The 890,000-nt window shown below is 41.1% G+C and overlaps 7 protein-coding genes across 25 annotated transcripts in view; 4 read left to right on the forward strand and 3 right to left on the reverse strand.

The window, feature by feature from the left end:
* LOC108704022 (protein Wnt-5a-like) overlaps positions 1-7,504 on the forward strand; it is a 21,836-nt gene extending 14,332 nt beyond the window's left edge. For both annotated transcript variants that reach the window (XM_018240387.2, XM_018240388.2), the window contains exon 5: positions 3,949-7,504. In XM_018240387.2, coding sequence (XP_018095876.1) covers positions 3,949-4,407 — 459 coding nt within the window. In that variant the 3' untranslated portion in view covers positions 4,408-7,504. The remainder of the gene's footprint in view (positions 1-3,948) is intronic.
* A 165,129-nt stretch (positions 7,505-172,633) lies between these two features.
* Positions 172,634-677,204, reverse strand: cacna2d3.L (calcium channel, voltage-dependent, alpha 2/delta subunit 3 L homeolog). 8 transcript variants are annotated; one of them, XM_041590966.1, is made up of 39 exons: positions 677,062-677,204; positions 667,462-667,543; positions 622,770-622,781; positions 560,484-560,600; positions 528,798-528,857; positions 508,678-508,840; positions 484,521-484,652; positions 483,747-483,807; positions 483,511-483,661; positions 478,722-478,796; positions 463,148-463,237; positions 453,873-453,986; positions 405,636-405,714; positions 389,013-389,146; positions 366,724-366,741; positions 355,477-355,548; positions 352,116-352,196; positions 348,960-349,034; positions 319,802-319,885; positions 316,445-316,516; positions 316,293-316,354; positions 314,783-314,850; positions 307,628-307,673; positions 306,743-306,840; positions 303,439-303,532; positions 300,864-300,959; positions 297,913-298,034; positions 284,092-284,172; positions 231,206-231,267; positions 230,227-230,271; positions 225,255-225,317; positions 216,877-216,947; positions 207,206-207,281; positions 207,034-207,086; positions 206,307-206,362; positions 205,525-205,636; positions 179,294-179,406; positions 174,956-175,038; positions 172,634-173,063 (listed from the first exon to the last, which is right to left on the reverse strand). In XM_041590966.1, the coding sequence occupies exons 1-39, from the start codon at positions 677,064-677,066 to the stop codon at positions 172,971-172,973; spliced, it is 3,171 nt and encodes a 1,056-aa protein (XP_041446900.1). In that variant the 5' UTR covers positions 677,067-677,204; the 3' UTR covers positions 172,634-172,970. The 8 variants fall into 8 exon arrangements, with proteins under 8 accessions (XP_041446900.1, XP_041446895.1, XP_041446901.1 ...); XM_041590961.1 differs by lacking the exon at positions 677,062-677,204 and adding an exon at positions 668,024-669,769; XM_041590967.1 differs by lacking the exon at positions 622,770-622,781.
* Positions 256,053-276,090, forward strand: lrtm1.L (leucine-rich repeats and transmembrane domains 1 L homeolog). Its single transcript, XM_018240389.2, has 3 exons — positions 256,053-256,494; positions 261,986-262,510; positions 274,042-276,090. Exons 1-3 carry the CDS (start codon positions 256,488-256,490, stop codon positions 274,491-274,493), a joined length of 984 nt encoding a protein of 327 aa, XP_018095878.1. The 5' UTR covers positions 256,053-256,487; the 3' UTR covers positions 274,494-276,090.
* A 60,829-nt stretch (positions 677,205-738,033) lies between the features above and the next one.
* LOC108704005 (parapinopsin) lies at positions 738,034-744,589 on the forward strand. Its single transcript, XM_018240365.2, has 4 exons — positions 738,034-738,589; positions 740,678-741,006; positions 742,719-742,961; positions 744,078-744,589. Exons 1-4 carry the CDS (start codon positions 738,280-738,282, stop codon positions 744,213-744,215), a joined length of 1,020 nt encoding a protein of 339 aa, XP_018095854.2. The 5' UTR covers positions 738,034-738,279; the 3' UTR covers positions 744,216-744,589.
* Positions 744,590-754,106: 9,517 nt separating this feature from the next.
* selenok.L (selenoprotein K L homeolog) lies at positions 754,107-763,911 on the reverse strand. Its single transcript, NM_001347932.1, has 5 exons — positions 763,840-763,911; positions 758,179-758,269; positions 757,814-757,897; positions 756,190-756,279; positions 754,107-754,570 (listed from the first exon to the last, which is right to left on the reverse strand). Exons 1-5 carry the CDS (start codon positions 763,856-763,858, stop codon positions 754,567-754,569), a joined length of 288 nt encoding a protein of 95 aa, NP_001334861.1. The 5' UTR covers positions 763,859-763,911; the 3' UTR covers positions 754,107-754,566.
* Positions 763,912-775,330: 11,419 nt separating this feature from the next.
* On the forward strand, positions 775,331-784,666 carry chdh.L (choline dehydrogenase L homeolog). The gene is made up of 8 exons (XM_018240390.2): positions 775,331-775,435; positions 777,034-777,837; positions 777,936-778,087; positions 780,624-780,753; positions 781,187-781,321; positions 782,231-782,373; positions 783,168-783,270; positions 784,171-784,666. The coding sequence occupies exons 2-8, from the start codon at positions 777,078-777,080 to the stop codon at positions 784,587-784,589; spliced, it is 1,842 nt and encodes a 613-aa protein (XP_018095879.1). The 5' UTR covers positions 775,331-775,435; positions 777,034-777,077; the 3' UTR covers positions 784,590-784,666.
* Positions 784,667-789,061: 4,395 nt separating this feature from the next.
* The window catches only part of cacna1d.L (calcium channel, voltage-dependent, L type, alpha 1D subunit L homeolog), a 162,318-nt gene continuing 61,379 nt past the window's right edge, over positions 789,062-890,000 (reverse strand). For 2 of the 11 annotated variants that reach the window (XM_041590973.1, XM_041590970.1), the window contains exons 6-49: positions 888,725-888,877; positions 888,316-888,512; positions 885,052-885,155; positions 875,832-876,001; positions 869,171-869,258; positions 868,563-868,589; positions 865,670-865,830; positions 865,310-865,535; positions 865,020-865,227; positions 863,439-863,559; positions 861,245-861,359; positions 860,989-861,055; positions 857,419-857,467; positions 857,209-857,332; positions 856,999-857,128; positions 852,795-852,854; positions 849,924-850,030; positions 849,600-849,687; positions 849,034-849,141; positions 847,605-847,657; positions 845,061-845,207; positions 844,144-844,345; positions 843,656-843,814; positions 840,880-840,990; positions 837,772-837,855; positions 828,358-828,390; positions 824,810-824,848; positions 824,287-824,415; positions 823,609-823,674; positions 821,982-822,073; positions 821,712-821,871; positions 820,567-820,694; positions 820,211-820,307; positions 819,142-819,244; positions 818,077-818,178; positions 814,547-814,677; positions 802,249-802,368; positions 801,459-801,820; positions 799,580-799,606; positions 797,627-797,773; positions 797,227-797,390; positions 795,393-795,514; positions 793,926-794,246; positions 789,062-791,011 (exon numbers count right to left, since the gene is read on the reverse strand). In XM_041590973.1, the coding sequence (XP_041446907.1) occupies positions 790,715-791,011; positions 793,926-794,246; positions 795,393-795,514; positions 797,227-797,390; positions 797,627-797,773; positions 799,580-799,606; positions 801,459-801,820; positions 802,249-802,368; positions 814,547-814,677; positions 818,077-818,178; positions 819,142-819,244; positions 820,211-820,307; positions 820,567-820,694; positions 821,712-821,871; positions 821,982-822,073; positions 823,609-823,674; positions 824,287-824,415; positions 824,810-824,848; positions 828,358-828,390; positions 837,772-837,855; positions 840,880-840,990; positions 843,656-843,814; positions 844,144-844,345; positions 845,061-845,207; positions 847,605-847,657; positions 849,034-849,141; positions 849,600-849,687; positions 849,924-850,030; positions 852,795-852,854; positions 856,999-857,128; positions 857,209-857,332; positions 857,419-857,467; positions 860,989-861,055; positions 861,245-861,359; positions 863,439-863,559; positions 865,020-865,227; positions 865,310-865,535; positions 865,670-865,830; positions 868,563-868,589; positions 869,171-869,258; positions 875,832-876,001; positions 885,052-885,155; positions 888,316-888,512; positions 888,725-888,877 (5,699 nt within the window). In that variant the 3' untranslated portion in view covers positions 789,062-790,714. Of the gene's footprint in view, positions 791,012-793,925; positions 794,247-795,392; positions 795,515-797,226; positions 797,391-797,626; positions 797,774-799,579; positions 799,607-801,458; positions 801,821-802,248; positions 802,369-814,546; positions 814,678-818,076; positions 818,179-819,141; positions 819,245-820,210; positions 820,308-820,566; positions 820,695-821,711; positions 821,872-821,981; positions 822,074-823,608; positions 823,675-824,286; positions 824,416-824,809; positions 824,849-828,357; positions 828,391-837,771; positions 837,856-840,879; positions 840,991-843,655; positions 843,815-844,143; positions 844,346-845,060; positions 845,208-847,604; positions 847,658-849,033; positions 849,142-849,599; positions 849,688-849,923; positions 850,031-852,663; positions 852,724-852,794; positions 852,855-856,998; positions 857,129-857,208; positions 857,333-857,418; positions 857,468-860,988; positions 861,056-861,244; positions 861,360-863,438; positions 863,560-865,019; positions 865,228-865,309; positions 865,536-865,669; positions 865,831-868,562; positions 868,590-869,170; positions 869,259-875,831; positions 876,002-884,608; positions 884,713-885,051; positions 885,156-888,315; positions 888,513-888,724; positions 888,878-890,000 lie in introns of all 11 variants that reach the window. The other 9 variants (XM_041590972.1, XM_041590971.1, XM_041590975.1 and 6 more) reach the window with 9 other exon arrangements.

Here is an 890,000-nt window from a genome sequence, read left to right on the forward strand (position 1 = left end):
CCAATACTGAGCCTTTTTGTAGTGCAATGCACACTAGTAGTGCAGACGTCAGTTTCTGGTCCCTGGTCAGTTGTGGGGAACCCCTAAATAATCACTGACTGGCAGGAAATCTGAGGGGCATTTCTATATGAGCTCAAGGCCTGAGCAGAATCGAAGGGTCACTATATAATGTTTCTTATTGAGCTACATGTGAATGTCACAGCACACAACAACACACACACACAGTTCTTCCTTCCACGCAGTTGCAAAAAACAGAAATAATGTCCCCCCATTGGCAGGTATACTGGGCTGTTCTGGGACTGTACCCCTGAGGTCAGGACAGTTCTGCTGGGTGTGGTCCGGTAGAATTTGCTGGTGCCCAGGGTATGTCTATGTTATTGTCCTGGGTTTGTTTCAGGTCTTTGGCAACATGTTCCTGTACTGTAGGCTTGTGCTGGAGGTGTATTGGTAGTGTTGGGTATTGTTGGGTAATGTTGGGTAATGTTGGGTAGTGTTGGGTATTGTTGGGTAATGTTGGATAATGTTGGGTAGTGTTGGGTAATGTTGGGTATTGTTGGGTAATATTAGAAGTAATGTTGGAAGTAATGTTGGATAGTGTTTGGAAGTGATGGGTGTGTCGGTAATACTGGGTGTTTGGCTTTACCTGTACTGTAGGCTGGTGCTATTGGTGTGCATTGGTTGTGTTGGTCTATAGTTTGTCTATAATGGTGTGTTTCTCTCAGGATGTGTGTGTATTTGTAATGTTGGGTTGTGCTATTAGTGTTGGGTGTTTGTCTGAGTGTGTGCATTGAGTTCCATTAATTTTGGATTGTGATGGTAGATCATAGCCTCTGACTATATTGCTGGGATGTACTGGTTCTAGGCTCTACGTACTAGTCTTTAGCAGACTCTTGTGTTTTGAAAAACCCTTACGGGTAGTGTTGGGTTGAACTGGGAGTTCTGTTTGTATCACCAGTACTGCTGTTATAAGTGCTTGGTGAGGTTGTTCTGTGCCAATGGTTTCCAGTTGTACTGGGAGTGCTGGAACTGTTGGTGCCAGTCTTTTGGAATGGTGCTGAGTATCATGAGGCTGTGCCAGTAGTATGCAGTTGTACTGGGAGTGTTGGAGCTGTTGGTGCCAGTCTTTGGGACTAGTGCTGGGTATGCTGGGGCTGTTCCAGTAGTATCCAGTTGTACTGGGAGTGCTGGAGCTGTTGGTGCCAGTCTTTGGGAATAGTGCTGAGTATGCTGGGGCTGTGCCAATGGTTTCCAGTTGTACTGGGAGTGCTGGAACTGTTGGTGCCAGTCTTTTGGAATAGTGCTTAGTATGATGGGGCTGTGCCAGTAGTATGCAGTTGTACTGGGAGTGCTGGAACTGTTGGTGCCAGTCTTTTGGAATAGTGCTGAGTATGATGGGGCTGTGCCAGTAGTATGCAGTTGTACTGGGAGTGCTGGAGCTGTTAGTGCCAGTCTTGCGGAATAGTGCTGGGTATGCTGGAGCTGTGCCAGTAGTGTTGGTGCCAATATTTGAGAGTAATAGTTGGTTACATTGGGGCTGGGGAGTGTCTGGACTGTGCATGGAGTTGGGTTGTGCAGTAAGTGCCACTTCTGAAGTGGAGCCAAGAGCTTGTAGTTGGAAGCAGAGGAAGCAGATCCTGCAGTTTTAGGGGGACCCAGGATGTATAGGGGGCCCCATGAGGCCCTAATTTATGAGTAATACATTGGTAAAACATGACAACCTCTGGATATTTTGGGGGCCCTCAAATTAATTTGTTGTGCGGCCCAGTAACATCTAGTTACGCCACTGCCCCAACTACTTGTGCCTCACCCCAGGCATCTCAAGCAGGGGCCTCCCTATGTGAAGAATCAGAACATTTCAGTTGAAAGAGTGAAGTCCAAATTGTCCAAATTGTCCACATATAAATGATCCCTTTAACCACAAGAACCAGTCTGGCAGCTCCTGCGTCCGGTCATCCGCTTGGCCTTTTCCAATCACTGTTTCCTAAAATGTATTTGAGAGGCTGAAACTAGAGCGAAAACACTGCGACAAGGGTGGGGGTACGGTCGGCTGCCTGGGTGCAAGGTGATGCTGGAGGAATGGAGCGGGTGGGGAAACTATTCAGCCATAGTAAATGTCACTCATGTCCACAGATTGAATTTTATTGCACACGTGGGGCATTTGTGACTGATACTCGGTATCACTGTATCACATTCACTCTAGTCAGCAGCAGCCGAGGTGGCGCGTTGCTTTATCTGCACATAAAGAGGAAAGGTTTTTATTTAGAGCAGGTTTTTTACCCCCCTGGTCATTGGGCTGGTGGTCCTGGTTTATTACAATGATCTGAACGATTTACAGGTAACATATAAATATTTATCTGCCGATATTCCTATAGAGAGTATTGAGAACTTCTGATTATGCAAGTAATGAGGCAGCTCCCTCTTCCCATATGTATAAATACAAATATACAGAGAAGGAATGTTCTGGGCATACAATAAGCTATACCCTCATACTGTACTGTCTAAGGGAATCAATATGGCACCTCCTCCCATATGTATAAATACAAATATACAGAGAAGGAATGTTCTGGGCACACAATAAGCTATACCCTCATCCTGTACTGTCTAAGGGAATCAATATGGCACCTCCTCCCATATGTATAAATATACAGAGAAGGAATGTTCTGGGCACACAATAAGCTATACCCTCATACTGTACTGTCTAAGGGAATCAATATGGCACCTCCTCCTCCCATATGTATAAATACAAATATACAGAGAAGGAATGTTCTGGGCACACAATAAGCTATACCCTCATCCTGTACTGTCTAAGGGAATCAATATGGCACCTCCTCCCATATGTATAAATACAAATATACAGAGAAGGAATGTTCTGGGCACACAATAAGCTATACCCTCATCCTGTACTGTCTAAGGGAATCAATATGGCACCTCCTCCCATATGTATAAATATACAGAGAAGGAATGTTCTGGGCACACAATAAGCTATACCCTCATACTGTACTGTCTAAGGGAATCAATATGGCACCTCCTCCTCCCATATGTATAAATACAAATATACAGAGAAGGAATGTTCTGGGCACACAATAAGCTATACCCTCATACTGTACTGTCTAAGGGAATCAATATGGCACCTCCCTCCTCCCATATGTATAAATACAAATATACAGAGAAAAGACAGTAATAACTTCTCAGCAGACAAACAAGCACAGAGAAACAGATTGCCGACCACTAATGACCCACTTCTATTATTTATGCCTTTTACTACTAGTAAGCCCACTAGGGGGCAGTATATGGCCTAAATCTTCTGAGACAGGTCTCTCTGCCCCCCTGTAGTTGAATCCTGGCAGAGCAGTGGACATTACCCAGGAGCCTTCCCCAAGTTCCTTGGGAGCCATTGAGGCCTATATATAAAAATCTACACCTACAAACATAAATTTGCCATTTAATACACAGAGCATTGTGCAAATTGTTGTGCAAATTGTTGTGCAAATTTTTACACCCATTTTTAAATGTAATTTATATTATGCTATATAAATGTTATAAATAGCCTAAAAGTGTTTCCATGATTTGAGCTACAGTATTTATTCTTTAGATCTCGGGAAATGAAATAAGGTCCCATGCAGGACAATAGGGAAGTTAATGGGAAGCTAATTAGAAGCTTTTGCCTTAGCTCCCTATATATACTTGGTCAGTTCCAAGTGGACCTTCTCTTTGTCACCAGGAGATGCCACCTTGAAATTAACACATATTGTAATAATTCTTCTTCTCCTGGGGGGGGGGGCAGTGATGAAGAGTAAGGTGGTGGTCAATAATAAAAACAAACACTCTATGGTGATTTGGGAAAAAGAGTTGTGACATTGGGCCTCTTCATTGATTGAGACCTGTACTAGTAAATTCCATTTTGGGAAGATTGCTAACCATTTTCTTTTTCTACATCTCTTCTTGCAGGCTGTAAGTACCTTGGCTGATGTCGCCTGCAAGTGCCATGGAGTCTCCGGTTCCTGTAGCCTTAAAACCTGTTGGCTCCAGCTGGCGGACTTCCGCAAGGTAGGGGATCTCTTAAAGGAGAAATACGACAGTGCGGCGGCCATGAAGCTGAACACCAGAGGGAAATTAGTGCAAGTCAACAACAAGTTTAACTCGCCCACCATGAACGATCTGGTTTACATCGACCCCAGCCCGGATTACTGTGTGCACAATGAAAGTACCGGATCCTTGGGGACCCAGGGCAGGCTATGCAATAAAACGTCCGAGGGGATGGACGGATGTGAGCTCATGTGCTGTGGAAGGGGCTACGACCAGTTCAAAACGGTACAGACTGAGAGGTGTCACTGCAAATTCCACTGGTGCTGCTACGTCAAATGCAAAAAATGCACCGAAGTCGTCGACCAGTTTGCATGCAAGTAGAACTCCAAGCACAGACCTTAGGACCTTTATCAAATATCAGCTTTTTTTTTTATTTATAGACGTCACACGGGAGTTGCAGAAAGAAAGGCTTCTGGGTCCACTTCTCCTCGGTATCAAACAACCAGCCTGGAATACAAAGAAACAAAAGGGAAAAAAAAATAAAATTAAACTGAGGATATTTATTTACAGAGATAAAGACTTTAATGCTGTATCATTGGAGAGACTTGGGCAAATTGCATGGGATCGAGGCCATAGTGTGTAAAGACAAAACTGGAGACTGGAGTTATCCACGAGGTCATCTGGACTTTTGGTGTTCTCTTCGCAGTGATCTAAAAAGCATGTTGGTTCCATTCTGTCTATAAATCATGACACAGAGCTTTCTTTTTTCTGGTTATATAGTGACATCATCCTAAAAGCTTATACCCTGTGAAAAAAGATACCCCCCCCCATTACAACATTCTAATGGTAAGGAATATAGTGCGTATAATGTCTTAGAGGTCCTCTAGAAAACATCTCTGATGATTGAGAAAGAACGTGTCTCTGGCGAAAGGCATTTATGGTAATCGGAGCTTATTTAGTCATGTCGGACCATTCTCGGTTCCTCCCTGACGTTTAAAGCAGTATCTCAGTCTGTGTTCCCATGGGATTTATGAAAGATAAAACGTAGCTCCCCGCTTGACATAAAAAGTCATTATTTTGCATATTAACACTTGAGGAGGCTCATAGACCATTAATGCAAGTTGGGGGGCCCTCTGATACCAAGGATTTTAGATTAAAATTCTGTAATTTATTTTTAAGACACTTAAAGACTATCAATACAAGTTGGGGGCTCCCCTGATCCCAAGACTTATCGATTAAGTTTCTATCATTCATTTTCCAGGTGCTTCTGGACCATCAGTACAAACTAGGGGCTCCCCTAATCCTAATAATGTTCAGATTGAAATTCATGTTTGGGTTGGCTCATAGACCATCAGTACAAGTTGGGGCTCCTTGATCCCAAGAGTTATCGATTAAGATACTAACATTCTTTTTTCGGGGTGCTTCTGGTCCATCAATACAAACTAGGGGCTCCCCTGATCCTAATAATGTTCAGATTGAAATTCATGTTTGGGTTGGCTCATAGACCATCAGTACAAGTTGGGGGCTCCCCTGATCCTGAGGATTATAGACTGATTATTATTGTCATTTATATTTGGAGGTGGCCTATAGACCATCAGTACAATTCTGGGTTTCCACTGATTACAAGAATTATCTATTGAGATTCTGTAATTAATTTTTGTGGAGCCCCTGAACCATCAATACAAACTGGGGACTTCCAATCCTAATGATTTTCAAATTGAAATTCTGTAAGATATGTTTGGGGTTCAATACAAATTGGGGGGTTCCCCTGATCCAGAGGATTGTAGAGGGGGAGCTCCTGGACCATCAATACAAATTGGGGGTTCCCCTGATCCAGAGGATTGTAGATTGATATTTTGTAATTAATATTTAGGGTGGTTTATAGACCATCAGTTCAAGTTAGGGGTTCCCCTGATCCCTGGAATTACCTATTGAGATTCCTCTCTGAGGCTTCCTCTGATTACAAGAATTATCAACTGAGAGTCTTTAATAAATTTTTGGGGAGCCCCTGGACTATCAATACAAACTGGGGGCACCCCTAATCCTAATGATTTTCAGATTGAAAAAACATATGTAATTAATGTTTGTGGGTGGTTCATAGACCATCAGTACAAATTGGGGGCCCCCCTGATCCCAAGAATTACAGATTGAGGTTCTATAATTCATTTTTGAGGAGCCCCTGGATTATCAAAACAAACTGGGGGCTCCCTTAATCCTAATGATTTTCAGATTGAAATTCTCTAATTAAAGTTTGGGGGTGGTTCATAGACCATCAATACAAGTTGGGGGCTCCCCTGAACCCAAGGATAATATATTATATTATTATAATATATATATATTATAAATTCTGTAATTAATTTTGGGGAGCCCATGGATCATCATTAATACAAAGTGGGGCTCCCAAGGATTACAGATTGAAATTCTATCATTTCTTTATGAGTAAAATACATTTTGCTTCCCAAAAATTCACAAATTTGCAAATTTTCAAGCAAAATCAAAACAGGACATTTATCTAATACACATTTATTTGAATATTCTAAAGCCATTTGAACAATACAGAGTGCAAAAAAAAAAAAATCACATATTCTGCACATTATTCGAAACGCCTAAAATACGAAGAGGTTACAATTTCTTGGAAATCGTGGTCTGCTGTTTTCTATTTCAAAGCTTTTTCTTTTTTATTTGTGACAATATGTATATAAATATATATATAAATATATTCTTTAATACTGCCAGTAATTAAAAATGTATTTATTTACACATTTAATTAGGGGATTTTTCTTTTCACATATAGACATTTTTAGGATTTTTATTTTAAAAAATCCTTCGACATTTTATGGAAACTTTTTTTTTTTTTTAGGATTTCTTATCATTTGGTGTCAGGTTTTCTTGGGGTTATTATAAATAATTTAAAGCACATAGTCATGGTTCATTGGGCAGTAGAATGGATCAAGCTACTCAGTGGGTTTCACACTATAATGCACTTGAAACAATTCTTTTCATCCCTGTTTCCATTCAAAAAAGGGCATTATTTAAAAAAACAAAAACAAAAACAAAAAAAGTCCAAACTGAATTCCCCAAAAATGACCCTTAATAAAAGGAAAAATATTGAATATCTCAACTTTATGAAGAATATTCATGACACAGCCGCACGTGCCTTCATGCCACAGCAAATATTTATATTTTTATTAGGATTTTTTTTTTTTTTTTTTTTTTTATAAAAAGAGATTTAATTTTTACCGATCCAGACTATACATTGGAATTATTTAATGTAAAATATTTTACTTGTCATCAAGAAATGTAAATCTATGTTCTTCTCTTTGTATCTTGTACATGTAATGTACATATTGTGTCGCCCTATTTGATTTGTATATTTTTACTGGCTTTAAAAAAATGCCACCGAGAGGTACATGGCTCCCGCCATCCTTGAAAGATAGACTATGAAATAATAATAAAAAAAAAATATTAAATTGGAAAAGTGTCTTGGATTTTGTTTGGCTTCTGATTTTCTGACAACAATTATAAAATATTGGTTTTATTTCTGCAAATAAAAAAAAAATACAAATGTAAGGCCCATTTATCAACATTCTCATTTTTGTGGTTTTTGAAACCACAAAAAAAGTAATTTTCTCTAAAGCCATGATATTTTTTTTTAAAGATCCAAATATAGAAAGTACCACAAGCTCAACGATCTGAAAAAAAAAATACAAATAATGTACCTCTAAATTAGTAGTACGAAAAAAATTCAGAAAACCTCTAAAAGTCTGAATGGCTAAAAAAAAGGTCCAATTGAATCCACGCAGCTCCCTTTGACTTTTATGGGACCTCAACTGTTTTTAATTACTTTTTGATGTTTTGTATTAGAGTTTTGCACACTTTATAAATCTCAAATTTTTTGAGTTTTAGAGAAATACAAAAACATGAATCTCTTAAAGCAGTGGTTCGCCTTTAAGTGAACTTTTAGTATGTCATAGAATGGCTAATTCTAAGTAAATTTTCAATTGGACTTATTTGCTGCCTCTTTCAAGCTTTCAAATGGGGGTCACTGACCCCATCTAAAAAACATCGAATATCGAAGTCGAAGGATTTTAGCGCAAATAGTGCGATCGAACGATTGAAGGAATATTCCCTCGATCGAACGATAAAATCCTTAGAATCGAACGATTCGAAGGATTTTAATCCAACGATCGAAGGAATATCCTTCGATCAAAAAAATTCAGGAAAGCCTATGGGGACCTTCCCCATAGGCTAACATTGACTTCGGTAGCTTTTAGATGGGGGGTCGAAGTTTTTTCTTAAAGAGACAGTACTTCGACTATCGAATGGTTGAATAGTCGAACGATTTTTAGTTCGAATCCTTCGATTTGAAGTTTTAGTCGAAGGTCGAAGTAGCCCATTCAATGGTCGAAGTAGCCCAAAAAACACTTCGAAATTCAATTTTTTTTTACTTCGAATCCTTCACTCGAAGTTAGTGAATCGGCCCTTTATTGTTATTGCTACTTTTTATTCCTCATCTTTCTATTCAGGCCTCTCCTATTCATATTCCAGTCTCTTATTTAAATCAATGCATGGTTGCTATGGGTATTGGGACCTTAGCAACCAGATATTGCAAACTGGAGAGCTGCTGAATAAAAAGCTAAATAACTCAAAACCCACAAATAATAAAAAATGAAAACCAATTGGAAATTGGCTCAGAATATAACATTTTACACCATAATAAGGTGTTATTTACTAAAACTCGAATTTATTTGGTCAGGCTTTTTGGGGCAAAACTCAAATTTTTCAAATGTTTTTTTTAAAATCTGTTACAGCCGATGCTGCAAAGATTTAGAATCGAAAATCCGCCATCTCAGACCTGTCGAGATTGTGTAGAAGTCAATGGCAGAGGTTCCAATTCTAATTGGAAGTTATCGTGGTCTGCGCTGGAATTAGCCTGAAAATCTGATCATTTCGAGCTTTTCAGGCAAAATCCCCCATAAAACGTATGACTGGGGAAAAAGCCAGAAAAAAATCGTACAATATGATTTTTTGTACAATTTTTTCGGGGTTTTGCCTGAACCAATTAATTAATAAATAAGGTCAAATCAGGTATGGGAGTTTGGTCATGTTTTTTTTAAAATTAAAATAATGAGATAAAATAGGATTTTAGTAAATAACCCCCTAATAGTTAATTTAAAGGTAAACAACTCCTTTAATTCCTATCCATCTGTCCCTCGATCCACTACCTGGTTGCTAGGGTAAATGTGACCCTAACGACCTGTAAACAGGGGGTTTAAATCCATCAAGTGAAATAAATTACTAACCTTTTACTCTGAGTTGATGCGCCTCTTCGATACCAAACAAACCAGCTTGGGGTACTTTAATGGGGGGCACTGAAGCTCCTAGATGTTCCTTGACTGGATTTGGGTTGGGCACATTCAGAGTACACTGTGAATTCCACAAATTACTATACAGGTACGGGACCTGTTATCCAGAATGCTCAGAACCTGGGGTTTTCCGGATAACGGATCTTTCTGTAATTTGGATCTTCATACCTTAAGTCTACTAGAAAATCATATAAACATTAAATAAAGCCAATAGGCTGGTTTTGCCTCCAATAAGGATTAATTATATCTTAGTTGGGATCAAGAACATGTATGGGACCTTTAATCCAGAATGCTCAGGACCTGGAGTTTTCTGGATAACAGATCTTTCTATAATTAGGATCTTCATACTTTAAGTCTACTAGAAAATCACATAAACATTAAATAAAGCCAATAGGCTGGTTTTGCTTCCAATAAGGATTAATTATATCTTAGTTGGGATCAAGTACAAGCGACTGTTTTATTATTACACAGAAAAAGGAAATCGTTTTTAAAAACTTATTTGGATAAAAGTCTATGAGAGGCGGCCTTTCCATCATTTAGGGTAGGGACACACTGGGCGATTTGGGGAGATTTAGTCGTCTGGCGACTAATCGCAGCGACTTTTCTTCCGGAATGCCTCCCCTCGCTCTGCGCCTGGCTAAAATGAAAAATCGCCTGCGCTAATCACACGCGGCGATTCGTTTTCCGAAGTCGCCCGAAGTTGCCTCACGAGGAAACTTCGGGCGACTTCGGAAAACGAATCGCCGCGTGTGATTAGCGCAGGCGATTTTTCATTTTAGCCAGGCGCAGAGCGAGGGGAGGCATTCGGGGAAGATTGGTCGTGGAAAGTCGCGGCGATTAGTCGCCAGGCGACTAAATCTCCCCAAATCGCCCAGTGTGGCCCTACCCTTAGAGATTTGTGGATAATTGATCTCGTACCTGTTCTGTGAATGTGTCCAGTCCAAACTCAAGAAGCACCTGGGCGCATAAGACAAATGGTGCCATTGTGCTCCCCACTGAAGTTCCTTGGGCTGATTCACAACAACAAAAATTGCACAGGGGGTTAAAACTTTCCTTGTCCTTAAAGGGTAACTATTGCGAAAATGAAAATGTAATTAAAGCTTCATCATACTGAAATAAGAAACTTTCTAAATATAATCAATTAAAAATTCTGCATGTAGAGAGACATGATGTCTGGTGAGTTTAATAGAGTGAGCTCTAATACATCTTCTAGGCAAATGGAGCCCCCCTATAAGATATATTGGATCTAACCAGGGCCGGAACTAGGGGTAGGCAGAGTAGGCATGTGCCTAGGGCGCAAAGCTGGGGGGGGGTGCCAGGCACGTACCTGCTCTGTCGCCTACCCCATGTCTGGTCCCATATTTTGTGCGTAAATGCGCTTCTGCAAATGCGCACAAGCCGTTTCGTGCATGCATGCTCAAGTGCAGTTCTGCGCATGCACACTCGATCGAGCACCGGCGCCGTGGCCAGCCAGGTTGTCTAGGATGCCTGGCGGGTTGGCCCGGCTCTGGATCTAACTGTCAATGAATATCTGACACCCAACTGCTGCAAGAAGAGAGAATGAAGAGAAACAGATGCTGAGAGAGGAATAGTGAAGATAAACTTGATTATTTCAGAAACGGTACAGAATATTTAATTGATTGTATTTAGAAAGTTTCTTATTTCAGTAGGACGAAACTTATATTACATTTTAAATTTTTGCGATAGTTCCCCTTTAATTAACTGGAAAGCTAAAACACCCCCTTTGAACGGTGACATTGAAATAAAAATGTAAAACTGCTAAATATTAGGGTCCATTGTACCATCATCTTGTATATTTCCTTTGTGTCCGTTTAATGAAATGATATTGTATAATGATGAAGTATTTGCAGCTTCAGACATTACTGGTTCCGCTTGCACTTTCACCCTTGCGTTACACTCCACTGTTCCCTTAAAGGGATCCTGTCATCGGAAAACATGTTTTTTTCAAAACACATCAGTTAATAGTGCTGCTCCAGCAGAATTCTGCACTGAAATCCATTTCTCAAAAGAGCAAACAGATTTTTTTTATATTCAATTTTGAAATCTGACATGGGGCTAGACATATTGTCAATTTCCCAGCTGCCCCCAGTCATGTGACTTGTGCTCTGATAAACTTCAATCACTCTTTACTGCTGTACTGCAAGTTGGAGTGATATCACCCCCTCCCTTTCCCCCCCAGCAGCCAAACAAAAGAACAATGGGAAGGTAACCAGATAACAGCTCCCTAACACAAGATAACAGCTGCCTGGTAGATCTAAGAACAACACTCAATAGTAAAATCCAGGTCCCACTGAGACACATTCAGTTACATTGAGAAGGAAAAACAGCAGCCTGCCAGAAAGCATTTCTCTCCTAAAGTGCAGGCACAAGTTACATGACCAGGGGCAGCTGGGAAACTGACAATATGTCTAGCCCCATGTCAGATTTCAAAATTGAATATAAAAAAATCAGTTTTCTCTTTTGAGAAATGGATTTCAGTGCAGAATTCTGCTGGAGTATCACTATTAACTGATGTGTTTTGAAAGAAACATGTTTTCCCATGACAGTATCCCTTTAAACTTTCCTTATCCCCCTGTTTGGAGTTTTAATCCTGTTACAAGTCCCTACGGATCTCTGATCACATTAGTGAATAGGGAATAATAAGAATACACGACAGTTTGATTAAAGTTTGTACAGAGAGTTATCAGAGAATCCTCAGGTTTGAACTGTAAATCCCCACATTAATCATCGGTGGGAAGGCGCCTATTGTCCCTGCGACGGCTGCAACTAAATACGGGAAAGTGACGCTTCCAATAACTTATTCGTAGAGGTGGGACGGTGTCAGCTGGAAATGATTTATATATTGTAGTCACAGCAGCTTCTGCAGGAAAACAAAGGCAGTTCTGGGTTAGTTCAAATGGAAAAGGGTGATCACGACTACACGTTGTTTCTATAACATCCCCGTGTGAATGAGAGTCTATATAAATATGTTTCTATTCCTGCCTTTTTCATTCCAATACCTTATTGCGCGTGCACCCCCAGTTTGACAGTCTTTAGCCCTAGTCCCCCACTTCTTTTTCTGTGGCGCTTCCCATTCCGTCCCATGTTGTTATATTCACTTCCGTGTCCCTTTTATCTCACTGTAGTGATGGGCGACTTTGTCAAATTGACAAAACTGAATTTGGAAAATGCATTGAAAGCAATGGGCGTCAAATCATTTTGAGGAGCGTCCATTTCGATGGGCGCGACAATTGTTATACGTGCACCGATTTTGCCCAAATGGATTAAAGTCAATGGGCGTCTGAATAATTTTGACACAATACAATATTTATGCGAGTGACTATTCTGACGCACGCCCAAATTTTTTCGACGCAGCAGATTTTTTGCAGACGAATTTTCTCGCTAGCGGCAAAACGAAGAAATTTGACGCAAATTTCCTGCCGAATTTATTCGTTCATCACTATTTTACTGTTCTTATTTTAAAACATTTCTAATTTCTTATGAATCTGATCCCTTTGCCTTCTGTCACCCCTCATCCAATGCGACTGTTGTTGTGTTATTTCATTTTCTGTTGCCATTTTTGCTATAGCATACCTCCCAACTGTCCTCTTTTTCACGGGACAGTCCCGATTTTGACAGTTTAACCCGAAGTCCCGGGTTTCTTACTGAAATGTCCCGACTTTCTCTTTGATCTCCTGCACTGAACAGCCAGAACAAGATACAAAGTTTCTAAAACTAAATCAGCTTTTGGCAGAGAGCCCAGAATACGTGGCAGGTGCACTTAGATACATTTGTAACTATTTAAGATAAGCAAAGAAATAATTGTAACAATTTAAGATAAGCAGGTCTCTTGGAAAACTGTGACTTGCAGCTTAAAGGGTAATTCGCCTTCATTAGCAAAACTGTATTAACACATAATAACCACAGAAATGTGTTCAAACTTTCATAACCTGACAAATTTTGTAAAATGAACATGGTAATTAGGGGGTGTGGCCACAAAAATGGGCGTGGTCAAAAACAATGTTCTGATCCGCACGGCAAATATTTTTTTCCCTCTTTCTATTTCCAAAATGTTGGGAGATATGTGTATGGCCTTGTTTCTGCTTTCTGCCATTCCTTTCCTCATACTTCATTAACATTGGATCACGGGGTCGTTTACAAAGACAAAAAACTAAAGAAAACCACCAGTAGCATAACTGGAGGGGGGGCGGGCCCGGGTGCATGATGCGCAGCCGGGCCCCGCCCCCTCCGTACTGCCCGCATTTGTTAGTGGCGCACGGGCGCTCGCACCCCCTGCTCCCCCGGTAGTTCTGCCACTGAAAACCACCCAAGATCCCAAGATGCACTCAAAAATCAAAAAATGGATTTATGTAACCCGAATGGGTGGGAGCATCCAAAGGACCCAAAAAAAAAGAAAGGAAAAGAAGAATCCTGAGTGATCTAAAATGGACCCAATGGGGAGCACTTATTTTTGCATTTCATTAAGATATTTGCACACTCTGGCACTAGCACCTGTTGCTATGCATCTTCTGATAAATGGGGCACAACTGCAGCTACTGACAATGAGGACCCTGGAACTACCTTCACCCTGGTCCTGGTGGTATCTCCAGGGTTCCCATTGATGTGTCCATAGGAGAACCAGATTCGGGTCCAGTGAATCTTATGCAACCTCCACTTTGAACACCCTAGATGCAATTCGCACCCAAGTTGCAATAAAACCCAAGCGCAATGGTATGCATTTTAACGCATAGGTTGCAATTGCTGACACTACTTAAAGCAGGGCCACAGTTATGATTTTATTATGTGGAAACCATTGCATTATGGGTAAAAATAAGTGGAGATTTGCACCCGAAATTGCACTTTGCACTTGTGTTCCTAAATGACCTCTTGTGTCAGCGATTGTCTGTGTGGATGGGGAGGTGGGAGTATAAAGAAAAAAAAACTGATGTCAATTCTGCTAAAAGGAGAAGGAACGTCAGTATTTACTTGGGGTGCCAAAAGTTAGGCACCCCTAAGTGATTGTATATAAAGTGATTGTATATAAAGTGATTGTATATAAAGTGATTAGTGATGGGCGAATTTGCGCCGTTTCGCTTCACCGAAAAATTTGCGAATTTCGCGCGAAATTCATGAAACGGCTAAAAATTTGCAAAATGGCGCCGGTGCCTGTTTTTGATGCCGGCGTCCGTTTTTCGAAAAAAAATTAGCCGCAAATTCGCCACAAATTTGCGCCTGGCGAATAAATTCGCCCATCACTAAAAGTGATTGTATATACTTACCTTACACCCTGGCTGGTTCTCCTATAAGCAGAAAGCTGCACCAGTCCGGAGTTATTCCACCGAGTACCACCGAGTATTTGGCTTCCCGGTTCTTCTTACTTCTCGTTGGTGCGTATGCGCAGAAAAGCCGAAAAGTGGCCTATTTCATTCTACTGCGCATGTGTCTGCCCCAGGAAATTTGAAGAAGAAGGAAGCCGATCGTTCCGTGGTGCTCGATGGAAGAACCCCCAGACCGGTGCAGGTAAGTATATATAATGGGGTGCCCCAAAGAAATATGCCTTTCCTTCTTCTTTTATACGTTATACACTTCATTACAGAGGTTGTTCCTCACTTTGGGAGGAGAGTATCCATGGCCAAAGGAAACTCTAGGATATGGACTTCTCCAATTTGCTTCAGTAATGAGATAATTCCCCATTAAGAACCCTCTTGTAGCAGAAATAAAGGAACCTTTCTCATAAAGCAACGTACGCGCAGAACGTGATCCAGACCCAGGCTGATTTCCTACATCACATCTGTTTTCAGTTTTGCTCCTGTATTCGTATTGATCAGGAGTTTTGGTTGCACAATGAGTTACAGATTCGGTGATCTTTTCTGCTAAGATGTTTCCCCTAAAGAGATGGACTTATTTACATGTTGGATGTAGTTTAAAATGCCCAATCAGTCTCCCCATTTCTGGGGTTTCTTTCTCTTCTCCTGTAATCACAGACTGATTGGTCTCACACAGTCCCAATGCCGAATCACGGGTACAGCTTGGGGTGTTTATTAGATATGTAAATTCCACCCAGGCCATTGCAGTTCCCAATTAGACTGATCTATAGATTAGAATGTTTTTATGGAACACATTGAAGCAGACGGTGTCTCTGAAAAACACAGGAGGTCCCATTTAGATTTTCAATTAAACTTTTATTAAGTTTTCTCAAACAAAAAGAAATCAGGGGTACAGAAGGAAAAAGGGGGGAAGGAAGTACATACAGTCAAAATTACAATCTCGAGAGTAAATCAGAGTAGCGAATCTGTTTTGCTTCGCCGAAAAATTCGCAAATTTCCTGCGAAACGCCAAAAAATTTGCGATACAGTGTTTTTTCACCAGCGGCGGCCGTTTTCGACGCCTTCCTCCGCTTTTTTCCAAAAAATTTTTGACGTGGGTGAATTTTCGCCAGCGAATTTTTGCAGGCGTTTCGCTGATTTTTTCACCGGCGGCGAATTGCGTAAATTTGCCGCGAATTTGCGCCTGACGAATAAATTCACCCATCACTAAATCAGAGTAAAGCTCCCCATAGACACAGAGATTCTTATTGCCGAACGACCAATTTTAGTGGAGCCTGACCAATCCTTCGAATTTATCGTGCGGTTAGTGGGATTCTAATGATCGTACATCTTACGATTTTTCGGCAGACATCTGTCAGGAAATTGATTGGCCAGGTTAATAAATCTTTGTCGGTCCCAGTGCAATGTATCTATGTTTGCAGGGCCAAGCAGGCAGCTCCCCTTTGTTTTCCTGGCAAATTGGTCTTTTTAGTTGATGGTCAATTCGTACGATCGTTCCCTGAAAATCGTGGTCTCACGATGAGGATCTAATCTTTTAAGAATCTCAACATCTATGGCCAGCTTAACTCTGAGAACTCTAACATAAGGATAACAAAAGGAATGGACAAGATACGAGAAGAAAGGGGGGAGATGCACAGCCAAGTTATTATCCAGAGGTCTGTTTATAATAATCTGATTCTTTAAAAGAGAACTATCTAAGCCATATCACGCTATACGTATCATGAGAATCAGTTGAAAAAAAGGGAAAGTTCCTCAAATATATGTAATTCTTCTACTTTTGAGTACCAGTCACGTATTGTGGGAGTTGTGGTTTGTTTCCATTTTAATGGTATTAACAGTTTGGCAGCGTTTAATAAATGAGGCTCAATTGTTGATGTAAAGACACCAAGTGGTTTGTCAATATGAAACAATAAGACATATGCCCCGTTTAGATTTTTCAACTGGTGGAAGGGTTTCATCCAAACTATGGAACTGTTATACATATGAATGAGCCGAAACTTCAAAGATGTATCTAGGTCAAAAAGAAGACTTCACCCCAAACTTGGCTCTTATTGATCTCCAAGATGGCCTTCAAGAGGAGCATCTTGGAGGCTAAATAGGCATTCAATTTGCCTCAGTTGATCCACAGAGCTTACAAACCAAACCTTATTCAAAGACTCCCATGAAACTTTGGCTAAATCTACACAAATCCCATCTCTAATGCTTTCTTAGCTCCACCACGTCTTCAATACAATGCCTCTCAGACCTATGATATTATTTTATATTGTTTTTAATGTATAATATTTTGTTGAGATCTACAATTGTAACTGATCAGTGGAAAGTCAATCAACTGCAAAAACGTTGCTAGTGCTTACTTGACACAAACCATTAGTTTCCAAGATGGCCTCGTTGGGTCAATCCAAAGCATCTCAGCACATAGCTTTATTGAATATCTGCATTTGGTCCCAAGGGCAGCTAACATGGTGATCAATATGAACTCAATCAACTGCAAAGGTTTAATACTTTATGGTGCCCAATATTTACCACAGATTACCTGTTTTGGGTAAGTCTAAAGCATCTCAGCTCATAGTTTTATTGGAATGAATGTTCTGATAATTGTTATCTGAGCTTGGTCCCACCTTATTGAGGTAGAAGCACCACTAAACCCCATCCCAGAACCCCATTCTACTTCTCAGGGAAAGTCACATAAACAGCTGCTCACACCAGGAGGTGACTGAACCACATTGACTTCATTGCTGCAAACCATAAATTCCCGCAGATGTTCTTTCAGAACCATGAAACTGCATTTTCTTGGTAAGGGAAGGAGTAAGCGCTGTACCTCCAAAGAGGGACCTCCAAGCTATCAAGAATAAAAGAATAAATGCAAAAGAGGGAAATAAAAGAAAATGCAAAATGATTCTACTCATGGCACAGACTCTTACAGGGGAGACTGAATACCTTTCTGTAGATGTTACCTTCTAAAGATGAATCGTTCAACCAATACCTTCACTATTCAAGGAGACAGATCCAGATATCAATGTGATAAGTCTGGGAAGTCTTTCAAATTTATTGTGGAAAAAAAAAATCACTGAAATATATTTGGTACTTGCGTCTTTTTCCTTTTTTTAATTTTTAACTGATGTTTGTCGGCCAGAGGAATAAATCAAGTCTCTTTTATGAGCGTTGCCAAGAAGGTGATCTGCAGCTTGTCAGCTTTAGCTTCTGACTGTTTTAAAGAACTTTCCTCCTTTTATTTTTTTCATCAATGACATTCCCAGATCCCAGCGGCCTGATGCAAAGTGCAAAAGAAGAACATTTTTTGGTGCTCGCCTCCAAACATTTCAGATGTTCTCCTTTTTTTTGGTTCCGTGTCTGCTTCCTTCCACCATAGAGTCCCACGATTGAGGCACATCTGGAAGGCAGACTCGTTCTCTGTAGAAGCAGTTGTTTCAGATGACCTGCTATGTTAAAAAAAATGCTGCTGAATTTAACAGAAATTATGATGTGACAATGCACCTAACGATCACAATTTTCTTTCAAGTATATTTGCAATGATGCTCTCTGAAGGGAGTATCAATTCTACTGTTCTTTATTTGAGGCTCAATCTCAAAAGCACCATCTTGGTTCGTAATACCCAGAAAGCTTTGGATTGTTACATTCTTACATTCCACGTCTACTTCTTCTCTGATTTACATCAAGAACTCAAGTAACATTGCCTTTCAGATGTTGAGGACCAAATAAATGACTAGGTAGCTCAACAACCATGGTCACCATGATGGTCTCCACATGAGCAACATTCTGCAAAGCCAAGAGCAAAAATTAAGCAATAATTGAAGTTGATGTGAATATAAGTGCTGAGGTCAAAGGAATTTGGTTCTCTGCAGCTATTGGTTGTTCCAAGCTCCATTTAAGCAGGTCCAGATCCTGCCAATTGCAATTTCCCACCAGACTAGGTTGCACTTATGGTCACTACAGCATCTATGATAATGGTTACTAAGAACCCATTTTTGGGATAATTATTATTGGGTAGATTTCCATTTTATTTCATGGAAATGATCCATCTGTGGAGACACAAGGGGTCATTTACTATCTACACAGAGATTTTGTTTTGCATGTTGGGCCTTGCCTTGTACATAGATGAAAACTGCAGAACTGTGCACCCATCATCCTCACCATGTTATCTTTGGCAAGGCCCATGGAGGGGTAGACCTTGATGTAGTCCACCACCTGGTGGTCTCAAGAGTGCCTCAGTGTGGTGTGCACCCCAGGATCTTTCATGATCCTTCAAGATGAAGGTCTAGAACAGTGATCCCCAACCAGTAGCTCGCGAGCAACATGTTGCTCTCCAACCCCTTGGATGTTGCTCCCAGTGGCTTCAAAGCAGGTGCTTATTTTTGAATTCCAGGCTTGGAGGCAAGTTTTAGTTGTATAAAAACCAGTTGTACTGCCAAACAGAGCCTCAATGTAGGTTGACAATCCACATAGGGGCTACTAAATGGCCAATCACAGCCCCTATTTGGCACCCCAGGAACATTTTTCATGCTAGTGTTGCTCCCCAACTCCTTTTACTTCTGAATGTTGCTCACGGGTTCTAAAGGTTGGGGATCCCTGGTCTAGAAGATCACATTAATCTAATTTTGAGGCTCTTCTTTTTGTTGCTTTGTTTGGTCAATATTTGTTTGGTGACCAGATCCACCAAAATGTTAGTCCAAAAGGCCACTGTCTCTACAGACTTTTTCTAACTCAATAAGATTGAGGGAATGGAAGGCTTTTAGGATATAGAACAATGGAGTTTTTGTGCAAGGCGCAGTCTGCCTTACTTAGGAAAAATAATTCTGCATTTATGCTGGGAGTTGCCTTTTACAAACCAATTATATTTGATGCTTTTCATCTATTTCCTGAAGTCATTTCAGAATTCTGCAGGGGCAATAAGGTGGGGCAAAGAGTGGAATCTGGGGCAGATCTGGTGGGGTTACGGCAGATCAGAGGTTGATTTGAATAGTTGCACAAAGGGCATTTTCCTGACTTTTTATAATGTCTTAGCCATTATTAAAATCCTTTCAACAGTTGCTCTTATATAATGCTGAGCTCCAGCGTTCCTTTCCTTAAACTCAGCCTCCTTGTCCAGTATATTTGGAATTCTTCCTTTATATAAGGTGATGTTAAACATCGGAGACTTCCGCACTTGTTTAATGGGAATGCAGATATTTGAAATCTCCCTGATGAATTCTGCTTCCCATTCGCCTTTCGTGACACATGTGTCGTAGGATTCCGTTACATTTATCCTGTGAAATTTCATTTCTCTTCTTTACTGGCTCCCTAAAGGGTCGTGTCTCACTTTTTTCGGCTGTCTAAGTATTCCATACATTTGTTATATTCCAGGAGGCAAATGTTTTTTCATTCACTGCCAAGGTATTTACATAATGTGAGGATGTTTTAAGGACTTGATTTATGAAGTGGCATTAATGTTAATAGGCCACAAATGCCTAGATTCTAGCTATCTGTATAACAGAACATTCTGTCCCAGTGGCTGCACAGATCCTATCTGATCCCCATTGTAAGCAGCAGTCCTGTCCTGCTTTATGGCAGCTGAGATTCTAGCTATCTGTATAACAGAGCATTCTGTCCCAGTGGCTGCACAGATCCTATCTGATCCCCATTGTAAGCAGCAGTCCTGTCCTGCTTTATGGCAGCTGAGATTCTAGCTATCTGTATAACAGAACATTCTGTCCCAGTGACTGCACAGATCCTATCTGATCCCCATTGTAAGCAGCAGTCCTGTCCTGCTTTATGGCAGCTGAGATTCTAGCTATCTGTATAACAGAACATTCTGTCCCAGTGGCTGCAAAGATCCTATCTGATCCCCATTGTAAGCAACAGTCCTGTCCTGCTTTATGGCAGCTGAGATTCTAGCTATCTGTATAACAGATCATTCTGTCCCAGTGGCTGCACAGATCCTATCTGATCCCCATTGTAAGCAGCAGTCCTGTCCTGCTTTATGGCAGCTGAGATTCTAGCTATCTGTATAACAGAACATTCTGTCCCAGTGGCTGCAAAGATCCTATCTGATCCCCATTGTAAGCAACAGTCCTGTCCTGCTTTATGGCAGCTGAGATTCTAGCTATCTGTATAACAGAACATTCTGTCCCAGTGACTGCACAGATCCTATCTGATCCCCATTGTAAGCAGCAGTCCTGTCCGGCTTTATGGCAGCTGAGATTCTAGCTATCTGTATAACAGAACATTCTGTCCCAGTGGCTGCAAAGATCCTATCTGATCCCCATTGTAAGCAGCAGTCCTGTCCTGCTTTATGGCAGCTGAGATTCTAGCTATCTGTATAACAGAACATTCTGTCCCAGTGACTGCACAGATCCTATCTGATCCCCATTGTAAGCAGCAGTCCTGTCCTGCTTTATGGCAGCTGAGATTCTAGCTATCTGTATAACAGAACATTCTGTCCCAGTGACTGCACAGATCCTATCTGATCCCCATTGTAAGCAGCAGTCCTGTCCTGCTTTATGGCAGCTGAGATTCTAGCTATCTGTATAACAGATCATTCTGTCCCAGTGGCTGCACAGATCCTATCTGATCCCCATTGTAAGCAGCAGTCCTGTCCTGCTTTATGGCAGCTGAGATTCTAGCTATCTGTATAACAGAACATTCTGTCCCAGTGACTGCACAGATCCTATCTGATCCCCATTGTAAGCAGCAGTCCTGTCCTGCTTTATGGCAGCTGAGATTCTAGCTATCTGTATAACAGAACATTCTGTCCCAGTGGCTGCAAAGATCCTATCTGATCCCCATTGTAAGCAACAGTCCTGTCCTGCTTTATGGCAGCTGAGATTCTAGCTATCTGTATAACAGAACATTCTGTCCCAGTGGCTGCACAGATCCTATCTGATCCCCATTGTAAGCAGCAGTCCTGTCCTGCTTTATGGCAGCTGAGATTCTAGCTATCTGTATAACAGAACATTCTGTCCCAGCAGTTGCACAGATCCTATCTGATCCCCATTGTAAGCAGCAGTCCTGTCCTGCTTTATGGCAGCTGAGATTCTAGCTATCTGTATAACAGAACATTCTGTCCCAGCAGCTGCACAGATCCGATCTGATCCCCATTGTAAGCAGCAGTCCTGTCCTGCTTTATGGCAGCTGAGATTCTAGCTATCTGTATAACAGAACATTCTGTCCCAGTGACTGCACAGATCCTATCTGATCCCCATTGTAAGCAGCAGTCCTGTCCTGCTTTATGGCAGCTGAGATTCTAGCTATCTGTATAACAGAACATTCTGTCCCAGTGGCTGCACAGATCCTATCTGATCCCCATTGTAAGCAACAGTCCTGTCCTGCTTTATGGCAGCCGAGATTCTAGCTATCTGTATAACAGAACATTCTGTCCCAGTGGCTGCACAGATCCTATCTGATCCCCATTGTAAGCAGCAGTCCTGTCCTGCTTTATGGCAGCTGAGATTCTAGCTATCTGTATAACAGAACATTCTGTCCCAGTGGCTGCACAGATCCTATCTGATCCCCATTGTAAGCAGCAGTCCTGTCCTGCTTTATGGCAGCTGAGATTCTAGCTATCTGTATAACAGAACATTCTGTCCCAGTGGCTGCACAGATCCTATCTGATCCCCATTGTAAGCAGCAGTCCTGTCCTGCTTTATGGCAGCTGAGATTCTAGCTATCTGTATAACAGAACATTCTGTCCCAGTGGCTGCACAGATCCTATCTGATCCCCATTGTAAGCAGCAGTCCTGTCCTGCTTTATGGCAGCTGAGATTCTAGCTATCTGTATAACAGAACATTCTGTCCCAGTGGCTGCACAGATCCTATCTGATCCCCATTGTAAGCAGCAGTCCTGTCCTGCTTTATGGCAGCTGAGATTCTAGCTATCTGTATAACAGAACATTCTGTCCCTGTGGCTGCACAGGGCAAAAAATATATTCTTTAATATAACATTATAAACGTTGCTTCTTGTAGAAAGGGTGGGAAATCTGTGGCTGGGCACCCACAGCAGGCCAGCTACATGTTAATGTGCAATTAAATAGTGATTTATGATCCATAATGCAACACAGATTATTCCTTGGCCAGAGGGAAAGTAGTTCATGACACTTTTTACTGGGCCCATATTCTATGTTCCTACATTCACTCGTCTTCAAAGGAAGAGAAGAAAATTCCTTAAATTTCTTATTTTAAGGCCTCGCTGTTTGAGCAATGAAAAAAGGGAACACGACTTTCCATCCATTTTATTTTGGAGCAGGGACCCATTGCAGATTTACAGCATCACATGGGAGTTTTCTGCGCTACATCCTCAGTTCTGAGGCAGAAAAAACCATGAAGATCCCCCCATCTGTGACACTCACATCAACTGCTCCATCTTTCTCAGCAGGGTGTTGGGGCTCCTCAATATCTTGTTGGTGGACATCATTTTGGAAGTCTCACAGGTTCCATGATCTGTTATCACTTATAAACATCAAAAGCTTTTATTGCAGAATCATAATTTGATTATATATTACCATTCTGCTATCTAAGGCAAGAGCGTAGTGTTGGGTTACTTTCTGCTCTCATTTCCCTACAGAACTATAAGTACCTCATATATAGGGACAGAGACAAGGGCTGGAAAGGGTTGTTTCATAAAAGTTCTGCCAGTGCTGAGCTCTCAGTTCTGAGTTATGGGATCTCTCTGTACAGACTATGAGCAAACTTAGGGACTGTTCCTGCTGAATTGTGCTTAGTACAGGGAATACCTATGTGCCATAGTTTTATGGGATCTCTCTGTACAGACTATGAGCAAACTTAGGGGCTGTTCCTGCTGAATTGTGCTTAGTACAGGGAATACCTATGCTGCCATAGTTTTATGGGATCTCTCTGTACAGACTATGAGCAAACTTAGGGGACTGTTCCTGCCAGGGCCGGAACTAGGGGTAGGCAGAAGAGGCACCTGCCTAGGGCGCAACGAAAGGGGGGCGCTGGGCAGGTACCTGACTTTTGCCTACCCCTAGTCCATGTTCGCTGCTCCTCCGACTCCTCCAGCGCTCATCCCCGCCTCCCTCCCCTCAAACGCTTTACCCCATCTCCCCAGTCACTTTCCCCGCCTCCCTCCCCTCCCCTGAGTCACTTTCCCCGCCTCTCACCACTCCCCTTGGTCGATTTGCTCTGCCTCCAGCGCTGTAAAACTCTCCTCTCCGGCTTTGTGCGCATGTGTGCGCACAATGGTTTCAGGAGCGCGCACGTCCGTGCGAGCGATTGCGGAGGGGAGCACGGAAGAGAGCATGGAGGGGAGCGGTGGCCACCCGGGTCGCCTAGAGCGCCCGGTTGGCTTGGCCCGCCACTGGTTCCTGCTGAATTGTGCTTAGTACAGGGAATACCTATGCTGCCATAGTTTTATGGGATCTCTCTGTACAGACTATGAGCAAACTTAGGGGACTGTTCCTGCTGAATTGTGCTTAGTACACGGGAATACCTATGCTGCCATAGTTTTATGGGATCTCTCTGTACAGACTATGAGCAAACTTAGGCAGGGCCGCTCCGGCCATGAGGCAAGGTGAGAATCTTGCCTCAGGCGGCACGGAGCGGCCAGTTACCAGGGGCAGCAAAAAGCCGCCTCTGGTAACTTTAAGAGTCGAATTTCCGTTTTTTAAAGCGGAAATTCGGCTCTTCTAGCGCAGCGAGCGCAATAGCGCTCACTGCACTAGCGATGCAGCCCCTCCTCCACCCGCTCCGACGCTGGTAGTTAGAAAAACGGAGCAGGAGGAGGGGCGGCATTGGGGCTGCAGCCCCTGAAACGTGCCTGAACTTAGGGACTGTTCCTGCTGAATTGTGCTTAGTACAGGGAATACCTATGCTGCCATAGTTTTATGGGATCTCTCTGTACAGACTATGAGCAAACTTAGGGGACTGTTCCTGTTGAATTGTGCTTAGTACAGGGAATACCTATGCTGCCATAGTTTTATAGGATTTCTGTGTACAGACTATGAGCAAACTTAGGGGACTGTTCCTGCTGAATTGTGCTTAGTACAGGGAATACCTATGCTGCCATAGTTTTATGGGATCTCTGTCTACAGACTATGAGCAAACTTAGGGACTGTTCCTGCTGAATTGTGCTTAGTACAGGGAATACCTATGCTGCCATAGTTTTATGGGATCTCTGTCTACAGACTATGAGCAAACTTAGGGACTGTTCCTGCTGAATTGTGCTTAGTACAGGGAATACCTATGCTGCCATAGTTTTATGGGATCTCTGTCTACAGACTATGAGCAAACTTAGGGACTGTTCCTGCTGAATTGTGCTTAGTACAGGGAATACCTATGCTGTCATAGTTTTATGGGATCTCTCTGTACAGACTATGAGCAAACTTAGGGGACTGTTCCTGCTGAATTGTGCTTAGTACAGGGAATCCCTATGCTGCCATAGTTTTATGGGATCTCTCTGTACAGACTATGAGCAAACTTAGGGGACTGTTCCTGCTGAATTGTGCTTAGTACAGGGAATACCTATGCTGCCATAGTTTTATGGGATCTCTCTGTACAGAATATGAGCAAACTTAGGGACTGTTCCTGCTGAATTGTGCTTAGTACAGAGGAATACCTATGCTGCCATAGTTTTATGGGATCTCTCTGTACAGACTATGAGCAAACTTAGGGGACTGTTCCTGCTGAATTGTGCTTAGTACAGGGAATACCTATGCTGCCATAGTTTTATGGGATCTCTCTGTACAGACTATGAGCAAACTTAGGGGACTGTTCCTGCTGAATTGTGCTTAGTACAGGGGAACCCTGTATAGTCTGTTCCCAATGATGTTAAACAACACCCTTTGGCTAAGAGCCCAAATCAGCTTCTTGTTTGTTGCTACACAATATAAGAATTTCTGTACTCGGGAGGCTGTGGGTGAAAGTAGTAAATAGGGGCCAGTGCCACTATCAAGGGGGGAGGGGTAGTCAGGACTCATGGGGGGCTCAAGTAGTGTTTGAGTGTTTGGATCAGGGACATTCTTATCTGGGAATATGGGGCTCGGCAATTCCTTCCATCAGTCTGTGTAGAGGTTAAGCTGCATGAGAGCCAATGGCACCCTAGACAAAGCTGAAACAGCAAGTGTAATACAGTAGCACATTGGGAAAATACAAATAATAAAAATCTAGGGGGGGTTGTGGAAGCACTCTTAAGGCTAATACAAAATATATTTAAGTATAAGGGAAGTGCTACTTACAATGCACTTCCCTGGGCCCCTGTCTCATAAGTAATTCAATATAAATGCAAATGCATACGTTTACCAAAATACAAATAATGACACTGTTTGCCCCACAGCAAATTAACACCCCCCCAAATCTAATCCCACTGATGGGGGGGGCAGCATTTCTGATATAATTAAATCTCATTGTCTCTATGGGAGTCGCTTCTGATTGCACCGTGTATGGGACCAATAGCGGGAATAAGATAAAGGAAACGGTTCCCAACACAAATTCTTCTCGTATGGAGGAGGAGTCACTCGTAGGAATGGGGAGAAATAGTTTTGGATCAGCAGAAAGGTGACCCTTAGATTAATGAGGAAAGAATTGTTTGTTTAAACCCAATAGATACACAGACTGTTTCTCTGGAAATGATTCACTGACTCGGGGTCTGTATAAAGCGGCAGGTGGGGGGTAATTCCACTCATCAGTTACATTTAATCCCCCCCCCCATTGCTCCTCTAGACTAAACACGGACAGTACGGCTAATCCCCCCCTGCAACGTTTCTCTGCCAATTCCCCAAAACATCCAGCCTGGAAGTGCAGTGATTATATATCTAATACACAAAGCCATGAATAGCCTGTAAATTATATCCTTATAAACGGTGAGTTCTGATGTCATCAGTTATAAACGGTGAGTTCTGATGTCATTTCTGTCACATGACTCACTGAAATTTGTGTATTATAATAAATAAAGTACCCCCAGTTGCAAAATATGAGGATATTAGGGGGCCCATTTACTTAGCTCGAGTGAAGGAATAGAAGAAAAAATACTTTGAATTTCGAATGGTCGAATATGGCTACTTCGACCATCGAATGGGCTACTTCGACCTTCGACTACTACTATGACTTCGAATCGAACGATTCGAACTAAAATTCGTTCGACTATTCGACCATTCGATAGTCGAAGTACTGTCTCTTTAAAAAATTCTTCGACTCCCCTACTTCGCCACCTAAAACCTACCGAGGCCAATGTTAGCCTATGGGGAAGGTCCCCATAGGCTTCCTAACAATTTTCTGATTGAAGGAAAATCCTTCCATTGATGGATTAAAATCCTTCGAATCGTTCAATCGTAGGAATAACGCTAAATCCTTTGACTTTGACATTCGAAGTCGAAGGATTTCAATTCGGCAGTCGAATATCGAGGGTTAATTAACCCTTGATATTCGACCCTAGGTAGATCTGCCCCTAGAAGTTACCTTCGGCCTCGTACTTTTATATGGTCATGAAACTCCTCAGTAAATAATATCCTTATATTTTACAAGAGGGGGTACTTTATTCACTATATATATATGTAGGAATATATAGGAAGTGGGCGGGGCTTCACAGGGCCACACAAGGGCCCCAGTCAGGACAAGGACAGGTATATAGAAAATACACTGGGATATTATTAGGGATGCACCGAATCCACTATTTTGGATTCGGCCGGACCCCCAAATCCTTTGCGAAAGATTCAGCCGAATACCGAACCAAATCAGAATCCTAATTTGCATACGGGGATGGGAAAACATTTTTACTTCCTTGTTTTTGGATTTCCCTCCCTGCCCCTAATTTGCATATGCAAATTAGTATTCGGATTCGGTTTGGCCAGGCAGAAGGATTCGCCGAAACCAAATCCTGCTGAAAAAGGCTGAATCCTGGCCGGATCCCGAACCAAATCCTGGATTCGGTGCATCCCTAAATATAGTGAGCTGGGTGGGGGGTGATGTCTCCTTCAAGCTAAGACAAGAGTTCCCCAATAGTAACGTGAGATCTACTTTTAGTAATGTTGTCCTATTGTGATCTACATCCATAATATCACTGTCAGCAGCATTCTGTTTCATTCAAACTATTACTTAAATATTATATTGATTTTTAAGAGAATTTATATTACTATTTTAAAAAAACAACAACTATTTCTGGTGTAATAAACATCTGAGTGAAAAGAATAACACAGGAGGGAGATATATCAAACATTGTCACAATTGGTGCACAATGCCAGTAATTGTAACATTATTAATCAAAAAAGGAGTGTCCAAGACAAATAATGAAAAGGGAAAAACATACTCACAGTTCACCCCAGTCCATGGGTGCAAAAATTTATTAGGACATACAGGTGACCCCTTTATGCATTTCGTGCCTACTGGAGCGTAGGCACGAAAACGCGTTAGGCGGTCACCTGTATGTCCTAATAAATCATTTGAGTTTTTAATCATTTTTGATTTCTACTTTTGGAAGAAAACTCACAACTTTTTCTATTTCAGGAGGGTGATATTGACAAGCTGTTTGTTGACATTGTCTACTGATCACCAACTAAAGGTCTACTGGTAGATCCCCATCTCCCTTTTGGACACCCCTGAGCTAAGCCTTTGGTTTATAGACTGGGGCAGTCTGTAGCCTTTGTATCCTTCAGGGGCATTAACCCCAATGTTGGGGTCTTTGCCTTGGTTGGTTGATACAACAAGTAAGCCCTTATCAATTTACCGCAGTGCACATTGGGTTTTCCAGGGGTTTTACACATAACCCCCTGAAGTCAAGTGTATCCCTTGTGATGTGTCCTAGACAGCAAAAGAAAGCACAGTATGTATTGCAGGTAATGGAGAATTGAGCCCATGGAGTGGAGGATCCACAGGAGAGCTCCCATGCCGGCAGTACAAAAGACTAGAATTAGGAAGGATTCCTAGAAAGTCACCAGTAAGGATGCAAAAGACAACCTTGAGCTCCTCCACCAGAGCCACTGGGATACCAGAAAAACCCTGGTGGTCCCTGCAGCCCCATGACCTAGGGTTGCCACCTTTTCTGGAAAAAAATACCGGCCTTCCCATATATTTATCTTTATTCCCTATTAATAACATTGGGATCACTGACCTTCCTATATATTTATCTTTATTCCCTATTAATAACATTGGGATCACTGACCTTCCCATATATTTATCTTTATTCCCTATTAATAACATTGGGATCATATCACTGACCTTCCTATATATTTATCTTTATTCCCTATTAATAACATTGGGATCACTGGCCTTCCTATATATTTATCTTTATTCCCTATTAATAACATTGGGATCACTGACCTTCCTATATATTTATCTTTATTCCCTATTAATAACATTGGGATCACTGACCTTCCTATATATTTATCTTTATTCCCTATTAATAACATTGGGATCACTGACCTTCCTATATATTTATCTTTATTCCCTATTAATAAAATTGGGATCACTGACCTTCCTATATATTTATCTTTATTCCCTATTAATAACATTGGGCTCAACCATAATTTTTACCGGCCAGGCCTGTAAAATACCGGCCAGGTGGTAACCCTACCATGACCCCAGGTCCATTTCTTCTGCTGAGACCTGCGGCCACTAATTGGGGGGCTCCCCTGTGGAATTGCATCTGCACGGTGTTAAGTTCATATATTTGCATAAGTTATGCGGGGGGGTTGGTGGTGTTTGTGAATGGGATGGGGGGCCCCCAGGTGGCAGTGCCAATGGGAACTGGACACCCCAATCAAGCACTGTGCCTATAAGGGTTTCAGTGGGTGGACAAAGACCCCATGCTGCACCAACATACACCAGTATCACCTCTGTTTTCTGATGAGCATCTCTCTGGCTCAGTGATTGGTATTGTTGACTTGCAGCAGTGGGGTCCTGAGTTCAATTCCAGGCAGAGATCTACAAGGGATGTGTATGTTCCCCTGTGTGTCCCTGGGATTCCTTCCAAACACACCCGGCAGGTTAACTGGAAGCTGATAAAACAGGGGCCTTGAATTATAAACTGGGGCACAGGGGCAAAGACTGAGATGCAGAATCTCAGTAATGTTGCAAGTAATGTCTTGCCATTATTTCATTGTTTTATGTGCTTCAAGCAGCAACAATCAATGGTTACACCACTTATCTGCTTGTGCTCCAATAACAAACCTGTGAACTGGGACCTGGTACAGAACATCACATGATCCATTGTATAATTGCGCCCCCTAGTGCCCATGCATGAAGCACCTCCCAGGGCCTGTACAGGCTGCTCTCTACCCCTTGTGCTGGATTTAGATGCATTGCTCTCAGCCTCAAGGGAACCCTGAATGATGCCCATGTTAGGGGGCGCTCTAGGGGCAGTTCTTGTGCCACCCACCTCTCTGGATGCAGCAGGGTGAAGTGCATTTTGAGAAGCTTGCGGGTGAAAACTGCAGGAGAAGGTGAAAAGTCCCCTTTATGCTGGTTTATTGCCTTTCCTTCTTGCTGGAGGTTTTATAAATGAGGTCTTTTCCCCTTTAAACTGCTAGTCAGGTGACCCTTATGCCCAATTGTGCCCAGTTTTCAGCTCTTTAGCCTGTAGTGCATTATATCCATGAATTCTTGCTAACCTTAACGTTGTCATTAGGTCCATAAATATGAAGATATCGCAATTCTCTCTTTAAGTATAATCAATAGGATACCTTTTCCTTCCTGCCCGCATTTTGCTGGGAGTTGTCGTGCACCCCATTTGTTCCCACAATTAAAGGAATCAGTCACCTTTAAATTAACCGTATGATGCAGATAGAGATATTCTGGGACAATTTGTAATTGGTTTTACTTTTTTATTATTTGTGGCTTTTGAGTTATTTAGCTTTTTATTCAGTAGCTCTCCAGTTTGCAATTTCAGCCATCTGGTTGCTAGGGTCTATATTACCCTGGCAACCACTCACTGATTTGAATAAGAGAATGGAATATGAGAGTTTCTAAAAACTCCCATAAACTCGAAATTTGAAGAAAAAAAAACGACCAATCGAAATTTATCTAAAAAATAGAGTTTTTTAAAAACAGGTGAATAGGATCGAGCTGCATAGTCGAATTCAATTCGAGGCTTTCCACCCAAAAAAAGATTTTTTTTTTCAAAAGTCCACCGAATGAATCCAAATTGATTGTAGAAGGTCCCCCATAGGCTAAAACACAAATTCAGCAGGTTTTAGATGGCGAATATTCGAATTATTAAAGGGACAGTACACAATAAATTTAGATTTTTTTTTTCAAATTCGGATCGAAATAACTCGAAATTCAAATTTTATAAATTCAAAAATTCACCTCGACTGTTGATAAATCTGCCCCTAAATGTGTAGCCTTACAGAGCATTTGCTTTTAGGTGGGGTTAGTGACCCCCATTTGAAAGCTGGAAAGAGTCAGAAGAAGAAGACAAATAATTCAAAAACTATAAAAAAAAGATAAAAACGAAGACCAGTTGAAAAGTTGCTTAGAATGGGTAATTTTATATCAAACTAAAAGTTAACTTAAAGGAGACGCACCCCATTACCAGCTCCCCTTCATTTAATCACAACGTCCCGTATACGAGGAGACGAGTGTTCAATTCTGGATTGGGACACCACCCGCCTTTCCATGATTATTCTCCAAAGTGTTTTTCCTGTTGTAGACAAGTTATTACGGTCCCAACTCCGGCCTGTAACCATGTTATGATATCATTTCATTCATATATTTTCACTCTCTTAACTAAACCTCTTGGATGTCAATGAGCGGGGAGTTAATGAGGTGCAGGGGAAATGGCTCAGGCATGCGCTGACTATTGTATTAAGCTTTGTGACTAACACTCGATTCCTTTCCCCTCGTTACCATGAAAAGTCTCATCCAATAAATGAAGAAAAAGTCTCTTCTGGTTGGGCTCAGGCCAGAGCTGTCAGCCTTATATATATGGAGCTGCCGTGTAAAATATATGAAGAGATAAGCAAACATATGCCATGTATTAGATGCTACTAGGTGTCCTCATTCATCAGCAGAATCAATGGAGCAGACCTGTTGGCTGACACGAGGGTCCCGGGGGTTTTATCCCCCTCGTTCAATAAGGGACCGATCTGGGGATAGGGTTGTGGGAATTGGGTTCTGAGGAGGGATTTTAGGTTCTAGAATAAAGATAAATAAATTGATGAGGGGGCTCTTGGTAGTGTCATAGGGATGAAATGAAGGATTAAAAGGGAAACTAATCATATTTCTGTTCAGTTTGGAGCCTATAACACCTCCTCCCTCCCCTGGGACAAATCAATATTAAAGAAAGTCTTTGAATGGATCCACCATGGTCCATGGACAAACACATTAATTTGTTAAAAAAGGTTCTGTGCCCAAACGCAATCCAGTCTCCTCCTAAGTAGTGCCCAATATCACAGCACTTGCTTGTGTTTCTCTACGTGGGGGGTGCAATCTAACTACTTAATGTTCCCCTTGGACAGTTGGACCAGTATTTCCAGTCTTCTGTACCATATCCTGGATACTGGGTTGGGGTTGACGCTACTGAGATACTAAAATAGGACAGAATTCTACTCAGTACCTCAGTAAACCAAAACAGAACCATCAACAACAGAGGGAACTACAGAGAACTGTCTAGGATTGGCCAATGGTACTTAATTTGCGTGTTGGCCACAGAGATCTCCGGGTCACTACACTACTAAAGGAAGTCCTCAAATGGATCCACCATGGTCTAAGGTCAAACAAATTCATTTCCAGTCTTCTGTAAAGTGCCATATCCTATATAATGGGTTCTGGGGTTGGCGCCACTGAAATACTAAAATGGGACAGAATTCTCAGTATCCCAGAAAACCAAAATGGAACCATCAACAACAGAAGAAACTACAGAGAAATGTCTTGGATTGGCCAATGGTACTTGATTTGCCTGTTGGCCATTGAGGTCTATATCACTGCAGTCCTGAGACCCTACACTATTAAAGGAAGTCCTCAAATGGATCCACCATGGTCTAAGGTCAAACAAATTAATTTGTTTAAAAGGTTCTGTGCCCAAACGCAATACAGTCTCCTTCTGAGTAGTGTCCAATATCATAACACTTGCTTGTGTTTCTCTATGAGGGGGCAGAGCAATATGACATTATGTATATCCAGTCTTCTGTTCCAAATCCTGGATACTGGGTTCTGGGTTTGGGGCTATTGAAATACTAATATGGGACAGAATTCTTCTTAGTACATCAGTAAACCAAAACAGAACCTTCAACATCAGACGCATCAGAGGAAACTACAGAGAACTGTCTAGGATTGGCCAATAGCACTTGATTTGCCTGTTGGCCGCTAAGATCCATTGGGCCGTACTCTATTAAAGGAAGTCCTCAAATAGATCCCCCATTGTCTAAGGTGAAACAAATTACTTTGTTAAAAAGGTTCAGTGCCCAAACTCAATCCAGTCTCCTCCTGAGTAGTCTCCAAAATCATAGCACTTGCTTTTGTTTCTCTATGGGGGTGGAGCAATCTAACTACCTAATGTTCTCCTTGGGCAGTTGGACCTGTATTTCCAGTCTTCTGTACCATATCCTGGATACTGGGTTAGGGTTGGCGCTACTGAAATACTAAAATGGGACAGAATTCTCAGTACCCGAGAAAACCAAAATGGAACCATCAACAACAAAAGAAACTACAGAGAAATGTCTTGGATTGGCCAATGGTACTTGATTTGCCTGTTGGCCATTGAGGTCGATATCACTGCAGTCCTGAGACCCTACACTATTAAAGGAAGTCCTCAAATGGATCCACCATGGTCTAAGGTCAAACAAATTCATTTGTTAAAAAGGTTCTGTGCCCAAACACTACCCAGTCTCCTCCTGAGTAGTGTCCAATACCATTGCACTTGCTTGTGTTTCTCTATGGGGCAAGGGGGCAACAGGCAGTGCCTGAGGAGCACCTTGTTGCTTCCACTATTAAAAAAAAGTCCTCAAATGGATCAATTACCATAGCACTTGTTTGTGGGGAGTGGGTTGGGTTGGGTAATATTTAGGATTTATTTCTTTTGTGCAAATGCAGTTAGTGTGTTTCTCTCTGTGTCTGTGAGTTGAACCCATGTCTGTTCTAAGGTGTGTAAATGTAGATGTATTATGCTTCCCCATTGATTCCACAGAACTCTGTCCCTGTACTGCAGATCTATATATATATATATATCAGTCAGGTACAAAAGACAAGAGGATATGGATCTCTAGCCCAAAGAACGTGCAATCTAAGGATAACACAAATGTCAGTGTTCCCATTCTTATAGTGTGTACCATATGGATTCTGAAGAACTGTAGTCTTTCTACAGCAAAATCTAATTATCTGTCTGGAAGGAAACCGGGTTAAAGAGCCGATGGGGGTCACATTCCATGGTGGGAGCAGCACATGATAAGATAAAAGGGTAAATCTTCCCCACTCTGCGTCCATCACCCAATACCTTATTAATAATACTGAGCCCACAGCACCTGGCTGCCGATTCTCCCGGCGAAAGAAAGAGAAATGAATGTCTAAATATATTTATTATACTTACACATTCTGTAATTATAGCTTAGGTTTATGTACTAAAGGGGTGTAATACATGGACCATATCTGCCTTCTTAAAAGGACACTGGGATCATAATATACAGTATCTGTCTGTAAACAATTTGTAATATTATATAAAATAAGAAATCTTGATATTTTTTCATAGAGTGGTGTATTTTCTTGTATTCATCTGTCTATCCCCTGGTACTCACCTGTCTGTCCCAAATACTCACCTGTCTGTCCCTTATGCTCTTCGTCTGCCTCTGGTGCTCACCTGTCTGTCCTGGGTACTCATCTGTCTGTACCTTATGCTCAACTGTCTGCCCCAAGTACTCACCTGTCTGTTCCACATACTCACCTGTCTGTCCTTGGTGCTCATCTGTCTGTCCAGGTACTCACCTTTCTGTCCCTTGTGCTAAACTGTCTGTCCCTGGTATTCACCTGTCGGTCCCAAGAACTCACCTGTCTGCCCCAAGTACTCACCTGTCTGTCCCTGGTGCTCTCCAGTCTGTCTCAGGTACTCACCTTTCTGTCTCTGGTGCTAACCTGTCTTTCCCTGGTCCTCACCTGTCTGTCCCAAGTACTCACCTGTCTGTTCCAAATACTCATGTGTCTGTCCCAAGTACTCATGTGTCTGTCCCTGGTACTCACCTATCTTTCCCTGGTACTCACCTGTCTGTCCCAAATACTCATGTGTCTGTCCCAAGTACTCATGTGTCTGTCCCTGGTACTCACCTGTCTGTCCCAAATACTCACCTGTCTGTCCCAAGTACTCACCTGTCTGTCCCAAATACTCACCTGTCTGTCCCATCTACCTGACCCTGGTGCTCACCTGTATCTTCCCTTCTGACAAAACACCCAGCAGAACTCACTTTATGGGAGGTTAAATAAACCCTCAGGACCAGAACTCAAACCATTTACAATGTGTGGGGCAAAAATCCCAAGTGACTCGGGTCTGGAGTTTTGCGGCACCTTGTGTCAGGGTTGGAAGGGGTGACACCGAAATGCCTCCCACTCCTCATGAATTCACCTCTGACCTGTGATTATTATTGTGCAAAGTGCAGGGCAGGCGCAAATGTGTAAAAGACGTGATTGTTTGAAATGTTTTTTTGCATCCAAAATTTTAATTTAAATCGCATAAATGCGAGAAAGCTGAAGATTTAATGCGGCTAAAAATAATGGAGCTTTATTTAAACTACTACTTGAGTGACAGCCTCCCTTATACAATAATATAAATCATATATAATAACTGACTGGAGACAGTGTGTAGCATTGAAGGCAAAAGAACTAATTTGGGAGGAAACAGTTTTGATGTTTCTCCTGAAATACAATCGGATACAAACCCAGAAACTATTTGCTACCGGGATGATTTGCTCTCACTTTCCCATTCCCATTAAATATCATCATAGGAACTTTGCATTATGGGCCCAGAACCAACAGCCCAAACCCCCAGAGTTCAGGACTGACATCATTGTGGGAAGGAACCAAGTGCCCAAAAATATTTCATTCTCTCAGCTTTGATGGTTACTGAGCTGTTTAATAACAATGTGCAGCAGCCAGAATATTATAGGTAGGAAAATAGGCTTACTTTACAGTTACTCTACTAACCCTTATTTCCCCTTAGTACTGACTATAAATATATCCTATCTGATCCCCATTGTAAGCAGCAGTCCTGTCCTGCTTTATGGCAGCTGAGATTCTAGCTATCTGTATAACAGAACATTCTGTCCCAGTGGCTGCACAGATCCTATCTGATCCCCATTGTAAGCAGCAGTCCTGTCCTGCTTTATGGCAGCTGAGATTCTAGCTATCTGTATAACAGAACATTCTGTCCCAGTGACTGCACAGATCCTATCTGATCCCCATTGTAAGCAACAGTCCTACCCTGCTTTATGGCAGCTGAGATTCTAGCTATCTGTATAACAGAACATTCTGTCCCAGTGGCTGCACAGATCCTATCTGATCCCCATTGTAAGCAGCAGTCCTGTCCTGCTTTATGGCAGCTGAGATTCTAGCTATCTGTATAACAGAACATTCTGTCCCAGTGACTGCACAGATCTTATCTGATCCCCATTGTAAGCAACAGTCCTACCCTGCTTTATGGCAGCTGAGATTCTAGCTATCTGTATAACAGAACATTCTGTCCCAGTGGCTGCACAGATCCTATCTGATCCCCATTGTAAGCAGCAGTCCTGTCCTGCTTTATGGCAGCTGAGATTCTAGCTATCTGTATAACAGAACATTCTGTCCCAGTGGCTGCACAGATCCTATCTGATCCCCATTGTAAGCAGCAGTCCTGTCCTGCTTTATGGCAGCTGAGATTCTAGCTATCTGTATAACAGAACATTCTGTCCCAGTGGCTGCACAGATCCTATCTGATCCCCATTGTAAGCAGCAGTCCTGTCCTGCTTTATGGCAGCTGAGATTCTAGCTATCTGTATAACAGAACATTCTGTCCCAGTGACTGCACAGATCCTATCTGATCCCCATTGTAAGCAACAGTCCTACCCTGCTTTATGGCAGCTGAGATTCTAGCTATCTGTATAACAGAACATTCTGTCCCAGTGGCTGCACAGATCCTATCTGATCCCCATTGTAAGCAGCAGTCCTGTCCTGCTTTATGGCAGCTGAGATTCTAGCTATCTGTATAACAGAACATTCTGTCCCAGTGACTGCACAGATCTTATCTGATCCCCATTGTAAGCAACAGTCCTACCCTGCTTTATGGCAGCTGAGATTCTAGCTATCTGTATAACAGAACATTCTGTCCCAGTGGCTGCACAGATCCTATCTGATCCCCATTGTAAGCAGCAGTCCTGTCCTGCTTTATGGCAGCTGAGATTCTAGCTATCTGTATAACAGAACATTCTGTCCCAGTGGCTGCACAGATCCTATCTGATCCCCATTGTAAGCAGCAGTCCTGTCCTGCTTTATGGCAGCTGAGATTCTAGCTATCTGTATAACAGAACATTCTGTCCCAGTGGCTGCACAGATCCTATCTGATCCCCATTGTAAGCAGTAGTCCTGTCCTACTTTATGGCAGCTGAGATTCTAGAAGTAGAGGTTGGAATTCCTCTTGGGAAGCAGAGCATTTCTTTAACATACGGCAGAGATGTTCATTCCATAGAGCACACGCAGGTTCCGCACACTATTCGCACGCAGGCAGAGGGCTGCAGTTAATCATGGTAGAATAACAGATCACGTTATTAGAAAACGTTTTTTTCTTGGTACATTTTTGTGGTCGTGGTTTGGGATTTAACCATAAAACACTGTGAAATGGTCACAATTTTCAGTCCGGCTCTCCCGGCACAGGAGATAGTGGCGTGATTAGTTTGTGATTATTTTGTGATTATTTTGGGATTATTTTGCCATTAGTGATCTTTCAGGTGGTTTCAGATGGGAAGGAACGATATACACTGGCCCTTTTCTCCGGGATATAAATGATTTAAAGTTCTCCGGTGAAATCTGGTAAATTGAAATAGTTTCGACCAATAGAGAAGCAATTTAAAAATGATGAAAAGGATTTAAACAATGTTAATGGATATAACACATTATTTTTAACATGGGTCAGAAAAGGAATGAGCACTGGTTTGTTTATAATAGTCCCATTGCCCAACTAATAAAAGTACTTGCAAGAGAGACGGCTCATTTCTGTCTGTACTTGATACAGTTACAAGTGGGAAACATTAAATGTATAAACCAGACCCACTTATTCCCACTTATTCCCACTTATTCCCACTTATTCCATGTAACATCACTGTGGAACAGGCTCGCTCTGGACAGGCGGCTTCAGTAAGGAATGAATAATCCTCACATACATTGTATTAGTTCAACTACACCAGTGCTCTGTGTGTCCAACAGTAGCTAGACATGTCCTCATGTGGAACACTCATTGCTCAGTCCCAAACTGTCTCTCAAGTATTGTCAGCACCAGAAACCATGTGTAGGGAATCCCATAACCTGACTGTCCTTACAGTAAAGAACCCCTTCCTATGCTGATGGTGAGATCTTCTTTCCTCCCCACCAATGAATCACTCATTCCCCTCTCTTGGTAGGGAATCCCATAACCTGACTGTCCTTACAGTAAAGAACCCCTTCCTATGCTGATGGTGAGATCTTCTTTCCTCCCCACCAATGAATCACTCATTCCCCTCTCTTGGTAGGGAATCCCATAACCTGACTGTCCTTACAGTAAAGAACCCCTTCCTATGCTGATGGTGAGATCTCCTTTCCTCCCCACCAATGAATCACTCATTCCCCCTCTCTTGGTAGGGAATCCCATAACCTGAGTGCCCTTACAATGAAGAACCCCTTCCTATGCTGATGGTGGGATTTCCTTTCCTCCCCATCAATGACTGCATGGCTGGTCACTGAGGGTCAGAAAATACAGCATTATGGGCAGGCATACATTCTCTCCCAGCTACAGAACCCCAGTGCACTGCTGGTTCTGACTCTTTAATCAATGAAGCAACATATTTCAAATTGCACAATAGACCCAATTTATTGGTACATTGGTACATTGCACTCAAGTGACGTTGCTGTTTACCAGGCATAATGTACCTGGTAAGTACATAAGGATTACACAAAGCAGCGATGATCACCTGTTACATCAAGAATACAGTATATCTATATAATGGACTTAGTGAGCATTATTCCTATTCATTGTTTTTTATTTAATAAAATTGTGAGGCTTTTTATGTACAGTATATACAGCACAGGATACAGTGTATATACAATATAAAAGGCACAATACAAAGCTTAAAGTGGACCTGTCACCCAGACACAAAAATCTGTATAATAAAAGTATTTTTCAAATTAAACATGAAATCCAATTTCTATTTTTTATTAAAGCGTTCATAGCTGTTGTAAACTCATTTAAACATCTCAGCTGTCAATCGTATATTGTCTGCCCCTCCTCCTTAGACAATTACTTTCACTTTCCATTCAGCACTCCCTACATGTCACTGCTCTCCCCACATTCCCCCGTTCTCTTCACCATTTAATTGTGTAGCCAGGACATGGGGATGGACATCAGGTCCCCCATTCTGGTGCACAAACAAGATTCTGAGATGATACAAGGAAACAAGATTCAAATAATTTATATAATGTAATTAAAGTTCATTTTGCTTGACTAATGTGATAAAATATATATATTTTTTTGGGTGATGGGTCCCCTTTAATAGTAATGGATTTAGATTAACGTGGCATGGCAGCATAGAAATCAGTGGCGTCTGCATCAGAATTAATTTATAATCAGTCCTGTAGCAATCGATCTGACCCCACTTTCTGCTTGATGATTTCTAAGCTTAGCTCCTCCCCAGCAGCCCAGAGCCCACTGAGCATGTGCAGTGTCACTGACACACAGACTGGCTCGGGCTGGGTTCTGGCAAATACCAGAGGGGCTGCTTTAAAGTGCCATAGAAAGTCAGTATTTAGTGGACTGGTGGGGTCTGTTTGGGCCTCTTTGTGAGCTGATTGGGCCTCTGTGTACCTGAAATACCAGGACCTATTTTAATTCTCAGTCCGGACCTAGATGTCAAGATCAGAAGATGGGGGGCTGCTGGGAATGACGGGATTGTTACTGTTATAGGGCTGCTGAACCTCTGGGCTGATACAGTGAGTAAAATATATATAATACAGAATTTCTGGCCTTATACATTTTTGGTTTTAGTTCTCCTTTAAACCAGTCTTGTCCAATGTAAAAACTCCCAACTTGTCCACAGTATAATGACATTCTAAAGCTGATAACATTTATGTGCCCCAGTGCTTCACCACTGATTAATAAAAGCTATATCTTGTTCTGTGTATGAATTGTCCAGTATCAAATGAATATTTAAATACAGTTGCAAATTAATTATATTTAATCAAGATTCAGGATCAATGATGGTGGATAAGGGCCGTGTATACGACTCACGTATCAGGATTTAAATCTGAACCCCCCGCCACTAACACGGCTGTAAAACGAATATATTTTGACTTCTCCGATTCGCTTCTCCCCTTGACAAAGATATTTTGGCAACATTGCGTTTTTGCAGTTTTTGAACAAAATATTGGGAAAACATTAAGATTGGGAAAACATTGAGATTGGGACATTTTTCTCTTGGAAGTGATTCGTAGCCTGGTATTGCTCAGTTAAATGAGATTTGGCAGCGATAGGAGCGGAGTCTGAGAAACAAAACAACAGCCGGAGCCTTTACATCCAACGCAAGAATTTCATTTGATTTCAGCCCTTGATTAAAGCGTCTCCACAAACGTTATTTCTCGTGTCCGGCTGGATATTCCCAGAGTCCAAGGCTGCACAGAACAAGGCATGAAACACTCTCTATGGAGACAAAGTCTAAATGTGGCCCAAATAATGACAACATTTAATAGGGGAGTTTAATCCATCCTATTCAAGGTTAATAATCATCTCATCTGCCCCCTGGGTTTCTCTACTGTTACTACAGTTCATGTTTTCTAAGGTCACATAAGGCTCTAAGCTCAGCGCCAATACAAACAGAAAAGCCAGTGGCATGAAAGGGCGATGGTAGATTGTCCCAAATTTCGATTAACGGGTAGCCAACTTTAATCATCATTATATCAGTTCAGAGATTGCTGAACTTTTCTATTAAGGCCTTCTATATACAGAAACATTGGGGTAACAGTCCCATGGGTAAAAGGCACAAATAAGCACTCACCCCAAATCTCCCCCTAACTGGCCTTCAGACTGGGCCCCCTTAGCTCATAACAAGGTTACAGATATATAGAAACATTGGGGTGTCACCCTGCTATAGTTCCAGGGGTACCCAGGGTATAAATAAGCACTCACCCCAAATCTCCCCCTAACTGGCCTTCAGACTGGGCCCCCTTAGCTCATAACAAGGTTACAGATATATAGAAACATTGGGGTGTCACCCTGCTATAGTTCCAGGGGTACCCAGGGTACAAATAATCACTCACCCCAAATCTCCCCCTAACTGACCTTCAGACTGGGCCCCCTTAGCTCATAACAAGGTTACAGATATATAGAAACATTGGGGTGTCACTCTGCTATAGTTCCAGGGGTACCAAGACACAAATAAGCACTCACCCCAAATCTCCCCCTAACTGACCTTCAGACTGGGCCCCCTTAGCTCATAACAAGGTTACAGATATATAGAAACATTGGGGTGTCACCCTGCTATAGTTCCAGGGGTACCAAGACACAAATAAGCACTCACCCCAAATCTCCCCCTAACTGACCTTCAGACTGGGCCCCCTTAGCTCATAACAAGGTTACAGATATATAGAAACATTGGGGTAACAGTCACCCTGCTATAGTTCCAGGGGTACCCAGGGTACAAATAAACACTCACCCCAAATCTCCCCCTAACTGTCCTTCAGGCTGGGCCCCCTTAGCTCATAACAAGGTTACAGATACATAGAAACATTGGGGTAACAGTCACCCTGCTATAGTTCCAGGGGTACCCAGGGCACAAATAAGCACTCACCCCAAATCTCCCCCTAACTGGCCTTCAGACTGGGCCCCTTAGCTCATAACAAGGTTACAGATATATAGAAACATTGGGGTGTCAGTCTGCTATAGTTCCAGGGGTACCAAGACACAAATAAGCACTCACCCCAAATCTCCCCCTAACTGACCTTCAGACTGGGCCCCTTAGCTCATAACAAGGTTACAGATATATAGAAACATTGGGGTGTCAGTCTGCTATAGTTCCAGGGGTACCAAGACACAAATAAGCACTCACCCCAAATCTCCCCCTAACTGACCTTCAGACTGGACCCCCTTAGCTCATAACAAGGTTACATATATAGAAACATTGGGGTGTCACCCTGCTATAGTTCCAGGGGTACCCAGGGCACAAATAAACACTCACCCCAAATCTCCCCCTAACTGACCTTCAGACTGGGCCCCCTTAGCTCATAACAAGGTTACAGATATATAGAAACATTGGGGTGTCACCCTGCTATAGTTCCAGGGGTACCCAGGGTACAAATAAGCACTCATCCCAAATCTCCCCCTAACTGACCTTCAGACTGGGCCCCCTTAGCTCATAACAAGGTTACAGATATATAGAAACATTGGGGTGTCACCCTGCTATAGTTCCAGGGGTACCCAGGGCACAAATAAGCACTCACTCCAAATCTTCCCTTAACTGGTGTCCAGTCTTAGCTCATAACAAGATGACAGAAAATATGGAAACCCTTAAAACAATAAAATGTTTTACTTACAGAAAAACCATATGATATGTAGAGAAATATATATATGTAAATATATGTTATAAAGTATAAGGAAATTCCAAGGTAAACCTCTAACTATTTTCATAATTTACAACAGAACAGGGGTTACATTATTTTTATAATACACAATTTTCAGTAAGTCGTGAGATACAAATGACATCACTAAACATCAAGTGTAACTGATGACATCACTGAGCACAATTCATAAGGATATTTTTTTACAGGATATTTCAGGATTTATATAATAACCAGAGTTGGGTCAACATAGATGGGCACCATAGGCAACCAGGAGGAGCAACCTGCCTCACCCCGTGTGTGTGTGTCTGTTTATGCAAAGTGACAGGGGTGTGTGTTTGTGTGTGTGGGGGGGTTGCTTTAATGGCAAACTTGGTGGTGGTTCTTAGATAATTCAGTTGCTAATATCCTGTAGAGAGTTCTGATCAAGTATCTGAGATACATTAAGTGCCACCATCCTGTTGGTCGTTCTCATCTGGTGCCGTATCTACATTGTGCTGCACCATCTTTCTAGTGGTCTGGATGAAGTATCTACGAGTGCCGCCATCATGTTGGTGGTTTTTATCTTGAACACTTGCCAGTTGTGTCCTGCCGCCATCTTGCTAATGGTTGTGATCAGGTACTTCAGACGGAATCATGTAGACAACAACCAATGCCACCGCAGTGTTCATCTAGAAATGGCCTAGAGAAATGTATTCTCACTTTATTTTGATTCTAACTTGGCAATATTAAGTGAGATTTATATCTAAATAATCTCAGTTCAGCCTTTGAGTGTGCACCTGACTGAGCCTTTGGTCCAAATACAAAATAACAAATCTGTTCTGTATCTCTCCTATAAATAACTATAATGTGGGTGGCTTAGCTCATAGCTGGAAAAAACATGCTTCATATTATCGGCTAACGTTTCTGGCAAGAAAAGACGTTCTTATCAGGAAACCTATCATCTATTAATCTTTCCAAGCTAAAGAATGTTACCTCTTAATGTCCTGAGGAGTCTAAACTAAATAGAGTATAACAGGACTGAAGTGAGTCACATGGGTAAAACAGAATGGGCTTGAGGCAGGTAACTCTCAAAAACTGCTCAAAAACATGTTATGCTGATGTTTTCCTCTAGTCACTGCAACAATCATTGGGCAAAGGGCATCCAGTGCCATTCAGTTATATGTTGGAGAAAGAAGCATTTCAATTGTTTGAAGACCTACTATGACTTACAGAGAAAGGGATGGCCTGGGCTCATCCCAATCAACCCAGTCTAAATATAAACTTTAATAAAGTCCTAGCACTTTAAGGATATTCCTAACTAAAAATGAGTCACATATACAGTAGGTTATTAATGGGCACCTTTGAAGGATTCCACTTCACCACTTGTCCAGTACACCCTTTACTAGATGTCTCCACTCTGCAACCCCCAGTCCATTTACAACTTCTCTAATGGGAGCCTCCTGAAAATTGGCATTATTTTAGAATGATTATTTTGGAACTTTCTCCAGGTCACAGGCATTTCAGGCATCCCTGAGCCAATGACTCTCCTTCAGAAGAAGTCTCTGGCTCTAGACCCTCCAGATGGCAGAAGCTTTTTGTTTCTGTACCTGTTCAATAGGCTTCTCTTGGAAGTTTGCCTTTTACTGTTCAACTTCAGTATGATTGGGTCCATTGCAACCAGGGCATCATTCAGACACCAGCAGAAGAACAATTAAATATGTTAAGGAAGGAGGCAACCACCTCATATTTCTGTAGGCTGTTGAAAAGGACAATTACCACATCTTGTATGCCAAAAAGTCTGAGCCCTTTCTAACTATTGTAGGAGAAGGATTACATAGCCAGTTGCCTACTAATGAGAGTCTGGGCATAATTATGAGAGTGCAGTAATATTTAACAGACAGGACCCGACCAACACAAGTAGAATACATAAGATAAAAAACAAGGAAAAGTTGTGCTCAACTCAATACAAAGGACTTTCAATGTCACTGGAATAGATTTTAAATTTGATAAAGAAATGATAGGGAAGTGGATTAACATTTGAGAGGGGGAAGACTGCTCTTGAGAGACCATGTAGAACTAGGGAATGGAAGGCCAGGCAGAAGAGTAGGTTCTGTTTTTGGAATGAGACTTGATGTGGCAGAAGTGTTTTGGTTGAACCTGGTGACATGTTAAACATACAGTTGGCTGGATAATTATAAAATGTGGAGTTGTAGCCATTGCAGAACCCAAGGATCACAGTTTTTTTTACATGTATTAGTTACATGTATTTACACATCCAGTATTGCTAGTCCAATTAGTATATCTTATATATGAAGTAGAATGTGGGGAACTGTACTGAAATCCAGCTGATTTCTTTATGACCAGCTCTTCAAGAGTTAAAGGTTCTGACCACACAGACCTCAGTGAAGACTATAGGGGTCAGATAAGCAATATCTTCCCCCCACAGGCTCCTGCAGGTCTGAGCACACCTACCTGAGAACAATAGGTACTTGCTGGGAGGTGGGGCTAGCTGGGGAATGTATAGAGCAGGGGCCTCAAACTTTTTCACTTGTGAGCAACATTCAGATGTAAAAAGAGTTGGGGAGTAACACAAGCATGAAAAATGTGGAGTTGCCAATTTAGGGTTGTGATTGACTATTGGTAGCCCCTATGTGGACTTCCTATGTGCTACAGGAGACTCTGTTTGGCAGTACATATGGTTTTTATGCAATTAAAACTTGCCTCCAGGCCTGTAATTCAAAAATAAGCACCTGCTCTGAGGCCACTGGGAGCAACATCCAAGGGTTTGGGGAGCAACATGTTACTCACAAGCTACTGGTTGAGGATCATTGGTATAGAGCATCTTCTTGGTGAGGTTTGTGCGCGAGATACATGGACTCCTGTGCTTCAGCCTATGGGCACGCTACCAATTCTTACTTGCCACAGGACATTCAGTACTTCTGAATGGTATTCGACTTTCGAGCAATTATTGTTATTGCCGGTGCATATTTGCATTTATGGAATAAATTGTTGTCCTTTTCTTGGCCAGACCTTAATGTTCACACTGAAGACTCCCATGTTTGCTCCTCAATAAGCCATGAAAGCCTTGAAAACTGAATAAAAGTTTGTTTCCATTGGTGCTGATCTGCCATTACTTTTCTACTGAGAAAGAGAGAGTTATCTGAAATCCATGGTCTTCTTCTGATAAGGTTGCAAATTGGAAATTAAGAGCATGTTCCAAAGGTTGGAACCATTAGAAAAAGTGGTTTTTGTAGATGAATTATATTCTCATTTTACACTATATAGTGTCTAGTAGCAGCTGGAGTTTTCACATGTTGTTCTGGGAATAGACAGCTTGCGGTCTTCAGCAGTCTCAGATGCTACAGAGTATCATGGAAGATGGAGGTTTTTTGTTTCCATCTAAAGACTTACACTCTACACGCTCATGAATCACAACAATGGCTGGAAGCTGAGCAAGCAAAGTCAGGGCAGACACGGGCTTAAGCCGTAATCCATAAGTAGAGCTTGATAACGCAGACCAGTTGTTCTTTTGCCAATCAGTCGCCTCTCTTCATTCTTGGAGGAAATGTGATTCCTTTTTAATTATCTCTTGATTAGCTCCTTCCAATGGCTCGGTTCCTGGCAAAATATTTACTAGACTTGGGGCAGACATAGAGGATCATTTATTTCCGACCGATTTATAAAACATGGGGCCTGACACATACACCCTCCGTTTAATGAGACTATGGCTTAAACAGGTGTTAGAATGGGTCTCACGGTCGTTATGTTGCAGTGGAAAAGAAAACCCAGAACAAATATTAAATGTAAATGACCAGACAGGTCAAATGATACCAATTAAAAAGCGATACGCAAACTAAATATTTCTTCGACTCTACACTGTCCTTGCACTGTATGGAGATATTTTTGTAACGTTCTTGACGTCTACACTGACTTCCTCTGCTCTTCAAGAAACGGAATCCTCTCAGCGTAAAGGAAGAAAGCTAATTTCTACACTTTGTCATTAACAGAATGTATACAATATTCTGAAATCTCCAGACGTACTCAGAAAAGTTCATAGATACAAAAATAAATACCCATGGAATTAATAGTTCTCCTCTCTATGTGCTGAGGTTGCCAGCTGAAACTCTAAGTAGCAAGGAAGACGCATGATTTCTCTTGACTCTTAACTCCAAAGTCGTTACCTATGAGCTTTAATTTGATACTTCTTTTCCTGCTGCAAACAACTCAATAATGTAGTTACAGTTTGTACCCCTTTTCCTGCTGCAAATAACTTAATAATGTGGCTCCAACTGCCCATGTACAAATGGCCATGGCCAACCAGATCCTATTGTTCAAACAACTCAGTGTCCCTACTCTTGACTCCAATGTTTGGAGGTCATTATAGTTATGAGCCTTAATTTGATACCCCTTTCCTGCTCCAACTGCCCATTTACAAATTTCCAAATTGGAAAGGTTAAAAATAAACAGCAGCCATGGCCAACCAGATCCTATTGTTCAAACAACTCGGTGTCCCTACTCTTGACTCCAATGTTTGGAGGGCATTATAGTTATGAGCCTTAATTTGATACCCCTTTTCCTGCTGCAAATAACTCAATAATGTGGCTTCAACTGCCCATTTACAAATTTCCAGATTGGAAAGGTTAAAAATGAACAGCAGCCATGGCCAACCAGATCCTGATCTAAAACTCAGTGTCCCTACCCTTGACTCCAAAGTTTGGAGGGGATTATAGTGATGAGCCTTAATTTGATACCTTTTTTCCTTCTGCAAATAACTCAATAATTTGGCTCCAACTGTCAAATTTCCAATTTTAAAAGTTACAAAGGAGCAGCAACCACGGCCAACAACTCTGCGTCCTTGCTCTTGACAATTATGGGGAAAGTCAACATAAAATATGTGGAACCTAGAAGGGTAACTTACCTAATGTATCTCTATCTCTTTTACCTCATTGCTTTATTGACAACAGCTGTGAGTCTACACTGGCTGTAGACTGGAGATTTTAATTATGTTTTTGTATCGGATTAGAGTTTTGATTTTGGGGCAAATCTATTACAATTCTAGATCATGTTTTATGTGATTCCAGAGAGTTACAGCAAACTCTCCCATGATCTTATTTTCTAGAATTCAAATGTGTCAAACTTGAATATCAATTAAAAATGCCTTGAAGATGCAACTGAAAAAAATCAGCAATGAGAGTTGAATTTTTCAACGATGACATTTTTTAAAAAGATAATTTTTTTGTTGTTAATGAATGGAACAATGTGATTTTTGTTGTGATGTGTTTTTCCCCGGCGACTTTCCACAAGACTCAAGACTTCTCTGCTAGCGACAGAGTAAAAATGAAGTTTTGAAAAATAGCTTAAATTAACAAAGTGATAGATCAGCCTCCCAGAGGGACATTTATAAAAGTCTGCAAAAACAAAATGCAAAAGTGCAATGTTCCGTGTTGCTTTTTACAGAGTGGAAACTACACATATTTCCTAGAGACTTGTGCTGGGTTCCACCTTTCCATTGCCAAGCCTATTGAAGTTTTTAAATTTGGTGTAAATTCCAGCATTATTCTGGCTTATACATTTTTATGAATTCTATAGCTCACCCAAAGTCCTTCCATAGGAAACTGAAGCAAAGGTCAGTGTTATAGTAAATCTATAGTAGTCCAATATCCCATATGTATGAGTCTAGAGCCAAACAAATAAAAGCTACTGATTGGTGTTGAGGTTGGAACGTTGGAGTAAGATGTATAATGCCCCAAGGGAACCTGATTTTGGGCATCAACTGACAGTTAGTGTTTGGGTTCCATTAGAAGTAAAACTATTGCATGAGATTCCATCCTTGCTGATGTCCGTTCATTGCCAAATACTTGAGCTTCATCTACATAAATATATCTGCTGCTTTCATAACAAAATCTGCAAGATAATATTTATTTCTCCCTTTAAGCGCACGCCCTCGTACACACACCAGGCAACTCCTGGATACTATTTTGTCTGAGCGCCTTCTCCCACCTCCAACTAAATCATTTCCATCGTGCGTTTTTGCTACATAGAAGGCCAGGATCTATGAACCGCTGCCAAGTTTGTCAAACTGAGCGTCTCAGCTCTTTGTCAGGCTTCTTTCTTGGCAACAGGCTTTTTTTCCATGTTGAATTTATTGCAAATATTAGGAAAATGCCTCCTGCATTTATTTATATTCCAGCATTGCTTTTAACACGACTGGCCTTAGACTTAGTATCCCCGTTCTCAGGTTCTGGTTGTGCATGGAGTGGGGGGGGCAGTACTTGCACTCGCCCCATGATTGCACTCAATACTCTGCCTAATGTCATGTCCTGAGGGGTCGGTGGGCAGGAGGAACTAGAGGGATCAGCTGGAGGAGAAGTAAAAAGCTTCTCCTATTTGTTGGCAAAATATATCAGATATTTATCACTGTGTGGCCAAAATGTGTAAATTTTAGGGTACAGTCAGTAATACTATGGGTATAATCCCGTCCTGAGTTGTTGGAACTGGTGTTGAGACTGGAACATTGGAGTAAGGTGTATAATGTCTCAAGGTTACCAAAGCCCTGATCTTGGACATCTCATCCTGCCAGTTAGTGTTTAGGAACCATTAGGGATCCTAGAGGTAGAACCGGTTATATTCTGGGGTATTTACACCAAGGACAACCAAGTCTAAGTGAGCAGGGGCGTAACTACAGAGGAAACAGACCCTGCAGCTGCAGGGGGCCCATGAGGCCCTAATTAATGAACAATTTCAATATGTATTGATAAAAAAGGACAACCTCTTGTTCTGTTGCGGGCCCTAAAATTAATTAGCTCTGGGGCCCAGTAACATCTAGTTATACCACTGTTAGTGAGGGTCCCACTAGCACTGCAGGAAGGGAATCCTTGCCATGCCGCCAATAGGAAGGAGTTTTTCCTCACAAGACCAGGCTCAGACTGGGGGCTGGTAGGGCTGTGGGGGGGGGGGCAGAGGAATGTTGTGTCTGGGACAGGGGGCTGGGGGTGATGAAGGAGTTGGGGCCCCGATGCTGCAGCCCCGGTTGGTCCGGACCCTCCTGAGAGGAGTTTTTGTTTGACTTCCTCTGGCTCAACTAGTAGACATTGGACTGGAGTATCAGGTGCCTTTCTAGCTCCACTGTTTTGTAGGGAAATGAAAGCCCATTAAAATGCTGAGTGTTAAAGTTCTGCCTGAGCTTTCCCCAGAGCCCGAGGCAGCCTTCCCCAGACACGAGTAGCAGTTAATGACCTTTAATATTATTTATCCAGTCTCTACATTCATTTGATGAAAAACATTCCTTTACATGTGACACTGATTCTGATTTATAATTATACGACCCCTACAGCATTAATGTTCTTTCCCAGCCACTATCCCACAGCCACATGTGGCCCCTCTCATTATCAAGCCGAGGCTCTTTGTGGGTGGTTTGTGAAACACTGACCAAAACTTCCCTAGTGTGGCACTGTATTCAACTGCAAGAACATGAACTATATTTATTAAAACAACCCTAAAGTTATAATCTATCCGGTTTGTGCAGCTGACTTACTTTGACTTAATTGAATGCTGTTAATATTTCAAGAAGCATCATAGTAGTGTTGTAGTTTTTATGCTCAGGTTGCCCTTTTGGTAACCCTCCACTAGTACTAAACACAATTCAGCAAGAACAGTCCCTAAGTTTGCTCATAGTCTGTACAGAGAGATCCCATAAACTATGGCAGCATAGGTATTCCCCTGTACTAAGCACAATTCAGCAGGAACAGTCCCTAAGTTTGCTCATAGTCTGTACAGAGAGATCCCATAAAACTATGGCAGCATAGGTATTCCCTGTACTAAGCACAATTCAGCAGGAACAGTCCCTAAATTTGCTCATAGTCTGTACAGAGAGATCCCATAAACTATGGCAGCATAGGTATTCCCTGTACTAAGCACAATTCAGCAGGAACAGTCCCTAAGTTTGCTCATAGTCTGTACAGAGAGATCCCATAAACTATGGCAGCATAGGTATTCCCCTGTACTAAGCACAATTCAGCAGGAACAGTCCCTAAGTTTGCTCATAGTCTGTACAGAGAGATCCCATAAAACTATGGCAGCATAGGTATTCCCTGTACTAAGCACAATTCAGCAGGAACAGTCCCTAAATTTGCTCATAGTCTGTACAGAGAGATCCCATAAAACTATGGCAGCATAGGTATTCCCTGTACTAAGCACAATTCAGCAGGAACAGTCCCTAAATTTGCTCATAGTCTGTACAGAGAGATCCCATAAAACTATGGCAGCATAGGTATTCCCTGTACTAAGCACAATTCAGCAGGAACAGTCCCCTAAGTTTGCTCATAGTCTGTACAGAGAGATTCCATAAAACTATGACAGCATAGGTATTCCCTGTACTAAGCACAATTCAGCAGGAACAGTCCCTAAGTTTGCTCATAGTCTGTACAGAGAGATCCCATAAAACTATGGCAGCATAGGTATTCCCTGTACTAAGCACAATTCAGCAGGAACTGCCTGTTCTAGTGCTTAGGGCAGCAGAATGAGGTTTAAACTGAGGGTCAAGCTCATGCCCTCTCCTTGATATGCAATTTCTTGTGTCCTACTTGCAACTGTGCTGGGCTCACCTGTATCTCGGCTGAACAGCTGCTCTGTGTTGGCTCCAGATGTTGCTCATTATTTGATCTTTCCTGCTGTATAAACCTTGTCCTGTCATTCAAACTGTGCCTCGTGTCAGGAGGTCATTACCTACATTCCTGCCTTACTCATTCCAGCACAGCCTGCATTTTAATTCCTGCCTCATGTTAGTGACTCTGATTGGATTTTATTGCTGCTCTCTGTATCTTTCCCCTGCTGGCCTGATCTTTGTCCTGCATTTGCTGCATGAGTTCCTGTTTAACTCTCTGTCCCTTTTGATTCTGTTCCACTGTTTCATTCCCAGTTGTTCTCAATCCTCCTACCTGGCAATTCCATATAATGACCTCTTTGCTGTTGTAGATCTGCCAGTTCCCTTGGTCCTTCTGGATTCTGGTTCTGTAAATACCTGTTGTACAGTAAGTGAAGCCTCTGTCTCTTCCTAATGATCAACAGATCCTACTCCTGTGCCTACCCTTGAACAACTGCTGGTCCTTCTTTTACTGTCCTTATTCTCCACCCCAGCTTTGCCCATGCTTTGTTTCTGTTCCCCAGACATCCCCACCTATACCTTAACTTTCTTCCTTCTCTGATCTTCTTCTTATCTTGCTCTGATGAAGAGCCAAGTCCTTCTCAACTTTCCTTTCCCTACCTTCTTCTTCAAAAAGATCTTCTCCTCTTTGTCTTGCCTTAGATACTCAACCCAGTTTTGTACTGCACCCCCTTTAGAAATATACCCATATACTAATTACTAATGTATGTGACCAGGAGGCACCCTAATTCCATCTACCTTACTTAAATAAACAAGGCCATTATTGGTGGGAAGGTACTTGGGTTATCAGCTCTCAGTGGGACCTTGAGTATGTTATTGGTGGTATTCCATAAAAGATCATCGCAAGTGATGAGACCACCAAGTACATCTGTCTCTGATTTGGCCATTTAAGATCCAACCCCAGCTAGATGTTGGTTGCTGTTGACTTGCTCAGAAGTGGCCTGTGTATAGTCAGCTCAAAATTAATTATTCAGGGAAAGCTTTGTAGAGCTGGTTGGGGAGTTTACAAGGGTCTTACTACACAGGTGTGGATGTTGTAAACCTACATGTATATATTTGCACTGCGAGAGGAAACACAAATGTGGAGAACACACAAACCCCTGCAGTTTGGATGCCCTTCCTTCTTCAAGCACAAACTCAACCTCAACATTTTTTAAAATTAAATTGAAGCAAATAAATTCTATCCGAGATAACTTGCTATGAAACATTACACATACACACTAAATGAATACACACCTCTGCTATGTAGGTGAAGTTACTCTAATGGTTTCTCCTGTGCTCTATATATTGTACCTCTTCCAAGTGTACTATCAATGTACAAAACATGTTGAGTAGTGATGGGCGAATTTTTCCCGCGTCAATTTGCATCACTTTTGACACCGGCGTTAAAGTCATTGGGCATCTGAATAGTGTTGACGCGTGATGGTTTTGACGCGTGCGACTTTTCCGGCATGCGTCCAAATTTTTTTGACTTCGAAATTTCGCTGGAGTTTCACAAATGTATTTGTTGGCGGTGAAACGAGGAAATTCGTTGCAAATTCGCACCTGGTGAATTTATTCGCCCATCGCTAGTGTCAACTTATGATGCAAGATCTGTTTAATTAAATTCTACCTGAATTAAAAAAAACAATACACATACACACTGGGGCACTTTTACTTAGTTCGAGTGAAGGAATAGAATATAAAAAACTTTGAATTTTGAATGATTTTTTTGGCTACTTCGACCATCGAATTGGCTACTTCAACCTTCGACTACGACTTCGAACGATTCGAACTAAAAATCGCTCGTCTATTTGACCATTCGATAGTCGAAGTACTGTCTCTTTAAATATAACTTCGACCCCCTAGTTTGCCAAGTAAAACCTACCGAACCTCAATGTTAGCCTAAGGGGGAAGGTCCCCATAGGCTTTCTAACAAATTTTTGGTCGAAGGAAAATTGTTCGAAAATCCTTCGAATCGAACGAATAGCGGTAAATCCTTCGACTTCGATATTCGAAGTCGAAGTATTTAACTTCGACAGTCGAATAGCGAGGGTTAATTAACCCTCAATATTCGACCCTATGTAAATGTGCCCCACCGTGTCACCAATAGACTACAATGGAAAATAATAATGTCCGGGAGTTTATTAGTGTCGCTGAGCCTTCAAAAATACCTATGAGCAATACTTACCCTTTAAACCGATGGGAGACTCCCGGGTTCCCACATTTTGTTTGCAGAGGGAAAGAAAACTCCGCTGCTCCCTGATAATTGGATCATTCAACACTCAGTGAATTTGATCCCGGTTATCAGTGTATGTAACAGTTACTGTTTATATTGAGATTAAGTCATTGTTTAATTACACAAGCATTCCTGGCCAAGGAGTAAGAACAAGGGAAAGCCAATCAAATGCTGCTCAGCGCCAGGAGAGTAACCAGACTCTGTGTTCCCAGCAGGTCTCTGAATTATTATTCTTTCTATGGCAAGGTCACCGGGGGGAGCCAAGGCTGTAGAACCCACCAATGGGAAGGAATACAGGTCCTTCTTGGCAAGCCAACATATACAAACCTGTATCATTCATAGATAATCCTTTGATCATATTAAAGTATAACTCCACCATGACTGATCACTGGAGGCTTTGAGGCTGAATGTGGCTCTGCAAGTGTGTTTTTGTTCCTATTATAGACCTTTATAAATTGCACCATCATTTTAAGATGACACAGCCCTGGCTAAGAGTTCCCTGTATAACTCAGCCTGCAGCCTTGTGCCTTTATATGGTCACAGAACAACCCCTCAGTGACTTCTAATATCCTTATCATTTACAGTAGGGGGTACATTATCCCTTATAATACATGAGTGATACTCAGAGTTCCCTGTATAACTCAGCCTGCAGCCTTGTGTCTTTATATGGTCACAGAACAACCCCTCAGTGACTTCTAATATCCTTATCATTTACAGTAGGGGGTACATTATCCCTTATAATACATGAGTGATACTCAGAGTTCCCTGTATAACTCAGCCTGCAGCCTTGTGCCTTTATATGGTCACAGAACAACCCCTCAGTGACTTCTAATATCCTTATCATTTACAGTAGGGGGTACATTATCCCTTATAATACATGAGTGATACTCAGAGTTCCCTGTATAACTCAGCCTGCAGCCTTGTGTCTTTATATGGTCACAGAACAACCCCTCAGTGACTTCTAATATCCTTATCATTTACAGTAGGGGGTACATTATCCCTTATAATACATGAGTGATACTCAGAGTTCCCTGTATAACTCAGCCTGCAGCCTTGTGCCTTTATATGGTCACAGAACAACCCCTCAGTGACTTCTAATATCCTTATCATTTACAGTAGGGGGTACATTATCCCTTATAATACATGAGTGATACTCAGAGTTCCCTGTATAACTCAGCCTGCAGCCTTGTGCCTTTATATGGTCACAGAACAACCCCTCAGTGACTTCTAATATCCTTATCATTTACAGTAGGGGGTACATTATCCCTTATAATACATGAGTGATACTCAGAGTTCCTGTATAACTCAGCCTGCAGCCTTGTGCCTTTATATGGTCACAGAACAACCCCTCAGTGACTTCTAATATCCTTATCATTTACAGTAGGGGGTACATTATCCCTTATAATACATGAGTGATACTCAGAGTTCCCTGTATAACTCAGCCTGCAGCCTTGTGCCTTTATATGGTCACAGAACAACCCCTCAGTGACGTCTAATATCCTTATCATTTACAGTAGGGGGCACATTATCCCTTATAATACATGAGTGATACTCAGAGTTCCCTGTATAACTCAGCCTGCAGCCTTGTGCCTTTATATGGTCACAACCCCTCAGTGACTTCTAATATCCTTATCATTTACAGTAGGGGGTACATTATCCCTTATAATACATGAGTGATACTCAGAGTTCCCTGTATAACTCAGCCTGCAGCCTTGTGTCTTTATATGGTCACAGAACAACCCCTCAGTGACTTCTAATATCCTTATCATTTACAGTAGGGGGTACATTATCCCTTATAATACATGAGTGATACTCAGAGTTCCCTGTATAACTCAGCCTGCAGCCTTGTGCCTTTATATGGTCACAGAACAACCCCTCAGTGACGTCTAATATCCTTATCATTTACAGTAGGGGGTACATTATCCCTTATAATACATGAGTGATACTCAGAGTTCCCTGTATAACTCAGCCTGCAGCCTTGTGCCTTTATATGGTCACAGAACAACCCCTCAGTGACTTCTAATATCCTTATCATTTACAGTAGGGGGTACATTATCCCTTATAATACATGAGTGATACTCAGAGTTCCCTGTATAACTCAGCCTGCAGCCTTGTGTCTTTATATGGTCACAGAACAACCCCTCAGTGACTTCTAATATCCTTATCATTTACAGTAGGGGGTACATTATCCCTTATAATACATGAGTGATACTCAGAGTTCCCTGTATAACTCAGCCTGCAGCCTTGTGCCTTTATATGGTCACAGAACAACCCCTCAGTGACTTCTAATATCCTTATCATTTACAGTAGGGGGTACATTATCCCTTATAATACATGAGTGATACTCAGAGTTCCCTGTATAACTCAGCCTGCAGCCTTGTGCCTTTATATGGTCACAGAACAACCCCTCAGTGACTTCTAATATCCTTATCATTTACAGTAGGGGGTACATTATCCCTTATAATACATGAGTGATACTCAGAGTTCCCTGTATAACTCAGCCTGCAGCCTTGTGCCTTTATATGGTCACAGAACAACCCCTCAGTGACTTCTAATATCCTTATCATTTACAGTAGGGGGGTACATTATCCCTTATAATACATGAGTGATACTCAGAGTTCCCTGTATAACTCAGCCTGCAGCCTTGTGTCTTTATATGGTCACAGAACAACCCCTCAGTGACTTCTAATATCCTTATCATTTACAGTAGGGGGTACATTATCCCTTATAATACATGAGTGATACTCAGAGTTCCCTGTATAACTCAGCCTGCAGCCTTGTGTCTTTATATGGTCACAGAACCCCTCGGAGACTGTATTTAGAATGGCCCCAGAAGACTGGAAACGTTTCCATTTGTTTTTCTACAAGAAGAGACTGTTTCTCAGCCCGACATACACAAGAACAGGTGGCTTGTATTTCCTGTAACCAAAATACCACCTTGCTGTGTTTATATGATCTCAGCGCAGAAGATAAAAAACGTAAAGCTGAAAATATATAAACAGTTTCCATATAGATTTAATTTCTTACTTAGATTTTATATCCCATTTAAGCTCACTGAGGAACCCGAACTGAAAAAACTAAGGATAAAAACCTGAAATAGTATCAGGGGCTCAAATGTGGGGAGTTTAGGACCTAAAAAAAGAATAAAAAACTCTGGATATAATATTCTTCCAACCACAAGGAGTGAAGCGATTATAGTCATGGGGGGGGGGGGCTTACAAATAGGGAACCCCAGTGAGTTGGGGTTAGTTTACCTTTAATCAGCAGAATACTGCATTCATTATAAAAAAGGGGCGTAGGGCAGAGGAGATTGAGAAAACCAGGGGTGCAGTGTTTATTGTGGGTCGAGATTTTTGGCTGCAGAAACTGGAAAGAGATGAGGTTTTTACACAAACTGCACTGATGTTGGCGCTTGTAGATAGGGATGCACTGAATCCACTATTTGGGATTCGGCCGAAATCCCCGAATCCTTGGTGAAAGATTTGGCCAAATACCGAACCGAATCCAAATCCTAATTTGCATTTGCAAATTAGGTGCAGGAAAGGAAAAAGTGGAAAAAAATCTTCTTTTGTGGTGAAAAGTCACATGATTTTCCTACCCGCTCCTAATTTACATATGCAAATTAGGATTCGATTTCGGCAAGGCACAAGGATTCGGCCGAATCCTGCTGAAAAAGGCTGAATCCTGGATTTGGTACATCCCTACTTGTAGATCAAATTATATTATATTACATAGCTCTGCTTTTGGATACAAAGCCTGGGTTTGGAGGTTTACAATCTAAAATGGATAATATACCCAAGTTTCAACATGAACTCAACATAAAGGGTTTGTGCTGGAACATACTATTTGCTTATCTTCCTGATTAAAAAAAACAAGAAAATGGAAACCACTTTCACTTTCCAACTGTCTAGTTTTACTGAGTCACTGTTTGGGGAGGAGTAGGTAGTAAAACAAATGGGCAGCTACAGACAGCGGTGTAACTCTAATACACAGCCATGGTGTCTGCTGGACCTTTAACGTTTTCTAAAACTTCTAAAGTTTAGCTTTAGAATATAGGTTTAATATTATATGGTGGGGGCTTGAGTTCAGCCCCATCCCCCACGCGAAAAAAAAAAATATTCTAGGGATGCACCGAATCCACTATTTTGGATTCGGCCGAACCCCCGAATCCTTCGCGAAAGATTCGGCCGAATACCGAACTGAATCCGAATCCTAATTTGCATATGCAAATTAGGGGTGGGAAGGGGGAAACATTGTTTTACTTCCTTGTTTTGTGACAAAAAGTCATGTGATTTCCCTCCTTGCCCCTTATTTGCATATACAAATTAGGATTTGGTTTGGCCGGGCAGAAGGATTCGGCCGAATCTGAATCCTGCTGAAAATGGCCGAATCCTGGATTTGGTGCATCCCTAATATATTCTAATAGAAACTATACTTAAAGGGGACCTGACACCCTAAGAAGTAATTCCAAATCCGTTTCTATTTTACACTATAGCAATTTAACCTTTGTCTTCTTCAGTCTCAGGTTTCAGAATTTTGTCGTGTTAAAGGGGTGGTTCACCTTTCAGTTAACTTTAGTAAAATGGCTCATTCTAAGCAACTTTTCAATTGGCCTTCATTTTTTTCTGTGCTATAGTTTGTAAACTATTTGCCTTCTTCTTCTGACTCTTTCAAGCTTTCAAATCGGGGTCACTGACCCCATCTACAAGAATAAATGCTCTGTAAAGCTACAAATGTATTGTTATTGCTACTTTTTATTCCTCATCTTTCTATTCAGGCCTCTCCTATTCATATTCCAGTCTCTTATTCAAATCAGTGCATGGTTGCTAGGGGAATTTGGACCCCAGCAACCAGATTGGTGAAATTGCAAACTGGAGAGCTGCTGAATAAGAAGCGAAATAAGTCAAAAACCACAAATAATAAAAAATGAAAACCAATTGCAAATTTGTCTCAGACTATCACTCTCTATATCACGCTAACAGTTAATTTAAAAGTGAAAAACGCCTTCCAGGCAAATTTCACCTCAAAATCTTTTGAATGTGCCAAAATTCGGGCATGGGATCCCTTTTAAGAATTAGATATTAAGTTCCGATCACCACATTAGGTGTGTTAAATTCTGCTGATGCAAAAAAGCAAAAATATGGAATATTTCTTTATTAATGGGTGGATTATCTGAACATACGTAACTGAACTGTAACCCTAACCGTTTTGTAGCACTAGTCATTTGCTAGTCATTTGTTGCCATGTATCCGTGACTCAGAGCGAGCCTGAATTCCAATGTTTCGCTCTTGTAGATCCGGCCGCGTCCCATAAAGCAAACAAGGAACCTGATGTAATGGGCTGCTGTGATGTAATGTTCTGTAACCCTCTTTATATTAGCGGCTGCCAGAGCCTCAGTCCTGCCCGGCACACGGCAAGGGGTCTTACTAAACAGTCCCTGGCACAATATCCCAGCCCTTAGCTCAAGGCTCGAGCCTCCACCATAAAGAATTTATAGCTGCGTTAATTGCATAAAAGCATTGTGATCCTTCCAAACGCCACAATTACGTTCATTTAGACGTTCCGAGACGGAATTGTATATATACTAATTGAGTTGCATAATGAACAGCACATGCCATAAAAAACCTTATCAAAACAAACACTGGGATCATTTGAACATTTCTAACAATTTAGAACTTCTAGGCCAGATTTTAATAGAGATACTCCAGCAGCCAGATTAGTCGCAGGAATTCATGACTAACTGTGGATTATTATTATTATTGTAGGGTTTTTCTTCTGAGTTGACAGGCCACCCTCACATAACAGTTGGCTAACCCCATCAAACATCAAAGTTACTGCTTGGCTACCAGCCTCAGACCATGACATAGTGGCACCAAGCCCATAAGCTGACAGCTTGGCTTCAGACCTTTCAGTCCTTCAGGTTCCTGCAAAGGTCTCAAGGAATCGGTTCTGGCAAGTTGCACAGCACCCTGGCTTAATGGGTTCATGTCTGTCATAGAAATGTGTGCACATAACCCTACTTCTCCTGTGGATTCATGAGGTCTCCACAATGGTGAGCTACATATTCTTATTGTATGGATTGATAAAATAGAGTGGTCTGTCCATCATTCTTTTCTGTTCAACCCTAATGCCCATATGTCCACTGCCATTGGTAGATGCTTCAAAGACAACCGAAGGGTCAAATATCTGGGTATATATTCTATTATCTGCCCCTATTCAGTTCTATGGTCTTCAAAGGCTCTTTTGAGTTAAGCATGGGTGGGAGAAGGTGGCGTCTACCTAGGTGTGTGAATGCCATGTGGTTGAGAATAAACATAGTTACAGGAAGGTCAGATGTTTATCACTGTAGAGGTATAAAAGACGTAGGAGTAGTCATGTCACTGGCCCTGCCTTAGGTATTGGAGGAGGATGGATGGTTCCAGGAGCTTGACTTAAGGAAGGGCTAGAATAGTCCCCATGAACATAGAAAACATAACTGTAGGTTGGATCTTGTATTTAACTTGGTCTAGGAATAAAAGATACAGTAGTTCAGGGTTATTTAGTAGAGCAATCTGAAGCTCCTATGAGAAGAGCAGAAGGTGAGTATATCATCTGCCAGTGCAGGGCCTTACTTGGGGTAGTGGAGACTCTCTTGGAGCTTGGAAGGCTGAATGCCCAAACTGAGTAATATGTCTGGTATTTAACATCAGTTAAAGGGGACTCAAAATCACATCATCTAAGTAACTTTCCAAAATACATTCATTAAACAATTTTAATTGTCTTTGTATACAGTGTCAGACTGGGATGCCAGGGGCCCACCAGAAAACCTTAGACCATTTACCCACTTTGCAAACTATTATTCCTCCTTTTCTCTTTATTCTCCTAGTCTTTTATATCTACTAACTATATTCTTCCATTATTATGGATTTTTTTCCATAACGAAATAGGGAATGACCGTGAAATAGGCCAAATGTTTAGAAGCAAGAGGGGCCACTGACACCTGGGCCCACCGGGAGTTTTCCTGGTATCCCGGTGGGCCAGTCTGACACTGTTTGTATATGTCGAAACGCGTTAGGCCGTTTACAGCAGTTTTCCCAATAAATAATATCCAGAAGTGCCGTCTGCCTGTGGAGTTCTTAATGTATTTACAGTGGGGACACTGTTGACTGAGCACCTGGTTAAAGGGAAGAGCGGCGAGCTGGAGCGTTCGTTTTTTTTCGGTTTTCCACTAACATTTATAAAAGAGCACCTATCTAGTCGTGCCTGTCATTAGATAAAAAGATACATGATCTGGGAGCTGACAGTCTAATCATGTAGGATTGACAGGGAATTTACAGCATGATCTGTTCTGAAATGTAAAGCCTTTCAATTCTCATGGCTGAAAGTACATTCAGATGAGTTGGCTTTGGATGCACACGTTTCCCTGTTTGCTCTACCCTTAGAAATAACAAGGTGACAGTTTGTCCTAATCCCTTAGTGAATAATCAGGGTGAGCAATCGTAACGAAATGGGATTAAGTTGAAACAGCCTGAGAATGGATATTAATGTATTAATAAGTGGGTGTCTCCCTGGCAGGAGTTTGGAACGGCTTGAGATTAAGCTGTAGTTACGCAACTGGGGAAGAGAAGTTCACATTATATTAGATAATAAAAAATGTCAGCTTGTATCGTTGTGTAAATCTCTCTCGGGAGCCAAACTTGGTTTTCTTCCCGGGATTCCCTCTGTTTTTAGTAGGACATCTTCATGCGGCATATAATAATTAGCAAAAAGATTGCATAGTTTTGTGTATACACAACTCTTACCCTAGTATTCTAAATTTGAGATGGGTTAAGCATAAGTCATGTATAAGCCATCGTTCACACAAGTTCTTCCATACCATTCCATGCACAAGGTTCATCTGAACCTAGATATGAGGAACACTTCATGCTTGTTACAGCCCCCACTTATCATTCTACAATATTTTATAATTCTAGGGCCTCCTAGAGAACCTAACATCCAGGATATGCTCTTGTAACAAACCAAACAAAAAAAATAGATGTACAGTATGGTGAATATAAAAAGGGTTAATGGGAAATTCCTTCCAGGGGCTACCTTGGGCCTAGGTTCACCAGGAGATCTCCAGTCCTCTGGCAGGACGATCTGCCTGGTCTAATACTGGACTTCCTAAGGCCTTCTAGAGAACCTGACATCCAGGCTATACTCTTGTAACAAACCAAATAAATGTAGGTGTATGGTGGCTATAAAAAGGGTTTATGGGAATTTTCCTACCAGGAGTAATCTTTGAACTAGGTCCACCAGGAGATCTCCGGTCCTCTGGCATGCTGTTCCGACCCTGTCTAATACTGGGCTTCCTAGAGCCTACAAAAGAACCTGACATCCAGGCTATACTCACGTAACAAACCAAATAAAAATAGGTATATGGTGGCTATAAAAAAAGGGTTTATGGAAATTCTCCTGCCAGGAGCAATCTTGGGCCTAGGTCCACCAGGACATCTTTGGTCCTCTGGCATGCTAGTCTGACCCTGTCTAATACTGGGCTTCCTACGGCCTACTAGAGAACCTGACATCCAGGCTATACTCTTGTGACAAACCAAATAAAAATAGGTATATGGTGCTTATTAAAAAAGGGTTTATAGTAATTTTCCTGCCAGGAGCAATCTTGGGCCTATGTCCACCAGGAGATCTCTAATTCCCTACCAGATCAGTCCGCACTGTCTAATACCTTGGAGCAAAGTGCCTTCATAGACTTCTGAAGGTCTGAATGTGACCTGAAAGAAAACAGAGAGGAGAAATACCTAGTTCTTGTTTTGGCAGACATGCTTCTGCAAGCCAAGACTACTCCTTCAAGGGCTCTTGAGAAAAATATGGGTTTTATATACATTCAAATGTATGGTTAAATGTGTAACTCTTACATAAAAATTATATTATGTTATGTTAACCCTATTTGTGGTGCTCTCCTGTAGAAAAAAGCCTAGTAAAGTACCATGTGTTGGCAGCGGATCCCAGCAGCCACGTCACTAAGCCCTCACAGAGCTAAATCATCAGATTAGATCTAAAATACACATTGTGGATGGACTGAAAAGGAAGCGAGAAACGAAAAACCCACACTCCTTCTACTGGAAAACTAAGTCCATATTTTATTATGTACTCCCTTCCGCCATTGTTATATTTAAGGCTGGGTGTTTTATTACACAGGGATCTCTGATGGTGTCGCTCCCAAGATTTGGAAGACTTTGCAGGAATTCTCCAGCTATTTTCCTAGTCATAATCACTTTTCTGATGAACGGCAGAATATTCTGTTCCCCACAAAGTTACTTCCAATTGCAGCAAGTGATAGAAACAGATGTGATCCGGGGTGACAGATTTGGTTGGATCTCGCGAATTCTCACCTCCAACAAGAGCATTAGGCCCAGAAGAGCGGAGATGGAGGCCAGTTGGCAGGGAGGACAGGAGAGCGGGAGGGTGAGGAACGGGAGGTTGGTTCCAGCAGGACTGCGCGCAGAATGTTTCATTTATCCAGAGTGCCGTGTTCTCTCCTACAAAATCCTTACACTTCTATTGATTTGGTTGCTAACACATTCACTATAGTATGTGTATATGTTTATACTTCACTATAAAATGGTATTTTTAGGAGAACTAAAGCTCGGTAGTGTATAAGGCCATATGTTTTGGGGTTCTATTCAAGCCCAAGGCCACCACAGCCTTTTAGTGGGGGAAGATCTGTGAATGCCCCCAATATCATGCACATGCTCATGCTCTGGGCTACTACCACTTGCCTGAGCTTAGACACTGATTCTCTTCTGCATTTGATTCTACATCAAATTTGATTTATAGTGGGCACTGTAGCATCACCTTCCATTGCAGATGTAACTTCACTCTGATACCTCCTAGGCTTGGCAGCCCAGATCACACTGAGCATGTGCAGTGCCACTGACTCTCAAAAGATGGCCTTGAAGATTTGAAGCATGGATCAATATTGTTATAGGACTGTGAACATCTGGACCAGTACAGTAAGTCCAGTAGTAAAGGATGGGTTGATAGTCTACCTACATGAAACCCTCTCCCTCCTAACCTAAATTGACCCACTGTGTCATCATCACTTATATTAGTGATCCCCAACCAGTTGCTCATGTTTAAATTTGACTTGTAGGCAAGTTTTGGAAGGCCAAAGAACTTGTGTACTGTGAAACAGAGCAGCCTCTAGTCTGTCAATCCACATTTAGCAACCAATCAACCAATCACAACCCATATTGGGCACCGATAGGAACTTTTTTCATGGCTTTGTTGCTCCCCAACTTTTTTTATATTTAAATGTTGCCCATGGGGAAAAAAGGCTGTGCGTCCCTACAGACCTGGCCCTCTATAATGTTACTAGAGAGGGTAGGGTGAACATCACCCACATATTACCCCACTAAAAGAGTTTTTAACTGGCCTGAACCCCAATGTGACCTGTCCAGTACATAAAATACAGCCACATTAATTTATGGCTCTAGTTCTTCATTAATGTCACACAGGGGCAATTTAATAAAAATTCGAATTCCAGGTTTTTAGGGAATTTGAGCAAATCGCTGTGAAAAAAACTAATTCTAATTGATTCTAATTCTAAGTTTTTTTTTTCAACATATTTAGATAAAACAAAATCTTGAAAATGTAATGGAAAAATTCACCAACTATAACCTGCCGAGCTTCTATTGCAGTCAACGGCAGATGTGTTGTCAACATTTAAGCTATTTTATTTTTCAAGTGTTTTCTAAATAGAATTATTTATAATTTAAAATAAATTTTTGGAAAATAAATTGAACAATGTCTATTGAGTTCTTTTCATGTGACTTAACATGATCTACTTTTTCTGATTTCAGCCTTTTTCATGTAAACGCAATCAACTTTGAGGGGAAAAAATCTATGAGAAATATAGACCATAAGAAGAATCTGGCATTCTGATTAATTCTGGGCAAGATGTTGATGCAATAACCCATTGGAACACCATTATTTTTTTCGTACCATCTTTGCAAGACTTGAGCGGCTCAGAGTCTGACTGTGAGATTTGGGTTCAATTCTTGGCGAGCCAACTTCAATGAGAATTTCTTCCATTTGTACAAAAATAAATCCCTTTCTCTCAACTGCTAGAAATTATATTTAAAGTGACAAGGCAACGGCTACAAATCCTCATGTTTTCCCATATTTACTTGATCATTTTTGAGACTCCCTGACATAAAGACTTAACTTAATTTTATGAAAATCCTACAAGATTTTATGAAGGTTGGCCTATTGAGCGCGACATCATTAAAGGAGAATTACCATAAAACTGAATTCACCAGCAGCATGAATCACATCCAATCTGGATTCAAATTAAAAACAAAAAAGAGGGAAAATATTTTACTTGGCTCTTCAAAATTTGCTCATAAACATATTTTATGAATTAACCTTAAATATATTGACTTGACTTAAAAAAAAAGTTCAAGGGTATGCTATTCTAAACGCAAGCTGAGTGGTATAATTAGTTTGTAAAAGACTTTGAATAAATAGTGGAAATGCTCTTCTGGTGTAAAGCTCCTAATGAAATTTGGGCCATAAATACACTGTAAACTGTGAATTCCCACAAAAAGGATTGAACGTTTAAGATGCCAAGCGTGTCCTCCAAATCAGCAGTTCTAAAGGCAACCATGTTTAAATATGAGCTTTATTTTGAACTCTTTCAACCTCCCTAAATGTTTCAGTAGATAATACTTTGATCTCCTTGGCTTTCTGTCAACCTGCTCCATCACTCCAGGCTTTGGTGATGCATCTTGGACAATATGAGTACAATTGGCCTGTCAATAGACCAACTGGTGGTATAAAATCCAAATAGGTTGTTTATGGTGACCAAGAAGTGCTGAACATAATCTGTAGGCAGCCGTAGGCAAGTAGGGTATAAGGGCTTCTCTCCCACGGTTGGTCCGAATTTCTCCCAACCTTTCTGCTTTCAAAATAACTCTTATACCGCACTTCTTTAGAGAAGCCCACCCTTACTCTGCTTATCTACCAAATGCAATACCACATACAGTACTACATCTCTCACTCACTTAATTCTGATCTTGCCCACTCCCACACCTTGTGTCTTATTCCTTTCCCTTTAGATTGTAAGCTCTTTTGCACCAGGCTAACAGGTTACAGATATATCAAAATGTTGCTCTTCCAGCCATTCAGAACATACATAGGGCAGTAAATGTGTTCTGACATCAAACAACACCTAATCAACCTTCAGCCTGGGCTTCCAGTACACCAGGGCATTTCTTAGGAGCAACAAAACAACAATTCGTTTTGATTGTTCTACCATAAAAAAGAAGAACAATAGAATCAAAGATCTGATTGGTTACAGGAAACTAGGGATGCCCCAAATCCAGGATTCGGTTAGGGATTCGGCCAGGATTCAGCCTTTTTCAGCAGGATTTGGATTCGGCCGAATCCTTCTGCCCGGCCGAACTGAATCCTAATTTGTATATGTAAATTAGGGGTGGGGAGTGAAAACGTGTGACTTTTTGTCACAAAACAAGGAAGTAAAATTTTTTTACCCATCCCTAATTTGCATATGCAAATTAGGGTTTGGATTCGGTTTCGGTATTCGGCCGAATCTTTCGCGAAGGATTCGGGTGTATGGCCGAATCCAAAATAGTAGATTCGTTGCATCCCTACAGGAAACTCACTGGTGCAATTGAGCAACTTTGTTAGTAAATGAACCCCTCTAGTATGCAGCATGTGATGGTCACTATTCTATATTTAATTAAAGGAACTGCACTTTTGGAGTATAATTGAAGATTATATATTAATGGAAGGAAAGCTGGTTAATGAGTGTTGGGTGTGTCTATTGCAAGAACATGTTTGGTTTTCTTAGAAATGTATATGTACTCCTCAGAAAAAAAGGAATACCTCTAATTTAATGGTTTATCTTATGAATATAAAACAATAGGTTTTGGGGTCCAATTTTTCAGTACAAATCTCAGATAAGAAGTAATTTAATAATTAGTAATTAATCAATGCAATAAAAGAACAGAATAAAAGAAGAAGATTGAGGAATAAAGGATCCTTTTGGATCTCATAAGATTGCGCATAGAAAGAACTATTCTGGAATAGTTAGAAAAATCTGGTCTGACAACATCTACCCCAAGTTCTTGGTAATTTAATCATATGAGCATAAAGTGACTACCCCCTGCTTTACTTTAGATAGACTTTTGAGTTCAGGTGCTACGAGAAAAGTCTTGTTCTATAGCCAAGGCTTTTCAAAGGAGGATTACTGAACTGTTGGCATTACAGAGTCCAATGTGCTCACCAGAACACAAAAAATTCTGATTCTTCAGAAGAAGACTGAGGCCTAAGGGACCTCCCAAGAAGTGAGCCTGGGCAGAATTAGTGTAAAAGAGTTAGGAGAACATGTACATTCTATTCTCAGGAGAAACCTGGCCATGCAAGGAACATTATGGTCAACACTTTGCTCCATGTGTTGACCAGTCTAAGAGACAGTTCTGATGTCTTGCAATCCTGTTGAATCCCATTCAGAGTCATCCTGGCCTATCTACAATTGGCGTCTGTGGTAATTCATCAGCTGACCATACAGTGACCTCTCATCTGTTCAACTTTAGATCCACCAATAAGTCCAGGAGCTATGGTGAATGTTCACTAAGGGAAAGAGCTTGTTCTCTAACCATGACTGATAGGAGACTGATAGAGTCTAGAATGTTCATCAGAAAGAAAATTGTTTCAGACAAGAGCAATGGAGACTTCTACAAAGCCGAATTAATAGGATCATCCATAGAGAAAAATAAATAAGGAAAAAATGTTTTTTTTTTCATATTTTCATTAGACAACAAAAATTGAGGTACAGTAAAGGTATAGTGACACTTTAAGGAAAACATGGCAACTTTCCAACCCCAGTTAGAGTATTCCTGATCCAGATGTGCCCTGTACAAGTATTTCTTCTGACTCCATGGTCATGGGGTGGAAAGCCTCAGGGTTTGATACTACACAGATGTATTGTCTAACAATAACCCTGAAGATTAATTTCAGTTCCTGGGCAATGCCTGAATCCTTTCATTTGCTAGACACGCACAAAATTAACTTTTATAAATGTATTCATTCCGCGAGGAGGGGAAATAATTCATCTGAAACCAAAGCCATTTTTCTCCCAACAAGAAACAAGAGTTTGCTGGAAACAAAATGAAAAATAATCTTGTGAAACTCCTGAAAAATCAGAAGATAAATGAGATAAGTGTATTTTTAATGGGAGTATTAATTTTGCAGCGATTTGTTTTCCACTGGTTTTTATAAAGAAGCTTATTTATCAGCAAGAGAATGCAGCACTAGGCATGGAATTTAAAAAAGAATTCCAAAGTAATGGACACCCAGCAGCAGTTTTTCATTTGACCTTTGTCATATAGAAAGAGTCTAAATATGATGGCACTCCCTAGAATTGACCTGTTTAGCTGTTACTGAACTATTGTTGTCTAAGCTTTACTTGTATGGTAAATACTTTATAGGAAAGTCTAGTGTCTCATTTGACAGATAGGGTCAGGTAACTTGGCCAATAGTATAGAGGACTGGGTGGAATTATGTTCAGTATTTTTGATCTCCATCAAGTGGAAGAGACAGTCTAGGTACAGTACTTTAGGGATAAGGACCCATTGACAAATACGCCAAGACTGGGTTCCTGGTGAATAGGTGCAGAGCTTAAACCACAGGGTCTATGCCAGTCAGGGGACCCTGGAAATGAGGAATAGTGAATGCTGTATTTCGCCCAACCTTTAGATACTACTCTAGTAGCACAAGGTATAGAGGCCCCACCTCTATAGCTCCATCAATGTAATTGGTGTTCCAACCCCAAATGAAACCCAGTAGCTTAGGAACCCAGCTGTTTAGATTGAGTATAAACGTACCCCCAGCAGTAGGCTTGAGAGTGTAGCTTGTAAGTACCGTAGGTTGCACAGAGGGTTCTACAACCCAAGCCTGTTTCTATTAAACTCAAATATTGAGTTATGCTGATTTCTAAAGGTGTATTTTCCATGCAGGATTGTGGTACTATATAGTATGTTGGGAATGGGTAATATCTTTGTGTGGCTTTCACTGTGCATGTTGATGGTGTTCATTGATGTATATGGACTACACTAGTAGTGCACACGTGGTCTTTATGGAGGACTAGGGTCAAGTGTTAGAACATCAAGGGCCCACAAAATTGCCACTTTAGAGCAGCACACACCTGTATCTAATGCAGGGCCCCCAACCTTTTTACTTGTGAGCCACATTCAAATCTAATAAAGAGTTGGAGAACAAGACGAGCATGAAAAAAGTTATTGCGGGTACCATATAGGGGTTATTATTTGGTAGCCCCTATGAAGACTGGCAGTCTACAAGAGGCTCTGTTTGGCAGCACATCTGGTTTTTATGCAACCAAAACTTGTCTGCAAGACTGAAATTCAAAAATAAGCACCTGCTTTGAGGCCTCTGGGAGCAACATCCAATGGGTTGGTGAGTAACATGTCACTTGCAAGCCCATGGTTGGGGATCACTGACCTATCACATCAAGTAGTCAGGTTTTGGCTCATGGCTGGCGCACGCACAAGGAAGCCTTCATATAGTATAGTATACAACATGACACCAGCATAGTTAATGTGCCCACTTGGTGCATTCAACCTGATGCCAAAGTTGGACATGCCATTGGATTCCCAAGTGCTGCCCATGTCGTGCCGCTCCTGTAAGCAGTGCTGCAGAGCACAACTCAATATCATTGAGGGCTTACTTTTTAGTTCAAGGAATTAAAAGTAGAGTCTATGGTGCCTGCTTAAAAATGCTATAGTGGCAACAATTTTTCTATATTTGCACTTTGCCGCACTTTTGTTTATATGGCAATGACCCTCCAAAGAGTTTAAGATTATCACCTATGGAAACAAAGATAATATACAGGGCACCCAAAAACATCATGGGAATGTAAATGTGCTTAAAATATCTCTGTGTGTGCAAATGACCAAGAACAAAAGTGTTTTTTTTTCCTTCACAATCCCTAATTTTTTTCAAGGCTGAAGAAATGCTGAAACATGTAGCCTGAAACAACGTTCACTACATCATATATCAGACCCCCCCGAATGATGTATTGGCCACTGAGCCTAATGGAAATATCCTCACAACATAAAACAGAGAAACAATAAACAAAGCCTGCGCTTAGCCTGGAAGCCCCCTCTCCTGTATTTATACAACCACACACACAAACGTGCAGCCTCACAATTCCACTGGTAACATTTCCGCACTGAAGAATTCAGACCTAGGTCACAGCTGAAGACACAAAATTGTACTTTCTTATAGAATGAGACCAAACTGGTTTATTCAGAGAATCCATGGATAGATCCTTAGGGTTAGACATCTCAAACATCTACAGGTTCCTCTCAAGAAACCAACAAGGTAGAGGTAAGAAATCCCCTTAAGGTTTTTTTCACTAAATAAATATCCTATTTCCTATGTTGTGTCTATATTGTTGTGTAAACTCAAGCAAATCCTTGCATACACCTGACAATGAAACCTTTTGAGATAGTCGTTGTCGTAGCCATTGTCTCGCCAGAGAAACCTTCTTAAGGACCATTTGACAAGTAGCCCAGGTCTTTCTAATTCTTGTAGACTCAACAGGAAGTAGGAAAGCAATTGTTAGCTCATTAGGCCTGTCCAATTTAATATAAACCTATTAATGGCAAGTAGCAAATAGTGAAATTAGAAAATCATTATCTAGGAAATAGAAATAGGAAACCAAGGGGGGAAAGAGTTTCAACAGGCTAAGTCTCTTCATTTTATTGTATGGTTCAACCTATCACTACAATATGTTTAGTGGTGAAAATTTAATGGCAGGTGAGACCATGTGATAAATGCCTTAATTATTGGATATATTGGACACAGTTTTGGACAATGTAGCTTCCTTCGCTAATGGGTAGTCATTGGACTGATGTGTACAACCTAATGTGGTGATACTAGGGGACAGCTGGAGTCTAGTCAAGTCAAAGAATAAAATTAAGTGGGAGTCTGAAAGTCACATCCATATATTGGACCAGAGGTCATGGTAGGAGGCAGCCAAAATCAAAATCCAGAAACGAGCCTGAAGTCAGAAAATTAACTAAAAATTAACTAATATAGGGAGTGGAAGGAAACGCACACTCAGGAACTCTGGGTTAGATCACAGAACTAACACTTAATGATCCAGCAAGAGGAACGAGAAGGGACACGCTTATATCTATATATATAAATTACACAAAAGCCATGAATATCGTGTAAATTATATCTTTATAAATGGTGAGTAGTGATGTCATCAATTATAAATGGTGAGTTGTGATGTCATTTCTGTCACATGATTCACTGTATTATAATAAATAAAGTACCCCCAGTTGCAAAATATGAGGATATTAGAAGCCTTGGGCCTCGTGTTTTAATATGGTCATATATATATTTATATATAGTGATCATATCCCCCTTATGATCACTATATATAAATATATAAGGGGATATGATCACTATATATAAATATATAAGGGGGATATGATCACTATATATAAATATATAAGGGGATATGATCACTATATATAAATATATAAGGGAGATATGATCACTATATATAAATATATATGGAGATATGATCACTATATATAAATATATATGGAGATATGATCACCATATATAAATATATAAGGGGGATATGATCACTATATATATATATATAAGGAGATATGATCACTATATATAAATATATAAGGGGATATGATCACTATATAAATATATAAGGGGGATATGATCACTATATATAAATATATAAGGGGATATGATCACTATATATAAATATATAAGGGGGATATGATCACTATATATAAATATATAAGGAGATATGATCACTATATATAAATATATAAGGGGGATATGATCACTATATATAAATATATAAGGGGATATTATCACTATATATAAATATATAAGGGGATATGATGACTATATATAAATATATAAGGGGGATATGATCACTATATATAAATATATAAGGGATATGATCACTATATAAATATATAAGGGGGATATGATCACTATATATAAATATATAAGGGGATATGATCACTATATATAAATATATAAGGGGGATATGATCACTATATATAAATATATAAGGGGATATGATCACTATATATAAATATATAAGGGGGATATGATCACTATATATAAATATATAAGGGGGGACAGTAATGAAATAAAGAAAGTATATACATGTATGAGATGACCATACAATACACTTTTATCTGAGGAGGACACAAGAACATTCCTGAAAACTTTTAAAAAAATGGGATTTTATCTTAAAGATCAGAAAAATTTTGTTACAGGAATAGCTGGGATGTTATGGGATTTTCTCCCTGAAATGGCTTTACTGGCAGATACATTAGATAGAATTGAGGAAGGGTTTGACACCTTTTTGGCAAGTGAGAAAATACAAAGCTCCTGCCATTTATCTTTGGACAATGTTGATCCAGGGACTATACCAATTACCATTTTGGCTTCAGGAGAGATTTCTTCTACTTCTGGTCTCCTTCCTCTGGTTATATGTCTGTTTCCAGCTCCTATGCCGGCTAAGTTAAAATAAGAAAGTTCTGGGTAAATTAGTTTCTAAAAGATGTTTTTATTTTTTTTATCACACAAGTTGCTTTTTTTCAGCTCTACTGACCCATTAATTAGGGCCCAATCGTTAACTTCCGAACGACTAAAGCGTTTCTCACACTCATTTTGCATGTTAGTGCATTTTCTTCTAATCTCCAAACCGTATTTCATGTTCGGAGCCAGACCCAATATTATTTGCAGATGTTTGTTGCGGAACAGAATCCCACATGAAACTCTTCTTCAGAGACAGAGAAGTAAAATAAAATTCCTCTTTAATCAGTAAATGGAAGCAATCAAAGGGAAGGAGGTCGGGTGAATTTGGGTGAAGGTGCCGAGGTGAAATGAGCCTTTATTGTTACTGAGGGAAAGTCTGGGGAGGCGAATGGGGCGGATGATGATGATGATGACGGCAGGTCTGCAGTCGCTCAGGAACGTGGACAGGGGATTCAGATGTATTAGAATTGCAATAAACCGGGAGAGAGGATGAGATTGTACAGGGACAGGCAAGGATTAAGGAAGGTGTGGAACTGGATCTGCAGGAAATGCCGCAGAATTGTACTGGGACCGATACAGAATAAAATTAAACAGCAAAGATAAAGGATCGCTAACTGCCAGTCTATGCACATGGAGGCATTTGGGCCCAAGAGCATACACTTAAATGATTTAATGTTGCCTCTTTCCTGCCCTTGGGCTTGATTTTTCTTTTTGGTGGGGAGAATGTTATAGATATGTAAAGCTATAAATAATGTTATAGATATGTTCAGCTATAGATAATGTTATATATATGTACAGTGGTTCCTCAGGCTAAAGCAATATAAGCAATGGGGCAAGGAGGACTTGTAATAGTGAGACTGGTGTCACAGGGTGCAGGGATGTCCAGCGTTGGACTGGACCACTGGGATATTGGAAACACCTGGTGGGCTAGCATGCTCCCGCATCCAGAATGGAGCCTCTCACCTGTCCGGATCTGATAGCAACAAATTAAGGAGAAGGTAAGTGGCGTGCGTGCAGTCTCAGTCCCAGTGGGCCCCAAACGGCCCACTCCATCCATTAAGGTGCCAGTCACAATGCAGCTTTGTACTAAATGTCTGCCTTAGGGAGTGGAAAAATAAAGGTCTTTCCGGGGCCTTGCAGCCCCCCATTGATCCCCGGCCTTTGCATCTAAATAAAGGACAAGCTAGTGGACATTCCAGAGGAAACCCTTGTGCCACCCACCCTTTGGATTCCAGGCTGCATTAGAGTGAGGTGCAACTCTTTTGCTCAATTCTTAAGGTGCAAGAAGCAGAGCACTGTGTAGTCAATTTAGGTCTGTTTTTTGTACTTTGCCCCAGTTTACATAATTGACTTTCCCCACAATAATGTAACCAGCTTATCAGTCAACTACACTGTTGGGCTTGGCTTTTGGAGGTGGGCAGATAAACCTCATAGTGTTTGGCCTTTAGTTGTGGGAAGTCTGACTCTATAGGGACACTAACACTGTCTTAATTTCCATCTACTCTCTTTATCTTGTCCCACTGTCTTGATATTATCCTACCAGCAACATCTTATTTTACTGTCTCCATTTTGCCCTACTGCCGCCATCTTGCCCCACTATCTCGTTTTCCCCTTCAATGTTAATGTTAATGTTGCAAGAAATACAAGAGCCAATGTCTATTTCTGGTAAGTGGTCAACTGGACATCAACAGATGAGAACTGTGTTTCCCTGATGGTGCTGACAGTTGGAGAAAGCCTTCTTGCAATGTTAACAACCTATTCCTAGGACCCTGGCTTCTCTTTCTATAATCATACCTCCAAGAGTTGGTAGCTCCTCAGAGGAGTAGACTCAGACACACCTTGAAAGAACTGCAAGTTATTCAATTCAATGTAAGAGGAGTATACTCTATATAGATACTCTATATACTCTATATAGATACTCTAAAAATGCTGCATATTATGTTGAAATAAGCACTCACCCCAAATCTCACTCTAACATTGGGGCAACAGTCACCTTGCTATAGTTCCAGGGGTACCCAGGGTACAAATAAACACTCACCCCAAATCTCCCCCTAACTGGCCTTCAGGCTGGGCCCCCTTAGCTCAGAACAAGGTTACAGATATATAGAAACATTGGGGTGTCACCCTGCTATAGTTCCAGGGCTACCGAGGGTACAAATAAGCACTCACCCCAAATCTCTCCCTAACTGACCTTCAGACTGAGCCCCCTTAGCTCATAACAAGGTTACAGATATATAGAAACATTGGGGTAACAGTCACCCTGCTATAGTTCCAGGGGTACCCAGGGTACAAATAAACACTCACCCCAAATCTCCCCCTAACTGACCTTCAGACTGGGCCCCCTTAGCTCATAACAAGGTTACACATATATAGAAACATTGGGGTAACAGTCACCCTGCTATAGTTCCAGGGGTACCCAGGGCACAAATAAGCACTCACCCCAAATCTCCCCCTAACTGGCCTTCAGGCTGGGCCCCCTTAGCTCATAACAAGGTTACAGATATATAGAAACATTGGGGTAACAGTCACCCTGCTATAGTTCCAGGGGTACCCAGGGTACAAATAAACACTCACCCCAAATCTCCCCCTAACTGACCTTCAGACTGGGCCCCTTAGCTCCTAACAAGGTTACAGATATATAGAAACATTGGGGTGTCACCCTGCTATAGTTCCAGGGGTACCCAGGGCTCAAATAAGCAGTCACTTACTCTAAGTGGCCATCCTAAATAACCAAGGTAAGGGGTGTGCCAGTGGTTGAGCTTATACATTTGCCCATATGTATCTGTACAAAGACTTGTGCCTATGGAATTCTGTATTAAGATCCATTATAGCTGATCCTTGAACTTTCTCCAGCTGCTTTTCATCTACCAGATAATCAAGGGTCTTTAAGGGGATATTGGTAGTTCAACAGAAACATAAGGGCAACAGGTTGAAAGCTCTTGTGCTAAATCTTAATGATGACTAAAGATGAAAGCATTCGGGTTATTACAATATTTTCCAAGCTTGAAACAGCCCAGTAGTGTCCACTGTTGTCTTTGCTTGGTACTCTCTATGGGAACACATTCAAGAGCTTTTTAGGATTTATCTAAATAAAACAAAAGGAAAAACAGCTCAGCATAGTGACACACTAAGGACTGGGAATGAGTGAATTGGATTAATCATTCTGCCCACTGGATGTCACCAGTGTCACCACAATACAATTAATAACACCTGCTATTTATCTTCTTTACATGGGATATTAAATGATATATAAAGAGATATGTGTAGTGTTAGAGCTACAAGAATTGGGATGAATAAATACTGGATGGGTGACATTAGCAATTATATCAAGTATCATTACCATATTTGACAAATAATTTCAAAAAGAATGACAGCAAATTTTATAAGAATGAAAATATCAATTCAATAACCAGTACAGTACAAGCAAATTCACAGGAAGGCACAAATCGGTTTTTATACACACACACATATATATATATATATATATATAGTACCAGCGAATAGGAACACACAACCATAAGTTCAAAGAAAACCAGGGTGACAGTGTGTAACAAAAATATCCCACCCCGTTGACAGCATTCCAAGGAAGATTCCAAATAGTCAAAAGGTCAAATTAAGTGAAGGCTTATTAAAGTCTATATATAGATACAGAGTGATATCCGTGGGGCTTCTAATTGTGCACAAGTCCAGCTTTGATAAACCACTTAAGGCATTATATATATATATATATATATATATATATATATATATATATATATATATATATATATATATATACACACACATCTTTTTTCAACCTGCAAAAAATTACACTGTATTCTGCTAATTCTATTAATTTAAAAATCCATATTTACTTTACCATGGATACCCAGGGCACAAATAAACACTCACCCCAAATCTCCCCCTAACTGGCCTCAGACTGGGCCCCCTTAGCTCATAACAAGGTTACAGAGATATAGAAACATTGGGGTAACAGTCACCCTGCTATAGTTCCAGGGGTACCCAGGGTACAAATAAACACTCACCCCAAATCTCCCCCTAACTGGTCTTCAGACTGGGCCCCCTTAGCTCATAACAAGGTTACAGATATATAGAAACATTGGGGTGTCACCCTGCAATAGTTCCAGGGGTACCCAGGGTACAAATAATCACTCACCCCAAATCTCCCCCTAACTGGCCTTCAGACTGGGCCCCCTTAGCTCATAACAAGGTTACAGATATATAGAAACATTGGGGTGTCACCCTGTTATAGTTCCAGGGGTACCCAGGGTACAAATAAGCACTCACCCCAAATCTCCCCCTAACTGACCTTCAGACAAGGCCCCCTTAGCTCATAACAAGGTTACAGATTTATAGAAACATTGGGGTGTCACCCTGCTATAGTTCCAGGGGTACCCAGGGCACAAATAAACACTCACCCCAAATCTCCCCCTAACTGACCTTCAGACTGGGCCCCCTTAGCTCATAACAAGGTTACAGATATATAGAAACATTGGGGTGTCACCCTGCTATAGTTCCAGGGGTACCCAGGGCACAAATAAACACTCACCCCAAATCTCCCCTAACTGACCTTCAGACTGGGCCCCCTTAGCTCATAACAAGGTTACAGATATATAGAAACATTGGGGTGTCACCCTGCTATAGTTCCAGGGGTACCCAGGGTACAAATAAACACTCACCCCAAATCTCCCCCTAACTGACCTTCAGACTGGGCCCCCTTAGCTCATAACAAGGTTACAGATATATAGAAACATTGGGGTGTCACCCTGCTATAGTTCCAGGGGTACCCAGGGTACAAATAAGCACTCACCCCAAATCTCCCCCTAACTGGCCTTCAGGCTGGGCCCTTTTATCTCATAACAAGTATAGAGATATATGGTAATATTGAGGTTTCCACCATATTTACAACAGCAGATACATAGTCACCACAAATGGCCTTCAAGTTGGGCTGTCAGGAGTATCTAGGAAAGCAAATCAGAATTCTCAATAATCCTATCAGAGTAACTACACAGAATCAACAGCTCTGTGAGTTTCTTCAGATGTCACCTCTCTGAAGAGTTACAATGTGCCATTGTAAATGGATTAGTGGAAGAGTTTATATACCGAGAACTTTCCACACCAGTCAGTTGAACTGAAGAAGCTGCTCGGATGAGTAGTGAAACGTCTTCATTGATTACTCAGCAAGTCCAGTTGTTTTTAGATTGACCTATACTAGATATACCATGACCTGGATGAATGAAAATCTTCATAGTCAGAATTCTCAATAGTTTTCCCTGTTACTGGTCAACAGGCCTCCCCCACCACAAAAGTACTGCTCTTTGATGTTCAAGGGGGGGACAAGCTGAACCAACCAAATTCTAAATAAGTAAAGTTCTCATCTGTGAGCCCCTTGAAATGCGCAGCATTTATATGGAATGTTGTGTATTTAATAGAATGTTTTGACAGATATTTAGAAGCAGAAGGAATGCAATGAGGCAAAACCTTTACAAACCTTTAAATTAACAAACGGGTCATTCAAAATGTTGCTTTCCCAGAAAGGAAAACTCTTGGGGCGCATGTGTGTTCACGTCGCACCTTTTCCCAAGTTCACAAAGAGTTCACATTCAGCACATTGGAAACTACGATCCACTTTGAAATGGTCCTACACATTTCCAGTTCTCCACACTTCAAGGCATGATTTAGAGCTAAATTTGAATTTTGGAAAACAAAAGTCCCACCAGTGCCAAAAAAATTGAATATTATATTCTGCCCTCATAAATAAGAAAGAGTGTGCCATAAAAAGATATCCATTAAAGTATATGAGCAGAACCTCTCTACAGATGAACTATTAAATGTAGATTTCAAAGGGTAAGCGCTGAAGCTATTTATAGATAAAAGATCAATGCCGCAAATTGTCATGATATAGGCCTTATTATTGTTGTTCTTTATAAATTGCCAACATATTACACAGCCCTTTATAGATTATACTCAGTGTTGCACCTGAAATGAAGCAGTGATCACTTTTACAGTATAAATTGTACAAAGTCCTTGCAATGGTTCCTGGTCACTAGAATCTTCTCACTTTTAAAGGAGGCCATACACTGGCTAATACTCTTTGGTATCTTGGAAGGATACTGTAGGAGTACATAGACGATGCTATGACCAGGTTTCCATTGTTCTGTTCATTTGGGCCAACTGAAAAAGAAAAAAAGGAAGAGTAGCCATGGCTCATATTCATGTCTTCATCTGCTGATGTCAACTGCTTGACATGGTCAACCATCAACATAACAACCAACACCCATGGTACTATTGATTGGAATTATCTGTCCATCATTGGTTCATTGTCACCTTAAGAGCAGAGATTGTGCTTCTGGCAGGGCAAGAACTAGGGGTAGGAAGAAGATGCACCTGCCTAGGGCGCAACACGGAGGAGTCCTACAATTCATGGCAAAAATATCAGAACTCATTTTTTCAACAGCTGGAGAAACAAGTATCCAAAGTGGAAACATTTGAGGCAGTTAAACTGTATATTTGGCATTAATGTCAGTCTAATGAGAATGCGCCCCACAAATAGATTTATTTTTGCACTCTTCAACCCTAAACTTATAGAAGCCCATTTATCAACATTCTCGTTTTAGCGGCTTTTGAGGTTTTTGAAACTACAAATAAACAAATTTTCTCTCAAACCATGAATGCCATGTAGGAATGCCATGTATAAAAAGTATGAATAAAAAAAAAAAACACTGAACAATGTGAAAAAAAGTGAAAACCTTTAAAAGTCCAATGGCTAAAAAAAAGGTCCAATAGGATCAGTGCAGCTCACTTTGTGCAGCTCACTTTGACTTCTAAGGGGCTTCATCTGCTTTTACTTGTCGAAGTTTTTCTTGGTTTACACTTTATAAAACTACAATATTTAGAGTTAAATAAAAATAAATGAAAAAAAGGTGAACCACCCCTTTTTGTTATTTATCAAGTGTGAAAACCAAAAAATGTTCGGCAACTAAAGCTGTCAAAGTCATGCAGAAGTCAATCAAGGTTCCCTTTCTTTTCCTGCAAAGATCAGTTTTTCATTTGTGGTTTTAAAGGTTTACTATTTTCATTTGTACTTTTTTTTTATTCAGTTCAAAAAAGTTCAGTTAACTATAGAGGGGGGCCTGAGGAAAAGGGGGCCCGGTCTGTTTCCTCTATAATGTTCCAATACCCCACCACTCTTTTTCTTCTTCTACTAATTGATGTGCTTGCTCCTGTTCAAGCTTGCAGTGGGGTTGCGAATGGGGGGCGTCTGTGCATGCCGGCCCTCTGAAAGTGTTCCTGGTGGGGGGGACCCCAGCATGCGCTCAGTCCTTTCAGACCCTACAATGCAGAGGAACAGGACAATCAATAGCTACAGAGGCTTCCAATTGGGGAAAGAGCCAACTTAATTATAAACTCTAGACAAACAGCACTCGGGTACAGTTGCTCAGCCTGGGTTGGTCTGTAAACTGGAAAAAAACCCAGTGGGCCCTGCCAGACCCTCTATCTCTGGCTTTCAGAGATAGATAGCTCCTTCCTGACCTCCCACCCCATCGTGTGAGCTAGCGGGGGGCTGAAGAGGGGATAAAGGAGGATCTGTGATGGGGGGCCCGGGAGGGTGACGGAGGAGAGGCTGATGCTGTACCTAGCATACATTACTGAAATATACACAGTAGCATAGTAAGTTAGTTTGATAAAAGAAACATGTCCATCAAGTTCAACCGTAGGTCTGTATAGAACCTGACTAACTGCCAGTTGATCCAGAGGAAGGCAAAAACCCCTTTTGATTGAAGCCTCTCCAATTTGCCTCAGAGAGGGGAAAAATTCCTTCCTGACTCCAAAATGGCAATGGGACCAGTCCCTGGATCAACGTGTACTATGAGCTATCTCCCATATCCCTGTATTCCCTCACTTGCTAAACACCATCCAACCCCTTCTTATACCTATCTAATGTATCAGCCTGTACCCCTGATTCACTTCCCAACTCTCCCTGTAACACCCCTTTCCCTCCTCTAATCTCATTGGCTCCCTCCTGTCTGCTGGGAGGAGCTACTGGTGAATAAAGCATCCGACCCTTCCTTATACCTATCTAATGTATCAGCCTGTACCCCTGATTCAGGGAGACAATTCCACATCTTCACAGCTCTCACTGTAACAAACCCCTTCCCAATATTTAGCTGGAACCTCTTTTCTTCTAATCGGAATGGGTGACCTTGTGTCAGCTGGAAAGACCTACTGGTAAATAAATCATTAGAGGGATTATTATATGATCCCCTTATATATTTATACATAGTTATAATATCACCCCTTAAGAGCCTCTTCTCCAGTGTGAACATCCCCAATTTGGCCAGTCTTTCCTCATAGCTAAGATTTCCCCTTTACCAGCTTAGTTGCCCTTCTCTGTAGCATCTCTAAATCTTCTTGGAAGTTTAATCTCTTCCAAACGACATCACTGATCTAACCTCATCCTCATCGTTCCTGGCTGACTTTTCCTTATGGTGGTAACCATGACATTTTAATGGACCATGAAGATCCATCTCTCCATATTTTGGCAAGTCTAGTGACAATTGGCTGTTCTTAAGGTCTTTACATTGAGTATTTAATTTGCCAAGCAGCAGCAAATGATACTGAATATTCTAAAGACAGAGTCATGGAAACAAGTCATGAGAAGTTTGTCAGCTTATTATGAGCTAGGAAAAAAGCACTATAATATATAGAAATGTCAACTCATGGAGCCAAGTACCATATCAGAAACTGATCCATGTCCTGGGGCTGGAGCTTCTGTTGATATTTAAGTGAAAAGAGCATTAGCATCGGGTTTGGGTATTAAATGATCTTCAAAAGGACTGAACTCACTTTCGTTATATACCAAATGGTCACTTTTTCATGAAAATATCTCTTTCTTTTTGCCGAGGAAAAAAAAAATCGAATACCTTCACGGGATTACTCTAAACCGCATATACCCACTTTTTTTAATAACCCAAGGTGCATGCACTCAGCTCTAATCGCCCTATCTATAAATTGAGCTTTAAGGGTAATCTTTCAGGATTGCTTTAAAGCTCAAAGAAAAATCTACTTCTCCTTCGGCAATTAGACCTCGGGGTCATGTGCTAATAGTTCGCCTGCGTGGTTAAAGCAGGCTTCACTGGGATTTGGAAAAATCCCATAAATAGAGTTTTATGGGTTTTTAAGAACAAGGTTATTTTGTGTTAATAATGGGCATACATTAGGCTTTAGATAATTGCTTTATGTAACTCTAAGCTTTCAGCTAAATAAACACAGTCTATGTTCACAGGTGTAACGCACTCCTGTTGCACGGCTGCTAGGGGCGGAGGGTGGAGGCCCTAATACTGATTCAGTGTATAATTTATTAGAAACAGGTGCTGGCTCATGATGGCCATAGGACGTAAAAGCAGACACGTGTTTAAACTACTATTTGAAAGTTCACCTTCATGGGGAGGAAGGGCCAAATTCTATAAGACGTGATGGGAAGCAACACACAAACCTGTTGCTGTTCCTTCTTAACCATTCCCAAGCAAGTTCCCAACAGCGAGTAGAAGGAATAGCAGAGACAGCAGACAAAGCGGCAGCTGGGATACTGAGGTCCCAATGAAGCTGACAGTTTCATAATTTCTAGGCCAGGACCTAAAAATGGTTCCTAATGTTGTTTCGGGTGGCTCCCCATGAGTAACATTTCCTCCTACACCAGAAAATAGTGATCAAAATGAGGAGCATAAATAATACATTTCTGAGTAAGTCAACAGATTGTTCTTATTAATTTGAGAAAGTGGTTCAGACTTGGTGGTTCAGGGCCCACCGGGGGCCCCCACACCACCCTGGGCCTCCCACCCGAGCTAAGAGGTCCACCTGGTGCCGGAACCCTCAGTATCTACCAGCACTTCTATCTTGACTCTCCCTTCCTTACTGAAAGAAAGGGTAACTACAACACATTGGGTGTCAAAGCTTTAGTCTTTATTCAGGTAACAACATCCACAGCATGAAATGCCTGAAGTGTTTCGGGCACTTTCCCTGCCCTACATCTGACACATCCACGTCACTGATGGTCTACTCCTGCCATTCTGCTGATTAAAGGGACCGTCTGGTCATTAAGATATAAAGCTTTGGGTAACGTTGTGTATTGATGAATTTTGCAAATAGGACAGTTACTTGTGGCTGGAGCCACTTTATGTTAGAATTGGAAGATGCACGTAGAAGTCATTATGAATCTCATTTTTTGTTATTGCTGAAAATTTCTCTGGATTCATGGGGGACCATAGGGACCCACCTTAAACAGCAGTGGGAATCATTTTGGGTTCTGGGCTAGAACAAATGTTAAGAAATCCAAGTTATAAAGGAAGACGGTAACCTTGGGTGGTTCTCAGTCAAACCCTCTTGGGTTCTATAGATGCCTGAAGACCTTTCTTGACCAGATAAGTTATGGGACTCAACAAACAATCTGGCTGAGGAACACAAGCAAACATAATCCATTTACCTGTCCAGTTGTTGCCCAAGGACTTCACATCCAGGGCAACCCAAAAATATGTAAAAATGTAGGTTAGATTATAGTAAAACTGAATTGAAATTGTAAAATGGGCCCCAGCCCTGGTTGGCCCCTCTGTTCCTGGACCTTTGTGAACCAATCTGTTCTGTGGGGCGGCAGGAGGGCAGAGAATTGCCTGGATGCGCCTGGAGGGGCCCACAACAGAGGTTCTCAGCAGCTGTGGCCTCATTGGAGGGAGCAGGGGGGCACTGGTTTTCAGATAGCCAGTTGGCCCACATACCCCAGTCTGACACTGAATTGATACTATTATTATTAATAAGCTCTGCACATTCCGGATACAGTTTTTAAATAAATTTGTTTCGAAAAAAAAAAGAACACAAAACGATTTTTTAAAATATTAATTCTGAATCTAAAGGCTCCTGTGAGGTTTCTTTGAATTCTCCCCCCTCCCGCAGATGATAAATATTTCCAAGAAGAGAACAACAGTTACTAATAGAAAAATCCTGATTAGACCCGTAACCCAATCCATATTTCTGAATAGTGTTACATGGCCCATTCCAACAGCAAAATAAACACTGTAAATCAAGAGAAGCCCCTAATTAATCCGATTATTTACTTAATAAGCCCTGTGACAACAGCCTCTAAATGAGAAGCAATTGAGTTTTAAATCGTTAGTGTTGCAATAACACGGCCATGGCCCTAATAAATGGGGAATTTCCCTTTATAGAAGCAAATTGCACAAGTCGTCAGTCCGTTAACGGCAACGAGGAATGTGCAAATCTCTTTGTTTAGTGATTAGAGAGTATCCTTTACCTTTAATTAGCAAAGCACATGATGTCATGGCATGAAATGTATCTCATCATTACTCATCCTCCTCCTGAAGAATCTAATGGTTCATTCTCTGGTGGGACATGACACTGGGTTGGGCAGAATGAACCACAGGATGAGTTGGGGGGTGTCTGAAGACTGAGGGTGCCCTGAAGAATGAAGCCCATGTTCAGCAGACACCAGTTATTCATGTCTTAGTATGTTATAGAATGGCTGACTCTAAGCAACTTTTCAATTGGTCTTCATTATTTCTTTTTTATAGTTTTTTTAAATTATTTTCTTTCTTCTTCTCTTTCCAGGTTTCAAATGGGGGTCACTGACCCAGGGTCAGACTGGAACCTTGGGGCCCCACCGGGGCAGAAAATGAAGGGCCATCGTGGCAGTCCCCAGGGGCCCCCTCCCGACCCTCAATTCCCAGGCCTGGCACATTCATGCGCAAACACATTGCGCCCCCGCTGCGCTGGTTCAGCTCTTTATGGGGCAGCCGAGGGAGCAGGTCTGGGCCAGTGGGGGCCCACCAGGTTTTTTCATGATGTCCCGCCGGCTCAGTCCAACCCTGTACTGACCCCATCTAAAAAAAAAAAATGCTCTGTAAGGCTACAAATGTATTGTTATTGCTACTTTTTATTCCTCATCTTTCTATTCAGGCTTCTCCTATTCATATTCCAGTCTCTTATTCAAATCAATGCATTTTTGCTAGGGGAATTTGGACCCTAGCAACCAGATTGCTGAAACTGCAAACTGGAGAGCTGCTGAATAAAAAGCGAAATAAGTCAAAAACCATAAATCATAAAAAATTAAAACCAATTGTCTCAGAATATCCCTCTCTACATCATACTAAAGGTTAACTCAAAGGCTAACAATCCCTTTAATATGGTTGTAGATTCTTCATTCAATTAATGTGTATTCCCCTAATTAATTTGCCATTATGGTAGCCTCATCAGTCCAGTCAATGGCCCATAAAGACTCCTAACTGACTACTGGTGTGTCTCTTGCAAAAAATTAGCACCCGATGGGTAATTTATGAAGACCCTGGACAGAAGTGCAAGATTGTGCCCTTAGTGCTCATGTAGGAGGTGCAAAGCTCAGCATTAGGTGCTGTTGCACTTGTGTCCACCACTTGGGTGTCTCAATGATGTGCAATAGAGATGATGGGCAGGGGACAGCTTGGGGTGCACCTACTTGCCTTCCTTCAGCCGCCCCTCATGAATACAACCTTGCCAAACACAGACACAGCTGTATTCATGGGAGCAACCACAGTTTTATCTGAATCAAAACAGAATGCAGGGCACAAAGTTTTAAAAGAAATGCTCAGTTGTGCCCATTGTTCCTTGCCTTCCACTGTGCCTGCCCAGCACTGAATGTATTATCTAATAGCTAATGGCAGTTTAGTCAGGCAATTGAACCCCAATGACTTTTCCCCATGGCAGTTGCTGGTTAGTGAACCCTCGGTGGCGCATCAGGGGTTACAGTCATTAACATTGATATTCCCAGCATCTGGCTTTCTGATCGCTCGCGTAAATAATGTGCCTTCTCCTTGTTTTCTCACAAATCCCCACCCGTTCACTCCCCTCCGGTCTTTTCTGGAATCAATTGCTTATATAGGAGTTAATGTCCTTTGATATAAGACTCTATTGTTACATTTAATGTTAAACAGACACGGGGCTGCCTCACGGATGTGCTAACGCATTCATTTTCGAGATGCGATTTACCCTTTGGTCATAAATCTGTATTTTGTTGAACGGTATAAACAGAACTGCATGGACTTTGCTCTTCTGTTCATTCCTTTCGTTTTGGGCTGGAGACTCTTGTACAAAAGAGGATTTGCAAAAAATGTCATTTTTTGGGTGATGAATAAAGATTAAAGACTCAGGCCCCTTTCCGGGCAGCTCGGTGACAGCTAGGGAGGGGGCACAAGTTGGACAATGATTTTTGGAGTTTCATAAGCATCAAGGGACCCCTGTGAAGCTCGTTCTGACCTGTCCTAACAATGGCCCTTTGACACCCACATATTCATATTGGGAAAGACTTAAAGGGACCCATATGCCTTGGAATATTTGTGTATCTCATTGAAAGATGCTGCTAGGCTTTTGTTTATTTGTTTTCCCTTAACAGAGGTCAACTCACCCCTATTTTTCTGGAGTCACCCTGATTTAAGTCCCCTCAACCGGTCACCCACAGCAACAGATCTATCACCTTCTGTCATTAATTTGCACCTGAATCCTAAATTACCCACAGAGGCATAACAACAAGGAATGTCATTGAACCTGAGCTCACACCCCCCATGGGGACTGTCACAGTCAGGGTGTTGTAAAGATGGAGGACAGAAGAAGAATCCGTGAAGATATTCATCCAGATGGTGAGGGGGTGCTTGGAGGGTGGAGGGGCCCAAGTTCAAATCTTGCACCCAGACCCATGTAATTAGTTATGCCACGGCTTACCCACATAGAATATTGCATGGAATGATCCCCCTAACTCTTCTTATATCCATCCAGTGGAGCATGGAAGGGGAAGGGGTTGGGCCAGAATTGGGGAGGGCAGCCATTGTATGGGAGACATGGCTTAGATGCACCTAAAACTCTTTTGGATAGGGATGCACCAAATCCAGTTTGTAATTCGGCCTTATTCAGCAGGATTCAGATTCAGCCGAACTGAATCCGAATCCTAATTTACATATGCAAATTAGGGGCGGGAGGGAAATCTCGTGACATTTTGTCACAAAACAAGGAAGTAAAAAATGTTTTCCACTTCCCACCCCAAATTTGCATATGCAAATTAGGATTCGGTTTGGTGTTCCGACTAATCCTTTGCGAAGGATTCGGGGGTTCGACTGAATCCAAAATAGTGGATTCGGTGCATCCTTACTTTTGAATCTGGATTGGAATATCTGCCTTAAACTTCATCTACAGAAACCTTGTTCCTCCTGTTTTTAATCAGGCTGCTGCCACTAATGTGGAGTTGCATACAGCCCATACACCCCATTAAACCCCTGAACAATGTATTCTACATAAGGGCAATGTTCATGTGTTTACCCACAACCTGGCAAACACCACTCCTCAGGAATTTAATGGATGGATTTGGGCTCTTGGCCCTGCATGGAGTGTTGTTTCAATGTAAGATACATTTGTAATGTTGCTTCCTCATCCCTTTAATAGCAGCCACTTATGAAACCCACATGTTGTATGAATGATGAAATCAGTTCCAATGCCGGTGTAGCCTTCAGCGTCATGCATCATCTCTGCTGATTACTCATTAGCCCTAGAGTATATATATATATGTCAATGTATGTGTATCATACCTGGGAATTATTAACAAGATCAGAGAGCAACCAGACATATGGATTTCTCTGCCCCCCCCTCCAACACATAATCCCATAATATGCTTTTCCATAATGTTTCCTCTTTCGCTGATCTGGTGTAACCTTACTCATATAAATGGTGCCCTTTCTAATGAATTCCCTTGGACTGGCCCACAGGTTGGAATGACTGGGGGAGAGGTCAAAGCTCTAGAAAGCACTTATTTCTGCTGGCAGCAGCCTGAACAAAACCAGGAGAAAGAGTTTGTGGCTTTAAAAAATCCAAAACACCCAGTAGGGCAGAGTATCAAAGAGCTACACGATGGGGCTTAATATTCACAAGCATCATGGTCACTTTAAGGCCTATTTATGCAGCGTCACGTTTCAGTGAATATTCTGTTCCTAATTAGCTCAGTGGAGGAAACACAAGAATTAGTGCTTATTAAAAATATAAACATTGCAAGTACAAGTTCTTTTGTTAATCACATAATAAATTAATTGCATTACAGCCGACTCACAGGGCACTGTTATACTGATTTCCTTAGTTATTTCCCCAAATACAATGATAACAAACAGTTCATGTGGAAAATCTCACCAGGTCTGAATATGGCCATGTACAGCCTTTTATTTAAAAGTAAAAAGTATTGTGGTGAAGTAAAACACTTGAAAAAAAAGTTTGGAAAAAGTAAGAAAGAAAGGAGGGAATGAAAGAAAAGAGAATAAGGAAAGAGAGAAAGAAAAAAGAAAGAAAGAAAAAGAAAGAAAGAAAAGGAAAGTAATAATGAAAAGAAACAATAAACAATTGGGGGAAAAGAGGAAAGAAAGAAACAAAAGAAAAAAAGAGAGAAAAAGAAACAAAGAATGAAAAGAGGCAAGAAAGAAAGAAAAGCAAAAGAAAGAAAGAGAAAAAGAAAGAAATAAGGAAAAAGAAGAAAAAAGGAAGAGGCCAGAATGAAAGAAAAAATAAATAAAGAAGGAAGGAAAAGAGAAAGAGGAAAGGAAAAGAGGCAAGAAAGAAAGAAAATGAAAGAATAAAAGAGAAAGAATAAGGAAAGAGAAAGAAAAAAAGAGGAAAGTTAGAATGAAAAGAGACAAGAAAGTAAAAGAGGGGAAAATAGAAAAGAAGAAAGAAACAAAGAAAAAGAAAAGAAAGAGAAATAGAAAAGGAAAGAATGAAAAGAGGCAAAAAAGAAAGAAGCACAGAAAGAAAGAATAAGAAAGAAAGAAACAAACAAACAAAGAAAACTGACAAGAAAGAAAAAATACGGAAAACAGAAAAGCAAGAAACAAACAGAAAAAGAAAAGGAAAGAAAGAAAGAATGAAAAGAGGCAAGAAAGACAGAAAGAAAGAAGGAAAGAAAGAATGAAAAGAGCAAAGAAACAATAAAAAAGAAAATTAAAGAACAAAAGAATGAAAATAGGCAAAAAAGAGAGAGATAAAAGGAAAGGAAAGAATGAAATAGGTACATACTATTACAATTTTTTTATTCATTAATCATAACAAACCTCAGTGGATAGAGAATTTGGGGAACATGATATATATTTTGGTGTCACCGGCAGTTCAAAAATTTCAATATATTTTTTCCAGCTTCAAACCTTTCTACTTAACCTGGAGCTGCGCCAAGGCAGAATATAAATATTGCAGATAACCCGAGATATAATCTGCCTATTATACTTATTCATATCAAACTGGCAACGGAGCCTCTGAAATTCCTGATCGATGCGTTCAAAATGCTAAACTATTTATTAGAAATGTTTAAATCTCTTGGCCAGAGCACTAAAAGATGACTTGCATGAGATATTCAGGTATTTTATTACTTTAGAGGCACTAAATCCACCTAGAAAGGAAAATTTGGGTTCAATCTTTCAATAAATAAATACATAAAAGAATAAAGGGAAACTTAAGACAAGTTATATTGATTTCTCCGAATCGATTATGGTACTTTATCAATTTAATGTAAATAAATTCTGAATCCTATTTGTCTCCGTGTGGATACATATATATCTCCATTTATGTAGGCTATCGTAACAGATTGTAGGTTGAAAGATATCCCTCAGAGGATTTAGCGGTAATTTTAGAATGATCAGCATGAGAATTCATACAAGGTTCAAATATCACCTTATAGGTGTGCCTCAAAACATACCCACCTATGTGCCAATATACTCAGGCATCAATATTTATGCTCAACTGGTGCATAAGGCATTACCATACAACTGCAAACAAGGCTAACCATCACCCATGTACAATACACAAACCTGATAGCTGCCATATTGCCCTACTGTGTCCATCTGCTCAACTGACTTCATCTTGTCCTACTGTCTCCCTCTTGCCCTACTGTCTCCATCTCGTCCTACCATCTCCCTCTTGCCCTACTGTCTCCATCTTGACATACAGTCTCCATCTTGCCCTACTGTCTCCATCTTGCCCAACTGTCTATATCTTGTCCAACTGACTTCATCATGTCATACATGCCTTCTTTTTGTCAGCATCTTAACCTACTGTATCCATCTTTATCTACTATTTCTACTAAATTCCACTGTTCTTATGTGCAGCCTCTACTCTATGGGGCTACGTTATGTTAAGGCTTAGAATATGAAAGTTCAATTAGGGGATTAGGTAGAGGCCCTGGCCTAGCCACTCACCAGTAATATACAATTTGAAAAAGATTGATGCCAATACTTTGTCTGCTGCAAATGGGGGTTCACAATCTTTATTCCATGGTGCTCTTGACACTTCACAGTGATCAAACGTTTCGGGACCGTTGGTCACTGAGTAAGGCTTAGAATAGACTGGTCCTCTTTGCACCTGTCAGGACGTTGTGTCTTTAAGGTTGAAGTCAGGACCAAGGAGGAAGCTGATATACCAGCTATACCAGCTTGGCAAGAATTAGTCTGATTTCTGATATCCAAGGGGTTAACAAAGTTTGTGGTCGTGTCCAGGCAAAAATTATGGAATGCAGTGGTCAAACATAATCAGAAGACAAAGCAGAAAGGTTAATAGAAAGAAAACAATCCAATAGGAATTATAATGTACCCAAGTTGAACCTGTCATCGGGCATTGAACCCAGGATGCTGGTGTCTCTTTGTTTAAAAAATTTCCCTCCAAACTGCAACACACTGTTGTGGTATGTTATGAAGTCATTCCCATGTGTGCCACTGTCTTGAGCGCAAAGGAGCACTCCCAACAGCACCTCTATAACAGCTCTGGAACCAATTGACTGTGCAGGGCAGGAGAAGACATTGAACACATGGTTCTATCATAGCTGCCATGCCACAATTCACCATCCTTGGCATAAACACCAAAATATCAAGACATTATTGTGTATAGGGCTTTGTGCAAATGGTGTGAAAGTCATTTTACAGAAACTAAATTTGATATGTTTATAGAATTCTCAGCCCCTACAAAATATACAGGCGCCTGGTAATGCTTAGTGTGTCCTGAACACCTGTGCTTATGAGGCCATTGCCATAAATCAGTGATAGTCTAAAAGAATAGAGATGTCGCGAACTGTTCGCCGGCGAACTTGTTCGCGCGAACATCGGGTGTTCGCGCTCGCCGGAAGTTCGCGAACGTCGCGCGACGTTCGCCATTTTGGGTTCGCCATTGTTGGCGCTTTTTTTTGCCCTCTCACCCCAGACCAGCAGGTACATGGCAGCCAATCAGGAAGCTCTCCCCTGGACCACTCCCCTTCCCTATAAAAACCGAAGCCCTGCAGCGTTTTTTCACTCTGCCTGTGTGTGCTGAAGAGATAGTGTAGGGAGAGAGCTGCTGCCTGTTAGTGATTTCAGGGACAGTTGAAAGTTTGCTGGCTAGTAATCGTTTTGATACTGCTCTGTTATTGGAGGGACAGAAGTCTGCAGGGGTTTGAGGGACATTTTAGCTTAGGTAGCTTTGCTGGCTAGTAATCTACCTTCTACTGCAGTGCTCTGTATGTAGCTGCAGTGGGCAGCTGTCCTGCTTCTGATCTCATCTGCTGACTGCTGCAATAACAGTAGTCCTTGTAAGGACTGCTTTTATTTATTTTTTTGTTGTTTTACTACTACTACTACTACTACTACTATAAGAGCCCAGTGCTATTAGTCTAGCAGTGTTGGGGAGTGGGACTGGTGTGCTAATCTGCTGCTCCTAGTAGTTCAGCAGCACCAACTTTAATTTTTTTTTTTTAATATTCATTTTTTTTTTATTTTACTTTTTTTTATTTTACTACCGCTGTAGTAGTGTATAAGTTGACCTTTTAGGCATTATTTGCCCTGTAGGCATTATTTGCACAGTGTTTTCTTCAACCCGCCATCTAGCTGTGTGACCTTGTTCACATTCTGTCTAAATATCCATAATATTACCGTCTCCAGAAAAAACACCGGAGTGACTTTTTTCAAGCAGCCATAATATATTTTACGTAATCCGTATCCACCGCTGTAGTAGTGTATACGTTGACCTTGTAGGCATTATTTGCACACTGTTTTCTTCAACCCGCCATCTAGCTGTGTGACCTTGTTCACATTCTGTCTAAATATCCATAATATTACCGTCTCCAGAAAAAACACCGGAGTGACTTTTTTCAAGCAGCCATAATATATTTTACGTAATCCGTATCCACCGCTGTAGTAGTGTATACGTTGACCTTGTAGGCATTATTTGCACACTGTTTTCTTCAACCCGCCATCTAGCTGTGTGACCTTGTTCACATTCTGTCTAAATATCCATAATATTACCGTCTCCAGAAAAAACACCGGAGTGACTTTTTTCAAGCAGCCATAATATATTTTACGTAATCCGTATCCACCGCTGTAGTAGTGTATACGTTGACCCTGTAGGCATTATTTGCACAGTGTTTTCTTCAACCCGCCATCTAGCTGTGTGACCTTGTTCACATTCTGTCTAAATATCCATAATATTACCGTCTCCAGAAAAAACACCGGAGTGACTTTTTTCAAGCAGCCATAATATATTTTACGTAATCCGTATCCACCGCTGTAGTAGTGTATACGTTGACCTTGTAGGCATTATTTGCACAGTGTTTTCTTCAACCCGCCATCTAGCTGTGTGACCTTGTTCACATTCTGTCTAAATATCCATAATATTACCGTCTCCAGAAAAAACACCGGAGTGACTTTTTTCAAGCAGCCATAATATATTTTACGTAATCCGTATCCACCGCTGTAGTAGTGTATACGTTGACCTTGTAGGCATTATTTGCACACTGTTTTCTTCAACCCGCCATCTAGCTGTGTGACCTTGTTCACATTCTGTCTAAATATCCATAATATTACCGTCTCCAGAAAAAACACCGGAGTGACTTTTTTCAAGCAGCCATAATATATTTTACGTAATCCGTATCCACCGCTGTAGTAGTGTATACGTTGACCTTGTAGGCATTATTTGCACACTGTTTTCTTCAACCCGCCATCTAGCTGTGTGACCTTGTTCACATTCTGTCTAAATATCCATAATATTACCGTCTCCAGAAAAAACACCGGAGTGACTTTTTTCAAGCAGCCATAATATATTTTACGTAATCCGTATCCACCGCTGTAGTAGTGTATACGTTGACCTTGTAGGCATTATTTGCACACTGTTTTCTTCAACCCGCCATCTAGCTGTGTGACCTTGTTAACATTCTGTCTAAATATCCATAATATTACCGTCTCCAGAAAAAACACCGGAGTGACTTTTTTCAAGCAGCCATAATATATTTTACGTAATCCGTATCCACCGCTGTAGTAGTGTATACGTTGACCTTGTAGGCATTATTTGCACACTGTTTTCTTCAACCCGCCATCTAGCTGTGTGACCTTGTTCACATTCTGTCTAAATATCCATAATATTACCGTCTCCAGAAAAAACACCGGAGTGACTTTTTTCAAGCAGCCATAATATATTTTACGTAATCCGTATCCACCGCTGTAGTAGTGTATACGTTGACCTTGTAGGCATTATTTGCACACTGTTTTCTTCAACCCGCCATCTAGCTGTGTGACCTTGTTCACATTCTGTCTAAATATCCATAATATTACCGTCTCCAGAAAAAACACCGGAGTGACTTTTTTCAAGCAGCCATAATATATTTTACGTAATCCGTATCCACCGCTGTAGTAGTGTATACGTTGACCTTGTAGGCATTATTTGCACACTGTTTTCTTCAACCCGCCATCTAGCTGTGTGACCTTGTTCACATTCTGTCTAAATATCCATAATATTACCGTCTCCAGAAAAAACACCGGAGTGACTTTTTTCAAGCAGCCATAATATATTTTACGTAATCCGTATCCACCGCTGTAGTAGTGTATACGTTGACCTTGTAGGCATTATTTGCACACTGTTTTCTTCAACCCGCCATCTAGCTGTGTGACCTTGTTCACATTCTGTCTAAATATCCATAATATTACCGTCTCCAGAAAAAACACCGGAGTGACTTTTTTCAAGCAGCCATAATATATTTTACGTAATCCGTATCCACCGCTGTAGTAGTGTATACGTTGACCTTGTAGGCATTATTTGCACACTGTTTTCTTCAACCCGCCATCTAGCTGTGTGACCTTGTTCACATTCTGTCTAAATATCCATAATATTACCGTCTCCAGAAAAAACACCGGAGTGACTTTTTTCAAGCAGCCATAATATATTTTACGTAATCCGTATCCACCGCTGTAGTAGTGTATACGTTGACCTTGTAGGCATTATTTGCACACTGTTTTCTTCAACCCGCCATCTAGCTGTGTGACCTTGTTCACATTCTGTCTAAATATCCATAATATTACCGTCTCCAGAAAAAACACCGGAGTGACTTTTTTCAAGCAGCCATAATATATTTTACGTAATCCGTATCCACCGCTGTAGTAGTGTATACGTTGACCTTGTAGGCATTATTTGCACACTGTTTTCTTCAACCCGCCATCTAGCTGTGTGACCTTGTTCACATTCTGTCTAAATATCCATAATATTACCGTCTCCAGAAAAAACACCGGAGTGACTTTTTTCAAGCAGCCATAATATATTTTACGTAATCCATATCCACCGCTGTAGTAGTGTATACGTTGACCTTGTAGGCATTATTTGCACACTGTTTTCTTCAACCTGCCATCTAGCTGTGTGACCTTGTTCACATTCTGTCTAAATATCCATAATATTACCGTCTCCAGAAAAAACACCGGAGTGACTTTTTTCAAGCAGCCATAATATATTTTACGTAATCCGTATCCACCGCTGTAGTAGTGTATACGTTGACCTTGTAGGCATTATTTGCACACTGTTTTCTTCAACCCGCCATCTAGCTGTGTGTATTATCGTTTCCAGAAAAACCAACTGAGTTTTTGTTGTTGTTGTTGTTTTTTAAAAAATAATGCCAGGCAAAGGCAGGCCGCCACGCAGAGGCCGTGCTAGGGGCCGTGCTGCTATGCAATCCTGTGGCCCTAGCAAATTGCCCAGTTTTAAAAAGCCAATGACCCTGAACTCCCAAAATGCTGAAGAGGTAGTTGACTGGCTTACACAGCACACCCCATCCTCTACCGTTTCTAACTTTACCACAACATCCTCCTCATCCTCCACTGCTATGGCCACCCCACGTAACACTTCCTCCACCACCGGTGCCCCTTCTTCACTGGGGTCAGAGGAGTTATTTTCCCATGAGTTTCTTGAACTGAGTAATGCGCAACCATTATTGCCAGAAGAAGATGAAGGAGATGAGGACCTTACACCAGATTTAATTCTGGCAGAGAACACGACAGAGATGGACATAATGAGTGATGAGGAGGAGGTCCCCGCTGCTGCTTCCTTCTGTGATGTGTCAGAAGAAATTGATGCATCTGAGGAGAATGATGATGAGGAGATTGATGTTTTGTGGGTGCCTAGTAGAAGAGAGCAAGAGGAGGGTAGTTCAGATGGAGAGACAGAGAGTCAGAGAGGCAGTAGGAGAATAAGACTTAGAAGAAGCAGGGAGGACAGCCCGCAGGGATCAGTAGGGCAACAACATGTATCGGCACCTGTGTTCAGCCGGCCAACGCACCCGCCATTGCCGCCAATGCCGCCAACTTCTACTGTTACCGCCAGATCGCACACTTCCAAAAAGTCAGCAGTGTGGGATTTTTTTAATGTGTGTGCCTCTGACAAAAGCATTGTAATTTGCAATGAGTGCAGTCAGAAACTGAGCCTTGGTAAGCCCAACAGCCACATAGGTACAACTTCTATGCGAAGGCACATGAGCGGCAAGCACAAAGCACTTTGGGAGCAACACCTCAAAGGCAACAGGCAAACTAAAAGCCACACTCCTTCTGGTCCAGCATCTTACTGCTCTACCTCTGCTCTCCTTGACCCATCTGAACCACCCTCCACTCCGCCTTCCACCTTGACCACCTGTTCCCATTCCCAGTCATCTGCCACCAGCCAAGTTTCTGTGAAGGCCATGTTTGAGCGTAAGAAGCCAATGTCTGACTGTCACCCCCTTGCCCGGCGTCTGACAGCTGGCTTGTCTGCACTCTTAGCCCGCCAGCTTTTACCATACCAGCTGGTGGACTCTGAGGCCTTCCGCAAATTTGTAGCAATTGGGACACCGCAGTGGAAGGTACCCAGCCGCAATTTTTTTTCTAAAAAGGGAATACCACACCTGTACCAACATGTGCAGAGCCAAGTTACCGCATCTCTGTCACTTAGTGTTGGGCCAAAGGTCCATATGACTACTGACGCATGGTCCTCCAAGCATGGTCAGGGCAGGTATGTCACCTACACTGCCCACTGGGTGAACTTGGTAATGGCTGGGAAGCAGGGAATGGGTAGCTCAACAACAACAGTGGAGTTGGTGTCACCGCCACGGATTGCACGCGGTTCTGCCACCACCTCTACTCCTCCATCGCTCTCTACCTCGTCTTCTTCTTCTTCTTACTCTGCTGCTGGGTCCTCCTTCTCCTCCTCCACACCTGTGCACCCCCAGCTCCCCCTAGGCTATTCGACGTGCCAGGTACGCCGTTGTCACGCTGTCTTGGGGATGACGTGCCTGGAAAGCAAAAACCATACCGGATCTGTACTCCTGTCATCTCTGCAGTCACAGGCCGATCGGTGGCTGACCCCACACCAACTGCAGATCGGAAAAGTGGTGTGTGACAATGGAAGCAATCTGTTGGCAGCGTTGAGACTAGGCAATTTAACACATGTGCCCTGCATGGCACATGTGTTAAATTTAATAGTCCAACGTTTTGTCTCCAAGTACCCAGGATTCCAGGACGTTCTCACCCAGTCCAGAAAGGTGTCGGCCCATTTCAGACGTTCCTACACAGCCATGGCACGCCTTGCTGACATTCAGCAGCGCTACAACATGCCAGTCAGGCGTTTGATTTCTGACAGCCAGACTCGCTGGAATTCAACGCTCCTTATGTTGGAACGTCTGCTGCAACAACAAAGGGCCGTCAACGAGTACCTTTTTGAACTGGGTGGTAGGACTGGATCTGCACAGCTGGGGATTTTTTTCCCCCGTTACTGGGTGCTTATGCGCGATGCCTGCAGGCTCATGCGACCTTTTGAAGAGGTGACAAATATGGTCAGTCGCACCGAAGGCACCATCAGCGACCTAATACCCTTCGCTTTATTCCTGGAGCGTGCCGTGCGACGAGTGACAGATGAGGCTGTAGACCAGCGTGACGAGGAGCTGGAAGCGCACGATTTCTGGTCGGAATCACCAGAACGAACCCAGGCACCTGCTGCAACGCAGGGAGAGGTGCCAGAAGTGGAGTCAGAGGAGGAAGGTGGCTTTGTGGAGGAGGAGGAGGAGGACCAACAGGAGCAGGCTTCCCAGGGGGCTAGTGGTGACCTTTTGGGGACCCCTGGTCTTGTACGTGGCTGGGGGGAGGAGACCGTGGATGATGCAGTCCTTGATAATGAGGAAGCGGAGATGGATAGCTCTGCATCCAACCTTGTGAGAATGGGGTCTTTCATGCTGTCATGCCTGTTGAAGGACCCCCGTATCAAGAGGCTTAAGGAGAAGGACCTGTACTGGGTCGCAACGCTACTAGACCCTCGGTACAAGCATAAAGTGTCAGAAATGTTACCAACATACCACAAGTCCGAAAAGATGCGGCATTTACAAACCAGCCTGCAAAACATGTTGTACAATGCTTTTAAGGGTGATGTCACTTCAGGAACTCATCAACATTCCAGGGGCAGAGGTGCCAGTAATCCTGCCACGAGCACACCTGCAAGGACAAAGCCCTTTGGCCAGTCTGTAACGTCAGACATGCAAATGTTTTTCTGTCCAAGGCAGCGCCACAACCCTTCTGGATCCACCCTCAAAGAACGCCTCGACCGGCAGGTAGCGGACTACCTGGCATTAACTGCAGATATCGACACTCTGAGGAGCGATGAACCCCTGGACTACTGGGTGCGCAGGCTTGATCTGTGGCCAGAGCTGTCACAATTTGCCATGAACCTCTTGTCTTGCCCAGCCTCAAGTGTGCTCTCAGAAAGGACCTTCAGTGCAGCAGGAGGGATTGTAACTGAGAAGAGAACTCGCCTAGGTCACAAAAGTGTCGATTACCTGACCTTTATTAAAATGAATGAGGGGTGGATCTCGGAGGGTTACTGCACGCCGGAAGACTTGTTCTGACTTCTATGCAGCTGTCCTTCTCTTCAAGCCTCATGACTCCACACACAGCTGTCCTTTAGCGTCCTCCTCCTCCCTCCGCCACCGTTACAAACTAGGGTGCAAACCCTACTGGTTTAATTTTTTCTGGCCTCTGTGCTTCAGTGGCTGCAACCAAAAAAACTGGGCAAACAATGTCTACAAGGTCAACGTATGGCAAAAAAATGACTATTTTCAGCATTTATATGGCATATTTTTTCTGGCAACTGTGCTTCAGTGGCTGCGTCCAAAAAAATGCATATTTTCTGCATTTATATGGCATAATTTTTCTGGCCTCTGTGCTTCAGTGGCTGCAACCAAAAAAATGCATATTTTCAGCATTTATATGGCATAATTTTTCTGGCCTCTGTGCTTCAGTGGCTGCAACCAAAAAAATGCATATTTTCAGCATTTATATGGCATATTTTTTCTGGCAACTGTGCTTCAGTGGCTGCGTCCAAAAAAACTGGGCAAACAATGCCTACAAGGTCAACGTATGGCAGTTGTTTAAAGAGAACAGTAGATTACTAGCCAGCAAAGCTACCTAAGCTAAAATGTCCCTCAAATCCCTGCAGACTTCTGTCCCTCCAATACAGAGCAGTATCAAGCAGATTACTAGCCAGCAAACTTACTATCATCTGTCCCTGAAATCACTAACAGCTCTCCCCCTACACTATCTCTTCCAAGCACACACAGGCAGATTTTTCAGATACATTTTTGCCCTTGATCCCCCTCTGGCATGCCACTGTCCAGGTCGTTGCACCCTTTAAACAACTTTAAAATCATTTTTCTGGCCAGAAATTTTTTTTTTAGATGTTAAAGTTCGCCTTCCCATTGAAGTCTATGGGGTTCGCGAACCGTTCGCGAACCGCTCGCGTTTTTGCGCAAGTTCGCGAATATGTTCGCGAACTTTTTTTCCGACGTTCGCTACATCCCTAACTAAGACTTGAAAGAGAGAAGAAGAATAACAAAGCTTAGAATACAGTACCTGAAAACCATAGACTAAGACTTGAAAGAGAGAACCTAAGAATCGGGCTTGGAAGACAGAATCTAAAATTGATGCTCGTAAGACTAAACCTAAGAACGAAGTTTAGAATGCAGTACCTGGAAGCCAAAGAGAAAGACTTGAAAAAGAGAACCTAAGAATCAGCCTTGGAAGACAGAATCTAAAATTGATGCTCGTAAGACAAAAATCTAAGAATAAAGCTTAGAATGCAGTACCTGAAAAGAGAGAACCTAAGAATGGAACTAAGTAGACAAATCATAAAAATGAGGCTTCAGAGGACAGAATTTAAGAGAAAGGCTTTAAAGGTATAATCTAAAAATGAGGCTTGGAAAACAGAACCTGAAGATGAAGCCAAGAAAACAGAACCTACTAATAAGACTTGGAAGTAAGAACCTAATAGAGAGGCTGGGAAGGCACTACTGTAAAATAAGGCCTGGAAAACAGAACCTTATTATAAGACTTGAAAGAAGAGCAGTACAGTTGGGGTTGCCAGTTGGTAAAGGAACCCAAGTGGCTTCTGCAACAAGTACTACATTTTACTGCTGCTTAATTCTCCATTATCAACTACAGCACAAGTTATAGAGATAGAATTATCTTACCTGTGTTACTGTATCTTGACCAGCTCCCCCTTCCATTCATTAGCTTGGCAGTGAGGGTAAAGAGCTTCCAATGAAATCAGAGACCACACAACAAATTCCTGAATTCTGATGAAATTTTTGCCCATTTGCACCAAACTATTGAAAATATTGAAACTGAAAATGTTCACTCGATTGTCCTAGAAAGTTGCTTTGATTTATAGTATGGGTCATTGTGATCCCCCTGATTAGAACCCTGTGTTCCACTGGGTGTTGTTGAACTATAATTGCACGGTCCTGTCCACCACTTCTGGAGAGACCTGTTTTCTGTGGCCGTTCGTGGCCAGCTCTCCTGCTTGAAGACATAGAAAATAACTTCCATAGACTCCAAAACCCCAAGTCTTTACAATTTGTGTATGTTGTTGTAACTAGACGTGGATAATAATGTAACCCGTGGCACCCAATGAAATGATCACTCAGCGTGTGGTGCGGCCCCTCCGTCTGTGGATGTATATCAATTGGAACTGATGAAATGCAGATGAAGTTCTGGGGTGATAGATGTAATTTAAAGAACCACTTAAAATATAACCTGCTCTACAACGTACAAACCTGTTCCCACATTCACAGGTTTGTACATTTCCATTAACAGACCACTGGGAATAGTCTGGATACAAGAAATAATTTGGCAGTGTTCCATGCCACAGACATTTCACCAGCTGGATATATATCAAACCCGCTCTCGATACCAACAGGACCAGGCGCTGCTTAGAACGTTATTTCTTTTGGAATAACATTGAGTTTGCCTGTGAGTCGCCCAGACCTTGGGATCTGCAGTATTACCCAGAATGCCTGGGACCTGAGGTTTTCCAAATAAGAGATCTCTCTCTAATAGGGAGCACCAGCCTTAATGGGCAAATTGCTGGCAGTGTTGGTACAGACCTCCTGTTCTGTGAGGTAGGTGGATTTAATACAAAATGCTACTTAATGCTATACATTTTTGTGGTTCACCACTGGCAAAACAATTCCCAAATTCTTGGCTAAAAGACCTCTACAAGCATGTTCCAACTTCCACAGAATGCTTCTTCCTCATTATACACTATGAATATCAGGGCCTGAACCAGAACCAGAACCATTTATAGGGAGTGTGATGTTCCGCATAGGTGGGATCATGAGACAGAGACAAGAGGAAAGTGTTGGAAGGGTTACTGTCTGCTCTCTCTCATTTCCCTACAGAAATAGGGATTGGTAGCACTAGATAGGTACCTAATATATAGAGACAAGAGGAAAGTGTTGGAAGGGTTACTGTCTGCTCTCTCTCATTTCCCTACAGAAATAGGGATTGGTAGCACTAGATAGGTACCTAATATATAGAGACAAGAGGAAAGTGTTGGAAGGGTTACTGTCTGCTCTCTCTCATTTCCCTACAGAAATAGGGATTGGTAACACTAGATAGGTACCTAATATATAGAGACAAGAGGAAAGTGTTGGAAGGGTTACTGTCTGCTCTCTCTCATTTCCCTACAGAAATAGGGATTGGTAACACTAGATAGGTACCTAATATATAGAGACTAGAGGAAAGTGTTGGAAGGGTTACTGTCTGCTCTCTCTCATTTCCCTACAGAAATAGGGATTGGTAACACTAGATAGGTACCTAATATATAGAGACAAGAGGAAAGTGTTGGAAGGGTTACTGTCTGCTCTCTCTCATTTCCCTACAGAAATAGGGATTGGTAGCACTAGATAGGTACCTAATATATAGAGACAAGAGGAAAGTGTTGGAAGGGTTACTGTCTGCTCTCTCTCATTTCCCTACAGAAATAGGGATTGGTAACACTAGATAGGTACCTAATATATAGAGACTAGAGGAAAGTGTTGGAAGGGTTACTGTCTGCTCTCTCTCATTTCCCTACAGAAATAGGGATTGGTAGCACTAGATAGGTACCTAATATATAGAGACAAGAGGAAAGTGTTGGAAGGGTTACTGTCTGCTCTCTCTCATTTCCCTACAGAAATAGGGATTGGTAACACTAGATAGGTACCTAATATATAGAGACAAGAGGAAAGTGTTGGAAGGGTTACTGTCTGCTCTCTCTCATTTCCCTACAGAAATAGGGATTGGTAACACTAGATAGGTACCTAATATATAGAGACAAGAGGAGAGTGTTGGAAGGGTTACTGTCTGCTCTCTCTCATTTCCCTACAGAAATAGGGATTGGTAACACTAGATAGGTACCTAATATATAGAGACAAGAGGAAAGTGATGGAAGGGTTACTGTCTGCTCTCTCTCATTTCCCTACAGAAATAGGGATTGGTAGCACTAGATAGGTACCTAATATATAGAGACAAGAGGAAAGTGTTGGAAGGGTTACTGTCTGCTCTCTCTCATTTCCCTACAGAAATAGGGATTGGTAGCACTAGATAGGTACCTAATATATAGAGACAAGAGGAAAGTGTTGGAAGGGTTACTGTCTGCTCTCTCTCATTTCCCTACAGAAATAGGGATTGGTAGCACTAGATAGGTGCAGAGACAATAAATATAATATGGGAAAACCATATGCTTTTTTTCTACTGATACCATGGTTGCAAAACAATTAAGAATACATTTCAATGAAAACTAAATGTATCAGACCAGATCAGGACCCTCCCTCCACACCCCAAGGCAGAGTTTCAGCATGTGTATATTGTGGCCACTTCCATCAGGGATTTGATCCATTATGACAAATTACAGTTCTACTAACCCGTTTCAGTGCACACCATCAGTATTACTTTTTTTTTTTTTGGGTTCGGATCTTGTTACATAACGATAATTTCCACTGAAATATTTCAACCAGTTTTATTTAGAAACATGCCAGCTTCCCCCTTATTTAAAAAACCGCCCCCAAAACCTCATCTTGTTGTCACAGCAATGAGTGTTTTTGTTCCGAGGGCTATTTGTTGGGGTTGGCATCACAATGGCCCCAGTTATTTGCTGAACAGGCGAATGTTATGTGGATAAATCCTCCCCGTGTTTATCCAGGGAACCGCCGCGTCCATGAAATGAGTATTGTTATAATCTGCGATACTATTGGTTTTATTGTAACTGGCTGCGGGAGCAAATCATAAAGTGTATGGATTCCTAAATATCGCTGGCACCTCTGCACCCCTAATAAATCACTGCCATTGGCTCTGCTCTTTCTGCGTTATTATTATTATTATTTGGGATTCTTGTAAAGAGAGGAATGTGCAGTTATTAATGGGCTTGGCGGTTAGACCCTAAACGTACCTGCGTTGGGGAAATTACTCCAATTTAGAAATATCATTTTTTCTTCCCGGTGAGCAGGATTCTAATGGGAAATAATTTCGAGTGATTATTTTTGCATTGGATTTACAGCAGTGTTAAATTAAATGCACAATTTTTATATGTTTGTTAAAGGGAAACCTTAGGATTGGAAATAAAGGAATCACACGAAGCAGCTGGTTTCCACCAGGAGACTCTGGGATTTATGGCATTTTCCTTTTTTTACAGAGGAACCCCCCTTTTTCTTAAGTCTAATTAATAACCCTAAAACCATCCAGAAAAATTCTAAACACCCCTGTGGGACACCCCAAATGCTAACCCTAAAACCAAGAACATTAACCCTAAAACTTTTATGGAAAGCCCTTAACACCAACCCTTAAACTCCCTGGAAACCATTTCCTAACAGAGCCAAAAGTGGGACCTGTTCCTTTCACTTCTTTAGAATTGCATCAAAACACCATTGAATCCATCCTGCTGGAATTGTGCACAAGCCTATCAATGCAAGGCACCCATATGACCCAATGATACCAAAAGAATCATTTGCCACTTGCCCTGTGTTCATAAATAACCCAAAGCCCTTTGATGGACTTTCAACCAAGACCCGGCCATGGCTTCCATTGAGGATTCCGAAGTGAAAATGTACCAGTCCTGATTCAAATGTGGAATTTAGCAGGAAGGGTAGTAAACAAAGCAGAGCTAGCTCCCCAACAAATCTGAAGGCAGGCAGCATGGATAACACCAAGAACGGTGGCAAGAGGGTCTGAGCTGCCTGAGAGTTGGCTTCCAGGTCAATACCAGCTAAAGAAGTCTGGGAACAGCTCTTACATGATCAAGGAACCCATTTAACCCATTTTCAGAAGAAAGATAACTAACAGCTGATGGCTGTGACATGAAGCCATATCCACCATGGAAAAGAGGAGCAAATGCCCAAATATAAAATATGGATCAGCAGTTGCCAGTATAAAAATAATTTCAGATGGAAAGAAGCCCATACTAACACATCATGTATGGGAGCATTTCAAGATCTGATTGGATCGCCACAAGACTCTGTCTTATGGACTGAATATTGCTTATACACCTATACTTCCTTAAGCCTTTATTATGGCCGGTAAATTATAAAGGAAAACTTCTGATGAACATTTACTTTCCCCACTTCCTTCCATACATTATCAGAGAAGCCATCCGTGGAAGTCAAAATTAGGATTTCAGACACACATCCAGTTTTATGGCAAATTAGCTAATCTACTGTTATACTGCAGTAGTTGGAGTGGCAACACTAGGCAAGATTGCAACAGTTGGGAATGATGATGATGATGATGATAGAGCAAGATGGCATCAGTAGAGACAGTAGGGTAAGATGGAAAGAGTAGATCAAAATTGAATCAGTAGGACAAGATGGAGACAGTAGGGCAAGATGGAGAAAGTAGGACAAGGTAAAGACAGTAGGACAAGATGGGGACAGTAGGACAAGATGGAGACAGTAGGGCAAGATGGAGACGTAGGGCAAGATGTAGACAGTAGGGAAAGATGGAGAATGTAGGACAAGGTAAAGACAGTAGGACAAGATGGAGACAGTAGGGCAAGATGGGGACAGTAGGGCAAGATGTAGACAGTAATGTTGGGGACATAATGGCCAGACCATGATAGCAGGGTAAGATGATGACAATAAGAGAAAGATGTTCCATAGTTCCATAGTTAGTTACATAGTTAAATCAGGTTGAAAAAAGACAAAGTCCATCAAGTCCAACCCCATTTAAATGAAAACCCAGCCCCATACACACACCCCTCCCTACTGTCACATAAATGATATATCCCCATATCTATACTAACTATAGAGTTTAGTATCACAATAGCCTTTGTATTATGTCTGTCCAAGAAATCATCCAAGTCCCTCTTATAGTCATTAACTGAATCATCACCCGGCAGTGCATTCCCCAACCTCACTGTCCTCACTGTGATGAACCCCCTACTCTGTTCCTTTAAATGAAACTTCTTTTCTTCTAGTCTGAAGGGGAGGCCTCTGGTACGTGATTCTCTTTATGGGTAAAAAGGTCCCCTGCTATTTGTCTATAATGTCCTCTAATGTACTTGTAAAGTCTAATCATGTCCCCTCACAAGCGCCTTTTTTCCAGAGAAAACAACCTGATAACAGGTCAAGATAGGAATGTAGGGAAATGATGGAGACAGAAAGAAAAGATTTTGACAGTAGTGCAAGATGGCGACAGAAAGAAAAAATGGAAATAGAGGGGCAAGATGATAAAAGTAGGGCAAGATATAGACAACAGGACAAGCTGGAGACAATAGGGAAAAGCATTTGCGTAGGCCAGTTCTTGGTTAATATCATGGCTAAAAAAGTATGAAAACATGTTGACACCAACACATTCCTAAGGTTGTACATAGCCTGTTGGCTGGGCCATCCCACTAACATTTCCACCTGTGAACCACCAGCCCCTATAGTTCTGAAACCATTGTGAAGGGGTTTTCACATTATTTTGAGTGGAACCCCAACAATTACTCATGGTCTCTGCTCTTAAATGTGTATTGCATGGATATGCGAGGAGAAAGGAAAATGGCTTACTTGTGCCAAAACAAGTCATGACACTGACACATCTCTATGTCCATGTGGCCCATACATATTACAATGTGTATAACATCAGCCTGAGGCTCTGAGTAACTGCATTTTTACACTTTGTCTGGAATTTTGGCACCTTTTGCGATTTCTAAGGGGAATATTTCACAGCATGTCTCTAATATAAATGATTTTTGGCCATGAAATGAGAGGAAATGCCTTTCCAAGAGTGTGCTGGAGTCAGCATGGACCAGAACAGAGGGGGGATCATGGGTACTGTTAAATAAATGGAATGGGATTTGGGGCTTTCAGTATCTGGTTGCAGATTATTATCCTCCCCTCCCAAATATTACTTTAGTTCTGGATAAATACACAGGAACATTTTACTGTAATTATTTAGAAAAAACAGTCCTTTGGGCAGCCTCACATTCCTATTGGCAGGACTGAATTGCTGCTAGTTCATGCTGGACCAAGTAAGAAATACATAAACCTTCATTGAGAATCAGTGCTGTCCATGCTTCATCTTCCAGTGTGCAGTGACCCCATGGGTAGTGGAGCAGCTAATAACCCCTCCTGCATTACATGACAACAGTGTTTCCAAAACTGTGGTCGGCCCCCCTGGGGAACCTAGAGCAGGTGCAGGGGTGGCTCATCTGATGACCTGTTATAATTGGGGAGAATGGCCATTTGGTCTCCTAAATACACCTGACAGCTCACCAAGAAGCTCAGCTAGGGTAATAATTGAGGAGAATGGCCATTTGGTTTCCTAGATACATCTGAAAACTCAGCCAGAAGCTCAATTAGTGTGAGAATTGAGGAGAATTGCCATTTGGTCCCCAAGATACACCTGAAAGCTCAGCCAAAAACTCAGTTAGGGTAAGAATTGGGGAGAATGACCATCTGTTCTCCTAGATACAACTGAAAGCTCAGCCAGAAACTTAGTTAGGATGAGAAATGAGGAGAATTGGAAAATGATCTCCTAGATACACCTGAAAGCTCACCAAGAAGCTCAGTTAAGGTGAAAATTGGTCAGAATGACCATTTGGTCTCCTAGATACACCTCACCTGAAAGCTCAGCCAGAAACTTAGTTAGGATGAGAATTGGGGAGAATTGCCAAATGGTCTCCTAGATACACCTGAAAGCTCACCAAGAAGTTCAGTTAGGGTGAAAATTGCAGAGAATGGGCATTTGTTATCATAGATACACCTGAAATCTCATCAAGAAGCTCAGTTAGGGTGAGAATTTGAGAGAATGATAATTTTGGTCTCCTAGATACACCTGAAAACTCACCAAGAAGTTCAGTTAGGGTGAAAATTGCAGAGAATGGGCATTTGTTCTCATAGATACACCTGAAATCTCATCAAGAAGCTCAGTTAGGGTGAGAATTGGAGAGAATGGCCATTTGGTCTCCTAGATACACCTGAAAGCTCAGTCAGAAACTCAGTTAGATTGGGATGAATATATATTTGCTGTCTTAAGAACTATGACTGATGACTGATACACCAGTGGTTTATTATATCTGTACCCATTTCACAAGCCATGGTGGAGGGCTCTAAACACAAGTTAGAACTTGAGGGCGGGCCTTGACCAAAGGTTGGACATCCAAGTACCAGTCATTGTCAGGCTGGCAGCAGGTCAGGCACCAAGAAGAAATTGTATAGCATAGTTCAAATGTGGATGTGGTTATGGGCTAGCAGGTTGTTTCCCTGGTCTCAACATTGGCTTTGTTACATCACATTCAATCTACTCACACCCTTGAATGGTGTCACCAGGGTTTATGATGGCAGCACCTCTGGTTTATGATGACGTCAATTCTGGTTTTACAGTAGAGGCTGTTTTAATTTTTTAAGGCCCAGAGAAATGATTTAACTCATTCAACTTGTCTGTGGGGGCAGTGAGGATGAGGAATTCTGGGCAAAAAATGGCGGCCAGCTGATCATAGCCAGCGCTGTGTTCGCATCATGAACCCAGAGAGTCTTAAGCACCAGACTTTCATTCTAAACAGAAATACTGAAATTGTTTCTGTGATTCATAATTCTCCCCCTCGAATGATTGGCTGAGCCCGGCAGGATTAATAGTAATGATAGTAAAGCCGAGGGGTTTAAGTATTGACTGTTTTATTTCTAAACCTTTATACATAATTGATGGTTGTAAATAGCCTTTTGTGCTCAGAACACTTTGCAGATTAAAGGGAAATTACAGCTAAAGTACACGCTGTTCTAACGTCAGCATGAAGCTTCATGTTCATATTAACTTGCTTACGAATGAGAAAACCCAGAGGTTTTACCCAGGCCATGTTTGATCTGGGTCATATTCACCCAGTGCACAGTGATTGTGTATGGGACTGTGTGAACCGCAGCTCTCTGCAAGCAAAGGAAACCTCCTTCTTATCTCTCACATTTTCACCTGTGTATTTATTGCTACAAATGTGACTCTCCCCTTCCTTTCTGGCAAATCAGCTGCAGTTCTGTCTTGCTTTACGGCAGTGCCCAAATTGTTATATGTGATCCACCAGTAGAGTAGAGCAGTAGATCACAGCGAGAGTAGAGTTGTTCTGAAGCACCTGTGTTAGATCACCCTTTGGGGGGAATACAATGGACACCTATGTTGGCATAGACTTATGAGATGCATGTGCAAAGTTCAAATTCGGGTGCAAATCACCATTTTTGCCCATAAAGCAGCATTTATTTTCCCACATTTTCAGCTATGCTCCAAGTTACACCAAGCTGTGTTGCAAGCATTTTCAGAATGGGGTTTGTTCAAATCACTTTTGGAATGCATGACCTACTGTCAGATCCAGGGTGCTAGAAGCTCCAGGGCTCCATAGCATTAATAGTTGTAGTTGGGCATCTTTCATCAGAAGAGACTAGATTGCCACATAGGCAAGCATCTGGAAGGAGCGTGAATTCAAATACCATAATAACTTGTCCCGCCCAACCGTGGTCAATCCACACACCACTAGTGGCCACAATAGAGCAGAATGTAGACAGTAGGGTAAGATGAAGACAATAGGACAAGATGGAGACAGTAGAACAAATAGAGACAGAAGGACAAAATGGAGACAGTAGGACAAGATGGAGACAATAGGACAAGATGGAGACAGTAGAACAAATAGAGACAGAAGGACAAAATGGAGACAGTAGGACAAGATGGAGACAATAGGGCAAGATGGAGACAGTAGGGCAAGATGGAGACAGAAGGGCAAGGTGGAGACAGTAGAACAAGATGGAGACAGTAGAACAAGATGGAGACAGTAGAACAAGATGGAGACAGTAGGGCAAGATGGAGACAGTAGAACAAGAAGGAGACAGTAGAACAAGATGGAGACAGTAGATCAAGAAGGAGATAGAAGGGCAAGATAAAGACAGTAGAACAAGATGGGGACAGTAGAACAAGATGGAGACAGTAGAACAAGATGGAGACAGTAGATCAAGAAGGAGATAGAAGGGCAAGATAAAGACAGTAGAACAAGATGGAGACAGTAGAACAAGATGGAGACAGTAGAATAAGATGGAGACAGAACGACAAGATGGAGACAGTAGAACAAGATGGAGACATTAGAACAAGATGGATACAGCAGAACAAGATGGAGACTGTACGGCAAGATGGAGACAGTAGGACAAGATGGAGACAGTAGGACAAGACGGAGACAGTAGAACAAGATGGAGACATTAGAACAAGATGGAGACAGTAGAACAAGAAGGAGACAGTAGGACAATATGACAACAGTAGAGGAAGATCTAGACAGTAGACAGTAATGTTGGAGACATTATGGCAAGATCATGAAGCAGGTTAAGATGATGACAATAGAGAAAGATGTTGATAATAGGTCAAGATAGAAGAGAAAAGAAGGATGGAGCAAAAAAAGAGTCGATTTTGACAGTAGTGCAAGGCGGCGACAGAAGAAAAAAATGGAAATAGAAGGGAAAGATGATACAAGTAGGGCAATATGTAGACTGAAGGGCAAGATGGAGACAATAGGGAGACGCATTTCCCCTCTGTTGTGTCTTTTTTGGAGAAGCTGTAAATGAGCCCTATGGCATTACAAGCTTTATGAATAGTGAGGGAGTTTCTGCCCACTTAATTGTAGCCTAGGGGCAATCCTGCCAGTAAGACAATTAGGGCAGTTGGCCAAGTACTAGTTTCACAACAACATGTGTAAATAAAGCAAATTCAGACTTCTTTGTCCCTTTAACATTATTTTACTGCTGTGAACTCAACTAACATGAAATAATATCTAATCTCTGGCTCATTATTTCTAATGGATTTGCACAGTTGCAAAATCTTCATCTTGAGTCGGGTTGAACTGAGAGGCAATTAACTCCAGCCCATTCATCATAACCATTCAGCTTCACATTACTAATTGAGGAATATGAGGGTACCTTGATAAACAGGGGGGCCCCCGGTGTATAAATGCCGACTGGGAGAAATGCTCTAACATTGATGCACAAATTGGCGCAACCTCCATGTGACTCGGTACCAGACATTCTGTATTTTGGCTGCAGTCGCCTGACCGGAAGGAGCCTGGGATGGAATTAGCTGCCAGTTTGGAGACACAAGCATTTTGGCTCACAGCAAACTTGGAATTTTCTAGGAAGTGGATTTTATTAGATTAAACTGGTCTTCTGGCAGCGGAACAGAGAGGGAGAAATTAAGGTGTTTCACAAAGGGAACGAGCAAGAGAAAAATTGGCATCGTTGATATTTCCTTCTTTTAGCAGCAAATAATACTTTGCCTTTTGTTCGTCCATATTTGTCTATGGTATAAGGAATTGCTCTATAGGGGTCATTTACAGCCTGCAGGGCCGGGTGCAAAGTGCAAACACTGGGTGCAATTCTGTAGGAAGCAGTTTCCAAGTACAGAGGCCTATTGCAAAATTAAAAAAGGGATTATTTACAAGTGCTGTGGGTTAAATGCAATCTCCAGCACAATTACGGTTTTTTTTACCCACAGGGCAGTGGGGTTTTTTTGTCCCATGATTCTGACATAATTGTGATTGGCAGGGAAGATGTACCAATGTGTCAAAGGGGTTGTTCACCTTTCAATCACTTTTTTCAGTTCAGTTGTTTTTAGATTGTTATCTTGAAATTAAGACGTTTTTCAATTGCTTTCCATGATTTCTTTTTTAACATTCTTTCAAAATTGAGGTATAAAGGGGTTGTTGACCTTTAAATTAAGGGGCAGATTTATCAAGGCTCGAATTGAAAATTCAAATTCGAAAATCTAATTTTTTAGTTTTTCATGGTCAAAACTGTCAAATTCTTATAGGGAGTTATTCAAATTTAATTCGATTAATTCAAATTTGATTTTCGAGATTTATCATGCTCTGGCCCTTTAAGAATTCGAATTTGACTATTCGCCACCTAAAACCTGCCGAATTGCTGTTTAAGTCAATGGTAGAGGTCCAGGGATCAATTTGGAGTTGTTTGTAGCCTTCCTGACATTATAGGATTCAAATTCGATTCAAGTTTTTGGGTCGATTATATTCACTTTTAAAATTTAAATTTTATAAATAAATTTTGATTGGTCGAATTTCGAGTTCATGGAAGTTTATGGGAGTTTTAAAAAACTCGCATGAATTCGAAATTCAACTGTTGGGGAGATTTACTAAGGTTCGAGTGAATTTTCGAAGTTCAAATTTCGAAGTAATTTTTTGGATACTTTGACCATCGAAAAGGCTACTATGACTTTGAATTCGATTTGAAGTAAAATTGTTCGAATATTTGACCATTTGATAATCAAAGTACTGTCTCTTTAAATAAACTTCGACTTCAATACTTAACCAAACAAATTAAAACTGCCGAAGTGCATTTTAGCCTATGGGGACCTTCTAGACCATTTTTCTAAGTCTTTACACATCAAAGTAAAATCGTTCGATTGTACGCTAAAATCGTTCGAATCATTCGATTTGAATGATTTAATCGATCAATCGAACAATTTTTACTTCGATCGCACTATGGCCAAATTCGGTGAAAAATACTTCGATATTCGAAGTCGAAGTATTTCAATTCGAGGGTCGAATTTCGAAGTATTTATCACTTTGAAATTCGACCCTTGATAAATCCACCCCTTGATAAATGTGCCTCTCACTGTTAGTGTGATTCTGAGACAATTTTCAATTTATTTTTATAATTTGTGGTTTTTGAGTTATTTAGCTTTTTATTCAGCAGCTCTCCAGTTTGCAGTTTCAGCCATCTGGTTGCTAGGATCCAAACTACCCTAGCAACTATGCCTTGATTTGTATGAGAGACTGGAATATGAATAGAATGATGAGGAATACAAATAACAATAAATGTGTAGCCTTACAGAGCATTTGATTTTAGATGGGGTCAGTGAAAAATGAAGACCAATTGAAAAATTGCTCAGAATTGGCCATTCTATATCATACTAAAAATGAATTTAAAGTTGAACCACCCCTTTACTGGTCAAACCTGCAGGAGGCTCTAGGGCACTGCTGGCACCTGTAGTTCAATGACTTAAAGAAATAGGTTGTATTGTTCTAATATACAGTGAGGGCAGTGCATTACATTGGCAGGGTCACCATAAGGGGGTGCATTTGTACCGGGCCCAAAATGAACGTGCTCGCGTCCATTTGTGCCCACCGAAACTTTGCTAGTGATCTTGCGTGCAGGTCAATTTGCATAGGGCGGGAAATTTAAAGTTGTATGGACGTCTTTATTATAAATGTTGCTGCAAATGGTTTAAAGGGGAAGTAAAGTCTAAAATAGAATAAGGCTAGACATGCTGTATTTTTTATACTAAACATAAATATGAACTTACTGCACAACAAGTCTAATCAAACAAATAATTTATGCTTTCAAAGTTGGCCACAGGGGGTCACCATCTTGTAATTTTGTTATACATCTTTGCAAGACCAAGACTGTGCACATGCTCAGTGTGATCTGGGCTGCTTAGGGATCGTCATAAATGATCAAAACAGCACAAGTCAAATAATATCTGCCAGAAGCCGATACAGCAAGACTGATTAATAATCAGAATATACAGACTGCACTGGGTCCTGTGTTGTCATGTAATCTAATGTGGATTTTATAGTTTTTGTATTGTTTAATATAAACTTTCTCCAACTCTGCAGAACCAGTGGCTGCAGCAAAATAATCCTCCAAATAGAATCCCAGTTTATCTGTTTATATCTGGCTCCATGATCTTTGTCCCTGCAGCTGGAGTTGGAAATAGTAAAGGGGATGTTAAGGCAAAAATAAAATCCAATACAAATCTCTACACAGTCGCCGACTGCTCTACAGGGAAACAAACAAAGCTGCTTGAGTTCTGCATGGCTGGGTAGTAAGGCGGGGGCATATGAGCAGGGACCAGGAGGCCCATAAAATTCTGTTGCATGGGACCCCGTGATTTCTGAAGGGGGCTCTGTACATGGGGAATCGCTGAAGATAATTGACTTTCCCTTTGATCCCAACTGCCGTTCCACTGGGCCCCAAGCAGCGGTTCCAGGGTTGGTGGCTCCCACTTGAACCCCCACCAAAGACAATTGTTGTTCCCTTTTAGTTTGAAATAGGAAATGGCAAAAGCAACTGTGATGTGACCCCAAACAGTTTCAAATTCAGTTCAATATTTATGTTTAAATAACTTAATTATATCAGTGGAATCTGCTCGGGACATTGTTACTACAGCTGTTTACCCCGCGCTTCCACTCGCCAACTCTTCCCAACATCTTCTGATCTCTGACCTCCCAATGTGGGTCAGTTATTATTTCTGGCACACGATGAGAATTTCTTTCCTCCTTTTTAATCTGTTGATTTTTTTTTCCTCTTCCCCCTTTTTTGGTGTAGAGCAATTTGACTCATTATCGCGGCAGATGCTCGGAGTGATTGCAGTAGCCGGAGCGCAGGCTTGACTCATACGCATAATAATCATAAATCCTTCTTGGCTCCGCTTCATTATTACATCCTCATGGTGTCCCGGAGGAGTCCTTTGTTTGTAAAAACAGTTAAATCATTATGTGTTATCTGTGCGTTTGCTGGAGGAAACGAGGGGGAAGAACAGAGAAAAAGGAGAATCAAATCACATGAAATGGACTGATTGTATCAATGTCGAAAGTTACAAATAATGACACAAACTGATTCAGACGCAGTCCCCTCCTCTCCCACAACTGTGTAGATTCTATTTGTGGAACGATACAGGCTGATGCTCATAAAAAACCCTCATTAGTCACCTGCACTTTGGCTGAAACACCATCTATTTTCTGTGCTTTTCTCTGGGCAGGCTCCATCTGTGGTTCCTCATTTTGTATCTACCCCTCACCTTCTCTCTGTCTGGGCAGGGTCCATCTGTGGTTCCTCATTCTGTATGTGCTCCTCACCTTCTCTCTGTCTGGGCAGGGTCCATCTGTGGTTCCTCATTCTGAATGTGCCCCTCACCTTCCCTTCTGTCTGGCTAGGGTCTATCTGTGGTTCCTCATTCTGTATGTACCACTCACCTTCTCTCTCTCTCTCTGGGCACGGTCCATCTGTGGTTCCTCATTCTGTATGTGCCCCTCACCTTCCCCTCTGTCTGGGCACGGTCCATCTGTGGTTCCTCATTCTGTATGTACCACTCACCTTCTCTCTCTCTCTGGGCACGGTCCATCTGTGGTTCCTCATTCTGTATGTGCCCCTCACCTTCCCCTCTGTCTGGGCAGGCTCCATCTGTGGTTCCTCATTCTGTATCTACCCCTCACCTTCCCCTCTGTCTGGGCACGGTCCATCTGTGGTTCCTCATTCTGAATGTGCCCCTCACCTTCCCCTCTGTCTGGGCAGGGTCCATCTGTGGTTCCTCATTCTGTATGTGCTCCTCACCTTCCCCTCTGTCTGGGCACGGTCCATCTGTGGTTCCTCATTCTGAATGTGCCCCTCACCTTCCCCTCTGTCTGGCTAGGGTCCATCTGTGGTTCCTCATTCTGTATGTACCACTCACCTTCTCTCTCTCTCTGTGCAGGCTCCATCTGTGGTTCCTCATTCTGTATGTGCCCCTCACCTTCCCCTCTGTCTGGGCAGGGTCCATCTGTGATTCCTCATTCTATATCTACCCCCTACCTTCTCTCTGTCTGTGCAGGGTCCATCTGTGGTTCCTCATTCTGCATGTGTTCCTCACCTTCCCCTCTGTCTGGGCAGGGACCATCTGCATTGTTTCATTTTATATGTGCCCCTCACCTTCCCCTCTTTCTGGGCAGGGTCCATCTGTGGATCCTCATTCTGTATCTACCCCCTACCTTCACTCTGTCTGGGCAGGGTACTTCTGTGCAGGGCAGGGTACTTCTGTGGTTCCTAATTCTGTATGTGTCTCTCACATTTTGTGATCACATTCAAAATTTTGTCCTAATGAATGGCATTATGAGCAACAATCAGCATGGCTTTATGAAGGATAGGTCATGTCAGACGAATTTGATTGCATTTTATGATGTGGTAAGTAAGATTTTGGATAGTGGGGGGGCAGTAGATGTGATCTATTTGGATTTTGCCAAAGCGTTTGATACTGTGCCCCACAAACGACTGCTTTCTAAACTAAGGTCTGTTGGGCTTAATGAAGTCGTTTGCACGTGGATAGGAAACTGGCTACAGGATCAGGTACAGAGGGTGGTTGTTAATGGGACATTCTCTACTTGGAGTAAGGTTCTTAGTGGGGTCCCCCAGGGCTCAGTATTGGGGCCACTTTTATTTAACTTGTTCATTAATGACTTAGGGGAGGGTGTTGTAAGTAATGTATCAGTGTTTGCAGATGAGACAAAATTATCAGCCCAATTAATTCCATCCAGGATGTGGCACTTGCAACAGGATCTTGACTAACTGGCAATCTGGGCAGCTAAGTGGCAAATGAGATTCAATGTTGATAAATGTAAAGTCCTGCACCTGAGATGTAACAATATCCACTTATACCCTTAATGGGACTGCACTAGGCAAATCCATTATGGAAAAGGACCTTGGAGTCCTTGTAGATAATAAACTTGTCTGTAGCAAGCAATGCCAGTCAGCAGCATCAAGGGCAAATAAGGTCTTGACTTGTATTAAATGGGGCAGAGAGTCACGGGAGGAGGGGGTCCCACTGTATAGAGCACTGGTAAGGCCCCATCTAGAATATGCCGTACAGTTTTGGTCTCCATCACTCAAACAGGACATTATTGTATTAGAGAGGGGACAGAGAAGGGCAACTAAGCTGGTAAAGGGAAAATCTTAGCTATGAGGAAAGACTGGCCAAATTGGAGATGTTCACGCTGGAGAAGAGGCGCTTAAGGGGTGATATGATAACTATGTATAAATATATAAGGGGATCATATAATAATCTCTCTAATGATTTATTTACCAGTAGGTCTTTCCAGCTGACACAAGGTCACCCATTCCGATTAGAAGAAAAGAGGTTCCAGCTAAATATTGGGAAGGGGTTTTTTACAGTGAGAGCTGTGAAGATGTGGAATTGTCTCCCTGAATCAGGGGTACAGGCTGATACATTAGATAGGTATAAGGAAGGGTCGGATGCTTTATTCACCAGTAGCTCCTCCCAGCAGACAGGAGGGAGCCAATGAGATTAGAGGAGGGAAAGGGGTGTTACAGGGAGAGCTGGGAAGTGAATCAGTGGTACAGGCTGATACATTAGATAGGTACAAGGAAGGGTCGGATGCTTTATTCACCAGTAGCTCCTCCCAGCAGACAGGAGGGAGCCAATGAGATTAGAGGAGGGAAAGGGGTGTTACAGGGAGAGCTGGGAAGTGAATCAGGGGTACAGGCTGATACATTAGATAGCTTTAAGAAGGGGTTGGATGGCTTTTTAGCAAGTGAGGGAATACAGGGTTATGGGAAATAGCTCATAGTCCAAGTTGATCCAGGGACTAGTCCGATTGCCATTTTGGAGTCAGGAAGGAATTTTTCCCCCTCTAAGGCAAATTGGAGAGGCTTCAGATGGGTTTTTTTTGCCTTCCTCTGGATCAACTGGCAGATAGGTAGTTAATAAACAAAAAAAAAAAAAAGGTTGAACTCGATGGACATGTGTCTTTTTTCAACCTTACTTACTATGTTACTATGTTACTATGTTACCTTCCCCTCTGTCTGGGCAGGGTCCATCTGTGGTTATTTGTTCTGTACAGGGCCGGAACTAGGGGTAGGCAGAGTAGGCACGTGCCTAGGGCGCAAAGCTTGGAGAGCTCCCAGCATGTATCTCTAACTGCTGCCTACCCCAGTCCGGCCTGAAGAATCCTGGGCTATGCACATTGTAAGAGCGCCTAGGTGAGGAAAGGGTGGTATGCGTGGCCTGACACGGACTGTCAGTGCACGCGCGCTCCAGAACGTGTGCGCTCCTGTACGTGTGCGTGTGCTGCCTTATGTACGCTGGGTTGGAGGAGGCAACGCGACTGGTCGTGTTGCCTGGGGTGCCCGGCTGATTTGGCCTGGCCCTGGTTCTGTATATAGTACTCACTTTCCCCTCCCCACCCGCTTTCCCCTGGAGAGGTTACATCTGGGCCTTCTGAATATAGCACTGCTGAATGTAGGCAGCTCCGTATTGGAGCTCAGAAACCTGTTACAGATTGCGCACTGTTTTTGCACTTTGCACCATGCCTTTGACATAGTAAATAACCCCCATTATAGCTTAAAAAGATGCATACGACTTTGTATATCAATTTAATAGCAAACCTGTGTTTCATTTAGTTGTTACCAATTTACGCCATAGTTAGTTAGTGTTAGTTAGTTAGTGATTTCACATCCTCAAGTTTTACTTTGAAAAGTGTTTTTGACATTAAATTTTATTGAGCTGAAACTGATTTTTATCATTGGAATTGTTGTGTAATAAGAGAGGAGAAAACACAGACAAATGGGCACAAGTGCAAGGGATTGTGAGAAGCCGGAGTGCATTTGACAGTTCTTGAGGGTTACTTTCCAAGATCCATTCATGCATTTTATTAAGAGGCAGATGGGCTTTGTACATGATGAGCAGATGGCAGTGCCAGAAGAATTGATCTGTCTGCAATTTGCTTTCATTTCCTCTGCAGAATTAGGAATTGGTAGCGACACACACTAACCTAATAATATAAAATAATAGAAATCCCACTGTTTTTTTGCCAACCTGGCAACATCTTAGGTTCATGGAGAGACAAGCTATTGCAGCAAAAATATCAATCCCTCATTCCAAAATAGGGGAATAACCAAAAATTAAGTCAACCCATTATCATCATGCAACTCATATTGTTGTTGGATCCACAGATCAGGCAGGGTTAGCAGCTCCACCTAACGAGGTGTAACATGAACATTTTGACTTGTGTAGAGTCCAGGGAAGGGCATCAAATAGCATTAAAATATAAAGTTGGAAACCTCATTAGGTGGAGCTGCTAACACTGACTGATCTGGGGACCCAACAACAATATGAGTTGTATGATGAGCTGACATGTTAATGGGTTGACATACATTTTGGTTATTCCCCTATTTTTTGAATGAAGAATTCATATTGTTGCTGCAATCATTTGTCTTATATCGTTGTTGGATCCCCAGATCAGGCAGGGTGTGAAGGGTATTGGGTTACCTGTGCGGCGGGGTCGCCCGCCGCGCCATCGGCGGGGACGGCCGTCGTATGGTCCTTGAGCCGGCGCTGGCGTTGGCGCCATCTTGGGTTCTAGGGCCTGCGCACCTCTTAAAGGCTATTTAAGGTTCATTCTGTGTTCAGCCCCATGCCCGTGATAGAACTTGTTCTAGTGGTTTTCCTGAGCCTTGTGCATTTATCTTGAAATTTCTGATCTGATTATCCGTGTTTGACCTTGCTTGTTCCTGACTACTCTCCAATCTGTATCCTGACCCTTGCCTGCCTATGACAACTCTCCTGCTTAACCCCTTGATTGACTACCTGGTTTTGACCCTTGCCTGCCTGATGATTCTGATATCCGCCTGCCTAGACCCAGCCTGTCTGACGATCCACTTGCCTAATCCTCTTGTACTGTGACCTTCGGCCCAAAAGACTCTGCTTCCAGCCGTGCCCCTTTGCCAGCCAGAACATCTCGCCTTGTACCCCTCGTTAAGTCCAGGTGGCACCCAAGTAAGCTGAGGGCTCCTCCCTAAGCCCAACAGTGGTCACACTACTGGTGAAGCCGAGCCGAGACCAGGGTGCTTGGCACTTGTTCTGGTATTGGGTGCCGGCCGTGACATTGGGTTAGCAACTCCACCTAAATGGGGCTTCAAACGTGATCATTGAGACTTGTGTAGAGTCCAGGGAAGGTCAACAAATAGAGTTAAAATATAAAAAGACTCACAAGACAATAGTCATTACATGGAACTCAAAATGGAATTGTAGATGCCCAAACTACAATTCATCTGCAAGGCCATTTTGAGTTCCATGAAATGACCAGTGTCTCTTAAGTCTCTTTATATTTTAACTCTATTTGATGACCTTCCCTGGACTCTACACAAGTTACAATGATCACGTTTGAAACATCATTAGGTGGAGCTGCTAACCCTGTGTGATCCGAGGACACAACAACAATATGAGTTGTATGATGAGCTGAAATGATAATGGGTTGACATACATTTTGGTAATTCCCCTATTTTTGAATGAGGAATTGATATTTCTGCTGCAATAGTTTGTCTCAAATTGTTGTTGGATCACCAGATCAGACAGGGTTAGCAGCTACACCTAATGATGTTTCCAACATGAACATTGTGACTTGTGTAGACTCCAGGGAAGGTCATCAAAAATAGTTACAAATAAAGAGACTCAAGAGAGAATTCTCATTACATGTATTGTAGATGGATTGTAGTTTGGGCATCTACAATTCCATTTTGCATTCCATGTAATGACCATTGTCTCTTGAGTTTCTTCAAATTGTAACTATTTTTGATGACCTTCCATGGAGTCTACACAAGTCACAATGTTCATGTTGGAAACATCATTAGGTGTAGCTGCTAACCCTGTCTGATCTGGGGACCCAACAACAATATGAGTTGCATGATGAGCTGACATGATAACGGGTTGACAGAAATTTTGGTAATTCTCCTATTTTTGAATGAGGAATTGATATTTTTGCTGCAATAATTTCTCTCATATTGTTGTTGGATCCCCAGATCTGGCAGGGTTCGCAACTCCACCTAATGAGGTTTCAAACGTGATCATTGTGACTTGTGTAGAGTCCAGGGAAGGGCATCAAATAGAGTTCAGATATAAAGAGACTCAAGAGACTATGGTCAATTCATGGAACTCATAATGGGATTGTAGATGCCCAAGAGAACTTGGCTGGAGTATCTAAATATATGAATATCTTTCCAATAAAGTAATCATATGCTAAACATATAATTTGAAACCAAGTGAGCCCAATTGTAGGGTCAACTTCAGTGCATCTCAAAGCGCAGGTCTTATGCATGCAGCTACTGTGCATTGGGTACAGGTCCTTGTCTATGATCTGTCCCTGCCCATTAGACCATTATATAAAAAAAGTTGAAATAAGAGGAGAAAATGACTGCGGTCGAACCAGCCTCCTTTAATATACACTTGGTTTCATGAGGCCACTTATCCTTTGGGACAACCAGACCATAACATTAAGTCAAAATTACTCAACTCAAGTCGTAACGTCTACTTGGTATTTTAATTGGCAAAAATAGAGGTGAAAGAATTGACATGTCAATGAAGGGCAAAATTCCATTTCCAAACGTTACCTTTCTGCTAAATTAGGCCACAATGAGTAGCAATATTATTAGTTTGAACTGAAAATTCTGCCAAAAGAAATATTTTCGTCTTCCATTTACAAACTTCACACCAACCCTTCTGATCCCTTATTAGTAAGGATCTTATAGTTAAGATTATACGACACTAAAATTATACATAATGACACGAGGAATGAGCAAATACATGTACAAGTCTCATGCCTGACCGCCAAATTCTGCCGTCTCCTGTTTCTCTACCCTGCACGGTCTTTCCTCATGCTGAGAAAATCATTTCTTTAATGACTGAGAGTGACCAGGAGGTGTTTGGAGAAGGAAGGAATGATTTAAGGTAAAGTAAGGAAGCTTGAAATATTACGGTGAGGGAAAACTAGTACAAGTTATCTTGCAGGATTTTTCATTTTAAGTTCTGATTACTTATAAAAGGGCTCAACCTCCTTTTATCAGGGTACCCAAATAAAGTCTGGGAGTCAACTTCAAGACCCAAGAATAGGTTTAGAAATAACTATACACCTTATTGTAGCTTATTGTAGCATCTGCATCTGTACAACCTAATAAAGCGTCAGTTCCACGGGCTTCCAATAATGACATCCGTGGAATTCCACATCTCTCCGTGCCATTAGACATTATAACCAAGAGGAGAGTGGAAAAACCGACTGCTCCAACAAGAATTTTTAGGGTCTCTTCACCTAAAAGGCTTTTCTTATGAATCTACTTGAACTTCTTTGGCTCTGCATATGTTGATAAGAAAACCCAACACTGAACTGATGAGACCCAATAAGGTTGAAACTGGTCTGATCAGCAGATGTGCTTTAAAACCGTGGGGCGAACTTTGGCCTATGGGGCAGTGACTGTCAACTTTTTTATAGGTCAAGCCCTTCTGAAAGTCTGAAAGTCCAACCTTTGATCAGGGACCCACAGGGCCAAACTTTGGTCAGGACCCCCCTAAGCTCAATGGGTACAGATATAGGAAGATATTGGTGTATTCGTCTTTCAGCCATTGTTCCAATAATATTTAAGACAGAATGTTCAACCCCAAATCAGTGGCGTAACTACATGTTACTGGGCCCACAGCAAATTCACTTTACGGCCCCCAATATATCCAGAAGTTGAGCTTTATATCAATATATGTTGAACTTGCTCAGTAATTAGGGCCTCTTGGGCCCCCTATACCTCCTGGGACTCCCTGAAGCTGCAGGGTCTTCTTCCTCTGTAGTTGCACCCTTAAATACTTTTCATAGGGATAATGTCAAATAGGGAAAGCTTGAAGGAGGAAGGATGGGAAAGGAGGAACATACAATCTGCTACTTGTCCTGGTTGGTATCAGCAGGGCACTTACCTACTATTACTCCTTAGAGGAGCTCAAGCTATTTGTCTATGCAAGCCTTTGTGCCTTAGGTTCCCTAAAGTCCTGCACTGGTTAATACTCTTAAATTGCATTCCCTTAGTATGAAACACTTGTGAGTATTGTAATAAAAGTAGCAAAGTATGAACCAATTAAAATATGTCATCTGTTCGAATCTGGTTGGTTACTGTGGATGAAAATGCAATCTCAGTCCTAAAAAGCAAGGGAAAGACAAATCCGAGTTGATTTTGTTAGATTTCTCCGGGTCTGAAAAAAGTGAATGTATCACTTCCAACTAGAGATGTGTGGGTCAGCCCGATCCCCGTGGGAGATCCATGGGTTTGCACGCCGGTCGGGTGGGTTCAGGCCGACCTCGAACCCCGGCTGTAGACTTCCTTTTTTATAGATGCGTGCCTGCTTGCCCTGCCCCTTTTGTGATGTCATCAGTGGGACAGTTCCGGTCTTTCCTCAACGCAGGATCTGGTGAGATCAGTCCATTATTGGGGGGGCACATGTAGCTGGAAAGAAAGGGGGTGAGGGGGATGCCCATTGTTACCCCTTTTTTTTACCTTCTCTACATATACTGTATCTCCAAACAATAAGCCTGATACCCCTTTGGGAAAATTACCTTTTACTTGATTACCAAATTGGAGAACTATAACTCACACCATAATATGTCCAAGTTGGAGAACTGTAACTCACACAAATTTTGCTCTACATAATTGTTGTTGCAAGACTGGAGGAATCATGAATGAAATACATGAATTTAATTCATGAAATACAACCTAGGAGATTTTGGAAACTTCCTATGATTGTGATTTTAAGTGACCACCTACCTAAATCATTTTTGAAAAATCTTTTTATGTATTTATATTGTTATTTGCTGGGTTCCTGTTAGGTTTTAAATGAAAACATTTCAAAGTAAAAGAAAATTTGTATACTTTCAGAGTAATGTGATCTCCAAATATACCTGTTTTGTTATTCTTAATAGGACCATGGAGATTTAAAGTATATTTCAGACCAATTGAAGAGACTTCTCCTTAATGCCACATTACCTTAATTAATTTTTTTGAGAGAGGAAAGGGGGAAAAGCACTATTAAAGGGGAAGTAAAGTCTAAAAGGCTAGAAATGCTGCATTTTGTATACTAAACATAAACATGAACTTACTGCACCACAAGTCTAATCAAACAAATGATTTATGCTTTCAAAGTTGGCCACAGGGGGTCACCATCTTGTAACTTTGTTATACATCTTTGCAAGACCAAGACTGTGCACATGCTCAGTGTGGTCTGGGCTGCTTAGGGATCGTCACAAATGATCAAAACAGCACAAGTCAAATAATATCTGCCAGAAGCCGATACAACAAGACTGATTAATAATCAGAATATACAGACTGCACTGGGTCCTGTGTTGTCATGTAATCTAATGTGGATTTTATAGTTTTTGTATTGTTTAATACAAACTTTGTCCAACTCTGCAGAACCAGTGGCTGCAGCAAAATAATCCTCCAAATAGAATCCCAGTTTATCTGTTTAAATCTGGCTCCATGATCTTTGTCCCTGCAGCTGCAATTGGAAACAGTAAAAGGGATGTAAAGGCAAAAATAAAATCCAATACAAATACCTATACAGTCGCCGACTGCTCTACTGGGAAACAAACAAAGCTGCTTGAGTTCTGCATGGCTGGGAAGTAAGGCGAGGGCTCCCCGTGCTGTTCATAAATATGATTGTTTCCCTGCAGAGCAGCTAGGGACCGTCTGACAATTCCTATCCAGAGCAGTAAATGAAGGGAGAATGTCACTGCATACAGTCAGGTTTCTTATAAAAACAGCACACATTTTTTAAGTAAAGTATTTTGGAGATAGGTTTCTTTTTCATTAAAGGAAGTAAAAATGGGATTTTATTTTTTTGCCTTTACATGCCCTTTATGATCTTTATAATGTCAGCTTAGTCATGTGTGGGAATGGAGGGATGGCAGAAACTGAGAAATCTGCCTCCCAATCTCTCCGAGTTATCTATAAAAAGAGAAAAGGAGGCCACCTTAATTAGATGACCGCAGTCTCCTGCTCCTGTGAGAATAAAGCTCATTTCCTCAGCAATTCTTCATCACTGAATTCTCCTGCAGCCGCACCACCACCACATCTCATGCTTTTGTCATCTGACACGTTGCAAGAGCTGCCGTCCCGCAGTCCCTCCTGTTCACTGAGGTTTCGGAGAGGGGAACGCGGCCGTAAAAAAAAGCAGCTGGCATTATAAAACATTAAAGCCCAGCGAGACGCGACTTCTTCGCTTGGCTCTCTTTGATCCACTTATGCTTCCAAAGCAGATTTGTTACATTCCCACAGTTTTAAATTTCCTTAAAATATCAGGAAAAGCTGCAATTTTGCGGTAAGGAAATGGAAAATAACAAACAAACGCCTTGGAGTTCAGCCTGTGCCGCATTTAGTATGTGTGCCCCCTTATTTGTAAATATTACCGATGGGTTTCAGCTCGGAGAGCGCAAATTATTCATTTCTTGGTCCTTGAGTTGTTGAAATATGGGGAATCAGTAAAAAAAACGCCCTGATAATTTCCTTGCAGATTTGCCCAAAATGGGGGCATTATACAAAAGCTGATGTCTGGAGAAAGACATGGAACCGGTGCTACACATATAGCCGAGGCCTGAGTCCAACTATATACATTATACAGGTCTTATTTAAAGGGGAAGGACAGAAACCAGCTAGGAGAATTTTAGGGCCACTATCCTCTCCCCAATCGTATTGCACGATGAAACACTAAGGTAAATGTAAGTATTTTCAAATACCTTTTTGAAACTGCTACTGACTTGTATTTGCAGTCTTCATTGTTTTCATGCTGGCAGCCCCTGCCTCCCCATCTTCTCCCATAGCCCCCTGTCAGATGGATTATCCCTTTGTAAGAAGCTGCAATGTACTTATTTTATTCTGGGTGTGTCAATCTGAAAGTGACTGATACTGGGACTTGCCAGGCATTTTAGTGCAAGGAAAAAAAACAGCCCCTAAGTTTGCTCTTAGTCTGTACAGAGAGATCTCATAAACTATGGAAGCATAGGTATTCCCCTGTACTAAGCACAATTCAGCAGGAACAGCCCCCTAAGTTTGCTCATAGTCTGTACAGAGAGATCCCATTAAACTATGGCAGCATAGGTATTCCCTGTACTAAGCACAATTCAGCATGAACAGCCCCCTAAGTTTGCTCATAGTCTGTACAGAGAGATCCCATAAAACTATGGCAGCATAGGTATTCCTCTGTACTAAGCACAATTCAGCAGGAACAGTCCCTAAGTTTGCTCATAGTCGGTGCAGAGAAATCCCATTAAACTATGGCAGCATAGGTATTCCCTGTACTAAGCACAATTCAGCAGGAACAGTCCCTAAGTTTGCTCATAGTCGGTGCAGAGAAATCCCATTAAACTATGGCAGCATAGGTATTCCCTGTACTAAGCACAATTCAGCAGGAACAGCCCCCTAAGTTTGCTCATAGTCTGTACAGAGAGATTTTATTCCCACAACTTCTCTGCTGCCTTGAGGTCAGGGTTATTTGGGCTATTGTAGGTGTTTGTTCTTGAGGCTTCAGTATTACTTTGGCCTTGTGTATGAGATCGTTGTATTGCTGAAAGATTATCTCTTGCCCATCTTTGCATCTGTATCAATAGAGGTTTGCAGACACAAAGTTGAATGTTCTACAATAGTCCGGTCATAGCCGTGGTTTCAATCCAACCGCCACTCTGGGGGGCCCAAGTGTTATCCAACAGACTTGAATAACCTGGGGCAGGTCTGCCTGGAAGAATGAGCCAAACCCCCTCAATTTTACAATAATACCATTGATTCCCGGTTATCAGAGATATGGCTGGGTCATTGTAGAGCATCCACCTTTTTTGTTCTTGTTCCAGCCACAGCCCTGGAATCAGTCTAACTGAGAAGCTGTGGAACTATTTGAAAACTTACCAAGGGACTACCTATGACAATCTGCCTGGAGGAATAGGTCAAAAACTTCAGTTTTTTAAGCAATACTACCTTTTCTGGGTTGGATTATGTCTTGGGTCATTGTAGGACATTCACTTGATTTGTTTGTGAGCCTCCAGTGTTACTTTGACCTTGTGTCTCATTGAAAGATGAACTTTTGGCCAAGCTTCCATATCACCAGAGGCCTATGGTCTATGTTCAACAATGACCGAAGGTCTATGTTCTACAATGACCCTATAATAAACATTGTTATGTAAGGTGCCCAAGTGTCTTCCAAACTACTTAAACTATCTGTGGAAATCTGCCTGGAAGAATGAGCCAAAACCCCCTCGATTTTCAAAGAGTGTTTTTTGGTTGGATATTCATCTTGGCCCGGGTTACAACGCTTATATCAATCCAACTGAGAAGCTCTGGGACTATTACAGCTGAGGTGAACAAGAGTCATCCAACCAATCTGAACAACCTGGGGCAAATCAGACTTGTATGGGCCAAAACCTTTCCCTAACAGTGTCCAAAGTTGGTATCTATATACCCCCAAAGATCAAAAACTTGTATTGCCGCAACAGTGGTTTTTGGATTAGATACCCATACATCCAGCATGTAAAATGTCTTCATTTTCTTTGAAATTTCTTCTCGAAATTCAAAATATCACAAAGGAAAAAAATATGTCCATAAATTATATTTATTCTTGGGGCACCCCCTCGGGCAAAATCCTGTGCAGTAGAGGGTCAAGCTTATATTGTTATGTAATTATAACTAAATTGTGAATTCATTCTGATCTTCCATCTCATTGCAATTCAGAGTTTTTATTTGAAAGACTCAAAGGCCAATGCTAATCTGGGTTTTAATTGGCTCTGATACACTCAATATGGAAACTGTTTACAGCAATATTTCATTCTCTGTTGCACGGCGAGGAAGGAGGCTGGAAGTCGGCATTGGACCTCTTCGTTTTCCTTGCTTGTAATAAGGAAACAGAAAGAGGAATTTCTGCCAATGTGTTAATGATAAGCACATATTTTCTTGTGTACCGTCTGGCTTTATGGAACCATTATTCAGATTATCATTGAGGCCAATATTAAGAGGTTTACTTTGAGTGTAATTTCAACCAAAATGTCCACTGTGTTATTAAAACCTCCCAGCACAGAGAGGCCAATATTCCTGTCTAGAACACAACAGTTCTTGATATCGAATTTCTGCTTGGAACTTGTTCTTGGATTCAGAATATTTGCTTCAAGTTCCCATTATAATTTGATCGCCACAAATGATGGATTAAACAACGAGGGTAGAGTAGAACTTATTCTTGGTCAAGGAATCTGACTACTCCAACTGTCCTTCACCAGAGCGTCTTTGGTGCCCTTTTGTGCTCAAAGCTGTTAAGGGAAGGAACATCATACAGGGGCCCAATCAATGATGTCATCAGCCAAACATCCAATCAGGGAGACTCTATGGACACAAGTTTGAATAAATGACAGTTTTCAAACCATCTCCTTGGGTTGGTCCAAATGGTTTTGTTACTATTTATTTTGGTTAAAAACAACAGTAATGCAAGTCGATCATTATCTCTTGTAACTTCATTGTAACCACAGGGAGAATTAAAAGAATGAATGGCCCATGTTTGTTTTATTGGTTTAATTCTCCTTTAAAGAGAAAATGCTAGCCTTGAGGGAAACAAATTGGATATTCAATGTGAAAACATTAGAACCAGCTGGAGTTCACTCACCCGTTGATTTATGGTGTTTTGTCGGGATTTTAACATCTTCCGATGTTCATTGTCTCTTTTCCCAGTCTTTTCTGAATGTGCCCTTTTAACTTTCCTCATACGGGATTAATAAATAACCCCCTGTATTCTTTCCTCAGGATTACATTCAATACCACTATTCTTAAACAACCATTCTTTTATATGTTGAATAAGTTGGTCTGTTCTTAAGGGGGGCCCATGTCCCCATTACTCACAGGGGAAAATACCCTGCTGGCATGTTTCATTTTTTAGACAGACCCTGGGACAGTATCTAAGGTTTCAGTTACATATTTAATTGGGACTTCTCTAAACATTTTCTTTTGCAAGTAAAAAATGACCAGAGTTGAATCGCAAAGTCCCAAGAAAAACCCACCTAAGGCTACATTTAAATCTGGTCTTTAACAAAACTAAAATCAACAAATTTCTAAAAATGTCATTTAAAAGAATTTTGGTTGGGGGCAATGCATCAAATTCAAGATGAACTGGAGACAGCAGTAGAGCTGTAGAAGAGAAATTTAGAAATATTATTCAAAACATTTGAGAAACTTGAGCTTGAAGCTCAATAAAAAAAATGATGACTGCAAATCCTAAACTATAGGGATGCCCCCATATCCAGAATCCAGTACAAAATTAGGTCAAAATCAGAATTTTTTGCAGGGTTATGGGCAAACCAAGGCGTATTTCTTAATGTCTGAGTTTTGGTTTTATTTTTCTGCACAAATCATGGCAAAAAGTTTTTTTTCTCAACTCTACCCATTTGAAGTTCTTGCAATTTGAGTTCTAGCAATCCAAATTTTCTAGAAATCTAGTTTCTAATTTGAAGTTTACTAAATCTGCTTTCGAGTGTTTAGCTGAACTGTATATGAACCATATTTTGCCTCAATTTTGAACCATTTTTTGTTCACAATTTAAACATTTTTTTCTTTTTTCTTAAATTTAAATTTTCAAGTTTGGAATTCAATAAAAAGTAGTGTCAATCATGGGCGTTACAGGTATGAGATCCATTATCTGAAATTAGTTAACCAGAATGCTCCAAATTATGTATTTTATATTAATATAACATTAACATTTTAAAGCACATTTCCTTTTTCTGTGTAATAATAATAAAACAGTCGCTTGTACTTGATCCCAACTAAGATATAATTAATCCTTATTGGAAGCAAAACCAGCCTATTGGGTTTATTTAATGTTTATATGATTTTCTAGTAGACACACTATGGAGATCCAAATTATGGAAAGATCCCTTATCCGGAAAACCCCAGGTCCTGAGTATTCTGGATAACAAGTCCCTACCTATATATTGCCACAATGTTATGATTACTTGGGCCAATTAATTGAACTAAAAGTGCTAATTTTCCCTCAATTACGTTTTATCTGTATTTTTAAGTATACCTTACAAAGAAGAAGATACATTTCAGTCTCATAAAATGTAAATGTATGTGATAGAGTACAGTGTATGCTGAAAAATAAAGCTGTGTTATTTTCAAGCTTGAATATTATTTAATATTGGGAGGGTTATTTACTAAAACCCAAATTTATCTCATTATTTAAATAAAAAAAAACCACGACCAAACTCTAATGCCCAATTTCCCCTTACTTATTAAAAAAAATGATTTAATTGAGTAAAAACTGGATGCGCTTTTTTTGGAGTTTTTTCTCAAATCGATTGATTTTTTGGGGCTTTTTCCCGAAAACCCCAGACATGTTGGCATTCCAGCGCAGACCACAGAAACTCCAAAATAAGATAGGGACCTTTGTCATTCACTTATAGACAACCTCAGCAAGTCTGAGATGGTGAATTTTCGGATTTGGGCTTTCTGCTGCATCGGTCTTTAATAAATCTTGAAAAATGTTTGATTTTTGCCCCAAAAAGCCCAAACAGAGTTTAGTAAATAAACCCCTAAAAGTTATTTAAATATTATTTATTTTATACAGTCTAAGCCTTCTGAGATGAGAGTAATACTCATACTTTGGCTGAAAACGCCAACTGGATGGTATTTGGAAATGTAAGTGTTCAGATACAAAACAAGCAAAGCCCACATTAATTACTGCTGAATTTCTCTGGCCAGTTTTGGAGAAACGTTAGGAAATAGATTTAATATTCATCCTGCGCTTTCTGTATAAAACTTTTATAGAAATTTTATAGCTTTAATAAATAAAAGGGCTTTCTGTTATTTCTGTTATTGCTCGCACACAAGGTGATATAACACAAATTTAATATTATAAATATACTGAATATCTGCTGCGGTTTGGGCCTGTGAGCTGATTTCCTTAATTATTTCTTCTCTGAATTCACACAGTAAAGCTTCAGGCCTCACCATTCCATGTCTACCTCACATATACGTTCCTGTCCAAAAATATTCTATATCCCAGTTGTCCCATAGCCGACTTTTTGTCCTGTAATTCTCTTTCATTGACTCTAATCTCTAGGCTTTCTGACCTTTTTGGTTAAAGTACCCCTTTGTGGTACTTTATGACTATATTTTAGGGGTCATTTTTAAAATTCTATAAGAATTAGAGGGTGAAGTGTGCTTGAAAGCATCCAAACTTGCTTTTGTGGATAACAGACTGTGCAACTCCAGGCAGTGTCATTCTGTGGCTACTAAAGCAAATAAAGTTCTTGTATAAAAAAGGGCATTAACTCAAGGGATGAAACATAATTGTGTCTCTTTATAGGTCCCTGGTGAGGCCTCATCTGGAGTATGGGGGCAGTTTTGGACTCCAGTCCTTAAGAGGGATATAAATGAGCTGGAGAGAGTGAAGAGACTAAGTGCAACTAAACTGGTTAGAGGGAGGGAAGAGTTAAATTATGAGGGGAGACTGACAAGGTTGGGGTTGTTTTCTCTGGGGAAAAAAGGTGCCTCAGAGGGGACATAATTATATTAAACTTGTAGAAGGACATAATGGACAGATGGGGGGATTTTTTTTTCTCTTAGAAAAGGTCAACAAACCAGAGGCCACCCCTTTAGACTGGAGCAACAAACAAACATTTTCAGTTCAGTTGCCTTTAGATTGTTCCCCAGAACTTTTTCAATTGCTTTCCATGTTTTCTTTTTGACAGTTTTTCCAAAATGGTTTTCCAAAATTAAGGTAGAAAGTTCCTCCTTGTGGTGTGGAAGTGTGAGAGCAGCAGCTTAGTGTTTCGGGTACAGATTCTGTTCCAATTGGCTGATCCATTAGTTAGTCCTTTAATGAAATACAGTAGCGATGTGCGGGCCGACCCGAAACCCAAAGGTCGGGACGGGTTTCGCGCCGACTCTGCACCAAATTGTCGGTTTGAGCTCTTATCTTTCTCTCCCTGCCTGTGACCTAGCACTTCCGGCGCCTAAATTTAAAGACTCCTATAAAGACTCCTTTATAGCCCAAAGGATAAACACGGGTTGTGAGAGATAAAAACGGAGCTCACCCTTCCTTGTGGCGTCTCGGCCGCAGCTCTCGCGATACTCCGGCAACTCCAAGCCGGCGTCTACAGGGCAAAATCTGTGTATCGCTATTCGGCGCTGGCCCGTCCACATCAAGACTCGCCACACTTGTTCTTTAAAAAAAGTGGCTTTATTCAACTTGCATAAGTGATAACAGGCAGTGGGTAAGTGGTGCGAACTAACGCGTTTCGTGCCCTCTCTATTGGCACTTTATAGCCCACCCCGCCCCTTTTTGTGATGTCACTGCGGGCGGGTGTGGTTCTATAAATAGGGGGGGGGAATAATGGGCCGGGCCGGATGCAAATTGGAAGAGGGCGGATTAGGATCAGGGAATCTGCTCAGCAGGTACAAACACAGGGATCAACTCATGGATCAATTTAGTTACAGGGTCGCTGACCCCCTCCCAGAGCTGCCTCAGAAAGAATTAAACCTTATTTCTATATTGGAAAAGTGGTCACAAATGGAAAAATAAAGTAATTGAAAAAAGTCCTTATTTCTGGTGAATAATCTGAAAACAACTGGACTGGAAAAAGTGTTGGAACAAGTGAAAAAGCCTTTTAAAGAGGATCCTTCAGGAACCATTGTATTTGGCACCATAGAAAAATGTGTAAACCTATTTTTTAGCCCCAGATCCTCATATAAACACAGACAGAGACATCTCCGCACAGGCACTCTAACACACAGGCCACCACACCGGTGCACCCTCCCGTACACAAACACATCATTGCTTTAAGGCCCACTATTCCCAACACCATGTGTAATGTTGTAGAGAAGCAGGAGGGGTAAAACCAGTGAGCTGTTTAGAAATATCATTTTCCTTTCCCAGAGCACAAGATACTTAAATGAATGTATTTGGTGCTGATGCAGGAACAGCTGCTCTAGGAGGTGCCATCTCCTGCTGGGAGCCCTTGGAAACATCACAGTAAGTCACACACTCCGAACATCGTGAGCACAACCCAACCAGCCAAATAGTGACGTTATTGCTCTTTTAATGATTTTGTATCCAAATTATAATGTCGGCCCATTAATAACATGGATGAGGTTGATTTTGTTGCACACGTGAGCGATCTGAAATGGAGCTTATAACTGGCAGGCAAATAGACCTCCTATTTGGATGGGAAGGCAGAGGCATTTGGCAGAGACCCGGTTGTGAAAGGGCTTGTTAAAAAACCTCTCCAAGACCCAAAAGCTCATGATACTCAAGTTAGACTGGAAGCCGTGCCAGAGAATCTCCCAACACTCGGCTACTGGGCAGGAGCAAATCCGTCAGCGTCCAGAGATGTTCTGCTAATGACTAATGGCTAATGGGTCCACGCATTTTGCTTTCTTCAGCTTATAATATAGGGATACTAATGATATACTGTGCTCAATACTGACACACATTCTATGGATGATGAACCCATTGCCCATTGAGCTTGCAGTCTTCATGTTGCACAAGGAACATTATTAAACTTTGTTCCATGGGATGAGATTAGAGATTCCGGTATATGGTCAGAGCAGTTTTGAGGTACAATTGTGAAGGTTTCAAAGAAATGTGGAACGGGTCTGGGCCGGCTGGGACCACGAGGGCTGCGGCCAACCCAGTTTTTCTCGGTATCTCGTCTGCCCAGTCTGACGCTGTCTGCATCCAACTTGGAGAAATTAAATTTTAAGAAAATGGAAGCAAAAAAGACTATAGGATAGACCATGTCAAGACCACCTTTGGCAGGTAAGTAATGCCCTTCTTAACCAAAGTGACCTTGTTACCCCAGAGCGCTACTTAATACCCTGATGAAAGCATGACAGGGGAAGGTCAGCGACTCAAGAAGTGGGTGGGACTAGAATACTCTTATGGAAGCTTACAGAGCGAGCAGCACAAATGAATAATAGTGCTAGAATGTCATTTAGCAAGTAATGGCCGTGATCCTTTAAAAGTGCATCTCAGACACAAGGATTTAGCAATTTAATAACATAATAAACCCAAGGGACTGGAGCCAGGAGGTATAAAAGGCTCATTAGTACAATAAGTTCTGAAAAAGGTTCCACTTTTTTTTTTTACATCTTAAATAATATAAATATACCCTAACGCTCATCCTCCCCTTGCCCAAGTTTTCCCACTTGTCGAATAACTAGAACTTCTGCTGCTGGTCCCTCACCCCTCACAGCTGGGCAGGGGCGCGCCATGATCCTGGAGGGGAAAAAAGTTCATTTTTGGAGGTTTAAATAAGATTTTTTATAGCAATGTAATTTTCACATTAGCAAATGTTTTCAATACTTTAGCAGCTCGGATGGGTGCGGCTTTCAACAATATCTTCTATTCTGCTGACAAAAATAGCAGTTTTCTGGTTAATTACCATTAGCCTGAGCATTTTAATTAGCTTCTTTCTAACGGCTCATAACATGGATTTTTATATTCCTCTCTATATTAATTTTTCCTTCTGCCGCCTGAGGGAAAGGGTTGGGGCTCCAGATGTCGAGCAGAGGAAAGTTGAGAAGTCCCCTAATCTCACAGCCAAGAGCAAGTCTTTCTTCTGTTGTGTTCTGACCCACTAGATGTAACCAGCCAGGATATTATAAGCTCCGCACACACAGAGGCAATGGGGTAGCAGCAACTTTCCCTAATGTCATTGTTAGTGACTGTCCCGTTCTCTTCATTAACTGCTGTTCTGACTATTGAAATGATGTAGCTCTCCTCCAGCCACTACTCCTTGCTTGTAGTTTCACAGTCACAGAATGTTAAACAAAGTAGATCAAGGGAAGACTGATGTGTTCATATTCTGTTTGATAACCAACTTCTTTCATTTCATTTCTTTACCTCATTTTGTGTTTCTTTGACTTTGAGTGCAGAGCAATGGAATTCCAACCTTCCCAATATTGTGTCCGATTTTTGCGAAGGAAACAAACAAGTGATTTTAGGACGTAAAAACTCCAGAGGATTTTTGAGAAGAGAAGATACAGGAGATGTTTGAGAATGGGAGATACATTGTGTTTTTAGGAGGAGAGCTACATGGCATGGTTGCTAAGGGAAGATACAGTGGAAGTTTAAGAAGGAATGGAAACATACAGGGAATATTGCAAAAGGAAATGTAAATGCTGTAGTTGCAAAGAAAAGATACAGGTAGTGATTTAGAGAGAAGATACAGGTAGTGGTTGAGAGGGAAGATACAGGGAGTTGCTGAGAGGGAAGATACAGGGAGTTGTTGAGAGGGAAGATACAGGGAGTGGTTGAGAGGGAAGATACAGGGAGTGGTTGAGAGGGAAGATACAGGGAGTTGTTAAGAGGAAGATACAGGGAGTGGTTGAGAGAGAGGATACAGGGAGTTGTTGAGATGGAAGATACAGTGAGTGGTTGAGAGGTAAGATACAGGGAGTTGTTGAGAGGGAAGATACAGGGAGTAGTTGAGAGGGAAGATACAGGGAGTTGTTGAGAGGAAGATACAGGGAGTGGTTGAGAGGGAAGATACAGGGAGTTGTTGAGAGGAAGATACAGGGAGCGGTTGAGAGGGAAGATACAGGGAGTGGTTGAGAGGGAAGATACAGGGAGTGGTTGAGAGGGAAGATACAGGGAGTGGTTGAGAGGAAGATACAGGGAGTTGCTGAGAGGAAGATACAGGGAGTTGTTGAGAGGAAGATACAGGGAGTGGTTGAGAGGAAGATACAGGGAGTTGCTGAGAGGAAGATACAGGGAGTTGTTGAGAGGAAGATACAGGGAGTGGTTGAGAGGGAAGATGCAGGGAGTTGCTGAGAGGAAGATACAGGGAGTTGCTGAGAAGGAAGATACAGGGAGTGGTTGAGAGGGAAGATACAGGGAGTGGTTGAGAGGAAGATACAGGGACATTTGATAGTGATACGACCCACATGGAGTGTCCAAACAGCCAATGAGTTAGAGCAGATATATTATATTATTATTATTATTATTATTATTATTATTATTGGGAGAAGTCACATCGAGGAAGATTTTGTCGGTATGGCATTTTGGTTCATACATATTTGTGTCTGTTTTTTGAGGTGCAGCTTTTTATTTTCCATCACAAGTCCAGGGCTCTGCCAGAGCTTTGCACCCACATGTGTTTTTATTTAAATGCTCCTTGCTGATTGGTTGCTATGGGTTACTAGGCCAGGTGTGAACATTGTCATATTTATTACCCCATTAGTATTGAGTTGCCCTATAAGGATTTACATTGGGGTCCCCTATGTTTGTTTGTGCCCCAGCAGTAGCCGCACAGCAGGTACTAAAATTTGCTTTTATCTCTTGAAATTCCCTTTTCTTTTCCTTCTTCGTCTGCGTCTGATCCTCGCCATTTGCAGCAGGCGCTCCGCTTGCCATTGTAATAACATTTTACAAAATCCCTGGTTTATTCCATCATCCAAAGATCTTATATCCACAATAAAACATAAAGGTCCCAGGCTAATCATTACAGAACCGCTGGGCAGCTCTTTGCTTGACAACGTTCCATTTCCCAGTTTTTCCGGTGAGTCGGCCAGTGCGCAGCTTTCTCCCCTCGCTTTATGGCACGGAAAATATAGTGACGCGGCGACTTCAGCAGAGAAATTCAGATTTATGCCCAAAATGATTTTTTATGATATTGGAATAATTAGGCGATGATCATTTCACGGGCCCCCGGGCTCTGAGATCATAAAAATATTCATTTCATTTGTATTTAGGGAACGAAATTACTGTTTCTGCTCCTTTTCTCTGGTTCTGACTCTGCAACATCGCAGGTCAGTTTAGTTTCTGCAACAGATTTTCAAGAGTCAGAAGCAGCAGTGCAGAGACTATATACAACATTGTATATTGGGCAGGAAAATCAGGTTTTTGGGTGGTGATCTCCTGTAATGTCATGAGAAGTCATTTTAGCAGAACCTTTAAAGGGGATGTTCACTCTAATATCAGTATGATGTAGAGAGGGATATTCTGAGACAATTTGCAATTGGTTTTCATTTTTTATTATTTCTGGTTTTCCAATTATTTAGCTTTTTATTCAGCAGCTCTACAGTTTGCATTTTCAGCAGTGTGGTTGCTAGGGTCCAAATTCCCCTAGCAACCATGCACTGATTTAACTAAGAGACTGGAATATAAATAGGAGAGGTCTAAATAGAAAGATGATTAAAAAAAAGTAGCAGTTACAATACATTTGTTTTTTAGATCGGGTCAGTGACCCCCATTTGAAAGCTGCAAAGAGTCAGAAGAGAAAGGCAAATAACTATAAAACTCTAAACAATGAAAAACAATTGAAAAGTTGCTTAGAATTTGGCCATTCTATAACATAATAAAAGTTACCTTAAAGTAGAGTCCTGCAACGGGTCGGGTACCCGAAAAAACCTGCAGTACCCTGCGGGTTGCGGGTAGAAGTTCCGGGTGCGGGTATAGACGTGGGTCGGCGGTTCTGTGGGTTTGCGGGTCGCAGGTCGGGCCGCGGGTCTTCTCAATAGTGATTTGTACTCCTTTTTTCTGATCACGTCTACTTCCGATGATGTCACTTCCGGTTTCCAATGACAACACTTCCTGATTCTTGTTGGTCAGCGGGTCGCGGTCCGGGTTGCGGATAAGGTACTTGCGGGTCGGGTAGCGGATCCAAGCGGGTAAGAATGCGGGTTGCTGGTTTCGGGTTGTGGATTGCAGGTTGCGGGTAGGGGTCGGGTACGAGTTCCAAAAAATGGACCCGCCGCTGGACTCGACCCTAAAGGTCAACCACCTTTTATTTCCAAACCTGAATCTGATTAATTTTTTTTTTGTTTTCTGCAACGGTACAAAAGACTTTATTTTTCGATCATTTAATGATGTTCTTCAAGTCCTTGACAACAGGCCGGAGGGGGTTCTCAGCGGAAGTGGTCGGTAACGACCCCGATATTCACTGTCTCCTCCTTAAGATCGGAAATATCGATTAAAAGATTCAAGATTCAGGCTGCGTTTTCATTTTTATTGACCAGCTGTGGGCTTTGGATCTGGGCCGGTCCCACCACCCAGTCTGACCTTGATAATTACTGTATATTTATTATCACAATTACTTCTATGAATTTTTGCATTTATGAATTTACAAACAGAAACTAGGGATGCAGCGAAGGATTCAGTTCGGGATTCAGCAAGGATTCGGCCTTTTTCAGCAGGATTCAGATTCGGACGAATCCTTCTGCTCGGGCGAACAGCGGGAAGGAAATCCCATGACTTTTTGTCACAAAACAAGGAAGTAAGTAATTTGCATATGCAAATTAGTGTTTGGATTTGGTTCGGTATTCGGCCAAAATTCCAAAAAATCCAAAAACAGAAACCTACAATTTTTTGTGTAAGACTCCATTAAAAAGGAATTTAAAGGACAATGTAGGCTCTCGCTAGGGTGAAAGAGAAGTGCATAAATCTTTAGATTGTATAAATTCAGCCTTCTTTATACATTTTTTATTCACAAATTCATATAAAAATTGCTTTTGTCAAGGATAATAAATCTAAAAGTAACTTATTTTTGCATTTATTCATTTGCTCACAGAAACGTATTAAATATTTCTTACAGGGTTTATAGACACAATCTGTGCTCTCCCTACGGTCCAAAAAAAAGAGACAATCAATCTTCATATTGTGTAAATTCCGCCTACTTTTTAGCGACGAATTCCTGCGAATCACCGGCGTAAAAAAAATGTACGCCGGCAGAAAATTCGCAAATTTTTCGGCCAATCGAAACGACCCAAATTCGCCCATCCTTTTTAATGTTTGCTTTTGATACAAAGAGATTAATGTAAAAGTTTCTTCTGTCGATAACTTTTGGGATTTTTGAGTTTAGAAATGTGCAGAAACCAAATTTTTGTTTTGTTTCGAATCTACTTGGCCTTTATAAGAAGGGCGTTGAGTCCCAGTTTGAGTTCTCCCCCTGGTGAAAGAGAAGTCCGTTATTCCTCAGCGCGCCACCTTGATATTTATTGTTTTTATACTTGTTTTGTTTTTTATAAATGTAAATTCTATTTTGTTTAAAGGATCAGAGACAGTAGAGGCACTAGATTTCGTTTTATTTGGCTTTTGTGCAAGCCCTCTCCTAGATGCCGGATGGGTTGCTAGGGTATATGATCACAGTAACCAGGGAGCAGTTTCGAATCCAAACTGAAATTCTGAAAGGTTTATGTAAAAAAAAAAAGTGAATGCGTATCAGTCTCCAACATCATTCAGAAAGTTCACCGTGAGTTGAACTTCCCCTTTAAGAAGTAAACTAAACGGCAGCAGTTGTGATTAGAGGATTTACCTGTAGCTGAGAGGGACAGGGGCACGAGGGTCATTTTTCAGCCTTGCCTTTCCCAGAGCTTTCATCTATTTTGTCTTTTTATTAGGATGAAATGTTTATTGAGGGAATCCCTGGGGGCTGAGCCCAGATGAAGACGGATAGGCAGAAGCTTTAAGACTATTTGTGCTTCGCTCTCTCTCCCAGACGCTCTTTTGAGCAAAGTCATTTGTGGTTAAAACAACGTCTCGTTTTGGCTTTTCTGTTCCACCATTCCCGTCCAATATTGCTTTTACGCTCACTCGAAGGTTCTTCATTCATATATCAGTGTTGGAGCCGTCGCTGCTGAGATGCAATAAGATAAATGGCACAAGAGGAGCGAATTAGGGAAAGGTCATCTCCCATATATGACTTTATTTTGTCCAAATAATCCACATTTTTAGAAATGATTTCCTTTTTCTGGGTAATAATAAAACAGTCGCTTGTACTTGATCCCAACTAAGATATAATTAATCCTTATTGGAGGCAAAACCAGCCTATTGGCTTTATTTCATGTTTGTATGATTATCTTGTAGACTTAAAGGGATACTGTCATGGGAAAATTTTTTTTTTTCAAAATGAATCAGTTAATAGTGCTGCTCCAGCAGAATTCTGCGCTGAAATCCATTTCTCAAAAATGACAGATTTTTTTATATTCAATTTTGAAATCTGACATGGGGCTAGACATTTTGTCAATTTCCCAGCTGCCCCCAGTCATGTGACTTGTGCCTGCACTTTAGGAGAGAAATGCTTTCTGACAGGCTGCTGTTTTCCTTCTCAATCTAACTGAATGTGTCTCAGTGGGACCTGGATTTTACTATTGAGTGTTGTTCTTAGATCTACCAGGCAGCTGTTATCTTGTGTTAGGGAGCTGTTATCTGGTTACCTTCCCATTGTTCTTTTGTTTGGCTGCTGGGGGGGGGGGAAAGGGAGGGGGTGATATAACTCCAACTTGCAGTACAGCAGTAAAGAGTGATTGAAGTTTATCAGAGCACAGGTCACATGACCAGGGGCAGCTGGGAAATTGACAAAATGTCTAGCCCCATGTCAGTCTTCAAAATTAAATATAAAAAAATCGGTTTGCTCTTTTGAGAAATGGATTTCAGTGCAGAATTCTGCTGGAGCAACACTATTAACTGATTCATTTTGAAAAATTTTTTTTCCCATGACAGTATCCCTTTAAGGTATGAAGATCCAAATTATGGAAATATCCATTATGCTGGATAACAGGTCCCATACCTGTAATCTATAGATACTAACAAATATTTAAATTTTTAGAGTTTTTTTCTTTACACTGGTTAATCATTAAAGAGTAGAAAATGGTTTGTTGAAAGGGTAATAGCCATTCTTCTACTTGTACACTTCCAGGCCCATCTACTTTCTTCCAGCCATTGTCTCCAGTTCAGTCTCATCCAAGGTGAGTAGAAGAGAGAGGATTGTCTCCCCAGGGAAAGGAACGTGGGCTAGACAGCCAGCAATTGAAGAAGGGAAGAACTAGACAGCCAGCAATAACACTTCTGCTTGTACTAGTCTTCACTGACACCCTTATGGGGCACCAGAACTTTTGGAGCGCTGTCACACACACCCTGAAACCTTGAGTAGAGCACAACAACACAGGGGACTTGGCTCAGGGCTCTAGGACATGGACACACCTAGAGGGACGCCTACAGCAGAGAGGAGATGGTGTTTGTGAACAGGAGCGGTGGAATTTAAGAAAACATGTTGGTTCCCCAGTTTACATAACAAAGACATTATGACAAGAGTTTAGGGAAATAATAAAAGGGGCGAGTAAAGAACATGACTTAGGGGAGGGTGTTGTAAGTAATGTATCAGTGTTTGCAGATGACACAAAACTATCAGCCCAATTAATTCCATCCAGGATGTGGCACTTGCAACAGGATCTTGACTAACTGGCAATCTGGGCAGCTAAGTGGCAAATGAGATTCAATGTTGATAAATGTAAAGTCCTGCACCTGGGATGTAACAATATCCACTTATACCCTTAAACATTTTTTGGAGAGTGGACCCAAGGTCTTTGGCTTTCTGGTCATCCCGGTGTGACACTGGCAGCGGTTTATAATTTTAAGGGGAAATAATTAACAAAATGAACTTGAGCTGAACCTGTTCAGCCTATTTCAACCTCAAATTTGTTTGGCTTGAACCCCTGATGCTTCACATTCTGGGCCTTGTTGGCCTTTCGCCACTTTATCAGCTTCATGTTCCAAGTTTGGACTCAGTGTGGGCTGTGTATGGTCTGCTAAACAGTAACTCTCTGATATTGTGCACACATAGAGATATTATGAGAAGTTTCAGTAAATATCACTTATTCACTAAATATCACTTATTCACTTAATATCACTAGGGGGCAGATTTATTAAAGGTCGAGGTGAATTTTCGAATGAAAAAAAATCTAATTTGGAGCTATTTTTTGTGTACTTTAACTAGGGAATAGTCCAAATTCGATTCGAATTTGAAAAAAAATTTGAAAATTTGAATATCGAAATTTATCATGTACTATATCTTTAAAAATTCGACTTCAACCATTCGCCATCTAAAACCTGCCGAATTGATGTTTTAGCCTATGGGGGACCTCATAGAACCTATTTGGAGTCAATTGGTGGGCTTTGAAAAATCTAAGGTTTTTTTGGGGAAAAACGTCTAATTGAATTCGATCAAATGCGCTATTTCTTCAATTCGAACGATTCAAATTCAGCCGAATACAGACCTATTTGACCGAAAACTGACCTATTGGACCATAAAAAAACTTAGACTTAATTTCAGTTGGTCTTTTTCAATTCGAATTTTGAAGTTTTTTCAATTCGAAATTCGACCCTTGATAAATATGCCCCTATATGTACCTGAATAAAGCCAAACCTTGATGTACTTAGTGATCTCCATAAAGTCTCTGGGTTAGCGCAATATCAAAGAGTTACTGTTTAGGATTCACAGTGGTGAGGTTCGGAGTTACCAAAGTCTTTCGCGAGCAGCTGCCTGCGCAAGACACACAGACTGGTGAGCTCCTCTGAGATTATTCCTTATTATTTATTATTGTATGAGTTTTATTAACTATGTTTGATCCAGAAGACCACCCTGGTGCCAATTTTGCACTTTTATCCTTATTTCTCCTAATTATTTGCCTTCTTCTGCTCAGAATTTAAAATGCCACTAGTTGCCAGGGTCGGTGACCCAAAGAGCCACAAAGCAAATTGTGAAAGTCATTTATTTGTGAATTACTTATGTGTCTTCCAACCTGTCTTTCTGTGTTCTTGACAACCGGAAAGTAATATAAAATAACTCACTCACTTATTTTAAGATGAACGTCCTCTTCTTTTTATAGAGTATTTTAGACAATTATCACTTTCCCTTGATATATTTCTCATAAAAGGAAACTCCCTTTGGCTAGAACACAGTTAGACATTCAATCTGCTGCTATCTTTCTCCATGTAAAGTCTTTGCATAGAGCAAGTTCCATCTCTGGATCTTCTGATTCTGCTCAGAAAGCCTCTGTGATTCCCCAAGGGTCTCTTCTTAAGCAAATACTTACGTTTATTGGCTGTTACTATGGGGATGTTTGAAAACTGTTATTTTATTTATTTTGGTTATCTAGGTTCTAGAACCCCCCAAATAAATCCAGAGGATGGGCTGCTAATCATTTATTTTTGTTTCAATGGCAACATCACAACACAGGTACTGATACTTTTAACCTTGGGTTCAACACTTCTCTCATCTCATCCCTATTAATCTTCTAGTTGACCCAGAGGAAGGGAATACCCATAAATGTTAAAAAAAATACTCCCAAAAAAAAGCTTGATTGAAACATTCCTTACAGGAAGAATAGATCCAGAATCAACAGACCCACCAGCTGTTTCCTGCTTGTTACATCACGTCCAGTTGACTTCATCTCATTTCTGGTTACGGCCATCGCCCAAGATGTAGAGTTGAAACAATTTGCAGTTAAACATTTGCAAAGTGGTTCATTTATCCAGTAATTGAAAAATTAGTCAAAATTGTTATCTGAACCATTGAGGGTTCCCCACTGGACAACCAATGGTGGTGCCTCTCTGCAGGTTGATGGGCTTCAAGAAGTGGTGGTTTTTAGGAAGTCACATCCAATACTGGTACATTTTTAAAAAGTTGCTCCCCTACCATAATATAATGGTGGCATCCTTTATAACCTGATTAATGTGAGTCTCTACTTATCAACAATTAATGGTTTTGCTTTCTCTGGAGATTATGACCATTAGAGGCTCATAAACCAATTTTACAATAGTGACAGTTGGATGCATCCCAGAAGTCCATGAGATCACCAGTGGAGCACTGTCCACACACAAAGTTGCTGTTTTTGGGTTGGAGAGAAGGTGAGTCTATAGTAGGGTTGGCTGAGGACTTTCAAGGACCTCTATACAAAATGGCAGAGGAGAAGCAGGGGCTAAATGACCTTTTGAGTACTAGAAAGACCACAGATAGACAACAGGTAACTGATGTATAGGAATATACATGGTTCATAGAGACAAAACTCATAGCTCATAGATGTAATTAGCATAAAGGTTAGGAATGACGCCCCACCTGGCATTCTTCTATTGCACAACCCATACCAATTATTACTGTGACTAAAATGTCTTTAACTCTTATCAACTTTACATGACAAGTCCCCGAATAAATGAACTCACTAATGTTCCATGGGAAGAAATACATGACTTTTATGAATTAATAAAGAACAAAAAAGGATTCTTGAATTTCTAATGAAGAAATAATTACATTTCTCTTAAAATCCTCTAACGGGAAGATCAATCAAAAATTGCGAAACATTTCCCACTTCTCCTCCTCACCCACTGATTGTGTTTCTCACGTTCTTCACTAGAGATTTCATCCCTCACATTTATTTACCAGTTTCCTTGACCGTAGAGTTGCTTGAGAAAAGAATTCTTGATCTGCATGTGGTTCCCAAAGCCCTCAATGGTAAAGCACCTCAAATTCTCCATTAAGCGGGTGATACAAATGTTCAAGTTCTAAAATGTTCAAAAATCTAGGTGAGAAAACTCAAGGTAGAAGGTAAAAGTTGAAACATCCAAAAGTCTGTACAAGAAGTCAAGATGGAGCTAAGGAGAAAGCCTGACAACTAAGGGTAATATTTTTCAATATGTGAATTTGATTTTCTATCACTTTTTTTGCATTAAAAGATTTCAACTGTTTTCAAACTCAGGTTTCAGAAACTCGAAAGTTTGCGATTTAAGCACAAAAAAAAAAACCTCTAAAAAAAATTGCCAGCCAAAACTGGTGCATTAATGTAAAAATCAATAGGAGGTGTATTTGGAAATTTAAAGCCATTTAAAAATTTAAGTTTTTGAGCTTAATTCAGAATTTTGCAGATTCATTAAAAATAAAAAGGTAGAATGTGATTTCACTGTGTTCAAATTATCTTTTCACCAATAAGTTTTCAAATTTTTTTGGCATTTTTCCTGATCATTTTCAAAAGCTTTGTGACATACATGCGCTATTGTTTTTCATTTGTTGTACCTGTTACATTTTTACTGATATTTTCTCCACCACAATGATAGGTCTGTACATGGAATTCATTTGGTGGAGTTAAATTTGATAAACTTTTGCCTTTTTTTAACCCAAATGTAACTATGTGACAAAGGTGGTTCCAATTTTGAATTTTTGCCACAAATCAAAAAAATGTTTGCACAAAAACTCACAAACTCGAATTATATTTTCAAAAACCCAAATGTTTGGTATTTATTAAGCAAAAAAAAAAACTTGAAACTTCTGCAACTTTCAACTTCATGTAGACGTGAACAGGAGTTGTCCATGACAAATTTCAAGCAACTTTTCAAATATGAGTTTTTTGAGCTTGTAAACTCACAAATTAAGGTTTTTATTTTTTTCCCCAATTGTATTCAATCAAGTAATTTTAAATTTGGATATTTTAATAAATATGCAAACATTCAAGATTTTTTTCAATTGTGAGTTTATTTAAAACTCTAAAAACCTCACAAATTAGATGTTGATCGCAAAACATTTGGTGGCCTATTTATTAAAGGTTGTATATCAGTGGTTTTAGAGGTTTTTTAAACTAGGAATTTTTAGAGATTCTTGGAAAAAAACAGAAATTCGATTGTTAGTTAGGCAACCCCATAGAGAAGAACTTTTGGAACACAAATGAGAATAACAAAAGGCTACAGTACAAGAAATCCCTAAAAATCAGTCATTGAATTGTTCTACGACACTTTTATAATGTCAGGAGCGCCCAATGGCGCTCCCGTCTCTGGTGGAGGCGTGTCCAAGATGGTGGTGCCCTTGATCCACATGGGCCGATGCTGGCACCTTGACACCGGCGCGATGACGTCACACTCCTGGCATGAAAATTGAAAGTAAAAGGACTTTCGATTATAGGAATTACTGACTTGTGTTCCTGGATTTCCTAAATTCCTAAATTGTTGTTTCCTGGATTCCTGACCCTCTACTAGACCCCGATTCTGATCCTTGCTGCCTGCCTTATTGAACTCTTGCCTGAACTTGACTATGCTTACGCCTAACGCAGGGCCGGAACTAGGGGTAGGCAGAAGAGGCACGTGCCTAGGGCGCAAATGTGGAGGGGCGCCAGGCACCGTACCTCTTCTGCTTCTGCCCCTAGTTCGGCCGCTTCTTTCCCCACCTGTAGCAGCAATCGATGTAATCCTAGGCGCGCACAGACGCGCACCCTTCCAAGACGCGCACTCTTCTGCGCCTGCTCGTGCGCACAATCGGCTTCTGCGCTTGATCGCCCGTGCGCGCGCCTGTGCGTGCGCGCACTTCAGAAGGGGGCAATGTAGTCGGTCGGGTTGCCTTGGGCGCCCGACAGACCTGGCCTGGCACTGGCCTAACGCTTTTGGTTACCGCGAACTTGGACTTAACCCCGTAGCTTCCTCCTTGGTCCAGACTTCTCCACTAGTAGCCGATAGGCCCCTGACATTTTAACTGAGCCTTGGACCCCACTGAGGAAGCTCCTCCGTTTGAAGTGGAAAGATCACTCTGCAGTTTGGCGACTCGCATAGAAGCTTGTGAAGCCCAACAGAAGCGCATAGGGCAAGTACAAGAGAATACAAGACTCTCCCACATGCCTTCTGCGCTGGAAATCCTCCCGCAGCAGTTGCTCCTCCTGCAGCAGTTCCACCTCGCTATACTCAGGCCTGAAGAGGTTTAGTTACTCAGTGTCTGATCCAGTTCGAGTTTCAACCCTCGCAGTACTCCAGTGAACGAGCCAAGGTGGGGTATGTGATGTCCCGCTTAGAGGGTAAACTGCTAGAGTGGGCAACACCTCTCTGGAAGAAGAATTCTCCTATGACCTTCGATGCCAAAGATTTCTCCAGTCTTTCCAAAACGTGTTTGATTCCCCCGGGTTGCGTCACTAAGGCCTCCTACTAATTCGGCAGGGAAATCGCAGTGCCAGTGAGTTTCTGCCTGCTCTGCCACCACTCTTTCAGATACTCCACCTAACTTCTGTTCCTGGGTTTCCTAAATTCCTAAATTGTTGTTTCCTGGATTCCTGACCCTCTACTAGACCCTGACTCTGATCCCTGCCGCCTGCCTTATTGAACTCTTGCCTGAACTTGACTACGCTTACACCTGACTCCATTGGATACCGCAAACTTGGACTTAACCCCTAAGCTTCCTCCTTGGTCTGGACTTCTCCGCTAGGAGCCAATAGGCCCATGACATAAATTGGTGAAATGACACTTTTAGAACTGGGTTCTAACTAACAACTTTGTGAACCCCCACCATATTATTCAAATCCTTTGGGAAATTAGAAGAGCTGGAGACATGACTATTAGTCCTCCCGTAGCTTGAGTTAGAATTTCACGAGAACCGATTATAATCTCTAATTGAATTCCAAACTCAAAGTGCCAAGTCCAACTAAAGTGGCTGAGGGAGCCTCAGAACGTTGCCTTCTATCCAAATTAGAATGGTCAGTGCTGACTCCCCTCACCCCCTTCTCTTTCCTTTCAATAAAATCTCTCGCAAATCTGAGACTGACCCAAATCAAAAGAAATTCAAAGATTTAAGTTTCAATCCAAAGAAAGCCCCAACTAATGAGCGATGGAGAAAGCTGATGACTGTAACTGTACGAATGTCTGAAATTTCAGTAGGTTCGGCTACAAAATTCCTTTTCCACTGATATAACCCCCCCCAATAACCTCCAATAAGTGAGAGTCTCTAGAAAGGCTGGAGAAAAAAAACCTGAAATGGCTAAAGTGCATTTTTGAACCATGAAATTCATATAACATGTGGCAGCGATTATGTGCTGTAAACTGCCCATCTTACAAGATTTTTTAACGGAGAAGAATTTAGCAGCTATATATTTAACATCGTTCCCAATAACAAACCACAGAAAACAAAGAGCCAAAACACGGGGTTTACAAGTTGTAGGGAATGGAAGTCTCAGGCAGATTTTAGCTCTTAATGATTGCACTTCTGGCCCTATCCCGTTTCATGCGTTTTATAAGGCACATGCTTCCTGTTTTATATAAAAGGCAAACCTCACGTAGAGTGCGACTACAATGCTCCTATTTAACCCCTTCCTCAGAGGAATAGAGTGAAAGGAATATTTTGAATTCAAGAGAAAAATCACTGTAAAACGGCATCAGGACCTTTGTGTTGCAAAAAATGTAAGAAATAAAGATACAAGGAGTTCCCTGTATAACTCAGCCTGCAGCCTTGTGCCTTTATATGGTCACAGAACAACCCCTCAGTGACTTCTAATATCCTTATCATTTACAGTAGGGGGTACATTATCCCTTATAATACATGAGTGATACTCAGAGTTCCCTGTATAACTCAGCCTGCAGCCTTGTGCCTTTATATGGTCACAGAACAACCCCTCAGTGACTTCTAATATCCTTATCATTTACAGTAGGGGGTACATTATCCCTTATAATACATGAGTGATACTCAGAGTTCCCTGTATAACTCAGCCTGCAGCCTTGTGCCTTTATATGGTCACAGAACAACCCCTCAGTGACTTCTAATATCCTTATCATTTACAGTAGGGGGTACATTATCCCTTATAATACATGAGTGATACTCAGAGTTCCCTGTATAACTCAGCCTGCAGCCTTGTGCCTTTATATGGTCACAGAACAACCCCTCAGTGACTTCTAATATCCTTATCATTTACAGTAGGGGGTACATTATCCCTTATAATACATGAGTGATACTCAGAGTTCCCTGTATAACTCAGCCTGCAGCCTTGTGCCTTTATATGGTCACAGAACAACCCCTCAGTGACTTCTAATATCCTTATCATTTACAGTAGGGGGTACATTATCCCTTATAATACATGAGTGATACTCAGAGTTCCCTGTATAACTCAGCCTGCAGCCTTGTGCCTTTATATGGTCACAGAACAACCCCTCAGTGACTTCTAATATCCTTATCATTTACAGTAGGGGGTACATTATCTCTTATAATACATGAGTGATATTTAGAGTTCCCTGTATAACTCAGCCTGCAGCCTTGTGCCTTTATATGGTCACAAAACAATCCCTCAGTGACTTCTAATATCCTTATCATTTACAGTAGGGGGTACATTATCCCTTATAATACATGAGTGATACTCAGAGTTCCCTGTATAACTCAGCCTGCAGCCTTGTGCCTTTATATGGTCACAGAACAACCCCTCAGTGACTTCTAATATCCTTATCATTTACAGTAGGGGGTACCTTATACAAGATTATGCAGGCAACTGTGAGCATCACTCATGTATTTAACTGACTTTTAGAGGGTTTTATATCCAATAAGTCCAAATTTATCTCAATATTTTCTGAAAAAACTCAGGCCAAATCCGCACAGGTTTTTTCGGCTTATTTATTAATACACTTTCCCGAAAATCTTGTTTGCGAGAAACAATACAAAAAAAATCACAAAAAATAAAAATTTTACTAATTTTTTGGAATTTCCACTTAAAACAAACTTTTGTCCGAAAACCCAGAAAACTTCGGATTCTGATTTTATACTAAAAAACAAAATTTTTTCATTTTTTTTTGGCATGTGGAGTTTAGGAAATAACCCTCTAAGTTCCACATTTAAAGGGAAGTACATTAACTGTGAATCTAGTAGGCACATGAAGGAATGAATCTACAGTGAGCGCTGAGTGTTAAAGCTGATTTGCCTTTGTGGTTACTGGGTGCAGTTAAAACCCCAATAAAAGGGAAATAGTGAACATGTAGGGACATCCCACTACCAAGTCCATGGGTGATAAAACTCTTGTACCTTGTGAATCTCAGATTTATGGTTTGTGTCTCTCTTGCTCCTGGTTACTGTGAGAACTGGAAGGTTTATTGGGCTTTTAGCTGTCTGACTTCTTATAATATCCAAAATGTATAATTTCTTGTAAATATTTTAATTTATAGGGGAAGTAAATTCTAAAATAGAATAAGGCTAGAAATGCTGTATTTTGTATACTAAACATAAACATGAACTTACTGCACCACAAGCCTAATCAAACAAATGATTTATGCTTTTAAAGTTGGCCACAGGGGGTCACCATCTTGTAACTTTGTTAAATATATTTGCAAGACCAAGACTGTGCACATGCTCAGTGTGGTCTGGGCTGCTTAGGGATCGTCATAAATTATCAAAACTGTTTAGATCTGGCTCCATGATCTTTGTCCCTGTAGCTGGAGTTGGAAACAGTAATGGGGATGTAAAGGTAAAAATAAAATCCAATACAATCTCTACACAGTCGCCGACTGCTCTACAGGGAAACAAACAAAGCTGCTTGAGTTCTGCATGGCTGGGAAGTAAGGCGGGGGCTCCCCCTGCTGTTCATAAGTAGGATTGTTTCCCTGCAGAGCAGTTAGGGACCGTCTGACAATTCCTATCCACAGCAATAAATGAATGGAGAATTTCACTGCATACAGTCAGGTTTCTTATAAAAACTGTACATATTTTTTAATTAAAGTATATTGGAGATAGAGAGTTTCTTTTTCAATACAAAAGTAAAAATGGGATTTTTTTTGCCTTTACATGCCCTTTAAACCCTCTGTAACACTGTCCCACCCTATACAGTATCTCTCTGACCAAAAACTTACAGATGCAAGAAATGTCACCAATTAAAATGTTGATTCCTGGTTTGGGACTGACCCACCTCCATACCAGGAAAACTTCACTGGGCCGAGGCATCAGTTTGCCCTCCTTCTCCTTTGACTTATTTTATTATTATTCATTATTTCTGTATGAGAACAAAGAGGATAAATAGATAAAAGGACAGACTGCAAAATGTAGAGAAAAGAGGATAAAAGAATAAAGTGAACAGTAAAAGAAAGAAGATACAAAGAATGGGCCTATTGTCTAAAGTTTTCTGGTGGGCCTCAGTCATCTTGGTCCTACACTGCTGCTTCCCAATAAACAGGGGAGAGAGACATAAATGGGCATAAAATACAATGTATCCTGCAATGAGGGTCTATCCAGCTAGAACTAGCACCAGATAATAATGTTAAAGAAACAGTTCCTTCTGGCATGGGAATTAAGATCAAGTTTCTGCTCAGCATCAAACTGGGCCGGCGGGATACCAGGAAAAAACCCAATGGCCCAGACCCCCTCCCCGCTTGCCCCGCCCACTTGCCCTGCCTGCTCTCTCGCTTGCATGAAGTAGGTATGCTCCGAGAGGGAACGGGAGAGGCAGAGGGTGCTTTGCTGGGGAGGGAGGACTATGACTGGGGAGGGGGGCCCTTGGGGGGTGTGGGGGCACTGATGTGGCAGCCTCGGTGGGCCCTGTTAAATAGACCAGTCCGACCCTGTTTCTCCTACTTCTCCTTGTTTCCTAGCCATCTCCTGGGTCTCAGTTCCTGCCCCCTGGACAGATGAATTGCTCTCTCCTTCTGGTGATGGAGCATGGGTGGAGCATCTTTTCTGACTTCCTAAATGTCCTCTTTTCTTCATAACTGTGATGCCCCACTGGTGGCCCTTCTATTATTGTAGAAACCCCTCATTTCTAGAGGGTCACATCAGGTCTAATATTGAACAGCCATAGAATATCCTCAAGTTGGATAATATTGTTATAGGGTGGTTACTCCAGCCATCCTGCTCTACATTTGGCCATATTGTCCTGCTATGTCCAGTCTGCCCTGTATGGCACCAATACCAGCATGGCTTCTTGGCCAACCTAAACACAATGTTGTATGTCAATCTGGAAATACATTGAAATACATTGGCAAAGAAAAAAACGTACCCTCAAATCCTGACCAACATTTGAGTCACCATAGACTGATCTGCTGGATCCTTGTCCCAATGCAAATGTTCTTGCTGTTTGCTAATAAAATATTCTGTTTGTTACACAAACATGTTCTGATTGTTACATTTCTGTCTTCTCCATATTCCTTCTTCTTAAGCGGGATTTGTATAAGTGGCTGCTTAATGAACCAGTAGAACTCGGATACATTGGGTATTTATTCTGCTTGATGTGGTCCAAATTTAGAAGGAGCCGCTAATCCATTAGGGCAAGTTTTCCAGTTGGTCATGCTGAGGAGCAGAGCAATTATTCCTATTATTTTCTTACTCTGAGGATGTTGGAATTAATAAGCAAAACATCTGTTTGGCAGACGCACTGATACAATGAACTCACAGGCTGGTTACTCTTATTTTCTTGTCCATTGACTGATCCAAGAGAATCCAGCAAACTGCCTGCTGGGAAATGTACTGCAGCGCTGACTATTTAAGCCCTTGAGTGTGATCTGTTAAATACCCCATGGGGTAATGGATTCTGTCATCAAAACAAAAACACTTGGTCATGCTTGAAAACAAAATGTAATGTTAAAGGGGAACTCCACCCAAAAGCATTTTCCTGATCATTCGGCCTCCATGCCGAGCTTTCAGTACAGTCACATACAGAGAATTACAGCCATTACCATACTATGCACCTAGTGCTTGTACCTACCTGTGCTCCCCTATACAATCCTGCTGCTCCAAGGTGCCAGTAATTCACTTGCCAGCAGGGGGAGCCCTGTACTTAACACCTGCTTTCACTCACTATTGTGTCTATTGTGTCTGAATAGTGAGGAGTATCAAGTGGACAGACACATTATGCCCCCATTATGCCATGCACATGGTCGTTAGTGGGTACAACTCTCACTCAAATGTGTGTTATTCATAAACTCCTTGCATCCCTGGCATCAAATATTTTATTGACTTAGATTATACAGCAAGTCTACCTTTAACTTTGCCTTGAAATAACCCCACTCCACAGACCTTCTGAATTTCCCATAGCACCATTTTTATTACTGGTTGGGGCTGCCCACTAGCTTATCTGTCTAGCAAGGAATTTTATAGCACAGGATGGAACTCATACTACCTATGCCTAATTTTGGTTAATTCTGGAACTTTGATCCCCAAGATTTTAACTAGGAGACACCTTAAAGAAAACCCTAAATAATAACTGGGCTCCCTCCGGAGCTCCTCCTCACCCAACCTGAACCACACCAATTAGGATTTCCTAAACACAAGCGGTTGGCTGCTGTCACCTCGTGCTCCTAAAGATCCTCTTCTCACAGATAGTCAACACTAAGCATGGGCAGTTGAAGCCAGGTCCATGTGGTCTCCGGGTCCATGTTGTGTTGCTGAGACGAGGTGAGATGGCACCAAACAAACCTTCTGTGCTGGGGGTGCAGTTTTTACTAAAGGTTTCGCTCTTCTTTAACCACCAGTTCCAGCAACATGCTTCTCCTGGAGATAGTCCCAGAGTCTACCCCATGTCTTCTCTTATTTACTCCTATATAAGTTGAGTGGTACCATGTGATTTTGAACCCCACTACATCAAGCTCTTCCTAGGGGACCCCATCACTCTGGTACCATCCTCCTCCTCACTCAACAGCAGGACCATCCTCTGCCTTAAAGCAGAATCTTCTATTATAACTGCTTTTATCTAGAGTAAAATATAGACGGTTGGCCACATTAGAATTATTTTTTCATTTTGCAATGGAATAAGAAGCTTGAAACCCCTGTCTGATGCCATTTTCAACCCGAAGGCAAGATCCCATTTCATACAATGTTACTTTCTCATTGCACTTGCTTTTCTCACAGGTACTTACAGTTCCATCTATCCCCAAAGACACAATCTCCCAGGCAATTCCACAGTCAGATTCTTGGCTGGCCTTCACATTAAATCGGATACTTGGACACAAATGGATATTGATTACATGAAAGCCTCCGGAGCTCGCCGAGCCTCCCAGTTTAAATCCATAGTGAAATGTAAAGGAATGGGCTGGAATTCTGCGAGATGGAGTGAAAGAATATCCGCACATTCCTTCCAATGCTCTAATCCTTCATCTATGCAAGAAATGGAAGCAGTGGCCTTGCCTGGGGATTCGTTAGATGAACATTATTTATATTACCTGACCCACTAATGACATGTTTAGAGTAGCAGTGGCACCTTGTACATGATTTCATTCTGCAGGGGATACATAGTATTGCAATGCAACTCAAATGAATGGATCTGCTGGATTCAGATGGGCTTTTTATCAGGGTGCAAGCTTCTATTTTAATAACTCTTTTTGTTCGTGTCATTTCTAAAGAGATATTAAAAGGCCAGGATGATCTAAACCACAACCAAAACATCCACAATTCTATGCTACATAGACAATCCGATCATTACAATGTTCTCAGAACTAAACCAACCCATAGTCAGCCGGAACATCAGAATTTTTACAGGACTAGACCAACTTAAAGCCAATCCGAGCATAACGATCTTCACAGAACTTGACCAAGTTGTGACCAATGGGGGCATTAAAATCTTCGTAGGAGTAGACCTACCTGCAGCTAGAGCATTACAATGTTTCAGGTCTAGACCAACCTTATCCAACTGGATCATTAAAATCTCAACAGAACTAGACCGCTCCATATCCAAATGCAACATTGAAATCTTCACAGGAGTAGGCCAACCTGTAGCCAATTTGAGCATAAGGGTCCAATTGGAGCATAATAGTTTTCATAGGAATAAACCTACCTGCAGTTAATGAGAGCATTACAATATTCCAGGCATAGACCAACCTGTATCTAACTGGAGCATTAGAATCTTCACAGAACAGAAAAGTAGGTAAACTATTAGCCAATCTGAGCATTAGAATCTTCACAGGACAGCCTATATCTGAACACAGAAGGTGAATAAGAAGAACAGACTGAAGAAGGACAGAGTGGGTGAAGAAGAAGAAGAACAGACTGAAGGAGGACAGAGTTGTTGAAGAAGAAGAAGACATTGGAGGAGGACAGAGTGGGTGAAGAAGAAGAACATACTGAAGGAGGACAGAGTGGGTGAAGAAGACACTGGAGGAGGACAGAGTGGGTTAAGAAGAAGAACAGACTGGAGGACATCAGAGTGGTGAAGAAGGAAGAAGAAGAAGAAGACACTGGAGGAGGACAGAGTGGGCGAAGAAGAAGAACAGACACAGACTGGAGAAGGACAGAGTGGGTGAAGAAGAACAGACTGAAGGAGGACAGAGTGGGTGAAGAAGAAGAACAGACTGAAGGATGACAGAGTGGATGAAGAAGAAGACACTGGAGGAGGACAGAGTGGGTGAAGAAGAAGAACAGACTGGAGAAGGACAGAGTGGGTGAAGAAGAAGACACTGGAGAAGCACAGAGTGGGCGAAGAAGAAGAACAACAGACTGAAGGAGGACAGAGTGGGTAAAGAAGAAGAAGACACTGGAGGATGACAGAGATAAAAGAAGCAAAACAGGCTGATTTAGGATGATGGGATTTGCATGATCCAGACTAGCTGGACTGGCATGGAGCCATCTAAAAAGCAGACTTAAGTCTCAACCTACCAAGTTCTTTATATGCTACAGTGACCTGCAACTGTTTCCTCAGATCAGTAGAACTTTCATTGTATTTAAATATATTTTACTTGAAGTGCTCCCACAACCCCACTCTTTTGCATACTTGTATTTTAGCAGAGTTATTCTGCTAGAAGTTTAGCAGTTATGCTGCAGGCCAAGCTTCCATGTGGTTATAGTACCCCACACCCCTCCCTTTAAATGGTGGTCCCATGCCTTTAAAAATAGGTTGGTTGGTCTGGACAGCCTCTCTCTCTTAAAAGCATCAAGTGAGGGAGGATTAAGCCTGTGAAACCAATGCTGTTGGTTTAGCAATCTCTCTTCTAAAAGCTAATGGTGGGGGAGGACTAAGCCCTCTGACTGAAACCAATGCCCAGGTCAGGAGACACTTATCCCAAGAAATGCCACATGCAGGGAGGTGCCACCTGTTGAATACTATGACCGGAGGTAAATAGTTAGGGGCCAGCACATGGGGGCAAATTCACTAAGATTCAAAGTTGCGCCAGGCGCAACTTCGCCGCACTTCGCCAGGCGTAGTTTCGCCAGCGCTCCGCAAATTCACTAAAAACCGAAGTTGCACTCAGGGGTAGCGTAAGGTTGCGAAGTTGTGCTAGCGTTGATTCGCTATGTAAAGTGAAGTTACGCTAGTGAAGGCTAATTTGCATACGGCGCCAAATTCAAATTTCAATGGAGGAATATGTATCAGCACTACAAATGCCTAGAAAACCTTCAAATCATCAAATAAAAATTTTATTTTGCCCTACACATGAGCCCACTGTCTAGGTAAGTTGCCATGAGTCAGGAAATGTAGGGGGGAAGGAGGGGAGCCCGAAAAAATGTTTCGATCTTTTTCAGCCTATCAGCCATAATGTAGAAAACACGCCAGCGTTTTTTGGGACTTAGAAAAATTTCTTGACTTTTTTTGAAACAATCCCTATCTACTCTATTGCGCTTCGCCAGGTCTGAGGTGGCGAAGGAAGTCTAGCGTAAAAGGTAGCGTTCAGTACATTGCGCAAGTTAGTGAATTTGCGTAGTTACGTCGCTAGCGAAAATTCGCCAGGCGTAAGGGTGCGAAGTAACACTAGCGAAACTACGCCAGCGTTCGTTAGTGAATTTGCGCAGTAACGAAAATGACAAACGCTAGCGAATTAACGCTAGCGTTCGGCGCTTCGGCGCTTAGTGAATTTGCCCCCATGGGGTTTACTATGACGTTTGTATGGTGACTTACCAATTTTCTGATCAGAACTTTGTAACTAAAAACCAGTTTTTGTAAATACATGCTCTTGCATAAACACAAGATTACTTATGAGACAGGGGACGAGGGAATGTGCATTGATCAATCCCTCAGCCAATTGTCCACAGGTGTCCCAAGCTCCTGTGTCTTGGGTTCCACTTATATTGTCACCACATGGGTTGGCCACTAATCATGGGGAATCCACAATAAACAGGTCAATAAACAGGTCGTACCACCAACGACCTTCTCTACAATAGTCCCTACCAGTTCCTGTTTCTTCTCAACCAGTTCCTGATTAAAGTTCAAACATCTGAAGTTCTGCAATTCTATAACTTTCCATAATGTGATTTACAATGGTTTCTGGAGAAACATCAAAGCCTCCAAAAATTGTTTCCAAAAATACATTAGTACCATATATAAGTTTTCCCTTTAAGTGTAGCTTCGCACCAACCACCCTTTGTTTTATTAAAATACAAAAATCTGTCTCCTTGATCTAAAACTGCCACGAAAAATGATACAAAGCAAATGTCCATTAAATTGGGGGCTATAAATATTCCGCCGATTGTATCCCTTTCATTAATACATGACGATGGTGGGACTTGTTGTCAGCAGAAGTTTAATTAAATTTCCAACGAGCATCAATCTCAGAGAGAGAAAGAATGGGGAGTAGATTTCACTCCCAGAACACGAGACACTGAGCTTTGTTTTCCTTTATATAATGATTAATGTCAAATATATTTCATGGAGACCCTTCCAGAGCAGGAGTAACGTCTCTGCCCCGAGTGCTGCATTTCCCTCAAGGGTAACCGATTAGTAGCCCCGTGTTCCCCCCCCTTGTGATCATTAACTGACTCAGCTGGGGGCATCTTCGCACAACAGGGGGCACAATTCATGGCTTATAAGCAGACAAGGAAACACCGGTGAGGGGCTCTCATACCATAATTGCTCTTGGTCTGTTTATCACCTTGCCCATAACATGGCACTTTGTGGTTATAGATGAAGCCAAAGAAGGCTGAGCACTGCCAATGATACTAATGGGCTTTTCCACTCAAAACACCCAACATTATATTATATATAAACTACATCTTCATTGGCTTTGTCTCTCCTAATACTGAGTTCCTTGGTTTCTGGTTCCATCTTTGCCTTAAATTTAAGTTTTTCCTTCTGACCTTCTTTATGTACTAGTCTTAGATTTCTGTTTGTTGTCCATCTTGACACTGCTGAACTCTTTGTATCTGAGAATCACTCATGGGATAATGTACCCCCTACTGCAAATGATAAGGATATTAGAAGTCACTGAGGGGTTGTTCTGTGACCATATAAAGACACAAGGCTGCAGGCTGAGTTATACAGGGAACTCTGAGTATCACTCATGTATTATAAGGGATAATGTACCCCCTACTGTAAATGATAAGGATATTAGAAGTCACTGAGGGGTTGTTCTGTGACCATATAAAGGCACAAGGCTGCAGGCTGAGTTATACAGGGAACTCTGAGTATCACTCATGTATTATAAGGGATAATGTACCCCCTACTGTAAATGATAAGGATATTAGAAGTCACTGAGGGGTTGTTCTGTGACCATATAAAGGCACAAGGCTGCAGGCTGAGTTATACAGGGAACTCTGAGTATCACTCATGTATTATGAGGGATAATGTACCCCCTACTGTAAATGATAAGGATATTAGAAGTCACTGAGGGGTTGTTCTGTGACCATATAAAGGCACAAGGCTGCAGGCTGAGTTATACAGGGAACTCTGAGTATCACTCATGTATTATAAGGGATAATGTACCCCCTACTGTAAATGATAAGGATATTAGAAGTCACTGAGGGGTTGTTCTGTGACCATATAAAGGCACAAGGCTGCAGGCTGAGTTATACAGGGAACTCTGAGTATCACTCATGTATTATAAGGGATAATGTACCCCCACTGGAAATTATAATTAGGATCTCACACAAGAGGTTAGGAGTTCTGAAACCAAGTAAAAGGGTATAAGGCTGTGCACCAAGTGCTTCAAATCAGGTCAAGTTTTGTTTGTATGTACAATATATATATATATATTTATATATATATAATTTTTGCAGGCAGAACTTTTGAAGAAGGCTAGAATAAGATTTGAATTTGTTGAAACCCGTACAACATGTGGTTCCTTTGTCAGTAGGGAGGACTAGAAGCTGTTTATGTTTTATTCTAAGATGTTGTTGCTTTTCAATGGTGGGAGATCATGAAAGACTCGGCTTCCAGGAAAAGTGACCACTAGGCAAATATTCTCCTTTTATAGATATAGACGTTTTCTTTTCAGTAAGAGAAGCATTTAAATGAGCACTTGTCCAGGAATCATAAAATCCAGGGGATTATTGACTCTGTAAATGTAGTTAAACTTGCACCGTGGTAGGTTCAGGTTAGCAGATTTTTGGCAGGTTTATTTACACGGTTGAAGGGTAATGTTTACAAATGAAGGCTTGTGGTTAATTGGTAGATTTAACCTGTTGCACTAAGTTCTTGGCTTTGGAATTGGATATCCAGCCTTGAATCTCACATAGATACATAGAGAAGGGCATCGGCCTTGATACATGTCTCTGTCCATGTCTCTTGTCCATCAGCCTGGGTCTTTGCTGACTCTTGTTTTACTAAAGAAATTTAGTAATTTAAAAACTACAAGCCTGTGGTGACAGAAGCTGCATTTAATCAATATAAACACTATAATAAATGTTGTAAAACAACAATCTGGGAGGCAAAGATTGGTAAAGAGGAGCGCATTGTGGCAGAGGTTAAGACTAACCCCCAAAATTATTTTTCAGTAAATTAGTTCAGTGTGTGGCTCCTTTAAATAATTGTGCTAAATCAGTTCATTTCTTCAGTTTATACAATAAATGAGTTCCCAGGCTCACTTCATAGCTGCACTAATGGCTCAGTTTAATCTAGTCAGTGGCTGACTCAGGATATGATTCATAAAGCTTTAATAACAATGAATGTAAACAAGGCTCCAGGGCCAGATGAAATACACCCTCTTAGCTTAGTTCAGTTTAAGACCGGCTGACATCTGTGGTGGGCAAATTATTTGAAGGCTTGTTAAGGGATCACATTTAAAATTGTGTCCTAGTGAATGGCATTATGAACAGCAATCAGCAGGCCTGGATTTGTGGCGAGGCCACATAGGCCCGGGTCTAGGGCGGCACATTTTGGGGGCGGCATGCCGAGCAGCCGCTCTGTGGGGAGCCTGTGCTCCCCAGTGCTCCGGCGCTCGCATGCTGGCGCTTTTGGGCCAGCGTGTGGTAGTGCAGGCGGGCGCTAGGACCACGCGGAGCGCATTGCTTGTCTGTAGCAAGCAATGCCAGTCATCAGCATCAAGGGCAAATAAGGTCTTGAGCTGTTTTAAAAGGGGCAGAGTGTCACGGGAGGAGGGGGTCCCACTGTATAGAGCACTGGTAAGGCCCCATCTAGAATATGCCCTACAGTTTTGTCTCCATCACTCAAACAGGACATTATTGTATTAGAGAGGGGACAGAGAAGGGCAACTAAGCTGGTAAAGGGAAAATCTTAGCTATGAGGAAAGACTGGCCAAATTGGGGATGTTCACGCTGGAGAAGAGGCGCTTAAGGGGTGATATGATAACTATGTATAAATATATAAGGGGATCATATAATAATCTCTCTAATGATTTATTTACCAGTAGGTCTTTCCAGCTGACACAAGGTCACCTATTCCCATTAGAAGAAAAGAGGTTCCAGCTAAATATTGGGAAGGGGTTTGTTACAGTGAGAGCTGTGAAGATGTGGAATTGTCTCCCTGAATCAGTGGTACAGGCTGATACATTAGATAGGTATAAGGAAGGGTCGGATGCTTTATTCACCAGTAGCTCCTCCCAGCAGACAGGAGGGAGCCAATGAGATTAGAGGAGGGAAAGGGGTGTTACAGGGAGAGCTGGGAAGTGAATCAGTTGTACAGGCTGATACATTAGATAGGTATAAGGAAGGGTCGGATGCTTTATTCGCCAGTAGCTCCTCCCAGCAGAGAGGAGGGAGCCAATGAGATTAGAGGAGGGAAAGGGGTGTTACAGGGAGAGCTGGGAAGTGAATCAGTGGTACAGGCTGATACATTAGATAGGTATAAGAAGGGGTTGGATGGTGTTTAGCAAGTGAGGGAATACAGGGATATGGGAGATAGCTCATAGTACAAGTTGATCCAGGGACTGGTCCCATTGCATCATGGAGTCCGGAAGGAATTTTTCCCCCTCTGAGGCAAATTGGAGAGGCTTCAAATGTTTTTTTGCCTTCCTCTGGATCAACTGGCAGTTAGGGGCAGGTTATATACATAGGCTATAAAGGTTGAATTTGATGGGCATGTACCTTTCTTCAACCTAGCTTACTATGTTACTATGTAGTTAGTGCAAAGAACAATGTTGTCCATTAGATAATATATTATATAGCGGCATTGGTTTTTGATCTTTTTGAACTTGATCTGCCCATTTATTAATAACTGCAGGAGCTGCCATACCACCACCACTCCCAAGGTAAAAATAAACAGTTAAACACCATTGACCAATCATCATCATTTATTTATATAGCGCTGTCAAGATACGCAATCAGTTTTTATTTCTTTTATCTTCTATCATGAAAATGTTGATGATGGAAGATTTGGCAGAAGAGGACTCAACTCAACCTCACTCAACGCTAGAACAATATTTTTGGGGCTTTTCCATATTCTGGAACATTCAAGCATAAAATACATGATCAAGAACTGAAAGCTCCGCTACATTTCTTGCACACCTCTAGAAAAAATTTTGTATTGGAAAAATATCAAGGAATTTTTTTAATTTGAAAAAATCTAGAAGAATATGGGGCTGATTCACAAAGAGTCGAATATCGAGGGTTAATTAACCCTTGATAATCGACTGGGAATTAAAATCCTTTGACTTCGAATATCGAAGTCGAAGGATTTTAGCGCAAATAGTGCGATCGAACGATCGAAGGATTATTCCTTTGGTCGAACGATAAAATCCTTCGAATCGAACGATTCGAAGGATTTTGATCCAACGATCGAAGGATTATCCTTCGATCAAAAAAACTTAGCCAAGCCTATGGGGACCTTGCCCATAGGCTAACATTGACTTCGGTAGCTTTTAGATGGCGAACTAGGGGGTCGAAGTTTTTTCTTAAGGAGACAGTACTTCGACTATCGAATGGTTTTTAGTTCGATTTGTTCGATTCGAAGTCGTAGTCGTAGTCGAAGGTCGTAGTAGCCCATTCGATGGTCGAAGTAGCCCAAAAAACACGTTGAAATTCGAAGTTTTTTTACTTCGAATCCTTCACTCGAAGTTAGTGAATGGCCCCTTACTGTTGTATCAGGAGTCTTTGCAGCAATGCCACAATCCAGTCCATTGTTTTGTGCTGTTAATATTTGTTGCTATGCTCCACTTGGACAGATTTGATCTATAAATAATAATACACAATATGCCCAGATATTTCTTGGCACCCCTGTGCCCACGGCTTGTTTTACACCTCTGCTCCATGGAGCGGTGCCCTAGAATTAGTTCCCTTTGTTACAGAGCCTTGCTTGGCACATTCTACTGTACGTTGCACATCTCGTTGTTGGCTCTCAATAAATACTAAATTCTAAAGATGCAGGTGAATTTGTTTGGAGCCAGCGTATAAACAAGGGTGGGGTGTGGAACACATGCCAGGCTGGAATAGAGGAAGGTGGAGTGAATGGCAGGCAGGGAGCGTGACACGGTAGATTATGGAGATGGCAGTGAGAGAGAAAGAATGAGTGGCTGTCATTGGGCCAAACGTTTCAACCCTGCAGTTCAGGTCAATGTTCAGAGGAGTCTCTCTCTCTCCCCTTGGCACACGGAATCTTACCTAACCCCAAAATGAACAATAAAAGAATATTTTATAATTTATGAACTGAAATCCAGGCTTGTGCTAGGCACTGGCACCTACTCTTGCCATAATATACATCAAACCTTCTCAAAGAGGTTGAATATCAGACTTTGTAGTGAGTCCCACCCTTTAAAGGAAAACCAAACCTTTAATTATAAAAACCCCTACCCTACATAGACCCTCCCTGCTCCCCCCAGCCGAGATGTTACCACCGGTAAATGGCCCTACCTCTCTACTTACCTCTCGGTGCAGATTCAGGGCATCGGAGTTTACGGGCGACATCTTCTTCTTCTTCGGTAATCTTCTGGAATAGAGCGGCATAACAGCGCATGCCCAGTTGGAGCACTCTTCTGGTTTCATGACAACTGCGAGAAGAAAATGGCGCCCGTGAACTTCGATGCCCTGATTCTGCACCGAGGGGTAAGTAAAGTAGGGCCAATTACCAGGGGTAACACCTAGGCTGGGGGGGAGCAGGGAGGGGGGTCTATGTAGTGAAGGGGGGAGGTTTTTATAATTACTGGTTTGGTTCTCTTTTAAGCGTCTCCATGTTATAGATTATATCCCTATATCCCATGACCACCCTCTTAAGTGTGATTTTCACGGCTTTGTCTCATTTCATTATGTTGCAAACCACAGAAATTCATTAAATTTTAAAAAAAATAAATTAAAAAAAAAAAAAATATATATATATATATATATATATATATATATATACATACTGTATATCTCCTCAGTTTAAAAATTTATTTTTTATAAAACCAGAAATGTTTTTATTGCAACAAAACACAGCAATGGGAATTTAACAAAGTCATAACCTGAATTCTGAAACCTCCAACTTCTTTCTCCCATCATCCATTGCAAAGCAACGGCCTGAGGACCCCACTTCAGCTATTCCTGCATAAAGCAATGTATCTGGAAGTATCCGGTTACGTCTCTAGGAGCTTTGATTTCACTGTAAGTCCGTTGGGCGTCCCCGATGGGAACCTGCCAACATTTCATTAAAATGTATCATATTCTGCGGATTAAAATGAACGCATTTCCATCTGCATGGGCTTAATGGAGGCAATTAGATTAAAATTTTTATCTCTCACAGATTGTTTTTTCATGAAAACTAAACCCAACATATTTTAAAGGAAGGTGAAAGACAGAGAGCCGAAATCCGTTGCAAAATGGGGGTTTTAGTTTAATGGATTTGTCCAATTTCCTCGCACCCCTCAGATTCCTTCCCAGTGAAATCATTGTTTCGTTAAGATAAAATCTCTTTTTGTATCAAATATAGACATTCGTTTTCTTACGGCGTCAGGAATGTCACGGAAATGAGAATGGAATTCACTGCTTATTTTACTCTTCACCATTCTTTTCATTTATTCACTAAGGGGCAGATTTATCAAGAGTCGAATTTCGATGATTAAAAAATCCTCGAATTCGACCCTCAAAATAAAATCCTTCTAATTCGAATATCGAATTCGAAGGATTTGAGCGCAAAAGCTTGAATAAAAATAGTTCAAAACAAACGATTCAAACGATTTTAAGCGATCGATTGAAGGATTTTTATTCGACCCAAAAAAACTTAGAAAAGTGCTGGGGAAGGTCCCCATAGGCTAACATTGGACTTCGGTAGGTTTAAAGTGGCGAATTATGAAGTCAAAGTTTTTTTTAAAGAGACAGTACTTCGATTATCGAATGGTCGTACGATTTTTACTTTGAATCGTTCTAATCATTCGATTCGATCGAATTCAATCAAATTTGACCAATTCGATGGTTGAAGTACCCAAAAAGTACTTCGGAAATTCGAATATTTTTTCATTCAAATTATTCACTCAAACTTAGTAAATCTGCCCCCAAGAGACACCCACAACCCATTTGGTCCCTTTCAATCTACTGTCCACATAAGTTTTTCTGGATCCTGATATCTCCTATAATAAATGTTATTCTCTTATATTCTGCCTTCCTAGAACTGGAAAGGTTCAAATAACTCAACACTGGCCATCAACATTCAGTTACTTCTTTACATAACAGTCACTATTTGTCCCACTATCTGTAATAGAAATTATTCAATAGAAATTAATTAGAAATATTAAGGGACAGATTTATCAAAATTAGAGAAAACTTCTTGCTTCATCTCATATTGGAGAAATCCTTGCATTTCTCACGAGCCACACAATTCTGAATATTCTGGCATGTACTATCCTTTTAAAAACCCACCAAGAACCTTTTTTTCACCAAACATTATTTATTTCACCTGTTTCAAATGTTTCATCCTAATTGCAACAATTTTGTTCATAGATTAAAAAAGTTTTTACCACCTTAGACCTGGCAAGAAAAAAAACTTGTGGAAAAAAAAGGAAAGTTGGAATTTGAAAAATATACTTAGCTTTTGCTGGTTATAAAAAAACTGTAAAAAAATTTACTTTTTTAATATCATAAAAGTCATATAAATTTAACGTGCTTGAAGAATGGTGGGAAAATGGGGAAGAAAATTTGACTTTTCATAAATCTGCCTCTAACAGATGAATGTAGTGTATCATAGTTATTTTTTGAAGATTTACTAATATATATACAGAGAGATTTACTAATGTATAACTGCTACTCTTAAAGGAAATGGATCTTTTAAAAAAAAATCTTGTCACCTAAAACCTGTCAAGATTAAATTAAAAAAAAAACAACTCTCCCCGTGATTTAGAGGCAAAAACTGGGAATGAGGATTTGTGATGTGAAAATCACATATGAATGCTTTTGTCCTGACAAAGGAGAAATCTACATTTATGGGTGTATTCCTCAAAAATCAAATTTGTAATGTTTAAGAAGTTTTTCATAGGTCGAATACCCTCACAATTGGAAAAAACTCAAATGTTTGCTTATTTATTAAAAAATCAGGTATTTAGTTTTTAATAATTTTATGCCATTGTATCAATTATAACTTGTCTTTCATCTGCATAAAATTTGCTGTCATACTGTTATCATTTGTTGAAAATCAAATCAAATATTTTCAAAATAAATAAATAAAAAATCAGGATATCAAAAAACTTGATTGAAAACAATTGTGGAGAAAACTTCAATACCTGAAATTAACAAGCTTAAAAATAACTTAAAAATCTCAAATTAAAAAAATGAATTGAATTTTGTCTAGAACATCTCCCACTGACATGAACTCACAAAGTTTTCTATTTCAGTTATTTGGGCTTAATAGATACCAGACTCACGTTTTTTGAAACATTAATCAGAATTTGTAAATTTTGGTGCAAAAAAAATTGAATTCAAATTCAAATGTTGATAAATCACCCCCTTAGACTTCTGATATCTTCATCACTTTGATCTTGGGCATAAGCAGAACATTTGTTGAAAAGACAAAAGTTCTAGCTCTTGATTCGCCGAAAAATTTGCGAATTTCGTGCGAAATTTTTGAAACAGCGAAAAATTCGTGAAACGCCGCCAGCATCTCATTTTTGACGCCGGCGCCTGTTTTTGACGCCGGCGTTGGTTTTTTCGAAAAAAATTTTTTTGCCGCCGGCGATTTTTTTCCACAAATTTTCGCGAATTTATTCGCTGGCGGCAAATCGCACAAATTCGCAGCGAATTCACGCCTGGCGAATAAATTCGCCCATCACTATTCAATATCCGTGGGCTGATCTCGAATTGCCAGAGATCTGAGAAGGGAGAGTGAAAACCCGAAGCACCAGGCACATTTTTAAGGGAAAATCTATCCTTGGGATTATCTCTTGGGAAGGGCAGTTGATTCACAATGATTGTACAGGCACTTGAGTAAATCTGATAAGAATTGTGAATTTCCAGTGACCTAAGAAACACCTCCTGTCTCCAAGATAAGAATACGGACAGAAAATGCCAATGTAACTTATTTTTGTTTCTATCGGACTCTTTACCATAAAAGCAGATTGAATTTCCTTTTAAACTTGATAAAGTGACCTCAAAAGTTTCATTACCCGAGATGATATTTTCCATCGAAGGGCTCATTTTAAATCTACAATTGAAACTGCTGAAATATTCACAATTATCCTAACTGCGAGCATTTGGGGCTCATAGCAAAAATATGTATTCATTAAAAGCAAAAAGAAAAACGACTAACCACATGAAAAGGAAGTGCATGTTTGATGGATAGGATTTGGTTTCAGGAGAGGCCTTTGATTAATCCCATTTTTCGGGAACCCTTTGAATTAAGGCATGTTTATTAATATGCACAAAAGCGCGATCTATTCTCTAATCAAAACAGATATGACAGAGCAGACAAGAAGACTTATAACTGGTTTAAAAAAAATTGGCCAAATTTCAGCTTTGGAAAATGTGACCCAACTTTTCAGACAAAATAGCTTCAGAAAAAAATGTCCATGCCAACAAACATAGAGGGAGTTGAAATAAAGTGCGATTGTAAAGTTCTGTTGGTTTGTTTGTGTTATACATCAAGTTCAGGAAGGTTTGTAGCACAAAGGCGTCGGCCAGTCAAGTCCTATTAAGATCTTTATATGAAGAACATTTGGTTTATGTGTAAGAACCTCCTGGTCATCTTTTATATATTTGACTAATCCAGATTCAATCCAAGTGCTTGTTCCCCCAAATCCAAATGGTCATTATTAACTCATTCCAGCCTATGGCAGACTGCCAGTCCCAGCTCCTTACTACTTGTTCAGCGCAAAATACACAATGATCAAATAGTAGAGTGCAAGCTATGTTGTCAAGATGTGACCCAGAAGGGACCATGTTGTTCTTATGCCCCAAACTCTTCTGATATGTAACTTTATATCTAGATTTACTGCTCATGAAAGTGACTAATCCCAATACAACCCAGTTATTCCCATTCCCAATGTGTAAAGTTTTAACGGATTTGTCCAATTTCCTCACTTAGGGGCCCATTCACAAAGGGTCGAATATCGAGGGTTAATTAACCCTCGATATTCGACTGGGAATTAAAGTCCTTCGACTTCGAATATCGAAGTCGAAGGATTTTAGCGCAAATAGTGCGATCGAACGATCGAAGGATTATTCCTTCGATCGAACGATAAAATCCTTCGAATTGAACGATTCGAAGGACTTTAATCCAACGATTGAAGGAATATCCTTCCCCATAGGCTAACATTGAGTTCGGTAGGTTTTAGATGGTGAACTAGGGGGTCGAAGTTTTTTCTTAAAGAGACAGTACTTCGACTATCGAATGGTCGAATAGTCGAACGATTTTTAGTTCGAATAGTTCGATTCGAAGTCGTAGTCGAAGGTCGTAGTAGCCCATTCGATGGTTGAAGTAGCCCAAAAAACACCCTTCGAAATTCGAAGTTTTTTTACTTCGAATCCTTCAGTCGAAATTAGTGAATCGGCCCCTTATTGTAGAATCGCACCCCTCGGATTCTTTCCCAGTGAAATCACTGTTTCGTTAAGATAAAATCTCCTTTTGTATCAAATATAGATGTGCGTTCCCTTACGGCATCAGGAATGTTACAGAAAAATCCCAGTACATCCCAGTTATTCCAATTCCCAATGTATAAAATTCTTTGGCACCAAAGTTCTGACCATGGCACTGGATGGGTTGTTCTCCACCATTTTTAAAGCAATAAACTCTCATTAGCTCCATAAAATGCATTGGGATTCTACGCTTTCTAATAAATACGGGGTGGGGGATTTAATTTTTTTAAAAACATTTAGGGGGTTATTAATCAAAGTCCGATTTTATCTTAACATTTTCTGCTGCAAACTCCGATCAAATCCGCTCTGTTTTTTTTTACGCTTATTTATTATTACATTTTCCCTATTATTTGCTTCAAATTCAGAATTTCACAATTTTTTCATATTTTCCAACCGGAAACTTAGATTTTTTCCGATTTTTCTCCCGAATGTTTATGTTTTTTGCCAAAAACTTTGCGGTATTGCACTAAACCCAGCGCACATCAAAAAATCATTGGGACTTCTCCCATTAACTTATATGCAACCTTGACAGGTCTGAGATTCCTGGATTTTCTGATTCAGATTTTCCATTCTCGGGGTTTAATAAATAAAGAAAAATTCATGATTTTTTAAAAGTCTGATTTTGTTAAAAAGAAAATCAGACATTTTGTGTGATTTTTGCATTCAGAATTTAGTAAATAACCCCCTTAGTTGCAGGGAATAAACTGTTCATTTTTTTCTTGATGGGTAGCAAATTTTTGAAAGACTCAGGGGCACATTCACTTAGCTCGAGTGAAGGAATAGAGGAAAATAGAGGAAAAAAACTTCTAATTTCGAATGTTTTTTTTGGCTACTTCGACCATCGAATGGGCTACTTTCGACCTTCCACTTCGACCTTCGAATCGAACGATTCGAACTAAAAATCGTTAGACTATTCGATAGTCGAAGTACTGTCTCTTTAAAAAAACTTCGACCCCCTACTTCGCCACCTAAAACCTACCGAGGCCAATGTTAGCCTATGGGGAAGGTCCCCATAGGCTTCCTAACAATTTTCTGATCGAAGGATAATCCTTCGATCGATGGATTAAAATCCTTTGAATCGTTCGAACGAATTGCGCTAAATCCTTCAACTTTGATATTCGAAGTTGAAGGATTTCAATTTGGCAGTCGAATATCGAGGGTTAAACCCTCGATATTCGACCCTAGGTAAATTTGCCCCTTGATCATGTAAAAATGCCATTGTTCCATTTATTTTTACAAATTCAATTCTTAAAAAAATTTAATCGGCTCTAATATTGAAAATACACTTCCATTGATAGAAGTTTCCCAGGTTTTGGATTTCCAAATTTTCAAGATTTTTTAAAATACTCTATAATAATGGCTCTAATAGCCAAACACGTGTAACCTGTGTTTGGGCTAAGGAGAAACTGGACAAAATATTGGACCATAAAGGGGGGCTTGAACTGAAAAAATCAGAAAAGATATAAGAGAAGGTTAAAGTCCATCTGTAGCTGCTATAGAGGTGAATCAGAAGGACACATTTTACTTGATGTTATTTACAAAGCTTTACTCGTTAGTTGGGCGAATTTTGCTGCTATTCCACCAACTTGTGATCTAGTTCTTTCGATTGAACATTCTCCTTTGAAGTGAATATTTTGCAGATGAATAAACTTAGAAATGTGTCTTTACATCGTTCCATAAATACATTCGTCCTCGCAGAGATTTCTTTGTAAATGAATCCGCTCGTACATCATAGACATTAGTGAGGCTGATCTCATAGAGTAGAAAATGTTTCAGGTGAATTGAACAGTAAACCTGCAAAGTTATGGGAACTAATTGTTTTCTTTACGAGGTCGGACAGCCGGTTACGCCTCTGTTTTGAGTGGAAATAAATCAATTATTGCCAAACAATTCAATGTATTTCTAGTGAGATCCCACACATTATGGCTACGGTTCAAATGACTCCGCCAGCCTAAACGCTGAAAAATTGCCCGACTTTTGCCTTTATAAATAAACGTTTTTTGAGTGTTTGAGGTTAATGGATTAAAGGCTGAGATTTATCAAGTGCTCCTCAAGCCAATGGCTTCTCCTGTAATCTGAAAAAGAACCAGCGGCTGCCAAACCGTCATATATCACCGATCAAGTGTCAGTTCTTATACATAAAAGGTGAGAACTTTAATCCCAGGACTTCATGTGCCCACGTAGTGAAGCCTCTTCCCAAATACTTGGATTAGAAATAAAGACTTTTGTTCGAGGTGAAAAATAAGGTATTAATAAGATTTTGTTTTTCTTTTCATCTTTCCAAAAAACTGACATTTAATGAGCTCAGCCTGTCAGCGCCGTTGCACAACAAGGAATTTGCTAATAAGCTCCACTCAATTGCACTTTCACTGATGCCTAAACATGAAGAGGAGTTGCCTCCCCCACTGTCATTTCCTAAATCCTCCAGCTCATCACCCAAACTCTGTACAGTCCAATGAGGGGGATGTAATAAGTGGTGCAAAGTTTGCCCATGTGTAGTATCACATAGGAAACAGATGACAAGTCAAGCCTACTTGTTGCACCATTTATTACTAGCGATGGGCGAATTTGACCCGTTTCCTTTCGGCAAAAATTTACCGCCGACGCCCATTAAAGTCTATGGGCGTCAAACAAATTGGTCGCGTGGCGAAATTTTATTGACGTGGTTTTTTTTTTTGAGGCACGACTCCATACACGTCTATGGGCGTCATTTTTGCGGTGAAACAAGGCAAAAAAATTATTAAATTATTATTACAATAACCCTAATGGTTTTACCAAGAACTAATAAAAAATGAGCATCTTTAGTAATTTTTAATTTGAGATTTTTGCCTCCGTTTGCAGCAAAATTCTGGCCTTGTTTTTTTTTTTCATTTGCTAATATGGGTTTGGAATGCTGTTTTTTTCCCATGCAATTGTTTTTTTTTTTTTCTGCAATAAAAGAAAAGCTAAAACCTTGGACATGTTTTAGGCACTAACAGAAATCGCCAATACCTGACAATAATTCTTCATATTCCCATTGTGCTCCAGCTATACATGATTCTAAAAGCTGTAGATTTTAAAGTAGGATCCCGGAGGCAGAACAGTTCCAAAATGACTGGCAATTTATTAACACCACGAGGGTCATTTATCAAGATTCAAATTCAAGTTTCTTTGAAGCAAAAATCGCGAAATTGAAATCATTGAGATTTCTAAAACACATACATTTATGTAGAAATCAATGGGGGTTGCATTAGAAACATTTAGGGGCACATTTACTAAGTTCGAGTGAAGGATTAGAATAAAAAATACTTAGAATTTCGAAGTTTTTTTTTTGGCTACTTCGACCATCGAATTGGCTACTTCGACTACAATTTCGAATCAAATTGCTTTGAACTAAAAATCGTTGACCATTCGATAGTCGAAGTACTGTCTCTTTAAAAAAAAATTTGACCACCTACTTCGCCACCTAAAACCTACCGAGCACCAATGTTAGTCTATGGGGAAGGCAATTTGGGATCGAAGGAAAATCGTTTGATCGATGGATTAAAATCCTTCGAATCGTCTGATTCGAAGGATTTAATCGTTTGATTGAACGATTTTTCCTACGATCGTTCGAAAGAATTGCGGTAAATCCTTCGACTTCAATATTCAAAGTCGAAGGATTTTACTTTGACGGCCAAATATTGAGGGTTAATTAACCCTTGATATTCGACCAATAGTAAATGTGCCCCTTTAAACTATTTTTCAATGAAAGTTTCAGGATTGGTTTGAAAATTGGCAGCCGTTGAAAACTACGCGTTTGAGTTGATTTTTCACATTTCTACAAGGTCCCATTTTGGAAATTTGAAGCACCCCGTCAAGTTTTCAAGCTTTTTTGAATTCTAAAAAAAAAAAATGTAAATTTTGATCTTTGATAAATCTGTCTCCCCATGTTTAGAATAAAACGAATAAAAATAATATGCAGTATCCCGAATCCTACTTTGTAGGATAGCGGTTTTAAGTACTGACATTTTTATTTGCAATATGGCGGCTACAAAATAAAAAAAGGATGATGGAGATTTTTTGCCAAGATCAGCGTCAAAATTGCATCTAGAAATGTTTTTAATTTGTACCTTTTATAAAAACACTTTGGAACAGTGTAGGCGACTGGTGTAATGGGCTGATGTACCGATGGGGTATAACCTCAATTTAAATAGTTATTTATATACCCCCTCTGTGTTTTACAAATTTTTGGATCCAGAAATCAGCCTGTAAGTTCCAGTGAAACATTCGCTCGGCTCCCTGTTGGCTCCTTCCCGGCCATGGGAATAAACATGAGACTAATATATTTCTGACCCATTTCCGGGCTCTACATGTGGGTTGTTAGTGGTTGGAGTCCATATATCAAGTTCTAATCCCGCTTTGTGACGTTCGGGTAACAAATTGAGCATCTAATGAAAGTTACTGAACACTGTTATCACGAAAGGCCATTCTCTTGCCAAAACAACTTTCTACACAACTAATTGTGGGATTTTGTTTCATTCCTTTGCAGTTGGTTCCAGTTATATATTTGTTTCCTATACAAAGGCCCCATCGCTAATGTAACCGCTATTTTTGTTACGACTGCAGAGCTGAGCTGGGAGAGAGATTGCAGAGATGCAGGAACGGCCCCTAATCATGTAAAACCCTTGGACTCCGGCATTTGCCAAACTCAGTTCTGTTTCAACAGGAAAGGAAAATGATTTCATATGTATTTAAAGGCAAAGACCGTGAAGCTGTAGCCCAGGGACGTTCATCTAGGAAAGAAAAGACTTGTCAGATATCTCAATTACTTGTAATCAGCAAAATCTGATCCCTCCCCTCCCTTAATGTGGGACCTGAATCCAGGATTGGGTTTGGGATTCCACCAAGATTCGGCCTTTTTGAGCAGGATTCAGATTCAGCTGAATCCAAGTGCCTGGCCAAACCGAATCCGAAAAATCATGTGACTTTTCGGGAGTTAAGTACTAAACCATGAATTTATCTGATGGGGCTTTTTGGGACAAAAGCTCAATTTCTTCATGGAAAAAAACTCAAATTATTTTGCTGCAAAAAGCCCAAATGCTAAAATCTGCCATCTCAGACCTGTCAAGGTCATATATAAGTCAATGGGAGAGGCACCTATCCAAATTTGAAGATATCTCAGTTGGGTTTTAGCCCAATAATCAATTTGGGGTTTTCGGGCAAAAATCTAGCGATTTGAGTTTTCACTCGATTTTACTCAAGTTTTTTCCCGATCCGATTAATTTGAGTATTTTAATGAATAAATAAGTACATATATTCCACAATTACAGGAAGTCTGAATCTGCTGCTCACGCCCCAGACCTTCAGCAAAGGGGAGCACGTCACCAAGATTCAATAATAGGCGGCAATCAATAAATAAGGTCAAATTGGGCATGGGAGTTTGGTTGTGGTTTTTTTAATGAAATAATGAGATACATTTAGGGGCTAATTCATTAACTTCGAGTGAAGGATTCAAAGTAAAAAAACTTTGAATTTCGAAGTGTTTTTTTGGCTACTTCGACCATCGAATGGGCTACTTCGACCTTCAACTTCGAATCGAATGATTTGAACTAAAAATCGTTCGACTATTCGACCATTCGATAGTCGAAGTACTGTCTCTTTAAGAAAAAACTTCGACCCCCTAGTTCGCCACCTAAAAGCTACCAAACCCAATGTTAGCCTATGGGGAAGGTCCCCATAGGCTTGGCTACGTTTTTTTGGTCGAAGGATAATCCTTTGATCGTTGGATTGAAATCCTTCAAATCGATCGAACGATTATTCCTTCGATCGTACGATCGCAGTATTTGCGCAAAATCCTTCGACTTCAATATTCGAAGTCGAAGGATTTTCATTCCCAGTTGAATATCGAGGGTTAATTAACCCTCGATATTTGACCCTTGATGAATTTGCCCCTTAGAGTTTAGTAAATAACCCCCTTCGTCACAAGACAACAAGGAAATCAAACATGTTTCACTCTTCACTTATCTTTCTTTACTAATTTCCCCCCTCATTTCCCTAATTTACATATGCAAAGCAGGGGTTGGATTCGTTATTCAGCCTAATCCTAAAATAGTGGATTCGGTGCATCCCTAAAAATATGGATCAAATAAAAAAGTGGAAAGATGTGAAAGAAAGAAGAGGTGGTTCTATTCTTATGGGAGGGGAAGGAGGAAGAAATTACACAAATGGATGGTTGAGACAAGGGCTCATGAGATGGCTGATTTACTATTTATCAAATTCCAGTTTCCTTCGACCTAATCCCAAGAAGTAATTATGGCATTTTTAGGGTGGTGAAGGGGCATAATTAAAACTATACAAATATTTAAACAGTATATGCAATGTTTTAAATGCGTTGAATGACCTTACCGATATGCATGGTGGGTGCACACGCCCCAGACCTTCAGCAAAGGGAGTAGACACCAGGAAACATCAAAAAAGTCTGGCACAAGCCGGGACCCACAAAATTGTAAAGCCGGAGTCAGATTTGTAAAAGGACAGCCTATGACTAAGTGTCTCTGGTAGACACGAAACGCGTCAGGCCTTGGTTCTTAATTATGGAGATTAAAATGTAAGCCTTTTTACCTTTTACAAATCTGACAAAGCTTTACAATTTTGTGGGTCCAGGCTTGTGCCAGCCTCTTTTGATGTTTCCAAGGGGCATAATTGCTAGTGATGGGCGAATTTGTCCCTTTTCGCTTCGCCGCAAAATTCGCGAAACGGAAAAAAAATCTAGAAAAATCGTGAAATACGAGAGTTCCCGAAAAAATCTAGAAATTCAAATGTTTTCACTCAAAAATCGTGAAATTCGAAGGTTTCCCTAAAAAATCTTGAAATTTGAAGGATTTCACTCAAAAATCGTGAAATGTTAAGGATTTCACTCAAAAATCGTGAAATTTGAAGGATTTCACTCAAAAATCATGAAATTTTAAGGATTTCACTCAAAAATCGTGAAATTTTAAGGTTTTCACTAAAAAATCTTGAAAATCTGACATTTTCACAAAAAAATCAATAAAAATCAGAAATTGGCAGAAATTTGTGCCAGGCGAATTTATTCGCCCATCACTAATAATTACCCTACTAAGAGTTTTGAAGTTTCAATTGTATGTCATGTTGGCATGAACAAAGATGAACAAAGCTTGCAAAATATGGTTTACTGAAATATGAATTTTCAAAACAAAAATATTGAAGGAGCCTCAAAATAGAGATTTAATATAATGTTGCCTCCCAAACCGTCAATTTTCCAGCTGTTGACATGGCCACTTCCACGTTGACTCCCCCCTTTACTCTAAATGTGGAGCTAATAAATAAAATTGAGATCCACATTTGTGAAACAATTAAAAAGCTCTGAAATGGGAAGATTTGGCTGAATTTCAACAATTCACAAATCAAATCGATAATTTCAACTGACATAAAGTGATCATGATTTTAATATACTTTATTTAAAAAGTACACCATTGTAACTCATCTGGATGGGGCAAAGCTGAAGAGAATGATCACCAGGTTCTGTTGTCCAGTGGAAATGAGGTGTGATGGCGAGATGACAAATTCACGTCTGCATGAATCGCAACGCAAGGAGGTGATCTTGGCTTTGTATCTTTGTACCTCTTTTTAGAGTTTTTTTTTTTGTTTGTTTCCAACAGTTTTAAAGTCATGAAATGCTGATGAGCCGACTAAATTTCTTTCTTCTATGCTGCGCCAACGGTCTCAGCTCCCGTTATGTCCATGTAATTAGCATGCCATGTGATCAGTCAAGGTCACCTTGAGACATATATCATTAGAAGACTTAGCAGCACCGTCATGGGCTGAGGGCTAATGCTGAAGGCACCACCACATTCTCTTGCATTTTCCTGAAAAAAAGAAAACAACAAAATTGTAATTTTCCAATTTATTTTTAAATCAATGTTGACAGAATTTTTTTTAACAAAGTGATTAAGGTAAACATTAAACAAGAAAGTTGTCGCCATATACAGTAGAGCACAAAGAACTTGAGCATTTATTTTGGATGAAAACACATTTTTTTTTAAATTTATTTTATATTTCTTTTTATTGTTAAATTGTTTATTCAACATATTTTAATTGCACTCTAGGGGGCCCATTTACTTAACTTGAGTGAAGGAATAGAGGAAAAATAGTTCGAATTTCGAAGTGTTTTTTTGGCTACTTCGACCATCGAATGGGCTACTTCGACCTTTGACTTCGACCTTCAAATTGAACGATTCGAACTAAAAATCGTTCGACTATTTGACCATTCGATAGTCGAAGTACTGTCTCTTTAAAAAAAAACTTTGACTCCCTAGTTAGCCACCTAAAACCTACTGAGGCCAATGTTATCTTATCCTTCGACCGATGGATTAAAATCCTTCGAATCGTTTGAATCGATATTCGAAGTCGAAGGATTTTAATTCGGCAGTGGAACATCGAGGGTTAATTAACCCTCGATATTCGACCCTAGGTAAATTTGCCCCTATCTGTATTGTTCATTGAATTGACATTTATTTGTTTCTTTTACTAAATTAAGGGACACATTTAATCTAATTTATGAGCAACAAAATGAGATTGTGACTTTTCTCACTTTTGCCATCATGTTTTTCATATTTTTTTAAAAAATTCTTGAATGGGGTAGATGTTGATTAGTGATGGGCGAATTTATTCGCCAGGCGCGTATTCGCGGCGAATTTGCGCGATTCGCGGCAGGCGAATAAATTCGCGAAACGCCCGCGAAAAATTCGTGAATTTTTCGGCGAAGCGAAACGACGCAAATTCGCCCATCACTAATGTTGATGCATTTTGTTGTCGCCAGCAATTGTACAAAAAACACTTTTTTATTGACTTTTATTGAATTTTATCTACATTTTTTTCAGATCATAATATGATATATTTCAAAAATTAGAGACTAATTTTTAAATTTTAAATTTTAACTTTAAAGGAAAAAATGTATTGCATTATTTTGCAACGATTTTCTCAATCTAGACATGTATTTTAATAAATCTTCCTGTTATTGTCATATCATTGCGAAAAACATTTGAAGCTATGACTGTTTTGAGGCACATGTAACTGTTGCTTGAGTGTCTGGGCTTGAGCAATTCACTATAAAAACTTCAACTCCTTCGCTCAATTTCTGTTGTCGACGGCTTCTGCTTAATGATTTTTTTAAAAAAAAAGCAAGCAAAAGGTTCAAAAGAATGAACTGTATTTACAAGCTATGAAAGAAGAACTGAATTCTTATTCAACAGAATTTTGACCAGGTTGAAGGAAATCAATTTCATTAGAATAAAAATGTAATTAAAATAGTACCCAAATGTCATCACGTTTATAACATTCCAATGACAAAATTATCAGTAGAAAAATTTAAATAAAGTTTTCTGTCATTTTGTCAAGTTTTTCGACCGCCAACAGAAATAAAGAGATTTTGCTAGTTCTCTGGAGTCCTGAGAAACATATTTTTACTTAAATTGTTATGGAAACAGGAATCCAAAAAAACACACGAAAATCTCATTTTTAGTCGAACGATTTTTACTTCGAATCGCTCGAATCATTCGATTCGATCGAATTCGATCGAGTTTGACCAATTCAACGGTCGAAGTACCCAAAAAAATACTTTGAATATTTTTGCATTTGAATTATTCACTCAAGCTTAGTAAATCTGCCCCTTCGAATCTTTTTCCTATTTTCCCATAATTAGCACGTTTACAATAAACCAAGGGACACCTTTATAAAGAAAAATCAGTTAGGAACTTACTTCTGGATGAAATCCATGGCAGGCTTCTGGTCGTCTTCTTATCTTCTGTGATTTTAACCGTTCACATTTGAGGGATTCATTATGTGCAAATGGGGTTAAGGAGAAATCATTCGGAGAGGAAAGGAGGCCTTGCAGATTGTAAGATGAATTCATTGACATACAAATAATTGTAAACAATCTGGGAATCCTGCAGAATTTCTGAATTTTTAAGAAACCGGAGTTTAGCAAATGTATTAACACTTGAATTTCATGAACTATGTCATTTATCAAACCATTTTCCCAACGAACCTTTTCTTTAAAAACTGTTTGCCAGCCGTAACCAGTCCAGTTGGATCACTGCAAGTCTTTTCTGGCCCAGAACGTTTTCTTTAACCCATTGATCCCCACATCCACTGCCCTTGCATCCCAACTTCAGGTACCAGGGGGGCTTATTTACTAAAATCTGAATTTATCTTATATTTTACTCCCGTGCCCAATTTTAGCTTATTTATTAATAAAAAAAACTTGACAAAATAATGCCAAAACTCGATTTGCTAAGATTTTTTGGGTTTTTTCCCAAATTGCTTTAATTTTTTGTGTTTTTGTCCAAAAACCCTGAAAAAGTTGGATTTTCAGGCTAAGCCCAATGAAGACCACAAAAACTTTAGACTTAAAATGAGATTGGTTCCATTGACTTATACAGGACCTCAAGAGGACTGAGATGGCGGATTTGGGCTTTTTGCAGCATCGGTATAATAAATCTCAAAAATTTTTAGTTTTTTTTCCTCTAAAAATTGGAGTTTTCTAGTGAAAAAAACTTTACATTTTTCAAGATTTTAACATTCAGATTTTAATACATAACCCCCTTAGATTATGATTTACAGGCTATTCAAGATACACATACATTTTCCCCATGTGCATTGGGAAACCTGCGTACAAATTTAAGTAACATTAAACTCATCATAAAAACTCCGATTTTGTTTAAAACATACACATGACCATGAAACTATTGTTTGGAGACTATGAAGATTTTCATTCATCCAGGTCATGGTATATCTAGTATAGGGTTTTTTTTTCTTTTTTTTTTAGATTGACCTATACTAGATATTGTTTGGAGAATATTTTGAAATATTTTGGAATTTTGCATGTGCTTCTTTTTATCGTGGAGGATTAAAACACCTGTCCCCTCCGTTAGGAAAAGCTGTAACCCTTACTTGCCCAATAGCCATTGCAAACTATGGGGTGTATTTATCAAAGAGTGAAGTTAGAGATCTCCACAGTCCTCTACAGCGAAATTCCAACACACTCCATTCATTTCTACGGGATTTTTAAGAGAGTATTTATCAATGGGTGAAAGTTCATCCCGTTGAAATGAATGGAGAGTGGTGGAATTTCGCTCTAGAGGACTGTGGAGATCTCTAACTTCACTCTTTGATAAATATGCCCCATTGTGTTCCCCTTTATGTTTCCATTCGCCACTGTAATGTGATTGGTCGGTTTCAGTCCAGAGACAACACTGAGCAAGATCTCGTTTCTCTCGTATCTGAATCACTCGGGATACTGTCGGTGGCACAGAAAGGGATGGGCTGGGGTTTACTTTGTGGGCAGAGAAATGATTCAATTTATTTTGAAATAAAAAATCAAACCCCAAATCCTAACGGAACATTTGGTTTTGAGCAGCGGCCATATTAAATAGGGAATAAAGTCAATAAAAAGATCTTTGTGGGTGTCCTGAGCTCCTCCTGCCGTATATGATGGTATTTGTGCCGGGAATAGTAACTCCCTGTTGCTCCCGGCAGTGACCTCCTCTGACCTTGTTGACAAGGCGCCGGCTGAATTGTGGGTTTGTGGTAGTGACACCTGTCTGATCAAATAAGGTCCCGAATATAACGGGGGGGGGAGGGGACAGCTGCAAATAAAAGCGACTCCTGAGCACTTTGTTATTAAGGACTGGGATTGGGCAGTTTAACCTCGGACATTCTCGGAAAGGGTTTCAGGCTGGAATGTGAAATGTTTTATTGTGGGAATCAGAACTGAAATAAAAACTGGGGGTCACACACTCACCCACCAACAAGGGGCACAGGGGGTACAAGGGTGATATTTATATAAATGTGAGACTGGGAGTTATAGGGACACAGTTAGGGGAAATCTTACATACAGTCATTGGGCTGATCCCTTCCCACTAATCAATTGTCACAAATAGCGAGTTAAACTGAAAACATAATTATCTCCATCACTTTCCACTTTTTTTGAAAGCTCCACAAACTGCTACAAATGAGAATAATCACCCCCCCCCCCGACAGGTATCAAACTCAATTTGAACCCCACCAATGAATCACTTATTTTCCCTCTCAGTATTGGAATCCCATAACCTGACTGCCCATACATTAAACAACTATGCTGTTGATGAAATCCCCTTTCCTCCCCAACATCAAATTAGGCATTCCCCTCTCTTGGTAGGGAATCCCATACACTGAAGAACCCCTTCCTATGCTGATGGTGAGATCTCCTCTCCTCCCCACCAATGAATCACTCATTCCCCTCTCTTGGTAGGGAATCCCATAACCTGACTGTCCTTACAGTAAAGAACCCCTTCCTAGGCTGATGGTGACATCTTCTTTCCTCTCCACCAATGAATCACTCATTCCCCTCTCTTGGTAGGGAATCCCATAACCTGACTGTCCTTACAGTAAAGAACCCCTTCCTATGCTGATGGTGAGATCTCCTTTCCTCCCCACCAATGAATCACTCATTCCCCTCTCTTGGTAGGGAATCCCATAACCTGACTGTCCTTACAGTAAAGAACCCCTTCCTAGGCTGATGGTGACATCTTCTTTCCTCTCCACCAATGAATCACTCATTCCCCTCTCTTGGTAGGGAATCCCATAACCTGACTGTCCTTACAGTAAAGAACCCCTTCCTATGCTGATGGTGAAATCTCCTTTCCTCCCCACCAATGAATCACTCATTCCCCCTCTCTTGGTAGGGAATCCCATAACCTGACTGTCCTTACAGTAAAGAACCCCTTCCTATGCTGATGGTGAGATCTCCTTTCCTCCCCACCAATGAATCACTCATTCCCCCTCTCTTGGTAGGGAATCCCATAACCTGACTGTCCTTACAGTAAAGAACCCCTTCCTATGCTGATGGTGAGATCTCCTTTCCTCCCCACCAATGAATCACTCATTCCCCCTCTCTTGGTAGGGAATCCCATCACCTGACTGTCCTTACAGTAAAGAACCCCTTCCTATGCTGATGGTGAGATCTCCTTTCCTCCCCACCAATGAATCACTCATTCCCCCTCTCTTGGTAGGGAATCCCATAACCTGACTGTCCTTACAGTAAAGAACCCCTTCCTATGCTGATGGTGAGATCTCCTTTCCTCCCCACCAATGAATCACTCATTCCCCCTCTCTTGGTAGGGAATCCCATAACCTGACTGTCCTTACAGTAAAGAACCCCTTCCTATGCTGATGGTGAGATCTCCTTTCCTCCCCACCAATGAATCACTCATTCCCCTCTCTTGGTAGGGAATCCCATAACCTGACTGTCCTTACAGTAAAGAACCCCTTCCTATGCTGATGGTGAGATCTCATTTCCTCCCCACCAATGATTCATTCATTCCCCCTCTCTTGGTAGGGAATCCCATCACCTGACTGTCCTTACAGTAAAGAACCCCTTCCTATGCTGATGGTGAGATCTCCTTTCCTCCCCACCAATGAATCACTCATTCCCCCTCTCTTGGTAGGGAATCCCATAACCTGACTGTCCTTACAGTAAAGAACCCCTTCCTATGCTGATGGTGAGATCTCCTTTCCTCCCCACCAATGAATCACTCATTCCCCCTCTCTTGGTAGGGAATCCCATCACCTGACTGCCCTTACAGTAAAAAACTCCTGCCTATGCTGATGGTGAAATCTCCTTTTTCACCTGCTTAATTCCAACTCATCACATGCACTAAAAGAAATATTCGAAGGCCTATTGTCTATATCTGTAAAACCAATGCAAATAAAGAGCTTGTAAAAGAATCAGAACAATTTATGGACCCGCTTTTCTATATGAATGACTTTCACCAGGGACGAAGAAGAACGAACTGCGCAGTAACAGAACCAGTAACAGAACCAGTAACAGAACCAGTAACACAGGCTCAAACGCACAATCCAAAACACAATAATTATATTGACTTAATTTGATAAAAAGGGGGGAGAGGAAACCTGCATTTGATCAAGTGACTGACTGTAAATCTATTTCAGCAAAGGCAGCCAAGTAGAAATGTGTTTCATTTTCATACAGGTCGGGTCATGTTTTCAATCAGAGAATAGTTTGTGAGGTTTCTGCAGCTTTCAAAATAAAGGATATACCTAATTTCAATAGGTGCCATAGTAATTGGGGTAAAAGAGTCACAACTGCAAACATTATCCACCACCACCATGAAGAGGTTACTGCTCGGGATCTGCTGGATGACAAACGACCTGACAAAAAAAAAAGAACAGTTCAGTTTGAATGTGGCGTGAAAGGGTTAACACCTGCTATTGTATTTATAAGAGATTAGAACAAACTGGAGAGAAGTTGCAATTAGTGCTCATTTGTATTTTGTTCTTCAAGTATTGAGCCAGTTGCTAGGGTCCCAGTCTGTAGCAACCTATAAAAAGTCTGTTTGGTAGTTTCAAATAATCTACTATCTTTGTATTCTTGTAACCTCGAATCTTGCAATTTCATCTTTATTTTTCACATTTAGAGGCACATTTATGAAAACTTTGAATTGTAATCGTTTTTTCACTTGATGAATATGAAATCACATTCTACTCTTCATTGTTCAATGAATCTGCCAAATTTTGGCTTCATCGCCAGAACTGGAATTGAAAAATAGCTTGAATTTCAAACACAGAACTGTAGTGCTGGGCAAATTTATTTGGTTTCGTGGAAAATTTCTGCACTTCGCCGACTGCGACGGTTGAATGCGAAACTGCTGCAAAATTTCACGTCAAAATTGATGCACATCAAAATTATTTTGACGCCCATTGACTTTAATGTGTTTCGCAAATTTTTCTTTGTTTCGTGAATTTTTCGGTGAAACGGGACTGATTTGCTCATCACTACAGAACTGCCATTGGCTGCTACATAAACTCGCTAACCTAGAGAGGCCAAATTTTTCAATTTGAGTTTTTTTGTGCTTGATAAATTGCAAATAATCAAGTTGGCAGACACCCAAACTCAGATTTTCTATTTTCGGTGCAAAAAACTTAAACTGGGATAGAAATTTGTTTTTAAATGTTGATGAATGTGTCCCTAAAGGTAATATCTAGTAGGAATGCACCAAATTTAGGATTCGGTTCAGGATTCAGACTTTTTCAGGAGGATTTGGATTCAGCTGAATCCTTGTGCCTGGCAAACCAAATCCAAATTTGCAAATTATGGGCAAGAAGGGAAATTATGTAACTTTTTGTCACAAAACAAGGAAGTAAAAAATGATTTTTCTACTTTTTTCCACTTGCATATGCAAATCAGGATTCGGATTTGGTTCACTATTCGTCCGAATCTTTCATGAAGGATTCAGGGATTCGGCTGAATCTCAAATAGTGGATTCAGTGCATCCCTAATATCTAGATATCGATTTCATTAAGAACACACAAGGATAATAAGATAAAGACCAATTGCAACACTATACAAATATTTCTAACATACTATGAGTTATATCTATTACTCTTTAGAAAAGGCACCTGTTTGTGAATTATAAGCCGTCCCTTTATAAACGATGGTTGGTCAGACAGTTGACTGTCTCCTACTGAGAGTGAGAGAGTGAGGGATTCTGCATCAGTTCCCTTGTTATTTACTCGGCAGCAATTAAAGTTGCTCAGGGTTCGTTGTTGCAAGTTAATGTGCTTATCTGCAGAACAATCTCCCGCTGTATGTACAGAAGGGACGGTTGGGAGAGCCGAGTACAATAAATTATCTCATCCCGACATTACGCTCTACACCTTGTCTCTTTGATGTCTCTTTGATGTCAAGCAGAGAAACATGTTCCAGGTTCAACATAAATGCACATTCTGACTGCACAATTAATGTACCAAACGTCTTGCTATGACAGACAGTCACAATTAGGCAACGTGTTCATCAACTTGCTGAGATTTCAGCACCGTCCCACACACAGAGATGATCCTTAAAGCCTTAAAGAAGCCACACACAGAGCGACTTTTGGGATGGATTGGCATTAATCTGATGGCTAGCTATGGGTGGTCCAGTTCATGGGTTATCGCCCCCACTAGGTTTGGGTGATCAACTCTGATGAGATCAGTCAAAACCAAGGAGCATAAACCATATACATATAAGAAGAGGTGGTCTCCTAATCTGGTCAGGAGCCAAGTTCCTCAGAGGTCTTCCCTATATAATCTCAATATCTTTGCTGGTGACATTGCTCATTGGCTGGAATAGGAACTTGTTCTTTGTATTGATGATTTCAAAACTTGCAATCCCAGGTGGTTTAGATAAAATATTAGAAAACAAAGAAAGGACAACAAAGGAGTGGAATCCTTTTTTTAAATTGCACAGTTCAGCTGTACATTTGAATGGTGCATAACTAGAGTTGAGCACAGATCTAGAGCTCCTCATGGGTTTGTCCCGTGTTTTGCAGAACCTCTGCTCATTGCCATTTGGCACAACATTTGGGCTTCTAAATGTAATTTTATGACTAGAACAGACTTTTAGGGTTTTGTTGGGCACTCAACCCAGGACCACTTACCTGCATTCTTGCCTCAAACACTTCCTACCTGAGCAGACCTAAATTACACATTCAATAGGGGTGCTCTTTTTTTAACCATTGGATTTTTTTAGGAAGCAGCAGCCCACTCAAAATCCTCTACAGGGTAACAGCAGACCATGTAAAGAGTCATGAGATCAGAGGTTCTCCATCAAAATTCAACCTGCTCTTAAACATGTCCTACCTGAGCTGACCTATGTAAATGAAATATACATTTTTTTCTTTTTTAAGTTTACTTTTTTAATGAAGATTTTCAAGATTGGGGGAGAACTCTTTTTTTAACTTTTGTTTTTTTATGGGCACCTGCAGCCCACCCAAAATCCTCTGCAGGATAGCAGTGGACCACCAAAGGATCATGAGAGATAGGGGTTCCAATTCAAAATTCTATTTACTCTGAAGGTATAACATGAGCACAGGACTCTAGCAAGTGTGCCTTGATCCAGGACCAGAGGTTCTTTTAGTGCATATGCAACTGATCATCAATCACCAAGATCCATGCTGGAAACACAAATCTCAGGACCAATAATGGCAGGTTTCAACACATTCTGCAATTCTAGCAGTGGCACAAGTGTCAGTGACATGGTTGGTGAAAAAGGGGCCTGTGTACTGGTGCCTAAACTAAAAATCTGTAGGACAGGCTTTACTTCCCCTTTAAGTTAAAGAGAAAGGTTCTTTGAAGCTCTTTAGAAATAGTGTGAAGTCTAATGCTAGCCACAGACAGCCATGTAAAGGCCATGTCCAACTGCCGTCCCATCAGATATCTGTCCAAGAAATTGAAAATCCCACTTGACGAGCACTGTATCAACACTCTTCCAATGTGGCCAAACACACCCGAGTCATGATCAGATCAGGGGTTGAATGATCAGATAAACCTGATTTGGCCCATCCCATAGGTGGTCTATGTGAATGGCCAGATTTAGGCTACAAACCACAGGCCACATTCATGTACTAATGGAAAATGACAAAACCCAGTTGAAGTCCTCCCAATTAAAGCAAGGGCCTTAAAAATAGGGAAGAGATTGTCTGAGGGCACTGCTCCCACAGTAACCACTGTCTTCCTTTATCTGTAAATTAAATAATAGTTTCTTTTTTTATTTTGAGGAGGGTTGGGGTGAAATTAGCTATTAGTGGGAGAAAAACATCAACAAACGTTGACAAAGCATAAAAATAGACAAATTCTGAGAACGTATTCTTCTTGTGACACCTTATTATTGGAAAGCATAATTAGAACTCGGAATTGGACCGGGACGGGCAGGGATTATACTTATAGATGCTACGTGTTCAGTCCATTTATGGCTCAATACTGAGAACTGTACTATATAAAAGCACCAGGAAAGAGCTGGGTCCTGGAGCGGAGCTGACATCATATAGCCTTGTATCATCTGTGGTTTTGCGGATTTCAGTGTGGGTGAGAGGAGGCCATTTCAAGGAAAGAAGCAAAATTCCTTCAAAAATAAAATAAAAGTTGCTTGAATATCTCACAATGTTATAAATAAATCAGCACGGGTTAGTCAGAAAATAAAAATAAAAAAATAAAGTAAAGCAAACCAAAATAAATAGAATAATAAATAAAATAGTTAAAAATACACAAAATAAATAAAATTATCAATAAAAATATAACAAACAGTAAATAAAATAATATAGATTAAATAAAAAAATTAAATGAATAAACAAATACATCAAATCAAAATCAATAAAATAATATGATAAACAATACATTAAACAAATAAAATAATAATAAAATAAAAATAATAAAAAAGTAACGAATTAAATCAAAATAAATACATCTCAATAAAATAATATAACAATACTTTAAGAGTAAAGTAAATAATAAATAGAATAATCAATAAAATAATGATAAACAATACATTAAACAAATAAAAATGAATAAAATAAAAAGTAATAAAAAAATAATGAAATAAATCAAAATAAATAAATCTCAATAAAATAATATAACAATACTTTAAGAATAAAGTAAATAATAAATAGAATAATCAATAAAAAATAATATGATGAAAAATACATTAAACAAAAAAAAATAATAAAATAAAAAAGTATTGAAATTAATTAAATACATCAAAATAAATAAAACTATCAATAAAATAATATAATAAATACTTTAACAAATAAATAATAAATAAAATAATATGATAAACAATACATGAAACAAATAAAACCATAACAAAATAAATAAAAAGTTAGGAAACAAATAAAATTATCCATCAAATAATAAATAATACATGAACCATTAAATAAATAATAAAATACTACATACAAAATAATGAAATAAATAATATAAATAAATATATACAATAAAATAAATGAATGCTTTTTAGAATGATTTTGCTTACAGCTGTTCTGCTTTATGGAAATCTGGATAAAAAACAGGTTTTTTTTAGCATAACTCCCCAAATTTGTGTTCATAACAAATATCAGTGGACTGCCCTATGGCAGATCTTACATCTAATTATCCCAAAGAAAATATGGCAACTGGCGAGGGAAGAAGAAAAGAGGAGAAGAGGAGAAGGCATGAATTCTGTTTGTTATTATTAAGGAGGTTTGGTGGCTTTTTGTACTTGTAGAGCTCAATGGCTTGTGCAGGGGAACATTGCCGCTGATTCCAAACACAACAAGCCCGTGACCTTCAATACCCTTTTGCTGTTTCAGTTTTGGCCTTGAATAAATACGATCCCTCCTGCCAAGCGATGTGGTGACTCTCTAACGTAGGCACATGTCCACTAAGGTCTGACTGAGACCAACAAATTCATATTCTATTAACCTAAGCTTGGATTTACTTGAACCCAAGTCTCCGGGGATGAAACTAGACTCGACTTCTAAGCTTGGATCATCCCACAATGTTAGAAGGTTTATAATTATAGGCTGTTATTTTAATGTCTGTGTTCAAGCCGATTGTACATTATTCCTGTTACTTTGCTCTTCCAGCCAGTACACTCTGCGGCAGGACAATGAGAACACCACCACCTCTTATTATTCTTTTTTCCATAAGCGCTAACAAATCTCACCGCACCTCGTATTTTTTTGGTTGTTCTAATATACTTGAGGGTGTAGTTGGCAGCCCAGCTGTGGGCCTTTTCCAAAGTCAGTAAGTTCTGCAGAAATAGCAACTATAATCCTTAAGGCAGATTTATTATTCAACGAGTGTATGTTGGGAATCACTGCATACTACGGATAGATATCCAACCTGAAAATTACATTTTTAAAAACTACAGGTGCACCTGTTTTTAATTTTCATGTTTAGAAGGTTCCTGTCTTCTACCTACACCTGGTTTTATTCTGAGCAAAGAGTGCTGGTCACACTTGGGTAGATTTAGCATATGACTTGTGTTGTCACCCAAGGGTCAACCATATAAACCAAGAATCCCCACAGCTCCGAGGAAAAGCAATAACAACACACAGAAGAAGAAGATCGGACCGGTCACATCCAACAAGAGCCATTGAAGACTGGATTTTCAGTCCTGCCACTTGATTGGATAAAAACTGACAGCCATCTCATAGAGGAGCGCACACAAAACAACGGTTGGGCAATGTCTCCATAGCTTTATAGATATTCTATTCTTTATCAAAAGTCAAGTGTTAGAGTTTTTTAAACGTCGAATGAACTCGAATGATATCTTATTTAAAAAAAACTCAAATGGAAAAAACTCAATTATGCGAGTTGCAAAACCAGAAAACTCAAATTATTCGAGTTTTCCACGGGAAAAAACTTGAATCACTCAAATTACTCGAGTTTTAACGCAAAACACTCCGAAAAAGCTGAAACATCATGCCGGCTGTTAACATCTTCAAATGGTTCAAGGCACCTCTGCCATTGACTCCTAAATGATATTGACAGGTTTTAGATGGTTTATTTTCAAGTTATTTCCAGTGTCGGGGTATAATAAAGCTAGAAAAATTTGAGTTTTTTTTTTAAAAAAAAAAGACAAAATTCAAGTTTTGACCAATAAAAATCAACTTGAAAACTCGATTTTTCGTGGAAAACACAACTGGAACACCTAAGAGTAGTAAATTCAGTAGCTCTGGTGGTCTATTTAGTTCCAAGTTTGGGGGATCAGGCCTATCTCGCAGTTGTGGTTCCAAATCATATCACAGGTCAACCCTGGCTTTGTACATGAGGGAATTATTGTACTGAAACTGGGCCTTCACCAAACTGTTCCAGAAAGTAGGAAGCATGGAATTGTCAGGAATGTCATTGTACCCTGTAGCCTCAAGTTTAGTACAGAGGAATACCTATGCTGCCATAGTTTTATGGGATCTCTCTGTACAGTCTATGAGCAAACTTAGGGACTGTTCCTGCTGAATTGTGCTTAGTACAGGGAATACCTATGCTGCCATAGTTTTATGGGATCTCTCTGTACAGACTATGAGCAAACTTAGGGACTGTTCCTGCTGAATTGTGCTTAGTACAGGGAATACCTATGCTGCCATAGTTTTATGGGATCTCTCTGTACAGACTATGAACAAACTTAGGGACTGTTCCTGCTGAATTGTGCTTAGTACAGGGAATACCTATGCTGCCATAGTTTTATGGGATCTCTCTGTACAGACTATGAGCAAACTTAGGGGACTGTTCCTGCTGAATTGTGCTTAGTACAGGGAATACCTATGCTGCCATAGTTTTATGGGATCTCTCTGTACAGACTATGAGCAAACTTAGGGGGCTGTTCCTGCTGAATTGTGCTTAGTACAGGGAATACCTATGCTGCCATAGTTTTATGGGATCTCTCTGAACAGACTATGGACAAACTTAGGGACTGTTCCTGCTGAATTGTGCTTAGTACAGGGAATACCTATGATGCCATTGTTTATGGGATCTCTCTGTACAGACTATGAGCAAACTTAGGGGACTGTTCCTGCTGAATTGTGCTTAGTACAGGGAACACCAATGCTGCCATAGTGTTATGGGATCTCTCTGAACAGGTTGTGAGCAAACCTGGGCAGTTGTTAGTACTAACTGTATAGCTGTAGTATTAAATTTCCAGTTACTTTTGTCTGAGCATGGCACCCAAGACCAAGCCCACTGCTGACCAGGTAAACAGACCATAGTAGTAAACTAAGTCTGTGGAAGGAAAATAGAATTAAAGTTGTGGCCAGACTTGGATACCAACAGAAATTGGCCAGGCATTGTCGAGAAGTAAACGTGTTTTCCTAAATGCGCATGTTCTTACTTTTCCTTCCATGAATATGGTTGTCTTCTATCAGTCTAAAATATAGAAATGTGTTCCTTTGTATTTGCCTTCCATGACACCCTAATACATCAAACACAACGCATGTAATATCCAAGCGTCCCAAGTTTGTGTCTCAGAGTTTGTAGGTAGAGTGCTACATTCAGCTCTGGTGGTCCTGGCAGAGCAGACACAATGTTAGGCTTGAACATGACTGTTGAGATAAGAAATACACTCTTCTGCCTGTAAAAGGTACAAAAAGCATGTTCTACTGTGAATGTGAGATTTATCCTTCCAGAGCTTATACACAGCAGAGATCCTTTCCTTCTCAAGATGTACGGCATTACAGGAATCAGCGAGGAACTTCTCATTGTGACAGCTCCACAGACAGACATGGAATCAGTGCCCAGAGAAAACAAATGAGAGAAGGAAAAATCATTATTCTGATAAGAACATATTCCCCCCGAGACAACGAATGTTTCATCTTAAAATTGCAGACACTGGGCCGGAGCCAGGAAGGATTGTTTCCTTTCAACTGCCAATTGGAGTCTGTTGCCTTTCCGAGAAACAGGTTGTAGGTCCAGGAGTAGTTGAACATGTCAGATGCGTGTCTACTGTCTATCTCAGTTACTGTGTTTCTATGCTATATTGTCATGTCAGGGCCCCCATCAGAAATCTTGGGGCCCATACAATTCATTTATCTTGGGGGCCCCCCAAGAGCACAAGCACATGGTGTTGAAAGTTTTGGCCAGGCCCCTTGTATGAGTCACACAAGTAGTAGGTAGGTCGGTTTTGCTAGGGCTAATTGTTGAACTTGATGGATGTGGGTTTTTGGTTTTAACCACAGCTACTGTGACACAAACTCTCCAATCATTTTACTCAAATGCAGGGGTGTAATTATAGAGGAAACTGACCCTGCAACTGCCTGGAGCCCAGGAACTATAGGGGGCCCAGTGGGACCTTAACTGATCAGCAGCTGCTAAATACGTTCCAAAGGTTTCTATGTAAGTTATGCAAGTTGAGTAAGTTTGAGCTCATGCCCAGGGTCCCCGTTGGGCCATAATCGCTAATCCTCAGAATAAGACCGTCACTACGGTAATTTAAGCGAGTTTCGGCACATGCGCAGTTGTTGCGAAACCGAAAATAGTTCCAACTGCGCATGCACCACCACGCCAGTTTTTATTCCGAAAATTTCCGAAGAGAAGAAGATGGCGGCTGTGAACTCCAATGCTTGAATCATCACCGAGGGGTAAGTAAAAAGTTAGGGGCATTTCCCCATGGAAACACTTAGGCTGGGGGGGGAGGAGAGAGGGGGGGTCTATGTAAGGTAAGGGGGTAGGGTTTTTTTTAATGTTAGGGTTGAATTCTCCTTTAAGCCACACCTTGAAGTTATGACCTGACACACCCCAAGCCCACCCAAAACTTCTCAAGAACTTCCCTTTTTGAGTTTTAGGTTATAGACTGTCCTGCAAAAAAGCTGCCAGCGGGAGGCATGCCACTGTCAGGCCTTTTCTGCAAATAAAAGGGGCCACTACTAGCCCCAAGTGCAATTTCAGAATCACCATGTTTAGGCAGCATTTTTTCCATTATTCCGGCATCATTGGGGTCACCCGGGGGAGCTGCACATGGGACAATTGTAGCTCAATTGCTCCAACTGTCATAATTTCTGCCGGTTGCTGAAAAACACCCGTGCCACCGATTCTTTAGGTGCAAGTCTTTCAGATGCTTCGCAAATACTGGTTGAACTACACAATACCCACAAGCATGTGCGAAGGTCTAGGAAACTATGGAGGCTGGTTGCTTTGGTGCCAAGGTGGCTGCCAGGATCCAGTGTAACACAAACACATTTATTATAAAGGCCCATTTAGCCATCTGCGAATTTAAAAAAAAAAAAGAGATTTGCTGAAATTTTTTTAATAACTTGATTTAATTCCGGGAAGAATGGCGACTTTCATTTCTGCCTCCCGTGCAAACCCTGGTCACTGTCAAACAGCGAGTCTGTCTCCTTGAATCCAGTCAAGTTCGCAGCCATATTGGCAATTAGGACGGTGGCAGTATTGGAATCTTGCCCAAAAACAAATATTGCAATTTCTGTCAAATTCCGATGTTTGCAAATGTAAGCTGAGTGTGACATGAAAATCTCTTTCAATTTTCAATCTTCCCCGCCTTCATTTACACTGACGGGGGGGGGGGAGTTTGGTGGAGAAGAAGGAAACTACAGGAGACAAAGTTTTCTGTGTTGGGCTTGTAGAACTCGTTCTGATGGCTCCAACTCTACATGGCGTACACTTCATTTGTATATATATATATATTATACACTGGACACTGCTGGACACGGAACATCTGTACAATAAGAATCAATTTAGGGATTCATTAAGGGGCTTCTCTATCATGGGTTACCATTATTTATATATAACAGGACCAGGAGGATATGTATCACTCTTCAGCTGTTGTTGAAGCTCCATTCCCAGTGCCCCAACAGCCTTATGTTGAGATTGGCTACACTGGAGAAGAGACAGTTAAGGGATATGATCACTATATATAAATATATAAGAGGGATATGATCACTTTATATAAATATATAAGGGGATATGATCACTATATATAAATATATAAGGGGGATATGATCACTAAATATAAATATATATAAGGGGGATATGATCACTATATATAAATATATAAGGGGATATGATCACTATATATAAATATATAAGGGGATATGATCACTATATATAAATATATAAGGGGATATGATCACTATATATAAATATATAAGGGGATATGATCACTATATATAAATATATAAGGGGGATATGATCACTATATATAAATATATAAGGGGATATGATCACTATATATAAATATATAAGGGGATATGATCACTATATATAAATATATAAGGGGGATATGATCACTATATATAAATATATAAGAGGGATATGATCACTTTATATAAATATATAAGGGGATATGATCACTATATATAAATATATAAGGGGGATATGATCACTATATATAAATATATAAGGGGGATATGATCACTATATATAAATATATAAGGGGATATGATCACTATATATAAATATATAAGGGATATGATCACTATATATAAATATATAAGGGGGATATGATCACTATATATAAATATATAAGGGGAATATGATCACTATATATAAATATATAAGGGGGATATCATCACTATATATAAATATATAAGGGGGATATGATCACTATATATAAATATATAAGGGATATGATCACTATATATATAAATATATAAGGGGATATGATCACTATATATAAATATAAAAGGGGATATGATCACTTTATATAAATATATAAGGGGGATATGATCACTATATATAAATATATAAGGGGATATGATCACTATATATAAATATATAAGGGGATAAGATCACTATATATAAATATATATGGGGGATATGATCACTATATATAAATATATAAGGGAGATATGATCACTATATATAAATATATAAGGGGGATATGATCACTATATCTAAATATATAAGGGGATATGATCACTATATATAAATATATAAGGGGGATATGATCACGATATATAAATATATAAGGGGTATGATCACTATATATAAGTATATAAGGGGGATACGATCACTATATATACAGTAAATATATAAGGTGGATATGATCACTATATATAAATATATAAGAGGGATATGATCACTATATATAAATATATAAGGGACAGTAATGAAATAGAGAAAGTACAGAGAAGAGAGACTAAGCTGATAAAGGGAATGGAAGGGATCAGTTATGGGGAAAGGCAAGTTGGGATTGGTTACACTGGAGAAGAGACAGTAAAGGGGGATATAATCACTATATATACAGTTATTATTAAATTTATTTATTTATATAAAAATGTATTCATACAAGATTCGCTTTGGTCTAGTATGGTGCCTATGGATTGGAGTCAAAAAGCTGATGCGATTTTAATATTTAAAAAGGGATTACGATCTCAGCCTGGCAATTATAGGCCAGTAAATCTGACATCTGTGGTGGGCAAATTATTTGAAGGCTTGTTAAGGGATCACATTCAACATTTTGTCCTAGTAAATGGCATTATGAGCAGCAATCAGCATGGTTTTATGAAGGATAGGTCATGTCAGACTAATTTGATTTTGTTTTTTATGATGAGGTAAGTAAGATGCTGGACAGTGGGGGGGCAGTAGATGTGATCTATTTGGATTTTGCCAAAGCATTTGATACTGTGCCCCACAAACGACTGCTTTCTAAACTAAGGTCTGTTGGGCTTAATGAAGTCGTTTGCACATGGATAGGAAACTGGCTACAGGATCGGGTACAGAGGGTGGTTGTTAATGGGTATGGATGGGCAAATTCACTGCGAATTTGTGCGATTCGCCGCCAGCGAATAAATTCGCGAAACGCCCACGAAAATTCGCTGCAAAAATTCGCCGGCGTCAAATTTTTTTTTACGAAAAAACGGACGCCGGTGTGAAAAAAACGTGCGCCGGCGTCAAAAAACGAGCGCCAGCGTAAAAAAAACGGGCGCTGGCGTCAAAAACGAGACGCCGGCGCCGTATTACGAATTTTTCGCCGTTTCGCTAATTTCGCAAATTTTCCGGCGAAGCGAAACGGCGCAAATTCGCCCATCACTATTAATGGGACATTCTCTACTTGGAGTGAGGTTCTTAGTGGGGTCCCCCAGGGCTCAGTATTGGGTCCACTTTTATTTAACTTGTTTATTAATGACTTAGGGGAGGGTATTGTTAGTAATGTATCAGTGTTTGCAGATGACACAAATCAATCCAGCCCAATTAATTCCATCCAGGATGTGGCACTTGCAACAGGATCTTGACAAACTGGCATTATTTACCAGTAGCTCCATCCAGCTGACACAAGGTCACCCATTCCGATTAGAAGAAAAGAGGTTCCAGCTAAATATTGGGAAGGGGTTTGTTACAGTGAGAGCTGTGAAGATGTGGAATTGTCTCCCTGAATCAGTGGTACAGGCTGATACATTAGATAGGTATAAGGAAGGGTCGGATGCTTTATTCACCAGTAGCTCCTCCCAGCAGACAGGAGGGAGCCAATGAGATTAGAGGAGGGAAAGGGGTGTTACAAGGAGAGCTGGGAAGTGAATCAGGGGTACAGGCTGATACATTAGATAGGTACAAGGAAGGGTCAGATGCTTTATTCACCTGTAGCTCCTCCCAGCAGACAGGAGGGAGCCAATGAGATTAGAGGAGGGAAAGGGGTGTTACAGGGAGAGCTGGGAAGTGAATCAGTGGTACAGGCTGATACATTAGATAGGTACAAGGAAGGGTCAGATGCTTTATTCACCTGTAGCTCCTCCCAGCAGACAGGAGGGAGCCAATGAGATTAGAGGAGGGAAAGGGGTGTTACAGGGAGAGCTGGGAAGTGAATCAGGGGTACAGGCTGATACATTAGATAGGTACAAAGAAGGGTCGGATGCTTTATTCACCAGTAGCTCCTCCCAGCAGACAGGAGGGAGCCAATGAGATTAGAGGAGGGACAGGGGTGTTACAGGGAGAGCTGGGAAGTGAATCAGGGGTACAGGCTGATACATTAGATAGGTATAAGAAGGGGTTGGATGGTGTTTAGCAAGTGAGGGAATACAGGGATATGGGAGATAGCTCATAGTACAAGTTGATCCAGGGACTGGTCCCATTGCATCTTGGAGTCAGGAAGGAATTTTTCCCCCTCTGAGGCAAATTGGAGAGGATTCAGATGGGTTTTTTGCCTTCCTCTGGATCAACTGGCAGTTAGGCAGGTTAAAAAAAAGTTAAAAGGTTGAACTTGATGGACGTGTGTCTTTTTTCAACCTAACTTACTATGTTACAATAAACTATTTGATGTTTTATTCACCAGGAAATCTGTCCAAAGGACACAAGGGCATCCACTGAGATTGCAACAAAGGAGGCTACATATTTCAGGGTGCAAATGGCAGTTCTGTTGCCAGAGGAGTAAGTATTGGGGTAGATGGTCCCAGAGGAAGGAAGAAAGTGCTGAGGGTTCACATTTGAGCTCTGCAGTTTGCTGTGATGTTGTGTTGCGATTGTAAAAACAATGTAATTATTGACCGTAGGGTTGTTGCAATTAGCACAGGCCGCCCGGGGGATTCTATACTGTAACACAGATCAGCTGCAACACATTATCCTACAGGCAGGTATTTGTATATTCTGTCACATATTTCCCTTCAACTAAATGTACACAACTCGGGCGACTGAACTTAAAGGAGAGTGATTTATTTATTTGTAACATTTGATGCAAAATATGGTACGAAAGCTGCACGCACCATGTAAAGGGTGGCGCGCGGTCTGCATAAAAAGCCATTCCAATGTTTTTGGAGCAAAAGCCAATAATTGAATTCCTTGCCTTGGATGGAGTTGGGTTTCTTGGTTCCATTTATAAGGGAGGCAATCAGCATCTGCATGACTAGTATTCAATTCTTAAGAGGCACTTAACATTAAAAGGATGATATCAGTCTTATCACATAAGATAAGTATCACAGAGGCTCTTCATTTGAAGCAAGAAGAGAGAGCCAGGTGTAATCATAGTAGGCAGGATTCTCATTGGATGATCTACTTGAACCACTTCAGTCATTGGCCCTTAAGAATTCATTCCTTTAGTTACTGGGTACAACTAGCAAATATTCTTACACTATTAGTTGCACTGGAGAGTAAAGACTAGCAGGAGTTGGAGTTGTAATGTTGACCAGCTTAGAGTTGAACCTTGACATGGTTCTGGAGTAAACCTGTAGCAGGAACTAGACTAGTGGAACACCAGCAAATCTAGAACCCTGCCAACCCTAACTTTGATTATTCCTCAGGGTTCAGTGTATTTGGAGGCAAACCATACAAGTTTCGTCTTACAAACCTTCAGAAGGGCTTAAAGGAAACCATCTTTTCTTCTAAGGTCTTGACCATCAACGTTTTATCAGAGAATTCAATAAGAAAGCAGAAGGAAGAGCACTGGAGCTAGAGGCCACCAGCAAAGACATGATACGCTGTATATTAGGGTGGAGAGAACATATTGAAGGAAAAATTTCTGAAATGGTAGGATCTTTTCTTACCATTCCGCTACTATTAGTACTATTAGTATGAATATTTATGGGGCCTTGCCTACTGTAGCTCAGCTTCTTGAACAGCTACATTCTGGAGGCGGGGTGCCCACCAGGTTCCGAACTTACAGGGCCCCTTTGCGTATGCAAGAATACTGGACTGGGCCCATCCAGGGCCCTCTGAGACTTGGACCAAGGGGTCCTCTTCCAGGTGCTCAGGGTCCAACCTGGTGGGCTCCGGCCCAGACCCGTTCCCTTAATCTGTTGAGCCCCAAAAAAACGATGAGCAGTGCGCGCCGGCATTCTCGCATACACACAGGGGCCCTGGAAGTTCAGAACCTGGTGGGCACCCTCGCCTCCAGTCCGACCCTGGTCCAACCTAAACCCCTATGCTATATTCTGGGCAGGACGGTGGGCTGAGTTGCCGGGGCCCACCAGGTTGTTCCATTGGCCCAATCTAAAATGGCTATGTTCTTTTCTGTATTCTAGAGGAAATCATAAATCCCAATGTCCATCATTTCTCTTGTTTGCAAAGATGAGGCCAGATTCAATTCAGAGAGAAAAAGGTTTATCACATGAAAAGTCATAGACGATTCAATTTGAGTTGCAATTACATTCAGAAAAACATCTCACGTTTTATCACATGAAAACTCTATTGAAGTCTATGGGAAAAAACTAGAGCTGATTTTGGAGATAAAATTTTCTCCTCAAATTGAATCCCGTCCATGAGTTTTCACGTGATAAACCAGGAGATAACCTTTTCTCACTGAACTGAATCTGGCCCATTAAATGAAAGGAAGCTGAGACAAGGCCAAAGAACAGAAAGTGAAACAATCCAGTTATTTTTATATTAATTGAACTCATTTTAGGACGCGCCGGTGCAATAAGCCGTCACTGTGCCCTTGATTATACCAAGAGGGTTGGCCAATAAACCGGCCGGATTACTGGACTATATACAAGGATGAAGGCAGCAGTTCAAAGACCTGTGCTTTTAAGTTACATATAATGCATGTGATATTCCAGCCAATGAGAAACCAGCCGGCTTAGGGAAACACCATGAAAACTTGTGAAAAAATAGAAGTCAGGCCAAGAAAATCATATAAAATCCAATAAACTCACACAAAGTCTACTATTATGTGAATTCTGGTTTTCTGTGAGTAAATTCTATTGCTAACGCCCCTGCTCTTCTCCACTGCCCCCAAGACAGGCCTTCCTACCTCAATAATGTAACTGTTTCGGTTGCGTCTTTCAAGCTCCCAGCATCCCCTGCTGCCAACAAAACTGACAGGTGAATGTTTAAGGTTGTAGTTCAGCAACCACAGCCCCCTGAGTTCTAGGCCTGAAACCCACGGTGGCCTTCTATCCAATAGACAATCAGGGCTGGAGTTGAACAGACTTGGGCTGAACCAGCAGAAAACTGCAACTATTAACAAATTTGATTAGATGTTTTTTAAAAAAAAAACTGAATTTCTGGCGAGTTTCCGGAATGTAAATCTGAGCTTTTCCACAATAAAAGGCAACTGTTATTTTTTTTTCTGTTGCAATGTTGGTGTTCTGCGAATTCATGAGCTCATGGCAATACATTAGCGGCGAAGGCAAGTGAAAAGCTCTTTGTTTGTCAGCGTGTTTGCTTTGCCTTGGTCTCGTTATTATGGAAGGAGACTATTATCTGCCCAGAAGAATATGATTTCAGTAACGGGATCCCCTAAAACCAGTTTTCTTGCGGTATCTGTATTATTCAGCAAAGCCTTGGGAACTATAATCACTATAATAATCAAGTTTCCCGGGATAATTAAAATAAGATGCCGTCGGGCAGGTTTCTGGGGCCGGCAGGTCTCACTCTCATTCAGTTCCCCAGATGAGACTCTGACGTTCTCTCTTCACAGAAACATATCAGTTTTAAGCTATAATCTAATTTCTGATGGTCAGATTCAATTTAAAGGCAAACTAAAGCTAAAACTGAATAGGATGGAAATATGACACATTGAGGTTTAGTTCTCCTTTAAATTCACTGCAAATCCATCAAAGTACAAAAACACTGACATGTATTTTAAGCTATTTATCAGGTTTTGGGATAAAATGTGAAATGTCTTTGTTTGAAAGAGAATACGCCGACTGTTAAAGGCCAAGCACAGTAGTTAAAAGCAGCGATTGTGTTCCTATTAGAGGTTTATCAGGGGTATATTTTATGGCTTCCTGTTGAAGAATTTGCAAAATAATGGACGCCTTGAGATCACTTTGGGTTCCACGCCGAAAGACACAAATGTTTTCTTTACAAATAAAAAAAGATCTTAGTCACCTTTAAATGCTATAATTTGTACTGGACTCTGTTTTCAGTGGATTGTGGAGCAGAAATCTGCAGCGTGTGGTTTTTCTGGAAAGATATTCGATGACCTAAGAATACCCTCAAACCCCAAGTCTTAAATCTTTACTTGACATATTGGATTGAGATATTTCTAGAGCCTGAAACACGTTTAATCAAAGGTAATTCAAATGGTACTAGTTAGTTTATTGCAGCCCTGCTACTACATTATGACTTAGAAAGTAGATGTAGAAACTTCCAAAAAAGTTCTAAGGAGCAGGATTGTGGTCAGCAGAAGATTGTTTGAAGGGCTCCATCTATAGTTATGGACCTTCATTTAACACAGTTTTCAAGACATTTTTATTGGAAGTTGTAGGGGATTGTTTCATATCCCGGAATAGTTTTTTTCCCCTTATAGTATAGTGGAGATGACAAGATCAGGATTATGGTCAAAAGACCTTTGTTTGAAGGGCTCCATCTATAGTTATGGACCTTCATTTAACACAGTTTTAAGGACATAGAATTTTTATTGGAGGTTGTAGGGGATTGTTTTATATCCAGGAATAGTTTTTCCCACTATAGTATAGTGGAGGTGACAAGAGCAGGATTATGGTCAAAAGACCTTTGTTTGAAGGGCTCCATCTATAGTTATGGACTTTCATTTAATAGTTTTCAGGGCATATAATTTTGCATTTATTGTAGGTTGGAAGGGATTGTTTAATATCCTGAAATTAATTTATTCCCCCTCATAGTATAGTGGAGGGGACAAGAGCAGGAATGCGGTCAGTAGACCTTTGTTTGAAGGGCTCCATCTATAGTTATGGAGCTCCATCCAAGACATAGAATTCAGCACTTATTGGAGGTTGGAGGGGATTGTTTTATATCCTGAAATAGATTTTCCCCCCTATAGTATAGTGGAGATAACAAGAGCAGAATTGTGGTAAGAAAATATTTGTTGGAAGGGCTCCATCTATAGTTATGGGCTTTCATTTGATTACATTTTCAAGACATAGAATTCGGCACTTATTGGAGGTTGGAGGGGATCATTTGATATCCTGAAATCGAATCTCTCCCTATAGTATGGAGGTATCAAGAGGGCTTCTATGGAGGCTGGAAGAAAGGAGATCTCACCTTCTCATTAGTTCCTTTATTGTCAGGGCTGTGGGGTTATTTTATTTCCTACCAAGAGTAGGATTAATAAGAAGTGATAGGCGAATTTAATCGGCAGGCGCAAATTCGCAATGAATTTCCGCATTTCGCCACCTGCGAATAAATTCTCGAAATTGCTTTCGATGCCAGCGACAATTAATAGACGCTCATTGACTTTAATGTGCGTCGGAGTTGTCTCTGGCATCAGAATTGTCGCCGGCGTCAAAATTCTCGTTTCCAGCAAAACGAAACGGGAGAAATTCGCCCATCACTATTAATAAATATTTTGCTTGTCAACTGGTGTAGCTTTCTAGCAAAACAGCATATATGTATAATATGTACCAGATTCAGGGAACCATTTGTGAGTCAGGAATAAAATATCTGCCCATTACGATGAACTGGCAGTTGGATTCATTTATGGGGTGGTTCCAAAGGGTTAACCCTAATTGTGTAACAACAGGAAGGGGGTCTAGTTGTAATAAGTATCAACATTTTAGTAATATGTCCAGCAAATTTAAATACCAAATACATTGCTGAAAATAGGTTAACGAACCCTCATATACAAATCAACTTAAATATTGTATGTGGATTCTGTCTGAAAAACTGGAATTACCGTATATAATCGAGTATAAGCCGAGGTACCTAATTTTACCTCCAAAAACTGGGAAAGCTTATTGACTCGAGTATAAGCCTAGGGTGAGAAATGCAGCAGCTTCTGGTAAGTTTCAATCAAAAAATTGAGGGTTTCTGCTCCCATTGGAGGTGCCAGCGTCTTGTTTTTGGATGCCGGCGACTATTCTTGGACGTTGGCGACTATTCTTTGACGCCGGCCACCGTTTTTGCGCTTGACCCGAGTATAAGCCGAGGTAGAGTTTTTCAACATATTTTTGGGGCTAAAAAACTCGGCTTATACTCGAGTATATACGGTATTGAATACGCATTAAAGGAAATGTAAATCTTTAAATGATTTTAAAAATCAGCAATTTGGATAATGGTCATATAATGAATTAGAAACAACAGCACCACCTGCTGGTCGGTTCTGATGACCGGACTGACAGTCGGGAGGAAATTTCAGAAGGAAACTCTTCTTCGGTGTTTAGGTCTTCTGTAAGCAGAGTTCCCTCTTCTTCTGAAATGTCCTCCTGACTGTCAGCCTGGTTGGAAGAACTGACCAGTAGGTGGCGCTGCTGTTTTTAATTTCTTTATATTACAAGTGTATAAATGGCTAATATCTTGAAAACTTGCAAACGTGCTCTGCAGGGCAATCTAAGAAATGTTATATTGATTATGTTTTGGTGAAAACTGGGATTAAAAGCACCAGGAGGGATTCTGTGCCCATTGTTAGTTGGGGGTGGAGCCTACAGAATAATGTTTATTAACCAATGCTGTGCGGTCTATACAGATAATAAGCGTCAAATCATTTAGAAGAGGGTGAAAGTAAACTGCTCTGGCATCACGGCCATCTGTTCTTATAAGAGCACAGAGTGAAACATTTTGGGAAAAAAATCCTTATCTGGGAGTATCTCCAACAACAACAAAACGTATTACCAGAAACCATGAAACGGCTGCTTGTAAACCAATATATTCTGCTTTGAAAAATCGAATAGTTCAAGTAAAAATAATACCGCTAACGAGCCTGGTTGTGTTCTAAAAAGGGCAATGGAGAGAAGGCTATACTTTATGAAACTTTGCTACAAATTATTCACAGTAAATGATTTGTGCCTTCATAATTGTTATTGCATATCTGTTATGCTAACGCAAGACATATCAAAGGTTCCCGGGTCCCATTTATTCGGGGTTGGAGTTGTATATTTACAGTGCCGGGTCAGAGTACTCAGCTTACGTGATTATGTAACGAGAGTTCATTTTTCAGGGAACCAAAAATATTTAACATCACACAAATGGTAAGAAATGTCTCAAGACAAACACGAGAAAGAATCCGGTCAGCAACACATGGAAAACAATGGTCCTTCAGCTGTTCTACACAACGTCCAGCATCTCAACGGCTCTCAAACTTTGGGCCAGGGCCCCTTGGGGTAGGGGGTCTGGAGCAGTGCCAGTGGGGTCTCAATCTGAAGGTCAATTAGGGTGTTATTTGGTTAAAATGTTGAATGTCCTTTTAGATGCCACTAAAGGTCAAAGGAGGAAGTAGTTTAGGGTATGATATGGGGTGAACATCTATTGGCTGTTCTATATATTCTGGTGAATATGGTGAATGGCTGAAACTCCAATATCCTTCAATAATACGCAAAAGCCATGAATATCCTGTAAATTATATCCTTATAAACGGTGACTAGTGATGTCATCAGTTATAAACGGCGAGTAGTGATGTCATTTATGTCACATGACTCACTAAAACTTGTGTATTATAATAAATAAAGTACACCTTGTTGGAAAAAATTAGAATATTTGAAGTATCCTCTGAGTTCCATGACCTGGAGGCTTCGGCCTCATACTTTTATATGGTCATGGAACTCCTCGTGACTTATAATATCCTTATATTGTACAATAGGGGCTACTTTATTCACTATATATTTGCAACCTTGCTATGAGCTAAAGCGGTCTCTAAAGAAAAGCTGGGCCTCCAAAAAGGGTGGCCTAAACCAAGAAAGTCCAACAACCACTGCTTTAAGCAATAATAATGCAATTTCAATGTCTCCGTCTTGTTGTTTTGTGGCTAATTTTCCAATACTCTTTCCTGGGTTTGACTGGACCTCTGGGACATGAGGAAATATCCAGATGGGACCCTGTTGGGCCCTGCCCCAAAAGTCAAGTGGTGGAGCAGGAACGGTTTTGGTTGCGGGCAAAGTGGAAGCAGTAGCTGGGTGGTTGGTCCATTAGTTGCTGGGCCCTTGAGTCAGGTACCTGGTGGTCCAAGAGTACTCAGTCTGACTCTGATTCTTTCTACTTTCAACTGCCACTTTGAAGGACCCCAAAACATGGGTGTCCACAGAAGGGGGAAAGAGGGGGCAGTTGCCCCACCCTGACATCTCCAGCTAGTTCCAAGATTTTGTTTATAAATTGAAATCCCAACAACAGATAAAAATTTTTATACTTCCCACCCCAAGGCACCCCAATTACTCTTCTGCTTTGTCATGAATAGGTTCATCTTCAGTGGGATACTACCCGATGTGAAATTTACTTATTTGCCGCTCCCCCTTTCAAAATTTTCTGCCGAAACCCATGCCCCAAAATGTTGTTGACCATATTTAAACCCCCCCCCCCAATGGCAGCTCTGGTGATATAACAAATAAAAGGCAGGAGAAGCAGGAGATTGACATGATGATTCGGGTATGGAATCCATTATCTGGAAACCCATTATCCAGAAATATCCTCCATTTTATCCAAATAATCCACATTTTTGAACATTATTTCCTTTTTCTGTGTAATAATAAAATAGTAGCTTGTACTTGATCCCAACTAAGATATAATTAATCCTTATTGGAAGCAAAACCAGCCTATTGGGTTTATTTCATGTTTATATGATTTTCTAGTAGACTTAAGGTATGGAGATCCAAAATAGGGAAACATCGATTATCCAAAAAAACCCATGTCCTGAACATTCTGGATAACAGGTTCCATACCTGTATAAGATTTCAATGACAAAGTCCCAGACAATATATATAATATGCGGCACAAATTCCCTCCTGGGTGTGTGGAAGTGTCAGCTGAAAACCCAAGACTTTGGTTGATTGTCCTTGTTGACTTGTTGTGTATGAATAAAGTGCAAGTAACACAACAAAGCCAACAAGGACATTAAAGACACAATCTTGGTTTTCAGCTGACACTTCAACACGCCCGGGAAGGAACATAAAGTCAGAGTTTTCAGTGAAACCCAATGCCGCTCCCTTTCACAAAGAGCAATAACATTTTCTGCCTGGAACTGTGACGAATCCCAGCAAAGCATCTTGGAGGCTAAGGGGAAGTGACAGTTTGGGTGGTAGTTTAAGTGAGGTTGCCAAGGGGTAGGGGGTTGTTTTCCTATTTCTGATACGTGCGGTGAATTCGGGTTTAATGAAATAAGTGGAAGGGGTGAGTTAAGGTCTTTCAACTCGGAAGGGGAACACAAACAGGCAATTGATCCCCAGGCCTCTGGGACTGGAACAGGCCAAGATCAATGTTTCAGCCCTAATAATGATATTTTGTATTTAATTCATCTCAAGGATTCTGTGAAGGCCTCACGCTGTCTGGACTTCTGAGCAAACATGTGAATCGTGGGAAGCCGTCGTCTGGTTGGTTATAATCGCTAGGAATTTCCTTTATATAAACGGCATGTGGGACGTCATCAATAGGACGGCATCGAATAATTGCCCCACCCACATCAGGTTTCTCTCTATTTACCTTCCATGTCCTGAAACGAGGGTGAAATGGGAATGAAACATGGAGGACAATAAGAGGAAAGCTGAAGGCAGTGGCGTAACTAGGCAATGGTAGGTCCCTGCTGCCCAAGGGGGTGTGATTGTGGCTTCATTTCAACAGTATTTCCCCAGGGCATCCTCAAGGGCTGGGCAACTGTCACGTAAGCCCCCATCTGTACAAGCCTGCTACCCAAAAATATCTGTTTGGGGAGGAATCCAAGTGTTTTTATATCATCTCACTACAAGCAGCTTGGCAGGAGTTTGGGAGAAAAGAAAAGTTTGTTGCACTCTGCTTGTGAAAGTTTGGGTGAGGCAAAGCTTTGAATCCATTTTCTGCAGTGATCTGACTGGTATGTCTGGGGTTAATGCCGTACTTATTATGCATTTTCTGTAGTGAACTTGCTGACATGTCTAGGGTTAAAGGGGTTGTTGGCCTTTTAGTATAATGTAGAGACTGATATTCTGAGACAATTCGCAATTGGTTTTCATTTTTTTTATAATTTGCAGTTTTTAAGTTATTTTGCGTGTTATTCAGCAGCTCTCCAGTTTGTAATTTCAGCAGTCTGGAAGCTAGGGTTAATATTCCCCTAGTAACCATGCCTTGAATAAGACTGGAATATGAAAGGCGAGTAATAAAAAGTAGATTAGATGGGGTCAGTGACCCCCATTTGAAAGCTGGAAAGAGTCAGAAGAAGAAGGCAAATAAGTCAGAAACTATAAAAAATAAATAATGAAGACCAATTAAAAAAGTTGATTAGAATTAGCCTTATTATAACATACTTAAAGTTAACTAATTATAACGCCAATTTATGCAGTGATCTTACTGACATATCTGTGGCTACTTAAATGCACGTTGTGTATTTTGTGCAGTGATTTGTATTTGTGCTCTGAATCAATTTTCTTTAGTCATCTTGCTGCATGTGTAGGGTTACTATAGTGCCTTTAGTCCAATACCTGCAGTTGTACCTGCTGTAAATGCAGTACTTTGTGGTTATAGAAAAGCTCATTATATATTTTGTGCAGTGATCTTTGATTAATGCTGTGTTCTAAATACATTTTCTGCAATGAACTTAGTGGCATGTCTGTGGTAAATGCAGTGCTCTGAATCTATTTTCTGCAGTGAACTTAGTAGCATGTCAGTGGTTAATGAAATGCTCTGAATCCATTTTCTGCAGTGAAGTTAGTGGCATGTCGGTGGTTAATGCAGTGCTCTGAATCTATTTTCTACAGTGAACTTAGTAGCATGTCAGTGGTTAATGCAGTGCTCTGGATCAATTTTCTACAGTGAATTTAGTAGCATGTTCATGGTTAATGCAGTGCTCTGAATCTATTTTCTACAGTGAATTTAGTAGCATGTCCGTGGTTAATGCAGTGGTCTGAATCTATTTTCTACAGTGAGTTTAGTAGCATGTCTGTGGTTAATGCAGTGCTCTGAATCTATTTTCGGCAGTGCACTTAGTAGCATGTCGGTGGTTAATGCAGTGCTCTGAATCTATTTTCTACAGTGAATTTAGTAGCATGTCAGTGGTTAATGCAGTGCTCTGAATCTATTCTCTACAGTGAATTTAGTAGCATGTCGGTGGTTAATGCAGTGCTCTGAATCCATTTTCTATAGTGAATTTAGTAGCATGTTGGTGGTTAATGCAGTGCTCTGAATCAATTTTCTGCAGTGAAGTTAGTGGCATGTTGGTGATTAATGCAGTGCTCTGAATCTATTTCTACAGTGAATTTAGTGGCATGTTGGTGGTAAATGCAGTGCTCTGAATCCATTTTCTGCAGTGAAGTTTGTAGCATGTCTGGGTCATTTTTAGCTAAAGTTAGTATTAAAGGCAGTGTGTTAAAGAGGGCTAAACTGTTGTTTTTTGGGGGGTTGGGTGAGTAAACAGTTGACTACTTCCATAAGGCCAAATACTTGGCATTTCCCAATAGAAGCTGAATGGTAGCTTGACATTATGCCTGGTTTTGTGAGGCCAAACTGTTTTATGATAAGAGCGGATCCCAAAGCCTGTTTAGATCCAGATGTCACCAACCCAGACAATATGAGGGATCATGGAATGAGCTGCAGCTTCAGAATTGGCCAAGGATTGTGTTTTCCAATGTGATTTTAGTGGCAGCAGAGAAAACAAGGTGAAGGGTTGAGTTAAGATCTTGGAGCAGACGGGCTCAGTATAAAGATATTCACCCCCATCTGCTTCCCGGCACTCGCCCTGTGCAATAACAAAGGTGCCAGGAGTTTATGAGATCAATGTTTTTTGCAGTTTCTTTTTTTACCAAAACCCAAATCAGAAGCAGAACCAACTGGAAAAAGCTTTGTGTGTGAAGCAGCCATGGACACGTATGTAAGACTTCCCTTGTCCTAAAGTGCCATCAACTTGTGTGTGACCTTGTTGTCTACTTCCCTGCACATTACTCTCCAGTTATTTGTCATTGTCTTTGAGAGTGCCCTAATATTCAATAATTATATATATTCTTACAATTATTAGAACGAGCCAAATCCCAGATCACTTTATATATACATTGGAATTCTGCAGGGAATCCCATAACCTGACTGTCCTTACAGTAAAGAACCCCTTCCTATGCTGATGGTGAAATCTCCTTTCCTCCCCACCAATGAATCACTCAATCCCCCTCTCTTGGTAGGAAATCCCATAACCTGACTGTCCTTACAGTAAGGAACCCCTTCCTATGCTGATGGTGAGATCTCCTTTCCTCCCCACCAATGAATCACTCATTCCCCTCTCTTGGTAGGGAATCCCATAACCTGAATGTCCTTACAGTAAAGAACCCCTTCCTATGCTGATGGTGAGATCTCCTTTCCTCCCCACCAATGAATCACTCATCCCCCTCTCTTGGTAGGGAATCCCATAACCTGACTGCCCTTACAGTAAAGTACCCCTTCCTATACTGATGGTGAGATCTCCTTTCCTCCCCTTCAATGAATCAATCATTCCCCCTCTCTTGGTAGGGAATCCCATAACCCGGCTGCCCTTACAGTAAAGAACCCCTTCCTATGCTGATGGTGAGATCTCCTTTCCTCCCCACCAATGAATCACTTATTCACCCTCTCTTGGTAGGGAATCCCATAACCTGACTGTCCTTACAGTAAAGAACCCCTTCCTATACTGATGGTTTAACCATATATTCAAGACAATTTGCAATTGGTTTTAATTTTTTATTTTTTGTGGTTTTTGAGTTATTTATCATTTTATTCAGCAGCTCTCCAGTTTGCAGTTTCAGCCATCTGGTTGCTATGGTCAAAATTCCCCTAGCAACCATGCACTGATTTGAATAAGAGACTGGAATATGAATAGGAGAGGCCTGACTAGACAGATGAGTAATAAAAATTAGCAATAACAATACATTTGTAGCCTTACAGAGCAAAGGTAAAGGTGTACCACCCCTTTAAAGGGGAAGATAAAGCCTCCCAGTAAGTTATTATGCATAAGGAATAGAGCTGCTCTACCCTGTTAGAGGTGCAGTCATGGGGCTGCAGTACATGGGAATCCATACAGAGGCTTTATACCCTGTAACAAGGTAATCCTCATACCCACTGGGCATCCTCAGTCACAAATGATGAACCAAGTCATATTTAAAAGGACAGGTTTTACTCTGGGTGTCTGTGCAGTGAGTGATGCCTTATCATATTTGTGGCTCAGTCACTAATAGGCAATGTTTCCTAAAGCAGAATGCAGGACATATCCCTCTGTACAGAAAGAAACACGTCATATAATGGAGGTCAATCAGAAACTCTTACTTGAAACAGTCGTCACAAGCCACTGATCCCATGGTCTCTTTTATTGTCCGCTCAGAGACAAAAGCTGGATATTCGGTATCGCAGGGCTCCAAAACCTGCTTTAGCCGTTGTGCTGCGGGAAAAAAAAAATAAACAATTTGTATAAATGTTATAAAATATTAATTATCTGCTAAACACTGAATATTAATTTAAACTATAAAGATTCTGCTGCTGCTGGAAAACATTTTTTTATTGTCTCTGCCACCGTGTGGCTGTCTGTGGTACTGCAATGTTTTCTATGCAAACGTTTTTCATGAAAATGTGTCGGAGAGTTGCTTTAGGGATTGAGTTCATGTGCCTTTTATATCCACCCTGAACATGGAAAAGGGATGTTTTCCCCCAATTAAGAATAGCTATTAAGTTCTTAAAGCACAAGCTACACCAACTGCTTTATACAATGTATAGAATGCCAGAGGGCTGCTGTGTTAACCATGTGTTATTGTGATGCTTTTTTAAATACAGCCAAGGAAAGGTTATATTGTTGTCGGCCAACGTTGGGCTGGAGGAGCTGGAGAATTTGAAGCCCCTAATGCTGTTACTGGACAAGGACATTGATGGCAAATACCTGTGCCCCAATAGGGTCAGGGCTGATGGTGGTTATGGTTCCAGATACCCCACAGTGAAGGCTGCAGTGGTATTCCCTATCCCACCCATAAGGCCTGTACCTTCTGCACCTCGTTCTGCTGAGAAGGAACCAGCACCCCAAGAGGCAACCAACAATGAAATGATATAAGATCTCGTACCTTTAACTGAGTGGCCTGAATTCCACCAATTGCATAGATTAAACTCAACCAGGAACCTGTATAAATAATAGGAAATATTAGGTGGTCCATTAGCTACAAAGATAACCTAAATAAACTCCGATCTACGTAGACCCTCCTCAGAAACCCTCACCCTCCTTCTACTCCCACTGGCAATGGCAGCATTGTGGGCGTTCAAACAAAGGATTCCTATTTAGGGCTTAAATGTTGGAACCCGCCCATGAACAGCCTAGATTGGCAGATATTATTACAAATATAGGGAGAAGGAAACTTCTGTGCAACAATAAGTGATGTCCTCATGTCGTACTTTCTACAGCTCCAATATAGAGATAATCGGGTGCTACCAATGAGACGGCCCTGACTTACTGACTGTAATAATGGGTGATAAGTAGGTGCCTGCAACTCAAATAAGACCCAGAATAACACTCTCCAATCAACAATAGAACATAGGACTCCCCCTGGCCTATTGATATCAGCTCATGTCAATTCACTAGATACTGTATGTCCTTTTGTCAGTCAATCAAATTCATCCTGATTTAGTGGCCTTTGATTGGTCTATTTTGAAATCACCAACCATTGACCTCAAGTGCAAGTGACTATTCACATAAACAACAGCTCACTGGGATTGTCCCAAATATTACATTAAAGGGGAACTAATGATTATAATTGATTTTTTTTATTTATTATATAAAATGCAATTTATACTTACAAGATCAGTTCAGTCATCATCCACTTTATGGCAGCAAATATGGCGCGATATGGCTACAAAGGCAACAGTTAACCCATTAGAGAGGTGAAACCATTGGGTCACTAATTACCCTTTATAATTAACTGTCTGCAATAAACAGCACCAAGATTGAAGGGATTGTGCCAATACTTACATCCAACAGGCTTTGGGCACTGTCACTGCTTTCTTTCGTTGTCCTACACATGGCTTGGTAATCATAGAGTGTAATTCTGTTGGGAGAGAGAGTCCTCATTCAGTGCAATACATGCCACAAAGGCAAACAAAATTCCTATCTGATCCCCATTGTAAGCAGCAGTCCTGTCCTGCTTTATGGCAGCTGAGATTCTAGCTATCTGTATAACAGAACATTCTGTCCCAGTGGCTGCACAGATCCTATCTGATCCCCATTGTAAGCAGCAGTCCTGTCCTGCTTTATGGCAGCTGAGATTCTAGCTATCTGTATAACAGAACATTCTGTCCCAGTGGCTGCACAGATCCTATCTGATCCCCATTGTAAGCAGCAGTCCTGCCCTGCTTTATGGCAGCTGAGATTCTAGCTATCTGTATAACAGAACATTCTGTCCCAGTGGCTGCACAGATCCTATCTGATCCCCATTGTAAGCAGCAGTCCTGTCCTGCTTTATGGCAGCTGAGATTCTAGCTATCTGTATAACAGAACATTCTGTCCCAGTGGCTGCACAGATCCCCATTTCACTTCTGTACAATTATTATATAGATCATTTTCTATTACCAATGCAGTGAGTTCCAGCTCATAAATCGTTAAGAGAATTTCTTTGGCAAATTTGGACAATCTTTTTATCAAAATGAAATCTCTGAATTTCTCTCTCTCTCCCCTGTAATGGGCGCTTTGTGGTGAGCTGTATCCTTCCCTGCTGATTATAGCCAAGGAACAGGGTAATTGCACGCTTTACTTTAGAACTAAATATAAAACCATTAAAGGGTGCCCGGCCCAAGACCGACGCTTGGTGGCACAGCTCTCGTCCCTGGCACTGCAGATAACAAGCCTGAGGCTCAATCACATCCCACCGTCTCATTCCAACCCACAGGCACCGTATCATCAGCATCTCTGCTCTTAAACACTTCATTTCCAGCAGATGAAAGAACTTCCTGACCTTCTGCAGTGATTATTTATTGGGAAGTTTAGAGAACAAACATTTGCACCATCAGCGGCTCCTTTGTGTATTTATTAGTCTATTTCATCAAGTTTGTCTATTCTGATGCCATTTTAGCTTAATGCCTTCACCTCTCCTGTCTGGGCTGAAACTTGGGCTCAGTGGTTATTCTAGAAATATTTGAAAAGTCTGTTTCTCCTAAAGAAATAGGGATTGGTAGCACTAGATAGGTACCTTATATATAGAGACAAGAGGAAAGTGTTGGAAGGGTTACTGTCTGCTCTCTCTCATTTCCCTACAGAAATAGGGATTGGTAACACTAGATAGGTACCTAATATATAGAGACAAGAGGAAAGTGTTGGAAGGGTTACTGTCTGCTCTCTCTCATTTCCCTACAGAAATAGGGATTGGTAACACTAGATAGGTACCTAATATATAGAGACAAGAGGAAAGTGTTGGAAGGGTTACTGTCTGCTCTCTCTCATTTCCCTACAGAAATAGGGTTTGGTAGCACTAGATAGGTACCTAATATATAGAGACAAGAGGAAAGTGTTGGAAGGGTTACTGTCTGCTCTCTCTCATTTCCCTACAGAAATAGGGATTAGTAACACTAGATAGGTACCTAATATATAGAGACAAGAGGAAAGTGTTGGAAGGGTTACTGTCTGCTCTCTCTCATTTCCCTACAGAAATAGGGATTGGTAACACTAGATAGGTACCTAATATATAGAGACAAGAGGAGAGTGTTGGAAGGGTTACTGTCTGCTCTCATTTCCCTACAGAAATAGGGATTGGTAACACTAGATAGGTACCTAATATATAGAGACAAGAGGAAAGTGTTGGAAGGGTTACTGTCTGCTCTCTCTCATTTCCCTACAGAAATAGGGATTGGTAACACTAGATAGGTACCTAATATATAGAGACAAGAGAGAAGTGTTGGAAGGGTTACTGTCTGCTCTCATTTCCCTACAGAAATAGGGATTGGTAACACTAGATAGGTACCTAATATATAGAGACAAGAGAGAAGTGTTGGAAGGGTTACTGTCTGCTCTCTCTCATTTCCCTACAGAAATAGGGATTAGTAACACTAGATAGGTACCTAATATATAGAGACAAGAGGAAAGTGTTGGAAGGGTTACTGTCTGCTCTCTCTCATTTCCCTACAGAAATAGGGATTGGTAGCACTAGATAGGTACCTAATATATAGAGACAAGAGGAAAGTGTTGGAAGGGTTACTGTCTGCTCTCTCTCATTTCCCTACAGAAATAGGGATTGGTAACACTAGATAGGTACCTAATATATAGAGAGACAAGAGGAGAGTGTTGGATTAGTAGCACTAGATAGGTATCTTATATAACGTATTCATTTCTAACCCTCCTTGTGTTGCAGCACAGCTCCCCGTGGGCAAATACCACTATAATGATGGTAAGTGCGGCCGTGTTATTATTTTATCTTTAAAAGAAATCAGCGAAAAGAAACTAAAAGAAAAAACAATTGCCAGGTAGAAATTCATGTCCCAAAGCAAAATATTTTTTACTCCATAAATCAGTGGCGGCAAGGGGCCCCCCAGTCAGATGATGTTTGCGTGGAATTTACATTCTGAATGGAATTAAGGTGTCAGTGGCCGTTTCACAGGTATAATAAAAGGTGCAATTACCCAACTACAAAGGATTTTTCTTACTTTTGATCTGGGCTTTATGTATTTATTTATTTTTATAATTGAGGAATGGGAAGAGTTTGAAAAAAACATCTGAATATTAGAGCATTCATCAAATTTTCGTCATTGACATTTTTGTTTGTGGGAACAAAGTCAGGATTAAAATTTAAAGACCGCCTGTGCCAATCTGACTCCATGTTCTTTGTTTCTGCAACTGGAACTGGAAGGGTTAAATTCGGTTTGTTAGAGACCAACCGCAATCTGTTAAATTCCAGAGTCATATCATGGTGCCAAAATGGTATAATAATCTCCCTATGTAAAATGCCATTGTACTGGAAAGCAGCATTCTCATTGGTAAGATTTCTTGCATGTGTAATTATGTTCTCTGGGAAGCAGCATTCTCATTGGTGAGATTTCTTGCATGTGTAATTATGTTCTCTGGGAAGCAGCATTGCCATTGGTGAGATCTCCTGCATGTGAAATTATGTTCTGTGGGAAGCAGCATTCTCATTGGTAAGATTTCTTGCATGTGTAATTATGTTCTCTGGGAAGCAGCATTCTTATTGGTGAGCTCTTTTGCATATTTAAATATTATGGATAGACTGAATCCAGGATTCGGTTAGGGATTTGGCCAAGATTCAGCCTTTTCCAGCAGGATTCAGCCGAATCCAAGTGCCTGGCAGAACCAAATCCGAATCCAAAAAATCATGTGACTTTTCATCACACAAACAAGGAAGACAACAATTATTTAAACTCGTGCCATGTGTGCGGTTATCTTTCCCCTTGTTTCCCTTAAGGTTTGGATTCGGCCAAATTTTTCAAATGGATTTAGGATTTGGCCAAATTGTAAAATAGTGGATTTGGTGCATCCCTATATGTTCTCTGGGAAGCAGCATTCTCATTGGTGAGATCTCTTGCATGTGTAATATGTTCTCTGGGAAGCAGCATTTTCATTGGTGAGATCTCTTGCATGTGTAATATGTTCTCTGGGAAGCAGCATTCTCATTGGTGAGAGCTTTTGCATCTGCAATATATTCTCTGGGAAGCAGAATTCTCATTGGTGAGATCTCTTGCATGTGTAATATGTTCTCTAGGAAGCAGCATTCTCATTGGTGAGATCTCTTGCATCTGCAATATATTCTCTGGGAAGCAGAATTCTCATTGGTGAGATCTCTTGCATGTGTAATATGTTCTGGGAAGTAGCATTCTCAAGGGTGAGATCTTTTGCATCTGCAATATATTCTCTAGGAAGCAGCATTCTCATTGGTGAGATCTTTTGCATCTGCAATATGTTCTCTAGGAAGCAGCATTCTCATTGGTGAGATCTTTTGCATCTGCAATATATTCTCTAGGAAGCAGCATTCTCATTGGTGAGATCTTTTGCATCTGCAATATATTCTCTGGGAAGCAGCATTCTCATTGGTGAGATCTCTTGCATGTGTAATATGTTCTCTAGGAAGCAGCATTCTCATTGGTGAGATCTCTTGCAAGTGTAATATATTCTCTGGGAAGTAGCATTCTCAAGGGTGAGATCTCTTGCATCTGTTTTGTGTAATCTTATTTAGAGAACTGGGGGTTGCTGTGGGACAGTTCTAATTAGGGTTAAGATCGTACCCCAAAAGAGCTTACATTCTAATTTCCCTTGCACAGCCATACAATGAATTCCCATACACTCACAGTTAAAGTAACCAGTGCAGCCAGAGGAAAATTCAAGGAATTTTCTCCATAGAAATAGGGATGGACATTGGCTTCTTGACTGTTGAGAATTTATTTGGGTCCCTTTGAACCAACACAGAGATCTGTGAATTTCTTGTCACCCCTCAGTCCCTTGTTATGATAAAACAGCCAAGGTAGTCATGTCAGCCAATCAGAACTAATATAACTAAGCTAATGCAATCTTATTGGTCAGGTATTAATGAACATTTTATTAATTGTTGCTACTACTTTTTCTTCTTGCCCCCAAAAAACATATTTTATTCTACTTCAAATTAGGCACACACTGAATCCATAAAGACTTAATCCTTATTTGCATATGTAAATGTAAGGAAAACAAACACACTAAATTGTCATGCAATTGTCCAGAGATTGAGGACCTGGATTGGGTCCTGCCAAACTGGAATCCTGCAAAAAGTGCTACATTTCAGACAAAACTGAATCAGCAGGAAGGGAGACAGGAACAAGGGCCCTAAACACAATCCTGGATCCCTCATTTATAGCCCTGCTGCCTGGGCAGATAAAACTATCCTTATATACACCTTATATACACCTTATATACACCTTATATACACCTTATATACACCTTATATACACCTTATATACACCTTATATACACCTTATATACACCTTATATACACCTTATATACACCTTACATACACTCATGCACATTTGTATTCACTAGGGAGGTGTCAAATCAAAACAAAATTTGGACAAATTTTTAGACCCAGATTTATCAAAATTTCAATTGGAGTATTTTTTTAGTTCATTTTTTAAATTGAGTAGTTGCCTTATTTATGAAAGAACTCCAAACAAACCAAAACAGTAACATCTTATTCTTCTCTTTGTTTTCGAGTCAATGAATTTCAATTTCAAACTTATTTTGAAAACTTGAACTTGATTTTAAACAACATACATTTTACAAAAAACCCCTCTTCCCACTGATTTCTCCAGAAACTTGCCAACTTTTAGTTTTCTGCACTTATTAAATCTCATTAGAGCACAGTCAATATTGTGATCCCAGTAAAGACTTGACCTTGAATGTTATTAAGGGGCCAATTTACTAACATTCAAATTTCTATTTCCCCCCGAATCCTATTTTTTCTCAAAAAATTTGTTTGTTTTTTCAAAAATTTGTCTAAAGCTCAAAAAGTTTGAGATTTATCAACACAAAAATTTGCCAAGTAAAAGCAGTTGAGGTCCTATAGAAGCCAATGGGAACTGCACTGATCCTATTGGACCTTTTTTAACCATTCAGACTTTTAGAGGCTTTCGGATATTTTTTTGCTAGTAATTGTCAGAAAAAAATATTTTTGTTTTATATTTTTTTTTCATTTGCAATTTATATATTCTGATCTTTTAATAAATTACATGATTTTAGAGAAAACGAGTTTATTCATTGTTTCAAAAACAAAATTGTTGCTAAATGGGCCTCCCAATCTGTCCCATTGTGTCCAGCCGAAATGTATCCCAACTAGGAATACACTGATTTCAGGATTTAGTTTGGGATTCGGCTTTTTTCAGCAGGATTTAGATTTGGCTGAACCGAATCAGAATACAAAAAAAAATCACGTGACTCTTCGTCAAACAAACAAGGAAGTCAAAAATGTCTAAACTACGAGCTCCTTGAGCGATTCTCTTTCCCCCTTAATTTACATACTGTATGCCAATAAGGGTTTGGATTTGGTTCAGGATTTGGCCGAAACTTTCACAAAGGATTTGGGATTCAGCCAAATCCTAAAATAGCGGATTCGGTGCATCCTTAATCCCAAGCCTTCAAGTCATTAGCTCTAAGCAATGGAATGGACCAATTCTTTGATCCCAATTGATGCACTTTTTTATTTTCCTTCAATTTGAAAACATAAATTAGGGTTCACACAAGCTTTCCTCATTGGCCCAGGGATTTTCCATGGATCCTAAGAGCAAATACACAAAGGATCTCACATGGTGCCAAAAAAGGATTTTTGAGACAAAGCAGAACTTTTTGCATATACAGGTATGGGATCCGTTATCCGGAAACCTGTTATCCAGAAAGTTCCGAATTACGGAAAGACCGTCTCCCATAGACTCCATTATAATCAAATAATCCACATTTTTAAAAATGATTTCCCTTTTCTCTGTTATAATAAAACAGTCGCTTGTACTTGACCCCAACTAAGATATAATTAATCCTTATTGGAAGCAAAACCAGCCTATTGGGTTTATTTCATGTTTACATGACTTTCTAGTAGATTTAAGGAGTGAGGATCCAAATTACGGTAAAACCCGTTATCCGGAGAGCCCCAGGTCCCGAGCATTCTGGATAATAGGTCCCATACCTGTAGTACTATTTTGATGATAATTAGTGATGGGTGAATTTCTCCCGTTTAGATTCGCCGAAAAAATCAGCGAAACTCAAATTTTGACGCCTGCGTCAATTCACGTCAATTTTGACGCCAGCGTTAAAGTCAATGGGCGTCCTAATAGTGTTGAGGCATGACGGTTTTGAAGCGAGCGACTTTTCCAACATGCGTCAAAATTAGTGATGAGCGAATTTATTCACCAGGCACGAATTTGATGTGAATTTCCGCGTTTCGCCATCAGTGAATACATTTCACCAGCATCAATTTTTCTTGACACTGGCAAAAATTTTGACGCCGGCAACAGTTCCGACCACATGTCACTGGCAAATTGTTGACGGTGTCGGAACTGTCGGCTCACAAAAATCACTTTCGTGGGAAAATAGCGAATTTCGCAGCAAAGCGAAAAGGGGGAAATTCGCCCATCTCTAGTAAAAAATGTTGACACTGCAAATTTATTTACAGGTGGCGCAACACAGAACTTCACAGCGAATTCGCACCTGCCTAATTTATTTGCCCATCACTAATGATAATTTTCCAGACGCGAATCTAACACTCAAGTCACTAAGACAAAAGCGGGAACATATAATAATTCGTCCGCACGACGGAGGAATCAGAGTGCAGCACTTGTGGGCTTGGGCCGCTTCCAGGACATCACTTGGGATATGAGAAGGATTTTCCCACATATAATAATTACGCTCTTCCCTCGGAGACTCCACACGCTGAATGACTATGCAACGCTTTATGGCTCCCACTGTTTTCTACTAAACTTTTCCTTTATTCTCTATATTCCATGGAAGAAATGGAAAAATCCAGAATTTTTATTGGCCCACATTATAGGTGACAGTTTCCTAATTATGAAACCAGGACGGTCCTTATGAAAAGCAGAAAAGCACTAGATGGACCTCCCTGATTTACGTTCAGATAATGGCCCTGCCTGTGCAGAGAACACACAGAAGCAAGTCATAAATCTGGATCTGGAAAAACATTTCTGTCAATTTCACTTGTCTGTTTTCTTAGGTAATTATCACTCTGGCGTCGTGTGATGTGGGACTTTAATAACGACTGTTCATTTCTACACATTATGGGAAACATTAGAGAACGGCAAGAAGAGCATTGAGGTTTCTATGACAGATGTTACAATTACATTAAATGAGTAAGAAGTGGGGAACCCCATAGTCCGACACGTGGAGTAAATGGTCAGGACCTCAAGGTCTTCATTATTGTAACATCAATGGAAGCTCTGCTGCTCTGGACAATGATGTTCTATTACAGGTTCTTCCATCTTCTCACCAATACGGCCATCGCCTGGGTACCCCAATGTTTCTATATATATCTGTAACCTTGTTATGAGCTAAGGGGGCCCAGTCTGAAGACCAGTTAGGGGGAGATTTGGGGTGAGTGCTTATTTGTGCCCTGGGTACCCCTGGAACTATAGCAGGGTGACTGTTACCCCAATGTTTCTATATATCTGTAACCTTGTTATGAGCTAAAGGGGCCCAGTCTGAAGGTCAGTTAGGGGGAGATTTGGGGTGAGTGTTTATTTGTACCCTGGGTACCCCTTGAACTATAGCAGGGTGACTGTTACCCCAATGTTTCTATATATCTGTAACCTTGTTATGAGCTAAGGGGGCCCAGTCTGAAGGTCAGTTAGGGGGAGATTAGGGGTGAGTGCTTATTTGTGCCCTGGGTACCCCTGGAACTATAGCAGGGTGACACCCCAATGTTTCTATATATCTGTAACCTTGTTATGAGCTAAGGGGGCCCAGTCTGAAGGCCAGTTAGGGGGAGATTTGGGGTGAGTGTTTATTTGTACCCTGTGTACCCCTGGAACTATAGCAGGGTGACACCCCAATGTTTCTATATATCTGTAACCTTGTTATGAGCTAAGGGGGCCCAGCCTGAAGGTCAGTAAGGGGGAGATTTGGGGTGAGTGATTATTTATGCCCTGGGTACCCCTAGAACTATAGCAGGGTGACACCCCAATGTTTCTATATATCTGTAACCTTGTTATGAGCTAAGGGGGACCAGTCTGAAGGTCAGTTAGGGGGAGATTTGGGGTGAGTGCTTATTTGTGCCCTGTGTACCCCTGGAACTATAGCAGGATGACACCCAAATGCTTCTATATTTTCTATATGTTTCTATCTTGTTATGAGCTAACTTTTCAACGTGGAAAGACTTTCTCCTTCTCTAGGTTTGGATCTCTCTAGGGCTGTACAAATGTAGGTGAATAAATTAAGTTTTTCTTTGAAACAGAGATGGAAAATCATTTTGAAATCCTTTGTATTTACAGTTTGCTTTGTACTGGATCCAGGGAAATTTGTTGCCGTAAATTCCACATGACACCTTTATTTGATCTTTCTTAATTATGTCGTCTTTGAAGTTCACAAAGCATGGTCGGAGTAACCGTGCAATCGTATGTACTCTTATCCATCTTCCTTTGATTCGGTTGTTTTATTACAAGCCATAGGGCTGCTGTACATGGGTCTCTAATAAAAGGAACTCAGGGGGAACAAGAAATCAGAATGGAAGTCATTATGGCAACAAATGTCAACTTCACTAAATGATTTATGTTTTAATGACACGTGTTTCAACATTTGGAACATACAACAGTCTCCCCATTGCCCAGTATATTCTCTATAGAAACCAATGCAACGGCGCCATCAGTTGGTCACAGCAATATAATGCTACACATATATGGATGGAAGGACACTATAGTAATAAGCAAAGGACCATAGCAGTACAGTATATGAACTAATAATCATTAATCATCTAATTAATAGGCAATAAACCTTTATTCTTCATAGGGTAATTATTGAAACAAGGAAACGGTCAGCTTTTTGGTTATAATCAGTTATTGGTTATTTTTGTATATAAATCTGTATGTCAGATATACACCATTTTTTTTGTACTTTTAAAATACATGTTAATAATAGTAATAATATAAATAATTGCCAAAAAAGGAAAGCTTCCAATTCTTACCGTTTAAAAGATCCCATATTTAGTAATTTGTTCATCACGGCTCCTTCCACTTCCCCAAAAAAGTTTCCAGTCTAGAGGGAAGAGCCCAAACAAGTAAAGGTTAGTGAGAGAGCAAATATATTGGTTCTGTCTCCAAGAGTCAATACCAGTGGCATCCAACCACCAGGGAACCACAGGCTTAAAATTGTTGTGTCTTATATCAGTATTATCAGCAGGTTTTCTCTACCCTCATACTATACTGTCTAAGGGAATCAATATGGCACCTCCTCCTCCCATATGTATAAATACAAATATACAGAGAAGGAATGTTCTGGGCACACAATAAGCTATACCCTCATACTGTACTGTCTAAGGGAATCAATATGGCACCTCCTCTTCCCATATGTATAAATACAAATATAGAGAGAAGGAATGTTCTGGGCACACAATAAGCTATACCTTCATACTGTACTGTCTAAGGGAATCAATATGGCACCTCCTCCTCCCATATGTATAAATACAAATATAGAGAGAAGGAATGTTCTGGGCACACAATAAGCTATACCCTCATACTGTACTGTCTAAGGGAATCAATATGGCACCTCCTCCTCCCATATGTATAAATACAAATATACAGAGAAGGAATGTTCTGGGCACACAATAAGCTATACCCTCATACTGTACTGTCTAAGGGAATCAATATGGCACCTCCCTCCTCCCATATGTATAAATACAAATATACAGAGAAGGAATGTTCTGGGCACACAATAAGCTATACCCTCATACTGTACTGTCTAAGGGAATCAATATGGCACCTCCTCCTCCCATATGTATAAATACAAATATACAGAGAAGGAATGTTCTGGGCACACAATAAGCTCTACCCTCATACTGTACTGTCTAAGGGAATCAATATGGCACCTCCCTCCTCCCATATGTATAAATACAAATATACAGAGAAGGAATGTTCTGGGCACACAATAAGCTATACCCTCATACTGTACTGTCTAAGGGAATCAATATGGCACCTCCTCCTCTCATATGTATAAATACAAATATACAGAGAAGGAATGTTCTGGGCACACAATAAGCTATACCCTCATACTGTACTGTCTAAGGGAATCAATATGGCACCTCCCTCCTCCCATATGTATAAATACAAATATACAGAGAAGGAATGTTCTGGGCACACAATAAGCTATACCCTCATACTGTACTGTCTAAGGGAATCAATATGGCACCTCCTCCTCCCATATGTATAAATACAAATATACAGAGAAGGAATGTTCTGGGCACACAATAAGCTATACCCTCATACTGTACTGTCTAAGGGAATCAATATGGCACCTCCTCCCATATGTATAAATACAAATATACAGAGAAGGAATGTTCTGGGCACACAATTAGCTATACCCTCATGAAACAAAATGCATATAATGCATTATATGAATATATTGGATCTTATTTACTGTATAAATGTTAGTAAATAATTGAAAGATATGAAATATAATATTTCCCTGCTGTGTATTTGTGAATCCAGGAGAGCAGTGCAGGGAGACTGATATCCGTATCACAACTAACAAGGTGACAGACACAAAAGCCCATGGGCTGAACTTTGCTGGAGACACTGGGGAATTCAAAGAGACATTGTTACATTTAACCACCCAAAAAAAAAAAGAAAAAGCTCTTAGAAGACTTTCCAGAACATGTGGGTGTGGGACAGGTTTGCTGAAAGCAAAGAAAATCTTCCTGTTTATGGGCATTTAAATGGTGCCTGTTGCTTCACTCCCAGAATTAGACTAATTGGGGATGAGAATGTCAGTCAGTGTTAATCAAGCCGAGACTCATCACTGTGATTTACTATGACATCTATAAGGGGCCAGTGACCAGGGACACTTTGGCTCAACCTCAGCTCCTGTCTGGGTCAGACCTGAGACTCCAGAGCTGGTTGGGGTCACAGCAAAGACTTGGGATTCACATGCACAAAGTGGTCCAAAGCAGTGGCCGTTGCACATTTTCAGCTCAAGTTCCCCTTGGTGTCCAAATTTTGGTCAGGGATCCCCACTTGGCTCATAACAAAGTCACAGACGAGATCAGTCCTTATAACCCAAGTTTAAAGAGCATCTGGTGATATCTTGGACATCACTTTCATACATTTGCATCTCACCCTAACTGAATTTCAAGCTGGGCATTCTGGGGTATCTAGCAGAGCAAGTAGACATTCTCCCCATATCTCTGCCTCGTTGAGCTTCAGACTGAGCCCCCATCTCCACCACTGTTCCACACCACAGTCAGGTCAGCCCTAAAGTTTGGGGAGCAGTGGTCAAGAACATCTGGACTCCATCCAAGGGCTCAGTAGAGCCAAAGCTCTTTATACCATCAAGGAAAGTCAACTGGATTTGTACCAGTTGGGAGGTCAAGGTGTATAGAGGATCCCAACTTCTACAAGTTAAACCCAATAGACACTTCATGAAGAGAGGGCATTGGTATTGAATTCTGTGAAAAGTTTAATGTAATTATGTTGCTGCACCACCCCAAAGCGCTACATTTTACTTTGATTTGATCAGGTTCCGATGAAGTCAGCGGGACACATCGGGACACCTACAAAAAAACTAACCCAGACCCACTCCCTTTACTGCTCCCTGACCTCCTCTAATGTCCTACTGGTGTGTCCTCAACAAGGAATAAAGGTTTGGGGCGGGTCCCAGGCAGCCAGTCTGACACTGCTCCCAATGAAACAATATGAAAATACTAAATAAATGTCACTTTCATTTGCAAAATATTTCAAAACATTATTCAAGAAATGGGCTTGATGTAGCCTCTTTTTACTATTCCATACTTTTATTGGGTTTAGAAAAATGCCCAACATGCCCAAAATAATAAGAGGAGAATATTATTGCACTCTCATTCTGCTTTCTGTTAAATGCGCCGGGAGATTGTATAGGGTTCTAGGTGTGTCTAGGGTTCTCCCGGCGTGTCTCTGAATGCGGGGGTGGATCCGGGGTTGACGTCGGGTGACGCCGGCGTCACATCGCCTGTGGTTTGGCACCTGCGTCATCACTCGGCGCAAACTCGAGACTTAAAAGGCCCATTCTCCATTTTGGAAGTGCCCAAACTGGTTCCAGTTTAACTGTTCCTGCCGAAGCGTTTGTTTGTGATTTGAATGGCTGGTTTTGACTTCTGTCCGACCCTTGACTACGATTTCTGCTGCCAGCCTTGAACTCTTGGCCTGACTTTGACTACGTCTTATCTAATTCCCTGCTGGTACCTCACTTATGGACTTGTTCCCACTTCCTTGTTGGCTTCCGCAGCAGAAAGCCTGGGACCCCAAAAGGGCGTCGGTGAACACCGGAAACCACAGGGTCCATCTGTGCGTCCAAAGGTAATATCACTGAACAAGGTTCCTGATAACGAGATCGTTACACTTTCCTTTATATTCTATAAAAGTTTTGAGGAGTCAACCTACAGTTTACCTCCAGCCCTGTCCTTACCCTCGTTATCTCCCCCTATTACTCTCCTCGTCCAATGTATTTGCCTTAGGCTGAGGATAAACAACGCATTTTGAACGCCATTAAGATCAGAAATGTTGCAAACTAATTTATATGCAAATCCTATTGTAAATAAATTAAGTGTCCACATTTTGTACAAAGATTTCTCCCATGATCCAGGGTCCGTCCCTTAACTCTCTGTCCAAGGAAATTCTCAGGTTTTCAGGTCTGACCATTATACGTTTTTTTTTAAGAATAGATATTTTAGGGGGTTATTTATTAAAGCCAGAATGCCAAAAACTTGAAAAAACTGAGTATATTTTACTATAAAATCCGAATTTTTTGTGGAAATTTTTCAGAATTTATTAAACCCCAAGGCTGTTAAAAGTCTGAATAAAAAAAGTATTCCAACTCAGACCTGCCGAGTTCATGTAGAAGTTCATTTATTTTTTAGAGTTTTTTCCCGCACAGGAAATTTTCAGAAAAATGCATTGGAGGGAAAAAACATGTGCTGATTTGGTCGGAGTAGCTTTCATAAAATAATGAGATATTTTCGAATTTTGATAAACCCCCCCCTCTAACACTCAACCTTTGATAAATAACCCCATAGTATGACATAGAGAGGGATATTCTGAGACAATATGTAATTGGTTTTCGTTTTTTATTATTTGTGGTTTTTGAGTTATTTAGCTTTTTATTCAGCAGCTCTCCAGTTTGTAATTTCAACCATCTTGTTGCTAGGGTCCAAATTCCCCTAGCAACCATGCACTGATTTGAATAAGAGACTGGAATATAAATAGGAGAGGCCTGAATAGAAAGAAGGAATAAAAAGTAACAATAACAATACATCTGTAGCCTTACAGAGCATTTGTTTTTTAGATGGGGTCAGTGACCCCCATTTCAAAGCTGAAAAGAGCCAGAAGGAAAAGGCAAATAATTCAGAAACTATAAAAAATAAAAAATAAAGGCCAATTGAAAAGTTGCTTAGAATTTGTCATTCTATAAACTACTAAAAGTTAACAGAAAGCTAAACAATCCTATGTCGTATGGGATCCATTATCCGGAAACCTGCTATCCAGAAAGCTCCAAATCACAGAAAGGCCGTCTCCCATAGACTCCATTTTATTGAAATAATCCACATTTCCTTTTTCTGTGTAATAATAAAACAGTCGCTTGTACTTGATCCCAACTAAGATATAATTAATCCTTATTGGAAGCAAAACCAGCCTATTGGGGTTATTTAATGTTTATATGATTTTCTAGTAGACATAAGGTATGAAGATCCAAATTACAGAAAGATCCATTATCCAAAAAACCCTAGGTCCCGAGCATTCTGGATAACAGGTCCCATACCTGTATATATGTTTATTTTAGTTTTACTAAAATAAAAACCTATGGCCAATTAACAATAAAATCAAAATACTGACTAGTAATGAGTGAATAAATTCGGCAGGGCTTTTACACCGCCAGAATAAATTCGTGAAACTGTGGCGAGAATTCTGAGGCAACAAAAAAAAATTTGTCGCACAGCAGAATAGTTGCACGCATAAAATTGCAGCGCATCAAAATTATTCAAACGCCCATTGACTTCAATGTGTTTCATGAATATTTCGCCTTTTTGCAAATTTTGTGTTAAATTCGCAAATTTTTCCGTGAAGTGAAACGCCACAGATTCGCTCATAACTAATACTGACACTTCATACATTTGGGTTTTTCTTACTTTTAGAGTAGATTTAGATTTAGATTATTTAATCCGAATTGTGGGTATATGAAGATATTTAGAAATATGATTATTATTATTATAATTCCTTGATACCCGGCTCATCCCGGAGCCCAAAGGATGACACAGAGTAGGACAAGTATAAAAATCAAACAATTGCCCAGTAATTCCGGGTAAAATCCGATCCCCCTAATGTTTTGTCAAACAGCAATTCTAATAAATACTTTGGCCTATCAGATTTCTGTTTTTTTCCAGGACAAGAATCAGGAATATTAAGAGCACCAGGTCGGGAGCAGTTTAGCCGGGACTGTAGGAGCGAGTGGCCTTTGGCAAGAGGAAATATCTCGGCAATAAATGGGGAGATTACTGTATATACTCGAGTATAAGCTGACCCGAGTATAAGCCGAGGTACCTAATTTTACCTAATTTTACGAAAACTGGGAAAACTTATTGACTCGAGTATAAGCCTAGACACAACTACAGCCCTGTCTCCCAGCAGCGCACATTCCGCCAAAGTGACCCCCCCCAGCGATCAACCGGACTTCTTTGCAAAGTTGATGGTGACAGAGAATTGCCAAACGGATTACTGTGTGCATTGTCCCACTGTCCCACTACCATGTGCAGTGCTATGTGATATTGCCATCACTGTTAATCCTTCATATAACCAACAGAGGGTGCTGAGTGATATTGCCATCACTGTTAATACTTCATATAACCAACAGATGGCGCTGTGTGATATTGCAGTCACTGTTATTCTTTCATATAACCAACAGAGGGCGCTGTGTGATATTGCAGTCACTGTTATTCTTTCATATAACCAACAGAGGGCGCTGTGTGATATTGCAGTCACTGTTATTCTTTCATATAACCAACAGAGGGCGCTGTGTGATATTGCAGTCACTGTTATTCTTTCATATAACCAACAGAGGGCGCACTGTTATTCTTTCATATAACCAACAGAGGGTGCTGTGTGATATTGCAGTCACTGTTATTCTTTCATATAACCAACAGAGGGCGCTGTGTGATATTGCAGTCACTGTTATTCTTTCATATAACCAACAGAGGGCGCTGTGTGATATTGCAGTCTCTCCCCAAGTGAAGTGTTGGTATAGGAATGATTAAAAGTGACTGCAATCTCAGCTACTGCCCACTGACCCGAGTATAAGCCGAGGTAGACTTTTTCAGCACATTTTGGATGCTGAAAAATTCGGCTTATACTCGAATATATACGGTATGTTTCCATTGGACCCGCCAGTCAATCCATTGTTATTGCACAATCACCAGCTCCTAAAGCAGCCAATGACTGGCCTTCCACTGGAATCAAATGCCCGGATTCTAGACATTGTCCCACAATCGACTCTTTCTCACGTGAAATAAGTTGTATTTACATTAGTACAGGAATGTCATTCCCAGACATTTTTTATCCACATTTCACATTCCCCACATGGAATTCCGAGGGTCTCACATCCCAGCTGAGAGGAATGATATTAATATCCAGGTTCCACTTATACTCACGTTCATTTTATTTTACTGTGGGGATCAGAATGGCTACAACAAATAGGAATAATGTCTAATGGCTGAAAATAGGAAAATCAACCTTAATCTAGAACATATTTCAATTTGGCCTTCAAAATCTGACTTTGATCCAGATCCATAACCCTGAAGCTTCATTTGCCTTTAAACTGACCCCCAATGAACCGAATAGTGATGGGCAAATCTGTGCCATTTCCCTTCGCCTAAATATTTAGAATTTACTAAAAAATCTGCGAAACAAATTGAAGTCAATGGTCGTCAAAATAATTTTGACGCACAACAATTTTTATATGCACGACTATTTTGTCCAAATGCATTAAAGTCAATGGGCGTCCGAATAATTTTGACGCACATCAATTTTATGCGCGCGACTATTCTGACGCAGTCTAATTTTTTTTTGGTGTGGTGGAATTTTCTGTTTCGCCAATTTAATCGCTGGTGGCGAAATTCACTGCAAATTTGTGCCTTGCGAATTAATCCGTGATCCAGTCTACTGCCCCATAACTTTGAGCCACTTGCCTCCTGGGTGGGTTCAAGATTAAAAGGGAGTTTCACTTTTCTATTGACCTTCATTTTTTATAGTTTTTAATTTTTGCCTTCTTCTGCTGACTCTTTCCAGATTTCAAATGAAACAAATGCTCTGTAAGGCTACAAATATATTGTTATTTCTACTCTTTATTACTCATCTTTCTATTCAGGCCTCTCCTATTCATATTCCAGTCTCTTATTCAAATCAATGCATGGTTACTAGGGGAATTTGGACCCTAGCAACCAGATTGCTGAATTTGCTGGAGAGCTGCTGAATAAAAAGCTAAATGAGTCAAAAACCACAAATAATAAAAAATGAAAACTAGTTGCAAATTGTCTCAGAATCTCCCTCTCTGCATCATACTAAGGGGCGAATATCGAGGGTTAATTAACCCTCGATATTCGACCATCGAAGTAAAATCCTTCGACTTCGAATATCGAAGTCAAAGGATTTACCGCAAAAAAAATTGTTCGACCGAACGATTAAATCCTTCGTTTGAAACGATTCGAAGGATTTTAATCCATCGATCGAACGATTTTTCTTCGATCAGAAATAGCTTAGAAAGCTTATGGGGTAGGTCCCCATAGCCTAACATTGATGCTTGGTAGGTTTAAAGTGGCGAAGTAGGTAATCGAAGTTTTTTTTAAAGACACAGTACTTCGACTATCGAATGGTCGAATAGTCGAATGATTTTTAGTTCGAATCGTTCGATTTGAAGTCGTAGTCGAAGGTCGAAGTAGCCAATTCGATGGTCAAAGTAGCCAAAAAACAACTTAGAAATTCTAAGTTTTTTTCATTCTAATCCTTCACTCGAGCTTAGTAAATGTGCACCTAACAGTTAATTTAAAGGTGAACAACCCTTTTTAAGAGGAACTTCGCTCCAGCATTGCTGATAGGTGTCCTATATACACAGGGCTTCCTATTGGTTTGAAAAATATATAATTGAATGTAACTTCCCAATACACATGATACATTTCCATTGGTTTTAGTCTGAATGGACGGCGATTGACTTCAATTCCGGTGTCGGAATTGTCGCCGGCGTCAAAATTTTCGTTTCAGAACAAATTCGCCCATCACTCATCCTGAGCCATATGAATATATAAATATAACCAGTGAAGTGAGATCTTACCTGTCTGTAGTCTTCCGACACCAAAATAAATCCGTTATTGTCGATCAGGTAACAATTAATCACCTAAGGAAGGAAAAGAAAAATCAATCAGTTATTTTAATGGCAACACAAACATTTTCATAAAGTTTAAACTTGAAAAAAAAACATTTAAAATGAAATTAATTAATTGACTGTGAACAGGTAAATCTAATTCCAACATTTCATTTACAAAATCAGACTTACATTTCGGAAAAAAAAGTCTAAATTCAACTACTGAAATATTCAAAGGGGCAGATTTATCAAGGGTCGAATTTTGAATTTGAAAAACTTCGAAATTCAAATTCAAAAAGACCAACCAAAATGAATTCAAAGGTTTTTATTTGGCCGAATAGGTCAGTATTTGAATAAATTCGGATCGAACTAATCAAAGTAATAGCGCATTTGAAAAGTGAGATTAGTTTTTCCCTTCGATTTTTCAAAGTCCACCAATTGACTCCAAATAGGTTCTAGGAGGTCTCCCATAGGCTAAAACAGCAATTCAGCAGGTTTTAGATGGCGAATGGTCGAAGTCGAATTCAAATCGAATTTGGACTATTCCCTAGTTGAAGTACACAAAAATTAACTCGAAATTCGAATTTTCACTTCGACCTTTGATAAATCTACCCTTTATATTAAAAAATTGGAATCCCTGTAATTAATAAGGTTCCTGTTATTAATCAATAGTCTTCATGTAGGAATTCCCCTAGCAACCATACATTGGTATTAATAATAGACTGGACTGGAGAGAATAGAAAGAGGAGTAATTAAAAACCATACAGAGCATTTGTTTTTTATAGGGGGTCAGTGACCCCCATTTGAAAGTTGGAAAGAGTCAGAAGAAGAAGGGAAATCATTTAAAAAAAAAAAACTATAATAAAGAAAAAATGAAGACTGATAAAAGTTGTTTAGGATTAGCCATTCTATAAACTACTAAAAAGATGAAGCACCCCTTTAGTTGCGGCAAATTATAAAAGAAATTGTAGCAAAAGTCAGAAAGAGAAGCAAATAAAGGGACAGTAATGAGCTGAGTTGTGTGTTTGTTGTAGATACACAAATTCCTGCGCAGGAATGTACACGTGCAGGGGGTTTGTTTAGTCGCTCGCTGGCAAATAATCGCACCGTGAGCGAGATGAATTCAGCGGTGAAATGGCGAGATGATGTGTAAGCAAAAAGAAATGTCTCCTTCTGGAATTTAATGGGATTCTAACGAGGACTTCACGTGGGGAGATCATTCTTACAGGAATATAAAATAAATTCTCCCCGGGAAGCTGGTGCATTTCATTATCCCAAAAAACATGAATCACGTTGTTTCCCAAACGCCGGAAAATCCAGAAACGGCTTCATGTTGTGCAGGGTCAGTGGCTGATTTGGGATTGAAGCAGTTAATGAGCATGAAAGACATTTGTATATTTAATTATTATAATAATCATTTAATTATTCGTTTTCTCATGTCATTACCCCCTTATTGTAACACGGGTTTATTAGACATATTCTCTGCCATGTCACAGGGGGTCACATTCAGGGGTGGAACTACAGAGGAAGCAGACCCTGCGGCTGCAGGGGGCCCGGGAGTAGTGATGGGCGAATTTATTCGCCAGGCGTGAATTCGCGGCGAATTTGCGCCGAGCGAATAAATTCGCGAAACGCCCGCGAAAATTCCCGATAAAAAAACAGGCGCCGGCGCCAAAAACGTTTCGCAAATTTTTCGCCGTTTCGCGAATTTTTCGGCGAAGCGAAACGGCGCAAATTCGCCCATCACTACCCGGGAGGTATAGGGGCCCTAATTCATATACAATTTCAATAAACATTGGTAAAACATGTCAACCCCTAGACATTTTGGGGGCCTGAAAAATAATTTGCTGTAGGGCCCGGTAATATCTACTTACACCACTGGTCACGTTTCCTACATTTATGATTTTTAAAAGATCTGCAGTTGTTTGTTCTGCCTTCCACTAAAATAGAAAAACGATTCTCCAGGTAGCAGCATAACCATTAATAAGTACTTACCTCAGGGGTGGGGCTTAATAGGGGTGGGGCTTAATAGGGTGGGGTTTAATAGGACGGGGCCTAATGGGGTGGAGTTTAATAGGGGTGGTGCCTAATAGAGGTGGGTTTTAATAGGGATGACGTTTGATAGGGGTGGAGTTTAACGGGGTTGGGGCTTAATAGGGGTGGGTTTAATAGGGTGGGGCCTAATGGGGTGGTGTTTAATATGGGTGGGGCCAAATAGAGGTGGGGTTTAATAGGGTGGGGCCTAATGGGGTGGGGTTTAATATGGATGGGGCCTAATAGACGTGGAGTCTAATAGGGATGAACCTTGATAGGGGTGGGGTTTGATAGGGGTGTGGCTTATATGGTGTGTTTGAGGAGTTCTAGGGTGTGGTCAAAAACCTCCATGAAACCAGTGTAGAAGGGGGTCACCTTCGGGTAACTGATACCATCCTAAAGGGCTGTCATCCCATCTAGATTATACAGTAGTCGCCTTGATTTATTTATAAGGTAGAGGCAGAGCTGAGGGATAAACTCAACAAAGAACTGGGCTAGAAATGTTGTACATGATGTTTTGTGCTTCTGTACCAGCCCAAGGCAACCACAGCCCTTTATCAGTAAAGATCTGTGTCTCCAAAGATGCCCCAGTAGCTCCCCATCTTTTCTACTGATTCACTGCACATGCTCTGTGCTGCTGTCACTTACTGAGCTTAGGGAGCCACTCACAATATACAGTACACATAGAATAGAAATGTCACAATATAAGGCTGATTAGTAATTAATACAGATAATTACTACATGGCAGCACAGAAACCAGTGCAATTAGCATCAGAATTGAATAATCAGCAAACCTGTAGCATCAGCTTATGTTACAGCCAGGGAAGCTCATTTTCTGCTGGATAATTAGTGACGAGCCCTAAGCTTAGCTTCTCAACAGCCAATCAGAGCCCACTGAGCATGTGCAGTGCCACTGACTCACAAGAGATGCCTAACAAGATCAGGAGATGGGGAGCTGCTGGGGAAGGGCTTGATCATTACTGTTATAGGGGGGCCAAACCCCTGGGCTGGTATAGTAAGTTCAGTATAAAAATACAGCATTTCTAGCCATGTTTATTTTTAGGCTTCAGTTGTCCTTTAAATGGGTTGAAGGAAAGATCTGCAGGATACAAGGAGAAGTTCACAGATGCCAATAAATATGGAGTTAGTTTAGTGGAATAATAATAACATGTAGCCTAGAGGAGATATATATATATATATATAGAGGTATGTTGGTATCAGCAGGGGGTGTCAGGGCTCAGTTGGGAAGAAAGTGCCGAATGAAATATGTGACTGTAACGTGAGCATTTCCATCACTGCCATTAATCTGAATGTAAGTTCTGCTGGCGCAGGAAAGCAGTGGCTCAGGCCCCGGGGAGTTGCAATGTAAAGGCCTCACATAGAAGAGATCTTTGTTTTGTAAGTGCTACAACGTTCTGAACCCCCCAGAGGAGCCGCAATCCGATATAATATCATAATAATATCAGCGTATTCTGTTCATGATACAGAGAAAATGCCCCGACTGTTCCCCCTCCAAATCTCCAGCTCATATCAAGGTCACTTACTGTCATCTCAACAGATTTCAACTGACAGATACGGATTAATTACACGTGATTATTGGTTCTAATCAAAAGTAGATGATATACGGGGAGGGGGGGGTGGAAAAGGGGTAACAGAACCACCGTAGAATCATATGAATTGCTATGGAATGGAATATACAGTATATTCTAGTACAGAGTGATATATTTGAGGTACATTTATAAAAAAGGCAGCAAATTAGCAATCACCCCAAATCAGCCCAGATATATAGACACATTGGGGTAACAGTCACCCTGCAATAGTTCCAGGGGCAACCAGGGTATAAATAAGGACTCACCCCAAATCTCCCCCTAACTGACCTTCAGACTGGGCCCCCTTAGCTCATAACAAGGTTACAGATATATAGAAACATTGGGGTAACAGTCACCCTGCAATAGTTCCAGGGGTACCCAGGGTACAAATAAGGACTCACCTCAAATCTCCCCCTAACTGACCTTCAGACTGGGCCCCCTTAGCTCATAACAAGGTTACAGATATATAGAAACATTGGGGTAACAGTCACCCTGCTATAGTTCCAGGGGTACCCAGGGCACAAATAATCACTCACCCCAAATCTCCCCCTAACTGACCTTCAGACTGGGCCCCCTTAGCTCATAACAAAGTTACAGATATATAGAAACATTGGGGTAACAGTCACCCTGCTATAGTTCCAGGGGTACCCAGGGCACAAATAAGCACTCACCCCAAATCTCCCCCTAACTGACCTTCAGACTGGGCCCCCTTAGCTCATAACAAGGTTACAGATATATAGAAACATTGGGGTGTCACCCTGCTATAGTTCCAGGGGTACCCAGGGTACAAATAAGCACTCACCCCAAATCTCCCCCTAACTGACCTTCAGACTGGGCCCCCTTAGCTCATAACAAGGTTACAGATATATAGAAACATTGGGGTAACAGTCACCCTGCTATAGTTCCAGGGGTACCCAGGGTACAAATAAACACTCACCCCAAATCTCCCCCTAACTGGCCTCCAGACTGGGCCCCCTTAGCTCATAACAAGGTTACAGATATATAGAAACATTGGGGTGTCACCCTGCTATAGTTCCAGGGGTACCCAGGGTACAAATAAGCACTCACCCCAAATCTCCCCCTAACTGACCTTCAGACTGGGCCCCCTTAGCTCATAACAAGGTTACAGATATATAGAAACATTGGGGTGTCACCCTGCTATAGTTCCAGGGGTACCCAGGGCACAAATAAGCTCTCACCCCAAATCTCCCCCTAACTGACCTTCAGGCTGGGCCCCCTTAGCTCATAACAAGGTTACAGATATATAGAAAGTATGGAAAGAGTGGGCCTCATAGACATCACAGACTTGCCAGACTTACTTCATCATCACAGCTTATGGGGCACTTTCCATCCAAGGTGGCACACTGGAAGAAAGGAAGGATGGTTAGTAAGTTGCAGGACAATAGGCTACACATATGAAGAATGTTGAGATGGATTTAAGAAGTACCAATGCTTAGTTCCAGTGTCAGGGAGGGAATGTACCACTGGGTTCTGTATCATAGGTTAGATGATCTGCTGCTCCCTAATTTGCACATCTGAATGACACACAGTTTAGGAAACAGGTGCGGGAATTTTTTACCCATTTTTTTGCACTTTTCTCCCTCCGCTGCACTTAGTTAGTGTCCTATGTACATGTTCTAGATTCATGGAACTGTGACTGAATGTTTTCGTTTATTTGCAGCTTCATTATGGGCTCAAGTGGGGCCTGGAACCAAATAAGTCCATTGCCATTGGCGGTTGATACTGAGCTGAAACTAGATCCTATAGGTAGAAGAAAGTAGATTGACCCAGAATTCCTTATTCAAACAGAATAAATTATCAATTTACCCACAGATGACTCTTCATTGTACTAAAATTTTCTAGTAGTGGGTGTGGCTTCTCATGATGCAATAAACGCCACCTACCAAAACAAAAGACCCCTCCCCAATCCAGCTAACCTTACACAATGTTAATCCCAGTTATGATTATCATGGTAATGAATAATAATGACAACAAAAGGTTCCTTAATGATGCAAGAATGACATCACCATAGCATGACATCATCATTGGAAGCATTTACCCCAGCATTAATGACCACCTGTGTTTGAATGTGAAATCTGACCCAACGGCTCCACATGAAGGAAAGTTGATTTGCGAAATGGAACGTAAGCTGTTGTGCTTTCCCGCTAATGAGATGATCGATCATTACGAGCCGATAATTATTCGCCACACGCTCCCATATTTCCAAGAACATAGTGTACAAGCGCAAATATAATGGGACTTATAATAAAAAAAAAACAACATCTGATTTTAACTTACCTGTCTGCTGGCAATCCAAAATTTTCTCTGGAAAAATTCGAGTTTCATTTGAATGCCGACAGCTGGAACGGATTTGAAATTAAAGCATTACTTCAGGAAGAATTAGGAGTGACCAAAAATGCATAAAGAATCATTTATCTACATCAACAAATGCAGAGAGGCCGCCATACATATTTATGTAGAGTGGGCAACGTGTCCTCGCAGCCACATGGAAACCTGCCCAGAATTAGCTCTTGGATCCATTATAATGGCAAAGGGCATTTTAATAAATGGTAAAAGAGTTTCTGTAGCAGCTGTGGCTCTTTTGTTACATTGATATTCCCAGAAAAATGGGCTCATTCACTAACCCAAGAGTTGAATAAGGTACGGGTGCCCTTGCCCTGAACCCTCTTCTTGTTACACCCTACATACAGCTTTAAATTAGGGTCACTCTCCTCTCTCCTAGGGGAAAGAGCCTACCAAAATAACACACTGCGGACACACACCTGACAGACCTTAAAGGATGTGGTTAAAATTCAACAAAACTTTATTTCACACATAGGCACCTCAAGCAAAACGTATCAGATGTCTAGATGTGAAATAAAGCTTTGTCGAATTTTAACCGCATCCGGAAAGTCTGCAAAGTGTGTGTCTACAGTTGTGCTGGGGTTCCCCTTGGTCAGTGGTCCCCAATATATTGGATTTGGATATACTAACTTCTCTTGGGACAATGCCCTAGGCACGTGCCTAATCCTAGTTTCGGGCCGTGCATGAAAATCAAATAGAGTGAGATTTGCGGTGAAAAATTATTTGACAACATAGATTTTCTTGGAACTGTGACTTTATGATTGCTACACCAACGTTTTCTTGTCTTTGTAACTTTTATGTGCTGTGGTGGCCATTGAACCAAGAGCACATGAAAATGACTGCTCTAGTGGCTTGTGTCCATCTTCATTAGCAAATTCTGGCACATCTGCTTTATGGGTAAAAAACATGGCAATTATTAAACTGTACATTAACACTTGAGCCCAAGTATTATTAAATATATATATATCTATAGCAACTTTTATTTTTGTATAGTGCCTTGTACCCAAGGGCAATCTCCTTCCTTCCAGTCAAGTGATTGTAGCTCAGCCTCACCCAATGAGAGTCAGTGGTCTGAAAACTTTTTGTTCCCTTCAACCATTGGCAGCTACATGGGTAAGTCATCTCATATTTATTTAAATATCATTCCTCTAAAGCAGTGATCCCCAACCAGTGGCTCATGAGCATCATGTTGCTCATCAACCCCTTGGATGTTGCTCCCAGAATTCTTGACTTGGAGGAAAGCTTTGGTTGCATAAAAACAGGTGTACTGCTCAAAGCCTCTTGTAGCCTGCCAGTCAACATAGAGGCTACTAAATGGCCAATCACAGCCTGTATTTGGTTCCCCCGGGAACTTTTTGCATGCTTATGTTGCGCTCCAACATTTTTTACATTTAAATGTGTCTCACTGGTGAAAAAAGATTGGGGACCCCTGCTCTAGAGTTTATCTGATCCCTTAAATGACTGTGCATGCATTTATGCCAAATTCAAAATGACCCCAATACATTGAGCCAAATGTAAAAATATAGATTTTTTTCCTCTAGAATAAACTCAAAATATAAATGATAAATTAAATGAAGCTGTTTGCCAAAGATTATTGAGATGGTAGCCCTAAACTTACAGAAGACAAGAGAAACTCTTGACTGGTTGACGACGCTCGTTGCGCAAATCAAGTTGTCAACATCCATGGTTTAGACAAGTTTTGGCAAATTGTGTGGGACAAGGCTCTTCTCCAGTTGGTTTTAGTTCCACATTGTTCTCTGGATGAAACGTTATTTTCAGATATATCATCCATCCTATTTGTAATTTTGGTGGTAAGGGCTGGCCATGATGAATATGTAAGACCTTCCGATTGCCACAAACATTTAGGAAATCAATTGGCCTATGAATGGATCTTATTTACAAGGCTAAAAAAGCCCATCAGCATGGATTGATTGGACTAGGAGTGTATCCACTCGTCATCAAAAGGCCCCTATGTTATGCCATTTTTGGTCTATTTGTCCAACCACCAGATCAGTTTAGACTCCAAATTAAGTGGCCATGTAAAGATGGTCTTGTTTGTCAACCGCTCCAAAGAGGCTGACTTTGGTAAAAAAAAAGGGTAAGAATCGCTAATATAGTTTGCCTTCTTTGACCCTATGAGTTCATCAAACTTCGCAAAGACCTTCTCATTTTAGGACTGATCGTTCCAGCGAGCTATGAGCTCACCCTAACCTCAGATAACACAATCTCCTGTAGCTTTTAATCAGGATTTTCTATAATCAGCGATTACTAAAAAAATAAGTTACAGCTGAAACAGCATTGGCTGCCGGGATGAAATCTCCCTTTCATGTGTTATAAGTAGTAACTGACATGTCCTACCCCTGACATTTCCATCAAATGCTCTATAATCTCCTCTGTGCTGCTCCAATATACGGTACCCAATGCTGTTATTCAAGTAATTATATTTAGGAAGGATATTTGGGCTCATTTGTTATTTAGGAAGGACATTCAAGGTATTAGGGCTTATTATCTATTATTAAGGAAGGACATCAAAATATTTGGGCTTGTTATCTACTGTATATAGGAAGGATATTCAAGATATTTGGGCTCTTTATCTATTATTTTGGGAGGACATTCGAGATTTAGGGCTCATTATCTATATAGTAAGGATAATCAAAATATTAGGGCTCATCTTATATTAAGGAAGGACATTTGAGATATTAGGGCTCATTATCTATATAGAAAGAATATTCAAGATATTGGGGCTCTTTATTATTTCAGGAGGACATTTGAGATATTAGGGATCATTATCTATAAAGGAAGGATATTCAAGATATTAGGGCACATTATTTATATAGGAATATTCAAGATATTAGGGCTCATCTTATATTAAGGAAGGACATTTGAAATATTAGGGCTCATTATCTATATAGGAAGAATATTCAAGATATTGGGCCTCTTTATCTATTATTTCAGGAGGACGTTTGAGATATTGGGGCTCATTATATATTAAGGATAGTTATTCAAGATATTGGGGCTCATTATCCATTATTATGGAACGACATCCAATATATTAGAGTTCATTATCTATATAGGAAAATATTCAAGATATTGGGGCTCTTTAGCTATTATTTCAGGAGGACATTTGATATATTAGGGTTCATTATCTAAGGAAGGATATTCAAGGTATTGGGGCTCTACTATTTTGAAAGGGCATTCGAGATATTATGGCTCATTATCTATTATTTTGGAAGGACATTTGAGATATTAGGGATCATTATCTATTATTTTGGAAGGACATTCGAGATATTAGGGATCATTATCTATTATTTCAGAAGGAACGTTTTTGATATTAGGGCTCATTGTCTATATAGGAAGAATATTTAAGATATTGGGGCTCATTTATTAAGGGGACAAATGCAAACAATGGGTAAAGAGTTCCATATTTCATACCCACAATGCAATTGTCCCCTTATGAGTTGCGCCTAATGCTGGAATGGAGCACAAAATCCTGCAGCTTCTAAAAACGTGGCAATGTTACGCCTTCTACAGTTGCATAAAAGAGGCAATTGCTATGTTTGCTTATAAGGTGTTATAATGATGAAGATAATGATAAATCACCTCTGCTGTAGCCCCACCTTTATCAAGGAGGCTGCGTTATTCCGGGAACTTGGGAGATCCGTGAAATGATGTTATTTTGCTTGCAATGGCATGCGAAACCTGAATTAACTCAATCTGCCGCCGCACACGTGATATCAAAATCAGGAATGTTTGCTTTTTGTGTGTAGATTAAAACATTTGTTTTTAACATGGAAAATGATTTTGTTCCACATTAAAAATGCACTTAAGTGGAAAAAGAAAAGTCCAAAGAAGGAATTTTTTTGTAAGACGCCGACTTTAAAATCAGATGAAGATGTGCGTTCAGTCCTTTCATCATTGCAATAACAGAAATGGGGAGGTTTGCTTACGAACATGAAGTTGTCACAGTCAAGCAACGAACTAACCCTGGCGGCTTCCCACGGTTTTCGTGAGGGTCGGAAATCAGAGACTCATTGATACAATGTGATGGTTCCCAATGCTATAGATATGGATATGTAAATATGTGCAAGAGAGTCAGCCAATGTTTAGAGAAACCTGTAGGAACCTCGTGCGGCTCCCAAATCAATGTATGGAATAATGAGTATGAATGTTATACATGTAACGTTCAGCTTTTGTACAACACTTTGGGGCAATGGGATAAAAGGGTAAAATTTGCCCATGTTTAATAACCATAACAACCAATAATGATAGCTGACCTGAAAATCGATTGCCTTTAGATGTTTGCTCCTCATATTAGATAAGCCCAAACATCTTTGTCAATACCCTTCCTTCATAAGGAGCACAGATTTGTTAAACAGATGATGCATTTTATCAGGTCTATTGGCTCCAAACTGTCTCACACTTATACCACAACTCTACTATGACCTGGAACTCCTCTCTTAATAACACTTTGCTCTGGACAGCCAAGTTCCTACTGGCTAGCAATGGAGGTGTGATGTGAATAAGTCATGTGATAGGGTGGAAGTGCCATTCACAATTAAGAAAAGGAGAGATGGAGCAGCCAGCTGAACACAGCGGTCTTGCAGGTCATTCGGCTGAACAAATCGGTCTTGCTGGTCATTCAACTGGACACAACGGTTTTGTTGGTCATTCAGCTGAGCACAGCAATTGTGTTGATCACTCAGCTGAAGACATTGGTATTGTTGGTCATTCAGATGAACACATTGGTCTTGCTGGTCATTCAGCTGAACACAGCGGCCTTGTTGGTCATTAGGCTGAACAAATTGGTCATGCTGGTCATTTGGCTGAACACAGTGGTCTTGTTGGCATTCAGCTGAATACAGTAGTCGTGTTGGTCATTCGACTGAAAACAGCGATTTTGTTGATGATTCAGCTGAACTAATTTGTCTTGTTAGTCATTTAGTTGAAGACATTGGTCTTATTAGTCATTCAGCTAAAGATATTGGTCTTGTTGATCATTTTGGTAAACACCGTGGTCTTGTTGGTCATTTGCCTGAAAACAGCAATTATGTTGATGATTAGGCTGAACACAGTCATCTTGTTAGTCATTCAGCTGAACACATTGGTCTTGTTGGTCATTCAGCTGAACACAGTGGCCTTGTTGGCCATTTTGCTGAACACAGTAGTCTTGTTGGTAACAAGTAGCACATTTATTTGAGCTGCTCATCCATGAACCATCTCCATGTCTTTCCCCTTCCTGTGTCAGGTAGTCTGCATCTGCCACGTAGAGTAATGGTGGGACTGCAGGGGGTTTGCAGTTAGCCTTGAATTTGGGCAACAAGGTGGACATTTTGAACATTATCTCATCTAAATATTTTAGTTACCAATCCAGAGCCCTTACACCAAGATTACTGCCCGAAACTCACATTTTCTGCAGGTAGTCGACACACACCAGGGTACTAATTCGGATGGTCATCACGATATGAGACACGATATCCAGTTTACAAAAAGAATCAATGGATTAGCACTTCAATATGTCAGCTAAAGGATAGGCTACAGACACCAAGGAAGGGGATGTTATTGGATGGTTCATGGAACAGGAAACCCTGTATCTGGAGATAAGATGAACTAATTAGCGGAAAGCAGAAATCATGAAGTGACTCCATTTACATTTCCGCTGACAGGAACAAGTGTTAACACGAGCAAAGCTTTCCAATCAGCTTCTCCCTTGCAGTTGATTCAGGCCTCTAATGTTTGGTTTAATCCTTCCTTTTATGGCTCTGAAAGCGGAAAATAATTGAAAGTAATCAAACGCATCATTTCTCCTTAATGGCCATTTGGTTGCTGCCACGGAGAGAGACAACTACACATCTCAAGTGTGAAAGAATCCGAGCGTGACCCTATTTGTATCCAAGATAAATACGCACGGCCCATTTTCCAATTCCTCGGCCAAATCATTTACCACATCAGAATAAGCTTGTAATGAAGCATCGCCCCATCTGTAAAACATTTCACATCGTGCTCTAACGACTTGCACAACGGCTGGAATGTCTGCACACTCAAATATTTAGATCTGTTTCTTTTTTTTCCTCATTGAGACAATGAGTGTGTATCACGGCAGGTAGGAAGCGCGGGAAGCCATTCCCTCAACCTGGCGGCTGCTACTTATTAGCTGTCAGCCAGAGACGGGGTGGGGGGGTAATGTATGTGCTGCTAATTTATTTCTTGGAGAACAATGTCCGTGTCAGGGGCAATACATTCACCTCAGTATCAGAGATAGAGAAATAAGGGTCCTGGACTGGAGTGAAAGGGCATATCAAATGTACAACTGGCACCAGCACCTCTAGAAGCCAAGGTGCAAATTAGATATCACAGAAGAAAGGCAAAAGTGAAACACTCATACACACTCTCACACACAAGCTCACCCACATTTACATTGACATACACTACCACCCATTGACCAAATGTGCAACTCTTTGAGCACCCAGAATGGAGTACAACCAGTGCAGAACAACAGGGGTGGCACATTGGCAAGAAGAGGGCATTTCCTTGCACTGCTGTGGGGTATTTGTATCACTTGGGGAAATACCCCATGGCATCCACAGACACCCCCTGGAGAGACACATGGCCAGGATACTTGTAACTCAGGCTCAGTATTAAGGATGTAGAAGGCAGGAGTGCCAGGTGAAGCAACATGCCATATAGTGATGAACGGGTCTGAAATGTTTAAACCCAAACCCAAACACAACCTGCTGATTCCCAACCCAGCCCAGAGTCTTATTCTACTTTATGACCCGATACCCAACCCATCTGATGACTCATATAGGAGTGGAATCGCCACTGCAGAAAAGGGGTCAGAACTATTATATCACCAACTGGGAGGGAGCCGACTTGAAGTTTGACCCAATAAACCAACACCTGGGGCTCATTTTTTTGCCCAAACTTGTCCAACCCATCAGTAAAGACATGGTTCCTTTGAGTTTTGGGGTCAACCTGCTAATTACTAGTTCCAAAGGCAGGCAAATTCCCTTGCACCCTGTGTGAGCTCCACTAGGGATGTAGCGAACTGCCGATTTGGTGTTCGCGAACACCGGCAAAAAATGCGAACGTTCGCGGACAGTTTGCGAACTTCGAACACCCGCTAAAATCGTTCGATTCGAACGATCGAAGGATTTTAATCATTCGATCGAAGGATTTTCATTCGAATCGAACGATCGAAGCCATTCAATCGAATGCTTTTCATTCGATCGAATGCTTACAATCGTTCGAACGAATGGAAATCGTTCGATTTTTAGCGGTCGAAGGAATTCGAATGGTCGAATGGTCGAACCACTTGTATTCGAATCGAACGCGAACTCAAAATGCGAACGTTCCCAAACGTTCGCGAACATTCGGCGGACGCGAACGGTCGAAGTTCGCGCAAACTAGTTCGCAGCAGAACAGTTCGCTACATCCCTAAGCTCCACTAAGCGCCTAGTTTGCACCCACTACACAGAGACGGTTTCTATACAGGCAATTCTGTATTCCTTGCATCTGTACCAAGGTAAATGAGTCCTGTACTGTACACAACGTTAGGAATGTTAGATTAACACCAACAAAAATAATTCTTATTTAAAAAGCCTTTATTAGTGCTTTAGGGCATTACAGCAACGTTTCAGGCCTTTTATTTAGCTTGATAAAAAGCCACATGGCCTGAGATGTTGCTGTAATGCCCTAAAGCACTAATAAAGGCTTTTTAAATAAGAACAATTGTTGGTGATGTTCTTACGTTCCTACTTGAGATGTCCGTGGAAAGTGGCCATTAAAGAACGTGCACTACCTTAACGAAGAAGTGATAATTGTTGTGCTGACCGCTTGTTTTCTAAACTTTACACACACACAGAAACACACAAAAGTAGCCCAGACTAATGAAATGACCAGATAATTCCAAGTATTTGGCTACTTATATGTTTTGCGGTTTGAGCTGCACCAGATTGAACTGCCATCTCCAAGGCTCTCGTGGTAATGACCTCTAGTAATTCATTGCACTGATGAAGACGACTCCCCAGTGGGGACAGTTGCAGAATATCCAGCTATTTAATTGCCCCTGTGAATGAGCTCTGTGTATGCGAGGGTCTCTCCAATTGATTTAAATAGGGAATAATCATGAAAATGAATTGGCTAATGGAGGAGGCATTAAAGTGCCTTTCCTGATGATTAGAGCGCGGAGCCTCCCAGCACAGGAAAGCTTCATTTCATATACAAAGAGTCTGACTTTACAAACAGTTTAGAATTTAATTAATAACATCTTGTTGGGGAGTCGCGGATACAAACGCTGCTCTGTACCGTATTGCTGAGCGGATGCGCAACATGGAAGTGCTTAAGTCTGCGCTTTGGGGGGGACACACCGTTTTTCAGACTTTAAGACGGAAAATGCATTTGGTTTGTTTTGTTAAAGAGCAGCAAAGGCTTCCCACAAATGTCCTATAGACAGTTTTCTTGGGTGGGAGGGAAGATTCTGGAATAGATTTCCCCTTGTTATTTCCATCTACTGTACTTCGTAGCTATCACTGCAGGTTACAGTAACAGAGATTTCAAGCAAATACATAAATGCCCCTCTCCCTCCTCCACCCACCACCATAATATTCATACAGATGCTGAACTATACAACACAACGCTCCATTGGCCAACAAACCTCGTCAGACATTGTTTTTCTTTAACTCTTCCATCATTATCTTTTTCCCAACCCCCTCTTCCTCCTGACTTGCCCTTCCCTTGTTGTTTCCCCTCTTCTCTATCTTTCTGTACCTCTAGGCCACTTTCTCTCTCTCATTCTCACACTTTTCCTTTTCAATAATTGGGGGAGGGTGGTGCTACATTTGAGAACTGAAGCCAACTGTTGGTCTGAAGGCTGTTCTGTCTATGGCCTTCGTCTCCCATGTATATAATTCTTGGCCTCATTGAGAACAGGACTCACTTGGATATGGACAAAGAACTGAGTTGAGTAATAAACCAACACTTTTTCAAACTCCAGATGAGGGACAACTGCTTCCCAGTGTAATATAAGGAGGGGGTTAATACCATATGTAGAAGGGTCCCCCCAATGAGATTGGTATATTCCACCCTACTGCTTTCATGTCACCATGCAGAGCCCAGTAGAACCCAGTGTGGCCTCTATCATGTGCCTGTTGGGTCTATGTCAGGAACCTGGTACTCATGATAAGCTACACCAGAACATCTTCACCCAGAATTCCATGGTATGAGCAAAGTATAAAGGATGAAAAGCTTCCCCAGGTCTAGTAACCCCAACCAGTAAGTGTTATCTGCAGATTATCTGCATTAGAGTAATCATGTAGAAGACTTTTTACCAAAGATATAGGTGGGTCCCTCCATGGGCCCTACTTCATCCCCATTACCAGACCCCAACCCCCAGCCCATTTTATTTTGATTCTATTGTTTTTTTGGAGAACGTTTGTGTAATTGATAAAGTACATAAACGACTACATCACGTAGGATAATATCTAATTATATAATGTAATATGTATAAAAATCCATTTGTCGGCTTATAGTGCGCTGCTGTAGGACACGTGTTTCTGGTCACGCTCCATATACACGTCCAGTAAGGAATGAAATAAACCAGTTACTATGACATTACTGAATACGTTGTTTTGTAAACATCTTATTCATAGGTTCCAGGTCGAAAAGAATGTTATTGGGGCCAAAATAGCCTTTTTTAATTGAGGTCAACATATTATTTTAGGAACACTATTTACACGTCTCTTTATAAGGCACAGTGATATTACTATATGTGGAACATTGCTCGAGGTTTAGAAATGATTTTGGGGGCAGGTTATATTTGGAGGCTGATAAACCCCAGTTAAGAGTAAACAGTGTGGTTTGGGAAAAATAAAATGCAGAACGGAAGTAAATCAGCAAACTCTTTGGTAAGAATCTGACCCTAAACAGGTCCCCTTCCAGCAATATTATATTTGTGTTCTGCTCATGTCTCAGGTAAACATATTTCAAGCTCATCAGTCTAATTTTTCTGTTTATTGTATTTTAAAAAGTCCAAGCAAACTAGAATCCACAATGGGACCTTTTTATTGTTTAAAAAGCTTGATTTTATCGGATTGGGGAAAAACTCTATAAAATCAAGCAAAAATCTGAATTGTATGGTTTTTTCAGTTTTTTTTCTCGAATTGCTTTATTTTTGGGCTTTTTCTCGAAAATCTTGCATTTTTCTGATATTTGCAAATAGGATAGGGACCTCTCCCATTGTCTTATATACAACCTCAGCAGGTCTGAGATGCTGGATTTTTGGAGACTTTTTGCAGCCTTGGGATATAATACATTTTTGAGGGTTTTTTTCCACTAAAAATTTGGATTTTTTTAGTAAAAAAAACCTTGAATTTTTCGAGTTTTTGGCATTCTAATTTAATAAATAACCCCTAAAAGTCCAACATTACAAGCATACTCTGCACCTTTAGGTGCCAATAATGACAATTTTAATGAAGATTTGGGGATGGGGGATTTTATTTACAGTTAAAAAGGATACTGTCACAGGAAAACGTGTTTTTTTTCAAAACGCATCAGTTAATAGTGCTGCTCCAGCAGAATTCTGCACTGAAATCCATTTCACAAAAGAGAAAAGAGATTTTTTTATATTTGATTTTGAAATCTGACATGGGGCTAGACATTTTGTCAATTCCCCAGCTGCCCCCAGTCATGTGACTTGTGCTCTGATAAACTTCAGTCTCTCTTTACTGCTGTACTGCAAGTTGGAGTGATATCACCTCCTCACCCCCCCCCCCAGCAGCCAAACAACAGAACAATGGGAAGGTAACCAGATAGCAGCTCCCTAACACAAGATAACAGCTCCACGGTAGATAAAAGAACAACTCTCAATAGTAAAATCCAGGTCCCACTGAGACACATTCAGTTACATTGAGTAGGAGAAACAACATCCTGCCAGAAAACAGTTCCATCCTAAAGTGCTGGCTCTTTCTAAAAGCACATGACCAGGCAAAATAACCTGAGATGCACCTACACCGATATTACAAATAAAAAATACACTTGCTGGTTCAGGAATGACATTTTATATTGTAGAGTGGATTATTTGCAGTGTAAATAGTAATTTAGAAATAAAAACTATAAATAAAAGTCATGACAGAATCCCTTTAAAGGAGGAGGAGCAGGAAGTCTGTGACTCAAGCAGTAGGTGGGACTAGATGGCATCTTACAGAAGAAGCAACAAAGAAATTGTAACTGAAGTAATGGGTTCTAAACATGATTGTAACCTGTAAAGAGAGACATCACAGAACTTTAAAACCCCAGAGATAATCTTTAGCAGGAAGAGCCCACTTAGTTTAAGAGTAATCTATACAAGACATGCCATAAATAGTCAAAAGTCATTTGCCCCTCTGTTTGTTGGAACCTTCTCCGAGATAAAATGACAAGGACATGCTGTAGGCAGTCATTTTCCCAATCCCACTTCACTAGAACACAGACAAAATAAAAACGATGTGGCTTGGAGACAATACAGTTCATGTTATAAATATAGTCTCATCTAATCCATCCTGAAGAAACCTGATTTCTTGGAGGACAGATGCTCCTAATGAACGAGGGAATAAATTACATTCCTTGGGTTGGTTTCTAATGGGCTCAGAGAGTTCTGTTTAGTGAAACATCAGCAGCTGGATGTTATGTACAATCAAAGTGTCTCCGACCGGCACGTAACCGCTCATTGAGCCGCGTTAAGTGATATTATACTCATTACAACCAAAAACAGATTTAGCAACATTGAAAACATGTCTATCGCTCAGCCTGTGCGGTAGGAAATTCTGCAAACGTCTAACTAGGGTTTCAGCTTCATTTATCCTCAGAAAAGCCTTATTATATGTGACTAAGGCAGTGGTGTGGTGTGTGCGGTGAAGGACACAGGCAAAGGGCTTTACCCACATTCTGAATTTCAGACTTTGGCTTCATCGAGACACTTTCAGTGAGCGGGATTAATCTAAACAACATGGTGGGCAGGTTAGAGGGAAAATCTGCTGAGAGTTATCTGCTGAAAATGATTCAAGATAAATGTGGGAGATTGCAGAGAAACAGCAGCTTGTATCTGTGGCGTAAATTGAGGATTGGGTCTGGAAGTGATCAGGTTGGAAATGTACAGGGTGCTGAGACTGTGGTTGCCTTAAACCTCTCCTGCCACTGTTATTGCACTGATCCAACTCACTTGTTTACTGCTCTCCACAGAATCAACAAGGTTTCTTCTCAGGACGTGGAGAATTGGGTTTAGGAAAATGGGGGAATTCTCATGATGAAATTGGTTTGATTTGTGGGGGAGAAAAGGGTGGAAATCTGTTCTCGTTTCAATAAGAATCTGTAGATTCAGGATTTGGTGCTGGTGAGAATTGGCAGGGTGGTAGAGGTGCTTCACCTGTAGGAAATAAACCTTTATGGAGTCTTGGAAAAGACAAATCTTGGAGAAGTTGTGTGGGTCCAGGAGGAGATGTACAGGTAGGAGATATCAGAACAGGTGCAGAGAAGTCTATGTATGTCTTTGTGGCTTTAGTTACCATATAGAAAAACATATGGGACATTCACCAGAGGGAAGGCAGTGTGCAAAGTGCAGAAAACAGTCGAAATTGTCATTTTTTGGGCACTTTGCAAATCTTTTGCTCAGGTTTGCAGAACAGAGACCTGCAGCCGTCCCAGAGATTACAGACCTGCCTCCCACTCCCTCTCCCCTCCCCAAACTCACTGAGATAGACAATTGGGCTGCTGTAGAGGATACAAGTTGGAACATTACCCTGGTCCTTCCCACTTGCCCTATGGTAGGTGGTAAGGATAGGACTGGCCAACGGTCACAAATCTTGCACTCTGAACCTCATACTGAAATTTTAATTTGACGTGAGGTAAAACCACCCCCCCCAGCCACGGCCAGAAGTGCTCCATCCATGCCAACCCTTGCGCCCCAAAGACTCTAGTACTTCTGTCTGGGGGCAGAAGAGAAAAGAAAATGCTGATGCTCAGGTCACGTCAAGTCCCTTCTGTTTGCGTCACGGTTCCGCTATTCTGCAACTATATCTACACTTAGTCAATACCTTTAGTGACATAGACTTGACTAGAATGTCTGGGTGCTTGACTTAGGGATCATTTATTAAATAATGAGATGAACATTTTAGAAACTTGCTTGTTCCTTCGAGCAGTATCAAGATTTGTAGATATTGATTTTGTTTTTCTGAGTCCTTTGATCAATGTTTTGGGGGAGAAACAATGAAAGAAGGAATTGTATGCAGTTGGTGGGAGAAATAGGTGCAACTCTAATGGCAGACTGATTCCCTACTTGGAAACTGAAGGATATCCACCCATCTTAGAAACAAACAAACAAGTAGCAGGTTGGATGGACTCATAACATGCATCATACTCGTGTATATAACATGGCTCCTGGAAACCCACGCTTGACAAAGGGGATCACCCCGAAACGTTGCATCACGCAAATAAAATACAGCAAGGGTTGTCCCTGCTTGCAACCAAGACCTGTGTGCCGGTGGAATTATTTACTCTGAAGTTTGTGGGTTTCCGAAGCCTTCTCGGCCGGGCACCGGGCAATATACGATTTGGAGGGCCAGGGTGTGCAAGCTGGTAACTATACCTGTTCCTGGAAACCCAGAGCAGCCCTATGATTATGTTATTTTTCAGCCTAAATATTTGAGGTTAAAAAGCTACGTTTTAAGGGTTTTTTTGCATTTTGGTGTAGGTTTTGCATTTTTTAAGGCTCAAAAGCTGTGACATATTGTTTTTGTTGTTTTCTCCATCTGCCCTAATATAAAACCCAGTACTGGACTGTGATTGAATCCTTGTGACTGTTGGGGATTTAACACTACATCATTATGGGCAGTTTCCCCTTCAAACATCATTAAGTCATGTTGGATTGATGTCATTTTATTGGCTATTGCTGTGATTGCCCAGATGGAGGTATTTTGTTTTGGTTTATTTGTTGCTCTGTACGCCTCTTTACATTTCATAAGGTTTCAGGACGAGTCCACAATGTCCCTGGTTATCACACAATAAACCGTTCAACAGTGTACATTGTGATATCACTTCAGTTACTGCAGGAAACCCTTGGGACTAATATGGCCCCTAATACCACTAAATTTATTATAGACTGAATATTTGGCTTTCTAAGAGATTATATACGGAAGGACGCGCATGTTGGATCCAGAATCCATTTAGAAACCAAGAAGTGTGTTGTTGTATATTTGTAACCACGAGAAAATGATTGCCAAAGTAATAACATCCCTAAATTATATCAAATCACAGGGAAGCTAAGAATGTTGGTCTGTTAACAAGGACAATAAAAAGTTTATTCAGAGAGACCCTGAGCACCCAAATTTAGTTTATGCATTAAAGGGATTGTTCACCTTTGATTTAAAGGGATCCTGTCATCGGAAAACATGTTTTTTTCAAAACCCATCAGTTAATAGTGCTACTCCAGCAGAATTCTGCACTGAAATCCATTTCTCAAAAGAGCAAACAGATTTTTTTAAATTAAATTTTGAAATCTGACATGGGGCTAGACATTTTGTCAATTTCCCAGCTGCCCCTGATCATGTGACTTGTGCCTGCACTTTAGGAGAGAAATGCTTTCTGGCAGGCTGCTGTTTTTCCTTCTCAATGTAACTGAATGTGTCTCAGTGGGACATGGGATTTTACTATTGAGTGTTGTTCTTAGATCTACCAGGCAGCTGTTATCTTGTGTTAGGAAGCTGCTATCTGTTTACCTTCCCATTGTTCTGTTGTTAGGCTGCTGGGGGGGAAAGGGAGGGGGTGATATCACTCCAACTTGCAGTACAGCAGTAAAGAGTGATTGAAGTTTATCAGAGCACAAGTCGCATGACTTGGGGCAGCTGGGAAATTGACAAAATGTCTAGCCCGAAGTCAGATTTCAAAATTGAATATAAAAAAATCTGTTTGCTCTTTTGAGAAATGGATTTCTGTGCAGAATTCTACTGGAGCAGCACTATTAACTGATTCATTTTGAAAAAGATTTTTTTTACCATGACAGTATCCCTTTTACTTTCAGTATGATGTACAGAGGGACATCCTGAGACAATTTGTAATTGGTTTTCATGTTTTATTATTTGTGTTTTTGACTTATTTAGCTTTTTATTCGGCAGCTCTCCAGTTTTGCAATTTCAGCAATATGGTTAATAGAGTTCAAATTCCCCTAGCAACCATGCATTGATTTGAATAAGAGGCTGGAATATGAATAGGAGAGGCCTGAATAGAAAGATGAGGAATAAAAAGTAACACTAACAATACATTTGTAGCCTTACAGGGCATTTATTTCTAGATGGGGTCAGTGACCCCTATTTGAAAGTTGGAAAGATTTAGAAGAAAATAGGGCAAATAGTTTAAAAAACTATAAAAGATAAATAATGAAGACCAATTGAAAAGTTTCATATTAAAAGTTAACTTAAAGGTGAACCACCCTTTAATATCTACATCGGGGCACTTACTGTTTTATTAATAGTCATTATTCTTTACAAAGGACAATATTTTATGTACAGGTATGAGACCTGTTATCCAGACTGCTTGAGGCTGGATAAGGGGTCTCTCTGTAATTTGGATCTTCATACCTTAAGTCCACTAGAAAATCATGTAAATATTAAATAAATCCAATAGGCTGGTTTTGCCTCCAATAAGGATTAATTATATCTTAGTTGGGATCAAGTACAAATTACTGTTTTATTATTACAGAGAAAAAGGAAATCATTTTTTAAATTTTGAATTATTTGATTAAAGTGGAGTCAATTAGAGACGGCCTTCCTGTAATTTGGAGCTTTCTGGATAATGGGTTTCCAGATAACAGATCCCATACCATTTTTGGCTAATTCATTGACTATCCCCAACAAATTGATCTTTTTTTAAGGAAGGTGAAGGTAAAATGTTGGGTAACAGATATGTCCATCTTACTTATCTAAACCATAACATTAATTGCTCTAATTGTGATCATAATTACCTGTCAACTCATTATAGGGGGCAGTCAGCAGCTTTTCCTCATTTTTAAGACAAGGAATCTGTCACTGTTTTGGATAAACCGTTTTATTTTTCCATCTTTGCATATACAGGTGTGGGACCTGTTATCCAGAATGCTAGTGACCCGGTGGTTTTCCGGTTAACGGATCTTTCTGTAATTTGGATCTCCATACCCTAAGTCTGCTAAAAAATCATATAAACATTAAATAAAGCCAATAGGCTGGTTTTGCCTCCAATAAGGATTAATTACATCGTAGTTGGGATCAAGTACAAGTTACTGTTTTATTATTACAGGGAAAAAGGAAATCAGTTTTAGAAATCTATGAGAAGAAGTCTATGGGAGACGGCCTTTCCTTAATTCGGAGCTTTCTGTATTAAAGGTTTCCGGTTGAAGGATCCCATACCTGTTACTAATATTACCTTTTCATTAGAAGGAGCAGTTCTTTTGAAGCAAATACAAAAGGAGGGTTTCTCTTTGTCTGAAGAGTAGTGTAGGGCTGATAACATTTGGCTAATAATGAGCGTCTGGATTGCAGCTTCTGGGATGTTCCAGCTGTGGATATCATCACTTGATAGAATGTCCGTATTTCTAAAACCTTGGAACGTTTATCCCATTTTCCTCAGAATCCCTCTTACTCTGCACCGCTGCCAGGTTACAAGTCTTCAGCCATCACATTGTAAATCACTGGCAGAAGCCTAGGAGAGCATGAAGAATGAATACAACATGCTGCAGACAATGTTCCTTCCTCTCTCTCTCTCCTTCTCTTTCCGTTCCCTTTATTTTAAAGTCATTTTTACCATGCGCTAGGGGTTAATTTGTAAGCTCCCCCGAAACAGGACCATTGGTCTGTTACTTCCATCTGCTCTCTTCTCATTGTGTCAAGTTAAATATATAGGCCTCAATGTCACCGGCAACAATGGAATAAATCAAGGTTGGGTCAGGTCCGTTCATCCTATAAAGCTACAGTGAAAGGCCAAGGTTTTCCAGGTCTGAGCTCAATATACAATTATACGGAAGGCGGACATTCCTCTTTACTGACTAACCCTAAGACTATGAGCTCATCTTGACACATTCATTGTCTTGAGAGATTCAAACGCCGTCATTATGGGAGCGTTTGGCCCACACTCCTCCATCGGTAATTTTACTGGCCAATCAGAACATTCTCCTACCGTGAGAAGGCCAGAAAGAAGGATTCGTTACAGAGAGGATTTTACTGGCCAATCAGAACATTCTCCTACCATGAGAAGGCCAGAAAGAAGGATTCATTACAGAGAAGATTTTACTGGCCAATCAGAACCTTCTCCTACCATGAGAAGGCCAGAAAGAAGGATTTGTTACAGAGAGGATTTTACTGGCCAATCAGAACCTTCTCCTACCGTGAGAAGGCCAGTAAGAAGGATTCGTTACAAAGAGGATTTTACTGGCCAATCAGAACCTTCTCCTACCGTGAGAAGGCCAGTAAGAAGGATTCGTTACAGAGAGGATTTTACTGGTCAATCAGAACCTTCTCCTACGTGAGAAGTTCAGAAACAAGAATTCGTTACAGAGAGGATTTTACTGGCCAATCAGAACCTTCTCCTACCATGAGAAGGCCAGAAAGAAGGATTCGTTACAGAGGGGATTTTACTGGCCAATCAGAACCTTCTCCTACAGTGAGAAGGCTAGAAAGAAGGATTTGTTGCATTGAGGATTTTACTGGCCAATCAGAACCTTCTCCTACTGTGAGAAGGCCAGAAAGAAGGATTACAGAGAGGATTTTACTGGCCAATCAGAACCTTCTGCTACCATGAGAAGGCCATAAAGAAGGATTCGTTACAGTGGAGATTTTACTGACCAATCAGAACCTTCTGCTACCGTGAGAAGGCCAGAAAGAAGGATTACAGAGAGGATTTTACTGACCAATCAGAACTTTCTCCTACTGTGAGAAGGCCAGAAAGAAGGATTTGTTACAGAGAGGATTTTACTGACCAATCAGAACCTTCTCCTACTGTGAGAAGGCCAGAAAGAAGGATTCGTTACAGAGAGGATTTTATTGGCCAATCAGAACCTTCTCCTACCGTGAGAAGGCCAGAAAGAAGGATTCGTTACAGAGAGGATTTTACTGGCCAATCAGAACCTTCTCCTACCGTGAGAAGGCCAGAAAGAAGGATTTGTTACAGAGGGGATTTTACTGGCCAATCAGAACCTTCTCCTGCCGTCAGAAGGAACGATTCATTACAGAGCGGAAGCTCCTCTCCGATCCTTTCAGTGTGAGGAAGGAAAAGGTTACAGATTCATTAAAGATAAACTCTCACTCTTTAAATCATTGTGTTTAGTGTTAGGGGTTTGGTTAATAATATAAATAAATAAATATATATATATATATACCACACATTATGGTGTTGGAAACAAGTCATCTGTTATTGCTGGAAGAGAAATACACATGTGGTTTAACTTTGCCTGACCTTGTACTCCCAAGTCTTTTCAATTTGTTCATTGCTAAAAATAATGCCATAGCAACTGCCGGGGATTAGGTGAGAGAAAGACTCAATTCAGACACTTTGATGCATCAGGATATCGTTCTTTTTATTATTATTATTATTATTATTAATAAGATGTGTGTCATGACAAAGAGGGATTAATAACCTGCAGTCTTAGAGTGTTATTTATCAAAGTCCGAATTTATCTCAATATTTTCAGAAAAAACCTCAGACCGGGTTTTTCACCTTATTTATTAATATACCCGAAAAAATCGTGAAAAAAACCGAATCATAGAAATTTTTTGGATTTTCCACCCGAAAATTTATTTATTTTCATATGTTTGCTCGAAAACCACAAAATTTTTGGACTATTGCATGAAACCCAGTGCTGATCAATATACTGTATCTTCTGGAACTTCTCCCATTTATTTATATGCAACCTCAGCAGGTCTGAGATGCCGGATTTGCGGATTCTGACTTTCAAGTTTTTTTTTATTAAAAATTCGTAATTTATACAAAAAAACACACATTTTTCAGGTTTTTGGCATTCAAAGTTTAGTAAATAATCCCCTTATTGTACCCTTTAAACTGAACTGAAATGAAAATGTTTCACTGCCCGTCCAAGTACAGGTCTGGCATCCATTATCCAGAAACCCATTATTTAGAAAACTCTGAATTACATAGGACTCCATTTTATCCAAATGTTTAAAAATGATTTCCTTTTTCTGTGTAATAATAAAACAGTATCTTGTACTTGATCCCAACTAAGATATAATTAATCCTTATTGGAGGCAAAACCAAAATATGTATTACAGGTATGGGACCTGTTATCCAGAATTCTCAGGACCTGAGGTAACAGATCTTTCTGTAATTTAGATCTTCATACCTTAAGTCTACTAGAAAATCATATAAACATGAAATAAACCCAATAGGCTGGTTTTGCCTCCAATAAGGATTAATTATATCTTAGTTCGGATCAAGTACAGGTATGGGGCCTGTTATCCAGAATGCTCGGGACCTGGGGATTTCTGGATAACAGACCTTTCTGTAGTTTGGATCTTCATACCTTAAGTCTACTAGAAAATCATATAAACATGAAATAAACCCAATAGGCTGGTTTTGCTTTCAATGAGGATTAATTATATCTTAGTTGGGATCAAGAGACTATTTTATTATTACACAGAAAAAAGAAATAATTTTTTGAAATTTGGATTATTTGGATAAAATGGTGTCTATGGGAGACGGCCTTTCTGTAATTCGGAGCTTTCTGGAACACAGGTTTCTGGGTAATGGATACCTGTATATAAAAATATTGTAGTTTGAATGGTGAATATTACCATCTTGGTTATTGCATAGAATCTCCACTGGTTTCATTCCAATTGTCAAGATCTTTTTTGTTTTGTTTTGTTTGATGAATATTAAAAATTCGAGCTCAATGTAGAATAACAGTAATGGTGAAATAAATTCACCATAAATGTGTTAAATTTACTAAATCAGCTTATGAAATGGCCACTGTCCACTGAATTGTTCCAGAATAAGACATGCGCCATATTGAATTTTCTTGGCATCTTTTAGGCAATAAACATTTCTTTCGTGGGAGATTTCTCATGATCTTGAGCTTTAATAAATCAGCCCATAAGGGTAAAACAATGCTGGAATTCTGGGAAAACACTGCATTGTGGGGGGAATAAAGGTGGTTTCCATTAACCCCCTGAAGTGTGCCAAGAGATGATACTCCTTGTGGTTCCACAATCCTCCCATCAGCCACTTGTATTTTTACTTCTATTTAATTAGTGTGAACTTTGCTACTGAGTATCCCGGTGTAACCTCAACAGCTGATCCATCCTTAGTTTATATTATACATGGATTGTGTACTGAGGCCAGGAAACGTATACAGGTATGGGACCTGTTATCCAGAATGCTCCGGACCTGAACTTTTCCGGATAAGGGATCTTTCCATTATTTGGATTTCCAAGGGAGTTATTTATTAAAATCCGAATGCTAAATTATACCTCGAGGCTACAAAAAGTCTGAATCAGAAAATCCGGCATCTCAGACCTGCCGAGGTTGTACATAAGTCAATGAGAGAGGTCCCTATCCTATAAGGAAGTTTCTGCTGTCTGTGCTGGAATTAGCCCAAATATCCAACTATTTTTGGCTTTTTGAGCAAAAATCCAAAAAATTTGGGCATTTCGAGAAAAAGCTTGAAAAAAATCGAGCAATTTCGGGAATCATACGATTCAGGTTTTTGCTCGATTTTATCAAGTTTTTTTCCCGTGCCGATTAAATTTATCTTTTTTAATAATACATAAGGTCAAATTGTGGATTCTAGTTTGGTCGGACTTTTTTAAATTAAATAATCAGAAAAATGTTCTACTTAAAATGTATTTAAACAATAAACTCAATAGGATTGTTTTTCCTTTAATATCTATAATTATATCTTAGTTGGGATCACGTACAAGCTACTGTTTTATTATTACACAGAAGAAGGAAATCATTTCTAAAATTTTGGAGTATAAAATGGAGTCGGCCTTCCTGTAATTCAGAGTTTTCTGGATAATGGGTTTCCATATTGATCTATATTAGGGGGCAGATTTTTCAACATTTGAGTTTGAGTTCTTAGCTTGAGCTTTTCATGGTAAGAATCACAAATTCAGACTTCTGAAAACTCAAATATTCAAGATTTATTGTATGCAAAAAAAAAAAAACCCTCAAATTCAAAAATCTGGCACCAAAGCTGGAGAGTTCATGTCAAAGGCAAAGGCAGTAGTATTTTAAAAATTTGAGCTATATTTCAATTTGAGTTTTCAAAATAAAAAGAAGGGTAAAATGGGATTTTACTGTTTGAGTTGTTTTTTTTTCAGGTTTTTACACACTTGTGTTCCGATTTTTTTTTCAAATCAAAATGCACAATGTCGTTATTTTTTTCAAATTAGTAAAAAAAAAAACAATTTTGATCAATTCGGCTTCCCATGTATAGGATTTATTTTCCATGCTACATGGGAACTGGAGTTTTTTGGAAATGTTTTTTTTCCGTAAGTGCAACTCTTGCTTTAAGACTATATTAAAGTTGGGGGGGGGCTGAGCGCAGTCCTTGGGTATTTGGAAGCCTGACTCCGATGAGTCCTTGATACAATCCAAAGAATGAGAAGCTCCCTGTAAGGACAAGGGACACTCACATTAGCAGATACGTAGGGGCAGCAGATCAAACACACAACAGCTGTCACAACAAACTGCTGCTTAAAATAGGGAGAGGGACATTTGATTTAATAGGAGATATAACCAGTAAGAGTTTGGTCTCAGACAAAGCTGCATTTGGGCCCCTCTAGGACTCAGAGCAGAAAGGCTTTGACTGGAGGAAGGGAGGTTTCAGCACTGGTATAGGAGGGGTTGCTTTACGGCAAGAGCAGTCGGATGTAGGAAGGAATTTATATTGACTATAAATTAGGGATGCACCGAATCAAGCATATGCAAATTAGGGACACACATATGCAAATGTAATTCCTTTTTGTCACAAAAAAGGAAGTAAAAAAAGATTTCCCCTTCCATATTCGGTTCGGTCGATTCCAGGGTTCGGCCGAATCCAAAATTGTATATTCGTTGCATCCCTACAAGAAATGGTTGGATGATATTAAGTACAGTCCATAGTGGCTGATTCCAGATCTTATAGTTCAGAGAAAAAATTCCTCTAGCCATGAAGTTAAACTGGCAGGTGGCCTGTTGGGATGGTTCTTCTGATCCAACATGGAGTGGGTTTTTGTATTGGCTGAATGTGATTGGCTTGTCTTTTTATCACCATCATTTCATTCTGTGACCGACTTGTGGTCATGGGAGAAACCTATAGAATCTAAGGAACATCCGAGGTTTAACAATATGAAAGAAAAACCCACCCACTGTGACCTGATCCAGCCCGTATATATATATATATATATATATATATATATATATATACAGTATATACATATATATATATATATATATATATATATATACTGAATATGAATAGATCTGCACAATATACAACTACATTACAAAAAAGAAGAATCCCTGCCCCTGACACCCACAGAGTGGCGCATCCTGATTTACAATTCTGCCCATTTTACAAGCCCCTTAATGTGGAGAAAACTGACAGTTGCCTAATAAATGCCCCCGTGGGAGACATTGGAATCTTACTCGTGTTTTTGGACAGGTGATGTTGGCTTGGGAATAAATTCCTTTAAAGTCACTACTTTAGTCGGGGGGCCTAAAGTGTGGGGGCACAATATTTGTAAAGATCATTAAAAATGAAGATATGAAAGCGGCAGATATAAGGGCCAAAGAGCAACTCGTATTATGTCGGCTCTGAACTTTATAAAAAATTGTCCTAAGGAATGTGGAATCCTTAAGATTCAGAGCCATAAATCCAAAGTGATGGTACAGGTATGGGACCTGTTATCCAGAATGCTCAGGACCTGGGTCTTTCCGGAGAACGGATCTTTCCATAATTTGGATCTTCATACCTTAAGTCTACTAGAAAATCATATAAACATTAAATAAAGCCAATAGGCTGGTTTTGCTTCCAATAAGGATTAATTATATCTTAGTTGGGATCAAGTACAAGCGACTGTTTTATTATTACACAGAAAAGGGAAAATCATTTTTAAAATTTGGATTATTTGATTATAATGGAGTCTATGGGAGATGGCCTTTCCGTAATTCGGAACTTTCTGGTTAATGGGTTTCCGGATCCCATACCTGTACTGAAGGAATAATTGGCTACAGGAACATAAAGAAATACTTTGCATGCTTCTTCCCTCCGACTTCATTAGCACCCCCTATTTGTAAACTGAGTGCAAGTTGAGTATCAATGGTTTGATGGGCCCCCCACATTATGAATTCTCGGGAATATGCAGCATTATGGGTAAAAACATGGAGTCTGTAAGTAATTACTGTAACTGAACAGTCGATCCCTCAAGCGACGAGACTTGGAAGGTTTCTTTGACCAAGGTCAAGAGAGTGAACCCTCCAGCTTTCCTCAAGAGCATGTGGCCTGTCACCAGCTTCACTCTCTCAAATAAATGCTCCAAGTTTCTTCCATGGGTGCTGTCTCCCCAGAGAGTGTCAGCCTGTATCTGGCTTATAAAGGAGACAAACTCCCTGCAGTGAGACCCTCACAGATCGTTTCACTCCTTATCCCACTGGAACAAAGGGAAGAGCAGCCATTGTTATGTGATACAGTACATGTATTTACTTCTAGAACTTCTCATCCATAGTTATAGCAACAGCTGATTTTGCCTTTAAAGGGCCGTGACTCACAGAATGTTTTCACCTTGTGCAACCGCTGCCCTCTGACTGCAAAGAGAAGCCACCCATGCAACACAATGGGACATTAGAGACTATGCTTGCAGCACCCACCACAGGCAGTAGGAAATGACCCACAATTTTTTGATACTGATCATCCGAATATCCGGCTACTGTATTCATATAGAATATCTGGTTTAATAAAAAGTGCTGCACTACAGCAATCAGGCTACATTTCCATTCAGTTTGGAGTTATCTAAAACAAAAGGATTGTTGCATCCATCGAAAAAGCACAGAATCAAATTCTTGCTATTGAGAGACCCTGCAATTCCCTTAATAAAGGCAAATCTTTCCTATGGTCTTAGGCAGCTGAATGACTGAGGATCATGGGATTTATAGCTCTACAGTAGCTGCTTACAACTGGCATAAAGCTGTTTAGACAACTGTTTATCAAGTGCTGGATTACAGATACTAAATAGCCCAAAGTGCCAAGATCAATAGCTTTATATGGTTCTATCTAGTAATACCAATCCCTATTTCTGTAGGGAAATGAGAGAGAGCAGACAGTAACCCTTCCAACACTTTCCTCTTGTCTCTATATATTAGGTACCTATCTAGTGTTACCAATCCCTATTTCTGTAGGGAAATGAGAGAGAGCAGACAGTAACCCTTCCAACACTTTCCTCTTGTCTCTATATATTAGGTACCTATCTAGTGCTACCAATCCCTATTTCTGTAGGGAAATGAGAGAGAGCAGACAGTAACGCTTCCAACATGTTCCTCATGGCTCTGTTCATAAGGGGTTTAGTTGTCACTGGGCTCTACACAAACTGTTTAATTGACACAAGTGCTTTGAAATATCATTTGTCAGACAAGCTTAGACAGATGCAAATGAGCAGCTTAGAATGGGCCCACTCCATATAATAAACATGACTGAGAGGAGTGCAAACAAGTGCATCACGTTCCCCTTGCAATGTCGCGCTCCAGTGCCTCTATTCATGGGCCACAACTCCCAAAATAAAGGCTGGGAGTCATCTGATCCAGCTGGGGCTGATAAGCATGACTAATATTTTAAAAGAATTCAGAAAAGGACACGGGATTAAAAAGGCAGCTTTATTGTGTGACCTGCTTTCCAGGCAGATTAAATAAGAGAAGGGGTTAGTACTAGGGATGGGATTTGCAGGCTACAGCTGTCCAACTTGATCTGAAAGTCACTCTGTGGCCTGTTGAGTGAGCGAAGGAGACACAATTACCCTCTCTCTCATGTGAAGGGGAAGAACCAGGCTGGAACATACAAGAATAAGCAGCTGAGCTTGTGATGGGCCTCTCAGTTTGGGAAACGGAGCAAAAGGAGCAGAGATTCTTCCATGAGGGTGACCTTGACAAGATGGACACATAACCACCTCTAGTCGGAACATTGCAACACTTTCCACCTTACTGGATTCTGGAGAACCTGCTCTCAGGGCAGTCAGCAATGAAAGGTGAGAACAGAAACATCTCTGACCCAATTTGTTAATAAAAATAATGTTCCTGAAATTTAGAAGATGCAAACGGCCTCCTTAGAGGTCCCAGCGAGCAGCACTCACATTCCATAAGAGTGTTCATTTGTACATGTATAACTGTCCAGGGTAGAAATGCTACTTCTCATGTATGTATTATATATATATGTCAAACATGGGGCACTATACAAGGTAAAATAATGGGAACAGCCCCTGTGTATTGGCCGTCTAACTTAGACCTCCTAGAATTATACATTAGATAGCTTCAAGAGGAGGTTGGATGGTGTTTAGCAAGTGAGGGAATACAGGGATATGGGAGATAGCTCATAGTACAAGTTGATCCAGGGACTGGTCCCATTGCCATTTTGGAGTCAGGAAGGAATTTTTCCCCCTCTGAGGCAAATTGGAGAGGCTTCAGATGGGTGTTTTGCCTTCCTCTGGATCAACTGACAGGCAGGTTATATATAGAGTTAAGGTTGGACTTGACTTTCTATGTTACTATGAAGAATGGGAAGAGCTGTGGATCTCTCTGAATAAATTAGAGCCTTTGTTGTTTACTAAGTCGATGGGTGTCCAGTGCCTCCTACATTGTGTGTCAGAGGACATCTCTTTTCTGCCTGTGCCAATGGAAATGGTTATACTCATAACTGACATAAAGTCCAAGGGGCATCTATTTACCCAGAAGCAAATGCTTTGTGCATGAGCATAATGCAACTGACCCTTTGTTCTCTTGCACTTACACCCAGGGCAATAAAGATGTGCCCCTAATGTTAAGGCGGAGTACCAATCCCTTGGCAAACAAATTTCTGCTAAAAATACAAATGAAATATTGTTACATTATTTAATAATTAGATGTATTTTCTTATATATTGGTGAGTTCAGGGGATACAGGGAATAGTTTGTGTGTGTGGCACAAATGTGAAGCTTCTACATAGTTACATAGTTAAATTGGGTTGAAAAAAGACAAAGTCCATCAAGTCCAACCCCTCCAAATGAAAACCCAGCCCCATACACACACCCCTCCCTACTGTCACATAAATTCTATATACCCATATCTATACTAACTATAGAGTTTAGTATCACAATAGCCTTTGATATTATGTCTGTCCAAAAAATCATCCAAGCCCCTCTTATAGTCATTAACTGAATCAGCATCACAACATCACCCGGCAGTGCATTCCCCAACCTCACTGTCCTCACTGTGAAGAACCCTCTAAGTTGCTTCAAATGAAAGTTCTTTTCTTCTAAAACATTTAAATAGGGGATTTACTGCTTTTTTTAAATGATCGCAAAGTATTTGGGCCTTTCCATGACTAAAACGTTCTCTGAGTTCTCTGGGCTTTAGGGTGTTGAGTGTTGGTACTAAAGCTGAGAGTTTAGCGCCACTGTGTCTCTTGTACAACTGCACAACAGCAGAACGGTACATTATTACAAGTATCTTTATATATTAAAAAATTGAGATTTTTGTAAGAGAAGGTCTGGGGAAGGTCCTTTCCTGTTTCAACACAATAATGTCCCCATGCACAGAGTCAGGTCCATACAGAATGAGTTTGCTGAGATGGGAAGAACCTGACTGCACATAGCCCTGTGGGATGAATTGGAATCCCTGACTGTGAGCCTTATCCCTAACATCAGTGCCCAACCTCACTAATGCTCTTGTGGCTGAACGGAAGCACACCCCTCCCCCCAAAAAAAGAAGTAGGGGCCGTTAAAGTAGGGCAAGATGGAGACAGTAGGACAGGATGGAGACAGTAGGACAGGATGGAGACAGTAGGGCAAGATGGAGACAGTAGGGCAAGATGGAGACAGTAGGATAAGATGGAGGCAGTAGGGCAAGATGGAGACAGTAGGACAAGATGGAGACAGTAGGGCAAGATGGAGACAGTAGGGCAAGATGGAGACAGTAGGATAAGATGGAGACAGTAGGGCAAGATGGAGACAGTAGGACAAGATGGAGACAGTAGGATAAGATGGAGACAGTAGGGCAAGATGGAGACAGTAGGACAAGATGGAGACAGTAGGGCAAGATGGAGACAGTAGGATAAGATGGAGACAGTAGGGCAAGATGGAGACAGTAGGGCAAGATGGAGACAGTAGGATAAGATGGAGACAGTAGGGCAAGATGGAGACAGTAGGATAAGATGGAGACAGTAGGATAAGATGGAGACAGTAGGGCAAGATGGAGACAGTAGGACAAGATGGAGACAGTAGGGCAAGATGGAGACAGTAGGGCAAGATGGAGACAGTAGGATAAGATGGAGACAGTAGGGCAAGATGGAGACAGTAGGACAAGATGGAGACAGTAGGGCAAGATGGAGACAGTAGGACAAGATGGAGACAGTAGGGCAAGATGGAGACAGTAGGGCAAGATGGAGACAGTAGGACAAGATGGAGACAGTAGGACAAGATGGAGACAGTAGGGCAAGATGGAGACAGTAGGACAAGATGGAGACAGTAGGGCAAGATGGAGACAGTAGGGCAAGATGGAGACAGTAGGATAAGATGGAGACAGTAGGATAAGATGGAGACAGTAGGGCAAGATGGAGACAGTAGGATAAGATGGAGACAGTAGGGCAAGATGGAGACAGTAGGACAAGATGGAGACAGTAGGGCAAGATGGAGACAGTAGGGCAAGATGGAGACAGTAGGATAAGATGGAGACAGTAGGGCAAGATGGAGACAGTAGGACAAGATGGAGACAGTAGGGCAAGATGGAGACAGCAGGGCAAGATGGAGACAGTAGGACAAGATGGAGACAGTAGGGCGAGAAGGAGACAGTAGGATAAGATGGAGACAGTAGGACAAGATGGAGACAGTAGGACAGGATGGAGACAGCAGGACAAGATGGAGACAGTAGGGCAAGATGGAGACAGTAGGGCAAGATGGAGACAGTAGGGCAAGATGGAGACAGTAGGGCAAGATGGAGACAGTAGGACAAGATGGAGACAGTAGGACAGGATGGAGACAGCAGGACAAGATGGAGACAGTAGGGCAAGATGGAGATAGTAGGGCAAGATGGAGACAGTAGGGCAAGATTGAGATGAAGAAGAACAAATTGATGACAGCAACCTGTGATCTCTCAGCTGTTGCAGTACAATTGCCTTCATGCTCCTGTATCCATAGGTGTGCTGAGATGTGCCATTGTTACTTTTTATAAATAAAGTGTTCAACAAAGTTTATTCTTCTCCAGGCCTTGCTGTAGGGAAAGTCAGCTCTGTCTCTACAAAAGATGTATTGCTTGCATTAAATCTCATTTTCTCTTCAACGTCCTTACAAATACATTAGCTCAAGAGTTGAGGGGGGAGCCAACCAAGGGATTTTTACCTACTGTGAGTTAAAGATCTTATTCACGGTCAGAGACCTTGAGTGGAGGTCACAACTTCATGTATGAAATATCCCATTGTGAGCTTGCGGCCTCATTTATCATTTTAACAATTTCACTTGACAAATGTATTCACAGTAGGTAACGGACAAGTTCAACCACTCAGAAAGCAAAGTTGGCTTTGGGATGAAAGGAGTGGCGGCTCTCAGTAATCAGGAGCGAGCACTTGCAAATTCCTTTGGAACAGAGAGGCTGGGGCTACAGCGCCGCTCACAATTAGAGATCCTCGCAGTGACGTTGCCAAGTTTTTGATAATATTTTAGAACTGAAAATTCCGAACCCCGACAATATTTGGTGCATAACAAGCATACACATAGTTCTTTATTCCCATAATAATCACATTAATAATTCAAAGAGACTTGAATACCTGCCACATCTCAAAAGCATTACAAACGCGGGCATTTAGTGACTGGTGTAAGTAGGGTCGTATGAATCGTGAGTATTATGGGCAATAAAAAGAGCAGTGTTATGTGGTATATAGGGAGGGCTTGGGTAAATACTGCGGCCCTGGGGTAACCGCATTGCTTCGGAGCTGCAGGTGATCAAACACTGACATATGGAACTTATAGAACTTGCTGTTAAGTCATTGCCCTTTTGGAGAAGGAACTCAGTTGATATGAACTATGACCCCCCAGGAATGCACTGACAATGGAGGGATTTAACCAGTATGTGGGGTTGCAAAGGCAAAGTACATATATATATCAAAATAGCCAACTGAAGTTGATATAATGGCACATTACAGTGGGAGGTGCAGGGAGTCTCTGGCAATAGGGATTAGAATACTCTGATGGCAACATAGAGGGGGTCGGCAGGGATCCTCAGCCAATGGGTGGGATTAAAATACTCTAATGGCAGCATAGAGGGGGTAGGCAGGCAACCTCAGGCAATGGGTATGATTAAAGTACTCTGATGGCAGCACACAGGGGGTAGACAGGGTGTTTTAGGCAATGGGTGAGAATAGAGAACTCTTGAGGCAGCACACAGAGGTAGGCAGGGATTCTCAGGCAATGGATGGGACTTGAGTACTCTGATAGAAGCATATAGGGAGTCTGTAAGTCAATCAGTAGGCTGACCTAGAATACCCTGAAAAAGCAGTGGCTTAACTTTGTAGTTCCCCCACCCTCCTATGCAAAGCCGTGGGAAACCCTTTCTGTTTGCAAAATGGCGGGTACTCTAATACTAAATAGGATGCATTTTCCTTTTAAAAACTTTCGAAGCTGATGAATGTCCCTCAGCGCGTTTGGAAACACATAAAACAGCAAGAAACGACTCCCTGAGCTTTTAAACCTGGCCTAATGCTTGTTGAGAAGAAACAGCGGCGACCTTATCTCAATGAACAGCCGCGCTTTAGATAACCATATCCCCCTACTTCCCCCTGCGGCCCATAATCATAGTTTTGAGATACAATATCAAGCTGGAAGTCGACGTGCATTAATATTAATAGTATTCGGAGACTTGGAACGTCGGAGGTTCAGTGACACGGCCTGGATGAGGTATGTGTTACAAGCCCATCAACTCGACGAAAAACCTCTTTATTTGGCTTCTCAATGACTCCCCGTAGAGAAACACTGCTGAAGGATCGGGTGATCTCCGGCGGCTAAACACGGCTATTAGATAACACAACTCTTGTGCTCGTAATCCCAACACAACATCCATAATTAAAATAGTTCTGAGTGCAGGCTTTCTCCCCAGTCGTTATGCCTCGTGGGTTTTTTTAATTTCAGTGGGAACGGTGGGAACGTCTGGCCGACATTGTTGCGTTCTAATGCCATTTGCTTTTGATTGTTCCTTATTGTTGGGAAATTACAAATTACAGAAACTCAAAAAGATCCCTGGGAAGTTGCACTGGGCACACGCCTGACACATTAAAAGTATGCTAATGGACTTCTAACACAATATACAGTAGTATACAGTACATTCATCTTTCAAATGATTTATTTTTTGGCAGTCGGATTTGAAATTCCCAGTTATCTAGAAATGATTAATATCATATGCCTCTTTGACTGTGAAACGTGCGTTGTAGGCCAAAACAGCGTACAATTACACATTTCTATAAATGAATGAATTTAATTTATTTTATATATTATTCAGGTGGACTTCTGTTGGCTTCAAGCGTCATTTTGGCTTTTCACGCGGCATGGGGGTGTCCGGACGTTTGCTCGTGCCAGTCATCTTCTCGGACAGTGGACTGCAGCTATCGAGGGCTTGTCGAGATCCCAGCGCAAGTGCCCCCTCATACCCAGACACTTTATTTACAGGGAAATCAGATTCAAAGCCTCAATCTAACGGCCTTCGCAAACATCTCTGGAATTCAGGTCTTAGACTTGTCCAATAATTCCATTTCAGCGATGTCTCCACGGGTTTTTGTGTCTCTTCACGATCTAAAAAAGCTGGATTTGTCCTATAACAGTCTCAACACTTTGCCGGAATCGTTGGGAGATCAGACATGGAACTTGACATATCTCGCAGTGAAACACAATCAGATACAACGGATCGACAGATCACTATTGGAATCACTTATACATCTGAAGGTTCTTCTTGTCAGATCCAATCCTTGGCAGTGCAACTGCCAGTCAATGGGCCTCAAACTCTGGCTGGAGAACTTTCTATATAAAGGTCAGTGGTTTTAATACTAAAGAGAGTTATTATTCTGTACCACCTTTAATTGAGAGGGGTGACAAAGGTAGGGATGAATCAAGTCCCTCATTCTTGAATTCAGCCAAGTATCTGTTTCATAGAAGATTTGGGTGAATACCAACCAAATGCAATCTGTTGAGTTTACATAATCAAATTTCAGATTTGCATCTGTAAGCAATTGCTGTGTTGCGTTGTCAAGAGCTAAACAATTTATGACATTATGGGGGTTATTTATTAAATAACTTGAAAAATTTGAGGTTTTAGTAGGAAAAAAATTTGAATTATATTATTATACCACGAGGATGGAAAAAGTCTGAATCTGAAGATCCGGCATCTCAGACCTGTCAAGGTTTTATATAAGCCTATGGGAGAGGTCCCTATCCTATTTGAAAGTTTCTGTGGTCTGCGCTGAAATTAGCTTGAAAATCCCACTATATCAGACTTTTCAGGCAAAAATCTGAAAAAATCTGGCTTTTAGGGAAAAGCTAGAAAAAATTTTAGCAATTCTGGAAAAAAACTCCAAAAAAATTGCATGGTTCGGGTTTATTGAGTTTGTCCCCGATGAAATTGTGCTTTTTAAATAATAAATAAGATCCAATTGTGAATTCTAGTCTGGTGGGACTTTTTTTAATTTAAGTACTCCAAAAAAATTGGGATTTTAATAAATAAGGCCCCTCCGAAATCCAAACCCTCTGAATCCACAGATAACGTGTGTATTGGACTCTTGGTTATCTAAAGTCATCGACATGGTCTAGGGATGTGCCAAATTCTAGAACTTTTAGATTCTAGATGACCAAGTAGATGACATCAGATAACCAACATGACACCGTCCTACCTATCTACCTCCCTTGGAGATGCATTTGGAGTTTTCTTCATTGGCAGCCTCAACACTTTGCCAGATTTGTTGGGCAATCAGACCAGAAACTTGACATATCTTGCAGTGAAGCACAATCAGATACAAAGAACCAACCAAGATCACTATTGGAATTACTTATACATCTGAAGGTTCTTCTAGTTAGATCCAATCCTTAGTAGTGTAACTGTCAGTCAATGTGGGACATTCTCTAAGATTCGTTATTGCGCCAGCGTCCACTTCGCCGCGCTTCGCCAGGCGTATTTTCGCCAGCGCTCCGCAAATTCACTCAAATCCGAAGTTCCGCTCAGGGGTAGCGTAAGGTTGGGAAGTTGCGCTAGCGTTGATTCGCCAAGCAAAGCGAAGTTACGCTAGCGATGGTTAATTTGCATACCGCGCCAAAGTCAAGTTACAATGGAAGTATATGTAGCAGCACTACACAAGCCTGGGAAACCTTCAAAACAGCAAATAAAATGTTTATTTTGCCCTACACATGTGCCCACTGTATAGTTAAGTTGCCATGAGTTAGGAAATGTAGGGGGGAAGGAGGGGAGCCCCAAAAAAATGTTCTATTCTATTGCACTTTGCCTGGTCTGAGGTGGCGAAGGAAGTCTGGCATAAAAGGTAGCGTTCAGAATCATTCGCGCGTTAGTGAATTTGCGTAGTTACGTCCATTGCGCAAATTCGCCTGGCGTAAAGGTGCAAAGTAACACTAGCGAATTTACGCCAGTGTACGTTAGTGAATTGGCGAATTAACAAAAAATACGAATTCACGCTAGCGTTAGGCGCTTCAGCGTTTAGTGAATTTGCCCCAATGGGTCTCAGTCTCTATCTGAAGAACTTTTTATATAAAGGTCAGTGGTTTTAATACCTGTAACTCCTTTAATTTAGAGAGGTGAAAAGGGATGAACAAAAAAATCCATCTTTTTTGGATTCAGCCAAGAATTAAATATTTCACAGAAGATTAAGCTGAATATCCTTCTCCAATTACCTTATGCAAAATATTAAAATTTGCAATTTGCATCTGTTAACAATTGTGCTGAGTTGTCCAGTTGCATGCCATTAAATCTTCTGAAATCCAAACCCTCTGAATCAACAGAGAATTTGTTCGTGGACACTTGATTATCTAAAGTCATCTACATGGTCTAGGGATGCACCAAACCCTTGAACTTTTTGCAGGATTTGGATTCAGTCAAATTCCAAACTAAATTCTAGATTAGAGTAGATAACTTCAGATAACCTACCTGTCTAACATATAAGTCCTTTGGAGATGCATTTGGAGTCTCCATCTCATTGGCAGCTCGTCAATAAAGAGCAAAGAGGCAACACATTAGTCAATTACCTTCTCATCTGCAAACTGGTTTCTCCATTGGGATCAGACAATCATGTGCCATTTGGCCCTATGAGACAAATGGAACCTGCTGAGATCTGCTTCCCCAGCCCATGAGCAGAATGAGTTGATCCCAAAGAAGTTGCCAAAGAATAAAGGCTTCTTCCATTAACAGGTGTGAAAATGACCCCCCCCCACCTCATTGAGAAATGGGAGTCACTGGCAGATTAGACACAGCTGATGGTCTGTCAGCACTGTAACCCAACCTCATTGCTTCATGTATGGGCTACAAGGTTCACAAGCAAGAGTTGGCCTGACATGCTCTAGGTGACATTTGTCATAGGGCCCATTGGTTTTACTTAGTTCTGTAATGACAGAAACTCATTTTGTGCAGTGCTCCTCTTTGCCTCATCAGCCATATTGCTTACATCTATTGCCATAACATCACAATATGATTATCAACATGAATATGTTCTTCCTTAGATTTCTGGTGAGTGAGGCTTAGTCGTGCAATTGGAAACTTCAATCCATCTGCAAGTTAAGCTAAACCCTCTGCTGGCTGAGAAAACAATATGCCAGCTGTACCTACTGTATACCCATATGTATAAATACAAATATACAGAGAAGGAATGTTCTGGGCACACAATAAGCTATACCCTCATACTGTACTGTCTAAGGGAATCAATATGGCACTTCCTCCTCCCATATGTATAAATACAAATATACAGAGAAGGAATGTTCTGGGCACACAATAAGCTATACCCTCATACTGTACTGTCTAAGGGAATCAATATGGCACCTCCCTCCTCCCATATGTATATATATACTGTACCTAATGAAGAATATTCTTTTCTTGCACAATAACATCATTATTGTGATCTTGCTACTTTTCTACGGCGTATTCCTATTGGTATGTGCAGAGGTATTTGCCTTTATAAGTGTTTTGTATTCCCCCTGCCTTTGTCCTACTTTCTCTTCCTTAAACTGTGACTCAGCAGGACCAGTTAAAAGTCATAAAGACAATACAAATAGAGGAGCTTTGGGAGCAAAATCTCATAGATAAAGGCATCAGACAGAACTGAAACACTTTGAAAATCCCCGATGTCGCTCTCTAGCTCATTATATTTGGCTACAGACATGTAATACAGGAATGGGATCTGATATCTGGAAACCCATTATCCAGAAAGCTCTGAATTACGGAAAGGCTGTCTCGCATGGACTCCATTTTATCTAAATAATCCAAAACTGATTCCCTTTTTCTGTGTAATAATAAAACAGTAACTTGTACTTGATCCCAACTAAGATCTAATTAATCCTTATTGGAAGCAAAACCAGTCTATTGGGTTTATTTCATGTTTATATGATTTTCTAGTAGACTTAAAGGGATCCTGTCATGGAAAAACATGTTTTTTTCAAAACGCATCAGTTAATAGAGCTGCTCCATCAGAATTCTGCACTGAAATCCATTTCTCAAAAGAGCAAACAGATTTTTTTTATATTCAATTTTGAAATCTGACATATGGGCTAGACATATTGTCAATTTCCCAGCTGCCCCAGGTCATGTGACTTGTGCCTGCATTTTAGGAGAGAAATGCTTTCTGGCAGGCTGCTGTTTTTCCTTCTCAGTGTAACTGAATGTGTCTCAGTGAGACCTGGATTTTACTATTGAGTGTTGTTCTTAGATCTACCAGGCAGCTGTTATCTTGTGTTAGGGAGCTGCTATTTAGTAACCTTCCCATTGTTCTGTTGTTAGGCTGCTGGGGGGAAAAGGGAGGGGGTGATATCACTGCAACTTGCAGTACAGCAGTAAAGAGTGATTGAAGTTTATCAGAGCACAAGTCACATGACTTGGGGCAGCTGGGAAATTGACAATATGTCTAGCCCCATGTCAGATTTCAAAATTGAATATAAAAAATTGTTCTTTTGAGAAATGGATTTCAGTGCAGAATTCTGCTGGAGCAGCACTATTAACTGATTCATTTTGAAAAAAATTTTTTTGCCCATGACAGTATCCCTTTAAAGTATGAAGATCTAAATTACAGAAAGATCCATTATCAGGAAAACTCCAAGTCCCAAGCATTCTGGATAACAGGTCCCATACCTGTGCTTAATTTACATAGTAATGAGATACTGGACCAAAAACTGGATCAAAAGCATCAGACCTAAATGCAGGTTGTTTACGCCTCTATATTCAGGGCGTATCATTTGCAACCCACATCAGCAAAACCAATGTTCTCCATCATGCATATATCTTTAGCACTTGGACCAGGGAAGGGGGCACAGAAGGGGCACATTTATCAATGACAAGGCAGGGTGCAAAAAAAACAACTAAAGGAAGCCACAGTGTTTTTCTCAATTTGCACCATGGAATTGCACCACTAAATAGTTAATTCTCAAGCACTAGTGCCATGTATTTCAGAGATAATTGCCTTCACCAAACTGTCCCATGTGCTTTCAATTCGACTTTAATAAAGGAATGATTTGAGTGCTTGGTCCGTAGCCTACTGGGCCAGAAATGAAACAAAATGCTCCATATCTCCCTGTGTCATTGTGTTTAATGTAACCAGATTTGCCAGAAACCTGTATTTCTATTTCATCAAATATAAAACATGGCTTATTATAACAAGGGCTGTGGTTTTGAGTTAACCATTACTGGTTCATGGGAAGCTACTAGGTCCAAAAGGGATAGGACAAGATCAGCTTCAGTGGGATCATTCTCACCTCTGTAACAGCCTAATTTGCTGAAGTAGCTCCTCACTGACTATGGGACTTGTATACAGCATGACCTCTAGTCAGTGAATGGGCATTCTGGACTGTTGATGGCCCTGTTTTTACCACGACTGTAAACCTAATGGTTAGTAAAGGACATATCTCTCCTGTCAGGCCTATCATGTTATCCTATAAACCTGTCCTATAATCATTGCTCCTACAACACAAAGCACATCACTGCAGTCACCAATGGGGGGCAATGTCTAGTGTGAGTGTTGTTTTTATCTTGAAAATTGACTATTTGGTATAAGAAAACTCTACTATTTGACTTCATCCTTGGAAATAGTCAAGGATTGTCCTTAGTTCTGACAATGGTGCTTAAACTAAGCTTAACTCTTATAAAAAGATCTACGATTATCCTGAAGGCAAGGTAAAGGGGAAAATTCACTAAAGCGCGAAGCACCTAACGCTAGCACAAAATCGCCAGCGTGACGTCATTTCCTTACTTCACTGATTTACTAACGGGCGCTGGCGTAAGTTCGCTAGCGAAGTGGACCTACTCTAGCGCAACTTTGCACTCTTACGCCAGGCAAAGTTGCGCTATGGCGAAGGGACGTAACTTACGTGAATTCACTAACTTGCACATTTTACTGAACGTTACCTCTAGCGCCAGACTTGCGTTCGCCACCTCAGACCAGGCGAAGTGCAATAGAGTAGATAGGGATTGCTTCAAAAAAGTTTAAATTTTTTCTAAGTCCCAAAAAACGCTGGTGTGTTTTCCTTTTTTAAGGGTGATAGGCTGAAAAAGATCGTAATTTTATTTTGGGGGTACCCTCCTTCCCCCCTACATTTCCTAACATATGGCACCTAAACTATACAGTGGGCACATGTAAAGGGCAAAATAACACCTCTATTTTATTTTATGAAGCTTTCCCAGGCTTGTGTAGTGTAATTTGCTGCTACATATACGTCCATTGTACTTTAACTTGATGCTGTATGCAAATTAGGCATCGCTAGCGTAACTTCGCTTTGCTTGACGAATTAATGCTAGCGCAATTTTGCTTCCGTTCGCCTCCCTGAGCGCAAATAAGAATTTTAATGAATTTGTGTAGCGCTGGCTAAACTACGCCTGACGAAGTGCGGAGAAGTTGTTGCTGGCGCAACTTCAGATCTTAGTGAATTTGTCCAAAGTGTTCTTCAACAATCTCAAAACATGTCAAGACTCTCTAGATTTGGACTGAACCAAGTCTTCCTTGATTTGGTCATGTGCATTATTTACTGCCTCATTTAACAAAAGAGTGCAAAAACATGGAAAAACACTTTGTATTTTGCACTTTGGAATTTGTAATTTAGCATCTATTGGTGCAGCTCTTTGAGCTCTCAAGGAGGGGTGTATAGATTTGCGGTGGGCGGCGTGGACATCCTATGTTACGTCCCTAGTTCAGAATGTATTGGGGGACACAGGGTACTAGGGAGCCCTACTAAAGCCCTACTGCCTCCCATTGCTGCATTCTGCCCCTACTTCGGCTTTTCATATGTGACCCCAATAGAGTTGAAACCATCGCAGCCTAATAGACTTTTCCTTTTCTTTGACTTTTCTTTTGACTGCTTTGGACATTACGACCTTGCGGAGATGTTGTCATTTGTCAGAAATCCGCATCTGCACAATGTCCAACTGTTTCCCATCTGCTTCAACTCGCAGTCAGTAATTTGACAAAATTATGGACTTGGGCTGTAAATAAAAGGATCTAATATTACTTGAACATGCCAAGATGGCAGCACGGGGGAGATTCTGACATCTCCGAGGAAGAATGATGTATTTTTTTTAAATCTCACTTGACACATGATATTCTGTTTTCAACTTAATTTTACTTGATTTACAGATTGGAAAGGATTAATAATAATTTCGTAGCAGAACTGCATATTTCATCTGGTTTCTTTATTTCCAATGGTGCTGAATATTCCAACCATAACTCATTTCAAAGCTCCTTGGAGAACCGTCCCTTCATCTGCCCCAAGTCTGTCCCCTGGCTGAGCCAGTTTCTAGTTCAGTTTTTGAAATAAAAAAAAAAAGTTGCCGGATTTGGACCGGATAAGAGAGGACACCCTACACAATTGGACAGGTCTATTCAAACTGGAAATATTTTTAATTTTGTCAGCTTGAATTCTCAAGGTGTATCTAGCAAAAAAAAAAACATCTTAAAAATTTGAAGGAAAAATGTGGCAACTAAAACTTGACGAGCTTCTATAGAGGCCAATGGGGATTTTTTGAAAAGTCACATTTTAAGATCTGGATTGAACAAAGAAATTTTCATTGAGATTTAGATTTTTTTATAAAACTTAATGTGATCAAGTTTTTCACAAATAACAAACTCACACAATTTTCCACTGTATTCTACTGATTATACAACCCTATGGAATCCAATTAATTTTATATGAATGAACCCTATGGGATACAATTAATTGTCTATTTGAACCCTACGAAATCCTGTTAATTGTACATAAACCCTATGGCATACTATTAATTGTCTATATGAACCCTACCGTTTGCTATTAATTGTATATAACCCCTACGAGAACCAATTTATTGTCTATATAAACCCTACAGGACCCAATTGATTGTATATAAACCCTACAGACTTCTTTTAATTGTCTATTTGAACCCTACGGTTTGCTATTAATTGTGTATGAAACCTACGGGATCATATTAATTGTCTATATGAACCCAACGAAATCCTGTTAATTTTATATAAACCCTACAGGACCCTATTAATTGTCTATATGAACCCTACGATTTGCTATTAATTGTATATAAACCCTATGGGATCCTATTAATTGTCTATATGAACCATACAGGACCCAATTGATTGTATATAAACACTACAAACTCCTTTAAATTATCTATATGAACCCTACGTTGTGTTATTAATTGTATATGAAACCTACGGGATTCTATTAATTGTCTATATGAACCCTACAAAATCCTGTTCATTTTTATATAAACCCTACGGGATCCTATTAATTGTCTATATGAACCCTATGGTTTGCTATAAATTGTAAATAAACCCTACAGGATCCAATTGATTGTATAAGAACCCTAAAGAATCCTTTTAATTGTCTATATGAACCCTACGAAATCCTGTTAATTTTATATAAACCCTGCGGGATCCTATTAATTCTCTATATAAACCTATTATCCTATTAATTGTCTATATAATACACAAGAGCCATGAATATCTTGTAAATTATATCCTTATAAATGGTGAGTTCTGATGTCATCAGTTATAAACAAATTCTGATGTCATTTCTGTCACATGACTCACTAAAACTTGTGTATTATAATAAATAAAGTACCCCCAGTTGCAAAATATGAGGATATTAGAAGTTACCTCGGAGTTCCATGACCTGTATAAAAACACTCAGCCTTCAGCCTCGTACTTTTACAGTATATGGTCATGAAACTCCTCGGTAACTTCTAATATCCTTATATTTTACAAGAGGGGGTACTTTATTCACTATATAAACCCTACAGTATCATATTAAAGGGGTTGCTCACCTTTAAATTAACTTTTAGAACACAGAAAGTGATATTCTGAGACAAGATGCATATGGTTTTCATTTTTTATTATTTGTGGTTTTTGAGTTATTTAGCTTTTTATTCAGCAGCTCTCCAGTTTGTAATTTCAGCAGTCTGGTTGCTGGGGTCCAAATTCCCCTAGCAACCATGCATTGATTTGAATAAGAGACTGGAATATGAATAGGAGAGGCCTGAATAGAAAGATGAGGAATAAAAAGCAACAATAACAATACATTTGTAGCCTTACAGAGCATTTGTTTTTTAGATGGGGTCAGTGACTCCCATTTGAAAACTGAAAAGGGTCAGTAGAAAAAGGCAAAAAAGTAAAAAAAAAAAACCTATAAAAATTAAATAATGAAGACCAATTGAAAAGTTGCTTAGAACTGGTCATTCTATAGCTTATTAATTTATTAGTGATCCCCATTTGAAAGCTGGAAAGAGTCAGAAGACGAAGGCAAATAATTCAAAAACTATAAAAAATAAATAATGAAGAGCAAATGAAAAGTTTCTGAGAATTGGCCATTCTATAACCTACTAAAAGTTAACTTAAAGGTGAACTACCCCTGTAATTGCCTATATGAATCCTATGGTATCCTATTTATTGAGTATTGTAGAAATGATCTCTCCGGCGCTCACACATTTCGTATGAAATTTCCCAAAACGATGTACATTCATCTAAAAAACAACCTCGGAATCAAATAGTGTCGAAAACGACTTCAGAAAAGAAGCACACACAGTATTCCGAATTTATGCAGTAAAACGGCTAATTTGCCTGATTTTTACTCTTGCAAGAATGGAGATTTTTGTGGTCCTGCTTATTTATTCAATAGAAAATATTTTGTAAGCATCGCAATCTGCAGCACAAATTCCCCTGAACGAAGCCAATTGCTTAAATATTTCTGGCAGCAGAGTTTTCCCCCCAGTGAATTAGATCTGAAATTAATTGCAAAACCAATTGATGTGAAAGTTATTTCAGTCTAAAATGCAGATAAAATGAGCAGCTGTGTGGGCAATAGGTTTTTACTCTTTCGTTGCCGTGTGCCTTTGATACGTCTTGGCCGACAGCGCATGGAATGCATTTGATCAAACGAGAACCCCAAAACACAAACATTTTACCATGCTGACAATCACCAGCAGCGAGGGGCGAAATTTGCGAAACGGCGAAAAATTCCTGAAACGTGAATTTCAAACGTGAAGTCAATGGGCGTCCAGATAATGTTGACGCGTGCCCAAATTTTTTGTTTTCGATGTTGTTTCACAAATTTATTTGCCGTCTGCGAAACGCAGAAATTCGCCGCAAATTTGCGCCTACCGAATTTATTCGCCCATCACTAATCATCAGCTTGCACCCCAACTTTAGTCAATGTAGTTTTTGTAGTTTAATGTAAATAAAAACCCATTATACAGAAAGCTCATCTCTTATAGACTCCATTGTATCCAAATACAGGTATGGGACCAATTATCCAGAAACCCGTTAACCAAAAAGTGGCGAATTACGAGAAGGCTGTCTCTCATAGACTCCATTTCTATGTAGGGGAGTGGGGTATGGGGTTTTTTTTAATAAGGGGTTGAATTCTCCTTTAAGGTATGAAGATCCAAATTACGTGTAAAAGTCGCTTGTGCTTGATCCCAACTAAGATATAATTAATCCTTATTGGAGGCAAAACCAGCCTATTGGGTTTATTTAATGTTTATATGATTTTCTAATAGACGTAAGGTATGAAGATCCAAATTATGGAAAGATCCATTATCCGGGAAACCCCAGGTCTTAAGCATTCTGGGTAACGGTTCCCATACCTGTATATCTAAAAATAAAAAATAAAAAAAAACAAGAATAAAGAGCAAAAGCTTGAAGAAGATTTTTTTTCTTTACCAAAATGACTGATTCTGACAGAATTTTTGCTTTCAAGGAGTAGCCATTAGGGCTCATTTACAATGAGAAAAAAAGGGTACAATGGTCCAACCCAGGGCCGGCCTTAGGCCAATTGGACCAATTGGGCCCAATAGGGCCCCGCACCTCTGGGGGCCCCGCACCACAGGGCAGCACAGATAATATTTCCCTCAGCACATGATGCTGCCTGGCCTGCCCCCAACTTTGAGAGTCCAGCCCATCCCCAAATCCATAGGTCCAGCCCACCCCCAACTCTGATAAGCCAGCCTATCCCCCAACTCCATAGGTCTAGCCTGCCCCCAACTCTCATAGGCCCAGCTTTCCTCCAACCTTGATAGGCCCTGCCTGCCCCCAATCCAACCAAGCCTGCTCCCAAGCTGAATCGGCCCAACCTGCCCCAAACTAATTGGCCCAGTCCACTCTCCTATTTCCTCCCTCTCTCTCTTACCCTGTGTGCCCCTATTATGTGCCCCTATTTCATCCCTCTCACTCTCTTACCTTGTCTGCCCCTTTCCTTTCTATTTTGTGCCTGTATGCCCTTATTTTCCTAAATACTTGGTGTGTCAGTAGCCAGCAACACTTTGTCTAGGGGCCCCGCCAACATGGTCCCAATTGGGCCCCACATTTGATAGGATCAGCCCTGGTCCAACCCATGCCATGCTGTCTGAATTGCCATTTAGGAGACCTTCGCTCAGTCCTATGAATACAGTGCTGCCCACATTCAACTGGTCGGCACCCAACAACTCAGCATCTCCACTTCAAATTGGATTTTTTATCCTTGAGTAAGGTGGAGATCGCAGCTCCATGCTTGAGCACTATAGGGTGCTCTTTTGCCAGGACATAGTAAATGCCCCCGACTATCTTATAAGCTCTCTGTAGACCCTATAACTGGAGAAGGTGGTACAAGTACAAACTATACCCAAACTTCTTCAGGCTGCACCACAACCCAAACCAAAGATACACGTGATGGTACACAGATCACTCTTGGTTGGCCAAACAAAACCCTACAGTTTTATTATCTGAGAGCAAGAAAAACCACAGGCTTTTGAACCTTTTATGAGATACAGTAGTCTATAGGTGTAAAAAGTAACTATTACGGATATTGACACAAACATTTACTATTAACTATAATTTTCCTTTGTTTGCTCAGGAGGGTTCATTGATGAGGTGATCTGCAACAGTCCAGAGAACAGAAAAGGAAAGGATCTGCTTAAAATACCCTTTGAGATGTATAGAAGTTGCCCTCCTGTGGCATCACCATTTCTCCTGGCTAATATGCATCACCGTAATTCAGACCCCAAAACCAATGGAAAGTATGGAAATCACATAGACAGCACTGATGGTGGAATCCAACCTGAATGTGAGCCCAAATCAAAACCCCGACCGGTCAGCTTACGGCACGCTATAGCTACCGTGGTAATAACCGGAGTCATTTGTGGAATCGTCTGCCTAATGATGTTGGCAGCTGCCATCTATGGTTGTGCCTACGCAGCAGTTATGGCAAAATACCAGCGGCAACTCAAGGAGGTGGAACGTTTGGCCCCAGTAGCTGAAAATGGGAGCCCAGAAGAGAAGGAACCACTTGATAGCTCTTTGGCTTGATCCATTCTTAACTTTGGTTTCTCTCGGATAAAAACCTCATACACATTGTAAGCTGGCGGAGGGAAGTCAAGACAAAACTGATTAACTTGTAACTTTCCACTTTGGGAAACAAGATATTTACAGAAATCTAAAAGAATGAGTATGGTTTTGATTTTGAGCTTGCGATATTGTAAACAAAGCACAGAAGGGCTTAGTTTGCAGATAGGGTCGGTTTTATCATAATTCATTTACACTACACTGGTAATTTTCATGTTCTTGTGGTTTATGCTGGTTAAGTAGTTCAATTTAAAAAAGATCTATTTAGGGACGGAGCAGCTGTTTCAGGCACTATGAGGCACATGATTTATAATTTGTACGAGCGAGAGGCTCCTGGGGATTCCCTCGTAAGGCCTTTTGCTTTGTTTATGCTAATTCTTCAGATGGACAATTATTTCAGATGCCCAAAAGTCATGCAAGGATTCTCGTTTTGTTTTCTACATTAAACTGGAACAGAAAAAAAAAGAAACGCAATGATAAATGAAGCGAGACAATGCGGAGAAACTGCACGGGCGAAGGAATGCTAAACACTGCTGACATTTCTACACTCGATCTCACTAACCTCAATGTGGGATCGTTTAGGAGAAAAGTATATCTTCTATGCAGTCGGCTGAAATATTGTATATGTAATGTATGTTTTGTGTTAATATAAAAGCAAATTAAATTTTGCTCAGCACAAAAGCATTGGAAAAGGCTGTGGAATGATGTTGCCCATAGTACAGGGCCGCCACCAAAAGGATTATATTTACTGTATCCCAGTTGGGTCTTCAAACAAAACCCTTAAATCCCCCTAAATCAGCACATTCCTCTCCAACAACAATTGTGAAAGTTCTTCTAGATTTTTCTCCCATGAGATATGTCCCCTAGCATTTTCTAAATGTGTTGTTTTTGGGTATTTACCAATTTTCATTTGATTCTAAACAAAGAAGTCCAAGGACATTATCCTCACAATCCACAAGGTTCCCATAGACTGGAGAATTCTTGGTAAGGAAGCACTGAATCCAATTTTACTTAAAGTTGCTCAAAACTCCCGATTTTTTCTACAGGAAGCTTGGAGATGGAGTCTTTTCAAATTCAGACTTTTAGCAGCCTCGGGGGATAATAAATCACCAAAAATTCTAGGTTTTTTTTTTTAACAAAAAATTTGGATATTATAGTAAAACAACCTTGAATTTCTCATGTTTTTGGAATTCGGGCTTTAATATATAACCCCCTTAGTGTACAAAAAAACACCAGATGGTCTAAAGTCACATGATTTAAGGGTTCTGATTCAGTTCAGGGGAGGCAAATTCTTCCAAATTCGAATGAATCACAAAGCAAATCCGTAATTCATTGCATTTCTAGAAACTGTAGTAATAAACTGTAGTAATAGAAAGTAATAGAAAGATTTCCATTTCATCAAATGCTGATGGGCCCATTGGTTGAGGTAGATCTTGGCAACCTTGAGGGCTTAAGTTTTGGCTTAAGTCTGAGAATATGCAAGAAAATTTGGTTTAAAAATTTTGATTTGCACGAGTGACACTTTTTTTTATGTCAAGAACAAAAATAAATCTTTGACTTAACCTTTGATAAATTGTTTCTTTAGACTTTCTGTAACAAGTATATTATCTACAGTAACGGCAGACATTCATGAAATTAAGGGTCACATTTATTACCTTTTGGGGTTCAGGTTTGAAAAACAAAAACAATCAATGTCAGACATTCGCATTGTTTGGCATCGATTAACTCAAACCCGACCCTTGACAGGTGATAAATCTGCCCCTAAATCAAAAAAAGTATCAAGAAAGACAGGAGGGGAAAAAAGCCCAGCAGTAAAGACCCAAGAAATGAAATATGTTACAACTCATGTCTAATCACAGTGCAGGGTTATGGCATCCCCATTACTACTAGAATGTTATGATATTACTGCAAAGGTCCCTCCAATGCCCTGTGTGGCAGGGATGAATTAAGGGGCCTAAAAGGGGGAAAACGGGTTGAAAGATGGGAAGAAGAAAGGGAATTAAAATAAGGAAGAAGAAGTGGAAGAGGAGAGATGAAATCATGTAGATAACAGAGACGAGAGACAACCTAAGAGGAGATTACAAGTATAGATGAATGTAGAGAGTAGATTGCTATTTAGTCCAGTTTTTACGTAGACCATTATCCAGTCCATTTCTGACTTTAAACACAGAACCAACAACTCAACAGACAAGGGACCAGCACATTAAAGTTAAAGTACTAACTTCTGGTAGTAAGGCTTCCTCTTGCTTCTTTAAGGAAGGAGGAGCAGAGCTATGCAAGCAATGTAATCACTTAATTGCAATTATTCGGACATCTTGATGCTGATTAATGATCACACAGAGCACTAGGAATCATGAGGACAATTCACTAATCTCCGACACGCTATTCTATACTGTACATACAACATAGTTTAGACCAGGGATCCCCCATCCTACATCCCTCCATCTGCTGTTAAACTACAAAACTTTGGAATGCAAGAAGGGTTACAAGACTTTTTTATTTAATGACTTCTCTTATCTTTCAGACTCTCTTCTATGCATCTTCCATCCTTTTTGGCAATCCAGTGGCTGGTTTCTGGGGTTCAGGTTAAGGATGCACAGAACCCACTATACTGGGATTTGGCCAAACCCCCAAATCCTTTGTGAAAGATTCACCACATACAGAACCGGATCTGAATCCTAATTTGCATTAGGAGCGGGAAGGGAAAACATTTTCACTTCCTTGTTTTGAAACAAAAAAGTCACATGATTTTAAGGATTATGATTTATTACGGCCAGGCACTAGGATTCGTCCAAATCCATATTGTGTTGAAAAAGGCTGAATACTGAACTGAATCCTGTATTCGGTGCATCCCTAGTTCAGGGGCCCTAGCAGCCAGAATGCAATTTTAAATGACAGATAGATAGATGCAACCTAGTGATGTGCGGGCCGCCCGATACCCGACCTTGCACCCCCCTTTCCTGGTCGCCCGCGACCTTACAATGCTGGCTTCCGACTTCCAGGTTCAACTTTTCAACTTTTATAGACACGTGCCTGCTTTCCCCGACGTCATCGGTGGGGCGGCACGGGTCTATAAAAGGAACAAGGAAGTTGGGCTCAGGCGGCCGCGGGTGGAGGGAGGGCGGATATCGGGCGGGTGTGGGTCGGGAAAAACCTGACCCGCACATCACTAATGCAACCAGATGCTAATATACTAATCCTCCCAAAATGTTATTTAAATCTGAAATGCAAACAATAGGAAGTAGCAATATTTTCAAAAGTTCTCTCCTTTGTCTAATCTGCTCAATTTATTATTTTCTCTCTCTCCTGGTCGTCCCAATCCCTCCCCTCATTCTTTTTCCTCTTCTGTTCTTCCTCTCAGCCTCCATGCAGCATCTTCTCTCAGTCCCCAGTAGACCTACCTACAGAAAGTCACTTGGGAGCCCCAGAAAGTCACTTGGGGGCCCTTAAGGTGTCCAGATATGAGGTTTGGTTTGATAATTTGTTTGCATTGTCGGACTGGCCCACAGGGATACCAGGAAAAGTCCCGGTGGGCCAAGGTGTCAGTGGCCCCTCATGCTGCTAAACGTTTTTGGCCTATTTCATGGCCATTCCCTATTTGTATCAGAACAAAGAGGCTAAATAGATGGAATAATAGATTATAGTATGTAAAGAAAAGAGACTAGGAGAATAGAGGTTGATTGTGGAGATGAAGAATAATAATAGTACTGAGAGTGGGACCCTGGTCTAAGGTTTTTGAGTGGGCCCTTGGTGTCCCAGTCCAACACTGTATATTATTGGACAGGTGACATTACTGTCAGCAATAACAATCTTATGAACGTTCTAGATGAAGAATTCCTCAACAAAATCTGACTCCTATCTTTGCATGTATGGTCTGTCTGCCAACCAAAGAGTCACTCAACTTCATCCTGAACCACTGGCCTTTATACTGAACATTAGGTTTATTCTATTATATATATGTGTGTGGTCAATCTTGGTAGAGCCAAGTCTCCCTAATAATCTGATTAGAAACCATCTCCTGTTGGACCTAATATAAGAGAGAGCCCTGGTAGAACATGACTATTCTAATAGAGAGTAAGGAGAGACAGACTGCCAGTGAACGCAGAGCTTGGGGCTATCTATAGTACAATATATATATATATATATATAGGAACATTCCGTGCCCCACATTCAAACAGCAGCTGCCGATCTGGGACCTGCTAACGTTACTCACACCGGCTCAGCTACAAACACTCACCCCAATGCCCTTCACCAACATTTGCTCCCTCTGAAATAATATTTTACAGCCTTAAAGGACAAGGAAACCCTGATTCCCTCGACACACCCAGTGAATTCAGCCAATCGCCTGGTGAAACAGGGGCTACTGGAATGCTGGTGGCTAATTCATCTGCTTAATTATTATTTGGCGTAAAAGGTAAAATATATCATGTGAAGTTTTTTTCTGAAAATATTCAGATGGACATATGAGCATAGATTACAGTATTCTACCCAGGAGATAGGAGAAGGTAGGAGGTGCCATACTAACGGTTCAATTGCCATGAAAAGGGAATAAAGCTTGTTTTACTTGTGAGCATGAAACTAAGCAATTATGGCATTTGTCTTGTTTTTTATTATATTTTCAGTGACAGAACTCATGGCTGGTGGGTAAAATGTCCATACTTAGTAGTTTCTGGGGTCTCTACCTGACCTTTGCTTCCCAATCATTATCTTGCTTAGCTCCAGATTGTAACCATGGAAGAACAATCTGAGATCAAATAGCAAATCCCTACATTGTGATTCTTGGCATGTTTCTTGGGATGTCTTATACAATTTCAGAAACTTCTTTTCACTGATATATTTGCATTTTATTTCAAGAGGGGACAGAGTCTTAAAAATGTCTAAACTTGCATGATTTGGGTTCAGAAGCCCCACCAACATTTCTTATTTCAATTGGGATCAGACCTAGCTCTGGGGTTCTTTTCAACCTTCAGGCCACCAACCCTGTTTTTATAGACAGTTCCTAAACCCACAGTATCCCCTCACTTTGCCACCTTCCTTGTACGGATCACTGGGAGCTAAAGGAGAAGAACAAAACCCGCAAACCCGCACCCGCAAAAATATGATTTATGAAAATTTTTTTATTAAAAGGACCCCTAAGAATGTAATTTCTATGGGACAGGACGACCACCTCCCTTCTGTGGCTCTAAGCAGAATTGCTTTAATATATATATTTGGATATTCAGGTATGGGATCCATTATCCGGAAAACCGTCATCCAGAAAGCTCCGAATTGCTGAAAGGTCATCTCCCATAGAAACAGGATTTCCTTTTTCTATGTAATAATAAAACAGTCGCTTGTACTTGATCCCAACTAAGATATAATTAATCCTTATTGGAGGCAAAACCAGTCTATTTGGTTTATTTAATGTTTATATGATTTTCTAGTAGAGTTAAGGTATGGAGATGCAAATTATGGAAAGGTCCTTTATCTGGAAAACCCCAGGTCCTAAGCATTCTGGATAACAGGTCCCACACCTGTATTATTATGTTTTATATATACATACTGTATACATTGCTCAGTCAATCATCTTGTGGATCTGGCACAGCAAGAATCACTGGAACATTTTCTTGGGACTTTAGGAATCGGATTAAACTGGGCGGTTAAACATTCTTGGTGTAACTGAAAACCAAAAGTTATGTTAAAGGGCAATGGCAGAGGACACGTGGCAATAGAGAGGTGGCGGCTGATACAGCATGAGATGACAGTGAGGAGGAGATGACAGTGAGGAGGAGATGACAGTGAGGAGGAGATGACAGTGAGGAGGAGATGACAGTGAGGAGGAGATGACAATGAGCATGTGACAGCTGCCAGGGTCGATACATGTTACACTAGCGTGAGGTCTCTTCCAGTAACTGGGCCAGTTGTTTAACAAGTACATATTATATCATGTATACAAGATAATCCCTACATTGAGGACCCCAATACCAGTGGAATGCAGCCCCCTGCTTCGGAACAGTGATGAAGTCATTTTTTAAACATTCCAAAAGATTAATAGTGAATTTTTAATTCCGGAATTATATGGTTTAGGGTAAAATGAACTGCGTCGTTTAGAGATGACAGGGTAAGACCAGAATTGGGCCCAAAATTATACACACTGCAAAATCTATTGAAATGCAGAAGAACAAAGTTGCCCAAGAGAAGTAAATTTGCACAGCAGCAACGTAGTAAGTAAAACTGTGTGTAAAGGCTACACAGATGTTTCTCTCTTATATTTACCAAATATTAAGGCTGGTGCCCCCCATCTTCTTCTCCTAGAGATCCTGACACATTTCATACATTTCTGTCTCTGGCCCTCAGAAGTTGTTACTCTCTGGAGTTTTTTTCTTCCAACCAAAAATCTACTAATCAGTGGTACAGCCACCGAAACTTCCAGCCTTGACTCACTTTTGATGACAAAGGGGTCTGACCCCGAAACGTTGCACATTTGCAGAATAAAATTCGCAAGGGTATAACACTGCATTTGCTTGCCTTGAGTGCCAGTGTTTTCTTGGATTGTTTGTTGAGGAGGGTGCCCATCCCTCCAACACCGTGCACTGAAGTTTCGAAGGCCAGGGTGTGCGAGCGGGCTACACTACTCAGCATCACTTTTGATGACCACACATTTGGGGTGCATCTTCACAACCTCTGTTAAGAAAGTTACATCTTAAAGTGTTGGTGGATGAGACAACAACATATTTGTTTATACAGATAGAAGTGTCCCCCACATGATGTTGGGTGCTGAGCATGGCAGGTGCACTTTATTATTATTCTTTATTGTATATAGTGTCAACATACTCCTATTTAGTTGCATGTATTCATAAACTTGATGCCCAACATCACATTGGTGATTTTGGGGATCAGGCTCACAGTCGGGGGTTCCAATTCATCCCACAGGGGTTCAGTTGGATTGAGGTCAGAGTTCTATACAGTCAGGTTCTTCACATCTCAGCAAACCCATTCTGTATGGACCTGGCTCTGTGCATGGGGCATTATTGTGCTGAAACAGGGAAGGACCTTCCCCAAACTGTTCCACAAAGTAGGGAGCACGGAATTGTCAGGAATATCATTGTACTTTTTATCCTTAAGGCTTTAGTTCCTCCTCCAGCCTTGAGGCTTTAATTATTCCTCTTCCAGCAAACATGACCATTGCCATTATACATTCAGGCTAGTGTTCTCCTGGCATCTGCCCAACCCAGACTTTCCCATCAGACTGCCAGATAGAAAGCTGACATTCATCCCTCCAGAGCACATACATCCACTGCTCCAGAGCCCAATGGTGGTACAGTTACGCCATTCTAACCAACGCTTGGCTTTGCACATAATGATGTTGGGTTTGTTCCCATAAAACCCCCACACTCCCTATGGATAGTTCCTTTTGCTGACATTGTGTCCAAAAGCAGTTTGGGACTCAGCAGTGAGGGTTCCTCCAGAGGACATGACCTTGTAGGCCAGTGCCCAGATATTTAGGCCATACGTAGAGTATTGGATTATAGGTTAATTTCCCTTTAAGTTGGAAGTTGAATATTGAGATTTAAGAACAGAAGGGGTTCTGTGATGCATTGATCTGCACAGCATCTATTTAATCATTGTTGGGACACTAAGTACTGAGGGTGAGGTTACCTTGCTGGAATGATAACCTGCTTGTGTGTTACAGCCGCCTGTCTAAGCGTAACGACTTGGCGCAGAGTCATTTCGCTCGTATCATTTGTTGCTTCCATTAAATACACTGGCAATAAAAGTAACTGGACATTCCTTGCAGAACAACGAAAAGAAGTGAGATACATGGAATTCTGCAGAAATGCTATTGGGCCAGGACATGGGCCGAGGGGGTAAAGTGGAAGTTTATAAAGGAAAAAGACACAGAGAAGGAATGAAGGTAAATTTCAGCATTAAGACACAGTTCCCGGGGATATTAGAAACCGGCTTAGGCCTCGCTCATGGGGACTTATTAACAACTGCTGAAAGGATTTCTGGGGCATTACAGTAGTTCAGTCCTTTCAGTGGGTTTAATGAACACATTAGCATTTTTCTCTCCATGGGGCCGATACCCAACTCTTTCCTTACGCTGGGAGCGACGTTCTGCCTCCGATCTGCTGACATGATCTATTAAGCTCAGGGAATTATTTTACATGACCAGCGGTCATCGGCTCTCATAATGGGCCTGGATTATAGAACATTTACACGCCGTGACATTAACCCTTTATGTGCGGCTGTATTTTTGGTTAGGGTTTTTTTGTTCCCTCAGCAAAACACCTTGGGACAAAAAAAAACATTGGAAAAGGACACATTATACCCTATGACAGTTTTTAGATTTCATAAGTATCCTAAGTTGTTTTAGAACTGTAACTCTCATCTGAAGTGTGTGTGCTTTCAGGTGACATTTGCCAGCAACGAGAAGCAATAGGGTCTATTTTAGCCAATTTATCAATGTATTATGTATAGGGTGCTTTAACCTTACACTAAGGATGGGACTTGAAAACACTTCAGAGGAGGAGCATTGTTGCACAGTGGGTGCAGTTTGACTATCCAAGGCCTTATTTGGGTTTCGTTGATGGGAATTCTTTCACTCTACCCCCATATCTCTCCACTTTGGTCCAATATCCCTAGGAACAGCTACAACATATATATCCAAGATAATATGCATTTCTCCAGTTGGGTTAAATCATCTTCAGAGGAAGCCACATACATTGCAGTTTTCCATGTCCAATGCAGTAGAACATGTCACATTTTACCCATGGGTCATAACAATTACAGCCCTGGGGGGAGTGCAGATTGAGAATAAACTGGAGAGATTATATGAAATAAAGAGCTAAAGAATGATACAGGGGTAAGGACACAAAGGTTTTCCCATAACTGGGTTGTTGGCTTACACATATTCACAAAATAATGAAACCACATGTGCCTCTCTTTTACTTAAGACACAAAACATTAGAACTTACCTTTATATATGGTATAAATAAGCCTTGTGATTAGTTAACAGGACAGGTATGACTTTGCTCACACTCTTGAACTCATGAACCTGAGTATTAAATGTGTATGAAACGGTCACACAGAAGTCACAATATCCCACTCAGCTGGAGATGACTATGTACCAATAAATTGTGGCACGCCTTGTTTTGTGGTTGGTGAACCGTATAATTTAAACAGTTCCATAACTTTCGGTTAGCTAATGTGAAATAGTGAGATGTCCCAGTAATTGTACGGTTCTCCACCACTGATGTATTAGCGTTATTATTGGATGAATCACTTGCAAACAGCCTAAATAAGATATTTGTTTTACCAAACCAGGACAAATGAGCGATTGTTTCCCAGCCGGGATCAAAGGATTTGCTCTATACGATGACAACATTTGAATGTCTATGATTTAGACCTTGTTCACGGGTGTTGGAATCTCTTGTGCATCTGATGCACTTGGCTCTACATCACACAAATCACACGGTACCTGGATCTTTCAGACTTGACATCATCATTATTCAAGAAGTGTCGTCGTTCGTCAAGAGAGACACAGACCAGAAAAAAGCACAAGTTTCAACAGATATTTTACCTGCCACTACGGGGGATTTTCTGTCGTCTAACAGCTGGATCGAGGTGCTGGCGGTGACGACGTTGCTTTTGTTTTCTGATCCTGAAACACATGAAAGAGAAATAAATTCATGAAGGAAACAGACGTGGGCGAAAACTTCTTCAAATACATGTTTAATGAAACTTGCTAATGCTCATCAATACTTTCCCCTTGCGTCATGTACCATTGCATTTGGCTGTCCCCCCCCCCCACCTTTAGACCTGATCCAAATTTTCATTTGCTTTATGGACATACTTGAAATGAAGATCACTATCCATGCGTATTCATAGCTGGAGCAACTGTTCTATACATATTTAGCTTTAGCTTTGAAGGCTCATCAATACACAACAGCCCATTTCAATCATCACACCTTTTCCCACTGGATTAAATGCTGTCCCAATTGATGCAGGAAACCCAGGAGCTACTGAGACCAACTGGTGGTAACTACAGGGTTCACTCTTCAGGCTTTACCAATGGATGCAGCAGACTTGCACCCAATGAATCTCAACAAAACATCATTATAACACCAAGTGGCGGAAATTATACAATCCCAACTTTGGAGGCCTGATTTGTCAAGACCCACAGCTACAATTTTGTTTGTTGACACATCGCATGCAGCTCAGCTATTGGCCCAGGTGTAATATCCTGCCTGGAGTTGAACCAGTGACATGAGGTTTTCATGCTGTCGGCATTGCCTCTACTCTATGGGGGTAAATTTATCAAAGAGTGAAGTTCCGCCACTAGAGTGAAGTTCCGCCACTAGAGTGAAATTCCGCACACTCTCAATTCATTTCTATGGGGTTTTGAAAGGCGTATTTATCAATGGGTGAAAGTGAAAGTTCACCCTTTGATAAATACGCCTATAAAAATCCCATAAATAGAGAGTGGCGGAATTTCACTCTAGTGGCGGAACTTCACTATTAACTTCACTCTTTGATAAATATACCCCTATATGACAAGACAGCTAAGGTCCTGGTTCACTGCTATTGATATCCTTGTAATTGCAAATGGGCCTGGCTTGTTTCACCTGTTGCTAATCTGGCCACCGGTGATCTATGTAAGGCTGTAAGCCATTAGGCTGGTTATATAACCCCCTGTTCTGCACTGGCTCATTGCCCAATGTAGGTCTATTCTGAGATAGTTTCTGGGTGCAATTTTGCCTGATTTACTGTCCTTGACCATTGCTGTTTTGCTGCCTGAACCAACCTTGCCTGATTACTGACTACTCTTCCAGATCCTGCACTGAAAATTTGGTTATTGATCCCAGCTTGTTCCATGACTACACTTATTCTTTCCCCGTTCCTCCTGTCACACGTTCCAGTTCCCTTGCCTGGAGCAAAGGGTTCCTCCCAACGTGAAAGGCAGCTGTTATAGGCAAAAGTGTGAGCACCTGATCTCGGTTTTGGGAAACCGAATGTGACACCAGGGATGTAGCTACAGAGGAAACAGTCCCAGGAGTGTAAATGAAGGGGCGCATGAGTGTAGGGGCACAGTAGGGTTCAAATTAAAGAGAAATATTAATATATCTTGGTACAATAGGTCAACCTTCCAATGTGGTTGCAGGGGGCCCAAATATGGGCCATGGATCCCAATAACATCTAGATTGGACTGGCCACTGGATTGGCCACAATGCTGAAATTGTTTGGGAAAATGCTACATTGTGGGTAAAAAGCTTGGCCAATTGAGGACAAAATTGCACTTGCATTCATAAATGATCCCTGTTATAGACTTTCCTACAGTTGATCCAAGATTGTGTGCCCTCTCCCTCAATAAGAACGTTAGACTCTCACTTATTATCCTATATAAAAGCCTGTTAGTTGGATGTTTTTTATTTGGGAAGTCTATGGTTCTAGCCGAGGCCAGTTCTGTAGGTGATAATTCTTCCACATTATGTTGATTACATTGTTATGAAATGTTTAGAAGCTAATCTATGTGAATTGTGGAATGAACTGTTTGATCAAAGGGTGTGCTTGTCATCGACGTCTCACATGAACTGCTGATCGCTATGAACCTGACCATTAAATACATTTCAGCAATGTTTCGTGAAGATCAAGTCAAGGGCAGCCTGGAAAATGTCAGAATAAGCAGTATTGTTACTGACATATGTGCGGCAATTTCCTGGGCATGTGAAATACTGAAAAATTAGCTCTGAGTCATTTATGTCAGCTCTATTGCTGTGATGTATAGATTTGTCTAAATACTGCAGGAAATTCCCTGGGAATCATCTCTTGCAAATCTCTACTAAGTGCAGGCGAAATCAGTGTAAACTGCATATAAAATACAAACCATGGTGAAACAGTCCATTCACATCTACAAAGTAGCCCTGTTTTGGAATGAGTTTCAGAAGTAACAGTATTATCTTCATTAGAAAAAAAGGGAGGGGGGACTTCTCACCCCCTATGGGTGGCATGTGTCTTGCTCAATCTGGGGTTCTCTACAAGAGGCCTGGCAATTTGAGGGTTCTGTGCAGTGTCGTGGCTGATCGTAGCACTGAGCTCTTCTGGACAGAGTTCTCTGATGTTGCTCCTGGAATCTGTTGGAGCCACTATACCAGGTTAGGAGTCATAGATTCGAGCACTTTTACCACCACTGGGACCATTTTAGCCTTTACTTTCCATCTAGTTTCTATCTAGTTTCTCTTTCAGGGCTTGCTAAACCAACTTTTATACTCCTTCTTCTTGATGTTTTTGCATTTGTCACTGCTACATCGATCACCTCCACTGTCCTTTGGTCCATGTCTACTAACACAATGTCTGGTTGACTGGCCAGTACCTGCCTGTCACCCTGTATCTAGAAGTCCCATAGGATCTTATCCCTACTATTTTCCATGACATTCTGTGGCATCTCACATCTGGATTTGGAAAGGTTTAGCCCATGGTTACTCTGTTCAGATGTTTCTGTACACAATTCCAGCAACTTTGATGTGCCGTTCGTATATGCTGTTTCTGCCTCTATCAACTTACACATGTTGGACTGTGAGGCCTCTCTGCACAGCTTGCACCTTGGGTCCCATATAATGTGGTAGATCCCTGTTTCTTTGGTTCTGATGCAAAGTGCCTGTTCTTGTGTTGCTATGATTAGTGCCTCAGTGCTGTCTTTGAGGAAAGCCCTTTAAAGCCACTAGCAGGATTTCCGTATGTCAGCCATCCAAGCCATCTGTTGATGTTACAAAACATGCTGGGTCTTGTTTTGTCCTGGCAGATCCTCTGCTTGAACTTCCTTCCATGTCTGCAGCTGGTGTAGGCATATGGTGTAGGCATACCCTTAGCAACTTATCTCTGGATGCCATCTTACCGATGTACTCCTGGATGCTCTGTGTTTCATCCAGGAACATGGCTTTGACATTCACCAGACCTCTTTCACACACTTCATGGCTGGTGTGTTGGTCTTGGGGTGGAAATCTATGTACATTGTGTGTATATAGCTCACTATATAAGTAGGGTATATGATGATAGGAGGTACGCATTGATGGTGTGGATCTTGTTCTTCCCAATGAAATGGCTTCAAGACCTGTCTTATACTTTCATAGTACTTGGGTTTTGAGATCTTCCTTGTCTGCTCATTATGGCTCCCATATGACTGTGGGATACCAAGGGACTTGTAGCTGGTCTGAATTTTCCTATGTGTCCTGCTGACAGTTTTACTCCATTGGTCTTAACCATCTTCTGTTTATTACCATCCGGCCACACTTCTCCAGTCCAATGACATCCTAATATCCTTATTGTAGTTCTAGTGTCAGATGGACACCTGTGAGCCCAAGGATCATACAATTTCATACTTGGGACTTTCTTAACCATATGATTTTTAAGTGGATGGTTTGACCTTGCTATTTGCTGATTTCTAAATGAAATGCACGATTAGTGATCTAATGTGGGAGCCCTTAATGTAATCAGGACCATGATGAACAAAATGCAATTCTCATCCAAACTTCAGCTCTATATCACTTCTTGGATGCAATGCCCAAAAAGACAATGAACAACAGAAGAGTCTCTTTATAACTGGCCTGGGTTAACTATACTCAAACTCATAACGGGTTACATATACATGCATCTTGTGAGGACTCGCTTGGGTACAACGCTGCTAGATGATACGAGTTGGAGAAGTAAATGATGCATAACATGAACCCATTATTATTTGATGCCCACATTCACAAACCATTCTCATAAGAAGGCAGTAATTGCCAAGTATGGACTGTACAACAACAAAAGACTTTGTTATGTGTATTAGTTGCCCCATCATATTTAAAAGACTTAAATTGGCAGAGTGTATTTCATTATACTAAATTATTCATAACCCTTCCAAAAACCTGCAAGTGGTTTCCTCCCAGAACTTTGTGATGTAGGTCACAGTTTGTGTAGCATCTGCAGCTTATAAAAGTGTGAACTTTGTTCATAATGTCTCCTTGCTGAAGGAATGTCAGGTCTTACTTTTCTAGTAAATACTGTGGTTTTGTACATATCAACTGCTTGAAAATGTCTGTCAAGACCACAACATTTTCATGCAAAGTCTGTCTTTTTTTTTTCCTGTTTCTTTCATGTTACTTGGGAAAAAAAAGTCAAAACAGGAGGAATTGTGTGCAAAACAAAGAATTTGCACATTTTCCAACCTGGAGGGTACTTCCAATGTTTATTCCATTACCCTGTAATGATAATATCTCATGCAAGGTTAAAGTGTCCCTACATGTTTGAGTTGCATTTGTGCTTTTTGACTCATGGAGACAGTTTGAGTCGCTAATGTAAATGTGAAGGATGAGATCTGAAGAATCGCCCCGAATGATCTCATCTCTGGGTTAAATAAACAAGTTGCTAATGACTGGGAAAAAAAAAACTTTACTGTTGACTTGAAAACCGAACGTGTTCTAGGTGTTGGGTTTTATTTATCTTATATGTCTTTTTCTAATTAACACCCTTGTAGAATAGGATGTATCCTTAGAAGAAAAGGGCATGTGATTTTTAGGTCCCCCCGGGGGATGGCACCAAATTGATTCAAGGACTGAGGGGACTTAGTCGGAACTGAAGGCTGGCATGGTCCTTGGAAAGTTTTCTGGATCGTTGTGCTTCTGCTTTATACTTGAGCCAACACACTACAAATAAACATGGAGTTAAAAGTTTTTGATTTTGTATTCTAACTAATGTCCTTTCATAGGATGACTGCTGCTCTGCTAATTAGTTACAACGGAATAACTAAAGATGCCCTTTTTCTGCAGAAATACGGTCACCTGATTCATTCCGAGCATCTCCTTTAAGCCCATAATGTGCATTATTTTTATCTATAGTAATTTTAAAGTGGACCTGTCACCCAGGCACAAAAATCTGTATAATAAAAGTCCTTTTCAAATTAAACATGAAATCCAATTTCTATTTTTTTATTAAAGCATTCATAGCTGTTGTAAGCTCATTTAAACATCTCAGCTGTCAATCAAATATTGTCTGCCCCTCCTCCTTAGGCAATTACTTTCACTTTCCATTCAGCACTTCCTACATGTCACTGCTCTCCCCACATTCCCCCCAATCTCTTCACCATTTAATTGTGTAGCCAGGACATGGGGATGGACATCAGGTCCCCCATTCTCTTCACCATTTAATTGTGTAGCCAGGACATGGGGATGGACATCAGGTCCCCCATTCTGGTGCACAAACAAGACTCTGAGATGATACAAGACTTGTCTTAATAACAGTGTCCACAAAATGGCTCCTGCCGGCTTGTTATAATTATGAATTCCCAGACTGAAGGAAACAAGATTCAAATAATTTATATAGTGTAATTAAAGTTCATTGTGCTTGACTAATGTGATAAAATAGGATTTTGAATGATTTTTTTTGGGTTACAGGTCCCCTTTAAATAAACACTTTTTGGGATAAATATTTCAGGAGAGTTCTTGTTTTATTATACCCTCTAAAGCTAATTAACCCCTAAGGATTCAGCTTAGAAAAGTCTGGGATATCCTGTGAAATCTTTTGTTAATAGATTCTGTACTCCATCAGTACAGAAGGGCTAGAGCTAGATTTAGGGGGTATTTACTAAAACAACTTTTTCTCACTTTTTCTTCTTGAAAAAGTCAGTGCCAAAAAAAGGCTCAACAAAAGCGTGTGTCAATTCTAATTGTGCAACTTTCTCAGATTTACTCGCTGAAAACATGACTTTATCGAATTGTTGCTGGGACAATTCAGATGTATCGGATTATCACGAGATCACAAAGTTAGGAGACATCTTTAGGGGCATCTGCCATTAACTTCTACTTGACCTTGACAGGAGTATTTTCGGTTTGTGATTTTTAGCAGCTTTGTGGTATTATAAATCTAAAAATGTGAGGTTTTTTTTCCTCTAAAAATTAGAATTTTCCCCTTTCAAAAATCAACCAGAGGTTTAATAAATAAGCCCTTTATTGTTTTTTTTTTGGCTCAGCACGGTTTATTATGACACTTTTTGCCACTGAGTTTGGGTTCTTGTGCAGCAGGTTCTGTAATGTTGACCCGTTATGCACAACCCATATGTTTTCCCCTTTAATTATTATTTCAGCAATTCTGGGTAAAATAAAGATATTTTACACGATCTTGATAACATTCTGCCCACGTGACTAGGGGTACAACGAAAGGATTGTTTTCCCATACAGACATTCCAAAATCAAATTCAGAAATAATATTATGTTCCCTTGCCTTAAACTTCACTTTTCTCTGATGTTTTTTTACATATTTTCAGTTCATATCGCTTTAGAACATTTTTCTCTTCTTTACCTAAATACCGACTGTATGTGCCGGGCTGGTAAAACCACATCTTGTTGAATGAAATGGAACTTGATGAAGAAACCTGTCACCGGAGCCGGCAGTCGCTCACCGAGTGTATTGCACAGATACATTATCTCAAGTTTTTATTATTTCCTTTTATAGCGATTTAAGGCAGGAATCCGCGTGGAAATTTCATATTGTTAATGTAATGCTATCCTTCTTCAGCCACAAACCCTTCTAAAATGTCTCATGAGAAATGATGTTTGAACTGAAATTAAAATGTAACGAATGAGTTGTAAGGCGACCCATCCTGGAGACACAGGTGGCGGCTTGAAATGCATTTTTTAAGCCAGATAATTTGCCGCCAAAGGAAAAAAAAAAACAATATTTTAAATAGATATTTAAAATACTTAAATAGTTTAAAATATAAACAAGTAATCTATTTTGAGATCTATTTTCAACTTTAAAAAACAATATTATCTATACAAACAACTGTGGCAGAACAACTAGATCAGTTTAGTAATACTCAAAATTCAGCAGAAAAGACAGGGAGGCGATTTTATTAAAAATCACATTTGTCTAATAAAAAAAAATCTCTTTTATAAAATAACTTGAATTTCAAAAATCCAATTCCTATCGACATCTACATGAATATGTCAACTTGTACATGGCAGATATTCGTCTTTAGTTATTTGCGCATCATAAATAAAAAAATTTACATTTTAGAGATCATGGGGCAGATTTATCAAGGGTCGAATTTCAAGGGTTAAAAAACCCTCGAATTCGACCCTCGAAGTAAAAATCCTTCGAATTCGAATGATGTTGCGTAAAAGCTTAGATCGAATAAAAATCGTTAGATTGAACAGTGAAATCATTTGATTTTAATCGATTGATCGAAGGATTTTTATTCGATCAAAAAAAATGTAGAAAAGTGCTGGGGAAGGTCCGGCTAACATTGCACCTCAGTAGATTTAAAGTGGCGAAGTATGGAGTCGAAGTATTTTTTAAAGAGACAGTACTTCGATTATCAAATGGTCGAATAGTCGAACGATTTTTACTTTGAATCATTCTAATCAATCGAATCGATCGAATTAGACCAATTCAATGGTCGAAGTACCCAAAAAATACTTCGAAATTCGAATATTTTTCCATTCGAATTATTCACTCGAGCTTAGTAAATCTGCCCCCATGAGTTTCAAATATAATATATATATATATATATATATATATATATATATATATATATATATATATATATATTCAGATGACAGCGCTCTCTCTCTCTCTCTCTCTCTCTCTCTCTCTCTCTCTCTCTCTCTCTCTCTCTCTCTCTCTATATATATATATATATATATATATATATATATATATATTAATCACATTTATGGTTGAATTATTTTTTGTGCATTTTTTTAAAATTTTGATATGAAACACTGTGGCGTTCGTTTTCCCAAAAAAAGTCAATTTTTTTTGTTTTTACGCCGGCAAACTTTCGCTGCCGAATTTTTGCGATTCGCCGCCACTGAATAAATTAGCGAAACAGCCACAAATTTGTGCATGGCAAATAAATTCACCCATCACTAATAGCTAGTGATGAGCGATGCCTGATGGCAAGCATGGAATTGCAGCAAAATTCTGCACAAATTTAGACTACATGCCCCTAGTGTATTTTGCATTAAAAATTTGCAGAAAAAAACACCAATTGACTTCAACGAGTTTGGTAAATATTTGCTATTTTGTGAATTTTGCCAAAATTTTGCAAATTTTTCAGCAAAGAGCAATGGAATGAATTTGTTCATGACTAGTCATAGCTTTTTAATTTAAAAAATGGGATCCAAAATAAATTACAGATCAGTTTGTCAGTCGAATTTTCCCCTACAAGAAAAGACACGATTTAGAGCTAATCATCTAATGATGAGCGAAAAATGTAGACTAAAATTTTGCATCATAAACCAAGGCACCCAGACGTAAGGGCCTATTGACTAACAATCAAATATCTATTTTTTTCATGAATCAAATTTATCCTTTAAAAAAAATGTTTAAAATTTTTTTTTGATTTCTCTAAAACTCAAGATATATGAAGTATAAAAACCACGGAAAGCTCTTATACAAGACTTTGGCAAGTAAAAGCATTTAAGGTTCTACAGATGTCAATGGGAGCTGCTCTGATCCTATTGGACCTTTTCTTTTAGCTATTTGGAATTTCAGAGGTTTTCGGATTATTTTTCGCTACAAATTGTCTGAAAAAAATTTTTTTTAGAGGTTTTACTATATTTATCGTGCATGCTTTCTATATCCGGATCTTTTAATAAATTATATGGCATTCGTGGTTTCGAGAAAATTAGTGACATGACTTGGGGCAGCTGGGAAATTGACAATATGTCTAGCCCCATGTCAGATTTCAAAATTGAATATAAAAAAATCTGTTTGCTATTTTGAGAAATGGATTTCAATGCAGAATTCTGCTGGAGCAGCACTATTAACCGATTCATTTTGAAAAAAAAAAAATTTTCCCATGACAGTATCCCTTTAATAGAGAGGTCTCATTGAATCTAAACACAAGCTGCAGAAAATGAGAAAGGACGGGAGTTGAATTTCTATTGGTGGACACAACCCGTAAAGACCACAAAAAAAATGTTTATAATCCACCTAATAATAAAGATAACAGTTTAAGCTTCCAAGGCACAAAACTCGTTTTCTAAAATTAGGAAGCGCTCGTTTGAAGGAAAGGAATGCTTTTAAAGAAGGAAAATAGCCGAGAAGGTGATTGATTTAACATTCTTAAAACGATGTGAATTTAGATCCCATCTGCTGATTCCACGTTCCCTTGGGCTCGGACCAGGACAATGTCATTTCACAGAGTCCCCTCGTTCGTTTTTTTTGCTTAATATAAAGGAATGTCATCAATCTGAATTAGCCGTTGCAACAATGCTGAAAATGCCCTTATTTATTGTAGCGCAGAGCCCGTAACTTACAAAGCGCTGTTTCATGTACAGTAGTAGCCTGAGAGTTTTTCTGGGAGTCGCTAACGAGACACGAGATTTTGGTTTGTGTTCATGTCTCCCAGCACAATGGCCTTTGGCTGAATCCTTCTCCTCCGCGTGATTTATATCATGAAGACTCTGCTCAGCCAAATTATGAAAACATTATATATATATATTTTTTTTTTTTTACAAGACCGTCCTCCCGATTATCTGGACTTTCTCAACCGGAGATCTCTTGGCTGCAGAATCAAAAGTTCATTAAAACCGAGAACATTGAAAATGGAGAGATTTGATGCTGTGGTTTGGAGAGAAAAAGACCCCCGAGCCAGAAACCCTCCCCCCCCCACCATCATTTCACTTCGCCAGATGTAAGATAATGAAATGTCCAGGGCATTAAAAATTGAAAATTAATAACTAATTTTCTGTATTTAACATTAAAGTTGAGTATTTTTAATGTCCTCCCATGAATATTGCGGATGAATATCCAAAACCATCTGTATTGGATTGGAGATCACAAAATAAAGCAAAATATCTTTTTTTTTTTCCCAGAGAAAAGTGAGCTTGTGTGATAACTCCGTATAATTTCTATTTTTATTGCATTTATTCCTATTTATTATTCAGTAATCCAGTCAACTGCCCACAAGGATTCACCTTCTCAGCGTCGTTCTTACTTCAGACTTCACTGTCTCCGGCACGTGGGGATTTGTGAGTTTTATAACTAAAATACACTGCCATAAAAAGGGCCAATTATTCATCTCGACAGATTTCATGCAATTTATCTATTTATTTGATTTTTTTCTAGTCGAGGGTAAAACTTTAATTTTTAGAGGGAAATTTTTTTCGAAATTCCAGATATGGAGAGGCATATTTTTTTTTAATTCAAATGAACGTGAATGACCTTAAAATTTCGAATCTTATGTAAGAAAAACAGGAACATCTAAAACTCGAACGAATATTACCGACCTGAAAACTTGAATCGAATTTGCATCAAATTTCGTCTAAACTCGAATTTTCTTGAATGTCAGGAAGGCTAGTAACATCTTCAAATGGGTCACTGGACCTTCTACATGAACTTTAGGTGGCGAACAGTCAAATTTGAGTTGTTCCCAGAGTCCAGGTATGATGAATTTGAATTTAAGTTTTGATTATTCCCAACATGAATTTGTGAGTTCAACTCGAAAATTTGAATTCGCAATTCTTACCTTAATAAAAATACCCCAATGCTGCTAAAAATCTAAATCCCAAAAAATATTCCAACTAAACCCGTGTAGAAGTCAAAGGCAGACATCCCTTTTACAACTTGAAGAGTTCGTCCTCAAACTATTTAAGAATGATTAAATAATTCTTTGGATAGACATTTATGAAAAGTGTAAAATTAGGTGAGCTTGTTGGCAGGTTTTCTCCAGATAATATTCACTTTGTATCCTCCATATATAAAAGGGAGAGCTTAGGTTTGGGATATGTTCTAGATACAAACTTCTCTGAAGTGCAGAGTTGTACTTTCTATATGAAGCTGAATTATGATATCCTTAATCCTTACCTAGAAATCTGGCCGATATTGTACTAAGGGTCTTATTTGCAGCTGAGTTACATCACATGGACGTGCGGAGGAGCTTATGAAACTGAGAATAATGGAGGCTGGTAGAGAGCCAAATAGGCAGTGGGTTGCTGGGAGTTGAAGTTGGTCCAGCCTGAGTATTTGGGCAGATAAGGCAGGAGGTGATGGACAGGAGACTTACACGACTAATGAAGAACGAGCAAGGTTAAACTTGTAGACTAGAGTCTTTCATCATTCACAACTGACGGCTTTGACCTGAAGATCATTTTTTCAGGAATTTCATTAATGAGTGGGAAGGGAAACCGTTATGTTTACTGAGCCGTTTAATCCTTCATTTCAGATCTGCATTAATGGGGCCATTAAAATTCTAGGCTGTATAGCGAGTGCATCGAAGGTCCTTAATCGAGAGAATGGAGATAAGGCGCAATATACAGTTCTTTGCTAAATTCACGTTCCCATCACAGTTAAAATGACCAAACGGAAAACCACCAGGGTTTTTTTTAACAAAAAAATGCAGCCGTCTGGCACTAAAGATGATACCGGCAATGAGATAATAAAGCCGATCTCTGCCCGATACCCCAAGGCGCTCTAGTCAATGACTTAACCACCAATAAAGCCTCTCTGTTTGATATCTGCTCCGAAGAGTCATGAACAAATGGTCCTGATTATTGTAGGGAATACTTTGCTTAAAGAGGCAAGAAATGTGAGTGGATGCTATGTGTAATGCTGAAATAATGCATATTATCTATAAATAAAAAATAAACACTTGTTTTTCCTGAATTGTTGGAGTGAATTTATCCAATTCCTTTTCTCCAAAAATAGAAGCTTAGTCATGAATTATGGCTGACAGTCTAGATCAAGAGTCCCCAACCTGCAGCGACCCATGTTAAAATGTAAAAAGAGCTGAGGAGTAACACGCACATGAAATAAAGACCTTGGGGGTTCCAAATAAGGGCTGTGATTGGCATACTGGTAGCCCCTATGTGGACTGGCAGCCTACAGGAGGTTCTGCTTGGCCGTAATCCTGGTTTTCATGCAACTAAAACTTGCCTCCAAGCCTGGAATTCAAAAATAAGCACTTGCTTTGAGGCCACTGGGAGCAACATCCAAGAGGTTGGTGAGCAACATGTTACTCGAAAGCTACTGGTTGGGGATCACTGCTCTAGATATTTGTATGCCAGGTAATACTACTGGTGGCTATTGCACCCAAATATGCTGCTTTTGGCTGCTCTCAAAGTAGTACATGAGTTACACTTGGCCCCTTACACCCAGACTGGGCACTTGTGAAAAATATGGTGGAACGGAACATAACAGTACAGTATGAAGCACCCCAGTAGGATATCATTTGAACTCTTTTCCGCTGTTCGTGGACCAACACTGGTGACTGGATTTGGGTCATGCATCAATACCCCTATGGCCTCTCTACAAAAGGACATACCTTCTGTTTTAGTCATTTTGTTGTACATTTCCATTGTGTGTTTGTATCACTGTTGAGCTGCATGACTCTCTTCACCTCACATGGGTTCACCCAGGCATTACCAGTGGCATTTGCTGGTACCATCTAAAATGTACTGTTTCCAATTGACTAGTGTGTCAGCATATACTGTATGTTTCAGCCATATCACTCCCTTAATAATTGCAGAAGCCCCCAAGAACTGTGACCACTTCAACAAATGTTTTTTTGGATAAACGCCTTATAGAGAGGATAGGGAGGGCAGAAGGCCACCGTATTTATTGACACTTTTTCATATATTTTGCTCCCAGGGACATTTGATACCCAAGTCTCACCTTCTTCATGTTTATGGAGCAAGTATCAAACAACTCTGATGTGCAGATTTTGGCTTCAATGACAGAGATGTAACATTTGATGAAGCTCTTTTGGTTATGGATCCTAATTAGTTGGACCATCATATTCAAGAGAAGGCATTTACACTTTTCTGTTTCGTGTATGTTTTCATCATAGAATAGACGCCTACAATAACTGTGTATACAATTACAGCAGCCCATCTAGCTAGAGTTTCTAAAAGGGTCCCCAGTTTGATCTGGTAATCTTAAGGTGGCCATACATGGGCAGATCTCCTCGTTTGGAGAGGTTGCCAAATGACCATATCTTGTAACGATATGCCCACCTTGAGTGGGTGACATTGGGCTGATCCGATCATGGACCCTAGGGCCCAATGATTGGATCATAAGGCCAGGAATGCAGGAGGCGGGATCAAGGACCGTATTAATGATCAATTTGCAGCTGGATATTGATTGGGGAAGCCCGTTGGAGGGCCCCATACACTGTCCAATAAACTGCCGACTTTGTCTGTCAGCATCTTTTATAGGCCCGTGTATGGCCACCTTTAATTTATTAAGATCTGGAGGGCTGGGGCCCCTTTTGTGTCTTTGTTTACAGAATAAAGGCTTTAGCCATATTGTAGTGGTTGAACCAAGTCTGATGCTCCAGTAGAATCTACAGTCACATAACGTCAGGAACAGATTATGGTAGACTCAAGCCTTGGCCTTTACTTGTAGAATTATACTCACTTACCTGTGCTGAATGGAATGGAGTAGACAAAGCTGCCAGGTATCTGCTCTGCTGCTCTCCGATACCATAACGGAAAGTGGTCGGCATTAAATATACTCTCTTTATCTTCAGATGTGAGGAAGTCTCTTGAAACAGATTGGGAAGAAAACAGATATTTTATAATGTACATTTACCTTGAGCCTACTGGATACAGAGTCTAGCCCCTGTCTTCCCATTATATAAGTCAAGTAACATCTCAGCGACTCCTATAGAACTGAATTTATACGTATCATATGGCAACATATCCCTGAGTGCCCCGCAAGCAACTTAATACAAAACTGCTGTTATACGATCTCAAAATCAGGCAAAATAAGTCGTGTTTGAGCTAAAACGGAGGAACGTTAAGAAAAGGAAACATCTTGGCTTTGAGCATCTTGGGTGGGGAAGAATCACAGAAGGGGGTTGTTTAACAGCTGAAAGCCCTAAAGCAACATGTTTTGGGATACTCATAGGGAAAATATGCAACACAATTCTACAGCGTATATTCAGAACTGCTGGGCTTTTAGTACTCATCTCTTTTAATATGGAGACAGTTTTAATAAGGCCTGATAAGCTTCATTTTAATAAATCAACCTTCTTTATAACCCCCATCCAACAGTCAAGTCATCGACACTTGAAACATTACTACTTTAAAGGCTTCAGTTGGACATATCAGTGGACATATCAGTGGACATATCAGTGCTGTAATGTCTACCTAACAAATTATGATGTCATCACGCTTGGAGCAAATTTCAAATATTTAAAAGGGCCGTGGCCAATTGTTCCTTGCCCAACGTACAGTAAGTCTAATCAGAGTTGGGCTGGCCCGCCGGGATACCAGGAAAAGTCCCATTGGGCCCAGGTGTCAGTGGCCCCTCATGCTACTAAACTTTTGGACTATTTATGGCCATTCCCTATTTCTATGAGAACAAAGAGGCTAAATAGGTGGAATAATTGATTATAGTATAAAGAAAACCGACTAGAAAAATCGAGGTTGATTGAGGACATGAAGAATAATAGTACTGAGAGTGGCCCCCTGGTCTAAGGTTTATGGGTGGGCCACTGGTCTAAGGTTTTTAGGGTGGGCCCCTGGTGTCTCAGTCTGACACTGGTCTATTTCCTGATAGTTACGGGGTGCGATTCAAGTCTGATTGTCTGTTCTTTGACCCTTGCCTGTCCCTGACTTCTGCTGGTTACTGGTATTGACCTCAGACTATGCTTCCTCTTTCCTCATCCTTCATGTCATACGTTACGGTTAGGGATGGGCGAATTTGACCAGTTTCGTTTTGCCAAAAATTAGGGTGTCAAAAAAAATTTGTCGCGCGCGAAATTTTTTTGACGCTCGTCTTTTTTTTTGATGCACGCCGCCATACAAGTCTATGGGCGTAATTTTTTCGGCGAAACGAGGCGAAAAAATTTGCCCATCCCTAGATACGGTTCCCTTGTCTGCCCAGAACTTTTGCCTTGGTTCTCTCACTTAAAACCTGGCGTCCAAGTAGCGGAGGGCTCCTCCCGAAGCGAAAGGTTGTTGTTATAGGCAGAACCGAGAACCTTGATGTTTGTTCTGGGTTTTGGGATACCAAAAGTGACAGTTGTACAGGGTTGGACTGGGCCGGCAGGACACCGGTAAAAAACCCGGCGGGTCAGCGGTTCTTGTGGGCGCCCGCAGGCCCAGATCCGCACCCTACACCTATTCCTCTCTTCCCTGCGTCTTCCTCCTTTTGGCGCTCATGGAAAAAACAGTGCACGAATTCGCGCATGTGCGCCACCTCTCCCTGGCCGGTTTCTCGCATGCGCACATGTGCGCCAGTGGGGGCCCTGAGGCAAAGCCCCGATGGGCCCCGGGCCCCCCAGTCCGACCCTGCAGTGATATCCCTGGGGCAGGACCCTAAGGTATAGTGCGATTAATTCTATTCTGTTGTAGGCGACCAATCGTTGCTGCCTGAAATGGTGATGTCACAGGATCACTGTGACTTCAAAGAAATTCGGAAAAGTGGGAGCAATAATGTAATGATACAATAATGATATTTCTATAATGCAGACAACTGTATGATGGGGTTACAAAGACGGGTATTAAACCATGTAGTACCATTGCCAATTACATGGTAGAAGTTCTATTCATTGTAAAGGGAATTTAAGTCTCTTTTAATAAAGGAATTGCTGTTACAGTTAAGTTTATTACCCACAAGTACCGAAGGCCTTTTTCTGTTAAGGACTCACCTGTTGTGGGCTCATTAAAGGAGTTGTTCCCCTTTAAATTAACTGTTAGTATGATGTAGAGAGTGATATTCTGAGACAATTTGCAACTGGTTTTTATTTTTTATTATTTGCGGTTTTTGAGTTATTTAGCTTTTTATTCAGCAGCTCTCCAGTTTGCAATTTCAGCCATCCGGTTGCTAGGGTACAAATTCCCCTAGCAACCATGCACTGATTTGAATAAGAGACTGGAATATGAATAGGAGAGGCCTGAATAGAAAGAGGAGTAATAAAAAGTAACAATAACAATACATTTGTAGCCTTACAGAGTATTTGTTTTTTAGATGGGGTCAGTGACCCCTTTTTGAAAGCTGAGAAGAGTCAGAAGAAGAAGGCAAAAAATTGAAAAAATAAACATAAAAATTAAATAATGATGGCCAATTGAAACATTGCTTAGAAATGTCTATTCTATAACATACTAAAAGCTAACTTAAAGGTGAACCGCCCCTCTAAGGCAGTGGTTGCTGGACCTTCCCTTGAACCTTCCCTAATCTTAAAAGAAGGTTTCAAATATAGGAAAATACTTGGGTATCAGTTGTTATTGAGGCCTTAATTCCAAGAATATTTAGGGCAATAAATGCATTTTCACTCTAAATCCCACCCTAACTGGCCCTACAAGGTGGACTTTCCCCTGTTACTAGGAGAACATATAGGCATTATATCCGTGGCCTATCACTTACTGATTAGTGAGCTGCTCAGCTCCCACAAACAGGTTAACGCGGGACAGACCTGTGCGAGTCCCAAGGAAGGCGACTTCGACTCCTTTGTCAGAATTTCTGTAAAAAAAAAAAAGAAACCCTTCAGCAATTAGATTTTTTCCCAATTTAAACATAAAAAAGAAGATATTTACCTGTTTTAGGCCTAAAAAAATACAGCCGCCCTATAACAGTAATGATCCAGCCCTTCCCCAGCAGCCCCCCATCTCCTGATCTTGTTAGACATCTCTTGTGAGTCAGTGGCACTGCACATGCTCAGTGGGCTCTGGGCTGCTGGGGAGGAGCTAAGCTTAATAATCAAGCAGAAAGTGGGGTCAGATCTGTCAAGCTGATGCTACAGGGCTGATTATGAATTTCAGCCATCTGGTTGCTAGGGTCCAAATTCCCCTAGCAACCATGCACTGATTTGAAAAAGAGACTGGAATATGAATAGGAGAGGCCTGAATAGAAAGATTAGTAATAAAAAGTAGCAATAACAATACAATTGTAGCAGAGCATTTGTTTTTTAGATGGGGTCAGTGACCCCTCGTTTGAAATCTGGAAAGAGTCAAAAACTATTACAAATAAATAAAGAAGACCAATTGAAAAGTTGCTTAAAATTAGCCATTTTATAACATACTAAAGTAACTTATACTAGTTAACTTAAAGCTGAACCACCCCTTTAAAGACACGTCATTTTTACGGCAATATATCCTCCTTTCCACAGCGATACTCTTTTTATTTTCACCAGTGATTATATTCGCTCTATATCTCAGGCTAAAATATAGTCTTCGCTTGATCCAACTCTATAAATTGTGCAATTTGTTTATATTGTATAATAAAGTATCTGCTTTGGGGAACGGCGCAGCCGGCAGAACTTTCTGGTGGGACTGGACTCAGCGCTGATAAATGGGTCTGCGGGGGAACGACTTCACTCCTATATTTTATCCCATGAAGATATTTTTATGAAGCCAGGAATGTCATAAAGCAGCAGAGTACTGAGAGAGCAGCGATTGAGGGAAGGATTCACGGCTTCTGTCCCTAATAGGCTGATGGCAGGGCGAGAGATAAAGTCATGTTTTATAGCGCAGAGAGAACAAGTTCTGCACCGCACAGCAGCTCAGTCCTGGCGGAGCATTAATGTTAAATGCAGACTCCTGTTATGGGGGAAAAGCTAATGAAAGAATCTCTCATCTTAATGGAGAAATATTAACTTTTACTTAACATTTGCCAAAAAAAAAAGGATTGAAGAGAAAATTCTGCCAAATAAAGGGACATTATTTAATACTTAATACGTTTGTATTAAGGTATAGAAAAACGCTTGAATAGGAGAGTTTATTTTTTGTTACTCATTTGCCAGTTTTTCCCTCATGCTTCGAAAAGCAGCAGTCCTGTCCTGCTTTATGGCAGCTGAGATTCTAGCTATCTGTATAACAGAACATTCTGTCCCAGTGGCTGCACAGATCCTATCTGATCCCCATTGTAAGCAGCAGTCCTGTCCTGCTTTATGGCAGCTGAGATTCTAGCTATCTGTATAACAGAACATTCTGTCCCAGTGGCTGCACAGATCCTATCTGATCCCCATTGTAAGCAGCAGTCCTGTCCTGCTTTATGGCAGCTGAGATTCTAGCTATCTGTATAACAGAACATTCTGTCCCAGTGGCTGCACAGATCCTATCTGATCCCCATTGTAAGCAGCAGTCCTGCCCTGCTTTATGGCAGCTGAGATTCTAGCTATCTGTATAACAGAACATTCTGTCCCAGTGGCTGCACAGATCCTATCTGATCCCCATTGTAAGCAGCAGTTCTGCCCTGCTTTATGGCAGCTGAGATTCTAGCTATCTGTATAACAGAGCATTCTGTCCCAGTGGCTGCACAGATCCTATCTGATCCCCATTGTAAGCAGCAGTCCTGTCCTGCTTTATGGCAGCTGAGATTCTAGCTATCTGTATAACAGAACATTCTGTCCCAGTGGCTGCACAGATCCTATCTGATCCCCATTGTAAGCAACAGTCCTGTCCTGCTTTATGGCAGCTGAGATTCTAGCTATCTGTATAACAGAACATTCTGTCCCAGTGGCTGCACAGATCCTGTCCTGCTTTATGGCTGAGATTCTAGCTGTAGGTCTTTTAAAGGAGAGATATTCCCAAAACAAATGCCCAATTTTAAAAGCATAGGATCACTACTAGTTTAGCTGTATGTCATTGCGTATGAGTAGGGAATTCCAGGGACAATGTAACTGGGGAAGTTGATGTCCATTCCAAGGCCTTGGAAAGTCACCTTGTGCCCCAGACATCTTTCTAAGCAGCTTTATACAGGGGCAGTAATTGGAAATAACCACAGTACCTTTCTCATTCATCACAAAGTAGGGAATTTGTTGAAATGGTTGGAAGCATACGAGTAACTTTGAGCTACCATGAGTTGGTTGTGACTCTGTAGCTGCAACGTCAAAGCTAAATACCAACATTGCTCAGTTTGAAGATTTTAACATTAATTTAATCGTTGATTTTCACACTTAAACCTTTGTATACAGAGAGAAAGCAAACTATCACGTACTTACTCTGATTTATTTAGTGCTAGGCTTGTCCAGTAGGCTTCTAGTGGTGCACTGACGACGGCATCAAACAGGACTTCTTGGATTAGTTCCTTGTCACCTATAAAGAAAAAGGCAAATTACAGTATATTTAGGGTTTCATTTTCAGCTCAGTGGTCTAATGAAACATTTCAGGTTAGAGTTGAACCATGAGCAAACCAGTTCATTCTTGATATATGACAAGTGGTTGCCATTGTTCGGCTCAATAAAGGTCAAGAAGAGAATCAGTAGAAACTGTCAAGATGCCAAGCAATCTAAATCCCTCGATACTCAATGCCGGTTAGTTGCATCTTTTTTAGGAGGAAGACAAAGGACGAATACAAGAAGGGTGGATAGTTTAACCAGAGGGCAAGACAACACTAAACCATGGGTTTTGGACCTGAATTCTAGTTATAGTCAAACCACAAGCCCTAGAATTCACAGTAGAATCCTCTAAGCTTGAATTGACTTGAGATTCTCTAGGAAATGGAACCGGTCTCTTCCACTACTGAATATGAAGGACACTTCACCCCTTTATAGAAGGACTGGGTGATTGGTGTGTTGCCTCCAATGCTTGAGGTTTGAAGCCTATTATGAGTTATTTCAATTTCCAGCCATTATCAAAATCAGCTGGCACAATACCACTGCCTTGATTAATGGGAAAGAGAATTCCAGTTGACTGCCAAATATTTCACTGGCTCCTTTTAGGTTTACAGATAAAAGGAATAGTCTGCTTTTGGTGATATACTGTACACTAGGAGAGACTATTTTACTCGGTGAACTAAAAGAGGGTTCGCTAGAGGTTTATGGAAAGAAAGCTAAGGAGATACTACATCCTCTGCAATATAAATTCATACTAAATGCACATTGGGGACTATTTTCTGTACATATTTTCCTTTTTCCTGAGGAGGACTGAATTTAAAGCAAAGCTACATGTGATCTCTGTGCTTGGATTTATTAAAACCATTGGGCAAATGAATTATTCCAGGGGGTCCTGTGATAACAAGAGGTGGGGCTTTAGAAATAGGCAGCAGTTTCCTTAGTATGATGTCATAGGAGAGTTTCAGGGTCATTTAGAAAATGGCAGGAGGAATGTATGTGTGTTGGGCTTGGCTGGTGGTCAACATCATGACCCCTGTAGGAATACTAGTAATACCTACTGCCCAGCTCAACTCAACAATATATTGTGGTCAATGGTGCAAAGACATACTAAAAAGATATGGTTGTACCCCAATACTCAAGTCTGTCAACCTTTCATTAGAAAAGTATGATGAAGACCCCTTTGAAATTAGATCCAGCAGAATTAGAAGCAGCTTCTCAAACCCAGACCAGAGAGAACCTTGATGCCCTATAGTGAGGGTTCCCAACCATTTTCACCTGTGTAAAAAAGAGTTGGTGAGCAACACAAACATGAAAAATGTTCCTGGGTGGTGCAAAATAAGGGCTGTGATTGGTTATTTGTTAGCCCCTATGTAGACTGGCAGACTACAGGAGGCTTTGTTTGGCACTACAACTGGATTTTATACAATCAAATTTGCCTCCAAGCCTGGAATTCAAAAATGGGTACCTGCTTTGAGGCCACTGGGGACAACATCTAAAGCTGGCCATAGACGCACAGATCCTATCGTACGAATCAAAGATTGGTACGATTTTCGGATTGTGTGTGGAGAGTGCTGACATCTTTCGTCTGGTGGAGATCGGTCGTTTGGTCGATTGGACAGGTTTGACTTTGACCCGACCGATCCCACCGGAGCCCATTGCGCATCGTAGTCAGATCGTTCGGCCATACGCCCGAATGTTCAGATTACCCCCGATATAGCCATGCTTGTTAATGGCATATCAGGGAAAGATCCGCTCGTTTGGCGATGTCGCCAAACGAGCAGATCTTTGCGTCTATGGCCACCTTAAGGGTTTGGTGAGTAACATGTAGTACCAGAGCCACTGGTTGGAGATCACTGGTCTATAGGCTCCTGAGGGAGCAACTGGCCTGTTGGGATGGTGCTTACATATTGTGTAACCAACATTGACTATTGTATGATTTTCCTTTATGTATAAGATGTGAGATGAGATGTGAGGTATAGATGTCCATACTACATATTTTGGTCCATCAGTATGGTTCAGGAAGTGCTTTGTCAAACAATAAAACAGTAGGAACGCTTACTATTTCCTGAATTTATCAGATGCATGAAGGTTTTTGGCTAGTGATGGGCTAAACTGTGCCGTTTCGCCGGAAAATTTGCGAATCTACTGAAAAATTTGCGAAACACATTAAATGTCAATGGGCGTCAAAATAATTTTGACGTGCGACAATTTTGACGAATTACTTTTATTAATTGCTTCTATTACGAATTAAATAGTGAATTCATTCGCCCGTCACTATTTATGGAGGTTTGTACATCTTAGTTTGTTACAATCATATAGGTAAGAAGGGTGTGGTACTTGAGGCACTATGTGAAGGCGAGAGGAAATTTACTTGGACCCATAAAGAATGTAATTAGGTTCTTATTCATATTTAGGTGTGTGAACATCAATTGTATACTTGTCCTTAATAGAGGCCACAGCCTATTCAAAGTTATTTGAATTGAAGATGAAGGGAAATTAGAAACACACATTCACATGGTTACCTCTGAATTAAGGGTGATTGTGACCTGTTCATAACAACCCTCTTATGGATGATTAATTCATTTATCGTTTCCTTCTTAATTTTATTGGCCATTTGGACTTCAGTTAATGCATGACCATCTTCAAAGACAAAGGGATTTAGCTACAATCCAATTAATGGCCACTTCTCAAAAGTGCATTCTGAAGGCCACCCATAGCCAGTTACGTCCATTGGGAATGACGGTCATCTCAAAAGATCACACAGAAGGGCACTGAGGTTCACTATTTATAATTCAGGCTGGCATGTAGCCCTGTCTCAAATGATAAGGATGAAGATTGAGCATATTTATAGATTATATGGTAATTAACACCAAACTAAAGTGATTTAACAATTGTGCACATGCTCAAAGTCATCTATCCCCATATGTAATATAAGGCACTAAGTTTGCCCAGGGGCAGTAACCCATACCAACTAGGGATGCACCAAATCCAGGATTCGGTTCGGTTCTGGAGTTTGACCAGGATTTGCCCTTTTTCAGCAGGATTTAGATTTGGCTGACTCTTCGTGCCTGGCTGAAATCGTAATTTACATATGCAAATGAAATGCATATGCAAATCAAGGGTGTGAAGGGAAACTGCATAACTGAAATATGGATCTAAAGAGAATAGAAGTTCCCTTCCCAATACTTACACTGCAACAATTGGTCCTTCCCTGTGAGGTAGATTTTGATGGCTTCCAGCTGAGTTAAGTGGCGATGTTCAGGGTGCAAATCTGTGTTGCAGTAGGACCTGCGCAATGGCAGACAGTTAGTGATAGGGTATAGGGCACATTTTAATTACCTTAAAGAAATTGTTCAAGGTAAAAATACAAACTGGGTAAATAGATAGGCTGTGCATAATAAATGATGTATCTAATATAGTTAGTTAGGCAAAAATGTAATGTATAAAGGCTGGAGTGACTGGATGTGTAACATAATAGCCAGAACACTACTTCCTGCTTTTCAGCTCTCTTGCTTTTCACTGATTGGTTACCAGGCAGTAACCAATCAGTGGCTTGAGGGAGGGGCACATGGGACATAACTGTTGCTTTTGAATCTGAACTGAATGCTGAGGATCAATTGCAAACTCTCTGAACAGTTATGTCCCTTGTTGGCCCCCTTATAGTCACTGACTAACTCAGAGTTAGAGAGCTGAAAAGCAGGAAGTAGTGTTCTGGCTATTATGTTACACATCCAGTCACTCCAGCCTTTATACATTACATTTTTGCCTAACTAACTATATTAGATACATTTTTTATTTTGCACAGCCTATCTATTTACCCACTTTTTATTTTTTTACACTGAACTGTTCCTTTAAAGTCACTGACTAACTCAGAGTTAGAGAGCTGAAAAGCAGGAAGTAATGTTCTGGCTATTATGTTACACATCCACTCACTCCAGTCTTTATACATTACATTTTTGGCTAACTAACTATATTAGATACATGTTTTACTTTGCATATACAACCTATTTACCCAGTTTTTATTGTTACACTGAACTGTTCCTTTAATGTTAATGGTTTGGGTTTCAGCTCTTACCATTCGTCAGCTAAAGAAACATCCGGGTGTTCGAGATCGTGCAGACCTGCATTTAGGGAACCACATTGAATGTTAATGCAACGGACCTTTCTAAAGGCTTCCTGGAATTAAAAGTACACAAATAAGTAGAATTGACACAATCCTTAACAATTTGTTGTGTGCAACGGCCTCAGAATTCATGTGCTTGTTACATATCCAGTGTTAGCAGGAACATTGGACATGTAAAGGCAGAATATTTAATTATTTCCATCATTTCACACTTCATCAGAAGATGTTTAATCTACCAGCCTGGAAGGAAATAGAAACACCCAGAGGAACCCCCCAAAACACAACAAATACCATTTCTATAATGTTCTGGTTGGAACTGACCCAAGACTCTATGGGGCAGATTTACTAAAGGATGAAGTAGCCATTGCTAGCGAAAATTCGCCCGAAATCCCATCCACAGGGACATTTTTACTAACAGAAATAGAGGACAATTCGCTGGGGAAAGAGACCGTCGCTAGCGCAGTTTCGCACCCTATAGTCATGCGAATTTTTCGCTAAGTCAGACAATCGTTACTCCACCAGAGTTTCCTTCACCATCTTAAGGAGGCCACAGACGTAACAATTACGATCTTTCTTGGAAAAGGTGTTTCCCAGAAAGATCGTTGGTTTCAATACACGTGTAGAGCTGAATGGTCAGATATACAAATAGAAACAATAGAACTCTACCTGTATCAGATGATTCAGCACTAACAATGGCCAATGTTTGGGTCCCTTCAAAGACACCCAATTAAAATTTTCTATCCAGCCCGATCGACGATCCGACCGATATCCAAGTCTTCTGCCGATATTGGTCGGCTCTTTTCCCACCATACACACACCAAATATCGTTATATCGATATTATCTGTGTGTCTATGGCCACCTTTAGACCTGGCGAACTGATAAGATGAAGCTTCATCTTCCTCAATCTTATGTCAGTGACATCACATCCCCACATAAAGTTCTAAAAAACACTGGTGTTTTTTTCATATCTTAAAGCGGGATTGACTTCAAAAGTTTTGACTATTAAAGATTTTTGTGTTAACATTTTTTTCCCAATCATTTGAGGGGCATGTCACATTTGTTTTAGGGTGGACTCATGACTAGGGCATTAGAGGGTCTCTTTTGTCTTTATTTTGCTTCTTCGGACATGTGTAATAATAAGTGGCCACTTCCAGCAATTTCACCAACATCTATAATAAAGACACATATATGATCTATAGCAGGGGTCCCCAACCTTTTTTACCTGTGAGCCACATTCAAATGTAAAAAGAGTTGGGGAGCAACACAAGCATAAAAAAGTCCCTTGGGGTGCAAAATAAGGGCTGTGATTGGCTATTTGGTAGCCCCTATGTGGACTGGTAGCCTACAGGAGGCTCTACTTGGCACTATACTTAGTTTTTATGCAACCCGAACTTGCTTTCAAGCTTGGAATTAAAAAACATAAGCACCTGCTTTAAGGAACCTGAGAGCAACATCCAAGGGGTTGGAGAGCAACATGTTGCTCGCGAGCTACTGGTTGGGGACCACTGATCTATAGTGATGGGCGAATTTCCAGCGAAATTCACAAAATGGCAAAAAAAATCGGGAAATGGTGCCGGCATCTTGTTTTTGACGCAGCCGTCTGTTTTTTTTGGATGCTGGTGAAGAAAACGGAATTTTCTCCATCAAATTTTCGTGCCCGTTTCGCTAAATTATTCACAGGCGGTGAATCACGCAAAATCACAGCGCATTCGCGCTTGGCGTATAAATTCTCCCATTACTAACGATCTACAGTATATGTACCTGCCCTATTCAAATTGACCTAAGTGTAAGAGTACTAATGAAGTTTCGCTAGGCAGAAACGAACGTAAGTGAAAGTTCGCTATAAAATGATCAAGCTGATTGACGCTAGTAAACTTCGCCAGCGTTTTGCATTTTAGTGAATTAGCTTAGTGGTGCCTGGTGAAGTAGATCAAAGTGTGGCGGAGCCTTGTTGGTGAAAATTTGCCCTTTAGTGAATTGCCCCTATATATCCTCTAAATCATAATTGTTACCCCCAATATTCCAGTCCATACGCCATTCCAAAATGACACACAGAATAAAGTTTGTATGAAGAACTTCTAAGACTTTGGGATATTTGGGTTTGATCCTACAGAAATTGTTATATAAATAATCCAAAATGGCTGCGTTTTATCTCCCATGAAGAGTCAACGGGACTGTATTTGCCGTTTATTTTATCGTCTAACACAGATTTATGAGAGATTCTGTCATCTTGGTTCTATATCATCATATTGTGAAACTTGTTACTTTCTTTCAAAATCATAAAAAAAGAGTCATTTGCAGAAATTGCTTCTCACGCGACCATTACAGTCTCATTTTTGACGCTGGCGTCTGTTTTTTCCAGGCTGTTTGCACTGGTTTTCGTTCAATAATCTGATAAATTCAAGTTGTCGCAACAATTCAATAAAGTCGAGTTTTCGGAGAGTCAATTTGGAAAAGTTGCATGGTTCAATTTGACGCGTAATTTTATTTCTCCATTATGTCACACCAATGAATCGTTGGTTAAGGGGAGTTTTTTTTATTAGCATAAGAAAAAGTTGAGTTTTAGTAAATATCGACTTTAGTCTACTGAAATATTATTAAACCCTCAATTAAAGCCAATAGGCTTGTTTTGCTTCCAATAAGGATTAATTATATCTTAGTTGGGATCAAGTACAAGCGACTGTTTTATTATTACACAGAAAAAAGGAAATCATTTTTTAAAATTTAATTCTTTGATTAAAATTGAGTCTATGGGAAATGGCCTTCCCATAATTCGGAGCTTTCAGGATAATAGGTTTCCAGATAACGAATTCCATACCGGTATATTTTTTTGTAAAGCACAAGGGGACTTATAATGAAGAATCCACTGCACTTGCCATAGGCCGGTTGTGGCGAAAGAATAGGGTAAATAGTGATGCCAATTGATCCCAATCAAAGTGCAAGCACAGTTGCACAAATTTGGTAATTTATTGGCCACAATTGTGGCAGGTGCATGTCCCCTGACAACTGGAACTACTATCTGTCATTTTGATATTTCAAATTCAAAGGGTTTTTCTTTCCATAAATCTTGACAAATCATGGGGAAAAAAGTTGAGTTTGTTTTTTTGCCATGGAACTTGATGAATTATTGGCTTTCAATAACTCCCACTTGGAAAGCCACCTATTGTGACATCAACCAATGATGGTGAGACTTTTCTGCAATACATGTGGTTGGGCTTCCCTGTGCAGGAATCCTGGGTAAGTGTTTGCTTTGTGCCATGGTGTGTGTGAAACAGGGTCGGACTGGGCTGGTGGGAGCCCGGGAAAAAAATGTGTGGGCCCCGGCCCAGACCCGGTCTTTGCCAGCTCTCCCCAAGGCCATAGATCTCCCTCCCCATATGCACTGATAGTACTTTTATAAATAGTAAATTTACGCCCGCTCAGGGGAGGAGGTAGGCGGGTGGCATCAGTCCTATAGGAGAGTGCGGGTGGTGCAGTGGGGGCCCCATGGGGGATGTGGGGTCCCCTGGTATGGCAGCCCTGGTGGGCCCTGCACCCACCAATCTGACCCTAGTGTGAAAGGTTTTCTGTGTTTTTGTAAGTTGTTAATTGTATTGAAGAGATTGGGTTTTTGTGGGGTGTATGATGGTGGGTACGTGCTGCCCTCCATGCTGGTTGGTATTTGCTGTGTTATAATTATGGTTGTTGGATCAGAACTTTCATGGCTGCTCCCTGCCCATATCCATGTCCTTATGGTTCAGACAGAGAAGTGTATGTTTTCTTAGTCTCTGAAACAAAAGAGATGGTTCCGAGTAGATCTCCAAGCTGAATATGAAAACCACGGGTTTCATGCATCATTTTTGCTTTTTTTAATCTTTACGTCCCCCTTCGTTGGCAACTTTCATTCAGCGATGCAAACTCTCTCCTGACATTCTGCTTCCCAAAGAAATGTTCTGTATTTTGTCTGCTCTTTGCTGGCAAATTGTTTTCCACATTTCATGCCGGAGAGGTTTCTGTCGGAAGGCTGAGAATCTCTTCATCTTGGGGACAAACAGACATCTGCCGGCACTTACACTCCATGTTGGATCAGCTTCAGGTGCCTGCTGGGAGATCTGTATACAATTACACACGCTTGTTCCAACAGGGGAGAAGAAAAGATCTTGTCCTCAGTGTGAGATGAATTGTACATGGACACCCAGTGCCGTGCCGGGAGGCCACAGGGAAGCAGCAAGCAGAGCCCTTGTGTAGTCATTAACCATGAGGAACACGAGGAGGAGATGGAGGGATAGAGATGAGACTACACAAAAGAGAAATGGTACCAGAGTGGGGCCAAATTGCAGCACCTTCTGAGCTCACACTGGCTCAACGGCAGAGCTTTTCAACCTGTCTATGTTCAAGCCCGTCCTGTAGTCTAAAATGTGTTTCGTTCTTGCTTAGATCATAAGTTGGGTTGATATCATGTCACAGTGAAGTGGTTTTAGTGAAGTGGGTTTCATCCCCACCAGGGCCGAGTCTGTGCATCGTCAGACTGGGGGGATCCGGGTCCACTGGGCCTGACACATCAGGGGAACGCACAGATCCCCATCCCAGCTGCAACCCCCTTCCAGCACATAACTTCTTATTAGTGATGGGCGAATTTGTGCCGTTTCGCTGAAAAATTCCCGAAATTCGCGAAACGGCGAAAAATTTGCACACGGCGCTGGCGTCTAGTTTTTGACGCCGGCGCCAGTCTTTTTTTACGCCGGCGCCCGTTTTTGACGCCGACGCCCGTTTTTTTCAGAAATTGTTTTTTTTCCGACGCCGCCGAATTTTTGCCGCAAATTTTTGCGGGCGTTTCGCGAATCGCGAAAATTCGCGCCTGGCGAATAAATTCGCCCATCATTACTTCTTATCTATTATATGACCATAAACAGGGCAAGGGGAGGAAGGGAGTAGTGATCCATGCTAATAGGAGCCAGGTGAACGTGGGGAGCAGGTCTGGGCCAGCAGCTCCAACCAGTTTTTTCCTAGTGTTCCTAGTGTATGCTTTGAGTGCCAGGACCTATTTTGACTCCCAGTCCAGACCTGTTGTAGTTTCACAAGCCCCTTTCCCTTCCTCCTCCATCTAGCGAGGGGCCATTGGGGTAAGAGAGTCCAGTGTGACCCATGTTCAACCCTCACTAACTTGACAAGATAGGGTTACCAGTTGTCCAGTGCAAAGCCTTCTATTTGCAGCCTCCCCAAATATAAATGTCACCCGTCTCCCCTGGTTTTGAGGAACCTTTCGTATTCATTAAAGAACTTGATTAAGCAGTTTGAATCCTAGGTGAGACGAGTGAAAGGCTGGGAAATAAAGTAAAGCTTTTCAGTAAGATATCAGCTCCAAACCTAAAGCAATAACACCGGCCAACATTCCTTTCCACTTAAATCAATCTGGATGGAGACGCGTGCCAAGGTAGAGCCGGATCAAGTGCCTCGGGCTACTGGCTGGGTTTCAGGAACTGATATAATGTATCACTAAATACTCACTCCCAACAATTAGAGATAAGGACAGAAAAGGGAAACCGAGATAATAGAAATGCAGCAAATCAGCAGCTACTATAAAATATGAACTCATTAAAGCTGAAGCACCAGAGTGATACTATACTGTGGCGTCGTACACGTATATATAAAGCAGCGGCGCTTGGTTATTGGGATTCAGAATCGGCTTGGATGGCATTCTGGCAAGAGAGGGCACATCAAATTATAATTTTGCTAAACAATCACAATTAAATAATCTGGGGAGTCGCCTGGATGCCATTTTGGGGTCAGGAAGGAATGTTTCCAGCTTTGTGGTTCCACTGACTGTTGGCAGCTTTGGCCTTTGTTTGCCTCCCACTCCCTCAGTAACTGGGAGAATCGCAGAAGAGTTGCCCTTAGTAGATCTGTGTCTCTGTCTAACCTCATAGAATTGAATACGAAGAAATTTCTTAATGGTTAATGATCAATCTCCATGTGGTCTCATCCCCTCTGTCTCTTTAGTGATCTGTATTTTCTTAGTCTCTGTCTAATCCTTATACAGTTGGACCAACTCTTGCCTTACACTGGAACTCGTTTATCAAATTTGCCAGTGGGCAGTTAATAGGGACGCACTGAATTCACTATTTTGGATTCGGCCAAATCCTCGAATCCTTTGTGAAAGATTCGGCCAAATACAGAACCGCATCCGAATCCTAATTTGCATATGCAAATTAGTGGAAAACCGTTTTTTTTTACTTCCTTGTTTTGTGATGAAAAGTCATGTGATTTTCTTTCCTGCCCTTTATTTGCATATGCAAATTAGGAGTCGGTTCAGCCAGACACAAGGAATCCGTAGCCGGCTGAAAAAGGCTGAATCCCAAACCGTATCCTGGATTCGGTGCATCCCTAGCAGTAACCCATAGCAACCAATCAGTGATTGCCTTTTTTTTTCCCCCAGCTGCAAGTTAAAACAACGAATGCAAAAATTTGACTGGTTGCCATGGGTTACTGCCCATGGGGAAATTTGCCCAGTGTTGATAGATGAGTCCCACTGTCTCTTATATTCGCCACCTCTTCTCTTCACCCTTGCTATCTCCTTACTTGTGCCTGCCCACTCCTTATATATCTCTCTCTACCTTCCACATATCTCTGTCTGTTTTATTTATCCCTGATCTCCTCTCTTATACCTGCCCAGTCTTCACCTATCCTTGTTTATTCTGACTTTATCCATGTACACTCCTTGTTTACCTCCACAGCCTACTAAGTACCCCCCTATTCTTATATCATCTCAAATATGAGCTAGAAAATTCAGTTCTTCAAGTAGCCTTTGAGGGATGAAGGGGCTGCTCACTGTTTAGATACTTAGGCAGAGTCTTTATATCCCGCACAACAATTAGATTGCAAGCTTTGCTGTTACTAGGATAGCCTAGAATTAGCAGCCTTGAGCAAGAATAGAATCACTTTAAGAAATAATGAACCCCCTAGCTTAAAATATAAGGATACCTATGTCTCAGTGAATCATGTGACACACAAATTATAAGGATATGAGGAAGCCCCAATCATAAGGATATATACTGTGAGTTATTCATGGATGTGTATTACAGTACAATAATGATTCGTTGAGGAAACACAATATAAGAATATCTTACCTTCCTCTATAGTTACATTCCCTCTGAAGAAATACTTGCCGTGTCCTCGGGAGAGGACGACACCCAAACTGTGGGATCAAAGTATGAGTGGGGAATTAATTCAGCCTTCATTAGAGGGAGGTTGCCCCCCTATAACCAGTCCCAATCTTCTTCTACAATATACAGTATGGTTAAATACCCCAGCTCTGTAAGTGCAGTTTTTTACTTCCATGTTGGAGAGTTTGGTACCTGCCAAAGTCTGTGGCACACAGCACCACAATCATTGTTTGCGAGTGCAACACATTTTTTGGATAATTTGTATTTCGTTCCGATAAACACCTGTGCACAGGTATGTGTCCATGATAGCATTGGCTCTTCAGTAGAAACTATTTGTACTGCATTTTAGGATGTACCACTTTGACAAGATGTTGGCTCAAGCTCTCCTTACTACTTGAATTAGGCTCTAACCCATGCTTTATGTGTAGTAATAAGTCAAATCAACTGGACTTGCTGTGTTTTTCTTAAAGACCTTTACTTCATGAGATCCTTGCTCCTTACAAGTTATTCTGAATTGAGAAAGCCAGAGACTGGTGAAACGTCTTCAAGATAAACACAGCAAATCCAGTTGACTTGACTTATTACTACAGATATACCTTGACCTGGATAAATGAGAATCTTCACTAACATACCCCATGCTTTCTTATTAAGTTTGCCCATAACTGATGAGCAGTGGAAGTGTAACTAATGAGCTATAATTGTATTTCATTCGTATCTCCTAGTGTCGGACTGGCCCACCAGGATACCAGGAGAGCTCTCGGTGGGCCCAGGTGTCAGAACAAAGATGAGAAATAAATGGAAGTGTAGTTTATAGTATTTAAAGAAAAGAGACTAGGAGATTAAAGAGGTTGAGTGGGGAAATGAGGGAAAATATAGTAGTTTGAAGAATGGGCCTATGGTCTATAGTTTTCTGCTGGACTTCTGGCATCCCAGTAGGACATTGTGACCCTCTGTTGTGTCATGTTGCCATGTTGTAGCCCCCACCCTTCCCAGACATAGTCAGGTGATCCCACTGGTGTCTAATAAAAGGGCAGCCAAGTTTGGGAGTTTTACTTTGAAAGCAGCTAGTAAATTGCAGGTAAAACTAAGTCCCTTTGTAAAATGTATAATGAACCAATAGAATTCTTAATGAATCAGATGGAAATTAAGCGTAGGACTGGCCAGATATGGGATGAGTGTGACGTAGTTGGCCATCTTAAATATATTGCAATATATGAACAAACAATCCCTGTGTTGTTTAAAGGGTAAGGCATTTTAGTAGCTGTATGCACAAAATGGCTCAATGTCTTAAATATATTAATAATGGGTTGAGTGAGGACCTCTTGTATGTGCCTCTCTTGTGTCAATCATCTGAGAGACCTCTTCTTTCAAAGAAATAATATATTATTTACTGTTTAGTCAATGTCCTTCTTGAACAAGTACATTCGGGAACATAAAAAAGGATAGAATTATATGTCCTTCAAACCCCACATACCTGAATGGCGTGCCCTTTATATCCGTGTAGTAATAGTCGTTTGTCATTACCAACACGCGTTTCTGGAAATATTCAAAACACAGGGAACATGTCATGGGATAGCGTCTCATCGCAAAATAAAATCTTCTCCATTTAAGGGTTACAATTCTTACCCCTTTGTCCACTGTCTTTTTGACTTCCATGGAAAACTTCTCGGTCTTCCTGTTTACCATTGCGTTCCGCAGCTGAAGGAAAACAAAGCAAAGCTTTGGCTCGTTTGTGGAACATGGAGGAAAGATTGGATCTATCAAGGATTTTTTTTCAACATGTCGGCCCTGTGAATTCATAGCCCCAGTCTTGTTTATATACAGTATAAGGATATTAAAGAGGTGGCTGCTGAGTGCCCAACATTTGGTAATAACATAAAAAGAATGAGGCCCTGCCTTACCCTGGAATCTCATTTTATTTTACTCATACAGACAAAATGTAGACCTTTATGGAGCCACATGTGACTGGTGTGGGGTGAAGTTTCAACAAACAAGAGAGAGAATGTAATAATGTGTGTGTTGGGGGGCATGCTAGGAGTTTTAGTTTAAGAACTACTGATAACTAAAGGGCATCTCCAAATGATGTAAATAACCTCACTTCCAGTTAGGGGGGGCACCAGTCTTATTGTCTCAGCAAAGATGATGAAGATGAATACCACAACCCTGGAAATGCCCATTACAAAAGCTGATGCTGTTTGTTGCTCATACAGAGCCCTTAGTGTTTCAAATTGTTTCAGAATTCCCATTAAATGCCCTTTAATTGCTCATTCTTCACTGCTCCATTAGAAGTCTTGCATTCCCCCACACCTATAATTTAGGGTCATAACATTTTATGTGCAAAACCTTAATTATGGATGCCGGCGCTGTCGTTAATCAGCATGGACATGTTTTTTTGGGCAGAATATTCTTTTTTTGTTAAATCATCAATTATAGACGTATTGTTTTCGGCCTTTCGGGGAACTGTATGAAGCAACATTTAAGGGAACAGTTAGGATTTGTCTGCTCACATGCAGAAGAAATCTTTTTAGCACAACCACAAGGAATTGTATTTCTTGAACCTCAACTTTCCTACGTGCAGAAAGTGTGCGAGGGGAGGGGGTTGTTCTGCTCTGATTTCTATATCGTATCCAATACTGTATCTCCTCAAAGATAATACCATAACATTCCTGAACCCTTGTCATTACTCATATTGACTATTGCAACCTCCTTTTCAATGAAATGTGGGACCACCTTCAGCCAGTTGCTACGACTGTTCTTGTTGTGGTAGGACATTGAATTCTGAAATTCCTGAAGGAGTCCTTACTTTTAGTGGTTGGAAGCCCAATACAATGGATTATTGTGCATGAATAAAGACTTTTTGAAATTAAAGTACATTCATTAAACTAAAAAACCAAGCTGATTGGATAAAGCAAATAGGAACAAGCAAAACCATTCAAAGGGAAGTGGCTGTGTTTAAAGGGATACTGTCGTGGGAAAACATGTTTTTTTCAAAATGCATCAGTTAATAGTGCTACTCCAGCAGAATTCTGCACTGAAATCAGTTTTTTAAAATAACAAACTGATTTTTTTATATTTCATTTTGAAATCTGACATGGGTTTAGACATATCGGCAGTTTCCCAGGTGCCCCCTGTCATGTGATTGTGCTCTTATAAACTTCAGTCACTCTTTACCGCTGCTCTGCAAGTTGGAGTGATATCACCTCCCCCCCCCCAGCAGTCTAACAACAGAACAATGGGAAGGTAACTAGATAACAGCTCCCTAACACAAGATAACAGCTGCCTGGTAGATCTAAGAACAGCACTCAATTGTAAAATCCAGGTCCCACTGCGACACATTCAGTTACATTGAGTAGGAGAAACAACAGCCTGCCAGAAAGCAGTTCCATCCTAAAGTGCTGGCTCTTTCTGAAATCACATGACCAGGCAAAATGACCTGAGATGCACCTACACACCAATATTACAACTAAAAAAATATAAACTTGTTGCGTTAGGAATTAAATTGCATATGGTAGAGTGAATTATTTACAGTGTAAACAGTGTCATTTAGAAATAAAACCTACACCATAAAATCATGAGAAGATCCCTTTAATAAACCAGTTGGCATAAGCACTGAATACTAGACATGTGGAACTCTAAAAATGCCCAAAATATTCTACTTCTACACACCACCTGTCTCTTTAGGAATCTAAGACTGTGTCTGGGCAGTCTGATTATTTGCTATGGATGAGTAACTATAAATCTGGCAGGAGGTCCTTGTAGGTAAGAAATGCTATATCGTGCAGTTTCTTTTAAAGGTTTAATAGTGGTTAAGGCATTCCATGTCCTGGTATTTGTTCCTCGGCCCCAAAATTCCACAAACGTTTAAGGAATTTACTCGATTACCAGCGTCCAAAATACTGCAAAACCCATACGTTTACCCAGAAGCAAGAGGGTAACAGGACACTGCCCAAATGCAAATGCAGAAGCAAAAAAGAGTGGATTGAATTTGGCTGCAGAACAACTGCCAGCAACTAAATGGCAGTGACAAGGGGGCTCAGCCTGAATGATAGATAGGGTGAGATTTGGGGACAATGCCTAGTTGCTCTTTTAGATACACCCGGAAGCCCAGCTTGTAGTTCAGTTGGGGTGAAATTTCTTGAAACTTAAACTGAATGACTAGTCTTTGTTATATCTTTAACCTTGTTATGAGCTACAGGGGGGCCCTGACCACAGGCAGGAACTCCAAGGGGGGCTTGAACTAAAAAAGACACTGGTCTAGAGAACGTTCACTTAGAATTTACTTGTGTTTTATATACTCCAATGGTTAGTCAGATTAATAGCACTTCTATATTTCTTCATTCTGCCAGTGATGTGTTCCCACAACTCTACTGTAGACTTGATACATGATACCTGGTGCTGATGCTCAACGTTCAGAAGAACAACAGCGCCACCCTGAAAAGTACAGGCCAAGAAATGTATTGCACCCACCGGCTATGTAGCTCGTTCTCCTTTATTATCTTATCCTTTAAAGGAGTTGATCACCTTTAATTTAACTTTTTTTATAGCTTAGAGAACGACATTCTGAGACAATTTTCTTTTGGTTTTCATTATTTATTATTTGCGGTTTTTGAGTTACTTTGCTTTTTATTCAGCAGCTCTCCAGTTTGCAATTTCAGCCATCTGGTTGCTAGGGTCCAAATTCCCCTAGCCACCATGCACTGATTTGAATAAGAGACTGGAATATGAATAGGAGAGGCCTGAATAGAAAGATGAGGAATAAAAAGTAACAATAACAATACATTTGTAGACTTACAGAGCATTTGTTTTTTAGATGGGGTCAGTGATCCCCATTAGAAAGTTGTACAGAGTTAGAAGAAGAAGGCAAATAAAAAAAATGAAGACCAATTGAAAAGATGGCCATTCCATAACATACTAAAAGTTATCTTAAAGGTGAAACCCCCTTTAATATTGTCACTGAAATGATGCGAAGCAGCAGCCCCTCACCACGTCATCGCGGTCTTCCCACTCGACCTCAGATAGATCCACACTGCTGTAATTTGGTTTTCTTCTCTTCTTCCCCTCTTCATACTAAAACAATCACAAGGCGAACACAATTAGAATTATGGAGAAGCAATTATAAAGCACCAACGTTAGACATGTGCATACATCAAACTTACAGAGTACATACATATAAGAGCAGTACAGGAGGAAAAGACGGTCCTGCCCATTAGAGCTTACAATCGAAAAGACATGCTGAAAAAGGAATTGTATATATAAAGGGGAGATAACACATTTTAAATTATTGAACACGTTTACAGATAATTTACAGGATTATTGATACATCGTATCCATATCAAACCCAACACTTTTTCTCTGATTCGTTGTTAAATGTATAAAGTGCACCTGTAAAGTACCGGTCCCAGTGAGGGGATCTTCCATATTGGTTGGACTGTGGTTAGTGTTGGATTGTGGGTAGTGATGGGCGAATCTCTCCTGTTTCGCAGAAAAATTCGCGAATTTCCCGCAAACTTCATGAAAAATTTGTGAAATTTTCACGCATTTTCACGCAAAATGAAGCAATTCGAACCTTTTCACTAAAAAATCCTGAATATCGAAAATTGCCGGAGGCTAATTTTCACCAGCGAATTTTATCGCAAGAGATTCACGAATTTATTCACTGGTGGCGAAACGCGGGAATTCTATGCAAATTTGTGCCTGGCGAATTTATTCGCCCATCACTAATTGTGGGTTGCAATTGCAAAGAGGAATTCTGCGTTTTTTGCAGCTGGTGTGGCGTGATACAGGTATAGGACCTGGTATCCAGAATGCTCGGGACTTGGGGTTTTTCCAGATATTGATCTTTCTATAATTTGGATCTTCATACCTTAAGTCTTATAGAAAATCATGTAAAAATTAAATAAAGCCAATAGGCTGGTTTTGCCTCCAATAAGGATTAATTATATCTTAGTTGGGATCAAGTACAAGCGACTGTTTTATTATTACACAGAAAAAATAAATAATTTAAAAAAAAATATTTGATTATAATGGAGCCTATGAGAGAATACCATTCCATAATTTGGATCTATCTGGAAAAAGGGTTTCTGGATAACAGATCCCATACCTGTATAACAGAATCAATGGCACCTAGCAGTGAGTGCAACAAGGCTGCAATTTATTAGGAAAACATAAAAAAAAAAAAACATTTGAGCGTTGTGTTGACTTTTGGGAACATTGCCCCATATGCAAATGAGCCTTTTATTTGACCTTGTTAGCCATGTTGGGATTTACCATCACTTAAATATTTGTTTTTCCTCTTTAAGAAATACATTTCAGAAAAGTGCAGGTTCCTAATTACAGATGAGCGATAGGTTTAGAAAAGTTTGGAATGAATTTTGATGGATCGCTGAACACAACATAAATTGAGAGTATACGGTTGAAGAAAATCTGTGTTTTGTTTAAAAAAAAAAAAAAAAACATTCAGCAGGACACTTCAAAAGGGGCCAAAACTCCAGAATGCAGCAGGAATACATCATGTGATCTCACTGGGCACCTCACCCCTCTGTGCCATTGCATACTGGGTATACTGGGTATAGGTTATAGGTAGTGATGGGCGAATTTGCGCCGTTTGGCTTCGGCATTCGCGAAACGGCAAAAAATTCGCGAAACGGTGCAGGCGTCTCATTTTTGACGCCGACGCCCGTTTTTTTAACGTCGGCGCCCGTTTTTGCTGTTTTTGGGCTAATTTTTGCGGCGAATTTTCGCGGGCGTTTCGCAAATTTATTCGCTGGCGGCGAATCGCACAAATTCGCCACAAATTCGTGCCTGGCAAATAAATTCGCCTATCACTAGTTATAGGATGTAGGAGAGGCATGTTTCTGGAGTTCCAACCACTGGAGAATTCCCAAACCAAAATTCTGCACTGAATTATCGTAATAATTAGAATATCAGTTGGACACAGTTTATTGACTGTAACTTGAAACAACGCTGATTATGATTAAGGAACCCCTGAGCTGATGATACAGGGCAAGTGGGATAAATAATAAATGCAGTGAGTACACAAACACAAGGAGACAACGGATCAATCCCCGAGGGCTTCCCAACCGTACAACATAGAGAGACCACACAGGCACGAAAGAACGGCACGCGGGCGGCGCTTATGTGCAGATTAGACTTATGGGATCTAATGGTCTCTGTGCTGCCAACTTCAAAGCAAATAAAGAACAATGCATTGCGGGTATTTATGTTTCCTAGAACAAACTGAAACCCACAGGTATAAACGATGCTCTGCCATGGCATCTGATTTGATTTTTAGGCCCATTTCTTGGTTGGAGAATATTTGGAGATTAGCAATTAGGGGATGAAAGGACAGACACAGGCACAAGAAGTAGGTTTAATGTTGACTTTGCTGACAATAGAGTTCTGCAGACAAGCAGTCAACTTGACAATATAATTCTACTGGTAAGTAGACAACCTGACAAAATAGTTGTACTGGTAAGTAGACAACCTGACAATAGATTTCTACTGGTAACTAGACAAACCTGACAAGAGAGTTCTAAGAACAAGCAGTCAAATTGACAATAGAATTCTACAGACAACCTGACAATAGAGTTTTACAGACAACTTGACAATAGAGTTTTACAGACAAGCAGTCAACTTGACAATATAATTCTACTGGTAAGCATACAACCTGACAATAGAGTTCTACTGGTAAGCATACAACCTGACAATAGAGTTCTACTGGTAAGCATACAACCTGACAATAGAATTCTACTGGCAAGTAGACAACCTGACAATAGAGTTCTATGGACAAGCAAACAACTTCACAATAGAGTTCTACTGGTGGGCATACAACCTAACAATAGAGTTCTACAGAAAAGCAGACTACGTGAAAATAGAGTACTGGTGAGTAGACAACCTGATGATAGAGTTCTACAGAAAAGCAAACAATCTGAAAACAGGGTTCTACAGAAAAATAGACAACCTGAAAAAAGAGTTCTACTGATAAGTAGACAACCTGACAAAATAGTTCTACAGACAAGCAGGCAACCTGATGTAACGCTAATCTGACTAGGCAGACCAAAAATGAGTTAATTTCCAGCTATTTGTTAGAGCATGGGTTACAAACACTTCAGGCTAGGGCCTTCGCTACATGGATGATTTCCCAGGTGGAGTAGTGTAACTACAACTCTCACGCTTTGCTACACCAAATAGAATTAATGGGCACCAGGATAAAGCAAACAAATAACTGTTTATTTGTACAAGAAGAGCCCATGGTACAAGGCATACATAATGCCACACAGCAGGCTGAAACAGGTTACAGCACACAGCAGAGATAGTGACTCCCATCAGGCAAGGTATTCAGGTAGTACATCCATTTTCTTCTGCAATATACCTCAGAGTGGTCTGGCTCCCACCCTGTGGAGTGGTCAGGGAGAACACCTTTCTAATCCTGACACCCTATCCACTGTGGCCCCTTCACTCTACTGCCTACTACAATCCTTGATGGAGCTCCAACTACTCTTACTATCTGTCCTCTCTACCTTACTCTCCTAGAGAGTCTATGACAGAACTAACCCTGTTTAGCTAACCTCATTCACGGGGTTCTCTGCACCCCGGCTTAGACACTAGAGGACCCGGTCCCTCTAGGCACATGGCTTTCTGGGCCTTATTGTACCCAGGCTCCCCTGGGCACACGCAGTCGGATCAGCATCCAGCAGTTAAAGAGGAAGATCCACCTTCTCACTCACTATACTAGAGTGTTACAGGATGTGGGCCCAGTGCCTCCTGGCCCATAGCATTGGATATGCAAATACTTAAACTAGAAATTAGATACATGAGCATTTCCCCAGTAACTAGGGAAAAGGAAGTTAGGGACTTAAAGACATAGAGGCCTTGTTAATTCAATGGGTCCCTACACTGACAATAGAGTTCTAATGAAAAGCAGACAACTTGACAATAGAGTTCTACAGAAAAGTAGACAACCTGACTATAGGGTTTTACATAAAACCAGACAACTTAACAAAAGAGTTCTACAAAAAGTACAATAGACAATAGAGTTCTAGTGGTAAGCAGACAACAATACAATAGAGTTCTACTGGTAAGTAGACAATCTGACAATAGAGTTCTACGTATAAGTAGACAACCTGACAATAGAGTTCTACTTGTAAGTAGACAACCTGACAATAGAGTTCTACAGACAAGCATACAACCTGACAAAAGAGATCTACTGGTAAGCTGACAACAGAGTTCTACAGAAAAGCATACAACCTGACAATAGAGTTCTATAGAAAAACATACAACCTGACAATAGAGTTCTAAAGACAAGAAGACAACCTGACAATAGAGTTCTACTGGTAAGCAGATGACCTGACAACGGAGTTCTACAGAAAAGCAGACAACCTGATAAAAGAGTTTGACAGTAAAGCAGTCAACATGACAATAGAGTTCTACTTGCAAGTAGACAACCTGACAATAGAGTTCTACAGAAAAGCAGACAACCTGAAAAGAGTTCTACTGGTAAGTAGACAACATGACAATAGAGTTCTACAGAAAGCAGACAACCTGACAATAGAGTTATATTGGTAAGTAGACAATAGAGTTCTACAGAAAAGTAGACAACCTGACAATAGAGCTCTACTGGTAAACAGACAACCTGACAAAAGAGTTCTACAGGCAAGCATACTTTAACTTGTCAAAATTACATTAAATTATTATTTTTCACAAGAATATTCTGCTTTACGTGACCCCCTGTGTTGTTTCCAGGCACAAATTGAAATGTTTCGCCTTGATGTCATTATCCCTTTCACTATCTTTCAACAAATGCACGCTTTCCCCGAATTCGCTTTTGTATATTTGGATTCTTTGTATGAAGATAAATGCAGCACACGTTGTTATTATTTTCAATTGGAATGTATTTATTTCTATTCCACCCACATACTGATTATTTGTTATGGTTTTTTTTTTTCCTTCCACAATTCCAATTTCTGTCACTTTGCAAAATCTTAATAAACATTAAAACAAAAGACAAGATTTAGCTCGTAAGGCTTAGGATTTCTTTTTATAATACTGGCAAAGCCACTAAAGTTTTAGCAATTAAACAACTTTATATTTCTGATAAATGCAATGGATACATCAAATAAAAACTAATTAGCACAGAGCATCATGTTCAGACAACACATTAAAAAAGGTTCATTTACACGCTATTCTACTTTGCCATAAAACAACAAATATTAACCCTTTGAATAGCACTATGTTTTTATTGTAAACTTTACAAGTTAATATTAATATGCCAGCTCTCATTTCCCTTCATAATTAGGGATTGGTAGCACTAGATAGGTACCTAATATATAGAGACAAGAGGAAAGTGTTGGAAGCGTTACTGTCTGCTCTCTCTCATTTCCCTACAGAAATAGGGATTGGTAACACTAGATAGGTACCTAATATATAGAGACAAGAGGAAAGTGTTGGAAGGGTTACTGTCTGCTCTCTCTCATTTCCCTACAGAAATAGGGATTGGTAGCACTAGATAGGTACCTAATATATAGAGACAAGAGGAAAGTGTTGGAAGGGTTACTGTCTGCTCTCTCTCATTTCCCTACAGAAATAGGGATTGGTAGCACTAGATAGGTACCTAATATATAGAGACAAGAGGAAAGTGTTGGAAGGGTTACTGTCTGCTCTCTCTCATTTCCCTACAGAAATAGGGATTGGTAACACTAGATAGGTACCTAATATATAGAGACAAGAGGAAAGTGTTGGAAGGGTTACTGTCTGCTCTCTCTCATTTCCCTACAGAAATAGGGATTGGTAACACTAGATAGGTACCTAATATATAGAGACAAGAGGAAAGTGTTGGAAGGGTTACTGTCTGCTCTCTCTCATTTCCCTACAGAAATAGGGATTGGTAACACTAGATAGGTACCTAATATATAGAGACAAGAGGAAAGTGTTGGAAGGGTTACTGTCTGCTCTCTCTCATTTCCCTACAGAAATAGGGATTGGTAACACTAGATAGGTACCTAATATATAGAGACAAGAGGAAAGTGTTGGAAGGGTTACCGTCTGCTCTCTCTCATTTCCCTACAGAAATAGTGGTTGGTGGCACTAGATAGGTACCTAATATATAGAGACAAGAGGAAAGTGTTGGAAGGGTTACTGTCTGCTCTCTCTCATTTCCCTACAGAAATAGGGATTGGTAGCACTAGATAGGTACCTAATATATAGAGACAAGAGGAGAGTGTTGGAAGGGTTACTGTCTGCTCTCTCTCATTTCCCTACAGAAATAGGGGTTGGTGGCACTAGATAGGTACCTAATATATAGAGACAAGAGGAAAGTGTTGGAAGGGTTACTGTCTGCTCTCTCTTATTTCCCTACAGAAATAGGGATTGGTAACACTAGATAGGTACCTAATATATAGAGACAAGATAGAAGTGTTGGAAGGGTTACTGTCTGCTCTCTCTCATTTCCCTACAGAAATAGGGATTGGTAGCACTAGATAGGTACCTAATATATAGAGACAAGAGGAAAGTGTTGGAAGGGTTACTGTCTGCTCTCTCTCATTTCCCTACAGAAATAGGGATTGGTAACACTAGATAGGTGCCTAATATATAGAGACAAGAGGAAAGTGTTGGAAGGGTTACTGTCTGCTCTCTCTCATTTCCCTACAGAAATAGGGATTGGTAGCACTAGATAGGTGCCTAATATATAGAGACAAGAGGAAAGTGTTGGAAGGGTTACTGTCTGCTCTCTCTCATTTCCCTACAGAAATAGGGGTTGGTGGCACTAGATAGGTACCTAATATATAGAGACAAGAGGAAAGTGTTGGAAGGGTTACTGTCTGCTCTCTCTTATTTCCCTACAGAAATAGGGATTGGTAACACTAGATAGGTACCTAATATATAGAGACAAGATAGAAGTGTTGGAAGGGTTACTGTCTGCTCTCTCTCATTTCCCTACAGAAATAGGGATTGGTAGCACTAGATAGGTACCTAATATATAGAGACAAGAGGAAAGTGTTGGAAGGGTTACTGTCTGCTCTCTCTCATTTCCCTACAGAAATAGGGGTTGGTGGCACTAGATAGGTACCTAATATATAGAGACAAGAGGAAAGTGTTGGAAGGGTTACTGTCTGCTCTCTCTTATTTCCCTACAGAAATAGGGATTGGTAACACTAGATAGGTACCTAATATATAGAGACAAGATAGAAGTGTTGGAAGGGTTACTGTCTGCTCTCTCTCATTTCCCTACAGAAATAGGGATTGGTAACACTAGATAGGTACCTTATATATAGAGACAAGAGGAAAGTGTTGGAAGGGTTACTGTCTGCTCTCTCTCATTTCCCTACAGAAATAGGGGTTGGTGGCACTAGATAGGTACCTAATATATAGAGACAAGAGGAAAGTGTTGGAAGGGTTACTGTCTGCTCTCTCTTATTTCCCTACAGAAATAGGGATTGGTAACACTAGATAGGTACCTAATATATAGAGACAAGATAGAAGTGTTGGAAGGGTTACTGTCTGCTCTCTCTCATTTCCCTACAGAAATAGGGATTGGTAGCACTAGATAGGTACCTAATATATAGAGACAAGAGGAAAGTGTTGGAAGGGTTACTGTCTGCTCTCTCTCATTTCCCTACAGAAATAGGGATTGGTAGCACTAGATAGGTACCTAATATATAGAGACAAGAGGAAAGTGTTGGAAGGGTTACTGTCTGCTCTCTCTCATTTCCCTACAGAAATAGGGGTTGGTAGCACTAGATAGGTACCTAATATATAGAGACAAGAGGAAAGTGTTGGAAGGGTTACTGTCTGCTCTGCACTCTCCCTACCTTATTTTACTTTGACTTAAATCTCATGGTAAAACAGACAGTCATACAAACCAGATTTAAAGGCAGATTTATCAAATCTTAATTTAAAACAATTTTAATAAACCTCTAAAAAATACTTGTATTTCTTCCACAGTTTGAGATTTCTAGATATTTACCAATTTTTACCAATTTTTTTTTTTTACAAAAAAATATGGGAGCTCAAAGCTCCAATCAAACCAATTGAGTACATCAATGTGCTCTGAAATTGAACATTTTCATTCATTGCGTTTTGAGAATTCTAACGGCATTTTCATGAATTCCCCAGTTGCTTTTCCATGCTTTATCTATGGGACGCACAAAACATTTTAAGAAATATTTTCTCAGGCATTTTGACAATTAAGAAAACAGAAATGACAAATAATTCATGCCCAAGAACAAAAAAAAAGAAGCACACAAGGTTCCAAGGTTTCTCCATAAATGTTTCTGGGTCGAAACCACAGTTATTAAAATACAAGCCTTCCTTCTTATATAAAATCCTACCTGGAATATGCCCAAAAAAGTCATTTTTTGATTCTTCATTCATAGTTCTCTCTTATATTTACTTTATGTTACTTTTCGTGTACAACAATCTAGTCCCCAGTAGAGGAGCCTAAGGATAACTGTAATAACGTTTGCTGTTGATAAAGTGTAACCCGACTATACCTTTCTGAAACCTCAATAAAAAGAATTTAAAAACTGTTCTTATGTCCATAAAATTCCTTATTTAGGTACCCCTTAGTGATGGGTGAATTTGCGCCGTTTCGCCAAAAAATTCCCAAATTTCCTGTGAAATTCGCAAAACTGCGAAAAATTTGCGAAACGGCGCCGAATTTTTGGCCGAATTTTCGCGGGCGTTTCGTGAATTTATTCGCTGATGGCGAATCACGCAAATTCGCCCCAAATTCGCGCCTGGTGAATAAATTCGGCCATCACTAGTACCCCTTGCAAATGCAGAAAAAGTCCAACATAAACATCTGAGCTCATCGATTCTCATAAGAAAAGCAGTAACTTTTTACCATGCTGAAGGCCACAAGGTTTCTACCCTTGATTCATTGCAAAGAAGTAATTTATCAATTTTCAAATTTGAGTTTTTTCTAAACTCAGCCATCAAAAAAAACTATTTCTGAATTCATGATTATGTAAATATGAATGATTATTTAAATATCCAAAATGCAAAAATTTATCAATTTTCAAATTTGAGTTTTTTCTAAACTCAGCCATCAAAAAAAACTATTTCTGAATTCATGATTATGTAAATATGAATGATTATTTAAATATCCAAAATGCAAAAATGTATCAATTTCCAAATTTGAGTTTTTTCTAAACTCAGCCATCAAAAAAAAACTATTTCTGAATTCATGATTATGTAAATATGAATGATTATTTAAATATCCAAAATGCAAAAATGTATCAATTTCCAAATTTGAGTTTTTTCTAAACTCAGCCATCAAAAAAAAACTATTTCTGGATTCATGATTATGTAAATATGAATGATTATTTAAATATCCAAAATGCAAAAATGTATCAATTTTCAAATTTGAGTTTTTTCTAAACTCAGCCATCAAAAAAAAAAACTATTTCTGAATTCATGATTATGTAACTATGAATGATTAAATATCCAAAATGCAAAAATTTTTCAATTTTCAAATTTGAGTTTTTTCTAAACTCAGCCATAAAAAAAAACCTATTTCTGAATTCGTGATTATGTAACTATGAATGATTCTTTAAATATCCAAAATGCAAAAATTTGCTCACTGTGGGAAAATGAAAATCTCTTTTGTTCCATTCATTTGTCTACATGTAACTGTTTAAAGAAACTAAAAATACTAAATTGCTTGAATGTTGAAAACACTCCTCCCAATGACTTCTATAAGCCATGTTTTAAATGCTGATTTTTTTTTTTCTTAATTAAAAATTACAAGATTTTTTTATTATTGTTAAATTGTGAAAATTCCAAGTTCAGAAAATTACTAACGTCTGAGACAACATTCTTTAGTGCGATTTTTTTCAAATTGTAAAGACAAAAATTTTAATAAACAAGCCCCCTAAATGTTTAAGTGTGTTGGGGGGGTGGTTAGAAAATGTCTCAAATCCAAAGCCCAGAGGAAGGTTTTAATAGCTTTGGCCACCCCTTGATGCACAGATGCGGCATGAGAAAGTCCAAAAGATTCATTGTTGGATCACTCTCCAAGACAAAAGCAGACATTGAAGGAAAACAGGAAATTCCTGGGATTTAATAGCCGATAATTAGGTTTATACGTGAATAGCCGGAATTCTAGGTTTTATAGGGGCCAGCAGAAGCACCTGGGCTGTTTATTGGAAGTCTGTAGTCCCAAAAGAGCCTGAGGACCCCTCAGCACGGCTTCAACTCTCATATCGAGGGAGCCAAATACTTTGGTAATTATTCTCTGTAGTGGGACTTACTGTATTAAGCAGAAGCTTCTCACCAACTTCAAAAGAACTTTCTATATCTGTGTAATGTTTTTATTGTTGCTGCCGGCAGTGGCTCTCATATCGTTTACAGGAATTATAATAAACGGACAAATTTACCTTCCTACGGCCATTTTTGTGGTTTAATTAGTTAAAGCTTCCAAATGTAGTCAGGGTATCGGGTATACTGGCTAATGGTCACAAAATCGACAAAAAATAGTTTCATCCATTTCTCTCCACCACCTTCATTTATAGAATTACACATTTGCCCCAATATTTTGTTCATCTCAAACTACAAATAATATCTGGGAGGGACATTCGGTGATTTGTCCATTAACACCACTGAAGGGTGAATATCTGGAGGCTCATTTATAAGGGTTGAATTTTAGCGGTTATTAGAGCTTTTGGAGACCACATTTAAACTCTATTTCTGTAAAACCACAAATGCCATGAAATTGATTAAAATCTGAACATAAAAAGTATGAACAAAATAAAAATGCAACAAACTGAATAAAAATATGGATATCTCTAAAACCTTTAAAATTTAAGCTTTTCGGACAATTACAAGCCAAAAAAAAAAATCACCAATAGGATCAGTGCAGCTCCCACTTAGGGGCAAATTCACTAAGCTGCGGAGTTGCGCTAGCGAACGCTTCACCACACTTCACCAGGGCGCCACTAATTCCCTAAAATCCGATGTTGCGCTCAGGGAAGCGAATGGTAGCGAAGTTGCACTTGCGTTATTTCATCAAGGAAAGCGAAGTTGCGCTAGCGATGCCTAATTTGCATATGTCGCCAAGTTAAAGGACAATGGACGTATATGTAGCAACAATACATTACACTACACAAGTCTGGAAAAGCTTCATAAAATAAAATAGTTGTTATATTGCCCTTTACATGTGCCCATTGTATAGTTTAGGTGCCATATGTTAGGAAATGTAGGGGGGAAGGAGGGTACCCCCAAAAAATGTACGATCTTTTTCAGCCTATTACCCTTAAAAAAGGAAAAGACGCCAGCGTTTTTTGGGACTTAGAAAAAATTTCAACTTTTTTTGAAGCAATCCCTATCTACTCTATTGCACATCGCCTGGTCTGAGGTGGCGAAGGCAAGTCTGGCGCAAGAGGTAACGTTCAGTAAAATGCGCAAGTTAGTGAATTAGCGTAGTTACGTCCCTTCGCCATAGCGTAACTTCACCTGGCGTAAGGGTGCAAAGTTGTGCTAGAGTAGGTCCACTTCGCTAGCGAATTTACGCCAGCACCCGTTAGTAAATCGGCGAAGTAACGAAATTACGTCACGCTGGCGAATTTGCGCTAGCGTTAGGCACTTCGCACTTTAGTGAATTTGCCCCTTAGACCCATTGACTTCTATGGGGCCTAAACTGCTTTTACTACTCAAATTTTTTAGAGTTTGGGAGAAATAAAACAAAACTAATTTTAGGGAGAAATAAAACAAAACTAATTTTAGAGAAAAAATACAATTTGTGAAAAAAAAGGAAATCCGAATGTTAGTAAATAAGCTCCTTACTGCTTACTTTACCCATTCAACAGGGAAAATGCAACTGCTGCTCTCTGACGTGTAAACCAGGAGCTCGCAGGTTTTAGAAATTAAAATAATATAATTTGGACTGTTTTCATCTTCCAGTTGGAGTACAGAGTCTACCCCACTGTGCACATCAACCAGAAAAACTGAGAGAATGAACCCTTAATATACAGGATGTGCGGCATGAAACGCGTTAAGTCAGCCATTAAGGACACAGAAACTTATTTGTATTTATTACAGGTATGGGACCTTTTATTTACCTTGGGTTTTCCAGCTAATGGATCTCTCTGTAATTTGGATCTTCATAGTTTAAGGGGCTGATTCACAAAGGGTCGAATATCGAGGGGTTAATTAACCCTCGATATTCGACTGGGAATTAAAATTCTTCGACTTCGAATATCGAAGTCGAAGGATTTTAGTGCAAATAGTGCGATCGAACGATCGAAGGATTATTCCTTCGATCGAACGATAAAATCCTTCGATCGAACGATAAAATCCTTCGAATCGAACGATAAAATCCTTCGAATCGAACGATTCGAAGGATTTTAATCCAACGATCGAAGGTATATCCTTCGATCAAAAAAATTTAGGAAAGCCTATGGGGACCTTCCCCATAGGCTAACATTGAGTTCGGTAGCTTTTAGGTGGCGAAGTAGGGGGTCGAAGTTTTTTCTTAAAGAGACAGTACTTTGACTATCGAATGGTCGAACTATTTTTAGTTCGAATAGTTCGATTCGAAGTCGTAGTCGAAGGTCGTAGTAGCCCATTCGATGGTCGAAGTAGCCCAAAAAACACTTCGAAATTGAAAGTTTTTTTACTTCGAATCCTTCACTCGAAGTTAGTGAATCGGCCTTAAAGTCTACTAGAAAATCATATAAACATTAAATAGAGCCAATAGGCTGGTTTTGCCTCCAATAAGGATTAATTATATCTTAGTTGGGATCAAGTACAAGCGACTGTTTTATTATTACACAAAATTGAGTCTATGGGAGATGGTCTTCCTGTAATTTAGGGTTCTGGATAACGGGTTCCTGATAACAAATCCCATACCCTACAGTAAATTGTACACATATCTTTCTGTATTAATTAGAAAACTCAAATAATTGCCTTTGCAATTATGGCTCATCCTGAGCACTCTGAGTATGTCATGATACATACAACACTGGGAGTTGTATTAAATCGGTTTAATTTCATTTCCTTTCATGTTTCTCATTTCATTTCCTTTCCAACAGGAAATTCAAAGAGATATGAGAAGAATAGGATACAGGAAGTAAAACGTATTGAGTTTAGACATATAAAAATATAAATATGTAACATATGCAAACCTCAAAAATCATATCGAAAGCGCTGCGCGAAATGCGTTGGATTTCCTTCAGGCAGCGTGTTATTATTATTTGTCTTTATTTTTCTTTAAATTGAAATGAATTGCAGATACATTCCTTTGACTGCTCATTATTTTAGAAAGATTCTCAGCCTGCAGCCATGCATGCAGCTCATTGGATGCAAAAGTTCAGAATTGTGATGGAAAATAAGTCAACAGCATTTCGGTTGGGCCGAGATATGGGCTGATTTCTATAGTGACGCATCCACGCTAGTGACGCGTCGAATTTGCGCGATTCGCCGCCAGCGAATAAATTCTTTTTTTTCGAAAAAAACGGATGCCGGCGTCAAAAACGGGCGCCGGCCTCGTTTTGCGATTTTTTCGCCGTTTCACGAAATTCGCAAATTTTTCGGCGAAGCGAAACGGCGCAAATTCGTGGATTAGTCCACGCTGAACTCTTACAACTGAAGGAATAACTAGATAACAAAATAGATGCTGGTATAGTGATGGGCGAATTTGCGCAATTCGCGAATTTCGCAATTCGCGAAACGGCAGAAAATTTTTTGACGCCGGCGCCCGTTTTTGACGCCGGCGCCCGTTTTTGACGCCAGCGTCCGTTTTTAAAAAATGTAAAGAATTTTCGTGGGCGTTTTGCGAATTTTTTCGCGGGCGTTTTGTGAATTTATTTGCTGGAGGCGAATCGCGCAAATTCGCCGCGAATTTGCGCCTGGCGAATAAATTAGCCCATCACTAGTCAGGTATAGTCGAGGCAGCTTATTGGGCGAGTTGAGATGGCTACACTTAAAGGTATACAGTAGAAGCACTTAAACCTTTCCTTTAACTGTTCAGTAAAAGCGTGGCTACTTGTGAGTGCTTTCAGTATGCGGCTACGAGGCACACGGAGCTCAGGCTTTTCTAATAGTGACATGAAATATATGGGGGATGTATGAAAACGGCAGAGCTAATAAGAAAATACCCACTGTACATGCCAAGTGCTTAAATGTTATAGTCGTAGTATTAGATGTAGCGTTGTCCAAGGATACGCCGGCTGCCAGAGCGTATTACACGCGCACGTTTGCTACAGAAAAGAGGCATTTTTTAGCAGTCGCCATTCCTCGTACCTTGCCATTAAGGATCAGGGGGAAGGAGCCGCAGCTGCTTTTAATTACGTCCAATTCAGGAAGAAATAGTGTAATGCAAACAATATGTTTGTTTTGAGAGCAACCAGCCTAAAATCCCGGCTCTCCTTCAGCGATGCTTCCAAAGGGGTCAAACAAAGAAAGAAGAATGTTTCATGGGCTGAAAATGGCTGTTTTGTTTTTTTTTTTACTTTTTTTTACTGATTTTAGTGATTCATTGTTCCTTATTTCAGTAGTTCACTAACCATCCGTTCTCTTTAAATGGATATAACCCTTTTTAAAGTTTGTGTTTATTGTTATTGCTGGGCACAACATTGTGTGGCCAAAGAGAAGGCCAGCCCTGCAGGGCTTACAATCTATTTTTGGTGCTACAGACACAAAGGCACTGGCAATAATGCAAGCTACAGCATTGAGTAGGTACAGTGTGGAAGAACCAACAATCCAATATGCGGCACCACTAGGGGTTACCCTAAAGCAGGGGCCCCCAAACTATTTATACCTGTAAGCAACATTCAAAAATGCAAAAAGATTTAAGGAGCAGCACAAGCTTGAAAACAGTTCTTGGAAATGCCAAATTTGGGCTGTGATTGGCTATTTGGTAGCCTCTATATGGACTGGTAGCCTCTATATAGACTGGTAGCCTCTATATGGACTGGTAGCCTCTATATACAGTAGACTGGTAGCCTCTATATGGACTTGTAGCCTCTATATGGACTGGTAGCCTCTATCTGGACTGGTAGCCTCTATATAGACTGGTAGCCTCTATATGGACTGGTAGCCTCTATATGGACTGGTAGCCTCTATATGGACTGGTATCCTACAGGAGGCTCTGTTTGACAGTACACATGATTTTTATACAACCAAAACTTGCCTCCAAGCCTGGAATTCAAAAATAAGCTCCTGCTTTGAGGCCACTGGTAGAAACCTCCAAGGGGTTGGTGAGGAACACGATGCTGATAAACCGCTGGTTGGGGATCACTGCAATAGATTAATACTTAGTTGGTAGACCTTCAAAATGGACAGGTGAATACTGCTGGGTCCAGAGGTTTCAATCAAAATACTCTGGCTTTGAAAATCTTACAAAAATATGTTTTGTATAATTTTTTTTTCCATTTGTGTATGGCCAGATTTGTGTTCATAATCCAGTTTGCCATTGTTATACAAAACGGTGCCCTGTTGTAAATGGCTCGTGTGCTTATGGGGGTGTTCAGGGTCGGACTGGACAAGTGGGACACCGGGTAAAAACCTAGTTGGGTTATGGTTCAGTCAGCACTCACCAGCGTCCAGTTTCAGTGATTGCCAGTGCCCGTGTCTCGTGGTCCACTTTCCACTTCATGTACCGGATCAGAAGCCAAATGTTACAATAAAGGCGTTTTACTTAAAATCTCCTTGTAGCAGTGCTGTGTTATACACTGGAGACCAAAACCTAGTTGGCCCCGCTGATCCAGACATTACTGAGATCATGTGCCGCCTCATGATTTCCCCCCCATGCCCCAATTGTGGTACATGTTGTGGCTGGGGTGGGGGGCATGGGGGCCCCTGTGTCAGAAGCTCCAGTGAGCCTTGGATGATGGGGGTATAGGACATAAATATGCAAAGTCAGTACCCAATGACTGTGTATGAATAAGTGGAGGAGATGCCAGAATGTGCCCAATATACTGCTGTGGGCTGTGTGTGACGGGGCAGGAGGCCCTGCTAGATGGTACAGGGAGGCTAGTAAGGGAGGATAGTAAGGGAGGATAGTAAGGGAGGATAGTAAGGGAGGCTAGTAAGGGAGGCTAGTAAGGGAGGCTAGTAAGGGAGCAGGAGAGGAGAGGCAATAGTACATAAATCTCATATCCATAGAAAGGAATAGAGTGACTCTACTAACCTGAGCAAGACACCATGGGTTGGGCTACAGTTGCCCTTTAAGCTCAGTTTATTCATGAACAGCTTGTCGTGTGTGGATACAGTTTCCATCTAATGAACCAAACGTTCCAATTGGAATGAACAGAAAACATTTACTCTGCTCAAATCAGTTGAAATTCTCATGTCAGCAAGAGCACTAGGCTTCCTGAGTGTTGACCACAAAGGGTAAGTAGAGGTTATCTGTGTTCCTGACTCGAGCCCCCCAGGGAGCGCCCAGATTGGCTGCTTAGGAAAGCCTAAGAACTCTTAAGTGGGGCTTTAATGCTTCCTCCGAGACCTTCCTGCCTCTCGTTTTCTATATTAGGAGAAAATTTGCTTTAGCAGAATTTACGGCTACAAAAGGCTTAATTCTACATTTCTTTCTCAGGTATGTACAATATGTGGCCAAAAGTTAACATTTTTATTTCAATCCAGCAGTTGGTGGTCGGACTTCTCATGTAGGTCCCGTTCAACTGCCTTTTACTTTTATTCATCCCATAAATATTCCTTATTAACACAAGCATTGCACATTTAATATATTTACTATATTTACTATATATACCTGTACATGCAATTCCCCAAACTGCTTCACGGATACTGATTTTATATCACGTTAAAAGTAGTTTTTCAATATTTAAAAGAAAATTAAAATTTTACATTCAAATCAGCGAGAGACAAAAAGTGCCCCATTTATGGCCTGCAAAAATGAAAAAAAAAAACAAACTTTTTTTTATTTGAGGTTTTTTTGAAAGTATGTAGTAGATCATATTATAACTAGGGGTGCACCAAATCCAGGATTCAGTTTGGGATTCAGCCAAGACTAAACCTTTCTGAGCTGGATTCGGACAAATCCAAGTGCCTGGCTGAACCGAATCTGAATTCAAAAAAATCATGTGACTTTTTGTCACACAAATGAGGAATTCAAACATTTAGAGGCATATTTTTCAAGGGTTGAATTTTAAATTTGAAAAACTTCGAAATTAGAATCCAAAAAGACCAACCGAAATAAAGAAGAAGTTTTTTTTGGCCGAATAGGTCCGTTTCCAAACGAATAGGTCCATATTCAGCCGAATTCGAATCTTATGAATCGAAGTAATAGCACATTCGATCGATTTCCCAAAAAAACTTAGATTTTTTATTTCTTAGAAGTCCACCAATTGACTCCAAAATTATTTTTTTTCAAATTTGAATCGAATTTGGACTATTCCCTAGTCGAAGTACACAGATTTTTTGAATTCGAAAATTCACCTCGATCTTTGTTAAATCTGTCCCTTACTGTCATTTCCTATGGAAATCGTGGGCTCTAGAAAGCTCAGGACTTTTGGCTTTTATTCCGGATGAGGGTTGTATTATGTAAATTGATCAAAAAATGAAGAACTATTTATTTTTATAGGACACTTTGGTCAAAAAAATGTCGTACAAAGTCAATGAAATGGTATAAAACCCTAGGATTTCCCTAACATTGAGCTATTTTGATGGACATTTAATTCCACTAAACAGCACTTCCCCTTTGTTAAAATGTCGAACAAAAGTCTAAAAAGTCTACCCTCGGAATTTTGAAATGATTTAGGCTGGTGATTTAAAATGAATGTAAAAATGATTGTAATAAATAGTACATCTGGCATAAAGGATCGTTCATGAATGCAAACACAACCGCAACGTGCAAAAATGAAAACAAAACAGAGACTTTTTGATGCTATTGACAAATATACTTGTACCTATACACATATTTGCCTCTACACTTGAGGCCCAGATGTTGTGTTTGGTTGTCTGTAATTAAATGTAATAGCAGCAGTCCCACTGCCCAAGGACTACTCTCATCTCATTCCATAATATTTGTGCCAATGTGCCAGTTCTGCCTTCTCTGATGTATACAAGTCAGTTGGATGGAAGAGAACCCTGGAGAACCTTAGAATTAATACCAAAGTTTACTTAGAGCATTCAGTTGGCTTGCCTCCAATAGAGGTTGGACCTCTAAGGGGGGTTTGAAACTGAAGACCACAGCTACAGGAGATAGAAGAGCAGAGGTGGAACTCAATTGCATTAGACAATAGGCTTCTGGTCCTCTCATGGTGGCTCTGGAGCATTAGCCCTGAAGCTTCTCCATGCTTACTACATAAGTCCTACAAGAACTAACAGTTGTACCTTGGTCTACATTATGATGATCATTCTGGCAGATTAAGTGATTTGCACAGCAAATGGAATTATGGAGAATGCCAAGTGATTGAACGTTGTGAAACACACGTCTGGTTCCTGGGCACATTTCCTACTCGTTATTACTGAGGATGTTTATCCTTCCCGGTGCCTCGGAGCATCTGCTCACTGAGAGCTGAGATAAGCAACTTTGTATCGTCTTGCTTGTAAACTTGCGGTCACTTGTTTCTGATCGTTAGGGCCAATGCTCGTCATCCAGAGGAGTTGATGACAGAAGGCAAAATTCTAATCATAAATGTATTGTGTATTTACCCAAAGTATCTCACAGTAGAACTCTTTCATCTCCCAGTAACAATCAGGAAATAATATAAGATAATGCTCAACTCTTAAACATCAAGGGACAGAATAGTCTGATTTGCACATGGAATCTGCTTGCGTTGCGTTCTTTCGACATTGCTTGAAATTCATCAAATAAGGCCCATTGTCTCATGGGTACCCCCGGAACTATAGCAGGGTGACACCCCAATGTTTCTATATATCTGTAACCTTGTTATGAGCTAAGGGGGCCCAGTCTGAAGGTCAGTTAGGGGGAGATTTGGGGTGAGTGTTTATTTGTACCCTGGGTACCCCTGGAACTATAGCTGGGTGACACCCCAATGTTTCTATATATCTGTAACCTTGTTATGAGCTAAGGGGGCCCAGTCTGAAGGTCAGTTAGGGGGAGATGTGGGGTGAGTGTTTATTTGTACCCTGGGTACCCCTGGAACTATAGCTGGGTGACACCCCAATGTTTCTATATATCCGTAACCTTGTTATGAGCTAAGGGGGCCCAGTCTGAAGGTCAGTTAGGGGGAGATTTTGGGTGAGTGCTTATTTGTACCCTGGGTACCCCTGGAACTATAGCAGGGTGACACCCCAATATTTCTATATATCTGTAACCTTGTTATGAGCTAAGGGGGCCCAGTCTGAAGGTCAGTTAGGGGGAGATTTGGGGTGAGTGCTTATTTGTGCCCTGGGTACCCCTGGAACTATAGCAGGGTGACACCCCAATGTTTCATTATATGAGCTAAGGGGGACCAGCCTGAAGGTCAGTTAGGGGGAGATTTGGGGTGAGTGCTTATTTGTACCCTGGGTACCCCTTGAACTATAGCAGGGTGACACCCCAATGTTTCATTATATGAGCTAAGGGGGACCAGCCTGAAGGTCAGTTAGGGGGAGATTTGGGGTGAGTGCTTATTTGTACCCTGGGTACCCCTGGAACTATAGCAGGGTGACTGTTACCCCAATGTTTCTATATATCTGTAACCTTGTTATGAGCTAAGGGAACCCAGTCTGAAGGTCAGTTAGGGGGAGATTTTGGGTGAGAGCTTATTCTTACCCTGGGTACCCCTGGAACTATAGCAGGGTGACACCCCACTGTTTCTATATATCTGTAACCTTGTTATGAGCTAAGGGGGACCAGCCTGAAGGTCAGTTAGGGGGAGATTTGGGGTGAGTGCTTATTTGTACCCTGGGTACCCCTGGAACTATAGCAGGGTGACTGTTACCCCAATGTTTCTATATATCTGTAACCTTGTTATGAGCTAAGGGGGCCCAGTCTGAAGGTCAGTTAGGAGGAGATTTGGGGTGAGTGTTTATTTGTACCCTGGGTACCCCTGGAACTATAGCAGGGTGACACCCCAATGTTTCTATATATCTGTAACCTTGTTATGAGCTAAGGGGGACCAGCCTGAAGGTCAGTTAGGGGGAGATTTTGGGTGAGTGCTTATTTGTACCCTGGGTACCCCTGGAACTATAGCAGGGTGACACCCCACTGTTTCTATATACAGTACCTTGTTATGAGCTAAATAAGGCTCTGACCAAGGCAGGTCCTCCAAAGAAGACTAAAAATGTGCATCAAGCACTGCTTTATAAAAAAGCAGCAGAGATAGCCTAATTAAAAAGACAGACATGATTGACTTGCACAACAAAAGACCATCTGCAAAGTTGCTTTGAGTACCATCACCTGCACTGACCTCATGATACATAAATGAAAGGCCACAATATAGAGCAAGTGAATGACATTGAAAGACATCAGTTAATTCTTTCTATAACTTGACTTCAGACAAAACCGCACAACTGAACACTTCCCCGGACTGTTCCACATCGCAGACACGTGTTCTACCCAACGTCCAAAACTGCTGCTGGGTTGGACTTTACAGCTTTGGGAAGGATTTTATAGCAAGAAAAGATTAATATTAAGGCTCCTATTAAAAATGTAAGCACAAGGATTTAGTGAGAAGCTGTTTTATCAGGCGTTTGCAATGGCTAATTACTACATTCTGCCCAAAATGCATTTCAGACGGATTTAGCAACATCAAACGGACCCTGAGAATTCCACAAAAACATTCGCCTTAAAGGGGCCGTTGCACAACTAACAACCTGGTCACTAGATTTTGGGATCAGATTGATGAAACCTGTGGTTCCTGCTAATGAAAGTTAATGCTGATGCTTTCGTATATAACAATATCTTTTCTGTGTATGGAATAGATTTCCCATTGGCAATGAATAGCCCGTTCCTTGTTCTTCAACTATTAAGGGGGGTGTTAGAGTTTAGTGCTGATCTCTAACACTTCACAGAGCAGAATAGTGTAAAAAAAGTAGAACATCTGAATTTTATTTCCAGACCTCCTCAATTTTTACAGTATTTATAACCCAAGTGAGGCAGAACAGAGGGTATAGCAAGGGGTAAAAAAGGGTGCAACTGCCTGTGCGTGACTAGGGCATAATGGGGTGAGGTCTAAGTCTGCCAGAAATCCCCCAGATTCAGTTCCCAGGAGCCTGACGTCTCTGGATTCTCATATTTCAAGTTGGACTTGTCCCAGCATGCGGGGGGATCCGTTTTCATCTGTACTCCTGACTTCCTTTTTGGAATGCTGTAAGGCACTATGGTAATGTGTAGCAGGAAGTGATGGTGCTGAGCTAAACTACATCCCCCAGGACACAGAATTCAGACAGTATGGAAATTATTGGCAATGGTAAAATATCTGGATCATTTTTACATTTTGTTACTTTGTTTAAAAAAAAAAAAAAAAAAAGGTTGTAAAATACCTAATTTTGATGTGAATCTGCTGCCATTAAAGGGGTTGTTCACCTTTAAATGAACCCTTAGTATGATGTAGAGAGGGATATTCTGAGACAATTTTCATTTGGTTTTCATTTTTTATTATTTGTGTTTTCTTGACTTATTTAACTTTTTATTCAGCAGCTCTACAGTTTGCAATTTCCCCAATCTGGTTGTTAGGGTCCAAATTCCCATAGCAACCATGCATTGATTTGAATAAGAGACTGGAATATAAACAGGAGAGGCCTGAATAGAAAGATGAGTAATACAAAGAAGTAATAACAATACATTTGTAGCCTTACAGAGCATTTGTCTTTTTATGGGGTCAGTGACCCCCTTTTGAAAGCTGAAAAAAGTAAGAAAAAAAAGGCAATTAATTCAAAAAACTATACAAAATATTATGAAGACCAATTGAATCTAGACATTCTTTAACTAAATGTTAACTTAAAGGTGAACCTACCCTTTGTTTATTTGTAGTGATGGGAGAATCTCTCCCGTTTTGCTTCTCTGAAAAATTTGCGAATTTCCCGGCAAATTTGCCAAACCAGCGAAAAATTTGCGAAAAATCGTGAAATCAGAAAGTTCACAAAAAAAATTCTGAAATTCAAAGGTTTTCACGAAAAAATAGAGCAATTCGAACGTTTTCACAAAAAAATAGTGAAAATCGTACATTTTCACTAGCGGAGATGCACGAATTTATTCGCCGACGGCGAAAACGCGTGAATTCGCCGCAAATTCTTGCCAAGCAAATTTATTCTCCCATCACTATTCATTTGCAGTTATTTGATGACAAACATGTTTCCTACATGCTGAATACAAGGGAAGGGCCAGTCTTGTTACTGTATTCATTGATCGGCCAATTGCTGATCGAAGCGTCATAGCCCCGCCCACTGATGTCACGGGTCCTCCCACTGACATCATAGTCCAGCCCACTGACGTCACGGGTCCGCCCACTGACATCACAGACACGCCCACTGACGTCACGGCGTGGTATAGGGGCGAGGAGTCGGCGGGGGTCGGCCCTGGACATTAATCCTGGTGGGCCCTGGGGCCCCCAGTCCGACCCTGTGTCTGAATACCCAGAACCTGCCCTACAGAACCTGCTGCACATAGAGATGAACAAAGCGTTGGCTGAATGTCCAAAATCTTTCCGACGAGGGACCAATAATAATGATCAGAGATGAGAACATTTTTTGCCAGCCATGGATTCGTGGCGAAATTCCGCCTTTCTCCATCTGCAAATTTTTTTCACAAAACGTCGGCAAAAAATTCACCGCAACAAAAAAGTCACACAGACAAAAGTAAATCGGCACGACAAAAAAAGTCGCCATAAGAAAAATATGCCCATTGATTTTAATGCATTTGGAGCGAGAAAAATTGTCATGCGCGTAAAAAAATGTTTTGATGCCCATTGAATTTGATGCTTTTCATTAATTTTTTGGGGAAAAGTATTAATTTGCTCCTCGCTAAAAACGATCATTTCTTCATTGGAGGAAAGGGGAAGTGGGTAAACATTTCCCCTGTTGTTTCCTACGGTGGATTCATGGGAAGTTTTGTTTCATTGAATGAAAAAGTGAAAGGTTTAGTGAAATTTAATCATAATACATCGCTGGAGCTTGGAGTGATTATATCAGTATATCAGTATATCAGTATATCAGTATATCAGTATATCAGTATATCAGTATATCACTACTCATACAGGATAATAATAACACAAACAGACCACTAGGTGCTAACTGCTGTTTGGTTGCCATGGGTTACTGGACTCTGTAGAGAGGGCTCCCTATTGGCTATCCAGAGGCATCTAATTGTGGGGGATAACTATTGCTGTATTATTATTAGAAGACCAGTCCATTGTCTTGAGGGGGTTTTTCACTTGTTTATCCTGGGCCAGCGCTGTGGAACATGTTGGTACTTTATAACTACAGGTTAATAACAGAGGGGTAACTAGATATTAATGGGCTCCACAGCAAGTTATTTTTCAGACCCTAGAGGTTCATCCATTTTACTATTATTTATTGAAATTGTACATGAGTTAGGGCCATGGTTGCCACCTTTTTTTTTCTGTTGAAAACAGGCAGGGGGTGTGCCGGTGACGTAGGGGGCGGCCAGTGATGTCAGGGGGCAAGCGGGTGATTTGGGAGCTGCGGCAGGTGAAGTCAGGGGCGGGACTGATGACAGGTGGCAACAAGTGATGTGCGGGCCGACCCGATACCCACGGGTGGGTCGGGTTTAGGCTGACCTCTCACCCCCATTTGGGCCTTACACTGATGGCTTCTGACTTTCGATGTTATAGCCGCGCAACTGCTAGCCCCTCCCCTTTTGTGATGCCATGGATGGGCGGGTCTATAAAAGGAACCTGGTGTGAGTAGAGGGAGGGCAGGTAAAATCCGACCCACACATCACTAGTGGCAACCCTAGTTAGGGCCTCATGGGACCCCCATACCCTGCAGCCACAGGGTCTGCTTCGTCTGTAGTGAGTCCCCTGGTTAATGAATAATAATAAATGTAATGCTGAGCCGGGATGAAGGCACACAAGTACTTGCTATAAGAGCCCAGACTGTGAGGCTAAGGCCCATGCACCAGAGTGGGTAGCCAGACAAGTCAGGATTTGGATCACAGGATGGGCAATCAGCCAAACCTGGAGTGGATAGTCAGCCGAGCCAGGATCTGATAGTGGAGCGAGAGTCAGAAAAGCCAGAATCAAGATACCGGAGTGGGAAGTAAGAGGAGCCAGAATCAGATTACTGGGAGCAGAATATCAGCAGAACCAGGGGTCAAGGAGACAGAGAACTAAAGGGGAATGGGGAGCTTATACAGGGGCTTTATATTGCCATATTTATATATATATTTACTGATATAATGAGAAAGTAAGTGACATCCATCCTCATGTAGAGGAGACGGGTAACAAGTAGTTCTGCACCAGTCCATTAGTAAATCTGCATCCAACAGAGGAACGTGCAATCGTATAACCAGTATGGCATCTCCTACTTCTATAAAAGCCTCCCTCTTCCACTACTTCTTCCCAGCATGCCACATATATTGCTTGGCATGCTGGGAAAGAACGAGAACTTTGGGCCGAATACATAGACACATGAACCGGTGCAACTTATTAGACTCATTCCCTTCCCATGAAGCTGCTGTCAGTTCAACATTCATTTCATTTCCTCTGTTTATTCTGACTTATTAACGCTCTTAGTTTTTATCTTCATTTAAACCATCTCGTGCTGGTGAGAGTTCAATCCCAGCTTCACCCACCCCATCACCTTGGGTTTCAGTCCGGGGAGAAAAAAAAAAGAAAATATTAAATATTACCCTCAGCTTTTTCTTTACATGGAATGCACATAAAAAAAAAAATCCAAAGCAGAAATCAGGCGGATATTCCGATCTGGTTTGAATAAATGAGAAAATTAAATAAGCAATAAAATGCAGAAAAGATTCAGTTTCAGGCCTGGGAGGGTAAGGGATGTGCAGTACGGCAGCGCCACCTTCTGGAATATCTGGGAATCTTTTCAGAAAGATCATTTACAAAGAAACTGTTCAAATCAGTCCGATTCATTTTGTGGGACAGTCCCAATTTTGACAGCTCAGCCGGAAGTCCCAGCTTTTTACTGAAATGTCCCGACTTTCTCTTTGATCTCCTGCACTGAACAGCCAAAAAAAGATACAACGTTTATGAAACCTAATTAAAATAAGAGGCTTTTTGTCAGAGAGCCTAGAACGCTCTGCAGCTGCACTTTGATACTTTTGTAATAATGTAAGATAAGCAAAGATACAATTGTAACTATTTAAGATAAGCAGGTCTCTTGAAAAAACTGAGACTTGCAGCTTAAAGGACAAATCACCTTCATTAGCAAAACTGTTATAAAACATAAAACATTGCACTAAACTCCCAGAAATGTGTTTCATAACCTGCAAAATTTTGTAAAATGAACATGGTAATTAGGGGTGTGACCACAAAATTGGTGGGGTCAAAAAATTCAGCCTCGCTGCACCACCTTTTGTCCCTCTTTTCATTTATCAAATGTTGGAAGGTATCCCAAGATTTGGGGTAAGTGCTTATTTGTACCCTGGGTACCCCTGGAACTATAGCAGGGTGACACCCCAATGTTTCTATATATCTGTAACCTTGTTATGAGCTAAGGGGGCCCAGTCTGAAGGTCAGTTAGGGGGAGATTTGGGGTGAGTGCTTATTTGTGCCCTGGGTACCCCTGGAACTATAGCAGGGTGACACCCCAATGTTTCTATAAATCTGTAACCTTGTTATGAGCTAAGGGGGCCCAGCCTGAAGGCCAGTTAGGGGGAGATTTGGGGTGAGTGATTATTTGTACCCTGGGTACCCCTGGAACTATAGCAGGGTGACACCCCAATGTTTCTATATATCTGTAACCTTGTTATGAGCTAAGGGGGCCCAGTCTGAAGGTCAGTTAGGGGGAGATTTGGGTTGAGTGCTTATTTGTGCCCTGGGTACCCCTGGAACTATAGCAGGGTGACACCCCAATGTTTCTATAAATCTGTAACCTTGTTATGAGCTAAGGGGGCCCAGCCTGAAGGCCAGTTAGGGGGAGATTTGGGGTGAGTGATTATTTGTACCCTGGGTACCCCTGGAACTATAGCAGGGTGACACCCCAATGTTTCTATATATCTGTAACCTTGTTATGAGCTAAGGGGGCCCAGTCTGAAGGTCAGTTAGGGGGAGATTTGGGGTGAGTGCTTATTTGTGCCCTGGGTACCCCTGGAACTATAGCAGGGTGACACCCCAATGTTTCTATAAATCTGTAACCTTGTTATGAGCTAAGGGGGCCCAGCCTGAAGGCCAGTTAGGGGGAGATTTGGGGTGAGTGATTATTTGTACCCTGGGTACCCCTGGAACTATAGCAGGGTGACACCCCAATGTTTCTATATATCTGTAACCTTGTTATGAGCTAAGGGGGCCCAGTCTGAAGGTCAGTTAGGGGGAGATTTGGGGTGAGTGCTTATTTGTGCCCTGGGTACCCCTGGAACTATAGCAGGGTGACACCCCAATGTTTCTATAAATCTGTAACCTTGTTATGAGCTAAGGGGGCCCAGTCTGAAGGTCAGTTAGGGGGAGATTTGGGGTGATTGATTATTTGTACCCTGGGTACCCCTGGAACTATAACAGGGTGACACCCCAATGTTTCTATATATGTGTAACCTTGTTATGAGCTAAGGGGGCCCAGTCTGAAGGTCAGTTAGTGGGAGATTTGCGGTGAGTGATTATTTGTACCCTGGGTACCCCTGGAACTATAGCAGGGTGACACCCCAATGTTTCTATATATCTGTAACCTTGTTATGAGCTAAGGGGGGATTAGTACCAATGTGACAGAGATGCTATTTTTACCCCAGACAAGTAGTTAATATTTTGCTCTTTCAGCCACATTATGGATTACATGCTAATTTATCTAAAATTTGGATTTCTTCAGAAATATAAGAAGGCTTGATGACGTTTTCAGTGCATTTCAACACTCTTTCAGTAACAGTCGTTCACATTCCCAACCAACAAAAGGGGTGCGACTTGACTGGAGTCCAAGAATGGAATAAGATACCGACCTGTTTACTCTGTTTCACTGACAGAAAGAAATATTTCATTCCAGAGACTCAGGTATTTATGGACATTTTAAACAAACGTAACATATATCATCCTATTCCAGTGAATTCCTGGTGTAAGTGCAGGAATATATGAATTTGCTTTTCAGAGTGGAAAGAGAAAGTCCAGATAATATTAACTGCTCATGGAAACCCCTGGAAGTCAGTTCTCTCTGTAGAACAGGGTGTATATAACAGGATTACACAGGACAATCAATAAGACATGTACTATACACATATATATATATATATATATATTTGTTTGTAACTGGCTTCAAGCGTTTCAGTGTAAATATATTTTTGGAGAAACTATGTCCCTTTAGTGAAATTGGCAAAAAGAAAAAATACTGCTTATAAGAGAAAAAACAAATACAAATATAGAGTGCATGCTAATAAATGACATTCTAAATTACTGAATATATAAATCCTTATTTTAGGAATTGTCGGTGGAAATATCCAGTTCAATCTTCTGACCAATTATGCACCTCGAAAAGTTACAGCCACTGTTCAGTCAATGGCACCAACAGAACTAATGGTTTAATAGTATGAGTGTAGGACATTGGAGTGTAGGATATGGGAGTGTAGGATATGAGAGTGTAGGATATGGGAGTGTAGGCTATGAGAGTGTAGGATATGGGAGCATAAGATATGGGAGTGTAGGACATGAGAGTGTAGGATATGAGAGTGTAGGATATGAGAGTGTAGGATATGGGAGCATAAGATGTGGGAGCATAGGATATGGGACTGTAGGATATGGGACTGTAGGATATAGGAGCATAGGACATGGGAGCGCAGGACATGGGAGCATAAGATATGGGAGTGTAGGATATGGGAGTGTAAGACATGATAGTGTAGGATATGGGAGTATAGGACATAAGAGAGTAGGACATTGGAGTGTAGGACATGGGAGTGTAGGAAATTTAAGTGTAGGATATGGGAGTATAGGGCATGGGAGTGTAGGATATGGGCGTGTAGGACATGAGAATGTAGAATATGGCAGTGTAGGACATGGGAGTGTGGGACATGGGAGTATGGAACATGGGAGTATGGAACATGGGAGTGTAGGTCATGGGAGTGTAAGATATGGGAGTGTAGTACATGAGAGTGTAGGATATGGGAGTATAGGTCATAAGAGTGTAGTATATGGGAGTGTAGGACATGGGAGTGTAGGATATGGGAGTATAGAACATAAGAAAGTAGGACATGGGAGTGTAGGACATGGGAGAGTAGGACATGGGAGTGTAGGACATGGGAGTGTAGGATATGGGAGTGTAGGATATGGAAGTGTAGGATATGGGAGTGTAGGACATGGGAGTGTAGGACATGGGAGTGTAGGATATGGAAGTGTAGGACATTATAGTGTAGGACATGGGAGTGTAGGATATGGAAGTGTAGGACATGGGAGTGTAGGATATGGGAGTATAGGACATGAGAGTGTAGGACATGGGAGTGTAGGACATGGGAGAGTAGGACATGGGAGTGTAGGACATGGGAGTGTAGGACATGGGCGTGTAGGATATGGAAGTGTAGGACATGGGAGTGTAGGACATGGGAGTGTAGGACATGGGAGTGTAGGATATGGGAGTGTAGCATATGGAAGTGTAGGATATGGGAGTGTAGGACATGGGAGTGTAGGACATGGGAGTGTAGGATATGGAAGTGTAGGACATTATAGTGTAGGACATGGGAGTGTAGGATATGGAAGTGTAGGACATGGGAGTGTAGGATATGGGAGTATAGGACATGAGAGTGTAGGACATGGGAGTGTAGGATATGGGAGTGTAGGACATGAGAGTGTAGGACATGGGCGTGTAGGACATGGGAGTGTAGGATATGGGAGTGTAGGATATGGGAGTGTAGGATATGGAAGTGTAGGACATCAGGGTCAAGAAAGGACTCATAACCATGTAGAAATATAACACAAAGAGAGTGAGAGAGAGAGCTGTAATAGAAATATGGGGAAATAAAAAGGAAACATGATATAAATATACTGTTCTGTTCAGCTCATTCTGCCCTTTACAGCAGATCTCCATTAAATAAATAACATCCTAGTTATTCTGCTCATAGAATATCTGCCGCTGTTACCAAACATGAAACAGGATTTTACATGATGTTCAGCATTGAACAGGAACTTACCAGCGGCCTGAGTTCCGGATGAGTTAAGATGTATCCATTGTTTGTAATGGCGAAGGCGTACCCGTGAATTCCCAGCTAGAACAGAAAGGAGACAAGTCACAGGTAGATTCTGTAAATCAATGTAGAGCTTATTTGTGTGAAATTACAATAACAAAAACTACTTTCAATGGGGGTAGGTCAACTTTAAATGATTCAACCCTAATAAGCACCAGTTTTCAACCAGAACTGGAGAAATGTTCCACGTTTAAAGAAATGTGCAACCAAAAAAAGATTACAACAAATGGTGCCTTGGGAAACGAGCCAAGCCAGGGGTATGGGGTGAATAGTAGGGAATTTTACTATTACCCTTTACTACTACTGGGCTTGGCTCTGATCAAGCATGAAGTCCTAGTTAGGTCCCTAACCCACTGTGCCAAGCCAGTGCCTAATTGCGTGCGGACTGGGTGCATTTCACTGGGTGTTGATAAGTTTTGGCCTTGATGATGCCCCCAGAAGGTCTCATGCTCCTATACTTTTGCCTTGTCTTTTGTCTCCAGTACAGTGATGATGATAAATGCATCAACCCCAACTTTACCTACCTCTCTACCCCCCACTACCACTAGCTTCCACCATCCATCATTATTGGAAATAATTATTCTGACCCTTAAATTTCTCCATAAAATTTGTTTCTTCCTATGTTTTTCCTCTTGGCTAAAAATACTCTCTACACTGTCTATGTTCTCCACCCATGATCTCCATCTTTCCTTCTTGTACATTCTCTCCACCCAAACACACCTCCAGGATTTCTCCAGAGCAGCACCCTTTCTTAAGAACTCATTTAAAAGCTCCTCTTTACCAGTCTTCAAAGAGAACCTAGTTCAACCTTCTCAGAGACATTGATCCTTGTTTATCTGAGCAACATGTAACTCACCTGCCTCCTTCCTCGGCACTAGTTAGAGCTCTATACTATTACTTCTGGTTTTCCCCTGCACTTTGTGTGCAACACATCCCTCATGTATCACCCCAATGCTCTAGATAAGCTTTCGTGGGCAGGGCCCTTTCCTTGTCTTGGTTTACTCATGACAAGTTTGAATAGTGTGTTATTGGCTTGTATCTATTTGTTGCATCATTGCTATTCTCCCTTATTGGAGTGGGGGATATGTTGGTACCTTATAAACATTAAATAAATTCCACAAAGACCGGCAGAAGGAATCCCAGGCAATCTGCAACCTAAGGAAACCTTGCCACCCACCGCAAAACACCTGTATCCCATCCGCCTGTTTTATCCCCATCTGTTCTTGTGTAATGTTCCGGCAGAACGTTTCAGTTAACTTGTTGCAGAAAGGAAAGAGATGAAATGGAAATCATAGACTCTGCACTTGTTTATATTCTCTAACAGCCCCTCCAAGAATCATTTTTATTATGCGATGACACAGATTATCCAATAAGTCAGCAAATGTTATGAGAGAAACCTCACCAGCTATTTTACTAGGGATTGGGATCAAAGGAGGAGACTAAGTGCAAGTCTTTTATATTCAATGTGCGGTTACTTAGAGTAGAGATCTAGAGAGTGGGAAACATATCTCTTACATAAAGAAACTGTATTTGATCATTGCAGGGTTTGGATTCAAAAGCAAGTCCTGCTTTTTTTCTGTCTTGTTCAAGTATGAGACCAAGTTTGAGACACAAGCAGGTCTTGGAATACAACCTGGAGGCAGGCAGGTTGCCTAATCTCCCAATATTCCCAGATTAGCAGCAGGTAGGGTTGCCACCTGGCCGGTAAAAATGATGGTTGATCCCAATGTTATTAATTGGGAAAAAAGATAAATATATAGGAAGGCCTGTAGTTTTTTCCAGAAAAGGTGGCAACCCTAGCAGCAGGTAGGCAGCTGTATTGTTATTCTATTGTATAAGGGTTACATTGCCTTGGGCCACCCTAGCAATAAGAACATGTTACAATTGGCTCTAAGAAGATCGGTGGTTGCTGTATTGCTGGCACAGGCTAATGCTTGTGACCTTACTGCAGACTTTTTGGGTTCAGGCTCCTCTTTGCAGTGAAACATATGTGTGGCTCCTCCTTATTTCATAACAAGGTCACAGATGTACGTAACATAGCCCTAAGAGAGCCTAGCAAAGCTTCTCAAAAACAGTAAATAACCAACCTAATTCTTAGTTCACACCCTCAGATATCACCATAACTGACCTCCAGCCTAGGCCCCTCTTTTTCACCATTATTGCCCCCCGCAAGGGGGACAGTCCCACAGTTCGGGGACCACTACCTTACTACAAAGCTCTGCAGAAATAAATGATTTCCTGAAATAGTTAATAATCAATGCAAAGGTCATCCACTGAGACTCTGGGAGAATTGTGATGGCTCAAGGCACCATTTGGTTTCCCTTCTTAACGTAATATGTGTATAAATGAGCCATAGTGTGTAGTCTATAGTGTATAGAATGTACAGAATAGAGTGTATAGAACTGGGTAGAATGAAGAAAACTGACCCCTTTCTTTGTTGCCAAATGATGTCTGCATCTTTAAACAATCCTACTCAAATATGTCAGCTGAGCTCGGTTCCATAAGAATTGCACACTAGCCCTACCAACATATGCCCACATCATATAATTTCAAGCACAGACTAGCCACACCCCCATTCTGGCATGTGGAGGCGTGGCAATGTAAACCTAAAAAACTCTGCAGAATATTGGTTGGTTTTCAGCATCATCAACGTAACGTTACAACTTCATCTGGGTGAAGGTTTAAAAGAAGGAGACTTGACCACTGGGTCCCCTAGGGGAGTGAAGACTCTAAAAAACTGAGAGTCTTCACTCCACTAGAGAGAGACTCTCAAAACGTTCTTGCAGAGTTGACATGTCTGTCTGATGTGTAATGCTTGGTCTTCTTGTGCAGCCAGGAGAAGATTGGGAAAACAAGATGGGTCACCAAGGTTAGTACAATTGTAATATTCTAGGAATAAAATGTTCCTTGTGAGCTATAATTTTCTCTCTTTTTGCTCTGCATTTAAATGTTTCCATTTGAGAAATAATTCCACATTCCCCAATAGCAGAACTCACCTGTGAGATGAAGGACTCTACCGTCTATTTTGAAGGCCCAAAGGCCTCCAGCATCGGGTGTGACCTGGATCTAATACACAATTAACATTCACTTTTGAAGATTTACCTTATATTTCGGAATGGCCTTTAAAAGTTCTTTCACTGGTACATCCGTGCCGACAACGCCCAGCAGAACCCCCTTTGATCTCTGCACAAATATCAGAGAAAAGACACAGACTTCTGAGAAAGGTAAAGGACCAATAGCAAAGAATCACAGACATTCGCTAATTATTTTCACATTGTCATAAATCCATTAAATTACAGTATACAGCTGCCCGGGGGCTTTGTTCTGCCGACATTTCAAATGCCACTGGTGAATTTAAAGGAAAAGCAAATGAGGAGGAACAGCTGTCATTTGTATCTCTGGCGAGAGCATGGGAATTGCATTCACAGTAATGAAAAGGAATGTTCCCCCTTAAAGGAGAAGGAAAGCTACCAAAGCAGTTTATTGCCAATAGATAAGCCACAATAGTGCAAGCTATAACTCTATATTTATTCTACAGAATGCTTTACCATAACTGAGTAAACTCCTTGCTCACGTAAAGCATTGGTCTCAGAATTCAGAAGGTAGGGGGGGAGAGAGGAGCAAACTGAGCATGCTCAAGCCCAAGCCCTGGAGGTTTAAGCTGAAAACAGTAAGTCTGATACAGAAGCCCATGAGTACACAATAGAAGGAAAGAAATGTGCTGTTTGTTTTGACAGAGGACTCAGAGCAACATTACTTTGAGGGTTTACTGGTGTATTTATATAGACCTTTCTGATAAAGCTTACTTACTTTTAGCCTTTCCTTCTCATTTAAGATTAACCTTTTATATGCTGAATGCCACACCACACGGTCCTGGGCATTTTGCCACCTCTGCACGTGAACATAATAAGTGCCAAATTGATTTCAGCAGGATTGGATTGGACTGGTAGAAAGCCCAGTGTGCGCCAGCCATGATGGGCCCCACCAACCCAAGCCTGCCCCCCGTCGGGACCAGCAAGCGCAGGTCTTTAGTAGGAGGAACAGAAAGTACAAAGGTAAAGAGGGGCTGGTGGTGCATTAGGAGCAGATGAGGGGCGGACAGCGAATTGGTTTGGTGCATTGGATAAGTGAGTGGAGATGCACAGGGAGGTTTGCCATGGGGGTAGGATGAGTGGGCTCCTAAGGTTGGGGCTGGTGAGACCCCCCAGTCTGACCTGGATTTCATTTGACCTGTCGGTGCACTTATAGATCATGGTTGTGTTTATGTTTCAGACATTCACCTGACCCACAGAGGTGCTGCTATTAATTGGGTTCTGTGAGCGGGTCTAAGAAATGGGCACTGAAATCAACAGGGACTGGTTTGGTGTTTGTCACCCATAGAGTTCCCCAGATGTACCATGTGCCATTGCCCTTAGACTGAGAAGAAGTTGGTGAGTTACAGGGTTAAGATAAAGCCTTGGCACTGAATACAGTTCAGCTGTTTCTGTAAAATGAGGTTACGAGGGTTTTTTTTCCTGAGAATTCTAATCATCGTGCCCTGGGCAGGCGTCTCAGGGGGGCGGCGAGTCTCCTTATCTACAGAAGTTGCACAGAGCCCGGCAGCTACACGCACTTCTGTCAATATGGAAATATTCAGCATTCCGCACAATTCTTTCCAGAGCTCCGATTTTCATCCAAAAAAAAAAATCCTTCTCCTGCTCGTAGATTTACAACCCCCAGCAGCTCTTTTCTAGAAATATTTATACGATGGAAAGGTAGAAGATGGGCAGAAACGTTTCACTGTTGCCGGTGAATTTTCGCAGCAAATTTGCAAATTTATTCGCCGGTCGGCGAAATGTGTAAATTAGCCACAAATTCGATCCTGGCAAATAAATTCGCCCATCACTACCCCTGAGAAATGGAAATGACTCCTATGTTGTATTGTATCATCAATGGGGGGCTACCTGTATGCTGAACAAGTTGCCCATGGCCTACTATGCACAGCAGATACCAGTGTCAGCCCCCACCCAAGTCACAAGCTTCTCCACCAGCACCACCTGCCCCGCTGCACTAGGGTTGCCACCTTTTTAAAAAATTATTATTGGCCAGTGGGGGCGGTGACACACCAGGAGGCAGGACGATGATGTAAAGGAGTGGGATGATGATGGTGAGTGGCGGGGCGATGACATCACCAGACGTCCTAGAGAGTCTTTGGGAAGGATGAAGCGTAAGAGACAGGTACGTTTTTACTGAATGAGGGGCTTCTAGGGGTGGGGCTAGGGTTGCCACCTTCTGTGCGGTGGAACTCCGGGCAGGGGGGCATGTCGTGACATTTTGAGGTTGGGGCCGCATCGTAATGAGGGGAGTCCGTGAAGCGATGGGGCGTGTCAAGACGGCAGGGGCAGGGCTATGACGTGCCGATCTGTGATTGGACGATCGCCACGTCAATCCTAGGAAATCCTGCCTGGTTTTCCTAACTTGGAAAGCCAGGCAGGCAGTTTTGACAGGGCAACCCTTCAAACAAGCGGGCGGTCCAGGTCAAAACCAGACAGGTGGCAATCCTAGATGGGGCGGGGGCTTAAAGGGGCAGATTGTGGGCGGGCCAGGGGCTGCACTTACAAATTTACCGGCAACTACATTGCTGGTAACTTTGTAATACCGGTCCAGACCCTGGCAGGTGTTTTCCTGGCTAGGCTGGTTAAAATACTGGCCTGGTGGCAACCCTACCCCGCACATGGGCACATGCCTCATACCTTTCACTTCCTCTTCATGGTCCCAATGGGGGTGCCCTCAGTTTCTACAGGGGAGCAGGCCTGGGCTGGAGGGACCACTGGGTTTTCTCCCAGTGATCCGCTGGCCCAGTCCACCCCTACCAGTAGCTCAGCTTTTCCACACCAACAAGCAGGTATCACAGGTGTAAATCCGTGCAGCGCCCCAACAATGGTGCTCAGCTTCCCCTGCTTTAAACTTGCGCTGCCGTATGTACCGTACAGCTGGAATAAATGAATCCCTCTTTCCAGGAAATATAATGAATATATACAGTATTAAATCATTGACTCCCTGTATATATATCTGCGTATCGGTATCACCAGGCCCGGATTTGTGGGAAGGCCACCTAGGCCCGGGCCTAGGGGGGCAGGATTTTAGGGGGCGGCATGCTGCCCAACCACACCCACATTGGTTCAAAAACACTGGGGATGCGCAGGAGATACAATCTCCATGAAAATTTGCATGAATAAAGGGTAGGGGACGGGGGGACAAACGGCAGTGGGCCTAGGGGCGCCCGCTATGTAAATCCGGCCCTGGGTATCACGTACATAACTGCAGCTGCCATAAATCCCCTTGAAACAAATAATTCATGAGAATTCACCGGCACCAACATAAGTCACATTTCAGAGGAAAAAACAACGTTTTTGGAACCCAAACATGTATAGAGTCAAACACAGAATTGGGAAGAGGTACTTTACCCACAATGAATACTCACGGTCTCGTTCTCCCTACTGAAAACCGGCATGGCCACAGTAGTCATCAGGACTAGCCCTTGGTCATCGGCAAGCTGGGCATTAAAGAGAAAAGATGAGTTGCACAGAGCCTGGCACCATATATACAGTATACAGTACAGACGCACTCACTGCACAATACAGAACTTGGGGGAAACAGATATTTATGATGACATAAAGGTAATACATTCAGTGCTAGAGTTACAGGAAAAAGCAAAGCATTATGGGTATCCGTAAAGCCCAATCTTCGGGCAATCCAGACTTCATTGTTGGTAATGCGCTGGGAGTAGCAGACGGTTGGAATTCATGTAGTAGAAACTGATAATATCTAACAATTGTTACACAATACTTGGCTTTTAAACCTTTTGCACCTTTTTTTTTCATGGAGTCCCTTTGCTACTGGGGGCACCCGTTCTGGCCAAGGCCACCTCAGAACAAGCGGATAACACATTTAATTGTGTTTATGTAGATGAACCAGTACTAGAAGCTTGGGGTAGACAAGAAGAAAAAAACAGCAGTATATAGTGTAGTATTTCTTAATTCAACCTTACACCCTTCTGTGAGGTTCACTTTTAATTCTTAGGCAAAGTGTCTATTATCCATCACCTGCAGGGTTAACTTGCCCTTTAACCAGTCTTTTTTAGGAAAAAAGGGGAGCCCAGCATCGCACACTTACAACGCCGGCTACTTCCACCAACTATAAGCGGAAAAAAGTTGGAGCTGCAAATACCTATGGACTAATTGTCTATACGCTAATTCCAAGTGTATATATGCGAGTGCACTTCTTTTATTCTAAGATTATTTATTAAAGGTTTTTTTACACGATGTTGAGCACATCTCTCTTTAGAACCAACGGAAGCCCACAATGCCTATAAAGAGGGAACAACCATTTTCCACTAACTACTCTTAAACGTTTGTGAGTATAAAACACAGAACTGTTGTCTCCTAAAAAAGACTGGTTAAAGGGCAAGTTAACCCTGCAGGTGATGGATAATAGACACTTTGCCTAAGAATTAAAAGTGAATCTCACAGAAGGATGTAAATTTGAATTAAGAAATACTACACTATATACTACTATTTTTTTCTTCTTGTCTACCCCGAGCTTCTAGTGCTGGTTCATCTACATAAACACAGTTATTGCCTGGAGGAGATTATTGGAACCAGCAAAGGGGGTGAACTACACAACCTTGGACTCGTTTTTCTTATATATCTATTTTACGGATAACACATTTAGACAAAAATGATATAGTCAGTTGCACAAAAATTCAATTTCAAATTCAGAAATCACAAAGGGGCAAATTGACTAAAGGGTGAATTTTCACCAGCGACTGCTTCGCCACACTCCACACCAGTTCGCCAGGCGCAAATTTGTTACCACTACCCTAATTCAGTAAAACGTGAAGTTTTGTCAGCCGAGCACTGGTGAATTTTCGCTAGCGTTACATCGGCCATGCGAGTATTTCATTTCTGCCTATTGAAACATCACTAGCACTCGTATGCTTAGGTTAATTTGAATAGGGTCGGTACCTAAAAGTCGTATGAACATCTTTATTAGTAATGTTGATGCAAATGGTTGAAGTGGCCACTTTTTATTAGAAACGAGCCATAATAAAGATTAAAGAGATCCTCTAATGTCCTAGACAACAGCCCACCCTTGTATAAATGTACCATGCCCCTAAATAGTTTAAAAAATTCCTCCCACATAAATCTTTAATTGTTTCGGACTTTTGGAGGCAATCTCGCTTTAACGAAAGTCGTTTTTTTTCTCCCAACTTTAATGCATTTCCGGCATATGGGATACGATGTCACTGACATAAGATTGAGGAAGATGTAGCTTCGTTTTATCAGTTCACCTGGTCTGAGGTGGCGAACGTTCTGTAAAATTCGCATCTTAGCGAATTTGCGGAGTAACAACCATTTGCCAGAGCGAAAAGACGCCTGGCAATAGGGTTGGAACGTACATTAGCGACAGTTTTGTTTGCTAGCGAATTGTCCTGTACTATGGAAGTGAACTGGCGATGTCCCAGCAGATGGGATTTCTTGCGAATTTTCGCTAGCGTCGGCTACTTTGCCCTTTAGTGAATCTGCCCCTATGAGTTTTAGTAAATCAGCCTCAACCCATCAACCCCCCAGCACGCTCCCTCTGTTAATTCTGCCTTGTGAACTTCCCCTTTAATTATGGCCCACATTCCCACAACGTTTCGTCCCGTTTTCCAGCGAGGGACCATTACAGTGTTTCTTCTTCTGAGACAATCTGATTGGTGGCGTTGATTCCAATAAACCTTGGCAATTCAGCACAGGACTGAGGATGTTGCACAAGTCCGTGGCACGAGGCAAGCGTGACCCCACAGCTTATTAATAAATAGCATGCGTCCAAGGCTGAATGGAGGGTCCTGGTTTCACTCACAGTCAGGATCTGATTCCTCTAGGAAAAGGTTTTAATTATCCTTTTGCTCTGGGAGTAACCAACGTCTTCACTTCATTTTGTTCCAAGCAGCACAAAGGGATAAATATCCTTATTTATATTCTCTTAAGGGGTCCTATTGTCCCATAAACAGCATTATACAAATGGCTGGTGTATGAGCTGCGCCCCTCCAACTGTTGGTTAACTGCATCACACTCTCGTGGGTCATTTATTAAAGTCCGAATGCCGAAAACTGAAAAAAAAAGTTTTTCTTACTATAAAATCAGAATTTTTAGTGGGAATTTTTTTCCCCCGTAATTTATTATACCCCGAAGCTTCTAAAAGTCTGAAAAACCTCCATCTCCAAGCTGTAGGCGAGGTTTTGTTCTAACGATCTCCACCTGTGAAGCTGCTCACTTTCCTTATTAGGTCACACCAAATATATTACTTTAAACAACAAGGTATAAGGTCAGGACTTGATGATGCGTTTTGACCCGGCACGTCACAATGCGACTAAACGCATGCGACGTGTCGGATGGTTTACTGAAAACGGAAGTGAAGGAGAAATCGCATGTTACAACTGCATTGATCCGACTGTAGGATGAAAACGCTGTGATTTACCCAAAAAATTACTTCGAAATTCGAAGTTTTTGAATTCCAAAATTCACTTCGAATTCACTTCGACCCTTAATAAATGGGCCCCTAGGTGTTCATAATATCCATATGCTGTTTCTTTAATATGGGCTGTTGGATATGACCCAAAGTATGGAAACCTATGATTGAACTGGTTTTGAGCATCTGGGATTGAACTGGTTTTGAGCATCTAGGACTGAACTGATTTTGAGCATCTGGGATTGAACTAGTTTTGAGCATCTGGGATTGAACTGGCTTTGAGCGTCTGGGATTGAACTGGTTTTGAGCATCTGAGATTGAACTGGTTTTGAGCATCTAGGGCTGAACTGATTTTGAGCATCTGAGACTGAACTGGATGAGCGTCTGGGATTGAACTGGTTTTAAACGTCTGGGATTGAACTGGTTTTGAACATCTGGGATTGAACTAGTTTTGAGTATCTGGGATTGAACTGGTTTTGAAAATCTGGGATTGAACTGGTTTTGAGCATCTGTGATTGAACTTGTTTTGAGCATACGGGATTGGACTGGTTTTGAGCACCACAGTAGGAACAGTTTCTTTGTATACCATGGATACATATCAATAAAGATAACAGCCTATTAAATATGTATCTACAGCTTTTCCCAATAGAATATATGATATATATGAAAACTTCACCCATTGATAAATCCAATTCTAAAAAACCCATAGAGATGAATAGAACATGGGTGGGATTTTCATTTATTAAGCGCTAAACTCACATTTAGATAAATCTGCCCCTTAATGTAGATACAACCACGGGGTGTTCAACTTTAAACGCTTCATTCACAAGTTTTCCCATCCCATTTTATCAGCAGAAAACATGTGTAAATAAAAGTCCTTTGAGGAAAGAAGAGAAGTTGGCTGATACTGGTGAAAATTCCACTAATACCAGTACACTGACAATGTTACCGAAAATTGCTTCTGTTGTTCCAAGAATGTCCTAATGGGTGCACTGTATCCATGAAATATTCCTTCTATAAACAGCTCTTTTTGCCATGCTGATAATTACTGGATTAAAAACATGAATTTGGACTAGAAACCCTTGGGCCCACCAGAAGACCCATCTTTCAGGGCTCTGACCACCCCTTCTCCCCTGCTGCTGTTGTCCCCAACCACTCCTCACTCCCACTTACACCTTCCACAAACTCTCTCCTCCCTGTAGACAACTGCTGCATGGACCCTGAATGGTGTGGCCCACTGGGATTTCTCCTGGTGTTCTGGTGGGCCAATCACCACTGCCTACTAATGGTATACAATAATAGTATTGAGCATTGAGAGATATAATGTATTGTGTAGCTTTTACAAGACTAGTACTTTGATCTTCTGGAAGTAACCAACTCTAATACTCAGTGTCAGACTGGGACAACAGGGGGCCACCAAAAAACCTTAGACCAGGGGGCCACCAAAAAACCTTAGATCGGGGGCCCACTCTCAGTACTATTTTCTTCCTCTCCTCACTCAACCTCTATTCTCTGAGTTTCTTTTCTTTACATACTATTATCTATTATTCTATCTATTTAGCCTCTTTGTTCTCATAGAAATAAGGAATGGCCATGAAATAGGCCAAATGTTTAGAATCAGGAGGACCCACTGACACATGGGCCCACCTGGAGTTTTCCTGGTATCCCGGTGGGCCAGTCCAACACTGGATAAGTTACTCATTGTTATATGAAGCAGTAGTGGTGTGGAATTAGTTTTTCCCCCATTTCTAGACAAGTTTTTAAGCAATATAATCTCTTCATCAGGACAACCCAAAGATTGGGATTTTTTTTCAGGTCCAATAAAATGTATATTAGCTATTCCATCTGAATATTTTTGAGTGCAAATGAGCTCTATGAAAAAGAACTTAAACGTTCAACCCCCTTCCCCTTCTTATTTCTGTAACTAGATCTGCTGTAATCACACTTTGCCGGGTATCATAACTGTCAACTGTATGAGTGACGCGAGGTCAAAATGAAACTTGAAAGGTTGTCCAACACATGTGGAGCGCGTCTCGCAAAGTGCCAGATATTTTTAACATTATTTTTGTCAAGTGGATAAAAGGGAGGCATATGAAAACCACATGTGCATTTATTATGTCACTAGGAAAAAACAAAATTCTAATGTCTGCAGGTCTCACTTGAGTAACCGTCACCTGGTCAACACAAGGCCAAAATCACTACCATGCCCCGTATATTTTAACTTGTCATCCGTTTTTTAAAATTCACATGGAACATGGCTTTCTTTATTATCTGCTTTAGAAGAAATGAAACATGAAGCCCCAAAAAACAGAATCATTTTTATAGCGTGTGTAGGCGATGGTTTGAAAGTTGAAAGTGCTGTCTAGGCAATAATTTCAAAGGGGATCTCCACCCAAAAAAAATGTTTTTTGTACAATGAAAGACAATGTTACTTTCCAATATACACTAGCATTTTTAAAGAGATTTAAATTGTAAATGTATTTAAAACTTTATTTTGTTTTAAAAATTCCTATTTTTGATTTTGTCAAAAAAATTATTGTACTTCTAGAAACTTCATGTTTAGGTTCTTGCTTTGTTTGTTTTTTTAATACTTGATATACTAACTTGTGCTTCAATTGTAGATACCATAAAATCCTATACTGTACATTTTGGGAAATTGAAGAAGTTGGTACCATGTTCCATTGAATGAATCATGAAGAACATGACATAGTTGAGGACATCTGACCTTAAACAAGGTCACTCTTTTCAATTAAGTTGTTAACTTTGCAAAGTATGGTGTCCTAGGGGGTTCAAAGATATTATGAACATCACACACCGAAGCAATTTGGCACAACATGATATTAGTCACGACAGATCAAAGCAGATGCGGCTTAGACATCAAAACCTGATTTAAATGCCTCCAGAAATAAAAGTTTAAAGAGAATAGCAACTCTATAAAAAGTCTCGGAGCATCTCAGGATGCCAAGCTGAGACCCAAAGTTAACACTCTGAGAAAGACTGAGTAGCTACATTTTTTACAGGCCTACTAGCAAATATACATACATAGGCCAAAACTGGTGGATCCTGCCAAATACAGTCACTTTTTAATGGGCTGATGGGGGTCTGTTTGTGCCGCTGTGTATTTGAAATACCGGGACATACTGTAGGGTACAGACTGAAGTCCACCTTAAAAGCCATTTTCAGTAAGATGCGTAATAGTTCATAATATTTTTTTAATTTCTTTTTTTTTATTTTGGGTCCTTTTTGTGTGTTTAGTATCATTGTAACCTGTACAGACAGAAGTGTGTGGAGTTTGTGTGCAAGTGTGGGTGAGGCAATGCACTTAATTAATTTTCTATAGTGATCTTACTGGCATGCGTGGGGTTAATGCAGCGTTTATTATTCATTCTCTGCAGTAAACTAACCAGCATAAGCAGGGTTAGTGAAATGCTCTGAATACACTCTGTAGCGATCCTACTGGCACATGTGGGTTATGCAATTCTCTGAATCTGTTTTCTGCAGGGAGACAGTTTACTGGCATACCTGGGATTAATTCAATGATCTGAATCCACTTTCTGCAGGGAAGCAGTTTACTGGCATGTCCGGGATTAATGCAATGCTCTAAATCTATTTTCTGCATGGAGACAGTTTAGTGGCATGTCTGGGGCTGATGCAATGCCATGGAATCAGTTTCTGCAGTGAAACAGTTAACTGATGTTTCTGTCATTAAAGCAATGCTCTGAATCTGTTTTCTGCAGAGAGACAGTTTAGTGGCATGCCTGGGACTATTGCAATGCTCTGGATTAATTATCTGCAGGGAAACAGTTTACTGGTGTGTCTGTCATTAATGCAATGCTCTGAATCCGTTTTCTGAAAGAGGACAGTTAACGAACATGTCTGTGATTAATGCAATGCTCTGAATCCTTTTTCTGCAGAGAGACAGTTTACTGGCATGTCTATGATTGATGCAATGCTATGCTTCCATTTTCTGCAGAGAGACAGTTTACTGGCATGTCTAATGCAATGCTCTGCATCCATTTTCTGCAGGGAGACAGATTACTGGCATGTCTGGGACTAATGCAATGCTCTGAATCCATTTTCTGCAGGAGGCAGTTTATTGGCATGTCTGGGATTAATACAATTCTTTAAATCCAATTTCTGCAGGAAGACAGTTTACTGGCATGTCTGGGATTAATGCAATGCTCTGGATTAATTTTCTGCAGGGAGACAGTTTACTGGCATGTCTAGGGTCAATGCAATGCTCTGAATCTGTTTTCTGCAGGGAGACAGTATACTGGCATACTTGGGATTAATGCAATGATCTGAATCCACTTTCTGCAGGGAAGCAGTTTACAGGCATGTTCAGGATTAGTGCAATGCTCTAAATCTATATTCTGCAGGGAGAAAGTTTATTGGCAAGTCTGGCATTAATGCAATGATCTGAATCCAGTTTCTGCAGGGAGACAGTTTAGTGGCATGTCTGGGGCTAATGCAATGCTATGGAATAATTTTCTGCAGTGAAACAGTTCACTGATGTGTCTGTCATTATTGCAATGCTCTGAATCCATTTTCTGCAGAGACAGTTTACTATTATATCTGGGATTAATGTAATGCTCTGAATCCATTTTCTGCAAGAAGCCAGGCTACTGGAATGTCTGGGATTAATGCAATGCTCCGAATTAATTTTTTTGCAGGGGGCCATTTTACTGGAATGTCTGGGATTAATGCAATGCCCTGAATTGATTTTCTGCAAGGAGACAGTTTACTGGCATGTCTGGATTAATGCAATGCTCTGAATGAATTTTCTATAGGGACAAAGTCTACTGACATGTCTGGTATTAATTCAAGGTTCTGAATCCATTTCCTGAAGGAAGACAGTTTACTGGCATGTCTGGGAATAATGCAATATTCTAAATCTATTTTCTGCAGGGAGAAAGTTTATTGGCAAATCTGGGATTAATGCAATGCTCTGAATCCAATTTCTGCAAGGAGACAGTTTAGTGGCATGTCTTGAGCTAATGCAATGCTATGAAATCATTTTCTGCATTGAAACAGTTTACTGGCATGTCTGGGATGAATGCAATGCTCTGAATCCATTTTCAGCAAGAAGCCAGGTTACTGGCATGTCTGGGATTAATGCAATGCTCTGGATTCATTTTCTGCAGGGAGACAGTTTACTGGCATGTCTAGGATTAATGCAGTGCTCTGAATCCATTTTGTACAAGAAGCCAGGTTACTGGCATGTCTGGGATTAATGCAATGCTCTGAATTAATTTTTACAGGGGGCCATTTTAATGGAATATCTGGGATTAATGCAATGTTCTGAATTATTTTTTTTACAGGGGGACAGTTTACTGGAACGTCTGAGATTAATGCAATGCTCTGGATTCATTGTATGCAGGGAGACAGTTTATTGGCATGTCTGGGATAAATGCAATGCTCTGAATCCATTTTCTGCAAGAATCCAGGTTATTGTCATGTCTGGGATTACTGCAATGCTTTGAATTAATTTGTTACAGGAAGACAGTTTACTGGAATGTCTGGGATTAATGCAATGCTCTGAATCCATTTTGTGAAGGAAGACAGTTTATTGGCATGTCTTGGAATAATGCAATGTTCTGAATCCATTTTCTGCAAGAAGTCAGGTTACTGGCATGTCTGGGATTAATGCAAATAGACACCTGTTATTCGCACATTGACTCTACATAACCGGTAGACACTGAGCATAAATATTGTGCAACGTTTAATACGACAAATGCATCGCTAAAAATGCTATTTACTCTTCTTATGCTGCATCTAAATATGAAGCCAATTTTGATAAACACCTCACTGTAACACACTTTAATTTTAATTAATATAAACTGTGTGCTAATGTAGAGTAATACAGGCATCAGTGTCATAGGCAAAGTTAATTCCATTTGTACAAGTACTGTAGCTTGTACAGTGAGATTCCATAAAACTATGGCAGCATAAGTATTCCCCTGTACTAAGCTCAACTCAGCAGGAACAGCCCCCTACGTTTGCTCATAGTCTGTACAGAGAGATCCCATAAAACTATGGCAAAAAAGGTATTCCCTGTACTAAGCACAATTCAGCAGGAACAGCCCCTAAGTTTGCTCATAGTCTGTACAGAGAGATCCCATAAAACTATGGCATCATAGGTATTCCCTGTACTAAGCACAATTCAGCAGGAACAGTCCCTAAATTTGCTCATAGTCTGTACAGAAAGATCCCATAAAACTATAGCAGCATAGGTATTCCCTGTACTAAGCACAATTCAGCAGGAACAGCCCCCTACGTTTGCTCATAGTCTGTACAGTGAGATCCCATAAAACTATGGCAGCATAGGTATTCCCCTGTACTAAGCACAATTCAGCAGGAACATCCCCTAAATTTGCTCATAGCCTGTACAGAGAGATACCATAAAACTACTGAGCACAATTCAGCAGGAACATCCCCTAAGTGTACTCATAGTCTGTACAGAGAGATCCCATAAAACTATGGCAGCATAGGTATTCCCTGTACTAAGCACAATTCAGCAGGAACAGTCCCCTAAATGTGCTCATAATCTGTACAGAGAGATACCATAAAAATATGGCAACATAGGTATTCCCCTGTACTAAGCACAATTCAGCAACTGCATTTAATTGTATAGTGTTGCTCTGTATAGGGTAGTCTACAAGAAAACATGGGGGAGTTCATCAGCTGCTTCTTTGATATGTCGTATACTATTTTTATTTTTTCTATTCCATGTTAAATACCTGATATCAGAAGGTCAAGAATCCATGCTGTGTACACTTACTTATAAATGTGCAACTAAAGAAATAAGCATCTGTTCCTTTAAAGAAAATTCAGTGGCACGCTATAGGGTAGAGGTAGGAGGGTGATAATGTGAGTACAAGGGTCACACATGTAATGTCAACAGCACTACTTCAATATAAAAGGGAAAATATACCCTATTTATAAGCAGGGTTTTTAGGTTCCACCAACTTTCCTTTAATGTCCTGTGCCCAGAACATTCCTCCTCCTGTACATCAGCCTTTATTTACACACACGCACACATAAATATACACATACAAATGTACTGAGAAGGAATGCTCTGGGCACACGACTAAACCCTCTCACCGTATATCAAAGGAAAATGAATGGAACGTAAGCTCTGCCTACACACAGGTTACAGTTTCTCTTTAAGCACATATAGAAAGGTATGATGAACTACATACACTATGACGTGATAGAATTGCTCACAAATGTATGTATATAGTACCCGGGATGTTATACATACATATTGTGATACACCGGAGTGATCATGTCACAAAGCTGAGGCTGTTCCTAATACACGACAGATCTTTGTAGGTGGTTCATTTAGATGAGGCAATAGGGACACCCCTAGTACAGTGGAGACTGGGTTACACGGTGCTTACTAAACAGTGCTAAGCAATACAGTGCCCAACCCACTCTCGTAGTAAAGGAACAGGAATCTTTTGTTGGACTATACATTTGACAAATTGACATTAATGCTTTTATTATAGCTAGGATTTTATGCACTGGATTCTTTTTTATAGAACTCCTTGGAGCTGCAGTGCTGCCTGTCTGCCTGAAAGTGGCACGAGTGAACTTTACTAGGGCGGTCACTGAGGACAGACAATTTAATGGGGAAAAAAAGGGTCACAATTTGTTGAAAAATGAGGGGCTATTCACAGGGTAAGTGTATTGGGAGGCTGGATGATTTATTGGGGGGAATGTTATTGTTGAAGAAGAAGAAGAATGAAAGTATAGTCTTGCATTAAAATCCTTCAATGACTTATTCCACCTCTAGCGGGAGGAAGTGAAGCCAATAGTCTCAGCTTGTTCCTATGGCAGCCATCTTGCTTTTAATGAATCAAACATTCTAATTGGGTTAATGTAAGAGCTCAAACAAAGGTTTACCATTCCTTTACAGAGAGTCAGGTTTGTTACAGAGTATATACAGTAGCACAGTGTAATAAGGCTTTCAGCATTTTGTACCTTGCAATTGAATTGATTCGTACAGTCGGCTTTACGTAAGGTCGGCTGCTGACTGACATTGCCCAGTTACCGGAGATTCATCTTCTTCACTCCCCAGAGATATTGTTATAAGTAAGTGTCCTGAGAGAACAAGTCAGGAACCTAATCCCCACTGTACTGGGTTCACAGCACTGAACACATGCACCACGTCATCTAGCCAATGGGTCAACTGTTAATTGTATTGTTTTACCTTTTGAGCCTGAGGGAGCTGGAAGGACAAAAAACAACAAAACAGAGTTCATTTAGTGGAACTATTTGTCCCTCACCCTACTGTTAAATCCAATTGTGCCTGTTTATGAGGAATAGTCTCTTCCCAGTCATACAGTCGACGGACCTTTATTTATTGGGGGTTAGCCTACTCCACCAACACTTGAAACCTGAATTATCTCCTTAAATGGGTCATGTGGTCTTTTTAAAGGAAATGGGTTACGATATAGAACTTTTTCTGATGACTCAACAAAAATATGTCTAGAACCAAAGCAATGATGAACTCTTTTTGCCTTGGGATTATAATGGAACAGCACTCACATACAGTAAGGAGTGGTATCTCTCAATTGGATAACTTTTGAAGGAAAGATCTCCAAAAATGGCACCGCTCCTGTTTAAATAGCTAGAAATGCTAGACACTCATTTGTTGTGGAGAAGAGATTTAGAAGAAATTATATTTTCTCTGCATTAGTAAAGCTTGCCGATTTGGCTGAACTATGTGAGTTTAATAATATTCAGGAACAGTATGGAGGAATATTTGAGCATTCACAGAAAAGAATCTAAAGTCAATAGTCCCAACCCCGTTGGCCCATCTCCTACTGTAAAGTGCCCATCGCCGTTTGTTTCTTGGTTACCCAGTTCCCCTGAGTGTATGGTTCCTCAAAGACATTAAGGCTGACTCATGAGCAGGTCATCCAGGTATCAGAATTAGTTGATGCCTATTGTCTATAAGCCTATTGTTGGACTATCTACAGACAAGATAGACTCAACCATGCTTGGTTAAAGTTAAAGCAGAAAAAGCATTTTCCTGGCCCCGGGAACATCACAGATAAAATTACAAAGCACCCATTAGACTGTAGAAGATATTTTCAGTAAATATGCCAAGAAAATCCAACCTGCACTCTTCTAGCTTTAGGTTGGACATTCTAGCCAAGCCTTCCTGCTTTGCCTCGCCACCCATCTAATCCTTGCCCTGGATTCTCCATACATTCAGCACTAGGACTCCATTCTTAGAGGTGTGTAGTCCAGTTTTTTTTTTTAGCTGAATTATGCTCAGTTTCAAAAAAAATTTTACATTTCATAAAAACAGTGTGGACTGAAAAAAACAAAAACAGCAAAGACTTGTGAAGTATAAGCATTAACAGAATAAAGTAAAATAATTCGAGCCCAATGGACTTTATATTGGCCATGTCAGCATTATTATCAAATGTCCATGTATTTGTAGCAGCTGAAATAGGCAACTTCCTCCAACGGCACCTGATCTGGAATGTATAGTTTTTGCTTCTAACAAAAGCCTGGTGACCCAATGCCCCAACTTTTCAAATGCTAAACGCAAATCATATGTACAGTATGTAGGGTCTCAGACTTAGGGGTGAACTATAAAAAGTTGAAACAGAATATCCACTTGAAGTTAAAGTTGCTAAAGTTGCCAAACATCAAATCTCTGGGAAATTTGACCACCGCTGTGTTGCACCAAATTGGGATGGTTTTATTATTCGATCCCTGAGACCATTGATAAGATCACATTCACATGGAGGAACTGTGCAGATCTCTTGACCAAGCACCATATTATTGACCTGAAGCTGATCCAAATTGATGGCCAAAACTAGTAGATCTCAAGTGCAAGTGAATAGGAGTTATGGCTCTTACACAGTTAGACAACTAAGAAGGGGCATTAGCAAGTATGGGTTTTAGTTATGACAGAATAATATAAATCTGTGACCTAGATTTATGAGTCAACTATTTGGAATAGACCAGAGTGCCCTTAATAAAAGACATAATAATCTTGCACAAGGCTTTTGCTGAGGGACACAGTAACTTTTAGTATGTGATGAGGCTCTTAGCCAACTGGATTTTCTAGACAACTGGACTGAGTTTCAGATGGATCAAGACTGTGCCTGTGATTCCATGCTTGCTTATGGCCAAAGCCCCGCTGAACTTGTTTTTATTTATGCACAGGAACATTCAACCTGAGTCTGTCCAGATGTCGAATTACCATTGTCAACGTCGTTCTCCATCAGTTCCTTTAAGGGAAACATTCATTTGGCACAGAAGAGTTAACAGGAGCCCCTTCTGTTCTGATTAACCCTAATGCACTTGAACAGGGATAGCCCTTAAGGGAATGGATTAGCTGAAGACTGACATTTGAATAAACAAGAATAAAATTTGCCAGCTGTGTTATATCCAGTGTACGGCACAGCTTTCATTGCACAGTTGTATGATTCTGAGATGAGTCTGAAAGCGCCTTCCCACTATTTACTCGATCTTTATTGTTATCTTTATTCCATGAGCACCAACACATATATGCTGAACTTTTAATAGACTGTTCATTATTCAGATTAGGTCCTACTCAGAGGAATAGGAAATATGTCACCATCTTGTCCTACTGTAATTATTACCCTACTTCAGAGATGTAACAATAAGAGGAGCAGACCCTTCAGTTGATAGGGAGTCCAAGAGTTTAGGTGGGACAGTGAAGCACTAAAAGATGTTCTCCTGAACTAAAGGCCACAGATTCCTACAATGTACAGGGCACAGTCAACCCTACCTGCACCACCATGTTCCTCTATTTTCATCCCTCTCTGGCAGTGCCCAATTTATGATCTGCCCTTTCTAATTATGGGCTATCGTCCTAGGAACCATTCCTGGAGGCTAGGAAAGATGTTCAACTTCAACGTCAATTTACTTCACTGTCTCCTGAGCTATAGTCCACAGGTTCCTACAATGTGCAGTGGCCACGGCAGTCAACACTATTTGGGTGTTTTTGACACTGGCTTTTGTGTCGACAATATGAAAAAGTTGTAGTTATCATGGACGAAAAAGTCACAGTTTCTGCAACTTTTCTGCAACATTTCCCGTTCGTGCTTTTTTAGTATGTATCTTTTGATAAATGACGGACATTCGTGGAAATGAGTTTATTTGTGGTTTCAGAAAACTCTAATACCCCTAAAATCTGACCCTAAATAAATGGGCCTGTTCTATAAATACTGGCATTGTGCCATGGGCTGCCTCTTACAATCACTCTGATATAATGGCACAAGAGAAGGTCTGTATAATATCTAGTGGTTCTGTTTATTTTTCTCAAGGTGTTCAGGGACCTTTTTGCGTGGGAGCTTGAAGGCATCTCTTAAAATGCAGCTGCTCCTTTACACGGAATCTTCCCCATTTCCAGCTAGAAGAGGTAGATCCTTAAATATTTCTCTAGCATCGCATTACTTTCCGTTCTATAATATAGAAATTAAAGACAGTTCTGAAAACAAAGTCTGATTGAGTCAATTAATTAGAAGTGCTGTTGTAGCCAGCAAGAGCCAAGACTCCTCTTTAACACCGTAATCTGGGCATTGAGCATTAACCCAAAGTAGAAATCCACAGTTGGTTGTTTATATGGGGTTTCTTATCCAGGGCAAACCTTCATATAAAGAGAGCTGGATAAACACTCCACCACCTTCACCAGGGATCCTCCATCCAAAAACATTTATTTTACATTTTGTATTATTAAGCAAAAAATGTTTTAGGTGGGGGATTCCTTTACAAACTATACAATGTCAAAGTCATTTACGAGGGGATCTGCAAGAGACAAGCAGATCAGCTGTGGGATGGGGGTCAGCGACCCTGTAACTAAGTTGATCCCCATAGATCCTACTGAGAAATGGAGCAACTAATGAATCAGCACCCGGATCACTGAGCTGTCGCACTCACACACCATACGTACCAACATCCAAATTTGCACTTCAATTTTGTTAAAACGATAACAATTAAAGATGGAAAGTAATTGAAAAAAGTCTTATTTCTGGTAAATAATCTGAAAACAACTGAACTGAAAAAAAATGGTTTGGATGGGGAACAAGCCCTTTAGAAGCTTCAAACATCCAAGGTAGACAAGTGATATGAACATTAAATCAACTGAATCTTAAGGTTCTCGACACAGCACTAATTGGAAAATTTGTATTTATATATAAAATATATATTTGTCTGTCAAGGTGTCCCTGTGTGGTGTCATGTACAACAAGAACATCACAGAAGATCAAGCAGCCAAAGCCAACTTTATATTATAATAGCTACAAGGCCAAAACTACCCTCCATTTTGGTCTTGATCCATTATCCGGAAACCTGTTATCCATGAAGCTCCGCTTCCCATAGACTCCATTTTATCCAAAAAATCCAAATTTTTAAAAATGATTTCCTTTTTCTGTGTAATAATAAAACAGTCGCTTTTACTTAATCCCAACTAAGATAAAATGAATAATTATTGGAAGCAAAACCAGCCTATTGGATTTATTTAATGTTTATATGATTTTCTTGTAGACTTAAGGTATGAAGATCCAAAATACGTAAAGTTCCGTTATCTGGAAAACACCAGGTTCTGAGCATTCTGGATAACAGGTCCCATACCTGTATAAGGTCAAAGGGCTGGAACTAACCTATAGCCAATAAGTGCAAACATTTCTAGTGCTAGACTAGTCTGTATCAGAGGATTAGAATATTCCTGAGGCTAAAGGCGGCCTGTAAGCAATTAAAGTATTGGACAAGACACATGGGGGCAAATTCACTATGCGCCGAAGCGTCAGTTCGCTAGCGTTGGGCATTTTCGTTACTTCGCAAATTCACTAACGAACGCTGGCGTAAATTCGCTAGTGTTACTTCGCACCCTTACGCCTGGCGAATTTGCGCAACGGACGTAACTACGCAAATTCACTAACGCGCGCGTTGTTCTGAACGCTACCTTTTACGCCAGACTTCCTTCGCCACCTCAGACCAGGCGAAGCGCAATAGAGTAGATAGGGATTGCTTCAAAAAAAGTTCACATTTTTTCTAAGTTTTTTCTATATTATGGGTGATAGGCTGAAAAAGATTGAGTTTTTTTTTGGGGCTCCCCTCCTTCCCCCCTACATTTCCTGACTCATGGCAACTTAACTATACAGTGGGCACATGTGTAGGGCAAAATAAACATTTTATTTGCTGTTTTGAAGGTTTCCCAGGCATTTGTAGTGATTGTACATATTCCTCCATTGAAATTAGAATTTGGCGCCGTATGCAAATTAACCATCACTGGCGTAACTTCGCTTCGCCTAGCGAATCAACGCTAGCGCAACTTCGCAGCCTTATGCTACCCCTGAGCGCAACTTCGGATTTTAGTGAATTTGCGAAGTGCTGGCGAAACTACGCCTGGCGAAGTTAAGCCTGTCGCAACTATGAATCTTAGTGAATGTCCCACATGGTGAGAACTGTAGAAGAAGCAGACCCCATAGTCTGGGCCCACCTGCAACCACAGGGTCTGCTTTCTCTATAGATTCACCACTGCCTCCAGCCTATTGGTTCTTTGCCCAGCCGCAAAGCCAGATATTACACATAGAGCTGTATTGGCGAGCCTGTAGGCAGACCCCGCACACTGGGGTTTAGGACTGTTTTGTTGGAGACAATATGGAACCTTTTCTCCAGGTTGAGACAATGGTGTATATTTAATCCTTACCTTTAGGCAGCCATAGAACTGTCACTTGTGTGGCTTTTGCAACTGCCAGCACTGCATGGAGTCACAAGCAGGTCAGACCCAGCATAATATTTGTATTAATGAATGTTGTATTATTTAAATCAATTCTCATAATTGAGTTGAGTAGAAACAACCCAACTGCGAATGTTTCATTTCACAAAGACGAGCCCTTCTGCGACGGAATCAACATTTTTCCAAAGAGCAATTTATTTTCGATGCACGTGAACCTTTCAACCCTTTACATGTAACAATTAGGGGCAGATTTCTCAATAATCCACGATCTTGTGGCTAAAACACCCCGTCTGGAATTATTCGACTTTTTTTCAGCACATGAAGCTGCTGCTGAAGTATTTAAGAAAATGAATGTTGGGGTTTATTCAATCAGGAGAGATTTTACAGCCTCCTTGAGAATGAATGGAACAATGCAGTTTATGTTTGTGTCTGACATTTTTTCCATGATTAAACGCAAGAACCGGGGGGGGGGGGGGGAATGCGGTTGCAGGAAAAATTGCTCAAGTTTAGTTGTGTTTTATTTCCTGGATTTTTTTTTTTTTTTAAATTGTCTATACAGGGCTAACAACCCAGGGAGGACTATGATATAGTTGGTCAGTTTTAATAAATACCCACAATTCCTATTTGGTTTATTAAAGTCTGGGGGTCATTTATCAACACTGTGCAAATTTGCCCATGGGCAGTAACCCATGGCAACCAATCAGATTGCTGCATTCATTGTTCTAATTGCAGCTGGTTTCAAAAAGCTACTCACTGATTGGTTGCTAAAGGTATAAATTTGCCCAGTGTTATATATATAAATGAGCCCCAGAGCATTTCTTTGCAGCTTTATGAACAAAGTATCTTAGAGGGTTATTTATCAAAATCCGAATTTATCTCATTATTTTCTGAAATATACTCCGACCAAAATTTGCACGGGTTTATTTATCAATACATTTTCCCGAAAAAAACTCAATAAAAAAACATGAAAAACGTAGGAAAATTCGAATTGTACAAATTTTTTGCCTGCAGAATCAGATTTGTTTTTGGATTTTTGCCAGAAAACCACAACATTTTCGGATTTTTGCACAAAACCCAGCACAGATCAGGATATCTTCGCAAATTCTCCCATTGACTTATACACAATCTCGGCAGCTCAGATGGTATAATAAATCCCGAAAAATTCAAGTTTTTTTCACAAAAACTTCAGATTTTATATTAAAAAGACAAATTTTTTGGCATTCAGACTTATAAATAACCCCCTTAATGTCCTAAATGAGTATTTCTTAATATTTTACAAAGATCCAGGGCAGAAGTGCAAAGCTGAAGAATTGTGAAACGTTCTAGAGATCGAATCATCTTTCAATATATTTTTATTATAAATACAGAGCTTTTTTGGATGGCTTGTAAGTCCCATGATAATCAGTAATTTGAGTTTGCAGTTGGCTTGCCCAGATCTATATAATGTATGTGTGGCCCACATTGTTTTGTTTTTGTTTTGCTCTGTTTCATTATGTACTGTCTATGGGAACATTTTGTGGTGGACACATTAAGTGGTAGGGCTTTTGTATTGACTTCTCAAATAAAGGAGCTTCTCTTATATCCCAGAATATTATATGCGAAGAGACGATTCCCCTGCTGCAAGAATATCTGAAACTATAGTCAACTGTCATTGCCTCAACAGTCATAGTCTAAGACAACTGGTCTTCGTTCTATGTTCTTCATAAGTTTTGCTTGTGTAGCTCAGTAGGTTGCCACTAACAACCTGACAAGTAACCAACAAGTGCTTTCATTGGGCCTTTTGTCTGTAACCAAATCATTTGTAAAAATTTAGAAAATATTAGAAAATTCCCAGGTTTTGGCCAACCTGTAGCCCATTAGAGTATTAGAACATTCACAGAAGTAGACCAATTTGGAGCTAGTGAAACCATTAGGACATCCACACTAGTGGTGTGCGAGTCGAGAAATTCTCGACCCGCACCCGACCCTAACCCACTCCCTCCCTCCCAACTCAGGCCAGCCCGCTGTTCCCCCTCTAATTTATAGACCCGCGCCTGCCCAGCAGTGACATCACAAAAGGGGCTGCTGGGAGCAGTGCTAAGTCGCGGACGAGGAGAGCATGAGAAGAGATCAATCTGGACTCACCCGAAGATTTTGTGTAGGAGCCGGCCCAAACCCACCCCACCCGCCCCGTGGGTTTCGGGTGGCCAGCACATCACTAATCCACACATCTAGGCCAAAATGTAGTTTAAAAAAAAATCCAAAAAATTCCAAGGCTTTTCAACACAGTCCTCTAGAGTGAAATTCCGCAATTCTCCATTCATTTCTATAGGATTTTTAAAAGAGTATTTATCAATGGGTGAAAGTTCATCCTTTGATGAATAACACCTTTAAAAATCCCATGGAAACGAATGGAGAGTTTCAGATTTTCACTGTAGCAGACTATGGCAATCTTTAACTTCACTCTTTAATAAATATATATATACCCCTTTGTAGCCCAACTATATCCTATAAAAGGACTTGCATATTCAGGGGCTTGATCAGTGGTTGTTGAACTGACTCGGAATCTTTGGTCAAGAGTCCCCTTACCTTATACAAGGTTACAGATCTAGGAAAATATATCTATTCTCCATTATCAGATATTCAGACATACGCCCAGATTCAATTACTTGGGAAAAAGTTATCTCACGTGAAAACTAATGGACGAGACTCAAAAAAACTTTTCTCCAAATTCAATTCCAATTTTTTTCCCACAGCTCTCAATAGAGTTTTTATGTCATAAACAAACATACGTTTTTCTGAATTAAGTTGCATCTCAAATTTAATCTCGTCCATGTCTTTTTCACGTGATAAACCTTTTCCTCACTCAATTGAATCTGGACCATAGTTTCAAGAATTTTTAGGACAACAAATCATTTTTCACCCTAATTAAACTATAGGCTGGGCTTTCAGGTGTATCTAGGACAGCCAATAGCAGTGTTGTAACTAAATCAGGCCACGCCTCACCAGCAAAGGATCTTCAAAGGGACCTGTCTCCCCCATAGCCACCTACCTGGCTCTGATCTCTGTCCCCATTCTGTACCACCTGCTTTTAGCTTCCCAGCAAGTGGGTGAGTGAATTTTCAGTTGGCAGTGATAAAGGAAGCTGACCCCATAGTCCAGGCCCCCCTTTTCCACTGTCCCCCTCAACTGCAGGGTCTGTGGCCTTTATAGCAACACCACTGGCCAATAGGCATTTTCTCCAAATCCTATGATAAAGGGCTATTACACCTCTGCCACGGCTACAAGAACCTAGGGGGTAAGTCTCACTGGTTTGGGTACCACTGAGCTAAATCAACATATAGGGGCAAATTCACTAAGCGCCGAAGCGCCTAACGCTAGCGTCAATTCGCTAGCGTTGGTCATTTTCGTTACAAATTCACTAACGAACGCTGGCGTAAATTCGCTAGTGTTACTTCGCACCCTTACGCCTGGCGAATTTTCGCAACGGACGTTACTACGCAAATTCACTAATGCGCGCATTGTACTGAGCGCTACCTATTATACTAGACTTCCTTCGCCACCTCAGACCAGGCGAAGCGCAATAGAGTAGATAGGGATTGCTTCAAAAAAAGTTAACATTTTTTCTAAGTCCCAAAAAACGCTGGCGTTTTTTCTATATTATGGATGATAGGCTGAAAAAGATTGAAAACATTTTTGGGGCTCCCCTCCTTCCCCCCTACATTTCCTAACTCATGGCAACTTAACTATACAGTGGGCACATGTGTAGGGCAAAATAAAAATTTTATTTGATGTTTTGAAGGTTTCTCAGGCATTTGTAGTGATTGTACGTATTCCTCCAATGAAATTTGAATTTGGCGCCGTATGCAAATTAACCATCGCTAGCGTAACTTCGCTTCGCTTAGCGAATCAACACTAGCGCAACTTCGCAACCTTACGCTACCCCTGAGCGCAACTTCGGATTTTAGTGAATTTGCGGAGCACTGGCGAAACTACGCTTGCCGAAGTTACGCCTGGCGCAACTACGAATCTTAGTGAATTTGCCCCATAGTCAATTAGACTGGGTAAAATGTAACAGAAACTAAATTTGTGAAAGCACCTCTATAAGAAGCACATGGGTTATGCAGTGATATGGCGAATATCTAAGAAATCAAGGAGACCAAGAAAAATGAACTGCCCCTTGTTGCTATGGGTTACTGAACCCCTAGAAGCAGCCTGTCCCTGTCAGGGCCAAACTGTTCTAGTAGGTTGGAGTCGGGACCAAGGAGAAAGCTACTGTACAGACTGATGGAAATTGATGAGTTAATAAATTTGGCAGGAGCAAATTTGCGGCAAATTTCTGTGTTTTGCCGCCAGCGAATAAATTTGAGAAACTGCTGCAAAAATTTGCAGGGAAATTCGCTAATTTTTCGGCGAAACTGGACAAATTCGACCATCACTACTAATAAGGAATAGTCCAATTATCAGCACGTAAAGGTTCAAGCAGATCAAGGTCGGTATCCAGGTAAAAGTCAGGGGCAGGGAGTTATGATATAGTCAAATAGCAATTATAGTGCACCCAGGAACATTAAAAAATAAGAACCTATTTTCGGGCATTGAACCCAGGTCTTTGGCATCGTGGGGTGCTCCTCACAGCCCCCCGGCCTACACCTAAACAAATGGCACATGGAAACCCTCTCCATAATGATCCAACACTGCTCTCTGGATGAAATCATTTCAAGGGAAAATATTACCAACATTGCTCAGGTAGCAACTCAACAAAGAAATCTTTCATTTTCCTAAGAATAAATAGCTTTTAGGCCTTTTCCTCCTAATTACTTAATAAAAGAGCAAGAACATTGGTGTGTTTGGGGGGGGGGGGGGTCTGATACATATAAACTGTCGGCTTGTATTTGATGGAATGCAAACCCAATAAATTCCACCATTTTTTTAGCCTGAAAAACACGGATTAGCCCTTCCAGCATTTATTCTCCCATAATAATGAAGTCATTAATTGTGTTTCATCACAAATAAAGCAGAGCAATATTTATAGTCGGAGGCAGCGATGGAATGACCCGGGGGCAAGACGTTAAGTGTCGCAGTATGTTCCACATGTTTTTAACGCGGCTTCTAAAGGCTCTGGAGGCGATTAAATTTAATGAACCATCTGCTATGAACTGGAAGACCAAACAGAATCCATTGTTCTCCGGTGCCGTTTCATACAGATGCCATTCCGTGTTCCGCACCCCCAGCAGGGAATGTCGGGTTCCTCTCAATGTCCTCAGTTCTGGGTTCTGATGTTTCATCTGCAGCGGCGACTGATTTAACAAATAATAAATACGGGTGGAAAGTGCCCTCTCATTAAGAGGAAACATTGGCTTCCCTTTAACATATGAATCATATTGCATGTTATTTCCATGTTATTTCCATGTTATTTCCATGTTCCTCGGCATAGGCAGGGGCAATGATTATAAAGTGCGGAATGTGGAGAATGTGCTTGGGAAGTGTTCAGTGGAACAGTAACTATAGAGGAAGGAGACTCCGCAGTCGCAGGGGGGCCCAGGGAAAAGGGGGGGCTGGACTGTGGGATTTGCTTCCTCTGTAGCCAACAAGAACCCCCCTTCCTCTGCCGCTCTCTTACCTGTGGCGAGTAGGCAGAGCGCATCTACATGGGGCAGAAAGTGGGTGGAGTCTGTGTAGGGTGTGGGTGGAGTCCAGGTGGAAGTTGGCGGAGGCGGGAAGTGGTTGGGAGGATGTGGATTTTGCAGGGGCCCTCTACTTACGCCCCTGGTAGTGTTGGTGTGAGAATCGCTGGAATCCCTGGTGGTCTAGCAGTGGTGTGGGGGGGACACCTCTTCTGTCACAGACAGCAGGAAAATGGCGCTGGCCTCTGCGTTTCCGGGTTGGACGCAGCTCGTTGATGATGTCATCGCGCATCAGTGTGAATTTCAAATATTTAAATATTATTTCTACTGTCTCGTTGCCCAATGTAGGTCTATTTTTGGTAGTTCCAGGCTGCGATTCCTTGTTGTTTAAGCCGTGTTTGACTTTGCCTGTCCTTGTTTTGTCTGCTGCCTGTCCTGACCTTTGCCTGTACTTTGACTATTCTCTCGGATCCTGTCTTGAACCCGTTATTCTGACTTGACCTGTGACCCCAACTACACTTCTGTCTCTAGATTAGTATTGCGCCACCTGAATTGTTACTGACTCGGCCTGTCCTTCACTACACTTCTACTCTCGGTTCCTGTTGCAAGTACGGTTCCCTTGCTTGCCCACAACTCTCTCATTGGTCCTCTCACATTAAAGGAACAGTTTAATTAAAGTGTTTTAAAGTAATGAAAATATAATTTAGTGTTGCCCTGCACTGTTAAAACTGGTGTATTTGCTTCAGAAACACTACTAAAGTTTATATAAACAAACTGCTGTGTAGCCATGGTGGAAATTGAAAAAAGTCTGTATGGCACAGGTTAAATAGTGGATAACAGATAGCACTATGTTCTACAGAGCTTATCTGTTATCTACTGTGTAACCTGAGTCTTTGCTCCTTTGAATGGCTTCCTTCATTGCTACACAGCAGCTTGTTTATATAAACTATAGTAGTACTTATCTGTTATCTACTGTGTATCCTGTGCTTGAATGGTTGCCCCCATGGCTACACAATATTTATATAAACTATAGTAGTATATAGTAGTATATATAGTAGTACTTATCTGTTATCTACTGTGTATCCTGTGCTTGAATGTCTGCCCCCATGCTACACAGCAGCTTGTTTATATAAACTATAGTAGTACTCATCTGTTATCTACTGTGTATCCTGTGCTTGAATGGCTGCCCCCATGACTACACAGTAGCTTGTTTATATAAACTATAGTAGTACTTATCTGTTATCTACTGTGTATCCTGTGCTTGAATGGCTGCCCCCATGGCTACACAGCAGCTTGTTTATATAAACTATAGTAGTACTTATCTGTTATCTACTGTGTATCCTGTGCTTGAATGGCTGCCCCCATGGCTACACAGCAGCTTGTTTATATAAACTATAGTAGTACTTATCTGTTATCTACTGTGTATCCTGTGCTTGAATGGCTGCCCCCATGGCTACACAGCAGCTTGTTTATATAAACTATAGTAAAGTTTCTGTGGCAAACATGGCAATTTTACCAGCGCAGAGCAAAACTGCCTTATATTTTTATTACTTTAAAACCCTTTTTGTTGATGTTACTGGTCCTTTAAGACCTAGCAGCATCTAAGTAGCGGAGGGCTCCTCCCGAAGCAAAAGGGCGGTTGTTATTGGCAGAAGGGTGAGCCGCGACCGGGACCCTGACCTAACTAACTTTGGATTGTGCCTCTGACAGCAACACATTTACAATAAGGGGCCCATTCACTAGGCTCGAGTGAAGGAATAGAGGAAAATAGAGGAAAAATAGTTTGAATTTCGAATGGTTTTTTTGGCTACTTCGACCATCGAATTGGCTACTTCGACCTTCGACTACGACCTTCGAATCAAACGGTTCAAACTAAAAATCGTTCGAATATTCGACCATTCGATAGTCCAAGTACTGTCTCTTTAAAAAAAACTTGGACCCCCTAGTTCGCCACCTAAAACCTACCGAGGCCAATGTTAACCTATGGGGAAGGTCCCCATAGGCTTTACAAGGTTTTTCTGATCGAAGGATAATCCTTCGATCAGTGGATTAAAATCCTTCGAAGTCGAAGGATTTCAATTCGGCAGTCAAATATCCAGGGTTAATTAACCCTCGATATTCAACCCTAGGTAAATGTGCCCCCAAGCGTTTGCAAATGGCAGAACCAGCAAATATCAACAATATGGTCAAGTAATGCCCAATGGAAATAAAAATACAGGTATGAGATCCATTATCCATAAACCTATTATCCAGAAAGATCCAAATTACCATCTCCCATAGACTCCAATTTAATATAATGATTTACAGTTTTAAAAATGATTTTATTTTCTGTGTGAAAATAAGATGGAACCTTGTATTGGTATGGGATCCATTATCTGGAAACCCGTTATCCAGAAAGCTCTGAATTACGGGATGTCTCCCATAGACTCCATTATAATCAAATAATCCAAATGTTTAAAAATGATTTCCTTTTTCCCTGTACGGGTATAGGATCCCTTATCCGGAAACCCGATATCCAGAAAGCTTTGAATTACGGAATGGCCGTCTCCCATAGACTCCATTTTATCCAAATAATCCAAATTTTTAAAAATGATTTCCTTTTTCTGTGTAATAATAAAACAGTCGTTTGTACTTGATCCCAACTAAGATATAATTAATCCTTATTGGAAGCAAAACCAGCCTATTGGGTTTATTTCATGTTTATATGATTTTCTAGTAGACTTAAGGCATGAAGACCCAAATTACGGAAATATCCGTTATCCGGAAAACCCCAGGTCCCGAGCATTCTGGATAACAGGTTCCATACCTGTAATAATAAAACAGTAACTTGTACTTGATCCCAACTAAGATATAATTAATCCTTATTGGAAGCAAAACCAGCCTATTGGGTTTATTTATTAGTAGAGGTACAGTATAGAGATCCAAATTACAGAAAGATCCCTTATCCAGAAAACCCCAGGTGCCAAGCATTCTGCATAACAGTTTGCATACCTATATATTATTTTGGCCTCGGTTTTTATTCCGCAACTCTCAAGTTTGATATTTCAGCAATCTGGTTGCTAGGGTCCAAATTATCCTAGCAACCAGGTATTGACTTAAATAGCAGCAGAATATGAATATGAGAGACCTGAATAGAAAGATGAGGAATAAAAAGTAGCAATAACAATACATTTGTAGCCTTACAGAGCATTTGTTTTTAGATGGGGTCAGTGACCCACATTTGAAAGCTGGAAAGAGTCAGAAGAAAAAATATCTATAAAATATATAAAAAAAAATGAATAACAAAGACCAGCTGAAAAGTTGCTTAGAACTGACCATTCTATAACATGCTAAAAATTTACTTGAAGGCAAACCACTCCCTTTAATTAAACCAAAACCATTTTTATGACCTTTTATAAATGTGGAATTCTGGTATTTCATACTGTAGGTAAATGTATAGTGTATGATATATATCATTTGATGTTAATAAACAATTGGATCCACATTTTTAGAGATATATATATATATATATATATAGCTTCTTGGTAAAAAGAAATTGGAGATGACAGAGATGGGATATTACAGCGATCCAAAGAAACCAATAGGCACATCAGTGTTTGTTTTCTCTTATTTTTTATTTTCCTTGTGTACCCTTAAAGGGGAAGTAAAGTGTAAAATAGAATAAGGCTAGAAATGCTGTATTTTGTATACTAAACATAAACATGAACTTACTGCACCACAAGCCTAATCAAACAAATGATTTATGCTCTCAAAGTTGGCCACAGGGGGTCACCATCTTGTAACTTTGTTATACATCTTTGCAAGACCAAGACTGTGCACATGCTCAGTGTGGTCTGGGCTGCTTAGGGATCGTCATAAATGATCAAAACAGCACAAGTCAAATAATATCTGCCAGAAGCCGATACAGCAAGACTGATTAATAATCAGAATATACAGACGGCACTGGGTCCTGTGTTGTCATGTAATCTAATGTGGATTTTATAGTTTTTGTATTGTTTAATACAAACTTTCTCCAACTCTGCAGAACCAGTGGCTGCAGCAAAATAATCCTCCAAATAAAATCCCAGTTTATCTGTTTAAATCTGGCTCCATGATCTTTGTCCCTGCAGCTGGAGTTGGAAACAGTAAAGGGGATGTAAAGCCAAAATAAAATCCAATACAAATCTCTACACAGTCGCCGACTGCTCTACAGGGAAACAAACAAAGCTGCTTGAGTTCTGCATGGCTGGGAAGTAAGGCGGGGGCTCCCCCTGCTGTTCATAAATATGATTGTTTCCCTGCAGAGCAGTTAGGGACCGTCTGACAATTCCTATCCACAGCAGTAAATGTAGGGAGAATTTCACTGCATACAGTCATAAAAACAGTAGACATTTTTTAATTAAAGTATATTGGAGATAGGTTTCTTTTTCATTAAAGAAAGTAAAAATGGGATTTTATTTTTATGCCTTTAGATCCCCTTTAATCATTATGGTGAATAGGAACCTTGTGCAGAGCTAGAAAAATATTGTCAGGCGTTTTCATGCGGAAGAAAATTCATGTGACAAATGGAGGACAATTGAGAAGAGGCCAGAGGAATCCAGACAGTGTTTCTGTAACCTAACAACACACACTAATGGAAAGAGATGTCATTTTTTTTTAAAGGTAAAAAAAACTCTTTTTTTTTGTCATGGAACAAGTGGATTCAAAATGATTTTCCAGGGAATGCTAAATGCTCAAGAGGTCTTACATATTATGAAACATCGTCCTGTTGTTTTCATTTTCGTTGTTTTTGTTTTATTTTTTTATTTTTTTTTCCTATGGAAAGCGTGAAATTCTGCAAATGAATTGGAAAACTTGCAGCCGTGGCGCTGGGGATGGATGATGAATCCTGACTGATCCCATGTTGTGAGACTTTGTGCTTCAGACTGCGGATATAAAACATAACTGAGCTTCACAGGTGGCCGGCAGTGACCCCTATTTCTCTGGGGTGCAGAGAACTCTTCCAAGATCCATCACCTACTGCACCATAGTGATCCTCCCAGAACAATCATATAGAGGAGTTGTGTGTGTTTTTATTTAGTTTACTGGTTACATCAATTAAAATCATTAAAGGGAAAATAAAGGATAATAAAAAATGTATTTTAATCAACTGTGTTGCAGAAAAGACTTTTTCTTCATCACCATATCTGATTGCTTTCAGGGGGTAATTGCCTATATAGATGGCAGTTTACTATGGGCTTTGGTACAGGTATGGGACCTGTTATTCAGAATGCTCTGGACCTGGGGTTTTCCAGATTATAGATCTATCTGTAATTTGGATCTTCATCCCTTAAGTCTACTAGAAAATCATATAAACATTAAATAAACCCAATAGGCTGGTTTTGCTTCCAATAAGGATTAATTATAATTGGGATCAAGTACAAGCGACTGTTTTATTATTACACAGAAAAAGGAAATACATTTTAAAATGAATTGTTTGATAAAAATGGAGTCTATGAGAGGAAGCCTTCCCATAATTTGGAGCTTTCTGGATAACGGCTTTCCAGATAACAGATCCCATACCTGTATATACTTTTCTACATCTGATCTGGCAGAAGACACATTGGGGCTCATTTATCAACACGGTGCAAATTTGCCCATGGGCAGTTACCTATAGCAACCTATCAGTGATTAGCTTTTTGAAACCAGCTGCAAGTAGAACAATGAATGCAGCAATCTGATTGGTCGCCATGGGTTACTGCCCATGGGCAAATTTGCCTAGTGTTGATAAATGACCCCCAATTATTCTCAATAATATACAATACAGGTGAATTCCTCTTTAGGCCACAACATGCGGCAAACACTGGCAGAGCAAAAGAGGCATTTTAGAGGCTTGTAAGAATACTTTCTACATACAGGTATGGGATCTCTTATCTGGAAACCATTATCAAGAAAGCTCCAAATTACAGGATGGCCATACCCCATAGACTCCATTATATTCAAATAATACAGATTTGTAAAAACGATTTCCTTTTTTGTGTAATAATAAAACAGTCACTTGTACTTGATCCCAACTAAGATATAATTAATCCTTATTGGAAGCAAAACCAGCCGATTGGCTTTATTTAATGTTTATATGATTTTCTAGTAGACTTAAGGTATGAAGATCGAAATTACAGAAAGATCCACTATCCAGAAAACCCCAGGTCCTGAGCATTCTGGATAACAGGTCCCATACCTGTACTAGTTTAATAATATTATTTTTTACAAGACTTTAGTTCACCATTAAGAGCAGTTCTGGGAGAAATATTGAGATTGAAACTGATCTCCATATTTGAAGTGTAGGGACTCATAACTCCCCTACTGGTTCATGAAGTTAGAATGACTGTACACTAGGGAGGAACATGTCCCTTATTAGTCCAGGGATGTTGTGACTCGCTCCAGTTAATACAGTAGGTGAGAGCACATGGATCCTCCTCTTTGGGCCCTACCTGATGGAGCCTGGGAAATAAGACCCCAGTAAAGAAGGTTGTCCTAAGTGAGTCAACTGCTTAGAGAAAGTTGAGGAACAGGGACCTGTGAACAAGAAGTATCCCCTGTACTAGCACATCAGGTATGAGACTGGAGGTATCTCTCTGGGGGGATACTCTCCATAAAGTGAATGGGCACCTGGTTGGAAAGGGTCAAGGTGAACTGAAAGGGGTTGTTCACCTTTAAATTAACTGTTAGTATGATGTAGAGAGGGATATTCTGAGACAATTTGTAATTGGTTTTCATTTTTTATTATTTGTGGTTTTTGACTTATTTAGCTTTTTATTCAGCAGCTCTCGTTTGTAATTTCAGCCATCTGGTTGCTAGGGTTCATATTCCCCTAGCAACCCTGCATTGATTTGAATAAGAGACTGGAATATGAATAGGAGAGGCCTGAATAGAAAGATGAGGAATAAAAAGCAGCAATAACAATACATTTGTAGCCTTACAGAGCATTTGTTTTTAGATGGGGTCAGTGACCCCAATTTGAAAGCTGGAAATAGTCAGAAGACGGTAAATAGTCCAAAAATTATAAATATGAGAAAAAATTAAGGTCAATTGAAAAGTTGCTTAGAATTAGCCATTCTATAATATACTAAAAATGTATTTAAAGGTGAACCATCCTTTTAAGCCTACCAATTCCCACATCCTATGTAGTACCAGTGCCTAGAGTATATATCAATGGATTACAGTTGCACTACCTTTTTATAAAACACTGTACTAAGTGAGTACGATTCATTTTGTTTAATAAAACCTTTATTGATTGGTTAAGAATCACTGGGATCCAAAATTCCATACCACCAGGGCTCAGCTGAGAATGGGAGTCAGCGTTAGACTGGGGGGCCCAAAAATGCACCCCCTGGTACCTTCCACCACCCCCACAGCACCCCTAAACCGCAATGCCCCCTTCCCCCCACCAGTCTGTAGCTTTTCTCTTCTTAATCAATCTTTTTCCCAGTGTCCCGAAAGCACAGTCTGACCCTGAAGGGAGTCCCCAATATTATGGTTCTCTACTGAGCGGTAGCCAAAAACAGTTTTATCCCTAGAAAGGGTTACAGAAGTTGTTTATCTATTAAATAATAAGAATAAGAATTATTAAATAATTATTTAGTTAGCTGGCTGCCAGGGATTCAGAATAGAGGATGAATTGTAAAGGGCATCAAAACTAAAAAAAAATATTAACAGCAAAAAAAGAAGACCATGAATTAAATTTTTGGTCACTGGGGGGTGGGGGGGGTCAGTGACCCCAACAAGCAGAGGGCATTTTCAGCTGGAGAGAGACAGAAGAGCAAGGGTAATAAACATGAATCATACAAAATAAATAATGAAGACCAACTGAAAAATTGCAGGTCTGCCTCTAACATTCTAGTTAAGCAAACACAAACTTTGCCTATAAAATATTAAGTACAAGTTCAGTCTGTAATACTGGATGGGGTTTTTAAAATAAGTATCTCTGCGATGGGGAAAAGTCAAGATGAAAAAAGGAAATTCAGTCTGGAATGTTTAGGTAAAAATAGTGGAAACATGAGGTTTCTCAGTTAATGGAACCCGACTATCGGAGAAAGGTATGGACAGCAACCCAGTCTGATGGGATCAAGTCTACAAATAGACAATAGTGGTCTCTCTTATTTAGGTGCCACTTGGGTGGCTTTGCTGCCTCTACTAATGATAAACTGTAGAAGTCAATGTTAAATAACCACAAATACTTGGCTACTTTATCTCTGCAGTCATTATTCTTTACATCATTGAAATGCTGGCAGTTGTCTAATAGAATTGGCAGTTACAAGTAACTTCACACAACAGCAGATCCACCCATTCAACCAACCAGCCAATGAAAATTTCCCACAAATTTCCTGAATTTCAGCTGAAAGTCAAGGAGCCCGTGGTTTTTTCCAGAAGCAACCTCATGTCCTACAGTTATCGGCTGAATAGTGATGAGTGAATTTATTCACCAGCCATGGATTCACAGCAAAATTCAGAATTTCGCTATGTGAGTATTTTTACGTGAAACTGCAGCAAAAATCCACCGCACAAAAATTTGTTGAGAAAAAATGGCCATAAGAAAAAACGCACATTGACTTTAATGCATTAGGACAAAAAAGTTGCCACAAGAAAAATCTCCCGGAAACTTTGCGTGTGTCGCTACCCTAACGCATTAGGAAAAAAAGTCGCCTTAAGAAAAAACGCCCATTTACTTTAATGCATTTGGAAAAAAAAAAAGTTGCCATAAGAAAAAACGCCCATTGACTTTAATGCATTAGGACAAAAAAGTCGCCATAAGAAAGAACGCCAATTTACTTTAATGCATTTGGGAAAAAAAAGTCTCCATAAGAAAAAACGCCCATTGACTTTAATGCATTAGGACAAAAAAGTCGCCATAAGAAAGAACGCCAATTTACTTTAATGCATTTGGGAAAAAAAAGTCTCCATAAGAAAAAACGCCCATTGACTTTAATGCATTAGGACAAAAAAGTCGCCATAAGAAAGAACGCCAATTTACTTTAATGCATTTGGGGAAAAAAAGTCTTCATAAGAAAAAACGCCCATTGACTTTAATGCATTAGGACAAAAAAGTCGCCATAAGAAAGAACGCCAATTTACTTTAATGCATTTGGGAAAAAAAAGTCTCCATAAGAAAAAACGCCCATTGACTTTAATGTATTAGGACAAAAAAGTCGCCTTAAGAAAAAACGCCCATTTACTTTAACGCGTTTAGAAAAAAAAGTCGCCATCAGAAAAAACGCCCATTGACTTTAATGCATTAGGACAAAAAAAGTCGCCATAAGAAAGAACGCCAATTTACTTTAATGCATTTGGGAAAAAAAAGTCTCCATAAGAAAAAACGCCCATTGACTTTAATGCATTAGGACAAAAAAGTCGCCATAAGAAAGAACGCCAATTTACTTTAATGCATTTGGGAAAAAAAAGTCTCCATAAGAAAAAACGCCCATTGACTTTAATGTATTAGGACAAAAAAGTTGCCATAAGAAAAAAACGACCATTTACTTTAAGGGTCAGGGCACACGCTCAGATTCGGGGATATTAGTCGCCCCTGGCGATAAATCTCCTCTTCTTTGGGGCGACTAATCGGCCTCACAAGGAAACTTTGGGGAACTTCGGAAAACGAAGCGCTCCGAGTGCCATCCCGCTGGCGATTTGCATTCTAGCCAGCGGGAGGCAGTTCTGGGAGATCAGTCGCCCCGAAGAAGAGGAGATTTGTTGCCGGGTGACTGAAAAAACGCCCATTGACTTTAATGCATTTGAAGCGAGAAAAATTTTCACGCACGTAAAAATTGTTGCTTGTAAAAACACCCATTGACTGCAATTCATTTTGCAAAATGTTGCCGTTTTACAGGACAAATTCGCTCATCACTACTGCTGAACTCATCTACCAACATGTCCATTTGGAATCAGAAGATCCCAGGGTGCCAAGCTCAATTACAAGTAGGGATGCACCGAATCCACTATTTTGGAACCCCCGTATCCTTTGTGAAATATTCGGCTGAATACCGAACCGAATCCGAACCCCGTACCGAATCCTGGATTCGGTGCATCCCTAATTACAAGTTCTCAAGGCATCAATGGGCATTACCCCACCAACAGATTTATCGGTGTAGAGTCATCAAGGGGCAGGTTTATAAGGGTTGAATAGTTAATTCAAATTCGAATTTTCAAGTGTCAACATTCACATATTCAAATGTTAATCCCCCTATTCCAATGTAAATTTAAATGTGAGATTTATCACACCTCGACCATGCAGAGTTCATGTACAAGTCAATGGCAGAGGTCCGTTGAGACATTTGGAGATGGTAATAGCCTTCCTGACATTCAAGTTTTTTTTCAGGAGAAAAACTTAATTTTCATGAATCAAATACGATTTGAATTTTCAGGTCGGAACGCTTCGATCGAATATTAGAGGCACATTTATCAAAGGTCGAATTTCGAATTCAAGTGAGTTTTCAAAAATTTCCCTAAACTTACATAATTTAGAAAATTCGCCCAATCAAAATGTATTAATTAAATCAAATTTTTAAAACTTGGATGAATTATGATCGACCCGAAAACTCAAATTGAATTTTAATTAAATTTGAAATTCCAAAAACTTGATTCGAGCTTCAAATTGATCCCTGGACCTCTCCCATTGACTCAAACAGGAATTAGGCAGGTTTTAGGTGGCAATTAGTCAAATTTGAATTCTTAAACAGGCCAGAGTAGGATGTATCCTAATTAGAATCAAATTAGATTTGAATTTTAAAAAAATTGATTCAAGCTTTTTTTCCAAAAAAAACTCGAATATCAGGAAGGCTGCAAACAACTCCAAGTTGATCGTCGGACACCTCCCATTGACTTAAAAAGCAATTTGGCAGGTTTTAGGTGGTGAATAGTCTAAATTGAGTTCTTAAAGGGCCAGAGTATGATAAATTTAGAAAATCTAATTAAAATTTTTTGAAAAGCTCTAATAGAATTGAATAACTCCCTAGTCAAATTTGACAGTTTTGACCATAAAAAAAACTTGATAATTCGAATTTCTAATTTCAATTTTCAATTCGACCCTTGATAAATCTGCCCCTAAGAGTTGAAAGCACATTTGCTGTTTTATTAGTGTGTTTTCGCCTCAAACTCTTGTTGTTTTATTGGCCAATGGCAACAATGAAATAAGATCAGGCTTTAGATACTTACTGTGCTATCAACGTAAGCTTCTGTCCAAACGACATCGTGTTCCTGGTCAATGACTTTTGGGCGGCTCAAGACGTGAAGGTAGGCCATGACGTTTTCCTGCACGTCGGCCAAGGTCGAGATCTGAGTGAAAAAACCTGTTGAGAGAAAGAAAAGAACTGAGACATCTAATTCATTCGATAGAAAACAAGAACAGGACACGGTTTAATTGTACAATTTGTTCTCATTTCATATTGAATAAATGTTTTAAGTGTAAAAAATATAAGAAAAATAAGTCTCTTCCTCTCCAGGGAACGAGAGAATGTTGGAAATATGTCGGAGGTAATGAAGTAATTCAGTCATGCAATGCATTTGGGGGAAGCTCTGTGGTCCCTTGTTTGGGAAAGAATTCAGTGTAAAATATTTCGATTTTCTCAAGTGATGAGAATACCTCCCACAGTGTATGTTCCTGAGATGCTTTGAACTCAATGCCGTATATCCTAGAGAGGTAAGTGATGTCTCTCATTAGCCTGAATGTTTGGCTCAGCCTGGAGGGACTGCTCCGGACCCCTTGTGAGTCTCCTGTAACTTTAACTCTGAACTTTACCTTATTTTACATTTCATTTAATGTTGATATTAAGACAGTGGTTCCCAAACTCTGTATCTGACCCCATCAAAGGGGCACAGAGTAGTGGTTGGGGGGTAGACAAGCTTGAAGGCCACTTAGGAAAAGTTCTCTTAGATACTAATAGAGGTCAAGTCTCTTGGTTACTTAGGGTGAGAGTTGGGATAAAAAAATTTATTTTTGCACCCATAGATATTCTTGGAATGATGGCTTAATCTCCCATAGTCTATGTAATATGTTCTACTGCCCTCACAATAAACCAAAGGTATAAAGTAACAGAGTCTGTTGCAAGTTGAACAAGGTAATAAGTGGAATGAACAATAGCAGCTATAAATTAATACTTTTCCCCATAATCTGTACAGATAAAGAGCATAACACTATACTCACATAGTTTGCTCATAGTCTGTACAGAGAGATCCCATAAAAATATGGCAGAATAGGTATTCCCTGTACTAAGCACAATTCAGCAGGAACAGTCCCTAAGTTTGCTCATAGTCTGTACAGAGAGATCCCATAAAACTATGGCAGCATAGGTATTCCCTGTACTAAGCACAATTCAGCAGGAACAGTCCCCTAAGTTTGCTCATAGTCTGTACAGAGAGATCCCATAAAACTATGGCAGCATAGGTATTCCCTGTACTAAGCACAATTCAGCAGGAACAGCCCCTAAGTTTGCTAATAGTCTGTACAGAGAGATCCCATAAAACTATGGCAGCATAGGTATTCCCTGTACTAAGCATAATTCAGCAGGAACAGTCCCCTAAGTTTGCTCATAGTCTGTACAGAGAGATCCCATAAAACTATGGCAGCATAGGTATTCCCTGTACTAAGCACAATTCAGCAGGAACAGCCCCTAAGTTTGATCATAGTCTGTACAGAGAGATCCCATATAACTATGGCAGCATAGGTATTCCCCTGTACTAAGCACAATTCAGCAGGAACAGTCCCTAAGTTTGATCATAGTCTGTACAGAGAGATCCCATAAAACTATAGCAGCATAGGTATTCCCTGTACTAAGCACAATTCAGCAGGAACAGCCCCTAAGTTTGCTCATAGTCTGTACAGAGAGATCCCATAAAACTATGACAGCATAGGTATTCCCTGTACTAAGCACAATTCAGCAGGAACAGTCCCCTAACTTTGCTCATAGTCTGTACAGAGAGATCCCATAAAACTATGGCAGCATAGGTATTCCCTGTACTAAGCACAATTCAGCAGGAACAGCCCCTAAGTTTGCTCATAGTCTGTAAAGAGAGATCATATAAAACTATGGCAGCATAGGTATTCCCTGTACTAAGCACAATTCAGCAGGAACAGCCCCTAAGTTTGCTCATAGTCTGTAAAGAGAGATCATATAAAACTATGGCAACATATGTATTCCCTGTACTAAGTGTGTCTGGTTGCTAGGGTCCCAGTTACCAGTAAGTGGTTTGGAAGTAAACCTTGAGGATGAATAGGAGAAGGGTTTCTACGGATAACCAATAAGAATTGACAAAAAGTCAGAAGAAGAAGGCAAAAAAAACTGATATAAAAATAAATAATGAAGACCAATTGAAAAGTGGCTTAGAATTGGCCATGTATTAATATCTGATACATATCCAGTATGAAATAACAAAGGAAGGAAATAGTACAAACTAATACAAATAAAGTTGTTTATAGACCGGATTTTCCCAACGCTCCTGTTTCAAACCTTTACCCAAAGTCATCTTTGCCGCTTACAAGAAGTATTTATAAATGACATTAAACCTATTTGCCTAATGATTTATGACGGGGCTTCCTGGGCAGCAATTTAAAGCCTTTTTTTACATTGAAACGACTCTCTCCTAATCTTAAAGCTTTTAGTGCTGCTGGAGACTCAGAACAGATTGAGGGGCTTCTGTGCAGACAAGGGGTTACCATAACAATATGAGAGTGGGCTAACATATTTAGACGTATTTATGGCGAGCAATTGGAGCATTATTGTACGGCTGGAAACCTGAGCTCTGCAGGCTTTAACTCACAATCATACAGTCTGACAGTTGCTAAGAACCTTGAAAGACCTCTTTCTTGGCTACACGCAGCCTTAGATCGGCTCTCGTTATAATATATGACTTATCATAGAGCTTGGACCTTACTGAAAAGAGGAGAATTTCATAGATAAAATATATGGACAACTGGTGACCCCGTGAAGTAAAATGTAGAACCTTTAGAAAGGCATTTACAGGGCAGTTTATACCTATAATAAGCTTTGCTCAACATTAGCTCACTAAATAGAAATGCAATACAGTCTATCATTTTAATTCAAATACAATTCATATTTTGGCTAATGTAAAATGCTTTTGATTTTCCACGAATTACCACTCACTCCCCTGGAAACAGGACGATGGACATAATGAGCTCTGTATATACAAACCCCTCCCGTTCGGAAGCTGTAGCCTTTCATAGTCTTTGAGATAAAGGGGAAGTCATTATACAGAGGGCTTATCTTATTGTTTCAATAACCTACAACTAGGGATGCACCAAATCAAGTATTTGGGATTCGGCCGAATCCCCGAATCTTTTGTGAAAGATTCGGGCCAAATACCGAACCGAAACCGAATCCCAATTTGTGCATGCGGAAAGGAAAAAGTGTGAGCATTTTTTTAACTTCCTTGTTTTGTGATGAAAAGTCACACGATTTCCCTCACGCCCTTAATTTACATATGCAAATTAGGTTTCAGATTCAGTTCGGTCAGACACAAGGATTTAACAGAATCCGATTCCTGCCGAATTTCCACGTGTGGCCGCCGACGAATAAATCCGCAAATCTCCTGCGAAAATTTGCCGGTGAAAATTTCTGGTTTTCTCGATTTTTTTGTGAAAACATTCAAATTGCTTGATTTTTTTGTGAATTAATATATTGTAACCTCCGCACACCTGCAGTTCACTCTCCCTGCTTATGGTGGTGCTGGACTTCCGTAAATCGGTCAAGGTCCTTTAGCAACAGTGAAAAGAAGTAACCGGAACCGCAAACGCAATTTTTTAGCAGTCGGGGAATATCCCCTTTTATTGTGCCACCAACAAGATCAACATTTTGGGGGGTTGGATAACAATACATGTGCACAAAACACCTTAATACCATTAGCCCCTCCCTTTTACCCATGGTTCTGCATTCCTGTGAAAAATTAACCGTTTGTGTGTATTCAGAAAGTAGTCAGAGTACATCAAAGTATTTAGTCCAATTTTTAGTAGTGTCCATTTTCTTAAAAAGTTTGTGAGAATCCAGTTCTGGATTACAAGCTAAAATTGTCATTGAGACCTTTTGGCCAGAGCGTTTTCAGTTTCCATATCCAAAAGGCCTCACGTCTTACTAAAGACCTTTATCATCTTAACCTGCATCTTTATTGACCACCTCGAGAATCTGTCATCTTAGTTGAGAAATATTATGTTTTACTTCGAAAAAATGTTTGGCCAATAGGGTCTCTTTTTTGAACCTCTTTTTTTCTCACTACCTTCCTTTCTATCCTCTGAACTAGACAACTAGCAGAGAGGTTCAGAAGATAGAAAGGAAGGACCTCCTTAAGGAAAAAAGTAAAATAGTGAAAAAACTAAATACGGTGTGTGTAACCACACACGGCCCCCATTCGGCCTTTATGAGATAGGTTAAAACACTGGCCAATCTTACAAAACGATAAAACATTTGGAAAACTTTTTACTGATAAACCAATGTTCAGTTAGAAAAAAGGTAAAAACATAGCTGACGGAATTACTAGAACTGATCATAAGAAAAAACCAATCCATTGTATAAAATATAATAGAAGTGGCACCTTTCTATGCCTCAGTTGTGGTTATTGCAATGGAATTATCAGGGGGAAGTTTGTAAGCCTCCTAGCCAAGGGTATGACATCAAATTGAGAACCGTTGCCACTTGCGAGACAGAGGGACTGATTTACCTATTGAAGTGCCCATGTGGACTCTGTTATGTGGGGCAGACATCCCGGGCATTTAAGACAAGGCTAAATTAACACAAAATTGTTATGAGAAATTTCAAAACGGAAGAGAAAGAGGAAGGTAGTGAGATTGGCCGAAAAAAAGAAAAAGAGAGGTTCAAAAAAGAGACCCTATTGGCCAAACATTTTTTTGAAATAAAACACACAATGCCGGGCCAACCCAGCCGGGCACCCCAGGCAACTCAGGCAGCACCATCGCCCCCTCTGCAGCTGCGCGTACATGAGTGTGCGCTCAAGTGCATTTACGTGAGCGTGCGCTTGTACCTGAGCGTGCGCATGCATGCTGCCTGGTAGGATCGCCAATTCATCTCTGGTTTGTGTGCAGGTGTGCAAACAAACAAAATTCGCCATACTTTGCAGACCGGACAGGGGGTAGGCAGCAGTGCAAGGTACGTGCCTGGCGCCCCCTAAGTTTTGCTCCATAGGCACGTGCCTACTCTGCTTACCCCTAGTTCCGGCCCTGAAAACACAATATTTCTCAACTAAGATGGCAGATTCTCGAGGTGGTCAATAAAGATGCAGGTAACGATAATAACATGTTTTCTTTAAATCTATAAATATATGCTGATCATCCCTTCTTTTTTTCACAGATAAGTGGGAATGCCGGGGGGAATGCATAGAGAATTAAGGCTAAGTAACAACCCCACTGGCTGTGAGTAGTTCATTTTTCTTAGATTCACTGAAATTATAGTGGTTTTTGAAAAGTAGAGTTATTGGGATTGTAATCCGGAAACTGGACTCTCACAAACTTTTTAAGAAAATGGACACTACTAAAAATTGGACTAAATACTTTGACTACACACAAATGGTTAATTTTTCACAGAAATGCGGAACCATGGGTAAAAGGGAGGGGCTAATGGTATAAAGGCGTTTTCTGCACAATGTTATCTTGATGAAGGGTGGGTTAACCCCCTGAAACGTTGATCTTGTAGGTGACACACTGCCTACCCCCTGTAGGACTGCTAAAAAATTGTGTGTGCAGTTCCGGTTACTTCTTTTCACTGTTGATTTTTTTGTGAACTTTCCATTTTCACGATCTTTCACAATTTTTTTGCCGTTTCGCTAATTTTGCGGGAAATTCGCAAATCACCAGAGATGATGTTAGAAAGCAAAAAAGGGGTTTTAATCTCTTAAAGGGGTTGTTCACTTTTTAATTCCCTTTAGTATAATATAGAGAGTGATATTCCAAGACAATTTGCATTTGGTTTTCATTTTTTATTTGTGTTTTTTTCACTTATCTAGTTGCTAGGGTCCTAATTAGCCTAGCAACCAGGCAATAGGAGAGGCTTGAATAGAAAGATGAGTAATAAAAAGTAACAATAACAATACATTTTTAGCCTTACAGCATTTGTTTTTATTTAGATGGGGTCAGTGACCCCCATTTAAAAGCTGGAAAGAGTCAGAAGAAGAAGGCAAAAATTCTATTCACATTCTATAACATACTAAAATTTAATGGTAAACAAAAAAAATACAATAGGCAAAAAGTATGTTCAACACAAGCTCATGCTGAAAAAAGCATATACTGGCCCTTTAATGCTTCGACAAGAGGATCATTTAATGGTATTTGGCAGAAAAAAACAATTTAAAATAACAAAGAAAGTATGTCGAGACCCCGTACCAGTCCCTTGTGATCATAAACAAGGCTCGGGGCGCACAATACCTCCATATTATTTATTAAAAAATGTCACAATAAATAAATCACTAGACCTAAAGCTCATCAGCATTTTATCAATCACTCGGGCCAGATAAAAGAGCCGCTGCAGGAAAGCCATTAATACACAAAGTGCAGTAAATCAATAAATACACAGAACCATAAATAAATGGAAATACTTTCAAGTCCGACAGAGAATCAAAATGATACAGTTTATAAATCAATTTACATATCAGTTCACTGCTATACACCCCTCCCCCGGCCCAAATTCATATGTCCCACGGCTCATTGAAATGCAGAAACCTGAGCGTTATTATATAAAGAAAGTTGGAATGATATGGGGAACATTGGAATGATATGGGGAATGTTGGAATAATATGGGGATTGGGGAATGATGGAAAGATATGGGAACGTTGGAATGATATGGGGAGCGTTAGATTGATAAGGGGAATGTTGGAATGATATGGGGAACGTTGGAATTATATGGGGAGTGTTGAAATGATATGGGAAGGTTGGAATGATATGGGGAGAGTTGGAATTATATGGGGAGTGTTGGAATGATATGGGAAATGTTGGAATGATATGGGGAGCGTTGGAATTATATGGGGAGTGTTGGAATAATATGGGGAACGTTGGAATTATATGGGGAGTTTTGGAATGATATTGGAAATGTTGGAATGCTATGGGGAGCGTTGGAATGATATGGGAAGGTTGGAATGATATGGGGAGCGTTGGAATTATATAGGAAATGTTGGAATGATATGGGAAATGTTGGAATGATATGGGAAATGTTGGAATGATATGGGGAGAGTTGGAATTATATGGGGAGTGTTGGAATGATATGGGAAATGTTGGAATGATATGGGGAACGTTGGAATGATATGGGGAATGTTGGATTGATATGGGGAACGTTGGAATGATATGGGGAGTGTTGAAATGATATGGGGAATGTTGGAATGATATGGGGAATGTTGGAATGATATGGGGAGCATTGGAATGATATCAGGAACGTTGGAATAATATGGGGAATGTTGGAATGATATGGGGAATGTTGGAATAATATGGGGAACATTGGATTGATATGGGGAGAATTGGAATGATATGGGGAACGTTAGAATGATATGGGAACATTGGATTGATATGGGGAACATTGGAATGATATGGTGAACGTTGGAATGATATGGGAAATGCTGGAATGATATGAGGAATGTTACATTGATATGGGGAACATTGGAATGATATGGGGGACGTTGGAGTGATATGGGGAGCATTGGAATGATATGGGGCGTTTTGGAATGATATGGGGAATGTTGGAATGATATGGGGAGCGTTGGAATGATATGGGGAGCATTGGAATGATATGGGGAATGTTGGGATAATATGGGGAGCGATGGAATGATATGGGGAATTTTGGAATAATATAGGGAACGTTGGTGGCAACATATAGTAAGACTAAGCACAATTTATGTTTTTTTCTAGCCAAAAAGAGAGTTCCCATGATGATTTGCACACTTCTTATTTCAGTTATTAGACCTGTTTGTAGGCCATTGATCAAAGCATACACAAGGCTTATGGCATTTTTTAAGACAATCGATACAGTGCAATGATATTAACAATCAGGGAATGCAGAAGAGGCAGTTGTCAGAAACTGCTATTTAAAAATAATTTTGGAAATTCGCTTAGAATTACATTTTGTTCATTATGCAAATAATAATTTTGGGATGGACATCCCCTTTATACAGCACCCTTTACATATCCCCTTTACCAATAATTTCCAATATGCTGGAGCATGAGCAATGCAAGCAGCATGGCTTTCAATTTAATGCTCAATCACTTTTCAATCAATAATGCTCAGTATCCATTTTCTGCAGCGATCATACTGGCATGTCTGGGGTTAATTTGATCATTGTCACTTTTCTGCAGTGATTATACTGAGATGTCTGGGGTTAATTTGTTCTTTGGCATTTTACTGGTGGAAGTGTGAGTGAGTTAATGTTTTCAATCTAATGCTCAATGCACTAATCTATTATGCTCATAATCTACTTTCTGCAGCCATCATAATGACATGTCTGGGGTTGATTTATTCATTTTCAGGGGCGGGTGATGTTGGGAGGCGGGTTGATGTGACGATCAGCAATTGGGCAAATTTGCGCCGAAAAATGTGAGAATTTCCCGCGTAATTCACAAAACTGCGAAAAATTCGCAAAACAGCGATGGTTTTTTGACGCTGGTGTCCGTTTGTTTGGCGAAAATGCGCCGGTGTCGAAAAAACGGATGCTGGCGTCCATTTTTTTTGACGCCGGGGAATTTCTGCGCCCGTTTAGTGAATTTTCGCGCCCGTTTCACAAATTCGCCGCGGATTCACGCCTGGCGAATAAATTCGCCCATAACTATTTCTTAATTTTCACCCTGGCAGCCCTTCCAAAAAACGGGGTGTCCGGGTGAAATCCAAACAGGTGGCAACCCTATCCAACTGGCTTCCCCGATTGATATCTGCCCGAAAATCACCAAAAAAAATCCCGTCAGATTAAGGACTGCATTGATTCGTTTATGCGGTCCTCAATCTGAGCGCTCGTATTCTTCATGTTGTGATCCGATCGTTGGGCCCTAGGGCCCATGATCAAATCAGCCTGATATAATTCACCTCAAGGTTGGCATATCCGGGAGAGATCCACTCGTTTGGCTTGTTTTATAATGGGAAAAAATAGAACAGCATAAAATTTCAACACAAATTCTATTTAATGAGCTCATTTAGGTTTTTTTAGGTGTATACTGTCCCTTTAAAATACCAAATTAATCCGTCAGTATCCAGGCTCCTTCAAGCTCCTATCTAAAGCATTTTCCGTGAATATTCAAATAAATCCACCAGCTAAATGGCCTCCAGTGTATATAATACTCCGAATTCCTCCAGCCCTTTGAATTCGTATTTGACTATTAGTATTTGTCTCTGCTCCTGTCCAAATCTCACAAATACTAAATTCCAGGATGACATGAGCCGTCACATCAACGCTTTGTGTTTAAAGTAAAAAGAAAACATTTCACAGAAACAAAACCTGCTTCTTATTGGCCGAAATGTCTTCTGTTTTGACTGACCCCCCGGGGCTTCATTACAGCAGATGCCTTAGAAGTGTCACAATATTGACTGAAAGCCACATGATCCCATGTAACACCCCGTTTGATCAAGTCAGACACCCCAATAACCTGGTCCAAGATATCCCTTCATAAGGAAAGAGAATAAAGACATTTGGATTCTATAGAAATTCATCTCCGAGCTACAAATTTGCTATTTTATCTTTGCTTTGTACAGGTATGGGATCTGTTATCCGGAAATCCGTTGTCCACAAAGCTCCGAATTACGAAAAGGCCGTCTTCTGTAGACTCCATTTTATCCAAATAATCCAAATTTTTTTGAATGATTTCCTTTTTCTGTGTAATAATAAAACAGTTGCTTGTACTTGATCCCAACTAAGATATAATTAATCCTTATTGTAGGCAAAACCAGCCTATTGGGTTTATTTAACGTTTATATGATTTTCTAGTAGACTTAAGGTATGAAGATCCAAATTACGGAAATTACGGAAAAACCCCAGGTCCCCTTCTGGATAACAGGTCCCATACCTGTATGGCAATTGTAATAAATTCAGAATTACAAGATTCCCAATGATATTTAAAGCTATTATTTCCTTAAAGGGGTTGTTCACCTTTGAGTTAACATTTAGTTTGATGTAGAGATTAATATTCTGAGACAATTTGTAATTGGTTTTAATGTTTTATTATTTGTGGGTTTTTCACTTTTTATTCAGAAGTTCTCCAGTTTGCAATTTCAGAAATCTGGTTGCTGGGGTCAAAGTTACCCTAGCAACCATAAGGGCCAGATTTGTGGAGAGGCCACCAATGCCTGGGCATAGGGCGACAGTATTTTACGGGGCGGCATGCTGCCCAACCACACCCACATTGGTTCAGAAACACTGGGGATGCGCGGCAGATACAATAGTTTTTTAAATTTCCCGTGCACCAATCCCCATTGCTCCGGTTCCGATGATGAAAATTTGCACGAATAAAGGAGAGGGGAAAGGGGCAATGAACATCAGTGGGCCTAGGGACGCCCACAAAGTAAACCTGGCCCTGGCAACCATGAATTGATTTGAATAAGAGACTGGAATATGAATAGGAGAGTAGCAATAACAATACATGTGTAGCTTTACAAAGCATTTGTTTTTTAGATGGGGTCAGAGGGCCAGATGGAATACACCCTGGGGTTCTAAGAAAGCTTGGTTCAGTTTTAGACCGGCCTCTATTTCTAAATTTCTCAGACTCACTTTCATCTGGTATAGTACCTATGAATTGGAGGAAAGCTGATGTTATTCCTATATTTAAAAAGGGATTACTATCTCAGCCTGGCAATTACAGGCCAGTAAGTCTGACATCCGTGGTGGGCAAATTATTTGACGGCTTCTTAAGGGATGACATTAAAAAAATGTTCCTAGTAAATGGCATTATGAGCAGCAATCAGCATGGCTTTATGAAGGAAAAGTCATGTCAGAGAACATTGATTGCTTTTTATGATGAGGTAAGTAAGATTTTGGACAGTGGGGGGGCAGTAGATCTATTTGGATTTTGCCAAGGTGTTTGATACTGTGCCCCACAAACGACTGCTTTCTAAACTAAGGTCTGTTGGGCTTAATGAAGTCGTTTGCACGTGGATAGGAAACTGGCTACAGGATCAGGTACAGAGGGTGGTTGTTAATGGGACATTCTCTACTTGGAGTAAGGTTCTTAGTGGGGTCCCTCAGGGCTCAGTATTGGGGCCACTTTTATTTAACTTGTTCATTAATGACTTAGGGTTGAATTGTCAGTAACGTATCAGTGTTTGCAGATGACACAAAACTATGCAGCCAAATTAATTCCATTTATCCCAGTCGGCAGCATCAAGGGCAAATAAGGTCTTGACTTGTATTAAATGGGGCAGAGAGTCACGGGAGGAGGGGGTCCCACTGTATAGAGCACTGGTAAGGCCCCATCTAGAATATGCCCTACAGTTTTGGTCTCCATCACTCAAACAGGACATTATTGTATTAGAGAGGGTACAGAGAAGGGCAACTAAGCTGGTAAAGGGAAAATCTTAGCTATGAGGAAAGACTGGCCAAATTGGGGATGTTCACGCTGGAGAAGAGGTGCTTAAGGGATGATATGATAACTATGTATAAATATATAAGGGGATCATATAATAATCTCTCTAATAATTTATTTACCAGTAGGTTTTTCCAGCTGACACGAGGTCACCCATTCCGATTAGAAGAAAAGAGGTTCCAGCTAAATATTGGGAAGGGGTTTGTTACAGTGAGAGCTGTGAAGATGTGGAATTGTCTCCCTGAATCAGTGGTACAGGCTGATACATTAGATAGGTACAAGGAAGGGTCGGATGCTTTATTGACCAATAGCTCCTCCCAGCAGACAGGAGGGAGCCAATGAGATTAGAGGAGGGAAAGGGGTGTTACAGGGAGAGCTGGGAAGTGAATCAGTGGTACAGGCTGATACATTAGATAGGTATAAGGAAGGGTCGGATGCTTTATTCACCAGTAGCTCCTCCCAGCAGACAGGAGGGAGCCAATGAGATTAGAGGAGGGAAAGGGGTGTTACAGGGAGAGCTGGGAAGTGAATCAGGGGTACAGGCTGATACATTAGATAGGTATAAGAAGGGGTTGGATGGTGTTTAGCAAGTGAGGGAATACAGGGATATGGGAGATAGCTCATAGTACAAGTTGATCCAGGGACTGGTCCCATTGTCATTTTGGAGTCAGGAAGGAATTTTCCCCCCTCAATTGGCAGTTCGGCAGGTTATATACAGATGTAAATGAGACATTTCATATAACCTTCATATTCAGATATATGAACATCCTTCCTCAAAGTATGCAATAATGCAGAAAAAAACGTTGAAAGCAATTTACCTCCTAAAATTTTCATTATATCAGAGCTGCACAGAGATGTTATGGAATCGTTGGTTGTTATGCCCACTTATCGCTAAATCGCCCGAAGTTGCCTCCAATATGGCATATTTAGCAATATGAGTTTTTGGGGTTTCGTTCTCTTTTAAAAGTAAACCAGCCTTTTAACCCTCTGGAGGAGGCCATATTGCTATGTCAGTCAATTAATTACAAGAAAACCTCAATTTTGCACTTTTTGAGGTACATGAACAAGTGTAATGCTGTCAGGGAGCCGGGAGCTCCCTCCACGGAGGTAGTCAGGATCGAGGAGGAAGCCCTCTTGAGGGTGCAAGGTCGCGGTGTCTAAAGGGTTAATCAAAGGGGTAGTCAGGATCCAGGCAAGAGTTCACGGGCAGGCAGATAACAACAAAGTCCAAAGTCCAGGCTAGGGGTCAGAGTAACAATCAGGAACAAGATTAGCAATAGAAGCTCACAGGGAACCCAGGATACTCACAGGAAATTATTCCTATACTTGGGCGCCATTCTGGCGTCTAGGTAGCGTTTTTATTTTCAAATTTGGCGCCATAGTGACGTCATTGGCGTCCTTGCGCCGATGTCGGCGCGCTGACGTCATCACGCCGGCGCCGCTACCCACGTGGCGGCCATGGGCGCCGCCATTTTGGGAGCGACGCCGGCAGAGAAGGACGCGCTGGGCGGAGCTCCTGGACCTGCTCCGGGCGGCGATCGTGACAAATGCACAATACAAATAGGCCCATTGCTTTTCAGAGTTCGTTTTTTGCCTAGCACTGTGCCTGGTATAAATGAGCCGAGTAGAATCAATAATCAGATCGTCGATGGCTCCTCGTTCAGTTGCGTGCATGGTATGTGAGGAATATATCGGCCCAGACAAGCTCAATTGTGAAGCGTTTGCTGCGAGTGCGTGGATCCTTTGCTTATTTGTTTATTCCCTATATACAGCAGAGACAGAACAAAGTAAGCCGCCTTTGCATTGACTTTATTTGCACAGCTTGGAAACATTTTATAGCAGAATGATAAACCGGGAAGCGGCCGTGATTACAGTCGCCCTGTCAGGCGCTTGATGGGAATTAGCTGTGTTCAATTAAGGATCTGAACGCAATATCCTCATCTTGTCATTTAACTTTCCAAACTCTCCACGCTTGCAGCGGGAACAAAAGAGAGCGCTGATTTCACCAGCCATTCCGCTTCGGATTTTTCTACGTGTTGATGGGTTTAATGTATTTAAAATGGGATTCTGCCATGCGTCATTAAGCACCTTTCCCCAAATGATATGTCCTACTTCTGCATCGCATTTAGCACCAGCTCCGGGTCTCTGCAGTTTCCGCAGTACAAGAAGAAAAAAACGAAGGAACAAAAACCCGAAGGTGGTCCTTGCTCCCCCGTGATCGATTTGCAGAGACAAGGACTTTGCTGTCCAAAAGGCAACCGAGCGGAAACCTTGCAACTGTCACCCACCGTGTTGTTCATTCAAGAGGGAAATGAACCGCAAGGAAAAATTGATTTGAGGGCCATGGACCTTGTTGGCAAGAACGTGTTGGGCCCGGCCCTCTCAGGATTACACTGCGGCAAAAGCACCAAACCAAAGTCTAGATTAGTCCTGCTCCTTTTATTCTCTGTGCCCACGGCAGCCCCAAGAGCAGCACAAACATACAAGGAATATTCTAGTGCCCAATTCCCAACCAACATCATCACTTGGCTGCAGTTTTCCTTCTAATTAATGACTGCCCTAAACCCGTCAAGTATATTTTATCAGAGTCGTCTCTTGATAATGTCAGAGTAAAACCCGGTATAGAAATCTCTGTGATGCTTTCATACAGCAGAACCCTCAAGAAATGAGGCCATTCATTTTGGTTTAGGAACTCGGGTTGGTCAGTTTAAAGGTTCATACAGTTACTGACTGCTGCAGGGGCTGCGATGGTGTTGAATGAGAAGATGTATTAAACTCAGGGAATTCATTCTATTCAAAATATAGTTTTAAAGGTAAAATATACCATGTTTATAACTGATTTATACTCCCTTTACATTACCTGACATTAAGTACATTTTAAAGACATGGTTTACTTTGTGCCCAGAACATTCCTTCTCTGTATATTTGTATTTATACATATGGGAGGAGGAGGTGCCATATTGATTCCCTTAGACAGTACAGTATGAGGGTATAGCTTATTGTGTGCCCAGAACATTCCTTCTCTGTATATTTGTATTTATACATATGGGAGAAGGAGGTGCCATATTGATTCCCTTAGACAGTACAGTATGAGGGTATAGCTTATTGTGTGCCCAGAACATTCCTTCTCTGTATATTTGTATTTATACATATGGGAGGAGGAGGTGCCATATTGATTCCCTTAGACAGTACAGTATGAGGGTATAGCTTATTGTGGCTCAGAACATTCCTTCTCTGTATATTTGTATTTATACATATGGGAGGAGGTGCCATATTGATTCCCTTAGACAGTACAGTATGAGGGTATAGCTTATTGTGTGCCCAGAACATTCCTTCTCTGTATATTTGTATTTATACATATGGGAGGAGGAGGTGCCATATTGATTCCCTTAAACAGTACAGTATGAGGGTATAGCTTATTGTGGCTCAGAACATTCCTTCTCTGTATATTTGTATTTATACATATGGGAGGAGGAGGTGCCATATTGATTCCCTTAGACAGTACAGTATGAGGGTATAGCTTATTGTGTGCCCAGAACATTCCTTCTCTGTATATTTGTATTTATACATATGGGAGGAGGAGGTGCCATATTGATTCCTTTAGACAGTACAGTATGAGGGTATAGCTTATTGTGTGCCCAGAACATTCCTTCTCTGTATATTTGTATTTATACATATGGGAGGAGGAGATGCCATATTGATTCCCTTAGACAGTACAGTATGAGGGTATAGCTTATTGTGTGCCCAGAACATTCCTTCTCTGTATATTTGTATTTATACATATGGGAGGAGGAGATGCCATATTGATTCCCTTAGACAGTACAGTATGAGGGTATAGCTTATTGTGTGCCCAGAACATTCCTTCTCTGTATATTTGTATTTATACATATGGGAGGAGGAGGTGCCATATTGATTCCCTTAGACAGTACAGTATGAGGGTATAGCTTATTGTGTGCCCAGAACATTCCTTCTCTGTATATTTGTATTTATACATATGGGAGGAGGTGCCATATTGATTCCCTTAAACAGTACAGTATGAGGGTATAGCTTATTGTGTGCCCAGAACATTCCTTCTCTGTATATTTGTATTTATACATATGGGAGGAGGAGGTGCCATATTGATTCCCTTAGACCAGGGATCCCCAACCTTTTGAACCTGTGAGCAACATTCAGATGTAAAAGGAGTTGGGGAGCAACACAAGCATGAAAAATGTTCTTGGGGTGCCAAATAAGGTCTGTGATTGGCCATTTGGTAGCCCATATGTGGATTGTCACCCTACATTGAGGCTCTGTTCGGCAGTGCACCTGGTTTTTGTGCAACCAAAACTTGCCTCCAACCCTTGAATTCAAAAATAAGCTCCTGTTTTGAGGCCACTTGGAGCAACATCAAAGGGGTTGGAGAGCAACATGTTGCTCACGAGCTACTGGTTGGGGATCACTGCCTTAGACAGTACAGTATGAGGGTATAGCTTATTGTGTGCCCAGAACATTCCTTCTCTGTATATTTGTATTTATACATATGGGAGGAGGAGGTGCCATATTGATTCCCTTAGACAGTACAGTATGAGGGTATAGCTTATTGTGTGCCCAGAACATTCCTTCTCTGTATATTTGTATTTATACATATGGGAGGAGGTGCCATATTGATTCCCTTAGACAGTACAGTATGAGGGTATAGCTTATTGTGTGCCCAGAACATTCCTTCTCTGTATATTTGTATTTATACATATGGGAGGAGGTGCCATATTGATTCCCTTAGACAGTACAGTATGAGGGTATAGCTTATTGTGTGCCCAGAACATTCCTTCTCTGTATATTTGTATTTATACATATGGGAGGAGGAGGTGCCATATTGATTCCCTTAGACAGTACAGTATGAGGGTATAGCTTATTGTGTGCCCAGAACATTCCTTCTCTGTATATTTGTATTTATACATATGGGAGGAGGAGGTGCCATATTGATTCCCTTAGACAGTACAGTATGAGGGTATAGCTTATTGTGTGCCCAGAACATTTCTTCTTTGTGTATTTGTACCACCCATTTAAGGGAACTAAAAAACATATACAACTAAAACAATGATTGTTATATTCAAAAATTTTTGTTAAAAAAAACCCATAAATTAAAAGCGTGAGTAATAAACAATTCTAAGATGCCTGGTACTAACATAGTTTGAGCACAGTTTTCCAAAAATGCCTATTCTTTTCTGGAAATTAGTCACAACTTTTACTACCCGCACAAAATGCGTGCATAAAAAAACTGCATTGCAACTCACCTTTATTGGCGCAGGCCATCCATTTCAAGTTGTCAGCGAATGCCGCCTCCCTTCCAATGAGGTAAGTAAATATTCGAACCTGTACGAGGAACGCAAAAATAAAATCATGGAGTGCTTTCTTTATAAGAAAAACTTTTTGAAACCTGTTATTCTGAAATGTTTCCTAATTTTTTTCTTTTGAATCTAGAACAAATTACAGCAATAAATTCTACCGATAGCTCAACCACCTGCCAATAACGGCGTATTGCTTTGCTAACTTCGAGGATTTTGTGGCAGACTCATCTTTTAACGGAAGCAAAATATATGAGCTCCAAGGGAAGCTTTGCATCAAGCCGTTTTTTGGCTTAAGTAAAGGGTTGATGTGAGAATGGATGAGCAGGAGGAGCTGTAGCCTCACCCATACACAATGGAGGATATTATTGAAGGCTAAGCCTCCCCAAACTGTCATTAATGAATTTCCTCACAAAGGATGAAGGTATTATACATGGAACTGACCCTGTACTTATTCTGTCATGTGTTCTGGGGTATTATACATGGAATTGGCCCTGTATTTATCTGCTGTGTGTTCTGGGGTATTATACATGGAATGGGCCCTGTATTTATCTGCTGTGGGTTCTGGGGTATTATACATGGAATTGGCCCTGTATTTATCTGCTGTGTGTTCTGGGGTATTATACATGGAATGGGCCCTGTATTTATCTGCTGTGGGTTCTGGGGTATTATACATGGAATTGGCACTGTATTTATCTGCTGTGTGTTCTGGGGTATTATACATGGAATTGGCACTGTATTTATCTGCTGTGTGTTCTGGGATATTATACATGGAATTGGCACTGTATTTATCTGCTGTGTGTTCTGGGGTATTATACATGGAATTGGCACTGTATTTATCTGCTGTGTGTTCTGGGATATTATACATGGAATTGGCACTGTATTTATCTGCTGTGTGTTCTGGGGTATTATACATGGAATTGGCACTGTATTTATCCCTCAATATGTTCTGGGGTATTATACATGGAACTGGCACTGTATTTATCTGCTGTGTGTTCTGGGGTATTATACATGGAATTGGCACTGTATTTATCTGCTGTGTGTTCTGGGATATTATACATGGAATTGGCACTGTATTTATCTGCTGTGTGTTCTGGGGTATTATACATGGAATTGGCCCTGTATTTATCTGCTGTGTGTTCTGGGGTATTATACATGGAATTGGCCCTGTATTTATCCTGCTGTGTGTTCTGGGTATTATACATGGAATTGGCACTGTATTTATCCCTCAATATGTTCTGGGGTATTATACATGGAACTGGCACTGTATTTATCTGCTGTGTGTTCTGGGGTATTATACATGGAATTGGCACTGTATTTATCTGCTGTGTGTTCTGGGTATTATACATGGAATTGACACTGTATTTATCTGCTGTGTGTTCTGGGGTATTATACATGGAATTGGCACTGTATTTATCTGCTGTGTGTTCTGGGGTATTATACATGGAATTGACCCTGCATTTAACCAGCCCCTAAATAAAGGCAAAACAAATAACATACAACTTTAGTTTTACAATTCAATTCTATTTTTAGAAATCATCTTTCCATTATTCTCTTGGAGGAAGTGAACAGTAATTACAAATGACAAAGTCCGTTAATATTAGAGGTTGCATCATAACATTTGCCTGTTGTCAGGCGTTTGCCAATAGTAATAAACAAATCAATTTATGTATTTACTCGAATACTAAGATTCTAAAGTCACCAGTCAGCCCCAAAAGTTGCTGTTGACGAAATCCAAACAGCCGAATTGTTCTATATTTATCTGCTGCTGCTCCGTTTTGAACTGAAATGATGTTTCTCATTTAAATTTTTATAGAAATCCATTTTTCACATAAGATTTGGGCCTGAAAGCCCGTTGATTCCTGGCGTAGACAGAATACGTTTTATTATTGTGATTAAAGTAAAAGAATTACAGGCAGCAGCCGCTGAAATCAAGTAAGAGGGATTTGGAGGTTTTTCACTGAATGTAGAGCAAATTTTAGTGCATTAAAAAAAAGTATGAAAAGAAATGTAATTGCCTCTGAACTTTCTGTGCTATTTTCTAGAATTACCTTTGGTATTTTGAGGCTTTTTTTTAATGCACATAAAAACCCTGAGTGCCCTGTACTTAGAAGCAGATAAAAGCTGTCTCTAATAGGGCACTAATGCACTGCAAATACATTCCTTTTCATTATTGCCATTTTTAATAGAACCCCGGGAAGCAGTCGTATCAGCTTGATGGAGGCCACATATTATTTACCAACTATTTATCAGGCTTTCTGTAGCCAAGCCAAGATATCACAAGCATCACAGAGGGCTTGTCATCTTCCCCGGTATCTAATGGCTATAGCGTGCCAAGAAAAGCGGATGCCGTTTGATGTGCGCATTCTGTGCCGAATTAGACTCGTGATAATTGCCATTTACAAACCTTTACAATTTCTGCGCAATTTACTGTCAGCGAGAGGAATGTGCCAAAAAGCCAACACAAATCTGTTTCATCTACTCAAAGGGAGAAGGAGAAAAAATTTAATTCACTTCATTTCCTGTGATCAATGTATTCTCGTTTCAATTGAGTACATTGGGACAGAGATCCAAACAGAAAAGAACAATTGACTTCATGTATCAGTTCCAGCTGTGAGTTTCATTCACTGGCAGGCGGTGAGCTAAATGCAACTCACATGAAGTCATTTGGCCCCTAAAACTACATATAACAGCACTGATATGGGGTCCCACATCCCCTGCAGTTGACTGTCACTATGATCCCCATGAGAAAGAACCTTTAATCTGCAGAAAGATATACAGATACTTAGAATCTCAGCTGCCATAAAGCAGGACAGGACTGCTGCTTACAATGGGGATCAGATAGGATCTGTGCAGCCACTGGGACAGAATGTTCTGTTATACAGATAGCTAGAATCTCAGCTGCCATAAAGCAGGACAGGACTGCTGCTTACAATGGGGATCAGATAGGATCTGTGCAGCCACTGGGACAGAATGTTCTGTTATACAGATAGCTAGAATCTCAGCTGCCATAAAGCAGGACAGGACTGTTGCTTACAATGGGGATCAGATAAGATCTGTGCAGCCACTGGGACAGAATGTTCTGTTATACAGATAGCTAGAATCTCAGCTGCCATAAAGCAGGACAGGACTGCTGCTTACAATGGGGATCAGATAGGATCTGTGCAGCCACTGGGACAGAATGTTCTGTTATACAGATAGCTAGAATCTCAGCTGCCATAAAGCAGGACAGGACTGCTGCTTACAATGGGGATCAGATAGGATCTGTGCAGCCACTGGGACAGAATGTTCTGTTATACAGATAGCTAGAAACTCAGCCATAAAGCAAGGCTGGTCTGCTGCTTACAATGGGGATCAGATAAGATCTGTGCAGCCACTGGGACAGAATGCTCTGTTATACAGATAGCTAGAATCTCAGCCATAAAGCAGGACAGGACTGCTGCTTACAATGGGGATCAGATAGGGATTTTTATTAAAAAATATGAACAATAACAATAAACAAAATCAAAATGTCATAACAAACAAATCAAAACATACAACAGATACATATTCAAAAATCCATAGTTTTTTCCCATGAAAAATCTATCCCCCTCCACAATTTATTGTTTTCTTTATTGATATTTATTTCTTTCAATTTTATCAGGTATAATTCTTTCAAAATCTTTTTGGTTGTCAAATCTATAGATCCTTCTTCTCTCCCAAAAGTTTTACCACATCTCCTCATCCATAAGAAATATCGAACAACTGAGAAAATAACAAACAAGGTCTCTTTATCCAGAGGATGGTTATTAATTACAATTCCATAGGCTCTTTCCCCGTAAGTGTTTCTACAGAAATTATTGATTCCCAAAGTTGTTAAAACTTGATCATAAAGGGCTTTTGAGACTGAACATTCTAATAAAAAGTGATCTACTGTTTCTTCTTTTCCACAGTCCCAGGGGCATAAACTATTTACTGTACTTAGATAACTTAAATTTCCCCTTACAAATAACTTCCCCTGTAGGGCCAACCATGCGTTATCAAACATTTTTTCTGGGAGTCTTTTTCCATTCAAAAACTTAATGCATTCCCCCATGACTTTTACAGGGCAATCTTTTGGACTCAAAGAGACAACAAAAAAGGAGCTTAGCACTTGTTCATACAACTGTTTTCTTGATAAGTTTTCAATATCATTGAAACCTAAACCCCACTTTTTCAACAATTTTAAACCTAACGAAATATGTTGCGGAAAACCTCCCCCCCTGATCCGGACCCCCTTCACTCTACCGCCCTCCACCCAGTCTCTGATAAAAGGCGAAACCCAGGATCTGACACAGTTTTCCCACAGAGAACACGTCCTTTGACCCAGATTCCCAAAATTGAATTTAAGAAAAATGGTGCCAAAGAAGGCAATTGGACAGACCATCCCTAGACCTCCCTCTTTCTTCTGTAGGAATGTTACCCCTCTTTTTACCGGGTTCAGCCTACTCCCCCAGAGCATCTGGAAAAACAAACTGTAAACCCGAGCATAGAGAGATTCTGGCAAGGGAAACACATAAGCAACAAAAAGAAACAATGGGATCAAAAAGGTCTTGATCAGATTAACCCTTTCTCTATAGGTCAGCTTCCAAGATCTCCAACGCTGAACTTTTGCCAAACCAGCATCCACTTTCTCTTCCCAATTTAATCTGCTATTATCATCCCTTCCAAATTTTACTCCCAAGATTTTAACCTGCTCTGGGGCCACTGGGAAATTTCCGGCCTGGAAATCCGGTTCCCCTCCTAGAGTCCAAAAAGCTTCCGACTTTTCATGATTAACTGAGGATCCAGAGGCCCTTGAGTAGCTTCTGATGCAATCGGTGATCACCTCAACCTCCGCCTGCTTAGAAATGACCACTGACACATCATCCGCGTAGGCTACAAACCTGAGTGGCTGCCCGCCGGGCACACAGACCCCCTCCATGCCCTTCTCCTCCAGCATCCTCAGGAAGGGATCCAGAGCAAATACATAGAGAAGAGGACTCAGAGGGCAGCCCTGCCGCACCCCGGCCCCAACATCAAAGGTTTCACCTTGCCAGCCATTAATCAGTGGGAAGCTTTTTGCCCCTTCATACAAAATCCTTAACCAACTAATGAATTTGCCTGGGATGCCGTATTTAGACAAAACAGCCCATAGATAGTCATGGTTAACCTTATCAAAAGCTTTCGTTTGATCCAAAGACAACAGGTATTTGCCCCAACCATGAGCTTTGCATGACTCCAAGGCTTCCCTTAAAGTAAGGAGGGCCCCAAAGATGCTCCGCCCCTTCACCGTGCAGAACTGACAGGACGATAATAAAGTGCCAGAAAACAAAATCAAACGTGAAAAAAGAATCCTCGCCAGAATCTTTCTGTCAGAATTGAGAAGGGCAATTGGCCTCCAGTTCTCAACCTTCTCATCATCCTTCCCCTTTGACAGCAAAATTAAAGAAGAACACCTCATTGACTCAGGCATACCCCTCTCCAAACATTCATTAAAGATCTTAACTAACACCGGGACTAACAGCGATTTAAAGGTCTTATAAAACTCTGCTGTTAGCCCATCAGGCCCTGGAGCTTTTTTGTTGTGCATTCTGTCAATCGCACCCGCCACCTCTTCCTCCTCAATATTTGCTGTCAATGGGGAAAAGTCCAAATTTACTGTATCAGGTCCTGGGGTCGCCTTTAAAAAGTTTTCAGTCCTTTCCCTCTCCAAAGTTTTACTTCTGAACAGATCAGCATAGTACGACCTTACAACCCCGAGGATACCCTCTCTGGATTTCTGTATAACTCCCTCGGAGTCAATAAGGCCAGTCACCTGCTTTTTCTTAAAGGTCTCTCTACAATTCTGAAAAGGATCAGGGGAGTTTTTTGCCCCAAAATCTCTCTCCAGAATCATAGAGTCCTTGCGACTGTACTGATGCTGCCTAATCAGATATTTCAACCGGGCAATTTTTTCCCCCACCACCCCGGCCGAAATTAAGGTTTCCAACTTCTTCCTCAGAGACTGGTATGTTTTAGATCTTAAACCCTCCCGTTAGAGTCCTGCAGCGGGTCGGGTACCCGCGGGTACCCGCGGGTTACCCGCAAAAACCTGCGGTACCTGGCGGGTTGTGCTGAGAAGTTCCAGGTGCGGGTATACCCGCGGGGCGGTGATTCTGAGGGTGTGCAGGTCCTGGGTCGGGCCGCGGATCTTCTCATTAACGATATTTGCACCTTTTTCTGGTCACGCCGTGTCCCGATGACGTCACTTCCGGTTTACAATGAATGTACTTCCTGTTTTACTTCTTTTTTCCTTATCATATCGACTTCTGATGATGTCACTTCCGGTTTCTAATGACAGCACTTCCTGATTCTTGATGGTCAGCGGGTCGCGGGTCCGGGTTGCGGATAAGGTACTTGCGGGTCGGGTCGGGTAGCGGGTCCAAGCGGGTAAGAATGCGGGTTGCGGGTCCGGGTTGCGGGTACGGGTCGGGTACGGGTCCCAAAAAATGGACCCGCGCAGGACTCTACCTCCCGTTTAACAGATAGTTTTGTGAAGAAAGTTCGGATTTCTTTTTTTGCTTCCTCCCACCAGTGTACCACAGAATCAAAGAAAAAGAATTTTGACCACAAGGCTTCAAAAAACACCTTAAAAGAGCCATCCTCTGCTGCTTCTTTAAGAGACCCAATTCCCAGCCTCCACAGTCCTTTGCCTCTCTTGGGAAGATCTGATGTTCCCACTGTAAAGGATAACATTAAATGATCTGAGAAATCTACTGATGATTCCTTCACATCAGAGAAGACCTCCCCTTCCTTTACAAATATCATATCAATACGACTACTTCTATTGGAGCAAAAGTATGTATGTACTGCTTTCCTCCCTCCACAAGTAGCCACATCAATATAACCCGCCTGCTTAATTATACCTAACAAGAAAGCACCTTCATATTTGTTATATCTCCCAGTTCTATCTCCTGGATTTAAGGTCTGGTTAAAATCACCAGCCCAAATGACTTGGCAAGAAACACACAAGTATTGTTTTATTTCTTCTAACAGATCTTTTCTTTCTATCACTGCATGAGGGGCATAAATATTTATAAGTCTGTAACTTTCTCCTTTTATATTTACATCTAGTAAAATACATCTACCCACTTTAAGCTCTAAAAATCTCTTTACCTTAATGTCTGAGAATCCCTTAAAAAGAATTCCCACCCCCCCCTGCTGTTTCCTCTGCTATGGACCAAAATGATGGACCCAACTGCCAGTCCCTTTTTGCATTAAAAATCTCTATCTTATTTGTTAGTCTTGTTTCTTGCAAAAAATAAATGTCATTTTCTTCTTTCTCCAAGTTACTAAACACTTCCCGTCTTTTTTTAACATTTTTAATACTACACACATTTATAGTACTAAATTTAATTATTTGTTCAGGCATCTTGGAGAGTTAGTTGTTCTCACAGGATTGTGTTCTGCATGTCTTTTATACTGGGGTTTCCCCATGCCCCCCAACGACTCCCCCTCCACCAGGAGATCCTCCTCATCAATGGACTCCCACTCTTCCTCACTATCTATCCTTCCTTTCCTTTTCTTCCCTTGCTCCTCCACAATTCCTATTTCCACATTTGATGGACCCTCAGATTCTAATACAGAATCTTTCTTTCTTTTGCCCAAACCACTGCTGGGGGGTACCACATTCTTTTTAATTGACCTTTCCTTGACTCTCTTTTTTACCTCCTTTTTGTTCCCTTCATCCCTTTTTTTCTCTTCACCAATCCTTCTCAATTCCTCTTCCTCCTCTGCCAAATCCCCCCATGACTTTCCTGAGGGCAATTCAAATCTGTTTGAAGTTTTGATTTCACTTTCTAAGATCATTTTACCTGCTTTTTTTCCTGCCTTTTTTCCTGCCACCTTCCAGTCATCCCCCCTTCCCTGCACTGATGTAACAGTACTTTCTGCCTTTTGGTTTTCTTTACTTTGATAGGGGGCAACCTCATTGTTCCCTTCCTCCTCCCGCCTTTCTTCTGTTACATCTTCCTGAAATATTTCCTCCTCTATTCTTGGGCAAAGTTTAACAATATTGTGCCAGGCATTAGGACAATCACGGTGTGTATGACCCAGTTCCGCACACAGGTTACACCTCACATTCTCGCAGTCTTTGTTGACATGTCCCTGGGCCCCACACAATGTGCACATCTTTATTGTACAGTCTCCCGCCAAATGCCTCCTTGATCCACACTTATAACATTGACGGGGCTGCCCTGGATAAAAGCAAACACCCCTTTCTCTGCCTATAAAAAATGAATTTGGGAGATGCTGTGTCATGTTGTTTTGCACATTTAGCCTCACTTGAGCCTTCCAACCCACCACCCAAAATCCTTCCTCATTATATACAGGTTTTAAAGGCATCAAAACATTGCATTGTCTCTTTAACCAGACTAACACATCAGCAGGAGGGACAAACTCATTCTTAAAAAAGATTGTTACTGTTTTTACTTCTGGTTTTGAGACTGGACTCGCCCTGAAGCCTTCCCATGCTGAGGATGTCTTTTTATCTTGATATAAATTCCAAAATCTGTCTAAACCTTGGGACAACTTGAAACTTATTTCAAAATCAATATCTGACACATTTACAAAAGCAAAAACATCTGCAGGAGTAAATCCCATTGATTGTTTGATTAAGTTTTTACACACATAGCGGCTACCTGGTGATTTCTCCTTTTCTCCCTCCCATTTGATTTTAACCACATTTCTCCTTTTGAAAGTGAGCCCATCATGAAATGATTCCTCCTGCCTTGCAAAAAATTTTCTTTTCTCCCAGAAAGACCTACTATCCTGTTTACCTTGTTCAGGATCAACTCCATTTTGAGCAAATTGTTGTGTTTTTTCCTCAGGTAAAGCACTAGTTGCTTCATTCTCAGCAGCTTGTGTCTCCCCCTCCCCCTCCACCTCATTTACATTCCCTTCAGAGACTGCACATTCCTTGTTGTTAAACAAAACATTTTCATTCCTTTCTTTTCCATTTGTTTCAGACAAATTATTTGCACCATTATCATCTGATTCCCCCCCACCTTCATTCAGCACAAAATCCAAATAAGAGGATTCAAAGGTCTTTTTCCCTCCACTGGACATTTGTTTAAACCGTTCCTTGTTTTTATACACCTCCTCCCATGGTTTAATCACTAATAACAAAGCCTCCATATTTTCCACCACCTCCTCCAGTTCTTTATTCATTTCTGCCAGTTTCCTGATGCCTTGAGCTCTGAAATGTCCCTTAGCAGATTTAACATTTGAAAGTTCCCTCTCAATGTTTTTTTCCAAAGTATTTCTCCTGTTACTTAACAGTTCCATAGCTCTGAGTGATTCAATGATGTGTGAGGTATTAACAGTGTGTCCACTACTAGTCCCATTAGAAGAGTCATTAGCCAGTGCTCCACTCACCCGTGCCCCAGTCCTGGTCTCCTCTGTGCCATCCAGCGCCCCCTCTGCCACTGCCACAGCAAGCTGGCCACACAGCGCCTCAAGCCCTGCCATATGTTTAGCAGGACTATCCTTCACGCTTGCCTCCCTGCTAGTCACTTCCTCCACAGTGTTTGTCTCAGTGTTGTTGGTGTGACAATGTGCTGGAGCTGCAGTTCTCAGAGTCTCACCTGAAGCCTCACTGCTGCTGCTTGCGGACGCCATCTTGTCCTTTTCCTCAGCACTAGCACCGGAGCTCCCTCCTTCTGTCTGGGCCTCAGATACTTCACTGTCGCCCACCTCTGCGTTACTGAGGGAACACTCCAAAAGGGTACTTGCACCACATCTGCTCACTTCTGAAACACTTTGGGGGCTGCTGGAATCCACTGCTTTCTCCATGGGCATTTCACAGGGGGAGCTTGCACCAGGCAAATCCTCCATATTGGCTTTTTGATCAGACACTTCTGCTGACTGTGTTACTTCCATCAATTCTTCACTGTTTTCTTCATTACACACCACTTCACATGAAGTTTTCTTGCTTTTGCAAAAGACTTTCTTTATGGTTTCTTTTGGGACTTTTTTCCCAACACCTAAAGTCTTTGTTCCACTTTTAACACGAGATGACATCCTTCTCTCCATTTCCAAGTTGTAGGTAAATAATAAAGTCCAAAAGAAAGTGTAAACTGCACCCCCAGACCCTTGCTGGGCCTGGGGTAAGCTCTGTAACTCAGGAGCTCCTCACACGCACGTCCTTCCGGATCAGATAGGATCTGTGCAGCCACTGGGACAGAATGTTCTGTTATACAGATAGCTAGAATCTCAGCTGCCATAAAGCAGGACAGGACTGTTGCTTACAATGGGGATCAGATAGGATCTGTGCAGCCACTGGGACAGAATGCTCTGTTATACAGATAGCTAGAATCTCAGCTGCCATAAAGCAGGACAGGACTGCTGCTTACAATGGGGATCAGATAGGATCTGTGCAGGGGTGCCTCACCAATGAGGCAAGTTGAGGCTGTCGCCTCAGGCGGCAGCGCCCCACTAGGTACCAGGGGCAGCAAAAATGCTGCTCCTGGTACTTTAAGAGCGAATTTCCGGGGGAGGGGGGGCAGCAGCAACTGCTTCTGCCTCAGGCAGCAGATGGGCCAGGATCGCCCCTGGATCTGTGCAGCCACTGGGACAGAATGCTCTGTTATACAGATAGCTAGAATCTCAGCTGCCATAAAGCAGGACAGGACTGCTGCTTACAATGGGGATCAGATAGGATCTGTGCAGCCACTGGGACAGAATGCTCTGTTATACAGATAGCTAGAATCTCAGCTGCCATAAAGCAGGACAGGACTGCTGCTTACAATGGGGATCAGATAGGATCTGTGCAGCCACTGGGACAGAATGCTCTGTTATACAGATAGCTAGAATCTCAGCTGCCATAAAGCAGGACAGGACTGCTGCTTACAATGGGGATCAGATAGGATCTGTGCAGCCACTGGGACAGAATGTTCTGTTATACAGATAGCTAGAATCTCAGCTGCCATAAAGCAGGACAGGACTGTTGCTTACAATGGGGATCAGATAGGATCTGTGCAGCCAGAAATAAATAAAATCTTCATAGATTGATAATTGTATTTTTGAATCAAAGACATCGCAAAAAATGGTTTAACTGGATACTGAGTAGGGTAGGGTTGTACTTATTAACAGTTATAATTAAGCCTATAATAAAGGTAAAGTTGAACTGATCTTGTATTTCCAGATGAATGGTGTTCATCCCCATTATGGAAAAGTTTCCAAATTGAACGAATATTTCCATTTTCTGCAAAATTGTTATTTTTTCTCTCTCTCTCCACTTTGGAAACAAAATCTATCTTCTCCTTAGTTTTATAATCCCATTATTTACTGCTTTGTTCTCTTCACTTTTATTATCCATTTACTTTGGAATCCTCACATTGCATCATTTAAACATGTTTTATCTTTTGTCCCTAGTTGGTTTATTTTATGTCCCAGAGAAGTGCGTCTTTATTCTGGCCTCTAGCTCAGCTATTATCTCTCCCATAATGACTCGCTCTGCTGGGGCCGAGATGTTTCAGCTTAGACTTCAGCATTTAATGTGGGTGAAACACATAAATACTCTTTTCTAAAGCTGGAACCTTGGATGAGGGTAACATTTTCCTTTTTTTGTGAAAAAACTCAATGTCATATGCGTTATATATTTGGTTTAAACATTCCTGAATCCAAGTTAGTTAATACAGACTGGGGTATTAACAGTCCCTAAGTTTGCTCATAGTCTGTACAGAGAGATCCCATAAAACTATGGCAGCATAGGTATTCCCTGTACTAAGCACAATTCAGCAGGAACAGCCCCTAAGTTTGCTCATAGTCTGTACAGAGAGATCCCATAAAACTATGGCAGCATAGGTATTCCCTGTACTAAGCACAATTCAGCAGGAACAGTCCCCTAAGTTTGCTCATAGTCTGTACAGAGAGATCCCATAAAACTATGGCAGCATAGGTATTCCCTGTACTAAGCACAATTCAGCAGGAACAGTCCCCTAAGTTTGCTCATAGTCTGTACAGAGAGATCCCATAAAACTATGGCAGCATAGGTATTCCCTGTACTAAGCACAATTCAGCAGGAACAACCCCTAAGTTTGCTCATAGTCTGTACAGAGAGATCCCATAAAACTATGGCAGCATAGGTATTCCCTGTACTAAGCACAATTCAGCAGGAACAGTCCCCTAAGTTTGTTCATAGTCTGTACAGAGAGATCCCATAAAACTATGGCAGCATAGGTATTCCCTGTACTAAGCACAATTCAGCAGGAACAGTCCCCTAAGTTTGCTCATAGTCTGTACAGAGAGATCCCATAAAACTATGGCAGCATAGGTATTCCCTGTACTAAGCACAATTCAGCAGGAACAGTCCCCTAAGTTTGCTCATAGTCTGTACAGAGAGATCCCATAAAACTATGGCAGCATAGGTATCCCCTGTACTAAGCACAATTCAGCAGGAACAGTCCCTAAGTTTGCTCATAGTCTGTACAGAGAGATCCCATAAAACTATGGCACCATAGGTATTCCCTGTACTAAGCACAATTCAGCAGGAACAGTCCCCTAAGTTTGTTCATAGTCTGTACAGAGAGATCCCATAAAACTATGGCAGCATAGGTATCCCCTGTACTAAGCACAATTCAGCAGGAACAGTCCCTAAGTTTGCTCATAGTCTGTACAGAGAGATCCCATAAAACTATGGCACCATAGGTATTCCCTGTACTAAGCACAATTCAGCAGGAACAGTCCCTAAGTTTGTTCATAGTCTGTACAGAGAGATCCCATAAAACTATGGCACCATAGGTATTCCCTGTACTAAGCACAATGCTGATATAAAACCTACTGTGCTGGCTATAAAGTGCCAGTGCTTTACAGTCTTGGTTTCTGAGTTCCAGTTCATGTAATTACAAATAACAAAAAAATGCCTAGCAAAAGGGTCCATAAATAATAGTAAATGTAATGCAGTTATGCAAACATATGAATAAATAACAGTAATATTCAATTTCCCTTCCTTCAAACATGCCATTCAAATCTCCAGATGACGATCGCTCAGTGGATAAACTAATTAAATATTTCCTCCATTTCCAGCACAGAGTCCAAAGCCTATAAAATGTTTGGGCACAATCCCTTGACAGCGGACTGGTCTCACTGTATAGGAGCTTTCCCTCTGTGAATCCTTAAAGGACTTTCCACCAGTTCTAGCGATGTCCTCCTGTCAGTTTTATTGCAATTGGAATGAAAAGAGAAATGGTGGGGGTTTAATGGTCAGTGGACAAGTCATTATCATGTCCTTTCTGGCAAACTTTCCCCAATGTTTAATCATAACTCAACTCTTCCATCTCCTCAATGAATGTTGCCTTTCCAGTTTCTTCTCTCCATAATACACAGATATTTGGACTATTACCCAGAAATTGGGCTCAATGGACCAGAAAAACCTACATTTTATTTTTCAAATGACTTTTCTTGAAGTGATTAGGTTGGAAGCCAAATCTCATATCGGTTTTCAAAGCAGTTCACAGCACATGGTACTAAGCAAGACCTGTCTGTTATATGAGACAATGCTCTGCTGGAAACATACAGACAGCAATAAAGGGCAAGATAAACCTCAGCAAATCTTCGATCGGATGGTCTTGTACATTGTTGTCAGTTGAGTAGGTTTGAATCAGCACAAATAACATGTTATATAGTTTCCAATACAATTCCCCTCATTTACCACTTATTAACCTCTGTATTCATATCTGCTTTGAAAGGACATGGTTAATTCTGATGAAATAATTCACTTTCTCCCATATGTTGGACAAGAAGAACGTTTATACACTCAGAGCTAACTGCCAGCCCCCTGTGTATTCTAATGATTGGTGGCAAGGTAATCTAGCAGTCTGATTGGCTAAGGCTTGGTCCCCATGGACATTATGATACTTACATTACAAGTAGATCTAGCTCTTGAACATCATTAGCCAGGCCCGGACTGGCAATCTGTGGGTTCTGGCAAATGCCAGAGGGGCTGCTGTATGGTTCCATAGAAAGTTACCATATAGTGGGCTGGTTGGAGGCTGTTTGGACTGATGGGGGGGCTGTTTGGGCCTCTGTGTACTTGGAATGGCAGGGCCTATTTTGACTCCCAATCCAGGCCTGTCATTAGCTACAGGTTGGTGTAGCCTTGTGAACACCCCAATGACCATATTAACTACAGCAGTGCTTGTTAGACTTTTTTGGGTCAAGCCCACTGTGCAGGATCAAACTTTATTCAGCCCCCCAGCTTATAACCGTATGGATAAAAGAAACATCGGCTTATCTATTCAGCAATATTCCCCTAGAATATTAAGGAGATGTAATAAGCATTCCACTCCGATCTCATACTAATTGATTTTCTAGTTGGGCTTTTAGAGTATGTAGAAGAGCAAATAGACATTCTACACAAATCTCACCCTAAAAACCCTCAGGCCAAGCCCCCCACTGCTACTACAGGTTGGTCTAACCCTGGTCATATAAAGGCTGATAACTAATTTACTCACGTTTCTATGAAAGTAAGGAAAACAGGGTTGGACTGGCCAGCTGGAGGACTGGAGAAATACATGGTGGGCCCTGGATTTTTGTTGGGCCCCACAGCAGTAATAGGCCCCAATATGCCAGTAAATATCGGCTGTGGTAATAATCAGTGGCGCTTGTGGCAAATGTATCATGGGGAGTGGCATTGTGATAGTGTTGTGGCCTGGGCCCTTATCTGGGGGGACAGGCAGTGAGTCCTTAGCTGGGGGGTAGTAATTATCGCCATGTTATTCATCAGCCGCAATAATTATTGGCACTTGTAGCAGAGGTATCATGGGGGTGGCAGTGGGGGGATGGGCAATGGGTCATTAGCTTGGAAGATGGGGTGGTGGGCCCTTAACTGGGGGGGTGAGAAAGTGGGTCCTTAGCTGGGGGACAGAGTGGTGGGTCCTTAGCTGGGGGATGGGGAAGTGGGTCCTTAGCTGTGGGGATGAGGACGTGGGTCCTTAGCTGGGGGGACCGGAAAGTGGGTCCTTAGCTGGGGGGGACGGGGTACTGGGTCCTTAGCTGTGGGGACTGGGTGGTGGTTCCTAAGCTGGGGGATGGGGAAGTGGGTCCTTAGCTGGGGGGACGGGGAAGTGGATCCTTAGCTGTGGGGACGGGGTGGTGGTTCCTTAGCAGGGGGGATGGGGAAGTGGGTCCTTAGCTGGGGGGACGGGGTGGTGGTTCCTTAGCAGGGGGGATGGGGAAGTGGGTCCTTAGCTGGGGGGACGGGAAGTGGGTCCTTAGCTGGGGGGACAGGGTACTGGGTCCTTAGCTGTGGGGACTGGGTGGTGGGTCCTTACCTTGGGGGACGGAGTGGTGGGTCTTTAGCTGGGGGATGAGGTGGTGGGTCCTTAGCTGGGGGGATGGGGAAGTGGGTCTTTAGCTGGGGGGACGGGTTGGTAGGTCCTTAGCTGGGGGGGACAGGGTGGTGGGTCCTTAGCTGGGGGGATGGGGAATTGGGTCCTTAGCTGGGGGGATGGATGGTGGGCCCTTAGCTCGGGTTTACCGGTGGGTCCACTTCCACCAGTCCAACACTGAATATGTTACTTTATCTCTTTGTAAGCACCTGCCCCTTCAGTACTTGGGGGATTCTCTTCCCTGTCTCTCCCATTAGCTGCAAAACCAAGCTCCAATCCTATTTTACCTACTGCATACTAATATAACATCTCATCACTTGGAGCAGAAGACCATTACATATTTGCTAGAAAGGTTTTATTTTATAATTTATGCAAAATCATAGAGTCCTGGGTACATCATTTATTGCAATTGATTAAGCACTTCCAAATTAAGTACCCTGCAGGATTTTTTGTGCGCATCTTTAATACTTTTGTAATAATTAACATTTTCCCCCTAAAGCTATTTTTCTTCCAATTATGGCTCAGCTGTTAATACAGCAAACAGTCATTAAGAGATAAAATGGTCCAGACGTGACATTCAGAACGGGAATAAGCGATTTCCCGGAACGCTACACCGTGTTACCGTTTATCCGCTCTGAAAAATGAAATATGACTTGAGAATTTGGGAAGAGTACCTGATCCTGCGGTGAAATGAAGAAGGGCTAAATATTTAATAGACTGCTCTAATTAGCCACAAACTGTTACCTGATTTCTATCTGTGAGTGAAACTGAATGGACTGCGGAGGCTACAAATTAACCTTCCCCTGTTCCAGCTAAGAGTGAAATTACAAGCCGTAATTAGACCACTCAAATTGCAGTGGAATAGAATGTTTATTATCTCCTTATTAAATACCTAATACCCCCCATGGGAAGAGGCAGATTGTCTGTCTTTGATGAGTTTCGCCTTGTCTCGGGGTCTTTCTGGCTCACATTTATATTAATTTCATGACAGATCTGATCGGCCGCCCCACTAGGGAACCATTGTAGTTAACAGCTGTTTTGTGCTTTAGGCAATACAAAAGCCAAGGTGCCACCTTGTGTTAAAATATCTACATGTTGAAAACAAATCAAACACCCCAAAGACCTCCACTGGCAGCTACGGATATCAATGGGTACAGAGATTTGAGCAAAATGATTTAGGATGTTTTGGATTTTGTGCAGCTATGGGAGGCATTATGTGGAATTCTTGGGACAAGGAGTCAAGCGTAACATTTAGGGCCCACCAGAAAACCTGAGGTTTCAGCAATTAGTAGAAAGTGATAAATATGCATATATGGGCAGGGCGAACATCAGGGGGTGCATTTGTACTGGGCCCGGGCCTAAAGGGGGGCCCAGCTGTGCTGCACTTTTCAAATTCGCCTGGCCCCCCTTGATAGCGGTGAACTGTTGAAGTCCTGAAGAGCCGAAGACCCGAACGAAGCCAAAGCGGCTAAAAGACCCAAAGCGGCTAAAAGACCCGAATTTGAAGTCGTGAAGCCACGAAAAGACCCGAAGTTGAAGTCCTGAAACAGTGGAAAGACCCGAAGTTGAAGTCCTGAAGTGGCGAAAACACCTGAAGTTGAAGTTTTAAAACAGTGAAAAGACCCAAAGTTGAAGTTTTGAAGCCGCGAAAAGACCCGAAGTTGAAGTCCTGAAGCCGCAAAAAGACTCGGGCCAGCCCCCACATTACTAATACTCTGGTACTCTGATACAAGGATGCACCAAATCCATTATTTTGGATTCGGCGGAACAAGGGTCGAACTGGGCCGGCAGTAAAAAAAACGGTGGGCCCCGGCTCTCTCAGACCGGCTCCCTGCTCTTGCTGCCCAGATTTCTGTCTCCGGGCCTGAATGCTTGAAAACATGGTACGTCCATGCAAGCGCATGCGGGGGATGGGCGGTGGTCATGCTGAAGGTGCTGCGGCTTGGGTCCAGAGGGGGACATGCGGCAAGATCAGGGCTCAGGGGGGCCCCTCAGACAGCAGCCCCAGTGGGCCCTGGGCCCCTCAGTCCGACCCCTGGGCCAAACCACCGAATCCTTCGCATAAGATTTTGCCGAATAATGAACCGAATCTGAATCCATGGGGCAGATTTATCAAGTGAATTCTAGGGAATTTTCGAAAGTAAAAAAATTAGAAATTCAAAGTAATTTTTTGGATACTTCGACCATCGAATAGGATACTACGACTTTGAATTCGATTAGAAGTAAAATAGTTTGACCATTCGATAATCGAAGTACTGTCTCTTTAAAAAAACTTCGATTTCAATACTTTGCCAAAGTAAACCTGCCGAAGTGCTATGTTAGTCTATGGCAGTGATCCCCAACCAGTAGCTCGCGAGCAACATGTTGCTCCCAACCCCTTGGATGTTGCTCCCAGTGGCCTCAAAGCAGGTGATTATTTTTGAATTCCAGGCTTGGAGGCAAGTTTTGGTTGTATAAAACCAGGTGCACTGCCAAATAGAGTGTCCTGTAGGCTGCCTTTCCACATAGGGGCTACCAAATAGCCAATCACAGCCCTTATTTGGCACCCAGGAACTTTTTGCATGCCTGTGTTGCTCCCCAACTCTTTTTGTTTTTGAATGTGGCTCACGGGTAAAAAAGGTTGGGGACCCCTGGTCTATGGGGACCTTCTAGAGCAGTTTTCTACGTTTTTTGAAGTCGAGGATAGATCGCTTAAATCCTTCGAATTGTCCAATTCGAACGATTTAATCGTTCAATTTTACTTCGACTGCAGAATAGCCAAATTCGATGAAAAAAAGATCGAATTCGATATTCGAATTCGAAGGATTTTAATTCGATGGTCGAATTTCGAAGTATTTCTTCGAAATTCGACCCTTGCTATTTCTGCCCCATAATGTGCATATGCAAATTTGGGGTGAGAAGGGGAAAACATTTTTTACTTCCTTGTTTTATGACAAAAAGTCACACGATTTCCCTCCCGCCCCCAATTTGCATATGCAAATTAGGAATTGGATTCGGTGCATCCCTACTTTGATAGGCCAGTCCAGATTCTTTCTGTAATGTGAAGCAGCGAGGCTTTAAAGCTAATAAAATAGGAAATTAAAAAAGACCATCGGGTTTTATAATTATCATTTGTGATAGCCTGGTGTCTTTATAATACAGACTACAAGCAAATCAGTCCAAAATGAAGACATTATTACTTAATTAGAACTGTATTGACAAGAGCAACAGCATATTTTGCAATTTTCCCAATAACATATCTCGGTATAATAGACTCGATGATTGTTTAGCATTTTACAAACCGTTTTGTGAATATCAAAAGAGAAACGAATATATCTGCCCTTTAAAAACTGCTCGGTATTAACACTCTCCGAGGGGCTGGGATGTTTGGGAAGCTCGATTTAAATTAGAAATTTTAACGACAACAATGAAGTGTATTCCCAGAGCGTCGCATCGTTTTCCGTCAGTCCGACAACCGCTTCAATAATAGCTTTCAAATTTAAATGACTGAAGCGCGAGCCAAGAATATGATTTCGAAAATTTGCATTTTCCGCAGACTCGAAAAAAAAAAAAAAGAAAATTAAAAGAATTAGCGCCTCAAGGAAAATGTGTTGTCAAATTATTAAGTGTTTGCCAGACGCTATAGAGGAATTCACACCAATTTGACTTCTATCAATGTCTGTAAAGAATAAAAAACCTTTAGCTTTACCTTTAAAAAAGGACTAATGCTAGAAATGCTGTATTTTAATATACTGTACTTACTGTACCAGCCCAGAGGTTTAGCAGCCCTATAACAGTAATAATCCCCCCATCTCCTGATCTTGTTAGGGATCTCTTGTGAGTCAGTGGCACTGCACATGCTCAGTGGGCTCTGGGCTGCTGGGGAGGAGCTAAGCTTAGGGGTTGGGGGAAATCATCAAGGAGAAAGTGGGGTCACATCTGTCATAGAAGCTGATGCTACAGGGCTGATTATAAATCAATTCTGATGCAGACTGCACTGATTTCTATGCTGTCATGTAATGTTAATATGAATTCATTACTAATCAACCTAGTGTTGTATATTAGGTACAGCCTTTCTAGCCTACTTTTTTTGAGCTTTAGTTCTCTATTAACTGTATCTTCCTAAGACACACTTGGCATAGTGAGATTTACACTAATCAACCTAAATAAGAGTGCGGGAATAAAACTGACTATACTATAGGTATAGTAAAGGCAAAGCAGTTTTACAGTATTTTACAGGGGTTAACTTTTAGTATGTTATAAAATGGGCATTTTAAGAAACTTTTCAGTTGGCCTTCATTATTTATTCTTTATAGAATTTTGAATTATTATATCTTCTTCTGACTCTTTCCAGCTTTCAAGTGGGGTCACTGATCCCATCTAAAAACCAAATACTCTGTAAGGCTACAAATGTATTGTTATTGCTGCTTTGTATTACTTATCTTTCTATTCAGGCCTCTCCTATTCATATTCCAGTCTCTTATTCAAATCAGTGCATGGTTGCTAGGGGAATTTGGACCCTAGCAACCAGATGGCTGAAATTACAAACTGGAGAGCTGCTGGATAAAAAGTTAAATAAGTCAAAAACCACAAATAATAAAAAATGAAAACCAATTGCAAATTGTCTCAGAATATCCCTCTCTAAATTATACTAACAGTTAATTTAAAGGTGAACAACCCCTTTAACTTGAATGGAACTTGAAAGAGTTCAGGCAAGGGCAGGAGCTTGTTAGGATGGTGGAAGTCTTAAATGATTAAGATTGTTGTTTTCTCTATATGAAGAGGTGCCCTCAGTGAATATGATTACAATATAAAAAGTGCATCAGCAAATTGATTTTCCAATAAGACAGGGGTATCCCTTCCATTTAGAGGAAAGTACAGTGAGTACGGTAAATACATGACTGCATTTTGTTTCCTGACAGTTGCGACCTAAAATCATTGGCCGGCACTTTTGTTTTCCATGTTCCATCGATGAGATGCTTCTGCAAAACTAATTCCCAACAGCATATCTGAAAAATTATCTGCCCACCCCTGAGCTTCAAATTAACTGTCAGTACGATATAGAGAGAGATATTTTAAGACAATTTACAATTGGTTTTCATTTTTTAATATTTGTGGTTTTGGACTTATTTAGCTTTTTAGTCAGCAGCTCTCCAGTTTGTAATTTCAGCCCTCTGGTTGCTAGGGTATAAATTCCCCTAGTAACCATGCATTGAATAGGAGAGGCCTGAATAGAAAGATGAGGAATAAAAAGTAGCAATAATAATACATTTGTAGCCTTACAGAGCTTTTGTTTTTTAGACGGGGTCAATGACCCCAATTTGAAAGCTGGAAAGAGCCAGAATAAAAAAAGGCAAATTGTTAGAAAACGATAAAAAAGAAAAAAAATGAAGGCCAATTGAAAAGTTGTTTAGAATTGGTCATTCTATAACATACTAAAAGTTAATTTAAAGTAGGGATGCACCGAATCCAGGATTCGGTTCAGGGTTCGGCCAGGATTCGGCCTTTTGGTCTGGTCGAACCGAATCCGAATTTGACTATGCAAATTAGGGGTGGTATGGGAAATTGCGTGACTTTTTCTCACAAAATAAGGAAGTAAATAATGTTTCCCCTTGCATATGCAAATTAGGGTTCAGGTATTCAGTCGAATCTTTCGCAAAGGGTTCGGCTGAATCCGAAATAGTGGATTCGGTGCATCCCTAATTTAAAGGTGAAGCATCCCTTTAATGTCTTTCTCTTTGGTGCTTGACAAGAGTGAAGACCCTGCAAATTCCCCATCCATTTGGCTCCCTGTCGAGAACACTCAGACTTTATCCGCAAATAGTCAGACATTTTGCTGCAAAACATCAGATCTGGTTTCTCTCGCCGTCAACAGATTAATACCGTTAATTTGATATATTTTTTTTTTCCATGTTCAGATAATTCATTTAGGAAACGAGGTTTGTAAATAGAAAAAAAGAGCTTACAATTCCCCAGGAGCAGTAGGAAAGCTTATCCGCTGGTTGATTAGTAGTTTATTCCAGGTTGACCCCTGCTGCCCGACACAAGGAAAGAGATGAAAAACTTCATAGAATCTTTAGACAAATAAAGACTCCAAATCCTTGGAATGCCGGACAAGTTGAATGATCCTATGCTGCATGGAAAAGATTCCAGAGGAAGGTCATTTCCTATTTTGGCATTTGGGAGCGGGGTGTCATTTTAAAGGCCCCTCCATTCAATCAACACAGACTATTATGTCCCTCTTGGACGTGTTCCCATTTAAACAAACAGAATATTTCCATTCACACGATCTGCGAGTTTTTATTTAGCCTACGTGAAATATTTATAAATCATAATGTCAATATTATAATATGTAATTATTCGTGAGGATAATTATTCACTACATCAAGGAGCCGTCTCAATGTTTCACATTTTGGATGAAAAGAAACACAATCTGGCAATCTGTCCTTTCACTTCATCTATGAGACAGAATAGTCCTTTGGTGCCCAATTCAAAGCTCTGTTCTTACATACTTTAAAGGGGATGTTCACCTTCAAACACTTTTTTTCAGTTCAGTTGGTTTCATATAGTTCACTGGAAATAAAGACTTTTTCCAATTACTTTCTTTTTTTTTTGTGCGATTGTTTTTTCTAATATTGAAGTGTAAAGTGTCATTTTTCACCTTCTAAAGCAGCTCTGGGAGGGGGGTCGCCGACCCTCTAAACTGTTCTAATTGATACATTTCTTATCTTTGTCCCTGTTAAGCAGAATCCCTGAGTTTCATTACAGGCAGCGGTTAGAATTGATACAATAGTTGCTAATACTCCAGAGATGCTGCTGAGAAATGGATCAACTCAATGTTGTAAATTTGTAACAGTTCAGAGTCTGCCCCTGAATTACTGAGCTGCCAGACTCAAACACCAGAGATGGACATTAAACTTTAAACTTAGATTTTGGGAAAACTGTAAAAAAATTAAAAGTAATTGAAAAAAAATCTATATTTCTGGAGAACAATGTGAAAACAGTGAAAAACCCCTTTAAGATCAGGTCCGCTTTAACCATAGGCTCACTGATTTGAAGGGACCCACTGTGGCAGAAGGGTTTTTATTTTAAAATTTATTTCCCTCCTTACCCCTGCCACTCCCACTGCCCTCTGTTCGTCTGTCTTTCGCGAATGGCCGTGCATTCCATTGTGGAACGCGCAGCCATCTTGGATTTTCCTGCAGTGTACTCAGCAGCCGGACAGACAGAGAGAGAGAGTGTGCAAAGCAGCTGTGGGAGTACAAGGAAAGAAGAAAACGTCACTACTGGTATTCTACTTGTGCAAGTGTAAAGTAATGCTTTAAATCTAAGGATCAATCAAAGAAAAGTTACATTTTATCAAGGGCCTAACCTGAAACATGTAGTGTAGCATTCACTTCCCAAAATTAAAACAATTTGTAGTCTATGGGCGACATTTATTAAGCACAAATATACGCTAAATCCAAATCCGGCAATTTATTAATGTAGTTACCGGGAAAAACTCGATGGCTGCGTTATACATACACCATGATTCGCAAGTCACAAAATTCGCAAGAACCATTTACTTTCTTCTTCTGACTTTTCCCAGCTTTCCAATGAGGGTCACTGACCCCACCTAAAAACAAATGCTCTGTAAGGCTACTAATGTATCATTACTGCTACTCTTTATTCCTCATCTTTCTATTCAGGCCTCTCCTATTCATATTCCAGTCTCTTATTCAAATCAATGCATGGTTGCTAGGGGAATTTGGAGCCTAGCAACCAGATGAAATTGCAAACTGGAGAGCTGCTGAATAAAAAGGTAAATAAAAAACTACAAATAATAAAAAATGAAAACCAATTGCAAATTTTCTCAGAATATCACTGATTATATCATACTAACAGTTAATTTAAAGGTGAACAATCCCTTTAAATAAAGTCATGTTTTTCATTGCTGAATGGAGTACATTATATTTTGTGAACCAAATGCATTTCCCTGTATTTGGAATGATCTTTCCTAGGAATATACATTTGTGCAGCGGTGCCTGACTTCTCCATCTGCCCTGCTGACTAGTTTGTATCTCATTAAAGAATGGAAGTAGCAAATCTGGAGCTACATTGTGTTTGATGCGTCCTAATTTACCCGGGGGTTACGGCAGATGTGAAAAAGCATTATTATTATTATTATTATTATTGTCATTATTATTATTATTAGAGCACGTTATTGTTTGCACAAGCACCACTACCATTCTGTTGGGAACATTGGTGTAAATGCAGTTTCACATCATATTTAGCCTCTGCTTTACATTGTCTTTAACCTTTTAATCCAGAAGCAATACAGGAACTATCCACAGATTAAAGGGGAACTCAACTTCCATCATTTTTGTATAATGAAGGAAAGCATAATGCTTAGCAACTTTCCAATATACATCGTCTTTGCACAGTTAAAGGGGTGGTTCACCTTTAAAGGGTTTGTTCACCTTTGAGATAACTGTTAGTATGATGTAGAGAGAGATATTCTGAGCCAATTTGCTATTGGTTTTCATTTTTTATTATTTGTGGTTTTTGACTTATTTAATTATTCAATTTGCATCTTACGCAAACTGGTAACTAGGGTCCAAATCCCCCTAGCAACCATGCATTGATTTGAATAAGAGACTGGAATATGAATAGGAGAGGCCTGAATAGAAAGATGAGTAATAAAAAGTAGCAATAACAAAACATTTGTAGCCTTACAGAGCATTTGTTTTTTACATGGGGTCAGTGAAAGAGTCTGAAGAAAAAAAAAGCAATGAACTATAAAAAAATAAAAAATGAAACCCAATTGAAAAGTTGCTTAGAATTGGCTGTTCTATAACATAATAAAAGTTACCTTAAAGATGAACCACCCCTTTAAGTTAATGTTTACTATGTAATGGCCAATTCTAAGCAACTTTTCAATTGCTCTTCGTTATTTATTCTTCATAGTTTTTTAATTATTTGCCTACTTCTTCTAACTTTTTGCAGTTTTTGAATGGGGGTCACTGACCCATCTAGCAAGCAGTGCTCTGTAAGGCTGTTGTTGTTATTGCTTCTTTTTATTACTCCTCTTTCTATTCAGGCCTCTCCTATTCATATTCCAGTCCCTTATTCAAATTAATGCATGGTTACTAGGGGAATTTGGACCCTAGCAACCAGACTACGGAATTACAAACTGGAGAGCTGCTGAATAAAAAGCTAAATAAGTAAAAAAACACAACTAATAAAAAATGAAAACCGGCTGCAAATTGTCTCAGAATATCAACGTTGTGAATTCAGTGTGAGTTTATGTTTTTCCATGTACAGGTATGGGACCTGTTATCCAGAATGCTCAGGACATGGGGGTTTCTGGATAACAGATCTTTCTGTAATTTGAACATTAACAACTTAAATCTACTAGAAAATCATATAAACATTAATTAAACCCATGAATGGGATTAATTTGCTTCCAATAAGGATTCATTATATCTTAGTGGGGATCAAGTACAAGCTATTGCTTTATTATTACACAGAAAAAGGAAATCATTTTTGGATTATTTGGATAAAAAACCACAAGAAGTGAAAATAAGGTGTGTGCTGGGGGCTGCGGCTAGGGTGGGGAGCGGAGAGGGGCTGGCGGCTTGTACAGGGTGGGTGTGGTTGCTTGGGAAAGAGTCCAGCAGTGGGTCAGTTACCCGCAAAAAAAGTGGGCACCCTGTGGAATGAGGGTCGGATTTTCAGGTGCGGGTATAGATGTGGGTTGCGGGTCTCATCTAAATTTCTTATCTTATAATATATTGTCTATATTTTTGTCCCACTTAAAATTTTACAAAACTTGTTTATGTCTCCGTCCACTTTTGATGATGTCATTTCCAGGGTGCCGCAACATCACTTCCTGTTTGATGGTGGTCAGCGCATTGTGGGTCGGATAAGGCAGTTGCCGCTCTGGGTCGGGTAGGGTAAAAATGCGGGTTGCGGTTCGGGTCGCAGGCTGCGGGTACGAGTCGGGTCCAGGTCTTAGAAATTGGTTCCGCAAGGGACTCCGTTTTTTTGGTTTGCAGCCCCCCAAACGTAAGGAGCTGTCATCAATCATACTCTACTTTATTATCCATAAAGTTCTTGGCAACTATATCATCATCCATACATAGCGATATGTGGGCCGGCCCAAAAACTGTGGGACCCTCAGGTCAGATGGGTTCAGGTCTGGGTCTCCTCTTAGAACCCTCCAATTTCTCTTCAAAATCTCTTGAATTTCTAGCCATTGATTATTATATGTACCAATGCAAATGAATGATGCATCTGAGGCGGCGGCCCCAATGGGCCCCAGATCCCCCCAATCTAACGTTGCCCTCAAAGGGGATCAAACATGACTTTATACTGAATCAATTTGGAATAAAGTGTAAGGACATCCCTTGAATTTTACATTAAGGATTAGTGATGGGTGAATTTATTCGCCAGGCGCGAATTTGCGGCGAATTCCCGCGATTCGCAAATAAATTTGCGAAACTGCCACGAAAATTCGGGGGTGTCAAAAAAAATTGGACGTCGGCATCCGGTTTTTATGATGCCGGTGCATTTTCGCTGGCGAATTTCGCGGGAAACGCCCCAAATTCGCCCATCACTATTAACCTGCACCTCTAAAGTGAAACCGGAGGCATATTTTATCTGGAAATCATTCTTTCGCATGAAACATAACCCCTCCCACCATGACCCATTTGTTGACAACATTTAGAAAATCTTATTCTGTTTTTAGGTCCTACATGAGGTGACTTGCACCTTCCTACAAGGTATTTCTATTTAATCAGCATTGAGCAAATGTCAGAACAATTTGATATTTACTCAGCGATGATATAAAGTGACTCTTTGGACCCCATCGACGTCCCAGCTGAGGGGATTTCACACGCAGTAACTATAATTAGTACTGACACCCCTGATTGTTCTGCTGCAAATCATTTAATTGCACATTATCCTGGTGAGTTGGGCTTTGATCTGAGCTCACCAGGAGACTCATGTCTGTGCTCTGATTCAACCCAAATCACCAACAGCACAAAACAAACTTAAATTGATGTAGAATCATTTGTGCAGCCATCTGGAATATGATCTAGATTAGTGAACGGACGTATGAAATAGAAAGGATATTTTTTAAGGTTGTTAACTTATTAGTCACCGGGGATACTAACAACACAAGGTTTATCACCAGCACTGAAACCTCTGTTTGTTCAACTACTAAAGGTGAAAACTAGGGCAATAGCCAAAATCTGGTCTGGAGAAATGAGGATTAATATTACTTATACTTCTATGTTCTAGAGAATAAAGGAAAACATAAATTGAGTGGAAAAATTTAAAAATGTAAATTACAACATCTCTCCCTACTATACCTGCTATCCCACAGTCACACTCCCTTCCCAGAGACTATTATCCACTGTTACTATAGACACCATCTCTCCCTACTATACCTGCTACCCCACAGTCACACTCCCTTCCCAGAGACTATTATCCACTGTTACTATAGGCACCATCTCTCCCTACTATACCTGCTATCCCACAGTCACACTCCCTTCCCAGAGACTATTATCCCACTGTTACTATAGACACCATCTCTCCCTACTATACCTGCTATCCCACAGTCACACTCCCTTCCCAGAGACTATTATCCACTGTTACTATAGACACCATCTCTCCCTACTATACCTGCTATCCCACAGTCACACTCCCTTCCCAGAGACTATTATCCCACTGTTACTATAGGCACCATCTCTCCCTACTATACCTGCTATCCCACAGTCACACTCCCTTCCCAGAGACTATTATCCCACTGTTACTATAGGCACCATCTCTCCCTACTATACCTGCTATCCCACAGTCACACTCCCTTCCCAGAGACTATTATCCCACTGTTACTATAGGCACCATCTCTCCCTACTATACCTGCTATCCCACAGTCACATCCCTTCCCAGGGACTATTATCCCTCATTTACTATAGGTACCATCTCTCCCTACTAACCAGTGCAAACAACCTTGCTTGACTGCACTATCATGGCTCTGTATAAAAAGCATCTTTGTACACCAGGTGCATTAATGACTTTCTAGGGATGCAGAACACATAGAAAGCCAAGAGTTGTCAGGAATACTTGGCTACACACTCTTCAACATGCCCAAAGCTGAGAGCAAATCTAATAAAAGCTAATTACAAATAATAAAGTCTTGGAAATTGCTTTAAAGTTGACTGTCAGTTGCGGCTCCTCCTGCATCTCTCTTGTTGGAAGATGGAATGACCTTGGTCTCGCTTGGCCACTTCACTTCTCTGTGCAATTAAACGCTGCTCAGTGCCCAGATTGGGTGGTTTTATTGCCTCACGTACTTATGGGAAGTGAAAATGCCAACGGAACGATTTATTACCGTCAAGTCCACCTTGCCAGATTTCTACTGATTTATGAGGATACAAACTGCTGTCCAACCCCAGTGAGTCCTATGGATTTAATGCAGAGTCTGCGTGTGAAGCTCAACATCTCCACATTTCTAAATCTATTGTAAAATAATAATGTTGCCATAAAATCCTTTTTTCCATATATATTGCTGTCTATTATATATGTTGACAACATAACAGTATGATGTTTCTACCTTAGAAAATAAATTAATACCCCGAACCCTGTAAATGCGAATGGGGTTCCCTATAATTACGGCAGGCTTGGAGTTGTGTGTTTTTATGGATATCCAAAATGACATTCATTATGCAAAAAACAGTATTGAGGTCCACTCTAATTGCTTTGGAGTTTGCAAGCTGTCTTCATAGTCTTACTACTGGCTGATATCTATAAGGTACCACTTCTTGTCCTTTGATTTGCACATGGGATTTGGTGTGAGCACATAGTTTAGCACATGCTTCACCCTCACCCATGAGAAGTAAACACAATAGAGAATTTTAGTGCACACAGCCAACACAACAAAATAAGTGGTAACATTATTAATGAGTTGTCAAGGCTGATGAGTAATAGTGTCATGAAGAAATCAGCCTTTACTTAAAAGAAGGTGCTGAGGGGAGCACAATGGTGTCCTTGTACCACAACAGCAAAGATTCAGACCTCTTCTTCTCAAGCTTCCCAAAAACTATTTGGCCAGGCCCCTCACGACTCGCTCAGAGATTATCACTCTCTTGATCACTCTTGACCAATATTCAAGAATATTGAGCACTGTTCACCTCAAATCTAACCCTATTTCTCAGTTTGGTTAGGCTCTTGATCCCCTTTCATTGGGTCCCCTAAAGTGCCAGCCACTATATGGGTCTCAAGGTCAGGAGAAGCTACCAGGCCTACCTGCATATTAAGGGAGAAGTAGGGACCAAGGAGGAAGCCACTAGCAGAAAAGTCAGATTCACAGTTTCCAAAGGGATAAGAAAGTTGGTAGTCGATTTCCAGGCAAAATGTCAGGGCAGGCTGATAGTAGCAAGGGCAGGGTAGTAGGATAAGGTCAAAATCCAGTAGAACAAGTCACAATAGTAATTTAGAACTAGGGATACACTAAATCCAGGATTCCGTTTGGGATTTGGACAAGATTCTGCCTTTTATCAGCAGGATTCGACCGAATCCCAGTGCCTGGTCAAACTGAATCTGAATCCAAAAAACCACATTACTTTTTGTCACGTGAATAAGGAAGTCAAAAGTGTTTTGCACACGCGGATCTGATTTACATATGCAAATTGGGTTTGGATTTTGTTCAGTATTCAGCCGAATCTTTCAAAAAGGGATTGGGGATTCAGCCAAATCCAAAAATAGTCGATTTGGTGCATCGCTATTTAGTAGGTATGTACCATATCCAGTATTCGATTTGGCCAGGATTCATCTTTTTCAGCATGATTCAAATTCAGCTGAATCCTCATGTCTGGCTGAACCGAATCCTAATTTGCGTATGCAAATTATGGGCGGGAAGGGAAATCCTGTAACTTTTTGCCACAAAACAAGGAAGTAAAAAAAAAATTTCAAATTTTTCCCTTCCTGTTTCTGTTCAGTAATTGGTCAACTCGTTCATGAAGGATCCTGGGATTCGGCCAAATCCCAAAAAGGGGATTCAGTGCATCCCTACTATTTAGAACACCCAGGAATTCTTAGCAAGAAGGACCTATATTCGGGCATTAAACCTGTGGCGTCCTTTTATTTTGAAATTCTTGGATGTGAAGCGGAGTGCTCCGAAACAGACAGTTGTGTTATAGGATAGAATTACAAAACTCCAGGATCCTAAGACAATATATTTGAGAGCAAACTCACTGGAGTCCCTTGCCCCTTCCCAGCCATGTGTTTTGTAATGATAAAGAAAGTCCCTACACAGCCCCATAGAGAGGGATAAGTGGCACCATGTGCAATTCCTATTACTTCATCCCACAAGATTGGTTTTGCCTTTTACCATGAAAGTTCAGCTTATTTACTGTTGGATCTGGATTTAGTCATGCACAGGGTGGACAGATGCTTTTGGGGAACGTATTTGCTTTTTCTGCCCAATCAAGATTGCCTTTTGCTTTTGTTCAAATTAAAAGAGCTGAAGATGAGGTTGAAGTTTTCCAGTTGTAATTTCAGTGTATTGCATTTCTGTAGCCGCAGAGCACACACCACTCATTTATTTTCTTATTTAACATCATGTAAATATTTTGGTAACTTGCAGCATCTTTATTCAATTAAATTTCAATAATGGAAACCATGGTTGCTGTGGTTGGATAATCCACTGGCCAAGTATCCGGAGAAGTGGCGTGATCAGAGGAATATATCTCAAAGGAATCCAACAAACATAGAGGAGATTATTTATTAAAGTACAAATGGCAAAACTTGAACAATTTCAGGTTTTTTTACTATAAAATCTGAATTTTTGGTGGGAAAAAAAACCTCTAATTTTTTCGAGATTTATTTTAACCAGAGGCTGCAAAAATTCAGAATCCGAAAATCCCTCAGACCTGCCGAGATTGTATATAAATCAGTGGGAGAGGTCCCTATCCTATTAGGAAGTTTCTGTGGTCTGCACTGGAATCAGCCCAAAAAATCCAACTATTTCGCACTTTTTGGGCAAAAATCTGAAAAAGCCCAAAAAAATTGAACGATCGATTGAAGGATTTTCGCTCCATTTTTTTTTTGTTTATCCCCAATCTAATTAAATCGTGGCTTTTTTAATATTAAATAAGGTCCAATCGTAGATTTTAGTTTGGTCTGATTTAAAATCTGATTTAAATAGTAAGAAACATTCTGATTTTGATAAATAAGGCCCAGAATGTTGCCGAAATTAGGTAATATAATATACTGGAATAATAATAATAGTAAGAGGCCAGTACATTTTGTTTACATAGAAGAAGCAACACTTAAAGGGGTTGTTTGCCTTTAAATTAACTGTTAGTAGGATGTAGAGAGGGATATTCTGAGACAATTTGCAATTGGTTTTATTATTTGTGGTTTTGAGTTATTTAGCTTTTTATTCAGCAGCTCTCTAGTTTGTAATTTCAGCCGTCTGGTTACTAGGGTCCAACTTCCCATAGCAACCATGCATTGATTTGAATAAGAGACTGGAATATGAATAGGAGAGGTCTGAATAGAAAGATGAGGAATAAAAAGTAGCAATAACAATACATTTGTAGCCTTACAGAGCATTTGTTTTTTAGTTGGTACTGTGCCCACTGAATAAAATGCAGAGAGAATGTTTTTCTCCAACATCGGGGCACAAGGGACAGATCTGGAGAGGATTTAATGCCCGAGGAATGAATCAATATATCTGCTGCCAAGTCTCTTTCGCTTCCCAAAGTCCAAAAAAAAAGAGGCCATTTGCTATTAATAATTGTTATCTGCACAAAAACCAAAATTGTTTTAGGAAAGAAATGACTAGAGCCCAGTGAGTTATTGTGTGGATGCTGCTGAACAATATCCCCTATTTATTGGTTACGCATAACTCCCAACATTTTGGAAATAGAAAGAGGGATAAAATTTGCAGAGCTGCTACATTGTTTGACCACGCCCATTGTGAGGCCACACCTTCTAATTACCATATTCATTTTACAAAATTTGATTTGATTGTTTTTTCTATGTTATTACAGTTTTGCTAATGAAGATTGCCCTTTAAGTTGTAAATCATTGTTTTCCCAAGAGACCTGCTTATCTTATACAAAAGTATCTACGTGCAGCTGCCATGTATTCTGGGCTCTCTGCCAAAAGCCAATTAAGTTAGAAACAGCTGGCAAGGAGAGTCCGGAAAACAGGCCAAATACCAGGTGATCCAATAGAAACCAGGCAAGGGAAACTGGAACGGAGGAACAAGGGCAGGAACTCTTGCTTGTAACAGGCTTATGAAGGGACTGGATTGCTGAGAACACTTGAGGTAAACAAGGTGCAAGAGAAAGAAAAAGCGTAAGTCCATCATAATAACAAACCCACATGAATTATAAAGAATCCAGTGGCCCAGGAGAAAAGAGCAGGTATTGTTCAGCACACAGTCCAGAGATTGATTCCGGGTAATTCCTGACCCCCTGCTCTTTACTGGATTGCTTTTCAGTACAGGTATGGGATCCATTCTCTGGAAATCCATTATCCAGAAAGCTCTAAATTACAGAATGCCCATCTCCCATAGACTCAATTTTAATATAATGATTTAAAGTTTTTCTGTGTAATAAAAAAACAGTCTCTTGTACTTGATCCCAACTAAAATATAATTAATCCTTATTAGAGGCAAAACCAGCCTATTGGGTTTATTTAATGTTTATATCATTTTCTAGCAGACTTAAGGTATGAAGATCCAAATTACAGAAAGATCCGTTATCTGGAAACCCCCAGGTCCCTAGGGGGAGGAATCCAGGATTTGGTTTGGGATTTGTTCAGCAGGATCCCACTCCTAATTTGCATATGCAAATTAAGGTCGGGAGTGAAATCGCGTGACTTTTTGTCACAAAACAAGGAAGTAAAAAACGCTTTCCCCTTCCCACTTCTAATTTGTATATGCAAATTAGAATTCGGATTTGGTTCGGTATTCAGCCAAATCTTTCGCGAAAGATTCGGGGGTTCGGCCGAATCCACAATAGTGGATTCGGTGCATTGGCACTTACCTGTATATGGTGCTCAAAGACCAACAGAAGTTTCTGCTCCATCCAAAAACTCCTCATTAAAGGAGAAGTAAAGCCTAACTAAAGACTTACAGTAGGTAGAAATGTTGTACATGATGTTTTGTGCTTCTGTACCAGCCCAAGGCAACCACAGCCCTTTAGCAGTAAAGATCTGTGTCCCCAAAGATGCCCCAGTAGCTCCCCATCTTCTTTTCTGCTGATTCACTGCACATGCTCTGTGCTGCTGTCACTTACTGAGCTTAGGGAGCCACTCACAATATACAGTACACATAGAATAGAAATGTCACAATATAAGGCTGATTAGTAATTAATACACATAATTACTACATGGCAGCACAGAAACCAGTGCAATTAGCAGCAGAATTGAATAATCAGCAAACCTGTAGCATCAGCTTATATTACAGCCAGGGAAGGTCATTTTCTGCTGGATAATTAGTGACGAGCCCTAAGCTTAGCTTCTCAACAGCCAATCAGAGCCCACTGAGCATGTGAGTGTCACAGACACTTTCCAAGATGGTGACCCCCTGTGACAAGTTTGAAGTCCTGGATCATTGCTGCTATTGACAAGCTCAATCTTTAGCCTTGTGCAATAAGTTCACTATATAAAATAGGCCATTTTTAGCCACATTCATTTTAGGGGTTACTTCTCCTGAAAATGCTATTGGCAGTCCAATTAATTTTACACATAATTTTCACTCAACTTTAGCTTCCTTCCAAATTGATGTGATATATATTCTCTGCTTTGACCCTACAAAATGCCCTGGGGCTCCCCATATGGGACAATAAGCTTTATCAGAAGGAGAATTCATGTCAGCGGTTTACTTCCAGGGGCCACAGATAACACTCGTCCAACACACAAACCCCCTGCTCTTCCTCCTTTTTATAGAAACAATTATTCTCCACAGGTGCAGGAAATCTCATTGGGAGTAAATATCATTTCGTTCTTTCTTCCGAGATATAAATAATGTTAGCAAATGTTGGTATGGGACCTGTTATCCAGAATGCTTGGTATGTGGGGTTTTCCAAATAACGTATCTTTCTGTAAATTGGATCTTCATACCTTAAGTCTACTAGAAAATCATATAAATATTAATTAAAGCCAATAGGCTGGTTTTGCTTCCAATAAGGATTAATTATATCTTAGTTGGGATCAAGTACAAGCGACTGTTTTATTATTACACAGAAAAAGGAAATTGTTTTTACAAATCTGCATTATTTGATTATAATGGAATCTATGGGAGACGGCCTATCCGTAATTCAGAACTTTTCCGGAATTTCCGCATATGTAAATTAGGATTTGGATTCGGTTCGGCTGAATCTTTCGCAAAGGATTCGGATGTTCGGCCGAATCCTAAATAGTGGATTTGGTGCATCCCTAAACTTGGGGATGACTAAAGGTGGCCATACACGGGCGGATAAAAGCTGCTGACAGACCGTGTCGGCAGCTTATTGGCCCGTGTATAGGGCCCCCCTGACGGGCTTCCCTGATCTCGATCGGATGGGACGAAAAATCCCGTCGGATCGCGCCCGCATATATTCATTGATGAGGTCCCGCGATCCGACCGCCCATTACTATTCGTTAGGATCCGATCGTTGGGCCCTAGGGCCCACGATCGGATCAGCCCGATATTGCCCACCTCAAGGTGGGCATATCTGAGAGAGATCCGCTCGTTTGGCGACATCGCTCAGTGTATGGCCACCTTAACTTTTGGCACCCCAAAGTAAAAATTTGCCAAAATAAAATTAGAAACCTTTCTCACATCTTCCCTAAGCAGAAGAACATCAGCCTCTTTCTTTCTCCTGACAACTTCCTTGACTACTTGCTGGTCAGACTGGTGGGAAACTGACCAGCAGGTGGCGCTGTTGTAACACAATTCATTCATATTAACAGTACATGTATCCCTTAATATCTTGGAATTCAAAAAACAAACAAATAATGAATGTATATTGCAGAAGTGCTTAGAATAGCTCCCTCATCAATTTTACACTTATTTTTAAGCTTTACTTATACTTTAGTATATACTTTACTTTTGTCTGTAACGGGAAGGCATTATAGGAAAGACAATAGAAAGGACGATGTGTTTTTCCCCCAGGACACCCTGAAATAAGAGCATTAAAGTCACAACCTGATTTGTACAGTTATAAAAATGCCAATGGCTCTGGAGGGCGAGAATTACGCAGGAGATTACACAGGAGAATAAAATTAAAAAAAAATAATACATTGTAATTAAAAGAAAAGTAGAATAAATATTTGCAAATAGAGGAATCATCACCAAAAAAAATGTAAAGGGGTGGTTCACCTTTAAGTTAACTTTTAGTATGTATAGAATGGCTAATTCTAATCAACTTTCCGATTGGTCTTCTTTATTTATTTTCTGTAGTTTTTGAATTATTTGCCTTTCTCTTCTGACTCTTTTGAGCTTTCAAATGGGGGTCACTGACCCCATCTAAAAAACAAATGCTCTGTAAGGCTACAAATGTATTGTTATTGCTACTTTTTATTCCTCATCTTTCTATGCAGCCTGAGCCATACCTCCCAACATTTTGGAAACAGAAAGAGGGACAAAAAAACTTGCTGCGCATGGCACAGTGAAATGTTTTGACCCTGTCCATTTTTGTGACCACACCCCCTATTACCATGTCCATTTTACAAAATTTAGCAGGTTATGAAAGTTTGAACATATTTGTGTGGTTTTTATGTGTGTTACAGTTTTGCTAATGAAGGTGGATTTCCCTTTAAGTTGTGAAAGTTCTTATCTTATCTAAAACTGTTACAAAAATGACTTATTAAGTTAGAAACTCTGTATCTTTTTCTGGCAGTTCAGTGCAGGAGATCAAACAGAAACCCAGGACGTATCACTACATATCCGGGACTGCGGGTTGAGCTTTGAAAAGCGGGACTGTCCTGCTCAAAACGGGACGGTTGGGAGGTATGGACCTCTGCTATTCATATTCCAGTCTCTTATTCAAATTAATGCATGGTTGCTAGGGGAATTTGGACCCTAGCAACCAGACGGCTGAAATTACAAACTGGAGAGCTGCTGAATAAAAAGCTAAATAAGTCAAAACCAATTGCAAATTGTCTCAGAATATCCCTCTCTACATCGTACTAACAGTTAATTTAAAGGTGAACAACCCCTTTAAGGTTTAGAAGAAAAATGATTCCTGCCCAGAAAACACATTCCTAAATAAGAAGTTCCTGATCATTTTTAAATGGTGGTCACATAATCAGTCGTATGTTTCTGCCCCTAAGAGTTCCAACTTGATTTGGCCAAATCAGACAAAAAGTGCCGAAGTGAATGTCGGGGGCAGTATTTATGCATCGGGCATGACATGGGCACTTTCTTTATCCAGTTCATATAAAACTGCCCCCTAGTGGTGAGGATCCAAACGTCTCTCTTTGTTGGGTTTCAGAAAGGGTCGTTCCTCAGTCAAAGTCAAAGTAAACTTTATTGTCAAATTAACCTTCACGCTCCATTTGATGTAAGGACTCATCTGCATAATGGGCCAATGTGGAATCAATGAGATATTTCTAGATATACACTATCTCACTATCTGCTCATTGTGAGCGAATTTTCCCCCTTTTTTTTTTGTTAAATCGGATTATTTTTGCTGCTGAAAGGAAGGCATTCTCCACATCTGTTAGATATATCGGACCCTCCGCACGAAAACTAATAACAGAGGGGGTAAAATAAACGGAATGCTTCAGGCCGTATCATGTCTCTAATTTAATAAAGATATACTAATTTCTCCACTGTTACTTTGCACGGCCAGTCCCGACTTTGATCCAATTTACCTTCACGCTCCATTTGACGTAAGGACTCATCTGCAAAGTCAGACAATTATTAATTACCTCTATGTGGGGTGGGTGGGTGGTGGCCCCCCTGCTTTATCACGTCTCCCTGATTCTATGGGCTAAGACTACACTTAGCACTCAGATGCCCCAGATATTACAGGACCACAAATGAAGAGATAAAACATGAATGTAACTCTAGTGTATCCAGTCTGCAACCCTCCAGCTGTTACTGAACTATGTTTCCAAACATCCTATTAAGAAGGCTGGACTACTTCCAGTAACCTACAGCAACCAATCAGAAGGGACAGTTGGGGGCCCATAGGCATCCTCCCACCCCCTACTCACTCAATGCAGGGTGCAGCAACCAGGGGGCGCAAGTGCTCCTAGAATGAGCTCCATTCATTAAGAATTTCTCCTACATTGACTTTGAAGACAATGAGGGTTATTTACTTAAATCCAAATTTTTATGAATATTGAAATAAAAAAAAGTCTGCCCAAACTAGAGTCCATGATTTCACCATATTTATTATTAAAAAAAAAGCTCGATTTAATCAGTCTGGGTAAACACCCGAAAAAATCAAGTGAAGCCCGGAATTGTACCATTTTTTCTTGAATCTCTCAATTTTTTCAGGCTTTTTCCTAAAAAGTCTGAATTTTTCGGATTTTAACCCGAAAACTCCAAAAAGGTCGGATTTTGAGGCCAGCGCAGACCACAAAAACTTCAAAATAGGATAGGGATTAATTTATATACAGTCTCGGCAGATCTGAGATTTTCAGATTGGGGCTTTATGCTACATCAACCTTTAACATATCTAGAAAAATGTGAGATTTAAGAAAAAACCCAAATAATTTCAGATTTGCCCCAAAAAGCCAGAGGTTAGTAAATAACCCCCCATGATAGAGGTATGGGACCTGGGGGTTTTTTCTGGATAACGGATCTTTCCCAACTGACAAAGGTCAACCTTTAAGTCCCTCTGTTATATCACTAGGCTGGTGGTGGGAAATGTAGTTCTACAACAGCCTTTGCCCTTTTCTCATCTATTTGCATCTCCCTCATTGGTCACTAATGGTATTCATGTTTCATCAGACTTTAAATAATTTGCAGACTGGCAGATTAAGCTGAAGTCCCTTTAATGGAGGCCAGATAATAAATATCAAATGAATTTCCCATGAAGTGTGCGCCTGGTGTTACAACATGCGGCATTCATTAGCCCACTCTGGATTTGCATAGAATTGAATTAAGTGACGTGCCTCTGCCGTGCAGATAAAAGCCTCTAAAGAATAACCCCATGATTTCATCAGTGGCCCTCGCTGATCATTGGAATAAATCCCAAGAATTCAAAGAAACCAAAATGTAGTTCACTCTTTCTCACATTTTTCAGAAGGGGAAATAATGAAGGACCCAATGTTTAAAGGAGAAAAAAGCCTTAAAATATGGATAGAAATGCTATTCTTTATATACTGAACTCACTGTATCAGCCCAGGGCTACAGTAGTCATATAACAGTAATGATCCAGGTCTTCAAAGTTGAACCCAGCATTCCTGATCTTGTTAGGCATCTTTTGTGAGTCAGTGGCACTGCACATGCTCAGTGGGCTCTGGGCTGCTGGGGAGGAGCTAAGCTTAGGGGTCGGGGGAAATCATCAAGCAGAAAGTGAGGTCACATCTGTCATAGAAGCTGATGTTACAGGGCTGATTTTGAATCAATTCTGATGCAGACTGCACTGATTTCTATGCTGCCATGTAATTAAGGATGCCACATTCCATCAACAGCAGGCCAATGACGTCTGGGGTGGGTGTTATAATACGATCATGGGATCAAGTAGAAGCGACTGCTTTATTATTAGACAGTAAAAGGAAATTGTTTTAAAAAATTTGGATTATTTGATTATAATCAAGTCTATGGTAGACAGTCTTTCCATAATTCGGAGCTTTCTGGATAACGGGTTTTCGGATAATGGATCCCATACCTGTATAAATACAGTATATTAGTCAGTCGCTAAGCTCAGGTAAGTGACAGCAGTCAAGAACATGTGCCGTGAATCATCAGGAAAGAAGATGGGGAGCTACTGGGGCATCTTCAGTGGCACAGATGTTCCCTGCTAAAGGGCTGTGGGCAGTGGCGTAACTATAGAGGAAGCTGCAGGGGGGCCTGGACTGAGGGGTCTGCTTCCTCTATAGCCAACAAGAACCCCCTTTTCCCCAGGTGTTCTTTTACCTGCTATGGAGAAGCAGAGAGCAAGTCGGCATGGGGTGGAGAGTGGGTGGAGCCGGGTGGGGAGTGGGTGGAGTCCAGATGGAGAGTGGGTGGAGCCAGGGCAGGAAGTGGGCGGAGGCGTTGGGCCCCTCTGAAGATCTAGTCGACAAATGTACTAAATCCTGTCACTGGTCAAGGAGCTGATTTTCTATCCTTTGTGTAATATCACCAGACACCTACTAAACTGTCGTGGGATATAAATCACACAGACCATCATAGAGTTGGAAACAAATGAGACGAATAAGCCGCATATACTGTGACTGCAGGTTGCATCGTTGATGCCCATCACTGTTAACCCCCATAATATATGTCCTCCCGGGCCTTTTGCATTAAAATAAATATTTACCCCCATATGTACTAAGTTTGCCCAGAAGCAGTAACCCGCAGCAACCAATAAGATGTCTGATTTTAAACAGGTGACCAGTGAATGCTTCCTGCTGATTGGCTGCTATAGATTTCTGCAAACATAGTGCCTTTTGTTACATAACCCCCATTGTGTATTTCAAATTGTAACACGTTTTGTGCGATTGGTTGGGCGCAACGCTAGACTGACAAGTCTATTCAGCCAGAGATCCTTAGATACAGTATCTTCCAGGGAATCGATGCAGTGATATAATGAACACGTTATTAAACAACCTATTCAATAAGAAAAGCCTTATCCTTAAATCTTCCTTTCTCTCTTGCTCTCAGTCCAACCTTTTATGTAAGGAAAGATAACCGATGTTCTCTATCTCTCTCGGCGCTGTAACAATAACGGCACATTCGCACGACAAAGGGGAAGAAAGACACAATGAATTGTAGGTTTTCTATGGCAGCAATAACGTTCCTTGTTTAAATTTCTCAGAAGACTTTGTAATAAGTCCCAGACAATAGGGCTGTGGGGACATTTAATTTACTGGACTAATGTTCTGCCGTTGCACAGTCAGCATGTTCTGGAGCCAGGGACACAGTTGTGTAGAACCTTTGTTATATCCTGATTTATTGTCGCCCGTGTTGCCCCCAGCGGAGTTACAGTATCTGTTTCTTCTTTGGCGTTTGCCACTGAGTCTGGTTTATCTCATAAACAGCCACAAAGGGAAATGATCGTTTATATTCTGTATTACTGCAGTTAAGGTCGGCCGGGTCACCTTGCTTTAGGCGAAACGCTGTAAACGAATGGCGTCCACTATAGAAGCAACATAATCCCCACCAAGGACAAATACACTGTGACTTTAACATGTACATTTACACAGTTGTATCATTTCCCAAAAATTATATTAATGCAGATATAAAATTCAAGAGCCATGAATATGCTCTAAATGATATAATGAATAAAGTACCCCCTATTGTAAAATATAAGGATATTATAAGTAGGGATGCACCGAATCCAGGATTCGGTTTTGGGATTCGGCTAGAATTCGGCCTTTTTCAGCAGGATTCAGCCGAACCGAATCCTAATTTGCGTATGCAAATTAGGGGTGGGAGGGAAATTGCGTGACTTTTTGTCAGAAAACAAGGAAGTAAAAAAAATTTCCCCTTCCGACCCCTAATTTGCATATGCAAATTAAGGTTCCGATTCGGTTTGGTATTTGACCAAATCTTTCGTGAAGGATTCGGGGGTTCGGTCGAATCCAAAATAGTGGATTCAGTGCATCCCTAATTATAAGCCACCGAGGAGTCCCATAAGCATAAAAAAGTGTTTTTATACAGGTCATGGAACTCTGAGGAGACTTCTAGAGGCACATTTATCAAAGGTCGAATTTCAAATTCATGTGAATTTTTTTTTTTAACTCGAATAAATTCTAATATACTCGAAAATCGATTATTTAATAAAAAAAAATCCAATATCTAAAACTCGAACAAATAATAACGACCTGAAAACTCGAATCGAATTCGACTGAATTTAAATCCGGATTTTTTCTCCAAAAAAATGTCAATGAATGTCAGGAAGGCTAGTAACATCTTCAAGTTGGTCACTGGATCTATCCCATTGACTTATACATGAACTCGGCAGGTTTTAGGTGGCGAATAGTCGAATTTGAATTTTTAGAGGGACGAGGTTTGATAAATATTGAAATTCAAAATCAAATTAAATTCGAATAGAGTTCAGATTATTCACTATTCGAATTTGAGAGTTATGACCATAAAGAAAATACAAACTAGAATTTTCAATTCAACCCTTAATAAATCTGCGCCCTAATATCCTCATATTTTGCAACAGGGGGTACTTTATTTATTTATTATAATACACAAGATTCAGTGGGGCTCATTTATCAAAACTGGGCAAATTTGCCCATGGGCAGTTACCTGTAGCAACCAATCAGTGATTAGCTTTTTGAAGCCAGCTGCAAGAAGAACAGTGAATGCAGCAATTCGATTGGTTGCCAAGGGTTACTGCCCATGAGCAAAGTGTCGATAAATTACCCTGAGTGAGTCATGTGACAAAAATGACATCACTAAGTTCCGATTATAACTGTTGACATCACTAAGCACCGATTAGGATATAATTTACAGCATATTCATGGCTCTTGTGTATTACATCCTTATTATTGCACTCAGAGGGGCTCATTTATCAACACTGGGCAAATTTGCCCATGGGCAGTTACCTATAGCAACCAATCAGTGATTAGCTTTTTGAAGCCAGCTGCAAGTAGAACAATAAATGCAGCAATTTGATTGGTTGCCATGGGTTACTGCCCATGGGCAAATTTGCCCAGTGTTGATAAATGACCCCCAGCGTCTCCTAATATACTCATATTTCACTACCTTGTTCTTATAATTCTCAGTAAGCCATGTGACAAATGACATCACTGAGCACCTGTTATAACTCATGACATCACTTTATATCGTACAGAAGGAGGTACATTATTCCCTATACATTGAAAGGTTGCTCAGCATCTGCTTTTGGGTGGAGTTTCCCTTTCGCAGAGTGGTTTGGACGTGGGTTTATTTGCTGTGTATGCAGAAATGTTTTCTATAAAAGATGATAGATATTTGACATTCTTTGCAAATAAAATCTGGGGGTGATTAGATTCGAGATGGCTTACGATGACTAGAACACAAGCCACAGTTTCCTACATCTTGTCCTCTTCCACCCATACTCCCCGCCACTCATTTCCATATCCTTTAATCAGACTCCGCAATAAATGAGATCCAAATATTCTCTGTTGGTGATGATGGCACGGACTTGTCTGAAGAACATCAAACGCCTCCGTGGTGACATCACTGGAGCACATTCATTTCTCAGGCAACATTGGAAATTGGTAAAACCTGGTACAAACTAACAAAGCTCCCCAAAATCAGGCAATCGTTATATTTAATTACAAACAAATACAAACGCTATAAACATGTGCCACGAAAGACAAAACGTGTTTCGAATTCCGGCATTGGAAAGGCAAAGTCATTGGGTTCAATCATTATTTCCAGCAACAGTCTTTTAACTCATTGAGCCAACTCGAATGCCAGGGAAATTAAGGCAAGTTCTCCATATCTATATTAAAAAATATTCCCCCCATTGTAAAATATAAGGATTTTATAAGTTACCGAGGAGTTAAATGACCATATAAAAGTACGAGGCTGAAGGCAAGTGCTTTTATACAGGTTATGGAACTCCGAGTTGACTTCTAATATCCTCATATTTTGCAACAGGGGGAATTTATTTATTATAATACACAAATTTCAGTGAGTCATGTGACAGTAATGACATCACTAATCTCTGATTATAACTGATGACATCACTGAGCACCGTTTATAAGGATTTCATTTATGGATCTTGTGTAATATAATGATATAAACTGTGGTGTTCAAGATGTTGCCAGCTCAGGGACTTAGCAATGTATGTACTAAAATGTTCTTGCTTTAATCTTTACAGGCATGGGATCTGTTATCCAGAATGTTTGCTTGTACTTGATCCCAACTAAGATATAATTAATCTTTATTGGAAGCAAAACCAGCCTAGGGTTTATTTAGGTGCAGATTTATTAAGGGTCAAGTTTTTTTCTTTTTCTTTTTCAATAATTCGAGTTGTCCAGTTGTATTTTTTGGTCAAAACTCATATTTTCAGTTTACTCAAAAAAAAACTTGAATCGATAACTCTAATATTCGATATTTATTATGCCCCTACCCTGAAAATAGCTTGAATCCAAAATACACCAAATTGCAAACTTGAGAGCTGCTGAATAAAAAGCTAAATAGTTCAAAAACCACAAATAATAAAAAATGAAAAACAATTGCAAATTGTCTTAGAATATTTTTTTGGTGAAAAATCGATTAATAAAAGTTTTCGGGTTGTGGGACTCGAACTCGCACAATCAAGTTTTTCACATTCAAGTTGTTTCTTAAAGGAGAAGGAAAGGCTAAAAGTAAGTAAGCTTTATCAGAAAGGTCTATATAAATACACCAGTAACCCCTCAAAGTAATGCTGCTCTGAGTCCACTGTCAAAAGAAACAGCACATTTCTTTCCTTCTATTGTGGACTCATGGGCTTCTGTATCAGACTTCCTGTTTTCAGCTTAAACCTCCAGGGCTTGGGCTTGAGCATGCTCAGTTTGCTTCTCTCCCCTTCTCCTCCTCCTCTCCCTACTGTAATCTGAGTCGAAAGCTATAAGTGAGCAGGGAGAGACTCAGGCAGGAAGTGATGCCACACTAAGCTAATATGGCAGCTGCTATCCTAAACAAACAGAGAGAGCTTCTAGAGCTGTTTATGCAGGTATAGTAAAGCATTCTACATAAATAAATATAGTGTTATAGCTTGCACTATTGTGGCTAATCTCTTGGAAATAAACTGCCTCTGTAACTTTCCTTCTCCTTTAAGTAAAATAAAACACTTCACTTTTGATTAAAAAAAAACCCATTAATGTTTACATGATTTTCTAGTAGACTTCAAATCATGGAAAGATTTGTTATCCGGAAAACTCCAGGTCCCGAGCATTCTGTTTAACAGGTGCAATACTTGTGAATTGTCACAAGGCTTACAACACCTCTGTTCAGGAGACTGAAGTGTCACACTCGACCCGCAGCCTGGTTGCTAAGGAAAATTAGATAACAACCAGATAGCTGCTGAAATTCCAAAACAGAGGGCTGCTACACCAAATGTTAAATAATTCTAGAACCCCAAATATAATAAAAAGGTGACGCCCCATTGCAAATCATCTGACAATATCACTGCTCTTTCCTACTAATCCTAAAAGAGTTTGACCCTAACGACTGGACCCATTTAAAATGTCAGCTTAATCAGAGGCTGAAAATAAAATAATGGATAAAGGATAAAAGGAAAAGGGTAAATAATTAAGAAACACACAAATCTACAGGAATAAGAGGCAGTTACAGATGGACTCAGGAGATCTCAGTCTACATAAAACTTTATGTTATGTGGCCTGACCCTTCGATTGAGCAGTTTGGTGGGAATATCGAGGTGCTTAGCAAGTGATTTCTAGTGGATTCAATTTAATGCGCTCTCTAATGACAAGACCAAAAACTGGACGATTGTAACAAAGTGATACTGACGGTTAAGCAGAGATTTATTGTTCTGCGCTGGTAAATTTAATATGTATGGCTTTGTGCAACGACTCCCAGATATGGTCGTACATCATCCTGATTCTGGATGGATTTTCTGGAAATGTGGTCAATAAAAAAAAAATCAGAACCGGCAAAGGGCCAAAAACGATATGAGAACATTACGCCACTGCTGCTAAACTACAGCTCCCACAATCCCCCCTGAATATTGAGAGATAATAAATGGTGTCAACTGCTTATTAACATATACTGTATTAAAAGGGAAAATATACAGTACCTTATGTTTCAGAAGTATTATCTTCCCTTTAAAACACAGTAAGATATGAGGGGTAGACAGTTTTTGTATAAAGTATCAGCTGTGTGTCCTGGGTCTATCCCAATTTCAGAAATGCTGTCTTTATGAGCTCTGCTACATCATTTTATATAGTTGATCAGAACTATTCTTTTTTCAAATCAACACATGGTTGCTAGGTTCCAAATCCCCCTAGCAACCATGCATTGATTTGATAAAAAGTAACAATAACAATACATTTGTAGTCTCACAGAGCATTTGTTTTTATAGATGGGGTCAGTGACCCCCCCTCCCATTTTAAAGCTGGAAATAGTAGAAAAAGGCAAATAATTGAAAAAACCATATCCCAGAATTGCCCATTTTATAACATTCTAAAAGTCAACATAAATGTGAACCACCACTTTAAAGGAGAAGGAAAGGCTAAAAGTAAGTGAGCTTTATCAGAAAGGTCTATATAAATACTCCAGTAACCCCTCAAAGTAATGCTGCTCTGAGTCCTCTGTCAAAAGAAACAGCACATTTCTTTCCTTCTATTGTGTACTCATGGGCTTCTGTATCAGACTAACTGTTTTCAGCTTAAACCTCCAGGGCTAGGGCTTGAGCATGCTCAGTTTGCTCCTCTCCCCTTCCTCCTGTAATCTGAGCCCAGAGCTATGAGTGAGGAGGGAGAGACTCAGGCAGGAAGTGACATCACACCAAGCTAATATGGCAGCTGCTATCCTAAACAAACAGAGAAAGCTTACAAAAAGGGGTTCTAGAACTGTTTACTCAGGCATGTTAAAGCATTCAATGAGTAAGTGCCCATTCAGGCACAAAATGCGTTAGTATTATATTTGTCCTAATAAAGTCTTTTTTAATTCAATAATATTTGGGCTACTACATTACAAGCAAATGGATATCACCGTATTTTAGATCTTACATATTGAAGAAAACTGATTGGCAACCCTTGGACTGGGTGGTTGCCCTGGTGAGGCACCATTTCACAATTTACAATTTATTCTTATTCTTTATTTTGAATTTATATATTTTTCAAGGATAAAGCCACACACCATTGCTTGTATGTTTTTGTATGGTAAAGCATTCTACTACTAATATTGTGGTTAATCTATTGGCAATAAACTGCCTCGGTAGCTTTCCTTCTCCTTTAAGGTCTTGGAGCCGTCAGAGTTCCATTTCTCTGGACATTTTCTGTTTAATTAATAACTTTCTCTATACAGGGCCTCCAAAACTGACCTTAATATTTACTGGCCTATTTATTAAACCTGGATTTTTTTCTGGTCTGGAAAAACTTGAATTTGTAGAGGCCAAAAAAACCTAGAATTGTTTTAGATTTATTATACCCCGAAGCTGCTAACAATCCGAATTGGAAAATACTCTAGCTAAAACAAGTCAAGGTCATGTAGAAGTCAATGGCAGATAACCCTTTTACGATTCGATGATTTTTCTTGACTCCGGGATCGGCGCTGGTTTTCGTGCGATAATACGAAAAACTCTGGGTTTTCGGCTCGAAACAACTCGAAAAAGTCGAACGGTTAGAGCGAAGAATCCAAAAATGTCATACGATTCTAATTGTTGCACAATTTTGTCAAGACTTTTCAAGCACAGACGTTTTCGCGCTGATTTGTTGGTAAATTCGTGGATGGGAGTTAGGTCGTCTTTGTTTTAATAGAAAAATTTGAGTTTCAGTAAATACATCCTTAAAGGGTAAGTAAACTTTTAAAATAAGTCAGTGTAAAATTGATGCGAGTGCTATTCTAAGCATTCATTATTTATTTTGTTTTATTCCAAGATATTAAGGGATACATGTACTGTTAATGTTTTATTCCAACAGCGCCACCTGCTGGTCAGTTTCCAAGTAGTCAAGGAAGTTGTCAGGAGAAAGAAAGAGGCTGCTCTGACCAGCAGGTGGCGCTCTTCTAACAGAATTAATTCATATTAATAGTACATGTATCCCTTAATATCTTGGAATAAAAAATAAATAAATAACTTATGTAAATGACTAAAGTGCTTAGAATAGCCCCCTCATCCATTCTACATTCACAAACCTTAAAGGTTTACTTATCCTTTAATGTTCTATCTCAACCTTTAACATTTCAGTTTAACCTACATCTTTTATTATTATTATTATTATTATTATTATTCTATTTTCCTATACAGACTAGTATTTGATTTATCCTTCCCCCTACTATACAGCATTTCTTTATTACTTTTTTAGTGATGCAGAATTATAATCCCTAGAATATTTTCTGTCACTAATGGGCAGATTTATCAAAGGTCGAGGTGAATTTTCGAATAAAATAAAATAAAATCGAATTTTGAGTTATTTTTTGTGTACTTCGACTAGGGAATAGTCCAAATTCGATTCGAATATCAAAATTTATCATGTTCTCTCTCTTTAAAAATTCAACTTTGACCATTCTCCATCTAAAACCTGCCGAATTGCTGTTTTAGCCTATGAGGAACCTCCTAGAACCTATGTGGAGTCAATTGGTGGACTTTGAAAAATCAACGTTTTTTTGGGAAAAAACTTCGAATCGAATTCGATCGAATGCTCTATTCCTTTGATTCATACAATTCGAATTCGGCTGAATATGGACCTATTCGACCAAAAAAAAAATTCGACTTAATTTCGGTTGGTCTTTTTGAATTAGAATTTCGAAGTATTTTCAATTCGAAATTCGACCCTTGATAAATATGCCCCTAACTGTAAACCAGCCATTCCGTCACAAATCATGGTGCTCCATACTACTTGGCAGGGCCATCACCACCCTTACAAAATGTTACCAAAGTCATTTTAATGGGTTATGAATAAGGCCTAAAGTTTATTGTCTATAACTGTCATATGAGGAGCGATCACCAAGCATCAGTCAGTCTGTTGGTTACACAGAGTATAATTAGGGTTTGTACCAGTTCAGAGTTAGACATCGTTCTGTCAGATTTGGTTCCATGGGAACTGTCTGGCATCATAGCACTTTGCTAAACTCTAGAGGGTTATTAAAGTCCGAATGCCAAAAACTCGAAAAATTTGAGTTTTTTTAACTATAAAATCCAAATTTTGTGTGGGGAAAAAAACCCTGAATTTTTCAGGATTTATTATACCGTGACGCGCAACCGGGCCCCGCCCCCTCCGTACGGCCTGCAGTTTCAGTGGCGCGCGGGCTGCCGGGGGGCCCTGAGGGGGTGTGGGCCCGCTCGCACCCCCTGCTCCCCCGGTAGTTCCGCCAATGTATACCCCGAGGATGGAAAAAATGTAAATGTATAAATCAGGCATCTCAGACCTGCCGAGGTTGTATATAAGTCAAAGGAAGAAGTCCCAAAGATATCCTGATCTACGCTGGGTTTTGTGCAATAATCCGAAGATCTTGTGGTTTTTGGGCAAAAATCCGAAAAAAATCAGGCGGAAAATCAGAAAAATCTATTTTTTTCCCATACAGGAAATTTTCAGAAAACATGTATTGATAAATAAGGGATAAAAACCTGTGCGGATATGGTCGGGGTAACTTTCAGAAAATTATGAGATATTTTTGGATTTTGATAAAAAAAACCCTAGGTGTAGGGTGAGATGTTTGAAGGTGCTTTAAATTCTCCTGTTAAATTGCACATAGATCTTTCAGGGTCATAAAACGTTTAAAGTGCAACACATGAAACAGCAGGGAAAAAAAACTGTGCATAAAAATAAATGATTGTGTCGGGTTTGGGATTTAAAGTTTCTGCTACTGGAAAGTGTTAAACCACGAGAAAGAACATTCCTCCTTTTCTGTCTGTATTACATATGGTCGTCTCTAATTGGCAACAGATGTCTTTATCTTCCATATATTGTCTTTTTAATCAAAAACCAAATCCCCTGCTTCCACCTTGTGGCCATGAAACACTCAGCCATGCCGAATAGAAAGCCTTTAGATGCTGGCTGTGGCTTCTCTCTGCCAGTCTGGGCTACTCACCTTTCTGTCCGGCCAGTTGTACTTGGCAAATATGTTGTCGTATGTGTCGACTGCTCCATCTGCAATAAGCATTATGGCTTGACTACAAATACTTCCTTCTCCCGAATGGTTGAACTGCAAAGACAAAAAACTCATATGACCCTCTTGTTCTTTTCAAAGTCGATTCACAGTCAAAATGCAGGTTTCGACTAAGCAGACATGAAGGGGGTCAACAAATGGCAATTTCAGTACAAGGCACAATTTCATTCCTCACTGTAAGTACATTTCTGTTCTTTTTGTTTAGGCCACAAAATGTGCACAAGATAAACCAGTGTGGGGTAAGCATGTTTTTTGCACCATAAATCAGGACACCACACTTCATGGTAGCTTGGCCAATCCTTGCGGGTCAGCTGTATTAACTCTATATCCAATCTACTCTACTCAGCTTTTTATCCAACAAAAAAACAACCCAGCACTTACTGACCAGTTACAGTGCGATGTGCTCCACAGCAAGCCTCCATAAGGAACCCACTTGAAATTGTAGAGCCTTCTATAATTTGGACATTGAGGCCACCCACGATCAACTAGACAGTTCTAATTAGGAGTAATGGAAATAATCACAACCCATAATTAAACTCAAGATGACTACTCTGCTCCTCAGGGGTGCGCCTCTAGGTTTATATACTGAGAGGTATAGGGAAAGAAAATAGACGGAATATAAAAATGTAGGGAAACGTGCTTACTGAAAAGAGGAGTTAAAGGGCATGTAAAGGCAAAAAAATAAAATCCCATTTTTAATTTCTTTAATGAAAAAGAAAGCTATCTCCAATATACTTTAATTAGAAAATGTGTACTGTTTTTATAAGAAACCTGACTGTATGCAGTGACATTCTTCCTTCATTTACTGCTGTGGATAGGAATTGTCAGACAGTCCCTAACTGCTCTGCAGGAAACAATCATACTTATGAACAGCAGGGGGAGCCCTCGCCTTACTTCCCAGCCATGCAGAACTCAAGCCGCTTTGTTTGTTTCCCTGTAGAGCAGTCGGCGACTGTGTAGAGATTTGTATTGGATTTTATTTTTGCCTTTACATCCCCTTTACTGTTTCCAACTCCAGCTGCAGGGACAAAGATCATGGAGCCAGATGTAAACAGATAAACTGGGATTCTATTTGGAGCCACTGGTTCTGCAGAGTTGGAGAAAGTTTGTATTAAACAATACAAAAACTATAAAATCCACATTAGATTACATGACAACACAGGACCCAGTGCAGTCTGTATATTCTAATTAAGTCTTGTTGTATCGGCTTCTGGCAGATATTATTTGACTTGTGCTGTTTTGATAATTTATGATGATCCCTAAGCAGCCCAGATCACACTGAGCATGTGCACAGTCTTAGTCTTGCAAAGATGTATAACAAAGTTACAAAATGGTGACCCCCCTGTGGCCAACTTTGAAAGCATAAATCATTTGTTTGATTAGGCTTGTGGTGCAGTAACTTCATGTTTATGTTTAGTATACAAAATACAGCATTTCAGCATTTTATTTTAGACTTTACTTCCCCTTTAAGAGACTGAAGAAGTGACAAGAAAGTCATTGGGGATAGGAAGTAGGGAGATAACTGAGAATAGAAATGAAACACTGAAGGAGGTGAATGAGAGAAGAAATGACCAAACTGAGAGAAAGGAGAAAAATACAAAGCTGGTGGAAGTGCAAAACAAAATCCAGAATAGGAAAAAGAAACTAAGAAAACAAAAGAGGACACAATTGTAGCAAAAGAAAGATATTGAAAGTATAGAGAGGAGTGTCAAAAATTTATATGTGCTCATCCAGTTTGGCATTGTCTAAAGTCAAGTATCTCATCCAGTTTTCAAATGGAAAAAGGTCTCAGGGTCAGTTTATGGACCTAAGATTGAGAATAATTGTTTATAGTTAATAATTAACAATTCATTTTCTTTGCCTCCTTAGACATAATCATAAACTATTTTTGGTTCTAGTCTATAGCCAGGGACAAACAGGTTCCAGTGTCATCCAGCAAGGTTCTGTCTGATTATTGGTCGAGACTATAGAAGATGGATCTAGTTCAGCGTTCTGGAGGCCAGGTCATCAAAGTGTTGAGAGGAGGACACTATCACATCACAAGTTTGTAATACCCAATCCCTATCAAACTTTTTGATTTTGATTTTGTTATCCAGAATGCTCAGGACCTGGGGGCTTCCGGATAAAGGATCTTCCCTAATTTGGATCTTCATACCTTAAGTCTACTAGAAAATCATAAAAAACATTAAATAAACCAAATAGGCTGGTTGTGCTTCCAATAAGGATTAATTATATCTTAGTTGGGATCAAGTACAAGTTACTGTTTTATTATTACACAGAAAAAGGAAATCATTTTTAAAAAATTGGATTATTTGGACAACATAGAGTCAATGGGAGATGGTTGTTCCATAATTCGGAGCTTTCTTGATAATGGGTTTCCGGATAACGGATCCCATCCCTGTACCAGAAAAACTTTGATTTAGCAGTGTCTAATTCTGTAATAACAATTATTAAGGCAGTCGAATCCTCCAAATAAAGCAAAAGAAAAAATGTCCAAAAATGTAACATTACTTGAAAAAGTCTCCAACATGTTTTCCCGACAAGCATGTGAGCGTGGGGGGGTTTCCATAATAATAATAATAACACAATGACAAACGTCTTACGATGAACTACAATTAGACTTAAAGTGACTCATCAGTTTCTAGGAGCCAAATTCAATGCTTCCTGACATTTATAGCATTTGGGGCGCGATTAGCAGTCTTTGAAATGTCACAGTATTCCATTTAATTGACTAAGAAAAAAAAAATGTAATCACCGCAAAGATTCCATTCCTCGCCGAAACATAATTGCAGTTGCCACAGGATCCACGAGATATTTAAAAAAGAAAAAAACCAGTGTATATTGTTCGAGCACTTACTAACACTGAATACGTGCTTGAAAAGACTGAATATTTTTAGATTTTGAATATATTAGTGTCAAGAGATGAAAGTCGAAACATTGAAATGGCAGATCTGTAGAAAAGTGGCATCGATCCAACCGCCATTGTTAAAGGGCACCTATCACAGCCAAAATCAAATACAAATGAACAATCTGACCAGTACAAGCTAAACACGTTTAATCAAACTACATATATAGTTTTTTGAAAAAACTGCAGGTTTTAAAAAAATCCCTTACTTTGTCAAATGGGTTCTTTCACTGAGGGAGGCCATACTGTGACTATAGCAGAGACTCTAATATGCAAATTTCAGGAGCATGCTCAGATTGTAACACTGCTTTGAGTATTCTACCCAGAATGCCTTGTTTTAGTAAACTCCTCCACTGGAAGTATCAGGAGATTTCCCTATCTTGTCCCCTGCTGGTGATGTCATTATGCAAATGAAGGGCACACAGTAACTTCCAGCAGGTGGCAGCACTACTGAACAGCAACTAACACACAGGTTTGGATGATTTGAAAATAGCTTAGATACGGAAGAGCACTGGGGCCAGCAAAAAAAAAATTATGGTGAATTATGACTTTTAAAAGTCATAATTATGACTTTAAATCTCATAATTATGACTTTTAAACTCATAATTATGACTTTAAAAAGTCAAAATTATGACTTTTCATCTCATAATTATGATTTTTATTCTCATAATTATGACCTTAAAAAGTCGAAATTATGACTTTTAATCTCATAATTATGACTTTTAAATCTCATAATTATGACTTTAAATCTCATAATTATGACTTTAAAAAGTCGAAATTATGACTTTTAATCTCATAATTATGAATTTTATCCTCATAATTATGAAAAGTCGAAATTGTGACTTTAAATCTCATAATTATGACTTTTAAACTCGTAATTATGACTTTAAAAAGTTGAAATTATGATTTTTAATCTCATAATTATGACTTTTATTCTCATAATTATGACTTTAAAAAGTCGAAATTATGACTTTTAATCTCATAATTATGACTTTTAAATCTCATAATTATGACTTTAAATCTCATAATTATGACTTTAAAAAGTCGAAAATATGACTTTTATTCTCATAATTATGACTTTTAAAAGTCATAATTCACCATAATTTTTTTTTTTTGCTGGCCCCAGTGCTCTTCCGTACTTCTGTAATAATGAGATTAAAAGTCATAATTTAGACTTTTTAAAGTCATAATTATGAGTTTAAAAATCATAATTATGAGATTAAAAATCATAATTTCGACTTTTTAAAGTCATAATTATGAGATTTAAAAGTCATAATTATGAGATTAAAAATCATAATTTCGACTTTTTAAAGTCATAATTATGAGAATAAAAGTCATAATTATGAGTTTAAAAGTCATAATTTCGACTTTTTAAAGTCATAATTATGAGACTAAAAGTCATAATTCTGAGATTAAAAGTCATAATTTCGACTTTTTAAAGTCATAATTATGAGTTTAAAGGAGAAGGAAAGCTACGGAGGCATTTTATTGCCTATAGATTAGCTGCAATAGTACAAGCTAGAATGCTATATTTATTCTGTAGAATGTTTTACCATTTTTAGTAAAAAGCTCTAGAAACTCTCTGTTTGTTTAGGATAGGAGCTGCAGTATTAATGTGGTGTGACATCACTTCCTGCCTGAGTCTCTCCCTGCTCTGGGCTCAGATTACAGTAGAGAAGGAAGGGAGGGGGAAGAGGAGCAAACTGAGCATGCTCTTGCCCAGGGCAATGAGGTTTAAGCTGAAAACAGGAAGTCTGATGCAGAAGCCCATGAGTACACAATAGAAGGAAAGAAATGCAGTGTTTCTTTTGACAGGGGACTCAGAGCAGCATTACTTTGGGGGTTTACTGGTATATTTAGATGGACCTTTCTGATAAGGCTTACTTAGTTTTAACCTTTCCTTCTCCTTTAAAAGTCATAATTTCGACTTTTTAAAGTCATAATTATGAGTTTAAAAGTCAGAATTATGAGATTTAAAGTTATAATTATGACTTTTAAAAGTCATAATTCACCATAATTTTTTTTTTTTTTTGCTGGCCCCAGTGCTCTTCCATACTTAGAAGGGTTGATAAGCAACAAGGAATTTCAACTGAGCATGTGCGAGATTTCAGAGCTACAGTTGGCTGGGAAGATATAGGTAGGAGGAGCCAGTGAAATCCAAGATGGCTGCCTCTGCAGGGGAGATAGGGGAGATCTTGCAGAAGGAATAGTAGTGAGCTGATCATTTACATTATACAAACAATTCTAACTGTTTTAAAAATCAGATTTCTTGAACTTTCACACAGTGTTTTTACTTAGTAAATGATTTTGGTCATGATTGGTGCCCTTTAATAAACTACTTTACCCAATTCCAAAAAAGATTCAAAAAGCGTGCACACACTACATGGCAGCGTCTAGAAAGGCCTGGCATTATTTTGACATCTAATGCGGAAAGATTTTTCATCCAAATAACATTTTCACAAATTATCAATGACACCCTTGTTCTGTCATCTAAAAATATTACAAACAAACAGAAAGTGCAAAATGTTACAGGAGCCGCCCACCAGTTCAGCTTTATGGCCCAAAATATTCTCATAATTATCACTATCTTTAGCAACAGAAACCCAGAGATTGTGAATAAACTGCTGCTGCCGCAAGGACGTATTTATAAATGGTGGGAATGTGGCTTTCATGTCACATTCAGCGGGTTTACATTTTGTATTACTCTGTGGATAAAAAAAGAAGTACTCCGAAATATTTCTCTTTATTAGGGATGAGCAAATGTTTTCACCAGCCATGGACCTGTGGCGAAATTTCGCATTTGGCCATCTGCGAATGTTTTTGCGAAACTGCAGCAAAAATTTGCGGCGGAAAAAATCTGCACGACCAAAAAGTCACCAAGACAAAAATGAAGCCATAAGAAAAAATGCCCATTGATTTTAATGCATTTGAACAAAAAAAGTTGTCCAACAAGAAATTACGACCATTCATATTAATGCATTTGGAAAAAAAAGTTGCCATATAAAAAACGCCCATTGACTTTAATGCATTTGGGGAAAAAAAGTTGCCATATAAAAAACGCACATTGACTAATGCATTTGGGGAAAAAACGTCGCCATAAGAAAAAACTCCCATTGACTTTAATGCATTTGGACAAAAAAAAATTGTCCAACAAGAAATTACGACCATTCATTTAATGCATTTGGAAAAAAACAGTTGCCATATAAAAAACACCCATTGACTTTAATGCATTTGGGGGGGAAAAGTCGCCATAAGAAAACACTCCCATTGACTTTAATGCATTTGGAAAAAAAAGTCATCATAAGAAAATACGCCCATTGACTTAAATGCATTTGGAAAAAAAAGTTGCCATATAAAAAACACCCATTGACTTTAATGCATTTGGACAAAAAAGTCGTCATAAGAAAAAACTCCCACTGACTTTAATGCATTTGGACAAAAAAATTTGCCACAAGAAAATACGCCCATTGACTTTATTGCATTTGGACAAAAATGTCGCCATAAAAAAATACGCATATTGAATTTAATGCATTTGGACAAAAAACTTGCCACTAGGGATGGGCAAATTTTTTCACTTTGTTTTGCCGCAAAAATGCCGCCCATAGACATGTATGGCGTCGTGTGTCAAAAAAAAAAAAGAAGCGCTTCAAAAAAAAATGTTGCCCCACAGACTTTAATTGGCGGGGGCATATTTTTGGCATAACAAAACGGGTCAAATTCGCCCATCCCTTTTCGCCACATGAAAATACGCCCATTGACTTTAATGCATTTGGACAAAAAAAGTCGCCACAAGAAAAAATGGCCATTGACTTTAATGCATTTGGAGTGAAAAATTGTTGCGTGCAAAAAATTTGTCACCTATTGACTTCAATGCGTTTTGCAAGTTTTTCAGCATATCGCACATTTTTTATCTGTTTCGCAGATTTTTCAACAAAGTGAAATGGGACAAATCCGCTTATCACTACACTTTATTACTTAATTAACTTATTACTAATATTTGGAAAGGGCGCAATCTTGTGATGTGACTGATATCCCTGTGGTGGATATTTTGGTTTGGACCAGGGTTTTCTATGTAGGTCTTCTGCAGCTTTGGCTAGACCCGTTTATCTTTACACTATTGTTTCTATATTACTAACTGAAGTGCACCATGATTAAAGGGCTTGTTCACCTTTAAGTTAACTGTTTGTATGAGGTAGAGAGGGATTTAGAAAAGGGAACCACCCCATTAACACAATAAACATGTAGAAGAAACAGATGATGCTGCAAACTACAGGTATAGGACCCATTATCCGGAAACCCATTATCCATTATGGAAAGGCCGTCTCCCATAGACTTCATTTTAATCAAATAATTTAAATATTTAAAACTGATTTCCTTATTCTGTGTAATAATAAAACACTAGCTTGTACTTGATCCCAACTAAAGGTGGCCATACACGGATAGATCCGCTCGTTTGGCGATGTCGCCAAACGAGCGGATCTCCCTCCGATATGCCCACCTTGAGGTGGGCAATATCGGGCTGATCCGATCGTGGGCCCTAGGGCCCAACGATCGGATCCTAGCGTTCGCCAAACGGGCGGTCGGATCGCGGGACCGCATCAACGAACAGATGCGGCCGCGATCCGACGGGATTTTTAACCCCATCCGATCGAGATCTGGCCGACTTTCGGCCAGATCTCGATCGGGGAAGCCCGTCGGGGGCCCCCATACACGGGCCAATAAGCTGCCGACTTGGTCTGTCGGCAGCTTTTATCGGCCCGTGTATGGCCACCTTAAGAACACTCCTATTGGGTTTATTTTATATTTAAATGATTCTTTAGTTGACAAAGTATGTGGATCCAAGTTATGGAAAAATCCCTTATTCAGAAACCCCCCAGGTCCAAGAATTATATATAAAAGGTCCAATACCTGTATAATGAAATACTATAAACCATTCCCTGCTGCTTTACAGTGTCCTGTTACGGCTGTATAAGTCTTACTCTGATTGGGCAGCACTATTTCTAATAGAGTTTGCATCTGGAGTATTTAGAAACTTTCCTCTGATTTCTCGTGTGTGAGCTGACACTTTATATACTACATACTCTATACTATACTATATATAGTGAATAAAGTACCCCCTCTTGTAAAATATAAGGATATTAGAAGTTACCGAGGAGTTTCATGACCATATAAAAGTACGAGGCTGAAGGCCGAGTGTTTTTATACAGGTCATGGAACTCCGAGGTAACTTCTAATATCCTTATATTTTGCAACTGGGGGTACTTTATTTATTATAATACACAAGTTTCAGTGAGTCATGTGACAGAAATGACATCAGAACTCACCGTTTATAACTGATGACATCAGAACTCACCGTTTATAAGGATATAATTTACAGGATATTCATGGCTTTTGTGTAATATATATATATATATATACTCGCTGTTCTTCTTTGAAGTTATGAGCTCACACCAGTAAGTGCCATAACAATTACTCTAACCCAGTATATAACTTGTACAGAAAGTAAGTATTTCCTGGTTACCTCACAGGACACTCCCCCTCACTCTCTCATTAGCTGTAAGTACTTCCTGGTTACCTCACAGGACACTCCCCCTCACTCTCTCATTTGCTGTAAGTACTTCCTGGTTACCTCACAGGACACTCCCCCTCACTCTCTCATTAGCTGCATACCTCCCAACTGTCCCTTTTTCAGAGGGACAGTCCCTCGTTTGACAGCTCAACCCGCAGTCCCTCATTTGTACTGGAAAGTCCCTCTTTTCTCTGCACTGAACAGCCAGAAAAAGAAACAAAGTTTCTCACTTAATTGGCTTTTAGCAGAGAGCCCAGAACAGCTAACAGGTGCAAATAAGATACTTTGTAACAATTTTGAGACACAAAAACAGTTTAGATAAGGAGAAATATTTTCAAACTTTCATAACCTGCCAAATTTTGTAAAACAAACATGGTAATTAGGGGGCGTGTCCACAGAAAGGGGTGTGGTCAAAAAATTGCTGCGCTACGTGCAGGAAAACTATTTTTGTCCCTCTTTTTGCTTCCAAAATGTTGGGAGGTATGTAGCTGTAAGTACTTCCTGGTTACCTCACAGGGCTCTTTCTCTCACTCTCTCAGTTGCTGTACTTCCTGGTTACTTCGCAAGACACTTTCCCTGGAGGCAAGGTCCATTGTTGAGCCAAATAAACTTTATTAATAGTCAATGACATATTTCCATCTACATGATGATACAAATGAAATAAGTACTGGAAACAAAATGTGGTTGAGGTGGTGTGAATGGAAACTACACACTGGTACTTACCTCACTTAACAAATCAAAAGCCTCACTTAAGGCAATATCCAGCATTCCAATACCTTTTGCAGAGAGTTTGTCCAAGTGTTCCCTGAAATGCTGAAACAGATACAAATAAAATACATGAGAACAGCAGCTGACATTGAAAAATCCCTGATCAATGTTCTCTATTAGTGTGTATAAAGGGATGAAGGTCAGCAAGGTTTGTAATTCCACATTTTCTTTTCTTACATCCTAGTCATATGTTCATCGTACATACAAGGCCGGATGTACAGCAGATCCATGACATTAAATCAGAACACGAAGCTAACACTTTGCTCCCTGTCCAATACCAACATTGTGCAATGACTAATCATACATTCACAGGACGCAGTAGTACATGTAGGTAAGGGTGACCATACACAATAAGATCCACTCCTTTGGCGAGGTAGACCAACGAGAGGATCTTTCCCCAATATGCCCACCAACGGCAGGGCAATATTGGGTTAATCTGAACGCTCGGCCATAGGGCCAAACAATCAGATTACAATGAAGAGAATGGGCGCTGATGGGGCGTAGGACCAAATCAACTAGCACATGCTGTCCTCGATCACCAGAGAAAACAAACCTCCCCGATCAATATCTGGCTGATTTTTGGCCTAATATTGATCAGGGAGACCTGTCAGAAGCCCCATACACTGGCAGATAAGCTGCCCAATCAATCTAAAGAACCCATATCAGCATCTTTAATCTGCCAGTGTATGGCCACCTTTATCCAAACGAGGTTGGGAAGTGACATCAGCAAGTATAGTGGAATCTATGGGAAGGTTATAACCCACAGAGCTTCTCTTGGTCTTACCATACAGCAACTCTATGACTTGAGGAAACATCATAGTTTTTATATTTAATGAAGTCCCTCTGGCTCATATCAAATACCGTGCCCACACACCAACCATGGGCTTCAAGGTTCGGACTGGCCCTACGGGACACCGGTAAAAAAACCCCGGTGGGCCCCGCCGGCCCAGATCCGCACCCTGTGGTTCCTCTTCTTGCCACGAATGGCTTGAAGGGCCCAGGGCCTGAAGAACATAGTGCACGCGCGCAGCGGAGCACAGTGGCGGGGGGCCCAGAGACTAAAGCCCCAGTGGGCCTCTTCCTGTAACAGTGAGATCCCACTTCCTGTGGAGTTTGTTAATCAGTGAATGACATTGGAAAGATTGCCCATTTTTGATACAGACATTTAGAGCTGAATCATCTCATTTTGAGTTACAAACAGAATTGTACTTTGCATTTATGGCCAAGTTGTCTTTAACATCATATGGTTCTCCTTTAAAACTTCAAGGAGTGTTTCACTTTTAAGTTTATTTTAGTTTGTTATAGAATGGCCAATTCGAAGTATTTTTTCAATTTGTCTGTATTATTTATTTTTTATTATTTTTGAATTATTTGCCTTCTTCTTCTGACTGTTTCCGCCTTTCAAATGGGGGTCACTGACCCCATCTATAAACAAATGCTCTGTAAGGCTACACATTTATTGTTATTGCTACTTTTTATTACTCATTTTTCTATTTAGTTCCTCTCCTATTCATATTCCAGTCTCTTATTCAAATCAATGCATGGTTGCCCAGGTAATAGGGACCCTAGCAACCAAATGGCTGAAATGGCAAACCGGAGAGCTGCTGAATAAAAAGCTAAATAACTCAAAAACAAGTAATAAAAACCAATTGCAAATTGTCTCAGAATATCCCTCTCTACGTCCTACTTACAGTTAATATAAAAGAACCCCTTTAAGTCCACCTTAAAATGCATTTGTTTGAGTGTAGGCAGGTTTATTGCGAGGCCATCTGCATGTGAGTTTGGGAGCATAGACTGTTGGGTTAAATTGTTCCGACACTGCAGAATACGCTGTTCAAATATTTTGCCTGGTACCTCCCAATAATCTGTATTTTTACTCGACACTGCTGAGTCATGGGCCCCAAAGAGGGCTTAGACTTATACATGACTTATACACAATGGTAGAAGACTAGAAACTGAATACAAGAGGTAAACTTTCCCATTAAACCTTCATTTTATGCATCTTGAAGGTGAGGGTGACTGTATTTGGTATGTTCATAATAATTACTTGGATTTTATTCCTGATGGAATAGTGAATGTGATATTGGAGAAGGAGAAATACTATACAAGTAGATATACCGTATGTCATCATAAACATGGCCAGTGTTTGCAGTATAGCCATTCACCTTTCTAAATTTGATTTTGTCAACTTTGTCAGTGGAAAAGCCCATTGGACAGAGACAGATTTGTTTATCTAATTAATAACTGAAAGTACAAACTGTGTCAAACTGCCAAACATGCAATGTTCTCAGCCTGAATGTTCATATGTCATTAACTGCACCACTCACTGCACAGCTAAAGGGTAAATCCACCATTTAATAATCCGAAAATAGGCAGAACAATGAGGATATTGTTTATGATCATTGACAATTCTCTCTCTCTCTGTATAGTTGTATTTATACATATGGGTATAATATGTATTGTCTATGCACAATGGAACATTTTAAAATCATATTTTCTCATTTCATTGCATGTTTTTAAATATAAAATGCGTTCATTTATTTGAAAATGATCAAATGATTTTTTGTAATCTTAAAGGAGAATTCGACCCCCACTGTGATAAGTCCCCACTGGCCCCCCTCCCTGCCTTCCCCTTGCTAAGTGTTACCCCAGAATTGTGTCCCCTGTAGGATTACTGACCGCAAATGCAGAGTGAGCATAACAGAGCTCACGGGCGCCATCTTGCGAGGGTTCAGTAATCTTCAGGTCTTCTTCCGACGCTTCTGCAATTTTCGTCACTTCCGGCGCATGTGCAGTTGTAACTATCCAGAAAACTGCTCCAACTGAGCATGTGCCGATAAGCTGTTCACTATCAAACTGCGCTCACTCTGCATTTACGGCAGTAATACTACAGGGGACACAATTCTGGGGTAACATATAGCAGGGGGGAGGCAGGGAGGGGGCCAGTCGGAGATGGGCCAGTGGGGACTTATTACAGTAGGGGGTTTAGTCCTCCTTTAAATTGTTCTTATTTAAGAGACATTTCCTTCAGTAAACTGTGTTTGTGCTCAGCTTGGACACGATTAAAAGGAGAGGCTGCCCTGTGTTCAAATCAGCAGTTGGTTGCCTGTTGCAACCCTCGTGTGTCCCTGGTGTGAGGACAGGTGTTTCTCGTGAGCCTGCCACATGGGAGCTACAACCTATAATCTAAAATAGACGTACATTGGGACAGGTTACACTACCTGGGCAATAAGAGCTCTGGGGGAAAGGGACATTTCATCATAGCGAAAAAATTTGCTCATCCCAATCACTATTTAAAAGAGTGTGATCCGACTCTACAAAGTGTGGTAAGGAAAGGGTTACAAAGGCATGGTGCTATATGAGGCAGCATAACATCCTGAATACGCCTCAACTCCACTGCCCATTGGTATAAACTCGGGTAACTCTCAGGTGGCTCGGTAGCTCTGCAAATGCAAATAGCATGAGCGATAAGGTTTGGCTGTAAATATTCATCTGGTGAATGAGGTTGTTCTTTCCTGTAACATCTTATTTTCTTTAGCTAACACCATATTCACTAACACCATATTCAGTAACACCATATTCACTAACACCATATTCCCAGAAGAATAAGGTGGCAGCCCCTTAGAGGCCTATATACAGTATCAAAAAGTCAGATTATGGTGGTTTTTGAAACCATGACTAAACTCACAAACTCTAAAACTATGAATGTCATGAGATTCATTAAAAGATCAGAATAAAGAAAAGTACAAACGAAAATTCTTCTGAAAATTAGGAATACCTCCAAAACCTCTAAAGGTTTTTCAGACAATTCCAAGAGACAAAAATAATCTGAAAACCTTTAAAAGTTTAAAGATTTAAATGGTCCAATAGGATCATATCACTCTGACTTCTATAGGACCTCAACAACTTTTACCTGGCGAAGTTTTGTATTGGTGGTTTTCGTTGTTTTTACAACCGCGTGAGGGCACCCAGCAAAGCTGTGAGCGCAACTCCTTGCCGATGTGACGTGTGTGGGGGGGCACTATCGGCACACGCAGTTCACAGCCAGGGAAGAAGTGGACTGAGTGGGTGGGAGCCCAAGAGGGTCAGGGCCCACCAGGCTTTTTCCTGGCTTTTTACTCTTCTGCACATGCGTTGTCCCAAGGATAGTGAAGAAAGAAGAAGCGGAAGGAGAGGATCACTCCGAGGTGCTCGCTGGTGCAGTTTTCTGCTAACAGGAGCACTGGACTGGGGTATGAGGTGAATACAATCACTGGGGGTGCCTAACTTTTGGCACACCCAGTGCTTGTGACTTTCTTTCTCCTTTAAGAGCAGTTTCTTCACCAAACTGTGATTTATTTACTAGTCACAACCTTAATGGCTTCCATTAATCAAAAAGGAGGATCCAGGGGGTGCAGTTGTTTGCTGCAAAGGACACTAAGGCACATTTCATTCACTGAACAAATGACTTCTGCTCCGTGAGACTTTGATGGGGTTACTGAGAGCGATGCAAGATCAGCGTGTGTAATGAGCTGTTACACCCCTAGCAGCAGAGACGTGTGTGTGTCCAAGGGTGTTAAAGGGACAGAGTGTGAACAATAAAGAAAAATATTACTTCTTTAATATACCCTATGTATTGAATGAGCCCGATAAGAACATTAAAGAAGAAATAGAAATATTGAGCCCCTTAAAGTCATAAGCAAGCAAAACACGAGGGGTAAGTGTATTTCCTAAGATAAAGTTTAATTCAATCTCTAGCAAATTGTGACTGTTATATTGTATATACTGTATACTGTATATTGTACCTGTTGTATATATACTGTATATTGTAACTGTTATATTGTATATATACTGTATATTGTGTCTGTTATATTGTATATATACTGTATATTGTGTCTGTTATATTGTATATATACTGTATATTGTGTCTGTTATATTGTATATATACTGTATATTGTGTCTGTTATATTGTATATATACTGTATATTGTAACTGTTATATTGTATATATACTGTATATTGTAACTGTTATATTGTATATATACTGTATATTGTGACTGTTATATTGTATATATACTGTATATTGTAACTGTTATATTGTATATATACTGTATATTGTAACTGTTATATTGTATATATACTGTATATTGTACCTGTTGTATATATACTGTATATTGTAACTGTTATATTGTATATATACTGTATATTGTAACTGTTATATTGTATATATACTGTATATTGTAACGGTTTTACTGTATATATACTGTATATTGTAACTGTTATATTGTATATATACACTGTATATTGTAACTGTTATATTGTATATATACTGTATATTGTAACGGTTTTACTGTATATATACTGTATATTGTAACTGTTATATTGTATATATACTGTATATTGTAACTGTTATATTGTATATATACTGTATATTGTAACAATTATATTGTATATATACTGTATATTGTGACTGTTATATTGTGTTTATATATATATATATATATATATATATATAAGCATAAAGAAAAACCGCACCAACAGGTCTGTGTGCACTGTGTCTAAATTTACTATATATATATATATATATATATATATATATATATATATATATATATATATATATATATATATATATATATATATTTATATATATATACACACACACATATATATATATATATATATATATATATATATATATATATATATACTGTATATTGTAACTGTTATATTGTATATATACTGTATATTGTAACTGTTATATTGTATATATACTGTATATTGTAACTGTTATATTGTATATATACTGTATATTGTAACTGTTATATTGTATATATACTGTATATTGTAACTGTTATATTGTATATATACTGTATATTGTAACTGTTATATTGTATATATACTGTATATTATAACTGTCATATTGTATATATACTGTATATTGTAACTGTCATATTGTATATATTAGGGATGCACCGAATCCACTTTTTTGGATTCGGCCGAACCCCCGAATCCTTCACAAAGGATTCGGCCGAATACCGAACCGAATCCGAACCCTAATTTGCATATGCAAATTAGGGGTGGGAAGGGGAAAACATTTTTTACTTCCTTGTTTTCTGACAAAAAGTCACGCAATTTCCCTCCCTGACCCTAATTTGCATATGCAAATTAGGATTCGGATTCGGTTCGGCCGGGCAGAAGGATTCGGCCGAATCCGAATCCTGCTGAAAAAGGCCGAATCCTGGCCGAATCCCGAACCGAATCCTGGATTCGGTGCATCCCTAGTATATATACTGTATATTGTAACTGTTATATTGTATATATACTGTATATTGTGACTGTTATATTGTATATATACTGTATATTGTAACTGTTATATTGTATATATATACTGTATACTCTGAGTGGGTCCCTAAGCTCAGGAAAGCGTGTGCTGAGAATCAGCAGAAGAGAAAATGGGGAGATACTGGGGGCATATTTGGAGATCTTCACTGTTATAGGGTTGTGGTCACAACTTGGGCCAGTAACAGAACTAGTACGGTAGTTCCTGGGTGAACCCTCCTCCGGACACAATTTGCACGCTGGATTCCGGAGCGATTGTCTGGCGGGCCCTGAGAGGGTGTGGGTCCGGGTGCAATCTCCTGCCTTGGGCTGGTACAGATACCAGTGTCCGTCTTGCCTACGTCTCCAAATCTTCCACATCTGCACCCCCAATGTTGTCACATACTGCCCCAAAAGGAGCCTGAGCAGCCTTGTAGATAGGCTTTACACCAGTGTCGGACTGGGATGCCAGTCTTATTCAAACTCTTATTCCTCCTTTAGTCCACTATTAAGCATTTTTTCCCATAAATAAATAGGGAATGACCATGAAATAGGATAAATGGTTTGAAGCAAGGGGCCCACTGACACCTCGGCCCACCGGGAGTTTTCCTGGTATCCCAGTAGACCAGTCCTAAACTGCTTTACACCATCGATATGTATAAAGTGAGTCTTTGTTATCTAAATGAGAATGATGATTTCTAAATCCATTTGAAATCACTGATATTCCTGAAATCATGTTATTTACACTGAGGGTACCAAGGCCAACAAAACTGGACTCATCTGTGGATTGAGTTGGGAGAAATTCTGTTGAAAAAGCAGAAGAATTGATTGTCCTGTGAGATGAGAATGGTCCTGCCGTAGAGCGTCTCGTCTCGTTGTATCTCAGTGGAATAGAGGGGCAGGCGCTGCGCTCTAGGAACACATTAAGCAAAACGCTTCTATTTGTTGGCAATGCAAAATTGTATTCAAAATGGATTTAATGCTCTATGAATTTTAATGAATCCATGTTTGTCGCTTGCAGCGTGACAATCAGCAGCTGCTGCTCTGGGACGGAGAGAAAACGATGAGTTAATGAAACGCCTTTTCTTTTCCTTTGTTGTTTTTTCCATAATCTCTTTTATATGTATAAATAGATATTCTGGCAAAGTAATGGTACTTTCCTCCGGTGCCGTAAGATTTCATAATATTGCCGTTATCATCAAACACTGAGGGTTTGGGGGAAGATTCACTGTTTATGGAAATGCTTCTGTGGGTTCTGCTCTCTTTTCAATAGTAAACAGGAATGAAAGATCATAAAATGCATTAAACAAGGAAGAAGGGGCCTGTGTGCAATGAGGGATGTTGTGTTATATCTATTCACCATCTGTAACACTCACATCACAATGAATCCACACAAGGTGCTCCTGGAATAGGCAACATCTGCCGAGAGATATGTGTGTTTGTTGTGGGGGGGGGGGTCTGTTAATGTGATTGACACTAGACTACACCTTGGAATACAGAAATCTTGCCTTTATACCCATTAATCTTTATTCACTGGTAGAGTAGCACTTAAAGCAACATTTTACAAGTTTGTAAGCCGTGCCCTCTGATCCTGCTTAACTTGCTAGTACTATATAAATAAATTGATCGTGATGATACACTAGATATAATGCTTAGTACAGGGAATACCTATGTTGCCATAGTTTTATGGGATCTCTCTGTACAGACTATGAACAAACTTAGGGGACTGTTCCTGCTGAATTGTGCTTAGTACAGGGAATACCTATGTTGCCATAGTTTTATGGGATCTCTCTGTACAGACTATGAACAAACTTAGGGGACTGTTCCTGCTGAATTGTGCTTAGTACAGGGAATACCTATGCTGCCATAGTTTTATGGGATCTCTCTGTACAGACTATGAGCAAACTTAGGGACTGTTCCTGCTGAATTGTGCTTAGTACAGGGAATACCTATGCTGCCATAGTTTTATGGGATCTCTCTGTACAGACTATGAACAAACTTAGGGGGCTGTTCCTGCTGAATTGGGCTTAGTACAGGGAATACCTATGCTGCCATAGTTTTATGGGATCTCTCTGTACAGACTATGAGCAAACTTAGGGACTGTTCCTGCTGAATTGTGCTTAGTACAGGGAATACCTATGCTGCCATAGTTTTATGGGATCTCTCTGTACAGACTATGAACAAACTTAGGGGGCTGTTCCTGCTGAATTGGGCTTAGTACAGGGAATACCTATGCTGCCATAGTTTTATGGGATCTCTCTGTACAGACTATGAGCAAACTTAGGGACTGTTCCTGCTGAATTGTGCTTAGTACAGGGAATACCTATGCTGCCATAGTTTTATGGGATCTCTCTGTACAGACTATGAACAAACTTAGGGGGCTGTTCCTGCTGAATTGGGCTTAGTACAGGGAATACCTATGCTGCCATAGTTTTATGGGATCTCTCTGTACAGACTATGAGCAAACTTAGGGACTGTTCCTGCTGAATTGTGCTTAGTACAGGGAATACCTATGCTGCCATAGTTTTATGGGATCTCTCTGTACAGACTATGAGCAAACTTAGGGACTGTTCCTGCTGAATTGTGCTTAGTACAGGGAATACCTATGCTGCCATAGTTTTATGGGATCTCTCTGTACAGACTATGAGCAAACTTAGGGACTGTTCCTGCTGAATTATGCTTAGTACAGGGAATACCTATGCTGCCATAGTTTTATGGGATCTCTCTGTACAGACTATGAGCAAACTTAGGGACTGTTCCTGCTGAATTGTGCTTAGTACAGGGAATACCTATGCTGCCATAGTTTTATGGGATCTCTCTGTACAGACTATGAACAAACTTAGGGGGCTGTTCCTGCTGAATTGGGCTTAGTACAGGGAATACCTATGCTGCCATAGTTTTATGGGATCTCTCTGTACAGACTATGAGCAAACTTAGGGACTGTTCCTGCTGAATTGTGCTTAGTACAGGGAATACCTATGCTGCCATAGTTTTATGGGATCTCTCTGTACAGACTATGAGCAAACTTAGGGACTGTTCCTGCTGAATTGTGCTTAGTACAGGGAATACCTATGCTGCCATAGTTTTATGGGATCTCTCTGTACAGACTATGAGCAAACTTAGGGGCTGTTCCTGCTGAATTATGCTTAGTACAGGGAATACCTATGCTGCCATAGTTTTATGGGATCTCTCTGTACAGACTATGAGCAAACTTAGGGACTGTTCCTGCTGAATTGTGCTTAGTACAGGGAATACCTATGCTGCCATAGTTTTATGGGATCTCTCTGTACAGACTATGAGCAAACTTAGGGGACTGTTCCTGCTGAATTGTGCTTAGTACAGGGAATACCTATGCTGCCATAGTTTTATGGGATCTCTCTGTACAGACTACGAGAAAACTTTGCCGGTGTTAAAATGGGTGCCAACGTCGCAATCATCACCGGCGAATTTTCGTCACTGAATTTTTGCCAGCGAATTTTTGCGGATAATTTGTAAATTTAATCGCCGGCGACGAAACGGGCAAATTTGTGCCTGCCGAATAAATTCGCCCATCACTAATGTTTACATAATCCTAGCTTTGGTTACTTTTGACTATGCACACCTCAATTCTATCAAAATAAAGCCTTACAGTTAGAGATGAGGGAAAGTCTGGCAATGCAAGATTCCTTCACCTGTAGAGATAACAAATTCCATACACAGCATTATGTTTAGTCTCCAATAATTTTATTTTACCCTTATAAATGATACTATCTTTCTGCTCTCCTCATTCAGGCCCCATACACACTGATTGCAGGCTCTTTAGAGCAGCCTTGACCTTATGTCTCCATCTGTTGCACTTAAATCTGTACTGTAATTCCCATCTATTAGCTTGTCACTTATAATAGTACATATGAAAAGTTTGTGAACCCCTCTCAGCCTACATAATAATTTACACCACTTTCAACAAAAAAGGTAACAGTAGAATGTCTTTAATTTTCCATATTGGGGTGTTTTCTGAACAAAGCTATTTAGTGAAGCAGTATTCAGTTGTATGAAATTAAATCAAATATGAAAAACTGGCTGTGCAAAAATGTGGGTACCATTGTAATTTTGCTAATTTCAATGCATGTAACTGCTCAATACTGATTACTGGCAACACCAAATTGGTTGGATTAGCTCGTTAAGCCTTAAACTTCATAGGCAGGTGTGTCCAATCATAAGGAAAGGTATTTAAGGTGACCAATTGCAAGTTGTGCTTCTGTTTGACTCTCCTCTGAAGAGTGACAGCATGGGATCCTCAAAGCAACTCTCAAAAGATCTGAAAACAAAGATTGTTTAGTATCAGGGTTTAGGGGAAGGCTACAAAAAGTTATCTCAGAGGTTTAAACTGTCAGTTTCAACTGTAAGGAATGGAATGAGGAAATGGAAGGCCACAGGCACAGTTGCTGTAAAACCCAGGTCTGACAGGCCAAGAAAAATCCAGGAGCGACATATGCGGAGGATTGTGAGAATGTTACAGACAACCCAGAGATCATCTCCAAAGACCTGCAAGAAGATCTTGCTGCAGATGCAGGTGTATCTGTACATCGTTCTACAATTCAGCACAATTTGCACAAAGAACATGTGTATGGCAGGCGGATGAGAAGCCCTTTCTGCACTCACACAAACACACTCGCTTGTTGTATGGAAAAGCTCATTTAGACAAGACACAGGCATTTGGGAACAAAGTGCTTTGGACTGATGAGACAAAAATGGAGTTATTTGGTCATAACAAAAAGCGCTTTGCATGGCGGAAGAAGAACACGGCATTCCAAGAAAAACACCCGCTACCGACTGTCACATTTGGTGGAGGTCCCATCATGCTGTGGAGCTGTGTGGCTAGTTCAGGGACTGTGTGGCTAGTTCAGGGACTACTGGGCCCTTTTTAAAGTCCAGGGTCGGATGAATTCAACCCAATATCAACAAATTCTTCAGGATAATGTTCAAGCATCAGTCACAAAGTTGAAGTTCCGCTGCAGGGGTTGGATATTCCAACAAGACAATGACCCTAAACTCACTTGGGAATCTACAAAGACATTTATGCAGAGGGACAAGTACAATATTCTGGAGTCCCCCGACTTGAATATCATGGAAAATCTATGGGATGATTTGAAGCAGACTGTCCATGCTCGGCAGCCATCAAATTTAACTGAACTGGAGAGATTTTGTATGGACCAATGGTCAAATATACCCACATCCAGAATCCAGACACTCATTGGTCCAAAGCATCTTCTGTAACAAGTTCCCCATTTATGGTGTTATAAAAAATGCTGGCTCCCCAAACTTTTTTGCTCAGTTGACTTTTAATCCTCCCAAACCCATGATCTCCCTGTAGTCATGGAATATAATTCTCTAAACAGTAATGTAAATTCCTGGCAGGTGGGGAAAGCACTGGTGCTCATGGTTGGACTGTGGACCTGATGCCTACGTCACATTACAGGGTCAAAATTTTGCAAGTGATGTTATTGCTGTGGATACAGTGCCAAACTGCCAATAAAGGGCAATGGAGCACAGATGCCTCACTCTGAGTGCAGTCCAGCACCACATACTGAGCAGATATTAGCTGGTTGGCATAAAGAGATCTTTTGGAAAACTCCCTAGCTTGTGTGTTATTTATGGGTGCAAACTAGGAATTTCCAGGGTCCCAGGGTACCGGGTTCATTTGATCCAGACAGTACTGTGCTCTGCACCTTCTAATGGACTTTTAGTCAACGGTTGGGTTGCCACCCGTCTGGTTTTGACCAGGACAGTCTGGTTTTCAGAAGGGCTGCCCGGTTTACAAATTAGGAAAACCAGGCAGGATTCAGCTAGATTGATGCGTTGATATCACAATTGCCCATTAGAATGTCATCATCCCACAACAGCACAGCCACTCCCCCTATGACATCAGCTCACCCCCTGAAAAGGAGTCAACTGTGAGGTGCAGAGCACAGCCAGCACCAACCATTGCCACAGGCAAACCTTAACGGGGATCTATCTCAAAAATGAAAATGTGATATAAGCTTCATCTCACTGAAATTAGAAACTCTCTAAATACAATCAATTAAACATTCAGTACTGTTCATGTGTTAATTAAGTTACTCCGCACCCCTCTCTGCAACCTGTCTCTCTTCATGCAGGAGGTGGAGACAGTTTTTGATTGGCAGGTCTAATGGCGGCCATAGACACACAGAACCTATAGTACGAATCGAGGATTCGTACGATTTTCGGATCGTGTGTGGCGTGTGCCGACATCTTTCGTCCGGCGGAGATTGGTCGTTTGGTCGACCAGTCAGGTTTGATTTTGACCCGACTGATCCTGCCGGAGCCCCCGGCACATCGTAATCGGCCGAACAATCAGATTACCCTCGATATAGCCATGATCGTTAATGGAATATCGGGGAGAGATCCGCTTGTTTGGCAACATCGCCAAACGAGCGGATCTTTCCCCGATATGCCATTAATCTTTGCATCTGGAGGGGGGGGTTGCACCCATTGCCTGATTAGAGCTCACTCTTTCAAAATAACTGGCTTGCATGGAAAGAGTGTGAAAGATTGTGCCAGAGTCAGTTATCTTGTTAGCTTGTTATCTTGTTTGTGCTGGAGTCAGTTATTTCAGTTACCATATATACTCGAGTATAAGCCGTCCCGAGTATAAGCCGAGGTACCTAATTTTACCTCCAAAAACTGGGTAAGCTTATTGACTCGAGTATAAGCCGAGAAGTAATGCAGCAGCTTCTGGTAAGTTTCAATCAAAAATTTGAGGGTTTCTGCTCCCATTGGAGGTGCCGGCGTCTCGTTTTTGGAAGCCGACGACCATTCTTGGACGCTGGCGAATATTCTTGGAGACTATTCTTGGATGCCAGCGACTATTCTTGGATGCCGGCGACTATTCTTAGACGCCGGCGACCGTTTTTGCGCTTGACCCGAGTATAAGCCGAGGTAGAGTTTTTCAGCATATTTTGGGGGCTGAAAAACGGCTTATACTCGAGTATATAAGGTAGCTCTAAAATATCTGCTACAAAAGGGAGCCCCGCAAAGGACATATAAGACCTAACTGTCAATCAAAATCTGACCCCGACCTCTGCATGGAAAGTGACAGGTTGCTGGGAAGGAGATACTGAAGAGTAACTTGATTGTTTCATAAATGGTACAGAATGTTTAAAGGGGTTGTTCACCTTTAAATTAACTGTTAGTATGATGTGGAGAGTGATATTCTGATATTTTTTATCATTTGTGGTTTTTTGCTTATTTAGCTTTTTATTTAGCATTTCTGCAGTTTCTAATTTCAGCAATCTAGTTGCTAATGTCCAAGTAACCCTAGCAACCATGAATTGATTTAAATAAGGGACTGGAATATAAATAGAAGAGGCCTAAATAGAAGAAGCAATAAAAATAGAAGAAGTAATAAAAAGTAGCAATAACAATACATTTGTAGCCTTACAGAGCATTTGTTTTTTAGATGGGGTCAGTGACCCCCATTTGAAAGCTGGAAAGAGTCAGAAGAAGAAGGCAAACCATTAAAAAATAAATAATAAAGACCAATTGAAAAGTTGCTTAGAATTAGCCTAGCTATAACATACTAAAAGCTAACTTAAAGGGGTTGTTCGCTTTTAAGTTAAGTTTTAATATGATATAGAGAGTGATATTCTGACACAATTTGCAATTGGTTTTAATTTTTAATATTTTTGTGGTTTTTGAGTTATTTAGCTTTTTATTCAGCAGCTCTCCAATTTGCAATGTTAGCAATCTGGTTGCTAAGGTCCAAATTACGCTGGCAATCATGCGTTGAATTGAATGAGAATGGGGAATATTAATAGGGGAGGATCAGAACAGAAAGATGAGTAATAAAAATAAATTAGTAGCCTTACAGAGCATTTGTTTTTAAACGGGGTCAGTGACCCCCTTTTGAAAGCTAGAAGGAGTCAGGAGAAGAAGGCAAATAATTCCTAAACTATAAAAATTAAATAATGAAGACCAATTGAAAATTTGCTTAGAATAGGCCATTCTATAACATACTAAAAGTTAATCTGAAGGTGAACCATCCCTTATAATTAGAAAGTGCCTTATTTCAGGGAGATGAAGTTTATAGTACATTTTCATTTTCACAATAGATCCCCTTTAATATTCTAGCACTTGTGCCCATGGCAACTGTTAATGAGCCCTACAATTTAAAGCTTCTATAGTATGAATATGAGATAGCTGATGCCAGTTCAGGTTTTTTTTTTTGGCAATCAAAGAGTTAAAGCAGCGGCCAGAATAATGCTATAAAACCTGCCTCCCTGTCTGTCCTTAGCAGTTTTGTCTATGAAAGCCGGAATAAAGCCCAAGAAGCACATAATGGGGCTGCAAAGCAGGGACACATTATTTCCTATGAAAACCCATCAACCTGACATCAAATAAAGTTCATCCGGCGCTCGGAGACAGCGAGATTGTTTCCCAATTGAGGGTCATTCTGCCGGTCTTGTTCACTTTCAGCGTCAGGTCAAGTCATTTAAGATAAGAAAGCGCAGAGTAGATTTAGTAGCGTTTCTATGGCAGGCGCCGGCAGGAATAAGAGCTCAAGGAACACAGATTTCCATCAGAAGAAGATGGAAATTGCTCCACGGCGCTGCAGGACAAGAGAAGCTCGTCGCTGAGGCTCAGCAGGAGTCATTTACATCTATACTGAGCCGGGATATTGTTAAACAATAACCTCTATTTACATGATAATCATACACACGCTGGAGTGTCATCGTAATGATGTATATAACACGGGAGCTTATTTAAATAGAACCTATATGTTCTATGATGGTGTATCCATTTAAACACAATCCTTTGCGAAACACAGCCTGGTCCTTTCATTTCTATAACACAACTGTGGAGCTGCCATGTTTTCTGCCTCCTTTGCAGTTGCACTTTGCTTCTTTATCCAGTGGGGGGAGCTCCTGCGGCAACAAATTCTACTATTTAAGGGAGTATAAGAACCCTAAAAATCCTTTGTGAAAAGAACAGAGGAAGCCTCATTTCCTATAACGTTTTAGTGTATTTCAATACTTTCACGGATCATACACGATACAGTGACTACATCCCTGCCGTTATAACGGCTATCACTGAGGATGTACCAAAAAACCCTTTTTATATTATCTATAGAAATAAGTCAAATCAACTGGACTATACTACTATCTATAGATATACCATTACCTGGATGAATGAGAACTTTCATAAACCTTTTTATATTCTTATATTCTTACCTCCTTGTTGTTCCTGTCTGCTTGCACCAGCGTTCCGTTCAAACACGGCTCTACATACTGGATTTCTTCATTGTACTGAAACAGGAAAAACAATAGGAAGATGCAATAAATAATACTTATAAATGACTATAAGTCCCACCCAAAATATTTGCTAATAATGAATGCAACTTACTAAAACGTCGCTAATGGGGGAGTATAATATAGGTCGCTAACGGAAAAATTGTTTTCAATGCGAATAAATGTTCTATGAATAGAATTTTCCTTTGCGCAAATGAATACCGCCCAACTGTCCCGGGACAGTCCCGATTTGGACAACTCAACCCTCAGTCCAGGATTGTTACTGAAATGTCCCAACTTTCACTTTGATCTCCTGCACCAACAGCCAGAAAAAGATACAAAGTTTCTAGCTTAATTTGCTTTTGGCAGAGAGCCCAGAATATGCGGCAGCTGCTCTTAGATACATTTGTTACAATTTAAGATGAGCAAAGATAAAATGGTAACAATTTAAGATTAGCAGGTCTCTTGGGGAAACTGTGAATGCAGCTTAAAGGGCAATTCACCTTCATTAGCAAAACTGTAATAACACATAAAAACCACAAAAATGTGTTCATAACCTGCCAAATGTTGTAAAATGAACATGGTAATTAGGGGGTGTGGCCCCCTCATGATATGCGCAGCAAGTCTTTTTGGCCTTTTTTTGTATTTCCAAAACATTGGGAGGTATGTGACGAGCATTTTGCAAACCCTTTGCCCCTAGCGATTGCGAATGTTATGGTTTGTGTAGTGAATGTAATAAAACTTCTTGATGTAAATGTTGTCTGCTACAAAAGTTTACGCCGCCTTCAAGCACGTTTTAAAAACGAGCAGTTAAGATTTGCAATGCAATAAAAGTCTAATGAAGAGTATTACAGGTATGGGATCCGTTATCCGTAAACCTTTTTCTGTGTAATAATAAAACAGTCGCTTGTACTTGATCCCAACTAAGATATAATTAATCCTTATTGGAAGCAAAACCAGCCTATTGGGTTTATTTAATGTTTATATGATTTTCTAAGTAGATTTAAGGTATGAAGATCCAGATTATGGAAAAATTCCTTATCCAGAAAACCCCAGCCCCGAACATTCTGGATAACAGGTCCCATACCTGTACATTCCAACATGCAAATTTGTATTCTTATTTGTGCGCAAATTTGTTCTGTTTGCACATTTCATTACATTTCCCCCGTAGAAATGTTGTCATTTGTAAAATAATCAAGTGGCCGATCGCCATGTCAATCTCAGGGAATTCTGCCAAACTCAGCCAATCGCTTTTGGAAGGCTTGGGGGGAGGCTGTAAGCTAAGGCTCCTCTGAACACTGAACAGACTCTTTCAACACCCGAAACTGAGTCAGCAAAACAGTTATTGGAGCGAAGGAAACCAAAGCAAAGGGCAAACTGTGGGTCTGGCCCTCTAGATGGGCTCTTGGTTTAGGGAATGGCTTGGTATTGGGTCCACTTTTATTTAACTTGTTTATTAATGACTTAGGGGAGGGGATTGTAAGTAATGTATCAGTGTTTGCAGATGAGACAAAACTATCAGCCCAATGAATTCCATCCAGGATGTGGCACTTGCAACAGGATCTTGACTAACTGGCAATCTGGGCAGCTAAGTGGCAAATGAGATTCAATGTTGATAAATGTAAAGTCCTGCACCTGGGATGTAACAATATCCACTTATACCCTTAATGGGACTGCACTAGGCAAATCCATAATGGAGACGGAGCATGGAGTCCTTGTAGATAATAAACTTGTCTGTAGCAAGTAATGCCAGTCGGCAGCATCAAGGGCAAATAAGGTCTTGACTTGTATTAAATGGGGCAGAGAGTCACGGGAGGAGGGGGTCCCACTGTATAGAGCACTGGTAAGGCCCCATCTAGAATATGCCCTACAGTTTTGGTCTCCATCACTCAAACAGGACATTATTGTATTAGAGAGGGGACAGAGAAGGGCAACTAAGCTGGTAAAGGGAAAATCTTAGCTATGAGGAAAGACTGGCCAAATTGGGGATGTTCACTCTGGAGAAGAGGTGCTTAAGGGGTGATATGATAACTGTATAAATATATAAGGGGATCATATAATAATCTCTCTAATGATTTATTTACCAGTAGGTCTTTCCAGCTGACACAAGGTCACCCATTCCGATTAGAAGAAAAGAGGTTCCAGCTAAATATTGGGAAGGGGTTTGTTACAGTGAGAGCTGTGAAGATGTGGAATTGTCTCCCTGAATCAGTGGTACAGGCTGATACATTAGATAGGTACAAGGAAGGGTCGGATGCTTTATTCACCAGTAGCTCCTCCCAGCAGACAGGAGGGAGCCAATGAGATTAGAGGAGGGAAAGGGGTGTTACAAGGAGAGCTGGGAAGTGAATCAGGGGTACAGGCTGATACATTAGATAGGTACAAGGAAGGGTCGGATGCTTTATTCACCAGTAGCTCCTCCCAGCAGACAGGAGGGAGCCAATGAGATTAGAGGAGGGAAAGGGGTGTTACAGGGAGAGCTGGGAAGTGAATCAGGGGTACAGGCTGATACATTAGATAGGTATAAGAAGGGGTTGGATGGTGTTTAGCAAGTGAGGGAATACAGGGATATGGGAGATAGCTCATAGTACAAGTTGATCCAGGGACTGGTCCCATTGCCATTTTGGAGTCAGGAAGGAATTTTTCCCCCTCTGAGGCAAATTGGAGAGGCTTCAGATGGGGTTTTTTGCCTTCCTCTGGATCAACTGACAGTTAGGCAGGTTAAAAAAAGTTAAAAGGTTGAACTTGATGGACGCATAGTAATATGTTACTATGTAAAGGGCACTTAGGAAAGATTTGGAAAGAATGCCTATTGGCCTCCTTAGATTCTCTTGGAAGCCACCTTGAAGATTGGTTAGAAAGAGATTTGGAGGGAACATTAGATAGTCTTGCAATGTCTACAAAAGCAATATTTTCCTCTGCCTTTAACCCGGTTATAAGGTAAGATGGCCCCAGAAAAATATTTGGAATCAAAGTGGGGCTCGAAGCAAAACAGTCTAGGAGATAATACCCATGGCAATTAATATTTCATTAGACCAGTATAAAAGTCCCATAGCATTTTGGGCCCAGCTTCCCCCAGCCATGCCTCCTTGTTATATATGTCGAAAGCCCCTAATGATCCCGATTTCTTTTTAATCATGACGTTTTAGAATAGCAGCTCTGTTTCGGAAGAGTCATAAAACATTGCATGACAAATTCTCATTGTAATTATGTCTCTTCATCATAACAATTCCAATAATTATTCACACAGTAATTAAAGATTAATAAGGGAGATATTTTTTTTCCTCAAGCAGGCATTTTCCATATCTCCGAGTTAATGATTTGTATTCAGAAATTCCATTTTCATAAAGTCTGAAGTTTAATGGTGGGGCAGAACTTTAACTATTTAATCATCATGGTACAAATATAAATCAAGTAATATAGGCAGATAGTTTGGAATAAGTCATTTCAATGACTCCGTAAATGGATTTAAAGGGAGGCAATAAAAATAAGCATAAACATATAGATATTCACTTAAAGGGGTTGTTCATCTTTAAATTAACTTTTAGTATGATGTAGAGAGGGATATTCTGAGACAATTTGCAATTGGTTTTCATTTTGAATTATTTGTGTTTTTTTTAGTTATTTAGCTTTTTATTCAGCAGCTCTCCAATTTGCAATGTAAGAAACCTGGTTGCTAGGGTCCAAATGACCCTAGCAACCATGCACTGATTTGAATAAGAGACTGGAATATAAATAAGAGAGACCTGAATAGAAAGATGAGGAATAAAAAGTAGCAATAACAATACATTTGTCGCCTTAACAGAGACTTTGTTTTATTTATGGGGTCAGTGACTCCGATCTGAAAGCTGGAAAGAGTCAGAAGAAGAAGGCAAATAATTCAAAAACGAATTTAAAGACCAATTGAACAATTGCTTATATTTGGCCATTCTATACTATATTAAAAACCAAGTCACACATTCTGTGAGTCGCAGTCTGATAAAAGGACCAATTGACTGTGTCAACGGAAGTATCATCGAAAGTAAGACATTAGGGAAGCGCTGAATCCAAACCCTCATTTGCATATGTAAATTAGAGAAAGGGGGGAGTAGTGTGCGCACAGCTCGCGGCTAAAGCATTTTTGACTTCCTTGTTTGTGTGAAGAAAAGCCATGTGATTTTTTGGATTAGGATTTGGTTCGGCCAGGCACTTGGATTCTGCCAAATTGATATCCTGCTGAAAAAGACAAGAATCTTGGTCGAATCCCAAACTGAATCCTGGATTAGATGTATTCCTAAAATATTCCTCTACTGTGGTTTATAAAAAGGCCCCTTAAACATATCAAAATGTGTGCATTTAATCAGAAACTTATAACTTTCTCACATTCTCTAAAATTCTCCGGAGGCTTGATTGGACTGAATTCCGGGTCTACACATAAGCTGCTAAACCTCACAGCAGTCTGCAAGATAACCAGCAACTTGTTTATTTTCCTTTTAAATGTCAAAGTGCACCCAAAGCAGGGGAGATTTAGCTGAAAATAGTCAAGCACGTTGCTAGCTGGGTTGTTCTATCTGTGTTTTTATCAACGGATCATGGAAAAAAGATCTACAGGAGGTCAATGCATCCCTTAAATGAAAATCAATGGAAACTAGGAATGAAGTGGCATTCCTGGGGCCAACAGCAGGAGCATGAACACGCCTAGTTAAAAGGTTACAAAAGCAAAGACTGAAGTCAAGGAACACAGGCCACTTACAGCGATTATGTTGAAGAAGTCATCATCTCCGAGGGTGTCCAAGATAGAAGACACAGTTTGCTTGGCAATTGTCAAGCGAAGACCTTTCATGCTACCGCTGACGTCAACTAAAATAACTACATCCTTCGGAGAGGTGGCTGCTTGAATGTACCTAGAACCAAATGCAATGGAGAAATTGTTCCTTTGTATTATTTAAGGAAAGAAGAATAGAAGAATTGTTGACTGCGGTTACCTACCATTTACGGTTTCGACAGTCAAACGCTATAACTCCGTTTTCATCGGGCTCCCATTTGATACCTACAGGGAAAAAGAAAGATCTTTACACTCATAAGGAGACTGCTTATTTCCAAAGTAGGTAGAGCTCTGTGAAAGAAAAGACTTGACAGGTTCCAAACAATTCTTGTACTATAGACTCTCAGTTGAGGTTGGCTATGATTTTTATGCCATTTATAGGATGAACAGACTTGGTTATAATGCAAGAGAATACTGGGCAATTCTTCTGTACTTTCTAAAGAAGAACAACCATAAAGGTTTCCACCGAATAATGAAGTTGAAAAGAAAATTTATCTAAGTTATCTTGAGCCCTCAACAAAGAAAGCGGATCAACCGAAAAACTTGTGGAACAGGCATTCAAAATAAAGGCATTCTTCCACCAGGCAGATAAAATCAAGTAGAAAACGTTTATTATGTCCAAATTTTTCTACTTGATTTTTTCGGTGGATCAAGATCTATCAAGATATGAGAACTGTGGAGACAGGTCCAGTCCTACTACAGGACAAAGGTAGTCATCTTAGAGGACTTGTCCAGGGTCACAAAGAAAGAGAGGCCTGTGAGGAGCTATACCAGATTCTACCAGTGGATTTTACACAGTGTAGAATGTTAGCTTTGCTACAAGGCTAGTAGGCAATAAACCAACTGATAAACCACCAACAAGATGACAAACTATTTCTTCCCAGCTATCCCTCCTCAAAATACGCATCTATTTTCTTATTAAACTGCAGATTCCTTACCTGGATACTGCCGGAAAAATCCTTTTGCGCTTCCAAAATATTGCCATATCAATGATGGGTCACGGTCAAAGTTGTCCACAAAAACCTTGTTTAAGGATTCAGACCAGTAAATTCCGTTGACTATTTCTGGATCTGTGAATCAACAGAGAGCGGTAGGGAAGTTCAGTGTCCGTGCAATCAAGAACATGCTTTATGTTACATGTAATTCATTAGATCTTAATTACAACTCGGCCTAGGACTTGGAAATGAAAGCAAATATTATTGAGGAAAAGGGAACTGATGGCAAAGCTGGATACTTCCTGTTGGGGATTAAAAGCTGAATTAATTTACTGTTTGGAAGCTTTGTGATTCATTCATTTGACTGTTTGGAAGCTTTGTGATTCACAACAGATTTCTACTGAAAATGGCCTTGCTTCGATCCAAACATATCTGTAAGCAAGTTTTTTGTTAAAATTTGGCGACTTTATCTGCCCATGCGGATCCAGCTGAAGAGCTTGTTTATTATTCAAAGACAGATCCGTCAATGAAAGATGAAATGTGGAGAACTACTTGGTTGAAATGGTTGCAGGATAGAGATAGGAATGAAATGAAAACTCAGGGAGATCTGTAAAGAGAAAATAAATACCAAAATACTATTAGTGAGGAGTGAATTTTTTTCGCCAGCCATGGATTCGCAGTGAAATTCCGCATTTTTGGCATCTGCGGATTTTTGCATTTGGACAAACAAGTTGCCACAAGAAAAAACTTTTTTTTTGACTTTATTGCATTTGGAGCGAGAAAAACACCCACTGACTTAAATTTGCTTTGTAAACTTTTCACCAATTCACAAATTTTTTCTCAGTTTTGCAAATTTTTTGCCAAAGTGAAACGGGACAGATTTGTTCATAAAAACGAGCGAATTTCTCCCTGGTATGCCCAATGATCGGCTCACAACGAAGAGAACACAGGCCGTTGGATCGAGGACTGCATCAAAAGGTGCCAATAAAAGCTGTCGGCAGCTTATTGGCCCGTGTATGGGGCCCCCCGACGGGCTTCACCGATCAAGATCTGGCCGAAAGTCGGCCAGATCTCGATCGGATGGGACAAAAAATTCCGTCGGATCGCGGCCACATCTATTCGTTGATGCGGTCCCGCGATCCGACCGCCCGTTAGGCATCGTTAGGATCCGATCGTTGGGCCCTAGGGCCCACGATCGGATCAGCCCGATATTGCCCACCTCAAGGTGGGCATATCGGAGGGAGATCCGCTCGTTTGGCGACATTGCCAAACGAGCGGATCTCTCAGTGTATGGGCACCAAAAGAACCGTTGTGGTCCTCAATCCGACAGGATTCATCTGGCTGACTTTCGGCCAGATATCGATCAGGGAAGCCCATTGGAGGGCCCCATACACTGCCCAATGAGCTGCCAACGTAATCTGTCAGCATCTTATATCTGTCCGTGTATGGGGCCTTAAGTGTCTGAAAAAAAGCAGGCAATCCCTACTAGAGCTGAGAGGGAGGATCAGGCAGAAAGAGAAGACTTCAGAGATGGAGAAAAAAAAAAGTTCTGATTGAAATGAAATATAATAATGATAATATCAATGATCAATTCCTAAAATAATAGCAATAGTGAATCCCAAAGATGATGGCAATCTTTATGCATGGTTTACAACAAATTTTGACCTTCTGACATGTCTACGATTGCTTTGTGCTTAACTCCTGAAATAATAAACGAGTTGTAGCTCCCAGCCCCCATCTAAACATTGTGAATTACACGAAAGCAAGGAGCAAGCCAAGAAACACCAATGGGAACACCCATCCTGTATGTTTACAGAGAGAGAGAATTAAAGGTCCATGTCTTTGCAATCCAGTAGCATAAAGAGCTGTGCTTGAGATCTAGCTCTAGTATTACCTCTTGTGGCCTCCTGACAGTAATTTGGTTAGACCCATTCCTATTGTCTCCCATCACTCATACTTTTCACCCCTTTACTCAACTCTTCTATTCTTTGCGTTCTATCCACCATGGCTTTTACCTTTTTATATATAAATGTATGTGATTCTTCTAGGGTCCAGAGCTCACAGACATCTTCTCCCCATCTTGTATTCTTGGTGTCCTTCTAACCTTGAGTTTTTTTTTCATTTTCTTTCTCATCTCTCAGTCATCATATTTTTCTTGCCAATCCTGATGCTCCCCATATAGTTACCCCCATGTTTGGTTCTTTTTGCCCCCAATCCTCCTTTATGTCTTCTCAATGTCCTTCCATCTGCCTCTGGTGTCTCTCGCTTTAGTCACTGATATAAAATCAGCTCTCGCACACCCTAAATTAAATGAAGGTCAAAGATACCTGGTGCACTGAGGTAGAGGTTTGGCCGCCTCATATCTAAAGATCCATAAAAAGAAATCCAAAGACACAGGACTAATTGCAAACAAGATTGCATTGTGTGTTTAATGCGGAGTGCAACGTTTCGGGCTCAAGCTCGATAAAGGGGCGTGACCTTGAAACATTGCACTTCGCATTAAACACGCAAGGCAATCTTGCTTGCAATAAGTCCTGTGTGCCTTTGGATTTCTTTTTATGTCTCTCGCTTTATTACCTTTCTTTTTTTGCCTTATTTTCCAAGTGTCTTTCTTCCAGTGACAAGCGATCTGATTTTCCAAGAGTCCCTCTACCAGTGTCCAGTGCTCTCATTTTCCAAGTATCCCTCTTCCAGAGTCCAATGCTACTCTTGGCCATACAAGTCTATGGGCGTCATTTTTTCCTGCGAAAAAATTCGCCCATCCCTACCTCCCTCCCATCTCTTCATTTATCAGTTTTAAAAATCCCTTGTCTTTGGGAGGCCCATTTATTAAATGTCAAATGTATTAGACATTTTTGAAAACACAATTAAAACTAATTTTCTCTAAAACCACAAATGCCATAATATTTATTAAAAGATCAGACTAAAAAAAGTAAGGACGGAAAAAAACACTGAACAATGAAGTAAAAAAAAACTGAAAACCTCTAAAAGGCTGAATGGCTTAAATAAAGGTCCAATAGCATCAATGCAGCTCCCATTTACTTCTATGGGACCTCAACTTCTTTTACTAGCCAAAGTTTTGTATTACGTTTTTTTGTAGTTTTTACACTTGGGGGCAGATTTATCAAGGGTCGAATTTCGAGAGTTAAAAAACCCTCAAATTCGACCCTCGAAGTAAAATCCTTTGAATATCGAATTCAAGGATTTTAGCGCAAAAGCTTTGATTGATGGATCAAACAAACGAACGATAAAATCAAACTATTTTAAGCGATCGATCGGATGATTTTTATTCAATCAAAAAAAAGTGCTCTGGAAGGTCCCCATAGGCTAACATTGCACTTCGGTAGCTTTAATATGGCGAAGTATGAAGTCGAAGTTTTTTTTTTAAAGAGCCAGTACTTCGATTATCGGATGGTTGAATAGCCGAGCCATTATTACTTCAAATCGTTCAAATCATTCGATTCGATTGAATTCAATCGAATTTGACCAATTCGATGGTCGAACTACCCCAAAAAATACTTTGAAATTCGAATATTTTTGCATTCGAATAAATCTCACATTCTAGTTTTAGAGAAATTTTTAAAAACAACAAATTTTTAGAGAAAAAAATACAATTCGTGAAAAAAAGAAATCCAAAAACCTCATGTTCTCAGTGCCCTGTTCCATATTATATGTTTGTATTGCTCTCCTCCTATGTATTAAAATTCATCTCATAGTTCTTCTCCCTACTGTTGTCTGCATAATTCCCTCAGTATCTTTTGTTTTAAATCCTTCCCATATTTTGTATCGCCATCATTCTTTCCCCTAATTCTTTGTCCTTTTCCCTAATTCTTTTGTCCTACTCATGTTCTGTGAGTCTGCTCTGAATATTGTCTTCCAATTGATCTTTCTCATATCTCTGGTTTTCTCCATTTCCCAATCATTCCATTTTGCTATTTGGCCTAACCAATAAAAATGGCACTTGATTCAGAGGGTTTTGTTAGAGATGGAAGGTAAACAAGAGCAAACCTATTGATTTCATGTCTCTGTTTTATATTGTAACTCCATTTTCTATATCTGGTTCAATTTCCTTTTCAAGCAATGTTTTTTCCCTAGCTCTTTCTTTTGCGATCACATTTTTTTTCCTATCCCTCTAAGCTGTTTTTAATGTTCTTTTTGAAAGCAGGGAGCAGACAGATTTTCACGTTTCCGTGATGACTGATCATTTTCAGAATTAATCCTTGATTGAATCTTTGGAAAATACAAAATTGTCAATTTCAAAAGAGATTGCAAGTAACTACAGTTTACAGTTTTTATTCACTCGCTGAACACACTGGAAAGTACAAAAAGTTCGATTTATCAAAGCAAATATCAATTCCTATCCATTTGATCTTTCATGGAATTTTAATTTTGAACATTTAGGGGCTGATTCACTAAGGGTCGAATATCGAGGGTTAATTAAACCTCGATATTCGACTAGGAATTAAAATCCTTAAACTTCGAATATCGAAGTCAAAGGATTTAGCGCAGATAGTTCGAGCGAACGATCGAAGGATCATTCCTTCGATCAAATGATAAAATCCTTCGAATCGAACGATTCGAAGGATTTTAATCCAACGATCAAAGGAATATCCTTCGATCAAAAAAAGTTAGCCAAGCCTGTGGGGACCTTCCCCATAGGCTAACATTGACTTCGGTAGCTTTTAGATGGCGAACTAGGGGGTCGAAGTTTCTTTTAAAGAGACAGTACTTCGACTATCGAATGGTCGAATAGTCGAACGATTTTTACTTCGAATAGTTCGATTCGAAGTCGTAGTCGAAGGTCAAAGTAGCCCATTCGATGGTCGAAGTAGCCCAAAAAAACGTCGAAATTCGAAGTTTTTTACCTTCGAATCCTTCACTCGAAGTTAGTGAATCGGCCCCTGCATACAATTTGGATTTAAATAGTTCTTGAAAGTCTAGTTTGGGACAAAATATTTCTTCTTATATTTATTGCTCTCATGTTTTTTTGTAGCGAGTACTACTAAAGTATTGTTCAAATTTTCCAATGCTGACGTAAATCATTATAATGTGGTAGCGAGTTTATCCAAATGTTAATCTGAAAATTCACCAAATCTTTCTTCATGCCAGAATAATTTTACTATGAGAATTGTATATGAGAATCTCTAGCTTGTTGTCGCCTGGAAAAAAATATTGTGAATGAGAGTAAATTCCACGAAAGCTATTTTTTTTCTGTTTTTTGCAGCAACAACATGGGCAAAAGTCTGAGATTGGCAAAATATTTCCACATAGAAGAAGTAACATTTTGTATTTACTGAGCTATTTCTTATTATTTACTGTTATATTTGTGAAGGTAAAAATATTTAGTCATTTAGACTTCAGTTAATTCATTCTAGAGAATATGAATTTAAATTTTGGAATTGATAAATGTTTAAAGGGACACTATCACTCAAGCATTATTTTTTTTTTTGAATATAATAATATTGGTATAAATTCTTCATGAGTCCACCTGGTGGAGCATGCGGCGAAGGCTAACAGCAGATGAAACCAAAAAATTTCTTAAAAAATGGTACTGCTGCAAATCGTTTAAAGCATCACTGAAAGCCGCCTTCATCATTGTCATATTTGTAACTTAGCAATGTATCAAAGGGAATCCTGACCAAATGTTGGGTTTCAAAAAGGAGCTTGAAGTTGAACAAAACTGAAAAACTTTACTACTCAACTGCTGCAGTCTATATAGGCCTGTCAAAAAGGGCCAAGTGCTGGAATATAGCCCCCAACTCCAAAGGGCACTCAATTCAAAAATTCAAAGATATATTTCCAGTCAATTCTCTAAGTTAAAAAAATCACTTTTTATTCATCATAAATATTAAAAAAGTAGGCATACAGACCAACCGATACTCCGCCCTACGCGTTTCGCACCCACAGGTACTTATTCATAGGCCTATGAATAAGTACCTGTGGGTGCGAAACGCGTAGGGCGGAGTATCGGTTGGTCTGTATGCCTACTTTTTTAATATTTATGATGAATAAAAAGTGATTTTTTTAACTTAGAGAATTGACTGGAAATATATCTTTGAATTTTTGAGTTGAACAAAACTGACCAAAAAAACTCTCATCTGGCAGATCTAGCTGAAAAACTTGTTGGCAGGGGAACATGAACAAGTGCATCAATTGTTGGGGTAACAAAGTCTGTGCTCCAAGTATCCTTAGAGATCACCTCCTTAAAGCAGAAGAAACTTTCAGCACTCAAGCTGAGACTCCAACTCCCATGCAAAGGTCATTAGCAATTCTGGAGAGGCCCCCGATGACTTTTTGCACCGTGTGCACCATCAGAGTGTATCTAAACTTGCTCTCCTCTTCTGTCTTGCTTACAACTACCTGTAGACTTTAGTGGACTTTCAGTGGTGAAAGAATTAAGCATTGGGTGTTGACTATGGAAGGCACATGGGGCCTTGAGGAAAAGGGCCTTCCCATCAAATCCTTACTCTTTAGCCTATTTCACCATGAGTAAACCTGTTACTGTTGCCCTGTTGCCCGCAGGAGGAGGACTAATGCTTAAAGTCATAGAATCAGTAGTAGAAGAATGAGAAAAAGCTTATGCACCTGATAAATATGTATGCTGATCCACTTTGTATAAAGGGTGGATGAGAAAACAAGAGAAATGAAGAAGAACAACTGGAACCCAAGATCAAGGACACCAAGAACACAAGACGGGGATAAAAAGTCTGTGAGCCAGGACTCTAGAAGTATCTCATAAGGTTATGTATGGAAAGGAAAAAAAAAAACATGATGGATAGAACACAAAGAATGGAAGAGTTGGGAAGGGGGATGCTAAGTGGTGGGAGACAATAGGAATGGGTCAAACTAAATTACTGTCAAGAAGCCATAATTAGAATCAGAGGGGACACTTTGTAGCTTTGTACTTTGTAAACGAGCCCATGACTAAGCACCCTGAGGGGTGCGAAACGCGTAGGGTGGATGGAGATGAAGCTACATTTTTAACTTTTATACTAATAAATATATTTTTTAACTGAATATCTCTGGTCTTGTGGATCAGTTCGAGTCAGCCCTGCTTCCTTATCTTCTGCTGTACCGATCCCTAAAGCTGGGGGTCTGGGGCTGGTGCACCCGGACCACTTTCACTGTTTGGTGAGTTATTTTACAACAAATTCTGGAGCACCTTGTCCTCCTCTAACCTTCTTCATTTTGAATTTCATTCTACCTATAGCACAACCCTGTGGTATCAGGCTGGTCACTATGCCACTTGGATCAGTTCCACAGAACAGAGGTGAGGACCAAGAAGAAGCATGTGGGCATAAACATGAAGCTTAGAAGAATGCATCAGAGCAGACACCAAGCAGAAGTCCCCGGCAGACAGAGGTCAGGTGCCTAGGAGGCAGCACAAACTATTGGCACCAACCAACAAAGCCATCGCTTATCAGAAGGGCATTATCTGGTGGATCTCAGACTATCGAGGGACAGGCAAATTTAACTGAGGTCACATTTGTGCAAAGCATAAAAAGATTGAATTTTGAGTTCCATGGTTACATTGTATTTCTGTCTCCACCTGCCTCCATGTATTGTATTGAGGTTTTGACCCAGATGGGGAATGAAGCCACTTAAGTGAGGAAACTAATAAAGGGGCTAAAGCCCATTGTTTGGAAAGCATTTCTTGAGGAGCATTTGCAACATTTCCAAACATTCTTTTTAATAATTCTCTGCACCTTTTGTAGCAATTTACTGTCTGAGGTTTCACTGGCTTATTTCAATGTCACTGTGAAAAAATTCTAGTTTTTACTGCTTTTTAAAACAGCCGCAACCTATTATACCCACAATGTACATTTAACCTGTGGAGAAGAAGTCAATCTTCCTGAAATGACTCCATATTCTCCCCCCCCCGTGTCCTGCCGTTCCTTCGTAGGAAGAAAAGAAATACAATTCCTGTAATGTTCAGGTTATTTCACAGCAAAATAACTGCGCCGGTTCCTTGTAATTTCATGCACCAGTTCTCTCTGTACATGAAACACCAGTCTCTGCCTTCGACTTCACGAGGCGCATGCCTCTGCTCCAGATGTAATGCGCCAATTATGACTTGGACGGCTTTACCAAAATCTACATTTCTGCATAGACTGCAATGCATTAGCGCTGCTCTCTCTCTCAACAGCAGTTGCTTGAGCTTTTTCTACATATAAATCACTAAGGGGAAATAAGGAATAAATGATAAGGCATTTTGAATACAGATCTACCAAATCTAAGACCACAGCTGGCTAATGCGCCCAAATTGCATTCAGGTGCTGCTGCGACGGTCTCACAGGGGAAGGTCCACATGAAACTGTTTAAATAGATACAGAGTGGAAATCTGTAATTAAAATAAAAACAAAAACTTTGCTAAAAGTTCTAAAAGAACAGGGACATGCTCAGAGGTACAATCAGTAAAAAAAATGCACCCGTAGAAAACTGTGGGTCCCCCACACAACGAAGTGCTTGGTTCTTAACTGTATTTATACATTTATCAAGGGTCTATTTTTCCTCTTCTCCTGATCCCACAAGCCTGAGTTGTTCCTCAGCATGAGAACATATTGCAGTGGAGGCATAGAGACCCTATAATTCTTATTGGATTATTATATACCTATAGCCTAAAGTATGCCTACCGGCCTTGGGGGTATAATGATTATCATATAAAACTCATAAAACTCTTTGAGTAACATTACTGGTAATGGGTAACCCATGACCCAAGTGTTAAAGGCACAGTATAAACCAGTGATCCCTGACCAGTAGCTCACAAGTAACATGTTGCTCACCAACCCCTTGGATGTTGTAGCAGGTGTTTATTTTTGAATTCCTGACTTGGAGGCAATGTTTGGTTGCATAAAACCAGGAGAACTGCCAAACAGAACCTCCTGTAGGCTGCCAGTCCGCACAGGGGCTACCAAATAACCAATCACAGCCCTTATTTAGCATCTCCATGCTTGAGTTGCTCCCCAACTCTTTTTACACTTGGATGTGGCATATAGGCAATAAAGGTTGGGGACCCCTGGTATAGATCAAGTATAGACTGTTTGCCATTTAAATGCCCCCAAGAGAATCTAAATTTGCATTTGAATGGCAGTCATTACCTATTCTGCCTCATTGTAGGATAAAGAAGATGTCAGGGGGCCTATCGGCTCCCAGGGGGGGAGTTAGGACCAAGGAGGAAGTCTTTAGGGTCAAAGTTCAGGTTCAAGGTACAGACAAGGGTTAGGCAAAATCAAGGTCAAAGTCCAGGCAAGGGTACAATGGCAGGCAGAATGGAACAGAATCAAAAGTCCAGGCAGGGGTCAAAATCCAGGAATAGCAACAATAAAGCACCCAGGAACACTAAAAACAAATCCTATAATTGGGCAGTGTCTAGGTGGCCAGAGTCCCCTTTTATTTACAAATTTGTGTCAGCGTCAATGTGTCGGCATCTGCGCCATGGGCGCCGCCATTTTGGGAGCAACGTCGTCGGCAAAGGATGCGCCACCTAGTGAGAACCCCTATAGTAACCTTGTATAAAGACAAAGGCAGATGTCCTCACAAGTGAAGCTTCGATCCTCAGGGCGTTCTCCATAAGATGATGCCAATTCCACCAAACAGCAGCCGGCCAGAAAGTGAGGTCCCAGACAGACGGCCCAAGAGGAACAGACAATATCAATATCAATATTTTTGTCAGGTTGCCGAATGCAATTCCCAGGTAATATATTGCCATGGAAAATCTCCAGGTACTTTGTGGTTTTCATATGAAGAACCTTCTGAGATACAAGTCCAACATTTCATTGATATCTTTTTCTAAGATCACCAAGATTTTTGTTAAAAGAAAATATTTATTTGCAGTCCACTGTTTGAGCCGGGGTAGTGCCCACCAGGAAAAGAGGCGCTATCAGCACCCAGGCACCCAAGGCTAAGGCAAGGTGGAAACCCAAAAATCAAGCATTGCAGGGAAATTAATTTTTATCATGCTGTTTACACAAATCTCCTGTTCCTCTTTAATGAGCTCCAAGTATTTTTCCCTTGCCTACATTTCCCAGCAGCCCCTGTGGGCATTCTTGTTGTGGTTGGTGTGGGACGCCACTTCCGACTGGTACGTGACTTTTGCTCCAGATATATCTATCTTGTAGGTTCCAGATATCTGGAAGGAGGGTGGAAGAGTTTTTGGGGAAGTGTTGATCTTATATTTTATTTAATTGGCTGATTAAACTAACAGGCCCAGCACAGTATTAATGTTATCCCTATTTACTGTGCTTGTGTTGAACATGGTTGATTGTTGCTCCTATAAGCAGGAGATGCTGGAGAAACAGAACGTTCCGTCACAACCAAGATAACCACCCGTCTGCCCATAGCGGTGATAAAAACAATGGGATTCTGTTCTGGGGCCGACAGACTGATGTCTCAGAAGTACTAAGCTCACACGCCAAGACATAATCATTATATACGGCTGTGCCTGGAGGTGTTTGGCACTGAGTTAAACACAAAGCAGCCCCCCAGCTCCTGCCACCGAGAGGAAAGCGATGGCAGCCAAGCGTCACTGTGCCCCCGGCAAGATGGATTCCTATTAGCGACGTTTCATATATAAGCACCTCGCTGAGCTCCTCTGATGGAGATATAGAGCGTGTATTTGCCAATAAAGCCCTGAATGCTTGTACCAGTTGAGTAGCTTGTGTTAATTCCCATGTATAGCGAATGCCTTCCAGCTCCAGCAATCATAAATCAAACCTCTCCAGTCTCCCAAGTAACGCTGGGTTTTGGGACCAATTCCCTCTGCAATGTTTGGGAGTTTGGCAGCTAAATGCTGAATGTGTACAGGGTTGGACAGGGACAGGGGACACCTGAAAAATAACTAGTGGGCCCAGCCGACCCAGACCTGCTCCCTGCCTTGAGTCTGCACCCTTACCTCAACCCCAGCCATGATTGCTGGCACAGCAAGATAATAAGGTATAGGCCATGGGGCCCAGAGATGGAGTGGGGTTGTAGCTGGGGTGGGGTAGGGGGTGTCATCCCTTGAGGCGGCAGCCCTAGTGGGCACCTTATCCCCCAGTCTGACGGTGAATGTATACTACTCTATACATAAAGGCGGCTATTTACTAAACTCCGAATGCAAAAATCACGAAAAATGTGTGATTTTTTTTTTTACGAATTTTTCGGAATTTATTAAACCCCCAGGAATCTGAAAATCCAGCAACTCAGACCTGTTGAGGTTGCATATAAGTCAACGGGAGAAGTCCCAATGAGTTTTTGATGTGCGCTCAGTTTCGTGCAATACCCCAAAGTTTTCGGGTGAAAATTCCAAAAAAATCGCGAAAATCCGAAAACAATTTGAAAATCTCATTTATTTTTTTACCGCAAGGAAAATTTTCGGGAAAATGTAATTAATAAATAAGTTTAAAAAACCTGAGGAGATTTGATCGGAGTTTGCAGCAGAAAATATTGAGATAAATTCGGACTTTGATAAATAACCCCCAAAGTATCCATTCACTGAGGGAGTACTTATGGCAACCAATCACTGAGTGCCGCATCAGACAGGTCCCTTAGGGGCAGGACAGAGGCACAAGTTAACCAATCAATGAGTGAGTACATTCCCAGTGCATCATTTCTGAATAAATATTCTCAGAATTTAAAGCCAATGACTGAGTAAAATGCAAGAGTTTAGTCTCAGTACAAAAAATAGGCAGTTACCGTTACAGGATCTGTTACCTGGAAATGTGTTATCCACAAATTCCGAATTACTGGAAGGCCGTCTCGCATAGGCTCCATTTTAATCAAATAAATAAAATTTTTAAAAATTGTTTCCTTTGTTCTGTGTAATAATAAAACAGTCGCTTGTACTTGATTCCAACTAAGATATAATTAATCCTTATTGGAAGCAAAACCAGCCAATTGGGTTTAACTAGTGTTTAAATTATTATTTAGTAGACCTAAGGTATGGAGATCCAAATTATGGAAAGATCCCTTATCTGGAAAACCGAAGCTCCTGAGCATTCTGCATAATACCTGTACTGAGTGAGTGCCGTTCCTAGGCATAAGGCACAGACAATTACTGGCCAAATACAGTCCCAATTTTTAACTGAATAAGTTCCAGTACAAGAAATAACCATTTAATCATAGCGGCAGTTACACAGACCAATATTATAGGTCAAATCCCAAGTCCTGTTACATTTGTGACATATGATAATAACCCAGGTGATAATGTGACCCCCTACAGTCATTTATAAGGATATCATAAACAGTTATATGAAGCAATAAGAACATCAGGATTAGACTGACTGGTGCCAGATCTCCGAGGTGCCTTCTGTTACCCTTGTAAGTTACAACAGGGGGTCCGACGCTCCTTCTAATTAATCGCTTGCTATTTTAGAAACTATAATTAGCATAGTTATCGCCCCACTGTGTAACCTTCCTGAAGTCTCTTCTCCATTAGCAGTGTCTTTGCTATGGCTGCAGTGTTACATGAGTCAGACAGCAGTGCTACATTATTATAGGTGCTGCTCTATGTAAGGATTACTAATCCCATTGCAAAGTGGGGAAACCTCCCACCACAAGGGGGCAGTAGTGATAGAGATGACAGTGGGGAAGGATGTGTTTCTAATATTGTGCACTGATCTCTCCAAGGGTTTGCGACTATTCTAATTGCTTAGTGTGGAAGGATGAACATTTGGGTGTCAGGGATATAGGAAGAGTAACTTAAAGGGATAAAAACTGACCCTTACTCCCAAGGATATCAGTGGATAATGGGTCGGGTCTTGGAAACTGGTGTTCATTGGGTACATAGGTTTATGGGGGAGACACCAAATGGGGCCTTGAACCAAATTTCCGTATGTACATCATTGTATGGCCAATTCTAAGCAACTTTCCAATTGGTCTTCATTATTTATTTTGCATAGTTTTTCTTTAATTATTTACCTTTTTCTTTTGACTCTTTCCAGCTTTTAAATGGGGGTCACTTACCCCCATCTAAAAAATGCTCTGTAAGGCTACAAATGTATTGTTACTGCTATTCATTACTCGTCTTTCTATTCAGGCCTCTCCTATTCATATTCCAGTCTCTATTCAAATCAGTGCATGGTTGCTAGGGGAATTTGGACCCTATCAACACAGTGGTTGAAATTGCAAACTGGAGAGCTGCTGAATAAAAAAAACTAAATAACTCAAAAATAACAATTAATAAAAAAATGAAAACCAATTGCAAATTGTCTCAGAATATCATTCTCTACATCGTTCATAGTTGACTTAGAGGTTAACAATCCCCTTTAAACCCCTTTTAATAGGATTTATGCTAAATGAAAAATGAGGTCTTTCCTGTATTATGAAAAAAGGACGAAGAGAATAATTGTTCAAATGAAGCTTCCAATCTATATATTTGCAGAGGACTGAAAGCAGAGGAGACAGTAACCACGTTTCTCATAAGAATCATCGACTTTTGAAAATGGCGGAACCTGGAAATTGGAAGAGTCGCCCTAGAAACGGAGACAGGGATTTCTCTGCGAGAACGAAGGCAACGGGAGAGATTGGGGGTCAGATCTGCCCTGTGAATTCTAAGTGGAACCAGATGGAAATGAGAAAACTCAGTTTCTTTGTGTTTTTGCCAAGAAGTTGAAAGTAGGGAGAGACTGGGCATGACAACAACTCCCCGCAGCCCTGGCACCGGCGCCCACAGCCAACTGGTCACTGACAGGCAGAAAATAAACAGATTCTTTTGGAATGTTGGAAAATTGTCCCACAGGGTTCTGGGAAGTGGGATTAGCTGAGGAACAAAGGGTTACACATCTGGGACTCTTCCAGCCGAAACATAAGGGGAAATAACCCAAAGTCCCAAATCTGCCTTCACTGTATAAAATAATATTTCATATTGCTGCTAATAATGTACTTATTATATTATCGTTTTATCATCAGGACATTAAGGGCATGTCACTCATTTCAATGGTGTATACCTGGGCAGTTTCCATTAATCATGATATTAAAGGGGAAATTCACCACTATATCTGATTTTTTTAAAATGTAACTTTATCACATATATTTATTTTATATTTTAGTTCCTAATTTAAAATTAACTTCTAATTAAAAATTGAATAACACTGACGTCATGCAGCCACTGACATGTTCTGTCCATCCTTACAAAGCAGTTAAAGCAATTATTTGTCTGTAACACTGGGGACTTCACTGAAGATTCTCTTCTCTATGAAATTTACTACTGGCAGGTGTGAAATGTCTAAAATCATTTCTGTTTCTTTTCTCTATTTGGGGGACAGACTTTCAGGGCCGTGTTTCCTGAATATTGGACTCTGACAGGAGACACTAGTGGTTTATTCACATTCCACTTTCTCTACAAATGTCTCTTAGTGGGATGTTGCTGAGTGATTATTATCTCCTGGCCCCTAGGTGCACAGGGATATTGTGCCCATGGATAGATGGGGATAATGGACCCCTCAATACACAGGGATTATGGGCCCTCGAAACACAGTGATAATGGGCCCCTGGATATACCGGGATATTGGGTCCATAGAGAGGGTATACTGGGTTCCTAGATACACAGGGATATTGGGTCCCTAGATATGTGGAGCTATTAGTAATGTCACATTAACTTTTCCAGCCTCAAAGATATTTTAGAAATCCTGGCAGGTTGGAATGTTTTGTGATCGTTCAGCTCCCGAGAGATGGAAAGGCTTCATGTTATCAACCCGCTTGTCTGTGTGCCGGAATTTAAGTGGGACGCCCCTGCTAGATAACTGGCCTCTTGCTGCTGTAGAATAAACTGACATTGTCTTTCCCGTGTTCACCTAGAACCCTCATTTATGGACAATGTCTATTGTACAATGTGCAGAGGTTTTTACCAGGATTGTAGATCTGCAGGATCTGTAGAAACTTGCAGGCAGCAATACAGACACAAAATAGATTAATCTCTATGGAACCAATACATGTGGGGCCAATACAAGCTTTTAAGTTCACGGCGTCTGTAGACTGAAGCTGCACCTATTAGAGTATCTTCTGGGTTGTTTTATAGACTGACAACTATTTCTTCCTTATTCTGTTTTTCACCATTGCTCCACACATGGCCACCTTCTCTCCTACTCCCTCATCACATCTTCCCACTCATGCCTTCAGGACTCTGGAACACTCTAGGACCCCACCTCTGGAACTCTCGACCCTGGGTGAAAAGGATTATGCTACAATCACCTTCTTCTGGAACTCTCATCCCTGGGTCACCAGGACTTTTCATATTCTTCGCCCATTCTCTGAAACTCTGTGGTTTGTGCCGCCAGGATTATGCTTCACCTTCTCTCTGGAAATTCCATCCCTGGCTATCAGGACTTATGTTATGCTTTTCCCGTCCTCTTAAACTCTCGTCTGGGCCATGAGGACTTCTCTTATGATGCACCCATCCTCTGAAACTCTTTTGTATGACCACCAGCACTCTTATGCTTTTTCCGCCCTCATAAACTCCCTTGTCTGGGCCAACAGGACTTCTGTTATGCTGCACCCATCCTCTGAAACTCTCTTGTCTGGGCCACTAGGACTTCTCTTCTGATGCACGATCCTCTGAAACTCCGTTGTGTGGGCCACCAGGACTTCTCTTATGCTTCGCCCATCCTCTGGAACTCCCTTGCCTGGGCCACCAGGACTTCTCTTATGCTTCTCCAGTCTTCTGGAACTCCCTTGTCTGAGCCACCAGAACGTCTCTTATGCAACACTTGCCCTCTGGCATTCACTTCCCTGTGCCAGAATAATTTCTTGTATGTATATGTGATTGAGCAGACACTCAAGGACCAATCCTCCACACAAGCATGTAAATAAAGCCAATATTGGTGGATTGGTCCTTGAGTGCCTGCTCAATCACATATACAGTTTGGATACGCTCCCTAAGCTGAAGGTTCAGGGCAGTACACCTGAAACTCCTCCTATACTTGGTAAGTTAACCTTTGAGATTCTTTTTTTTCATTGTGTTTCATTTATTTTATGATATACCCATTGCTCTGAAACCACCAGGATGGGGTCTGATGGTACCTGATCTCCCACTCAGTCATTGATTTGGGTAATGAAATAGCAGTTTTGTTTTAATGCACCATATGCCATATTCTGGTGGATAAGATCCCAAGCCTTGTTTTACTGCAAATAACCCGTTACCAGCACCCAATCAAATATTTGTGGATCAGTTGGCGTGGGTTACAAAACCTCTAAGCAGCCGAGCTCCTTTAATTACATTACCCCATAAGCCCCATTATAAGGAATCACATCATTAATAAGGATATATTTTACTGGCTATTTATGGCTAAAATAAATGATTTTTAATGAAATTTAGATACAATGTGGGTGCAATGTTGAATGAATTGTATAAAAGGTATAATAGAGTAGATGACATATTATCCCTTTATATATAGTAATCCCCCTATTGTGTGTAATCATAATTAGTAACTTCAATAAACTCCAATTAAATTGAATTTTTCAACAGCTTTTCTCTCTTTCTTCCTTTCTTCCACAATATCCAGCTCTTACATCCAGTGCTAAAGCCTCCGATTTATGTCCGAGAAATGTTAATTCACTTACAAATCCAGCTTTTAAGATTTAACTGCTCGGACGCCCAGGAAGGAATCTCTGAAACTCAAAGGAATTGTCAGTCTCTCTGTCCCACTCGGAGCCGAGGGACAGACAGTAATCAGAATGTATAGGAGCAGCGGGAGAACGAATCCTCCGAGTGTAGAAATTGTGCTCAAAGAGATATTGAAACATGATGAAGCGCGGCCATTTTTTTGATGAGTTGGCCTTTTTCAATTTGCCAGTTAGAAGGATCTATGAATATCATTCAGTCCGACTTCCCTATCGACCTCTGCCAAGAGACTGTCGGGCGAGATTACTTATTTTCTGCAAAATTAGACAGGCGGGGAGAAGAAATTGGTCACAACTGGTAAAAGAAGATTGTAATCCCCGGCCGTGGTGCCATGGAGAGACACTCAGACTCACTCGTCTGGAGAAGAGGGGCGACAACTCAGGGGACCTCACCTTAGGGATAGTCAACACTTGGTTAGGTGAATTTTGCAGTAATGATGGTCAGCACTGGGTTAAAGGAAAACAAAACCCTAAAAATGAATGTGGCTCAAAATGTCCTATTTTATATAGTGAACTTATTGCACGAGGCTAAAGTTTGAGCTTGTCAATAGCAGCAATGATCCAGGACTTCAAACTTGTCACAGGGGGTCACCATCTTGGAAAGTGTCTGTGACACTCACATGCTCAGTGGGCTCTGATTGGCTGTTGAGAAGCTAAGCTTAGGGCTCGTCACTAATTATCCAGCAGAAAATGACCTTCCCTGGCTGTAATATAAGCTGATGCTACAGGTTTGCTGATTATTCAATTCTGATGCTAATTGCACTGGTTTCTGTGCTGCCATGTAGTAATTATGTGTATTAATTACTAATCAGCCTTATATTGTGACATTTCTATTCTATGTGTACTGTATATTGTGAGTGGCTCCCTAAACTCAGTAAGTGACAGCAGCACAGAGCATGTGCAGTGAATCAGCAGAAAAGAAGATGGGGAGCTACTGGGGCATCTTTGGAGACACAGATCTTTACTGCTAAAGGGCTGGGGTTGCCTTGGGCTGTTACAGAAGCACAAAACATCATGTACAACATTTCTAGCTACTTCTTTATTTTAACTTTCCTTATCCTTTAAATGGTGATAGAGTCTTCTCCTCCCCCCCCACTAAAGAAGGACTTCAATGAGAACCAAGCAGAGGCATAACTAGTGTGCGCTGCCCCTACCCCAAACCTGGAAAAAATCTTCGGATGGGCCCGTCACACAGGAGAGTGGCTGGGGAAGGGGGAGTTCTTTACAGCTATAGATGAAGCAGAACCTTTGATCCAACCCCCCTTGTTACTCCAGGCCCCGTTTTCTCTATAGCCGGGATCCCCAACCACCGGGCCGCAGACAATCTTGAACTGGGCTGCAGAGCCTAGTGACCAATTAACATGGCGCATCGAATTGGACACCAACCCCTCCCACCCCCCCCCCAGTTATTGCAAAAAAAATTTCGAATCAGAACCATTCATTCAAATATTAGCCATTCAAATTTCTTCTTAAATAACCTCCCAGTTGAATTGAATTAAAAATAATTCACATGAATTTGAAATTCGACCTTTGATAAATGGGCCTGTATATGTCGGCTTTATTGCGACTGGGGTAAATCAGTAGTTCTTAAAGGACCAGTAACATAAAAAAATTTTTTGTTTGTACATAACGAAAAAAAACCACAGAGACACATTTAACTTTAAATTTGCAAAGTCTTTATTAAGAAATAACTTAGCGATTCCCTGATCCATTGTGCGGCGCTCGATTTCTCCTCCCTGGCTATGTCCTATAGAAGGCAGGGAGGAGAAATCGAGCGCCACACGATGGATCATTGCCCCGTCGCCTTTTCTGAAGAGCAGCGCAAGCAGAGAATCGGTAAGTTATTTCTTAATGAAGACTTTGCGAATTTAAAGTTAAATGTGTCTTGGTGTTTTTTTTTTTTCGTTATGTACAAACATTTTTTTTTACATTTTTTTTATGTTATTGGTCCTTTAATGATGGCCCCCACATAAATAATCACTGAGTCCTATTAAGTTTAATTGGTTGTACCAGCAGAACCCTTTAGAATAGAGGGATAGGAATGTAGTATAGGTATGGGACCTGGGGTTTTCCGTATAACGGATCTTTTTGTAATTTGGATCTTCATGCCTTAAGTCTACTAGAAAATCATGTAAACATGAAATAAACCCAATAGACTGGTTTTGCTTCCAATAAGGATTAATTATATCTTAGTTGGGATCAAGTACAATCTACTATTTTATTATTACAGATCCCATACATGTATGCTGTAGAAAGTGATATTCTGAGTTGCAATTGGTTTTAATTTTTTATTATTTGTGTTTTTTGAGATATTTGGCTTTTTATTCAGCATCTCTCCAGTTTGCAATTTCAGCAATCTGGTTACTAGGGTCCAAATTCCCATAGCAACCATGGGGCAGAATTCGAGGGAAGTGAATTCGAGGGAATTTTCAAAATTCGAAGTAATTTTTTGGATACTTCGACCATCGAATAGGATACTACGACTTCGAATTTACTTTGAATTTGATTCGAAATAAAATAGTTTGAATATTCGAATATTCCATAATCAAAGTACTGTCTCTTTATGAAAAACTTCGACTTCAATAGAATTTTACTTTGATCGTTCGCTAAAAAATCTTTCGACTTCGATATTCGAAGCCGAAATATTTTAATTCGACGGTCGATTTTCGAAGTATTTTTTTACTTCCAAATTCGACCCTTGATAAATCTGCCCCCATGTATTGATTTGACTGGAATATGAATATGAACTGGACTATGAATAGGAGAGGCCTGAATAGAAAGATGAGGAATAAAAAGTAACAATAACAATACATTTGTAGCCTTACAGAGCATTTGCTGTTTAAGTGGGGTCAGTGACCCCCATTTGAAAGCTGGAAAGAGTCAGAAGAAGAAGACAATTCAAAAACAAAAATACATAATGCAGACCAATTGAAAAGTGACTTTGAATTGGCCATTCTATAACATACTATGGGTGCCATTCACTAAGTTTGAGTGAAGGAATACAGGAAAAAAACCTCAGAATTTCGAAGTGCTTTTTGGCTACTTCGACCATGGAATGGGCTACTTCAGCCTTCGACTACGACTTCGAATCGAACGATTCAACTAAAAATCGTTCGACTATTCGACCATTCCATAGTCGAAGTACTGTCCCTTTAAGAAAAAACTTCGACCCCCTAGTTCGCCACCTAAAAGCTACCGAAATCAATGTTAGCCTATGGGGAAGGTCCCCATAGGCTTTCCAAGTTTTTTCTGATTGAAGGATAATCCTTCGATCAACAGATTAAAATCCTTCGAATCGTTCGATTCAAAGGATTTAATAGTTCGATCGAACGATTATTCCTTCGATCGTTCGATTGCGCAAAATCCTTCGACTTCGATATTCGAAGTCAAAGGATTTTAATTCGCCGGTCGAATATCGAGGGTTAATTAACTTAGTTAACTTCAATGTCCCCTTTAATGTACTATTTTTGAGATATTACTGCCTCCTATTTTGTGGCTTTTCGTGGCTCTTCCGTTGTTTTTCTTCCATCAGTTATATTGTAAATGACCCAGTCTGATACCAAACGTCTAATAATCAGGTTCATCTCAACAAAATATGGGACCTACGATAGAGTCTTGAAGCGGGTCGGGTACCCGTGGGCTTACTGCAAAAAAAGCGGGTATGAGGGGAGGATTTTCAGGTGCGGGTCAGGTTCTGGGTCTCATCTAAATTTCTTATGTTATGTACTATTATCTATATTTTACTCCTTTTAAAGTTTTAAGAAACGTGTTTCTGTCCCGCCCACTTTTGATGATGACACTTCCGGGTTGCAGCAACATCACTTCCTGTTTGATGGTGGTTGGCGGGTTGCAGATAAGGCAGTTCCAGGTCCAGGTCGGGTAACGGATCAAAGTGGGTAAATATGCGGGACGGTTGTGGTTTGGGTCGTGGGCTGCGGGTTCAGGTTGGGTCTGGGTGTTAGAAATTGTTTCCACGCAGGACTCTAACCTACGGTGAATGTAAAACCTAGGGAGCAATTGCTGAAACATTATTGGCCATACACCCCGTCCATCTTAACACCCTTTAACCATTGTAAGTTCTGCATAACCCAGATATGTCAATCGCTATTGTAAAAAAGAAAAGCGCTTACCCCAGACATGTCAGCAAGATCACTAAATCAATTACATTCAGAGCACTACATTAACCCCAGACATGTCTGTAAAGTCACTACAGAAGTTGGATTCACAGCACTGGGTTAACCCAGGAAATGCCACTGCAGAAAATGGATCATAAGCGATGCATTAACCCCTGGTGGGACAGCTCAAAGCAGAAGCTACGTTCAGAGAATTGCACTAAACGCGTCAGAATAGAAATTGGATTCAAAGTAATACATTAACCCTAGAAATGGCAGTAAGATAATAATAGAATCTGGATTCAGGGCAATATATTAACCCCAAAGCAGCCGTGCAGGGATGGTGGGGGATTTGCCCCCGTGCAGCTGCTTCTTTCACTGACACATGAAGAACTGGGGATGCACCGAATCCATTTGGAATTGGGCGAATCCATCATGAAAGATTCGGCTGAATACTGAACCAAATCCGAATCCTAATTTGCATATGCAGATTAGTCACGGAAGGTAAAAAGTGCAAAAATGTTTTACTTCTTTGTTTTGTGACAAAAAGTCACGTGGTTTCCCTCCCCACCTCTAATCTCTGATTTACATATGCAAATTAGGATTTGGATTCGTTTTGGCCAGGCACAAGGATCCGGCCGAATCCTGCTGGAAAAGACTGAATCCTGGACCAAATCCAGGATTCGGTGCATCCCAGGCTTCCGTCAGGCTTGGCCGGGTCCCATTATGTTCTGCACAGAACACAATCAGGGGGCTGAGCCGACACTTGGGGGCCCTACTACTACGAACGATTCGAACTTAAAATCGTTCGACTATTCGACCATTCAATAGTCGAAGTACTGTCTCTTTAAAAAATTCTTCGACCCCCTAGTTCGCCACCTAAAACCTACCGAGGCCAATGTCACTTAGGAAGGTCCCCATAGGCTTCCTAACAATTTTCTGATCGAAGGAAAATCCTTTGATCGGTGGACTGAAATCCTTTGAATCGTTCGATCGTAGGAATAGCGCTAAATCCATCGACTTCGATATTCAAAGTTGAAGGATTTACATTGGACCCAAGGTAAATCTGCCCCTTAAGGTCATTTTAGGGGGTGGGATAAAATATAAATAAGATTTGTACATGGGATGGAGCGGTGCCACTGGCACATACAGTCACATTATATATTTCTATATAATTATATTTCTATATAATTATATTTCTATATAATTCTTTTTCCCAAAGGATTCACACTCCAAAACCGATTTCCTTTTTCTCTGTAATAATAAAACAGTAACTTGTACTTGATCCCAACTGAGATATAATTAATCCTTATTGGAAGCAAAACCAGCCTATTGGCTTTATTTAATATTTATATGATTTTCTAGTAGATTTAAGGTATGAAGATCCAGATTACAGAAAGATCCATTATCCGGAAAACGTCGCGAGCATTCTGTATAACAGATCCCATAGCTGTATAAATATAAATATATATGAGATGAACACAAGCCGCTGCTCACACGCTGCTTTACATGTGGATTATTCGTGCAATGATGGAAATAAAATAAATTCGTGTCCATTTATGGGATCGCGTTTCGTACCATATTTTCCCTGACTCAATATAACGTTGCCATGTAATCCCTTCAGTAGATACAGATACGCTTGAGATCTCATGAATTGACTATAAATGTCCAGAAAATCATGGTTTCAATAACAAGGAAGATATTAAGAACTTTATATGCAAATAATGACCAATGGGAAGAGCTGAGACAGCCCCCCCCAACTAGATTTGGCACTAGGGAGACACACCCCTCAATATTTTGGATATAGAGAGAGAGGGAAAAAAGACTGGCCGAGCAGAGCAAAAGGTTTTGACCCATTGTGTGGCCACACCCCCTAATTATAATGTTCCTGTTACAGAATTTGACAATTTATGAAAGTTTGAACATATTTCTGTGGTTTTTATGTGTATTACAGTTTTGCTAATGAAGGTGAATTTCCTTTAAGCTGCAAATCTCAGTTTCCACAAGAGACCTGCTTATCTTAAATTGTTACAATTGCTTCTTGGCTTATCTTAAATGGTTACAATTGCTTCTTGGCGTATCTTAAATGGTTACAATTGCATCTTTGCTTATCTTAAATTGTTACAATTGCTTCTTTGCTTATCTTAAATGGTTACAATTGCTTCTTTGCTTATCTTAAATGGTTACAATTGCTTCTTTGCTTATCTTAAATAGTTACAATTGTTTCTTTGTTTATCTTAAATGGTTACAATTGTTTATTTGCTTATCTTAAATAGTTACAATTGTTTCTTTGTTTATCTTAAATAATTACAATTGCTTCTTGGCTTATCCTAAATTGTTACAATTGCTTCTTTGCTTATTTTAAATTGTTGCAATTGCTTATTGGCTTATCTTAAATGGTTACAATTGTTTTTCTGCTTATCTTAAATGGTTACAATTGTTTCTTTGCTTATTTTAAATTGTTGCAATTGCTTATTTGCTTATCTTAAATGGTTACAATTGTTTCTTTGCTTATCTTAAATGGTTACAATTGCTTCTTGGCTTATCTTAAATTGTCACAATTGCTTATTTGTTTATCGTTACAACATAACAATTGTTACAAATGTAAGTGCACCTGCCACATATTCTGGGCTCTCAAAAGTCAATTAAGAAATTAAGAAACTTTGTATCTTTTTCTGGCTGTTCAGTGCAGGAGATCAAAGAGAAAGTCGGGACATTTCAGTAACAATCTGGGACTGTGGGTTGAGCTGTCAAAATCGGGACTGTCCTGCGAAAAATGGGACTGTTGGGAGGTATGGGGAGGGTTACAGGGGTAGGGAGGCAGTTAAGGCGCTGACACATGGGGGTAAAACCCTAGAAACAAAGTATTTGTCAGGAATGGGGGCATCTTTGTGGAAAATCCATAACTCACAGGCAACTATATATTTATTCCAACCTATCAAACTGTGGAGATGTTTACGCCACAACCTGGGGTGCTCTGGCCACACCCATTCACACCAAGAGATTTCTCTGATTCACCCCAGTTCTGTGCATTTTAGATCACGCCCCATCGCTTTGGGGTTGATGGATGAGGACGATTGTGTCTAAAAAGAAACAACAACTGTCACAGCCTTCTGCTTTTGGGGTGTAGTGTGCCCCCTGGGGGTGGGGGTGAAAGCAATGACTAGAGATTTAATCTGCCCTTTATTTAAAATTTAAAAAAAAGATGGCTGAAATTACAAACTGGAGAGCTGCTGAATAATAAGCTAAATAAGTCAAAAACCACCACTAATAAAAAATGAAAAACAATTACAAATTGTCTCAGAATAGCACTCTGTCCATCATACTAACAGTTAATTTAAAGGTGAACAACCCCTTTAAAGAAGGAGATTCTGGGGTTAAAAGTAATGATGTGAATCAGAGACGATCAAGAACTTTAAATAAAAATAAACAGTAATTATTTGGGCACTGACCTTTGTTGTAGACGTTGGTTGGCACTTGCACATCACTTAAACTGACATTCACGGGCAGATTGTTGAAGTGATCGTTGGGCAGTAACAGAAACTCTTTCCCCAATTCCACCAAGTTCCCGTCATCGTCTCTTTCATTAATCAGAACGGCGTTAAAATATTCATACTGAGAAAGATAGAGAGAGAAATGTTATTTATATTGTCCCACTGGTCATAGTTTTATGGGATCTCTCTGTACAGACTATGAGCAAACTTAAGGGACTGTTCCTGCTGAATTGTGCTTAGTACAGGGAATACCTATGCTGCCATAATTTTATGGGATCTCTCTGTACAGACTATGAGCAAACTTAGGGACTGTTCCTGCTGAATTGTGCTTAGTACAGGGAATACCTATGCTGCCATAGTTTTATGGGATCTCTCTGTACAGACTATGAGCAAACTTAGGGGACTGTTCCTGCTGAATTGTGCTTAGTACAGGGAATACCTATGCTGCCATAGTTTTATGGGATCTCTCTGTACAGACTATGAGCAAACTTAGGGGCTGTTCCTGCTGAATTGTGCTTAGTACAGGGAATACCTATGCTGCCATAGTTTTATGGGATCTCTCTGTACAGTCTATGAGCAAACTTAGGGGACTGTTCCTGCTGAATTGTGCTTAGTACAGGGAATACCTATGCTGCCATAGTTCTATGGTATTTCTCTGTACAGACTATGAGCAAACTTAAGGGGCTGATCCTGCTGAATTGTGCTTAGTACAGGGAATACCTATGCTGCCATAGTTTTATGGGATCTCTCTGTACAGACTATGAGCAAACTTAGAGGCTGTTCCTGCTGAATTGTGCTTAGTACAGGGAATACCTATGCTGCCATAGTTTTATGGGATCTCTCTGTACAGACTATGAGCAAACTTAGGGGACTGTTCCTGCTGAATTGTGCTTAGTACAGGGAATACCTATGCTGTCATAGTTTTATGGGATCTCTCTGTACAGACTATGAGCAAACTTAGGGGCTGTTCCTGCTGAATTGTGCTTAGTACAGGGAATACCTATGCTGCCATAGTTTTATGGGATCTCTCTGTACAGACTATGAGCAAACTTAGGGGACTGTTCCTGCTGAATTGTGCTTAGTACAGGGGAATACCTATGCTGCCATAGTTTTATGGGATCTCTCTGTACAGACTATGAGCAAACTTAGGGGCTGTTCCTGCTGAATTGTGCTTAGTACAGGGAATACCTATGCTGCCATAGTTTTATGGGATCTCTCTGTACAGACTATGAGCAAACTTAGGGGACTGTTCCTGCTGAATTGTGCTTAGTACAGGGAATACCTATGCTGTCATAGTTTTATGGGATCTCTCTGTACAGACTATGAGCAAACTTAGGGGACTGTTCCTGCTGAATTGTGCTTAGTACAGGGAATACCTATGCTGCCATAGTTTTATGGGATCTCTCTGTACAGACTATGAGCAAACTTAGGGGGCTGATCCTGCTGAATTGTGCTTAGTACAGGGAATACCTATGCTGCCATAGTTTTATGGGATCTCTCTGTACAGACTATGAGCAAACTTAGGGGACTGTTCCTGCTGAATTGTGATTAGTACAGGGAATACCTATGCTGCCATAGTTTTATGGGATCTCTCTGTACAGACTATGAGCAAAATTAGGGGCTGTTCCTGCTGAATTGTGCTTAGTACAGGGAATACCTATGCTGCCATAGTTTTATGGGATCTCTCTGTACAGACTATGAGCAAACTTAGGGGACTGTTCCTGCTGAATTGTGCTTAGTACAGGGAATACCTATGCTGCCATAGTTTTATGGGATCTCTCTGTACAGACTATGAGCAAACTTAGGGGACTGTTCCTGCTGAATTGTGCTTAGTACAGGGAATACCTATGCTGCCATAATTTTATGGGATCTCTCTGTACAGACTATGAGCAAACTTAGGGGACTGTTCCTGCTGAATTGTGCTTAGTACAGGGGAATACCTATGCTGCCATAGTTTTATGGGATCTCTCTGTACAGACTATGAGCAAACTTAGGGGCTGTTCCTGCTGAATTGTGCTTAGTACAGGGAATACCTATGCTGCCATAGTTTTATGGGATCTCTCTGTACAGACTATGAGCAAACTTAGGGGACTGTTCCTGCTGAATTGTGCTTAGTACAGGGAATACCTATGCTGCCATAGTTTTATGGGATCTCTCTGTACAGACTATGAGCAAACTTAGGGGGCTGATCCTGCTGAATTGTGCTTAGTACAGGGAATACCTATGCTGCCATAGTTTTATGGGATCTCTCTGTACAGACTATGAGCAAACTTAGGGGCTGTTCCTGCTGAATTGTGATTAGTACAGGGAATACCTATGCTGCCATAGTTTTATGGGATCTCTCTGTACAGACTATGAGCAAAATTAGGGGCTGTTCCTGCTGAATTGTGCTTAGTACAGGGAATACCTATGCTGCCATAGTTTTATGGGATCTCTCTGTACAGACTATGAGCAAACTTAGGGGACTGTTCCTGCTGAATTGTGATTAGTACAGGGAATACCTATGCTGCCATAGTTTTATGGGATCTCTCTGTACAGACTATGAGCAAAATTAGGGGCTGTTCCTGCTGAATTGTGCTTAGTACAGGGAATACCTATGCTGCCATAGTTTTATGGGATCTCTCTGTACAGACTATGAGCAAACTTAGGGGACTGTTCCTGCTGAATTGTGCTTAGTACAGGGAATACCTATGCTGCCATAGTTTTATGGGATCTCTCTGTACAGACTATGAGCAAAATTAGGGACTGTTCCTGCTGAATTGTGCTTAGTACAGGGAATACCTATGCTGCCATAGTTTTATGGGATCTCTCTGTACAGACTATGAGCAAACTTAGGGGACTGTTCCTGCTGAATTGTGCTTAGTACAGGGAATACCTATGCTGCCATAGTTTTATGGGATCTCTCTGTACAGACTATGAGCAAACTTAGGGGCTGTTCCTGCTGAATTGTGCTTAGTACAGGGAATACCTATGCTGCCATAGTTTTATGGGATCTCTCTGTACAGACTATGAGCAAAATTAGGGACTGTTCCTGCTGAATTGTGCTTAGTACAGGGAATACCTATGCTGTCATAGTTTTATGGGATCTCTCTGTACAGACTATGAGCAAACTTAGGGGCTGTTCCTGCTGAATTGTGCTTAGTACAGGGAATACCTATGCTGCCATAGTTTTATGGGATCTCTCTGTACAGACTATGAACAAACTTAGGGGACTGTTCCTGCTGAATTGTGCTTAGTACAGGGAATACCTATACTGCCATAGTTTTATGGGATCTCTCTGTACAGACTATGAACAAACTTAGGGGACTGTTCCTGCTGAATTGTGCTTAGTACAGGGAATACCTATACTGCCATAGTTTTATGGGATCTCTCTGTACAGACTATGAGCAAACTTAGGGACTGTTCCTGCTGAATTGTGCTTAGTACAGGGAATACCTATGTGCCATAGTTTTATGGGATCTCTCTGTACAGACTATGAGCAAACTTAGGGACTGTTCCTGCTGAATTGTGCTTAGTACAGGGAATACCTATGCTGCCATCGTTTTATGGGATCTCTCTGTACAGAATATGAACAAACTTAGGGGACTGTTCCTGCTGAATTGTGCTTAGTACAGGGAATACCTATGCTGACAGACAATTCTTTGTACATTGCACTGAGCAGGAATTCACAGGGTTCAAATCTCTAAACATTTTGGCTGTATTCAGTCTCACCATAGTGTAACAAATAAGACAGTAAATAGACATTGGCTGACGCATTTCATGCCGTATCATTTCCTCAGAGATTGGGTAAATAATGACAGAAAGTGAAGCTTGATTAGGACTTTGCAGCGGAGGAGGAGGAGGGTGGAACCGCTTACTCGCTGGGCGCCTTACTCCACCGAGCAGCCATTTATTAGGGTAATGGATTTTAAATGACTATTTTAATGGGTAATTAATATTTTTAATGTACCTTACTATTGTGATTACTTTTATGCAAATCAGCAATGATAATGTTCTAGGACAATGTAAAGTCCATCGATCATCGGCTCGGAGGAACAATACCCTTGGAAACCCCTCCCCCGCTACACCCTTGTATTGGACTCACTGTTAACCCCTTGTTGTGAGGCAGAGATTTGTGCTGAAGTTGGGACCAATGCGGAGAAAAAATGGGCAACGAGACCAACATACCAGACTGGGGTGTGCCAAGGTCATGCCAACAAGCTACTAGTGCCACTTTTGGGGTGCTGTATGCAATGGGGTGCACTTATTGGGGTGCTATGTCTTAAACTTAGGTGCTCTGTGTGTCACACTGATGCAAGTTTGAGTTGCTTTGGTCAATGATGCCCTTATGGAGGTGCTAGCCTCATAATCACTCTACTTCCTGGTTGTCAGGGCCAATGACCATAGCAACCATGCCCGTCTGAAAATGTACAGAATAGAAAGGCAATTAATAAAGGTCCAATGGAACTTATTTTACACTGAACATTTAGGTAAACTTCCCCTTTATTGATCTTTCTTTTAAAGATGTTGCTGGGAGCTGCATGTGAAGAACAGTCAGGGGAGACACTGAAAAGAAATTTTACACAATGTGTTTTTCTGTATCTTTTCCACCCATGTTGGCAACCAAATGCCCTTTGTGTCCAGCCCTAAAGCCAACCCTACTGTTGGCATCAAGTATAAAATTCACCTGTCATTCCGACTGCATAACAAATGTACAGCCTGAAGCTCAACGTTGCCATCTAGTGGCCTCCCATTCACACTGTAGAAATTTCTCATTAATTAGCATCGCCCCAAACTTCCCAGTTTAACTCCAGGAATAAGAAAAAGTTGGCTTGGGAGTAGGGTTGCCACCTGGCTGGTATTTTACTGGCTGGTAAAAATGATGGTTGATCCCAATGTTATTAATAGGGAATAAAGATAAATATATAGGAAGGTCAGTGATCTCAATGTTATTAATAGGGAATAAAGATAAATATATAGGAAGGTCAGTGATCTCAATGTTATTAATAGGGAATAAAGATAAATATATAGGAAGGTCAGTGATCCCAATGTTATTAATAGGGAATAAAGATAAATATATAGGAAGGTCAGTGATCCCAATGTTATTAATAGGGAATAAAGATAAATATATAGGAAGGTCAGTGATCCCAATGTTATTAATAGGGAATAAAGATAAATATATAGGAAGGTCAGTGATCCCAATGTTATTAATAGGGAATAAAGATAAATATATAGGAAGGTCAGTGATCCCAATGTTATTAATAGGAATAAAGATAAATATATAGGAAGGTCAGTGATATGATCCCAATGTTATAAATAGGGAATAAAGATAAATATATAGGAAGGTCAGTGATCCCAATGTTATTAATAGGGAATAAAGAGAAATATATAGGAAGGTCGGTATTTTTCCAGAAAAGGTGGCAACCCTACTTGGGAGGGATTTGTTTCCCTGGGAATGGGAATGTGAGAATGTGGAGATCCGACGGCCGGAGGAGCCTCATTATAATATTTCTATGGTTTGAAATTCACTTGAAAATTGAGAGTTATAAAAAGCGTCGCTGCAAAGCCACGATAAGGGGATTTATTGAGTCCTCACGGGGGAAGCAATAAACTTGATTTTAGCTTAACGGCTTTATAGTCGGGTTCAAGGGGAAGTCCGCCTGTCCCATTGCTTTGATTTATAATGGGGATTTTATTTTAAGTGATGTGAAACATTGTGAATCTCCCCTGAATGCTGCGCAGAAAAAAAGCAGCACAAAACTGCTGTGTAATGTGATTCTGGGTGTGTGTGTGTTTAAAGGGCAACTAAGCTTAAATACAGGTCATACAGATATTTACATTCCTTAATTAATGTTTCTAGATGCCCCCTAGCCCCTCGGCTGGGGTTTTGTCTGAGCAGGTGACTAAAGCAGTGGGTGCGACTTGAACTCTCTGATACTAACATATAGGAGGTGAGGCAGGGAGTCAGTGACCCAAGCAGTGGGTGGGACTAGAACTCTCTAATGACAGCACATGGGGAGGGTCAGGGAGTCAGTGACTCAAGCAGTTGGTGGGACTAGAACTCTCTGATGACAACACATGAGGGAGGGTCAAGGAGTCTGTGACTCAAGTAGTGGGTGGGACTAGAACTCTCTAATGACAGCACATGGGGAGGGTCAGGGAGTCAGTGACTCAAGCAGTTGGTGGGACTAGAACTCTCTGATGACAACACACGAGGGAGGGTCAAGGAGTCTGTGACTCAAGTAGTGGGTGGGACTAGAACACTCTGATGACAACACATGGGGAGGGTCAGGGAGTCTGTGACTCAAGCAGTGGGCGGGACTAGTACTCTCTGATGACAACACATGGGGAGGGTCAGGGAGTCAGTGACCCAAGCAGTGGGTGGGACTAGAACTCTCTAATGACAGCACATGGGGAGGGTCAGGGAGTCTGTGACTCAAGTAGTGGGTGGGACTAGAACTCTCTAATGACAGCACATGGGGAGGGTCAGGGAGTCAGTGACTCAAGCAGTTGGTGGGACTAGAACTCTCTGATGACAACACATGAGGGAGGGTCAAGGAGTCTGTGACTCAAGTAGTGGGTGGGACTAGAACACTCTGATGACAACACATGGGGAGGGTCAGGGAGTCTGTGACTCAAGCAGTGGGCGGGACTAGTACTCTCTGATGACAACACATGGGGAGGGTCAGGGAGTCTGTGACTCAAGTAGTGGGTGGGACTAGAACTCTCTAATGACAGCACATGGGGAGGGTCAGGGAGTCAGTGACTCAAGCAGTTGGTGGGACTAGAACTCTCTGATGACAATACATGAGGGAGGGTCAAGGAGTCTGTGACTCAAGTAGTGGGTGGGACTAGAACACTCTGATGACAACACATGGGGAGGGTCAGGGAGTCTGTGACTCAAGCAGTGGGCGGGACTAGTACTCTCTGATGACAACACATGGGGAGGGTCAGGGAGTCAGTGACCCAAGCAGTGGGTGGGACTAGAACTCTCTAATGACAGCACATGGGGAGGGTCAGGGAGTCAGTGACTCAAGCAGTTGGTGGGACTAGAACTCTCTGATGACAACACATGAGGGAGGGTCAAGGAGTCTGTGACTCAAGTAGTGGGTGGGACTAGAACACTCTGATGACAACACATGTGGAGGGTCAGGGAGTCTGTGACTCAAGCAGTGGGCGGGACTAGTACTCTCTGATGACAACACATGGGGAGGGTCAGGGAGTCTGTGACTCAAGCAGTGGGTGGGACTAGAAATCTCTGATGACAACACACGAGGGAGGGTCAAGGAGTCTGTGACTCAAGCAGTGGGTGGGACTAGAACTCTCTGGTGACAGCACATGAGGGAGGGTCAAGGAGTCTGTGACTCAAGCAGTGGGTGGGACTAGAACTCTCTAATGACAGCACATGGGGAGGGTCAGGGTGTCTGTGACTCAAGCAGTGGGTGGGACTAGAAATCTCTGACAGTTTACAGGGGGAGACTAACAATTGGAGCTGCCACCAGTCTGCAGCAGAGACCATTTCAGGGTTCCCACAGTTGGACTCATCGTGTTTATGTGGAACAGACTTGTGCCAGCGAATTGGTCACTAACTGTGGCCCCCACTGCTCCCAAGGGCCCTACACTGGGATTCTGGGGGGAAAACACAAAATTTTAGGAATAAACATAATGACTGAGTCTAAAACTAGACCTTTCACATTGGCTGGTAAGTCAATTCAAATCTACTCCCCAGGCGCTTAGTTTGTGCCATTGAGTTACACAATGTAGAATGTTATTAATATTGAGTATAAATGAAGGAATGTAGAAATAAGGACTGCGTATAGTTAATATATTCTGCTCTCTGGGTGAATGGGAAGTGTTTGCAATGGGGAGAAGTAGAGAAGAAAGAATTTTATGGCTGCTAATCTATCAGTGTCTCTCGCTGGGAGCAAATGGATTAAATTGCTTCTCCTGTATTCACGCTCAGAAGCAGCGAGCGCAGCCGGGGACCATAATAAATATAATTATTGGCTTAGATAAGAGACACACTTTGGACAGAAAGGGGAGAGAGAGACTTGTATTAGTAACACACGGGCGGAATGAGAAACTGAAAGAAAATGAGCACTTTCACTGCAAGAGGTGAATCTGAGGCTTTACAGGGATTTGTCTGACTTTAACATTAACCCTTTGCTGTCAGGGGGAAGTTCTGTGTGATACAAAGTCACTGTATAAAATCTGATACTTCTGTAGTCTCTGATCTGCCCATAGAGGAAACATGGAAATACAATTCCCCATGGTGAGTACGAATCCCAGTCTCAGTGTCAAACTATAACAATCACTGCTGCCTCATTCCTGAAATCACTATTTATTCTCCCCTTGTCTCTAAATCTATATTTCTGTAGGGCCCACTGGGATCAACACATTATTGTGGATATATATATATTTATATATATTTATATTAGTTCTACTTCTTCATAGACTCCTTCAGGAAATCCACAACAGAGACACAAACTCTTTATTGGACTGAGACTGTTTTTGTCCAATTGTCAAATTCCCACTGTTACTATAGGCACCATCTCTCACTACTATACCTGCTATCCCACAGTCACACTCCCTTCCCAGAGACTATTATCCCACTGTTACTATAGACACATCTCTCCCTACTATACCTGCTATCCCACAGTCACACTCCCTTCCCAGAGACTATTATCCACTGTTACTATAGGCACCATCTCTCACTACTATACCTGCTATCCCACAGTCACACTCCCTTCCTATAGATTATTATCCACTGTTACTATAGACACATCTCTCCCTACTATACCTGCTATCCCACAGTCACACTCCCTTCCCAGAGACTATTAACCCACTGTTACTATAGACACCATCTCTCCCTACTATACCTGCTATCCCACAGTTACACTCCCTTCCCAGAGACTATTATCCACTGTTACTATAGACACCATCTCTCCCTACTATACCTGCTATCCCACAGTCACACTCCCTTCCCAGAGACTATTATCCACTGTTACTATAGGCACCATCTCTCCCTACTATACCTGCTATCCCACAGTCACACTCCCTTCCCAGAGACTATTATCCACTGTTACTATAGGCACCATCTCTCCCTACTATACCTGCTATCCCACAGTCACACTCCCTTCCCAGAGACTATTATCCACTGTTACTATAGACACCATCTCTCCCTACTATACCTGCTATCCCACAGTCACACTCCCTTCCCAGAGACTATTATCCACTGTTACTATAGGCACCATCTCTCCCTACTATACCTGCTATCCCACAGTCACACTCCCTTCCCAGAGACTATTATCCACTGTTACTATAGACACCATCTCTCCCTACTATACCTGCTATCCCACAGTCACACTCCCTTCCCAGAGACTATTATCCACTGTTACTATAGACACCATCTCTCCCTACTATACCTGCTATCCCACAGTCACACTCCCTTCCCAGAGACTATTATCCACTGTTACTATAGACACCATCTCTCCCTACTATACCTGCTATCCCACAGTCACACTCCCTTCCCAGAGACTATTATCCACTGTTACTATAGACACATCTCTCCCTACTATACCTGCTATCCCACAGTCACACTCCCTTCCCAGAGACTATTATCCCACTGTTACTATAGACACATCTCTCCCTACTATACCTGCTATCCCACAGTCACACTCCCTTCCCAGAGACTATTATCCACTGTTACTATAGACACCATCTCTCCCTACTATACCTGCTACCCCACAGCCACTGTTAGTTACTATAGGTTTTCCAGCACTTAAACATAGTTCTCTGTTTATTTCCAAATTTTGAAGGGCCCATATCCTGTGTGTCAATTTCCAGAGAAAAAAAGGCAATTTCTCTGCGTAGGAATCAGTATTTAAGATGACAGAGAGAGATGTTACTCATACAAATGGTCCATGTGCCTTTCATGCTTTGTATTTTGGGAGTAAGGAAGAGTAAGACAGATTTAGTCGGGAGAAGGAAAGGTCAGGAACTAAGTAAAAAGTTTTAAGAGCCCCAGTTCTATATTTATGATATAAACAAATGTCTTAAATTCACTTGTTTCTGGAAAATATGAAAAAGGAAAAACAAATAATTATTTGCAATTTCCCCAAAGGCATTTATGTTTAGAAACATTGTATCAGGTGAGTGTAATGGACAAGATGTAATACTACACTTTCTGCCTCAAGCTTTTCTTAAAGGGCCAGTAACACACATTAAATGGTCTCAACACTGAAAATGGAAGAAACCATCCACACACACACGAGAAACATTTTCTAAAGAGTTTTCACAAAATAAAATATATAAATATCTGGAAAGGAATGTCAGGGAGTGCCTTTCAGATTGTGGCAATAAGAATATTAGAACTATCAGATTTTTTAAATCTGAGCAATGCCATTGGGGTCAAATTAAACAAATTAAGGCGGTCACTTTAATATGACAACTGATTTACTGTAGATGTTGAGACCAACTGCAGGTTGTTTTGCAAATTGCACCCCTGCAATTTAGAAATGTAACTCGTGGTCTCCTTTGAGATTCTGTTGCAGAAGCAATTCTATAAGGGACCAACTAAAACACTAAATTTCAGACGTGCAAACTGTGACAGTATAAGGGCATCTCTGCAACATATTAAGTGGGAAATGCTTTTCACAGGGTAAAACACGGAACAAAAGTGGGAAGTCTTTAAAATGCTGCTTAATAAATCTACTTGTCAGTATATTCCACTTGTAACCAAGGAACGTCGATCCAAAGCAAAACCTTTTTGGTTCAATAGAAGCGTTGGTGTTGAGGTGGGTAAGAAAAGACCTGCTTTTAAGGCTTTCAATTAACTGGTACAGCCGAAATATTTATAAGGTACAAGGAGGCCAATAAATCATGCATAAGACAAGATAAAATGGAAAAGGATATTGCAGCAAGCGGTAAAAAGAATCCAAAATTAATTTTTAAATATGTAAATAGTAAAAAAATGAAGCAGGAAGGGGTGGGACCATTAATATCAGAGGGGGGTCAGCTGCTTGATGAGAACAGATAAAAAGCAGAGATTCTGAACTGTTATTTTTGTCTGTCTACTCTACACTAATGAGGAACCAGTTAATGAAGGTTTCATTCTTAATAGTCCCAATTCTAGTAATACAACTAATGATGCATGGTTCACACATGAGGAAATTCAAAAGAGACTAGAAACATGTTAAGATTAACAAAGGTCCGGGGCCAGATGGTTTTCATCCCAGGGTACTTAGCGAGCTTAGCTCTGTGATTGCCAAACCTCTTTACTTAATTTTTCAGGATTCATTGAGGTCTGGCATAGTGCCGAGAGACTGGCGAATTGCTAATGTGGTGCCTCTATTCAAAAAGGGATCCCGTTCTCAGCCTCAAAACTATAGGCCAGTAAGTCTGACGTCAGTTGTAGGAAAGCTTTTAGAAGGATAAGATAATGGACTTCATAGCAAATCATAATACTATGAGTTTGTGGTTTTATGCGTAATAGATTTTGCCAGATTAGCTTAATTTCTTTTTATGAGAAGGTAAGTAGAGACCTTGATTCTGGGATGGCAGTGGATGTGATTTACTTAGACTTTGCTAAAGCATTTGATACAGTGTCACACAGAAGGTTACTGGTTAAATGAAGGAATGTTGGCCTGGAACATAGTATTTGTACCTGGATAGAGAACTGGCTAAAAGATAGACTACAAAGAGTGGTGGTAAATGGAACATTTTCTAATTGGACCAGTGTTGTTAGTGGAGTACCGCAGGGCTCTGTACTAGGTCCCTTGCTTTTCAACTTGTTTATTAATGACCTGGAGGTGGCCATTGAAAGTACTGTTTCTATTTTTGCAGATGATACTAAATTGTGCAGAACTATAGGTTCCATGCAGGACGCTGCCACTTTGCACAGTGATTTGTCTAAACTGGAAAACTGGGCAGCAAACTGGAAAATGAGGTTCAATGTTGATAAATGATAAAGGTTATGCACGTTGGCAAAAATAATATAAATGCAAGTTCTACACTAAATGGCAGTGTGTTGGGAGTTTCCTTAAATGAGAAGGATCTTGGGGTCTTTGTAGATAACAAGTTGTCTAATTCTGGGCAGTGTCATTCTGTGGCTACTAAAGCAAATAAAGTTCTTGTATAAAAAAAGGGCATTAACTCAAGGGATGAAACATAATTGTGTCTCTTTATAGGTCCCTGGTGAGGCCTCATCTGGAGTATGGGGGCAGTTTTGGACTCCAGTCCTTAAGAGGGATATAAATGAGCTGGAGAGAGTGCAGAGACTAAGTGCAACTAAACTGGTTAGAGGGAGGGAAGAGTTAAATTATGAGGGGAGACTGACAAGGTTGGGGTTGTTTTCTCTGGGGGAAAAAAGGCGCTTGTGAGGGGACATGATTAGACTTTACAAGTACATTAGAGGACATTATAGACAAATAGCAGGGGACCTTTTTACCCATAAAGTGAATCACGTACCAGAGGCCTCCCCTTCAGACTAGAGGAAAAGAAGTTTCATTTAAAGGAACAGAGTAGGGGGTTCATCACAGTGAGGACAGTGAGGTTGGGGAATGCACTGCCGGGTGATGATTCAGTTAATGACTATAAGAGGGACTTGGATGATTTCTTGGACAGACATAATACAAAGGCTATTGTGATACTAAACTCTATAGTTAGTATAGATATGGGGATATATCATTTATGTGACAGTAGGGAGGGGTGTGTGTATGGGGCTGGGTTTTCATTTGGAGGGGTTGGACTTGATGGACTTTGTCTTTTTTCAACCCAATTTAACTGTGTAACTATGTAACTGTCGGGGGTACAAGTGACAGTTAGGAGACTATGTGCTGAGTAACCCGGGTTATACATGTTAACTTGATAAATAGCAGGAGTCATGTTATTTCACTCAGTTGTTGCTACTAATAATAGTAACCCTGGAGCAGAATCACCCCATATATTCCCACCGCAACCAGAAATCGATTTTTAAAGGGGTTGTTCACCTTTTAATTGAAACATTCTATAACATACTAAAAGTTAACTTAAAGGGGTTGTTCACCTTCCGACACTTTATTTCAGTTCACTTGGTTTCAGACATTTCCCCAGAAATAAAGGCTTTTCCCAATTACTTTCTATTTCTATTTGTGGCTGTTTTTTCTAATATTTAATATGATTTATTTAATGTTTCCCCTTCTTATGTGTTTGTGAAGAAGCTGTAGGAGGTGGGTCAGCGACCCTATAACTGATCCACGTGTTTGTCCCTGCTGAGCAGAATCCACGAGTGTCATTAAAGGCAACTGTTAGAATTGATACAATAATTGCACTTATATTCCCCGTAGATCCTACTGAGAAATGGATCAACTAATGGATGTTCTTATTAATGTTCTTATGTGGATTCTTTTTAGCAGAACAGTGTAAAAGCCCCCAATGGCTCAGCAGGGAAAAGCAAAGGGAAACCATTGCACAGAGCAGCATCTGAATCCCCATGAATCCTGATAACAACTGGTTGCTAGGGTATCACTTAACTTGGCAACCAGGGAGTGGTTCCAACGACGGAGGAAAAGAGGAGTGGGGCTGAGCACAAGCAATAACAATAGGAATAAAATGGAATTAAGGTTCTGATCTGAATTTCCCCCTTTGCTTGGGGTGCGTAAGAATTTCAGCGAAGACGCCAGAATCTCGGAGAGGCTCTCGCAGTCCAACAGAATGGGCAGCAAACAGATGTCTGATGGGTTTGGGTGACATTTATGTTTCATAATAGGATCCTGATTGCTCCTCTCCTGCTTTGTGTTCCCCGGCATTATTCTCTCTCCCACATTCCCACTCGCTTATTCTACGTTAGACTGGGAGTAGCGACTGTCAGCTGCAACTGTCAGAGAATGGAAAAGCTCGGATTTCTTAAACCCTGCTGGGGAGGGGGGAGAGTGACAAGATTTAACCCCCGACATGCACAAACTAAAGGAGAAAAATCATAAAAAGTATCTAAATTATGAACCTGAAACTTTTTAATGGGGTTGTTCACCTTTAAATTAACTGTTAGTAGGACGTAGAGAAGGATATTCTGAGACAATTTGCAATCGGTTTTCATTTTTTATTATTTGTGGTTTTTGAGTTATTTAGCTTTTTATTCAGCAGCTCTCCAGTTTGCAGTTTCATCCATCTGGTTGCTAGGGTCTAAATTCCCCTAGCAACCATGCACTGATTTGAACAAGAGGCTGGAATATGAATAGGAGAGGCCTGAATAGAAAGATCAGTAATAAAAAGTAGCAATAACAATACATTTGTAGCTTTACAGAGCATTTGTTTTTTTTACATGGGGTCAGTGACCCCCATTTAAATACTGGAAAGAGTCAGAAGTAGAAGCCAAATAACTAAAAACCTACAAAGACCACTCAGTATATTATAGAATGGCCAATTCTAAGCACCTTTTCATTATTTGTTTTTATCGTTTTTTTTAGTTATTTGCCTCCTTCTTCTGACTCTTTCCAGCTTTCAAATGGGGGTCACTGACCCCATCTAAAAAAACAAATTCTCTGTAAGGCTACAAATGTATTGCTATTGTTACTTTTCATACCTCATCTTTCTATTCAGGCCTCTCCTATTCCTATTCCAGTCTCTTATTCAAATCAATACATGGTTGCTAGGGGAATTTGGACCCTAGCAACCAGATGGCTGAAATTGCAAACTGGAGAGCTGCTGAATAAAAAGCTAAATAACTCAAAAACCACAAATAATAAAAAATGAAAACCAATTACAAATTGTCTCAGAATATCATTCTCTACATCCTACTAACAGTTAATTTAAAGGCAAACAACCCCATTAAATATTACACCTCATTAAACAGTTCCAAGTTCATTTAAAGGTGAACAACCCCTTTAAAAATCAATTTCTGGTTGCGGTGGGAATATATGGGGTGATTGCGCTCCAGGGTTACTATTATTTTTTATTAGTGTTACTCGCTTTTTGTAACTCTCTCTCTCTCTCTCTGTTATTACAATGGGTTAATATTACTTTAAGTCTGTTTTTCCCATTTTTTCTTTTTTTCCAAGAGCAGTGGCCTGACCGCACTTCAGATAATAGACTGCCGGGATACTGGAGCAGACCAATTTGAGTCGGTATTTTCTGGCAGATTACTCTGAAGACTTTACTTGAGTGCGGTATAATGGCTCGTGCGTCTGAAAGCTGATGTAATGGAGAGAAAGTGTTCAGGGGATTATCTTGGCTAATAGCACATTGCAAAACAAACACATTTACATGAAGGAGAAGAAAAACACTTCTCCACCCAAGGAAAAATATGGAAAATGATCTGAAACGGAGACATAAAGGGAACATTATGGGATGGGCGTCGGGGATCAAACCTTGGCAACACCCCTAATCCCTGCTCATATTTTGGGGCTCAGGGAACAAATCCAGGATATAAAGTGAAGGCTGGAAATAACCATCAATAAACCTACAGTAAGAACCTCTAGTAACGGTGAGGGACTTGGTTGCGCAGAATTTAGTGATGGACGAATTTATTCACCTTGTTTCGCCACGGAAATGACGCTCATAGACTTGTATGGCGTTGCGTGTCAACAAAAATGATGAGTGTCAAAATTTTTTTGCCGCCCATAGACTTTAATGGGCATCGCGGTCGATCAAATTCACCCAAGCCTATTCGCCAGGCGTGGATTTACAGCAAATTTCCACATTGTTTTGCGAAACTGCTCCAAAAATTTGCGGCAACAAAAAAGTCGCCCGTGTAAAAATAATTTGGACGCCCATTGACTTTAATGTGTTTCACAAATCTTTCACTGATTTACAAATTTTTTCGAAGTTTTGCGAATTTTCTGGTAAAACGGGTCAGATTCGCCCATAACTGGTGCATATCCCACTGGACCCCTGACCCAGTCACTAAGTCCTCTGTACTGCAAGCCTAGCACCCCCTCTTTCACTATGAGTGTGAACCCCCGTCTGCACCACAAACCTTTACCCTTCTCCTCTGACCTCAATTGGGGGTGGTGGGGGGAGTGCTGCGGTTTTTTTCCCCATTGTCCAACCAGGCCAGTCCGACCCTGAACACCGGCATGTGACTGTGGGACAGCAGCTAAATGCTATATATAATAAGAAATGAACTGCAATTGTAGTTACCCTTTAAAGAGTTTGAGTTAATCCTTAGTAGGATGTAGAGAGGGATATTCTAAGACAATTTGCAATTGGTTTTCATTTTTTATTATTTGTGGTTTTTAGCTTTTTATTCAGCAGCTCTTCCAGCCATCTGGTTGCTAGGGTCCAAATTACCCCAGCAACCATGCTTTTACAAGAGACTGGAATATGAATAAGAGAGGGTTAAGTAGAAAGTTGATTAATAAACAGCAGCAATAACAATAATTGTGAAGCCATAAAATGGCCATAGATGAAGAGATTGGCTCGATGTCGCCAAACAAGCGGATCTCTCCCCGATATTCCCACATTGAAGTGGGCGATATCGGGCAGATCCGATCATGGGCCCTAGGGCCGAACCATCGGATCGCAATGCATCCAAAATAGGTGGGCGCGATCCGACAGATTTTATCGGCCCGTTTATGGGGGCCTTTGCAGAGTGTTCATTTTTAGATGGGGTCAGTGACCCCCATTTGAAAGCTGGAGAGAGTCAGAAGACAAATAATTCAAAAACTATAAAAAAAAAAAAATGAAAATCAAGGCCAATTAAAAATTTGCGTAGAACTGGTCATTTTAAAACATTCTATAAGTTAACTTAATGGTGAACTATCCCTTTAACGTTTCACCCTAATTCCAGCACTGCAGGTTCATTTAATTGTGAGCGTTTTATTAACTCAGGGACAGGTTTCATTTACGTGTGCTCGGGGGAGGGTGGGTGGCCCGTGTAGGGGTGTGTTGGGGTGCAGTGGGGGCCCCTTGGCAGGTGCAGGGGCTCCTGAATGGTCAGTCTCAGTGGGCCCGGCACCCACCAGTCCGACCCTGTATTGGCTGCACGATATACTGCCTGTGCCCTGTACAACTGGAGGGTGTGACTGACACAAGGGATTCTGCACTGCTCACTAGGGATGTAGCGAACGGCGGAAAAAATGTTCGCGAACATATTCGCGAACTTGCGACAAAACATGCGAATAGTTCGCGAACGTCGCGAACCCCATAGACTTCAATGGGAAGGCGAATTTTAAAAGCTAGAAAAGACATTTCTGGCCAGAAAAATGATTTTAAAGTTGTTTAAAGGGTGCAACGACCTGGACAGTGGCATGCCAGAGGGGGATCAAGGGCAAAAATGTATCTGAAAAATCCATTGTTGACACAGCGCTGCGTTTTGTGCTGTAAAGGGCAGAAATCACACTACGTCACTCAGGTGATGTTTCTGGACACGGAATGTGAAAAAGCTCACACAGCTAGGTGGCACTTGGTTAAAGACTGGGCAAATAATGCCTGCAAGGGCAACGTATACACTACAGCCGTTGGATACGGAATATATTATTGCTGCTTGAAAAACGTCACTCGGGTGGTGTTTCTGGAGACGGTATTATTATTGATATTTAGACAGCTAGGTGGCAGTTGTTTGAAGAACAGATGCAGATGAGAGATCAGCAGCAGGACAGCTGCCCACAGCAGCTACATACAGAGCACTGCAGTAGAAGGTAGATTACTAGCCAGCAAAGCTACCTAACCTAAAATGTCCCTCAAATCCCTGCAGAGTTCTGTCCCTACAATACAGAGCAGTATCAAGTAGATTACTAGCCAGCAAACTTACTATCAACTGTCCCTCAAATCACTAACAGCTCTCTCCCTACACTAGCTCTTCCAAGCACACACAGGCAGAATGAAAAAACGCTGCAGGGCTTCAGTTTATATATGGAAGGGGAGTGGTCCAGGGGGTGTGGGGGTGGTCCAGGAGGGAGAGCTTCCTGATTGGCTGCCATGTATCTGCTGGTCTGGGGTGAGAGGGCAAAAATAAGCGCCAGCTAAGGCGAACCCAAATTGGCGAACGTCGCGCGACGTTCGCGAACATTCGCCGAACGCGAATAGTCGATGTTCGCGCGAATTAGTTCGCGGGCGAACAGTCCGCGACATCCCTACTGCTCACAGGGATTACTGAGTCTGTGTGCTACATCATGTACTGAGTCGTGCAGAGCAATGCGATTATATGGACATGCAGGGAGCAGTGCTTTACAAATCCCTCTCTCCGACAGGAGAATTGATCTTCGCTCGGCCCATTCCCTCCCGATTCCACGTCGCTGCCTCAGCTTGCCTCTCTCTGCACTGCTGCTTGTGACTCTTGAAACAATCCAGCAGTGGAACAACAAACCAGAGAAGAAGCTGCAAGAGTGTGGGCTCTGCTACATTGTCAGAACCAGCAGTGCACATAATGGAAAGGGCCGGGTTGTTGCTGCAGACCTTAAAGGGGTGCTTCACCTTTACATTAACTTTTAGTATCTTATGGAATGGACAATGCTAAGCAACTTTTCAATTGGTCTTCATTATTTATTTTTTATAGTTTTTTTTATTTGCCTGTTTCTTTTGACTAAATTTTTCAAATCTAAAAACAAATGCTTGGTCTGGTTACACAAGGGGAGCGATATTTACGGAAAACTGAATTTATCTCATATTTTAAATGAAAAAAAAACAAACTCTAATAACCGATTTGACCTTATTTTTTTATTTAAAAAGCTTGATTTAATCAGTTTGGGGAAAACTTGAGTAAATCATGTAAAAGCCTGAATCATGCAAATTTTTTCTGAGTTTTTTTCCCAAAAAGCTAAATTTTCAGGCTAATTCCAGCGCAGACCACAGAAACTTCAAAATAGGAAAGGGATCTCTGCCATTGACTTATACACAACCTCAGCAGGTCTCAAGATTGTGGATTTTTGGATATGTGCTTTTTGCAGCATTGGGCTTTAAAATTTTTATAAATTTGAGTTTTATATAAAAAAAAAAAACAAAAACGGAAAAATTTGTGTTTTCCCCAAAAAGTCAGACCGGAGTTTAGCAAATAACCCCCCAAATGTTATTGCTACTTTTTATTGCTCATCTTTCTATTCAGGCCTCTCCTATTCATATTCCAGTCTCTTTTTTAAATCAATGCATGGTTGCTAGGGGAATTTGGACCCTAGCGACCAGATGGCTGCAATTACAAAAAGTGGAGAGCTGCTGAATAAAAAGATAAATAACTCAAAAACCACAAATAATAAAAAATGAAAACCAAATGCAAATTGTCTCAGAATATCCCTCTCTACATCATACTAACAGTTAATGTAAAGGTGAACAATCCCTTTAAAGGAGAACTAAACCCTAAAAATTAATGTGGCTAAAAATGTAATATTTTATAGAGTGAACTTATTGCACGAGGCTAAAGTTTGAGCTTGTCAATAGCAGCAATGATCCAGGACTTCAAACTTGTCACAGGGGGTCACCATCTTGGAAAGTGTCTGTGACACTCACATGCTCAGTGGGCTCTGATTGGCTGTTGAGAAGCTAAGCTTAGGGCTCGTCACTAATTATCCAGCAGAAAATGAGCTTCCCTGGCTGTAATATAAGCTGATGCTACAGGTTTGCTGATTATTCAATTCTGATGCTAATTGCACTGGTTTCTGTGCTGCCATGTAGTAATTATGTGTATTAATTACTAATCAGCCTTATATTGTGACATTTCTATTCTATGTGTACTGTATATTGTGAGTGGGTCCCTAAGCTCAGTAAGTGACAGCAGCACAGAGCATGTGCAGTGAATCAGCAGAAAAGAAGATGGGGAGCTACTGGGGCATCTTTGGAGACACAGATCTTTACTGCTAAAGGGCTGTGGTTGCCTTGGGCTGGTACAGAAGCACAAAACATCATGTACAACATTTCTAGCTACTTCTTTAGTTAGGCTTTAGTTCTCCTTTAAGGTGACTACTAATTCATGCTCCCCCAATGCATTTTTACACCCAGAAATGGGAGTTTCCTTCCTCTCTCTGTCTCTCCGTCACTAGAACTGACCAGAACGAGTGTCTGTGGCTTATAGAAGGGGCACAAGCCCTGATCTGTAACTAAGGGAAGCCAGTAGGGACATTCCATTAGTCGCCAGGACAAGCACTTATTGGGCACGAAGGATCATCACAATATAAAGAATAAAGATATTTTACCTGTAAATCTGCATCAAATGAATGTTTGAGATGAGCATCCTCAGCCGCTTCCACCAGTCTCTGCAACATAAACAACTGACGGTGAGAAGAAAGACCCAAAAAACCCTCATTTATTCTACAATAGTCGCAATATTTATAAACTCGCAATTCTATAATAACAGTAAATATTCTTCACTATATCACCATCAGCTTCATTTATGTTCCTTTAAAAATATATGTCACCTCCCACCTATAAATATATATAAAAAAATAGATTCCCATTAATTAATGTTTCAGAACCCAGAATTTCAGGGGCAGATCCACGACCTCTCCAGCCCGTCCCTCACTCGCAGCTCCCGCTTCTTCCAGCAACTCCGTCATTTTCACTTATTGGAAAGTTCAGGTTTTACTTGAGTTTTATTAAATGTCCCCCAAAATCACCCGCAGCCCTTTCCATAATCATCAGCTGCGGCTTTAATATAAACTTATGTCTTGTGCTTTCTGTTCCTGCTGCTTCCACTTTGCATGAAATTATAGGATTTAAGGTTTTCTGCTCCCGTTTTATTTCCACTGACCTTTTTCTTTCACTCAGCAACTTAAAGGGGAACCAAACACTTATTTATTTGCATAATAAAAAATACTCCCGAATATCCATTCACTCCTCATTCTCACTGGGTTTATAGTTCTGTGTAACTGTCATTGTGTCTGTCCCTTTCTCTTCTCTGCACTGCTGCTTCTGACTCCTGATACAACTTCCCAATATCCATTCATTCCTCATTCTCACTGGGTTTATAGTTCTGTGTAACTGTCATTGTGTCTGTCCCTTTCTCTGCACTGCTGCTTCTGACTCCTGATACAACTTCCCAATATCCATTCATTCCTCATTCTCACTGGGTTTATAGTTCTGTGTAACTGTCATTGTGTCTGTCCCTTTCTCTTCTTTGCACTGCTGCTTCTGACTCCTGATACAACTTCCCAATATCCATTCATTCCTCATTCTCACTGGGTTTATAGTTCTGTGTAACTGTCATTGTGTCTGTCCCTTTCTCTTCTCTGCACTGCTGCTTCTGACTCCTGATACAACTTCCCAATATCCATTCATTCCTCATTCTCACTGGGTTTATAGTTCTGTGTAACTGTCATTGTGTCTGTCCCTTTCTCTTCTCTGCACTGCTGCCTCTGACTCCTGATACAACTTCCCAATATCCATTCATTCCTCATTCTCACTGGGTTTATAGTTCTGTGTAACTGTCATTGTGTCTGTCCCTTTCTCTTCTCTGCACTGCTGCTTCTGACTCCTGATACAACTTCCCAATATCCATTCATTCCTCATTCTCACTGGGTTTATAGTTCTGTGTAACTGTCATTGTGTCTGTCCCTTTCTCTGCACTGCTGCCTCTGACTCCTGATACAACTTCCCAATATCCATTCATTCCTCATTCTCACTGGGTTTATAGTTCTGTGTAACTGTCATTGTGTCTGTCCCTTTCTCTGCACTGCTGCTTCTGACTCCTGATACAACTTCCCAATATCCATTCATTCCTCATTCTCACTGGGTTTATAGTTCTGTGTAACTGTCATTGTGTCTGTCCCTTTCTCTTCTCTGCACTGCTGCTTCTGACTCCTGATACAACTTCCCAATATCCATTCATTCCTCATTCTCACTGGGTTTATAGTTCTGTGTAACTGTCATTGTGTCTGTCCCTTTCTCTTCTCAGCACTGCTGCCTCTGACTCCTGATACAACTTCCCAATATCCATTCATTCCTCAGTCTCACTGGGTTTATAGTTCTGTGTAACTGTCATTGTGTCTGTCCCTTTCTCTGCACTGCTGCCTCTGACTCCTGATACAACTTCCCAATATCCATTCATTCCTCATTCTCACTGGGTTTATAGTTCTGTGTAACTGTCATTGTGTCTGTCCCTTTCTCTGCACTGCTGCTTCTGACTCCTGATATAACTTCCCAATATCCGATATTCATTCCTCATTCTCACTGGGTTTATAGTTCTGTGTAACTGTCATTGTGTCTGTCCCTTTCTCTGCACTGCTGCCTCTGACTCCTGATACAACTTCCCAATATCCATTCATTCCTCATTCTCACTGGGTTTATAGTTCTGTGTAACTGTCATTGTGTCTGTCCCTTTCTCTGCACTGCTGCTTCTGACTCCTGATACAACTTCCCAATATCCATTCATTCCTCATTCTCACTGGGTTTATAGTTCTGTGTAACTGTCATTGTGTCTGTCCCTTTCTCTGCACTGCTGCTTCTGACTCCTGATATAACTTCCCAATATCCATTCATTCCTCATTCTCACTGGGTTTATAGTTCTGTGTAACTGAATGGGGCTCATTTATAAACAGTGGGCAAATTTCCACCTGGGCAGTAACCCTTAGCAACCAATCAGTGATTAGCTTTTTTCAGCCAGCTGCAGGTTGAGCAGTGAAAGCAATCATCTGATTGGTTGCCATGGGTTACTGCCCAGGAGCAAATTTGCCCACTGTTTATAAATGAGTTCCACTGTGTCTGTCCCTTTCTCTGCACTGCTGCTTCTGACTCCTGATACAACTTCCCAATATCCATATAAAGGCACAAGGCTGCAGGCTGAGTTATACCAGTCAGGAGGGGGTGACACTCGGTACATGAATAAATAAACGACTATAGAGAATAAAAACATTACCACTAAACTAAACAAGCAGGTTGCAAAGTGTAACTATACTATTTGTTAAACGCATTACGCCAGTTTAAGACCGTCCAAAGTCAGTTATTATTATTATTATTATTATTATTAATAACATATTTGCATAAAGCACCAATACATTCTGCAGCACTGTGTAATAGAAGGGTGAAAACATAATAATACTGACATTGTCGTGGAAATACACAATCGGTTGAATTCCTTGTCATTATTTTCTAATTAAAGAAATCATGTTTCATGTCCAGCCGATCTTTCCTTTCTCCCCATTGGGGGTTTATTGGAAAACGATAGAATTTTGCCCAATCCCGCCGGCCCCTCTCACAATGGAGAAATCGATATCACATCATATACGCAAACTATAAACATCGCCGTGAATTCCACTTACAACATTATTTGAGTGGAATCAATAGGAAAGTGTATCAGGACATCATTGAAGCAGATCAATATTTTCCTGGATTTGCCTTTAAACTGTGGCTGCACAAATTAACCCTCATATTCTCCCCCAGTTGTGTCTATTGGATTCTCTGTAAACTCCTGCCGGGAGTTACGGGCACAAAAACCTTGAGGTTGCTGAACATACAGCCAATTCCAAGCAACCTTTCAGTTGGTCTTCATTCATTTCCCTTCTTCTTCTGACACTTTTCAGCTTTCAAATGGGGGTCACTGACCCCATATAAAAAACAAATACTCTGTAAGGCTATAAATGTATTGTTATTGTTACTTTTATTACTCCTCCTTCTATTCAGGCCTCTCCTATTCATAGTCCAGTCTCTTATTCTCATGGTTACTAGGGGAATTTGGACCCTAGCAACCAGATGGCTGAAAATGCAAATGGGAGAACTGCTGAATAAAAAGCTAAATAAATCAAAAACCACAAATAATAAAAAATGAAAACCAAATGCAAATTGTCTCAGAATATCCCTCTCTACATCATACTAACAGTTAATTCAAAGGTGAACAACCCCTTTAGGACAAAAAAATTGTTTTGTTCCGTGTTGTTACAAGATGAGCAGCAGCTGGAAAGGTGATGGCACCGGAACGCCCTTGAGCGCCACGTTCTGGGAGGAATTCAGGGTGTCTCTCTATAGGGACAAGTTTGTTAATCAGTCATGTTCAGTGAGGCGCGGGGCCAGGCACAATGGGTGTCCTTGAGGTTAAAAGCCGGACATGGGCAGGTTAATGGCTACAAAATACTGTTCTGCATCCAGTGCCACGAAGCGGAGAAGATTAATGATCTCGGATAAAGAATATTTTCAGATTTACCCCTCAGGTCTCACACCGAACCAACTTCTAATTTAAAGCTTCATTTTATAAGGACACAATTATCTCACAACTTCCAGGATTAATATTAAAATTACTGTATCCTTCTGTAACTCCATCCAGTCTGGATACATTGAGATATTCCTTTGCTAATTAGTCTGCCTAATATTGAAAATATTGCACTGATATTTATCTTGTCCTTCTGTCTCCATCTTATCATACTGTCTTCATCTCGCCCTACAGTCTTCATCTCGCCCTACTGTCTCCATCTTGTTCTACTGTCTCCATCTTGCCCTTATGTCTCCATCTTGCCCTACTGTCTCCATCTTGTCCTATTGTCTCCATCTTGCCCTACTGTCTCCATCTTGTTCTACTGTCTCCATCTTATCCTACTATCTCCATCTTGTCCTACTGTCTCCATCTTGTCCTACTGTCTCCATCTTGCCCTACTGTCTCCATCTTGTCCTACTGTCTCCATCTTGTCCTACTGTCTCCATCTTGTCCTACTGTCTCCATCTTGTCCTATTGTCTCCATCTTGCCCTACTGTCTCCATCTTGTTCTACTGTCTCCATCTTATCCTACTGTCTCCATCTTGTCCTACTGTCTCCATCTTGTCCTACTGTCTCCATCTTGTCCTACTGTCTCCATCTTGTTCTATTGTCTCCATCTTGCCCTACTGTCTCCATCTTGTTCTACTGTCTCCATCTAATCCTACTGTCTCCATCTTGTCCTACTGTCTCCATCTTGTCCTACTGTCTCCATCTTGTCCTACTGTCTCCATCTTGTCCTACTGTCTCCATCTTGCCCTACTGTCTCCATCTTGTTCTACTGTCTCCATCTTATACTACTGTCTCCATCTTGTCCTACTGTCTCCATCTTGCCCTACTGTCTCCATCTTGTCCTACTGTCTCCATCTTGCCCTACTGTCTCCATCTTGTCCTACTGTCTCCATCTTGTCCTACTGTCTCCATCTTGTCCTACTGTCCCCATCTTTCCCTAATGTCTTTGTCTTGTCTTTCTGTTTTCAAATAACGATGACGAACAAAAATAAAAAAATCCAGACTATTCCATTCCTATCACTTTTCTTTCAAGTCATTTGCATCAGGATTCTGAGCGTATATTTCTGTGAGTGAAATTTCTACATTCCACATCTGAATGCTTCTGTCACCCAAACATTTACAGGATAACTCTGGATCCCACTGTGCATGAAGCTGAATGAATTTACTCATGGCTGGGAGGCAGTGATCATTTTTATCTATTCCCAGGCTGTGTGTTTCTCATGAGAACTGACTGAGCAGCAACAGAAAAATTCAAGATTCTTTTGTATTTTAGTAGAGGAAAATGGAGACAGTAGGGCATTAAGAGAAGTAGAGCATAATGGTGACAATAAGAGAAGATGGTAACAGTTATACAAGATAGTGACAATAGAAGTGGATAGAGACTACAGGGTACAATGAGACAGTGGGGCAAGATGAAAATAGTAAAATGAGACAGTAGAACATTATGGTAAGAGAACGGCAAGATGGACTCGACATGCAGAAGATAGAGGCAGTAGAAGAAGATGGGGACAATATTTGTAACATTAATGCAGGATTGAGACAGTAGGAAAAATTAGACACAATGGGGTAATATGTAGACAAATGGACAAGATTGCGATGGTAGAACAAGATGGAGACAGTGGGGCAAGATCGAAACAATAGGGCAAGATGGAGACAGTAGGACAAGATGGAGACAGTAGGACAAGATGGAGACAGTAGAACAAGATGGAGACAGTAGGGCAAGATGGAGACAGTAGGACAAGATGGAGACAGTAGGACAAGATGGAGACAGTAGAACAAGATGGAGACAGTAGGGCAAGATGGAGACAGTAGGGCAAGATGGAGACAGTAGGACAAGATGGAGACAGTAGGACAAAACAAAGACAGTAGGGCAAGACGGAGACACTGAACTCTGCTCCTGGATTCTTCTTCTTTTCATAAATATAAACCATGTACCTTCAGATCTAAAGTTGTTTATAAATACATTTATCTGCACTGACCCCCCCCCCCTTCCAAAATGAGGGACAAAGTCTAAAGCAAATTTTCCTCTAATCAAGTAACAAGAAAAAGCCCATCTGATCTTCATCTGTCAAGAGACCAAACTGACCTTTTATTGGGACTGTTGGAGCCAAGGAGAGGGGGTTTAGCGGTTTAATTAGGATTCCTGGAGCTGTGAATAGAGTGTGGATTTAATTGATAGCACAATTGCTTAAACAGCTTGTTCCCTGCGGAGGAATTTTCAGATTTGTGTACAGTGTAATTTGGTTAAATCAATAGCACGTTGCGCTCGCTGGCTGCACTGTATTCCTACTTATAGGCAAATAGCTTCCAAAAATATGAACTTTATTTTTTATACATTATGCAAATATTCATTATACTCAGTTTTGTGATTACACAGCAGAGTTAAATTGTGTGGTTATGTCTCCTTGCTTTGTACTACACAACAGCACTTCTGTTTTGATTTATGGCTAAGATCTTAGATACTTTTATAACAGAGCATTGTGTCACCGTGGCACAGACATGGCCACTATAGGGCAAGATGGAGACTGTAGGGCAAGATGGAGACAGTAGGACAAGATGGAGATAGTAGGGCAAGATGGAGACAGTAGGACATGATGGAGACAGTAGGACAAGATGGACACAGTAGGACAAGATGGACACAGTAGGGCAAGATGGAGACAGTAGGACAAGATGGAAATAGTAGGGCAAGATGGAGACAGTAGGACAAGATGGAGACAGTAGGGCAAGATGGAGACAGTAGGACAAGATGGAGACAGTAGGGCAAGATGGAGAGAGTAGGACAAGATGGAGAGAGTAGGACAAGATGGAGATAGTAGGGCAAGATGGAGACAGTAGGACAAGATGGAGACAGCAGGACAAGATGGAGATAGTAGGGCAAGATGGAGAGAGTAGGACAAGAGGGAGACAGTAGGACAAAATGGAGACAATAGGACAAGATGGAGAGAGTAGGACAAGATGGAGAGAGTAGGACAAGATGGAGACAGTAGGACAAGATGGCGACAGTAGGACAAGATGGAGACAGTAGGACAAGATGGAGACAGTAGGGCAAGATGGAGACAGTAGGACAAGATGGAGACAGTATGATAAGATGGAGACAATAGGACAAGATGGAGACAATAAGACAAGATGGAGACAATAGGGCAAGATGGAGACAGTAGGACAAGATGGAGACAGTAGGGCAAGATGGAGACAGTAGGACAAGATGGAGACAGGAAAAGATGGAGACAGTAGGGCAAGATGTAACTAACTATGTAACTATGAAAAGACGGAGAATGTAGAGCAAGACGGAGACAGTAGGGCAAGAGGCTGAAGATATGGGTAGATGGAAACAGTAAGGCAAGAAGGAGAAACAAGACATTTTGGCCCAGGCTTTGTAACCACTAAAGACATCTATGAGTGAGTGGAGCACCAGTTAGTAGAGGTTGAGCTGCTGTGATGTTGACAGAGTTTTGCTACATAAACCCAACTGTACTGAGCAGATAAAATATGGCTCATAATCATGCGGGTTAATATTGAGTTAAATAAAAGAGTAAACATTACTCTGCAGCCCTACTGAGGGGACACACGTACATTTGTGTTCATCATACAAGAGTATTCTATTTATTGTACAACCTAGAACGAGCCAACCTTACAGCACAAGGGTTAAATTCCAGCATTATAGTGACGAACGGTATAATGATTAGTGTAAATATCTCCGTATATTAATCACTCGCCAGCAGATCAGTGTAAAGAAGAGCTAAAGGGGATCAAATGGGCTTTTCTGGGATTTCTCCTAAACCTCCAGTCAAACTCACTCCAATTCCGAAATTAACTGACTTACTACAGTCACCTTCACTCTTCCTACTCCATCCATTATTAACTCCTTCATAGACAATCAACTTCCCCCTTCCTGCTTTATGGCAGCTGAGATTCTAGCTATCTGTATAACAGAACATTCTGTCCCAGTGGCTGCACAGATCCTATCTGATCCCCATTGTAAGCAGCAGTCCTGTCCTGCTTTATGGCAGCTGAGATTCTAGCTATCTGTATAACAGAACATTCTGTCCCAGTGGCTGCACAGATCCTATCTGATCCCCATTGTAAGCAACAGTCCTGTCCTGCTTTATGGCAGCTGAGATTCTAGCTATCTGTATAACAGAACATTCTGTCCCAGTGGCTGCACAGATCCTATCTGATCCCCATTGTAAGCAGCAGTCCTGTCCTGCTTTATGGCAGCTGAGATTCTAGCTATCTGTATAACAGAACATTCTGTCCCAGTGGCTGCACAGATCCTATCTGATCCCCATTGTAAGCAGCAGTCCTGTCCTGCTTTATGGCAGCTGAGATTCTAGCTATCTGTATAACAGAGCATTCTGTCCCAGTGGCTGCACAGATCCTATCTGATCCCCATTGTAAGCAGCAGTCCTGTCCTGCTTTATGGCAGCTGAGATTCTTGCTAGAGGACCATTACCGTAAGTAATATTATGTATAAAGATATTTACACAACTCTATACACTGTTCCGTTTTGATGAAAGCAAACAAATAGAAGTCAGAAACAGTTATTAATATATTTCCTCTCCAAGTCTACATTATATAATTAGATTAATCACCAAATGAATCATTATCTTATGTTTAAGAAACATTCTGATATGATTGTCGTCCCCTTAAATACAGCCGGGGAGAGATTAAATATAAAGCAGAAATATCACTGGAGGAAACAATAGAGAGGCAGAGAGAGGATGTTGAGTCCAATCCCAGATGATTAATTCAACAGTCAGTGCAGTTTTGTAAAGGGGAACTTCTCATTGTTCCTTGGCAATAAAACAAGTTTTCAAAGAATCCTTGGAAGGCGACTCTGCTCCCGGCTGCTTTAAATGCTGGTTTGGTGCCATAATCACTGTGTGGCTTCATTTATTATGGATTACAGGATAAGGTCTCCTGACCTACATGTGTTAAAGGAACCGCGTTACATAAGTGATAAAAGGAACAATCGGCTTTGCAGGAAAAGAGAGTCCTGCTTCTCCCCCAAGATACTGCGGCAAATTGGATGACTGACTTTTATTTAAAGGGAAAGTTCACCTTGAAATTCACTTTCCGTATGGTGTAGGACATGATATTTAAAGGCAAATTCAGGAGTTTTATTTTATGCTTGAATATAAGCATCTTGTGTGAGCAAATTTAGGGGCTGTTCCTGCTGAATTGTGCTTAGTACAGGGAATACCTATGTGCCATAGATTTATGTGATCTCTCTGTACAGACTATGAGCAAACTTAGGGACTGTTCCTGCTGAATTGTGCTTAGTACAGGGAATACCTATGCTGCCATAGTTTTATGGGATCTCTCTGTACAGACTATGAGCAAACTTAGGGGCTGTTCCTGCTGAATTGTGCTTAGTACAGGGAATACCTATGCTGCCATAGTTTTATGGGATCTCTCTGTACAGACTATGAGCAAACTTAGGGGACTGTTCCTGCTGAATTGTGCTTAGTACAGGGAATACCTATGTGCCATAGTTTTATGGGATCTCTGTACAGACTATGAGCAAACTTAGGGACTGTTCCTGCTGAATTGTGCTTAGTACAGGGAATACCTATACTGCCATAGTTTTATGGGATCTCTCTGTACAGACTATGAGCAAACTTAGGGGCTGTTCCTGCTGAATTGTGCTTAGTACAGGGAATACCTATGCTACCATAGTTTTATGGGATCTCTCTGTACAGACTATGAGCAAACTTAGGGACTGTTCCTGCTGAATTGTGCTTAGTACAGGGAATACCTATACTGCCATAGTTTTATGGGATCTCTCTGTACAGACTATGAGCAAACTTAGGGACTGTTCCTGCTGAATTGTGCTTAGTACAGGGAATACCTATACTGCCATAGTTTTATGGGATCTCTCTGTACAGACTATGAGCAAACTTAGGGGCTGTTCCTGCTGAATTGTGCTTAGTACAGGGAATACCTATGCTACCATAGTTTTATGGGATCTCTCTGTACAGACTATGAGCAAACTTAGGGGACTGTTCCTGCTGAATTGTGCTTAGTACAGGGAATACCTATGCTGCCATAGTTTTATGGGATCTCTCTGTACAGACTATGAACAAACTTAGGGGACTGTTCCTGCTGAATTGTGCTTAGTACAGGGGATAACTATGCTGCCATAGTTTTATGGGATCTCTCTGTACAGACTATGAGCAAACTTAGGGGACTGTTCCTGCTGAATTGTGCTTAGTACAGGGAATACCTATGCTGCCATAGTTTTATGGGATCTCTCTGTACAGACTATGAGCAAACTTAGGGGACTGTTCCTGCTGAATTGTGCTTAGTACAGGGAATACCTATGCTGCCATAGTTTTATGGGATCTCTCTGTACAGACTATGACCAAACTTAGGGACTGTTCCTGCTGAATTGTGCTTAGTACAGGGAATACCTATGTGCCATAGTTTTATGGGATCTCTCTGTACAGACTATGAGCAAACTTAGGGGACTGTTCCTGCTGAATTATGGCAGCATAGGGAAACTGAGTGTGGCCATATATATGGCCCAAATACTACAGTTTAATCATCATATTTTATAGGAGTCCTTGTCTGAACCCCAGTTTCTGAGCTCAACAAAGCCTAGTTGGAGCTCTTACAATATTATTATCATTTGATGTGAAGTTCTCTCGGCAGTCTCAATAATAATTATGATGATTATTAACAGCGCAATCAGAAGGGCACTTTATGGGTATCGGGGTATTTAATATGCAGAGTGAAGCTCTCAAGCTGTAAATGTATTCGCAGTGTTTAAACTCACTTAACAAGCCGTGCTGGGGATGATAATTACTGAGCCATTCCAGGCTGAACGGCAGAAACGAGGCCGATATCAATTAATAAATACATTGCACGTATCAGTTCTGTGAGCCCAGCCGGGGCTGCTATTACAAAATTGTCAGTAAATTTCTAATTCTCCCTCTTTCCTAAACTTTTCCACTGTGGCTCTTACTTTTTAGCAATCCACGTGAGGCAACTTCGGGCGACTTTGGAAAATGAAGCGATCCGAGTGCCATCCTGCCGGGGGTTTAAGGGAAGGGGAGGTTAGTCGCCCAAAGAAGAGGAGTTTGTCCCCTCCCCGAATCTTCACGTGTATCTCTGCCCCTAGATGGAGAGAGTCTATTGGGCTAGTTAGGATAAACGTAGGGCTACCAGGGGGTATAAGAGCCTTCAATCTGCCCATCTGGGTTTTCTAAAGGTGGCCACCCTAGGCTGATTCGATCGTGGGCCCTAGGGCCCAACGATTGGATCACAATGCATCCAATAAGGAGCGATCGGATTGCGGGACCGCATACACGCACAGATTCGGCTGCGATCCGACAGGATTTTTTAACCTGCTGATCGAGATCTGCCTGACTTTTGGCTATAAGATAAGGTATAAGCTAAATTTTAGGATGTTATAGAATTCTAAGCTAATTCTTCTAAGTAACTTTTCAATTGGTCTTCATTGTTTATTTTTATAGTTATAGTTTTATTTCCCCTTTACTTCTTCCCAGCTTTCAAATGGGGGTCACTGACCCCATATATAAAAAAACAAAAAAACGCTCTATAAGGCTACAAAATTGTTATTGTTACTTTTTATTCCTCATCTTTCTATTCAGGCCTCTCCTATTCATATTCCAGTCTCTTATTCAAATCAATGCATGGTTGCTAGGGGAATATGGATCCTAGTAACTAGACGGCTGAAATTGCAAACTGGAGAGCTGCTGAATAAAAAGCTAAATAAGTCAAAAACCACAAATAATAAAAAATGAAAACCAATTACAAATAGTCTCAGAATATCCCTCTCTATACATCAAAATAAAAGTTAATTTAAAGGTGAACAACCCATTTAAAAGCAGTGACTCTTGTGTGTAACCACACTGTCCCATCCATTCACTTCTGGGCTCAGGAGAGAGGGGCCACAGCAACAAAACATGGAGGGGGCTCTTACGCAACTGCTTAACAAACAGGGCCAGATACAGATCCATTACACCAGGCAATATAATATGTTTCTTTTAAAATAGAAAGTCCTTTTTCTGCTCCGTTTGCCTAGCAGATGAATTAGAGGTCACTCAAATAACTGATTCCAGTACAAACAAAATCTAACAAAATAACTGCCTTTTGCACAAATCCTGCATGTAGAGAGACATGATGTCTGGTGAGTTTAATAGAGTGACCTCTAATACATCTTCTAGGCAAAAGGAGCCCCCTATAAGATATATTGGATCTAACTGTCAGTGGATATCTGACACCCAACTGCTGCATGAAGACAGAATGAAGAGAAACAGATGCTGAGAGAGGAATAGTGAAGATAAACTTGATTATTTCAGAAACTGTATAAAATTTCTAATTGATTGTTTTTTGGAAGTTTCTTATTTCTGTTTGATGAAGCAAACATTCAATTTTCATTTTCGTGATAGTTCCCCTTTAATGTTCCCAGACACCGAACCTCAATCCGATTTTTCCTCCTGATCAGAAACACAGAGACGGCAGGTACTGAAATTCCCCCAAGAGGCTGCCAAATTGTGATTCACTGCGCAGTGTCAAGGTCACACCTCTCGCCAATAAAGATTCATTAAGTATGAAATACAATATCAGCATTGTCTTTGCTCTGACCTGAGCAGCTCCGTTTGGCTCCGGGCCCTTCAAGTTTCACAGAGAGGAGAAAGTACATCACATACACTTCCCATATTAAAGCTACCGACACTTTAATGAGCAGACAGTAACCCTTCCAACACTTTCCTCTTGTCTCTATATATTAGGTACCTATCTAGTGTTACCAATCCCTATTTCTGTAGGGAAATGAGAGAGAGCAGACAGTAACCCTTCCAACACTTTCCTCTTGTCTCTATATATTAGGTACCTATCTAGTGTTACCAATCCCTATTTCTGTAGGGAAATGAGAGAGAGCAGACAGTAACCCTTCCAACACTTTCCTCTTGTCTCTATATATTAGGTACCTATCTAGTGCTACCAATCCCTATTTCTGTAGGGAAATGAGAGAGAGCAGACAGTAACCCTTCCAACACTTTCCTCTTGTCTCTATATATTAGGTACCTATCTAGTGTTACCAATCCCTATTTCTGTAGGGAAATGAGAGAGAGCAGGTCTGTAATTTGATCTCTCTGCATGACCAGCACTAGCCCAAGACCAGGAGGCTCTGTGGAGCCAGCTTCAGTACTCCAGGCTCAGGCTTTTGGGCCCAGCCTGGAGGAAAGTTTGGATTGTGGTTCTGACTCCAAGTCATTGGAGTTTGGATCAGTTGGAGAAGGTGTGGGGAGACCTGCACAGCTGAGTGGAGGCCATTGTGTTGCAGTGGAAGTGGAGGCAGGTGAGATGGAGGCCCAGGCCCCTGCCAAACAAACTGCAGACAAAAAGACTTCTGGAGGCAGAAAGTCTGAGCCATCAGAAACCAGAAGGAGTGGAAGAAACACCCAGAGGCAAAAGAAAGTGGCTGAACTTACCCCGGGAGCAGCTGAGGAGGAAACTCGTACCTTACGTTCTGGTGCGGTGAGTACTAAATCCCCTCTTCCCAAAAGCAGAAAACACCAGCGCTCTGCATCTCTGGGGGCTTCACCTTCTGGTGTTACAGTGAGGGCTGAAGCCAGACTGGATGCTAAAGGCACATGTCATGGGGAACCACAGGGTGGAGGCGTGTCTGTGCATGAACTACAACTCCCATCATCCCCTGTAAACATCTCTTCTGGCAGCCAAATAAGTCAGACTGGGGGTGATGAATATGTGGTGCCAGAAACACCCCTTGAAGACTGTGCTGCAGGGAAAAGTCCAGCTGGAAAGGGAGAAGTTGTTATTTTGTCCCAAACTGTCAGATCTGGGGCTGCTGCTGCTGAGGTTTCACAGGCCGGGGAATCCACTGCTCAGGATCCTGCAGGTAACGAGACACCTGAACCCAACTCTCAGCTTAACCCTTTACCTGCCCAACTGACTGCAGCCACTAGAGGGAATCAGGGAAGCTCAGCTGTTGCTGCTGGGAATGTGATGCCTGATACAGACAATGAGGCTGAGGATTCAGAGGGGGAGCAGAAATCCCAGGACTCCAGTGATTTAAGTGCAACATATGAACCAACTTCACAAAGGAGAATGGGTGAACCCACTGATGTAAACCCCCAGCTACCCAGTCATAAGGATATTGCTCCTATCCTGCAGCAGCTGTCTGAGGCCTATAAGCAGAAAGGAAAAAAAGAGGCAGAAATTGTTGCGCAGCAGAAGCTGATCGGAGCTGCTTATAAGAGAAATAAAGGCAGACTGGAACTGGACCTCATTACACTTAAAGGGGAACTCTTTGAAACCGAGGTCTCCATAGAGAAACTGTTGAGCAAAGCAGGGCCCTGGAGAGAGACTTTTGAAAACAGGGAGCGGTTTGAGAAGCTGCAGAAATCTCTCAGGGAGGAGGTGCCATACCGCAGCCGCAAGCTCAGCACCACCAGCTACTCTGCCTCTTCTGATACAGAGGGGGATTTCAAGAAGCCACAAGCTCCAGCCAAGAAAGCACCAACAAAGAGCAAGAAGAAGGACGGGATCCACTGGCAGGAACTGGCATTTGATGTGCAGGAGGTGACAGAACAAGAGAAGAAGAAACAGCAAAGGGAAGAATTTAACATCATTCAGGAAGATTTCCCTCCTTTGTCACCTGCCGCCCAACCAACCAAGTCACCTCAAGCCCAAGCCCAGGTGTTGCAGGAAGATCCAGTTGCCCCAATGGAAGTATCGTCCAACCATTCAGCTGCGAGTGGCATGTCTGGGGTGGTGCATGGAGATGCTGTTGGCATGAATGATGGTGCGGCTGATGCTGTGCTTGTGGGAGCGAGTGCTCACGGAGAGTCAGTGGTGGTGGGTACACAAGCGGTGCTGGTGGCGGGTAATGATGGCAATAAAAACCCAAAGCCATCTGTAAGTGATGGAGGGAGAGATGGTAGGGCCCAGGCAGAGAGACAAAGACAGCAGGGACAGAATGGTAGGGCTGAGCAACCTGGTGAACAGGCCTCAACTTCTGGGGCAGATGCCGGCACATCAGGCAATTTCTGGGAGCGCAGGCGGTTTTTCCCTGCAGGTGCAGGTCCTTCTTTTGGGGGTCAGGCTTTCCGTAGGCAAAACTGCGTTAAACTGGTGTGGGAAGGGAAGAAAGAGGAGGCTCCTAGTAGAACCTACATTATTAAGACACTGCTGGAAAGGTCTGCCAAGTTTAAGGCCCGTGAAATGGAGGCCTGCATTGTCCAGTCCTCTACAGAATGGGATGTCAGCTTTAAAATACCACAGGGACTGGATGCATTTTGGCGCCTTTTTGACACCCTTAGAAATCAGCCAGAATGGAAAAATGTTGATGCCGTTCCAGTCTCCAGACCTGAGACAAAAACTGTCACTATCATTGTCAAAAATGAAGGGGTGCCAGTTAATGATGTGGCGTTGTGGCTGCAGCGCCAGTGCACTGTCCTCTCCCCACTGGCCCGTATATATGAAGATGATGTGTGGACAGGGGGGTGGAAAACAGAGGTAAAACTAAAGATAGTTGATAACATCCCCCAACATCTGCCCACAACCTTTTTCATTGGCAAAGAGAAGTGCGTTTGTTTCTATTTTGGCCAACCGAGAAAGTGCTTCAAATGTGGTTCCCTGAATCATCTCGCTAGCTCCTGTCTGGTGGAGAGGTGCACTTACTGTGGGAAGATAGGCCACACAAAAAAGGTGTGTAAGATCATTATGTGCAACCTCTGTGGTAATATAGGTCATGCCCACCGCCTGTGCCCTAAAGCCTGGCACAATAACAACACCCAGAGGGAAGATGTGTTGGAGCAGGAGGAAGATCAGCTACTGATTGATGCAGTTCAGGAGATAGAGCAGCAGGAAAGGGTGGAGATAAACCACAGACAGGAGGCTGCAAAGGCCATTCAGGCCCAGCAGAGAGACCCCGGGAAAGATCAGAGCAGTAAGGGCAAGAAGGCACAAAGTCAGGAAGGGAGCTCTAATGATCAGGAACATGATGTTCAGAGACCACAGGCAGGCCCATCATTGGCTAAAAAAGGCCCGTCAAAGGCTGTAATTCCCCCAAAAGCCCCTGATCCCAAACAGCAACCAGCTACATCAAGGGCAGTAACACCCCAGCAATCTCAGGAATCCAGCCTGAGCCCTGCACCCACCTTGCAGGAACATTCACCCAAAAAAAGAAGAAGAAGAAAAAGGGTAAATCAGACAGTGAGCAGAGAGACACCCAAAGCCCTGAGGAAGGGGGTTGGCAGTTTGTTAAGACCTCAGGTAAAGGAAAGAAGTCCCCTGGAATCATGTCTTTCAGCCCACAAACATCCAATCGATATGCCCAGCTGCAAAGCGAAGGCGATGATTTGGATAATGATGATGATGATTCTTGGGGGTCTAAAATGGAGACCGAGTTTCAGAGAATAGATAAAGAACTTTCTCTACAACAGTCAGTGCAGCATTCATCTCCCATTAGTCAGTCAACACCTATGGGTGGTGGGACCATATCAGATGATGTGGTGTGTAGTGAAGCCTTGTCAGAAGTGGTTGGACCCACTATGGCCTCTTTAGAAGAGGTTCAACATGTCCTGGCATCGCCAGATATGGTTATCTCTCAGCCTGAGATAGATCCAACCACAGAGGACGAGATGGTCCCTCTTGGGGATGAGGACCCTATACCAGCAGGGGTCCAGATCAAGAGGTTTGGAGAGGGGGTATGTGAAGATGAAAGAGAAGGAAAAAAAGCCAAATTAAAAAACCAACATGGCTACGGTACCAGTTAGGATTTACACCTCTAATGTCTGTAGCATCCGCTCGCCCAGGGCTAGATTTCTGGCCTTCTCTAGTCTCTCATCATCAGATGGAGACATTTTTTTCCTTCAGGAGACTCGATTGACCACCAGGGCTGACATTCGGAAGGCGACTTCTGAATGGTGTCATGGGCCTTCTGTCTGGTCAATAGCGGCTGAGCCATGCGGTGGTGTTGGGGTGCTGTTCAGAGCTGCATTAAATGTTGTCATTCACCGTCTTATTGAGATCCAGGTAGGCAGGTGTCTGCTCCTTGATGTCACAGCTGGGGGTAGGAGGATACGCCTCATTAATATCTATGGGCCCCACAATGCACAGGAAAGGAATACGCTGCTGTCTGACATGAGGCAGTACCTCCACACCTCTCTCCCAGTGGTTCTTGCTGGCGATTTTAACCAGGTTTTAAGGCCACAAGATAGGACAAGTGCTAGAGTCAACAGGGCAGAAGGATATTTCCTTAATAATATTATCCAGCAGGCAGGCCTGGTTGATGTTGCTACCAAGGATGGCCGTATCGGGCGGCATACTTACCACAATGCAGGGCGATCTAGTCGTCTAGACATGGCCTTTGTTAGGGGAGGGGAGACCTTTACCGATGTACGTGAGCAGGCTGTTGAATACTCTGACCACTTTACAGTCTCTTTCTTATGGGGGGCTTCTTCTATCCCAGCCAGAGGTAGAGGCCTTTGGAGGCTTAATGCAGATTCCCTGGCAGGGCAGTCAGCTCAGCGTTCCTTCAGGATGCGTCTTCAGAGCGAGATTGATAGGGTTGACTTTTATGACTCTGTGTCATTGTGGTGGGAGGATGCCAAAGAGTCGTTCCGAAATCTCTTCAGAAAGCTATCTGTACGTAGGGAGGGAGAGAAATACAAAAGATACCTGTCCCTACGAAAGAAGTTGGAGGCCTGTATTTCGGACGGGGTGGATGGGCCAAAGTTGAACCAGCTGAAGGCCGAGATCAGGCGGCATCAGTACAGCCGGTACAGATCTTTGGTTCTGGAGAGGGATTACGGGAGTTTTCACTCGCCGGACCCTTTTCAGAATTACCGAGAATCTGTGGCCAGGAAGTTAGTAACAGGCCTCAAGGACACCCAGGGTAAGTTGCAAACTACTAGGGAGGGCATCCTGGGTGTTGTGAGGTCTTACTATGCCGACCTTTTCCGGAACAAGGCTTTGGATGGGGACTGGCTGACTGACTACTTGGAGGCGAACCCAGGGCCTGATACATCTAATTTGGACTTTTCCCCTTTGGAAGCAGAAATAACGGAGGCCGAGGTAAGAGCAGCTATTGACAGCCTTCATAAAAAGAAGGCTCCAGGCCCAGACGGCTTAACAGCCGAGTTTTATAAGATTTTCAAAGAGGAGTTGGCCCCGGTCCTCGTGGAGGTCTTTAGAGACAGCCTGGCGGAGGGCATCTTGCCCCCCTCCATGAGGGTTTCTTCTTTGATCCTGCTTTCAAAGGGTAAGGACCCAGAGCATATTGAGAACTGGAGGCCTATTGCCCTTCTCAATAACGATAGGAAGATTCTCGCAAGGGTACTTTTTGATAGACTTATTCAGTTCTCAGGCACGTTATTGTCAGGCTTTCAATTCGGCACGGTGAAAGGGCGGAGCATCTTTGGGGCTCTTCTTACTATCAGGGAGACCTTAGAAGTATGCAAAGCTCAGAGCAAGGGCTGCTACATTGTCTCTTTGGACCAGGCCAAGGCTTTTGACCGGGTGAATCATCAGTACCTGTGGTCTACTTTGTCAAAGTACGGCATCCCGGGCAAATTTATCCAATGGCTGGCAGTTTTGTATGAAGGGGCCGTAAGCTTCCCACTTGTCAATGGTTGGAGGGGAGATGATTTCAATGTGGAGTCTGGAGTGCGACAGGGTTGCCCCTTGAGCCCACTCTTGTACGTATTTGCCATAGACCCATTCCTGCGCGGTCTGGAGAGCTGTGGCTTGAGGGGTATATCGGTCCCCAGATGCCAGACATTGACATCCCTCGCCTACGCGGACGATGTGACAGTTGTGGTATCCAGTCCGAAGGACAGGAGGCTGCTTAACGAAACCATCGAAAGTTACTCTGAGGCCTCTGGGTCAATGATTAACCGTGACAAGTCGGAGGCTTTTTGGACGTTGAATGGTGAGCCTGACTTCCAGCTCCCTGAATTTTCAACTGCCCCATCCCACATAAAGATCCTGGGGATAAAGTTTGGGAGGGAAGACAATTGCAGGCTAAATTGGGATACAAAACTGGATGTCGGAACAGCAAAGGTCCAGCGATGGAAGGGATGGAGGCTGGCCTACAGAGAAAGGGTGAAGCTCATCAAGGCCTATCTGGTCCCTCTGTTTTTGTTTGTAGCGTACGTGTATCCATTGCCAGAATCTCTCTACGCCAGGGTCCACAGTCTGTTTTTCCAGTTGCTCTGGGGACACAGGCTGAACCCAGTCAAAAGGGGGATAACGTACCTGCAGCGGAAGGAGGGTGGTTTGGGCATGTTGTGCCCAGTGGCTTTCTTTGGGTCACTTTTCCTGAAGTTTAACTTTGGGGGCTTGGCCCAAGGAAATGATTCCCTGTGGGAAGTCTGTATCAGAAACTGGGTATCACCTTTTGTAGGAACATGGTTTCAAGGCGGTAGAATGAAGAGATTTCGGATAGTACAGGGATCCCTCCCATCATACCTAGTTCTCGCTCTGAGGATTCTGAAGAGGTGGGATGTCAGGGTGGGTGAGCTGGCCACATCTTCCCGAAGGCAGTTGTATCACAGGGTGATCAGGGACTATTTTGCTGCTCCTCTTGCTCTGAGAGACTGTGTGGGTGACATCCTTCAGAAAAGCCTTCATTTTCTTAATGGCAAGAGACTCCCCCCTAAGTTTTTTGACAACTGTTGGCTTTCACTCCAAGGGAAACTCTATGTCCGAGGCAACTTGACTTATCTTACCATTGGCAGCAAAGATTGTCCCTGGGGGTGTGGGGAGGTGGAGACCCAAGAGCACTTTCTTGTCAGTTGCCCAGTGACTAGAGATGTCTATAGTCAGATGGCAGCAGCTCTTAATATCCCACTCCTGAACAGTCTGAACTATGCAGACTCAGCCTATGGGGTTCCCGCTGTACACCACCCACTGGACCGTGAGACAATTTACATCATACTTGCATGCACACGGTACCAGATCTGGCAGCATAGGTGCAGGAGATCTTTTGGCCAGTTGGGTGGTACCCCAGATAATATAGTGAAGGCAGCTCTGGCTCAGTTGAGTTTTCTGAAGGGAATTGAGATAAAGAGGTCAACATCAAATCAGAACCTATGGCGAGGGGTGAACCTTACTCTTTCATCTTCATGAACATGCCCTCATCTCAAGGTATGTACCTATTGCATGTATATGGCTCCCTGGGCTCCTCTCTTTTTCTATAGGCTGGAGGTGCAGCTTTCTGTAGCCTGGATTCAGAATATGAATATGAAAGTATTATGTTTTTGTTGGGTGAGAAGTTTGGTCCAGGAAAGACTTTTCTGGAATGCTCATTTGGGTTGGTGGTGGGGGAAGGAAGGCCATATGGACAATCCAAGACTTTTCAAACTGGCCTTTGATTTGGTGTGTTTGATGGAAAAGTTGCCAATGGACAGAGGGATGGACTCTGCGGGCTGGAGGGTGTATGGGTGGGTTTGTGGGATTTTTGGTTATTTTTGTTGTATGATTTTTGAATTGTTTATGAATTGATTGAATTGAATTAATTATTGTAAAGTGATCTTTTAAATAAAAAAATCCCTATATAGATATATATAGTTATTTCAATTCCTATAACAGCAGGAGGGCCTCATTTCATTCCAGGCAGATGGGATGCGACTCACTGGCCGCATTTAATTTGCATTGTTCTGGCAGCAGAGCATCCCGTACGCACTGATATTTAACCCGAACATGAGAAGCTGTGCAAGCATGAAAAATGAAATGTAATCGCCACGGAAACGATTCGCTTGACTGATGATCACTGAGCTGCAATTACCAGATATGGGGCCGTTATCTCTCGGAGCCTGACAAAGGGAAAGGAATCCATTTCGGTGTCAGTGTCAGGCGTCACTCTATGTTACAAGGCTCCGAAACGCACTGCGTCGGTGATAATGGGCACGTCGCGCCGCTGCTTGGAGGTGATACCGTTCTGTGCGTGTTCGGTTACACAAATGATATAAATTGAACTAAAACCCTGGGTTAATACAACAGCAGCCCCGAGGAACTGAAATCATGTAAAGATGATTAATAAATACAAATATGTGCAGATCACAGAAATAAGGAGACCACCTGAATCAGCTGCAACAGCTCCTCTTAAAAAAAAAAGATGATATCAACAGTGTAAAACTGCAAATATCACGAAAACCATATAAAACAATACAAACACTTTCCCCTTTAAGAAAGATAAAGGCGAGAGCAACACAGTATTTTGCGGCTACTTCAATTCTCTGCACAGAAATGGAACTACATAAGGAGAGAATATTAGGCAGCGGAATATGAAAGATTAGGCAGTAATTTAGGTAGAAATAAACACTTACGGCTCTGATAATAATAATAACGGTAATGGGGGTTTAAGAGACAATTTCACGCTGGTTTCTTTCGCTGGGAAATGTAGGGAGTCGCTAACACCAATCGCCTCTCTGTACCACGAGGGAAGATGAAAGAGGGAGGGAAACGGTAACCTTACGATTTTAATCCAGAATTGGGGTCAGTGGTGATAATGTAGGAAGTTGCTCAAATGCGTTTCATCCAAATGGGACTTTATTAGCCACAAACTTACAGGCAAAGCCCAAATGAATGACTTTGCTGGAAATGGAGTAAATGTTTCAGAGAGTCTTATGGGAGGTTCATATTTATATACAACACACGACCTTTGTTTTTATTTACTTCTCAATTCTGAAAATGTCATTCTGATCCTGGAAACGATAAAGGTGTCAAACACCAGCCCCGAGCATTTTCCACCCTGAAATAACCTGGGGCCACTGTATCATAAAATACTGGGGTCACAGTGTTATATAGGAGGGGTCGTCTCACTGAATTCTGGGGCCACTGTATCATAAAATACTGGGGTCACAGTGTTATATAGGAGGGGTCGTCTCACTGAATTCTGGGGCCACTATATCATAAAATATTGGGGTCACAGTGTTATATAGGAGGGGTCGTCTCATTGAATTCTGGGGCCACTGTATCATAAAATACTGGGGTCACAGTGTTATATAGGAGGGGTCGTCTCACTGAATTCTGGGGCTACAGTATCATAAAATACTGGGGTCACAGTGTTATATAGGAGGGGTCGTCTCACTGAATTCTGGGGCCACTATATCATAAAATATTGGGGTCACAGTGTTATATAGGAGGGGTCGTCTCACTGAATTCTGGGCCACTGTATCATAAAATACTGGGGTCACAGTGTTATATAGGAGGGGTCGTCTCACTGAATTCTGGGGCCACTGTATCATAAAATACTGGGGTCACAGTGTTATTATATAGGAGGGGTTGTCTCATTGAATTCTGGGGCCACTGTATCATAAAATATTGGGGTCACAGTGTTGTAATATAGGAGGGGTAGTCTCACTGAATTTTGGGGCCACTATATCATAAAATACTGGGGTCACAGTGTTATATAGGAGGGGTAGTCTTACTGAATTCTGGGGCCATTGTATCATAAAATATTGGGGTCACAGTGTTATATAGGAGGGGTATTCTCACTGAATTCTGGGGCCACTGTATCATAAAATATTGGGGTAACAGTGTTGTTATATAGGAGGGGTCGTCTCACTGAATTCTGGGGCCACTGTATCATAAAATACTGGGGTCACAGCGTTATATAGGAGGGGTAGTCTCACTGAATTCTGGGGCCACTATATCATAAAATACTGGGGTCACAGCGTTATATAGGAGGGGTTGTCTCACTGAATTCTGGGACTACAGTATCATAAAATATTGGGGTTTCTGCCAGAGGGCAGAAAATGTTGTAACTGTATTTCAGGCTGAGCCCCAAACCCAATTGCGCCAGTCCAGTCTCCCAATGGGAAAGCACATGACCTTCGACACAACAAGGAAAAATCAGCAGCTGAACAGTTAGTGAATGAGCCCCACTGCCTACAGAGCAGGACTATTCAATGCCTTTACAGTCAGCGGCAGGAGGGCAGGATCAGTGGGTTCCTGATGTAGAAAGTCTCTTCTCCCAGTGCCACACAAAGAATAAATCTGAGAAGTTTGTCCAATCATAACGTGGATTCGGCCGTGATTATTTCATGTAATAAATAGGGTTCTGTTTGTTTTGTTCCGTGCCGCTGGCACCTTATATTTCATCCCGGAGTTTCTCCGAGCGACGTTCCATCTTCAGGATGAATGGGTGGGACTGCGGGGTGGGGGGGATTTGTTCATCACAAGTGCCGGGAGGTGTCATGGACTTTAAATGTGAAGATGTAAATCAGTCACTGACTCAGATGGAATAAAGGAACACTCGGGATTCTGACACACGACTTGGGATAAATGTAATGAATGCAAGGGAAGATGCACTGTCAGCCATATTGTGCTATGGTCTGTGTGTGGGGGGAGGAAAAATTCACTTTATTTATATAAATTTCCCAACCTGTGGCACAGGGCCGGAATTAGGGGTAGGCAGAGTAGGCACGAGCCTTGGGTGCAAAGCTTGGGGGCGCCAGACACGTACATTTCACTGCTGCCTCCCCAGTCTGGTCTGCTGAGTCCGGCTCGTTACGCTTCTTTGAGCACATGTGCGTACGTACGCTAGGAGAGGGGGGGGCAACACGTTGGGACAGCGCACTCACTTACACGCGTGCTGGAGGGGGCGATACAGCTGGCCCCACCCGGAGCCCCCAAATCTTAGTCTTTTGGCAGGTGCTGGGAGATCAGTACAACTCAACTGAAGAATGTAGGTTGGATATTACTGATATTAAGATTTACTAACTCCATCTTTTCCTACTGTCTCCATATTACTCCGCTGTCTTCATCTTCCCCTAATATCTATGTCACGGCCGGCACCCGATACCAGAACAAATGCCAAGCACCCTGGTCTCGGCTCAGCTTCACCAGTAGTGTGACCACCGTTGGGCTTCGGGAGGAGCCCTCAGCTTACTTGGGTGCCACCTGGACTTAACGAGGGGTACAAGGCGAGAAGTTCTGGCTGGCTTTTAGCAAAGTCTTTAGGCCGAAGGTCACGGTACAAATGGAGCAAGCGAGAGAATCGTCAAACAGGCTGGGTCGAGGCAGGCAGAAGAGTAGTCGAAATGCAGGCAAAGGTCAGAGTTCGGATATCAGAATAGTCAGGGACAGGCAGGAATCAAAAACCAGGAATCACAGATAAGTTAACAAGAACAAACAGCACAAGGCTTCAGGAACCACTAGAATAACAATTCTATCACGGGCAATGACAAACTGTGGGAATGCCCCTTTAATACTTTCAAATTTGGCGCCCTTGCCAGCGCGCATGCGCCTTTAAATCCGGAACTGCGCATGCGCACTAAGAGAAATCCGGAAGAGGAGCAGCGCGGTGCGGCCGGCGTCCCCGCAGAGGGGGCGGCAGGCGTCCCTGCCGTCCCCCCAATAGACCACCAGGGTGAGACTTTGTTACAATCTCCATATTACTCTGTTTCCATCTTGCCCTACCGTCTCCATATTGTCCTACTGTCTCCATCTTGCCCTACTGTCTCCATATTGTCCTACTGTCTCCATCTTGTCCTACTGTCTCCATCTTGCCCTACTGTCTCCATTTTGTCCTACTGTCTCCATATTGTCCTACTGTCTCTATCTTGCCCTACTGTCTCCATCTTGACCTACTGTCTCCATCTTGACCTACTGTCTCCATCTTGACCTACTGTCTCCATCTTGCCCCACTGTCTCCATCTTGCCCCACTGTCTCCATATTACTTTCCTGTCTCAATCTTGCCCCACTGTCTCCAACTTGCCCCACTGTCTCCATCTTGACCTACTGTCTCCATCTTGCCCCACTGTCTCCATCTTGCCCCACTGTCTCCATCTTGCCCTACTGTCTCCATCTTGACCTACTGTCTCCATCTTGCCCCACTGTCTCCATATTACTTTCCTGTCTCAATCTTGCCCTACTGTCTCCAACTTGCCCCACTGTCTCCATCTTGTCCTACTGTCTCCATCTTGCCCCACTGTCTCCATATTACTCTCCTGTCCCCATCTTGCCCTACTGAGCAATTGGTCTTCATTTTTTGTTGATTCACAAATCATTTACATGTTTAATTCTGCAACTTTCAGACTTTTATATAATATAATCAATTGTCTGGTTGCTAAGGGGGCTAATTACCCTAGCAACAAGAGAACAGATTTGGATGCAAAACAAAAGAATAGTAGAGTGCATGCAAAGCCATGGAAAATAGGAATAACAATAAAATTGAGTCCTCAGTGTAAGTGTGCATTTGTATTTGTGGGGGTCACTGACACTGACAGCATTTTAGCTGTGGACTGGAAAGAGACAAAACAAACAGTCTCATAACTATAAGATAAAAGTTAATGTTCAGGTGAGAAACTTGCCTTAGACAAAGGGGCAGCAAAAAGTCACCTCTGTCCTTCAACTATCTGGACCAGTGGGGGGGGGGGCTATATGTAGAATCCCAGCCATAAAGCAATGGCACAATGGAACAATGTGAGGGAGAGGTTGTGTTACACTACACTGTGAGCCTAAGGGGAACTGGTCCCAGCAAGCACAGACGTATGGAGAATAGAGGATCACTGAATATTAATTTTCTTTTATTTTACATGTTTATACATTGTATCACATCAGACAATTGTGGTTTTACTGTCTGTGAGCGAGATTGCATTACACTGTGAGCCTAAGGGAGGTGGGAACCTGGTCCCAGTGAGCACAGACATGGTTTCCTTCCATAAGTTTATTGTGCAAGTCACAAGGGTAGAGAACCCAGATTATTCATAAACATGGAAAATTCAGTAATAATAACTAACAAACAGACATTAAAGGGCAAGTTAACTTAAATATTAAAGTTTCTGTGTCATTGCTCAGACACAGCACAGAGACATGAAGAGATTTGGGGTCCATTTTGGGTCAGTGGATGGTGCAATGCGCTAGGACCATGGCAGGTACATTCCTGATATAAAATTTGGGGGGTGTAATTTCCAGTAACTGAGCTCTGATATTTATTCCCCAGGATTAAAGCAGCACTGATCCCGTCACACTGGATTAAAGGAGAAGTAGCACCGAGCCCGCAGGAGTCTCTCTCCATCCGTATAATCCTTGGTTTCGGGTCACAGACAGGGAATTTTTTTTTCAAAGGCAAGAGATGTAAGAATTTCACCTACTCCACAGAGAAAGGGCAAATTAGCCATCAACAAATTTCCTCTATTTAATAAAACTCGTCTGTTGCTATGGCACCCTAAAGGGCCCGACGAGATGAAAGGGGGAAAAAGATGTGCAATTGGCTGGAACATGAACGTTGCGAATGGGAGAGAAAGGAAACGACTGCACCAAGTGGAATTTCAACCATAATTGCTGTAGATTTTTCAAATAGGAGGAAAATGAGGACGCAAAGTGAGCGTGATTAAGGCGAAGGTTCGGCTTGGAGTCTGAAAGCAAAGAAAGGCGCCAATTTGCTTCCAAGGCAGCGTCTCCCTAATGAGAAGATGTTTATTCGGATGCTCTCGGTCTCGCTGCAAATGCACTGGGTGCAACGCTATCGTTAAACTAAAGAGATGAGCGCAATTTTATTTCTGCAATTAAACATGACGTATTCGATGCACTAGGAACCTCCCCTTAAGTAATTGATCCAAACTGCACCAGGTACAGATCTCTGATTCTTTATACTTCCTGCTTTTGGGCTGCTCTCTTTCCCCTGGTCAGACAGGAACATCTCACAGGATTTGTGACTCTCCCCCAATACTTACAGAGTACAGAGTATAATCTCCTGTACGTCCTGCTTCTGGGCTGCTCTCTTTCCCTTGGTCAGACAGGAATCTCCCACAAGATGTCTCATTCCAAAAAAATATTTTATGCGGGTTCTCGAGTGTCGGGTTAGGGTTGGGTCAACACATCACTAGTACAGAGCTCTTCCCTATACCTCCTGCTTTTGGGCTGCTCTCTTTCCCATGTCAGACAGAAATCTCCCACAGGATATCTGATCTCCCCAGTACTTACCCAGGTACAGAGCTCTAATTCCCTGTACTACCTGCTCCTGGGCTGCTCTCTTTCCCATGGTTAGACAAGGACCTCACAAAGGATATCTTAAAAGGAAAACTATACCCCCAAAATTAATATTTGAGCAACAGATAGTTTATATCAAGTTAAGTGGCATATTAAAGAATCTTGTCATACCGATATATATATTTAAGCAAATATTGACCTTTTACATCTCTTGCCTTGAACCACCATTTCGTAATGGTCTGTGTGCTGCCTCAGAGATCACCTGACCAGAAATACTGCAGCTCTAACTGTAACAGGAAGACATCACCTGACCAGAAATACTGCAGCTCTAACTGTAACAGGAAGAGATCACCAGACCAGAAATACTGCAGCTCTAACTGTAACAGGAAGAGATCACCTGGCCAGAAATACTGCAGCTCTAACTGTAACAGGAAGACATCACCTGACCAGAAATACTGCAGCTCTAACTGTAACAGGAAGAGATCACCTGACCAGAAATACTGCAGCTCTAACTGTAAAAGGCAGAGATCACCTGACCAGAAATACTGCAGCTCTAACTGTAACGGGAAAACATCACCTGACCAAAAATACTGCAGCTCTAACTGTAACAGGAAGAGATCACCTGACCAGAAATACTGCAGCTCTAACTGTAACAGGAAGAGATCACCTGACCAGAAATACTGCAGCTCTAACTGTAACAGGAAGAGATCACCTGACCAGAAATACTGCAGCTCTAACTGTAACAGGAAGACATCACCTGACCAGAAATACCGCAGCTCTAACTGTAACAGGAAGAGATCACCTGACCAGAAATACTGCAGCTCTAACTGTAACAGGAAGAGATCACCTGACCAGAAATACTGCAGCTCTAACTGTAACAGCATACCTCCCAACATTTTGGAAGTAAAAAGAGGGACAAATTCACATAGAGCAGCAAAATGTTTTGACCATGCCCCTTTCTGTGGCCACACCCCCTAATTACCATGTTCATTTTACAAAATTTGTCAGGTTATGAAAGTTTAAAAATATTTCTCCTCATCTAAAAACTGTTTTTTGTGTCTCAAAATTGTTACAAAGTATCTTATTTGCACCTGTTAGCTGTTCTGTGGTCTCTGCTAAAAGCCAATTAAGTGAGAAACTTTGTTTCTTTTTCTGACTGTTCAGTGCAGAGAAAATAGGGACTTTCCAGTACAAATGAGGTACTGCAGGTTGAGCTGTCAAAAGAGGGACTGTCCCTCTGAAAAAGGGACAGTTGGGAGGTATGTAACAGGAAGAGATCACCTGACCAGAAATACTGCAGCTCTAACTGTAACAGGAAGAAGTGCTGAAGCAAAAGACAAAACTCTGTCTGTTAATTGGCTCATGTGACCTAACATGTATGGTTTGTTGGTTTGTTTGTGTGCACAGTGAATCGTTTGATCCCAGGGGGCGGCCCTTATTTTTTAAAATGGCAGTTTTCTATTTATGATTACCCATACCTCCCAACTGTCCCTTTTTTGGAGGGACAGTCCCTCTTTTGACAGCTCAACCCGCAGTCCCTCATTTGTACTGGAAAGTCCCTCTTTTCTCTGCACTGAACAGCCAGAAAAAGAAACAAAGTTTCTCACTTAATTGGCTTTTAGCAGAGAGCCCAGAACAGCTAACAGGTGCAAATAAGATACTTTGTAACAATTTTGAGACACAAAAACAGTTTAGATAAGGAGAAATATTTTCAAACTTTCATAACCTGCCAAATTTTGTAAAACAAACATGGTAATTAGGGGGTGTGGCCACAGAAAGGGGTGTGGTCAAAAAATTGCTGCGCTACGTGCGGAAAAAAATTTTTTGTCCCTCTTTTTACTTCCAAAATGTTGGGAGGTATGGATTACCCAATGGCACATACTACTAGAAAAGTATATTATTATGAAAATGGTTTATTTATATGAAGCAGGGTTTTACATATGAGCAGTTTTAAGCAAAATATCTTTAAAGAGACCTACTTTGTTTGAGGGTAAAGTTTTCCTTTAATCAGGTAATAATCTGATCCCCTGTCCTTCATGCCATAATGTACCCAAAAACTAGTAGGCCTGAACATGTCCATTTACCTTAGTTCTGCCCCTGAAAATAAATACAGTCTCCGCCCAGTATTTCCCCCAATCAAGAGCTCTCATTCACTCTACTTCCTGCTTCGGGCCTGTTCTCTTTCCATTGGTCCTAGTGCATTGAGACAATAGTAAAGCAACATATAAGAGCTCCATCTAGAGGCCACAGCATCAGGAACTTAATTACACACTAATTACTAGTAGGGCTGCCGCCTGTGTACAAATATAAGAGAAAAGCTTCAATTTGCCGGAGCCAATTATCAATTTCGTACAATTGGCGATTTTATTTTGGGAGATTCTGTTCTTTTTCAGCTATTTCTGGAACCAATTAGTTGATTCACCATCATTTTCATCCACCCACAGGCATTTTACATTTCTTTACACAAACACTAAGAAATCCTAAATTGTGTTGCTCCCGAGCGAATAGATTTCTCCCGAAATAATCAGTGGCACGTGCAGGATTGTCTCCTCATTAATTGCACTTGGTCATTTAGCAATTCCCACTCCAGATTTCTATCTCAGCTTTCCTAAATGAGTGTCCCAAACCCAGTTACTCCTGCAATTATCTACTGCACCCGCCCCTAGCAGCATTGTTTTCTCTATTACACACATTAAAGGGGAAATAAAGCCAATGTTGAAATACTGTATAATTCTGAACAACTTCCCAATATCCATTCATTCCTCATTCTCACTGGGTTTATAGTTCTGTGTAACTGTCATTGTGTCTGTCCCTTTCTCTTCTCTGCACTGCTGCCTCTGACTCCTGATACAACTTCCCAATATCCATTCATTCCTCATTCTCACTGGGTTTATAGTTCTGTGTAACTGTCATTGTGTCTGTCCCTTTCTCTGCTCTGCACTGCTGCTTCTGACTCCTGATACAACTTCCCAATATCCATTCATTCCTCATTCTCACTGGGTTTATAGTTCTGTGTAACTGTCACTGTGTCTGTCCCTTTCTCTGCACTGCTGCTTCTGACTCCTGATACAACTTCCCAATATCCATTCATTCCTCATTCTCACTGGGTTTATAGTTCTGTGTAACTGTCACTGTGTCTGTCCCTTTCTCTTCTCTGCACTGCTGCCTCTGACTCCTGATACAACTTCCCAATATCCATTCATTCCTCATTCTCACTGGGTTTATAGTTCTGTGTAACTGTCATTGTGTCTGTCCCTTTCTCTTCTCTGCACTGCTGCCTCTGACTCCTGATACAACTTCCCAATATCCATTCATTCCTCATTCTCACTGGGTTTATATACCTAGTCCTACTGTCTTAATCTTCCCTACTGTTACTATTTGCCCTATTATCATCTTGTCCTGTTTTCACATATCGTCACAATTCTCCGTATTGTCCCTGTGTTCCACATCTCTTGTTATTGACACCCTTTCCTATTGCAGCTTTGTTACCCTATGTCCTACTTTCCCTAGTATGTCCCAGTTTCTCTGCAGGGTTTTCTCTGGTATTTGCCAATATTTTCTCCCCAATACAAAGGGCTCAGGCAACGAGAGCGTATTTACTCCCCGCTGAGCAAATGAATAAGAAGCGCAAGCATCTGGGTTACAATGAGCGGTGCCAGAGGCGGGTGACTTCATTTTAAGTATATTATTCCCCCCCGTGTGTTGGATTAAATGCAAACGCTCCAGCTCTGTCCCCAGATAACAGACATTCTGCTCGTGGAATATTGTGATAAAAAGCTTAGAATTCCCAGTCCTCCGGATGTGAGTCGCTCTTGGGCACTCAAGCGTTAATATCAAAAATTGAATGACTTTACAGCAATTACTTTCTACATCGCTGCTATAATGACCCAATGCTGAGTGTTGGGCAAAATGAAAAGCGCAGTGAAAATTCATATGTTTCTTCTGTATTTATCCGCATCATTATGTGGGTTACACAGTCGCTGTCAGACCAGAAATATTCGCTCCACCTGCAGATTCTGAGTGATACGGAGCAGGTCCCTTCCTTGGGGCACAACATATAAAACCCACAACATGTAAAACCCACAACATATAAAACCCACAACATATAAAACCCACAACATATAAAACCCACAACATATAAAACCCACAACATGTAAAACCCACAACATGTAAAACCCACAACATAGAAATCCCAGAGCGACTGAGCAGAGCTTTTGCTTTGCGGGTATAAAAAACAAGTTCCGGATTGTGGAGTCCAAACATGTCCTGGGCCGTCATAAAAGTTTAATCAATGACATCTTGGGAATAACTTATCTGCACATTTGTATGTTCATTTGAGCGGAACGCAAAGTTGCTGAGCGTGGGATTCGGGAGTGATGAGCGGCGGAGGCCAGATAGCGATAGTATAAACTGCCACATAAGGAAATCTCTCTGCCAGCCGCTCATTCGCTCACATGATGTTCCTGCCTGAACCCGACTGAGCAATTGTTATATGTCTGTAATTCACTTTTACACTTGTGCCATAAAGTGCTGCATTATCTGCCGCAAAGGAGCCTTGTATCTAACACTAGTCGTGACCAGGCGAATACTACAGGGTTCCCTTTGCAATTGGTCTCAATACACGGTAAATAACCCATTATTAAGTACAAGAGCCAAGCAAAACCAGAACCAATGGTGGTTTATGCAGTCTGGTCTTTGGGGCTTATTTATAAACACTGGCCAATCAGAACATCAGAATGTTTCTCAGCTTGTACCTACCCGCACGGCTTCTGCTTTTTTATGAAACATTTCTTCCATGTCTTTAGCCAACTTCTTAACCAGCTGCAGCCCATCGATCTCCTCAATAGTCACGTCCTTCTCAAACTCCTTGTACTTCTGTAAGGACAAAGCAAAAAGTTTCCATCAGTTTCTATTACAACATGCGACTCTGGTCCAATTTATTCACCAAATCTGTAAAGGATCTGTGCAGCCACTGGGACACAATGTTCTGTTATACAGATAGCTAGAATCTCAGCTGCCATAAAGCAGGACAGGACTGCTGCTTACAATGGGGATCAGATAGGATCTGTGCAGCCACTGGGACAGAATGTTCTGTTATACAGATAGCTAGAATCTCAGCTGCCATAAAGCAGGACAGGACTGCTGCTTACAATGGGGATCAGATAGGATCTGTGCAGTCACTGGGACAGAATGTTCTGTTATACAGATAGCTAGAATCTCAGCTGCCATAAAGCAGGACAGGACTGCTGCTTACAATGGGGATCAGATAGGATCTGTGCAGCCACTGGGACAGAATGTTCTGTTATACAGATAGCTAGAATCTCAGCTGCCATAAAGCAGGACAGGACTGCTGCTTACAATGGGGATCAGATAGGATCTGTGCAGCCACTGGGACAGAATGTTCTGTTATACAAATAGCTAGAATCTCAGCTGCCATAAAGCAGGACAGGACTGCTGCTTACAATGGGGATCAGATAGGATCTGTGCAGCCACTGGGACAGAATGTTCTGTTATACAGATAGTTAGAATCTCAGACACTAGGAGAGGATATTCTGTTATTTTGTGGCCTAGATCCAGCTCTGAGAAGCATAGGAGAAGTGAATGGTTTGGGTGCAGAAGTGGGTAACAAGCCCATGGGCAGTAGAAAGGAATGTTAATGGCAGGTCCCTGATAGAATGAATAAGAAGAAACCACAGATTCACTGCAGTACTGGGACTGGATGGGCTGCCAATTAATATTCATATATACGTAATTACACAGAAATCTCTCAGTGCCGCTGATTGTGCTACAAACACATTAACAGGTTACAACATAAAACAATTAGTCATTTCCAAGCCAAACGTTTGGGCCAATCTGCAATTTTGCGGCGACCCAATCACATTGTGCGGCGGTGGGATGTGTTTTTGTGACCTGTTTGGAATGGGAAATGCAATCAGGGAACAATATGGGATAATTGTGTTGCTTTTAATTGTGGGAGAAAGAGGTTTCTGTGAGGAGCTGTTTGTACACAGGGAAAGGGATGAGAGTTTTCTGCTGAGATGAAGCATCCAGACCCTGTAGTTCTCTCCTGAGGAGGGCACTGCTGAATGAATGGGGCTGCTGAAAGTGTGAGGTGCAGCCCCCCTATATCAGCACTAATTGTATTGCTCTGTGCCCCGGCCACATGAATAATGTCAAGATTTCCCTTGATACAAACGAAGAGCTGCTTTTATTTTATGTGCAAATACGGGACACTGACATGGGCCCCACCATAAATTCCCCAACACTACAGATCATTACTTGTACAGTGAAGGAGTCGGATAGATGACTTTAATGCAAGATGGTAATTGGAGTACAGGGTGGCACCAGCAGGGTTAAAAAAAATGGCACGATGGAGAGTCTACAGCAAAATTGAGACAGTAGGGCAAGATGGAGACAGTAGGACAAGATGGAGACAGTAGGACAAGATGGAGAAAGTAGGACAAGATGGAGACAGTAGAGCAAGGTGGACACAGTAGGGCAAGATGGAGACAGAAGTACAAGATGTAGAAAGTAGAGCAAGATGGAGACAGTAGGGGCAAGATGAAGACAGTAGGGCAAGATGGAGACAGAAGAACAAGATGGAGAAAGTAGAGCAAGATGAAGACAGTAGGGCAAGATGGAGACAGTAGGGCAAGATGGAGACTGTATGGCAAGATGGAGACAGTAGGGCAAGATGGAGACAGTAGGGCAAGATGGGGACAGTAGGGCAAGATGGAGACAGTAGGGCAAGATGGAGACAGTAGGGCAAGATGGAGACAGTAGGGCAAGATAGAGACAGTAGGGCAAGATGGAGAAAGTAGAGCAAGATGAAGACAGTAGGGCAAGATGAAGACAGTAGGGCAAGATGAAGACAGTAGGGCAAGATGGAGACAGAAGAACAAGATGGAGAAAGTAGAGCAAGATGAAGACAGTAGGGCAAGATGGAGACAGTAGGGCAAGATGGAGAAAGTAGGGCAAGATGGAGAAAGTAGGGCAAGATGAAGACAGTAGGGCAAGATGAAGACAGTAGGGCAAGATGGAGACAGAAGAACAAGATGGAGAAAGTAGAGCAAGATGAAGACAGTAGGGCAAGATGGAGACAGTAGGGCAAGATGGAGACTGTATGGCAAGATGGAGACAGTAGGGCAAGATGGAGACAGTAGGGCAAGATGGAGACAGTAGGGCAAGATAGAGACAGTAGGGCAAGATGGAGACAGTAGAACAAGATGTAAATCAGTAGGAGAAGATGGAGACAGTTGGGCACTCCTTATTGGCAAAAATATAAATTTTTAGCTTTTTTAAATGCCAATGACGCTTTTCATTGAACTATTCACAGCAGGAAGGATCCAAGGGCACAATATTTATTAATAGGAACCATTATTTCCCCTTTATTCCAGCAAGTATAAATCAGCTGCTATTCCAAAACAGCAGCTCTAAATGAAAAGCCCACAATCTTTGCTGAGATACAAGGTTCCCGTTCTAAAGAATATTTCCTACATGAAATAAAGTGCCCCCCACTTGTGCAATTCTCAGCACCATGGTTTCACCCACCTGCATGTGCTTTGCCAACATGGATACCAGTTACCTTGTGTGTTTGTGGATCTGGTGCAAGTTTGGTGCATTATTTAGAATGGCATTAAAGGGTCCAGCTCACTGACTGCCCAACCCGCCCAACTGTCCCTGCAAAGGGCAACTAGACCTTCATTTAGTTCCATTTCTGCAGAACTATCCCCCAGTGAAATAGAGACATCAAACAGCCCAGAGACACCTGGAAGCGGCCGGCGCTTGGGAGAGACGCAAATCCACGTGACCCAAATTAATTTCGGGGAGAAAATGAGATCAGTGTGTTCAATCAGACTGAACATGAAAGAGGGTAATTAGATTCATGCCGGCGCCGGTCTGTATCTTATTTAAATATAAAACCTGAAGAAACAGCAGCAAAACGGAGGAATAAAATGTCTCGTATTTGTATTCGTGTCAGCAGCCGACTCGTCGATCTTCCCTAAAAATGATAATCCTAATTGTGTGTATTATCCTCATCTCTCTGCCTTTTGTGCTGCTCTTATCATTTCCCTCCCCGGCACCATTAGAACAATAAGAGCCCCCCGCATTCGTATAAGGTCATGGCTTCTGCCAAAATTACCCCCCCCTGTGCTGCTCCACCAATTAGAACATTTGCCAACAGAATCAGGCTCAGTAATGGACCTGTCTTGGTTGGAGTGAAATCGACTGCTGAATTGTTTCAGAGACAGGGCTGTTTCCATGGTTTGGGCCCCTGGTTCTAGGAAAACATTAAGACTAGAGGGTTCCAGTTCCGGGTCAAGCCAACCAGGTGCCCTAAGCAACCTCACCCCAGCTTACATGTGCTCGAATATGTGAACTATCACTCGTGGGTGCCCATGCTGAAGATGGGGGGGACATGCTGCAGTTGATAGGACAGGGGCCCCAACTTAGGGTAAGTGAAAGCAAAAGTACATGCCCAGCACCCCCCTCAGCATTGCACTCTAGGCATGTGGCTATTCTGTTTAACCCTAGTTCTGGCCCTGCAGGGTACAATGATATTCCTGACAATTCCATGGTTCCTACTTTGTGGAACAATTGAGTGTGGGGGGGTTCCTTCCCTGTTTCAGCACAATAATGCCCCATGCATAGACCCAGGTCCATACAGAATGGGTTTGCTGAGATGGGAAGACCCTGGCCTCAACCCAACTGATCCCCTGTGGGATTAAATGGAACCTCGACTGATCCCCGACATCAGTGCCCAACCTCACTAATCCTCCTGTGGCTGAATGGAAGCAACTCCCAGCAACAACTACCAGCAAAAATGTTCCAACATCTAGTGGGATCTTCCCAGAAGCACCAGAGCAGTTATAGCAGCAAAGGCAGAGGGCAACCCAACTGAACCCCTGTGGAATGAACTGGAACCCCGACTGTAAGCCTGATCCCCAACATCAGCGCCCAACCTCACTAATTCTCTTGTGGCTGAATGGAAGCAACTCCCAGCAACAATGTTCCAACATCTAGTGGAACCTTCCCAGAAGAGATGGGGCAGTTATAGCATCAAAGGGAGGGGCAACTCAACTGAACCCCTGTGGGATGAATTGGAACCCCGACTGTGAGACTAATCCCCAACATCAGTGCCCAACCTCACTAATGCTCTTGTGACTACACGGAAGTAACTCCCAGCAACATCTTGTGGGAACCTTCCCAGAAGAGATGGAGCAGTTACAGAGACCCACGTTACACAGACACTTACTTACATGACATATTTTATTATTTCTGGATTTAAGACCCACGTTAGAAGCTTGGGGTTCATGTAGAGAAGTGATGGTGTGACAGGGGTACAGTACATGTAAGCTTTTGCAGTTCTCTGGATCTGAGTTCCACACCTGGGAATGTGGGTCACACAGATGCGCCGCTCCACATACAACACACGGATATATTTATAGAACAAGGAGATGGAATTGGACACGCTCCTATAATAAGGCAAACTCCTTCCATTTCACCTTAATTAGCATCTGCTCAGAAGGAGGGAGGGAAGACGCCGAGGGCCAGGGATATACATGTAAATACATTTCCATGGAATATTTATGAAGTGAGATGGAGTGAGGAAGGTGCCAGCGCTAATCATGGTGTCGGCCCGGCAGCAAATTGTACTTTATAACTTGACTTCAAGTCACATTATCACATGGGAAGGAGGGGGGAGATGCTAATTGATTTCAACACACTGAGGAACATTGTCATTGATGTTGAAAACAGACACACAACATGGACCTCCTATCTCCATAGGAAACTAAAAAAGCCAGTGGATGTTGTTGACTCCAAAAGACAACATACTAGGAGTATTAATATCAGTAATCCTCATATTCCTTCACAAGTAAGCCCAATCCTTCCTTGAAGCTCTCTCATGTATCTGCCAGTACTCAACTTCACAACTCTTGATCACTTCCCACCATAAGATAAAGTCGTGTGTCTATATCTACTGGTGAACATCAAACCACACATTTTACTGTATGTTCTCCTATGTTAAATAATAATCATTATGTCCAATGATATAATGGGTGACACAGCTATCAATACCCAGTTCCAAGCTTTTTGGATTTGAATAAAGATACAGTAAAATGAAAGAAAAGTGTTGGAGGACCATAGTTGCTCTCCAGCTGGTGATGTCTCTCCTTAGACTTTTCACACCAACATCCCTCTGGGCAATGTTCCTCATTGTACATCACCAAGTTGGGCATCTTGCTCATTGGTGAACCTGCCCAAAATCTCCCCTCTTAGACAGTGGCTCTTTCTCTTCCCATGATGCAACGTTTTGGAAGCTTTATGTGCTGCCTCAGCAGTTAAAGTTTTCAGGGTTAATATATACTGTATATTTATATATATATATATATATATATATATATATATATATATATATATATATATATATATATATATATATATATATATATATATATATATATGTGTGTGTTTAATTGCTTATGTTTATATACATACCCATTGTTACGCTGCCACATAGTGACCAAAGCTATTCAGCAGGCTCTGTATTTCCTTGTTTATAAACCCTCCTCCTATTCCTTCCTTATGTGTGATGTCAGTTCCTCCCATCATGCTCTTGTGTTCCTGCCTTCCATGAGTGAGGAGCTACTAAGGGTTAGGAAGGAAATATTCTTTTTGACCTGCAGCACTTATTCATCCACTGCTACATTGTCCATCCAACTCAAATAAAGCAGCTTTGTGGACTACAAGTCCCTGGTGAGTAGTGATGGGCGAATTTGCGCCGTATCGCTTTGGCAAAAAATGTGGGAATTTCGTGCGAAATTCGCAAAATGGCAAAAAATTCGCGAAACGGCGCCAGCGTCTCGTTTTTTACGCCGGCGCCTGTTTTTGACGCCGGCGTCCGTTTTTTCGAAAAAAATATTTTGACGCCGGCGAATTTTTGCCGCGAATTTTCACGGGCATTTTGCGAATTTATTCGCTGGCGGCGAATCGCGCAAATTCGCCGCGAATTCGCGCCTGGTGAATAAATTCGCCCATCACTACTGGTGAGTTCAGCGAGTATCTGGCAAAGATTGTCCTCAGTGGTTGTTACAGCTCCATACAGGCCCAGCAGGGAGGTCTCACGGGGATTCAGCCATTATCACAGCAATTGGAGTCAGAATACTTTACTTGATCTCCTGGCCAACCTGTCCTACCAATGAACAAAGTCATTCAAAACCTGACCAGCAAATATCTTTGTGCAGCATTTTCCTTCTCTGCCCCACGGGGTGGATTGGTTTACGCATCGCTGGCCATAGAATTTTTCCTGGCACAGTGGCCCCAGCCCAGGGGGATGAAGGGTGGTAGGTCCTTGATGAGGTCCTCTCCTGACCAGTCTTCATAGGCTTCCATAATGATCCAAATGGGTTCTATGTACAGGGGCCACACAGGTAGATCAACCCTATTTGTCCCAACTTATGGGCACCCAAACTGGACAAAGATGACCAAACCAGTGTTGGACTGGGGCATTAGAGGCCCAGCAGTAAGACCAGGTGCCCTCATTGCAACCACCAGGGCCGTCTTCTGAATGTCCAAACACCCCCATGTGCTACATCAAGTACCACTGTTCAGTGGAGTGAACCTGAGCAGGGAGGGGCCAGGCTTTTCCTGGTGTCCCACCGGCCCAGTCCGACCCTGGCCCAACCCACTTAATCTCATTAAGGATGTTATGTTCTGACTCCCACCAAAGCCTGTTTTCCCATCTATACAATATAAAGGTTTATTTGAATACTGTCACGGTCGGCACCCTACACCAGAACAGAAACCAAGCACCCTGGTCTCGGCTCGACTTCACCAGTTAAGTGACCGCCTTTGGCCTCGTGAGGAGCCCTCAGCTTACTCAGATGCCACCTGGACTTAACGAGAGGTGCAAGGTGTAAGTTCTGGCAGGCAATGGGGCACGACTGTTTACAAGGGTACTGGAAGATAGGAAGCCACCAAGAACCGGCAGGCCGGGCCAGCACAAGCAGGTAGAATAATCAGACAGGCCAAAATCAGGATAGAGATAGCGTAGAATGGTCAATGGACAGGCAGAGGTCAGGATTGGAGATGTCAGAATAGTCACAGACTAGCAGGATCAAGATTGGAGAGTTCGGAGTTAACAGACAGGCAAAGGTCAGGATTAGAGAGATCAGCGTAGTAAATCAGGCAGGCAAGTCAAACACGGTAGATAAATCAGGAATCACAAGGAATAGCACCCAGGAACCAGCTAATTTGAACCTAACAACGGGCAACTTGCTGAAACCTAAATTCCCCTTAAATACATTTGAATTTGGCGCCATTGCGCGCTGACGTCACACGCCAGCGTCACTGCGCCTTTAAGAACCGAGCGTGTGCCTTAGGGGAAACCGGCACCAGGAAGAGAGCAGGAGCTGCGCAGCGGGCGTCCACGCCGAAGGAGCAACGGTGGACCCCGCTGCCCACTAGACCACCAGGATAAGTCCTGACAAATACATTTATATGACCTATTGTCTGGGACCTGGGGATTCCCAGATAAGGGGGTCTCTCTATAATATGGAGCAACAAGCAATAAGGCTTTGCAATAGGGTTGTATTGTAAGTGATGGGCGAATTTGTCCTGATTCACTGGAAAATTCACTAATTAAACAGCAAAAAATAAGCGAAATGTGAATTTTGGCGCCAACGTCAATTCGTAGGCGCCAAAATCGGCGCCGAAGACAAATTGGTGACAATTAAAGTCAATGGCCATACGTTTGTCATCGGCGTCGAAATTGTCGGCATCAAAAAAACATCTTCGTGGCTATCTCGCAAATTTACGCGCCGGTGGGAAACGTGGAAATTCGCCGAAATTTTCACCTGGTGATAAATTCACCTATCACTATTGTGTTGACATCAATACAGATTTACAGCAGTTGTATCATCATCACATAAATGACATCTCTGTACTGTGGAGCTTTCTAGATAATCAATTTCCAGATAACAGATCCCATACCTGTACTGAGTCACACAGGATTAAGAGGTTGTTCACCTTTAAATTAACTGTTAGTATGATGTAGAGAGTGATATTCAATTCGCAATTGGTTTTTATTATTTGTCATTATTTTTTATTATTTTGCTTTTTATTCAGCAGCTCTCCAGTTCGCAATTTCAGCAATCAGGTTGCTAGGGTCCAAATTCCCCTAGCAACCATGCACTGATTTGAATAAGAGACTGAAATATAAATAGGAGAGGCCTGAATAGAAAGATGAGTAATAAAAAGCAACAATACATTTGTAGCCTTACAGAGCATTTGTTTTCTAGATGGGGTCAGTGACCCCCATTTGAAAGCTGGAAAGAATCAGAAGAAGTAGGCAAATAATTAAAAAATGGGCGTCCGAATAATTTTGACGCCGCATCGGATTTTTAGATTCTGAATTTTCTATGCAGTTTCGCAAATGTATTCACCGGGGGCGAAACACAGAAATTCGCTGCAAATTTGCGTATGACGAGTTTATTCGCCCACCACTAGTTGATTCAGCGTTTCTAGTCTATTTTCTATATATTGTACATTATTTGTAGGTTCAAATAACACATCCGTCAGCCAATTTATCATTTCAGGAATGAAGAAGAAAAAACAACTTTAGTTCTTAGGAAAAGTTTAAGTGATAATTGAGTCTTATTGAAGTGATCGCTGGCTGTAACCGCCGGCTTTCGCTACGTGAAGTCCATTTTTACGCCGCTAAAACCTTCGGAATAATATTGCGGAATAAAGTGATGCGCTCGGCTGAGATTCAATGAATCTGTCGCCTCTAATTTCCTCTGCTGAGTAAACAAGACTCTTGTGATAAATCCGCCACCAAGAGCAGGTGATTTACATTTGATCACATTTAAACTGTTTGCGAATATCATTCCCTTCTGCGCGCGGAGGAGCCGTTTCAATTTGCTTCATATCGTCCCACATGATTTATTATTAAATACCGTTATTATTATCATCCGTGGGACTTTCGCTCTCAATCAATAGGTTCCAGCATTTGCTCACTGGGCCGGAAAAGGGCTGATTTTATTCAACACATTCAGCGTTTTCCTTCGTTGCCTCGTCTTTCACTTCTGAATCTACAAAGAATTCATTCAGATCAGCCCAAAACCAGCAAAGTTATCTCTAAATAACAGAGAAACCGAGGTTCCTGCCCAATGAATGGACTTTATTTATTGACTAAAAATAAATAATTAAAGTGCTTTATTATAGAAACTTTATATTCTAATTCTCATGATCTCAGCTCTTTGGATTTTGGCCTCTGTTGTACAGTCACATTTACTATTTATAAAGATTTCATAGTATTCTTAATACAATGTCCTGTTACATCTAAAGTGAAGATTTAGTTTGGTGTTTTTGTTTGAGCTGTCACAGAACAACCCTCAGTGACTTCTAATATCCTTATCATTTACAGCTGGGGGTACATTATCCCTTATAATACATGAGTGATACTCAGAGTTCCCTGTATAACTCAGCCTGCAGCCTTGTGCCTTTATATGGTCACAGAACAACCCCTCAGTGACTTCTAATATCCTTATCGTTTACAGTAGGGGGTACATTATCCCTTATAATACATGAGTGATACTCAGAGTTCCCTGTATAACTCAGCCTGCAGCCTTGTGCCTTTATATGGTCACAGAACAACCCCTCAGTGACTTCTAATATCCTTATCATTTACAGCTGGGGGTACATTATCCCTTATAATACATGAGTGATACTAAGAGTTCCCTGTATAACTCAGCCTGCATCCTTGTGCCTTTATATGGTCACAGAACAACCCCTCAGTGACTTCTAATATCCTTATCATTTACAGTAGGGGGTACATTATCCCTTATAATACATAAGTGATACTCAGAGTTCCCTGTATAACTCAGCCTGCAGCCTTGTGCCTTTATATGGTCACAGAACAACCCCTCAGTGACTTCTAATATCCTTATCATTTACAGTAGGGGGTACATTATCCCTTATAATACATGAGTGATACTCAGAGTTCCCTGTATAACTCAGCCTGCAGCCTTGTGCCTTTATATGGTCACAGAACAACCCCTCAGTGACTTCTAATATCCTTATCATTTACAGTAGGGGGTACATTATCCCTTATAATACATGAGTGATACTCAGAGTTCCCTGTATAACTCAGCCTGCAGCCTTGTGCCTTTATATGGTCACAGAACAACTCCTCAGTGACTTCTAATATCCTTATCATTTACAGTAGGGGGTACATTATCCCGTATAATACATGAGTGATACTCAGAGTTTGCTCATAGTCTGTACAGATCACAGAATGGATATTGAGTTATAAAGGGGGAGGGCTCCAGGGTCAATTAAAGGAAAACTAATATATAATAGCAGTGCAAGTGACCTGGTTTTTCCCCTGTACTAAGCACATTCCTCTGTAGAACTGCTGTACGTTTGCCCTTTTTATTTAGAATTCCCAGCTGATAAACAGCAATAAAATGATTGTTATTTGCTTCTCGGTGTCAGTTCGGTGCCTGGAGCTTTACTGCACAATCGCTGGGACACTTGACCTTCCCCCCCTATGGGCTTGTGTCTGTGAGTTCCTGGGGGAGCTGTATATATATATATATACTCACTGTGAGTGTTATGGCTGATGTAATGGGCACATTTAAGGGACTCGGTATAATTTAAGTGATAATGGAGACGCAAGACAATTAGTGGGGGACATGCTGAGCAAACACAAAGCACAAATGCCGCACTCGCACACAATCTATTTATTGGAAGAAAACCACCTGCTATTTCACATTATCTCTGTGTCACAAGAGGGGAGAAAATAATGGCAAATGTGTGTTTATTCCCCTCTCTGATTCCCTGACCTCGCTGACAGTTTGGGACAAGCAGATTGTTGTCAGTTTGTCGCCGGATTAGACAGCGGCGCGTTACGTGCGAGATTCGCTCGCTGAACCTTGAGACCACGGGGCAGTTATTTATTTCACTGGAAAATCCACGGGATCAGGGGCAGGTGAGCTTTGTGGCACCGGCTGAGAACAGAACAACAGGGTCCGACTTTCTGTGGGATTAAAATTCTAAATGTTCAAGTGATTCAGGGGTCTGCGCTGGCACCAACAGGGGCACAAAAGGGATACCCATAGTACAGGTATAGGCAGGGTGGCCATCAGGGGGGCACAGGGGGTACAAGTGTACGGGGAACGGGCCTGAAGGGGGGCCTGCCCTTTTTAAATAGCCGGGCCCCCCTTGATAGGGCCAAAGCCGTGTCGCCCCTCCTGAAGTCCCGAAGTGGTGAAAAGTCGAAGTCCCGAAGTCACGAAAGCAGCCGAAGTTACGAAAGCAGCCAAAGTTGAAGTCCTGAAGCCACAACTTTAGTTCTACTGACACCAATATGTGTTTTTTTTTATTTTTTTAATCCCTTGGCCCTTGGCCACCAATGTATTATTTTAATAATCTATAGGCCCCTCACACCAACATTTTTTTAAAAAATATTCTCTGGGCCCCAATTTTTGTAACTTGTATGGGGGACCCTGGCACCAATTTTTTTTTTAACTTGTAGGGGGACCCTAATCACCAATTTTTTTTAAAAAAAAGTTTTATGGGGGGCCCTGGTGTGTATGGGGGGGTTACCGTTTTTAGCGCTGATGTCTGTGTGGTCTTTTAACTGTGGTGTGGAGGATCTGGGGTGGGGCTTGGGGTCGGGGTGGGCAGGCCCAGGGGGCCCCAAAAATGTTGTTGTACGGGGCCCCGTGATTTCTAATGGCGGCCCTGTATAGGACCTGTTATCCAGAATGGATGATAATGGATACTTCAGTAATTTGGATCTTCATACTGTGGGGAATGGCTCTTTAGGCAGTAGCAGCAGCAACTCCTTTCACACAGACAGTAGACAGAACACAGGTTTCGGGCTGATCTTTGTATGTGATTTTATTCCAAAGACCAGTTTACACACAAACATAAACGTTCGTAATCTTTTAGGAGACAGAAAACAAAATAGTTCCAGCTGGGCTGGTAAAGAAAAATTGTCCTTTTCCCAAAGGATCCCATTTGGGTAATATAAATCCAACAAACACAACAAACTGTTAACTCACAGTCCTTTGGAGATTCCCTGTGCTTTCCTCCTGGAAGCCGCTCACCCCCAAGCACTTTAGGGTAGTAGCTGGTAGCCAGTAGTGATGGGGCGAATTTGGGGCGTTTTGCCGAAAAATTCTCGAATTTCTCTCAATAATCGCGAAACGGCGAAAAATTTGCGAAACCGCCGAGAAAATTCGCCAGCCGGCGTCCGTTTTTGGTGAAATTGCGCCGGCGTCCAAAAAAACGGACGCCATTGTACATATTTTTTTGGACGTTGGCGAATTTTCTCAGCGGTTTCACAAATTTATTCGCCGGCGGCAGTCCCGGGAATTTGCCGGAAATTCGCGCCTGGCGAATAAATTCACCCATTACTAGTAGCCAGTCCTTGCTACCAGAGAACTTGTGTCCTTGTGGGAAAACTTGTGCCCAGCAAATAAAGTCCTTCTGCTCACACACAGGTCACATACAGTCACAATGAAGAACCAATTCAGCCCCAATTGCTCTCCTTTCTCTCTCTCACACTCTCCAGGGCAGAGAGCCGCCTTAATTAAGCCCCACCTTTTACTCCAGGTGAGACTAATCACTCCTCACTGCTGCTCACAGCCTCATTTTCACATCCCTCTGTTCTGCTTCATAGAGGATTCTGGGACGGATATACTTTCCATCTATGATTTTCCCAACCATGCTACAATACCTTAAAGTGGACCCGTCACCCAGACACAAAAAACTGTACAATAAAAGTCCTTTTCAAATTAAACATGAAATCCAATTTCTATTTTTTATTAAAGCATTCATAGCTGTTGTAAGCTCAATTAAATATCTCAGCTGTCAATCAAATATTGTCTGCCCCTCCTCCTTAGGCAATTACTTTCACTTTCCATTCAGCACTTCCTACATGTCACTGCTCTCCCCACATTCCCCCGTTCTCTTCACCATTTAATTGTGTAACCAGGACATGGGGATGGACATCAGGTCCCCCATTCTCTTCACCATTTAATTGTGTAGCCAGGACATGGGGATGGACATCAGGTCCCCCATTCTGGTGCACAAACAAGATTCTGAGATGATGTGTGCACAAAATGGCTCCTGCCTGCTTCTTATATTTATTAATTCCCAGACTATTCAAATAATTTATATAGTGAAATTAAAGTTCATTTTGTTTGACTAATGTGATAAAATATATATCACAGAATCTGCAACGAAGGGTAAGTATAAAGTATGGGGCATTTCCCCTGGGGGGAGGAGGGAGGGGGGTCTACATGGGGTTTGGCGTACAGGGTTTTTTTTCTACAGGGTTTCCTTCTCCTTTAAATGAGCCCTAAGTGGTATAACCTTGTCTCTTCATATAAATGCCACTACTATATCAGTTTGGCTTGTGTCTCATGAAAATATTATTATATCTTGTATTAGCATATTAATAATTGGGGAAACCTTTTTGAAGGGTGTGTAATTAGCTCTTTCATTTAGGGATGAGGAAAAGGTTCAAGCTTGACCCAACAGAACACAGAGATCTGGTCTAAACAACCATTTAACCTGATATATCTGTAAGTACCATGGTCTCTTTCTTACCCCCAAAAGTAAAGAAGAAATGTAGAAGGGGGTTAGGAAGGAGAGAGACAAATGGAGGAGAGGAGAAATATAGAAGGGGAGAGAAGAGGGAGAATGGGGGAGAGTAAGGCCAAACAGTTGGGGAGAAAAGGAAAGGAGAGGGGATGAGAGACAGAAGGAGAGAAGGGAAAGGGGGTTATGGAGTAGAGAGACAAATGGGGGAGAGGAGAAATATAGAAGGGGAGAGAAGAGGGAGGATGGGGGAGAGTAAGGCCAAACAGTTGGGGGAGAAAAGGAAAGGAGAGGGGATGAGAGACAGAAAGAGAGAAGGGAAAAGGGTTGAAGTGCAGGGGGCTAGGGTTATTGATTTAATTAATATATTAATAACAATCTTTTGTCGCTGATAAGACTTTGGTTTCACTTCTTTCCTGTCCCCGAGCCCCCGGGCCAGTATATGAGGGGTCTGGAGTGGGTGGGCTGAGTGGCTACAGAGTCTGCTTAAAGGACCAGTCATCCTGTAATAATAACATTTAATAACCCCATATGAACATTAAATAACAGTATTTATATATAAGAAACTTGGAGAAATGATGCTCTGGTTTTAGTGAGCTGAGCCACACTGTAATGTCACCATAATGAAGGAACAAATTACGTTTCAATTTTGTGTTCCGTCTCCTCGCGGCCGCCTTTCCCTTTCTGAGGCTTTTATGGAAGAAATAACTGCGCCTAATGATTATGAGCCTGGCATTATATAATGCACTCCCCGTAAAAGTCGCCCCGCAACGGCCGCTGGATAATTGGTCTCAATATTCACTGCCACCTATTCCTGCTGGAGAAAGACTCAGATGTCAGGATCAGCAGTGCAGGGAGTCATTTCTGCTGTTTCTACTGGAACTGGTGGAAAAATCCATTAATGGCAACTTAAAGGGGAAGAAAACTCTCAGGGATTTGTTCACTGTATAAATATTCCTATTAAAACTTTCAGTTAAAGAGGCGGGCATAGAGGAGCATTATGCGTGAATTTTTTAATAAATATGCCACACTTGATTGAGTAGTTGTGAAGTATCAGGTTTAATGTTATTGGTGAGTGGCAAGATAAAGGGGAATTAAAATACATCTTGTTATTTTTTTCCTATGTCCTCTACTGCAATGCAACTATTACTTCCCATCATTTAGGCTGCTCTATCTTCTGTTTTCTCATAGTCTGTACAGAGAGATCCCATAAAACTATGGCACATAGGTATTCCCTGTACTAAGCACAATTCAGCAGGAACAGTCCCCTAAGTTTGCTCATAGTCTGTACAGAGAGATCCCATAAAACTATGGCAGCATAGGTATTCCCTGTACTAAGCACAATTCAGCAGGAACAGTCCCTAAGTTTGCTCATAGTCTGTACAGAGAGATCCCATAAAACTATGGCAGCATAGGTATTCCCCTGTACTAAGCACAATTCAGCAGGAACAGTCCCTAAGTTTGCTCATAGTCTGTACAGAGAGATCCCATAAAACTATGGCAGCATAGGTATTCCCTGTACTAAGCACAATTCAGCAGGAACAGTCCCTAAGTTTGCTCATAGTCTGTACAGAGAGATCCCATAAAACTATGGCACATAGGTATTCCCCTGTACTAAGCACAATTCAGCAGAAACAGCCCCTAAGTTTGCTCATAGTCTGTACAGAGAGATCCCATAAAACTATGGCACATAGGTATTCCCTGTACTAAGCACAATTCAGCAGGATCATATCAGGTTGTCAAAACTAAAGTTTGGAGAGTAAATACTCTGGCAGAGAAATAATGGTTGCTATGTGTTTGCCCTGCGGTGAGACTCAGTAGAATGAGTGATGACCTGAGATACTCCTGAAGTCTCATTACAGAATACTGTGACTGGGGGATAATGTATCAGAAGTGCACGAGTTGCTCCGCACATGACAGAACCATTAAATCCATGACAACTGCACAGAAGCTGCTCTTTACTGCAGAGCCCCTGACACATCACATTCCGACTCCGGCATGAGATTTCTATTGGATTCTTATTGAGCGACGTTCCATCACCGGAGGGTTTTTTATATTTTTTTCAAACGCAGAAACCGTTTCCATGTTAAAAAGCGTTAAACTGCTCAGGGGCCCCAGGGGGGGTTTTACAATCTGCCAATGACATTACGGATCTAATTGTGTTTGTGCATTGGAACCTGAAGTATCGCTGAGTAAATAAATCTCCTGTAAGAATAAATACTGTGTAACCCAAGCAATGAAACACGGAAATCCACTTTAGTAAAACCAACATAATTAGCCAGGAGCTACACCGGAGTCAGATATTAGGCCCTAGCCTGAATTTAACACAGACCAATAGCTAGAATCTCAGCTGCCATAAAGCAGGGCAGGACTGCTGCTTACAATGGGGATCAGATAGGATCTGTGCAGCCACTGGGACAGAATGTTCTGTTATACAGATAGCTAGAATCTCAGCTGCCATAAAGCAGGACAGGACTGCTGCTTACAATGGGGATCAGATAGGATCTGTGCAGCCACTGGGACAGAATGCTCTGTTATACAGATAGCTAGAATCTCAGCTGCCATAAAGCAGGACAGGACTGCTGCTTACAATGGGGATCAGATAGGATCTGTGCAGCCACTGGGACAGAATGCTCTGTTATACAGATAGCTAGAATCTCAGCTGCCATAAAGCAGGACAGGACTGCTGCTTACAATGGGGATCAGATAGGATCTGTGCAGCCACTGGGACAGAATGTTCTGTTATACAGATAGCTAGAATCTCAGCTGCCATAAAGCAGGACAGGACTGCTGCTTACAATGGGGATCAGATAGGATCTGTGCAGCCACTGGGACAGAATGTTCTGTTATACAAATAGCTAGAATCTCAGCTGCCATAAAGCAGGACAGGACTGCTGCTTACAATGGGGATCAGATAGGATCTGTGCAGCCACTGGGACAGAATGTTCTGTTATACAGATAGCTAGAATCTCAGCTGCCATAAAGCAGGACAGGACTGCTGCTTACAATGGGGATCAGATAGGATCTGTGCAGCCACTGGGACAGAATGCTCTGTTATACAGATAGCTAGAATCTCAGCTGCCATAAAGCAGGACAGGACTGCTGCTTACAATGGGGATCAGATAGGATCTGTGTCATTTTGGCACCACCATTATGAATTTAGTTGGGATTTTCTGTTTCTAAGAAAAACAAGTTAAATGTGTTTTTTTTTTATAAATGACACTTTTCTTTAGAAATCTGAAACATATAGTTTTACAGCAATTGTATTATGGTTGTTTTTGAAGTTAATCACATAACAGAAATGTGTGTCAGTGGGGGGTTTGAAATAAAAACATTATTCATTATTAAACACATAATAACTTTCCCAACTCAATGTTATTTAGCAGACGCTCCGCTCATTAGAAACAAAACGTATTTATTAGGAAATAATTATGAGCCGGTGAATAGACGAGATGATCCGCTGGGAACAGATTTGACAATAAAAATGTAAAAGGAGCAGTTAAATCCAAGTATCACAATCAGCTCTTTATTTAACCCAGCGCCAATTATAATAATCACCTGACTCAGTAATTACCAACAAAAGGAAAGAGAAGCTGCTCCTTCCTCGCTTTAATCAGTAAATCAGCAGAAACGTCCCCAATTCCAGGTCTGAATGTTCTGAATATTAATTCTATTATACAGAGACATGGGGACTTAAGACTCTTGTCTTAAAGGTGCAATGAATACAGTGACCCTTCTCTAGTCAGTAGTCAAGGAAAGTTTTCAATAAAAACATAAAACGCTATATATTAGTTCCTATCCTAGTGCTACCAATCCCTATTTCTGTAGGGAAATGAGAGAGAGCAGACAGTAACCCTTCCAACACTTTCCTCTTGTCTCTATATATTAGGTACCTATCTAGTGTTACCAATCCCTATTTCTGTAGGGAAATGAGAGAGAGCAGACAGTAACCCTTCCAACACTTTCCTCTTGTCTCTATATATTAGGTACCTATCTAGTGTTACCAATCCCTATTTCTGTAGGGAAATGAGAGAGAGCAGACAGTAACCCTTCCAACACTTTCCTCTTGTCTCTATATATTAGGTACCTATCTAGTGTTACCAATCCCTATTTCTGTAGGGAAATGAGAGAGAGCAGACAGTAACCCTTCCAACACTTTCCTCTTGTCTCTATATATTAGGTACCTATCTAGTGCTACCAATCCCTATTTCTGTAGGGAAATGAGAGAGAGCAGACAGTAACCCTTCCAACACTTTCCTCTTGTCTCTATATATTAGGTACCTATCTAGTGTTACCAATCCCTATTTCTGTAGGGAAATGAGAGAGAGCAGACAGTAACCCTTCCAACACTTTCCTCTTGTCTCTATATATTAGGTACCTATCTAGTGCTACCAATCCCTATTTCTGTAGGGAAATGAGAAAGCTTTTAGCCCCTGTTGCTAGCTCTTTGCAGGCCGGTATTTTACAGGCCTGGCCAGTAAAAATGATGGTTGATTCCAATGTTATTAATAGGGAGGAATTATAAATATATACAAAGGCCGGTATTTTTTTCCAGAAAAGGTGGCAACCCTATGTCTAGTTGAGGAGAGTCCTCCAAAAAATCAGGATGGTTTGATAGACAATATTTGTTCAATGGATATTGACTTGACCAATACTGATGACAATGTATGTGCTTTTCCTACAGTGTCGGACAGGCCTGGCGGGATACCGGGAAAACACCCGATGGGCCCCCGCCAGGCCAGTCCCCTCTCCTGATCAGAACACAAAAGAGTTTTCCTTAGGCGGAGCGCCATGTGCGCATGCGTGCAGCCCATTCATGCAGGCACGACGATCGGCGCCTTTCAAGCAGGAGCGCCAAGCGCGCTCGGCACATCATGGTGGGGGGGGTCGGAGGGGGCCCTGGAAAGTAGTCCCGGTGGGCCCCCCAGTCCGACCCTGTTTTCCTAAGGCATAGGGAGGGAACTCCACTGAGGTGCATGGCCCACCCCAATCAGGGGTGGCGGTTGTGGTATTAGAGTGTGATGATTATTTCTCACCAGATATGGAGGAGGAGGAGGAGGAGGTGCAGGAGGATGAGGCAGGTAGGAAACACAGAGAAGAGAGGGAGAGGCTTACTCCAAGGAGTCTGAGCTCCTTGTACATTCATATGTTGAGAGTAAGGAGAGGGAGGACAGGGCTAAAGAGAAGGGGTTGAGGAGGTCCCAGGTTCTGCAGCCTTCTTCCAAACCCAGCAGTAGTACTCTGGCATCTCATTCTTCTGCAGCTATACCCCGGGTTGGCCCTCTCCCGCAATCAGTTAGGGTTGCACAGCAGTCAGCAGTCCAGACCTCAGGCCTTACCCGCCTCACCCCCACCAGTAAATGCTTGGTCCACTAATCGCTTGAGAAGCACTGACTTAAATACTCCATCAGTTTCTACTGGTCCCACTTCTACCAGGAGGAATGCAGTGCAGCTTCAATGGGTGGGCCCAATAGAGGATTGCCCGGACTGAGATTATGTTGTGGATATACTGCTCAAGGCACACTTGCAGTTCAGGGTTGATGAGCAGGTGTGGGCAGTAATAAAGCAGAGAGAGGTAGAATTTGACATCAGTTTCAAACTCCCTGAATACCTACATATGTTCTTCACTAGGTACAACTAGTGATTTGTGGAAACAATTTAGAGTGGTTCCTTTAACAAAACAGGCTCTAAAACACGTTGCGGTTGTTTTCAAACATGAAAATATTGTAATGGAGGACATTGTTTTCTGGCTACGGCGTCATTGTGATATTGTTTCCCCCGTAAGGAGATGTTATGATAGACGTGGTGTATGGGATGAGTCTTTCAAAGTCACGGATAAGCTCTGGATGCGTAACCACGCTCAAGTACATCTCCCAAACTCATTCTTCATAGGGAAAGACAGGGGGGTTCTCTTTCACGTAGGGCAGCCAAGAAGGTGCTTTAGGGCAAGGCCAGACGTGGCGTTTTTAGGTTGCGTTTTTAAAAAAGAACAGCCAGGTGTAAATACGCCACATGCGACCGTCAACATGAGTTTTTCATGCGTTTTCTGCACGTACGATTCTTTTCCCAACATGCACTTCTCATTGTTTTCATTGAATTTGGACGCCATATTTAAAATACGCTGCGTATTTACGTAAAGTGTGGTTTCAAACGTGCAGATCCCATAGAGTCTATTGATTTGGTAGTTTCTTGACGTATTGGCGTTTCTGCTAATAAACACCAATTCTGGCGTCCTGTGGTGGATTTTGTAGCTTGCAAGCGCCCTGTGTGAATTGCCATAGTGCGTTTTCCATTAGTTTCAGTGGTAGTGCAGTTTATGTGTATTTGCGCCTGGCTGTTCTATTTTAAAAACGCAACGTAAAAACGCCGCAAAATTGCCACATCTGGCCTTGCCCTTAGGTGCGGGAGCCTTGGACACTTTGCTGCTCAATGTGAAGTTAAGCGATGCTCTAACTATCATTTACCCTTTACCATTTCTATTCACACATCAGCTTCTTGGATATTGACATAAAACTGGAACCAGACAAACATCCCTGTGCCAAAAACCAACCAGCCGGCATATTTTAGGTGGGACAGTTTTATCCTCATCACATGAATCGTTTTCATTTCAGATACAACTGGATTTGCTCGAACCTTGACAACAGAAATAAACATCTTTATTCCTTAGGGAAACATTTTACTTGTAGCTACTATCAGCAGCTTATTGAAATCCACAGAGCTTTATTGTTATTATTACAGAGAGAAAGGAAATCATTTTGAAATATGTGAATTATTTGGATAAAAATGAGATGGTCTTTCCATAATTTGGAGCATTGTGGATAACGGGTTTCCAGATAACGTATCCCATACCTGTACTAAGTGTTCTACAGGAGGCCTGTACAACGCAGAAACAACGCAAAAGCTACGCACAAGAATGAACCATCACCGACACCAATAGTAACACTTCTGCAATCAAAATCACAGGGTTCAAAACAAGAAGGTCTTAAAAGGGTTGTTCACCTTTAAATTAACTGTTAGTATGATGTAGAGCAGTGATCCCCAACCAGTAGCTCGTGAGTAACGTGTTGCTCTCTGACCCCTTGGATGTTGTTCCCAGTGGCCTCAAAGCAGGAGCTTATTTTCGAATTCCGGGCTTGAAGGTAAGTTTTGGTGCATAAAAACTAGTTGTCCTGCCAAACAGAGACTCAGTGTAGGTTCACAATCCACATAGGGGCTACTAAATGGCCAATCACAGCCCTTATTTGGCACCCCAAGAACATTTATAATGTTAGTGTTGCACCCAAACTCCTTTTACTTCTGAATGTTGCTCATGGGTTCTAAAGGTTGGGGATCCCTGATGTAGAGAGGGATATTTTGAGACGATTTGCAATTGGTTTTAATTTTTTATTATTTGTGGTTTTTGAATTATTTAGCTTTTTATTCATCAGCTCTCCAGTTTGCAATTTCAGCCATCTGGTTGCTAGGGTCCAAATTCCCCTAGCAACCATGTACTGATTTGAATAAGAGACTGGAATATGAATAGGAGAAGCCTGAATAGAAAGATGAGGAATAAAAAGTAACAATAACAATACATTTGTAGCCTTACAGAGTATTTGTTTGTTTTTTTAGATGGGGTCAGTGACCCCCCCATTTGAAAGCTGGAAAGCATCAGAAAAAGAAGGCAAACAATTCAAAACTATAATAAAATAATGAAGACCAATTGAAATGTTGCTTAGAATTAGTCATTCTAGGACATACTGAAAGTTAACTTACGGTTGAACCATCCCTTTACAGGGGTTGCTCACCTTCCAAACACTTTTTCGCAATTCAATTGTTTTCAGATTGTTCCCCAGAAATAAAGACTTTTTCGATCTTTTATGTTTTTACAAAATTGAAGTGTAAATGTCAGTATGTGAGTGTGAGTGTGAGTGTGAGTGCAGCAACTCAGTGATTCAGGTGCAGGTTCTGTTCCAATTGGCTGATCCATTAGTTGATCTATTTCTCAGTAGGATCTATGGGGAATATAAGTGTAACTATTGTATCAATTCTAACAGTTGCCTTTAATGACACAGCAGGGACAAACACATGGATCAACTCATGGATCAGTTACAGGGTCGCTGACCCCCCTCCCACAGCTGCTTCATAAACACATAAGAAGGGCAAACATGAAATATATTATATTTAATAGAAAAACCATCACTAATTGGAAATAGAAAGTCATTGGAAAAAGTCTGAGGAACTTTGAAACCAACTGAACTGAAAAAAATATTGGGAAGTGAAGAAATGTTTGAATTATTAAAACTAAACAAGAGCAGGGTTTTAAATATGAGCTGCCCTATTGTTCGAGAGGTATAGTTTTTCCTTTAAATGGTGAGTCTCTGTTCTCCCAAGAGTCTGGCTTATCTGAAATTGTTACAATCGTATCTAAGTGCAGCTGCTACGTATTCTGGGCTCAAAAAGCATCTTATTTAGTTACATTTTATATCTTTTTCTGGCTGTTCAGTGCAGGAGATGAAAGAAAAAGTCGGGACATTTCAGTAACAATCCGGGACTTCGGGGTGAGCTGTCAAAATCAGGACTGTCCCACGAAAAACATGACAGTTGGGAGGTATATAAGTGTCAGCGGGGCCCATATATTCCATTACTTTCCCCAGAACAGGAGGACATGAAGCTTCTGGCAGGGACTGGGGAGAAGACATTGCTGCTATTTCTGTCTGTCTGTCCTTAGCATGGGGGTCAGGCTTTACTACTTGGGGATAAACTTGTTTAATTGACCCCAACATTTAATTTGGAAGGGGCAGAGGGAGGCAGCAGCGGCACATTTGCTGTTTTGGAAACAAAAAAACCTTGGTACCAAGATCCATAACAATAGGAAAGTGCAGCCGCTACCCCCCCCCCCCCCCCCGTATCGTTTGGCCCTGGGGCTTTATTGTGTTTCTCAGCATTTCTGTGCGACTCGTACACTTCATGTCAAATCAATAAAACACATTACCTGCCCCAGATCCCATTGTCCAACAACTTAACCGAGGTTCTGGGACACACAATCAGGCTCTGACACCCTTCCATTTAACTCTTCTCCCACTGATACTCGCTTATTAATTCCTAATTTACCATGATCCCCCACACAATATTTTAAATATATATATATATATATATATATATATATATATATATATATATATATATATAGGTTGAGTTACATAGACATTCAGATATAAGAAAGCAGAGATCCCAGTAAAGGGGAAGTAAAACCTCAGCATTAAAACACACCATTTCTGTAGCTTGTTGGCCCCAAATTGGAGACCTGTGCAGGGTCTGATCATGTGACCTGGGCCCCTTCATTTTACCAACTTCTTTCCATGCAAAAAGTTTATCAGCAGCCTAGTTTGTTAACTGCTCCCCAAATACGAGCGTGACATCATCTTAAAACTGGAAGTGATGTCATCTAAAAGCAGGCAGGAGCTGGCAAGGCAGGGACAGGAGTGAATTTTGCAAAAACAGAGCAAAATATTCTACAATGAGGCGGAAGAGAGTTCCTAGTGGAGCACTATGTGTAATTGTGACACGTGACTGAGGCCACAGCTCCATCTATGCCATCAGCTGATTATTAGTGCTGATTATTAGTGTTGCTTATTAGTGAGGATTATTAGTGACGATTATTAGTGATGATTATTAGTGATGATTATTAGTGTCCCTTGATGGTTACACAGTTTAACTTGCCCTTTGCACAACTCCTAAGATGGGAACAAATCAATGCTAATAATTTGATGTTAAGGTTAAAAGCACAGGAAGGGCCAATTAGAAGCCAATGACTCTATGAAGCGGAACAAACATTGATTATGGGGGTTATTGCTCCATGTGCACGGGGCATGCACAGCGGGGGCACCTTCTGAAACTACTCAAGGGAAGGTCACAATCGGGGTATCACACTGCAGGGGGCCCAATGAAGTGCATGTGATGTGCAGAGACCTGTAGGGGGGATCAGTCAGGAATATTGGGATTTTAGTAAAAATATCAAATATTTGTACCAAGTGCAGGAATGAGAATAAATACTCAAACTGTTTCCTCACTCTAAATATTTATGTACCCCAGGTTCTTCCTTCAAACCCGTCCAAGTTCCCTGGGTTGATGTCCCCATTGATCCCTGTATTTGCATTGGATTAGGGCCTATTAATAATAAATATATATATATATATATATATATATATATATATATATATATATATATATATACACATTAATGTGTTTCTGAATGGCTAGGTGGCCCTAAACTAATTATACTGGGGACCCAGGAACAATAGTTTACCCCACTGGTACTGGAGAACCCAAAAACAAAACCACTATTTCTCTTGTCCGATGATGTGCAGAACGGAGGCTGAGGGCAGCAGGGGAAGGAGTTCTACAGAGCGGAGCAGTTTACTGTATACATTTGGCACAGCGAATGAAAGAGCTGAATTCCCCGAGGTGCAAAATTGGCGTTGCCAGCAGGATTGTCACCTTCTCACAATTGCAGGAGTCACATGAGTGTACGCGAGCGTGACAGAGCCTTTTAACGGGTCAGGGCCCGTGTTACGGATGAGGAAGATTAAGGTGCTGGCAGACTGGGGCACGTTGCTGGCACGCACTAGTGATGCTGAAATCACAAAATCATTTTGTGCACAAAAAGCATTTTTATCTCCATTTCTTTCCAGGTTCAATAAAATGAGAATTAACTGTCAAGAAGCGGATTTACTCTTCCAGCACTGCTTTACATACACATACACAGTGGCCCCCTTGTACTTATTCTGTTAGTGGGAGCTGGCATACTTTCCTGATTTCACATTACACAATTCACTGACAAAAAACAAAAGCAATATCTGTCTGTCCCAACACTGTTTCAGGAGTCAGCAGTGCAAAAAGAAAAGAAAGGGCCAGACAGTAGCAATAACTATAAACTTAGTGAAAATCTTACTGTCCTACTGTCTCCATCTTGCCCTACTGTCTCCATCTTGCCCTGTTGTCTCCATCTTGTCCTACTGTCTTCATCTTGCCCTACTGTCTCCATCTTGTCCTACTGTCTTCATCTTGCCCTACTGTCTCCATCTTGCCCTTCTGTCTCCATCTTGCCCTACTGCCTTCCTCTTGTCCTACTGTCTCTATCTTGCCCTACTGTCTCCATCTTGTCCTACTGTCTTCATCTTGCCCTACTGTCTCCATCTTGCCCTACTGCCTTCCTCTTGTCCTACTGTCTCCATCTTGCCCTACTGTCTCCATCTTGTTCTACTGTCTCCATCTTGCCCTACTGTCTCCATCTTGCCCAACTGTCTCCATCTTGCCCTACTGTCTCCATCTTGTTCTACTGTGTTCATCTTGTTCTATCTGCATGTAGTGCTACTATCTCCCTCTCACAATAGTGCCTTCATCTTTTCCTACTCTCTTGCTCTATTATACCTTTTAATATCGACTCTTAATTTTTACCACTGTTATGCCACACTATATACAGGATCTTGAACTGTCGTCCATATCTAGACCACCTAAAACACCTTTGTGTAAAAGTGCCTCCTATACCTGCCAGATCTCTGACATCTTGTTGGCCAAAGGCTTGGATTTGTGTGGTGCCAAACAGTCAGCTAATGCAGGGGTCCCCCAACATGTTAACCACTGAGAAACATTCTCATGTAAAAGGAGTTGGGGAGCAATGCATACAGGTACATGGAAAATATGGGCTGTTATTGACTATTGGTAGCCCCTATGTGGACTGGCAGCCTATAGGAGACTCTGTTTGGCAGTATATCTGTTTTTATACAACCCAAACTTGCCTCCAAGCCTGAAATTGAAAAATAAGCTCCTGCTTTGAGGCCACTGGGAACAACATTGAAGGGGTTGGGGATGACTGAGCTAATGGTACCTGAGCTTGCTGAGTAGTAACAGGGAGCCCCACAAGTTGTGATCCACAGAGAGACATGTGCAGGGAGGTTTGACATGAGCAGCACAAAGCTCTGGTCTATAGTAGCCAATGTCCCCCCTGTCACTGAGCCACTGTACGAGGCAGAAGCCCCCCGGCCATAAAATAAGAAATACAATCACATTCCCTGATTACTACACATGTAAGAAAATCATTTAAAAGGTGTTTACTGAGCTTTGTGCTGAGCTTGGACTATTTACTGAATCGAGGCCGGGGGCCACTCTGCTCTCCATGCGGCTCAGGCAAGTCAAGCGGAACAGTCGATGGATAATTACAGGGGGGAACTTTCCAGAATGTTAGCGCTTTTTCTTTTCGGAGGTGATAGAAGAGTCCATTAGACAAAGCGGCTTTCTAACATCTCCTCTGGATTGATTCCGATGCCAAACCTCGGCCATTGAGATCAATATGGTGATTAGTCTTATTGACGGATTGTTTTACACTGGGGGGGGCTCACAGTAATAACTCGGACAACATGGCAGCAGAATGGCCAAATCCAACAAATATCTGATTTAAATCAACTCTCTTTTCAGGCTGTGATGACAAGCGCGAAATTAATTGTTCCACTCCAACTAAGAGCGACATTATCCTATAGAGAAACACTTGCTCCTGTGCAACTCCCCGCACCCTCATTTCATTTTTATCTCTCTCCTCCTTGGCCCATGCCGACGTGCAACAGTTACAGCAGAATTATGATCACATGTGACCAGGCACAAGGCTGAGTTATACAGGGAACTCTGAGTATCACTCATGTATTATAAGGGATAATGTACCCCCTACTGTAAATGATAAGGATATTAGAAGTCACTGAGGAGTTGTTCTGTGACCATATAAAGGCACAAGGCTGCAGGCTGAGTTATACAAGGAACTCTGAGTATCACTCATGTATTATAAGGGATAATGTACCCCCTACTGTAAATGATAAGGATATTAGAAGTCACTGAGGGGTTGTTCTGTGACCATATAAAGACACAAGGCTGCAGGCTGAGTTATACAGGGAACTCTGAGTATCACTCATGTATTATAAGGGATAATGTACCCCCTACTGTAAATGATAAGGATATTAGAAGTCACTGAGGGGTTGTTCTGTGACCATATAAAGACACAAGGCTGCAGGCTGAGTTATACAGGGAACTCTGAGTATCACTCATGTATTATAAGGGATAATGTACCCCCTACTGTAAATGATAAGGATATTAGAAGTCACTGAGGGGTTGTTCTGTGACCATATAAAGACACAAGGCTGCAGGCTGAGTTATACAGGGAACTCTGAGTATCACTCATGTATTATAAGGGATAATGTACCCCCTACTGTAAATGATAAGGATATTAGAAGTCACTGAGGGGTTTTTCTGTGACCATATAAAGGCACAAGGCTGCAGGCTGAGTTATACAGGGAACTCTGAGTATCACTCATGTATTATAAGGGATAATGAACCCCCTACTGTAAATGATAAGGATATTAGAAGTCACTGAGGGGTTGTTCTGTGACCATATAAAGACACAAGGCTGCAGGCTGAGTTATACAGGGAACTCTGAGTATCACTCATGTATTATAAGGGATAATGTACCCCCTACTGTAAATGATAAGGATATTAGAAGTCACTGAGGGGTTGTTCTGTGACCATATAAAGACACAAGGCTGCAGGCTGAGTTATACAGGGAACTCTGAGTATCACTCATGTATTATAAGGGATAATGTACCCCCTACTGTAAATGATAAGGATATTAGAAGTCACTGAGGGGTTGTTCTGTGACCATATAAAGGCACAAGGCTGCAGGGAGTTATACAGGGAACTCTGAGTATCACTCATGTATTATAAGGGATAATGTACCCCCTACTGTAAATGATAAGGATATTAGAGGTCACTGAGGGGTTGTTCTGTGACCATATAAAGACACAAGGCTGCAGGGAGTTATACAGGGAACTCTGAGTATCACTCATGTATTATAAGGGATAATAATATCTGTAAATGATAAGGATATTAGAAGTCGGGCTTACAAGCTTTATATGAAATTGATTCATTTTTAATGCTAACATTTAGGAAATAAAAAAAAGAAAACGCAATGGACAAAGTCATTATTTATAGTATATTATTTAAAAATATTTAATAGTATAAAGTTGAAATATCCCTTTAATTTCATTGTATCAAATTTCTGGTATCAGACTGACAGGTGATAAGGAGAATTATCTGAACCAGAACATAGAACTGAGAGAAGACAAGGCAGAACCTGCAGAGAGAGACATTAGAGCTTTAATAGAAACGGGAAGGGCCCTACAATAGAAATAAAGTCATGTGATCATTAATATTCTCATTAGCGAATGGGGACTGATTCATTTCTTTGTTTTGTGTGGGGGGGACAGAAATACATCCAGGGAAGGAGCGAGAAAGTTGTCCCTCCTGAGACAAAGGAAGAGGGACTGAAGCTCCAGACATTGGGACTGACCCCCAGGAAAGCTTCAAGGCACCTCATGTTATCAGTTATCTGATGCCACAGAGCTGCTTGTGACTCTCTCTGATAAGCAGATTCATTACCAATAAGTAATGGGAAAATAATGGCTGAATTACAAAAGGGCATTGATGCCTGACCCTGTGCCCCATCAGTCCACTCCTACCTGCTTCAACTGCTTGTACCCTCAACCTTCCTTCTCCCCAACATTGTACCTTCCCAACGGCTCACCCCTGCCCACTACTAACTGCCACTTGCACTTACTCCCCCCACCAGTTACTCACTCGTCTCTCCTTCACGGCCCCACTGCCAGTTGGTTACTCAATAGCTATATGGAAAGACTGGGCAAATTAGGGTTGTTCACACTGGAGAAGAGACACTTAAAGGAGAACTAAAGCCTAATTAAAGAAGTAGGTAGAGATGTTGTACATGATGTTTTGTGCTTCTGTACCAGCCCAAGGCAACCACATCCCTTTAGCAGTAAAGATCTGTGTCTCCAAAGATGCCCCAGTAGCTCCCCATCTTCTTTTCTGCTGATTCACTGCACATGCTCTGTGCTGCTGTCACTTACTGAGCTTAGGGAGCCACTCACAATATACAGTACACATAGAATAGAAATGTCACAATATAAGGCTGATTAGTAATTAATACACATAATTACTACATGGCAGCACAGAAACCAGTGCAATTAGCATCAGAATGTAATAATCAGCCCCGGTGTTATTAGGAGATCTCATCGATATTAGGAAATCACAGTGTTATTAGATGACCTGGTGTTATTAGAAGATCCCAGTGTTATTAGGAGATCCCGAAATTATTAGGAGACTCCAGCGTTATTAGAAGATCCCAGTGTTATTAAGAGATCGCGGAGTTATTAGAAGAGCCCAGTGTTATTAGGAGCCCCCAGTGTTATTAGAAGACCCCAGTGTTATTAGAAGATCCCTGTGTTATTAGGAGACCCCAGTGTTATTAGGAGACCCCAGTGTTATTAGAAGAGCCTTGTGTTATTAGGAGACCCCAGTGTTATTAGTAAAGCCCTGTGTTATTAGGAGACCCCAGTGTTATTAGGAGACCCCAGTGTTATTAGAAGATCCCTGTGTTATTAGGAGATCACGGTGTTATTAGTAAAGCCCTGTGTTATTAGGAGACCCCAGTGTTATTAGGAGACCCCAGTGTTATTAGAAGATCCCTGTGTTATTAGGAGACCCCAGTGTTATTAGGAGACCCCAGTGTTATTAGGAGACCCCAGTGTTATTAGAAGATCCCTGTGTTATTAGGAGACCCCAGTGTTATTAGAAGAGCCCTGTGTTATAAGAAGACCCCTGTGTTATTAGAAGATTCCTGTGTTATTATGAGACCCCAGTGTTATTAGATGAGCCCGGCCCCTGTGTTATTAGGAGACCCCAGTGTTATTAGGAGACCCCAGTGTTATTAGAAGAGCCCTGTGTTATTAGAAGAGCCCTGTGTTATTAGGAGACCCCAGTGTTATTAGGAGACCCCAGTGTTATTAGGAGACCCCAGTGTTATTAGAAGATCCCTGTGTTATTAGGAGACCCCAGTGTTATTAGAAGAGCCCTGTGTTATTAGAAGATCCCTGTGTTATTAGGAGACCCCAGTGTTATTAGGAGACCCCAGTGTTATTAGGAGACCCCAGTGTTATTAGGAGACCCCAGTGTTATTAGAAGATCCCTGTGTTATTAGGAGACCCCAGTGTTATTAGAAGAGCCCTGTGTTATTAGAAGATTCCTGTGTTATTATGAGACCCCAGTGTTATTAGAAGAGCCCGGCCCCTGTGTTATTAGGAGACCCCAGTGTTATTAGGAGACCCCAGTGTTATTAGAAGAGCCCTGTGTTATTAGAAGAGCCCTGTGTTATTAGGAGACCCCAGTGTTATTAGGAGACCCCAGTGTTATTAGGAGACCCCAGTGTTATTAGAAGATCCCTGTGTTATTAGGAGACCCCAGTGTTATTAGAAGAGCCCTGTGTTATTAGAAGATCCCTGTGTTATTAGGAGACCCCAGTGTTATTAGGAGATCACGGTGTTATTAGGAGACCCCAGAGTTATTAGAAGAGCCCTGTGTTATAAGGAGACCCCAGTGTTATTAGGAGACCCCAGTGTTATTAGGAGATCACGGTGTTATTAGGAGACCCCAGTGTTATTAGGAGACCCCAATGTTATTAGGAGATCACGGTGTTATTAGGAGACCCCAGTGTTATTAACAGACCCCAGTGTTATTAGGAGACCCCAGTGTTATTAGAAGAGTCCTGTGTTATTAGGAGATCATGGTGTTATTAAGAGATCACGGTGTTATTAGAAGACCCACGATTTTCTGCACTCTGCTAAAGAGCCATCAGAGAGATAAAGAGTAAATCACTTATTGGGATCCATCAAGCTTTTCTCTCTCTCCGAAAAAAGACAATTATGGAGAATCCATTAGGGCAGCGAAGAGGAGGCTTGAAATTACAGGGAGGATAATGGATTATTTCGGTGCTTATCACGGTGCTGTATACAATCATTTCCCATAGTCATTTTATTAAAGAGATTAATAGAAGAGTATTGAAATTCATGGGATAATCAATGGCGCTCGCAGCTCAGAGCTGTCCAACTAAATGCGGCATTTCCCCCCGGTGCCTCCGGATAAAACCCTGTTAATGAAAACTGTCAGATCCTCAGTGTGAGAGAAGGAGCCGTATCTAACCATGATCTCTGTATCTAATATTGGCCTGTCCCTGCCCCCTGCACACATCACTGCCCAAAATATATATATGTGGGACCCACATTGTCCTGCGCCAGGCGCAACTGTAATTCCCACTCACGGCACCAACCAAATCAGCCATTTTATTCCATAAAGTCTGTTATTCCTGCTGGAGAACTAAGGGGGGGGGGATTCCAAGCCCCCCCCCCCCAGTTTTTGCACTATGGAACAGAAGGGGCGCTGCTACAAAAAGCAAATTCAATTTGGGTCAATTTGGTACCAGGAATCGGATGTTTCTTTAGAACCAGCCACCGTCACTTTAAGGGGCAGATTTATTAAGGGTCGAATTGAAAATTCTGATACGAATTTTTGAAAAAATGTTATGGTCAAAACGGTCAAATTTGACTAGGGAATGATCCAAACTGGATTCAAATTTTTTAAAAAATTCGAACTCGATTTTCGAGTCTGGCCCTTTAAGAATTCGAATTCGACTATTCACCACCTAAAACCTGCCAAACTCATGTAGAAGTCGATGGGAGAGGTCCAGTGACCCATTTGAAGATGTTAATAGCCTTCCTGACATTCAAGGTTTTTTTCGGAGAAAAAACTCGATTCGAGTTTGGTCGAGTTTTCGGTCCGAGTTTTCCACATTCAATTTTTTTTTATAACTAATGAATAACCGAATTTGGAGTAAAATCGAATTCACGTGAATTCGAAATTCGATACTTGAGAAATGTGCCTCCCCCTGTATTTTCTCAGTGTCCGGCAGGAGAGTGGTCCCGGCAGAGCCAAATAATCAGGAGATTCTGGCAGGGAGCTTCCTATTCCCTGTGATATGAAATAAATCCCAATGATGTCATTGATATTCTGTAACGTCCAATCCATTCGCTCCCCCTCGTCTCATAGAACCATCAGGCTGGAATTATTGACCGCACAGACATATGAATAATATTACACATCAATACCTCCGATTTGCAGCCCTTGTCCTCTGCAGCTTATTGCTTCCAAATTAAAGCTACAAACAAAGGACAATAATGTACTTTTATGTCCTTGAACAATTCCCCTTACTTTGCTCTCAGCCAACAAGCTCAGTGCAAGCTCTATGGGACAGAGTCCATACGGGCAAACTATGAGCAGAGATAAAGTCAGAGGTGGAAACCACACAACTTAAACCCAAGGAAATCAATCCAGACTGTCCCAGTTGTATATGGTCTGGCTAAATGCAGGTATTTTAGCAAAAAAAGTAATTTTAGTGTCAAAATGTATCATTCATATAAATGTTTATATATATTATACCAGAGACCTACACTATCTCAGCCTTTCTAAGCTTATTATATTACTATTGATGCACTTATCTCTGACCTCCTTGAAAGGTGATATGTTTGCAAAGAATGTCCTCTGTCTAATGGTCTCCAGTGCTCAAAACAGACAGTAATGAAATAGAGAAAGTGCAGAGAAGAGCAACTAAGCTCATAAAGGGAATGGAAGGGATCAGTTATGGGGAAAGACAAATTGGGATTGGTTACACTGGAGGAGAGACAGTTAAGGGGCATATGATCACTATATATAAATATATAAGGGGATATGATCACTATATATAAATATATAAGGGAATCTGATCACTATATATAAATATATAAGGGGCTATGATCACTATATATAAATATATAAGGGGATATGATCACTATATATAAATATATAAGGGGATATGATCACTATATATAAATATATAAGGGGATATGATCACTATATATAAATATATAAGGGGATATGATCACTATATATAAATATATAAGGGGGTATGATCACTATATATAAATATATAAGGGGGATATGATCGCTATATATAAATACATACGGGACATTAATGAAATAGAGAAAGTACAGAGAAGAGCGACTAAGCTAATAAAGGAAATGGAAGGGATCAGTTATGGGGAAAGGCAAGTTGGGATTGGTTACACTGGAGAAGAGACAGTTAAGGGGGATATGATCACTATATATAAGGGGGATATGATCATTATATATAAATATATAAGGGGGGTATGATCACTATATATAAATATATAAGAGGGATATGATCACTATATATAAATATATAAGGGGGATATGATCATTATATATAAATATATAAGGGGGGTATGATCACTATATATAAATATATAAGGGGTATGATCACTATATATAAATATATAAGGGGATATGATCACTATATATAAATATATAAGGGGATATGATCACTATATATAAATATATGAGGGGATATGATCACTATATATAAATATATAAGGGAATCTGATCACTATATATAAATATATAAGGGGCTATGATCACTATATATAAATATATAAGGGGATATGATCACTATATATAAATATATAAGGGGATATGATCACTATATATAATATATAAGGGGATATAATCACTATATATAAATATATAAGGGGGTATGATCACTATATATAAATATATAAGGGGGATATGATCACTATATATAAATACATAAGGGACATTAATGAAATAGAGAAAGTACAGAGAAGAGCGACTAAGCTAATAAAGGAAATGGAAGGGATCAGTTATGGGGAAAGACAAGTTGGGATTGGTTACACTGGAGAAGAGACAGTTAAGGGGGATAAGATCACTATATATAAGGGGGATATGATCATTATATATAAATATATAAGGGGGTATGATCACTATATATAAATATATAAGAGGGATATGATCACTATATATAAGGGGGATATGATCATTATATATAAATATATAAGGGGGTATGATCACTATATATAAATATATAAGAGGGATATGATCACTATATATAAATATATAAGGGGGATATGATCATTATATATAAATATATAAGGGGTATGATCACTATATATAAATATATAACAGGGATATGATCACTATATATAAATATATAAGGGATATGATCCTATATATAAATATATAAGGGGATATGATCACTATATATAAATATATAAGGGGATTATGATCAATATATATAAATATATAAGAGGGATATGATCACTATATATAAATATATAAGGGGATATGATCACTATATATAAATATATAAGAGGGATATGATCACTATATATAAATATATAAGGGGATATGATCACTATATATAAATATATAAGGGGATTATGATCACTATATATAAATATATAAGGGGATATGATCACTATATATAAATATATAAGGGGATATGATCACTATATATAAATATATAAGGGGATATGATCACTATATATAAATATATAAGGGGATATGATCACTATATATAAATATATAAGGGGATATGATCACTATATATAAATATATAAGGGGATATGATCACTATATATAAATATATAAGGGGATATGATCACTATATATAAATATTAAGAGGGATATGATCACTATATATAAATATATAAGGGGATATGATCACTATATATAAATATATAAGGGGGATATGATCACTATATATAAATATATAAGGGGATATGATCACTATATATAAATATATAAGGGATATGATCACTATATATAAATATATAAGGGGGATATGATCACTATATATAAATATATAAGAGGGATATGATCACTATATATAAATATATAAGGGGATATGATCACTATATATAAATATATAAGGGGGATATGATCACTATATATAATATATAAGGGGATATGATCACTATATATAAATATATAAGAGGGATATGATCACTATATATAAATATATAAGGGGATATGATCACTATATATAAATATATAAGGGGATATGATCACTATATATAAATATATAATGGGATATGATCACTATATATAAATATATAAGAGGGATATGATCACTATATATAAATATATAAGGGGATATGATCACTATATATAAATATATAAGGGGGATATGATCACTATATATAAAAATATAAGGGAGATATGATCACTATATATAAATATATAAGGGGGATATGATCACTATATATAAAAATATAAGGGAGATATGATCACTATATATAAATATATAAGGGGGATATGATCACTATATATAAATATATAAGGGGGATATGATCACTATATATAAAAATATAAGGGAGATATGATCACTATATATAAATATATAAGGGGGATATGATCACTATATATAAATATATAAGGGGACCTTACAATAAACTCTCTGATGCTTTATTCACCAGTAGCTCCTCCCAGCAGGCATGAGGGAGCCAATCAGATTACAGGGAAGGAGGTACTATATTAAGTAGGGAAAGGGGTTGTCACAGGGAGAGCAGTTAGAAGGAAGGGCAGGATAGGAATAAAGGTTCCTATAGTATATACAGTATATAAATATAAATATTGTACTTATAAGCAGCACAACTCACATTCGTCCAATAAAGTCTGTAGATTTGAGTGTCCAGAAAGGAAGATTATTCTCTGTTGGGGAAAACTGGTCTTCAGAAAACTCCCATTTATTTCCATGACCGGCAGGACCTTCTCTTTAACCCCCCTCCCCCCCCAACGCTCATCTAATCGAAGCTCCAGAATTCCATCGGAGTTAAACAAAGTTTCAGACAAATATTGATTGGGAAAGGTAATGAGACGTGAAAGGCTTAAAGTACTTACAATCAATTCATCAGTGAAGGGAACACATGAATAATGTTATTATGTAACGGGCCCTTCTGATTGGCTGGAGCGGGCGAAATAAGGCTCGGACTCCAGATAAAAAATACACGAGAGAGAGAGAGAATGGAAATAATTGGAACATGATCCCTAAAGTTTCCTATGGGGAGAGAGAGACTCAATGTGGGAATAAAGTTCCCAATGGATTTCACAGGATTCACAGGAGCACCGCCGACCCCCAAAAACAATGACGTTCAGTTTCTTTCTCTACCCAGGACCCCAGAACTATCAAATGATTGGTAATATTATCCATCGCTGCCATTTCCCCATAATGTAATTATATCAATGAAACACTTGGTCCCATTGCCTTTAAAGGAGAACTTAACCCTAAAAATGAATGTGGCTAAAAATGCCATATTTTATATAGTGAATTTATTGCACGAGGCTAAAGTTTCAGCTTGTCAATAACAGCAATGATCCAGGACTAGTGATGGGCGAATTTGCGCCGTTTCGCGAAACGGTGCCGGCGTCTCGTTTTTGACGCCGGCGCCCGTTTTTGACGCTGGCGCCCATTTTTTTACGCCGGCGCCCATTCTTGCAAATTTATTCGCTGGCGGCAAATCGCGCAAAATCGCCGCGAATTCGCCCATCACTATCCAGGACTTCAAACTTGTCACAGGGGGTCACCATCTTGGAAAGTGTCTGTGACACTCACATGCTCAGTGGGCTCTGATTGGCTGTTGAGAAGCTAAGCTTAGGGCTCGTCACTAATTATCCAGCAGAAAATGAGCTTCCCTGGCTGTAATATAAGCTGATGCTACAGGTTTGCTGATTATTCAATTCTGATGCTAATTGCACTGGTTTCTGTGCTGCCATGTAGTAATTATCTGTATTAATTACTAATCAGCCTTATATTGTGACATTTCTATTCTATGTGTACTGTATATTGTGAGTGGCTCCCTAAGCTCAGTAAGTGACAGCAGCACAGAGCATGTGCAGTGAATCAGCAGAAAAGAAGATGGGGAGCTACTGGGGCATCTTTGGAGACACAGATCTTTACTGCTAAAGGGCTGTGGTTGCCTTGGGCTGGTACAGAAGCACAAAACATCATGTACAACATTTCTACCTACTTCTTTAGTTAGGCTTTTGGTTTGGTAGTGCCAGTGTGAACAACCCCAATTTGCCCAGTCTTTCCTCATAGCTATTGAGTAACCAACTGGCAGTGGGGCAGTGAAGGAGTGAGTTACTAGTGGGGGAGTAAGTGCAAGTGGCAGCCAGTTTTCCGAAGTTGCCCGAAGTTTCCTTGTGAGACAACTTCAGAAAACGAAGCGCTCTGAGTGCCATCAGACCAGTGATTTAGAGTTGTTGGGCAACTAAATCTCCGTGAATTTTAGCATGTGTCACCCCCCCTTAATCAATTTGCTGATTTAATAGAGATACATAAAGCCAAATAAACAGGAATGTGTTGCCCAGTTAAAGCCCTTGCAGGAATCGGAGTCATTTATAATGCTGGGGGTGCCGCCATACTACAGGAAATGTCCATGTGCAAAAAGGTGCAAATACTGAATATATATATATATACTGTATATACCAATCGTGTTCCACCCCCGAGGCACTCAGTGCCCTCTCTCATTACAATATGACAGATAGGGTTGTATCCTTTCCATGATGAACTCTGAGCAGGGGGCGGGCACTGTGACTTAGGGGGAGGAGCAGGCAAGTGATCCGGGGGCGGGTCTGGTGTGTCAGGGGGTGGGGTTATGGTGTGGCAATCAGAGATTGGATTACAGGGCTGTCTGTATGAAAACCCTAATTACAGATATTATACACACTTATTATTGGGAGCTGATAGGGTTTGTCCATGGCTGGAGCCCACTGGGTAGGGTTGCCACCTGTCTCGTTTTAATCCTGACTGTCCAGTTTCATACCTCCCAACTGTCCTGTTTTTAGAGGGACAGTCCCTCTTTTGACAGCTCAAGCCTCGTTTTTACTGGAAAGTCACGTTTTTCTCTGCACAGCCAGAAATAGATACAAAGTTTCTAAATTAATTGGCTTTTGGCAGAGAGCCCAGAGAACAGCCACAGCTGCACATAAGATACTTTTGTAACAATTTTGAGATAAGCAAATAAGTAATTGTAACAATATAAGATAACTGGTCCCTGGGAAGAAGTTAGACTCACAGCTTAAAGGGCAATTCACCTTCATTAGCAAAACTGTAATAACTGGAAAAAAAACACAGAAATATGTTCAAACTTTCATAACCTGCCAAATTTTGTAAAATAAACATTGTAACTAGGGGATGTGGCCACAAAAATGGGCGTGGTCAAAAAATGTGGCCCTCTTTTTGTTTCCAAAATGTTAGGTGTTAATAATAATAATAATGTATGTATTTAATGAGATTTAGTTCTATAAACAGATTTACTTTACAGCACTGCAAAATATGCTGGCGCTATATAAATATAGGGCTGTCTGGGTCAAAACTGCCTGCTGGGTTTTCCAAATTAGGAAAACCAGGCAGGATTCCCTGAGATTGATGGCCAATCACCGATCGACATCGCCATGCCAATGCCATTGCCCCGCCCCTGCTACATCACACTCGGTCCCCACTATGTCACGGCCCCGCCTCCCTCTACATCACAAGCCCAGCACAAAGTGTGTAAGGGTTGTGGGCCCCTAAAATGATGGCCCTAATCCACACTGTAGATATCAGGGTTTTAGATTTAAGCCGTATATAAGTGGTTATTATTGGTGATGGGTGAATTTCTCCCGTTTTCGCCACGAAATTCGCGAAATGGGCAAAAAATTAGAAAAATTTGATTTTTGGCGCCGGCGACAACTTCGACGCCTAAATTGTCACCGGCGTCTGAACCATTGCCGGTGTCAAAAAAACTTTGTCGCTGGCAATGGAACCGTTGACGGCGCCAAAGTTTTTTCGATGGCATCGAATTTTCCCGGCAAATTCGTGAATTTATTTGTTGGTGGTGAAACGTGGAAATTCGTCGTGAATTTGCGTCTGCCGAATAAATTTGCCCATCACTAGTTGTTATCAAAGAAAAATGACACACACAGTCTGGCACTGGATCTGTTATTTGCAATGCTTGGGACATGGGATATTCCAGATAAGGGGTCTTTCCATAATTTGGATCACCATCCCTTAAGTCTGCTAAAAATCATTTAAACATTAATTAAAGCCAATAGGATTGTTTGCCACCATAATGGATGTATGCAGCTCAGGATCAATCAAGTACAGGCTTGGGACCTGTTATCCGAATGCTCATGACCTGGGGTTTTCTGGATAAGGGATATTTTCATAATTTGTATCATCATACCCTTTAGTCTGCTAAAATGTAAACATTAAATAAACCCAATAGGCTGGTTTTTTCTTCCAATAAGGATTAATTATATCTTAGTTGGGATCAAGTACAAGCGACTGTTTTATTATTACACAGAAAAAGGAAAATATTTTTAAACATTTATTATTTGATTATAATGGAGTCTATGGGATGCATCCCATTATTCAGAGCTTTCTGGATAACAGGTTTTCCAGATAACGGATCCTATACCAATACAAGGTTCCACCTTATTATAACAGAGAAAAAAGAAAAATAATTAAAAAAAAATTAAAATTATTTTCTTGCAATACAATCAATACGACGCCTTCCCGTAATGCTAAATGCTTTCTAAACAGCAGGTTTCTGGATAACAGATCCCATACCTGTAATGGAAAGTAAAAACAATGCGGATAGAAGACTAAGCAGGAGAAGCATTTCCTAGTGAACTCGTCAGTACAACACAGAGCGACAGGGAATCAGCGCAGCACGGGGAGAAGCCCCATTATTTGAATAATTCTGAATTATACACAGAAAAGTGACTGAGTAGAAGCAAACTTAAAGATTTCACTGGCGCTGATCCATTCTGCTCTTCACTACAATAAAGTTATTATTCAGTAGAATTAGGTTATTAGCAACGACAATCTGCCCAAATCTCAGCACAGAGACTTGATTAAAGGGGACGTAAAGTGTAAAATATAATAAGTCTAGAAATGCTGTATTTTGTATACTAAACATAAACTTACTGCGCCACAAGTCTAATAAAACAAATGATTTATGCTTTCAAAGTTGGCTGCAGGGGGCCACCATCTTGTAACCTTGTTATACATCTTTGCAAGACCAAGACTGTGCACATGCTCAGTGTGATCTGGGCTGCTTAGGGATCGTCATAAATGATCAAAACAGCACAAGTCAAATAATATCTGCCAGAAGCCAATACAACAAGACTGATTAATAATCAGAATATACAGACTGCACTGGGTCCTGTGTTGTCATGTAATCTAATGTGGGTTTTATAGTTTTTGTATTGTTTAATATAAACTTTCTCCAACTCTGCAGAACCAGTGGCTGCAGTAAAATAATCCTCCAAATAGAATCCCAGTTTATCTGTTTAAATCTGGCTCCATGATCTTTGTCCCTGCAGCTGGAGTTGGAAACAGTAAAGGGGATGTAAAGCCAAAATAAAATCCAATTCAAATCTCTACACAGTCACAACTGCTCTACAGGGAAACAAACAAAGCTGCTTGAGTTCTGCATGGCTGGGAAGTAAGGCGGGGGCTCCCCCTGCTGTTCATAAGTATGATTGTTTCCCTGCAGAGCAGTTAGGGACCGTCTGACAATTCCTATCCACAGCAGTAAATAAAGGAAGAATTTCACAGCATGCAGTCTGGTTTCTTATAAAAACGGTACATATTTTTTAATTAAAGTATATTCATTAAAAAAAAAGTAAAAATGGGATTTTATTTTTTTGCCTTTACATGCACTTTAAGGGGAGAATTTTTCTATACAAGAGCTTCTGACTTAATGAGAATGGGCCCCGCTCCGATGACTTATTATCAGACAGACGCAGGGAATTGGCTCATAAGAAACGACACAAACATCAAAGGCCTAAATGTCACCCGCTAATGAGAAATCCTCCCAATATCTCTTGCCTTTTCACTGCAGCACCCAATAACTTTGCATTGGAGACCAAACCTGATAAAAGGGAATAAGAAAAGAAATTGTTCATTGGTTTCCTTATTTCTGGTTCGACGGTTGTTGTTACGGTAGAAGTGACTCCATGTTGCCGAGGAACAATTAGCGCAGTACGAGGGCCTGACAAGAAGTCAATAGCCTAATTAACATGTGGCTGAATCTACAGTATGGATTGTGCCTGGAGATTACGGCTGGAGCACAAACTGATGACGGGGGCTTTTTGGTGACGGGGGCTGAAAGCTCGTGCCCTTTACTGCACCTTGAACCTCGTTCCTTGATGATGAACTGGAGCCAGACAAAGGGGAAGTTAAGATTTAACCAGTTACATTGTGGCACTTTCTCTTTGTTCTCTTGTGTGAATTGTCGCTGCTTTGCTCTGTCTCCATAAATTACTAGAGATGAGTGAATTTGTACCGTTTCGCTGGAAAATTTGCAAATTTCCCACAAAATTCACGAAACAACGGAAAATTAGTGAAATGCAAATTTTGACGCCAGCAGTAAAGTCAATGGACGTCCGAATAATGTTGAGGCGCAACAGTTTTGGTTGCGAGCGACTTTTCCGACAGGCAGGCAAAAATTTTTGACACTAGCAAATTTTCGCGGCAGTTTTGTGAATTTATTCACCGGCGGCATAACGCCTGGCGAATTTATTCGTCCATCACTATAAATAACTAATTCTGTTCAGGATTGAAATAGCTGCAAGGGGTTCAGGGAGTGCTAAGGGTGGCACCAGTGGGGTTCAGGGAACAGGAAGGTTGAGGGGTTTGCTGTATGGTTCGCTCCACTCCAGTGCAATGAAATTCGTAGCCCACCCCCCCCATCATTCACTATATTTGTTGCAGGTCAGGAATGGGGGGGGGTCAGTGCATGTGGGGTCCTTATGAACATGTATTCGTGGGAGTGGGGCCCAGTAGCTCATAGTTATGCCAATGAGTGGCACAGAATCTCCCTGCAGCATTGAAGGTCGCCTGAAGGTTTAATTAGTGAATTTGTTTCTTTAAATCTTAAATTTGTGATGCCAATCCTGAGTAGCCCCGTCAGCAGCATTGGACTTGGGGTTCGGGGCCCACTAGGGCTGCTGCCTTAGGGGGCCCCACACAGCAGCCCCCCGTGAGGTTCATCTGGTGCTGTAAACCCTCTCTCCCCTGCGTGTACCCCCACCTGTTTTCTCTTTTTGAGAATGCGATCAGGGCTGGAAGGGAAGTCAGGGAGAAGTTTCCAGTGTTTCAGCAGAAGTGGGTAGTGGTCGGCGGGGTCCACTGGGATTTTTCCCGGTGTCCCACCAGCCCAGTCCGGCCCTGCTTGTGAGAAAGGGACCAGGGGATCTATCTAGTAAATATACAAGCAGTCAAGGATATACCATAGTTTTATTTGCTTCAATCTCCCCTGAAAAGTCCCAATGAAGAGTGAGTCTGGGTGATTACTGGAACCTTAAAAGCAATGAAAATTGTTACTGCAGTCATAATGAAGAGCTGCCATGAACAACAGAACAACCCCTTAGTGACTTCTAATATCCTTATCATTTACAGTAGGGGGTACATTATCCCTTATAATACATGAGTGATACTCAGAGTTCCCTGTATAATTCAGCCTGCAGCCTTGTGCCTTTATATGGTCACAGAACAACCCCTCAGTGACTTCTAATATCCTTATCATTTACAGTAGGGGGTACATTATCCCTTATAATACATGAGTGATACTCAGAGTTCCCTGTATAACTCAGCCTGTAGCCTTGTGTCTTTATATGGTCACAGAACAACCCCTCAGTGACTTCTAATATCCTTATCATTTACAGTAGGGGGTACATTATCCCTTATAATACATGAGTGATACTCAGAGTTCCCTGTATAACTCAACCTGCAGCCTTGTGCCTTTATATGGTCTCAGAACAACCCCTCAGTGACTTCTAATATCCTTATCATTTACAGTAGGGGGTACATTATCCCTTATAATACATGAGTGATACTCAGAGTTCCCTGTATAACTCAGCCTGCAGCCTTGTGCCTTTATATAGTCACAGAACAACCCCTCAGTGACTTCTAATATCCTTATCATTTACAGTAGGGGGTACATTATCCCTTATAATACATGAGTGATACTCAGAGTTCCCTGTATAACTCAGCCTGCAGCCTTGTGCCTTTATATGGTCACAGACCAACCCCTCAGTGACTTCTAATATCCTTATCATTTACAGTAGGGGGTACATTATCCCTTATAATACATGAGTGATACTCAGAGTTCCCTGTATAACTCAGCCTGTAGCCTTGTGCCTTTATATGGTCACAGAACAACCCCTCAGTGACTTCTAATATCCTTATCATTTACAGTAGGGGGTACATTATCCCTTATAATACATGAGTGATACTCAGAGTTCCCTGTATAACTCAGCCTGCAGCCTTGTGCCTTTATATGGTCACAGAACAACCCCTCAGTGACTTCTAATATCCTTATCATTTACAGTAGGGGGTACATTATCCCTTATAATACATGAGTGATACTCAGAGTTCCCTGTATAACTCAGCCTGCAGCCTTGTGTCTTTATATGGTCACAGAACAACCCCTCAGTGACTTCTAATATCCTTATCATTTACAGTAGGGGGTACATTATCCCTTATAATACATGAGTGATACTCAGAGTTCCCTGTATAACTCAGCCTGCAGCCTTGTGCCTTTATATGGTCACAGAACAACCCCTTAGTGACTTCTAATATCCTTATCATTTACAGTAGGGGGTACATTATCCCTTATAATACATGAGTGATACTCAGAGTTCCCTGTATAACTCAGCCTGCAGCCTTGTGTCTTTATATGGTCACAGAACAACCCCTCAGTAATATCCCCATTATATCAATAGCTGCCCCCCTGGGAGGAGAGCCGGTGTTATCGCAGGTTTCTAGAGGGAGATCATTAATTGAGCGCTTATTGATGAACCCCTTGAACTTCTTTAACTGACTATTGAATCTTTTGTACATTATTAACTGGGCATTTGTCTCCTGGAGGTTTATTTAATTCTCCCTTCAGTCCAGTCAGGATTACAGCAATGGAGAGGGGAATATCATGATTAATAGCATCGCAGCAATTGGCGGCCGGCGTCTATTCATCGCTTTTAGTTCTAATTCCTTTGTATAAAATATTCCTGGCAGTGAGAAGGAGCTGGGAGTTGTGCGTTGGGCCTGACAGTTTGATTAATGGGGTTCCCGCCTGAACCATTCTCACAATAAGCGCAGGGAAAGTATCGTAAATGTCACTGGTGCGACCCGAGCTCCCATTTCTGAACACTATTAATAAAGAAAACAAGAGCAGGAGATTTTCCCCCGGTTCTTTATTATTGATTTCACGTGGGGAAATGATTCAGGATTAGACTCTCTCGGTCCCACTGATACAATGGGCTGATACTGCAGAACCCGGGGGATCAATTCCAATTAAATACTATTAGGGGCAGATTTATCAAGGGTCGAATTTCGAATTTGAAAAACTTCGACATTCCAATTTAAAAAGACCAAGTGAAATTAAATCTAAGGGTTTTTTTGGCCGAATAGGTCAGTTTTCAGTCAAATTCGAATAATATGAATCGAAGTAATAGCGTATTCGATCAAATTCGATTCAAAGTTTTTCCAAAAAAAAACTTAGATTTTTCAAAGTCCACCAGTTGACTCCAAAAGTTCTAGGAGGTCCCCCATAGGCTTAAACAGCAATTCGGCAGATTTTAGATGGCAAATGGGCAATGTTGCATTTTTAAAGAGACAGAACATGATAAATTTTGAAATTCACATTTTTTTCCAATTCCAAATCGTATATGGACTATTCCCTCGTCGAAGTACACATAAATTAGCTCGAAATTCAAATTTTTTAAAATTCGAATTTTCAGTTCGACCTTTGATAAATCTGCCCCTTAATGTCAGCTGTAATTTAACAGCAAATCCTATTAAAGATATCATCGAAATGAAATTGTCCTTTAACACTGGACCCCCCCCTTGTGGTCTAATTAGACTAAATTTCATGTAAAGGGACATTTATATTTTATTTGTGGGGTTGATTTGTAACATGAATTCAAGTTTTTTCAGTTCACTCACATACCTCCCAATATTCGAAAAATGTACAGAGGGACAAAACGTTTTTAAAAATATTATAGCCACGCCCATTCTATGGCCACACCCCCTCCCCCCCAATTACCACGTCCATTTTACAAAATTTGTCAGGTTATGAAAGTTTGAACACATTTCTGGGAGTTTTAGTGCAATTTTTTATGTGTTATTACAGTTTTGCTAATGAAAGTGAATTGCCCTTTAAGCTGTGTCTCAGAGACCTGCTTATCTTATTAGTTACAATTGTTTCTTTGCTTATCTTAAATTGTTACAAAAGTATCTAAGTTCAGCTGCTGAGCGTTCTGGGCACTCTGCCAAAAAAGCCTCTTATTTTAATTAAGTTTCAGAAACTTTGTATCTTTCTCTCTCTCAGGAGATGAAAGAGAAAGTCGGGACATTTCAGTAAGAAACCCAGGACTTTGGGCTGAGCTGTCAAAATCGGGACTGTCCTGCAGAAAACAGGACAGTTGGGAGGTATGCACTCAATCATATGTAAGTTATGGGCTCACAGAACATTTTGCAATTGTGCCTTCCTAAGCATTAACCCATTCTTATCCCCCACACCCTTGGTAGGACCCTTTCCTGGCCCCACCCCTGGTCCATCTTAACTCCACCCCTCTTACCCAACACTGGCAGTTTGGAGGGTTCCTTTCCTGTTTCATCACCATAATGTCTCATGCACAGAACCAGGTCCAAACAGAATGAGTTTGCTGAGATGGGAAGAGCCAGACAGAAACCTGATCTCAACCCAACTGAACTGGAACCCCAACTGTGAGCCTGATCCCCAACATCATGGGTCCAACCTGATACAAGAGAGCTGTGACTGACACTTTAATGACTGCACATCCATTTTGCACATAGATAAGCAATAAAAAGCTGAATTTGGGCCAATAAATCAGCTGCCGGTTGCACGTCTCTTTTCTTTTCTACCTGCTGAAGTTTTATTGATGGAAAATGTTTCACCGTAGCCCAAACTTAACCCCCAGTTAATCCTGCCGCTCAAGCTGTTCTGCAGCATCACTGAACCAATTCTGCTCTGACCGTGAAATCCCTCCGACTGTGACCGATCCCCACAGAGATCAGAAAATATAATCTGTGTCACATCCGATCTGTGTCCCGGCCGTGGATGGACAGAACCTGCAGCCTCAGCTTTAACACTCGAGAGGCAGTGCGCAGGGAGTTGCACTCCAAGAACCTTCCCTGCAAAATCTTTCCCTATATAAACCCCTTTAATGCCCCCCACATGCTCAACTCACATCAGTGCTTTAACCTACATGTCCTCTCTAGAATAAGCAGGTGTCTATATGTTTAAGACAAAGGATGAGTGGCCCCTGTATGAATAGAGTGAATGGATAACACAGGAATGTTCCCTGTACGACTGAGGACTCACATTAACATGTTGAGATAATACTGAGCTGCTCTTCTACACAGATTCATTAATGAATAAACATTTAAAGAAATAAATATGGCGCAGTCCCTATTCATTTTGAGCAATCATTATGGGCAACTTTTGTAGATCAATACTGGCTACCAATAAGCAACTAGCTTTTCTGATTTACAGTCTCCATCTTGCCCTACTGTCTCCATATTGTCTTAAGATCTCCATTTTACTCTACTATCACCAATTTGCCCTACTGTCTCCATCTTGTCCTACTGTCTCCATCTTGTCCTACTGTCTCCATCTTGTCCTTCTGTCTCCATCTTGTCCTACTGTCTCCATCTTGTCCTACTGTCTCCATCTTGTCCTACTGTCTCCATCTTGTCCTATTGTCTCCATCTTGCCCTACTGTCTCCATCTTATTCTACTGTTTCCATCTTGTCCTACTGTTTCCATCTTATCCTGCAGTTTCCACTTTGCCCTACTGTTTCCATGTTGTCCTTTTGTCTCCATCTTACCCTACTGTTTCCATGCCTTATCCTACAGTTTCCATCTTACCCTACTGTTTCCACGCCTTTTTGTCTCCATCTCATTCTACTGTCTCTATTTTCTCCTACTGTCTCCATCTTTTCCTACTGTCTCCATCTTGCCCTACTGTCTTCACCTTGTCCTACTGTTTCCACCTTGCCCTGTCTCTATCTTGCCCTACTGTCTCCATCTTGTCCTATTGTTTCCATCTTTTCCTACTGTCTCCATTTTGCCCTACTGTCTCCATCTTGCCGTAATGTCTCCATCTTTTCCTACTGGCTCCATCTTACCCTACTGTCTCCATCTTGCCCTACTGCCTACATCTTCCCCCACTGCCTCCATCTTTCCCTACGGCCTTTATCTTTCCCTACTGCCTCCATCTTGCCCCACTGCCTCTATCTTGCCCTATTGCCTCCATCTTGCCCTACTGTCTCCATTCTGTCCTATTGTCGCTATTTTGCTTTACAGAGTTCATCTTGCCCTAGTGTCTCCATTCATGGTTATCTTTAACTACACTTGGTCCCCAATGGGAATTATTTATCATTTAATATATAATCCTTTCCCTATGGGAATTACTATGATGCTCATTGCTTTGAACAGTATCCATTCCTGGACCCTCTCCAATGTAAATTTTGAAATCTGTTCAAAACTGAAAGAAGGAGCCCTAGAATAAATGTGAGAGGAAGGTTACATGGGGTGATGGAGCGCCTCTGCCTCACAAAACTTTCATAAACTTTCATTGTTTTTACAGAAGTTTCTTCTAATGTATAATTATAATTATTATCCACATTCTCCAGAGTCCTCTGCAGCTGCCATGGCAACTGGGACATTTTTCCAACGCCTGCCATTTGGGTAAGGATTCTGCTCGTCTCCGTACCAGCCGGAATGAAGAGTTTATTCTGCTCATCTCACTGCACAAACATATGTAACAAGAAGAAGCAGGTTTTACCTGATTTATATTTGATTTAGATACAAGTGAAACACAACTACTTAGGGCTCCATCTATAGTTCTGGTGCTAGTGATATTGTTTCCCAGAATGCAGTGGGATTTACCCAGCATGCACAGAGCAAACCATTGTTATAGCAACCTATATAAGTATAGTGTTAATCAGTAGTGGCCGGATAAACATGTTCCTATTTTCATATGGCAGCTCCAACCAGTTCAGGTAAATATCTGTGATAGGTACGTAATATATAGAGATTTTTATTATAAAATACACTTACATTAATTCAAACGTAACATAATATCAGTAAATCAAAAATGCAACAAACCCACCCATACACCCTTCTGCCCACAGAGTCCATCCCTCTGTCCATAGGCAACAGTCCAAAACCCTCCACCAAACCACCAATTAAGGGCAAACTTGCAAAGTTTTGTTTTTGTCCATATGGCCTTTATACCACCCCAACACAAAAACAATATCCAAACTCCCCCACCCTCTTCCAGAAACGCATGAGTAACAAAAGAAATCATATCTCTCCTTGTACTCTGTGCTGTGCAATATCTCTGCCATCACCCTGAGGATAAAAGGAGAGCAGTATCAGAGTGTGGGAGACAATACTAATACCAATACAACAGTTTCCATTCAGTGTATAACAAGATGCAAGTTTACGAAGGAGGAAGGTGCACCCATCACCATCACTTTTCATTAGCCACTGACCTTCTTATCTCATTTTCCTTCAGGAAACTCAACTGAGCCAGAGTTGCCCTAACACTGTTATCAGGAGAAGCACCAGAATAGCCAAAGGATCTCCTGCACCTATGCTGCCAGATCTGGTATCGTGTGCAGGCAAAGATAATGTAGAGGGTCTCACGGTCCAGTAGATGTTGCCTGGCAGAAACCCCATAAGCTGACTCCTGCTTATGGGGTTTCTGCCAGGCAACATCTACTGGACCGTGAGACCCTCTACATTATCTTTGCCTGCACACGATACCAGATCTGGCAGCATAGGTGCACAGGGGTGCTTCACCAATGAGGCGAGTTGAGGCTGTCGCCTCAGGCGGCAGCGCCCCACTAGGTACCAGGGGCAGCAAAAATGCTGCTCCTGGGACTTTAAGAGCGAATTTCCGGGCGAGGTGGGGCAGCAGCAACTGCTGCTGCCTCAGGCAGCGGAGGGGCCAGGATCGCCCCTGTAGGTGCAGGAGATCCTTTGGAGTCAGGTCAAGTTGTTTAAGACGGGAACTTTAAGAGCTGCTGCCAACTGACCATACACATCTCTAGTCACAGGGCAACTGACCAGAAAGTGTTCCTGGGTCTCCTCCTCCCCACACTCCAATACTAATAATTCAAGTTCCCCCGGACATAGACTTGGAGTGATAGCCAACAGTTGTCAAAGAACTTAGGGGGGAGTCTCTTGCCATTAAGATAGCGAAGGCTTTCCTGTAGGATGTCACCCACACAGTCTCTCAAAGCAAGAGGAACAGCAAAATAGTTTGTGATCACCCTGTGACACAACTGCCTTCGGGATGATGTGGCCAGCTCACCCACCCTGACATCCCACCTCTTCAGAATCTTCAGAGCGAGAACCAGGTGTGATGGGAGGGATCCCTGCAGTATCTGAAATCTCAGGCGATACCCAATTCCTTATACAGACTTCCCACAATGAATCATTTTTTTGGGCCAAACCCCCAAAGTTAAGCTTCAGGAAAAGTGACCCAAAGAAAGCCACTAGGCACAACATGCCCAAACCACCCTCCTTCCGCTGCAGGTTCGTTATCCCCCTTTTGACTGGGTTCAGCCTGTGTCCCCAGAGCAACTGGAAAAACAGACTGTGGACCCTGGCGTAGAGAGATTCTGGCAATGGATACACGTACGCTACAAACAAAAACAGAGGGACCAGATAGCACTTGATAAGCTTCACCTTTTTCCTGTAGGCCAGCCTCCATCCCTTCCATCGCTGGACCTTTGCTGTTCCAGCATCCAGTTTCTCATCCCAATTTAGCCTGCAATTGTCTTCCCTCCCAAACTTTATCCACAGGATCTTTATGTGGGATGGGACAGGTGAAAATCCGGGGAGCTGGAAGTCGGGCTCACCGTTCAATGTCCAAAAAGCTTCCAACTCGTCATGGTTAATCATTGACCCAGAGGCCTCAGAGTAATTTTCGATGGCTTCGGTAAACAGCCTCCTATCCATTCGACTGGATACCACAACTGTCAGATCGTCCGCAAAGGAGAGGGATGTCAATGTCTGGCATCTGGGGACCGATGTACCCCTCAAGCCCCAGCTCTCCACACTGTGCAGGAATGGGTCTATGGCAAATACGTACAAGAGTGGGCTTAAGGAGCAACCCTGTCGCACTCCAGACTCCACATTGAAATCATCTCCCCTCCAACCATTGACAAGTGGGAAGCTTAGGCCCCTTCATACAAAACTGCCAGCCGATAAATTTGCCCGGGATGCCGTACTTTGCCAAAGTAGACCACAGGTACTGATGATTCACCCGGTCAAAAGCCTTGGCCTGGTCCAAAGAGACAATGTAGCAGCCCTTGCTCTGAGCTTTGCACACTTCTAAGGTCTCCCTGATGGTAAGAAGAGCCCCAAAGATGCTCCGCCCTTTGACTGTGCCGAATTGAAAGTCTGACAATAACGTGCCTGAGAACTGAATAAGTCTGTCAAAAAGTACACTTGCGAGAATCTTCCTATCGTTATTGAGAAGGGCAAAAGGCCTCCAGTTCTCAATATGCTCTGGGTCCTTACCCTTTGAAAGCAGGATCAAAGAAGAAACCCTCATGGAGGGGGGCAAGATGCCCTCCGGCCAGGCTGTCTCTAAAGACCTCCACAAGGACCGGGGCCAACTCATCTTTGAAAGTCTCATAAAACTCGGCTGTTAAGCCGTATGGGCCTGGTGCCTTCTTTTTATGAAGGTTGTCAATAGCTGTTCTTACATCAGGCCCAGGGTCACTTCCAAGAAGTCAGTCAGCCTTTCCCCATCCAAAGCCTTGTTCCGGAAAAGGTTGGCATAGTAAGACCTTACAACACCCAGGATGCCCTCCCTAGTAGTCGGCAACTTACCCCTGGGTGTGCATGAGCCCGTTACCAACTTCCTGGCCACAGATTCTGAGTAATTCTGAAAAGGGTCCGGCGAGTGAAAACTCCCATAGTCCCTCTCCAGAACCAAAGATCTGTACCGGCTGTACTGATGCCACATTATCTCGGCCTTCAGCTGGTTCAGCTTTGACCCATCCACCCCATCTGAAATACAGGCCTCCAACTTCTTTCTTAGGGACAGGTATTTTTTGTATTTCTCTCCCTCCCTACGTACAGATAGCTTTCTGAAGAGAGTTCGGAATGATTCCTTGGGATCCTCCCACCACGATGACACAGAGTCACAGAAGTCAACCCTATCAATCTCGCTCTGAAGACGCATCCTAAAAAAACGCTTTGATGACTCCTCCACCAGGATACTGGTGCTAAGCCTCCACAGCCCTCTCCCCCTACCCGGAATGGAAGAAGCCCCCCACAGGAAAGAAACTGCAAAGTGGTCAGAGTATTCCACAGGCTGCTCACGCACATCAGTGAATGACTCCCCCTTCTTAACGAAGGCCATAGCAAGACTGGACCTCCCTGCACAATGGTAAGTGTACCTGCCAACACGACCATTGCAGATAGCAACATCCACTAGGTCTGCCTGCTGGATGATATGGTTAAGGAAGCCTTCTGAGTTATTTACTCTAGTTCCCGTCCTATCTTGTGGCCTTAATACCTGGTTGAAATCTCCAGCCAGAAACACTGGAAGGGAAGTGTGGAGGTATTGTCTCATATCAGACAGCAGTGCACTTCTTCCATAAGTAGATTGTGGCCCATAGATATTAATAAGGCGCATCTTCCTGCCTCTGGTTGTGATGTCAAGAAGGAGACACCTGCCTACCTGGATTTCCACAAGTCGATGTACAACAACATTCAATTCAGCTCTGAATAGCACCCCCACACCACCACATGGCTCAGCTGCTATTGACCAGAATGAGGGCCCATGGTGCCACTCTGAAGCTGCCCTCTGAAGGTCAGCCCTTGTAGTCAGTCGAGTCTCCTGAAGGAAAAATATGTCTCCATCAGATGAAGAAAGACTAGAAAAAGCTAAAAACCTGGCCTTTGGCGAACGAATGCTGCACACATTAGATGTTTAAATCCTAATTGGTTGTGTAGCCATTATGTTGTTTTCTTTTTGGCCTTCTTCCCTTCACTTTACTACTCACAGTTTTTGCACCAGATCTCAAAGTGCGAGTTTTCTCCTTCTCCTCAACTGTCCCAGAGGTCAGATTAGCTGCAGCTCTTTGTCTCTGCCTTGTCCTCTCACTCCTCCTCACTTCTGCACCGTCACCTCCAGCTTCAGGCTTTGTGCTCCCCTTGGTTCTCCTCTCTGAGTTCTGCCAGGCAGGTTACAGGGCCTGGGGCTCCATGTTCTTCTCACCTGCCTGGGCTTCCACTGCACCACAAGAGTCCTCCATACTCACTGCCTGGGAAGCTCCCCCAGCAGCTGACAGTTGTTCCACAGATCCAAACTCTGAGATTTTAGCGCTTGACTCAGGCTGCAAACTTTCCTCCAGGCTAGGCCCGAAAGCCTGGACCTGGAGTTCTGAAGGTGGCTGCCCAGAGCTACAAGATCCTGGGCTTATGCTGGTCATTAGGAGAGATCAGATTACACACCTGCTCTGCTCTCATTTCCCTACAGAAATAGGGATTGGTAGCACTAGATAGGTACCTAATATATAGAGACAAGAGGAAAGTGTTGGAAGGGTTACTGTCTGCTCTCTCTCATTTCCCTACAGAAATAGGGATTGGTAACACTAGATAGGTACCTAATATATAGAGACAAGAGGAAAGTGTTGGAAGGGTTACTGTCTGCTCTCTCCCATTTCCCTACAGAAATAGGGATTGGTAACACTAGATAGGTACCTAATATATAGAGACAAGAGGAAAGTGTTGGAAGGGTTACTGTCTGCTCTCTCTCATTTCCCTACAGAAATAGGGATTGGTAGCACTAGATAGGTACCTAATATATAGAGACAAGAGGAAAGTGTTGGAAGGGTTACTGTCTGCTCTCTCTCATTTCCCTACAGAAATAGGGATTGGTAGCACTAGATAGGTACCTAATATATAGAGACAAGAGGAAAGTGTTGGAAGGGTTACTGTCTGCTCTCTCTCTCATTTCCCTACAGAAATAGGGATTGGTAACACTAGATAGGTACCTAATATATAGAGACAAGAGGAAAGTGTTGGAAGGGTTACTGTCTGCTCTCTCTCATTTCCCTACAGAAATAGGGATTGGTAGCACTAGATAGGTACCTAATATATAGAGACAAGAGGAAAGTGTTGGAAGGGTTGCTGTCTGCTCTCTCTCATTTCCCTACAGAAATAGGGATTGGTAACACTAGATAGGTACCTAATATATAGAGACAAGAGGAAAGTGATGGAAGGGTTACTGTCTGCTCTCTCTCATTTCCCTACAGAAATAGGGATTGGTAGCACTAGATAGGTACCTAATATTTTGGAACACAGAAAAAGGGACGTATATAAGATATAAAACTAATTCTTGATCTAAATCAAGAATATAAAACTACATATAAATAAAAATATATACACACTTACACTTACAAAAGCAGCAACTCTTAGAGATTTGGAATAAAGAATCCCAATCTAATGAATATCTGAAGGAGGAAGCCAGTGGCACATGGTGAGGGAAAGCTGGCATGTTGTGGGCTGCTAATGTACCAGCTGACAGATGGGCACGGGAGAAAACTGATGGGTAGGTCTCTAATTAAAGGAAAGGTCATAGAGATGTTTAGGAAGAAACGTAACATTTTATTAATTAGTGAGCTTCCTTATGGTCAATGCCTTCTATTTGCATATCTACTGAGCGCTTTGCCATAAATAACACGGAGAACTGCTAATTAACACACAAATTGGGGGTTTCTGGTGCCTTCCAGCACCACGGAGCTAAGGGAGAGACTGGATTTAAATATCTGACGGGTCCCTGTGCTAATAAATGTGTATACAAGCGGATAAATGTTTAATCGCCCGCGTCTCAAGGTGAATTATTCATAGCACAAAATTAAATAGTCACCATGTTCAAATCTTATTTTCAGAATTTTGGGAAAATGAAAGTTTATGCCCGTCTTATATTTAGCTTTGTGCCCTTCAAAATCATATTCTTGGGTCACACCTGTGCCTCCAAAATGTCAGCGCTTTGCTCAGCTGCTCGTGCCTTTACCTACGGAAATCCATATATTCACTGATTGCAATGCTGTGACTTATTCTGGATATATATATATATATCATTATTTTTCATATCAAGATCCATGGCGCTGTTTTTTTGTTCTAATATATATATTTATATTTTCCCCTTATGTAAATAACAGCGATAGGAAAAGCCTTATGTATGTACCTACGCAATGGACTACAAATGCCAGCCACGTTTGATATTATATTGCAAGCTCCACTGACAACACTATGTAAATAGAAGATAGTAATGATAGTAAAGCAGGATAGGACTGCTGCTTCCATTTGGGATCAGATGGGATCAGATAGGATCTGTGCAGCCACTGGGACAGAATGTTCTGTTATACAGATAGCTAGAATCTCAGCTGCCATAAAGCAGGACAGGACTGCTGCTTCCATTTGGGATCAGATAGGATCTGTGCAGCCACTGGGACAGAATGCTCTGTTATACAGATAGCTAGAATCTCAGCTGCCATAAAGCAGGACAGGACTGCTGCTTACAATGGGGATCAGATAGGGATTTTTATTAAAAAATATGAACAATAACAATAAACAAAATCAAAATGTCATAACAAACAAATCAAAACATACAACAGATACATATTCAAAAATCCATAGTTTTTTCCCATGAAAAATCTATCCCCCTCCACAATTTATTGTTTTCTTTATTAATATTTATTTCTTTCAATTGCCAGTCCCTTTTTGCATTAAAAATCTCTATCTTATTTGTTAGTCTTGTTTCTTGCAAAAAATAAATGTCATTTTCTTCTTTCTCCAAGTTACTAAACACTTCCCGTCTTTTTTTAACATTTTTAATACTACACACATTTATAGTACTAAATTTAATTATTTGTTCAGGCATCTTGGAGAGTTAGTTGTTCGCACAGGATTGTGTTCCGCATGTCTTTTATACTGGGGTTTCCCCATGCCACCCAACGACTCCCCCTCCACCAGGAGATCCTCCTCATCAATGGACTCCCACTCTTCCTCACTATCTATCCTTCCTTTCCTTTTCTTCCCTTGCTCCTCCACAATTCCTTTTTCCACATTTGATGGACCCTCAGATTCTAATACAGAATCTTTCTTTCTTTTGCCCAAACCACTGCTGGGGGGTACCACATTCTTTTTAATTGACCTTTCCTTGACTCTCTTTTTACCTCCTTTTTGTTCCCTTCATCCCTTTTTTTCTCTTCACCAATCCTTCTCAATTCCTCTTCCTCCTCTGCCAAATCCCCCCATGACTTTCCTGAGGGCAATTCAAATCTGTTTGAAGTTTTGATTTCACTTTCAAAGATCATTTTACCTGCTTTTTTTCCTGCCTTTTTTCCTGCCACCTTCCAGTCATCCCCCCTTCCCTGCACTGATGTAACAGTACTTTCTGCCTTTTGGTTTTCTTTACTTTGACAGGGGGCAACCTCATTGTTCCCTTCCTCCTCCCGTCTTTCTTCTGTTACATCTTCCTGAAATATTTCCTCCTCTATTCTTGGGCAAAGTTTAACAATATTGTGCCAGGCATTAGGACAATCACGGTGTGTATGACCCAGTTCCGCACACAGGTTACACCTCACATTCTCGCAGTCTTTGTTGACATGTCCCTGGGCCCCACACAATGTGCACATCTTTATTGTACAGTCTCCCGCCAAATGCCTCCTTGATCCACACTTATAACATTGACGGGGCTGCCCTGGATAAAAGCAAACACCCCTTTCTCTGCCTATAAAAAATGAATTTGGGAGATGCTGTGTCATGTTGTTTTGCACATTCAGCCTCACTTGAGTCTTCCAACCCACCACCCAAAATCCTTCCTCATTATATACAGGTTTTAAAGGCATCAAAACATTGCATTGTCTCTTTAACCAGACTAACACATCAGCAGGAGGGACAGACTCGTTCTTAAAAAAGATTGTTACTGTTTTTACTTCTGGTTTTGAGACTGGACTCGCCCTGAAGCCTTCCCATGCTGAGGATGTCTTTTTATCTTGATACAAATTCCAAAATCTGTCTAAACCTTGAGACAACTTGAAACTTATTTCAAAATCAATATCTGACACATTTACAAAAGCAAAAACATCTGCAGGAGTAAATCCCATTGATTGTTTGATTAAGTTTTTACACACATAGCGGCTACCTGGTGATTTCTCCTTTTCTCCCTCCCATTTGATTTTAACCACATTTCTCCTTTTGAAAGTGAGCCCATCATGAAATGATTCCTCCTGCCTTGCAAAAAATTTCCTTTTCTCCCAGAAAGACCTACTATCCTGTTTACCTTGTTCAGGATCAACTCCATTTTGAGCAAATTGTTGTGTTTTTTCCTCAGGTAAAGCACTAGTTGCTTCATTCTCAGCAGCTTGTGTCTCCCCCTCCCCCTCCCCCTCATTTACATTCCCTTCAGAGACTGCACATTCCTTGTTGTTAAACAAAACATTTTCATTCCTTTCTTTTTCGTTTGTTTCAGACAAATTATTTGCACCATTATCATCTGATTCCCCCCCACCTTCATTCAGCACAAAATCCAAATAAGAGGATTCAAAGGTCTTTTTCCCTCCACTGGACATTTGTTTAAACCGTTCCTTGTTTTTATACACCTCCTCCCATGGTTTAATCACTAATAACAAAGCCTCCATATTTTCCACCACCTCCTCCAGTTCTTTATTCATTTCTGCCAGTTTCCTGATGCCTTGAGCTCTGAAATGTCCCTTAGCAGATTTAACATTTGAAAGTTCCCTCTCAATGTTTTTTTCCAAAGTATTTCTCCTGTTACTTAACAGTTCCATAGCTCTGAGTGATTCAATGATGTGTGAGGTATTAACAGTGTGTCCACTACTAGTCCCATTAGAAGAGTCATTAGCCAGTGCTCCACTCACCCGTGCCCCAGTCCTGGTCTCCTCTGTGCCATCCAGCGCCCCCTCTGCCACTGCCACAGCAAGCTGGCCACACAGCGCCTCAAGCCCTGCCATATGTTTAGCAGGACTATCCTTCACGCTTGCCTCCCTGCTAGTCACTTCCTCCACAGTGTTTGTCTCAGTGTTGTTGGTGTGACAATGTGCTGGAGCTGCAGTTCTCAGAGTCTCACCTGAAGCCTCACTGCTGCTGCTTGCGGACGCCATCTTGTCCTTTTCCTCAGCACTAGCACCGGAGCTCCCTCCTTCTGCCTGGGCCTCAGATACTTCACTGTCGCCCACCTCTGCGTTACTGAGGGAACACTCCAAAAGGGTACTTGCACCACATCTGCGCACTTCTGAAACACTTTGGGGGCTGCTGGAATCCACTGCTTTCTCCATGGGCATTTCACATGGGGAGCTTGCACCAGGCAAATCCTCCATATTGGCTGTTTGTTCAGACACTTCTGCTGACTGTGTTACTCCCATCATTTCTTCACTGTTTTCTTCATTACACACCACATCACATGAAGTTTTCTTGCTTTTGCAAAAGACTTTCTTTATGGTTTCTTTTGGGACTTTTTTCCCAACACCTAAAGTCTTTGTTCCACTTTTAACACAAGATGACATCCTTCTCTCCATTTCCAAGTTGTAGGCAAATAAGAAAGTCCAAAAGAAAGTGTAAACTGCACCCCCAGACCCTTGCTGGGCCTGGGGAAAGCTCTGTAACTCAGGAGCTCCTCACACGCACGTCCTTCCTGATTGGGGATCAGATAGGATCTGTGCAGCCACTGGGACAGAATGTTCTGTTATACAGATAGCTAGAATCTCAGCTGCCATAAAGCAGGACAGGACTGCTGCTTACAATGGGGATCAGATAGGATCTGTGCAGCCACTGGGACAGAATGTTCTGTTATACAGATAACTAGAATCTCAGCTGCCATAAAGCAGGACAGGACTGCTGCTTACAATGGGATCAGATAGGATCTGTGCAGCCACTGGGACAGAATGTTCTGTTATACAGATAGCTAGAATCTCAGCTGCCATAAAGCAGGACAGGACTGCTGCTTACAATGGGGATCAGATAGGATCTGTGCAGCCACTGGGACAGAATGTTCTGTTATACAGATAGCTAGAATCTCAGCTGCCATAAAGCAGGACAGGACTGCTGCTTACAACTCCATGTAAGGCCAGCTTTAAGTAGGGATACAACAAATACAGCAATTGATTCGGATTTTGGCCTTTTTTCAGTACGAAGAGGCCAAACCCAAGTGTCTGGCCGACTGAATTTAAATCCAAAAAAGCCATGTGACTTTTCATCACACACTAACAAGAAAGTCAAACATTTTAAAACTCTTTTTTTATTCTCTTTCCCCCTCATTTCCTAACTTACTGTACATGTGCAAACATTAACAAAGGATTCGGCCGAATGCTAAAATAGTGGATTTGATGCATCCCCAGCTTTATTTGTAACAATTCATCTTTTCAATAGACTTGCTTGTAATTAATAAATGTGGGGGGCAGTTTGATATTCCCAGTGCAGAAGTTTCTTGTCCCCCAGATAAAAGCTGCTCGTTCTCTCCCTGCGCCCGGAGACCTGATTTCTTTCCACTTTCTTGCTCTTCACTATAAATTGTAAATCAAATCGAAATAAAATCTCATCAAATTTACAGACTGGAGAGTCAATAAAATATCCATTTTCGGGGCAATACACGAGTAAGTAAATGTTATGTTATACTGTACCTCTAAAATTGCCAGTTTTATGCTTTTTATTGATTCGGGAAAGTGCGGCGCTCCCTCGCCATATTAATGAGCGTCTGGAATGTAACGCAAAAGTATTGACACCCCTAAATCCTTCAGTACAACGAGAGAACAGGTTGAGCGGCTGTATAGAGATTTATAGATATATATTTTTATATATGTGATATATATAGAGACAGTTTATACATTACCTACACACATAATGTTCATTTCACACTTATCAGGGGTTTCCACCTTATAAATATTCATCATCAAAACATCCGCATTTCAACCGGCAGATAATTTCTCTTCTTTCCAATGATTAAAACATGAGCGTAATGGGCAGATACACCGTTTCAACCGAGTACTTGGCAGATAAAATATACAATATATTTAAATTCAGAGACCATTAAAATTACAATTACTACTTTCAGTGGAAATCAGCCAAGTCTCCTGCAAAAGCCAATTGCGCAGTCAATCAATAGACAGATGCATATTGTAATAATTCCCTATTAAATTCTTTCAAGGTGAGCTGCTAATCACATGCATGAGCTCCTGCTTCCATCTGATAGTATTCAATTTGTGGCTTGATAATTTCCTATTGTCACACTCCAAACCAACTTAGTAACAGGGCGGAACAGCGAGATCACAAACTCTCTGACCATAATGTTCCTAAGATCATATAGTGACCGTTAATTATAAATCACTTAGCCCCATTTCATTGTCTTGGGATAATAGTTTCTGTGTGACTGTGGGATAGCAGGTATAGTAGTGAGAGATGGTGTCTATAGTAACAGTGGGTAATAGTCTCTGGGACGGGAGTGTGACTGTGGGATAGCAGGTATAGTAGTGAGAGATGGTGTCTATACTAACAGTGGGATAATAGTCTCTGGGAAGGGAGTGTGACTGTGGGATAGCAGGTATAGTAGGGAGAGATGGTGTCTATACTAACAGTGGGATAATAGTCTCTGGGAAGGGAGTGTGACTGTGGGATAGCAGGTATAGTAGGGAGAGATGGTGTCTATAGTAACAGTGGGATAATAGTCTCTGGGAAGGGAGTGTGACTGTGGGATAGCAGGTATAGTAGGGAGAGATGTGTCTATAGTAACAGTGGATAATAGTCTCTGGGAAGGGAGTGTGACTGTGGGATAGCAGGTATAGTAGGGAGAGATGGTGTCTATAGTAACAGTGGGATAATAGTCTCTGGGAAGGGAGTGTGACTGTGGGATAGCAGGTATAGTAGGGAGAGATGGTGTCTATACTAACAGTGGGATAATAGTCTCTGGGAAGGGAGTGTGACTGTGGGATAGCAGGTATAGTAGGGAGAGATGGTGTCTATAGTAACAGTGGATAATAGTCTCTGGGAAGGGAGTGTGACTGTGGGATAGCAGGTATAGTAGGGAGAGATGGTGTCTATAGTAACAGTGGGATAATAGTCTCTGGGAAGGGAGTGTGACTGTGGGATAGCAGGTATAGTAGGGAGAGATGGTGTCTATAGTAACAGTGGATAATAGTCTCTGGGAAGGGAGTATGACTGTTGGATAGCAGGTATAGTAGGGAGAGATGGTGTCTATAGTAACAATGGATAATAGTCTCTGGGAAGGGAGTGTGACTGTGGGATAGCAGGTATAGTAGGGAGAGATGGTGCCTATAGTAACAGTGGATAATAGTCTCTGGGAAGGGAGTGTGACTGTGGGATAGCAGGTATAGTAGGGAGAGATGGTGTCTATAGTAACAGTGGATAATAGTCTCTGGGAAGGGAGTGTGACTGTGGGATAGCAGGTATAGTAGGGAGAGATGGTGCCTATAGTAACAGTGGATAATAGTCTCTGGGAAGGGAGTGTGACTGTGGGATAGCAGGTATAGTAGGGAGAGATGGTGTCTATAGTAACAGTGGATAATAGTCTCTGGGAAGGGAGTGTGACTGTGGGATAGCAGGTATAGTAGGGAGAGATGGTGTCTATAGTAACAGTGGATAATAGTCTCTGTGAAGGGAGTGTGACTGTGGGATAGCAGGTATAGTAGGGAGAGATGGTGCCTATAGTAACAGTGGATAATAGTCTCTGTGAAGGGAGTGTGACTGTGGGATAGCAGGTATAGTAGGGAGAGATGGTGCCTATAGTAACAGTGGATAATAGTCTCTGGGAAGGGAGTGTGACTGTGGGATAGCAGGTATAGTAGGGAGAGATGGTGCCTATAGTAACAGTGGGATAATAGTCTCTGGGAAGGGAGTGTGACTGTGGGATAGCAGGTATAGTAGGGAGAGATGGTGCCTATAGTAACAGTGGATAATAGTCTCTGGGAATATAATCCTACTTTATCTATTGCACTATGATGTTATTATTAAAGAGTATTAATTTTAGTGGCACAAAGCAGGGCAGAGTCACTTAAGACTAAGATTAATACATCACATTGAATCAACAAATTGTAGAATGAGTAGCTGTGAATAGACACAATAGGTAAATAATAATAATATAATAATATAATAATAATAAGCATTAACAATATTACTAATAATGAAAAACCAACATTGACTACTGTCCCCCCCATCACCCGACCTTAGGAATAGGCACGAGACCTTTGCACAGTGTTTAGTAACATTTATTTTTATATTTACCCCCCCAAAAAAACCAAACTGTATTTAGGACATTGTCTCTAGATCAGCAGCTTTCTGTCTCCCAGTGACGGTTCCCTATTGTTACTCGAGCATTACAGAGTGAAAATACCCCGAGGCACCTGCAGAACTTCTTGAGGAAACTGTCAGTCACCTTTTGTGCAGTTTGAAGTTGCAGAGCTTGGGGGCAAAGAGGAAAGAAAAAAGAAAATCTATTATATAATTAAAAAGGTAATTAGCAGCTCAGTGGCCGAGAGGTCCAGGAACAGCTGAGATCTGTCATTGGCAATGGGGAAATTTCATCTCGGCTTGTGAATCCCCTGAATGTCTGAGATATTCACTGAAATACTCACTGATATACACACTGATATACTCACTGATATACTCACTGATATACTCACTGATATACACACTGATATACACACTGATATACACACTGATATACACACTGATATACACACTGATATACACACTGATATACACACTGATATACACACTGATATACTCGCTGATATACTCGCTGATACACTCACTGATACACTCACTGATATACTCACTGATATACACACTGATATACTCACTGATATACTCACTGATATACTCACTGATATACTCACTGATATACTCACTGGTATACTCACTGATATACTCACTGATATACTCACTGATATACTCACTGATATACTCACTGATATACTCACTGATATACTCACTGATATACTCACTGATATACTCACTGATATACTCACTGATATACTCACTGATATACTCACTGATATACTCACTGATATACTCACTGATATACTCACTGATATACACACTTATATACACACTGATATACACACTGATATACACACTGATATACACACTGATATACACACTGATATACTCACTGATATACTCACTGATATACACACTGATATACACACTGATATACTCACTGATATACTCACTGATATACTCACTGATATACTCACTGGTATACTCACTGATATACACAATTATATACTCACTGATATACTCAATGATATACACACTGATATACTCACTGGTATACACACTGATATACTCACTGATATACTCACTGATATACACACTGATATACACACTGATATTCTCACTGATATTCTCACTGATATACTCACTGATGATATACTCACTGGAACCATAAAGGAATGCCCAGTTAAATCAAATCTTTTTGTTATAATATGACCAAAATCCAACAGTTATTGCAACAGGACAGAAGAGTGAGTAACATTTATGAGAATAGTAAGGAAACATCACTCACCGTGAAGACGCTCTGTAGCAAGGACAGAAAGAGAAGAAGTGAGATCACAAGTCATTCTCTTGCAGATATAACAATAAATACAATTTCTAACAATAAATACAATCACTATTATTTGGTATCTAAGATTGCAAGCTCTGATGAGCAAAGCTCCTGTAAAGTCTGGTTATAAAGTCTCTACCAGAAATGAGCCGCTCTGTCCCCTGACTATTCCCATAGCAGCAGCTAAATGGATTGGGTTTTGGACAAGTTCTGTTTGTACAGCCCTTTATCTGCCTGCGCCTCTGTTACCCTGTTGCAGCTACAATGTGATGTCACCGACGTGTGTCCTTGTTGCAGTTATAATGTGATGTCAAAAACTCAAGCTAAGCTCTTCTAGGAATGTGATAGGTACCTTAGAGTGTAAGCTCTCTGGAGCAGGGTCTGATGGGAATGTGATAGGGACCTTAGATTGTAAGCTCATTGGGAGAGGGACTGATCGGAATGTGATAGGGACCTTAGATTGTAAGCTCACTGGGGCAGGGACTGATGGGAATGTGATAGGGACCTTAGATTGTAAGCTCACTGGGGCAGAGACTGATGGGAATGTGATAGGGACCTTAGATTGTAAACTCACTGGGGCAGGGGCTGATGGGAATGTGATAGGGACCTTAGATTGTAATCTCACTGGGACAGGGGCTGGTGTGAATGTGATAGGGACCTTAGATTGTAAGCTCACTGGGGCAGGGGCTGGTGTGAATGTGATAGGGACCTTAGATTGTAAGCTCCACTGGGACAGGATGATGAAAATGATGTATAATATCTATAAAGCACCACAGTATATGTTAGCACTATATAAATAAATGATAATAATAATGTGGAAGAATTGTCGGTGAGCTGCAGACTCAGAGGAGTTAACGTTACTGACACTTGTGTTGCTGTTTCCCAGGTGCTGCCACCTAGTGGCTCAATTCAGCACAACCAGTGAACTCTGGGGAAAGAAACCAAAAAAGGCCAAATAAAAGTTCCCTTTCTCAGTTTATTATGGACAACGGCGCAGTTATGAGTCGAGTAAAACACGGAGTCTGTTAAGAATCCGGTTCATGTAGAGAAGAACATGATGATAGGTATTTGGTACCAGCCAATAGCAGGGGGGCAAATGTGACATCACTAGGGGGCAGTTTGTGCAGAGCAAATCCTTTAGGGGCATTTTATTCTCAGGACCCTCCTTTCAAACTGATATTGGTACATTTCTGGTTTCAGACTCCTTATTAGTTCACCTTTACGTTAACTTTTAGAGAATTACTAATTCTAAGCAACTTTACAATTGCTCTTCATTATTTATTTTTTATATTTTTTTTTAATTATTTGCAACTCTTTCCAGCTTTCAAATAGGGGTCACTGACCCCACCTAAAAACAAATGCTCTGTAAGGCTACAAATGTATTGTTATTGTAACTTTTTATTACTCCTCTTTCTATTCAGGCCTCTCCTATTCATATTCCTGTCTCTTATTCAAATTAATTCATGGTTACTAGGGGAATTTGAACCCTAGCAACCAGATGGCTGAACTGGAGAGCTGCTGAATAAAAAGCTAAATAACTCAAAAACCACACATAATAAAAAATGAAAACCAATGCAAATTGTCTCAGAATATCACTCTCTAAATCATGCTAACAGTTAATTTAATTTGGGTGTCATGGGGTGCTGGGTGCCACGGGGTGCTGGGTGTCATGGGGTGCTGGGTGTCATGGGGTGCTGGGTGTCATGGGGTGCTGGGTGCCACGGGGTGCTGGGTGTCATGGGGTGCTGGGTGCCATGGGGTGCTGGGTGCCACGGGGTGCTGGGTGCCATGGGGTGCTGGGTGCCAGGGGTGCTGGGTGTCATGGGGTGCTGGGTGCCATGGGGTGCTTGGTGCCACGGGGTGCTGGGTGCCATGGGGTGCTGGGTGCCAAGGGGTGCTGGGTGTCATGGGGTGCTGGGTGCCACGGGGTGCTGGGTGCCATGGGGTGCTGGGAGCCACAGGGTGCTGGGTGCCATGGGGTGCTGAGTGCCACGGGGTGCAACGCGGTGCTGGGTGTCATGGGGTGCTGGGTGCCACGGGGTGCTGGGTGCAACGTGGTGCTGGGTGCCATAGGGTGCTGGGTGTCATGGGGTGCTGGGTGCCACGGGGTGCTGGGTGTCATGGGGTGCTGGGTGCCAGCCTCCGTACATAAAAGAGAAGCGCTTCTCTCCCAAACTTTAATTGACTAATTTAATTTTACATTTTATCTGTCTCTCCAGAATGAGAAGCCTTAAATGAATATGTTTAACTTTCACAGTATTTAAACACGGCATTTATCAAAGTGACACGTAAGTAATGAATAAATAGGAAATGTAATTAAGTCTCTGCTTCGGCCCCCCGCTCCCTCCGCTTTATTTTGATCTGCAGCAAAGAGAATAAGTTTTGAGCAGAACAGACAGTCCCAGTGGTGATGAGCGACTCCAGAACTTCCTCTGCATATGGGCCCATTATACTGCACATGATGATGTCACTGCATCAGAATGATGTCACCAGTTGCATTGCATTCTGCCCATTGTCACATAAACATGGGGAAGGGTCATTATTATATCTAAAATAATACAGGTATGGGATACTTTATCCAGAAAGCTCTGAATTACAGGAAAGCCGTCTCCCATAGACTCCATTTTATAGAAATAAGCCACATTTTTAAAACTGATTTCCTTTTTCTGTGTAATAATAAAACAGTCACTTGTACTTGATCCCAACTAAGATATAATTAATCCTTATTGGAGGCAAAACCAGCCTGGCTTTATTTAATGTTAATGTGATTTTCTAGTAGACTTAAGGTATGAAGATCCAAATTACATTATCCGGAAAACCCCAGGTCCCAAACATTCTGGATAACAGGTCCCATACCTGTATATTATATAAGTACTGTACAAAGGGAATCAGAATAATTCGTAGGCCTCAAAATGCTCCTTGAGTCTCTTGTCCAGAATGCACCTTCCCTCCTTAGCACCCTTGGGTGCATCTCTTCTCTTTCCCAGAATGCAGTGCAGAGTGTTCTGCCTCTCAGTGGGGTAAATATAAGGACGGGGGGGGGTATAGGAGACAGTAACAGAAGGATCTGAGCAAGGTTTATGTTGTACTAATAATGCTCCACGGGGAGCGGCACATCAGGACACCAGGAGACAGGAGAGACGAGTGAGTCTGATAAATCTGCCAGCTCAGCGACCTTCCAGAGAACATTCACTGCTCCCCCCACATCCTTCTAAACACTCACTGTAACACTGCTGTGAATTCAGCTTAAACCTTCTACTCTGCTGAATTGTGCTTAGTACAGGGAATACCTATGCTTCCATAGTTTTATGGGATCTCTCTGTACAGACTATGAGCAAACTTAGGGGCTGTTCCTGCTGAATTGTGCTTAGTACAGAGGAATACCTATGCTGCCATAGTTTTATGGGATCTCTCTGTACAGACTATGAGCAAACTTAGGGACTGTTCCTGCTGAATTGTGCTTAGTACAGGGAATACCTATGCTGCCATAGTTTTATGGGATCTCTCTGTACAGACTATGAGCAAACTTAGGGACTGTTCCTGCTGAATTGTGCTTAGTACAGGGAATACCTATGCTGCCATAGTTTTATGGGATCTCTCTGTACAGACTATGAGCAAACTTAGGGGCTGTTCCTGCTGAATTGTGCTTAGTACAGGGAATACCTATGCTGCCATAGTTTTATGGGATCTCTCTGTACAGACTATGAGCAAACTTAGGGGGTCGCTGAGTCAGTTAAATGTTTACAGAAGTTGGGGGAATGGAAGTAAGAGGGAAATAATCATATGTTTGAGGTGCTGGGGTTGATGTACAATATCAGACGTCAGTACAGATTAGGGGGTTATAATTCATTATCTCAGGGAAATATTTTGTCCTTGGGAACGTTTCCACCTTCCCAGAAGTTGGACAATTAGCCCAATCCCTAGACTCCAGGGTCCGGGTAGAATTGCAGCAACTAATTCCCGGCACAATACATGCCCCCTCCCCCTGCGCTGCTGAAAAGACAAAGACTTGACGCTCTACTGAGTCACAATCCAGCGTTAATATCTCCTCCAGTGGAACATTCATTTATCATCAGCTGATCTATACACAGACTTATAGAATTACAGGGAGATCGAAATCACAAGCCCAACGTTTCCAGTCGGATCAGAAACCATTTGTGTCCGGGAATCTGTGCCGACAGGAGGATCCCCATTGCGCAGAGTCGGAGCAACAAGAAAAAAAGGAATATTTTCCCATTAGGCGACTTCAGTGCTTGGAAATAAACACATGGGGTCATGGGTAGTGAAGCCTGGGGCTATTTGGGAGGGGTGGGCTGTGTCCATTGTAGATACAGTGTATTTTGTGCAATGGAAATATGGGTCAGGAACATCTCCATAAAACTATGGCACATAGGTATTCCCTGTACTAAGCACAATTCAGCAGGAACAGTCCCCTAAGTTTGCTCATAGTCTGTACAGAGAGATCCCATAAAACTATGGCAGCATAGGTATTCCCCTGTACTAAGCACAATTCAGCAGGAACAGTCCCCTAAGTTTGCTCATAGTCTGTACAGAGAGATCCCATAAAACTATAGCAGCATAGGTATTCTCTGTACTAAGCACAATTCAGCAGGAACAGTCCCTAAGTTTGCTCATAGTCTGTACAGAGAGATCCCATAAAACTATGGCAGCATAGGTATTCCTCTGTACTAAGCACAATTCAGCAGGAACAGTCCCTAAGTTTGCTCATAGTCTGTACAGAGAGATCCCATAAAACTATGGCAGCATAGGTATTCCCTGTACTAAGCACAATTCAGCAGGAACAGTCCCTAAGTTTGCTCATAGTCTGTACAGAGAGATCCCATAAAACTATGGCAGCATAGGTATTCCTCTGTACTAAGCACAATTCAGCAGGAACAGTCCCTAAGTTTGCTCATAGACTGTACAGAGAGATCCCATAAAACTATGGCAGCATAGGTATTCCTCTGTACTAAGCACAATTCAGCAGGAACAGTCCCTAAGTTTGCTCATAGACTGTACAGAGAGATCCCATAAAACTATGGCAGCATAGGTATTCCCTGTACTAAGCACAATTCAGCAGGAACAGTCCCTAAGTTTGCTCATAGTCTGTACAGAGAGATCCCATAAAACTATGGCAGCATAGGTATTCCTCTGTACTAAGCACAATTCAGCAGGAACAGTCCCTAAGTTTGCTCATAGACTGTACAGAGAGATCCCATAAAACTATGGCAGCATAGGTATTCCCTGTACTAAGCACAATTCAGCAGGAACAGCCCCTAAGTTTGCTCATAGTCTGTACAGAGAGATCCCATAAAACTATGGCCCATAGGTATTCCCTTGTACTAAGCACAATTCAGCAGGAACAGTCCCCTAAGTTTGCTCATAGTCTGTACAGAGAGATCCCATAAAACTATGACAGCATAGGTATTCCCTTGTACTAAGCACAATTCAGCAGGAACAGTCCCCTAAGTTTGCTCATAGTCTGTACAGAGAGATCCCATAAAACTATGGCCCATAGGTATTCCCTTGTACTAAGCACAATTCAGCAGGAACAGTCCCCTAAGTTTGCTAATAGTCTGTACAGAGAGATCCCATAAAACTATGGCAGCTACACTATGAGTATGGTATGAGCATGAGTAGTATGATAATGGTCAGTCATTGTTTAAAGGGAAACTATAAATGAGCAGCCTACAGAACAATAAATGAGAGGAAGATCATCCGAATCAGAATGAATTGATATAATATCACTATATCATCCCTTGTTGTATTAAAGACCCAGAATATCCTTTTATTAAGGTTGTGCACAATTCTGTCACTTAGCTACTAGCAAACAGCTGTCAAGGCTGGCTGCCATAGAAACCAAAGTTGAAATTACAGTGACAGCTGAGATTGAAGACATTTAGTTCTGTTTCAATTAAACCTAATTGAGATATTTAAAAAAAATATATTCTTTATCGAAAGTGATTTTTTACAATGGGCAAGATGGGTCAGTTTTGTACAGATGTTCCCACCAGCTTCCAAATATGATGGTGCCATGTAATTTGCATTTGGGCTATTTATATATAAATATACTGTATATATATATATATATATATATATATATATATATATATATATATATATATATATACACACAATATCAGCCTCTTGAGTGACCTTGACCTTAAACCTGTGTTTTGTAGACTAGTCTGTTACTGTGACTTTAATCCTGGATCTGTCCCATCAAGACCAACCACTTGCTATATCTCCTCCCCAAGTCATGTGTTATCATGATTGCTTTATAGCCATGAACTTCACCCTGGACCTGCTTTAGCTACACCAGTCTTTAGTTAGAACCTTGTCCAGGCCAGCCATCAGCTGTGGTATTGAACCAAAAACCTGTGTCTCTTCCCAAGACCTTAACCAAGAAAATGTGTTGCCTAAACTGGTCTTTTCAATGGGAGTCCAACCCTAGACCTTTGTCTCTAGTCAATACAGTACAATGAGCTTAAGCACCAAATAAATGTTGTCCAGTGCCTAGTACTAGAAAATATCTAGTGGGTCCACACTGGACCTGTTTTAGCTCCATTATAGAACTTTGTTCCCTAGATATGTGATGTCACAACCAGTTTCTAGCTGTAATTTCATCTTTAGACCTGTATTCTCCAGACCCTGACCTGAAACACGTGTTAACTAGACCAGCCACTTCGACTCAAGACCTCTTCTTCTTCTGCAACAACATTTCCAGGCCGGCTACCAGCTGTGATATTGACCAAAAACCTGTGTCTGTACCCATGACCTTGACCAAGGCTATACGTTGCCTAAACTGGTCTTTCGATGGGCATCCAACCCTAGACCTTTCTAAATAGTGATGGGAGAATCGGACTCATTTGTTTCGCCAAAAAATTGCAAAACAGCAAATAATTTGACAAATGCATTGAGTCATTGGGCATTATTTTGCAAGACAACTTTTCAAACCACGTGACATTTTATACCACACAACATTATTTTTATTATCCATTAGAGTCTATGGGCGCTTTTTTTTTTTCGGCGAAATTCTGGAAAATGTTCTGCTCATCCCTAGTACCTAGTCAGTACATTGAGCACCAAACAAATGTTGTCCAGTGCCTAGGAACAGATTGAACCACCTGGGTACTAGGAAATATCCACGCTAGATGTTTTAGCTACATTAGTCTTTTGGTGGAACGTTGTCCCTAGATATGTGATGTCACAGCCAGTCTCTAGCTGTTCTTTCCACTTTAGACCTGATTTCTCTTGACCTTGACCAAGGATATGTGTTGTCTAAATTGGTCTTTTGATGGGAGTTAAACCTTAGACCTTTGCCCAGTACCCAGGAACAGATTGGTGGATCCAGGGCGCATCAGTGCATTTTTCTTTTCACCCCTATAATTATTCCCACTTTCTACATGAGGGAGGACACGGGAAATGTAGGTAAATGAGAGGAAAGAAGTAAAAGGTGGAAAGGGAAATAAAGGGGAAAGGTCAGAAGTAGAGGACAAAAGGTGAATGAAGATGAGACAGAGGGTAAAGGAGAAGAGAAAGAGAGAAGTGGAGAGAAGAAACATGGTTACAAAGTGCCTGTATGACATTTTGGGGAATAACTGCACCTGCAGTAAATACTCACCACTAAATATTCCTTCTTGAACCCTACCTGCGATACACAGATTTTAAATGTAAACAAGTTGCCAGTGTATTAAAAAGAGACTAAAGCTCCCCTGATTGGTTCTCATACACGGCCCCCCGACGCACCCTCTCCAGTTGCCGCAGAAATCTATCAATAGCAACACCGCCACAATAAAAGGTTTTTACAAAGGAACCAGCCGGCAACAATCGCTCGGTCTGTGGGGGGTCCCAGAAAACATAACAACAGCAGAATGGGGCTTTGGTGATGAATGCTGAATCGGCGAGAGGTGGGGGAGTTGGGAGAGATTAAAGGCAGAGACAGATTCCAGTTCAGAGTGGCTGAGGCACAGGAATAAAATGGGGATTTCTCCTTAAAATAAAGAGATTTGAGTAAGGGAAGTGGCCACTTATAGTTGTTACCCTACACCTGAAGGAATATTGACACAATATAGTTGACCATATAAAGACTTATAGAGCCAAAATGAAGGCCTTTTCTACTGAAAATTGGCTGATGGTCCCATTGATAAAGTCTTCTCCCGATGGGCCGGCATGTGGTTTGTCTATTAAACCTAAGCCGGGACCTGGCCCACCATAAAGACTGATAGAGGTGTATCCAGCCATGCCAGCTAAACTAGCAGCCTTCCAGTGAACTTGGGCTCTTTGGGGCAAACTTATTAAAGGGCAAGTTGACTAACGCTGGCAAAAATTCGCCAGCGTGACATCATTTTCGGAACTTCGCCGATTTACTAACTAACGAAAGAGACATACACTAGCGCTCATTCGCACTCTATCGCCAGGCGAATTCTCTGGCTCCACTAATTCACTAAGATGCGCATTTTACTGAACGTTACCTGTTCCGCCAGACTTGCCTTCGCCAGCTCAGACCAGGTGAAGTGCAATGGAGTGTATAGGGCTGCCTCAATTTTTTGTTGAAAATTTTTCAAAAATTGCCGGCCTCTTTTCCCTTTTTCAGGTTGATAGGCTGCAAAAGTCCGTAAAATTTTTTTTTGGGTACCGAGATTCCCCCCTACATTTCCTAACATATGGCACATAAACTATACACTGGGAACATGCGTAGGGCAATATAACAACTTTATTTTATTTTATTAAGGTTCCCTGGGCTTGTGTAATGTAATGTATTGGCTGCTACATATACGTCCATTCAACTTTAACTTCCCGCCGTATGCAAATTACCCAACGCTAGCGCAACTTCGTGTTGCTTGCCGAAGTAACGCTAGAGAAAATTGACAGCGTTCGGCGCCCTGGACTTAACTTTGCATTTTAGTAAATTGCATGTCCTAGCGAATTTACGCCTGATTTTTGCTGCTTAGTAAATTTGCCCCTTTGGTTATTTGGAGATGCTGGGAGTTGTAAGCCTATAAGAGCTAACACCTTGACATTTGCAAAATGTGTTAGGAAGATAGTTTCACTGTAAGTTTTATATCAATTCTACAAATATTCATGAGGTGCAACACACAGAGCAAATAGGGGGGCTCTGGCTGTGCCTCTCGTTTACAGATATTCATTGTAGGCCCATTGAGCTTGGTGTGTAGGTAAGGGGCATTCAAGAGGGGACCAGGTTCTGTCCATGTGCCGCCCATTTCATGTGAACTAATCGCTTTTTTATCGTGCTCCCTTGTTCATACATGAGACCGATCATCTACCTCTCTTGCCAGAAACAAATTTACTATGAGCAGAGGTGTAACAGCCGGAGCATTGGAGAGGGGGGACAAAATTGCGGCATTTATAATTTAAATGAACTGTTAGTATGATCTACAGAGGGATATTCTGAGACAATTTGCAATTGGTTTTTGTTTTTTATTATTTGTGGTTTTTGACTTATTTTGGCTTTTTATTCAGCAGCTCTCCAGTTTTCAATTTCAGCCATCTGGTTGCTAGGGTCCAAATTCCCCTAGCAACCAGGCATTGATTTGAATAAGAGACTGGAATATAAATAGGAGAGGCCTGAATAGAAAAATGTAGCAATAACAATACATCTGTAGCCTTACAGAGTATTTGTTTTTTTAGATGGGGTCAGTGAAAAGCTGGAAAGCGTTGGAAGAAGAAGGCAAATAATTCAAAAAGTATAAAAAAGAAAAAACGAAGACCAATGGAAAGGTTGTTTAGAACGAGCTTTTCTTAACATATTTAAAGTTAACTTAAAGGTGAACCACCCCTTAATGGACAGGGCTCTGAAGTAACTTGTGTGCCCTGCTCCTTCTACACATGGAATAAAAACAAGGAAAGGCCCTGCCAGTGCTGAATACACAGATGGTGCAACTCTTTGTGCTGCCAAGGTGCATTATGGGTAAATATGTGGCTTTGTAGTGTAACTAATGCATGTGTATAGCACTGAGACCATAACAATACACTCACTCAAGGCTGTCCATTAAACATGTATATATATATATATATATATATATATATATATATATATATATATATATATATATATATATATATATATATATATAATATATATACAGTAGTTGTGCTTCCCCTGCTCATTGAGATATACTCCCATCACACTATTACATTATATCACACTGTATAAACATATATATCATAACCAAAGCTCTGCATTAACGGCTGTCCATGCCCAAGCCCTAAAGCCTCAGAGTGCAGCAATTTATTGCACGATTTCTGGATAAATGCAGTTTCACGCACAATTGCACACGGATAGAAATATTTGCTTTTTTCCATATTTGGAGGGGGAAAAAGAGCATTTTTTATATTTTAAAAGTCAATTTATTCCCGTAAATGAAAGAGAAAATAAAGAGCATTCAATCTGCAACGTTGCCGTTCTTCAGAGCGACTATCATCGGGCGACAGCTGCGCGGAGTCTGGGACCGGCGACTTATCCGCACGAGATGTTATCACATTACATTAATAGAAAAATTCTCCTATAATAGAAACTGGTAGGAGGGAGAGAGGAAAGATTTCCCATTATGACTTGCATCACAGGGATTTATTGCCTCTCACAATGGCTCAGTTTCCGTGCGTCGCAACAAGACAGAGGGATCCGTGCAGCAGCAGCAGCGCAGCTATTGTAAGTCAGGGCAGAGGCAAGAAATATTGCCCATTACATTCCCCTGACATCCCAGAATTAAGCAGTTGTAAGTAATAGATTTTATCATAGGTGGAAGAGATTTCGGGTGAGACCAAAGGTCGGAGAAGTACAAAGCTCCCCTGTGCATCAGTGGGAAACCTGCATGAATCCTGCTCCATATGGGATTGTGCCTAAAATAAAGTGAAGCCTTATGAAATCAGAAGGTATTTACTTGTCTCATGCCAAACACAAAGCACTGCCTAAATACCAAAAATGAGAGTTTTAGCCCTTCTTACCATAACCAGGTTCGGTTTTCTATTTGCCTAAAATAATGGCATTAAATCAATGGTGAAACCTTGATACGTTGGTCGAAAGCATCATGGTAAAGTAATCAGTGGTGACAATTATTTGGATCATCACACCCCACGCTCCGAGACAACCAAGGCTTCTTATACGAGACATCACATTGCAGCAGCCGACTCTCCGATATTGCACAATGCCCGTCTGCTGCTCTAAAGTTCAGTCTCAATCTGAATCCTATTTATTGATGAGAGTCTGGAGATCACAGATCTTGCGAGCAATGGGCTTTTAGTGGCCAATGTCAGTCTGCAGCAGCTAAAGCCAACAAGATAATTGTCTTCTACTGACAAGCACAGGCCATGGCAAGTGCACCATATCTGGGGAGAGGTATACAGAGGTACCAAGTATAACCATCCAAAAACTTATCGGTTTGCCCAACAGCAGCAAAAATGATCTCCAAAAGGTCCAACCTGGAGTCAAAGCCTAAAGCCTGGGTTGTACCTCCAAGGTCAGAACTAAGGGTGGGGGTGCAACAGGTGGGGGGTGCAACCTGAAGGGGGGCAATGAGTTAGTGATTGGTATGTGGATGTGATTGAGCAAGAAGTCAGCAGGGGTGCAGGTATGCAGTGGAGAGGGGCTGCAACCAATCAGTTGAGGAGGGAGTTGTGATGTCACAAGGCCTTTGGCACCAATATTTGGTGGCCCAGTACTATCTGCCTCCTTTAAAGGGGTGTTTCACCTTTCCGTTAACTTTTAGTATGTCATAGAATGGCCAATTCTAAGCAACGTTTCAATTGGTCTTCATTATTTCTTTTTTATCGTTTTTTTTAATTATTTGACTTTTTCTTCTGACTCTTTCCAGCTTTCAAATGGGGGTCACTGATCCCATCTAAAACAAATGCTCTATAAGGCTACACATTGTTATTGTTGTTGGTACTTTTTATTCCTCATCTTTCTATTCAGGCCTCTCCTATTCATATTCCAGTCTCTTATTCAAATCAATGCATGGTTGCTAGGGGGATTTGGAGCTTAGCATCCAAATTGCTGAAATTGCAAACTGGAGAGCTGCCGAATAAAAAGCTAAATAACCCAAAATAATATAAATATTTAAATTAAATATAATATAAAATATACATATAAACCAAAATAATGAAAAATTAAAACCAATTGCAAATTGTCTCAGTGAACTCCCGAAATGACATCACTGGTGAATTTTCGCTACCGTTAGTCACTTCGACCTTTAGTGAATTTCCCCCTATAAGACTTTAGAGTGCAGAGATAGGCAAGTAAACTAATATGTACTGTAATGTATTATATTTCTGTTATCAATGATCTTGGTAACGTACAAGAGGAAATAGAATGTTTTCCAGACAAAAAAACAAATGTTGCCTTGCACAATACAGTATTGATGGTGACAGACTGGTGATACACAGAGACATCATTTCAGATCAGAGAAGTGTCATTTAATCACAGCACTCGGGGAGTCGCATCCCCCTTTATACATACAGTATATATATATAAAACAACGACCTTCTACTTGCAGCCGATTGGCCATTATAAAACTGCATCCCAACAGGAAATGGAATCTTATTGGGCAGAACAAAGATAAATCCGCTGGTGTTTGAGGAATGAGCAAGTCACTTAGAGAAAAGAAGGGAATTGAGATTGGGCCAAATAAACAGAAAGAGTGTTACAAAAAAGAAAAGGCAAATATCAATATAAAGCAACAAAGGATTTTCTTTCTGCAGTGATATATTACTATACTATACAACTGGCACAGTGCAAGGCTGATTATTAAAGGGGATGTTGACTTTTCCCAGTTTAGTTGGTTTCAGACAGTTCACCAGAAATAGACTTCTTTCCAATGACTTTCTATTTGTGATCGTTTTTCTAATACTGAAGTGTAAAGTTTCACCTTCTAAAGCAGCTCTGGGAGAGGGGGGGGTCGCCGACTCTTTAACTCTTCTTAATTGATACATTTAGTGGATACATTTGTTATCTATGTCCCTGCTGAGCAGAATCCCTGAGTTTCGTTAAAGGGGAACTCCACACAAACATAACTTGAGCTTTTTGAAAAGTAAACATATTTTCAAGCAACTTTGCAATATACATCAATTAAACCATATTCAGACTTTTCATGATTTTTACTGGTTTCTGACAGTTCCCTAAGCCCAGCCTCCTGCTCTCCTGCTGATCTGTCTGACTACTTTGCTGAGCTTTCTGACTACTGTTACTTTGTATCAACAGCATCTGTCCTCAGCCTGCATCCTCCAAACCCCACAATTCCCTGCTCATGTGATTTCAATAAGGAAAGGCACATCCCAGTGCAATGCATTGTGGGTAATGTAGTTCCTGCATGTTGTCTGTAAGTACAATGTGTAACATCAGTGTTTAGTCCCTCCTTCCCTGCCAGGATTTCAAATGATGCAGAAAGAGAAGAATTGTTACACAGCTGGATTTCAGCATAGAAAATGCCATTTATTTATACTTTTTGAAGAAACAGGGAACTGTGATGGGCATATTAGGGGTTTCTGTGTTATGTGGGGCCTCTTTATCTCATTTTGGTTTAGGAGCTGGAGTTTCCCTTTAAAGGCAGCTGTTAGACTTGATACAATAGTTACTAATACTCCACAGATACTGCTGAGAAATGGATCAACTCAATGTTGCAAAACTGTAACAGTTCAGATCCTCCTGGATCACTGACCTGCCAGACTGAAACACAAGAGACACGAACATTAAATTTGAAATTGTAATTGAAAAAGTCTTTATATGTAGTGAACACAACTGAACTGAAAAAAGTGTTTGGACAGCCCCTTTAATTAATTGAGATTCACATGACATGGCAGCATAGAAACCAGTGCAGTCTGCATTAGAATTGATTCATAATCAGCCCTGTAGCATCAGCTTCTATGACAGATGTGACCTCACTTTCTGCTTGATGATTTCCCCGACCCCTAAGCTTAGCTCCTCCCCAGCAGCCCAGAGCCCACTGAGCATGTGCAGTGCCACTGACTCACAAGAGATGCCTAACATAGAGCTGGGAATGCTGGGAATGCCGGGATCTTTACTGTTATAGGACTACTGAACCCCTGGGCTGGTACAGTAAGTACAATATATATAATACAGAATTTCTAACCATATTAATTTTTAGGGTGTAATTCTCCTTTAAAGATAGAGGCAGTTGTTGGGGTGCTGCCCAGAATGTATAGTGTGCCCAATGGGGAGCCCTGCTGATATCTAAGTTCAATAACGGTTCATGAAAAATGTCTTCATCCCAAACTGATTTGTCTCTGGGGCCCAGTACATTGTAGTTACACTATGTTTGTTCCTATGGTAAATACAATATTTATCAGAGCAGCTCTGTAGTGGGCAGGGTTACAGCCAATCTATCCCCAATAACCAGTGAATTATATACAGGACTAGATCATTCTGTAGCCAATCAGAAGACTCGACCAATGTGTAGCCAATGAAACTTGAACCAATCTGCTGTCAACCTGTAGCCAGAAGACTAAATCGTTAAAAAGGCCTAGAGCAATATGTAACCAATCCAAGAACCATAATGCTCACAAGGCAAGACCAACGTGTAGCCAATGAGAGGACTTGAATGTTCACATGGGCAGGCCAATCAGTAGCCAATCAGAATGTTTGCAGGGCATTAGTGACTTTACAAGGTGAGATGAACCAACAGCCAATGAGAGCATAGAAATGGCTACAAGACCTGAAGGCAGCCAATCAAGCTTTAGAATAATCAATGATTTTGCAGTGGGGCCCAGTTACATCTTGTCTTGTGATTGGGGGGTTCCTTATCTTTATATTTAACTGATCCCTTCATGAACCAATGAACAAGGGCGGCAAGATGTCACCACACACAGAAATGATGTGCAGGCCAGAAATACATGAAATGTTTCTCCAACATCAGAACTCATAGGAAGAAATCATCATTTGCAGCATTCGACAATTTACCATTTCTTTTAGGTGAATGGGCTGTTGCCTAGCAACGGCTCCTGGATCTGGGGCTGCGGTGGAGCTGCTCTTGTCTCGGTGCATCATGAACGTTCCGTCCCGCTCACATGGGGTAAAGAAGGACAACTCAATGGAACCTCTGAGCAGCCACAGCCAAACCCTATAGGTGCACCTTAGGGAACACTGAAGTGCAAAAAGTGACACTTAGGGGGTTATTTACTAAGATCTGAATTTATCTCATATTTTATTAGAAAAAACCCAACCAAACCCCCATCCTTGATTTTAGCTTATTTATTAATAAAAAAACTTGATTTAATCATATCTCAGAAAAACTTGATAAAATTAAGGATGCACCGAATTTGGTTCAGGATTCGGCCAGGATTCGGCTTTTTTTAGCAGGATTCAGATTCGTTTGAATCATTCTGCCCGGCCGAACCAAATCCGAATCTTAATTTGCATATGCAAATTAGGGGCGGGAGGGAAATCACATGACTTTTTGTCACAAAGCAAGGAAATAAAAAATGTTTTTCTCTTCCCACCCCTAATTTGCGTCTTCAAATTAGGATTCCGATTTGGTTCGGTATTCGGCCGAATCTTTCGCAAAAGATTCGGGGGTTTGGCCGAATCCAAAATAGTGAATTCGGTTCATCCCTAGATAAAATTGATCTAAAACCCAAATGGCCCACATTTTTCAGGCTTTTTTCCGAATTGCTTAATTTTTGTGCTTTTTCCCCCAATTTCCCCCAAGTTTTCGGTTTTAAAACCCCAAAAAAGTCAGATTTTCAGGCTAAACCCAGCGCAGACCACAAAAACCTCAAATTGAGATAGGTGCCTCTCCCATCTCGATAGGTCTGAGATGAAAGATGAATGTGAAAGATTTCAGATTCGGGCTTTTTGCAGCATCGGGGTATAATAAATCTCAAAAAATTCTACGTTTTCTTGTGAACCCATTCCGGTTCCAGACTCAATCCCAGTCGGTAGAACCTCCCTAAAAAAGAAGCCTCATCATAATCTCGTCTCCTGATTAAAAATGGATAAACTGAAACTCTAGAACTGGAACTGAATCTAGAACAATAATCAGATGAGAACACTTACTCCAGAAACTTATCCTCCAAAGTTGATTTTACTATTCTATTGGGTTCATTTAATACTTCAGGTATGGGACCTGTAGTCCAAATACTTCCAATAAGGATTAATTATATCTTAGTTGGGATCAAGTACAAGTTACTGTTTTATTATTACACAAGAAAAGGGAATCATTTTTGAAAATTTTAATTATTTTAATCTAATGGAGTCTATGGGAGACAGTCTTTCAGTAATTAAGTTTCTGGATCCCATACCTATACAAAGATGATTTTTTAGCAGCATTAAGACATGAAATTCTTGGTATTTATCTATAAAACCCCAGAATCCATGCATTCCAGATACCAGATCCCATACTTGCTACCATTAGATATACCCCCTATTGGGTACAATTTCACAGCTTGGCTTCCTCCTTATATATCCCAGCTAATCCCTGTAGTTTCTTTTTAAAGAGGGCAGATTAACTACATAATAACAAACAGCTCTGATTTACTAATTGCTTTCCCCATTACCGATTTGGCCTCCCAGGGACAAAATTAGCCATGTGATCAATATTTTGACTGAATCAGTAGGGTGCTATAGACACTGTAACAACTAATAGAGAAGCACTGAATCTGACTCCAATAAGTAATTCAAATAATATCTGAAGAATTTTGCACATTAAAAAGCCATTGATAAATACATCATTGCACATCTTTCCCTTAATGTAATGATTGCTCTGTAAAAAAAGCCTTATATATTTGTACTATCAGCATAGGAAGGGGTTCTTTACTGTAAGGACAGTCAGGTTATGGGATTCCTTACCAAGAGAGGGGAATGAGTGATTTATTGGCGGGAGGGAAGGAGATTTCACCATCAGCATAGGAAGGGGTTCTTTACTGTAAGGACAGTCAGGTTATGGGATTCCCTACCAAGAGAGAGGGAATGAGTGATTCATTGGTGGGGAGTAAAGGAGATCTCACCATCAGCATAGGAAGGGGTTCTTTACTGTAAGGACAGTCAGGTTATGGGATTCCCTACCAAGAGAGGAGGAATGAGTGATTCATTGGTGGGGAGGAAAGGAGATCTCACCATCAGCATAGGAAGGGGTTCTTTACTGTAAGGACAGTCAGGTTATGGGATTCCCTACCAAGAGAGAGGGAATGAGTGATTCATTGGTGGGGAGGAAAGGAGATCTCACCATCAGCATAGGAAGGGGTTCTTTACTGTAAGGACAGTCAGGTTATGGGATTCCTTACCAAGAGAGAGGAATGAGTGATTCATTGGTGGGGAGGAAAGGAGATCTCACCATCAGCATAGGAAGGGGTTCTTTACTTAAGGACAGTCCAGGTTATGGGATTCCCTACCAAGAGAGAGGGAATGAGTGATTCATTGGTGGGGAGGAAAGGAGATCTCACCATCAGCATAGGAAGGGGTTCTTTACTGTAAGGACAGTCAGGTTATGGGATTCCTTACCAAGAGAGAGGAATGAGTGATTCATTGGTGGGGAGGAAAGGAGATCTCACAATCAGCATAGGAAGGGGTTCTTTACTTAAGGACAGTCAGGTTATGGGATTCCCTACCAAGAGAGGGGAATGAGTGATTCATTGGTGGGGAGGAAAGGAGATCTCACCATCAGCATAGGAAGGGGTTCTTTACTGTAAGGACAGTCAGGTTATGGGATTCCCTACCAAGAGAGAGGGAATGAGTGATTCATTGGTGGGGAGGAAAGGAGATCTCACCATCAGCATAGGAAGGGGTTCTTTACTGTAAGGACAGTCAGGTTATGGGATTCCCTACCAAGAGAGAGGAATGAGTGATTCATTGGTGGGGAGGAAAGGAGATCTCACCATCAGCATAGGAAGGGGTTCTTTACTTAAGGACAGTCCAGGTTATGGGATTCCCTACCAAGAGAGGGGAATGAGTGATTCATTGGTGGGGAGGAAAGGAGATCTCACCATCAGCATAGGAAGGGGTTCTTTACTTAAGGACAGTCCAGGTTATGGGATTCCCTACCAAGAGAGAGGGAATGAGTGATTCATTGGTGGGGAGGAAAGGAGATCTCACCATCAGCATAGGAAGGGGTTCTTTACTGTAAGGACAGTCAGGTTATGGGATTCCTTACCAAGAGAGAGGAATGAGTGATTCATTGGTGGGGAGGAAAGGAGATCTCACAATCAGCATAGGAAGGGGTTCTTTACTTAAGGACAGTCCAGGTTATGGGATTCCCTACCAAGAGAGGGGAATGAGTGATTCATTGGTGGGGAGGAAAGGAGATCTCACCATCAGCATAGGAAGGGGTTCTTTACTGTAAGGACAGTCAGGTTATGGGATTCCCTACCAAGAGAGGGGAATGAGTGATTCATTGGTGGGGAGGAAAGGAGATCTCACCATCAGTATAGGAAGGGGTTCTTTACTTAAGGACAGTCAGGTTATGGGATTCCCTACCAAGAGAGGGGGAATGAGTGATTCATTGGTGGGGAGGAAAGGAGATCTCACCATCAGCATAGGAAGGGGTTCTTTACTGTAAGGACAGTCAGGTTATGGGATTCCCTACCAAGAGAGGGGAATGAGTGATTCATTGGTGGGGAGGAAAGGAGATCTCACCATCAGTATATAAAGGAAATAATTAATTTTCAATACAGATTCTCTGAAACTATTTGAAGGGGATGTTTTGTGAGTAGAAACAATGTAGCAGAAGTCAGAGCATAACATGATCAAAGTCTCCAGAATCAGAGTAAAAGTTCTCAGTAGATCTCTGTTCCCTGCGCTTGAGGAATTATAAGGGAAATTTAGATTGGAGTCTCAGGCACGTTATGTTCAGGCTGCTGATACACAACATGAAGCAGTCAGCGCTTTGCAGGCTGCAGCAGCCCATGAATAGTTAATAAGTTGGTACAATTATGGAAACAGCATGTGATTCTCCCACAATTCCATTGGAAAGACTGTCTGTGACCTTCCTGCTACAATAAAGTACATAGAGAAGCAATGTAGTCAACCAACAGCTCTCTGAGGATTGTGGGAATTGTAGTTTCCACCTGCAGTACAGAAGTGTAACCAGGGATTGATCAAATCTATAACTACGCCAGGTGCCTACACTACGTCACATTAAAATGAATTTCAGCTTGAATTCTTAGTTATTATTAGTGAAACAATTGTTTGGTACAGCAGCAAGTGTTATTGTATGACCCACAAGTACTTGCAGCCAGTGGGGCTGCTGCTGGGGACAGCCAATCAGGGGCTTTATTCAAACTATTCATTCTTATGGCAATGGGCGCACATAAATGAATGGTTACTGGATACAGACAGGGTGAAAGTATAGGGAGTCACTTAGCCCCAATGATTGGTTAGTTCTGGAGATCTCCTCCTTATCTGTAAGCCTGAGACACAGGCAGCAACCAGGGTGGATTTCAAGATTAGAGACACAAGTAGCAATGGACGGAGTTTAGGTGAGTTCATAGGTGGTAGAATTAGGGGCAAGTCTGGACTGACCCCTAATGTGTATTTGAAATGAATTGAAATCTCCCAGCATGCACCTCTAGTGCCACATGCCAGCTGTCCACAGCCAAAGGAAAGCACTGGGGGGGCACTTAAATTAAAGGGATTGTTCACCTTTAAATTAACTGTTAGTATGATGTAGGGAGGGATATTCTGAGACAATTTGCAATTGGTTTCCATTGTTTATGATTTGTGGTTTTTGACTTATTTATTCAGATGCTCTCCAGTTTGCAATATCAGCCATCTGGTTGCTATGGCCCAAATTCCCCTAGCAACCATGCATTGATTTGATTAAGAGACTGTAATATGAATAGGAGAGGCCTGAATAGAAAGATGAGAAATAAAAAGTAGCAATAACAATACATGTGTAGCCTTACAGAGCATTGTTTTTTTTTTATATCGGGTCGCTGACCCTCATTTAAATAATGAAGACCGATTGAGAAAGTTAAATTGAAGGTGTACCGCCCCTTTAAGGGGCATTTAGGAACCACAGGACAGTCACCCCCATCCCCCATCTGCCTCCATAAAATGGGAATAAGCCTAAAAACAAAACCATTGTACTTTTTATTTAATAAAATTCAGATTATCTCCTATCCAATTTAACTGTACAGGGATTCTATTACCCCAACAAACGTATCCATCCCCGTTTCCTCGCTGCGTGTGGAGAAGAAATAAAAAGTCCCGGCGAGAGCAATGATACAAATGAGTTTCCCGCATGATCCGTGAAGATTTTTCTGCTTCAGTAAAGTGAGTGCAGTTGGCCCCGGGCCCTAACCCACTTACAGCAATATGTGAGATGTTGTCGGAAAGCTGGAAAACATGAGGGAGGGACGGCACAGGACTGCAACAAGGGATTCTTTTCCTTCCTTCCCTAATTGAAATGATATTGACTCCAGACCCTACAGATGATGGGAGTCATTTCTGTCTGAAATGTAATTAAGTGCATATAAAGATAAGGCTTAACGAGATCATTAGCCCGACCTTATCTGGATTTATCAGACTGTGGATTCCTCAGGCACAAAAGAGAAAAACTCCCAGGAGACTCTGCCAAGCAATTCAACATGGCAGCCCCCGCGTAACATTCTCTCCCATTGAGGCTTTTTGGGACTAAGTGGCAGATTTCCATATGTTCCTAATGAGCCGAGTTCCATTTATATGGAAATGTGGTGAATATTGTGGAATCTCATAGTGGAAAGGTTGGCCGAGAGCAAAGCAATGATTAGAAACAATAGGAGGCTGCTGGGCACTCGGTATTGTACATTATTGGGGAGGGCTCTGCACATTAAAGGGATACTGTCATGGGAAAACGTGTTTTTTTTCAAAACGCATCAGTTAATAGTGCTGCTCCAGCAGAATTCTGCACTGAAATCCATTTCTCAAAAGAGCAAACAGATTTTTTTATATTCAATTTTGAAATCTGACATGGGGCTAGACATATTGTCAATTTCCCAGCTGTCCCAATTCATGTGACTTGTGCTCTGATAAACTTCAGTCACTCTTTACTGCTGTACTGCAAGTTGGAGTGATATCACCCCCTCCCCCCCAGCAGCCAAACAAAAGAACAATGGGAAGGTAACCAGATAGCAGCTCCCTAACACAAGATAACAGCTGCCTGGTAGATCTAAGAACAACGCTCAATAGTAAAATCCAGATCGCACTGAGACACATTCAGTTACATTAAGTAGGAGAAATTACAGCCTGCCAGAAAGCAGTTCCATCCTAAAGTGCAGGCACAAGTCACATGACTGGGGGCAGCTGTGAAATTGACAATATGTCTAGCCCCATGTCCGATTTCAAAACCGAATATATAAAAATCCGTTTGCGCTTTTGAGAAACAGATTTCAGTGCAGAATTCTGCTGGTTCAGCACTATTAACTGATGCATTTTGAAAAAAACATGTTTTCCCATGAAAATATCCCTTTAAAGACGACACACCTCATTGGCTGAATTTCTTGTGTAAGTGTTCGTGCATTTTCTGGACGAAACAAATCAGGTAAAAGATAGGTTGCACGGCCATGTTTGGGCATTTCTGACCTGTGAGGGTCTTCAGATCTCGCTTTAACACATGACTTGGTGATACCCCTTTGGTCTTCAGACTCTCAACCTCAATCCCTAAGGTGAAAAGGTGCTTAAAGGGATTTTATCATGATTAATATGATGTCGTTTTTATTTCTAAATGACACTTGCACTGCAAATAATTGACTCTACCATATAAAATGTCATTCCTGAACCAGCAAGTGTATTTAGTTGTAATATTGGTGTGTAGGTGCATCTCAGCTCATTTTGCCTGGTCATGTGCTTTCAGAAAGAGCCAGCACTTTAGGATGGAACTGCTTTCTGGCAGGCTGTTGTTTCTCCTACTCAATGTAACTGAATGTGTCTCAGTGGGACCTGGATTTTACTATTGAGTGCTGTTCTTAGATCTACCAGGCAGCTGTTATCTTGTGTTAGGGAGTTGCTATCTTGTGTTAAGCTCCCCATAGACGCGACGATTCTTCTTGCCGAACGACCAATTTTTGAGAAGTCCGACCAATCCTTCGAAATTATCGTGCAGTTAGTCGGATTCGAACGATCGTACATCTTACGATTTTTCGGCAGACATCTGTCAGGAAATTGATTGGCCAGGTCAAAAAATCTTTGTCGGTCCCAGTGCAATCTATCTATGTTTGCAGGGCGAAACTCCCCTTTGTTTTTATGGCAAATTGTCTTTTTAGTTGATGGTCAATTCGTACGATAGTTCCAAAAAAATCGTGGTCTCACGATGAGGATCGGCTCTTTTAAAAATCTCAACATCTCTGGCCAGCTTTAGGGAGCTGCTATCTGGTTACCTTCCCATTGTTCTGTTGTTTGGCTGCTGGGGGGGAAGAGAGGGGGTGATATCACTCCAACTTGCAGTACAGCAGTAAAGAGAGACTGAAGTTTATCAGAGCACAAGTCACATGACTGGGGGCAGCTGGGAAACTGACAATATGTCTAGCCCCATGTCAGATTTCAAAATTAAACATAAAAAAATCAGCACTAGACCACCCCCTTGTAGTTTTCAGCTTTTATTGGCCTGTGTATGGGCAGTTTAATTCACTGTCACAGGGCAGAAGGTTGTGTATATATATATATATATGTATAGTGAAAAAGATAAAAGGGAGAGTTCATTCTTTAGCGCCTGCATATAGAATTGACACTGGTTGCTAGGGTCACAGACCCCATAGAATATGACCCTTTGGTGTCAAAGAGATGAAATAATAAACTGCACATACCTGTAACTGCAAGGACAAGAAATGATAAAGTCACAATATATTTAATAAAAATGACAACAATCAAATTAATTTCCCAGCTCAGGAAATAAAATCGACAGAAATTAAAACTACAAAGCTTTGATGTTGCCCCCCCCCCGCCTCCCCAAACTGTATATTTACTTAACAAGTGGGAAGGAGAAGTCGTTATTAACGGGGCACATTGTGTAATTACCTGCGCTGCGCCACTTTCCTGCCATGTTATTTATAGGCATTTCTTTGTGAGGAGGGAATGTAATTATATTGTGTGTGTGCGAGAGATTCATTGCAGAGATGTGCCGGGAGATATCTGTCTCTTCATTAAAAGCAACAATCGACTCCTTTTCTATGGGAGAGACCCGTCTCTTGGTGCAGAGGAAGGAACAGGAAGTATAAAATTAAAGATAAACTGTTGCTCTGATAGACCTGACCTGATCTACTTCTGGAAAGTTACAGTCACTTTCTACCCAGGGGACTGTATTTCCTGTTACTTGTGTGACTGTCTCTACTTCTTTTCTATGGGGGAGTGTATTTCCTGGTAGTCATGTGACTGTCTCTACTTCCTTTACATGGGGAGTGTATTTCCTGGTACTCATGTGACTGTCTCTACTTCCTTTCTATAGGGGAGTGTATTTCCTGGTAGTCATGTGACTGTCTATTTTCTTTGCATAGGGGAATGTATTTCCTGGTACTCATGTGACTGTCTCTACTTCCTTTCTATGGGGGAGTGTATTTCCTCGCACTCATGTTACTGTCTCTACTTCCTTTGTATGAGGAAGTGTATTTCCTGGTACTTGTGACTTTTTGTTCTTCCTTTCTATGAGGGAGTGTATTTTTTGGTACTTGTGACTTTCTCTATTTTCTTTTGCATGTGGGAGTGTATTTCCTGGCACTCATGTCACTGTCTCTACTTCCTTTCTATAGGGGAGTGTATTTCCTGGTAGTCATGTGACTGTCTCTACTTCCTAAACAGCAGCCAGGCCTACACTCAGCCTCACAGGTATTAAGGGTCATTTACAAATGGCAATTACAATGGTTCCCAGTAAGGGAAGAGCTTGAGATGGTCCAGTGTTTGGCAGAGGGGTACCATGTGGATAGTGGGTATTAAATAGAAGGGGTGTAAGTAGATTTATGAATCATTCTGATTGGGGCACATGGAACAGGCTGATGATCAATAAAGGTCTCACATAATTGGCATTAATTTCAATGAAGATCATTCACACTGATGGTCATTTTGGGGTAACCCGCCTGAAGCTGACTGGCAGCCGCTGGTTGGGGGGTGTTATGGCTATTGGATTCCCCTGGAAAGGCTGAACTGGACTTGTGCCGAGAGTAGTTGGGGCAGGTACAGCTGGGAAGCTTCAGCATCAGATGGGAGACCCCCCTCCAATTAATAAGGATTCATTGCTTATGAGGCTGAGTGAGCATCACTACATCTGTTTCCTTGTTGCACAAAATGCACACGTATGTGTCAGTCTCCTCGGCACACTGACAGCCCATTCTCAGCGAATCGCGTGTGCCTCGCGTGTGCCCTACTTACTGACCATCTGTCTCACTGCTGAGCCTGAAATGTAACAATGTGCCAGAGGCAGTGCCTGTGTCACACAATGGCCCATGCAAAATGTTTACAAAATAACCAGAGAAGCGGATGTGTGGTACTATAACTCACTGCAATTAAATGTCTCCTTTTCCATCAACATTTTAGCTTGTTTCTCGCTGAGCCACATATTAAAGGGGAATAATCACATGATCCATAAGAAGAATTACCCTGCAGCAGTGGCAGAATGTTCTTTAGCAGTTACTGCCCCTGAAATATGTCCCAGCACTGTATGACTCCACAATGGTCCCAGAACTGTATGACCCCACAATGGTCCCAGCACTGTATGACTCCACAATTGTCCCAGCACTGTATGACTCCACAATGGTCCCAGCACTGTATGACTCCACAATGGTCCCAACACTGTATGACTCCACAATGGTCCCAGCACTGTATGACTCCACAATGGTCCCAGAACTGTATGACCCCACAATGGTCCCAGAACTGTATGACCCCACAATGGTCCCAGCACTGTATGACTCCACAATGGTCCCAGCACTGTATGACTCCACAATGGTCCCAGCACTGTATGACTCTACAATGGTCCCAGCACTGTATGACTCCACAATGGTCCCAGCACTTTATGATTCCACAATGGTCCCATCACTGTATGTCTCTACAATGGTCCCAGCGCTGTATGACTCCATTATTATACACAGCGAGGGGAGCTGGCACATCCGTGATGGTATGGGGGTGCAGTGATGATATAGGGGTGCATTATTACACATGGCACACAATAAGCTATACCATTATACGTTACTGGGTACAAACATTATATATACAAGTGGGGAGCATTTCCAGTAGTTCAGGCTATGACTTGCTGTATTTCTTGGGTTATTTAAGGTAAAATCATTAGGTTTATGGATGTCCAGATGAGGTTTTTGCAGCAGATATGAGTGACACACAAATAGCAAAGAGAGGTTATGATTTCTGTGTAGTTTCATCTTAGCTCCCGGGTAAAATCCTCTCTGTACCACAATGCTGCAAATTACTGCCTCTTAAATAATTGTGCCTGGACTGACACATTAAATCTGGGTGAAAGCAGGACAGGGGGCTAATGCCAGGGGCTGGTCTGGCTTTATTCCTAATAACTGGGGATGCACCAAATTTGACGAATCCCAGCACTTTTTGCAGGATTTGGATTCATCTGGACCAAACCTGATATTTAAATGTCATGTGATATTGAAGTTCTGTGCTACATTGTCTTAGGAGTCAGAACCAGCAGTGAAGAGAATATAATTAACCAAAAAGACACTGCTGTCAATAGTAATGACATTAACACATAACTAAAAAATTATATAAAAAGTGGGAATGAATGAATGTGGGATAGAATTACATTTTCTTCCATTAGGCAAATAAAATGTCTTTGGGTGGAGTTACCCTTTAATAAACACAGTGACAGTGTAATGTGCTGCATATACAGCAGCAACTCCATATATATTCCATATATATTGTTCACTGAGAAGGGATAATCTTTCCCAAGTGTCTTTGCTTCTCGTTTATCTCCATTATCCAATTCTGTACATTGCAGCTTATTATTGGGATACTCTGTATATAAACTTATTTCCCACTCTCTGTATCTACAAATAACCCCCATTGGTGTAAATGAGGAACAGGATGTTCCCTTGTGCATTACGGATGCTTGGGGCAATTGCTTTCGTTCCTCCCGATCACTACAAATAATGTTGATCCCTAATACTTACTTTAACAAATCCTATGTGCTGTACTTAATAGGCCATTTTATCTAAAGGGATACTGTCATGGGAAAACATGTTTTTTCCAAAACGCATCAGTTAATAGTACTGCTCCAGCAGAATTCTGCACTGAAATCCATTTCTCAAAAAAGCAAACAGATTATTTTATATTCAATTTTGAAATCTGACATGGGGCTAGACATTTCCCAGCTGCCCCAAGTCATGTGACTTGTGCCTGCACTTTAGGAGAGAAATGCTTTCTGGCAGGCTGCTGTTTTTCCTTCTCAATGTAACTGCATGTGTCTCAGTGAGACCTGGATTTTTACTATTGAGTGTTGTTCTTAGATCTACCAGGCAGCTGTTATCCAACTTGCAGTACAGCAGTAAAGAGTGATTGAAGTTTATCAGAGCACAAGTCACATGACTTGGGGCAGCTGGGAAATTGACAATATGTCCAGCCCCATGTCAGATTTCAAAATTGAATATAAAAAAATCTGTTTGCTCTTTTGAGAAATGGATTTCAGTGCAGAATTCTGCTGGTGCAGCACTATTAACTGATGCATTTTGAAAAAAATTTTTTTTCCCATGACAGTATCCCTTTAATGTTACTTTTGAATTTGACCTGATCTGTTAGCATTGTCTAAGCCTCCATATAATATCAATAAGGCTGTCCACAAGCTTCCTTATCACCTCCCACAGCCCTCCTGTTTTGTTACAATCCTTTTAAAGAGGCACAGTTTAATTAATCGGAAGGTTTGATATAAAAGTGGGTACGGTCAGATGAACTGGGCCATGAATAGAATTCTCAGTGGCATGGACAACCCACCAGGTACACAACATATTACATGTTTGGGACCTGTTATCCAGAATGCTTGGGACTTAGATAACAGATCTTTCTGTAATTTGGATCTTCATATCTTAAGTCTACTAGAAAATCATATACAGTAAACATTAAAAAAAAAAAAAAAAACAATAGGCTGGTTTTGCCTCGAGGATTAATTATATCTTAGTTGGGATCAAGTACAAGCTACTGTTTTATTATTACACAGAAAAAGGAAATACAATTTAAAAATTTGGATTATTTGGATAAAATGGAGTCTATGGGAGACGGCCTTGCTGTTATTCAGAGGTTTCCGGATAAGTGATCCCATGCCTGTATGAATTTGTAATATTGAAGACTGTTCCTGCTGAATTATGCCTGGTAAAGGGGAACTTTTACTAAGCACAATTCAGCAGGAACAGCCTTCGATATTACTGAGGCTTTGCCATGATGAGAATTGAGCAGGATAATTCCATGAATCCCAATATCTCACTGTCCTCTGACAATACATTAACTGGAGGGCGGCAGCAGGTTTTGGTGAATTTGGATCATGTGGGTCCCCTATAGAACAGAACAGCACTGTCGGTCCCCACTATTATTTTGGCGCTACCGTGTGGGGATCTATAGATCTTCTCACATACCCTGGGCCAATATCAAGGTCGGCCTCATATTAGACAATATTGCCTGAACCCATTAACCATTTCCTCGCACCTGAACATAATTAGCAATTTCGCTGGTTAACGCGGGCTGTCCCTGCAGAATATTGATCAGCATTTACTTTGCTTCAGGTTAATCACCATAAGCCGAGCTCCTCGGGGCGCCATCAACTCCCAGATCTCGCCGCGCTGTCAGGGAAATTTGCATGGAGATCAGCAGTTTTAACCTTGAAATGTTTTGGGATAGAGGATGCGGGAAATTAACATGCGCTTCCCTCGGAGAGATGCGCATCTGCCGCTGGACCTTCCTCCCTAAAAACAACCTCTTTGCCCATGCGCACACAGATAACGGATCCTTAGGCACAGAGTTGGGGTAATTCAGAGCTTGGGTTACATAACCACCAGCTGCTAGTGTCTCTGGGGGAGGGAGAGGTAAATGGCACTTTGTCCAATTAGAGTGTCAGCTTTATGATTAAAATTATGCAAGTGGCACTCAGTCCAGAACTTGAGTCCTAGTGCAGAGGAACCACTCAGCCTGATGCAATGGGGAGCTGTGGCCCAAAAGCTATTGTTGCACTAAAACTCTCAGCACCCCCAGCATGTTATAAACACTAGCGGCTGTCGGAAGTACAATAACAACTAAACATGATGGGCAACCTTCATATAACCTGTTAGCTCTGTTGCCAATTTGACTTATTCTGCCAAGATATATTGAGATTGCTCATTAATTGGGTCCTTGCTGGTCCCGGCTCTACTGGGGGTCCCTGCAACGTCTGCTTCTTCTGAAGTTACACTCCTGTCCTACAGTCTCCATCTTGTCCTACAGTCATCATCTTGCCCTACTGTCTCCATCTTGTCCTACAGTCTCCATCTTGCCCTACAGTTTCCATCTTGTCCTACTATCTCCATCTTGCCCTAAGTCTCCATCTTGCCCTAATGTCTCCATCTTGCCCTACTGTCTCCATCTTGCCCTACTGTCTCCATCTTGCCCTATTGTCTCCATCTTGACCTACTGTCTCCATCTTGACCTACTGTCTCCATCTTGCCCTGCTGTCTCAGCATTGTTCTACTGTCTCCATCTTGCCCTACTGTCTGCAACTTGTCCTACTGTCTCCATCTTGTCCTACTGTCTCAGCATTGTCCTGCTGTCTCAGCATTGTCCTACTGTCTCAGCATTGTCCTACTGTCTCAGCATTGTCCTACTGTCTCAGCATTGTCCTACTGTCTCAGCATTGTCCTACTGTCTCAGCATTGTCCTACTGTCTCAGCATTGTCCTACTGTCTCCATCTTGCCCTACTGTCTCCATCTTGCCCTACTGTCTCCATCTTGCCCTACTGTCTCCATCTTGCCCTACAGTCTCCATCTTGCCCTACAGTCTCCATCTTGCCCTGTCTCCATCTTGCCCTATTGTCTCCATCTTGCCCTATTGTCTCCATCTTGCCCTATTGTCTCCATCTTGCCCTATTGTCTCCATCTTGCCCTATTGGCTCCATCTTGCCCTATTGGCTCCATCTTGCCCTATTGGCTCCATCTTGCCCTACTGTCTCCATCTTGCCCTACTGTCTCCATCTTGCCCTACTGTCTCCATCTTGCCCTACTGTCTCCATCTTGCCCTACTGTCTCCATCTTGCCCTACTGTCTCCATCTTGCCCTACTGTCTCCATCTTGCCCTACTGTCTCCATCTTGCCCTACTGTCTCCATCTTGCCCTACTGTCTCAAACTTGTCCTACTGTCTCCATCTTGTCCTACTGTCTCAGCATTGTCCTACTGTCTCCATCTTACCCTACTGTCTCCATCTTGTCCTACTGTCTCAGCATTGTCCTACTGTCTCCATCTTGCCCTATTGTCTCCATCTTGCCCTACTGTCTCCATCTTGTCCTACTGTCTCCATCTTGTCCTATTGTCTCCATCTTGCCCTACTGTCTCCATCTTGTCCTACTGTCTCCATCTTGTCCTACTGTCTATATCTTGCTCTACTGTCTCCATCTTGCCCTACTGTCTCTATCTTGCCCTACTGTCTCCGGTGTATGTATCGGTATAATAGAAGAGCAATGACAGGTGCCTATTAGCTGTATTTTCGGTTCTATTGGTCTGTGGCTACAACTGGAACGTACAATCCTTGTCCATTGTTTGACTCCCGGGACCTCGAGCTGCCTTGCCTTTGACTGGATTTCTGGCAAATGTCTATTTTTTATGAGTCCCTATGTAAATTGGGATGTTGGGGTGATACATGTAATGTAGGGAGCAGAGATTTTAGCACAGCACATTTCCCATAAGTCCCTATATAAAGGGGGGTACACCTAATGTCCGGTGCTGATATTGTAATGAGTATATAAAGGGGAATTGTGGACTAAATATATAATAACGGCAGGACTGGGTAATGAAGGCAGTTAGCAGGCTGTCCTGATAATTGCAGTTTTTCCAATTATCACATGAAATGACAAAACATCAAACTATTCCTCAGCAGCGGCTACTTCAACCATCACATCAGTGAGTTCAGGAGTCGGAACCTCCCAGCCTGTACCACAGACGAGATGCTCAATACCACTGTATAAATACTCATAAGAACAAGGTGCAGCGGTATTTATGCCAAGTATACAAAATGTTATCTATCCTTTAATCTGCTTTCCAGTCGTCGGGGTGACTGGCCCTAGCAACCAAGCAAAAATTGAAATTCCAAACATAAAAGGACCAACCACAGGGATGCTAAGATGATTTTTGAATAATGACGGTCCAGTTAATCCCAGTTAGGGGGATGGCACAGTTGGCATATGATAGTTTTGGTGCCTGAGGAATGAATGGGGACATATGTCTCGCACGCTGCATTTTCCTCTGACAAGTTGATCCGTGTCCCTTTCATGCTGATGTTCTGAATTAATGAGAAATGTACAGGCTGGGGGGGGCAAGTAACTGGTATTTATAGAGCGCCGGTATACCCGTGCCTTCCCCAGCGCCAATAATGATGTTTCAAGAACAAACAATAAAACTGCAATTAATGTCATGAAAAATTAACTGTTTTTTGCTAAATCAATACAAAATGGACTTTTAAATTTTGGGTAAGTGCATCGGATCCGGCGAGATGGATGGAGCGAGTGAATGGAGCTCGTCGGCTGAATACTAATTTATCTAAATTACCCTGATATTAAAGGGGGCATTTAGTTACCGGCACAATTTGCCATGTGTCTTACCCACAATGCAGCTTGTTTCTCTCAAGATTCCAGCTTAAAGGGGTTGTTCACCTTTAAATTAACTGTTAGTATGATGTAAAGATGGATATTCTGAGAGAATTTGCAATTGGTTTTCATTTTTTATTATTTGTGGTTTTTGACTTATTTAGCTTTTTATTCAGCAGCTCTCCAGTTTGCAATTTCATCAGCCTAATTGCTAGGGTCCAAATTCCCCTAGCAACCATGGCTAGATTTTAAATAAAAGACTGGAATATGAATAGGAGAGGCCTGAATAGAAAGAGGAGTAATAAGAAATAGAAATAACAATACATTTGTAGCCTTACAGAGCATTTGTTTTTAGATGGGGTCAGTGACCCTTATTTGAAAGCTGGAAAGAGTCAGAAGAAGAAGGCACATCATTCAAAAAACTATAACAAAGAAAAAAATAAAGGCCAAATGAAAAGTTGCTTAGACTTAACCATTCTATAACAAACTAAAAATTAACTTAAAGGTGAACCTTCCCTTTAATAATGCCTGTTCATAAATGTAGCAATATAAAAGTGTGGGTTCTGGGAGGCTGCACAATCGTAGGGGCACCCCATTCCTCGTATTTGATGGCAATGGCTTGGTCTAGTCCTGTGTAGTCAGTAGTGTAACCAATACCCTTCTCCCCACACATAATGGTTGAGCCCAGTATTTGATTATAGCCCAACGCTATGCCATAGACACTGCCACCAATCAGATCTCTCTGGGAAAGGAGCTTGTGCTGTGATTGGATAATGCAACAGACATCTACAGGAATATATTTAATTATAGGGCACTAAAGAGAAGGGGTGGCTATGTACATACAGTAGGTACAGTAAGGCTTACACATCTGATCCCTGGGAATGAGATCTCACTTGAGTGTGAGTGTCGCTGAAAGTCAATCAAACCCAAAATAGACATTTCCTTCTTCATTGCCCTTTATTAGGGATTACAATTTAGCTCATGAGTTATAGCCTGGAGGTGCAAGTGCTGGGCCGTATTCTGTGCAAAGGGGCCCAATTATACATCGTTTTTAGGAGGGATATGACAGTATCAACACTAGGGGTGATTCTGCTGGTTCAACTCAACCCTTGTGATTCTGTTGCAGTGACAGGTACAGTCCAGGAGTGAGAGCAGAGGGGCCCCTGGCAATGCAGCGAGGCTGGGGCCAACGTTTGCTCAGGATACGAAGTAAAACCTTTAAAATAAGTCAGTATAAATTGATGAGGGGGCTATTCTAAGCACTTTTGTCATTTACATTCATTATTTTTGTTTTGTTTTAATTCCAAGATATTAAGGGATACATGTGCTGTTAATATGAATGAATTGTGTTACAACAGCGCCACCTGCTGGTCATTTTCCCACCAGTCTGACCACCAAGTAGTCAAGGAAGTTGTCAGGAGAAAGAAAGAGGCTGCTCTGATGTTCTTCTGCTTAGGAATAAAATCTAGGGATGCACCAAATACACTATTTTGGATTTGGCCGAACCCTCGAATCCTTCGCGAAAGATTCAGCCGAATACCGAACCGAATCTGAATCCTAATTTGCATATGCAAATTAAGGGTGGGAAGGGGAAAACATTTTTTACTCCCTTGTTTTGTCACAAAAAGTCAGACGTTTTCCCTCCCCGCCCCTAATTTGCATATGCAAATTAGGATTCGGATTTGGTTTGGCCGGACAGAAGGATTCGGCCGAATCCTGTTGAAAAAGGCCAAATCCTGAACCAAATCCTGGATTCGGTGCATCCCTAATAAAATCAGAAATCTTTCTCACATCTTTCCTAAGCAGAAGAACATCAGCCTCTTTCTTTCTCCTGACAACTTCCTTGACTACTTGCTGGTCAGACTGGTGGGAAACTGACCAGCAGGTGGCGCTGTTGTAACAAAATTCATTCATATTAACAGTACATGTATCCCTTAATATCTCGGAATTAAAACAAAATAAATAATGAATGTAAATTACAAAAGTGCTTAGAATAGCCTCATCATCAATTCTACAGCCACATGTTTTAAAGGTTTACTTATCCTTTAAAGCAACAGAGTGTCAAACTGGCACGTTATTTATTTGCATTCCCTCAGCCTGGCACCGAGCACTGGCAAATACCAGTGGTGTGATTGGTGTGACCCAATCCTCGCTCAGAAGAACTTGCACTCGCCCTGTAAGAGAAGCAGAGTCTTCTTCTTGCTCCCAGAATTCCAATCCTCCTCAAATGGAATGTTCCGTTACATTTCTGCCAGTATTCCGCTTCTCGATTGGTCAGGGCATTCTGTATATACTCATATACCCATCCATATACACCGTATACTACACAACAGCCATGAATATCCAATAAATGAGATCCTAAACGCTGCTTAGTGATGTCATCAGTTATAATCGGAGCCGAGTGATGTCATTTCTGTCACATGACAGAAATAAATAAAGTCCCCCCTGTTCCCAGAAATAAATAAAGTCCCCCCCTGTAACGTATAATATCCTTATATTACACTCTCTCTAAAACGTGTGTATTATAAAAAATAATGTTGCAAAATATGAGGATATTAGAAGTCACTTCGGAGTTCCATGACCTTCGGCCTCGTACTTTTATATGGTCATGAAACTCCTCAGTAACTTATAATATCCTTATATTTCACAAGAGGGGGTACTTTATTCACTATATTATTAACCCTTTTAGTATCACCTGCCATAGTCTATGGGATTGATGCAACAGTATATTTTTCTGAACTTTTTAAACTAATTCTACAAAGAAATCAACAGAGCGCTAATTAGTTCTGTATGTAACATTAATTTAAAGGGGCTTTTCACCTTTAAATCAACTTTGAGTATGAAGAGTTACAGTCTGAGACAATTTGCAATTGGTTTTCGTCTTTTTATAATTTGTGGTGTTTGAGTTATTTAGCTTTTTATTTAGCAGCTCTCCAGTTTGTAATTTCAGTCATCTGGTTGTTGGGGTCCAAATTCCCCTAGCAACCATGCACTGATTTGAATAAGAGACTGGAATATAAATAGGAGAGGCCTGAATAGAAAGATGAGTAATAAAAAGTAGCAATAATAATAAATGTGTAGCCTTACAGAGCATTTGCTTTTTAGATGGGGTCAGTGACCCCCATTTAAAAGTTGGAAAGAATCAGAAGGAGGCAAATAATTCAAAAACTATAAAAAATTAATACCAATTGAAAAGCTGCTTAGAGTTGGCCATTCTATAACATAGTTTACTTAAAGGAGAACCACCCTTTTTAGGAGAATTTAAAATAAAGGGGAATAACTGTAGAATTTTAATTATATTGTTATACATTTTCTTTCACCCAGGCTACAGGCTTGTTGTAAAGGATTAATGAGTAATTGAGATAGAGAGCTCTATACTCACAGCTCGGCCCCTGTGATGCTCTGTATCATTTCAGGTGAAAAAATATTTGTATTTTTTTAATCAAAAAGAATCAGACCCACCCATAAAGATGCCAAACTCAGCATTTAAACTAAACTAAAACCATGTTAAAGTTAACTGTTACACAGTTAAATTGGGTTGAAAAAAGACAAAGTCCATCGAGTCCAACCCCTCCAAATGAAAACCCAGCCCCATACACACACCCCTCCCTACTGTCACATAAATGATATATACCCATATCTATACTAACTATAGAGTTTAGTATCACAATAGCCTTTGTATTATGTCTGTCCAAGAAATCATCCAAGTCCCTCTTATAGTCATTAACTGAATCATCACCCGGCAGTGCATTCCCCAACCTCACTGTCCTCACTGTGATGAACCCCCTACTCTGTTCCTTTAAATGAAACTTCTTTTCCTCTAGTCTGAAGGGGAGGCCTCTGGTACGTGATCCTCTTTATGGGTAAAAAGGTCCCCTGCTATTTGTCTATAATGTCCTCTAATGTACTTGTAAAGTCTAATCATGTCCCCTCACAAGCGCCTTTTTTCCCCCAGAGAAAACAACCCCAACCTTGTCAGTCTCCCTCATAATTTAACTCTTCCCTCCCTCTAACCAGTTTAGTTGCACTTAGTCTCTGCACTCTCTCCAGCTCATTTATATCCCTCTTAAGGACTGGAGTCCAAAACTGCCCCCATACTCCAGATGAGGCCTCACCAGGGACCTATAAAGAGACACAATTATGTTTCATCCCTTGAGTTAATGCCCTTTTTTATACAAGAACTTTATTTGCTTTAGTAGCCACAGAATGACACTGCCCAGAGTTAGACAACTTGTTATCTACAAAGACCCCAAGATCCTTCTCATTTAAGGAAACTCCCAACACACTGCTATTTAGTGTATAACTGTTGTTGCCTTATCAAAGAAATTATAATTCGAATTAGCTTCCCAATATCCATTCATTCCTCATTCTCACTGGGTTTATAGTTCTGTGTAACTGTCATTGTGTCTGTCCCTTTCTCTGCACTGCTGCCTCTGACTCCTGATACAACTTCCCAATATCCATTCATTCCTCATTCTCACTGGGTTTATAGTTCTGTGTAACTGTCATTGTGTCTGTCCCTTTCTCTGCACTGCTGCCTCTGACTCCTGATACAACTTCCCAATATCCATTCATTCCTCATTCTCACTGGGTTTATAGTTCTGTGTAACTGTCATTGTGTCTGTCCCTTTCTCTTCTCTGCACTGCTGCCTCTGACTCCTGATACAACTTCCCAATATCCATTCATTCCTCATTCTAACTGGGTTTATAGTTCTGTGTAACTGTCATTGTGTCTGTCCCTTTCTCTGCACTGCTGCTTCTGACTCCTGATACAACTTCCGAATATCCATTCATTCCTCATTCTCACTGGGTTTATAGTTCTGTGTAACTGTCATTGTGTCTGTCCCTTTCTCTTCTCTGCACTGCTGCCTCTGACTCCTGATACAACTTCCCAATATCCATTCATTCTTCATTCTCACTGGGTTTATAGTTCTGTGTAACTGTCATTGTGTCTGTCCCTTTCTCTTCTCTGCACTGCTGCCTCTGACTCCTGATACAACTTCCCAATATCCATTCATTCCTCATTCTAACTGGGTTTATAGTTCTGTGTAACTGTCATTGTGTCTGTCCCTTTCTCTGCACTGCTGCTTCTGACTCCTGATAAAACTTCCCAATATCCATTCATTCCTCATTCTCACTGGGTTTATAGTTCTGTGTAACTGTCATTGTGTCTGTCCCTTTCTCTTCTCTACACTGCTGCCTCTGACTCCTGATACAACTTCCCAATATCCATTCATTCCTCATTCTCACTGGGTTTATAGTTCTGTGTAACTGTCATTGTGTCTGTCCCTTTCTCTTCTCTGCACTGCTGCTTCTGACTCCTGATACAACTTCCCAATATCCATTCATTCCTCATTCTCACTGGGTTTATAGTTCTGTGTAACTGTCATTGTGTCTGTCCCTTTCTCTGCACTGCTGCTTCTGACTCCTGATACAACTTCCCAATATCCATTCATTCCTCATTCTCACTGGGTTTATAGTTCTGTGTAACTGTCATTGTGTCTGTCCCTTTCTCTTCTCTGCACTGCTGCTTCTGACTCCTGATACAACTTCCCAATATCCATTCATTCCTCATTCTCACTGGGTTTATAGTTCTGTGTAACTGTCATTGTGTCTGTCCCTTTCTCTGCACTGCTGCCTCTGACTCCTGATACAACTTCCCAATATCCATTCATTCCTCATTCTCACTGGGTTTATAGTTCTGTGTAACTGTCATTGTGTCTGTCCCTTTCTCTGCACTGCTGCCTCTGACTCCTGATACAACTTCCCAATATCCATTCATTCCTCATTCTCACTGGGTTTATAGTTCTGTGTAACTGTCATTGTGTCTGTCCCTTTCTCTTCTCTGCACTGCTGCCTCTGACTCCTGATACAACTTCCCAATATCCATTCATTCCTCATTCTAACTGGGTTTATAGTTCTGTGTAACTGTCATTGTGTCTGTCCCTTTCTCTGCACTGCTGCTTCTGACTCCTGATACAACTTCCCAATATCCATTCATTCCTCATTCTCACTGGGTTTTATAGTTCTGTGTAACTGTCATTGTGTCTGTCCCTTTCTCTTCTCTGCACTGCTGCCTCTGACTCCTGATACAACTTCCCAATATCCATTCATTCTTCATTCTCACTGGGTTTATAGTTCTGTGTAACTGTCATTGTGTCTGTCCCTTTCTCTTCTCTGCACTGCTGCCTCTGACTCCTGATACAACTTCCCAATATCCATTCATTCCTCATTCTAACTGGGTTTATAGTTCTGTGTAACTGTCATTGTGTCTGTCCCTTTCTCTGCACTGCTGCTTCTGACTCCTGATAAAACTTCCCAATATCCATTCATTCCTCATTCTCACTGGGTTTATAGTTCTGTGTAACTGTCATTGTGTCTGTCCCTTTCTCTGCACTGCTGCTTCTGACTCCTGATACAACTTCCCAATATCCATGTCATTCCTCATTCTCACTGGGTCTATAGTTCTGTGTAACTGTCATTGTGTCTGTCCCTTTCTCTTCTCTGCACTGCTGCTTCTGACTCCTGATACAACTTCCCAATATCCATTCATTCCTCATTCTAACTGGGTTTATAGTTCTGTGTAACTGTCATTGTGTCTGTCCCTTTCTCTGCACTGCTGCTTCTGACTCCTGATAAAACTTCCCAATATCCATTCATTCCTCATTCTCACTGGGTTTATAGTTCTGTGTAACTGTCATTGTGTCTGTCCCTTTCTCTGCACTGCTGCTTCTGACTCCTGATACAACTTCCCAATATCCATTCATTCCTCATTCTCACTGGGTCTATAGTTCTGTGTAACTGTCATTGTGTCTGTCCCTTTCTCTTCTCTGCACTGCTGCTTCTGACTCCTGATACAACTTCCCAATATCCATTCATTCCTCATTCTCACTGGGTTTATAGTTCTTTGTAACTGTCATTGTGTCTGTCCCTTTCTCTGCACTGCTGCCTCTGACTCCTGATACAACTTCCCAATATCCATTCATTCCTCATTCTCACTGGGTTTATAGTTCTGTGTAACTGTCATTGTGTCTGTCCCTTTCTCTGCACTGCTGCCTCTGACTCCTGATACAACTTCCCAATATCCATTCATTCCTCATTCTCACTGGGTTTATAGTTCTGTGTAACTGTCATTGTGTCTGTCCCTTTCTCTTCTCTGCACTGCTGCCTCTGACTCCTGATACAACTTCCCAATATCCATTCATTCCTCATTCTAACTGGGTTTATAGTTCTGTGTAACTGTCATTGTGTCTGTCCCTTTCTCTGCACTGCTGCTTCTGACTCCTGATACAACTTCCCAATATCCATTCATTCCTCATTCTCACTGGGTTTATAGTTCTGTGTAACTGTCATTGTGTCTGTCCCTTTCTCTTCTCTGCACTGCTGCCTCTGACTCCTGATACAACTTCCCAATATCCATTCATTCTTCATTCTCACTGGGTTTATAGTTCTGTGTAACTGTCATTGTGTCTGTCCCTTTCTCTTCTCTGCACTGCTGCCTCTGACTCCTGATACAACTTCCCAATATCCATTCATTCCTCATTCTAACTGGGTTTATAGTTCTGTGTAACTGTCATTGTGTCTGTCCCTTTCTCTGCACTGCTGCTTCTGACTCCTGATAAAACTTCCCAATATCCATTCATTCCTCATTCTCACTGGGTTTATAGTTCTGTGTAACTGTCATTGTGTCTGTCCCTTTCTCTGCACTGCTGCTTCTGACTCCTGATACAACTTCCCAATATCCATTCATTCCTCATTCTCACTGGGTCTATAGTTCTGTGTAACTGTCATTGTGTCTGTCCCTTTCTCTTCTCTGCACTGCTGCTTCTGACTCCTGATACAACTTCCCAATATCCATTCATTCCTCATTCTCACTGGGTTTATAGTTCTTTGTAACTGTCATTGTGTCTGTCCCTTTCTCTGCACTGCTGCCTCTGACTCCTGATACAACTTCCCAATATCCATTCATTCCTCATTCTCACTGGGTTTATAGTTCTGTGTAACTGTCATTGTGTCTGTCTGTCATCTGTTTTACTTCTTTCTTCATACAGCTGTATCAGTCATCTCTTCAGGCAAGACTTCAGTTCCCAGAATGCATTGAACTTGTCCTAGAACCTCCCAGATTAAACATCTCAGTTAAATTCCCATTAATAAACCTCGTATTTGCTCAGAACCCTCAAATAAATGTATTTTCCTACACAGGTGGTTTTACAAACTATTTCTACTTGCCCTTTAATAGGGAATATATAAATGATCTGATTGGTTACATCTGGGCCCTAGTCCTGCCCACAGGTGAGGAAGTGATTACAATATTAATGGGCCAATGAAATTGCCTAAAATGTTAATTGAATTGAAAAGTTGTGAAAGTGTTACTGACTTCAGACCAAAGTTTCAGTGTCTGCAGTCGCAACTCAAATTCAGGTTATTTCAGGTTCAAATTCCAGATATTTTGAAAGATTATGGTGATTGTGATATTGGCTTTTGTTCATGTTCAAAAAAGGGAAAGTTTGGACCCTACATTGTTCTTTGCAGCAGCTGCACCAGAACAGAACCACTGAAAAGATTAATGGACACGTAAAAGCGAATTTTATTTCAGTTACAAAGCCCGGGCCCCACCTCTGTCTGTCTGTCTGTCTCCCCCTCGGTACATCAGGCTCAGCTACAATTATCTCCATGTTGGTGCCGGGGAGCAGATAAAGGCTGGTTCTGTATGTAAGAAGCAGATTATGTCATTTCGCCTCTCGCTGGATTGGCAGCCAATTTACTGGGCCCTTCAAAAACACGGCGCTGACAATCGGCTGACTAACACATAATTATAACTTGCGCACTGCTCAGAGCGACTACTGCAGAATCATTGGAAAATCCAGAGAGTGTGCGGCAATGAAATGCACAATAAATAAGTGCACTTGGCTTTGTGCTAAACATCGAGCTGCTCCACTAATGCAACTGCACCTCTATACCAATTACTCTCATATACCACTTACTCTCTCATATATCATATATCTTACACAGTAAGCTATACCCTCATACTGTACTGTCTCAATATGGCACCTCCTCCTCCCATATGTATAAATACAAATATACAGAGAAGGAATGTTCTGGGCACACAATAAGCTATACCCTCATACTGTACTGTCTAAGGGAATCAATATGGCACCTCCTCCTCCCATATGTATAAATACAAATATACAGAGAAGGAATGTTCTGGGCACACAATAAGCTATACCCTCATACTGTACTGTCTAAGGGAATCAATATGGCACCTCCTCCTCCCATATGTATAAATACAAATATACAGAGAAGGAATGTTCTGGGCACACAATAAGCTATACCCTCATACTGTACTGTCTAAGGGAATCAATATGGCACCTCCCTCCTCCCATATGTATAAATACAAATATACAGAGAAGGAATGTTCTGGGCACACAATAAGCTATACCCTCATACTGTACTGTCTAAGGGAATCAATATGGCACCTCCCTCCTCCCATATGTATAAATACAAATATACAGAGAAGGAATGTTCTGGGCACACAATAAGCTATACCCTCATACTGTACTGTCTAAGGGAATCAATATGGCACTTCCTCCTCCCATATGTATAAATACAAATATACAGAGAAGGAATGTTCTGGGCACACAATAAGCTATACCCTCATACTGTACTTTATGCTCTATCCATTATACACACTGTACTACACATACTGTGCATATTGAGGCAATACACCTGGTGTGATTAGTGTTAATGGGAAGGAACACACTTGACATTGGGCTGCAGAGACCTCCCCATACCAAACACTGCTGCTTGTTTCAAGGTTCCCCGTGTTATATGAGTAATTATCACTTCAACACTTGGGGGCCAATTCATTAACTTCGAGTGAAGGAATAGAAGAAAAAAAACTTCGAATTTCGAAGTGTTTTTTTGGCTACTTCGATCTTCGACTACGACTTCGAATCGAATGATTCAAACTAAAAATCGTTCGACTATTCGACCATTCGTTCGTCGAAGTACTGTCTCTTTAAGAAAAAACTTCGGCCCCCTAGTTCGCCACCTAAAAGCTACCGAACCCTATGTTAGCCTATGGGGAAGGTCCCCATAGGCTTGGCTAAGTTTTTTTGGTTGAAGGATAATCCTTCAATCGTTGGATTAAAATCCTTCGAATGGTTCGATTCGAAGGATTTAATCGGTCGAACGATTATTCCTTCGATCGCAGAATTTGCGTAAAATCCTTCGACTTCGATTTTCGAAGTCGAAGGATTTTCATTCCCAGTCGAATATCGGGGTTAATTAACCCTCGATATTCGACCCTTGATGAATTTGCCCCTTAGTGAATAGTAAAATATATTTTTTTCCTTTTACATATAACATTGAAGATACTGAACTTGTTATTGCACCCCCAGACTCACCCATTTTCCTGAATTGTAACTGACTCACAGGTGGATACGGTTAACACTGTTGCTACAAACATAGGGGCAAAGCTTTACAGATATTTTGCCCTTCTTTTTTAATTAAAGGGGAACTCCACTGAAAAATATTTTTGCCTAATGAAAAAATTTTCTTTGAAATAACTTCCCAATATCCATTCATTCTTCATTCTCACTGGGATTCTAGTTTACAGTAGTTGTCTTTGCCAGCAGTGTCTGGCTGGCTGTTTGAATTCTCTGCATTGCTGGTTCTGACTCCTAAAACAATGTTACAGAAGCCAGTTGATTAACAAAGAACTGACTTTTGCTTTACTGTTTCATGAGTCAGAGCCAGAAAGAGACAGACAGACAACAGCAGTGAATGGAGATTGGGAAGTTGTGCAAAATTAGAATTTTTAATTTTCAAATAACCTTTTTTTGGGTGTAGTTCCCCTTTAAAGAACCAGAAGTAGGGTTAAACAGGTGGCATGTGAAGGATTTAGTTCCCATGAAAACCGTTTTCCTTTTTTAACCTAAATGCAGACAAATGCTTTACTCTGTTTGTCCCTTTTATGATTGTAAGCTCTTCTGGGCAACTGATATTAACTACCATTGACAGTCACAGGCCACCCTGTTTTTCCCATGATCTCACCACTTTATCTTAGTGGCTGCTGGGAATTGTAATTTAATGGCCGCTGTTGACACTGCCCTATTGATAACTGATAAAAGTCACAATCAATAATCATGTCTTTGTCATTTAATGAGAAATCATAATAAGGAGACCAGGGACCCAAAAGCAAACACTTTGGATCAGTCCATATTTACAGGGCAGTCCAATAGACACACATGGGCATTTTTCTCCCCTGCCGGCCATGGAACAGTTACCATTGGGTATATGAGACTCTAGGAAAGGTGGTGACCCTATGGCAGCTCCGTTAGACTCAATCTGCAGCTCCTGTTACTGTGCCACTCGGCAGATCAGAGAGAACTCACAGACCCAGCGCCATTTACATTACTGAAGCTTTTCATTACCTTCTGTCATTTCCCACTCACGTGTGACTCCCAGCGCAGAGCCATCTGCAGCCAAAACCCTCCGTTTAATAAGGTCCAGCCACACAGCAAATATACTACATTTTGTCTTTATTCACAACAACAACGGAAATATAAAGACATGCGTGCGTTTCTCAGGTCCAGAAATGAGGTTGCTAGGAGTTGGGAGTCAGTAATAAAGACGTGTGAGATTCTCGGTTAAATAAATGAGGTTGCTGGGAGTTGGGAGTCAGTAATAAAGACGTGTGAGATTCTCGGTTAAATAAATGAGGTTGCTGGGAGTTGGGAGTCAGTAATAAAGACGTGTGAGATTCTCGGTTAAATAAATGAGGTTGCTGGGAGTTGGGAGTCAGTAATAAAAACACGTGTTTATTTCTCAGGTCCAGAAATGAGGTTGCTGGGAGTTGGGAGTCAATAATACACATGTGTGCGATGCTCGGTTCAAGAAATGAGGTTGTTGGGAGTTAAGAGTCAGTAATAAAGACATATGTGCATTTCTCAGGTCCAGAAATTAGGTTGCTGGGAGTTCGGAGTCAGTAATAAAGGCATGTGTGTATTTATCAGGTCCAGAAATGAGGTTGCTGGGAGTTGGGAGTCAGTAATAAAGACATGTGTGTATTTCTCAGGTGAAGAAATGTGGTTGCTGGGAGTTGGGAGTCAGTAATAAAGACATGTGTGTATTTCTCAGGTGAAGAAATGTGGTTGCTGGGAGTTGGGAGTCAGTAATAAAGACATGTGTGTAGATCAGGTCCAGAAATGAGGTTGCTGGGAGTTGGGAGTCAGTAATAAAGAATTGTGCAACTCTCAGTTAAAGAAATGAGGTTGCTGGGAGTTGGGAGTCAGTAATAAAGACATGTGTGCATTTATCAGGTCCAGAATTGAGGTTGCTGGGAGTTGGGAGTCAGTACATTTCCTACTGCAGCCTATGGGGGGATGAACATAGGATTATATTCGTAAGGGGCTCAGCCATATAATGAGTCAGGGAATTTACATGAGATAAAAGGACAACTTTTTGAACCTGATCAGGGTTTTAATTGTTTACATCAAAACAAAAACACTTTTTACTGTTCCTGCCCAGCGAAGGCAGGGGACCCCCCGCAGCTCAGGACCAATGGTGCTCTCCCAAATCTGCACCAGCTACTGACGCACTTCCATTTCTCTCCAATGGGAGGCGCTAGCAATGCTGATAACTGTAACACTGATCAAAGGCAAACATTAGAAATCTTCTGCAATTAAAGAGGCCACCTCCACCTTGTTCTCTCACCCTCACCCTCTCTGATCACTCCTTTTAATTGGAGTCTGGTTATTTAAAGGCAGGGCAGTATGTATAATGCATTCAAGCCTAAGCCATTCAAGCAGCATTAATAGCCTAGAATTGGGCCTGTAGGTGTCTATTAATATATAAACTCCAGGCACAACAATACCCACATATCCAACAGGGCACACACAGTTCTTTATACACAACAGGGCACAGGTAAAGTTGTTGCTCAATGAATATCAATTCTAAGCAATTTCCCACTATACATTTATTTTCCTTCCTTTTAAGGTTATTTATGAATGTATTTGAAAGCACTGTTTTTGTATTCTATTCCAAACTGCTGGGACTAACTCTTGAAACAATGTTGCAGAAGTCAGAACCAACAGTGACTGCAGGGAATGCATCAAGCAATAGAATTACATTTCAATATTTGTAATTGGAAAGCTTTCATTCGTTGGTCTAATTTACAACTTGGGGTTCACCGACCTGTAAAATGCCACCAGCTCCAGCAATGGGGCAACAAACCTTATGCCTCAGAGGATTATTAACTAAATTATAAATGGCCTAAAAGTGTCATTAATTCATAAAGTTCCTGTTTAGCGCAGGGTTGGTTCCGACTTCGGAACAGAGCCAGGAGATGCCCCATATTGATAGGGAGCTTATAATCAGTGTTTAACAACCTCATTACGAGCGGCAATAATTTGGAGTGAGCGACTCCCAAGTAGGAGCGTGACTTTTCCCCCCTGGTTTATTGCCTGGCTGTGCAACGAGATAACCGGAATTCATTTCCCCTTATCAGGAATGATGTGCAGCACCCGGGCGCTGGGATTGGGGGGGGACTAATGCATTCGCACGTCCTGCAGCGGCAGCACAGAAATCTGCAGTCGCAATTCTCCTCTATGCGAACTACATGCTGTATAAAACCAGAATTTGCCTTGGAATGAACCAAGCAATTCCTAAATTGGTTTGGCAATTAGCAGCCCCTCTTTTCTGCAGACAGGTGACAGGGAACTCAGAATGGGTGATAGATACAGGGAACATCCTTCCAGCAGATGAGTTGGGGACTATTACAGTGAAAGCACCTGATGGACACACTAGTTGGGGGGCACTGGACAATCGCCTGACCCCTGTTTATTTCTCTTGCCTTATAATTAAGCCTAATGAGTAGGTAGAAGCCAGAGAGAGAGAGGGGAGACCCCCGGAGGTGCAGGGTATTATCAGTAAGTCAGCACTTACCTTCTGCAGGAGCTGGGAACCCGAGTACTTGGCTGCTATTGATTTGATCTCGCCACCAAACGCCGAGGCCCAGAGCTTCACCCTACGAGCGAGACAAGACACAGAGAAACATAAGGCGGCAGTTTGGCTCTCGGGCTCCGGAGCGAAACAGATGAGATTTGTATTTTTGTAAAAGCAAAGCCTCCGCAGCAGCAGCCCCCAACCCACAAGATAAGGCCCCGATTTAACATCTGCTGCAACGGCGACAAACCATGATCAGCCCTGATTGCTAGTTCTGCACCGCTCTCTCCTGTTCCCTAAAATTACCCCTTTTGTTTATTATTCTCCCCCCACCCCACCTCCATCCAGAAACAAATGAACTGGAGGCAAACGGGCAACTGCGGCAGCCGAGAGCCACGAATCTAGAAATTTATCGCAGGGTCGGAGATGTTACAGTGTCGCATGAGTGCATTTCATGGCATGCGAATGGAAGGGGGGAATGGGGTAGAAAAAACATCTGCGGCAAACTTGGGCAAGTTCACGGCTAGCAAAATCCACTCAGCGCAGTTCGCCTGTCACTTACATGGATAAGGGAATGTGCTGCTCCGATCCGGCCGCCACATGAAGCACGCCATTCAGGGCAACAGAGAAGGAAAAGAAAGGAATCCAGAAGGAACAGAGAATAGTCCCAATTTGGGACATTTTGGCGGTTGTTCCCAGTCCCTGGAATGAAATAAAAGGCGGCAGTTGCTCGGCACAGTGCTTGGTCCCCTCTTGGAGAGATCAGAGTTGCTCGTTTATCATTGGGATAACTGCTAATAGAGTATCAGTAGGGAGCTCGGAATGGGAATTTGCAAACTATTGTGTCCTTGGTAACAGGGAGCGTGGCTGCAGCAGCGGCAGTGGCGGTGTTGTTGGTCCGACAGCTGGAGGTGGCAGTTGGAGGATTCTGCAGTGAGTGCTGCTCCCGTCTGTGACCTACTGGAAGCCCAAAGTGCCCTTAGCTGGAAGGAAGCAGACTCTATTGATTCCCAATGTGCAGCTGCCTTCGCTCAATTACTGCTCACTTTCCCAAATGGAACGAGCTGCCGAGAGGACTCCTTTATGTTCCCTTTCACCTCCAGCCTCAGAGCCCCCTCTCCAGCCATGTGGAGCCGCTCCACTCAAGCAAAGGGCACATTCATGGGAAAGTGCTGACAATCCGCAAGGAGAAATTAAAAAAAAAAAAACAACTTATCAAAGATGGAACGAGAGAAAAGGAGGGGGGGTAGAATAAAAGTCAAGAGGGGCAATTACAAAAGGGGGGAGGCAAGTGAAATATCTGAAGAGGGTGCGTGGCCAGAGAATCTTCAGAGACGGTTGCCGCTGAATACTTGCTGGTGGTGTCAGGATAACAATGACTCCAGGGGGAGCCGAGGGGGGGGTTGAGGATGACACAAGGGACAGTGAACACCCACCGTTAAGTTGTTTTCTCCCCCCTTCCCAGTTCATTGGAAGCTACACTGCAGAACAGCCCTCGCCGAGGAGGAGGAAGCGGCACCCAGGCAGGGAGGCAGCCGACAGTTGGGGAAAGTGCAGCGGAGAATGGAGCCCTCGCTCGTCTCTCATGGTGGCATTGTCACTCGTCTCCCAGCAACTCATTAAACCAAGTCACCGGCAGCCCCCCATCTCCTGCTCCAGTTCCACGATCCGTCCCCCTCGGCCTCGGCTTTCCCTGCACTCAGGCTGGCGGAGGGGGGGATTAAAAGGCTTTCTGTAGGGAAGGAAATGCAGTATGGCTGAATCGATGCCGGATAAGTGACTCCAGCGCATGAATAAATGATTAATTTGGGAAGCAGCAGGAATCCCTGGGCTAAAGTCAGCACTACATTACTCGCCGCTTCTCTACATTTCTGGGAGACTTTTCGCAGTTTGTTGACACGGCGCGGCTCAGTCCCCTGCCCAAGTCCGTTTGCCGACAGCCGGGCCTCTGCAACTAATGCTGCTCATACTGAGACGGCAAATTGCACCTGAGAAGTCTCCCGTGTCCTGCGTTGCAGCTTCCCAGTCTTGCCAGGCAGCATGCTGGGAAATGTAGTGCAGATACTCAGCTTCCTGGATCTCATTTAGAGCCTGACCCCCACTTTCAGTTGAGATGCACTGGCGCTGGAGACCATGAAGAGTGGGTAGTCATTTAATCACAAGGGAGTCACTATCTACTTTTGGAAGATCAAAGCAAAATTAGGACTTTACTAACAGGGTAGTGGAGAACTGACACCGACTTCCAACAGATGTGGCACAATCACTTACAATTAAAAGAAGGAAACAACATATATAATTAGGGCACATATTCTGTATTCACAGGGGTCCCCAACCTTTTTCACCCGTGAGCCACATTCAAATGTAAAAAGAGTTGGGGAGCAACACAAGCATGAAAAAGTCCCTTGGGTTGCCAAATAAGGGTTGTAATTGGTTATTTGGTAACCCCGATGTGGACTAGCAGTCTACAGGAGGCTCTACTTGGCACAATAAATTTTTTTATGTAAATAAAACTTGCTTCCAAGCCTGGAATTCAGAAATAACTACCTGCTTTGAAGACACCAAGAGCAACATCCAAGGGGTTAGAGAGCTACATGTTGCTCGCGAGCTACTGGTTGGGGATCACTGCATTAGGATATAGTTTATCCATTAATTCTGTATTTGCATTGTTATATATGGGTGAAAGCTGCAGTGTCATTTCACTTTCAGACTGCTGTATGGCAGCTCCTACCCATATGCTTAAATACAAAAATGATCTGGGCACACAAAAATCTATACCCCCATACTGTACTGTCTAAGGGAATCAATATGGCACCTCCATCCTCCCATATGTATAAATACAAATATACAGAGAAGGAATGTTCTGGGCACACAATAAGCTATACCCTCATACTGAACTGTCTAAGGGAATCAATATGGCACCTCCCTCCTCCCATATGTATAAATACAAATATACAGAGAAGGAATGTTCTGGGCACACAAAAATCTATACCCCCATACTGTACTATCTAAGGGAATCAATATGGCACCTCCTCCTCCCATATGTATAAATACAAATATACAGAGAAGGAATGTTCTGGGCACACAATAAGCTATACCCTCATACTGTACTGTCTAAGGGAATCAATATGGCACCTCCTCCCAAATGTATAAATACAAATATACAGAGAAGGAATGTTCTGGGCACACAATAAGCTATACCCTCATACTGTACTGTCTAAGGGAATCAATATGGTACCTTCTCCTCCCAAATGTATAAATACAAATATACAGAGAAGGAATGTTCTGGGCACACAATAAGCTATACCCTCATACTGTACTGTCTAAGGGAATCAATATGGCACCTCCTCCTCCCATATGTATAAATACAAATATACAGAGAAGGAATGTTCTGGGCACACAATAAGATATACCCTCATACTGTACTGTCTAAGAGAATCAATATGGCACCTCCCTCCTCCCATATGTATAAATACAAATATACAGAGAAGGAATGTTCTGGGCACACAATAAGCTATACCCTCATACTGTACTGTCTAAGGGAATCAATATGGCACCTCCTCCTCCCATATGTATAAATACAAATATACAGAGAAGGAATGTTCTGGGCACACAATAAGCTATACCCTCATACTGTACTGTCTAAGGGAATCAATATGGCACCTCCTCCCATATGTATAAATACAAATATACAGAGAAGGAATGTTCTGGGCACACAATAAGCTATACCCTCATACTGTACTGTCTAAGGGAATCAATATGGCACCTCCTACTCATATATTTGTTCAGCAACAACTGTATTGCCATATTTTTATCATTCCTGGCTTAATGTTAGTTAGAGGCCTAATGGAAATCTGTGTGTGGGTAATTAAATTATTTCCAAATAATTGCCCCCCTTGCACTCTAAAGGCAAAATACTTATTTCCCAATATTTGGATTTCTGTGCCTGTGTGTGGCTCAAGCAAGTCACTTACAGTCTGGGCTTTCGCACTCACAAACTAATTTTAATCTCGTTTTCTTTAAAAACCCCACACATTACCGCTCACTGCGCCAACGGACAATTAATTAATGGATAAACTGCAATATTGCGCAGATCCAAAGGTTACACAAAACCGGGGGCGGCTGGAAGGAAATCAATTAACCAATGTAACAACGCTCGACCGGGGGGAGCAAAGGGGAAATAAGCTGACGGGTGGATATTTACGAGATCTGACATTTACGCGGATTACACGCTGCTCAGGTTTGCTTGGGTTGAACGCGTTCTCCTGGTTTATGGGTGACATTGCACAAATCTAACCTCCAATGTCCATTAATCAGGAACGTCCAATGTGCGGCCCTCCAGCTTCTAGTTCCCTGCCCTTATATCTACCCGTCTATACAATTGTCTTTTTCAGCTTAAGCCTTTCAGGAGAATGGGTCTCATTTACTAAGAGCAGGCAAAGTGCATATATAGGAACAATCTGCCATGTTTTTCCCAGAATTAAATTTTTCCTGATCATGCCTATGCCATTGTACCTGCTGCAGACTGTAGCGCCCACTGCTGGGCAATGTATATAGGCCAATGTGCTTACTGGTAATGCTAAGAGCCGAATTTCTGTTTTTTTTTCATTTTTAAATGATGGAAGTGCAATGCACCGCCCTTACCCAGGTAAGTATAGGGAGTGGTATTAGCAACAACGTGTCCCAGATATTGCCATATATGTATCCTCCATTTGTGAGTGATTCTACGGGCACATGAAATGAATGCATGGGTGCAGGACTGGAACTAGGGCTAGGTAGAAAATCCTAGGGTGCAATGGCAGGGGGAGCAATTCCTTCCCCTTTAAAAAAAACTTGCCACAAATTAATCTGCTCCCACAACCCTGAATCTGCCCCCAATTTATTCAAATATCCTGGGGTGCTGTTGTACCACGTGCAAGTGATGGGAAGGAGCAAAGCAGGAGTGGGCTCAAGCGCTACGGACTGGGCCCACCAGGCTGCCGCATTGGGGGCCCGCAACCTCCTGATCCCCCTCCAATGGCCCCCCGATAGAGTCGTGCAGCGTGTCGGGAACCCCTGGGTTACCCGCAAAAAAAATGCGGGATGAGGGTAATGTGGTGTTTATACAAATGGCCTGTAGATGTCACTGTGCTCAAGACTTATACTGTGCCTACTTACTATACAGCTTGCGGTGTTAGAGTTGCTTACGGTTTACTGTGTTGCAGGAATCATTTGAATTTATTATCTTATGTTATATGGTCTATATTTTACTCCTTTTAAAGTTTTACAAAACTTTATGCCCCGCCCACTTTTGATGATGTCACTTCCAGTTTGCAGCAACATCACTTCCTGTTTAACGGTAGTCGGCGGGTTGCGGATAAAGTAGTTGCAAGTCGGGGTCAGGTAGCAGATCAAAGTGGGTAAATATGTGGGTTGTGGGTTGGGGTCTCATAAATTGGTTCCGCGCAGGACTCGCAATACCTACTTTTCTCTTATTCATCAGGGTGGGAGGAGACAAGGGATCGTACAGGCACCCATGGGGAGCTGGTCAAGGCCAGAGGGGCACACCGGTTTTTTTCCCCAGATTCCCGCCAGCCCAGTCTGACCCAACAAGAGTTACTTGCCCCAGGCACCAGTACTACTTGGCCCAGCTTTGGCAGCAGGTAAAGGGGACTATTCAGTGGCAGCAGTGGCTAGTGTATGGGGTTCCTTGCACACAAGTCACAGTCAAAAGGGGCAAACACACCAGGCTAAGGGCAAAAAGTGCAGTGTTAGACTTAGATGCCAGTACTTTTGTTCTTTTCCCAGTACAGATTGGCACCTGCTCTTTGTAACCAGACTCAGGATATATATAAGCAACCTGGAAATTAAATATATATTTGGAAGAGGTGTAAGGACTGAGCAGTTTAAGAGCTGCCTGGAACCATAGGACCACACAACTGTCACGGGTATCTCCACTTTTGGTGCAAATTTTGAATATTTAGAACCCTCACCAGTTCCAGTGTGGGGCCCACCTGAGCCTGTTCATGATAATTTATAAGCTCTGGTACAGCGCCTTTATATCAGCGCTCTCAATGAATTGATATATATATAATACACAATAAGAATTTCTTCTTTAAACCCCAGAAAATTTAGAATTTGCCTCTTTCTCTTCCCGGCAGGATTAATCTATTTAAGATGGTTTTTCTCCCCAAATTTTTATATTTATTTCACAATTCCCCAATAATGCCCCGGAATCAATGGTTTAAGTATCTTGACTCCATTCTACGTAAGTTTCTCTGGGCGGGTGAACATCCACGGCTGGGCTTTCGAACCCTACAGGCGCCCGCATCTGGTGGCGGCCTAGCTTTGCCTAATCTCAGATCGTATTTTCTAGCGAGTCAACTTACCTATGCGCATTGGTGGACTATTCCTCAGCCCGACAATCCTTCCACTATGCTTGAGGCAGTGACAATGGGTTCTTTGGAAGCTTTAACTAAATTACTGTATAGAGGGTCCTCCTCGCAGTGCTCCATCACTACACCTATGGCCACTGTTGTGGGAGTGTTCCAAAAAGCGCTGAGGATCGCCCAGAAGGCAAGACCTGTGTGGTCCTGTTGGACGCCTCTTTGGGGGAACAGTGCTCTTCCACACTTGCAGGATCTGCCGGATATCAGCAGCTGGGCCAGTCGGGGGGTTAAAACCTTGAACAATATTGTGGTCAATGGGGAATTGCAGCAGTTCCAAAGCCTACAGGGCACTTACCACTTGCCACATTCCATGTTTTTCCGATACCTTCAGCTCAGGCATGCCTTTACCACCCAATTCCCCACTAGACCCATTACACTGGTTGAGACTACTTTAGAGGTTTATCTGAGGAAGGTGGACCTACGGAAACCTACCTCCCGGTTTTATGTCATACTAGAACAGGCTAGTCCAGATCCTCTCACGAAGATTAGGGATAAGTGGGCTGAGGATATTCCGGGCCTGGACGAGGAGATGTGGACTGATGCGCTGAAGCAGGTCCCAGATATCACCATATCAGTTAGAGACAGGTATATACAAACCAAGTTTCTAAACAGAGTATACCTTACACCGTATAGACTGGCGAAAATATATCCTATGGTTTCGGACCAATGCAACAAATGCAGCCAGGAGGTAGGCACTGTTATGCATGTTTTCTGGGATTGCCCGAGGATTCAGGGGTTCTGGGAAGAGGTTCTGCAGCACATCTCTCTAGTCTTGGATGTCCCGAGTTTAGGACCCCCTTAGTCTGTCTCTTGGGCATTATGGATGATCTGGGTTTGAAAGCTGTAGTCAAACTGTGCTACTTACAGCTTTTGTTTTATGCTAAAAAATCTATTCTTCTACATTGGAAATCAGTGGACCCCCCGACCGTTACCTTCTGGAGGAGACAGGTTAATATTATCCTCCCTTATCAGAAATTGGTCTATGTTGCTAGGGGTTGCCCCAAGAAGTTCGAGGGCATTTGGGGAGCTTGGTTGGAATACGAGGAGAAGCGCTAGGATTGTATTGCTTTTGTGACGAGGTTCTGACTGCTGGTTCTACTTTCACTATGTATGTCCTGTTATTATTTTCGTGTGTGTATGTATGTTTGTTTTGAAAATGCAAAAATAAAAACTTTTAAAAAAAAAAAACCCCAGAAAATTTGAAGCAGTGCGTCCCTTGCTTGCGGGGATAAGATAACATCTGTAAAACGTTATTAGCCACACGCTGTATCCCCTGCTGCGCAGTCACACGGCCCATGGACAAACGCGCTCTGATTGGAGTTTAGAGGCAGTGGATTGGAAGAGACATGATTTTATTTTCATATGCATTGGTTTGTGGATATCTCCCACAGTGCATCACAATCAAGCCTGAAAGGCACCAGATTCCTATCAAAAAATGCTTTCAGCAGATCTTTAAAGAGATACCAGTGCCATTCATATCTGACACACGATTGCACAGAATTATGTATAAAGCAGTGAAATAAAAATAGAGCCGCTCCCTGAATCAGCATTGTACTAAGTGCACCAATATCACTAAACTTGTATTTTCTTCCTCAGTAAAAGAAAAAGCACTGACCCTTCATTAAACCTGTCTAATGTATCTCAGTGCAGCTGCTTCAGGGAGAGAATCCCAAAACTTTCCAGCACTCACTGTAACAATCTATGTCATCAAACATTCTCCCCCAAGCGACGATCTGTAGGATCCGAATTACTGGAAACATCACAATTACTACACATTCCAGTGTTAAGCCTCGTGCACACAACTACACAGCACTGACAAATAGCCAACATTATTCTCTAAGGTTCCACCCAAAAATATTGGGAAAAGGGAAAGGGGGTTAGGGAGTAGAGAGAGAAATGGGGGAGAGGAGAAATATAGAAGGGGAGAGAAGAGGGAGGATGGGGGAGAGTAAGGCCAAACAGTTGGGAGAGAAAACGAAAGGAAAGGGTATGAGAGACAGAAGGAGAGAAGGGAAAGGGGGTTAGGGAGTAGAGAGACAAATGGGGGAGAGGAGAAATATAGAAGGAGAGAGAAGAGGGAGGATGGGGGAGAGTAAGGTCAAACAGTTGGGAGAGAAAAGGAAAGGAGAGGGGATGAGAGACAGAAGGAGAGAAGGGAAAGGGGGTTAGGGAGTAGAGAGACAAATGGGGGAGAGGAGAAATATAGAAGGGGAGAGAAGAGGGAGGATGGGGGAGAGTAAGGCCAAACAGTTGGGGGAGAAAAGGAAAGGAGAGGGGATGAGAGACAGAAGGAGAGAAGTGAAAGGGGGTTAGGGAGTAGAGAGACAAATGGGGGAGAGGAGAAATATAGAGGGGGAGAGGAGAAATATAGAAGGGGAGAGAAGAGGGAGGATGGGGGAGAGTAAGGCCAAACAGTTGGGGGAGAAAAGAAAAGGAGAGGGGATGAGAGACAGAAGGAGAGAAGGGAAAGGGGGTTAGGGAGTAGAGAGACAAATGGGGGAGAGGAGAAATATAGAAGGGGAGAGAAGAGGGAGGATGGGGGAGAGTAAGGCCAAACAGTTGGGGGAGAAAAGGAGAGGGGATGAGAGACAGAAGGAGAGAAGGGGGGTTAGGCATACCTCCCAACATTTTGGAAGTAAAAAGAGGGACAAAAAAAATTTTCCCGCATGTAGCGCAGCAATTTTTTGACCACACCCCTTTCTGTGGCCACAGCCCCTAATTATCATGTTTGTTTTACAAAATTTGGCAGGTTATGAAAGTTTGAAAATATTTCTCCTTATCTAAACTGTGTTTTTGTGTCTCAAAATTGGGCTCTCTGCTAAAAGCCAATTAAGTGAGAAACTTTGTTTCTTTTTCTGGCTGTTCAGTGCAGAGAAAAGAGGGACTTTCCAGTACAAATGAGGGACTGCGGGTTGAGCTGTCAAAAGAGGGACTGTCCCTCCGAAAAAGGGACAGTTGGGAGGTATGGGGTTAGGGAGTAGAGAGACAAATGAGGAGAAATACAGTAAACACTCAGTAGTTGGATCACCCCAAGTATAAGCTCCAGGGAAATGTTCTAACCAGATTCCCCATCACCTGGGAGATACACCTCCAATCTCTCCATGTTGAACTGCTATTTCTCTCCCACCCTGTCCCTTACACTCCTAGAGTGTTACTTCAGCAAGTGATCACTCACCTCATTCCTGGGGTCCCTTTCCCCTGATTTTGCTCCCAGTAGACATGCACCTCATTACTCAGGTGTAGGCCAAAGGGGAGGAGCAATATCCTCTCACTGACTACAGTCAACTGAACAGGAAGTGGTCACCACCCACCCGGACCAATAAGAAACACTTCCTGCCCCAGTATCCAGGATACAGGTACCGGGACTTCTTCAACCAAAACAGAAAGATAATGTAACAGAGGATTTCCCAAACCAGTAGAAGATTTAACCCTTCTACTCAGGTGGCTCTCACTGTAGGAGCAGATACTTAGTCACTCATGGTTCTTAAAGGAGAAGGAAAGGTTAAAATAAGATAAAGCTGTAATTATTGCCCATTGTAGGGATAGATTTTTACCAGCAGTCATTTATTTGTGCAGTTTTTCATGAATTATTATTAATCCTTTTTAAAATGTGTCAGCCTGTACTGAAAGTGTATCCCTGCTGCAGTCCAGAAATCTGTGTATTCAGGGCACTTATAACTAGGGATGCACTGAATCCTGGATTCGGCCGAATCCTTCTGCCCAGCCGAACCCAATCCCAATTTGCATATGCGTGGCTTTTTGTCACAAAACAAGGAGGAAATAACGGTTTTCCCCTTCCCTATGCAAATTAGGATTTGGATTCGGTTCGGTATTCGGCCGAATATTTCGTGCAGGATTTGGGGGTTCAGCCGAATCCGAATTAGTGGATTTGGTGCATCCCTAGTCATAACCCCACCCCCTTATTGTCACCAGCTTCTCCCTTCTGTGCCCACCCCTCACCTGTCACCAAAATTTTTTCAGAAAGGTGGTGACCATAGACCCTCCACCCCCAGGGCAGGTCCGGACTGAGAATTAAAATAGGCCCTGACATTTCAGGTACACAGAGGCCCACCCAGCCCACACAGAGGCCCAAACAGCCCCCACCAGCCCACTAGATACTGACTTTCTCTGGCACCTTATAGCAGCCCCTCTGGCATTTGCCAGAACCCACAGATTGCCAGTCCGGGCCTGCCCCAGGGTATTAACCCAGTGTCAGATTGGGGCCTGAAGACTCAGGGGCCCCCACACCATCCCCTGGGACCCCAGCCACAAAGTCCTTTCTGCATCCCCCCACCCAGGAGCTCACTCATGTAAGGAGAGGGAGTGGGTCTGAACCAGCGGGGCCAAAAGAACTGGAGCCTACCAGGTTTTTTCCCAGTGTCCCACCAGCCCAGTCCGACCCTGGATTAACCCCTCTGCTCTCCTCTATTGATCCTCTGCCTTTTTTGTTCAAACCCCCTCCACCTGATCCTCATTCCTAGAGTGACCCGTAGCAGGATCAACACATTAGTTAACCCTACCTACCTCTCATACTGAGGCCACCTACCTCTGGATCTCCAGTAGCATCCACTCCCTTCAGCAAGTGTGGGGCCCTGGCCAATAAGGAACCACCAGGTCATGACTTAACCTGGAAAGGGAAACAGCACCCCCACCTTGTGAACAGAACCAGCCCATTTCTGGGGTTAGGGTGGACTGCAGGGGGTAACTACAAAGGAATCAGACCCTGCAGTTGCAGGGGGCTCTGGAGTATAGATATTTCAATATATCTTTGTAGAATAAGTTAACTTTTGGGGCCCTAAACTGAATGTGCTGTGGGACTAAGTGGTAAAAAGTGAATCCCAGTGGGGTTTGGGAGGTGTCACACAAGTTTTGTTGAGGAGGGGCCGAATATGTTTTCTTGTGCAGCAAATATAGTGCTATTTCACCGCTCCCCTCTGTGCTGTTCTGTAAATTCTTTGAGAGGTAACTTGCCAAATTGGGGTCTTATAGTTCACAGTTCAGGGGGCGGAGCAGCAGAGGAAATGTCCTGGTCAGGCTCCATTTGATTGGCTTGTTGCAAGGCAGCTACTGGCTACGAATTCACAAAATGTTTAGATTTCGTTTTTAAATTGAAACTGAGTAAATGTTGCAGAAAAGAATCACTGGGGACATTTCCACTGACGGGAGTTAGATGCTGGAATTGGTCCCATCAGAGCCAATGAGACCTACTGAACTTCATTGGTCTCACTCTTTCCTCTAGGTGTAATTAAAGGGGCAGAACACTGGCAAATTCATGTATAGAATGTTACATGAGGAACATGAGAGCACTGGTGCTGCTGTGTGACTGGATGCAGAGACCCAATGCAGAGACCCAAAGCAGAGACCCAAAGCAGAGACACAAAGCAGAGACCCAATGCAGAGACCCATAGACCCAAAGCAGAGACCCAATGCAGAGAGCCAGAGACCCAAAGCAGAGAACCAATGCAGAGAGCCAGAGACCAAATGCATAGACCCAAATGCAGAGACCCAATGCAGAGACCCAATGCAGAGACCCAATGCAGAGAGCCAGAGACCCAAAGCAGAGACCCAATGCAGAGACCTACATCTAACTGGGTGGACCTGAGCCATTAACCAGATCTGCAAACCCATATTCGGAGCTAGTTTGGTGGACACACTACCCACCACATTTGCTCACTGCTCCTCCTCCTGTATCTGGCACAACATTTTGCACCTATTTTGAGAGAAAACTCTGGAAACGACAATTGCATTGTGGGATTCCAACTGTATTAGCATTTGTGCCCTATTTGTGTCTGTAGTTACATAATGCCGGGTTTAAAGGGGTGGTTCACCTTTAAAATAGCTAATTCTAGACAAAAATGGCTAATTCTAGGCCACATTTCAATGGGGCTTCATTTGTTTTCTTTTTTTTTATCATTTTTGAAAGATTTGCTTTCTTCTTCTGAGTTTTTCCAGCTTTCATTGGGGGTCACTGACCCTTAACTAAAGAGGAAGCAGAACCTGTGACTGCAGGGGGGTATAACATTTCAATAAATATCGGTAAAACAGGTCAACCTCTATGCATTTTGGGGGCCTGAAAAATAATTTGCCCAGTTATGTCTAGTTTCACCACTGTACTGACCCCATCTAAAAACAAATGCTCTGTAAGGCTACAAATGTAATGTTATTGCTACTTTTTATTCCTCATCTTTCTATTCAGGCCTCTCCTATTCATATTCCAGTCTCTTATTCAAATCAGTGCATGGTTGCTAGGGGAATTAGAAAGGCCTGTGTGTTCCTCCCAAATGTCATCTTTTGGGGGTGGTTCACCTTTAAGTTAACTTTTAGTATGTTATAGAACGGCTAATTCTAAGCAATTATTCAACTGCCTTTCATTTATTTGTTTATTTTATAAATTTTTAATTATTTGCCCTCTTCTTCTGACTCTTGTTAGGTTTTAAATTGGGGTCGCTGACCCCATCTAAAAAGAAACAAATGCTCTGTAAGGCTACAAATGTATTGTTATTGCTACTTTCTATTACTCATCTTTCTTGTCAGGCCTCTCCTATCCATATTCCAGTGTCTTATTCAAATCAATGCATGGTTGCTAAGGGAATTTGGACCCTAGCAACCAGAAAATGCAAACTGGAGAGCTGCTGAATAAAAATATTAATAGGTCAAAAACCACAAATAATAAAAAATTAAAACCAAATGCAAATTGACTCAGAATATCCCTCTCTACATCATACTAACAGTTAATTTAAAGGTGAACAACGCATTTAAATCACTGGGCTGGTCAGTGGCTGGGCGCCTCTTTGTAACTGTATTTCTCTCTATCCGGTGCCAGTGGGCAAACTGTTCCCGTCACTATGGTGCATCCGGCTCACCAGCGGTTTGAGATCTCGCTCAATTATTTAAACGGATATTGAGCGCCACTGAGAAAATCTGTTGACGGCGATAGTTTGATTGTACTGAGCGCTGATCTACGGCTCTAAGTGTTTTTAAGTGACTGCCCTAACAATACATTAGTAGCCTAATCTCATTCGCCAGAGTCAATTATTTCCCTCACTATAAAATCCTTTGCTGAGCCCCTGGGGGGTTTCTAAATAGGGACAGCTTGTGCACTTTCCCTCACTCACTATCACACACAATGGGATCTCTGCCACTCCATCTGCCACATGTTTCCCCATAATAGACAAAAACATTAATTACCACTGCCCCCCCCCCAAAAAAAAAATTCTATAGTCATTTACCTTTAATTTTATAGCTGCTATTACATTCAAAGGGGTTGGGGGCTATAAAACAGTCACAGATAATTAAGAAGAACTTACACAGCAGCTGTGTTTTATTCTTTCTATATGAAAACAAATTCAAGATGTTCAATTGCTCCCAAGGTCAGGCACGGGAATGGCATTCCAACACCCACATGGACTGTGTCACTAAAAAGCATAATGTACCCCCTGCTGTAAATTATAAGGATGTTAGAAGTCACTGAGGGGTTGTTCTGTGACCATATAAAGGCACAAGGCTGCAGGCTGAGTTATACAGGGAACTCTGAGTATCACTCATGTATTATAAGGGATAATGTACCCCCTACTGTAAATGATAAGGATATTAGAAGTCACTGAGGGGTTGTTCTGTGACCATATAAAGGCACAAGGCTGCAGGCTGAGTTATACAGGGAACTCTGAGTATCACTCATGTATTATAAGGGATAATGTACCCCCTGCTGTAAATGATAAGGATATTAGAAGTCACTGAGGGGTTGTTCTGTGACCATATAAAGGCACAAAGCTGCAGGGTGAGTTATACAGGGAACTCTGAGTATCACTCATGTATTATAAGAGATAATGTACCCCCTACTGTAAATGATAAGGATATTAGAAGTCACTGAGGGGTTATTCTGTGACCATATAAAGACACAAGGCTGCAGGCTGAGTTATACAGGGAACTCTGAGTATCACTCATGTATTATAAGAGATAATGTACCCCCTACTGTAAATGATAAGGATATTAGAAGTCACTGAGGGGTTATTCTGTGACCATATAAAGGCACAAGGCTGCAGGCTGAGTTATACAGGGAACTCTGAGTATCACTCATGTATTATAAGGGATAATGTACCCCCTACTGTAAATGATAAGGATATTAGAAGTCACTGAGGGGTTGTTCTGTGACCATATAAAGGCACAAGGCTGCAGGCTGAGTTATACAGTGTTGTAAATGTTATTCAGCCATTGAATTAGGAATCATTTAGCTACATACATTTATTACGAATTTTCAGTAGTTTTAAGGTTATTTGTAAATGTAAATGAAACATAGTTTAACCAGCACTGACTGACTAACAATTATAATGCAAAATAAAGGCTTTTTGGGAGGAGATTCCCATTGTGTTGTGTGGGTCAGTATTGATGGTGTAAGGGACTTTATTTATATACACACCCATTGTATATATGTAGAAAGGGAAACTCTGTATTGTAATTAGAACTTTCATTAAGAGTCTGAAAGAAGAACTCACAGCATCAGCAGCCCAGTCACTAATGTAAGTGTAAATAAAAGATAAGAAATCATTGTAAGAAATCAAATCACAGCCATTTGCCCAGCAGTGACCTCTATTGGAACAGACAGGAACTGCAGACACCTACGGGTTACATCTGTGTTTCCAGAAAAGTGAAACAGCCTTTAAAGTGGGGTGCGTGGGGTTACTGTTTGTAGCACTGATGTCTGTGTGGTCTTTAAATCGTGATGTAGGGTGGGCGGGATCTGGGGTGGGTGGAGCCAAGGGGGCCCAGAAAATATTGTTGTACAGGGTCCCCGTGATTTCTAATGACGGCCTTGCCCTAATGTATTAGGAAATGTCCAAGGCTTAGTCTGTGGATAGAAAGGTAAGAATGGGCAGCTCTGCTCCTCACCAGCATAGGGACATGGATGTGATTTGGCAATTGGGTGGCAGAAACATTCTTTTGTTTTATGGGCTGTGTATGTATTGCTTCCCAGACTGTGGGACTGGCCCCCCTAAATCCACCATGAAAGCCATTTATGGGTACATTTGGTGAGATTGCCAAATATTCCTGAGACTATGACTGTTACCCCAATGTTTCTATATATCTGTAACCTTGTTATGAGCTAAGGGGGCCCAGTCTGAAGGTCAGTTAGGGGGAGATTTGGGGTAAGTGCTTATTTGTACCCTGGGTACCCCTGGAACTATAGCAGAGTGACACCCCAATGTTTCTATATATCTGTAACCATGTTATGAGCTAAGGGGGCCCAGTCTGAAGGTCAGTTAAGGGGAGATTTGGGGTGAGTGTTTATTTGTACCCTGGGTACCCCTGGAACTATAGCAGAGTGACTGTTACCCCAATGTTTCTATATATCTGTAACCTTGTTATGAGCTAAGGGGGCCCAGTCTGAAGGTCAGTTAGGGGGAGATTTGGGGTGAGTGTTTATTTGTACCCTGGGTACCCCTGGAACTATAGCAGGGTGACACCCCAATGTTTCTATATATCTGTAACCTTGTTATGAGCTAAGGGGGCCCAGTCTGAAGGTCAGTTAGGGGGAGATTTGGGGTGAGTGTTTATTTGTACCCTGGGTACCCCTGGAACTATAGCAGGGTGACACCCCAATGTTTCTATATATCTGTAACCTTGTTATGAGCTAAGGGGGCCCAGTCTGAAGGTCAGTTAGGGGGAGATTTGGTGTGAATGCTTATTTGTGCCCTGGGTACCCCTGGAACTATAGCAGGGTGACACCCCAATGTTTCTATATATCTGTAACCTTGTTATGAGCTAAGGGGGCCCAGTCTGAAGGCCAGTTAGGGGGAGATTTGGGGTGAGTGCTTGTGCCCTTGGTACCCCTGGAACTATGGCAAGGTGACTATTATACCAGTTATAAAATGTATATAGCCTCTCATCAAGTACCCACGTCAGCTTTTAACTGTGACCTAACACTCATTGCTGGGGTCTTTAATTCAATTCCACGCTGAACACTATTTGCAAGGAGTTTGTATGTTGGCTCCTGACCAAACTGACCATATTGCGTGTACATTAGATTGTAAGCTCCACTAGGGCAGGTACGAATGTAACTGATGAAATAATGATCTCATCCTTGAGGGCCAAAACGTTGGGTACATGAGTGATGTTTCCATAAAACCGTTTGATTTAAAAAGATTTGGATTGCTGGTCCACTTTGAAGGCTGTACATTACATTTCACCAGAGCAGCACCGACCATTGACTGCTGGAGTAAGAGTGCGGGTACTTCAGAACAATTATATATATATACTGTATATATATGTGTGTATAACGTAGATGTGTTACCTGCGCCCAGATCAGCAATTGTCATGCAGCTGGCAGAGCCATTGGTTAAGCAGAATGTAAATAACATTTACCCGTCTAATGTTAAGGACATTGCAGATTAGGAAGCACATACAATTTCTCAGCTGAAAAAGCATTTAATTCCCCGGCCGAGTTTCTTTATCAGCGGCAGATTTATTTAAGTGGAGCCGAGCGCAGGGAGAGAGTTGCGCCCCAGTGCTGCCGGTCTCATCTCATATTGTTTCCATATATCTTCATTTGTTTCCAATCAGCCCAAACAATCCCACTCCTTATCTCTCGCATCAGGTACCAAAACCACAACAAAAACACAGGCGACAGGGGAATTATTCTGGTACCTGTTTAGATATTCCTGCTCTTCTGAACAGTCGAAAATTAAAGCCAGTGGCGGAAATGAGATGCCACCGATGACTAATAGGGAACATTACGGGCCCAATGGTTTCGTGTGATTGGATTTAAAAAATACCCTCGGAATGCGGCAGATAACATTTCCTTACAATTGCTTTAATTTGATTTTCTAAGCCCCCCTTTATAGAAATGATCACAGGAGTGTGTTAGGATCTGCAGCCAATAAAACACTTCTAGTTTTTTCAATTATCGTTTCCCTTCAAAAGAATTTTTGTTGTGTTTGTTGTTTTTTTTTTTTTTTACAAGACTGAGTATTGAGGCGAGAAACTCGAGTTTGGGCAACACATGGCCATAAAAGAAGGTCTCTCGGCGGAATATTTAGTTACTAATGCAAGTGTGTTATACTGTGTATTGTGTTTAACAGTGTCGTTCAATAGAAAAGTGTTTACTAGTATTTAATATTTAAATATATTCTCACCAACTTTCCATTCATTTCTCAATACAATGTATTTATCAAACACAAATAGAAAGTGGGAATGATTTCTTCTGGTAAGCTCTAATCTGCCCGTAGTACAGGTATGGGACCTGTTATCCAGAATGCTCCGGACCAGGGGTTTTCCGGATGACAGATCTTTCCGTAATTTGGGCCTTCATGACTTAAGTCTACTAGAAATTCATTTAAACATTAAATAAGGATTAATTATATCTTAGTTGGGATCAAGTACAAGCTACTGTTTTATTATTACAGAGGAAAAGGAAAAAAAATTAAAAAATTCAGATTATTTGGATAAAATAGAGTCTATGGGAGACATCCATTCCATAATTCGGAGCTTTCTCGATATCGGGTTTCCGGATAAGGGATCCTATACTTGTATATACTTAGTAGTATGTGACTGTCTCTACTTCCTTTCCAAGAGGGAGTGTATTTCCTTGTTCTCGTGTGACTGTCTCTGCTGGACAATCTTTGGACAGTAGTCAGTCTATTGGAGAGTGCCCATATATTGCCCATCAGAAAGGCCAGGGTTTCTGAGACAGACCTGAGGCATCTCCTGGTGTTTATTCCCCTGGCACTGAGCTTTTTATACAGTCTCTTTATTTTCTGCCGGAACCCACAGTGCAGATAAGATGCGCATCTCTCTCTCAAACAAACACAGGAATAATAATAACAAGCGTTTAACCATCTTCCTGGCTCACTGGTCGCTCTTCATTGTCTCCCAAAACATTGAAATCTAAGAGCAAATCAGATGCAACGTCCCGGGGGTAATGGGATAATCAGTTACTCGGGGGTCACACACAGAGGGACATTAGAGACTCATTGTCATTTATTGCTCGGCGGCAGATAAATAACAGGTTGAATCCATTACGGGTCTCTGTAATGGTTTGTTCCGTGTTGTGTCTGGATCATTCTGCAAGTAATTGCCTGTGCTGGGGCAATAGATACAGTATGTCTCATGTGTGACCCCCGTGCAAAAGGCGGCAGACACAGATCTCTATTTTAGATGACCAAGAGACACGAGAGAGCTCTGATGAAGTGAGTGCAAAGTACAGGACCAAGAGACACAAGAGAGCTCTGATGAAGTGAGTGCAAAGTACAAGACCAAGAGACATGATGGAGTGAGTGCTTTTACAGTCCACTGAGCAGAACTGCACAACTCCCTCTACTGACTGAATGTGATGTTGCAGCACTAACAGGTGATTGTGGAGCGACCAAATACATTTAGACAATTCTGTTTTATTGGCCAATTGCAATGTTATTAATCACCCACAATATCTGCAGATACTATTAAACTATGGCAGCATAGGTATTCCCTGTACTAAGCACAATTCAGCAGGAACAGCCCCCTAATTTTGCTCATAGTCTGTACAGAGAGACCCCATAAAACTATGGCAGCATAGGTATTCCCTGTACTAAGCACAATTCAGCAGGAACAGTCCCTACGTTTGCTCATAGTCTGTACAGAGAGATCCCATAAAAACTATGGCAGCATAGGTATTGCCTGTACTAAGCACAATTCAGCAGGAACAGTCCCTAAGTTTGCTCATAGTCTGTACAGAGAGACCCCATAAAACTATGGCAGCATAGGTATTCCCCTGTACTAAGCACAATTCAGCAGGAACAGTCCCCTAAGTTTGCTCATAGTCTGTACAGAGAGATCCCATAAAACTATGGTACATAGGTATCCCCTGTACTAAGCACAATTCAGCAGGAACAGTCCCTAAGTTTGCTCATAGTCTGTACAGAGAGATCCCATAAAACTCAATTTCAGGCACCTTGCAGGTTGCTGTATCACATAAAGTCCTTGAAACGTGTTTATAAATTTCCCCTCCTCATAGCGACCACTTGCCCTGGACCCAAGAAGAGCCAATGAAATGTTCTCACTGAATGTTTTATTTCCTACACAAGTGACTTCCTGTTACTGATTAAATCTGCTTGGAATATATTTTATGAAGACGGGGGGTGTTCTAGACTGTGTATGACAATGAAATTGCCTCTGTGCTATGATGGAGGAGACAGAGGAGAAGACGAGGCGAGAGATGTCTGCGTCACGCACCATTACTGTCTGAATTAAACTTGCCCATAAACTGTGCCTATGCGGCAAATATGAGCCGAGAGGAAGCCATTCCATGCCCCATGCGCCGGGGGAATAATGGGGAGACGCTGATTTAAAGGTCCCAGTTTCAATGACGTTGACGCAGAAGTGAATTAAGACAAAATGGGGCCCTAGGTACAGTTGTGATTTGGGGCCTTCAATGTGTCCGAGTGTCCCTCTTGCAGCAGAACTGTGTTTAGGCACAGACTACTCTACGGGGCCCCCAATAGAATAAGATCCTGCATCATAGGAGTTATAGGTAGAAATGATGTGCAATAGCAGTAGTGTGGGACTGGGGAATCTTTGGACCCTCAGAGAAAGTGGCCTCAAGGGCACACAGCAGCCACGTCACATACTGTAACCTCACCACAGGTTATTGCCACTACTGAAACCAGTGGCCCTCACCATTACATTGCACCATAACTTCCAGTCCTAACTGGCAAGAGAACTATGGGTGCCACATTCCAATGCATGTTGTGTAACATATTACTATGATTAGTATTGTAGGACAAGATGGAGACAGTAGGACAAGATGGAGACAGTAGGACAAGATGGAGACAGTAGGACAATATGGAGACAGCAGGGCAAGATGGAGACAGTAGGGCAAGATGGAGACAGTAGGACAATATGGAGTAGAACAAGATGGAGACAGTAGGACAAGATGGAGACAGCAGGGCAAGATGGAGACAGTAGGACAATATGGAGTAGAACAAGATGGAGACAGTAGGACAAGATGGAGACAGTAGGACAAGATGGAGTAGGACAAGATGGAGACAGTAGGACAAGATGGAGACATCAGGGCAAGATGGAGACAGTAGGACAAGATGGAGACAGTAGGGCAAGATGGAGATAGTAGGACAAGATGGAGACAGTAGGACAATATGGAGTAGGACAAGATGGAGACAGTAGGGCAAGACGGAGACAGTAGGACAAGATGGAGACAGTAGGATAAGATGGAGACAGTAGGGCAATATGGAGACATTAGGGCAAGTTGGAGACAGTAGGGCAAGATGGAGACAGTAGGACAAGATGGAGACAGTAGGACAAGATGGAGACAGTAGGGCAAGATGGAGACAGTAGGACAAGATGGAGACAGTAGGACAAGATGGAGACAGTAGGACAAGATGGAGACAGTAGGACAAGATGGAGACAGTAGGATAAGATGGAGACAGTAGGGCAATATGGAGACATTAGGGCAAGATGGAGACAGTAGGGCAAGATGAAGACAGTAGAACAATATGGAATAGGACAAGATGGAGACAGTAGGAGAAGATGGAGACAGTAAGGCAAGATGGAGACACTACGCAACTTAAAGTGATACTGACACTAAAAAATTATTATTCAAAATATTAATGTACATCATAAGTTACCTATATGTTGATTGTTGTTCACTGATCGTTCTGCTTTTGTAAATAATTGTTACTTGGATTTCCTAAACCAGACTCTCCCCTCTGAACATGTCAATTAGAGTTTCTAATGCTAACAGACTACTGAAGCTCAAATATGGCAGCCCCCTCAGAGGGGAACATGGGGGGTCAGATGGGTAAAAGCATCTGTAAATACTTTTATGGCAAAATTAGAAATAGCATGCAAAAATAATATTATGATAAATGTAAAAAAAAAAGGTTTAATTCCTGGTGTCAGTATCTCTTTAAGGCTATCTCTTTTTCTTTCGCCCTCACTCTCTTTTTTACCTCTCTCTTTCTCTCTCTCCTTTTTCTTCCTCTCTCTTTTCTTCTCACTCTCTCATCTCTCTCTGGACAAATTTACTAAATAGTGAAGCATGTTTTTTTAGTGAAAATTCACCAAAACGACAATTCGCAGGAACCAATTTATAAAAAGCAAAGACAATTTGCTGAAAAAACTCAGCGCTAGAGAAGTTTCGCAACATTTCGCCAGGCGAATTCTAACTCAGGTGAGCGATCGTTAATTCTCAAATTTATCAAAGTGTGAACTTTCCAGTCTATTTTGCCAGGCTCAAACTGGACAATTGATAAGATGAAGTCACATCCTCAACATTATTATGTCATTATTATGTCAGTGACATCATATCCTGGCCAAATAAGTCAAAACGCTGGTGTTTTTTCATATTTAATGTTGGATTATGTTACAAGGTGTAACTGTCAAATATATATATTTTTACACTTGTTTGAGGCCTCATGTCTAACATTAAAGGATCTCTTTTGTCTTTATTTTGTTTCCTTAGACATGTGTAATAATAAGTGGCCACTTCCAGCAATTTCACCAACATCTCCAATAAAGACGTATATATGACCTGTATGTAGCCGCCATGTTTAAATTGACGCAGTTTCGCTAGGCAGAAAGTGACTCAAGAGAAAATTCGCTAAGAAAGTTTCACACTGATGAATTGTCTCTGGAAAACATACACCAAGAAAATGTAGTGTTTTAATAAATATGTGTATTCCCTATGGAATAACGTCTCTCTCTCTCTCTTTTTTCTTTCCCTCTCGCCCCATTTACTTTTCTCTCTTTTTCTTTCAAGCTTTCTCTCTCCCCACTCTCTCTTTTTTATTCTTTCTTTTTTCTCTCTTTTTTTCCTTTTCCCTCTCACTTAATTTTCTCTTTGTCTCTTTCCCTTTTTCTTTCTCTATCTTTTTCTTTAACTCTCTCTTTTGTTTAACTCTCTTTCTCTCTGTCTCTTTCCCTCTTTTTCTTTCTCTCTCCTACTCTCTATCTCTTTCCCTTTTTCTTTTTTTCTTTAACTCTCATTCTCTCTGTCTCTTTCCCTCTTTTTCTTTCTCTCTTTTTTCTTTAACTTTTCTCTCTCTGTCTATTTTTCTTTCTTTGTCTCTCTCTTTCTTCTCTTTCTCTGCCTCTTTCCCTCTTTTTCTTCCTATCTCTCTCTCCCTCTCTCTCTTTATTTAACTCTCTGTCTCTTTCCCTCTTTTTCCTTCTCTCTTTCTTTTTTTCTTTAATTCTCATCCTCTCTCTGTCTCTTTCCCTCCCTGTTTATTTCCCTGTTTCTCTCTCTCTCTTTCTCTGTCTCTCTTTCTTTCCATCTCTATCTCTCTCTTTCTTTCCATCTCTCTCTCTCTGTATCTCGTTGTCTCTCTCTCTCTTTAGTTTTTCCCCTTTGCATGATTTCGTGTGTCGCTTTCCTCAGACAATTTTCCACACCATTAGATTTCGTTCCCTCAGCATTTTTATAATTAATTTGAGGTGTCGGTGCAATTGCCACTGGCTGACTGACCCCCCCCCTCAAACTGCCAGAAAGAAACGACCCTCTCAGCCGTGACGCTCCGTGCACACCGCAATACAAAATCCACAGCGAAGAGTGACTGAGCCCAACCCGAAAAGAGAAGAGGGAGCCCTGGGCAACACCCCTTCCCCATCAGAAGATATAGCAAACCACATAAATTAAGGATGTTAAACTTGATTTAAAACTACAGCTCCCAGCATCCACTCTGACACCCTACATGGTAAGGGTGAGATACAGCGTATAGAACAGATTTGCCTGTGCTAAGTGGTAGCAATACTCTCTGTGGCCTCACAGTGAAGGAAAAGGGTCTCCAGGATGAACCCAGTGCTCAAGCAGGACATTATTCTATTAGAGAAGGAACAGAGAAGGGCAACTAAGTTGGGGTTATTCACGCTGGAGAAGAGGCGCTTAAGGGGTGATATGATAACTATGTATAAATATATAAGGGGATCATATAATAATCTCTCTAATGATTTATTTACCAGTAGGTCTTTCCAGCTGACACAAGGTCACCCATTCTGATTAGAAGAAAAGAGGTTCCAGCTAAATATTGGGAAGGGGTTTGTTACAGTGAGAGCTGTGAAGATGTGGAATTGTCTCCCTGAATCAGTGGTACAGGCTGATACATTAGATAGGTACAAGGAAGGGTCGGATGCTTTATTCACCAGTAGCTCCTCCCAGCAGACAGGAGGGAGCCAATGAGATTAGAGGAGGGAAAGGGGTGCTACAGGGAGAGCTGGGAAGTGAATCAGGGGTACAGGCTGATACATTAGATAGGTATAAGAAGGGGTTGGATGGTGTTTAGCAAGTGAGGGAATACAGGGATATGGGAGATAGCTCATAGTACAAGTTGATCCAGGGACTGGTCCCATTGCCATTTTGGAGCCATTTTGGAGTCAGGAAGAAATTTTTTCCCCTCTAAGGCAAATTGGAGAGGCTTCAGATGTTTTTTTTTTTGCCTTCCTCTGGATCAACTGGCAGATAGGTAGTTAATAAAAAAAATAAAAAGGTTGAACTCGATGGACATGTGTCTTTTTTCAACCAGCCTACATCAGGGTCCAGGTATCTTCCATACTGAGCATCCACCCTCTCCTTTGGGAGTCTAAACACTTCCTCCTTTTCTATATGAAGGGTGCCCATGGGTGTTGGTTGCAGGGCGGCACTTGGGTGCAAGTTATGCCTTTTTGGCTGTACAGTATAATTATTAAGAATATAATTCTATTTTCAGACACATTGCCTGCAGAGCACTGAACCCACTGACCTTTGTGGGCACTTCAACATTTACCCATAGAAAGTTATTTTCAACCATTTTTCTTGTCGCAACAGAGATTTAACCAGGTTCAGCATCGAGGAACATTAAATGCCATAACTGCACCGGTGCCTCCTGGAAGGTCTTTCCAGCCAGTCGGAAAGGAACGGGGTTTATTCCTGACAGTGTCTCTGACTTTTACAACTTGTCTTTCTTCCAATATAAGACGAGGGTTGAGCAGGACAGAAGCACCGCCGTGATAATTACCAACAAATAATTACAATACACTCGGCAAATTACAGCTTGGCCCAGGGCAGAACTGGCAAAATGTATTTCTGCTCTTTTCCTGGGGAAAATCTGATTGATCAGGAATTAATTATTATTATTAAACAGTGAGGAAACAACAGGGCGGCACTTTGTCACCGCAGTGACAAGTTCTGGAGCCTTAACTTTCCCTGTGCCCATTTATTACTCATGTAAATACAATATTTCTCTTCCTAAGTTTAGCATTTATACTTTGTATTACTCTTTATTACACTGCACATTATATCCTTATCTGTATCTCCAGATCCACTATGTACCCCCTCAGGGCCCTCACCCCTACTGTAAATGATAAGGATATTAGAAGTCACCGAGGGGTTGTTCTGTGACCATATAAAGGCACAAGGCTGCAGGCTGAGTTATACAGGGAACTCTGAGTATCACTCATGTATTATAAGGGATAATGTACCCCCTACTGTAAATAATAAGGATATTAGAAGTCACTGAGGGGTTGTTCTGTGACCATATAAAGGCACAAGGCTGCACGCTGAGTTATACAGGGAACTCTGAGTATCACTCATGTATTATAAGGGATAATGTACCCCCTAGTGTAAATGATAAGGATATTAGAAGTCACTGAGGGGTTGTTCTGTGACCATATAAAGACACAAGGCTGCAGGCTGAGTTATACAGGGAACTCTGAGTATCACTCATGTATTATAAGGGATAATGTACCCCCTACTGTAAATGATAAGGATATTAGAAGTCACTGAGGGGTTGTTCTGTGACCATATAAAGGCACAAGGCTGCAGGCAGAGTTATACAGGGAACTCTGAGTATCACTCATGTATTATAAGGGATAATGTACCCCCTACTGTAAATGATAAGGATATTAAAAGTCACTGAGGAGCTCTGTGACCAGAAACTCCCTCCCCCAACTGTTTAGCCTTACTCTCCCCCATCCTCCCTCTTCTCTCCCCTTCTATATTTCTCCTCTCCCCCATTTGTCTCTCTACTCCCTAACCCCCTTTCCCTTCTCCGCTCTCCTTCTGTCCCTCTATTCCTTTTCTGCTCTCACGTAACTGTTTGACTAAAGGAGAATAATAATGACAAATGTAGACTTCAGACCAGGGGTTCCCAAACTGTGGACAGGCTCCCCTAGGGGGGAAGCAAAGTGGTATATAGGGGGGGGCAGTCTAATGGCCAAATTGTGGGGTGAACGATCATCTGTCTCGGTTATTATTGGAACTGAAGAATAGTGACTGTTAGGACCTTATGGGAAGACTATATATTTGACTGTAAAAGGGGACCTGAATGTCAGAAATAAAAGCTTCTTCTTTTCCGTTGAGTCTCTGCCCCTGAAACATTATTAAAAGCCCATCCGCAGCAGAGCAAGATAAATTGAATGTTGCAATATACGTGTATAATTAACCCGAGTGCAAATGAAATCACTTAGGGCAATTTGTTATTTGACGTCTGCTTGCCCTTATTAATTTACATTTCATTTCTATTACGGCAGCAGCATTAGCTGCAATCACTTCCCACTCTCTCCAGCCAAACTCAATACAATACCTTAAAGGAATATTCCTGTCCTCTATCTCTATAGTTACCCGCAGTAAAACACGTCATTTTCATTAGGCATTTTTAAATCAAAATATCAATTTAAAGAAAATATAGATATTTTTTCTATTTTCTGGTATATTTTATGGTGAGTTTTCTCTAAAAAGTCAGTTTGGAAAAAAATGCACTACAAAAGTAAACGTCCTTATCCTTGAATTTAAAAAAAATGACTTAAAGGGGAACTCCACCAACAAACAATATTTTGCATCATGAAAGAAAATGTGATTCTAAAGAAACTTTCCAACAAACAGTAGTTATATATCAGTGATTTTAAAGTTTATGTTATTTGTAAACGAAATTACAACTGGAAGCCGTTCCTGACCTCGTTTCAGAATTCCACTCCTCCAGCTAAGGCTCAGGTTCCCACAATGCCTTGCAGCTTCTGTTAGTCTCCTGTTTATCAGCTCTGTCAATCACAGAACGTGCAATGCATTGTGGGAGCAGGATTCTTGGCCGGGGGAGAGCTGACTATAGATACAATGTTGCAATGTTGCGACTCGTCAGGAAAAGGAGAGGAGGAAATGGTAAGACACAGCATTTAGCAGCAATTACAGTATATTAACAAATAACTTTAAAACCAGTGGCATTTTGGGATTAATAAATATTGGAAATCTGCTTTGGATGGTTATTTTCTTTTATTAGGCAAAAACGGTTTTTGGCTGGACATCGCCTTTAAGTCCACCATTTTTATCCTGTAGCCTCCCACCTCCCATGAAGCGCTGACCAACATCCTAAAGCGTCCACCCTAAAGCCTCACTTGAACCCTCCAGTTGATGTTGAACTATAACTGAACCATGACCAAATCTGCCTCCATTCAGCCCTTTGTCTTCTCTAACAGGGACCAAGCGCATCTGGCCCCATGGCTATAATGATCCCCAATTAAAATGATTTCTAGAAGGATATTTAGAGGCCGGGAAATCCATTTGGATCTGTCTCACTGCCCATAGATTTGTAGGGAAGAGAGAAACATTTCAGATGCCTGAGAGTGATTATCCACATTGGCCTTAAAGTTAAAGAGCTGGTTCAGCTTTACATAAACTTTAAATATGTTATTCAATGGCTAATTCTATGAAACTTTTCGATTACCGTATATACTCGAGTATAAGCCGAGTTTTTCAGCCCCCAAAATATGCTGAAAAACTCTACCTCGGCTTATACTCGGGTCAAGTGCAAAAATGGTCTAAGAATAGTCGCCGGCGTCCAAGAATGGTCGCCAGCATCCAAAAATGAGACGCCGGCACCTCCAATGGGAGCAGAAACCCACAATTTTTTGATTGAAACTTACCAGAAGCTGCTGCATTTCTCACCCTAGGCTTATACTCGAGTCAATACGTTTTGGAGGTAAAATTAGGTACCTCGGCTTATACTCGGGACGGCTTATACTCGAGTATATACAGTAGTCAATATTTATTCTTTTTTATAGTTTTTAAATTATTTGCCTTTTTCTTCTGGCTCTTTCCAGCTATAAAATGGGGGTCACTGACCTCATCTAAAAAAACAAATGCTCTGTAAGGCTACAAATGTATTGTTATTGCTACTTTTTACTACTCATCTTTCTATTCAGGCCTCCCCTATTCATATTCCAGTCTCTTATTCACATCAATGTATGGTTGCTAGGGGAATTTGGACCCTAGTTACCAGATTGCTTAAGAGCTGCTGAATAAAAAGCTAAATAACTCAAAATGAAAAAATGAAAACCAATTGCAAATTGTCTCAGAATATCCCTCTCTATGTCATATTAACAGTTCATTTAAAGGTGAACGACCCCTTTAATGAGGTCCCTGATAATATGGATATTTCCCCCTCATTACAGATCCACTCAAGCTGCACGGCTCAATACTTTCAGCTCAGCTCAATACGTTTACATGAAACCTAAGAATAAAATTGTAAAAGGAGAAAAAGAACACCTTTTTGGACTTTCTATCTTCTTGCTGCCCTCTGATGGACACATAATGTACGTGCAAATTGTCTTCTGGGGTGGATATTAACCCAGTAGTTATTTCTATTGTAACTATGTAGCACCACAAGTGTACCCAGAGATTAACAAGCCATAAACACAAACATGGGGCTACAGGACTTATTTAGCTTTTTATTCAGCAGCTCTCCAGTTTGCAATTTCAGCCATCAGGTTGCTAGGGTCCAAATTCCCCTAGCAACCATGCATTGATTTGAATAAGAGACTGGAATATGAATAAGAGAGGCCTGCATAGAAAGATGAGTAATAAAAAGCAGTTCAGCAAAAAAATTTAGACTCCCCTTCACTAGATATCACGGACTGCAGGGGATTTGGGGGATCATTTATAAACACTGGACAATTTTGCACCTGGGCAGTAACCGATAGCAACCAATCAAATGCTTCCTTTCGTTGTTCAACCTGCAGCTGGCTTAAAAAATCTATTCACTGATTGGTTGCTATGAGTTGCTGCCCAGGTGCAAAATAGCCCCGTGTTGATAAATAAACCCTTATGCTGCCTATATTCATGCAGAGCTCCTCAGACTGCGATTATCCAAGACAAAACATTTAGGGCACATTGCCTCGTATAGTAAAAAAACACTGTTTATTATAACATTAAATAATAAATGTGTGGATACTACTATAGTTTATATAAACAAGCTGCTGTGTAGTCATGGGGGCAGCCATTCAAGCACAGGATACACAGTAGATAACAGATAAGTACTACTATAGTTTATATAAACAAGCTGCTGTGTAGCCATGGGGGCAGCCATTCAAGCACAGGATACACAGTAGAAAACAGATAAGTACTACTATAGTTTATATAAACAAGCTGCTGTGTAGCCATGGGGGCAGCCATTCAAGCACAGGATACACAGTAGATAACAGATAAGTACTACTATAGTTTATATAAACAAGCTGCTGTGTAGCCATGGGGGCAGCCATTCAAGCACAGGATACACAGTAGATAACAGATAAGTACTACTATAGTTTATATAAACAAGCTGCTGTGTAGCCATGGGGGCAGCCATTCAAGCACAGGATACACAGTAGATAACAGATAAGTACTACTATAGTTTATATAAACAAGCTGCTGTGTAGCCATGGGGCAGCCATTCAAGCACAGGATACACAGTAGATAACAGATAAGTACTACTATAGTTTATATAAACAAGCTGCTGTGTAGCCATGGGGGCAGCCATTCAAGCACAGGATACACAGTAGATAACAGATAAGTACTACTATAGTTTATATAAACAAGCTGCTGTGTAGCCATGGGGGCAGCCATTCAAGCACAGGATACACAGTAGATAACAGATAAGTACTACTATAGTTTATATAAACAAGCTGCTGTGTAGCCATGGGGGCAGCCATTCAAGCACAGGAAACACAGTAGATAACAGATAAGTACTACTATAGTTTATATAAACAAGCTGCTGTGTAGCCATGGGGGCAGCCATTCAAGCACAGGATACACAGTAGATAACAGATAAGTACTACTATAGTTTATAAAAAAGATAAATATATAGGTAGGTCTGTATTTTTTTCTGGAAAACGTGGAAACCCTACCTGGGGCCCCATAATATAATAAAACTCAGTTTTTTGGCCTGCGCCGGAACTTAGAGACCATTGATGTGGAACATACTGGAGGGGCATGAATGGGTATTAATGTGTTATTTCAGCTGTGTGGGCAACACTTCATGCCAAGTCCTGGAATCTGCAGTTATATTTGCCATGTGAATGCCAGGGATAAATTAGCAACATTGTATGTGGCTGCTGGAGTTGCAGCTGTTCTGGATGAGACACTCACTACACTGAGCTGGGAAACAATGGTACAGTCCAAGATGGCAGCCATGGTGCCCATATTATCCGTGGGTTGGCACTGTGCAGGGCCCTGCTTTCTTATTCTGTTTTTATAACAACTCCCAGCATGCCCTGAGCGCCCCATTCAAATGGGCTGTTTTGCCCAGAGATGCCACTCTTTAAGGACATAGAATGAGGCTGGGTATGCAGAGTTGCTGCTGGAGTTCAGTTGGTGGGCAGCAGATGGGCATTCTCTTGCTCACCAATCACAAAGAGCTCAGCTTGCAGTGCCCAGTGTTAAAGGTTCACATGCTCCATGTATGGACTTTAAAGGGGCGGTTCACCTTTAAGTCAACTTTTAGTATGTTATAGAATGGCTAATTCTAAGCAACTTTTCAGTTGGTCTTCATTTTTCCTTTTTTTATAGTTTTTGTCTTCTTATTCTGACACTTTTCTGCTTTCAAAAAGTGGTCATTGACCCATCTCAAAAACTAATTATCTTTATATTCACACCTCTCCTATTCATATTCCAGTCTCTTATTTAAATAAATGCATGGTTGCTAGGGGAATTTGGGTCCTAGCAACCAGATGGCTGTAATTGCAAACTGGAGAGCTGCTGAATAAAAAGCTGAATAACTCAAAGATCACAAATAAAAAAATAAAGAAACAATTGTCAAATTATCTCAGAATATCCCTCTCTACATCATACTAACAGTTAATTTAAAGGTGAACAACTCCTTCAATTGGCACTATTTGGGTCACTAGATGCTCCTCTCTATGAATGCTCAGTGACCTCTCCCAGATGCCTCAGGGCTTGATGCTCGCTGACTCCCAAAATGGTCTCATGTTTAATTGTTCCATGAAATGTAGAAAAAAAACTGATTTATAACGTTTAGAATGAGCTGAATACAAATCACACTGAAATCACTGCAGGCAATGGTGGTGCATCTGGGAGGTTGCGCAGAAATACATTTTTGGGGGTTTTATTTTGCAATGACCCGGCACAAAAGAGAGAAATGGTTTGCGCGGCGGCGGCAGTAAATATCAGCAGGCAGGGAAAGTACAAAAGCTGATGGTGAATGGAGCGGGCGCTGAATTATAGAGCGGCACCGAAACTGCTGATTTGAGCAATTTCACCCCAAAGGAGTTGTGTTATTTATATATATTTATATTCCAGGGCTGAGTCCTGTGGAGAGAGGTGGTTCAGAGGGATATTACTCCCAATATGTGCAGAATTAGCAGCACTGCAAAGGGAAAGTCCATTTTATTGTATCTGACTAGCGACGAGCGAATCTCTCCCATTTTGCTTTGCTGAAAAATTTGCAGAGCTGCAAAGAAATTGGCGTTTTTTCTTATGGCGACTTTTTTTTTCCCCAAATGCATTAAAGTCAATGGGTGTTTTGTCGTATGGGCGCTTTTTCGTGGCGAATTTTCACTGCAGCTTTGCGAAAAAATTTGCACATGGCAATCTGTTTCTTTCTCCTTTAAATACATTGGGAAGTAGCAATGAAATCAGTTTACCCACTGGGAGAAATCAATCCAGGCTGAATTTGTGACATAAAGCGGCACGAGATACTGTAGCTGCCCCCACAAAATATACATGGAAAATATGTTCCAGAGAGGGGTGCACCCTGGGAAATTGACTCATTGCTGCATCTGTTTCTATAGAGAATTTAATAACACTATTTGCCTAATATTCGGCTTAAAGGAACAGTAATATCAAAAAATAAAAGTGATTTAAAGTAATACAAATATCATGTAGTGTTGCTCTGCACTAGTAAAACTGCTGTGTTTTGCTTCAGAAACACTACAATAGTTTATATAAACAAGCTGCTGTGTAGCCATGGGGGCAGCCATTCAAGCACAGGATACACAGTAGATAACAGATAAGTACTACTATAGTTTATATAAACAAGCTGCTGTGTAGCCATGGGGGCAGCCATTCAATAACAGATAAGTACTACTATAGTTTATATAAACAAGCTGCTGTGTAGCCATGGGGGCAGCCATTCAATCACAGGATACACAGTAGATAACAGATAATTACTACTATAGTTTATATAAACAAGCTGCTGTGTAGCCATGGGGGCGGCCATTCAAGCACAGGATACACAGTAGATAACAGATAAGTACTACTATAGTTTATATAAACAAGCTGCTGTGTAGCCATGGGGGCGGCCATTCAAGCACAGGATACACAGTAGATAACAGATAAGTACTACTATAGTTTATATAAACAAGCTGCTGTGTAGCCATGGGGGCAGCCATTCAAGCACAGGATACACAGTAGATAACAGATAAGTACTACTATAGTTTATATAAACAAGCTGCTGTGTAGCCATGGGGGCAGCCATTCAAGCACAGGATACACAGTAGATAACAGATAAGTACTACTAGATAAGATAAGCAAAGAAACAATTGTAATTTAAGATTTGCCTTTTAAGTTGAACAGGTCTCGTGGGGAATCGGTGACTTTTGCAGCATAAAGGGCAATTCACCTTCATTAGCAAAACTGTAATTGAATAAACCACAGAAATGTGTTCAAACTTTCATAACCTGCCAAATTTTGGAAAATCAACATGGTTATTAGGGGGGTGGCCACAAAAATTGGGAGCAGCAAATCTTTTTTATCCCTCTTTTTATTTCCAAAATATTGGGAGTTTTGTTTACCTTGATGTGGGAATAGAGAATGATTAGGCTGACCAATGAGAATAAGCCCAAGCTCAATCCTTGGGTGGAAAAGTTAAAGGGAAACTGTCATGGGAAAAAAAATTCCCAGCTGCCCCAAGTCACGTGACTTGTGCTCTGATAAACTTCAATCACTCTTTACTGCTGTACTGCAAGTTGGAGTGATATCACCCCCACTCTTTCCCCCCCAGCAGCCTAACAACAGAACAATGGGAAGGTAAACAGATAACAGCTCCCTAACACAAGATAACAGCTGCCTGGTAGATCTAAGAACAACACTCAATAGTAAAATCCAGGTCCCACTGAGACACATTCAGTTACATTGAGAAGGAAAAACAGCAGCCTGCCAGAAAGCATTTCTCTCCTAAAGTGCAGGCACAAGTCACATGACTGGGGGCAGCTGGGAAATTGACAATATGTCTAGCCCCATGTCAGATTTCAAAATTGAATATAAAAAATCTGTTTGCTCTTTTGAGAAATGGATTTCAGTGCAGAATTCTGCCGGAATAGCACTATTAACTGGTGCATTTTGAAAAAAACGTGTTTTCCGATGAAAGGATCCCTTTAAGGTTCTGAGTAAGTAAAAGTGAAAACTTCATAGATCTTTTCTATTGAGCCGTTCCGTGTCCTATTTCAGCTTCTGGGAATGTTTAATCCCCCCAGACATCATCACTCCGAGGCCCCTGTCTCCTCTGACTTATTTAGTTTTTTCTCTTTACAACTCGGAACGTGTTCTCCACCTGATGACTTCCTATTGATCCCGTCATAAAAACAATAAAGTCGCCAGGATTTTCCTGTTACAACTCTTTGTCTTTCTCTCTCTTCTGCCGCCGGAGCTTTTGAGAAACAATTCAACCTCTGGGACATGAAATACAATTTACGAGTAGTGATGGGTGAATTTGTCCCGTTTCACTTCGCCCAAAAATTTGCGAAATGCATTGAAGTCAATGGGCGTCACAATTATGGAATGGCATCAATTTTGAAACCCGCGACAATTTTTATTTGAACTCGCCTATTTTGTCCAAATGCATCAAAGTCAATGGGTGTCCGAATAATTTTGACGTGCGACAATTTTTATGTGCGTGACTATTCTGACGCACTCCCAAATTTTGACGCGGTGAAATTCGCCTGTCAAATTTATACGCCCATCACTATTTAAGAGAAACAAACCCTTTACAAAAAAAAATATATATATATAAAAGAGTATAATGTAGACAGGGCTATTCTGAAACAATTTCCAATTGGTTATCATTTTTTATTTGTGGTTTTCGACTTATTTAAAATTTTCGTTCTGCAGCTCTCCAGTTTGTATTTTCAGCAGCAATCTAGTTGCTAGGGTCTTGTCTACCTTAGCAACCAAGCAGTGGTTTGAATGCAAAACTGGAGAGGGCCTTAATAGGAAGATACACGTAAGTGATAGAAAAATAATGATGACAAGAGCAATAGTTCATGGGCTGCCGGGGTCAATGACCCCCTCATCTAAAAAAATTTGAAAAAATCTGCAGAAGGCAAAAACTATATAAATATAACAAATATAAAAAATGAAGACCAAATGAAAAGTTGTTAACAATTGGCCATTCTATAACATACTTAAAGTTAATTTCAAGGTAAACCAGCCCTTTAAGTACTATTGGACCATATGCAGACTTGGTGCGATTTTTTTTTAAAAGCCATTTCTTTACAAACTTCAATTAAAAAGTAAATAATAAACCCTGGCACCCATTTCTTTCATTCTTTATACTGTGACAGCACCTTGTCCAGCATCACTTTAATATTTACATTCTGGACTCTGATTGGCCATATTCTTATTCTAAGGCTAAGGCTTTGATTGGCTAATTCAGTTGGTTCCACACAGAGGCAAGTGCCCCCCATCAGGCAGTGATATTGGGGTATAGGGATACTAGAGCTTGGGCACCATCATGTTCTCTAAATGGATCGCATACTGGGTGCCAGTGTAATCTTGTGTTTAAATACAGTATATACCGGGTGCAGCTGGGGAAAGTGACTTGGGCTGTGGGTGCTGTCTATATGAAGGGAATTAAAGGGGGTGTTTGCCTTTAAATAAACATTTAGTATGATATAGAGAGGGATATTCTGAGAAAAATTGCAATTGGTTTTAATTTTTTATTATTTGTGGTTTTTGAGTTATTTAGCTTTTTATTCAGCAGCTCCCCAGTTTGCCGTTTCAGCCATCTAGTTGCTAGGGTACAAATTCCCCTAGCAACCATGTATTGATGTGAATAAGAGACTGGAATATGAATAGGAGAGGCCAGAATAGAAAGATGAGAAATAAAAAGCAACAATACATTAGTAGCCTTACAGAGCATTTGTTATTTAGATGGGGTCAGTGACCCCCATTTGAAAGCTGGAAAGAGTCAGAAGAAAAAGGCAAATAATTCAAAAACTATAAAGAATAAATAATGAAGACCAATTGAAAAGTTGCCTAGAATTAGCCATTCTATAATAGTAATAAAAAAAAGTCCAAGGTCAGTGGGAGACAGAACATCGTAGAGAAGTTGGACACTGGGGTTTAGGGTCTCCTGCTCTGACACTTGCTACAATGTATCCACTACTCACATGAATAAATGCGCATGAAAACAACGCAGCAAATAGAAAAGGAGTAAAACATGTATCAGAAGACAAAGGCTGCAATATCATCCGGCTGTTGCTGCACATTTTGCTTCAATTCTAATGAGACGGTTCATAAACATTCTCATTATGTTAATCCCGATTCCTTCAGGAAATCCCAGATAAAAAGCTGTAAGTGACAGAACCTATTTGCGGCTGTTGATTCCACGTCTAATCGGCGCTGTATGTTGGCTCGGTGGGGGGAGAAGGAAAAGAAAACGCTTTCTTCTTAATCTTTTGAGCTGCTCCTCATTAGACATGCAAAGCCTGTGCTGCAAAGACAAATACAACAAAAATTCTGATTATTTAGAGGAATAAATCACATGGGGCAATAAATATGATGAATGCAATGTGAGCACTGGATGCTTTGTGTCACACGCTGGTGCAGATAAGAAAGAACAGGAATAGAGAACAGGCATCAACCCCAACCCTGCTGAACTACAACTCCAATCAGCCTCAGCCCAATCAACCTACAGGAACCCATGGTCTTCATAGGTCCTGATATGTATTGACTTATATTGAAATGGGCATAGTTGTACCAAATACAAAGTCCTTGGTCCATGCAGGTAGTTTTCTGATTCTCTCAGTACGCCTTATAGGCTCACTTTCTTCAGGGCTATTGCAGTTGACATCAGGAGTAGGGAAATGTCCTTCTTCAAATGGAGCTTCTCCAAAGTCATATTTAACAGGAGCAAGATGACTTGAATTCCATATGTGTCCATCAGACAGTTCATATGTGTATGGTCTTCGCTGGCGACTCACTTCAAGAGGTGTAGTAAATTTAGATTGTCCTTGTTTCAGTGGTCCTGGTTTCTTAATTCTGTCTTAAGATTCAGGCTGAAAAGGTACTTCTCTGGCACCACGTTTTCTGTCAGTATAAGCTTTGCATTTATTTAAATTTCTCATTAGGGCCCTCTACACTACATAGTGACACTACACTACATAGAGTCCAGTCTCTCAGCTTTACAGTTAATTGGCCATTTTCTCTGTTTCCTGCTGTTCCTGCTCAGAGATGGCTGTCCTCCTCTCTCTCTGCCATTAGCCACTTCTAATACTCAGAAGATTCGTTTGCCTTTGATATAATAGAATTTACACCCGGGAGTGAGTTTCCCAATGTCTCTGCCAGATGCCAGGAATTCAAGCTTCTTGTGGCCCTTCAGTATTTGTACTGTAGAGGATCCCCTGTTTTTCTGTCTGCAACATCATCCAGCCCAACTACAGTCTGGAGAGACATCCGATTGGCTAGGCTCCCCAGTGCATCCTTGGGAGAGGAGGAGTGCCTGACTTTGGAGCCAAATGTACAGGGTTTCCCACAGAGCTTATAAAGGAATCCCTGTTGCAGCAGCCAGAGAGATCCAGATCTGTGGAGAGTGACATGGATGCTTAAAAGGAGTTTCCAGGAAGAAGGAGAAGGAAAGGCTGTGTTTTGCTCTGCTGGAGAAAGTATTTGAGCAGAGAGAGCCAGTTCCTATTATATGCACCGAATCCAGGATTTGGCCATGGTTTGGCCTTTTTCAGCAGGATTCGGGTTCAACTGAATTCTCATGCCCGGCCAAACCGAATCCTGATTTGCATATCCAAATTAGGGATGGGGAGGGAAACCGCGTGACTTTTTATCATAAAACAAGGAAGTAAAAAATGTTTTCCCCTTCCCACCCCTAATTTGCATATGCAAATTAGGATTCAGATTTGCGAAGCCAAATTGAGCCAAATCTTTTGCGAAGCATTCGGAGGTTTGGCCAAATCCAAAATAGTGGATTCAGTGCATCCCTAGTACCTATATCCTGCCTGTAGACACTTTGGCCACTGTGTGTCCCCAGGGTGAGGACAAGTCTTGCTTGTGTACCTGCCACATGGGAGTGGCTATTACTTTCAAAGTGAAAGGTACCTTTGGGAAAGTAGCGCTACCTGGGGACATAGAAGCTCTTGGGGAAGAGACATTGAACTAACCGGATTTATTCTACATTTATCCACCTGAAGTGGGCATGTGGCATTGAGAGACTATGCCAGGGGTTGATAGTCCACACAGGTTCCCCAGAGTAAAGTGATATTGTGTGATTTACATGTACAGTTATTAAATACAGTTTTTCATAAAGTTTATATTTGTTTTATTTCAAATTGTGTGGTTTATTTTTCCTAGTGGTGTGCTCCTCGGTGTTCCCTAGGTGGAGGCACTGAGCTGTAAATCCCAGTTCCCAGTACTTTTCATAAGCAAAAGGGACTCAAGGCCCTGGATTGCCAAGGTTTAATTGCTATTTAAAGAGACAGTAACCAAATTAGGGTTATAGTACCTTTTCAGCGCAGGTGGTTCCTACATGCACATGGATATGAGCTGGTTCCGAGCTCTTGATTCCTGTATCTCAGTTTTGTACCTGGTCTTATCTCATTTCTAGTTCAATTATTTGCTCCCCACTTGGCAAACATAGGTCACAGATTTAACCCCCGTATGGTATATGAATGGCTGTTGCTATGTATCCAATGATGTATAAGAAGAGAACACGATTATCAAGTTCAATCCATTCCTAACTTCTCATTCATTCAAAGGAAGGTTAAAAGTGCCGGAAACAGATAAATGAGCAGGAAAATGTTCCTCATCTCCAAAAAGCTCCCTGGGGGGATTCTGTGCCACATTTACTGTATGTATTAATAGCAGTAACCTTGGACTTTGTTACTTCCTAAAATCAAGTGTCTAACTTTTTCCTAAAACCTATTTATTTGTCATTAGACCATTCCACAACTTCACAGCTTTCCCCGAAACAAACCCTTTTCACACCATAAAATGAGACTTCCTTTTTTTTACTCCCAATGGCTTTTCTGTGTCCTCTGCAAAGATCATTATTGTATATTCCCCTAATATATTTATATTACTGATCCCTTCCATTATCTGTATCAGCTTAGTCGCTCTTCTCTGTACTTTCATTACTGTCCCCCTTATATATTTATATATAGTGATCATATCCCCCTTATATATTTATATGTAGTGATCATATCCCCCTTATATATTTATATATAGTGATCATATCCCCCTTATATATTTATATATAGTGATCATATCCCCCTTATATATTTATATATAGTGATCATACCCCCTTATATATTTATATATAGTGATCATATCCCCCTTATATATTTATATATAGTGATCATACCCCCTTATATATTTATATATAGTGATCATATCCCCCTTATATATTTATATATAGTGATCATATCCCCCTTATATATTTATATATAGTGATCATACCCCCTTATATATTTATATATAGTGATCATATCCCCCTTATATATTTATATATAGTGATCATATCCCCCTTATATATTTATATATAGTGATCATATCCCCTTATATATTTATATATAGTGATCATATCCCACTTAACTGTCTCTTCTCCAGTGTAACTAATCTCAACTTGTCTTTCCCCATAACTGATCCCTTCCATTCCCTTTATCAGCTTAGTTTCTCTTCTCTGTACTTTCTCTATTTCATTACTGTCCCTTATATATTTATATATAGTGATCATATCACCTTATATATTTATATATAGTGATTATATCCCCTTACATATTTCTATATAGTGATCATATCCCCTTATATATTTCTATATAATGATCATATCCCCCTTATATATTTATATATAGTGATCATATCCCCCTTAACTGTCTCTTCTCCAGTGTAACCAATCCCAACTTGTCTTTCCCCATAACTGATCCCTTCCATTCCCTTTATCAGCTTAGTCGCTCTTCTCTGTACTTTCTCTATTTCATTACTGCCCCTTATATATTTATATATAGTGATCATATCCCTCGTATATATTTATATATAGTGATCATATTCCCCTTATATATTTATATATAGTGATCATATCCCCCTTATATATTTATATATAGTGATCATATCCCTCTTATATATTTATATATAGTGATCATATCCCCCTTATATATTTATATATAGTGATCATATCCCCTTATATATTTATATATAGTGATCATATCCCCCTTATATATTTATATATAGTGATCATATCCCTCTTATATATTTATATATAGTGATCATATCCCTCTTATATATTTATATATAGTGATCATATCCCCCTTATATATTTATATATAGTGATCATATCCCTCTTATATATTTATATATAGTGATCATATCCCTCTTATATATTTATATATAGTGATCATATCCCCCTTATATATTTATATATAGTGATCATATCCCCTTATATAATATGTACAGTGCTACGCAATATGTACAGTGCTACGCAATATGTTGGCGCTATATAAATACATGTTAATAATAATAATAATATATAGTGATCATATCCCCCTTATATATTTATATATAGTGATCATATCCCTCTTATATATTTATATATAGTGATCATATCCCTCTTATATATTTATATATAGTGATCATATCCCCCTTATATATTTATATATAGTGATCATATCCCTCTTATATATTTATATATAGTGATCATATCCCCTTATATATTTATATATAGTGATCATATCCCCCTTATATATAGTGATCAAATCCCCTTATATATTTATATATAGAGTGATCATATCCCCTTATATATATATATATATATTGATCATATCCCCTTAACTGTCTCTTCTCCAGTGTAACCAATCCCAACTTGCCTTTCCCCATAACTGATCCCTTCCATTCCCTTTATCAGCTTAGTCGCTCTTCTCTGTACTTTCTCTATTTCATTACTGTCCCTTATATATTTATATATAGTGATCATATCCCTCTTATATATTTATATATAGTGATCATATCCCTCTTATATATTTATATATAGTGATCATATCCCCTTATATATTTATATATAGTGATCATATCCCTCTTATATATTTATATATAGTGATCATATCCCATTATATATTTATATATAGTGATCATATCCCCCTTATATATTTATATATAGTGATCATATCCCTCTTATATATTTATATATAGTGATCATATCCCCTTATATATTTATATATAGTGATCATATCCCTCTTATATATTTATATATAGTGATCATATCCCATTATATATTTAGATATAGTGATCATATCCCCCTTATATATTTATATATAGTGATCATATCCTCTTATATATTTATATATAGTGATCATATCCCTTATATATTTATATATAGTGATCATATCCCCTTATATATTAATATATAGTGATCATATCCCCTTATATATTTATATATAGTGATCATATCCCCCTTAACTGTCTCTTCTCCAGTGTAACCAATCCCAACTTGCCTTTCCCCATAACTGATCCCTTCCATTCCCTTTATCAGCTTAGTTGCTCTTCTCTGTACTTTCTCTATTTCATTACTGCCCCTTATATATTTATATATAGTGATCATATCCCTCGTATATATTTATATATAGTGATCATATCCTCTTATATATTTATATATAGTGATCATATCCCTCGTATATATTTATATATAGTGATCATATTCCCCTTATATATAGTGATCATATCCCCCTTATATATAGTGATCATATCCCCTTATATATTTATATATAGTGATCATATCCCCCTTATATATAGTGATCAAATCCCCTTATATATTTATATATATAGTGATCATATCCCCTTATATATATATATTGATCATATCCCCTTAACTGTCTCTTCTCCAGTGTAACCAATCCCAACTTGCCTTTCCCCATAACTGATCCCTTCCATTCCCTTTATCAGCTTAGTTGCTCTTCTCTGTACTTTCTCTATTTCATTACTGTCTCTTATATATTTATATATAGTGATCATATCCCCTTATATATTTATATATAGTGATAATATCCCCTTATATATTTATATATAGTGATCATATCCCCTTATATATTTATATATAGTGATCATATCCCCTTATATATTTATATATAGTGATCATATCCCCTTATATATTTATATATAGTGATCATATCCCCCTTATATATTTATATATAGTGATCATATCCCCTTATATATTTATATATAGTGATCATATCCCCCTTATATATTTATATATAGTGATCACATCCCCTTATATATTTATATATAGTGATCATATCCCCCTTAACTGTCTCTTCTCCAGTGTAACAATCCCAACTTGTCTTTCCCCATAACTGATCCCTTCCATTCCCTTAACAGCTTAGTCGCTCTTCTCTGTACTTTCTCTATTTCATTACAATCCTGTTTAAACACTGGACACAGCATATTCTATAAGGGACATTACCAGAGCTGTGTAAAGGTGAAGATTCAGAATGTTCTCCTGCTCCTGTGAATCTATAACCCATTAAATAAAGGACAATACTCTGCTGGCCCTTCATGTGTCTGACTGACATTGCTACAGCCAAGTTTATAATTATCATCAAGTTCCCCCAGGTCGTTCTCTATTCCGCATTCCATTAGATATACCCCATTAAGGGAAATTAAACCTCATTATTCAAATCAAGGTCAAGAACTTTTGAAGGTTAATTTTATCATTTTGTGCTTTAAGGGGGCAGGATATTTGGGCTAAATAAATTGGTCTTGTCTTAAAAATGTATTTCCCAATCAATAAAAATGTGTTTATGAAACTTACAGATATCTGCACATTATATATCTATACACATTATACAGGTGTGTAAATACATAGTAAATAATAATCGTTTGCTTTAATCTCACTTACACTGAACATTTAACTGTATTGTCAGATACAACAAAACTATTTTCTACATTTATGTAATGAGAGTAAAAGGGAAGAAAGAGAATATAATATAATTACATTCATTTTATGCAATTTACCATGTAAAATTAAACTCTGTATTTAATTAGCAGAAACATGACATATTTAATTCTTAAAATGAAATAAAAAAAAGAATTGGAACAATGCTTTAAAGTCTTTTGGATTGAAATATTTCCGTTCATCAAAAATCACTGCAAGTACATTTTACCGAACGTTTTCAAAAGACAAGTTGACCGACATTTTTATTTTGGAGAGCCGAATGTGTCGGGAAAATTGTCGGCAAAACAAATGAGGTCACGAGCAATTCATAAAAATATCGGGAAAAGTGGCGCCAAAAAAAAAAAACGCCCACTTTTTACGACACTATTACAAAAGTGTCGTATACGTCGGAAAATTGGCGGGTAAATGCTCTGTGAATTTGTCGGCTGTTACTACGACACTTTAAAGACCCGCGAATGTTCTTGCGAAACTGCTGGAAAATTTGACATGGAAAATTAGCCGCACCAAAAAAAAAAATTGTCACACGGTAAAATTATTTGGACGTCCATTGACTATAATGCATTTGGACAAAAGTGTATAAAAACGTGTATAAAAACGTGTATAAAAATTGACGCTCGTGTCAAAATTGTCAAAATATTTTTGACGCCCATTGACTTCAATGCATTTCACAATTTTTTTTTCCGGGGTTTCGCTAATTTTTGGGGGTTTCGTTGGTTTTTTGGACAAGCAAAACGGGACAGATTCGGCCATCGCTATTCATGTTCCAAGACTTTATTTAGTTAATTTGGTTTCAGACAGTTCCCCAGAAATAAAGAAAGAAATCATCAGCGTCCGGACTAACTCACGATGTTGCGTTGACCAGCTGCCGTAGACACCATTGTCCCAACGATCGGTCTAACCGAGGACATTTCAGGTGCTGCTGCCGTCTGATGCCGCTTCCACTCTACACTTCTAACATTTACTAACGGTCGCATATCGAGGGTTAATTAACCCTCGATATTCGACCATCGAAGCACAATCCTACGATTCGAATATCAAAGTCGAAGGATTTACCGCATTTAGTTTGATCGAACGATCGAAGGAAAAATCGTTCGATCGAACGATTAAATCCTTCAAATCGTTTGATTTTAATTCATCGATCGAACGATTTTCCTTCGATCAGAAATTGCTAGGAAAGCCTATGGGGAAGGTCCCCATGGCTAACATTGGTGCTCGGTAGGTTTTAGGTGGCGAAGTAGGTAGTCGAAGTTTTTTTTTAAGAGACAGTACTTCGACTATCAAATGGTCGAATTGTCGAACGATTTAAAGTTCGAATCGTTCGATTCAAAGAAGAAGTGGTAGTCGAAGGTCAAAGTAGCCAATTCGATGGTCGAAGTAGCCAAAAAAATACTTCGAAATTCGAAGCATTTTTCCTTCTAATCCTTCACTCGAGCTAAGTAAATGTGCCCCTTAGTATTGGAGCGAGTCGTGGGGGGCTGTATTGCTAGTGCAGTCATCGATATTACACTCGCTGCACTAGCAGAGCCAAATTTCCATTTTAATAAACTGAAATTCAGTTCTTAAAGGAGAAGAAAAGTTCTGAAGCAGTTTATTGCCAATAGATTAGCCACAATAGTACAAGCTATAACACTATATTTATTCTGTAGAATGCTTTACCATACCTGAGTAACCAGCTCTAGAGGTTCTCTGTTTGTTTAGGATAGCAGCTGCCATATTAGCCTGGTGTGACATCACTTCCTGCCTGAGTCTCTCCCTGCTCACTCATAGCTCTGGGCTCAGATTACAGCAGGGAGGGAGAGAGAAGCAAACTGAGCATGCTCAAGCCCAAGCCCTGGAGGTTTAAGCTGAAAACAGGAAGTCTGATACAGAAGCCCATGAGTACACAATAGAAGGAGAGAAATGTGCTGTTTCTTTTGACAGAGGACTCAGAGCAGCATTACTTTGAGGGGTTACTGGTGTATTTATATAGACCTTTCTGATAAAGCTTACTTACTTTTAGCCTTTCCTTCTCCTTTAAAATTACCAGAGGTGACTTTTTGCCACCCATGGTAACTGGCCGTTCTGTGCCGCCTGAATCGAGATTCTTGCCCTGGGTTTAACCCACATTCAGGTGCGGATTTCCCCAGAGGGCGCCCGTAGGCAACATCCTCCGGTGCCCCCTGCCTCCAGCAAGATGGCGCGCATGCGCATATTTTATTAGTGGATCAATAAGGGCCTATTGTTTAGTGCTCCGAGATCGAGGCGATTAACCCTGCGGCTGGGCGACATGCCGCCCTCGGTGCAAATCCGAGCCTCCCACATTCTGGAGTGGACCAGCTGCCGTAAACGATAAAAAGGTAATATTTGTACACAAATAGAAAAAATTTACCAGCACTCGGTTTCCTTTTAAAATATTTCAAATAATAATTACAAAAAATAGGGTGTTAGTACCACACTTTGCTCAAAATATGTAAGCTCACGTGCCACGTCAAGTCCCCTCATTGTACGTGAGTCCTACAGCGTCTGTGAGCATTATAACATTGTAGTGCATTTAAAATCAAGTCCCCAGTAAAAATGTGACTGAGTAATAAGATCATTGTGCGCTTACCCTTAGCTCGGGGGCTATAGTGAAAAAAATATCAAATAGAAAGAAATTGGAAAAAGTCTTTATTTCTGGGGAATAAACTCCAAAAAGTGAACAACCCCTGTAAGGGAACTGTGAATTCCATTCAATTATCAAGTTACAAATTTAAGAAGGTTAATGTTACTGCTCCTGTTATACGGCTGCACCACGTGTTGATTCTGTGTGATTTATATGCACCGAATATGTTAGTGGTGGATTCACTTGTGTCACTCAGTTACACAAACAGGGGCAGTTTCCATTGAATTGAGCGGCTCATTCACATCTGCATTTGGACCCTCCACTGGAGTTCTACATACATTTTTGTGATCTCTCTGTACAGACAATGAGCAAACTTAGGGGACTGTTCCTGCTGAATTGTGCTTAGTACAGGGAATACCTATGCTGCCATAGTTTTATGGGATCTCTCTGTACAGACTATGAGCAAACTTAGGGACTGTTCCTGCTGAATTGTGCTTAGTACAGGGAATACCTATGCTGCCATAGTTTTATGGGATCTCTCTGTACAGACTATGAGCAAACTTAGGGGACTGTTCCTGCTGAATTGTGCTTAGTACAGGGAATACCTATGCTGCCATAGTTTTATGGGATCTCTCTGTACAGACTATGAGCAAACTTAGGGACTGTTCCTGCTGAATTGTGCTTAGTACAGGGGATAACTATGCTGCCATAGTTTTATGGGATCTCTCTGTACAGACTATGAGCAAACTTAGGGACTGTTCCTGCTGAATTGTGCTTAGTACAGGGAATACCTATGCTGCCATAGTTTTATGGGATCTCTCTGTACAGACTATGAGCAAACTTAGGGACTGTTCCTGCTGAATTGTGCTTAGTACAGGGAATACCTATGCTGCCATAGTTTTATGGGATCTCTCTGTACAGACTATGAGCAAACTTAGGGACTGTTCCTGCTGAATTGTGCTTAGTACAGGGAATACCTATGCTGCCATAGTTTTATGGGATCTCTCTGTACAGACTATGAGCAAACTTAGGGACTGTTCCTGCTGAATTGTGCTTAGTACAGGGAATACCTATGATGCCATAGTTTTATGGGACCTCTCTGTACAGACTATGAGCAAACTTAGGGGCTGTTCCTGCTAAATTGTGCTTAGTACAGGGAATACCTATGCTGCCATAGTTTTATGGGATCTCTCTGTACAGACAATGAGCAAACTTAGGAGCTGTTCCTACTGAATTGTGCTTAGTACAGGGAATACCTATGCTGCCATAGTTTTATGGGATCTTTCTGTACAGACTATGAGCAAACTTAGGGGACTGTTCCTGTTGAATTGTGCTTAGTACAGGGAATACCTATGCTGCCATAGTTTTATGGGATCTCTCTGTACAGACTATGAGCAAACTTAGGGGCTGTTCCTGCTGAATTGTGCTTAGTACAGGGAATACCTATGCGGCCATAGTTTTATGGGATCTCTCTGTACAGACTATGAGCAAACTTAGGGGACTGTTCCTGCTGAATTGTGCTTAGTACAGGGAATACCTATGCTGCCATAGTTTTATGGGATCTCTATGTACAGACTATGAGCAAACTTAGGGACTGTTGCTGCTGAATTGTGCTTAGTACAGGGGAATACCTATGCTGCAGAAGCTTTATGGCAGCTCCCACCTAATTGAACAGACATAAGGCTACAGATCTGTTGTACTGAATATAACTGTGGCCTCTGATGTACAAATAAGGTACATTTTCTCTTTAAAGGGATTCCAGCAGGTTAATATAAATAGTGAACTTTCTATTTAGGAGAAGTTTAATTCTGGGAGAAATAAATAAATAACTGGGGGTACATCTGCTTCGAGTGACAGCCCCCAAATTGCACTGATTGCAATAAATTGTTCTCCCTGTCACGGTGATAAATATTAATTTGCATTTGGAATAATTTGCCGTTTGGCTAATGAACGGAGAGCTCTTGCGAGTGCGGGAATGGCAGCCTATCCTAATTAACATCAGCGCTTCAAACGAGCCCCAGCGCCAGGGAACAGCCTGCGCCTCCTTTATGCCGATTAAGCTCTTAATTAGAGAGAGAATTATCATTTATTCAACAGAGAAATGTTTTTTATTGATAGGAAATGTTGCCTCTGCCACTTACATTGTCACTTCTTAAATAGCTGAGACGTACGTTAACCCTCGAGATTTTATTAGCGATGATTATTAAAGGTTATGTGTATTTGTGTTGCCTTTAAAGTTCCATTCCATTCATGGTAAGACCCCCGTTGTAACTACACTGTACCCCTGGTAGTGGAAATAAATGGGAGGTATGAAGAGTACATATGGACGTGAAAAGCTCCATCAACTAATTATTAATATGACCTTAAAGGGATTATGTCCCCTCAAAACAGTTAATATTGCTGCTCCAGTATAATCCGGCATTAAAATTCACTTTTCAAAACAGAATTTTTTTATTTTTTTTTTAATGTTTGATCTGACACAGGGCTAGACATGTTGTTAGTTTCCCGGGTGACCTCAGCCATGTGCTCTGATAAACTTCAATCTCTCTTTACTGCTGTACTGCAAGTTGGAGAGATATCACCCACCTACAATGGGAATGGAACAGTATAACAGCTCCCTGGCCCCTGCATTGCTACAAATGCCCCCTAGTGGTAGATTAGCGATTAAGGGGAGACTCTAATGGTGGAAATCTTGGCTTCACAGGGATTCATGAATTAACCATTCTCCACATTTCCTAGTGTCTAATGGGTTGTTTGTTAAGTAAAATCTGCTCATCAGTTCCCAGGATTAGGGGAGCAGTGAGACTGCTGTTCATCCGTTTCTTTCTACCCCAGGTGGGTGCACCTCTTTATAAAATGTACTGACAGACTGGGGTTTTTCAGCTGCATCTACTTACCTGCTCCCAGGAACCCCATGCTGGGTGCATTAAAGTCCACAAAACGAGTTTACAGCAGCTGCACCTCTAAAGGTGGCGCCTGGGATATCTGGGATCAGGAATGAAGATGGAGGTGCAGATGGAGAGTCATTTTTAAAGAAAAGGAGCACCAGTCTGGGGTAGAAATGAAATTACTGAAGTCATTAAGGTGGGTACCTAACACAATAGTGCTTCCCAGTATTTCTGATGTCGTTCCATGTCCGGGTTTGGGAATTTGCCCTGCTGCCTTTCTAAGGAGTAACAGAAGGGTTAACAGAGAGTGTGAGACTGAGCCTCCTTCAAACCTTGGTTAAGGTGCAGCAATTGGGGCAAAAACAAAATGTACAGTTTAGGGTTAATAGTGACCCCACCACCTTCACCCTCAACATTTGTGGCATTTTGCTTTCCTAAGGTTCCAGTGTATTTGTGGAGAAGCCACCAAGGCCCAGGCCTAGGGCGACAGATATTTAGGGGCCCAACTAGGGTTTTGACCCGGACAGCGCAGTATTTTAACATAGTAACATACATAGTAAGTAAGGTTGAAAAAAGACACATGTCCATCGAGTTCAACCTTTTTTTTTTTATTCTTTTTTTTTATTAACTACCTATCTGCCAGTTGATCCAGAGGAAGGCAAAAAAAACCCATCTGAAGCCTCTCCAATTTGCCTCAGAGGGGGAAAAAATTCCTTCCTGACTCCAAAATGGCAATGGGACCAGTCCCTGGATCAACTTGTACTATGAGCTATTTCCCATATCCCTGTATTCCCTCACTTGAAGGGCTACCTGGGTCAAAACGGAGCAGGATTCCGTTGATTGACATCGGCCAATCACCGATAACCGTGTCATAGACCATTCCCTGATGTCATGGACACTCAAATCTATGTCATGGCCCTGCCCCCTGATGTCACAGTCCACCCCCTGTCCGGTCTCCACTGTTTCAAATGGTGGCAACCGTATGCCCAACTAGCCGGTATTTTTAACGGCTTAGCCAGTAAAACACCTGCCATGTCAGGGGCCAGTATTACAAATTTAGCGGCAATGTAGTTGCTGATAAATTTGTAATACCCTTTTAAAAAGCCCTTGGCCCGCCCCCAATTCGCTCAAAACGTACCTTTTCTCCACCTTCTCGCCATTGCGCGATGTGGCTCCACCCCCTTTTACATCACAACACTCCCCTATTTGTTCCCGTCCCCACCGGCCGGTGGAAATTGTATGAAAAGTTGGCAAGTCTTTGCCCCACTACACCCACGTTGCTTCAGAAACACTGAGGATGTGCAGGAGATACAATCGGTTTTTACATTTCCCGTATGCCAATAGGGATGTAGCGAACGGCGGAAAAAATGTTCGCGAACATATTCGCGAACATGCGTCCAAAAATGCGAACGGTTCGCGAACGTCGCGAACCCCATAGACTTCAATGGGAAGGCGAACTTTAACATCTAGAAAAGACATTTCTGGCCAGAAAAATGATTTTAAAGTTGTTTAAAGGGTGCAACGACCTGGACAGTGGCATGCCAGAGGGGGATCAAGGGCAAAAATGTATCTGAAAAATACATTGTTGACACAGCGCTGCGTTTTGTGCTGTAAAGGGCAGAAATCACACTACGTCACTCAGGTGATGTTTCTGGACACGGAATGTGAAAAAGCTCACACAGCTAGGTGGCACTTGGTTAAAGACTGGGCAAACAATGCCTGCAAGGGCAACGTATACAGTAGTGGATACGGAATATATTATTGCTGCTGTAAAAACATCACTCAGGTGATGTTTACGGACACGGAATTATTATTGTTATTTAGACAGAATGTGAAAAAGCTCACACAGCTAGGTGGCACTTGCATACCTCCCAACTGTCCCTCTTTTGACCACTCAACCCCCTGTCCCTCTTTTGTACTGGAAAATCCCTCTTTTCTCTGCACTGAACAGCCAGAAAAAAAACAGTTTCTAACTTAATTAGCTTTTGGCAGAGAGCTCAGAACAGCTAACAGGTGCAAATAAGATACTTTGTAACAATTTTGACTCTGGTTGGTGCTGGTAGTGGTGAACTACTAGGAGGAGCAGCACACCAGTCCCACTCCCCAACACAGCTAGACTAATAGCACTGGGCTCTTACAGTAGCAAAGTAAAAAAACAAAAAAGAAAATAAAAGCAGTCCTTACAAGGACTATTGGGTTATTACAGCAGTCAGCAGATGAGAGATCAGAAGCAGTGCCCACAGCAGCTACATACAGAGCACTGCAGTAGAAGGTAGATTACTAGCCAGCAAAGCTAACTAACCTAAAATGTCCCTCAAATCCCTGCAGACTTCTGTCCCTCCAATACAGAGCAGTATCAAGTAGATTACTATCCAGCAAAGTTACTATCAACTGTCCCTCAAATCACTAACAGCTCTCTCCCTACACTAGCTCTTCCAAGCACACACAGGCAGAATGAAAAAACGCTGCAGGGCTTCAGTTTATATATGGAAGGGGAGTGGTCCAGGGGGTGTGGGGGTGGTCCAGGAGGGAGAGCTTCCTGATTGGCTGCCATGTATCTGCTGGTCTGGGGTGAGAGGGCAAAAATAAGCGCCAGCTAAGGCGAACCCAAATTGGCGAACGTCGCGCGACGTTCGCGAACATTCGGCGGACGCGAACGGTCGATGTTCGCGCGACATCCCTATATGCCAATCCCCTTTGCTCTGGTCACGATGATGAATATTTATGTGAATAACAGGGAGGGATGAACGTGAGTCTAGGGGCGACCGCTATGTAAATCCGGCCCTGGGTGTATAGAACCTTAACAGAACTTTCTAGAATACGAGCGACAATTGAAGAGCCCAGTGCTCAGTCGGAAGAACTTCATAGACCCAGCAATGGAAATATCTCTGCAAACACCCCCCATCTCTCCAAAAAAAAGGATAAAATCATATTTTCTAAGCAACATTCTTAGAATTTATTTAACAAAATAAAGAAGTAACTCTTTAGGTGCCCAAGGTCAATATTGTGTTATTGTCACCAAGGGCTGGTGGGAAAGCTCTACACTGACATCTACAGGCGCTCGCTGGAACAGCTCCACAGAAAAGAATCAGCTTTTCTATAAAAGGATGTTAAGGGTACAGGAATCCTATTTCCCCTTTAACTCCCCGCACACCAGCCGAGAGTCACACAGAGAGACATTGGATCGTTGGCCAGTCATTTTCTCTTTCCCTCAGATACAATAACACTTAGAGTGACACCAACCTCAGGAACAACATGAGGAATTGGAGATCTGTGAAATTCCTCCTGTACAATGAGTTAAATGTAAGTGCTCAGCACGTTGGAACGGCTACTGAACACTCGATATTCCCACATGGGGGAATTTGGGGAGGTGGAAGACCCCTTCAGGCAATTCTCTTGTGTTCTGTCTTCATATTTATCCGATCAGATTCCCTAAGAATATGCAGACCTTCAAAATATACTGTATGCCCTATAAATAAATCTTAAAGTAACACAGAAATGGGTTTTGTTCCATTAGATCAAGACACAGGGAATTTCTATGTGTCATTTGGGGACATCTAGTGGCCCAATGAACCTCATAATAAAGTCCAGATTGTGATGCTAAACTGACACAGAGGCTTGGAAGCAGCCCAGCATTACTGCACCCAATACAAGGATTAAATATATATAAATATATATAAATATACAGGGTTCTGAGGTGCTTAGAGACTGGTCACTGCCATGGGGAAAAAATTCTGCACTGAAATCCATTTCTCAAAAGAGCAAACAGATTTTTTTATATTCAATTTCGAAATCTGACATGGGGCTAGACACATTGTCAATTTCCCAGCTGCCCCAAGTCATGTGCGTCAAAAACGGGCGCCGGCGTAAAAAAGAACAGGCGCCGGCGTCAAAAATGAGACGCCGGCGCCGTTTCACGAATTTTTCGACATTTTCAGCGAAGCGAAACTGCGCAAAGCCACCCATCACTAGATCTGGGATCACACCTAACTGACTAGTGGTCTGATATATCCTCCACCCGTATCCCCCCACTCTCCAATAGTGGCCCGATACCCTCTGGGTGATACACCTCCACACCTTTTCCAGCCAATTCCTGTCCAGAGACCCAGGTGTCCTCCCTACCTTGTCCTAAACTTCCACTGATTCCCTCACTTATAGTAGGAAACTAATTCCACTTTCCTCCTTGATGGAGCCACAGCTGCCCTTACTAACTACCCTCACTATCTCGTGCACCTCCTCCTCGCTTTACTTAAGATCTTTCCTATTCTAACTTTTCCTATCGGTCAATGATGTCTCCACTCACCGACAAGCTCACCTTGGACAGAGCACCTACTTTTAAAGCCCCTCTGTGTCCTACAGTGGCCTCTGGTGGCCGGGGTGGAAATTACACTTACACTAAACTAAAAATCTACTGCCATCTGGTGGCGATTTACACAAATTACACCCAACAATTTTAAACACACATACATTTTACATACATGCACATTTTTGTCACTCAAAAAGATAACATTTCACTCACATAACACTCTCATCACTTTACACCCCCTTACAAGCTTCTATGACAGATGTGAGCTCACTTTCTGCTTGAGGATTTCCCCCGACCCCTAAGCTTACGGTTCTTTCCAGAATTTCGATCTTCATACCTTAAAGGAACAGTTCAGTATAAAAATAAAAACTGGGTAAATAAATAGGCTGTGCAAAATAAAAAATGTATCTAATATAGTTAGTTAGGCAAAAATGTAATGTAAAAAGGCTGGAGTGAGTGGATGTGTAACATAATAGCCAGAACACTACTTCCTGCTTTTCAGCTCTCTTGCTTTCCACTGATTGGTTACCAGGCAGTAACCAATCAGTGACCAGGGGCCACATGGGACATAACTGTTGCTTTTGAATCTGAGCTGAATGCTGAGGATCAATTACAAACTCACTGAACAGTTATGTCCCATGTGGCCCCCCTTATAGTCACTGACTAACTACATTTATACATTACATTACATGTTTGCCTAACTAACTATATTAGATACATTTTTTATTTTGCACAGCGATCTATTACTGATCTGTTCCTTTAAGGGTCAGATTTATCAAGGGTCGAATTTCAAAGTGATGGGAGTTTTTTTAAACGCCCATCACCTCGAAATTGGAATAAAAAAAGACCAACCGAAATGTATTAAAAAAAATCGAATTTTTTAACTTCGGGTGAATAAGGCTGTATTCGATCGTTCAATTCGAATTCGGATCGTATTGGATCTAATTCGAATCGAAGTATTTTCCAAAGATAAAACTTTTTCGATTTTCCAAAGTCCACTGAATTACTCCAAAAGGGTTCTAGGAAGTTCCCCCATAGGCTAAAACAGCAATTCGACCAGGAACAATTCATGAAAGTTTGGGACCCATGGATTTAATATCGCTACCCCAATAGATCTGACTGCAATGTTTTAGCTTATTCGCTGGTTATGAAAGGGCACAGGAAGGGAATTCTATGGTATTGCTCTAATAATAACCTGTTTATATAATATTAAGGGGCCGATTCATGAAGCTCGAGTGAAGGATTCGAATGAAAAAAATTCGAATTTCGAAGTATTTTTTTGGTACTTCGACCATCGAATTGGTTAAATTCGTTCGAATTCGAACGAAATCGAACGAATCGAACGAAAAATCGTTCGACTAGTCGACCATTCGATAGTCGAAGTACTTCCCCTTTAAAAAAAACTTCGACCCTTTACTTCGGCAGGTAAAACCTACCGAAGTCAATGTTAGCCTATGGGGAAGGTCCCCATAGGCTTGCCTGTGATTTTTTGATCGAAGGATTTTCCTTCGATCGTTGGATTAAAATCCTTCGAATCGTTCGATTCGAAGGATTTAATCGTTCGATCGAACGAAAAATCCTTCGATCGATCGCAGGATTAGCGCTAAATCCTTCGACTTCGATATTCGAAGTCGAAGGATTTCAATTCGAGGGTCGAATTTCGAAGTATTTTTAACTTCGAAATTCGACCCTTAATGAATCTGCCCCTAAGTGTATGGAAGAAATATACCCTCCCTCCTTTCCCCTCTTTTTTTCTCTTATCTTATCTCTTTACTACATTAACTTTCTTTCTTTTTTTTTCTCCTTTTTCCCCTCCTACTTGATCTCTGTTAAAAGATTTTGAATAACTTGTTTAGTAATATTTTTTCATCATCGGAAGAAAATGGAGCCAAATAACGAGTCAGACGATTGAGTCACATATTTTGTTCATTTGTGATCAAACACATTCAATGGCTGTTTAAATGTACTGACATGTAAATGTTGAATATTTGCAATAAAGAAATATTGAAATAAAACAGCAATTCGACAGGTTTTAGATGGCGAATAGTCAAAGTCGAATTTTTAAGATAAATTTCGATATACGAATTTTCGGATTTTTTTCAAATTCGACTCGACCTTGGAGTATTCCCTAGTCGAAAAACATTAAAAATAGCTCGAAATTTGAATTTAAAAATTAAAATTTTCACTTCGACCCTTTATAAATCTGCCCTTTAGTCTATTAGTAAATATTAATTAAACCCAATAGGCTGATTTTGCTTCCAATAAGGATTCATTATATCTTAGATCAAGTACAAGCGACTGTTTTATTATTACAGGTATGGGACCTGTTAACCAGAATACTCAGGATCTGGGGCTTTCCAGATAATGGATCTATAAGTAATTTGGATCTTCATTCCTTAAGTCTGCTAGAAAATCATATAAACATTAAATAAACCCAATAGGCTGGTTTTGCTTCCAATAAGGATTAATTATATCTTAGTTGGGATCAAGTACAAGTTACTGTTTTATTATTACACAGAAAAAGGAGGTATTTAAAAAAAAAATTTGGATTATAATGGAGTCTATGGGAGACAAGCTTTCCATAATACAGAGCGTTCTGAATAATGGGTTTTTGGATAATGGATCCCATACCTGTATATATATATATATATAGAGACTGGGCTGGAGCAGTATTATAGTCTGTAATAACCTTGAGTTAACAAGCAAAGCAGGGAGCGCTCCCAAGTCTATTATACAGTTGGATGATCTTTCACAAGAAATAATTTGTCTTCCTCCCTCGGAAAATATTTTCGTTTTTCTCTCTCCAATAACACAATTCCTGTTACATGCCCCCCCCTCCCCCAAATGGCACCTCAATAGAAACACATGGAGCTTGTGAGCGGCTGCTGCCGGGGCCATTGATTAGAAACAGCGAAGTCGCCTCCATCTGAACAAGGAACCCGTGTCGCTATTAATGCCACTTTGTGTCCAGTTTAACAACACTTTGGTCTGCAGGGGGCGGTGGGGGAGGAGTCAATGAATTGGCAAAAAAGTCATTTCAGGGTTAATGGCAAAAAAGAGATTTTTCTGGCATCTCTAAAGCAAATATATATTGTACATTTCTCACATGATAAAACCCATGAATCAGAAATCAGACTGAGAATATCTCGTAACAATACTGTTGCTTCTATCCCAACCCTGCTTCATAGTTACACACAGGCACAGGGGCTATTATATTGTATTTATCTGCTGTGTGTTCTGGGGTATTATACATGGAATTGGCCCTGTATTTATCCTGCTGTGTGTTCTGGGGTATTATACATGGAATTGGCACTGTATTTATCTGCTGTGTGTTCTTGGGTATTATACATGGAATTGGCCCTGTATTTATCCTGCTGTGTGTTCTGGGGTATTATACATGGAATTGGCACTGTATTTATCTGCTGTGTGTTCTTGGGTATTATACATGGAATTGACACTGTATTTATCTGCTGTGTGTTCTGGGATATTATACATGGAATTGACACTGTATTTATCTGCTGTGTGTTCTGGGGTATTATACATGGAATTGGTCCTGTATTTATCTGCTGTGTGTTCTGGGGTATTATACATGGAATTGGCACTGTATTTATCTGCTGTGTGTTCTGGGATATTATACATGGAATTGGCACTGTATTTATCTGCTGTGTGTTCTGGGGTATTATACATGGAATTGACACTGTATTTATCTGCTGTGTGTTCTGGGATATTATACATGGAATTGACACTGTATTTATCTGCTGTGTGTTCTGGGGTATTATACATGGAATTGGCCCTGTATTTATCTGCTGAGTGTTCTGGGGTATTATATATGGAATTGACACTGTATTTATCCTGCTGTGTGTTCTGGGGTATTATACATGGAATTGGCACTGTATTTATCTGCTGTGTGTTCTGGGTTATTATACATGGAATTGGCCCTGTATTTATCTGCTGTGTGTTCTGGGGTATTATACATGGAATTGGCCCTGTATTTATCTGCTGTGTGTTCTGGGGTATTATACATGGAATTGGCACTGTATTTATCTGCTGTGTGTTCTGGGGTATTATACATGTTTAGGATTGAGAATAACAATCTCAGGCCATAAGCAAATCATCTTGTTTTATATTCATGTCATTATTTGGCTTTTTGTTTTTACTCTTGAAATGTAAAGGTCAGTGACCCTGGCAACTACAAAGCAGATTTATTCTGGGAGTAAATCTTCATTGTTTATTATAGTTTATCATCGCCCTCTCCTTCTGCCCATTCTCTGACATTGAAGCTGCTGCTTTGTTGCAAAGGGTCACTTTGACCCTACAACCACACAGCTTAATCCCCAGACGAGGGGCTGCAGAATATGTAAAACAGTGTCCTTGCCAGGGAATTGAAGCCCCCCAAATGCATGAAGTACAAAGACATTCCACAAGAGGAAGGGGGGTCCTGCTGTACATGATTCAATGGCAGATAATGTTTACTCACAGCTCAGACTCACAGCTGCTCCTCAAGGTTCCCATTATGAATCATGTCAATGCATTTAAAGGATTTCAGGCGCTTCTTTCTTTCCTCAAATGAGGCTGTTTTCAATTTAGCAGCTATTGAGCGCCCTACAATAATGGCGTGTGTGTGTGTGAGGAGGCGCTCAGAGGATATCGCTTACACGGTGGGTCGGTGGGTGGGTGTCTGGCAGGTGCTTCTAAGAGAGGCATGAAATGAAGCCACCACAATCCCTTTGATGAATATTAAGTAGAACAAGTCCCGTCGCCTGATTCCTTTTCAGCAAACACATGAAAGGACAAAGAGTCCTGACTCCGACACAATGTGCCACTCACAGTAATGAGGGTCTTCAAGCACTTCCATGGCTACAGCTTGGGGGGGGGAATGTGGGAAGTGGGTTTGGTAGAAGGACGATTGCAACTGATTTAGTCTGAAGCTCAATGGACTCACTGAGAGGCAGTTATAAATGTATCTTTATTGCATTTAGTTCTCCCCTTTGTTACTCAACAACTCCAATCCAATCAGCTCTTCATTGCTGGAAGTTTCACTGATGGGAATAAATAGAGGAGCAGATTCTGAAATGGAGTTCAAGATACAGTCTATGTTCAACAAAGACAATTTCATGGCCCTTCAGTTGTTATTCAGTTTGCTGATTATTTCCATATTCCCTTACTGTTGCCATCTTGTCCTACTATTCAATCTTACCCTCCTGCCTCCATCTACTCCTGTTGTTCCATCTTTCCATCATCTTGACCTATTGTCATACTATTGCCCTACTCTTCCTATTACCCTACTACTATCACCTGGCACTACTGTCTCCATCTTATCTTACTTTTTTTCTCTGCTGTGTTCATCACGCCCTACTGTCTCCATCTTATTCTATGGTTAACATCTTGCCGAACCATCTCCATATTATCCTACTATGCTCATGTTACCCTATGGCCACCATATTCTCTCGGCATGTTGTCCTGACTCCATCTTGCCCTGTTGTTTCAGCTGGTTGTTCTTCACTGTTTTGGTCTATTGTCACAGTCTTGCCTTTTCCACCTCAAACTTACCCCACTCTTTCGACATACATTATTATCATCTAACACTACCGTTGCCAACCTGTCCGTCTACCTCCGTCTTGTTTTGTTGTCTCTAGTTTACCATCTCAGTCTAATCTCAGTCTAATCTCAGTCTAATCTCAGTCTAATCTCAGTCTAATCTCAGTCTAATCTCAGTCTAATCTCAGTCTAATCGTAGTGTCACCACCTTTTCTGGAAAAAAATACTGGCCTTCCTATATATTTATCTTCTTCCCTATTAATAACATTGGGATCACTGACCTTCCTATATATTTATCTTTATTCCCTATTAATAACATTGGGATCACTGACCTTCCTATATATTTATCTTTATTCCCTATTAATAACATTGGGATCACTGGCCTTCCTATATATTTATCTTTATTCCCTATTAATAACATTGGGATCACTGGCCTTCCTTTATATTTATCTTTATTCCCTATTAATAACATTGGAATCACTGACCTTCCTATATATTTATCTTTATTCCCTATTAATAACATTGGAATCACTGACCTTCCTATATATTTATCTTTATTCCCTATTAATAACATTGGGATCATATCACTGACCTTCCTGTATATTTATCTTTATTCCCTATTAATAACATTGGGATCAACCGTCATTTCTACCGGCCAGGCCAGTAAAATACCGGCCAGGTGGCAACCTGTCTCCACCTAACACAGCAAAACCTGATATTCTGCACCTGTATTACCCACAGATGAACCTCTAGTGGTATCCAGGCAGTGACCCCTATTTAGACCCCCCAACTGCTCTGAAGACACCCCTAGTGCAAGACAGAAACAGGGTGCAGTTCTGCTATTATTTAATCCTCTGTGTGTGACTTGCTCTACATTCTTTTTATCATGTTTCAGAGAACAACCTCTCATATAATCTATGAATATTTATGGCCATTATGTTATTATTCCCCCCATAATATCAGTTGCGTTTGAGCATTTGAGGCAGTATAGTCCTTATCTTCCCAGGAAGCAGCTTTTCATTTCTTATTATGCAGAGCGGCTAATGTAGCTGCAATGTTGGGCGGCTGATCCAAGGGAACAGAGCTGTTAGCTGACAGTTAGCATCTGCCGAGCTGCGTGATGCCCTAACCTTACCAGAGGGGAGATGGCACCGCGGATTTACATCAAGCCCAGCTCTCCTCTATGATCTTGTACTCTGCACTAGCAGCAACTAAATGAATTATTTAGCAGAAGAGACACCAGAAATCAGGTATATGCTGCCGTTATTCACACTATATTTCACCACTGCTCAGATCTTCTATGGAGCAGATAAAAGAGGTTTTTTTTTTGCTCTTGGCGTGATTTACACATGGTAGATTATCTTCTGCAAGAAAGAGGCTGCTCTGACCAGCAGGTGGCGCTGTTGGAAAAATTCATTCATATTAACAGTACAGATTTCTCTTAAAGGACCAGTAACATCATCAAAAAAATATTTAAAAAATTTGTTAGTATACATTGAAAAAAAAAACACCAAGACAAATGAAACTTTAACCCTTTAAGTGCCAGCAGAATTTTACATTTTGGTTACGCCAGCCATTTTTGAATCATTTTGTGCTCTCTCACTTTAGGGGCATTTTCTGAGAGGAAACCTATAGTTTACCTAGGAAAACTATACATTGTTTTTTTCAGGAGAAACCGAGCTTTCTAAATCTGCCTCAGTTTTCATGTATTTCCACCTGTGCAAAAAAATGTATAGTGCTAAATACCCCAAAAGAATGAAAAATTACCATTTTTGATTGTATATCAATTTATACTAGAAAAATAATTACACGGATGAAAATCCAACTGATTTGGAAAGCCTTATGTCTCTCGAACGTGCCAATACCAGATATGTATAGTTTAGGGAGATTTAGGATTTCTGTACAGCAAAAACTCCCGGCAGTATATTACTGAATTTTGAAAGCACTAAGGCAGAAAACGGCATGCTTTAGATTCCATGGCAAAAAAATCCTGAAACCGTAGGTTTATCCCAGAAAACCATACATTTTTGAAAAGTACACATTCTGCTGATTCCAAAATGGGTAACTATGTCTCTCTACTCCCAACTACCAAACAGAAAAGCTTGTCTGAACATAGCGATTTTTATAAAAAATCACTTCAAAGGTTTTATTTTGCTGCTCCACATAACCCAAACTATATTAGGTACCAAGAAAAAGCACCTGAAATATGATTGCCAGGGGTCCACTGAACAGTTTGATACCCATTATGCATAGGTTTACCAGAGTATCTGGCATTTAGAGACACCAATATGAAGTTAGCACATCCAAATTGTTCAGGACTTTACTTCAGCTACTGAGAAATCAACACATTGACTGCATTTTTTGTGGGGTAAAAACACAGAAATATATGTTTACCCCCAAAACCATATATTTTTGGAAAGTACACATTCTACTGAATCTAAAATGGGTACCCATGCCTTTCTGCTCCAAACTACTGAGTCGCAAGGCTTTCCCAAACTGAAAGTTTTTGTGAAATATCTGAAAATTGCCTCAATGCTTCAACTTTCCAGCATCATATCGCCCATGTATTATTACGTACCAAGAAAAAGCACCCTAACTATGATTGCCAGGGGTCCCCCAAACAGTTTGGTGCCCACTGTGCATAGGTTCGCCAAAGTATCTGGCATTTAGAGGCCCCAAAATGAAGTTAGCGCATACAAATAGTCCTGTGGGTAACTTCAGCTACTGAAAAAATCAACACATTGACTGCATTTTTGTGGGGTAAACAGGGGTGCTTCGCCAATGAGGCAAGTTGAGGCTGTCGCCTCAGGCAGCAGCGCCCCACTAGGTACCAGGGGCAGCAAAAATGCTGCTCCTGGTACTTTAAGAGCAAATTTCCAGGGGAGGGGGGGCAGCAGCAACTACTGCTGCCTCAGGCAGCGGAGGGGCCAGGATCGCCCCTGGGGGTAAAAACACAGAAATATATGTTTACCCCCCAAAACCATATATTTTTGGAAAGTACACATTCTACTGAATCTAAAGTGGGTACCCATGCCTTTCTGCTCCAAACTACTGAGTCGCAAGGCTTTGCCAAATTTGGCTTCAAAGCTTCAACTTTCCAGCATCGTATCGTCCATGTATCATTACCAGCATAAAACATCCTAAATATAAACACAGGGGTCTACTGAACACTTTGATGCCCAATGTGCATAGATATACCAAACTATGTGGCGCACAGAGACCTCCAAATGACAATAGTGTATATACATTTTCACGGCTGACGTGCTGGCTGCTGCAATATAACCACCCGGTTAGTGTATTATTTGACATAAGACCCCCTAACAGTACAGAGACCCCAGAAAACCATATATTTTCAGAAAGTACACATTCTGACGAATCCAATATGGGTAAATATGTGTTTTTACTGCAAACTGCCAAACTGCAAAGGAAAGCTGAAAATAACGGTTTTTTATCAAATTTCTGAAAATCGTCACAAACCTTGAATTGTACCCCATTATATGCCCCATGTTTCGTAACTTAGCATAAAACATCCTAAATATGAACGCCAGGGGTCTACTGAACACTTTGATGCCCAATATGCATAGATATACCAAACTATGTGGCGCACAGAGATAGATACAAATGGATATATAGTAGATAAAATTTACAAGCCAAAACAAAATAAGGCAGTAAAGAGTGAGATGCAAAAAAATCCAATAATCCAATAATCCAGACTAGTGTTATCGGCCGTCAGAATCACAGTTTGAATATTTTAGCTGGGCCAAACAGGTTATACGGCTAGAAACAGGTGAACACAACATATGCAGAGCTGAAAATGCAATAAAATGGCTAAAAATTCAATAAATATCTAAAAATGCCCAAAATTGCAATATGATCACCGAAATAACATACAAAAGATATTGCACAGTACGGTTAGCGAATACGCTATACGCAATGGCAATAAAACATTTTTTTTTCAGCCAAAAAAGAGTCGATGCGATAAGAAAAAAAAAAGCCACAATGCCATGTATGTGCGTGTGCGTGTGTACAAATGGTAAATTACATGTTATGTGCGCGTGTGTGCGTGTGTGTGAGTGCAGTGAGTGTAAGTGACCCCCGCAATCCCCAAAAATGTATGTGTAAGTGTGTGTAAGTGTGAATCTAAGTGTGTATTACTGTAATAAGTGTGTGTTGGTGTGTTTGTGTGTGTAATTGTTGCACTAACCTGAAAAAGTCGCTGGAGACTGTTGCAGACGATCTGGAAGAGCCCCAGGAAGAGATCTGCGATGTCATCCGTGTCCCTGTGCTGTGGGGGCGGAGCTGGACGGCGCAGTGCAGGCTGCAGCAGCAGGACACGTAAGTAACACGTGCCTGCTACTGCTTTGGGGCCCCTGGGCGATCGCACCCCAGGGGCCACTCGATCCCCTCGATCTGCTCGTTGTCTAGGGGCAGGGGATCGAAGAGGAACGGAGCGAGCGGCTCTAACAGCCGCTCCTCTGCTCCAGAACCCGGAAGTGCTGCAGAACGTAGAATCTACATTTTGTGGCATTTCAAGTTACTTTTCCACAGAACGTAGATTCTACGTTCTGTGGCACTTAAAGGCTTAAAATTGCAATGTCTTTATTAAGAAATAAGTTACCGAAACTCAGAAAAGGCAATCACGATCCATCATGCAGCACTCAATTTCTCCTCCCTGCCTTCCTTATAGGAGATAGCCAGGAAGGAGAAATGGAGCACTGCAAGATGGATCGTCACCCCGACGCCTTTTCTGAAGAGGAGCGCAAGTAGAGTGGAGTTTACTGGTCCTTTAATATCTTGGGATAAAAAATATATCAACAATGAATGTAAATGACAAAACTGCTTAGAATTCTCCATCCACTTATTTTAAAGGAGAGTCCGGTGTCTGACAAAGAATAATTGTAGCAGGGTTCCCAGATTTTAATAAAGTTTACTCCTTTGTCTTCATTAACCATAATCCAAATCAATTGGTCCTCAAAGTGACTGATGTTCCAGACATCGGCAATGGCAAGCTTAGAAACCAATTAGATAAAAGTTATTGATGTTCAAGATTACAGTATTTGTTCAATAAAGCATTTTGCAAATATATCTTCAAGTTTATGTAAGAGACATACCTGGTGGTCTAGTGGGGGGACGGCAGGGACGCCCGCCGTGTCGTGCGGGTTCGGTTAGGCCGCAGGCGCCGGATCGCGTGGGCGCACGTTAGGCCGCAGGCGCTGAATCTCTAGGGCGCGCGCGGCGCCTCTGTGATATTTAAAGGCTCGCAAAGGCGCGAAATTCAAATAGTATAAAAGGCCCATTCAGACTGCTGACTGATGCCCGTGATAGAACTTGTTTTTTGTGGTTCCTGAGCCTTGTGCGTTTGATCTGTTCTGAATCTAGTCTGTTTGATTACCCGTGTTTGACCCAGCCTGTTCCTGACTATTCTGCATTCTGTATCCTGACCCTCGCCTGCCTACGACAACTCTTCCTGCTTAACCCCTTGATTGACAACCCGGTTTGACCCTTGCCTGCCTGACGATTCTTGATATCTGCCTGCCTCGACCCAGCCTGTCTGACGATTCTCTAGCCTGCTCCATTTGTACCGAGACCTTCGGCCCAAAAGACTCTGCTAACAGCCGTGCCCCTTCGCCAGCCAGAACATCTCGCCTTGCACCTCTCGTTAAGTCTAGGTGGCACCCAAGTAAGCTGAGGGCTCCTCCCGAAGCCCAACGGTGGTCACACTACTGGTGAAGCCGAGCCGAGACCAGGGTGCTTGGCATTTGTTCTGGTATCGGGTGCCGGCCGTGACAGTTTATTTATGTTGATAAATAGGTAACATTATAGATTCTGGACCAAAATTTATGAATTTTCGGGCAAGTCCATATGTGCATCATGGTACCAGTTTGTCCACATCATCTGAAACAGTGTCGGACTGGGACACCAGGGGCCCACCAAAAAACCTTAGACCAGGAGCCCACCAAAAAACTTCAAACTAGGGGTCCACCCTAGTACTATTTTCTTCCTCTCCTCATTTAACCTCTATTCTCCTGTCTCTTTTCTTTACATACTATAATCTATTATTACATTTATTAAGCCTTTTTTCTCATAGAAATAAGGAATGACCATGAAATAGGCCAAATGTTTATCAGCATGAGGGGCCACTGACACCTGGGCCCACCGGGACTTTTCCTGGTATCCCTGTGGGCCAGTCCGACACTGATCTGAAACAAATCTTTGCTGGGTTGAGAATTTATGTAGACAAAGTAGGACCATGTACCAGTGCACGAGGACTTCATATAAGGTTTGTATAAGTGAAATGTTTTTAGTACATGGATCCCCACACTTTTTTCACCCATGAACCACAATCAAAAGTGAAAAAAAGTTGGAGAGCAAAGCAAGCATGCAAAAGTTCCTGGGGGTGCAATTTATGGGCTGTGATTTACTATTGGTAGCCCCTATGTGAACTGGCAGCCGACAGGAGGCTAAGTACAACTGTTTTTTATACAACCACAAACTTGCCCCCAAGTCTGGAATTCAAAAATAAGCTCCTGCTTTGAGGCCACTTTGAGCAACAGCCAAGGGGTTGATGGGCAACATGTTACTCGCACGCCACTGGTCAGGGATCACTGTTCTAGTACAATGAGCTTTTCACATCCAAATTTGTGACCAGGTTTAATCTGTGATGCTGACGCTAATGTCTTTGCACCGTGCTGTAGTATAAGGTGAAGGATCTTTGCTATATGTATCGAGGAGCGAGACTGGAATTAGTGGTAGGCAGGGTAGGCAGGTGCCTAAGGTGCAAATTTGGATAGAGAAAATGTCAAAGTTCCTACAACTTTGTCTGCACACTTTCTGCATGGAGCACTTGGCATAGGGGAGTAGGGTCGTGTCTAGTGGCTTGTTGTTGGGGGAAAGGAGAATCAGGTCTAGAGGCTTGTTGTTAGGTGAAAGTGGTATTGGGTTTAGTGAGAAGGGAAGGGGGATTGGATCTGGTGGTTGGTTGCGGGTAAAGGGGGGAACAGATCTGGTGGCTTGTTATGGTGTAAAATGTGGATCAGTTTGGGTGATTGGAAAAAGTGGATCAGGTCTGGCAGCTTCTTGTGGGAGAAAAGATAATGGATCTGGCAGCAGGTGGATTCTAACAAGCAGATGGGGGGTGGCAGGGACAGAGCTGGCATTGGGTGCCACAATCTGTTGGCCCAGCTCTGTTGAGGAGCAGTTGGAATAGATTGATATTGAGGACCTTTGAGAAAGGGTATTTTATACAAATTTTATTGTCTAAAAAATATTTAGATTCATAAGAGAATTGTCCAAAATTATTTTATAAATATGTAAATCATAAAAGAAATTGAAGCAAGCAGGTGTGGGAACTTTAGTGTCAGGGGGAGGTAAATTGGTTGACGATAACAGGGAAAAAGTAGGTATTTTGAATTATTTTTCAACTGTCTGCACAACTGGGGAACCAGCTAATTATGGTTTCCTTTTTTTTTTAACAATTTCTGCTTTATTGAAAGTATAACAGAGGCTTGAATGTACAGTGTTAATTAAAATACATTTCTGAGTTTACAATCAATATGCAGTTAACAAACATAACAATAAAAATTGACATGTTTAAAATATTGTTGCTACAATTGTATCTCTGTTATTTCAAGCAGCGAACCTATGACCATATAACTGCTAGTGGGCCGTGTGGTCCAACCTATGATCAGAATGATAGACCGTGACCTATTTCAGTAAGGGTATACAAAAAGAGCAGACATATGAGGGATATACATATGCAATATACTTGTGTATTTGTGTACGGGGGTATTGGTTTATATGAGCCACCAAACTACTTCTAAGTTGGCAATGCAACTACACTAGTGTAGGACCGTGTTCATCTTTCCTCCTCCTCGTCCAGCCAGATCCCCCATATTTTATGAAATTTTTCCGGACAGTTCCTTCTCATATACGTCAGCTTGTACATGGGCATTGCTTTCCTGATGAGGTCCAACCAAAAAGGGACAGTTGGGCCAGAGGAATCCTTCCACTTGAGGGCTATAGCTTTTTTTGCAAGCATTAGTAAAATAGAAAGGAGAGTACATTCTGCACTTCTAACAGATACTTCCTCTACCCTATTCAATAAGATTATTAGAGGATCCACAGGGATTAACCAATTTGTTTTCCCTTGAATGTTCTGCAACACTTGCTGCCAAAAAAGGTGTATCACAGGACAGGTCCACACCATATGGTAATAGTTGGCCACCAGTTCAGAACATCTGGGACAGGCCTGTGCTAAAGTGGGATTAATTCTATGCAACCTTTGTGGGGTGAGATAAATTCTGTGTAGGTATTTAAGTTGAGTTAGTTTGTCCCTACTACATATCATCCCTTCTGAGTAGGACTCCAGAGCATCATTCCATTTTTCATCATCTAGCGAGGGTATATCTATTTGCCATTTCAATTGGGGTTTTTTTAAGATTACAGTTACCCATTGACATTAAATGATTATAGAATAGTGATAAAGGTTTTCGGAGTTCAGGGTTGTGGACATAGGTCTCCAGTCTCCTGGGAGTGGTGTCCACCTGCCCACCCAGAAATTGCGAACTTATGGCATGTCTCACTTGAAAAAAGCATCCCATTAGGCAAAGTAAATTTATCTTTCAGTGTTTGGAAGGGGGGTAATTTGCCATCAATAAGAATATCCATGACATACTTAATGCCAAATCTCGCCCATAGCTGAGGGTCTGGAACCATTGTGAGGTGTCTCAGCTTAGGGTTACACTAGAGGGGGGTAAATTTAGAACAGTGTGAAGGGATAGAGGGCGAAAAATTAAGAGCCACTTGCCAAGCCCCCACTGTAGCCTTCATGAGAGGGGTAATATGTGGAGAGTCTGTTATACCTCTATACAGGAGGTTCTTAAGTCCTTCAAATGAGCCTACTACTTGCGCCTCCAACAGTGTGGTGGCATCCTGCGGGGAGGGGGAGGCCCAACGCCAAGCATTGACCAATTGAGCAGCCAGATAATACAGGAATAAGTTAGGTGCTTCCAAACCCCCACCCTTAACAGGAAGTTGGAGAGTAGCAAGGGCAATCCTAGGTTGCGATTTGTTCCACAGCATTGAGATTTCGAGGCTCCGTAAGACTCGGAACACTTCCTTATTGATCTTTAGGGGAGATTGTCTAAATATGTAAGTTAACTTTGGAAGGATAATCATCTTGAAGAGGCAGATTCTGCCGTATAAGGATAACGGTAAGGATGACCATGTTTCAACTTTGGACTCAATGTAGTGCAGAATCGGGGACAGGTTAAGGTCTACAAATTTTTTTAAATCCCTGTGGATCCAGATCCCTAGATATTTAAAAGAGTCTGCCCAAGACAGACCATGAGGGAAAGCGGGTACGTCTTAGTGTTTTGGGTCAATGGCAAAAAGAAGGGATTTCGCCCAATTTATTTTCAGGCCAGAGTAGTCTGTGTGGCCGTTAATAATGTCTAGTGCAGCGCCAAGCGCCCTTCCAGGGTTAGCTAAATATAATAACGTGTCGTCCGCATACATGGACACTGTTTCAGTAACTCGACCCAGTTGAAGTCCAACCACCCTTGGATTATTTCTAATTCGACAGGCCATAGGTTCCATGGCTAGGGAGAAAAGCAAAGGGGAGAGAGGACAACCCTGATGGGTACCTCTCAAAATGGAAAAAGGTTGTGAAATTGTAAAGTTCGTTCTGACTCTAGCTACGGGGTTATCATATAGAGCTTGAACCCATTGAATGTAAGCTGCTGGGATGCCCACTCTTCTCATCGTGGACCATAGATATGGCCACTCCATTGAATCGAAGGCCTTCTCATTATCAAGTGAAGCAATCACCCTTTCCCCCGAGTTATCATGAGTAATAGCCAGATTGGTGTATAGGCGTCTAATATTAGCATCCGTTGACCTCCCCTGCATAAAACCAGTCTGATCAGGTGAAATTATCAAACCCAGCAACGGTGCTATACGGGAAGCTAATACCTTGGCCAAAATTTTCGCATCTGAATTTATCAGAGATATGGGCCTATATTCTGCACAGTCATGTGCAGCCTTGCCTGGCTTCAGAATCAAAACTTTTAGAGTTGTTTGCATGGATTGTGGAAGGGGAGAGCCCGAAAGAACAGGGGGGCCACTTGATTTTTATATAGTTTATACCAATCCATGGGTATTATGGTTTCCTTTTTAACAGACCAAATTCTAATATAACTATTGATGCATGGGTCACTTAGGAGGAAATTCCGAAGAAACTTGTACATATGAAGATAAACAAAAGTCCAGGACCTGATAGTATTCATCCCAGGGTACTAAATGAGCTTACTTAAAGGGGACCTGTGATCCTAAGAAATAAAATTAAATTAAATAAAATTCACCTACACTTTATAGATGATTTAAATCTTAAAATCTTAAAATCTTTAATTCTTTAAATTCCAAGAATTCAAAATCGCATAAAGCAGGCAGATGCCATTTTGGGGACATTGTTATTAAGGCAGGCTTTTCGTCATTCTAAAATCTTGTTTATGCACCAGAATGGGGCGCCTGAAGTCCATATCCTTGCACTGGCTAACCAATTAGATGGGAAATTTGGGGAGTGCAGTGACTTCAAGGAAGTGCAGAACTGAAAGTGAAAGTAATTGCCTCTGGCATAGAGGAGGAGCAGGTAATATATGATTGACAACTGAGATTTTTAAACATACCTCCCAACATTTTGGAAGTAAAAAGAGGGACAAAAAAAATTTTTCCGCACGTAGCGCAGCAATTTTTTGGACTACACCACTTTCTGTGGCCACACCCCCCTAATTACCATGTTTGTTTTACAAAATTTGGCAGGTTATGAAATTTTGAAAATATTTCTCCTTATCTAAACTGTGTTTTTGTGTCTCAAAATTGTTACAAAGTATCTTATTTGCACCTGTTAGCTGTTCTGGGCTCTCTGCTAAAAGCCAATTAAGTGAGAAACTTTGTTTCTTTTTCTGGCTGTTCAGTGCAGAGAAAAGAGGGACTTTCCAGTACAAATGAGGGACTGCGGGTTGAGCTGTCAAAAGAGGGACTGTCCCTCCGAAAAAGGGACAGTTGGGAGGTATGAGTTTAGAACAGGTATGGATTTTTGAATAAATAAAGAATTTGTGTGTCATACTTAATTTGAAAAGTATTTTTATTATACAGCGTTTTGTCTGGGTGACAGGTCCTCTTTAATGTTCCTGTATTCTTAGGGATCTGGCATGCAACAGGAAAAGAAGGTAAATAATTGGCCAAACAATATTATACAAAGATTGAGATGCATTTATTAAGTGCCATTCTTTCGACAGCACTCTATACAGGTATGGGATCCGTTATCCAGAAACCCGTTATCCAGAAAGCTCCGAATTACACAAAGGCCATCTCCCATACACTCCGTTATAAGCAAACAATTAAAATTTTTAGAAATGATTTCCTTTTTCTGTGTAATAATAAAACAGTAGATTGTACTTGATCCAAAAGATATAATTAATCCTTATTGGAGGCAAAACCGGCACATATAGCAAAATGGACATCATTATTATATATATAATATAGTCTAATTGCAGTGACCGTAATCATCAGGGGCTTGTGCTGTAATTTGCTCCCCAGCAAAATTGAGTCACAACTCCAACATATGACATCACAACTCTTGTCATATATGATGAAAGCAACAACAGTCACATTGAATACATGGAAAGTTTTGATATAAATCTATAAATCCATATTTATTTCCTTATTTGCCGCAACTGCATTGTCTTCTCTTCTCCCCCCCGTAGCAGAGCACTGGGAGCCTGATGTATTTGTCATTAAGAAGCCATTATTCATTTATTATTGCGTTTCCATGGAAAGTATTAGCTAGTGGCTAGAAGTTAATGTCCCGCGGAATCACTGGGAACATTGGAGCTAATGACCCAGTAGAAACCATTAAGAGCGAATCTGGTGGCACTGAAGCGAAATACAGAGGGGCCGTTGGATCTTGGCTACTGGGCACCTAGTTCTGTAATGCGGGTCCCAATAATGAGACAGTCACATGATCCCGGGGAGGTGGGGAAAGACACCAAAAAGCGACCAACTGTCACATATTCATTTACAACTCACAGTGGGTAGAAAACCTGGCACTGAATTGTTTCACTTTGCCCTCGTGAATATACGACCCCCTATTTCTTGCTGCATATTCCTTCATTCTGTTTAATCACCTCGATTCCTGCCGTGTTCTATAATGTTTCCTGTAATAAGGTCACGGTTTCATTATTTCTGGCCCAAAGTGTCACATGTCAGATTAGCACTGAGGTCGGGGCTCAGAAGTGGCCCAGGAACACTGATCTCTGTGTAATCTCTTGTAATAAGGATTTCTTATGCTTCCTGCAGGGATTATCACTGCGGCCAAATATTATAATGAACAGGAGTTTAAAAATGTAAAGGTAAAAAATACAAATTGAAACTCAGAGCTTTTAGAAGGACATCAGTGGCCCAAATAAAAGCTGAATCTCCCTCCCTTATAAATACAAATATACAGAGAAGGAATGTTCTGGGCACACAATAAGCTATACCCTCATACTGTACTGTCTAAGGGAATCAATATGGCACCTCCTCCTCCCATATGTATAAATACAAATATACAGAGAAGGAATGTTCTGGGCACACAATAAGCTATACCCTCATACTGTACTGTCTAAGGGAATCAATATGGCACCTCCTCCTCCCATGTGTATAAATACAAATATACAGAGAAGGAATGTTCTGGGCACACAATAAGCTATACCCTCATACTGTACTGTCTAAGGGAATCAATATGGCACCTCCTCCTCCCATATGTATAAATACAAATATACAGAGAAGGAATGTTCTGGGCACACAATAAGCTATACCCTCATACTGTACTGTCTAAGGGAATCAATATGGCACCTCCTCCCATATGTATAAATACAAATAAACAGAGAAGGAATGTTCTGGGCACACAATAAGCTATACCCTCATACTGTACTGTCTAAGGGAATCAATTTGGCACCTCCATCCTCCCATATGTAAAAATACAAATACACAGAGAAGGAATGTTCTGGGCACACAATAACTATACCCTCATACTGTACTGTCTAAGGGAATCAATATGGCACCTCCATCCTCCCATATGTATAAATACAAATATACAGAGAAGGAATGTTCTGGGCACACAATAAGCTATACCCTCATACTGTACTGTCTAAGGGAATCAATATGGCACCTCCCTCCTCCCATATGTATAAATACAAATATACAGAGAAGGAATGTTCTGGGCACACAATAAGCTATACCCTCATACTGTACTGTCTAAGGGATCAAGTATGGCCCTTTACCAGGTGAATAATAACACAGACATATGTGTGTGAGTGTAACATAATCATCAGCTCAGCAGCTCTGTGTCCAAAATAATCATTTAATTAAATTCCAGCAAGGAAGCCGTGTTACTGTGCTGAAAAGTGGGAGACGTTACAATAATTAGAAAAATTAATGAGAAAGGGAATTATTCTGAAATAAATCCGGATTGGGGGATTTGCTATAAATGTCCTATAATCTCTGCAATATGATTTGCTGAAATTATGATAGACATGTCCAGTTGAGGAAACTGCTGGGGAGAAGAGCCAGAGAGGAGCCAGGAGGCAGTTAGTTTTTCTGACAGTTTCAGTGACTTGAAGGTCTCAGGACCAACGGGCCGCCAATAATGAACTTGACCGCTGAAGAAATGCACCCTGGGAAGGTGATCATGCCTCGGATTGGTTACACCATTCTGGCATTGATAATGGCCGTATTCTGTGCCGCCTCTCTAGTACTCAATGTCACTGTTATTGTGGTGACTTTCAAATATCGCCAATTGCGCCATCCCATTAACTACTCGCTGGTCAACCTGGCGATTGCCGACCTCGGTGTCACCATTCTGGGAGGCGCGTTAACAGTGGAGACCAATGCCGTGGGCTACTTCAACCTGGGGAGAGTGGGTTGTGTCATTGAAGGTTTTGCCGTGGCATTTTTTGGTAAGTAAATAAATGGACATTGTCCCAATGTGTTACACCGAATACAGGTATGGCATCGGGTATCCAGAAACCCTTTATCCAGAAAGCTCTGAATTACGGAAAGGCTGTCTCCTATAGACTCAATTTTATCCAAATAATCCTAATTTTTCAAAATATTTCCTTTTTCTGTGTAATAATAAAACAGTAAATTGTACTTGATCCCAACTAAGATAAAATTAATCCTTATTGGAAGCAAAACCAGCCTATTGGCTTTATTTAATGTTTACATGATTTTCTAGTAGACTTCAGGTATGAAGATCCAAATTACGGAATGATCTGTTATCCTGAAACCCCCAGGTCCCGAGCATTCTGGATAACAGGTCCCATACCTGTATATGGTTGCATTATAAGTGGTCATACACTTGCATGACCACATTGAGCTGGTTGGGTTGTTCAGGCCAACAGCCAATAAGGATTGGAACTAATCCCTTGAGATTAGGAGTAAATTCTTTCATTTGAAAGGGTCAATTCAATGAAAAGGGATTGTGCTGAGATGAAAATATCTGTCTTTTTTTTTTATTTCTTGCACTGAACAGGTGAAATTGTAAAATCAAATGTACTCTCATTTCCCACATACCTAAAATTTCAGAGCAATTGAGGGGAGCCTTAATGAACTCCTCCTTATTTGTAAACCTGAGACACAGAGGGGAAATAGGCGTTTGTTTATAAAGAGCTCATTAAACATTTGTTAATATGCATCACACAGTACAAAACAGTACAAAATGAAGTTATAGTTTATTATGAGCACAGGACAATCAATTCTAAGAATATTCAAATGTATACATATGGGAGGGAGGTGCCATATTGATTCCCTTAGACAGTACATTATGAGGGGATAGCTTATTGTGTGCCCAGAACATTCCTTCTCTGTATATTTGTATTTATACATATGGGAGGAGGAAGTGCCATATTGATTCCCTTAGACAGTACAGTATGAGGGTATAGCTTATTGTGTGCCCAGAACATTCCTTCTCTGTATATTTGTATTTATACATATGGAGGAGGAGGTGCCATATTGATTCCCTTAGACAGTACAGTATGAGGGTATAGCTTATTGTGTGCCCAGAACATTCCTTCTCTGTATATTTGTATTTATACATATGGGAGGAGGGAGGTGCCATATTGATTCCCTTAGACAGTACAGTATGAGGGTATAGCTTATTGTGTGCCCAGAACATTCCTTCTCTGTATATTTATATTTATACATATGGGAGGAGGAGGTGCCATATTGATTCCCTTAGACAGTACAGTATGAGGGTATAGCTTATTGTGTGCCCAGAACATTCCTACTCTGTATATTTGTATTTATACATATGGGAGGAGGAGGTGTCATATTGATTCCCTTAGACAGTACAGTATGAGGGTATAGCTTATTGTGTGCCCAGAACATTCCTTCTCTGTATATTTGTATTTATACATATGGGAGGAGGAGGTTCCATGTTGATTCCCTTAGACAGTACAGTATGAGGGTATAGCTTATTGTGTGCCCAGAACATTCCTTCTCTGTATATTTGTATTTATACATATGGGAGGAGGAGGTTCCATGTTGATTCCCTTAGACAGTACAGTATGAGGGTATAGCTTATTGTGTGCCCAGAACATTCCTTCTCTGTATATTTGTATTTATACATATGGGAGGAGGAGGTGCCATATTGATTCCCTTAGACAGTACAGTATGAGGGTATAGCTTATTGTGTGCCCAGAACATTCCTTCTCTGTATATTTGTATTTATACATATGGGAGGAGGAGGTTCCATGTTGATTCCCTTAGACAGTACAGTATGAGGGTATAGCTTATTGTGTGCCCAGAATTTATATTTTTTGGGTTCAAACTCCACATTTGCAGTTCAGCATTCTATCACCCTCAGCTCATAATTAAGGCTACAGATACATGATAACAGTTCTCACAATATCCAAGACTGGGTTTAGAAATGTCTATATGTTACTGTTGATTAGAACAAACAGAAAATAGCAATGCACAGGAACAGACTGATTCTGTCTCTAAATAAACCCTCTCATGACATGACATTTCCCCTCGTTCCCTTGCAGGCATCGCAGGTCTGTGCACCATTGCAGTAATAGCTGTGGATCGAGTGTTTGTGGTGTGCAAACCCATGGGAACGCTCACATTTACCTCAAAGCAGGCGTTAGCCGGAATAGCTGCCTCTTGGATCTGGTCTCTCATATGGAATACGCCCCCACTGTTTGGCTGGGGAAGCTACGAGCTAGAAGGTGTGATGACATCATGTGCCCCCAACTGGTACAGCGATGACCCAGTTAATATGTCCTACATCATCTGTTATTTCTGCTTCTGCTTTGCCATCCCGTTCCTAATCATCGTGGGATCTTATGGATACCTAATGTGGACTCTACGACAGGTAACCCCATCTATACCATCCATCCTATATACATGGGGGATGTTACTGATACCTAATGGAACACCAACATGGCTGCTGATGGAAGATAAAGTTCTTCAAGAGGTGGAGACAGGGACTGACTATGGAAGTAATATCCATCAGGCTGACAACTAGTAAGGCTGAAGAGCTTAGGGGCAACATCAGTGATGGCTACCTGCAATGTTACCAAAGCACTAGCATCAAGGGCTACACTATCAAGAAATACACATTATGAATCGACTATTTTCAAGTTTGCATATTGTTAGGGCACGTATTGGTGAGAAGGTAGCACTAGGCTGAAGATACTGAGAAATGAGTCAGTTAAGATGTGTTAAAATTCAGAAGATCAAGACAAGGTGAAGACTTAAGTAGATATTGAGGAGGGAGGAGATGGCAAGGAGGTGGCATTAGGTGTATAAGATGGTAAGGGGTATCTGATATGGAGATTGGAGAAGTATTTGGAGCAGGATATGGTGACAAGAGTTGGAAATTAAGAAGGGAAGAAGATGATAACAAAGTGGAGCAAGACAAGATATGGAAAAGGTGAGGTTTTGTAGCACACGAGGAATATGTAAGACAAAGCATAAGGTGAAGGTCTGAAAATGGCGAGCAGCTCATGGTGGGCAGAAGATGGTGAGGGAGAAGCAGCTGATTATTAAGTGATAGTTGGCAGGAGAAACGAAGAATGATGGTGATGGAGTCCATAGGAGATTGTGAGATGACAGAGGACAACAGGAGATATAGAGGAGGAAAAATGGGAGGAAGTGGAACTGGGGAGCAGATGATGAGGTGATAGTGGGTAGGAGATTGAGGGGGATTGAGGGTAGACAGCAATATATAAATGAGAAGAAAAAAGGTGATTTCTACTGACAAAGAAAAGTTGAAATGATAAAACTGACAAATGATGAGGTTATAGTGGGTAGGAGATTGAAGGTGTGTTGGTAGGGATTATGTGGAGACAGGTAATGATATGGGCAGCAGGTGAGCAGGTGATGAGTCAATCGTCAAGTCTACTTTATGTTCAGTGGTTATAGTCTATGCTGCTTCTTCTCTAAGGGTCACCATGCCTGTATTCCACAAATTAATTTATGACATATATATATTCCTACTAGTGATTTGCAGGTAGACAAAAATAGGACCTGCACCCAACCCCAACCCCTCCCAACCCAAACTCTACCTGACACAGTGTAGCAGCTCTAGTTATAGACCCTTGCCTGACCGCCTATCTCTGATGTCAGAAAAAGGGGTGGGACAGTCGAAGACAAACTCCGGGGGGAGACAAGGCCGTGATGCAGCGGGGGTGGGACTGTGACAACGATTGCCCAATCGCCACGTCAATCTCAGGAAATCCTGCCCGGTTTTCCTAATTTGGAAAACCAGGAAGACCAATTTTGACTAGAACAGCCCTTCAAAAAAACGGGCTGTCCAGGTCAAAATCAGTTGTGGAAGTCAACCCAAACCTCCCCGACCCACTGGTCTCTCTGGTGTCATATGGTCCAAAACATCACTACTTCCTACTGTACTGTCTAAGGGGAAACAGTAAAGCAGCTCAAAGTAAGATGAACGAATGAGAAGTATTGGTCTGTAATATTGGCTCATAAATTACCAGTTTCATTGAGACAAATCACATTATATATTGGAGGCAAACAGGTGAAGCATGACTGATATGCTTATAGTTCTTTATTTGCCTTTAGGTTGCCAAATTGGGGGTAGCAGAAGGAGGAACAACAAGTAAAGCAGAAGTGCAAGTCTCCCGTATGGTGATCATGATGATCTTGGCTTTTCTCATCTGTTGGCTCCCATATGCTGCCTTTGCCATGACGGTAGTGGCCAATCCCGGAATGTACATCAACCCAATTATAGCCACAGTACCCATGTACCTGACCAAAACCAGCACCGTCTATAATCCAATTATCTACATTTTCATGAACAAGCAGGTAAGTATTACTGAAAAAAAACATCTTTCTAAAGGTTATTGTAAAGATCCCATCAGCCAGTTCATACCCAACCTACACCATGGATCCTATTGTAGACCTGGAGGTTTAATAGTTCATTACAGACATAGATTCAGCTCCATATTCCCAACATGAAGCCAACTGTGCCCCCATATTCCCAACGTGCAGCAAACTGTGCCCCCAGATTTATGGGTTTAATAGCTGAGATAGAGGCATAGATTCAGCTTCATATACCCAACGAACAGCCAACTGTGCCCCCAGATTTATGGGTTTCATAGCTGAGATAGACCCATAGATTCAGCTCCATATACCCAATGTGCAGCCAACTGTGCCCCCAGATTTATGGGTTTAATAGCTGAGACAGACCCATAGATTCAGCTTCATATACCCAACGAACAGCCAACTGTGCCCCCAGATTTATGGGTTTAATAGCTGAGATAGACCCATAGATTCAGCTCCATATACCCAATGTGCAGCCAACTGTGCCCCCAGATTTATGGGTTTAATAGCTGAGACAGACCCATAGATTCAGCTTCATATACCCAACGTGCAGCCAACTGTGCCCCCCAGATTCATGGGTTTAATAGTTGAGACAGACCCATAGATTCAGCTTCATATACCCAACGTGCAGCCAACTGTGCCCCCAGATTCATGGGTTTAATAGTTGAGATAGACCCATAGATTCAGCACCATATATCCAACGTGCAGTCAACCATGCCCCCAGATTTATGGGTTTCATAGCTGAGACAGACCCATAGATTCAGCTTCATATACCCAACGAACAGCCAACTGTGCCCCCAGATTTATGGGTTTCATAGCTGAGACAGACCCATAGATTCAGCTCCATATACCCAACGTGCAGCCAACTGTGCTCCCAGATTCAGTTGGAAATAAAATACAGAAAATAATGACAGATCATTGTTTCCCTAGAGTCACTGCTAACTTAATTGAAGTAGAGAGGAAACCATTCAATTTCTACACATAATCCCAACTAGGAATTAGCCCTGTTGAGAAATCTTGAGCCGTGGAGCAGGAAGATTTAAGATCAGAGTATTTCTTTGTTTAATGTTACATTTGTCCCTTATTGTTTCTTTCCAGTTCCAAGAGTGTGTCATCCCCTTTCTTTTCTGTGGGAGAAATCCATGGGCTGCAGAAAAGTCTAGTTCCATGATGGAAACTTCTGTCACTGTAACAAGCGGCACGCCAACGAAACGTGGTCAAGTGGCTCCAGAGTAACCCGACTTAAATGGCTGCATCCCAGTAAGAAATGGCTTTATCTCCAGTGTTTCATTCTTTGTATTCCCGCAAACCTACATTGGATGAAACTTCTTTCAGTCCTTGAATGATTGCTGCTCAGACACAGATCATCAAAACTGTTCCTGATTTTGGGTTATAGATCATCTTTACAGATCATGGATATTCCCCCAAGGGCTCAATTATGAAGCATTTTGTCATGTTACAATATATTGGTGTCACTACATACAGCAACAAACCAAATGGACTCTAAGTAGACAACAAGTCTGGTATAAACCAATGCTAAGGACTTGTTTTTTATAAGACGTAGCACTGAATGTCGGCATCGTCTGTATAGTATTGTAGCTCCATTAATAAAGAAGATTATCAAATAAACCAACCAGTAGCCTTGAGTCTATTTAGGGGGATGGAACCACTTGCTCCCATTGAATAGCTTTATATTATACAAAGGTAGGTATATTACTACTTATTTATTTCTCATTGGGATGAATGTATTGCATTTCTAGTGTTGTTGGTTTATTACACTGGGGATGATCTGTTTAGGTCTCAGGAGGTCTGGAGCTCCAATCAATAGGTGGTGGCAACCAAATATTCTTAGAGATTGCTGGAAACAGTAACTTCAAGCAGGGACATATCTGACTACCCTTGGCCTGGGAGAGGTCCTTGGCAATTGTGTAATTTGCATTAGTCTAGCAGGACAATGATCCCAAACACAATGAAACCCAGACACAGCTCAAGGACAAAAGGTGATTGTTCTACAACGTCCTTCAGACCATCTGAGAAGCTGTGGGACTGAAAATTGAGGTGTCATCCAACCTGAATAACTTTTGACCTGGAAGAAAATACAAAAGTCCTTCCCCAAAACTGATACCTACTCCCGCCAATAACTGCAGCAATTATGTAACTGTCATACTCAAAGTGACTACAAACAGAACTTCCCCTTTAAACAGGCATGCCCCGAATAAGCACCAGCAACTCACGAGCAGATTCTTTAGCTGGTCAGGAATGAAAGTTAATCCTTCTGTAGGAAATGTGATTGTTGCGTTGAATCAATGCAAATTAGGGGATTGCTAGTAAAACCCTTTATCTCTATAATCAGGCCAGGAGGTGAGGGCCGTGCCCATGCCAGCTGTCATTATAACATGTAAAACCAGGCGCTCGATGGGAAACAATAGGTTTTTAAGGGTGAAATGAATATTGGAAAGAACAGAGTGGGATGTGCCCATTTTCATACTATACGACTCCAACTGTCAGTCTACAGGCTCTCAATGTGGTGCCACCTGCATCATGTGACCCTGTCTCATTGGTACTGCCACCCCTTCTCTCACAAGCGAAACTTAGACCATTTACATGCAGTTGGTGGGGGGGGGGGTTAACAAGGAGAAATGTAACGTTTGGCCAGTTGTGCAACCAATCACCAGTTAGTGTTCAGCCATTTTAAGTAATACATTTGGTTGTAAAGAATTACAGGGGTACAGCTTAAGGGATCACACAAGGTTACAGATATATAGAAACATTGGGGTAACAGTCACCCTGCTATAGTTCCAGGGGTACCCAGGGTACAAATAAGCACTCACCCCAAATCTCCCCCTAACTGGCCTTCAGACTGGGCCCCCTTAGCTCATAACAAGGTTACAGATATATAGAAACATTGGGGTGTCACCCTGCTATAGTTCCAGGGGTACCCAGGGTACAAATAAGCACTCACCCCAAATCTCCCCCTAACTGACCTTCAGACTGGGCCCCCTTAGCTCATAACAAGGTTACAGATATATAGAAACATTGGGGTGTCACCCTGCTATAGTTCCAGGGGTACCCAGGGTACAAATAAACACTCACCCCAAATCTCCCCCTAACTGACCTTCAGACTGGGCCCCCTTAGCTCATAACAAGGTTACAGATATATAGAAACATTGGGGTGTCACCCTGCTATAGTTCCAGGGGTACCCAGGGCACAAATAAGCACTCACCCCAAATCTCCCCCTAACTGACCTTCAGACTGGGCCCCCTTAGCTCATAACAAGGTTACAGATATATAGAAACATTGGGGTAACATTCACCCTGCTATAGTTCCAGGGGTACCCAGGGTACAAATAAGCACTCACCCCAAATCTCCCCTTACTATAATCCTCTTTGGACAGCTATACTTTAAAATGGTATAATCTTCAGTGGAATGAAATCCCTGGCAGTAGAGTGAGTGCAGGTTACAGAGAATGTTACAGAGAATCTCAGGTAATGAGGATATAGTGTAATTGGGACAGGGCAGAGCTGGAGGGCCACACAATAATAATAAAGTGTCAGTAAGTCTGGGGACTGATCTGTAGCTGCTCATAAAGACATTGGTGATGATGTTTCCCATGGTTGGGTTCTCAGAGAAGAAGAAAGGAATGGTGTGTGAGGGGAAGGCAGCATTGTGCTGTATAAGTGGATCACATTGGATTAAGACTTCATACAGATGCACTTCTTGCTCTTCTCTCCTTCGTTAGTAATAAATGAAAGTAAATTCAGGCTCAGGGTATTATATCAGCTTTTAAAGACCCGCTGGCTGGGGACAATCCATCCTCCTTACTCATTCAGAAGGTGCGAGGGAAAGAGAAAGCCCAGCACTTCATTTCATCCTTCTCATGAGCGAAACGCGTCGGGAGCAACATATGGAGAGGAGAGATATCAGGCTTGTCAATGCTCCGACAAATGAGCTCCAGCGGCTGAACATCACAATGGAAGTTTTACAAAGCAGGAGAATCCCGACAGCACTCTCTTCTCCGAGTCACAACTGTTATGTGCCGGGATGAATTATTCCTGCAACATCAGCTCTTCCTTAAGCAGCGACAATTCTTTGCCCCTGAAAAATGTTTGTATGAAAAATAAAATTCTAATGCAGAAATAGTCACAAACCAGTTGCTTCTACAGCAAGTCTGATAAATACCCGTCAGAAGGGACATGATCAACTAAACTATAATAACTTTCAATATGATGGAGACACTGAGCTTCTATATTGCTATTTGATTCGCTGGAACATCAAAATTAAATATCAGATTAAAGGGGTTGTTCATCTTTAAATTAACTGTTAGTATGACATAGAGAGGGATATTCTGAGACAATTTGCAATTGGTTTTCATTTTTTATTTGTGGTTTTTGACTTATTTAGCTTTTTATTCAGCAGCTCTACAATTTGCAAGTTCAGCCATCTGGTTGCTAGGGTCCAAATTAGCCTAGCAACCTAGCAACTACGCATTGATTGGAATAAGAGAATGGAATATGAATAGGAGAGGCCTGAATAGAAAGATGAGTAATAGAAAGTAGCAATAACTATAAGTTTGTACATTTGTTTTTAGATGGGGGCACTGTTCTGCTACTGTCTATGGAACAGATGTGTAGCTGGGAACAGGTACAATGTGTGACTGCAAATGACTTGCAGATAAAAAGGTTTTGGAGAACAAGAAAAACTAGACGGGCCAAATAGTCTGCACTTTCATTACTCTCCTACAGATCACTGATCCCTCCTGCCAATTAAGCTCTGGAGCAGATTTACTTTTGGATTGGGTTTATATAAACCCCCTTGTAATTTGCTGGGTTGCTTGGCTTCTAGATTTTGAAATAGGGATGCACAGAATCCAGTTCGGGATTGATCCAGGATTCAGTTCGGGATTGAACCAGGATTCAGTTCGGGATTCGGCCAGGATTCAGTTCTGGGTTCGGCCAGGATTCAGTTTGGGATTCGACCAGGATTCATTTCGGATTCCGCCAGGATTCAGTTCGGGATTCAGCCAGGATTCAGTTTGGGATTCGGTCAGGATTCAGTTTGGGATTGGGCCAGGATTCCATTCGGGATTCAGCCTGGATTGTTCAGGATTCAGTTTGGGATTCGGCCAAGATTCAGTTTGGGATTTGGCCAGGACTCAGTTCGGGATTCGGCCAGGATTCAGTTCGGGATTCAGCCAGGATTCAGTTTGGGATTCGGTCAGGATTCAGTTTGGGATTGAGCCAGGATTCCGTTCGGGATTCAGCCTGGATTGTTCAGGATTCAGTTTGGGATTTGGCTAGCATTCAGTTCGGGATTCGGCCAGGATTCAGTTTGGGATGTATTCAGGATTCAGTTTGGGATTTGGCCAGGATTCAGTTTGGGATTCGGCCAGGATTCAGTTGGGGATGTATTCAGGATTCGGTTTGGGATTCGGACAGGATTCAGTTCAGGATTTGGCCAGGATTCAGTTTGGGATTCAGCATTTTTCAGCAGGATTCAGGCAAATGCAACTGCCTGGCTGAACCAAATCGGAAACCTTAAAACTACGCCACTTTTCGTCGCACAAACATAGAAGTAAAAATAAATTCCTAATGCTCATCTGTAGTGATGGGTAAATCTGACACGTTTCTCTTCGTTGAAAATTCGTGACAAAATTTTTTTTATGCACAACAAATTTTTTTTAACCCACTGAAGCCTATGGGTGACCTTTTTGCAGTGAAACTTCACCTGTTTCCCTAAAATAGTTTCCCCCACCAAAGCTTTAGTCTAATAGAGTCTGTACTAACAGTTATTTCTTTTAAAGAACTAGGACACACCTGCACTAGGAGGGAGCCATGTTGTTCTGAGTGCATGCGCATAATGAGCAGCGGATGTCACACACATGCATGTAATGAACAAGTTGCAGCTCATTATGCACATGCGTGTGCCCCAACATGGCAGCTCGATCCAAGAGCTACCCCCCGGTGGTGCAGGTGTCCTAGCGATGGCTATTTTTCAAAAAGAAAAAAAAATACAGTTTCCCCCAACCAGAGAGTGGCCTCTAGTAGCCTGAAACTTTGGTGGGGGAACTATTTTAGGGTAACCATCTGGACTGTCTGTGTTTTCCTTGAAGATGTTTCACCAGACATCCGACTGGCTCTCTCTCAATGCAGAATTGTCTTCGAGAAATTTGAAGACAAGAAATGTGACTTGTTGCTACAGATGTACCATGTCCTGGATGAACAAGAATCTTCTCAAATATAATTTAGGGTAACAGGTTTAACCACATGTAAAGTTCTCTTTCCCCCTTCCTGGCCCTAATTTGCATAAGAATATGATTGGGTTTGGTTTTGGGCTGAATCCGATTCAATGCGTCTCTACTTTATAAATCTGATCCGTGAACCCAACAAACAAAACGTATGGAATGTGATTTATTCTACCCCAAGCTTTAGATTTTATAACCTCCTCACATTCCAGTTTCGTTGTAAGAAATCAATACATAATTGTATCAGGGTAATGGACACGGGGAAATTCCATGCATTATATCCCCCGGATCAGAAACAAACTCAGATACAGTGTGTACACTGTGAGTAAACATGTAGTAAACAGCAATCTTGTTACTAGGATCTGCGACCTTAAAGGAAAACTATGCCCCCAAAATGAATACTTAAGCAACAGATAGTTCATATCATATTAACTGACATATTAAAGAATCTTTGCACACTCAAAACAAAAACAATTTGGCAAAAAGGGTGGTTTAAAAATCAATTTTTACTCTTTGTTCAAGAAAAACATTTTACACAGACAATGCCTTACAAAACATGGCATAATTTAGACAATGTTAAAAAGTAGCATAGAATATCAACCACCCATTAGTTAAATGCAGCAAGCAAGAAATCAGCAAGGGAGCGGATACACCTACCAGAAAAATGAGAATGGCCCCAACGTTTCGGCACCAAGGCCTTTGTCAAGGGGATTCTGATGCTTACCGAGTTCACTAGAGGTATAAATACCCTGTTCAATCACCAGCTGGACGCTTCGTTCGCGCGCTACCTACACTTCCGGTATACGTGACGTCACTTCCGCCTGCGTCACTTCCGCCGATGAGTCATCAGGCTTGGTGACGTGGCGCTATACTGCGCGTATTCAAGGAGGAGGCACACGTATTTGTTTGTACTGTTACTAGGCAACTTCCTCTACATGTGCCATTATTTGTTTACATTCAGGGATTGAGCATGCGCACCAGTTAGCCTCGTTGCTAAACAACTTCCTATATCTGTGACCCTATTGTTTACATTACCCCAAACATATACACAAATATAGCATCCAGAAAATTTACAGATCAGAAAAGGAACCAAATATATCTTATAGCAATACAGTTTCATGGGGATTGAAAAAGTGAAAAGGCCAACTCGGGGTGGAAATAGAGAAACATTACTTAAACAGCGGGAGCTGAGGTGGATATATAAGCTGCAGGCCCTTTCCCCAAATGGACTTAACGAAGATAGGGAATTGTCCCTATTTTTCTGATACTAGAGATATATAATAATTTTTTCTGTGAATTGGAAGTGATAATAGATATTTCTGCTGGGAAATATTTTCCCTTGAGATACTTTGTTTAGAGTTAAATGACCTCAGCCTGTGGTGTGAAATGAGTATACGTTATTTGTTGTCTGATGTTCTTAATTATGTTTTAATTTTTCCTTATGTCACTATCTTTACAGATCTTATGGGACAATATCAATTGAAAATAATTCCTCTATATATGGATGTCAATTTTTGTAAAATATGACATGAATTTTTGTAAAATATGGCATGAAGTATTTATTATTATACAAGTAAAATGGGCACTGTCACTTTATTATATTGCACTTTATATATATGTAGAATCATCAAACATGAAGCGAGTCATGGGGTATATGTCAAATTGATCTTTCCTAAGCATATGAAAGATCAAGGAATCACTTGATATAATTGCACATTTGATGTATTCAAATATGTGTTTATGATACACGGGGTATACTTTGGAGGTTTTAACATATAATGAAGTATATATTATTTTTAAACTTAAAAGTTTCACTTATGGATATGGTTATTAGATGAAATTGAAAAAACGATATGAGATGTCACATGATTTATATATATGTTTTTAGGTTTTTTAATAATATTATATGATATGGAACACTGCTCACACCTTTGCACTATTGCACTTTTCAACGCCATATGAACTGTATTGCTATAAGATATATTTGGTTCCTTTTCTGATCTGTAAATTTTCTGGATGCTATATTTGTGTATATGTTTGGGGTAATGTAAACAATAGGGTCACAGATATAGGAAGTTGTTTAGCAACGAGGCTAACTGGTGCGCATGCTCCATCCCTGAATGTAAACAAATAATGGCACATGTAGAGGAAGTTGCCTAGTAACAGTACAAACAAATGCGTGTGCCTCCTCCTTGAATACGCGCAGTATAGCGCCACGTCACCAAGCCTGATGACTCATCGGCGGAAGTGACGTAGGCGGAAGTGACGTCACGTATACCGGAAGTGTAGGTAGCGCGCGAACGAAGCGTCCAGCTGGTGATTGAACAGGGTATTTATACCTCTAGTGAACTCGGTAAGCATCAGAATCCCCTTGACAAAGGCCTTGGTGCCGAAACGTTGGGGCCATTCTCATTTTTCTGGTAGGTGTATCCGCTCCCTTGCTGATTTCTTGCTTGCTGCATTTAACTAATGGGTGGTTGATATTCTATGCTACTTTTTAACATTGTCTAAATTATGCCATGTTTTGTAAGGCATTGTCTGTGTAAAATGTTTTTCTTGAACAAAGAGTAAAAATTGATTTTTAAACCACCCTTTTTGCCAAATTGTTTTTGTTTTGAGTGTGCAAACATGCAAATGAATCAGTGATATGGGTTACCTGAGGTAGGGGTAACATTTGTTTCTGCACCTCTCACTAATTTGAATTGAACGTTTTTGGTGTGCCCTCCATCCATTATTAATTGTATATTAAAGAATCTTACCAAACTGGAATATATATTTAAGTAAATATAGCCCTTTTACCATCTCTTGCCTTGAACCACAATTTCGTGATTGTCTGCTTGCTGCCTCGGAGATCACCTGACCAGAAATACTGCAGCTCTTACTGTAACAGGAAGAGATCACCTGACCAGAAATACTGCAGCTCTAACTGTAACAGGAAGAGATCACCTGACCAGAAATACTGCAGCTCTAACTGTAACAGGAAGAGATCACCTGACCAGAAATACTGCAGCTCTAACTGTAACAGGAAGAGATCACCTGACCAGAAATACTGCAGCTCTAACTGTAACAGGAAGAGATCACCTGACCAGAAATACTGCAGCTCTAACTGTAACAGGAAGAGATCACCTGACCAGAAATACTGCAGCTCTAACTGTAATAGTAAGAGATCACCTGACCAGAAATACTGCAGCTCTAACTGTAACAGGAAGAGATCACCTGACCAGAAATTCTGCAGCTCTAACTGTAACAGGAAGAGATCACCTGACCAGAAATACTGCAGCTCTAACTGTAATAGTAAGAGATCACCTGACCAGAAATACTGCAGCTCTAACTGTAACAGGAAGAGATCACCTGACCAGAAATTCTGCAGCTCTAACTGTAACAGGAAGAGATCACCTGACCAGAAATACTGCAGCTCTAACTGTAAAAGGAAGAGATCACCTGACCAGAAATACTGCAGCTCTAACTGTAACAGGAAGAGATCACATGACCAGAAATACTGCAGCTCTAACTGTAAAAGGAAGAGATCACCTGACCAGAAATACTGCAGCTCTAACTGTAACAGCCAGAAGTGTTGAAGCAAAAGACACAACTCTGTCTGTTAATTGGCTCATGTGACCTAAGAAATATAGCTTGTTTGAGTTGTTTGTGTGCACATTGAATTGTACGGTCCCTTTATTTTTTAAAATGGCAGTTTTCTATTTAGGATTACCCAATGGCACATACTACTAGAAAAGTATATTATTATGAAAATGATTTATTTACATGGAGCAGGGTTTTACATATGAGCTGTTTTATGCCCAATTCCAAGCGTCTTTTCAATTGATCTTCATTATTTCTTTATTACAGTTTTTTTTTTTAGATTATTTGTTGACTTCTTTCCAGCTTTCAAATGGGGGTCTATGACCTCATCTAAAAAACAAATGTTCTGTAAGGCTACAAATGTATTGTTATTGCTACTTTTTACTCTTTCTATTCAGGCCTCTCCTTTTCATATTCCAGTCTCTTATTCAAATCAGTGCATGGTTGCTAGGGGTATTATGGCCCTAGCAACAAGATTACAGAAATTGCAAACTGGAGAGCTGCTGAATAAAAAGCTAAATAACTCAAAAACCCCGATGTTAAAAAATGAAAACAAATTTGTGTCAGAATAACCCTCTGTACATTGTAATAGTTAATGCAAAGGTGAACAACCGCTTTAATGTTTTACTAGTGAGCTCTCTGCTTTTAACCTGCTGCAAACAGAATACTCATGCCGGGAGCCCTAAGAGACAGCAGAAGTAATTGGTTGTACCAGGGGAAATAGTAAGGCTGAAAGTGCAAGTGATCTCCCGGATTTAAATGAGAACTAAAGCCTAAATAAAGAAGTAGGTAGAAATGTTGTACATGATGTTTTGTGCTTCTGTACCAGCCCAAGGCAACCCCAGCCCTTTAGCAGTAAAGATCTGTGTCTCCAAAGATGCCCCAGTAGCTCCCCATCTTCTTTTCTGCTGATTCACTGCACATGCTCTGTGCTGCTGTCACTTACTGAGCTTAGGGAGCCACTCACAATATACAGTACATATAGAATAGAAATGTCACAATATAAGGCTGATTAGTAATTAATACACATAATTACTACATGGCAGCACAGAAACCAGTGCAATTAGCATCAGAATTTTATAATCAGGAAACCTGTAGCATCAGCTTATATTACAGCCAGGGAAGGTCATTTTCTGCTGGATAATTAGTGACGAGCCCTAAGCTTAGCTTCTCAACAGCCAATCAGAGCCCACTGAGCATGTGAGTGTCACAGACACTTTCCAAGATGGTGACCCCCTGTGACAAGTGTGAAGTCCTGGATCATTGCTGCTATTGACAAGCTCAAACTTCAGCCTTGTGTAAGAAGTTCATTATACAGAATAAGGCATTTTTAGACACATTAATGTTTCGGGTTTAGTTCTCCTTTAAGGGATTGATTCAATAACAGAATAAACCATTTTATATCTCAAATTTATAAAAAAAAAATAACCTCCTGCTATAGACTGGGCATATTTTTTTTTATAGATTTACACTTTGATATTGACTCTGTCCCTATCCACTTTCTACAATTATTCATACAAACCAACAGTCGGGTGACAAGACAGAGGAAAACGTAACAGGAAAAGGAATTTACAGTTATAAATAAATGCTGATCAGTCGGTACTGGATCCCGGTCAGGAGCTCCCAGCACAACATCATGTATCCGCATTGTGCAGAGCATTTCACTGGAAGAGATTAACGTTCATAGCCTGAGCCACAACCCTACTGGTCTTCGCCGGCTAATGAACATCAGTCTCTAGTTGCCTGCTTGCTGGAGCAGGCGTTTACCTATGGGAGAAAGAGCAAAGATATTAACAACACAAAGGGGCAATGTATCCCTGTACTTTCCCTGAGCCAAGTACTGCAAATGTGATATACTTTTTAATTTATAGTATCCATATTTCCTTATTTCTGGCATTATAAAATACTTCTATTTTCATCCTCATCATCATTTATTTATGTCACCAACAAGATACACAGTGCTTTACCTTACTTTATAACAAACGGGGAATAAATGGTGAATAAAAAACAAGAGTACAACAGGATTAGAGGGGCCTACGTGCGAGAGTTTAGGGTTAGGGTACAATTGAGACATTAGGATTATAGAAACTATTTTGTGATTTATGATACAGCAATGATTGATTAATAAAGGTACAATGAATAAGCTTCTTTAAACAGGTGGGTCTTTGAAAGCTTGGAAAGAAGGAGAAAGTCAGCTTGAGCCAGAGAATTCCAGAGACAAGCCTGAGAGAAGTGATAAGGATAATAAGGATATTTAATACTTAGTAGTTCTGCCTCCCCCTCAACTGTCTCAAGTTAACAGATAAGGAGACATTCAATATGCCCAGGTGGAAAGTGTTATTAATTAACCCGTCCCCCCCATAAGTGATCTAATAAAAGATGTAGGTAAATAAAAGTGCTTTCTGTGTCACTGTTCTGTAGAAGCAGAGCCAGCACAAGAGAGAGACAACAATGTACAGTAATGTTAGTGATCTCTCTGAATTCCATAGCAACTGTATGTTTAAAATAGTCTGACATACTACATGCATGTAACTCTACACATACAACACTGATGCTGTACTGGAGGTCTGAATGAATGAGTTTAGCCTCGCTATTGTGTCGACTGTGTCTGCATAGTTATGTGGATGCCCGTTACGCAGTACTTTCAATTTTATGCACGTTCCAGCCTCCTGTTTAGTAAATGCGTATAGGAGGGTATAAAGGAGGGTATAGAGGAGCTCATAGAGGAGAGTATAGAGGAGGGTATAGAGGAGCTCATAGAGGAGAGTATAGAGGAGCATATAGAGGAGGGTATAGAGGAGCGTATGGGGGTGTATAGAGGAAGGTATAGAGGAGCTCAGAGGAGGGTATAGAGGAGCTCATAGAGGAGAGTATAGGGGAGAGTATAGAGGAGGGTATAGGGGAGGGTATAGAGAAGCGCATTGAGGAGCGTATAGAGAATCGTATTGCGGAGGGTATAGAGAAGCATTTAGAGGATTGTATAGAGAAGCATATAGAGGAGGGTTTAGGGGAGCATAGAGGACGGTTTAGAGGAGCATATAGAGGAGCTCATAGAGGAGGTTATAGAGGAGCATATAGAGGAGGGTATAAAGAAGCGTATTGAGGAGTGTATAGAAAAGAGTATAGAGAAGGGTATAAAGAAGCATTTAAAGGAGGGTATAGAGGAGCGTATAGGGGAGCGTAGAGAATGGTTTAGATGAGCATATAGAGGAGAGTATAGGGAGGTGTATAGAGGAAGGTATAGGGGAGCTCATAGAGGAGAGTATAGGGGAGTGTATAGGGGAGGGTATTGAGGAGGGTATAGAGAAGCATATGAAGGAGGGTATGAAGGAGGGTATAGAGGAGCATATAGAAGAGGGTATAGAGGAGCGTATAGAGGAGCATACCTTCCTCATCCCCCGCCTGCCATTGGAGGAGCACTAGGCCCTGAACCGTGGTCAATTCGGCCCATCCTACGCCGTGGGTGCCCTGGGGGTCTGCGCAGATAAAGAGAATGTTATTCCATTTTAAAGGAGAAGGAAAGCTACGGAGGCATTTTATTGCCAATATATTAGTGCAATAGTGCAAGCTAGAATGCTATATTTATTCTGTAGAATGTTTTACCATACCTGAGTAAAAAGCTCTAGAAACTCTCTGTTTGTTTAGGATAGGAGCTGCAGTATTAACATGGTGTGACATCACTTCCTGCCTGAGTCTCTCCCTGCTCTGGGCTCAGATTACAGTAGAGAAGGGAGGGGTGGGGGAAGAGGAGCAAACTGAGCATGCTCTTGCCCAGGGCAATGAGGTTTAAGCTGAAGGCAGGAAGTCTGATACAGAAGCCCACGAGTACACAATAGAAGGAAAGAAATGCTGCGTTTCTTTTGACAGGGTAGTCAGATCAGCATTACTTTGGGGGTTTACTGGTATATTTAGATGGACCTTTCTGATAAGGTTTACTTAGTTTTAACCTTTCCTTCTCCTTTAAGGCTTCCATGTTGGGTGTGACTACAGTACAGTTAGTAAGCATCACAACTAATTGCAACACAACTGGGACCCGGCTTCTATACCACTGAGACCATCAGGCAGAAACATAAATAAAAATAAATCCACCTGTCACTGCTTCCCCACTGACATGAGTCTTAAGCCCACAGGTCTAATGGGTATTGGACCAAGTATGGTCCAACTGGACACATTTGGGCCCATAAGGTTTGGATCACACACTTGTCACACAAAAAACATTGTAAGAGCCTCAACAGAGAAACTACAGAAACATATTATTTCATTTAAAGTCCAACTGAATCAAAAAATCCTAAGGTTTATTCTGGATCATGTACTGCATATAGTAGAACTAACTAAGCTCCCACCTATAATCAACGCTACATACATAGAAGGAATGTGCTGGACATACAATAAACTATACCCTCATACTGTACTGTCTAAGGGAATCAATATGGCACCTCCTCCTCCCATATGTATAAATACAAATATACAGAGAAGGAATGTTCTGGGCACACAATAAGCTATACCCTCATACTGTACTGTCTAAGGGAATCAATATGGCACCTCCTCCTCCCATATGTATAAATACAAATATACAGAGAAGGAATGTTCTGGGCACACAATAAGCTATACCCTCATACTGTACTGTCTAAGGGAATCAATATGGCACCTCCTCCTCCCATATGTATAAATACAAATATACAGAGAAGGAATGTTCTGGGCACACAATAAGCTATACCCTCATACTGTACTGTCTAAGGGAATCAATATGGCACCTCCTCCTCCCATATGTATAAATACAAATATACAGAGAAGGAATGTTCTGGGCACACAATAAGTTATACCCTCATACTGTACTGTCTAAGGGAATCAATATGGCACCTCCTCCTCCCATATGTATAAATACAAATATACAGAGAAGGAATGTTCTGGGCACACAATAAGCTATACCCTCATACTGTACTGTCTAACAGTCTGTTTATAATCACCCCTCAAAGGGCATGAGGAAAATACAAAGATTTAATAGCATACCCTCTTCCATCATCATATCGGGTGCTGGATGAGGAGTTCTGGCATCCTCTCCTCGTGACATTGGGATGAATGATACTCTGGAAACTGTAAATCAGAAAAAGGCACATGGATAAAACAAATTCCATAGGTGCGTGTTATTGACTTTGGACAGAACACTATAAGGATAATATGATTTAAACACACAAATGAACAATTCAGATTTTTGCTTTGTTTACTGTCCCTTTTTAAGATAAGGCATTAATGTGAAGGTTTCCCTTTAACAAAGGCGGCACCTGCAGCTCTGTGTAGTTTTAGTAAATGCCACGTACCTAATTTACATGTAAACAACACAGAACGTAGAAGGACAGAGAGTAGAACATACTCACAACAGGACAACGAAGTCTGTAATTCCCCAGAACATGTCTGTTAGGAAGGAGAGTCTCCATGGCGACCGGCTCTGGCCATCCAGCACTTGTCCTACAAACGGAACCCAAAAGGATCTGGTTAAAGTCTAAACCCAATGGACCCACTGGAGGAGGAACTGTGTCCCTTAATCAGCACCAGTGGGGCCACAGCAAGAGTAATCAGAGCAGGTTGGACTGATGTTACACAATTAGAGCCGATTACAAACAGAAGTTCAGCCATCAGAGCAACTACTGTAATGGTCCCCTAACCTGTCGGAAGCCCCTATACTGGGGCAGATTAAAGCAGCTGATATTGTGTTTGGCCACCTTAAGTCTATGAGGGAACAGAGCCCTGTACTTATGGGTCAGTAAGTTACACACATGATAACATCATGGAGATTCAGTTAATAGAGATCACTGGAGGTAAAAGATAACGTTTATTTCACACAAGCTCCGTGGATTCTGAACTGAACAAAGAGTCAAAACCCTGACAAAGGAGATTTACAGACATAAGACACAGGGCCGACATCAGGGGGGCACAGGGGGTACTGCTGTATTGGGCCTGAAGGGGGGCCCAGCTGTGCTGCACTTTATGAAATAGCTGGGCCCCCCTTGACAGCACAGAAGCTACATCGCCTTTCCTGAAGTGCCGAACATCCGAAGTGCCTTACAGCGGAAAGCAGCAAAAAGACCCAAAGTCACGAAAACAGCCGAAATTGAAGTCACGAAAGGAGGCGAAGTTGAAGTCCTGAAGCCACTAGTTCAATTCTACTGAACACAAATATGTGTTTTTTTATTTTTTTAAACCCCTGGCCACCAATGTATAATTTTAATACTCTATATGCCCCTGCGTCATTGTTTTTTTTTAGAAAATATTCTCTCGAAAGCGACAAAAAGACCCAAAGTCACGAAAATTTAAGTCCTAAAGTGGCACAAAAGTAGCCACAAAAGGAGGTGAAGTTGAAGTCTTGAAGCGGCGAAAGACCCAAAGTCCCGAAAACAGACCAAACTGAAGTCCTAAAGCGGCGGAAAAACCCGAAGTCACGAAAACAGACCAAATTGAAGTCCTAAAGTGGTGGAAAGACCCGAAGTCACGAAAACAGCCGAAATCGAAGTCTTAAAGCGGCGGAAAGACCCGAAGTCACAAAAGGAGACGAAGTTGAAGTCCTGAAGCCAAGAGTTCAATTCTACTTTTTTTAAACCCCTGGCCACCAATGTATTATTTCAATACTTTATATGCACCTGTGCCATTGTTTTTTTTTAAAAATATTCTCTGCGGCCCCAATTTTTTTAACTTGTAAGGGGGGCCCTGGCTGACCATCTTTAAAAAAAAAAAAAAAAAAAAAAAAAAAAAAAAAAACTTTTATGGGGGCCCATAGCACCACAGTTTAATTGTAAGGTGGCCTGGCATCTATAGTTCTATAGGGGTTATTTTGGATGCCTAACTGTGATTGATAGGGATTAAGCGAAATTGTATGGAAGGTTAGGCTGGTAGCCATGTTTATTAAAGGGATATGTAAACTAGTATTAGGGGCAGTGATCCCAATGTTATTAATAGGGAATAAAGATAAATATATAGGAAGGTCAGTGATCCAATGTTATTAATAGGAATAAAGAAAATTAAGGAAGGTCATGATCCAATGTTATTAATAGGAATAAAGATAAATTATAGAAGGTCGTGATCCCAATGTATAATAGGGAATAAAGATAAATTATAGGAAGGTCAGTATCCCAATGTTATTAATAGGGAATAAAGATAAATATATAGGAAGGTCGTGATCCCATGTTATTAATAGGATAAAGATAAATTATAGGAAGGTCAGTGATCCCAATGTTATTAATAGGGAATAAAGATAAATATAGGAAGGTCAGTGATCCCAATGTTATTAATAGGGATAAAGATAAATATATAGGAGGTCAGTGATCCAATGTTATTAATAGGGATAAAGATAAATATATAGGAGGTCAGTGATCCCAATGTTATTAATAGGGAATAAAGATAAATATATAGGAAGGTCAGTGATCCCAATGTTATTAATAGGGAATAAGATAAATATATAGGAAGGTCAGTGATCCCAATGTTATTAATAGGGAATAAAGATAAATATATAGGAAGGTCAGTGATCCCAATGTTATTAATAGGGAATAAAGATAAATATATAGGAAGGTCAGTGATCCCAATGTTATTAATAGGGAATAAAGATAAATATATAGGAAGGTCAGTGATCCCAATGTTATTAATAGGGAATAAAGATAAATATATAGGAAGGTCAGTGATCCCAATGTTATTAATAGGAATAAAGATAAATATATAGGAAGGTCAGTGATCCCAATGTTATTAATAGGGAATAAAGATAAATATATAGGAAGGTCAGTGATCCCAATGTTATTAATAGGGAATAAAGATAAATTATAGGAAGGTCAGTGATCCCAATGTTATTAATAGGGAATAAAGATAAATATATAGGAAGGTCAGTGATCCCAATGTTATTAATAGGGAATAAAGATAAATTATAGGAAGGTCAGTGATCCAATGTTATTAATAGGGAATAAAGATAAATATATAGGAAGGTCAGTGATCCCAATGTTATTAATAGGGAATAAAGATAAATATATAGGAAGGTCAGTGATCCCAATGTTATTAATAGGGAATAAAGATAAATATATAGGAAGGTCAGTGATCCCAATGTTATTAATAGGGAATAAAGATAAATATATAGGAAGGTCAGTGATCCCAATGTTATTAATAGGGAATAAAGATAAATATATAGGAAGGTCAGTGATCCCAATGTTATTAATAGGGAATAAAGATAAATATATAGGAAGGTCAGTGATCCCAATGTTATTAATAGGAATAAAGATAAATATATAGGAAGGTCAGTGATCCCAATGTTATTAATAGGGAATAAAGATAAATATATAGGAAGGTCAGTGATCCCAATGTTATTAATAGGGAATAAAGATAAATATATAGGAAGGTCAGTGATCCCAATGTTATTAATAGGGAATAAAGATAAATATATAGGAAGGTCAGTGATCCCAATGTTATTAATAGGGAATAAAGATAAATATATAGGAAGGTCAGTGATCCCAATGTTATTAATAGGGAATAAAGATAAATATATAGGAAGGTCAGTGATCCCAATGTTATTAATAGGGAAATAAGATAAATCTATAGGAAGGTCAGTGATCCCAATGTTATTAATAGGGAATAAAGATAAATATATAGGAAGGCCAGTGATCCCAATGTTATTAATAGGGAATAAAGATAAATATATAGGAAGGTCAGTGATCCCAATGTTATTAATAGGGAATAAAGAGAAATATATAGGAAGGTCAGTGATCCCAATGTTATTAATAGGGAATAAAGATAAATCTATAGGAAGGTCAGTGATCCCAATGTTATTAATAGGGAATAAAGATAAATCTATAGGAAGGTCAGTGATCCCAATGTTATTAATAGGGAATAAAGATAAATCTATAGGAAGGTCAGTGATCCCAATGTTATTAATAGGGAATAAAGATAAATATATAGGAAGGTCAGTGATCCCAATGTTATTAATAGGGAATAAAGATAAATATATAGGAAGGTCAGTGATCCCAATGTTATTAATAGGGAATAAAGATAAATATATAGGAAGGTCAGTGATCCCAATGTTATTAATAGGGAATAAAGATAAATATATAGGAAGGTCAGTGATCCCAATGTTATTAATAGGGAATAAAGATAAATATATAGGAAGGTCAGTGATCCCAATGTTATTAATAGGGAATAAAGATAAATATATAGGAAGGTCAGTGATCCCAATGTTATTAATAGGGAATAAAGATAAATATATAGGAAGGTCAGTGATCCCAATGTTATTAATAGGGAATAAAGATAAATCTATAGGAAGGTCAGTGATCCCAATGTTATTAATAGGGAATAAAGATAAATCTATAGGAAGGTCAGTGATCCCAATGTTATTAATAGGGAATAAAGATAAATATATAGGAAGGCCAGTGATCCCAATGTTATTAATAGGGAATAAGATAAATATATAGGAAGGTCAGTGATCCCAATGTTATTAATAGGGAATAAAGAGAAATATATAGGAAGGTCAGTGATCCCAATGTTATTAATAGGGAATAAAGATAAATATATAGGAAGGTCAGTGATCCCAATGTTATTAATAGGGAATAAAGATAAATATATAGGAAGGTCAGTGATCCCAATGTTATTAATAGGGAATAAAGATAAATATATAGGAAGGTCAGTGATCCCAATGTTATTAATAGGGAATAAAGATAAATCTATAGGAAGGTCAGTGATCCCAATGTTATTAATAGGGAATAAAGATAAATCTATAGGAAGGTCAGTGATCCCAATGTTATTAATAGGGAATAAAGATAAATATATAGGAAGGTCAGTGATCCCAATGTTATTAATAGGGAATAAAGATAAATATATAGGAAGGTCAGTGATCCCAATGTTATTAATAGGGAATAAAGATAAATCTATAGGAAGGTCAGTGATCCCAATGTTATTAATAGGGAATAAAGATAAATCTATAGGAAGGTCAGTGATCCCAATGTTATTAATAGGGAATAAAGATAAATATATAGGAAGGCCAGTGATCCCAATGTTATTAATAGGGAATAAAGATAAATATATAGGAAGGTCAGTGATCCCAATGTTATTAATAGGGAATAAAGAGAAATATATAGGAAGGTCAGTGATCCAATGTTATTAATAGGGAATAAAGATAAATATATAGGAAGGTCAGTGATCCCAATGTTATTAATAGGGAATAAAGATAAATATATAGGAAGGTCAGTGATCCCAATGTTATTAATAGGGAATAAAGATAAATATATAGGAAGGTCAGTGATCCCAATGTTATTAATAGGGAATAAAGATAAATATATAGGAAGGTCAGTGATCCCAATGTTATTAATAGGGAATAAAGATAAATCTATAGGAAGGTCAGTGATCCCAATGTTATTAATAGGGAATAAAGATAAATCTATAGGAAGGTCAGTGATCCCAATGTTATTAATAGGGAATAAAGATAAATATATAGGAAGGTCAGTGATCTCAATGTTATTAATAGGGAATAAAGATAAATATATAGGAAGGTCAGTGATCCCAATGTTATTAATAGGGAATAAAGATAAATATATAGGAAGGTCAGTGATCCCAATGTTATTAATAGGGAATAAAGATAAATATATAGGAAGGTCAGTGATCCCAATGTTGAAAGGTGGCCAATCTACTGGTGGGAGAGCAAAGAGATATCGCTTCACAGCATAGAAAACAAAGAACTGCTCTTCCAGCCAAGGAGGTGGCTCTGCCTCAAGGCCAGGGAACTAGTGACCAAGTCCAGTTACCAATCAAGTACTTGGTTCAATTCTCACAGCTGTCTGGCCCAGCTCTGTCCCACTCCTTCTTCCCTCCCAGGCCCAACTCCTATTGTCTCTCTTCCCAATTCCTCCTGATTCTCTATAAACACTGGATTGTGCCCTGCAGCCTCTCAGTCCCAGTATATCCCAGTGTACTCAGTGTATCCCAGTTACAGTACCACCAGGCAGAGGCCTATCGAGTCCCAGAGACAAGGGAAGGAATATCGGTTGATTTAATGAGAGACGCAGAATAATAATTACCATTAGCGATATACACCATCCCCGCGGCTCTGACACAAACTCAACACACAAAGCGCCCAACAGCCCAACCGGATATCCGGTTCCCACCGTAGGCGAGAGTTGGAGCACGCTGATTGGTAGGAAGTGGCGCTGCCAGGGGGCGGACCGGTGTTGTTATGGTTACGGCTTCTCACTGCCGGAAATGTGAGGAGTGTGTGGGACAGACAGTACTGCTACAGCCGCTGCGGGAGTTCAGTTCCCACGTGTGTGTGGGGAATAAATTACTAACTTATTCGCCAAGTGGTTAATTCTTTACTTACCGTCCGTCTGTAACTGCGAGAGTCTCATTGTCCCAACTCAGGGTTTTGTTCTTCAATCTGCCCAGTCTGTGTCCGTGGGGTTTCCTTCTTATTGGCTCCTTATTCTCCTTATTGCCCATCCCTGGTATTAATTATATCATTACTGCCCCGTCTGTACCAGAAGATTGTTACTAATTGCCCAGTCATCTTAGTGTTAGTCCAGTTGCCCCTCTGTAACCTTTAATGCCCCTGACTTTATCTCCTCACAGTCCCTTATTGCCCCTGACTTTATCTCATACTTCCTTATTGCCCCTGACTTTATCTCCTCACAGTCCCTTATTGTCCCTGACTTTATCTCCTCACAGTCCCTTATTGCCCCTGACTTTATCTCCTCACAGTCCCTTATTGCCCCTGACTTTATCTCCTCACAGTCCCTTATTGTCCCTGACTTTATCTCCTCACAGTCCCTTATTGTCCCTGACTTTATCTCCTCACAGTCCCTTATTGCCCCTGACTTTATCTCATACTTCCTTATTGCCCCTGACTTTATCTCCTCACAGTCCCTTATTGTCCCTGACTTTATCTCCTCACACTTCCTTATTGCTCCTGACTTTATCTCCTCACAGTCCCTTATTGTCCCTGACTTTATCTCCTCACAGTCCCTTATTGCCTCTGACTTTATCTCCTCACAGTCCCTTATTGCCCCTGACTTTATCTCCTCACAGTCCCTTATTGCCCCTGACTTTATCTCCTCACACTCCCTTATTGCCCCTGACTTTATCTCCTCACACTCCCTTATTGCCCCTGACTTTATCTCCTCACACTTCCTTATTGCCCCTGACTTTATCTCCTCACACTTCCTTATTGCCCCTGACTGTGCCAGGCTTGTTAACCCCCTCTGTGCCGCCCCTTTATCCTGAATCCCCCAGCGTTCACTCTCTGCCCCCCAGTATCACTGAGCTGCCCCCTATTAGTCTCGAGCCAACAAGTCCGACCAGTTATTTTGGATCACAATTTTGGTTGGGTGTCCCTATTATGAATTAAAGCTACAAATGTCCCACTTCACTGAGCCTAAGGGCCATGCTGATGCAGTAGCGCAGTCTAAAGCTGGACCTATAGGAAGTGCTGCTTGTGTGACCAGCTCCAAAAATAAATTGTTGTTTGACTAATCCTATAGTTGGCCACATACATGGGCTCGGTTGGTTCTCATCAACCCAGATCTCTTACACAGCCCAACAGATACTGAATAAGCTTAAGTGGTTTGAGGCCATTTTTGTATTTTCAGCGTTGATATCCTCCTTTAGCTCCATTTCTGCTACCCAACAACCCCAGCTTGGCCAGCCTTTCCTCACAACTAGTATCTCCATGCTCTTTATTTGCTTCATTGCTCTTTTCTGTACTTTTCTCTAATTCCATAATATGCTTTATACAATCCTGTAGGACTCTATGCTGCTTCCTCTGTATTGACTTGTGGGGTCTCTATTCCATCAGGTATTGTACGTGAATCCAGTAGACGACTACAATCTTCACTCGCCAATCCAACGGGCCAGTTAAATATTCACTCCGAGCCTGGAGGTTCTCTGCTTTACTAACTGATCTGGAAACCATTTGGTAACACGTCCTACAGAGATCCAGGTGAAAAGATCTGAAGGTGGAAGAGATCAGATATATTCTCTCACTGGCTGTCTGCAAAGCCCAATTAAAGGGGAAGTTCTTTGTGTGTCATACACTCTCAGGCCTTTGTCCTTGCGCTGTACCTTTGTCTATGTAAGGGATCAGGTCTCCCCTAGTGTCTGTGTGTGTCTGTCTGTGTGTCTGTATCCACAGACTGCCCGATGCCTGTTCAATAAGGGTAAGAGCTATTTAGAATGTTTCATTATTACAGATGCATATTGCTGATTCCAAACATCAAAAACCAGCAGCATGTGAAGGATATGGTCAACATGTTACTGATGAAGATGAACTTTTCGGTAGGCGCATCCCTGTACAGTCATCATATGAAAGAATGTTGGGGGCAGGTTCAACTCTTTGTGCAGCCAAACTGACTTTGCAGTTAGCAGGCAAATCCACAGGTCAGGATTCTTTTTATAGATGCAAGTATTTTTTTCAGCTTTAGCTGCTGCGTACTCAATGTTTATATAGAAGCAATGACATGGGCGAACATAAAACGGGATGTTGTGCTATTAAAAAGACAACCCTAAGTTAACCTATTGTTCTGACTCTTGAAACAATGTAGCAGAAGTTAGTCCTCCTCCAGCTCTTTTATTCACCTGGCTTCTGCTACACTGCTTCAGTAGTCAGAACTAGCTGTGCCAAGAATATAAACAGCCACACAAATGCTACATATTTCCTTTCACTATTGTGCACAGAGTCCTTAAACTACTAAACATGGGGGGTGTTATGCTTTGTATTGTGCTTGAGTTTCAAATACAGGGACTATTGTATCCACAAGATTAAACAGCCACGTGCAAAATGTTCCCAGGAGCAAATGTTTGTTCTATAGATCTTACAGTCTACCTTGGCTGCTTCCAGTATATGGGATTAACTATTTGCTGTTTACTGAGAAAGCCTGACCGCTGTTCAAATGCTCTGGGCCGCAGGTATCATTGTTCATCAGGAGTCCGTTTTCATCATGTACGGTAGCGTACATGATGAAAGCTGGAATTTAAAGACATGTAAGAAAATAAATAATGAAGACCAATTGGAATGTTACTTAGAATTTGCTATTCTATTACATACTAAAAGTAAACATAAAGGTGAACCATCCCTTTAACACTGCCATTCTTTCCTCAAAAAGCTAAACTTCTCCAAACCCTCTTCTACTTAATTGGACCACTAGATGGCGCTGTTATTTTTATTATAAAGGTTAGAAGTACAGCCAATATTAAGGATTCAAGGCAAACCTGTTCAGAAATTTGCTGTATACATTTTTTTCGGAATTTCCTGCCCCTCTGAGATCAAGTTTGTAAAATTTACATATGGCAATTTCTTTTATATAAATAAGATTTCATGTTTTGCTTAAAATCTGACACCAGGGAAGTAACATTTGGCTGTAAGAGGAGGGCAGGCAGAACACACAGCAGCTTTTGTTTTCCAAACTCCGCTACTATGCAATATATAATCAGCACCTGTATCCCCACTAACCCAGTGCCATTTGCAGCAGTGAGGGAAAGTAGTGACCTATGGGTGTTTCCCCCCCAGGCTGTGCTTGACATACGGCAGCAGTGATGTCACAAGATGTCTCTTCTGGCTGATGCAAAGAGCTGGGTTTCCCTATCTACAGTACCAGCTGTCTAATTACCTGGGCTGCCTTGTCCTGCAGCAGCTGAAGGAGAGCTTTGCGCATCTTGACCAGTTGGGTTTAAAGAGTTTTTTCACCTTTAAATGAACTGTCCATAGGATGTAGAGAGTGATATTCTGAGAAAATTTTCCTTTTGGTTTTAATTTTTTATTATTTGTGGTTTTTGAGTTATTAGCTTTTTATTCAGCTGCTCTCCAGTTTGCAATTTCAGCCATCTGCTTTCTAGAGTCCAAATTCCCCTAGCAACCATGCACTGATTTGAATAAGAGACTGGAATATGAAAATGAGAGGGCATAAATAGAAAGACGTGTAATAAAAAAGTACAATAAATGTGTAGCCTAACAAAGCATTTGTTTTTTAGATGGGGTCAGTGACCCCTTTTGAAAACTGGAAAGAGTCAAAAGAGGAAGTCAAAAAAAATAAATAAAAAAAAAATAAAGACCAATCTAAAAGTTGCTTAGTCCTGGACATTCTATAACATACTAAAAGTTAACTTAAAGGTGAACCACCTCTATAAGTATAATTCTCATTTTCATTGGTGGCTTTAGTGTTGGTGCCATTGTGTCCCCTTGTGTGCAGAAACCAGTTGGAGTTGGGGGCCCAGTGTGACTCTCTTGACGTTCAGAGCCAAAATTTTGCCTAAAACATTGATTGACTTAATGCAGGATATTTCATGACCACGGATTTCAGGTTTGACACCCTGCGTTTCTGGCCTTGCTCTATCAGCTGAGACTTGGGGATGAGAAGCTGCAGGTAAATTAAAGGGGCAGGATGGAACAGAGATGAGACGGCGGCCATAATGGGGGTGACTCTGGCAGTGTCTTTGTTCTCCGGCTATGTTTGGGATTGTGGAGCAGAAAATGATCTTCATGAAGCACCGATCACACGGCCACCCAGAGGATCCACATGATGAACATTACCTGCAGGCAACACAGAGCAAACAGGAACAGGCACTGCCTCTACCTGTGTAACCTGTGCCCACTCGCATCTCTAATGGACTCCATGCTATATATAATAATGTATAAATATTTATACTAATATTTCTTCTTATCAGACTCATAACTGCACCTGTAACAATCTGCCCAGATCTGGGGGGGGCATCTATAGAAATACATTGCTATATTCGCTTATGTACAGGCGGCTAAAGCAGCAGCTGACCGGAAGTCCTTGCCCAAAGCCAGTCTGTTTGCCCATCTGATGTGGTGCCCCACAGACCTAGTAATATGCACCTCCCCTCTGTGAGAATAATAGGAAAAGTGCATTATGGGTAATGAGAGAACAAGCCAATGAGAAAGCTGTTTTTAAGGGTGTGGTACATGGTAATACTGTAGGGATCTGTTACCCATGGGGGATTAGGGTATCTTTGTGATGTGGCGCACAGTAAAGTATCAACACCCTCAATCCTGACCAAGTAACCCTTAAGTGTGTATGTTGAACTCTGTACCCTGATTATACAGTGAGAACCCACAGTGCAGCATTTTGGCAGAGCTGTAACCTTTCCCTGTTCCTTTGCAGCCTCCAACGACACCAAGAAGAAGATGTACAGCTCTGACCTGGTGGTAGGAGGGGGATTAATGTTCCATAGAGCCCAGCAGGTTCTGTAGCATCGCATTCTCAGCAAAATGCCCCCCTCGTTTCGGAGAGTCGCCGGAAATTTAGAAGTGATCACTAGGCCGACGGTAATAACCACACCCACATCACTACCTGCCTGTTTTGTTCTCCATGTAAGATGTGCAACATTATGGATTGTTTAAAATCATGTAAACATGAAATAAAGCCAATAGGCTGGTTTTACCTCCAATAAGGATTAATTATATCTTAGTTGGGATCAAGTACAAGCTACTGTTTTATTATTACACAGAAAAAGGAAACATTTTTACAAATTTTAGTTATTTGATTAAAGTCAGTGGGAGACTGCCTTCTTATAATTAGGAGCTTCCTGATAATGGGTTTCTAGATAGCGGATCCCATACCTGTATATTGCGCAGATCTGCGTTTGAGCAGGATAGATCCATGTGATCCAGGCGTATGTTGAGTGGATCTGGGGTGAGGCGGAAGGTCCCATATTTTTGTGCCAATCTCTGTGGCTTTTTATCTCCTGCCTCCTTTATCTTCAGTCTCTCCTAACTTGGGATGCACCGAATCCAGGATTCAGTTTGGGATTCAGCCTTTTTAAGCAGGATTCGGATTCGGCCGAATCCTTCTCCCAGGCCCAACCGAATATGGGGAGAGAAATCGTGTGACTTTTTGTCACAAAACAAGGAAGTAAAAAAATGTTTTCCCCTTCCCACTCCAAATTTGCATATGCAAATTAGGATTCGGTATTTGGCCAAATCTTTCGCAAAGGATTCGGGGTTTCGGCCGAATCCAAAATAGTGGATTTGGTGTATCCCTACTGCTAACAGTTAAATTTAGCATCTAATTACATTTACAACGAGCTTCAGTCTTGTCATTAATGCTTTAAGGGCAGATTTGGTTGGATCAAGCCGCCCACAGCATTTTCATGAGCTTTCACATAGTTACACTGAACATAGTTACACTCTTTCCCTGTGCTGCTTCCTGATTGGCCAGCTTTCATACAAATGACTATAACCTGAACATTTAAACCATAAACAGTTCAGTACATTTGACCTTTTTTAGGTCTTTCATCCCAGTTTTCCGGGATTTTTAGAGGATGGCATGCCAGTCACTTGACCCAACCCTGACTTCCCATTGTCCCATTTCTATTTCTCTGCAGAATATGGACCCGGGCCTCATGGAGAGGAGGGGTGTTGTTGGCCTGTCTGGACGCCACCCAGGAGCTGTGGGTCTATCAGAGGGAATGGCAGAGGTTTTGGGTCCGCATGTTACGGTAACACGCTGCTTTTGTCTGGTGACGCCATTCACTCTCTCTTACCCCTGTACATGTTTATCATCCGCTGTTGTACAAAAAATATTAGTTTCCACATCTGCTGGTTTCCATTTGAAATTTTTACTCTGTATTTTGGATGTGCTGTTAAACACATGTTAAAGTTAACTTTCAGTATGTTAGAGAATAACCTATTCTAAGCAACTTTTTCATTGGCCTTCATTTTTTTTTATTTTTATAATATTATAATATTAATATTTTTTTCTTCTGAGTCTTTCCAGCTTTCAAATGTGGGTCACTGACCCCATCTAAACACAAATGAAATGTAAGGAATCAAATGTATTGGTATTTGTATTACTGTTCAGGCCTCTCTTATTCATATTCCAGTATCTTATTCAAATGAATTCATGGTTACTAGCGTAATAAGGACCTTAGCAACTCTAACTACTGCAGTGTCTCTTTTTAAGAAGTTTGTTTCTCATTAGAGTAGGGTGAGCGTCAGTAATAAGAGCCAGTGCAGCTATTTCTGGACTCTCATAAGCACCTCACTTTCTAACATTTCCTTCTGCTATTTAAATCCTGCAAGGAATCCAATCCTTGGTTTATTTGGGGGGGTAGCAGTCAACAGTTTTTCTCCCCTAACTGGCCTTCAGGCTGGGTCCCCTTAGCTCACAACAAGGTTACAGATATATAGAAACATTGGGGTGTCACCCTGCTATAGTTCCAGGGGTACCCAGGGTACAAATAAGCACTCACCCCAAATCTCCCCCTAACTGACCTTCAGACTTGGTCCCCTTAGCTCATAACAAGGTTACAGATATATAGAAACATTGGGGTGTCACCCTGCTATAGTTCCAGGGGTACCCAGGGTACAAATAAACACTCACCCCAAATCTCCCCCTAACTGGCCTTCAAGCTGGGCCCCCTTAGCTCATAACAAGGTTACAGATATATAGAAACATTGGGGTGTCACCCTGCTATAGTTCCAGGGGTACCCAGAGTTCAAATAAGCACTCACCCCAAATCTCCCCCTAACTGGCCTTCAGACTGGGCCCCCTTAGCTCATAACAAAGTTACAGATATATAGAAACATTGGGGTGTCACCCTGCTATAGTTCCAGGGGTACCCAGGGTACAAATAAGCACTCGCCCCAAATCTCCCCCTAACTGACCTTCAGACTGGGCCCCCTTAGCTCATAACAAGGTTACAGATATATAGAAACATTGGGGTGTCACCCTGCTATAGTTCCAGGGGTACCCAGGGTACAAATAAGCACTCGCCCCAAATCTCCCCCTAACTGACCTTCAGACTGGGCCCCCTTAGCTCATAACAAGGTTACAGATATATAGAAACATTGGGGTGTCACCCTGCTATAGTTCCAGGGGTACCCAGGGTACAAATAAGCACTCACCCCAAATCTCCCCTAACTGACCTTCAGACTGGGCCCCCTTAGCTCATAACAAGGTTACAGATATATAGAAACATTGGGGTGTCACCCTGCTATAGTTTCAGGGGTACCCAGGGTACAAATAAGCACTCGCCCCAAATCTCCCCCTAACTGACCTTCAGACTGGGTCCCCTTAGCTCATAAGGTTACAGATATATAGAAACATTGGGGTGTCACCCTGCTATAGTTCCAGGGGTACCAGGGTACAAATAAGCACTCACCCCAAATCTCCCCCTAACTGACCTTCAGACTGGGCCCCCTTAGCTCATAACAAGGTTACAGATATATAGAAACATTGGGGTGTCACCCTGCTATAGTTCCAGGGGTACCCAGGGTACAAATAAACACTCACCCCAAATCCCCCCCTAACTGACCTTCAGACTGGGCCCCCTTAGCTCATAACAAGGTTACAGATATATAGAAACATTGGGGTAACAGTCACTGATTACATGCTTTATATAATATGTGGGTACACCAGACTGTGAGAGTCGGAGGGAGATTCACAGAACAGATTAATCTTTGGACTTCAGTTAATATTTAACTCTGACTATTCTCACCCCCATTAGCTGCACAGAGAATAGAACTGATTTAGATAAAGGCAAAATACGGTGTCATTCCGTCAGTCTATTTTTTGTCTACATTTTTTTTCCTCTTTGTGTCTTTTCTTAGTTTAGTCCTTATGTTTCTGCTAAAATACAAAAATATACAATAAAACCCAGTGGTTCTTATGTTTAAAATACTTTATTGATTTTAACAGGAAAAATCAACATGACGGCTAATACCATGCAGACTAGGAAAACATATAACATTAATACAATATTATGCTACTTTTCAAAGAACAATAACATTGAATGGAGAAAATACATAAAAATAAATGATAAACAAACAGTTAACTAAGCCAATGGATGTAAACTGAATCAAAAGGGAAAAAAAATCCATTGGAATATTCAGTTGCCATTATTTTACATAAGGAGGAACCCCAGTGGTTCTTATTACAAATACAAAGCTGCTGTGTATTATATCTTATAGCTTATTCCAAATGGACTTTGGAAGCCCAGGAACTATCCATAGGGAGAGTGGGATGGTTACATCATTATGTGCAATAGCAAACCTCTTCCCCAGTGTAACCAATCCCAACTTGTCTTTCCCCATAACTGATCCCTTCCATTCCCTTTATCAGCTTAGTCACTCTTCTCTGTACTTTCTCTATTTCATTAATGTCCCTTATGTATTTATGTATAGTGATCATATCCCCCTTATATATTTATATATAGTGATCAGATTCCCTTATATATTTATATATAGTGATCATATCCCCCTTATATATTTATATATAGTGATCATATCCCCTTATATATTTATATATAGTGATCATATCCCCCTTATATATTTATATATAGTGATCATATCCCCTTATATATTTATATATAGTGATCATATCCCCCTTATATATTTATATATAGTGATCAGATTCCCTTATTTATTTATATACTGTATAGTGATCATATCCCCTCTTAACTGTCTCTTCTCCAGTGTAACCAATCCCAACTTGTCTTTCCCCATAACTGATCCCTTCCATTCCCTTTATCAGCTTAGTCGCTCTTCTCTGTACTTTCTCTATTTCATTACTATCCCTTATATATTTATATATAGTGATCATATCTCCTTATATATTTATATATAGTGATCATATCCCCCTTATATATTTATATATAGTGATCATATCCCCCATATATATTTATATATAGTGATCATATCCCTCTTATATATTTATATATAATGATCATATCCCCCTTATATATTTATATATAGTGATCATATCCCCTTATATATTTATATACAGTGATCATATCCCCCTTATATATTTATATATAGTGATCATATCCCCTTATATATTTATATATAGTGATCATATACCCTTATATATTTATATATAGTGATCATATCCCCTTATATATTTATATATAGTGATCATATCCCCCTTATATATTTATATATAGTGATCATATCCCCTTATATATTTATATATAGTGATCATATCGCCCTTATATATTTATATATAGTGATCATATCCCCCTTATATATTTATATATAGTGATCATATCCCCCTTATATATTTATATATAGTGATCATATCCCCCTTATATATTTATATATAGTGATCATATCCCCCTTATATATTTATATATAGTGATCATATCCCCTTATATATTTATATATAATGATCATATCCCCTTATATATTTATATATAGTGATCATATCCCCTTATATATTTATATATAGTGATCATATCCCCCTTAAAGGAAAACTATATCCCAAAATGAATACTTAAGCAACAGATAGTTTACATCATATTAAGTGACATATTAAATAATCTTACCAAACTGGAATATATATTTAAGTAAATATTGCCCTTTTACATCTCTTGCCATCTATTACATCTCTTACATGATTTCATGATGGTCTGTGTGCTGCCTCAGAGATCATCTGAAAAGAAATACTGCAGCTCTAACAGGAAGAGATCACCTGAACAGAAATACTGCAGCTCTAACAGGAAGAGATCACCTGACCAGAAATACTGCAGCTCTAACTGTAACAGGAAGAAGTGTGGAAGCAGAAGACAGAACTCTGTCTGTTAATTGGCTCATGTGACCTAAGAAGTATAGTCTGTTTGGTTTGTTTGTGTGCACAGTGAATCCTACGATCCCAGGGGGCGGCCCTTATTTTTTAAAATGGCAGTTTTCTATTTATGATTACCCAATGGCACATACTACTAGAAAAGTGTATTATTATGAAAATGGTCTGTTTACATGAAGCAGGGTTTTACATATGAGCTGTTTTATGCAATATATTTTTATAGAGACCTACATTGTTTGGGGGGTATTTGTCTTCTCCAGTATAGCCAGCTTATCCAGTCTTTCCCCATAACTAATCCAATTGCTTTTATTGGTTTTATCTTGGAATGCCTCAAATCAGACACATAGTAAACTAGACTAGAAACTGTCACCCAAACTGTAAATGAAATAGAGTAATAGATCGGTATGGAATCAAATACATTCAGGAAAGTTGTGTATAGGAGGCTCCATCTGCCAGTACCATGTTGTGTGTCAGCAACTGCCAATTTGTGCAAAGTCTTCTTTACTACTACAGTGTGAGTCCTGTCACACTGGCATCACAATTGCATATAATTAGGAAAAGCTATCTGTAAAATATTAAAAAAATTTTGATGGACCAAAAGTGAAAGGGTTATGGAAAAGAATGTAACCCATAGTAACCAACCCGCAGTTATTCTTTCTTTAAAAATCAGGCGACTGGTCACCATTTGAGCTTAAATATACGATTAAAACATTTGGAAATAGTTAACAAATTTATGTCCATTTAATGACCCTCCAGCTCCCAGGCCTGATGGCTGCAGAACAAAAAATATAACTAACTACAATTAGATTTACTGAAACCCATCAGAAAGATGAACTTGCCGTTGAATTCATTGGAGCAGGGCCAGCGGATTATATTCAGCTTCACATTTCTATTAAAGTGACAAGTGCTTCTGACCTTCTACATTACACAGGCTGGCAGTTGGAGTTCCCTTTAAGGTCTGACCCTGCCCCCGGGAGTTGCACATACAGCTGGATACACTGCAGTAAGTGACTCTTTCTCAATAATCTACTCCCTGCAGCCCTGAGAATCATGTGCAACCCAGGGGCCTGGGTCCATACATACGGTAAGGAGATTCTGACTTCACACAGGAATGTAACGCTGTGATAAAATGTAACAACTTACTCCCACAACTGCCAGCTGCCCCTGTACTTACTTGTCCTGTACTGTAACAGCTCCTGTATGTACAAAGCAGCCAGTGTAGCAATGGGACAGTGTGAATAGTAAGGCAAGTTGGTGAGTTGGGAGTAGAAGTACAAAAAGCCAGAGATCTGCAGGTGGCACAGCCCAGTTGTATGTAAATGACACCAGATTGTTCTAGCAACTGGCACTAAGAAGTGTAACTAATGGGCTCCAGATACTCCGGAATCGGAGAGAACCTGTTGCACGAGATGGGGGAGGGGGGGGGTGAGTGTCACCCTGTCCCCATGTGCCTCAGAATATGATACTGATTGTGACAGAGCAGGGGAGGTAGCCAAGTTCTAATGGAAACCTATTCACCTTTGTACTGGTGTTGTGTTTCATCTGAGCAGCTCTGATATATTGGTCTAAATACAGTTGTACATAGGATGGGTGTGATAGTCTTGCCCTATTGTCTTTATCTTGCCCTACTGTCTCCATCTTGCCCTACTGTCTCCATCTTGTCCTACTGTCTCTATCTTATCCTACTGTCTTCATGTTGTCCTACTGTCTCCATCTTGTCCTACTGTCTCCATCTTGTCCTACTGTCTCCATCTTGCCCTATTGTCTTCATCTTGCCCTACTGTCTCCATATTGCCCTACTGTCTCGGTCTTGCCCTACTGTCTCTTATCTAATCCTACTGTCTTCATGTTGTCCTACTATCTCCATCTTGTCCTACTGTCTTCATTTTGCCCTACTGTCTCCATCTTATCTTACGGTCTTCATGAGACAGCGGCACAAGATGATGACAGTAGGACAAGATGGAGACAGTAGGAAAAGATGGAGACAGTAGGAAAAGATGGAGACAGTAGGACAAGATGGAGACAGTAGGACAAGATGGAGACAGTAGGATAAGATGGAGACAGTAGGATAAGATGGAGACAGTAGGATAAGATGGAGACAGTAGGACAAGATGGAGACAAGAGGGCAAGATGGAGACAGTGGGACAAGATGGAGACAGTAGGGCATAGATGAAGAAAGTAGGGCAAGATGAAGACAATACGGCAAGATGGCGACAGTAGAACAAGATGGCGAAAGTAGGACAAGATGGAGACAGTAGGGCAAGATGGAGATAGTAAGACAAGATGTAGACAGTAGGGCAAGATGGAGACAGTAGGGCAAGATGGAGACAGTAGGGCAAGATGTAGACAGTAGGGCAAGATGGAGACAGTAGGGCAAGATGAAGACAGTAGGGCAAGATGGAGGCAGTAGGAGATGATGGAGACAGTAGGACAAGATGGAGACAGTAGGGCAAGATGGAGATAGTAAGACAAGATGTAGACAGTAGGGCAAGATGGAGACAGTAGGGCAAGATGGAGACAGTAGGGCAAGATGTAGACAGTAGGGCAAGATGGAGGCAGTAGGACAAGATGGTGACAGTAGGGCAAGATGGAGGCAGTAGGAGATGATGGAGATAGTAGGGCAAGATGGAAATGAGACAGGATGATCCATTTGCACTTCATTTTATTCTTCATTGATTTTAGATTTGTGATTCTCCTATCAATAAGTTTTGGATCCTCCAGACCCAATGGCTCACTTGTTTAATGCCATTAATAACTGCTCCATACATGCTGTGGGGAGATTGCCACGGTCCCGCAAAAATTCACATAGTATAAAGGTATTACAGTCGGTGCTTAGGGCCTTTGGGGTACAACCATCTCAGGCACATGGGGTCTCCACACAAGGTTCAGGGAGAACCAATTCTTATAGTTACATCATTGTTGGGGCCGGTTCTGCTGGATGTGTCTTGACCAACCGCCTCTCTGAAACTCCAGAAGACTCTGTGCTTGTGTTGGAAGCGGGCCCCAAGGACCTACTGCTTAGAAGCAAAAGACTGACATGGAAGATCCACATGCCGGCAGCCCTCATGTATAACCTCTGTGACGACAAATACAACTGGTTCTATCACACCGAACCCCAGAAACACATGGACAACAGGGTGATGTACTGGCCCAGGGGAAGGGTGTTTGGAGGATCATCTTCTCTAAATGCCATGGTGTATGTCCGGGGCCATGCCGAAGACTATAACCGATGGAGCAGGGAAGGGGCCACTGGGTGGGATTATAGCTATTGCTTGCCTTATTTCAAGAAGGCCCAAACACATGAGCTAGGTCCTGATACCTACAGGGGAGGAACTGGACCTTTGCATGTCTCAAGAGGGAAAACCAATAATGTTCTTCACCAGACCTTTATTCAAGCTGGTCAGGAGGCTGGATATCCATTTACAGAAGACATGAACGGGTACCAGCAAGAAGGGCTTGGGTGGATGGACTTGACCATATACAAAGGTAGGTAAGAGATACCCCAGGAATGGACCTGTGTTTAGGTAACACTCAAACTCTTGTCTCTGCTCTGAGCTTCATTTAACAAGAACCTTCTTGTCAAGGTCAGAGATGGAGCACGGCCAGTGCCTACCTGCACCCAGTGATGTCCCAGCCCAATGTGTCCATTCAGGCAAAATCACTGGTGACCAAGATTCTCTTTGAAGGACAGAGGGCAGTAGGAATTGAGTATCTCCAGCGTGGACAGAGAAAAAGGGTAAGAAAACTGTTACTTCTCTATTTAAAATGCCAAACGACAATTATGTTTGGTGACAGAAAATGTAGTTCAGCACAACTTCCCAATATCCATGTGTCTGTCTGCCCCTTTCTCTTCTCTGCACTGCTGTTTCTGACTCCTGATACAACTTCCCTATATCCATTCATTCCTCATTCTCACTGGGTTTATAGTTCTGTGTAACTGTCATTGTGTCTGTCCCTTTCTCTTCTCTGCACTGCTGCTTCTGACTCCTGATACAACTTCCCAATATCCATTCATTCCTCATTCTCACTGGGTTTATAGTTCTGTGTAACTGTCATTGTCTGTCCCTTTCTCTGCACTGCTGCCTCTGACTCCTGATACAACTTCCCAATAGCCATTCATTCCTCATTCTCACTGGGTTTATAGTTCTGTGTAACTGTCATTGTGTCTGTCCCTTTCTCTGCACTGCTGCCTCTGACTCCTGATACAACTTCCCAATATCCATTCATTCCTCATTCTCACTGGGTTTATAGTTCTTTATAACTGTCATTGTCTGTCCCTTTCTCTGCACTGCTGCCTCTGACTCCTGATACAACTTCCCAATAGCCATTCATTCCTCATTCTCACTGGGTTTATAGTTCTGTGTAACTGTCATTGTGTCTGTCCCTTTCTCTTCTCTGCACTGCTGCTTCTGACTCCTGATACAACTTCCCAATATCCATTCATTCCTCATTCTCACTGGGTTTATAGTTCTGTGTAACTGTCATTGTGTCTGTCCCTTTCTCTGCACTGCTGCCTCTGACTCCTGATACAACTTCCCAATATCCATTCATTCCTCATTCTCACTGGGTTTATAGTTCTGTGTAACTGTCATTGTGTCTGTCCCTTTCTCTGCACTGCTGCTTCTGACTCCTGATACAACTTCCCAATATCCATTCATTCCTCATTCTCACTGGGTTTATAGTTCTGTATGACTGTCATTGTGTCTGTCTGACGCATTCTCTTCTCTGCACTGATGGTTTTGACTGTTGATACAATGTAGATGAATCCAGTTTATTACCAGACTTCTGAACAAACATGAAACACTGACCTGCTACAGACACAATGACATCTACACAAAACTATAAACCATTGAAATTGATCAATACATGCATTTTTTTCTCATTAGAAGTGTTATGTATTGGGTTTTGTATTCCCTTTAACATGATTTTGTCCAACCTCAGACGCTGAGACCTTTAACAGGAGGAGGTTACATATTCACCTACTGGACTTCAGGGGAGGAAATTAGTGAGTCATTTACCCCCCTCCTTAACTGAATGTGACTCCTGACCCAGTAATGTCATTGCCTCGACAGAGCAGAACAAGGTCAATACTTTTGTACAATTGGAAAATAAAATGATAAACTGCAATCAACATTGCACGGGTTAATGAGTGACCAATCAAAATGCTCTAGTGACCTTCCAACACAATTTCTGCTGATTGAAATAAGAGAGACCTTCCAGCGCCCAGCGGTGCAGAGTCTCAGTCATTTGATGTGGAGCAAATACTTTGCAAGTTTCCTGCCCCCTGAATTCATTCCAAAGAAATAAAAAATCAAGTGTAAAATATGGGATGGTTTGTCTGGTTGTTTTTTTTTTCAACATTTTTATTGAGTTTTCCAAAATCTTTTCTTTATTAGAGGGAGGGATAGTCTCTACTCTACTGTTCTGCAAATTTGAACATACAAACACTCTTCTCTCTCCATCTTGCCCTACTGTCTCCATCTTGTTCTGTCTCCATCTTGTCCTACTGTCTCCATCTTGTTCTGTCTTCATCTTGCCCTACTGTCTCCATCTTGCCCTACCGTCTCCATCTTGCCCTACCGTCTCCATCTTGCCCTACCGTCTCCATCTTGCCCTACCGTCTCCATCTTGCCCTACCGTCTCCATCTTGCCCTACTGTCTCCATCTTGTCTTACTGTCTCCATCTTGCCCTACCGTTTCCAACTTGTCCGACTGTCTCCATCTTGCCCTACCGTCTCCATCTTGCCCTACCGTCTCCATCTTGTCCTACTGTCTCCATCTTGCCCTACTGTCTCCATCTTGTCCTACCGTCTCTATCTTGCCCTACCGTCTCCATCTTGTCCTACTGTCTCTATCTTGCCCTACTGTCTCCATCTTGTCCTACTGTCTCTATCTTGCCCTACCGTCTCCATCTTGTCCTACTGTCTCTATCTTGCCCTACTGTCTCCATCTTGTCCTACTGTCTCCATCTTGTCCTACTGTCTCTATCTTGTCCTACTGTCTCCATCTTGTCCTACTGTCTCCATCTTGTCCTACTGTCTCCATCTTGTCCTACTGTCTCTATCTTGCCCTACTGTCTCCATCTTGTCCTACTGTCTCCATCTTGTCCTACTGTCTCCATCTTGCCCTACTGTCTCCATCTTGCCCTACTGTCTCCATCTTGTCCTACTGTCTCCATCTTGCCCTACTGTCTCCATCTTGCCCTACTGTCTCCATCTTGTCCTACTCCTGCTCAGCCCATTCTGATGCCACATGTAACATTTATTTTCCAGGCTTATGCCACAAAAGAAGTTGTGCTAAGTGGTGGGGCAATAAACTCCCCCCAGCTCCTCATGTTGTCGGGCATTGGGAATGCAGATGATCTTAAAAAGTTAGGAATCCCGGTTGTTGCTCATCTCCCAGGTGAGACCATTCCCTTCATTCATGGGTAAGTGTATTGAATTTACAGCAGAGAAGTTCAGGTTCCCCATTATGGTCCAATATTTGCTCAGGTCCCCTTAACTCATAATGAGGTTACAGATATATAAATCACCTTCATTGTATTCAACGTACTGAAGGATAAAGTCCAAATCCCACCCCAAGCCCTATCCATTGTTCAGACCCCATAGTGACCAATCCCATATTTTGAGAACCTCTGATTTCAGCAATCCAATTGTTTCCATTAGACTCGATAAGGGGAAATAGTTTCATGGGGATTTAACCCTTTATGTGCCTGATATTCTGCTCTGTATTGTCTCTGACATATACAGCTCTGCTGCCTGGGGAGACCTGTGAATACATAGAAAGGGTGAGATCACTTCTGTTGTGACTGACGGGTTTATTATTATTATTGTAGGAGTCGGGCAGAACCTGCAGGACCACTTGGAAGTCTATATCCAGCAGCAGTGCCTCCGGCCCATCACTTTGTACAAAGCCCAGAAACCAATGAACATGATAAGGATCGGCCTGGAATGGCTCTGGAGATTCACAGGTTGGTGGAACCTTCTGAGTTTCACTGTGACCCAATATCCACATGGAGCAGGGTTGCCAGGTTGGCGGGTTTTTAGTCAAATTGGGCTACTAATTTAAAGCCCAGGCCGGTTTTGAAAGTACAAACTAGCCAAGTTATGGATTTTGACTGATTCCTGGGCCTTTGGCTGGTTTCTACTTTAAAAAACTAGTCAAAGATTTTTCTTGCCCTAATGTGCCAAGCCTGCGTCTTCCAATGCATGTTGGGTAATGTAGTTTTTGCCAACTGACAAATTTAATATAAGACTACAATACCCAGCATGCAATGGGACTTGTGTAGAAGTCAGGAGTTACTGGATTTTGGGCTCTGTACCCCAGTCTCCCGTCCCTCTTAAGCACTCTCCCAATTTCCGTTGACTTTCCTTAATTTCAGACAATTTTCGGGCAAAATCTGCTGCCCACCAAAATGTCTAGAGATGTTTTACTAAGATTTATTGAAATTGTATATGTATTAGGCCTTATGGGACCCCTATACCTCCTGGGCCCCCGTCTGTAGTTACACCCCGAGTGACGGGCGAATCTGTCCAATTTTGCTTTATGGAAAAATGTGAAAAAGGCAAATTTTCACATATATTGATTTATTTTTTAGATTTTCACTGCACATATTGTGCTATTTTTTGGCTACTTTTGAAGTGCCTCACGGCTAGTATTGGGCTGGTTTTGTAGCCGATGGTTTTGAAAATTGGAGCTGGCAACCCTGCAATGGAGCTAAACGGTGCAAAATGTGGGGCTTGTTTGTGCAAAAGAAAGTGCCAACAATAGATCGGCCCAGTGCGGCTTGTGCTTGTGGCACATTCCAGGGAAAAAACAAAGATTATGGGAAAATGTGATTCCGACCCAGTCACTAACAACTCCCTGTTTCCCTCTTTAGGCGACGGAGCGACGTCCCATTTAGAATCCGGGGGCTTCATCCGAAGTGGCCCCGGCGTGGAGCACCCCGACATTCAGTTCCATTTTCTGCCCTCGCAGGTTATAGATCACGGGAGGGTTAATCCCAAGATGGAGGCTTTTCAGGTACCAGAGTCACTGGATCATAAGATCAGAACTCAGAGCCCAGCGTCTCTCCCACGTGGGGTTAACACAGTGATCACATGTTTAAACAAGCAGGGTGGGGGGCAAATATTAGGGCTGGTGCAGTTTTCTGATAACAGGAGCACCACCCCGGGATATCGGCTCAGTCATTACAATCCTTGGGGGGGGGGGTGCCCTAACATTTGCACCACCCTGGTATTGGAGCTTTAAGCAACTTTGGATACCCGCCCCCTTGTTATCAACCAATAGGAACTGCACAGGGACAGGACTAATAGTGAATTCATGCTGCAGGCTGCAACGGTATCAGAGAAGCCACAGATTCTGTATTAAATCCTGGGACTAATCGGCCAATGTTATGAGCAGACAGACCTACTGACACTAAGGGTTAAACTGTGATTAATCAGATGGAAGGTTCCACATGTCGGAGACAGGAGACTCGGATCCAAATCAAATCCATCATTTCAGCTTCTGTGTGACAATATAAATGGGAGCTGTCTCGTTAGTGTCACTCTAATTAACTGTAACCAATCAGTGAGCAGCATGTCAATAATTCATTATATACAAAGGCATTTGTACCTGTTTCTGTGCAGTGATGCAGTAATGAAGGGGTTAACTGATTTCACTCTCCCCTTCGCATCAGTCTCCGGGCAGCAGTGCTGTAAATTCATTGGTTACTCAGAGTCACTGCTGGGGCCACAGGGACCCCTCGCCCAGATACAATAGGGGGAAACGTCATCACAATCATCTCTCGTCTCACGTCTTACGTTACATTTTAGGTTCATGTTGGAACCATGAGAGCCACCAGTCTGGGTTGCCTGAAACTCAAAAGTTCTGACCCAACGGACCCGCCCATTATAGACCCCAAATATCTGTCAACTGGTGAGTTTATATTGTAGCACATTAGTCAAGATATGTGCGATCTAATTGCTGCTGGGGCCAAGAGAACAGGTGAACGGTAGAAAAATACAGATGTGGGTTCAGCAGGAACAGCCCCTGAGTTTGCTCATAGTCTGTACAGAGAGATCCCATAAAACTATGGCAGCATAGGTATTCCCTGTACTAAGCACAATTCAGCAGGAACAGTCCCTAAGTTTGCTCATAGTCTGTACAGAGAGATCCCATAAAACTATGTTGTCATAGGTATTCCCTGTACTAAACACAATTCAGCAGGAACAACCCCTAAGTTTGCTCATAGTCTGTACAGAGAGATCCCATAAAACTATGGCAGCATAGGTATTCCCTGTACTAAGCACAATTCAGCAGGAACAGTCCCTAAGTTTGCTCATAGTCTGTACAGAGAGATCCCATAAAACTATGTTGTCATAGGTATTCCCTGTACTAAACACAATTCAGCAGGAACAACCCCTAAGTTTGCTCATAGTCTGTACAGAGAGATCCCATAAAACTATGGCAGCATAGGTATTCCCCTGTACTAAGCACAATTCAGCAGGAACAGTCCCCTAAGTTTGCTCATAGTCTGTACAGAGAGATCCCATAAAACTATGGCAGCATAGGTATTCCCTGTACTAAGCACAATTCAGCAGGAACAGTCCCCTAAGTTTGCTCATAGTCTGTACAGAGAGATCCCATAAAACTATGGCAGCATAGGTATTCCCTGTACTAAGCACAATTCAGCAGGAACAGCCCCTAAATTTGCTCATAGTCTGTACAGAGAGATCCCATAAAACTATGGCAGCATAGGTATTCCCTGTACTAAGCACAATTCAGCAGGAACAGCCCAGAAAATTACAATTCTGTTATCGTATTTTTGTTTTACAGAAAAGGACATTGTAGATTTCCGTAAATGTGTAAAACTGTCCAGAGAAATTTTTGCCCAAAAAGCCTTTGACAATTTCCGTGGGCCGGAAGTTTTACCGGGGCCAAACATTCAGTCGGATAAAGAAATCGATGCCTTCATCAGGCAGAAATCTGACACCGCCTACCACCCCTCCTGCACCTGCAAAATGGGCCAACCCAGTGACAGCAGATCTGTGGTGGATCCACACATGAAGGTTATAGGGGTGGAAAACCTAAGGGTAGTAGACGCCTCCATCATGCCCAGTATTGTCAGTGGCAACTTAAATGCCCCAACCATAATGATAGCGGAGAAAGCGTCCGATATGATCAAGGGATTCCCGGCCCTACAAGAGGAAAACATTCCCGTCTATAAACCAAACACTCTGGAAACTCAGCGATAGACAAACCCCAGAAGCTCCGAATGCAACTCAGGAATGTTTTTACATTTTTCAAATTCTAAATAAATTTTAGAAAATTTTATGGAAATTTAATTGAATCATAATTTGTATCGACTACACATACAGAATCTTGCTTTAGCTCGATTCAATTTATATATATTCCATTATCCATAATAGATACAGTTACGGAATCCGTTATCCAGAAATCTGTTTCCAATAGACTTCACTGTAAGCAAATAATCCAAAATTTTCAAAACAATTTCCGTTTCCTGTGTAATAATAAATATAATAAAATAATAAATAATTTAAAAACAGTCACTTGTACTTGATCCCAACTAAGATATAATTAATCCTTATTGGAAGCAAAACCAGCCTATTGGGTTTATTTAGGGGCAGATTTATCAAAGGTCGAGGTGAATTTTCGAATTTTGAGCTATTTTTTGTGTAGTTCAACTAGGGAATAGTCCAAATTCTATTCGAATTTGAAAAAATTTGAAAATTAGAAAATCGAAATTTATCATGTACTGTCTCTTTAAAAATTGGACTTCAACCATTCGCCATCTAAAACCTGCCGAATTGCTGTTTTAGCCTATGGGGGACCTCTAGAGTTAATTGGTGGATTCTGAAAAATCTAGTAGTTTTGGGGGTAAAAACCTTCTAATTGAATTGGATCAAATGCATTATTCCTTCGATTCGTACGATTTGAATTCAGCCGAAACCTATTTGATCGAAAACTGAGCTATTCGACCCAAAAAAACTTCTACTTAATTTCGGTTGGTCTTTTCGAATTTCAAGTTTTTTCAATTTGAAATTTGACCCTTGATAAATATGCCCCTTAATGTTTATATGATTTTCTAGTAGACTTTAGGGGGGCATATTTATCAAGGGTCAAATTTCAAATTTGGAAAACTTCAAAATTCAAAAAGACCAACCGAAATTAAGTTGAAGCTTTTTTTTGACCGAATAGGTCAGTTTTCAATTGAATAATTCGGCTGAATTCAAATCGTACAAATGGAATTAATAGCGCATTCGATCGAATTCAATTCTAATTTTCTCCCCAAAAAAAAATTTGATTTTTCAAAGTCCACCAATTGACTCCAAATAGGTTCTAGGAGGTCCCCCATAGACTAAAACAGCAATTCGGCAGGTTTGAGATGGTGAATGGTCGAAGTCGGTTTTTTATAGAGACAGTACATGATAAATTGCGATATTCTAATTTTTTCAAATTCAAATCAAATTGGACGGTTCCCTAGTCGAAGTACACAAAAATTCAAAATTAATTTTTAAATAATTTTTTCAGTCTTCCTATTTAAGGCAACTCATGAAAGGGGTTGTTCGCCTTTAAATGAACTGTTAGGGGGTTATTTACTAAACTCTGAATGCAAAAATCACCAAAATTCGTGATTTTTTTATTATAATATTGAAAAATCAAATCACATTTTTCGGAATTAAACCCAGAGGATGGAAAAGACAGAATCTGAAAATCCGGCATCTCAGACCTGTCAAGGTTGCATATAAGTCAATGGGAGAAGTCTCAATGATATTTTGACGTGCGATGGGTTTTTCGCAATACCCTGAAGTTTTCGGGTGAAATTCAGAGTTTTCGGGTGAAAAATCCAAAAAAAAATTGAAAATTGGATGAAAAATCCCAAAAATTCAGGAAAAATCTGTTTTTTCTTGATTTTTTTCCCACAAACAATATTTTCAGTAAAGTGTATTAGTAAATAAGCCCAAATAAACCTGTGCGGATTTGGTTGGAGTTTTTTTCAGAAAATATTGATATAAATTCGGACTTTGATAAATAACCCCCTTAGTATGATGTAGAGAGGGATATTCTGAGATAATTTGCAATTGGTTTTCATTTTTTATTATTTGTGGTTTTTGACTTATTTAAACTTTCTCACATCTTTCCTAAGCAGAAGAACATCATCCTCTTTCTTTCTCCTGACAATTTCCTTGACTACTTGCTGGTCAGACTGGTGGGAAACTGACCAGCAGGTGGCGCTGTTGTAACAAAATTCATTCACATTATCAGCACATGTATCCCTTAAAGGGGAACTCCACACAAACATAACTTGAGCTTTTTGAAAAGTAAACATATTTTCAAGCAACTTTGCAATATACATCAATTAAACAATATACAGACTTTTCATGAATTTTACTGGTTTCTGACAGTTCCCTAAGCCCAGCCCCCTGCTCTCCTGCTGATCTGTCTGACTACTTTGCTGAGCTTTCTGACTACTGTTACTTTGTATCAACAGCATCTGTCCTCAGCCTGCATCCTCCAAACCCCACAATTCCCTGCACATGTGATTTCAATAAGGAACATCCCAGTGCAATGCATTGTGGGTTATGTAGTTCCTGCATGTTGTCTGTAAGTACAATGTGTAACATCAGTGTTTAGTCCCTCCTTCCCTGCCAGGATTTCAAATGATGCAGAAAGACCAATCGAAAAAAGACCAATCGATCGAATTTGAGTCGTACGAAGTAACAGCGCATTCGAACGAATTTGATTCAAAGTTTTTCCAAAAAATATAAACTTACGTTTTTCAAAGTCCACCAATTGACTCCAAATCGGTTCTAGGAGGTCCCCCATAGGCTAAAACAGCAATTCAGCAGCTTTTAGATGTCGAATGGTTGATGTTGAATTTTTAAAGAGACAGTACATGATAAATTTCGATATTCTCATTGTTTTCAAATTCGAATTTGGACTATTACCTAGTCAAAGTACACAAAAATTAGCTCAAAATTCTATTTTTTTTTCATTCAAATTTTCAGTTCGACCTTTGATAAATCTGCCCCTAAGAGATAAATAATGTCCAGCAGAATTTGGGAAGGAGAGTAAGTGCGGCTCTTTGTTTCATGGCAGAACTAATTAATATCTCTCTATTCCTCACATTTCTCACCTCAGTTGCACATACTGTTCCTCTGTAACTAAAGGGGAAGTAATGAATCATCCTACAAATGGGAAAAAACTGTATTTGAGATCTTGTGATGCAACTTGTGAAACCTCGGGGGTGATAGTATATTTATTCAAATCTCCCCGCATTGCCTTCCCGATCAGTCTCTGTACAATCAGAAAATAAATCCAGGACAAGGGAAGCCAAAATAAAATGTTTGTGTTTGACTGAAGTTTTATTTTTGATTTGAACTGATTTGAACTTTCTGGAATGAACCGTCTCCATTTACTCACCAGTAACAGAAGCTGCAGTTAATGAAGGTGCGACCCCCCCATCGTCCCCTCTTTCTGCTGCCAGAGGTAGTTTATTAAAGGAAACGAATGGCTGTTAATCACTTACATACAGACAATTATAATTAGAAATCACCTCATCCACCTTCTTGTATTTCTATAAAGATTCAGTTGTTGACACTGAGACAAAGGAAAAGAGGAACCATAAGAGAAGTAGAGAACAAAAGGCCCCAAGAATAATGCAAATCATTATATTTCTAAAGCAGTGCCATCCAACATATATTATACTGCCTCCATCTTATCCTACTGCCTCCATCTTGTCCTACTGTCTCCATCTTGCCCTACTGTCTCCATCTTGTCCTACTGTCTCCATCTTGTCCTACTGTCTCCATCTTGTCCTACTGTCTCCATCTTGTCCTACTGTCTCCATCTTGTCCTACTGTCTCCATCTTGTCCTACTGTCTCCATCTTGTCCTACTGTCTCCATCTTGTCCTACTGTCTTCATCTTGCCCTACTGTCTCCATCTTGTCCTACTGTCTCCATCTTGTCCTACTGTCTCCATCTTGTCCTACTGTCTCCATCTTGCCCTACTGTCTCCATCTTGTCCTACTGTCTCCATCTTCAGGGCCGGATTTACATAGAGGGCACCCCTAGGCCCACTGCCGTTCGTCGCCCCTCTCCCCTCCCCTTTATTCGTGCAAATTTTCATCATCAATGGGGAAATTTAAAAAAATATTGTATCTCCAGCGCATCCCCAGTGTTTTTGAACCAAAGTGGGTGTGGTTGGGCATCATGCCGCCCCCCTAAAATCCTGCTGCCCTAGGCCCGGGCCTAGGTGGCCTTTCCACAAATCCGGGCCTGTCCATCTTACCCTACTGTCTCCATCTTGCCCTACTGTCTTCATTTTGTCCTACTGTCTCCATCTTGCTCTACTGTCTCCATCTTGTCCTACTGTCTTCATCTTGTCCTACTGTCTCCATCTTGTCCTACTGTCTCCATCTTGCCCTACTGTCTCCATCTTGCCCCACTGTCTCCATCTTGTCCTACTGTCTCCATCTTGTCCTACTGTCTCCATTGTGTCCTACTGTCTCCATCTTGCCCTCCTGTCTCCATCTTGCCCTACTGTCTCCATCTTGCCCCACTGTCTCCATCTTGTCCTACTGTCTCCATCTTGCCCTACTGTCTCCATTGTGTCCTACTGTCTCCATCTTACCCTACTGTCTCCATCTTGTCCTACTGTCTCCATCTTGCCCTACTGTCTCCATCTTGTCCTACTGTCTCCATCTTGTCCTACTGTCTCCATCTTGCCCCACTGTGTCTTTCTTGCCCTGCTGTCTCCATCTTGTCCTACTGTCTCCAGGGGATCCTGTCAGAGCAGCAGAAGAAGCAGAATTGCTACAGCCCCATTTCAAGTCTTTAGGACCAGCAGCGTGAGCCCCTCCCCAATGAATATTACAGATGATATTTGACCAATCATATTGATCCATAAAGACATGTTGTGGGTGCGAGCCCTTAAACATATCAGTGAAGTGATGGGTTTTATGTTTTTATTGAACTTTTAGGAAAACAAATAATTATTTCCGAATTATCCAAACCTCAAGGGCCATTAGCGCACACCTCTGGTGGATGGCGGTTGCACCTTACGTACATAAGGACGTTTGTACCGCCCGACTGGAATGTTAGAAGTAAAATCTCCGTTAGATATGCAAAAATACCGGCTCCTCTAGTGAAGGAAACATGACATTTCTTATATATATTTAACTTTTCAGGAAAACGTAGAATTAAAAAAATCAGTGAATCAGTGAATTTCAATAAAATCATTTTTTTGGTAAAATTAGAAAGTTTCACAGCTAACTGGCAAATAAAAAAAAGCACTCGTTAATAATTCATTAATCATTATCTGTAATATTTGCATATCTGGAAAGATCATTAGACATAAAATATTTCTCTTACAAAATCTTTAGCGACGCGCCTCCCTCTGATCGGAAACCCGGGACGTTCCCCCCCCCCCAACCCCCTAGAATTTCCAGAATAAACAAAAAAAATAATCTTTTTGAATTTTTTTTCTCAATACGACATGAGAACCCATAAATATTGCTCAAGGTCCCTGAAACGACACGTGGATTACAAAATATAGAACATCTCTTTACAAATACAAAGTGTCGTCTGTACAGGAATCGAGGGCGGCCCTTAGCGACTAATAGAGTTCACCCGTTCCAAGTGCGGTTATTCCAGTGTTTTTTATAAAAGATTTGCCCTAATGGAGACTCTTTGAGCGGCAGAAGACAATGAAGACTATGCAAATAGTATCGTTGCTATAGTAATATATTCCCCGGAAGGAACCATCCTGAATGGAGCTTTTGATTCCTAGTGTAGATGCTCAATATCAGTTGGAGACCCCAGTTCCAGGCCGAGGATTCACCATGGGGTTTGATTGCTCATGGTGCAAGTGTACAGTAGCTGCCCTATGGGTGAGGAGACCCAACATTCCTGCGCTCTCTGACCTCCTGACGCCCCAACACCCGACACTCAACAGTTGCATTGCAATGTGCCCAAGACCTCTCTCTCTCTCTCGCTCTCTTGAGTGGATTTGGTGAGGTTCCTGATATGATATTTATGGCAGTGGTAACAACATTTTGATTGTCATCACCAAATTTCACTGATCCCTTCTCATGCCGCTTCATTCATCCCTGGGGTATATTGTACAGCCGCAATCCTCAAACCCCACCTCACTCCCTTCCAACCTCAAGCCTTGAAATTCACAGCCAGGATGGAATGAGGATCTGGTGACCTTCCATTGGTGCTTTTGATCCCCGTGTCCTCACCAAGCCAACAGCTTCTTCCAGGTGGGACAACATGGAGTCTTCAGTGCCGAGCGTCAGCTGATTGTCAGGCACTTCCTGGAGTGAAACAATCCCAAAACCATTTCAGTCAATACTATAACGTTGTGATACAGATCATCTCATCGGCTAAGTCTTCTTCATATCTACTAGGTTCTGGCTCTTCATCACTGTAGCCCGGCCCATATTCCTGAAGTTCATAGTCTGTCCTGCTTAGTATAGGAAACATTTCGCCCCCTGCTGACCCGTTGCGGATGCTGCCGTTGAGGAGGTTGCTCGCTGCGCTTTCCATCTCGTCGATAGTCATGTCACAAGCGTCTGCGATCTCATGTTTTGTGGCCGATACAAACTTGGGGTCCTTGGCGTAACGTCCTAGGCCTTCGGAAATAAGAACCTGAAACAGACAGAGGTGGGGTCAAAACCTGGGAGGCACAGGAAGCACAGAAGTTGGGGTAGGATTTTAGGGGGAGCAGAGAGCTGCATGGATACGGTTAAGTGGATATGGATGAAAGGATGAACGTGATGGGCGTGTGTCTTTCTTCAACCTAACTTACTGTGTTACTATGATACTTTGCTACTATGTTACTATGATACTTACTTTGATACTGTGTTACTATGATATTATGTTACTATGATAATATGTTATTATGATACTATTTCAGTATGATATATTTTACTATGTTACTATATTACTATGATACTATGTTACTGTGATACTGTGTTACTATGTTACAATGATACTATGTTACCATCATACTTACTTTGATACTGTGTCACTGTGTTACTATGATACTAGGTTACTGTGATACTATGCTAATATGATATTATGTTACTATGATAATATGTTATTATGATACTATTTCACTATGATATATTTTACTATGTTACTGTGTTACTATGATACTATGTTACTATATTATGTTAATATGATACTGTGTTACTATGTTACTGTGTTACTATGATACTGTGTTACTATGTTACTGTGTTACTATGATACTATGTTACTGTGTTACTATGATACTATGTTACTGTGATACTATGTTACTATATTATGTTACTATCATATTATGTTACTATGATCCTGTGTTACTGTGTTACTATGTTACTATGATACTGTGTTACTATGTTACTATGTTACTGTGTTACTATGCAGAATGAGGTACATATCCTCCATCTTTATTCAGGCTAAACTTCCCCCCCCTTGGGTCAGCTCATCCCTCAAAACATTATCAAATGGGAGAACCCCACATAACCATGACATTTAGGGATCGAGATAATAAGATTTAAATTGACACTTTCTGTCCTTGGCACCTGCGGGGCTGCCATGGTGACTGGCAGAGGCTGCTGGGAAATAGACAAGGTTCAAGCACTGTCAGGCACTGCCCTCCCCCGCCAGCCAATAGGATCTGTTAAAGCCTCTCCTCTATTGGATAAAGAATTTAACCCTACAGGTACACAATACTATTTCTCTCAGTAACCTTCGTATTAAAGGAAAACTATACCCCAAAATTAATAATAAAGCAACTGATTTGATTTTATCAAATCAGTTGATTTGAGTTTATCTCAAATAAGTGACATATTAAGGAATCTTACTAAACTGGAATATATATTTAAGTAAATATTGTATTTTACATCTCTTGCCTTGAACCACCATTTTGTGATGGTCTGTGTGCTGCCTCAGAGATCACCTGACCAGAAATACTGCAGCTCTAACTGTAACAGGAAGAGATCAGCTGACCAGAAATACTGCAGCTCTAACTGTAACAGGAAGAGATCACCTGACCAAAAATACTGCAGCTCTAACTGTAACAGGAAGAGATCACCTGACCAGAAATATTGCAGCTCTAACTGTAACAGGAAGAGATCACCTGACCAGAAATATTGCAGCTCTAACTGTAACAGGAAGAGATCACCTGACCAGAAATACTGCAGCTCTAATTGTAACAGGAAGAGATCACCGGACCAGAAATACTGCAGCTCTAATTGTAACAGGAAGAGATCACCTGACCAGAAATACTGCAGCTCTAACTGTAACAGGAAGAGATCACCTGACCAGAAATACTGCAGCTCTAACTGTAACAGGAAGAGATCACCTGACCAAAAATACTGCAGCTCTAACTGTAACAGGAAGAGATCACCTGACCAGAAATACTGCAGCTCTAACTGTAACAGGAAGCGATCACCTGACCAGAAATACTGCAGCTCTAACTGTAACAGGAAGAGATCACCTGACCAGAAATACTGCAGCTATAACTGTAACAGGAAGAGATCACCTGACCAGAAATACTGCAGCTCTAACTGTAACAGGAAGAGATCACCTGACCAGAAATACTGCAGCTCTAACTGTAACAGGAAGAGATCACCTGACTAGAAATACTGTAGCTTTAACTGTAACAGGAAGAGATCACCTGACCAAAAATACTGCAGCTCTAACTGTAACAGGAAGCGATCACCTGACCAGAAATACTGCAGCTCTAACTGTAACAGGAAGAGATCACCTGACTAGAAATACTGCAGCTCTCACTGTAACAGGAAGAGATCACCTGACCAGAAATAATACAGCTCTAACTGTAACAGGAAGAGATCACCTGACCAGAAATACTGCAGCTCTAACTGTAACAGGAAGAGATCACCTGACCAGAAATACTGCAGCTCTAACTGTAACAGGAAGAGATCACCTGACCAGAAATACTGCAGCTCTAACTGTAACAGGAAGAGATCACCTGACCAGAAATACTGCAGCTCTAACTGTAACAGGAAGAGATCACCTGACTAGAAATACTGCAGCTTTAACTGTAACAGGAAGAGATCACCTGACCAAAAATACTGCAGCTCTAACTGTAACAGGAAGAGATCACCTGACCAGAAATACTGCAGCTCTAACTGTAACAGGAAGAAGTGTGGAAGCAAAAGACAGAACTCTGTCTGTTAATTGGCTCATGTGACCTAACATGTATGGTTTGTTGATATGTTTGTGTGCACAGTGAATTGTACGATCCCAGGGGGCGGGCCTTATTTTTTTAAATGGCAGTTTTCTATTTATGATTACCCAATGGCAAATGCTACTAGAAAAGTACATGAAGCAGGGTTTTACATATGAGCGGTTATATGCAATATCTTTATATATATATATATATATATATAGACCTATACTGTTTGGGGTATAGTTTTCTTTTAATATAGCCCCCCAGGTCCCAAATGCAGATGAAACAGGTTTATTGATGCATCTGGTGCACAGGAGACGCTGTTCCTTTAAATGGAACCCGTGTGCCACATACATGGAATTAAAAGAACATCACGTGACTCACCGCTTCTACGAGACTGTCTGCGCTTCTCTGCTTGTCGCCGAGTTTGTTGTGGCCGTCGCTGGGCACGGTCAGACTGGAGGGGGCAAATGTCCGGTATGAGGCGTCACTATCGTCCGTGTACCAGGAGCTTCTCTGCAGGGAGGGGAGGCTGCCGTTCATCTGCTCCTTGGATTCAGCTCGGTCGACGCGGATGAGGGGGGTGTAGAAAGGGGTGCGGTCCCTGTTGTTTGGGGTGCCTGGGGGCGTGGCCCATGATCTTGTAGAGCGACACGGAGAATGCTTCTGGGCTTTGCTGGAATCTAAACCTGCCACTGCCATGATCTGGGACAGGGAAATGCTTGTGTTAGTACATATGCTTTAGTACATAAGCCCCTGTCATACCGAGTCCTGTTGTTAATGGGATATTTACAATATTATTATCCCCTGTATGTAATAAAAGGCATTAAGTTTGCCCAGGAGCAGTAACCCATAGCAACCAATTAGATATTAGCTTTTAAACAGGTGACCGGTAAATGCTGCCTGCTGATTGGTTGCTATGGGTTATTATTATTAACATGTATTTATATAGCGCCAACATATTGCGTAGCACAAGGGCAGTAACAGGGTTACTGCCCCTGTGCCTTTTATTACACAACCCCTTATACAGTATATTATATGTAATGATACAGCCACTGCCCTTACTGAGCTGCCAAGCGGCCTAATAACTGGGGGTGAGTCTCTGTCTATTGACCCAACCCTGGAATTCCATAGAGGGGGCAGTAGCTACAGGGTCCCCCAGTCCCAATATTCATCAGGCGAGACAGATAGAGGGGTGCTCAGTGCAACTATGTGGTGGTGCAGCGTTAGGACTTGGGCACAACTGTTAGTAAGATGTAGAGAGGGATATTCTGAGACAATTTGCAATTGGTTTTCATTTTTTATTATTTGTGGTTTTCGACGTATTTAGCTTTTTATTCAGCAGCTCTCCAGTTTGTAATTTCAGCCATTTGGTTGCTAGGGTCTGAATTGCCCTAGCAACCATGCATTGATTTGAATAAGAGACTGGAATATGAATAGGAGAGGCCTGAATAGAAAGATGAGGAATAAAAAGTAACAATAACATTACATTTGTAGCCTTACAGAGCATTTGTTTTTTTAGATGGGGTCAGTGACCCCCATTTGAAAGCTGGAAAGATTCAGAAGAAGGGAAATAATTAAAAATCTATATAAATTAAAGATAAATAAAGACCAATTGAAGAACTGCTTAAAATTAGTCATTCTGTGACATACTAAAACTTAACGTAAAGGCAAACTATCCCTTTAATGGAAAGCCTAAATACACACAGCTGAGCATGGGATTTAGAGCCAGTGCACTAGAGGCTGCAGAGATAAAGGTACAGGACACAATTATACGGCGCTGGGTGGCTCAGGGGTGCCAATAAGATTTGCAGTCGGGGCCAGTAAAAGCCACAGTATGTCGTACACTACCTGTTGCTGCATCAGGTGTAAGGGCAAAGCAGTGCGTTGGTGCAACGGCGGAGACATCGGGACTTCATCTTGGCTGCTCTGTCGGCGCAGACATTCGAAATTAAAGGACGATCTTCTGTTTGCTACAAACAAAGGAAACAACAGACCAATCAGAAATACTTATATATATTAACAAGAGCTGCAATCTATTGGGCGAATCCTGATCATAAGTAGTGATGAGTGAATCGGCCCCGTTTCAGTTCATTTGTGAAACTGCAAAAAAATTTGCGAAACTGCGAAATTTCACAGTACGCATTGAAGTCAATGGGCGTTTTTGTGGGTGACAATTTTTCTCACTCCAAATACATTAATGTCTATGGGTGTTTTTTCCTATGGCGACTTTTTTCACCAAATGCATTAGGGCAAAGACACACGGGCAGATTTGGGGAGATTAGTCGCCTGGCAACAAATCTCCTCTTTTTCGGGGCGACTAATCTCCCCAAACTGCCGGCTAGAATGTAAATCACCAGCGGGATGGCAATTGGAGCGTTTCGTTTTCCAAAGTCACCCGAAAATGCCTCACGTGGAAACTATGGGCGACTTCAGAAAACGAAGTGCTCCAAGTGCCTTCCCGCTGGCAATTTACCTTCTAGCCGCCAGTTTGGGGAGATTAGTCGCCTTGAAGAAGAGGAGATTTGTTGCTGGGCGACTAATCTCCCCAGATCTGCCCATGTGTCTCTGTCCTTAAAGACAATGGGCGTTTTTTTCTTATGGCGACTTTTTTCACCAAATACATTAAAGTCAATGGACGTTTTTTCTTATGGCGACTTTTTTGTCCAAATGCATTAAAGTCAATGGGAGTTTTTTCTTATGGGTGTTTTTACTTATGGCTACTTTTTGCATTGAAGTCAATGGGCGTTATTTCTTATGGCGACTTTTTTCACCAAATGCATTAAAGTCAATGGACGTTTTTTCTTATGGGTGTTTTTTCTTATGGCGACTTTTTTCACCAAATGCATTAAAGTCAATGGACGTTTTTTCTTATGGGTGTTTTTTCTTATGGCGACTTTTTCCTCCAAATGCATTAAAGTCAATGGACGTTTTTTTTTATGGGCGTTTTTTCTTATGGCGACTTTTCCTCCAAATGCATTAAAGGAGAAGGAAAGCCCCAGGGCGCAAAACCCCTCTCCCCCTCCCGTGTATTGCCCCCCCTCCCTCCTCCCCCCTGGCCTACCCCTCCCGCTGGGCAAATGCCCCTAACTTGTTACTCACCCCTCTGCGCAGGTCCTGTCCACGGAGTTCACAGTCGCCATCTTCTCCCACGCGTGTCTTCTTCCTGCTCTGACCGGCGTCTTCTGGCGCATGCGCAGTAGGAACAGGTACCGGTACAGCTCTATTGCGCATGCGCCGAATGTCACGAAGTGAAATCGGAAAACTTCGTGACATTCGGCGCATGCGCAATAGAGCTGTACCGGTACCTGTTCCTACTGCGCATGCGCCAGAAGACGCCGGTCAGAGCAGGAAGAAGACGCGCGTGGGAGGAAATGGCGACTGTGAACTCCGTGGACAGGACCTGCGCAGAAGGGTAAGTAACAAGTTAGGGGCATTTGCCCAGCGGGAGGGGTAGGCCAGGGGGGAGGAGGGAGGGGGGCAATACACGGGAGGGGGGGAGGGGTTTTGCGCCCTGGGGCTTTCCTTCTCCTTTAAAGTCAATGCATTTAGAGAATCCATGGCTGGCAAATAAATTTGCTGATCACTAGTCAAAGGCATTTAATACAAAAGGGCATTTTCTGACTTAGGGGACCCCACCCCCCGATGTTCCTCTCACATGCTGGGAGTACCGACTGTCACTCACATGGAGGGGTCGCGGGGAGTAGCCGTCTCCTTGGTGATCGTCGGGATTCGTAGTATATCTGGGAATCTTCCTCTTCAAAACAACTATGCGGGTGGTGATATCCCTGGGGTCTCTCGTGGTCCAGATCATTCGCCTGGTACAGCGCCGGCTCCTCATACATTTGCCTGAGGACATAGAAACAAACAGATCCTCAGAGACCCCAAAACTGTCCTTATGGGGTGTCTCTGCAGTGCTGGGGGTTCTGGAGACTACGGGAAGATAATATTCGATTTCCTTAGTGGAAATAAGAGGGATATTCAGAATGGAGCCTGTAGGCACTTGTGGAAAGGACAGTGAAGAACAACTAAACTAATGAAGGGAATAAATGAAACAAAAAGTGTAACATGAAGTGATTGGGCACCTGTTCCCCGACAGCATTCTGTCCTCCTCATAATACTCATCCCCGCTGTAATATTCCGCTTCATCCATGTACGGGTCTTCTCCGTAGTCTGGAAAGTCGGGATCTTCACGGAAGATAACTGGCACGTTCCTCTCTCCGGACTCAGACCTGAAGCCATTGCAGTAAATACATTACACGGAGCTCACTCTCTATTCTAAAGGCCAAATAAACCCACTTGGATTTATGTCTCTGTAGCTTTTATCAATTGCTGCTCATAACTGTGCCACATGCACGAGATTTAATCAGACAGGAAATAAAATTACTTTTATAATAAACAGACCCTGTAATTGAATATCCATGAGCTTCTGCATCTCTAGCTGCCTGCTGGGACACGACACGATACAAGATGACAGTTTGTTTCTGTGTATCCTCAAATAATCTCATATATACAGATGGGACATCTAACTGCCAAGCTCTTGTGTCTTTAGATATCTCTCTGTACAGACTATGAGCAAATTTAGGGGCTGTTCCTCCTGAATTGTGCTTAGTACAGGGAATACCTATGCTGCCATAGTTTTATGGGATCTCTCTGTACAGACTATGAGCAAACTTAGGGACTGTTCCTGCTGAATTGTGCTTAGTACAGGGGAATACCTATGCTGCCATAGTTTTATGGGATCTCTGTACAGACTATGAGCAAACTTAGGGGACTGTTCCTGCTGAATTGTGCTTAGTACAGAGGAATACCTATGCTGCCATAGTTTTATGGGATCTCTCTGTACAGACTATGAGCAAACTTAGGGGACTGTTCCTGCTGAATTGTGCTTAGTACAGGGGATACCTATGCTGCCATAGTTTTATGGGATCTCTGTACAGACTATGAGAAAATTTAGGGGACTGTTCCTGCTGAATTGTGCTTAGTACAGGGGAATACCTATGCTGCCATAGTTTTATGGGATCTCTCTGTACAGACTATGAGCAAACTTAGGGGACTGTTCCTGCTGAATTGTGCTTAGTACAGGGAATACCTATGCTGCCATAGTTTTATGGGATCTCTCTGTACAGACTATGAGCAAACTTAGGGACTGTTCCTGCTGAATTGTGCTTAGTACAGGGAATACCTATGCTGCCATAGTTTTATGGGATCTCTCTGTACAGACTATGAGCAAACTTAGGGACTGTTCCTGCTGAATTGTGCTTAGTACAGGGAATACCTATGTGCCATAGTTTTATGGGATCTCTCTGTACAGACTATGAGCAAACATAGGGACTGTTCCTGCTGAATTGTGCTTAGTACAGGGGAATACCTATGCTGCCATAGTTTTATGGGATCTCTCTGTACAGACTATGAGCAAACTTAGGGACTGTTCCTGCTGAATTGTGCTTAGTACATTGGGCACTTTCTCAAGGCTACAAGTAGAAGAATCAGTAGAAGATTTAAAGCAGACGGGGGAACAAAAGAAAAGTAAAATTATACATTTTCTATTGAGGGATTGAGGTTGAGAAGTTGAAGATCAGACCAGTGAATGTTACAGTAAGTTGAAGGGTTCAGAGTCAATACAGTTATTTTGGCACACAGATCATGCTCTTTGATTGGTTATAGCTGACTGTAAGCCTTTCTGTCCAGTGCTCTGATTGGCTACAGCTCCACTCCAGGCAGATCAGCAGAATAAAGCCATTCCAGTAGTGCAGGTCACATGCATCATGCACAACCCCACAGATATTCCCAAAAATAGGAGTTGGAAGAATTGTTCTTACATAATGCGAAAAAGGCAAAGTTGTCCTTTAAATTGTGGCACAGAACAGCCCAATAAGGAGGGTTCAGTATATAGAGAGTCAGAGGCGCATTCTTGAAGAGGGAGGGGAACAAGCACATGCGACACATGCAGCAGCGCATGCAGCACACACACACGCATGTAATAACTACGGCAGTGGCATATATGTATGGCGTGTAACATGCACCCACTCACGTACCTAATATGAGATTCATAATAGCGAGTCCTATCCAGCGCAGCCATACAAATATGGGGAGATGCATTAGACGTTAGATATCTGCCAGTTATTACACAGTTACTCAGCACCTGCACTTGTTATACCAGCGACGGGCACCAAATTCCTTATTTATGAAGTGATGGAACCGACCCCTCCCCCCAAACAGATCAAATTAACAAATATGTAACACAGATGGAGCCACACTGGCCACGCCCACAACAATATTCACACAGAGGGGCCGAATTAAAGGAGAACTATTGCAAAAACAAAATTTAAAATAAGCTTCATCATAAGAAATTTTCAAAATACAAACAATTAAATGTACCATTTCAGAAATAATCAAGTTTATGTTCACTATTCCTCTCTCAGCATCTGTTTCTCTTCATTCTCTCTTCATGCAGCATTTGGGTGTCACATATTCACTGACAGTTACATCCAATATATCTTATAGGGGGCTCCTTTTGCCTAGAAGATGTATTAGAGGTCACTCTATTAAACTCACCAGACATCATGTCTCTCTACATGCAGGATTTGTGCAAAAGGCAGTTATTTTGTTAGATTTTGTTTGTACTGGAATCAGTTATTTGAGTGAGCTCTAATTCATCTGCTAGGAAAGGAGCCCCCCTATAAGATATATTGGATCTAACTGTCAGTGAATATCTGACACCCAACTGCTGCATGAAGACAAAATGAAGAGAAACAGATGCTGAGAGAGGGATAGTGAAGATAAACTTGATTATGTCAGAGACGATGCAGAATATTTAATTGATTGTCTTACAAAGTTTCTTATTTCAGGATGCTGCAGTTTATATTAAATTTTCATTTTCGTGATAGTTCCCCTTTCACATGCCCAGAGCAGCCAATCAGCAATTAGATTTCAGAAAGCAAAAGTAAAGATCTGATTGGCTGCTCGGAGAACCATCACTGGTAATGTTTCACTTGTTACACAGCATGATAAATAGACCCCTTATTAAGTTGGCCATAGACACACAGATCCTATCGTACGAATCGAGGATTCGTACGATTTTCGGAACGTGTGTGGCGAGTGCCGACATCTTTCGCCCGGCGGAGATCGGTCGTTTGGTCAGGTTTGATTTTGACCCGACTGATCCCGCCGGAGCCCATGTCACATGGCACACAGATTACCCCCAATATAGCCATGCTCGTTAATGGCATATTGGGGAAAGATCCGCTCGTTTGGCGATGTTGCCAAACGAGCGGATCTTTGCGTCTATGGCCACCTTTAGTCTTCAAAAGACAAATGTGTTCCTCAGCCAATCAGATCAGCTGCTCAACATCATATGTAAATGAGCCCTAGTCAGAAACTGATATGGAATGCAACTGCCATGTCCTACTCAGTGCCAGCTGGCTGTGCATTAGGGGCTAAGTAGAGGCATTCTGCTGATAATGGTGGGATATATATATATATATATATATAGTGGGATATATAGTGAGATATATATATACTGTATAGTGGGATATATAGTGAGATATATATATATATAGTGGGATATATAGTGATATATATATATATATATATATATATATATAGTGGGATATATAGTGATATATATATATAGTGGGATATATATAGTGGGATATATATACTGGGATATATATAGTGGGATATATATATAGTGGGATATATATATAGTGGGATATATAGTGAGATATATATATATATATAGTGGGATATATATATAGTGGGATATATACTGAGATATATATATATAGTGGGATATATAGTGGGATACATATAGTGGGATAAACATATAGTGGGATATATATATAGTGGGATACATATAGTTAGATATATCATTACTACTTCAATGCTTTATAAATATTTGTGTTGATTTTTTACCTTTTAATACTCGATTTCCTGTTTTTTTCGTGGTCGTTCCCGGGGTGGGAGTAGCCGCCATTCTCAGACGGGTGCTGGTGGGTGGAGAGGCCGGAGTTCTTGCCATTGGGGGGTTTGGAGACGTTGGCATTGTTGAGATTGGCATTGGTGGAGTTGGACACGACTTTCCCCGGGTGCTTGTGGTAGTTGTGTTGCACAGAATTGCCGGTATGTGAGTAATTGGACTTGTCCGTATCACTCGTGGAATGGTCGGAGGGTCTCTGGACATGGAGCGGCCGCCGGGTGGTGTTGGTCTGCTGGGAGGAGTCGCTTCTGTCGGAGGTCATGTGATTGACGTGGTTTCCAAACAGCCCCCCGTTTCTCTGTGAATGAAAATTTCTAATAATTACAGGTCTCCACAACACAAGGGGGAGGGGAAATTCCTTGGTATCATGTGACTTTCTACTTCCCTTCCGCCAAACACACAGCAGTGCTGACTTGCTTTATGGCTGGGATTCAGGGAACAGCACCAGAATGAGAGTAACATTTATTTATAAGGCAAAACCAGTTCTGCTTTCTATCTGTCCCTCGTATCTGCCCCTAAATGTGATTTTATTTCTACTTAGAATAAAAACGATGTGCTATACAAACCTTCCCAACATGGCCTGTGTGCCCAGCTATAAAGATATTTCTTTTTTGCTTAATTCATTTGATATTTAAATACAATATTCTTGGCAGTCGATACATTCTGGGCGAGTCCCTAACACGTCATTCATTAATATTTCAGAATAAGAGAATTCCATATCATTACTCTGTATATATCTTCCTCTTCCTCCAAGTGATTGTTCTGCTCCGGCTCCTCATCCTGGAGGTCACATGAGATTGCTCGGCGGATTTCAGGTCCAATATCATGTAGAGTTCTCAGTCCGGCCTGTACAATAGCGATACATCAGAGTCAACATTAGCTCAGCTGAAAATATACCATTCCTAAGCATTACAGATATCAGATCTCACCATCAGCATAGGAAGGGGTTCTTTACTGTAAGGACAGTCAGGTTATGGGATTCCCTACCAAGAGAGGGGGAATGAGTGATTTATTGGTGGTGAGGAAAGGAGATCTTACCATCAGCATAGGAAGGGGTTCTTTACTGTAAGGGCAGTCAGGTTATGGGATTCCCTACCAAGAGAGAGGGAATGAGTGATTCATTGGTGTGGAGGAAAGGAGATCTCACCATCAGCATAGGAAGGGGTTCTTTACTGTAAGGACAGTCAGGTTATGGGATTCCCTACCAAGAGAGGGGGAATGAGTGATTTATTGGTGGTGAGGAAAGGAGATCTCACCATCAGCATAGGAAGGGGTTCTTTACTGTAAGGGCAGTCAGGTTATGGGATTCCCTACCAAGAGAGAGGGAATGAGTGATTCATTGGTGTGGAGGAAAGGAGATCTCACCATCAGCATAGGAAGGGGTTCTTTACTGTAAGGACAGTCAGGTTATGGGATTCCCTACCAAGAGAGGGGAATGAGTGATTCATTGGTGGGGAGGAAAGGAGATCTCACCATCAGCATAGGAAGGGGTTCTTTACTGTAAGGGCAGTCAGGTTATGGGATTCCCTACCAAGAGAGGGGGAATGAGTGATTCATTGGTGGGGAGGAAAGGAGATTTCACCATCAGCATAGGAAGGGGTTCTTTACTGTAAGGACAGTCAGGTTATGGGATTCCCTACCAAGAGAGAGGGGAATGAGTGATTCATTGGTGGGGAGGAAAGGAGATCTCACCATCAGCATAGGAAGGGGGATTCCATATCTAGGAATAGTTACAAATTGGGCAATAATTGAGGACTAGGGGAATGTGACTGCTATTTTGGGGTTAGGAAGTAATGGAGGTGGAAGGATGAATCTGTTCCTCTGGATCAGTTTGTAGAGTATTTTGGATGGACGTGTATATTATGGGGGAGACAATAAGTAGACATGAGTATAAGTGCAAAGATAGAAGGTGAATTATAATGAATAATAACTTTATTGGAAGATGTCCCTCATAACATTCTATACAATTCCCTCCTGTGTAAATGGGCCCTACATCCCCCACAGTAACACGTCATTATATGGAGAAGAGGCGGAGCTAATAAATCCCTTAAAGGTATACTGACACTAAATAAAACTACTTTTTAAAATATGTCTATAATATAGTTCATGTTTATTGCTGATTTTGTAATTGTTTCCTAATCCTGACTGTCTCTTATCAGCTTCTATGACAGATGTGATGTCACTTTCTGCTTGATGATTTCCCCCGACCCCTAAGCTTAGCTCCTCCCCAGCAGCCCAGAGCCCACTGAGCATGTGCAGTGCCACTGACTCACAAGAGATGTCTAACAAGATCAGGAGATGGGGGGCTGCTGGGGAAGGGCTGGATCATTACTGTTATAGGGCGGCTGAACCTCTAGGCTGGTATAGTAAATTCAGTATATAAAATACAGCATTTCCAGGCACATTATTGTTTAGGCTTTAGTTGTTCTTTAATGCTTCCAACCCAAACTGCCAGAACATGGAGCCAGAATTACACACTCAGATGGGATTCTCATTGGAGGATTATCCTGCATATTAATGACATCACCGACCCTGGAGAGAAGGGGAAACATTCTATTGATCATTATGGATTTATTTGCTGTATTACAGCCCTCAGTATGAATTAAATGTGTGAGATTTATAGTTCAGCAACAACCAAGAAAGTGTTGTCCAGCAGCAGAGCTTTTATTCCCATATGCTCCGCTCAATACGTTTAAAGGAGTTTTCTACTCACTTCATTTTTACTGCTCCACCTTGTGGCACAATAAGAAATAACACAAAAGTGACTCCGACACCCTAATGTTGCCTCAGGGTTGTGGGACGTTCTGTCATTCACTATCTGTTATTATCATTTCATTTATACACCAGCCCAATACTGCAGTTGTGCATCAATCACATTGGCACCTAAAGTGCAACTCATTCCTCCTGCCCAGGCCGTTCATACACTACCCCCCCTTCTCTCACACTACCACCCACTCTTAACAGCACCCTAACACTCTGTTTCCCTGTGATCCCTGATAATCCAACCCTGTACCAATAGCAACGTGACAAACTGGCCTCTTCTTCCGACCCCAGTCCTGGCAATTACTATCCTCCACAGAACCCCTCAGTGACTTCTAATATCCTTATCATTTACAGTAGGGGGTACATTATCCCTTATAATACATGAGTGATACTCAGAGTTCCCTGTATAACTCAGCCTGCAGCCTTGTGTCTTTATATGGTCACAGAACAACCCCTCAGTGACTTCTAATATCCTTATCATTTACAGTAGGGGGGTACATTATCCCTTATAATACATGAGTGATACTCAGAGTTCCCTGTATAACTCAGCCTGCAGCCTTGTGCCTTTATATGGTCACAGAACAACCCCTCAGTGACTTCTAATATCCTTATCATTTACAGTAGGGGGTACATTATCCCTTATAATACATGAGTGATACTCAGAGTTCCCTGTATAACTCAGCCTGCAGCCTTGTGTCTTTATATGGTCACAGAACAACCCCTCAGTGACTTCTAATATCCTTATCATTTACAGTAGGGGGTACATTATCCCTTATAATACATGAGTGATACTCAGAGTTCCCTGTATAACTCAGCCTGCAGCCTTGTGCCTTTATATGGTCACAGAACAACCCCTCAGTGACTTCTAATATCCTTATCATTTACAGTAGGGGGTACATTATCCCTTATAATACATGAGTGATACTCAGAGTTCCCTGTATAACTCAGCCTGCAGCCTTGTGCCTTTATATGGTCACAGAACAATCCCTCAGTGACTTCTAATATCCTTATCATTTACAGTAGGGGGTACATTATCCCTTATAATACATGAGTGATACTCAGAGTTCCCTGTATAATTCAGCCTGCAGCCTTGTGCCTTTATATGGTCACAGAACAACCCCTCAGTGACTTCTAATATCCTTATCATTTACAGTAGGGGGCCTTAATTTCTTACTAATTTAAAGAGGTTGTTCACCTTTAAATTAACTGTTAGTATAATGTAGAGAGGGATATTCTGAGACAATTTACAGTTGGTTTTCATTTTTTATTATGTGTGGTTTTTGTTATTTAGCTTTTTATTCAGCAGCTCTCCAGTTTGCAATTTCAGCCATCTGGTTGCTGGGGTCCAAATTCCCCTAGCAACCATGCACTGATATGAATAAGAGACTGGAATATGAATAGGAGAGGCCTGAATGGAAAAATGAGGACTAAAAAGTAACAATAACAATAGATTTATAGCCTTACAGAGCATTTGTTTTTTAGATGGGGGTCAGTGACCCCTATTTGAAAGCTGGAAAGAGTCAGAAGAAGAAGGCAAATAATTCTAAAATGATTAAAAAATAAATAATGAGGACCAATTGAAGAGTTGCTTAGAATTGGCTATTCTGTAACATACAAAAATGTAGCTGTAAAGGGAACCACCCCTTTAAGGTAAATCAGACACAGTAAAGTGAAGGGAACCATCTGTCAGTTCCATATTCACTGCAGTTATTTCATATTGAGCATTATTTATTATCATTATTTATTATTATTATTATTATTTATTACCATTATTATTTATTTATTCTATATTTTACCACCATTCCTTTGTGTTCTAGGCTTTCTGGTCATGAATTTTCCTTTAGCCTGAGTGCTGATTTCTGTGCCTCCTCCCTGGGCCCTAGCAGTGAATGTTGGGGGGCTATTCTGCACCCTGGAGCCCCCCGGAACCCAAGCATTTCATTATGCAGTAAACGTGAGGACACAGCTATTTGATATATACAATACTATATATATATATATTACTCCTTCTGCCTGGCCCAGCTGCCACCACCTCTAGGAGCCGCAGTGTCATATGAGCAACACCAAATACATCCCCAGAAAGCGAATATTTGTTCCAGAATTCTTACTTTTAGCTCCCAGGCTGACACTCTATTCCAATGCCAACGTGCCTGGTACATTTATGAATATGGTCAATATAACATCATTGCTCAGAATGGGGGGTTACCCCTGTAGGAAGGATTAAAGAGCCTCAGGATCAGTTTTGTAAGAGAATTAGTTGGGTTTAAATCAGTTTTAAGGCCAATCTCTGCCCCTCCAGTGAGTTTGAAATTGAAAAATTAAAACCCAGTTACGATTTCAAATTTCACAGCAAATTCCCAGACCCAGGAGAGGAGGTGATGGGGCCAAAGTATTATTAACATGTGAGGCGGGTTGGATTAGAGAGTTGGGAAACCTAATGCCCCGACGTCTGAATAAAGAATATGAGTTAAATCCTTTAATAGAATTATGGCAGTTTCAAAAAGTTTTTATATATGTTTTTTAATGTGGTATTTACTTTGTTTTATCTTCTAGTGGCCACTAAAGAATGTGCAAGTGAAGCAACTAAAGCTAAGTTAGCCTTTATGTTATAGATAAATGTAACATTGTATATAATGTGGAACTGAGGGGGATGTGATTTTAATACAAATTATCTTGGTATATTATAACCAATAGATCAGCAGCCCATTAACCCCCCCCCTGAGTAAATGAGCCCCATGGGCAGCAAATGTCAATATGAGGCTTAAATCTGCCCCCCCCCCCGGGATCATCTGTATCATTTGCACTGAGTGTAGAAGTGGGACATTGGGACATTTTATCAGCAATTGCTTTTTATTTTGGGGACCCTCCGCTGTCCTGATCCCCCAGAACAGGAGTCTTTGTCCCCCTTTACACCCAATATTCCCCCCTACTTACTAACTGCCCCCCTTATTACCCCGGAACAGTGACTTGAATTTTGTATTTATGTCTTTTTGTCTTTTCTCTTTGTATCAATTCTTCCTGATTTATTTTATTATAAAACTCAATAAGGACCAATTTCAAACTGTTACATGACATACAATCCCCTCCCCCGAGTCATTACTGAAACAAATGAGATAAAAGTGGCCCCAATACTGAGCCCTGTGGGACCCCCCTAATAACCCTCATCCAGCTAAATATTGTCCCACTGACCCCCCCTGTACCTGATCCTGTAGCCCCCGACCTGTCCCTGTTACTAATGGCAACAGTCACTTATACACCTTCATTTATTTGTCTAATTCTCTCACAATTCAAATAGATTCCTTCTACTGCACCCCCACAACACGACTACTGCACCCCAATATCCCACTACTGCACCCCACTGTCCCACTACTGCACCCCACTGTCCCACTACTGTACCCCACTGTCTGACTACTGCACCCCCCACTGTCCGACTACTGCACCCCCCACTGTCCCACTACTGCACCCCACTGTCCCACTACTGCACCCCACTGTCCCACTACTGCACCCCACTGTCCCACTACTGCACCCCACTGTCCCACTACTGCACCCCAATGTCTGACTACTGCACCCCCACTGTCCGACTACTGCACCCCCACCTTCCCACTACTGCACCCCACTGTCCCACTACTGCACCCCACTGTCTGACCACTGCACCCCCACTGTCCCACTACTGCACCCCCCACTGTCTGACTACTGCACCCCACTGTCCCACTACTGCACCCCAATGTCTGACTACTGCACCCCCACTGTCCGACTACTGCACCCCCACCTTCCCACTACTGCACCCCACTGTCCCACTACTGCACCCCACTGTCTGACCACTGCACCCCCACTGTCCCACTACTGCACCCCCCACTGTCCCACTACTGCACCCCCCACTGTCCGACTACTGCACCCCAATGTCCCACTACTGCACCCCCTACTGTCCCACTACTGCACCCCACTGTCCCACTACTGCACCCCAATGTCTGACTACTGCACCCCCACTGTCCGACTACTGCACCCCCACCTTCCCACTACTGCACCCCACTGCCCCACTACTGCACCCCACTGTCTGACCACTGCACCCCACTGTCCCACTACTGCACCCAACTGTCTGACTACTGCACCCCCACTGTCCCACTACTGCACCCCACTGCCCCACTACTGCACCCCACTGTCTGACCACTGCACCCCACTGTCCCACTACTGCACCCAACTGTCTGACCACTGCACACCCACTGTCCCACTACTGCACCCCACTGCCCCACTACTGCACCCCACTGTCTGACCACTGCACACCCACTGTCCCACTACTGCACCCCCACTGTCTCCTTCATCACAGAAAGCAATTACAATTGTCTGACATGATATTTCTCCCATGAAAAGGCAAAGCTGTAAATCTCAATAACTCCTGTAACAACATGTAGAACTATAGAACTTCTGTACTGACAACTATAAAGCTCCACTAGTCCACTGCCAGAATGTATAGTTATATAATTCCTATACTAATATATATATTCAGTATATAACTCCTATTCCAATATACAGTGAGATGCAAAAGTTTGGACACCCCTGGCCAAATAACATATTAAGGCACAGTTACATTTTATTTCAACAACTTAGTATATAACTTAGGGTATAGTAACTGGGGCAGGTGCAATTTTCTGGACCCCTCTAGTGATAAACATTGTTTTTGTAGATCAGGTATTGCAGGTCTAACCGTCACTAGGAGCCGTCGCCTGATGACAGTTGCAGCGTTCAATAAATCTCTCACCCACCAAACTATGAGAAAATGTGGGAGTCAGGGCTGATTTATTGGGGTGTCAAAACACCTGCCCCAATTCCTATGCTGTACAGCTGGTGAAATAAAGTGCATTAATATTTCCCAATATCTTATTCCTGCAATAGTTGTGCTCTACTTTCCACTTACACAATGAACTAAATGTCATTGGGGGGGTGCCCAAACTTTTGCACACTCACTCTATCTCTAAGTCTAAGTCTAATTTAAACATTTTTAAAATAATTTTCTCTGTAATGACAAGACACTTGTACTAGCAACTGAGCTGCATGAATCCATTATTGGAGGCAAAACCTGTTATCCACAATGCTCAGGACCTGTTTTTTTTTCTGTAATTTGGATCTCGATACATTAAGTCTACTCAAAAGTATTTGAAATAAACACAATAGGCTGGTTTTGCCTCCAATAAGGAGCTGGGATCAAGTACAAGGTAAAGGTGATTATCCAGAAACCTATTATCCATAAAGCTCCAGAAATAGCATCACCCATAGATTCCATTTTATCCAAATAATCCAAATTTGTAAAACTGATTTCCTTTTTCTGTGTAATAATAAAACAGTCGCTTGTACTTGATCCCAACTAAGATATAATTAATCCTTATTGGAAGCAAAACCAGCCTATTGGGTTTATTTCATGTTTATATGATTTTCTAGTAGACTTAAGGCATGAAGATCCAAATTACGGAAAGATACGTTATCCAGAAAACCCCAGGTCCCGAGCATTCTGGATAACGGATCCCATACCTGTGCCGTTTTATTATTACAGAGAAAAAGAAATATTAAAATTCTGAATTGTTTGATTAAAATGAAGTCTGTGGGGAACTGACTTCCTGTAATTTGGAGCTTTCTGGATGACAGGCTTCTGGATGATGGATCCCATATCTGTATTTTGTACAGTGATCCAAATTACAAAAAAAAAAACCTTATACAGAAAACCCAGGTCCCATTCCAGATAAAACCTCCACCAATAAATAAATCTATATGACTCTTATTGCAGTATATAAAACTATAGAATGCCTATAATAAACAGCTACAGTATATACTGCCTTTGCCATTATAAACGCTATAATATACCATATATACATATAACTCTGCTAGAAATATATAAATCTGTACATGGAGAGAGAGAGCCCAGAGTCCTATATATATATATATATATATATATATATATATATATATATATGTATATAACAGGCAAGCAAGAGAATCAGCAGTCGGACAGGGAAGGCAGAGACAGACACACAGAGAAACCTACGCTGTAGCAGTGTACATAGGAGAGAAAGCAGTCGAGTGTTGATGCCCCGGAGCGTCTCTGTTCCATGGAGTCTGTGTCGGAGCTCGGCTGTTGGCAACTGTCAGGGAAGCGCACGACTACTTTGTGCTCCACCCTGTGTACAGCTCCACCTAATTATAAGGCACACACATTATCCTCGGGCGTTGTTCCATCTGACTCAGGAGGAGTTTCAGCTCTGAAAATATATCACTGTCCCTGCGAGCAGCACATGAGTACCGAGTCTCACCTACCGGTCCCTGCCTTTTTGTTTTTTTGTCTAATTGTGCCCCTGAGGAAGGTCGAAACGCGTTGGGCTCACTGTTATATTATTTTTGTATATTTTTTTTGTATTTTCTTTACTTTTTTGTAATACATTTATCTATATTTTTTTTGGATTGGGTGTGCTATCCATTACTTTGAGTATTTATAGTCTTGTCTGGAGACCCTTATGGGGAGTCCCCTATGGATTAGCATGGTGCACCCCTCACTTTACTTTAATGGGTGTGGCCTTCTCTCTATATCTTGTTCACCTACTGGTCCCCACTCTGTGTCTCATAAACTGGCCCTGCCTGAAGCCCAGCAATTCCCCTCCCCCACGCAGGTAAATCCCTTCTGCTCACCAACACCTACATCTTATTTCTAATGATAAAACTGTTTTTGCCTTTTTATATTAAAGGGGTTGTTCACCTTTAAATTAACTGTTAGTATGATGTAGAGAGGGATATTCTGAGACAATTTGCAATTTGTTTTCATTTTTTTTATTTGTGTTTTTTGTGTTATTTAGCTTTTTATTCAGCAGCTCTCCAGTTTGTAATTTCAGCCATCTGGTTGCTGGGGTCCAAAGTATCCATCATAGTTAACAATTCCACTATCACCCCCTCTCCCCAGGCCCGGTGCCTTGGGGTTATCCTAGATTCTGCCCTGTCATTCACTCCTCATATCCAGTCACTTATTAAATCATGTCACTTCCACCTAAGGAACATATCCAAAATACCATCATTTATCACCCAAGATGCTGCCAAAATTCTTATTCACTCTCTCTCATCATATCACGTCTAGACTACTGTAACTCTCTTTTAATTGGCCTCCCCCTCCAGAGACTGTCACCTCTCCAGTCCATAATGAACACTGCTGCGAGGCTCATACACCTCAGCAACCGCTCCTCCTCTGCCTCGCCATTCTGTCAATCCCTGCACTGGCTTCCGCTACCTTTCAGAATCAAATTCAAATTAATGAAACTGACTTTCAAAGCACTTCATAACTCTGCCCCACCCTACATCTCTGAACTCATCTCTATATACTCACCCACTCGCTTACTACGCTCCTCTACTGACCTGCTACTCAACTCTTCTCTCATTACCTCCTCACATGCTCACATTCAAGACTTTGCAAGGGCTGCACCCCTCCTCTGGAACTCTCTCCCACGGTCTGTCCCACTTTCTCCCAACCTTTCTGCTTTCAAGAAATCTCTGAAAACGCACTTCTTTCGAGAAGCCTCCCCTCACTCCGCTTAACTACCAAACGCAACACCACATACAGTACCACATTTCTCACCCACTTAATTGGATCTTGCCCACTCCCACACCTTGTGTATTACTCCCTTCCCTTTAGAGTGTAAGCTCTTTTGCATAGGGCCTTCCTCACCTTTTTGTACCTGTATTGATTGTGATGTATGTAACTCCATATGTTCTATGTATAGAATTCATGTGATTTAGTTGTATAATCACATTTACTTTACAGTGCTACGCAATATGTTGGCGCTATATAAATACATGTTACTAATAATAGTAATAATAATAGAGGAGGCTGAAAAAAGGAGTCAAATAGTAGCTGGAGATGATAAAAGAAAGGGCCACACATTCTTTCTCCCAGAAACAAAAACACTCCAGCGCTAATATTCACATTTAGGGGGTTATTTATCAAAGTCCAAATTTATCTCAGTATTTTCTGCTACAAACTCCGATCAAATCCGCTCGGGTTTTTACGATTATTTTCCCGAAAATTTGCTTTGTGGTGAAAAAATCAGATTTTTTCGGATTTTTTCATCCGATTTTCCACCTGAAAACTCCCAACACAAAACCCAACAAACATCAAAAACTCATTGGGACTTCTCCCACTGACTTATATACAACCTCAACAGGTCTGAGACGCAGGATTTTCAGATTATGACTTTTCCATCCTCGGGGTTTAATAAATTCTGAAAAATTCGTGATTTTTTAAAAGTCTGATTTTATTAAACAAAATCACGAATTCTTCATGATTTTTGCATTCGGAGTTTAGTAAATAACCCCCTTAGATTTTGTTGTGTATCCAGGTAATTTGTCCTATGGGTCACAGATCCAGCTCCAGTCATTGGTCAAACAATTGGGGGTTCAATGCACCCCCCTACCATGAGAATTCAAAGTGGGATGAGGTCCATTTGTAAGTAAATCAGTAGCTCAGGTTTTAATAAAATAAAAATACTTTATTAGGACATACAAGAAGCCTAACGCCTTTCTTGACTGAATGGGCACTTACTCATACACCCCTTTAAAAGGATTGTACCAAGGGAGACCTACAGCCTATGAGGAAGGGCACGTTCAGGCACGAAACGCGTTAGGCTTCCTGTATGTCCTAATAACGTTTTTTTCAAGCACAGAGACATATACCACTACTTGTATGTTTACTTGTTTCTGCCATGAGGCAAACTGAGACACACCCCCAGGGTAAGTTTATAGGACATTCAGCTTAATATCCATTATCCAGAAATCCATTATACAGAAAGCTCCTATTTAAGGAAAGGCTGTCTCCCATAAACTCCATTTTATCCAAATAATTCAAATTTTTAAAAATTCCTTTTTCTGTGTAATAATAAAACAGTCGCTTGTACTTGATCCCAACTAAGATATAATTAATCCTTATTGGAAGCAAAACCAGCCTATTGGCTTTATTTAATGTTTATTTGATTTTCTAATAGACTTAAGGTATGAAGACCCAAATTACGGAAAGATACGTTATCTGGAAACCCCCAGGTTCCAAACATTCTGGATTACAGGTCCCATACCTGTATGTTACAGGCAATGCTCAGCATCTTTTCAGTTGGTCTTCATGTTTTGAATTATTTGCCTTCCTCTTCCACTTCTTTTCAGCTTTCAAATGTGGGTCACTGACCCCAGCAGCCAAAAACCTATTTCTCTGTGAGGCTATGATTTTATTGTTATTAAAACTTCTTATTAATTATATTTCTATTCAAGCCTCTATCCATCTGACAGCCTCTCATTCAAATCTTGGGTAGGGTCACTTGGACCCCAGTAACCAGATATCTGTTTAAATTCCAAACTGGAGAGCTGCTGAACAAAATGCTAAATTATTATAAAAAAAAAAAAATCGCAATAAAAAATGTAGACCAATTGCCAGAATATCTGCATCATACTACAGGTTCATTTAAAGGCAAACTACCTGTTTCAGAAATCAGTTGCTCTTTTAGCTTCAAGAGCACAATTGCCCTGGTCCGAGTGCTGGAATTAAGCTCTGGGAGATGGAATCGGATCTTCTGGCTCAGCAGAAATCCCTAAGGGGCCAATGGTTTTATAAGAGGGAAACCTGGAGGGTCAGACACAGATCTGGATATGGAACAGTCGGCTATTGGGAGCAGGTGTGTTAGGTAGTAGAGTAATGTTACTCTGGTACCTATAGTAAAGCTGATAGTTGCTCAGTGTTCTCACTTAGTATAATGAAACATTGTAATTTAGCTCCTTTGGGTTCAACCTGTTGGTGTAAATAAAACCTGCCCAACTCTACTGATCCAGAGGAAATAGCCCATCTGTCGTCTCAATTTGCCTCAGAGGGGGAAACAAATTCCTTCCTGACTCCAAGATACAATCAGAACAAAAGGCCAGACAATGAATCCACCCCTACGTATGTCTGGGGTAGGAACATAAGCAATACTGGGGCAAGTAAGAATAAAGTGTAAGTGGTATTGGGGGGTTCCAACTAGGGTCAAGTCAAGGGGAAGGTTATTGTATTATTTTCAGTTCTTGATGCTGGAAGGTTGTTCACCAAAATCAAAATAATGAAAGATTTATACCCACCATTTGTTACTTACCTGCACTGCCCTTGATTATCGGGTCACTCTGAGGACAGCTGAATAGGACAATTATGTGCCCAGATGTGGGAGGAGTCAAAGTGTATGGGTTAAAGAAATGTAGAACAAATGTAAAAGGCAATCACCTGTAACGCTACTGTGGTGTTCTTCCCTGGGTATTTGCCCACCAATCCTTGTTCTTTGCGCTTCTTGAATTTCCTAAAGTAGTCCTGTATCAGGAAGGTGGCATAGAACTTCCCCACGGTTACCTCATCATCTAAATGAACAGACAGATCTCTCCCAAGTCAGCAACATTCACCGGCAGCACCCTGATTACTTACAGTACAAAGAGAAGTCATGGAGGCACTTGCCTCTTACAAAAGGATTGGGGGAGAGACTAGCACAGGACACAGACAAGCAAGCAGTGTGGCCTCCGCAGTGGCTTCATCATCTCAGGTGGCATCTCTCAATATTGTGATGAAGGAACAGATAGCTATTGTCTAATGGAAATATTCAAAGTTTATTATTAGCAACCTTCTGTTCTCAGTGGCTTCTTGGCATTAGACCAGTGGGGCCTTCACTTTGGTTGAGTTTTTAGCAAGCTAGAGTTCTCATTGGCTTCTTGACTATAAACCAGTGGGGCTTTCACTTTGGGTGTTGAGTTTTTAGGATGCTTCAGTTCTGATTGGCTTCTTGACATTAGACTGGTTGGACCTTCAATTTGGGTGTTGAGTTTTTAGCAAGCTAGAGTTCTGATTGGCTTCTTGACATTAGACTGGTGGGGCTTTCACTTTGGGTGTTGAGTGTTTAGCAAGCTAGAGTTCTGATTGGCTTCTTGACATTAGACTGGTTGGACCCTCACTTTAGGTGTTGAGTTTTTAGCAAGTTAGAGTTCAGATTGGCTTCTTGACATCAGACTGGTAGGGCTTTCACTTTTGGAGTTGAATTTTTAGCAAACTAGGGTTCTGATTGGCTTCTATATCACACCAGCATTCTACAGTTTTAAGATTTGTATTGGTTAGACATTAAACCAGGGAGTTCTGATTGGTTTGTAGACATTAGACTGGTGTGGACTTAATTTTGGAATATGAGTTTTAGGAAGCTTAGATTGGCTGCTAGACCACACCAGTGTGTATTTTATTCTAGTATTGGATGTTGGCTGGATATTAGGCCAGGGTATCTTCCATTTTGGTATTTGAATTGTAGGAAGTGTGTCCTTCAGTTTGGAAATAGCAAGCTAGAATTCTGATTGGCTTCTTGACATTAGACTAGTGGGGCCTTCATTTGGTTTAATTTTTAGAAAGCTAGAGTTCTGGTTGGCTTCTTAACATTGGACTGGTGGGACTTTCACTTTGGGTGTTAAATATTTAGCAAGCTGGAGTTCTGATTGACTTCTTAATATTATGATGGGGATTTCACTTTGGGTGTTGAGTTTTTAGCAAGCTAGAGTTCTGATTGGCTTCTTGATATTATGGTGGGGATTTCACTTTGGGTGTTGAGTTTTTAGCAAGCTAGAGTTCTGATTGGCTTCTTGACATCAGACTGGCGGGGCTTTCACTTTTGGAGTTGAGTTTTTAGAAAACTAGAGTTCTGATTGGCTTCTAGATCACACCAGTGTGCCTTTCATTCTTGCATTCTACAGTTTTAAGATTTGGATTGGCTAGACTTTAAACCAGGGAGATTTGATTGGTTTGTAGACATTAGACTGGTGTGGGCTTTATTATAGTATTTGAGTTTTAGGAAGCTTAGATTGGCTGCTAGACCACACAGTGTGTATTTCATTCTAGTATTGGAGGTTGGCTGGATATTAGGCCAGGGTATCTTCTATTTTGGTATTTTAATTGTAGGAAGTGTGTCTTCCAGTTAGGAGGTCTGATTGGTTTCTGTTTAGGAACTTGCCTATTTTTAGTAACTCAAACTGACAGAACAACATAGTTGAGTAAGATAAGTAAAGGCCGGATCTGCTGGAGCAGGGACCTGGTTACGATGCGGGAAACTATTCTGGTAGACTTTACAAATGGGGCAAGAGATTCCAGAGAATTCCTGGTTTCATACATGCAACTGAATGGCTACATAGAAAGTTATTATACAAGGCATGCATCTATAATCATCATTGAACAAATGGAGGGGAATCGAGCTGGCGAGAGGCAACACTAATTCCATGCCACCACCCTAAAACAGAATTGCTTCAGAATATTCGCAGGAGAATTAAAAGGAAACAGAAGCTGCAGAGAAAAGCTCGAGCACATAGGTTACATGAACAAGTAGTGCCATGCAAGCGTTCAACGTGTACGACAACTACAAAAAAAATAGACACAAAACCACTGTTTTAAATGTGCAGTATCTTAGGTTATTTTGTCCTTTCTATTTTGGTCTTCCAACTTCTAGGAACCTTTGCTATGAGCAGCCCGGCTGTCCCAAAGCCGGTAGATATTGGCTAACTCTATGTATAGCTGCCCATTGGGTCATGCTGAAATATGGCAGCCAGCATGCTCTCCCCTAAAGAGACGGAGAATGTCACCTTCATAGCGCTCAGCCTCCGTCAGCTCTTGGACTGGGTTCCACAAGATGCCTCCACACCTGAATGATCCTTAAAGCTGTTTCCAAGACTATAAAAAGTAGAGTAAGCTACAAAGTCCAGGTTACCATCATGCACCTACTGATATGAATGATGAAATAAATGGATTCTGCACCTTTAAAACGCTAGACAGTTATTAGAGAGCAGTTATTAAGTGCACATTGTAAACACAAACACACACACATATACTGAAGCACATGTAACACACAATTATCCAGTGGTCTGTGTCTATAGGGAACCACTGAGATCCCACACATAATGCTCTACTTGGTGTTGGCAGTTCTGCTTTGGAGCTGGTTATATCAGTACTTAGATGAGCAGTAGCGGTAAGTTTCAATGGCGGCACACACCATATACCGTGGTGCAGTCAAACTTTCGTCCGGGTACCTATTTCACCCATATTCCCCTAATCCGTGGCAGGTGACCCAAGTGAAAAACACTGGCATAATAATAGTTAATAATAAACATTTTAAGAGCCTTAGTAAACATGAAGTTTCATATTGGTGCTCAATGCCAGTCAGTGGCTGCAAAAGCCACCAAGATATGAACTAGACAAAGCCAGTGGAAATATGTTGGTCTGCTTCTATCCAGAATATAAAGGGATCCAGTGGCCCTAATAGTATCTCTAATAATAATAATAATTATCTCTAATAATAATAATATTATTATTATATCAGTATATCCAAAATTCTTCCCTTGCATAGAGATAACTTGCTCTGTATCTGTCAGTCAAAACATGTCCCATTCCTTATTTACCTTCTTCAAACACCTGAATACATTGTCAGGAATGGAGTAGTTAATGCACAGAAGTGTTACATTAGTAATGAAAGTGACTTGTAGTATTGTTAGAAGATAAAGCCAGACTTTTGGGGCCGTTGTATAAAGACTATCCCTCCTGAGACAGAATGAGCCCCACTTGCAGTGATGGGTTAATCCAGTGATGTTGATGTTAATGTCGGGGGACACTGGAAGCCCCAGAAGCCTTTGTTATTGGCACGGAACAATAGAAGTGGGTGTTTGTGTGCAATGAGTGTGCCTTTGCCTACTCCCGTGACGCAGTGTGTGGGAAACATGACGGCGAGGGGTTAATTCACTAACCGCCTGCAGGAGGGACAACTTGGTCCAAAAGCTTCATACTCGTCTTCTTCCAGATCTTCTTAATCACAGCCCGGAGCTCCTCATTGGCCTGCTCCAGGTTGCCTGGGGAACAGGATAACGTTATTTTACAACAAGATGCATCAGCTACAGATGGAGCAGACTTTGCCAAGACAGCGCGTGGCACTGCAGGATACAATGGGCCTCATTTATCAATACTGGGCAACCAATCACTGATTAGCTTTTTAAAGCCAGCTGCAATTACAAAAATGAATGCAAGAACTGGATTGGTTGCCATGGGTTACTGCACATGGGCAAATTTGCCCAGTGTTGATAAATGACCCCCAATGTGTCACGGCATTCACTTCAGAGTTAAATGATCAGATAATGAAATGGAAGAAGGTAAGGAGAGTTGAATAAGCAGATAATGTTGGCGCCATCTGTGTCATTCTCTGCCAGAATAGCTGCAAATGGGCTAATGATTGTTATTTGTGACTGATGATCTCCTACATGTCACAAAGGGAACCAGGCCTGACATCTGAAATGATAGGGAAAGTTTCTCCCCCAGGGTTATAAGCCCACTACATACACAGCCCCCCTAGAGGCCGGGTCCTACAACTAAGCTTAATTGGGCTCCAGTTTTGAAACAATGGGGGTCGTTGATAAACACTGGGCAGTGACCCGTAGCAACCAATCAGTGATTAGCTTTTTTTAGCCAGCTGCAGGGTGAGCACTCAAAGCAATCATCTGATTGGTTGCCATAGGTTACTGCCAAGTTGCCCAGTGTTTATAAATGACCCCCAATATCTAATGGAGTGTCATGTTCTATTATGGGCAAACAAACCCCTAGACCACCCAAAGCCCCACCCATTCCAAGCCCTTGAATCTGGGCCAACGCATTTATCCCTGACTGGGCTCCTCCCCTTGGTGTTGGGCCTAAACCATCAGTTTATTATATGGACAGACCAGTTCTAATCCAGAGTCCCCCAAACTGAGCAATGACATAAAGCAATATATATATTGTAATAAACATAAAAACTCAGCAGGACACATGACTCTGAGTCTCACCTTCGGTTTTGATCTTCAGGGCGGTTCTGACCAAAGCAAAGAGAGTAGCGTTGAACATCACTGTGCCGTCGCTATTCAGAGGCATGTTCATAGCAACCAGGCGCTAAATACAATACAAACAGTGAGGCTACAACTGTCCTCCACACTAGCGTCATATTATATATATAAATATATACGGTTTATTCTCCCTTAGACAGTAAGACACAGTGTCATACACTAAACACCAGCATTATAGTTGTATCGTATTGCTCCCAGAAATGTCACTGGTGTAACCTGCAAACAAAATATAGACTGATAATAATGATCATTCTCTACTCTGGCAACACTATGGCAGCTCCTATACAAAGAGTTGGGTTTTATCCCATACATATAGATGGAAATGCTTAAAGGAGAAAGAAAGCTACCAAAGCAGTTTATTGCCATTAGATTATAATAGTGCAAGCTATACCTCTATATTTATTCTGCAGAATGCTTTAACATACCTGAGTAATCAGCTTTAGAAGCTCTCTTTGTTTTTTTAGGATAGCAGCTGCCATATTAGCTTGGTGTGACATCACTTCCTGCCTCAGTCTCTCCCTACTCACTCATAGCTCTGGGCACAGATTACAGCAGGGAGGTGGAGAGGAGCAAACTGAGCATGCTCAAGCCCTAGCCCTGGAGGTTTGAGCTGAAAACAGGAAGTCTGATACAGAAGCCCATGAGTACACAATAGAAGGAAAGAAATGTGCTGTTTCTTTTGACAGAGGACTCAGAGCAGCATTACTTTGAGGGGTTACTGGTGTATTTATATAGAACTTTCTGATAAAGCTCACTTACCTTTAGCCTTCTCCTTCTCCTTATTTATTCAAATCAGTGCATGGTTGCTAGGGTAATTTGGACTCTAGCAACCAGACAACTGAAATTGCAAACTGGAGAGATGCTGAATAAAAAGCTAAATAACCAAAAAACCACAAATAATAACAAATGAAAACCAACTGCAAATTGTCTCAGAATATCCCTCTCTACATCATACTAACAGTTAATTTAAAGGGGAACAGTCCCTTTAAAGGAATATAAAGAAAACACTTACCTTACATGCCACTCTGTGGGGACATAATTTGCCGAACCCTAATGGAGGCTGAATGCGCCTTAGTAAAGTGACCACATCAAGGTGTTTTATCCGCCCCCTAAATACAAAACATTGTTACTGTAATCAGTTTCTATTTAGGCTGCACTCAGTGTATGACATGACATTTGGGGGACAAGGAGCACCTATGTAAGTAGGGTCAGGCTGACCCCAATACCCTCTCGCTGTCATATTAATTACCCACTTCTCACAAGTCAACTGAGAGATAAGACATTTAAGGAGAATAACATTAATGGATAACATTGTGTTTAGGGAAGGCTTAGTATCACTATAAGAATATTCAGGGCAACGTTACTCACTTGGCTTCCGGGTCGTACTCCGACCAAATCCTTTTAAACTCGTCCAAGTGATGGGGCCCCAGTATCGACCAATCCCGTGTCAGGTAATCAAAGTTGTCCATAATAACCGCAACAAAAAGGTTGATGATCTGGAATGAAACACAAACCACCGAGATTCACATCAGATCAGGAACAACAGACACGGAAAGTTTTGTGATATTAATCTTAGTTTTTACTGTTTGTAACTTTCACACATTTTCTCTCAGTTAGGGACCTTAATATTGAAAATAAGATACTTAGATGATTAGATAGATAGATATATAGATGATAGATAGATAGATAGATAGATAGATAGATAGATAGATGATAGATAGATAGATAGATGATAGATAGATAGATAGATGATAGATAGATAGATAGATAATAGATAGATAGATGATAGATAGATAGATAGACAGACAGACAGATAGAGAGAGATATATAGATAGAAAGAAAGACAGAAACTTAGATGATAGATAGATAGATAGATAATAGATAGATGATAGATAGATAAATAGATAGATAGATAGATAGATAGATAGATAGATAGATGATAGATAGATAGATAAATAGATAGATAGATAGATGATAGATAGATAGATAGATAGATAGATAGATGATAGACAGATAGATGATAGATAGATAGATAGATAAATAGATAGATAGATAGATGATAGATAGATAGATAATTAGATGGATAGTTGACAGATGATATAGATAACAGACAGAAGTAGAGAGAACGATGATGAGATAGATAGATGACAGATAGATTCAGAGATAGATGACAGATAGATAGTAAAAAGCTACTGCAATATATATATATATATATATATATATATATATATATATATATATATATATATATATATATATATATATATATATATATATATATTTTAGCCCTGTAATCAGTTGATTTCTGACTACTGAGGTCACAGACCCTAGTAACTTGATGGTGTCAAGTTTTCCTTTGAAGAAAGACCAAGTGCAAGGAAATTGAATTTACTTTCATATACAAAATATGCAAAGTTAGTTTAAAACTGAACGAGGCATTCATTTGATATTTTTCCAAGGTAAGTATGAGGTGAATATAATTCTCTTCCCCCGTTCGCTGACAGTGGACTCACCAGGAAGGCGCAGAGCATGTAGAATGTGATGAAATAGGGAATCGCAAAGTAACTGCCGCACGTGTTCTCCTCGCCCGGGTTATAGTCGGAATCGGAGTCACAGAGTTTCCCGGGCAAACACGCCAACATGATGTCCTGCCAGGCCTCCCCCGTCGCACACCTGCCCACAAACAGGCACAACTGCATTTACTGGCTGACATGGGGCACATGTGTATTTGGGGGGGACAGTACTTTTCTGGGGGGTGACTATTCCTGATGTTTCATTGGTACCTGAATAAAAGTAAAACTGCCTGAAAGAAAGTCTGGAAGTTGTTGTTCCTGTTGATTTGGGTGTTGTCCCGCATTGCGATCTTTCCAAAAACCTGAAAAATAGAGAATGGCTGTGGCTGTGGCCCACCGGCACTGACAGACAGACAGACAGACAGACTGACAGACAGAAAGAGAGACAGACATACAGACTGACAGACAGACTGACAGAAAGAGAGACAGACAGACTGACATACAGAAAGAGAGACAGACATACAGACTGACAGACAGACTGACAGAAAGAGAGACAGACAGACAAACAGACAGACTGACAGACAGACTGACAGACAGACTGACAGAAAGAGAGACAGACAGACAGACAGACATACAGACTGACAGACAGACTGACAGACAGACTGACAGAAAGAGAGACAGACAGACTGACATACAGAAAGAGAGACAGACAGACAGACATACAGACTGACAGACAGACTGACAGACAGACTGACAGAAAGAGAGACAGACAGACAGACAGACATACAGACTGACAGACAGACTGACAGACAGACTGACAGAAAGAGAGACAGACAGACAGACTGACATACAGAAAGAGAGACAGACAGACAGACATACAGACTGACAGACAGACTGACAGAAAGAGAGACAGACAGACAGACAGACTGACAGGCAGACAGAGAGACAGACATACAGACAGACAGACTGACAGACAGACATACAGACTGACAGGCAGACAGACAGAGAGACAGACACACAGACAGACAGACTGACAGACAGACTGACAGAGAGACAGACAGACAGACATACAGACTGACAGACACATACCTCCCAACATTTTGGAAGTACAAAGAGGGACAAAAAATTTTTTGGCAATTAGTGCAGTGAACCACGCCCCTTTCTGTTACCATGTTAATTTTACAAAATTTGGCAGGTTATGAAAGTTTGAAAATATTTCTCGTTATGTAAACTGTGTTTAGCTCTCTGCCAAAAGCCAATTAAGTCAGAAACTTTGTTTCTTTTTCTGGCTGTTCAGTGCAGAGAAAAGAGGGACTTTCCAGTACAAATGAGGGACTGCGGGTTGAGCTGTCAAAAGAGGGACTGTCCCTCCAAAAAAGGGACAGTTGGGAGGTATGCAGACAGACTGACAGACAGAGAGACAGACAGACTGACAGACTGACTAAAGGTGGCCATAGACTCCAAGATCCACTCGTTTGGCGACATCGCCAAACGAGCGGATCTTTCCCCGATATGCCACTAAACAGCATGGCTATATCAGGGGTAATTCGAATGTTCGGCCGTATGGCCGAACGATCGAATTACGATGCACCAAGCGGCTCCGACGGGTCGGTCGGGTAAAAATCAAACCTTCCCGATCGATATCGTGGCCAGATATCGATCGGGAAGACCCGTCGGAAGCCCCCATACACGGGCAGATAAGCTGTCAAATTGGTCCAAACGACCGATATCGGCAGCTTTATCTGCCCGTGTATGGCCACCTTAACAGACAGACAGACTGACAGACAGACTGACAGAACGACAGACAGACTGAGGCAGCTGAGAGTTAACTATTGCTGCACCACAGATGGGCAAGTGCCTGTTCTACAGAGAATCCGCTGCACCAGGAATGAGTTACCTGCATGCCGATCACTGCGTAGATAAAGAAGAGCATTGCGATGAGTAATGCGACGTATGGCAGCGCCTGCGGGACAGAAACAGCAGATTAGAGGGGGGAAAGGAATTGGGGAGACATATTTACTACTGGGAGGACTTTAGCATATTCTATATCTGTAACCCCAGGGATAATACAGGAATACTCCTTTTTTTACTCTCTGTGTTACCCTAATACCCAGTGTAGCTGTCAGTATACTCAGGACTAGTTCCCTAGTATATTTATATATATATATTAACCAATAAGGTTGGGCAGTATAGGAAAGGAAGGGTGCAGGGAGTACTATGTATTCCACTAGGGTGGGGGAGGGGCTGCGTATGCCAATACTGTATGTGAGACCTATGGAATAGATGTGACTGCATTATGTATGGGGTATAATGTAATTATAAGGCCCTTTCACTGGAACTTTACTGTAATTGGCTCATTAGCTGTGAAGTGGGCAGGGCTACACAAGACAACAGCCAATAGTAGCAGTAGGATGCTCACAGGGCAAGAGCACGTAGCCAATCACAGCATGAGAATCTTTACAGGGTTAATGACTGCTGAGTCACCAATTAGCTGCCATTAGCAAACAAGGCAGGTTTCTATAGTTAGTTATTAAAGGGCAAGTTAACACAAATGTCAAAATAAGAATTGAAGAACCTGAAATGACTTTATGAAGGTCCATAACAAGGTCCGGATCCCTTCGCCCCGACTCAGCAATTTGACCAATCGCATCACGCGGAACAGTCGGAAAAATGTGATGGAGATCCTGGCGCTGTCTTCCGAGCTCTGCAATGTATGGGGCAAATTCAAGGCAAATGGTGGGGGGGAAATCGCTGCAGCAATAATGGGTTAATTACTGGGGCCAAAGAATGAAGATTAACCCCTTGTACCCCCAAAACACACTGCAAACCCCCAGCCCAGTAATGGTGAAGCACAGGCACATGCACATCCAACTCATTATCTCAGGGATGTCAAACTCGCAGCCTTCACACCGACTTGAACTACAACTCCCAGCAGCCCCAGGATGGGACACAGAGTCGTGAAGTTGCAAGTTTGCCATCTCTGCCCTACTTTGTCACTCTGGCACTGCAGAACCGACTCAGTACTAAAGTAGGAATGATTTCGGAAAATGACCCCCAAAAAGAGGTTAAAGAGTTGAGGGGTGCTGGGCTAATCTTACCGCTGGATCCCCAGTCGGGGACAGTTCAGTTGGCTCTACCTTTAAGAAATAAAGGGAAAACAGCAAATATTTACATGATGTTCATTGCCAACACCACAACCATATCTGCCCGCGTGGAGTTATAGTTTCTTAATGGATTCCCTGCCCCCGACTCCTATTCTTGGTCACGGAAAATGTAACAATATCACTTGCCCTATTTGATACATTTCTCTATTTCAATTCATTTCTAGGGAACTGTTCCCAGTGTCGGACCGGGACACCAGGGACCCACCGAAAAAGCTTAGACCAGGGGCCCACGCTAATTACTATTTTCTTCCTCTCCTCACTCAACCTTGATTCTCCTGTCTCTTTTCTTTACACACTATAATTTATTATTCCACCTATTTAGCCACTTTGTTCTCATAGAAATAGGGAATGACCATGAAATAGGCCAAATGTTTAGCAGCATGAGGGCCCACTGGCACCTGGGCCCACCGGGAGTTTTCCTGGTATCCCTGTGGGCCAATCCAACAATGACTGTTCCTGCTGAATTGTGCTTAGTACAGGGAATACCTATGCTGCCATAGTTTTATGGGATCTCTCTGTACAGACTATGAGCAAACTTAGGGGCTGTTCCTGCTGAATTGTGCTTAGTACAGAGGAATACCTATGCTGCCATAGTTTTATGGGATCTCTCTGTACAGACTATGAGCAAACTTAGGGGACTGTTCCTGCTGAATTGTGCTTAGTACAGGGAATACCTATGCTGTCATAGTTTTATGGGATCTCTCTGTACAGACTATGAGCAAACTTAGGGACTGTTCCTGCTGAATTGTGCTTAGTACAGGGAATACCTATGCTGCCATAGTTTTATGGGATCTCTCTGTACAGACTATGAGCAAACTTAGGGGACTGTTCCTGCTGAATTGTGCTTAGTACAGGGAATACCTATGCTGTCATAGTTTTATGGGATCTCTCTGTACAGACTATGAGCAAACTTAGGGACTGTTCCTGCTGAATTGTGCTTAGTACAGGGAATACCTATGCTGCCATAGTTTTATGGGATCTCTCTGTACAGACTATGAGCAAACTTAGGGACTGTTCCTGCTGAATTGTGCTTAGTACAGGGAATACCTATGCTGCCATAGTTTTATGGGATCTCTCTGTACAGACTATGAGCAAACTTAGGGACTGTTCCTGCTGAATTGTGCTTAGTACAGGGAATACCTATGCTGCCATAGTTTTATGGGATCTCTCTGTACAGACTATGAGCAAACTTAGGGGACTGTTCCTGCTGAATTGTGCTTAGTACAGGGAATACCTATGCTGTCATAGTTTTATGGGATCTCTCTGTACAGACTATGAGCAAACTTAGGGACTGTTCCTGCTGAATTGTGCTTAGTACAGGGAATACCTATGCTGCCATAGTTTTATGGGATCTCTCTGTACAGACTATGAGCAAACTTAGGGACTGTTCCTGCTGAATTGTGCTTAGTACAGGGAATACCTATGCTGCCATAGTTTTATGGGATCTCTCTGTACAGACTATGAGCAAACTTAGGGACTGTTCCTGCTGAATTGTGCTTAGTACAGGGGAATACCTATGCTGAATCATTAAAAAACATATTTCCTGCTGATTATAAAACAATATCAGTTCCTGAAAGTCCAACAAGGGAGTGGCCTCATGCACATTGGCGTTTGGTTGCTGCAGTCTTTCAGAAAATCGCATGCAACTTGAGCGTCAGCCGCACGATGGTATCGCATATAATTCTCATGCAACTGTCTCATTCCTTATTTTTTAAAAGACATTTTCCAGCAGATTTGACCGGCTGCATGGAAATCAGTTTGCGCATTGAGCTGCCTTGGATCAATGTTGCTACATGCTGCAACTGCCGGCAACCAGAACCATGCGATCCCCACCCCCTATGGAAATGCATCAGCAGGAATGGAGCAACCAGACAGTCCTGAAACCAAAGAACGCCAATATGCATACGGACTTAAACTAATGGAGAAGGAGCTGCTGGACATGAAAGGGTTTATTTATCAAAGTATAAAGTCACCGGCTCTTTGTAACCCCCCTAAAGAGAGAGATGAGCAAAGTCTGGACCACAAATAGGGGCTTCAAACTGTCAACTGGAGAGCTGCTGAATAAAAAGCTAAATAACTCAAAAACCACAAATAATAATAAATGAAAACCAATTACAAATTGTCTCAGAATATCCCTCTCTACATCGTACAAATTTAAAGGTGAACAGTCCCTTTACAATTTGGGGCAGATTTACGAACGTTTGAAAAATAATTTTCTGAATTTGAACCTTTTATTTTCCCATTGACATCATGAAAAAAAAAATAACTGCACAATGTATTTTTATTCAGGTTATTCTGGCAAGAACCCAATATATTGTGCCCCCACAGATGACTTTCCCATAGATGCCCATTGTAAGGACCGTGATTCCTGAGAGAAAATTTATCAGCAATTTTTATATTTTAATGCAATATTGGAAAACGACGTTTTGTTATTGGAATATAATGGATGAAACCACCTTAAAGCAGGTGAAAAAATTGAAAAACCAAAGAATTTGTTGTTAAATTGCATAAAGATCGTATGAACGGTCAGTAAAGAAATTTACAAAAAAGTTAGTAAATCTGCCAGTTAGAATAAGACTGATAATCATTTAAAGGGATACTGTCATGGGAAAAATGTTTTTTTCAAAATGAATCAGTTAATAGTGCTGCTCCAGCAGAATTCTGCACTGAAATCCATTTCTCAAAAGAGCAAACAGATTTTTTTATATTCAATTTTGAAATCTGACATGGGGCTAGACATATTGTCAATTTCCCAGCTGCCCCAAGTCATGTGACTTGTGCTCTGATAAACTTCAGTCACTCTTTAATGCTGTACTGCAAGTTGGAGTGATATCACCCCCCTCCCTCCCCCTCCCCCCAGAAGCCAAACAACAGAACAATGGGAAGGTAACCAGATAGCAGCTCCCTAACACAAGATAACAACTGCCTGGTAGATCTAAGAACAACACTCAATAGTAAAATCCAGGTCCCACTGAGACACATTCAGTTACATTAAGAAGGAAAAACAGCAGCCTGCCAGAAAGCATTTCTCACCTAAAGTGCAGGCACAAGTCACATGAGCAGGGGCAGCTGTGAAACTGACAAAATGTCTAGCCCCATGTCAGATTTCAAAATTGAATATAAAAAAATCTGTTTGCTCTTTTGAGAAATGGATTTCAGTGCAGAATTCTGCTGGAGCAGCACTATTAATTGATGTGTTTAAAAAAAAAACGTTTTCTCATGACAGTATAAAGTGTAAAAATAACACATTTAGTCATTTAGTACATGGCAAGTTTGGTAAATGACAGAATTTCCCATGAATTTAGAGTAGAAAGTTGCTCAGAGCAAACGGCAGAATTTCCCAAAGGTGAATATTTGTATAAAAAAAAGAAAGGAAATTACGCCTAAGAAATGCAAATTCTGAGTAAATCAGCAAAATCTTTAGTATTTTGCTGGGATGAAAATTAGAATGAGGAGAGGCAATGGACTCAGTCACATCTTACCGTTGGTGGCCCAGTTGGGTCAATTTCTGGTGCCTTGGCAAAAAAAAAATTACAGTGTTTTTTTAATTTCAAAGAAAAAGATTTAAATTGCATTTTAAATAAAGAAAAACTGAAATCAGTTAATTTGCCCTGCGGGGAGGAAAAGCTTAAGGAATAAAAGCCATTTATTGGAGCCTGTTCTATTGGAGGATTAGGTGTCATGTGATTGATATAATGTAACAAAAGAGGAAGTTATTAATTTAGCAGCTGCTAATCGCTCAGAATGGGAAGTTCATGTAATTAAGGGACAAACCCAATTAAGTGAGTGTATAGAGAGCACCGAGAGCTTCCCCAGGGTGGATCAGACAAGGTTCTGCCTCCAACATAAAAGCTGCACTGATAATGGGCTCCACTAATTAACAGAGCCAGGCTGAACGGCGCCAATTAGTCGAGTTCATGACCCGGAACTGGGTCTTCATTCAACTAAAAATAAACCAGATAGAGACACAGAACATGAATCCGGAACCATCTGAAGTCCGAAGCACGTGGCCGAGATCTCATTTACTAATAGTGGGACAGTCAATGACACTTTTCTACTTGTTTCCTACCATGTGACTGAAGTCTGGTGACTCTCTGTAATTTGGGGTACAGATTGAGGTGCGGGGTATAGAGTAGAGTAGGACGTTTTCAGCACGATCCGACGCGCTGCGACAAAGCGTCAGTGTCAAATCGCATGTGACGGAAATAAGGAAAGAGATTGAAATGTCGGATCGTTGATCTGACGCGACACGACTGTCGGATGCAGACGCAGCGCGCAGCATCTGAATCAGACAGTAGTGTTGCGTCGGATCAACGCTGCGACTTCATCTGACAATGCATTCACTTACCTTATTTCCGTCGCATGCGATTTGACGCTGGCGTTTTGTCGCACGTTGGATCGCGCCGAAAACATCCGTGTATTCCAACCCTAAGGGCTTTTACACACGGGCGGTTTTTCCTGCGCTCCCCTGCATTAAGCTTTCTTCCATTCAGCCGCAGGGGAGCGCAGGAGTAGTCGCATTCAATTATTGTGAAGGGGGCTGTACTTACACAGACGCATGTATGCGTCGAACTCAGGTGAAATGCAACATGCTGCGTCCCAACCTGCATTCGTTGCATACATGCGTCTGTGTGAGTACAGCCCCCTTCACAATAATTGTCCCCTGCGGCTGAACAGAAGAAAACGCAACGCAGGGGAGCGCAGGAAAAACCGCGCTTGTGGAAGCGCCCTTATGTGCAGTCGTGCATCTAAATGAATTGCTAATTAGCCATGCAGGCTGTGGATTTCATATGTGTTCTGTTTGTGGTGAGGTGGCAACCCTAGCCTGAATTTGTCGACTCTCTAAAGCTCGGGGTACAGATTGAGGCGTGGGGTACAATGTGCTCCCAGACCCCAGATGAACAAGTGCAATCGGTGCTCAAAAATGTATTTTATCCTTCTGCAAAAAACATGGTGGATAGTGGTCGCTTTTTCTGGAACTTTGCACCCAGTCTTGTAACTGCCCCCTAATAAGCCCCCCAAGCCAATATCTTAGCCAATACAGGTATAAGAACCGTTATCTGGAAACCCATCCAGAAAGCTTTGATTTACAGAATGGCCATCTCCCATAGACTCAGTTTTATCCAAATAATCCACATTTGTAAAAATAATTTCCTTTTTTTCTATAATAACAAAAAGTCGCTTGTACTTGATCCCAACTAAGATATAATTAATCCTTATTGGAAGCAAAACCAGTCTATTGTCTTTATTTAATGTTTACATGATTTTCTAGTAGACTTAAGGTATGAAGATTAGGGATGCACCGAATCCAGGATTCGGTTCGGGATTCGGCCAGGATTCTGCCTTTTTCAGCAGGATTCGGCCGAATCCTTCTGCCCGGCCGAACGGAAGCCGCATCCTAATTTGCATATGCAAATTATGGGCGGAGAGGAAAAATGGGTGACTTTTTGTCACAAAACAAGGAAGTAAAAATGTTTTCCACTTCCCACCCCTAATTTGCATATACAAATTAGGATTCGGATTCAGTTCGGTATTCGGCCAAATCCTTCGTGAAGGATTCGTGGGTTCAGCCTAATCCAAAATAGTTCAATGCATTCAGTAGTTTGTGGAACAAATCCAGGGCAGCAACTTGTCTGCAAAGTTCTTTATTGGGAAACTGAGTTACACAACATGTTTCGGCCCTACGCCCTTTATCAAGTGCACACAACCGAAACATGTTGTGTAACTCAGTTTCCCAATAAAGAACTTTGCAGACAAGTTGCTGCCCTGGATTTGTTCCACAAACTACTGAATGCATTGAACTATTGGGTATTACACACAGAATACCTGTGGAAGAAGCCAACAACGAAATTTGGTGAGCTTGCTCTGAATATTATATTTGTAATCCAAAATAGTGGATTCGGTGCATCCCTAATGAAGATCCAAATTAAAGAAAGATCTGTTATCTGGAAAACCCCAGGTCCCAAGCAACCCGGATAACAGGTCTCATATATGAATCTATCTATTAGCTACGCTTCATTATAGGCGAGAGGCTTTCTCCCAGTGGCTCCTGGGATGGGCAGGGAAGCTTCTCATTGGACAGGCTGCCTGCATACTAAATGAACCCAGAGCACCCAGAGAGCAGCTCCACAGTGATAAAAAGTTACCTATGTATTTAGTCAATTTAGGACCCCTTTAAAAATCAGAAAGCAACTGCTCAGCTCACCTTTAACTTCCCCGGGAGACCCCCCCCCCCGTCAGGGCTTATCAGAATAATCTTCTGATTTTCATTTCAATCTGAATTTCATTATATTTGGGATATATTTAGCTAAGTCTAATGACATGTTTACCCGTCGCCTGTCAGTTTGGTGTTTAGACTGCAGAATTAACTGTCACTCCGGCTCTCAATGTCTAATCACTTGTCTCACACCCAGACTGGCAGTTAGATTTATATATATATATATATATATACTGTATATGCACATTACTGATCCAGGGACCGCTCCAAGAAGAGTTTGGATGTAAATGTTCCACCTTCTAAACAGAAAGAACCTGTGGACACACTGTCTCTCGCATGATGTTGCTGAACTGCAAGTATAGCTGGTCCAACAACATAACCGCGCCATAGAGAGCAGAGCTTGGGTCGGCACATGACTGTTTGGGTCAAAACTGCCAGTCTGGGATTCAGAGTTCTGATATGTTCTGTTATGAGCCCCAAAAGTGCCAGTCCCATGCCAATCTAAAGGGGGGAACCCTAGAGCCCTTTCCTTTCCTCTCAGTATAGTAGGCTGCACCCCCATTCTGCACCCTCAGAGCTAACATAATGACAATGTTTCCTATGTAACCCTCTTAGCACAGGCCTATGGGGATGTACTTTGTTGCCATGGCTACTACAGGGGGTTCAATCGATATAAACGAGGGGCTCGCTGACTGGCACTAAACATAAACTTACTACTGAAATACACCTCTAAATTGTCCCTATTCACAGAGGACAGCGCTTTTTGGGGCTTGGTTCAAAATTGGATTGTTGTTTTTTGTTCATTCCTGCTGGTTCAGATAAATTTCGTGTACAATTAACGTGAATAAGAGAAGAATTGCCTCAAACACTCACACAGCAGAATATTTGTGCAGAGAGAAATATTGGGGTGATGTTAGTTCTGCATTGGGGGTGTGAGGATAAAACAGAATTCTGGGTGAGAAAGACAGTGAGGTGCTACAAGCTTTGGAATCGACAGTCACCTTGTAGGAGCTAATTAACCCGTACAGGTAGTGGATCTATTATCCGGAAACCCATTATCCAGAGAGCTCTATAATGCAGCAATGCCACTTCCCAACGGTTGCTTCTCCCGTTTACTATAACCAGTAATACCAATAGAACTGGTGCTGCACATGTTTTACCCAAAAATGCTCTGGTGTTTCTTTCTAGGCTACAAAGCATTCAGTTTTGGGGCATTTCTCTGCCGGCTGAAATCCTCCTGTGGTGCCAATAACATTAATATCCCCCTCATTAGGCACCAGCGTTCCGGATAACAGATCCCATACCCATAGCAAGTATTCTTAGGAGTAGGGATGCACTGAATCCAGGATTCAGTTCGGGATTCGGCCTTTTCAGCAGGATTTGGATTCCGCCGAATCCTTCTGCCCGGCCGAACTGAATCCAAATCCTAATTTACATATGCAAATTAGGGAGGGAGATCGCATGACTTTTTGTCACAAAACAAGGAAGAATCCCTTTCCATCCCTAATTTGCATACGCAAATTAGGGTTCGGATTCAGTTCGGTATTCGGCCGAATCTTTCGCAAAAGATTCGGGGGTTTTGGCTGAATCCAAAATAGTAGATTCAGTGCATCCCTACTTAGGAGACACAGACCTTCCCTGGTCTCTAATAATAGAATAATGAAATAGAATGAGTGGGGCGTGTTCCTGTGAGTGATTGGCAGTTAGAATGGCCAGCAGGAGGCGCTGTTACATTGGCACACAGTGTTACTGGATATACTTGCCTGCAGAAATTTCTAGAAATAAAATAAACATGGAGACTGGTTAGTGGCTGCGCCCGGAACAAGACAAAGTGCGTGGCAATATATTTATATATATGGACTCCTTCAGTCTGGGGGGCAGAGAGTATTAAAGGGGTGGTTCACTTTAAGTATGGCTAATTCTAAACATCTTTACAATTGGTCTGCATTGTTTATTTTTTATAGTTTTTGAATTATTTCCATTTTTCTTCTCACTCTTTCCAGCTTTCAAAGGGGGGTCACTGACCCCATCTAAAAAACAAATGCTCTGTAAGGCTACAAATGTATTGTTATTGTTACTTTTTATTCCTCATCTTTCTATTCAGGCCTCTCCTATTCATATTCCAGTCTCTTATTCAAATCAGTGCATGGTTGCTAGGGGAATTTGGAGCCTAGCAACCGGATGGCTGAAATTGCAAACTGGAGAGCTGCTGAATAAAAAGCTAAATAAGCCAAAAACTACAAATAATAAAAAAAATGAAAACCAATTGCAAATTGTCTCAGAATATCCCTCTCTACATCATACTAACAGTTAATTTAAAGGTGAACAACCACTTTAAAGGTAAACTACCATTTCAGGGCTTTGTGTTTTCTATTTGGCAATGTACTGCTCCAGTCCAAGATGCACAGCCCAAAACTACCCATGCCTTGCAGAGATCATATGGGGTTAAACCCCTCCATTAAAAGCCCCTCCTAACAAGTACACTGGGAGTTATAGTGCAACATTATGAGTTGTGGATTTCCCCTCCCCCAGCTGTATCTCTAAAGCCCAAGCAGCAATAATGTGTAAGTGCAAGAGGGGTCCCGCCAGACTGTCTCAATAACTAATGTAAAAAGCTTCTTAATAAGATTAAACCTGGGCCTGGGATATCAAGTCCTAATACACAAACCAGAACTGACACCAGAACATTCATCTGACAAATGGGAACATTACAAGTCAAATGGGAAACATTGTGACATCCTGGAGAAATACATTGTATCTGTTAAACAATCAAACACATTCAATAAGGAAAGAAATAGAAAGAAACATTTAGGGGAGGAGTCAAACATAGATCTGGGGGGGGTTAAGCGTTAGAGAAACAGAGATAATGGAGTTAAAATATCTTTAGGGATGGAGTTGAAGAACAGGGAATCCATGGTGGAGTCTTAGAGCTGAGACTTGGGGTGGAGCCTTAGAGCTGAGACTTGGGGTGGAGCCTTAGAGCTGAGACTTGGGGTGGAGCCTTAGAACTGAGACTTGTGGTGGAGCCTTAGAACTGAGACCTAGGGTGGAGCCTTAGAGCTGAGACTTGAGGTGGAGCCTTAGAACTGAGACTTGTGGTGGAGCCTTAGAACTGAGACCTAGGGTGGAGCCTTAGAGCTGAGACTTGGGGTGGAGCCTTAGAACTGAGACTTGTGGTGGAGCCTTAGAACTGAGACCTAGGGTGGAGCCTTAGAGCTGAGACTTGAGGTGGAGCCTTAGAGCTGAGACTTGGGGTGGAGCCTTAGAACTGAGACTTGTGGTGGAGCCTTAGAGCTGAGACTTGGGGTGGAGACTTAGAGCTGAGACTTGGGGTGGAGCCTTAGAGCTGAGACTTGGGGAGGAGCTTTAGAACTGAGACTTGTGGTGGAGCCTTAGAGCTGAGACTTGGGGTGGAGCCTTAGAGCTGAGACTTGGGGAGGAGCTTTAGAACTGAGACTTGTAGTGGAGCCTTAGAACTGAGACTTGGGGTGGAGCCTTAGAGCTGAGACTTGGGGTGGAGCTTAGAATAGTTATTTAGGGGTGGTGACTTGGAATGGTTATTCAGAGTTGGGGCCTTAGAATGGTTATTCAATGGTGGGGCCTTGGAATGGTTATTTAGGGGTGGGGCCTTGGAATGGTTATTTAGGGGTGGGGCTTTGGAATAGTTATTTAGGAGTGGGGCCTTAGAATGGTTATTCAGGGGTGGGGCCTAGAAGAAAGAAAGATTGGTGTGTATGGGGGTAAGAGGTGCTTTTGGCCTTCTCTGCTATCCAGTGTGTTATTCAGCTCAGCCTTGGGCCATAGATACACCCGGCACTTCACTGATACTCCCCTGGCAAGAGAAGGTCAACAGGTTCTTGTACCTGCACCCGCCAATTATTTAGCAAGAAGGGGATCATTTGGTGCCATACTCAGGCCAAAGGGGCTCATATATCTGTATGAGTCTCTCTGTATATAAATCACTTGGTCTTTGTGGAAATGTAGAAAATGGTCTAAAACAATTGTGTTTTGAGTTCTCCTTGGACTTTAATTGATGGAGTTGGGGGTTGGTGCTGGGAGACCTCAGTGAGGAGAGAACCCCAGGGTAAGAGAAAGACTTCAGTGGAAGTCAGGTGAATGGACCCTGTGAATGGAGAATGGCTGGTGTGAGTGCTAGCTCCTGTGTGCAACTCAGAACTCAGCAGTGACAGAGAGACTGGGGAAGGTTACTATCCAGTCTGACTGTGTATAGAGACTTATTTGAAGGGTCTGAGCAGTGCAGAACCCACTGGAGCACATTTGGAGGGTTCTGTATATTGGGATAATGAGACTGAAACCTAAACCCACCCTGACATTTGTCTTCTTAAACTCCTTTATTTCCCCACCCTATTTAGGTCCTTCAAATACATTGTTGGTGCAGAACCAATGGCACCCAATTGTATGTGTGAAACAAACCAGCGGGGGGCGCTCATGATTTTTATTTCTGTGCAGATTCAATAATAAATCTGCTTATTCTTTCCAATCACCAACCCAAATATCAACCAGAAGGTGCTGGGAGTCAATATTTACTGGTTCTCTCTTTATATCTCTTTATACCTCTGACTCCTGATACAACTTCCCAATATCCATTCATTCCTCATTCTCACTGGGTTTATAGTTCTGTGTAACTGTCATTGTGTCTGTCCCTTTCTCTTCTCTGCACTGCTGCTTCTGACTCCTGATACAACTTCCCAATATCCATTCATTCCTCATTCTCACTGGGTTTATAGTTCTGTGTAACTGTCATTGTGTCTGTCCCTTTCTCTTCTCTGCACTGCTGCTTCTGACTCCTGATACAACTTCCCAATATCCATTCATTCCTCATTCTCACTGGGTTTATAGTTCTGTGTAATTGTCATTGTGTCTGTCCCTTTCTCTGCACTGCTGCTTCTGACTCCTGATACAACTTCCCAATATCCATTCATTCCTCATTCTCACTGGGTTTATAGTTCTGTGTAACTGTCATTGTGTCTGTCCCTTTCTCTTCTCTGCACTGCTGCTTCTGACTCCTGATACAACTTCCCAATATCCATTCATTCCTCATTCTCACTGGGTTTATAGTTCTGTGTAACTGTCATTGTGTCTGTCCCTTTCTCTTCTCTGCACTGCTGCTTCTGACTCCTGATACAACTTCCCAATATCCATTCATTCCTCATTCTCACTGGGTTTATAGTTCTGTGTAACTGTCATTGTGTCTGTCCCTTTCTCTGCACTGCTGCTTCTGACTCCTGATACAACTTCCCAATATCCATTCATTCCTCATTCTCACTGGGTTTATAGTTCTGTGTAACTGTCATTGTGTCTGTCCCTTTCTCTTCTCTGCACTGCTGCTTCTGACTCCTGATACAACTTCCCAATATCCATTCATTCCTCATTCTCACTGGGTTTATAGTTCTGTGTAACTGTCATTGTGTCTGTCCCTTTCTCTTCTCTGCACTGCTGCTTCTGACTCCTGATACAACTTCCCAATATCCATTCATTCCTCATTCTCACTGGGTTTATAGTTCTGTGTAACTGTCATCGTGTCTGTCCCTTTCTCTGCACTGCTGCCTCTGACTCCTGATACAACTTCCCAATATCCATTCATTCCTCATTCTCACTGGGTTTATAGTTCTGTGTAACTGTCATTGTGTCTGTCCCTTTCTCTTCTCTGCACTGCTGCTTCTGACTCCTGATACAACTTCCCAATATCCATTCATTCCTCATTCTCACTGGGTTTATAGTTCTGTGTAACTGTCATTGTGTCTGTCCCTTTCTCTTCTCTGCACTGCTGCTTCTGACTCCTGATACAACTTCCCAATATCCATTCATTCCTCATTCTCACTGGGTTTATAGTTCTGTGTAACTGTCATTGTGTCTGTCCCTTTCTCTGCACTGCTGCTTCTGACTCCTGATACAACTTCCCAATATCCATTCATTCCTCATTCTCACTGGGTTTATAGTTCTGTGTAACTGTCATTGTGTCTGTCCCTTTCTCTTCTCTGCACTGCTGCCTCTGACTCCTGATACAACTTCCCAATATCCATTCATTACTCAGTCTCACTGGGTTTATAGTTCTGTGTTGTATCAGGAGTCAGAGGAAGCAGTGCAGAGAAGAGAAAGGGCAGAATTATATTTTCTTTCATTTGGAAATATTTAATTTTTGGGTTTACATCCCTTTTTTTCCTGCAGAAAGTGCCACCACGTTTGTGTCTATTCAGGAATGACAATCTCAACATAAAGGGGAAGGGTTTCCTTTGGGCTAAATCAGGGATGTGCCTTTAAAAGAACTGTCAGGGGCTAATGTGGAACAGCTGTGCACCCAATTTTGAATTAAATCTTCAGTTGTGAATATTGGGGGGAATCAGTATAAATAGGATCAGCCTGTGTTTTTCAATCTGACCTATCACAGGACATCACTGTATTTATATTTCAACTGGAAAAATATTAAACACAATTGTTAATGTAAAAACCACATAAAGTGAAGTGTTAGTGGCACTAATGTTACATAGAGAGAAATACAATAATAATAATAAGTAATAATAATAAATAATAATAATAATAAAATAAGGGGGCACATTGTCACATCATACGGCATTAGTAACAGTTACACATTCACTACGGGGAGGGTTAGCCAAGGGGTGGGGGGCACAGGGATACGGGGGGTGAGCAGGTTACTTACGTTAACTTCTGTAATGGCAATATCAACAACGCTACCCACAACAATTAAGGCATCAAAAGTGTTCCATGCATCAGTGAAATAGTGCTGGGGGGCAGCCGCGGGGAGCAGGACAGAAGGAGGAGGGAAGAAGAAGAAGAAGAGCATTCAGTTAGAAAGAGAAAAAGACGGGTGGTAAAGTCACTGCCTCTCCAGCTTTTACAGACGACCAATCAGCAGTTGGCCGGGGATGCTGGGAATTGTAGTTTATACAGACTGGAGGGGCAGTGAAACCAAACACCCCTGTGAGATGAAGACATTGTATTAATTCAGTAACAGAGCGTTACATATAATGACCAACCATGAGACTCTGATTAGGCGACAGCGCAAGAAAGATTTTATTTGAAACTGTGACTTGTCCTGAAACAATGAGTGAAATACTAAAAAGCACAAAGAGTGGAGGATGCGGGTGAGAACTTACCTCTGCCTCACTGAGAACCACATCAACAATGCTGCCCATGACGATGAGCGAATCAAAAGTGTTCCAGGCATCGCTAAAGTAGCCCTGAGCGGAGTAGGCGGGGCAAATGGAGGAGGTTAACAGAGCATCATGGGAGGGACAACATGGACACAGCAGCACACACATTATGGTAATCTAGGAACTGGTTGGAGAGATGATGGCATGGGTATATCCAACTTCCAGCTCATTCACAGCAACTGACTCTTGACACATTATGGGGCCGCAGACAGCAGCAGTTCCAGGCATACTGTGTAGGAGACAGATGGTAGAAGAGCAAGATGGAGACAGTAGGACAAGATGGCGACAATAGGACAAGATGGAGTCAGTAGGACAAGATGGAGACAGTAGAGCAAGATGGAGACAGTAGGGCAAGATGGAGACAGTAAGGTAAGATTGAGACAGTAGGTCATGATGGAGACAGTTGGGCAAGATAGAGACAGTAGGCCAAGATGAAGTCAATAGGACAAGATGCAGACAGTAGGACAAGATAGAGACAGTAGGCCAAGATGAAGTCAATAGGACAAGATGCAGACAGTAGGACAAGATAGAGACAGTAGGGCAATATGAAGACAATAGGGCAAGATGCAGACAGTAGGACAAGATAGAGACAGTAGGGCAATATGAAGACAATAGGGCAAGATGGAGACAGTAGGGCAAGATAGAGGCAGTAGGACAAGATAGAGACAGTAGGGCAAGCTTGAGACAGTAGGTCAAGATGGAGACAGTAGGGCAAGATGGAGACAGCAGGAAAAGATTGAGACAGTAGGACAAGAGGAGACAGTAGGACAAGATGGATACAGTATGGCAGGATGGAGACATTAGGACAAGATGGAGACAGTAGGGCAGGATGGAGACAGTAGGACAAGAGGGAGACAGTAGAACAAGGTGGAAACAGTAGGACAAGATTAAGAAAATAGGGCAAGATGGAGACAGTAGGAATAGATGGAGATAGTAGGACAAGATAAAGACAGTAAGGCAAGATAAAGACAATAGGGCAAGATGGAGACAGTAGGACAAGATGGAGACAGTAGGACAAGATGGAGACATCACGAAACGATGGAGACAGTAGGACAAGATGAAGGCAATAGGGCAAGATGGAGACAGTAGGACAAGATGGAGACAGTAGGACAAGATAGAGACAGTAAGGCAAGATGGAGACAATAGGGCAAGATGAAGAGAGTTGGACAAGATGGAGACACATCTATTCGACCAAAGCAACCAATCAGAAGCCAGCATTTATTAGTCATCTATTTAAAAGGAAAGATCTGCTGCTGGATTTGTCAGTTGGTGGCATCTGATTACCTGTCACTCTTGTCCAATCATTCTTGTTCTTATTATATCTATACCCAGTGCCCATGTCTCCGGCCCTTCCCAGACAGACACAGACAGACGGATGCATTTGAGGATGGGGGAGCGAATGGCATAGGGACAAGTCACAGCAAATCAAACTTGTACAGAACACGCCTACGGCACAGCCACTTACGAGCCATCGTTCTTTTTTGGCCACACAAATCTGACATGAGATAATAATACACATAATGATAGTGAGCGTCAGACTCTATTAATTACCCTAATTATGGGACTGAAATTAGAGAAGATTCAATATAACATAAAAACTCTGCACAAGGGCCTCATTCACTAATGGATTCAGAAATTCCCTCCACCCTAAAAATTCCCCTTTTCTAAGGGGCAGATTTATCAAGGGTCAAATTGAAAATTCAAATTTGAAGTTTTGAATTTTCTATGGTCAAAACTGTTATATTTGACTATGGATTCGAGTTTTTTTCATTTTTTTTCGAGATTTATCATACTCTGGTCCTTTAAGAACTCAAATTCGACTATTTGCCTCCTAAAACCTGCTGAATTGCTGTTGAAGTCAATGGAAGACGTCCAGGGATCAATTTGGAGATGTTTGCAGCCTTCCTGACATTCAAGTTTTTTTCATAGAAAAAACTCGAATCGAGTATGATCGAATTAGTTTCAAATTCGATTTGAGTTTTTGGGTTGTTGCAATTCGTCCGAGTGGAAAAAATCTGATTTTCTTTATAAATTTCGATTGGTCGACTTTATGGGAGTTTTAAAAAAACTCACATGAACTTGAAATTCGACCCTTGATAAATGTGGCTCTAATGTCTAGTGTAATTGAGGGGGAATTTAGGGAGAAGTCCATATGATAAATGCCCCATGGGTGTGGGATTCAGACACCCCTCAAGCCTATCTTGGCTGGAATTTAAAGGGATATTGTTGTGAAAATAAAAAGGATTTCCTTGTTTAATATAGAGGCATATTTATTTGTTTTGTGCTTACACAGGGGACAGTATTTCCTGGTGCACATGAATGTCTCTACTTCCTCTCTGCCCTTTAGCTCATTGGTTCATTCACTTCCCCAGCAGCTGAGAAACACTGACAGAGAACATGAGCCCATGAGCCTCCCGTGTGTTATCAACTCCTCTCTGTCCATTGTTAGGGTTTAGAATAAAATCCCATTATATCTCGGGTCAATTCATGGATACAGATATTTCTATAAATCTCGCTAATTCATTAAACGTTTCCTAACCCAAATTAACCCCAATAGTGTTTTGTTATTTAATTTCCATTAACTCTGCGCTTACCTTAGGTTTGAAAGCAATGAGTTTCAAAACCATTTCTACAGTAAATACAGCCGTGAAGACCATGTTCATCACATCCATAACATCATTAAATATGTCCGACTGTCCGTAATGCTGCAAATAAGCAAATGAGAAAGTGGGGGCTTTGTTGGCCGCTCCATAATACCGATACACTCCCTATAATATATGAGTTCTAATATCCTTATCATTTACAGTAGGGGTACATTATCCCTTATAATACATGAGTGATACTCAGAGTTCCCTGTATAACTCAGCCTGCAGCCTTGTGTCTTTATATGGTCACAGAACAACCCCTCAGTGACTTCTAATATCCTTATCATTTACAGTAGGGGGTACATTATCCCTTATAATACATGAGTGATACTCAGAGTTCCCTGTATAACTCAGCCTGCAGCCTTGTGCCTTTATATGGTCACAGAACAACCCCTCAGTGACTTCTCATATCCTTATCATTTACAGTAGGGGGTACATTATCCCTTATAATACATGAGTGATACTCAGAGTTCCCTGTATAACTCAGCCTGCAGCCTTGTGCCTTTATATGGTCACAGAACAACCCCACAGTGACTTCTCATATCCTTATCATTTACAGTAGGGGGTACATTATCCCTTATAATACACAAGTGATACTCAGAGTTCCCTGTATAACTCAGCCTGCAGCCTTGTGCCTTTATATGGTCACAGAACAACCCCTCAGTGACTTCTAATATCCTTATCATTTACAGTAGGGGGTACATTATTCCTTATAATACATGAGTGATACTCAGAGTTCCCTGTATAACTCAGCCTGCAGCCTTGTGCCTTTATATGGTCACAGAACAACCCCTCAGTGACTTCTAATATCCTTATCATTTACAGTAGGGGGTACATTATCCCTTATAATACATGAGTGATACTCAGAGTTCCCTGTATAACTCAGCCTGCAGCCTTGTGTCTTTATATGGTCACAGAACAACCCCTCAGTGACTTCTAATATCCTTATCATTTACAGTAGGGGGTACATTATCCCTTATAATACATGAGTGATACTCAGAGTTCCCTGTATAACTCAGCCTGCAGCCTTGTGCCTTTATATGGTCACAGAACAACCCCTCAGTGACTTCTAATATCCTTATCATTTACAGTAGGGGTACATTATCCCTTATAATACATGAGTGATACTCAGAGTTCCCTGTATAACTCAGCCTGCAGCCTTGTGCCTTTATATGGTCACAGAACAACCCCTCAGTGACTTCTAATATCCTTATCATTTACAGTAGGGGGTACATTATCCCTTATAATACATGAGTGATACTCAGAGTTCCCTGTATAACTCAGCCTGCAGCCTTGTGCCTTTATATGGTCACAGAACAACCCCTCAGTGACTTCTAACATCCTTATCATTTACAGTAGGGGGTACATTATCCCTTATAATATACATGAGTGATACTCAGAGTTCTCTGTATAAACTGAAATATAATTTATTATGGGACACAATCTCTTTCCTATAATCAATGAGTGATGTCACAATTGTGATATATTATTGTTTTGAATATTACTTTCGTGATATGAATATAAAACAGCAGAACTAAAGGAAATAATGCCATTTTTAAAAAATGATAATGTGAGCCACATGCATTACACACATACACATATTACACACACATATTACACACACATATTACACACATATTACACACAAATATTACACACATATATTACACACACATTACACACATGTTACACATATATATTACACACACATATTACACACATATATTACACACACATATTACACACACATATTACACACATATTACACACATATATTACACACATATATTACACACATATATTATACACATATATTACACACATATTACACACATATATTACACACATATATTACACACATATTATACACACATATATTACACACACATATTACACACATATTATACACACCTATATTACACACACATATTACACACATATTATACACATATATTACACACACATATTACACACATATATTACACACATATATTACACACATATTATACACACATATATTACACACATTTATTACACACACATATTATACACATATATTACACACACATATTACACACATATTACACACATATATTACACACATATATTACACACATATTATACACACATATATTACACACACATATTACACACATATATTACACACATATTATACACACATATATTACACACACATATTACACACATATATTACACACATATATTACACACATATTATACACACATATATTACACACATTTATCACACACACATATTATACACATATATTACACACACATATTACACACATATTACACACATATATTACACACATATATTACACACATATTATACACACATATATTACACACACATATTACACACATATAATACACACATATATTACACACATATTACACACACATATTACACACACATATTACACATATATTACACACATATTATACACATATATTACACACATATTACACACACATATTACACACACATATTACACATATATTACACACATATTATACACACATATATTACACACACATATTACACACATATTATACACACATATATTACACACATATATTACACACATATTACACACATATATTACACACATATATTACACACATATATTACACACATATTACACACATATATTACACACATATTACACACATATATTACACACATATATTACACACATACCTGCATAGCCAAGCACAGGGTGTTGAGCATAATAAGAACGAACATGATGTATTCAAAGCCAGTCGAGTTGACCACATACCAGAATTTATACTGATAAGGGTTTTTTGGGATGTATCTCCGCAAAGGTCGAGCTTTTAAAGCGTATTCTACACACTGACGCTGCAATAAAGAATTGATAAGGTTCAGCATTAAAAAAGCAGCATTTTAAATGCCACTAAAACAAATTCGTATATAAGACAAGTTGTGCATCCCTGGAATATCTTCTTCTCTGATCCAGTAGGTAAAATGCAATTCAGTGGCTCCCCCTAGTGATCAAACAAACTATGATGCTGATTTGTTCGTTGGCCACTAGGGGGAGCCAGTAAATGATTCAAGTCACCGGCGGATGGAGCAGACTCGACATATAGTTGCAATGTCTCACTGTCCCAGTATATCATTCTATGCTCCATCATTCCCCTTCCAGTTGCTTCCGCACAACTATAACTCACCTGGTTTTTATCCAGCTCACAGTTCTTATACTCCTTTTCTCCCTGTTCCTGAAATGTGACGATGACAAAACCCACGAAGATGTTCATCATGAAGAAGGCAACGATGATGATGTAGATGATGAAGAAGATGGAGATCTCCACTCTGTTGTTGTAGATGGGACCCACATTTTCCCCGTTGGAGTCGATGGCTTTATAGAGGAGCCTGAATGAAAGCACTAGTGTTAGTTTGGCATTAAATTTAACTCTCAGTAACTTATAGAATGTCCTACACCTACACAAGTTCTTCATTTTTTATTCTTTATAGTCTTTGAGTTGTCTGCTTGTACCCCTTTCCATTTGTCAGATGGGGGTCACTGACCCCAGCAACCAAAATAACTTTACTTATCTTTCTATTTAGGCCTCTAATATCCATATTTCAGTCTCTCATTTAAATCACTGCCTGGTTGCTAAGCTACTCTGCACCCTAGCAACTAGATAGTAGTTGGTCCCTGAACCCTAACTCCTATTCCCAAAGCCTTTCTTTTACAGTTTTTAAATAATGGTGGCCTGATAGCTTGCGCTATCCCACAATGCCTTGCCTTTGTAAAGGATTCTTATGGGGTGCAACAATTACCCAGAAGTGGGTAAGTAGTTCCGGCTGAGGCTATTCTGGTGAGCAGAAATGAGGGGATCCATATCAGCTAAGGATGCACTGAATTCACTATTTTAGGATTTGTCGAAATCTTTTGTGAAAGATTTGACCAAATTCCAAACCGAATCTGAAAACTAATTTGCATATGTAAATTAGGGAAATGAGGGGGATTCATCCGAATTCTGCTGAAAAAGGCAGAATCTTGGCCGAATCCCGAATTGGGTGCATCCCTCGTATCAGCTCATGGGACACACAGACGGCAGGGACGTTACTGCAGAATACTTACGCCGGCCATCCTTCAAAGGTGGAAACGGTAAAGAGAGCCATCATGGCGGAGAGCACGTTGTCGAAGTTGAAGTCGCTGTTGTGCCACGCTCGCTCTCGGATGGCCGGGTTGTTAACGTCTCCGTCCTTGTAAATAATGTATTTTCCCCTGGGGACAAGAGAAAGATCATTGGCATTGGATGAAGGTCTCTAATACACAGAATATCACAGGTGAGACTTAGTTGTCATTCACATGGAACTTCTTCATCCGGCCTCCACCTCCACACAGATAAAAACTGCCACAAGGTCACAGCGTGGGCGGGGCCTGAATGACATGAAAGTTACAGGACAGGCAGAGGTTGGGACAGGGTCACACCAAGCCGACCCCTAGGTACACAGCCAGATACCTCTAGTAGCTTGACTGACTTACTCTTAGCATCAGAGTCAACTACCCTCAAGCCAAAGCAAAATCAGTTAATCCAAAAAGCACATTTAGCATTCACAACACTGCTGCCTGGAGATGCCTGTTACCCCTTTTAACAATGAAAGTGATTGCGCCATCAGGATATTAAAAAAAAAACAGTTCATGGCTCCACCAAGATACTAAAAAACACAGTTCATAGCTCCACCAGGATATTGGAAGAAACAGCTCATAGCTCCACAGGATATTAAGCAAACAGTTCTTGGCTTCACCAGGATATTAAGAAAAACAATTCGTAGCTCCACCAAGATATTAAAAAACTTTTCAAAAACAGTTCATAGCTCCACCAGATTATTAAGAATACAGTTCATAGTGCCACCAAGATTACCAGTATTAGAAAAACAGTTCATAGCTCCACCAGGATATATAAAGAAAGAGTTCATAGCTCTACCAGCATATTAATAAAACAGTTCATGGCTCCACCAAGATATTAAAAAAACAGTTCATAATTCCACCATGTTATTTAAAAAAGAGTTCATAGCTCCACCAGGATATTAAGAAAACAGTTCATGGCTCCACCAAGATATTTAAAGAAAGAGTTCATAGCTCCACCAGGATATTAAAAAAACAATTCATAGCTCCACCAGGATGTTAAGAAAACGGTTCATGGCTCCACCAAGTTATTTAAAAATAAAATAGTTCATAGCTCCACCAGGATATTTAAAGAAAGAGTTTATACCTCCACCAAGACATTAAAAAAAACAGTTCATAGCTCCACTACGATATTAGAGGGAAACAGCTCATAGCTCCACCAGGATATCAAGAAAACAGTTCATGGCTCCACCAAGATATTGAAAAATACAGTTCATACCTCCACCAAGATATTTAAAGAAACAGTTCATGGCTCCACCAGGATATTAGAGTAATAGCCCCATAAGGATACTGGATCCACAGCTCAACCAGGATATAGGAAGAACCATTTCATAACTCCATGATGATTCAGGAGGAACAAGTTCAAAATTCAAATAAGGTATTTGGAAAAACTGCTGATAATTCCGACATTTATAAATAATGGCATAAGAAGGGCCAGCCAGGATATTGGAAGTTAAGTTACTTATTTCACACGGATACGAGAAGAACCAGTTTGCAATTCCACCAGGATACTAGAAAAAAACAGTTGGTGATTGCACTGTTACACAAGGATTCAGCTGGTTACCATGGCATAATATTAGGAGGAATCCATCATTAATAATACCATAATATTGGAGAAATTCCTTTAAAACATTTCCATGGCCGGTCCATAACTCCACCATGACACTGAAGTACTGCTTATTTGCAGAACCAGTTTAAAGATCCCAAACAAACGTTCCGAGCATGGCATTTATTATAAGATCCAGTTCCTGCTCCATAATAAGTGGTTTATATTTCCATGACAACTGAAGAATCTGTGCATAAGTTATAAAGAATACTGGGGTAGAGTCTGAAAAAACTGGATCGTAACTGTTGTGTTGCTTGAAGAACCTTCCCATTGAATTGGAAGAACAAGTTCAAGACCCCATGAAGATATTGTACCAAAAACATCATCATGATTTTGATGATGAAGAGTCAAGTCCATTTAATGGAAAAACCAGTGTGTGAGTCCATAAAGTTATCTGAAGAACCAGCTCATGACTGTCTGTTGATCGCTTCCCATACGGCTCTACCATTTATTAGAAGAAACAGTCTATCATTCACCAATGACATTTCAAGAACTAGAAGTGCCACCATTTCATGTAAGATGCAGTTCAACTCTAAGAACGTTTCTGAACACCATCATAAACCTGGAACAACCCATTTGCAGACTATGGACCAGTTTGTATGTCTGACACTTAACTTTAAGAATCTGCCTAATCCTTCATCAGATGCTGCAGGAACCATCTACAACTAACCAATAGTAAGGTTTATCTTAGACAAGTTTCTTATGTCCCCTGAAAGTCAGACTTCTATAGGAAAGGCTATAATATCATGACTACTGCAACATGTATGTGCTCTCTCCCTGGTCACATTGTAATCACTCAGAGAGCCCATGTTCATATTCTGTAGGGACATGTGGTCCCTTTGCACCTTCTTCCTCTTGTACAACATTCAGTCTAACAACATTCTTACTTGCACTCCACTGGCGTCTGTTTTGCTTCATCTGAACAGCGATAAAACTTCCCCTGTGTGTAAAAAAAAAAGAGACAATGTTGAGCAGCACCAGGACATGTAAGTAGGGCAAACCTCTAGCTCTAACAGCCTCGAACAACTGTGAAAGTGTCTACTATCTCAAGTACTATAATTACAGTAAATAGACCTAATTTCCAAACACTGGATCTGGACATCATAATGGAGTTTGTCACATGGACTCATTTTAGTAACAGGTAATATTAACAGATGAATGACCACTCCTGATCCCAAGGTGGGACAATTTAAAGGAAGTGGTTGGAAAATTCAAATTTGCCCTACTGTCTCCATCTTGTCTTACTGTCTCCAACTTGTCCTACTGTCTCCCTCTTGCCCTACTGTCTCCATTCCATCTTTCCCTACTGTCTCCATCTTGTCCTACTATCTCCATCTTGTCTTACTGTTTCTATCTTGTCCTGCTGTCTCCATCTTGTCTGACTGTCTCCATCTTGCCCTACTGTCTCCACCTTTCCTACTGTCTCGATCTTGTTCTACTGTATTCATCTTGCCCTACTGTCTCCATATTCCCTACTGTCTCCATCTTGTCCTTTTGTCTCCATCTTGCCCTACTGTCTCCATATTCCCTACTGTCTCCATCTTGCCATACTGTCTCCAACTTGTCCCTCTATCTCAATCTTGTTCTACTGTCTTCATCTTGCCCTACTGTCTCTTTATTCCCTACTGTCTCCATCGTGGCCTACTGTCTCCATATTCCCTACTGTCTCCATCTTGTCCTACTGTCTCCATCTTGTCCTACTGTCTCCATCTTGTCCTACTGTCTCCATCTTGTCCTACTGTCTACATCTTGTTCTACTGTCTCCATCTTGTTCTACTGTCTCCATCTTATCCTGCTGTCTTGATCATATCCTTTTGTGTCCATCTTGTCCTTCTGTCTCCATCTTGCCCTACTGTGTCCATATTCCCTACTGTCTCCATCTTGTTCTACTGTCTCCATCTTGTTCTACTGTCTCCATCTTGACCTACTGTCTCCATCTTGTCCTGCTGTCTCCATATTCCCTACTGTCTACATCGTGTCCTACTGTCTCTATCTTGCCCTACTGTCTCCATCTTGTCCTACTGTCTCCATCTTGTCCTACTGTGTCCATATTCCTTACTGTCTTTATCTTGCCATACTTTCTCCATCTTGTCCTTCTGATTCTTATCCATCTATACCAGCTATCCCCGTTCATTTTATTTACAACTGTGGCCCTCCTATGTGCTGAGCCCAGGGCAATTGCTGAATCTGACCCTGAGCCCCCCTCACCAAAGGTACATTTGTCAGGGATAGAAAATGTTATTGACAATAGCAGAGCTTGACTAGCAGGGATGTGAGAAAACTAATGGTATTTTTGCTGTTCACCAGCTCACTCACCTTAAACAACTGCACTCCAATACAGGCAAACATAAACTGCAGCAATGTGGTGACGATCATGATATTCCCGATTGTCCGGATAGCGACAAACACACACTGAACTACGTGCTAAAGGGAGAAAGAAAAGCACAAATAACTAGCAGTGCCCATATACATATACAGGAAAACTATTTGTACAAATGAAGATAATTAGATATAGAACAGAGCTCAATGGAATTGGATGATCTCTCTCTCTTTATATATATATATATGTATATTCTGGATCAGATGGGATCCATTACAGAAGTATTCAATTTACTATTACCTAACATCACTGTAAACGCAGAGATCAATGGAACACAAACAAAACAAATTTTACCATTTGGCATAATACAGACCATAAAACTCACCAATTTCATCCAATAATGTATTTTTCCCATGGGGTTGCAAGAGAAGAGACCATGTCTGTGAGCTACGGTGCAACTGCCATTATATGGTCGACTACTCAGTGGCAACTGCAACTCAGCATCTAATACAATAGTGACCGAACAAAGGGAGCGGGACAGACAGTGGGACAGAACTAATACCTTGAGGCCTTTGGCTCTATTGATGGCTCTCAGGGGTCTGAGCACTCGCAGGACACGCAGAATCTTCACCACGGAAATGGCGCTGGATCTGTGCAAATGTTAATGTTAGAATCTTTCCCTATATTCTCTGGTATTGCATATACATGTATAAGATACAATAATGATATAAGATGTATTAATGGCATATAATTTGCCTTTATAATAAATACATGTGGTTACAATCGCAGCAAAGGTGAGGCTAATGTAGCCACTGAGCAGAGTATGAGAGTGTAGCACAGACATACAGACAGATATATATATATATTGTAGCAAATAGGCACTTACTGGATACCAAAGGACACCAGGGAAACCCCCACGACCAGCAAGTCCAGCAAATTAAAGTAATTTCGGCAGAAAGAGCCTTTGTGGAGAAATGCCCCGAATGTCATCATCTGAGACAATTGAAATATTCACTGATCAGACAAAGCAATATATAGTCAATGTTACTGTGAGATACACGTGCAGATACTGGCAGATTCCTTCTACTGACCCAACTTATCTGCCCAATGTATTTGAATAAAACAATCACCCACCTTGTTAGGGAGATATAATGAGTGAAGATACTTGGTACCCGGGTATAACAAACATCCTTACAGTAAATAGACAATGTGAATGAGGCCCAGCACACTAAAGGTGTAAGGGACCTGCTACTTTAGAGACCAGTAAGGGAGGAAAAGAGGGGCCAAGCACCTAAGACCCAGTAGAAGGAGAGGCACAAAGCACTTAAGCCTCAGTAGAAGTAGAGGGGCCAATCATCTATGACCCAGTAGGAGGAGAGGGTCTAAGACTGGAGACCCAGTAGGAGGAGAGGGGCCAATAACCTAAACCCCAGTAGAAAGGCTTTTGATACAAGGCATTAGTCATGCAAATCCCATTATTCTACAGTGGGTCACATGGAATCACATTATTTCCCCTGACCAATTGGAATAAGGCTTAGGGACCAGATATACTGGAGGAGAAGAAATTATAATAAAATTAGAACTAGAATTAGATCAAAAATGTGGAAAAATTCAAGCATTTAAGGAGAAACTTGTGCAAACTGATAATGAGAAAGTGGACAGAATATTTGTGCACAAACAATTAATTTCCAATGTTTTTTAAGGTGACTCGTTAAAGGGCCCATTCCCATTAAATCTACAAGCGTGGCATGGATTTTACTGCTTCAAACCAGTAACCTTTATAATAAAGAGAAACAATGGCTAATTCCATGCAGCAAAGGAATCATTATAAGTGATAGAATATCTTGCTGTTTATAGCAATGTGGGACCTATTAGTAATTGAGAAACTCATTCTGATTGGCTCTATATGGGAACATCTATCTGACATAGCATGTTTTTAATGGGACCCTGGCAGCCAAAGAATAGCTGCAATTTCACTTAATATTTAATGTATTTTCTAATGAAATAATAATAATGTACAGTTGAATAACACCCACCACTTCCTGTGTGAATAACTTACTACTGCAGTAGACTGGCAGGGAATGCGCCTTTAAGAGCTAGAATTGGTCACTCAATGTGTCACTCAAAGTGTTAACCAGTCAAAACGTGTGTGGAAGTGTCAGGGCACTGCAATGCTGCAAACACACACTGGAACCTGTTTAAATCAGCAGTTATATCTACAATATGGAACTTATCCCGATATCGCTAGAAAGTGAGTATTAAAGGGGTGGTTTTCCTTTAAGTTAACTTTAAAATCTGAATTTTTCTGACAGTTAAATTATAAAAGTCCAACCAAACGAGAATCCAAGATTAGACTTTAGTTATTATTAAACAACCACGATTTAATCAGATCGGGGACAAACAATAAAAAAATCAATCAATATCCAAATCATTTTTTCTGAGTTTATTCCCAAATCGTTCCGTTTTTTTGGGGTCTTTTTCCGCCAAAAAAAGCCCAATTTTTTCAGATTTTTGCCCGAAAAGTCCGAAATAGCCGGCTAATTCCAGTGCAACCACAGAAACTTCCAAATAGCATAGGGACCTCTCCCACTGACTTATATAAAACCACAGTAGGTCTGAGATGTCGGATTTGGACTTTTTCCATCCATAATAAATCTCAGGAAATTCAAGTTTCTTTTTTCCACTAAAAATTACGGTTTGATAGTAAAAAACAAAAATCGAATTTTTTGAGATTTTGGAATTTGGACTTTAATAAAAAACTCCCTTAGTATGTCACAGAATGTAGAATTCTAAGCAACTTTTCAGTTGGTCTTCATAATTTATTTTTTAAAGTTTCTGACTCTTTCCATCTTTCACATGGGGGTCATTGACCCCATCCTCATGTAAAAAACAAATGCTTTGTAATAGTTATGTGTGGGTAGGGTTTCTCCCGCCCGAGCCCGACTTCCAGGTTCCTTTTATAGACCCATGCCCTTCGGATGATGTCACAAAAGGGGCGGGGCGAGCAGGTGCACGGCTATAAAACCAGAACCCGGAAGTCGCAGTGTACGGTGGCAAATGGGGGTGCAAGGTTGGCCCTAACCAGACTGAATGCGTGTAAACCCTTGGGTCCCGCGGGTTTCAGGCCGGGCCGCACATCACTACTCTGTTGGGCTACAAATATATTGTTATTGCTACTTTTTATTCCTCATCTTTCTACTCAGGCCTCTCCTATTCATATTCCAGTCTCTTATTCACATCAATGCATGGTTGCTAGGGGAATTTGGACCCTAGCAACCAGATGGCTGAAACTGCAAACTGGAGAGCTGCTGAATAAAAAGCTAAATAAGTCCAAAACCACAAATAATAAAAAATGAAAACCAATTACAAATTGTCTCAGAATATCCCTCTCTACATCATATTAACAGTTAATTTAAAGGTGTTCAACCACTCTAAGACACCAATAGATGAGTTGCTCTCTAGCATTGATAAAGGGTTTCACTTTGTGTTGTTGCATTTACAATGATTTAATTCCAATAAGCTGCCGGCCCATGGGGGGGGGGTATATAAATAAGGTGGGGCGCAGGCAGAGCAATGATATAAACGACTGCTGATTGAAACAAAGTTCCGTCCAAGCGATGGGTTACCTTTAACATGATTTCAAAAGTAAACATACTAGTGAAGACATAATCTGCATAGCCTAGGACCTAGGGGTACAAAAGAATGGAACATTAATATAAACAGGACTTTGTGACTTCAGAGGCAACAACATCATTACCTTCAGGAAGATTTCAACGGTAAAGATGCCTGTGAAAGCATAGTCAAAGTAACCAAGAATCTGCAAGGACAACAGACAGCACATGGGTGAGAAATGAAAAGCAAAGCCTCCTGCCTTTTATGATCAACCCTCTTCCCTTCCTAAATGTCCCCCAGGGATTGGACATCTAAAGACCAGTTTCTCTCCTGAAGGTCTCATGATGGAGTCATCTAGAATTGAACAAAAAATTCATTTCCCCACATCTACTGCACAATGATTTAAGATAAAGCATCGAAGACTCTTCACCCTCATTCCCAAGGCCTTTGTGATTCTAGAACAGGGTGTAGAGGAAAGACACAAGCATGAAAAAAAGATCCTCAGAAGAAACGAGGGCTGTGATTGGTTCTTTGCTAGCCCCATATGGAGAGCGAGGATGCAGGAGGCTCTCTTTGGAGTAAACCTGTCTCTTTAGGCCTCCAAAACTTGCTTCAAGCCAGGAATTTACTAATGAGCAGCTACTTGAGGCCACTGGAAGTAACATCAATGTGGATGGTGAGCAATGTTTCTGGTGTCCCTGATCAGATTTTCCGGCAGTTCCCACAGATCTATGATTGTCCCATAAAAGTGTAATAGTAACTGGAATTACTGTCTGAAACAGAAACCCCTTCATCTCCCTGTCCTGATGGACTCACAGCTGAGACATGAGAACTTCATCCAGATCAGAATGGAGCCTCTTTAGTTTTTCAGCTGATTCAGAACCCCAATGACTCAAAACCCAATGACTTCAAATTTCTGGGGTTCATTAGAGCAAAGGTTACCAATCTGGGTACATTTTCCCATTCCCCCAGATAACCCCATAGATGTGCCTGGAAGGAGAGTAATACAATGTGGAAATGTGCTGGATGTCTTTATGCTCCACCATCTTTCTCCTGAATTAACTGCGGTCCTTGTCTCTCCTAAGTGCCACTCGGATAGAGATAGTATAGATATAGATATAGTATTTTTCAGCACTGAATTCATCTTATGCATTTCTCATGTGGCTGCATAAGAGTAACACAAATGGCCAAAATGAAACCTCTAAAGACCAGAAGAACATTGGTTCAGTAACTAATAAGTAATCATTAGAGACTTCCGACTGCACTTAATCAAATCATTCCACCCAAAGACCCAGCATGTAACATTAAGTATTTCATCTGGCTCTCCTCACCTCCTATACAGGAACAATAGTATGAGTAGTTATGGCCAAAAATCAAATGAAATCCTTGCGTGGGGATAGGCTATGAATGAGCTAAATAACAAAACAAGGGCCCCAAAGGCTCTGGAGTTACTAGAGCTCAGCACCACGATGGCCTAAAGTTTAGTTTATCACCAAACTAGAGGTTTATAATGAATCATAAGGCTCTAAAAATGATCTAAAACCTGCCATATCTCAGATACTGATAAAACATCAGAAATGCAAACCCATGCAGCTCCAGAATAGCCATGGACCAAATACACAGTCCAGTCATTGATTGGCCCAGTTTTCTTTTGCTGGCCAATATACCGAGTGTCAGGACTATTGGGGATTGAATCCCTGGTCTGCAGGTTGACTGGACAGTGCATTCTCATGCTGAGCCACTGGAGGCAGTTGGAGCTCACACCTCGAACTGTCAGTGTAGATTACTGCTATTCCATGTCTCCACCCCTAATCTCATTGAAGCCAGGTGTCGGTGATCTTATCATCAAGGCTCTATATAAGCCATTACCTTTCTGCCAGCCATTGCTGGATCATTGATTTATTTCTGTGTTCTAGTCGCCTTGTGCCAGTGTTCCTGAAATTACCCAGTCCCTGATTCCTGACTTGTCCTGCTTGTTCCTCTGACCTGTTTATTCCTTGTACCTGCTACATCCTTGATCTGATCTCCTGGTTTGACCCTTCGCCTGTTTCACGGACTTCCATTGTTTGCTGCCTGCCACTGATCTCTTGCCTGTTCCTAGGACTTGTATCGCCTGCCGCCCGCCTATGAACTCTTGCCTGTGTACACGGACTTGCATCAGCCTGCCCCAACCTTTGGTTTGTTATAGTTCTCATTTTACTTCTTATTATTTGTCTTCCGTTTCACCAGCACCAATTGTTTATAGTTTATCATTAAACTTCATTCTGAGCACACTTCCATTTCCTGGTTATTCTAACACCAAACATGGTGTCGCCATGTTACCATGCATTTCGGCTCCTACCTGCCAACCACACACTGTTGGTAGATCCTGACACCGAGATTTCACTAGAGTTTGATGGGCTGAAATGCTCAGGAGAGGGGCCACACTGAGGACCATACAGCTGTGTTGGAGATTGATGGAACTGTATGGATTAATGATGGGCAAGTAGCCACCGGTGCTGTTCAGATCTTCAGCTGTTTATAGTAATACACTTATATCTGAAAAATGCTTGTACATAGTACTGTATGGCCAGAAATGGAAACGTCTAATTATATAAATGCTAGGGCCAAACTTACACACTCTATATTAGCATATTAGTACAAAATCATCAGAATAAGAATTATATCTTTCCTGCAAGAACAGTCAGGTTATGGGATTCCCTACCAAGAGAGGGGAATGAGTGATTCATTGGTGGGGAGGAAAGGAGATCTCACCATCAGCATAGGAAGGGGTTCTTTACTGTAAGGACAGTCAGGTTATGGGATTCCCTACCAAGAGAGGGGAATGAGTGATTCATTGGTGGGGAGGAAAGAAGATCTCACCATCAGCATAGGAAGGTGTTCTTTACTGTAAGGGCAGTCAGGTTATGGGATTCCTTACCAAGAGAGGGGGAATGAGTGATTCATTGGTGGAGAGGAAAGGAGATCTCACCATCAGCATAGGAAGGGTTTCTTTACTGTAAGGACAGTCAGGTTATGGGATTCACTACCAAAAGAGGGGAATGAGTGATTCATTGGTGGGGAGGAAAGGAGATCTCACCATCAGCATAAGAAGGGGTTCTTTACTGTAAGGACAGTCAGGTTATGGGATTCCCTACCAAGAGAGGGGAATGAGTGATTCATTGGTGGGGAGGAAAGAAGATCTCACCATCAGCATAGGAAGGTGTTCTTTACTGTAAGGGCAGTCAGGTTATGGGATTCCTTACCAAGAGAGGGGGAATGAGTGATTCATTGGTGGGGAGGAAAGGAGATCTCACCATCAGCATAGGAAGGGGTTCTTTACTGTAAGGACAGTCAGGTTATGGGATTCCCTACCAAGAGAGGGGGAATGAGTGATTCATTGGTGGGGAGGAAAGGAGATCTCACCATCAGCATAGGAAGGGGTTCTTTACTGTAAGGACAGTCAGGTTATGGGATTCCCTACCAAGAGAGGGGGAATGAGTGATTTATTGGTGGGGAGGAAAGGAGAGTTCGCCATCAGCATAGGAAGGGGTTCTTTACTGTAAGGACAGTCAGGTTATGGGATTCCCTACCAAGAGAGGGGAATGAGTGATTCATTGGTGGGGAGGAAAGGAGATTTCACCATCAGCATAGGAAGGGGTTCTTTACTGTAAGGACAGTCAGGTTATGGGATTCCCTACCAAGAGAGGGGGAATGAGTGATTCATTGGTGGGGAGGAAAGGAGATCTCACCATCAGCATAGGAAGGGGTTCTTTACTGTAAGGACAGTCAGGTTATGGGATTCCCTACCAAGAGAGGGGGAATGAGTGATTCATTGGTGGGGAGTAAAGGAGAGGGGTATGATGGTTTCATAAGTGGGTTTTGTGTAGAAATGGATACATATAAGTAGAGTTTTTATGATTTATGACTTAGTAATTCATCCACCTAGAAATCTCATTGCCATTTTGGGGTCAACGTGAATGAGTTTTCCCCCTGAACTGGCAGCAGGAGTTTTCTTTCCCATGAATTAATATATAGAGTGTTTTGGTTTGATGAAATGAACGTGTTCTCAGCTCGTGTTCCGATGGATTGTGTTACAATATGAAATGCTTAGGAAGCTGGGATGTTATTAAATTGCTGGTAACTGGCGAGAGCTTCCCAACAGAGGGCAGATCTCATATGATGAGCGATGTAACAAGAAGCCCCGAGAGGCCCAGTCAGAGCCGATATATTAGGCGGAGGGCCCCCAGCGACACTTTCTCAAGGGCAGAGCAGACTCAGCGTATAAATGTGATTAATATTCTGCCTGGGAGTAAATAGGAAGTGACACTTCCCCTGCACAGAGGTGACATTGATCTGAGGACACTTACTATGTTCCTAAAGGAGTGACTGCTAATGGGATCCTCGGCTGCCAGGGACACGCTGCTCAGCATGATGAAAACTAAAATCAGGTTGGTGAAGATGTGATGGTTGATGAGCTTGTGGCACCCCACCCGGATCCTGCAAAGCAAAGAAATAAATGCTGCAGTGATATGTGCAATGAACTGCCCCCCGGGGTAACTATGAGTCTGGCCACTTACGGGTTGGTGTTGCTGAAGATGAAGAAGGCGCTCCCTTCTGGAATTGGGGTGATCTTCTCCTGTTTCAGCTCAGACATGCGCCGAGGACGAGGGCCACTGGGTAGTTCTGGTTCATCTTCCTCATCTGCCCAAGAGACACAATACACAGTTATAGCCAGAATGGGCAACGAGTCACCGGCCATCCCAAAATCTGGGGAACTTGGAACTTACCCGGCATGTGACACTCAGTTTCCTCTTCATTTTCCTCATCAACAGAAACCTAAGGTTCAAAAAATGAAGTGAGAGCGATCACTAATCCAAGTGACCTCTTCACTAGGAGTATGGGTCCAAACATTTCTTTTTTATTATTATTTTTTTTTATGTAAATGGATTGGGGTGCCATATTGATTCCCTTAGACAGTACAGTATGAGGGTATAGCTTATTGTGTGCCCAGAACATTCCTTCTCTGTATATTTGTATTTATACATATGGGAGGAGGAGGTGCCATATTGATTCCCTTAGACAGTACAGTATGAGGGTGTAGCTTATTGTGTGCCCAGAACATTCCTTCTCTGTATATTTGTATTTATACATATGGGAGGAGGAGGTGCCATATTGATTCCCTTAGACAGTACAGTATGAGGGTATAGCTTATTGTGTGCTCAGAACATTCCTTCTCTGTATATTTGTATTTATACATATGGGAGGAGGTGCCATATTGATTCCCTTAGACAGTACAGTATGAGGGTATAGCTTATTGTGTGCCCAGAACATTCCTTCTCTGTATATTTGTATTTATACATATGGGAGGAGGAGGTGCCATATTGATTCCCTTAGACAGTACAGTATGAGGGTATATCTTATTGTGTGCCCAGAACATTCCTTCTCTGTATATTTGTATTTATACATATGGGAGGAGGTGCCATATTGATTCCCTTAGACAGTACAGTATGAGGGTATAGCTTATTGTGTGCCCAGAACATTCCTTCTCTGTATATTTGTATTTATACATATGGGAGGAGGAGGTGCCATATTGATTCCCTTAGACAGTACAGTATGAGGGTAAAGCTTATTGTGTGCCCAGAACATTCCTTCTCTGTATATTTGTATTTATACATATGGGAGGAGGTGCCATATTGATTCCCTTAGACAGTACAGTATGAGGGTATAGCTTATTGTGTGCCCAGAACATTCCTTCTCTGTATATTTGTATTTATACATATGGGAGGAGGAGGTGCCATATTGATTCCCTTAGACAGTACAGTATGAGGGTATAGCTTATTGTGTGCCCAGAACATTCCTTCTCTGTATATTTGTATTTATACATATGGGAGGAGGAGGTGCCATATTGATTCCCTTAGACAGTACAGTATGAGGGTAAAGCTTATTGGGTGCCCAGAACATTCCTTCTCTGTATATTTGTATTTATACATATGGGAGGAGGTGCCATATTGATTCCCTTAGACAGTACAGTATGAGGGTATAGCTTATTGTGTGCCCAGAACATTCCTTCTCTGTATATTTGTATTTATACATATGGGAGGAGGAGGTGCCATATTGATTCCCTTAGACAGTACAGTATGAGGGTATAGCTTATTGTGTGCCCAGAACATTCCTTCTCTGTATATTTGTATTTATACATATGGGAGGAGGAGGTGCCATATTGATTCCCTTAGACAGTACAGTATGAGGGTAAAGCTTATTGGGTGCCCAGAACATTCCTTCTCTGTATATTTGTATTTATACATATGGGAGGAGGTGCCATATTGATTCCCTTAGACAGTACAGTATGAGGGTATAGCTTATTATGTGCCCAGAACATTCCTTCTCTGTATATTTGTATTTATACATATGGGAGGAGGAGGTGCCATATTGATTCCCTTAGACAGTACAGTATGAGGGTAAAGCTTATTGGGTGCCCAGAACATTCCTTCTCTGTATATTTGTATTTATACATATGGGAGGAGGTGCCATATTGATTCCCTTAGACAGTACAGTATGAGGGTATAGCTTATTGTGTGCCCAGAACATTCCTTCTCTGTATATTTGTATTTATACATATGGGAGGAGGTGCCATATTGATTCCCTTAGACAGTACAGTATGAGGGTATAGCTTATTGTGTGCCCAGAACATTCCTTCTCTGTATATTTGTATTTATACATATGGGAGGAGGAGGTGCCATATTGATTCCCTTAGACAGTACAGTATGAGGGTAAAGCTTATTGTGTGCCCAGAACATTCCTTCTCTGTATATTTGTATTATACATATGGGAGGAGGTGCCATATTGATTCCCTTAGACAGTACAGTATGAGGGTATAGCTTATTGTGTGCCCAGAACATTCCTTCTCTGTATATTTGTATTTATACATATGGGAGGAGGTGCCATATTGATTCCCTTAGACAGTACAGTATGAGGGTATAGCTTATTGTGTGCCCAGAACATTCCTTCTCTGTATATTTGTATTTATACATATGGGAGGAGGAGGTGCCATATTGATTCCCTTAGACAGTACAGTATGAGGGTAAAGCTTATTGGGTGCCCAGAACATTCCTTCTCTGTATATTTGTATTTATACATATGGGAGGGAGGTGCCATATTGATTCCCTTAGACAGTACAGTATGAGGGTATAGCTTATTGTGTGCCCAGAACATTCCTTCTCTGTATATTTGTATTTATACATATGGGAGGAGGTGCCATATTGATTCCCTTAGACAGTACAGTATGAGGGTATAGCTTATTGTGTGCCCAGAACATTCCTTCTCTGTATATTTGTATTTATACATATGGGAGGAGGAGGTGCCATATTGATTCCCTTAGACAGTACAGTATGAGGGTAAAGCTTATTGTGTGCCCAGAACATTCCTTCTCTGTATATTTGTATTTATACATATGGGAGGAGGTGCCATATTGATTCCCTTAGACAGTACAGTATGAGGGTATAGCTTATTGTGTGCCAGAACATTCCTTCTCTGTATATTTGTATTTATACATATGGGAGGAGGAGGTGCCATATTGATTCCCTTAAACAGTACAGTATGAGGGTATAGCTTATTGTGTGCCCAGAACATTCCTTCTCTGTATATTTGTATTTATACATATGGGAGGAGGAGGTGCCATATTGATTCCCTTAGACAGTACAGTATGAGGGTAAAGCTTATTGTGTGCCCAGAACATTCCTTCTCTGTATATTTGTATTTATACATATGGGAGGAGGTGCCATATTGATTCCCTTAGACAGTACAGTATGAGGGTATAGCTTATTGTGTGCCAGAACATTCCTTCTCTGTATATTTGTATTTATACATATGGGAGGAGGAGGTGCCATATTGATTCCCTTAAACAGTACAGTATGAGGGTATAGCTTATTGTGTGCCCAGAACATTCCTTCTCTGTATATTTGTATTTATACATATGGGAGGAGGAGGTGCCATATTGATTCCCTTAGACAGTACAGTATGAGGGTAAAGCTTATTGTGTGCCCAGAACATTCCTTCTCTGTATATTTGTATTTATACATATGGGAGGAGGAGGTGCCATATTGATTCCCTTAGACAGTACAGTATGAGGGTATAGCTTATTGTGTGCCCAGAACATTCCTTCTCTGTATATTTGTATTTATACATATGGGAGGAGGGAGGTGCCATATTGATTCCCTTAGACAGTACAGTATAAGGGTATAGGCTTATTGTGTGCCCAGAACATTCCTTCTCTGTATATTTGTATTTATACATATGGGAGGAGGGAGGTGCCATATTGATTCCCTTAGACAGTACAGTAAGAGTATGGAATATGTTACCTTTGAATCTGCTGTTTTTTTCTGATCATTTTCTGATTTCTCATCTTTGTTCCCCAGACTTTCTTTCCTGGAAATTAAAATATAAATAAATTATGGGATGTATTTCTTCTCAGTGAGTAAACACAGGGGCAGTTGCAGAGAGGACATGGAATGAGCCTGTTACAGATAAGAAGAATAAGAGAGATCTGTTAGACGGATCCAGTTCTATTTCTGGTAATAAAGAGCACTGTTGGGTTTACTTGCCCTTGCCTCTCACCTTGCACTTTTCTTTTTCTCCTTCTCCTCGGCCGCCTCCTTCTGCGCAGTGTTCAGACTTTCTGCATCTGCCAAATTATCCACAGCGATGGCCAAGAAGACATTTAACAAGATATCTGCTCTGATTAAGGAATTGTAACGCAGTGGTGTCAAAATTATAATAAAAACATATACTAGTAGAAGGAACTCAGGGAACAAAACTAAGTACCTTCCTCTAGTACAGGTATAGGATCCCTTATCCGGAAACCCGATATCCAGAAAGCTCCGAATTACGGAATGGCTGTCTCCCATAGACTTCCATTTTATCCAAATAATCCAAATTTTTAAAAATTTCCTTTTTCTGTGTAATAATAAAACAGTCGCTTGTACTTGATCCCAACTAAGATATAATTAATCCTTATTGGAAGGATTAATTATATCTTAGTTAATCCTTATTGGAAGCAAAACCAGCCTCTTGGGTTTATTTAGGGGCCGATTCATCAAGGGTCGAATATCGAGGGTTAATTAACCCTCGATATTCGACTAGGAATTGAAATCCTTCGACTTCGAATATCGAAGTCGAAGGATTTAGCGCAAATTCTGCGATCGTACGATCGAAGGATTATTCCTTCGATTGAACGATTAAATCCTTCGAATCGAACGATTCGAAGGATTTGAATCCAACGATCAACGATCAAAAAAACTTAGGCAAGCCTATGGGGACCTTCCCCATAGGCTAACATTGACTTCGGTAGGTTTTATCTGCCGAACTAGGGGGTCGAAGTTTTTTTTAAAGAGACAGTACTTCGACTATCGAATGGTCGAATAGTCAAACGATTTTTAGTTCGAATCCTTCGATTCGAAGTCGTAGTCGAAGGTCGAAGTAGCCCATTCGATGGTCGAAGTAGCCCAAAAAACACTTCGAAATTCGAAGTTTTTTAACTTCGAATCCTTCACTCGAGCTTGATGAATCGGCCCCTTAATGTTGAAATTAATTTCTAGTAGACTTAAGGCATGAAGACCCAAATTATGGAAAGATCTGTTATCTGTAAAACCCACGGTCCCGAGCATTCTGGATAACAGGTCCCATACCTGTATATGAAAAGAATGGACAAGAAGAAAGAACTTATTAGTCTTTACATTCATTTTTGTTTTTATTATTATTTTCTATAAATTTATGTTGTATTTTTCCTTTATGGTTTTTCAATAAACCTTTTCTATATTTTCTATATATATTTTTTTGTGTGTTCTGTGTGGATTTTGACACATTTTGATTCATATGTAATCTGACACGCTAACTGGCAGTGGCTTTCACTCTCTACAATGGGATTAGTATGTATGTAAATAGACACCTGTGCCGTTAATTGTCTTTTCAGATGTAATTGGTTGAGGTATATGTTGTCTTTGATTGGTCACAACCCCTTTAAAAGAGATGTTCAGGGGTGTGTTCATCAGTAAGTGCCCCAGTAGGCACGAAGCGCGTCAGGCGTTCACCTGTATGTCCTAATAAATAATTTGAATTTTTAATCATACTTTGGTCCAGTGCCGTAACTAGAGGGGGGCGGGCCCTGGTGCGTGACGCGCAGCCGGGCCCTGCCCCCCCTCCGTACACAACGGTTTTCACTGGTGAGCAGGCTGCCGGGGGGCCCTGAGGGGTTGCGGACCCTGGTACGCTCGCACCCCCTGCTCCCCTGGTAGTTCCGCCACTGCTTTGGTCTTTACTTTTCCACCAGAACCAACTACTGATCTCCCTGCATGGCACAAGCCTTGCACAAATGGCAGCTACTAACCTCCCAGTGTGGCACAAGCCTTGCACAAATTGTAGCTACTAACCTCCCAGTGTGGCACAAGCCTTGCACAAATTGTAGCTACTAACCTCCCAGTGTGGCACAAGCCTTGCACAAATGGCAGCTACTTACCTCCCAGTGTGGCACAAGCCTTGCACAAATGGCAGCTACTTACCTCCCGGTGTGGCACAAGCCTTGCACAAATTGTAGCTACTAACCTTCCGGTGTGGCACAAGCCTTGCACAAATTGTAGCTACTACCCTCCCAGTGTGGCACAAGCCTTGCACAAATTGTAGCTACTAATCTCCCAGTGTGGCACAAGCCTTGCACCAGAACCAACTACTGATCTCCCTGTATGGCACAGGCCTTGCACCAGTATTATTATGGGTTGAGAAGAAGACACAGCAGTGCAGCCATGATAAAGGATACAGTTCCCGCAAATAAAGAGTATGATGAAATAGACGCAGACAATCATTCCTGATGACGAGGGCCCTCCGTACGCCATGATGCCATCGTACATAACTGCGTTCCAGTCCTCACCTGTCAGGATCTAGAGCAAAGTGTGAGTGGCACAAATCTGTTTACTATAAGAAAGTGCAACTTATTTATTGTACAGTATCTGCTGCAAATCTGCAGGGCCTCGCATCTCATGCACCCACAGTACATGCAACCGGCAAACCCGAGCACAAGGATCAATGAGTGTGAGTAGCACAAGCACGGTGTGTGGCATTATGGGTACAATTCTGCCCGTAGCCCTGTGCCAGTAAATCAGCCCTATTGTCTCATTCATACTCGTTCAGACTCTGTTACTGTTTCTAATCCTGTCACAAAAGTTTAATTTGTCCTTAAAATAACATTGCGGCTGGCGAGAAAGTGACAAAAAGGATAAAAAGCACCAAAATAAACTCTGTTTTCCTACCTCAAACAATTGCCAAATTGCCCGCACTTAGAACGTACGGGAGCGAAAATAGCAGCGACAATTGTGCGTTTCCAGAAAGAGCCGGCGCATTACTCACATCACAAAGAATGATACAATTGTGTTCTTTTATTGGCTGGAAAACCATCAATCTCCCCAAATATAACATTATCCAAAGTTAGAAAATAAACCACAAAAATGAGGGCTGCCTGCAAATATCCTTTATCTCCTATTTTTATTAAAGGGATCCTGTCATCGGAAAACATGTTTTTTTTCAAAACACATCAGTTAATAGTGCTGCTCCAGCAGAATTCTGCACTGAAATCCATTTCTCAAAAGAGCAAACAGATTTTTTTATATTCAATTTTGAAATCTGACATGGGGCTAGACATATTGTTAATTTCCCAGCTGCCCCTGGTCATGTGACTTGTGCCTGCACATTAGGAGAGAAATGCTTTCTGGCAGGCTGCTGTTTTTCCTTCTCAATGTAACTGAATGTGTCTCAGTGGGACCTGGATTTTACTATTGAGTGTTGTTCTTAGATCTACCAGGCAGCTGTTATCTTGTGTTAGGGAGCTGCTATCTGGTTACCTTCCCATTGTTCTGTTGTTAGGCTGCTGGGGGGGGGGTGATATCAGTCCAACTTGCAGTACAGCAGTAAAGAGTGACTGAAGTTTATCAGAGCACAAGTCACATGACTTGGGGCAGCTGGGAAATTGACAATATGTCTAGCCCCATGTCAGATTTCAAAATTGAATATAAAAAAATCTGTTTGCTCTTTTGAGAAATGGATTTCAGTGCAGAATTCTGCTGGAGCAGCACTATTAACTGATGTGTTTTGAAAAAAACATGTTTTCCGATGACAGGATCCCTTTAAACACAATTGACTCTGGGTTTGTATGGGGCATTCTGAGAGTGAAAATACCCGAATTCAGGCAACGTTTCACCTGGGCAGCAGCCCACTGCGACCAATCAGACGTTTGCTTTTGAGAAATGCAATCAGTGACTGGTTGCTACGGGTTATTGCCAAGGTGCACATTTGCCCAGTGTTGATAAATGACCCCTCGGATATCTCTGCTTCTAGAAAGCCTTACCTGGAACACTGTGAGAAGGGCCTGGGGGAAATTATCGAATGTGCTTCTCTTGGTCTGTGTTTCATCAAAATTAAACTTGCCCCCAAAAAGTTGCATTCCGAGCAGCGAGAAGATGATGATGAAGAGGAAGAGCAGGAGCAGTAAGGAAGCGATGGATTTCATGGAGTTTAACAGTGAGGCCACGAGGTTGCTGAGGGAAGCCCAGTGCCTGAGGGGGGAGCGGCCGATATATTAGGGAAAGGAATCCGGAGTCACATTATGGTGCAGAAAGGTGCGTTTTTGTTACTTACCTGGTCACTTTAAAGATCCTAAGCAGTCGAACGCAGCGAAACACTGAGATCCCCAGGGGCGACATGATCTCCAGCTCCACCAGGATGGTCTCTGTGATCCCCCCGCACACCACAAAGCAGTCGAAGCGATTAAACAGGGAGACAAAGTAGGCCTGGAGGCCAAGGCTGTACATCTTCACCAACATCTCGCAGGTGAAACACGCCAGCAGCACCTTGTTCGCTATGTCTGGGGGAGACAGCAGGGTGGTCTATATACCATTATATTAACTTTCCTTATCTCTACAGTAACATTTCCAGGCAGAGGCTGAACTCTATAGGCCCTACGCTAATGTCCAACCCTGCAGCCGCCATTGCTGTTACCTTGGATCTGCGTCAGCCAATCGGGTTGGTTATAATGCTCAGACGAGATGGTCAGCGTGTTCAGAAAGACCAGAATAATAACAAGCCAATAAAATGTGACCGACTTCACGGCGGCTCTGCATCTTCTGCGGTTGAATCGGTTCCATCGACGCCAGCGCCGACTGGGGGGGGAGAAAAAAGAAGTAATTAGGCGGTGGCTCTGCTGTATTGTAACCACTAGATACGGACATGATACTAGTTACCATTTATTTCAATGGGGTGTTAGTGCTCAGGTCAACTCAAGTGTTTTGCACTCAGGGAGGAATCATTTCAGTGCAGAAAAGACGTATGTTAAAGGGGTGGTTCAACTTTAAATTAACTGTCAGTATGTTATAGAATGGCTAATTCTAAGCAAATTTTCAATTGGTCTTCATTATTTATTTGTTATAGTTTTTAAATGATTTCCTTCTTCTTCTGACTTTTTACAGCTTTCAAATGGGGGTCAGTGACCCCATCTAAAAAAACAAATGCTCTGTAAAGCTACACATTTATTGCTACTTTTTATTCCTCATCTTTCTATTCAGGCCTCTCCTATTCATATTCCAGTCTCTTATTCAAATCAATGCATGGTTACTAGGGGAATTCAGACCCTAGCAACCCGATGACTGTAATTGCAAACTGAAGAGCTGCTGAATAAAAAGCTAAATAACTCAAAAACCACAAATAATAAAAATCAATTGCAAATTGTCTCAGAATATCATTCTCTATATCATACTAACAATTCGTTTAAATATGAAAGCCTGATGAAGGCATCCTTACCCATGTATATGTGTTTATATATGTGTATGTATATGTGTTTATATATGTGTATGTATATGAAGTCTTCCTGTTCCCTCGTCTCACTGTGATAGTATCAGGGGTTCAGCCGAGGTGCCCAGTAGTGATGTGCAGGCCGGCCCAATACTGACAGGTCAATCGGGGGTTGGGCCAACACACACACAAGGAATTTGGCTGCGGGCTGGTCGAGGTATTCCTACCGTAACCTAAGTATGTGCCACTTCTCCTGGTGTCTATTTATAGGAGAAGGTGAGCTACGGGGCATTTTATTGTCAATAGCTACAATAGTGCAAGCTAGAATGATATATTTATTCTGCAGAATGCTTTACCATACCTGAGTAAAAAGTTTTAAAAGATCTCTGTGTCTTTAGGATGGCAGCTGCCATATTAGCTTGCTGTGACATCACTTCCTGCCTGAGTCTCTCCCTGCTCAATCATAGCTCTGGGCTCAGATTACAGCAGGGAGAGAGGAGCAAACTGAGCATGCTCAAGCCCTAGCCCTGGAGGTTTAAGTTGAAAACAGGAAGTCTGATACAGAAGCCCATGAGTACACAATAGAAGGAAAGAAATGTGATGTTTCTTTTGACAGAGGACTCAGAGCAGCATTACTTTGAGGGGTTACTGGTGTATTTATATAGACCTTTCTGATAAGGCTTACTTAGTTTTACATATATATATATAGATATATATATAGACAAATACAAGAGACCTCTGTACTCAACCCATTATCAATATTAAGAAATATATAAAATATAAAATGTATAATGAAGCAATAGAATTCTTAATGAATCAGATGAAAATTGAGCATAGGACTGGCCAGATATGGGATGACTTTGACGTAGTTGTTCAGCTTAAATATATTGCAATATATGGACAAACAATCCCTGTTTTGTTTAAAGGGTAAGGCATTTTTCAGTAGCAGTAGCACAAAATGTCTCTGTCTTAAATATATTGATAATGGGTTGAGTGCAGAGGACTCTTGTAGTTGACTATATGTATTTTGTGGTCACAGCCTCATTGCACCCCCGCCTAATGGTTTTAAAAAATAGTGGTGAGCACAACTTTCCCTTGTTTGTTACATATATATATATATATAAAATGGATCAGCGCCTCTGGCAACGGAGACAAATAAACACCAGAAATAAAAGGAAAAGTATATAGTGTAGTATTTCCAAATAGGTAATTAAACACCACGTTTACCTATTTGGAAATACTACACTATATACTTTTCCTTTTATTTCTGGTGTTTATTTGTCTCCGTTGCCAGAGGCGCTGATCCATTTTATATATATATATATATATATATATATATATATATATATATATGTGAAGCATTCTACAGTTGAGAGACTGAAGCAGGATCGGCAGGAGTAAATTGGACTAAAGGACTAACTTTTTTCCACCTATTTGCATTTTTTTTTTTGCATTTTTTTGCATTTCTTACATTTTGTGTATTCTTACATAGTTTTAGCCTTTCCTTCTCCTTTATAGACGTGCGCTGGCCCCTCTGTGAGCACAGGTATATAAAGGGAAGCAGAGCAGCAGATTAGGGTTGGGTGCGGGTGCAGAGCGTTGTTTAGTGTGTGCCTGTGGATGTAGCCTGGGGGCCCCATATCTCATTAATCCACCATTGGACAGTATAATATTGGGGTCACATCTATATGAAGCAATAAACGTATCTCTATCCAGTACTGAGATCAGACATTGAGTGGAATAGTGTCCCCTTTGCAGTTGTGTAAGAGGCACGTGGCACCATCAATAAAGCCTCTGCTTTTGTGGGCGCACTGCTGTGTCCTTACCTGGGGGAACCCCCAAACAGCTGCAACAGAGCAGGGAATCAATGATATAACCCACATAATTCCTTGTTGTTATTCCCCAGACATCCCATTATGGTTTATTGTATTCAAAAGAAATAAAGTGAGTGAATAAAGACGCAGCATAAAGTGCCGCTCCATCCATAGAGCCTTGGAGGGACATTCAACATTTTATTCTTTTCTCTCTCCTTCTACTTCTATTTCACATTCACTTCATTCTATTCTGCTGCTGCTGCTGCGGGAGATTTTGGGCGCACACCCACCTGCACTTGGACTTGGAAACCGACTGACTGAAAAGAAAAGAGAGAAATAAATATTAAAATGCACCTACTCCTCTTGCAACAAACATATCTCTATACTGGAGATGTATTATCTGGATCTGTTAATCTCTTAAACGGTTGCTTCACCTTTAAGTTAACTTTTAGTATGTTATAGAATTCTTAGCAACTCTTCAATCGACCTTCATTTTTTCTTTGTTATAGTTTTTGAATCACTCGCCTTTTTCTTCTGACTCTTTTCAGCTTTCACATGTGGGGTCACTGACCCCGTCTAAAAAACAAATGCTCTGTAAGGCTACACATTTTAACTCATGTGTCTATTTAGGTCTCACCTATTCATATTCCAGTCTCTTAATTCATATTAAGTCATGGTTGCTAGGGGAATTTGGACCCTAGCAACCGATTGGCGAAATTGCAAACTGGAGAGCTGCTGAATAAAAAGCTAAATAACTCAAAAAACACAAATAATAAAAAATGAAAACCAATTGCAAATTGTCTCAAAATATCCCTCTCTACATCATACTAACAGTTAATTTAAAGGTGAACGACCCCTTTCACATTTGGATGAATACCATGTGACTTAAGATGCTCACCACATGCTGCCGCAGCAACCGGCGTTCTCCCCCTCGCCGGCAACATTTTCTGTGTTGACAGATTCAGTCTCGCTGGTTGGCATACTCGCTGTTACGAGGGAAAACAGAGCATTTATTTTCAAGTGACAGTTTATGAGGTTTGTTTCCCCTTTTAATCATTGACCATTCAGTGATAGGAAACGATTCACTAAATAAATGTTATTTAAAGAAAGGGGAGGCATAGCTACAAAATTGGGGGTTATGAGAGTCAAGGCAACGCTGCTGTTCCCCCAGAAGTACAGTATAAGGATATTGGGTCATTTTCCATAGAAAACCTGCAAATGAGTCAAGTTGTTTTGTCTTTCATTCAACTTGCGGCACAAAATGGCGGCACAGGAGCAGCCAAGTGACTTTGGCAAAAAGAACCAAATAATCGCAGCTCAGGCTGCTCCAGGCACACGGTTCTGTTTGTCAGATTCCTGCTCATTCATTGGCTCGTCTCCAGCAACACACGCGGCACCTACTGAATCCCACACTGAGAATCAGAGCAACACGGCACCCGCACTGCACAAACATCTGGATTCGCACCAAGGGGCTGGTGAGGGGTAAAGGGAACAACTCCACTGTAATCCCCAATAGGAAATTATACAGTAAGGGCACTAAGTGATTTGGGGCATTACCCCACTCTCAAAAAAACATGGCAAAATACCTACATTTTCCCCCAATTGATGATAATAGGAATCATGGGTAATGTAACAAACAAGGGAAAGTTGTGCTCACCACTAATTTATAAAACTATTAGGCGGGGTGCAATGAGGGTGTGACCACAAAATACATATAGACAAATACAAGAGTCCTCTGCACTCAACCCATTATCAATATATTTAAGACAGAGACATTTTGTGCTACTGCTACTGAAAAATGCCTTACCCTTTAAACAAAACAGGGATTGTTTGTCCATATATTGCAATATATTTAAGCTGAACAACTACGTCACAGTCATCCCATATCTGGCCAGTCCTACGCTCAATTTTCATCTGATTCATAAGGTAATCATGGGTAATGCCCCAATCAAGTACTGCCCTACAGCCGATATTGAAGGGAAACTGAGAGAGAAAAGGGGGTTCAATTCCAGCTTAGATGGAACAACCGGTATAAAAGCTCATTCCTGATACACAAAGTGCCACATATCAGCACAATTTGCCATGTTTTATACACACAAAGCAGTGTTTTTGTCAAGCCTCAGTGTTTCCATAAGCCCCGGGAAAGTGCCGGAAGCTGGCAGAATTGGCAGAAGATTGCGGCTCGTGGGATTAAGGATTTTACAGCTGCAGGGCTGAAATAATACTAATTTATTAAACCTCTTTGGCTTCTCCTCTGGGCTCTCAAGAAACGTGTGACAAAGCCGAGCTTATGGGGCAGCAAAAGGCTCTGAACCGCCAACAGAACAGCGGGGAGGGATTTAATCTGAAACCCACTGCACCCCAAAAGTGCCTTTTTATAACTCCAATTCAGGTGTTACTCCCAGACCCCCAATTTACGTGGTTTGGTATATTGTGCTTCAGATAACCTGTTATTTTGGATGTTCCAGGCTGCAGTGGTGCAAATGTAAACAAGGAACCTTCTACAGATGGGAATATTCCCAATACAATGAGTTTGGGTTGCTTCGTGCACCTCCAGGGACATTTTGGCAATTTAAATGGATCAGCACCCATGTTATGGCTTAGGCTTCTGCACCCAGAGACCCCCAATCACAAGGCATTGGCTTCTCTGTTTGAGGCCCATACGGATCACTATAACGGCTGTTATGGGCCAGAGGGAAACTCAGGAATAAGGGGAAAGAGCAAGATCACTGCAAGTCTTAAATCCACAGAATATTCATGCAAATCACACCAAACAGGAGAATAATAAAACAATAAAAGCAAAGCACACGTAGGATGGAACTCCATATTACCATGTTTATTTGCACGGTTAAAGCATCTAAAATACCCTTTCTTCTTCTTTCCGAGCAAATCCTCCAGCGTCACCCCTTAATGGCAGAGACAGCGTTTCATCATTTGAACAGCAGGGGGCAGCACAGAGTCACATTAGCCTTTACCCAATGGCATTAACCGCAGCGGGGAATTGCACTTGTAATTGTTAATTGCAGCACTGGCTAAATGAATGGCGGGTTAATGAATTGATCTAAGCGCTGGGAAGTTGCAGTTACAGCGTAGGAAAAATACAGAAAGGGGTTATTAACATGGAGAACACAGAGAAGTGATCATGCAAACACTATTTTCCTTCCCTCCACCCAATTGTGGGAGCTGGGGGGAGGTCAGGTAGGATGTGATGTCATCATAGATTAGAAGTGATGTCATCCAAGGGTGGGTAAAATATATGGTGACCCACCAACCATAACCAATCCTACTCACCTCCCCAAATAAAAACCAGACCAACTGCAGGACTGGTTAACAAGTGAACACAAGATACTCAGTATTGGTTTCTGCCAGTAAGATCATCTTTGCAGTTGGTCAGTTTTAAAATCCAAGTGAAATTTCTCTAGTCAGAGGTAGAAATGAGGGATAACTGGACCCTATGCAACCGCTGAAGGGGTTATTGTTTGGAAATCAATGTACATTGAGACAGGGTCCATATTAGTGAGACTCAAAGGACTGTTTGGAGGGACTGCGTCCAGCACAACAAATGTCAGCACTGCGCAATATGTTGGTGCTATATAAATAGGTTAATAATAATAATAATAATAAATATCTGAGTTCAGTGAAGCAGGAATGAGCAATCTATCCCTATCCCAACAGAACCAGAACATGGATTTGGATAGGAAATATGCCCTTTAATAACTGCAGGTTATCTAAGTATGAAGCATCTGATTGACATCTGTGCTCAGTAAACTCCACCCCCAGATCAGGGGGTGAATTAATAACGAGTTTAATAACAGGGGTGTAAATGTCCCTAATCGTACAAGTGATATGAAAGTTATTAGTGTGCGATGTGATGGTGTCAGTTATGGGGGGGCTATACGGGACCCCATTTGGTACTGGTGGGGAGTAGAAGGAGCACTGACTGTACAAGGGGAGGAGATGGAGGTCTCACAAGATGAGGTTAAGTTGCCGAATGTGACACAAGCAGCTCCTTCTGCAGAGGGAAAATCATAAGGTTGAACAGCCCCAGAGGACAGAATGTCAAAGAAATGAGATTTGTGACTTGATAATATGCAAGTGGCACAAGCTCATTAAATAACAATGTAAAAGCAGCAAATCACAACTCTGCAATATGTCATATATCATTCAGTCCTACTAGTCAAGCCCTGATAGACAGGTGCCTGCACACTCCTACCCTGCCCTGTGTATAATAACCCACCTTCTACCCTGCCCTGTGTTTAACTGCTCCCTGCCATTTTACACTGTATATAATTACTCCTATTCCTACAAGAGGTCACCTGCCCCATGTATCCTGTATACACCTTCTAACCATCATCTATACACCCTCTCTATATCCTCTAACCATCATCTATATATCCTCTCTATATCCTCTATACATCCTCTATACATCCTCTAAACACACTCTATACATCATCTATACACCCTCTCTATATCCTCTAACCATCATCTATACATCCCCTATACATCCTTTATACACCCTCTCTATAGCCTCTATACATCCTCTATACATCCCTTTATACATCTTCTCTATATCCTCTAAACATCATCTCTATATCCTCTAAACATCATCTATACATCCTCTATACATCCCCTATACATCCTCTAAACACACTCTATACATCATCTATACACCCTCTCTATATCCTCTAACCATCATCTATACATCCTATAGTATATATCCTCTCTATATCCTCTAAATATGCTCTATACATCCTCTATACACCCTCTCTATATCCTCTAAACATCATCTATACATCCTCTATAAATCCCCTATACATCCTCTAAACATCCTCTATACATCCTCTATACACCCTCTCTATAGCCTCTAAACATCATCTATACATCCTATATATATCCTCTCTATATCTTTTAAACATCATCTCTATATCCTCTAAACATCATCTATACATCCTATAAACATGCTCTATACATTCTCTAAACATCCTCTATACAACCTCTTTATATCCTCTATACATCCTCTATACATTCTCTATACATCCTTTATACACCCTCAATAAATCCTCTAAACAGCCTCTATACATCCTATATACATTCGCTCTATATTCTATAAACATCATCTATACATCCTCTATATATCCTCTATACATCCTCTATAAACCCTCTCTATATCCTCTAAACATCATCTATACATCCTCTATATATATCCTCTCTATATCCTCTAAACATCATCTATACATCCTCTATATATATCCTCTCTATATCCTCTAAACATCATCTATACATCCTCTATATATCCTCTCTATATCCTCTAAACATCATCTATACATCCTCTATATATCCTCTCTATATCCTCTAAACATCATCTATACATCCTCTATAAACCCTCTCTATATCCTCTAAATATCATCTATACATCCTCTATATATCCTCTCTATGTCCTCTAAATATGCTCTATACATCCTGTATACAACCTCTATACATCCTCTAAACATCCTCTAATCTTCCTCTATACATCATCTATACAATCTCTATAAATCATCTATACAATCTCTAGAAGCCTCTGAGCTGAATTTAAAATGTATTTCTAGCGTATTCTAGCGATGACCCGGGGCCCCACTGTGCTCCCCACTTTCACTCATTTAATCCCAGGGGTTCACTTCAACCTTTCCACTGTAACTCCTCATTGTAAAATTAGAGGCACCAGCCCTGTAAATATTAACATTATCTCTTATGCACATTCTCATTTATTGTCCTCATAGTGGCAATGTCTCTCCCTCCCTCCCCACTCCTTCCTCTTAAAGGGGACCCGTCACCCAAATAAATGATTCCAAATCCTATTTTTTCATGTTAGACAAGCAAAATTAACTTTAATTACACTGTATAAATTATTTGAATCTTGTTTCCATAGTGTGGGAGGCAGGAGTCATTTTGTGGACACTGTTATTAAGACAAGTCTTGTATCATCTCAGAATCTTGTTTGTGCACCAGAATGGGGGACCTGATGTCCATCCCCATGTCCTGGCTACACAATTAAATGGTGAAGAGATTGGGGGGAATGTGGGGAGAGCAGTGACATGTAGGAAGTGCTGAATGGAAAGTGAAAGTAATTGTCTAAGGAGGAGGGGCAGACAATATTTGATTGACAGCTGAGATTTTTAAACGAGTTTACAACGGCTATGAACGTTTTAATAAAAAAAAGAATTTGGATTTCATGTTTAATTTGAAAAGGACTTTTATTATACAGATTTTTATGTCTGGGTGACAGGTCCACTTTAATGTTAGAAATAGAGAAACAATGGATTCTGGAACTGAACAATCACTTGAAAGTGACAAACTATAGAAAAATTGCAATTGAGTCAACTTTGTTCATTATTTGCCCCATTTATTCATTCTTTTTCTAACCAATAAACCAAAGACTGGAACCACCATGTACAGGAGATACAGACATTACAATGAGACTATTATCCACTGTTACTATAGGCATCATCTCTCCCTACTATACCTGCTATCCCACAGTCACACTCCCTTCCCAGAGACTATTATCCACTGTTACTATAGGCACCATCTCTCCCTACTATACCTGCTATCCCACAGTCACACTCCCTTCCCAGAGACTATTATCCCACTGTTACTATAGGCACCATCTCTCCCTACTATACCTGCTATCCCACAGTCACACTCCCTTCCCAGAGACTATTATCCACTGTTACTATAGACACCATCTCTCCCTACTATACCTGCTATCCCACAGTCACACTCCCTTCCCAGAGACTATTATCCACTGTTACTATAGGCACCATCTCTCCCTACTATACCTGCTATCCCACAGTCACACTCCCTTCCCAGAGACTATTATCCCACTGTTACTATAGGCACCATCTCTCCCTACTATACCTGCTATCCCACAGTCACACTCCCTTCCCAGAGACTATTATCCACTGTTACTATAGACACCATCTCTCCCTACTATACCTGCTATCCCACAGTCACACTCCCTTCCCAGAGACTATTATCCACTGTTACTATGGGCACCATCTCTCCCTACTATACCTGCTATCCCACAGTCACACTCCCTTCCCAGAGACTATTATCCCACTCTTACTATAGGCACCATCTCTCCCTACTATACCTGCTATCCCACAGTCACACTCCCTTCCCAGAGACTATTATCCCCATTTCTACTATACACTATGTAGAAGAATATGAGATGCATTTTCCACACACTTTGCACTACAGGTGCTGCTGCCCCACTATGTTTAAGGCCCAGTGTATATAGAGAGAGCTGTATATTTCCAGCTGACATTTAATGGCTTAGACTGAGTAGTTGACATAAATGATGGGGACAGTTTGTAGCCGGTGCTTATTAAGGGAAGGGAGCAGGAATTAGCAGTATAAATAGAGGAGGCTTTCCGTGTTGCTAATCGATGCAGCCCAAACAAGACAGGGCAGATCAGGGAAAGCTATGAGATTAGAATCCTCTTATTAACAGAATTAATTTAATTTCCAGGGATATAATTGCATTGCCACGTGTTGTTAGAGTTCCCATTCATCACACTTACTGTTGCGTTTGACCTCCTCATCCCCCTCTTCCTCATTCTCGGGGTCGATATCTTCAGCTTGAGTGATCCAGTCCAGATAACCCTTGAGATCCTCTTCCAGTTGCTGCTTCTCACGGAGTTTTTGGAAGTCGCCTCTGGCTTTGGCTTTCTCCCTCTCCTTGGAGAATTCTCTGTGCGGTTCCAAGAGAGCAGAGGGATGAGCACCCACATCTCATACAAAATACAGGGAGTTTCAGAGTCTGTAACACTGAGCAGAGAACAGAGGGACCCGGCCCGTCTGCCAGTGGAACATTAATCATAAATACTTTCATTAATCAGACATTGAGTCAGAAGATTTAATATATATTCTTTATAAAGCTGCAGATGATACAAAGCTATAAACACATGTGCATCATAGACAGCCACGCTCACTCACACTCACACTCAGTCTGTAACATGCAAGGGAGGAATGAGGCTTCCAGTCGGGGAATATTGAGGAACAGTTAAATGGGTTGTTCACCTTTAAATTAACTGTTAGTATGATGTAGCGATAGGTTTGCAATAGGTTTTAATTTTTTTAATATTTGTAGTTTTTGAGTTAATTAGCTTTTTATTTCAGTAATCTGGTTGCTAGGGTCCAAATTATCATAGAAACCACACATTGATTTGAATAAAAGACTGGAATATGAATAGGAGAGGCCTGAATAGAAAGATGAGGCATAAAAAGCAATAACAATACATTTCTAGACTTACAGAGTATTTGTTTGAAATGGGGTCGGCGACCCTCATTTGAAAGCTGGAAAGACTCAGAAGAAGAAGGGAAATAAGAACTAAAGAACTAATTATGAAGACCAATTGAAAAGTTGCTCAGAATTAGCCATTCTATAACATACTAAAAGTTTGCTTAAAGGTGAACCCCCCTTCAAGGGGAACCTGCTCTGGCAAAAGAGACCTATTTGGCTCAGTTCTTCTATGTAAATGCAATGAGGAAGATTATCATTATGATCATGTCTCTGTGTTACCTTTAGGGGGCAGCAGTACAGTTATGGTCAGGACTGGGGGGTGGGTCCATACAGTGGTGCAGTATTTAGGGGTGATGCATGGTTCCTCCCAAAATCTAAGGGACCCCCAGCTTTACCCTTGGACTGGCTCCATTGGGGCAGGCACTGATGTGAATGATGTACTCGATCACCTCTGTAAAGTACTATATCAGCAATAATGCATACAGACTACTGCAGTCTTACTTACAATGGGTCAGACTGAGCCAAGAATCCCTGGGTTGGTTCCAACTTGCCTTCTGTACATCACCCCAGGCCCGGACTGGCAATCTGTGGGTTCTGGCAAATGCCAGAGGGGCTGCTATAAGGTGCCATACAAAGTCAGTATTTAGTGGGCTGGTGGGGCTGTTTGGGCCTCTGTGTACCTGAAATGCCAGGGCCTATTTTAATTCTCAGTCCAGACCTGCATCACCCTATCACCGTCAATGATGAGGGAAAAGTATTACTTGAACCCCCCTCTACCTTTTTTCTTGCTTCTGCTGCAGTTTCAGTCTTAAATAGAACTTCATTGTTCTTTGCATGAATGATTTCAATCCTCCATACCAGCTCCCACTGCCCTACTGCAGTATTTAATCTTAAGGAGCATAAATCCTTTTCTGCCCACACCTGAACCTCCGAGTTGCCTTCCCTGAACCCCAGAGTGGAACCCCAGATAGGTGCAAGAGTGTTCAGCTCTCTTCTGCTATAGGGATCTCTAGCCAGCAGGTAGCAGTGTATATATATGGTGGAGCCCATAAGGGTTCAGGGTCTTTTTGCCTGATACTCCCTGATATGTGCGAGGGAGTCAACAGTGGAACCCCAGATAGGTGGAAGATCTAGTGAGTGTTCAGCTATCTTCAGCTATAGGGATCTGTAGGAGAGACAATTAGGTTCAGGGCTATTTAGCTGAGCAGTTTGAGCTCCACCAAGAAGTGTTAGAGGGTTAGGCCCCTGGGGACATTGTTGCCTATAAAAGTGACATCAGAGTGTAGGGTCAGGGATGAGACAGCCCATCTGATTCTACTTGAAGAGAAGGTAAGAGAACTCGCTCTTCTTACAATGCTCCTGGTGAATATATACTGAGTGTTCAATATTTGCAGCCTACATTATTTTGTGACCTCCTTTGTGGATTGTTCTCAATAAAACAGTTTTTTTGGTTAAGTCACAGGAATCTCAGTCGCCCATCTCTTTACAATACTAGATAAGTGTAATTGGCAGCACCCTGACACCAGTACAAGTGAGAGTTCACACTTGGGACCAAGAGTTGCATTTGAGAATCCCCTTCTGCCCCACCTGAACCTCCGAGTTGCCTTCCCTTATAGCCTAGGTCCTTGGGTCCCCCCCCCACTGGCGCTGAATTTACAGATAGTTGGCATCTTGGGATGCATCAGACACTGTAAAAGGGAAACACTATGGCAGCTCCACTAAATGAATGGGGAGATGAAATCTGTGTACCCAATTATCTGCATTCCGGTACATAACTGACTGTTTAAGTTAAAATAAGTGGAATAAAATCGAAATAGGGGTTATTTTCTCATTACGATGCCATTTTGGTATCTGCTAAACACTCGGTGAATGTCAAGGGTTGAAGGAATGTCAGCGGCACGACAAGATGATTCTAATTTCTGAGCTTCAATCTGGGCCCTACACGCCATGAAGTGTTAAGGGGACGCATTAATGCCGCATTTCTTGGTAAAATGGTCTCCATGACAACGTGAATAAAAAAGATGTTCAAAAAAAGCAATGCAGGAAAAATGGTAATGTTTCCAGCCTAAATTATACATCTTGTCACGGGCAATTTTACACTTTTATTGCACTGTCCCCCCACCCGCATGGAGCTTCTTGATCATTTGGGAAAGGCTTAAACATAATACGAGATATTAAGTGCGGTAATGGAGAAACGAAGTGCAGTTCCACTCCCAGCGCCTATGTCTGGGCTCAGGAGAGAAATCTGCTCGTCTGAACTTCATAGAAACACAATTAATGACGTGTAATTAGTGCGGGTCAGTGGGGAAATAAATGAATTCAGATTTCTATAGAAGCGCTGTAGGGAATGGGCTGCAAAATACAACCCCCCTCCCAGCATTAGAGGCCGATGTTGCTCCCCTATTGTCCTGGATAGGTTGGTCAGCGCCGGGGGGTAGAGTCCTGCGCAGGCCCATCTTTGGAAACCCGTACCCCACCCCTACCTGCAACCTCAACCCAAATATGATCTGCATGTTCCAGTTACCCAACCCGCAATAGGCCAACTAACTTCCGACCCGGGGGACAAGCAAAACAGCAAGTTAGAGTCCTTCAGCAGGTCGGGAACCCGCGGGTTACCCGCAAGAACATGCGGGTTGCATGTAGAAGTTTCGGGAGCGGGTATAGACACGGGTCGGCAGTTTTCCGGGTTTTGCGGGTCATGGGCGAGTTTTACTCCTTTTTTTCTGATCACGCCTACTTCTAATGATGTAACTTCCGGTTTACAATGACAGCACTTCCTGTTTGACTCCTTTTTTTCTGATCACGCCTACTTCTAATGATGTCACTTTCAGTTTACAATGACAGCACTTCCTGTTTGACTCCTTTTTTTGATCACGCCTACTTCTAATGATGTAACTTCCAATTAACAATGACAGCACTTCCTGTTTGACTCCTTTTTTTTGATCACACCTACTTCTAATGATGTAACTTCCAGTTTACAATGACAGCACTTCCTGTTTGACTCCTTTTTTTCTGATCACGCCTACTTCTAATGATGTCACTTCCAGTTTATAATGACAGCATGTCCTGTTTCTTGATGGTCAGCGGGTCGCGGATCGGTTTGCGAATAAGGTGCTTGCGGGTCGAGTAGCGGGTAAGTCTGTGGGTTGCGGGTCGTGTTCGGGTTGGTTCAGCGCAGGAGTCTACCGCAAGTGACGTCACATTTGGCTGGAAGTGACGTCACTCCGGCGCCAAATCATCACAAAAAAAGAACCACATGGGAGGGTGGGAGCTTTCAAGCCAGCACCTTTGTTGGGTACCCAGCTGGGTAACCCGCGGACTGCCCACACGGTCAAGGAATCTGGACTTTTTGCCCAAAACCCAACCACTTGGCTGTATTCCGCATGTACCCGACCCAATGCTGGACTCTACCGGGGGGCATGTGTTCTCTTCCTATCAGGGCACTGTCTGTAGTCTTCTGTAGGAACTATGGTTTAACCCCCACCCATGGCAGATTCATGGGATCCTGATAAAACTACCCCTGGTTGCAGTTCAAGCACCCCATGGAGGTCCAACCTTAGTTCAGGGGCCCCTTTAGCTTGTAACAAGGTCACAGATATAAGAACAGTTTCAAGTACATATTCCAAGTAGCTCTAGGGGTGCCAGTCCCACAGTTCAGGAACCAGTGGATTAGGGTGTGATGAATTAGACTGGGCACATGAGAGTGTAGCAGGGTGTAGTGTTCCTTCGCTCTCGTGTGAGACCCCCCTGCATAGATAAGGCTCCTTCTGGCTGATAGCAGGAGGGGGCTAAATACACAGCTGAGCAGATAAAGAGCCAAGAGCAAGAGAGAGAGACATCAATATAAGGAATAGAGCGTTTGGCAGCACGGGGGCCGGGGTATCAGATCTGGGGCGCCAGAGCTTAATTTCTCAAGGAATTCTACTGAGCCCCTCCTGTAATCTCCCCGGCTGTGTGAGCAACATGACAGCAGATAACGGGGGCTAATGACTTCCCGGCGCTTCACATGGTGGGCTAAAATTAGGCCTTTTATACCACATGGAGGTCCTGGGGGGACGACTGGGCATCAGTTAAGGGAAGGAGATAATGCCGGAGACACGAATATAAAAAGCACAATGATAACTTTAAGGCTTTTGTTCAGGGGGGCTTTGTCACCACTGGGGGGGGGGCAGTATTCTTTCCTCTGTTTCTCACTGCAGTCATTAAAGGGGAAGTATAAGTGGCAACGAGAGCATTTGAGCAACTTCACATAATGAAATAAATTTAAATCCCTTTGATTAAAGGGCTATGGACGCCGCTCTATCCCCGAGGGCAGATCCAATGTCACTTTCCCTAATTACGAACGAACTCAGAACAAACTCTGGGACAAGGAAGTGAAAGCATCAGTCGTTAGATACATTATAACGAGCCCTGATTAGATAATCAGATAAAAGCACTTTGCTGGGAAGGAGTAAATAGCCGACCTCCCACTCTCTACTTATCATTTTTATCTTTATTATCTGTTATTTATTCCGAGCCCACGTGTCACTTTACAGACTTGCTTCATCATTCACATCAGCCCCCTTGCCCCACGCTACTGTATCTTTTGCCACTTCGGCTTCCCCCATCACATTACACTGGAACCAACTGTCATTTAACAAATCTGATTTATTTACTCTTACTGCAAGGGGAAAGGGGAAGAATTTTGTCTGATTTACTGTATTTGGCACTGGCAACAAGCATGAGCTTCTTATATTTTGTATGTTGCCCCTGGCTTCATAAAGGTGACCCCTACCCCCTAAATATGCATTGAGATAATGTGGGGGACTGGTGCATAGCTTTCCCTTTTATATTGCAGTGCCCTAAAGATTGGCCACTAAGGGGCCCCATAGTTTATAGACGAGACCGTGTCCTTTTTCTGGGTCAAATAATGACCGTTAGAGTTCCCTAGTTTAACCAGCAGGTGGCAGTGTTTGAAGATATCTATGGTGGAGCCCATAAGGGTTCAGGGTCTTTTTGTCTGATACTCCCTGATAAGTGAGAGGGAGTCAAGAGTGGAACCCCAGATAGATGCAAGATATAGTGAGTGTTCAGCTATCTTCAGATATAGGGATCTCTAGGAGAGACAGTTAGGGTTGGGGCTATTTAGCTGAACAGTTTGAGCTCCATCCAAGAAGTGTTAGAGGGTTAGGCCCATCGGAAATTGTTGCCTAGAAAATTTACATCAAAGTGTAGGGTCAGGGATGAGACAGCCCACCGGGTTCCACTTGAAGAGAGGTTCCAAGATAAGGTAAGAAAACTTGAGTGTTCAATATTTGCAACCTATGATATTTTGTAACCTCCTTTGTGGATTGTTCTCAACAAGTCACAAGAATCACTGGCACCCATCTCAGTGCAATACTAGACAAGTGCATTTGGCAGCACCGTGACACCAGTACAAGTTCACACTTGGGACTGAGAGTTTCATTTGAGAATTTTTTAGTAAAACTCATGGTTTTGGCTGAACCCCCATTGCCCCAGGAGCCTGAGGAACGTTGAGCTGATCACACAATATGGCAGGGGAATGTATTTAAATGTGAGAAGACATCCAGGCCACTAGGGGTCAGACATATGATATACAAGGTTATAGAAAGGAAGACACATAACACACTCACACTCATAGAACTTCCCCAAGAAATTGGGAACCAGTTTTTGGAAACAGAAGCAGCACTTGTGTATGATACTCACCGTAACAAGGACTTAAAGGCCCAAAAGAAATTATTTGTGGGAAACATTAGTCACCATGCAACATAAAGCAGAGGAAGAAGAAGTTTGGGGGTTTGCCTAAAGAAAGAACCACAAAATATCCCCTTCCAAATGGCAAACAGGGCCTGGAACTGAAGGCTACACATACATGCAACACACAAGTAACTGGGCACGGCAAGGAGATCTTTGTTTGCAACCCGTTCCTATACACAAGGGCCTGACCCCTAAAAGCCCTCCTGTTCCCAGAATTCTAGTGATGGAGCCTGGTCTATAGATCAGTGAGATGTTCAGGTGTAGCCAGTTATCCCAAAGTAATACCTCTGGCTGTCACCCCCCCTACAATTATGCACTCGGCTCTATCTCTATGTGTTATTAGAGGCCGTTCATTGGGGTTAAACAGAAGGAATCCCTCTCTATCAGGTCTATGTAAGTGTCAGACCTTTTACTATCTTTATTTGATAAATGTGTATATAATATAGGCCTCATCATAGACAGGGATTCCTTCTGTAATGGGTTCTTGAGGGTTATCGGCACCCATAGGTGCTCAATGGAAATTACATTGAGGTTACAGGTAGGGTTGCCTCCTGGCCGGTAAAAATGATGGTTGAGCCCAATGTTATTAATAGGGAATAAAGATAAATATATAGGAAGGTCAGTGATCCCAATGTTATTAATAGGGAATAAAGATAAATATATAGGAAGGTCAGTGATCCCAATGTTATTAATAGGGAATAAAGATAAATATATAGGAAGGCCAGTGATCCCAATGTTATTAATAGGGAAAAAAAGATAAATATATAGGAAGGTCAGTGATCCCAATGTTATTAATAGGGAATAAAGATAAATATATAGGAAGGTCAGTGATCCCAATGTTATTAATAGGGAATAAAGATAAATATATAGGAAGGTCAGGGATCCCAATGTTGTTAATAGGGAATAAAGATAAATATATAGGAAGGTCAGTGATCCCAATGTTGTTAATAGGGAATAAAGATAAATATATAGGAAGGTCAGTGATCCCAATGTTATTAATAGGGAATAAAGATAAATATATAGGAAGGTCAGTGATCCCAATGTTATTAATAGGGAATAAAGATAAATATATAGGAAGGTCAGTGATCCCAATGTTGTTAATAGGGAATAAAGATAAATATATAGGAAGGTCAGTGATCCCAATGTTGTTAATAGGGAATAAAGATAAATATATAGGAAGGTCAGTGATCCCAATGTTATTAATAGGAAATAAAGATAAATATATAGGAAGGTCAGTGATCCCAATGTTATTAATAGGGAAAAAAAGATAAATATATAGGAAGGTCGGTATTTTTTTCCAGAAAAGGTGGCAACCCTAATTACAGTGCTTCTATTTGGATGCTGGACTTTTCCTTTTCGGATTTTGTTCAGCTGTTCAGCAACAAGATTCTGGGTCCACAACAACATCTGTTTAGGATATTAGATATTTGGGGCTGATTTACTAAAGCTACTCGCCATGTAAGGGTGACTACAAACCATTATTGTTATATTGCAAACAAAGAAACAATAATAATGCAGCAGCAAAGCCATAAAGCAGAATGAGAGAGGGCGGGGCATGCAATGCACAAAAGGCAAAATGCATAATGAAAGAGGGCGGGGCATGCAATGCAGCAAAATATTATATTCTATATATTTTTAATACAATATATGATACAAGTGTTTAACATTATCATGATAAATATGTTAATTTAAATTGGAATATAATATACGAGAGGATACAATATACGAGAGGATACGTAGGCCCCACAGTGGTGATTTTGGATGTATACTTTATAAAAATGGGTTTAATTCCCTCTGAATCATTTAAAGTAAAATGGGAGGGAGTAACAGGGTTTAAATTCTGAACGGAACATGCTGTGAACAGTGACACCTATGACTAAGTGCTGGAGGGTACGAAACGCGTTAGGTGGACCGTGTGGGGTCAGTATGTATCTAATCTTTTAATGCAATCTTGAATAAACTTTTTGTTTTTACTTATGAAAAGCCTTGGGACATATATCTTTGGATATAACCTTTTGCCTTTGGTTTAACTGAAGATATACAGAGATCAGGCGTGGATTCCCAATACAATATTGATATGCAATGCAGCAAAGCCATAAAGCAAAATGAGAGGGCGGGGCATCCAATGCAGAAAAGGCAAAATGCATAATGAAAGAGGGCGGGGCATGCAATGCAGCAAAGCCATAAAGCAAAAAGAGAGAGGGCGGGGCATGCAAAAGAGAGCACCAATGGCAAATCTTCCGTGTGCAGAGCAGAACAGGCAGCAGAATAAACAGGGGGATAATGGCGAGTGCTTACCCACTAAGTACACCAAGAACGAGGTTAAGAACGAAAAATGAGCCCAGGATAATAAGACTAACAAAATAGACCCATGGCCATTCACATCCTATGGCGTCATTAACCTGTAAGGATTTAAGGAGACTGGTTACGATTGGTTCATAAATGGAACGACAGAGTCCCTCATGCAACTGCCACAAAGCGCCCTGTCCTGGCAATTTCTCCGCATCCGTTTTTTGGTTCCTTGGCATCTATTTGAATGGCATTTTTTCCTTCTGATGCCATTTAGTCCTGATGCAAATACCCCTTCTGCCCTACACTAAACGGGCCCCTGCCCAGGGCACTCCATAGACCCATCATAACCAAATCTGCCACCCAGTTGCCCCCAACATTTCATGTCAGGATAAGGGCATTAGTGGCAGCCGATTGGTGGACTCTGCGTTCGTGAAACAAAAAGTGCTTACCCGCTCAATACACCAAGTACAAGATTTAGCACGAAAAATGACCCAAAGATGACGAGACTGACAAAATACACCCAAGGTAATTCAAATCCCATTGCATCATTCATCTGCAAGAAACAAGATGAACTGGAGGTAATTATATGAGCCTGCTGCCATCTTTCTCTCAGTGCATTCTGGGACACGGTGGAGCTCCAAGTTCCGGATTCCACAGGGGTCACACATTCCTCCCATTATCAGTGTTCCCCCTTAATCCCATCAGTTAATACAGATTAAAATAAAGGGGTTGTTCACCTTTAAATTAACTGTTAGTATGATGTAGAGAGGGATATTCTGAGACAATTTGCAATTGTTTTTCATGTTTTTATTATTTGTGGTTTTTGAGCTATTTAAGCAACTCTCCAGTTTGTAATTTCAGCCGTCTGGTTGCTAAAGTTCAAATTCCCCTAGCAACCATGCACTGATGTGAATAAGAGACTGGAATATGAATAGGAGAGGTCTGAATAGAAAGATGAGTAATAAAAAGTAGCAATAACAATACATTTGTCGCCTTTCAGAACATTTGTTATTAGATGGGGTCAGTGACCCCCATTTGAAAGCTGGAAGAAGGCAAACAATAAAAACTATACAAAATAAATAATGAAGTTTAATTGAGAAGTTGCTTAGAATTGGTCATTCTATGACATACTAAAAATGAACTTAAAGGTGAACAACCCCTTTAAATAATGTATATAAATAAAAGAGAAAGAAATAACCTGCCCTCCCCGCAATGATTAGCCATATTAATGACACTGGCAATTAAACCAAATTAATACATAAAGTTTCCAGGGTTGGAATTCAGTATAATCACTTTTACACACAGCAGATCAATGTAATGTATAATGAACAGACATTTGATTAATCAGGAGAAACCTCTACCTGCTGCCTGTCCCATCATCTATTTAGATAGACTATAACCCCCCATTGTGTGTGGCTAATTAGTATCAACTCAAGATATTTTGTCAAGGAACCAGAGATTATGGGAATTTTATGGGTGTCCCCTAAATAGAAAAGTATAACTTGCAGGTAAAGGTTGTCCATGTTTGATCTTACATTAACACAATGAAACCACAGTGTTTACACATGTTTAGCAGATAAGGATAAGGAAACTGTTTTCACTCCCAAGTAAAATAGAAACCACTAATTAGATACCTGTCTAAAATTTAGGGGACTGCCTGAATAAAGGGCAACTAAATTTACAGTTCTCTATACAGGGGAAATCCGTGCCCCCAAAGTTGCCCCCAGTAGCTCCCCATCTTCTTTTCTGCTGATTCACTGATTCACATGCTCTGTGCTGCTGTCACTTACTGAGCTTAGGGACCCACTCACAACATAACAGTTACAATATACAGTATATATATACACAATATATACTGAAAATATACAGTATATATATATATATATATATATATATATATATATATATATATATATAAAAACCCACTATTGGTGCACACATGACCCAAAGGCCAACCGCCTGGGTGCAGGTCAAACGAACATGTAACCAATACAAAAAAGCCGCACTCCTAGGTCTTTGTCAAATACAAAAATATCCAAGTGTTTATTTATTCAACGTTTCGGCAACAATTCGCGTGCCGTCTTCAGGAAACTTTCCTGAAGACGGCACGCGAATTGTTGCCGAAACGTTGAATAAATAAACACTTGGATATTTTTGTATTTGACAAAGACCTAGGAGTGCGGCTTTTTTGTATTGGTTATATATATATATATATATATATATATATATATATATATATATATATATATATATATATATATATATATATATATATATATATATATATATATATAAAACTATGGCAGCATAGGTATTCCCTGTACTAAGAACAATTCAGCAGGAACAGCCCCTAAGTTTGCTCATAGTCTGTACAGAGAGATCCCATAAAACTATGGCAGCATAGGTATTCCTCTGTACTAAGCACAATTCAGCAGGAACAGTCCCCTAAGTTTGTTCATAGTCTGTACAGAGAGAACCCATAAAACTATGGCAGCATAGGTATTCCCTGTACTAAGCACAATTCAGCAGGAACAGCCCCTAAGTTTGTTCATAGTCTGTACAGAGAGATCCCATAAAACTATGGCAGCATAGGTATTCCTCTGTACTAAGCACAATTCAGCAGGAACAGTCCCCTAAGTTTGTTCATAGTCTGTACAGAGAGATCCCATAAAACTATGGCATCATAGGTATTCCCTGTACTAAGCACAATTCAGCAGGAACAGCCCCTAAGTTTGCTTATAGTCTGTACAGAGAGATCCCATAAAACTATGGCATCATAGGTATTCCCTGTACTAAGCACAATTCAGCAGGAACAGCCCCTAAGTTTGCTCATAGTCTGTACAGAGAGAGCCCATAAAACTATGGCAGCATAGGTATTCCCTGTACTAAGCACAATTCAGCAGGAACAGCCCCTAAGTTTGCTCATAGTCTGTACAGAGAGATCCCATAAAACTATGGCAGCATAGGTATCCCCTGTACTAAGCACAATTCAGCAGGAACAGTCCCCTAAGTTTGTTCATAGTCTGTACAGAGAGAACCCATAAAACTATGGCAGCATAGGTATTCCCTGTACTAAGCACAATTCAGCAGGAACAGCCCCTAAGTTTGTTCATAGTCTGTACAGAGAGATCCCATAAAACTATGGCAGCATAGGTATTCCTCTGTACTAAGCACAATTCAGCAGGAACAGTCCCCTAAGTTTGTTCATAGTCTGTACAGAGAGATCCCATAAAACTATGGCATCATAGGTATTCCCTGTACTAAGCACAATTCAGCAGGAACAGCCCCTAAGTTTGCTTATAGTCTGTACAGAGAGATCCCATAAAACTATGGCATCATAGGTATTCCCTGTACTAAGCACAATTCAGCAGGAACAGCCCCTAAGTTTGCTCATAGTCTGTACAGAGAGAGCCCATAAAACTATGGCAGCATAGGTATTCCCTGTACTAAGCACAATTCAGCAGGAACAGCCCCTAAGTTTGCTCATAGTCTGTACAGAGAGATCCCATAAAACTATGGCAGCATAGGTATCCCCTGTACTAAGCACAATTCAGCAGGAACAGTCCCTAAGTTTGTTCATAGTCTGTACAGAGAGATCCCATAAAACTATGGCATCATAGGTATTTCCCTGTACTAAGCACAATTCAGCAGGAACAGTCCCCTAAATTTGCTCATAGTCTGTACAGAGAGATAGACCCCAGGGATTACCTTACCCAGTAGAGCACATCTGTCCATCCCTCCATAGTGATACACTGGAACACGGTCAGCATGGCAAAGGCAAAGTTGTCGAAGTTGGTGATTCCCCCGTTAGGTCCGGCCCATCCAGTCCGACATTCAGAAACATTAACTGGACACACGCGGCCATTCCCTGAGAACGCACATGGTGCTGACTCTTCTTCAGAGAGTAAATCTGCATCACAAACCAATCGCCATTTAGTCTTTAGTCACCTGACTCTCTGCCCAACCATTAAGCAATACCAACTGCAATCATGCCCAAAACTTCTGCCAGCCCAGCCTGGAACCTGTGCCCCGATGGTTAAATAATAAGGAATTGGTGAAACAATAAATGAATATGTGAGATTATTGGCCCCTCCTACAATGCAGAAATACCTAATTACCTACCAGTGCCAATGAAATAACAGGACTTGTGCATTTTTCCCACAAAAAGCTCGAGGCCAATAATGGCGTAAATGATGATAACGAATAAGACCAGGAGGGCGATGTGAAGGAGCGGGACCATGGCTTTAATAATAGAGTTCAACACCACCTGTAAACCTGCAGAGAGCAGAGAAAGGGAACGTTATTCCTTATTGTGTTTGGGTGAAAATAAATACAGTATAAATGGGCATTGCCCTCCTCTAAAATCCACTGCCCCCGCACTGCCAGCCGACAAATGGTCCCCAACGGAGGCCTAAATCAGAATAGGCTGGAATTTGGCCAATCAGATCTGGCACGCTGCCCACACCGCTACAATATAAAGTGCTCACAACTCTCTGACATGGGGTTTTAAAGGGGAAGTATATGAGATTCTGAAGTATGATATTTACTATGTGAACAGAACCATTTCTCTTGATGAATTCTGTCACCAATGTGATGTATGAGATATGCATAGTACAACTAGATGGTTGCACCCGTATTTATCTCCCTGCTGTCTGTGCCGTGGGTAGAGATCTGATGCCATTGGGCAAGGCTGGGGGACAGGAATTTAAGGAAGCACTCAGGGGACGGCTCAGGATTTACTTAGCCAGAGGTAGAGGCTAACAGAGCCTGCACTCGGGATGGCGTTACCTATAGTAAATGCTTCAGAGCATTCCCATGCTGGTTACATATAGTCCATGGGTGCTGACTATAGGGTAAATGATACACTGATACACTGCTGATTGGTTGCTATTAGTTACAGCTCCAGGGCAAATTAGTGCCTTTTATTACATAAGCTCATAAATATTTGAAAAATGGCTCTGAATTTTGGAGCAGTCGTCCTGTTTGTACCAACCCAGAAGTGCACTTGGAATAGATATAAAGAGGTAGTGCCCCTTTAAATTAACTTTTAGTATGACGAAGAGAGGGATCTTCTGAGACAATTTGCAATTGGTTTTCATTTTTTATTATTTGCGGTGTTTGAGTTATTTAGCGTTTTATTCAGCAGCTCTCCAGTTTGCAATTTCAGCAATGTGGTTGCTAGGGTCCAGATTACCCTAGCAACCATGCACTGATTTGAATAAGAGACTGGAATATGAATAAGAGAGGCCTGAATAAAAAGATGAGCTAGAAAGAGTAAGAAGAAGAAGGCAAATTATTAAAAAACTATAAAAAAACGTTTGTTTAGAATTGGCCACATAATAAAAGTTAACTGAAAGGTGAAACACCCCTTTAAGAAAATGTAACAGATACAGATAAC

This window comes from Xenopus laevis, chromosome 4L (genome assembly GCF_017654675.1).
Source record: "Xenopus laevis strain J_2021 chromosome 4L, Xenopus_laevis_v10.1, whole genome shotgun sequence".
Taxonomy (NCBI): domain Eukaryota; kingdom Metazoa; phylum Chordata; class Amphibia; order Anura; family Pipidae; genus Xenopus; species Xenopus laevis.

Coding starts and splice junctions, on each gene's coding strand:
- lrtm1.L (XM_018240389.2), top strand. Junction 262,511..274,041: donor GGAGAACTTTCTATATAAAG/GTCAGTGGTTTT, acceptor TTGTTTGCTCAG/GAGGGTTCATTGATGAGGTG.
- cacna2d3.L (XM_041590961.1), bottom strand. CDS start 668,142: ATGTCCCAAATTGGGACTATTCTCTGTTCCTTCTGGATTCCTTTCTTT. Junction 508,841..528,797: donor CATTTGATGCAGATTTACAG/GTAAAATATCTT, acceptor TATCTTTCTCAG/TATGAATATTTTAACGCCGT. Junction 207,087..207,205: donor GTGCCCAAAGCCTGTTGGAT/GTAAGTATTGGC, acceptor TTGCCTTTGTAG/CCATATCGCGCCATATTTGC.
- LOC108704005 (XM_018240365.2), top strand. CDS start 738,280: ATGAACTTGACCGCTGAAGAAATGCACCCTGGGAAGGTGATCATGCCT. Junction 741,007..742,718: donor TAATGTGGACTCTACGACAG/GTAACCCCATCT, acceptor ATTTGCCTTTAG/GTTGCCAAATTGGGGGTAGC. Junction 742,962..744,077: donor ACATTTTCATGAACAAGCAG/GTAAGTATTACT, acceptor GTTTCTTTCCAG/TTCCAAGAGTGTGTCATCCC.
- chdh.L (XM_018240390.2), top strand. CDS start 777,078: ATGGCTCACTTGTTTAATGCCATTAATAACTGCTCCATACATGCTGTG. Junction 780,754..781,186: donor GGTTGTTGCTCATCTCCCAG/GTGAGACCATTC, acceptor TTATTATTGTAG/GAGTCGGGCAGAACCTGCAG. Junction 782,374..783,167: donor CCAAGATGGAGGCTTTTCAG/GTACCAGAGTCA, acceptor GTTACATTTTAG/GTTCATGTTGGAACCATGAG.